This window comes from Typopeltis vanoorti, chromosome 15 (genome assembly GCF_054136105.1).
Source record: "Typopeltis vanoorti isolate ZY-2024b chromosome 15, IOZ_Tvanoo_1.0, whole genome shotgun sequence".
NCBI classification, from domain to species: Eukaryota; Metazoa; Arthropoda; class Arachnida; order Uropygi; family Thelyphonidae; genus Typopeltis; species Typopeltis vanoorti.
The window spans coordinates 93,714,949-94,591,744 of record NC_143563.1 but is presented as its reverse complement, the minus strand read 5'-3'; the positions used below and the strand labels follow the sequence as shown (position 1 = coordinate 94,591,744).

Genomic DNA, 876,796 nt, shown 5'->3' with positions numbered 1-876,796 from the left:
GTAAGAATAATGTCTTGCATATTAAGGAATACATATAATATGGTGTTTAAAATGATTTTCTGTGCTTTTTAGTGTAGTTTTGTGTATGTTTTTTTAAATAAGTTCTTGAATATGTTTACTTCCTGCCATGTGGGAGATAATTCTTAAGGGGTTATTTTTAAATGATGTCATACTTTTGATGAGAGTGTGGCGTGAAGGCTACTCATCTTTAACAGGTAGGAGTGAGAATATATAAAATGATGTCATTCCCAAAAGATTTTTTTTTTCCAAAATATTTTCTTCAAAAAACGGATTTTTCACATTAGAAAACAGGCAACTTATTATATTTTAAGAATAGTAAAAAAATTCAAAAGATGTGCTATATACAAAAACTGCTATATAGCACATCCATTTATTGGTTTAAATGTATGATTCAAAATATGGAAGGATGGGTTCCCCCAGAAGTAAAATATTTTTAAAAATCCTGAAAGGTATATGTCAATCCCAGCGTTCCACTAAACATCCACCGGATCTGAACAGAACCGAAATAAGTTGTCTGGATCCTATTCCAGCTCTGTTCAGATTTTTCCATATAAACCCAAGATATCGTCTTTTTTTTTTATATATTTTTTTAAGGGAGGAGAGCTGAAAAAAATGTATTTACTAATAAAAATTCAGTAGTAAAATATACCAAACTGATTTGACGTTGATTGTTTCGAAGTTCATGCTAAGTGTGCATGTGTCCAAACCACTTGGAGCCACAGTCGGATCCAAGCCAATTAAATTAAGAACAGTTTCGACCCTTTAAATTAAAATATCTATTTTACTGATGAGTAAAATGGATAGTTTAATATTTTTTTAAAAAAAAAAGTACATGTATGTATCTCGTTTATTTCATTTTTTTTTTTAATTTTAAAACGAAAAGTTGAAAATATAAGCGAACAACCAACAAACAAATAATAGAGAAGAACAGGTACGGATTTAAGGTTGTAACTCCTAAGCCCTAACTTTTAAGAGGTCCTCTCTAAAGTTTAAGTTATCTATACTGATGCAGAGGGTCCTTGTAATACAAGGGCCCAAACTAGGGTTGTCTTATACACTAACTGAGTAGGGAATATTAGCTGACTAAAACAAAATATCTACTGTTGAAATTACAACCGACGAATAAAATAATCGAGTAATAAATAAAGCATACAACAGAGTATTAGGTAACAGATGGGGAGGGAGGGAACCTGGAATATTACTTTTTTTTTTTTACTTATTTGCAATTAGTTATGTACAAATAATATTACAAACTCTACATTGAGGATTTTAATTTAATAATATTTCAATAACAGAAGAAAAGATAATTCAACTATTATGAATATAAAACTAAAATTTAATGGTATGCTATTATTTTTTACCACAGTTGGTACTCGCAAAGCTGTTCCCACTCAGCTGAAAACTGGCAGAGCGATAGGTATGTTTAAATGGTGATTATGGAAGATCTTGAAGCTTGGTATGTTTGAGCACTATAAGGCTTGTAAAATGAGAACGAGAAGTGAATTGTACTGTCATCAGCAAAATTCTGCATAGGATTTCAAGTCGAGAGTTGGCCATTTATATGTAGGGAGAAGGAGGATAGACGAAAGTATGAGGCTCTGAGGTACTTGTGCCTTAGGACAGACATCTTACAAAAGTAGACTATAAGAATGGTAGCTTGCTAAGCAGACCTCTGTGGCAAATCTAAATGTCTCAGAGTTGGTAGATCTGCTATGGATTGAGAGTGATGGAATCTAGACTGAGTGTCTCATATCAGATAGTGAAGGTTTCGGGCATGAATTTACGACCTTCTCCAATATTTCTGAGAGAACTGAAGAGAGAGCAAAGGAACAATAGTGTATAAGAAGAATTTTCAGTGAAACGGGAAATGAAATTCCTCATTCCATGAAGAATTTCTCTAATTCGGTTAGAGCAGGCAAACAGCAAGAAAACAATAATTAAATTGTGGAAAGGGTTAAGTGAACATAGGAAGAGTAATCCCATTTTATAGTTTTGCGACACGAGGCTGGGATCAGGGTATTCCATAGAAAAGGAATAAAATTGATGGATGAAAATCATGCACAGTATAGTTGGGAAACTGAGTTTCTGTGAGAAATATAACGTCGAATGTGGTGTCCAGTGTCTGTCTGGTCTGTTCGAGTGTTTGCCGAAGGGGATGTAGGTTTTTTTTTTTTTAATGGATTTTTTTTGTGTCCTTTTCTTTCTTTTTTTTTATACCGTTTCTACCGTTAATTATTTGTTACCTTTCGTGATGATGATTGGAAGGGAGTTAATTAAAGGGTAAAGAAATGGCAGTGCAGTGTTGAGAAACTCGCGAAAATCTCCCCCCCCCCCATACATAGAGTAACAAGTTTCCTGGTTATGATGTAGCCTCGAGCATGCTCTGACTCGCTTCGGGCACGATTTGGGAGGGTAAGTAGAAGCATGATTATTCGCTAGTTGGTCAGAAAGCCGTGTGATCTCTTACTATCAAGTTCCGTATAGGATCGAACTGGGGGAATCGCTTTATTGCGGTACCCTCGAATGGAGAGGTCTATGTCCCAACATTATGTTAAATGTGTCCTTAAAGGGAATCACGTTCACTGGTAGCGAAACAGATTTAACATTTTTAAAAATAATTCATTACCAAATAACACTGTTTTTCGTCCGCCAGAATAGAATACCATGTTTGGTATCAATACAGCAGAGTTTCAAGCTCAACTAACCTTAACTTGTCAATTATGCAAAATAATTGTGATAGGGTTTCAACCTTAGTGGGTTATAAAACAAAACTGAGACAACTCTTTTATTTAATCGTGCCTTTTGATAATTCGATGTATTTATTTTTCTAGATAGTGTTAAAACAGGATTTAATATATTTAAATATATAAGTAGAGTTAATTCGGGTGGCTGTTATCGTTTTGTATCTGAGCTTTGAATTATCATAGTAATTATTAAACTTAATAAGCAATTCTTTTCTAGGGAATATATCACTCCCCCCCCCCCTCTTCAGAACCATAAGCGGCTGATTTCACCCGTATGTACAGCTAGTTATAAACATAGTACATTAGAGAAATTTATAAAAATGTCAACGACTTTCACTAGACCTATCCTAATTTTATACACCATACGGAACTAATAATCATCGTTGGTGCTCATGTGGCAATGAGCAAGGCGCTTTAGCGAGTTGCGTAGGAATCGTTGATGCCCAGAGACCAATGACAAAAAAACTACTAGCCTGCATTCCTTTCTACGAGTCCGTTACAATAAATGTAGCTTCCTGTTTCCCGTTAGTTTGGGAGCCTTTCATGGTCATTTGCCTTAAATGCAAATATGTTGTTCATTGAGACTGCCTTGTATGCCTTCCATTCTTTCTTTATTTCTGTTTTTCTATCAACACTTCTGCATTACTTTAAATATGTAAAACATGAAAATCAGCTTTAAACAACAACAACAATACAAATAGGAACATTTTCATTATTGTTACTTTATCAAGAGAAATTAATGGAATAAGGAATTCAGCACGCTGTCAATATACGTTTCACCGTGCGTTATAATCAACTCTTAATAATGCAGTTCTGTTGAATGATAAATTTAAAATCATTATGGACAATAGTCACTTTATAGAAGAAGAATGGTGTGGTTTTTCCTTTTCAGTCGTTTCCGACCCTAGGTGACTTCGTACGCATTGCCCACAAAGTGTTCTTGGTGAGATTTTTACGCGATGGTTCACCATTGCTTCCCCCCCCCCCCCCATTTTATCCGAGTTCGGGACGAGCATATGGCTGGGATGTATTCGACTCTAATCCATGTGTTCACAGGGCTGGTTTGCTTCTTCCGGGGGACGAAAAACGTCCTACCTTGGTATGAGACTGGCTAACTCACCTTTTGTCGAAAGAGACCATTATGGAACTTTATCTGGTCTCTTTCGACCACAGGGCTTTGTCTATATTGACTGAGTTACGGAGGCTCTAGAAGAAGAAGAATATTATGAATATATATTCTAGGTTTCTTGGGAACCAGGTGGTGGAGAAAATTCAGAGACAAGTTTAGCTGATAGGCAGAAAAGAGGGGATATAATAGAAACTTTAAGATATTAAAGGAGATTTATAAAATTGATGCAAAGGAAACTTTTCAATAAATAATATGTCAAATAGAAAACTAGGGGGCTATTCATGGAAGTTAGTTAAGAGTGTGGGTTAGTAAGGGTGTGAGAACTAGATTTTTTCATGGAGAATGAGTGGAATGGATTGTCAGAATTAGTTGAGTTCCCTTACAGAGAATGAGTTTAAGGAGAGGTATGATAGGTTTTGTCTGTAGAATAGTTTGGATCTTCCACAATGAGTCTCCAGACTCCATGGAGTTACCATATAATAATAATGTATAAATCGATTCGTTTACTTGTTTGTTAACTTTCCATCAAATCAGGCTGCAAGTAAAAAAGGCAATTTTGATTTAGTCGCCAACTGGAGAACCCTTTTCCAGGTCATTAAGCAGGTGGTTCATAAGTTTGTCATCCTTTACCCCAGAGCTACTTCACTGTGGTGAAGTAGCTCTGGGGTAAAGTAGCTCAAGGTTGTCCCCCCCCCCCTTGAAAATTCTGTTTTTTTTTATCTCACAGAAGAACACAGACCATAGAACTAGCACCGTTTCAGACAATAATATACTTGTGTATAATGTAATATTAATACAATAATATAATAAAAACTGATGGCCTTGGACCAAGTATATAGACTGGTTGTGCAGCATATCTTCAAAAGTTGGGACTAAATGGCCTACTTCCTTCAAGGATTTATTTTATGTACAAATTAAATATCAGTGGCCGAAGTACTGAGCCCACTAACATACTGCTCATATGTTTGATATAGATACAAGCCATCCTCTTATACATATCAATAGCTTGATATCAACTTGCTCCAATTTATCTAATGAAGTTTTATGTTGCATCCCATGGAATGTCTTTGAAAATTTCAGCAGTATCTTCATGTAGCCATTCCTTTTATTTGACTCAACTGTTTATTACAAAGTTAATAAATTACTAAGGAAAGAGCTATCCTTCACAAAGCCGTCAGAAGCAATGCCAATTAATTCTCTTGCAAATTATCATAATACACAGACCAATGGAGGATAAGATCTTACAGGATAATTTAAAGAGTGTAAAGAATAATGGCTAACAATTTAATGTAGCAAACTAAGGTTATGCATCTTGAGATGAAAATTTTATAAGCTGTGATTACCTTTTGATGGAATCAGACTGCAGAAAATTAATGAGACCAGGAATTTGGGAAGGAATGATGTTGAACAGGGCATTGAACTTCAGAGGCATATTGCAAAAGTGAATAAAATAGCTCAGAGGATATTGAGGAATATGACAAATAGAAATAGGAGGTCGTTATCCAAATTTATAGCACTTTGATATAGCCGCATCTTGCTAATATGTAAATTTGGTCACCTGGATTTTCTTGGGGATATAGAAGTGTAGAAGTAAATAATCCGATCTTCCTTAAATACCAATCTTCTTATTATCATCATACCTTCACAGAGTTTTGCAAAAGACTCATCAATTACACAAGAGGTCACACCTAGCTCATCAAGTCATGTCTTAAATGCATTCACTATCTATGCACTCACCACCCTCCCTGACAATGCATTTTAATCATCCAGCATTCCTCATGCATCTTATATCATTTGCACAGAACTTGTAAAAATGCAGACTACAATTAAGATATTTTATTCTTTTTTTGATGTATTAAAATTAAGAATAGGGTATTCCATGCACTCAATTTTTATATTATTATTAAGATAGACCTCTGGGGAGTCAATGACTCATCAAAAGAGACCACATACTAGCTGTCATACCCATTATTGAATTCATTCACACTACTTGCACACCCAACATCCAGTAGCAATCCATTCCATTCACACCACTCTATGAGAGAAATATCTAGCCCTCACCCCTTTCTTGACAGCATTCATTCTCAACTTCCTAGGATACCCCATAACATGAAAAATTTCATACCGAAATCCTGTATAACACTTTCACAAGTTTGTAAGTCTCATCATATAACCTATTTTTCTCCTCTTTGCTGGTGTCTGCAGTCTACAATTCTCAATCTGTCTTCATAATCAATATTCCACAATCCTGATATCATTTTTAACACTCTCCTTTGCACTCTCTCCACTATATCAGAATCACCACAGAAACTAGAACAACAGACTGATGCATAATATTCCACATGAGGTTTAATCAAGGCCTTGTTCCTTTCAGCACCATATCCCTATGCACATGAGACTCTAGCTTGGGGTCCCAAAAAAGTAAGGCCAATTTAAGTGTTCCAAACAATGAGGGAGGGGTCCTGAAGCACTATAGTGCTTTGGGCTCTGCCTGCCTTGGGAAAAGTTAAGTACAGCCCTGGTTCTTTTACATGTCAAGGTTTGTTTCAGCATTGCAATTATCCTGCAAGTTGTATTTGTAATCTTTGCTATATGGCCCTTGAACTTCAACTTGAACTGCTACTAAAACTCTAAGCTCCCTTACCTGATCAGTTCCTTCCAGTATAATCCTGCCAATATTATATGACACTGGATATTTTATTACACGAAAGTGTATGATTTTACATTAACTAACATTGAACTGAAAGCGATTTTCAAATATCCACAATTCTAGCATATTCAAATCAAACTGCAAGTATACTACATATTAATCTGCCTATCTTTGCATTATCAGCAAATAGCTGTATGTCACATGCCAAATCCTTCCCAATGTCATTAATGTATAGATTGAATAACAATGGACCAAGGACTCATCCTTGTGGCACACCACGGGTTACCTTAAATCTTCCAGACTCACATCCCCAATATACCACTTTTTCATATCTGTCAGTCAGCCATCCTCTTATCCATGCTAATATTTCATAATTCAATAACATATTCCCCAATTTTTGCAACATTCTTCCATGCTGTATTTTGTCAAAATCTCAAAGTATCATGGTGTATCCATTCCCTCCTTGTCTAACTCTACAGTAACATTATTATAGAATGTGAGAAAGTTGCTCAAACATGACCTTCCCTTAGTAAACCCATGCTGTTCATTACAAAGTAGTTTCTCTGTCAAACCATTTCTATATGCAGTATCTAGGTAATCAACTTTTTCAAAATCTTCACCACCACTCCAGGGATTCTGATAGGTCAATAGTTGGATAGATTCAGTCTTTGTGCCCCCCCCCCTTCTGCAATGGAATTACCATACGTTCTTTCCACTTTTGTAGAATCCTCCCCGTTCTGAGACACTCAAATTATATAGCCTGGTCAAAGGAATAGCCACTTAAGATGAACACTCTTTTATCATCCATGCTGATATCCCATCAGTTCCTATTGCCAAATTCTTACCCAGTTTGTGCAACAGCTGTAATATCTCCTCCTGATACACTGAGTTTCTTCATCCAGTGAAGAGGTAGCAGTGAGCTCAATGTTGCATACACCAGGCTGATAGCTTGTAGCAAAATGAGCACTCATTAGTTGAACAATTGCTTCTACATCTGTTGCCCACCTACCATCTACATTCAGTAGAGTTATTCTTTCATGTTCATTCTTTCTTTTATTTGCAACATAACAATAGAATTCTTTTGGATTATCTTTAGCTTGCAGAGCCAGTTTCCTTTCATACTTAGACATAGCTTTCTATCTAACAGTTGTGGCTCTTCTGGCCTGCTGTTTATAATTTTCATAACTTGGAATGGAATGAAGATGGCGGCTCGCGTGGTAGTGTTTAGTGTCGTGTATTATTGATGGTGAATTGTGAATTTGACGGTTATGATTTAGTGATTTATGCGTATTCATCAGTAATTTCAGTTAATTGCTTACTGCCATAAACAGGCACTTTATTTATTTTCCATCCAGGTAAGTCAATTGAAGTTATAAGGGCGATACGCTAGGCCTACTGCCGTTAGTATCGCCATTGCTGTATTTTATATCGCGACATCTTATTGCTGGTAGACACCTTAGGGTGTCTACGGGATTTGCTAGTGGACCCTCAAAAGTCCACAGGATTACTTTTACCTGCTCGGAACACCAGAGCAATCTCTACTCTTTCTCCATCCTTGACTTAACACATTTCCAAATATTGTCATGGCAAAACTTCTTAATGAGGCCAAATTCGAAGAAGTTTATTTTGAATTCCTCAGACTGGGAAAGCTGCTGAGTGAAAATTGGCCGGGAAAGGTTAAACTGTATGACACGTTTCCCCCCGAATGTGTCTCAGACGCTGTCGCTGAAGATCATTTAGAGTCGATGCCTTCTACTCCTCCAGACTTTGCAGAAGTGCGTGCTCACAAAGTCGTCGCTGAAGATCATTTAGAGTCGATGCCTTCTACACCTTCAGACTTTGTAGAAGTGCGTGCTCGCAAAAAGCGAAGAACAACAGAAGAACCGCACAATGACAACACTGTAATGTGGGGGGGGGGTGGGGGGGGGGGGGGGTGGGGGGGGGGGGGGGTGGGGGGGGGGGGGGGTGGGGGGGGGGGGGGGTGGGGGGGGGGGGGGGTGGGGGGGGGGGGGGGTGGGGGGGGGGGGGGGTGGGGGGGGGGGGGGGTGGGGGGGGGGGGGGGTGGGGGGGGGGGGGGGTGGGGGGGGGGGGGGGTGGGGGGGGGGGGGGGTGGGGGGGGGGGGGGGTGGGGGGGGGGGGGGGTGGGGGGGGGGGGGGGTGGGGGGGGGGGGGGGTGGGGGGGGGGGGGGGTGGGGGGGGGGGGGGGTGGGGGGGGGGGGGGGTGGGGGGGGGGGGGGGTGGGGGGGGGGGGGGGTGGGGGGGGGGGGGGGTGGGGGGGGGGGGGGGTGGGGGGGGGGGGGGGTGGGGGGGGGGGGGGGTGGGGGGGGGGGGGGGTGGGGGGGGGGGGGGGTGGGGGGGGGGGGGGGTGGGGGGGGGGGGGGGTGGGGGGGGGGGGGGGTGGGGGGGGACACACATCCAAAAACTCATATCCATTCCTTCTACACAGTCTATGCATCGAATCATTTGCCTAATTATTTCTATCATACCTAAGCAATATACTGATGATTTTCACTTTCTTGCTTCTTCCAACAAGCCTTTCATATCCTCTCTTATACTGAATTTATTGCTAGTTAATGTTGTTCATACCTACTAGAATTACGATGCTTTCCTTTTCTGTTTTTCAATTACATGTGATATATTTGTAATTTTTGCTCAGGAAAAACTTGAGGTTGTGACCTGCTCATCAATGACACATTTTATGATGGAGTCATCATACCAAATAACATTCTTCATTTTACAATCAACTTTACCTACCTGATTTTCATTATGTACTAACTTACCTTCTCTTTATGAAAAGGTGCTAGATAATTGGATGTGCTTTAAAAGTATTGTTTGTCTCAGCTCTGGGTTGGTCCCAAAGGAGTGGAGAAAAGAAGGGAAAATAGTTCCATTGCATAAGGAGGCTCCAAAACTGAGGTAACAAATTGCTGACACTGACTGATCCACATTTTGGAGTTGTGGTCAAGGTATTGAAGAAATTGGTTAAGAGCAAAATACAGTAATGGATAGACAGGAATGAGATACTATATAGGGGACATGACTTTGTGAAGGGTATGTCATGCCTCAGTAATTTACTCACCTTTTATAATAGTGACAGCTGACTTGGATAAAGGTGATGGATTTATAGTGATACTGCTGGACTTTGCAAAAACTTTTGACAGGATATCACATGGAATTCTAATCAATAAACTACAGCACACAGGGATGGATATAAAGCTGGTGAATGAGAGGATGGTGATGGAGAGATACCAGACATTAGTTTATTCAGCAGTAGTCCAGTAGAAGGCCTGTGACTAGTGGCATGCCACATGGCTCTGTTCTTGGGCCACAATTTAATTTGTACATTAACAATACAGGAAATGATCTGAGAGGAACCATTCAGTTGGTTGTTGATAATGCAAAATTGGGTAGAGCAGTAGTCAATAAAGATGCTATTAAAATTTTGCAGAATGATTTAGACTGGTAGTATTGGCTAAGGAGAATAGATATCAGTTTAATGTGGTATTATTATTAATGTAAGGTTATGCATTTTGGGATGAAAAAATTATCAGCTGTGTACCATATCAATGGAACTGTATTCCATGAAATTGATGAAACCAGGGATTTAGGGGTCTCAGTGGATAGGCAGTTGAAATTTAGAGGGCACAATGACTAGATATGTGCTTATCAAGGCACTATAAAGAGGTATAATAAGCTGCTTTAGCAATTTTTTGTAATATTATTATATTACATTATACCTCTTTATAAGGTGTTGATAAGACCTCATCTTGACTACTGTACACATAACTGGTCACCTAGGTTTCTTGGGGATGAGGAGAGTGACCAAGAGGGTGGCAGGTCTGTGGGATGCACCTTATTAGGATAGGTTGAAGATTTGTAGGTTACAGATATTGATTGATAGGCAGAAAAGGGGTGATATGATTGAGAAATATAAATTACTGAAAGATTTTTACAGTATCAACACAGGAAATCAGAACATGCCATGGTGAGAGGACTAGGGGCATCGTTAGAAATTGAACAAAGGCATGGTTGGCAAGAGTGTGAAGACTAGATTTTTTGGCTTGGAATATGTCGCCAAAATCTGTTGTCGGTGACATGACTGTGAAGGAGTTCAAAGCAAAGTGATAGATATTACACCAATACTGAATAGTGCTTGGCATAATGTTTAGGGCTCCTCTCAATGAGTCAACTGACTCCAAGGTGTTGCCCATGTAAAAATAATAATATACAGTGATCTTTCAAGTATTCAATCTCCAAACAACCAAATCACGTCATCTGACTCCTGCAATTGCCCTATATAACTGCACATTCGGTTTTCACATTCAGTGCATATTCATATTTCAGTAAAACTGGATAATCATCCTTCCAGCATAAATCTGGACTCCACAGAAAAGCCCAGATAATAATAATATATAAATATGAAAATGTACTGGTATGGTACCTACTGGTTGAATTATGAAACAAGGGAAAAAAATCAAAAATGATAATCTATAAGTATATACAAAATAGTGTTTAAATCAGTTTTAAAATATGAATCCATGGAATACCAGTAATAATAATATAACAGGAAAGAACAAATTACATCAGTAGCGGAGCTACATTAAAGCAAGATATCAGAAACAAGGTAAACATTATTAATGCATAATGGAATGTTTAATCTGAACTAATGTAAGGCAACATGGACATGAAAACTGAAATGGGATGAAGGGTCCAGAAGAAGACTATGAATGAATTAATGCAGCTATGAGTGCACTACAAGACAAAAGAGTAAGAACAAATTAATGAAGCATCCAGGACATAATAAAAAAACATAAAAAATTATCCACAGTAAGGAAATCTTGTGCTAGATTATCATATGATCTTATATAACCCAAGGATGCAATTTTAGGAAATGATAATGAAGATGGCACATGTCAATGAATGGCTAGATGTGTGTACATTTCATTGACAGCTGATAAACAAAATTATGCCTATTATTCTGTTATGATTTAGTACTAGGAATTCACATTGTTACTAATACTTCCACTAATCTACTTAGTTGATTCCAAAATTAGACTTATAAGAGAAAGTGAATAGTTACAAGTATTAGTTTAAAAAAAAAATAATTAAATCCTGGGTAGTTCTTCATAAATATAGACATTGTGGAGAGTGTGATTATGGAAGAATGACTTAGGCTAAGTCAGAGAGGAATAGGACTTGAAGTAAATGAGCTACAAATGTTAAACTTCAATTAACTGTTGCTTCTGACTTGTTTAAAAAATGCTTTACAACAGAGAAGGCTGACAAGAGTAGAGAGAGAGAGAGAGAGAGAGAGAGAGTAAAATATTTCATTTCCAAAGTGTTGAAGATACTTAAACTAAGATATTGGGCTGACAAATGCAAGATTTGTTAGGAAGCCATGTTTTAGACATTTCAGTGACAAATGTTTTGGACAAGAGAGAGAGATGTTGCAAATACATGGCACATTGGTATATTTAAAGTGTGTGTGTGTGTGAGAGAGATGAAAAGTGGAATAGTAAATAAGTAAATATAATTAGCCTCAAGCACAACTTCAAAGTAGCACCTCATCAAGTTCCAACTTTAAGACCTCATGTGCCTACTGCTTGCCTCCTAATGTTGCCAACAACATTGGGCTCAATGTAGCTAACATCCTATTAGCAGCAGATTTAAAAAAAATAGCTTTATTTAAATAAATATGATTGTATTAAACTCCTTACTTTGGGAAACATTAATTCTTAGACCACCCAACAGAACTTAGGGAGGCCCCCCCCCCAATAGGACTTTAGTCTTCTAGTTTAACTTCTCCACTTATGTTTTTGTGTGTGTGTGTGTGTGTGTGTGTGTGTGTGTAATTACAATTTTAATACTGCATTCCTGATGATATCTCTGTAGATGAAATATACGAATGATTCAATTTGTGTTTAATTATTTTTCTATCTATGCTGTATTCATTCCATTAAACTTAACTATGAGTTAAAACCAGCACCTAAGCCTAAATACTCATTAGTAAATAAGTAAACTGAATAGGAGATGAGTAGTTTGGGAGATGCCAGAAATTTGCAAATTATTAGCACCTATTGAACAGCCCACATGGGAAAGCACAATATCCTACACAGATTCTGCTCTATGATTATGTCAATTACTGATTAACAAAATTAAGATTGGTTTAACAACAGACGTAAAGCTGTTTGCAGATGCCAAAACTGACAAAAGTTATAAGGAATGATGCAGATTTTGTTAACCTCTAAAAAGGATTTAAACATGGCAATTTAAATCCAATATGCTGATTGTGGCAATTAAATTTGACATGCTAAGTACAATGTTTTTACAATTTGGAAGGAAAATATGAATTGAATTGAAGAAGATGAAGATATAGGACTGGGAGCGAGTGACCAAAGAGCTAAAATTTAGGGGACATACTATAAGAGGTCTTAAGACAACCAGGAAAGAAGGATCTTAAGTTGAGATAATGGGATTACTATTCTGCTGTACAAATTGTTGAGATCTGGTCTATTTCCAAGATGATGCTGAAAAAGGCTCTGAGGACAGTGACTAATCTAATATCAGATTTCAAATACTGATAAGAATGGAAACTTCATGTGTTATCCCTTAGTTGAAGTAAACAAGTATAAAAAAAAAAAAGGTTATTACTATGATGGAAACATAAGTTGGTGAAAGAATTTCACCAACTTATGTTTAGGGATTAATCATAGCACGACAGAAGAGGGGGATAGAATGAAAAGATCACCTTAGAACTTATAGAAGCATACAGTGCATTTCTAAAATGTTTAGCCACACACACACACACTCTGGGTACTTATCCTACTGCTGATTCTGATGACAATTCATATAAACATAGGACTGGAAACACTTTCCTACAGATATAGCAATTGTTGGAATAAGAAATGTAGCATGAAACTAACCACTGTTCCCTGTGTATGGACAATTGTGCAGTAGTCAGGATCCTATGAAAATAAACATCTTCATGCCACCCAATGCTGGGAATGAGTGCAAATGTGTAACAATCATACAACTCCTGTTTGTGTTAAGACTATCTAAGGTGAACTGGCAGTAATTTTGCTACAAACCAGTATTAGACATCATGTGCTGGTGAAAGAGTAGTGCAGCTGTTATTGTTGGTTAGTGTATGCAATTGTGAGCATACTGTTTACCAATGCCAAATGGACTAACATTCATTTCACAATGAAAACAGAAAGGAAGCACAGCTCCTCTACATGGCTTTTTCACAGACAGTGTCATGACAAAGCTATGTTTGCAATCATCCATCAGTGTCTATGAGAGATGGGATCAATAGCACCTTGCACCAGAGATTGGGGACAACCTAGATGTGTGTATATACCTGCATTTGAGGAACAGGTGTTGGAGGGAGTCTGGCACTAGCACAAGAATAGTAGCTGCAGAGGTGCCACAACACATGGCACATCTCTCATCAGGAGCAACTGTATCGTCATATGCAATGGTACAGGCACTCTCACCGGCAATTTTCCCCTTGTTAGCTTTTCTCAATGGCTTCTGCAGTGCTGTACCAAACCTAGTTTTCTCTAAAGTGTGCTTTTTATGGATGAATCTCAATTTACCTATGATGGAATAATGAACAACATGCATCAATAGGTGCAGGTCAATTCACATGAAATCCATGTGAATGTTTGGATTGGTATCACTAGAGACCATCTTATCAGTCAGTTGTTCTTGTCACCAACACTTCTTGGAAGAATTACTGGTGTTGATGAAAGGCATTCATTAGCAACACACAGTTCATAGATCAGTGAAGGTTCATCAAACTGTTAGGGAACATCTCAATTATGCCTATCTCATCCATTGGATAAGTAGAGGTTGGCCCTGGAAGAATTACTGGTGTTGATGAAAGGCATTCATTAGCAATACACAGTTCATACATCAGTGAAGGTTCATCAAACTGTTAGGGAACATCTCAATTATGCCTATCTCATCCATTGGATAAGTAGAGGTTGGCCAGTTGAATGGCTACCATGATCTCTTAATATAATCCACTGGATTTTTCTGTATGTGAGATAGCTGAAGGCTGATGTTTATGCAACATCATTGCCTAATAAACAGTATCTCTGTCAAAGGATTGTGGATGGTTATATAACAATGAGGACTTCTTGAACAAGTAAGGTAATCACTTTGCTGATGCCTGTGAAGCATGCAATGCTGCTCATGAGTCCATTTTGAACATTTGCTGTGATGTAGATAGTTACTCTTCTTATCATTTCCAATGTACTACTTGGAATACAAACCTGTTACCTTTTCACTGTGTGTATGACATGCAATTTCACATGTGCTATATCTCTGTAGGCAAGCAGTTCCAGCCCTATGATTATTTGACCTTTTATCATCAGAATAGGTGGTAAAATACCCAGAGTTTGGCCAAACATTAGAAACATCCTGTAATGCATATGCATGGGAGGAGGGGATAGTACAAGCAAGTGATGAATATATACCTTTTACTTGAGTAGTAGCAGTTAAATGAAATGCACTGTTCAGAGAACATTCAGCAATGGACAGTGAATAAGTTTAAGTTATAGTATGATGGACATAATGATAATTGACAGTTAAGGATGAATTCTTGTGATAAACCACATGATGACTCCATTGAAGTCTGGTGATCACAAAGAAAAACAGCAAGCAGATTTCTTTGTGGATAAGGACTTACACAAATTATGTGGTTTCACAAGCCGTGCTATCTGCAACAGAAAAGTGCACGCTATTATGAAGATTTAGTGTTTTTCCTTTTCTCACATCCAGTATTCTAGCATATACCTGTATTCTGGAAGACATATGAAGGCAAAATATTCTGGATTTGCTTTTGTTGGACTGAACATGTAAGTATTTGATAGTTAATATAACTAACCATGTAAATATTTTCTCAACAATAAACCTTTACATTAACAAAAATTAAACTGTTTATCTTTTGGCAAAAATTTTGTAAAGCGCTTTGTGTAACAGGCATTACTAATAGACATTTGAATCTGAAATTCAAATTCTACTTATGGATTTTTTGCTCTCTGTAAAAATTTTTTTTTTAACGTAAATACAATCTAGTGTAACTAAAAATAACAGGTTATAATATCATCCATAAATCAGTTACAAATACATGTAGTTTAACTGTTTAGGCCTAAAGTCTCATAGTGGAATAATTTAGTATAATATTTTCATTTGAGATCCGTTGATTTTTTATGATTATATCTGACTTTTCAGTGGAGTGTAAGAGTATAAATTAAAATAAAGTGATATAAATAGGGGCACAAGGTAATATGTGACTTTTTGAATGAGTTATCATGGAACTTGTGGTAAGAAAAGCAAAAGCGGATTATGAAAGAAAATTGGCCATGCAGGCTAAAGAGAATCCCAAACAGTTTTTTCAATACGTTGCAAGTAAAAGGAAAAATGTTCATGGCAGAATGATTTTAAAAAATGCTGAGGGTAGGGAGGTAACTGAATCAGTCGATATAGTGGAATTACTGAGCGAGCACTTTGCAAGAGTATATCATCCAGGTGGTGACATTGCAGGAATGGAAGAACCAACAGCTTATACCGGAATTGTGATAAATGAAGTAGAGGTAAATAGTCTATTACAGAACCTCAATGTCAATACATCTGTGGGATTGGATGGTATACCAGCTCGTGTCGTACGTGAAGCAGCTAAAGCATTGTCAGTGCCCTTGACCATTTTTTAATTTGAGCCTCGGGTCTGGGTCAGTCCCAAGGGGGTGGAAAGAGGGGAAAATAGTTCCGCTGCATAAAGGTGGTTCCAAGGCTGCTGTTGAAAATTACCGGCAATCAGCATAACAGGAATTGTTATCAAGGTCTTGGAGAAAATGGTCAAGAGGAAAATACAAGATTGGATAGATAAAAATGGGATACTGTATCGGGGACAGCATGGTTTTGTGAAGGGTAGGTCATGCCTCAGTAACTTGCTCACGTATTATAACACAGTGACGGCTAAACTGGATAAGGGTAATGGGTTTACAGATTCTACTGGACCTTGCTAATGCCTTTAACAGGATACCACATAAATTCTAAACCGTAAAATGCAACATATGGGGATGGATATAGGGTTGGTGAGATGGATAGGTGGATGGCTGATGGAGAGATATTAGAGAGTAGTTTATTCAGGAGTAGAGTCCAAAAGACGGTCTGTGACTAGTGGTGTGCTGCAAGGTTCTGTTCTTGAACCACTACTATTAGTTTGTTCATTAAAGATATAGGAAAGGATCTGAGAGGAACAGTTCATTTGTTTGCAGATGATGCAAAGTTGGGTAGGGCAATAGTGAATGCAGATGATGTCAAAATTTTGTAGGATGATTTGGATAGATTGGAGGACTGGGCTAAGGAGAATGGATGTCAATTTAATGTGGCAAAATGTAAGGTTATACATTTTGGGGTGAAAAGATTAACAGCAGTTTACTACATTGGTGGAACTGTACTCCAGGAAATTGATGAGGCACGAGATTTAGGAGTGTTGGTGGATAAGGAGTTGAAGTTTAGGGGGCACATTGCAAAAGTGGCCAAATCAGCTCATCAAATCACTTGGTTGCTTAAGAATACGTCAACAAGCAGAGACAAGCATGTTATTGTTCCTCTGTATTGAGCCTTGATAAGACCCCATCTTGACTACTGTGCCCAGATTTGGTCACCTATGTTGGGGAGAAGGTTGAGAGGATCCAGAGGCGAGTGACCAAGATGATAGCAGGTCTGTGGAATGAACCTTATGAGAACAGGTTGAGGATTTGTGGGTTGCAAAAATTGGTTGATAGGCAGAGGAGGGGAGATATGATTGAGACATTCAAATTACTGAAGGGTTTCTATAAAATTAATTCAGAAGATATTTTTGAGAACAGGGCTGGTTGTGGGAGGACTAGGGGACATCCATGGAAGCTGGGCAAGAGTGTGGTTAGTAAGGGTGTTAGAGCTAGGTTCTTTACTTTTAGAGTGGTGAATGAGTGGAATGGGCTGCCAGAGTCTGTGGTGGGTGCTGTGACAATGAATGAGTTTAAGGTGAGGTATGATAGATACTGTATGAATGTCGAATAGTTGTGATGAACATGATTTGGGGCCTCCCTCGATGAGTCTAAGGACTCCCTGGAGTTGCCCGTAATAATAATAACAACTAGAGTACTTGTCTTTGAATAGTTTATCTTTATTTGACTCTGCCATTCAAAATCCAAACAAGCATTAACAAAAAAGGGAAATTTATGGAAAAATATCTAGGCAATTCATGAAAGTTGGAAATGCTCTGTAAACATTGAGACTAATCCACTTTTTGCAAACATGCAGCTTATATAGAATTCAAATCTACAGCCTTTACAGTAAACCAGTGGCTTTTACCAACTGAGCTACAAAAGAAAACAACATTCTTGTGTTCAAAATAAAAATTGGATATATTCATAGATAATAGCTGGAGTTGATATAATGCTGATCTCAATGTTATTGGAATTACAGTATGGATGATGAAGTAGAGTCAAAACAAACTTGGTATCTTACTGAGACACAAGACTAAATTATTATATTAATTTTTTTAAATATCCATTAACAAATGGAAGTGATCATGCAAGAAACATGTCTATACTAGAGGAAGTGGAGGAGGCAAGGAATCTTCAGATGACAGTTAACAGAAATTTGAAGTGCAGCGGGAAATATTGTAAAGGTAGTAAAGACAACCCAGAAGATTGTGGTTCTGAGAAACACATTTACCAGTAGAGATAAAAGTGGTGGGATTCCATTGTATACAATCATGATTAGACTACATCTGCTTTATTATGCTCAGATCTGGTAATAATAGAGATATGAAGAAGTGACCTTAGAGAGGGTAAAGAGACAGATAAGAAAAATGATACCAGGAAGACTGTAGTGTAGAGTATGCAACTGCAGAGTTAGATTAAGGGGTTATATGATTGAAACATTTAAGCAGTTGAGCTTGAGATGATTACAGGACTGACACTAGGGAAGAAACAAGGATAAAGGCCGTCCCTAGAAGATGCAAAAGGAAGTGTAAGTAAGAGGGAAAAGTTGCTTTTTTTTTCTTCCCTGCAGATGGTTGGAGCATGCAAATGAGAGGGTGGTGGTGGTGATGAGAGCAAAGAGTGAATAATTTTAAGGAGTGGTATGACAGACTTTAGTGTCTAAGATAGGCATCCCAAGAAACATCATGTAACTCACTGGAGGGCCTGAATAATAACAATAATAATGATTTCTTATTAAAAGTCATGTCAACTGTGCAACACATCTTAGTGCAGCCTACAAAGGTTCTCAAACTGCAGAATTTTTGGCTCCATTTCGAAATATCATGCTATTCTCCAAGACTATGGGACTGCAGGGTTGCTCTGACAACATTTAAACTAATGAATGGAAACTAATTTTGTGAACAAAAGACTGATCATATCAATTCTACATAATTAATTTCTTTTATTCTGAATTTTCACTTTGTTTCCTATTTCGAAAAGCATGGATGCTTATTCAGGATACAAATGCCACCTGGGAAAAGTAACCCATTTTAGTTTAAATTCAAATAGTGAAATCTCTGTTAGATGTACAGAATGGACCACAGTAACATTGTATCACAGTGAATTTACATCAGATGTGTGAGTGTTTGTTGAAGTTTGTAATAAATTATCAGATCTGGACACTGACTACAAATGAAATCGAAAACATTGCAAACGTTTATTTTTTTCTTTTCTCTATGGGATGACAATCACACATTTTTTTTCGACATGCGCACACACCAGAACAGGGTGCACAGGATAAAAAAGGTATAACTGATCAACAGGCTGTTAGCTCATTTGAGAAAGTATATCTACTATTGACATAATAAATAGTTTCACAGTCTTTTTTTTTGCGCGTTCACACATACACACTACGATTATTAACAAAAGTATCAATTCATTACAGTTTTATTTTTCACATATACAGAAAGTTTTGAAAAGGAAAGAATAAAAGGTATCACAGCATCATGGAAGAAAGTGCTTGGTTTGAAAAGTTCTAGATTAACTTCTATTACAATCAATTATGCAATATTTTTCCCCCTAAGCATTTTCATCATCAGCTTTCATTAAAACTCCATCACTGAATTTTTTTTAATTTTTTTACAATGAATCTTTAACTCAAAAAAAAAAAAAAAGAAAGAAAAAGAAGGAGAGAAAACGTTCCTTTGGTAAAACTGTAGTTCATTATAATTTGCACGATTGTCAATCCACAATTTTAGCACTGTAACAAATAAGGTTTTCATTCATAATGCATGATCTATCACTATTCAACATTTACAATCCTGTTTTTGGTGACTGAATACCAAATGGAATGCATATTCAGGCTGTTCTCATTTCTATTGCTCTATCCTGATATATATAAACTGATCATTAATTTTGTCTTTAATTAAAGATTTTTCATTATCATTATAGTCTGAATGTATTCTTTGCACACTGCTGAAAGAAAACATAGTTTTAAGAACATTTTAAACACTGTATTATTTATAATATATTTATGTGCATTCACAAGAATTTAATATTAATGCTTATGTCTGTCTGTCTTCCAAACCAACTCTTTACATTCTAAAAAAGTCACTTGATTTGGAATTTAAACAGCAAATCATGAGTGATTTTTGAAGACTTAACGCAAATATATAGAATCCATGTAATTTTTCAATAACTGTAACATAATTCAGCACATGCATATAAATTTCTGCATTAATATCAGGAAATTTAGCAATTAAAGGAAAAGAGAGATTCCCACACTGTTGTTTCTGTGCATAACAGGAAAATAATTGTCACAAACTGCAAATTCCAGGGAGGTTAAACTGTTTGTTAACTCTATTTACAGATAATCATTATTTGTACCTATTTTCAAATTATGCATGTATTTGAATTTAACATTTATAAAAAAAATAATAAGCGAATAAATTCTACACATTAAATTTAGGAGAAGCCTAGTATAAATTTTGTTCATGGACATTTTTTTCTTCACATTAGCAGGGTAAAAGATAACAGAAAAATAAAATAAAGTAAAAAAATGAAATAGATGAAATGTCTCTTTACAATAAAATTGTCCACTCATTTTAAGTACAGTATACAATATTCCATGACATTTAGAACAACAGATGCATTAGCAAACGAGGAAACCGATTTTGTTTGCATAAAAAATGTTTATTTGCTTAAGTTGCTTTTTGTTTTTATTTTTAGCAGAGAAGTTGGAAAAGAGAAGTAGCTTATCAGCATTTATCTTGAATAACTAAGTTGTATTCATTTCTATTCCCATTACTGTTAGTGATATTAGTTAGTTATTACTAGATTAAAGCAATTCAGAATTAAAGAAATTCTTTAACTGGAGAAAATGTAAGCAACCTTTTTCAAAACTTAAAGTTAACAAAGAAAATCATTCAATTAGATTAGATAGCATTAAACATATTGTTCAAAATTACTATAAACAAAACAAAAATAATAATAATGATAATAAAACAAAAATAGGCATCATTAACTAAATGAGAATTCAAGAAGCATGGAAACATACTCCTATATAAAATATTATGTGGCTTCTGAGTACTATAGTTCTTATGAAGTAATAGAAGATTTTTTTTTTTTTTAATTTCAGTTCAGCAATACTATTTATATAAATATCAAAATTACATATATGGCAACTCATTTGTTTTAAATAGGTGTTAAATATCTAATTGCATTAACAGAAAACAATGTGCACTGTTCTTCCCATAAGAAAGAGATCAATGTACTACAGTGGAAGATTTGGGAAATTTCCATTTCTTAATATAAAATAAATATCAATCTGCAATAACGACAATAGTTAATTGTGTATGGCTGCATTAAAGTCAATTTTTGTGGATTATAAAAAAAGATTGACTCTAAAACCAATCAAGTCAGCCATCTCCTAAAATTTTATAATACTAAAATAACTTTACATAACTTAAACCTACACATCTATAGCTATAATCCCAAGCTACTGGAAAGAATATAATCAAGTGAAACAGTTGCAATTACACTTACAGTCCCACTTAGTCAAAATCTGCTTATCCACTTTAAGAAAAGAATGCTCTCAGGTTTAAAATAGCAAATGCAAGTCAAACTGTGTTTGCAATTAGCTCTGCAAATGTTCTTTTAAATAGGTTCTGGGACATATATCTGACTAGCAAATTTTATAATTTAATGAATGCGTTTATAAAGTCTGCACATTTCTTCCTATAACATTATTTAAAAATGGACTTTTAAAAAACAAAAAAAAATTACTTTTAATGCTTTCTGCTCGCTATCCAATTCCATGGTTTCAGGTTTAAATATAACTATAATGGCATTCAAAATTTGTTCCAATCTATCATTTTAGATTGTCACTGCTGGGATGCAAAAACAACTCCTGGTCATTGTATACAGTACATATTGCAAAAATCTTAATCTCGTTTTTTTTTTTTATTTATTATAAACTCTCCCCCAATATAAAAATTTAATACATTCATGATTTTTTGAAATATATTGCAGAAATGAATAAAAAACAACAACAAAAAATTTCATTGCAATAAAATAATATTGCAGAAGTCAGTAATAAAAGTAACTTCTACAAACACCCTTAGAAAAACATGAAATTTATTTCAACAGCTATCAAAAATGCTTTTATGGATTTGCTAATTATAAATACTGCATATTTATAATGAGCTCTAATCAGTTAAGAACATGCATGTGTAATGTGTATGTCCATGTAATTATAACATCTTTGCACATATATTTTTGTACTGTTATCCACTAAGCTAAAAATGATCTCTTAAGATTAATTCTTAAAATTTGTTGAATTATAATGTAACTGTGGGTGCTTTGTCTGCAAATGAGTTCAAAGAAAAATATGACCGCTATTCTGCAAATGGTGATTAATGTTTGGGGAAATGTTAGTGGACCTTCTGCAATGAGTTTATGGACATTACAGAGGATCGACATATAATAATTACACTCAGTGAACTGTGAAAACCCAAATTAAAGTACCAGACAAATTATAAATTCATTATTGATTTAATGATAACATACCAGTGTAAAACTTATCTAAAAATAAGATAAAGAATTTAGATCTTAAAAACTGAAAAACAAACAAACAAAACTGCCTTTGTACATAGTAAAGTTTTGTTTATGAACAACAGAGAGGTGATAAAGTTTCCAGATAACAATAGTGTCACATAATCTGTGTACATTTCGAGGGCAAGAGTATTAGAAGGATGCATAAACTGATATTCCTCGATTTTGTAACATTTAATAGAAAACTACTACACATAATTGTTGAGGGCAATGGAGATGGATAACAGATTTTAACTAATATCAAATAATGATAAAAGAAGCACTGTCTAAACCACAAATGGTGTAGATGTGGCTAGATTCTTCAAGCATTCTTAGGCCTCTACTTGTTTAATTTGCATATTAAAAATCTTGTGAAAACTTGAAAGGATGATGTTCTGATGGTTAAGGATACCAAGTTGAGGAGAGTTAAAACATACAGTAATATCCTAGAGCAGGGGTTGGCAACTTGCAGCTCTTTAAATATGTAACTGCAGCTCTAACTTTTTGGATTACATGTACGACAACTACATGCCAGAAACACTTCTCAGTTTAGTTTGCACGTGCATCATGAGCAGAGTACATGTACTTGCAAAGCGTTGAAAGTTAACTGTTCCAGCAGTGGCAAGCATAAAATAGTTAAACAAGAACAAAATAATATCCATGTTTGATGCAACCAAATGTTCAACATGTGGAGTAGCTTACCAGACACGCACATAAATTAGAAAATATTTGTGTTTGGACTTCTCTCAGTTTTTAGTTCAATGTATTTCTGCAAACAAATATTTTCAAACATAAACCACATTAAAAATAAATCAAGAACCTGTCTGAACAATGCAAGTCTTTCAGCATGTTTAAAGATAAACATTAAGTCAAGCTGACCTGATGCCTGAGAAACTTGCTCAAAAAGTTCAGCAACAAAAGTCACATTAATTTGTATCTAACTGAATGTTATGTTTTTTACAGTATTAATAAATACTATTTCAAAATATATTTTTAAAATAAAACACCTTCCCAGTATTCCATTTCTTAAAAAAACTTTCATCCTTCCAGCTTGAGCTGAGGTTGGCTCTATGTATTTTTTTTTTTATTTTAAAATAAGATCAAAAGTGGCTCTTCACTCAAAAATAGTTGCTGATGCACTACCCTAGAAGAAGATTTGACCAGACTGGCACTGTGGGCAGATTGAGAGTGGATACAATTCAATGTTATCACATGTCAAGTTTTACACTTTGGATTGTAGAGAGAGGGGACCTAGTCATGGTGAAACTAGAAAAATAGTGGAGACAGCGCAGAGGATTATCACAGTCCTCAGATGAACACTGCCAATTAAGATTTTGTTATGCATCCCATTATATTAGGTTATGATGAGATCAGACCTGGACTTTGATACACAGACCTCACTGGCCGAGTTTCAAGGGGATCAAGAAACACAAGTTCCAGAGATAATAACCAAAGCACCGTAGCAGTGCTATAACGTTTAGGTTATTACTATAGAATTGTGGAACATCAGCTGTGAGCAAACTAATGCATGTGTGAATAAAAGTGTGGTAACCCAAGAGTAGGTTTTTCATATGGAATGCAATGATGGCTATTATGAATCTCAGACCTAATGTGAGGTACAGTAATAATAAAATAATGTATATAGAAATAAATCTTCAAAGTCAATCTTGCTTTTAAATAACAATAGTTTTTCTTCTCTCTTTTAGCATTTAAAAGAAAATATTTTGTTGTTGATAAAATTTTAGCACTATGAATGAAGTTCAGATTTCATTTTAATCAGGAAGCTGCACATGCTAGAGTTATATCATATGAGTGTGTGTGCTATTTTAAATAATGTTTAGATGCAAATATATATCAGAAGAGAGACAAAATAATGATGTGGAATTACAAAGCTTCCAATACACTAATGTCAAAATTCACAAATTAAAAGTAATGTCTTTTTTTTTTTTTCTTTTTTTTTTTAAATAGCATTCATTTTATGTTCCAATTCAATATATTTTATATTCACATCCCATTTTTTGCAGGGAAAAAAGGGGAGGGGGAGGGACATGAGTTAAACCATAAAGCTTTGGTATTTATTCTTACATTCTAATATAATTTGAGCTCTTAAGAATTTAAAGGATGGTTGTGATATAACATACCCTAAATACATGTCTGATTATAAGCATATATAAATGAAAACCTTCTGTCACAGAAATAAAAAAAGATAGGATTATTCAGTCATGCAGAGAAACCAAATAAGAAATAAGGTATTTATATATAAAAAAAAATAAGAATATCTTCATAATAAGTGGCATGAAACGTGCAACTTAATAGCTTTGTGATGTTATATATAGTTTGCATATCTCTTGTCACAGATCACTTAAAAAACTTCAATGTTTTCTTTAAAATTTATCATATATTCATTACTACAATCTCTGAAAATATTCACAAAATAGTTCTGATGAGATTTAATATTTAAGTAAGGTTGACTTCAGGTAACTCATTATCAATTAATTTAATACTAATTTTCTTTCCAGAAGTGTTGTATTACTATAATATAATTTTACCATAATATTAACCCTGGAGTGGTAAGCTCTCATCTGAAGACTGGCATGTAATCATAAAATGAATACTAAAAATATTTGCATCATAAAAGTTGTTTTTTTTTTTTCAAATTTCTTCATTTATTATTTTCAGTGCAAGTGTATCTTTATAAACTTAAACTACTTATTAACATTTATTTTATTAATTTTTTTTTAATTTGGCTATTATTTTTTTTCCTCACATAACATAGCAGCTATGTGAGCTTATAAACTTAAAGGTCAATATACTGTTTTTAGTTAACAATCCGGAAAGGAGTAACAATGTATTTACAAATTTGCATAGGCATCTCAAGCACAAATAAACACTAAATAAGCTAATAATCATAATGTGAAAGGTTATAAAAAAAACTGGAAAACTTACTGTGTCGATAATTTCTTAAATTTGATGACTGTGAAATTATATAACGTTAAACTTGGTCATGCTGTCACTAGTAAACTTAACATGACTTCTGTGCAGAATAATCAAATGCTGGCTGAAAATCCTAAGAGTTTCTACTAACAAACTCTGACAAAAGTTTAAAAAAAATGTGAGTCATAACATCTGCTGTCCTAATTTTTATGAATGCTTAACACTCTAGGGTTAATAATACCTAATTTTAATATTAAATTAAGGTATGTTTTAGTAAAAAAAAACTCAGCTTCCGAAATTATGGAATGTAATTTTAATTATTTAATGTGCAATTTTTTTGTATTAAACGATTATTAAATGCAAATTATTTCATAGAATCTGCAAACAACAGACTTGATAAAATATTCAAAAATAATATATATCTGAGCATTTTAATGTTAGGCAACACTTGCTGCCTGACCATTTAAAATGAATCACACCTTACCATTTCTATGTACAAGAATATTAATGAAACAACTACTGCATAACTTAATCCTTAAATCAGATGTATTTCAATTTAAAAAATTAGTATGAAAGATTGCTTCAATTTAGGGGTTAAAATGACTATTTGGAATGTGCTGATGAGATCTTCATAGGCTATTAACTAATAATACTAAAACTCTTTTTTGTGGCATCTGTAATTTTTGTTTGAGATATTTCACAAATGCATGGTGAAAATCAGCAATAAGTGAATATATGTCCAATTAATCAATGAGAAGTTTTACTATTTTTAATGTATTATTCAAAAATATTTAACATTACAAATACCTCAGAACTTGCTCTAATATTTTTTCCATCGGTTTTTAAATATTAAATGTTTAAATCTAACAAAATATGCCACATATATAATTTACAGGTAACACTAATAATTTACATATGATAAGGATAATATATATACACTTAATTTGGAAATACTGATGTACACATGCTCAAACATACAAAAATGGTGTACATACACACGATATATATACACACATAAAAACTAGCAGCTTCGTTATTTATGTATATGTACAAGTTTATGGAAATATGATTAATACTTTTTAGAGTTAATTCTAAATAATGTTTTCTTTTAGTAGTTGTACTAACTTGAAATATACAAAATGACTCAGTCTTCTTAACTTTCATCTATTTAGGAAGTCAAGCAATTTAATGAATGATAGCAGAGAAGAAAATGGCACTGATTACAGTATGTAATAATTTCTATTTTCAATTTTTTTTTGGATTACTTTAAATAATAAATTTTTTGTTATGTTGATAATGATGATTACAAAATGAAAGATTAAATGAAAAACGATGTAAAGTATCTATCATTTGATAAAATAAGATTGTTGAGATGAGCTCAAAACAGTCACATTTTAAACCTCATTATAAATATGCAGTTATATATACTTACTTCTCCTCAAAATATTCATATTAAAATATCAAACTTAACTTAGAATAGTTCAAGAAAAAAATGAGTGCTTTTAGAATTCTAAGAATTTTATTATACTTTTCTTTTTTGAATCCATGGGTGAGTTAGGGATGTTTGTTCTAGAGCAGAATTTCTGAATTACCCAGATCATCCAGAAACTACTCTAGAGAAAGACATGAAACTATTTCAAGCCTCCAATAAATCAGGTAAGTTTCACACTGTGCAATGAAATTCATCTAAAACTAATCAAATAACTACCGCTTTTTGTTTAGGTTGATATTTATAAATAACAGTTAAAACTTAAATGAAATTGTCTACCAGGTTCGATAAGTTGAAAGATTTCCTTATTTTCTAAGAAAGTGAACCTCTAACTCAGGAAAATACTGTTGTTTGATTTTCCCTTTGCATAAGATAATGAAGAAACTTTGCCACTTCTTATTAAAAACTGGAAGATGTTAACAACAGCTTTCAATGGACAAACTTACTGAACAATGCAGAATGGGCTGCAACATTAACAAAAAGAGCTGTCCCAAGCACAAAATTTGTGTTGATCCATTTCTTTCACCAATCACAGTATATTTATGTGCAATGAAAGTTCTCATACTCTTCTTTCATAATGGCAAATTATGAAGACTTTTTACTGTGTTGAAGCAACACAGTTTAATTTAAGATAAAATGAATTAACCACTTGGCAATTTCAATCTTCATATCAAAGTTATCATCTGCAGTATGTACACACACACACACACAGACACAAAATAACACAATCTACAATACAAATCACAGCAGTATACTACAATTAGTTTGGCCAACAACTGACCCTAGCCTGACCTTTGGTGGAAAGGACAGTTACATCAACAGCTATTGAGTTTAATTATCTAGGATCTTGTCATTTTTAGGTGGTTGAATGACATTTATATTCAGAGTATTAAAATCTAAACAGTTTGTTTCAGTCTGAAGGGCACTGGAATAAATTGATAAAATTCTAATAGTGTAAATAAAAATGATCTCAGCTGCCTTTAAAAATAGTAGGACTCTAGATAATTAAAAATCAATAGCTAATGATGTAACAACTTTATGTATACTTTCCCCACCAGAGGTTAGGCAAGGGTTAAAGGTTAGCGAAATTAGTAATGCTGTGGTTTACTGCAATGAACAGTAATGTAGTTTGTGTTGTATGTATTTCAGATGATATTAGTTCCAGATTTTTAAGAAAATACATGAACATACTGCTCATTCCCACACTTATGAAGAAAAAAAACAATAAAAAAAGATTACATTAACTTTGGCTTTTTTTTTTTTTTTAAATAAGGAATTTATATACATATTAATCACTTCTCAGTCCCTTATATAAAAATAATTATGAAGAAAAAAAAAAAGCAATTACTCAGTAAGACTTAACAAATGTCACTTTTCTCTTTAAACTTTTCAGGGATTTCCTTTCATCCAGAGAAACATTGCAGCTGAGGAAATTAAGTGATCAAATCACTAGAAAAAATCTACCACTGAAAACTGTTCTACACATCATCCAATGACTATTATTTTAAGCCAATCAAAATTTGAATGAATCGAAGCTTAAATGCGTTTTTAGTTTTTAATGTTAGTTTTAAAATTTACAAATTAGCTCACACCTTCAACATTTCGATAATTCTTTGCCAGCCGATATCATATTAACACAGTGCATGCATAAAAAAAAAAATTAAAAAAACCCATTTATTGGAAAATGTTGTATGTCATTAAATTAACATTACTGAAATGCTAGTCCAAATTTTAATAAACTGGCCATGCATAATAGCTACCAAATAATCATAAGAAATGCTTATCAATAATGGAAACATATTTCATGACCATAAACACAAGAAGTTAAGGAATTTTAAGCTATTTCAAAGAACAAATGTTTTGTAAGATGTGAATACACCTGTTATTACAATGAAGAAGTCATCTATTTTGCATTTCTAATGTCTATCAAAACAGAATTTTCATTGTGTACACTGCAAAACATGCCACACACTTTCTTAAGTATATTTATAATAATAAATGTTTCAATATGCTTGCAAATGTTCAATAAGGTTGGATAAAAATCCTTTACCATTTTCCATTCCTATAAAGAAAATTTATAGACAATTTGATAAAACAGATTACTATCAATTTTATCAAACTGATAAAATTATATTCTCCATGTCATGACAATCTGTGTATGTTATAGTTGATATGTTTCAAATACATGTCCTGAAACAAAAGTTTGTTTTCGTTGGAAAATAAAATAAGCAAATGAAATGAGAAAGATTCTTATTTTTGTATTTTCTGATTAATGTTGATTAACAAATTTGGCGTAGTGAGCTATATTAGAATAATATTTATAAAAAATACAAAATTATTATTGTTAAACTGAGTATAAAAACTATTAGTGATAAAAAAAATAATTGGCAGATTAAAAGCAATAAAAATGCCAGAAAGATTGGTTTGTAATGCAGGCAGCTGCTATATTACATCTTATATGCTATGCATCACTAGAATCAGTGTTGCATTAAAGCACTCGCATTTAAAAAAGGACACCACATAACTAAATATTAAAAGCGTTTTATAAAAATATCTATTGTTTTATAGCCAAGTAGCAAAACAATGTCTTTTAAACTTAAAAAGTTTGAAAAGTGACCAAAAGCATATTCAAATATGCAAATTAAACCTTCATGCTTTTGTACTGCATAACTTAAAAGGCAATGGAGCTGACCAGGAGTCTGTATGTTTGCCTTTTATTAGTGGTTCTGATTAAGATTTCAGCAGCTTAACTGTTTTGATCAACTAGTTATATCAGAAACCATAGGAGGACCAAAATCCTTATCAGTATCATAGAATCTCAAGTTTTGAAGGTTGTATTTTCAAATCTATTTAATCAGCACTAATAAAAGGCAAATATACAAGCTCCTGGACAAAGTTTGTTTTTGAAATAGTTAATACTAAGACAATTCTCTCATGCTGACAGTTGTTTCCTCATAACTTTGTCAAATGTTTTATATATATATATATATATGAAAAAGCTTTAATGACTGATACCGAGAGATAAAAAGATGACATAATATATTTGAAAAGATACTACTAGTACACTAGTTTCGTTGAATTGATTAACATCTTCAGGTATCACAATCAAAGAAGTATATAAAGAATTACAGAGACTTAAAATTAAAACAGAGACAAAAAGACAGTAGCGTGTTTGAAAACAAAATGCGAACTTGAGTTCCAAACAAACGTATACTATGTGCTGTCGCGAGTGCGCCAGTGCTGAACAGAGGCAACGTGCATCAGAGAGATTGAAATTCATGCTGTTGTTGATATGAGAGGAATCTAGAGAAATTTCCCTAGATTCGACAATCTTTCTCTCGAGTTCATCATAGCACACATGGATGTTAGAAGTTTGAGTCCAGTTCACAATGTGTTGGCCTTCATTTGAGTTAGCTGAAAAGATAATGTGGCTAGAGAGAGAGCGCTAGCTCTAGTCCTGTTATAGGAGATATCTCTATGGTGTTCTTCCAAACGTAGAAGGATGGCTTTAGCAGTCTGGCTATAGTATGGCTTTCCACAATCACATAAAATCTTGTACACTCCTGGACTGAGTTGGAAGATGTTTCTCTTTAGGTTTGCTAAGTATTGAACGAAGTTTTGGAAGCGTAGTGGAGCAACTTTTGAAGTTAAACTTCTTGAGAATCTTTGCCAGTTTTGGTGAAAGAGAGCTGATATAAGGCAAAGAGATGAAGGCTCTTGGGGAAGAGGGATCTTCAGAAGTAGTTGAGTGACTGGGGGGAAAGAAATTTGTCAATTTTCTTAGGAGAGAAACCATTATTAATAAAAGTTTTTTTAAGAAAAAGGAGTTCATTTTCAATTTCTGTTTCTTCTGTAAGTAATGATTTGGCTCGGTGAGCTAAGGGAAATAATACCAAATTTTTGTCGGGGAATTCTGAAAAAAAAAAAAAAAAAAATATATATAGGCAAACACTATTTTGCTACCTGGCTATAAAACCATACTGTAATGGATATTTATTATCCTTGCTTATCATAGTTTTTATAAATGCCAAATGAAGCCATTTAGGATACCTTTTCTACACTTAAGCTAAAGTTAGGTTATCATCTTTACAAACACTTCATCAGTAAGTGAGATTGAAGCAAGCATGTATGTATGTGGGGGGGGGGAATCTACTGTCATAAAAGAAGCCACTAAGCAGCATAATTGGCACTGTTAGTCAGCTGGCTGAAAGGTTAAGCATAGGAATTTCACCCAGATGTGTGGAAGCTGTATGCATCCAAATTTATTAAAGTTAGGGTAGTTCTTTAAAGTAGAGGGTGATTCAAGAGAGAGTCTATGATACTTCTATTTAGTTCTGTGTAATACACGTTTACCATTATGAATTCATGATGAATTTGGAATATAAATATCAACAGACAAAACAAAGATCGTGGCTTTTAAAGGACCATCTCCAGTCAAAAGTAAAATCATGACTGAAAATAAAATTTTAGAACCTTGGATGTACTGCATCACATAAAAAAAGAAGCTGACACTGATATCAAAATTTTGAAAGATAAACAGGAATGATCAATAATATTTTCAAACCTAACCAAGTTTAAAAGCAGTTTATAAGGTTTTGGCAAGAACTTCTGCAAAAAAAAACTGCAGAAGAAAAAAGAATAGAAACTGGAGAAATGAAATTCCCATGAAGGACAGCAGGCTATACACTCTGTGGGACAAAAAAAAAAAAAATGCATGGACATATGTAAAGAACTAAAATTACTCAGTATTGGACAAAGTATATGAATACTGAAAGAAGTGGATTGAATATATTGAAAGAATGGACAGTTTACCCAAAGAGATACCAGCCAGTTGGTATTGAAGAATACCAGACTTCGATACTGGAAGTCAGGGATGACCAAAGAAAAGATGGAATGAGACCAGAACAAGCCATTGGGCCTAAATCCCTGATGATGATGAATTCCATGAAGAATATGGTCAGTGATCCACAGCACACAGACATCCAAAATATATCCCAAGTTCTTACTGACCATGATCCTGTTATGGATACCATCCAAAAATCTTGGGGGAGAGGATCACTTCACTTCCATACAGAAGTGTATTTTGATGCATAAAACTGCTATATATCTGGAAAATTCTCATCCTTAGACCTTAAGTCCAATGGCCTAAAGTATTCAACCAGAAACTCTAGGGTGGCCTCTTTTAGGACTTTGCTTTTCTTTTTAGTTGCTTTAGTTATGTAGTACCTTTGTATGCATCTGTTGTATTGTTTTTTTCCAAAAGATGTCAATTTGACTTCATCAGAATATAGTAGGAAACTATTTTTGTTACTGTATTATCTATATTGTCATCTTCTCTCTGAAAATACTCATAAGTTATTAAGTGATAATTTGTATTGCCCTGTAATGTATGATTAAATTGAAAAATTAATTTTATTTATAGGTTATTTCTCTATGAGAAATAGCTTTTTTTATGCTTTGTGTGTATTTTGATCAGTGGGTGCATGTATATATACTCAGCATAAATTAATAATTATGCTTATTTATTAATAATTATTAATTTATTAATAAATTAGTAATGGTTATCCAATATAGAATTAAACAAAACTTCAGTTAATTCCCCTGGACTTTGCAGATATATTATCATTGCTTTTAACCTAAATTAAAACATGTTTAAAATACTGTTAAAAAAATTGCATGCTTATTTATATAAGTGTTAATAATTCTTGTTTCCATTTTGCTTTCAGATGAACACAGATTTATTCATTTTATTTCAATAATTATACCAGAGATAAACTTATTTCTATCCATAAGTAAATTACTAGCTCTGTTATCTGACCATGTCTGTTATAATTCATATAAAGAAAACATATCAAAGTTGTTGATTTTTTCAATGCTTTCTGGATGATGTTTTTTTTTTTTTTAAGGTGCACGCCACACTTCTATCTTATGGTAGTAAGCAAGTTAAACTCTAGAAATAGCACAACTAAACAAAAAAAGTCCAATCATGGTATTTATTTTAATTATTAAAAGATTAATTTAAATAAATGTTTCTTTTTTATACCACTGACTTATAGTTTAATATCATTTTAGAGCATTCCTGCTCTAAAGCAATATTAAATTATACATATATAGTAGTTAAATGTAGAAGAGCAACATTATTTCATATCACCAAAGGAGGAAAAAAATCAACTAGGATTAAATTTAATGCTATCTCAGTTATCTTAAATAAAACTTGACAGTTATGAATTCAAAACTTTTGCAAGAGACCATAAGCAAATAACTTATATCCTTTTGGTAAGCTATAATGCTAACAGACTATATACTGTGACAACAGTTGTATTTTGCTGTATGAGAAAAGTCACTTATAATTAATTATAAAAGAGTAATTCTGTAAGGAGTAACACATGTACTTTCAAATGTTTTAATTGCAAGCCTCCATTCAATATTGGCATAAAAATGTACTGCCACTTACAGATAATTGCAGATTCTGAACAGAATATTAGTAGTAGTAATAGTAGTAGTAGTGGGAATATTACTGAATTACTACAGAAACCAGTAAATTAAATCAACAGATCTTGCATCACTTCTTTTTAAAATCATTTTAAAATTTAATAAGGGACAGAATTACAAATAATATGCAATGAATGCTATTATAATTCTATAATTATTATGTTATCTACTTCTGTACTTCAATTTTGCATACCTGACATTTTTTGGTTACTATGTGGATGTATCTTAAATATAATTTTCGTAAAAGTGTTATTCTTTATTATGTGATTTATCAAAAATTATATACAGTTATCCCATTATTAGTATTATAATTTGCATGCCAACTAAAACACTAGTCAATTTCTATTGGAAAAAATAGTACAGTATAAAAAATTGTAAACGATGGATATAAATATTACACATGATGTACACTTATAGTATAATAGTGGAATTACTAATTAAATTTAATACTGTTATATTAATTTCAAATCACAATATGTTACTTTGTTTAAAAAAAAAATTAATTTCTTGACATGATAAATTAGTATCAACTATTTTGTAGGCTTAAATGTTGCAAGGATTGCATCAATTAAACAGGTTGCTCTGCTGATACATTTGTTTGCCAAGGTGCCTTTTAAATGACATTCTGAATTTAAATTTATTTCAAGATTTAAAATGTTAATCTACATCCATACTTAAGCCATGCTACTATGCCTAAATTGCATTTTGTCATTTATAATACCCCTTCCCAATCCCCATAATGAATGATATGTTTTGAAGCTGCAGATGTTGAAGTGAATGTATCCACAAAACCCATTTTGCATTATATTCTAAAAATAAAAAAGTGTGACAATATCTAATACAATTATACAGAAATACTCATAACTGAAGTACTACTTTAACCTTATTATAATAATATTTATTCTTAATGTTTCTATAGATGAGTTATCAATCCACCAATGTGAAAATTTTCTTGATGGTCCTTTTACTGCTAACTTATCAAGTAAATAGTGGATGGAGTTTTAAAGTTTGTTTCAATATTTTCACTTATAATGATAAGGCTTTCGGAAATATTTCATTTGCACCCCCATAAATATATTTAGCTTTTGGAGTGCTTTTAAATGTTTAATGTCATTCAGAACTCATAAAAATGTTTTAGACTGCACTTTCATATTAATATGTTATTAAAAATATTACTAACACACTTGACATCTCTCGCATCATATATGGACAAAATAGCAGATTAAAGACAACAGAAAAACGTTTCTTAACTTTGTAGCTAAGCATCAGTCATATGAGATTAACAGCACCTGCTTCTTTTTTAAAATTTTCTTTTTTTTTTTTTTTTTTTTACAAAGAGAGAGACAGAGTGACTGTAGTCTTCTAGCATAGTTGTGCTACCTGCTGCTTAGATAGCTTAATATATCATTCCTCCTTCCATCTAAAGTTACAGCTATTTTGTTTATGAACTGGTTGGCAATGCAAAATAAACATATTCAAAAAGACTGCATGAGATGATAAAAAATTCATTTTTATCTATTATTTTAACTGGTTTATTCATATTAAACAGTAAAAACAAACTGTATAAATTCAATTTATAAAAAAAAAATAATAATTAAACGAATTTTTATGTTGCAGTTTGTTTGAATATTTAGTTTTACATATTTATTTGTAAAGATTTTTGTGACAGACACCTGTTAGCTAAATACACTGCCATTTACAAAGTAAATATGCAGTTTTTTTATTGAACTACATTAAAAGTAACACTTTAATCAGTTATAAAATAAAGAATCCTTTTTAAATTATTATCTTAATGTTACTAGTCTGTTTGAACAGATTAAAAACATTTACAGTAGTTCGTTTAATAATTCAACGGGAATTCCTTGAGTGTGCTAATGTAAAAAAACATTAAATATAAATTAATGAGGAAATAGTTTATTAATAAGAAAAATGAATGTTCAGGTAATTATAAAAATATGTATTTATAAAATAATGCTACAATATCTTTTAACTTTATATTTTTATTTCTTTATATCTGTTATTGTTTCTGAAATGTAACTTAAAAGTACTGCAGTATTATATACAAGATATTCCACATTAATACAATTGCATCTAAGCAGCAGAAGACTTTAAAACTTATGTCTTAGTATTTTTTTTCTTTGACAAACACATATATATTTAAATTACTTTTGAAGTACAAATTTTACAGTTTTATTAAAACAATTTCCTAGTAGCATATCAATGTAAAATGAAAATAAAATATGTAGAAATTAAGTAATGAAGGTGTCTTTAAATGGTATTATATAATGAAAGAAGACTAAAGCTATCACAATTTATCACATTCTTGGATTTGTCTTATATCTGGCAAGCAGCATTAAAAACACTTTTTCAAAACTACTGTTAACTAATTACTATGAATTACTATCCATGTAAATGCTAAAAAACTGCACTGACATACTAGAAGTTTCCATCTAGGTAATTAGGAAGGAAATTATTCCGGGACATGAGATTTCTGTATGACATCATCTAGACTATATATATATATATTTATATTTATATATATATTTATGTACATACACACAGACATTAACACAGAGATCACAGTATTATTTGCATCTTTCTGAAACTCATACAGAATACCATTAATATCTTATTCCTTGCCATTTACAGTGCTTTACATACATATAGATGCAATAACCATGATCACAGATTTAAAAGTATCTTGGCAGGGAAAAATAGAAGCTGGACTAAACTCTGTCACATTTATGATGAAAATTGCATGTTCGTGATTATAAGAATCGATTACTTTTTACCAAATATTACTGCTTCTGATTAGTAAAGAATACACGGATTATATTTTAAATCCTTATATATGCAGTTTTGAATCAATAGTAGTAACTTATTTTTCATTCAGAAGAATGATAATTAATGGTGTCATAGTATTTCAAGTGAATAAGCTCTGGCTTCTTAACACTCTAAAATCACTAAAAGCTAAATTGGCATTATATGCTTATGTTTTCCATTTTTTTTTTAACCAACCTGCTGTGACATGTTCAAAATATTTTTCAAAGAGCACCACAGTAATGTCTAGCACTGACCTGCCAGAGAATGCAGCAGGCAATGGAAGGCAAATTAGCATCAGTGGTGACTGCATTTCAGCCTGTCAAAACTGCAGAACATACTATACACAAAAGGAAAAATACTATTCTAAAGTCAATCAACATCTATACATTACCACAATGACTGGGCAGAGACTGGAATATGTCCCTCATATATGCACATACTGACCATACATACTAATTAAAGGACAATGTCTAAATCACTGGCCATGTGCACTTTAACAAATGATCCTTCAGCAAGTAAATGCCACTAGATTTAAAATAAAAATGATCACAGACATTAACAGAACTCTTTTATTCTGGCAAACAACCACTTCTGCCAGATTCAAACACAACATCTTGTAAATCTACAAGAACTACAACAATGTTTATAGATAATTATTGCACAGAAACAGTAATTGTACTGCACCAGTGGAACAAGATTTCATATAAAGTTAACATGAGAAAGAATTAATATTGCCAAGAAAGAAAGCTTTCTAAATCTAAAATATAAAGTATACAAATTTAGCCAGATATTTACCAGATATATGGATAAACTTTGGACCACATTTATAAATAAATATGTGCATGTGTACTGATATAATATATACATAAATCTGTGTAAAAATAGAAATACACAGCTATAAGTGATAAATACAACTCAACAAACCTTCAGGCAGCATAATTAGGTCACATTTTATATAATTTAGAAATACTTGCTAAGGTATAAAACAATTCTTAAAATAAATAAAAAAAATCATCCATTGAGATTGCTTTCAATGCTATCACTAAATCTTATACATTTGTTTCTAATATAAAATTAAATGACCACATGAGTTTATATGCAAAAACGATTTTTCATATACAAAGTTGATTAAGTTTTTGATAAGAAAAATTCAGTGAAAACGATATAGATATGTAAAATTAATGTTTGACTTAGACAAATTACTGATAAGAATATGGGGAAATAATTCTGGCATGAATAGATATGTTTGCATGTGCTTAAAAGCATGTACCTACAAGCAGATGAATAAATAATAATAAAAAAAAGATATGAATTATAGCATAATTTTCTATTTATATTTTTCAATGTACTTAATGTAATCAACTCTAAATTTTACATATTTTTTTTGTACATCTTTAAAGTACACTGAATATTTGATTATTGCAAAATAAAAACAATCTGAACAGTATTTAAGTTATTTGCATTTTTGGTTCTCTCTGTATTATATCTGAATAATTATCTTCCTTACTAAAACATAAAAAAAAATCCACAGCATGGATATTAGAATTATATTTATAACTCTATATGTAACCATGACCTAACTTCATACTTAAGGCCCAAAAGCAATATTATTTGGACTATCCTCAACCCCTGCATTCCCATTTATCATCTAAAATCCCTCTATGCTTCGAGACCTCTAAGCATATATTCTATTTACACCAAGTTACATCACTGTTACATATAAGATTATTAATATAAAAAAAATTTCATTATTTTCTTGTATTCAGTACATGTAATTATCCACTTTGCTTCTATAGAGAAAAATAAACACTCTTGCATGACATCAGAAACATCACTCATCTTGACATTCAAAAGATAAGTGCAGTATGTAGTTTTATATATATAAAGGGACAAATTCTTTCATTCTGAATTCCTTTTCTAAATTTTGTGGACAAAAGATTTTTTTTAAAAGTACAAAATAAGCAACCTAACATTAAAAAAAAAGTTTATGCATGTATATTTAAATTAAATATACATGCATGTATATTTAAATTAAAAATTTAATTCATTCTTCGACTTAAATAATGCCCACTATTAAAACATACTAATTCATCACTATGGAATATTTAAGGAGGCTAATTAATGAAAGAAAATAAGATTCTATTCTATCGTTGATAAAAACTGTTATAGAGAATACACATTGATTAGCTGAATGATCTTGTTTATAGCATATTATAAGAAACAAGCAATCATCCACAGTTATTTAAATTGTATTGACATCGCTTTAAGCAACCATTCTAAAAGCAACTTAAAAGGATTATTTTTAAATGTAATATTTAATATTTATATAGACTAGTTAAGCGATAAGATACTGAATGGGTATAAGAATATCAAAACGTTACTGTCACACTACCTATATCACACACATACACACGAATTATGAGTTCATTATACCTTGTTATCCATTTTCCCACCCCAACCTTTGACATTAATTTAAGTAATTCTGCATATACTTAAAAGGCCTCAAAACAAAGTCCAATACTTCAGTATTTTTGCCATGTTTGAATTACTTTTATAACTGCTTTGAGGAATATATTGCACTATAAAATGTAGTTAAAATTTGAAATTGCAAGTGAAGAGAGTACTTCAAATAAGATATGATACTCATAACAAAGTAAATATACATAATATTTTCCTAACTGTTTAAATAACTAGCCACATACATTGAACAAATTTTCATTCTATGTTTACTCACTAATTTATTCATCTAGTGAGTTTATAGAAATTAGCATAGGCATTTATAAGACTTTCCAGGCAATTTTCATTACGAATTAAGATTTAATGATTGAAAAATCACATTTTGTTGCAATGTGAAGCAGATAATTTCACTATGAGGGTGAGATGAGACAAGAGAAATATGCATTTACATGAGATTTCAAAAATGATGTATATAAAGTAAATAAGAGGGGAGGGGAGGAAGGAAGAACTGAATAAAAGTGCTACCTATTTAGGCATAGAATAATTCTATTCTGATATTTGCAATTTCGTACTGTTTTTAGGTATAAGCCTTATAAAATATATAAATAGTATTTTTAAAGAATGCAAATATTAATAAAGCTAAGGCAGTCATCTGGTAAATATTTGTTAATGTGGTATACTTTAAATTTTTATTTCATTTAACAAAGATGAAAAAAATCACAGATTTAGCTTTCATGGTGGAATGAAGCTTAAAACATAACCTAAATATTATGTTCTTATAAAATAAATAGTAGAAATAAAATGGCAAGCTCATTATGTAAAATAACACATAGTTTAAAAAATAAAGATGTGTTAAATTTAAGATATTAAAAAGTTTTTTTTTTTTCTTATTATGGCATGCTGTTTACAGTTTTAGCAAAAGCTTTCTAGTTTCTACACAACTAAGGGGGCAACACAATACAACACGCATTAATCTTTGGCTTATTTAACAGGGCTAAACTTCAAATAACAAACAAAATGTACACAAGATATGATCAACACATTTTAGAAAGAAACTTATCTACAACAGAAATGATCAAACATGTTACTAATACAAAAGTCATCATTCTATTTTATAACTGCTGCTAGCTGGAGAGGATGGTTCGTGCTTGATCCCCTTCTGAGAAAAGGCAAGAAGAGCATTCAAGCTGTTTGAAGATCCTTTACTAATAGCATCACTTGGTGATCCTTCTGCTGGACCAGTGGAGTGTTGAAGGCCATTTGTGCCATTTGTTAAGGGCACTAACATACCATCAGAATGAGAGGCACTAGTATTTTCTGATGGTCCATTTAAGGATATTGGACTACGACCACTTTGAGCAGATGGAGACATAACAGCAGAAGGGATGCTTATAACTGGAGTGCTGCTTGGTATTGATGAACTGACTGGAGTGGTGACACACGAATTTCCAACAGAAGCTGAATTTGAATAATCACGATCCAGTTTTGGTGGCCTTCCACGAGGACGACCTTCTGGCTTTGGTGTGGGAGCTGTAGAAACAGCAATGTTTGGTGAGGCAATTTGTATATCAGAGTCTTCTTTGATTTGATTAGCAAGTTCTTTAACAACACGAAGACCTTCATCCATAAGTGTTTCTTGGACGAGTTGTTTAGTAATTTGAGCACTAGTTTTCTTTACCATCTTCATGGTACCAAACACATCAGTGGCATGCATGGACTGATTTGAGTCTTGTGATGGTGAATCATGTGCATCTTGACTTAATGTAGGAGATGATGCATTACTGTAAGCCGAGAACTGAGAGTCTGCAAGTAAAATAATGAAACAGTGACACATTTGCCAATATATATATATATATATATATATATGTATGTATACTTATTCATTCTCAAAAATATGTTTGACTACATATGAAGAGAGTAATCAGTCAAAAAAAAATTAAAGCAGGAAAATAAGCAGTATGTTTTACATTTAAAATTGTGCATACTGGCTATTGGAAATGAAGTCAGAATTATAAAATCATTTTCCTAGGAGAAAGGGATTATAACAAACTGTATATACGTGTATATACTTATATACTCTTTGCATATGACCATTCATAGATTTATAAATGTCAATCATATGGATGACAATAAAAATCAGGGACACTCAATACTAGCAATGATGCTGGACTGAAGGCAACATTTAAATTCCAATGATTCATAACATTTAATCATAAGTTCTATCATTTAAATGTGATGTATAACACAATCTGTTATATGCTTATAATAATAATAAAAACTGCAGTTGGACTTTAGAGTGTGCAACAACTATGTTCTTATAGTGTGTAATATATATATATAAAATACCATGATATAATATGAACAAAGATACAGAAAAATCAGACTTACATTCTTAGTCATTACAAAGTTATACATTATGATGAAACCAAAAGTTCATTTCTTACCTTAAACAAAAAAGATCACTTGCTCAGAGCTAAAGTCCAAAACAGAATAGAATATATAACAAGCAGAAAAGTGTGGCCTTCCTCACTTTTTTGCTCTTCCAGTGGAAAGCCAGAGAAGTATCAGCATAGCCCCCCCCCAGATATTTAACCCACTGTTTCATTTGTGAACATCCAAGAAACTGTATAACAATAGCATCACCAAACGGTTCAAGTTTATAACAAGAAACATCTTTAACGAAGAAAATATTGATATTAAAGAAAAAGTGTCAGGAATAAAAATAAATAAATAAACATAACATATTTTCTATCTATCTTTTACTTTAAATGACAAAGTGTAAAATAAAATAAATGATGTAGCTCTAAAATTTTATCATCAATTAAATGTTTATAAACATCACTATGTGCTGTCATACCATCAAAATGAATGAAAAACACAGAATTCTCAATGAGTGCATACATTCACCTCTTATTAGTTCATTTCTCATTTCACTACCATATAGCACTGTTTCAAATGATGTCTCCCCCACTCCAGCAGCAGGTAGGGAGCTACATGAAACTGATATGAGTGGCACTGCATTTCAAAGGTTAATAAACAATCATGGTCAGAACAAAGAAAAGGTGAATTTATTACTGATACTATTTCTTTTCTCTGAAATCAATCATTTATTAACTTTTGAAATGCAATACCATTAATGTCCCTAATAAGTAATATGACAAATGTTAGGCAGACCAGTGTGATTATGGATGCAACACAGTGGATATATTACTTATAGTCTCCAAACATGAAATATCATCTGTAAAAGCTACTAAATATTTGTAACTGAAAACATTTTTTTTTTTTTTTTAAACTACTACTACTATCATCAGTGGTGTAGTAGTAAAACAACTGGTTTTAACTACTGGCTCTCAAAACAAGAATAATTTTTTCATTAAATTTTAAATACTGGTGGCCTGATGTAGCTGATGCTGTTTGCACCCCCAGAGCAAGGTTTCTGGCTACTATCCTCCACCACCTTCTAAGATGCAGTGTGAATTATACCCTTGAAGGGTATGTCAAATCCCCCCAGCGGTGTCATGTACACTGCCGGATCATGTAGAAGTGGGGGGGGGGGGAGGCACTATTGAGGCTACATAATGGGGATGAAGACTGGATGCTTTCTGTATGGGCAACATGCCTAATAGTTAAAAACATACCTCCCTCAAAAAATATTTAAAAAAATTTAATTCACCAAATAAAATTATGTACAGCACAAACCTAATCTCCTGTTTGTGATCAAACCCTAAATTACTGCCACCACAACAACAACTATCATCCAAATCATCCAAACTAACTCCGTATGATTCCTTCTGCCACACAGGTGGTACATGTGCTTTTGTACAATCTAATATTCCTTGCCACAGGATGCCTAATCTTGAATCTCCTCTTTTCTGACTGTGGCTTAAGATTTCTTTGCCTCATTATGCCACTTTGCCTCTTTACCACCCCTCCAATTCTGAAAATCATCGACTTCTTTGAAGCCTGATTTCTGTTCAACTACCAAAACGGTGAAGTCATCTTCCTTGGTAACTTTAATGTCCACAATTCTGAGCATCTCTCTTTTTCCAATTCCCCAAGCTGGAAGATATACTGAACTGAGCTGAGCTACAAGCAATGACCTAAAGCAAATTGTTCATTTACCAATAACCAGTAATCCTCTCTACTCACCCATTAATGTTGAGGTGACCTCTCCTCTTGGAAATTCAGATCATAATTTCATACAATTTTCATCTCTATTTACCACCTTCAATCCTTTGGACTTTTATGCCTCTTATCCACATTCAGACTACTGTTTCCATTTTTTACAGATCCTTGTTATGACTATGTGACACAAATTATCCATACTGGAATGAGGGTACTCCCCCCTTGTTAAAATGCCTATGTGACAAAATGCCAATGCATGGTTTTTCAAGAGCTGTGCCAGGGTGGTAAAAAAAAAAAAACAGCATAAGTGGTTTGAGACAGAAACTCCGGCTTTTACAACCTACACTGAACACTTACCAAACAAATCATTGCAAAGTCTGATTTTGAAAGGCCTAAATGTAGCAAACTCACCTACTGCACCAATGACAGTAATACTTTCTGTCCCTTGCAAAACCTTTGAGGTGTAATTTCTGTTCATCTGTGCTCCTCGTTCTGTCTCTCACCTAAAGATAAAGCTCAACTCTTGAAATCATTCTTCTCATCCAACTTCTGCATAGATGGCTACAGTAAATCACTTCTAACTTTATCTGAAACACTGTATTACATATCTCCTATACCCTTCTACCAAAAACTCATCAGAAGAATCTTGAAAAACCTGGATAACAAAAAAAGCTTCTGGTTGCTCAACAGATGTGCTTCTGAACTAATGTCTACTCTTTATCATCTGTACATAATATTATACTCAGCTGGCTTTACACTATATTATACCCCAAGGAGTACACTGATTTGTTACAGGGTTGGCAGTGTTTTATATGTGGGAGTGATATAAAAAAAATTTTTAAGTAACATTGAAAACTAAATTCTCCATTTCATATGAACCCTCCCTTAGGAACAAGGATACACCTTGCAGATTCCAAATGAAAAGGGCTGCTAAACCAAACAAATCAAACCACAAAGCCATCAGAGAATCTTGAAAAACATGGATACCCAAAAAAGGTTCTGGGTCCTGATGGTATCCAACCTCAAGAAATATGCTCCTGAAAATAAAAAAAAAAAATAATTAATCCTATTATGCATTTAAGTGAGGTCACTTAAGAATGAAAGGAGGAGACATCTACATGACCTCATAATGCAGAGAAAATCAGTAAGTAATGTCACATTCTTACCTTTCATGATACATCCCAAGAGAAGGAATCCACCTTCTAATACTGAATGAATGAGGATTGGCTGGCAATTTGAGAGTTAGCCCAGCAAATGGTATTGTGCTAGTTTAAATCAAAAGTCAATGGTGGTAAAAGATGAAATACACCACCTGGAGTGTTGCCCAATTAAACAAAGGTTCCCTGCTGCTTTCATTAGGGAACCAGAATGAACAGTGAAGAGTCGGCATTAAAATATATTAATGGAAGTGGCAGTGGCAGAAGAATTAGTGAAGTACCATAATGATATACCTGGTATTAGTGAAATAAAGAAAATTAAAACAAGTGAGGCTCTTCTAAATAACAAAGTAGATGATGTTATATTTAGAAAATGATGATCAGGGAAAATGAGTAGTTATAGTATTAAACACTAAAGAAAAAGATAATATTCTTGAATGGCAGGCATTTTTCAAGTAGACTGACAAGGGCAAACATCAAAATGGGAAATTGGACAAGATTTATTTGTGTCTATGATCCCACAAAAGGTTATGCTAAAGAAGAAATGGAAGAATTTTTCTCAAGTTATTAGAGAAAGCAGATGAAAGAGAGAGAGAGAGAGAGAGAGAAATAAACAGAGAAAGATTAAGGAAGTTTTTTTCACTTGGCTATGCTACTAAAATTAGTAGCAGCATAGCCAAGTGAAAAAAGCTTCCTTAAACTTATCTCTAATCCAGAGAATTTTAATAATAGGGTGTGACATCCTTTGGCAACTTGTATAGGTAAATATGACTTCTCCATTACTTCGACTTCTAGTCATATAGGTAAATATGACTTCTCCATTACATCACCACCTCTGGGTCTGGCTCCCACTGATGAGACCTCAATAAAGGTCGAAACTGGTGTGGGTTGTGGCCCTTCCCTTAATGTATGGCATTATACGTGTTATACAAGGAGATGAGCTTTGCATTATGGGAGATACTAAAGCAAGTGATGAGAACTTATACCACCTTTACCATGAGTTGTCCCAGTCCTGAAAGTACTTCAGGCGCAAACTTTGTTTGCTTACACTTGGATAAATGATAAAACCCAATATATAATTAGTAAACAGAGAAAGAAATAAAGAAAAGTTGATTACTATGGTTGGAGATTTAAACAGCAGAGGGGGAAATAAATATCCGACATATATTGAGAAAAGAGTAAACTACAATGGTAAATACTTGATGAATTTGTGTTCAGATATGGAATAGTCATTAATAATGCCATGTTTGAACAAAGATGTGCTCGCAAATTGACATGGAGAGAAGATTCGAGATATCAGAAAAATATCATTCACTGTTGTTATTGTTGATAGTAATGCATTCACACTGGTTTAGAATACAGACATATGTAGGGAATAAGAAATAGGAAGTGATCATTATTGAGTTTTAAACAGGTAAAAATAAATATCAATATTGAAAAGAAAAATATATACAAAAGTTTTAAAAAGAAAGAAGCTTTCAATGACCTATAGACTAAAATATACAAATATTATTCAAGAAAAAACCAAGAGTTTGAAAACAAGAAGCAAACATTGGAGAATGCAAAGCAGATATTTTAAAGAAAACATTAATTGATTCAGGCAAAGAGGAATATGGTGAAGTTATGTGAAGGAGAGAAAAATAAGAATGCTGTCGTGGATTCAGGAAGTTAAAAAAAACAGTCATGGAAAAGAAGAAAACATATAGAAGGTTCCTAGTAAGTAAGTCAGCATGTACTCTGAGAAACAATGTAAGATAGCAAGCAATGTTTTTTTTTTTTTAACCTAAACAGAAGTTATGGGAAGATTGATTATGGGTAAAAATACAGAAGATATCAGGAAGGTAGTAAAATGTTCTGAGGGCTATTGATAAAGCTTAGTAATGGAGGAAAGAGTACTGTAAAACAAATCAGAGATGATAAAGGTGGCACATAAAAACTAAAAACAGATATTCTAGATGCCTGGAGGAATTACTTTGAAAAACTACCAGATGAAATGACAAGTGGTAGAAAATATTTTTAAAAAATGCAATCGGGAGTACATATCAATATTCAAAGTAAAAAAAAAAGTCAACAAAAACATCAAAGGTGAGAAGGCAGTTGGAGTAGATGATATATGACCAGAAATGTTCAAATATTTAGGTATAAACGTTTTATGGATGCACTGCATAATTCAGAAGGTTTATCAGAAGATCAAAGTCAAGATGATATGAGTAGAGCTCTCATCTATAAAAAAAAAAAAGGGAAATAAAAGAGAATGTAACAAATAGAGGAATTTCTCTATTGAGTATTCTATGCAAGATTTATGCTAGCATACTTGAAATGATGTTAAGAGAAACTGGAAGAGAAATTTGGACAGCAAGCTTGGGTCAGACCAAACATGAGATGCCAGGATCAGATTTTCACTTTATAACAAATAGTTAAGAAATCACGGGAATATAATAAGATCTAATTAAGAGCTTTAATGGAACATGTGCACTAGACATAATAAAGTAACTTTCACGGCTTACACATGTAACAAAAATTATATAGAATTTATTCAAAAACTCCAATATATTTCAACTAACATTATGTGGACATCATCAGGGAGATAGACTGTTCATTCCAAAAGCTAAATCAAAATAGTGAGTCATATATCATGCATATATTAGCTGGTGTCTCAGTCACAGCTAAAGTATATGATATTATACTATTCCAAGGAACAATTGTAGTAAGTTGTGTAGATTGAAAAAAAAAAATTTAATAATTATTAATTTAAGAAAAATATATAAATAAAACTTATGAACAATTAATAGTGATCACTTCCCAAAATTTGGATACTGGCATACACTCTGATTAGTTCAGGTTTTGGATGATTTCTTAGCATTTCACATGTTTCAAGGAAAAGACAATCGAATTTGAACTTGCTGGAGTGAAGAAGTTTTGTCTGGTTCCAAATAACTCTGTGCCTAATGTCAATAGCATAAGCAGCAAGGCCAGACTTATAAGATTCCAAAAATGTAATATAGTCTTAATGTTCTTCAATTCTAATCAAGCCAGAACAGCCAGTCTGTCCAAAATAAGAAAGATGACACGAGCAGGGTACTTGATAGACACCTGGATATGGATCTGAATTAAGATCTGGAAAAGGCATATGGCATGGTGCCAAGAGAAAAAGTGTTTAAGACACTACAATTTTATGATGTAAATAGGATTATATTGAGCAATACAATTTATATTAAGGTTTTAAACCAGCATTTAAAATTGATGGAGGCACAAGAAGATAGTTTGATATAAAATCAAGTATAAGATAAGGATGCACACAATCTTCACTGTTATTCATCACCTATATGATCACATTATGAAGAAAAGTGGCATTAAACTTGATATCAAAATGAGATAGGTTATTCACAACTATTTACTTTATATAGATGATGTTATAATTTTCAATAAATTCATTCCAAGTCTGCAGGATTCCTTATCTAAATTGAATAACTGCTCTAACAAATTTGGCATGAACATCAAAAAAACTTCAGCTGCATCCTGAATGGAGCCTTAGAGAATAAATAAAATATTTCAGCTATTTAGTAGCAAATTAAATGTGGAGATAGACAATAGAACAAGCAATGGAAATAACTATGGAAATAAAAGAACAAGAGAGAAATTAGTCAAAATACTAAATTAGATATGTGCAAGATGGTATTCAAGCCAATTTTAGATTATGAATTTCAGATCTGGTTAAGAAATAAAACAGTTATTCAAAGTCTAGAGATCACAGATATGAGATTTTCGAGAAATATAAAGGAAATGAACAGAATGGCAGAATCATTAAAAATGAAGATATTAGGAAGGAACTTGACACTGCTAGCATTTAGGCATGTGTGAGCAGAGTTAATCCCATGATGACCCAAATGAAGACCAAGATCTACTAATGCAGTTAGATGTACCTTATAAAATCAGAAATGGAGTTGTGACAGATAAGACAAATTTGGTGGAAAACTGTCAATAAGAAGTTAGCAGTAACGTAAACTTTTCATTTAGTATATCATTCGTATCCTGAATATCCCTTGAATACATATCAAGACCAGGAATTTAATAAGAAATGTAACAGACCACGATGAAAAAGCCTTGCAATTCTTTGAAAATAAAATCCTCAAAAACTCTTTGCAACAAGTGAATTGAGACATAATCAAGACCTGTACCAACTCTATAGATCATGACAACTAACTATAAAACTAGGGCTTGCACACTGACATGGCTTGGACAAGTGGAACAGTGAAGAAAGAATGGTTAAACAAAGATTCAAGATGAGGTATGATGAAAAGTGACTCAAAGAAAGATCACAGCAATGGTAGAAGGATAATAATGAAAAAAAAAAAAAAAAAAGACTTAAGTGAGATGGAAATCCTGGATCCGGCAGGAAGAGTCAGTAGAGAAAAGAATAGAAGAAGATGGTACTTGCAGCAAAGAACTTGAAAGTTATCTGATTTGGACCCTTTGGCTGGAAACATTTTGGTTTGAATCCCATATAGAACATGAAAGAACTTTATAAGGATTTATTCATTTGAAGGGGAGATGATCTCATGCAGAGGTGGAAACTCAGTTTTCATCCCACAAAAAGGCAAATTGAAAGAGAAGAACATAAGTGCATGATAGACCCCTGGTTTCACATCATTAGCTGCTTCAATTGTAATTCCAAACAACTGCTCAACCAATCTGATTTGGAATTTAAAAAATAAAGGTATGTTTTACTCTCAGTTCATTTGGATTTCTGCACTATGCTGGTATCATGACTGGATTAAAGTTGTCATAGGAAAGATATGATTAACTTACATATCCCAATATCCTTAATATACTACGATCAATACGTTACTGTATTCCATTGTGATCCACACAGAGATTAATAGACCAGCCAGAGAGCTAATCTGATATCTCTTAACATCAGATTTAATGTTGATTTCTTTCATAATGTGATCCATACATAATGAATAAGAGGGGAGATGAATTACACCGTTCTGTTACACCTGATTTTACATCAAACCATCTTCTTGTACTCCAGGTTATTTCTTTTCTGTTCAGAAAAGGAATAACCTGGATTGGAAAAAAAGAAAAACTCTTGTTTTGAGAAAGATACTTCCTGAATATTGAGGGACTTATGTACCATACTTATGCCAAGAAATACTATATCAGAATTATTCTGGAGGGAGATTGTTCCAAACTATGGAATGACTGAGAATGATATAACTCAATGTGTTAATGAGTAGTGATAATACAAAAACTTGAGTATGTATGTATGTATTACTACCTATGAAAGAGAGCTTGAATGCAAAAAGTTAACAAGGAAGTCCTGAAAAAGAAGAAAGCATACTGAAAGTTCCTAGCAATTCCACAGATGTTCTAATGCAAGAGAGCTAAGCTATGTGAGAACTAGCCTAAGCAAAAGTCACGGGAAGACTACTGAGAAAAACTCAGAAATGGAGGAAAGAGAAAGCAAAAGGAATCAAATAATAATGGTGACATGAAAACTACAATTAAAAATATTCTGGATATCTGAAATAATTACTCTGAACAAGCAGTGACAAAAGTGGCAGAAAATATTCAAGAGGAATGAAATCAGGAGTACATATTGATACTTAAGGGAGGGGAAAAAACTACAAATGGAAAAAGCTGTTTTCCATTTCTATATACACAGATCCTTATTTGCCCATTATACTATTATATAATATTCCATTTACCCTATATAATTGTTCAGAATGATACAATTATATGGGATACATGAAACATTATACAGAGCAATACATAGTCTATATTTAAGTTATAAATCAGCAGTTAGAACTGACTAAAGTATAAGAAGATGATTTGATGTAAAATCAGGTGTAAGAGAAGGGTGCACTTCATCTCCCCCTCTTATTCATTATGTATATGGATCACAATATGAAAGAAATCAACATTAAACCTGAGGTTAGTATCAGAGATATCAAATTAGCTCTTTGCTTTATACAGATAATGTCTAAACAAATCATTGCTTTATGCAGATAATGACTAGTCTCCACGATTCTTTAATCCATAACAAATTTGGCATAAAAATCAGCAAAAAAAAAAAAAAAAATACTATGAAAACAGGTAGAAACATGGAAAATTTCAATTACATTTTCAATTACATTTTCAATGGAGAACGTACAGAATTTTTAATGATGATGGCAAATTATATATGGAAGTAAACAACAGTATAGGCAAAGTTGGTATCGTAAGGAGCCAGTTGAATAAATTTATATGGAATAAGAGAGAAATTAGTCAAGATACTAAACTGGAAGCATACAGGCCGGTGTTTAAACCAATTTTAACTTATGAATTTTAGAATTGGGTTAGAAATAAATCAGTTGATCAAGCATCAATGGCACAATCATTAAAAATTAAAATATTAGGCAGGAACTTCACATTAATAGCATTCAAGAATGTATGAGCAAAGTCAATTTGAAATGATGTATTATTATTATTATGGGTATCTCCATGGAGTCAGTAGACTCATCGCAGGAGACCCAAACTAGCAAAACAATATCTGTCATATCTCTTCTTGAATTCATTTATAGACGAAGAGCTCACAACTAAGTCAGGCAATGAATTCCACTCATTCACCACCCTCCAGGCAAAAAACCTTGTTCTAACACCCTTGTTAACCACACACTTCTTTAATTTCCAGGGATGACCTCTTGTTCTTCCATCACTATCACACAGCTGAAACATTTCCCCTGCATCAATCCTATAAAAAACCTTTCAGTAATTTAAATGTTTCTATCATATCCCCTCTTCTCCGCCTATCAACCAATCTCTGCAATCCACAAGCTCTCAATCTATCAATGTATGATCACTTAAGCAGAATGGGAGAGGGAAGGAAGGTTAACAAAGCAAATATTTGATGCTAAGATGAAACAAAGAGACTCAGAGGGTGGACTGATGCAGTCAGAAGCATCCTAGATGACGAATATAAGATCTGACAATACTGGAGTGTTATCAAGTGATAGACTAATTTAGAGGAAATTTGTTGACAGATTTAGTAATTATGTAAACTTAACCATCTGGTCTATTATTGCATCCTATTCATCTCTTGAGGGTATATATCAGGAATTCGATTATTATTAACACATTAATAAAAATTAATAAATAAAAATAACCAGATCAGGTTTATTTTTGATACAACTAAAGATATTTGTTCACATGTTTCATTTGACAAATTATATTCTTGGTCATCATACTTATCTTACTCAATCATAAACAAAAAATTTCATGTGAAATATCTTCCCAACTGGACAGTCAGCTCATATATAGAGCAGTTAACATCAAGTTATGTATTTCAACAGTTCTTACTTACTACTGATGAGACCTCAATAAAGGTCCAAATCAGTCTGGTTACTGACTCTCGCCACCATATGTGAGGGTGTTCTACATATAAGTAGCCCAGTCACAGAGGTATGTCATGGTATTTTATGTAAGGATGAAAACAAGAATATAATTTGTCAAGTATACATTCCAACCAAGAAACTTATTAATACTTGTGTCCCATTTTGGTTGTAGTTGTGAATAAACTAATTTCAAACAGTAAAAATGAACTGATCATCTGTAAAGGAGAAATGTGCATTATAAAAGTCAATATTTTCAGATAATGAATCACATGACAAATAAAAAAAAATATTCCAACATTTCTCAAATTGTTTGTAAACATACAAACATAAATGCAATCCTATTTACTTCAATCATTTCCCAGAATAAATTCTGGGAGATGATTCTGCCATCAGTGTCATAACTAGACAGAAGAGGGAGGGGGACTTTACCCCCCCCCCTTCTGCCTGAATAACTGACATGTAATAATTGCTATTCTCTAGTGAAATGTGTGCAAGTGAAAATAGTAATTGCTACCACACTTAATAGGTATTTCAACAGATATATATATAATGTTCTGATACATTATAGATATATAATGATGTGCAGAATGTATAATCACAATTTCTCACTCCATCCCACAGTTTTCCAATCTACTGTTCAATCATGGTGAACTGTTAGTCCAATAGAAGAATGCACAACCCTTTCAGCACTTGCCTATCCCTTTCCAATAAAATGGCTTATGCAGACTGCATGACATCAGATGGCCTCATGCATTCTGAGCTGCAATTGCACAAAAAAACTGATTTGAGGATAAACATGAGCATCTGAAATTACATTTTGCTGGATGCTGGTTTCAGCTACTAGAGCTCATTTCCAGAACTGCATACTCTACAATAATTAACAAGCATTTGCCTTAGTGCAACATAGTTTATTTGGTATAAAACACTTGGAAAAAAAAAAAAAAAAATTGCAACTCTACGTGTATGTATCGAGGGGACACTTTAGGATCGAAGCAGGATATTGTCAAACATGCTGAAGGAATGTTCAAGAGAGCTAGCAATGCTCCTGACATGGTTGTTCAACTTGAGTCGCAGCATACGTATGATTCCTAATGAGTGGAAAGAGAGCAAGATAATTCTGTTATTCAAGAGTGACAGGATTGATGCAATGAATTATAGCCAATCAGTATTCTGATGTGGTAATCACATACAAAGATAGGCAGACAGTAACCATCTACAGAGGAAAGTGTGGTTTTGTTAGGTCTTGCTTTAGCAATCTGCTCACATTCTATAACAGTGACAGCAGAGTTGGATTAGGAGAATGGATATATATGCATGTGTGTGTGTGTGTATATCAAACCCAAACAAAAAAGGTTTCAACACTTACAGCACATCAAGTGTATGGGTGAAAAGAAGAAATCTGTTGATATGTTTACTGAACAGCTGAAGGTTGGCTTTGAGGAAGAAGACAGATTGGGGAGAAGAGGGAGCTGTTTCAAAGAACTGAGGTAGATGAATGATAAAGGTGGTTCAGTAAGTTTGGAATTTGACAGTAAATTAATGTCAATTAGCAGATGCTCTTTTAATTAGTCTTGAAAGAAAAGGAATGATGATAGCTAGTTTTGTAGAACATTGTCCATGAAAGTACATTAAGAAGAAACAGAACATCAATGAAGAGTGACAGGATTGAATCTGCAAGAATGGTGGGTTATCAATTAATCAGACTTCCCTCTTCTTTATAGCGTCAGTAATCTTGGAGAGACTTTGGGCACAATACATCAAATGTATGAGCAATATTCCATGGATGGAAAAATAATGAGATTTATACAGCGTTAGGAATTGTATACGTGAAATGCAGTGTTTTGAGTGGAAAAGTACACCAAATTTCTAGGAACCTAACAAAACTATAGTTGAAATGTGTTTGTGGTTGGAAAAACTAGCAGTATGTGAGCCTAAGAAGAGAAACCTGACAATGTTTGAAGACTTTATTTCAAAAGTCAGACAGGCTTCCACACGAGAAGTAGTTATACCAACTCAAATAAATGTGTATGCAAAATAAACGTGCGACATGCATATGATAATGCCAGGTATCAGAGAGTAAGGTATGGAGGGACCAAATCTAACAGAAGAGGATGACCAGTGGAGTACTATAAGGTTCTGTACTTGAGCAACTGTTGTTTAATTTGTATATTAATGATATTGGAGAAGATCTGGCAGGTGATATAACGATACAGAATCCTGAAGGATGACTTGAACAGCCTGGTTATTTCAGCAAATGATAATGAATATCAGTTCAATAGTGGCAAGTATAGGGGTCATGCATTCTGAATGAAGGACACTGCTAAGCAGCATATTGTATTGATGAAATTTGTTGGAAATAGTCAATAACTGGTTGTATAACACGAGGACTAAACTTTAATTCTCAGTCAGTATAGTCCTCGTGTTATACAACCAGTTATTGACTATTTCCAACAACAGTAAGGAAAAAAGGAAGTTATTCTCCCTTTCCGGGCTTTGATAAGACCAAATTTTGACTATGTGTACTGATATGGTCACATGGGTTCCAAGGAGATGAGTAAACAGCTGAAAAGATCTGAAGTTAGGTAACCAAAATAATAACTGGCCTACTGAACTGTGCATACAAGGAGAGACTACGGCAATGAGGTTTTTCAATGTTTAAGAAATGGACAGAGAAGAAGAGATTTGAAATTGAAAAAACATATTAGATATCTTACAGTACAAATACAAATGAGAGTTTCCAGCTTATGGTAGGAGGGTAGAGCTTGGGGTCATTTCAGGAAAGCTAAGGGTATGGTCAGGATGCATGTTTTTATTTTTTATTTTTTTTTTGTGGTGTGTGTGTGTGTGTGTGTGTGAAAAAGTTTACCTTTATAAGCTTAGTGGTGGTGGTGTATTTTCAGTAAATGTGTTCAAGGACAGATATGACAGGTATTCAAGGTATAAGCGACTAAAAATCCCCCCCCCCCCCAATGATTCCTTGGACTCCTTCAAGAAGTTTTCATAATAATAAATAACACATAAAAGGTATATTGATGATAAAGGTGATGTAAAAACTGAAGATAAACATATTTGGGATGTCTGGAGTAATCACTTTGTGAAAATTATTAAATAAAATAAGAGACAGACTAATGAAACAAGTCATCTGGCCTAGATTTATGAAAAGAAAAAGAAGATAAGCAAATGACATGGTATGTTATGTAGTTATGAGTAGAATACATTTTGGTATTAAAATAGAAAAAACTGTCAGAAATTTGGAATGTGGAAAAGCAAATCCAGAATTCTGGATGACTAGAGAGGAGCACTCAGAAAATAAAAACAACGTTAAAATTGAAGATAAGTTTCCCTACTGAGTGTTCTAAACAAAAATTACACAAGCATACTTGAGGAGTAGCTAAAAAAAATTGTGGAAGTGAAACATGTGGAAAAGAACAAGCTGGGTTCAGGCTAGATAAGGAATTGAAAACTAAATAAAATAACTGCTATAACAAGTTTGATATAAAAATCAGATACAAAAACGCAAAAATTACAGATAGAATCATGATTAATTCTTAATTCATTCTCAGTAGAACATTTCTGCCATTTAAGCACATTTTTTTAAAATAGAATAAGAAAAACTGACATGAGAAATTAGTTCAATAAATTTATACAGATTAAGAGAGAAACTAGCCAAGACTAGTATATACATAGTAGTATATGTAGTAGAAACTAGTAGCATACATGAAAATGTTTAAATTAATTTTAGGGATATCAAAGCTGAGTTTGAAATAAAACAGTTAACTGAAGACCACAGATATGAGTCTTCTGAGAATGAATTAGGAATTATTCATGATTCTATCTGTAATTTTTACATTTTTATATCTGATTTTCATATCAAACTTGTTATAGATAAATAGATGGCATAAATTACAAAATCATATTAAAAATTAAGATTAGAATATAATTTGACATCATTATCATACAAAAATTGGTGAGCAGAGCTAATCCAACATAGTAAGATCATTTAAACAGAATGAGAAAGGAAAGGTTAGCAAACGGGTATTTCATGGGATGGCAGGAAAAAGACCCAGAGGAAGATCAGAGATTTATTCAGATCTTCCTCTGAATTCAGATTTCAGAATAATAATATAAGTGATCATACCACCTGAGATTAGCTTTACTAAAACATCCCTGAATGCCAACAATATCAAATTCTTTTCTGTCCTCATTTTTATTTTTTATTTATTTATTAATTATTAATTTTTATTTTCATCATTAATATGATACTGCCACTGATGCCATTTTTTCACTCCCATAATCTTTCTCAGAACTATGGTCTCTCTTTGATCAAGTGTTTTATTTTTAACCCAGCTTTCTGATCCATAAGTTAAAATTGGCTAGAACACCATCATATATAACTAGTTTAATGTTCTAATTTCTCTTATTCCCTATAAATTTATTCAAATGACTCCCTACCATACTATTGCTTATTTTGTTGTCTTTTCCATATTTAATTTGTCATCTTCATTAACAAATGTACCTAAATAGTTGAAATGTTTTATGCATTCTATTGGTTTTCCATTCAGGATGCAGTTGATGTTTTCAATGTTCCTGCATGAAAAGCACATTCAGTGGACAATAATATGAAATGATATGACTATCTTAGAAATGAGACAAGAACTTGCAATAATTTATTTTGAAGTACTGTGAAGAAGAACATTTCCCAGCTGTAGATACGCTATGTTGCCAAAAGTGTCCAGAAACTCCAATACATTGAAATTTGGAGGTTGTAGTATAATAATAATCTTACGTGTTCCTTTAATAATTATACTATGACACAGGTGCCACTAAAAATAAGAATTGTCATCCTATATAAGCATAGGCACGTAGGCATTAGCAGTGTAGACATTCTTTGCCATCAGGATGAGTGGATGTTCCTTTGGTTCCATTTGAACGTGGTACGACAGTCAGAGCCTACAAGTTCAGTCATTTGGTTCAAAAGATTTCTGCTGCATTGCATGTGCCCTGGTCAGCAAGGTTATCATGAAGAAGAAACATGATGGACCTATCAAATCCTTCCCTTGAACTGGTAGGCCCAAGAAACTGACAAATAGAGATAGGCAAACTCTCAGGCATTGTTGTCACAGTAATCGTCAGTCAGCCTCAGCAACTACCACAAATGACTTCCACATGAGCTGTGAATGGATACCAATGACAGAACTATTTGCAGGAAGGTGTTTGTCCTTGGGTTTCATGATCATGCTGTGGCTCACAAGCCCTTGATTACACCTGCCAATATCCAGCATCATCTGGAATGGAGCAAATGACATCATCATTGGACAGTTGATCAACGGAAGAGGGTCCTGTGGAGCAAAGAATCACGTACAAGATCTGGCAATTGAATAGACATGTTTGGACCTGGTGGATGCCTGATGAACAACACCTATAGGAATGTCTCGTATCGACCATGAAATTTGGAGGTTGTAGCATAATAATAATCTGGGGCTGTTTTTCCTGGTTTGGACTGGGTCTACTGGCTTCTGTGTCAGGATCTTTAAACACAGATATCTACCGTGACATTTTGGTCAATTCCATTCTTTCCACACTGTGGCAACAGCTTGGAATAGGCCCTTTCCTGTATCAACACAATAATGCACCTGCTCACAAAGCAAGGGTCCTAGCTCCATGGTTTGAAGACATGGAGGTGGAGGAACTAAGCTGGCCAGCCCAAAGCCCCAAACTCAACCATAATGAAAATCTTTGGGATGAGTGGGAGCAAAGATTCCATTCCAGACTTACTTGTCAAACTAACAGCTGTTCTGCATACTACAGGAGAAATGGAAACGAATTCCAGCAGCAGTTTAACAGAACTTACCCTGAAGGGTAATGGCTGTAATAGCAGCGAAAGGAGGCCCAACCTCGTATTGATAGCAGCACTATAGCAACAGGAAATACAAACAGTTGCTGTCCAGACCCTTTTGCCAATAGGTGTATATTAAGTACTGAAGATTTCAAAATAGTCATTAGCTGATGACTACTCTTATTAACTAATTTTGGGCTTACTTCCACCTGTGTCTTAGACTTTGCAATTGAAAAAATATTTTTGCGATTTGTACATATACTTCATAAAATTGTTTCTACACCTTTTATAATGGCATTTTGTTCATTAACTGGATTACAAAAATACTAAAAACATTAAACAAATGCTTTGATAGATAGAGATGCTATTCCAACTATTATCAGGGAATTTGATATATATTCAAAAAAAAAAAAAAACACTTTTCTTCTTTTGATGGAATGAGCTTCATTTGCCATTAATGTTTTTAACTCTCCATTTCCCAATCCTAGCACCCAATTATCAACTATTACTGATCCATCTGTGGCTGAGGAGTCAGATGTCATGTTATCCTATTGCATTTAAAATCTGTTATAGGCAATAGTATTATTAAATTCTCTACTAAGTGTCCTTAATTCTTCACACATTCTGATCAGTCATATTTATGTCCTTAATTCTTCACACATTCTGACCAGTGCTAATCATGATATAATCCTGAAAGGCACATATTTCCTTGCAACATTACCAAATAATCACTGACAAATGAACATTCTATACTTAATTTTTCTAAAGATGTTAAAACTGATAGCTATTATGACAATTACTTGATAATGCAGTCAGTTCTCACTACAGTGTTATAGAGAACTCGTGCCATAAACTATAGAAAGTTCTGACCAAAGATCCATTGATCCTTGTGGCCTTGCTATAATGACTATGTTGAAAGTTATATTTGGTCTTTATTAACTATAATTAACACAAAAAATATATTTGGATTATAAGACCATAAGTTTAATACACGTATGTACAAATTCGTCGACTAGTTTCTCTAGCAAAACTGACTAGCTTTGTCAGTTTTGCTAGCGAAAAAAAAATGGAGAAAAAATTGTCTAACCATTGTAAACCGTTACTATATTCCTCTGTTTTTTTTTTTGCATTTATTAGTTTTTTCACCGTTTAGTCTTGACAAAGCTAGTCAGTTTTGCTAGCGAAACTAGTTGATGAATTTGTACATATGTGTATAAAACCTATGGTCTTATAATTCAAATATCTGTTTTGTGTTAATTATTGACAAATGATTATATTTGGTATTCTTTCAAAAATAAAGCTTGTGATCACATTTACTACCTAAATAGCACACTTATTACTTATTTGATTAACTTTGAATTTCCTGTGATTGCTCTGTTAAGAATTTTGTAATATATAAGTTTAAATAGGACTTCACATAACTATTTAGTGCACGCAAATCTCAGATCCACCCAACTATAGAATGCTCTTTTCATATTTGAGGGAGTGATGCCAACCATGACCGACTACAACTTGAAGACAAGAAGGTGATTTTCCTTTCATGCAATGTATCTTTCTTAAACTTTTCTCAAAACACATTATTTATAAAATCTTCTTGAACATGGGAAAAAAATTATAAGATCAAAAAGGTCAGGATGTTTTCTTTACTTCTATAAATGTTTACTAATTTTATACAGCTTTATAGTTTATAATATGCCATGATTTAATAACAAATTAGCACAAAATAAATTTCCCATTTTCAATGAAATTCACAGAACTAACATACACCAAGGTGTCTGGTTTGTGAGGAAGTGGTAGGGTAATCACCACACCTCCAATGGCAGATGTCTAAAAAATGTGAAATTACACAGCTGATTATTATAACAAACTTAAGAGAGAGAGCTTGAAGAAGTGCCATGGCATAAGACATGCAAGGGAAGAACACTAGCTATGCATGTGAAATGGTTGAGGAGTGCTTGAGGGAAGTAATATCAGACTACTGCATGTTCATGTCATGAGAATAAATCAGATGGGAATGAGAATAAATGCAGCACATTGATATCTCCTAGGGGATATCAATGTGCTGCAGAGTTCATGCAACATGATTTAAAATGATTGACAGTATAGGTAAGGAAAAGAGTTGCCAGTTTAGCATGGAAAAGTGCAAGGTTAAGCACTTTAGGATGGAAATTACTTGAGAGTGCTGACAGAAGAAGAAGGAATATCTGAATTACTGAGTGATGTGTGTCATCTAGGTAGGAGATACTGTACTGATAGATTTGACAGGGAACAATGTGAAAACAGAGGTAGATTGAACTAGACTGTTTATAATACTGCAAAATCTCAATGTAAATACTCACATGGAAATAGAATGGGATATCAGCTCCTATATTAGGAGAACGTGCTAGAGAATTGCCAGTGCCTCTGACCAGGGCTGTTTAAGCCTAATCTCTGGTAATATTCCAAGGGAATAGACAGAAGGAAAACCCATTCTGTTGCATAAAGCAAGCTTCACAAAAGAGGTTGGAGAAGTTGATCAAAAGAAGAAGTCGGGATTGAGTGAAGGTTATATGAGTTTTGTGAAGGGCAAGTCTTGCCTTATTAATGTACTCCAGCAGTACATGAGAGCACTGCTGGATTACCATCAAATGGATACTACACACAAATTTATTACATAATTTGAAACAAACTTGGATGGATGTGAAGCTGGTGACATGGATAAGAGGATGGATGGACAGATATTAAGGAGTAATATGTGGAAGGGATGAATCCAGAAGTAGGTGGATGACTAGCAGTGTGTCACAGGGATTTGTACTTGGGCCGTTGCTATTTAATTCTTACATTAATAATATAGGAAATGATTTCAGGAGAAATATCCACTTGTTTGTTGATGACTGCTACTCTACGTAGTTTCTACTAATAAAGGTGATGTAGAGATCCTGGAGGATGATTTAAAGATATTAATAGTATGGGTAAGGATAGCAATTGCTACTTTAAAATGGCAAAACATATGGTGACACATTTTACGATGAAAAGGTTATCAACTGTATGTTACATAGAGAATATTAGACTACAGGAAACTGATGACATTAGGAGTGATGGTGGATAGGGAGTTGAAGTTCAGACAGCATACTGCAAAATGGCCAAAACAGCTTATCAGATCACTGTGCTGTTGAGGAACATACTGAGAAGCAGAGATAAGGAAGTTATTATGCCACTGAGCCTCCATAGCTCAGACAGCATAGAAGAAGCCCTTTGGTCGGAAAGACCTGGGTCAATTCCCGTCCATAATGTGAGGAACCTTTATCTGATCTCTTTTGACTAAAGGTGAGTTAGCTGGTCTCGTACGGAGGTTGAGGGTTTTTTCACCCGGAAACTCAGGTTTTTCATCCCTCAGAACAGGCAAACCAACCCGTGAACACACACACACACACAGATCTCTTAAAATACATACTTAATCCCTCATTAGGAGGGCTCAACCAGGGTGGGAAAAAAAAAGGGGGGGGGAACCCCGACATGAATAAATAAAAATTATGCCACGTTATAAGACTGACACTCACCAAGTGTTAAAGAAAAGCTGTATGAGAATACAGCTTACATTTTGCTCATTTAGAAAAAAACATCCAATTGAGGAGAAATATGTTTAAATCATTAAAATTGTATGTAAATTTTGAATGCTCCACAGCTTACAGTTACATTGTATTTTTAAATCATCAGTTAGAACTGACAAGTACACAGAAAACAGATAGCTTGTTATTAAATCAAGTACAGGGCAAGGTTAATAACTACTCATATCTCCACAGTTATTCATAAATGTATATGAATGGCATTATAAAATAAGGTGATATTAGAGCTGGTCTGCTAGACCTGACTGACTATGCTTTAAATACTACACAGAAAATAATAATAATAATAATAATAATAAAATTAAAAAAAACATGCTCCACTGCAGGAAGTTTAGAAATGAAAGATTTTTTTTTTAAAGAATCTGTAGTGTAGCTGCCCTCAAACCCAGCTTAATCTGAATAAATAATGCATTAAACTTCCCAAAATATGGGAAACAATAATTCCCAGAAATCCCATATTATAATCGAATCCTTATGAAGGTACCCTATCTGGTTAAGAACTCTCATCCTTTGTCTACTGAGTTTCACTTAGTTTTGTGCTGTCTCTATGTGTTATTTTTATATTGTACTCCCTGAAGATGTCTCTATGATAGATGAAATATTGGAAATTAAAACACTGTTTTTAATCCCTTCCCAATGCTATTTACTCCAAATATGGAAACATAACAGAATAAATGAAGCTCAAATAGTAGGGAGTAAGGGGGAAAAAATGGAATGAGGGAGACAAGACAGTCTTCAAATTAATTTTAACTTACTGATCTGAGAAATGGGTTAAAAATGCAAAATGCATTTCTGTCGAAGCGTTTTCATCGGAACGAAATAGAATAAAGTATGCTTAAATCATGAAAAATCTGACATGTAATGGAGACACCTTTACATTTCCAAAAATGAACAATATTGTGTGCTCTTTTGGCAATGTAGTACTGTTGGATATTCTTTCTCAGATATTATTATTATTGTGAATATTGTGAATTTTCACAATATTCACAATTTTCACAATCTCCACATATTGTGAATACTGATCATTATCTTCAGGCCACTACTCCCTCTGCATCTCAACTCATGATTCTCTCCCCCCCCCCTCCTGAAAGATACTGGTTACAGAAACAATTTTTGCACAAATGAAGAGCTGAGCAAGAAATTTCAACAACAGTGAACAAACTCAAGGTGTAGTCTGCAAAACAGACTACACCTAGTCTTTTTTGACACAGAGATGACCAACAGATGGTTCTTGAAATTTTCTCTTTCCATCTCCCAAACCTGATGAGTTAACACTAAGCATAATGATATATGCTATGTATTTTGGTAAATAAATACAATCAAAACTCGAACGCCTTTTCAGAAATACCTTATATATATTCAAAGTTGATGCTACTTTTTTTTTATACTTCCAAGGACCATAATATTATTTGCAAGCAGAATTATTCACGCAATGGTAGGTTTATTTCTCATAATCTTTTAGGTTTTTTCTTAAATTTTAATATCCAACTTTGCCATAAGACATGTGATGAAGTTCTAATATGACTCAATTCATTACAGAGGATTCACAAACACCATTATAACAAATGCACTCACTATAACATATTACTGAAAAGCCCCACAGGCACAATACCATCCTAAAGAAAATTTACTATAACAAATTATTTTTGCAATCCCAAAGTTTTGAAAGCCAACTGTAAATTTCAAATAGACATTAACACAAACATGCAATTTTACATGCATGGGGCTATACTTCTTTCAGATCCTGTAACTGGCTTTTGTGTGTGTGTAACAAAGATTAGGCTGAAGACATTGCTTTTTATGAAATGATAAGAAACAAAAAACGATAATATACAAACGTTAATGTTTTACATTATTATTATTTAATCTCCATAAAGTTATTTGTTGCAGGAGATTCAGTTAAACTTCACTATGACCATTCTGCTTTTTAAATTCATTCAACATCAATATATTTTCCACCCACTTTAGTGATACATTTCACTTGCTGCACAGGAGACACATTTATTCAAGTCTCTTTCATCATTCTCTTATTCAACTTCCAAAGAGGGCCTTTGGTGACAGTGAAAATTCCTACATCTATTCCTCTCACTGATTTATATGGCTCATTCATATTTCCTCTTATCTATTAAACTAATTTATATTTCATCAGCCTATCTTAACAGATAGCATTCTACTATCCTGATTATCTTCATTCACAAGTAGAGCTTGTCCACTGTTTTGTCATTCTCCCCCTTCACTTTGCATCAGATACGTAAAGAATTTATGCAAAGAATTGATCTACTTTTTGACCTTACCTGTTAGTCTTTCCTAGTATTTACAGTGTATTTGGATATAATAATCTTATGAAAATGTTCTGAATGTTAATATTATTGTGACAGGGTCTTATAATTATCTTCAAAAATCTTTATCTCAGTAAACTAAATCTCAGTAATCAACAAAATACAGTACTGACTTTTTTTAATATATATAGCAGGGATAAATATTAATAATATTACAGTTATCAGTAACTGCTAAAACAGAGAAAAAATTAAAGTGGAATGTGTTGTTGCCACTTCTAAAGAGAATTAATTTTTTTTTTTTTTTTTTTTTTTTTTTTAAATACGCTTTGTATTTTTCAATTATTCCATTAAAAGCTATTCACCCTTTCATCACCCTTATAATTTAGTGAACTGAGACAGAAAAAATATGACAAATTGAAGATATTATATAGTAAAGCTTATATAAATATGATAAACTTGTCTATAATTGTACAGTCTGATTTTAGAAAACTTTTGATGATAAACAAGTGAATTTGCTTCTAAGCTAAATAAATGGCAAGTGTATACTACATGTCTGTCTGTTACATTTCTTGATAACTTCTTCAATAAAATGTGGCACTATAATGCTGAATATATAAAAAATCTATGTTAAGTAAATGCATATATTTGTCTCGTGTGGGTGAGCTTTGCGATATTGTCACAAGACTTACTGTGAGAAGGGTGAACAGCTTATATCGGGTAGATGTAGTGGCAGCAAAAGATCATTGATGACGCCATCTTGTATTGCTGCAATAAAGAAAAGGTTTATCCTTGATCTGGAAATTATTGTATCCCTCTGAACTATAAGACATATAAAGATGCTTAATTCCTGAAATGTGATATCTAAGATGAAAGAGTGCACATATTAAATACTTTTTTTTTTTTCATTAATTTCAAGAACCCTAGAAAAATTTGTACAAAACATGTTTCCATTTCTTCACTGCAAACATTTATTATATAAACTAAGGCAAAATACTTAGATTTAATAATATGTATTCAACCATTTCAGAGGACCCAAAGAAAGATTATTATAACTAATAATGAAGACTAAAGAAAGTCCGATTATTTTCATTAATAAACCTGTGAGGCATAAATTTGTTTTCAGCTACATAATACTGGTTTGAAATATTCAATTTTTGTCAGTTTTTCATTAAACACAATAGAAAAACGACAGAAAAAATTGCTGTATCATGTTTCATAGCAATTCTCAATGAAATGACATCTGAAGAAATTTCATTTCCTTTTGTATATTCTTATATGTGAGATATTACTATGAAATATCAGTTACAAACTTTGCATGTAGCTATTTTGAGCTCTTTCTACTTAAAAAAAAAAAAAAGAATTATGATAACATCAATATTTTATCAAAATACCATAAAATTTCTCAGGGTAGATAAAAATATTTAGGAAATTATCACAGCAAGCAGAACCAAACTGTATAGCTGGATGAGACAAAGCAAATAGAGACAGTAAGGGATTCAAAAGTCTTTCAAGATCTACTGACATCTTTCATTCCACAGCTGCTAATTAGCTTAAAATGCATGAGAAAACCATAAATTTTGGATGAAAATATAAAAGTTCTTCATGATCTCACTACTACATACATAATGACATTTTCTAGTTTTTCACTTTTTTTTTTTTTTTTGCAAAAACCTATGTAACTCACTCCAAATTTCAAAAAAAAACCTCCCAAACATTAAAATACTCTTTATAATTCATTATTCTAATGAATAGTTTTATTTTTAGTAGTAAAAAGCACTGGAATTTCTCCAAAATCTCACAGATAGCGCTACAGAGGAAATCTATTCTACTCGGTATCCTCGGAATTAGCTTATAGGACTAATACATTTGCATCTCACTCTACTAGACATACCAGCCATTGAATTAGAAACTTTTATTTAATACCATGTTGGACCTGTAATTTCCAAATTACAGCACGTATACAGTTTGGCACAGATTTCACAAGGTGTTGGATTGCATTTGTAGTAAGCCTAGATCTGAACTCTTTTGAGAATGTATGGGACGTTACAAAAACAAATTCGGGAGCATACATTCTCAAAAAAAAGAGTTCGGATCCGGGCTTCATGGTAGCCAGGGAAGATGGTGGAAGTTGCTGTTATGCTTGCTGAACCCCTGCTGAACAATTCTTGCATGATGGACAGTAGCATTGTCATCCATGAAACAACCATCACCTACTGAATAATAAAAAAAAAGTCAACATTGCTGAATAGGGTATCAGCAAGAATATTCATATTCCTTAATATACACCTGACCTTCAGGCAATATCAGGGCACCCGTTCCATACCAACAGAACATGTTCCACAACATGACACCACCCCCACCTTGAATTATGTTTACAAGGCAAGCTGGGTTCATTGCTTTATGGGGCTATTATCAAACTCTGTGCGTGTTGTCAGTACAGAACAAAGTGTACCGTGACCACGACTTTTTTTCCAGTCTTCCAGTCTCGGTGTTCCTGACATTGCTGTAGACGAACTTTTCTATTCTTCGCAAAAATCAGTGATTTTTGTATTGGCATGCAGCTGCCAATACTGATCCTCTTCAATTTCCTGCATGTAATTTGGTGAGATGTGGGTCAGGAATAGCCTTTATTAAATGCTTTGGTCAATTGCTGCACACAGGAAGTTCTATTTGTTTATACAAGCCTTCTCAGATGATGCTGATCTCATTCCTGACAGATTGTCATAGGACCAGTTACGCCTCTTAGACAAGCAATGTGGGTTATTTTTCAACTGATTAAATACTCGGGCTATCTCACCTTTTGAGAAGCCAGTCACCTCTGCTGTTTTCAAAATCATGGCTCCAGCCAGACAGGGTGATGACTACAAGGCAAGATCATATATATATATATAGGGCTTATATGCCACATATATCAGCCCTTCATCAAACCCTGAACGATCTGTTGTTTTTTCTTATTGTGATCAACACTACTGACAATCACTGACTAATAGTATTCTTAAATAGTTATCTAGAACACTTGGTGATGCACATGACCAAGTATTTTGCATATATGCTGCGCAAGTGATGTTCACATACAGCTGCACAAAGGTTTCTAATTCATGCTCAGTATGTGTAGCTAGTTCAAATGTCCAGAACTATTAGAATCTCACCAAGAATTAAAATATTATCTAATTCTCACAAAGAATTAGCATATACAGCACCTTATGACTAAATGAATACAATAAGAACTTGTAAAACAACTTTTACAAGAATAGCATGAATTGTGGACCATGGACTTTCGATTAGTCTGCTACAGTGAAATCACAGTTACTACAAACACCATGATTTCATAATTGTGTTTGTAGTAAGAGTATTTTAATTCATAAAAAAAATGTACCTTCATTTTTCAGATAGTCGACAAAACACTCAGCTACTACCAGAAAATAAGATGGAAACTGGATAAAACATGATTAAAAGGAAAATACAGGAGATGCACATCACTAGAGAAAAGGTAAACAAATGTTATCAAACAATTTTGCCAAATTATTTTCTTGTGACCAGCAAAAGCATTACACTTTTTTGTTGATATTCAACAAAATAATTTTGTTGAATATCAACCAAAAGATAGCTCAAATTAAATACCACTTGACCAATACTAATAAAAGTCTGCTAATTTGAAGATTTTTCAACACCTTGGTTCTTACACTGATACTTGAACTGACAAAAAAGCACAGAGCTCTTCAATTCCATGAAAGCTAATATCTAGAAATCCATTCTCATCAGCACATATATTAACACTAATCTGCACAAAACCAGCAGTCAAGCCATATTTACACATGATTTCCAGACATGGAACCTCACTACTCAATGAGCAGTTAATATCATCTATAGCTTTGAGACACCATGCTTTTGATCAATACTAGGATATAGATGGCAAGATTACATTTCTAATTCTTGAAGAAAGCTAATAAAGACCACTAATAGAAACAATTCAGAAAACTCAGATGAGGTCATTGGGAAACCAACTTGGGCATCCATCCTAACCTACAATCAGCTACAGACCAACTAATAGACATAGAGGAAGACCAAGAAAACAGTTTTGGCAATACATAAGTAAAATTCTTTTTGAAGATGAGATTCATGAATCATCTGACATTTACCAAATGGTATATATCAGAACAACTTGGCTCATCTTCATTTAATAGACTATCTTCAAGAGTTGTTATATGCATATTTCTTTATATATTTTGCTATTCATACTTGAATTAGAAGATCAAAGCTTCTCAAAACTCATGGTTAAATGAATGGTTAACCATTAGTAATCAACTTGATCAGTAGGACTTCAACACCATCCAAAACTAGCCACATACTGTAGTTTAGTTTCCACTGGAATTTTATGTGATGATGTAATAAACAAGTGATTAAACATAGTGTGAAATTTTTATAATTATTACTATGAAATAGCAAAGCATCTTTCTACACAAACAAAAGTTTGTCCATGGCTTTTTTTTGTTTGTAAAGACAGCAGATGACCTTTCAACTTAAGCATAAGCTTCTAAGGATATACGCTCTCTTCCATTAACTGTTTCTAAGAAAGTTACCACCACTACCAGGTTGTGTGTTCTTTAGTATAGTAGATATGTAAGGTAACTTGTGGTAGTAAAATCGATTGGTAACAGACAAAAAAATTTATTTCAAATTAGATTGTTATCTGTCAGAACTTTCATATCTGTAGTTAACTGTTTTATTTCTAACCTAGATCTCAGGTCCAGAAGTTAAAATCAGCCTGAACACTGTCTTGTATACAGGTACTTAGTGTTTGACTAATCTCCCTTATTTCATATAAATTTATTCATTTCACTCTCTACCATATCAGCTATACTTATTTTCTTGTCTATTTCAATATTTAATTTGCCATCTTCGCTGAGAACTGTGCTCGAATAGATGAAATGTTTTACTTATATTCTTGTTCAATACCTATTCTTATTCTGCAGGTTCTCCATTCAGGATACAACTAATGTTTTCAGAATTCTGCCTATTTTCAGTCTTACATTACAGATTTGTTATAGCAATCATTCAATTAAGTTAAGGAATCCTGCAGGCTTGTACTGAATTTATTTAAGATTATAATATAATATCATCTGCAAAGCTCTTTATCAAAAATAAAGAGCTGAGATAAACAATGACAATTTTGATATCAGGTTTAATTCTGCTTGCTTTCATAATAAGATCCATATAAATGATGAATGAGAGTGAAGATAATGAACCTTATGCTTGGTTTTATATAAAGCTATCTCCCCGTAACACTTTCAATTCTAACTGCTGACTTATAATTTAAATATGGACTATGTATTGCTCAATATAATGTTCCATTTACCACACATAATTTTAGTGTTTTGAAAAGCTTTTCTCTTGGCACCTTGTCATATGCTTTTTTCCAGATCTACAAAATTAAATAAAGATCATATGTCATTAAAAACATCATATGTCAATGATGTTTTTAATGAAAATCTGATCACAACCACCATTGAGTCTAAACCCAACTTGTTCTTTTCCAAGTTTCTCTTCTACAATGTTTCTTAGCCTCAAGTATGTTTGCATAACTCTACCTGGAATACTTAAGCAGTTAAATTTCTCTATAATTTGCACACTGTTTTATTACTCTTTTTATAGATGGGCACTATAAGAGCTCTACTAAAATCATTCAGAATTCTATCTTCTGTAAAATTTTTTATACCTCATTTATACCTTTTATTATTTGAGCATTTCTAGTCAGATATCGTCCACTACAACTTCCTTTCAACAAAAGTTTTTTTTTTCCCTACTTAATGCATTGATATGTACTCCTGAATGCATTCCTCTTGAATATTTTCTATGACTGTTCTATCACTGCCTGTTTAATTTAGCATTCTTTCATAGTAATTCCTTCAAACATATAGAATATTATTATTATTACATGACACCTCCAGGAAGTCCAAAGACTCATCGAGGGAGGGCACCTACTCTACAACTGTCTGTCTCCACCAACTAGAATATCTTCATCTTTGGGTTTAACGTCACCTTTACCATCTGATTCCTAATACGATACTCTTTCCTCTATTCCTAAGCTTTTTCAATAGCTTCCAGAACATTTTGCCACCTTCCTAATATTTATCTTCTATATTCTTATCAAAATTTTCGAATGATTTCTGTTCAGATACTTTTTACACATAACTCAGCTCTTACATTTCTCTCTATTCTTTTAGAGCATCTACTGACTTATTTACTAGGAGCTTTTAGTATGTTTTGTTCTTTTCCAGGATAGCTTCTTTGATTTTTCTACCCTTGAAGATAACTTCACCACATGCCTTCCCTAGATGAATCATTCAATGTTTTATTCGGAGTTTGCCAATGATTCCAAGGTTTGGTTACTGTTTTCAAATTCACAATGGTGAATAACAACAGGTGTTCAAGCATTGTGGTGGATTTGGAAGCAAATTTTCAAAAAAAAACTTTCATTTAATGCACAATTTGCAAATGAACTATCTTGCAGCAATAGTCAGCTGCTGTTTGATACTACTCTCCTGTCACTTGTTCTCATGCTTTGATTCAGATGTTGCATGGAGATAGTATTAGCTGTTAACTGTTTGGCCTTCCAGGACAAATTCCTTATGAATAATTCCATGCATGTCATAGGAAAAAAGTGTCTATGACAAAATAGCACTGATTTTGTCATAGACACAATCAGTGCTATTTTAAATCAAGACTTCTACAACTGAACCTTGTACTGTCTTGGAAATGTTGGCAATCACCATTCCATGCTTTGATGTTTTGTTTACAGGATGTATAATGAAAGCACCATGCTTCACCATGATTAATCAGTCATGATTCTCTCGAAAATGGTACAATCTTGGACAACCATTTCAATGAAATTTTCATAGCAAGCAACATAATGCTCTCTCTCTCTCTGCTCAGGAGTCAAAGAATACGGTATGAATCACAAACAAATTTTTCCTTTTGCTAAATTTTCCCTGCAAAATTTCTTAGGCTGTTTCCTTTCCAATATTTAATGATTATTGCTAATGAGATCACAACCTTTTTTTTTTCCACATTTTCAGCAGTCTGAATCAGATGGGTTCCTGGTCATGAATCATCTACCGAATCTCTTCCATCTTGAAACTGTGTGAACTCAAAAACTTATGACCAGCTTATCTTTAAAGATAAAGATAAGGCAGTCATCCCACCAACCATCTTAAGATTATTAAATATTTCTGAGTGGATTAGCCCAGTTTGAAATCAAATTTTATCACTGCTCACCATTTTCACATTTTAAACAGGAGACATTAATACTATCTCACTCAAACAGTATAAAATGATATGCTGTTCTGTCTAATTCTATTTACAGTATGCTCATAAAAAATCTCTCATAATTTAACGAGCACACTGTGTACACAAAATTAGGTTTAATATATATAATTTTGTATACAATTCAAACAAGCAAAAAAAAAATCATTCAGAACTAGCTCAGAAACTGATTATAATGATATATCATTTCATCTTTCTCTACTGCATGACTATACTTCAGTCATCATGCAGTATGGAGAAAAAAACAAACAAACTGTGGTTGGATGAGTGATTAGTATATCTGTTCTCCAATTGAAAGATTTGGGGTTTGAATCCTACTATGGAATGAATGTTTGCATAAGTCTTTAAGTGGTAGATGATTTTCACTTCCCATGAGAGACTACTTCTCTATTTATTGAAAGCCTAAAGTGACTTGAAAAAGCTTCATAAAAACATGACTATACTCATTCATCATCCTCTAGGTTAAGAGATAAATAATCTGGAGAACCAGATTATTTATCCTTTAGCCTACCCACAGTAGTAAATGTGCAATACAATATGTTTACAACCCTTCATGGGTGAGAATCACATAAAAAGAAAGTACAGAGTTAACTGTGGTATCTTGAAATTCATTTCAGAAACTATGGACTTTACAACTGTGTTATAAATAACTATTTTAATTTCCGGACGTTTCGACTTTCATATTAAGGTCATCATCTGGAGTATACACAAATATACAAGGACAAGATGAGTTACATTTCACACAGTATGCCAAAGAGACAATGATTTGATCAACAGTTATTTTACTGGCATGACCTCTGGCTAAAATATAATATATATAAATAAATAAAAAAAATTTTAAATACAAATAAAATTTTTAAAACATTAATTAGAAACTACATCAAAGTTATATTCTATTTAAGATAACATCAGAGAAACATTCTTTCATATATAGTTTTCTTACAGCAACAATGATGTCCTAATTGTTATATTAGATTTAAGATTATGGATTATCTACAGTCCTGTTTATAGTTAACTCTTAGGGAGAAAGGTTTCTTGGGTAGAATATGATCCTTCCATATGCTTGGGATTTTTAGACCATCATTACTGTTAAGATTAGGGTGGTTGATAAGAATCTCACAGGCTTCCTTAAATTTATGTTCATACTTCATACCATGTTTTGGTATGATGTAAACAACTGGTGCTTTTCCAGTCAATTCTATGTAAATAGTTCAGGGCATGATCAATAAGGCCAGCTTCACCATAGTTATTATATTTAATGTGTTGTTTATGTTCCTTTTGATAGGAATTGAGCGTTCTGTTTCCCCTATATATGGTAGATTACAGGTGCAATAAATACGTAAACTCAAGAGTGGGCCAGCAGAGGGAGTGGGTCTTTGAATGAATTGAGTTAGCTTTTTAATTTTGCAGGAGGTTTAAAGGTGGCTTTAATGTATGGAATGGTTATAGTTTTATTGTAGTCTAGTTTATCTTTGTTTTTTAGTGAGGTCTTATAGAGAATTTTGTTGATAGTGTTTTGGCTGTAACCATTTTTTAGGAAAGTATTACTGATAACTTTAAATTCATCTTTAAGCGCTTATTCATTGGAGCATATCTTCAAAGCCCTGTTTTTTAGAGTATTAATGACACCTAATTTTTGTGTTGGGTGGTGGTAGGAGTTTATGTGTATGTATTGGCCAGTATGTATCGGTTTCCGGTAAACAGTGAAGGAAAGACTGCTAGAAGGAAGACATGTGAAAAGTGTATTTAGAAATGGAAGTGTGTTCTGCTTTTCAATTTCAATTGTGAACTGTATGTATATTTTCACTAGAGGTCATGTTAGTAAAATAACCATTTATCAAATCATTGTCTCTTTAGCATACTGTGTGAAATGTAACTCAGCTTGTCCTTGTATATTTGTGTATACTCCAGATGATGACCTTAATATGAAGGTTGAAATGCCGGGAAATTAAAAGTTATTTATAACACGGTTGTAAAGTCATAATTTCTAAAATGAATGCTGATCACCATGTAACACTAAAAGAAAGTGATATCTTGAAAGGTCTGGCTGCCCAATGATGATGTTTATATTAAGGATCAATATGTTGCTGGCAATAACCCTCTTAAGCAACTGTAGGTAATACAAATCCCAGATAGAGTATGCTTTCCATTGTAGCATATATTTGGGCAACCTACACTGAGATCATCCATCCCTACACATATTTCAAAGATTAGTCATGAAAGCAAATTCATGTACAAACTTTTATTTGCATATACTTGAGTGAAATATGGATGAAAACAAGAGTATTTGAAGAAGGAAAGGGAAATAAACAAACAAACAAAAAAAGACAGGCAAAATATATCAGATGACAGGTTTGTTAGAGGGGTGGAGTAGAGAGAGAGAACATAAGTGAAAAGTTGAAAAAAAAAAAGCTTTTTGCAATTATCTCTGATCCAGAGCATTTTAAAAATATGGTGATACATCATTCTGCTACTTGAATATGGGAAATACATGACTTCTGCACTGATTTAACTTCAGTATCTTCTGGGTCTACTTTGACTGAGCAGACATCAATAAAGTTCAAAATGAGTCCAGGTAATCAACCTCTATACAAGTCACCTACTCGTGTACCTCACGTGAACTTTGTTTACATATGCTTGGGTACTGGATTAAAACAAGAATATAATTTCTTGTCATTTATAATTAACATAAATGAAAGTTGCCAAGAGTGAGTGATGGCAATAACAACACAGAACTGATTGTGAGTGATGGCAATAACAACACAGAACTGATTATGACTGATGAGCAAAAGAACTGTAATAACATAAGACTAATATATAATAACAAAACATGACTAACCAATCAACCAATTCTGCTAATGATCTTAAAATGAATTGACAGATTTATCAATGAACCAGGAGGGCATATGAATTGGCAGCATAAAAATTAATGGAATTAAGAAAAATTAATAATAAAATTAAAAATTAAGAAAAACGTGTTGGATGAGATGACATACTGATAGAAATAAAAATGATCCTTCCATCCTAGATGGGATCTGAATTCAGAACTTCATGACCAAAAGGTTATTATTCTCCTGACTACACTACACAGGTATTTAATGCAAGATTAATAGTAGCTATGACCTATGATGCTGCTTGAAGGTCATCATAGGTTTTTATAAAAAAAAAGCAAGAAGAGAAAGAGAGAGTCTTGTTTAGAGATTTACTTATGTTCTATAGTACAATGACAATTTTGCTAAGATATCTGACAGACTGCTGCAAGGAAAGATAGTGATGGATAATAAATAACTGGGCTGTATAAAGACTGGATATGAAAATAAAATAAGTTTAATACTGTCCCAAAAGAGAATAGTGACACTGATGATACTGTGAGTGGCATGAAGCAGAACATGTAATTTCTGATAATTTGTTATGTGTATCTTTGCATTCATATCAAATTTTACGGGAATTTTTGGAACAATGCATTTATTGCATAGTTCCAAGATCTATTCTTGTAATGCCGCTGTTTATTATTATTTATTTTTTCCTTTTTTAAATATATAATTTCATCTTACTGCTGGAAAACTGTCATAAAATCAGGCATATATGTGTGATTTTTTCAATTAACTGAACCTAATTAATAATCTAATTAAGGTTCACTTAATCAATAATGATATAGATGTAAATTTTAAGCTATATAAATTTCTTCTGTCAAAGCATATATAGATACACTGTCATAATGTAAAGTTTGAGAAAAAGCAACTTTTATCTGTTCAAGTTTCTAGAAAATATCAACATCTCATACCAATTATACTAAATGCAGCCAATTAAATGTACAAGAAAAGACAGTTTCTTATGTTCCAAAAGTCATTAAAATATTTTATGCATATTTGAATGAAATCAATAATAATTGTTCATCAATTAATATACGAATTGTTATCAAAATATATAAACATATATAATGTTTTTATAAATAAATATATATATATATATATATAAAAATATTTCAAGTATTCAATTCTTTCAATTTTTTCAATTCAATACTTGAAAAAAAAAACTTATTCCAATTCAATAGTACCAAAATTATGTGCATATCAATATAAAGAACTGTGCTTTATAAAGATAAGAGTTTTAATTTGATGTTCAGTGTAATTTCAGATGAAATAATTATATCAAATTAAAACAAACAAAAAAAAGATGAACTAAAATTATTTAGATCTTTAGGAGTAATAATAGTACATCATTTATAAGTCCGATTATTTTTATACTGACTTGATATGATAAATTCACAGCTAGTTTTTGATACTGCTGTACCCTGCTACAAGATGGTTGTACTTGCAGATCTTGCATTTTTTTAAAGATGCATAAACAATTTTTATCAAAGAATATGAATATTTAGTTAAAAAAACAGATTTCATATGGTAAGCATAACTTAAAAAAAACATAACTATTAATGCTATTATATCACTGCAGTCTGAAAACACCTGCCCAAGCAACAATATGACTGATGCACAACAGAATTTCAGTAGACACAATATCATTACCTGTCAAATAAAAGCAATCATTTTTAAGTTTTCATATTCATGGTGAACAAATCCATCAGACTCATTTTTCCCCCTACACAAAGTACTCAGTTGCAAGAAATATATAAGCATACTATATGAGGATAATTAAAAAAAATAGATAATGAATGTTACATTTTTTGAAAGTGAGTACCAATAATCCTAAATTTATCACCATCACTTAATTAGTATGAAACAAAACAGAAGATTAAGAAACAAGTAACTGAAAGTAGATGTTAAATAATTATTTAAAATTTAATTACCTATTCTGTATGTAAATGGTAAAAAATCATGGAAATGCTAGTGTAATTCAATTTCTCTTAATGAAAAGTACATAAATGGCACAAATCAACAGAATTGTGTAAATGCTTTTCTCACAATCTTTATTCCACACAAAAAAAGAAACATAGCACTAGTGCAGTACAGGCTTCAAAACGTTTTGTTGTGAAAAGGATTGAATTGTTAAATGATGCTTGTAAGTGTGGCATTCATGTTAAAAGGAAGTTAAGTGCACATCTAAGGAAAGGAGCAAAAGGTATAACTGAAAAAGAGCAAACCTGATCTTCTTTTATAGGTCATTATTTCAGCTTTACATACATTTGTTTGTCTCAAAGAAGTTATATTATTATCATCTGAGACCTCTAAGGAGTTAAGGGCTCATAAGGGAGACCATACATCACTCATGGCAGCTGTCATACCTTCTCAAACTCATTCACACTGGATGCACTAACCACTTCAAAAGGCAATCTGTTCCACTGACTCATGCTCAGTGAGAAAAAAATCTAGCTCTTACTCCTTTCCTAACTATGCACAAACTTAACTTTCATGGATGCCCTGTTGTCCTCTCTCCACCTTCCATACAATGAAAAATATCATCCGACAATATCCTCTCAGGAGTTTATAGGCTTCTATCATATACCACCCTTTTCTCCTGTTTACTATGTCTGCAGTCCATATACTCTCTAAATATGTCTTCAAAATCTACATTCCATAATCTCAATATCATCTTTGTTCCTTTTCTTTGCAGCTTCTTTATACCATGTGATCCCAGGATGCCAAATCTGTGCACAGTATTCTAGGTGCAGTTATATCAAGGTCTTGTAGAGAAACAAAATGACTACCTTATCCTTACATGTCAATATTTATTTCAACATCACAATTATCTTCTAGGCTGTATTTGCAATTTTTGTTATGTGATCTTTGAACTTCAAATTCTTATGCCTTGTCAGTTTCTCATAACATAATCCCATCAACGTAATATGGCACCAGAAATCTCACCATGTCAAAGTGCATAAACTTTATCCTTACTGAATTGACAGCCATTATCAATCTGCCCATTTCCATCCTATTCAAATCATTCTGTAAGTGCTAGATATCAGCATCTTTGATTGTTCTGCCTATTTCTGCATCATCATCAGTAAACAACTGAATATTTCCTGTCAATCCTTCCTAATATTAATTTTAATAATATTAGGAAATTTGAACAATAATGGTTCAAGAACTGATCCCTGGGTAAACCACTGATCACCTTAAACCTGGCAGATTCCTTCCCTCCCCCCCACATACCCATTTTCTAATGCCTGTGTCAAGCAGCCACTTATCTAAGTTAATGGTTTATATTTTGGTACCACATCCTCCAGTTCATGCAACAGCATATCTATTCCCTTTATCCAACTCAGCTATAATATTATTTCTAATATTATTATAGCTGAGTTTATAAATGGTCATGCTAAAACATGACCATTTATAAACTCACACTGTTCATTGTCAAGATTGTTTGTCTGCCAACCCATTTCTGTATGTGAGATCTTAACAACTTCTCTAAAATCTTCAACACCACTCCAGAGATACTGACAGGTCGGTAGTGAGACACACTTTGGTTTTTTGCATTCTTTCCATTCCTGTGGTATCTTTCCTGAGTTGAGACTCAAAGTTATATGAACATGTCAAGTGCTTAGCCAATTCATCTGAACATTCCTTTAGAGTACATGTTGATATCCCATCTATCCCTACTGCTGAATTCTTACCTATTCCACATTAATGCTTTCTTTTACTTGCATCATAACAAAACAATTATTTTGAATTGCCTCTAGTCTTCACAGCCAATTTTTTTTCATATATCAATTTAGCTTTCCGTATGGAAAATATCAGAAATGCATGGGAAGCATGCATTGCTGATATTTTTCCATACAGTAACTGATACCCTGGGACCAAAGATAGTATTCACCTGAGTTTGTCATAATTTCCAGCTTTGTAGTTCAGCATGTAACATGTTGTAATTGGAACATCTATGTAGTCTGCTACCTCCCAAGTCAATACAGTGTGAAAATTCTTAAATCACATTTTTAACTGAGACACTCCTGATGCTCTGGTCAAATCTAACACTCTTTGATCCTGAGTTCCTTCTTTCATATGCTGCTTGAGAAAGCTGCCTCACAATAGCTCAATAAATTCTCTTTCATTCTTATCCTGAGTTTTCTCTCATGCATTTCATCATCCACTGCAACTGAAACAACAATCTGTATCAACACCCACCATAAATTTCATCCTGTTGGCCTCCACCCAACATCAGATAGCTTCAAACTCACTGCTAAGGAGGCATTATTGCTTTAATGAGTTTTTATCCTAACTGGATGCAAATCATCGATATCATTAATAAGTAGTACCCCTCCTTCTATCCCTTCTGTTTTTATTAAAAATATTATACCCTTTATACTTGATTCCAGTTACAACATATGACTCTGACAGCAGGTTTCACCAATGCCAGCAATCTTAAATCACAACATATTCACCAAAACTGAAAAATTCTGAAAAAGAGAACCTAATGCATTCTTTATTACTTGTTTTTTAACATTTATTCTCTTCCTCGTAAAAATTTATTTTCTAACCCATTTATACTTAACTTTAATTTTAAGTATTTAATTTGCTGCCAAGTCCAGTCATCTTTTAAAAATAAATTCATCATACATTCAAAATGAAATTAGCTGATATTTATTTTCCAACTAAAAAGAGTGAAAGATGCTGATAGTTTATACTATATACATTTTAATGAATCTCTTCAAACTAAATAATATTAATATATGGAACTTTGTAGTGCTTTATCTGGAAAGTGTAATGTAGAATTTATGGAATTTATCCAGCTCATCATAACAAACATTCAATATTAAGAAAACTTATATACTTTAAGAAGCAGTGGAGGTTTCATATAACAAACTCAAGTTTGTTTTCAAGATACTCTAAAACTGAAATGTTTAAAATAAACTAAATTACAAAAGAAAGATATAAAACTGTATATTCTCTTTTCAAACTAGGAAAATAATGAATTAAAATATGATTCAATTACCTGTGTCATCATTATCTATCTTGTCAGGATCAGAACAGGATGACAGTCGACCACAGTTTTTCCCAAGATAATACCTGTATCATTAAAAATTAAAAAAAAAACTATGATTTTCTGTAGAATTCCCATTTTATTTTCCAGCATAAAAGCATATAGCAGGTATAAATAAAATCAATGACTATTTTACTGTATTATCATTTCATTTCATATTTCAGTTCATAGTAGAATGTTATTTATGTTGTATACAATGAGGCCTATTTTAAAACTGCAAACTAATTTGACATTTGTGCATGCCATTCTGTGTGTAGAGTCAATAAAACTGAACAAATTTTACTTTGTGGCAATTTTATGTCTGCAATTGCTGAAAAGCTCATATGTTTGAGATGTTCTACAAATTTAAGAAGAAATGAAACTGATCCATGCTTTGGTGACCAGCAATGTTAGAGTACAAGTAGTGTGGAGAAGTGTAACATGGAGATGAGCAATATAGTATGTTCGGTATGGTGGTGCTACAGGCTAGGGAATGGAGAGGCGAATTATGATGGCTAGTGCAAAGCTGTCTTGTTTTATTAATCTGGTCAGATTTTATAATAATTAGGTTTCCATGTTCAATTTCCATAGCTCTTGCTATGATCATGTCAAAATTTTTGGAACAAAAAAACTACATAAAACTGGAATGCAAATAAATAATTTACTGACTAAAATTAGTAGCCAACCTTTCACCTGCTTAAGCTAGCAGTACCAGAGGCATTTTAACAATACCTAGTGTCAGTGAAGACAGGGAATGAAATGACCTCAAGATGCATGGAGGGTCATAATGGCACTCTGTAGAACATGGGCTACTAACAGAAATAGTCGCACTCATTTAAATCAGAGAGATTTTGTTCCAGAAATTACAACGTGAATCATAACAAGAGTAATTAATGAGGAAATGCATATGTTGTGATATTAACATTTTGTCACATAAAAAGTTACTTAAATTGCAAAAAAGTGGATTAGGAAAATCAGCTATCAGATTGAAATGGCAATCCAAAACTTATCAAAAAGCTCTCATAGGACGATTTTCAGTTATGACCAATGCCCACATATATGAAATGCCATTTATTCATACAACAGTTTTAGCAACATGCCAATGCCATGAATCAACTGATGACTTTGTTGGACTCAGCTTGTCTATGATATCATTGTTCGCTTTGTCTCTCTGCATTTTGCTGTGAATTATAAACTGCTTAACTCATATGGCAGATAGAAATCAAAGTAAGGACACTGTGCTTCATTGAAAAGAAGAAGACTTGTAAACCTATCACATTAGATACTAAAATTAAAATTAAATTTAGTGATGATGGTGTATTGAACACTGAAATAGGCTGCAGGCTAAACTTACCTTGCACTACTATTATTTTAATTGTTATAAACAAAATTTTATTTTTGAAAATGAATAACAAAATTTTCATTAGGAAGATTTCTAAGAAAATTATGCTACATTTTTCATTTGCATACTGACATAGATAAATGCTTATTTACATTAGTTACAAACATATATGACTGCTTAAAAATGTTATAAATCATTGCCTGCATCTACCAGTGTGGGGGTAAAAAAGGGGAGGAACAATGATTCACTATACAATGGTGGTCTGGAACCTAATGTGTCATATGACTGGGGTATGCACATACATGTGGGAAGCCCACATCCTGCCTACAACCAATATAAAACTTCTTCATTTTTTTGGACAGTGCTTCCACAGCATCAAAGCCATTTTGTTGGAAAGACAATCTGGATTTGAATTCCATTAGAGATGTGAGGAACATTTGGCTAACTATATAGTTGGCCTAGTATACACATGAAAGGCAACTGAAAGAAGACATAAACAAAAATACAGGAATAGTTTATTACAAATATGATGCACATTTATTTAAAAAAAAAAATAAAACTATAACAACTGTAACAGGATACACTAGTGAAGTTTACTAGCATCAACTGTGAATGTATCACAAATGTGATGGCAAGTAATGTTTAACATGAAGTCATAGTCAGGGCTCGATAAATACGCTTGCCCAGGATGAGTAGATTTTGCTAGATGCAGAATGAACAAAATAGAATATTTTTTATTTAAAAAAAAAAAAAATCAATAACTTCTGGTCACTGGAGTATGCACATCATCATGTGAAACTCCTATTGACTTATTGGAACATGTCATCAAAATACTGGATGATCTTGGGCAAGTATACTGCTTGCATGGTAAGAAGGGTTTTGCATAATTTGTTGACCCCTGATCATAGCTATTCTTAAATGTTTAAAGCCTGAAGTATTAGTTGCAATATCTATTATAAAGAATAATACCTCATTGTACTATACTACCTACCTCGAGTGCCTCAAGTAGTAAAAGCCAAAATGCATCATCTTAATTTCTGCTATAGAATATACCAGAAGGCATGTGATTTAAAATGACAGAATATACCAGAAGGCATGTGATTTAAAATGACATTTTAAGATATATATATTTATTTAAATAAAATGCCTTAATTCTCAAAATACAATTCAATCTAGTGGTTTTATCATTTAGTTCATATATATGACAAGTGTATGTGTCCACACACACAGGTGAAGTTCCGTATTATGCAGCAATTATTTAAACATTTCAATTTCAAATAAAGGACATATAAGACATTTTTTATTCAAAACATACCTATCCAGCCTCCGTAATTGCTTATTAAGCTCACTCTGCTCATTAATTAATTGCATCTGTTGTGTAGACAGTTGCTCTAGCTGAGCCTGTAAATGACTTGCTGCTGCAAAATTCTGAACTTCACGAGCTTGCTGCAACCTTGTTTTTAATTCTTCTTGTTGACTACCAAGCATTTTCAATTGTTCTGAAATGGCATCTAATCTCTCCTGTGAAAATAAAAATTGAATATTATTTGTAAATTTTATTTTCTGAATCAAAGTATATCTAGATCCGAAGAAGTTTTGCTACAGTTCCGATAAAAATTAATTCTCAAGAGTTGATTGCGGATCTATTTTTCACAGGTAAGAAGTTAAGAGACTATGCAGATATTAGCATGTGAATATACTTTATATTAGATTCCTCACCCATACAGTGCATTATTTTTCAGCATTTATAAGTCACTGTTACCATGATGGCTGTGGTGACAGAGCATATCTGTCTCAAATGGCTTATATCTCATGAAGTCTTTCCCTAACTGGATTATAACTGTTACTGAATCATTCCTTCTACCTGCACACAACCTTAGATCAACCTAGCATAAATTTTCTGATAGAACAAAACATTGCTACTTCTTATTTTTTTTATTTTATTTTATTTTTTTTATTAGTGACCATCACTTTGCTTTACTGCTGTATGCTTGTGCAAATATTCAATATCAAACTGCTGAAAAAAATCAACACAAATTCAGATTAATAATATTAACAATTCAGTCTATTATGGCAAGAGCTTCTCTTTAAAATGATGAATTTGTCTTGCTGAAAAAAAGTCATAACAGACTATAATAATAGAAACAGAAAAAAGTTGAAAAATAAATAATTACTGTTTATTTACAAGTGGTGATGGGGATTATTCATAAGGATAAGATTCCAACACAAGAAATACTTCAGTGGATGCAGCAAAACGATCTGTATGACAAGCGTGTCCACAGAAAAAAATTCTTGTGAAAATAAACAAGAAAACTGAAAGAGGATGAAAGAAGGAGTAAAAGGGAATATGCTTCAAAGCAGAGGGGGGGGGGTAATCTTTTTCATTTCCTGATCATTAGGAGAAGTGAAATAAGCAAATGTGCATGATAATTAAATGTCGAATACTGACAACTTCTAATATTTAATACTGGGAAATAAACTGATTTTATTATTACGTGACACCTCCAGGGAGTCCAAAGACTCATTGAAGGAGGGCACCTACTCTACAACTCTCTGAGTCCACTACTCAATCCACCAACTACAACTAACTGCAACTACACCAATGTCATCTACCACCCACCACAACCACTAATATTTCCACAGACAATCACAAAACGTCAATGCCCACAGCAGGATTCAAACCTGCAGCCTTTTGGCTGGAGAGCGGATTGGCCAACCAGGCCAGCAATTTAATCATTAGGCTCACTGATTAAAAGCCATATATAGTTAGCTGTCTGCAATAACAGCTTCATGAAGTTTAGGATAGTGATTTTCATTAACAACATGTTGAAGTTTAACATTTTTGGTACCATATTTGATGCACTGCTTTCAAACTGTTGCTTTGTTTCATGGAAAGAATGTGCAAAAACAGTGTGTTTAAATTTAAATGCCTACAAAATGATGTGAATGCTGAGATTAATATCCTCATCCACAAATGAAATTATATACAATACAAAATGAACTATAAAATATTGTATTAACATGGTGATTTAATTATAATCAATAACAATTAAATTAATCTTATGACTAAATTTTTTTTACCAGAAAAGTAATCATAATATTGTTGTGACAGAAATTAGAAATTGATGTCACAATAAATTATGTGAGAAGGCTTGTAACACTGATTATTTCGACTGATGCAGACCTTTACTAAATTCTCAGCACTGCACAGTAATGATAACAACACTGCTGTGTAGGAGTTTTCCCAAAAAGGAATAAAAAACAATGTAAGATAAGAAATGCTTGTGATTTTAAGCTTTCTGAGAAATATATAGCTATCCACATGAAGGTTGAACAAACAAAATATTGCAATAGCAACACAAAATTTGTCAATTCCTGCTAGATTGAAAACAGATAGGTAAAACATGTAATTATTTATTTGTAGAAGAGGGAATTTTTAATATTTTATTTTTTATAATTTCATAAATTTAAAAAATTTAACTATCTCATAATGAATGTTTATTTTCTTGATATCAAACTAGAGTAATTATTTGGACAATAGATCAAGTGTTAACTAATAAATATTTATTAAACCTACTAGTTTCACCAAACTTTAGCTGTTGGCATCTTCAGGGTAAAAGCACTTAGGTTAAAAAACATTACACAAATATGAATAACTGTGAAATTCTAACAATTATTATAGTTACAAACTAAAATAGCATTGAATGTGAGTGATACACGTATCGCATGTACATGATTAACTAGTTGCTGCTAAGGAATGTTCTGTAGTTTGTATTGAAGTTCATTTCCTGTGTGTGAAGAGATCTAATTAGGGTTTTCCATATCTCTGGGAGTATTAAACCCTGGTTCCCTGTTAAGGTTATCAAAGAGCAAGCAACTGTAGCTGCTTCTTTAAACATTCAGGTGGTAGTCTTCTTCTATGTAAGGGGAACAGCTTTTATCCCACTCAATGACATGGTTAGTTATAGAAAAATGAGATGACATGCCTGATGTGTCTTGTCTGTTGTTTTTGATGTAACTAATGTGCTCCTTCTGTCTAATTTCGAGGCTTCTTGATGTCTGCCCGATGTAACTTGAACCACATGAGTATGGAATATTGTAAACTCCAGCATATTTATATAAAGGATGGTTATCTTTTGGAGATCTTAGTAGTTTACGAATTGTTTCTATAGGTTTGAATGTCACTCTTATTTTGTGTGGTTTTGAGGAGACTAGCAAGCTTGTTGGAGATGCCACTCACATACGGAATTGCGATAGTTTTGATATATTGAGTATCCTCTTGCTCTTTTTGTGGTGGTTCAGAGAAAAGAATAATTTTGTTGACGAGTCTTCGTGGGTAGCCATTCAAGTACAGAAATTAAACCTACTAGTTTGGTTAAACTAGTAGGTTTAATAAATATTTATTAGTTAACACTTGATCTATTGTCCAAATAAATTCAACTATCTGTTATGCACATGCCACTAAATCTTTTTCCACATAATACCAGTGGTACGCATACCCGGTTGAGAAATGCTGCTTTACAGTACTGAGACCAAAGTCTTTCCTGTACATGTGCATCACATTCAACTCTTGCAAATGCAATGCAGGCTACTCATCTTGCAGGCCAATTGTCAGATTTGACTGACTGCTCTAACCAATTCGAATTACAACAAATCCTAACTTTTCTTTTCAAAGATAAGATTAACACACAGTGCACTTGGCCTATTTGCAACCCAGCTTTTACTTAATGAATAAGTTTATATATAATCATCTCTTCAAGTATGGATTCTGACAGTTGCCTTTGGACTATGAAATACAAAGCTGATATGTTAGAATATTATGCATGTCTTATTATAATCCTCACTTCATTTTAAATAGACATTGTTACTAAGCTGGTTACTAAGTATAGAATACAGCACCTGGATGGCCAAGTGGATGGCACATCTGCTTTCCAACCAACAGGTCATGGGTTCAAATCCCACTGTGGGTATGGACATTTTTAAAAGTCTGCTCTGGATGAACTCGTATAGCTCTCGGAGTTTATATGGCTTATCTTTTTAAAAAATAATAAACACATTATAAAATGAAATGATTCACATTTTTAAAATAAACTAATACTTCCTTTTACCAAAAAAATAAATAAAACTGATGCATAAACCCAAACATATCCTATACATTTGAGCCTATGCTTAATTTAGTCTCTTGTGTTTTTTGAGTGGGAGGTGGGAAGAGGAACTGAAGAGCTGTTTGGAATTCAGCTGAACAACCAAGGCTACAAAGGCCAGTGTATCATGTCTGTTAATGTCTGTGTATTTAGGCTACCTATTTTGTGAGGTGAAAAACTGACAAAACTGGAAGGATTTGTCCAGAAATACAAACTCTCATCTCTGTATGAGAGTGGCTAATTCACCTTCATCTGAAATCCATTATAAAGGTTCCTTACATCATAGCTGGGATTCAAATTCAGGTCTTTACATCAAAAGGCCTAGAGTATACACGCAGTAACTAAGATAATATCAGGAATAAGAAATACTGATCATGTAGTTGAATAAAGGAAATACAGGAACAGGTGAAAAATAAGGTGAAGAGGTAGAAAATAGGGTGAATATGATAGAAACATGATAGTTAGCACAGAGATTTTATAAAACAAATATTACAAATATTCTGCAACAACAGAAGTTGGAGGGGGGGGGGAGAGAGCCATCCTTAGGAGTGGAGTAAGAATGCAGTTAGCAAGAAAAAGGTATAATTTTTCTTGTGCTGAGTGCACTAATGAATGAATTTAGGGAACTGTGATAGGCATTGTGTGATAGTATTGTATTTACTAGAAATGTAATTCAGTCAGTTTTCACATATTTCTGATACAGATTTTCCTTCATAAACTCAGGTGGTGATGTTTAGTTTTTAATAATTTGTGGCATAGTGTCTTTTATAAATAAGTGTTAACATCAATTTGTCACATAAAAAAAAAATAACGATGGATAATTTATGTGATAAGATAGTGTTTAATATAGAATTTCTGTTCAGGTATCATGGGCATTCTCAATACAATTAAATAAACTGGAATAGAGACACAAGCAAACATAACAGAAAATCAATTTCCTGTTATATTCTAAGACTGATTTTTGCAGCTCTATTTTGTTTGTTATCATAAGAAACAACTATGTTTTTAATTAATTATAAAACATTCATTATAAAAATAGTGACAAACTTACAGAAGTGAAACTTACACCATTAAGGACAACTTTTGAGAGTTGTCTTTAATATTTCTAACACATACATCAGAGTTGATTTAATTCTGATTTATTAGAATTAAATAATTTAGTTATTATTTAGTTCTCTCCTTGACCACCAGGTGAATATATTATTGTGCTAGCATAATGGTAGCTCAACAGTAGAAGTACATTGTGTTTTATGGTTTCACGAATCTAGATCAATGACTGTTGTTCATGCTGGGGTATCCATGAAACTTTTGCTGCCACCTTCCTTCTGGCTGGGGGGAGGGGCTTTGGCAAGAACTCTCAAACTAAAATGCTGCAGAACCCTAAGGTGATAATGTGATATGGTCCACTATGTGCCATTAAACAAACATTCCCCAAGGAGGTACCTGGAGATAAACTGTAGTGATTGTCTACCAAGTAAGGTGCGGCTGAACAAGCATCTGCTCCATGCCACAAATGGCCTCTGTTTTGGGTCGATGATAGCCTGCACTGACCCCCCCCCCAGCTAGGAAGTAGCGACTTCTAACTAATACCTCACCTTCAGGGTCCAAATACCAACTATGGGATTTGGATCCTGGACACTACAAGAAATGAGCATACAGTATCAAAGTAGACATACCAGCTCTAATGTTGCCTGGGTCACCAAGGTTTGTTCCTATAACTTAGAAAAGGCATATGACATGGTACCAAGAAAAAAGCTGTTCAAAATGCTATCATTGTATAGTATTAATCGGACATTACATTGAGAAATATTTTTAGCATTATCATCAGATAATACTGTATTTCCCCAAAAATAAGACCTAACCGGAAAATAAGCCCTAGCATAATTTTTCAGGATGCTCATAATATAAGCCCTACTCCAAAAATAAGCCCAGTTTATTGTCAGCCAGACGGATGCATTTAGTACGTCTGTTGTAACACATGACGGACGTATTGAATTATAAAATAATATTATTAATATATAATTAAATATAAATAAATAATATTATTGACATTAATACTTAAAATAAATGATAATATAAATTATAATTAAGTATTTGTAAATACCCAAGCAGGCACCTTTGGACGAGAGGTAAACGCCTATTATCATCATCATACGTATCAAGGATTTAGGCCTAGCATGGCCTGTTCCAGCCTTAGAAGTCATCGTTGAATCATTTAAGAGGACGTCCTGGTTTTGTTTTTCCTAATGGCTTGTACTTTAAGGTTTGTTTTGGTAATCGTTCTGTTTTCATTCTTTGAATGTGTTCCATCCATTTATGTTTATATTTTTTAATTTTTTCTATTACTGGTTCTTGGTTTAATTCTTTCATAATATCTTCGTTTCTTTCGTGATCAAATAGGGTACACTTTGCAGTTTTTCTCATAAACTTCATTTCTGCTGTTGTTAATCTTTGTTTGTCTTTTTGTTTTATTGTCCAGATTTCGCTTCCATACATTAAGACCGGTAAGGCTAATGTATTGTATACTTTTAGCCTGGTTTGTTTTTGAACTAGGTTTGGTTTAAATATAGAGTTAATTACACCTGTTATTTTTAAATATTTTGCAATTTTTACGTTTATATCTTTTTCATTTTCATATGTGATCATACATCCTAGGTAGTTAAATGAATTCACCTGTTCTAAGATCTTGTTATCTATTACTATTTTAGTTCTTGCTGGATCTTGTCCTTTAAAGGCCATAGTTTTTGATTTTTCCATTGATATTATCATACCATAATCTTTGGATATCTCATTTAGATTTAAAATAGCTTTCTGTAAGTTATCTTCAGAATTTGTAATTATTATTTGGTCATCTGCAAAGAGGAGAGTGTTTAAGTTAACTGTAGGTGAAAGTTTAATTCCTTGATGTAAATTTTTACTCCATTTTATTATTATTTCATTTAAGTAGATATTAAAAAGAGTTGCTGAGAGGGGACATCCCTGTCGGACCCCTTGGTTTATCTCTCTTGTATATGATGGCTTGTGATTTAATCTTATTTGTATTTGATTATTTTCATATATATTTGTGATAGCTTTTGGGATATTATTTGGTATTTGTCTTTCTTTTAATATGTTAAATAATATGTTTCTTTTAACTTTGTCAAATGCTTTTTCAAAGTCAATAAATGCAATATGTGTTTCTAAATTATATTATCTTCTTTTCTCTATTATTAATTTTAGGCAAAAGGCTGGATCTATACATGATCGTCCTTTTCTAAATCCATTCTGTACCTCTAGAATAAAGTTTTCGGAATATTTCATTAGTTTGTTATTTAAGATTCTGCTATATATATTGAATTATAAAATAATATTATTAATATATAATTAAATATAAATAAATAATATTATTGACATTAATACTTAAAATAAATGATAATATAAATTATAATTAAGTATTTGTAAATACCCAAGCAGGCACCTTTGGACGAGAGGTAAATGCCTATTATTATTATTATTATTATTTGACACCTCCAGGGAGTCCAAAGACTCATCGAGGGAGAGTGTGCCAACAGCATCGAACGATTGGTCCCCTTCCAACTACTAACCGCGCTCAAACTTACTCGAGTTCATCTATGTAAACAGATGAACTCGAGACTCATTGCCGAATGACCAATCGGAGTACAGACACAAAGCACGAATAATGTGCGCACTTGATAACAAACGGGCATGGTTGTGTCTAATATGAATCTTCATAATTCAATACGTCGTGTGTGGGTCATGGAAGTGAAAGGAAGTGGGTCGATTTAATGTTGCCACTTGTTTTGCTAGGTGGCCAGAGAGATCTGTTAGTCTGGAATTCAGCCAGCACTCACTGTGCTAAAGACATGAAGAACTTCCTTGCAGAGAGAGAAGAATAATGATTCCTGCAGGAATGACTGCCTATCTCCAGACTCTTGATATTGCAATAAACAAGCCATTCAAGGACCATTTGCGCATGGAAATCAATGACTACATTGAAAATAGAATGGAGAGAAATCAGAGTGGAAATTTTGTGAAGCCTAGCCTGCAAGAGGTCGCGACTTGGGTGAAGAATTCATGGAATAAAATCACTGACAGCTGTGTGACAATGCTCCTAGTGCATTGGCAGTGTTGCCAATACACTAGGAGCAGGCTACATGGACAAGAAGTGCTTATTTAAAGAGAGTTCTATTGCTGGACATGAGAGATTGGGGGCCAATGGTTCTACAGGAAATGAAGCTGCAAGAAATTCAGGCCGGAATTCGGGGTTTGGAGAGTTATGATGATGTTCTAGAAGAAGATGACATGACTGTATTTGAATAAATGTAGATTTTTGTACATGAATAAATGTAGACTGTTGTACATGAAAAAATAAGACATCCCCTGAAAATAAGCCCTAATGCGACTTTTGGAGCAAAAATTAATATAAGATCTGATCTTATTTTTGGGGAAACATGGTAATAATAAAAGTCTATATTTAAGTTGTAAGCCAGCAGTTAGCATTGAAGGAAGTACAAGAAAATGGTTCAATGTTTAATCGATTCAATAGTGCATATTATCTTCACAGTTATTCTTCATCTATCTGAATCACACCTGATATCAAAATAAAAAATGTTAATCTCAGCTCTTTATGTATATGATATTATACTAAATCAATCGAGTCAAAGTCCAAAGGTTTTCCTAACTACACTGAATAACTGCTGTAATAAATTTGGTATGAAATAAGCAATAACAAGACAAAATGAAAATAGGCAGAAACATTGAAAACATCAACTGCATCCTGAATGGTGAACCTATACAAGCAATACATTTCAGCTATTCTGACACAATTTTTAGTAAAGATGGCAAATTAAATTTAGATATAGCCAACAAAATTAGTAAAGCTGGTGTAGTGGAAAGCCAAATGAATAAAGTTATTTTTAAAAAAAAATTAGCCAAAACACTAAACTAGCATTATACAAGACACTATCCAAATCAGTTTGAAGTTATGGATTTGAGAACTGGGTTAGAAATAAATCACTTGATTGAATGCTGGAGACCACAGATATGAAAGTTCTGAGAAAGATTAGGAGAGTGAAAAAAGGATAGTACGTCAATGGCATTATCATATTAAACATGAGGATAAATTCAGTAATGTGTTAGTAGAGCTAATCTCAGGTGGTATGAAAAGTTAAATGTGCCTTAGAAGATCGATATCTGATAATATTGGGGTCTCAAGATAAGAGATTAATTTGGAGGAAAACTGTCAATACTAAGTTAATAACGGTGTAATGTCAATAATGATGTAATGTTTTTTCATGTAGTACTATCATAATATCCCAATGCCTTCTGAGGATACATATCAGGAATTGATGATGATGATGACATTTCCATTTGTGTGAGACAAATCAATCTTCAAAGAATGAACAGGACTTATTTACTAAAGCTAATCAGCTGCAGATTTTATATGTACACCAATTAATTTCTAGTTATCATCCAAGAAATTTTGAATTTAAGATTAAAATTTGTCATTACAAACAGACCACTTTAAGGGCAAATTGGGCAAAACAAAATGATTTCTATATATATGCCAAAATGACCAGGTTCAAACTAGCACTAAAACGAGTCACAATACAAGAAAATGCTACAAAATGCATCTTTTATGATTACCTGCTCTGCAATAATTTCCTTAGTAGTTTTTTTCACTGTGTATGTGGATAAGTTAGTAGGAAAACGTAAAACTAGTGTTGTGTGAATTTTAAGTAATAAACGGATTTTATCTGATATTATTTTGTGAGATGTTAAATTATTGAAATTATTTCTTAAAATCCATAAACTGTGTTGCATTACTTGCACATACTGGTTCTTAAGTAAAGTAAGATTAATCATTTACCAATTGAGCATATGAAATCTTCAACAAAATTGTTTCTCATGCACTGATGTCAGAAGTGAGATAAAGAGAAGAACTGTAATATAGAGAGCATAGCGTAATTAATAAAGAAAAGCAGTGACTATTCATAATGAGCATGTATTTTCTTGATCACAGAACTAACGTAAATAACTATTTGGGAACATTGATCAAGTGTAAATGGATAAGTATTTTAATACCGACTAGTTTCACCAAACTTAAGCTGTAAGCATCGTCAGGGTACAATCACTGAGGTTAAAACATATCACAAAATAGATCTTAACTGTAAATTCTAAAAATTATAGTTACAAACTAAAATAGCATTGAATGTGAATAACACACGTTCAATGCTAATAATAATACTAATAATAATAATGGCAAATATCTGTTGGATTTCTACTCAGGACATGGACTGGTTATTACTAACACCATGTTCCAACATAAAAATGTGCACAAATTCACATGGAGAGAAGAGGCTAGGAATAAGAAAAGTCTCATTGAGTATGTTATTGTTGATAGTGATGTTTTCTCCCTGGTGCAGGACACCAGAGTGTACAGAGGATTTGAAATTGGAAGTGATCACTATCTAGTCTTGAGCAAGATAAAATTGAATTTCATATTGAAAAGAATAACATGTAAGAAAGTTTTAAAGCAAATAAAAGTTGAGCAGCTCTCAGATGTGAACTGTAGACTAAAATACACAAAGATTATTGAAGAAAAAATGAAAGAGTTTGAGAACAGGAATCAAACCTTGGAGATTCAGTGGCAAACTCTGAAGAAAACATTGATTGATTCTGCCAGGGAGGCATGTGGTGAGGTTGTCTGTAAGGATAAAAAAATCAGAACTCCCTGGTGGACACAGGAAGTTAAAGAGGCAGTGAAGGAAAAGAAGAAAGCATATCAAAAGTTCCTGTCAAATAAGTCAGCTTGTGCTCTTAGAGAATATAGAGACAAATGCAAGAATGCTAAACACTGTGTAAAACTAGCTAAACAAAAGTCATGGGAGGACTTTGGCAAGAATATAGAAAATAAATATCAAGAAGGTGGCAAAATATTCTGGAGGTTGTTGAAGTAGCTTAGGAATGGAGGAAAGAGTGCTGTAAAAGGAGTTAGAGATGATAAAGGTGACATGAAAATGGGAGAAAAAGATATCCTTGACGTATGGAGTAATTACTTTGAAAAACTTCTAAATGAAACAAGCAGTGATAACAGCACAGTGGTAAAAAACACTGACCAGGCATGCAGTCAGGAATACATATCCATACTTGAAGTAGAAAAAGCCATCAAAGGCTTGAAATGTGGAAAGGCAGCAGGAGTAGATGATATTCGACCAGAAATGCTGAAGTATGGTGGTGTGAGAGTCTTACAGTGGCTGCACTGCATAGTTCAGAAGGCCTGGACAGAGGGACGAATTCCCGATGATTGGAGTAGAGCTCTCATAGTACCCATATATAAAAAGGGAAATAAAACTTCATGTGAGAATTACAGAGGTATTTCCCTACTGAGTGTTCCTGGCAAGATCTATGCAAGTATACTTGAGAAACGGTTGAGAAGAATTGTGAAAGAAAAGCTTGGTGAAGAATAAGCTGGATTCAGGTCAAATAGAGGCTGTCAGGATCAGATCTTCATTTTACGACAAATAGTCGAGAAAGCATGGGAATAGAACAAAGATCTGTATTTAAGTTTTGTCGATTTGGAAAAGGCATATGACAAGGTGCCAAGAGAGAAGCTATTCAATACACTGCAGTCATATGGTGTCAATGGGGCATTATATCAAGCAATACTTAGTCTTTATTTGAGTTGTAAGTCAGCAGTTAGAATTGAAGGAACTACAGGAAGATGGTTTAATGTTAAATCTGGTGTGAGACAAGGATGTACATTATCCCCTCTATTATTCATTATCTATATGGATCACATTATGAAGGAAAGTGGTATTAAACATGATATCAAAATTGGAGATGTTAATGTTAGCTCTTTGCTTTATTCAGATGATGTTATACTTCTAAATAAATTTACTACAAGTCTGCAAGATTCTCTGACTAAATTGAATAGCTGTTGTAATAGATATGGTATGAAGGTCAGCAATAAAAAGACAAAGACAATGAAAATAGGCAGAATCATTGAAAATGTCAACTGTGTTGTGAATGGAGAACCTGTGGAACAAGTAAAACATTTCAGCTATTTAGGCATGATTTTTACTGAAGATGGTAAATTAAATATAGAAATAGACAACAGAATCAGCAAAGCTGGTATGGTGGGAAGTCAATTGAATAAATTCATATGGAATAAGAGAGAAATTAGTCGGAACACTAAATTAGCTGTATACAAGACAGTGTTCAAACCAGTTTTAACTTATGGATCTGAGAGCTGGGTCAGAAGTAAAACACTTGACCACAGACGAGAGTCCTGAGAAAGATTATAGGCATGAACAGATGGCATCAATGGCAATATCATATTAAAAACGTTAGCAGAGCTAATCTCAGGTGGTATGGTCACTTAAACAGAATGGGCGAGGAAAGATTAGCAAAACGAGTGTTCTCTGCAGGTTGGCAGGAAAACGACCCAGAGGAAGACCAAGATATAGGTGGATTGATACGGTCCAAAGTGCCATAGACGATAGAAATATAAGATCTGATAATGTTGGAGTCTTGACAAGTAACAGACTGATTTGGAGGAAAATTGTAGATCGGAAATTAATAATGATGTAAATTTTTCATGTAGTAATATCATATCCTGTACACCCCTTGAGGGTACATAGCAGGAATTTGATGATGATGATGATGGTGAATAATACATGTATCGCGTGTACATGATTTACTAGTTCTTGCTAAGGAATGTTCTATAGTTAGCATTAAAGTTCATTTCTTGTGTGTTCAGAGATCCGATTAGGGTTTTCCATATCTCTGGAAGTATTAAACCTTGGTTCCTGTTAAAGTTATCTGTAGTGCTTGCAACTGTGGCTGTTTCTTTAAACATTCGAGAGTGGTAGTTTTCTTCTATGTAAGGGTAGTCTTCTTCTTGTAGATAGGAAATTAATAATGATGTAAATTTTTCATGTAGTACTATCATATCCTGTACACCCCTTGAGGGTACATAGCAGGAATTTGATGATGATGATGATGATGATGGTGAATAATACATGTATCGCGTGTACATGATTTACTAGTTCTTGCTAAGGAATGTTCTATAGTTAGCATTAAAGTTCATTTCTTTTGTCCCACTCAATGATATGGTTTGTTATGGAGAAATGTGATGACAGGCCTGATATGTCTTGTCTGTTGTTTTTAACATAACCGATGTGTTCCTTCTGTCTAATCTCAAGGCTTCTCGAAGTCTGGCCGATGTAACTTGAACCACATGAGCATGTGATATCGCAGACTCCAGCATACTTATAGAAAGGATGGATATCTTTTGGAGATCGTAGTAGTTTACGAATTATTTCTATAGGTTTGAATGTTACTTGTTTCTATAGGTATGGTGTGGTTTGAGGAGCTTAGCGAGCTTGTTAGAGATACTGTTCACATATTGCAAGGGTTTCACCTTCTTGTGCTGACCTATTTATTGAGGATCTCGAAAATAAAATTCTATCTCAAATAAATCCTAAACCAATAATTTTGTGGAGATATATAGATGATATCTTCATTGTATGGAACCACAACAAAGATGACCGAATTGATTTTCTCAATAAAATCAACTCCTTTCACCATTCTATTAAATTTACTCTAGAGCTTGAAAAAGACAAACAACTACCGTTCTTAGACATCTTAATTAAGAAGCAAGTTAATGGCCTTAAGAACCTATCAGTGTACAGGAAACCTACGAATGCAGGACGTTATCTACATTTCAGCTCCTCACACCACATTTCTCACAAGCTCAGCATTGTACACATACTAAAGAAAAGAGCTGTCCACATTACAACAGATGAAAAGGACCGCCAAGATGAATAAACATTGATATCTAATGGCTACCCATTAAGATTCGTCAACAAAATCCTTTTCTCTGAGCCACCACAAAGAGAACAAGAAGACACTCAATATATTACAACAATTGCCATTCCATATGTGAGCAGCATCTCTAACAGGCTCGCTAATCTCCTCAAACCACACAAAATAAGAGTGACATTCAAACCTATAGAAACAATTCGTAAACTACTACGATCTCCAAAAAGATACCCATCCTTTCTATAAGTATGCTGGAGTCTACAATATCATGTGGTTCAAGTTACATCGGCCAGACTTCGAGAAGCCTCAAGATTAGACAGAAGGAACACATTGGTTATGTTAAAAACAACAGACAAGACATATCAGGCCTGTCATCACATTTCTCCATAACAAACCATATCATTGAGTGGGATAAAAGTTGTACCCCTGACATAGAAGAAGACTATCACTCTCGAATGTTTAAAGAAGCAGCCACAGTTGCACGCACTACAACCTTAACAGGAACCGAGGTTTAATACTTCCATAGATATGGAAAACCCTAATTAGATCTCTGAACACACAAGAAATGAACTTTAATGCTAACTATAGAACGTTCCTTAGTCTTCTTCTATGTACACGCGATACATGTATTATTCACGTTCAATGCTATTTTAGTTTGTAACTATAATTTTTAGAATTTACAGTTAAGATCTATTTTGTGATATGTTTTAACCTCAGTTCTTATACCCTGACGATGCCAACAGCTTAAGTTTGGTGAAACTAGTCGGTATTAAAATACTTATCCGTTTATACTTGATCAATGTTGCCAAATAGTTATTTACAAAAGAAGTGACTGTTTTTACCAAGATTTTTTCTAGGATGGTTCAAACAGAAACTTGTTTGAGGGCAATTTCTGTTTCAATGACTTGATAGAAAAATTCTTTAAGCTACTTGTTCTGCTAATTGCCCAGTGATGCTTTAATTTGGTGAATAATGAGAAATTTCATTCTTTGAATCCTTAATTAGAGCAAATTGATTTCTTCTTTATTGACAACATGGCATCACATGCCTCTTATAGCATTCTGCCAAAAATTAAAATGTTTCAGAAGACTAAGATACAGAAGCTATATAGAAAGGGATCCATCTCAAACATGTTTCAACACTATTTCATTTAACAAACTTCTTCCTGGATTACTGGCATAACATGAGACCATGTACTGTCAGTGAGGATAATGATTTCTCTGAAGAGGTTTTCTTGCTGCTTATTCTTGATGGGTATGTACAAGAGTTTTTGCTTGTCTTTATAACTGAGATAAAAAAAAGAATAAAAAGGATCCTGTCAAAAGATATTTGGGTTAGTGAATTTGTCTCTCAGAGGCAACTTTGGATGCTTTCACTGCATAATAGACTTCTCTGGATTGGATTCATGGTAAGGGAACATGTTTTGTCACTATACTATTTAATTCAGGAAGTCATTACTTGTTATTCCAACAAACTGGAGAGAATGATAGGGATAAAATAAAATTAGTTTAAACCTTTTTCCAAGTGTGAGCAAACAAAGTTTGCACCTGAAAGTATCTTCAGGACTGGGGTAAGGTGCTACAACACCAGAAAACTCGTTGCAAAGGTGGAGCAAGCTACCAACACTCCTATCTCAGTATCTCCTATATAATGCAAAACACATCTCCTTGCGGATATGTCTAATGTTATGCATTAAGGGAAGGGCCACTACCCAGACTAGTTTTGACCTTTATTGAGGTCTCTTCAGTGGGAGCCAGGCCCAAGTGGAGATACCAGGCAGAAGCATTAGCAGGTCATCTCTACCTATAGGAGTTGCCAAATGGTGTGCCACCCTTTTTTAATAAATTACTCTGGATTTCGAGAAAGATGTTGAAAGTTTATTTTTCACTTGGTTAGAGTATAATAAAATTAGTTTAATCCTTTTTCCAAGTGTGAGCAAACAAAGTTTGCACCTGAAAGTATCTTCAGGACTGGGGTAAGGTGCTACAACACCAGGGCAACTCGTTGCAAAGGTGGAGCAAGCTACCAACACTCCTATCTCAGTATCTCCTATAATGCAAAACACATCTCCTTGCGGATATGTCTAATGTTATGCATTAAGAGAAGGGCCACTACCCAGACTAGTTTCGACCTTTATTGAAGTCTCTTCAGGGGCCTGGTATCTCCACTTGGGCCTGGCTCCCACTGAAGAGACCTCAATAAAAGTCGAAACTAGTCTGGGTAGTGGCCCTTCCCTTAATGCATAACATTAGACATATCCGCAAGGAGATGTGTTTTGCATTATAGGAGATACTGAGATAGGAGTGTTTGTAGCTTACTCTACCTTTGCAACGAGTTGCCCTGGTGTTGTACCACCTTACCCCAGTCCTGAAGATACTTTCAGGCGCAAACTTTGTTTGTTCACACGTGGAAAAAGGATTAAACTAATTTTATTATACTCTAACCAAGTGAAAAATAAACTTTCAACATCTTTCTCTAAATCCAGAGTAATTTATTAAAAAAGGGCGGCACACCATTTGGCAACTCCTGCAGGTAGAGATGACCTGCTAATGCTTCTGCCTGGTATCTCCACTTGGGCCTGGCTCCCACTGAAAGAGACCTCAATAAAGGTCGAAACTAGCCTGGTTAGCGACCCTTCTCTTAATGCATAACATTAGACATATCCGCAAGGAGATGTGTTTTGCATTATAGGAGATACTGAGATAGGATTGTTGGTAGCTTGCTCCACCTTTGCAACGAGTTGTCCTGGTGTTGTACCACCTTACCCCAGTCCTGAAGATACTTTCAGGTGCAAACTTTGTTTGCTCACACTTGGAAAAAGGATTAAACTAATTTTATTATACTCTAACCAAGTGAAAAATAAACTTTCAATGATAGGGATGGTTTCACATGCTGCTCTTCAGTAGGGTGAAAAATGCTGGAAATGGAAATAATAAAATTCAGCTCCTGAAACAGGAAATCAAATGATGTTGTTTCCAGTCAGAAACCAATAGGTCAAAGAATTCTTTCAACAAGGCACTATGACAGATAAAGCAACAAGGATGCATGTACAGTCAACCCTCCTACAACATGGTACTCTTATAACATGGTTTCCATATAACGCAGAGCCAAAATTGCGACAGCCCTCTTATAACGTGGTACTCTTATAACGCTGTTTCTGTTCAACAACATTCCATCAACTTAATTGGTTTAAGAAGATTCTCTATAGCATGAATTTATCTATGTGTTAAATTTTTACAGTTGAAATTAACGGGGAATTCCCTTCTTTTTGGTGAAGGTACATCACCATTTTCCAATTTCAGTTATCAGGGAATTCCCCTATAAGCAAAGAAACGATGCGAGATTGTTCACAGTGCTCTGTTTTAATTCTTAAAATAGACTGTATGATTGGCTGTTGTGTATTTGCGTGAATTTTTTTATCCAATAGCGCTGCCGAACTTTCGCTGTTGCAACCACCCACTTTGTCATCAATTTTAAGTGCAACTTAGTAGGAAACTGTCTGTAAATCCGTGCAGACGTACATATCACGATTAGTGTTCAATAAAGTGCCTTTTGCTCGCTTAATTGTTATCGTAATTGGACAACATTACACAATACTGTAGGTAATATTTTTTATTTGTTGTAATATAATAATAATAAAATAATTGTTAACCCCAGGTTTGCATAATGTGGCAGCGCAAAGTTTAAAAGAGAGTTAAGAAACTGCTTAGCTCCGTATACAGAGGTTTTAGTACAGTTAGAAAAAAAAGCTACGATTGAAAATCAACATGAAGATTTGTCAAGTGAGGAAGACATTTGGCCCATTAAAAGACAAAGAGTTAGGCCACTCATATTTGAAAGCGAGGATGAGTGTTAAAAGCGTTCAATACACATGAAATTATGTTATGCAATTTTACATAATTTTCTTGGTTTTGTTGGAAAACAGTTTTTTATTTTAGTTTAGTTTTAGTTTGATTTTTTTTATCATTTCCTTGTATGAACTCTTCGATTCAATAAAGATAATTTTATTGTACTTAACATATTATCTTGCCTTTTGTGTTTGTAAAATTTTTTCCACAACCGTATGCACTGTAACTTGATGCTCTGAGAATGCAATTTTCATACAACGCAGAATGAATCAAACTGATTAACAACTGATTTTACTTACTTCCGAGTTTCACTCAATGCGGTTCCCATATAACGCGGTACGAATCAATCTGATTCGTACTAATTCTGAGTTTCTTATAGCGCGGTTTCCATATAACGCGGTATACGGTTTCCATATAACACGGCACGAATTAACCTGGTTTGTATGTTAAATCTGAGTTTCTTATAACATGGTTTCCATATAACGCAGTACGAATTAATCGCGTTATAGGAGGGTTGACTGTATGTTTGTCAGTGTTTAAGGTAAGTGGACTTAATATACTCTTGTAATTACCATTGGGTAGGTTTCCATTGAACCATCCTCATATAATAAACAAATAATTAGACTTACCCATTATTTTAACTAGCACTAGTCTTTACATGTTTTTAAATGTTTCTTTGGTTAGATTGGCATATCATACCTCATCTCACATATTCATTTGAATGTTGGTAAGCTGTGATAAATTAAATCTACTCCTGAAAAATACTTCTGATTACTCATTTTCCCAAATCCAATTAAGTGCACTAAGTGAAGTATGCTTACACTTCTTCACTTGAAGTATAAATATACTTATACTTCACACAGCATTGAAAAAGAGAAAGAGAGTGAATGCTAGTGAATGTAAAGTTTGATACATGATTGTAGCTAGTTGAGACTTATGTTTTAACATGTTTTAAGAAAAAAGTGACAAAATTATGGATACCAATTTAGTTGAACAAAGCACAAAGAATTTTTAACAGCAATGGCACTAAAGGAATAGGGCAAAAGTATGACTTCTGCATTATCTATCTTTATGTGATAATGATATACCACATAAAGTAATACATCATTATCACCATCATCATCAAATTTCTGATATACATGCTCAAGGAGCGCACAGAATGACCATGATAGCACTACATAATGTTTACATTATTACTAACTTCTTATAAACAATTTACCTCCAAATTAGTCTTATTTGCCAGAACTCCAATACTGTCAGATGTTATGCTGTCAAGTGTCTTCTAACACACTGGTAACAGCATCAATCCACCTCGACTTCAGTCTTCCTATGGGTATTTTTCCCTGCCATCTTGATATTAAACACCAGTCTTACTAACATTTTCACTCTTTTTATTATGTTGTATGTGACCAAGTCACCTGAGATTAGCTCTTTTCACGTTCCTGAAAACTAAGAATGTCAAATTCCTTCCTAACATCTTCATTTTAACATTCTGATATTGATATCATCAGTTCACTACTCTAATTTTTTCATAATTTTCACATCTGTAGCCTTTGAATTACTTTTCCTAATCCAGAAATGAAATCAACTTAGTCAATCTCTAGCACAGGCAAGTAAACAACTAAATCTTGAAAGTTACATTTAGTTGAACCTGGAAACTCAAGTTTTTAATCCACATTTCAAAAAACTGACCAAAGAACTCAATGCTGCAAATAGCAAATAAAATGGGTATTAGGGTTTAGGGCCAAGAAATAGTCACTGTTGTCTGACATACTCTCACCCCTAAAATAGCACTAATTCACTGACATAGACTAAGTATTAATGAAGGCTTGAAGGATGGAGATTGGCTATCCAGTAATTAGTGTCCTCAAAGTTAAATAGGACTAAAAGAGCTCCTTCCCACCTACTTCTTTTGGGTAATAAAAGGACAGAAGAGTAATCTTATTTATTTAATATAGATCCATAGTTAATGAACATTAGTAATTTACTCGCATATTATAATAGTGAGCAGAATTAGACAAAGGAAATGGTTACACCATGACACTGCTGGACTTTGCAAAAGCATTTAAAAGAATACTGCATGGAAAACTATTACAAAAGCTAGAACAAATGGGAATGGATACAAAGCTAGTAGAATATGGTGGAATGCCTCAGGGCTCTGTACTAGGACCACTACTCTTTAATTTGAGTATTAATGATATAAGGAATAATTTGGTGGTGGTGGTGGGGGGAATATTCAATTGTTTGCTGATGATGCAAAACTTGGAAAGGCAATAATTGATAAAGGTATCACTGTGCTGATATCCTGCACAATGATTTAAATAAACTGGGGCATTACGAGCAAAGGACAATAGTTGTCAATTTAATGTTGCAAAATGCACTTTTGGATGAAAAAAAATTACATACTGGGTATCATATTGATGGTACTAGACTGCAGGAAATTAATGAGACTAGGGAATTTGGGAGGGTAATGGTGGATTCTAGAGAGCTGAAGTTTAGATGATATGTAAAAGTCAGCAAAATAGCTCAAAGTATTATTTTGATACTGAAAAATGCACTAACAAGTAGAGATGGGGGGTATCATCCCTCTTTATAAGGCTATGATTCAGCTGCATCTTGACTAATGTGCATATCTGAGCATACCTGATTCCTAAGAAACTCAGATCTGGATATCTGAGTTTCTTAGGAATCAGGTGGTGGTGGTGGAGAGGATCCAGAGATAAGTGACCATGCTGGTGCAGGTCTATGGAATGCTCCCTATGAGGACAGACTGAAGGTGTGTTGAGTGCAAAGTTTAGTTGACAGGTGGTGAAGAGGACAATTGACACAAATCTTTCAGTATATGACAAAGAGAGAACTAGGAATCATCCCTGGAAGGTGTGTAAGAGTAGGGGTATGCAGACCAAGATGTTCTGCTTGGAGAGTGGTGAATGAGTGGAATGGATTGCCAGAATTAGTTATGAATGCCATAACTGTAAATGAGTTTAAGGAGAGGTATAATAGGTATTATTGTGTGTATAAAGGTTAGTGTGAGTCTCCCACAATGAGTCTTCTGACTCCATGGAGATACCTGTATTATAATAATAAGACGAATATTGTCTTGTATGTAGTTAGTTCAGAATTTTGACTAATTTCTCTCTTATTCCATATAAATCCATTCGTTTGACTTGCCAACATACCAGCTTTGCTCATTCCATTTAATTTGCCATCTTCAAAAATTACCTAAATAGGAGAAATGTTTCACCTATTCTGTAGGTTGCCCATATGGGATGTAGCCAATGTTTTCCACATTTGGCTATTTGCATAATCTGCTGGTTTCATAATCTTTTTCTGCTGGTTTTCATACCAAATCTGTTACATCAGTTATTCAATTTAATTAAGGGTAGGGGTAAAAGAAATCTGAAGACACTGGATTTGAGTATAACATTTGCATCAAGTAAAGAGCTGTTATTAACAACTCCATTTTGATATTAGATTTAACATAACTTTCCTTTCCTTTCCTTTCCTTTATAAAGGAAAGTGACACAGATGAAGCATAATAGTGTGCACTTTGTCTTATACCTGATTTTACATCAAACCATCTTCCACACCTCAATCATTTCTAACTGCTGATTTACAGTACATAGTCTGAAATACAGACTATGTACTGCTCTGCATAACGCCTCAATTATACCATTTAACTTTAAATTTTAAACTTTTTTCTCGTGGCACTTTGTCATATGCCTTTCCCAGACCTATAACGACTTAAATTCAAATTTTTGTTATATTCTCATAATTTTTCAACTGTTAGAGTGGAAATCTGTTCTATCGGTTGCCCATTTGGAATGTAGCCAATGTTTTCCATGTTCTGCCTATTTTCATACCAAATCTGTTATAGCAGTAATCTGATCCTGACAACTACTATTTAGAATGAACCTAACTTGTTTTCTTCCACAATTTTTCTCAGCCTCTTCTCAATTATACTTGCATAAATATTACCTGGAACACTCAGAGAAACTCCTAAGTAATTCTCATCAATTATATTTCCCTTTTTATAGATGGATACTATGATTGCTCCATTCAATTATCTGTAATTCGACCTTCTGAATTTTATAAACAGTGTGCAACCCCTATAAAAACTTTTATACCAATATTTTCCAGTTAGACAATCTATTTAGCTGCTTTTCCACATATTTCTGATGATTTTTTCTACCTCAAAGATTGATATATGATCCTGACTGCACTCCTCTTGAAACTGTCTACCCTACCACTATTCAGTCACTGTTTCATTTAACAATCATTTAAAATAATTACTTCCAACTTCTAAAATATCTTTCATCCCTAGTTTATATATCACGTTTATCATCTCTAATTCCTTTTACTCTTTCCTCCATTTCTAAGCTTTTTTTTTTTTCCATAGCCTCAATAATATGTTACCATCTTTCTGATCTTTATCTTCATTTAAAGTCTTCCCAGGACTTTTTGTTAGCTACTATTATGCGGTTTTTTTTTTACAATTTTAACAACATTCAAAACACTTTCTTTTTCAAGCCTTTCTCTATCTCTGCCTTTCTTGATCCACCACAGTTTTGATTTTTATTTCCTTGGAAATTTAAATCATATACTTCCCTTGCTGAAGCAATGCTTTCTTCAGAGCCTGCCAGTGAGCCTACCAAAGGTGTGATTTTGTTTTCAAATGCTTCATTTCTTGAATGATATATATATATATATATTTATAAAGAATTGAATGACTAGAACCAAGATTTAAGTAAAAAGGTTTTAATATAAAAACTCAACTAGTTTCGGCTTGTAACAGCCTTCATCAGGTGACATTATAATGGTGATATTCCTTATTTTGGGCAGACAGACAAATCTGTCGAATTGCGTACGGAAGAACACATGAGGGACATTACTTACAAGAGACAGCGAGCCAGTGCATTATCAAGTCAAATCCTTTTCTCAGCTAATCCTAATGATGAAAACCAAAGTCACAAAGTCTGCTGGGAAAAATCTACTAACATCTTCCGTTGCAATGATGAACTAGAGAGAAAAATCGTGGAATCTAGAGAAATCATCTTCAATCCTGTTCATCTAAATAATAACTTGAGCTACAACCTCCCAGATTGTCATTCAGCTGTAATCATGTATTGGTGTTCAAGAAATGCTACTAGCACGCACTTTCCCAACAATACAACTAACAAAACAACAGCTTTAAATACAACCACAACGATTTAATGTCAATTGTGTATAGAGACTCTCTATGATGTTCATAGTTTATTTAAGCTTCAGTGTTTTAGTGTTTTTTTTCTTTTTTCTTTCTTTTATAATGTCACCTGATGAAGGCTGTTACAAGCCGAAACTAGTCGTGTTTTTATATTAAAACCTTTTATTAAATCTCGGTTCTAGTCATTCAGTTCTTTATAAAAATATGTATGTTAACCAAGTTAATGATCATTCTTTCATATACACACACACACACACACACACACACACACACACACACACACACACACACACACACACACACACACACACACTCATGAGCAGTTGAATTAGAGATACCCGCCGTGTTGGCGAAATGGTGCTGTGGTCGCTCCGGCGAATGGAATAGTGCCACGTGGCCCATGATGGGGATGTCATCAGACCTTGTACTGACCATCTGAGTAATAGTCAAGCACGGAATGGGGAAGACTCGAGATCTCAGCAAATTCGATTACGGCCAAACGTATGGGGCACTCCATCTCCGAAGTCGTGCAGGCACTGGACTTTTCACGGGCCACTGTGTCAAGCGTGTACTGGGAGTACATGGATTTGGATAAAACCACAGTTGCCAGGGAAAACTGCAGTGGTGTACAACGTGTCGATGAGAGGGGGAAGGCATCGGCTAGCTCGAATGGTAACAGTGGATAGACGGGCCACAGTGCCGCAGATCACTCGCCAATTCAATGCTGGACAACAATGACGTGTGAGCAGCCACACCATCCAGAACCATCTCCTTGCTATGGGGTACAGAAGCCACCACCCAACTAGAGTACCTCTGCTCACCGCACGTCACAAGGCACAACAATTAGCATGGGTGCAGGAACACCGCCATTGGACCCTCAACGCATGGAAAAAGGTCGCCTGGACTGATGAGTCGAGGTACACGTTGGTACATGCCAATGGCAGGGTACGAGTGCATCGTGAAGCACATGAAGCGACGGATCCCTCATGCCAGCAGGGTACAGTTAAGGCCGGTAGTGGTGGTATCCTCGTATGGGGACTGTTTACGTGAGATGAAATGGATCCCCTGGTACATCTACCATCGTCCCTCACCGGCGAATGATACAGGACCTACTGTCAGATCATGTACACCCATTTCTGCACTTACAGCAAGACAATGCACCGGCCCACCACTCCCGAATTATGGCCGAGTGGGTGGATGAATGAACACTCCACGGACATGAGGATACTAGGCTGGCCCGCGAGGTCCCCTGACCTCAATCCCATTGAACACATCATTGTTTATTTGGGGGGGGGGGATTTTTATTGAACTGGCCATTTTTTTTAAACTTCATGACAGTGTTTAGCTTTAATATTCTACTCATACAAACAAAAATTTTACTAAGATAGCTTGCAGACACATTAAAACTGCTATCACTCAGAGATCACCAGAAATGTTAAACATCATTGTATTAATATACTTAAGAAACAATGCCATATTTTCAACAGAAAGTTATTTTACAACAAAACAGATGGTAGATTCTGGTGCACCATCCTACCATCCACGAAGAGCACCATGCCATTTCAGCCCTCCATATATGTAATTGTTCTTGAGATCATTTCATTCTTTGTCTTCACTAATTGTGTATAATTAAAGTGAGTCTGATAATGCTAGCTTGAGCTAGTGAAATGTGGGCTTGTAAATAATTAATTTTAGTTAGTAAATTATTTATTTGCATTCTAGTTTCACCATTTATTGTTCCAGAAACTTTGACATGAAATATAATTATTATTATTATGCAGTAATTACATGGAGACTGGAGACTCATCCTAACAGAGACCCATACTAACATTTACACACACTTATGATACCTTTCCTTAAATTCATTCACTGTCAGGGACTTACTACTAATTCTGGCAATCCATTCCACTCATTCACCACTCTCCATGCAAAAAAAAAAAACCTATCCTTATTAACCACACTCTTACACAACTTCCACAAATGAACTCTAATTCTCTATTTGTCATATACTGAAAATTTTCCTTTGCATTAATTTTATAAAACCCCTTTAACATTGTATAAGTTTCTATCATGTCCCCTCTTTTCCGCTTATCAACCAGACTTGTAATCCACATACCCTCAACCTATCCTCACAGGAAGCATTCCACAGACCTGTCACCAGCTTAGTTACTTGTCTCTGAATCCTCTCTACCACCTCCTGATATCAAAAAAAAAAAACCCAGGTGACCAAATCTATGCACAGTAGTCAATACAGCCAAATCATATTCTTATAAAGCGGGATAACTTCCCTATTTTTACTTCTAGCATGTTTTTCAACATCCAATCAATCCTTTGAGCTATTTTACCAACTTTTGCAATATGCCCTCTGAACTTCAACTCTCTGTCCATCATTATCCCCAAGTCCCTAGCCTCATCAATTCTCTACAATCCAGTACCATCAATGTGATACAGAGTATGAAATCTTTTATCTGAAGTGCATAACCACTCTTACATTTTGCAACCTTAATGAATAATCAATATCCTTTGCAATGCCAATTTACTTAAATCATCCTGCAGGATATCTACATCACCATTGTCCTCCACAGTTTTACATCCACAAACAAATGTAAATCCCGTCCCCTGTAAATCTTTCCCTATATCATTGATATACAAATTAAAGACTAGTACAGAATTCCTTACTTTATTAATCCTCCCTCTTCTACATTTTTATGGTGTCGAGGTTATTCTTAGACTTTTGCAACAACCATATCAAGGATAAGGTGGTTAGCCTTATGCCTCTAGGTGCCTGTTCTGGGGGACGAAAAAACCCACGTTTCCAGGTTAAAAAAAACTCTACCATACGAGACCAACTAAATTGCCTTTTGTCAAAAGAGACCAGATAAAGGTTCCTCATGTCACTGACGGGAATCGAACCCAGGTCTTTCCGACCAAAGGGTTTCATCTATATTGACAGAGGTATGAAGACTCTCTTCTAGATTCAACTCCATCATATATTAGTCTGTTGTCCCCTCCCCATCCATGCTACTAGCTTCATATCCATTCTGATTTGCTCCAAATTTTGTAATAGTTTTCTATGTGATATTCTATCAAATGCCTTTGCAATATCCATTAGTATCATGGTGTAGCCATTTTCTTTATCCAATTCCACTGTCACTTTATTATAAAATGTGAATAAATTACTCAGACAGGACCTACCCTTTACAAAGCTGTGCTGCCCACTATAGAATATTGCATACCTATCTACGCACTGTTGAATTTTACCTTTAATCAATTTTTTTGAATACTTTAACACCCACTCCTGATATATTAATTGGTCTATAGTTTGCTATCTCTTCTTGGAACCTTGCCAGAGCTGAGACTTAGACTGAAAAACTTTATCAGTGGTAATGCCAATTCTCTTGCACATTCAGGTATTACATGAGTTTATATGCCATCTAGTCCCACTGCTGTATTTACATTGATATTTTTCAATATGCCGAACACCTCCTATTCATCTACCTCGATTTAAACATGGTAATAAAAGCTAACACTATTATTTTGTCTTTGTCTTTTTTTAATGTAAAACAGTGATAGAAGTGCAGTGAAGTTGTTTGAAAGGATAGAAAAGTCTGAGGAGTCCATGAGGGGAAAAAAGGATATATTGAAAGTTCTTAGCAAGTAAATCAGTGTCATAATAATAAATGAAATAAAAAAAGAAAACGTAACAAAGCCAAAGTATGTATTAGGTAGCTAAAAAAAAGGAGTCTCTAAATCTCTAAACAGCAGCAATAAATAAATAAAAAATAATCAATAAATACATTTGTGTGTGTGTAAAAAGGAGAGTCATATGTGAGATATATATGATACAAAGCCAGCTATCTGATTTTGTTCTATTTAATTTTTTTTTTTTTAAATAAAGCATTATGATGGATGATTAGTATTAGTATAGGACACTGAAATAAAGAAAATTTTGTAAATAAAAATTTTACAATTGTAATTCAAGATTTATACTTGCATACTGTTACTGCAATGATTTGGTTCAATTGGGATAATGTTCCATAAATAACGATATCAATATATAATCAGTTCTGTATTATAAACAAGATATATGCCAATTTTCCTTCACAATGAAAGAATAAAATAAAAATTAAATTAATTGTCAAAAAACTGAATGACCACATACCTGTCTCTTTTTCCTTTCCTCTTCAAGAGGGGCTTTATCTATAGCTTGACCAGGACTTGAATCTAAACGTAACCTTTTACACGTTTCTTCATCAAATGATTTGCCATATAGTTGAGATCTATGATAGTGAGAGCAAAAATATTTCAACAAAATATATATAGTTGTTATACCAAAATAAGAGATCTCAAATATTTGAAACCAAATTCTCGTTCATTTAATTAAAGATTGTAATAATAATTATTTTAAAATAATACAGAAACTAGTTGTTTTTCTGTCTTTTATGATACAATTACTTGGTTTTTAATCCCTTTTGGTAAATCCACTAACAGATTAACTGCAAGAAATGCAATCTTTGAGACCACTTGACTTAAAGTAAATTGCTTTACACAAAATTTCCTGCATTATGTATTATTTATCCAGATCAATCCTACCTTTATTTATTACTGGAAATATTTGCAATAATTTTCAGTTCAGCAATGTATGTGTTTTATTCAGATTTATTAATTTCTTCAGTTAAAATAAATCTAGTCTATATTCCCATAGTTAAAGTATCCATAATGATAGTCATTGTACTGCCTCAAGGGCTCACTTTAGTGAGTACGGGCATGGCAAACCCGAAGTACCTAATGCTGGACAATGCCTTACTTCATGTAATATACATCTGTTATATTATCTGTAGACTGGTCCCTCCCCTTCTTTCTTTGCTTCTTTCTTCTCTTCTTGCTCCTTCCCACCAATGCTATTAGAGTGAATAGCATTGGTGGATCTAGGGGTGAATCTTTCCTATTTTTGCTATGTCATTTCGTCTTAGGCGGCCACTGAAGGGGGAAAGCTAGACTCAATAGGTGCCACTCCCAAGCCAAGATAAATGACGAGGGATGACGTCAGGAAGGGCATCAAGTCATAAAACTTCACTGCCAACTCTTGCAAAGATCATATGAGTCGAAAAGAAAGTGATACAAGGACTAGGGCGTACTCCGGCGACGCGCAGCTACATCACCTTACAGCTGTGAGAAGTGGACGAGGGCTACTGCATTAAGAGTGGATGCAGTTAAAGAAGCAAGCCCGGCAGGTAGAGAGAGAGAATGTTGTGAGTGGGAACATTGAATGTTGGAAGCATGACTGGAAGGGGAAGAGAGGTGGCAGACGATGAGGAAGAGGAAGTTGGACATTTTATGTGTTATTTTATTTAGCGTATGATGTACAGGTCTCAGAATAAAACTTACAAATTACATAAAATGGCATAAAAACAATTGTAAAAATCATATTAAAAGGGTACACTAGGTTGAAATGATTAAACATCAAAATTAAGAATCAGGAGTCAGAGCTTAATCCTTAAATCCCGGATCCACTCCAGGGATTCTGGGGTCAGTTTAAAAAAGTCTTCTTTAGAGCCTGAGAATGAGTAGATAGGGCACTCAAGCACAATGTTATTGATAGTCTGGATCCCTCTTTCGCATTCACAGTTTGGAGTATCGGACCAGTTCCATTTATGCAAGAGATGCTTACATCTCCCATGTCCTGTTCTGATCCGATTTAAAGTGGTCCATACATGTCTAGGGAGATTGATGCCCTTCAGACGAGATGTCAGATTTGAGATGGTTATTTGAAGATTGGAGGTATGTTGAAACCAATACTCTCCCCATGACTCGCATAGGTCGACGTTCTGGTCGTTTATTTGTGTTGCACTCCTCCAGGCAGGGTGCCTGGATTTCAGTGTTTGTGAAGTATGGAAGGAAATGTCTTGGTGGATAGGCAAGAAACTGTTTCCAACTATTTTTGTCCACAGTTTGCTTAAGGCTTGGGTCCTGCGGAGCGAGGGAGGTGCTATATTACTGAGAGTTGGGAGCCAGTAGCCAGGAGTAGATCTTAAAGCTCCAGAGATTATCCTCATAGTTTGATTCAGCTGGACATCGACCAAAGAAGCGTGTGCACTGTTCAGCCACACAGGAGCACAATACTCTGCTGTGGAATAGACCAAAGACAGTGCGGTAGTATGCAGTGTGTTGGCATCAGCACCCCAAGAAGTACCAGCAAGTTCATGCATTATATTACTACAAGTTTTTAATTTCCCAGCAATATTTTCTAGATGATATTTAAATGTCAAACTTCTGTCTAGGGTAACTCCTAGGTATTTTGGATGATTGTTAAATTTCACCTGTTTATTTCTGAGATAAACTTTTGGGATATAGTTGGCCTGGATATTACTTAAATGAAAGGATGCTGCTTCAGTTTTGTTCAGGTTAGGTTGTAATCGCCATCGTCTAAAGTATTTATCAAGTACAGTCAGATCTTCAGTTAAGGTGTTCTCAGCTTTTTGAAATGTTGAATGTTGAGTTGCAATGGCAATATTGTCAGCATACATGAATCTCCGTGATGCTGTCTCTGGGATATCACTAATATATAAGTTAAAGAGCAATGGGGCAAGAACTGACCCCTGAGGTAGGCCATTTTTAATCTTAAAGAATTTACTTTGGGATTCGTTGAGAGATACTTGTATCCATCGGTCTGCTAGTATTTGATTAATTAGGTTGGCTAGTTTTGGTGATGGGATAGTTTCTGGGAATTATAAGATAAGACCCTCTCTCCACACTGTGTCATAAGCAGCAGAGAGGTCTACGAATACTGCTATTGTTTTCAATTGTTTTTCATAACCGTTCTCTATAAAGGTTGTCAAAGCCACAACTTCTGTCAGGTTTGAAGCCAGCCTGTTCCTGTGGAGTTCTGTTATGTATACTTGAAGAAATTCTGTTGTATAGCATTCTTTTGAGAAGTTTCAGGCAGATACTTAACAAGGCAATAGGATGGTAGTTGGAAGCAGTTGTAGGGTCTTTGCCAGGTTTTAAGACAGCAATGACTTTAGATCTTTTAAAAATTGATGGAAGTATGCCAGAGTCCAGGATATTATTGTACATAGCAGTAAGCCATTGAATAGTTTTTGGTTCACAGTTCTTAATGAATTCAGGGTAGATTTAAGCCTTATAGTTATAGTATACCCTGAACCCTTAAGTTCAGGGTATACTATAACCAACGTGTATAAACCTCCCTTAGCTAAATGGCCTGATCAAGTACTGTCCCAGCAACAACATCCAAGCATAATCCTGGGAGATTTTAATAGTCAACACTCTCCCTTTGGGGCTATAGAAAGGATGACCTAAATGGTACCCTACTAGTGAACTGGATGGAAAATCAAAACCTCTATCTGATCTTTGATGCCGAAGATAAACTGAGCTTTCTCTCCTCTAGATGGGAAAGAGGATATAACCCTGATTTGTGTTTCTGTACTGCAGATGATTATGGCGGCCAAATTCCCATCTGTAGGAAAGTATTAGACAGTTTTCCAAATAGCCAACATCGACCTATAATCTATAAAGTAGGCCTAAATATTCCAATCATAAGAACAATATTAAAACCTAAGTGGAACTTTCTCAAAGCTGACTGGGATTCTTTTAAGAAACAGGTTGGCACTGTAATAAGATTCATAAGGCCCACTGTAAACAATTACAATAGATTTGTTGGCACTGTTATTGGTTCTGCCAAATGAACCATTCCAAGAGGTTTTAGGAGAGAATATTATCCCAGGCTGGAACAGTGACAGTGAAAAACTGTATAAAGAATTCTCTACTAATAATAACCCTACAGTAGCCACTGAGCTACTGAAGTCTCTTGACAATGCTAGAAAAGACAAATGGATTAAAACAATGAACAATTTTAATTTTATGTGTGCAGAACAGGGATGGGAGAAAAGGCAAAGAAACTGCGAGATGGGTATAAATTATTCTACTCTAGAGCAAATAAAGAGGAAAGAAATGGTGTCGAAATTGTGGTGTGTGTGGCAGAATGAAGAGTGAAGTACTGGAAGTGGGTAGGAGGAATGACAGGATCATGCGAATGACACTGGGTCTTGGAGCAGAACGAGTGATCGTCTTATGTGTATACGCCCTGCAAGTTGGCTGTACAACAGAGGAGAAAGATGAGTTCTGGAACATGCTAGATGAAGAAATGAGGGAAGAAAACGAAATCATGATTGTCAGAGGAGACTTGAACAGACACATAGGAAGACAGAATAGGGACTGTGAAAGAGTGCATGGCGGCCATGGAGTGGGAATGATGAACCAGGAAGGAGAGAGAATTGTGGACTTCGCGGTAGCATTTGATCTGGCAATTATGAACTCGTTTTGCTGCAAGAGGGAAGAACATTTGATAATATTTAGAAGTGGTAACAACATTCACAGATTGACTATATTTGACTAGAAGAAAACATTTTAAGGAAGTGACAAATTGTAAGGTAATCCCAACAGATCAAGTGGTGCAGCAACACTGACTGCTGGGCGCAGACTTTAAAACAAGGTCGAAGATAAGAACCTTTAGAAGCCATGGGATGAAGACAATTAAGTGCTTTCACTTAAAAGAAGAGTGTGTGAGGAACTGTTTTAAGGAGAGGGTGTTAGAGAGAATTTCGGATGGACACTAGAAAGTGTACAAGATTGGTGGAGACATAATTCAAAAGTAATTCGAGATGATTGGTGAAACATTTGAAAGATTAGAGAGCAGGAGGGTTGGTGGTGGAATAATAATGTACAAGAAGAAGTGATGGCTAAGGCAAAGCAGAAGTGGGATGAGTCAAGAGTGGAAGAGGACAGAGAGAGAGAAAGCAAGAAGCCAAGAGAGTTGTTGCGCAGGCCATGGCATAAATCTTTATGATCAATTAGAAACAAGGGAAGGACTGAGAAAAATTTATCAATTAGCAAAATGTAGAAATAAGGCATCAAAGGACATCTTACATGTGAGGCAGATCGAAGACTCTGGAGGAAGAGTATTAAGGAGGGATGTGGATATAAAAAGCAGATGGAAAATATACTTTGAAGGACTTTTGAATGAGGAAAATGCAGGGACTCACAAAAAAGATGGTCAGCCTTATGAGGGGATGGTGCAGAACATCAGTAGAGTGGAAGTGAAGGAGGCCATGAAGAGGATGAAGAATGGACAATTGGTGGGCCCTGACAGGATCCCAGTGGAGGCATAGAAGGCACTGGGGGAAGAGGGAATTGATCTACTGTGGGACCTGTTCATAAAAGTTTGCCAACAGGAAATATACCCAAGGAGTGAGGGAAAGATCTACAAGAGTAAAGGGGATGCACAAGACTGTAAGAATTATAGAGGAATAAAGCTGATGTCCCACACAATGAAAATCTAGAAAGGGTTCCTGATGGAAGATTGAGAAAGGAGGTGGAGATTGCAAAGGAGCAATTTGGCTTCATGCCTGTTCGATCAACTACAGATGCTATCTTTGGGTTATGGCAGATGATGGAAAAGTTTCAAGAGAAACAATGGGAGCTACATCTGGTGTTTACTGATCTGGAGAAAGCATACGATAGAGTGCCAAGGCAAGAAGTCTGGAGGAGTCTAAGGGAGAAGAAAGTACCGGAGAAATATGTCAGGTTGATGCAGGAGATGTACATAAATGTGAAGACAGGAGTTTGGACCTGCCTGGGACAGACAGAAAGTTTTCAAGTGACGGTTGGCTTACATCAAGGGTCAGCATTAAGTCCGTTTCTGTTTAATATCACGATGGAAGAGAGAGAGAGAGAGAGAGGTATGAGACTGAAAAGAAGTAAGACAGAGTATATGTGTCGCAAAGTGGATGGCAGCCAGGAGACAGATCTGGAGCTGAAAGGAAATGTCATCAGGAAGGTTAGAGGCTTTAGATACTTAGGTTCAACAGTGGAAGACGATGGAGAGGCCAAGAAGGAAGTGGGGATGCAGGATACAAGCAGGATGGAGGAACTGGAGAGAGAGAGAGAGATGGCTGGAGTGCCATGCGATAAGAGGGTGCCAATCAATCTAAAAGGCAAAAATCTATAGGACGGTAGCGAGACTAGCTATAACATATGCTACGGAAACTGTAGCCCTGAGGAAAGATAACATCAGCAGGATGGAGGTAGCGGAGACGAGAATGCTCAGGTGGACGTGTGGTGTGACTAGAAAGGATTGCCTGAGAAATGACTATGTGAGGGATATGGCGAAAGTTACGAACTTGGCAGCGAAGATACAGGAGGTAAGATTGAGATGGTTTGGTCATGTGATGAGGAGTGAATATGTTGGAAGAAAGGTCATGCAGATGGATGTGCAGGGGCAGGGGTGGTCAAGAGATGGAGGGAACTGGTCGAGGAGGACTTGAAGATGAAGAACTTGGATGTGGTTACAGCCCAAGACAGGAGGAGAATGTAGAGGAGACTCACCACAAATAGTGACTCTACTTAAGTGGAACAAGCTGCAGAAGAAGAAGAAGATAGTCATTGTATGAATTTGTCCATGCAGTTCACAGTCCTTTTCAGATGACCCCTAGACTCTAACATCCAACCATATTTTCATGCTATAACCACCTTTCGAGATTTCTACTCCAGTCGGATTTAACTTCTCTAAAATAATTAGCAGTATTCTCCTGCCTTTCTATCTGGTTTGTCCTTTTTGAATATATACTGACTCCAATCACATATTCTTGTATTAATACTGTTCTTTATCAGCCAGGTCTCGCCTGCCTTTGATGCTTTTAACATTAGTGTATACATATGAAACACAACCACCACTACACAGCTTTTTTTTATAATAATATATAATAATAATAATTATTATTATTTCATAATATGCAAATAACAATAATTATTTGCAATGTTCATTCTTTCCCCTCAACCTGAAACAGTGTGTATAGATTGTTTTCTCACTGTTTTCTGCAGCTGAAAATCAAAAATAATTAAAAGAATCATAATTTTTTAATTGAATTAGTCATACATTATACAGAGGAAGGGTAACAGATATATAATTTTATTTCATAAATGTCAGCTGAATTTGCAATGAGTAATTCTGGGAAGGGGTCTGCAGCACAAAATATGGCATGTAACTGTTTTAGAATTATATCATTTTTATAGTGTCTTATTATGTCTGAAGTGCAGAAACTGTATGCATTCTGTGCAATGATTTTTAAGGATGATGAATAAATAATGAACAAAATTTAATGCAGGAAAACCAGTGAACTCTTTTTAAGACATGGATATGTACCATTAGTTTATAACATGATTATTTCACAAACGTAATCATGTTGAACTAAGTTCTTTGAGCACAAAATACATACTAAGTGTAATTAGGTAAAATTAAGACAAAAATATTGTCAGCTTGTAAAGAGAAAGCTGACAATCAATTTTATGTGCAGTAAATTACTGCAATCACTACCTTATCTATTAAGTGCCACATTTTTTTTATTTTATTATTATTTCATTATTAATTAAAAATAGTGCATATGCTGCAATAGGACGTTTTGCTTTAATTTTTTTATGTCGATGGCACAAATATAATTATGATGAAAGGACTAGAAATATATATAAAAAAATTGTAAGGGCTAGCTGAACTAAGAGCTACCCTACATACTGTAAGGAACTACTGTTTCATGCTTTCAGAAACACTTGCCCTGCAAAGAGGCTATGAACATGAATTAACCTGGTTAAGTGTTCGCCTAAACATGAAAGGATTATCACACCTCATAACAGATATGATCAAATGGCTTGCACTTCTTGTGCATGTTACTTCAACTTTATCAAAACTTCAGTTCAGGATTTTGATTGAAAAATACATTTGTCATGGACAGTAAGGAGGATAAATGACAAGCAGGCACCACAGAAATGGCACCTGTATGAAGTGCTAAGTGGAAACACTTGCCCTGAAACTTTTGATGAAATAAGAATACATCCATTATGTACTACAGGTTAATCAACCAACCTCTCGTGTATGAACTCGACATAAAATATACAATAAAATCTTACTATTACTTCAGCTATCCAAAAAATATTCCTCATATTTTTCTATCTAAAAAAAATAAAATAATTTAACACTATGCTACAAAAATATGAAAGTACACTGATATATTATAAACAGTATTGTGTGACTGTTGTTCACATACACACATGCAAAAAAAAAAAAAAATTTTTTTGAACAAAAAATCAAGATTGATATTGAATTTAATCACATGCATATACCTAGAGTGACCCTTTGAATACTGGTAACCACTATCTCTGACTACTTGTCTTGCTAATGGAAACAACTCATCTCTTCTGGTTAAAAGAGCAGGAATGTGTTTACATATTTGGGCTGCAGCTTCATTCACTGACACCTATAACATATATTCAAAGAATAAATATTTAAAAATACATATTTAAATATTTATCTATATTTAGATATTTACAATGAACAATTCACTCTAGTCTCTCTCTCTTTCTCTTGAGAGTCACATAACTGGAGACTCCAGCTTCTAGTATAAGCGAATGTAATTTAATTTAATATGGATCTGGTGTGATTCCATACCATATAGACATCATTCTCTAGTTTATTATTAAGCATATAAAAAAACAAAGTTTTTTTTAATTACTTCATATTATTTCTTTTAATTATTATTTTTCCTGTTTAAAAATCAACCAATGAAAATAAACAAATTCAATTTTAGTCTCATGAAGTAAAATTTTTCATTACTGTCAACTTTTATTAGATCAAACACTGTGATTTTGTTTGCCACTACAGACTGTCAAAAAATGTCCGAGCACAGGTCCAGTAGCCTTAATGCTATTCTAAAGGAAATTCATTATGGCAACTTTACACTATACCAAACTATTCTTTGGTCCCTATGAGTTCACTACAACGAAATAACCATACCATGTTTATACATATTACCTTGGTATATAATAAAAATAAAATATCATTGTTATTTAGGAAATCAATAATACAATGTATACTGTTCTATGTTCACACATGGAACAAACAACACTTTTAAAAAAAATGAATTTCTGCAAGAATTCTTTAAAAAAAAAAAAAGCAATTCTATCCATAAAAAGTGGAGAACCTATTAGTAAAATGATATTGTGGGGCAAAAGTAGGAAGATAAAAATTATTTTCTTCCCAAATGACTGCTAAGGTAGTTGCTAAGAAACATTGATGTAAGTAGGTCATTATTTTACAGGATGGCAGCTGCAAAGACGAATAAAGAACAGCTAATATGTTAAGCTCAAAGCTGAACTGAAAACATCAGTTGAATGATTGCTATGCCTGAGTAAACCTAACTTTCTTTTGATGAGTGTAGAAATACATAAGTAAGCTCTTATAAACTGTCAATGTATGCAATTCAGTTATATAAATCAGACTATGGAGTATAAAAAATGAAGCAATAATTCAACTAATTTCATAACCGCCATTATCTAGATTACTTTTTACTGCACTCTTTTTCAGAATATTTTGAAAAATTTTGCAAGCTTGGCATCATTATATCTGCATCTTTTTTACCCTAAAGCAGCAACAACTGTTGATGTAATTATTATTATTATTACGGGTATCTCCATGGAGTCAGTAGACTCATCGCGGGAGACCCAAACTAGCAAAACAATATCTGTCATATCTCTTCTTGAATTCATTTACAGACGAAGAGCTCATAACTAAGTCAGGCAATGAATTCCACTCATTCACCACCCTCCAGGCAAAAAACCTTGTTCTGACACCTTTGTTAACCACACTCTTCTTTAATTTCCAGAGATGACCTCTTGTTCTTTCATCACTATCACACAGCTGAAACATTTCCCCTGCATCAATCCCATAAAAACCTTTTAGTAATTTGAATGTTTCTATCATATCCCCTCTTCTTCGCCTATCAACCAATCTCTGCAATCCACAAGCTCTCAATCTATCAATGTAGGGAGCATTTTTTATATCACTCACCAACTTGGTCACTCTTCTCTGAACCCTCTCCACAGCCTCCTCATCTCCAAGGAATCCAGGTGACCAGACCTGAGCACAGTAATCCAAATGTGGAAGTATCAATGCTTTATAAAGGGGAATAATAACCTCTTTATCTCTGGATGTCAGTGTGTTCCTCAACAACCAAGTAATCCTATGTGCAATCTTGGACACCTTAGCAATGTGTCCTCTGAACTTCATCTCCCTATCTACCAATACCCCTAAGTCCCTAGCCTCATCCATCTCTCGGAGTACCTTTCCATCGATGTAGTACACTGCTGGTAATCTTTTAATCCCAAAATGCATGACTTTACACTTTTCCACATTGAACTGACATCCATTTTCTTTTGCCCATTTTACCAACTTATTTAAATCCTCCTGCAAACTTTCAACATCAGCTTGATTTTTTATTGCACTACACAACTTTGCATCATCAGCAAACAACTGAATATCTCCCTTTAAGCCGTTTCCTATATCATTTATATACAAATTAAACAACATTGGCCCAAGCACAGAGCCCTGAGGCACACCACTGGTCACCTGCCTCATTCTGGACTCGGCTCCTCCATACACCACCTTATGGTATCTCTCCCTGAGCCATTCTCCTATCCATATCACCAATTTAATATTCATTCCCATCTGCTCCAATTTGCGTAACAGTGTTCTATGGGGTATCCAGTCAAAAGCCTTAGCAAAATCCAGAAGTACTACTGTGTAGCCAGTTCCTTTGTCCAACTCAGATGTTATTCTATTATGAATAGTTAATAGATTGCTAAGGCAGGATCTACCTTTAACAAAACCATGTTGGCCTCTATAGAGTATCATATCCTGATCCACCCATTCTTGAATTTTGTCTTTAACCAACTTTTCCAATACTTTTACCACTACTCCTGAGATGGTGATTGGTCTGTAATTCAATACCGCAGTTTTAGAGCCACCCTTATGCAAAGGAACCACTTTGCCTAACTTCCACTCCCTAGGGACCATACCAGAGTTCAAACTTAAGTTAAATATCCAGGTGAGAGGGGTTGACAATTCATTTGCACATTCACGCAACACCCGAGCTGATATTCCATCTAAGCCTACCGCAGTGTTTGCATTTAAGTTTTGCAATATATTTAATACCTCTGATTCTTTAGCTTCAATTCTCACATTAGGTATTGCTATAGGTATAGAGATATCCTCACTTGGGTGATAGACTTTTGAAAAGTGATCACTCAGTAACTCGACTATTACATCTGATTTTGTCACCTCAATACCATCAGCACCCACTAAGGTTATCCTTCCGAAGTCATTCTTCCTCTTACTTGCCACATAGCGGAAGAACTCTTTGGGATTACCCTTGATCTCTTTGGCTAAGGTCTTCTCATAATCTGATTTAGCTTTTCTTACTATGCTGGTAACCTTTCTAGCTTGAGCCTTGTACTGCTCATGGGTGTCCTGATCGCCTTTCTCCTTGTAAATTCTCCATAACATTTTCTTTTTTTGCAGTTCAAGCTTGATACTACTGCTCATCCATCTAATGCCTGCCTTGTTTGACCTCCTAACCATGGGGACACAATCTGATATTGCTTTCCTCAGATACCCGCTGATTTTATCCCAAACACTGCTAACATCTTTCCCTTGCAATATGTTCTGCCATGGGATGGCTGCAAGCTCACTCCGAAGCTTGTTATAATTGCCTAACCTGTAGTTCCGTACATACCCCTTCTTAATAGAAAAATCCACAGATTTTGCAACCTCCCAAGTCAATACCACATGATCGCTTTCACCAACTGGAGGTAACGAGGACACCTTACTTATGCATATAACCTCTGAACCAATAACCAGATCCAACACTCTCACACCACGTGTCCCTTCAGTTACGTGCTGTTTCAAGTAATTATCTCGTAGAAGATGTATGAATTCCATTTCCTTTTTGCTACGTGATATTTCCTCCTTCCAATTGATATCACCGTAATTAAAATCGCCCATAATAATCACTAAGCCTTCACTCATTGCACTAAGTTGCTGATGCATGAATTCAATATCTCCCCCCGTACTCCCTGGCCTATAGCAGCATCCAACTGTATATTTGGTTGCGTTGGTCACTATTTCGCACCAGACTGCCTCAAATGAACTCTCATTCACATGTCTATCATCATGATATACTACTTTCTTTGGCTGCAACACATCAGCTATCATCAACAGTACTCCTCCTCCTGTTCTATCTTCTCTATCCTCCCTGAAAATACTGTACCCATCACATTCAATTCCAGTGACCACATCTTCTGCTGACAGCCAAGTTTCACTAATGCCTACAACTTTTGGTGAGATTTCACTGACTAATGCCAAAAATTCTTCTCTTTTATTTCGAATGCTTCTAGCATTGGTATACAAAAATTGCAGATTCCCTCTAGATCTTGTACCGGCTTTAGAACTGATATATAAGTCACTAACTACCGTAGTCCTATGCCGATTTTTATCCCCTCTCTTCTGCAATTTATTCAGCCTATAAGGATCAATAAATACACAATCAGTGCTAAAGTTTCTCTCTCTTACACTCAACCTTTTCAATATTAGTTTCCCTGCCCAATAACTTCAACCTGTTCAGAAAACAATAACTTCCTCAATCGCTTATGTCCTTCCATGTTAAGATGCAGTCCATCTCTAGCATACAACTGCCTTTTTCCTTCAAACACACTCCAAACATCAACAAACTCCAGACCTCTTTTTCTGCACATTCTTGCAATCATATCATTCATTATCATTGCTCGTCTACTTAACTCGTAATTGTCAAAACAAGGCAGCACACACACTATTCTCCCATTGACACTTTTCCTCTTCACAATATCTAATAATGTTCTTAAATCTTTTCCTACCCGATTTATACTACCTCTCAGGTCATTCGTACCCACCATAACTATCATCTTGTCTGCTTCATGCCCTCTCTTTATTGCTAAAGCCACTCTTTCTATTGTCCCATCAGCCAAGCACTCCTCATGCATACCACTCTCCATACCCTTAATCATAGAATCACCATATATTTTACCACTCTTAACTTCATTCAAGTCCACACTCATGGACTCATTCTCTACACTATTCAGCATGACTCTCCCAGCTTCATTACTCAACTCTCTATTACTTACCCCCCCCACTCTCACTACATCTCATTTCTTCTAGGCCACTTGTGGTTTTATGTTGACTCCCAATCACTCCCATACTATTTATTACTGAATCATTCACCAATCACAGAGAGTTTTCAGACATGAAACATCACTACTTAACATGCAATTAACATTGTCAACAGCTTTGAGATAATATACCTTCACAATATTAGGATATACAAGGCAAGACCATATCCATAATACTGTCAATTCTTGAAGACAGCAAGCAAGCAAAGACTTTTAATAGAATCCTCAAACGTGTGGGAATTTATACAGAAAATAAGGGTAACTACTTGGGACAGCATGTAATGTAACAATGTATCTGATTGGGGAAACTGATCATGTGGTCTTGACTAGGGAGATTACGGATGTGGAATTTTCAGTTAGGAAAAGTTATATATGAAATTACAAAACAAGTGATTACAACAAACTGAGAAGCCAAACTGGAGTAGTGTCACAGCATAAGAATCTGGAAAGAATAGATTTTGTTTTGGGATTTGCTAGTGCAAGGACAGAAAAGGTCATACTGTGTCAAAATGACTCAATATGTGTATGTACTACTGCAATATGAGATTGCAGCAGAACATACACAAGAAAACAAGTAATAAACAGTTAAATATACAAATAAATCACATCTTATGTACAAGAATCTTACAGAGTTGAAATTCCACTAACAAAAATGAATCTATATAGTCTATAAATACAATCTATAGAGACAATTTATATATAATTATAAATGTGAATCTTGTGTAGAAATGTAAAAACAATATGAATACAGGAAGAATCAGATGCTCAGGCAGATTATTAAAAACACTAAAATATTGATTTTGCTCACTGACAAAACGAGGACAATCAATAAGAACATGCAAGACAGATAAAGCAGAACTACAGAATTCACACACAGGCATGTGACCTTCAAAAGGAAGCAGGGTATAAGATGACTATAACTTATGTGGAAATGAGTAAGAACAATTTATTTTTCTTTACGATCCTTGAGTAGACTGGACTGCCATAAATTAATTTCAGGTTCGACCTGGTAGAGTTTGTTGTCTCTTTATTTCATAATGATTCTCATAGTTTTTGACTTATCTATCTGTAATCAACGCAGGGGACAGGAAAATATATTATTTTAGAAAATGAGCTGACCTAGCTGCAATATCTGCAGCTTCATTTCCCTTAATCCCGCCATGGCTTGAGATCCAACAGAGACACATGTCCAGATGGAGCCTCCTCCTCCTCCTCCTCCTCCTCATTATTATTATTGCCTTATTACTGCCTGTAGAGGGTTTTGTGAGTCTTTGGTAGCATTTCAAATCTATTTAGTTTAGCTTAAAAACAGATCAGCAGATCAGCAGTAAAGTTGCTACATTCTAGCTGGATCTGATTAGATATTATGTTGTCTGGGAAACAGCTACAGATCCCACTAGAGATTTTCATTATAAATCATCTGTGCAGATGGGCATATGGGGGTGGTCTGAAAAGTTCTCGGCCTCGACCATAGATGGCAACACTATTGGTAAGTTTTTTTTTTCCTAAGTTCATACATCTGTCATAAGCATCCATGTGAAATTGCAAGTCATTCTATGAAGTAGTTTGTTTTATACAGCTGTCTGAAGCAAAAGTGTTGTCTGTATCCCTTGAAATGGATAAAATTGAGTATCGTGTGGTTATAAAAATTTTTGTAAAAGAAGGTTTAATGCCAAAAGAAATTCATTCAAAGTTCATAAAAGTTTATTGACACTCTTCTCCTTCGTTTTCAACAATTAAGAAATGGGCTGCAGAGTTTAAACATGGACGTACCAGCCTCGAAGATGATCCAAGTGAAGGCCGTCCAAAAAGTGTAACAACATCAGAAATCAGTGATCAAGTGTATGATATGGATGACTGGCAAGTCAAGTGTGCATGAAATTTCTGAGCCTATAGGCATTTCAAAAGAACATGTAGGATATATTTTGCGTGAAGGATTGCAAATGAAGAAGCTTTGCGCAAGATGGGTGCCGCACTTGCTCACAATAAATCAAAAACGCACTTGCATGAAAATCTCTGAACAGTGCTTGGAGCGTTTTAACAAGAATAAAACTGATTTTGTGCATTGATTTATTACTATGGATGAGACTTGGATTCACCATTACACACCAGAATCCAAACAGCAGTCAAAACAGTGAACAGAAGCCGGTTGTTCAGTGCCAAAGAAGACAAAGTCAGTTCCATCAGCAGGAAAGGTCATGGCATCGGTGTTTTGGGATGCTAAAGGCATTTTGTTTATTAATTATCTTGAAAAGGGTAAAACAATAACCGGGGAATAGTATTCCGATCTTTTAACCAGACTAGACGAAAAAATTCGTGAGAAAAGACCCGATTTGCAGAAGAAAAAAATCATCTTTCATCAGGACAATGCACCTGCCTATAAAGGTGTTTTGGCAATGGGAAAATTAAGGGATCTGCACTATGAATTGTTAGAACATCCACCCTATTCCCCAGATTTGGCTCCCTCTGACTTCTATCTCTTCCCAAAACTAAAACTCTTCCTCGCTGGTCAGTGTTTTTCTTCAAATCAAGAGGTGATTGCACCTGTAGAGAAGTATTTTGCAGATCTTACTGAGAACCATTACAGGGATGGGATAATGGCGCTGGAGCATCGTGGAATAAATGTATTAGTCTTAAGGGAGATTATGTTGAAAAATAAAAATAATTTTGAAATTATAAATTATGTTTTTTTCATTGTTAGGCCGAGAACATTTCAGACCATCCTCGTAAAATCAGAATATTCTGTTCTGTGAGCTTGAAAGAGCTGCAGGTAGACACACAAGGAAGAGCAGAATGTTCAGCTAACCTGCAAAAAGAAAAGATGATGCATGCCTAACACAACAGTATTGTATTTAGTGGCATCTGTGTGGCATTCTCTATCTTCCCTGATATATGTAGTGTCTAGTGATACTTTTAGTCACAAATTAATCAAATTAAAGGAACATATGGCAGCCTGATGACTATTTTACAAATTCTATTACCATGGACAAAATATAACTGACGACCCTGTGGGATGGTGTGGCAGAGATTTTATTTTGGCCACATATAGAGCTGTTGATATTGAAGTGACAAAGGTGGCTCATTTGCTTTGATGTAAAGACTAGGAAATGATGATGTTCAAAGTGCTCCAGTTGCCATTCTTTTTGCTTCATGAATGGATAGGATCCAACAATTGTAGTGTCTTTGGCAAAGGCAAATATGATCAAGTTTTGATCTGATAAGTGCACAACAGAATTACTGGAGAAGAACATCTGTCAGCACCTAGAAGTCAAAGGATGTTCATCAATTAATGGCATATATGAGGAATCAAAGTCACTTTTTTTTTTTGTCAAACATGAGCCCCAAAAACTTGACTTCTGATGCAACTGAGATTAAAATTTGTCCTAATCTTAGTTATGAGTTAGGGTGAAGACCATGTCTGAATCAAAAATGTACACAAGTAGGGTTCAATGGTGCTCATTTTGCAAGTATCCATATTGAAAGATAGTTAATAGCTTGCTGCAGCTATTTTTTTATGACCTTCATATTACACAAATGACAGAAAATAATGAAGTTAACCAGGAAGAAGACATTAAATGTAGCTGGAAATTGTTTAGTTACTGAGTTAACTTTGATTACAAAAAAACTGTGACAAAAAACCCAATCTTGCAGGATGCCTTCTTCTTGGGTATAGGATCTGAGAGTGGTTTCCACTCAGACTTGGAAAATTCAGTTAAATAAAAAGTTCTTGATAAAAAGAGTATTCCAAATCTCCAAGCTTCCAAGCTGAGTCATACACATTTCGTGTCAAAGAAAACTGATACTAAGCCTCATGTTTTAAATAGACACCTTTCACAGATGCTTCCAGTTGAACTGATGATCAGTTGTTGAATGATGTTTATGGAAACCAGATTTCTGAAAAAAAAAAAAAAAGTTGTTTCTCTCCAGAAACCATAAAAGATGAGACCACTTTTTCCAGAATCTTGCACAGGCAGCTGGTCAGGACATCTGGATGGTAGTATGGTGGAACTTTTGGGATGCTTACTTGGCTTTGGAAAGGCAATAATAATTGCCTTCTGCTAGGCCAATGGAAAGATGTCCCCCACTGAAATTCTGTTCAACATATACAGCAGCTTCATGGAGGATTGTGAAAGATGTTTCACTTTCTCATAATGGATGTTTAGTCTTACAATGGTCGGGCAGCATTTTAGCAAAGCATCAGACCATACAAAGAAAACAGAGTTTAGTGTTTCTTCCAAGAGTATCAGCAATTGAGTCAGCAGATTGTCAAATCGATGACAGGGAATGTTTAGGTAGGCATATAGTAGAAGGCACTGCTCTTCCTATGTTTAAGAGGGAGATTACTGTTGTCAGGCATATGCTCTACAATCCTCCTTCTGATGTCAGTATGAGCAATACTCCCACTGAGTATTTAAAAGTACCTGTGCAAAGGTGATAAAAGCAGTATGAGGTCATCAATGGTATCCTGTGAGGTATATGCACTGTGAATAAACAGATGTAGCATATTGTGGTAAAACATTCTACTGAGAGATGGATGGCTGCTCTCTCTCTCTCTCTCTCTCTATATATATATATATATATATATCTGTTTTGAGTGGGACTTGTTTGAAGAGAATGGGGGTGGGGTATGGTTGCTCAAAGGATGGAGACGCCTCCATAGGTGAGTCCATCACCCATCCTATCCTTAATGATGGTAACATTCTATAAATGTGGGATTGCCACTGAGCTTTAAATCTCCTGCAGATATGCTTTTGTCTGCAGGAGATTTAAAGCTCATGCTAGCTTTAAATCTCAGTAGAATACTTCTCCAAGAGAATCTTGATGCCATTAATGTTTTGACAGAATCCACATTTCCATTGGAGACAAAAAAAGAAGGAACAATCTGTATGCATGTGTTAATTATCTAAGAATGGTTTAGTTGTGATACTGTTTCAAGTTAATTAACATATTTCTTAAAGCGGAAAAAAAAGCAGAACTGCTAAATATGAGCTTAACAGTAATTATATCAATTAACAGTATTTACGATATCAGCTTGTTAATTTGTAACTAATTAATGATGTGAAAAGATAGTTAATCCTATCTAATGGTCTACGTCTATTAGCTATGCACACTCTTTCTGTAGATCCTGATTATGATCCACAGGATCTTGATGCATGTTTGATGCATTCAGTGCCCTATGAAATTCTAAGGGCTCAGTAAAAATTCTAAGTTACAGTATCCTCTCACCTCCTCTTGTTAGAGGAGGTGAGAGGATACTGTAACTACATGGTCCATTTTAGAAGCATAAAGTGACAGTTTCTGGAAGGAAAAATCCTGCCACAGCTATAAGAAATCAGCTAACCCATCTTCAATATTGAAAAGTTCTTATAAGGTTTCCTCATGCCAAAAAACAAGACTACAACTTAGGTCTTTTCAACAAAGGGTGGAATTTCGTCACTGCAAACTAACGACTGTTATGCATATTGTATATATACTATTTCCTAGTCAGGGCAAACTGCTGATGATGATGACAAGCCATTTCCTCTTAGTGTCTAATTTCCTCTCAATAATTCAGTTTAATTTTGACTATGTATTTTCGAAAAGACTATTCCTACATTAATCTTTCTTTTACAGACTTTTATATTTACCTCGTGTAAAGTAAGCGGTTTTTCTGGCTTCCTTTTACAGTCAAACCGTCCGTAAATGGCAGCATATTTTCGAATTTCTTCCATTCGACGAGGATCATCTTCAGGCATGTTCATAACATACTGAAAAATTAAAATATGTTTTGACACTTTATTCAAATATATGAAACCTTCTAAGAATAACAGAGGTAAATATTTTCAGTGAAATATTAATCTATCACAAATATTATTTGTGATAGATTAATTAATCAATACACAGAATTTTCAACAATGTTCACCTGTGTTGATAAAAATTCTGAACACCCCCAGAATTGTTATTGACCAGCAGTCAAACTACCCACAAAACTCCTCAATGTGTGTGTGTACACCCATACACACATGTGAATCCTAATTATGATTCACAGGATCCTGATGCATGTTTGATGCAAAGACTCAGTAAAAATTTGCTGGAGGAGTTGAGAGGATACTGTAATTACAGGAATGCTGTTAACAATCACTTATTTATATAACAAATAACATGGTAAAAGAGATTTCAAAACATCAGTTTCTACAAATATAGTCACTTTCTTTATTCAGAACTTATAGCAAACTCACTCACTTAAAAAAGAAAAAAAAAAAAAGACCCATAGCGCTAAAGTTGTTTTAAAAAAAGTTACCACAGCAAATTATTCCTATGATTCGTATCAGCAGAAGTTGTTTAAAAGATGGAATTAATGCATATAAAGAAACAAAGAAAATGGAGGTCTTGCAAGTTTTTTTTTTTTTTTCCCTAAAAATAATTTTAACGAAGAAAAGTCGGAAATTTATGACTTTAAGACCATGGCAGGACCAAGAATTTCATAATTTGAAAACCCCTGCTATAGAGACCAAACAAGATGCATTCAATAGTACTCAATAAACAGAACAGTAGTCTCATAACAAGCAATGAAATTCATTCACTACTACTACTATTATTATTATTTGCTACATGAGGAAAAACATGACCCTATGGTTAAGTGCAGAGACATTAAGTAATATAAGAGTTATATTCTGCAAACCTATACTTAAGTCAGAATTAACCCACCCTTCTGGTTAATCACACATATTGTTTACAATATATATATATATATATATAGAGAGAGAGAGAGAGAGAGTGGTTCTTAACCTTTTCAAAGTCACAGAACACGTTTGATTATAAGAAAAATTTGGGGAACACCAAAAGCATTAGGGTCATAAAACTAACAATAAAAATATATGCATGGACTTGCCTTTTATAGAAATGGAACTTATTTTAATGCGATACTTGAGATTGTGAGCTTTTACAGATTTCGGCAATATCTGATCTAATATGTGATATAGCTACCCTCATCTCTTTGTCTATATTAGTAAGTCTTTCACGCTTTTTAGTGTTTATATTGGTTAATATTGAGCTCACACAAACATAATGTTGAAAATTGTAACAAAATTTTCAGTGCCCCTGTGGAGAGAGCTGGGTATTCGGCTTGGACAAAAATCAAAAATCCCTCAAGAGTTATTTCAGAGAATTTCATTTTTACAGGATGATCCGTTGACAAGGTAACTAATTGTTCTTCTTCTTGTAACGAAAATTCACAACTCGATGTATTGACTGTGCCAAATGAATTTCGTATCCAGTCATAATTGTGTGTATTAAGGAAGGAAAGTAACTTGAAATCGTTTCTTCCAATATTGTTAAATGCTCTGTTATAACAGAAATAATTCCCTCGACATTTTTATTCTGAGTAGCCAACTACACTCAGAACTGTGTCATGTGACATCTTTCACTGGCGGGACAGTTGTAACCAGTTCGCAGAACACAAGTGTTCCAGGGAACACCGATTAAGAACCACTGATATAGACAGTAGTACATTAATATTATTAATTACTAGGCCAGTTAAACTTTAAAAAACTCTCCGATGCCAAGGATTGTTTCTTGTAAGCTCTAGTCATTTTTATGAAACTGTCATAGTTTCTACAAACAATATTTGGAATAATGTTGGATCTAAAATCCACTTTGCCTATGTAATTTTACATCGCCAAAATGAAGCCTATGGCTTTTTTTTTTTTTTTTTTTAGGTAATTACTTTCATGCCCCAACCGAGAGTTTACTAATGAAAAATACATTTCTATGGCTTTTGATTTCCTTAGTATTGAATGCTCTCTTAAGGTTTCACCCGGAATTTTGCTCCCAGTGAGGGGGAGCTTAGATTTTGGGGATTTGCTTTGTGAGAGCAATCTAAATCTCCAGGGAAAGTGTTTTCTGGCATGACCTGTGTGGGGCTTTGTCGGTGGATGCTTTTCCCTGGAACATGAGCAGTTCTGCTCAGTGGTAGAGTGAGCCTGTCATGGAGTGGAACCAAAGCTGAGTTGGACGATCTTTCAGTCCCTCGTAGGGAGTGGTCTGGGGGATTGCCTAATTTTTAGAGGGGGTTTTACTTAAGTATCTGCCTGTCCATTATTTTGGCGGCTTGTCTTCCGCTTTGCCAAATGAAGGCCTGGTGCAGTAGTGGACTTGCTTCTGGCGGTGTTGGGCTGAGGATCAGCTTAGTTGTCAGGTAGTTTGACGGATACCAGACAGTGATCCTTTGAGCACAAGTTTGCAGTGGCCTTTTAAAGATCACCTGTTCCAAGGTTTTAGAAATTGGGCAGTTTTAAACATGTTGTTCCTGCCTGGCCTCTGAAGAGAAACAAACAGCTGTCAGGCCATTGAAAACTTTTAAAAACAATGCACTAATAAAAAGCGAATATATGGAAGCTTGGACAGCAATCATGTCTTTTAACGATGCCAAGGATTGTATCTAAGAAGCTCTTGGGTCATTTTTAGGAAACTTTCATAGTTTCTATTAATGCAAAGTAATATAATACACTATAAATATGAGAAAACAAAAAATAAAACAGTTAAAATTGGCCATGACCTTCCTCGTCAAGAAATGACTGAATAGTGACTTCTCTTCATAAATCTTGTAATGACGTCTAAAAACACAGCTCTTAAATCGCACAAACCAACCATTACTTGCATAAAGGATCAAAAACCATCGGAATCCTTAGATTTTGTCTTTGAAAATACTTCTTGCCATTGTCCAAATAAAGCTTAGCAGAATGCACTTTTGAATTTGCTTTTACAGACACAAAGTTAACAATTTTTCCTAAATAGCACCAGAACTTTTTTTTTTGTTGTTGTTATTATTGGAAAATTTAAACAGACATCCTTTCATGTGTTCTTTTATATACAAGCTGAATCCTTCACAACCATAATCACTTTTGATCGTATGAGACCAAGATCACCTCCTACGGCCACCTTCACATTTCTTTATAATTTTCATCACTAGAATAATTTGAGTGCATTTACACCTGGGATCACTTTTTCCACTTCTGTTCCTTTTTCCAATCATGACTACTCCAAGATGCCACCTAAGTGGCATCTTGGAGCAGTACAGTCCCAAGAAAATGACCCAAGAGCTTCTTAGATACAATCCTCAGCATCAGACTTGCCTAATTTACTTAAATCATCTTGCAGGGTGATTTAAGTAAATTTGCATTGTATGCAAGGATAATAACTGTCAATTTAATGTTGCAAAATGAGGTTATGCACTTTGGTTTAAAAAGGTTGCATACTCTATCACATTGATAGAGTATGCAACCTGGTACTGGTATGTTGATGAGGCTAGGGACTTGGGGATAATTGTGGACAGAGTTGAAGTTCAGAGAGCATATTGCAAATTTGGTAAAACAGCTCAAAGGATTACTTGGATGTTGAAAAAACATGCTAACAAGTAAAGATGGAGAAGTTATTATCCCTCTTTATAAGAATATGATTTGGCTGCACCTTGACTAGTGTGCACAGATTTGGTCACCTGGGTTTTTTTTTTTTTTTTTGGTATCAGAAGGTGGTAGAGAGGATTCAGAGACAAGTGACTAAGCTGGTGACAGGTCTATGGAATGCTCCCTGTGATAATAAGTTGAAGGTGTGTGGGTTACAGTCTAGTTGATAGGTGGAAAAGAGGGGGCATGATAGAAACTTATAAGATATTAAAGGGATATGATAGAAACTTATTAGATATTAAAAATAAAATTGATGCAAAGAAAATTTTTTGATATATAACATACGGAAAACAAGTGGCCATCCATAGAAGAGTGTAGTTTGTAAGTGTGTGTGTGTGCAGACTAGATGTTTTGTATGGAAAGTGGTGAATGAGTGGAATGAATTGCCAGAATTAGCCATGAGTGCCCTGACAGTGAATAAGTTTAAGGAGAGTATGATAGGTTTTGTGTGTGTAAACGTTAGTGTAAGTTTCCCATGATGAGTTTCTGGACTCATGGAGATAATGTAAATAATAATAATAATAATAATGCATTCCAAATAACAGTAGTGGTGCAATACAAGAAACGAGATATGGATTTTACCTGATAATACTTCACTGGAAATCAATTGATTTCCAGTGAGGTATTATCAGAGGCTAACACATCAGCCAAATCAGTCAATCATGCTGGTGTGGTTAGCATATCTGCTCTCCAGCCAAAAGCCTGTGGGTTCGAATCCCACCGTGGGCATGGATGTTCGTGATTGTCTGTGAAAATACTAGTGGTGGTTGTCTGCGGTAAATGGCATTGGTGTAGGTGATGAAGGTAGTTGCGTTTGGTGGTTGTGGTTGGTATTAAACTCATTCCTCTGTAATTTCCACAATCATCTCCTTTCTTAAATATAGATGTAACTTTTGCTTTTGACTAATCTAATTTTTATTTATTCGTTTGGAGTTTCCTCCCTTTTTCTCCCCTGTCCCTACTGGGCTAAGTTGAGCCCCCTCATGGGGGAGTTAAGTATTTATGGCTGTAGATCCACGTGTATTCACGGGGCCGGTTTGTCTGCTTGCGAGATGAAAAACGCCAGATAAACTGGCAGAAAAAACCCTACTGCCCGTGCCCAAGACCGGCTAACTTGGCTATGGCTGAGGAAGATCCTCAAATTCCTCATGTCTTCGATGGGAATCGAACCTGGGACACTCCTTCCCCAGTCATATGGTTGTGAAGCGCACAGCCACTAGGCTAACCACGTGGACACCAATCTAATGAAACCTCACATATCCTCCATTATTTATTAATTTTAAGAATCTGCGATGTAAATATTCTCCACCATGTTTCCAAAGCTCTGTATTTATGCTATCTAATCTAGCTGATTTTCTATTTGTTGATATCTTTATATCTTCTTTTAGTTCTTCTAATTGGTTCTATATCAGTACTGATTTCTTCATTATTTTATGTTATTAAATTTGGGTCATACCATAAATTCTTATAATGTTCTATCCATTGTTTCTCTTGTATCATGTTGATTTCAGCTGTAACTCTTTCTTCATTGTTCAATTTCCTTAATATTTTATAGGTTATGTCTTGTCTTCCATGTATATCTTCTTCTATTTTATTAATAAATCTGTCCCAAGGATCTTGACCTTTCTGTACTATGATTTTAGCTATTTTTCTTTTGTTTTTATATGCTTGAAGGAATAATTTGTATACCATTTGTTTTTCTTTTACTGCATTTTCTATATGTATATTCCAAATTTTTTATGTTTTTCTTTTCAAGTACTTCAGAGGCTGCTTTATGAATTATCTCTATCAGTTTTCCATTCATCTATTTCCATTATGTGTGATATGTGACATACTGGTTTGGAAAGGATTTTAATTAAATTGAATTTCTTTTAAAATTTAAGAGATTTGAATTCTTAAAATCTACTGCTCTGTCACTAATAATTCAAAAAAAAAAAAAAAAAAGAATTATTAACTATTTAGATTTATAGATATGTACCTGAAACAACACAACAAATGGAGGATTTTGGGGGGGGGGAATAGATAAAGTATTTTTTTTAAGCTTTTCATAATAGTCTTTCACTTGCAAACTTTAGGAGTGTCTGCTTTTATGTATATTAGAAAGTGCTGGTGTATTTAAAGGAGGAACAATTTGTAAATTTCCCCTCCCTTAATCCCTCAGAAGCACTTCCAGTTTATAAGTTTGGTAAATCCTATGTTAAGTTATAAGGGCTTACCTAACTTGTAATCAGGCCATTTTAAGATCAAAATTTCCATCAACATTTTGAAAAGTGAAAAGTTTCTGCTTCGTTTTGTTCGTGTTTCACCAGAGACTATAAAGAATAAACAAGTATTGGACGTGTAGGTCATTTCCCTAACTCAACACAAACTGCTAATAACTTTATTTCCTCAAATTTATAAAATTTTTCTTTTTTTTTTTTTCAGTAGAACTTTCACAATCATCCAAGTCATTTTCTTGGGTAATAAGCCAAACTTCCGCATTTTCTTCCTTCTATTCTATTAGCTCAGCTGAGATGTTAAATGCTTCTCTATCGGTAACAATCGCACGTGTCCACAAAAATTTTCAATTCGTTTGTGCAGCCCGTTATCGATAACCATTTCTCACTGATACTGTTGGCACCAGTATAAAACAACAGCACCTAATGCACCCCCCCCCCTCCAAAATCATATGGTTGACAAGTAAATGTATTTCAACTACAGTAGATTATTTTATGTAAAAAAATAAAATAAATTTGCTAACTTATCATTATTATTATATGCTTTTTAGCGGATGAATCACTTAAATATAAAACTAGGTTAACTTTAAAGAAAATAAATCATCCAAATATTTAATAAAATTAAATCACAAAAAGGTAAGCATCACCAACACCCAAAATCTAAACGCATGAAAAAAATAAAATAAAATAAAAAATGCAATGATATCCAGTTGAATTCTCAGATCCGATACACTGCAGTGAATGAATAAAGCCAAAACACTATAGTTGGACAAAAGGAAATTTTCTGTTGGCACCAACAACAACAAAAAAGCTTTCATAAAAATAAATTACAGAAGACCACGATTTCAAAAAATTTAAGTGATTTCAATATCGCCTCACTAGAAAATCTTTTATTTAAGCCTCTCCCATGAAGGTAGCAAGGTTCCCCCACAAACTAGGATTTTTCATCACATAAGACAAAATGGCCCGAAGGCACATGCAATTATATACTGTATTAATGTCTGAAATAGTATAAGTTCTAGGATAGATTTTCTTGAGTTTGCAGAAGAAAAACCTACGATCGGTTCTCGAGTTAGTCTATCTCTGATGGGAATACGGATTTTTTTTCTTATGGAAAGCTGTTTTTTTTTATCTGCAAACTCAAGAAAATCTATCCCAGAACATACAGTACAATTTCAGACAATAATACAGTATATGGTATTGGTGAAGGTTGTCTGCTACACTCTCCTCTAAGGGTACCAATTAAAATCACAAAATAGTCCGCCAACTATTCTGTGATTAGCTAAAAAAAGGAGGCTAGCTACCCACTAATCTTCAAAAATTAGTTAGGGCTAAATGGCCTAGCCTACTTCCGTTGGGGAAAAACGTTAGCAGACTCCTTTTCCAGGTGCCACTTTGAGTGGAAGGTTAATATCATCATTTCTTCCTATCTTGTGAATCTCTAAAAGTTGGATTAAAGTTAAATATGGAGATCTCTTCTGGGGAGAAGAGTGGTAGGTCTTTGCAATTGTTGAGTTTCCTGTCCTGAGTGATTTAAAACAGAAAACGTTCTGTAAGGGTTATGCCTTCGTAGCATAATTGTTAGAACAACGGAACATTGCGCCTTTTGATTGCCTTCCTGCGATGAACCCTTGGAGATGTCATGAAATAATCATAATAAGATTCATGGAGTGCAGTAGTGTTCAAAAAAACCAGTCGTTATAACGAGTATTAATAAACATTACAAGAAATGTTTATTAATACTGCTTGAATTCCAAATACCTTTGGACAGGAATTTTATACGAATAAAAAATACTGTTCTGAATGTGAGCTCAAGCCAGTTACTCTAGCACTAAACAAGAGATCCACACATTTTTAAACTTTCTTTTGTTTAAATTCTCCCAAATATCACTTTTGCTCATTTTAATGACAATAAAACAATTTTTTTTCAATTTACTGCTATTTACCAGAACTCTTATGTAGCGCTTATCTTGCTTACTGTCTTACAAGCTTTGATTGCAGCAGTTCACATTTATAAAAACTATGATACCTAGTGGAACTATTTGTAGTGTCCGTTATTTTTCTGGCTGGACTACTGCTTTCGATAATTTAATCAAAAGAAATGTTTAGTTTAAGAAAATTTTCTTTCCGATACTTGCTCTCATTCATCGTACTGAATTTTTCCCTCTCCTGGATGTGTATCTTTATCCTCATGCTTAGTTCGGTTGATATTCCCCTTCGATTGGAAATAGCTTAGTTTGAATCCCAGTAACTTTGGTTTTTCACACTCCGAAACAGGCAAATCAGCTGGAGAATATACAAGAGATTACCAGGCGTAATAGATTGTCTCACATAGCTCTGGTTGATGATACCATTTAGTTGGAAAGACATAGGTTAACATCTAATAAGCGAATGAATTTCTATAAGGGTTTTGTAGCTTGTTTTACATAAAGAAAGTGGCACGGTTTTACTGCCTTGTAAAAGGAAAAATGGGCCAGAAGAGTGCAGTAAATACAGTATCCTGATAGTTTTAGTTGCTTCAGCCGTAATTCTAACCTCCAAACGTGCACCTGACAATAGTTGAAACCAAAATCTCAGCTTTAACGTTGAGTGTGTACTGAAGTTCTTACCTCTAAACAGATTACGAACGCATTCAGATAAAACGATATAATTTATTTTAGCCATGGAGATTGCTAAAAAAGTATCATATCCAAAGACAATCATTCTTAAGTTCCTAGCTAAAGCCCTTAGTTGTTACTTTCACCAGTACGTGTTATCCGCAGGTTTTCCTTCAATCTTAAAAAGACAAAGCTGATCTTAATCCTGATACTGCTGCATTATTAACCAAGAATATCTCTAAGTACCATATACCTCATGATCAGTAATTAGCTGTTTCATACGCATGTGGTGTTTCCTTCCGAAAACTTTATCCCGCAAATACACAATCGACAAATACACATAATGATTGATCTGTTAATCTTAGTTAGTTCGGCGGTAACCGAGTCAAAATTTCATAGCCACCTCTCCCTTGATATTCCTTTATTAGGTAAGCATTGAACAACTTCAAGTCTTCTAGTACTAATTGTATTTTATCAACTATTTTCAGTCCTAGTCTTACTCATATGTCGCCTTTCTATGTTGTTTCATTGCTCTAGCATAATTCTATCTGTAGCTTCGGGGCATGCCTAGGTATGACTGTTCAAGGAAGGAGACAAATTATCACATCCCATTCTCGATCCATTGTTCTTATCTCACTCCTTTCTAAAACCGCGAGGAAAATTATTGGATCTTTTTCTTCATTACCAAAATATTCCTTCTTCATCGGCGATCATCACTTTACCTTCTGTCACAAAATGAATGAATATAAATGTCAGCGAAATGAAATGCCAGTGCTTTGACTGCATTCTTGTCATTTCAGAAACTTAGCAGTGCACAATTAAAAAACCTCAGATGAATACAATTATGCCAATCGAGCATACATTTCTCTGGTAGAGAAAGGAAACCAGTATTTCAATCTTCTCATAGTTCTTTTATTAGAAATTAAATATTTCCTGGATGATCTCATTTTTTCTAATACTTAAGCTTTCTCAAACAAGAAATTATTTTAAAGAGAAATAATAACTTGAAATCGTCAGATTCTCTTCAGATCTACCATTCTCACCTAATAAACAAACAAGATAAGATACGCATTTTTATGTTTAATATTCATTGAATGTAGAATACACAAGTATATATAAAAATACTTATTAGGATGAGAAATACTGTTTCTTATTCAGTCATTAGAAATACCATTAGGAATCTACTCAATTTTGGTGAATGTGAGAGGTGGAAACCAACTATCTACTAATTTCCACAAAAATATGGCCTAAATTAGTATTGCGTATTCACTTTAGAGAATTAAAATAAGGCATTAGATGAATGATAGATTTATTCTTTATAATGGTATCATGATTCAACTGGCAAATTACTTAAAAGACTTTCAATTTGGACAGACTTGATAACTATGTACTTTGGCTAGAGACTCCTTCGCATGCATTCGATACGCTATTGCAGGTCTCTTGGTGAATTAGCCTTCTTGAAAAAGTAGATTATGTACAAGATTTATATCATTGACGCAAATAAAAGGAAATGAAATTTGAAATACATAAAGGGGTAAAAACAAACCATTCACTTTTTTTTATATAAGAGGTTGCAGACTTTCTTCTCTTTAAGATGATATGCCACTGAAGACAGAGTCATCATAGCTTGTAAAAAATAAAGCGTTCAAAATTATTTACTTACTGGGAATATATTATTGTGTTGTGACAACGCAAATCTCACCTGAACCTCTTAATAAGTATATAATGAATTATTTTCCGTTTTTATTAATTTTTTATTTATTACTTTCGTTTCCTTTCATTTAAATTTAACGAAACCGTACGATTTTTTTTTCCAGAAAGACAAATTCAGCAGTTTAACAAAGGTATTCATAAAAATCGAATTAGTTGTTTAAACTTGACTATTTTCAGCATTCAGTTATGTATAGTAGTATTAAGAGCGGAACCAAATATGTCATTTCGAATTAAAATTAAAGTTACATAAATGTTTAGTGGGTTACTGTTTTCATAAGGGAAGCAAACAGTGGATTTATAAAATAAATAAATAATACATCAGCTAATACCTTTTATTCTCTTATAGGGAGTAGGCGAGGCCTTTATACCATAGCTTTTGGAGACTGAGTGGGCAGTTCAATCTCCACTGGTAGCCAATCAGAGATAGCTGGCCCATGTCTATCACTAATTATAGGCAGCCACTGATGAAGAGGCTGGCAAACAAGTGCTGCTATCTCTTGGTACCTAAACCTAACAGGATATGTTACTGTCTGAAATAATGTGGGTACAACGGTCGTTTTTATGAGTTTACGAGACGAAAAACCCGAGTTTCCGGGAGGAAAATCCCTTGCCAGTGCCAGAGATCGACTAACTCGGGAACCGGTCGAAAATAGTCTTAGAAAAAGATCCTCCAGTCAGCGACAAGACCCGAATCTAAATCTCATTTCGAGTGACCAAGAGCAGAGGATGCAACTTCCACTGAGCTACTTTTCTGTTAAATCAGGAGCTAATGTATTATAGCAAACAGGCGGCACAGGGGTGGTGGAGAGATTGGATACGTATTAAATGAATATATATTCCTCTTTTTCAGTTTTCAAGAAAAGATAAGATCATGGTTCACAGGGAATTCTGTAGAAGTATAAGTGTTTCATGAACCAAAAGCCTTTATTTTTTATTTCAGTTTACAGAAATAACAGTTAACTGAGGTTTAACAGTGTAGAACTGTTGGATGGGAGGGCACTGTGTCTACATATGACAGTAGTGGTAAAAGTGTCTGAAATTATAAGACATTTCCTAGAAAAAAAAAACGCTTGCTTAATTGTTAGATGATTATGTCACTTTTTAAGAGTGGAGTCGAGAAGTATGACTGAAGCATTATCAGATAATAGAAGGAGACACTGTTCTTAAAATAGTGATGGCTGAAGATCCCCTCCCAATGTAGCTTCTGCAATTAGTTTCTGAATGGCTGATTACCAGAATCTTTGTTGTGTTGGATTCGCAAATCCTAAATGAATACAGAAATTTCTCTTTATATTTGTTTAATAAAATCATCTTGTGAGGAAACAGAATATTTTGTGCATACCACAAAATACCAGTAAGCACCTAGTTAAATAAAATAACATTGCTTCACAAGCAGCAGTATTCATCTATTCCTGTCCTATTACCCACTGAACTAACTACTTCGTCCGTTTTAAATGTAATAGAAAAGAATTTTTGTTGTATGAGATAGCTGGATTTCAGCAACGTCTGATAGTACTCCCAGATTCACACCAATTTATTTGAAATGTCCCTTAAGTTTTTGGATTTCATAATCTTGTTAGGGACGGAGCTGTGTAGCCGTATAGAAATGACGTTTGCATCCTGGACGCTACCATCCTAATAAAAAGGGTTGTATGTTCGATTTTAGTCGCTAACTAGAGGAACTTTTTTCTAAGCCTTTCTTCCACTGGTTCCCGAGTTGGTCGATCTCTGGAATAGACAGATGAAGTTTCTCTTCCTAGAAACTCGCGTTTGTAATCCGGTAACTCGAGGAAAATCGACAGCAGATGTCAACTGTATTCTCCTTTCTGGATGGCCAATTAAAATCAATCGTTATGGATCACTTATCGGTAAGTGGCTGCCTACTAATCTCCAAATGTTAGGATTAAACAACCTCGCCTACTCCCTTTGGGGAAATACAAGGTGTTAGGGGATTATTGTTGTTAGTGTACTCTTTTAGAAATCAAATGCATCGATGAAGTCAAGTAATGGCATCAATAATGTTAGCGGAGATAACATTATTGATGCCATTACTTGACTAAATCATAAAAAGTTTCAACAAAAAAAACAGTGCTGCAAATAACTGTATTTTTAGTTCTCAAAAAAAATCAGCTAACGCCTTTTTATTTTATATAGGAAGTAGGCGAGGCCATTTTAGCCCTATCTAACTTTTGGAGACTGAGTGGGCAGTTCAATTTCCACTTCTTTTTTTATGTTGGGCCCATACACAGGAGGTTGGTTGGTCAACCTATAGTACATTAGTACCGTGTATGGGCAGTGGGTTGGGAAAGGAGCAATTTGTTTACATTTGATTTGAATGATTTCAAGTTGTATTCCTTGGGAAACACAGCAGGTGGGAGACTGTTCCACAGTGCAGCAGTTGCAGGGATGAAGGAAGAGGAAAAGAAACTTGTTCTGTTTGTTTCTAGGTATACTGTGAAGGGATGTTGTGCAGCAGCTGCACGTATTCCAATGACCTTAGTACTGAGTGGGGGAATTATTGATGTTATTTCAGATGAGCTTTTCCCATGGAAATATTTGTAGAATAAACATACTGCAGAACCCATACGTCTGTGAAAGTGGGGGTGGGGGAGAGTTGGTAAGGGGATGGATCATTGATAAGTCTAATTGCTCTCCTCTGTATTGAGTCGAGCATTTTGAGAGAGCTTTTAGGGGACCCATCCCATATGTGGGAGCAGTATTCAATAGTTGGGCGGATTTGTGACTTGTATAATGTTAATAGCTGTTCTGGGTGAAGTAACATCTTGAGCGAAAGAGAAATCCTAGTTTTTTTGAGGCTGAGGATGCAATGTTTGAGATATGTTTGTGCCAGGAGAGGTTTGATGTGAGGGTGATTCCAAGGAATGAGATCTCAAACTCTCTGGAAATTTGGGTATCATCAAAAATACTGGGGAAAAATTGTTCTTTTTTATGGGAAATAGTACAGAACTGGGTTTTATTGGCATTGAAATTTATGAGGTTCTCCGAACCCCATTGTAGGATGGCTTGGAGATCAGAGTTGAAGGTGGTGGTGGTTGATGTTCTGTAGGTTGAGGTGAGTTGTGTAGGGTAAGGCTTATCAAATGCAAGCAAGGAGTGTAATGTGCTGTCGTCTGCAAAACTGTGTATTGGGTTGGAGGTCAATTGCAGTAGGTCATTGATATAAAGCAGGAAGAGGGTTGGTGAGAGGACAGAACCTTGTGGGATCCCAGCATTAACTGAGTGGTGAGAGGACAGGAAGCCATCCACCATCACACACAGTGTGCATCCGGACAGAAAACTGGCAATCCACCTACAGAAGTCCTGGGTCAGACGGAATGATGGTAGTTTGCCTAGTAAGCCTTTGTGCCAGACGCAGTCAAAGGCTTTGGAGATATCTAATGTAACCACTTGAGATTCGCCAAACCTCTCCATAGCATTTGTCCAGAGATGGGCGATGTATGTGAGTAGATCTCCTGTTGATCAGCAGTGGCAGAATCCATACTGGCAGTCATTTATTTGGCGAGTGCCTTCAAGATAGTGTAGGAGTTGGGAATTGATGATTTTTCCCATTACCGCTGATAGGATTGAGGTAAGCGAGATAGGGTGGTAATTGCATGGCAGTGACTTGTCACCCTTCTTGGGAATGGGCTGAATATAGGCCAATTTCCAGTTTGTGGGGTAGATTCCAGTGATGTAGGAGAGTATATATATATATATATATATATAGGTGACATAGGATAGGGATAAGTTCTGGAACACAAACTTTCAGAACAATTGGGGAATGCCATCATTCCCCAATTAGAGACTTTTTTGTGTCTAATTTGGACAGTATTGTTCTGATCTCATCCTGGCAAAAGGATATAGGGGTGTCATGTTGGGTGTCAGGACTGGTACCCAAGCAGAGATAGCTGCCAAGGGCTATCACTAATTAAGCGGTACACAGTGACGGCTCAACAAGTGCCGCCATCTCGTGGTCCCTAACTCTTACACAATATATTTAATGTCTGAGATGATGTGGGTTCTACGGTCGATTTTCTTGCGTTTACAGAACGAAAAACCCGAGTTTATACGAGAAAAAACCCGCTTGCCCATGCCGGAGATCGACTAACTCGGGAACCGATCGAAAAAAAGTTAGAAACATTTCCTCTAGTCGCTGACTAGATTCGAAAGCAAGTCTTCCTTCGTGCATCCACTGAGCTACCTTAATTAATCATAGTGAATAATTGGTGTTAAAAAATGCAGTACGACTGTATGGGGAAAAAAATTATATACCTGGTTCATCAGTATGATGTTTTTTAACTCATTCACGTGTATTTAGATTGTAAATTGCACTAGTAGCCCGTATATACATACATGAAAGTTCGTAAGGCCGATCATGTGGGAAAATACATCCATTTGACACTTTATTTATTTATTCGTATGTAGTTTCCTCCCTTTTTTCTCCCCCGTCCCTACTGGGGAGAGTTGATCCCCCTCAATGGGGGGGGGGTTAAGCATCTATGGCTGTAGATGCTTAACGTATTCACAGGGCCAGTTTGCTTACTTGCGGGATGAAAAACGCCAGATAAACTGCCGCAAAAACACCCTACTGCCCGCGTCCATGATCGGCTAACTTGGCTATGGCTGAGGAAGATCCGCAAATTCCTCACTTCTTCGACGGGAATCGAACCTGGGTCACTCCTTCCCCAGTTATATGGTTGCGAAACGCACAGCCACTAGGCTAACCGCGTGGACCATTTGACACTAAATTCTCGTATAACGAGTTCTATATTCGATATTTTGCATAGTCGCGTGTGTGTGTAATGTAAGTCATTACACACACACGCGCGCGCGTAATTTTTTTTTTTTTTTTTTTTTTTTTTTTTTTTTTTTTTAATATAAATCCACAGATTTTTTCCGAGGCTTTATGCAAGATACGCTTGTGGTGTCCAAAATTTCTTGGCTTAAAAAAAAAAAAATCTGTGGATTCAAAAAAAAAAAAAAAAAAAAAAATGCACTTTCTTCTCAATATACACACATTCATATTGTATTTTGGATTTAAAAATATAAAAATAAATTATAAATGCAAAAATAGTTATTAAATAGTTTACATATTTCAACTTGCAAAGAGTTAAACGTTTTCCTTAGTCTTCCTCGTTTTTCAGCAAAGCAGTTATTATATCCTCACAATTTAAATTCATAGCTATTTCGTTTGCAACAGATATAACTGCAAGCGACCACGAACGTTATTGACAACATCCAATATATATATTTTTTTTTTTACAATATATGCATGTAAAGCAATGGAGGACTAAACAAATGCCTGGCGACGTCAGTCTGAGAGCTCTTATTATATATTCATTGTTGTGTCACTCCAATCCTTATTTCTCCCAATTTAAAAATGCCTGTCCATTTGCTTTGCAAAAAATTAGCAAATTTAATACAACGGAATTTATGCATTTTTCATATTTATGTTCTGTACCAACGCGGAGCCCTGTGAGACACTGCACAGGTCATACAAACATTAAGCCAGCCCTGTTTAGAGATCAAACATGGAACTTCGAGTCATTTCTGTCGTCCTGTAAGCAGTGCACTAGTCTTAACCTGCAAAAAGTAAACAGTGTTTTAGTATGCCAGTTGCCGAACGTTGCAATTTATGATAGTTTCTTTCCAGAAGCTACGGTTAAGAGATATATACTGTATTTTAAAAAAATAATAATAATAAAATGCATTTGAAAATATTCATGATATATTTTCGGAAATTGCAGTTTCCAATTCATTATATTTTGAAGAAAGCAGAAAAATTTTATTAGATTGAAATATGCAATATAAAATCCAAAATTTGTATCTAGTGTGATTGCATTTGTTACTCTAGTTAAATAAATAAAATGCATAATGAGGGGAATTACCCAATTCACAGTCATACAGTATCATGAATGAAGAAAAAATTCATTCAAAAGTGATTTTTAAATACACAACCGATTTTTTTTAAATGTATATTCATTTGTTAAATTACAGACATAATAATTATGCTGTCAAATCAGCTCACATGCTAGATTATGATAAGCGGGCAAAGCTGGAATTAAACTAAGTGGCGCACTAGGATAAGCAACTACTAAGGCACTCCCCTTTCTCAAAATTCTTTTACTCCCTGGCTAACTTTTTTCTCTTTTCACTCTTTTCAGTAATCAATTTTTTTGGGTCAATAAAGGTGTGCCCTAGAGTCCACGGCCTATGACGAATGCTTGGTCACCTGACTTTAAAGATCAGGTCTGCAAATCTTATCCCTAGATTAAATGCTTTAAAGGTTGGTTACTAAGATTACGAACCGAGTGTATGTCTATAAGTGACGTGTGTTCTCTGGCCAGTATACGTTATATGGAATGAAAACATGTATACTGTCAGTTGAAATGTTTTCATGTTTCTCTCGCACTAAGAGGAGAACTGAACCCATCTTTTTCAAACAAGGGTATACTTTTACAGATATTCAGACTGCAGCCACCCCCCCCCCCCCCGTTGAGAAGAAATAAAACTTCTCAGAGTCAGATTTGAAAACCCACAGACTACTTTTCTAGAACATACAAAAAGAGAGGGGAGTAATCTAAATGAATGAAAATGAAAAAAAAATAGTTCTTGAATTTAGGACAACTGTGAAAGAGTAGAGACCACATATTGCACGTGTCCTAACAAGATTTACAAAAGTGGAAGAATCATCCTGATATCTTTGATGGGTCACAATGGATTTAGGAAGTATCAAGTATCTGCAGACACATGCATGCAAGAGAAACTGAATGTCTGTGTGAAAGCGAGTGGAGTTAATTGCTGAGTGACTGGTTATCAATGAAATGTTCCGCGCCAGTTCATTTTCAGGGAACCCTGGATCTTAGGGAAAGCAAATCTCATGTGCACAGAGTATTTGGTGATTTCTATATCTATCATTTGTATAATATTAATAGTTGTTTAGAGGTAAAACCGCCTGTAACTCGAATCCTCAGGAGGAAGAGGAGGAGACATTTTATGTAAAAAAAAAAAAGAAGGAAGTCACGGGTATTTTAAAAAAGATTATTGTCAAAAGATCTGAGGATTAGTGAAATAAATGGGATACATTTTTTTGAAAGAAATAATAATAGGATGGAGTTATTATATCATTAAACTTAAGAAGGTTATCAGAGCCTCTTTGAAGAACAGTTTGGAGATCACTTTTTAAGCTTGCAGAAATAGACACAAGTTTTAGTTCATTCGTGTGTTCAACTAAAAAATAAGAATGCAGTCTGCTGTCATCAGCAAGAAACTATGAATTGAATTTGTAATCCACTGGAAGGAAGATTTTGTATTACAGCTTATTCTCTTTCCTATTCTTGATATGAAACTCACTCGCATCCTATACAATTATATTCTCTCCTTTTTGTTTGTGAAATATGACTATACATGTGCAAACTAATGTAGATATAGACGGATGAATGCGTTCTAATGAGGGATAATGACCTTTTTATCCCTGTTCACAGAATCTTTTTTCAATAGAGCACTAATTGCTTGCATTGTCCACTCTTGCAATGCATTTTAACCTTCTAGCCACTTTAATTTCTGGATCTATTGGTTTTTCACAATTCAAATATCCGCAGTCTCATCAGTATAATACACGACCTGCAATTCCAATACAAAATGTTAAACCTTACATCTTGCAACAGTGAAATGTCTTCATTATTTGCAACACTAATTCAATATGGATGCTACATCAGAGTTGTTCCTTATCAAGCATCTCAAACTTTACATTCTCATCTTCCCATTCCAAACCATTCATTAATATAAAAAACTGAACTGAAGAAGCCCAAAAACATAAAAACGTAACTCTCTGCCACCAAATGAGCACCTTCATTCTTTTCAGTTCTCATCTGTCATATACACTTTTTGATACTTATATAAGATAGTTAACATTTTATTAACCAGATCGTTATTTATACAGAAAACCAGGTGATTGTGTGGAATGGTTGTGCTAAACCATCTCATAGAATCTCAGATACTTAAAAATTCAGGAGTCCAGAACTCCTTTACATGAAGGAAACTTAAGGATATTATCGCTTTTCCAACACATAAATGGAGCAGTATACTTAATGTACAATAACTCCAAATCATTATTTTATTTTATTTCCAGGTTTTCATTACACCTGATGGCTTAATTATTAATTTTATGCAATGGGCAGTAGCATCTTTAAAGCTCTCGACGACAAGATTTTGTTGTTGTTAGAAAATGTTAGTTCTCAATACCAATGCAAAGTTTCACACGAGTTGCATAGAGAGAGAGAGAGAGAGAGAGAGAGAAAGAGAGAGATGTGTGTTACCTAGAAAATTCTAATCAGAAGAGTAAACCACCGAAATGGATAAGGAGGAAATATCGGTGAGAATGAAAAAAAAAAAAAAAAAGGCTGCTTGAAATGTAGTAGACTGACAGACTCGAGAGTGAAACCAAACTGAAATTCCTTCATTTCCAAATAGGGTAGTTTTCCAACATGAAATAATGTCCAAATAGTAAGTTTTTTTATTTATATTTAATTAACAGTTAAATAGTTATCTAAATATTATCCAAGTTAACACTATTTAAGTTCCTGATTTAAATTGTTAATTAATATTAATTATCAACTTTTCACGTTATTAAGGAAGGCTATTTAATGGAACGAAAGGAAATGTTGCTGGAATGAAAGTGGTGTGTGTGTGTGTGTGTGTGTGTGTGTACTAGGGGGGGCCCGCCCACCTGACCCCTAAGGCTCCCCCCCCCGAGCTCCGGACTGGTAGGCCGGTTCTCCTTGAATTCTGATGACTCGAATTTTGAAGACTCGAAAGGGGAGGGTTTCCTCCCCCCCCTGGCGCCCAATCCCCGAGTTCCGGACTGGTAGGCTGGTTCTCCTTGAATTCTGATGACTCGAATTTTGAAAACTCGAAAGGGGGGGGTTCCACCTCCCCCCCTGGCGCTTAACCCACCGAGTTCCGGACTGGTAGAATGGTTCTCCTTGAATTCTGATGACTCGAATTTTGAAAACTCGAAAGGGGGTTCCCCCCTGCGCCCAACCCCCCGAGTTCGGGACTGGTAGGTCGGTCCTCCTTGAATTCTGATGACTCGAATTTTGAAAACTCGAAAGGGGGGGTTCCGCCTCCCCCCTGGCGCTTAACCCACCGAGTTCCGGACTGGTAGGCCAGTTCTCCTTGAATTCTGATGACTCGAATTTTGAAGACTTGACGCTCAGGGTAGCCCCGAGTTTAAAAAAGTTTCAAATAACTTGACAAAAAACGTTACAAAAAAAGCTTATCATTTTATATTATAGAGTAGATATTTTTTTTTGTGTGTGTGTGTGGGGGGGGGGGGATTACTTTATATGAAGTTTGGGAACGTGTGGCATATATTCGACTCATTCATCTTCAATCTCATCATTAACAATCATGTCTACTACAACCCATTTTAATTAATTCATTTTATTAATTCTAAGCATAATAATTATGTTCTAGTTTTACACTGGAAAACTACTTTTAGTGACAATTCCAATTATGAAGAGTACAAACCTATGGCACATTTTAGCACCATGGGTCGATGCTTTTTCAAGAAATGGGACCTCCAAGGGGTCCCCCACCTCAAGACATTCATTCTATAAGTGATTCTAATTCATAGTCTGTAGAGTTTGAATGGCTGCGGTGCTATCCACTCGGTCAACCACACATGTGAATTCCCATAGAATAATTCCGCACATTGAAAGAGGTTAACATTTACAACACACGCAGCATAAATTGACCTTCAGCATTCTCCATACCGTTTTCATTAAAAAACAATATGCAAACACACAAAGTTTTGCTATTAAAATGTGCAGATCAATTTATTTCTATTTTTGTGACACCAACAATCGTATACGAACGATATAATAATACTTTGAAATCATAAGAAAATCAACTAATTACTAATCCAGTTGCTGATGCTGTTTCAGAAGATTTGTATTCACAAAATTCATAATCTGTGTATTCACAAAGCTTTAAACTGATTTAAAAAAAAAACATTTTTTAAAAAACAGGCAAAGTTCTTAATGTTCTAATCTGAAAAATACATTTATGACTTGTTTGGACGTGATTCTAGATATGCTCCCATTTTCCCACTCTTAAGAGCATCACATCCTTATAAAACAACTAAGTCCACACATACTTTTTCGGCAGTTTAAAGATTCTCATTTTTAATAAATTTATAAACAGACGGGAAATCATATTTTAATTCCATTCACAGAAGTTTCCCAGTTATAAAATTAATTTAATCATACTCGTACACTAATAAATTCTTTTCTTCCTCCAATACTCGAGAAATGTACCATATGATTTGTACTTGTTTACTGTTCGCATTTATTAAAATAAAAACAAAACATACATTTAATCATAAATATTCATAAATTTATATTATAATTAAAGTTTAAGAGCAATGCTTTTAACTTTCGCAAAATCCTCCCCATAAATAAAAAAATCCACTATTTTCCTTTTACATCATCTTATTTATTTTTTTTTCAAGCTTCAAACGAAATTAAATGCATTTCATTTCTTGTGTATTTCATTTAAACTTTTTTTTTATCAACTTTCGTATATATTCAAACGTTGAAGTCCATTTGAAACAGATTTTAAAAACAATATAATAAATAAATATAACACAGAACGATTTGTTGAGAGTTATAAAAAGTTTCTCCTTGTCAACACAGTACTTTTTTTACTCTTCTTAAAGGATATGTAAAAAAAAAAAAAAAAAAAAAAAAAAAAAAAGTGAAAGGTTAAAGAAAGTTAAATAAAATTCGAGTTGCGTTCCTAACACAGCAAAAGGCATCACGCAAGTAAGTAGCTCTACTTCGAATGTGTGTAGTAGAGCCACATAACAAAAGTATGAGACATTTGTGCGCTTGCGCATTTGCGCACTTGCCTTGTATATGGTCAAGGGTAGCGATACGTGGCGTGCTAAGTCTCTACATAGTACACGCTCAACCCTTTACCCCCGTAACTAAAATGTATCCACTCCTGGGCAGCACGGCTGGGCGGTATTAGCGAATGTTGCGGTGGAAATTTAAGTCCCGTAAAATGTGAATCGATATGCAAATGAATGACATTTATTACAAAGCTCTAGAAATTGCGCTTGAGTTGTCTCGATGCTTTAAAATTACTCTCATAGTGAATGGGAAAAAAAAAAAAAAAGTTGATCTATCCCCACCAACTTTGGCGTTGGCACATTCACTTAGTCGTTCGTCAGCTACTGCATGACCACGTGCATTTCATTCTAAAAACTGTTTATTATCGATCATATTATTTATTTTAAAACGATGCTATAGTTTAAAAAAATGGACAGGGAAGGGGTATAACAAACGAATCGTATTCCCGAGATCACTTATTTTGCTACTTTAGAAGTGTTAAAATACTGAACTGCAGTGAAAATAGTGTGCGAAGGGAATTGGGATCTGGTAAAGGCGATGAACATATGGTGGTAGTATTTTTATTTTTTATTTTTTTTTTTGTGTGTGTGGAGGGGGGGGGGAGAATGGTTCCGGTTAGTTCGACCTAACACTTTTTTTAATGATTACTTTGTGTGTGTATGCGTGTGATTGAACATATCCATTAAGTTATATATTTCTCGCATATTATAAATATGCAAAAAGATAAAATTTCCATAAAAAACCCCCATAAAAAAATAAGGGATAAAATAAATCATTTAGCAATTTTAAATCAGCCATGAAGCGAACAGTATATGAAGTTTCGGAGTCTGTTAAAACTAACTGCGACATTTTTGGAGAAGCCAGTCCCCAAAAATGTACGGAGTGCAAGCCTCATCTAAAAGTTCAATGGATACTTTCAGTTAAATGAAAACAACAGAAATATCCGCCTAAAAAAGAAAAAAAAAGAAAAAAAAAGTAGGGTAATAATATAAAGCTAATTTAGATTATTTATTTATTTATTTTTATTTTATTTAAAACTACTTCAAAATTTATCCCAAAACAAAATTTCTGTTCTCTTGCAGCGTGGTTTCACAGAAAACGATGCTTGGTTGAGAAAAAGTTCGAAAAAGAGAGAAAGCATTTTTTGAAGTCTAGAATACGCAAACCATTTTAGGAATGCGTATTTGACAGACACAATACTATGAGAATAACGTCCGATTCCTCAAGAACTGGTTACATAAGTCCTCGTGTTTTTTTTTTCCCGTCAAACCATAATGTTTTTTATTTAAAAAATACAAAATCATGCATACATAAAATATAACAAAATCATGAATTAACATAACTAAAAAATGAATTAATATAAAATTATAAAAAATACAAATTAACATTTATGTAAAATAATACACAACAAATAAAGGGAGGAAAAAATAGACTTAGGCATATACGAACTTAATAATAACAAGAATCGAAAGAATAATTATAAATTAAAATAATTAAAAATATTACATTGCTTTAATTGCCAGTGTGAGAACTTCTACCTACCAGCGGACCAAAATCATGATTTGATTAAGGGAAAAAAAAACGGCTTTTAGTGTCTAAATGGTTGCATTGTTTGAGAGTGCAGCTGTTACAATACAATTTAAATTTAAAAAAAAATTAATAAAAACAGTACGCAGCGATCATTACCCTCTGTAGACTAAGTTGGAAAGGCTGAAACAAGTAAACTATTTTTATTGCATTTTATTTATTTGTTTATTTTTCGATATAGTATATTATAAGATTTTACGTGACTGTTACTTGTGATAGAAACAAACTTCAAAAGGTGAATATGACACTTAAATTCTGTGCATTTTTCTGGTTTTATTCCCTCAAATCAACAGGGCGTAGAAACCTGTGTGCTGTCTGTGTGAAACTAATGTGTTAACTGTCAACTCACAGTTAACAACTTTGCTCGTGGACAGCCAACAAACACATAAAAAACAGTTGGAGGGTTCATTTTGGTCCAAAATACTTTGGGCGAAGAAAAAGTTAAAAAACCTCGTTATGCCAAGTTTGCTAACTCTTTTTTGTAATTTCAATCCGGAATAAACAAACATTCTTCTTCCCCCCCCCGCTGAATACACAGACGATCGCCGAAAATAGCATTATAGAAAAAGTTCCAAAAGGAGCCGACACTAGAAAACAAAACAGTATTTACGAGTCAGTCTAAGGGGGAAAAAAAAATTGTTCAGATGTTTTTCATGATTCACAAGCTTACTGCCATCGTACTTGAGTTTTAACTGTTGCTGGCAGCATCACGTAGATATCAGAGATGAGCAATGAATTGCCTTGGAGTATCTTAATGAAATGAAAACATTTTCTGCTTGAGCAGAGATGCTAAAATACAACTACAGAATATGGTCATTCCTGAAATAGTAAAAGAAATGCAAGTGACCTACCCTGAAATCACTATATGGTGTTTCGCCATATGGTCGAATTTAGGGTTAGTTCATATACATTTCTGAAAAAAATTGCATAATGATTGTGTGTGTTTCGGTGCTGGTGAACAAGTGAACTAATTATAGACATCTTTCCAAACCATCCAAATTACTGAATTATGTAGATTTTATAGTAACCTATTTGTAGCAGTAAACATAAATCCATACTTTGTGACTGATTGACATGCTCTAAGTCAGCGCTTCCCAAACTGTGGGCCGCGGCCCCCTTGGGGGCTGTAGGTTTTGTTGAGTGGGGGCAGTGAAATAATGAAAACAAATTGAAAATGTTTTAAGACTAAGTAGATTTTTTTTTATCTTAAAAGAAACGTATTTAATATTTATTATTTATTATTTCTTTTTGTTATTTTTTTATATTTTAATGGAAAAAAAATTACACATTGGTGCGGGTTCACAAATTTTGCTTCCTGCGTATTTCGGCGCTTAATGAATATTAGTAAATATATGCTTATTCATATAAGTTTCATTTCAAAGCAGAAATCTAAGAATTGCAGTTTCAAATATTTCACCTGATATCGACTTTTTGTGTAGCAGTATTGAAACACATCCATCATATTAAATTGTTATTAGACTTCTTTTATGTTTTTAATTTTTTCTTTATTACTAATCGTTTTATGTTTCATGTGCTTGTACTGCAAATGTACAATAACAATATATCTATCTATATAAAAATATAAGATAATATGCCATGTCAAATATGTATGTAAGATGCTAAAAATGTAATATTTGCATTTGATTTTTGCAATATTCGCAGTGTATGTTTTGTATTGAATATAAATACAATAAACATTATAATAATATATGTCTATATTATGATTTTTTTTTCGAGGGAGGCCGTGAAATATTTTAATATTTCCAAAGGGGACCCTGACATCCAGAAGTTTGGGAAGCACTGCTCTAAGTAACCGAAAACAGTGGAAACACTAACTTAGCAGAGATGCTGAGTGCTAACAATAAGACCCGAAATAAAGTCAATAAGAAAGTAAGGATAAGATTGAAAGGTTTTGCTAAAAATTATACACCATTTTTCCGCTATGAGGTTCATCAATTTTCACTAATTCATGGAGAGAGAAGCTGCTTCACAGCTACATCTCCAGACAATCCAGCCGATAAATACTTTACGGAAATGAGATCTGAATATTGTGCGAATCTCTTAAACCAAGAAGTGATCACTTACATATCGCGAAATGGAGAATTATTATTATTCTCTTCCTAATGGAATGAGTGGATCAAGGTCACGCTAAGAAAATCACATATCATTATGGGCACCAGAACTTTTCATTGTTGGAATGAGCCACGGAGGATTGGTAAGTCTGAAGTATTGCCATCACCTCTGTACCCATTCGTTTGCAGAAAGAATGGAAACGATCTCGTCAAACCAAATAACAGTTCCTCAGCCTGATAGACCAATGCTGATTGCAAAATGTACAGAACCTGCATAACAATACTGAAAGGAATGTAATGCGTGTAAACAAAGTACCTGGCTACGATATCGCACGCTTTAAAGTTTCTTTCAATCACTTTGTATGATTCAGGATGTTTCCTACCCAAACTACATGCAGATAATTTGTTCTTATTTTCCTGTTTCGCTTTGCAATCCGTACTAATAATAATCTGCACATCAACTGTGTGCTTCGGTCCATTGTTGCTCTTCATGATGACAGCACTTGTAGCATATTATCAAAATGTGCTAGTTTTGCTATTGAAGGGTCTTACGAATGTACAACTTTTCAAATATAATCAAATTTCCTCTTTCAGTACCTTATGGATCTTCAAGACTACTGTATATTCAGAACACGGCACGTTTATTTGCGAGCTAAAATATTTAACTTATTGGCAGTTTAAAAATATATATACTGGACACTAAAAGCATATAACTAATAAATACACAATCTTCAGTTTACTTCTGCGAGAAGATTATTAAATACTGACAATATATTTTCCGGTTAAACTCATCTGTCTTTATTTACTGATGTTAAGCTCAAATCCGCTAACCTTATTTTTAAATGACAAACCGCTAACTAATATCCTAGAGGTAGAAAGTTGGGTCCTACGTAACCTAAAAGATAAATACTAACAAAACTGATATGAACTAAATAAATCATGACGAATTGGTCGAAACAATAATAATAATATTAATAAAAGATAAGCCGAAATTTGAAACGTTTTTATGTCATTTTTTGTCTTACCAGCCCGGAACTCGTGGGGTTGAGCGCCGTAGGCGCCAGGAGAGCGGAGTTCCCCTAGTGTATATATATATATATATGTTAAAGATACCAAGTCTAGGCAACTCGTGGTAAAGGTGGTATAAGATCTGAGCACTATTCTTAATATTTACCCTTAATGCAAAGCCCATCTCCTTGAGGAGATGTATGATGCTATGTATTAAAGGCAAGGGGGCCACTACCCAGACCGGTTTCGACCTTTATTGAGGTCTCATCAGTGGGAGCAAGGCTTAGAAACATACCAAGGTATATTTCTAACCTTTCGTCAAAGGTCAAACCATCTTTTGGTCAAAGCACCAAAAGGTGGTTTGACCTTATTAAATAAAAATCTCAGGATGAGAGATAGATGTAGAAAGTTTTTTTACCTTGGGTATAATATATGTTAAAGATACCAAGCTATTCTAAACCTGGTTTTACTCCATTCCCAAGTAAGCAAACAGACAAATATAAGTCAAGTTTGCGCTTGCACGTAGTGTGAGTCTAACTGACCTACAAAGAAGTGCAAGCCTAGGCAACTCGTGGTAAAGGTGGTATAAGCTCTGATCACTATTCTTAATTTTGGTAAAATACATATAAGCTCTGTATTACTTAACCTTGGTATATTTTTAAGCCTTGCTCCCACTGATGAGACCTCAATAAAGGTCGAAATCTGTCTGGGCAGTGGCCCCTTGCCTTTAATGCATAGCATCATACATCGCCTCAAGGAGATGGGCTTTGCATTAAGGGTAAATATTAAGAATAGTGATCAGAGCTTATACCACCTTTACCACGAGTTGCCTAGACTTGCACTACATTGTGGGTCAGTTAGACTCACACTACGTGCAGGCGCAAACATGACTTATATATTTGTCTGTTTGCTTACTTGGGAAATGGAGTAAAACCAGGTTTAGAATTTTTTTTTACCCAAGGTAAAAAACTTTCTATATATATATATATATATATATATATATATATTATATATATATATACTCTAAATAGATTATCTATAATATATAATATGTATTAGGACACCCTAAATGTGGACAAGTCAAGAATGGGTAACAGGAAAGAGCACTTTTCGAAACAAGATGAGTAGCTGAAGATCTCAATGTTATTAGCTCCCATGCATACACAAAAAGATGTTAATATGTCCTGTAATCGCCAGACCATGCGAGGCATGCATGCGTAACAGAATAGACTGTTTTCTATGTATTAAGAAAATGCTATCCAATCCAGAGAAAAAGTAAATAAATCGAATCGAATTCTCACAAGTTACACCGTTCCTGTTTGGCAGAGGTGCGATGTTGTTACCAATCCTTAACTGTGACTCATTTAACATCTAGTCGATCACTATCAATTACCTTATTCAAACTTTCCTTCTATTTTAAATCGAATTCCTGTATTAAAAAAAAAAATATATATATATATATATATATATATATATATATATATATAGGGTACAGCAACGCAACTGTCATACTTCGAAAATCTATCATGTGGGGCTGTGGAGAGCTTACGTGAGCCTAACGAAATCTCCAAAGAGACTCCACAGATATTCGTCGTGGAGCCCAACGAAAGCTTGTTGTGAGAGTTCACTACTAAAAGATGAGTAAAATGAATAAATTTACTCGTTGAGTACTACAGCATTCAAAACTTTGTTTACTGAAAGAATGAACGACAGTTTTTAAGCATTCGAATCATAAAACATAAAATCGAAGCAGACAAACATCTTTTGGGCAAAAGTGTTTTAAAATACAATAATTTTATAAATTTTATTTATAAAATAATTTTTATTAAAAAAATTAGTTTTTAAACAAAAGCCTTGAAACGATCATAACAGTTTCACAATGATAATAAACTATTCATTTCTCAACCAAGCAGACGAAGATTTGTTTGTCCTGAGAAAATTTAGAAGCTTCAAGTCAAAGTTGAACTTTCGATTGTAAGCTTTGTTCTTTCGCCTTACATTTAATTAGTTTCAGTCCCTAAAAATGCTGTTCCTTCATGAAGTTATTATTTTCTGTGTGGAAATACACAGTTTGGATACTTGTCTGATTCCACACATAATTTAAATAGAATCTTGCAAACAGCTAGCAGATGGTCTTATAACATTATCAAAGAAATAACGTTCTTAAGGTTTTTCCTCTCGGGTAATAAAGGAGTGTGTGTATTGGTAACTGTTTTCAAAAATTAATATTATAAGCTAAACTCTACGGTTAGATAAACTGGTACCTGTTCTAGACCTAATACTGTCTTTTATTTTTGTCCTTGTTTGGACAAAAATAAAAGCTCCCATTATTCTTGTCCAAACAAGGATGATGGAAGCGGCATTACACCGGGAGATGAAAATCATTAACCTCCTAGACTTTCTAAAATATTTATGCCACAGTGGGATTCAAAACCACAAAACGCCTGTTCCTAGCAAAATGGAGAAGTTGGCTTGCAGTACCATTCCTGTCCCTAAGTAGAAGTGAAATGAATTCATCCTTTATTGGAATGTCAACTGTTGCTAACTGTTCATATGCTAGTTGTAACAATTTTCGTGGTAAAATAAGATTAAATATTTAAATTGGAGTGTCCATTTTTCGTATATCTTTGTGTGGGTTGTTGGCTTGGTCATGTGGCTTAAAATGGTGTTCCGGCCTCTAAATAAAGATGGAAGAATACTTGGATTTTATAAGTATGCGAACCTTTCATTTTCTTCTCGATTGCAGATAATTTATAAATTTGTGGAAGAGATTCTAGGATCAGCGATATCTGTAAAGTTATCTTAGGTTTGATAACACTAAGTTTTGGATTGGACATTACACTTAATATAGAATTTGGAAGAAAATTCATTGAAATAAAAAGTTCGAAACCCTGGTCTGTTTCTTCCTAGTGTTATACATTAAGCAAGTCATAAATAATTATAAAATTATTATACACTGGTTTTTAATAGTTGTTTTAGTAAAAAAAAAAATAAAAGGTTCAAATGAAATATTGGAATTTACTCAGTTCAAAACTAAGGTTTGTACTTTCCTTCATAAAGTGTGGTTAATGTAGAAAGAAGTAATAATGCTAAACGCGCTGCTGCTTACGCAAGTAAGTTTCTAAATTAGAGGTCACACCTAAATAATCAAATATAGAAAACGCGCAGACTCCGACCGTAAAGCTCTTTAAAAATGGACGGCACAAGTTTCAAATAAACGCGTCTTAAAGAAGTCATTGCTCGTAAAGTTTTATTATTATTATATTTTATTCTTAGAATCAATCATAGCATAGCATACTTTCTTCGAGTCAATATTTGTGGAACAAAAACGAAACAAAGTATTTAGATCTATAACTTGAGTCTCAAATTCTTCCAAACGGTGCAAAGGAGGAATCACATTCATTTTGTTAGGTTACCACCAATAGTCCCGCTCCACTTTGAAACTTTTTTTAAAAAATTACTAATTCTGTGTAACGACAATGGCTATAATAAGCTGGTATAGAATGACACGAACTTGAAGCCGACACTAAAATTGAAGGACTGCAAAAGATCAATATGCAAATGATAATATGTTGTTCTGTTAACAGAACAGTAACGAATAACATATCAGGGGAATCGAGGGAATATCCCGAAAATCACAGCTACAGATGTGACACTAAAGCATCACAACAGGCAATTTAAACAGGTGCTAAATCTAACGAATCCTTATAAATTTTGTTCCCTTGTTCGCCTAATTACTAAACTATAGATATACAGGGGGAGGGGGAAATCACTCGTTATTTATTTTGATAGCAGGCGATAAGTTGATACTCGGGGCATCTTTTCCATATGAAAAGAAATTAAATTAAAATATTAATTTAATTTATTATTGAAATAAATATTCTGCTGCTTTTCTATTGTAGCAGAGACTCCCACAATAATTTCCCACCAATTTTAAATATTGAACCGTTGATATAAATAGAGATACTATAATTGTTTTTTATGTTCTACGATTCTCCCAAACTTGTGGTTTGGGAGGAATCGTAGCATTAACTGTTGAAAAATAGTAATGTTTAGGTGAAATGTATAACGAAATTTATCACAATTTTAATTTAATTAGATCTCTAAAATTACATTTAATTACATCTCTAAAATTATCAGTGAAATTTCTTATTATTACGTCACACTTCCAAGGACTCATGCCGAGAGAGGAAGCTCCACTCAACAAAATTTTCGTTTCCACCGGACGGCTGGGTTGGCGGAGTGGTTAGTGTACCAGATCTCCAACCAGCAGGCTGCGGGTTTAAATCCATCCATGGGCACAGATGTTCGTGATTGTCTTTAGGTGTGAGATGAATGTCTGGTGTGAGAACCACCGCCTCGCTTATTGGAGGCCTAAAGTGGCTTGAAAAAAGTTCCATGTTTGTCCTCTAGAGCAGGGCTTCCAGACTATGTAAAAAATAAATGGAAAAAATATATATATATATATATAATGAATAAAATAGGAAAAGAAAATCCCTAGCCAGCCCACAGTACTAAATGTACTATAGGTTTACAAATAACCTTTCGTGGGTGGGAGCAAACATAAAAAAAATAAAAAGAACTTAATACACCAACTACACACAATGCCATCTATTGCCCACCATCACCACTAGTATTTTTTGTCTGTAAATTGCATGTGTTCTCATGGCTGATTTGAGAACACATGCAATTTACAGACAAAATATTACAGACTGATTTGTCTGTATGCGGAATGAAAAAACCCGAGTTTCCTGAAGGAGAACCCCTGCTACCTCCGTATGAGATCGGCTGACTCACATTCAACTGAAAAAACCCATAATAATGATTTTTCTCGTCACGATGAGAATCGAACTTGGCCTTTTCAAAGAAATTTACTCCAATCACTACATCTTCCCATCTCTGCTCTAAAGTACTTTGTGTTAAAATACAGTTAGTTAAACGAAACACTTAGTTATAATTTGCTATATTAGTACAATTATGTATATCTGAAGAGAACATAACTTTAATAATAATAATAATAATAATAATAATAATAATAATAATAATAAAAACAGTAACTGATCTATTCATGACTTAATTTTCAGTGGAGAAGAGTGAAAAGATGAGTTTACATATGGTTACTTACTATTATTATTAAATTGATGATGCAAGTTACTACGAATTCCACAGTATCATTAAACCACAATACACAGTGGAGTATAAATTGAGTTACATTCGACGTTTCGAATCTTAAGAAACTTAAGATGGCATTTTTAGAGTGGCCAAAACGTACAGTACCTTTGTCCGCTACATATATGTTTTCGGGGTTTTTTCTTTTTCACTGGGATTTATGTTTATTTGCTTTCCAAAATACTGGGATCCGAAGCCCCTTGGAATATAATAAACTCTTTGGAAAAGAGAGAGAGAGAGAGAGAGAGAGAGTCGTACGGGTTCAAATCTGTCTCAAGTGGACAGGGTTGGTTTCTTTCGAGCAATTTACTGACAGTTGCTTCTTGGTTATCCATTTCAGATGTATTTAACAAAGTTTGTTGTTTTTTATGTAGAGGTAATTCTGATGAAATCAGCTTAGCCCTGGAGACTCAAGTTCTGCAAAGCCCATTTTTATGAAGGGAAGGTAAAGTTATTGGTGGGGCGAAGCATTTAGATATCTGCATGAAGAATAAATTGAACACACGAAAACATTCTTATTAGTGTTCTTGTGACGAGACATTTCCATTGCCCTCACGTAAAAATTGTCAGAAGCATTATTTTCTGACATGTGCATTCAAGAGATGCACACAATCTATGACAGCAGTTTATTGTTTAAGTTTGCATTATTACTGATCTTCCATCAACAGTTTTCTTCCAAATTAGTTTATCACTTGCCAGCACTCTAATTGACACATCTTATATTTCTGTCTTCTATGGCATACCTGACGGAATCAATCCACCTAGATCTTGGTCTTCCTCCGGATCTTTTCTGCCATCAAACACCTGTTTTGATAACCTTCCCTTTCCAATTCTATTTAAATCACCATACCATATTAGAATGGCGCTCACATTCTTGAATGCTAACAATATCAAGTTCCTTATTAATATCTGCATTATTAATATATTCTACCACTAATGGCATTAATATTAATTTTTCTCAGAACTTACATATATGTGATATCTAGTCTTTGATCAAGTGCTTTATTTCTAACCAAACTCTCAGATCCATAAGTTAAAACGTTCGAACTCTATCTTGTATGCTAATAGTTAAGGATTTTGGCTAATTTCTCTCTTATTTCATATAAATTTATTCAACTGGCTCTCCGACCACCAGCTTTGTTTATTCAGTTATCTGTTTCCAGATATAATAAAGATCCAACACTCATTCCTGTCCCTCTCTCTATGCAGGCACAAAGATTACGTGACCGTGACTGCAGTCAGTATTTCGATTTTTAGAACCTTAGGTTATAGTTAAAAAAAAAAAAAGATACGTTAGTGACTTATACAGTTGAATATTCAATGATATTTTGATAAAATGAGCAAGCTAAGAATGACTGCTCATACCTTATAATGTATTAAATTTTATTTCTTAAATTAAATTAAATTTCTTTCTTTATTATTATATTACTATGGGTTTCAATGCCTAAGAGTTTTCGCCTACTAGCTATGTATGGACGTCAATTTTCATATATTTAGTATCCATATGAAATATTGAAAAATAATAAAAATGCCACACCGGGTTTGTATAATAGCTCATCTCTAGTTGTGACAAATCACAATTAAGAAGTATTTGGGCAATGTGTTTTATTAATAAGAAGCCTCATCATCAAATTCTTGAAATGTGGCCTCAATGAGTGTACAGGATACTATGATAACACTACAAGATTACATTATTACTAACTTCCTATTGACCATTTTCCTACAAATTAGTCTGCTGTCTGTGACTCCAATACTGTCGGATTTCATATTTCATCAATCCGCTTAAATTTTCTTCTCCCCCCCCCTTGCTATTTACGACCAAACATCTTTTTGGGTAACCTTTCCTCTCCCATTCTGCTCATGTGACTATGCCACCTAAGGTTAGCTCCGCTCCCATATTCCCGAATGTTAATAATATCAAGTTCCTAATATCTTCATTTTAAAAACAATTCTGCCATTGATGCAATCTGTTCACGCTCCCAATTTTTTGGGGAAATTTCATATCTGCAGTCTCTAGTCTTTGATCAAGTGATTTATTTCTAACCCAACTTTCAGATCCATAAGTTAAAACTCGTTTGAGCACTGTCTTATATACAGCTGGTTTTGTATTTTTGGCTAATCTCTCTCTCTTATCCCATATATTTATTATCTCCAATTATTTAGTAAACTTCCTACCATACCAGCTTTGCTGATTCTATTGTCTATTTCCAAATTTAATTTGCCATCTTCACTAAAAATTGTACTTATAATGTATTAAATGTTTTACAAATTCTGCATTCTGGATGCAGTTAATATTTTCAATGTTCCTGCATATTTTCGAGTCTGTCTTTTTTTATTACATATTTAAAATTTGTTATAGAAGTTACTCTATTCAGTTAAGGAACTAGATTCATTTCAGAGTATAGTATTATCTACATAAAGTAAAGAGTTGGGATTAACATCTCCAACTTTGATACTGGGTTTAATGCCACTTTACTTCATGTGATCTTACAGTTGATTTCACATCAAATCATCTTCCCGTATATCTCCGACAATTCTAACCGATGGCTGACTTACAACTATATACAGTACATACTCTGCATGTAGTTGTAAGATATGTACTGCTCAATATAAAGTCCTATTTACACTATAAAATTTCAACGTTTTGAACAGTTTTTCTCTTGGCATCTTCTCTTGTCATGTTTTTTTCCAGATCTACAAAATTTAAATACCGTAAAACGGAATATTTGACTATTTAATTTAAAGTGAAAATCGGATCCTGACACGTGGGCCCGAGCACAGCCTTTTCTTACTCAAGTTCTTGAGCCCACTGTGGAATTCTCATTTTTATATTTTCGCAGACAACTTTATCACATATGTCACTGGCTGAATCAATGATTTCTTCAGTGTCTGCAACCAAGTCTTCAAGGTTTGATTCTTGCTTTCGAATTTTCTTGATTTTTCTTTCATCAACCCCCCCCCGGATTACTACCAATCTAAATAATGAAGTGAACAGATCATTCTCAATGAATTGCATCTTCAATTCTATAAGGTTTATAAGCCACTGCATTAACCTGTACGTCTGATTCCAATATAAATGATTCTGCTAGTTCAGGATAATGTGAACTTCCGTTTTTGTTGAGAAATCCTTCAAAGCTATTATTATCAGTCTTCTAATAAAGACTGAGGTTCATGTAGCGTGGTAATCGCATGAACTCACGAATTACCCAAATTCATACTTTTGTATCTTTGCAAAATGTATCACCAAAATGTATCTGAAGTCGGTTATATTCACATTTATAAATAATGAGACTATTGCGTTTGGAAGAAACCAAACGCAATAGTCTCATTTGACCAAATGCTTAAAAAAAGCAAAACAATAACAACAGAAAAAAAAATCAGATGAACGAATCGGTCTGGTTAGTGCCACCGCTTTAACCAAACCTATATGCCTAATAACACTACCGACATATTCAGCTATGCTAAATTAGATAATCATTATACATAAGTTTTAAATTAATCCGTCTTCCATCCATAAAAACGATAACCATCATAATACAATCCTTCCAGGCAGTTAGTGAATGTTTTCTAAATATCTTTGATTGAATCGAGAACCATTAAAAATCTGAGCGAGTCAAGCTTGTTAGCCATAATCATATATTGATTTCACTAGAAATAAATAAAAAGCTATCAGAACTTCGTTTCTCTTGCAACTGAAGTTTATTTTAATTAAATCTGCATATAGTGAGCTTTATTAGTTGTTTTACCAATACGATACCCAAATCCTTGTATTCATTAATTTTTAAGTGTATCATTCAACGTTATCCACTATATATATTAGCTTTTACCAAATCGTATATACGTGTATTTATTTAGTCATATTAAATTTTTAATCAAACCTCCCTGCTCTCTTTCTCTCTCAAAATTATCCTATAAATAAGATACTTCATCCGAACCTGACAATTTTCATCAAAAAAGAGGAAAATTTTACACTTAATATGTGAACACCTACATTATTTATGAATATATTAAACATCATGCATCGAATTCCCACTACTAACCATCTGGCTTAGAAGACACCCATCTTTCTATTCGTGTATCTGTCAGCCACTTATCTATTTTACTAAGTGATCGACAGCCTATATACACATCATTTTAATTAACAGATACTTCTATGAAAGGCCCCGCCGAAATCTAAATAAATCCATCAAAACCATTAGTTTGATCTATTTCACTTGTGACCACTTCAAAAAATAAAAATAAATAAATAAATAAATAAAAAGTATGTAGGTCTGTCATAATCAATCTTCCCTTAACGAAATCATGTTGTGTACTGCTCAACTAGTAATCCATATCAAGTATATTCTTGATACGAAATCAAGATTTCCATTATTTGTCTATAACACTAATAATGTTGTCGTATAACCTTGACATAAAAAAACGTCAAGTAAAGAAATGGTCTTTATGTTGGGGTGTACTGAAGATTTCGTGTTTAACACAATTTCAAGGATGAATCACGCCATGAAATGCGAATAACACTACTGGATTCCTGAGTCTTGAAGGTTATCCAGTCTGCAGTATATTTTATAAATTAACTGTTAAGGAAAGCAGTTTATTTTATATTATTTTTGTAAATTATTTTAGTGGTGCAAACTATGCCTCATGTTTGTACCGTATATATGGAAGCCCTTATAAAAGCTCCATTCGTACGACAGAAAGAATCAAAAATAAGTCTTTCCAATCAATACGTTTTGTCGCTGCAGACAAGGCAGAAGAGTTTTTCCATTACATTAAGGTATAGTCAAATACATAATGAATATACAATAAATTTAGGTATGTTCTGTTCGGCATAATAAAAATATACATATGCACTATTTCGTATAAGTTTAATCTTGCAAGCAGAATGGGAAGCAGAATTAAATATACCACATAACTAGCATGCAATTATAATGTATAGAAAGGAGGCAATTTATATAGCATTAATCATTACAATTTATAAAAATCTGTTAGTTTATTCTATGGGTGGGATATAGTCATTCTGTGTAATTTCTGCCTTTCTGACAAATATCAAAATAGTGACTAATGACCAGATACATGTCTCCAAAAAATATGACATAATAAAACAGGACGGTAATTGACTGTAGTCGGTTCGATTCTGTAAGCATTAATAACCTAGTTATATTAAAACACAAAAAGGCAGAGTTAATCTAGATCCTAGGGCAGTAGATGATCCGTTTTTTCTTTATTAGAAGAAGGCATATTGATTAGTTCTGAAATACATTTGGAATAAGCTCAACAAAGCAAAGGAATCCGATGGAGATAATCTTTGATATTTCTCTGTGCCAAATGAATAAAAACAAAAAAAAAAACACTGAAATCAGCTAGACATAAAATACCTTTCATTTTGATCGAGAGATGATTTTTCATACCCAACAACAATCCCAGTGAACTATTCAGTTATACAAAGAATGTAATGATGCAAAAAAAAAAAAAAAATGACCTCCAACAAATTCATCAGGATAATTCTTTTATTGACCATGACACAAAACCCTCTTTTAATAATATTATGAAGAAAAAATAAATAAAACTCAACTATTTCTTTGCATTTTCGGAGAAAAAATCTCTGTTGAAGGCTCGTTGTCGATATCCTGCAATTATAATCAATAGCCATGAATAAGAACTTGACCTTAGCGATGAAGAATATGGTAAGAGTGATAGGACGACGAATCCAATCCAATAGGGAAAATTATCTATAAATTACGGAAATAAGTGAAAGGGAATATAAACACTTAGAATATAGACTTTGGGTTTCGGGATAAGTGCAGGATAGGAAGAGTAAGTGCCTTGTAGTTAGCATGTTATCATGTGACCAATTTAAAATTAAAAATTATTCGTATCGTAAGAGTTTAACACTGAAGGGCTTCAAGGCAGGAATACGTATATGCAGTTATTTTAATACTTATTTCAGTAAATTAATAAACTGCGCATGAATTAAGATTTCTATACAGAAATGTTTTCATCTAAAAACAAAAAAAATCGATTCAAGTTCTCATCTTTCAGGATGAGAACTGTTGACTAAGTTGATTTAACAGATATCGAGGAAGAAAACTTCACAAAATAAAGAGGGGAAGCGAGTATGCTAAATAGATGGAAAAATCTTGAAATTCTCTCAACCTGAAAATGGTTTCTTCATGCATGATGAAGTTTTCCACGCAATATGAAATACATAAAATATTTTCAGTAACTCGTTTTCATGCTGATGGACTGGTAGGTGAGGTGAGTGATTTAGAATGGCTTTATGGGGAAAAAAAGGTTTATGCAGTAAACGTAGAATATATGATAGAGATATAATAGAGTAATTGCATGGGTATATATGCTTAAATTAATTGATTAAAAAAAAAAGAAGACGAAAGAAATTATTTCCCAAGATATCAAGAGATATCATGACTCAACAAAGAAAATCATGGAAAATCAAAATACGGGAATAGACAAATATTCAATTTCAGTATTTATCTATGTAATGGAAAATTAAATAGATCATTTAAACATATTAGTAGAACACTCCCAAAATTTTGATTTGAGATGCTATGGGCATTTCGCAAGTTGCAGAAAGCGTAGCTGGATGATCACAATTCATCAAATATTCTTTCTCGTACACACACAGCTGAATAAATATAGAATATTATATGATGAATCTCTCTCACTCTTAGAAATTTAGGTAAAACTAAATACATGCACAAAATGACTTATTTCATTATATACATGTAGGTAATAAATATACAGAGTTATCATAACAGATCTTTACACGTTGAAATATTTATTAACAAAAACAAATCCACAAAAGTGAAACGTGTACTCTCAAAGAATAAATTACAAATGTTGACTGTGAGCACGTTAGTTTATAGCATTGGCTAAGTCAGTTACTTAGTATGTTCCTGAGCTTTAACCTTTGCATAAGCAATCTTTCTTCGTAAACTGATCTAACGAACGGTTTTTTAACTCTCTTCTAACATTTCACGGACTGAATAAGAAATCAAACAATGATTTCTTATTCATTGTTTGATTTACTTACTCCCCTCTTACATGTCAAACAATTTGTTTTCAGAATCGAAACATGCGCATCTGGTGAACAAGGTCGAAATTAAATCACACATGTTGCGGATGTCTCAAACTTTGAGAATTGTTCTTATAATGCAAGTTTTGCTTTGTCTTTCGATTTTTAATATTTTAAAGTGTAAAGATCATTTGTAATAACTCGGTATATGAATTATTAATTTTTGAAATTAATAACTAAGAAAATAATCTATAAACATATACACTGTAAATTCGCAGTAGTAAATAAAATCAAATTGACACAATTTGCACACAAAATTACAAGTATCCATACGACTATAACCGAGGCTATTTTATTAATGGAAATATTGATTTATTTTAGCCAGAATAATTGAGAAATGAATGCACTTGAGAACAACAACATAGTGATGGGAGTTCAGGACTTTCATATTATATTTGATTTTTGAAAATTCCTTTCATGTCATTGTTTCCATGTACAGATCAAGAAAAAACTGGAGTTGGTTTGATTATGGTCAGAGAACTAAAACCGTGAGGCTTAATATTTTTTTTTTTGGGGGGGGGGAGGAAGGAGACAAATCATTCTTGAATGATACCATTTCATGGAACTATTTTTTAATCATGTCACAAAATGCATACTTCCTGACGAACCAACTCCCCTCTTACATGTCACATGAACAAAATTTGGGGAAGGGAGAGAGAAAAGAGCGAAAAATTACAAAAGCAGATCTTCTGCCTTTAAAATTTTATTTCAATAGAATTTTGAAATCATAAGGTAAATCAATAACTGCATTATGTTTACATTCAGCAGCCATAAGGTTTTTTTAACAGTTTTAAAATATTGTAACGTGCTGTTTTTAATCTGAAAAAATTTGAAATTTTCTAAATGAAATGCTCTGTCTAGAATGATGTCATTTCACAAAAGTCAAAGCATTTTTTTTTGTCTGTTCGTAGGAGGAAAAACTGGTTTCCATCGAGAAAGCCTCGCTTTTATCTGAAACTGGCTAACTCAGCCTCAGATGAAAAGGACCAGAAGTTTCTCAGGTTCGTGATGGAATTCGAATCCCCCCCCCCCATTCCATTCAAGTGACACGAATCCCGCAGACTGTAGAACGACTTGGTCCCCCAAAACGGTAAACACAGATGATAGCTAGACAGAGCAGTCGTTAATAAACGCACCTAATTTCATGAATCAAACTAACAAAAGTGTCCGCGATTAACATGACATTCACCGATCTTCAGAATGTGTTACTTTTCATTCTATTAACGAAAATCAAAACTATGTATTTGGAATCACTGTGCTCAAAAATAACCAAGTATACATACAACGCCCAATTACTGCATTCGCATTTATATAATTATTTGCTGATTATTGCTGATTTGGAAGTCCAAGCTATTCAGTTTTTTTTTCCCTTCTCTCAACTAATAAACAACAAAAATATAGCCAATAATTTCCAATTTTATTTTATATTTGCATATTTGAATGAAAATACTGCTGTATAGCTAGCCTACCGAACAGCATCGATTCTGGAAAAGCTAAAAACACGATCTTTCTTTCTCTCTGAGATCCATAATATAATAGCCTCGATTACAATAATACAAATCAAGGTTATATGGTGCAATACTCAAACTCATGCTATCTACAGCATTAAAATAAATAAACAATGATAAAAAATAGTTCATAAACTAAAAAAAAAGACTATTCACCAATAAGAACACAGATACGGAAACTAATGATGCATGAAAGTAAATGATAAAGCAAAACATAAACAAATAACAAACGGCAATACTGGGCATATGCTAATTCAATCATTAAAAAAAAAAAAAAGAAAAAAAAAAAGAACATTCGCAAAAATTAACCGAAAAAAAAAATAAACGAAAAGTAACTGAATTAAAAACAGTAAAAAATGGAATTATTATTCAACGAACAGAATAAATATGCATCATACAAAAGTAAACTAAAATTCTATGTCAAGCTTCTATGGGATTCTAAACTAAGGATAAAATAATGGCAGCCAGAATACAACTAGACTTAATTACTAAAAGATAACGCCATGGTGTCAACTTTTGTGACTTCCTATATTGTTTAAACTTTATAACGTGTTCAGACGCCTACCTCTAATTCTTTACTAATCCTCTTCTTGTTATTTTGTAGTTTGGGATCAAAGGGTGGTAGACTCCTGATGAGCATCTCAGCGGCCTCGGAGAGTCGCTGGATTTGACTTTCAACGAGAACTGGAGTAAGAGACAAGGGAGAACTCGGCTGTCCGTACTCTCCTCCGCCCTTAGGACAACAAAACAAAAGAGTGACTTTTTACTGTGATGTCCAGCAGGCGGTAGGCTACAGTATCGGGTTAGTAGCCCCATTAGCACATGCAAATTACAAGCCAAATGATATATATATTTTGAGTGAAGGTTAGGAATAAAGAAGTTTATTTTTTTTTTTTAACTTCATAGATTAGTAATGACATTCTCATGAAGAAAGAGAAGAATTAAGTAGTACCCTAAAGAGATTCAAAATGAGTGGCGAAATGGCCAAAGATGACAGTAATTATGAAACTCTTAAATGTTTGCCCAGAAGAAAGTGGGCAATGGTCTTTATCTCTTGAGTAGTGAGATTTTGAGTTAGCAAAGATGCAAAAGCGTTATGAATGAAAACAAATAAAGAATACAATTATAAATTAAAACAATAGTTTTTTTACCTGATTCAGTTATAAAAATAACCTCAGAGTTTGATTACCTTTTTTTTTTCAATTTTAAGTATAGATAATCTCAAAGAATAATAACTGAAAATATATCACTGACATCTATAAACATAAAAGAAAAGAATTCTAATCACGAGACTATGATGTTTGAATTTGGCAAAAGTGCAAAATTATCGTTGATCAATGTCCTAAATTAAGCGAGTTTATTAAACTATATATACGATAGAAATGTTTTATGTGTTATTATCTTTATCAAATGTTGTATTTTAAAAATCGTCATTATCACAAAATAGAAATAAGAGGAAGAAAGCATGTATATTCTAATTTTTCAAAGACATATTTAAAAGTATGAATCCTGCTTAAACAGTTTTTTAATTATAATACAGTTGCACCATGGCGTTAAAACGTTTCCTTAAAAACAATTCACTCAGATTATTACATTATTCTACGAATCCAGTCACTCACAAAAGCATAAGAATTTACACACGTTTAAACTGATGCGATAACTCAGCAATTCTCACTCCTTGCCACTGAAATAATTTCATTTAATTATTTCACCACACGAAATGCAATAAAGTAAGTGCATTTTTTTGTTTCCCTCCAAAAATAATGATTGTTCCAAAAATATTTTGCCTTTTGCAGAATGAGAGAAGCTGTGCTTGTTCACATCGTTTAAATACTATAATCAACAGCTCTGTTTACACCCCAATAAAATATTATTTACTATATACTATTCACATAAATATACCATCACTAAATTCTGTATTTGGAGTTCAAATAAAATTTTACTTTAGAAGAAGCAGCATGTCTAGAATCAAGAAATTAAGAACAAAAGTTAAAAAATAACCAGTCGAATGTCCTCAGATGTAACGAAAATATGTCAGGATTGATCAAAATATCTGATCAGACTCTTTCCAGATATTTACGGAAAATACATTAGATGCAAAACCGAAAAAAGGTTGGCCAAATGTATGTTTTAAATATTAACGGAAATGCCTCCCAAATAACGGGAAATAAGACAGATAAATGTTCATTTTCCCAAGATTATTTTTCCAATTATTTAGCATGCTCACTTCCCCTCTTTATCTTGTGGAGTTTTCTTCCACGAGATCTGTTAAAACAACTTAGTCAACTGTCCCATCCTGAAAGACCACTCGAATCGAGATTTTTTCAGATAAAACATTGTGTATAGAAATCTTAGTGTGTAGTTTATTAAAGAATATGTAAATGTTCCTTTGCCAAGGGTAAGAAGACAAAACAGCTGGTCAAATGCCCTTTTCAGACATTAAGCCGAAAATACATTAGATGAAAAAGAATAAAGCTAGTCAAATACTCTTTTAAGACATTAACGGAAATATAGTAAGTTCAAAACCGAAGAAAAGGGCTGGACCAATGTTCTTTTCAAATACTCAGAAAAAAATATTAGTCATCCTTTATAAATATTGACCAAATTCATCAAAAGTAACGAGGAAAAGGTTGGTTAAATGTTCCTTTCAGACAGAAAAAAAAACAAAAAAACATTAGATGCAAAAGGAAAAAAAGTTAATCAAGTGTCTCTCTTTTCAAATATTGGAAAAAAGAGAGATTCAGCATTAATGTTCGGATAATACTAAAATGGATCGAGCGATATGAAACCGAAGCAATTTTTAAATTACAGGAGATTCTTATATATACACGGTGGTAATCCTTGCGCCACTTCAAAACTAAATGTAAACGACAGAAATACATTTATATGTAAACGACATATAAAAGCTGTCAATTTTCTGTTAAAGGATCTGAAAATAAAATAATCAGTTAACGAACTGAAAATGACAACAGTAGAAGAAAAGGTTAACTACATGTTATGGTTCGCAGAATTAAAGTCCATAACAGCTGCGAGAAGAATATTCAAGAAAGATAACCCACAGAGGAACTGAGTTAACATTTGGATGAAATGGTTTAGAGAAGCTGGTTTAGTAAATAACAAACCAAGATTCGGGAGGCTACCAATCAGCGAGTAAACTGTGGCCGTAATCCACCAAAAAAAATTTGAAAGGAGCCTATGAAAATCGGTGCAGAGTGCCTCTGCTGAATTAAACATTCTGCCATCAACAGTGTCAGAAGTTTACTTCTGAAAGTGGAATTGCATGAATATGCTCAAGAAATTCAGGTGATAAAGACTATCATGCAAGATTGAATTTCTGTCAACAGGTGGTATCAAAAATTACCAATTCCAAGCATCTTTCCACATTAGTGGTAAAGTCAATCGTCACAACTTCCACACATGAGGATCAGAGAAACCTCAATCTGTTAACATGAAAGAGGCTTTCCAAAAACCTATGTCTGGTGCGCCTTACAATATATACATTATCTCCTTTTCAGAAGAAGCAACAACCAATAGTTGAATATGATTTTGCAATGGTGCAAAATTTCCTCATCCCTGAACCATGACGGTTAAATCTTTTAGACAGTACCTTCTATCAGCAAGACAGCGCACCCTGTCATTATGTTTTAGATGTCTGACAGTTTTTGGATGATGTCTTTCCGGAGAAGTGGATCAACAGAGCTGGACCAATTGTTTAACCATCTCGTCGTCTGATCTGATCTTAGTGGACTATTGTTTATGTGGTCATGTCAAAACAGCTGCTCATCAAAACCACATTCTTTAGATGAACTTAAGGTCAGGATCATAGAAGCAATTCAAAAGATCACTGAGCGAACAGCAAGTGAAATGTTTTCAAAGAGTTGAAAAACCGATTTGCACGATGTGTCAAGAAAGATGGCAGTTATGTTGAAGGTTAAAAATGTGAACTGCATTGAGCTAATGCTACAAGAATTTAGCTTTTCTATGCCATTTAAAGTAAATCTATCAAGTTGCACGAGGATTTTATAATCACCTGTATATATTTGACAGTTATATAAATCCAAAAGCTGTAATTCTGTACTAACACAAGAATCACGAGAGTTAAGCGCTGATTGAGATTGAAATAACCAAATATTTTTAGTTTCCCTTAAAGCAATAATGATACACTCGAAAAGTGAAAAAGAAATAATTCGTGATTAAAAATAAAGGACCTTTTATTTTTGGAGAGAAAGAAAAAGGAAGCCTGATATATTTACATTAATCTCTTATCTAAATATAAATAAATAGACGATATACATTTCATGAATGTGTTTCTGTATATAATCATACAATTGTAGCTAGCCACGAAATACGCCAAAAAAAATATTTAAGCATTCAATACAAAAAACAGGATATTAAAAATGCACCCATTAACAAACAAACCGAAGTACGAAAATATAAGAACACGAAGCACGAATACACAAGAAAACAGCTACTTTTATCGTCTATTTATTCTAGAAATAGTCGCAATATGCAGTACCTATGATCCAGGAATAATTAAACGTTGGGATGAGGAAAAATAAAAGGAAACAGCGATTATATCAGAGTAAACGTGCTTCAAGTAAAGGAATATAAAAACAAAATACGAGTATGATAGTTTATTGCAGAAAGAAGAAGACGGGATAAAATGCTTAGGAATTATCAGACGCATAAATTGAATTATTTTCGTGAATATGACTAGTAGTCAGAATGCTGTTTCTCAAAGAATATCTTAACACAAATCTTATAGGAAGAGGAAGTGTTTCATTTCTTGCTTGCAGAAGTTAATGTTTCACCCCAGAGGAATTCCTAACTGAGGTGTTCAAGCCACAATATGGCATTCGAAAAATAAAAACAAAAATTATACATAAGAATAGAACTGGTCATTTCACATTATATATTTCCTAGTGAAATTCTCTTAATAATCTCCTCCTTTCCCCTATGACATCTTCAGAGAGGTAAAAATATCATTCCTATCACTCAAATCTATCCCAGAAGAAAACCAAAAACCTATATATAAAAACTGATCATAAAGATTTTTTTTTACATTTGGTGAACAAATGTAAAAAAAGTAAAAAAAAAAAAGAAACCTAAATAGTTTTTCAAAGATTTCACAGATTAAGTGAATGTGAAGTTTTGAACAACAGTGATAATTAATTGGATCACGAATGATTCTCTTGGTTATGTCTAAAAATATAGCAAGCGATAAGTAAAAAATCCTAGGTGAGGTTATTTGTATGTCATATTTCCACATATAGAGGAAAACAACAACAAAAACCAAACAAACAAACAAATTTAACATGTTGTTAGTAAGAAGCAAATCTCGCTTCATAAAATATTACCAAGATTGGCTGATTATTGTCAAATATCTGCTGTTTTGTTTTGTATATTCACATACAATCTACATATGTGAATATGCTGAAGTAATTTTCACTAAGGCTATTCTCAAAAGAAGCTATGGGATTTTTATAAACTATTAAAAAAAAAAAAGCTAAATATACTTTATACCACAATTTTAAATTACATACTGACTCCAATGCTTCAGCTTTCGGAAGAATGACATTTACCCTCTGGTTAGAATCCCGCCTAGGATGCATGGTACACATATGGGCTTTTCAACCGAAAGTGAGTTAGCCAGTCCTCACATGGAGGTGACAAGGTTTTTCGCTCCAGTTAACCCCCGAAAATACACACACAGGATGAGAATGCATGCATCGTTGTCTTGTAAATGTGTGATCTATGTGAACTGAAGAGCACTGAATGCTATTTTCATGGGTATCTATCTAAATTTTTGTCAGAGATATATTTTTACAGATTCTCTTCTCTAGGTAAAATAATGCTCTTCTGTTTTACAATCCTTTCTCACTAATGTTTTACTATCCTTTCTCACTTTCTCGTCCTCAACACTGAGAAAATCTTCAATTATCAGAATAGCTGAAGCTAATAATCTCAAATCAACTGCAAGAATTAAACAACTTGAAACGTCAACTGGGATTTTAGATATCCTGAATACTACATAACAGGAGCGCAAATTAGGCTACAAAAACGTTCTTCTTTTTCCACAACTGTCACAGGAGAAACTGAATAGAGTATTATAACTAGAACACAAGAGTTAAATTGGTATGTTGCTCTGCATTCGTAATTACAATGTTGCTCTCGTACCACTTTCAGCGACAGTTTTAGAAAAAACTCATCATTATTCAAGAAAACTTTATTCAAGTGCATATTTTGAAAATCCAAGTCATCCAACTCTTTTATAAGATATGATGAGGAATTAAAAAAAAAAGATTACTTAAAATTTCTGCAGGTTACTTTCTGGTTTCATCTTTTATATGAATAAAATAAAAGTGCAATATTATTTTTGCCGTTAACATGGTTTAAGGCAGGGGCGCTCACCTTTTTTTTTTTTTTTTAAGGTGGCTACTAGAGAAGTGAAAAACAATTTCGATAGGCCAGTATTTTAGCGTGTTTAATTATCAGGTTTTCAGACGAGTACAGATACACATTCAACTTTGAAGTACACAAGTTCCAGAGAGAAACAGAGGAACATCTGTGAGAAATCATTACTTCGATTTAAGTCATGCGTGAAGCTTGGTCTGAAAAACTATTGGTGCTACTGTTCAAATAAATTATAAATTATTCGCCATTTAAGAAAATTATTCGTGGAAACTAACAGCAATTCACATTAAACTTTAAATTATTCGAAAAAAAAACGAACGTAGTTTTGGTTAAAATAAAAGACTGAAGTAATTTAGATTACGATTTCTTTCGGCACTTAACTTGTAGTTTCACACGAACAGTAAGATATTAGGAACCGCTAATATATGGAAAGAACATGACATCTAAATGCGCATAATGATTACAAGCATGGCGTTTGTAATTTTAAAATATATTTAAGGGGCTCATATTATATCTGATGAAGAACAAAACATGAAAAGAAAAATTAATACACTAGTGCTGAAAAGCCAGCTACAAAATGAAAGAAAAAGACAGGAGAGTGCTGAAATGAAATACCAGAAATAATGTGTAGATAGAGGGATTACTAAAGTTTCAAGAATTAAGAATCACAGAAAAACTACTAGATGCCAAATACAGCTAAAACTACTTTCCATTATCTCTACAATTACCAATGCTAATTGATAACTAATAATGTTCAAAACAAAGTTATTAGAACAATATAATTTTAGAAACATTATACTGCAATTGACTACAATATTTACAAGAATAATTACAAAAATAATCATAAAATTATTGCATCCGTATATGTCATTGAAGTAAAAACATATAACTGCATTTATACAAAGACACACACAGGTCGCAAAGGTCATCAACCTAAATGAGTTTCTTTAAAAACAGAAACTGCTGTTTATTTAAAACATTTAATCAACGCGCACCTAGAATCTTAAACTACTACCCAATCCTTATATGAATCGCTAACTTTTTTTTTTTTTTTTTGACGATCAGTAACTAACCTGTATTATGGTGTGTCTCATCACGCAGCTTGGGTGTATTTCCATGCGGAATCACAAGGAGAATGAGGAGTCGGTAGTGTCCAAATCGTCATTTCGTGCATCCATTCTAACCACTGGACGTGGAAGAGTTGGGAAGGCTAGCTTTCCTTTATTATCTTGTCGAAGAGCTAAATACAAAAGCTTCTGAAATTTTACATAACGATTCCGCCTGTTAATATGTTTAGAAAAGTTACTTTGAAAAGCGGATTAAGGTTGAACTACTTCAAAAAAAACTGTTGTGGAAGGCTTCATAAAAAAAAAAAAAAAAAAAGAAAGAAAACGCAGCTTCAAAATAAATGCCTAAATTGCTGGAAAAAAAAAAACTCTTAATAGTCATTATTATGCAAATTAATGGAGACAAAAGGCTGCTAAGTTTTATATAGCAGTGGGTATCGAAATATTTAAAATAATTTCGATTTTGTTGTAGTAGAACATTCTTAGTAAACCTATCACAAAAAAATGCAAAATTTAAAGTAAATGTGCAGAGGAACTAGAAACAGGAAGTTTCATCCATCGTTCAATTATACTATGAAAACAGGTTTTATAGTCATAGAATCAAGATACTGAATACTAAGAACTTAAGCGTCACCATTCAATAAATGTACATAGTTTTCTTTTAAGTGTTTAAATTATGAGTCACTTAACCATCTCACGTAAGAAATGTCTTTTAAGAGGTTCCAAATACCTATAAAATTGAGACAATGAACCAATGAAACACCAGTCAGAAGAGGAGAGGGGGGGGGGTAAAAAAAAAACGCCAGTGCATAAAGATCACTACTTAATGATATAAATGGATGCTACAAAGAAATGACTTCATGTTCTTCCTTCCCTGCATCGCGAAATCTTTATATACTGATAATTAAGAGTTATCAGACAAATTATCGGAAAATTAAATGACCAAATACGATTATGTTTTATCCACAATAGTTTTAATTAGCATACGTATTCTTAAATCCCACTATGTCGTGATGGCACAGTGGGATTCTTTAAATGGCAGATAAATATAATCGCCCTGAGTTCATATCACTACAAGATATCATGTTTATATAATCGGGTTCCCAGATTATCTAATCCTTAGCTCACTCACAGTAGTCATGTTTACTGCTGTGAGTGACATGTTATACATTTTCGTGAGGGGAATTATATAACAACAGTTATATAATTCCAATTCTATAATCACAATTGTAGAAAAGTTTGAGCAATATTTGACGCAAAATAAAGCAAAGCAAAATTATTAAAGTTCTCTAAATTATGACAATTCCCTTAAAATCTGAAGCATAAAGAAATTCAACTACCTGCAATACTGTAGCCGGCGAAACCACTCTATTTCAAGCCCAGCAGAAATAGAGTGGTTTCGATTCAGATTATACTAACGCTTTGTTTGGGCAAAAATTCAAAATTTTGACAGAAAAATGTACAGCCTAACTTCAAATTGCACTCTCAATAAAGCTTATGGCTGAAACGTTTTTCATATCTTGGAAATACTAAAGCCAATAAAACTATAGTTATTCAGAAAAAAGAATGATTTATTGCAGATATGTAAAAATAAATTTGAAATACAATGCGAGTGAGATCATATAAATGCGATCTAGTGGAGTACATTTGTTGTAAGAAATGAGCGATTCCAATAATAGTAGCAAATGGAATTTGCAACTAATAATTTTCCACATCACTGTCACATGTTTCGACACTCTTTGGTGCGTCATCAGGAAAAGTTAATGAGCAATTATAGATAACCTTGACTGATAAGAACCACCACGGAACAGTGGATGGTAGCGTCTATTGTTTTGGGATAATATGCATAAAAACTTCTGCTCCCTACTCAGTTCAATAATTCTCAGGATGCAGTGAAGTTTTATTTGAATCTTATGTTTATATCTTCAGAAATTCTATAGATACTCGCAGCAGTATGCAAAATATACTGTTAGCAACAGGGGTTGTAGGTGTAGTAGATGTCACAACCTTCACCGCTTTTCTCGGATTATTTACATATTAATATGCTAAAAATAACAGAATACCGTTTCTCGGGGAAAAGTTTAGCAATGCAACAACTGCATTTAATTTACCAAACAGATCTGTGAAAGTATATGTGGTTTAAAGTTAATTTAACGCTGAATTATTAAGATTAACTGTTTGAACTAACTCAAAACGCAAGAATTATATGAAGAATTCCAGAAAGTGTTCGGATAAATATTTACAAATTGTTTACTTTTAAAAAGGCTGTTAGAACTACCGCATACACCATTTAAAATAGCACACCAATAACATGATTTCTAAGAGTATACCCTAGTAGGTATACGCACATAAAAACTAACTTCAATTTCAGTCAAGTGCCACTTATAAACTGCCCCATCGCTAGTGTGCGTTCTATTTAGGTTCGCATTTTACACCGTATTTGCTCATATTAGAGCAAATGAAACATTTAAAAAAGAATGAGAAAAATAAAATGAATCACTAAACAAGCGTGAAATGCAAATAGTTCCATTGATGTCAGTTATTATTCTTGATATAAACTGTTCCGATTTTGGTCGATTATTCTGTTCATCATTATTAACAATTTATGATACCATCTGCAAGTTTTCTTTCCAAAGCATCTGATAGGCTTACAAAGTGACTTGCTCGGAAAGTCACTTTGTAAGTCTATCAGTAAGTCTGTATCTCACATTCATATATTTTTTTTGCCTTTTGTAATTGTATGGGTAGGTTCCTCTCCTGCCATTCACTAAAATTTCAGGTGAATAAGATAAGGTCATTGACGTATAGGAGAAAGGGAATGGGTAACAGAACAGAATGAGTACGTTTAGGAGTACTCTTCCGATAGCAGGAAGTCCCAAGACAGCTTTCTATCTTGAGACTTCCTTCTATCGGAAGGGTATACCAAGACACATTCATTCTGTTACTCGCCCATTCTCTTTCTCCTTCTCCTGTCAATGACCTTATCTTACTGACCTGAAATTCTATCAGTGTTATCCTATCCACCGTTCTGTTAATGACAGGATAGGAAGCCTTCTCATATAATAAATTCTGTAGTGCGAATACATTCAAAGCTTTCAGAACATATAAGCAGTACTATAAATACTAAAATCCAAGTCATTCTCTGACAGAATGAAGACAACCTAGTCAACTTTAATGCTCTCAAAACAGTCGTGTTCATCAAAAAACTCCAGAATCTCATATATATGTTCTCGTGCTTATTAATTACCTTTGGCCTTTCTTTGCACATAGACACCGCTTTTATAGCTGTCTCTGTCTCCAGAATGCTCCCCCCCCTGTAATCTCTAGGTGTTACTCATCTCATAAATAACTACCACCTACCAGATTTATTTCCACATTTGGGTGGGGCATCCAAAAGAGAACAGAGCAAGTTTGCAAATGCCCCTTCCCTCCAGTTGTTGCAAATACGGTCTATTTCTGTCTTATCCCTGTTTACAGGTACTTTTATTGGCGCTGTTCAACTGAATTGGGTCCAAAAGAATTCCCCCCCCCAACTTTATCTAAAGTTATAAAAACAAGTGACAGCTGATTAGCAGAAATCTTCCCACTAATTGACCCATTCATTTATCTGTTCTTTTGAAAACTTTTTCCGATGCAACCTACAGCTTTAAAAATCAATGGATCAGCAAATACAGGCAACTGGAACGGACATGATAGATATCAATTTTTTTCTTTATAAGTGCTGTCACTTTTATCCTAATCTTCACTGTTACAATAGGAGATATGAGGACATTGAAACAAAAGCAGTTACTACAAGAGCATATGCAAAAATAGTTCCTAGTACGCAAGGGTATTTCTTGCATTTCAAAGTATGCAAGAGCTCTTGTACTAATCCTGAACCAATCCGGTCCACAAAGCCAATTCAAAAATACTAAATAAAAGTTGTTATAAAATAATGTCATTTTAAACACGGTATTTTAGACAATTTCAAAATGAGTAACATTGAGATTCAAAGTACATGTGATATTGAAATTTTATACATGTTATATCTCTATGAATTTACAATTACGGAAAATTCAAAAATGCCTTAAGTTTTTAATATCCATCATATTAAAATATCTCGTAACATTAAGAATATTTTAGATTTTTCTTGGCACTAATATCTAAGATATGAATGAAAAATAAAATCGTTCTTTCTGTTCTTCTTTTAGGAAAAGAGGAGGGAGAGAGAATATAGAAACTAAAGCAGATTTTTGTTAATCGCTATGATCCGCTATAAAAAAAAAATACCTTTTTAAAAATAAAACGAAAAGTGCGATTCTGTTGTACATTTAGTGCTATTGATGGGTTAAAAGTTAAAAAAAAAAAAAATCCCGTTTCTCTGCTTCAAGAATCTTCAGGTCTCAAGCAAGCTGATCATAATCTCACACCGAGCGATAAGGCTGAAATTCATCTATTCTCTTGCCAGATATATATTTAAATGCATTAATTTTCAGTGACAAACGTGACACCGCCACTGCTTACTGGAGGTCTGAAGTGACAGAAATCATGTATAAAATCATATGTAAATAAATTTTGCCAACCGAAGTTAGCATACTGTAAGAGTTTCAATCTTCCACAATGGGATGTAAAAACATCAGTCGAAAAATCACTTAAAAATTTTAGAATTACTGATGCTGAAGAGTCTAAAACACATGTTCATAAAAGTCAAACAAAACCGTTGCTATATGAAATCGCTGCTTGAAGTCCCTTCCAATGCGTTTCCTGATAATCATAAAACTCAATGAAACAATGGGAAATCTGTCCTGCTTTTACGACAAACCCTATGCGACACTTGCTTTTTAATAAATAAATAAACAAAATAGACTCATTTTCGACATAAACATGAATATTTTAAACTCCGCAAATTGGTTTCTGGGGAATATTTGGAACCACTACTCTTCACATGAAATTTTCTGGTTACTACGAGTGTAGCAAACTTATTTTATTTTTAAATTCTTTTTTTGTGAAGTGCACTTTCATTGCTATAATGATATCAACGGTCTGATCATGACTGAGTAGTCTAAAACATATTAGTGACATGCAAAACAGCTTTTATATATTAAAAATATGCAGAAGCTGCAAGTACATCGGAAATGTGCAACAGATATGTCTGTTATATTCAATATGTCAATGACAATTAAACAGAATTAAGTTATGTGAACGTCACAAAATTATTTACAATTACGAGTAATATGGATTAGACTAGACACAAAATTTCATCATTACTGTGGTATGAGCAGATTAAAAAAAAAGTGTGTAAACTGTTAGCTGATCCAAATATTTTATTCAATAAAAGTTCACATTAATCTTACATTTACAAATATCTATGGAAAATAGGTTAGTTTTACTATAACTTATTCGGGAAAAATTTTACATGAAGCAAAAATGTTTCCGAATGAGTGATGGTAAAATAAAGAAACCATTTTATTGGTCTAAGCATAATAAAATTCTCGCTTTCTCCAGAATTTGCCATATCTTGTTCTAATACGATGTTGTTTTAGGACACGTGCCATTTTGTGCGTTATGCCTTTATCCGGTTAGGATAAAGGTAGGGAAGAGAACATTTAACAACGCATATGCAACCATTAGGGGGTCGTCTATGACAGCGCTTCCCAAACTGTGGGCCGTGACCCCCTTGGGGGCCGTAGGTTTTGTTGAGGGGGGCCGTGAAATAATGAAAACAAATTTAAAATGTTTTAAGACTAAGTAGATTTTCTTATTTTAAAAGAAACGTATTTAACTTTTATTATTTATTATTTCTTTTTTGTTATTTTTTTATATTTTAATGGAAAAATTCACACATTGATGTTGGTTCACAAACTTTCCTGCGTATTTCGGCGCTTAATGAATATTAGTAAATACTGCTTATTCATATGTTTCATTTCAAAGCAGTGGTTAATTGTATTTACTTCGAATGCTCTCCAGGGAAGCTCCAAATCTTCCTGTCCTTTTCATCACACGTTCGTAATCAGGAACTGTTGATATTGACTTTATATACATATCAAAACCCATTTTATATTATCGCTGTCATCCGAGCTAGTTTTCTGTTACCAATAAAAGTTTCGCATATACTTCATACATGAAAAAAAGCTTAAACAAGTTCATGCGGGGAGATAGTAATTCCTTGCAGTGGTAAACAATTTGCCCTCCCTAACAGCCACTATACTGCAGAGGCAATAAAAACAAGTACTTTTATTATGCAAGTGAATAAGGTATGAGGAGTCTGTGTAATATATTTCTAAACAAATAGTGCAATTAGAGACAACCGGGATAAAAACACACTAATTAATGAATCACATGTCCCCTCATACAGAAACTATGCTGTATAGACTGAAACAAAACCATATGTTGCACGGGCAAACACAGTAGCTAACTAAAAACTATTGTTATTAAATAGATGTGTGTGAGTTCGATTTCCCAAGGCAACAATAAAATTCAACCGAACGTGTTAAAACTAAGTAATATATATATATATATATATATATATATATATATATATATATATATATATATATATATATATATATATATAATGAGTGTTATGGCAGTTTCACATATGGAATTCGGATGAAAAGAGTTAACATTTCAACTCAATTGTCAGCTATGCTTTTATCTTTCGGTTGCGCGATCTTTTGTTAATACCGCACCAATCATATGCACGTTTTAATAACCTGCCTTTGCTGTCTGTTTCGCGTTAGGCTTAATTACCGTAAAGGGAGAAAAGTCACAAAAGAGAAAAATGTTCCTAGTGCTGGGATTCCCTTATTCAGGTAATATTCACTAATTTCATGTTATCAGTCTGTGATGTGCCAGTATCGGTAAGTGGTGATATTATTTGATCTATTCTACGTTAAAATATTTAACCCTGAGATGGATAAGTGGCTGATAAAAAATAAAAAAAATTCCCGCGAACAATCAGAAGAAGCAGAAACAGACTCAAAAAAAAAAAAAAAAAAAAGACAGTATTTCATATTTTACCAGAACAGCCTGCATCGTCTTCAGAATCAAACGGTAAGAGGCAAAAACTGTAATATATGCATTTGATTTTTGCAATATTCGCTGTATGTTTTGTATTGAATATAAATACAATAAATATTATAATAATATATCTCTCTATTACGATTTTTTTTCGAGGGGGGGCCGTGAAATATTTTAATTTTTGCAAAGGGGCCCCGACATCCAGAAGTTTGGGAAGCATTGGTCTGTGAGATCTATATGCATAAAATAACGCAGTTCCAGTTGGAACGTATTTTGGTATTTGGAATCTGTCTGACGAATTTTGCTAAAGATTCCAGCAAAATTCGTCAGATAATTTCAAAACTGATTTAAACAGGAAAGATTTTAGCCAAAGGTGCGCAAAAAGACAGGAATTTTCCCGGTATACATACTGCACCAAACTAAGATATTTAGTGCTAAACAAACGTGAGCGACTGCTATGATGTCATCTCCGTGCTACACTGTTACTGTCCTGTTTTCAAGACAATATTCTTGACGATGACCAAATTAATTCAAAGTTTTGCAACAATGAGAGACTGCAGTTAGCTATGAGCATCAACTGACTTTCAACAGTTTCCTATGCAGACCTTTCACTAAGACAGTGAAGCAACTTTTTATGATCCTCAGAATCATTCCTATATTTGTTGCCCGATCATTTCTGTACATGTCTAATACCGTACTATTTTGGACCTGATGTTAGCATTGATTCAGAAAACGGAATGTGTTCTTACACTATACAGTCTTGAGATGGCATGCAGGGCTGTAATATACTGAACATGGTAAGATAGGATGTACTGTGATTCTTTTGTATGAAGTGCCTCCAAATCGTAATAAGTCGTCATATTCTTGCTCCATTGGATAAGCGATGTTCAGTTATCAATTTTGTGACTTCACAATTTGTGATTTTTATTCCACATTATGACGACAGAAGTCTTCAAACTGGGAGTTCTGTCTTCTTTCAACTACGCGTTATTCCCGCTTCCTATGCTGAGTCCGCGTGTTACTTAGATGCGACTTAGTACCACTCCCAACCGACCTGTCGCTAGGGGGGGGATATATTTTGACTGTAACAGCGTATGTTCACAGGGCCGGTTTGCGGGATGAAAAACGCCAGATAAACTGGCGGGAAAAAACCCTACTGCTCGCGCCCAAGATCGGCTAACTTGGCTATGGTTGAGGAAGATCCTCAAATTCCTCACGTCTTCGACGGTAATCGAACCTGGGACACTCCTTCCCCAGTCATATGGTTGCGAAGCGCAAAGCCACTAGGCTAACCGCGCGGACAAAACTGGGAGTTCTGTATTCCTGCTAAAATGTTTTCCCATAAAATCTTCATGTCAGTGATCAATATAGTAAAAAAAAAAACATTCTCTCAGGGAAATAATGGAATTCCTATGTTGGCAGATTAATGCTGGACATTATGGAAGCAGTCGCGACCAAAAATTGAATTAAATCTCTTCTTAAACCACTTAAAATATCGTAGTATTTTAATTGTATGGTTCTTCATATTTTTAAAACAAAAATCTTAATATATATGCTGAAGTAAATAGGCCTTTCTTAAAAATGCCAAAAATCCACAAGAATCATCTTTGGTTCAAGTAATAACAATTTTTATTACTGTTGTGACAATTATTTTCCAAGTGGCTTTGTGATTCCTATACATAATACTTTCCCAGATCAAATGTTTTTTTTTTTGTTTTTTTTAAATATATATATCTCATGTTTCTCGGAAACTTTTTAGGAAGTGTTTTTGCACAATCATTTGACAAAAAAAAAAAAAAAAAAAAACTAACACCAGCATATATAAGGAGCATTAAAATACAAAATGGACGAATTCTATACCTCAACAATTCATTGGCTGAAGAGTTATTTTTGCGTTCTTGCTCATAAAACCGTATACAAATATAGAAAGAATTCGTCAATCCCACTCGTCAACACTATCCTGCTTATTAGAGGTGATGAAATGGCTTGTAAAATAAGTTCCAGGTTTGGTCTAGAGTAAGGATTATACCCCCCCCCCCTCTTCCTTATACACACACACACACACAGAAAAAACCTAACTTATTATAGGTTCACATCCTTTGCTGGGTATTCAAGTAATACAGCAAAGGGTGTAAACACCTAAAATTTATTAAAAATTTAAACAAATCGGTCCTCTTCACAACCTTCACAGATACTCGAGCATGTATGCATGTGCGAGTATCTGTGAAGTTGAGGAGTATTCAAACAACACTTGTAACCAAAAAACACTCCAAGAAAACTTCATCAATAAGTGAAAAACGAAATGGACGATGCATTTTGTTGTTAAAAATTAAAAACGTGAATATAATACAGGAAATTAGGTTATGTACAATTCTTTTCACAGTCAATCTATACAATATTCAAGTAATTTAGCAATTTATTACAAAACAGATGAATTTAATTGTCATTCTTTTTTCATCTTTCAAAGAACAACAAAGTTCTTTCGTTGCATGTTATGTACTGATTTCTCTTTCGAGGCTGTTTACTTCTTGTTGCTGTCTAATAAATCAGTTTTCTAATTCAATGTGGTCTCTAGAATAGAAACATAAATAATAAGCCAATGTCGGGCTTTTGGCTATACGAAACATGAAACTCGGGACAGAGGAAATTCCCCTCCATTAAGAAACAAAAAAAAAAGAAAGTTTTTTTTCCTTCCTTTTTAGATGTAAAATTTGATCACTTGAACACTCGCTGCTGCATTTCTCGGCAAATAATGCATGACACTATATATATATTAACAGAAAAACTTAATTACTTATCGCGACCGTTTGATATAACAAACCACGCTGCTTATCAGTAAGATTTTCTTTAGTTTTTAACATGCTTGCAGCAGCAATGTTTTCTAATTGCATTAAGAAGTTAAAGATAACTCAAAATTAAGTCATATCTCAACCAACTACGACTAATGAAGGTCAGAAACCGCGTCGGAAAAACTGAATGCAAAAAAATTGAATTATACAGTGAATGCAATGCATTTTAGGCTAAGGGAAGGGGCTGTTATTTATCATTAGTAGGAAAGTAACCTCATCTTTAAGTTCTCATTTGGTTTTATTACTATTGAAAACTTGATACACATAAATGGATGAACGTAACGGAGAATAGTATGTTGATTAAATTTACTGTTATGTTTTATTGATCACATTCATTAAGTCGTATAAAATACATGTATATCAATGTCGTTCTACCATCTATTTAGTCTCAATTAAAAATAGATAGCAAATCGTGCAATCATTAATATACAATAATAACAAAAGCGAGTTCGTTTTGTAATTAAATAAGCTGCTTTAGGTTTAAAGAAAAGTATTTCAAAAAACATAAACTTCGTTTATGAAGTTACTGTATTGGAAGGACACCAAAGATTGGAATATTTTTAAATGTTATGCAGAAAGTTGTCTTACAACTAGAAAGATTACAGCGAGCACAAATCACTCTTTCAAATCAGAGGTTTTATTAAATGAAAGGATAAACACCTGTTAAAAGCTTCGAGAGCTTACAAGATAATAAAATCTTCGGCATCAGTTGCATTGGTACTGCACTGCTCAAAAGACACCACACAGAAACGTACATTCACCTTTTATTAATGCTTCTGATCTGACAGCTGTTTCGAATGTTCGCTATCATCAGAAACCAGAAAGAAATCTGATATTACTCGTGTTTGAAAGATGATAATGTGAAGCCCATCTGGCTCTTTTCCTCTAATAAGAGATTTCGCCGACTTTCAAAAATAGAGATATAGATTTTAAAACAGGAGGAAAGAAAGAATTGTTCAGCATCCCTCGATGAGTTCTGACGTCAGGAGGTGATATCATAATAATACATTCACTAACATTAAATATAAAAATCATTTATGACCGATATTAATTTAACGTACTACACTCAGCAGGCAAAACTGTCTTACACCACGAAAACTGAAACCCTGGCAACGAAATATTAATGTCCGCATTTTGGGAGTTGCTTACCACTATACACATTTATAGAATACTCAGGGGTAGGCAAATATTTATTTTGAGAAGATATGCTCGTACGTAGCAACTGTACCATATAAATCAGGAAATCGATTATATGAGGAATACATCATACCATTACCATTTACAGCTGTGTACAAAAACATTTCAGAAATATATTTGCTTACAGCTGGCTATTTGGTGTTTCATTTCTTTATACAGTAATATCAAATATTAACCTGATAGTTATAATAATATCAAATTGGTTGAGAGGTCACGTGAAAGTTTTTATATCTTTATGAGACCCAACATTACTCTGAAATGAAACTGTATCAGCGGTAATATCTGGGGGGAAATCATTACAGATATTGAGGAATTTTATATCACCATACAAAAGTAAGGCTGATGTTGTATGGCAAATATAAACCTCAACCCCAAACAAACCGGAAAAGCAATGCTATAATCAAAGATATTACTTGAGACTATTTTTGTTTGCTGGTTTTGTAGATTACAATAATGTTTCATTAGTATTTACTAAAATAAAGAGCCAAAAGGCTCCAGTTGGGTGATACAAAATTTATAAAAATCAAGTGGATATTGAATCCAGCATTATTTCAAAGCCGAATACAGAAACTATGTTTCATTAGTTTTTTGTTACAAATGCTGTCAAATTAGAACAGAATATTTTCCAAAATATAAAGTCCGGTTGATGAATTGGAAGCAACTCTACTGTTCACGTCTCCTAAAGCACACCACTGATCATTTAAATACAAAGTTATATTTTATCTGACATCAGCAAAGTTTCTAGTAAATTCAAAATGTTTGCAACACACACAAAGAGAGAGAGAGATTTCACTGTAAACCACTTGACTGACCAAGACATGGTTAATAATGTCGCACTTTTTTTTTTTTTTCTTCAGAATCTTTTTTAAATCTTTTACGAAAGTATACCTGGCTTCGGATCCCTCCTCCCCTGACCACTGTTTAAAAGCCATACAGCTACAAAGAATGGTATAGCTGAAAGGATAATAGTGCTTTTTAATCGGATATCATTTGCTACTGTTTCCGGAAATGAAGAAAGTGCCTGTTCTATGTTGCTAATAATATCAATCTTGGGAATGTGATCTAGAGTGATAGCAAATTTGAAACCTATCTTTAGTATGTCGGCTTCTGGTTTTGACAATGTATAGTCTGAAAGATTGAAAATGACTTTTTTTCATCCGGGAGACTCGATCTTGAGTTGTATTTTCTTTAATAGTCTATCGATTTTTTTTAATTTGAGATTTTTTACTAGTTAGAAAAACCTTGTCAAAACTGTTTTGAACCATGCGGTCAAGAATATTCCATAGGTTGCTATCTATGTTGTTAGAGATGTCTTCAAAAAGTTCTAAGCATCTGAGGTCTATTTTACTAAGTACAAATCTAACGTGTTGAATTCTTTAACAGAGTAAAGACAAAGATGCCTTAAAGTAAATAAGTTTCGCTCTTTTTGATTGTAATTGCTGTTTAATGGTTAAAAACTTGGGAATGATGTTGAACTGTCTACATCTTTTCAGGAAGGTTAGATGGTTTAACATTAACATTTCGCTAAAAACTATATAATGTGCTCAATACACAATGACTGATACACCACGTTCCATGCTTATGATGTTACGCGTAAGTTTTAATTTATTTGACTGTGTTACTCTATTCTCCTTTTTTACTAGCAAACGTTAGTTTGTACCGTTATACTTGTCCTGAAGAAGCCAGACAGAATAGCTGGTGAAACTTGTAGACAATTCGTGCATATCATTTACAAATATCTGGTAAACGAATAAAAAAAAGAAAAAAAAAGAGCCCAAGAAAAAGCTCAAGTGTTGATGTTTAAGTGACCAAATACAAAATAAAAATGAACAGACTCGATGGCTACACAAAGCATAAGGTACGTTCCTTTGAAAAACTCAAAAGTAAAAAAGCTAGAATGTTAAACCATTTAACCTTCCTGAAAAGATGTAGACTCAACATCATTCACTTTTAACTATTAAAGAGCAATTACAATCAAAAAGAGCGAAACGTATTTACTTTAAGGCATCCTTGTTTTTACTCGATGAAAGAATTCTACACGCTAGATTTGTACTTAGTAAAATAGACCTCCGATGCTTAGAACTTTTGGAAGACATCTCTAACAACATAGAAAGCAACCTATGGAATATTCTTGACCGCATGGTTCAAAACAGTTTTAACAAGGTTTTTCTAACTAGTAAAAAATCTCAAATTAAAAAATTCCATAGACTTCATGAAAGAAAATACAACTCAAGACCGAGTCTCCCGGATGAAAAAGTCATTTTCAATCTTTCAGACTATACATTATCAAAACCAGAAGCCGACACACTAAAGAAAGATTTCAACTTCGCTATCACTCCAGATCACATTCCAAAGATTGATATTATTAGCAACATAGAAAAGGCACTCTCTTCATTTCCGGAAACAGTAGCAAATGATATCCGATTAAAAAGCACTATTATCCTTTCAACTTCAAAACCACCAAAACTTAATATAACTCCTCTTAGAATGGTACAGCCTTTAAAAACATTTGGCTCACTTTTAAAATTATTTTATTAAAAATAAGAAGTAGGATACTTTGTCGCTTCAACTGATGGGGCTCGAGAAATATTTACCTTGGAATCTTTATTTGGTATCAATTCTACATTACAGGTTGCAAAACCCATATTACGCAGGTGTCGTGTGTGAAGGCAAGTGTAGTCAAGAAGAAAGTTGTCTGTTTTTCTCCAGCGGGTCTGCCTATTTCTGAATATGAAAATCGTGAGTTCAGGGGGGGGGGGGTTGAGTTGGTTGGAAATACGTCCGAAACTCGAATTCGAACCTAATTCTTTCCAGCTAAAGAAATGTCGCGATGATCTCGTGAGTAGACGTGGTGAAACTTCGTAAGGGAAGGATACTCATTTTTATTAAAACCAAAAGGGTAAATTTCCAGTAAATGCATGAAGATTTAGCTTTGATTTTCAAAAAATTCTAGTTTTGCATCTTCATTGCAAATTATACTTATGCCGTAATCTTCTATTAAAATAAACTGAAAGTGAACAGACAATCGAAAGAATTTACTCTGAAGATCATTTTAATTTGTTTTCTAATTGAAAAACAGGATCATCTTGGATTTCGAAATTAAAATACCAACTGAAATATTCCACTTTTCCTCCCTCACCACCACCACAGCAATATATTTCCTTCTTAACGATAAATAGCAGTGTTCCATTATTAAGTAACGTTCCCTACTTCAGTTCGGTAATGAAACAGTTCAGTAAGCTGTAGAATGTAAACATATTTACAATAAAACTTGGATTATTCGTGATATGTATAACAGAAAAATAACTTGCGTTACTCCGGATTAGTATGAGAATTATCTACTTGTCGTTTAAGTTTTTAACGTTAAAATATAAGAATTAATCCTTCGAGTGAAACAGAGACACAGAATGCATCGAAATCCATATGCGGATAGTTTTTTTTTTTGTTTGAACAAATCTCGCATTTTGTTCGTAATGATTTACTCGTAATGAGCTTAGAACTATATCAAATATATCTTTTTTTTTTTTCATTTATAAACAAAATGACACATGAATGTTTATTACTCTTTCCGTGAAATCTGAACAATCTTTTGCATAATAATAATAATATCTAGGAAGACTACCTTGTTTAAACTTTTCCATGTAGTATGACGTGGTAGAAGACTGAATATGATACTCAATAGTCTTTTAATGCCTTTTTACTTTCTTATAATTTCAAAATTCTATTCACTTTGAAAATGTTACCATTCAAAATATCAAAGGGAAAAAAATTCCGCTCAAGAAAACCCATTGAGGTCAAAAAGCGTATAGAACACAATAGTCTACATGTCCTAATTTAATTATGAGATAAGGTATCAGATCAGTGAGCCATTACAACTGACAGAGATAAGCTGGGGACTATCAGAGTTGTAATGGCTGAAAAACAAGAATGATGTTTTATTATTATCGATATTATTGCTGTAGAGAAGTCACTGATTATTAGTACACAGAAAAGTTGAATTCATGAAGGACTGCAATGAGTATTTACACTATAAAAGTTGCAGTAGAAATGAAAATATAAGGAAGGACTTAAAAGTATTTTCTTGGAATTTAATGGATCTAAAGTAGAATATCAAAAAGCAATTTTAGGATCTAAACTAGAAGGAAGATGAGATGAGATGAGATGATGATACATGTAAATCCGGAACCGCTGTTATTCGCGCATACCGTAAGTGTAAAGGGAGAAATTGTGTACGGTTAAGGACAAGTTTTATTGTTTCGTTATCTATGTCTATTTTGTAAATGATTACTATGCATTTCGCTAACGTTTTTATTAATTTAATTTTCATTTTTTCCATTATCGTTATACTTTCTCAAGAGAATCATTCAACTGTTCATGAATAACGACAAATATGGTGTGATATGATAAAGGTATGAGGGTGCAAAACACATAAAGTACACAGTACTAGACAAATGGAAATAGTACTTATCTTAAAAGCTGGACAAATCAGGGGGAAATGTAATTATCCGTTGTTTTCTTACTGTTGACTCTTTAAAGAGGCAATCTTGAAAATGAACTGCATACGAAATAGAAAACTGGCACACAGCCAAGAATTTTTAGTTGATTTAGTTATTTTTTGGATGGACAGGAATACCAGAAGAAAGGGAAACTAAAGACAAGAAGATAGCTTGTTCGTTACTTAATGGGGCATTAAATTACCAAATGGAAGATTTTTGGCCTTAAAAGAAATTGCCTTTGCAGCTTGCCACTAACCTCTAAAGAAAACATTTTCCGACTTCTCTGATAAGCGGTACGTCTCGCTGCTAAAGAGATACAAAAATAAAGATTAAAAAAGAGGCGAGACTGCAAAAGTTGAAAAGTGAAATTACCAACTAAAAACATATAAGCGAAATACGTTTAAAAACTTTCAATAAACTTGTAAAAGATGCTTTTCTGGAATGCAATTCCAACTTCTGTAGAGAATCACAAGAAATTACTCCATGTATCAAAATTGCAACTCAAGTTTATTTCTTTTAGTATTAACAATAACAATGCTTGAAGTATAAAAATTAATGAAACAACATATAATTTAAATCAATGTTTCGCAAATCGTTCATGATTCAGAGAACAGCAGGGCTTCGTATATATATTGGATGCAGACTGAATTCCCATCATGAACAATGTTCGGCCAAACAGGGGTTTGGACGCAGTGGCCTACCCTTGGTGCCACTAACTATGGCACTGCTTTAAGTTTCTTTGTGTTTAGGTGTGAATCATTCTAATGATTAAGCAAACTTTGAAGAAAGCAATCAATATTTTTGATAACTTAGTTAAGGGAGAATATAGACTGAACAATTATGCCTTTTACCCTGAACCAAGGTGATTCGACTTATCGAATAAGTCTTCTCAGCTTTTTAAATTAATTTTCAAAACAGGCCGTGAAGCAGATAAAACAAAAATAACTACACAATCGTTTGTACTCATAAAGGAGAAAAGGGTAAGAAATTTGGCTCCTCCAGAAATTTAAAATGGTAGTAAGACAGCAGTACAAAATTACTGAGTATTTTCTGAGAATCACGACGAAAATCGAACCTCCCAAAATAATAATAATAAATAAATCAAATTATCGTTCCTTACTGTGCTACAGCGGTACCTTCGAATATCGGAATAAAAACTGCTGACTAGTCTTCCTCGAGACTGCAGAATACTCATAATTTTTTACTTACGAGTAAGTAAAAGTTAGGGAGAAAATGGCTTACTGACAATAAGCTGGGATACTTTAGCAGGATGTATTGCTGTTAGCTAAATGCTGACCTAAGAAGGTAGTTCCGTAAAATAGAAGTAGTTGCGATGAATAAAAACCCGGAAGAAGAGCAAACTACTGTTTAGCAATCCAGGCTCTCTACCGTGTCTAATAATTCAGAAACAAAAACAATTTTTCTTCCCTCATTTATTCATCCTGGTGATTTCAATTCTTAACGTTATCGCAGAATTTACTTTTATGTGCACTTTTAACGTAAGGAAAAAAATCCCCCTATAAGCATAAATTCTGGACTTTAGGATAAGAATGTTGAAACATAATTTTATTTTTGCATATAAAGAACAAAATAGTGCCACAGAGAATGTAGTAATACAGAATTTTGTTCTTTTATTGGGAGTGTGACGTTATTCTGTAATACTGCGATCAAGACAGAGTAATTATTTAATCCGCGGTGTCACCAAAGTAGTAAATAAAGCAATGTTTTTATTATTTCAATATTTCAATGATGCAATGAATAAATATCTACTAAATAATTTGCTTCTAATTGGTCAGGGGAGCTTATGTAAATAGTAATAGATTACCATCCAATATTAATTCTTGCTCCTGAATTAGCCACATTGGTATTTTGCTAAATACCAGTGTGATATTTGGCAAATTGAATAACTGTCCATTATGCTAAGCAAATCTAGATGATGTTCGTTACACGAAATCATTTCTAGGTGACAATACTGATTGCAGCACCTTTATTCACCCACTGACAATTCGAGAAACTATTAGCGGTGATTCGTATTCTGATTCTATGTGAATGTTGTGTCAACAGCTCTAAGTTAAATATGTACGCTGAGTAGAGAATACAGCATTGCACATGACATGGATTCTAGTTAAAGCACGGAATTGAAGATTAAAACTATAGAAGATTGGTTAAATGTACACCTAGCTGATTTTTGGTAAGACACCTATGAGATAATTTTGACAGGAAACACAGTTTCTTCTTAAAATGATTCAAGGATGGTTTTCTGAAGTAATCGTAATCGAAATTTATTTTCACAGAAGAGAAACGTTTCCTTAATAGCTGGATAACTCAAACAAGCAAGACTCTACTGCTCAACAATAGTAGCAGATATTGCACAAACAATACTTAAGCTCTTGAAATGTAATTAAGTATTTACACAGAATAGCTGATAAATATATAAGAAAACTAAGTAAACTGGGTCTTATAGACATTAGTCGAATTATAGACAAATGTCGCGGATAATGCATTTTTTTTTTATTATACATCTTGTAAACAGATTTCTTCGTTAGATTCTGCGCAACTATGGAACTTGTTATAATATATTTATCGTTTTTTGTTTTTTTTTCATATTATAGGCTTGTTTTTAGGCCTGATTAATAAATAGGCTACATGATTTCAGTAATAAAAGTATCTTAACTAAGGAACACATTCTTTAAACGGATAAAACATTGAAATAGTTTCCTACTGGCTCAACAATGAGTGTTTATTTGCCACTCTATGCCAAACCTGAATTGAATCATCAGCTTTTATCTAGTTTACAGTTTCCCTTATCGTAATCTTATATGGTTTCCAGAATGCCATTTTCCCACTTCTATTATTTATTTATTATTTATTTACTATTGGTTTCATTATTCAGCAGCCTGCTTAAACTTCATTACACTACTTGAGATTTGTTTCGTTCTTCTGTCCAGAGGCAATGATTCGTTATTATTATTATTTCTATCAGACCTCCTTCGGTAGAGAGCATCAACACATTACTTCATACTTAATGCTCAAAATGTACTTGACACTTTTCAACAACTGTGCCTTATGAACAGCAAGATATACACTTTCTAACTTACGGAATTATTTTATTGTAGAAATTAAAGTTAATAACCATTGTATAAGTTAAAATTGAAATAGTAACTAGACACCCCAATATGAAACACGGCAGGCAATACTGAATAAAGCAATAGAGTTATATTGCAGAATCGATTTCAGCATCTTATAAACAATGTAGAACAATCCATTGTGTTCTAAAAAAGATCACGGGGTTAATGGCTTTAGAAGACAGTAAAACATAAAAGAAAACCACATGCATTAAGTATGTAACTTGTCCTTCCATGTTTTCATAGGACTATTATGAGAAAGTAGAACTGCCTTAAAAAAAATAAGCATGGAAGCTTCTATTGGGTAGGCTGGTTCAGAAAGCGGAAGTCCAGAAAGCCTGTCAACAAAAGGAAAATAATCGCGAACAGGGTATGCGGGATGGGTGAAAAAAAAAGGGAAAGGTGGGAAAGAAAGAAAGAAAAAAAATAAAATGTCTGCACCTTTTCTGAGGGGAGAGGTGGGGTCAGTGAACGATGTTGATGCTTCAGGTTCCACATGAAGATACCCTGAGTATCGTATGAATCACCACAAGAGATTTCTGTAATAAATACCCAATGATTATTTTTTAAGTTCCATGCTTTACGAATAAATTGAAACAAACTTTCTTAATATAGGAAACGGAATCTGAATGCTGCTGCACATCAGTTACTGCTCTATTTTGATTTTCGAAACCACTGAATCTTTCAAAAGAATATACAGTAATGGGGACAATCTGCAGACTAGCGAATTAACATTTCTGTTCATATTGACATAAATAACTACAAAGTGGTAAATTTGTTGTGATCTTCAGATCATACATTCATACCAGATATATTTGATTCTTCTATCACTTGCTGCATATAAATCTCATTTTCATAACCTATTCTCATGACAACCTATTTAGTATACGATTAAAACAGGAGAATGATTGCATACTTGTTTACACGGTCCTGAAGGCCTGAAAATGACATTTCTTCAAAGTAATCACAATAACAAAATTAATTTTTATATAAAAATGGCAATATATAAAAACAATTACTTTACAGAGCATCCCGGGATGGACAGAGATGAATATAACTAGGAAAATGCTATTTTTCCCTAGTTATTCTAATTTGAAATAAACTATGCTGATACTGCGTGTAGTTCATTATTAAGTGAAACACGTAATAATGATATTAATTAAAGCCAAGGGTACCAATACTTTCCACCCCTCCGTTTTGTGTCAAGACATCAGGATTCTTTTACTTATCCTCTGAATATAATTAGTAATGTCAATGTTTTCATTGTTAAAATAATCTATTTTTAACATAAGACAAAAATAAAAACCACTTACTATGTTTTATTTATTTCACAAATTTGTGCAGTGTTCTTGCTACTAAATGAGTCTTTGAATCTATCCTGCCAAGCTAAACATATTTTCACTTATATATGACCCCTTAGCCTTTAATCATAATAAAAGAATTTAAAAAAAAAAAGTGAGAAGAGTATGGCGATGTACTCATCCCTATCCTCTGAAACGAGTAAGCTTCCTGGTGAAGTAGAGGCGCGTCACCTTTTGATTGGCCGGAAGAACCCACCTCTTGGCGCGACATGATGACAGGAACATGCGCCATGCATCGAGTTCCACTGTCGGCCACCAAAATGCTCCGCCTTTATGCAAGAGGCGTGGTTACTTTTTTTCCTGTTACCCAGTGAAATAGGAAGAGAGCAAAGAAAGCCCACCCAGATTTAATCAGAGTCATTCACTATTTTCCCACATTAATATTTTACGGCTATGTCTTTCTTATAAGTTTAATTAACTCGAGATCTTTGAAACTGCTTTTTTGGCTCTTGTGGACAACGTACGTGAAAATTATCAAGCCGATATCTCCTTCTCCGTTCTGCACAAAGGCAACACCATGCTGAAAACATTAAAATGCGTGTGTAATTCAACACAGAAGCGCCCAAAACTTTAATATCGCGAGAATATTTTTATTATTATTGCAATAAACAATTTGACATTACATATTGTCATTTGTACAGATGCATTGAAATAAACATATATAGCACACTAGTTCAGTTGACGTTAAATAAAACACACACACACACACACACAAAAAGAATAAAAATGAAGTACTTATTTTTCGTTAGTAGTAGTAATTTTCAATAAAAATTTTGTTGCTCTTAAAACAGATACATTTATTTATTGATGTGTAATATTCAGAGTGTTATTATTATTATTATTGGGCTTTCCAAAACTTGTCAATTTCGGCAACATCAACGTAAAAAGCCTTAGAAATAACGTATTAATAAAATACAAACTTATCACATTTATTCTGGAAATCAAGCGCCTCGATCTTTTTTGTGGATGAATTATCCAGTATGCAGACTGTAATTATTCCTTTAGTTCCACAAACTCTTCTCATTACAGCATCAACTTACTGACAGTTCCAATGCACTTCATTCGCTGCTAGTTTCGTTAATGCGTTTTTCGTCGTTTCATTATTTTAGTCTTAATTTACAATGATTTTTTTTAATATCTTGTAATCATTCTGCATGCTTTTATCACCTCTGTTTTTGGTTATTCGTATTATTGTTCTTAAGTCTTCCTAGTTCACCGTAAAACAATAATAATCACAGGTCAATTGCAAATAAAAAAAAAAAATGATTATATGGTTTCACTCAGCATCTCTTCCTTAACAAAAGAAGAGGTGCTGAGTGAAATAATTTTGCACGAATGTCAAAATAATTATTACAATTGCTGCACCAAGCACAAAAATACTGGATTTCCACTTTCGGACTGTTAACTCCCTGACAATCTATCGGTCTTCTTCTATTTTTACTGTCTTTTCCAAATAACACCAGACTAAAGTAACAATAATTTGAAAGTACAGTCCACGAGTGTCAATTAAAAATCATAACATAGCATAATCATTATGCCAATAAGAACACTATTACTGTTATTATTATTTTATTTCATCTTTCCCAAGTGATTAGGAGGATAGTTTTTCCTTCAGCCCATGCATCCATTGCATATAACAGCAGCTCTTTGTGGACAAATTTTGTTCCTTCTTGTCATTATTCGCATAATTAATTTGATTAGGTTTTATCCAGTGCTGTACTTTCTTCTCTTTATTTTTGCTTTAACCGAAATAATTTCGAGCCACGTATACGGTAGTTATTAACAAGGCGCAAAAATATGCATCACCTGAGAATCCTATCCTAATGAACATCATTTAGACTTATAATCCACTGACCGATCTCGAATAAAGTATTCTTCGTAAGAAGCAAAAGTACAAAATTAAACAAACTGGAGCTCGTAATGATTTTACTTTTTTTTCATTTGTACCAGAAGAAGCTGCGGGAGAGAAGAAAGTGAATATTTTGAAACGTTACATTGTGCCAAAATTTTTCTTATCATTTGGTGTTTATAAAATTCCTCTATTTTCAAATTTGGAAACAGCAATTTGCATAATACATGATATATAACGTTCAAGAACGATGTCATCAGACGACACACTTTTACACTTACATAAAATTTTACTAACAAAAATATCAAGACTTTATACATGTAACTAACTATTACTCAACGAGCAGGAGAGTTCCGTTATGCAAAGAACAGCATTCACGTTTATTATATAATTTTATTGTTCTACAAAAAGAGAATATTTTTAAATAATTAATATTTGTCACAGAAGTACTTTTATTTCATGAAATTAGTACGACTTTTAATTTTGTCATAAAATTTGGGGAATGTTAAACTGATATTCAGTTTACAGCAATGCAGAGTTCTACTACCTCCATGCGACTTCGAGTAGTGATCAGTGCTGTTCATATTGGTCAGTAATCATCATCATTCCACTTACATATCGAATAAATTACAGATATTAACAGCCGAAATAACTGATCATAAAAATGATTCCAAAGTTGAATCACACACAAATGCAAGCATGTTGAATTAGAATATATATACTGTATATATATATATTAATGAAATTCTACGGAGCGGTCTCTTTTTCCCTGTGCGAGAGCACCATCTCTTGCTGTGATCAACTAATATCGAAAACACCGATTCTGGAAAGCATTCTCGACTCTGAAAGCTCACAAAAATTAGATGAAGTAGAGATAAATAATGATTGATCTCTTACTCCCCGATTACTTTAGGTGTAATTAGCAAATATTAATGTTTTAAAACTTGTACCATACCCAGGACGAACCTATAGGCTAGTTGGCGGGGATAAGAAGTAGAAAACGAAATTGCCCCGGTCAAAACATCGCATATGATAAACCTAATATAAAAGATACCAGGATTTACATTAGCGGGTTAAACTATGAAGCAGAGTCAAAAAACCTGGTTTTTTTTTCATTGAAAAGTTATAAAATCAAGATTCATTCTCTCTTATGAATATATGTAGATTTGTTTGTTTTTTATTATTACAAATCGGAATTGTTAATCTCACCAATGGATCTGAGAATGACATCCTGTCCTCGGAAGTACAAAGTACAATTTCCAACTAAACAAACTTTAAAAAACGAAGAGGTTCTCTCTTCACCGCCCATTTAGATCACAAAGATAAAAACAAGGTATAATATAGAAAACAAGGTCCTATAACGCATAATACAAAAGAATTGAAAACATTATGATCTTGCCTCTTCTGACAAAAGTTTAGAGAAAAGGCATAATCCTTAATAACGAGAAAAACAGCGAATCCAGCGGAGGCTATCATTTAAAAGTTACACATTTTACGAGACAGTCATAACTTCAATCATGAAATGCTGTTACTACGTGGTAACTATTTCAATCAACAGATTTTTGGCGAGTACTGTATGTTATGTAATACTGATCAACAAACCGGGTAACAAAAAATTACAAATATTGCACACAAAACAAGGAAAGATTATTTTTCAAGATCAATCACATTTGGTGATTTACCGCATTCACAAGTATATGTAACTTGACAGTTTTTCTGCTGCCCTTAACAAGAAATGTAATTTTTAGCTGCTTTATTAGTTGGGTAATAAAGGGTATTTTGCCTTTTTTTGTCAAAGTAATCTCTCTCTTTTAAACTATTTTCTCCATATCATAAAATATTCTTTATTTAACGATGTCGCCGACAAAATGAATAATATTTCTTTCTCAACATTCCAAACTAAAGACTTTGGGCTCTAATCTCACTGTGGAATGGATGTTTACAAATGCCATCAGAAGGCAGATGAATCCCATCATCTGGGATGAGACCAGCAATCTACTTAGTGAAGCCTTGGATTATCTAACTTTCAGCCTACGCACGGTACTACAGATTTTCAACTTTGGTGGGTAGGATTCACATTAAAAATAAATGATAAAATAAGCCTGTAATCCCAACGTTCTTCTTAGGATACCCTTATTTGTCGCGATTAACTTGAAGCAGTTCCACTGTAGAGGAGTGATATTCTGAAGCAGGGATCTCCCACTTAAATCTACGCGCCACGTTCGGCATTTTTATAGATTTACATGAGAAAAATTATATCTAGCAAACAAGGTGAAAGAAACTGTGGATAGTACAAAGAAGACATTCTGCATGTAGCCACGGATTTCACGATCGCTGCTTTAAAAGTTTTAATCCAAGAGTTGAATGAGGCTTTATGGATTTTAAAAGAACAACGTTAAAAGATTTTTCCTTTAAAAAAATGTGCATTTCCGTTATTGCGATTAGGAGAATTCAACAAAAGTTTCAATAAAAAATTATTCGAGTAATTTCGGTACAGAATGAAGCGTTTCCTTCACTGTGGCAATGGCATATCGAAAGTGTTATTGTTTTTAGTAAGATAATAGAGTTATTCATAAAAATCCATGGGTTTTTCAAAAGGGGGCGCGTCTTTTCGGGAGGAGGCACAAAGCAAGGAGTAAATAATAATTTACTACGAAATGAAATTTCTAAAAAAAGAAAATATATATGTGGTTGGATGAACTCAATCTGAAAAATACATCAAATATACCAGAAGAAATACATTGAAAATTCCCGAGAATGGGGACATCCGACTGTTTCATAAAGCAAATTCTTAAGTAAAGTTTGGAAATCAATCATATAAGTAGTGAGACATAAGAGACACTTCCCTTCTGAATTGTCTTAATCAGGAAAATACTTAAATTCGACTCTTTCGTTCTCTCTCTCTCTTCTCACATTAAACAGGCAAACATATTCGCGTTTGATAGTTATACGAATACTTACCTTTTTTTTACTGATTTGTGTTAATCTGGAGGTTCCGGTTACACATACCTGATCTTTGGAAATCTTGTATTATCAATCAATTCCAAATGTAATTTTAATTTATTATATTTTCCTTTATTCTGTCAGATTTTAAGTTCTCTCGACAATTCTTAGTTTACCTCGTCTCTTACCATTTGACCAGGAATCTCATTTACAACTAAAGGGCATCTTCAATATCGTGAATGCCCTTTAGTTGGAAAGACCAGGGTTCGAATTCCGCCTAAGACAAGAAGAACCTTTATAAAGACTTTAACTGAAGTTTAATTAACCGATATCATATGTAGCACGGCTTTTCCTCCCACAAAACAGGCAAACACGCAATTAACAGGCATAATATATGAGCTTATTTCATTGCTTTGGATGGAAATCTAAACCACAACAGTCCGTGTGTTAGTTTTCAATTTCTTCAATAGCTCAACAGATGTAATTAAATTCTGGAATTTTTTAAATCTACATCAATGTTTTTAGCCTGTCTCTAAACCACTGTCTTAGATTAAAGATGTTTTGCCTTGTTAGAAACTTGTTACAATAAATAAACTGATCTGGAATTCATTTTATTTTGTAGTATAATTATTTGATCATCTGCAGAAACTGCTAAATAGTTATCCTAGAAACTAGAAATCTGTATTCCCATGTATTCGATTTATTCTTTTCATTCTTGAAGAATACCAAGAAGCTTGAAGACAAACTGCAGACTTGTTTCACTTCTTCGGTTCACAGCGACTGCAATTATCTTTCCACGTCTTATGTCGTTACATATAATTATATCTTCACATAAGGATTTGTTTTAAAATATATGTCCAACATGATATAAATACTCTTCTTGTATTCAAGTAGCTACATTTTTTTCCATATTAAAATATACCATATTAACTACTATGTTATGCTATGAGGTCAGTAACATTAAAACGCTCCACAGAGAAAAAACGAAATTACGTAAACTCAGAGGTTTCCCATATAATAAAATTACCCATATATACTACAGTTTATTTAACTCCTGATTGTTATGCTATATATGTCATAGAATCGAGGGACACAGATGAGAATTTCATTTGTTTTAATCAAAGCAGTTGTAAAATATTTGGATAGACAGAATTATAAAAGCACATTTTTTTTTTTTCTCTCTGCCAAACATCTTATTATCAATATCTTGGTTTATTTCCAATAATGTTGGCGGATATTTTAAACATTATTCTGATAAATAGAATTTGTAGCCAGATGGACTTAAACAAATCTTTTAGGTCCTTAGTTTTCAACAATAAGAGGGAGTGATTATTATTAAATAATAATATATCCTACATTGTTATATTAGCACGTTATGGCAATCATAAAAATATAATTAAAAAATTCCCGGAAAGGGAAAGGACGGGTTAACAATAAGCACATATGAATTTATTGTCCACTAAGTGAAAATGAACTTTTATCACCATGTGAAAATATTTCAGTTTCGTGAACCTACTATCGAGTGAATTAATATCAATATCACACTACAATTTCTTGAACATTTATACGTAGAATGTTGCTAAGACAGCATCTGTATTTAAAGTTGATCATTTTAATGGAGCTGACAAACTAAACCAGACGTTGTTTTAATTAAATACAATGATGTAAACAGAAGAGAGGATAGGCTTTGTTTCACTTAGAGATGAATAATTATTCATTTCTATGTGAAAATACAGCGGCAAGGTATCGGATAATAAAAGATTCTTCTATCGACTGATTTTGCTTGCTTTTCTTTCTGGCGGCAAGAATATGAAAAATATAGAAAACTAAGTACTAAACCTTAATGCTACTCTAAGCCCAACAACCATATTAATTACCACCAGAAGTAATAATAGTATACCTGAATTTAATGCATTTAAAATACTGTTGCAGAAATATCTGATAGATAAGAATACTTAGGGTAAAATGCTTCCATCTTGGGAATTTCAATAAATTTACACAAAGAGAGTCGCTGATATCATTGGTATTAATGATAGTCCGTTCATCACACCATTCATTAATACCAACACGTGATAATGAGACATTTAACACCATCATAAAAGATTGTAAATGATGCACAAAAATTTGCAAATCTAGAAAAGTAGCTCAGTTCTTCCTCTTTCTTATTTATTATTATTTTTTAAGACACTTCGAGTTATAAATAAAACAGGATGCACACAAAAGAAAAGACTGTTGAAAAGTCGTATGATTTCAAATTCCAAAGCAGTTATTCGGGTCCCTTTTCTGGACTTTCTTCGAATTATGAGGAAACGGGGTCCATTTCTGAAATGAAAATGACTTGCACTACACTTTGAGCCGAGAGTATAAGTGACGTAAGTACGGTTTCAAATGCCTAATTCACCCCTGTGGAGATACCCGACTTCGTTAGTATTTCTATAAATACACACTACCAATGGCATCGTACTATAAAAAGAACAGGATACACATTGTGATTAGGAAGTAGAACACTTTTAAAAGATGTAGGCGGCATTTAAGTTTAGTCAGCACCGTGATACAGAATTTCACCACCTTCATTTCATATATTATATCACGGAGAAAAAATCATATTTTTCAAGCTATCTTTAATAATAATGAAGCGCTTCCTTTGTTTTTAATTCAAACAAATTTAAATCATACGTTAATGGTTGTCTTCGCAACGTTAGCTAATCGTTTAGTCCAGCAGCTGTAATATAATTAATTGTTTCGATACTAGGAATGGAATCTGGGTCATACCCCTTTCAAGAAAATGCATAGATCTCTGCCCTAAAGATCAGAATTACACCAAAATCAGATCATAACTGCACTTTGGATAAATTTCGTTACAATAACTGTTAGTACAGATTGGCGAAAAATAATACACTCTGCATAATTACCGATTTTAAACGTTGTTTCCATATGTTATTCTTACTTATAAAATACTGAACAATAAGCAGAAAATCAGTGGCTGATTTACGTGTGTTACAGGATGAAACATTTTGTACAATAAATGGTTTTACATAAGAAAAGAACAATATTATATTTAGCACTTTAAGACTTAATCCTCCGTCCTCATCTTTCTCAAATGAAATTTATCTCGCTTTTATCTTTTGAAAGCATGTAATCCTATGTCCGGTCACCAGCAATTTGAATGAAAGAAAGCGACTCTGAAAAGTTGGCCATCGCTGCTATAAATAACAGTTCAGAAAGGTAAAATCTGCATCACTTTCGAAGGATTTGAAATCAAGACGACAAACCGTAAATAATAAATTAAACCGTTTCTTTTTTTGTTATTTTCAATTTAAACAGCCGCAATAAAATCCCGACAATTCTAGAATGAATTACAAACGAAAGGAACTCGAAAACAAAACGAAACTTACACAATATGTATGCCTATATGTACGTATGTACATATAGGTATTCTTTTTCAGTACAGTCTGGTTAAGGTATTTAGTGCTGTCTGGTTGGCAGAATGGAATAATGTCTGTGCTCTCTGAAGAACAGGCTGCGAGTTCGAATCCCACTCTCTGATATGGTTGTTCAGAGAGCGCAGACATTCTACCTAATTTTTAGTTCCATTTCAATTGTTCGAATTTCTAACTATGAAATGAAACCTTAAACTTTCTGCCTTTCTCCTCCCACAAGCACATGGAAGATAATATTCAACAGCTGGTGTAAGCCTGAAGTGGGTTTCTGGATTATCAAACCCTTTAGTCCACTAAAACATAGTCCAATATCATGTTAAGAGATTTAAATATCAAAATTAAAGGCTTTTCTTTTCAATTTTTATTTATTTATTTATTTTTTTTAGAAAACTCCAATTTTTAAAAATTTTTTATTTTTAGTAGCGATTGATAGATTCCGTAAACAAGCTGATTGAATTAACCGTCTTATGTTTCTATGATGGCAGTTACTTGGCCATGACTGGCCAATGGGCCTTACACATGAAGAGGAAGATGAATATTTTGTTAAATGTAAAGGGTTCAAAATATTTATTGGGCATTAATAAATGAATAATACGTAATAAAAGGACAACTGTAACCATTTTCTTCAGACTTTACCACGTGTCAACTTATCCTATTAAACTGGCATAATTCAGAAAGGTATGCTAAAATACGAGAAGGTATCATAAATAATACCTTATCCTCATTTAATTTGGCGACTCAATAAAAACTCCATGTAGAGTTATGAAACATGGAGTCTATTCTCTTTCATGTGCTTGGAAGGAGGGGGGGGGGGAAGGCAGAAAGTTTAAGGCTTCATTTCAAATCAAAATTTCAAACAATTAAAATGGAGCTAAAAATCAGGATCAATAAAGTCTTAGTTTACAATGAATCCTATCGATTATAAAATAACTTAGTCCTATTATCAAAGGTCTTCCATTTTAAAAGCCAGTATTTCTCTCTCTCTTTGTAATAATGTTTTTCAAATTGAAGAAATTCATTTTTATCATTTTTCTATATCGAAATGTCAAGTATATATTTGTTTTAAATTTATCAATTGTGGTATACCTTACTTTGGAGAAAATGACAAGGAAAACATCACTGAAAGTTTACGCGAGAAACATTCACTGTACAATATTTTAAGGAAAAAAAAATCAAAAATCAAAAACTTTTTATTTGTAATTTTTGTACAATTGCATTTTCCACTCCAGTGATTTTCTTAAACCGGGGTTTGACTCTCGTGGTAACAGATTCTCAGTTTTCATGTTGTATTGCATATTGCTGAAGCATAGTGATATTATATATATGTACCATATCAACGGAGTAGTACTATATAAAAATTGCCAGCTAGTTGACGAGGCACTTTGTCATTAATACTTACTGCTTTTTTCAACTACATAAATGTTTTACATTTATATTAACACGATTTCGGATTATTTAGTCCTTACATACACGACAGGTTAAAACCTTTCATGGGGTGGAATTTACATTTAAAAAAATTTAAAAAATGACACTTAAGTCCAATTTTTTTTCTTTATTAATTTGCTTTTTTTGGCATTATCAACTTTTTGAATTCTAATAATCAGAGAAAGCATCATGTCTCTGAAATTTCACAGTAAGTTTCCATCCATAAATAACCGAAACAAATGTATATTATTAACTCCACATTTTTGACTGGTGTTCATCTTAGTAATATTGGGGGAAAAATCGTTTCCTACCAAATCAAGTACATTATGATAATTAGAATACTAACCTGTAAGCTATGAAGGCAGAATAACGGATGCGATCGTTAGCATGTTTTACAGAGAGAGAGAGAGAGAGAGAGAGCCTTACTTTAATAAGGATTATAACTCAGAAATTTTTCTTATGTATGTGGATGGAGGAGGAGATTAGTTCTGGTTTAATTTTTGACATTATTATAGCTGAAGATTATGACAGTTGAGAGATGACTCATAGCAACGTAAGGTTATGGGGGCTAGTGCAAGTCGGTCTATAAATCGTGCGTGTTTGTCTCGTCAATTTCTTTTTTTTTTTTTTTTCCGATGGATGACAACACACACGATGAACAGACATACACTTGCTTCACAACCTTATGAGGCCCAGTTGTAACACCAACTAACTCACTTTTAAAGTTCTTATCAGCTCCCTCACGATTCGAGCCTATGTCTTTAAAAGAAAGGCGCTTACTTGGGAGAGGGAGAAGGGACACACCGTGTGTGTGTAAATAATACACGTATTCAGATTCTTGACAGGAGGGATTTAGCTCTGATCTCTCTCTCTCTCTCCCTTTATGAAGCCTAAGGTTTCCATACTATTCGTTAAAAAATAGAGGAAATTAAATAATTTCACTAAAATCAGTTTTGGTTTAAAGGTGACTAAACTACAACAACAGCCGACAACCTGGAGAGTAAGCCCATTTCGGATTATAGGACATAAGTCTGAAATGGATGTAATTTAATAATAATAATTTAAAAAAATGAAAAAATATGGATGATATGAATAGTTAAAATTTGGAGTAAGATCTGTTTGTTTTCCTGATATGAGTGATTAAATTTAGCAAAACTGTAGGACCAGATCATTAAAATTACTATTATATATATATATAATGCTGTGGCACATAAAGATACAGAAAATGATAAGTAATAAAATACTGCCGGAAGAGGGCGCAGTAAGGAACTGTTCTGGCAAATGCGTTGTAGTGTAAATGTCGAGTGAACGTTTGGTGTATACGATGTGATCAATTTCTTGAAAAATTAGACTAAAAATTAGATTCAACTTCCAATCTCAGCTCATAGATAACTTCACTTCTCCGAAATGATCCATTAAAAATTATTTAATCAGGAAGGCTAGCTGATGTTAAAACAAAGAGATCGCTCTTATGTTACAGATAACAAATTAAGTACCAGAGACGAACTTTTTTTTTAAATACGTAAACGAACAGTAATTACAGTGAAGTTACAATGAAATCAAATAAACCAATCGATTCACTGAAAACCACATACTGATAAATAAAGGGTTATAATTTCAACTCTCATGAATTTATATAATAATCTTAAGAAAAAAGTGCCTGAGAATGTGTAGTCAAGATTAATATATTTTGCATTTAATAATTATGATTAATGCATTTAATAATTATGGTAAACTTCACTAAAATTTTATCAGAGCAAATATAGTCTATCTAGATATAGGCTTTGCTTCTTTGAACTCAAATGACCCCTCTTATAAGTTAAAAAAATTAGACATTTTTTTAAAACCCTTTATTCATACCTTTACCCCTTCCTCTATTAAAGAGGATTTTCTTTGTTGCGATATCAACAAAGACTTTCGTATATATCTTTTGTTAAGATGGTGGAGCTGCTATTCTTCCTGAAGTAAGCATGCCTTGAACTTCACCTTTAAACGGTGAAAGGGAAGTCGCGCAGTCGTTGAACCGGTTTTGTTGGGTATGGGCGCACATGGGCAATGACCTCCTAAGAATAAAAAAAGAGAGAGAGAGAGGATAAGCAAAAAAGGGGTAGAGAGAGAGTTAAAAAAAACGTGTACGTAGTGCGAAACAGAACGAAGAACAGGAAGTGGGCTGTATGGTTGTTGAGAGTTCCCAGTCAAAGCCTTTAGTCCCAGTAAAGGGGTTCACCCAAACAGGAGTGTTGCTGCAATGCGCTATATTTTTGGTTTAAGCCTCACCTGGATAGATAAATTTGAAGTTTTGCAACCTTTTCCCGTGGGACTGGGATAAATAGCATACAAATAATGCATTGACACGTAGAAGTAAATTAAAATGTTTGCATTTTTATGCTGATGAATATTGTCATAGAAAGAAACAAAATGCAAAAATGTTTGAAAGATTTTCTATTTCTCGTAAGGCAAGCCTTTTTTATTGTGAAAAAAAAATGAAGATGGTTCATTTGCATTCCTAGTACACAAATGCACCTAAATCATATCAGCACAGACATATTCTTTATTCGAACATATATATTATTTATTTTATTTACAAATTAAGTTAGCACAACGAGTACATACATATATTACAAACGTACACATAATATTCAATAAGTTAATCAAAATTTTACAAATGCTGTCATCTTAGTCCAATTATGTTAATTAGCACCTTACTACTTGTAAACAGATACTAAGGTGAGTGATCATGGGTTCTTGCACATCGTAAAAGAATCGTAATGCTTTGTTCTACTTCGTGATCACTTTGCAATCGCCAAAAATTATTCTGGAATAGGTTAGCAATTTAATGATTCCTTAAAGCTTGTGTTTAATTTTTTATTCACGGCCAGGAGTATGGCTAGATTTACAGATGAGAAAGAGAATGAAATCGTTGGAATCTACCTCAGTTGTGCCGTAAGAGGTAAATTTACTTTATCTGCTAAGAGCGGAAAGCAAAAATACAGCACTAATTTCATATCATGCAAAATTTTCTAACAAAATTTGGGCAAAGTGAACAATAAATCCAAGCACATCGATTTTAAAATTAAAATATTGTTAAACATTTGTCACTTGGACTTAAGCCTAATAAAATTTTACGTAGAAAATATCCTTCGAAATAAGCTATTTTCTAATATGAATGAATAAGATTTATAAAACTCGCAGTACAGTACTTTTAATTTACCAATTTCAATAATTCTCTGTGTAAATGAAGATACGTGAAACAGCCATTATTGAACATTTCATTACTCAATAATTTATTTATACTGGGAACAACAATTTTTCGTGACTATTGAATTCAGTCATTTCTGTTGGAAGCTCATTGTTTATTTTCACACTTTGGACATCCTTTCTGTTGAATTATATTATTATATACACATATGCAACAGCATGCAAACGGAAGAGAATCTGCAAGAATTATGTATATTTAGTTGACCAGCAGTGTTGGTTATAAGCATCTAAGAACCAGCCTGTTACATTAGCATTAGTGCAAGAGGATTCGCACTTTGACTCGTATGTAAAGCAGGGAAGCCAGAGACACATTTTCTTTAGGAATATAAAGTGCTATTTAAAATGCTATAAGAGAATTTAAACAAGAACCCAGTTTTTCACACAATTTGGTCCAGTATTGATTTCCCAAATATGGGATTGGGAAGCTTTAAGCTAAAACTGTTATTAACTGTGGAAGCAGGAAGTTTAAAACCTTTTTTTTTTTTGCTTTTATTTTGCAAAAGTCTGCATTTTTTCCCCAGTGGACAATCCTAAAGCACATGTCATAGTCTTCACTCCTTGATCACCACAAAATTATCTGTCATATAATCATAAATGTCCAGAGAAGCACTACTCAACTTTGGAACTAAGTGTACTCTAGGTATCCTTCTATGCCGCTGTTATATCCAGCTCAGTCTGAAAAGAAAGAAAAAGAAAGAGAAACAACTACTGAAAGCACAATATCAAATCAGAGTGAAAAGACTTCAACCACTTAATATACTAACAACAAAACAATTTAATTTACATCACCACACATTCGCCTTTCAAAGCACAAACTTAAAGGTGTAATTTTAAATGTTTAATATTAGTTACACACGTGGTGAAGCCTTTTCAGTCTGTTTTAATAGTGCGACTAATTATTCGGCAAAATGCTTTCAGAAGCAGTATAAAGGCTGACCAGACAGTGAAATGAAAGCAAACCTTATATTTGGGATGCTTTGAAAAGAGAAAGAGGGGAAACCACTTGGTTCTACATGAATAAAGCCCTACCTGTATGTAGATGTTTCGTTTTCCATCAAATTAAACTATAAACAAATTCTTGATATTAACAATGAAACAAGTAAATTTTACTGTCCGAGCTGTATCTTACTTTCTTTAAAGAAAACTTTCTCTGTAAGCTATTATTCATTCATAAAAATTATTACTGGTTATTTAACAGCTAACTGAAATCTGACTACGTCTGATTATAAGTTTTAAACTAATAAGTGCAAGCAGGCAGACTGTGAAATCAAACAATATTTCATATTTAAGGTCAGAGTAGATGACCGTTAAAATTAAAAACACGACACGTTATTTTCATATGTGTAAAATATTAACGTTAATTTAATATTCAAGACGACTTTGAAAACAAAACTAATTATTGATTTACATTCTTCCAGATTATGGAAGTGAAAGAATACCACCGACAACTGCAACTCTCCACTTCAAATATTAAAAGCAACAAGGACATTAAAGAGCTTAATGAAACTTCAATTGTAGTCGATTTCGTAATAATACCTTCTTAAGGAAGGTCCTATCCTGAGGGGGGGGGGGGGCACATCCAGTTTTCTGATGATTCTAAAGTAGGCAATATGACAGAGGTCAAGCCTCCATAACACTGTCTAGTTTAGATTCCATATTCTTTTTGTGAGCACTCTAACATACATTTCTTACTTTGTTTTTTTTTCTCTAAATTTTTTGGAATAAATCGAATTTATGTTTACATGTGCAAAGATGAAGCAATGCTGTTCAAAACCGACCTTGAACACATACGGTGGTAATGCATGCACGTTCCGGTATACATATGAACTTGATTATTTATGCAGTTAATGCCGTTGCCACCCTATATGGAAGGCCTGTCTAACCCAAAGTTTAGGAAGAAAGTCGCAATGCTTATTTAGAAAAGAAAAAGAAAAAAAAAAAAATATATATATATATATACGTTAATTCAAAATTTTCTCCATGGAAAACTGATTGTTGCTTTACTGACCATCGCATTTTCCGAGAGTCTCGGTACTAAACTTGTAGGCGAGTTTAACACCAGCAAAGACTTTTCGAATGCAATATTATTTAATAATCTCTCTCAACCTCTCCATCCTAACCAGTAATTATAACATTCAATTTTTTTGAAGAAAAAAAAAAGTACTATTTAGTGTGGCAGCATGCAATTTAAGTTTCAAGATCTCTCACGAACGAAGTTTTACAATTTAAACTTCAACATTAAATTAAAGAGTTCATTATTAAACTTTTGTCAACAGTGATACTACTTCAAACATTCAGATAAATAGCGATTATACAAGAAGAGTATTTTAATTTCCTCAATGAAAAAAGATAAGTGAGTTTTGTAAAAACAAATCGAAGAACAATGTTTACCCCTCAGTTCCTTACCCTTTTGTTCAGAATACCAAGTATGTTGGCTTAAGAAAACGGAACTGTTTGCACATGACTAAGATATCCCATATTAAAGATTAAGGATCAAGGAAACAGCTGTTATTGTACAAAGTGACAGAGTCAAGCGGGCGGTATATAAATAAGGTTTACCCGTCCACAACAAGATTTTATATTAACAGTGGATTATAGTTCAGTCATTCACCAACCAAATCTTTGACGTAAAAGATCAGTAATCTGTTATAAAAGATGAATAAAAAGCGTATACACTCAATTTTAGTTTGTAAAATTTATGTCGGAATATTTACATATCCTAATGGCATGAAAATAATCATCTTTCTTCTTCTTGAAGAAAAAAAAATGCTTCGTTATATATAAACGCTATTCGTGATACTATCTTTAGACGAACAATTAAATATTAAAAGAGCTCTTTGTAGCTGTTGCTTTGTTTAGTCTTTCGGCAATATTGAACGGTGTAGTGAAGAATATACCGTTATTACAGTTGTAATAACGTATATATCTACAGTAATTTTTTTCATTCAATTTCTCCTTAAATTCGAAAACTTCCTTTTACTTCTAATTTACCCCCCTCCCCCGGCATTTATTCTCTCCGTATTCCAATCACATTAAGCACTTGCGTTGTAATCGGTACCAGAAATCGGAGGTTTCTCTTGACTCATTTCCCCATTTTTGATATTCTTAATTTTACTTTAGCAAATTATTAATGTCCATTTTTAATGCTTAAGCATCTACTAATTCGTTCTGTTTATAGGGCTACCTATTACCTAAATTTTTATGTAAATCTACAAAACAATAGAACCGATATTGACTTGTATGTTATATGACAACAAATAAACTACAGCATGTAAAGGCTGAAATGACTTGATTCAATTGGTGCAATAATGAATGCATATTTTAGAAGACTATAATGAAACATACATTTTATGATCGTTCGGATCATTTCAATGCTCACTTTTTATGTTGCGTTCGTGACACATAACCTTATTAATTATTGAAAATAACGTTCGATGGATAATCGAATCCAATTAAATTTTCCATTCTGCTTTTTCTTAGGTACTAGATATCGGAAATAGTTCAATGCACTTTCCCCCTTCTCTCTTTTATCACATACAAGAATTCTTCATCCCGTTTTACTGTCATTAAGCATTTATTCTTTTTGCTTTCTCTATTTTGAAGATACCTTCTGAGTAATACCTACTACAAAGTTTTGTGCTTTTCATTTCCCCTGAACTCAAAGCCTTTGAATCCCCACTCAAATTGTTTTCTTCGTTTCAATTTTTCTTATTTCTGTTATTCCTATTTTTTTTATTATTGTCCTCCTATAATTTTTGCATTCTGCATCAATATTATGCATTATATGAACAATGCTCCCTGTCTGATCAAATTTATTAAGCAACTGGAGGAAATGAAAATCAATGAAACTAGCTTTCTAACCTATTAGTCAGATTCACCACTATGTATATATATTAGCATATTTTCAATCAAAGCAAAAAAAAAATTGTCCTTCAATTCCTAAAAAAAATTTCCTGTGAAACTAACACAAGATGACAGTTTGGTAACAGATCTATATATATATATATATATATATATATATATATATATACACACACACACACAATACAAAAGAGATCAATATCAGATTGGCTGCTAATCGGTAAAATTACAGCTGTCGCACCTGTCCATCGAATTTACAAATGAACATGAACATTGTTAGCAATTTGTGACCATTTACATGAGCCGCAGCATTCAAGTACTGCAAAATCCATTACTCTGAGGGAATAAAGTAAACCTAAGTGGGATGCAAAAGTCAATATGATGGCTACGGTAAATATAGCATATATTTACTCGTGCTTCAATACGATGAGAGAAGTGGTTCTTTCTCTCAACAGCATTCCCCAAACCATCACCCTACCATTATCGATATGGACTACATTGGCAAGACATGTCTGCTATTCCTTTTTTTTTTTTTTAATTTGTTAATGGCATATAACTATACCTTTCGATTACAAACGTAATATAAGACAAGCCAAGGAAACGAAAACAGCAACGATAGTATAGTGATTCACTAAAACCATGTAGGCCTATAGATTCACGTCAATCAATCGCCATACTATTTCTTTAACATCTTTTCAAAACAGAGAACCTGTAATGTCAGACAATAACGGTATGTTTTCCCACTTCCAATTTTTCATCACATGCACTGAAAGGGAATTCTGCGATTTCAGATGGATACTTAATTTCAGAACACAAACGTCTGGAGGTCCCATACTGTTCTAGATATCAGTTCCTTCTATCCCATATCAATGTCTTCGGTGAGATTTTCAAGGACTGGCCTCTGATTTCTGAGAGGCAAAGATTATAGTCTAACTGGAATTTATGATGAACTCATTTTTCAGGAATTCTCGTTACATGGTCTTAATAGCAGACATCCACTTTAAGTCCTAGAGGGTATCTGCAATGACATTCCAATAATCTGTTTTCTTTAACAGCGCACTAGCTTAACTGGTACTAACCTCTAATAGAGGATATTGATATCGGGCTTTTTTTTCCTATGGTTCATACACTAACGCAGTCTGTTGTATAGCAAGTTATATAGTCTGGTGCACTGTGCGTCAGACTATATAACTTGCTATACAACAGACTGTGCAGATCCCAGACCAGCAGGTGTTGGAACGACTCCTAATTTTTGTTAGAACTGTGTAGCTCTTGATTTGTTTACAATAAACATCACCTTAAATGATATTTCGGAGAATTTGAAAAAAAAAAAAAATACTGTTTCAAGTAATAGTAATTTAAGAATCATTTATTTTCTGTAAAAATAAAATTATCTGTAGAATATATTAAATTTTATGTTTTCATAAAAAATGCTTTATTTGAAATATTCTTTGTACACCATTTTAGTCATTTTACATTTCTATGAGTTATTGAAGTCAACTCTACTTTTTCAAAGAATTAACTCGAAAATAAATATTTTACCTAACCAATCCTACCTATTTCATGTGATTTTTATAAAGAACCAAGCTGATAATGGCTATGAATATTATCAAACTGGAAATATACTGAAAAAAAAAATGAATGAATATATTAGGACTCCTGTCAAAATCCTGTTGTTACGTAACAGCAGCAGATGCTAATTTACACTCAAACAGAAATTTTGACAAGGTCTCTTTCCATCCAGGTTGAGGTAAGGGTATCTTTGCATAATAAAATATAGTAGTAGACATAACTAGATGATTTTATAACATGTAAATACGGTATTAATATTCTTAATGCTTGCAATCGCCTAACAAGTAATAACCTTTTCAATGCACAGTTGGATGATGTATAAGCTATGGCGAAAGAGAGTAAACCGCATGTTTAATTATTTACTGGATGGCCATCCAAATTTTAAATAAAATTTTCACTTACGGTAAATATAAAATGGGTCAAACACTATATTTGTGAGTATATTTTTACTACACTAGATGAAACAAAGAAAAGTAGATATTTCCCTAACTATGACTTCCAGAGATAGCATAGTAGAAGAATATCTACTATTTTTTATTTTAATTGTAACGAAACGGAGAAATTTAAATCGTTAAAATAACATTGAAAATGCACGAAAACGAATTAAGATTTTTAAGTTCTCACACTAACGTCGTTTAGTTAAGAAAATGATTTATTATAGAAATCTGGAATCAAAAAAGGATATATGCCACATCCTTGCATGCAAAGCGAATTATTAGTTCGTGCTTGTGCCTATTAAATAAAATATATATTTGTATAGATCTTTATGTTTCAAAAAAGAAAAATATATTTGAATATCCCAAAGGCATTAAATATTCCACTTGTGTTTTAACTAGCCACCATCTGCGTTGGAAAAAATACAAAATTGAATAGAAATTTCCGATTCGAATTTTTTTGCTATGCTAGGTGGTTAAGTCCAAAGATGAGCACCCTACCACACCATAGTCTATATATCGTTATTATATGATCATTATAGAAACATTTCATTTTGAACCTCGATATCTGACTACTCTTATTCTAAAAATATATAAGTAGCAAAATGACAATGTTCAATACCTTGAATTAAAATGGTACAACAAACTGAATTAAATTCAGACTACTTACCTGGGGTAATGGCTGTGGGGGTAACTGATGATGATGATTTTGAAGTGACTGTTGTTGTTGTTGCTGTTGTTGCTGCTGCTGTTGCTGCTGTTGTGAAGGGGGTTGTGGCTGTTGTTGTTGCTGTGACTGTTGTTGTGGAGGCGGTGGCGGCGGTGGTGGTGGCGGCGGCTGTTGATGTTGATGCTGTAGAGAAGTTGGATGTTGCTGATGTTGATGTTGTTGCGGATGATGATGATGCATCATTTGTGACGGTGATGGCACATCTTTATTTCCAGGGGAAGGAGAGGAGTGACTATTGTTGGTCAGCATAGGAACAGGAGGACTTGGCCTCATAGGTAGAGATGGGGGTGGCGGTAGCTGGGGCAAACTCACTGGACCCGGTCTAGTTAGGGCATTCATGGGATTCATGGGAAAGGCATGATGATTGGGATGGTTTGGTGGAATAGACGGTACCAATGGAGCCTGGAACATACCTATATTAGCGAAAATAGAAAAAAAAAAAGGAATTGCTTTTTATCTAAAAGACAAATGAAATTATTATTTAGTTATTAATAAAATGATGCAATGTATTTTACTACAGGGTGGCCATAAATTAACTTTCCCTCTTTGGAGGTATCTGTAGCTAAAACTAATACACGGAATGACCACATTTTATATCGAGACTTTCGAAGGTATGGGGAGATGAATTCCGCGAAAAAAAGATTTAGTACCAAAAATCGCCGATAGGGGAATTTTTGTCGCTGGCGGAGCCGAAAGCAGTCAAATATTTGCAGTAAACGCAGGTAAAAATTGTCTTTGCATTGCAGAAAAGACCTGTAATTTTAAACCCCGTACTTTTAAAATAAGATAGAAAATTACAGTTTTGATTATAATTTCACAAAAAACCGATACACTTTCCAAACAAACTGACAATTTGATTATTTGTTTTCAAATTTGTAGAGATCCAAATCTACATTATATTTCTTCAAATATTTTTATTCATTTTATATACATAATTTGAAAATCTTATCTAGAGACAAAAAATATAACTTTACATCAAATATTTTATGTGAGGCATGCCGAGTGGCATATCATATCATAATAGGGAGCTTCCTATTAACATAGTTTTAGTTATATTCTAGCCACAATGTTTATTATAAGTTATATTTCAAATAAAATATTATAAACATTAGACAAAATAAATCACCAACCAAACAGTGAATTTTAAAGATTGTATTATTAACATTTTATAAAATTATAACACTTTCCAAGAAGATTAAAAAAAATAGCTTCTTTTTCTTCTATGCAAGAAGAGTAGAACATAATTAAAGAGTTGAGATGGGAATGGTGTAAGTTCCAAAATAAAAATTATTATTTAGGCACTTAAGACTATGACAGGTCACAGCCGCGCTATCCATTTGCAGAGAATTGATGGCACTATCGATTGGCAAATAGGTTAATACAGGATCATTAGCCCTAACATTTAAATTAATTTTCTAGAGTTTTCATTTTTTATTTTTTGCAAAATTTGGATGGCCTGAAATGTCAATCGTTCAAATGTCGAAAAACAAAGATCAATCATGAAGCAAAGATCGCATATATTAGGATATTCGCATATATTTAAGATTAAGTAATCCTAAAAAAAAAAAAAAAACGAAAAATGTGATGAGTTTTCAGAGTAGTTAATTGAACTGTCGGTGATTTGTTGGTATGATGTAGCCATTCTCAAACTATGTTCTGCAGGCTTCATGGAAAAATTGAGTAAATTAGGGGGGGGGGAGTTCAACTGCAAAAGAACTGGGGGAAAAACACTATTTAAGCTTTTTTTCCCCTTCTTCACCAAAGCATGATTAAACAATGCACATAAAAAAAAAAAGCTAATAGTAACATTCGTAGAGTAATGCCCTTCATTTGATATTGGCAAGCGCGAACGATACTTGGGTTCCAAGTACAACTACGCATCTATTTTTGATCGCTTTATATAAGGTCGTAGCTTTTATAGCTTGAAAGTTTTTATTCAAACGATTAATATTTTGATTTTTAAAGAATTATTTTAACTTAATGATGATTAAAATTTTCACAGTGTAGTAAAATTGTTTCCTTCTTTCACTTTTTTTTTTAAAAAAAAACATATTCGGGCGAAAATCATTTTGCGTACATAGATTACTCTTTAAACCACTATTTACTGCAGAATAATAATTAGCATTTTACTACTCAGTACTATTCTTAATTACATTGTGATTCTGAAACATCGTATATATATATTATTTTAAGGAAGAGAAAACTATATTTTAAAGATTTACATTGCTAGTACCGTGAATTAAAAGATTCATGATTATCATTATTATTACTTTGAATGAATAGTAATTGTACAATATTATATATTAATAGAGAATTCATGTTGATATAACAGTAGGTAACCAAAATAATACGAAACATGCATATAAATAAGCATTCTAAGTATAACTGAACAAAATCTAAGTAAATCATGTGGGTGACCGATCCAAATATCAAAGTAAACAGATTTAGCAAGTAATTCGGATGAAAGAAAAAAAAAACTGCAAAAATTTAAACTGCATTTAAAACATTTTACCGAAATTTCATATACATAAAATACTTTTAAAAAAATCTTTTATCATTAATGCATGCCTATTAGTAATTAAATGCAAGGATGTCATAGAAAAATTCCAAGTTGGAGTGCTTTTAAGTTGAATTTGTAAATAAATCCAAGTTTCTTTATAACTTAGATTCATATGCAGTCTAACAACAGCTTGCTAACATTTATTCTCTTTAGACATAAAAAATGAGCTGTTTTTTTCCATTCATCCGACAATTCTTAGCTCATGAGGAAACGAGTCCTTGGAAGACGAATCAATCAACGGCATATTGACCCGCCTCCCCACTTTAACAGCCACCAATAAGACTGCAGCACTTTCCAGCAATCCCTAGAAGAGGCCACGTTCATTATTTCTTTTATTTTACGAAAGATTAGTTGGTGCATTTTTTCCCTTATGCATATTCCAGTATAGAAGAAATGTTATGGAAATAATCCGCATTCTGTATCCAATGGCGGAGAAAATAAGGCACTTATAAAGCAAGGATGGCATACTGAGAATAAAAACACAGAGAGAGAGAAAAGGGAGACTTATTTTTATGTTACATACTGATGCAAAAGGCAAGCATAAATTTGTAAATGGATGCCCAAACCAGCAAAAAATAAATTAATTAAAAATGAGCAACTGCTGCAAGTTTGATTCAGGTTATGTGGATACTGCGCTGTTTCATTTTTTCTATAAAATTAACCATAAGTAAAGAGATAATAACATTATCTTTTAGCTTCTCTTTCGTCTCCATCAGCAGGTTTTCTATGCTACTGGTTTCACTTCAGTAAACAGAAACATACTGTCAGCATAGAAGCATTAGGTTAAGTGACTGGTTGATTGGGATTGTAGTCGAAGCAATTAAGGCTACCAGGCTAGTATATTATGTCTGATAATTGAATGGAAAACGTCTTTGGAGGAAAAACACAACCGGGATCAGCTAACTCACCTTCAGGTGAAATGCCTTTTCGAAGGTTCTTAGCATCGTGGCTGTTACGTAATTTAAGATTTTCATCATCAGCATGTCTGAGAGCACAACTTGCTTACTGGAAGCTTGAAAAAAAAACAATCGAGTTTGCTTTCTAGCACATAGTTTCTCTCATTACCTATTTCAGTCCACTAAGATAGGTAAGCGGGAACAAAGTCCACAAAGTCCACTAAGATTCGAAAGCGGAACAACACTGACTATTGTTCCCACTCTCGTACGTGCCGTGCTGAAGATTTTGGTGCTCACTGGTACTATTTCTGATTGGACTTCGGCCATTTACAGATATAGTAAATAATTTAAAATGCATAAGTTATTATTAAGATCATCAAAATATTTTAATTAGGACAGACGCATACTCATTCACATTAACAACTGCTTATTATCTTGCCAAGTGTTGAGTTTAGTATATATATATATATAATGTATCTTAAAACTATATTCAATTAAATTTTTATATTAATTTAAAAACTGTATTTAAAAAACAACTTCGATACTTGGGAAGATGAATGATGATGAATTAATGTAAATAAATATATGTGAATATACGTTATTATTATTATTATTTACTGATTCATCAATGACTACAAACAAATGCGTATAATGTTGCGAATATTAAACGGATTGTAATTATCAAATCAATGTGAACTCTTTAAAACCCAAATGTCATAACAGAAATGGTGAGTGCGGCCTCCATGAGCAAACTACTACCACGTGTGATGACCGGTTTATCTTAGTCTCAATCAGTCTATAAGGAAGAAAGCCTGCAAACGGGTAGGAAAGAAAATTCATCTCAAGTTCTATTACAATTCATCAAGAGAACAACAGAGATCCCGAGACAGTCAAACGAGTTATAACGATGTTTTGCTCAATATCAATACATATTAAACAATTTATTGCGGTTTACGAAACAGAGTAATCAATGACATTCATAAAACGAGATCATTGCGCCTGCGTTAAAAAAAATGCATTTCAGATTGGTGGATAAATTTTGTCGATTGGAATAGGCTAGTACATCCTTTCATTCGCATCATCTTGCTGTTCATCAATACTGTCTCGACGACGGCAGAAACTTTTTCATCTGTTAAGATTTAAATAGTATTTTTTGAAATTCAGTACACAATGGAATGCGCTGGATTGAAAAAATTGTTCTAATACTATATTGAAAATACAGTTGCATATTTGAACAACTTGAAAAATTAAACTCAAGTCGGCGTTATTCAACATCATTTCTAATCTAATAAATAAATTAGTCATTTTGAGTAAAATGCATTACATCACTGAATTATGCTGCAAATAGAAATTCTTTTCAGCAGCCCAGAAAAGAAAGTGCAAAAACCTGGCGAAATAATTTTTGAAAGAAAACATTTTGGATATATTATACATAAAAAAAAGATAAATATTAAATAATTATTTCTAATTTCTTACCGATAAATATTTATGCCTTATTTTTCCACGAAGTAACTGATAAACAGATTGCAATTTCTGAGTTAATTCGGTCTGTGTTGCACAGTTTTCTGCTAAGTACGTCAAATATCAAGACTAAGTGCTTCACTATTACCACTGAGTATGTCCTGATAAGCAGTGAATATCTTTATTCAAGAGGAAACCTAAGGGCAATTTCATTATTCGAAAAGTGTCAAAATTGGATTACTATACTCAGTAGCACAACCTTGGGGCTACACTTTTCTATCCTCATATGGCAATAGCCTTTTAATAATAAGCGCCTCTTCTCTGTGAAAGACTAAGCACATAATGAATTGGATTTTACAGATTAAGAATACAATGGTTTGTTTTTCTCGATGAAGGGCGTGAGGGTACAAATGAACATTTTCAAACATCCTGGTGAAATAGTTTTAAAGGAAAAGTGCATCCGATAAGTCGAATAAATCATATCTCATTTATTTCATCTGACAGCTTTTGGGAGAAGATGACTGACATCCTGTAAAACAGGTTTTTCTTCCTGACATAACAACAACAAGAAACAGTCCCATCTATCTGCAGTCGATGTTGTGTGAAAATAGCTTACCGCGAACGTTTTTATTAAAATTTTTCCTTAGTGTTTTTTTTTTTTTTCTTTTAACACGCATAATATTACATGTTTAAAACAACCCGTTTAATCGTTGAAGTTGAACGACTCGATGGTCACTGTTGTTTTTCTTGAGGACTAGAGAAGCAAAGCCAGTATTTCACGAATTCTTTCACTTGCATTTTATTTATTTTTGAAGGATGGAAAGATAAAAATTTCTTACCACGAACTGATGTGGCGTCATCATGAGTAATAACATAATGCCAAGGAAATTTTCAGGTAGAGAAGAACGAAAAGCGATTCGTATTTTGGTATCAATTTGTGTCTACTTTAGTTTCTCTCAGTCAGTGAACATTTAATTTTAATGTCCACTAATTTAAAATTTTAATAATTGACATAAAAATAATCTTAGTCGTATTTATTTATAAACTTTTTATTTCAGATTTTTGTCACAGAAACATTTAAAACGAAATGACAAAATTAAGGCCAATGAAAGAAAACTCAACTACAGAAGTAATTTTGCCCATGACATAAAAGCGAATATGCAAATGTCTGATAAAAAGAAATGATTTTGCATTAAAGACGGAAAGTGTTCTTACCAGGATTGCTAACCCATTCTTGAAGAGCTTTTTGTAGTCGGCGGACATGTAGAGGCTTGCTAGCCATTCCTACTAAGGCCATAATTTCCAGAAACTCCTCCTCTCCTGCCTCACAAAGCTGCTGTACATCGTCGCCACCTAGAAAACAAAATAAATAAACAAAATTAGTTATTTCAAAGAGTCAATTATTGTATAGAGCATCTAAACAGAAAATAAAAAAACAACAACAGAAGTGTCCTTCTATAAATATATAGATTAACAAGAAAGCATTGAATTTTTGTGGTAGTATAACAAATTATGCCAACCCACCATTCGTGATAAAATAGAAGGCGAATAGTGTTCACAGTTCGATGCTCATTCTATCGATTTATTAATTCTCCTTTACAACCACATATTACGTATGCTAATATTTTGGAGATGGGAGAGTTCGAAACACCAAATTTCGCACATTTAACAGTCAATAAGTAGCCAATAAACTGGGGGAAAAAAAAAAAAAAAAACAGTACTTCAACATATTGAAAACCGAAGGGCATTAATTAGAAAATAAGGCGGCTATAAGCGATCCCTCCCATCCCCCTTCCTTCCACACGATCTTTCACATCGTATCCCACACTTGACAAGAAACTGCAGTTTCAATGGCCTAAGAAAGACTATGAGGGTGAACAGCTGTTCTCTCTCTCTCTCTCCCTCGACCCCTTCACACCTTCCCCTGACTCCTCGTCAGGTACCTATTGTACGACTTGTTAAATCGTACCCAGCATGATGGTTAACAGGAAGAGGCACCAACAACGGGTAGGAATCAACGACCGCTTCGGCATCTACACATGCGGTAAGTGCGCTGCCTAGACATCATGGATATCACCTAGACTGCTTGATTTAAGATCGGAGAGCAGAGTATACTGACTGCGACCATAGGGGGCCTTCAGCACTTTCATACTTTACTTATCCTTGCCCGCTCCCCTCCCATCTTTTCTCGAACATCATTAAATTTCGCCCCTTTGAACTCTAAACATTTTCCAAATAATAACGACATACTATATTAACCTATTGATTTATTTGATAATGTTGGGTTTTTGTGATACAGAGAGTATTCTGTATGTAAATTTCGCTAATTAATACTGCAACAGTTTTAAATTGAACAATCCAAACTTGGCGAACTTACTGACAAAGAAACAAATGTTCAAAATTTCGGATATAAGATGAAGGCAGGTAAAATGTTGATGGAATACACTGAGCGGTTTAGAATATGAAAATTAACCAACAGCTTTCTATTGCAATCAATAACCAGACAACTGATTTCAGTGAAACTTTACAAACTGCAAGTAAATGCATATCCTAAACGTAATTGTAACTAAAATATATCTGCTATTCTCAAAGCTAAAATCGTGAAGGCTTAGCATACATCATATATTAAAGATTGTTATACAAAAAAGCAAAAAATGATTTACTCGCGAGCAAATGGAAGAGAATTGAATGAACTGTTTAGTTTAGATAAATCCTTTTTTTTTTTTTTTTTTTTTTTTTTAGGGGAGGAGGATTCTGTCAACAAGATTATTCTTACTGAACAAAATAACTAGCAGAATCACACCCAAAAGCTTAAACATCATTTTAATGCACATCTCTTACACACACACAAAATGTGTGTGTGTAAGAGATGTGCATTTCTGCATAGGTGTATAGATTTAATATTTTGTAAATAAAAAATAAACGGATATTGAGATGCTATAAGTTATATTTGAATCTCAATATCCGTTTATTTTTTACTTCCATGCTTTTACTAGGTACTCAGAACAGCTTAAACCCGCATACCAACTTACAAATAGAAAAAAAAGCAAGGAGAAAATACTGTGTTTAGTAAAATTAGCAAAACAAATTATTATTGAAATGTTAAATCCTTTCTTCTTCATTCTTATTTATTCCAAATTGCACATGGAATGCTTAATAAATCAAACTGCAATTCGAAACACAATCATTGCTTTGACATAAGTCATCTATGAAGAAATTTTGACTGTTATTTCCGCAAATTCTGCGTGAAATAACAATTAAACTAAAAATAGAGCAACAGGAAAGGGAAAAAATAACTGGTTAAAATGCTGATCATTTATATTGCATTTAGAATATTCAGCATTTAACCAGTTATTTTTTTCCTTTCATGATGCTCTATTTTTAGTTTAATATATATTTAAATAAATTTGTAGTTTATGTCTACTTCCCTTTTACTTCTGAAAATACTAAAACTTACAGTAGGAAAATGGGTTACCAGATTTATTAACGATAATTAATTTTTATGTCCGCGCGGTTAGCCTAGTGGCTGTGCGCTTCGCAACCATATGCCTGGGGAAGGAGGAGCGTCCTAGGTTCGATTCCCGTCGGTGACGTGAGAGCTGAAGTGTCTTCCTCAGCCATAGCCAATTTAGCCGGTCTTGGGCTTGGACAGTAGAGTTTTTCCTCCAGTTTATCTTGGAGTTTTTCATTCTGCAAAGCAAGCAAACCGGCCTTGATAACTACAGGACATGGGATACACCGGGGCGTAGGGCTGACCACCTTATCCTGTGAACAGTTTGAGGTCCGATGATTAATAAACCCTCATAACTAATAATACACCTCATACACTAACCATCTGTCGAAATGGCTTTGAATATGAAGAGATTACACTTCATCCCTTCCTATTCACTTTCATCTTCTTGATCACTCTGATTCAGACTCATATCAAATTCCGGGTGATTAAAAAAAATCTTATACTACATTTGACAAGGAATTAAAGACAGCGTTCATCATGGAGACAGTACGTTGCATCTATTTTTACCAATCAATCGCCATAACATTTAACCTCCTTACAATTGTCTTTACAAAAACCAAGTCTTGTGTTTACATCGGAAAGCAACTCTTGTTTCTCAATCATTAACTTTCAGTTTTTTATCAACAAGAATTCAAAATTTTAATCTCCACAAAATATCTAATGCATAGCCATATGTCTACATATAAGTTCTGCTGTAAATATAGACCCCCCTTATGAGTAATGTTTTAAGCAGAACTTTACCTAATATATACGATGAGACATGCTTAGCCGTCAACAATTTTCTATAGACTAAAATTCACAAGTGAATTAAATTTCCTTAATTCTGCCTTAAACTCGGTACTTAGTTGTAGAAAAATTACAGAAAGAACTTCAGTAAAGAAATAATATAACCCTTAACATAGAGCATTTATATCACAAATTCAAAAACAAACGCAGAATTAAATTTCTTATCATCATCATCATCGGTTGCATCAATCTTGGGACTGGTAGCTCAGCAGCAATTTCCTCCATCCCGGAGATTAAGAAGAAAGCCAATCACAATTGGCTTTCTTCTTAACCTCCTGGTAACTCCTCAAACCCGTGCTGTCTTTGACTTGGTCAAAAAAGCTTTTCCTTGGTCTGCCTCTTCTTCTTTTCCCCTCTTTTTCTGCCTTCAGTTATTCTTTTCACAAGTCCATTATGTCGAAGTATATGTCCAAACCACCTATCCCTTCTAATTTTGATCGATTTAATTAGCGTTCTTGTTTCGTTTATCTCTCTCAGGACTTGTTGGTTTAATTTTTTTTTTCTGTCCATTTTATTTTGTTCATGAGGCGCCAACACCACATTTCAAAAGCCTCCAATCTTCTTACATCTTCTTACATCCAGGTTTCACATCCATACAGTGCAATGCTCCATATCAATGTCTTTACTAATTTTTTTTTCAATTGTAGGTTGAGGTTTCCTATTAAAATGCTTTTCATCTTAGAGAATTGGGATTTTGCATTGTTTATTCTTGATCTTATGTCTTCTTTTGTTCTGCCATCTTCTGTTATTAGGCTTCCTAAATATTTAAAGCTTTTCACTTGTTTTAATTGTTTCCCGCTGATGTCTATATGCTCTATATTGATAGGGATTTTGCCTGTAACAATGATTTTAGTCTTATCTGTGTTGATTTTAATTTTATATTTTTCAAAGGTTATTATTTAGTAATTCTAGCATTTTTTTTAACGTTCTTCTGTTTTCTGCTACAAGGGCAATGTCATCAGCAAATCTTATACACATGACTTGCTCACCATTTATCTTTATGCCACTATTTATTTTATCTTTAGTTTCCTGAATGGCCTTTTCAATACATAAATTAAATAAAAGTGGTGAAAGTATACATCCTTGTCTTACTCCACCCCTTATATTTATTACTTTCTCCTTATCATTGATTTTAATCCGTCCATTTTGATTTTTATAAATTTGATAAATTATTTTCCTATCCCTCAAATCTATGCCGATATTAGTTAGACGATTTTGGAGTATTTGCTGGTTTACTTTATCAAACGATTTCTCTAAATCAAGGAAGCAAATGTAAGTATTTTGACTAAGGTCTAATCTTCTCTCTATTATTGTTCTTAAACAGAGTATTGCCTCTCTTGTTCCTTTATTCTTTCTGAATCCAAATTGGTCTTCATCCAATAGACAATCTATTTTTGAATAAATTCTATTTTGAATAATTTTTAGCAGAATTTTGCTAACATGTGGGATTAAAGCTTTTGTTCTAAATTGGCTGCATTTGTTTGCATTATTCTTTTTTGGTATTGGTATTATGGTTGATTTCATAATCTCCTTTGGTATTTCTTCTCTATCATAGATTTGGACTATTAATTGATAGATTAAGGTTTTTGTCTCATCACCTAGATTTTGTAGCAGTTCTATAGGAATATTGTCTACACCTGGACTTTTTCCCTTACTCATTTCAGACAGTGCTTTATCAAATTCTTCTCGCATTATTGGGGGTCCTAGATTATCTTCATTTTGATTTTCTATGCTGATATCAACATCAAGTTCGTCGCCATTATAGAGATTTTCAAGATAATTCTTCCATTCCATTAATATATCCTCAGATTCTATTAGTAATTTTCCATTTTCATCTTTGATGGCATTGTTTTTGCTGTTCTTATTAAATTTGAAAGTCAGTTTGTTAATTTCTTTATAGGCTTTCTCTATGTTTTCTTTTTTAAATAATTCATCTATGTTATTACACTGTTCTTCTAGGTATTCTTTTTTGGCTTGTCCACATTTTCTTGTAATTTGATTTTTAAGATATTTGTATTTGGCCACATCTTCTTCTTTAACAGCATTTTTATATTTTCTTCTTTCATCCATAAGGCCAAGTATTTCATCTGTTATCCAATGTTTTCTTTTTTCTTTTTCTCCAATTTTCAATAATTGATTTGATGAATTTGTAATTAACTCTTTAATCATATTCCATTGGTTTTCAATATTATTCTGACTATTTATGTTTTCTGGAATGTCATGATCAGTTGCCTCTTGGAATCCGCTCTTTACTTCTTTACTCTTTAATTTTTCAAGGTTCCATCTTATAAATTTCTTATGAGGCACAGCAAATGCACCATTCCTTTGTTTTCCTATGCTAAACTAATTGCTATTGTTTACGCGGTCTGCCCACTTCAAAGCATTACAGGAAGAAATAAAATAGTGTATTCTATAAATGTAATACGCAGCACTTTCACATGCAATCGTTGCTGATATTTCAAATTCAGATTTAAATATAGGGTATTAATTATCCTTAATTCTATTAAAACATTATTTATAGAATACAATGGGATAGTTTCCTGGAATGCCAAGAACATTAATAATAATAGACTGCGCGGTCATCTCTTTAAATGTCAATCACTCTGAAATTAAACTTCTTGTGGATCGCAGAGTGAATAACTGTTAAGTTAGTCCACTATGTGAACCGCTTATGTTAAAGTTGCACAAAATTAACAATGACTTACGGCCAAGAGACGAATGTGCTATCTCTGCGAATTGAGTGTTTTAGCTTGCATTTGTCTCCGTTTTCTTGGAAGGAGGGGAAGAAAAACTGATTCTTACTTTGTTGTATACTAGTGATACTAAATTACCTGCTTTTAATATTAAATATACACTCGGAAGTATTAATCAAACATTATTAGTTGCTATGAATGTTATTTGCGATTTAATATATTAAAAAATCTGCAATTTAGTGAAGATCTGTTGTACCTATTAACAAAAACTAATTGTGAAGATTAAAATACATTTCATTAATAAATCCCAAGATAAAGGTATAATGCAAGTACAACGTCGTTAAAAATCACTCACCATTAATAATGGTGGCTCTCCTTAGCCTCCAAGATATTATTCTCATTTGCACACCTCCTAATATATATAAATTTCAAATTTTCCCAAACTCAGAATACTGCTCTGACATTTGCTATAGTTCATCAAAAATCTTCAAAAGAATGTTTAATGTTACCCAGAAGTAGATGAGATGACTCGCTCGCTGCAATCACCTTTTCGCAAACATTGTGTCTGTCTTTTATATTTTCTACACGCATTTTCATGGGCGTCCCCCAAAAGTGCCATCACCATTCTTCTACTTTCCCTTAAGCATGTTAAAATATGAGTAGTTGCTGGTGAACATCCATACATACAGCTTCAAACATACCGATCTAAGTTCTCATAAGACTACAACTTGTAGCAGTTCAAGAAGCACATCTTTCTACTTTCCCCAGTACTATCGTATTATAAGGTTTTCAATTTCTTCTTTGTGTGTATGTTGGGATGCTAATACAAAAGCAAATGGTTCTTCCTCTATAATAATATATCACAAATCCCTATTTCCCAAAAGATAATTACTACATAAATACTTAAAGTGGAAACATACCAATCCCCCCCCCCCCACGCGCGCCAGCACTGTTGTGTTACAGGGTTTTTCAATTTCTTCTGTGTGGGGGGAGCTAATATAAAATCAAATAATTATTCCTCTACGGCAATAAATCACAAATAGCACTACTTTCTCATAAATAATTACTACGTAAGTACTCAAGGCTGATGCATAATTCACAAAAAAGAGTTGAAACTTATATGACAGTTGTAATTAGAACAGCACAAGTCGCATGATACCATACACACCCACAACTATATTACTAACTGAAAGACTCACATGGTATATGGAGGTAGCAGGGCTTTTCCTCCCGAAAACACAGGTTTTTCATGCTGCAAGATAGACAAAACAGGCAGACGAGCACCTGCAATTTACCAATGTAATATTCTGGCCGCGCAATAGCCTTGGTTGCTTTCGCTGCGATTCCGACAAAAAAAAAAAAAAAAAACTGAAATTGCACATATACAATAACAGATAACTGTTGCTCTTTTCATATATGGGTTATTATATACTTTTCATATATCGTATTAACTCCAGGCTATGCTGAAATGATGGATCAAATGAAGACCAAAACTGATAGAAATTCACACTTCAGTGAGAATTTCTTGTATCAAAATTCAGCAAACGGACCAAGAAAAAAAAAACTTTTTTTTTTGGCGATTCAAAGGGGGGCAATCAGATTAAGTATGACGTATAAAGAACACTCAAAAAAAAAAAAAAACGTGACGACACCGAGATCGTTTGAAAACAAACCAAACGAACCCATACTCATGAAATACAAACAATGAAAGCCTTGGGAAACAATACAACTTACATTTCCAAAAATGTTGGGATCTTTCCGGAATATAAGAACACAGATCCTACGAGTATTTTTTTAGGATCATCTCCATTTCCTATTCAGCTATAAAGAATCTATTTAACAGGTATCTCTAAAATATCTCACTTTCAGATAACGAATATAAAAGGCGGTTTAGTGTAGATAGACAGCGTGCGAATCGATTTCATCTTACTAATAATAGACGCTTATTATACGTTCTCCTTCGATCTTCCCTTGACTGTGTTCCAATCCCCCTTAGTCTAGTTCTCAAACATCATCTACTCAATATATCAAGACGCTCATAGGAGATCATCACCAGATCGAGTTATTGTTCTTCCATTACCGAATGAATTAAATATTTCAGCCATGTTTAACATATGTATTGGTGCCTGTCTTACCAGTTTCTCTAGTTAAACTTCCTCAACTAATTATGTAACTGAAGTGAATTCTTAAAAGATCAGAGACAAACTTGAGAAGCAGTACAATAGTTGTTAATAATCATCAATACACAAGAAGGGCTGTGAAGCACTCGTGAATTATTAATCTTCACGTGCGAAAAATTTACGAGTTGATCTATCCACCAAGAATAGATTTTTCGTTGGCAATCGACAATAATAAATTCTGTGTCATATTTCGATATCAGCGAATACTAGAATATGACTTAAAAGCTCATTATTTTTGCTATTTAAGTTATGGTAATTTCTTTAAAAAAACTTTTTAAGTGTTACATGTGACTTAATTTTTAGATTAAAGCAAGGATTGGGTTCCTAAATTATATTTAATCGATTCATTAGTTTCATTAATATTTGAATGACGTTCACAGGATATACGAAATTCCCTGTCACCCTGTACACATGACTGCACAATGTAGGGTAAGAAGATTAAGGTAATATGGTATTCATAAACACTTATAGAAGTCCTATATATATATATATAGGATATCCTTAATATATATATATATATATATATATATATATATATATTAAGGATACCAAGTAATTTTAGAAACTTGTTTTTTTTAATTTAATTTAATTTAATTTAATTTTTTATTCCTTCTCCCAAGTAAGCAAAACAGTTAAGTTTGCGCCTGAACGTAGTTCAAGTCTAAAGGTAGTGCAACACCAGGGCAACTCGTTGTAAAGGTGGGTAAAGGTCTGATCACTATTCTTAGTATTTTCCCATAATGTAAAGCACATCTCACTAGAAGATGTATACTGTTATACATTATGGGTGGGGGGGTTACTACCCAGACCGGTTTCAACCCTTTTTTGAGTTCTCCTCAGTGAGTAGCTAGACCCTGAAATACCAAAGTTTTTAGTAATACAGAGCCTTATCAACTTTACCTATACAAGTTGCTACAAGGTGCTTTTACTTTGAATAAGAAACTATGGATCAGATAAAGATGTGAAAATTTTTTACCTTGGGGATAATATATATATATTAAGGGTACCAAGTAAGTATTTCAGAGTCTAGCTACTCACTGAGGAGACCTCAAAAAAGGTTGAAACCGGTCTGGGTAGTGTAATAAGACACTACCCCCCCCCCCATCCATAATGTATAACAGTATACATCTCTTAGTGAGATGTGTTTTACATTATGGGAAATACTAAGAATAGTGATCAGAGCTTTACCCAACTTTACAACGAGTTGCCATGGTGTTGCACTACCTTTAGACTTGAACTATTCAGGCGCAAACTTAACTGTTTTGCTTACTTGGGAGAAGGAGTAAAAAAATAAAAAAACAAGTTTATAAAATTACTTGGTATCCTTAATATATATATATATATATATATATATATATATAGAAAATTTTAACTTAGGTATATATTATGTATTCAAGATACCAAGTACATAATATATACCCAAGTTAAAATTTTCTACATCTATCTCTCATCTTGAGATTTTATTTATAAGGTTAAAACACCTTTTGACAACTTGTTTTGGTAAAATACATAATGAGCTCTGCATTACTTCACTCTTAGCATTTTCTGGTCTGGCTCCCACTAACGAGACCTCAACAAAGGTCGAAACCGGTATGGGTAGTGACCATTGCCTTTAATATTTAGCATTATACATCTCCGCAAGGGGATGTGTTTTACATTAGAGGAAAAATACTAAGAATAGTGATCAGAGCTTTATCCACCTTTACCACGAGTTGCCTCGACTGGCACTACCTTAGGGATCAGTTGCTTTAGACTTGCAGTACTTGCAGGCGCAAACTTTACTTTCTTGTCTGTTTGCTTCTTGTTGATTTGCTGGAGTTTAATACTCCACTATGAATAGACATGAATACTGTGAATATATTGCCGAAATTATACCGCACTCTCTATCATATCAATAAGAAGCGTTGCCCACCGTGCTTCCCACATAGGAGTTCATGAAACTGTATTTTCGAATATCTCTATTCTTGAGTACAACAAAAGAAAACAAAAGCGTACAATAACAGTCTGCGAAACAAGAAATCATACACAAGCTGTCTCGAACTGTCTCTCGTTTCCAAGCCAAAATCGATTATAACCATAAAAGAGAAATACAGCCAATGAAGATAAGCCAACACTAGCTGTCCAGTTTATTCAAAAGGAAGTAAATTAATTACATTTAGTCAGTTTAAGGAGTATTCATGTATACTTATAGCATATTATATTTTATTATATCATATTATAGCATACAAGAGGATCTCTTGATACGATACTGTTGGAGTTATAAACATCACAAATGGATTTCTGCATCTTGAAAAAAAAAGCAACTAAATATCTGCTAACTAAATATCAAGTGAACTCAATACATTGCAAGAGAGACGTAATACCAAATTACATTGCTATTAGAACATGTATAGAATATTATCAACAGTATCCACTGATGCTTTCAATGAAAATTTTATTCAAGTTAAACGACATCCACGTTCAACACAGCAAGTTTTTCGAGCTTCTCTGCATGAAATGGCAAAAACTGTATATCTTTACCAAATGAGTCTTACCGGGGATGGCTGGGTTTACGACTAAACGTTCTAGTTTTTCTCACAGAAATCTGGATAATTCATTTCAAAAGTATTCAATGAATCATATGCAAATGACTTTCCAGGCCCCAATTACACATGTTTATCAGGCTCATATGAAAAAAAATAAAAAGATGATATACAGAGCTAAAAAATACTGGGACCTAGATATCATGCATATTGACTTACAATTGCTATAAAAAGCTATTGCTTATTCAGTATTGCACTAAGTGAAATTAGATAAAAGGGAAACAACTCCAGGTAGATTCATTCCTGATAATCATGAACTAGAACAATACTGCCAATAAGAAAAAAAAAAAAAAAAACATGGTGTCGTAATACTGGATAATAAAGCTAACGGCCTTCTAACAGATAGTAAAACTTTTTCTTATATACTATTATATACACACTTCAGATAATTTATTCCGCAAATGTATGCTAAGAAATTTCATAATTTTTTTTTTTTTTTTTACTTGAAGTAAAATCCTTAGAAGATATATTGCCCGACTCCAGTTACACTCATGACCGACATACAAGAAAAGGCTCCTGCTTTCAACTAGATGGAAGATGTGACGTTTTCCATTTGATAAGCTTTCATCCGAAAATTGCTTGTAAAATGTACTATTTGCCATAATATTAGACATATTTGTAAACGTGGTAAATATTAGTTACGTAGCATTTACTACTCACCTTTGTCACGGTCAGAAATTCCTACTTTAGTTATAATTAGCTAAATTAATATTTAAGTTAATATTTTAATCAGTCTTATTATTATTAATCTGGTAAATTTCTCATGTTTAGTACGATTTTTGTATTCACATAATTCTAATATTATAACTTAAACCAATTCACATTACGCTTACAAGAGTTCTGAACTTTGTTGTTCGTCTACGTTTTATAGTTATACCAATAAGCAGCTTGTTCATTAATATAAAAAACAGTTACTCATTAAAATAAAGCTTAGTTATTTGTCTAGAATAATTTTTGAAGTTATAAAAACTAGTATATCACTTTCATCGCGAGTACATTCACGAGTGTATGATGGTTATACCATTCTGGTGTATTTGTTATTACCAGTTTTCCATTCTAGTCAATATTAAGGAGATGATGAATGAAAAAGTGACAAGTGTTAAGACTACAAAATATGGCTCCGAATATAAGAAGTGACGCAATTAGAAACTTTGGATTCTATTTGCATTTCGTTTCATCACTCATGTACGTGTTTAGTACACAAATGAGCTGGAGTGCTAGATGAAGATGACAATACACTTCCCAAGTGGATTGTCAACGTTGATTAATGGGTTATTACTGCAGTCTAGAAAACACATCACGTGTATTACCATAAAGAAGAGCAGAAACGATCTGAGAATACTTTCCGTAGATCTGTTAACCGCTGTTGGGATTTAAACTTAAACATAAAATAACAAAATGCAACTCGGATAAAAACTTCAGTTTATTTAATGTATTTATTCAAGGCAGGTTGCTTACAAAATATCACTGATGTCATTTTCTCACATAATTAGTGATTTTCAGGTTGCTGCTGTGAAAACTGTCAACCAAGCAGAGGTAGTTTGTGCTGATAATGCCACAAACGAATGCTTACAGAAACTTACGTTTGCATCAAGAATAAGGTTTATTTCGAGAAGTGATTTATCATAAGAATCTAGAACGAACACCACATCTAAACAGATAACTAATTGTAGAAAGTTTTTTACCTTGGGTATAATATACGTTAAAGATACCAAGCTATTTTAAACCTGGTTTTAATCCATTTCCAAGTAAGCAAACAGACAAGTAATTCAAGTTTGCGCCTGCAAGTAGTGCAAGTCTGGGTGACCCGTACGTAGTGCAAGTCTTATGCAACTCGTAGTAAAGGTGGAATAAGATCTGATCACTATTCTTAATATTTACCCTTAATGCATAGCATCATACATCTCCTTGAGGAGATGTATGATGCTATGCATTACGTCTGGGTGACCCGTACGTATGGGTCACCCAGACTTGCACTACTTGCAGGCGCAAACTTGACTTACTTGTCTGTTTGCTTACTTGGGAAATGGATTAAAACCAGGTTTAAAATAGCTTGGTATCTTTAACAGATAATTAATTTTTAAATTTTCTTTTTAAATAAACACATTAAATTATCTTCAGTTTGATAAGATATAAGATATGAAATTATATAATTCGAGCAACAGAATAAGTAGTTTATGATTGTTGAAGCCTACACGTTGAGGTGTACTAATACAAGGATGCAATGCGATGTGAAAACTTGCGTTGTCAGTTAAGAGTCAAAATCTTTCAGGGCGAAGGATGCACAAATCTGTTAGAAGTTACTCATAAAACGTACTGTATACTAAAGAGTTGCTCACTATGTTAATCACTGATCTCACAAAGATGATTTCATTCACATGATAATATCGACACTGTTTCAATTAGCAATCTAATTAACAGCCATTCAAAATGAAATAAAAATATATAATGATCTTTACCTCTGTAACATCTTTCTCTTCGTAGTTGTATTGTTGTGTAGGATTGCTAACATTACATTATAAATGAGACACTTTAAAATCAATACACCTAAAAGTGTCTACTTAAAAGTTGTCGGCTGCTTACGAAATGCTGTTTGCAATTTAAGGGATTAAAGATGCCGCTCGTTAGTTTTTTTTTTTTCGCGCAGTTTAGTACATTTCGCTATTTAGTGTATTCACTTCCAAAACATACTGGGAAGATTAAAATACCGTTCATTAATATAACCCACGGTAAAATTATACAACACTGCAACATCATTAAAAATTTACTCATATTAATCACTCACAAACAGCGTTATTCACTCGCATTAATAGTCACTTTATCTAATTTGTCAAGTCAATAACACAGTGCAACAGTAACATAAAATAATGCTCAGTACATTTTTTTAAATGTGACTCCCATTCACGAAAGGGTATACAACTTATACATTAGTACCGAGAGTGGGCTAAGGATTCTTATTCTATTTTTTTTTTTTTTATTAATTTCATATATTTCTTGCATTTTTTGACTTCTTACACGAAGCCTGCTCTAGAGACCAAACATGGACTTTTTCAAGCTACTAATAAGCAAAATGATGTCTCACATCGGGTGATGAAAGTCATCTCCCACCTAAAGATCGTCACAAACATCCCTGCACACAAAGAGAGAGAGGGGAGGGGGAATTCTAACCGCTCGACCAACTAGGATGGTGAGAGAGTTATTCGTGATTGGTAAAGTAAGGTAAATACTGCTGCTAATGATGAATTACTTTGCTCATTTGTTCTGCCTTATGCTTAGGCCCAGAACCGCAGCGTACAATGCAGATTTTCGAAACCAGGCCTGACGGAATATGATAGTTAATCCTTATTCTGTAGTCGTTTATGTTTGTGTGTGTATTGCGCGTTTTCTTCTAGCAGGTCTGCCTCTTTTGGAATCCCCGCCTATGTACCCACTAACTCAGCTTCAAATGAAAAGTCTTGATAAAGGCTGTTCGTGTTACGTCACAGACGGAATTCGAGCTCAGATATTTCCAATTAAATGGTATCATCAAAATCGTCACTCTGCTCATTCTTTACACGAAAGTACACCGATCACACCATTAAAGTTTTATTTTCATGACACGTGCCATTAAATGTCACTATATGAAAAATAGTAGACCAAATTGTTCACTCTACCTCAATTGAATTTATAATCTATGTTATTATATTGAGGATTCCCTCTAGAAAAAATGATCAAAATTCGTAAATTTATGAAAGGAAATAACACCACTTTTGTACGAACTCAGAGCTGAGAGGTCTGTTGGTTGCTATGATAGTTGGAGAATGAGGGTGGAAGGGCATAAAAAGTATCTACTCTTATCCTTAAGTCTACACATACAATGTATGTATATACACTCGGCGACCGAAATATTTCGTTATGATAAATGACATACATCAATACAAACATCAGCTAAGCATTGGTCACTAGAGGACAGGATAAAGGTCACCTAGAGTAATGAATCTTGGTTCCTGTTATGGGAGGAAGAACAAGATTATGACGACAACAATGCCATCACCCATCATGCGTGGTCAAGTGTAGGGTAGCGGAGTGATGACAGTCTGGAAAATATTCCCTGGGCAAAAATGGTGCGGCCAACTTGAACATCATTGCCAACTAAGTGCACCCTCTCACGGTGACCATTTACCTTACACGTGTCGGCCAGGAATGGTTATAACCATGTGACTGAGAATGAATGAGCATTCATTCTCAGTCAACCTATCGAACATTTTAGGGTGTAGTGGAACGAAATGCCTATTTCGTTACAGGTAAGGTATACCTGTAGAATCTCCACAGAATCTCGTTGAGACAATACCAAGGAGTCAATGCTCGTGGTGTACTGAGCTCGAAGTAAAAATTAGGGTGGTCCAACGTACTATTAAAAGGGTGTCTTCGTTAAAATGCAAACAACAGAAAAAAAAAAAAAAAAAATATATATATATATATATATATATATTCTCCTAATTGCGACTAGTATTTCACCGATCTTTACATTTTATTACGACTAGGGGAAAAAGTCTTTAAACAGAGATCAAGCTGAAAATTTTTAGAACTTATCACTATTGGTCTTAAATTCCAATATCACATTGGCATTTACAATATTAGTTGTAAATATTACTATTAAAGATTCCCTGTTGAGTGATCTCAACAGGGAATTTTTTTACTTTATTTCTAGTTCCAAACTTCAATTTATTTTCATTCTTGTTTTTGCAAATGCATATAACTCAAGAGTCTTGAAAAGTAATCCGTGGGCATGGATGTTTGTGATTGTCTTTAGGTGGAGATGAATGGAGTCATCTGGTGTAAGACCACCACCTCGATTATTAGAGGACTGAAGTGGTTTGAAAAAGTTCCATGTTTGGCTTCTAGAGCAGGGTTTACGGACTATGTAAAAAAATAAATAAAAATATAAAAAAATACAAAATTAATAAAATCAGAAAAAAAATTCTTATCTCACCCACGGTACGAATGTACTATAGGTTTAGAAAAAGAAAGAAAGAAAAAAGTAGCAAGCTGCTGCAATCATTTAAACTGGAGTATATTATTTTAAATGCTGTTAACGAGTTCATTTTTTTAGATAAAAATAAAATAAAATAAAATGAATGTTTCCCTAATGGATAACTTGGTACTCAAAAACATTTTGAGTACCAAGTAGTTCAACAGATAATGTTTTGACTTTATTTCTCTCTTCAAATTTCAAGTAACGATAAGTACAGAGCAGTTCATAGATTTATTGAATACTCTTTAAATCGTTTTCCGTAAAATGATTTCAAAGCTTATTATATAAACTTTTAAGTTTTTCGTGCTTATTTTTATTTAAATCTGAATTCGAAATAAACTAAATGAATGGAATTTTTTTTTATTGATTTGAACATTATTCTGCTTCAATTAACTAATGATGAAGTACCGAAAGACCGGACATAAATAAAATGCTAAGTGTCAAGTTACATTCCCAGTAAAACTGCAGTAAATCAGACACGTGTCGTTTGTATTTAACAGAAAATTAACAACCAACAATTGCAGAGCTTTTAGCAAAAGCTACAAGATCGGCAAGAACGATAGTCAAAACATGATCTGAATTTATTTATTAAAAAAAAAAAAAAGTCACCAATTTGTTATCTAAAGTATTTATTTTGTTTTATTGATTATTACTAGATGTAAAGTTTTCCATGAAATCCAGATTTTGTGGTGGCATAACTTTATTATTTTGATTTGTTTTGTTATTCATTGTTAGAGAAGAACATGAAAGGATAAAGCAAGGAAGTAATTTGATTAGCAAGCTCTTTTCGAAAGACTAAAACGGTAAATTTTTTTAGAGACAAATTAACCAGTCTCTAAAAGGTAAGCTTTTGCTTTCAATTTAATTACCGGAACTGCAAATTGAACTAACGAGAAATCATTATCAAGAATATATAAATGCAGTTGATATATTACGCAAATGAAACGTGCGTACAAAAAAAAAAAAAAAAGGAATATCGTAATAGCATACAAAACTCCTTTTAGAAGAATAGGTTTCTTGCTCACTATCTGACTACGTTTGAACCATTGCAATGGTGACAGCATTAGAAACCAATCGCAACAAGATTTTATTCACATTGACATTTGCGCATTTCCAGATGACAAAAAAAAAGGAGAAGAAAGAACAAAAAGAAAGAAAAAATCGAGAGAAACGAAAGAATAGGTGATCGTATGACACCAACTAACGAGAATGAAGTAAAAAGATGCTTCTCCTTGGAATCGATCCAACCTTCTCTGCACGGAGAGAGAGAGAGAGAGAGGACTACCTTGCGCAACGTCTCATCGGTAAATTGCTGTTGACAATTTTTTAAACTCCTTTACGGTGATCCGAAACTATTATTGTAAGAACTACATTTTTTATTTCACAGATTTCCCGAACTCTAAGAAAACCAAAATTTGTCAGAAATATAACGAAAAAAATGTAAAATCATTTCAAAAATAAATTAATTAAGAAAGACAGTTTTCACCTCTATAACAGGTTTTATTAAATTTTTAATTTATATAAATTCTTTAATAACAATCGTAATGAGCACTTTTTAATATTTCAAGTAACCGTATAAACTGCGAACAGTTTTTGTTATTATTTTTTGGCATAAAATTCCACGATATAATGCCGAAGAATGTTTCCTTTTATTGTAATTAGATTTGCTAGATTAATATCAGTTATTTCTTTGTAATTCTTTATCAACGACAATCACATAATAAAAAATGCATGTGTTAATTCATTATGCAATAATACTAAAATAAAGGAAATACATCGTCATGAAGTTAGACCAATAAGTATTGAAGCTACAAGTAAATAACTGTTTCATCTAAACGTTTTTTTTTTTTTTTTTTTTTTTTTTTTTTTTTTGTAAATTAACTGATTTCCAGATTTAGTAGTTTTTCGCGACAATAGAATTTCGTAAACGGATGTCTTCCCAATGCAAAAGTGGTAGAAATAATTCTGCGCCACTCCACTCTCCTCAATCTATCCTTCTGTGTATGGATGCGTGCGCTACTTTTCCGCTGTGAAATGTGATGGGGTGGCATGTTGACCGCGGATTACACCGGTTACCTAAAAGGCTTTCTGACAGAACAATAATATAGGAAGATTCTTTGCATACAGATATTCTCTCTCTATTAAACCGTGGTTCTTTTACACACAAAATTTTAATCCAGGTTATAAAAATACAGCAAAAATTTCGAATAATGAAATCCAACATAAAACAAAAACTAAGGAAGATATCCACATTCTATTAAAGTTCATTTTATTATACTGTTTAAAATCTTTCTACGTTTGTTGGGAAGAATGCAACCTCCAAGGTCTCTTCCGAGGATGAGAGCTAGAGGGTCCGAAGAAACAAAACATTTGTTTCTTCTGTCGCCTCTATTTCACCTAAAATGTTTCCAACCGTGTGGAAAAAATACTTCTAGCAAAACTGTATACTATTAATTTAACTGTTATCACAAGGGAAGTCGAGCATTTACAAAGGATTTCGACATGACCTTAAAACAGGTGAATCTTGCAACACCTTGTGAACATTTATGTTAATTAAATTATTATATCTGTTCCTGTATCATGGTTTCCGACATAACTGGAAAAGGCTATTGTATTTTTAAAATATCGTGGTTAATTTCACTGCATTTTCTCAACACTCTAAGGAATCTGTTCTGACTGGCGCTTTAAGTGCAACTGCATAACGGCATCTGGGAATGTGAACACAATGAACGACTCTAGCCTTTCAAAACTTAGAGGTTCTTCCTATGAACTACACATTTCTGCCTGAAAAACTGCCTAGTCAAAAAAAAATGAAAAGTTTCTACCCTTGTTCGATACATAAGTCAAAATCTTTCCAACACGTGGATATGTAAGTCGTTTGATTATGATGCCTAAGCTTTTGGCGTTCCATGAATGTGTATAGCATATTCTTCCAGTGGGATATTTGCATATATCAACGACTTACATGAATATAAAGAATGCGTTAATCATATCATACTGTTGCTTGACAGCGAATAATTCAAGTGTTCTTTATTAGTCTTGATTAAATGCTAAAGTCGTCGGTGTCAAATTACGACTGAGCTATGCAACACATTAAACCTAGCATGCAACTACGTTTGGTTATTATTACAATAGTTAACCCGGCGTTAGTAAGGTGGGGTGTCACAGACTCGAAAGATTTTAAATTGACTATAACTTTTTAACAACGCGTGGCAGTGAGTCATGCTTCAGTATAGCTTCCGCTACTCGACGCCATAGACGACATGCTGTTGCGCGCAAGCAAGTTTAATGTGGGACCGCACCTTACCACTTTTGTTACATTTTCCCACCTTACTAACGCCAGGTTAAACAAATGATAGACAGCAACAAAATATCGAACTTTCTGTTGTCACAGAAAGGTTGAAATAAAGAGTTACGTCAATAGCAAATCAACTTTGAAATAATCAAACTAGAAAGAGACTTAAATTAATAGTTTAAGTGATTATTTTGGTTATCACCATGAAGCATGAAACTAGTTCATATAACTCGCACGAGACTTGATAGCCGCAGCATATCTCTATTATTTAAATTTTTTTAAACATTTTTATTTGCTATATAAAAACAGTTCTTCCCATTTTTCTGGTAGTCTTGTTTGATATATCATTAAGACCATCAATTTCCCCCTCCCTCAAGAAATCCGATTTTGTTCATAATTTTATTGATAGTATGAGCGTACATTATATGAAGTTGACGATCCTTTTACCCAAGGATGCAGGTACTTGTTATATAAAAGTAGTTTCGTTTTTTTTCCTACTGCTTACTAGCACGCTATCAGAGGATTAACAAGTCAATAGATGGAAAGCATTCGTGCTAGTTCACATACATGACACAGAAAACGTAATTCTTTTTAATAACATATATTTAGGTCAGCTTGGATATTTATTATTCGACTGGTCTTGTGAATAGTGAATATGATTCCACTTACTTGAAAACGAGTTTTTAAATTTTTTTTTTTTAACATATGCTCTTGATTTTATTTCTATATCGATTTTATAATAATATATTAAAATAATATATATATATTTGTGGAAAAAAAACTTAAAATATCCGGGAGGAACTAACTGTCATCTCGATAAGAAACTAAATTTCAGTTGTAAAAAAAATCTTATAAATAATTCGAATATTAATATGAAATCGATAATACAAAATTTGAATCCAGGTCTTTCAACCACACAAAGAATATAATATAATACACCGATATTTTCTACCTCATTTAATACACGATAGATGAACTGACTTATATATAATTATCGATAATATATGATACTATTATTTAACATTCACATTTCTCGGGGTTTATAGCATGCTGCGGCTAATAAGCATTATTATGAAAATAAAAAAAAATACAATCGAATTCTTTTAAGTTTAAAATATTAACTAATGAATTTGATTTAAATTTAAAGCAGAATTACAAGAACGTTACTTTCAACTAACATTACGCTGGACAAAAATACGGAGAGCAGTCACATTATTTGAGCAATGATATTCTATTTTTTTTCCCTTTTCAATGGGAATCCAGCTACGAAAAGATGTCAATACGCTTTTCTACGAGGAATGGCGGTAATTGACATTAAACTCTTTGAATATCCAACTCTTTGAAGTTAGATACATACTCTAGTTGAAACAGCTTTTAAGAGAAAACTTTCACACAGAAATCTTCACATCCAAGGCCAGATTAGAATGCAAGGGTTGGATTGTTGTGAATTACGGACGAAGCAACTAAGGCTTATTGTCAATGTGTTATGTCGCTTAACTGCAATGTATCTTTCTAGAGGATTTGTTCGAAGGATGAAAATCCCCGCAAACTTTTGTATCCTTTTGAGTCCGGCTAGCTTTTACTGATATTTTTAATACAATTATTAAGAAAACAGTGATCTTTCAGTCATTCCATTGCAAAGGGGGAGGGATATAACGAAGAGGCCTCCATTTATTTCTAAAAATCAATTTACATGAAATCATGGCATCAAAAAATATTTAAAAATATATATATCCATAATATATAACATAATGAAAGAATTTTCTTTTCAGAAAATATCATTGTATGTACAACCGAAATAGATTGTTATATCCCCCCCCCTTAACTGAAAGTAGTTGTCATGCTCATATGTTATATATATATATTTTTTATATATAATTTTTTATATATAATTATATAACAAATTATATAATTTGTTATATAATTTAGGTTTCTAAAAACCCTCTGAAGTAAGCTTAACAATTACAACTCTTCCTCTATTATTCAACAGCACTTGTGATTCGATGTCTATCTTATTTATTTATTCATAACAATTCAATATATTCGTTCATTAATTCATTTGAAATCTTCTAAGTTCGTTACAAGCCTGTTCCAATATTCAACTTAAAACAATTACAGTTTACATTTGGGATTTTAATACTTCTCTTTAAAAATCCAGTTCTTCGATTATGGTTTAATGTTTACAATCCAATTCTACCCACTTAAATTGTTACGATAATGCCAATTATTCAAATAACCCAGTATTTTCTTCAGTAGTGCAACTGTTTCTTTATGCTGTTACGGATGCGTAGAAATGAAAACTAAAGACTGATAAATAACTACATCCGAATAACTACTCTTCATTCTTCCCCAAATAATATGCACATGCTATTTTGTTTTTAATGCAAGTCCTTTGATTACGCTTAATTCTATTAAAAATATGCATTTATTAAGTCCAAATAGGATATCATCATTACACGGTCTTAAATATTCTTAATAAGCATCGACTGAATATTTATATATTCGATTTATTACTTTTTGTTCGTGTTAAATAATTGCCCCGATGATAACTTTTAAAGAGAAATCTGTTCACTGATTTCAGGTTCTTAAACTCACTTGAAATCTGGTTATTTCAATATGATCATTCCCTTTAACATACACTTGAAACCGGTACTCATGATCTACTTATAACTAAGCAAGTGAAACGAAGAGATCATATAACACACAACTAAAGTGTGGAGGATTGGATTTTCTTATTTCAATATAGCCCTAGTTAATCCACTTCTTCATACAATGAACGAGTCCACAGTTCTCACAGGCTCGTATTTTTATGTATTGCTTTTTTTTAAAAATATGAATAAGACAATATTTCTTTAGGCAAGAATTACAAGCAGTATTTCATAAAAAACATGCTGCAAGTTAATTATTCTTTATTTGCTTTTCTTTCATGCCTGGATAATGCAGAGGACATCAAGAGATTAGGTTAACAGCCTGTCTCAAGATATACAATTGAATTGCTCAAGAAAACAATGAGACAGGACTGACATATGAAACCGACGGTTGGACAAGGAAATCGAAAACTTGGAAACGATATGATCTGGAAATAGCAACTTGAATTGATATATAATTAAATCAAAAAGAAGAGAAACTAATTAAAGAAATCAATGAAAGAAACATTAAAATAGTAACATTACTGAAAGTAAGAACAAAGGGAAAGAAATGCACAAAACATAAAACTATGAAATAGCATACATGCAGTGCAGCAAAGGAAGAAAAGGCAAAACAATTTATATGAACAATATTAGTTAAATGGTATTAGAAAAAAATCGTTCACATGCGATTAAAGTGAAAGGGAATGTACTAAATTATTACAGTTCTGTACAGAAATCAAATAAATAATGTATTCTTACCAACATAAACAAAATCATAAAATAACCAAAGGAAACTTATCCACAATAAACTATACATAATTAACAAATAGAAACATTAGGCCTGAAGAAATTATTGATATCCATGTTCTAGTCACCTGATAAAAGAAGTCACCATGCATTATATATATGATGCACGGAAAAAGCAAAGGGTTAATGGAAAATGAAAACATAGAACTGAATCAAAGATGGGAAATGTTTAAAAATCACGAAGCTTTAGAGGAGAGAGAGAAAAAACATTTGGAAATAAAAGGAAGAGATGGACTCTTTGGTACTCAGAGGAAGTTAAACTATTACACAAAAGAAAAAAGAAGCCTTTCTAACTATCTGCAAGATAATTTAAGAATGAAGAAAGGATGTCAGATATAAAAGCGTAAGAATGAAACTAGTAACAAAATCTGAGAAATAAAACGTGCATTCTAGGATAACTATTCAAAACAGCTCGAACACAAGTTTTTACAAACAAGGAGTTTAATAAAGAAATCTTTAAATGAGTAAAAATACTGGGAAAAACATTTTACTAAATTGTATGAAAATGAAGAAAATTATACCTGAAAACTTGAAGATTTATAAATACCATCAGAATAAATAGAACACATTAAGGAAATTAAAAACAAAAGAAACTGCCGAATAGTCAAAACACAAAAGAGTTATTAAAATATGGAGGCAGAGAAATAATATTTCAGTTAACTTTTAAAAGTTGTGTTCTAAAAAACCGATGAATGAAGAAAACTATTCCAATGCCAATATTTTTTTAAAAATGCAGCACTGTAATTATTTTTAATCAGATCCAAATAATTACAGAGATTATTACTAACCACCTTGAAAATATGTCCAAAACCTACTACAGAAATTATAAATGAATGTGATATTAAATTATTATTATTAATAATAATATTATATATGGGTATCTCCATGGAGTCAGAAGACTCATCGCGGGAGACCCAAGCTATCAAAACAATATCTATCATACTTCTTCTTGAACTCATTTACAGACGAAACACTCACAACTGAGTCAGGCAATGCATTCCATTCATTTTTCACCATTCTCCAAGCAAAAAATCTAGTTCTCACAACCTTGTTAACCACACTTTTCCTTAATTTCCAGGGATGACCTCCTGTTCTTCCATCGCTATCACACAGCTGAAATATTTCCCTTGCATCAATCTTATAAAAACCTTTAAGTAATTTAAATGTTTCTATCATATCTCCTCTTCTTCGCCTATCAACCAACCTCTGTAATCCACAAACTCTCAATCCATCAATGTAATGAGCATTTTTTACAACACTCACCAAAGTCGTCACTCTCCACCAATTCCTCATCTCCAAGGAATCCAGACGACCAGACTTGAGCACAGCAATCCAAATATGGAAGTATCAACCCCTTATAAAGAGGAATAATAACCTCTTTATCTATGGATGTTAGTGTGTTCTTCAATAACCAAGTAATCCTGTGTGCAAAATTGGACACCTTAGCAATGTGTCCTCTGAACTTCAATTCCCTATCTACTATACCCCCAAGTCCCTAGCCTCATCAATCTCTTGGAGTACCGTTCCATCAATGTGGTACACAGCTGGAAATCTTTTAACCCCAAAATGCATAACTTTACACTTTTCCAGATTGAACTGACATCCATTACCCTTTGTCCATTTTGCCAGCTTATTTAAATCATCCAGCAAACTCTCAACATCGGCTTGATTTCTTATTGCGCTTCCCAACTCTGCATTGTCAGAAAACAACTGAACATCTCCCTTCAAGTCATTTCCTATATCATTTATGTACAAATTAAACAATAACGGCCCAAGCACAGAACCCTGAGGCACACCACTGGTCACCTGCTTCATCCTGGACTCTGCTCCTCCATACACTACTTTCTGGTATCTCTCCATAAGCCAATCTCTTATCCATAACACCAGTTTAGTATCCATCCCCATTTGTTCTAATTTGCGCAACAGTATTCCATGGGGTATCCTGTCAAAAGCCTTTGCAAAATCCAGAAGCATCATTATGTAGCCAATTCCCCTTGTCCAACTCAGATGGCACTCTATTATAAAAAAAAGTTAATAAATTGCTAAGGCAATTTATAAACAACAAGATTTTACATTCAGAATATTATGCACGAATGTGCTGCGAAACTAACTACTAAAAATCAACAGAATATAACGCTCCAGTTTTTAAGTAATAAAAGTTGGTGCGTTATATTCTATTTTACACGTTTACATAAAACACTCAATTATATAAAAATTGCAGGATACTCTAATATAATAGTGAAAAGAAAATTAAAAATGGATAACAAAGCTTACGAAAGATATTTTCATAGATAACGAATGCTGATACTGCTATAATGTAACAAAATAAACTGAAATGAAGAAAGGAAAGAGGGTGAATCTTTAAGTCCACTACTATTCAATATTTTAACAGATGCAAGTAAACGATAAGAAGTTAAATGGAATAAAACTTCATAATAATATAGCAAATTTAATGTGCTGTGCAGACATAGAAGATAAGTTACAAAAGGCATTATTTCATTCTCAACAAATTTGTCAAAAATATAATATAAAATTAAAAAAAAAATTCAACCATTCAATCGGATATAAGTTAGAAGTAACAGAAAATGAAGTAAAAGAGCAATCGCTTAGGTAAACAAGATTTCTTAGATGTTTAAACAGAACAATATGGAAAAATAAAGTCTAAATATTGTAACTAAAACAAATATTTATCAAGTATATAAAACAAGAGCTGAAACAGTTAAAATCTAATTTTAACTTTCTAAACACTATTGCGAAAATGAAAACTTCTAGGAAAACTGCAACAAAAACAAAATTTGATAAGAACAGAAATGAAGAAATATACAAAATATGTGCCTCACAACCAGTAAATGAATGAATAAATGAATATTTAGGAATTGCATATTGACAGAATGGAAAACGATAGAATAATTAGAAGAATAGAAAATATTAACAGAAAAATATAGAAAGAAGCAAAAAACAAGTAGTACTAGAAGAGGTAGAAGATCAAAGAAAAGATGAAGGGATGGACTGCAATGAACACTGTCGTAATAAGTCTAAGACCTAAAGCCGAAGAAGTCAATCGCTCATGAATATGGAATGAAGACAGATACCTGATGTGAAAAATTTTCGGTTTGTTAAATAAAATATACACACGTATAGTTTGTATAGTTTTCGAAAGAAAGATTTATATTACAGATTTTTAAACTATATTACAAAATTTATTTTATATTACAAACGTTTAAAATTCTGCGTATAGTTAAGTTGCCATTATTATTTGTAAAGGCAAATAACAATGCCGTTTCTTTTTTTGTCTACGAAAGATGAGGACCTGAAAACCCAGCATGTTTTTTCTGAGATGAAAAAACGGGCATTCTCTGATATAAGAACCCGTTCTTATTGCTAATGACAACAATTCAGTACTAAGGAGCAGAGGGGGCAGACAAAGAACCAAGCTTCAAAGTTTTGCTATTATTATGGAATGATTTTTGTGGATAAATTTAAATTACGAAAATGTTCTCCTCGCATAAATTGCATATTTTTAGTAAGTCAGTGTTCTATATTTAAGCAACCAGAATAGTACAGAGCAAGTAAGTTAGTAGACCATTTCCCTCGGTATTGCCATCCATTAACATATTTTCATAAAATAAGCTTACCAGATACTATTAATATAGCAAAAAATAATGTAAATACTAAAATAAGCTTACCTTGACAGATGAAAGTGTCATAATAGGATAGCAAATTGGCTCGCTGTAAGACACGATACAACTGCAACTCTGATTCATTTGTAGGTTGCGACGTCATAGCAACTGAAAGAAAAAAGAAAAAAAACATAAGTTACATATGTTTATGTGAATACACTGTTCAATTCATGTATGAATTTTATTCACACATAAAATATTTCTGTTAAGCTAAGGATGTTCGATATTTATAATGCTAACCCATGAAAAGTTGATAGTGAATTTTTTTTTTTTTTAATTTTACTCTATTTTTCCTTTCTAAACAAACTAGCTTTCTCTGGCTCTACGCGTACGCTGCAAACAGTGAATTAGAGTTTGTAGAAATCATTGAATAAAGTGGAAGAAAAAATAGAGTAAACCCTCATGTATTCCTTTATGCAGAAGAGAGAAAAATTATAGCAGAGGGGTAAATTTCATAGGATTAACCTCGCATAAATGTAGAAATTTTACAGCTGACACAGCATGTTTAGAGTACTTCAAGTTAAAAAAGTGATCCAAAGTCGACATTATCAAAAGCAATGCACCTATTAATATGTTAAGAACGTTTTCATAAACATAAGATGGTTATCTTTATGGAAAAGAGGCACTCAACATGTAAAAAGGGCAAGGCTACTGATCTGTTGTATGTCATGTGACTGATATGCATATCGGTTTAAATAGTGACCGGTTTGGTTTTGGTTGTAAATACAATATAATTATAAACTTTCATACTATATTCATGCCAGAAACATTAAAAAAAACAAAATTACATTGAAAGAAAATATTAACATATTCTTTAACACAAATATTATGAAATCTCAGCACATACATTTCGTTTGAATTATAGGAAATTAGTGAAGAACTAGTTTTATCACATGAGAAACCAAACTACTTGAGAAGATAATTAATATTAGCCGTCATCGAATTATACACGCATAGCATATAGATTAAGATAAATTTAACATAAAAATATTAAAAGAACTCTGATGTACAGAGATGTAAATTTTAAATGCATTATATGCCCTTTTAGTACGACTACACGTATAAAACTCAATTTAATAAAATAGGCATAAGTTTATTTAAACTGATATGATTTCTTATTTATATCATTATATTTCCATGTATGTAGGATACAAGGGTAGGAGGCAATTTGCCGTTCGGTTCTTTGCTCTATAGAAGACACTCTCGGAGTATTCTTCATTGCTTCAAAAAATCTACACTGTTGTATTTTTTTTTTTTTAATTCAAGTATTTCACAGACAAATTTTATAACTCTCATTTTGGGTCAAGTCAGCTAAAAGATCATGGCTAACCAGATGAGATCCACTTCACTAGATGACAGATCTATAAATTTTAAGGAATTGTATGCGCTAGTTGGTCCATTCGCTCACTGCACGCAATCATTTTAAGATGTTTAACTGCTATTTTAATTCTTTCCTACGTCACTGTTCAACTTTTTTTGTCAGTATTTCTGCTGATTTACACTATATCAGGTTAAAGATGCATGACGTTTTATGAAGGAAAACATGCAACTATTTTTAGAATACTAGATACCTTTAAAGTATTTTTTTTTTTTTAGCATCATTGTACTGTTAACATTTTCTTTCATATATGAAACAATAGTGGGTATTTATGGTACATAAAAAGATGATATATAATATTTCAGACTGTCAACTTGGATGAGCTTAAACTTGTTTTTTCAAACTCAAGTTTTGTTTATTCTATCATTCTTTAAAAATTACAGAAGTGGTTTACATTTTTGGAGATTTTACTCAAAAGAAATAAAAAAAAGATACAAAATCTTGATTCCGGAAAATATAAGCAATTAAAATGATTTAACAAAACAACATGAAAAGTTTAACACATGGTTATAATTAATGTGAGACAACGATGTTCGCCATTACCAAAATTATATAATTGAACACAGAACTACCAAACTTTTGAATAATAACTTAATGGAATTTTTTTTCATATTTCATCTTTAAATGTAATTTAACTTAAAGAGAACAAAGTTTTTAATTAATTAATTTGCAACGGAAAAATAATAAAAAGCAACACGAAATCTGAACTCACCCAAATACACTCACACTAAATCACACAAATATAATTCAGAATGGAGAAACGTAGTAAAAAAAAAGTGGAATTATTTCAACTGTATAAAAAGATACGTTATAGAATTTAAGATAATATAACCTTAATCTTGAATTAATTAAAATATTATATTTTCAAATTAATCGTAAAACTGTATTGTACGATTTTAGCTGCACACCATGGTTACTTGAGTTACGCCTCAGCGAGAAGACCAAATGAAACTACTCAGCCTGGAACCAAGAAATGTCAGGCAGTCAGTCAGCCACTTCATAAACTTATTGACATCTTAATAAGTAACACAATGTTTACTTGTTCTTTTTTACTATAAGAGAAAATTGCTTTTTATTACTAAGAATAAAAGTTATTTCATGTGAAACTGTTCAGGCACTCGAACTAGAATGTAGAAGTCCTAGAGTCTCATTTTTTTGGGGGGGAGGGGGGTAGTGCTTAATTTTAACATTTCTTTAATCCCACTGCTCCTTACGGAACAATCAGCCTGATGATGCGTGAGCAGAGTCTTATTCACTGCTCCTTAAACACCGGAAGGAAAAACTAGAAACATACCAGTATGGCTTATTTGAAACCGGAATTAGAAAAAATCATTCTATGAGTTCAACTTCTGCAGATTTAATCGTTGGAATATCTGCACTGAGAAGGTGGAACTGCTATTGCCCGCCTTTGAATATATCCCAGAGGAAGTATCTTTGACAGGCATGATATGTTCACAGTTTACTGACCAAAGATAAGATATAGCCATACAATATCTGACATGTAAATTAAATGTTTACTAGTTTTCATAGATGTTTTTCCCAGCTAAAGTTCACGCCACGCTTTCTGGGTGCAATTCTCGTACTATTCTTGCAGATTAAAATGCAAAGTAATTAAAAATACGGAAAATTTGAGGATATTATTTCGTTTGACTGAGGCCACATGATGGATTTTAAAATGTCAAAAAATGCAACTCACTGTTAATATACTTCAACATGTGCGCCATTTGGGCATCGCCAAATATACAGTTTCTGTCCATAATTGGCTCATTACACGTGTGATGTAACAGTTACAATGATTTTTTCCTTTGTTCTTAATGTACTGCCTACCCCCCACCAAAAATATATTGAGAAAAGGGCCGAATTTGCCGGAGAATATTAAATGGTCCACCTTACTTTCATCTAGTAGACCATGAATGTGGCATTTAAAGGATCTCATACATTTGCCGAAGTATGGCAAAGGGCTATCTGTTTTGAAAACAACAAACACTCCACTTTTAAGTTCATTAATTCATAGAAACACGAAGTTGTGAATAAGCAATGGTAAATCATGCAAAATAAGGAAATATTTGATAATGTAATGTGCTTGTGTGTGTCAATACACCTCCGATATCTTTTTTTGGGAATGTCATAAATTTATTCGCTCAAAAAACAGATTCCTTCTTAAACCCGAATTCAAAATATGTAGCGTTTAAACATCTGATCACCCACGGGAGCAATGATCTAGACCAGTGGTTCTTAACCTTTTTAAAGTCAAGGAACACTTTTGATTATAATAAAAATTTGGGGAACACCAAAAGCATTAGGGTCATAAAACTAACAATAAAAATATGCATGAACTTGCCTTTTATAAAAATGGAACTTATTTTAATGTGATACTTGAGCTTGTCGGTTTTGCAGATTTCAGCAATATCAGGTCTTATATCTGATATAGCTAACCTCATCTCTTTGTCTATATTAGCAAGTCTTCCACGCTTTTTAGTATTTATACGAGATAATATTGAGAAATCGAGCTCACACAAATATGATGTTGAAAACTGTAAGAAAATTTTCAGTGCTCTTGTGGAGAGAGCTGGGTATTCGGCTTGGATAAAAATCCAAAATTCCTCAAGAGTTATTTCAGAGAATTTCATTTTTAGAGTACGATCTGTTGACAAGGTAACTAATTGTTCTTCTTGTAGCGAAAATTCGCAACTGGATGTATTAACTGTGCCAAATGACTTTTGTATCCAGTCATAATTGTGTGTATTTAAGGAAGAAAGTAACTTGAAATCTTTTCTTCCAATATAGTTAATTATTCTGTTATAACGGAAATAATTCCCTCTACATTTTTATTCAGAGTAGCCAATTACACTCACAACTGTGTCACGTGACATCTTTTACCGGCGAAACGCTTGTAACCAGATCGCGGAACACAAGTGTTACGGGGAATTCGGCGTAATGTAGACTGATGTAGACTATGACAGCTATAAGAACTTGCAAGTTTATATATATATATATATATATATATTTTTTTTTTTTTTTTTTTTCAAAATTCATTTTTACTCAGTTGGAATATTATAAAAAAGGTTTAATGACTATTACCGAGAGAAAAGATGACAAGATATATTTAAAAAAAGATACTACTAGTTTACTAGTTTCGTTACATGAACATCCTCAGGTATCACATTCAAAGAAGTATATAAAAAATTACAGAGACTTAAAATTGTACTAACAGAACAAGTATAAAAAACAGTAGCGTGTTTGAAAAAAAAATGTGCTTCACTACGCTTCCAAAACTTCGTTCATTACTTAGCAAACATAAACAGAAACATCTTCCTACTCAGTTTCCAGGAGTATACAAGATTTTATGTGATTGTGGAAAGCCATACTATGGACAGACTGCTAAATCCATCCTTCTACGTTTGGATGAACACCGTAGAGATATCTCCTATAACAGGACTAGAGCTAGCGCTCTCTCTAGCCACGTTCTCTTTTCAGCTAACTCAGACGAAGGCCGCCAGCACATTGTAAACTGGACTCAAACTGCTAACATCCATGTGTGCTACGATGAACTCGAAAGAAAGATTGTTGAATCTAGGGAAATTTCTCTAGATTCCTCTCATATCAACAACAGCCTGAGTTACAATCTCTCTGACGCACACGTTGCTTCTGTTCAGTACTGGCGCACTCGCGACAGGCGTAGTATTCGTTTGTTTGGAACTCATACTTGCACTTTTTTCAAACACGCTACTGTTTTTTATACTTGTTCTGTTAGTACAATTTTAAGTCTCTGTAATTTTTTATATACTTCTTTGAATGTGATACCTGAGGATGTTCATGTAACGAAACTAGTAAACTAGTAGTATCTTTTTTTAAATATATCTTGTCATCTTTTCTCTCGGTAATAGTCATTAAACCTTTTATATATATATATATATTACATAATTAATTTTTTTTGTTAATATGGCTGTTAACGCTGAAGGAAATCAACATAATTCACTAATATAGTTAATTTAAAATTTTAGCCAGTTTCTTCGTCCTCAATAAACATTCGAAGAAATATAGATGAACATTATAAATCTGTCACTATTCCAAGAAAGGATTACAGGTGTTCAAAACTACCCGGTGCATCCGGCATTGTAGTCTTCTAGCTCACACAGTAGCTGAGTAACGGTCTGATTGGTTATAACTAAGGTTTACATACAAATGGCTTAGGTTGGCTTAAGCCATTGATCCGTTGACAAGGATCAAAGGCTTCAAACTAACAACTAGGAACAAACATGGCAGAGATTCTAAACAATAAGAAAACACGTGGGCTTGTAATTGTGGCATTGCTTATTATCCGAGCAATTGAATCGAGGGCAATTTTTGATACTAATAAGAGGAAAATTATGCCATTAATAAACACAATTTGTTACACAATTGTAACAAATTTTATAATGTTATTTATCATTTTGCCACAAAGATGGTTGGACTGAAACCGAAGTTAAGAAATTTACAATCAGCTGATTGTAAATCCATGCATATTTATTATAAGAATACGAAAGAGAAACTTATGTAATAATAGTTACTTAGTTCACAAAATGCATCTCTAAGTATCCGTTTCAAAACCTAAGTTCGTCATCAATTTTATAGGGTTAAAAAAAAATACTTAGCGTAATCCATTTGCTTAAGGCAACCAACTCGTTTAGTTCCATGTTTTGCTTCCATTTTGCAAACATGGAACTCCATTTACATAAGGTACTTTGGACACAGATTTTAGTATTTCAAACTGTAAACAAAGAAGAGGAACTGACTGTTCTCCCAATTGGTCAAAAACTTCACCAGATAGTCTAAATGTGCCTGTTGATTTCCTCTCTAGAACACTACCTATCCGAACTGAAGATGGGAGCGAGAAATCGTTCTTTGTTCAGGATTTATTTATTTTTCTGTATTTACGACAAACATTATCAAAATTACTCTTAATAGTTACAGTATTAAGAATGATTTTCTTTTACCATAACACTATGTTTCTATTAAAAGGCACTAGCAGTAAGAAAAGAATGTGACGAAAACATAAATCGAAAAAGTTTTCAATTTCCTCCCTTAAAAAAAAAATTGTTAATTATTTTACCAAATAGCATACTTTAAAGAATGGATTTTTTTAATGATACGGTATTTAGTATCTTTGAAGACATGCATAGCAATATGCCAAACAATTTGGTAAGGATTCTACATTTAAGTAAAACCAATTACTCAACTAAGGAAACTGCAAAGTGATTTCAGCACGTGCACTTAGGAGAATACTTACTGTTCTCACTTCTGAAAATAACTCTGCGAGTCCTTTTTGAACTGACTTTTTTTTCCCCAAGTAACATTTCAGTAAGGATTAAAAAAGAAATGAACATGACAGAAGAACAACTGCTATAATATGTAATGTTAGAAACTTTCAAATGTAGACTGCAGTACAGAAAGTTGCATGGATGCAACACTCACGCCTTAAGTTCTCAACCGTTCTGTCTCAAGCATTGAATTCGGGTGAAACGTCTACATAACTATTTCACCATTGTGTACAAATTTAGATTGCACGAATTCTGCAAGATCAAAGAGCTTTATTAATATAGTCCTCACCGATTTCTCAGATTTGGAAAAGTAGATGTTCATAGCACACTGAAAGCAGATATTTTTTGTGAATTATGGCAGTTATACAAATATATAACCATACATTGGTTTTATCACTTATTACTATACATGAAGAAATATAATATTGCTAAGAATATGCCAACGGATACGAAAACACGGTTTTCTTTCTTTTTCTTTGATCAGTAGTCAGGAAAATGTGGCACGTTTAAAGAGCGAAATTATACTTCACATATGTGTATGTATATCACTTCCTTTCTCTTTCTCACATATGCAAAAGAATATCCGTTCACTGATTGGCAATCTCAGATACAGTGAATGAATTTTGAAAACCACATTTGTAAAAACCCCTTCAAAGGTTTGTCATAATATATACAACTTTCTGCACGCCCAATGACTATACGCCAAAGGTACCGGTACCTATGAATATTAGGAGACGACGATAAAATGGCTGGAATATTATAATTTTCGATCCTTTGCGATTCAACACTTGGGGAGAAGCATTATGAGGACAAAAATTTAAGTGAGAAAGTTAATAAACATTTGTTAGCAGAATAAGTATATATAGCAGAATACTTTTCCCCCCCCTTGAAATAAAGAGACTATAATACTATGCCTCAGCTTGTTTTGTAACATAGTTATCACATAGTAGTAATAATAATAAAACTCACTCTTTACCAGAGATACGCAAAGTTGTTTTATTTGCATATATTTAATTTAGTAACAAGACCGAGCATTAAAATTATATGTAAAGAAAATAACTGCGCATTATGCTATAGACATCATGAATTCAGCACATCATGAATTCAGCACACTTCTTAGAAACATCAAAATGGATGGAATCAAGATTCGTTCCATCTTTTAATAATAACAGCACTGTATTAATCACTAAAACATACAGTGACTTGCAATGGATATATTTAAATATTCACTTGCGAGACAGTCACTATTTCAAACTTTCGCCCACGTTCTCTGATGAAAAAGAAAAAAAAATCTAGTAATATTTGTAATTTGTAATATTTATTACAAATTTTGAAAATAACTAATGGATATTTACAAAATTTCGTCTAGGTTCAAAGATCAATGGGACATAAACAGCTCATGTGTTTCCTCTCAATGGTTCCATTAGTTAAGATCGCCAGGATGTAAGCATTCCTTGTTTTTCAAGATATGCTACATCAAGAATGCATGAAAGGTAATCCACACTTATCTAAAATTGTTCTGCTTTATAATGTAAAATATGGTTTACCATTACTTTGCAAAGAAATGTATGTTTCTATCTTCGAGTTTTTAATAATACTATTTTAATCAATGTAGGTTATTTAAGTGAAATAACATATGAAAAGTGTAATTAAGAAAACGTAGGTAGTTAGAAACAAACTCATTGGTTATTGGACTTTGCAGACAGTTACAGTGACAACAATTATCGTGTTTTTCATAATTTCTACAAGATTAGTTTCTATAATGACTATACAGTGTAGAATGATGGTTGAAATATCTGTTTCACACTAAGAAGGTAAACTGATGACTGTGATATGAAATTCTGAAAGTGGTACCACAGACAAAGTTTACAAAACCTTCAGTATGAACTGTCTCAGCACCAAAGAGTGGTACTAGGGCTTAAATTAAGCTCCCCACTAACCTTGACAGTACTGTTTAGAACTTAGTTCTCCTCAGAGGTTAGAAACAAATCCAAAATATACGGAGCAGTTCATGGTGAACGCTACGTAGCTCGCATGTGATTCGTCAGATGGAGATCGAAATTTTAAAATAAAAACATTTAAAAATCTACAATTAAACTAAACGATTGATTACGATTAAACTATTTAAAAGAAGGAGCCTTTAAACTAGTGCACATTAAAGCCACTCATAACTGAAGGCAATGTAAACTCTATAGGTTCTTGTTGTGCCATGATTCTCGAAATATTTTTAGAAGTTTCTTAGCACAAATCAGACTGCTTAAAAGGCTACACGAAGACCGACTTTTTAAGTCTCTCAAATAATTATTTCATAGATGATATAAGGAACTTTTCACTTGATTAAAAGTAAGATACTCAAAATACATAAAAATAATAATTAGAATTCATTCTTTATGTCAATCTCATCCAATAAAGGTTGGCAACATATACATTTATTATTGTGTACTTATAGTGCTTTATACATCAAAAATCATACTTGGCAGCATAATTGTAATTTTCATCGTAAATACAGGAAAAACTCTCGAAATTAATGATAAATTCTTGTTTCTTTCTCTAATTTAAAGTAATAGGTAAAGTAATAGGTTATAAGTACTAGATGGAGTGTGGAGAGACCCCACACACCAACCATCGCAAGACAAGCCAACGTGAAGAAAATAAGCATAAGACATTTCACTTCGGATGGGATAATTGACAAAGCCTTTATGGGAAATGATTTTCGTTAACATGTGTGAAACTTTCATGCATATTGGAGGCCTGAAGTGGTTTAATAAAGTACCTTGTCTGGTCTCTAGAAAAGGGTTTCTAACCACCCCAACAGCTACTAAATGTTTTTTCGTGGGTAAGATTCACATAAAAATCCTCGGGAAATAAACGCTTTCCCGAGGATTAAAAGTCCCAGCTTACTTCACTCCATTGGGATGGGGTGAAGTAAACTGTTTACAATTACGGCCGAAGCAACTACAGCTGCAAGGCAAGCTCTGTACCTTATTTTTCATGAGTTCTGGCTGGTTTACCTGCTCTGGGATATATGTGTGGGAGGGGGGGGGGGGCTAGTTTCTAGGAAAGGAAGGATCTCGAATTTTAAAATTTTTTTCAGTTATTTTTACAGATTTGTACTCTATGTAACGAGCCGCGCCCATTACTTTCCCATGCGACTAGAGTTGTATTCAAAAACACAGAGGTAGGAAAAAAATTAAATAAGGACAAACTGAACATGTAATGTTTTCGAATTTATATTTATTAAATGCATAAAAATTTTACAAATTGCAATTATAGGAAATATATAATTAATATTAGGCGAAGCGGAAACTAACTTCTTCTATAGCCAGTAAAGATGTAGGGATATGTATTGTAGTCACAGCAATCAATTAAGCATAATCTAAAACTATAGATAGAAATATTTTACTCAGAGACCATCTAACTAAATATAGAATGTGAATACCTCGTTTCTTGGAAAGTGATGTGCCGCACGATATTAATACAGTGCTGAGTTTTATTGTTTTTCCTTAGTTTTCCTTCTTTATTTTATTTTAATGTATTACTACGTTGTGGATGTTTATAAAAATAAAGTTAGCAGGTAGTTATTACAATAAAACCAATCATTGCCTATCCAAAGGGATGAAGTGATGTCTTAAAATAAGAAAATTAGCAAATTTTTTTCAAGTCCTTTACAAAAATAAAAGAAAATTTATATTAATTCAGAACTCTAAAAACATCATTTGTCAAGCAGAAACGAAATGATATTCATGGTTATTCTGAAAGTTGTAATGCAATTTCGGTATGGTTTAGAAACCAGCCAAAACTCAGAAAATATTAATACGAATTGTTTCGCATTCAATTTTGGGCATCCGAATGAGGCCTATTGCAATATGTGAATATCGTTATACATTTCTTTGGACCCACAGTAGCAATTTCTGCCGGAGTTTTGCGAAACACACGTCTAATCAGTGTTCATTGCGCAGCTGGGTAGTTGTCATGATTTCAAATACTACATTTCTATATTTTTACGCATTTAATAAATATATAATAATTTAGAGAAGATTACATGCTCAGTACGTCCATATTTGATTCACACCACCACCTCTGTACTTTTGAAGATGCGGCTCGAGTCGCATGGGAAAGTAATGGACGCTCGTTACACAGAGTACAAAGTACGATATCTCTGATTTTGATACCCCTAATATAAACATCAATACTTTCATTATAAATAAGAATGATACGTTCACAAGGCGCAATCATAAATATAGAATGCATTTAGAAACTTTAATAATACAGGTAATCAGGTTTTTGTTTTTCATTTTCCGAAGATGGACATACAGGTTGAGATTTACGTAACATGATAAACTAAATCAGCGTACTGTCCGTGGAAGACACTGCTTGATTAAAGACAGATAAGCAATTGCAATGACAGGTAACGAAATTTTTATTTCTCATGTCTGCTAGAAAACAATGACATTCGTACTTGTGGGTTTCAGGAACCATTCTGTATACACATGAATAAGAATATACATAAGAATAACTAAAATATGAGCCAATGTGATCAATGGCGATAATTTTAAAATTCTATTAAATGGTGACTACATCAGCTTGACACAAGCGTCATAATTTGTCAACTGTTATTATTGATCGATGGTACACGGAAGTGCATTTTTAAAATCTGCGAAAAGTGGTACCAGCATGATTGTCAACCGCTTCAAGTGGGTAAACAAAATGGGACTTTTAATATACGGCACGAACAAATAAACTGAAGAAGTTTCATGGCAACCTAATTGAAAATATCTAGAAATTAATTTTCAAAACAAGGTCGAGACAAAGTATTACCCGTTGTTTACGCTTTACGCTAGTTACAAATGAAAACTTATAGTGATAGGATAAATCCAGATACGAAAATACGAAATACGATAATACCAAATACAAAAGAAAGATTTTTATCGTTATTAGGAAATACGTCAATACTGTAGAGTAATATGTTACAATAAAATTTATGAAATTGGTCAAAGAATAAAAACGCACAAAAAAAAGCAGCAGACATTTCTCAAAAAGTTGTTATCGACATGCATACAATTTTTTATCATTACTTCTGAAAATTAACCAAAAAAGATAAGATATTCAATGTTTTACTTCAATTTAAATAGAATTTTTATCCATGATTAACATAAAAGTATCCTTGTATGAGACTTTCTTAGAAGGGATTTATATGCCAAAAAATTCCATATATATATATATATATATATTTTGCACAAATTTTCTAATAATCGAGACTATGTATTACTCGTTTGCTGAACATCCACCAGCCATTTAATTTATTATCAAAAGAGTGTTAAAATATGTTTGGTTAGTAGAATGTTCAGATCAGTTGACCAGAAAATTTCCTTTGGGATAAGGAACTATAGCAATTGCGTATTTTTAAAATAAGGTCTTTAAGATTGATTTTTTTTTTTGTTGTTGTTGTTTTCGATGAAAGAAAATATATAACTATAACTTTAATCAATTTCTAATTTACTACTAACCAGTATATAGGAGTTATATCTGTTTATAACCTCATGTATTATCTAACACAACTCATATTACGTTCTCAAGAGGCAGTATATTTTTGAAAAGCAGAATAAAAGGTGGTTTTCAAAAATTCGCAGCAATATTTTATAAAAATTATAATTTTTAATTCTACAAATTTTAAACCTTAACGGTTTTGGTTTCTTATTCTTTTGGTAAATTATCCTACCTAATAAATAATTTTAAAATGTCTGAAATAGTTTGTGAAACAAAACGTCTAAAAACTAACGTGACTAGAATTACTTACTTTTTTTTAAAAAATAAAACAATAGCATATTCAAGTTTCTATTTAAATTCTGCATTTCTATTTTGTAAAAATCTATGGATCGAGACAACCAAACTGAATCTCGAGCTGTTATGTATTGTAGACAAGGGCTTAGTAACCCCTGAATCTTAATTTATTATTATTTTTATGTAATATTGCTCTTTATTTATTTTTTTATTTTTATTTTTTTCATTTCTCGCACAACTTCGAGTTCATAAATTACTATCAGTTCTGAACTGGTCGACAGAACTGGATGCAAATTTATATGCTAAATAAGAAATCTCTAAGGAGAGGCCAGTCAAACCTGCACGTGGCACAATCAGAAAGTAGTGAGTCCAGCGGCCTTGAAGAATATTATATGGACCCTTTTGGTAAGTTTGGACTGCTCAATCCTGCTATAATCAGGATTTAATGACGACTACTATACATATTTTTGTATTATTGCAGAGAGTTTTCTTAATTTTGTCAGACGCGATTCGATTTAAACAAAAACTGAGATGATCATGACAAATTTTAATAAATATAGACGAAGAAAAATCTAAATAATTGCTAATGCATTTTGACTAGATAACTTGAGTCCCGTGTTTTTCAATTGTTGCAGCATGTAACGATGGTCAATTAAACGTTGTCTAAAACCATTTCAATTTTTGTAAAGGTTCAGTGGGGCATGTATAAGCTGAAGCGATTTTTTTGAAAAGTATTTCAAAAATTTTATATGATATATACACATGCGGTAGTTGTGGTTTTTTCATATTACTCTATGATGATATATGTAGTAGTGGATATTACTACATATATCATATGTAGTAATATATGTAGTGCTAGTCAAAATTAATTTTTCGTCTTCGTCTTTTCCATATCTTTGATGCATTTATTTCTCCGGATTTTGCATACTTTATGTTCTGGGGCACATAAAATGCTCTATGCATGCGGCAAAGTTTTCAGATATATATATATATATATTTAAATTCGTGGTCACAGTCGTCGTATGAACACAGCACTGTCTGCTCCATAGATCTTGAGACCTATTTGTTTGTTTGTTTGTGTGTGTCGGGGGGCATTAAAGTGCACTCCACATCCGATCCTTCTGATCACATCTTTAAATGCCATGGATAATACTTGCTTCTACTCTATCTTATAAAAATTCTATCAACTTATAATATATCCCCTTTTCTGATTATTTATTAAATTCCGCAGCCTTACACTTCTTTAAAATATCTATATAACGAAATATGGCGTACCAGAGCCGGCTATTTTCATTACGCCAAAACAATAAAGGCTATTAAGCGAGCATTTATGTTTGCGAACTTCATACGCTCTCTGGCCCGTTTTGCATGTTAAAAACCTTTCACCTTCGTAGGAGACCAGATAATCCACTATTAATTGAAAATTTCTTACTTAGAGGTCTATACTGCAGTAGGCCTATACCTGCCTTTGGATGGAAAGATTTCCTCTTTTCAGTATAGGCCTTTAAGTGAGTTCTATACTGAAAAGAGGAAATCTTTCCATCCAAAGGCAGGTCATTGCTGACAGCGTTTATGAACTACAGCCTACCTATATATATATATATATATATATATATATATATATCTTCTTCTCTCCGTCTAAGACGGGTTGTCTTCTCTTGAGCAGGATCTTCCAGTTCCTTGCTGTTCGAAAAAGTTCCTTATATGTTCTGCATCCAGACATGTTCTTTATTAATTTCAGCCAGGTAATTCTTGCTCTTCTTTTTTCAGTTGGAAAAGTATTGATTAGGACGTTAGGAAGTCCGTCTGCATCCATGCGTACAGTATAGAAAAACCATCTCAGTTGTTGTTTTCTAATTTTTTCTATTATTGTCTTTTTATACAATAATTCTTGTCTGACTGTGCTGTTTGTTTTCTTTTCTATCCAACTTGTCCTAATTATTTTTCTTAAGCATTTCATTTAAAATGCCTGCAGTTTTTTCTCTTCTCTTTTCTTAACTGTCCACATAGTTAAGAACCTCATAGATGACTGTTGGTATAATTATTGATTCATATAATTTGATTTTGGCTTGCTTAGATATCTTGTTTGTTTTCCAGATTTTCTGTAATTTTCCCATGGTGATCCATCCTATCGCTATTCTGTTTGTGATTGTTTTGAGTTCATCTATTGTTTCTGTTAGTTTTGATCCAAGATATATGAAGTTGCCTACTTGTTCTATTTGTTCTCCATTTAGGGTGTCTGAGAGGTTAGTTATGTTCCTCCCTATTTTCATCACTTTTGTATATTTATTGTCATGTCATATGTTTTACAGGTTTCGTTTAGCTTGTTTATAAACCTTTGTAGTTCATTTGGGGTTCTTGCAATAAGGACAAGATCATCTGCATATTTGATATTATTTATGTTTAAACCATTGACATTATTCCAGGCTCATTGTCTATTACCTTATTTACAACTTCGTCTAGATATATGTTGAATAGGCATGGGGGGATAATGGGCATCCTATTATCCCCATGCATTACTCCTTTTTGGATCTCTATGGGTTCTGTTGTGAGTGTGTCCTTTTTAATTTTTGCATTTGTCTTAGAGTAATATTTTATCAGAAACTGTATTATATATTTGTCTATTGCTTTTTCTAGTAGAATTTTAAGAAGGATTTCTCTGTTGATGTTATTGAAAGCTTGTTTCAAGTCTACAAAATAACAGTATACTTCTTTATGGTCTTTCCAGCTGAGCTCTGCTAGTTGGTGCAATGTGAAAATTTGGTCTATTGTTGAATAGTTTCTTCGGAAACCAGCTTGTTCTATGCCTATCATTTCTTCATAGGTGTTTTTTAATCCATTTTGTATAATTCTTACGAATATTTTATAGGTGTGGGAGAGTTAATTGATTGGTCTGTAATTTCTGCAGTCTCTTTTGTCTCCTTTCTTATATATCGGGATGATCTTTCCAGTTCTCTAGTCATCTGGGATCTCTCCTGTTTGTAGTATTTTATTGAATAGGGTTGTTAAATATTCTATTGATGCGCTGCCTCCATATGACCATAGTTCAGTAGGGATAGTATCAATGCCTGGTGCTTTATTGTTTTTCATCTGTTTTATTGCGTATCTAACTTCTTGTAAAATTTTTGGGTGGTCGTTATTTTCTTCTATTGTTGGCATTGTAGTTTTTTTTCCTTCGTGAAAGAGAGTCTTAAAAGAATTCCTTTGTAATTTCTCTTATAGTATCATGGAAGACTTTTAGGTTGTTTTGTTGGTATGCTTCTTGGCATTTCTTAGCTTTTTCTTCTAACCATTTTTCTTTGGCTTTCTCGCAGAGGTTTATCAACTTTATTTTTTAGTGCTCTGTATTTTTCTCTATTCTCTTCATTGTTTTGTTGGTTTACAAGTATCTTGGCCTCTCTTTTCTCTTCTATTGTAGCTACGATTTCTTGGTTATCCACTGTTTGTTTATTTTGGGTTTGGTACCTAGAGTGTCTTTTGTAATTGATAACACTGTTTATATATATATATATACATATATGTGTGTATATATATATATATATATATGTATGTATGTATATTTATAACACTGTATATATATATATATATATATATTTAAATTTCGAAGGGATGTCAGAGAAGCAGCTGACATATGACATACACACTCAGCCGAGATCCAACAGTAATTATTTTGGATAAATAGCATATGGACCACCATCACTAGAGACTGCAACAAGCAGAAAACATGCGAGACCGAAGTCATTTTAGAAACCCATGAAGCAAGCAAGCGAGATTCACACGCTTGACTTGTTCGTGAGCGATTTATTATAATATTTCCTCTGCTAACTAGCTGGCTTTGCAGATTTTTTTTTATCATCATTCGATCTGCATAGTCCTATGCAAACTTGCTTTAAAATGAATGACCTATAATGACTAATAAGTGCAGAATTAGAATATTTTTCTAGAGTTAGGGGGAGGTAAATTTCCCAGGGTTGCTAAAGATTTCACAATAAGTTTATAAGATAATTTCATCTATCCATAAAATGGTAATTATATACAAAAGCAGAATATCCTACAAAATATTATTTAAAGTATGATCCCTGTATAAGTTAAGAACAAGACAGACAAGATAGCAGGATTTCTTTCTATTCTTTCCCATGCCATAAACCAACTTTACAACATTTCACCAGTTATTTCAGTGTTGAAATATACACTCTAATGCACTATACAATTACTTATAAAAACCATGCAAATTCCTCAGATATGAAGAAAATACACTTCAGCACGGTATTTAAATCAGATGCTACTGACTAGCAACTGACGTACATTGCTTTGAAATATCTGAAAACATTATTGTCATTTCGTTACACTTGGGGATATCATAAATAACCGAAGGCCGTCTTTGATATTATAAGGGAATATGACTGCGAATTTGGTAGCATAGAATTCTGTATTTGGATGACTTGGTTGGCTGAGTACATAGTGTTTCTGATCACCATCTAACAGACTGTTGGTTCGAAGCTCATTGTAGGCATGGCGTGTGTGAATTTACATTCACTAACATACTGGAAGCCTGAAGTGGCTTGAAAAAGGTGCACGTTTGGTCTCTGAAGGTTTTCAGATTATCTGATCCTCAGTCAACACTTGGTACTAAAATATACTAGCTTTTTACAACATTTAGTAGGTAGAATTCACATTTAAAAAAAAAGTCTTTCCAGTTAGTGATCGTTATAAAAGAGGTGTGCCTGATTATTCTATCAACAAATAACAGCGCGCCTGTCAGATATCATCAGCTGTCTTTTTCCTTCCTGTCAGTCATTTAAGATATCACAACTGAATTTTCATTCTATTACGGAAGTGAAATCGTTTTTTGATAGATTTTGACATATAAAATAACATAACTTCTGTTATATACATACTAATATTGCGAAACAACAGTCAAGTTTTACTAGTATTTGAATAGCTAATGAGTTCCATTCAAATGCGTAATCAAGCTGGTGTTATTGTTTGTACCTATTTCTAGAAATATGCCAAAAATGATCTTTGACCAATATGACTAATAAAATTGCATAATTCGTTTATCTGAAGTTTCAGGCAATATATCAGATTATTACATAGAGTGGATGATCGAATATGTGAGCTGTTTATATAATTTTGGCTTACATCAGTTTCGATTTGGGTTAATTCAAATTGCAGTTTTAATTTTAATATATAGCACATTGTAAAGATATTTTCTGTGACACGCTTTCATTTTCTTTAAGACATCAGTCATGACACTTTTTCCATAAACGGGAGATTGACTTTCAATACAAAGTTATTCTATCTGTCGTTATTTTTCAGATAATAATATTTTGGTTTGTCGTTTTTTTTTTTTAGCATTTTCATGCTGTTTATTTTAAATGTGAAACATGACAAAATCTTCCATAGAAATATTAGTTTAATAAATACATGAGTTATCACGCTCATACATTCAAACCAAGTCGCTATAATCTATTGAATCTATTTTTAAGGGGGGGGGAGAGGAGGGGGGAAAGAAGACACCTTGAACTCAGGATGAACTGCTTAAACCTTTATTCAGTCGCTCTGGGTTCAGACACCACCGTCGCTTTGTGTCTTATTTTTCAATGTTACCCAATCCTTTCGAATACCTGTTCCTGTGATGCCATTTTAGCCCGTGAATACACGCAAGTTCAATCACCCCAGGAAGTTCATTCTCCCTCCGCGGGACATAAAAAATCAGAATATATTGTTAAGCCCTTCCCGCTATCTCTCAATGTTAAAAAAATTCCTTCTAACCCCTAGAGCCTCACGTGATCGCTAAAGGGTTAGCGTCTTTAACAACGCCTGATAACAGATTTTCCGTTGATGTCTTTACCTCTTCCATTTCTTTGTTGTAACTGAGGTTTTTTTTTTTTAATTGCTCCTTTAATGTTAAGTTTCTGACATTACAGAATATGGCATTACGAATGCGATTTTTTGTATTATTAAGTTCTGTTAATTTTTATACTTGGAGAATATCACAGGGAGATGTTACAACTTTGGTCAATGAACTGAAAAAAGACAAAATAATAGTCTAAGAAGGGGATCGTAATATTCAGTAACCGTTTTAATTATTATATCAACAAAAATACATATGTATCGCGCTTGATGAAAACCGATTGAGTGCATCATTAACTATTTATTAATTACATCAAAAGTGAGAAAAATGTACTTTAAAAGACTGTTCGATGTAGCCTCCTTGTGAAAAGTATCAAAGCTCGGTAATAAAATTCTGACGCATACAACTCGAGAGGTTTCTGTGCATTCAGAGTTAAGTTTTTGTTTTATTGTTACTTGTAAGACAAACCGTGGCTTTTCTTTAAAGAAATTTCTAAAAAAAAATTGATATTCCAGGAGGGAAAAATTCTTCCACCTCCGTACTGGACTAATGAACTTCCTTCATAAAAAATGCTTCCACAATGAACATGGAATCTGTTTTCAAAAAGTTATTTACGAATATACGAATATTTCCTACAAAAGATTAACAATACTTATCGGTAAGAGGCTTTGTCATCGGTCAATAGATGAATCAAGTTTCTTTGATGTTAACAACATTGCAGATCATAAGAAAAAGGATATACGGAACAAGTCAATGCATTTAAAGTAAGCTTCAATATTAATAGCGCCCTCAATAAATAGACCAGAATATATTATTATCTGGAAGAGCACGCAAGAAATTATCTTGGAATAAATTTATGAATTCAGCGTTGCTAACCAACAATCCAATTATGTACCTAAATTTCTTTTAAAGGCACCAAAGTGAAATTTTAGGGATATTAATAAATAAAAAAAAAAACTTTTAAAGTTGCAAGTTACAGTCGCTCTGGCTAGAACTGATGAAATCTAATATCGACACGATTGGATTTTGCTTTTAAACTGGAGATTTTATACAAGCACCAAACTTACACACATAAACTCCCATTACTGTAACACGTGCAAAGGTTTCTGAAGTCATTATTGTTGTTCAGTGATCATAACTGCTTGCTTCGATTTTTTTAAAGTCTACAATACTGAAAAAATTGTCGATTTCCTAGTTTGATGACTTTGAATCATATGAAAAGCTTTGAACCAAATATTTTTTCAGGATAACTGAGCAGACTGCCGTAATTTTTAATTTTCGGTATATTAGAAAAGTTTATCTATGAACCCTCGCAAATTTAGTGCAAGAAGTGCACTTATATGATAACCAGTTTTAAAAAAATCACTCCCTTTTAGTTGCGTGTGTGATGCAAAGTATCTACTTGATACATTCTCAAAGTTAACGCCTATTATCTCTTCATTCAAACAAAATTGATTTAGGAAGAGTAATCTTTAGGTATCTTCAATCCACTGCTGGACGAATGCCTCTTCATGCTTCTTACATTTTAACCAATCTTGTGCATCTTTTCAACATAAATGTCCACAACATCTTGTTATCTCATTGTCCCATCTTACCACTGGTCTACCCTGGTTTCCGATAACCAGTCTAATCTGTTGTTCTTTGTCCATCTGTAGACAGACATTCTTATCACATGTCCTGTCCAGCGTCATTTGTTGCAATTTATTACTAAGGCAAATTGTCCATTACCTTTGTTTGCTTCCTTATCCAAGTATTATTCTTTAGGTATATCAAACAGTTAAATGTTAAGTGCAATTAAGTGCTTGTGCAATTACTCGCCTTACAGTCCAGTCCTTATCGACAATGATTATGTCCCTCAAAAATAAAGTAAAAATAATATATAAATGGGAAAATAAACACTTTCCTCGAAAAAGTTTTAAAATTCATTTCAAAATTATTACGGGTTCTGTATTCTTACTTTCAGCATGTAGGCTATAAAACTATAGATCATTATTACCATTGTCGTTGTTATTCAAGCATATACACTATTTGCTATCTTAAAATAAATACTGGGACAACATTATTTCAGTAGAAAAATCTAAACTGCACGCAGTTCAATAGCATACAGGCCTTCGCACTGGTTCTGATCACACTTTTCCTCCTTCCAAGCATTTCTCTCCCCCAACTTAATGATAATATAAATCTGATACTCTGGACCATTTTTTCTTTAATTAGCACGAATTCTTTACAATGTATTCCTTTTGCATTAACTGGGACTGGGCAGGCGAGTCAAAATTTCCCAATAATTTTCTTCAACCATATCGCAATAGCACAGCAGTATGATACGCATGATGTACTGTCATATTGAAAACGATATGGGTCTCTTCCGTAAAATTACCACAATGTTAGAAGTGTTGCATAGCGATTGGAGTTCATTCTTCCAATCACTACAAGAAATGATTAGAGTCCATACCAGGAGAAAGAGTTCCAGACCATTAACACCAATGTCGTCAAAATTTACAATTAGGATGATACAATAGAACGTAAAACATTTCCTAAGCACTCGCATATCGGATCAGGATATGGGATATATGATATAATATTCGTTGCTACATATTACTGACTTCCAACGCTCTATGGACCAATTGGCGTTCTTCACACCAGTGTCGTCTTTTCTGTTGATTATTAGAGCTGATTTTTGGTAGATATACAGCTCAAGTCCTATTACTAACTTGAAACCTCCCCTTTGAACCGGTTGATATTAAGTAGTACACTCACATTCTCATCATTGAAATTTTGGTAATACATTTTTACCAATGTCATGCAAGGAATGTCTACTGATATGGTACTCTGATAACACCTCTTTCAAACTCCGTTTCCATTTGCAATTGCACAGATCTATGACAATACAGACAGTGAAGTCTAGGATATATTTGATCTTATATAGCAGTATAGGAGAATTGTGAAGACAATAATGTACGTATTATGTTTCATTTTAAAACAAGGGTCTATCCTAACAGCACAGTTGATTATTCATGCAAAGTTTCATATATATATATATAGGTAGGTATGATACATTTTTCAAGGAATATTCATCAGGATCAAGTCAGCAATCTTTAAAGAATCTACTGAATGTTCCTGCGAATGTTTCAGCAATATGGCGGTAACTCAGCTAATATTTGCGATTCTCTTGAGCCTACTATATTATTCTGCAAATAATATAATGTTACTTATCTAAGCATTACATACTCTGTAATGTAATGCTTAGATAAGTAACAAATCAGAGTCCGCAAAACCTAAATATTAATCCTATAAGTGAGATGCAAGTAAACTGTAGATTTCACTGAAATCCACTTGCAATTTGCTTTATCTAAACGTAGCAAAATTTTACATAATTTTCATTATGTTTAAGATATAAATGTAGTGAAACAGCTGTTATTAAAATTCGTATCTTCCCAAACTACTATACCAAATTTAAGGTGCCAGATAAGCTTAGCAGACGTTAAAATACTTCTTTTTTTATGTGACTTCCACCAAGAAAGGTTGCAAACTTATAGTACGTTGGTACCATTGCTGGGCTAAGAATTTTTTTCCATTTTATCATATTTTTTTGTATTTTTTACGTGGTCTGGAACAACTGCTCTAGAGAGAAAACAAGAACTTTTTTCAAGCCACTTCAGGCTTCCAATAAGAGAGACAGTGGCCTCAGACAGGAGGAAGAAATTCATCTACTACCTGAAGGCATTCTCATACATCCATGGCCATGGTGGATTCGAATCCGCAACATACTGGTTGGAGAGAGGATACTAACCACTCGATTAGCGTATGAGTTAAAATCTATCCTCTCTCGTTTCAACTTTGTTCACTGAGAGTAACGTTTATGAGTATTGCTACCCTAATATCCTATAACATACACCAAAGTATTAAAAATTAGGATTCAGGTCGAATATTAATTATTATTATTCATTAAAGTATAAAGATCCTTGTAAGCCATTAATGGCGCTCCTTTGTTTGGAAAGAGCGAAAGTTCAAATCCCGTCTAGAACTCCAAGAACCTTCATATGGACTTTTCAAAGGACGGCGAATAAGTCGATCTCGAATGGAGGTGGCAGAGTTTTATCTCCCAAGAAAGAAAAATTAGCCAGAAGAACAAAAGTGATTAACAGATATAGATATTGCAGATGGGGTTAATCGCACTATTACAGTATTAATTAGATTTCCATGAAGCCAAGTTATCTGGCGGTGACAAGCCGAGTTCAACAAGTTGATGAGGATGAGTATTAATTAAACTACTACTAAATTAAAATTATTCCTTAAACTACTTCTAAATTTTAACACTGCAGTGTATTACAAAAATTCTGGTCTGGTCTGGTCTGGTCTGCTTTGAATGAAAGAATGTTAATATTAAAAATAATTGTAGAATTGCGAGGTATGTTGATATTTAGCTTTGTGAGGGACAGGTTTCAATAACGTTAGTACAGCGAGAAAAAATTTAATCATCTGGAATTAATGAAAGAGGTGGATTTTTATAGACAAATATTAGTTTCGTTACCATACTACTTAAGCTAAATTTCTGACATCTGCTTCTTGAAAATGGTAAAATAATCGGGATCTGAATTAAAAAAAAAACTTTTAGTGTGACACATGGCTTTCATTTTATTTCACAAAATGTTTCTCCTTAGGACAATAATAACTGAATGCTGATGTTTTCTAGTGGTTTCTTAACAAGAAACGATCAAGAAATCACAACGCTAATATATGAAATGAAATACTTCTTCAATGATTGTTAAAACTATCATTGTTGTTATTCAAACCAAGGGTCATGTGATTTTCACGTGAGCGAATACACATACATAGAGATTTGTAGTAGAAACTGAAGACTACTGATGTGGCCTGACTACTTATAACTTTTTCTTAAAAAAGATGAACTCGACACAATAACAAAGTTCTTTCATGTTTTAATAATAAAACAATTAGAGTTATTTAATAATAAAACAATAATAAAACAACAAGATACTTCTTACAAACAAAACTTAAATATAGATCTTTGTTATATTCCCATGCTTTCTCAACTATTTGTCTAAAGTGAAGAAGCATATTCGTCTAGGTATAATATGAATCTGATCAGAGTACTAAAGCATGTGAAAGTAAATGGAGGATGTGTTCAGGATGAATATATAGAGAAATTATGAAAATGGTTGCACAATTAATGGATGTGAATGATCCACAGATTTACATTTTTTGGGAAAAAGATGCAGGGGTCTTTGTAATATATTTTGACGTGCTTAAGAGTCTGATATCCACAGCATGTTACATAATAGTCCTAATCAGAATGTTAATGTAGACAAATAAACAAAAGCTGACCCTTTGATAACTGAATACTTGGTTAATAAGTGTCAACATGTGTTAAAAATAAATTTTAGGAAATTTTATAAAGCTAAAAAAGTGTCATAATTATAAAAAGACATTATTTATCTGCACAAAACTATCTCTGTTCATGAGACAATATATCAGTACATTGATATGTACTAATATAAGTTTTGTTGCGAAAAGTACAGAGGTCAAGTACAGTGTATACAGCATCCCTTATTCATGTTTGTCTTATATGTACACAGATTGTTAATAACATTTAATGAATAAAAAGGCTATTTGTAAAATGTAAATATGTACTTTTTGTATTTTTAGCTGCTAATTTTGTAATACGTTCTGACATATTTTTATTAGACGGCAATCAACTATGCGCAGCAATCTCGCTAACAAATGTAATTGTTTGACAGATTACTATGTACGCTATTTACATTACATTACCTGCCATGTGATTCTTTACATGAATCTGTCGCATTTCAAATGCACCAGTTTTAGTTGAAAAGTACGTAATATGTGTATGATTGCATATAATTATATTAATATTGATATATATTAATCAATATTGATATGTATTAATAATCAGTAATATATAATCCGCCTCACTGAATATTATAAATTCAGCCTGAATTTATATGAATGCACGTTGTTTTTAAAAATAAATAAATACTTGCATAAGCTGAAAGTACACCCATCTGAGAATTTTTACTCAGAAGAAAGTAAAATCCTTACATCATATTTAAAATGACATAATCCAGCATGCTAATTATTACAATAAAACGAGTTTTCTGTATTATATTTCAAGAAAGAAAATTTAAGACGATTCCTTCCTGCCTGCTTTTTTTTTTTTTTTTTTTGTATTGCTTTTCTATACTAAATTGCGATTGATACTGGTAACAACCATTCATATTCTCAAGTGGAAGTATAAATTCCTGGAGTAACATAATATGCTAGTATTTGTGGCGTGATATATACGCTAAAAGTGAAGAGAAAATTTAACTAGTAGCATATAAATATTTCTTTCAATCGCATTATATTTGCCATTGTGTGCTATAAACTCAATTTTGAAGTTTAACATTGAAAGACTTCAATATCAATAAAAAGTTAATAAGTTACGACAGATCGAAAGGCTTTGTACTTAGCGAAACTAATGGCGATAAAGGCTAAGCCTAAACATCACATTTAACGAATGGGGGTGAGAGAGAGTTTTACTCCTTCGTATCATCATGTAATCGTATTACATAATGATATAAAGAAATAAAACTGGTTTAATCAAGAAAGTTAAAATACTCGTACAAAATTAACAATGACGTTCCGCTAAGATAGACAGCATTGGATAATATACGATTCACATTTAAAAAGCGAGATTTTTTTTTTTCGGTGAGTAGATAAAATTGAAATAATAAGGATAACTTTTGAATCTGTGTATTTAAGTCTTTAATATACTAATATTCTATTTTATTTTTATGCATTTAAGGAACGCAAGACTAAGACATACAAACAAAATTTTTTTTTGAATGACTATTGAAAGTCGAAGAAAAGGTAATTACAACAGGAGAAATGTAACACGTCTGAACAGACTTTGTTAATTACTAGATTAATAACTATAATGACATAAATCAAATGATTTAGGCCAGTGATGTTCAATCTAAATTCTTCGTCGACAGGTACTATTATTTTTAGTTTAAAATTTGCTAGCCATTTGTTTCGCCGTTTCAGTTTTGAGATGTATGGAAATTTGTTTTCACCATTACTGAATCTCATTACTTTTACATCTACAGGTCGTTATTAAATGTTTTATATAAAGACAGTCGCAAAATAATTACAGATGTCTTTTTTTTCTTCTTTTTGGACTTACATGTTGTTTTAGCATAGGCCGACTAATCTATTATCATACTATAAAATTTGAAACTTGAATTTATGTGTTGTTTTAATTTAATGATTGATTCTAGCTGAATATTGTGCATATGTAAGAACTTGATAAGCTACATCTTAATAGTTTTACTTTATATCAACTATTTTAATGTAATAATAATAAAATGTAACAAAGAATTAATTTAATTTAAAAAATGTAGCTCAAGCACCATCCGATATAAATTATGATATCCACAAATGGATACGGTACAGATGAAATGCAAAATATTTCAAAAATTACAAATTTTGATGGGCTAATATTGATTTAACTTGTACAGTGCCTAAGTTTTATAGACTTTCATTAGCTATTTCTTGGAATTAGATTTTTATATTTTAAATTCAATACCTTTATATTAATCATAGAGTAATTAAATATTTTCAGTGAAATTTAAAAATTTTCAAAACCACTTATAGATTTAATACTTAGGTGCTACATAAACATACATTTCTATAGTAAATAGATGTGTAAGTAACAATGATCTGATAGCGGTACTACCATCAGTTAGTGAGTGTCAATATGCATCATCAAGTTTATGTTAAGCTATATGAGAATGAAAGTGGTTAGTACTACTGTTTAGTGTTTTTTATTTCTGTGTATGCAATATATAAAACGCACATTTTTAAATTACACACATGCCCCTATTTTGCATGTAGATGTCTATCTGTATGTCAAATCTGAATGAGATATAAGAATTAGATTCACTAGATCTATAAGCCTAATGTAGCTCATTTATTATACCTACAGCCTCTTATCGCAATATATCTTCATAATAGCATCTTTGAGTTCGATATCAATTTTCTTATCACGTCTTTAATATAGATGTTCTGTTGACTTTTCTTTTTAGGCTAATGTGCTGATATATGTTGTCTGTTCGCTATAGTCTTTTTAATTATCTTATTGCGGATATTCTGCAGTTTGCATAGTAGTGTTTTAATTATGCAACGATATTAGAGAGGCGTAACTACCAATAATAATAATGCAAAAGCCCACAGTGTAGAGAGAAGGGTGTCAAGAACCTAAATAGATCCCACAAATAGTCTCAATTCTATAAATTATAATGGAAAGTAATAATTTTATTCCAATTCCATAAACTTCATACATACAACTTTAATTGCTAGTCAGCAGTTAGAAACGAAATATGCACAACACTGTGTGATGTAAAACCAAAACAAGCAATGATACATAGCTGGTCTTCGCTATTACTCAACTCTATATGGATCACATGAAGGAAAGTAGAAATAAACTTGATATTAAAATTGCTTCAACTATTTGAGGTCAAGTTTGATGAAGATGGTAACTTAAATATGTAAATAGATAACAGAATAGGCAAAGTTTAGATGGTGGGGAATCGATATATTTATATGGAATAATAGAAATTATCCAAAACTAAGAGTATGCAAGGCCGAAGTTGAAGTAAATTTTGGCGTGTTTATCTGAAAGCCGAGTTAGAAATAAACTCGGCTTTATTTCTCATAGGAAAAAGGAAGGAAAAGACAGATTAAAAGAGGTGCTTGATGAAAGGGAAAAAAAAAGAATCATGATGGACCAAGGTTCAGGACTGATGAGGTTAGCAATGTCACAGAAAGCGGAAACAAGATCTCAAAATATTGGAAACCCGAAAAATAACTGATTAATATGGAAGAAAACTGTTGTTAGGAAGCTATTAATAGTATAAATTAATTATGTCGGCAAATTCATGATGTACTCTCTCAAAGGGTGCACAGAATACAATGATAGTAATAATGTAAACTTTTCATGCAGCACTAACTTCCTATCAATAATTTTCCTCCAAATTAATCTTATTTGTTACGAATTTAATAGTCTAAGATCTTATATTTTAGTCTTCTAAGACGCTTCTGACTGACATCAGTCCACCTAGCTCTTAATCTTCCTTTGGGTCTTTCCCTACTACCAAGCATCAAATACCTGCTATGCTTATCTTGCCTGTTCCATTCTGTTTGAGTGACCATACCGCCTGAGATTGACTTTGCTCACACGGTCAAATTCCTTCCTAATATAATCATTTTTAATATGATTTTTGCCAGTCATGCAATCAGCTTCACTCTCACTCCCTAATGTTTCTTAACACTCTCAATATCTGCGCTCACCTGCCTATGATCAACTGCTTTATTTCTAATCTTGCTCTAAGACCCATAAGTTAAAATTGTCTTGCATACACTTAGTTAAGTATTTTAACTAACTTCTCTTATTCCGCATAAAATTATTCAGGTTGACTCCTCACTATACTAGCTTTGTTTATTCTGTGATCTGTTTCCATTTTTAATTTGCCGTCTTCACTAAAAATGTGCCTCAAGAGCTTAAACGTGTTCCTTGTTCTATTTCAGAATGCTACTGATGTTTTCAATGTTCTACCCATTTTCATAATTTTTGTCTTCTTACTACTGATTTTTCATGTCAGGTATGTCACAGCAGTTATTCAATTTAGTTAAGACATATCGAATTTATTTAAGGGTATCACATCATCTGCATAAAGAAATGTTGAGATTAATATCTGCAATTTTAATAAAGTTTCTTCATAAAAGTTTGCTTCATACTATCATCTATATAGATGATAAATAACAGTGGAGATATCGTGAACTCTTGTCTTCTACCATATTTTATGTGAAATAATTTTCCTCCTTCAAATCTAACTATTGACTGATAACTTAAATATAAACTACGTATTGCTCGATAGAATATCCACTTTACATGGTGTAAACTTTGGATCGCTTTCCAATCTGCAGAACTGAAAATACAGATCCTTGTTATATTCCCATGATTTCTTAACTATTTGTCTTCAACTGAAAATCGTTCTGAATTTCAGATTCAGAACTAATTCTGAAGAATTAGTTCTGAATCTGAAACTTGTTCTTCACCAAGTTTCTCTTCCATATTTTTTCTAAGCCTCTTCTGACGTATGTTTATACAAATCTTATCTAGAACATTCAGCTATAATTCTCGCAATGTTTTCTTTGTCTTTTTTTTCCAGTTAAATATGATAGTTATAACGCCGATCAATAGAGATCTTATGAATTATGAAGCGTAGCCACTATAAAACTTTTATATTTCTATATTTGAGCATTTCTGATCGAACATCATCTACTCCAGCTATTTTTCCACATTTCAGTTTTTTAACGGCTTTCTTCCTGATTGCCTTCCTCTTGAATATTTTCTATTACCGTTTTGTCATTTCTCCCGCATTTAACAATATATATAATCATGCCATAAATTTAGAATATCTTTGAGTTTTTATGTCACGTTTATCATCTGATTCCTTTATAGTATTCTTTCCTCTATTTTCAGTAGTCTCCAGTACATTATAATAAGATGAATATCTTCCTGATATTCATCTTCTATATTCTTACCCAAGTCTTAGCACATGATACTAAAGAATTTACTTTAGATATCCTTTTCTTCTTTTCCAGGACTACTTCAAACTTCCTGAATCTACCATAGAGTTCTATTTTCCTATCCCTGTAGACTATTTCTTCACATGTCCTCAATGGGTGCAGAAATGAATGCTTTCCCTAGTCTGCCACAGAATCTCCACGGTCTGATTCTAGTGTGTTTTCAAAGTTTTGTTTTCCACAGTTCATAAGTGAAAGTTGCTTGACTTTGATTCTTTTTAAAACTTTAATTAAATTAAGATGGACTATCATATTATCCACTAAGCCTTTCGATTCGAGGATACATATCAGAAGGTGATCACGACGATATGCGTAATTTCTGCACACTAAATCACACAATTAATATTAATAGCATAATCGGGAGACTTTCTAAAAAATAAATTGAATGAGTCTATATAAAGCTACCATGAGAAACTTCTTCGCACTCCGAAATATATTGGGATGAGATAAATGAAGATAAAGTGCATTTTTGCCTTCATTTTTTATTTATTTTAGCGTGTCTTGGGTGAGATGATCGAGCAGTTTAGTTGTTTCAGAGTTCGTCAAATGGTACCATTTCTTCTATTATTAAAGAAACGAATTCCATCTTCTAGCAAATGAGAAAAATTAGCAGACAGGTGATGATTGCACTGAAACTGAACATGTCTGCTCTATCAACCAGTACCACCGTATGGTGTAAATCAAGTGAATCGTAAATAAGGACCTCGTCAGTCGTGTTTAAGAAATAATGAATGTAGATCTCCACTTTCACAAGCCTCTGATTTTTGTAGTCATGACATTCCCTAAATATAATATAATATTATATATTGTATATTCTAATATATTATATATTAGAATACTTAGATGACAATACATAGAGTTAATAATAATATAAACTTAATCATGTAGCACTTTTATCGTGCACATACCTTGAGGGTACATTGGAATTTGATGATAGTTATAGTTTATAATGTTATAAAATATCACTTTGATTCATATATTGTATTTGCTTTTAATGAAGCAAAGACTCAATAATAACCGTTAATTTATTCTAAAATTAAAGGCATTTTAGTAAAGGATTTAGTGTAATTGTTGCTTTCTTCACTTTAGTGTTCAATTATTACAAAAAATAATAATAAATAGATAAAATACTGGCATCGCATTTAAAAGGCTGTAATCTCAACTAATCACATCAACTAATAGAAAACGTCAAATTTTAGAAACACTAAGAAAATTTTAAGATAAAATGATCCAATATTATTTAATACATATTGCAGGATTTGTTTGTATTTTATGAATGCACAGAATATATTCACAAAATGAATTTTGTGAATATATTAAGTACTCATTATAGCTATTTTATTTAGAAAGATAAAGCATCATCATTTACGAGAAAATGCTTATTGTACCACAGGCACGTGTATGTAGATTTAATTACGCAAAATCAGTGGTGTAACATGAATGTATTAAGGATATGTAGAAAAGAGAATAATAAGGAACACGATTAAAGCACTAACTCGTATACTAAATTCAGTAAAAAGAGTGACAATTACAAATCCATTTGTGGGCTTGAGTTAAATAACTAACCTTATTTCAGAAATCTGGCAACGTCAAAAATTAATAGAATTAATAGAATCATGGCTAAAAATGTAAACTTTCTAATGCTTACGATAATTTCTTAATGCAAGAATGGAAACCAGAGTATTACTATGGTACTAGGCATGTGCGCTAAGAGACCAACATCTTTTCATGCTACTTGAGTTTTCCTCAAAGAATGGTAATCTCCCACAGGCGAAAAAAATTGTCCACTACCTAAATATTAACTCGCCTGACAAATGCTCATACTCAAATTTTCATAATAATGCAAATCTTAACACAGATAAATACCTTTTATAGTAGTTTCTGTTAAATTAATGTTAGTATCCTTGTCAACAGTTGACTATCGAAAAATTATCGATGATAACAAATGTTTCTAAAGTAATTTGAAACTAAAAAAGTAGGCATATGAACACTGCTTTTGTAATAAATGCCTTCGTGTGATGGTTTCTATGCATATCGACAATCTCTTTCTGTTGCAAAATAGTTTTAAGTTTGTTTCGGTCACTCGGTGAACGACATTTAAATTCTTGGGAAACTGCCAGACCCAAAAACACCACAGAGGAATTTTCGAATTGTACTTTTAGGTTTAACACGAGGCTGTTACTATAATAGTTTTGTTCTTTAACAAACTAAAATAATTATCTACAACGACAACAAAACAATTCCTCAGTAGTTTTAGTAGTGCACTTAGCACACTCCAATATTAATTAACACGTGAAATTAAACGAATACTGTCCTCATCCAGTACTAAATCATATAACGATAAGAATATATTTTAATACAGAACTAATAGTTCATACAGGCTATAAAGTTTTTGGACAATTACCAGCATACAAAATGCTAATAATACAAAAAAGGTGCTAATCAATTGGGCTGTATTATTTTTATTGTCTTAAAACAATAAGTTAAGTTGTAGATTTTTATATGCTTTTTTGAAAATGTCTATTTTTGCAGAAACACTTGTAATCATATTAAAAACGTTTTCACCACATCTTTCAAAATGTAGAGATCACTGATATCTTTCCTTTCAACAATCAAACTCGTCTGAATAGCCAATTCATAGAGCTGCCATTCGTAAAGGTTTTGATAAAAATCCAGTTGCATTCTACATCAACATTGCATTGAAAATATAATTAATTATATTGATTAGTCTAATTTAATTAGACTCTAATTAAATTAGATTGTTTTAAAAAAAGTTATTGTGGTTATTATGTATCTGACCTGAATATTAGTGATGAAAATTTCCAATCACCAAAGAAAGTGCATTAAAAAAAACAAGGATATATGTCAATATGTTAATTTCCTTTTAACGAATCATGACTAAAAATGTAAACTTTCTAATGCTTATGATAATTTCTTAATGCAAGAATGGAAACCAGAGTATTACTATGGTACTAGGCATGTGCGCTAAGAGACCAACATCTTTTCATGCTACTTGAGTTTTCCTCAAAGAATGGTAATCTCCCACGGGCGATAAAAATTGTCCACTACCTAAATATTAACTCGTCTGACAAATGCTCATACTCAAATTTTCATAATAATGCAAACCTTAACACAGATAAAATACCTTTCATAGTAGTTTCTGTTAAATTAATGTTAGTATCCCTGTCAATTGTTCATTACAATTATGAACTTATTAAACATTCTTTATACCAATATGGAAAGGAGATAAAACGGAAAATTCCCAGACGCAAAGAAAGCAAAACAAATAAAATAATTAAAGAAGACTTGTTTAAAGCGATCGTATGTGTATACAATCGAGAAAGGAGTATCCAACATAAAAACAAATACACTTATTAAATGAATTCTATGAATAGTGACGCAGTGGAAAGAAATGTACTGAAAAAAGACGTCTAGATTGGCAGGTGTTAAAACGTGAGCAGCGAGTGGATAGTCTCTAGTAATATGTACCAACCTATTATATATGGATATAATTTGTAATAAATTCGTAACTCACATATTAAAAAAAAAAAAAACGCCTTCAAATTACTCCCCCCCCCACACACACACACAATTCCACTCGATACATGCACACATAATTTATTATTATCCTACATTCAACTGCTCCAGATTTTCTTCTGAATAATAATAAAATTATTTCAGTGTCTAAATATTGATTTATAAATACTTGACGTGTTTGGCGAAAATATAACACTATTATTTTTTATATGATTATTATATCAATACTCTATAACTGAATCTATAACAGTATGAGTACTGCATTATTTTATTATAAATGTCCAAATTATAAACAAATCTGAATACAGATTGTTAGTTATTTCGGCCTGTTTACTACATCATTTTTAATTTAGTATTTCTTAAGGGATACCCTAGCTGCTGCCATTACCAATTAGCGTTGTAGATTACAGTTGACTGTATTTCGTGATAGACAAGTGATCATTTGTATATTCATTACGTAAGCCTTTTCCACACACACAGTTGTCAAGGTTAGTTGCACACATGATCAAGGCACGCCAGACACAGATATCCTTGAATTTAAAGTCTACTGCTACTACAGTAGTGGAGGATGTCTGAGTGTCTCAAATCGGTGCACTATCTGAAAACCAGACAGCTACCACTGAAAAAGGCGACGCAATGCAGATTTCTTAAAAACAAAGGTTAATGTTCCAACATGTAGTAATATTCTATTGATGTGTTCAATAAAGAAACAGCTGCACAATCGCCATCTATATAGGCTATCCATATTGAAATTCGTTATAAGCTATGCAATACTTGTTAATGAAATTAGACATACCGACTAATAAAAATGATCATTAATTTAAAACACGCAGGAAATCAAATCTATGCATATAAACAAAAAAATTATATAACTGCTCAAGTTCTCGTTATATTCTTGATTATATTATAGTAAAGTATGCGCAGCTCATATATATTTCAGTGTGCAGTATATTATGAGAGGCATCATACATGCTGAAATACATCATGTACGTAAAAACTATACTGTGATGTATTATGAAAAAATTCGGTAGAAAAGGAAGTCTGAATTAAGTAAAAGTTAATTTCGCAAAACTCCCCTTATAGATTATAAAATGCTTTTAGTGAATTGCAAAAAAAATAAAATAAATAATCGGAAATACATATGCTTTGATATAAAGGCTACTACATTTGTACAAATGGGGCACAAGTAAGGCAGCTTTTGCACTATTATATAGAATGTCGTTGTTAAAATGCAAGTTATTATGTGAATTATATTGCAACACACACGAAAAAGAGCGAGAGTTCATTCTTTTCAGCTGTTCTAACTGTTAAAACGTTTAAATGTCAATAAAACGTTGGTAGTATATGTTGTCATCAATGGAACTGTTATATATCTTTCGCGTCAAAAAAAATATATATATTTCATACTAATAACGATATTATATTTATGAAGGTTAGTTTAATATATTTATTGAAAAAAACAAGAGATTCAAGAAGCATAATCAAAGTGAGGTCATAAGATAGAGAATTAAGGAGAAATTTGGAAATGCCTTTGAGTGAAGTCGATGTTTTTTTTTTTTTTTTCACCAAGAAGAATAACAAATAAGGAAATAATCAGAGACAATCATAAAAGATGCATTTCATAATAGCATTCTTATATAGCTGAATCGTTCATTATCACAGCGATTAAACCAGAAGACATTTTTTAGCATAGGAACTGTATCACACATAATTTTGTTTTGTTACTAAAACGGCAAATTATAACAAAAATTGGCATTGCTGGAACATTTTAGTATATTCTAAATATCAAATTTCATCCAGCCGGAGAAGGAATCATTACTGTCACTTCGAATCGTTATGTCAAATGTTGTAGCAAAAATGGTCTATGTCTGCATAAAATCAAAATGGGTGGGCACATTTCAGTAACTATTCTAAATATGCATTCAATTAAATTCCATACAGACAGATGAGTTATTGTTTTACTTAATTCTGAAAGATTGAGCCACTGAAAATGGTTTGAATGAAACGAACTTGAGACTGGACAAATTTCTGTAACGATTTTGAATACAAATTTCAATTAAGATCTGTCCAACCAGAGCCAAGGAATAAATATGTACTGATGAAAAAAAGAATCTTACGAGGTACGTGCCAATGCATTTGTGAAACAACCTTAAAAGTGATTTTTTTGTATGTATAAGTTGTAAAATACAAAATGACAACTAAAAGCACATGGAAATAAAGGTACCATTACAGAACTTGCTGAAGAATATCTACCAGCAAGCGTTCAGTCTTTTATTCATTCATTCACTACCCAAAATAAAGACTCTTTGGGTAAGCAACAGATTCTGAATGGCTACAGAAGTATAGGTTTCTAATATTCTAGCGCAAATAATTTCCATAAAGATGTCGACATCGTGCTTTTTAAACATATTATATGATGCTGTTTCCATTTCCTAGAAATGGAATTACTTGAAACAAAAGCACTTTGTTAGGCATAGCTAGAAGTGGCTTTAGTAGTTATAATCAAGTTGTTTTAATTTAATTTATTTTTCGGTCAGTGTTTAACAAGTAACAACAAATATTGTTCAAATTAAACATAACGATAAGATATACTTTAGCTGGGTACCAGAAATGTGAATGTTATTACAAACGACATCTTAACTGTGCTTATATGAATATGTTATGGCACATTCGGATTATTCACACAGATTTTCTATAGAAAATGATTTGTAAACAAAGCTTAGAGTGAAAAATGTGTAATGATTATTCAACATGGTTAAAAATTTAAACGTTATTTAAGAAAAAGGAAGGGGTTTGTAGAACTACTAGTGACAACTCCAAACAATAAAGAGGTTATGTAGATACAATGAAATTAAAGAGAGAGATTTGCGTAAAGAATGAAAATTCAACACGATGCTTATCTTCTGAGTTATTAGTTTCGACCGATATTAATAAATTTTAAATATTTGCCATATGCTAAGAAAATATAAAACTATAATTTCTTGAATGATAATATTACTATAATGGCATTTAAAATATCACATTTTAAAATCATACAAAATGCATGATAAACAGTTTAGAATAATACTTAATATTTTAAAATAAATATAAAAGAAATAAAAACAAACAAATACATAAAAAAGCAAGTGAAGTCAAAATAAATAAGGAAACAAAGCAATGACAATAAAATTTAAAAAATTCATATATATGCAAGAATTTGCGTTCAAGTTATTGATAAAATAATTTTCGAATATCGAATTTAAATTCAGAATCTAATTATTCCTTAGCCTATTTTTTCAATTAAATTTTAAGAGTGAGTTGATATTTCATAAATGTACCCCACGTGTTGCTTTGTTTATAAAGAAAAGAACAAAGTAACATCAACACATTTCATTCACTAAACGCGATGTACTTCTTGAATGGTCAAAAAATGTGATCTTTGAAACATTAAAACAATCGTGTCTGACAAAAACATTAAATATTCATTATATTCAAATGAATTAATTAATCGTGTCATGCAATTTCGGCATGCAGCAAAATTTATAAAAAGAATGCCGATCACCAAATTTATCGCGCTATTATCTAATACACATACAGAATACTAGTATCAAAAATTGTTATTGCTACCATTAGACCTGGAAAGAGCGAACATACAAATATTTGTTTTATTGTGTTTCTTAAATGCACAACTATGAATACGCTGCATACAAAGTTAGAATATATATACTGTTTTATTACAATCTTAAATCGGAAGTATACTTAACAGTTTCCGAAACAAACTAGTATATTGTTTGTGCCTGATTATAGAGAAACAAAACCAAAACTTCTCTATACAACTGTGAATATACGAATATATAAACTAATTTAAATACGTCACCGAAACAGAAATGAAAACCGTTAGTTCGATAAAAGAGCCAGATAAAAGTTTTAATTTTCATATATTTGATGAACTGAACAAAATGTAAAATAAAAATGAAGAGTGTGAAAGGACATGTTACCTTCGTGTCTATTTCTTCAACGACATTAAAACTACATTTCATTTCGAACAAAAAGTGAAAAAATATAGTGAAAAATGTTTTTTCTTCTTCTTTTTTGTAATTTTTTCATTATTAAGTAATTTCATCTACGGTATTCTGAATCCGACTCAGAATCAGTAAATTAATGGTGATGCAATTGCTAGTTACATCTAAAATATGCTGGTTTAGGCGTATATGACATCACTATAATGGAATACACTTTCAGTGTTCTATTATATAGTCCACATAGCTAAAATAATCAATAATATTTGCAAATTATGAGTCTGAATTCAGATAGTAAACATTCGTAAGACACGCGGCCAGTGCGCACATTATCAAATTAATTTCCAACAGCTGTTGGCCGCTTCGTAAACATTTCTAGCCTGATCATGTACGATGCCTTTGTTCAGATCATATGCAATAATCTGTTCTCTAATGTTAATTATGTATAAGCTATAAGAATGAAGATATTAAAAAGAATATAAACATCCGTGTATAGCTACTCCTTCAAAATTGTGTAACATATAATTGTTTTGTTTAAACTAATTCATGATGGAATTGGTTTCAAGAATACTAAACAATTATTGATATAAAAATGAGCTATTATTGATTAATTATGTATAAGAGATGTTTCTTATGGCTAAGCGTCAATGAATATTAAGAACAGTTGTAATGAATTGCGTTACTGGTTAGTGGAAGTCCATAAGGAGCTGCTATCTCGGCGAGCACAAAGATGAGAAAAGAGCAATTTTTCATACAGGTTTCAAGATACCTTAAACTAAAACTTCAAGTAGGCATTTGTCGGCTTTATAATAAAATGATTATGTTAAGTATTACAAATTTAAAATATGAACTGGCATTAGTGTTTCAGATTATGTGATGTTAATAATTTTTGGATAAATTAACGCACAATAAACAATGGCGCGTTTATTTAACCACAACAAACCTACTGGGTGATCAGCTTCTTTTCTGTGTTAATATATGCACATTTAAAGGCAACACCATCTAAGTATTGTTCGGTATACATAAATGGTGTTGCCTTTAAATGTGCATACATATATTATACTGATAAGAATAACACAAAGAGTTTTGCCAATAAATTCTGCTTCAATGAAAGATTCAATCAGCAGGTTATGTTTTTCTTAACGGGTCCTAATCCTTTTTGTTAAAAAATGTTAAAGACGCTTCATAAATAAAAATTTACACTTAAATACGTGAACAATAATTCGTATAATAGACTGCGAAATGCATCTTCAAAATTCTACAGATTCAAGCAATGTATGTTCTTCGCATTTTAAAATAAGTCAGGCTAAATACACAGATATTACTACCCGTGATATTTAAATATTATATGTATTCTTCAAGCGCTAACTGTCAAATAATGTCGTAGGAAATAATATTTTTTATAAGTATAGCCTTAACATATATGAAAACTTATTTCCATAGCATTCATTTATATTATGGTATATAATGATAAGCACAATACAAAATACAAATGAAATTTTTAAAAAAAATTACATACATTTTCGAAACAATCTCAATCTAAGAAAACAATGTTTGCGGTAATCCAAGTTCGCTAGGCATAATAGACATAGTTGACATCAACTGATCACCATTGTGTTCCACAAAGCATACAGAATGCCCCTTCGTGCAGATTCTGTGAACATTGCTTAGTATAGCATTGATTCCAAGCCGTTATCACGTGGGCTAAAGGACTGTTCAAATAACGACACTAACACCAAGGTAAATCTGCACACAGACACATCTACGTACTCGTATACATGAAACTTACCTTGCGAAATTTCCAGACACGCCAAAACCTTGGCAAATCCGGACCGCGACTGTTATTACCCTTCCATCAGCAGACTCTTGCCTGTGAAGAATGACGTAAGTCCATTCAACCCGTTTTGCACCCTTCCCGCACTCGTGCCCACCAGAGGCGTTTCCTGCGATGTCAGGATGTCAAGAGACGAACATGCCTGGGAGGTCAGGCTAGTAGACGGCCGTTACGAAGACGCCTCCTGAAAGCGGGCTTTAAGACAGCAGTTCCTGCTGAGGACAGGTGCCCTTGAACCTTTTTAAGCGGTCACTAACCTATTCCCCCTGCACTATAGAGCATTGGGTGACGGGGACAGGGGAGTCGGCGAAATATACGTAGTTTTCCCTTTAGTGCCGTAGTCGAACAACACCGGTGCTTGTGAAGCGATGTGTGTGACACTGCCGACTGGTGTCTTTCATGAAACGCGCGCAAGGCATCTCGCGATATCCCGTTCGGTAGCGATGTTACTCGTACAATGCTGGCTCATTTCTCCAAAGGAGAGAGAGGATGTAAGAGAGATATACCTATGCAACGATCCATAACACCTGAAGCCTATACGTATGTCTCTATCTTCGCAGCGAATTGTAGACGGCCATAAAGGATTGCGGTAGCGTGAATGGCTATTGTAAAGTTACCTAGCATTAATCGATTGTATTTGCAACAAAACAGAGCGCCATATTTGTAACTGGAATTTTACGCCGTTACGATCTATACGAAACGGACACATCGCTGCTACAGAAGTTTGTACAATTTTCGAAATTATTTGTGGCACGTCAGCCTAATAAAACTAATATAACATCGTTTACATATTATGAACATGAAGTGCCACCTGACGACGTACACTAGAACAAAACATCAGCAACTAATATTACAAATATGAATATAAAGAGTGGGTTAATATATTTTAAAACAAGTTTTTCATAGCAATTCTTCTGCGAGGGGTATAGCAATGTAATCGCTATCACCGACCGTCGTAACAATTCGTTATGAAAGGATATGTGATTTTGATGGCATCATTTAAAGCAACTATAAATCTCCAGCAAATCAACATTTTCTGCATTTATAATATATTCTACTAAAACTGATATAAATAAAATTTATTTATAAAAAATAAATTTTATTTCGCTACGATGAGGAGAGATAAAAATCACATTAAATTTGGACTATCACATAATATGACAGAAAAGACAGAGCGCGTTCGGAGGTAACTCGCATAATCAATCGAAATTTCACTTTCTAATAAATTTTACATCAATATACCACTGCTGAAAAATGATTTTTTTTTTCATATACAAATCTCAACTTACGTAGTTTAAAAAAACAAGTAGGAGATGTGATTTTAAAAATGAGTGTAAGTGAATAAAATCTGAAGATAATGACAGTACTGGACAACGGCATATTCTATACACAATTTAATGCGAGTTCTTTGCGCTACTGATAAAAAAAAAAAATACATATCGGATAAACGTAATGTTTGTAGACTTTTAAGTAATACTGTACTTAAATGCTTTTAATGAGACTTCCCATCTCTGTTCTCATGTATGTAAATTTATTATCTCATTAATACGGAAAGAGAGAAAGAACCAGTATAAATCGTTTCTGGTGATTTTTTTTTTTCGATTTTTGTAGACAATTCCTCCCTGAGAAATACTGTACTGTCAAATCGAATCATGACGGGAAAAACAAATGGAACGATTTTTAATTGCACAAAATAGACAAAAAGGTTTAAGAGCACATGCAATTAACTGACATAAAAAGCAATGGTCATTTGCTTCGTCTGCAATTTAAAGCAACCTAATCTAAACAGCTATTCTCAAATATATGTTTATTAAAGTCGTCTTCAGTGTGCTTCCGAAACTGACAAAATTTAATTATTATGTGTATCTTACTTGAAGATATTAGAGGACCAATCCCAAATCTACCAGCAACAAACACTTTATTTCTCTTTCCTTTTTTCTGTGTGTGTGTGTGTGAATAATCATTCGCTCATTTAAAGTAGAGTCAGAATTTGAAATAACACGTAATGTTACTGCCCAGTTATTGTTGTTGCCGTCGTGTGGGGTTCCCCCCAATTTTTCTCAACCGTCTCTTAGGACCAGTTGAGATTGTGCTCTCCAATGAGGGACTTCTATGTATTTTTGACTCTAGATCCGTGTGTTCACGGGGTCGGTTTGCCTGTTCTGAGGGACGAAAAACTCGAGTTTCCGGGTGAAAAAACCTTCTGCCTCCGTCTGAGACCTGCTAACTCACCTTTAGTCGAAAGAGACCAGATAAAGGTTGCTCACGTCACTAACGGGAATCGAACAAGTCTTACCGACCAAAGGGCTTCGTCTATACCGACCGAGCTACGGAGGCTCTGGCCAATAAGTTTATCATCTGATATTTTCTTTAATGATCGATTCAAATTCATTAACATCTTCTTTCACTGATTACGTTCCATTCGTCGTCCCAATTTCACGAATTCTTGGCATTAAATTATTTTATTAGAATTATTTGAGCCATTATCTGTCATTTAGTTAATGAAGAACGAATTTTAACGATAATAAAACTTTCTCATTCTCTCCTTCCTTCTGAACAAAACGAATTCTGGAGGGGGGTCGCATTCCACCACTTTTGGCTTCTTGTATTTTTTGCTTCAGCATTTAAAACGACATGTATATACGCGTGCGAGTATGCCGCGCGTATAATCAAAGTTTAACATTTAATATATAAATTATAAATGCATCATCTTTTAAGATTAATATTCCTTAGCTTAAAATAGTAATTTAGTACCAGATACATTAAATCTTATAAAAAATGACACTTTGTATAATGGATCCTGAAATCGCTTAATCGTGATTAACACTACATAGTTGCACAAAATTCAAAGGGGGGAGGGGAGAGGAGTACATTTTTCCATCCATTACATACATTTTATAAATATTGTCTGTGTTGTATCATTTATAAGAAATTAATAAGCTCGGCAAATCCACAGTGAGAATTACAACACCTACACGAAAAGAAAATAAAAAAAAATGAAAAGAAAATTATAAAGGCATATATCGGTTGATAGGTCGAAAAGGGAGGGGGGGATATGATAGAAACACACAAGTTGCTATATTACTTAAAGGATTTACTTAATCATATTACTTGAAGAGTTTATAGGATTGATACTGAGGAAATTTTTCAATACATGACTAATGTGGGGAAAACTAGGGATAGCTGGCAAGGACTACAATTTTTGGTTATAGAGTGCTGAATGAGTTGTCAAGGCCTGTTGCGAGTACTGTGACGATGAATGAGTTCAAAGCAAAATATGGTAGGTACTGTGCATGTGATTTTCGGTGTGTGGTGTAATGGTAGTGGACTTCCCGCGATGAGTCTATGGAAACCATGGATGGGCTCACCGATTAATAATGAATATTATCATTATTATCACATAACAGAAGTAATTATATGAAGACATACTAATACAAATAAGGTTAGGGAAACTTATTTTTCTAATAAAAAAAATTAGAGAAAATTTAGTAATCCCCATGAATACTAAAATTCTTAACCACAATTCATACTGTATCTGGAAAATAAATTTCAATATTTGTACAGAAAATTCGCCATTAAATGAAAATGGGACTCGCAAACAACTTAGTAGTCACCCTATTAATTATTCCGCATTTTCCCAGAACATTTAAACCGTCCCTCAATGAGATTTGTCCTAACATTTAAATATCCGAAGTTTCGTTTTAAAATTTCCAAATAAATGTATTTCTATTACTGTAATCAATCATAATTATAGACAAATATTAATTTTTGAATAATAATTGAATAACAATAATTTTGAATAGAAATTATAAAATAACTTAACTGGTAGTGGTTTGTTTGTTTGATCATCGTTTATTTTTAATAGGAACTGATTCTAATTGTATTCAGAAATGCTTTTAACGATTTTAAGTCAAAATATATCTTAACGATGTACGTTAATCTAAAAATTAATATTTTTTGTTTCTTAAAAATTGGATTTTTTTTGACGTGACCCCATTCCAGCTACAACTTCCTTTGTCTTCAAGAACATGTCACGATGTTCCAGATCTCATAAACTGTGAATCATTGGATGACCATTATTAAAATGATGATTCAGACTATATATCTTGTAATTCAAATATGATTTGTCAAGGTTCCACATAAGTTTTTAATTTTATGAAAAATTTCGTACTGAGAGGTAGAACTCTGGGAAAGCTAGGAAAAGCAGTTATATATCATTTTAGACATTTTTGTAAGACCTCCTAATGTGTATTAACAATTTCGAGTTATTAAATAATTTAATCATTATAAAAATGTGAATAGTATACGATGTATATCAAGGCTTTTTTGTTGTTGTTGTTGTTTTAACATGAAGAGGATGGGTAGTTTCTTTGATTACCATACATATTTTTCACTTCAACTGGCTGGATGCTAATTAAATAGGAACCAACTGCCGCTCTGCAGAACTAGTGGTAATCACACACACAACTTATGCACTGAATCTTGATTACTTTATGCTGAACAAAAAGGAAAAAAAAAAAAAGTAAAACAGTTAATTAGTTTGAAACCTTTTATGTTTCAAAACATAAAAGGTTTCAAGTATGAGGCCACGAAATTTTTTATCGATTCCTGTATACTACAACGGCACAATGTAATTTTTTCCTTTGGATAATAGAAGGGGAGGGTTAACTAGTTATATGGAGGGAGTTACTGGTCCTATTGCACTGCTCTGGTCATCTCACTCCGAGTTCCAATTGCTAGGCATCTTCCTATTCGGAATGAGATTTATTTATGGCCCCTGAAACCAAATTTGCAACATTTTCTAGACCTCCAAATCAAAATCCTCGTTCTCTTAGACTACTCTTTACTAGTATCCAGCACGGTTTCTTACAAATCCACTGTATCTCTCCCCGAATCATGGTTGAATTTCGCAGTAGTTCTCCAAGTGGCTTGTTCCGTTTGCAGAATAAAAAAAGAAAAGAAAAGAAATTGCCACCACCGTATAAGACAGGATAACTTCACGTAACAACCTCTAGGTTGAAACCTTTATTTATTTTATTATCATTATTATTATTATTATTTTTATTCAGGGGACGTCCTCGGATTAGTGACAAGAATTGAACCTAAGCCTTTCCAACCAAAGGGTACATATCAACACCATCCTTCCAGCTGCGTTATGGAGGCAACAGGAAGGGTGGGAATCAGTTCAAATGAGAACTATAGAAAGTCTGTCGTTTTTATTCGCTATCATAATGGAAATTACAATGAGATGCTGTAGCATTTTGGGAAAATAATGATATAATTGGTGTTTTATGTATGTTAACTTAGGAAATACCAAGTCAATGAACAACACTAAAGTAATTAATTTAAGTTATAATTTCAATCCTGAGATATGAAGACAGCGGTATTCCTCTCTCTCTTTCTCACTCATTTTACCGTAAAATCTTGCTATAATTTGTGACCAACAAGAATTATTTGAGGCTCAAACACTACCAGAAGATGTATGAATATGAGTCAAAATAGCTTCATTTGGCGATAATTAACGAACAAGCGGATAAATCATCCGTGATTTCTTTAAATGCTTCGTTTGTCTAATTGATAAAAAATTACGGATATTTTATCTGATGGTTTTTTCACTTATTATATTTTTCACTAATTGAAACCTTTTTAATTCGTTCTATATTCATACTGCATTATTCAGTAGCTAATGTATGAAAATAATTCGCTAACATGAGATTTCCAATATCTACATGGAATTCTATGGTCTCCGAATAACAATGAAAATCTAATTAGTACAATTAATAAAAGGCGATATAAGGAGAGTTGTCATTTATTAGTGTGATACGGAAAGCGGCTCATGCAAAATGTTTTGTACCTCATATACTAAACGGAAACTTCGTTGTTTCATTTCTTTTATGTCTAATTGGAATAAAAATTTAATGTTTTCATTCCAGTATGATCACAGAGTATAGATTTTTATTCCAATATAAAAATCTATACTCTGCTGTTCACAGAGGAAGATCTAGTAGCCAAGGTATTTATGAGACAATGTGGAGTGATAAAAGTATTTCCTTCCAACACAGTATATGTTCTATATAAAAATTTGACGTAAGAATGAAGGAGAATAATCAGTTGGTTTGTTTCTAAAATATTCAAAATTCCGTTATTCACTATTATTCTGATAGGAATAGAAAAGAACTATATATTAAACAGTTTTTGAATAGTCAGCGTGTGAATTTATATAAAACGTTTCTTTCATACTGAAAATTTCTTTCATATTGAAAATTAAGTTATTTTTTTAAATCTGCATGGAATGCTAAGAATTGTGAAGTACGGTTTTTAAATAAAATAATACACAATATAAAAAAATAATCGAGGCCAATTTTAAAACAGTTATAAAAATGAGGATGGCTGGAAAATCAAAGATTATTAAATATGCAATTTGAATATATAAAAGCATAATCATTAAGGAAGCAAAGCTAACTACAAAAACCCGAAGAACCTATAGCCAGAAGACAAGACTGCGATTTTTTTTTTAATACACATCTTCAATAGCTATGTTTGCCGCAAAACAATGTTAATGTCCAGGCAAAGTCTAGAAATCAACCGAAAATGAGTGAATAATTTGATAAAATGGAACGAATGGCTGTTTAAAACATATTTCTGTCGAAGGCATCGAAACCTTCGTTTCAAACATTGCCGTGACCACTATGGTGATGCTATAACTCGATAAATACTTTTATGTTTTATTTTTCTGATTTCGGGTGTGTACCATTTTTGGTAGATGCGTTTGAAAAATTTTCAGCAACTATATGTAAAATTGAACTTTCTTTTGAATGGAAAATGGAATAAACTGTACTAGGTATGTCATAACTGACTTAAACACACATTTCTTAGAATCTAAATTCTTTCTGAAAGTTATGGACTAATCCCTATTTAATCTGGATTAAATTCTTTTTTAAACGTATGTGCTATTAAGGATCTCTAATATTGCTATCCATTGGTAAAACTGGGAAACATCATTAGATTAATGTCCAAAGTTTAAAGAAAGTGACTTTCTGGGCTGATAGCTAAATCTGGTTATGAATAAAGCGAAACTATGCTGTAATGCAGTCATATAAGAAGGGTTGAATAAAAAATTGTAAATGGAAAAGGAAAAAAAAACTTTTAGTAAACTGAAAGTTACGAAAGTTTTAAAAATATTTAAATTCATCTAGTTTTTAATTCTCGACACAGTTTATATTTGAATTTCATATAGCCTTCATTGGAAGGATACAGCTTTGCAAGATAGGATTTTTGCTATTTTCTAAAATAAGGAATTTCTTTCCTTATTTTTATGAAATCTTACATGCTAGATGCGATCTTAAAATGAATGTACATAGTGTGGTTTAGCTAGTATAGAAAACTGAAGGGAAAAGAGGCTTAACAACACAAAAAAGTAATTAGGGAAAAAAAATATCAGCGTAAAGAGAAGGATAGCTCTACATTTTCAATTTTACAAACGTATAATAATGTGTTATATATCTGCCCATAATTTACCCTCTTGCTCAAAAAAGTTCCACTTCCTGTGTCCCTTGACTCTCACGCACTGGTAAGGTGTTGAGGAATAGAAATAGCTGTCGATATCTCCTGTTTAATAAAGCAAACAATGGAAAACACTGTATTTTTCGAGTTTTAAACTGAAATTTGTTCTTTTTAACAAGTATATTGAAAATTTTAAAAATGTAGAAAATTTATCAAAACATATTTTGGCCTTGAGATGATGATTCAACACTGCACATGATGTTAGTGTATGGTTACAATACGCGAAATGATTATATCATATCTGATGGACGTACGATTTCGATGGTGAGGTCAGTGTAATAAAACAAAGCGAAAAATCTCGAAATAATTCGGAATCTTTATAGAGAGAGAATCTTTATATAGTATGTACAGTAATTTTATTTTATTTTAATGAACTTGTTAATCGCGGTTTCTAACTGGTTAATTGTATATATTTTTTCTAACTCGTATATTACAAATAAACAGATACAGTTAATCCTCATTTCATTTTTCCCCTTAACTTACATTACAAAAATCATGTATTTAAGCAGCGAAAACAAAACAAATAAATAATAATGTTACATGCAAATTTCTATTATATGAAATTAACTGAGAAAATGTATCAAGTTCGATATCGTTACCGATAATTTAGGTTTACCTTCAGTTTTGTAATATAATATACAATTATATAAATATTAGTTTATATAATTTATACACCTATTTAACTGTAAATAACCATGTAATTACATTAGATTTTAACATACATGCACGCTAAAATGACAAAACTTCAAGACCAACTAACTGAAATTCATAAGCTTATGAAGTATATTTTGACATTTGTGTTAAAAGCGTACGCAAGATCACTAAAGTAGTGTTAAGAACTAAAAATGTTATGACTTCGGTTATGACTGCAAAATCTAAATTTTTAAGTTAAAAATAATATTGTGAAAGTAGTAATATAAGAATGTTCTTGTGTAGTCTTGTCAAACTCATAACAGTGCTAGACTGAAAGAGGTAAATAATGATTTGTGTATTAGGCGCGAGTCGCCGTTTTTCGAGAAAAGTACATTTTCAACTTAGAAGAAATAAACTGTTTATTATTAATTAAATTTAATTAAAATTTATTATTAAATTTTTAAGTTAATAATAATATTGTGAAAGTAGTAATATAAGAATGTCTTGTGTAGTCTTGTCAAACTCATAACAGTGCTAGACTGAAAGACGCAAATAATGATAATAATGATTTGTGTATTAGGCGCGAGTCGCCGTTTTTCGAGAAAACTACATTTTCAACTTAGAAGAAATAAACTGTTTATTAACTGTTTTTTTTTTTTTTTAATTTTTCTGATATATTATTCTGTTATATTATTTTCTGCAACTGAACTGATATGTTGTCTCTCAACTGAAGTAATCTGAAATTACTTAAAGTTTGAGAGACAAATGAAATAAGATTATGCCGATATTATTCACGTTCTCAATCTGAGGTCTTCTGAAGGAGGGAATGTAACCGAGGCGAAATAGAGCTAATTTATAAATATTATCCCAAAAATAAACTTTGTAGATATTAAGAGTAAAGTCTGAACAAATGTTCGTCGAGTAACAGTTTTGAAAAGAAAAAAAAAAAGAGAAAGAAATTAACATAATGTTGAACAATTTTCTTCGAAGCGAGAAATTATTTACAAAGCATTCTTTTTTATAAAACTTGCAGTGAAACTTCTTGGGCATCGTTAAGAGAACAGAAAAAATATAACATTTTACCATGATATGATACAGCTGAGTGACAAAATATATGATTACCTTTGTAACCATTGGATATATGAATAACACTTTATAGAATATAAAATTCCTTTAAAAACACAATTCACATACAAAAAAAAAAAAAAGAATTCCAAAGATTTCACGACAGTTCGAGACATGAAATGTTATAAAGAAAGAAGCAGAAGTATAAAAATAGGATAGAACAGGACCAGAAATGTTAAATATAAATCCAACAAGTCGAAATCCAGTAATAAAGTGATGCAGAATAATTTGCAAAATAGACAACTTGCTTCAGCAAACGTTTAGGCTAAGAGAAGATGGGAGGGGTGTAACAGAATTATGCAATGCGTGTATAGAGGTCACCTTCAACAAAGAAGTTTTTCTACTTCTCGTAACAATTTAATGCTTGAGAAAAAATGTGATATGCAGAGAGAAATAGTTTTCCTGTAAACGTCCTTCAATTTTTCCTGCCACTCCCATGTGCCACCCAGGGACTGAAATGCAAAATGATGCTTACCATGTTTGCAAAAGACATGTAAATAACAGTTCCAACAAGTTTGAACTTCCTTCATATTCATTCGCCCGAATGAAAATAATATGTAGATAAATGCAAAGACGTGAAATTAAGTGCATTTAATTAGTATGCATTTGTACAACAGTAAACAAAATCCGAAATGTTAGTATTTTTCAGAAGGGGGTCATATTTCTTGTGCTTAATTTCGATGTAGCATATGACGTTGGAAAAACAATACATTATTGTATGATAGTAATAACACGCATACAGCTAAAAGACAATATTAAAAAGATGTCTTAAATCCAAAAAATAAAAATCTGTTCATCGAAGCGAAGTATTAATACTGTATTGGCCATAAAACAAAATGACGCTGGCAATTTTGGCACTAACAACAGCTATAATATATTACTACCCAATATGATCAAATTTGTGGCTTAAATTCGAAAACACCAACAAAAAAAAAAAACGTAAAGATGAATGTTCCTCGAAATTATTAAGTCTCTCAGTACGATGTTTACTATAAGCATACACGATTAGGATTTTTTCCTAGGGTTCAATGTCATAAAACTGCAAATGAAAAGATGCGAAGAGTTCAGGAAGATGTGTAGTCTAGATTGACAAACGGATCTTGGCAGACCAGGAAGGAAATGAACAATTAGCTATAAAAGAGAGAAAGAAAGAAAGGGGGGGGGAGAAGAGAGATGAGCTATTTTCTTTTTCCTTTCTTTCTCTCTCGCTGTATGTAAAAATAGTTATTTGAAAATGAGTAGTACCTTTCAGCAGATATTTGTAACCAGTGATAACAGAAGCCCTGAAGAGAGTACATGTTGTGAGTTATTTGCCAATCATATAACATTTCAGTTGCAAGTCGAGTTCTAAAAGATCAATAATAAAGAATAAAACGCGAAAAGTTTTACTGTACTGTAATAAAATATCGCTAAACATTTTTTATGAGAATTGCATAAAAGTGTATCTTTAATAGACTGTTTACATTGTTATCAACGGAAATTAAAATCATTAAAATTAACCTATATACTGTCTAAGTTGTCTGTTTTATGTAGGAGTGTGTTTTATGTCGGTTATTTGGAAGTTCAGTTTGCTTATTTTGAAAGAAAAATACTTATAGTTTCTAAGTTCTGTCTGACTGTAAGCATATGTGAACTATTGGTTTGTCTGTTTTGAAAAAAAAATTTAGTTTCCAAGCAGAAAAGTACTACCTACACGCAAGAATGGCCAAATCTGGCTATTTAAATATAGAGATTCTTTGGATATTTAGACGGAAACAATTGAATGTATTTAAGGGATTAATTTGTTCATAAGAACATTTTCTTTCTTATCATTTTCTTTCCTGTCTCAGTGTGGAGGCTATATAAAACTGAAAGAAATTCAGTTTAAAGAACAGTATATTATTTTGTCCATTCATGGGGGACATTTCAGATGTGCTGGGTCCTGCGAATTACATTATCAATACGTTGGATCAACACATTATCATAGTGATCAATTAAAGGCTAATTGCAGTATTCCATCCAGAACAATGATGCCATCTACATTGCCATCTCTCTCTCTCTCTCTCTCTCTCTCTCCCTCTCTTTCCCAATTACTGTACAACGCAGTAAACTAGTTATCACATATGCAATTTTGCATGTTATGAGTTTTGGTATGTTATTAAGCACTCACTATCAATTTCACGATTGAAGTATATTTTTATAATTATAAACTGTTATTAGGAATGGTATTTTAAGTTGGAGAAATAACTGAACACATGGATATTTTCATATTATTAACTTATGCCCAGATGAAACAGTACTAGGAATGGCAATTCTGTTAGCTAACAATTTTTTATTTTGGCACCTGCATTGGTGACATTTTTCCTGTCTAGCTGTAAATAATGAAAGGAAAAACATAGATAAATGCTTATATATGTAGAATACAAAGTGTAAGCAGTCGAACAGTGACAAAGCACAGTATTTGAAACCCAGCACTGTGGGGGTGATGATGTACTTCAGATTGCTTACCAGGGAAATACATCCTCTGTCCAAAAAGAAACCGAACTTTTCGAAAATAGAAGAAACTAGTGGCACTACCTGTTGTATCTTTTTGTTGTCGAAAGCGGTAACCTTCATTAGTGTTGTGTCAACTGTTTATGACATTTCTTTCATTAGAAGCCGAGTTATAGTGCCAAGAGTGACAGTGTGTTTTGACGAACGGTCGGAAATTGAGTTTCAAACAGAGAGCTGCGATTGACTTTTGTGTTAAACTTGGTAAAAGTTTTACCGAAATGCATCAAATGCTTCAAAAAGCATAAGGTGATGAATGCTTATCCCGTACTCAAGTTTACGAGTGGTTTAAGCGATTTCAAAGCGGTCGTGAGACGCATAAGGACAACGAAAAGCCAGGCAGTCCAGGCGTCTGAAATCAAAGAAAACACGAAATCGTTCGTGAGATTGATTGAAGATTAATTGGGGATTCCAAAATCAACTGTGCACAACATTTTGACCGAGAGTTTGGGCCTTCATAAATTGAATTCGCGATCTGTTCCCCACAAGTTGACTGACGACCAAAAAATGTATCGAATTGAACACCGCAAGGACCTCATTAAAACCGCTCGTAAGGACTCCAACTTCCTTGAAATGATCGTTACTGGTGACGAAACGTTGTGTTTTGGGTATGAGCCCGAAACAAAGCGCCAGAGTGCTGAGTGGAGACCAACAGAAGAGGTCCATCCGAAAAAAAGTCGCTTGGAGAAGTCAAAAGTAAAGACAATGCTGATTTATTTCTACGATTCCATGGGCCTTATCCACAAAGAATTCGTTCCACCTGGCCAAACGGTCAATGGCGAGTTTTATCTCGAAGGTTTGAAGCGATTGATAGCGAGAATTCGTCGTATACCGCATGAGTATCGTGATGGAGGCAATTAATCACTTTTGCACGATAATGCACCATCTCATCATTTGAACATTGTGGGACAGTTTTTAAGCAAAAACTAAGTTTGTTTGTTAGATCACTCGCCGTATTCACCTGATTTAGCACCCTGTGACTTCTTTCTCTTCCCTCCGACTTAATTTGCCGATGAAATGAAAGCGATACGACACCATTGAAAACGTTCAAGCAGCAGTAACCATGACCCTCAACAGTATCCCCAAAACCGATATAAAAACTCATTTAACGAATTAATTGACCGTGCCAAACACTGTATCGAAGCTAAGGGAGAGTAATACATAAATTGAAATAAATGATTTGAATAATTATAATTGGCCTGTGTTTTATTTCCTATCAAAAGTTCGGTTTCGTTTTGGACAGAGAGTGTATGTAGACTATATCAAGTCTAATAAAGGGAAGACTAAGAGGAAAGAAGAGACAGTTGCCACGTCACACGATATTCGTGTGATAAGTTAATTAGAAGCAAATGACGAACTAAATTCTAGACGCAACAAAGAAGTGATAAATATATTTTCTCCGCGATAATGTCTGAATAAGAATCATGTCTGTCTTATTCTTTCTGAAGTCAAGAAATTCGGTGCTTGTTCTGAAGTAATCTAGACTAATATTTAGCAATTAGGCTCTTAGGTATCTAAGTGGAAATGCTTCATACTCTAAACGAGAATTGCCTCCTACCGTGCAGGTATTGTAGCTAGTTATAACCTGTGCAATTTCGAAGGGATATATAACAATATACTGAGGAATTCAAACTGTGAATTCTGTGAACTGCATTTTTTTTCTTTGTGGAAACAAAATACAGTCTTGCAGTGTTAATGTGAATAATATTTGAATAAGTTTTTATGCTTCTATATTTCTTCCCCTCTCCAAATAGAAATATAAGACAAGGGAAACAGGAGGAACTTGACTAGGAGCAATCCGAAATGTTATACAGCTCCCACTTAAGCATCAGTATCAGCCCAAAGCATATTAAGTATTTACAATTAATTCATCTGGGTCGTAGACGATAGAGCATGCTTATCACAGAATTTAGTGGTAATGTCTAAGAGGTTCTGTCCAAGGAACATCATAATTTGTGGATTCTTACCTAAAGATTATAAGCTAAAGTGTTACGGCTCTAATTACTAAGAATATATTAATTCATTATTAATTTACAATGCTAACAGATAAATGACTATATATCAAATTGATTGTCATAGAGACACTTAAACCATGAAGTAATATCTATGAAGTCCATCATAAATCAGATTTTGAAATCCCTAAAAACATTAAATACATCGAATCGAAATATTGCAAAAAAGTTGATATGCCATTCAAGCTTTTCTTTTTCTTTATAAACAATAGCTAATCTAAATAATAAATATAAATGAACAAGTAAAACGTACCAAAAATACGACATTATTATGTTGCGCCGACTAGTGACTACGATCTAAGTTAATTATGAAACCAATCGGATTATTTAAATAATTGGTGAATACATTTAAATGTGTATGTGCGTGTGGGCATGTTGAATAACCATACGCAAAACCCAAACTTGAAACAATAATATTATACTTATTATGATTAGAAATACACTGGAGTTACAAATAAAACAGATTCGAATGTATTAATTTAAATCTGGTCACTTCGTTTACATACAACAAGATCAATGTTTAAATTAATACTTTCTGAGTAATACCATATATTTATATATTTAACATGAATATCAAGGGAAAAAAGAATAAAGTAAATATGCACATTATAAAGAATAACAAACCAAATATTAATCCACTGATATTTGGTAATAAAGGGTAATTGATTATCGATCTGATAGCTGTCCTAAAATCTCAGCTTTCGCACTTCGGTTCATACTCACCATATTTGGAATACCATATCTGGAAGTACATCAAAATATATTCTATGCTATATTTTAGTTCAGATGGCGGTGAATAATGTCCACAGCATGTTTTAAATGTATGGCTGGAATGTCACGTTTTGCACCTTGGAATAAGTTTCTTTTTATTTGTATAAAGAAACCAATTTTGTTATCTAATAAATATTCAAAAGTGGTATAGTACAGACCAATAGCACAAACAATATGCTATTGGTGTATACATACGATATATGCCTGTCAAATAGAAAACTTAACCTGATCGATTAATTCGTATTTTGATAACGTCCAAGACAACCAAAAGAAATCATATCGACTGTACGCCATACCTGCAAACTGCATATAAATCTAAAAATCCATTCCTCATATCAAATTTGAGGTATGAAAAATCAATTTTCCTGATGAAAGAGAGCCCTATTATCCTACCCGAGATCACCTAATTTACCATTGGATAAAATACTAAAAGAAATCTCTACATGATCTGAATCTAGACTTCTGAAAATTCAACAGAAGTCAGAGGTTCAAGTATTATTGATGCAATTCACAGAAATACTTCGAAAGTATCTCTAAAGACACATCTGTATGTCGGTAATATCTATTAGATGGGCAGCATATTATCATGCAAAATTCAGTCACGTCAAAAACTTAATACTAAATGTAGCAATCACTACAAAAATTCCACATTTGTTGGCCTGATCAAGTATTGTCTGTTAGTTTTACCAGGAATATTTGCTGCTTAAAGTTGAACACCGGACACGACAAACTTCATGTTTAGTCTGCTTCCATTCTGAATAGTAAACCAGAAAAGGTATGTCAGTGAAACCACACGTAGGTTTCCGATATGTGTGTGTATACACACGCACACAGTCATGAGTAAAAAACAGTATGATTGCATAGTAGCATGACTGGTATCCTTTGGCGAGATAACCACTTGTACCCGTCTTGGCATTGACCCCACAAGACTACGGAAGGTGTCCTGAGGTATTCTGAACCAACAAACAGAATAAAAGGATCCATTACGCTACACTGATTACTATGCAGGACAATACCTGGTCCGAAACAATCCTCATGTAAGAGGTAGCGGTCAAGGTATATTCAATGGGGATGAGAGGACCCAGTGAAGTCCATGAGAACAATCTCTATACCAGGATACCTCTCCCACCAGCCTGTTTCCGGCCAACCGTTAGCAGAACAAATGGCTGGTGTGAGGGAAAAGGTCCAGAGGAAGCCCAAGATCAAGGGGAGTGATGTAAGTTAGAAGTGCTTTAAAGACCGAAATATACGATTGACAATATTGTAGTCTTGACAGATAAAGGACTAACTTGGACGAAAATTGTAAATAGGAAATTAACACTACACGATAACTTTATATTATTACTATCACAGTATCTAAAGGAACAATATCTGGAAAGGATGACGATCATTTTAATAATTTTTATCATAGCATCTATTGTGATGTGCAAAAATTATTATGACGATCATAACAAATATGGTGGACACAAGGTATGTTGTAAAATAACGAAGATAATCTACACAGATCAGAAAGGGGGGGGGACGACAGTGTTTTCATCTTGCAAAACAGGCAAGTAACAGATATACTGGCAGTTATTTATAACTAAACAATCATACAGATTATACACTATTATGTAAATAGTAAAACAGTTTTCAGCAGACGGATCGGTTTCAAAGTGGCAGCTGCTGTCTGATCATTGAAGCTAAGTAGACATGGACGCAGACAGCACTTGGGAGAATGACCACCTGAAAATACATGATGCTACTGGCAAGCATTTTCTTTGTCAGCCTGGTTGGCAAAGTGGATAGCGCTTCCCCTCTCTAACTAATAAGCCGTCGGTTCGCCTCCCACTTCGGACATGAATGCTTGGGAACGTCTTCATTTAGATGAATTTCAACTACTACCGGCGGACTACTTATTGGCAGTCTGAAGTGGGTTTAAAACGTTCTATGTTTTGTCTCTATAGCAGGGCTTCCAGATTATATAAACAACCCTTATCCCACCAGGGTACTAATATATGTTAGGTTTAGTACTCTTATGGGTGGAATTACAAAAATATACTGCTGCACAGAATTAAGGATGGACAAACAAACACGCTAGCTATTATATATTTAGCCTATGTTTCAAGCAGCGTACTGAGGCAACCTCTGGCACACTAGCAAGAATATATGCTATCAGTTACTAGTATATAATGTCAGCAACTTCAGTCTCTTGGCGCAAAAAATTTACACACTGTTTCTTCTAACTCTCTCAACGGACGCAGTATAAAAGCATTTGATCAGTTTTAATTCTGAAATAGGTTAATTGGCAAAAACCGCCAAGCATGGCCAGAAAAATATTACAGTATTATCAGAAATTATCATTATTTCACAATTAGGAAGATTTTTTTAAATATTGAAATTTTTTTTAATCCAAAAATCGTCTCGAGAAATGTTAAGAAATATGGAGTTTATCCATCTGATCAATAACTAACATCAAAGTGAAGCGTTTTCAGGCTTTTCTTCTAAATAAAACAGATTTGGGTGGGAGAGGAAGACAGGAGGAGGGGGAGAGTGGATGTCTGGTCTCGGTACAGCGCTAGCCACTTGCATATGATGCTCAGAGGCTCACAATACACAGTACAAGATATCTTAATAATATTCTGTTAATATTATATTTAATAGTAAGTCTAATTCTGATTGAAAAGTCGTACGTGAATGTACTTGGTACTTGCGTTACAATGTGTCTGAATGGGTGCCATTTATCCGTTTGTGCAGATAGACGTATGGATTCAAGAAATATTTTTTTCAGGAAAAAAAAATTCTACTACATAAATGGGATAATAGAACTTCTCAAAATTCTTTGCCATGTTATACAAGGATGATACATGTGGTAATCAAATTCTACTTGCATTTCTCTTCTCTGAAATGCATGCTATACTTTGAAAACACTTAAATAAACTTCATTTTAACATAAAACTTTTTTTTAAACGATACAATACTTTTCAGTAAGAATCATCAACTGTCATACACACGAATAAACAAACTTTTGACTGGCTAATCACTTGTAAATTCCCTATCAATTTTAAAATATAACATTTTATCATATCTACTCAGTATACTGTAGTTACATCAAACATTATTACAAATAACAAAATTCACTGCCTTTTCATGTCAAAGATCTCTGTAATATATCGACAACCTCGAGGTTATCACACTTTTTTTGCTGAAAGCATCGTAAATTCAGTTATTATATCTTCACAGTACAATGAAGATTACTCCTCACCTCGTTCCACATCGTGGAATCGTTTGGTGAGTGAATTGGGAAAAGTGAAACTGCGTCAGTAGGTTATGAAAACACTGGAATACTAACCTAGTCTACTACTTCTATTACTACTTACTAATAGCAAAGTTCGCCTGAAAAATTCACTATATCTGCGTTTTTCTTTCATAAAAAAATAATATATAAATAATGAAATAAAATAAATAAAGAATTACATTTCCAAGAAGTAAAAAGCCGAATTTATTCCCGCACACACACAGTAACTACTCTTCATATAAACATTTTAATAAAAAATGTTCCAAGTTTAAAAGCAGCTACTACAATAACGTTTTAACCATCATTGGTAGTAGTAGTGTTGCTAAAACTGCTGTTAGAGAAGTACTCGAATTTAGGGTGGGGGAATTTACATTTTTAACACTTAAAACGGTAATACCAGCCAAGCAGCTGATTTTAAACAGTTGCCAACTTCTTCAGTAGTTCGATTCACTTTTTTTTTAAATGAGTTTTTTTTTTATTATTTTGGTTAGATAATTTTGGTTAGCACTCAGCATTGGATAAATAAAATAAAAAAAAAGCTAGCACTGACTTATTAGGAAAGATTTTATTTTCACTGTCTGCTTATATTTTCATAACTAAAGGATGCATATGCTAATATTCTGAGATGTATGTTTGATAGATTATTACATCGGAAGCTATTTAAATTAGTTAAAATAGGGATAAATAACAGAACAGTACCTGGATAGGAAATTGGTCTGATATCAACGAGGTGCATAGGGGAGCAAATCCACCCACACAAATGCCAGAGCACTGGCATGAGGCACTGCTGTTTAATTTTTATATTAAATTAATAACTAGCGAATGGTTTGAATAACGATATTCAACTATCTGCGGATGATACAAATTTCAAGAGGATAATAAGAAGCGACTTGAATTGTGAGTAGATGAGTAAGGTTAATGCATTATAAAAATGAGCATGGGGGAAATTCATTACTCTCCTAGAGTAATGAATTTCCCCCATGCTCAAAAAACGATTTTTTCATTAAATAACACATGGAGCATATTATGTCTGAATATGCGCAGACCTGGATTTCGCGTGGCTACAAAAACAACGGAAAAGATCAAGTAAAGAATGATTATATTAATATCAGGACTACGGAATGTCTGCAGTAGGATAGGTTCCAAAAATATGATTTACAGCTTAGCCGATGGGTGAAAAGTGATGAGTGACATTAACAAAAATGATTTAGATGAAATTATTTTCAGGATGGAAGAGAAAACAAGAGATTACGAGTAAATTTTTGCCTGGAGGGGAATGGGTGAGCGGACTGTTGCCTGACGGTTTATTGAATGCGAAATATATTTGAATGAATTTAAGGTAAAACATGGATTAAGTATAGTGAAAGTGGAATCATTCATAATGTTCCTGCTTTCAAAAAGTGAGTTTTTCAGCTTTTATTTCACGGATGAAATAAATTAGCATTAATTTAATTATTTTATGTAATTATTTAGGCCAAAGCTTCAGTAATCCCAGTAACACTTCGATATTACCATCGCGATACTTTGAAAAACCGGTAAGTCAAGCGAGTCCACTGTTCTTTCGACTGGAAAGAAGCATTTCTTCTCTATTCGTGCGAGAGGATTGCAATCCCGTCGAACGAATCTGTTTATGCTGCAAAGTTCTGATACATCCATGACCATTATTCATTCGGTATAATAATAATCCACGGTACTTACAAAACCCTTAAAGCCCACGACCTACCATACTAGGCTTTCTTAATCATAAGTTTTGGATAAGGTGATTAGTTGTTAGTCTCATGCCTAAATATATATATATATTTTTTTGTGTATAAATTGCGTGTGTTCTCCTGAACGGGATGGTAGACCCTCCCACTTCGCATGACACCGGTTAATTTACCTTCAGTTTGAAAAGCCGTGATAAAGGGTTTTCGCATCTTAGAGGGGGATTCGAACCCAGGTCTTTCAAACAAAAAGCATCGTAGAAACCGACTGAGCTACAGAGGCTCTATTCACTCCGTCCAGTATCTATTTCTCATCTTTCTTCTAAGCACTGTCAAAATCCAGTGCAATTATCTTAATTTAATTCAATGATCTTAATACCCTTTCTGATCTTAATTTAACCATTAAAAAATCCCTTTTATAGGGCAACCTTTTCCTTCACGTGTAACATGCAAAGGGCAAAAATACAATACATTACTGAATCAACTGAATCAATATTAAACATTTTTATTTAATAATAAAAATTATTATTAAATTTTTTCTAGCCTTAAATTTATCCATTACTAGTGAACTGCCCAACTTACGGAGTTTTATGTGTAATATTTCCATAAAAGATTATCATGATACAAAGTCTCATGCAAATACATTTTGAGTACTTTCTCTCTTTCTATTTGAAAAGGAAAAAGCCGGAACCATCCCGGAAGGAAACTCTACAATCGGGACTTGAGATTACTCGGAAACTGACCAAGAGTGGCAGCGGTGGGTGAACGCAACAACTCTGTGTTGTCTTCGCACGCCAACAAAATGACCTTGTAAATCTATAAATATCGTAATTAATTAATTCATAGTATATTATTCTTTATTTAGTTATTATTCTACATGTATTATACTGCTTGATTAAAAAAGGAATGATAACACGCTCCATTCTACCTTTTTTTTGTTGTTTTAGGATTTCTAAATTTTTAATCAATTTTTTTTACCCTTCTAAATGTAAATTTAATTTCAAAATTCCTCCATTCTTTATGACTGTAATGCCATAAAAGTAGTGATAAAAAAAATGGAAGTTTAGTCGAAGGAAGTAATTTCTGTGATATTTCCCTAAATAATAATTGCAATAAAATCACCAAGAAGGAAATTCGGAGATCGTTAGCATCTAATGAGAAAACCCGAATATAGCATCTACCCTGGTTTTCACTAAGGATAAAGGGACGACTAACAAAACAAACGTAGGTCATAGGTGATGAATGACTGTTTTTATAATAGCAAGCCGGGTCGCTTAGAGCTGCGCTTCCCAAACTGTGGGCCGCGGGCCCCTTGGGGGCCGTAGGTTTTGTTGAGGGGGCCGTGAAATAATGAAAACAAACTGAAAATGTTTTAAGACTAAGTAGATTTTTTTTATCTTAAAAGAAACGTATTTAATTTTTATTTATTTTTTATATTTTAATTAAAAAAAAAAAACTCACACATTGGTGCGGGTTCACAAATTTTGCTTCCTGCATATTTCGGCACTTAATGAATATTAGTAAATATATGCTTATTTATATAAGTTTCATTTCAAAGCAGAAATCTCAGAATTGCAGTTTCAAATATTTCACCTGATATTTGTGAAGCAGTATTGAAACACATCCATCACATTAAATTGTTTTTTCTTAATTAATTTTAATTATTTAACATTAGATTGTTATTAAACTTCTTTTATGCTTTTAATTCTTACTTTGTTTATTGCTAATCGTTTTACGTTTCACGTGATTGTACTGCAAATGTACAATAACAATATATCTATCCATATAAAAATATGAGATAATGAGCCATGTCAAATGTGTATGTAAGATGCTAAAAATGTAATATTTGCATTTGATTTTTGCAATATTCGCTGTGTATGTTTTGTATTGAATATAAAAACAATAAATATTATAATAATATGTGTCTATATTACAATTTTTTTCGAGGAGGGAGCGTGAAATATGTTAATTTTTCCAAAGGGGCCCTGACATCCAGAAGTTTGGGAAGCATTGGTATATTGCAATAGAGATAAACACATCATATAAGTGAATATTTTCAACAATTCTCCGGCTGGTCTCGTTGCTCCAGTGGTTAGCATATCTCTCTCTCTCCAACAAACAGAACAGTAGACCATCGCACTTGTTGGAGGTCTGAAGTGGTTTGAAAAAGTTCCATGTTTGGTCTCTAGAGTATGGTTTCCGGAACATAAGAACGTATTTTTTACATGAGTATAACTTTAAAAAAAATTAACAGGAAAGACATTGATATGCCGCTAACTAACGATAATAAAGTATTATAGTTTACAACCTTTTATAGTAAACCATAGTACATTTTAGTTCGCTTTACCTATAACTGCCTGAAGATGTCCTATAAGTATCATTTATTCTGATTCAATTCCAAATACTCGAACTTTTTTTCTTGGGGTTCATTTATCTCTATACGTCCATTTTCCTGGGATCGTTTATGGAATTACGTGCATTTCATGAAAATCACAATATGATATGCATGTCCAAATCTTTTGCATACTGAACACAAGTCTGAGGAAGTTCTCCACTGGTGTATCATAAACATGAGATGTGCTGAGTTTCAAGTGAAAGGTAACTGAGGGCAGTGTCATCCATATCGAAAACTGGAAATAAGGTTTAGCCGAAGAAAATGACATTAAATTGCACGACGAAACGGGGTTTACTTAAAATTTTCAACATATAATTTTGTTGTCTTAATTACTTACTACTACTACTGTGCTTTAGAAAATAAACGTATAAACGGTTGTCTGAGATTATATATATTCCAGATTTTTTAACTGGAATTCTCATTACACTAATTCGCAATAAACACTCAAGGTATCCTATTCCTAATTTTAGATTATTATTATTTATAGGAGAAAACATTTGCTCTCAAATATATAATTACAATGCAATACAAATTAGAACTAAAATAGAAGAAACAATTCGGTGGCTTGTCCGTGTGTGTGTGTAACACTCGTCTGTGAATGTTAAAACACTTGCAATTCGGAGCTATTGATGCGTAAATTAGCATGCTTCTCATATTCTCGATTACTTTGACTATATATATACTTTTCAAGTTATTTGTACATTATATTTTGGGGATTGGATTGAAATTGCTGGCGGACAATAAGCTAGCGATTATCGCTGATGTAAACTATGAATAAACAATTCCGAAGTAGCAAAGCATTGATCTAAGGGTTTAAGATTTGCTTTTAGGATTAAATAGAATGCCTTTTTTTTTTTTTTTCATATTTCGCCAAGTAACACAGAAAATAATCAGGAAGACAGAAGAGGGAGCAGTGTGTAAACATAATTTGGCAGTATAGGAGTGGTCACTTTGCAGCCGTTTCCGATACATTGCAAAACGTCGACGCTTTCTAAATGCGAATAGGGACCAATAATTTGGCCATGTGAAGCATATTCATAATGTGCTAGTTTTTTTTTTTTTTTTTCCTTGATTCAAGAAAACAATTTACATCACTCTGGTCTTCAATACATAGTTATGGGGACTTTCTTTGCTAAGGAAAATCCAGAGAACACTGTCTCAAATGCTGTTTTAAATTTATGACCATGTTGTATACTCATATTTCATTACCTGTTATGACACAAACAGTTTTCATCGACGCATTTATCTCGCTAAACAAACCAGATACCGCAGCCATGGAATTTTCGATGTCCTCGTATGACACACGTGATTGAAACGTGTATGCAAATAGTCATCTCATCGCTCCAAATCTAAGTTCAAATGGTCTAGTATGCTATAACCAAACCCAACAACTATTTTACGCATCAAGCTTTTGCCATTTCATAAATGACAATTTTTAAATGACGCACTAGCCGCTGAAGCGAGAGCATGCAGGATTCATCTTCGGGAGTACAAAATTACTTTCGTACCGCTCATTTCGTTATGACCGAACGTATTTGCATTATTTCACGTATTCTGGTTTCAATATTCCCAATTTGCACAAACCTTAGTACACACGAAGTGATTCCTTATTCGCAAACATCAAGAAATACTAAGCGCAGTAACCTTAAACACTAACTTCGTATGACTGAAGAAACCTAACGAGACGTAATTTGCCTACACAAATAAACAGCCTGATAAGACATTACATGAACTGCGCAACGGGACAGTTAGCTTTATCCGCCAAAATCACGCTTCTACTGATGAAGTGATTTTGAAAGCATGTCTGAAATGCTATTCTATAAGCGATCAATCGAATTTGTTACGGAGCATAAACACTAACCGGAAGATAGGGGGGAAAATTGAAATACTCGTACATGTGATTGACATTTATTTACAAAATGTATTATTTTTGCTATGTATAATAATGACAAAGGAACTGATTTGTTGAATGTTTGTGTCATCTAGACGCATTTTAAGTGCATCCTAGAAAATCAAAAAACCAAACTAAATTGAAATAAACAGTGTATTACTTTATGTATTTATTTATGCAAAATAAAAATGGTGACCAAATGCGCCAGATGCAAAAATAAATAAGTGCCGGATGTTTTCAAAACTTAACGCCGATTGGTTTAATTTCACTCTTTAGATTTCTTCATTTGAGCATTACAGATTATAACTACAGCATACTAATTTGTGGAAAAGGTCAGTATGGCGAGAGCTGAGCATCAGGAGAAATTATGGCCAAAGCAGCTAAGGCTATAAGGCAAATATACTGCATCTTAATTGTGTTTTCCAAGAATTTGCTTGTTCTACAGGACGAAAAACGTCTCCATATAACTAATTCAACTCGGCTTGTGGAAAAGCTCTTCTGAAGGTTCCTCGTACTATTACTGCTGAACAGTACATGGTTTTTATTGCAAGCCACCAATGGAAATATCTGTAGAAGAAATGCAATGCAGAAACTGACAATCTCTGAGACAGTAGCTGGAGAGTCTCTGAGAGAGGGTGTTAATCAACCAAACTCCAATTTTCCTGAACAGCATCAAAAAAATGTTAATAGGTTTTAGATGCACCACCAAAAATGTGAGAACAGTATTCCAAGGTTAGATAGATTTGACATACAAAGCAAGCAGCTGAGCCTTTGATGTTAATTTGAGCATTCTCAAAAGGTAATGATAAAAAAAAAACAAAAAAAAAACACGAAAGACCTTTTGTAACGAAGTATCTTTTGCACTTTTTGATGTTAAAAAAAAAGGACAGAAAGGTGTTTTGGAAGCACAAAGGCGACTCGATTCTTATCGCTCCACTGCAGGATGGTGCAATTAGTGTTTTGGACACCAACTGTAGTCTTGAAGCTTTCAGATGCTTTAACGTTGCAATGTTTGTCTTTTGAATAGGAATGAATGGAGATGCTATCATCAGAAAAACCTGGTTTCATCTAAGGTTAGTGAGAGAAGATCGTTTATGTATATAAATGAAAGAGGATGGGTAAAATCAAGTCCTCTGCATTAGTTAAAAAAATCTGAAGACAAAGAACCTTCCACAATTACACGAAAGAAAACTGGCATTTCCGTTACAAAGAAAGGAAGACAGAACATAATATGGTTATTTCTGGAAAGCTCTGATTCTATAAAATATCACTGGAAATGTCAAGTGCAATAGCATAGGTTCCGCTAAATCTTTCCAGAGAGGGGTGATGTAGGCGCAGAGAACTGCAGATTCTGATTAGCCAAGTCAATATTGTGGTCACTGATTAACTGCTAGTTCGCCATGGTCGAAGAAATTGCCAGTTGATGATCTTCTACTGAGATCAGAGCAATAGGTTGATAATTTGATGGTATACACATCACCTTTTTAGGAATTGGTTGTATATGGACTTGCTTCCAATGCAAGTTCTTCTTCCTAACATGGAATTTAGGCCAAGTGGCCTGTTCCGGTCTCATGCCTCTTTCTTGGTCTTCCGATTCTTCTTTTCCCACTTATTTTGTATCTGCATAATATTTTTGGTAGACTGCTGTTGTCCATTCGATTTAAATGTTCTAGTCATTTTTGTTTATATACTGTCTTATGTAGTAATTAACTGGTTTTATTTTCAGGGATTGCAAGATTTCTTCATTTGTTTTGTGGTCCCACTTGGTATATCCAGCTGTTTTTCTGAGGAACTTCATTTCTGCTGTTTGAATTCGTTTTTCATCTTTCCTTTTCATGGTCCATGTTTCGCTTCCGTATAGTAGAGTTGGTTTTGACAAGACATTATATAGTCTGATTCTAGTGTGTTTTTGTACTAGGGATGGCTTAAATATATTATTTATTATGCCATTTACTTTGACAAAGTTTGATATTTTAGTGTCTATGACTTTTTCTTCTTCGTATGATAGATCACATCCCAAGTATCTGAAAGTGTTTACTTGTTCTAGTATTTTATTATCTATCACTATTTTACTTCTTACTGAGTTTTCTCCTTTGAATGCCATTATTTTTGTTTTTTCTTTAGATATTGTCATATTATATTGCTTTGAGATATCATTTAATGATTTTAATGATCTTTGTAAGTCATCTTCTGACTGATGTAGCTAATACTATTTAACATCTGCAAATAGTAGTGTATCTATCTTCATTTGCGAGGTCATTTGTATACCAAATGGGTTATGCTGTTTCCAGATTGTTAATATTTCATTTACATATATATTGAAAAGCAGAGGTGAGAGGTACATCCTTTTCGTACTCCTCTTGATATATCTTTCCATTCTGAGATGTATTCTAATTTAACTGTTATTTTATTTCCTGTATACAGTTCTTGAATAGATTGTAAAAGTTGGTTTGGTATGTTTAAATCGGTTAATATTTTAAACAATTTTGTCTACTAATTTTGTCAAAGGCTTTTTCATAACCAATAAATGCCACGTGTGTTTCTTTTTGAAATTCTCTTCTCTTTTTTTATTAATAATTTTAAAGTAAAAATAGGATCTATGCAGGATCGGTCTTTTCGGAAACCATTTTGTTCTTCTAGTAATTTGTCTTCTACAATGCTGCTTAGTTTCTCTTTTAAAGTTTAGAGTTCATAAAGAACAGGCGTTATTTCGGAAGCAAAACTCTTGAGCAAAGCTAGTGGACCACAATCAGGCCCCAGAGCATTTTTGATATCCGGGTTGTCGAAGATTCTTTTGATGGAAGGCCACAGGAGGCATACGATGTGATGGGTAAAGGAGGTGGTGTTTGCCTTGAACATCTCGGCAAACGTTGGACGAAAAGAATATACAATGAAGTCAGTTTTATCTTTAGGGGATGTTGCCATGCTACCATCTTAATGTGAGAGGTAGCAGCATATATGGGAAAAAGTTGTCCAACAGCTTTTGAGAGAGACTAGAAATCACGAATGCCACTGGCACAAGCGAGGGTTTTCTACATTTAGTTCTTTCAGGTAGTCCCATTAATGGTAGTTTTTCAAGTTTCGCGGACTTCACTGTAGTAGGTGAAGCTAGAGTTTTTACTGGAGCTGGAGTTTTTATTGCAAGCCACTTAAGACTTAGACTGGACTGCCGTACCATGTACTTTATTATTTATTTAGAAACCATGGCTTTGAAATCAGGAAAGAATCGCAAACAGGGTGGGGAATGAAGACTGTCATGAAGATATCATCTGGACGGAAGCAAGATTAGACAAAAGTTACGGAGAATAATGTTGACAAAGGACCATGACTACCTTGTATGCAAGCTCTCTGGGTCCTGTGATCAAAATCAATGTTCGATGTGCTGTTTGCATTTATACCAATCATTAGTATAGATAGAAAAGGAAGATACTGGTGAAAGTCTTAGCAGACTTCCTAGATAACAAATGCTTAGATGATGGACGAGCATTTACTGTAGAACAGAGGATGACTATTTCCATTCCTGCCTGTTGCAAGTGCGTTTAGTGTGAAAGTTGGGAAACAAATAATTCCAGGGAAACGAGGCGCACAGACTTCATAAAGGTCATCCCATTTGGCATTCTTATGTTAGAGAACACGTGGATAAGAATGGATGAGAGAGTGTATCTTCATGATAGAAGAAATCGACACTAAGTTGAGATCTAAACGTAGAGGAAAAACAACATTTACTTATGATTACTGGTGAAGAAAAGAACCAGCATAATATGAAAGTGATTCGGGTTATCTTAAATATTAGAAGTGTGAATAATGTGTAAGAACGTTGATAACAGCAAATGTTTGAGCAGCTATATATATTTCTTATATTTTCAGGTTCAGTGCATTTGGAAAAGAAAAGCATTTAGAATTACAAACAATAAAATCTAAGAGGAAGATGACTTCACAATTAACAAAATTGGGCTGCATAAAGGCAACATTTTAAGAAAGGAAATCAAAACGTTTAAAATGTTTGGTGACAACATTTTAAACGTTTTGATTATGTGACTAACAGAATTTGAGTATATGGCTAACAGAATGGTAGAGAACACAAATGAATTTGAAAGAATTGGGGAAAATAATTAATATTATGTAAATAACACTAAAATAATTATTGAAGAAGTCAAAAGTAAGTTTCTGTAAAAGCAGGCATGGTTTGACAAAACGGCAATGCACGTAATAACCCTTTAAGTTGGAACTAACACCACGTGTACTGGAGTAGATCTGGAAGGTATTGGGAAGTTTCTTGCTTTCGCATGTAATCTATTTCCCTTTTTTTATGTGAATCCCACCCCAGAAAAGGTTGTAAATCTACAGTAAGTCAGTGCGATGGGTGGGCTAAGGGTTAAATAATCCTAAAACGTTTTTCAGGCCTCCAATAAGAAGGATATACTTGTCTCTAACACAGCGATGAAATTCATTTGCCATCTGAAGATCTTCACAAACATTTGTGCTCGGAGCGGGAGTGAAATCCACAGTGTTATGTAGAGGAACTTAAGGTAATACGGAATACCATTTTACACACAAAATGGCATTTCATATTACCACCATTTTACACACAAAATGGCATTTCATATTACCCAAGTTCTATGGGTTTTGGGAATTTATGTAACTATTTACCTAAGTCAATATCACTCTCAGTAATTAGCATATGGAAGCAGTTTCTGTTTACTCTGTAGTATTTTTTTAATGGAGTGATAGTAGCGCAATATACTAAAATATACGTTGGTTAATGAAAGGTAATGTAATCTACATAGTCGCTCGTGAAAAAATTTTAAAACAACGTTACTTAATTTTTTTAATGTCCAGTCACTAAATTAAAATTTTAAAGGCGGTTTTATTCTATCGCCACAGTTTGCTATCTATCAGTGTGCTTTCTGGTTGGATCAGTTTTTATAGGAATAAATGTCCAGTTGTTTGTTTGTTTTTTTTTTATTACGGACCAATTAAGGCTATGAGGCTACCATGTCTGTTATATGTTTATGTCCCTCGCCGGTTCGCCTTCTTTTTTTGCTAGATGAGGAAAAAACAAAACAAAACTGACTTTTGGAAGATAAAATCCTTCCACTTTTATGAAACTGGCTAACTCACCTTCAGCTGAAACGGCCTTATAAATGATTGTCGAGTGATGAACGGAATAATTTGAATTTGGATATTTCCCATGTGAATCGTTGCTACTGAATTTAAATGCATAACTTAAATTATAATTTCTGGAAGATTGGGGGGGGGGAAGCAAATTACTTATTTATTACTTCTTGGAATTAAAACTAAATTAATGAAATGAACAATAATTCAATTTTGTCAAAAATGAGATAGCGTGAATTTGTAATGTAAGGTACTTAATGGAACAGTAAGTACTGTACCATTTCATATGCCATGTATAAAAGAGTACTATATGTTCTATGATTTTCTTTTATTTTTAAAGGGGACAGAAATCCAGTTTTTTTTATTTAATTAGTTATTTTAGAACCTGTACGCTAAATAAATATTAAAGTTCAAAAATTAATATGAGCTTTAAAATATACAAATTAAACAAGCAGACTGAAGTTTCTTTAAATTTCAATGATAACCATCTGTCAAACAGTGCTCAGTTTTCGCCTTCCGTGATATACTAATAAATACTGCTGCTCTCTTACTAGACAGCTGAACTTTATTCTCATGGTCCACAATATTTGCATATATTCAAACGACTTTTATTTAAACAAAATTTTTCCATTAAATAATATTTAGGTATTCAAGTTACAGAAAGTTGTTAAAATTCACACAATTAAAAATGCGGACGGGAGGCAAGCGAAGCGCAAAAGGAGAAAGTCTAATGGAATGCTTTTTTTGTGCCGAATATAAACCTACGCCTTTAGGTATACCTCCTCTTGAGCCCCATAATCTAACCCTTTGATCCCATCCTCGTGAGACATGCAAAAATACTACGTGACGCTCCCACCGTCTGTTACTGGGGTCTACCGCGCAACGCTAGTTCTGCTTCCTGACAACGAGGAGCAGAAAATACCGCCTTTTTTTAATTCTTGCTTTTTCCCCCCCTTCTTTAACGCATATTTTCCTCTTCTAGTAACGTGAACGAGACTGAGAGGCGTTAAGCACAACAGGAAATATGCGCAGTATAATAGTGGAAGGTTTGATAGCTTTTATCTTGGATCAAAACCATATATAGACAAAATGACTAAGTCCAATTTATTATTATTATTATTATTATTATTATTGCATTTTTTTATTTCGCAAAGATCTAAAGAATGAAAGTTTTAATCAAATATACTTGATTAAATGTAGCCATATTCTAGCATGAAACGCACACAGTTTACTTGTTTCAAAGCTTGGCCTATCTCCTAAGCGGTATGGATTTATTTTGCTTTTCATCAGTATCACAGTATAGAGTATACTCAATTACACAATTAATGCCAAGTACTTAAAAGTTAAAAAATATATATAAAACTTAACAATTAGTAGCCAAATAATCGTTTTATGCATACCATTAACATTTCCTAGTTAAATGTATTTACTGTATTGTTTACTTCAAGAACATTATACAGCAAATACGTAAGCATAAAGCTGCTATGCTAATTGCAAATATACTGTTTCTTGGAAAGTGAAAAAATATTAAAAATATTGCTTTTTTTTTTTTTTTTTTGACATTAACCTTTTATGTGGTTCGTCCTAGTGCCATATCAAAAGAAAGACTTATTGACATCCAGCCCCGATTTCCAATTTTAATCATTGTTGTGCTAATGACAAATCTTTTACACAGATCCACGTGGTATTTAGCAGCAAACGAAAGAAGAGCGCTATTTTTTATTTATTTATTTTATCCAAACCGTTTATCAAAATTGGCCTGCATTTTTGAGGACTTGCAGAGATTCTGCTCCAATGCCTTCGTTATCCGCCCCCGGAATACGATAGAAAATATTTTATACCTGTATTAGTAGAATCCACTTGGAGCAACCAGAAATGATAGCATAATTATCAACAAGTGTTAACACACGCAGGTCGTACATTATGAGGAAACATATTCAGTTTCATTCATTTGAATCTCATGCAGCTGTATGCGAACCAAATTTGTCATTTCATATTCTGGAAATCCATTTTGATTCAGACCTTTTCTATGGAAAAGAGGGAGAAAATACAAACTCTTAATCCAATTACATAACTATGACGTTCATTGCAATCCTTTCTATAATAATGAAGCAATTCATCAAAAGAATTTCTTCACTATTTCGAACTAACCTCTTAATAATGACCACCAATATAGATTTCACCGCTATATAGGGATCTTGCTCAGGTTGGGAATATCTCCGGATGCATGCCAAAGAAAAGTTTGGAGAAATTCAAGCAGTAGCTCAGATTTAACACATCAAGGCCTCCTACGTAATCTTCTGTCTTATGACTTATTTTCGCAATCGGTTCCCAGTTTCCTCTCTGACCGCTTGGTTCATGCGATGCTCAAAACGAATGAGAACCTGCAAATCTGTAGCTAGTGTGTGTCGCAACTCTGCATTTTACCTTCTTTGTCTCAGGATTTTAACCATTTTTCATTCTCATGTATATCAATACATTTCTTCAATCGACTGCACTTTCCCTCCCTTCTCTTTCCATATAATAAGCTTTCAACTATGCAAATAAAACTTCCAAAATATCCAGCTCTGGTGGTCTAGATATTGATCCCCAGTTTGCCAACCTGGTTAGCCAAGTAGTTAACGTATCCGCTCTCTAACCAAGAGGCCGCGGGTTTGAAGCTCGCCGTGATTATGAATGTGATTAGGTGGGAGATAAATGTAACCAGGTTAAAGACTCTCGTCCCGCTTAATGGAGGACTGAAGTGGATTGGAAAAATTCTATATTTGGTTTCTAGAACAGGGTTTCAAGACTGTAAAAATAAAAAATATACAAAGAATTCTTAGCGGCCTTAGTCTAGTATACTATAGGTTTACAACCTTCACGAATGCGAGTCAAAAAAATAAAATAATGCAATAAATTTAGCAAATATTTCCATGGTTCAGGAAATATTTCCACAGTTATTCACAACTGGCATCTGCACGTTCCACAGTCTTTCAAAATACATTAAGCCACGAGCGGCAACTGGTCACCAGTCATAAGCCCAATTCCAAATAAACTTTCCTCTTCATTCATCTCACAGCTTGGAACATCATCTCGCCAATGTGTATTTCCTAAACATTACAACAATTACTGGCATACTGAGATGTTTCCTCCGTCCACCCAATATTCAGCACACCGAAATCTATAATACTGGTGTACTACATATTCTACCTTTTAAGAAATCGAAATATGCGGACACACAAATTGGTGCACTTAATAATGTCTACAAAGCCTCCTAAGTTTAAGGAAGTAAGCTGCTTTCTCGCCATACAAAACACCACATCAAAACAACCATGTACAAATCAGAAATCCGTCGAACCAATCTCACATCTGGTGGTTTCCCTGTAAGCTCACTAAAAATTCTTGACTGCGCAGTTGAGTTGATTAATTACCCCTCTCTCGTCGATTTACTCCACAACTTATCACAATTTCTGCTGCAAGCATTTCCTACAGTTATCCCTAGTCGTTGTTTATCAAAATTGGCATCAGTACTTCTACTATCCGCTAAAGTTATTCAGACAGGTTTAGTAAAGTAACGCATACACAGTACAAACTTTGATTCTTCTTCATTTGTTTCCCAACTGCTATTCTTTAGAAAAATTTTCCTTCGCATGCGTGTATCCTACAGTAAGTGCAAACATCTACAAGTATACTCAAGTCATATTCGAGTCTAAGGTTAGTAAGTTGCATTTCCTTCCCAAACTTCAATATTACAGCAGTACAGTACTGATGTATTTTAGTTTAACAATTGCTCTTGTTTGTAATTCAACATACACAAAATGAATCGCAAAATCGAGAACATTGTTATCCTTTGAAGGAAAAAAAAAAAAAAGGGAGAAAAAGAGTATATGAACTATATTTTGTAGTATAACACCCTTCTACAATTTTTTTATAATAATAACCCTGTGTAATAGCATTGCCGTTATTAACTTTTTTGACGATTGAAAAAAAATCGTTATTAGAGACAAAAGTGTACTTTTTTTTACGGCCATCCTATGCAGTAAAAGTCCCACAACAAATTTAGAAGTATGGGTGAAATAAGTATTATATGAATAGAGCCCCAGGATTGTAGTGGATCAAAAGCAACTTCGAGGCCTCCAATACGTAAAGTAGTGGTCACATCATTCATCTTTTATAAACATCCATTCCAAAAGGGAATTCTAATCCAGAGCCTACTGGTTGCAAAGCTGAATACTATCCACTCGGGCACCTAGGCGTTCGAAAAGATCAAAATAACTGATAAAAATAAATTCCCTGTCTGTAAGTTCAAAACCTTGGTTTTCATGTAAGAATTATTTCTTACAAATCAATATAATCGGTTACTCATCGTTATTCAACTGTGAAATAATAGAAAAGCGACATTAATAGCACTGTATTGGTTTAGATGTAATAGTTGACTTAGGATATCTGAAAATGCTGCATGCTATAACGTCTTAATTGGCATTTTACACAATCCTGTGGAATCTGACGTCGGCACTTTACAAAACTGTATACTGCAGGTGTTAACAAGATAATGAGTGATCAAGAGAGAAAAACCTGGTTTAGAGAGCATGAAATTCTGGAAATCGCCCAGTCTCCTCAATATCCTGATTCGACTTCCACAGGATACATTTGAACAAAATGGATCAGGACAAGGCAAATACGGGCTACATCAACTCTTGAGATGGTGAATGGAGAAGGAATGACGCCACCTATTATTATGAGATAGTTCAAATGTTTCAAGGAAGAAATTAATAATTAGTGGTCCAATTATTAATACATCTATTAAAATCGATCCAATTCAGTGTTTCTCGCATCCAAACATATTTTTGAATAAAGTATTCCCCTATACTGAAATAATATTAGGCCATCTCCCGTTTTCGAAAGAAACATGATATATATATATTAGTATCGTCACACATGGCGTATAACGATACAGAAGGAAAACAGATCTAGCCCTAGAGTCGACTATATCTGTAAACTGTCACATAGGAAGAAAATGCAACATTTGAAAGGGATGTTACCATAGGATGCCATTTGAGTTTGTTACACTGTAATTGCATCATCTAACATCAAATGTAGGTAGCATTCTCAACCGATGGAAATGTAAGAGTACCACCTCAACTAAAGAGCATAAAAGCTCAGGAAAGCTAACCGTGGGAGGTGGGGGGGGGTCAAAGGCTACTCAGGGGGTTGGTATCGATATCTCGGCAATCTTATGTGGATTCGAAGAGTACAGAGGCTCGGGTTAGTAACAGGACACTAAAAGCTGCGGTCTAGGTTACTACAGACTGCCAGCTAGATATGTAAATCAAATAACAATCATGGCAATAACCTGAGCAAACACTGCATAAACAACGTAACTCATTAAAAGAAGAAAGGAAGATTCACACTATCCACTTTTCCGATCTAATGGACAAGTGGTATGTGTGTGTGTGAGAGAGAGAGAGAAGCGTTAGTTGGACGACTAGAGTGCCTTGTACATTACCACCATAAATGTGAAGTTTGGCAGCAGGATGGTGTGATGGTCTCGGAACTGTTTCTCCAGTTGTCGACCCTGTTGCAGCGTTGAAAAGATAAATAGTGACAGACATGCAACATTCCTGGATAATACATGGTGGACCATATGTCTCACTACAATTTCTTAAGGCAATTTTTATAGAAGATGGCCTCGAGACGTATAGTCCACCAAATACAATACTTCCTACTTTGTGGCATTTTATGGGAAAACCCCACGTCATACTGCAGCTGCTATTATGACATGGCTCTCATGAGGCAAATTATGTGATGGAAGAACAGTCCACAATGCTCAAGTTGATGGAAGAACGGTCCACAATATTTCATCATTAAGGTGCTGAAACAGTGCTGTAAAATGCTTATTTCATCATAATGTTTTTTTTTTTCTGTGACTTCCACTTACGAAAAGTTTTTGTAAACCATTAGTCCATTAGTACCGTGGGTGAGCTAAGGATTTTTCTTGTGTATTTTTTTATTAATTACAAATTTTTAGATTGTGTATCATACAAAAGAGAAATTTACCATACAAGCATACAAAATTTTTAATAACATAAATAGAATAGGAAGAGAAACCAAAAGAAAAATCTGTTATGGAATTCCTTCCGTCAACCAACCAAAGCAGTGGTTAACTTCGCATATCACTGAATTAGAAACCTTTATGCAGATAGACGTAAATGACACTTACGCAGCTTATATGCAAAATACTTGGTCATGTGCGTCACTACATGTTCTTGGCAACTATTTAAGAATGCTGCTGGTCAGTAATCGTCAATAGTGTTGACGATTACTGACCATAATGTGAAAAACAAAGGATCTTTCGGAGTTCGATAAAGGGCTTATTGTGGAGGCCCGTCTGGCTGGAACCACGGTTTTGAAAACTGCAGAGCTGACTAGTTTTTAAAAATGTGAGATAATCCGGATGTTTAATCAGTAGAAAAATAACCCCCATTGCTTGACAAAAACAATTATTCTCTGCTTAGAAGCACCTCCTTCGTTCGAATATAAACAACTATTCACCTTCAGCCGGAAAAGTCCTTATAAGTTTTCTTCGCATCAAAGACGTGATTCGAACCCGTTTTTTTTTTTTTTTTTTTTTTGTAAAGCTAAAGGGTATTCTTCTAAACTGAACAATGGATGCATAACAAACCTAGTTAGAAAACAAGAGCAACTACCTATCACGATGTGCTCACCTCAGAGCGCTGCCTCGGTCAATTCATCGTAATTATAAATAGCACCCCTTAAGGCTGGGTGTGTAATATCAGAAATCGGAGTTTCCAGAGTGGGTATGTGCTGGGGGGGGGGATTTGTTATTCTAATCTGAAATATGCTAACATCGATATTGGATGATCCTCTCCTTCATTCCTGGGAAATCCTATATTCATATTTTATTCATGGCATTATGTTTTCTTTTCTTTCTTTCTTTTTTTTTTTTTTTTTTGAAAAATCTATTTAATAAATTATTGCAATTCAGCAAAGATGAATATTTATTTTAAATATCCATTTTCTACTAATCTGGGTAGCTGAGTGGATAGCGTATCATCTCTCTCTCTCTTACAAAATAGGTTGTGGATTCGAATCCTACTATGGACACCGATGTTCATGTCTAAGTGGGAGATGAACATCGGTGTCCATAGTAGGATTCGAATCCACTATGGACTCTATGAAACAACCACCAAATTTCTGAAGAGTAAAATGGCTTGAAAAAGTTCCATGTTAAGGGCAAGGTTATCGGATTATCTAACTTTTAGCTCATCTGCGCGTAAGTGATGTATTCGCCCTTTTCATTATCTTTTTTATTTTTCGACAATCTCATATGGAAAAATGTTTTTATAATACGTCATAATGTTAGCCATGACGTTTTAATCGGAGTTGCCTACATATTGTGGTTAGGGAATCATTTTTGCTAACAATTTTAAACAACAAAGGAGGTCGGCCTGGTTGGCCGAATGGTTAACGCATTTGCTCTCCAGCCAAAAGGCTGTGGGGTTCGAATCCCGCCGTAAGCATGGATTATTTGTGATTGTCTTTCACCTTCATACATTCAGTCATACAACTATATGTATACACTCTCCCAAGAAGTACTCATACCTCCGGTAATGGGATTTCAGGCGGACCCTGCACTAAGAGGAACATAACGCTAGGAGGAAGAAGTGAGTAAACAACAATAAGCCTTTTTATGAACATAATATTCAAATCACTAGCCTTTTTTTTACACTTTGCTATGTTTCGCAAAACCACCTGGTCATGTGATCCCTCACACATTTAAATATTTAATATAAATCAATGTTATTCACAGAATTTTTTTATCATTCATTAACAAAAAACAACAACAAAAAAAAATAATACATTATTAACTTCAGATTTATATATCCATCCCAGACACATTTTTCATCTTGAGAATTTGCTAAACGTTCTGCACCGGATATTATTGCATCGGGTAGCACACAATTAAAAGAAATAGACATATGTAAGTAAATATATCAAGAGAAAAAAAAATACTCCATAACATGCAGTTGCTTTTGGCATATTTTGAAAATGTTTGTTACACTTTAAATTCTTTCTATATTTAACATTTTAAACATGTAAGAAAGAATGACAGAAAAACTAGGACGATAAATCTGTTCTGCTTCCTGCATGCACTGAATTACAGAAGATTCGAGATACTCGTTTACTACATATGCAGAGATATATTCTGTGCATATATTACTAGAAGTTAAAGCCAGTATGACGCAGATATTATTCCAATTCTCCTATAACATTACTCCGATCTAATTAAACAACAGAACGAGATTCTTTTTTTTTTTTTTTTTAATTAAATATATGTGGAACAAATAAACATTAAGAAGGGAAATCGAAACAATAGTAGGAGATGAGAAACATTTAGAATTCAATTCTGATTAATTTTTCACTCAGCATAAAAAGTCAAGCGTACCGTACTCGATTATTTTGGAGCAACCAAGAAGTAAGATTTTAATTCATATCATCCGGGCTTATTACTTTATGCATGAATAAAGTTAAGAAGGCTTTGTGACAGGTTTCGCTGATCTTCCAGAAGTACGCGCACAAAATTTCGGAATTACAGCATCTGAGATTGATGTGGAATGCTGCTTGAGTATAAGATCATTTTCTGATTGGGTTCTGCTATTTCAGCAATAAAAATGATTTTAATTTTTTTTATAAACTTTTATAAAAATCGATATATTGGTGCGAGTCAAATTTAATGGTTTATTCGATCATCCTAAGGATTTACAGACAATGAAATGATCATTGATTCTATGTGCATGAATAGTCCAAGAAACAATTCATCGTTTAAAAACCATTTTATTCACTCTTATAATTTTTATATAAAAGAGGAAAAATAAAACCTTAATTTTACAGTATTAAATATATACAAGAATCTATATACAAGAATATTTTTAGTGACAAAAAAAAAGAAACCAGTTCAGGAGGCGTGTTCTTGGATACTATAAATGCTACAACAATCTTTTAAATACTTAATATCTGAAACAGGAGAAGATGCAAGTAATGAAATTGCAATACTGATTAAAGTTCTTTTGCACAGTGCTGTCCACCACCCAGATGTACTTAATATCATTATTAACTGACCTTACTACTCCAAAATAAATCCTGGATTAAGTCGGCATTGCAACATGCAATTCTTGGTCTTTATAAATATGCCGCGTATAATACATTAAGTAATGGGCTTCATGTTTCCCCCAATTTTTTATCTGTTAAATGGATTAATGCAATCACAGATATACTGCAGTTGATCATTACAATCTCTCTCTCTCTTTTTTTTACTATAAACTCCAAAGGCAGCAAAACCTTTCGGTGCTTTGTATGGTTAAATAAAAATATTCCGTTAATGCGTTTCTCGAACAGCTGGAAATATCAAGAATGAAGGCTTCCACAGAGAGAGAGAGGGATAAAATGAAAGAGAAGTTATATCGGCAAAGGATTATCAAAATAATGGAAACAAATGTTTCGGAGAATTTTTTAATAATAAGCTGTTAGAACACCATGACTTCGACGTGGAATAGAGTGATATAAGTCATGTACATAAGTTAATGGAATTTGGAACTATTCTTCCTGCAAAATATATTCCAACTGTGCCAGTGATGTAAAAGGCGGAAAACATGATCGAACCTTGGAGACGCCTTGTCCGTTTCCATACAGTCATTATCTTCGATACTGTGGCTCGTGATACACCTACGATTTCTGCCGTTTTACTTACGGCAGCTCCTGCAAGCCGCACTCCAATGATCATACTTTTTTGGAGGTCCCTGAGGTCTGACATTTTGCACACTAACTGCACAACAATCAAAAAGATAATGTCATCCGCGATGCGACGGTGGAGTATGATATCGGCTATCACATAGCAGTGACATAGTCGATGTTGGATTACTGTTGTGCAGTTTTTTTTTTTTTTTTTTGATGAATAACCCCAAATCTCAATCTCAAAATGTATAGATTTGATTCTAGTGATGACGAACTAAAGGAACTTTTCTGGAGCTCTTTCAAAAGGTGTTAGTCTATCTTTGAAACAGGAAAGGTAGCATTTTCATCCCCGGAAGCTTACGTTAATCCTGTAGAACTGAATTTCAGAGAATGGTACCAAGTTAGAGTTTCCGAAACACCAAGTAGGGAGGAATTACTGCTTTCATTTCAAATCTTATTTGTATGTAAGAAGTCCAATTATAACAAGAGAGAGGAAGAAAAAGTTTTCAACAAAGCGGAAAACTAAATGTGTGCCACAAATTGAAGTTTTCAAAGTTCCTCTTCTAAAAGTGTAAATTTCATTTCTAAATGCCGTTTAATGTTCCTATATATAAACCTCAGAAATTGCTGATATCTGTTTAGCCTGTATATTAAGACACAAATTCTACCAAACTAGCACCTGCCATCAAAAAAACTAACTGCATGTTACTTTATATAACACAAATGAGCCCAGTTTTGTATGTTAACAAACAATAGAAAAATTATGATCACGTTGGCTAGAAGGAGAGAAACAGTAAAAACCAACAAACTGATATATTTGAAGATTTTCAAATATATCAGCTTTGCGCACGCAGCCACCCACCCACCTATATACACTACTTGGAAAGAAGTCAACGGACAAGGATGGGCAAAATGCATGGAGAATGTAACGAGTCAATGACGGAGTTTGAAAGCGGCGTTGTGATAGGTTGTCACGTTACAGGCCTATATGTTCGGCAAATTGAGCCACCTCAGGTCAACAATCAATAATACCATAGTGAGATGGAAGCGCAGGGAGTCAACTGCAAGTGCTGCCCCAGTGGGCGACCCACCATACTCGTGACCGTAGGGTGCTACGAAGGATATCTAAAAACCGCCATTCGTTGGCCGACACGTTGAATACGGAGTTATGGGCATAGACTGGAACACGAATCTGCACAAAAACATTCAGAATCAAACTCACAACATGGGTTTTTTTCATGGTGTGTATATGTATATATATATAACACAAATGTTTATATCTGTGTATAAAAGTTATACACATGTATAAATGTGGGGCTTGCATACTTATATGCAAGCCCCACATTATTCAAACCAGCGTGCAGCGTCGTCTTCAGTGATGCAAGGACGTGGAAGCATGGAAAGCTGTTATGGAGCGACGAATTACGCTATACCCCTCTACCGAGCGGATTCCTAGTGAACGTCTCTTATCAGAGTGGGTTACCGCAACTGTGAAATTCGGAGGTGGCGGTGTGATGGTACGTCCTGTTTTGGCCACAGCATTACTAAGATTATACAAGCATCCATTTAAATTACTATATATATATATATATATATATATATTATATACTGTATAGCTAATCATCGATAGTACTTAGAGTCTGCTCATTTCACTGGAATGACGATGATTTTACAATGCGTTCTCGATCACTCTGCAATCAAAACGAGTTCTCTGAATTGTGTATTTGCGACTTCTATAATTTTATTTTTATTTCTTGTAAATCCCACCAGCCACAGAAGGTAGCAAATCTATCGCATACCTAATAATTAGATGGACTCTGGTTCTGCTGTTCTCGAAACCGAACATGGAAATTAAAAAAAAAAAAAAAAACACTTCACATACTTCCAAATAAGCAGGGTGGTGACATCAGGACTTGGCTTCACACCATGCAACGATCTTCTCAGATCAAATCTTGCGTGATTTTCAAGGCAGCGAATCGAAAGTATGACAGACAACTGTTACTGTCTCGTGATTCTGAATCCTAACGTATTTTTGTCTGATTTCTTTGGTTTCTATTCTTCTGGGATGAAGGGTTATCCCAGTAAAATAGAATACACTCTTTTGGTATCAGGAGTCCTGAAAAAACTATTAGTATGACACCTAACACAGAGTCAGGGGAAACTAAATTATGATGGGAGGATTGGCGAGAATGTCATGTAACTGTGTCAATGATGGGAATTGGCATTATTATGGAAATGATTATGAGGAGATAACGATTTTGTGTTCGTCCAGTTCGGACCTATCAAGAATGTGCAAGGATGTCTGTATAAGGCACAAGATAAGAACAGAGATCTTCAAGATGTCCGACTACAGACTAAAGTATACAAAAGAGAATGCAGGTAACACGTCTGTATACAAATACTAGGAGTATCAGAAACAAAGGGGTAGAGTTTGTTGCCTTGGTCAATACACTGAGACCTCAGATTGTAGGCATCAATGACACCTAGCTATCAGAAGCAGACATACTAAATGGTATCGAGTATAAAGGGTACAGTATTTTTATGAAGGACAGGCAAAGTTTGAAGCCGCCTGGTGGGAGGTGGAAACGAACAAAATCAAATGCATAGTAGGGTGTTGCTAGCGACGAAGAAATGCACTACCAAATAAAGATGATGGGTGGGAAAGGAAACGAGTAAGCATAATGGAGGATTTTAATTATTTAATCACTGATTAGGTAGCAGTAAAATCCAATGAGAATGAAACTGAATTTACGAGCTATTGTGAGACAACTTCCTCAGGTAGCATGTGAAAGAAGGAACTCGAGGTCAATGAGTGTTAGATTTGATTATAGGAAGGAAGGGTTCAGTTAAAGATGTTAACTATTCTGTCTCCGGTTGTTGAGTGATCATGCAGTACTCACTTCGGAAGTGGCTAAATTTATGAACTTTTTTTTTTCTTTCCGAAAAGGTTACATGCCGAAATGTATACAAAGCAGGAAATTATGACCAACTGAGCAGTATGCTGGGTTCTGCGTCATGGTATCGTTGTTGAACAGAAAGTATTTAAAAACAAATAATGCAATATCAGAATGTATTCGAAGAATAAGGTAGGAGTGAAATGGATGTTTAATCTTATTAAGAAGAGATTCGTAAGAAAATTATGACGTGGAAGGATATAACTTGTTCATAAAGATGTTAATTATAAAATTGATAAGGAGCAGGCCAGAAGAGTCACAACTGTTGTATGGAAAGTTGTCTGCGTATGAAAAGAAACTGGTTCTGCAATGTAAAACAACCAGAATTCTATCGCGATGCTGCAAGTAAAAGAAAGAATGAATACGAAAGAATAACTATTGAATGCAGATGATGTGTGACAGATGCAGAAGAGATTGTTCAACTAATGAATGCTCAAGTTGCTAAAAGCTATCAACATGGTACATGCAACATTGCACTCACTGATGCATAAAATTATTTCTGCCCAGTGATCCAAAAGAAGAAAACAATCTGCTAGATGATGAAGAACCTCATGTGTACGAGGAGGTGTTACTTGTGCTGTTGCAATAACTGAATAAGAATTCGGCAATATTGACTGATAGGATATCAGTACAGATGCTAAAAGTATTCAGTTGAACTGGCTATTCCTTTGACCAGACTATATAATTTGAGTCTACGAACAGGGAAGATTCCACACGAGTGGAAATGCTCATTGCGCAAGAGTAGTGCAAAGACTGATGTATCCAACTATTGACTGGCATATTGAAGATTTTGGAAAAGTTGCAAACTTTAGTTAGGGCTAGCATTCAGAAATAGGTTGACAGCAGAGAATCTCTACTTGCAATGAACAGCATGGATTTACTAAGGGAAGGTCATGCTTGAACAACTATCTCACATTATTTAATAATGTTACCATTGAGTAAGACAAGGAGAATGCATACCCCATGATACTTTGGATTTTGCTAATGCTTTAACAGAATGTAGCATGGAACACTGTTGCATTAATCGGTGAATAAGGATTGGCGTAGCTGGCTGACTGACATATCAAAAAGTGGCATATGAGAAATGCGAGTCTGCAAGATTTAAGGTAACCAATAGTGTACTACAAGGATCACTCCATGGTCCATTTTAATCTGTACATTAATGAAATTGTAAAGGATTTGACAGGCGACTTACAGCTATTTGCATATGGCGCAAAAATAGACAAAGTAATCAGAAAAGTGGCTGATATGCAATACTTCCAGAAGGATTTGAATGGGCTGGAATTGTGGGCATGTGAAAATGCCCACAATTGTGAATAGGGGATAGTACTGTGTGTGTGTGTGTAGACTGAGAAATGAAATAGCGGAGCTGGTAGTTTGTGTGGTAATATTTTGTATTGTAATGTTTTTCTCCCTTTCTAAACTTTTGATAGAATAGATTTTCAGAATTAATCTCTGTCCAATTTGCTAACCTTGAATGCTACAACCAATTCTCATTCATTCATATATATATACTTATGAATGTTAGTATGTTATCTAAAGAGATAATATTTCAATCATTGATTCCATATGACTGAGTACTCAATAAATATCCTGTCTGCCAAAAGAAAAAATATATATATATGCACCTAGTCAAGTTTAATAATAATCAATGCACAGAACTACTCATTCTCATTGAATATGTATTTGGTAGGGAAAGGAATTTCTTTAAACTGGTATGTTCTGATATTTTCATAATGGAAAAGAAACGTTTTTAAATTAGTGAAATTTTCTAAATTCAAGCATTCTTATACTGCTGCCATTTTTTTTAATTAAAAATAAAGTACTTGTAATATATATATTTGATCAAAAGGGGAGCAGTCTTCAAATTTTAAATTACAAACTAAATTAACTTTTCTGAACTATTAGTAAAAAAAAATATATATATATATATATATATATATAAAATCAACAATGGGCTCTTTGACCGGAGAAGACCTAGGTTAATATCTTATGTGAGAAAACGTTCCTTATAGGGAACGTTTTCACTTTTCCATTTGATAAAGTCCTTAAAAGGACTTTATCAAATGGAAGTTGAGTTAGTGCATCTCACATGGAAGCATGGGTTCATCTACTTGTTAAGTGTTTTTGTTTTGTTTTTTAATCCTGCCAAGCTGGCAAATCAAGAATGGATAATTAACAGACAAATTTTTCATGAGAAGGGCAATTGGTGAAGTCAAAAGGTGAATGAAAGCATGAAGCGACCTTCCACGAGGGGTGACAAGATGATGTTAATGTCGAGTAATAGCAACTGCAACCTCATTACTACACTGGTGTCCAAAAACGAAGGACGAACATTTTTACCATTATATGAAAATATTTCCATGACCACAGCCAAATGTGGACACAAATTTATTGCCAGCATACTAATAAATTAATATATTAGACAAAATGTGTTATAAGTTTTGTACAAATTAAATTGCAGTACTTTTTTTGGCAAAAGTTAAATTTCCTAAGGAATCAAGGTACAGCGCTTAAAGAAAACTATGCGGCGAGATATTTCAGTATGGGCGCAGCTCTCGATGTCATATTATGCTTCCAAGTGATTCGGGAGTTCTTGAGGCAAATTAGCCCACTTCTCCTTCAGAGCGAGGCCTTATTTTCTGGAGGGGAATTTCGCGCTGCAATGCGTCTCTCTATTGCGTCCCAAAGTGTTCTATAGGGCTGAGATCTAGGAAGCGCGCTGACCACTCGATTCGATTAATATCCTCGGCCTCCAGAATTATATCCACTGCTCGTGTACGATATGATGTGGCATTGTCATCCATAAAAAAAGAATTCTTCGCCTACAGTACTACGGAATAATCAAATATGACGTTGAAGAACTTCTTTGCAATATTCTTCACTGGTCATAGTTCCTTTTTCCAGCACTTGTAGCTCAGTTCGTTCAAGTAAGCATAATGCCTCCCTCCAACCATGATCCCCAGCACCGCCGTATCTATCCCTTTCTAGAACATTCTCACGATGGTAAGCAGTACCACTTTCACGACAAATGAAGTCTGAGGAAAGACTAAAACAAGGCTATCTGTAAAGAGTGCTTAGCCCATTGGTGTCTTGTCCAATGTTTATTGATACAACACCACTGAAAACTTGCTCTACAATGAGCTATGGATAAAGGAATGCAGACTACATGCCTTTGGGCATATACATGTCCTACTTTGTGCCTACTTGTTGCAGACGTCTTGCCAGTTTGTCAAGATATCCATGTACTTGTCCTTGAATGGAGCCGACTTGCAAACTGAACTGCCGTGGTGCGTCACTTATGTTTCGCTGTTTTATTGTCTTCATGCTAGAGCACCCTCTTAGCAAATGCTTGGAACACATTTCATTGGTTATTATTATGTGACACCTCCAGGGAGTCCAAAGACTCATCAAAGGAAAGCACTTACTCTACAACTCTCCGTCTCCACTGCATCATCTAGACCAATGTCATTTACTGCCCACCACCACTACTAGTATTTTCACAGACAATCACAAACATCCGTGCCCACAGTGGGATTCGAGCCAGCAGCCTTTTGACTGGAGAGCGGATATGCTAACCACTCGGCCAAACAGGCTGGTTTGAAGCACTGTCCAGAGCCTGGACACAACGCTATGTGAGATTCCAAAATCTCTGGCAATATCAACAATTCTGCGATCTTCAAGCTTGTCAATAATACTTCCCTGAGTGAAATCATCTAGAGATAATGTCACTGAGACCATACAAGACATTCAAATTTTCAACTTTACAACCTTCACAAGAAGAGCTTCCTTCAAGCACAATTCGCTTAGCGCAGGCCTTTCATTCTGGTGAGTGTGTGCACGATTTGACCACGTGACCAATGTGTGCACGATTTGAAAATTTGAACCGCTTTCTACTCAAAATCGCCAGTTATACAAATTACCACAAGCTGATTACTCTGAATTTGGGGTTGTAATTTTCAGAAATGGTATTTGGCAACTCCAAGTTTACACCTTACACTTGGTATATCAGAATTCTTCTGATGAGTTTTATACAGAGTTTTGGAAAATAAAAGATATTTATTGCAAACTATTAAAGATTGTGAGAAGTGGTTGAGACTTAGAAAAAAACATTTTGAGCAATAATTTAAAGTTTAACATGGTGGGACAATTCTGTATCCCTATTAATCAAAAAACTGTCCAAATTATGAAAAATTATGGAATAGGAAAATATAAACTATTTTATCTGATGTCTATTCCTGCTTATTTGTACAAATCATCAAATAAAGTACAGTGATTTGTAAAAATTTGTAAAAAAAATAAATGCAATAATATTTGTTATTAACCACTGCAAAATATTCGGTCTGCAGCTCAGTTGGTAGCAAATGATACTATTTAATTGTAAAGACCACCTTTGATTCCTGTATGAGAAGTGACAAATCTTTATATAATTTTTTTAAACAAAGTTTTTGAATGCAACCCTTACAGCTGATTTTGATAGGAAATTTAAAGTAGTTTTCAGTTGCAAATGCTTTAATATCTTTAATTCCCCCTCCCACTCTCCAAAATACTTTTGGAATAGTAGCTGCTTGTTTGCATTCAGTGGGGATTCTTATGGATGTCTGTTGTAGGCAGCAGGTAGGATGGAACTGGCCTAAGGAATAGTTAAAGTGGCAAGCAAGAAGTAGGGTTTTTTGTTAGAAGACTGTTACTGAGAATCATTTCAACAAAGTTCTTAATAACCATAGCTATAACAAAACAATTCAAGTTGGTCTGTACACAACACAAGAACTCAGGTCTCAGTGACATAGTCAGGTATCCATATCTTGGTCAAAAGAACTAGACTCATATTTCATCACGAAATAAACGAATTAGTCATGGAAGTTTTTTTTTTCCACTCCTAAGAAGTAATCCTTACAAAAAAAAAACATTCTTTAAAATATGGTAATCATACTGATGCTGCCCAAAAACAGCACCAAAACACTATCATATTAAGAATATTATTCCTGACTGCAAAAGAAATATAACTGTTGACCCAGAACTAAACAAAACTGAATACTACTCACATTGAGTGACCCATTTATTTTGTGGAAAGTTCACTTTCTATCATCCATGAAATATGAAATTTAAGAAAGTTTTATATTTGTTCCAAGCTATACAATATACAAAAGGTAGGTATGTGTGTATATGTGATTCAATGTGATAAGCAGCTAACAAGTTTGTACACTCACAAGTGTCCTAGTATCTTGGGATACTTGCACTAGGCCAGATGCTGTCCTGCATAGTATTCACAGCCAGTGGCCAAAAGGCAGTTTGTGTGCGAGAGACTTAATTCAAAACTATAAAAATCAAACAGCCCAATAGACTGCAATCAGTCAAGTGACAATGTAATAAAACAGTGTTCTACAATGAAGCTTGTTAACGTTAAACACACAAACTGAACCACATCCCAGAAAGTACTGTAGCAACAGATGCTTCACAGAGTTCCAATCGCATTAGCTACACATAAGTAACTAAGTGTATGCCGGGCACAAAAACTCAAAACTGAACTTCAAGCACACTAGAGAATGTCTTCCTCAGTTTCAGTTATTCCATGATGGCAGTACAAGGCTACAGCAATAGAAGCATGAATTAATGGACTTGGTGGAGGTCAACACTGTAGTGTTTTCTTAGCAATTAGGTTGATACTAGTGGAATGTCTGAATATTACTACCCAGCTTGAACATTAATACTGACCCCAAAAGGTTCACATTTGCAGAATAATGCACAAATGGCACAAAGTACAGATCATTCAAGAATTTTTCCACAAATATGAGAATGGCTTGCTATACTTTGTCCTTTCAGTCATCAGATCTCAACTTGACTAAACATCTGTGGCATGAGATGCAGCAATTCTTCAATACACTCATAAAATTTTTGTGGGTCTCCATACAAATTCTAAGTCTTCCTGCAAAAGTTCTGTGGATAGTATACATCATAATACTTCATAAGCTATTCACAGCTTATGAAGTAATTCATAAGCCATTTACAGCTCTTGTAATGGCAAATACTTTTTACACTGTGTATAATGTAAAGAGTTCTTCATATTATGAAGTCAAGTTCCCCTTGGCAACTTGTTTTAAATTATATGATTTTTACTGCATGCTATTTATACACTAAAATAACCTTGTGTTGTTATCTATTGTATGCCACATTACTTCCATTCCAAAATGTTGGCTTCTGAAATTGGATTGTGTCACAGCCTCCCATATTAGGCCTGGTAGCTTGTTAACAAAAAACCCAATTAATTGGCTTTCAAAATCTATTTTGATAAGAAAAAATCATCTTATGCACAGTCTATTATGCCTACTTGAACACATGTTCACAAACTGGTTTCTTTGACATTAGGAAAGGGGGAGAAAAACAAAAGAAATAGGAATGAAACTATGCTACTTCTATTTGATTGGGTTAACTTTGGAATTAACTGCACATGCAGCATTATCCTTGAGTGGAAGGTGAGATTTATTTTTCTACCATTACCTAATGAAATGTTATAGACCATTTAAAAAAAAAAATACAATGATTAAGTTTGCTAAAATAAAGTGATAAAAACAGCATTTTGGTGCACTAATATTTCAGCAGCAAGATAATACAGCCTTCATAAGGGGAATCTGCCCCTTTGGTTATATGTATTTAGAGAGAAAGTGAGTTAAGAGAAGGAATAAGATAGAAATAAAATCATGATCTCAACAATGGCTGAAGTTCTGTTAAGTCCCAAAACACTAGAATGTGAAGGATACATACAGTCTATTCTTCAATTTCTAGTGTTGTGAAGAATACATGTTCTTGGGATGGGATGTTGGGGTTGTGGGAATGGGGGTTATACATGTTTATATAACATGTATAACTGCAAATAACAGGCAGAACAATCAATTTTTTAGACTCTTTCTATGTTAGATAAGAGTTCAATGTATAGATAATAGACAAAATTGCAAATGATGGACATCAGAACAATTCATTTTCAGATTATAAATAACAGTAAAGACAGTATATATACAAACTTGTTTGGTGCTCTGAATTAACATCATCTTCCCATCAGGTACAGATAAAAAAGAAAAGGGGAGGGAGAGAAGGATTGACTAATAAGTACTCTTTGGTTTTCTAAAACATTTCTTAATTTATTAATTATGGTGGATTATTAATATATTATATTATTAATATATTATATATATTAATATATTGTTAATATATTATATTCATATCCACCATATATTAATTATGGTGGATATGAATATGATGCTCTATGGGATAGACAGCACAGACTTATGAAGGGGAATATTGTCTTGGTAATTTACTTTCTACACTAAAGTGATAAGGCAACTTGTTACATGATGATATGATTAGACTTTGTAAAAGGCATTTTGAATAGATACTGCATTGAACCCCTATTACTAAAGTTGGAGTCAACAGAGATGGATATGCTATGAATAAAAATGTGGTTAATGGACAGGACAAACATAAGAAAGTAGTAAGATGGTCCTGAATCAAAGAAAAGGTAGGCAGGCGATCAGTGGTGTGTCACAGGGCTCTGAACTTCATTGCTACTGTTCAGTTTGTAAAATAATGATAGTAGGAATGATTTGAGGGGAAAGATCCAGTTGTTAGTTAATGATGGTAATAACAGTTAATGCAAGTTATGTAGAGATCCAACTGATGATCGTAATAGATTGGTACTTTGGGGAAAATGATAATGGTTCCTATAAATTCAGTGTGTCAAAGATATGCACTTTAGTATGAAAACACACTAGAGGCTGTGTATTAACATGGAACTGCACTACAAGAAACTGATGAGCCTAGGGATTTAGAAGTAATGGACAGAGCTGACATTCAGAGCATATTGTACAAAACTCAAAGGATCACTTGGAAGTTAAGAAACATGCTGATAATCAGGGATAAAGAAGTAATTATTCTTTATAACACTTTGTTAAGACTACATCTGGACTTAATGTGCAAAGATTTGGCCAATGTGGAAAGAATTCAGAGGTGAGAGAGACTAAAATGGTAACCAGTTTGTATACTACTCTCTTTATGATGATACACTCAACGCTTGTTGGTTACAAAAGATGAAATATGAGGGGATGTGAGGGCAGAAAAGAAGGGATATGACAGAAACAGATAAACAGTGGTGTGCTGGAGCTGGCTCACATAAGAGACTGAAATTTCAAGAATTTTGGTCCCAGTTGTAAAATCAACAGTGAAAGATCACTTCATTGTCAATTTTATAACTGTGTGCTGCTCTATAAATTCTAGAGCAACACACTTCAATCCACAATGGCCAGTGGTATTTGGACAATAAGCTTGTATATGGTGACAGAAAATCCAGTGAGAATGCTCTTTTTTGGCACTCTGTGCTTTCTTTCTCCAGCCTCTTTCTCTACACAGAAACCTGTGTAGTCAGCTAGCAATTTTGCTGGAATATTATTTTTACAAACATCTGTTTATGTTTGCCTGGGCTGCTGCTTCTTAAAGTAATGACATTCCCAAGCTTGGCATATGTCAAAGATTTCATATTTTTAAGAACTGTTGTGAGCATCTATAGCTCAGTGGAGCTCTTTAGTTGTAAAGACCTAGATTCAAATCCAGTCTATGATGCAAAGAAGCTTTATCAAGGCTTTTCACAATCACAGATGAATTAGTGAATCTCATCTAGAGCTGAAGGGTTGTTTGCCCCATAAAATAAGCAAACCAGCCCTGTGAATACACATATCTACAGGCACAAAATACCACTGGACAAAAAGGCAATGGAAACCACCTTGGTATAAAATAATTCTCTAGTATTGCAATCCCATCAACCATTAGGCTGAGGAGAGAAGGAGGAGGAAGAATTGCTTGAACCTAATAAGGTCATAACCCTAAGAAAACAATGAAAATTAAGCATATGTTTTCTGATAATTCAATTCATTGATACTTTTTGTTGGGGGAAGCGAGGTAATTTTCACAAAGGGAGAAATCCACCTTTTTTTTTAAGCAATCTGGTGGTTAAAATTTTACCAGCACACCCCTGCATATAAATTAGTAAGAGTTTTACAGCGTAGATGATTGGATGGGAGAGACCAAGGGACCACTGCTGGAAGGTGTTTAATAGTGGTTGGCAAGGTCATGAAAACCAGATTTTTTTTTTTTTTCTTTGAAAGTGATCAATGGTTAAGATGGGCTACTGGAGGTGGTTGTAAGCAATTTGTTGGTGAATGAGTTTAACAAGAGGTATCATTAAACATTGGTGTAGGCCACCATTAATGAATATTCAGACACTATGGGAATACTTATGTAATAATAATATTTATAATATTATTATTACATAAGTTTTTTATAATTAATAATATTTACTTCAATTTTTCATAAACATCATTTCAAACGTTTAATTATAATTAAGAAAATAATGCATACATACACACACACCATTTTTTTTTTGGTTTTTTAAAAATTTATTTAACTGAAAATTCACTATTCTCCTAATTTCTGGAAGGTGGAGAAGAACTGTTCCCTGTTGCAATCCTTATATATTCATCACAGCTATTTTTTTTTTTTTTTTTTTTTTTTTTTACATCTCCCTGGATCTGAACAGAGTTCACATCCAAGGTTCATCTTGTGTGAAAAGAACTCTTCCATGAAAAGTTCTGAGGTGTATTCTGCCCACCACTCGTCTTTAAATGAAAATCTTCCAGTGAGCAAAATGGTGTCAGGTACTCAATTATTTCCAAGTATTATCATGGCAAAAATCATGTTAACTTAAGAAAAGCTCAACATTTTCTGAAATCTATTTCATTTATAAGTTTATGACCTACAAATACTTTAAGTACTCCAGATATCCAGAACATCCATTTTTAATATCTTTTATGCTTTTTTCTATTACTTAGCTTTTAAGAAGTCTCTGAAATTGTGTGATTTTCTTCTATATTCTATCTTCTTGCCCAAAATCTTCCCATAACTTATTTTTTTTTTTTTAAATGTGAGACTCACTCATGAAAGGTTTGTATACTTATAGTACAATCGTAACATAGTGAGAGAGAAAAGGATTCTTATCATTTATTAATTGAAAGTTTATTTTTCACTTGGTTAGACTATAATAAATTTAGTTTAATCCTTTATCCAAGTTTGAGCAAAGTTTGCGCCTGAAAATATCTTCAGGACTGGGGTAAGGTAGTACACCACCGGGCAACTCGCAGCAAAGGTGGACCAAGCTAACATCACTGCTATCTCAGTATCACCCATAATGCAAAACACATCTCCTTGCAGATATATACATCCACAAGGAGATGTGTTTTGCATTATTGGAGATACTGAGATAGCAGTGATGTTAGCTTGGTCCACCTTTGCTACGAGTTCCCTGGTGTTGTACTACCTTACCCCAGTCCTGAAGATATTTTCAGGTGCAAACTTTGTTTGCTTACACTTGGATAAAGGATTAAACTAAATTTATTATAAACTTATTAATTTTTTTTTTCAAAATGTAGTTTTATTAATTTTATTCTAAATATTTATTTTAACATTCATTTAACTACTTTTGTACATTATATGACTCCCACCCATGAAAGGTTGTAAACCTATAGTACATTAGTAATGTACTAGGGTGGTCTAAGGATTTTTTTTTATAACTTGTTTTTTTAATTCATTTTTACTTGCTCTGGAAACACTACTCTAGAAACCAAAATGGATTTTTTTAAGGCACTTCAAGCCTTCAATAAGCAGAAACTGTGGTCTCCCACTAAGTGATGGAATTTATCTCCCACCTTAAGACAAACATGCTCACAATAGGAATGAACCCACCACCTATAAGTTGAAGAGTGGATATGCTAATCACTCATCTAATCAGGACAGCAACATAACTCAGTTTTCCCATGTTTTTATTAATATTTCTTAAAGGTATAGGCTGATTTATGATGTAGAAGCTTCCTATATGCTTTCTCTTTTCAGACTGTTTCTCTAACACCTTGTATCCACCATTGTTACAAACAAACCATCATATGCTTCTTTGAGTCTATCAATGTTTTCTTTATATTTTGCTATTAATTAATTAAGGTTTAATTTTCTTGTTATCAAAACACTCACTTTTCACTAATAATATTCACACGTAAGTCTGCATTTTATCTGAGAGTTGTTCAATGATTGTAAAGTAAATTATAATAGACAAGTATATTGATGGAGAATACGCAAGCAATCTACAAGTTCACTAATGATATTATACTAATAGCAACATCAAAACAACTAGAACAAGTGATTATTGAATTAAATGAAGTTAGGATATAGGCCTACAAATAAATATGGATAAATCAAAAATAATGTATGTGAAAATATTCCAAAACAAATCAAAATAAATCAAAGACAAATTGAAATAGTGAGTTCACATAAATATCCAGGATAAATCATTACAAACAAAAATAAACTTGACAATAAATTTCAGCTAGAATAACAGCAGGATGAAGGTTTTTAGCCATTATGGAGATATATTATTATCCTAAGACCCCCTAAGGAGTCTATGACATATTTAAAAGCAATTTGCCAAACTAAAAAGAAAGATCTAAAACCAAGAGGAATGGGAACCATCAATGCTATCCTGGAACTAAAATTGCTAATAGAAAGATCATTGAAAGAAATAAGGAACATTTACATATGCTTCATAGACTTTCAGAAGGCCTTTGACCAGGTAAAACATAATAAAATGTTCAATATATTAGACATAGAAGATCATGTACTTAAGATTATAAAAATGATTTACACCAAACAGAAAATGCAGCTGTTTAACTCTGAGGCTTCTGTAGTGAAAGTAAAAAGAGAAGTTAGACAAGGTTGTATCCTTTCACCAAATCTATTTATTATCTATAGTGAGACAGATGAAAAAGGTTGAAAAACAAAAAATAGGAATTAGTATCAATGGTATAAAATACAACAATCTTAGATATGCTGATGATACCATTTTAATAGCAGAAAACAGAAACAAATTAAATTACTGCAGCTACTAATTGAAGGTAGAGAGTTTGGATTAGATATAACTTCAAAAAAGACCAAATTTATGAAAATCTCAAAAGAAAACAGATCCAAGACAGAAATATTCATAAACAATATGAAAACTAAACATACAACAGAATAAAAATATTTAGGCACCTACTTTACTGCAGATAGAAAGCAAGATAAAGAAATAAAAATAAGAACAGCCATAGCTAAAGATGTCTGCGCGGTTAGCCTAGTGGCTTTGCGCTTCGCAACCATATGCCTGGGGAAGGAGTGTCCTAGGTTCGATTCCCGTCGGAGAAGTGAGGCGCTGAAGGATCTTCCTCAGCCATAGCCAAGTTAGCCGGTCTTGGGCGTAGGCAGTAGGGTTTTTTCCGCCAGTTTATCTGGCATTTTTCATCCTGCAAGCAGGCAAACCGGCCCCGTGAACACACACGGATACAGCCAAGAATACCTTGAGGCATAGGAGTGACCATTCTATTCTCGTATTTCAGTTACGAAATCCAAGCATGCTTGGAAGGTTGTGGGCCTTAAAGGCCTGTTAAAGCCATTGGGATAGATAGATAGATAGCTAAAGATGCCTCCTGGGAAAATAAAGATTTACTCAGAAGTTCAATGGGTATCAAAGACAAAGAAAAGAATAATAAGAACATTAATGTGGCCAGTTTTCACATATGGAAGTGAGACTTGGATATTCAAGAAGAGAGTAAGACAACAGATAATGGCCTTTGAAATGTGGTGCTGTAGGAGAGCTCTGAAAATCTCATAGACAGAACATGTGACAAATACAGATGTCCTACAGAGAATGAGAACACAGAGATCTTTATTACAGGAAATGATCCAGAGAAAGATGAGATTGGCAGGACATTTACTGAGAGGTTCAGTAGGACAGAGGATTATAACAGTTTAGAAGGTAAAATTATGGGAAAAGGATCAAGAGGCAAAAAACAAAGGACATGGCTTGAAGACTAAAGGAAAGCCACCAATAGAGAGAACTGGAAGGACATGGTGTTGCACCCCCTCACTGAGGAAGCTACATGAAGAAGAAGAAAACCAGTGTGTACTCCCAACAATGCCCTATGATAATGAAACCTGGAGTCTGACTAAAAAAAAAAAAATCTAAAGAAACTGAAAAAAATACAATGAAACATGAAATCAGTCATTTTGGGAATAACACAATTAGATAAAAAGAATAATACTTGTACAAGGAAGCAAGCAAAGGTAATAATGGGCATCACATTAGTAATAAAGGGCAGCAAATGGTGCTAGGAAGGACACGAGAATGTCTGACAATAGATGGTGAAAGTTTATTTATAATAGATGGAAATTTTAATATTTCCATTATTATAGATTATAATAGAAAATTTATAATAGATGGTGAAAGAGAACAACAAAATGAACACCAAGAACTGGTTATTAGAAACCAGATAGACCAGCAGTAAGGTGGGGATAATGGATAGCAAGAGGTTATGGACATTTATGGTGGAGAGATGCTCAAGATCAGCCAAAATGGAAGAAGCATCTAGCAGTATGAAGAAAGCTGTTGATGATGATCCAAGTGTAAGCAAAACAACATTTGCATGTGAATTAACTTCAGGATTAGGCTATTCATATATAATCTGTTGCCTTTACATTAATTACCTTAGAATCTCATAATGCACAGCACACTTCCTTTCAGATGTATACTGATGGAGTATATTGTCAGTCTCATACTGCGATGCATTATGAGACTGATTCTTTAATACTTTAAATGGTTTTTCTTTTCGATATGTTCATTTTTACACTGCTCTAAATGGTGATCATGCCTTATTTCTAATCTCCTGCACACTTTTTGTATACTATATTATTCTGAAGTTATTACTATTAGCAGTAATGTAGTTGATTTTCTTGGATGCTCTTCAATGTAAATACATGTGCATCTTTTATGTTAGTTCATGATGGTGGTAATCATCTATGTCTTGAACATAAAATCAGCAGCAGATATTGACTTAACTCTGTTTCTTTCATATCTCCTCAAAACATTTTGGTAGGTTTGGGATTCATTCACCTAAACTGTTAATTTTATCATTTAGTTCTCCAACGACAACCAGCTTTTTTTTTTTTTATTTTTACTGGTTATCCCTTCTAACAAAAAAAAAAATTTCTTTTCCTCCTCCCTGTTGCTCCATCATCCCAAGGTACAAACGTTGTGAATTAGAGCCAGAATATTAAGGCTATGAGGCTAGTTTATTACATCTGTTAACTGAGTATTCTCTGGCCCGTATGCCTATTTTGCATGATGAAAAAACCCAGCCATCTCTGGTATGCAATTGGCTAGTTTACTATGAACTGAATATTATCAATGAAAATGCACGTGCATCTTTTATGTTAGTTCATGATGGTGGTAATCATCTATGTCTTGAACATAAAATCAGCAGCAGATAAGGACTTAACTCTGTTTCTTTCATATCTCCTCAAAACATTTTGGTAGGTTTGGGATTCAATCACTTAAACTGTTAATTATATCATTCAGTTCTCCAATGACAACCAGCTTTTTTTTTTTTTTACTGGTTATCCCTTCTAACAAAAAAAAAAATGTCTTGTCCTCCTCCCTGTTGCTGCCCTCCATCATCCCAAGGTACAAAAGTTGTGAATTAGAGTCAAAGTATTAAGGCTATGAGGCTAGTTTATTACATCTGTTAACTAAGTATTCTCTGGCCCGTATGCCTATTTTGCATGATGAAAAAAACCAGCCATCTCTGGTATGCAATTGGCTAGTTCACTATGAACTGAAGAGTCCTTTATGTTCTTCAAACCCTAAATGAGATTCCATCTCAGATCTTCCCACTCAAAAGGCACTGGTGATACTGACAGAGATAATAAAGCTCACTGGGGAAAGGACATCGATTTATTATCTATGCAAAGAACTAGAAATAAACGATGAGTCCATGGCATTGATAGGGCATTAATAATACATACTTGTATATGGAAATATGACTTCTGCATTACTTCAACCTTGGTATCATCTCTGGATATGGCTCCCACTGATGAGACGTCAATAAAGGTCGAAACTGGTCTGGATAGTGACCCTTCCCATAATGCACAGCATTATACATGTCTGTAAGGATTTGTGCTTTGCATTATGGGATACTAAGGCAAGTGATGTGAAGTCATTAGCCTCTATATACAAGTTGCCCAGTTCTAAAAATACTTCAGGCGCAAAATTAATCGCTAATTTAATCCTTTATCACTATTGTAAGCAAACTTTGTTTGCTTACAATAGTAATAAAGGATTAAACCAAAAATATAATTTCTTGGCATCTATAATTTGTAGTATAATCAAATAGAAAAATTTCCAACAGGATGTGAATTAACTGACGTGTCAACTGAATGTAACTGAAGTGTCAAGTGAGATATGTTAATTAATAAGACTTATCATGGTATATCATCCCATATTTTTAGAGCCTGTGTAAAGGAGCTGAATGTGTCGATGATCAGGTTTTTTTTTAATGCAAGTCATGCAACATAAGTAGAATTAAGGAAAAACTGTGCTAATGCACCTATATGATACCAAGACAGTCGGTATGCAGCAATTTTTAAAAAGCATATTGAAAGAAAGGTTGGTCACAACTAGAATTATAAGATCTGGTTGATATTCATAAGCTTCTTTGAGTGTCAGCACATGTACTCTAGGTAAATATGAGACCTTTGCTTTAGGAATTCTTCATTTCAGCCAAATAAGCACCGAACTGATTAGCCAAGTGGTTAGTGTATTGGCTCTCCAACCAACAGGCTGCAGATTCAAATCCCACCATAGCCATGGATGTTTGGGATTGTCTTCAGGTAGCAGATGAATTTCATCATCCAATGTGAGATGACTATTCTGGATATTGGAGGCTGAAGTGGCTTGAAAATGTTCCCTGTTTGTTCTCTGGAGGAGGGTTTTGAGATTATGTAAATAAAAAATACAAAAATTATAAAAAACGTATCAAAAAAAAAAGAAAAAATCTTCAGTCCAACAGAGGCACTAATGTACTACAGGTTTACAATCTTGTGTGGGTGAGAGTCACATAAATTTACTCACATTTTACAATAAAGTGACAAATGCACTGAATCAAGACTTACATGTAGTAATATTTTGGGGCATTTCACAAATAAGCAAAGACATTTCACAAATCACTGTATATAGCAAGTTTTGTGTATGAGAGAGAAAGATAAGATTAGTGGGAAGGATTGGAGAGTGGTTGTCTGAGATACTAGCAAGTTGTGTGGGAGAGGGAATGTCCAAGAAAAGGACAGTAACCTGGTTTCTGTTTCCAGTGGTTCTAATCTTTGACCACTACTGTTCAACTTACTTATGACACTGCATGTGGTTTCAGTTTCACAAAGAGTCAGCTGCTAATGATGCACTTGGCAAAGGACTTCTTATAACTCATTAGATTTGTCAGAAGGAGTTTTTAGTTGTAAAGATGGAAAGATTTAAATAAGCTGGAAGCTTTCACAGGTAAATGGAGTTATTGCTTTACTGATGCTAAGTGCAAAAATGTGACACTGTATTAACAAATGGGAACTGTTCTCCAGGAAACAAAACTTGGGGAACTTGACAAACATTAGGGGAACTTTCTGAATAATAATGAGCAGACAGTGAGGTAGTTGTTCCACTGTGCAAGATCTTTAATAACACCAGATAGATGTGACATTTACTTCATACAGTAATGAAGAAACCCTGAAGATAATCCAGAGATTACTAACCAAATCATTGTTGCTCTAGAAGCATTACATATCACAAAGGCTACTGTTTGAGTAATGAACTTATCCATGCTTGGCTGTTTTATTCACAAAAAAAAAATCAGAAATTTTGTGTAGCCCAGTTATAAGCTACAAAGAAGTGCAATCACTTGCAAGCCTCCAGAGAAGTGTTATGTATATTTATTACAATGGATATATTTCATAAGAAGGTACTAAATATTGTGCAAAATGTCATGTGCAATTTGAACTGAGGATATTTATTTCCATTATGGTAGAAAACAATTTTCAAAATATGTTTCAAGAATATGTAAATAGGCATTATTTCTTTAGACCATGTTGATGACTGAGGCCTTCCATGAACAGGTCCATATTCTAATCACAAAGCTATCACACCTAATGCCATTACATTGCCAAATCTTCTGGAGATACAAGATTCTCTTGATTATCATACAAAAACTTCATCAACATTTTGCTTTTCTATCGATAAATCATGTTAAACTTTGTCATTGTGTTTTACATTACTGTCATTTTACACACACACAGGGTGGCCCAAAATGTACCTACCAAGTTTAAATTCAATTTTTTCTCTGCAATTAGCTGGTATGATTAGAAAAAAGCTTTACCGACACATTATAGCCATCAAGCCATTTGTGTTTTCTTTTCATTTTGCTGGGTATGAAAAATGTCACCCTACACTACTGTGCAGCAGGTATTCATCATCGAAGAGTACATTCAATCATCAGAAAGCCCCGAAAAGGTTAGAAAAACATTTCAGGTAAAGTTTGGCATCAAAGTTGGACCAGACAGGCACACAACAAAGCTCATCAAGAAATTTTGCAAGACTGGGTCAATGTCAGATGATCACTCTAAAACTGGCAGGCCTTCAACAGCAAGGACTGAAAGAAACATTGAAAAAAGTTCGGGAAATGTTTGAAAGAAGCCCGGAAAACTCTACCAGGAAAGCTCTTGGATGTTAGGGATCAAACGCAGCAATCTTCAGCGAATTCTCAAGGAAAATCTTCATTTGTTTCCCTATAAAATCCAGACCAACACCTGCTCACAGAGGCGAACATGACAGCAAGATTGGACTTTGCTAATGCAATGATCAGAATTGAAAACCAAGAAATTGACCCTGTTCTCATCTGGTTTTCAGATGATTGGCTTGATGGCTTTGTGAACAGGCAGAACTGGTGAATATGGGGATCAGAAAATCTGCATGTTTCAGTTACTTCAAGTCTTCACCCAAAACGTGTGACTGTATGGTGTGCCTTGTCAAAAGTTGGCATTTTTGGACTTGTTTTTACTGAGGTATCGAAACTTGCTTGAAAACAATTCCATTGGTTGATAGGTGGAAAAGGGGGGGGGGGATATGATTGAGACATTCAAATTACTGAAGGGTTTCTATAAGATTAATTCAGAGGATATTTTTGAGAACAGGACTGGTGGTGGGAAGACTAAGGGCCATCCATGGAAGCTGGACAAGAGTGTGGTTAGTAAGGGTGTTAGAGCTAGGTTTTTTACTTTTACAGGGTAAATGAGTGGAATAAGCTGCCAGAGTCTGTTGTGGCTGCTATGATTGTGAATGAGTTCAAGGCAAAGTATGATAGATACTGTGTGAATGTCAAATAGTTGTGATGGACATGATGTTCAGGGCCTCCCTCGATAAGTCTGTCTCTTTGGAGTTGCCCATAGTAATAATAATTCTTTTCCTTCAGGGTTTCTATGGTTCTGGCCTCACAGGTCACTTTTCATGCAAGACAGTGCTTGTCCCCATCACACAGAATCCATCTTCCAGCTTCTGAATGAACATTTCTATGGGAATGTCACTGCTTTGGATTATTATTATGTAACACCTCCAGGGAGTCCAACGACTGATCGAGGGAGAGTGTGCCAACAGCATTGAACGATTGACCCCCTTCCAACAGAATTGACTAGCCACCTTATTCACGAGATCTCAATTCTTCGGATTTTTTTTTAAGTGTATTAGAACAATCCAAAGACTTCAGAAGAGCTAAAGTCATCTATTGAGCATGAAATCTTGGCTATTCCAACAAATGTCCTCCACAAGGTGGTGCACAATTTTGTGATAAGATTGCAGAAAATCATCAAAGCTGAAGGTAAACATATCAAACATGTTGTAATATAAATGGAATAAGATGTAGACCTTAATACACTCTGGAAGAGATTCATAAGCCTCCTTGTTCAGGAATAATACAGCATTAAATTTGGTAGGTACATTTTGGACAACCCTGTATATACACACACTGTCTACCAATAATTGTCTGGACACTCCTGTTATTTGAAGTTATGGAACATTCCAGGTTTGTCAATAACATAAAAACTGGTGTACAGAGAGCAGGAAGCAGTATTTCATCGTGGAGGTTGAATACAGGTGGCACGGCAACATGACATGAACTCAGCAACTTTGAAAGCAGTGTCATCATGGGCTGTCACATTGGTGGCACATCCATATGCGACATTGCTGCTCAACTGGAGCATCCAAAAGTAAGAGTTACTAATGATTCCAGAATATCTCCATCAACAAATGGAGATATTCTGGAATCATTAGTACAGGAAAACATGCAGAGCGGCTGCCAAAAATGACTGACAGGGACGGGAGGAGTTAAAATGGGTGGCATGCAAAAACTGGCTACAATCAGTACAAGACCATCCATGATGAGTTCCAAAGTAACACTATGGTGAGTACCAATACTGTACGAAAAGAACTCCATTTACTGGGTTTCCATGGAAGAGCAGCACACAAGCCGAACATCACAACATAGAACAAGGTAGTTCGTCTGGCCTAGCACAAAGAGCATGTGAACTGGACAACTAACCATTGGAAAATGGTACTCTGGAGTGATGAATCAAGGTTCATCTGTTTCCAGCATGATAGTAGGATGTGGGTGAGGAGGCAGACTGGTTAACACCTATTACCACAGCTTGTTGTACTCACAGTAAAATTTAATAGAGGAGTAATGGTGTGGGGTGCATTCAGCTGGTTTCGAATGGGACCACTGGTCATTGTCCATGGTTCCATGAAGGCAGCTCAGTACATCGATGTTCTGAATAATCAGGTGCTGCCTACACTGGGGAGTTTTGATGGAACAGACTCATGTTACTATCAAGACTACAAATGCCCCATGCAACAAAGCTGCAGCTGTTATGGAATGGTATGAAGAGATAGGTATTAAACGACTGCTCTGGCATGTGCAGAGTCCTGACCTCAACCCCCATCAAACACCTGGGGGACAAATTGGAGCGCCAATTGAGGTCCAGAGCAGCACGTCCTTGATCTGTTGCTGAACTCATTGCCATTTTGATGGAGGAATGGAGACAAATTCCACCTGATGTCTGCTGCACATTGGTGGAAAGCCTCCCTCAAAGGGTGCAGAAGGTGATCAAAGCCAAAGGTGGACATACCTGATATTAGAATTTGCCTGCTGGTATTGATTGTAAATTGCTAAAGTGTCTGGACAATTATTGGTAGATAGTGTATATACAGTAAGAACCCGTTTAACGCTACCCAATTAACTATAGTGCTAAATATTCCATGATTTGATAATAACATGGTTGTACTCAAAGCCTAAAAAAGCGCTAAATTTACCTGATTCAATTTATTGCTGCATTTGCCCTTGATTCATATATAATACGATTATTCTCAAACCCCAACCAATCAGTGAAAAGTTAAAACAAAACAAAACTGAAATGAAAAAGCATTTTGCTCGACATTAAAATGCAGGTGCTAAGGCGATTAGAAAAGGTGAACATCAAATTGACATTGGAGCCATTTTAAATTTGTCTACTTCTACTATACGAACGATTTTAAAAAACAAAGACAAAATTAAGTATTCAGCAACCACAGCTACATCTTCTGCAACAAAAGGTAAACCTATCCAGAAGCAACGTTTTAGAGGAAATGGAGAAACATCTTTCCATTTGGATTGATGATGAAACCAAACGCATCATGCCATTAAGTCAGGCAATAATCATGGAAAAGGCCAGAAGTATTTTTAATCATATTCAAAAACAAAGAGAGGATACGAGCAAAAACTTTGCAGCCTGAGCTGTAAATTTTACAAATTGACCTTGAGCGCAAATACAATTTACAGATGACAAAAATACTAGTGGTGGTGGTGGGCAGCAGATGGCATTGATGTGGGTGAGGATGGTAATGGCGGTTCACTGTAGTTTGTGGATTGGGTGGTGGAGACCAAGAGTTGTAGAGTAGGTGCCCTTCCTCAATGAATCCTTGGACTCCTTGGAGACAACATACTTCTACCTTTATTATTCTCTCTCGACTGTTGTGCACCTATCAAGGAGTATATACAGGATATAACAGTACTACAGAATTAAGTTTATATCATTACTAGCTTCCCATCAATTTTCTTTCAAATTAATCTTTATTTGTCAGGTCTCCAATAATGTCAGATGGTACACTTTTGGCTAAGGCACTGCATCACTATTAAGATCTTGGTCTTTTCAAGGCCTTTTTTCTGCCATCAAGTGCCTGCTTTTTTTTTATTATTATTCTGTTTAGGCAACCATGCTATCTTAGATTAGCTTAGTTCCCACATTCTTGAATGCTAATGGATATCAAGTTACTGAAGTTCCTTTCTAATATCTTTATTTTGAATATATTTCAACATTCATCATGTTTTATCTTTATATATATATATATATATATATATAAAATAAACTATTGTTTATTATATATAAGACTATATATATTATATATGAGATCAGACTTTTTCTCTTTATTAATATCACAAATTTATCCAAAATTTAAAACAACACCAATTTATCTATTTGTAATCTCTTATCTATCTACTCCTTTCTGTCTATGAGTGCAATATCATTTTCACCTATCTGAAACAGTTCATTGTTCATTTAGTATTCCTTCTTGTAGGACAGCTCTGGGTCTGTTCTGTTTTGCATCCTAAACCAAGCTTTATTAAAATAGCAACCTATTCCCCACACATCTTTCCCAAAGACAACAGCCTGCGTCTGCTGATGATGCAAAGATTGACAGAGCAATCAGGAATGCTTCTGATATACAGCAATTACAGGATGATTTGAATAAGCTAGAAGTGTGGACAAACAATAATCTTGATTCTCAACTATAGTCTATTCACTAAATCAAGGGAGTGGATATTAACCAAAGCCTATAGGAAAATCAAATGGTTGCATATGTGATTTGCCTACTTCTTTCAGTTTAATAGCTGGAATGAGCTAAAGAGAGTTGAGTACTTTATTATTATTATTATTATTATTATTATTATTATTGAGGTTCTCTAAGGATTAAAGAGACTCATCTTAGTCTCCCTTAGACAACACAATGTCTATCACACTTTAAAAACCTACTCACTGTCTGCAGTTGCATAAACTTCTCTGGCAATGCTTCTACCACTCTACTTGCAAAAATGCTACTTCTGAACTGCTCATTCACCAAACGTTCCTACAACTTTCAAGGATGTCTGTAATTTGCGTGTGTTCTTAAAACCAATTTGTCTATATGTGGGATGAAAAACCCAAATTTCTGGGAATAAAAACCATGCTACCTCAGTATGAGATCAGCTAACTCACCTTTTGTCCTTCTTCCTCCCCTTTGTTCTAACAAATGAGAAAGCTCCATAATGTGTATCTGGTAAATACCTCTCAATAACTTAATTTTAGTCTAAGATTAAGCATGTAATCTGCTTAATCCTAAGCAGATTACATGCCATTTTAGAAATGTCTATGGGCTCCTTTACTCTCTCTTTCTCTGTCTGTCTTGATTATGTAAATGAGACATAGCTAAACCTGTTCTTATACTCCACTTCTCATGACTATTTCCAGAGTTACCAGTGTTATTTCCCCTATAATCACTTTTTCTAACTGCCCATATAATGAAATAATTCCCTAGGATTCTTTTTACTTGCTCTGCTAGTTTCTTGTCATATCATTACCTTCTCCATGAATGCAACTTTGACATTCAGGTTTGCATGACCTGAATGCTAAAGGGTGCCTCTACTTTGAATGCGGCATGCTTTGTAGGTTACTCACAAGGTCAGCTGAACAATACAGAATGGTGCTAAAGAGGAAACTATCTATCAACAAAATGATAAAGGCACTTGAAAAGTGGATGTTCACTTATTGTGAGCAAAGGATGTGCCTCATACTGGCTAATCAATGGGTTACATTGTCACGGTTGATGGTGCATTACAAATCTGGAAATGAAACAACCTGGAATTGACATAAAAAATCAGCTAACACTTTTTTTCCCCTTTTTTTTTGTTCCCGTATAGGGAGTAAGCGAGACCGTTTTAGCCCTATCTAACTTTTGGAGACTGAGTGGCCAGTTCAATCTCCACTGGTAGCCAATCAGCGATAGCTGGCCCAAGGCTATCACTAATTAATCAGTACGCAGTGAAGAAGGCAGCTAGCAAGTGCCGCCATCTCATGGTCCCTAACATGAACACTCAATTTTTAATGTCTGAAAATAGTGCGAGTTCGATGGCAGATTTTCTTGGGTTTCCGGGAGAAAAAACTCACTTGCTCATGCCAGAGATCGACTAACTTGGAAATCGGTCGAAAAAAGGCTTAGAAAAATATTCCTCCTGTCAGCAACTAGACTCGAACTTATAAGTCTTTCTTTTTTCGGTCAAGCGCCGTAGAGTGCAAACATCACTTCTACTGAGCTACACAGGCCCTACACTGGAATTGATATTCGGGTTAAAACTGGAGGTGCAGCTAATATTTGACTAAATGAACATAAAAAAAAAGTGTAATATCTATGCCAACCACCACCTTGGGGTTGCAAACCATGCTGACACAGATAAGATTCGGTGAGGGCAGGATGAAGCTTCTACAATACATGTAAATATAAAGTCAAGGGAGGGAGACCATTTTTTGAATCTGCTGAATCTATGGCTGCCTCACTCTACCAGAAATTTGGTAGACTATCACCAAGAGATTATCACTTGAACAATCAAGATATCCTCAGCACAATAAGCAATGCCAGTTAGGGCTATAAGGTCATTTGGAACTAAGCCTGTATCTGTCTATCTGCTATTGCAACTGCATGCACATCTCATATCCTTATACTTAAGAAGATGTCTGGGTGACAAGGGCAAAAATTGGATATTAAAAACTAAATGAAAGCTTTAACAATTATTATCTTTAGATGTTTCTTTCTGCCTTAACACTTATGCCATTGCTTAAAATGGTAATATTTCTTTTTCTTTTTTTTTAGTTACAGGATTAAAAACCAGTGTCTCAAGAGAAAAACTTGACACAGCTTTATTATTATTACTACATGACACCTCCAAGGAGTCCATAAACTCATCAAGGGAGGGCACCTACTTCTTCAATTCTCTGCCTCCACCACGATTACCAACTATACCGAACTGCCACTATCATCACCATCTACATGAATGGCATCTACTGCCCACCACCACCAGTTTATTTTTTTGTCTGTAATTTGTGTGTTCTTAAGACCAATTTGTATGTGGGAGAAAAAACCATGCTACCTCAGTATGATATCAGTTAACTCACCTTCAACTGAAAAAAGTCCATTTGAAGATTCCTCTCACCACAACAAGAATCGAACTCAGTCCTTTTCCAATCAAAGGGCACAATGTACTGTCATTCTTTCAATTGCGCTATGGAGGCTTTATTAGATATCTGAAGATATTTTACAGCAGAATGTAAACAGAATGTCTTGAAAGTACTAGAATCAAGAAATAGAGCACCACAAACCATCCAAATGATCTAAAGTGTGTGTGTGTGTGTGTGTGTGTGTGTGTGTGTGTGTGTGTGTGTGTGTGTGTGTGTAAAAACAAAAAATGAAGAACACAGAAATCCTATAAGGATCATACAACGTAACTTCTTTAAATCCATGTTTATTTAACACGTGTTCTTCAGAACATGTTAAATAATTTAGCTGAACATGCAGATGTAATATTATTTAAAGTATTATAAATGGAGATGACCTTCAAAAAGGTAATTATTAAAATCCATGTAGCTTTTTTAATGTGGAAAAAATGAAAGAGAAAATAAAAAATTATGGTAACAAAAGAACCTATAAAATGTAAATTATAACTAACCAGAAAAATTGAGAACAAATAACGAAATTTAAATAGCTAAGCATTAGGATGTTTAACTACACTTTTTTTTAATCAATTATATAAATAAAGCTGATGTTCCGCCTCCATCCTGTGGTAGCTGCTCTCCAACATTTTCTTTCCACAGATCTATCTAAACTCTTCAAAACTCATAGACATTCAAATTCCTTCTCAACATACTCATCTCATTTTGTAGAGGAATTTACAGATATATAAGTCACCATTGGATATGTTGGCCAGTTTAGACATATGGATTTGTTATACAAACATTTCAGTTGAAATCAGTGGATATTTTTGTAGACCTCATTCCACCTGACATGACATGCCTCTTTAACCATTCAATCTTTCTTCACTCAAAAAGGAAGAGTTTGCTACCTAAAATCATAGTTTAGCAATAGACTCACCTCTATCACTTCCCATCATAAATTTATATATGGAAAAATATGAGGAAGCAGCCCAAGCACACAGATAATCTAAAATTGCATTTCTGGTGGAAATACATTGATGATGTGTTTATCATCTGAAAGCATATCCAGACATGCCTTGAAGATTTTATGCAATTCCTGAACATTACCATTCAAAAATCAAGTGCATGCTGGAAATGAAAAAATATGGCAAATATCATTCCTAGACATGCTAGTCAAGAAAAACCATACTTAGGGATTAAAGTTATATGCCTATAGAAAACCAACCTATGTGAGTAGGTTGCATGCAAGATTGTTTCACCATTCCAACAAAAATTAGGTATCACAACAACTTAAAAAAAAAAAATCCTAAATATAATTAAGGATGATGAAATAAAAAGAAAATATGACCTTCAAATTTTATTTTCCCAGTTCTTCCAAAATGGCTACTCAAGGAAGTTATTGAAAAAAACTGTATTCTGACAAACTTCCTGTACAAGTCCAGAAATCATTTACAAAGGCACTACTCCTTATTCTATACTGGAACCACCTCTAGAAAGATACCCGGATTGTTAAAATGTGAAAACAGAACAGTCTTCAGACCAGTTAACACTTTACAAAGTTTCTGACATTCTTCCCCTAAAAAACAAGTTTCTTCTACGAACACTCTGGAATATACAAGATCCATTTGTTTCTGTGGAAAGGTGCATGCAGGTCAAACTGAGAAAAGTTTTTAAATTTGTAAAAAAAAAAAGAGCATTAAGGTGACATGGAATACAAAAGAGGAGAAAAGAGTGGTGTAGACATTCTCAGAGAACATCACACTGCAGACTAGCCCTCTGCTACCATGTCTTACTTAAAGGAAAACACTTTCACAAAACTGTACAAAGACCCTTCTGAATTAATTTGCTCTCGCAACACATTAAACAACAACCAAAAAATTATACTTCAGGAAATCTGTAAGTCCTTAACTTGAGTATGCAGCATTTAAGATCTCTGTTATGCCAGTAATCATCTACAAGTTTTAAACAACATACAGACTGTGCATGATGTGTACGATTGACTGACTGTTCACTACTTTTCAATTTGTAAAATGACAGCTATTTGAAGCATTTTTAGATCTTTTGTATGTTCTTTATAAATCTTACTGCAGATGCAGTCAGCAAAAATACAGTAAAACACGTAAAAGGATTATTAACTTTAAAAAAATCCGAATTTAATCAATTCTAATTATTCACTATGAATTTGTTAAGTGCATTTATATTTCAGTAATCTGCTTGCCTTTTATAAGCAGATTTTTATAATTTATAAAGTAAAAAGATCAGTCGATGAGGGGGGGAAAGCATATACTGCCCTTTTATCTATTTATTTTTGCAAAGAGTTTTTAAAAGGGTGTCACACAAGTTGATATTTAAGTTGCAACATGGAGTTAAATATTACATGAATGAATTGGATTGAAAACTGGCTTTTTGATATCAGAGATATGTGTATGACAGGTGGGGGGGGCAGTATCAAGGAAAAGGAAGGTTACAAGTGTGGTTTCCACAGGTTTCAATACTGGGACTTTTACATCCTTTCATGCCAATTATATTGTCACTGGATTTCAGGGAGATATTCAGTTGTTTGAAGATGAAGTGAAATTTGGGAAGGTTATTAATAATAGTCCCTTCAGTGTTCTAAGTGTCCATTCAGGAGATTAGAATAAACTGCACAGATAGGGAAATGAATGAAGATATCAGTTTAAAAGGGTGTCATATAAGTTGATATTTAAGTTGCAACATGGAGTTAAATATTACATGAATGAATTGGGTTGAAAACTGGTTTTTGATATCAGAGAGTTGTGTATGACAGGTGGGGGGGGGGGGGGGGGGCAGTATCAAGGAAAAGGAAGGTTACAAGTGTGGTTTCCACAGGTTTCAATACTGGGACTTTTGCATCCTTTCATGCCAATTATATTGCCACTGGATTTCAGGGAGATATTTAGTTGTTTGAAGATGACGTGAAATTTGAATTTTGAACGTGACATGAAATTAAAACGTGACGTTTTAATTATGGCAATATAGACATATAGACTGGAATGATGATATAGCAACTGGAAGTAAAGAAAATGAGTTTCTTGAGTTTTTGAGGGATACCTACCTCAGACAGTATGTAACAGAGGACACACGAGGATTAAGGGTCTTGGATTTGGTCATCTCATCAGAGGATGTAACTATAAATGAGGTGTCAAATCATCCACCAATTGGTGAGAGTGACCATGAGGTGATTACCTGGGTGGTTGCCAGTACAGTGAGGACCCCTGTGAGAAAAGGGTATGTGTGGAACTACAAGGGGGGGGGAGTGATTATGAAGAGCTCAGGAGACAGCTTGAGGGTGTAGTGTGGAATGAGGAGTTAACTGGAAAAGAGATCGATGCAGCTTGGGGGATTTTCAAAAACTATCTAGTAGATGCAATGTCTAAATGTATTCCAAGGGTGAGAAGGTTAAATAAAGCAGGTGTGAGATGGATGAATAAAGAGATTAAGCATGCGATACAGAGAAAAAGGGCATTGCGAGGCAGCATAAGAGAAGTGGAAATAACCAATTTCATGAGGTCCACAAAGACCAGGCAAGGAGGGTGACTTGATTGGTGAGAGTAGCTAAAGAGAGGTATGAACAGCAGTTAGCTAATGAAGCCAAAAAGAATCCTAGGGAGTTCTTTCGATATGTAGCCAGCAAAAGAAAGAATGATTATGGAAGGATGACATTGATTGGAGAAAATGGTATAAAGACAGCTGTTGCAGAATGTGTGGTGGAGATACTTAATGAGCAGTTTATAAAGATCTTTCAATCTTGTGAATGTGACTGAGAGATCATGGAGAGATTGAGAGCAGTTGATGATGGGGAGGTGAGACTGACTGTAAGTGAGCAAGAGGTGTTTGGGGAGTTGAGTAAAGTAGATGTAAATAAGGCTGTGGGACTTGATAATGTATCACCACGTATTCTGAAGGAATGTGCCAGGGAGTTGACACCTGCCTTAACATTTTTTTTAATACGAGTCTTGCACTTGGTCAAGTTCTTAAGGAGTGGAAGGAGGGCAAGATTGTGCCACTTCATAAAGGAGGTGATCGAACTCAAGCATCAAACTATAGGCCTATCTGTGTGTCTGGTGTTGTGGTTAATTGTTAGAGAAGCTTGTGAGAACTAGGATCCAGAGTTGGGTTGACAACAATGGTATAATCTTTGATGGACTCCCTTTAGCAAATCTTTCATGGATTTGCTAAAGGGAGGTCATGTTTTAGTAATCTACTTACTTATTACAATAAAGTGACTGCTTCCTTGGACAGAGGAGAAGGATACACAGTAATATACTTGGATTTCACAAAAGCTTTTGATAGAGTACCTCATAATAAGTTGACAGTCAAACTAGAGCAGATGGGGTTGAATATTAGATTAGTGCATTGGATTGGAGACTGGCTATCTAATAGGTATCAATAAGTTGTGTATGGGGGTGCGATATACAGGAAAAGGAAAGTCACTAGTGGAGTGCCTCAGGGGTCTGTTTTATGGCCATTACTGTTTAACTTGTATATTAATGATACTGGTGAAGATTTGGATGGAGATATTCAGTTGTTTGCAGAGGAGGCAAAGTTGGGGTGAACCATAAAGAGTAGTGAAGATGTTGTGGCCTTACAAGAAGACTTGAATAAATTGAGTGATTGGGCACAGAAATGGGGATGCGAGTTCAATGTTGCAAAATGTAAGGTTTTAAAATTTGGAAAACAAGATGGGATGCAGAATTTATGCTTGGTGAGAATATATTGTTGGATGTAGAGGAAATAAGAGATCTGGGGGTGATAGTGGATAAGGATCTAAAATTTAGGGGACACATCGCCAAAATTGTGAAGACAAAACAAAGTCTACTGGGAATGATTCGGAGGACACTGATGTGTAGAAGTAGGGGAGATTCTTGTTCCTTTGTATAAGGCTTTGATTAGACCACACATGGACTATTGTACTCAGATTTGGTCACCGGGTTTTCAGAAGGATGAGGAGATGTTGGAAAGGGTCCAAAGGCAACCGACTAAGGTAGTTTCTGACCTCTGGAATGTCGAGTATGAGGAAAGATTGAGAAGATGTAATTTGCAGAGTCTGGTGGACAGGAGGAAGAGGGGGAGATATGATATAAACCTATAAGTTGGTAAGGGGTTGTTATAGGATCAATGGTGGAGAAGTTCTATAGAGAATAGTGGGAGATCAGGGGAGAACCAGAGGTCATCCCTGGAAACTGTATAAAGAGAGTATGAGTAGGGGAGTGAGAGGCAGGTTTTTTTCATGCAGAGTTGTGAATGATTGGAATGCCTTGCCTGAGAGTGTGGTGTCTGCAAGGAGTTTGAGTGTGTTTAAGACACGGTATAATGAGATGTGTGTGTGTGATAAAATGACCTCCCAGATGAGTCTTTGACTCCATGAGGTCTTGGGATAGTAATAACAATGCAACTAAATGTAAGGTCTTAAAATTCAGGATCCATTAATGGAAGGCTGCCTACTCCACTAGTGGAACTATACTAGAGGAAGTGAAAGAGGGAATGTATTTTTGGGTGAAAGTCATTAAACTTGAAGTTCAGGGGACATAATGAAAAGGTGGCGAAGGAAACCCAGCAAGTTGCTGCAATACTAAAAGAACTTTGTAAGTTGGAGATAAGAGTGATGATTCTATTGTATAAAGCCCTAATCAGACAACATCTGGATTACTATGCTCAAATCTGATCAAGGTTTGAGGTGGATGAAGCAATCATGAAAGTAAATGTGAAAATAGTGGCAGATAAAAATAATATCTAGACTGAAAGTATCTCTTTAATGGTTTAAATGGCTCAAATCTTATTCCTTTGTCTGAGTGATTGAACCACAAATACATCGCCTGATAAGATGGGGAACATACAGTGAATAGGCTTAAGGAGTAGTATGATACTGCTATGAGCCTTTTGACTCTACGGAGGTTCTGAATAATAATATAATAAATATTTTAAATCAATTCTTATGTATTTTAATAAACTTGATGCAACATTTTAAATTGTACAGTTTTTATTATTTTTTATACTGAGTACAAGAATGTCCTTTTTAATTAAAAAAACTATGTTAAAAAATGAATATATGCAGTTATATCTTAACAACAACAACAAAAAAAAGTTTGATCAGAGAGAAAATAGCCAAAGAAAACTACATGAGAGTGTACCACTGGAAGAATGATGAAACCATGCTTCCTTTGACTGGAAAAGGACTATGTTCAATTGTCATTACTGACAATTGCAAGGAACATTTATCTGAAATAAAGCACTTTTTAACTGAAAATGAGTGATCCTGTCTCATAATGGTGACAGGATTTTTCCTCAGTTATTTTGACAAGCTGGCCAAGAAAGCATACAGTAGATTTTATTAAGAACAATGGGCCCCATAAGAAGCTTAGTGTATATACTGGTTTAAAGTTGCATCAAGGACTTGGAGAAGAAGAAGAAGGTTGTTAAAGGATTAGGCCCTAGATCAGATTCCAGAATTATCTGGAATCTGATCCAGAACTACGAAAAAGATATCTTAATTATTCAGGAATGTGTTTAAGAAGTGAAACTGGAACTGAGGGTCAATGTGAAGATCAGAACTGCATATTAAGACCAGTACTACTACCTATAAAAAAACCAACCACCAATCAACCTCAGAGCAAGCAGTCAATGCTTATAATATTCACAAAAAGAAAAACCTGTGTTTGGTTACAGAAAAAAAAATCACCACAAGAAAACTACATAGTCGTGTACTATCTGGTTATGTGTCTATGACTAGTAACAGCTTAGAGATATTAATGTTACAATATGGTTTGTGCTGATACAACTTTGTGCTGTATTAGAAAAAATTAAACTAGAGTCCTGATTTTGGATTTTAATCTGCAAACTTATTTTTTCTAGATATTACAATTTATTCAACCAATATAGTGGAGAGGAAACAAAATGTCTCTATAAAGTTCTCAGCATCATATTTGGTTATATCCAGATGTGGTTCATATTTCTTTTTCTCCTATATCGTTTTCTTATATAAAGGTGATTTCCAATGCATAGAGTTCTATGTGCAGGACTACTTCCATTAAGCAAGTGTTCTTGGCCAGAGATCTAAAAATGACATTCTGGGCATGAGAGAGAGAGAGAGAGAAAATGTGTGCGAGGGGGAAGGGAGGTTCCGTATACAAAATTAAGAAGCTAGCCAAGTGGTGGTTTATTGAAAATATCAAAAAAAAAAATAAATAAATAAAACTTTTCCCTCTCCTCACTTCATGAACTATGCTTTGGTGAATTAGTCTTTGGTGGTTGAGAAAAAGCAGATGATGTCCACTGACCTTCACTGTCCAAATTACACTCATGCCTTTGCGAGATCAGATACTTCTTGCCAGAGAATGCCAATATAATCTTCTGCTTTTGAACATTCACCACTCTCCAAATTCTAGAAACTATGATGACCTCTTTGCCTTCATATTTCTTCAAAATAGTGAAGCTATCTTTGTAGGTGACCTTAACATCCAAAACTCAACTCCATCTGGCTTTCCTTTTTCAATTCCACTGAGTTAGGTGTACAACATGCAGATGTATAAATTCTTTATCCGAGTGTAAGCAAACAAAGTATCTTGCCTTAGTATCTCCCATAATGCAAAGCACATCTTACAGACATGTATAATGCTATGCATTAAGGGAGTAATTTTCAACCTTTTCCATAATATGGCACACCTAGACTAATTATTAGAATTCTGTGGCACACTAAAAATATATTCTTTTAATTTTTTTGATTTACACACACAAGAAGAGGGAAGACCAGACACTAATAAATAAATGCACAAATGATGACATTATTTCTTTCAATTAGTTTGTTTTCATAAATCTCGCGGTACACCTGAAGACCTCTTGCAGCACACCGGTTGAAAATCACTGCATTAAGGGAAGGGCCACTACCCAGACCGGTTTCGATCTTTATTGAGGTCTCATCAGTGGGAGCCAGATCCAGTGGTGGTGATACCAAGGTGGAAGTAATGGAGAAGTCATATTTACCTATATGAGTTGCCAAAAGGTGTCACACCTTATTAAATTACTCTGGATTAGAGAAAGATGTTGGAAGTTTTTTCACTTGGTTAGACTATAAATTATATATTTAGTTTAATCCTTTATCCAAGTGTAACGTGGGAGCCAGACCACCACTGGGTCTGGCTCCCACTGATGAGACCTCAAAACCGGTCTGGTGGCCCTTCCCTTAATGCATAGCATTATACATGTCTGCAAAGGATATGTGTTTTTCATTATGGGAGATACTAAGGCAAGTGATGAGGACTTATACCATCTTTACCACGAGTTGCCCCAGTCCTAAAGATACTTCAGGCACAAACTTTGTTTGCTTACACTTGAATAAAGGAGTAAACTAAATATATAATTTATAGTCTAACCAAGTGAAAAAAACTTCCAACGTGCAAATGTATCTACTAAGAGCAATGACCTAATGCAAATCATACAACTACTAACCCAAATATATGACAGTCTTCTCCACTCTCCTAGTATCCTTGATCATTTCTTAACCAGTTCTCCTTCTGGATACACAGTAGAAGTCACCTCTTCTCTTGGTAACTCTTGTGTAAGTTTTCTCTTTTATAGAATCCTTCCCTTCCAGCCATTCCCAACCCCATGTCCTTTGGCACTAGAAAAATAAGTGTGATAATCTCTGGAACTGCAACTCTTTCTTCTCATGGTCAGACCACTACTTCCACTCTTTTGATCCAAAGTTCTCTTCTGAGCAAATCACACAAATTATCCTCACTAGCATGCAGTTCTTTCCCCATGTCATGACAGGGGTTAAAGAATAGTCCCAATGTAGTCCATGAATGTCCTAAGAGGTGACTAAAATGGGTACCCAGTGCCTGGGGGGGGGGAAGTATAGCTGGGCCACCCTGCCTCCAGGGGACAAAAATTTGGAGGCCTGGTCCTCTAGGTTGGAGGTTTGGCAATGGGCTAGCACTCCATTCCTGTAAAAAAATCTCTTGTTAAGAAAGCTAAATAATTGAATGCCAAACTGATTTCAAGGAAAAGATTAATTTTGGAACATGGAATGTTAGAACAATGTTACAGGTAGGGAAAATGCAAAGTATAGCAGAAGAGTTAAAGAAATATGAATTGGATGTTACAGCATTACAGGAATTAAGATGGAGAGGAAAAGAAAGAATAAATAAAAAAATATTATATTATGTATTATAATGGTGCTGAAGAACAAGGAAATTATGAAGTAGGATTTATAATTATTAAAAAGATAGTAAATTCAATTTTAGGATACATGCCAATAAATGAAAGAATTTGCAAGTCATGAATTAAAGGGAAATTCCATAATATCACTTTTATTTTTAGCCAGGACATACATATATGCCCCAACTAAAAATGCTGATGAGATTGTGATAGATCAATTTTACAAGGGTTTACAAGAAATGTGAAAACATGAATAAAAATGATGGCATGATAATATTAAGAGATCTTAATGCAAAAATAGGAAAAGTAGACATATTTCATGAAGTAATTGGTAAGTATAGTTTACATGAAGAAACTAGTGAAAATGGATATAGACTTATACTTTCAACATAAGATAAATTTGGGGACCTGGATTATTTCAACAACTAAAGAACATAATTAAATAGATCATGTCCTGATTTCGAAAAGACGGGAAAGTTCAGTGATGATGTATAAGCATATAGAGGAGCAAATTGTGAATCTGATCATATGTTAGTTAAAATTAAATTTATATATAGAATATCAAATGAAGACCCAAAGAAAACTGAAAATATAAAGAAATGGAATACTGAAGCATTCCAAAAATAAGGAAATAATTGATAAATATCAGAAAAAAATAAAAGATAATATTAAAACAATAGAAAAAGGAAAGAATATAGAAGAAAAATGGACTTAATCCGACAAACATTCATAAATGCAGCTGAAGATATAGGATGGTATAGGAAAAACAGAAATGAATGGTTTGATGAAGAATGTAAGGAAATAACTGAATTGAAAAATAAAGCAAGGAAAAAGTATTCACACAGGAATACAAGAAATAATAGAGAAGAATATGAAAAGAAAAGAAAGCTGGATTTCTTTTCTTTTCATATTTAAAATAAATATTTGTAAAAAGAAGTAGAAAGAAATAGAGAGGAAAGTAGAACAAATAGTGCAGTATAATGAGAAAAGAGAAACTAGAAAATTCTATAAAGAATGAAAACAGTTAATAATAATTTTGATACACAAATGATAAGATGTAAGGATAAAGAAGAAAAGTATTAACTAAGAAAGAATTAGTTAAAGAAAGATGGAAGGAATATTTTATGATGACAGCAGAAGAAAATAAGGAATATGAAGATCAAAATAATTGTAGAAATGTAGAACAAAGAATTCAAGAACCAACTCATAAAGAAATAGTGGAAATAATAAAACAAATTAAAAGTTTTAAAGCACCAGGAGTAGATGGGATAATAGGAGAACTTATAAAGAATGCAGGTGAAATCTTATGGAAAGAAATTTATTATCTGATATATGGAAAGAAGAAAAAAAAACCCCAAATAATTGGAATAATCCAACCTAAATATATAAAAAAGGGGACAAAATGAATTGTCAGAAGTATAGAGGAATTACATTAGTGAATGTGACATACAAAATCTTATCAAGTATGATATATAAAAGATTAGAACCATATATAGAAACAATAATAGGAGAGTATACCAGTGTGGGTTTAGAAATAAAAGATCCACAATTGATAATATTTTTATGCTATGAAATACATATGAAAAATGCCTAGAATATGATCATAATTCATATATTGATTTCCAACAAGCATTTGATAAATTAAATAGACAAAAAATGATATATAGCTTGAAAACACTGGGAATACCAGGAAAACTAATTACATTAATTAAAATTACATTAGAAGGATCCAAAGCAGTAGTTAAAATACAAGGGGACAAAGGAAGAAAGGTATTTCAAGAAAAAGATGGATTGACGATGTACATTAAGAATTGGAAGAATATTGCACAGAAAAGAAAAGAATGGCTAAAAATTTGTCTGCTAGCTAAAACTCATGAAGAGTTTTAGAGCTAGAAGAAGCATGCAGGCCACCATCAGTGGTTATTCTCCATTCCACTTTCTAACCATGGTTTAACAAAAGGTGTACCAAAGCAGTTAAAGAAAAATAAAATTTAGCATATACCACAGGTGGCTTGCAACAAGACTTCAGCTTCACACTCAACCTATTCTGAAACATGCAATAAATACAAAACCACCATCAGCAAATCTGAATCTGAATTTTTAAGCACCAAAAGTCCTTACAAAGTAAGATTCAGAAAGCTTGTTTCATATTACAATGAAAGATATGTCTTTCATCCCTTGCAAAAGCCATGCTATCAAATGCAATAACTTCTGCTCACTTGCATTCCCTCCTCCATGGATCTAGAGTGACAGAATCCATATCAGTGGTCATTGATTAATCCAATTAATCCTCCAATGGCACTCTTATAGCACCTAAAGATAAATCTGACCTCTCATCACTCTTGCAACTCCTAGATAGATGACTAAGGCAAATTGCCTCCTACAGCACAATATGCCTTCTGAAGTCTTTCAACAAAAAGACCTCAGAAGAATAGTAAGCAAGTTACACATCAAAAAGTCTGTTAGTTCTGATGTCACCTCTCCAACTCTACTTAAATAATGTGCTCCAGAACTAACATCTCTCCTTTATAATCTATACATTCTTTTATACTCGGCTTGTACTTACCCTGATGTATGGAAGCAGGTATATCCAACCTGTTTCAAACGGGAGGCAAAAGTCTGTTGACCAATCACCTTCACCTCTTTCCAAAATAAAGTAAAAAGTCAGTCAACTACTCCACTATCTAGAGGCCTGCCAGTTAATCAATGACTACCGATATGGATTCTGTCACTCTAGATCCATGGATACTCATCTCTTAATCTTACATCACCTGCCACTGGATACATTACCAAGGTTTCTCCAAATCTTGGCAATGTGTCAAGGAAAGGTTTGGAGAAACCTTGAATTATTATTATTATGGGCAACTCCAAGGAGTCCTTAGACTCATTGAGGTAGGCCCTAAACATCATTCAGCATTCGCACAATGTCTATCATACTCTGCTTTGAACTCATTCACAGTCATGGCACCCACAGCAGACTCTGGCAGCTTATTCCACTCATCCACCACTCTCCAAGTAAAAAAACCTAGTTCTAACACCCTTGCTAACTACTCTCTTGCTCAGTTTCTATGGATAGCCCCTAGTTCTCCCCCACCACCAGAGCTGTTCTGAAAAATTTCCTCTGAATTAATCTTGTAAAAATCCCTCAGTAATTTGAATGCCTCAATCATATCACCCCTTTTCTGCCTATCAACCAATTTCTGTAACTCGCAGATCTTCAACTTGTTCTCGTAAGGTTCATTCCATACACCAGCTATCATCTTGGTCATTCGTCTCTGGATCCTCTCTACCTCCTTCCCATCATGAAGAAATCCTGGCACCCAGATCTGGGCACAATAGTCAAGATGGAGTCTTATCAAGGCTTGATAAAGAGGAACAATAATCTGCTCATCAAAGTATTCTTCAGTAACCAAGTGATCTGATGAACTGATTTAGCCAGTGGATAGGGGGGGGTTCAATTTCTTGGAGCAGATTGTGCTGTCACAAATGACATTTCAAGAGCATCTGATTATGTCGGGGCTTTGAGGCCTCAGTAAATTGCCATCCTTGGATCTATCTTCCATCCTCTGTAAACGTATAGCCAACTTTCTCTCTGATTATTCGCTGCATGTCATCATGGATGGTTCCTCCTCTTATCGAGTCTCTTTCTCCATCAACAGATCCCCGAGGCAGAAGTGCCTCAGGGATCAGTTTTATCACCTACCTTCTTTCTCCTAAATATAAATGAACTTATTCTCAATCACCAATAATCATATCCACAGCTCCGCTGATGATCATACACTTCATTCAACAAACGATATAATGCTCAAACATCAAACAAACCTTTCAATGGAGCAAAGGTAACTTAATTACCTTCAATGCTACCAAAACAGTCTTACTTTCTGTTCTTGAGAAAGGTCATATTTTGTTGGAAGGGGGGGGGGAGTAGCAGTTTCATAAATCCTCCTTATATAAACCCAACAGCAATGAATTTACCTTTACCACAGCTATCAGTGGCAATCCCAGTACATTAATCTTCCTATAACTTGAACAATTATGAAAAGTCTGCTTCACATTTACTGCATGTACAAGACAGTGTGCAAAGTCTCTCATTACTATTATGCAACATAGCTGCTTGCGAGCTTGCTTTGGCTCACAAATATCATTCATTTCTTTAATACAGACAATTTCTGTTGAGATAGTAACAAATTCCATTGTTTTCTCAAAATGAAGAAAGGATGTTTCTAAAAATGACATTTCTGGAGCTAATATTGTTGAAGATGATATCCAAACCGTTTAGATAAATTCATATCTCTAACAAGATCACCATAAGAGATTTGAATATATCTGTTCAATCAGATGAGGTTCATTAACAATGTAAAACACTTTTGCCTGATGACAACGATTGCCTAACCACACCAGAAACAGAATGTTCATCATCTGTCATTACTCCACATCATTGCAGCATATTGCAATGATGTGGAGTAAGTGCTGAAAAATCTGAAGAGTGAAGTACTGCTCTTATAGCACATTCTAAGTTTAGGTATGATATCAAACATCTGTTTTCACAGAAAAACAGATTCACTAGGTAAACAGAAAAGCATTCCATTAACAATCTTTTAGTTCAAATGAAATCACCAACACCCAAAACTTCAGAGACCAGCCTGGCCTACCTTTTACTTGAAATTGAGTCCAGGCTCCCACTGAAGAGACCTCACAATAAAGGTTGAAACTAGTCTGGGTAGTGGCCAATCCCTTAATGCATAACATTATACATATCTGCAAGGAGATGTGTTTTGCATTATGGGAGATACTGGGATAGGAGTGTTGGTAGCTTGCTCCACCTTTGCTACGAGTTGCCTGGTGTTGTACTACCTACTCCAGTAAGGTAGTACAACACCATATTCAGTCCTGAAGATATTTTCAGGTGCAAACTTTGTTTGCTCACACTTGAATAAAGGATTAAACTAAATTTATTATTGAGTCCAGTTAACTTTACTAGATATAGAGTAAAAACGAGTGCACTTTTTATTATTTTTATTATTATTACTTTGGTTCCTCTATGTAATACTAAGTTATGAAATATGCAATTCTGGTCACACAATTGATGAATTTTGTGTTGATGCTTAACAATTATAAATTAACTACATGAACAAAAAGTAATTGGTGCTAGTTTTGTGATCTAATGATATAATAAGAAATCAGATATTTAAAGACATCTGAGCCCAAATGAAAACTCAGACCAGAGTTGTGTTATTACAGCATTAAGTGAGATGCAGATGCTCAAATGCCTCTATTTTCAAACCACCACATCTTGAATCATAACAGTTAGGGCAATTACATGATAATAAGTTAAAATTCTGATATGATATTACCCCTATTGTTTTGTTGTTGTTTTTTTTCTTATATAACTTTTTTTTTGGATTGCAATTTGTATTTGGCATCCTTGAAATACATTAGAACCACAAATTAATTTCAATTAAGGGGGAAAAAAGCTAATTTGTTATTCAGTGTTGTTAACTCTGAAGGGAAAAGATTAATTACTATTTAAAAAGGGCTAATGAGGATGAGCTTAAACTGAGAATGGTTCAATGAAACAGTTAAAGACTGAACACGTTTCCCTCACCACTCTCAAATCTTTTAATCTCTTCTAATTTCAATTCATAGTTATGATTTTTAAGCAACACTAGCATCATTTAAAATTTTTAGTTTAATTTGTGGTGTTCAAAAAAAAAAAAAGTTCATATTAAGTCTAAATGCTAACTGGTCTATTCATCAGTGCAAACTAATGTATTCTGGAGGTTATTTTTGCATGTTTTAGCACTTCACTTGGTCAAACAGTCAAATGCTGGAACAGGTTATAATGTAAAATCTTCAAATCACATGGTCCCTTGTATCTTATTCTGACTGCTAATTTATTAAAACAGATCCCAATCTAATTTATTATTATTATCATCACATAACACCTCCAAGGAGCCACAGGACTCATCAAGGGAGAGCACTCCACAAGTCTCCTTCTCCACCATTTAATCTGCCAATTACAAAGAACCGCTACTACCATCATCATCTACACAAAATGCCATCTACTGCCCACCACCACCACTAATATTTTTTGTCTGTAAATTACATGTGTTCTCAAGGCCAATTTGCCTACATACAGGATTAAAAACCCAAGTTTCTGGGAGGGAAAAAACCCTGGTACTTCCATATGAGATTGACTGACTAGCCTACAACTGAAAAAAAAACCATATAAAGATTCCTCTCGTCATGATGAGAAATGAACCTAGGCCTTTAAACGTAAGATGATCATTATATTTATTAGTTTCATAGGGGAAAAAAAAAAAGACCTAAATCTAAGATATTGTTAGTTACAAACCTTCGTAATTTTAGCAAGCTTTTTTCATAAGGGGAAGAGAAGTAAATTATAATGGATTATGTATTTTTCTGTTTTCATGCTTATTTTACTCAAATTCTAAGTTGAGCAAACAGAAGTTTCCACAAGAAATATCTTTGCAATCTAAGAAGAAACAAAGGAAGAAAGCAATGTAAGAAATTGATTAGTTTACAGGTGACAGATGAATTTTGTTTCCTGGTAGTAGACTAGTCTCCATCATCAGAGTCCTTAAGGGACTTGGAAAAAGTTCAATGTCTGGTCTCCAGAGCAACATTTAAAGCCTATGTAAATAAATGATAATAATCATAAATAAAAATAAAACAAACTTTGGCCAACCCACACAGTACTTATGTTTACAACTTTTCATGGATAAGAACTACACTTGACTGACCATTTATTGATAAATACATGTAAACTAAATCCCATTCCTAACAAAATTTTTGTGAATGGACTAATATAAAATCATGTAACTAACCGAAATGATCGATTATTTCTTCAATTTTTAAAATTTTAAAAAATACAAAAAAAAAAATAATAAAATGGGAAAAAATTTACCTCAGCTCAAAACATACGGTATGTATAAATGTACTATAGGTTTACAGAAACCTTTCATGGGTGAGAGCCACATAAAAAAAATAATACATAAAAATAAAAAAATTAATTTGCTAATGAGACTGAGTTTCTTGTCCATGTGCAGCCTTGAGAGTTCCTCTGCATACCAACATACTCTGCATCCCTCTAGGCATGATCTGTAGCATGATTATCTGCTAGATGAGCAAGTATCTTCTAATTTGTTACTATCAGGTTTGGTTTTATATACTATTTAAGAATGGCCTGTGGAACTGTTTCACTAATGCATCCTTTAATGGAGCTAAATACACTGTACAAATCCTGATTTGTTATAGTATATTTAGCACATTCTTGAAGGATGTTATAACAGTAAGTTATTATAAATTCCTGTCTAAACTGACAAGTTTGCCACAAAACTACTCCAAACACCAAGTTATTCCAGTTCTCAATATACTAATAAAGCACACTACAGTATATACTGGCTCATCAGAGCATAACAATTTAAATATCATCATCAGCCATTGCCGATCCACTGCTGGATGAAAGCCTTTCCAAGATTACTCCCAAAACAGTCTCCTTTCCCATGTCACTCATGCAAATCTGATAATATCATCAAATACCACCATGATTCAGGTCGGTGTCATGGTCGTTTTTCCTCTCGTGGAATCCAATTCAGTACTTCTTTTGTCCATCGTTGATCTTGTCTTCGAGCAATATGTCCAGTCCATTACCTCTTCAAATGTTTCACTTTTTGTATGATGTCAGAGACTTCGGCTTGATTACTTATCCACGTATTCCTTTTGTGATTCAGTCTTGTGATACCAAGCATACTTCTTTCCATACTAATGTTCTTAATTTTTGAATTTCCTTTGCATTCAGTGTTCCATGTTTCACAGTCATGTCAATATAGGAAGAATACATTGATTAAAAACTTTTCTTTTCAGGCATAATGGTATTTGGCTTTTGAATACTGAATGTAATTTTCCAAGTGCTTTCCACTCAAGCATTGTGCATCTTTCATTTTGTCCATGATATTTTGTTCCATTGATATCTACTGGCCTAAGTATATGTAATGATCTACTTGTTTAATTTCATCATTATTGATTTTTATTATAGCTATGTCCAACCAGAAATAATTTGAATGTATATTTTGTTATTTTTTTTTTGCAAACTCACAAATGTAAGACTGTTAAAAACTAGTCATACATTAATGCCAAAAGTTTAGTTAAACTGAAAACCTTGTTAAAGGTTTTCAGTTTAACTAAATCTGAAAGTTTAACTAAGTCTGAGTGAAAGTATTAAACTTCCATAGAGTGAACAGACTTAATGCAAGATGTTTTATTCAAGCAACAACATATCTATCAAACTTTCTACTCATGCACATGCCCAGCATTTGCAAGATACCACAATGCATTCCCTCATCCACCTCTCCATGTAAAAATCTACTTTCTACTCACTTTGCCATAGCATTCAATGATGGCTTCTCGTTCTCTTCCCCTTATCCTCCACTATGTAAAATTCCTTCCATATTAATCCTGTAAAATCTTTTCCTCACCAACTGAAATATTTCTATTATACCAACTCTTTTCTGCCTATTCATTGAATTCTGAAATTTACATTTCCTCTACATCTTCCCATAACCAACATTATTTATAATAGTCACAATATTATAAATAATGTCACATGTCTCCAGATTCACTAGTGGTGTTTCCACATCAGAATGAAAACCAGATGACCAAATCTGCACACAATCATCCATATGCAGTTTGATTAAGGCTTTGTACAGTGGTACAATCATCCTCTTCCCTTTTGCTGGCCTGGTTGGCTGAGTGGTTAGCGTATCCGCTCTCCAGCCAAAAGGCTGTGGGTTCGAGTCCCGTCGTGGGCATGAATGTTTGTAATTGTCTGTGAAAATACTAGTGGTGGTAGATGGCATTGGTGTAGATGATGATATTAGTTGTAGTAGGTGGAGATAGAGAGTTGGAGTAGGTGCCCTTCCTCGAAGCCCTTGGACTCCCTGGAGATGTCATGTAATAATAATAATTTTTTCCAGTACCACCTTTAATGCAAAACTTATTTACAACCAAGCACAGACAATTGTTTTGTTTAGGAAATATGATGATATATCATCCATTCCCATAGTCTTATTTACATATGGACTATGCAACACTTCACACATATCTGGTTCTTGCATTAAAAACTTGACTGGCATCCACAGCACCCTGATTTCAAACCTGCTGAACATCTGTGAGATGCACTGAAGTAACGTCCACCACCACAACAGTCCAGGACCTGAATACATGCTTACAGGAAGAATGGTCCAAAATTCCATGCTATTGTGCACTTTTGGAAAGCTTGCTATTGTACACTTGTGGAAAGTATGCCCACAGGATTGCTGCAGTCATTGCAATGAAAGGAAGTCCTTATTAAGGTGGGCACCACGGCATTGTTCCTTATACTATGATGTCTGTTAACTTCTTTCCAAACAGTACATATATACACACACACATTATATATATATACACACACAAAGATTTTTTTTTTACGTCACTTGTTGGAATTGCTCCCTTTTTTGTTGCTATCTTCTTTGTCCTCTGAAGACATTTGCTTTTTCCTCATCTCTTTCTTTTTCCTGCCCTCTTAACTCCTGTAGCTCTTCAGTGGTCAGTTCAATGTTGTACTCCTCTACCAGCTCCTCTATGTCCTTCATCAACTTCCAAATCAATTAATCTGTTCCCAGATTCAAAAATTCAAAAAAAAAAAAACTATTCTCAACTAAATGAAAAAAATTCAAAGAAATGGAGAAGGAGTGAGAAGGAGTATTTTTACACCTATAGATATGCATTTTGTATACCATTACATATTAATTTTTATTTATGAAATCTTTGGTTTTTACATGATTAATATGAAAATCATCTTCCATTAAATTGTAAAAAAAATCAATTTTCTTGTGGCTGGTTTTGTGGTTCAGCAGTTTTCGATTTGTCATCAGTTGCTTCTTTTTGTCTCTTAGGGGCGGGAGGTTTAATAAAACCTATCCAACATTGACTGAATCTGTTGTTTCCTTAACACCCTTCTAAAGTGATTAATGACATTGTCATTGAAGATATTGGTGGCTCTAGAAACACCTTGATTTGGATGCCACTTGTTAACCAATTCTTGCAATTCGCCCCAGTGCTGCAAGATTTTTTTTACGTCACTTGTTAGAATTGCTCCCTTTTTGTTGCTGTCTTCTTCGTCCTCTGAAGACATTTGCTTTTCCTCCTCATCTCTTTCTTTTTCCTGCCCTCCTAACTCCTGTAGCTCTTCACTGGTCAGTTCAACGTTATGCTCCTCTATGTCTGCTTCATCAACTTCCAAATGCATGGTCTTGCCCAGGGGGACAACTGTATCTACAATGTCAATTTCGCTTTAAGGTCCTTCCAATGCAGTTCCTCGGACACAGTCGAGCCATAATTTTTTCCAGGCTGATTTTAGAGTTCTCACAGAAGCATCTTCCCATGCCTGACTAATAAGATGCAAACAATGAAGAATATTGAAGTGATTTTTCCAGAATTCCCTGAGGGTTAATTCTGTGTCAGTGATAACTTCAAAAAATCTTTGGAAAAGAGCTTTGGTATAAAGCTTTTTGAAGTTGGAAATAACATATTGATCCATTGGCTGTAGGAGTGGTATTAGGAGGCAAGAACTTAATTTTGATGAAATTAAACTCTTCATCCAAATCTTCTTCCAACTGTAGTGGATGTGCTGGAGCACTGTCCATTATAAGAAGAACTTTCTCAGGCAGACCCTTTTCTTGTAGATACCGTTTCACTGTGGGAGCAAAGACCTCTGTCATCCACTCACAGAAGAATTGTCTGGTTACCCAGGTTCTGCTGTTACCTCTCCACATAAAGGTGAGTTTGTGGCTATTAACTTTCTGTTTTTCTAAAGATTCTAGGATTTTCAGAGTGGTAAACCAACAGAGGTTTTATCTTCAGGTCACCACAGGTATTGGCACAAAATAGCAAAATTAGTCTTACTTTCATTGGCTTGTGTCCTGGCAATGCCATTTCCTCCTTAGTGATGAACATTCTCTTAGGCATTTTCTTCCAGAAAAGCCTAGTTTCATCGCAGTTGAAAACTTGTTCTGGTCTGCAACCTTCTGATTATCAGTTTCTGAAATTCCTTCATGAACCTTTCAGCGGCTTCTCCATGTCTAACAACACTATTTTGAGAAATTCTATTCTTGAATTTCTCAAACCATCCTTTGCTAGCTTTAAACGCTTCACCTATGTCTTTGCTACTGCTAGTGGATGGCAAGTTTATTATTATGTGCAGGAGATCTTTGTAAATAGTTTGAGCTTGTAAACAGATCATGTTTTGAGATACACTATCTCCTTTCAGTTGCATGTCATTAATCCAAACGAGTAGTAAAGTTTCCATTTCTTCCATCACTATTTCTTCGAGATGACATGACAGATACTATTCAGTTCTTTATAAAAATCTGCTTTCTTCACAATTGTAGCTATGGTGGATTTGGACAAGTCATACTGCTTGCACAGATCACTTTGCCTGACTCCTTTCTCATATTTTTCCACAATCTCTTTCTTAATTTCTATTGTGATTTTCTTCTTCTCTTCTTTCTTAGTTTTCTTTAGCCCCATGTTCAAAATTTCTTCTTCTCTTCTTTCTTAGTTTTCTTTAGCCCCATGTTCAAAATAATAAAATGCGAGTTCTCATCGCTCGGCCGATCACGCATTATCACGTGTATGTCGCTATCAAGTAAAAAAAATTTGGCCACCACACGAAATTCCAATTTTCAGCTTGGCAATGAACGTGTTAAAAGCAATATCACACTGCGTTCCAGAGTTAAGGCTAAACATCCGAGTTTAATGGATAAGCAATATCATCAGAACAAAATGTACATGATAAAGCAATTGCTGTGGAAGGAATATAATAAGAAATATGATGATTAAACTCAAGACTAGCATAAAATGTAGGCTAAAAAAGACATGGTAAGAAAGGCAAAGCCAAGAGAACCAAATAGAATCTTCAGAGTTCTTTCACTATATGATAATGAACCTATAGTACATTTTGTATCGTGGGTGGATTAAGGATTTTTTCCCCATTTACACACACAGTCTGTCAAAAAAAAATGTATATACACTTTAACAGATGTCATCTATGGAAAATCTCCAACACGCCTGTTAGATCAAATTATGGTAGCAATGTGTAGTATGATGTTTTCTCAAAAGATGTCGTTACCCACATGAATACTAGCATCAACATGTGATCAGTAGGACAGTCAAACAAAATAGTCAAGGCACGATTGTCATTCAAGGAATGCAAGACCATTTTGAAGTGGTATTTTGAATATTTGAGAATGTTGTTGAAGTTCAACGACAATGGAGGTGTGAGTTTGCAACATAATCTCTAACATGCCTAACAATTGCACGCATTCGTGATAAGTTTGAGACCCATGATACAGTGTGTGATGTGCACAAGGTAAGATCCAGGAGGTCACGCACAGCAACAAGTCCTGATTCCTCGGCTATGGTGTTGAAACAGTTTACACGCTTGCCACAGAAGTCTACCACACAATGTGCATGTGAGACAGGACTTAGCAGTGCAAGCCTATGGCGCATTTTTAAAGCAGCTAAATGGAAAGTTTACATCCCAAGATTATTACATGCAATGAATCGAAGAATGCAATACTGTGAGTGGTTTCAACACATGGTAGATGAGGAGTTTGTGAGTAAGATGGTTTGGTCTGATGAAGCACAATTTAAGTTTAATGGAACAGTGAATCGGCATAATTGTGTTTGCTGGGCTCAAGAAAATCCAGGTGTTCATGTGGACAAGGCAGTCAATTTACCAGGGCTCAATGTCTGGTGTGGATTGTCATCTAGGGGGTTTAATAGGACCATTCTTCTTTGAAGGTATTGTTACTGGTCAAGTGTACCTAGACATGCTACGCACATCCATTTTACCTACCATTCATGCACTTTATGGGAATGATCAATTTCTCTTCCAACAAGATGGTGCACCACCACACTATCACTGAGACATGAGAGCTTACCTCGAGAGTTTGCAGGGACAATGGATAGGACGAAGAGGTGCAGTTGAGTTCTCTCCACGTTCTCCTGATTTAACACCCTTGGACTTCTACCTATAGGTGACTAAAGGATGTAGTGTATCATAGAAAACCAGCTACACTGATGGCCCTTTGGAAAGAAATTGAAATGGCATGTGCAGTAATCCCACTGAACACTTTGCCCAAGCAGTAGTTCGCTGTAATAACAAGTGTCTGGACGCTAATGGTAACCACTTTGAGCACCTCATGTAATTGTAGAAGTCAAAGGTAACTTGTATTCATCCCTTGATGTCTGTATAAATTTAGTATTACAATTTTTATACAGGTTTTTCTTTTGCTGAAGTGTGTATATATTTTTTTGATAGATTCTGTATGTGTGTATATATATATAATTTTTTTTTAAAATTTACTTTTACATAGTCCAGAAAACCTGCTTTAGAGAAAAACATGGAACTTTTTCAAGCCACTTCAGACCTCCAATAGCCATGGCAGTGGTCTTACATCAGGCAATCAACTTCATCTCCCACACAAAAACAATAATAATAAACATCAATGCCCAATCAGGACTTTTCTCCACATCAATTTCCTGATATGTAATCTCAAGGGGTATACAGAACACTACAAGAGCAACACAAATTTACATTATTACTGATAACCTGTCAATATTCCTCCAAATAGTCAATCGCCTGTCAGAACATCAATATTATCTGATGTTACTTCTGTCTTCCAGGACATTTACTACATCAATCCACCTAGATGTCTGTCTTCCTCTGTTTTCCTGCTAGCTTGGCATCAAACTTGTTTTGTTAACCACTTCTCTCTCTCACCCATTCTGTTTAAGTGACCATACCAAAGTAAAGATATTAAGAAGGAATTTGACAGCACTAGAATTCAAGATTAGTTCCACTCACACCATCTTGAATTCCAGTAATGTGAAATTCCTTCTTAATATCTTTACTTTTAAAATGATGCAGCTATTGATGTCATCTGTTCATTCCCCTGGTTTTTTCTCAGAACTCTCTGAGAAAAATCAGAGAAATGAACAGATGCCATCAGAACCATCTGGTCTTTGGTCAACTATTTTATTTCTAATCCAACTCTCAAATCTATAGGTTAAAATTGGTTTGGACATTGTTTTGCATACTGCTAGATTAGCATTTTGGCTAATTTCTCTCTTATTCCATATAAATTTATTCAACTAGCTCCCCACCATACCAACTTTTACTTATTCTACTGTCATTTCTATACAGTATTTAATTTGCTACCTTCAATGTACCAAAATAGCTGAAATATTTTATTCGTTCTAATGATGCCATCTGTTCATTTACATATATTCTGATCTAAATCTTATCTCTTTAGATCTACAAAACTGTGCTTACATAGCTGAAATCTTGTATTTGTTCTATTGGCTATTCACTGAAGGCAGTTGAAGTTTTTCATGTTCCCACCTAATTTCACAGTTTTGTTTTTCTTATTGCTCATTTTCATGTCAAATTTATTACAACTGTAAATCAGTTTAGTTAAAGAATACAGGGGGTGCAAAGTCCAACTCTACCTCCCCATGGTACACCCTGGGGTATTGGGAAACCTAGCCATTATTGCACTGGACCCAACACCACTAAGAGCTCTGGTGAACACTTCAGAACCCTATTCAGGAGAAGTGTATATCCGACTACAGCAAAGATGCCACTACTGCAACAACAGAAACAGAAAGGGAACAAGGAAGACATAAAAAATTATTGTCCAATCTGTCCTCTCTCATATATATAAAATCATGAACAGAATCTAAAACACTCATGAAACAACTCCAGTAAAGAGTAGGATTCAGAAGAGGCTTCTCCACAATAGATTATATATAATTTATTAATCTGAAGAACTGGTAAAAAGAAAGAAAGCCACATGGCTATCATTCAACAGACTAAATGAAACAATTGTTTCATTCAGGATTGCACTCATACAATTGTTTCCCTTCCTCTACTTGTTAGAATCCTTAACATCAATATTGCAGAAACCCTCACCACTTTTGTAATTATCATTCCATCTACTGGAATCCATAAAATTACTGTGCAGTATACTGACTGGATTGTAATACAATTCAATCAATACAATGAACAGCTTTCCATTTCTGAATTCCAAGTTAATGACATGTAAGTGCAAAGTCTTATATTTTACTGACAATGAATTACATTAATTTGCTAATTATTTATTGCTTATTAAAGAATTGTTGCTAATTGCTTTAATTATCAATAATTATCACCAATATTCTTTCCCTAATGCACACCAGTTCTCATTCTACTATACCATATTCTTCACCCACATTTCACTACATCAACAATTCTGATAATTCTTCCTACCATAGCATTTTTCAAACAAGTGAATAGCTTACTTAACCATTTTAAGTCTCAATGATATACAGAGTGAGCAACAGGGACACGAGGGCAGAACCTCATTTAATTCTTCTGAGATAATTCTACATACCACTCTGATATCTTTGCACACCTGATTTCCTCTCAAAATCACTACTTGATCATCATTATTACACCCCCATGGAGTTGGCAGACTCATCATGGGAGTTGAAAGTTTATTTTTCACTTGGTTAGAATATAATAAATTTAGTTTAATCCTTTATCCAAGTGTGAGCAAACAAAGTTTGCACCTGAAAGTATCTTCAGGACTGGGATAAGGTGGTGCAATACCAGGGCAACTCCTTGCAAAGGTGGAGCAAGCTGCCATCACTCCTATCTCAGTATCTCCCATAATGCAAAACACATCTCCTTGCGGATATGTCTAATGTTATGCATTAAGGAAAGGGCCACTACCCAGACTAGTTTCGACCTTTATTGAGGTCTCTTCAATGGGAGCCAGGCCTAAGTGGAGATACCAGCCAGAAGCATTAGCAAGGTCATCTCTACCTATAGGAGTTGCCAAATGGTGTGCCACCTTTTTAATAAATTACTCTGGATTTAGAGAAAGATGTTGAAAGTTTATTTTTCACTTGGTTAGAATATAATAAATTTAGTTTAATCCTTTATCCAAGTGTGAGCAAACAAGGTTTGCACCTGAAAGTATCTTCAGGACTGGGGTAAGGTGGTGCAATACCAGGGCAACTCCTTGCAAAGGTGGAGCAAGCTGCCATCACTCCTATCTCAGTATCTCCCATAATGCAAAACACATCTCCTTGCGGATATGTCTAATGTTATGCATTAAGGAAAGGGCCACTACCCAGACTAGTTTCGACCTTTATTGAGGTCTCTTCAATGGGAGCCAGGCCTAAGTGGAGATACCAGCCAGAAGCATTAGCAAGGTCATCTCTACCTATAGGAGTTGCCAAATGGTGTGCCACCTTTTTAATAAATTACTCTGGATTTAGAGAAAGATGTTGAAAGTTTATTTTTCACTTGGTTAGAATATAATAAATTTAGTTTAATCCTTTATCCAAGTGTGAGCAAACAAGGTTTGCACCTGAAAGTATCTTCAGGACTGGGGTAAGGTGATGCAACACCAGGACGACTCTTTGCAAAGGTGGAGCAAGCTGCCATCACTCCTATCTCAGTATCTCCCACCAAGTGAAAAATAAACTTTCAACATCTTTCTCTAAATCCAGAGTAATTTATTAAAAAGGTGGCACACCATTTGGTAACTCCTATAGGTAGAGATGACCTTGCTAATGCTTCTGGCTGGTATCTCCACTTGGGCATGGCTCCCACTGAAGAGACCTCAATAAAGGTCGAAACTAGTCTGGGTAGTGGCCCTTTCCTTAATGCATAACATTAGATATATCCGCAAGGAGATGTGTTTTGCATTATGGGAGATACTGAGATAGGAGTGATGGCAGCTTGCTCCACCTTTGCAAGGAGTTGCCCTGGTATTGCACCACCTTACCCCAGTCCTGAAGATACTTTCAGGTGCAAACTTTGTTTGCTGACACTTGGATAAAGGATTAAACTAAATTTATTATCATCATGGGAGGTTCATTCACCTGACAACATATTTATGATACCGAATCTTAAAATCCATAACACATCCCACATTAATAACACATTCCAGTAATGCATTCAATTCACTCATAATTCTCCATGTAAAAAAAAATCTACTCCTTTCACTCCTCTTCACCACACTCTTACACAACTTTCAGGGATGGCCTCTGGTTCTTCTCTTACCTTTTACTCTTTTAGTATAATCCCCTCTGAATTAATCTGATAAAATCCCCTCACTAACTTAAACATCTCTATCAATATTACCTAATTTCCTCCTATTCACCAAACTCTGTGATCCACATTTCTTCGACATCTCTCTATAGCAAGCATTCCAGAGTACTGATGATGTCTTAGTCCCTCTTCTCTGGACTCTTTCCAATGTTGTTTCCACATTACAATGAAAACCTGGTGACCAAATCTGAGAACAATAGTCCAAGTGTGCTCTGACCAATGCTTTACACAGGGGCAGAACCACCTCCTTATCCCTACATGTTAGTGTACCTCTTATCATATTGGCACTATGATGTGCAGTCTTTGTAATACTTGCAATATGCCCACTAATCTTCAGTCTTTTGTCAACAATCACTTCAAAATCTTGAATCTCATCCACTTCCTGCAGTACAGCACCATCAATATAGTACCAGCCTTATGTTTCTGCACTCCAAAATGCAACAACCCCACTCCTCTGTCCAAGTCTATATGATTCTTCCTTATCTAACACACTGTTACCTTATAAAATACAAGTAAATTGCTAAAACAAGATTTATCCTTTACAAATGTTGGAGAGGGTCCAGAGGCGACTGACTAAGGTAGTTTCTGACCTCTGGAATGTCAAGTATTAGGAAAGATTGAGAAGATGCAACTTGCAGAATCTGGTGGACAGGAGAAAGAGAGGAGATATGACAGGGACCCACAAGTTATTAAGGGGTTGTTATAGGATCAATGCTAAAGAGGTTCTACAGAAAATAGTGGGAGAACTAGAGGTCATCCCTGGGAGCTGTATAAGGAGGGTGTAAGAGGCAGGTTTTTTTCAAGCAGAGTTGTGAATGATTGGAATGCCTTGCCTGAGAGTGTGGTGTCTGCAGAGGATTTGAGTGTGTTTAAAGCATGGTATGATGAACTGTGTGTTTGATAAAAGGACCTCCTAGATGAGTCTTTGACTCCATGAGGGCTTGGGTTTATTATTATTAATAATAATAATAATAAATCCATGCTAACCATTATCAAGAATACTATGTGTCTTCAAATTCAGTCTTGTATTATATTCCTAACCAATCTCTCCAACACCTTGACTACAATTGCAGTTATACAGAATGGTTGATAACTGGAAACTTCTGTCCTAGAATCATGCTTGTGGAATGATACTATTTTGCCTTCTTTCCACTCTTTACCCACTACAAGACTCATTAAATAACCAGGTCGAGGCATAGTTAACTGTTGTGCACATTCCTTAAAAATATGAGGTGATATGTCATCATTTCCCACAGCCTTAACATCTAACTCAACCAATACCTGATACACCTCTGATTCTTTCACTTTCAATTCTCCTAATACTTGCCTCACTTCTACATATTGCATGGCATCATTTACACCAGTATGATATATGCTGATAATGTGCTCATTCAATAATTCCACTATATATCCTTTGCAACAGTCACCCTGCTACAATGACTATCCACCAGTGTCAACCTGCCATAATTATTCTTCCTCTTGCTTGACAAACAGTGGAACAATTTCCTTGGTTTCTCCTGACCAGCCAATCTCCTACTGAACCTTTTCTTTCTTTACCATGCTCTTTACCTTCCTAGACTGCACTTTATACTCTTCATGGATCTAATTGCTACTAACTGTCTTGTACCTCATATATAACATTTTCTCTTCCAACACAGCTTGCTTGATTTCACCATTCATCCGACTCTATTTACTCACTTAATCCTTAGTATGCAGTTATACATTGCTTGTGTCAGATGATGCCTTATGAATTTCCATGCACTGTAAACATCAAGGAAATATAGACAGGGAAGCTCCTGAGAAACAAGTGTATACCTTAATAGAAAAGGAATCAAGAAAGTCAGCAAGTTCAAGTACCTGGGATCCATTATTAATACAAAGAATTAATGTTCAGAAGATGGAAGGATTAGGAATGGCTAAAACAACAGTCAGAGATTTGTCTAAAATCTGGAGAGGTGGATCTATCTCCAGGGAAACAAAGTTGAGGATTTTAGATGCAGCTATTTTCCCAACAGTGACTTATGGATGCGAGACTTGAAACCTAAAGAAGTCTGATAGAAAAAGGATAGTTGCTTTTGAGATTTAGTATTACAGAAAGCTATGGAGGATATCATATACTGAAAGGCAGACAAATGGATGAGTGCTAGAAAGGATCAATAGAACTTAAAGGCTCCTTCATAATGACAGAAGAAAAAATATTGACTCCTGGAAAAAGAGGTTGAGGTAGACCAGTGTTTCCCAACGTTTTTTGGATCATGCTCCATCTCAACGCCTCAAAAATTTTGATGCACCCCCCCCCCTCCTCTAGCATAATAGTCAGCCAAGTTCTGAAAAAGTATAATATAAATGTGTACTTTAAATAAAAAAAGGAACATAGGTAAAATTGTTTTTAATTTGACTTTCTTCAATGAATATAAATTTTATATTACACTTTGTATATCGTAAAATATAAATCGAACTGAACTCGGGAAAATAAAATCCAAGTTAATGCGATCCTTGAGCTTGATGTCTGCTGCAAGGAGTTTTATTTGAGGTACTAATTTAGTCAATTTCAATCTCAAATCCCCATGTTTTGTGATATCCACACGATTTCTTTTTTTTCAGTAGCAAGTCATTTACAGCACTAAAGCCACATTCAACTAAATATGACGACAGGAAGGGCAACGGTATTTTTTTTTGCAAATCTAGTTAAATTTCGGTATTTTGTTTTTGTCTCGTCAAAAAGCCATGCCATTGTTCCATTTATGTTAAATAAATTTCTAATAGACTCATTTTGATTTTCTGAGAGTTCTTGATACTGTATTTATGTTGACTGCTGTACTAGTGATGTCACTAGTACAGCAGTCAACATAAATTTTTTTCTCGGAAAGTCAGGGTTGCAACATCGACAATGGCAAGTTTTTTAAGTATATCGGTGATGAGGTGACGAATGCCACATCATTTTCTAATTGCCCTCCAAAATATTCAAATTTCCCCCCTGTGGGGGCATATGCCCCACACTGGGAAACACTGAGGTAGACTGTCAATGAGATGGATGGTGTGTTGGGAGTGACTGATCTTAGAGAGCTGAAGCTTCCAGAAAAGCATACAACAGGACCATATGGCAAGTACTAGTGTGGCACATCACTGAGCAACTGAGTGACCATACAACATCTGTTGATGTCTAATGAACAGATGGATGGTTAACATCTTTTCAGCACATCTCATCTACCAATGTATTGATGCTAGTTGACTAGAGTTCCCCAAAATCACTAACCTTGTAATTCCAGATACGTCCTTTTTTTGGCAATAACCTTTTCTTGTTTCACCACTTCCCAAACAACATCTTAGGAAATTATCCAACCACATTTGTCATACATGATTTGAATATCATCTTCCATATGGTAATCAATGTATTTGTATTAAAAAAAAGGGGGAGGATATAACCCAGAAATTTTTGGAATTCCAACACTGTAGCACTTCATACAATTATAGCTGAAAACAATTATTCATCAAAATATAAGCCATTATATTCTATAATCCTGATCCATACAAGCAGTCTTATCCCTCTGAAAAAAAAAATTATGACAAAAAATTTTTGACACTCGAGCTCAATTTTGTCAACAGTAGTGAATCAGTCTCCACACAGGAAGTGAGTCATTCATCATAGCAAATGAAAAATCAAAAAGCACTTTTTGGACTATGTTGTATGGAGAAGATGTCCATCTCCATTTTTATTTCTTTTGCATCTAACTGATATGTGCAATTTTGCAAACTAGCTTTGTGTATGACAGAGTACCTACTTTCAAATGACCGTGCAGTAGCACTTGCACAGAATAGCATGCGGTGGGATATCTGAATTTTAATACAGATATCCTAGAATGTACTTGATTTAGCTGTAAAAAATAGATTGGATACTCTTCAGGAATCAGCTAACAACGGAATATGCTCTCAAAATTCCAGAAGGGCATATCTTCAATCCTAATCTACTCTTAACAACAGAGCAATTTAGGGATGGAATTTCTGCTTCAATCTGGTTGCTCCAATGATTTCTTTGTGTTTGGATTTTATGTCATTGCAGGTTCATCAAATGAAAGTTCATTTGCTAAGATATTCAGCGGTCTGACGAGCAATTTTCTCGGAAATTGATGCAACGATAAGCATACTCTGGTGCCACTTCATACGGATAATTTTAATGCTTTTGTTGATCTTGCCATGGTAGTGAAAATGACATTGAGCAGTTCCCCTTGGAACATGTGAGTTTGATTGGCTTCAGTTTGTTAGGACTGATTAAAAGCAACTTCTGGAACAAGTTCAGTTGTTGAGTGTAGCATCAGTCGAAGCTTTTGAAACCAGTAAAGTGTAGTTTTCTTCAGTCTTGTATTTCCTTTTGCTTAAAAGCCTGCATCATCTATCTCTTAAAACCTGAACTCAAAAATCTTGAATAAAACTATTTAAAGCCACACATTTTAGGCAATAAAAAAAGAAAATACTTGAACAATATAAATAATTCACAAATTATTTTTATCACAAGAATTGGCTGTAATTTGGTACAGAACAGTTATATTTACTATGGTACAAAACCTGAAATGACAGCATAAAGACAAATTCTGAAAACTTTTGGATCATCCTTGTAAAATCTCTAGTTTCCTTTCAATGCAAACACAATTACTATCAAGTCACTATACAGTACCATATACCACACGTTATGCATATGCCTTTTATAAACCAGATATAACAAATATGTAATAAAGACAATTGCATAAAAGATAAAAATCACAACTTGTTTCTTAATTCTATTACAAATTTGTTTGTTTAATGCTGATTTGTATGTAACACTGTTTAGGATACTCCAGCTGAATCAAATTTTGTATTTGCTAATACATTTAACAGTTAATTAAATGTTTTTTTTTTTAAATACATTTTTCTTCACTTTTTTTCTTACAGAGTAATGTCATTCAACATAAGATTCATACTACTTTTCCCAAAATATAAAAGCTACATTAACCAGTGGTTTTGGAGTTTGCTGGTTCTTGAACATGTTTCTGGTCTGGCATAGTGACGGATTATTACTAGAGTATGATGAAAAAGATTATTTGCCAGACTGACAGCAAGAGATTCAATAGTGCACCAAAACTAGCAAGATTCATTACGATGCTTGATGCAATTCACCATGCATGTACTCTAGTTAAACACAAAGCGATCCAGAATTGTTTTTTTTATTCAATCACCACTGATATGTGGAAAGTTTTGAGGGATTTTTGAAGTAGGAGGTCATGCCCCAAAATATGGGCAAATCTTTCAAGGGCATACAGTGTCATTGATGTCCTTGAAGGAGCATCATCATCGTTAATTTCCTGATATATTCCTTCAAAGAATGTATAGGAGGATACTATGACAACAGTAATAATTTAAACGTGATCATGTAATAATATCCTATACATTCTTTGAAGGCATATATCAGAAAATTAATGATGATGCTCCTGCAACATCAGAGTACTTGTCAGCACTCCAGTATTATCGTATGCAACGTTTTGGTCTCTTGAGGCACTTCTGACTGAATCAATCTACCTAGATCTTGGCATTCCCTTGAAGGATAACTGATAATGCATGAAAAAGAGGGGAGGATAAAATTGGGATATAGTTAGTATTTCCCCCCCCCCCCCCAAATGAGATTCTTGCTTATGCAACAGTAATTTCTTCCTTCCACTTTTCAAGATTATTTCTGTTGCCAGACTTGTTAAACAACAAAGTGCATGTCACTGTTTGCACATTTTCTTAATATAAGTAGTAATATCCACAACATTATTAACATCAAGTTTACTCAAAATTCCATACATTTCGCTTTCATAACCAGCTACTCTTTCCTCTTCCTTCCCTATCAATATTCAATGCTAATCCCCAACCCCAACATAAAATACACTGCAAAAAAAAAAATAAAAATACAAGACATTTCTACTATATCCTCAACTGAGGTCACCTGCCATTTGCAGCAACTGAAGTCAGTCTTCCATACACACTCTTTTGTCTACTAGTCATTTAAGTTTATATATAGGAAAAACTGGAGGTTACAGTCCTTAAACTAAGGTAAAGGGAAAACTAAGGTAAAGACTTCCAAAGCACAACAAAATAGATGGAATGAAAGCAGACGTAAGCTCTGTAAGTCTGAAGCTGGTAAGAAAACAGATTTAGCCTAGCAGTTACTCATTGAATTTAATAGCACTTTATATCTACACAACCAATCAAGAACACTAAATAAAACTGAATTTAACTAGTATATGATGTCTATTTCTGAATGCATGCAATGATTTTAGATTTCAGGTCTAAAAACCATTACTATACTCTTACTCACATATATTCATTTGAGCATGCATTAATACAATGAGTAATGCATAAACTGCACGCTTATTGCTCAAATTAAAAAACTGCACTTACAACTTACCACAATTTGATGTCAAGTGTTGTTAACCTATTGATCTGAATATGCTATTATTATTATTATTATGATTTAGGACCTCCATGGAATCATAAGGCTCATCCTAGACAACACAAAGTCTATCATACCGCTCCTTGAACTCATTCATCCTCTCACTATCCTTCATGCAAAGAAGCTCTACTCCTTACCCTCTTGCTCACTACTTCCTTTCTCAACTTCTAGGGATAGCCCCATTGTCCCAGCTCCTTCCCCTTGTTCTACCATACAAAAAAACTCCCCAGCATCAACCCTGTAACTACCTCTCAACAGTCTAAAACTTCAAATCATATCACCTCTCCTATCTACCAAACTTTGCAATCCACATTCCCTCAGTCTATCTTCATAACATTTTATAGCTCTTATATAATTTTTGTTGTCTGCCTCTATACTCTTTCCAATTAATTCATCCCCTTCAAATCCTGGGGATCAAAATCTGAACACAATAGTCCAGGTGTGTAGTCTGATCAGGACTATACAGTGTAATCACAACACTTCTATCTCTGCTGGTCAGCATCCTTCTCAGTATTGCAGCAATCCTCTAGGTCACTTTTACCACCTTTGCAATGCCCCCCCCCATGAACTTTGGGTTTCTATTAATCAATCACCCCAAGATCCCTTACCTTCCCCAATTCCTCCAGCACAGTTCATCCACCAGAGCATGCAGATTCCCATTGATGTATCCCAAACTTCAAGACTTTACATCTAGCTAAATTAAGCTGAGACTCCTATTTATTTGCCCATCTATCCAGCTTAATCAAATTCTCTTTTTGAAGGATAACCATATCTGCATTATCGATAATAACCCTTCTTACCTTCACATCATCTACAAACTTCTGAATATCCTGCTGCAATCCACTGACAATGTCACTGATATAAAGGTTAAACAATACAAGTCCAAGTACTGAGCACCGTGGGACCCCACTTGTAACCTTCTGCTTCCTTGATACCACTTCCTTATACACAACTCCCTAATATCTATCAGACAGCCAATCTCCAAAATCTAATTCACTAACCTGACATCTAAACCCAGCGCTTTAACTTAAATATCAGCTATCATGTAGCATGCTATAAATTCCTTTGTAAAATCCAAAAAAAAAAAAGGCTTTCTCTCATCAATTGCTCGTTACTTTATTATAAAAAGGCAATCTTACCTCCTTGGGCACCTTTCCTATAGCCAGATTTTCAATGAAAAGACAGGTCAACAGAGCTGTCAATTTTTTAGTGTATTCCCTCAGAACCTGTGGCAAAATCCCATCCAGTCCCATTGCTTTATTGATATCCAGAGTACTCAGTACTCAAACACTCTCCTCTTGCACTTCTAAACCTCAAACCTACCCCATCCCTCTAGTATTAAAACCTACTTCTCAAGGATGAAATACCCCAATAAAGTGTTCATTAATAACTCCACTATGTCCTCTGCATCAGTCACTCTACTCCCATCTTTGTCTAACAGTCATTCTTCCACAATCATTCCTCTTCTCACTGACCATATAACAAAAGAATCCCTTAGGATTCCTTGATTCTATATAAAAATGAGATTTAAGAGTGATAAGAAAGCACTATTTTTACTTCTGCTTATTGCTCCATATTTAGTTGGCTACATAGTATACATTAATAAATTTAGTTTAATCCTTTATCCAAGTGTAAGCAAACAAAGTATGCGCCTGAAAATATCTTCAGGACTGGGGTAAGGTCTATAGTCTAACCAAGTGGAAAATAAACTTCCAACATCTTTCTCTAAATCCACAGTAATTCAATAATAAGGTGGTACACCTGCTGGCAACTCCTATAGGTAAATATGACTTCTATTGCTTCTGCCTTAGTATCTCCACGTTTGGGTCTGTCTCCCACTGACAAGACCTCAATAAAGGTTGAAACCGGTCTGGGTAGTGGCCCTTCCCTTAATGCATAGCAGATATATACATGTCAGCAAGGAGATGTGCTTTGCATTATGGGAGATACTGAGACAAGGAGTTATGAGAGCTTGGTCCACCTTTGCTCGGAGTTGCACTACCTTATCCCAATCCTGAAGATATTTTCAGGTGCAAACTTTGTTTGCTTACACTTAGATAAAGGATTAAACTAAATTTATTATAGTCTAACCAAGTGAAAAATAAACTTCCAATAGTATACATTGCTAGATTTTCAGCACTGTTTATAACAATTATTGCAATATTTTTAAATTTTATCCTTTCAATCAGACTATGTTGCAATACACATAAATGAACTATACTGGGGGGGATCATAATCTGCAGCTTACATGCTACATGTAGCTCTGAGAATTTTTGGCTTCTCAGAAACTGTTCAATTCGTTAAATGAAAAGAACTGGAGGATAGCCTATTTCTGTTTTCTATTTTTTTATTGAAAAAATTATTTCAAGTGTTAATCAATAAACATGCATATATCAATTATCAATTTAAATCATAAACATCCCACTGTTTTATTTTGATTATTACAGCCTTTTTCAGAAATGGCTGTCAAAATATCCAATAATAGCTCAAAAACAACAAAAAAAAAAAAACCTCTGAATTATACATGTGCATTGTATAAGTTTATATTCATGAGGTTTTGAGATTTTTTTTTCTTCATTATTATGCATACAGTCCTCATTTAAAAAGGAAGGAAGGAAATTTTGTTACACATCTTAGAGAGGTAAAATATCTTCCCAGTTAACAAACTGTAGTTTGATAACTACAGTTTGGGAATTAAGATTTACTGACACTAAATCTTAATTATCATTTCCCAAAATATACTCTTAAAGCAGTGCACAAATTACTAGTTTGACAGAAGATTTTAACAAATTTTTAATAGATTTTAGCAAATGTTACTCCAGTTTTGGAAAAACTGGGGTAACATTTACTGTCTGCTTTAAGAAAATCTTGGCTTTGTCTTATCAAACATTAACTGCATTAGTCTATCTAGATATTGGCCTTCCTCTGCATCTTTACTCCATTTTTATTTCAAATACCTGTTTTGCTAATCTATCTTCAATGACCATACCACCTTATACTGAACGAGTTTATGTTTTTGAATAGCATCAAGTTATTAGGTGCCTTCTGCAACATAATTGGAAGAACACTGTAATATGTATCCAGTAATGGTTGGAAATGACTGGAGTTCCAATTTCACTATGATGTGAGGAATGGCTTCAACTGCAGGTAAGATAATCTGGTCAGGACCATACTATAAAGGCAGGGTGTGTGCCCCTCCCAGAAAAACTCTGGTTTTTCATCTACAAAGCAGGCAAACTACTCTAAGAACAGACAAAATAGTAGAGAGGGCAAATCAACTTCCTGTGATAAGACTTCATGAGGTGAAAAGAGGACCTCTGTAATGATAATATATGATACTTCTTAGTTGGAAAGATCTGGGTCTGATCCTGTCTAGGATGTGAAGAACACCATTATAAAGAATGTTCACAACTGAAGGTGAATTAGACATCTCATATGAATGTAGAAAGGATTTTCCCCAAAAAATTCCAACAGACAAATATCACATGATTTACAAACAAAATGCATTTCAGCCAATAATATACTGGCTTAATAAGATGGTGCCACATCTGCCCATGTGGCAAGGAGAGCCATATATGGGTGTGTGTAATTATATCAAGTGGCAAGTAAAAATAATAGAGGTTTGTTCTTTTCCAATATCTTCATTTTTGAATATGATTCTGTCATTGGTTAATTCTCAATTTTCTTTACAGCCTCATGTCATTGGAGGATTCTCATATACAAATGTTTTTGGATTTGTGAAAACAGTAATAAAATTCTTGCTACTTCTTAAATAGTCAAAAACAGCTGATCATTTCATAACAAGAAATACCATGCCATATTATAAACCTCTTCCCTTCCCCCTCCTCAAATAAATACATCACTACTCAATGGTAAATAGTATATTCAATGAACTGGATTATTTAGGTGCATGTCTATGTTAGATTATATATCAAAATAATACCTAAAAAAAGTATATAAAAGATAAATCAAAATCATTATTATAAATCATAAATTGTAACAGTTTCACATTATATCAAGAATGGGAAACTTTGTAGCATATGAAAAAGCAACATAACATAATAAAAAAAACTTCAAATAAATGTAAAGTGGAATATTTATGTATAATTCTAAATTGAAAAAAACTCATATATACAGAACTTTTTTTTTTTTCCAGAAAATTCTCTATTTACACTTATAGTTGTCAGTATAAATATCTTCTTATGAGAAATATGCAATATATATATATATATATATATATATATTCATGAATCTCAAATAAGGAATTTTAAAGTAAATTGAAAAGCAGTTTTTTTTTTTTTTTTTTTTTTTAATATAGATCTATAATGTGGCTACACTGGAAATCAAATTGCATGCACATTAAAAATAACTGGCTCGACCAAATATTAATACTTGGTGTTTCTGGTGATTAACAAAATGAATATAAATTTAAAAAACATGCTACATAATTTAATTTGCCTTTCGAAGACTGGCTATCTGATAGGTACAAGCAAGTTGTGTATGGGGGAGCAATATCCCAGAAGAGAGAAGTCACTAGTGGTGTGCCTCAGGGGTTTGTTTTAGGGACATTGCTGTTTAACCTGTATGTTAATGATATTGGCAAAGATTTGGATGCAAATATTCAATTGTTTGCAGATGATGCAAGGTTGGGACAAACTATGAAGAGTAGAGAAGATGTGGCCTCACAAGAAGACTTGAATAGATTGAGTGAATGGGTACAGAAATGGGGATTCCTGTACCCATTCACTAAATTGCAAAATGTAGGGTTTTAAAATTTGGGAAACAAAGATGGGATGTAGAATCTACTCTTGGTAGGGATATATTGTTAGAGGTGGAGGAAATAAGAGATGTTGGGGGTGATAGTGGATAAGGATCTAAAATTTAGAGGACACATTGACCAAATTGTGAGGACAACACAAAGAATTCTGGGAATGATGCAGAGGACACTGACTTGTAGAAATAAGGAAATTTTTGTTCCATTGTATTAGGCTCTGATTAGGCTACACAGACTACTGTGCACAGATTTAGTCACCTGGATTTCAAAAGGATGAAAAGATATCAGAAAGGGTCCAGAAGTAACTAACTAAGACAGTTTCTGATCTCTGGAATGTTGAATATGAGGAAAGGCTGAGAAGATGCAATTTACAGTCTAGTGGATAAGAGGAAGAGGGATGATATGATAGAGACCTACAAGTTAGTAAGGGGTTGTTATAAGATCAATGTTGAAGAGGTTTAACAGAAAACAGTGGGAGATTAAGGGAGAACCAGGTCATCCCAGGAAGCTGTATAAGGAGGATGTGAGCAGGGGAGTGAGAAGCATGTTTTTTTCATGCAGAGTTGTGAATGATTGGAATGCCTTGCCTGAGAAGGTGGTGTCTGCAGAGAATTTGAGTGTGTTTAAGGTGCAGTATGATGAGCTGTGTGTATGACAAGAGGATCCCCTAGATGAATTTGACTCAATGGGGTCTTAAGATATTAATAATTTAGTCAAAATCAAGTCATTTCTGTATATGTTGAATATAAGTATGACATCTATATTGTTCAATCACCCACTGTTTGCTTGAGAAGGCATCTTTTGTTTGGCATCATTCAAGGTCAAATTTTCTAGAACATGTTGTGCAGCATAAGGATTTACATCATCACTTATGTAGCAGGTTTATGCAACACTATCCAATGAGATAGTTTCATTTATATGCAACAATTGCACTACTATGAAGAGTGAGATCAGGCAGATGTACCTCACTCCAAGGCCCATGTATGATTTTTTATGTCCACAGATTTAGAATTTGCTTCCTATTAACTACTATTGTGCATTTAACATTACAATTAATTATTCATTTGTAACACAAAAGAAAAGCTTATGTTGTTGCACAACCAAACTCACACAGACTGTATAAATTTGATTGCCATGTGAACCATCAAAATCTGTTGCTTTTTCTCATTTCATAAGTGGCAACTTGTTTGTTCTGTTCAGTGGCGCACTCAGGATTTAATCTTGAGAGGGGGACCGAGCTGAGTAGACGATTTGAGAATACACACTCGCATTGCATATGACCTATGACTGAGCATCTGCAGTGATCGCCAATACATGATACCCGTGATCTCCTCTGGCCCAGCTAAGACAAACGAAGTATTGCTCTGTCCACTTGAGCACTGCTTCGTTTGCCTTGCGTTCACAGCAGCAGTGATTCCCGAGAGCTATAGGGTATTCCCACTTATGTGACTGCTAATTCATAAGTAGAAATAGAAGACATGACATGACAAGATAAATAAAAAAATTAATTTTAGTTAGGAAAAGATTTTCAAAAAAAATTTTCTAGTGTTTTCTTTCTTTTTTCTTTTGGAGGGGAGCCAAGGCCTCTTGGCCCTCTCCCTGGGTGCACCACTGGTTCTGTTTGTGTGTGGTGAAGTGACATTAAAAATTGCAAAACAAGCATTCATTCTTCTAACGAAGAAAGCATACATGATGATTTTTGTATGTGAAGTAGGAGAGTGAGAGAGAGAGAAACCTGGGTTCCTCATACTGCTGTAAGTGTGCATGGTTTTTAAGAAGATAGTTCAAGGGTACACATTTGTCCATGCTAATTATCTCAGTTGCATGAAGATGAGCTTAAAATCATTCAAGTGATATCCCATTCAGGCACAAGATCAGTACCTTGATATGTTGCCATTTCCTTAACTATAAAACAGTTGTTGGTGAAGTAAATTCTATTCTATCAATGATTCTTTAAGTGCAGCAGAGTGGTGAAAACTGGATCCATATTTTCAGCTGTCATTTATGACAGCACTTCATTGCAATACAAAGTAGAGCTGAACTGTCCCGTGAGAGATCCAAATCTTACCAAAACAAGTTGAAATCTTATGCATCCTAGCAAATCCATCTAGACTGCAGGAATGGAACCTCCTTGAAAAGAGCATGAAGATCACTTCATTTCAAAAGCATCTGCAAAATTTAAAATTATTTTGCTATAAGTAGTGGCTATGTTTTGCAATGATAACAGATTAATGGAAATGCTAGAAAGAAAACAAGAACCTGATGAATGCCATTTATTATTTTTTTTTTTTTTCAAAGATGCATCCTAGCAAATCCAAGCATATACACACCGCTAATAAACATCCCTCTATTCCTATATGAATGCCATCAAACCATTTCTTAAATACATTAACTATAATGAATACAGGTAGAACATCTGTTATAATCTTAAAGTGATTAGATAGCACTCTTAATTGGTTCACAAAATGTTTTTTTTTTTTTTCTGCAAGTGGTAGGGTCAAATAATGTCATCATAAGACTGAAAATGGCCATCCTGACTGAGTTTAATGCTAGAAGAGGACATTTTACATTCTCTTCTTGTGAAGAGGGGGAAAAACATTCTCTTGCCATTGTTCCGCATTAAACTAATTCATTTTGATAAAAAATTTTCATTAAGGCTTTATTAAGAATGGCAATGGTTTCTGGTATTTTATTATTACATGAGAACCTCCATGAAATCCAAAGACACTATTCACCCACTCTCCAAGTAAAACATCCAGTCCTCGCAGCTTTGCCCACTACACACTCAATTTCCAGGAATGAACACTTGTTCTGTTCCCTCTAGCTAGGCATTGAAATATTTCCTCACATAAATCCTATAAAATCCTTTTAGTAACTTAATGTTTCTACCATATGCCCTCTTTTCTGGCCATCAACCCTGCTAACAAGACCTGAGCAAAGTAATTCAGACGTGGCTGTATCAAGGCCTTTTATTAAAGAGGAATGTTAACTTCCTTATCTCTGCTTGTTAGTGTGCTCTTCAATAAGCAAGTAATCTATGAGCTACTTTGGTGACTTTTATAATATGACCCCCCAGAACTTCAACTCTTTAATCCACAAATTCCTATCTTCATCAATTTCCTGGGAGTACAGTTCCATAAATGTGGTACAAAAATTGTAATCTTTTCATCCCAAAATACAAAACTTGACACTTTTCCACATTGAACTGGCAGCCATTATTTTTTGCCCATACTATAGTCTATTTAAAATCATTCTGCATTTTCTACATTGCCTTGATTAACTATTGCAGTGCCCAATTTTGAATCATCAGCAAACAACTGAATATATATCCTGTCAAATCATTCATATCTATATCAACTGTGTATGAATTAGGTCCAAGCATAGCACTTTATGACTCACTGCTAGTCATTTCTACTCTACTTTCACCTGGATTCTGCTCCTGCACAGACTGCTTTGCTTTTTGTCCATCAGCCACCCTCAATATCCATATCACCAGTTTCACATCCATTCTCATTTGTTCCAGTTTGCATGAGTGTTTGATAAGATACTACAAGGAACTGTTATGCAATTGTTATGTAATTGGAATTCTGTTGCATAAATTATTAAGGCATAAAGCCAGTTTGCTCCCCCCCCCAAAACACACATGCACTCATTTTAAGGCCAAGTTTCCCCAAGATTAAGCGATGCAGAAATTAAAAGAAGGCATTTTTATTTCATTTTTATTGGCATATTAATTCCTACAGTTATAAGGACAGTTCTATCAGTAACATCTTAAATCTAAAAAAAAAAAAAAAAAAAAGGCAGCATGGAAGGCTTTAAATTTTATTTTATTTATTTTATTTTTTTATCTGCTAAAAATGAATGACAATTATAGACATATTCTAGAAGACAATGCTACAAGCATACAAAGCTATGAGTTGTAAGGTCATTAAAGAACTACTTTTTGCATTCAAATCTGGATTTCTTTCTACCTAACTCGGGTGCTCTTAATGATGAACATGGCAAACAATTTCATCAATGTTTCTTGTACAGCACAATGGTACTGAGACAAATGGAACTCCAACATGCTTCCTGATTTTTATTGGTTCTTAATCAAAACAACCAGCAATGTCAGATATAAGCAGACTTTTTAAAATGTAAATATAAAATGTAATTTTATTTAATAAATTATATAAAATATAATTTTAAAAGGTAAATATTAAAATGTAAATAAATTTGTATGAGGGGAGGGTCTGAAAAGTTCTGATAAACACCTAGAACAAAAATGATATTAAAGTAACTGATATAATGATATTAAATGATATTAAAGTAACTGATGAATATTAAAGTAACTGATCTGTTGTGGGTGCTACGACCATGAATGAGTTCAAGGCAAGATATGATAGATACTGTGTGAATGTTGAATAGTTGTTGCAGACATGATGTTAGGGCCTCCCTCGATGAGTCTGTCGACTCCTTGGAGTTTCCCGGAACAATAATAATAATAACCACAAGAAAGAACATCTCAAAACCCTTCCATGTTTTATCAAATTGTAATAATTTTATAAAAAGACATGTCAGAGGTTTGAAGAAATTCAAAGATACACAGGATTGGGCTATCATTAAGTTTTTTGTGCTGCAAGAAAACTTCGAAACCGAGATTCACCAAACTTTGTGCAAGACTTTAGGGTTTAGGGAGACTGTGCCCCAGCATATCCAACAGTTGCCAGATAGGTGGCCAGCTTTAAAACTGGGCACCCTGAAACAACAGATGCCCCCCCCCCCAGGTCAGGAAGACCTTCCACAGTGATCACACCTGAAAACATCAATGCAGTGTATGCCATGATCCTGGATGATAGACAAATACCAGCCAAAAATATTGCAAAGACTCTGGGGATATCCAGGCAACGAGTTGGGGACATTATCCACCAACATCTGGACATGCAGAAGCTCTCAGCGAAGTGGGTCCCCAAATGTTTGAATGTCGACCAAAAGAGAAAACATGTGCTGCTATCTCAAGGGATTTTGGTTCATTTTGAGAAATCAGGTGCAAATTTTTTGGCTCCTATTGTGACTGTCAATGAAACATGGTTTCATCACTATAACCCAGAGACCAAACAACAGTCAATGGATTGAAGACACAAAAGTTCTCCATAGCCAAAGAAGTTCTGAACCCAAAAGTCAGCAGGGAAAGTTCTTGCCATTGTCTTGATATATGGATGGTGTAATCCTTACCAAGTACCTCAAAAAAACAGTGAAGCTGTTAACAGCAGCAGTTTATTCAACAGCTCTGAAGGAGGTACTGAAGGAAAAACAGAATGGGAAATTGAGCAGAGGCATGTTGCTTTTGCAGGACAATGCACCTGCTCACACTGCTCATGAAACTCAGACAATATACAACTTGGGCTTCCAATGTCTGCCTCACCCATCCTATTTGCAGACTACTAGCCCCATCTGACTATTTCCTATTCCCAAATTTAAAGAAACACTTTTACCACAGAAAGAAACAAAATTTACCACAGATGATGAAGTCATATCTGCAGCTGAGGACTGGTATGTGCAACAAAGGGAAGGACTTTTATCTCAGAGGATTGCAAATGATGCAGCAGCATTGTAACAAGTGCATAATATAACACTTGGTGGGGAATATGTAAAATAATGTGCAAGTTACATGGTTCTACTTCAATTCCTTCATAGTGATTATCACAACTTTTCAGCACACCTTCGTATACACATACGGTACACGTAAGTCAATGTACCAATATGATTCCAGAAACTGAAGGGTGATTGGGAAATTTTAAGCTTATATCTGAATTCAGAATGCCAAAACTAACTGGACTCTACTTTTATCCAAGGCAAAATAAAAAATTTAATTTGTTGCTCACTGTGATATTATACTTAATGATTCATCAACTATATGTGCAATATCATCAAAAGTTAATGAAAACTCCATTTAACAAGCTATTTTATATCTCAATCAGGTCAACTATCATCCTAGGAATAACATGACTCATTAATCACTAATAAAATGAAAGTTGTTTGTTGGGGGCACAAAACTGGTAAGAGTAATAGTCTATGAAAAATATATAGAAATACTCAGGATGACAAATAGGCTGATTGATAGCAGAAAATATTCCTAATACTCATTGCAAGAGCCCAATACTAACCATTATTTACATAATGGTTATTATCATACCACTGTGCCTTAAACTCATTTTGCTCATTCATTATTTCGACATGCAAAAGATCAGTCTTCACATCCTTGCTAATCATTTCTAAAGTGAACCATTCTCTCTCTCTCTCTACTGAAAAAGTTCTTTTGTAATTTATCTTATAAAATACCCTTTGTAACTCATATTTCTATCATACCCCCTCTTTTCTGACCCTCCTCTGAAACCACTTCTCATTAAAGTCCTCATCCTCATGAAACCCAAGCAACTTAATTTGTCTTAGAAAGAGAGACATGAACATCAATGTTGAAAAATATGCTTATCATGTTTTTCAACATTCAGGTGATCATCTGTGCCCTTTTGTTCACTTTCACGACATATCTCCTAAACTCTTGCATCTTCAATTTTTTTTTTCCAGTACAGTCCGGTCAATGAAATACATTGCTTGTAATTTGCTCAATCCAAAATACATAACATAACAACCATTATCCTTTGCCCATAATGCCAGTCTCTTTAAACACTCTTGCAGGACCTTTACAACTGCCTTCCAGAGTTAAACATCATTCTGTACATTCTCCAATATCATGAATGCACAAATTAAATAGCTGTATCAATCAAGCCAGCCCTCTTCACACTATTACCTTTCATCTTACCTCTTCATATTCATCCCATTTGTTCAAATTTAATAGATTTTCATGCAATATCTTGTCAAACAGATTCTCAAAATCCAGCAATATTATGATGTAACGATTTCCTTATCCAATTCAAATATACTTTATTATAGAAAATAAGTGAATTATTAATTGCTACCAATTATCTTCCCCTATACACACACGCCACCTTAACACACAATTCCTGAGTAGTGAATGTTCTATAATTTGCTACTTAATCTACAGAGTACTCTTTGCTTGAACCATCCAGTTGACTCAAAATTTATGTCATATCTGATATCTCATATTACCTGATATAAGATATCAGGTACAGATCTCAAAAGATGCACATAAAAGCAGCCTATAAAAAGGCTAAAAAAAATAGTAAATCAGCATATGAGTATAGTGTAAAGTATCCAATAAGGAACTATATTAAGCATTCTAATAATATCTACAAATTAGCTTACATTTCATTGTTGATTGCTAACTTATTGGATCAAAGTTTGCAGCTATTTTTTTTTTCATGTTTCCAGTATTTATTATTTTAATTTCATTATTAATTAAGGGGAGAGGACTAATTAGTGCACATAAATTATTCTGTAATCAGTTGCCTAATTAATTTTCAGGCCATTTAGTTTCTATTGCCATCCAAATATTAACCTATGCATGAGATCACAAGGAATTCTTGTCTCTAGGAGAATAATTCATTAAGTTAGTATTCTTCTTATATGTAATATAAACAGCGAATTTAACATACTGACTCTGGTAATTCCTGATGGTGACCAGTGTAGATGAGAAAACAGTGTATATTTATTATTCAAATTATACTTGTTCTTATACAAATTGCTAATCCCCAAAATTACTAGAATTATGTCTTTTCCATGCTTAACGTCATTCATGTGGATGGTAAAAATATATTATTCTCAGTTTTATTAAAAATATAAAATTAGTAAACTAATCTTTGAAAATAAAAAAAAAAAGTCATTCAGTGAATATTAACACATCAGGTTTAAATATGCAGAGAGCAATTTTAAAATTCCCCAAATAAATTGGTTTTCTTTATCTGTAATGTAGCATCTCGATTATCACATATAATCAATTTCATAAGCCATGAGCAAGTTTCAAAACTCAGATTGTAATGGGTTTCCATATTACAGCAAGCTGAATGCAGAAATAGCATACCTAAAATAGTCTTTATATACTAGCTGCCCATAACAGCTTGTGATATCTATTTTACAAGATTTATTTAAAATTTTGCAAATTTAAATGAAAAGGGAAAAATAATCTGCCTAACTTTTCGAAATACATGAAAATACATACTTTAAGAATCATGCATTTCTGGAGATTTAAGCTGTTGCTATGTATATTATTATTATTATAAAAAAAAAAAAAAAACTATCATTCTAAGGAATAATTTTTTTTTCACAGTGGTGTTCTGTGACAAGAAAAAAACATGCTAGATGAACAAAATCTATTTCCTGAGCACTGAGAATGATAAATACTGAACAGCTCACTCATTATGGTGAATACCCTTATTAATGATGTCAACAAGAAAGTCCAAAATTTAAATTACTTCATTTCTCTTGAAAAAGAAAAAAAAAATTTAATATGCCAACAAAGCATTTACAAAAGAAAATTAATTTTGTTTAAATCGACTTATGAAAAATTAATAATATGATTTCCAATAACACAGTCAATTTGGGGTGGGGGGGTGTAGACAAACGGTTATTAAATTAACACTTTAATGAAATCACTTACTTGTGCCATTTGCATTTCTTGAAAGAATACGATTTCCCATGCACCCAGCTGGTCCTGTACTTGATGGTGGTCCAGAATGAGTAGAGCCATGTCCAGGACCAGGGCCTGGCCCAGTTCCAGATCCAGATTCTGATGTGACAGGCACTGAACAATGATTCATGTATTCTCGAACTTGTTGCTCCATTGGAATGATAGTGACATGTGGTTCGAGCTGGTTAGAAAGAGATTAAATACAATCCACTGAAATGCTTTAATGAAATAAATAAAATAAAATAAGTTGCTCCAGAAAGAGAGACAGATCATTTGTTTGAAGCACAGTTTATCAACTTAGTCATTCAACAAGTTCTTAACCTTGGGGGTGCTACAATAGGGGCCTATTCTGGAAAGTTACCAAATTTAATAATGGCAGATATATCAAAATATATATAGTTTTAGTAACCTTACAAAGGCTGGATATTTTTATCTGATAATATTAGTTATAAAATTAAAATTTAAACTTCTTATAATTTTGAGTAAAATCACAGAATTATAGTGCTGTGAAAATTCCTTGAGTCACCACATTGGTGTCAAAGGGTTAACATATCCAGTTATGATATCACAGATGGATAGTGAGAAAAGGAAGGAGAGAAGGATGACAAGGAGGGAGGAGCAATCAGCTGGCCTTAAAGGACATCAACAGTACATTGGCTGCACTTTCTGGCGCAATCCATTCCCTACTTCTGGGTATGTATGCAAGATCAGCTGAAAGGGGCTGTACAATAAATCAATGTCATTGTTATAAAAACTAGTCTGATAGGTTCACAAATATATATATATATTGATACATTGTGGACCATGAATAAAAAATGTTTATAACAAGAACAATATTCAAAGATTTAACTTTATATGCATGTTTAGTCATGTCTAGGACACAGGTAGACGTCCCCGTGTAGCAACAGACATTCAGCCGCACTCGCCGCTGATTTCAGTAGAAGGCATACATACCACTGGTGGCGCCAGCGTAGCCCGGAGATTGCTAGCCTTGACGAGATGCGAGCAATTAGCATCTTTTTAGCATTTAAGATCATTATAAATTAAAATGCGGAGTTAAACCTATCACAAAGAAGCCTCATTATTTGCCATTAATATTATTATTCTTAAGTCTTGTTAAAATTTGGTTCGGCTCGATTTTTTTTTTTTTCCTTAGTTGGGTAAACTGATTACAACTCATTAAAATTGAAAGTTAAATATTAATTATGCAAACAGTTTAATTTTACAATTTTATTAATTATTGTAATTACTTTTCTTGATGATGATGAACTATTTTAACACAAGTTGGAGGAATTAAAACCACATGTACACCGTTTCGAAATGGCTTCTGATTTGAGTAGTTATAGGTCATACCTATAATTATTATAAATTAACTTAACTAGCATAATATTTTTCGTTAAAATAATTTTTTTGTTTAAAATATTTAAAAATTTCTTCTAGCAGATGTATTTTAAAGTGTACCATATTTAATATCTTACCAGACTAATCGGAAGTCCACTTAAGTCATGCTGTTGTAATTCTCTTTGTGTTATTTGATTTTTCCATCTTTTTTCTTGAAAATTACCAGTTTCTCTTTATGCTGAGCCTAATATACACTGTAGAGGAAAAAAGGAAGAACAGAGATATGATAAAAATTTTTTTCATTAGCCTTTTATAACTCCTGGAAGGTGTTTGTAAACAGTAAATTGCAAGTTATGCATAATTATTTCAGTGGCAAAAGCAATTAACCTATGAAATTTGTAATGAATAACAGGAAACCAAGCTACTAACATGATTCCAGATGGCAATATTAACGATCTTTGTATGCTTTTTATGTTGTGTTCCTGTCACTAAATTCATATAAATTAAATTTTAAATTCATAATGGTTATTTTAATTATCAAAATTTATCCATAACCTAAATGTCCAAGTGTAACTGTATTGTATGTGAAAACATAAAACAATGATTAAAAAAAATAAAAATCAGAAACATGTACTATATGAGACGTCTGGACAACAGATAAAGCCATATTATAAAGTTTGTGATCAGAAAGTAACCGTACATCTATTTTTCTGCTAATGATGATCAGCAGCAAAATAGACTAGATTCAACTTCCTGTTTGGAAAAATCTAAGGAGAATGACAACTACTTCCTTGGAAGTGAAAAAAAAAAAAAATAATAATATATATATATATATATATATATATATATATATATATATTCCTGTGGAAACTATTATTGTTATTATTAAACAGACACCCTACAGTACAATTACGGTATATGAACATTTAAAAATGATCTCCTCTTGCTTTTCGGTCTATAAATATAAAAATCCAGATATGTCAAATAACTATCAAAATTAAGATGAACATTAATCAGAAAAGATAAAATGGTAGTGATTCCATTGTATAAAACCCATTCTGATCAAGCTACATCTGGACTACTGTGCTCAAACTTAGTCACTGGGTTTAGGAGCGATGCAGAGGAGGTTGACAAAAATAATTTCAGAATTTCAACATTAGCTATAAGGACAGATTGAAGTCATATAAACTGCAGAGTTTGGCTGATAAGGCAAAGGGGTGATATGACCAACATTTAAGCTCTTGAGATATTTTTGGGATGGATAAGAAAGATTTTTCAGAGAGTGGAAAATAAAGAAGGGGGTAAGAAATAGAGGCCAACCCTGGAAATTTTGCAAGGGAATAGTGAATAAGAAGGTGAGAAGTTTTTTTTTTTTTTTAAACATGGAAAGTGGTGAGTGAGTGGAATGCATTGCCTGAGTATGTTGTGAATGCTAAGAGTGTGAATGAATTTAAGCTTCAGTAAGATAGATATGTTTAGGTAGGAAAGATTGTCCATAAGTCTGTGGACTTTTGTAATATATGTATATTTATTTCATCATCATATATGATGTACACTTCTTATATAATGTATGTAACTGTTAATGGTATACATCTCTCTCTCAATGAGTCTGACTCCAGGAGAGTTAATGTAATAAAAATAATGATAAAATGATTAACAAAATGTATATGTATAATAATCAGTATGTGTAATAATATCAAGTGCTCCAGAAATCAGATGTTTAAAGATAATAGTTTAAAAATATAGGATTTATTAGCATTATTGGTTATATCCTTTACATTTGCAATAAAAGGATAAGGAATCTTTTCTTTCTTTTTTGTTATTTTCATAAATTAGGTATTTGAGACTAAAAAGTGATAACTTTAGCTTTGTCAATACCTAAAAGAAACACCTGTTATCAGTCCTGCTTTCAAAACAAAAATAATATTACCTCTGGAAAGGAATTACTGAAATATGACCCTCTTAAGTAAGTCTTGTAATTCCTTAAAAAGTGGTAATAATGATAATAACTGAGCAAATCCACTAAATGTATATTTAGGGATGAAGAAATTATTGGTTCCACATTATATGTAGATCCTTTAAAGTTATTGCCAGAATCTGTTATATCCTCATAATAATGAATAAATATATGACATTTATATTAAGAACTTTAAAACTGTGAAATCTGGAAACATATTGATAAGATGGTGAGATCTATCTTATCCTGTTTCAGTTTGTTTATTATCAGATAGTTAATCTGAGAATTAATCTGTTAGAAATGTAATACTTTATAAGGGACATGGTTTTGTGAAGGATAGATTTTGTCTTAGTAACTTATTTTCTATAATAAAGTAATGGTGGAGTTATATAAAGGAAATCCTTACTCGGCGATACTGCTGGACTTTGCATAAGCATTTGACAGTATTCCACATTGAACTCTGTTGCATAAATTGGAGCAAATGGGAATGGATCCAAAGCTGGTAATTTGGATTAGAGGGATGAAGATATTATTATTATTATTATTTCGGGCAACTCCAAGGAGTCAACAGACTCATCGAGGGAGGACCTAACATCATGTCAAGAACAACTATTCGACATTCACACAGTATCTATCATACCTCGCCTTGAACTCATTCACGGTCATAGCACCCAAAACAGACTCTGGCAGCTTATTCCACTCATTTACCACTCTCCAAGTAAAAAACCTAGCTCTAACACCCTTGTTAACCACATTCTTGCCCAGCTTCCATGTATAGCCCCTAGTCCTCCCACCACCAGTCCTATTCTCAAAAATATCTTCTGGATTAATCTTATAGAAACCCTTCAGTAATTTGAATGTCTCAATCATATCACCCCTCTTCTGCCTATCAACCAATTTTTGCAACCCACAAATCTTCAATCTGTTCTCATAAGGTTCATTCCACAGACCTGCCACCATCTTGGTCGCTCGTCTCTGGATCCTCTCCACCTCCTCCCCATCAAGAAGAAACCCTGGCGCCCATATATGGGCACAGTAGTCCAGATGGGGTCTTATAAGGGCTCAATATAGAGGAACAATAACTTGTTTGTCTCTGCTTGTTAAAGTATTTTTCAGTAACCAAGTGATTTGATGAGCTGATTTAGCCACTTTTGCAGTGTGCCTCCCTACACTTCAACTCCCTATCCACCAACACTCCCAAGTCCCTGGTCTCATCAATCTCCTGGAGTATGGTTCCACCAATGTGATATACTGCTGCTAATCTTTTCACTCCAAAATGCATAACCTTACACTTTGCTACATTAAATTGACATCCATTTTCCCTGGCCCAGTCCTCCAAACTATCCAAATCATCCTGCAAAATTTTGACATCCTATGCACTCACAATTGCTCTACCCAACTTTGCATCATCAGCAAACAAGTGAACACTTCCTCTCAGATCCTTTCCTATATTGTTAATGAACAAATTGAAAAGTAGTAGTCCAAGAACAGAACCCTGCAGCACACCACTAGTCACAAGCCGTCTTTTGGACAACACTTCTGAATAAACCACTCTGGTATTTCTCCATCAACCACCCTCCTATCCATCCCCATCTGCTCCAGTTTACTGATTAGAGTTCCATGTGGTATCCTGTCAAAGGCTTTGGCAAGGTCCAGTAGAATCACTATAAACCCATTACCATTATCCAGTTCAGCAGTCACTATGTTATAAAACATGAGCAAGTTACTGAGGCATGATCTACCCTTCACAAAACCATGTTTCCCCCCCCCATACAGTATCCCATTTTCATCTATCCAATCCTGTATTCTTCTCTTGACTAGTTTCTCCAAGACCTTGACAATGATTCCTGATATGCTAATCAGTCGGTAATTTACAACAGTAGTCTTGGAACCTCCTTTATGCAGTGGAACTATTTTCCCCTCTTTCCACCCCCTCGGGACTAACCCAGACCCGAGACTCAGATTAAACAAAATGGTCAAGGGTACTCACAATTCTTTAGCCGCTTCACGTATGACACGAGCTGGTATACCATCCAATCCCACAGATGTACTGACATTGAGGTTTTGCAATAGACTACTCATCTCCACCTCATTCACCACAATTCCCATATAATCTATTGGTTCATTCATTTCTGCAATGTCACCACCTGGATGATATACTCTTGCAAAGTGCTTGCTCAGTAGTTCAACTATATCAACTGATTCAGTTACCTCCCTATCATTGGCATTCTTTAAAATCATTCTGCCATATACATTTTTTCTTTTACTTGCAACATATCAAAAAAAAAAAACTGTTTAGGATTCTCTTTAGGTTGCATGGCCAATGTTCTTTCGTAATCCTTTTTTGCTTTTCTTACCACACTCGTTACCCTTCTGACCTGGGCTTTATACTGTTCATGTGCCTGCCGGTCACCTTTGTCCTTAAATTCCCTCCATAGTTGTTTCTTTTTTTGCAGCTCAAGCTTAATGGTGTTATTCATCCATTTAACTCCTACTTGATTTATTATTCAGGCTCTAGGTATACAGTCAGCTATTGCTTCATGCAAACACTTTTTAACCGCCTCCCATGCACTGTCAACTTCTAGCTCTTGCAGTTGTACATGCCATGGTACTGTACCAATCAATCTCCTAAGCTTGTCATACTTACCAGCCCAATAATTCCACATGTACCCTGTCTTTATTGTAAATTCCACACCTTTAGCCACCTCCCAAGTCAAGCCCCCATGATCACTCTCACCAATTGGTGGCAACGTGGTCATATTCATTACAGCCAAATTCTCAGATGCAATTACCAGGTCAAGCACTCTCTGACCCCTAGTATTTCCATTACATGCTGTTGCAGATAGCTATCCCTTAATAACCGCATAAAATCCAATTCCCTCCTCCCGTGGGTCCTCTCCTCCTTCCAATCAATGCTACCATAGTTGAAATCTCCCATAATAATTACCCTCCTTCCACTCATTTCTTCTATTTGCTTATGCATACTATCACCACCATCAATTCCATCACCTGGTCTATAGCAGCACCCAACTGTATATTTTGTTCTGCTAGTTTCAATCTCACATCAAATAGCCTCAAATGTGCTCTTTTCTCTATCCTGCAGTTCCATTTCTATTCTCCTTGGCTGTTGGCTGTAGCTCATCTGCTATCATCAATAACACACCTCCCCCCCATTTTATTCTCCCTGTCTCTCCTGAACACACCATACCCCCTCACATTCAATCCACTAGCTCTGTCACCTTGGTTGGCACTTGCAGACCAAAAATTCTTCCCTCTTGTTCCTAATACTTCTGGCATTTGTATACATGAATTGCAGAAGCCGACTTGTCCCATCCCTATTTTGATGCCTTATACTAACTATCCCATTCTGATTCACGGTCTTTCCTACTCTCTTGGGCATATTACGCACATTCAAACACTCAACTGTCTCCCTAAAATCTGCATATCTACTCCCCCCCCCTTAATAACTGTAGTTTCCCTGGTTCTGTACATTCACTTCCACTACATTCAAGTCTCCGTACACCAAATCCATTCAAATGTAAACCTACATCAAATGCATATCAAAGTGTTTTATGGAGGAGCTGAGTCCAAGAGAAGGCAGGTGACTAGTGGCATACCTCAGGGCTCGGTACTTAGTCCTCTGTTTAATTTGTACATTAATGATACTGGAAATAATGTGAAAGGAAATATTCACTTGTTTGTTGATGATTGGAAAGAGCGATAGTCAATTCAAATGATGTATATGACTTAAATAGGCTGGCGGTATGGGCTAAGGTAAATGGCTGTCAGTTTAACGTGACTAAGTGTAAAGTGGTGCACTTCGGGAGGATGAGATCACATGCCGTGTACTATATTAATGGAGCTGAACTGAAAGAAGTTGATGAGGCAAGGGACTTTGGGATTATTGTGGACAGAGAACTTAAGTTTAGACGGCATATTGCAAAGTTTACAAGAAATCGCCCGATTTCACGAGTACAGCGACTCTGGGCTTGCAGACCACGCTCTGGATACTCTCCACAGAATAAGATGGAAGAAAGCCACAGTAATACACCGCAGCAAGTTCAAATATGAAAGACTATTCATGGAATCAGCCACAGCCCTTAGGAACATGTCAAACCTCAACAAATTTGGATGCATGAGACTGCCCCAAATTTGGGAAACATTTATCAGAACTTCAGCCCAAAGGCCAAGAACTACCAATATAGCCCCACAGGGGGTACCATCAGGACTTTAGGAAAACGTTAACTTCTTAGCTTCTGTTCTCATTTGCTGTTATGTAGTACTTGTGTGCATGTGTCTTTGTAATAAGTTCCCAAGAAGATGGCAACGTGACGTTTGCCGAAATATCGGAAAGTATATATTAAAGTTTATTTAATTTATATTTCTAGTGTACGCTGTCAATTCCTTAATTATTAGTTATCATGTATAACCAGCGTATAAGCCTCTCAATAAGAACAATTATAATAATAATTTATTAAACTCAGTAATTTTTGTTCCAATAATATGCATTTTACTTTAGCACTGAAATTGTGGTTATCAGCCAGGAAGGTAACTAGTATGAGGACAGTAATCTTATAATTTAAAAACTATGTATAAATAGGTTTCATTTTTGTTATTACATAAACTTTTATTCACAACCACTTTTTTTGCTGTTTGCTTAAAAAATTGGAATTACACTATTCATGATCAATGTGATGCAAGTAATTTTTCTGCAATTTCTTTGGGTTAATAGGAATACATGCTGCTCATAACTATACATAATATGAATAAATGTAAGAAAACAATAAGCATTGATAAGAAAAATAATAATAACAAGAAAAAATCAGCAATTTCTTACCCTGAATTCCATGGATATTGTGTCCATGATTTTATCTGCTCATATTGTTTCTCCAGTTCCTGGCTACATAAGAGTCCATTGTTTTATATCATAATCTGCTGTTGCTGAACTTATTTTTCTGCTTTCTGCAGTGTTAACATTTCAGTTCCTTTGGATGATAGCCTGTTTAAATTAAAGGCCAGTTTTCAGAGAAGTTATGTTACCATTTGCTGCTTTATATATATTTATTATTATTATTATTATTAAACAAGACCTCATGGAGTCAAAGACTCATCTGGGAGGTCCTTTTATTACACACACATCTCATCATACCGTGTCTTAAACACACTCAAACTCCTTGCAGACACCACACTCTCAGGCAAGGCATTCCAATCATTCACAACTCTGCACGAAAAAAACCTGCCTCTCACTCCCCTACTCACACCCTCTTTATATAATTTCCAGGGATGACCTCTGGTTCTCCCCTGATCTCCCACTATTCTCTGTAGAACTTCTCCACCATTGATCTTATAACAACCCCTTACCAACTTGTAGGTCTCTATCATATCTCCCCTCTTCCTTCTCTCCACCAGACTCTGCAAATTATATCTTCTCAATCTTTCCTCATACTCAACATTCCAGAGGTCAGAAACTACCTTAGTCAGTCGCCTTTGGACCCTTTCCAACATCTCTTCATCCTTCTGAAAACCCGGTGACCAAATCTGGGCACAATAGTCCATGTGTGGCCTAATCAAAGCTTTATACAATGGAACAAGAATCTCCCTACTTCTACATGTCAGTGTCCTCTGCATCATTCCCAGAAGTCTTTGTGTTGTCTTCACAATTTTGGCGATGTGTCCCCTAAATTTTAGATCCTTATCCACTATCACCCCCAGATCTCTTATTTCCACTATCACCCCCAGATCTCTTATTTCCTCTACTTCCAACAATATATTCTCACCAAGCATAAATTCTGCATCCCATCTTTGTTTTCCAAATTTTAAAACCTTACATTTTGCAACATTGAACTCGCATCCCCATTTGCTTGCCGAATCACTCAATTTATTCAAGTCTTCTTGCAAGGCCACAACATCTTCATTACTCTTTGTGGTTCATCACAACTTTGCATCATCTGCAAACAACTGAATATCTCCATCAAAATCTTCGCCAAAATCATTAACATACAAGTTAAATAGTAATGGTCCTAAAACAGACCCCTGAGGCACTCCACTAGTGACTTTCCTTTTCCTGGATATCGCACCCCCATACACAACTTGTTGATACCTATCAGATAGCCAGTCTCCAATCCAATGCAATAATCTAATATCCAACCCCATCTGCTCTAGTTTGACTGTCAACTTATCATGAGGTACTCTATCAAAAGCTTTTGCAAAATCCAAGTATATTACTGAGTATCCTTTTCCTCTGTCCAAGGAAGCAGTCACTTTATTGTAATAAGTAAGTAGATTACTAAAATATGACCTCCCTTTAGCAAATCCATGCTGTCCATCAAAGATTATACCACTGTTGTCAACCCAACTCTGGATCCTAGTTCTCACAAGCTTCTCCAGCAACTTAACCACAACACCTGACACAGAGATAGGCCTATAGTTTGATGCTTGAGTTCGATCACCTCCTTTATGAAGTGGCACAATCTTGCCCTCCTTCCACTCTTTAGGAACTTGACCAAGTGCAAGACTCGTATTAAAAAAATATGTCAAGGCAGGTGTCAACTCTCTGGCACATTCCTTCAGAATACGCGGTGATATATTATCAAGTCCCACAGCCTTATTTATATCTAGTTTACTCAACTCCCCAAACACCTCTTGCTCACTTACTGTCAGTCTCTCTCCCCATCATCAACTGCTCTCAATCTCTCCATGAAGTCACGTTCACAAGATTGAAAGATCTTTATGAACTGCTCATTAAGTAACCCCACCACACATTCTGCAACAGCTGTCTTTATACCATTTCCTCCAATCAATGTCATCCTTCCATAATCATTCTTTCTTTTGCTGGCTACATATCGAAAGAACTCCCTAGGATTCTTTTTGGCTTCATTAGCTAACTACTGTTCATACCTCTCTTTAGCTACTCTCACTCAACCAAGTCACCCTCCTTGCCTGGTCTTTGTAGACCTCATGAAATTGGTTACTTCCATTCTCTTATGCTGCCTCCAAAATGTCCTTTGTCTCTGTATCGCATGCTTAATCTCTTTATTCATCCATCTCACACCTACCTTATTTAACCTTCTCACCCATGGAATACATTTAGACATTGCATCTACTAAATAGTTTTTGAAAATCCCCCAAGCTGCATTGATCTCTTTTCCAGCTAACTCCTCATTCCATGCTACACCTGCAAGCTGTCTCCTGAGCTCTTCATAATCACCCCCCTTTTAGTTCCCCATATATCCTTTTTTCACAGGGGTCTTTGCACTGCTGGCAACCACCCAGGTAATCACCTCATGGTCACTTTCACCCATTGGTGGATGATTTGACACCTCATTTATAATTACATCCTCTGATGAGATGACCAAATCCAAGACCCTTAATCCTCGTGTGCCCTCTGTTACATACTGTCTGAGGTAGTTATCCCTCAAAAACTCAAGAAACTCATTTTCTTTACTTCCAGTTGCTATCTCTTCATTCCAGTCTATATTGCCATAATTAAAATCACCCGTAATGATCACCCTTTTCTTATATATATATATATATATATATATATATATATATATAATTTCTAATAGCATACTGTAGTTTTTTTTTGTTTTGTTTTTTTCAAGAGTAGCTTTAAATTTTTATCTTAAGTTACAAAATTATGCATTTTGAAGTGTAATACTGCATATTGCATTAATGGAACTATGCTGCAAAGCAGATCCTTGTTGAGGTATATGCCATATTTTGCCTCTCCTAAATTTAAGAAAATATGTAAAATTAAATGAAGGGTAGGGAAAAACAACTTCAGTCCAATTTGGCCTTCAGGCCATTATTTGCCATTTGTTTTTTTAATTTAAGTACTATTTAAATTAATTATGCTTAATATACATGAATGTACCATATCTGTACCATATTCTCATAAGGTTCATTCTGTGGAATGAACCTTATGAGAATAGGTTGAAGATTTGTGGGTTGCAGAAATTGGACGATAGGCGAAGGAGGGGTGATATGATTGAGACATTCAAATTACTGAAGGGTTTTTATAGGATTGATCCAGAAGATATTTTTGAAAATATGACTGGTGGTGGGAGGACTAGGGGCCATGCATGGAAGCTAGGCAAGAGCGTGGTTGACAAGGGTGTTAGAGCTAGGTTCTTTACTTGGAGAGTGGTAAATGAGTGGAATAAGCTTCCAAAGTCTGTTGTGGGTGCTACGACCGTGAATGAGATCAAGGCAAGGTATGATAGATACTGTGTGAATGTTGAATAGTTGTTCTTGACATGATGTTAGGGCCTCCCTCGATGAGTCTGTCGACTCCTTGGAGTTTCCCGGAACAATAATAATAATAATAATAATATCTATTATTTTTTTATTTTGTTATGCTATGTTTACTTGCATTTTGACAACAAGGAAAATTTAATTACGTTTTTTTCGGAAGTCAAAATCATGGACTGGAGTTGTTTTTCCTCTGCACCCTTGAAATACAAAGAATGGCGCTTTTGAGATAGTTTTGGTAGTTTATGCCCTTCTCCAAACTTGCTTCTTCTAGGCATTGTCTTAGTTGCTTAGTGGATTACAATAGTCCTACTACTACAAAGCAGTAGATGAGATCCAACCCAAAACCACAAATAGTTTTCATTATATCCAGAAATCCAAATAAACCAAGTGCATCCATCCAATCCTTACAAGTGACTAAGAGCCACTGGAAGTCCAACAGAACATATATGCTGGATATGTTCTGCTGGACACACCTATGCTGGATAAGAGACATGTATGCAGTAATATTTTTGAAAGTTGAAAAAGGCATCTGACAGATTTATGCATAACAAGTTTATGTATAAGTTAATCCAGAACGTGTATGTAATAGACTGGCAGGATCAGTTGAAGATTGGTTATCCAACAAGCATCGACAAGTTGCATGTAGTTGGACAGCATCCCTGAAAAAGTAAGATAACCAGCAATGTGCAAAATGGTTCTGTTCTTGAGCCATTACTCCTCAACTTGCTGTGATATTTCATATGTTCAAGTAAGAGTATCACCAGTCATTTACTGGTGATACAAATTTGGAGAAAGTTATGAGAAGCGATGAAGATATCATGTCCCTTCAGGAAGAATTAAACTAGAATTTTAGTTTGCAAGATGAATGTTACTGTTGTTTTAACACTGTTAAGTTGCAAGGTTGTGCACTTTGCAGTGTAATACTGTATATTGTATTACTGTAACTATGCTTCAAAAGGCATCAGATGAAATTGGAGATTGCTAGATAGGCAAAAAAGAGATGATACAATAACACTGTATCATTTCTTTTAAACATTGTATATTTAAATATAACATTGTATTATCTATATTAAGCATTTTATATGGAGGATGGCAAGTAAGTGTAAAATGTGTTGCCAGAAGTTGTAAGGAGTTGATTGAGTTTCAGGCACAATGTGACCAAACGTTGCTTCTCAATCCAAGAAAATACTGCACACTACAGTATTTACTTCTTACCTCCTCCAAAAAAAATCTGCAATGTCTAAGCTTTTCATGTTTTATTTACTTTTTAGGTGCATTTTGTAATGGTGCATAAGTACTTATTAGTTCATTTTGCCCATAGGTCTGAATTTGTCAGATGATCTCATCTTTAAATCTGATCCTCTTTAGTCTCATAATTATACAAAACAATATGAAATTATAACTTCTGTAATAAGTAAACTGAGTCCATAGTATACTGGCCCCAAATGACTGAATTCGATGGCTATGTTAATAATTTCCATCTATATATAATATTGCCTATGCACTGCAATTATTTACAGTTAAACTGTTTTTCAGTTTAATTGCAAATAATGATATCGTATTATAACACTGTAAAGAGCTGTACCATGTTATTAAGCTATTCCCGCCCCCCCCACCACCACCACTAAGGCATTTGTAATTGCCTAATGGGGAGCATTTCAGATCTTGCTAATAATTAAAGGGTTACCTACTTCTGGCAACTGAATCAGTTACATAAACAGAAAATTTTTATTGTATTTACTGGCATAAGTTGATGCCTGGAAAGGAAATGTATTAGTTATTCTCTGAAATCATATGTTTATTACTGTGATCTCATACCAGATGGTTCATTTTTTTTTCTTCAGTAGCTGTTGATGAATAATTTGTCAGTTATATGCACATGTTCATGATTCAGTTCTCAGCACTAGGAATTATTATTATTATTATTATTATTACCCCAAGACCTCATGGAGTCAAAGACTCATCTGGGAGTTCATTTTACCATATATACATCTCATCATACCACGTCTTAAACACACTCAAACTCCTTGCAGACACCACACTCTCAGGCAAGGCATTCCAATCATTCACAACTCTGCACGAAAAAAACCTGCCTCTCATTCCCCTACTCACATCCTCTTTATACAGTTTCCAGGGATGACCTCTGGTTTTCCCCTGATCTCCCACTATTCTCTGTAGAACTTCTCCACCATTGATCTTATAACAACCCCTTACCAACTTGTAGGTCTCTATCATATCTCCCCTCCTCCTCCTGTCCACCAGACTCTGCAAATTACATCTTCTCAATCTTTCCTCATACTCGACATTCCAGAGGTCAGAAACTACCTTAGTCAGTCACCTTTGGACCCTTTCCAACATCTCTTCATCCTTCTGAAAACCTGGTGACCAAATCTGGGCACAATAGTCCATGTGTGGCCTAATCAAAGCCTTATACAACAGAACAAGAATCTCCCTACTTCTACACGTCAGTGTCCTCCCCATCATTCCCAGAAGACTTTGTGTTGTCTTCACAATTTTGGTGATGTGTCCCCTGAATTTTAAATCCTTATCCACTATCACCCCCAGATCTCTTATTTCCTCTACCTCCAACAATATATTCTCACCAAGCATAAATTCTGCATCCCATCTTTGTTTTCCAAATTTTAAAACCTTACATTTTACAACATTGAACTCGCATCCCCATTTCCGTGCCCAATCACTCAATTTATTCACGTCTTCTTTCAAGGCCACAACATCCTCACTACTCTTTATGGTTCGTCCCAACTTTGCATCATCTGCAAACAACTGAATATCTCCATCCAAATCTTCGCCAGTATCATTAATATACAAGTTAAATAGTAATGGCCCTAAAACAGACCCCTGAGGCACTCCACTAGTGACTTTCCTTTTCCTGGATATCGCACCCCATACACAACTTGTTGGTACCTATCAGATAGCCAGTCTCCAATCCAATGCACTAATCTAATATCCAACCCCATCTACTCTAGTTTGACTGTCAACTTATCATGAGGTACTCTATCAAAAGCTTTTGTGAAATCCAAGTATATTACTGTGTATCCTTCTCCTCTGTCCAAGGAAGCAGTCACTTTATTGTAATAAGTAAGTAGATTACTAAAACATGACCTCCCTTTAGCAAATCCATGCTGTCCATCAAAGATTATACCATTGTTGTCAACCCAACTCTGGATCCTAGTTCTCACAAGCTTCTCCAACAACTTAACCACAACACCTGACACAGAGATAGGCCTATAGTTTGATGCTTGAGTTCGATCACCTCCTTTATGAAGCGGCACAATCTTGCCCTCCTTCCACTCTTTAGGAACTTGACCAAGTGCAAGACTCGTATTAAAAAAATATGTATATAATACCATGTTTAACCAAATATGTATTATTTGTATATTTTATGAAAAGTTGCATGATTATATCAGTAGATTTAAGTGTGGACTGCTGTTTATAGTGTATTTTAATTTGAGATGGATTTTCAATTATATTTCATCAAGCGCTCTTGGTAAGTTTTGCAGTTCAAAATATACTCTTCCTAAATCAAAGAAATGCAAGCAGTTAGCAATCTAGGAAATCTCTAATTTAGTCTCCAGGTAGTAGATATCATTCATCACCATGACCTTATTTATTGGAGGCATGAAGTGGCTGTTGACATATTGAATTTTCATATGCATCCTCTCCACACACTTTTTTATGTGAAGTGCAGGCATGTTTACAGCATGCCTTTGAAGGGCTTCATGCTAAACAAAAAAAAAAAAAAAAAAAAAAAAAAAAAAAAAAAAAATCCATGCAAAGGTTGGTCGATTGGTAGAGCCTCTGCTACTAATGGCTCAGTTAAGTAAGTTTGAGCACAGTTAGTAGTTGGAAGGGGTTCAATTTCGATGCTGTTGGCACACTCTCCTGCGATGAGTCTTTGGACTCCCTGGAGGTGTCAAATAATAATAATAAGAAGTAATATCTTCTGCAGTAACTTCACCATCATTCATGATCTTAATTCAAATATAAGTGACATGCAATACCATTAATATTTTCAGACATCACCATCATAGAAAATCTAACTCATCTCTAGTATGTTTTCAAATGAAGGTGAGTTAGCACTTGGCTCATACAAATTCAGTAGGGTTTTTTGCCCCACAAAACACACAACCAGCCAGAAGAGTGAGAAGCACACACCTAGACATAATAGCTTTAAATGCTTTAACTGTAATTTCCAACTCTAATACCTTAATTGCAATGGCACACATACAGACTAATCTATAATCTTCCTATCATAAATTTTGTATAATGGCACTGTTTCACCTTCTTTCACTTTGACCTTTTCCCAGGTCCAAGGAGTGACAAACTCTTTTGCATGTTCCCTCAAAATATGTCGAAACACGTCTTCATTCTCACAGCCTTATTACTCTTCATGATGTTATCCTTGACCACCTGTAACAAAAATGATTTTTATAAATGCTTTTTTAAAGACGATATGCTGTGGTGGATCTTTCAGCAACTTATGACACTGTCTAGTGAGAATATTATCTTATCCTGAAATCCTAGAGACAATCCTGTTTTAATATTCTAAAAACTAGCTAATCTAGTAAATAACGGCTGTCAAATAGATGAATTCAATTATATTCTAACGATTCCAAAAGTCAATTACTCCATAAGCTAAGTAGTGGTCTTCCACAAGGATCTGTGCTAGCTCCATTTCTTTTCAGTCTCTACACTATATCACCCCATGACTGTCACAAAAATTTACGTGTGCAGATGATATTGCAACTCAGGGCACCTTCTTGTAAGTTGCTGTGAATACACTAATAGAGGACTTATCAGAACTTACAACTACTTTAAATAGTTGTATAAAACTTGTTTCAGTTGGTTACAAAGCAAATTATACTTGCCAAGAAATTACATTCTTGTTTAATCCTTAATCCAAGTGTAAGCAACAAACTCTGCATGTGAAGTATCATCACAACTGGATAATACTTGTATATAGAGGCTGTGGACTTCAAATCAAGTAACTCAGTGTCCCATAACGCAAAGCACACTTCCTTTTAGATGTGTATATTGCTAATGCATAGCATAATAATTCCACTGCATCTTTTGCCATGGTGATCTTATTGCCACAACCATTCACCTGATCAAACTTCCATAATTATCCTTCACAGTTGAGCAATTGTCTTGGATTTTCTTTGTCCTGACTAACCAGTCTCCTCACATATTGCACACTTTTTCTTTTCCATACTTGCTACTTTTCTAACTTGCATTTTACCATCTATCTTACAAGGGGGAGGGGGTCTGGAAAGTTCTGATAAACAACTAAAACAAAAATGATATTAAAGCAACTAATATAACCACAAAGAAAGAACATATCTTAAAACCCTTTAACCCCCATGTTTCATCAAATTGTAATAATTTATTATTCTTTTAGGATATATAAGAAGACATAAAATTATTTTTTGTTCTGGGTGTTTATCAGAACTTTCCAGATCCTCCTCATATATCTCCTCCATAATAATTTTTTCATCCCATACTGCTTGCCTTTAACTTCACTGTTAATAATTCACTACTGTTCTGCCTAACTCATGATATACAGTTACATATTGTGGTTGGTATGCCTAAATATAACAAATAAAAAAAATTTTTTTGATGAAGTCTTAATAAATGCAAATGAAAAGGAAGCTTAAAGCTTCTGAAGAAATAGTTGAACCACTGAACGGTCATTCTGCTAGGTCTGTCATCTCAACTGAAATGATATGGTGCTTGATGCAGTAATGAGAACTGATCAAAAACTCAGATGAACAATCTAGAGATATTAGGGAGAGTGTATAAAACATGCCTTTTTTATTGAAACATGAGTTGAGTTATACACAAGAATAAACACAAGTTACCTTTTTTTTTTTTTATGAGACTTCCACTCACAAAAGGTTATATAAACTTACAGTACATCACAGTGAATGGGCTAAGATTTTTTTTCTGATTTATTAATTATATATATGGCATTTAAATTTTTTTTATACATAATCTAGAAATCTCCAATCTAGAGTTAGTCTCTAACTAACACAAACTTTTTCAAGCCTCTTCAGGCCTGCAGTAAGTAGTGGTCTCACACAATGAATAGTAAGGATCATCTCCCACCTAAAAACAATCACAAATATCCATGCCCACAGTGAGATTCAAATCAACAGCTTGTTGTTAGACAGCAGATATGTCGAACCATATGCAAAAGGATTATAATGTACATACAGAATCATGAGTTGCAGTCAACTTACATTGTGTAAAAAAAGTCTTAGTGATGTTAATTAAGGCAATTACACTTTCTTAAAAAAAAAGTCTTGTCAACCTGGTTGGCTGAGTGGTTAGTGTATCCACTCTCCAGCCAAAAGGCTGCAGGTTCAAATCCCGTGGCATGGATGTTTGCAATTGCCTGCGGTGGGCAGTAGATGGCGTTGGTGTAGTTGTGGTTCAGTGTAGTTGATGGATTGAGTTGTGGAGACGGAGAGTTGTAGAGCAGGTGCTTTCCCTCGATGAGTCTTTGGACTCCCTGGAGGTGTCACGTTATAATTATAATAATTTATTCACATTACCTTGCCACAAATAATGGAGAATTATATGGACAAATGATACATTAACATCAAGAAATGTAAGAATATCACTCCAGAAGCAAAAATGGAATAAATGCAGAAGGTACAGAATCATAATAAAAAAGGTATATAATTTAATAAATTATTCCAATACTGAAAGGATTTATAAGTGGACAAAAGTATATATTAAGATAACTTATGGATCTGAAATTTGGGTTAAGATCGGTTTAAATGTCACTTTTTAAAAAAAGCCAGTTTTGGCTAACTTCTCTCTTATTCCATATAAACTACTCAACAAACCATACATATTACTAGTTCTTTATTATCTATTTTCATATTTAATTTGCCATTTTCACTAAAAATGGTGATTAAAATAATTGAAATATTTTACTTGTTCTACATTAATAAAGTTGATGATATTTATCGCATTTCTGCTCATTTTCCATAGTTTGTCTTTTTTTTTTTTGGACAGTTTTCATATCAAATTTGCTACATCAATTATTCACTTTAATTAGTCCAGAAAACTGTACTGGATTTATTTAGGAGTACATCACTGCATCAAGTAGACACATTTTTGAATACCTCTGATTTTGATGTAGTTTAATAATCCTGCTTTCTTTCATAATGCGATCCATGAATAATGGAAATAGCAGTTGAAACCATTATAAAGCTGAAAGCTTTAATGTAAACCTCCTTCAATTCTAACTGCCCACTTACAACTTAAGTATAATAAATATTTTGTAGATTTTACAGGATATTTTAAATAGACTGACAATATGCACAAAGGAGAATGGCTATCAGTTTAACGTGGAAAAGTGTAAGGTTATGCATTTTGTGATGACCAGTTTACTACATCATGGAAAACTGAACTGCAAGAAATTGATGAGGCTAGGAATTTGGGGTGCTGGGGGACTAGGATTTCTTGAAATCCTAGTCTGCCAGGAACCCAAATGAAATGCTCCTTATGTGGATAGGTGGAGGATTTATGGAGTACAGAAATTAGTTGACAGGCAGAAAAGGGGAGATGTGATCAAGACATTTCTTAAAGGTTTTTATAGGATTGATTCAGAGGAATTTTTCAGTGCATGACTAGCAGGGAAGAATTAGGATCATTTAGTCCTAACAACCTTCTTGTTAGCAAGGGTATGAAGACTAGATGTTTTGCTTGGCAAGCAAATGAATAGCATGAGTTGCTAGCATCAGCTGTGTTTTGTTGATGAATTCACAGCAGAGCATGGCATGTATTGTGCATATGTTGGTTAGTACTTGGTGAAATGTTTAGGGACTCATTTGATGGGTCTAAGGACTCTATGGGATGTCTGTGGAATAATAATAAAGTATAAATATATTGTTCTGCATAATGTTTTTTTTTTTTTTTTTTTTACATGTGATTGTAGTATTTTGAGCAGATTTTTCTCTTTTGGCACTATAACATGTTATTTTCCAAATCTACAAAGCCGGCCTGGTTGACCGAGTGGTTAGTGTATCTGCTCTCCAACCGAAAAACTGCAGGCTCGAATCCCACCATGGGCACGGGTGTTTGTGATTGTAGGACACCTATCCTCAGATGATGAGAAGGATGCTAATGATCAAACAGTTTTCTTGAGATGTTTAGGCAGTTGAGTTTGGCAAGTGCAAGAAAAACGATTGTTATGAGATTTTAGCTATGGCAGTATAAATCAGAATGGAGTTTCTAGAATTCTTGAGGGACAAATGCCTTAGGCAACATGTTATAGAAGGAACACAAGGTTCAAGAGTTTTGGATTTGGTCATAGCATCAGAAGAGCTAATTATAACTGAGATGGCATCTCTTCCCCCAGTTGGGGAGAGACCATGTAGTTTTGACTTGGAAGATGAATAGACATGCAGGAGTATCAAAAAGAAGGAAATATATGTGGAATTCTAAGGCGGGTGATTATAATAGTCTTAGATATCATCGTGGGGCAGTTCCATGGAAGGAAGAATTGGAAAGGCGAGATATCATTAGTGCTTAGGAAATTGTGAAGGAATATTTGTTAGCAGCTATAGCAAGCTGTATTCTGCGAGTGAAGAAGAGGACACAATTTGCTATAAAGTGGATGACAAAAAATATCAAACAGGAACTGCAGGTGAAAAAGAGGCCAGTAAGAGGAGAAATGATTGTGGAAGAATGACATGGTGGGATAAAAATGGGAATAGAGTGACTGATGCAGAGGACATAGTGGAGTTGTTCAATGTTTAAGAGTGTGTTTCAAATACTGAGTACTCTGGATGCCAATAAAACTGTGGGACTGGATGGAATTTCACCACAGGTTTTGAGGGAATGTGTGCTGAAGAACTGACAGCTCCCTTGACCTGGCTTTTCAATGATAGTCTTTATGGGAATGGTACTCAAGGAATGGAAGGAAGGTAAGATAGTGCCATTGCATAAGAACAGTAGCAGACTGGAAGTGTCAAATTATAGACCAGTTTGTGTTTCATCAATAGTTAAGATCATGGAGAAATTAGTGAGGGACCATATTGAGGGACATTGGGCAGATGAGGGTAATGTTATCTGTGAGAGTCAACATGGATTTGTTAAGGGGCACTCTTGCTTTACTAACATGATTGCCTATTATAATAATGTGACAAGAGCAGTTGATGAGGGAAAGGAATATACTGCCATTTTCTTGGATTTAGCAAAGGCATTTGACAGGGTACCACATGATAAGCTGATATTTAAGTTGCAGAGCATGGGTTTAGATGTCAGGCTAGTCAACTGGATTCAGAATTGGCTATCTAATAGGTATCAGAGAGTTGTAAATGGTGGGGCAATATCAAGGAGGCAGACCGTTACAAGTGGGGTCCCACAGGGCTCAATACTGAGACCTGTATTGTTTAACCATTATATCAATGACATTGTCAGTGGATTGCAAGGGCAATATTCAGTTGTTTTCAGATGATGTGAAGCTAAGAAGGGTTATTAGTAATAGTGCAGATGTGGCAGCCCTGCAAGAGGATTTGAATAAACTGGACAGATGGGAAAATGAATGGGGATGTTAGTTTAATGCAGGAAAATGTGAAGTCTTGAAGTTTGGGATACATCGATGGGAGGCAGCATACCCTGTTGAAGGAGCTGTACTGGAGGAAGTAGGTGGAGATAAGAGATCTGGGGGGTGATGATGGATGGAAGTCTGAAATTCAGATCCAGAGGACTGCTGCAATACTGAGAAGGACACTAACCTGCAGAGATAAAAGAGTTGTCATTCCATTGTACAAAGCCCTGATCAGACCACACTTGGACTATAATTCTCAAATTTTGTCCTCAGGATTTGAAGGAGATAAATTAACTGTGGAAATGGTACAGAGGCAGACTATCCTATACAATGTTATAACTAACATTGTATAGGATTATACAATGTTAGTCATGAGAAGAATGTGTTAGTTATGACAAGAATAATAAAGAATCTACCTTAACCAATTGTTTCCACACACAGAATGGAGTAAGACAGGGATGCAATCTGTCACCAGACCTGTTCAATCTTATACTGGAAGAAGCAACCAGTAAGGCCCAGAACTAGAATATATGGGAAAAATATAACAAACTTAAAATTTGCAGATGACATTGCATTTCTTGCAAGCACGGAAGAAAATCTACAACAAATTTCTGATAAAAAAATAAAGGAAGAATGTATGAAATTTGGATTAAAATTTAAATTTAGACAAAATAAAAATTATGCAAATAGGAAAAAGAAGCACCAATCTGAAAACTGAAATTGATAGTAAGAATCTAGAGCAGGTAGAAAACTTCACCTACCTTGCAGGAGTTATTGAGTACAATGATGAAATTATAAAAGATATAAACAGATGAATCAGTCAAGCATCCCAAACTTTTGGACGACTTAATAAAGTATGGAAGTCAAGAGACATCAAACAAGTAACAAAAGTAAGAATCTACGAGACAATGGTCCTCCCAATACTTCTCTATGGAAGTGAATGCTGAAATCTCAAAAAAGCTGAAGAGAAAAAATTATTAACTATTGAAATGGGTTGGCTAAGAAGATTACTTGGAGTATCTCTGCTGGATAGACTAAGAAACAAAGACATAAGGAAACGACTAAAACAAGAAATAACAATAATAGACAAAATCCGAAAAAAAGGTGACCAGAATGGGAACAGAAAGATTACCAACTAAAGCCCTGTATACAACGATGGAAGGTAAAAGATCCAAAGGGCAGCCCAAAATTAGATGGATAGACAAAATAAAAGAGAACCTGAAAACTAAATCACAACAAGTGACACCAAACTGGACAGAATTGTTTGGACTCCCCAGGGACAGACATATTCAACAATTGTTGATATGATTGAGATTTTTAAACTGTTGAGAGGTAGTTACAGGATTGACACTGGAGAGTTCTTTTGCATGGTGGAACAGGGGAAAGAAGCGAGGACAATGAGCCATCGCTCGAAGTTATGAAAGAAAGCTGTGAGCAAGAGGGTGAGGAGTGGTTTCCTTGCATAGGGGGGTGGTTGAACCATGAAATACATTGCCTGATAGAGTGGTGAGAGCATGAATGGTCAATGAGTTCAAGAAGTGGTATGATAGACTTTGTGTTTTCTAGGAAGAACCTCCCACGATGAGTTTTGATTCCACGGAGGCCTGAATCATAATAATAATAAAATACAGATTGTTATATTCTCACAATTTCTCTTAAAGGAAATATCTAGTCCTAATATCCTCTATTGCACCAGTTTTTCCCGTTCCCCTCTGAAGTCTTCTTGCCTAGAACATACAGCACTGAAATTATTCCATAATTGTTAGGTTTTAACAGATGAGAGCTATACCCCAGTGCTGTAGCTTCCTTTCCACATATCTGAGAGCTATGTGCTTCTGCCTCCAATACTGACATCTACTTACAACTGCATTCCTCAGGATATTTTCTATCACTGTTCATACCACTGCATCTTTCATTTAATAATTTAGCAAATTAATTATTCCTGAGATATAAGAATATCTTTATGTTGTTGTCATCACCTTTCATTTCTTTTATGGCACTCTTTCCTCCATTTTTAAGTATTTTCACAGCTCTGCAGAACATTTTGTCACCTTCATGACATTTGTCTTCTATATTCTATAACCTTAAGAAGGGCAAACAGCATATAATAAGAAAAGCAAAATCAGATGAGAGGTAATTAGTGGTAAGTAAAAGGAAGAATTATTATAGAGGAATAAGATTAATGAATATTCGTGGTTAGAGGCAACAGAAGCAGAAGAACTAACTGAATTACTTGATGATCATTCTGCAAGAGTACACAATCTAGATGAAAATAGTGTTATGACAAATGTGACAAGAACAGATGCGAGAAAAGAGGTAGATAAACTTAAGTTGCTTAGGATATTATGAAATCTTAATGTGAATGCAGCCATATGAATGGATGGGTTATTAGTGGTGGCATGTGCATTACAAAAATGTGAAAAAGACCTGGCTGGTTAATTTAAGCATCTGACAAGAACCCAAGGGAGTTGAAAAGGACAAAAATAGTTCCATTGTATAAAGTCTTCAGGATAGATGTAGTAAATTATAAGCCCATTAGCATCTCAAGAGTAGTGGTTAAGTATTGCAAATATCAAAAGGAGAATTTAGGAAGAATGGATGACCAGGAATATAATACTATATAGATGACAGAATGGCTTTGTGAATGATGATTCTAATGAGATTTAAGCTTAATAAAGGAAATGACTATGCCACTATTCTGCTGGACTATTCTAAAACAAATGCAAAGCATTTCTTTTAGAATTCTTTAGAATTACATAAACTGAATCTCGTAGACAGGCTTATATGTTGGTTATGCATTATCAAAACACTTAAGGAATTGAACAACGTAGTTAAGAATATAAATTAAATTAAACTTTAATAAATATTTCCGATATTTCAGCAACGTCACGTTGCCATCTTCTAAAGGGACTTACAAAAAAAGCACGTGCACGTAGGCACTACAACACAGTAACTGGGAATGAAGTGATGAAGCTATTGTTCTCCTAAATGTCCTGATGGTGCCCTCTAGCGGGCTAAGTAGGTGTTCTTGGCCGTATGGCTGAAGGTCTGCTGATGTAAGCCTCCCAAATTTGGGGCAGTCGCATACAACCAAATTTGTTGAGGTTTGGAGAATTTCTTAGGGCTGAGGCTGATTCTATAAATAGTCTTTCGAATTTGTATTTGCTACGGTGTATTACTGTAGCTTTCTTCCACCGTATTCTGTGGCGTGTATCCAGAGCATGGTCTGCAAGACCAGAATGGCTGTACTTGTGAAAACGGATGTAGGCCTTGTGTTCAGAAATTCTGATATTCGCTGTCCTGCCTGTTTGGCCAAAGTAAGACAGTTTACAACTGCAAGGGACCTGGTATACATGAGGTAGGTCTAGGGGAAGTGGTTGGTCCTTAGTGGAGCGGATAAGGGATGCCAATTTTCTGTAAGGTCTGTAATAGAGGGTCAGATCATGTTTTTTTAAGATTTTGGTAATCTTTTCCAAGGTGCCTCGGATGTAGAGAATGGTGATGGATTTAGAGTAATCCTTGTTGTGGAAGGGGGGAGGGATCTGTGGTTTGTAGGCTCTAATATTTTTTGGATTTTTTTTGGGGGGGGGGGGGTAGCCATTGGCTGAGAAAGTGTTGAGGATGTGATTTAGTTCAGTGTTTAGGGCCAAGTCGTTTGAACAGATTAGTTTAGCCCTGTTGTATAGTGTTTTCACCACTCCATATTGTTGTGAGGGGGGGATTGTTGGTGAATGTATCTGCCTGTATGGGTGGGTTTTCTGTAAACTGAGAAAACCAAGGTTCCATTAGGCTTGGAGGTGACTAGGAAAGGGAGGCTGTTGTTTTCCTCTTTTTCCAGGGTGAACTTGATTCTGGGGGTGTTGGTTGTTAAAGTGTGTTAAGAAGGAGAGAAGTGTTTCAGAGCCATGCGGCCAAATAGCGAACACATCATCATCAATGTAGCGAAGCTATATGGTTGGTTTTTGTGGGGCAGAGGCTAAGGCTTTTTCTTCAAAGGTCTCCATAAAGAAATTGGCCAAGGACCTTCAGCCCAACGGCCAAGAACACCTACTTAGCCCGCTAGAGGGCACCATCAGGACTTTTAGGAGAACAATAGCTTCATCACTTCATTTCCAGTTACTGTGTTGTAGTGTCTACGTGCACGTGCTTTTTTTGTAAGTCCCTTTAGAAGATGGCAACGTGACGTTGCCGAAATATCGGAAATATTTATTAAAGTTTAATTTAATTTATATTCTTAACTACGTTGTTCAATTCCTTAAGTGTTTTAATAATACATAAACTGAACTAAGTGGGAATGGATATGAAACTAGCAACAGTGGCTGATGGACATACATTCATGATACCATGGATTATCGTGCACAGGTTTGGTCGCTGGGTTTTCATGGTGACGAGGATATAATTATTTTATTATTATTACATGACACCTCCAAGGACTCATCGAGGGAGGGTACCTACTACCAACAAAAAGCGAACCACATCATCTACACCAATGCCACCTACAAGAACAGATTTTCACAGACAATCACAAACCATGGCAGGATTTGAACCTTCTGGCTGGAAAGCGGATACACTAACCACTCGGCCAACCAGGCTGACTAATTGCATCGGCTAGGAATCGAACACAAGCTGCCCGTGTGGCAGGTGAACATTCTGCCACTGGACCACTGATGCGTAGATATATTATTATTATTACTAACATTATTACTAATATTATTATTAACACCTCCAGGGAGTCCAAAGACTCATCGAAGGGAGGGCACCTACTCTACATCTCCACCAACTGCAACTACCTTCATCATCTACACTAACGCCATCTACTGTCAACCACCACCACTAGCATTTTCACAGACATTCACAAATATCCATGCCCACAGCGGGATTCGAACCCGCAGCCTTTTGGCTGGAGAGCAGACACGCTAACCACTCGGCCAACCAGGGCAGCAATTATGTTGGAAAAGGTCCGGAGAAGATTCAGAAAGGTGGTCTTTGGAATGTGGAGTATGAAGACAGATGGAGAGAATGTAAGTTTCAAGGCTTTGTGAATAGGAGGAAGAGGGGGGAATATGTGTAGAATTATAAGGCTGGTGATTATAACAAGCTTAGGAGACAGCTTGGAGCTATAACATGGAATGAGGAGTTGAGCAGTAAGGAAATAATGCTGCATGGGAACTGACAAAGAAATACATAACAGTATCAATGTGTATTCCAAAGACCAAAAGGCTAATAAGGTAGGTGTAAAATAGATGAATGTGGAGCTTAAGCATGAAATCTGGAAAAAGGTACTTTGGAGGAATTACAAGATGAATAATGGTAATAATCAGTTATATGAAGAATATAAAGAACAAGCCAGGAGAATGACTCAGTTAATAAGCAAACAAGTTAGTAAGTAGTAAATAAACAATAAACTGGAAGAAGCAACTAATAAGGCCTTAAACAATGAAGACTCCGGAATCAAAATATATGGGGAAAATGTGACAAATTTAAAATTTACAGACGACATTTCATTACTTGCAAGCACAGAAGAAAATCTACAGCGAATTTCTGATAAAATAAAGGAGGAGTGTATAAAATCTGGATTAAACATAAATATAGACAAAACAAAAATTATGTAAATAGGAAAAAGCAGCACCAATCTGAAAATTGAAATTGATAGTAAGAATCTAGAGCAGGTAGAAAACTTCACCCACCTTGGAGGAGTTATTGAGTACAATGGTGAAATTATAAAAGATATAAACAGACAAATCAGTCAAGCATCCCAAACTTTTGGACGACTTAATAAAATATAGAAGTCAAGAGACATCAAACAAGTAACAAAAGTAAGAATCTATGAAACAATGGTCCTCCCAATACTCCTCTATGGAAGTGAATGCTGGAATCTCAAAAAGGCTGAAGAGAAAAAATTATTAGTTACTGAAATAGGCTGGCTAAGAAGATTACTTGGAGTATCTCTGCTGGATAGACTAAGAATTGAAGACATAAGGAAACGACTAAAACAAGAAATAACAATAATAGACAAAATCCAAGAAAGAAGACTGCGATGGTTTGGCCATGTGACCAGAATGGGAACAGAAAGACTCCATCTAAAGCCCTGAATACAATGATGGAAGGTAAAAGATCCAAAGGATGGCCCAGAATTAGATGGATAGACAAAATAAAAGAGGACCTGAAAACCAAATCACAACAAGCGACACCAAACTGGACAGAATTGTTCGGACTCTCCCGGGACAGACAGAAGTGGAAAGAGTTCATTCAGCCTCATCATCATCCACATAGATGATGGAAGAGAGAGAAGAAGAAATAAACAAAAGTGCAGTATGAGCAGAAATTGGCAAATCAAGTAAAGAAAACCCTAGTGAGTGTTTTTTAGATATGTGCCAAGTAGAAGGAAGAATGATCATGGTAAGATGATATTGATGTATTGAAAGTGGTAGAATGGTAACTGCTACAGAAGATATTGAGGTATTCAGTGATCAATTTATAAGGGTGTTCATGCTGATCAGAGTGGAATCATGAGGAACTTAAATATAGAGGATATAGGAGAGGATGACTTAATTTTGTGTAATCAGGAGGTATTTGAGGAAATAAATAAACTTGATGTCAATAAGGCAATAGGATTTGATGACATATCCCCCACACATCTTAAGGGAATGTTCCAGGGAATTGGCAATAGCATTGACATGCCCTGTTTATTAAGAGTCTTGCAACAGCACAGGTTCCAAGGGAATGGAAGGAGGGTAAAACTGTTCCACTGCATAAAGGTGGTGATAAGGATGTAGCTTCAAATTATAGGCCAATCTGTATATCTGCAGTTGCGGTGAAGTACTGGAGAGATAGAGATTGGTGAGAAATAGGATACAGAAATGGATTGATAACAGCAGTATTCTCTGTGGTTATCAGCATGGGTTTATTAAAAGGAGATCATGTTTCACAAGGTGACAAATACCTTGAATAGAGGAGATCCATATACAGTGGTGTACTTGGATTTTACAAACGCTTTTGATAGACAGCCACATGACAAGTTGGTAAATAAATTGAAACAGATAGGATTGGATAACAGACTTCTGAGTTGGATCAGTGACTGGCTATCAGAAAGTAGTATATGGGGATGTAGTATCCCAAAAGAGGAAGGTCACTAGTGGTGTACTGCAGGAGTAAGTTTTGTGACCATTTTTGTTCAATTTGTATGTTAAACAAAATTGGATGGGTTTAAACAGCAATAAGTAGAAATAAGGAGATTATTTTCTCTCTTTATAAGAGAGAAAATAATCTCTTCACTGCCACATCTGGATGGCTGTGAACAGATATTTGGATTTCTTGAAGATGAAGAAGTAGCAGTGTGAGTCACCAAGATGGTGGCAGCCTGTCGAATGCTTTCTAGATTGCAGGTTTGTATGTAACAAACCTGCAATCTAGAACAAATTGGAATCATGGTAGAAAGAGGAAGTATAGGATCATGCAGAGGAAAAACAAATTTTTCAATGCATGACAAGAAGTAAGAGAAGAGTTATTATTGTTATTATTATTATTTGTGACACCTCCAAGGAGTCCGAAGACTCATCGCAGGAGGACACCTAGTGTACAACTCCGTCTCCACCACTACTGAACCTCTACTACCAAATCAACTACATCAGTGCAATCTACCACCCACCATCACAAATATCGTTTGTCTGTAAATTGCGTGTGTTCTGAAGGGCCGATTTGTCTGTATGCGGGATGAAAAACCCGAGTTTCTGGGAGAAAAAAACCCTGTTACCTCCATATGAGATTGGCTAACTCACCTTCAATTGAAAAAGTCCATATGATGATTCCTCCTGTCACGACGGGAATCGAACTCATGCCTTTTCCAATCGAAAGCACGCACAAAGTACCGTCGTTCTTCCAATTGCGCTACGCAGGCACTTAAAAAAGACCTGCTTTCTACTGGAGCTTCCTAATACCCACACATGCGCTCATTTATGTTCTCAACCAACTTATAATCCCTTTCTTTTTGCATTACAACATCAACCAAATGGGCAATCGATATCCAAATCGTTATCCCTGATAGTTAGATAAGAATGTGGTTTGTACAAGCCCTGACATGTATATATATGTTCATAATTACATGGATGTGAAATGTCCATTGAGGTCAATATACTCTTTGAATATTACAGAAATAATGGATATGAAGCATATATTTCTTATATTATTGTTATTATTATTATCCAAAGCACCTATGGAGTCATACTCATCTAGTAGGTTCTCTTTCGTCACACACACACAGTTCAGTATGAACTGTGTGTGTGTGTGGTGATAAAAACACATTAAGTTCTTATTTTTCTATCCTTGTAAAAAACTTTGCCACATGATTTTTTGGATGAGCTGTGTTGTTCAGACTTTGCCATTAGGTCTTGAAGGTTTGTTTCCTGTTTACAAACTCTTTTCACTTTTATTTTTTAGTAATATTTGTATAATGTGAGGCACTTCACAAAAGCTGATTGATTTTTTTAAGAAAATAAAATTTTGTACATTTTCCTTTTCAACATAATATAATGATGTCAGTATTAAAGAGGTAACTTGCAAGTGGTGTTGTACAGGGATTCAGTTATTAGAGGTGTGGCGAACAAGATGCACAAGGTTTATTTTCCAGGAGATAAAATTAATAGTTATTGAGATGTTGGATATGTGGAGTAAGTGAGCAAAAGAGTTAGTAGTGGTACAAGTTGGAACAAATGACTTGACTGGGAACAAAAGGGAAGATAAGACTGAATAGGAGGTTGTTGAGAAGAAAAGATAATAGTGTGATGGGAAAGATATTCGGTGTGTTGTCCAGATATGACAGTGATGAGTTGAGATGGAGAGCAAAGATTAGGAATGATATGTTAGCAGAAATGTGTTAAGAGAAAGGAGTGCAGTTTCTAAATGTGTGGGATGAGTCTGAAGGATGAATTGAACTGTATAAGAGTGATGGGCTGCATTTGAATGATTTTGGTGAGAATGGAGAGAGGAAGGCTCAGAGAAGTCACATCTAATAAGTGCTATCAGCAAAAGTTATTACAGATCCAGAAATGAACTGTTATGTTTATAAGAATGCCAGAAGTTTAAAGTTTTTTTTCACTTGGTTATTCTATAAATTAAAGATACCAAGAAATTAAATTCTTAGTTTAATCCTTATTCAAATGTAAGCAAACAATGGTTGCATGTGAGGTATCTTTATGACTGGACTACTCGTATATAGAGGCTAATGACTTCACATCAATTGCCTTATTATCCCATAATGCAAAGCATGTAGTGGCCCTTCCCATAATGCATAGCATTACACATGTCTGTAAAGATGTGTGCTTTGCATTATGGGATCCTAAGGCAATTAATGCAAAGTCATTAGCCTCTATATACAAGTAGCCCAGTTGTGAAGATACTTCACATGCAAATATTGTTTGATTTATAATGCTAGAAGTATAAGAAACAAGGGGAATGAAATTGTTGCATTGATTGAATTTGTTCACCCAAAAATTGCTGGAATTAGTGAGACGTAGGTGGATGAGGATGACATCCTAACCAGAATAGAGATGAAAGGGTATGGTGTTTTTTTTTCTAAATATAGAAAAGGTAAAAAGGGAGTGAACTGCTGTTCATGATAGAAAAGAAATTAGGTGGGCATAATGGTAGTAGTTTTGAGGCAGTCAGATGTTGCTATAGACCAAACAGTATGGAGGGTAGTGACGATGAAATGTATAAGCAAATAGAAAATGATCATTGTGGGTGATTTTAGTTATGACAACATAGATTGGGATGACGATATAGCATATGGAAGCAAAGAAAATGAATTTACTGAGTTTTGTGGGAACAACTACCTCAGAATATGTTAACAGAGGGTATGTGAAGATTGAGGATTGTGGATTCAATCACCTCATCACAAAGTCATAAATGAGGTGTCAAATCTCCTTCCAGTTGGTGAAAGGAACCATAAAGTGATTTCCTGAGTGGTTGCCAGCCATTCGAGGACTTCTGCGAGTAAAAGCATAAAACATGTAATACCATAAAAAAATATATATATGGTATTACAAGGTTCGTGATTTTGAAAAGCTCAGGCAGTAGCTTGCAGCAGTGGCATAGAATGAGAAGTTGAGTGGAAAGAAGCTCATTGCTGCTTGGGTGCTATTCAAGAACTATCTAGTGGAGGCAGTGTCTAAATGTATTCAAAGGGATCAAGGTTAAATAAAGCAGGTATGAAATGGATGAATGAAGAGATTATGCATGCAATTCAGAGGAAGAGGAACATAAGATGAATGATAATAATCAGTTCCTTGAGGAGTGCAAAGAACAGGTGACTCAGTTGATAAGGGTAGAAAATGTGTAGTATGAGTAGCAGTTAGCTAATGAAGCAAAAAAACCTAGGGAGTTCTTTTGATATATAGCCAACAGAAGAAAGAATGATTATGGTAGGATGATACTTACTGGATAAAATGGTATAAGGTTGAGATATTAAATAAGCAGTTCATAAAAGGTATTTCATTATTGTGAATGTGACAGCATGCCGTTTGTGAGCAGTGGAAGGGGAGGAGGAGAGAATGACTGAATGTATAAGAGGTATATGTGGAACTGAGTAAACTAAGTAAATAAGGCTGTGAAAAACTTGATATATCACTATGTATTTTGAGGTAATGTGCCAGCTGCATTGACATGCTTGTTTAATATGAGTCTTATACTGGATCAAGTTGCAAAGGAGTGGAAGGAAGACAACACTGGACCACTTCATAAGAGAAATGACAGAATGCAAGCTTCAAATTATAATCCAATCTGTGTGTCATGTGTTGTAGTTAAAGTGTTGGATAAGTTAGTGAGAACCAGGATCCAGAATTGGATGGACAAGGGTGGTATTCCCTTTGACGGACAGCATGGATTTGCTAAAGGGTTTTAGCAAATCATGTTTTTGTAATCTCCTTATTACAATAAGATGAGAGATGCATTAGACAAGGAAGATGGATGGATACACTGTGGTATACTTTGATTATGCAAAGGCTTTTGATAGTTAAATTAGAACAGATGAGGTTGACTATTAGATTAGTGCATCAGATTGGATATCTGATATGTATCAGCAAATTGTGTATGGATGGGAGAGAAGCAAAGAGGAAAGTCACCATAAGGGCCATACCTGTTTAGCCTGTATGTTAATGATATTGGGGAAGATCTGAAATGGAGATTTTTCAGTTGTTTGACGATGCAAAATTGGGAAGAACTATGAGGAGTAGAGCTTTGCAAGAGGACTGGAAGAACAGACTGAGTGAATGAGCACAGGAGTGAGGATGCTAGTTCAATGTTACAAAGTGTAAAGTTTTAAAATTTGGAAAACAAAAATGGGATGTAGAGTTTACATGTGATGGGGTAGAGGTATTGGATAGGGTAGAGGTGGAGTATTGGACGAGGTAGAGGAAATAAGAGATCATGGAAGATGGTGAGAGAGAACAAGAGGTTATCCCTGGAAGCTATATAGGAGGGCATGAGCAAAGGAGTAAGAAGCAAGATTTTTTTTGCATAGAGAGTAGCAAATGATTGAAATGCATTGACTGAGATAATATAATATTCATTTTTACCCAGCTAAAAATTACATAATGGTGATCACCTCATATTTCAAATATCTCCTGGTGTGCTCCTTTAGTCTCCAGTAGTCTAAAAATAACAGATCAGTAAGACTTATTTCATGTGAATTGACTCCAAGCAAATGTATGCACATCTTTGTTGGAGATACGCTGATAAACAGAAATCCAGCCAGTGAATTTACCATTACACTCTGCGAGACCAATATTTCCTATTTTGAAATGTACCCATGTCACTCTGCTTAAAATTGCCTGCTATTCAAGAAGATCCTATTTAGTGCTGAATATTATGCCTTCTTTTTTCCTTATCAATATTGCCAAAATATAATAGTTATTACATAGGAAATTTACACAGGCACATGGAACGTTCAGGGTCAACAGATGGGTACTCTTGATATTGTCTGTAAAGAGATGGAGAGGTATAAAACTGATTTTTATTTCCGTTCAAATAACTAGTGACCTAGTTGTTTATTCAGGAGGTGACTCAAAGCATCACGGGATAGCTGTGATACTGAAGACAGTTCAGACAGGAACCCTTCTTGATTATAATCCCATTAATGAGAGGATACTTTTTATTAGCCTTAAGGCTCATCCTACCAATGTGCCACATCTTAGGGAACTTTAATGCAAATGTGGGAAAGAGTATGAGAGAGGCATGAGTGTGGTATATTTGGTCTGGGTGAACATATCACCTGTTGTGAAGGACTGTTGAAATTTGCCCATGCTAACAGATTAGTTATTACCAATACCTGCTTCCAGAAACACCCAGATAGACCCTATACTTAGGTATCTAGGACACCTGGCTCTCCAACAGTGGAAGACAAGCTTCTCTGATGTGCATACTTGTCCTGGAGCAGACTGTGGTACAGACCATCAGCTAGTAAGAGCCAGCTAGTCAGGCACATCCTACTAGACCAGATGTTGGAGTAATTCCTAGTGAGTTCACAGAAGAAACATTAATTCAGTTAGATGCTTTTTTGGAGACTAGTGAGAACTCACCAGAAATGCTTTGGAAGGGGGTCAAAGTTTTTGGAAGGATACAGCCAAGAAGTATCTCAGCCCATAAGAAGACCAAGAGACCCATGGATATCAGATTCAATGTGGGATTTAATTGAATGAAAGGAGTTACAAAAGCAAAGAGGCACAGGAACTGAAGAATATAAAAGATTACAAAGAGAAGTCAGAATAGTCATTAGTCTGAACAAGGAAAAGTTTTATACTAATAAATGTGAAGAGACACAGTTCCAGATGAGAAGGCACAATTATAAAAGAATGTTCTGTTTAGTTCATGACCTAAAGCACATGTTTGAGCCTAGATGAAAGACAGTAATGGAGCAAACGGAAAAAGTGGAAATCAAAAACAAATGGAAAGAATATACTGTGAGGAACTGCACAACAAGGATAAAGAAAAAAAATTTAGTAGATTACTAAAACATGACTTCACTTTAGCAGGTCTGTGCTGTCCATCAAAGATAATACCACTGTTGTCAATCCAATTCTGGATCCTGATTCTCACCAGCTTTTCCAACACTTTAACCACAACACCTGACACACATATTGGCCTATAATATGATGCTTGAATTCTGTCACCTCTTTTTATGAAATGGTACAATCTTGCCTTCCTTACACTCCTTTGGAACTTAACCCAATGTAACACTCATATTAAACAAACATGTCAAGGCAGATGCCAACTCCCTGGCATATTCCTACAAAATACACAGTGATATATCATCAAGTCCCATTATTAATATCAAGTTTGCTTAATTCTCCATATACTTCTTCCTCACTCACAGTCAGTCTCTCCTCCTCATCCACTGCTCTCAAACTCTCCATGATGTCACAATCACAAGGATGAACGACCTTTACGAACTGCTCATTAAATATTTCAACTATATCCTCTGCAGCAGTTGTCCTTATACCATTTTCTCCATTCTACCATAATCATGCTTTTTTTTTTTTTTTTTTTTGCTAGCTGCATATCAAAAGAACTCTAGGATTGTTTTTGGCTTCCTTAGCTAATTGCTACTCATACTTAACTTTTGCTACCCTTACCAAGTCACTCTCCTTACCTGTTCTTTGTATTCCTCATGGAATTAATTATTACCACTCCTCTTATTACCTCCATAATTTCTTTTTTTCTTTGTATTGCATGCTTAATCCCGTCATTCATCCATTTCACACATACCTTATTACTCTTCTGACCTTTAGAATACATTTAGACATTGCTTCTACTAGATGGTTCTTGAATATCCTAAGCAGCATTGATCTCCTTTCCACCCAACTTCTCATTCTATGCTACAGCTGCAAACTATCTCTTGAGCTTCTCATAATACCCTTTTCTCACGGAACTCCTTACATGGTTGGCAACCCCCTAGGTTATCACTTCATGGTCACTCTTACCAACTGGAGAGAGATTTGACATCTAATTTGTAATAATATACTCTGATGAGATGATCAAATCAAAGACCCTCAATCCTCATGTGCCCTCTTTTAGATACTGCCTAAGGTATTTATCTCTCGAAAACTTAAAAAACTCATTTCCTTTACTTCTGTTTACTATCTCGTCATCCCAATCTATATTGCTATAATTAAAATCATTCCTAATGATCACCCTTTTCCCATTTGCTTGGCTAATTTACATATACATTTCCTGGTCACTGTCCTCCACTTTAGCAGATCTATAGGAACATCCAATGAAGTATTTCATTCTATTCACCTCTATCTCACACCATACTGCCTCAATGCCACTATTTCACACTTGCATCTGCACCTTATATGGCATAACTCTTTTTCTATCATCAATAACACTCCACTTTCCTTTTTACCTTTTCTATCTTCTGGAAAAACACTATACCCTTTCATCTCTGTTCCTGACAGAATGTCATCCTCATCCAACTATGTCTCTAGAAGGTCCCTTTTGTCATACACACAGCTCATCATACCATGCCTGGAACACATTCAAATTCTCTGCAAACACCATGCTCGCAGGCAATGCATTCCAATTATTCACAACTCACTATGCAAAAAATTTGCTTCTCACTCCCATGCTCACACATGCTGTCCCACTAACTATGTCGTTTTCTGTCAGCTGTGACTCACTAATGTCAATAACTTTTTGCCCGAGATCTAACCAACACCAAAAAATCCTTCCCCTTGTTCCAAATGCTCCTGGCATTAATGTACATGAAGTGTGATAGTCCCTTAGGCCCAGATTTACACTTATATTAACTATACCATGCTGATTTGTTATCTGCAGAATAATACTCAGCATTTTTTGTTCATTATCATACTCACTTGCTTCATTGGTTCCTGCATGCACACACCATCCTAAATAGCTCTAGTTTCTCCAATTTTGCACCTTCAATCTCAATCCATTCAGCAACACTTTTTTACAGACTCGGCACACCAAATCCAATCATGGATGCAAACTATTAGCATAATGTAAGTTCTTCATCAAACTCACCCTCCATATCCATAAACTGCACATCATTCCTCCTGCACAACTTACACATTGACTCTTACATCATTCTCAACTCATCTCTATCATACTGCAGCAACAGACTCACTATCTTTACCCTCTTCCTCTTTTCTTTTGCTACATTTAGTAACTTTTTCATATTCTCCCTTGTACCACACTTGTTTTGTTTCAAGGACTTATTGAAATATAGTAAGGTCAAACAGCTCCTTCACCAAAATTAAATTTCTTTACAATGAATGCTGTTTGGTTCTTCTATTATGAAAAACTTGAAATAGTGAACATAATTAATAACCATGATGGAGAAAAGAGCTACAGAATGATTTTAAACTTAACAAAGAAATGTGCTTCTTTTTGATATTTGTAATTATTTAGAACCAATATTATTAGAATACTTAATTATCATTAAAATTTAAATATACTAGACATGTCTGTAACAAACTATGTATTAAGAAGTAAATATTCTTGGAAATTCAAAAACAACCATTTCTAGCTGCTTATTTCTGTGATGATAAAGATGCTTTTAAAGGTGTAATAAACCTATTTTCTGTTTTAACTTGGTGAACAACAACAACAACAAAAAAAAAAAATATATATATATATATATATATATATATACATACATACATATATATATATACATACACACACACACATATATATATACATACAGAGAAGAGGAAGGGGAAGTTATCAAAAGGACTGAAAAGATCTTCCCTTTTCTATTAAAAAAAGTGTCCCTTATTGTTATTCCTTTTGTCAACACAGGTCAATGTCCAGAGTAGCTTGGGAAAAGCTGATAAAGAAGCAAGATAGCTTTATTTAAAAGCTGTCTGGTAAATTTAAAGTTAAAATTATGTACCATGAAAAGTATTTTATATAAGATGAACTCTTTTACAATTCATTTCATCATAAAATGTATTTAACATGTAAGTTAGAATGGCCGAACTGACATCCAGGAGGCCATATTCTAGTAGTCATTCTGAAAAACAACATAATTAGGTTTATGCTAACACTATAATTAGGCTTAGATATTATATAATAATACTAATATGTTATATAATATAATAATAGTACTACTGACACTCGTAACCATGTTTTTCATCTTTTCGAAAGTTATACAGGGTGTCCACATTGGACTTCCCTAGTTTTAACATGTTAGTACTACTTAAGTGTATGGACCATGGTGTCGAAATCACCTAGTTTTTGTAAAATAAATTCTTATTGAAACTTGTAGAGTCTCTGGAATGTTTTAACAGCCAACACCTTATATTATTTCTGTATTTCAAATTTTTACCGTTCTTTGAAACTAGGGAGGTCCAATGTGGACACCCTGTATTTCTAGCACTTCAGATGATTTTCCTGCAGTTTCTCTTCTGTAATTAGAGATGCTAAAGTATTTCAAAGAATAGTAATAATAAAGTACAGATAATAAAAAAAACCTTAACATACTTTGAAGCTATAGTAAGGTGCAATCCAAAAAAACATTAACAATGAAAAGTCTTTTGACTAAGTCAGTCTTTCCTTAAAATATACACAGTAGGTTATATTCAGAATTTTTGGATTTACATATGTACAATATGTACAAAGTATATGCATAGTCAATTAAAAAAAAGATATCCAAAAATACCTTTTGCTCGTGTATGCATAGTGTTTGTGAGACCAGGTTCTACACTGTCATAATAGCTTACCACCAGCAATAATAACTTAAAATAAACCCTCTCTTACTTTGGGGAAGATGATATCTTTAATACTGAAGACAGTTAAATGTTTTCCTTTAATTTTCTTATCCTCATCCTACTAAATACTATAGAATTTTGATGCTTTACTATGTTATATCAATACAGTCATAACATGTAGTTAGTGCAGTGGTAGTATTCCTGCATCACTCCACTGACAAAGTCAGTGTCTGAACAACAGTTCAGACAAAACTTTTACTAATTTGCAATTGAATGGATTTTGGTTATGGCAGTGAAGTTTCCATTACTTTGATGTATGAAGTAATCTGTAAACATGCACAAGAAGAAAAAAAAAAGAATCTGTTGTATATATAGCAATGTCCTTAAATGCAAAGATATGTTAAATCTAGCACAGAAGCAATGGGATTCATGTAAACAAAGATTTCCATAAAAAATGTGATAAGTAACATGCAAATGTCTTGCATTGAGAGCAGAATACATTATCAAAAAAAAGTCTGTTGGTGCACAAACAATGAATAAGTTTAAGATTTTATATGCCAAAAAAGTTGACAAAAAAAAAAAAAAAAGAAGTTGACAGTTACAGTTCTGAGGAAGTCAGAGTAAAGGAGGCTCTTCCAAAGCACACTGGTAGAAGAAATGAAAGAAAAGGAAAAGAAGTTGGTATGGAGCTTGACAAACCATTGATAAGGCTTTTGATTCTGGAATCAGATAACCAAAAAAATCTAGGAATCAGCTGCAAGAAAAAAAAACAAACAAACAATATGTTCTTGGCTTACATCTCTGTAGAGCATATAAAAGTTTCTTATTTAAATATAAAATTAACATTTTTTGTGTCTTGGCTACTTTTAAATATTATTATTTTTATTATTCGTGACACCTCCAAGGAATCTGAGGACTCATCACAGGAAGACACCTACTATTATACAACTCAACCTACTACTACACTGAACCTCTACTACCAATCATCTCCATCAACGCCATCTCCACCACCACCACAACTAGTATTTTTTTGTCTGTAAATTGCGTGTGTTCTGAAGGGCCGATTTGTCTGTATGCGGAATGAAAAACCGAGTTTCCGGGAGAAAAAACCCTGCTGCCACCATATGAGATCGGCTAACTCGCCTTTGATTGAAAAAGTCCACATAAAGATTCCTCCCGTCACGACGAGAATCGAACTTAGGCCTATTCCAATCAAAGGGCGCAATGTACTGTCGTTCTTCCAATTGCGCTACGGAGGCGCTTAAAAAGGCTAGATGAGTGAAGCAAGAATGCTTTTCATATTCCCCATTATCTATAGAAGAAAATGTATGGATGGGGTGTTATTGAGTTATAAGCTCTGGTCATGGCGAGGTAACGGCAATAGCCGAGCCTCAGTTAAAGCTTCATTGGCATTGCCATCCATTAACCTCTGTCTCTTCCACCCTTAAGCCAAAGTCCAAAATATAATCAACACAAATGGAATCAAGTTAAACACTCCAATTCCAGGATTCAGTAAGTTGTTTTATGTATTTGTTGTATCCTTCCATGTAGTGGAAGGAGGGTAATTATTATGGGCGATTTCAACTATGGTAACATTAATTGGAAGGAGGAGAGGAAACATGGTAAATTTAAAGCTAAAATTATGTACCATGAAAGGTATTTTATATAAGATGAACTCTTTTACAATTCATTTCATCATAAATGTATTTATGATGAAACTATAAATAGGGTCTTGACTTGGGAGGTGGCTAAAGGTGTGGAATTTACAATTAAGACAGAGTACATGTGGAATTATCGGGCTGGTAAGTATGACAAGCTTAGGAGTTTGATTGGATCAGTTCCATGGCATGTAAAACTGCAAGGGCTAGATGTTGATAGTGCATGGGAGGCGGTTAGGAAGCATGACGTAATGAAGCAATGGCTGACTGTTTACCTAGAGTCCGAATAATAAATCAAGTAGGGGTTAAATAGATGAATAACACCATTAAGCTTGAGCTGCAAAAAAAAGAAACAACTATGGAATTTAAGGAGAAAGTTGACCGGCAGGCACATGAACGGTATAAAGTGCAGGCCAGAAGGGTAACGAGTGTGGTAAGAAAAGCAAAAACTGATTATGAAAGAACATTAGCCATGCAGGCCAAAGAGAATCCCAAACAGTTTTTTCGATATGTTGCAAGTAAAAAAAAAAATGTATATGGCAGAATGATTTTAAAGAATGCCGATAGTAGGGAGGTAACCAAATCAGTTGATATAGTTGAATTACTGAGCGAGCACTTTGCAAAAATATATCATCCAGGTGGCGACACTGCAGGAATGAATGAACCAATAGATTATATGAGAATTGTGGTGAATGAAGTAAGGTGAGTAGTATATTACAAAACCTCAATGTCAATACATCTGTGAGGTTGCATGGTATACCAGCGCGTGTCGTACATGAAGCGGCTAAAGAATTATCAGTGCCCTTGACCATTTTGTTTAATTTGAGTCTCGGATCTGGATTAGTCCCGAGGGGGTGGAAAGAGGGGAAAATAGTACCACTGCATAAGGGAGGCTCCAAGACTGCTGTTGCAAATTATCGACCGATCAGCATATCAGGAGTCATTGTCAAGGTTTTGGAGAAAGTAGTCAAGAGAAGAATACAGGAATGGGTAGATGATAATGGGATACTGTATGGGGGACAACATGGTTTTGTGAAGGGTAGATCATGCCTCACTAACTTGCTCACATTTTATAAAACAGTGATGGCTGAGCTGGATAAGGGTAATGGGTTTACAGTCATACTGCTGGACCTTGCTAAGGCTTTTGACAGGATACCACATGGAATTCTAATCAGTAAACTGCAGCATATGGGGATGGATATAGGGTTGGTGAGATGGATAGGAGGGTGGTTGATGGAGAGATATCAGAGACTGTTTTATTCAGGAGTAGAGTCCAAAAAACGGCTTGTGACTAGTGGTGTGCTGCAGGGTTCTGTTCTTGGACCACTACTTTTCAATTTGTTCATTAACGATACAGAAAAGGATCTGAGAGGAAGTGTTCACTTGTTTGCTGATGATGCAAAGTTGGGTAGAGCAATAGTGAGTGCACAGGATGTCAAAATTTTGCAAGATGATTTGGATAGTTTGGAGGACTGGGCTAAGGAAAATGGATGTCGATTTAATGTGGCAAAGTGTAAGGTTATGCATTTTGGGGTGAAAAGATTAGCAGCAATATATCACATTGGTGGAACAGTACTCCAGGAGATTGATGAGACCAGGGAATTGGGAGTGTTGGTGAATATGGAGTTGAAGTTTAGGGGGCACATCGCAAAAGTGGCTAAATCAGCTCATCAAATCACTTGGTTGCCTGAAAAATACTTTAACAAGCAGAGACAAACAAGTTATTGTTCCTCTGTATCGAGCCTTGATAAGACCCCATCTAGACTACTGTGCCCAGATATTTGCACCAGGGTTTCTTCTTGATGGGGAGGAGGTGGAGAGGATCCAGAGACGAGTGACCAAGATGGTGGCAGGTCTGTGGAATGAATCTTATGAGAATAGATTGAAGATTTGTGGGTTGCAAAAATTGGTTGATAGGCGGAAGAGGGGTGATATGATTGAGACATTCAAATTACTGAAGGGTTTCTATAAGATTAATTCAGAGGATATTTTTGAGAATAGGACTGGTGGTGGGAGGACTAGGGGCCATACATGGAAGCTGGGAAAGAATGTAGTTAGCAAGGGTATTAGAGCTATGTTTTTTGCTTGGAGAGTGGTGAATGAGTGGAATAAGCTGCCAGAGTCTGTTGTGGGTGTTATGACTGTGGATGAGTTCAAGGCGAGGTATGATAGATACTGTGTGAATATCAAATAGTTGTTCTTGACATGATGTTAGGGCCTCCCTCGATGAGTCTGTCGACTCCTTGGAGTTACCCGAAATCATCATCATCATGCATATCAAGGATTTAGGCCTAGCATGGCCTGTTCCGGCCTTAGAAGTTATCGTTGAATCGTTTAAGAGAATGTCCTGGTTTTCTTTTTCCTAATGGCTTGTACTTTAAGGCTTGTTTTGGTAATCTTTCTGTTTTCATTCTTTGAACGTGTTCCATCCATTTATGTTTATATTTTTTAATTTTTTCTATTACTGGTTCTTGGTTTAATTCTTTCATAATTTAATAATAATAATAATAATAATAACAATAATTTTTTATACATTTACTACAGATGTATGTTATTGTTATTATTAGACACTTCCAGAGAGTCCATAGACTCATCGAGGGAGGGCACCTGCTCTACAACTCTGTCTCTGCCAACTCAATCCACCAACTGATGGTAACTACACCAATGCCATTTACTGCTGACCACCGCCACTAGTATTTCCACAGACAATCACAAACATCCATGCCCACGACGGGATTCAAACCCAACCCGCAGCCTTTTGGCTGGAGAGCAGATATGTTAACTACTAATGCATCCATAATGTCAGATCTACGCTAACCACCGTGTGGTTAGCGTAGATCTGACATTATTATTATGTGACACCTCCAGAGAGTCCAAAGACTCATCGAGGGAGAATATGCCAACACCATTGAACGATGCGCTCAAATCTGCTTAACTTTTTGCGAGCCATTAGTAGCAGAGGCTCTACCAATCGCCCAACCTTCGCTGGCTAATGAATATTAATTTTTAAGAATATTTATTTTATTTCTCCTTTTCACTGGATAGCATTAAAAAAAATAGTTTATCTCAGTAGAGATGGACATCAGCCAGATCAATAATGATTTTACATTTGGCATTATGTATACAAAGTCAGAAAATCACAACAATTTTCCTGCAAAATGAATCAATATATAAATAAATGAACATTGCAACTGCAGTTATATGTCATTAAATAAGTACCATGTTTCGTCTCTAAATGTGGGATTAGACTGTTTTACATAGTAGTAAATGAACAAAATGAAATAACAACCAATGTATTTGCAGGTGGCTAGAGAACACTTTCAGACATAAAACAACAGTCACATGATGATGATCACATTCCACAAGTACTACCTTAAACCACCTAACCGGCCATTATGGATAAAGTACACATCCTCGTACACTTCATATTCATCGTATATTTCTTTTAAATACATTATTTTAATGTCCAACAGCATTAATGGTGAATCTAAGACCTATTAATGTAAGGTATATGTATCCAAAATCCAGTCCATTTTTTAATAAAAATTATAAATAAAATAATAAAATAGAAATTAGTAAACACTAAACTAGCTATATATATAAAACAGTGTTCTAACCAATTTTTACGTATGGATCTAAGAGTTATGAAAAAATTAAGGGAGTGGGGAGATGGCATTGATGACAGAATAGAATCATTAAAAATTAAGATATCAGGAAGGGACCTGATATCCAGCCAGCCTGATATTGTTAGCATTCAGGAGTGTGTGTGTGTGTGTGTGTGTGTGAGCAGAGCTAACCTCAGGTGGTATGGTTCACTTAAAACAGAATGAAAGAGACAATTAGCAAAACAAGTGTTTGTTTGTTTTTTGCCAGGAGAGCAGAAAAAAATACCCAGAGGAAGACCAAAATCTAGACGAATCAATATAGTAAGAAGTGTCTTACTAGATCAAAAGCTAAGATCTGACATTACTGGAGTCATGACAGATAACAGATTAATTTTGGGGAAAATTGTTGATTTGAAGTTAGTAATCATGCAAACTTTTTGTGTAGTACTGACTTAATATCCTTGTATACCCCCTGAGGGCACATTTGACATGAAGCTACTGACTTCATCGTCTGGCTGTTAGTAATATTATCACTCCTCTTGATTGTGTGTGTGTGTGTAAAGGCAGAAACCATTCTAAGTAGTCACCCTCCCCATAATGCATGGCAATGTTGACCACTTGGACAACCACGCCAGCCAGCCTGGTTGGCCAAGTGGTTAGCATATCTGCTCTCCAGCCAAAAGGCTGTAGGTTTGAATCCCACTTTGGGCATGGATGTTTGTGATTGTCTGTGAAAATACTAGTGGTGGTGGTAGTGGGCGGTAGATGATGTTGGTGTAGATAATGATGGTAGTTGCGGTTCATTGTAGTTGGTGGATTGAGTGGTGGAGACAGAGTTGTAGACTACTCACTGAACCTTATATACAATTTGAATTATTTTGTATTTGCATCCATATTTTTATGCACCAGAAATAGCTGTTATGAAAATAAAAGCTTTTATATTACCAGGAGAAAGATGGAATTACTGATAATGGTTTATTGAAATCTTTGGACTGAGGAAACAGCTATAGAATGGCAACAGAAGCAACCAGAGTGATATGCAGCTTAACGATGAGGGATCGTTCAGGATCTACTACTGATCGAGGTTGGTGTGTGTGTGTGGAGGGGTCAATAAAAAATTGAAGTTGGGAGGGATGTATTGCAAATGTGGTTAAGAAGTTTGACCAGTAGAGATAAAAAAAAAAAACAGTGATCCCTTATCAGACCATGTCTAGATTATTGTGCTGAGAATTTGAAAGGAATGAGATAACCTTGGTAGCAATATAGTGGTGGAATGGACTGTATAATATACACTGAGAGCATGCCGACTGCAGATTTTGGTGGATAAAAGATGAAGGGATGACATTGAGAGGTAATTATTGCATTTCTCAGTAATCATTCCAGTTCACATTCATGTTTTCCACTTACTGGAAAAACACAAATGTAAGGTTTACTTCAATAATGCTAAAGCAATATTCAGTGAAGATGATGAGTATTTAGATTTATGTGCTGGTTTAAACTCATTATTAGGTTTAATAGCATGAATACAATATTTCCAGAGAAACAATTAAACACAAGTGTAATGGATCCTATATTGGGTGGTTTTTGTCTGTTCTGCAGAATGAAAAACCTTTTTACCTCTGAGACAGGCTAACTCACCTTTGGTTAAAAAGCCTCATAAAAGGTTCCTTACATCCTAGACAGGATTCAATAAGGTATTTCCAATCCAGCAGCATCTTTGATACCAACTTTTTTTTTTTTTTTTTTTTTTTCTTATGTTGCTCCCACCCACAAAAGGTTAGCAGATCTATAGTATTTTTGTATCGTAGGTAGGCCAAGGATTTTTTTTTCTATTTTTATGAATTTTATATATATTTGTATTTTTCATTTATTTTTTATATAGTCCAGAAACACTGCTCTAGAGACCAAACATGGAACTTTTTCAAGCCAGAGGTCCGAAGGCAGAGCAGTGGTCTCATACTAGGCAACAAAATTCATCTTCCATCTAAAGACAATCATAAACAACCATACTCACAGCATGATTTGAACCTGAAGCCTGTTGGGGAGAGCAGGTGCACTCTTAAGACACAAGCAGCAAAATTATAATCATTATTAAAATACTCTGGATAAGAGGTTACTGCAAGTTTTTTTTATTTGTTAGAAACTAAATTACACTTGACAAGAAATTACATTCTTGCTTTTATTGTTTACGCAAGCATGACCAAATAAAAGTCTGCATGTTCAGTAACACCAGGAATTGGTTACTAGTTGTACTTGGGCAGTTTGATGTGAAATCATCTATCTGTTATCATAATTAGGTTTAATGGAACACAAAGAAATAATTAAACAAAAGTTGAATAGTTCCTATATTTCATCTTATCACAGAGGCATCGTTGAGGATCCAATATTAAAATTGTAATTACATATATAAAAATACATAAAACAATAAATGGAAGAAGACTAGAAGTGTAGTCTTATGAGATGCACCCTCTATGGGACCTCTGTTGGCTAGCTTTAATGTTGAGCAGGAAGCCTAAGAATTAAAGTTTCCCAAATCTTGGGAAGTTAAACATATTTATTTAGATTAGGCTGTTTTTCTGAATCTGCTGCTGATTTTAAAACAAACAAAAAACTTTGAATGTATTTGCTGCAGTGAAGTATAATATATATATATTTTTTCAATTCTGTGCAAGATATCTTGAAGGCATAGTCAGCTAGACCTGACTGACTTAGTTGTGGCAGCAGATGTACTTCTTGTGTTCTCCAAGGTAGATGTTGGCAGATATCCCAGGTTGACCATAATATGATAAGTTGCAAGAACAAGGAAACTTGTAAACACCTGAAATGGAGGGGGAGGAAAGGTGATTATAATCAGAAAGTGAACACATTGCTCAGAGACTGCATTACTTATTACACCTCCAATTCTTATTAAAAAAAAAAATTAAAAATACGACATCTTGGTCACCTGAAGTAGTTAAAAAAACTCAAATCTTTTATTCCCCCCACCCTACCTCAGATATATGGACTATCTAAAATGATACTACTGACCCTCACCCTCATTCAGCCAAATACTTAGCTAAATCTTTAACTAATAGCCTTTCTTTTTAAGATACTCTAATCACACATCTGCACTCTTTCTCAGTTCACAGAAAATGTATATTTGTGCACATACATTTACTTGTATGTGCACTAACTTTCCCATCATCCCCTCTCTCAACAAGCTTCTAACCAGGCTTCCAGCTGAACTCTCCATTATTCACCACTGTCCTGTCCAATGTTCTTCCTACAATGCCAAAAAAAGTGTTCCTCCTATCTTCTCACATCCCTTTCAATATACAGATTATAACAATGCTATTACTATTCCCAACATCTGGGACACCTCAAAAAAACAGCTAAAATTTTAAAGAAATAAAATTCTCTGCATGGCGCTTTCGAACCTCCTCTGAAACTGGCTGCACTTATCTGCTCTCTCCTAAGGATCCATTCCCTCTCCTCTATTCCAGGTGTTTACAACATTCCTTGTTCTTTCAACTTATTGTTATGGTCAAACTGATAGATCTGTCACCATAAGTATGGTCAGTGAGATCTAACTGTTCATCACTTGGATACCTTGCACAGAATCAAATCGAAAAAACTACTATGTTTCACCACAGCAAGTACAAACTTTAGAAGCTGGCTTTTAGAATCAGATTTAAAAACCCAATCCACTCTAAATCTTTTCCTGCAATGAATGCATCCATTCCCTCTTTCAAATAATCTTTGAAAGAGGGAATGGATGCACTCATTGCATGGTTGTGTTAAGCTTCCCAAGATTTGAGAAACTAATTCTTAGGCCTGCCCATTTTCAAAGGCTAGCCAACAGCATCCATAAAAGATGCCCCTCAGACTCCAAGCTTCTTATTGTTGTGTGTGTGTTGTATTCCCTGATGCTGTTTCTGTGACAGACAAAATATAGAAACTGTTAAACTAGTGTTCAATTATTTTTGTACTGCATTCATTCCGTTAAACCTAATTATGAGTATAAACTAACTTCTAAGCCTAAATATTCATCTTTCTGTATACAAATAGCTTAGAGGTGATGTTTCTTTATGCAAACTTTTGTTTGCTTATTCTTGGATAAAAAGAATATAATTTCTTGATAAATGTAATTTAGGTAGTAATCATATATCAGATTCATGAAAGAATTAAGCTAAAAGTTGGTAAAATAACTGAAGGGATTACTTGGATGTTGAAACACACATACACACACACACAAGTAGAGATAGGGAAGCTATTGTCCCTCTTTTTAATGGTATGATTCAGCCGCATCTTGATTACTATGCACAGATTTAGTCACCTTGGTTTCTTGAGGATCAAGAGGTGGTGCAGAGGATTCAGAGATGAGACTAAGCATCCTGTTTCTCCCATGTAGGACAAGTTACAGGTATGTGTTAAATCTGGTATACATCTGGATGACCAAGAAGTGTTTATCCTTAGAGGAGCTGAGTAAATGAAAATTTAATTTTGTGGGTGGTTAAAGGCAACTTTAATAATGTAGTTTTATTTTTCCAGATATTTCTTAATGTAATTTTTTTTATATTATTTTTGGCTGTATTGGGAAGAATTCTATTTTTTTCCTGCTGTAGCTGCTTTTTATAAAGTTTTTTTGCTTATTAAATCAAATTCGTTTTTAGTGCCTGCTCATTGGAGTAAATTGTTGAGAATCTATTGTTGAGGATGCTAATGACATTTGTGTTATGCGTGTAGTACTGGACTGTGTACGTATATTAACATCGACAGGTAAGATGTGCGACAAGCCTATCTAGAAAAGTAAGTGTGTTATGGTTTTCAGTTTCAGTGGATCGCTGAATGCCTCTGTGTTGTTTATTTAAGTTGCTTAGGAAGGCGATTCATGTTCGTCATTGTCGGGCCAAATAGTGAATATACTGTCTGTCCAAATATCTGAGAAAAGTTAGGTAGAGGGGGGAAAGCAGTCAGCCCACGGCCGTACCGCCCTTTGATAGATAGAAGTTATTTTTCCTCACGAAATAATCCGAAGTACGTGAGCAAAGGAGTGATCTTGAGCGGAAACTTGTCTTTCGAAAACCGTGTCACTGATTGGGACATTCACGAAAGGGGCAGATACATCAAAACAAGGAAATCTTCGTTGGGAGCATGCCGTTCGTAATTTTGTTTATGAAATGATTTTATTTCTTTATTTAGGAGGGAGAAACTGCATTCCCTCTTGAGGTGTTGACGCTGCTTGCTTGGTTAAGTGATAATTAGGGTTGCTGATTCCTTCAACGATCGACAAGTGTCATGTTATTTTTTATGTATTTTTGTAAGCCGTAAATTCTAAGGTGTGGAAAAAAACGGTGTATCGCAACAGAATCTTAAAAACTTGCTTCAATGATTAAGTACTAAAAATTAATTTGACTTAATAAGCAAACCTTTATAGAAAACAGCTATAGCACTAAAACGATCAGTAGAATTCTTCACAGCAATACATCCAAAAAGTAAAAAAAAAAAAAGAAATACAACAAACAATAGTGAGATGTGTGGTGTGAAGTTTCCTTCTGCAATGAGACCTTGTAGGTGTTGCACAATAAGATCATGGCCATTCCATCCATTAAGAGAATATCCAAAAAAATAGAATATTAAACAATACTTGGAGAAGTCACATAATAATAATAATAATAATACCATGTTAAGGTTACATTTAAACCATCCAAAAAATTAAAAAGCTTACTGAGCTCCTCTTAGGATTTTGTTTCTTTCATCTGCCCACTCAAGTGGGTACCAAATTCAATGCATGCAAAATTCAAACAAGCCTGTGAGAAGCTAATCCATCACCCTAGCAAGAATGATGGTCTAAGAGTCCTATGAATGTGGATAGCCCATCTACAACCCATGTTACATGTGGTGACAATGGTAAATGAGAACCCCAACTACTCCTAAAAGCCACGCAAAATAACCGAATAACAGATACATAAACCAGTGTACCTCATACAAAAAAATGACTCAAAATAACAAAGACCAATAATACTAAACCAGTGTTCCTGAAACACACGCACTCAAAATAACAGGATGCTAGAGAAATAAAGTCCTAGCCAATAACTATTGATGTAGTTCCATCTATATACAGGTTGTATTTATTTACTGATGCATTTTATTTTTTTCTTATTTATTCATTATTTTTTTCTTCCATTCCTCCTCAGAGATCTGGCTAGGGTTTACACCTACAGCTAACCAAAAGAGTAATATAATCTACTGAATCATTATGTAGCTTGTGTTTCCTGCATGTGCATGTATTCCTGATGATCACCTTAATAAAAAATAAAAACAACTCAAAGCATTGAGTAGTTTTAAAAGTAATTACTCTAACACAGTAGCTGTCTCCATAATTTTTTTATATAATGGATTGCATTCCCAATCTACTAGTACTTAGAATTTAATGACATCATATCATGCATTGAAATGATTATATGGATTTCTCACATGAACTTTGCACAGTTCAAACACCTTATGTTTGAAAACACAACTTATTTTTATTACTTGGCCAGTATTAAAGTTCAGCCCTGCAAATCCAAAAATTAACATTTTCTTAAATCTTTTACTTGTTGTAATTTAAATTGCTGGTCATCCTCTTTTTCAATAATTTTAAAAAAAGATACACATTATTCCTCCTTCATTTATGGATAAGTTATGGTAATAAATTGTTTATGACTTATCCAATCACTTTGTCATTACTTCTGGTCCTGCACAGAGTCCCAAGACTGTTAAGAAGCCAGCTACAGCTTTCACTACACCCATCTTAAATTTATAAATTATCGATGCCCCTGCCCAACCTTTCATGAAAAAATTTACTCATTTCCTTACTGTCTAAACTTTCACTTGACCTTTCAATGTTAGAATCTTGTTTTTTACTCACCATATTATCATCCTGTATAAGTAAAATCTGTCTACATGTAAATTACATGGTATGTAATGCATGTTGTATAATATTGCACAACGTGCTTCCCCAAAGAAAGTGTTAAAAGAAGTATACAGTTGTAAGAAGCAAAATGAGTAGTGGGAGAAAAGATTAAAAAAAAAACAACATATAGTAAGTAAGATACTAGCAATGCAAACCAGAGAATAGCTGGGAGATTTTTTTGTTATGTGTTCTATAGGAGAAAAAAAATAGTTATGAAAGGTCGTTTTGTTAGATGAATATAGTGAAAAAAAGAAGAAGTATTTGAAAGCTAGCAAGAATAAACTAGACATTTATAATTTTAAATAATATGAATACAAAATTATAATGTTCAGCTGGATAGTTTAATTGGTTTTGGGTTAAGAAGCCATGCAAGTAATTATTCTATTATGATGGTCAGCACAGGTTTGTTAAAAATGCAATGTTGTTTTAGTAATTAATTTTTAATGTGATGACAACATGCAGAAGAATGGATATTATTCCCACAGAGTTTAAAAAAAAAAAAAAAAAAAAAAAAAAAAAAAAAAAAAAAACTCATCTTAGAAACTCATCCCTATCAAAAGAATAAAATAAAAAACTCATTAAACAGTATCTTAAATTCTATTAACTATTCCTGCACTCACACACTCAGGCAGCACATCTTATTTGGCGACCACTCTCAAGGCACTCTCCAGGGTCCATCCCTGGAAGTTACAAAAAGGGAGTAGTGAGTAAAGTGTTTTTTTTTTTGCATGGAGAATGGTAGGAGCATGGAATGCATTGCCTGAGAGGGTAGTGAATGTGCAGATAGTGGATGAGTTTAAGAAGTGGTATGATAGCCTTTGTGTTGACCTCCCACAATGAGTTACGACTCCATAGAGGTCAGTATATAATAGTAGTAATACTCTTATACAACTTCTAGGGATGGCTTCTTGTTCTGACCCTATCTCCTATGCGAAAAACCTTGTCTGCATTAATCTGGTATAACCCCCACCCCCTCACCAACTTTCATTTGAAGATAACATTCCTTTAATCTGTTCTCATACTGAATGTTTTGCACAGACCTGACACTAACTTAGTCACTCTTCATTTCCAAAACTGGGTGATCAGATCTGTGAGAACAATCCAGATGCAACTGATCAAATTCATGTCAATGGAACTATAATCTATTATACATTAACACAATTCACTGTGCTGTCCTCACAAGTCTCTTGGTGTTGTGAATATTTATCTCCACAAAGCTCCAAGCTTGCATCAACTATTATTACCAAATGTAACCACTCCCCATTCTTAAAAAAAAACCACTAGTTACTTTCCTCCTATGTGATATTGAACTCCCAAACACAACTAGCTGAATCTACCCAGCTCACTAATATATTATCGAACCCTATTTGCCTCAATTTAGATACCAACTTATTGTGAATATTTCTAAGAAATATGGTACAATATTTACAAAAGACAACTGCCACATTGCAAATTAGGATCTAGTCACATGGGGTTGAATAAAGAGAAAAAAACAAGGTAGTAGAAGTAAAAAATGCCTTTGCAATACTCATAACAGGAGTATTTCAAAGTAGGTTTTTGAAAGGATCTCTCTCTTAGTCCACTCTTATTCAACCTCTATGTTAATGATAGTACAAAAAACATTCTGTGAATCCCTCTAACATGGGTAGTGAACTTTAGGCAGATTCAATAGCGGGCCAATCAAAATGCCACCCTCTAGAATCAAAAATGTCAACCTATAATTAATTTGCTATTTTAACCTTGTGTGTGTAGAAGTGAAAAAAATGTTTGCAGATACCATAAGTAGAGAGAAGACTATCAAGAATTCTTCTGAAGATGATATCTTTCAGAAAAATTAACAGACCAAGTTGAGTCGATGATTGCAGTTAAAGTTCGATTCTCGTCGCGACAGGTGGAATCTTTATCTGGATGATTTTCAATCAAAGGCGAGTTAGCCGATCTCATACGAAGGTAGCAGGTTTTTTTCTCCGGGAAACTCGGGTTTTTCATCCTGCATACAGACAAATCGGCCCTTCAGAACACACGCAATTTACAGACATAGAATACCAGTTGTAGTGGTGATGGAGATAGGCGGTAGATGGAGACGATTCATAGTAGAGGTTCGGTGTAGTGGTTGAGACAGTTGTAGGTATCTTCCCACGATGAGTCTTCGGACTCCTTGGAGGTGTCAGGAATAATAATAATAAAAGTTCAAGGCACCTAAATGAGATTTTTTTTTTTTTTTTTTTTTTCATTTTGGTGATCAAAATAGCTTTAAACTGGTAGGATTGTACCAAGAAAATATAGGACACAGGCTTAAAATAATAGTGGCTAATGAGTTGCAACTCATTGGACACTGTAAAACTGTTAAGGTAATTCAGAAATTTACCAGTGGCAAGATGGACATAAATAAGCAGAAAGAGAATTTTTTTTTTTTTACTTAAAAATGGATTGGGATGATTCATTTTATTTTAATTCCAAAATTGAATAATTACAGATTTTGAAATATCTTATGCTTTATGAAATAAAAGTACACACATATATATATCTGTCTTTCAAATAAGAGGTTGTTTCATTCGAAATAATTACAACAGTAACAACAACTGAAATTATGTTGCTACAATTCACAATCTTAAAAACAGTATTATAAATTGTGCATTGTAATCTAATAAAAAGTTGTTTCATTTTTAAAAATGAATCAGTAAAATCCGAAATATTTTACTGATTATAATTTAAAAAATGTTGACAATATTTCTACCCCCCCCCCCCCAAGTTTTGTTAACAGTGGCTTGCTTCCAGAAAAAAAAAATGTCTACAGACATGATATTTTCCCCCATTCTAAGACTGATGGGCATTCCATGAAGATGGACATAAATAAGCAGAAAGAGAATTTTTTTACATAATCCAGATGCAGACTCTAGAGACTAAACATGAAGCTTTTTCAAGTCACTTCATATTTCCAAATAACAGGACAGTGGTCTCATACCAGGTGATGAAATCCATTTCTAACTTAAATTTATAATCACCAACTTGCATGTCCATGGTGGAATTTAAACCTGAAAATGCCGGTATATTTAAAATATTATGTGAATTTGTTTAAGATAAATTTATCGGACTTCATTTTACATAGCAAGTGTGCTGGTTTTCACTCAACTCTATATGGCAACTAAACTTCCTAAAAAGAGAATTTTGTGCAAAAATAACATGTCACTCAGAGGATTTTGTGTAATTAAATACACACACACACACACACACACATATATATATATATATATAGAAAGTATTTTACCTTGGGTATAATAAATGTTAAAGATACCAAGCAATTTTTAAACCTGGTTTTACTCCATTTCCCAAGTAAGCAAACAGACAAACAAGTCAAGTTTGCGCCTGCAAGTCTAGCTGATCCTACAGGTAGTGCAAGACCAAGGCAACTCGTGGTAAAGGTGGTATAAGCTCTGATCACTAATCTTAATATTTACCCTTAATGCCAAAACACATCTCCTAGAGGAGATGTATGATGTTTTGTATTAAAGGCAAGGGGGCCACTACCCAGACCGGTTTCGACCTTTATTGAGGTATATTTAAGTAAAGACCTCTCTAAAAATTAGGACGATCCCTAGACCACTCCATAGTGGCCGAAAGACCGTCCAACTCAGCGTTGTTCCACTCAGTGACAGGCTCGCCCCATCACCGAGAAGAACTTCTCAGTGTTGGCTCTACCCAGTGGCAGGCTCACCCCACCACCAGCCAGAGCCATAATCTCAGCGGTGGCCCTACTCAGAGACAGGCAAAAACCTATCCCCAAGCAGAGCCTCTCAAAGCCAACCTCCATCAGTGGGAGCCAGGCTAGAAATACCAAGATTTTAGAAATACAGAGCTTATAAGTATTTTACCAGAACAAGTTACCATAAGGTGTTTTAACCTTATTAAATAAAAATCTCAGGAGGAGATATAAATGTAGAAAGTATTTTACCTTGGGTATAATAAATGTTAAAGATACCAAGCAATTTTTAAATCTGGTTTTACTCCATTTCCCATATACCACCTTTACCACAAGTTGCCTTGGTCTTGCACTACCTGTAGGATCAGCTAGACCTGCAACACTTGCAGGTGCAAACTTGACTTGTTTGTCTGTTTGCTTACTTGGGGAATGGAGTAAAACCAGGTTTAAAAATTGCTTGGTATCTTTAACATATATATAATTTCTTTCATATAAAGGTTGAAATATTTCAACCTTTAAATGAAAGAAATTACGATTATTCTTGAGGCTCATATAAGGATGTTAATTTTCTTTTCAAAGTCAAGTTTTATAACTGTATGGTTGAAACTGATGATACATCTATGATTAAAACTGACAATTCTGCTAAGCATAATTAACAAAGAATATTTATTTACCAATGATATTATTAGTCAATATTTAATATCTGCAAAATGATAATGAATTGTTTCCAGATACAGAATGTGATAAGAATGCATGAGTGCAAGATCCTTCTCATCAAGAGCAAAAAAATTAATGTCAAATTAAAAGTACTGATGATTATGAACTGAGGACCTTCTGGTGAATACTACAATCTTGCAGAGTATCAAAATTCTGCTTCCATATATTGCAACAATGTACCATTATACGTTGTTGCTTTTCTACAGTAAATCAACAAAAACTAAGAAAGTGAGAGATTCATATTCGTGACTTGCAACTGTGCATTAGTTGTAACAGAACCTAGCATCTAACTAAATATGAATGAAAACAAGAAGATTTTCTTGTTTTTATTCTTCGTATTTTACTATAATGTAAGCAAACAAAAATATCTTCATGATTAAATGCCTGTTATGAGACAATTCACTTAAAAGCATTTCTTCAGCTACCTAGAGCAATGTTATAAGTAGCTAGTTATGACGTATGGATATTCAAAAACTACTCACAAAACCAGGAAGTACAAACATTACATGTAACTAGTCATGAAGATACTTTATATGCACTTTTATTTGTTTGCTTATACTATGGGAAAAAAAATGAATTTAAAACAATATAATCCATTAGGAAGTATAATGTATTGTATAATACAAGTTATAAAAATTTTAAAAAATCAGAAGTAATTTTGTTTCTGCTTTGTTCTCTTAACTATTTAAAAATAGGTGTGTGTGGGGGGGGGGGGATTTGTAAAGGGATGTATATTATTTGCTATCCCTATTATCATAATCATGAGTTTGTTATAATTATTATAATCAGATAATTATATATTTATGCTGACATCAGAAATTAGTTAACTCACCATGCTCACCAAGACATAGCTTGCACACCTGCAAGATTGTGCATGTAATCTCAATGCCACTGAACTAATCAGACAAATTTGATTAGAAAATAAATGGCTGAATAAGTAGTTCAGCTGATTAGCCATCAATTTAATATTTAATTATGATTCATATTGTAAACACTTTAATATAATAAGTCCTTCTCAAAAATCAAATGCTTATTTTGAAAATTCTATAAGAAACATGCAAAAAACCTTAAGTATTCATTCTTATCAAATTATTCAAATCTTTAACGGGTTGTTATACTCATTCCACGAAAAGATTCATGAATGTACTATTTTAAGGTAGAACCTGATAGTCAGTCAATCTCAGACTCTGTATATTGACTATTATGGACACCCCTGGATCTGCCAGCTTTCATTCTGGAAATGAAACCAGCAGATTTTCATATCCCTCACTTCAACCTGGCTATTCACAATTGATTCACTGTGCATATTTCATGCATGATTTTCCATTATGTTATAGCTAGATGAAAAAATAAAGTATTGCAGTATGAAAGGACTGGTAAGAAAGTACCTAAGTATTTTGAGCACTGGTTAGGATGAAAATCTGTTGGATTAATCATAATAAAACAATTCAAGTGTGAAATGGAAAAAAAAAAGAGGGGGGGGAGTGTGAAAAGCACTGATCTCACTACTAAAGCTTCAGTGTTGAGGCCAACACCTTGAAAGGCATTGTGGGAAGTGCACAACTGACAGGCATGACACAGTTCATTAACATTCACTTTATAATCAGCCTTTTAACAATTAAAACCCATTTTAATTGTTAAAAAATACTACTGCACTAACTAAATCTATTCATCATTTCAAAGGAAAAGTGAACACTGCACAATAACATCATCCATTATCACAAAAATTGCAAAATTTCATTTGTCCACTAAACTTTTCAAAAGACTGGGTTAATATTAAACACAAACTTTAATATCATTTCAATTATCCAATTTTAACCAAACATAACTTTCATTAAAGAGCCAAATGTCTGTTTCCAAACGTGAAAACAAGCAATGATCCTAATAGTGTTTACACCATTCTGTTAAGAATATTACTAAATGAACCTATTTTGAAACAAGACTGCTCTAAAATTAAATAAACATTCTTCATTATATACAATATAAGTATAATTATTTTTATTTATTTTATTATTATTATTATTATTCAGGCCTCCATGGAGTCAAAAGACTCGTCGTGGGAGGTCCTTCCTAAGAAACACAAAGTCTATCAAGACTCATCGAGGGGATGTCCCCCCCCCCTAAGAACACAAAGTCTATCATACCACTCCTTTAACTCATTGACCGTTCTCGCTCACACTACTCCATCAGGCAATGCATTCCATGGTTCGACCACCATCCATGCAAAGAAACCACTCCTCACCCTCTTGCTCACGGTTTCCTTTCGTAACTTCCAGGGATGGTCTCTTGTCATCATTCCTTCCCGCTGTTCAACCAAGCAAAAGAGCTCCCCAGTGTCAACCCTATAACCACCTCTCAACAGTTTAAAAGTCTCAATCATATCACCTCTCCTTCTTCTATCCACCAAACTCTGCAGTCCACATTCCCTCAGCCAATCCTCATAACTATCATTGTACAGTCCTGAAACCATCTTTGTTATCCGCCTTTGTACTCTTTCCACAGTTAATTTATCCCCTTCAAATCCTGGGGACCAAATCTGAGAACAATAGTCCAAGTGTGGTCTGATCAGGGTCTTATACAACGGAATGATAACTGTTTTATCTGTTTATTTGTAACAGTCCCACTTAGAAATAGCTCGTAAGCTAAAGCACATGAATAGTAAGTGGGCCGTGGGTCAGACAATCTAGTAATATTCAAAAGACTATATTTTTGCAAACCACTTCAGCCTCTAATAAGCAGAATAGCAATCTCTCAATGGGTTAGAAAAATCAGCTATCACCAAAAGATATTCATAAATATCCATGATGCTGGAAATTCAAATTATGGGCCAGAGAGGATTTCCATTCAACCAACTATGGTTAATGTTTATTTGTATAATTATTTATTTATTTTCTTAACATGTTTAAGCCAATGGCCTGTCATATCCAAATATCTTAGCTTTATATAAATCTAACTGATGCTATGATAAGATAGTTAATCTTATCTGCATAATCTACTATGTTTGTCAGTTGCACGAGTTCTTGGGCTGGCTTGTTTTGCAGGATTAAAATATATATATGAACTTGGAAGAAAAAATCTTTCAACTGCTTCCACACAATCAACTAACTCACTCAAAAAGCTCTTTATAATAATGATTTGTATAACTGTTCAACTGTAATGAATCAGTTGTATATATTGTGGAGGTAGTTACACGAATAATATATTGATATTTCACAAATATAAATTTTCAAAGTTCTCTATTGAGAACTTCATAATAAAAAATTTTAATTTTTCTGCCGTGCACTGTTTCTTCATTATTTTACCTACCAACATAAGTTAAAATGCTAAGAAAAACCATAAGTAAATTTGAAAGAGAAAATAAAACCAGAAGTTAACCAGAGATATGGAATATTGCATTCTTGATAGGGAAATGCTAATTTCATGGAAATTTGTGTGATGTCTAAATCAGAACTTCTTTATCATTCCCACTCTTCATGTAAAGCAGAATTGCATATACCATCAGGTCACATATTAGATTCGGCATGAGATTAATATAAAAAGTGTTAATATAATTTTTTTTTCACTCCATATGTTCCTGTTGGAGCAAGGAGATCAATTTTTTTTTTTTTTTCAACACCATACTTTCTATATTCTCAACTTTGCTCTCTTACAAGAATGATGTATTTGATAGGGTTGCTACGTGACAAGTTGATATTTAAGCTGCATCATACAGATTTAGATAATCATTTAGTGGATTGGGTATCTGAAACATATCAGTTTCAGATACATCAAGGAAGAAAAAGTAAGTGTTTAGGGAGGGTTCAGTGCTGGGAGCATTACTGCTTAACTTTTAAGTCAATTGCACAGAGATGATTGGAACTGGTTAAGATTATGGCTGAGATGACAAATATATTAGGTGTGTTAATCATATGCATTCTTCAGTGCCTGTTTTGCAGTGGTAGGGGGACATGAGTTTTCAAAAGGGAAATCTGTGTCACTGCCATACAAGACTAGCTAACTCACCTTCATTTGAAAAAATCCTTATATATGTTCCTTTCATCTTAAACAGAAATGGAAGTGCTTTACAATAACTGGTGCTGAAAATCTGTGTACCGTTTATGAGAACATGATGACATACTTTCAGGTCAATCAGCAGAGAGTTGATTCATTTACAGTACATGTGTCACATCAATTAGGAAGTAGCAGCACACTATTATGAGGTGTTGGTCTCATGACAAACAAAATGAATCCTTACATTCATACACTCATGAGACAACATGCAATTTCAGATTGCATCAAAATCAGTTTTCCCTTTGTGCAATGAAATAAATGAGCAACTAACCAAAATGCACTCCAGTCAATTTAAATGCATAACACTAATTAAGAAACAGCAAATGGCACAAAACCAGACATGATGTTCAGAGAGGTGATCAATAGTTACAAGCCTCCTTTTCACTCTTCATTGTAGTGAATGCAGTCATAACATACTAGCAAAACTATTTCACTAGGACAGTGACAGCAGTACATACATATCACATTATGTGATGCCATAACACACTTGCATACTCTGTAAAATGCTGACCTTGAAACGGTTCAATGTAACTCAATGTTACTAATTTTAGCCAAACAAGACATTTTCTTAAGCAAACCAAGAAGAGTGAGAAAGTGATAGCTTTCTTTCAAAGGGCTTAGATGTTCAAAGTTCATGTTAAGCTTCATGGTAATTTACAACAGTTGGTCGATTGGTAGAGCCTCTGCTACTAATGGCTAACTCAAAAAGTTAAGCAAGTTTGAGCATGGTTAGTAGTTGGAAGGAGTTCAATCATTCGATGCTGTTGGCACACTCTCCCTGGATGAGTCTTTGGACTGCCTGGAGTTGTCACATAATAATTTTGAGAAAATAATTTATTATCTATTAAACATTTCAAATACTTTAACATATATCAGTGTCATCATCAAAAGTTAATATCTCACTTAAATCAAAATTACAATTGAATAAGAATGCAGGAAGACTAACTTCTAGTGCTAAAATAAGTTTTTTAAAAAAAACTTAGATATACAAAAGTCCATTCTTTTTTACATATGCATATTATAAATATACTTAATGTTACTGTGCTATACAATATGTAAAGTGAGTTGTCTACTATATAAAAGGTAATACACTGTGCAGCTTAATGGAGACCCAAACTAGAATGCCAACAGTCCTATTTAAATGCAGCACTGGTTGGCCCAGGAGTCCTATAACAGAAGTGGCATGTCTTCTGCATACAGTCATCTTGAAGTAGAAGAATTTTCCTAACAGATTACAAAAATGTGCTGGACTGGTTGGCCGAGTGGTTAGCATATCCACTCTCCAGCCAAAAGGCTGTGGGTTCAAATCCGCCATGGGCATGGATGTTTGCGATTGTCTATGAAAGCACTAGTGGTGGTAATCAGCAGTAGATGCCGTTGGTGTTAGATGATGAAGGTTGGTGGAGTAGGGAGATGAAAAGTCGATGCCCTCCCTCGATGAGTCTTTGGACTTCCTGGAGGTGTGATATAATAATAAAGGAATGTTATGGAAACTGTGCTTGATGGTTGTGAAGTGGCATCTAGTTGTGTACAGCTGTAGGGCTAATAAATGCTTCAATTAAGTACACAGCTAATAACAAACTATACTAACTCTCCATAGCATTAACTTGCATTTCACCTCACCAGATTAATACACTGATTTGTTCCTTGCTTCTCTCGTGTAACCTTGTTGTCTAACCAGTGAATGAAATTAGATACTAACTTTATTCACTGATATAAATGTCTATATGTTGATTAACTAATAAATTAGTTATTTCTTCTCAAAATTTATCTGTCAAATTAAGTTTTTCATGGTAATTTACCATGAAAAATTTACTGACCTGTTTTCTAAGTGCAAATATTATGGACATAATTGAGATTGCAGAAGAGATCATTGTAGTAGCAGTTAAGTATTTGAGTGAAATTTTCTGAGATAACATATGAAAGAACTGTCACCTGTGAATGCAAGTGACAGTAGATAGAGATTTACTATTATTATCAGAGATTATTAACAAGAGTCCACACATCAACCACACCAGCTGTCATATCCTCTCTTAAACTCATTCACACCAGATACACTCATCACTTCAAAAGGCAAGCTGTTCCACTCACTGCTCTGTGATAAAAATCTAGCTTTCACCCCTTTCTTAACTGCACACAAACTCAACTTCCATGGATGCTCCCTTGTTCTTTCCTTCCAATATAACAACATTTTTTTGTTAACCAGTATCCCATAACACCCTTTCAGAAGTTTATAGGTCCATCACATTATCCCTCCTGCTTAGCACTGTCTGAAGGTCAACATACTCTCAAACTGTGATCATAATCTGCATTCCTTAATTCCAATATCATCTTTGCAACTGTTCTTGCACCCTCTCCAAAGTTTCTTCATTCCCTCTGAACCTAGGAGACTAAATATGCATGTGTCCAGGTCACAAATCTACTGCCCATCACCAATATGCTAGTGAGCAGTAGATGGCACTATGCGTAGTTGATGAATTAAGTAGTGGAGGCAATGAGTTGTGAACCCTCCCTTGGGGGGGGGTCACATAATATTAACTCTGAGATCCCTAGTCTCATTAGTTTCTCCAAGCATAATCCTGTCAGTTTATATAAGATGCTCATCATACCAAAGTGCATAACCTGACACTTAAATTAGCAAATAATATTATATGCCCACAGTTCCAGAGGCTATTAAAGTCATCTGATAAATGTGCTATCAGTAGCATTCCTGATTTCCTTGCCTATTTTTGTGACATCAGCAGACAACTGACTATCTCCTATAAAATCCACCCAATATATTTTAATATATATATATTGGATTGACAATACATATGTTAGTCTTTACAAATATAAAACCAACCATATACACACATGTACATTAAAATAGCAAATACAGAAGATATTATGTACACAATTATCTATAAAAGAAGACATCAGGAGATGTTGAATATTTTTTCAGTTGGTTATACTATAAATTAAAGATGCCAAAGAAATTATATTCTTGGTTTAATCCTTTATCCAAATGTAAGCAAACAAAGTTTATATGTGAAGTATCTTCATGACTGGGCTACTTGTATATAGAAATTAATGACTTCACATTACTTGCCTTCATATCCCATAATGCAAAGCACACCTACTTTCAGACATGCACAATGCTATTCATTATGAGAAGAGTCACTACCAAATAAAGGCAGAAATGGGTCTGGGTAGTGGCCCTTCTCATAATGCATAGGCATATACACGTCCAAAAGGGGGGGTGCTTTGCATTATGGGATATAGCCTCTATATAAAATGTGCCCAGTCATGAATATACATCACATGCAAATTTTGCTTACACTTGGATAAAGGATTAAGCCAGAATGTAATTTCTTGGCATCTTTAATTTACAGACATCAAGAGGTTTGCAAATTGATTGCAGAGGAGGGGGTGAAGGAGAAGATACAGGAGTCACATCATTCTATATATCCATTTTAAGCATAAGCGTTTTATTTATCAAATATACAACAGAAAAAAAACTGAAGCAATACTCTTGAACATAATCCCATTTTCCACGATGTTAGTAGATAATAACTTTCTAGAGCCTGCTTGTTACTCAAGACATTTTCCGGTCTGTGATATAGAAAGTTATCATTTAAAATAGTTATATCAGAACTCTGGAGTGTTGGCTATGAAGAGAATTTGAGGGAATGTGGATTACAGAAGTTGGTGGATAGGAGGAAAAGAGGAGATATAATAGAGAAATTCAAGTTAGTTAAGGGATTTTATCAGATTAATAGAGAAAGAATTATAAAATCAGTAGATGTTAAAGATGGGAAGAATGAGATGCCATTCCTGAAAGTTGAATAAAGATGTAAAGAAGAAGGATGTGAGGAGTAGATCTTATGCATGGAGAGTTGCTGGTGAGTGGAATGCAGATAGTATAAATATCTTGTGTGCAAACGTGTGTAAATAACTTGTAAATAGTAAATAACGTAAATGCCAGCCTGGCTGGCTGAGTGGTTTGCATATCCGTTCTCCAGCCAAAAGGCTGCAGGTTCAAATCCTGCCATGGATGTTTGTGATTGTCTGTGGAAAAAATAGTGGTGGTGGTCAGCGGTAGATGGAATTGGTGTAGTTGCTGTCAGTTGGTGGAGACAGAGCTGAAGAGCAGATGTCCTCCCTCGATGAGTCTTTGGACTCCCTGGAGGTGTCAAATAAAATAATAATAACTTCCAGGTTCATTATGATAGACATGTTGCTGGTTAGGTGGGCCTCCCACAATGAGCTTGACTCCATAGAGATTACCAATAATAATAAAATAAAATATAAGTATTATTTCTGGGGAAATTCCCAGGCTATAATAGCCGTAATAGTAAATAAAATAAAAGTTAATACTTATTTAAGCTGAGCAATATAATTTAATATTATATTGACATATTCATTACTGTATGTTAAAGACTAAGAAAATAGTAAGTTAACTTAGTAGTTTACATGGTTGCTGCATATGCATTCTCCAACTAACAGGCTGTGTTCAAATCCCACTGTCCACGGTGGGACTGGAACACAGAAAAAGTTCCATGTTTGGTCTAAAGACAAAAATACACTGGTATATGATAGTAAACTTTATTCTGTATAGACAGACGCAAAAAATTTAGAAAAAATGTACACAATCAAATTTCCCTTTTCCTATTTATGAATCATACTTTACAATCTGCATTGCAAATAAAAATAGAAAGATATAGCCTTAAGAGGGACTATAAGCTTTTACTTTAATATTTCCCTCAATATAAGTGAAATACTATCAGCAAATTCTTTGATTTGGGGGATGGGGGTTTCAAGAGATAAAAGGCATCAGTAGTTTTTTTTTTTTCCTCAAAAGGAAAGGGGTACTCTCCCATTACACTTTTAATTCAACTTCCAATCAAGAATTATGCAACTAATTATCTGGTAAATAATTGGCATCTCTGAGAAGGAGACAAAAATAATTATCAAAATAAATATTTCTGAACATCTGATATTCACAGAATGTCAGAATTGGAAATTTAGGAATAGTGTTCCCACAGTCACAATTTTAATAAGTTCAGAAATTAGTGATTTGTGATAGAGCTACTCATTTACTAGGCAGCTAAAATTAATTGCTTAGTAAATGAATTACGATTAACATTTCAAATGAATAATAAACTTTTTATGCAAAAATTTTGAAGAAATTTTGTTGACCAGCTAACCTCAATTTATTGTTGACAAAGAAAACAATGTTTTCATTTTGCAACCAATAATACAATGGATTCAAATTTCACTGTGAAATGGATATCTTTGTGTAAGTCTTTTGGTGGCAGATGATTTTCATCATCCAGTGTGAGACAACTAGCCACCTTTCGCTTATGTAAGACTTGAAAAAGATCATATGGTCTATACAGCAGGATTTGTAGATTTAACTATTAACTCACCCATGATAATAAAATGCTATAGATTATATCTTTTGTGGACATGACTACCATAAAAACTTAAGTGAGTGGCAAACTCAGATTAAAAAAAAAGGGGGGGGGGAATATGCTTCATCTGTCAGGTAGTTAATCAACTGTGATTTACTACAGTTCAGTGCATAATAGTTTCTTTCAATACAATGTCCAGAAAAATTTCCAATGTATTAAACAGGATGTGTCAATTAGAGGATTAAATAGCTTTGTTTAGTGGACTGGGCCTATAGACCATCGGCTGATTATCCATATTTTACATGTGATCATGGCTTACACAACTTATATCCTTTCATAAATCATCAGAAATGTGTCTGAGAACAATTTTTGATCACAAATATAACCTTCAGTGAATAATTTCATTTTCAAGAATAAAATGGAATGAAAATTAAATTTCAGCAAGAATAAGAAGGAGAGTATGCCAACAGATCATTTCCCTTGAGACCTTTTTTTTTTTTTTTTTTTTTTATCACAAACTGTATTCTATATTCAGTGCAAGATTTTTGTAGTTATTAGGTATTTACCGTTTAGCTAAAAGTCTGACACAATAAATGTTAAAGAAACATTCTTTAATATTTCTGGTGTCATTCTTCAGCATGAGGTCACCACCTGGCCTTACTGGAGGCCTGAAATGGTTTGAACAAGTTCAACATATGGTCTCTGGAGTAGTGATTCCAAATTATCTAATTCCTCAGCTCAATCATGATAGTAATGCATTAGTATATACAACCTTCTTGTGGATGAGATTAGCTAAAAAAAAATAAATGGCATTACAGTTATACACCTCTGGTATATTGTCATGACAGCCTGTGTAGCTCAGTTGGTTTTGACGAAGCCCTTTGGCTGGAAAGACATGGGTTCAAATCCCATCTATGATGTGAGGAACCTTTATTAGGACCTTTCAATCAAGATGAGTTAACTGGTCTCGTACAGGGGTGGAACATTTTTTCCTCCTGGAAACTTAGGTTCTTTTGTCCCTCAAAACAGCACTATGAACACATATATGACACCTCCAGGAGTCCAAAGACTCATCGAGGGAACCTATTCTACAACTCTGTCTACTCCACAGCTCATTCTAACCGCAACTATGCCAACACCATCTACTGCCTGCCACCACCACCAGTATTTCCACAGACAATCAAAAACATCCATGCCCACAGTGGGATTCAAATCCACAGTCTTTTGGCTGGAGAGCAGATATGCTAACCACTCGGCCAACCAGGCTGGCACATATCTTAGATATAGAATACTAATGGACAAGAAAGGCATTGAGAAATCACCTTGTTCTATAATAATTCCCTAGTAATGAAGCATGGTTAGACCACCAACCAGTGAGTTGAGAGAAAAACGGCACAAACCACAAGCATAATCAACAGCACTTAAAATATGCTTTAAAATATAAATGTTGAGATGCATATGTCTATTATGAGACTGCTATGCTGCTACTGAAAACATTATTACCCAAAGAAGTTGTCAAAAAATTATTCTGTATCTGTAGATATGTGCCAGCCTGGTTGGCCGAGTGGTTAGCATATCTGCTCTCCAGCCAAAAGGCTGTGGATTTGAATTCCACTGTGGGCATGGATGTTTTTGATTGTCTGTGGAAATACTAGTGGTGGTGGAGGCAGGCAGTAGATGGCGTTGGTGTAGTTGCGGTTAGAATGAGCAGTAGAGTAGACAGAGTTGTAGAATAGGTGCCCTCCCTTGATGAGTCTTTGGACTCCTGGAGGTGTCATATAATAATATGTTTTCATAGTGCTGATTTGAGGGACAAAAGAACCCAAGTTTCCAGGAGGAAAAAATGTTCCAACCCTGTACAAGACCAGTTAACTCATCTCATCTTGAATGGAACTTGACATAGCTAGTAAGCAGAACATTACTAGTATTCAATGTCACATGGTCATTTCAACAGAATAGAAAAGGTCAGGAAAACAAGTTATGCTAGAATTTAAAAAAAAAAAAAAAAAAAGCCTAAGGAGGAAACCAAAATTTAAGTAGACTGATGCTGTTTATCATTGCCTAGATATTTAACAATACTCGAGACCTAACAACAAATTAATATGGAAGAAAATTGTCGATAGGACGCTAGCAATAATCTAAACTTATGTTATTTGAACGAAATTAATTATTTTTAAATTAGTTAACTGCATACATTACTACTTGCAACTTGATTGTAATGTAATGACAAACAAACACGATGATAGATTTTGTAATTTTTTTTAAATTCATAAACTCTTAAATGGGATACAAGTGTTAGGGAACACGCAAACACATTATGCTCAGCACTTTATTAAGGTATAATACAAACAGGTCCAAGTATTTATTCAAAAAATACTTGGACCTTAGACAGGGTAACACCTTTTCCATACTCTGAGCTGTATAGAGTTAAGTGCCCTGCCGCGATGAGTCCTTGGAGGTGCCACGAAATAATAACAATATGTAGTTGAGAACATAATTTATGTAAGCGATATTACAAACCTAAGTAATATATATATATATATATATATATATATATATATATATATATATATATATATATATATATATATATTTGTGTGTGTTGGGCTGTCTGTCGTATCTACATCATGAGGGTATATTTCAGAAAAAGAGAATGAAATAATTACATCTCTGTTAAATCCGAGATTCTTTTAGACATTATCAAGGTCGAAATTATTTGGTACAAAAAGTTAACCTTTTCGTTAACTTAAATGTAAAAAAATGAAAACTAGTCCAAATACAATACCACTAAAAGAATGACGTGACAGGGCACTAGTTTTCCGTTTCTGTTTTTTTTTTACAAAGAATCAAATGCCACTTTAAAATACTACCATATCAAATTGGGCATTTGACATTGAACACCCGGAAACAGAGATGGTGGTCAGGGAAGCGAGAGGGACTGTTAACCCCTGTTGCTACCGAAAGTGCCAATCACCGATGTACCTTAAGCGACTACTAACGGCAATCAGATGGGGAGAATTAATTTAAATGCTTGCTTTAATTTGAGAATAAGGGAGAAATGAGAATGATGATAAGTGTAAATTATTAAACTGACTACGGTGTGCTAGTTTGAGGGCCCGCCCTACCGTACGCACCGCACGTTAAACAAAGCATTTTCTAGGATCGCTATAGCTGTAAATCCATTGCACAGAAATATTCTTTCCCTTATCGCGGTATTAAAAAAAAAAAAAAAAAAAAAAAAAGGCAATGGTCAATTTAATAATCATACTTTCTCACCTCAAAACAAACAAACAAAAAGAAACTTGTGCTCCTTAATATTAGGAGCACAAGTTACACGCGCTCAATTTCCATGTTTCATAAGGCGCTTTTTTTTAATTCTTCTTAATGTTCAATGAAAACATGATATGACTTATTTCACCAACGTAACTTGATTATTACTCCCACCCTTATTCTAATTCAAGTTCGGCCGTTTCTGTTAGTCGCAGTACCTTTTCAGTTTCCCAAGAAGCTGAATAGGGACACGTAACTACCGCGACCAAAAGTTTATAAATAGATATTGGGAACGAGAGTACAATCCCATACTCTTGCTTGACAACTATCCAAAACGGAAGGTGCACCAGAGCAAAAGTAGTCAAAACAGTAGATCCTCATTTCTTTCTTTGCTGTCAAAGCGACACGTGTTGTACATGTGTGCTTTTTCGCATACGCGTCCGTATGTACTTGTAAACGCACATTACACATTTATACTACACAGTGATTTCTAATTATCACAACGATTATCCACAGAGTATGAATAAATCCCAAAATATATTTATGATCAAAGCTTTTACCAATTCATTCTTTGCTATTATAAAGTTTCGAACATTTTTTTTTTTTTTTTTGCAGATCTCCGCCACAACTGCTAAATATCACTTCATAATTAGGTATGCGTTTTTATTTGTGAATTATGTAACACATACTTTATGTTACCTTAAACATTTAAGACTCGTTTAACGAAACCATCACTTGAGAGATTACATAAAGACTACGTTCACTTACCGCACGTTGTTTCGATTGATAACACTCCGCGTCTGGTTTAGTACTCTCCTCGTTCAAGCGGAATATCAATGTACGAGCAAAAGCAACGCCACTGGTGTAACGACGGGCTTCTGAAGGAAACCAGCGGCAAACTCCGTTACCTAACGTTAGATATCCGGAGTAACACGCGACGCACTCAAGACTCAGCCTGTCTCTAGGATACGCCAAACAACAAGGGTGGGGGAGGAAATTTTGTCTTGCTCCTCTCCATAGAAGGAGAGAAAGACAGTGCGTCATGAAGCAGTTTCCTCCCGTGATTGGTTATCTCTTCTCTTGTGCTGGGTGGTTCTCGTGGGTAATGCAGTTGATGGTGACGTAGCTCACCCAGAAGGGCGGGTGTAAGAACGCGCCAGCGTACTAGAACCCTGTCTTTCCAAGCAGATTGGTAATGCAACGGCTGAGGGTGAGTGCATGCAGACGTCCGCACTGACTACAGAAGTTTTAGAGGGTGGAGATAAATTAATAAAGTAATTAATGCAAAAGAAGACTGAGCTGGATTTATTATGAGACAGGTTTTGCAGTAAAGGAAGCTATAGTGCGTTGCAGTTGCTTTGCAAATGCTGTAGCTTAAAGGAAAGTGCTTGAAAAAAATACGTGGTGCGTGTGTATGCATTACTAATTTTTTTCATTTTTTGCTGGACATTTTGCTTGCTAGATCGTATAGTGAAATGCGATATGAGATGTAGCAGATATGCAAGAAGCTTAATAAAAAAAAAATTAAAAAAAATTCACAATGAGAAACGAACTAGGAGAGCGTAAAACTCGTTTGATTTGTTCCCAATTTTATTATTACAGTATTTTATTTGATATTTATTTTATATATATTTTTTGCATACTATTAATGATTTAAATTATGAATAGTAACAATTCCGCAAGAGGTCATGTCATTTTGCAGTTAGAAATCTACAGCGTTATACTCTTAAGACACACTTAGCTGACATCAAAGAAGAATTATTTTTAAAAAAAATCGAAAAGAGATATAATGAAAATGCACATTTTACTTTTTCATGTTATAAAATTTAATCCATTAAAAAAATAAGTATTTCAAGAGAATTTAACAGTATTAAAACAATGACAGAAATCATTATTTAGTATTTATTCGGTGCATTTTTTTTTCTGGTATAGAAAATATATAGAACAACTTAATTCGATCTATATACTATATATAGATTATGACCAAGTAAAAATCCAACTTTACTCCAGTAACTTAAATAAATGGCTTTACTTTCGTTTTACTTTTTTATTGGTTTTTCTAGAATAGTATTACTTTCATTAACAATGCCTTAACATTGCCTTTCATTAACAATGATAGTAGGTCTCATAGAATTAGGATTCTTAACATTACAACTTTCACATACATTTGTTTTCAAAAATATTTGTTTATTTATTTTTTAATATATCCTAGAGTCTACAGAAACCTATTAGCACACTAGTCGTGCGAGTAAATGCCATATTTTAAAAAATGAGAGAACTACAGTTTCATCATTTATGTTTAAAAATATATATATACTTTAACTAGTTTGCAGACTGGATAGCGTCTCCTATCAGACAACAAAATGTTGGTTCAAATCTCACTGTGGCATAAACGTTTGCGTCTTTAGGTGGCAGATGATTTTCATCGCCCGGTGTGAAAATACCACTATGCCTATTGTAGCTTGAAAAGTTAATGTTCGTGTTTAAAATAGGGTTCTTGCGTTATTTCATGGCCCACCTATGGTGCTAATATATGACATATTCTTACAACAGTTCATGGGGGAAGAGGTTCACAAAAAAAAAAAGCACCTGTCAGAAGTTCATATTGTAATCTAACTTTCACTCCACATGACACAACACGCGTTCATGACTCCTATAGGAATGGTATTCAGACAATATATTAAACTGTACAGTCGTTTCTCTCTCTCTCTCTCTCGCCTTTTCGCTGAAGATTATGGATTACATTAGGTTGGTCAAGCCATGTATGCTTATCTCCTCTCTATATGAGATAAGCCATGTATGCTTATCTCATATAGAGAGGAACTAACAAACTACCAAGAGAATGATAAGATTTTACAACTTGAAATATATAAAAAATAGCAATGATAAAGCAATCAGCAGAGCCGAACTAGCTCTTTTTTTGCGCTCCAGGCAAGAATAGAAAATTGTCCTCTCCAATATAGTTTCATAGCAGTTATTTTGCAGAAAAAAAGGGAAACTGATTGCGGTTAGTTGACGTGAAATGAATATATTTTAAGTATGGTGTGGCGTACTCTGTTTGTTTTCCTTTTTTTATTTATTTATTTTTTCATATAATAACAAAAATTATAAAATCTGACGTTTTTTTGTGCCCCTCCTCTTGTGTGCGAGAGGTTACTGAAGTACTTACCTTGTTTTTACAGTCATGATTAGCAGGAAAAAAATCACTTGTCAATCAAGCCAAGAGGAGCAGTTAAGGATATACGACTGCGACATAAAATTTAAAATTTTGTAAAATGTAGTTGAATACAAAATTGGACAAGAAACATGAATTGGCTTTTAGAGACCAAGAACTGGCCATCAAAAATGAAATAACTTTTTATTTCAGACTGAAAAGATGTCGTAATGTGAGGGAGGCTGAATATTTTGGATAACTACTAAATGAGCAGTATTCACTACTAGAATTACTTGTGGGGCTCATTCTGAAAGAAAGGTGTGTGTGTGTGTGTGTGTGTGTGTGTGTGTGTGTGTGTGTGTGTGTGTGTGTGTGTGTGTGTGTGTGTGTGTGTGTGTGTGTGTGTGTGTGTGTGTGTGTGTGTGAAAGAATACGTAAATAAGAATACTTAATGAAAGGAGAAAGTAGGATTATACGTATTATCACACTTTGTAAATGATAGTATTATCTATTTAATTTATATTGTAATCATTATGATAGTAGTTATTATTCCTGTATTTCTATTTCTCACGTTGGAAAATAAAATTATGGTGAAATGGTATGAACTACACAAATTATCTAATTCACACAACCAACACGGGTATTCGTTTGAAAGAAAAAACTGGAGCACCCAGAGGAAATTAATTCCAGAGCACTGCAAACATAAATACCTAAAACGATCTGTAGATATGTCATATACAGACTCATGTGCACTGTGGATAAGTCGATAACAAGTTGTATTTCTTAAGTCCCCCCCCCCCTTCTTTACGTTTCATTTCTTATTTTTTGTTACAGATTCTTTTGTGGTTTTTGGCATTGATGCATTTTAATTTCAATAAAAAATATATGAGACATTTATTTATATTATTTCCTCTCTTTTAATTCTGTTCATTAAATACTTTATAATTTCTTCTCTCCCCATTCTCTCTCTCTCTCTCTCTCTCTCTCTCTCTCTTCTAAACCATATTATCATATGGTTTAGAAGAGAGAATAAAACTTATATAAAGTCTCTTATAAAACATATGATAGTAGTTATTATTCCTGTATTTCTTACGTTGGAAGATAAAATTATGGTGAAATGGTATGAACTACGCAAATTATCTAATTCACACAACCAACACGGGTATTCCAGACTGGTCGTTTAAAAGAAAAAACTGGAGCACCCAGAGGAAATTAATTTCAGAGCACTGCAAACATAAATACCTAAAACGATCTGTAGATATGTCATATACAGACTCATGTGCACTGTGGATAAGTCGATAACAAGTTGTGTTTCTTAAGTTTTTCCCCCTTCTTTACGTTTCATTTCTTATTTTTAGTTTCTTATTTTGTATTACAGATTCTTTTGTGGTTTTTGCCATTGATGCATTTTAATTTCAATAAAAAATATATGCTACATTTGTTTATATTATTTCCTCTCTTTTAATTCTGTTTATTAAGTTCTTTATAATTTCTTCTCCCCCCCATCCTCTCTCTCTCTCTCTCTCTCTCTTCTAAACCAGTGCAGATGAATGCTGATTGTTTAATAGTTCATAAATATTTATCCATTATCTTTGGAGCTATTATTCTTTTCTGCTATTATTTTCAGATATTCCTTCGGCTATTATTTTACTAATTTTAATCAACATTGCCTCTTCGTGTTCCTTATATATTTAAAAAGTTGGCTTTAAATTTTAAATTATGTAGTGCAAAAAAAAATCATTAACAACTCTAATTTGAAAAAAAACGCACGCACACACGCACACACACACACACACACACACACACACATATATATATATATATATATATATATACGGAAAAAATTAGAGATCATATCATAAAAGTTCTTATAAAGCAGTAGTGCGATGTGAAGCTAAAGGTGTTTCTGGAAAAGTTCCGAGATGAGTCACAAACGTATTATCAAAACTGGAATGGAAATCATGAGAACAAATTGATGGAGTTAAATCTGTGGTGCCTAGTAAATCGAATAGAAAGAGGTAATATGATTGAAACGTAGGTTGAGCTGAGCTGAATAGATGGAAACTATGAATATTTTAATTGGTGGAAGGAGTAGTGGAGAAAAGACCAAGTGATACAAGCATATATTTTTACGTAGATACTCAGCCTCTGACAAGCAGTAAACATTTTAATAATAATAATGGTTTGTGAATGAAATGGAATATCGGGATGTTAAACATAAAGAGCAGATATCAAACGCATATGCACCTTCAACAATCACTTCACAGAGTTTCCAGTGGTAATAATCATTTGAAGAGTAATCTCAGATTCAGTTCAATTTACTGCTCCTCAGGATCCTATCCGCTCCTATCCCATCTTGGGATGGTATTATGCTCTTCCTGGAATGGTTTTCTTCTGTCATGAATGCTACATAGGTTCAAAAATTCCACTCCACGAAATCACAGAGTGAAATATCTGTGATTTCGTGAAGTGGAATTCTTAAATAAATAAATAAAACTTTACTTTTAAACATTTCAGATACATTTATGTCTGGTTCGTAATTATGTGTAATAGTCTGAATTAAAAATAAAAAAAAGGTAGATCAAGGTTTTCTTTATATTCTGAAATTTTCAAAATACAAACTACCATGTTTCTAATCTCAGAAATAAATTTAAAATTTTTCAAAGCTAATGTTTCTAATTTTCGGTCACATTACGACGTTCTAGACATTAACCTCCATATACACACAAACTTAATCATGACCTTATTTAAGCGTGATGCCATGTTCTGAACATTATGGTGGGTATTTTATCACTGTGTATTATTTTTTAAGCATCACTGTTTACATATACATTGTATTTTCTTTAACTTTTTTTTCACTTAGTTTTATTCACATTTATTTTCCATCTTTCTTTTCTTCTCGTTATTCCCTTTGCTGTCTTATTTTTATATTTATGCTCTATTATATTTGCATTCTTAAATTTTAGTTGATATATGCTGATAATGGAACTGGATATACTTTTAGGTTATTTAGTACCGAACTTTTTTTTAATTATTATTATTTCTTATAGTGACCGCTGAAAGGGTCAAAGATTAAGGCATATTTCAAACCGGCTGGTCCAATGCGAAGATATGAAAGTGGCTTGGTTTTTTCCTCCAGGAATCTCGAGGGTTTTTATCCTAAAAAAACGTGCATACACTACAAAACATACGTATTCGACAAGCAGTCTCATGAATTTTTGGCGTAATTATATAAACAAAACTTAACAATCTCAAATGAACAGTTTTAAGTAAACAGTGACATACTGCTGCTAAACAAAATAATTGTACCCGAATGTTAGAAGTAACATTTAAGTACATTTAAGAAGTACTTAAAAGTTTTAGAAGCATTACACACACACACACACACACACACACACACACACACACACACACACACACACACACACACACACACCATTCTAAAACTACCTGAAAATCTCCATAAGATTTTACAACGAAGTTAAAATTCTAATAAATATAATTTTCTTAAAGATTGATATATAAATAATACGAACAAGGCAGAATTTTTTTAAATATCATTTTTTAATTATTTTTACTACATGCCTTGTAGTAAAAAATACTAAAGCAACTATCCGACTTGCCTTGTCGGATAGTTGCTTTGTATTTTCCATGATTTTCAAATATATTCAAATACTTGAGTCAATTAAACTTTGCAGTGAAACACGTAGAAAAAATGTTTTTTAAAATACTGTGGGCTAGCCAGTTTACACAGGTAACTTATATGCTAGTTTTGCATTCCCTCATGTATGAGAACGATATTAAAAATAATCCAAACATTTTAAAATCTCAAATTGGCCTTCACTAGTTTTCTAGTTGAATGCCACTTTACTAAATCATTCCATATCCGAAGAAACAAACCATCCCAAAGTTGTTATTATTATTACGTTATAGGTAAGAAATTTGTGCAGCATTTAGCTCTCTACACTCCATATTACGTTCACTTTTTTAGCGCAGATAATAACCATCAAAATAAACAGATCCCTTCTAAATAAAAATAATAACAATATTCTCCCCTCCTACAATAACCAGAATATTTCAAATACACTCCATATGCATGATTTAGATTTAACTTCAATAAAGTTCAATTTCCGATTCAACATCAAAACTGCGCCTATTCTTTTCTGATTGACAATAACATACTAATTTTCTCACCAAATGATAATCTCACTTTTCTCAACTATACTCTTCACGATTTTAACTCCATAAAAAAAAGGTATATGCTCACTTCGATATATGTCATGAAATGAAATGATCTCTCATGGAATTTCACCTTTCTGATCTTTTGGGCTCAAATTTCGTTCTTTTATTCTACCCATTTTCTCTCTCTCCATCTCCTGTTAGATTGCAGGTTCACTTTCCTAGCAGCGATATCATCTTTACATATTCACATTTACAAATATCTTCTTTTCTTCACTTCGAATGATCTTTCTTAGAAGAAATATCAAAAATCTTTACTAAAACGCTTTTACTTAAATAGCACAGGCACTTTCCAGAATTCTAGAGCATCCTTGACGTTACTAACAACAATCTTAATATTATCTCCTTCAGTAACCCTTAAAATTATATTTTTGATCTTAGCATCCAATAGGCAATTACCATGGCAATTGCATCTGAATTACCTATGGAAAAAAGTTACACCAATGAGAGTGCATTCATAGCAGAGTCAAATGCCATCATCTCATAATTATTACTGTTTCTTTCTTTCTCTAATTAGATTACTTATGTCGGTCTTTGAATTCCAAATCTTACTGTAAATATATTCTCACCGATGTGAAAATATTGGGTATTGGCTGGAATAATGGTCTCAACAACTAAAATTATGAGGGTAGTATTTTAATTGCATGTGTTTTTCAGCCAAAAGTCCTTCAATTCCTCTATGCTGACTAGCTCAACTTCAGTTGAAAATCCCTTATAGCGGTTCCTCACTATGAGTAATCAAATCCCTTTTTCAACCAAACGGCGAATGCTGCATCGTCTTCTGGAGACCCTTGGCATGAGGGCATTCACTACACCATTAGTTTGAAATTTTGTCCTTTACTCAGGATGCGGTTATCCAGTAAGTTCGCTGCGATTGACAAAAATGTAACAAATTACTACAACAACAACTGCACACAAAAGAAAATTCCACATTCTTTCTCTTCTAAACAGTATTTTGTAGAGGTGAAACATTATAAAACAAATTTAAATTCAATTTCAAAAAAGCCAAAAGTGAAAACCTGTCATGTCCAAATGGGCAGTCATCCTGACTTCTCCTGACCAAACCAGTAAGTATAAACTCCTGTCCTATTCTCGAAGCTCACCTCACACACACACCTGATTTTCCTCAACATTCACAAATGCTGATTCTGTGGGCATTATAATTTCTCGTACTCCTACATCGATGACCAAGAGAGAGAGAGAGAGAGAGAGAGAGAGATCTACTACCATATCAATCTCCTTAATCTTTAAGCAGATAGTAAAAAAAAAAAGTTTGTTTACATCTCTTGTTCTACATTCTTCGTCTTTTTTTTTATATCCTTCTGATTATTCTCAAAACTTGTATTCCTAGTGGCACCCATTGTCCCTTTTGTCATATTTTTATCATTATTCATTCTAAACATGTTCAGTCTACAGTAGTTAGATTATGTAGAAATAGAGGCAGCTTATGTTATGAGATATAACGACTGTCGTGTGTTCAGCGGCAGTTTCCCATTTAAGGGAGAAAACACCAGAGTTTAAAAAGAAAAATCCTTTCATCTCTGCCCTAGACGCATAACTTCGCTTTAGTTGAAAAGCATAGCATATATTATTATCCTTTAGGGGAGTACTAAATATTCTATTCTATTTCACAAAAATGATAGAAAACAACATATATTATTCAGTTATCATCCATTTTTCTTTCAGAATAGTAAAACGCATTAACATTGGAAGTCATTTTTACACGACCTGGAAGATCATCACCTAATGAGGAATCACTGGTATATTTATCTGACAGCCTTTCTCCATGGTTCTTACTTTATGTTATCCGACTTCCGGACAAGCTCCCTGGAAAGGTGCAAAGAAATCCATATACAGGGTGTTCGGGATAAATTTGACATATTTATAATTAATTATATTTTTCCGTAAGTTACATGTATTAACACACACTTCTTTTCATTTAAAAGTTTGGACCCTTCTTCATTCATATACAAGATGTCAGAAAGGATGGATAGCTGGAACCCACGTGAATCATGGAAGAGAATAACTTGTATCATGATGATTCGTGCCCGCCATCAAAATAAGGATATTACGACTGCTGCCCAATGCTCCCTGAATACAGTAAAAACAATCAGGCATGAACTAGAAACTTGCAATGGTGACTACGAGGATGTAGCAAGAAGAAAGATCCCTAGCAGACGATCTGATTGCGTTCGTACAGCAGAATTCCTCGCAAATCTGCAGGAACAGGTGTTGAAGAACCCTGGCATTGGAATTCGGGCTTTGTTCGTGGAGTTGCTAACTGTAGTCAAGCCCTGGATAACAAGGGTAGCCAATGGTAGGCCGTATGTATGGCAGCAGGATTCGGCCCCTTGCCACACCTCTGGGAAAAGTCAAAAATGGTTGTCTGAAAATTTCTACGACTTCACCAGTCCAAATGTTTGGCCTCCAAACTCCCCAGACCTTAACCCCATGGATTATTTTGTATGGGGCGCAGTTGAAAAAGACACCAATCGCACTTCCAGTAATACAAAAGCCCAGTTAATGGATAAAATTAAAACAGTTTTTGCGGCCCTTCCCAGGGAGACTGTAGCATCAGCTTGTTCGAGGTTCCGAAGCAGAATTGAAGCTGTGATCGATGCTAATGGTGGTTATTTTGAGTAAATCTTGTTGATAGTATTGTAATTAACTCTGCCTGTAATGTTTTTTTGTCAATTCATTAAATTTAATAGATACAAAGAAGATTTTCTTTTTCCTTACGAAACCGTCAAATTTATCCCGAACACCGTGTATTCCTGTTCTTGCATAGCCAAATCATCCGAACATGCAAACAGCTGACTTAATATTTATTAGTTGATAAACTTACACAAACGGCTTTGATCAAGTTATAGACATAATTTAGAGTAGTTATCCTATATATATATATATTTTAAAAAAAATCTTTTTTGAAGATGTCTGCGGATTTACTTCATGTGAACTTTAATCCTCCGTAGCGTTGTCGGTTTCGATGATGCCCTCTTGCTGAAAGACTTGGATTCGAATCTCGTCTAGAACGCGAAAAATCTTTATCAGGACATTTCAACTGAAAAGGAGCTACCGGTTTCATATGAAAGTAGCCGGATTTTTCCTCCCGGAAAATAAGCATTGCCAGAACATACACAGTTGACATCGCCAATACACTATGCAGATAGGATTAATCAGGTTTCAAAGAAGCTAAATTGCTTAGCCGTCACCGTCCATTGAGCCTAATACGAAGGAGGTAAATCGAAACTTTAATCATACAGAGGTAATTATGAATTTACTTTTTTATTTCCTGGATGACTTCTTTCAAGGCGAGTTTTATTTTTCCCCTCTTTTTATTTTCTTTCACCACATGCTTTCAACGCTAAGACAGTCAATATTCCAAACATTTCGCACTTCAATGTCTACAGTAATTTTGATTCCTCTCTAAGTAGTAGTAGTCGATTTCTGCATGATATTGGCTTTGATTCTTTCTATAAAACTTACTTATGGACTTTCCTTTTGAACGTGTTACTCATAAATACTATTCAGACGTAATGGTCACTTCCCATCGTCTACAAGACCCCGGATTAATTTCACGATATCATTTTCGATTATGTACTCAATTAAATCATTATTGTGCTCAATAGATTCTTATATTATTGCCTGTGTCCTTTTACTCCGAATTTTTCTAAAGTATTATATTTTAATACATTTAGAATTCATTCCTCATTTCAATGTTCAGTTTCTTCTTTTAAAATTTTTATTTCAATTACCCTCGGAGTTTTTGCTTCGTTCTCGACACTTTAATGTGATCATATGCAAAAATCAATATCATTAACCAATTCAATTTTTCCTTTTCAGATTAATTCGTATAATTCTCTTTGAAGTTTTTCCTCAATGAAGAAGTTCACCTTGATCTTTAGTATTCAACTGGTTGAATGAATCATCTCATAATTTACGATGGACAAGTAAATATCATCTTAAGATCATATCTATGTCTCATCAGATTATGTGAACCTAGTATTCATGTACTTCCTCCCTTAGTTATATATATTTTTTTCATTCTTTAATACAGTACTTCATATTTGTATTAATACTTAATTTTCAATGTTTGTGAAGTTTACTTCTTTACTGCTTAACCCTGGTTCATTCATTTAGAGACATCAGAGCCAACATGAATAAATTATGTTCTTTCTTTCATAGTACTGAGATTTAAGTCAAACAGAATACAATATGCAACCCAGAATATTGAAGTCTACATTGGTATTTAAGTTAATTCGGTTTGATGGTAACTAATGGAGAAATGAGAAATGAACACTGACAGAAATGCCAGTCAGCTTTCCCTTTTCCTTAAAGGATATGTGAAAATCTCTTGATATCCTATTTCTTATACAGTGCAAAACACATTCTATCTCCTAGTTATCTACGCCGACTCTTAAAAACGACACCCACCCACCCACCCACACACACACACATACATAAAGAGAGAGAGAGAGAGAGAGAGAGAGAGAGTGGAATATACAGGATGTTTAAGGTATATGAACCCACCCTCCCTCTATGATGGTGGATACCTAAGAAATATCAGTACACAAAATTAAGATTTATTATTAGCATTCTAGTGAATTTTGTCATTGTTCAGAATTTTGGTTACTAAACTGATAAATATATTGGGTAACTTATAGTAGACAACGGAAAGAACATTGGACACAATTTTAGAAACCCACGGAGACCGTAAGAATATGTCGTCTTTTTTATGTGGACTGATTCTTAAACAGATAATTTTAGGTATTTGTTGCAAGGGCATTCTCTTTATTCCATGAATTCTCTTTTCATCGTTACACGAAGTTCCGAGATCTTTACAATCTTGGAATTTGGGTGGGGATGAAAAAAAGATAGGCTATTGTCATGTCATTCAATCCGTCAATCATTGTTACTTTGTGATCAAGAATTGCTTACTTCTGTTATAAAACATGATAGTAAGTGACGCTTGAGAGAGGGGATTGAATCTTGCGGGTCTCTCATCCTTCACAGAGTGCGAGCCCACGTGCATAATCATGACGATTAATCTGGCCCCAAAACGTCAAGAACATTTTTAAAAAAAATCCTTATCTTATCAAAATCCAAAAAACATCAAGTGTCATTTTACGGCGACCTTTTCTTTGTGCTAAGTTGAGAAATTAGTCAGTTTTACATTTCAATTACTCAGTTATAAATTTACTGTTTTACGATTCAAAATTTATACTTTTATTTCGTAACTACTTTCTGTTTTTTTAGATTTAATTAAATCGATAGGAAATTCTGTAATTTCAGCGGCTTTATATTAAAATATTATTGGGGGTGGGGGGAGAACTTACTTCTTGAATTTCACAATAGTACTGAAACGGTTGCAATCGTCAATAAACGAACAATCACAAAATACATGTTAGAAAGCATATTGAAACGTGTTCATCATATTAATACTAAATAAGAAATAGTCGGATTGATAAAATAAATTCTTTTCATGCTTTGATGAATTACTGATTGCGTTCTCAGTTAATATTTATTCTCAGATTATAAAGGAATTAAACATACAAAATGGCTTGAGCTGGTTAGATTTTATCGCTGATGTAGTTTCATTATATCATATCTGTCAAATGGGGGTGTCTTCTGTTTGGTTTATTTATTTTTTTATGGAATCCTGAATTTCCAAGAAAGAGAAACCACCTCCTCCTCTTCAGTTTTCTCTAAAGTGGCTAAATTAACTCTGAAAATGACTTAGAAAATTTCCTCCATTGCGAACTAGAGTTGAACGTCAGTACTTGTGCAGAACTGTTAACGCTTATGGTAGCTGATGCTTATGACTTTGTATTGTCTTAGAACTGGGATTGACTGGAATTACTAACAAGGAAACTAATGTCAGTATTACGTCTATTAATTGTATTTTCTACAGTAAGTTTTTCTGTTTAGCGGGAGTAAAAACCCTATTACCTCACCTTTGAGTTGGCCGGTCTCACCGACTAACTTCAGCTTAAAGTTGTTATAAATATTCCTCGTGTTCTGGATGGGATTTGAACCTGGATTTTCAACCAACACTGCGTTGTTTTTCCGGCTGCGCTATATTTCCTTAAGATAATCCCTCTGGTTCTTGTATTGGGTGATAGATAGTAGAAACTGCTACGGAGGTTATTTTTTCCGTAGTTTATACCATGTGTGGGTTTACGATAGATGGTGGAGGGAAGGAAAGGGAACCATAATGTTCGCATACTCAACGATGAAAGTCATATTTGTCTATTTCAATTCTGAACTTGATCGTGGATTTTAGATATTTAGAGTGATAAGAAAAGGTCGCGATCATTCGAGCTGTGCAGTTAGAGAAGATATCAATGTATACGAGAGAGAGACATAAAAAAATAAGTGTAAGGCTATCCGTTAACAAGAGAAATAAAAGTGTAAGGGCTCGAGAAGGGTGAAAATCGAGTGTGACTGTTCCATTTGTAGCCTACGTATTCATAGTAGTGGGAATATTTTAGCCCTCCGAGAATAATTACAGCATCTGTAAATTTTTCAGAAAAAGAAAACCACAGAAAATTAATAATAATCATAATCTTTAAAAGAAAGATTCACTATTGTTCATCTTATCAACTAAATTTACTATCTACGAAATCTTATGTAGGAATGACAGCAACATCCCCAACAAAGAAAAACCAATCATTCAAAAAAAAAAAAAAAAACTTATGGAAAAACCTCAAATATATTAAGATTAAAAAAGAACAGAATATTATAGATTTTCTTCCAGTTTTTCCGGAATACAGGAGCATAGTTGAAAATAAAGAAGAAGAACAAGGGACTTTCTTTCTAATAGAAGCCAGCCTGTTAATACCAGTTTTATATATCAGATCAAGAAGAATCGATTTCAGTAACCCTCTCCCAAAGATAGATAAACACTCACTAAACTCAGATCAAGTCAATCTCCCACCCTGTTTCATGGCAACCTGTCAGGAAGACGGTAGGGGATCTTTCAATCTCAGGATACCTGCAAATAATGAACATATAACTGATGGATTCATTATGAATAACTTTTGTGCTCAGGCTAATGAATTACACTCTGAGATATAAGAGTGAAATGATAATATATTTTTTTAAAAAGGCCTATTACAAATACACCGCCTGTAGATAGATATTAAGAGTTGGAGATTCTTTCATTTTACAAAAAAAAAAAAAAAAAAAGTGCATTAGAAAAATTAATGAAAAACTGCGCAACAAACGAAAACCTGTAAAGAAAGAAAACTTACCGGCTCCTTGACAAAGTTAAAACATGCCAATCTGAGCTTATCAAAAAATGAAAGCAGCAGATCCTCTGATGAAAAAATATAAAGAAATAAACATTTTAAAAATTAATAAAGCTCTCGTCATCCTCGATGCGCAATGAATCTCTAAAAGTTCATAAATAAACAGGATATCCCACTTAGCTCCATTACTGACGGCATATAATACAGACACCGTTTTTGCTTTTCAATTTTGTCTTCAAGAACTTGTAAAATGTTCTTACATAAAAGATAAAAAAAAAAAACACAAGATATCCAGAATACACAACAGTTTTCCGGTCAGTTACTGAGCTCAGCACAAACCATTCCTTTTACTGATATTCATCGCTACTGAAAGAAACACAAGCAAATAATTATACATCATATTAGGAAGAATCATGTGTTATATTTGTGTTAATGTAACCAAGAAAAAAAAAAATTCCAAGCAGGCCGAAGCCTTAAAAATCGCCCCATCTGGAAAGATATCTTTGGTATTCCCCAGTTTCACAAAATTATTCTGCATAAACTCCACAGAGCATTAATATTATTAAAACTCATTCGTAATATTGTGAAATAGCATGTCTCTCTCTCTCTTACACACACACACACTTTTTCTGTGTAAGTTCAATAAGTCCAATATAAAACCTGTATACAGTCTTTCCCAAGATGTTGAAGGTATGTCAGCAAAACGTAATAAGACGTTAATAACGCGTGTGTGTGTGTGTGTGTGTGTGTGTGTGTGTGTGTGTGTGTGTGTGTGTGTGTGTGTGTGTGTGTGTGTGTGTGTGTGTGTGTGTGTGTGTGTGTGTGTGTGGACTAAAATAACTATTAAATATTATTCTAATATATGAGGTCGAATCTAAGATGCTTGGTATCATCAGTTAATAAAAAGATAAATAAAACTCAATGTAAGAGTTATATTTCCCTAATGAGAGTTCTGGGAAATATTTATGCAAGCATATTGAGAAGAGGCTAAGAAAAATTAAGGTAGAAAAACTCGGAGAACAAGAAGAGGTCATGCCAAATAGGGGCGGTCAGAATCAGATTTTGATTTTAAGATAAATATTCAAGAAATCGTGTAAATATAAAAATGCTATGTTTTATTGACCTGAAAGAAATGATTATCATTTCTTTAAGTTATATGGTATGCATGAGACTTTTTGCAGAGTCTGTCCTTTAAGTTGTTAGTCAACTGTTACATTTGCTTCAACCTGTTAGATGATGGTTTGGATGCAAAATTATGTTTGGTGCACGCCATCTCTACTGTTATTCGTCATCTATATGGATTATATTATGAAGGAATGTGGCATGAAATGTTTAGCAAAATCGAAATTTTAGACTCAGCTACTTACGTTATGCAAATGACGTGATTCTTCTAAATAAATCCAGAAAGTCTTCAGAAGTCTAACTAAAACGAATAACTACTGTAATAAATTTAGTATGGAAATCAGCAAAAAAAAAAAAAAAAAAATTATAACAGGAAAGAGCAAAGAAAACCAACTGCAATCGGAATTGAGAACCATAGAACAAATAAAGAATCTCAACTATTTAGAAAATTTTTAGTAAAGATGCATATTAAGTATGGAAACTGGTAACAGAATAAGCAAAGCTTCTATGTTGGAGAGTGAGCTGAATAAATGCATGTAGAATCAGAAAAATCAGTCAAAACACTAAAACAACTGTATACAAAAGATCGTTCTCAAACTAATTTTAACTATAATAAACAAAAGACTAAATTAGGAAGCAACCTGACATTGTTAGTATTGAAGAATGTGTGAGTAGAGTTAATTTTAGACGTTTAAACAGAACAGAAAGGGACAGTGGAAAGGGATTCTGCGATCCTACCACTTCTTCTAGCCGAAGGTTTTACTCCCAAAACGTAATCCGGTACGGGGATGACCATACGGCGTTAAAATGACGTTAAATGTGAATAACTAACTAAACAGAATTGCCGAAGAAAGGTTAGCAAAACAGATATCTGAAGCTAGGATGAAGGACCTGGAGTACTATCAAGATCTAGGTATAATGATGCAGTTTGCATTGGAAGACCGAAATGTTACATGCAACAGTATTGAAGACATGAAAAATAGCAGATTAATTTGGAAGACAATTGTCGACGCTGGTAATTATTCAAAGTTAAAATTATGTAGTAATATTGTAGTATCCTGTACTCCCTTAAACGTCCATATCAGACATTTGATGATAGTGATGATATATAGGGTGTTTCAAAACGAATTGGAAAATTGTATATCTCTGCAACCACGAACCACAAATGAATGCAACTTATACCATGTGAACGGCCTTGGCCCAGAGTTTGATATATAATTATTATATATCAAATTATATAATAAATATAATTATTTGAAATCGGGTTATTCTTTTTGAAACACCCTGTATTACATTTGTGATAATCTAATATCTGCTGCTGGTAAAGAGAATGGTTCTTATGGATGATCAGGAATGGTGCATAAGAAATAAGAAATAAAACATAAGAAATATAAGGAACCACTGGATGATTGCCGAATGCGTTATGTGGGAATGTTGGCTTTCCCATCCATCAGCCTCGATGGCATACCGCACTTGCCTCAGATTGAACTGCAAAGTGAACAGCTCGTTCCACCTCATTCTTCGGATGCTCATTTGCTTCGAGTTGAAGTAAGTAAAATAATGTCTTAAACAACCTAATTAAATTTGTAGCTATCGTCTTTCAGGGACTTTGATTTCGTAGCAAGCTCCTGTTTGTTTCAGCTTGGTTTAAAAATATTCAGATTTTTATCCAATATCTTCGTAACATAAAGTAAGATTACACTATGTTAAAATGAAAGTGATTATGCTAGAAATACAATCCACGAACTCATGTTGGCTACATTTGTATTATTTGTTTAGCTCGAATAAGGAATTCAATCCCTTTAGGCAATAATTACGGAAATGATGCGGAATAAAACTGCTCAACACAGTTGTGCCTCCGTTTGAAAATAAACATTTCATCACAGGACCTGTACGTTTTTAACGTGTCTAAATAAAAATAAAAACAGAGCGATTCTTAAACCAACTTGTAGTAACTTTTTCACTTCTTATAAATGAACGTTATAATAATGATAATGCGTATAGTGAGATACTGTTTAATGTTAAACCTTGCCATTTAACAAATCTACTCATAAAACTGGGTGGGGGGGGGGATATATCCATTGCACTAAACTATTTTAATGTAAAATCAAACATATATAAGTGTAATATTGATTGACTTTCCACACAAATTCTTGCTTATCATCTAAGAAGATAAATTCCCTTTTTGATGAGGGATAGATCATTGATGTTTTGAACTGACCAAGTATTCATGTTTTCACTTATAGCAAAGTGAATTTGAATGATGTTAACATTCATTGAAGGTTACACAATTCTGAACTGGTTAGTGAAGTTTCCGAAAAAATTTTTTCAGGAATTTCAAAAATTATTATGCTACAATTGTTATGCATTTGAATGAGCAGAAAATAACACTGATAATGCTCACATTATTAAATAAAATATTTAGTAAAATTCGGTTGGATAATTTTTTCCCAAATTTTCCTTATTTTCCAAAAAAAAAAAAAAGGAGGGGAGACAAGGTACTTTGTGCAAACGAAGCCGAAGTTTTTAATTCGTCAATCTTGTAAGTTCTTTCTTTTGAAGATTTTTTTCATGTACAACGAAGGCAAAACTTCTTGCTCTTAGTTAAAAAGTTCAACCAGCTTCTGTCGCATGAGCATTCGGAATAATAAGTCCCCACATCTAGCATTTCTTAAAAATCGAAACTGACTGGTCTGACGAGTGTCAAAAAGAAAATTTAATCAAATGATAAAAGAGCTTAACTGACCAACGAATGAAAAATTTGACACCAAGTCTATTTACGTCAAGTTTTCAAAAATTATTGTCATTATTTTGAATTTTTGTTCCTTCAAATGTTATGCATGTGAAGGTCTCTAATGACTACTATAGTGGGCTGCTGTTTAATCTACAAGTTAATTTTTTATAAATGTTGAGTTACTTAATAAGATAGTAGGGCATTAAAGTTTTCAACTGTAATTTGAAAAACAACCTTGTGTGATTTTGATAATTTCTCTTAAGTTCTGTTTTTCAGTAATTTGATATATATATATATATATATATATATATATATATATATATATATAGGGGAGATAGGTTCATCTCCCCTCTCTCGCAGTCTGAGGGGATGGGAAATGAGAAAATCACAAAAGTGCACAGACTTTTTCATTGTTGTTCAGTCATTCTTTATCTGTCTAATTGTTACTAACTGATAGCATATTAGCAGATAACAGTACGAAACGGGGGGGGGTATCTCTCCTTGAAATACCAGATCCAATTTATGCTTACTCCATGAAGAACACAATTTCATCCAGCTCTGCATATCCAGCATCGCCTTCAATAGTCTTACATAATAGCAAAACTCGCATATATTTTCATACTCAGCAAACGTTAGGAGTGACGGATAACGAATTATGAGAATTTAATAATTTTAATAACTTATTAAACAAATCATGAAATATACCAACAGGCCATACTGCTCAACGGAATATTCGCATTTTCGCACGGATATCTCTCGTTCTCCTATAGGTCTAAATTTAGATGAATGTAAATTCTTAGGGTACAGTCCCTGTACTACCCATCACAAATACAGTAATCCAGACAATTTGGATTACTACTATATTTTTGATGGATAGTGAAGCGATAGGACTGCTACCTTAAGAATTTTCTCTTTTTAGCTCTTAAAAGTAAGGTATAGTCGGACAGACTTTGCAAAATTACCACGGAGCCTAAAAGAAAACAGATTATGAAGAAATTGGATTACATATATTAATACAGGAGAATTTAATATGGAATAATTACAAATACAAAGGAACCGTGGAAACAGAGAAGTTTAGTATAATGCAGTAAATATTTAATCACTCACTCACTTACACACACACACATACCATAACTACACGAGTAAGAGAATAATTTGAATTTATATTTAAAATAAATATAAGCTATGTGGAAGCCTCCGTAGCTCAGTCAGTATAGACGAAGCCCTTTGGTCGGAAAAAACCTGGGTTCGATTCCCGTTAGTGACGCGAGGAACCTCTGTCTGGTCTCTTTCGACTAAAGGTAAGTTAACCGGTCTCATACGGAGGTGGAGGTTTTCCCCCGATAACTCGGGTTTTCGTCCCTCAAACAATTTTAGGTGGTAAAAACCTTTAAAACTGTCTTTGTTATACAGGCACTGTTCCAAGTAAAAATTTACATTGCTACAATAAAAAAAAACCGGTATAGGAAGTTTCCCATTATAAAACCAGATTATTGAATGATACAAATATATGTACTTATAAAGAATTAATGAATGCTAAGAAAAAAAAATGGAAACAAACAATGACATATTATAAAAACAATACAAAATGCAGATACAAGTCAAGAAAGCTTTAAAAAAAATAAAATATAGGGTGATTAATTAAAGACAGTCAAAATGAAAAACAAAGAATCGTCCCATAAATGGCTCAGTAGAAAATTATTGGAAGATGAAAGAGAATGCAAAAAGGACAAGAGTTATAATAGAGAGAGAAATGAGAAGAAATATACAATTGTATAAATGGTCTGTTTCTAATTTATAAAACATAACCTAACGCATATAAAATACTGAAGCATGACAGTAAAGATATTACAGAAACATAAATATAAGCAGTGAACCTAAGACTGACTACATATTTTTGAAGAAAAATCAAATTTTCCTCAGAATTATGAGCTGAAAATAATACGAAAGAAACATCTAGTCAACAAGATTATAGCAACAGAAGAATCATAAATCAAAAAAAAAAAAAGGAAAAACTACCAGAGGATTACTTAAACTCAGAATTTTGCAAAGTTTCAAGAATAATATTTGGATAAAAACTTTTAAATAAAATATATTAAACGCGATACTCAAAGGAAAAGATCGATAGTAAGTTGTATTTATTTAAAAAAAAGTAATGCAGGCGATCCCAAAAATATAGAGGTATAAGCCTTTATGCAAGACACATAGCACAACATTATTGTTTATTTTTAATATGAATCCAACCTACGAAAGGCAGTAAAACCTACAGTGTAATGTTAGTACTGTGAGTTGGATAAGTGTTAGTTAATCCGTTATAAAACACTTCTTTTAACTCTTCTAAAGATGGGAGACACAAACATCCGTGTTCACAGTGGAATAAGTTATCCACTCTGCAATAAGAAACTTACTAGAATGAAACTTCTGAATATTTTGTATCACAGAATGTTTTTTGAAAGAACGATCACGTACATACCCTGTCAAAAATAAATAACAGAAGAAAAGAAGTACCATGAAGAAATGTGACATTTATAGATTTTGAGGCAGCAGCTGATAAGGTTCAGAGAAAAACTGTATTTAAATATTAAAGGAAAACCAAATACCAGACAATATCATAAGGACTATTATACTCGGTATATGAGAACAACATTATAGATTAAACTATGAATTATCAGTCTTGGAAAAAGAAATAAACCAGAGAGAAATAGGTAATAACCATATCTCCAATTACTTTTAATACGTATTTTAAAAAAGAAAAGAAAAGTTAGAATAGAAAGAACCAACAGTACATAAAACTGTCTCATCATGTGACTTGAAACATGGCTTCCACTGAAGGTCAAGTAATGAAAGTGACTCTGCAGTTAATCTTCAGAGTTAAAATGCTATTTTAAACATAAAGGAAATATTCAAAGATTTCGGAATGATAAGGGCAACAGGAAAATTGAAAATGGAACTTCTTATAATTTTTCTAGTTAAACCCTAACTAGAAATGAAACGGAAACAATAAAAGGTTTGCGTAAGTTATTTTTACTTATTTAGGTTTCATATAAAGAATATGAAAAAAATGGCATAAATATGAATATTACAAAATACCTAGAGCTAATAAAAGTGAATAACGCTTAAACTTACCTAGTGCAACACAGACAAGATTAAAATTTTAAAATACATTAGCTATGCCAATACTACTGCATGGAAATCTTGCCAATGGAACAAAAAGATAAACATATTACTAGAATTAAATATGAATAAACATATACATGTGTATTCATATGTAAACATATATGAATAAACAAAATTTATGAGAAAAACAGCAAATTTTTCTATCAAATGTGATAGTAAAATAAAGAGAAAATATATGAAAGGAATAAACCAAACATGAATAATAGAGAATAAAAAAATATAAGCATATATAGAAGGGACGTATTAAAGGAATACACACGGAAAGACTGCTTAAAGGTACGTTAACATAAAGCTAGACAGGAAAATAAAACTTGGCCATACTTGAAGAAGGCTGACTGGTTCCTTCTGAAATCTGAAGGCTACGGTAGGCTTAAATCCTCGAATTCAACGGTCTCTTCAAGTTATAGCAAAGGATAATAGAAAAGCAATTGAATATAAACTGAATAGATAGTTTAGGCAATTGTTGAAAGTTTAAATTATTAAGTGAAAAACATCCTGAAAGAAGGATTCAAAAAATTGCATTTATATGTTATTTTCTTCCTCGTTTAGACTTCATGAACTTAGTTCTAGGAATAAAATGCTCGAAGAATTATCTTCCTAGCGAAATCAGAATACTTTTAATACTTGTTTAAAGGAGATGGTTTCTTATAAAAGTCTACAGGAGAAACTTTTTTTTTCTGTCTTCAACTTCTGAATCCTTACGCAAGTAATAAACTCTCCAACTATAGTGAGTTTCATATCTCTACTTCATCTCTAATTAAATTAAATACCATATGAATGAATGAATAAACAAGCAGTCTTGCTTTCCTTATCTCAGTTGTAGATTACTTTGTTAATTTTTGGATAATTCGAGGACTAGAGTTAACGTATTTGAAAAACTGCTCTCAAATTGCATGAAACTATATTGCAAACCATATGTTATGTGTAACTCAATCGAGTCAGTTTTTAATATAAGACCGTCTTCAAGATTTTCATTTAAAATGATCTTTAGATGCCAGTCTAAATTAACTATATGATTCTTGAAACAAAAGTTTTAAAATGAAATGAATCAGAAACGGAACCGAAAAGATAACTTATATCACAGTAATATATTTCATATAAAGATTAAATGTTTTATACCCAAAATGTCACCTATTCATTATGTATAATTTAGTCATGTTATGGACAACAGCGTGCCTGTCCGTCAGTATGAAACAACTCCAGGGCTGATAAACTGATGTTGCTTAAACTTAATATTCTATAAATTCTATACTTTACATGTTCTTCACACACAATGGAGTTCGCCTTTGAGCACCAAATGCAATCGCTCCCTCGGAATTTTAATCACATCCACTGAACGTAATTTTGCACTAAGATTCTTAATTTCTGTTTATTAGATAACAGTAATGTACAGTATATGAATATTGCCAAAAGGTTTACAGTGTTACATCTTCCAACTTGCTTAAAATATATTGAAATGAACGGATTACACGTACTTCTAATGAATTTATTACGTGATTAAAAACATAGTGTAAATAATGATTGTATGGTATATTTAATTTAGGTAATACAGTAGTAGGACGTTTTTAGTAAATAATGATAACAGTTTATTCACTTTACGCTAAAAAAAAGTTCTTTGCACGTCCTTATTAGCAATTGTTTGTCATATGAGAAAGGCGTTTAACTCTGAACAACATTATTTGGATTGGAACGATAATGGAGAATATAAGCTGATAATAATAATTGATTACTTTCAATGACATTTTCGAAAACTTTCCCAACTAAGAAACCAATTTAGTAATGGTTTAAATTTTTTTTTCTAGAGTGACAATACTTTGCCGTCAGGCACAGTTATTGTATGGCTTCCAACTCAAATATGGTTTTATTATCGCGCAAAATCCAACAGGGAATAGATGTTTAATTTTATCTGAAATAGTCGTTAACATGAAATTTACCTCTGCACAATGCATGTTATAATGGTTACTTTTTCCATCATTAAAGAGTGCCACGTATTAAAACACGATTAAGTTATACGGGATTTTTTTTTAATCATTTTGTCATTTCATGATCCATTCTGATCTATTTTTCTCGAAATTGTCAGACCATTAGTATCTTGTTTACTGATTAACATAATGTTATGCTATCTAGATTCATCAAGAAGCAAAATGGCTTCTTGGACATGAAAAAGATGACATTGGAACACGAATGATTGTGACCTGTCAGGCCCAACATTATTCGAGCAGAAGTATTCTCCATTTTCCAATCTATCGCATGTAGTTCGAATTCTGTTATGATATAGATGTTTATGGAAGCCTTTACGTGATAAATGATCATCATGGCCCTCTCTCTTCTAACTGGATGCCTAAAATGGCTTTGATAATCAAGGTTCTCCGATTAAGTTACTCTTAACCCATACATGAAAAACATAATGAGATATATCAAAAACAATTTTAAAAAATGTTGAACATTTACATTTATCAAGAAAATGTAACGAAATGAATTTGTAACATTTTAATTTACTTTTTGCTTTATAATTATTAAAAATAATTATAAAGCAAAAGTCTGCATTGTATCTATAATAGCTATTAGACATCAGTAATTTTTATCATTGCATTTTAACAATAATAAACTATTACGGATGTTTAATTTTTCTCCTCTGACTGCTAGCACTAATAGTGGTTAATGATGAAGGTAATTTTGCTATAAGTACGTCAACTGCCAGCACTCTCTCTCTCTCTCTCTCTCTCTCTCTCTCCTTCTTGTTGAAACAGGAAATGTAATTATGGGAGCAATTAATTTGTTGATTATATATCTAATAAACTATTAGTATGATACTATCACTAAAAAGGTTTCACCAGTTTCAAAGCCTTTTAACAAACTAACAAATATTAACATAAGTGAAAATAAGACAAAGCAACGAATTCAAGATTAAGAATTATCACAGCTATCATGAAGAACAGAGGAAGATGGAGAGGAGCACTTTAGTGAGGAACAATTTACTCAGTTTAGGTTAAACCAATATAAATCTTGGATTGGTTATAATTAAGAAGAGGCCAATATATTATTATATAACCGTTAACCACATAAAACGGCTTGTTTGACATGGAGAGGTGGGGGAGTTTCAGGGAAGAGAAATCCAGAAATTACTGAATGAAACTTCTCTCTCTCTCTCTCTCTCTCTCTCTCTCTCACACACACACACACACACACACACACACACACACACACAAAGCAGGTGATCACAGAAATTGTCCACCTACTCGTAGTTAATAAAATCTACAATATCTAAAATGACCATATATAATTAAAAATACCGGCGCAGTCATTGAGACGGATTATAGTCACAATGCAATACAAAAGGCGAAAAATACTGAGAAATATAGGGGGGGGGCGGATCCAAAATATTCATATTAAATATCCTGGGATTTATGATATTTTTCCCAAAGAAAGAGACGCATTTTTATCCCCCACTCCCGTGTTCCCGCGTGACAAAGCTGATTTTTTTTTTTAATCACATAATTCTATGTTTTCTCTCGCTATAAAATGTTAATCTGGCATTGTTATAAAATGACAATCTTTGTGAACTACAAGACTTGTTCACAAAGTTGAATATGGTTTTATACTGAATATACTACGTAAATCGGACACACGCGCCTGATTTTGCCTTGAATCTGGAAATGAACTATTGTAGTAGTCTCGTAGATATCACAATCTGTTTACAATACCAACTAGATCTTCGAGTTCAAGTTATTCTCTCAGCAATATTAATAGATAAGATGAGTTGAAACCGAACGACACAGTTGGCAGGCTTAAAACCTGATATGATGCACATAGCGAAATCACACTAGTCATTTACGACATTCGAGCCAACTTTACTAACAGCAACTAGAGACTAAACAGTATCGCTTAGTAGAGTGAAAACAAGTACACCGCAGTTAGAATAATAACGGAGGACATGAATTTTTTTTGTCAGTCTGTAAAGACAAGATACCCAAGTTAGTCTTTGAAGCAGGTAGCATTTCGCCCCAGCCCCGGAACTTTCAAGGTTTTTTACCTCCTGCAAGCAAAAGTCGGTGCACAGATAGGGCTAACATAGCGTCTGACTTAGCTGTCTCTGTATTAATCCTACTAAATATAACCATGAACACAACTCCTTGCTTTTAGAAATGTCTGTTTTGAGATTATATTAAGTCAAATTTCATTGATTTTTGTTGTTTTTGTGTGAATTTTGTTAGTTAAATAATATTTTATTAACATACATGTATTATTTCTGAGAAAATTCCCATGTTACTCCTCTAAAAACTATTATTTTTACGGCTATTTTGCCTGCTTTTGTTTAAGAGTGCCCCCTTTTTTTAATGTCATTGGCTTTTTACTCAAGAATTTTTAGGGCATTGCAGATGTATTTTAGAGACAAAGATATGTAGCATAATAGAAGAAAATTCGCACATACCTTTTCTTGGATGTTGTTGCCTGTCTTCTTTCTGCGGTGTGCATACTTCTACTGTTATGGTGTTGAAAGGGGAGTGGGGGGGGGGGGCTTAGGCAATGTGGGAGAATTAATTTGAAAAAACCCGTTTTTTTTAATATAATACATACATATATTATTACTTTAAGGGTGGGCGGAGCGCTTTTTTTTGGGTGGGAAAAAGATGAAAAAGGGGGCTGAAAATATAAACTTTTTTAGAGGAAGGATTATGGGAAAAGGGAGCGGTCCCCTTTTTCATCTTTTTCCCGCCCTACAAAAAAGCGCTCCGCCCACCCTTAAAAATAATAAATGCATATATTATATAAAAAAAACGGCTTTTTTTCAAATTAATTCTCCCGCATTGCCTAAGGCCCCCCACTCCCCTTTCAACACCATAACAGCAGGAGTATGCACACCGCAGAAATAAGATAGGCAACAACATCCAAGAAAAGGTATGTGCGAATTTTCTTCTATTATGCTACATATATTTGTCTCTAATGCATCTGCAATGCCCTAAGAATTCTTGAGTAAAAAGCCAATGACATTAAAAAAGGGGCACTCCTAAACAAAAGCAGGGCAAAATAGCCGTAAAAAAATAATTATTAACATACTATTTAAGCCATCCTTTATTGCATATACTAAACTATGCACAGAAACATATATTAACAGTAACGATTTACTCTTGGGTTTTGGTAAGGCATGATTAACAAAATAGCATAAAATAGAGAATTAATAAACGAAAAGATTTTATAAAAATACATTTTACTGTTCTCAACAAATTGCCCCCAAAAATATCCAAAAATATTAAAAAAAAAAAAAAATAAGACCGATGCAAATTATATCGCATTCATTATAGCAAAACAGGCTATGCGATAAACTGTATAAAATATGTATTAAAATATCAATCGTATGCTACAACTTGTTAATGAAAAATAGAACGGTTTCTCCTCCCCCTCACCCCTCCCCAAAAAAGGTCGACTCAATGTTCATACTGAAATTAAAGGAAAATGAAATAATTTAATCTGTAAACTCATACAGCATTCATATACTAGGAGAAACCGTTTGATAAATTAGATATATTCTGTCGGTTGTGCTGGAAAGATTACTCAAATAATTCTTAATAAAAACATCAGCAAGAGGGGAAAAAATTACAGGAAGGATGACGAATACGAGTTCGCTATCACTGTTCACATGCGTATAAATAAAATTATTAAAAAAGTAAATAAATTATTGTAAACAATCATAAAAAAAGACGTATTTCGTAATCAATACTTGGGCCTAATGCCGTTTTTGGCTTATTTTCTTGACAACAACAGAAATCTGGATTACCAGACAAAATTTATTAGAGATTTTATATATCAAAAAATTTTTATTAAATTCCAAGCCGGAGAGGAATTAATATCATCATTTCAAATCCAAATAAAATGGCGCAATTGAAAATAAAACTGAATGCACATATTCTGGGGAATATTCTTTCAAATTTCAATTCATAGAAAGTTAATTTTTTTTTTTCATACCTGAGAAATGGTATAAAAAATGGAGATATAAGAAGCTGAAATGCTAAGGTTCAGTTAAAACTCGCTCGGTTAAACCGAAATGGAGAGATACTTGTAGAGATAATCATAAGACACTTCAAGAATGAAGTGTGTTATGATTCGCCTATTTCTATTCTTTTACCCGACTGTACAGCCTCTGTTTGTTTTTTTTTTTTTTTTTGGTTAATAACCGATAGGCATATTTATTGTTGATGATCTAAGGATCAGATAATCCAAAACCTCTGCTCTAACGATCGCTCTATTTACGTGTTCAATGAATGGTCCAGTGAGACCGTATATGGAATGGGCGAAAAATGCTATAGGATGATAACGTATAGAACATTTTAGTGTTGTGGTGGTGGATTAACCATTAGATAATCCGAAAAGTCTTACATTAGATGATGAAAATTGTGCGATCACTGACAAACAAATTCAAAATAATCAATTTATTTTAATCGTTTTCAAATACATTGTCATTAATTAAAATAAATCAAGAGCGTTACGTAACGCTGAAAACACGAACTGCAGTTAAATACCCTTGTGTCATTTTCTTAAAATCTACTACTCACGAAATCTCGTACGCCATTTAAAATGACAGTTTAAAACAAGATGACCGTCTACACTTGCCAACCAACAATGGGTTCGAATCTCATTGTGGCATTGATGTTTGCGAAATGTTTTAGGTGGCACACGCTTTTTGTTATTCTGTGTGAGACTGCTTATTGAAGCCGGAAGTGGCTTGATAAAATATTGCGTTTGGTCTTTAGGGGAAGGTTCCTCTTTTATCTTATATTAGTCATAGTAAAAAAAAAAAAAAAAAAGTACAAGATATTTGATTCATAGTTGCTCAACTAAACATAAAGTGAAGCATCCTTAATCCCATAAGTCCGTGTGATACGAAAAGTTGTATTCTTCTTGAAGCTGTGCTCTTCTGTCCAGTGTGTTTCGAGGGATGAAAAACCCGAGTTTCTACGAACAGAAACCTTTCTACTTCCTATGAAGCTAACTCCTTTTCAGATTTAAAAAAAAAAATCTTGTAAAGGCTCTTAGCGTTCATGATTCGAACCCAGTCTTTTGAATTCAGAGAATAACGTAATTCATTATGTTAAAAGAAGGATGAGATCAAGGTTAGGAAAAAAAAAATCCTTCGTTTTGATTGTTATCTCATATTTTGTATACTGACCCTATTGATAATGATAATTAATAATAACTAATTTTCTATGAACTTGTGCAAATTTTTATTTCGCCAAATTATTTAGGAATAGCATATTTGCTTTATATTAAACGAGGATTTTTCTATTTATTAAAGTATGTTTTTGTTCTGTTTTTAAGCTGTTAAAGATGTTTGCCGGCCTGATAGACACTGAGTGAGCTCACTGAATCGCAGTTTGACCATCATTTCACTAAGTAATAAAGACCTATCATATATGACTCAGATCATGAATCTCTGAGTTTTGTCATTATTATCTCGAATATTCCTCGACAATAACGATCTCGAATATGTCTGAATCATCCAGGAATTTCTGCCTCTTTTGATATATGAAATATATCGGCATAGCATTCTGATATTGTCATGAAATGAATGCAATGGGCCAAGAGTTAGCATAGCGAAAAATAAAAGTGTTTTGTATAATTCCATGCCATTCATATTCAGAAAAGCAACTGTTCAGTTATCCCTTGCATGTAATCAAGATAATTCCTTACGCATTATACACAGCTTAATTCCAGTATTCCGCTTGGTTACCTTTTTTGGGAAACTAATAGGATAAAAAGAATACTAATTGGCAATATTACAAAATGTTCAGTCACTTACGTGTAAAAGATGATTTGAAGTTATTTCATCCTAACGTTTACCAATCAAGATTAGTCTTGTTTTCTGAGAAATTTCGAAATGGATTATATTATACGACTTTACTCTTTTTAGAAAAGAAAACACCTTTTATATATGACAGAAAACATATACATAGCTTAGAATTATAATCACATAAAATGCAACAGATTCTTTCACCAAAACGTCAAGATGAGATGATTACAGCGAAAGATTATGTGTAGATATGGGTTGTCAGTGGATGCCTTTTGTTTTTATTTATAAGGCAAATTAAATAAAGAGCCTTCGTAGCTCAAGTCAGTAACGACGATGATCTGTAGTTGGAAAGATCTGGGTTCGAATCCCGTTCTAGAAGACCTTTTCAACTGAAAGTGAGTTAGCCAGTCTCATACGGTGGTAGTAGGGTTTTTATCCTGAATAATATTCAAGCCAGTGGTAAAAAAAACCTTCAAAATTTACATACATAGTGCATTGGTTTCGTGGGCTTGGTTTCTTTGGCCGTAATTCGAACCCCAATTAAACAATCTTGCTCTAAATACAACTATCTCCGCAGATAAGCGGTGCATTCGGTTGTAAATTATTCATGCCTGAAGTTAACCATAATGGTTCATGTGATTCAAATAGTACAGACTTTATCACACATTCGTTTTGATGTGTTCAAATATTTATGATTGGGCAACCCAAGGTTATGAAGAAATGTTATGAAGGCTGTTTTCTTTGTAATTATAGACTCCCGATTCTAAAATCTTTTTAAAACTGAAGTAATAAGATTTTAAATGCGTGTGTGAGTGAATTTATCAAATTCTAATAAACAACAAGGAGGATATTTCGTGCAAAATGGAATTTCCGCTATCACGCGAATCGTTTCAAGTACTGATGTGATGAATCTATGTTTAATTTATTTATAGAATTAAAGTGACGTATCTTTTTTTTAGCGTACTCATTTATTTGTTACATCCTCTGATAAAACGAAAGCCATTGCCGATGGACAGATACCTAATATATTAATTGACTTCAAATTTCTTCGTCACTACGATATGGAACTAATTCAATAAACGAAACCATCACTCATGTAATGCATCATTTTAAAACATGCTGCACTGGACTTGTTTATTTTGCATAATTATAACCCGCAGTTCATATTTTATGCACCTTTGTTTTTAGAAATGTCACAAACGAAACTTGTTTTCATATTTTTAACTACGATACGGCAGAAAGTATTGTACTCATCAAACTGAGCTAATATTTCTGAGTTCGCTTAATATAAATTACTCTCCTTTATTACTAAAACATCTATTACACGTAGTTGGAAATGCTGGGAGATGTCAATTCTTTGACACATTTATGCCGATGCATTACCATTAAACCAGCGATAACACTAGACTTATGACCCTGTGCTGTGTGATGTACGGGGCACCAAGCTTGCTATTGTCGTAATCATATGAAAGCTGTTTATCACTTTTCTGATAATATTTAATAGCTCATTTCAGTTGGTACAAATTTTGGTGGGAGAGTGAGCATTACAAAGTAACGTTTTGTTTAAAGAAGTGCGAGTGCGCTACAGAGAAATAAGTTGATAGAATAATCTATCCTTGTACTTTTTGGGAGTTTAATGGATGAGTGGTGCGTGTGTGTTTATCTTTTCAAAAATAATATATGTGACCATCAAGAATTTTCTTTTCTTTCTCTCAGCGTTCGAGTCTTTCATCCCTGTAATTGATGATTATGCAATATAGAGTAAACAACTGCGTTCGGTATTTATGGTTAGAGGAATTCATGATGCAAACCTATGAAAATCGGTATTTGATATAGCGTGCTTTAACCATTAAATTGCTTTTAAAAATATCGGAAAATTATTAGTTTATATATATATATTAAGATGCTTCAATTTTTCCTAATACTAGAGGAAAGTCACTGAAAAACGACCATATAATATAATAGAATAGTCCAGCCCAAAGAAACCGGGGGTTACTTCTCTGGTAGTATGATGTATGATTACCATATTTCCATATTAGGACAAACAGAAAAATCCACAAACTGAGTATACAGGATCACATTACAGACAGTTTATATGGTAAATCTAAGGCCTTAGATCTATCTAGTCATTTACTAAATTCTATAAATCCAAACGGAACAACAATTGTTTTAGAGAGCTAGTAAAGTTGGACATGTCATAGATCTTGGATTGGTGCTATCATGAGATTAAAAAAAAAACCTACAATTCATGGAAATAAACCTCAATTCTGATCATCCGAATGCAAAACCTCAATACTTATTGCTGTTATACAACCGAAATTCAGCTATGACGAACACGAGCCCCCCCCCCCCCCCCCATGTGTGTTAATAATACCACCGGAATAGTTTCAAACATTAGCAATCCATTTTTAGTGTAATGATTACCGCATTTCTAATATTGGTGTATATCTGAATCTTATGATGTGTATGTGTGCGTGCGCGCACGCGCACACACACACACACTCACTCGAATCAGATTGTCCTCATGAGGAGTACGAAATTAGCTGTGTTTTTTAATAATAATTAATAGAATATTTTATTTTTGTTTCCTTCAGCTTAATCTTAATTAGTAACATATTTTTTTTTTACCAAACAACTATTTCAACAGAAACTGTTAGGTCAGGCAGATCAAATTTCTCATTTCTTTCTATCTTCCCAAATTCTTCCTCCATGAGCATTACCAGCGAATGAAATGAAAAGGTAGCATCTACCTATTTGAGAAGAAACCTTAATATACATATAATGAAAAAAAAACTGTACAAATCTGTTTTTAATCCTTAGAGTTACATCTCAAAAATGCTGCAGAATTATTTCTTTTTTTTAAATATTAGGAATTTTCACAGTTTTTCCGATTGCTAACGAATATACACTAAAACTGGAAAATAATAATAATAATAATAATCCACACGCCTTCGGGAATTCAAAAACCTTGCAATTGCGCAATGTGTGTGTAAATGATCAGGGAGAATGACGGAATCTGTTACCATATTTCCCAAAGAGCTCGATGACTATATTTATCGGGGGAAACGCTATTGACAAGGTTGTTCTGAAGAAGAGAATCAGATGGAATGAAAGGGTAGAAGTTACCTACTTCAGAAGTTGACTCAATACGTTTGGAACTGAATGGATACTGACCATCAGCCGCTCGTGTTCTTACATGTCCAGAGGAAAGAGGAAGGTGGAAACCACCCTCGTAAAGCACCGCCCATGAAAATACCAACAAAATTCATAATAAAGAAATGTGGTATCCATCAGAAACTGACGAGACTCTCTGATAGCTAGCAAATAAGTGGAAGTGGACGGCTTTCTATTTGACAGTCAAATACTACCCCTGGAGCCTCGCGTGCACCAATCCAAATGTGAGGACGAGAACCGAGCGCTTCGTATGATGCAATAAATTCAAAGTTAATTTGGTTTCATTAATAAATTTTCTTGTCATGGCAAGATGATTTGTTCGGGGCATTCTGGGCTTTCTCAAGGTCAAAGCAAGTAAATCATCTTCAAAGCACAAACAGTGTGAAGACATGATTTCATATTATTTGCAAGACAGAATATACATAAACCTGTTTTATCCATATAAACGAAACTGGCTATGAATGGTTTTGAAACCAGACTGCAATTACAAATTCCGTATGACGAGTCATTGAATAACATGATAAGCGCAGTTACAAGGATCTGCTAATTTGTCACGAGTACTGATTATTTATTGTCATAGATTAATCAGTGCAATTTAAAACTGGAGATCGAGTTGGTTAGTGAGAAAGTTGATAAAATGCTCATCGAACCCCTTTTCCTACTATTTGGACTTGAGAAAGTGCAACATTATCCTCCTAAAACAGTCCGTTTTTTGTAAAAAAATATAACCCATAAGACTATTAATATTAGCAAGGATTGATCTAATGTACTCGTTCTGAATAAAACATTCTTCAACGTTTCATACTATCAACTGGAGTTATGTTCACGAGACGTGACGGATGTGAGATAGAATAAGAGTATTGATGTCAGAATAAAGCTACTATTTTAGCGTAGAGGAATAAATCTGGCTTCAACAAATCACATGACCCATTCCCACCACTATCGGCTACAATTTTTTGGTTTAATGCATTACCACAACTAGAATGTGAGATTTCAGTCTGTCTGAAACTAAATGTTTACACTGTTTACACAGTGTAAACATTTAGTTTTCCCAACTAGTCCCCAACTAATAGTTTCCAGCGTCTCATTCTTGCTGAATATCCTTATTTCCTCTTCAATACTCGTGTGCAGTAACACTGCCTTTACACTGCCTTTACACTGCTGGATTAATAATCGGTGCGTTAACATTACTAGATTCATAAACTTATTTTTATTATATCTCTGGAATTGTTGTTGTAAATGCAGAACTGCCACAATAAAACATTCATCCTTAGTACTTTCAGATTCCTGGGGAATGCATGTACATCAACAGTCACACCCTGCTCTTTCTCAAACGATGGTACAATGTCTGCTATAAAAACAGTAAGACTACGATTAACTATACTAAACGCGACCAGGGAGGGGGGGGGGGATTTTCGATAGCCGATAGAATGTCCAGAAAATTGATAGAAAGCTCAAATATACTGTCGACAGGTGCATTCCAGCGGAAGTCTTTATTAGTCTGTAAACTGGAAAATTTAACTGTAGAACAGAAAATGCAAGTAGCTGGTACGTATTTCTGTGCATTGGGCATTTCAGATGGGTTGCAGGTGGGAAGAAAAATCTATGCTAGTGATTACAAATTAAACGCTACGATAATTAATCTATTATTTTTTAAATCTCTTTGTTGCACATTACTTTATACAGGTTCCCAGGGAGCTCAAGTGTTAGACAAATCGTTCTGTAATTACATTTTGAAGAGATGCATATTATACAGTGATATGCTCAAAGGAGGTTGAGAACTGGTTGAATGAAAATGTTCATTCACCCATTCCTCAATATGGTTGAACTTCCGACTGCTTTAAGGAAGGGGAGGTTGGACTGTTTAAAATTAGCGAATGACAACTGATTATTGTACTGACCGCATGAATGTGAGTGTGTGTTCAGGGTGATGTGTAGAAGAAAAAATGCACAAGGAAAAGCACAGCAATGTTTCTGATACCTTTTGAGGTGATTGGAACTCGGATCACTCCAACTAAGAAAAATGTTATCCCGACCACACCTCACCCTGACAAGAAATGTTTCTACTTTTTGAAGAGGTCAAGAAATTATTTATAAAAATAAAACATCCACATACCTTTTATAGTTAGACGACATGATGTTGAATAATCCTCTTAAAATTCAGTCTACATCGCGGAAGCGATCTGATATTGATAGGAGCCAGGACCGGCTCTAGTAGTGGTGAGAAATATTCTCTGTTCCCCTAAGCAAGTAAAAAAACATTAACTTAATTTTTATTCATACAGATTATATAAGAAGCTCACATTTTTACTTTTCAAAATATTTAAGAATTTCTTTTTTTAAAGGCATATTTGCTTGTTGATATGTCATGTTGCTATTCTATCATATTATTATAAACGCAATTTAGTATGTATGTATGATAAAAAGGTGAATATAGCTTTTTCTGTTTAAGAAATACGCTCCTAAATCATTCTGGCTGCACATTTACTCAAGATAATTTAGGAAGAAATTCCCGCTTCATCCAATTTCATATACCATACAAACGACGCAGACTGTACTTCAACTAATCCAACAAAATTGTCATGTTCTATTGAATTATAAACAAGTTTGTTCACTTTTTTTGATATTGTGATTTTAGAACACTAATGTTTTAAAACTAAATCACCAACCTTTGAATGCTTGTCATGTACACAAAACGTACTTTTTAAGCATTCGCTTAAGTTGTGCTGATACCAATATTGAAACTTTCCGATATTGAAGAGTTTTTTAAAGCGAAATTCCACTTACAAGCAGGTAACTTACATTGAATACCTTTCTATTTGTCTAACCTTTTAAATTCCAAACTTTTTTTTAACGCACACATATGCATATAGAAAAACCTTACCACTTCATGACTGTCTTGTACTGGATGTTTCATAAGATGATTTCGTGGAGGATTATTCCTGCACCGGTTCCAGGGATATTTTATTCCAGAAATAATCTAACTAGAATCTGAATCTGCAGTAACTTGGTATTCTTAAATGTTGTCCAGTGATCGAGTTCTAAGATGTACTAAACAGATTTGGATTGTGGTTATCTATATTAACATAGCGTAGTTTTTTTTTCACGGTAATTATCTTTAAAAAGCTTGGAAGACTCTTATTAATAGCACTCTGTTAAAAAAAATAAGTAGTTTATTTCACTTGTGGTTCATTTAATATAGGATATGAGGGGTATATAAGCAGCTTAACTATTTTCTTGTTACGTTCACTTCGTAGTATAATATATTCATAGATAAAATGAACCTGTTTTAAAATAAAGATTTGATTAAGAATATAAATTGCTCTACTCTTAGGGACAAAGTTTTAAAAGTGTCAATTTTATGGCAATGAGGCGAATTTCTATCATACAGATGATCACTTTTTAATGATTCGTTGTTTTATTTCCGCCTTCTCTCCGTACTTATTAATGGTTATTAATAATAAACATTTTTAATGGACTACGTTTTTGGTGTTTAATAAAAAAAAAACTCTGCAAATGAACTGCTAGACCTAAACCTGGGGACACCTCATCATATTTAAGATGTCATCGAGTGTTTATTTATACAGCAGCAAAACGCTTACCATTCATGGTTAACTTTTACACACACAAGATAGATAAACATCCATTTAGATGAATACGACTGTCTATTATACATTTCTGGCGTGTTAGTTGAGTTCAGTTGGCTTGGCTTGAAATTGCGGCTAAAAGGCAATAAGGTTATGAGTCCAATAATTCAGTTAAATAGATTTTACGTAGTTTTCTTTTCTTTTTCTTTTTTTTTTTTCAAGAAGAATTTCAGGAAGAATGAAAAACCGTCGCTTTTAAAAAATATTCGTAAAATTCCATTCTACAAATATTTTCTAAAAGCAGGTTATTTTAGCATAAATCACTACAAACCAATTGAACACGTGACAATAGGCTTCCCACTTTATTCTTTATAAATGACATTACTTTTCCCATGAAAATGCTAAAGTAATTTAGCATCATTCTCTTAGCAGTAGTTTGATTGAAGAAAACACATACGTGCACAAACACAGATTTACATCGCATCAGCACTTAGTTCTAAAACCTAGTTCAAACATGTGGTCTTAAGAATTATTGCTCCCAATTCTGTACACTTATAACAGGTTCTGAATTTTGCTTTTGAATGCAATGGATAGAATCACAAAAAATAAAATAAAATAAAAAGCGTACGAAAAACCCAACTTTCCGGGAGAAATAATCTTCCCCCTCTGTATGAGAATCGGCTAACTCACCATTTGATTGCAAACACCTGATAAAGGTTCCTCACGTCACTGACTAGATTTGAAATCACTCAAAGGGCTTCTCTAAACCAACAGAACTACGGAGGTCCCCGACTTGTTATATCTTCATAATGTCATTTCTGCTCATATCTATTTGCAGATAGAACATATTCGGAGAGCTTTGAGTTTTTGTAATGTGATGATTATGAAGGATGCTGGGTCATGCTACCTGGGAGAAGGGAGACGAATTAGCGACTTTGCTTGAAATTTAGCAGAAAATATTAAAATATGAGATTTGTATATTTAAAGGCAAAGTCAATAAAGAAATATAGATAAGTGGAAGAAAATATTGAAAGTTAGAAAGCCCAAAAAAGGACATGGATGAATGAACGGATAAAACATTACTTAACAGCATGTAATCATTAAACTAACACTCAGCGTATAAACTATAAAGTGACTTATGGAAAAATATTATTAAACGAATAGATTGGTGGAAGATTTAAATCAATGCCCTTTCAAATATTAAACTTTCTTTTAATTGGTTAGTCTAGGAGCATATTTCAGAATACAAATAATCAGTGTAGACTCTTCGTCATTCACTCACGCCGGTTTCCTTTCCATCAAAGTACTTTCGTCTTCTTCATTTTCTTTAAGTATATGCTTAAGTGAAATCTTTTCGGTTGCTATTCAAAATTAACCTTTGTGCATTCAGTCTCACAATATTTCTCCGAGTTAAAGCAATACATAAATAAGCTTTCTGTTGAATATTTCATTTAAATATTTCAGCAGTATAAAAGTTGATATTTTCCATTTCGAACATTGCGGAGATTGATTTCTTAGAAAATCGCTAGCTCGAGCGATACAATACAATACAGTATAATTTTCCACATGAGCATTATTCGATGTGTGCTCACTACATACTACAATATGTTTGTCAGATTTATGAGATGTTTTAAGTCATATAAATGCAATTATTTCAGAATAAATTGTGTTAATCAACAATACTGAATTAAGTTAGCTGCTGAACTAGTTTAATAGATTTCGCAAAAGCAGCTGCTATTTCGAAGACCAAGCACATGAGAAAACTTGGAAGCATCAGAGATGGTAGAGCAATGAAGACTAAAGTAATCTTAAGAGGAATAAAGCCAAGCAGATAATTTCTCCAAATCTTATTGCTCCCTTTCTCTCTCTTCGCATCTATATCTATTATTACAGATACATATTGTGGAGAATTACATGTTGTGATAATAGATGCATAATACGAAGGAAATTAAATATATTACGTGATAGTCAACAGATATTGCAGATTTGGTTCTACGCCTGATACAAATGCAATGGGTAGAACCAGAAACAAAAATTAGCAAGTAATTGCTCACTTAGTTTGGTCAAGCGAATAGTTTCCACATTCCGAAAGGTCGTGGGTCGGTCAGAATAATCACAAGAATTTTTTTATGATGTACACTGTATGCATTTTTTTAAAAATTTATTTTTATCTTTTTAGATTTACACCTTTAAACTGATTCTTCCCACAGACTTTTGTTTATTCTTTCCTCTTCCTTTAATAATTATATGTAATTAAGTCTATAAGTGTTTAGTTTCATTTAATAATAAAGTAAAACTATCTTTAAAAATTATAATACTTCATGTGATGTGCTCGAGGGACTTAAGTCTTCACAGAACCACAAGCTGACCAACTCAATATAAACAAAACTAAAATGCAAGGATCACAGACAAGAACGAATCATAAAGAACAGCACAAGACTGCCTGTGATTGGAAATACAGCAACACAAGACAACTAAGGCTGCTAGGAGGCCAAAATGTCTGTTAATTATGCATATTTTTCGACCGTTTGTGTGAGCAAAATACAAGTTCATTAGAGAGAGTGATCGCCGGCCACGTTCGCATGAGACTGGTAACTTACTGCCATTAAGGCCAGTTTCATAGAATAATTTCTCGCGTCCTAGATTCGAATAGTAGTATTTCAAAACCTCGCCAGCGAAGATGATAACAGAAGATTCTTATGGAAGAAAAGCAATTTATAGACAAATATCTGTGTCACTACAATCAACAAAAATACCAACTGAAAGGAAGCAGTTTCATATTACGTAGTTTTCTGTTATCTGAACCCTGAAGTATAAACGGTACTAGCAAAAATTACTAGGACATTTTTATCACTTCTTTGTAAGGTACTCCCGAGAACAGGTAGGGGAGAGCATCTTATATCTGTAGCTTCTTTCTGCGCAATACCAATTGTACTTCTTTAAGTCTAAAATACTGTTCATGATATACTGCAGTATGAAACGTTTCAAGAATATTTATTTTCTGAGTCGAATTGCCTAACAAAGAAACTCTTTCACTAAGTATTCTGATTAGCTGTTCGCGCTTTTGTTTCGAAAATGCAAACTTTTGAGCTTCATAAATGAAGAACAGCCTACCATTGTAGTATATTTTATAAACTGATTAAAAACTGTAAACAAAGCCATTTTACAACCAACCATCACCACCACTAAAAACAAATTCGATTTGTAGCTGCTTATATATTCAAATGTTCTGAATTTATGACCGTGGTCTTTTGTGCTTAGCACTTTCCAGAAATGCAAATTAGTAATCACTATGTAGCTATTCTTTGACGCTTTTCCACTGATTCACAGAATTAAAAAAAAATGCGTGTGTTTATTTTATTCAACAGTGCGTTCACGAGGAAGTTGCCTTGCTTAAAATTATAAATTATAATTAAGAGAAAATGCAAAGTAAATAAATAAATTTATAACCCGTTTAACGATGTGTTAAAATATGAATCTACTCGAAAAGTAAATCTCTTGCTGCAGCAAAACTTACTGCCAAAACGCAATTTCTGTTTACTAAGTTTTTTTCCCCTAAAAAAAAGGCAAAGTAAACTTAAAATTACAGTAGAACATCCAAAACTTGAGATCTTAAAACTATTTCGTCAGTCTACCAAGACTCAATAATTAATATTTATATCACGGAGTAACTTTTTTTTTCAGCGTATCCGAATGCTGCTGACATTTTTTAAGTTAATTTATTTAGTTTAATTTAGAAAAACATGTATTTGTCCTTATGCATATCATAACTATACTCTAGTTAAAAGGATTTTTAAGAACAGAAATAAAACTCTTGAATAAAAGGAAGGTGTTTAGAACTTTTTGTTTTGATGTATTCAAATTCGATATTTTGGATGATTCCTAAATTGTGTCGTCATCTCACAAGCCAATCTATAGTGTGGGTGAGGAACTTCGTGTTATGAGAATTGGTAGGGCGACAGTGATGATCTGCTCAATATAAGTACGGTTCACCTTACTGTCGGATTTTTTTCTTCCCCTTTTCGATACTGAGTTAATAGGTCGCGGATTCTTTTACTCTGAATGCTTCGGTTCCCCCAGAAAAAAGAAAAATATTATAAGTCATTTAGTAATAAAGTTAGGTATAAAGCATGAGTCTGGGTAATTGGTGGTGTTTGTCTTTATCAGCGCTCCCATAATGCAGCTAGAACAATGACGTCACATGTGTCCTGTTTGCTGATTTCATGCTAACAAGGAAGGATTTTCATTTTGTTTAACTCGAGGCTATTTCATGCTGCAAAATGACAAAAATTTCATCAAGAATATCAGGGTATACACTGGGTATCTTAAGAGGCTTGAGCTCCTGGTTCCGGTTTAAGGATTGTCAAAGTGGGTAGGGGTGGGATCCAGGATAGATCTGATCCGGATCTAGGGTAGACCTGGATTTGAAGGCTGAGAAAATAATGGGACTGGTTTCCAGATTTAGGTCCACTAGAATATCGCAATCTATATGTTAGGACCATACTTCACTTCTCACTTATAACGCCAATCAACTAACAAGTCAGCATTATGCTGTTACTACTTTTGGTGGATTTAAGTATTCTGGCGGAAAGCCGTTAATATTAATTTTGGCTTAATTCTAAAACACCTTTTGTGTCAAAATTTGGCAAAGCGATTCGAAATGATATAAAGTAATAACCTGCTCTAGTTGAATGGAATTTAATGAAATTTGGTATAATTTAAGATCAGTTTTGCAACGACTCAAGATGCTTCATTTAAGTGGATCATTTTTTTTTTAGCAAAAAACATTAGGTTCAGTTGCTGCAATAATGAATGATGTAACTATACAAGATTGGTATTGTATACACCTTTTTTTTTTCGACTGTCCTAAATTCATTTCGGTATTCGTTTCTCTTTCTTTCAATATTAATCTAGGAACGGTTCTTCTTCATAACAGGAAAATCACTTAATATCAATGCAAAGGAATTCTTACTCATATATATTCAGATCGGTTGACATCAAAATTACACTCCATTTTAATATGGTAAACTGAATTAGCCGTTTTGATACTCTGTATCGAAAAAGTATCAAAAGGAGTGGAGAGGGTATTCTTGAACATTAGCAAAACCTCAAGATAACCCTTATCTTATTACCGACAAATTATTAGTAAGCTGAAACTAAAAACCTAACGTTTTATTTTCTAATGCACGATGGGAAATACTTATTAGCTAAACTTCCCGAGGTTTGACAAGTGTTATGTGCACTTCAAACTTTATCCTATAACCGGAGTTTTCCATCAAGTACTTTCAAGGAAGTAAACAGCTACGGAGCACTCTCTAATGATATAATGTTCTGTTATCGGAAGGCACCGCCTTGGTGTAGTCGAAAGATGGAAGCTTCTCCTAGGTGAAAAAGATGGGTTCGCTTCTCGCCAAGAACGCATAAAGCAATTCAGAGATCGTTTACTAAAATTGAATGTTTTGTTTTGTTTTTCCATTTTAATCTGCCGAAAAGGAGGATTTTTTCTCCTGAAAAAAACTTCCAGAATGTAATTTACAGTCATTGTAGATTGCAGAAATAGGAATAATTGTCTTATCGTAGCCAAAATTAAGAGTAACAGGTCACAGGTATAATAAGGCTGAAAGCAGAAATCTGTGTTCCACTGTGCATGTTATTTGCACAAGTGCACATTGTTTATGATGTCTGTTGCTTCCAACATTGTTTCAGAATATTATTATTATTATTATTATTCAATTTTAAATTAAATTTTTTGTTGAACTTTTTTTGGGGGGGAGGAGGGGTTCATTTACTCTGGACATATAATTTTGTTTGCCACTATAAAAGATCCATTTGCGCCCAAAACGGAAATAGCCTAACAGATTTTAATGGAAACCCTAAATAACAAATGTTTAATTTCATCCAGAGTTATCAGATAATTTCGAATCATTTGCTAAAAAAAAAAATTTTTTTTTAAAATTCAGTTGAAATCAAACACGAACCACATGGATATATTATTTTATCCTAAATATCCTACCCAATTATATCAGGATTTTATAAAATTATGGAACCAGAATGGCATTATTGCAACATATAATTCTGATGTGTTTGTCTCTTTGTGGCCCTGCAAACAGTTCGACTGTAACGAAAATCAGAATGGCTCAACAAATTTTTGTAAACATTCCATGCCATGTCTCCATCCATACTGAATTTAAGCACAAAACGAATACATAAGTGCATGCATTGACACCACTTGAACAGCTCTGAATTCATTTCCTTGAACGACATCACTATACAATAATCTTACCGCATGTGAAAAAAAAATTCTTTATGATTGTCGTCCATTATTTCTAACTTGTCTTTTTTTTCTCTTTTGCATTCAAACCAAAAGTTATGTAAATTATATAACTAAGATCCCATATATGATATTCTAATACCTTAAATAAACGTTTCTGATAAGGACTATATAATTACACATTAAATGACCCGGCCTCTGATGTGTGTGTCTGTGTGTGTTCTCTATTAGTTTATTAGGGTTTTGCTGACCTGTTATCACTATAGCACACGTATATAATTATACAGACCTTTTGCACCTTTAACGATGTTACTCCTGGGCACAAGTTGCCCGAGCTCCTACTAAAATCATTGGCTCTGCTTTTTAGCTTCAAAATATGAAGCCAAAATTATTCTGCTTTACTAAACACACACACACACACACACACACACACGCACGCACGCACGCACGCACACACACAGAGAGAGAGAGAGAGAGAGAGAGAGCTATATTTCGGATAGTTTGTTTATGACAAACCCACTCACTGAAGGTTGTAAATATGTAGCTCATTAGCAGGAATATTAAAGCTAATCATGATTCTTTTTCAAGACATTTCGTGTCTCCAATAAGCTATGAAAATCAGCTACAAACTAAATGATTAGCATTATTATGGCACATACAGCGTTTTCTGATATGTGTGATAATAATGCCCAAAATAGACTTTGGTTTCGATCCATTTTAAGAAGCGATTAATTTTATAAAGAGGTTTTTATGAAAACGAGTTAGCTGGTCTTCATACGAAGGCATAAGGGTTATTTATTTATTTAACTCTCCTTCAAATCAGCTAACCTGGCTGGAGTCCCTTCCTCCCGAAAATATACGGCTGAAGCAGAATAGCTGCTTCGGCCGTAATTTCAACTAAACTATACTGCTCTACCCACTTAAAAAGAACCAAATCCAACGATTCTGTTTTGTCTTTATTACTCGAGTTTATGCAAATGTTAAACTACTCTTTCGATCTCTTTTCCCTAATCATTATTAAAGATGCGCACTGTCCATTTTTGAAGCGAAGTGCTTGGTAGAGGACAGTTGAGGGGGCGGGGAGAGTGTGAACCTATTTAAACCACAAACTGTAATTTTGTATACACGTGTGCATGCTTCACTTATGGAATTGTGAAAATGAATCAGCTTTGCATCATTTATTTATATGGAAATATTTTGCATCATCTCAACATTTGTCTCATATCATCTCTCTCTCTCTCAATGCTGAAGAACATTTGTTCCCTGCATTCTCATTCTTCCATATACAAAATTTAAATACTTTACATGTGTAGACGCATTTCACTGTTCTTCCAGCCCAACATTCTCTTCTACAGGATAACACTGCAATATGATGCAGATTGGTTTGCCTCTCCTTTTTATGAAACAGTTTGAATAACTAAATATATTCAAAACTTCAGATATGTTAAATCACTAGTTGTAATCAGTGTAAATCAGTGAAAAATCGCAAGCCAAAAGTGAAACTTCTTTAATAAAAACTTGGAAACATCTCTACTCATATCAGTCTTATCCTGAAGTTTATCAAATGTGATTTAGTATTTGTGGTTAAAATTGATAGCGTAGAATTTAATGCCTTTTTGGAGACTAGTATTTCATGGCGGCTTACTACAGACACACGTGCATTTCCATTAATTGTATTGTATTTAACTAGCTTTCCGCGTATATGAAATAACGAAACATAGTTCTGGTGACGTAGAATGGTAAGACAAATTTAAACGATTCGTGACTGATTTTCAGACAAGACTGAGCAGTGCAGGTTACGCACAGTTAAGGATTTTTATTTTAATTATTTTCAAGTGAGAATACTCTAGTAAAGATAAAATATTTAAAACGTTTATTTTAAAAAAAAGTATGCAAATAGCGGCTTTTGAGAGGATGAGGAGAGGGATTTCATGTCATCTTCCTCTGGGTGTGAGCTATGAGAATATTGGCCAAGATGCCAATTGAGATGTAGCATGAAATGATTATTGCTTTTTGTGGAAAAAGCGATGAACATTTTTTATTTAATCTTCTTAACCTCTGCTGTTCTACATCAAACATAAATGTAAACATTGCAATAGGTCGATTAACATGATCCCTATTTATTTCACATGGACTCATCAGCATCTAGTTTCATATTTTAGATAGCTTGTAAACTCAAATTACTCCTTTATAATTCCTTTACCCTTGAACGCGTGTGTGTGTGTGTGTGTAATCCTAGTTCACTTTAGTTCGATCTCATTTCCTCTACAGGAGGGATTACATTTTAGAGACCCCCCCTTTGATATGGCCATACTCTTGTAACAAATAGCTTTGATTATATCATCATAAACTAAAAACTACACTTTAGGAAGAAGATTTTGTATGATAATTATTATGATTTCGTGATAATAGTCAATACGGGATGTAGATTGCCTCGTTTTCTTAATCTGAACATTTCTGATAATTCTGTGTTGTATGAAAATATTTTTATCTTCATGTAAAATTATTCATCCAGTGAATAATTTCTTTGCACGTGTTCATTTTGCTCTCGTTATCTTACGATGTCTTTGACATAATTTTGATCCATTATTCAATTCATATTACCAATAAGAACAAATTATTTTCTTCTTTTATTTATTAAACTTCTCTAGATCTACCCCCCCCCCCAAAAAAAAAAAAACTTGTTTATATTATTATTATAGAAACACCTCCTGGAGTCAAGACTCATCGAGGAAGGATTTAGTAAGATGCATTCTTACAGAAATAATGTTTATCATACCTCTTCTTAAACTGGTTCAATGCATGTGCACTCATCACCTCATTCAGCAAAATATTCCACTCACCAACTACTCTCCATGAAAAAAAAAAAAAAAAGCCGCACTCTCTTATGCACCACACCTTTATACAACTTCCAAGAATAACATCTTATATTTTCTTTAACTTCTTTACTATACTGTGAAATTGAAATTAAAAAAAAAAAAATCGGAAGTCAGAATATTTGGCAGGCCTGGTATTGATCGAGTGATCAATCGGTAGCCCACCAATGATACTGATGTGCTATAGGTTTGTTTACAAACTTAAAAATTGCTAAAATCGTTTGATATAATAACTGATACGTCTGTTATTAACTATAGAACGTGTAGCTATTAATTTCCTTCATCGCCATATTGTTATTATATGTAATAGCACAAAGTTTTTGTACTCTTATTTAATCTTTACATTCATCCCGATTGCAGACTATCAGTTTGTCAAATTGTTGTCTATTAGTTCGAGGATCCCTTTATTGTTTTTTTTTTTTAAGCTCTCCCTCTCTTTCCCTTTAATTTCCTCTCTGCCTGTAGATTTTTGAAAGACATTGCCTGTCTAACATCTATTAATCTGACAGTTATGCGAACAGTAAGGTTGGCATAACTTGGGTTAAAACAATTAAATTATCCAGAAAAGAGTTCTCGGGCCCATTCGCAAAAATTAAGTTGACCTCATAATTTCGAACTGTGAGAATATAAAATAAAAATAAATTAGAAAATTTATATAATATCATTTAAAAGAAAGATAAATAACAATTGTTATTTATCTTTTGATAAATAACAATTGCATTTTTTAAAGATATGTGCAGTTAAAAACGTGCACCCACATAAGCATTTCTTGAATATCTTGAGGTCACAAAGCTTCTATGTACAAAAATCATTTCAAGCACTATTTCTTACAATTACATCTGCTTCCAATCTTCATTGCTAAAAATAAGCATATACTTTATGATTATATCTCAAAATAGAATCAAAATATGAAATCCCCCTCCCCCCAATAATGAGAACGAGAATAGCTCCAAAGGCATAATCCAAGTTTCATAAAAGATGTTATTTATGTATCAGTTATTGTTACTAAAACTTCCCCCCCCCAAAAAAAATACTTTACTATTCATAAAAGAGACACGTCTATTTGTATCGTAAATTGGCGCATACAAAATATGAACTTCGTTCACGTCTTTAACTCAATGTTAAATATATATTATCAGACTGATTCTGAAACGCGTGCTAATAAACTTATCCGTTCTATACAAATTTTATGCTATTACGCAACGTGTAAATGACTCTAGCAGACTCCATTTAAAGAATGTTTCATGAACAACTACAAACCTGCTGTATTCTCCATCTTCAATATTGTCGCACACCTGGAAACAGAGCAACAGGAAATCCAGTCCATTTATTCGGATGCTATGATTTAAGAAAACTTTTAAGTCCGGAGATCATTTATGTCAGAGTAGAAGAAGAGTTAAAAATAAACGAAACATGATGGAATTATTTTTCATTCTATATTACGTAAGGATACATTTCGGGAGGTATAAAATTAATTACGTTTCAGGAAACATAACATATAGTTAACTAGTGAATTTTGAAGTATTATTTGCCAATTAATTATGTATTTATTTACTGTAGCATCTATACAGTAATGAGAATAGTATGTTATTGTGACATGCTGCTAATGCAATGTTTTTTTTTTCATAATCTGACCTACGAACGCGTATAATATTCGTTCCAAAAACACAGCGCGCAGAGAAAAAAAAATAATATGTACACCAATATAATAAAAAAATCATTTTTTTAAAAATGATACTTGAAAATTTCGGTTATTTAAAAAAATTAAGCAACGACACCTTAATAATATACACGAAAAAAAATTGAAATATCATCTTGAGAATTCCTCTCCCTTTTAAAGTCCTGGGGTTTGAAACGGGCGTTACAGTAAAAGGGATGCAGTCAACAAAATATATTTTGTTGACTGCATCACAATTACATAAGCTGCATAAAGGTATTATTGTAGTTGTAATGATAACAGAGCGCATAACATAAATACAAAAATGCATAGTAAATAGTAATATCATGTATAGTTTTGTTACAGAATGATTTGGAACAGTTACCAGTTCAAGAAAATAGTTTGATGCATTTATTCTCAAACACTGGTACGCATTTTAATTGGATCATTTACTTTGCTTCGATGGCATTCTTTTATCGAATATTTTTTAACCATAAAGGCATATTATAAACACAAAGTAAACTATATTAGCAAAGGCAATTTACATTAAGAACCAAAAATATATAAAAATATATAAAACAAAAATAAATAAAAGTATACTTGTCTTTGGTTGGTTAATCGAAATACAAATAAGACAATTTGAGATATCCGCCTGTAAGGTTAAGTAAGCACATTAAAACATAAATATTTTAATCATTTTTTTTAAATGAGGCTAGACAAAAAAAAGTAGGCAAAACCTCCACCAGTCGACATCGCCCGTTTCACACCCAAGGACTTTAAAAGGGAGAGGAATTCGCAAGATGATATTTCAATTTTTTTTCGTGTATATTATTAAGGTGTCGTTGCTTAATTTTTTTAAATAACCGAAATTTTCACATTTTTAAAAAACTGATTTTTCCGATATATTTCTTCCATTAAAACTCTCGATACCAGCCTAATTTAGTTTATTTTAAAATTAATTTTCAATATTTTTCAAATAAACTAAAAAAAATTAGTTTATTCGAATGTAATATATATTATTTTTCAAAAAAAAATATACATTACATAACCGCCAAGTAAGAAATAATTGAAAATAATCGTAAAATGGTGGGTTGAGAATTTTTTATAATTCATTGATTCTCACAACAGTGAACCCAAAAATGCTTTTGTACTTCAGACAGTTTTTTTTTCATTACAATTTTCATTACAATGGTTCAGTTAAAAACAAAATATAGAATAGTTGATCAATTTCAGTTGAGATTAGAAATACCAAAAGGTATTAAAATTCTCGGCTCCAGCTGGGGTTTCACACAAAATAATTTTAAAACCTGTAAAATTTCGAAGAGTTTTGCCAAATTTTGCACCTATAAATGGCCTAATCGAAACGAAACCTGATACTGTTCAAAAAAAAACATTTTTTAATTCCAGATATAGAATTTCTAAAATCCGTCCGGCCAGAGACCAAAAATAACTTGCGTGCAAACAAAGCTAATTAAGAAGCAGTGCATTTTTCAACATGCACTTAAAACAGCTCTAAGTTAATTCATGTTCATTCAGAGAGCTGTTTTTAACTTATTATTTATTAACGAACTCTAAATTAGTTAATAAATATACAAGAATGTTTATTATGAAACGCACCCTCTTATGACTTTCTACGCTCTTTTCCTTGCTTTAGTGCTGCAGTTAAGTAGAGTAGGCCAAGAAATTTGTCTTAACCAGAAATAGTTCAAACATGACAAGGATAGACATTTAAATTCAAATTCATGCTCCATCGTGAAAGTACACCGGATTAACTAGAACAAACCCAATGCAGTTTGGAGTGAATAACTTAAAAGAAATAATTGGAATTATTCGGAGGGAGAATGAATAAAAATAATATATATAAATCCTTTGCGGTACTGCACGCTTCAAGCATGATGATTATCATGATATTTTCACAAGAAGACATTTGATTAGCAGTTGATTAAGAGAAGCTGTTTTTACACATCTTCGACCCTTATAACCCAGTATTAATGATAATTTCGGTTATATTGTAAATCTTATTGGATCACTGTATTGGAAATTAAAATAAACGGGGTGACGTTTTTAAAAGGGGGGGAGCTTTGTGGAGATTTCTTAAATATAAGAAGAACGCACATTCCAAATATTACAAATGTATAAAAGAAATTTCTACGTCTTAATTGAATCCAAATAAGCATAAAGATTCCTGCTCATGATTGAAATAGAACAGCCAAAGCCACCTAATCATGTTCTTCGAACCTCTTTCTAAGAAAGAATATTAGCTAGAAATCTATCTGAAAACAGACTCGAATCATAAGATTGAAATTCTTTTTTTGTTATAAATAATTCTAGTCGGTATGTTCAGCATTTCTATCTTTAAAATGGACCACAGATAAAGTCTAGTCTTTCAATGTAAATTTACTACCAAGTAGTAATTTAATATCACTGGTAGTAATATGGAATATTCTTGTAAGTCTTTTTAAGGCTGACTGTTCATAAGAAATTACATTTCAAAAAATTAAAATGAGTATTTTAATATTATCAGTTATGAACATCAGTAGATTAGTATGAGGAAAGTATTATTATCATCTTAGTTAATTATTCATTATAATTTAATTAAGCGATTTAAATACCAGGCTGAAAAGTACCAAACATCCCATCATACTTAATTGTTTTTCAATTTAAAGTAATTCAAGATATATTTTTCTATGCGAAGTAAGCATATCTGAATTCAAGTTTTCTTATGGGAAGCATAAAGATTTCCATTATAGGTGTATATACAGAGCGTGCATTTGATTGACTTTTCTCAATTGTATCAAATTATAATTCGCAATTTTTTTCCAATTTCCAACTTTTTTTACAATTATTATTCAAGAAAGCCATATTTATTGCATTAATTACTTATGAACTAAGCTAAGGACACAGTCTAGACTTCAGTTTACGTAAAATCAATTAAGTTATTTAAATATGTGCATCAGTTAAAATTATCTTATTTCATTATTTCACTCGATTAAAAAGCTGAATGTATGATGCTAATAAAATATTCAGTACAGTTAAATGACTTATGACAATTATTTATGAGTTAAAGATTCAACGTCAACTAATTGTATCAAGTCACATTAGAATCGATGGAACAAACCCAGTTATTTCTTATTAGCGATCATTATGACACATCACTTTAATTTTAAGGAAAATATTACTGTCTTACAAGACTAAAGTGTGAAACATCGCAAGCTAAAAATTGCATTAAAGTACTAATTACATAAACGTTATTATTTACATGTACAATTCTAAAATGACAACTACAGCAAAAGCTTCCAGATATTTCCCCCTAGGTAATAATGTTTCTCTCTCTCTCTCTCTCTCTCTCTCTCTCTCTCTCACACACACACACACACACACACACACACACACACACACACACACACACACACACACACACACACACACACACACACACACACACACACACACACGCACATGATGGGCAGAATAGAAAGAGACGCAGAACTCTAGATATATGAAAAAATTAAATAAGATGTGTGTTATGTTTTTATGGAAATTTAACTGGAATTTTCAACCAAAGACGTTAAGAATCACACAGAAGTATATTATAGCAATCAGAAGTATGATATCGCATGTTCTGTACTGTTTCAGAGTTGAAATATTCATTTGTAGGCCATTTGTAGTACAACGCTAGGTTTATCAAAAATTTGGTTTGTTATGTAATTAAATCAGTGATAAACGGAATGAAAGTTCGTTATGGAGAATAACTGAACACGGTAATGGATATTTATTAATGCATGCCAATTTATGCATTTATTCATATATGAGATTTATATACATGCTAATTTCAAGCTAAACCAAGACACCATTTTCAGATTAGCCGAATTATCAATAAAGAGCGACAGTGCTGTTGATTTATTTCTAAATTTATATTGAAATTGCAAGATGGAGTATTGGAACAGTTTAAATGGATATTATCATTAATGCTATTTTTGACTGGATTGTGTGTGTGTGTGTGTGTGTGTGTGTGTGTGTGTGTGTGTGTGTGTGTGTGTGTGTGTGTGTGTGTGTGTGTGTGTGTGTGTGTGTGTGTGTGTGTGTGTGTGTGTGTGTGTGTGTGTGTGTGTGTGTGTGTGTGTGTGTTCACTACCATCTGGACTCGACATATGCTGATAAGGCCTGCAAGGATCTTACACAAATTTGACTTGCCGAGAAATATGCAGATTCTATCCTCATAGTCCTTTCAACCACACCACAAGAAAAACTAATGATGTGTCACGAGGAACTGTTTTCTAGATGTTAGGTTGTGAATAAGAAGAAAAACATCGTAGTCGAAGAGTAGCAGTAAGCAGAAGTGCACTCCTGATAGGTGTGATGAAAAAACATAGATCGGGAAAGCAAGATGAAACAGAATATCTACGGTATATATATATATATATATAAATATATATATATATATATATATATATATATATATATATATATATATATATATATATATATATATATAAATATATATATATATAAATATATATATATATAAATATATATATATATATATATATATATATATATATATATATATATATATATACCGTAGATATTCTGCTTCATCTTGCATATATATATATATATATATATATATATATATATATGTTTGTAATCTAGTTCATGAAATAATGTAAACAGAAGTTTACATTATTTCATGAATGTAAACTTCTGTTGCAAACTTATATAAGTATCAAATTCATATATGAAATGTTTGCTCTTTTAAATAAGATTAATGTTTGTAATCTAGTTCGCTATCACATACTGACGCTAGCATAAATGCAAGCGTCAGTATGCAACGAAACAACAAAAAATAAAAATAAAAATAAAAATTTCCAACTTTTTTTCCGGCTAGAGGAAAAAAAAAATAATGATTCAGATGCTGTGGATATGGGCACCCACACTCAAATAAAATGTTCCACAGTACATATTCGAGTATTCCAAACTGTACTTTTGGTATAAAATATCATTTTGCTTGTAAAATGATATTCTTTTACTGAAATGCTAAATTTGGAAAATAAAGATTACGTCCCACATGGATGCGTTTTGTTCTTATAACCTAATACATTTGGGGTGCTTTTAACGACGTGTAACCACGTTATTTTCAGACTTCTATTTTGCAACAATGCGAGATCAACGCTGTTGAGCAACTTAACTGATTATAGTAACAATCATGCGATCGTTCAGTAATTTAATCTTATAGCATGGTTTCATGTATCAGCCGTTCCATGATTAGATACTAAAAGCTATCCAATTTAAACCAAAATATGAAATTTTAGTATGAATCCTGAATATCAACTTTCATCAAAATCTAAAAGCAAGTTAGATGTGCGAGAAAGAACTGACAATGCAATGCATCAGATGCTAGTATATAACTGTGAAATATTTTACTTGGCATCACTGCGAGAAAATGACAGATGACAGAAAGAAAATAACTGTGCGTAATATTTTTGTTGGTGAATTTTGGAAGTAACTTTTTTTTTTCTCGCGTGATATCTATGATGAATGTCCACAACAGCAAACGACGAAGCCAGCACACGAGTGAACCGAACTGGTTCTAGTATAACTGAGGGAGGAAGGGGTCAATATTCGAAGCATCATTTCTTTTCTGTATTCGATTTTATCAATAAATTGTTTTAGTTACTATTCCGTCTCTGCTTAATTTGGAAATCTGAGTCATAATAAGCTTTCGATTATGTATATGGATGATGAAAATCACGGTAAGCTTTCTCCTGTTTTAATTTTTAAAACTATACACAAGAACTTTGTCGATTTTTTTCTTCAAAGTTAAATATTATTCAAAATGGAAAGTAAATCATTGGTAAAGATGATGCGAAAAGAAAACAACTCATGATACTATTATACAGGTTTTCAGGCCAATAATGAATGACCACTCAACTATATCACTCACGAAGGTTTTGAATGAATATCACGAGAATCGAAGGTATTCAAAGAAGATTCGTTAAGTGCTCGAAAGGATTGTGTCATGATATTTATGAGAATCGGTTATTGGGTTGTGATTTGTTAAATTCATCTAACAGGAAATAGAAAGGAATGAAATTTATGGTACTGGGCATATATATAAAAGAAGCTTACAGCATGTGGCTCAAACATGCTCTACTAGAAAACATAATAAAAGACAGGAAAGAAGAAAATTGGAACAAATGTACCAAGTTCACTTTTGGCAGGGTTGGAAATATGTAGAATGACCTTCAGTAACCAGTTATAAGAAGCGGTTAGGCAACTTTAATAAATAACTGATAGATCTTAGACTGGATGATAGGTTGTTACTTCAAACTTTATGTGTAATGATGATCTAATTTAGCACTGTTGAACATGTCACTACTGTTATATGCTTATATACAAATATGTAAAAAAAAGGAATGTTGGAGAATGAAGGAGGGAAAGAGCAACTTGTGAGTATGAATATGATAAACCTTATACGTGTGGTGAATCTTGTGTTGGTTGGGCACAATGATGACTACTTATGGTACTGAGTTAGTCGGTCTCGAAGTGGGATTATGGGAATTGTTTACCACTTTCCAAATCCGAACGTCTCACACACTGTTGGCAGTTACTGGTACTGAAAAAGGTATAAATATGAATTTGAGTAAGTCATAAAGTGCATGCTATTGCCACCCGAGATGGATTGAAGTCTCTCTAGATGGAAGGATGATTATTTCATCCTTTATCTGAGAATAAATTGGATACTGCGATTCTCTCAAATGCTGATAAAAGCGGATCAGTTATTTCTTGAAGACACAGTATACATTTAATGAGATTCTTCGAACCTCCAAATGTCTTAGTCTATTAAATGTAATAGACTAAAATGAAAAAATAATAAAAAATATGCATTCCGTAACAAGAAAAAATAAATCGTTATTTTTTAGTGTCATTTCTTGTCTATCAAACACATAGCACACTATCGTACCGTTGAAAGACTTGCCACACGTGCTGTGCTATTTTTGTGCCTAACTAACGTAATACTAATGGTTTTTTTATTCTTTCTACTAAAATGAGATAGTTTATGATTTAAGCATAAAATAAAATATATGTGATACATGAACGCATCTTATCGTGATAATTTTAACCTTGAAACACTTCAAAAAGTGGGCATTTGTAATGTCATTAGTTAGAGTATCCCACCCATCATTATCTAAGAAAGTTTAAAAAAAAAAGAATAAAAAAGTTGAAGTCTGTTTTTAAATAACCGTTCCCAGGTGACAAACAAATGCTGAACGTCACAAGTGCTATATATACATTTCTAATAGGTACAGTTAATTACTCCTGCGAAGTCAAAAATAGTGCAGCCGTCAAAATTTAAATTTGTGCTCTTATAATTCTAGGAAGAGCCCGCCCTATCATCGTTATCTACGAAGGTCACAGTAGTATTAAAAGAGCTTCCTCACACTGAGCTTCACTTAACGAGCCATTCCCGTATAGCACCGCAACATCAGTAGTTTGGGTTATACAGTAATGTGCCGAAATGCCTCTGCACCTTGTCACTCCGAAGCGGCTCCGCTTGACATTCTCGCAGTTCTCCTAGAGTCAAGATCGTCGTTCAAGTAGAGGTTATTGACATACTGGTGTAGCTTAGTGGTCTCTATTCTTCTTCTTTCCCTCATCGCTCTCTCTCTCTCCGTCTTCCCCCGTTTCCCCGCAAAGAACCTGTGGGCCTTGTTCCGATAAAGAATGCCGCCATGCTCAAGACCCACGGGAAAGGGGTTATTACCTGGTTCACGAGACAAATGACAGTTTTGAAAATCCTCTTTACCCAAGTTGACTCAGAACAAGAAAAAGCAGTTATTACATACAGTTCGCTGTTTCGGATAGAGCCTGTGTTATTCTTGTTTGTCGTGATTTTTTTTTTTTTTATTATTTTCAAATAACAGAAAACCTAGCATTTATGTTATTAACAACTTGTTAACAACAATGAAAAAAAAAATAGCATTTGCTCCATCAGATGAATAATACCAGTGCAAACAGAAGTGAGAGTTGAAGATAGTTTAGTGAAATGGATATACTAATTTTACTATTTTTTAATGTTGTGAATGGCATAATAAATGATAACTCGCATTAAAAAATAAGTTATTTCCATGGTTATAAAGATATGTTAATACATTTTTGGAAAAGATCTGGTGCAGCAAAAAATACTGACCCCAAAAACGTGTAATTTATGTTATTATTCCAATACTCTACAAATATTTTTTCTTCCCTCCTTTTCCTTCTTTTCCAAAGGTGGGCGCTTTTGTTTATTAGGGCCGCTTGTAATTGACTAATAGCTTTTTTCACCGGAAATATAACATTTTTTTAAAAAGAATTCTTCCTCATTTAGTCTTCTCCTTATGAAGTCCCACAGTTTTCCACGTAATCTTTTTTTTCTCTTTTATAAACTTTTTCTTAACATTTCAAAAAATAATGTTAAACATATGCTTAAAAAGTAAGATTTTGAAAATGACAAAAGACCGTTCCATACATTAAGCCATATTACTTTTTTTTTTTTTTTTTTTATTAATCCACCTGGTATGAGAGTGGCAAATTGATTTTTGTATGTGAACCTTGCCTACGAAAAGCTGAGCACACATTACAGTGGAAAGGCTAGCGAACAGATAATCCAGAAACTGTTATGCAGACCAAACATAGAATTTTTCACGCCATTTTAGACCTCCACTAAACAAGATAGTGATCTCGCACCAGGAAACGAAGTTCATTGCCACCTGAAGACATTCACTAAGCATCCATGCAGGATTGAAATCCACCGCCTGTTGGTTAAACGAGCAGAGACACAAGGACTTAGTCAACCAGGCCGATGTATGCTAAATCTACATAAAACTGAAATTTAAAGATTAGTTGATGATTAAGCTGCTCTCAGATGAAGAGGTGGAGCAATATTTTGGCCCAAAACATAGCCTAATCTCACAGTTAAGACGTTATGCCGAATTTCATAGTGGTAGGCCCAAAAATGCAAGTTGGTATCCGGAGGGGCATGTTTATCTCTATATATGAGATACATATACATTCGCTGATTAACCTAATTAATTAACAATCCTAAAATTATTACTAATTTTAACAGAAACCCAATATAATCTTTAAAACTCAGTTAATGCAACAAGAAATGGCAACGCACTATTTTATAAAGCGAACTGTTTTATATTAATTGATTGATTGATTCTCTTCCGTCAAGATGGATTGTGTATTTAATGAGTCCATCTTCTCCACTCTTTCTCTTAATAAAGTCTTTCTTGAAAGATCTTGGAGGCAGTTGATCTTAGCAGCTTTCTTGATATTAGTGATCCAGCTTGGTCTGCCCCTGGTTTTCCGTGTCTCTGTAGGGTGATATATTAGGTAATCTCAGTTGGTTCATTCTGTTTAACATTTTAACCTCTTTTTAAAAAATTTGTCTAATATTAGTTTTTTTGTAATTTAGTTCATTCCTTACTCTTTGATTGGTCTTTTTCTCAGTCCATTTAGTTTGGTTTATTTTTCGTAAGCATTTCAATTCAAATGCTTGTAACTTTACTTCTTTTTTTCTTTGTTATCCAACTTTCAGATCTGTAGAGGACCACAGACAGTACTATTGAGTTGTATATTTTTAGTTTCAGCTGTTTACTTATTTTATTACTATTCCAAATTTTATTTAGCTTTCCTATTACAGACCAGCCTAAACCTATTCTATGATTTATTGCTTTCGTATAGTTTAGATCTTCAGTGATAAGTGATCCCAAATAGTTAAACTGAGTTACTAGTTCAATATATTTATTATCAATATCAATGTTAACTAGTTTCTTTTCTTTCCCTATTATCATTATTTTAGTTTTAGTGAAATTTATGCTCATATTATATTTGTTGCTAATTTGGTTTATTTTGTTGATCATGGATTTCCGATCTTCTTCGCTATTAGTAAGAAGGACTATATCATCCGCATATGCGATATGGGTGATGTTGGTTCCATTTACTGGGAGGCCAGTAAATTCTTCTAGAGCTTCCCCGACGACATTATATATATATATATATATATATATATATATATATATATATATATATATATATATATATATATATATATTAAATAGGATGGTGAAAGTAGACTACCTTGCATAACTCCTTTTACGACACATTTCTTCTGTTTCCATTTTATTAAATTTCACTATTGCTTTTTGTCTTGATAATATTGCCTAATGACATTAATAATATAGGAATCTATGGTAGTTTTTTCAAGGAACTTGATCATGTATTTTCTATCTATTGAATCGAAAGCCTGTTTATAATCGATGAAACAGCAATAAAGAATAGAATTGTTTTCCATTGTAAGATCCGTTAGTCTGTATTACAAAAATTGCATCAGCTGCTTCTATACCGCTTCTGAACCCCATTTGTTTCTTATATTAATTAGGAAATGAAATTTTTAATATATTGTTATTATAAAAAATATAATGAAATATTCTTGATTTAAAAAAAACGGCGAAAGTCCTATCAGTACATGCCCGGAAGGAATGTGTATTTCATATTCACAAACATCGTTTCACAGTTAGGGGGAAATTATAGCTTACGATATAGGTCAATAAATGTCCGAATTGTAAGGTGCTTATTATCTCTGTTGTGCGAGCTGAATGGACAATAGAAATATCAGTTTATTATTAAATGATAATAAATAGGTATCGACTTAACTGGTGACGTCAATATTAAATATTGATGTTCAAGCTCGTTTTGTTCTAAACAAGGGAAAAAAAAACTTCTGGAAATTTAAGGATCGCATAGTGTATAATGAATGTTAACCAAGATTCATTGTTTCGTGTGATTTGTTTCTTTAATCCAGAGACGTCGTAATGCATTTTGGAACCCGAATCAAAGCAAAAAAAAAAAAACATATATAAATAAATAAAAATAAAAGAAAGAAGAGAAAAGAAATCCATCCTTGGATTCCAATATCAAAATTATGCTAGTCATGACGCCATGGCTTAATTTCGTTCAACGCGAATATATGATCCTTAATTAACTCAAGAGACAAGAATGGTGAGGCTAGTTATAACCAGCCGTTCTTAAAAGAGTAAGTCATACGGCGTGTGATCCGGTAGTTTCCGCATGACAGCATTATGACATCATACTTATTTCAGTTCTTCGACCAACATGCTGTGAATTCGAATCTCACCATGGACATGGATGGCTGTGGAATGTGTTTAAGCGGTAGATCACTTTCATCTCTGGTGTGTGACCACCATCCTCCTTACCGGGTGTTTGAAGTGGCTAGAAAAAGTTCCACCTTTGGTCTCTAGAGCACAATTTCCTAGTCCTTATCCCACCCATTGCTACAATGTGGCACAAGTTGTCCACCTTTAATGGGAGAACTGGCATAAAAAATGCAGATGTCTCTATTTGGTTGAGAATGTATTTGTATTAGCGAAATGCTCACTTCCTTGCTGCACCACGTTTTATTTATTTATTTATTTTATTATTTATTTTTTATATATCTTATTTCTAAAAATAGACGTTTAGTATGTATTAATTACTGAGCTAACATGCAGTTTACGGGCTGGGGACTACCATCATAACAAATAAAAATACAACAGGCTGTTCCAAAAAAGAATATTGACTATCCTACTGTAAATGTATATAATTCATTTACTTTTACATTTCAAAGAAAGACAACCGGCCAGCCAAAACCAACAAAATATTATATACGAAGTGATTTTATGATACTGACTACATAGGTAAAAGCCTCTTATTGTAGATCAGCATATACTTCTATATAATTAGTGTTAACTTAAAAAAAATTAAACGAATTAACAAAAGTTACAATTTATTGAACAATACATCTGAATGACCTACGTTTTTTGTTACTACAATAATAATAGCACTGGGAAACATGCTCCGTTATGTGCAAAAACCAAAATAGAGACCACTGTTCCATTTATATAGTTTTACATCGCCTGTCTACACCTGTAATTTGACTGAAACATTTAAGTGAAACGTAAGGAAGGTGGTAAAAGTGACCACAACAGCACGCATCCAACCCAACAATAAATTGATCGCCCGACGCAGCGTTCTTGAGAGCGTAGTTACTCCGTTTGTCCTCAATTTGAGAGTCAGGACAAACTGTCACAACCGAAGATTTATTAATCTAAGAAGCGGTTAAACAGGTGTCTCTTGCATGAACTAATTTTCTCTTCGTTTAATGTTTCTGAGAAGATGGCAGTTGTTATAGGAGTTCTGTCTACCGTTGTAAGAATAGAGGAAGGAAAGGAAAGAAAAATACAGCAGAAAAGACGAAAACTTAAGAATGATTCTCCAACAATTGAAGTATTGTGAAATTGTAGCATCACTGCAATAAATAATCTCACCATATCAGTACTCTTACCATGTTCAGAAATATTTTAAATAACTAAGAATTAAAAGGAAACAAGAAGGCAAAGCGTACTCCATAAATGAAACACATTCAAAGTGATCCAAAAGTTAAGATCAGGGCAATCATTTAGAAACGTTTTGAGGCTAGGTCATTATGCCGACCTGGTTAGTTGAGTTTGTAATGTACTCCCTCTCTAACCAACAGGACGTGGGTTCGATTCATCGTGGGCAAGGATGTTTGTAATTGGCCTTGGGTGGGGTGGGGTGGGAAAATAATTTATCCTAAGGTGAGAGGCCTGAAATGGCTGAAAAAAAGGTTTCCATGTTTGTTCTCTAGACTCTAGAGCACGGTTTCAGATTATGCAAAAAATAATTAAAATCTTTGCATAATGTAAACTTGCAACATTTCGTCATATCATCAAGAGATATGAAATTTAAACTGAGTTTTGGGATGAAATGTTCTTATAACATTATTTTCGCAAGTTTCCAAGTGGGCTTCCTTAGACTACTGACACTTTTTTTTTTTTATCATTAACCACATTTTTATATTCTCCACCATGACAATGTCCCGCTAATTATGTACTGGTTGTTTAGTAGTTTCTCGTCAGGATGAAAATTCAAGCACCTGCATTCGGATAAGATCCTGCGATTTGTTGCTGCACCAAAATTTTATGATGCCTCTAAAAGAATGAAATTTGAAGCAATCGATTCAGTCAAAGGAAATGTTGCAATAACTGAATATTTCGCCATTTATTTCGGCAGGCGGAAAGGTCACTTGAACCGATACATACAGATGAGCCTAAGAAAATTACTTCGAAGATGTTAGTAATGTTACGAGGTTCACCCTGTTCCGCTTTATGTAAAAACTTTTGGATCCCGCCTCTTGGAACTTTTTTGCGTGTTAGACTATCTATAGAAATGAATGACGAATATCTGGAACTGAAAATCGATATATGAAAATTTTAGTGAAACTCCGATAAAGAAATTTCCCAGTGAGATACTCTTTTCTGAAGGCACAGAAAGTAACTTTGGCATTCAGAAATCTGTGTAAATATGATGGTTATAAGAATCCATTTAATAGAACTACAAAGAAAACATGCATTTGTATTGATCCCTGAGTGGCTAGGTCCATAACCCTAGTCACTCGGAAAAAAAAGTCAGTGATAGAGAAATATCTTTTTCCGATATCAACGGTCCATTAAAGGTCGTGAAGTGGTGATGAGACTATGTTCAGAGCTAAAAAAAAAAAAAATCAAAACTGTTTTTAGATAAAAGGAATTTGTACTAAAAATAACGCGCGCGCGCGCACACACACACACACACACACATTCATACCCATAAAATCTCCACGATATTCATGAACCAGATTCCTCCTGCCCCACTGTTTTTTTTTTCTATTATCACAAAATGGAAATAAAAATTTTTTTTAAAAATTACATTATCCCATCGAAGATATTCTTAAATACTTTACATAGGTGTATCGATGCTTACTAAGGAAATTATTATGTGTTACTTTGTCAGATCATGTATGTCTTGAACGGTATTTTGGTTTTTCATTGGTGTAATAGTAAAGTCGTGATGTAAGGAACAAGTTTGTCTTTATTGAACAGATCAACGTTTATTACAAATTGTGGAAGCGTGATTTTATATGTAAAGAAATCATGTTTCATTCTTCTTCTAATACTAGAAATATAAGTTAAGAAATATAAGGAATACAGTGGAGCACAATACGCCAATGAAAGAACGAATGGAGATGTTTGATCTTTAACCAGATTTCTGGCAAAACAATGAACAGAAATCCATGGATGTTTCATTCGGGTATATTTTCTTAGTTATTCCTGCTGTCTGCATCTCGTTCGAGCTGCTCTTTATCTGTCATGGGGCTATTATATAAATTCTGTGTGTGTGTGTGTGTGTGTGTGTGTGTGTGTGTGTGTGTGTGTGTGTGTGTGTGTGTGTGTGTGTGTGTGTGTGTGTGTGTGTGTGTGTGTGTGTGTGTGTGTGTGTGTGTGTGTGTGTGTGTGTGTGTGTGTGTGTGTGTGTGTGTGTGTGTGTGTGAGAGAGAGAGAGAGAGAGAGAGAGAGAAGTTATGCTTTGGTCCATGGTTATACACTGCATGACCCCTTTACGCCAATTAGCTATATTTAAGAGACGGTAAGCGAGCTACGTGTGCTTTCCTGTGATTGCACTTGTTCAAGCAGATCAGAGCTTTAATTGATGTAATAAACTCTTCAGTAAATAAACTTGTTTGGGTCAGAGCACGGAGGTGTGGTACAAAAATTGAACTATTGAATGTGTTTCGAAAAGAACATACGAGTACTTAATCGTATAAAGTGAGGTGATTATTCATTCCTGGCTGCTGTTTTAATGTTAAACTTACTTTTTTTTTTCGTAGCAGCTGTTCAGAGAAATATTAATAGTGAAAGGGTTCTTCAAATACCTCTTCACTTATGAAATTCTTGGTTGCTGTTAAATAAGCCGAGTTTCATTGTGATTATGTGTGATCATGTTTGATTCTGTGCCATATTCTCAAATACTAGATTTATTTATCCGGCAGAGGAGATAAACACACATCGTTTTTGTGTATTATTATACAGCGTGAATTCCGAATCATTCTTGGCATAAGCATGTTACAAACGGACGTCCTTTTCAAGAATCCTTAAATTTCACAGGCTTCTTTGGCTACAGAACGACTATTAAACTCCGCTAATATTCCCCAAAACATTCGGAACGGTTTTCCACGTGAAATAGCTCATCTTAAAACTCACCAGCATGCCGACTTCACAGAAGATTACAATTAAGTTGATAAAAAAAGTTCAGTCGTTCGTTGGTAAGAATGCAATAAAAAAAATTAAATATTCCCCTCGCACACATTTGTCCCACTCTTTAGTGATAAACACTAACATTCATTTTGAAACGTCAATTTTATTAGGCTAATTCTATGAGCAGCAATCAGAATGAGTACAGGTAGTTCCCCTACTCATCCCATATCCTTTCTTCTACTCCATGTTGGAATTTGCGTATGGAAGAACTGCAGTTTATAATCCACAATTAAACTCTTCAATATGCCCCAAAATTTATAACCTACAAAAATATACGTGAAACGTATACTGTACTGTACTATAATGTTATACGGACTGTAAATTTTTCTATTTGAAGTCAATATAAAAAATATGATACATAAGATTAATTTGCTGTTAGTATCCCACGAAGTTCAGACTTCATCACTGTGTAGTTGTCCAAAGAAAGTTCAGAATTGCTAATGACTTGACCTTCATGATTTTTTTTTATTATTATTATTATCGTTCAATGAGTAAGGTGTTTATCTTGATATGCAGGAAACTTTATAAGTTTTACAACTTTCTTACATAAAATAGCAGTAATAATTATGCTTTAAGAACATAAAACGAAGAAACAAGACATGCCATTATAGTAAACTCTTCCTAAGAGTACCACAAGCAACGAACCATTCTGATTTTTCAGCTATGAAGAGGTCGATAACAAACAAGCTGAACGTGACTATCTCATAAAACCCGCTTTCCACACGCTGTGTTACGTTGCCTCCTATGTGATTTTTTACCCCTTTTCTCTGGATACCATCTTCTTTTACTTAGGTATAGAGTTTCGGATATTTTTAAGTGTAAGGGCTTAAAAAAGGAGAATATTCATTCAGCATTCCCTCTTCGGCAGAAATAAACATTTCTGCAAAATGATATGCAGAAGACAGACACCAAGATGATTTGACAAGCCAATTTTCTTTAACGAGGGTAGGTAGAAACCTTTTTCTACCCTACCATCCACAGTTTATAGACAATCTCAAATACTTCGTCTGACAGAATTTTTTCAGGATGTAAAGGGAAAAAATGCATCTAGAAGTATACTAAACAGCAACCCTAAAAAGATGTTATTTAAAAAAAATGCAAAAAAATTTTTTTTTCAATTTCATCAACTAAACGTTGTAAATCTTTTGTGGACGAAATGGACAGCAGTACCACGAATGCATCAAGGATTAGGTAATCCGAAAACCTATTCTAAAGATCAAACATGGAACTTTTTAAGCCACTTCTGGCATCTAAATGAACAGAGTAGTGTCTACCACGCGATGGAAATAACGGCTTGTCCACTTCCTGGAGAAGTGTTTATAAGTAAAGATATTAAAACATTTTAAAAAAAAATGTTATTCGCCAAAATTATTGGAACATTGGAAACGCAAACAGGTGGTCAACTTTAAACTCTAGCCCTTTATTTTTCAGGTTATTACGAGGTAACTATTTCAGAGAGACATACATCAAAAATCAGTGCATTCCCATAGTTCGGAATCTAAACTTTCATTAAGCATATGTAATATGAAAACTAAATATCAATTATTAAATATTGATCGCTCTTCTTATATCCTCAGTTAATGGTCATTTCTAATAAAAGGAAGCAACGAAGAAATAATAACCATCATAGGATGCGATAACATAATAAAACGTCCTAATGATTTATTTTTCCCTTGAACTTGTGACGCACCATATTCAGAACCCCTTGTAGCCACCCTCTGCTTTGCTTTCTTGCAGCTATAAGAAAGTTTTCCCGAAGCCATATGAAGATGAATACAACCTCTCAATCAAGCCTTTCGGGCCCCTCGTATTATCTCGTAGTACGAGCGGGTTATGTGAACTAGGTTAAAGTTGACAACGGCCCGCTGCACACAGTGCCAACGTGCGTTTCAGTCACTCTTCTGGTCACGTGATTATATCGCCGTAGGGCACTTTTGCAGTAGTACTTCGCATTGCGTGCGTGTGTTCTCACAGATAAATTAAATGTTGGGAAACAAACCTTAAAAAAAAAAGAGAGACGAACGAATACAATGCAATATAAAGGTTAGTGACCATCTACTAAGAAAATCACAGGATTGTTTAAAAATTAAATCATATGTAAAATATAATCATTCCAATTTCTTTCTTTTTCAGGCTCTGCAAATGAACAAAGATATGATGCCATTACTAAACATTGTGATTCCTTCACAAATTAATACCTAGGATCGTTGTAACAATTAGCCTATAATGATATTTACAGTTTTTCGTCTTTATTTACTATGCCATTTCAAAACCTTATTTGTGAGCTTATAGCCCATTATCTCCATATTTGAAACATGAATTTTTTTGTCACTTTCAAAAAACAACAAAAAATTCTTTAAAGACTACAAGAAAATATTGATTTATATATTCGAAGCATACTGAATAATAAATTGCAGAACTCTTCCAAATCAAAATGATATAATTAGCGTGTATAAAGCTATTTTATATGCATTTTTAGTTAGTTAAAGGAATTTTTGCCTAATTATATCAAGCGATCCGACAGTTAGCCATTCAAAGGTGTATATTTCTCAGAAATACTGCTTTTATCCCAGAAAGAACTGATTTTTTTTTTCTAAATCAGATATGTGAAAGACAAATATTCTGAGATACAATTAGTTTTGTTAATTCTTAGTAGAAATACCAGTACTCAGAACCATAAATCCACTCCAGCCGTCCTGTAACCTAATGTCAACCTGACTCTGAAAAGAAAGAATAAATAAATCTATTTAAGAAAATATTTATGCGAAGAATCTCAGTATAGGCGATGCCCTTTGGTTGGAAAACACCTGGGTTCGAATCCCGTCTAAGACGCGAAGAACCTTTGTCAGGGCTTTTCAAGTTCAGGTGAGTTAGCTGGTCTCATATAGAAGTGGAAGGATTTTTCATCCCGCAAAACAAACCAGAAGAACACACGCAATTATACAGACAATATGCAGATAGGATTAACTGTGTGGTAACCTATGCAGGAAGCAGGTAGGTTTCTAAGATGCCAAGTTACATGGCCGTGAGATGCCATCAAGCCTTGACACGAAAAGGAAAATGGAATGGGAGAATCTTCATTCGTTTATGAATTATAATACAACCAAGAGAATGATTTATCTGATATAAAATCATTCAGTAAATGATTTTACTGAATACAAACTGAAAGTATTTTCGATTCACCGTAGCCAAAGCTTATTAATATATCTTCCATTACATCGCCATACATAAATCGTCATTTAACAGCAAGCCCAGATTTTAAGTATCATTTTATCCAATAATGGTTTTTCATAGCATTCACAGATTTAAGAAAATATTTTGGTGTTAACCTGTAGAATATTTGAAAGCAAAAAAGCATAATTCTGAGTGCCCAAAAGAATTTTCGGCAGTAATCTCTCAGTGTCAAAACGTTTGCTTGGAAATTACTAAAACACCGAAATTCAAGTGAATAGTCATCTTGGCTGATATTTTTATTATATGCATTCAATTCATGAAAGGGTCTGAACCTGTTGTTTAACATTTACAGCAATAATTATTAATCTGATCTCAACGATATTTATAAACATTCCAAGTACAGTTTTTTGGTAACTGAAATGCTTCTTCGAATGTGAAAAAAGATGTATTTGCAGTAGTTAACAATCAGCATATTATTCTTTAATATAACGTAAACGATTTGATTTCAATGCTGTTTACTTTATATCAAGTCTCCTGTTTTAGATAGTGTGCCCCAGTTCTGCTCAATATTAGTGATACGGAATTAGCAGCCTCAGCATGAGCTGTCATACTCTTCTGGCATCTACTTAATAAGATGTAAATAAGACGCTATTCATCCGTTCGTGGGAGAAAAAAAAGAGCAAATTCAGCTCTGATACACAATGCCATTTCATCCCGTCTTAGTCCTTTTGAAATCAAGGGAAAAGGTTACCAACAACCAACTTCATCAACAACTGGAGACTGATCAATTAATTTGTGGTCACTAGGGGGAGGGAGATTTTGCCACGCTCAGTGATTCATAGATACGCTTCCTAGCCAATAATAACCATCTTTGGAGACAATAGAAACTTGTGTGATCGCTCTTCACATTTCCTGGGCATTTAATCGTGTCTGACATAAAGGCCTACTTACTAAACTACCATCTTAATCGTCTGCCTTTCATCGTTTGCAAGTGGGTCGGAAGTTCTTCATATTCCTCCATCAAGGGCTCTCAACTCAAATCCAATCTCTGATGACAGCACACTCCATCCTTCTTCATTCGACAAATTTCATAATGCACTAATCAGTTAAAGGTCAAAGTCTTCCATAATCAATGTCTGAAATACTGATCTTGCCATTCCCCACAGGAATGAGGAAAACCAAATGAACTTGAATGCTGCCAAAACACAATCCCGCCTTATTTCTGATAAGAAATCTCACTTCACCTTCCTTTGCCTCCGATCTCCAGTAGAGATCAAATTTCTCTTCTTGAACTGGCAAACTTCTAGCCCTTTCTGATATAAACACATCAGGTTCACAACCTCATTTTCAAAAACACTTCGAGTCCTCTTCCAATCAAAACATCACTTCTCGCAGTTCAGTTAAAGCCTGTAGTATAAATCTCAAATTTGACATATCTTAGAATACTGTTCTCACATTTGAGATGGAGAACCATTATGATTCTGTCGAACTTACCACAGAAGTAGCGAAGGCTGTGTATTAAGTCTGTAAATTGTGAGCGTTCTTCTCGTCGGGAAGAAGGCACACAAAGAATTTCTTTTCCTGTTTCCGGGAGGGAACTCTCTACCTCCGTATGTGACCGGGGATGGTGCTTCAAAAATCTTCCTGAAATGCTCATGCTATCCCCTGGAGACAGTAGTCCACTTAATACATGACCTCTTCAGAGACTCGCTCTAATCACTTTCTCATATATGTTCTGTGTTTGCTTTATGCTGTTTTAAATATACTGCTCTACCGAACTGGTTACTTTTCTTTCTCAATATTCCTCTAAGCATGTAAAAAAGGGGGGAAGAGTAGCTGTTCATTAACATCTGTATGTTTAGCTCCAATCTAACAAAAATTTCCTCCTCTATTTCATTTACCTCTTTGGAACTGGCCTTCCTTCCGCACACTGTTTTCCAAGGAGTGAATTCCAGCTGTTCACGAAACATATCAGTAGGTTTCTTCTTGCTCCTGAACCACTTTCCTACACACTGCACTCGTAGGTTATAAAGTTTATGATCTATCGTGTAGATTTGAGTCCACATCCTGTTGGTGGGATAGCATACCCGCTCTCCAATAAAGCTATGAGTTCGATTTCCACCGTGGGCATGATAATTTATTAAATTTTATTTTATTTTTCCACTACATTAAATGTATTGGCAGACAATGGCTTTTGATTTTGATAAAGTATTCATTTTCGATGATAATCAGTCCAAAGTGATCGTACTTCCAAATTCACTTGGAAGGTCAGGGTTTTGATTATGAAATTCATATTCTAAAACTAATACCCAACGAAAAATCATACTAATACAAGTATGCATTAAAATTCGTTCCAAATAAATTATGTATAGCAAATGATTTTAAATTCAACAGATATGCTGTTTGGAGAAGAAAAGTTCTTTGCTATCTGAAACTACCTGTCACATGCTGTATAAGATGAAAGTAACGTCTAGCAGGCAGTAAGTAGTAATATTTGTACTGGACTCTGTTTCAACGATTAGGTAAGACAGCATAAATAAATATGCAGACAACGTATATAAACACGATGTAAATATTTTGAACACAAGGCGGTCAGAATGAAAAAAATAAAAATAAAGTAATGCGCATAGTATGAAAGTGGATACCCCTTGAAAGTTTAAGACGTTCGACTGGAGTTAGTGATTCGTGTGTGTGTGTGGTGGTGGTGGTGGTCGGAGATATCTCATAAGTGGTTTCTGAAACAACTAAAAGAGACAACGAATTAACAGCAGACATAACAAGCCATCTACATAATATAATTATGTGAATGGATTGTTATGTCTGACGTTAATGTCTGAACATTATCACAGTTTTATTTGTTTGTTTGCAATTTTTTTCTTTTTTATGTAAAAACAAAAAGGAAAAATCACTAAATTCAGATAGATAAATGGATACATTCTGTATATGAATAAAACATACCACTTTGCAAAAGGTGAGTATAGAACTAATATATTTCTGTAGCACGTAAAGCAATGCATAAATTAATGGATACTTTCCCCTTCGCAGTCTGATTACTCATCATCACATAAACGAGAGATTGCGCATACACATCCTCTGTACTTTTACTACGACGGCGAGATACTGAATCAAGAGCAATGTAAAGAGATTCTGTATATCTGGAAGGCGATGTTAGACAAAAAAAGAAAATATGGAAGCATAGAGTCTGGGAGAAGTCAACGCAAGTGAATGGGCTCTAAAGAGAAATATGCCTTTCTCTCTCTCTTCCCAACAATCCTTTCGATATATTCATATGAGTGGGCTACACTCCAAGCAGTGTATGAAAACATGCAACGCACAGTGAAGACTGTCCATTCTCGTTCAAACTCAGTGAGGTATAACAATACCTCAGTGAGCTTGAACGAGGTGTAATTACCGGTTGCGCGTTTGGACAGGCGTGCAAACGATGCAGCGATTACTAACATGTCCGCGAGGAATTATTTTAAATTTAATGTGAACAGGGAGGGTAAAAAAAGAAGGAAATGTGACATCAAAAAAAAAAAGCAACGGTGGGAGTAAACTCATCTTCGATAAGGATAATGCACAAGCAAAAAGAAACAGGAGTTTAAGCAATATCAAATGAATTATGTATTCGGAGAGTGAGCGACCTGTATCATCTTTAACCGTCATTGTGCTCATAAAATGCTTAGGCGACCATAACATAACCCTACTACTCCTATATGAATTACTAGCTTTGTATATTTTAGTTTTCGGAACTTTTGTTTTTTCTAACTTTCCACTTTTTTAAAATCCACCCTTTCACAATGAGGAGAAAAACATCAAAAACCTTGATTAATAGCCTTATCCAAATCTAAAAACTTCAGTATACTGTCACTAAGGAGGGGGGGGGGGATAAGCTGACGCAAAATTATATTTGGATGCCATTTTCTCTAATAGCTATTCAACAGTGCAAAAAAAAAAAAAAGCGTTGTGGTGTGATGCGCTGATGTCAAAACTAAATCGGGTATGTTTTATGTTTACTGGACTAGTATTTAATTCTACCTTCTGCTGGTATATATTGTCATTATTAACACCATCTAAATTAAGCAGTTTGGGGGTGTTGTTTAATCTGTGTATCCAATTTTACTTTTATGCCTCATTTCTTTAACAAAATATTCCAATTTATACAATATTTTATCCATTTATTAAAATTTCATTATTCACAGTGCTACTTGCATACTTTAACTGTACTCATCTCTCAAAAACATGCTTACATTGGATAGAGACTATCATAGCGATATTCAGAATCAATAATTAAAAGGTGCGCAAACTTATAAATTCTTTATATCAGTAAAATATCATTAACCTTCTACTAAACAAGTTTAGTAGAAGGTTAATTAGCAATAAAAACCTTTGTACTGAGCAAAAGACGTTGAACGCCATCTAGGATCATGGACCTTTTCAACAAAAGCCGATTTTTGTTGAAGAAAAGTTAAAGTTAGCAGGATTTTTCCTGTAAAATTCCAATCCTACGATTGTTATCATTGTGGAATGACCACCGAAACAACTAAAGCGATGATGCTAATGTATTAATAATATCTGTTTAGTGCATGTGTCTTTAGCTGGCTGGTTTGCATGTTAAGGAAGTTGAAAGTCCCCCCCTGTCGCCTCCCTATAAGTTTGATTCTACAGCCTCATTTACCACAACCTAGCCCTATATGAATATCTTAGAGATTGAATTTAAGATTTCAAATACTATATTTCATGAGGAGTTTTTTTTTTTTTTCATCCCTTTTCTCAGCCCCAAATGCTTTCTTTTTATTCCAATTTTTCTGGTTAAACTCAAAAGGAAATCAAAGAATTTAAATTTAGCTAAAATTCCTTATATGCAGCCAAGCGCTGAAATCACTTGAATATACTGACACACGAATAAACCAACTGGCATTTCTCCACTTTCTGCTTCACTTCAACCGTTGAAACAACTTGGTTTGCATTCATTTGACGAACCTGCTCACCCTCTGGATAACTGGCAATGACCGGAGAAATGGTGGTAAAAGTGGCTAAATTTTTTGAAGGAGGGAAGAAAAACCTTTCCTTAAGAAGTTAGGAGATAATAAAATTACAGCTTGTTGGAATCCTGTCTCCTAAGCAGTGAGCCAAGGTCAGCCGATAATTGAAAATTTTTATTTTAATTTGCCTCGTTTGGCTTGGATAGAAGACAAAATTGTTCACTCATCTGACTACTAATCTTTATAAATAAATATAAACGACAGTTCAACAATCCAACCAGAAGTTGGAATTTTTGTGTGTGGGGGGGGGGGATTCTAATCTTGGAGGTGTACTATGCTTCCAAAGTTAGTAGTAAGACGTTTCACGTCTACGTAGGTGGACATAAAATTCCTAGGTAGAATTTTACAAGAGAAATAAACCAGAGTTCCGAGAGAAATCATGTCTCTTTCATCTATTAACTATTAACTGTTATGAGTTTTGACCCTCAAAAAAATTTGAAAAAAGCTTGTAGTTCTTGACAGGATTTAAATTCAAGTCTTCCTATCTAGAAAACTATGTTCGATCTCGAGAAACGTTCATCTCAAGAATCACTGAAAGCCGCATACAATAGTGGATGAAATAAGGGCAGGTCTATAAATGTGCAATACTACTTTTTCTGAATTATAGAATCTGTCATATTATAACTCTCCCTCTCCCTTAAAATGCTGCATAACAAACTTTTACCAAACACTGAGCTAATAACATGTAGTTACAAAAGGAAATATATTATTTTATTCAATCATGAAGTATCATTAAATTATTGTAATTATATATACACATACTGAGAAGTAATTAAGTAATTTAGAATATTTTATTTTAATACATTTAAGTTATTATTCTTAATTAAGGAATAATAAACTTAATACAACCATTTCTACATTTCACATGAGCAAAAACGACATTTCTTTATCTATTAGAAAAATGCACATTCATTTCCTTTCAATAATTTGAAATTCAAATCAACATTTCTGTTCTGCATCCGTAAACACTATTTCAGACCAGCAATAGTTGCTGGTCTGAAAAAGCAAAAATTTCATAAAAACCTTTTTATTTATTTAGTTTTTTTACTGAGCACATTTTATAACTTCTTAATCCCTAACACAAACCTACACTCCCATACGCCAAAAGCGTTATATAATTTACACACGATTTCTTGTTAAAACACAAATGTATATTTCACTAGGAACCTTACTTTTTTTTGTTGTTGTTTTAAAATTCACAATAGAAAGTACATTTCTAGCACATGTAAGTTGAAATTCATAGCAATTTAATATTATATTTTCAAACAAATTTATAAAACATGAAAAGTCAACAAAAATTTTGAACTTATCATATTAAATTTATCTACTTTAATTATAGTGTCTAATTCTGTACTATTATCATAGAGGATATAGTTTAAATATCCTGATAATTATTAGGATTCGTTTAATTCCAGTGATTAAAAAACATGTCTTTCCTTTTCTATAGGGAATCTTAAGAAGATCATCGATCTTTTACAACAACAGATCCGATTCTATTTATCATGCGAGGATTTTCTTTTCTTTTACTTCCAGAATTTTCTCTTAAGTTCAATTGAATTATTTATGTGAACATGCTTTTTTATGGAACTAATTAATTCTACTTATGTTTTAGTGCGCAGTCGAAGTCACTGGAGGATTAGTATTAAGATATTTTAAGTTTTTATTTTCATTAAGTAATGCAATCAATTCAGTGTTCTGTCTTAAGTGCATAGAGAAAGAAGAGTATGACGTGTAACATCCTAACGGAACTTAAGACGTAGTATTTTTTTATTTTTATGATACGAGCCACAAAGGTATTCGTGGATTTATTTTATTCATTAGATAATAGGGAGGGAAAAAATTATATTTCAAATGAAGTCTTGGTAAGACATTTTCCACAGAAATGATATAACTAATAAAAAATAATCAAATGTAACATCATCTACTCTTCTTTTTTTTATCCATAAAATGGACGGAAGCTTCTTCCAGTTATTTTCACAAATCCTTACCAACTACAGTTTTTTTCCTGTGCAATACTAGAACTTGATTCACAAAACAATTTAATTGTCTGAATTATACTCGTGCGACATTTCTTAACTGCTTAACCAAGCTTTGAGTGCATTCTGTCTGTTGCAGTACAATTTTTCCAGTTTGTTTTGGGTGGCTCATTGTAAACGGTAAAAGAGACATCTTACTTTAAGATTTTTCAACAATGACTTCCAAGTTCTGACTTCGCTCGATTTTTCTTGCACTGAGTTGTCTTATCTGTGGCCACAAAATATTTGTATTACCTACCGCAATGAGATGTCATGTGACAACATTGTTCGCAAAGTTTTTTTTTCGGGAACTGATGTTCCAATATACATATATATGATGAACGATAATGATATACACACACTGTAGTAATTTAAAAGAAAAAAATTACACAACTTAAATGTGCAGAAATGTGTACAAAAATACAACAACAATCAATATGAAGCTGAAAAAGCTTAATAAGAATGCACATCTAAAAAATCCCTCGCTACTGACTTCATATTATCAAGAATACCAGTTTAAAGGATCTTCGTGCAGGTTAAGACATTTATCATTTATTTAACAGCATATAAACACAATAGATACCAACTAATTAATCAATCGATCACTGAAGTAAGATGTTCCGTTGTCTCAATTATCAATTATGCATACTGGGCTAAATTTCTTACCAAATCAATTTAAACACATCTGCCTCCAACAAGAGCTTCCTAAATGTGACATATCTAAAAATAACATAATTCCATTGGAGGATATAGTAAAAATGAGAAGTCGTCCCCAATAGTAATTCATGTCCTCGGCTGAAGCCATTCTTAAGTAGTAGTTTCTCTTTTAGGAATTTGCAGCATTTCGACTCCGATTAGTCTGAAGGAAATATAAACTATTTTGCAACGAAGACAAAACCATCGATATTTTCCTTCCAGTCAGCTAGTACTTCTACTTTTTTTTTTTTTTTCCAGATTTGGTAATTACACGACTTTACGGTTATCACATGCAGAGGAGGCCCGGCTATAAAAGTTACCTGGCAAAATGCCAGGCGGCGTCATACTGCTAAGGCCGATGATAGTATCAACACTGACGAAGCGCTGCGTGCCGATTTCCAAGTACTGAATCGGACCATATCACCATATTTTTTTTTTGTTTGTTTCATTTTTGTTTCTTTATGTATTGGATTACTCTTATAATAGTTGACTAGCTATATATATTTCCGGCTATGACTTGTATAACTCACTTGTTTTTGCTTAAGTCTCGCAAAACAGGCATGGGACTCCGGCGTGTCATTTTTAACACACTAAATCAGCCACTCACAAGGTAAGTTATTATTATTTTAATATATTCCTTTCTTTTATTACTAAACAGTAAAATAAAGGAATACATTTAAAATAATAATTGAGTGGCTTTTGAGTGGCTGATTCAGAGTGTTAAAACACTGGCTGATTTAGACAAAATTGCCTGAAAATATACGCATACTAGCTATCCCCCATGGCTTAGCCTCCATGATTCCAAGCCTCGCCCCAAAGAAGAATCCTAAAAATTCTTTAACTATCAAAAAGGGTTATAACTTAAATAACGCAATGTTATTTATTGGTAGATTACAGCCATGGAGACCAGGGTATTCTGCATTTTTTTTTTCTCTTTTCGTGTAACTTACGGTCTCATTTTTGCTTGTTTTGCAGACTTAAAAAAAATGACGTTCCGGAAGCAAAATCCAGCCACCACCTCCGTATGATATAAGAGGTTGGGAATATACAACAGGAGAAGAGGATGTATCTAGAATGTCACACCATAAATATGTAATTTGAGGGAAGGGGATTTTTGATTACCGACCTGGTACATTAACAAATGTCAAAAATACAATCAACATCCGAAACTGCTGCGTATAAACAAAATCTGTTATTGATTTACTTAATGATTTCAAAAATATGGTAATATATATTATCATAAATAATATTTACCTGGAAAATTTAAATATCAAAACTTTGAAATTATATTCTAGTTATAATTTCACTCTATGACGCAGAAAGGAGAGAGGATAACAAATGATAAGGGAGCAAGAGAGTTCAGAAGTCCATCAAAAACAAGTTAGAAATGTCTTCATGCTCATTATAGCCATGGTATTAAAGTTTTTATGGATTGATAAACCACTTTTATTTAATTTTGTTATCGTCATCTAACATTATGTTTTAACTCCAACAGTGAACATGAAAAACAAGAGCTAGCATGAATTTCATTCAAACAAAAATAAATGATAATTTATTTTTGATAAATAACTAATTTATTTATTTATAAATTTTTTATAATATTATTTATAAATTATTTATAAATAAATACTTTATAAATGATAAATAACTGAGTGATTTTGTTACGTATTACTTATAAAAAATAAAAAGAGAGAAAAGAAAAGAAAAACCAGTACTCAAATTCCATTTAGGTATTTGATGATTTTTTCTTTTTTTGGATTTTCCCTCCAAGGAAACCAAACTTAGGTTGTGCAAGTATTGATATTAAGCATTCCTGATCACTTTTAACAATATATTTGAGTGCATATGTCAGCTCATTCTTACGAATGACTTAAATCAAGCAAGACTTTCAGATTCATTACGAAGTCATAAAATTTAGAACATAATACATGCACACGTGTTCAGCATGAAATTAATAAAATAAGATATATACTTAGTCTATACAACTGTTATTTTCTTGCAAGACTAGTTCTCACGATTTTCCTAGTTGTCCCAATAAGGAAGAAAAATTAAACTCTCAAATTACTATGCACGTACATATGAATAAAATATACAGGTTATAAGCTGAATAATGATTCTTCCAGCAGTTACATTTATGGTAATGTTAATCAGACATCTCGTTATGTTGATGATTATGCCAAAAAAATTGTGTTTATCATCCTGGTTTGTATATGCTTTTTTACGAAATAATTTATGACATTAATATTTCGGGCCTTTATTATCACAGTTGATTTAAATAAACATACAGTTGGTTTGTTTACACCACAATAGAACAATTTGCAATCACGAAATAAATTAAAGTCATTTATGTACATCTCAATATATTCACCAGCTTTTTTCAATTGCTAATGGTTAGCAGATGTTTCAAGGTGAAGTTTAAAATCATTATACCTGATATTAGATTTAATGTGTCCAATTCAATGCATTCAAGGTTATTTAAACCCAATACAGAGTTTTGCAGATTACCTTTCATTTGATAAGCCTTGCTACACGACTAATCTCAACCTGCAAAACACGAACCTCCACTGCCTTAAATTCTGGTCTCCAAGCCATCCTCCATTGGAGTTAAGATAACATCGTCAAATTTCAATTATTAAAACCCAGTTCTGTCTTATTTCTCACAAAAAAATAAACATTTTCTCCCAGTATTATTTTTGACAACACCCAAATTTCCAGACAATTTGAGATTTCTCTTCTAGGAATTACCCTGACATCAAGCTTCTTCTGGCATAAACACATCACAACCATTACATCCTCAGCCTAAAAACCTAGGATTTCTGTTTCGCTCAAGACGTTACTTCACCTCTGAGCAGCTATTAATCTTATACAAATCATAAATCCGTCCAGCTATTGAATACTGCTCTCACATTTGGAGTGGGGGGGAGCACTAACAGCTCGCTTAAAATGCAAGACTCAATGCAGAGAAGGGTAATTAGATTGATTAATAACCAATCTCTTACAACTCACTCTTCTTACTTTCGCACAGGCTTTGATTTCGGCAATATATGTATTCTAAAAATATTTCCATGGCAAACGTTTATCTGAAATAGCATCAATAATCCCCTCCATTCAGTACCAGTTGGAACAGATGCGGCTGCAGCCCAACAGCCCTCCACAGCATACCTTGAAACTTACAGAACAAGTTTCTTTTCCTCCTCCTCCATCCCTGCAACTGCTATATTGTGGAACAGTCTTCCCTCTTATGTATTCTCCATGGAATACAATATGCAAGCTTTTAAAGCAAATGTAAACTTTCCGAACCCATACAAGGTACTAACGTACTATTAGGTTGATTAACCAACCTCGTGTCGTGTATGGGCTCAACATAAAATTAAAAAAAAAAGTTAGGAGAAAATAGCAACATCTGAAACTAAATAATTTAAAAAATTCCAATCAAGCTCGGTCTAGGTAATTTCATTGCCTAATACCTTTTATGAGATGAAAATGCTAATCTTAATGTGAAATTAAGTTCAAAACCGAAATCCAAAATGAAATGGATAATGAGTTCGTCAAAAAGTTGGATAAGCTCCGTTTATGATATCGAAATATGCTTTCAAAAACTCTGGTTTGTTTGCATTCTTATTGTCTGGACTTGACATAAATACTGCTCATATATTCATGTGTTGCCATTATTATATGCAAACATAGACTACAGTTTATGCTATTGGAGCGGTGTGCTGTTGCAGCTAACGATAGTGATTGTGTACTTCAATAATTTCCAAACAGGTTTTTAAGATATCCTAAAATTTCTCATTACATCTGTTTTTACCGTCTATATTTAAATTATAATCTTAACCAACCTCCCCTTTAGTAAGTAACAATTCCTTCCCATGCATAAAGGCTGGAATGGAATAAAAGCATAACAAGTTTACACTTGTTATGCTTTTATTAGATATGGGATAGTTAGAATGAAGTCACCTATATCTTAGCTAATCTAGAACTGCAGTAAGAAATACTGCTTTTTCTATCTTCAAATCAAATGTCGGCTATAGTTCAATAAGCATCACAACAATTCTGCATGCTAGTAATGCAGAAAATAAGTAAACAAAACAAAACAACAAAAATGCCTCTACATAACTTCCTGCCTTACTATTAGCAGAGAGACGATGTGTGTTTACAAAGCAGCAAGTATGTCTGTTTTCTACACATGAATAGTCAAGGACAGGAATCCCTATCATTGTAGCAGTCGCTTCCACAGCTAATTTACGAGAGCAGTGCAATATTTGCTCTATGAAAAATATAGGTTCGAATCCAGTCTGGGATGCAAGAAATATTTATAAGGCATTTCAGGTGAAGATGGTTACATTTTTCTTTCCGCAAAATATAAACCTACCGACGAACACCACAGAGGCACCTTTCCCACGGTCCTTCAGCCTAGGTATTACTTTTAATTAATTCAACCCAACTTTTCGACATTTTTTAAAAGCATAGAAAAGGGAAAAAAAAAACGTTGATATGCATATCACATTTTAACCTTATTTTAGTTAAGAAATTCTAGCGATATTCCTGGCGTCCACATCAGTATCTTTGGAAATTACTGTATACTCACCAGTACGAAATCTGACAAAATAACAAGACTAATTTTTTGAGCAACATGTGGTTGAACTAGAGAGAAAGTACAACGTAACATTTATCTGCATGAATTATAAGTTGTATGTAAGCAAAAAACCATCTGGGTTTTGCTTCTTTTGTAGTAACAGTTAATATTTAGATGTTTCCATATATGAAGCTGAAAATAAGATAGAATGAATAAAAAGGAAATAAAGATAGACAACACCCGTAAGAATATTATATGAATATTTTAAAAGTCTGAAAGAACTCAAGTTTTCAGAATAGGAAAAAGGTGAAAAGTTTTTTAAATACTTACACGTTTGCAATTTTATGTGTGTGTATGTTTTTCTGTGTTTTATCCATAATGTTACTACAAAATCGGTGTTGCGGAATTAACTTGGGTAAAACTGTATTGAATTCCAAGATAAACATATCTGCAAGGCATTGCTGAGGATGAGGATGTATAAGTCGCACAAAAAAGAGCTGTTTGCATTAAAACATACTCAGACTAGCACAGAATATCCTGGTACTTTGAATACTTGCTAATGCGCGCTAAATAGGTAAATAACATTAAAAATTCAGGATCCATTAAATGCACTTGCTGACTACTGTATTTCCTATCGGTACAAATATCAAAAATAAACTTCAGAATTTTAAAAATCCACTTTAGTAATTAAATGCAACTTCTAAAAGTGCTGTTTATTTTAAAATGCTTGTTGACTTGACTGCTGGGTCTATTACTAGGTGCAGTCTTGTGTTGCCTTAAAATCATGAGTTGGCATGTTTCCTTACACTCTGATGACGCTAAACATGATGATGGAACACCAGTTCACTCAGCAAGACAGTGTAGCCTTATTTTATGTAAGCACAATTCATGAGGAATTGAAAATCTAAGAGTTGGTATACTCGGTTGATCTTCAGAAGTTCAGATTTCAATATTTTGATTACTTATATTTTGGAGTGGTTTCAAATGTATGTCAAAAGAAGAAATAAATTTTAAGGTAGGTCTTAAACTTCTTTCAGAACAATAAAAACAAAAAGAAACTTGGATCAGTAATAAAATGTTGGCTGAATTATGCAACGGCATCAGAAAGGTACCATGCTTTAACTAACCTACTTGAAAAATTATAATTTTTCAAATAGGTTACATGTTTTCTTAATATTTCCAAGTCTAACAGTTTCTCATTGGTTAAGGAGTACCGATAGATAAAATGAAAAAAAAAATTATAATGAAAATATCGAAACTCCATTAACCAAACTACAAAAATGAAATAGCAAAAAAATACATGTATATGTATTGTAGCGTCTGGTAAGAAGTCTGGGGATAAGCAATGGCAATTACGCTTTAATATCCCACTCACATTGCAGGAAGCATTGCAGTCGACCTTCACATACACGGAAGTGCAATATTTTAAAACTGTCTGCCGTTTATGTCTCCAACAAGCATAAGAGCTCAGTTATAATGGAGATTTTTTTGAAGCTGGGCGTTAGTTATAAAAACTGTCGCTATAAATGCAATGATTAATTACTGATTATACTTGAAAAATAAACTACATCCACTTAATATTTAAGTTACAGTTCATTCAAGGTACTAGATGTGCAATAGATTTACTACCTTTTGTGTCGAATGCGCACAAAAAAGGCATGATTCTGTGTATGGCACAACACTTATGTAACCTGAAGTTAAAAAGCAGAAATGATATCGTCGAAATGACACCAAACATTAATTATTAGCCACTTTAGCTTCTATAAATGAAACCTGAACCAAGTGCATATCTTAAAACATCAACTAGTCTAGTCAACAATGTTACAAAAATAAGAATTTTCTTTTTAAATTGCGAAATATCACTGCATCGCACCTTACATTAAGATTTGATGATAATTATAACGATATACATATCTGATATGCTAAGTACAGTTTTTTTAAAGGATTTTAATTATAGCTATGGTAAAAATATTTTGCACATATATGAACCATATCATACTATTGCATTCTGAACTGGGATAGAATCTACGATGTTTATTGTTCATTGTAATGAGCAATAAATATAATTTATTCGCCATTTATTGATCATAATTTATTTATTACTTTGACAATTACCCTGACTGGTACATATATAGATGTTTCTTGTAAGATAAATATTATATTCCTTTATTACACGTGTACTTACGTTATTCTTCTGCTTCAGTCAGACGAATTTCATTTAAATTCATTATTTGGGCTCAAATTTAAGTGTAGTTTGCCGAAATCGTCTCACTTTTTGTTTCAGTCTTTCTATTTACAAGTGCAAGAGGACGATTCAGAAAGACGTTTCGAAAATATGTAGAGTAAATAACTCCTCTCTGCCTAAATGGAATTTAATAAAATTTGGAATTTAAAATGTACTCTAAAATGTATACGTAATTAAGTTTTAGTCAAGCCATTTTTATTAATAAAGCGATTTGAAATGATAGTGATAATTCCACTAGGACTGGCACTCAATAAAATTTGCTACTTGAAACTATCGCTAAAGTTTCTCTAGTAATCCATCCTCATTTTTCTTTTATTTATTTATTTTGTTCTTGTTTTTCAGTTAAGATATTTTTTGTGGCAAAGTTAGGCAGTTAGGCAAAGTTATATTCGCAAGTTTAACGAAGCGTTGAAGATGCTAATTAGTGTGATCCTGAACCAGCTTTGATCCGATTTTATAAAGTATGCAAAATTCACAATTACATAATGATGGATAATATATAGCCAGTGAAATATTATTAATTTTATTAATATTAATTTTATTAATTACATTTGGTGTTATATAATTTATTATTTTATGCGTAATCATCTTATTTTTGACGTCTTAACAATATTAATATCATAACGATCAACCAGAGAAGCTTGCATTCTTTACTAATATAACTGGAAACATTACATTCAAATTCGGCCTGGTTGGCTAAGCGGTTAATGTTTGAGATTGTTTTCAAATAGGAGATAAATTTCTTCGCCCTGTATGAGACCACCTTCCCGCTTATTCTAAGTCTGAAATGGCTTAAAACAGTTCTATGTGGTTGGTCTTTGGAGCAGGGTTCATGTATTATACAAAAATACGAATAATAATAATAACATAAATTAAAATACTTACCTCAGTTACAGTATTAAAATACTACTGATTTACAACTTTTCGTGAATGGGAGTCATATTAAAAAAAAAAAAAGTGTGCCAGCCTATCTCATTGGGAATGAGTGGAACATGCAGTCATTGAAAAACAAAAATGGCGTTCTGACTTCTCATGTTCAAAAACGAACACCGTAGTTAATCTGTTTCTTGTGCTGTGCTTTTTTACTACTTTTTGTAATAATCTTTTTTGAGTTAAAGAAATTTAGATCATAAAAATCTATAGAAATATATATTTTAGAGAAGAAATGCGAAAATCAAAAATATAAATAACACAAAAAGAACACGTAAAAATAAACAAGAAATATTCCGATAATCTAGCTTTATTTACCTGTCTCTCTTCTCTTTTTCAAAAATCAAACTAAAAGTTTGATCTCAAAAAAATTAAATAAACTTACAATCTTATTTTATTATTTTATCTTATTTTATTATTTTATCTTATTATATATATATATATATATATATTATACATTTTGTTAAAGCACTGTCTGCCATTTTTAGGCGCATGAAAGAAATCGTCTCTGAATTTATCGTCTGCTTTTTAAGTAATGAATGTCTGTTCAGCCACAAAATTGTTCTCGATATTAAATCTTTTCTTCATTAATAAATTCAAAGATTAAAAAATACTACATTAGAACAGCATCGAGTGACTAACCATTAATAATATTAAGAAGGAAAAAAACTGCGAAGTAAAGTAACAAAATAACTGCTCACCTATATTAATCACTCAAATATTCAATAAGAACAATAATACTTAACTTTTCAAAGCTAATACGTAATGCGCACTTTATCGCATAGCACGAGACAGCGCGTGAGTGCTATTATAGGGAAGTATACAAATGCAAATTTGGATAAGCTTACTTCTGCTGAATTTATCTCATTTAATATAAATACTGATTTCATAGCATTTATTATTAGGGAAATAATTCTGCGTAAAGCTTTAAGATGTATTACTACAGCAATATTTATATTACTGTAGTAATAAATATTTCCCAATTTTCAAATATTACTATAGTAATATTTGAAAATTGGGAAAATGATTTGAAATATAATAAAGCCTGAAAGAAAATCACAAATTTCAAATACAGCTTTGATTCTATTTTTTTGAAATGTATTAGATGTTTCAGTTAGTATTCAGCACTAGCATGTTATTTTTATTATTTATAATAATAATAATTTGATGCTTCACCCAGAGGAAATTCGCAATTTCGCGATATTCTTGAGTAATAATTAAAAAGAATAAATAAACTTAATAAATTTAATTTAATAAAAAATGAAACTAAATAATTACATAATAATACGCAAAACCAGTCCAAAATTGCATTAATTACTTTTTTTCAGGTTCGGAAAGTTTACTATAAAAATAGAGAGAAAGATGAAGAGCAGTTGCATTAGCGAATCTTTAAATTTCAGTTACGATATATAAACTGCACCTTGCATGACTACCACAGACCTTTACCGTGCAAGTCGGAAGTTGTTGATAACCTATGAGTCTTTCATTATTTCCGTTATCACTTTAGGATGCTGGTATGTTAACCGTTTGCTTTATTTCCTCGTCCAAGTCTTTGTCGTTTACAAATTACAGTATCCTCAGCTGAATAACTGGAAAAGAGTACGTAGCACACTTTTCAGAATTATTGTTTTACCAAATTTTGGTTTGGATAAAAATGTAAATGCATTAAAAAGTTTTGTATGTCATCTTTGTTCTTTAATCTTAAAAATAAATTTGTTAGTAAAAATACAAAAAAAAAAAAACCGTTATTTCACTTTTATAACGCATATCTGCTACTTAAACACCTAAAAAAATTAACTAAACCACGAATCCAACATCATAGGATTCATGCACTTCTAGATTATTATGTATTATTAATATCGCTACTAAGCAGTTTAATTTAGGGGACGGTAGTGATCAGAGTTCGCTGATGACGGTTGTGGATTTTCTTCTCGGTAGAACGTGTTAATCAAATATGAGAAACTTTGGTTTTCAAGTGTAGCAGCTAGATTAACTAGCAGAGACGTGATTAAAGTTATTAAATTATGGATTATACTGTATTTAAGAACAGCAGCAGCAAAGGTAAATGGACTGTAGTTGCAAAGGGCGATTCGTTAGGCCTAACAGCCGTTAGAATCGCCATTGTTAGCAAATCTATTTCAGATCCATATATTTGCAGGAATTACTTGCGTTTATACGCAAATCGTTCATGATGAATGTTAGATTTGGACGCCCTCAGATTCTCTGGATGAAGAGCCAGCGCTTATTCTTATAAATAAACTTCAAAGGAAGTTTAAGCTCAAATAGCCATCAAACATAATAGATCCTGAGATCATTATAGACTCTCTAGATAAAGGACTGGCATCCAGCTTCATAAAGAAACTCCTTAAGAAGTTCGAGCTTGAATGGCCCGGCTTCCTAAATTTTTACTCTTTACCCGAGACTGATGAAGATCAAAATGAAGACGCTCCTCAAATGGAGGAAAAATTAAATCTAGTAATCTCGGACTCTACGCATTCAGATCAAGGAGAGACGCACGCGCGCAAAAAATGCAAAACTCTCGCCTCGGAGTCAGCAAACGAAAATGGCATGGATGAAGATGCCCCCAACACAGATTCCTCTGGCTCCACCAATGAAAAGGTGCCTCCAGTCATTCTTAGGGAAAAGCAGAGATGGACAGCCTTAAGAACCACCATGGCCAACCTGTAGATAAATTACTCCATTGCCAAGAACACAGAGGAGGGCATCAAAATTCAGCCCGCTACAGTGACTGACTATAGAAATTTAACCAAGGAGTTGGATGTAAGAGGTATACAATACCATACCTTCACACTTACCGCGGAGAAAAATTTAAAAGTGGTACTCCGAGGAGTATCTGAAGACATTGAAACAGCTGAAATGACTGCTGACCTCAACATGCAAGATCTGCCTCCCATAAAGGTCAGCAGAATGTACAGATCAAACAAGACCCCTATGCCTCTGGTATTGGTGGAAATACACAATATCTATAAAAATATTTATAACTTGAAGACAATCTGTAGGCTTAAGGTCTCACCGGAGCCACTTAGGAAGAGGGGCCTCTTCTGGGCAGTGCCATAGATGCCAAAATTTTGCTCATGCCCAGAAGTTATGCAAAGCTCAATACAGATGTTTAAAACCACCCCACACATACCTGCTCCAAGCCAAAAACCACCCCGGCTAAGTGCGCTAATTGTGATAGTCCCCACCCTGCAAATTACAGAGGGTGTATTTGCCACGCAAAAAATAGGCAAACTGAGTTAATCAGTAAATCTACCTCACTATCAGAAACGAGAGCCCCACAAGCTCAAGTTCATCAGGCTCTTATTAGTTTGAACAAGATGACAGGTGTTCACCCACCATCAACTGAGTCCCCCAAGAAAATAAATCTTCAACACCAAACAAGAACATATGCTGACGTGGCCCGCCCCCAAAAAGTAGTCCATGACCAGAATATGCCAAATCCAGATTCACATATAACAGCCATCATCACCTCTTCTCTTGTAAATATGTTACAGAGTTTCAGTAACGGAAATCCATCACTAAGCACTACAAAAAGTTTCTTGCAGCACACACAGTCCATTTTATCTGCACTCTCCAATGCATAGGAAAAAATTTACCCCAGATTCTCTAATGATTATTGCATGAAATGCCAACTGCCTTAAAAATAAAATACTAGATGTGCAGGAATTCAATGACAGATATAATCCGGATATATTATTAATTAATGAAACTCACCTGAGACCTGCTGACAATCCTAAATTCAAAGGATATCAACTTTACAGGAATGATAGGCTGGTGGTACAGCCATCCTCATCAAAAATCACATCAACCATCATGCTGTAGCCATTTCTACAACCACTAATCTCGAAGTCACAGGTATCACTGTCATCACAAACTCTGTCGGAAACATAAAAATCTATGCTGCTTATAACCCACCATCAAAAACATTGCTGACCACAGATCTGGATGCTATCCTTGGCGTTAAACTACCGGTTATTATCGCCGGAAATTTAAACGCAGAACATCACGCCTGGAGCAGCAGGTCTATAAATAGGAATGGCCGCATCCTCTTTAACTACATAAGCTCAAATTGCGTAGCTGTGACTGGCCCCTCAGTGCCAACTCACCACAGTCCCACTGGCTCATCCGACGTCTTGGATATAGTGGTCCTTCAGAATGTCAATCTGCGGTACATCCTGGAATCATTGAATGAATTATCATCAGACCACAATCCTATTCTGTTCCAACTGGGTTATCAGAGGGGACTTCCCCCTTCGCCTCACACCTTCATTCCCTGGGAAAAATTATCCAAAATGCTTCCAAACTACATTGATCCCGTCCCTCATATTAATTCCAAGGAAGAAATTGATTCTGCAGTCAATAAACTTTCTGATCAAATCAACACAGCCATAGCATCTATCACCTCAAATTCAATTGCTTTCAAGCCTAAACGACTACCAGATGACATAATGAACTTAATCAGGGAAAAAAAATAAAGCAAGAAAAAGATACCACAACATCAGAGCACCCCAAGACAAAAAATATGTCAACAAAATGAACAGTGCAGTGAGAGATGGACTTAAAGTCCACAGAAACAAACTATGGGAAGACAAATTAGCCTCCATATCACCTGGTGATCAAACCGCCTGGAAGTGCCTGAGAAACATCAAAAACAAATCTCTTCCTCCTCTCAAATCTGACCTGAACATTGTTTACACAGATGCAGAAAAAGCCGAAACTATAGCTAAAAATTTAGAAAAACAGTGTAGCCCTTCATACAATAATCTAAATTTCAATCATATTTACAAAGTCTACCGCCACATCAGACACGTGTTAAAACGGCCTGATACTTGTACCAACTAACTCACACCTATTTCCCCAGCTTTTTATGACATTATAAAGAACTTAAAGAATAAAAAAGCTCCAGGGCCTGACGGCATATCCAACAATGTTATTAAACTGCTACCCCGAAAGGCCATCGTATATCTTACAACAATAATAAATGCTATGTTCAGGTTTAAGTACTTTCCCTCTGCATGGAAGTTCGCAGACGTAGTTCCTATATACAAGCCTGGCAAGGATCCTCAGCAGCCTCAAAGTTATCGTCCCATAAGTCTGATTTCTAATTTGGGCAAAATAGCAGAAAAGCTATCCTTTCCAGAATTCAACTTTCAGTAAAAAAATTAAACATCCTTCCTTCAGAACAGTTTGGTTTTCATCAGTTTTACAGTACCACCCAACAAATTCATAGACTAATCGAATTCATTACCACAAGTTACAATTGGCACCAATACACCGGAGCAGTTTTTCTTGACTTAGAAAAGGCGTTCGACAAATTATGGCACTTTGGACTGCTATACAAGTTGATTTTAGCTGGCATTCCATTAGATCTAGTCCAAATTATAAAGTCATTTCTTAGTGACAGACGAATGCAAGAACTAAATGATATATTATCTACCCAGCGACGCATCTTGGAAGGAGTGCCTCAAGGGTCCCTACTGGCACCGATACTTTTCACGATTTAAATGGCGGACATTCCACACAATCCAATGTCATCCATCATTGCCCTATACGCAGACGACACAGCTATACTAACCAGATCTATTAAACCGCACCTTGTCACCAAGAAACTGCAAGAAAACCTGCAGAGATTAGAGCACTGGTTCTCGGAATGGAGATTGCAAGTAAACCCTCAGAAGAGTATCGCCATGCTTTTCATTAAAAACTCAATATCTCCCAAAGATGACTTCTTCCTATTTAATATCAAGATTCCCTGGAAAGCAGAATCCAAATATCTGGGTGTACTGTGAACAGAAAACTAATCTTCAGTTCACATATAAAAGCCTCATGTACAAAAGCATCAAGAGTCATTGCACAGCTTTACCCTTTTATCAATAGGAATAGCAAGCTGGATACCAAAATAAAACTGCTCCTTTATCAGTTGATGATTCGACCCATTATCACTTATGCGTCTCCAGCCTGGAGCCACACATCAAGTACAAATATCCTCAAACTACAGAGAATGCAAAACAAATGTCTCTGCATGATCGTAAACGCACCATGGTATATCAGAAATGTCCAACTCCACCGGGATACAAATATCCCCTACATCTACTCTTTCCTGCAGTCTTCAGCAGTAAAGTTCTTCTCAGCATCCTCTTCACATCCAAATGAATTAGTGCAACAAGCAGCAAATTATGATGAAACAGACTTCTTCAAATATAGGAGACCCAAGGCCATCCTACTTCCAAATGAAGATCTTTAAATCGCACCCACTCAGGCAGAGCACTTAGCTCATAAACTTTTCCTCACACAGCAACCTTATCAGATAGCAGGGATTATAAAAGCATTTTGCTTCACCCTTATAGTCAGCAACGTCTTGCGTCTTGCGTTAATTTAGGGGGAAAAAAAAGGATATACAGTTGTTCCAGAATGATCCTATATTGGACCTGATAGGGTTTCCAAGAGGGGTGAACTCTACCATCTTTCGCTTCATATAAATTAAAACAATCCATCAGATTACTATTTCAGTATTAAGTTTTATTGTTATTAATTGCAAATCTCCGGCAAACATTCATAGAGTGAGAAGATTTTATAAGAAATTATTACACCAAGTTCCATGGAGTCAACGGACTCAATACCAAAGGTCTACTAAGCCAGCAACATATATTTATCCTAATCAACTTCAAACTTACAAGTTTGAAGTTGTAGTATTTACAATGAATTACACCCACCCTTCATTCTCAATGTAAAAAATATTTTTAAAAAAATAAAAAAGCCTTTCCTTTTCCCACCATTTGAAAAATCTCTTCCATATCTATCTGGCAAATATCTCTCAGCGGCTCAGTCATAACACTTTTATTACATGCCTTCAGTCTGTCGCCAAACTGTAAAATCTTTTTGGAGAGAGGGTACAGATACCCAAATTTGGGCATCTGTACCCCTCTCTCTTTCTCTCTCTCTCTCTCTCTCTCCAAGGTTTCATTATCCCTTACAAATCCTGGTGACTAGATATAAATATGGTAATCCATGTAAGATCTAATTAGGGCTTAATATAAGAGAGCTACTGTCTTATATGTGATAATCAATATCTTTCTTAGTATTACAGCAATTCTCTGAGTTGTCTTCTTCACCATTACTCTATTGTTCCTTGAATTTCAATTTTCTGTACACCATTACCCCAAAGATACTGTGCCTCGTTCACTTCTTCCAGTAGAGTTCCACAAACGGAATATGTGCAGCCTCTCATGGATCCCAAGATTCAAAACTTAACACATGGCAACATTAAACCAATATTCTAATTAATTTACCATCCCCTGCTTTCTAGCTAATTCAGATCATCCTAAAGAGTCACCCTATTTGGACTATACCTTATAATCTTCCCTATATTTACATAATTTGCCAACAACTGAATATCTTCACTGCTGTCTTCTGACAATATCATTGACATATAGATGAACAATAATGGGTCCAGCACTGAAACCTGAGGAATTTCACTTTTAACTTTTATCCTAACACTGCTACCCTAAACCTAACTCTTCATATGTTTATATAAAGTTTTTTTAAACAAATAAACTATTGTTTTCGGTATGTAATTTTCTTTATGTGACTCCCACACAAGAAAGGTTGCAAACCTTTGTACATTAATATCGTAGGAAGGTTAAGGCTTTTTAAAATTAATTTTAGTTGTTAGTATTTCTATATTTTACCAATCTGAGAGGACCGCTAGTATAAGTATTTCATCCGTGGTCTTCAATTTTTGGCTTAATGACTACTTATAACCATTGGCTTGATTATTGATACATCTATTTTTTTTCCCCTTCAAATATAGTGTGGTCAATGTTAACTCTGTTTTATCCTGACATGTTTGTCAACTGTGGGTGTGTTCCCCCCACTATTTTATCCCCCCCAGATTTTCAAGCCTAAAGCAAAAATAACAAAAAATTCGTTTACTTGATATCATAGACTGGTATTATGGCTTTAAATAACATTACACATTTATTATAGAAAGTTAGAAGGTACTAATATTGGTTTTGATATCGCAGTAATGAAGTTTCATATATCAAATTAATATAGAAGCTGAAGAACAAGGTAAACAAAATTTCATCATCTTACTGACTGCTTTTTTTTTGAAATTCTAAGCTGTACAATTTTTATGTGCGTGGACCATCATTACATATAAATAATGGATGCCAAATAATGCTAAAAACAATTACCGTAATGCCAGTTTAGAAGTAATTTTCTTTCTTAAATGGATAATTTAAAATTTTTTTTCATAATTTTCCGAATTAAAAGTGTGTGAAAGATTTTTTGTTTGTTACATGATTTTAGTTCGTTATGGCTTCCTAGCCAAGAAAGCATCTTAGCGTTCAAGTTAAAAAATTGTCCGGCATTTTATAAATTATGTTGCCAGATGTTCTTAAGGCGTATAGTATTTCTACATTCTGGAGAAGTTATATTTATAAACACATATAAAGCAGTATTTTATCAACAGTAATTGTATGACAATCCATAGTACATATAAGCCCTTAAGGCTCCCGACCTAACCAGATTGGCTTTCATAAGCATACTTTTAGGATAAAGTGGTTTAGTCTTATGCCTAAATATATATCCTTATGTGTAAACAGCGTGTGGTCTCCTGGTTGCAGGAGATGAAAAAAAAATCGAATTTTTGATAAGAAACACCCTGCTACTTCCGTGTGAGACCGACTAACTCACCTTCAGTCGAAAAGCCCTGATAAAGGTTCTTCACATCGAAGACGAAATTCAACCTAGGTCTTTCCAACTAAAGGGCTTCGTCGAAAGTGACAAAGCTTTGAGTTCTCTTTCTCTAATATAAGATCAAAAACATTGCTAATAGCTCTTCCGATTCTATGTTTAAACTCTAAAAGCTGGATTTGTATTAAAAAAAAAAAGGCATACGCAAGAACGGGCTTCATTAGCATCAATTACTTCTCTTTCTCTACTTTATTTTTAAAGGCATCTTTACCGAAGATTTAATGCTCTAATAGATTTATTTTCTTCAAGAAAACTGATATTGACTGTCCTACGTTTTTTTTTTTTTTTCATTTTAGTTTAAGATTTGTTCAAAAACTGTTTACTCTGCGAGAATAACATTCTCATGCAGCTCTTCAGAAGAAAGTTATTTAAATTATTTCGTCTAACACACAGACACATTATGCTTTTGCTGCCGCCCTTTGCGATAATGCAACTCCTTTGATACTGCACAAGTTTCGCCAATAAAAAAAAAAATATATTTGCCAATGATCATCAGAGCAGAATGAAGTATACGCACCAGCTGAAAGATAATTGCCGAGTACAGACCCAAAAATAACATTACCGAATTACCATCAACTTTACCATCGATTTGAACAGCTCATTGAAACGACTGTCTCTTCTGCACAGTTCTGAACAGGTTTCTAAATTAATTAAGAATACGGATTTTCATTGATAACGCCTATCTTAAAAATGTCCTCAAAAGGAACACTTAAATGTATAACTATATAATATATAATAATTTATCGAAATTTTTTTTAAAATCAAATATTTGAACGGATTTTCCAAACCATTTTTCACTTTAAAGAATCTAAAAGTTTCGTTGGTGTGACGATAACATCTACAAAAAATTATAACCGGTTAGATTGAAAAGCTCTTGAACAAGTTGCAAACTTTGGCTCTACGCAAAAATGTCAACACATCGACTAATATCCACAACATAGTTTCTGTTGTTATACTGTATATTCATAAATACTTAGAAATTGGCATTATTTTGACATTATTTGATGGAAGTTTGTTTTACAAAAAGGAGCCTCATATATAACTGTCAGCTTTGTTGGTGTAATTAAATAGCCTAAAATCGATACTTCTTATGATGTACTGTAATTAAGAAGCTGCTTGAAAATTTTCGTCTTTCAAAGAAGTTGGGCATCATCTTTATTACATCGGAGATGGCGGAAGGCTGCAGTGGGTTGGCATGTATTTATTAAGGAGGAAACTAATAGCTTAGTAGCTTATGTATGAAGACAAACAAAAGGCGAAAATGAAGAAGAAGAAAAAAAGCCGAAAACAGCATTTTAGCTGAGGTATAAAAAGAAAACCCAAGCTAAGTTTATGATTATCGCATTCACATTCCATCGATACTCATTTTCTAAATAATTTTAAATTAAAACATTTAGTAATTCGTTACTATTGCTCTGCCACTGTAAATGAATAATTTATTAGAATGTCACGTAATTACAATACCCTAGAAAGGGAATTGGTTCTTATATCCAAAATCCATTTTATTCGATTTAAATCGACACAATATGTAATATCTATCATTTCTATTAAACAATGTAAAGGATAATTATCTTTAATTGGCCTAAATGATTTACATTTATGTAAATATTTATTATTACAAATGTATTTTCTTTATTGTTTTAATTTGTTTGCTTTCGTTGTATCGAGATAAATTAAGAAGGTTGGTAAGATTTTTTTTTTAATTAGAGGACAAAAAAAGTTGATTACTTCTATTATTCTGGTGCAAAATAAATATTATTGTTATCATATCAGATTCCTGTTATAAAAATTAGATTGTTATGGCTTTTTGAACCCTCGTTAGCCGACTTTGGCACCCTTTGCTTCCTGGTATGATAAGAATAAAAGGGGAGGTTAACCAACATAGCAGAGCGGCCTTGATTGCACAAGCATACCTCTCTTTTCCATACACAGACGTTTCTGTGTATCATGTGTAATTTAAAAAATATTTCATACACATTTATTTTCTCCTCTCTTCGTCATGCTGATATGGTAAGAAAGAATAATCATTTGCACTTTACAACATGCAAGATGAAGAATCAAGCACTCTACCATAACTGATTAAGAGATACGGCAATCGTTAACTAGGCATACAGAAGTTTAGACCAACTTATTACAAGTTATTTAGGCCATTCTTACATTTCTGGATGAGTCTTGTGTCAAATCAAGCTTACTCTTTTGATTGCAAAATAATTTTCGTTCCCCAGCTAAAGATCTCTCTCTCTCTCTCTCTCTCTCTCTCTCTCTCTCAAATCTTCGGTAATTGGGAGTCAATAAATATCAGTATTTTGCTCAAAGGTTGGTCAATTAGCATCCATAGATGCCACAATAGAAAATTACTGATGTATATCTTTCTGCATTACAATATCGTTCAAAAACAAACGGATTTAGTGTTTATCCCTGAGTGCCATTTATGCTGTTTATGTGATTAAATAAAGGATCTTAAAGCGATTTTCCTTCATTCCAGGAAGATTTTTTTTTACTAAATAAGGATAACTGCTCAGATTACATCAGGGCAATTAAGACTGAGATGAGATGAGATGAATGTAGTATGTCTGCGTGCTATACAGGAAGAAACAGTATAGATTTGTAGAGGAGAAAAGCCTGTAAGTAAGCATTATATAACACTGCCTTGTCCGCGCGGTTAGCCTAGTGGCTATGCGCTTCACAACCATATGCTTGGGGAAGGAGTGTCCTGGGTTCGATTCCCGTCGCCGACGTGAGGAGCCTAAGAATCTTCCTCAGCCATAACCAAGTTCGGTTTTGGGCGTGAACAGCAGGTTTTTTTTCCCCAGTTTATTTGGTGTTTTTCATCCCGCAAGCAGGCAAACCGGCCCCGTGAACACACGCATCTACAGCCATAAATACTTAACCCCCCATGAGGGGGCGCAACTCGCCCCAATAGGGAAGGCGGAAAAAGGGAGAAAACTCCATATGAATGAATAAATAAATAATATTGCCTTATGTCTTTCACATCGTGAAGGAAATCGAACCCATATCTTTTTCTTCCATTCGCAAGCCAATAAGAAAAGCAAATAATATATTATATGTTTAATATTAATTTATTTATTAGAATATATTTAATAACATATTATTTGTTAATATAAGTACTCTAAAATAGTTTGAAAATACTTTATTTAATCCTCCTCTTCTACCTTTTACGGTGGCGAGGTAATTCTTGTAACCGCATTTCGAGGATAAGGTGGTTAGCCCTATGCCTCCCGGTGTGTCCTATGTCTCTGTTCAAGGAGACTGTTTGCCTGTTCTGGAACACGAAAAACCCGAGTTTCCGGGTGAAAAACCCCCTACCACGTATGAGACTGGCTAACTCACCTTTCGTTGAAAGAGACCAGATAAAGTTTCCTCACTGACGGGAATCGAACCCAAGTCTTTCTGACCAAAGGGCTTCGTCTACCAGATGAGCTACGGAGGCTCATAGTTTGAAAATATGTGAACAAAAAACTTTACTTTCTCAACAAAGTTACAACTACCTACCGTTCAGATTTTAGCAGTTTGAGTGTTTGGCACCCTTTGCCAGGAAGAAGCAACGGGTGGCAAATGTTCCTAGCCATGGACCGGGAACATCCAAACTCCAATATGGTGAATATATCCCCTTTATGGGAAGTGTCTTTTCCAAGCAGGCAAGTGCACACGTGCGCACTTGTGCAAATTTCAAGCTATTCCTTCTCCGTCTGTTGAAAGAGATTCAAATGGGCGGAAGAAAGACTAAGTTTAGAGAATGCTAATTTTCATTAAGGAGTGGAGGGGATAGGAAAGCGCTTACCTGAAAGTTGTTGATCCTTGGCATAATACAGCCTGAGGATTCGAACCCCTTCGTAATTCTGTTTAGCCAATTCTAATAACTTTTATTAATAATTATTCATAATAAAAATGACAACATTCCCCCCCCCCACACACACACAACATTAAAAATAATAATTAAATAGAAACAAAATAGAACTCTGATGAATTTTAAGTTTTTTTTTTGTTTTTTTTTTTTAATCTTAAAATTTTCATACCGCTGTTAGTTGCGTGACAATCTGACTAATTCAAGTTCCCTAACAATCTTTCAGTGATTCCTTCAGAACTTGAGTATTGTCGAAAAAAATAATACACGCGCGTATGTGTGTGTAACATGTAAATTGTATGTTTTCTCTGATCGTTTTACAAGTTGCAAATATATGAATTAAAAAAAAATTAGCACAATTATGATTTTTGGTGACGTATGAACTACAGGATAACATTGCTAACGTTAGAAGCGCCTATCTAATATATAGAACTGCGCATTTTTTAATACCAAATAAAGGAAAAAAACCTTTCATACCCTGTTTAACTTACCTAAAATATATCTTTAGTAAGTACCGTTTCTCTTTTGGTCTGCTTCTTAACCTTTTTTTTTTAATCCGCTATCCTCAATAACTAAGTAACATTCGAGTCAATATTATAACTCAAAAATTTGCATCCATGGGTGCGAATACGTATGAGTTTTTGAACTGGCTATCTGAATGCCATCTCATGCATTAATAAGGATAATTAGCTAGGTCATAACCCCCAAGAGTTCGGATCTCACTGCTAGAATTAAAGCAGCTGGCAAGCTACCGTTAGTAGTAGTACCAGTTAGTTTTACTGGCAGGTCTGCCAAGTTACTGACTGGCTACCGGAAGGAAGGCATCGAATCAGCAGGACCTATCTCATTAAATGTATGCCGTTATTTTTTAAAAAGAACAGGTAGAAGGATTTACCAGTCTCTTTATGTATTCTCTTTATATATTATGCAAAGCAGAATTTCAAGGAAATGAAGTAAGGCCAAGTGAACCCAAGTAAATATTTGTCAGATTTTTTTAAAAAATTATGGACGAAAGTGAAGGCGTTTTTAAAATTATTTAAAATTATTTTTAATTCGTCAGTAGCGATCTCTTGTTTCTCTTTGGAGAAAAAGAAAAAGAATTAGGCCATCGTTGCAGTGTATAAAAATTTTTACAAGAATAGAGAAAGCACAAAAACGACCTAAATTAAAGACAGTGAAAACTCAACTATAATAGCAATTAAAAACATAAAACCACAACCATCGAATTCTCTTCACCAAAAAAAGAGATTTAGGCAGTTGCCTTAACGTTTGTAAAACGAGCATTGCAAAGAAATCACAATCAAATTCCTCTTGTACATGGCTTTAATTGAAATATTATGCTAAATAAGACTTAAAAATATGGAAATCCATTAGCGGGTTTATATAACTGTTACTGCCATAAGAATACCGAAATGGAAGGAACATAAGTATGAGATAAATAAAATATTAAAAAAAATATAAAGCGAACGAAATTGCTTAATAACTATTAACCAAATCTCTCTTTCTGCGAATTATGTATTAATTAGAAAGAGAGACAGAGAGATGCATTAAATCTTACAGTTCCGCGAGGCGTAAATGTTTTAATTGAGGCTAATGACGGTAGAAAAAAAATAGCTTAACTTGTCATGGCCTCATTCTGTTTAATTTAATGTTAGGAAGCAGGCAACCAAATTATATATGTTCAAATCTTCAAGTGCTATTGTCACTCATTCTTAGTGAGATGCATATTTATTGGAACAGATAAATTATTTTTTTTTAATGTTTAATAAAACATGTCTAATATTTCTTTCGCTCTGTTCATCGCACTTTTGTCCGTTTCTTATTGATTATGAAAATAACGTTATCTTTCTTGTGGGAAAAATCTTGGTATTTAAAAGAGTTGGTCGTTTAAAAGTACATGCTCTTGAGCACTACATAATATCTTTACAAAACTTACTGATGTGTACAAATGCGAGTAATGCCATCATTTTAACTAGTTCCGATCTGTAGCCTCTTTGTTCTTTAAGCAAACATCCTACTTTACACCCAAGAGATTTCATTTTAATCGTATGGATCGGATTGTTAAAATTCCTTCTTATCGTCGATTGCCCTTTATTTTATTTCTATTTTAATTAGGTCTGTTTGCTTTGCAGAATTTGCAGAATAAAATTTCTTGATAATTGTATTTCACACTCCAGTTTCAACAACCCTGAAAGGAATCCCAGTCAAGAGCCCATTGGTTTGTATTTCAGTTATAGACACACTATAATAATTTTTCATTATCTAGAAGTAATGGAAGTCGAGATTTTTACCCACCCAACCACCATCCCCTTCTCAAGACGGGAAAGAAAATTTGGTGCTTGTTTATACGCTAGATATTTAACACGTGGAGTGATTTGATATTTATTTTCTTGTACATTTTCTTAAAAATTAAATTATGAAAAGTGTTTTAATTTTATATATATTTAAGACATAATTTACATAATTTATAGCATAAAAGAAATTCAGAATATTATTCAAGTGAATTTCAAGAGATCATTGTACAATGAACTGCTACCTTAACGGGAAAGCAGGTAAAGAATGGCTGTGCACCAGCCATCAAGGTCATCTCACTCATCTATGGCACTAGTGTACTAAAGGTTTTCAACCTTTGGCGGAGGGAAACAGTCAAAAAAAAAGGGAAAAAGAAAAGCATAAAAAACATACAGAACAAGGCCTGCAGGGGACGCGTGGCCTGAAAAAAAAAACCCTTCGTGAGGTAAGCATTATTATAAGATAATGGGAAGTTTTCTACAACTCTTTAGCGAACCCAAGGGTTTGTCGTATGTTTAATGTTCTATTTTCCAACTTTAAAAAAAGCTACTTAATTTCATTAAAAATTAAATGGGGGGAAAAAAAGTGGAACTCATTTGTATTATTATTACGCAATACCTCCATGGAGTCCAAGGACTTACAGCAAAGGGAAACATCGGATTCAAGTCAAAAGTAAGCAACGATGATGATGTTAATTATTTTCTTTTTGACTATGCATAACGATTAACGATTCTTAAATATATATTTGCTTTCTTGCATTCATTTCAGTTTAGTAAGATCAAAATCATTTGTTAGTGTGTATTGTGATCGTCCAGATTCTTTTAAATTATATATACAGAAGCTTCGGCATGAATAGCCCATTTGAAATAGTGTAATATTTGAAATATTTTGTATACTACAACAGCTGCTACCTGTTGTAGTATACAAAACCAAGACCTGTCATTGCAATTAGTTTTTTTTTTTTTAATGTGATTCTCTCCGATGAAAAGTTATATGCTTGTGGTATATTTTTCGGTGGGCTAAGACTATTACTGTTTATTTATATTTTTATTTTACAAAATCTGGAAACTGTTCAAGAAGCCAAAAAAACAGATATTTCAGGCCTCCAATAAGCAGCACGGCGGTCAAACTAATTAAAATAGCAACTAAAACAATAAAGTTAATTAGCACATTTTGTCATCGTAGATATTTTTATCAGGGATGGCCAAGCAGATGCCAGAGCAACACATGATATTCTAGTGAATATCATCTGATTACTGGACGCTTTTTTTTATGGTTCCCACCAACCAAACGTTGTAAACTTATGGTATCTTAGGTAGCATGAGTGAGCTAGGACATTCTCTAATTTTATTAATTTTTTAAATATTTTTGACTTTTTTTTTTTTTTTTTTTTTTGCACATTCCGCTGAATTCTGAATGATAACTTTTTTTTTTCGAGCGCAATTTAAAAAAATAGCAATTCATAAATTTTCTGTGATCCTCTTCTTAGCTCAGCTTACGTGAAGATGAATTTCACTGCCCGGTGTGAAACCGGTTGGTTATTTGATGCCTAAAATGGCTTGAAAATAATTCATATCGGGTTTCTAAGAGCAGGTTTTCCTGGATTATGGAAAAATAATAGCAATCATCAGAAAATGCATCTTAAATGCCTCTTACGATTGATATATATTATCACATTATTAATCATGTTTTCTTGAATTTCAATTCATCCCCATCCATGAAATGTTGTAAATCCATCGTGCATTCAGCACCGAAGGTGTTGATAAGTTAAGGGTTAGATAATCGGGTTCTCAAGAGAACAAACATGAAACTTTTTCAAGCGAACTCAGGCCTGGAGTAAAGAGGGTGATGGTCCATCATGCGACGGAAATCGTCTACCACTTGATATTCGTAAAGATCTAGCTACAGTGGGATTCGAACCCACACGTTGGTAAGAAAGTACGTACGCTTGCCTGCTGTGCCAGTCAGGTTTACAATTAAAAGTTAGTGTGGATAGGGAAGGTCAGCCTATTCAAACCTGGTAAATGAATTAAAGAATCACGACTAAATATCCAACTTTCCGAGACTTAAAAAAGCAATTGTTTTGTAAATGTGTAATGTTTACTACTTAGCAACTGGTAGTGTAATTAATAATTTGAAAAATTTCGGCTAGTTCAAATGGTTTCAGAAGATTTTAAGGTAAAAAAAGTAACAATCAAATTTATCAGTCCCAAAAGATGACAACACCTATACATTAATACCATGCATTGATATTATTAAAAAAAACTTAGAATATACAATATATTACTTATGAACTTGATTATGGTAACATGATCACAGTAATGTGTGATACATATGAATACCCGCTATAATCATATCGCTACTGCTATTTGTATTATAAAAGGTAGCAAATATCTAGGAAATTTGCTTTAAATTTCCTAGATATCTTTAAATTTGAAATTTACATTGGATTTATTCCTTCATAATCACTAAACACTGACACGTGTTTAGTGATTATGAAGTATTTTGATAGACTTGAGCCAGTGATGATATTTTCATAACGATGTGTCGATAAAGTTGGAGAACTATCCTCTCTACGATAAATGATTTGCCATCTTCTCTGAGCCACCTTAAGTCTCCAATAAAAAAAAAAAAAAAAAAAAAACACTATAGCTGGTTTTTAGGGCGGCTTATTTATCCTTGATCTCACCCACAGTATCAATGTACCATAGGTTTACAACCTTTCGTGGCTGCGAGTACCATAAAAAATAGTCATAAAGATGTTTCGGTCTAAAATTACAGAATTCAATTCCTTAGGATTAAAAGATCCATCAAATTTTGCTCAAGGCAGCAGAGAGCATGTTTATGTTCACCTCTAATACTATAATAGTAGGCAATTCGAAACAGTATTTAAAAAAATAGTTTCTGCTTTCCCCTTAAATAAATAAAACAAATAAAAAAAAGGGCTTTCCTACGGTCAGGGCCGGCTAGTGTCGGTGTTACACACGCATTTGATTTCGACCTTGCGATCGATACTAGTCCAGCTGGGTCGGGCCTATCCTATACCGACACCGTGTTTATTACTGCGTTGTTATCACGCGAACAAATTTTACAGTGGCCCCAAAATCTTGACGCCAACCCTATTTTTGTCATCGATCTGTGTATATAGCAAAGCAACTCTTATGTATACTCATGAAGCGTGCATTGAATAATAGATTCACGGTTACGGGAAAGAAAATGCGGAAATCAGTTTAGTAGATAATGAAGAATGCACAGAAAGAGGAAGACTTACCGTCAACTATGTTTTTCAGTGCTCTCTCTTTCTCTCTCTCTCTCTCTCTCTGTGTATGTTTTCACTATGCAACCCAAAGCTTTCTTTTAAATGCAGACAAGAGTTGAATATATTAACCGTCTACGTTGTTTTAATTAGCCCGTCTCCACACACTTCCCGTTGTTGATAAAGGATTGCCCTGACCCAAGAGGCTGGTTGTTTTCCCTTTTCCTACTGGCAGACAGGCATGCTTCTGCACACATCAGCAGCTAGGGTGACAGGTTACCGGGATTTAACCTTGAAGGAAAATTATGGAATACCACTTTCAGACATTCGAGTTCCTTCACTTTTTTTCCCCTCTTATTTTTCCATTTTTGTTTTTCATTGTGTTTATCATCCGGGAAAAGGTTTTATCAAACCTGTTTGTTATAAGAAAAAGAGCTTCAGGCTGCTGCTTCGAGGTAAAGGTTTGGGTGCTAATATGACGTCACTGTCTGAATTACGAACTTCGTATTATATCCTAGAGAAACTAGCACAACATTATATCTGTGCCACTTAGTCGATTTCTTTAGCCGCAGAATTATTCTCAAGAATAAACTAGCTCCGTTATTTGATACGGGTTGAATTAGTACTATCATCACTACCAAGGCTGCATACATGTGAATTTAAAAAGAAAAACAAAATTAAGTATTTAAATGAGCTAAAATAGTTTTTGTCCAGCCTATTACATAGCAGCCATTGTGCATGTTGTTTTTATAATGTGTAAGGAGAGCTTCAAGTTACTTGAGACTTTCGGTTATAGAAGCCTATTGAGATTCTTTTTGAAACTCTTATGAGTACGCGGCCTGCAAAAGAAAGTATGAAACTCAACTCTTGACCATTATGAAATGTAATGATTGTTTGCAGTTAATTCAAGTTAAAAAAAAAAAAAAAGAAAAAGAAAAACCTACAAGACTGCTAAGAGACGGTATTGATTAGTATCATTGCATGTTAAAAAAACACGCACACTGTAACGTGTAAAAAAAATAAGAGCCTTGTAGCAGCTACAAAGCTTCATTAGAAATTTAGGAAATGGTGTTCGTAACAAGTAATTTTGATTATTTAACTGGATATTTATTTTTAATTCCGAATCATACAAATAATGAAACTGTAACACCACTTTCAGTCATATATATATATATATATTGTCAAATATATTGTGTGCTGTAGAATATATTATATTTTAGGTCTATATATCTAGATAGCAGATGTATTTATTTCTTATATTGCTAAGAATTACAGAATTAAACTTCGTTTGTTTTACTCATTGCGAAACACATCCCCATCGCCTTAGCAACTTCATTCTAGTTTCTAAACAAACTTAGAATAATTTGACCAGACTATCAGGAAAGAAAAAAAAAAAAAAAAAGATTAATTTGTTACAATACCCGACACAAGAAAGGTAGCAAGCTAATGCATATTAGTGTGTATTAGCTTACGACCTTGTTGGAGATCCCAATAAAGATTAAAATTTTGGCAAACATTCAATGCTGCAACATAATTTATTTGAAAATATACAAGTTAAAAACATTTTAAAATTCTATTTTTTTTTTGAAATCTTCTCAGCAGAGAAAGATTGAACCCAGGATGGGTTATCTAAAAACTTTTTAAATCAATATAAGTAAACATAGTTACAACTTGTATTTTAAAACATTTAATATAGAAACTAATGTTTTGTTGCATACCACTGCGTATGATATTTATGTACAAAAAATCATGAATATTAATATTGATATTAAATTTTAATAATATCATATTAAATACGTAATTATAAAATTAACTTAACCTACCTTTCCATAAAGCGTCAGAACACAGCATAATCTAAAACTTCTCAGTGTCAGAATCGTATTCCTCCCCACAAAATTAAACTGTGTTGTTATGCATCGGAAGAATACTTCCAAGATAGTTCATTCTAAGAATATATCCAAGCTACTCATTCCTGTTAGAAATCTCTGCTTGTAGCAAACACTTCGGGTCTTTGACACGAATAGCAACTCTAACGTGTTTCTTAGGTTAATGTAAGTCAAGAAACCCGACATTATCTACTTTCACCGTGGGTGTGGATATGTGTGACGAAGTATTCTAGAGAGAGAGAGAGAGAGAGAGTCAACTGCTGGCACAAGCAGCTTTCTAGCCTCGTTATAGCTAGTATGAATAATGAATGTTTACATTTAGTAAAGGGGACAATGGTGACAAACACATCAAATAATATTAAGAGTACGAATATATTTAGAAAGAAAACGGATTCCGTGAAAATATTAATAAATGGATATTTCAATATATAGATATATATATCTATATATTGAATATACAGAAAAAATTGTATGATGGCTTGTGCCGCCCACGTATTGCATCTTATCTTCCATACAACAGCCACACTTGGATTTTTGTTCTTCGAATATAATATCATTTTTATTATATGCAAATACTGGAAACAAATATGCACATATGGACAATCTCCTCTTCTCTCTTAATTTTTGTTCAATTTCGTACATGAAGTTCCATCTATTTTATTATTATTAAACAGTTAAACACTAAAATTTTATAAAAAATTAAGAATGCTTCTTTCAACTTTTTTTTTTTTTTGCTTTATTACACGGTTAAGTTAAAGTATCTTTTTATCGGAACTATTTTGAATAAACGTGTTCTTGTCCATTTATGGCGACCACGGCCTTTGGTTTTATTCAACTTTGCTTGTTTTAGTACTGATTTACGACTATAGCCGTAAATTTCGGGTTTTTATTTTTATCTTTTTTGGTACTGATTTCATAAATGAAAATTATGGTAGCCTTACATACTAAATCTAGAATAAGCACATAGCAGAGAAAGCTCTGATAATTTAGTTAGCTTAAGCTGTCATTTATTGGTAGACTTAACTTTTGTACTCCTACTTTACTATTCATGTAGACCCACAAGCGAACAGTGAACAATCCAGTAAAAAGCAGAGGGGGCACCTGTAGGAGGACGCTGCCCTACGGAGGGTAACGACTTGGTTGGTTTGCCCCTCCCACATGTTCTCAGGATAGAGGACTGACGCTGTGGAAGAAACCAATTGGTGGAGCACAGGATTTATTTCTAACCACAGTAGTTCTGTTTCAGTTTCAACAACATGCAGAGATGAGCACGAATATATTAAAATAGTTGGGAATAGTTGATATTAGTTATATTTAAATACGATGGCGGATAAGAATGTGATAATTATAATCAAAATCTACATATATCAATAAGATAATAACTGCAGAAACTGACTGAATGACCGCACTCCACATATAACACCAACTATCACACACTTCTCGACATTTGGCAAAGCCAAGTAGTGTGTGTTAAAGAAGAGGAAGAATATTTGGAAAACATTTGTGAACTTTATTTTTATTTTAATATAAATGAGCTTACAAACGAATTCGTAGAGCCTATAGGTCAAAGACAGCGTAATATATTCTCTCTATATATATTGTCTACAGTCCGTTTCACAAACCACCGATAATTTAGCAATGACAACCATAAGAATGACAATTTTTATTTGTTGTGGTTCTTTATTATTATTCCCCCCCCCCTCCAGATAATCCACGATTCAGTGTGTGGGTTGGGAGGAATCCCTTACGAAGAACAGAAATCTGAGTCTCAGCCAACGGTATACGAGGAGGAGTGGTCAGTTTCACGCTTCGTTGTATTTCCTTTTTTAGACCAAAACTACTATCCAGTTATATGTTGGCAGTGCGGAAGGCGTTATGGAGTTCAAATTCTCTCACGATACTCCAATTGACTTCTTCAGTTGGCTTGATTCAGGGTAAGCTAACTTCCTATTTGATTTTATTATAAAAAATTCAACCCGGAGCTTATGTTTGTTGGATCTTTAATAAGTGAATAGACAAAATAACAATCCCTTACCACTTCCAGTCGTATGTCTATTTAATGCTAATTATTTCAATTTATCACACGGTGTGATTTTTTCACTTAAATATTAAAATTAATTAATTAATACATTTGAAACTTGCATTTTCTGAGAATACGGTCGATTATTTGTGATAAAATTTCTTATTACTTCTAGGAAGAAATTTAGATAATGTAGTATATTCAGAGTTCTATCAAAATTGGAGTTTAAAAAAAAAAAAAAAAGAGATAAAATTAGGTTTAAATCTTCACTTGTATTTCTCAATAAAGGAAGAAGACTATCGAAAAAGAGAGATTAACGTAATACACTCTCACACCCTTTCTCGGTTTTTTTTTTTTTTTTTTTTTTTTTTTTTTTACCTGCTTGTTCCCCTTCTTCTCACCCCATAGAGTCTCAACACCGTTACGTTGTTCTTTAAAAAAAAAAAAAAAAAATCAACCGACTACACAACTGTGCAGCAACCGGTTTGACCTCCTCGGTGTTGTTCCGACGAAGTCGTCTAGACAGGGCGTTGGGGTTGGGTCAGTCTCCTTATAGCAGCAGTAAACCTGTCTAGCTTCCTTGATCCTCGTACAGCAGCCTGGTGAGAAAGGGGTGAGAGAAAGAAAGGCAGAAAGAAAAAAAATAAGGAAAAAAAAACTTTAACAAATAGATGTACAAAAGACCCATTCGAGTTCGTTCTGAAGGAGAAGAAAGGTTGGGAGAACGGTTCTTTGACGGAGTCTCAAGCGGTGCTCCCCGCTATGTGTCTCTTTAGGAGTACAAGAAGGGGGAAAATGTGACTACAACTCCTTTAGTTTTCTAAATTGAGGTAATAAAACTGCGTATCGGTCCCAGGAAGGAAGAATAGCAACTTCTTTTCTTCCAATCTTACAAAAAAAACATGCGAGATTCGGTAACTGATGGGGTCGTTGACATATCAAGTAATAAGGTGCAGGTAAAGGGTGGGAATTTCGGTGTTATATACATGGTCGGGTATCACAATAGATGGTAAAGGGTCATCGATCTACTAATCGATGACCCTTTACCATTACCTACTAAGCTGTGGCCGGGCCATAGTCACTAATACTAATGGTAATGTGAACGTGATGACGAGATGTGAACATCGGAAGTTTAGCACATATAAGAAAGCTCACTTTTAGCAAGTAGTCAAAAAATCTATCTTCAAAGAATATCCTGTTTGATGATGGTGAATGGACCGATCAAGTATCATTATCATCTTCCTAGGTCACTTCGACTACAAAACTCGAACCCTTATGGCCCAAAGAAACTTCCCATTTATCCTAAAGGAACAAATTTTCTTTCAAGTAGAAATAATCAACCATTCAATTTCTTAAAACTACTTATCATAAGCTAATAAGCTGCATAATTCAATGTCATTACACTAAGAAATTAAAGAGTCAAGACACTATTTTGTTTTACAAAGTTGATTTTATACAGACTTTCCCAACACAACTTAAGCTAAACGCTAATAACTAGAAGTTTAAAATTTTATTTAATAAATTTCGTTTTTATTAAAAATTTTTTTTTAAAAAATGGTTATGAAACCACACCATTTCTTTTTAATGATGTCTTATTAATATGAAAAGAAATACTTTGTAAAATGTACTCATTACTCCGTGTAGTGGCCGGGATGAGAATAGCCCCACTGTAGCCCGTGCATGTCATACGAGGCGACTAAAATGGGTGTCCAGGGAGGATAATGGATGGCAATGCTGTAGTCAATGAAGTTTTAACTGAGGTTCGGCTATTGCCGTTACCCTCCTGTCACGATCAGAGCTTATAGCTCTATATTATTCTATCCGTACATTTTCTTTACAGATAACGGGGAATATGAAAAGCATTTTTGCTTCATCCATCTAGCCAAAAAAAAAATGAGGGGGGTAATGAGAATGTACTCATTCTTGTGACAATAGAACTGAGGTTCGGCTATTGCCGTTACCCTCCTGTCATGATCAGAGCTTATAGCTCTATATTATCCTATACGTACATTTTCTTTACAGATAACGGGGAATATGAAAAGCATTTTTGCTTCATCCATCTAGCCAAAAAAAAAATGAGGGGGTAATGAGAATGTACTCATTCTTGTGACAGTAGAATTATGAAAGACAAAAAATTGTATATTTCCATAAAAAATTGAAATTTTCACCTTAGTTTAAGTTCAATATTAAAAAAAAAAACTTTTTAGAGTAATTGATATGATTCACGCAAAATGATTTTTCTTAAGGATATTCAGCTATGATTCTATATCAATATTTCTTTTGAAAAATAAATAAATTTAATAAGTGTAAATTTTTGAACTTTTATCACATTTAAAATGAGTTACAAGAACATTTATGCATAGGAATTTAATCTGTTTTAATGGTTAAGATTTCCGAAACTACATCTTCCAAATGTAAGTTTAACAGTAGGCTCTGAATGCATAGTATTAAATGTTAAAATATGATATGACCTAAAGTATCTTTGTTCTTCTGTCATGAATAAGTAAACTGAGCTATTTCATACTTTTAATGAACTACTAAGTAAATTAGTGAAATTTATTAATTTATTTAAAGTGCAAAATCATAAATCTATTTGAATAAGAAGTACGTATGACTGCATGCTATAGAATGCCGCTGTTATATGCAAAGAAAAAAAAAAGTCACTTTTATATTTAAATAACTGAATAATTTATGACAAGAACAGCAAATAAAAGATTACTTAACATAATGGTTACCTGCAAAAATTAAATCTTCGGTTACCAATTACTCGCGTTATTTAAAAGAGTGATTATATTTACATTGGAGATTACTGGCTATCAAATGCGCATGCTCGTCATGTTAGTCATAGCTACATTTAACCATCTTAGCATTTAAACGAATATCACTAGGATGTGAGGAGAGCCAATCATCAATCAATATCAGAGACAAACGGATTAAATGACAGAATGAGTTTTTTTTTTATTTTTTATCATACTTGAAAATTCGTCTCATTCAATAAGGGAATCCCCTCCTTAGAGAAGTTTCAACATTTGCACTTCGGTTGCAAGAACTGGATTTCATTGAATACGAGAAATCTATAATGGCTTTTTAACTAAAGCTGAGTTACTCAGTCTCATACGGAGGCTGAGGTTTTTATTTTCTTTTATCTAGCAAAACAGGTGAAATACGCAAGTGGGGAGATTTCTAATGGGATATTTCTTCGAAATATCCCTTAGATGTTTCAAGGCCGAAAGATTCAATTCACAATCAGGAATGCATAGGAATATTACTCTAATGAAAAACGAATTCAATCTTTCTACACAAGCGTATTCTACTTAAAGGATTTATATATATATATTTATTATGGATGGCATTTTAATACATTCAGGACGCAGAGGTGAGTATTAGGCTTGTTGAAACGTCTGTGATATCTGAGTACGTTGCTGAGCCATACTATGTGAATGCGTATTTAATTTCTACACACGATCTTCATACGAATCTAATACACAGGATATTCATACGATGCATGTTAATTCCTTCTTTGATTTTGCATGTACGTCATTATTTTACGTCAATACATAAATTTACGCCAATAAAAAAAAAATTGTTTATCTCTTTTGTTCACAGATTGCAAGGGATGTACATCAGACAGCCGTGCAGGAAATTTATATGCTGAAACACTTTCCACCAGTGTCTGCAAAAGTGCATCAACCGACCTGCAAATTGAGTACGTCTGTGTCCAAAGTCTTCCAATGTCCGGAAGCATTACCGCCAGAGATAGGAGTATGCGTTTCGAATGGATGGATGTTACTAACACATCCATGATTTACGACTTAAAAACAGTAATAAACGCAATCGAACGTTTATTTATTCTACGAATGTTGACACAATTTATTATTGTTATTTTATTTCTTAGTATTTATTTATTTTTCTGTCGGTAATGATTGTGCATATGGTTATTCTATTAAACATCTTTTCAGCCTTGATTATTCCTGGAGTTAAGTTAGAACGAGACTCTTCCCCCCCTAGGGGGGGAAGAGTCTCGTTCTAACTTATCCTCTATTATCCTCTCACATGTTTTTTTACATCCTTTATTTTACTAATTTTTTGCTGAATCTTATATCTTTAATTTGCATACTCTCTCTCTCTGTATTATTTTCAATATTTCCTTTCCAGCTAAAGAAATGTGTTCAAATAATGGAAAAACAGCGCCACGTTTTTTTTAAAAAAACATTAATAATAAGGACTGAAAAACAATGATTAAATATATTAATAGGCATTGCTATTTGTCTGATATTGATCAGGGACTGTTGGATGATTTACAAATACAGCCAATAAAACGACGAATAATTCTTGTCTACTACGATATTAGGAAGATAAGAATTATCTTCTCTATCTAATACACAGAATATTAAGGGCCGATTCAATGCAAGTTTTATTGAAGAAATCAAGGTACATTAAAAAAAAACATGCGCTTTTAATAAAAGTCAAAGCTAGACTATTTTTAAGCTACTGATCCTTCCACCATCCACAAAGATTGGATCCTAAAAACTTTAGCTTTCCAACATGATCTAAATCTCAACACAGATTTCTTTATTTATTTTGGAGGGGAGAAATTTCAGGATGAAATATAGATGTTTCTAAATCCATTCTCACGTGTATTTTTCACAAATTACCTATCGTTAATTCATTTAGCAATGCACAGTATATGTTTAATATTTCCTAACATCTACGAAGCGTATTGGCAGATGGTCGGAACCTGCACCCGTGATCACGCTAGTCATACAAACTAAAGTGATGTTATACCTTTCAATTTTGCAATAATTTAGTCATTATTATATGAATATTAAAACAAGTTTATATTCTCATTTTAAGTCATTTATTGCGAACATTTTTCATTACATTTTATGATGATGCAGTTCTTTGAATCGTATGGTTTCATATGCAAAGTTTAAAATGTTCTCTGGTCATTTTCGTAATATTCAACTCTCTATTCAGACAGCATATTTGTTAAAGCCTTTTAAAATAAAAAAAAGAAGCCATTTGCAATGGTAGTCTATAATTTATCTATAATAACCTTAACCATCTGCTCCAGTCATTTTGTTTTGCTTATTTTCAGGTGGAATAGTCCTGTATAGGGTTATGATGTCTGTCTGTCTGTCTGTGTGAGTGAGGTCGAGACGTATAGCATTCTTAAACACACTAAGAAACCTGCATTGCCACTTGAGTCGTTTTTGTAAATAACCTTGTCGATAAGTCATATCTTATCTGTTTTGTTTATGAAAATTTGGTTATATATATATATCTATATTCACAGACACACAAGCTTTCAGAGACATCTATACCAATCTTGTTTTTGTAAAATATGCAAATTTTCACTTAATATAGTTAGCAATATTATGATACTGATAGATTTTTAAACCTTTTAAAATAGATATATATATATATAGGCTGTGAATCTAATTGGGTTCCAAATTCTAATTAGGAGGCAGCTATTAATGATATTTATGTAAATACATTCGGAGAAAACTTGCTCTAACTATAGGGCATACATTTTTTTATTTTATTTTTGGAAACGTGCTTAAATTAAATAAAAAATTCTGTTTATTTAAAATGAATATAACTCCTCGTAATAATATGTTTTTAAAATACTATGTTTAACCACACTACCGGCCAAGACGCTATAGACGTCAAGATTATCATGGATGCGAAGTGCATATTAAAATTTTAATAAAATCGATATTACATTGAAATATATGATGGATACGAAGCAAATGAGGATACGTATTTGATCCACAATGGCCGGTAAGGTGGTTAAGTGCCGTTTTTTATTTATTTATTTGTTATAAGACATGCTGTTTTGAATCATTTGCTTACAGATAGTATTGATTTAAAGATGGATAAGAAACAGGAGAACAAAGACTGTAAAACAATCATTATTTATTTTTGTAAATAAAATCTCTCTCTCACACAGACATACACGTATCCCACCTACACTCCCACAAACTATTTTAAACTTACACCGGATTAGTACAGTGGTGAGCTAAGGGTCGGATAAACTCAAAATCCTACCCTAGAGACCAAATATGATATTTTTTCCCCTCAAGATACTTAAAGTCTCTAATAAGGGATGGGAGTCTCGTTAGTGGGCGAAGAAATCATCTAATACCAGTGACGTTCACAAATATGATGCCGCAGTGGGATTTCAACTAACAGTCTGTAGGTCGGAGATACTCTCTAGTCAGCTATCTGGGAAGGCATATGTTCAGAGAGAGATATTTGAGGGCTCGTTCATAAATTACATCCTGTGCTCTAACTGAGAAACGGATGTAAAAATCCGAAAAATAGCATTATGATTGATGGACTCATTCTAATGATTCGTTCTCTTAAAATGCGAAACACTTTCAACCGAAAATGAATCCATAAGTCAAAATATCATTCTCATTTCTGTTTTATACAACACTTTAACAATTACTTCCTATGTAACCTTGTTTAACACAATCCTTATGACCGCACTATTCACCATGGGAAAGACGATTTAAATTGTTATTATCTTACTAATTCCCAGATGTGCGCGCAAATAATTTGACAACAGAACACCTAATGAAGGAAAGGAGGTAGAAATTTCACAAACAGAACCTTCATTAGAAAGACAACGACGTCTCTTTCTCATTGCATTGTCCATTTAACTCGAATGCTTTATTATATCAGTTCTACGATGTCTTGTTTACTTCAAGGCAGAGGTGATCAAGTGTGGATGTTAATTACCTTAGGGGAATGGTTTTATCGGGTGATCTTTCAAAACACAATTGTGTTCAAATATTTTTATCAAAACTTACTCGTCCCAGTGTTCGAGACATATATTTCTAATATAATCCTCTCCCAGTAGTATTTAAGACTTAGAAGGCAATACAGCCAGTATAACGATTTGTCTTAACCGGGTAGAAGGTGATATTGTCATACAGTTTAATCACTTGAGACAGATATTTGTCAAGGACGTTTATTTTCCCAATTTGGTGTAAGCCAGATTATGTTTTTCATTTTAAACATTCACTTCTTGGGAAATACCATCTCGAGATTAGATCATTAGCAAAGAAATTGCCGTGCAAGATTCATTGGTCCATAGAGAAATCAACAGTGTAATTGTTTTAATTTCGCCTTTCAAACAGAGGGATATTTATAAGTGCAAAAAGAAGTTTATTAATCTGCAGATAGATTGCCGAGTATTATGCAAATATGAACATAGTAATTATATAAATGAAGGGATTTAAACGTTCGTTATATATATTTCATTTAGCCTTCTTATAGTTTTTGTAGTCCCCCCCCCACATATAAAATGATCAACTCGCTACAAATAAGAAGGAAAAAAAACAACTTACATTTTCGAATCTCCTAATAAATATAACTATAGAATATTACTAACTAAAGAAAAAAATATTAAATTTCTCAATACAGTAATTGAACTACAAAACATATAAGATACTGTAAGAGCTAACTAGATCAGTGATGTCACTGTCGTAACTAGTTGCTTGTGCGTGTTTCTCTCTGTTCGTAGTTATATCCTTTGACAGCTGTTCCGAATTTACAGTGATTTTAGTTGCTAAACATTTCGTTGGATTTAGAGAACCCTCGTGAGTTCTTGGTAAAGAAGAATTGGGAAATCAACGGTCTAAAATTAATTCCAGACAGTGATGAAACTAGTTATTGAAGTGCACCTACATTTTACTGCTGTATCCTTTGTTTACTGTTATTAGTGCAGCGAAGTATATGAGACAATGTCAGTACATCGCGGAAAAATTTATTATTATTATTCAAGGTATGTACGATTTGTATTTTTAATAATATTTTTTTAAATTAAAAAATATTAAAAATAGTATATTTTTAATACTGTATATATATATATATATAGTATTTGGGAAGTACTCAGAAAATTCTAATAAAGCTCTCAATTGCTGAGTAATACTGGTTTTTACAACCTCTCATGTAGGATTTAAAACACTGTTTGGCTTCCCTATTTAACCTTCCAAGAGTGTGAGACAGGGAAACTAACAGATATCAGAAGCAAGGTTAATGGTATGTCTGACTGATAGCTGTTCTCTTTCTAGAATGATTATCCTTATGTGAAATGGTTTGCTGGGAAGGATAATTTTATTCTGACATAGTTGATACAGTTGTGATTCTTGCTTCACTTTAGCATCTTTAAGTATATTATAATAGATGATATGATGATAAATGAAGCTGTAAATCCGATGATTTATCAATCGATGTATGCATTTTCAATGCATACATTGAAAATGCATTTTTTTTATTCCACAGTATTTTACCGATTGATATGCAACCAAAATTTTTGTCATTTTTTTTATGTGGTTCCCACCCTCTTTCCATGTTTGCAAACCTATAGTACGTTCGTAACATGGGTGACTATTTTTCTTTATTTTTTTTATTAATTTTATATATTTAATTGATTTTTACATGAGTTAATTGTTGCCACTGTTGTCGATTAAGATAGACGTGACCTTGCTTTCATGAAATGTGCACTAATTGGAATATTCAAGCAAATAAAATATTCATAAGAATTATGTCGATAAGAAGAAAACAAAATGGACGATGACATTTTCGCGACAACCTGTTACTTTTTTTTTTCTCTCCGTGCATTTGTGCTATAAAGGTTTAATATAAAAATTAATAAAAAAAACCATATTTTTCTACTCTGAAGAGTGATGACACATCTTTCAATACTACGCGATACTTCGATGCTAATAGTTATTAAGACAGGGATTTTCCCAGGTTAATGCAATATCGTTGTAAATGCATAAATATATTTTTGTTAAAGCGACTAAGTATTGCCAAAAGTTTACCTATTAAGGTAACATACCTAAATAACTAAGCGGACAGTTATAGGAAAGTTTGGTGTCATTAAACAAGTAGAGAAAAGTCTAGTTTATTCATCCAGAACTACGAAAGAAACGAAACAAGCAGTGGAGGAAGCCAGTAGAACTCTGTCCCGATACATTGGAAGACAGAAGCCCTAACTCACTCGAGATCACACGCCCCGTAACTCATAGGACTGGAACACAACAGTCCGTATCGGACTGGCAAATTTCTCTTGTCCTTAACGCCTTAGGTTGGCTGCCATGATCGATGCAACATTCCCCAATGCGTGAAGATATTGACTTGGCAACACGATGGATATTCGTGCTACGTAGGGCATGCACTCGTGCACTTTGAAGTGACTTAAGTATGCTTGAGAGCTCCCGATCTTTCCATCTTTGATGTTTTTATTTTCTCCCTCTCTCTCTCTCTTTCTAAATTAGCTGCCCTAGAACATTTGGATAATCCGCTTAGGTATTATGACGAGACTGCAGTATAGGTGTTCAGCATTTTTTTTTTCTTTCCGTTTCGTATTTGATTCAGTATTAACTAGTTCTGCAGAGTTAAAGAAACGCCTCTTCTTAACATTTGTGGAGCAACAAATAAGTCCGACTGCCAATTTCTAGCAATCATAAATACTTCGGGATAAATTGGGGTACATGCACGTGCAGTCTTTTTCTCAATAAATTCTATTTACCTTATTTTTATTTTTTTATTTTTTTTCACAAATTCAGTATATCCCTTCTTTACAGTGGTTTGTTCTCACTACACTGACAAACAATGTTTTTTTTTTTATGAGATACATTTACTTACCAGCTCCAATGATACCCAACTTTGGCATTGCGATTGTGGATAATGCAATTTAGAGCTTCAGTAATTAAATTTCTTACAGAAAGCTGTTGGAACTCCTGAATAACTTTATTTCAAAGACTTCTTATTGCTTTGCAAACCTTTCGAACTCGACTCGTTCAAGTGCGCGTTCAGTCAAAAACACATCATTTAAAGTATCGACTATCTTTTATCTATGGAGTTCAACGTTATCTAATTTATGACTTTAAAAGCGGTTTGAAGAAAAAGTTATAATTACAACAGAAAATTATATTATTGTTTTCCTGTAAGATTTCCATGTTCTCTTTATGTGTAATCAGTTTTAAGTTCAAAGTAATGTTAATAAACTTCATTAAGTCAATAAGTCGGTATCGTGAATCATCTGATGGTTTTAAGGATCTCTAAAAGCGATAGTCAGACTTTTTTTTTTTTTTTAATATAGACATATAAATGAAATTGTAACAATTAATATACTACGAGTTAGAATTCCATTTAGCTTACGGTTATTGTGCAGAAACAGTACGGGTGCATTTTTTTTTTTTTTAGAAACCTAAAATTTGTATCAGGTGCTTCCTTCTACCTATATATATGAACGCAAACCTGTTTCTGTTTTCATAAGATTTAAAATGTACAAAATGTCCCATAAATCATTACATATATAATAATTTAATAAAAATTAAGTATAAATAAAAATAAAAAATAAAAAAGTATAATAAAAATTTAAGAAAAAATACAAAAATGATAAATTACAGAGGAATAAGTTCATTAAATACAAGTTACAAAATGTACAGTAAAATCCTGAAAAAAAGCCTTGGAAATATTGGAAACAATCTACTCTCAGAAAAACAAAATGGTTTCAGACATGGAAGATCGTGTATAGACAGCATTTTGTCGTGACGACTTTTTTCCGTCGTGTTCTAATTTACCATCTAGATTCAACTCACTTTTATAAATAAAATAACTAATTACGAAATGATCACCAATCCAAAAGTAGGGAAATTTATATTTATACTGCGCCACCCTATTCTTAGATTAGTCTATATAAATAGTAGGATCAATTCTAAATTAGTTTAGCAGTCATCTCATTAGGCCGAATTATTTATTATCATTTTTACTTGGGGTTCCCGCTAGATTCGAATATTTATGAACGGTGCAATAATAAGGAATTCAGGCAAACACAATATTTAGATCAACAAAATAAAACATTTAATATATGATATGGTTAACAAATACAAGAATTCTATTTTAAAATGGAACTATACAATTAACTTAATATTTCTTCTTAGGTCACTCATTCCAATTCAACGTTCTAACTTTCATATACAATTCACAGTCTCAAAAACACAATTCTTCTTATTTCAAGTCAATATAACAACTTCACATTTAATCAGTCTTCACAAATCTATCAGCTCAATGTTTATATTCACAGCAGGCAATACTCTATGTAAGCAATATTCCAAACAAATATATTCCGGTCCTTGAGCATCGGAGATATATTACAGTTAATGCTAAATAGACAAACTTATACAACTACTCTTACCAGACAAATTCTTCAATACATCAAATTATTGAGAGAGCACTTATGAACAAACTTAATTAACGTTAGCGGAACACACATAATAAAAATTCTCCACAGTTTAAACTGTACTATTGTTAGTCGCACTTCACTATTCCAAACAACAGTAATTAAGTACTGATATCTTTTCTTGTTCACTTTTCTCCAAGTAATCAATATAACTCTTTCCTAGGGCAACATAGAATTTAATCGTAATCCAGATTAACTGGCATTAATCAGAATTTTCGCATTGACTGTCCAGTTTCCTTTTATCTGATTACGGCATCAACCTTTCTTCATAACAACAGCAGATTTCGCTTATAACATTAAACTTTATGTTTCACTACTTATAGGTTCACTTCCGAACACTTTACTCATAAATTTCTGCCCTGAGGATTTTATAATCTTGGTTCCGCAAAACTCTCTCCTCACTCGCTTAATAATAATTCCTCTCTCCCTTTCTCTGTCTTATCTATATATGACCTTCCTTCTCCTTTACTGTTCTACCTATGACCTTCACTCCCACCTTTACGTTCGAACGCCACGCTCTACTCCACTCGTGGTTGTTTACGCGTGCGTTTCCATGACAATAGACTAAGCGTAAACATTTCGCCAATGTAATGTATGCTATATTACTGCTACATGAGTGATTACATAACATTAAATATTTCACAAATAAGAACAATAGAATATTTAAGCTACTTCTTCAACTTATTGATTACGTATACAGTTAAATATAAAATAACACTTTACGTTACACCATATATATTTGGTTATACAAAACTCTATACATTTTATTATTTTATAAACTAATAATAGGTCAGGTTTTAATTAAATATTTATTTAGTAATTCTCAATTAAGGAATAATAAATAATTTTATATAAGTCATGATTAATATTTAATAAGCAATGTTAAATGTGAATGAAAAAAAATAAATTACATAACATAGCTTCATTCACAATTTAACAATTTATGCGTTCAAACAAACTATTGGGGGGGGTAGACGATAATTTAATTTAGAGACTCATTTGGCCTTTATGTTGAAGATACCAAGAAATTATATACTTGGTTTTAATCCTTTTCCCAAGGAAGCAAAACAATGTTTTGCGCTTGAAATATATTCACGTCTGAGCTACTTGTATATAGAGGCTAATGACGTCATATCACTTCCCTTAGTATGTATCCCATAATGCAAAGCACCCCCCCACCTTTTCGGACGTGTATAATGCAATGCATCTTTCATCTTGTATCACTCTCGGGTCTGGCTCCCACTGATGAGACCTCAATAAAGGTTGAAACTTGTCTGGGTAGTGGTCCTTCCTATTATGCATTGTATTATAACGTTTGAAAGGAGGTGTGCTTTGCATTATGGGATACATACTAAGGCAAGTGATATGAAGTTATTAGCCTCTACATACAAGTAGCTCAGTCGTGAATATATTTCACGCGCAAAACATTGTTTTGCTTCCTAACCAAAAGGGTTAAAGCAAAGAATAAAATGTCTTGGTATCTTTAACGTATAATAAACCCAAGGTAAAAAACTTTCTTTCTATATATATATATATATATATATATATATATTAATCAGATTATTAAAATATGGAAAACAACAATAAAACAAGGTATCCAATTAACTGTTGTCAATACAATGCTGTATGCAGATGTTCCGATTATATTACAAGACAATGAAGATGACCTTCAAAATTCAGTTTATGAATTAAACAAAATAAATTAACAATACAGTTTAAAAATTTCATAAAAGAAAAATCATGGCATTTAAAGGTCGAGATCATGTTAGATATAAAACAGTCATAGAAAATAAAATAATGGAACAGGTGACAGTTTAATTATTTAGGCTGCATAATAACACATCTAAAAGATAAAGATATAAATAAAAAATAAAGAAATTTCAGAAAATCAGGGGAACAATTAAAAGGGCACTGAAAAAAAAAACGAGAAATTCAAATTTATTAAATAATGGCCATTCTCACTCTATTATATGGCTAATTACATGTATCCTTTTCAGTACGAAATCTTCAGGCCAGGATAAATAGCACGCTCTATGCCACTCTATGATATTCCATAAATATCTTATGGTATATATTACTGACTGGTAGAAGTATAGTTTGTCTTTACCTACATGGTGTGCGGTTCCAATCCACTCTGACATGGATATTTGTGAATGTGTTTAACTTGGAGATCTCGCTGATTGCGAGTTTCATCCGGTAAAGAATTTTTGGGCGGGAATACCGCCTAAGTGCTATAAGGCAATCTACAACAGGTGTGGCAACAGCCTAATGACAATCATTTGCCACGGCCAGTAAGTTGGCCTCATATAAACCAAGTAATGCCATGACAGAGATTAAAGCCATTTGCACAGACTACTATCTGTTAATGAGTATTTGTTGTCTGGAAAGTTGGCTGATTTTGCATTGGAAAAAACTTTATGAGATCGAATAACTCACCTTCCTTTAAAAAGTCCTTCTTTATATTCCTTGCATCCTTTACTTCCTCAAACAATTGAAGACTAAGTTTGAATTATGACAGCTTATTGTTGCGTACACTGTTAAAAATCGAATTTACAACTGATTCCAATTTCGCTTTTTAGCAGTAGACATCATCTACACAGAAACAAGACATTCTATCTTCCATAATTAATATAATACATCATTAGATGGCCCAGCATACAATATAATAACCTCTATAACGTTAACCTATCTCTAGCAATTTTTACTGTTGTAAATATATTCATAAGTAGGGGCGGCTCGTGCATAGACACTGCGGAACGACAGCACCCCAATTTTTCTCGATATATAAATATATTTATTAATTTATTTATATTTGCTTGTAATATTTAATTTTATCATCAACAATCCTATACAATTCTCTTATTTTGTATAAAAAATAATAAAAATCCATCTTGTATCATTTAGGAGGGCGAAGGACGCTAGCAGCACTGTGTTTACCACAGTGTCATATTGCTGAGCGCGCAAGCATGACATAAGTGAGATGCGAGCTATTAGCGTAATGCGGCACTGTCCGTCGCGCAGTTCCACTGTGTTTATATGCAGTTTGCGACAGTAGTAGAGTGTTCGTAGTGTTTATCGTGTTTACTACGTCTCTTTAAATATTTGGACATTACAATTAAAGGATTTAATTGTAATGTCCAAAAATTGTAAATCCATTCCTTTAATTACAATTAAAGGAATGGATTTTATTTTTAAATAATTTTGAATTATACTAAACTGAATAATTTTATCGATAATAAACAATATTTTTTCATGTTTAATTTTTTTTTTAAATTTTTACCATAATGTTGATATTTTATCCAAACACGTATACTCTGTACTTACAGTGTATATGTATATTTCGAAAGTTGCAGCACCCCCACGATTTCAAGTCACGAGCCGCCACTGTATAAGTAATCGTTTCTTGTAGTCTGAAACTACATAATATGTCCTGCAAAGAAATAAGAAAATACTCACTAACACAAATGCTGTTTGTTTATTTTTCTTTCGAATAAGAACTTCCTCCTATATGTATAAGGAAATGGATATTCCATATTAACATATTCCAGACGATTCACATACCTGTGTGTGTGTGTGTGTGTGTGTGTGTGTGTGTGTGTGTGTGTGTGTGTGTGTGTGTGTGTGTGTGTGTGTGTGTGTGTGTGTGTGTGTGTGTGTGTGTGTGTGTGTGTGTGTGTGTGTGTGTGTGTGTGTGTGTGTTTGTTTGTTCACTTTGTACATAAGGCATACAAAACACCTTTGAAACATAGAGACCTTGTCAATGGTAATTCAAACATGATATTTGTTTCCGTAAATGATGAGAATTGCAAAGATTGACCTAATTGCTAGAATAAAGTGCTTAAAAACTCTAAATGTTCTGACCCATATTAGAAAATATATATATATCGAATCTTTCTGTCTACAGAAAATGAGTACTTCTAAAACGTCGCATATTTGATATTTGCTGCTTTTTTGTCATGGAGATACACGTCAACAGAAAAACATGATGCACAGAGAACAGGGATTTTATTTATTTTTAAAATCATAGACACGATGTAAAATGCGACTGTAAATACAATCGACTCCTCGGTAACCCACAGAAAATATGGACTATATTCTGTTTCAATGTTCAGTAAATGCATTTATACAACAGTTTTAATCATTTATCAAACTCCTAATCTGATTATAATTATTTCATACATTGCAAAACAGAAAAACCTTCGCAATGATTGTATCGTATTTCTCCAAGTTCAAGTCAATTAGTCTTACACAAAACAGAAAATAATACGAATTACTTCGGAATATTTCGAGCTTTTCCGGAAACTGTTCTTGCCGACAGGTGGCGGTTCACTAAGTGCTATTTTTATGTATGAGCGATTGCAACAGTATCAAGTTATGAAATGAATCAAAGGTTTAAAATAAATATAATTCCTTTATAGAATAATTTTAATTGAACAATTTGTAATTAAAATTAAAATTCAAAATGTAAATTTTAAAATTTAAAAGTGAAGTGTAAAATTAATATTGAAATTGAAATTTAGACGTCTAAAATTTTAAATGTTGTTAATTTAAGTATAAATAATTATTTTTATAATGATTTTATTTTTTGATTTTATTTAAGATATTTTTATTTAGCTTATCTATAATTTTAATGTTTGGTGGGTAGATCGACTCCTTTGTTTTTATCATAGCTTTGTGTACATTTAACACAAATGCTATCACTGGTCTATAAAATACATATATTTTTGTACTTGTCTTTCTTGTATTCCTGTTTAAGACATAAATATATGTAGACAGAAAATATATATTAGACAGCGATAGATTTTTAGAATTCTTATGATAACTGGACATTTTTTTTTTAAACCAAGACAAATAAGTGCAACCTTCTTAAGAATAAGTCGTATACTAAACAGGATTATGGCGGAGCCATTACTGCGAACTTCTTTCCTTGGCGAAAATTCCCTTTTGTTTAACCCCTTAACAAACGTGTTATATTAACTCCTGGAGTTAATTGTGCAGAATCAAATGTGCTGTCCTCAAGTGCCAACAGGCATAAATTTTAGCTCGTGCTGTAAAACTGACGTAGCCAGCTGTGCGTTTGGACGTAATGGAGAAGTCGCTAGAGATAGGGAGGGTGGTCAGAGGTCTCTCATTTGCCGAGAAATCTTAACAGGAACCAACACGACACACGCACACATACTTAAGGTAATTTACAGAGGCTGGTATATAAGAAGTGATTTTTGCCATGGATAGATGCTTTAGCGATGGGGTCTGCTTATTTAGACTATTAAGTTTTCCACTTCAGTACACGTAATCAGCTGGGCTATCGTTGATTAGCTGTGCAGTAAAAACTTTCACATATTAAGGACGACCATGGGAAATGCAAACATGTCTTTCTACTAAGATATTATTTATATTTTGTTTTGCTTCTTGGTGCGCAGATTTTATTGTGATTCTGTTGCGGGAGCAAATATGAGTCACTCAGTGAAAGGCATTTTGTCATGTGACCTAAATCGTCCATCGCAAGGTTGAATTTAAGCTTACTGGACTTCTTTTCTATGCTGTCCTTCGCAAATAAATATCATGCATCAAATGGATTCGAAATGGTTCATAACACTGCATAATAATATGAAAAAATGACAACTAAAAACAAAACGACACTAAACTAACCGCTCTTATACTTGTCGTGTAGAGTGAACACATTTTTATTTCCGAAATTTTTGGCGAATGACTCATAATTAAAAAAAAAACAATAATCATATAGTTGGGTTTCTTATATTATGATTTATGACTTTTTTTCATAATCAAAATTTACATAAAAGTATTTTTTTTTTACTTTAACTCTTTCAGTCATCACAGAATGATAATTTGCCATAGAGTCTATGCTGAATTAAATCTCTCTATTCAACCTTCCTTGACTTATTAGGCATGTTATGACCAAATAACCGAGATTCTTATAAATTTTTTACAGGTGGCAATATCTCGCACTTCCTCATGAAAATGATCGACTTACGTTTTCGATTGTAAATGAAAAGCTCTTACAGAGGAGGTTTTCACACCTTACAAATGACCTTCCTACTGTAGAAAGTTTTTTACCTTGAATATATACTATGTTAAAGATACCAAGCAATTTTATAAGTCAAGTTTCAATCCTTTTTCCCAAGTAAGCAAACAGACAAGTAAGTCAAGTTTGCGCCTGCACGTAGTGCAAGTCTCAGGCAACTTGTGGTAAAGGTGGAGTAAGATCCGATCACTTTCCTTAGTATTTTCCCCTAATGCAAAGCACATCCCCTTGGGGAGATGTATGATGCTATGCTTACTCCACCTTTACCACGAGTTGCCTGAGACTTGCACTACGTGCAGGCGCATATGACTCTCTTTTTGCAAAAGACAAATAACTTGACTTACTTGTCTGTTTGCTTACTTGGGAAAAAGGATTAAAACCTAACTTATAAAATTGCTTGGTATCTTTAACACAAACCTTCCTACTTGTTCCCGAACATTAAAGTGGCCTTTGTTGATTAAAACATGTTTATCTACATGCACGGTTATGATCTTATAAAGTGCTGTACATAACAATGCTACAGGTAGACTTATGGGGAACTTTTCAAAGTTAAAATGATCCACATTTAACTATTCATCTTCAGTGAAAACCAAAAAGAAATTACTTTCATAATTTGGCTTGATTATTTTTCGCTTTTCTTTATTATAATCCCCAACTAAGAAAGCTTTAAAACCTATTGAAAACATGATCTAGAAAACAAAGACGATCAAAAGTCAATTTAGGTCTCTGATTAGCAGGCTTCGCACCGAGCGATGAAGATCATCTCCCTCCTCAAGACTTTAACAAACATCCGTGTCATGATAAGGTTCAAATTCGCAGCCTGTTGGTTGAACAGCGAAAACGTTGTCAGCTCGGCTACCCATTCATGGATCATATGCTTATTGGAGAAAGTATTATTATTATTATTTTAAATAGAGCTTACAAATTACCTCCCTACGTGTTCCCCTATATTAGAGATTTCTATAGCAGGTATAATAAAAAATACATATTTCTTCTTCCTCCTATCATGACAATGAAAATATCTTCATGTCCAAGTGGTTTGTTTTAGTATCGAACCATATCTTTCTTGGTCTTCAGATCCTCTTTTTATTTATTTTATATTTATTACTAATTTTGACAAATGCCGTTATACAATTGTTTAGGTATTCTACCTAATTTTTGTTTATACTTTGTTTATATTTAGTTTATTAGCTAGTATTCTTATTCGAAAGCCTTCCCCCCCTTTGGATCTTTTCATAATATCGCGCTGTGATTTTTCATATTATAGTTTTGCTGATTATATCATCTTCTGATGTTGCTAGTAGATCTAGAGTTTGGTATCTTCCAATAATAACCTATATATCTTTGTTACAACCGAGTTTTACTATTTCCCTAGTTATTATTTTATTTATATATCGATTAAAAATCAGAAGTGAGAAAGTGCAGCCTTGTCGTATTTCCCTTGATATTTCTTTCAATTTTGTTACGTTTTAATATAAACTGCTATTTACTTTCTGCGTATACTACTTGAACTAACTATATGAATTGCTTTAATATTAAAAATATATAGTGTAAATATATATATTAAGCTATTTTTAAATTAAAGAACAACTGAGAAGGATAAAATATTCAAAAATACTAAGACAAACTGGTAGAAATATTAATATTTGAATTTAAAAAATTTTAATAATATTTAATACTATTAGGACACTTTGGATAACGATATGATCATTAAGGTGTAACAAACAGTCACATTGCCGTAAGACAAGCCACAAAAGTTCAAAGGGATTCTTCTTAGCTCAATCCGTAACGATTGAGCCCTGTGGTCGGAAAGACATCGGTTCTAATACCGTTTAAGAAGCGAAGAGCCTTTATAAAGTCATTTCAAGGTAAGGTGAATGAAGCCCGCCTGATGTGGAGTAGCAAGATTATCCCCCCCCCCCCGACAACTCTGGATTTTCATCTCCCAAATCAGACAATCTCCTGGGAATACAAGCAACCGACTAACATAGTAGACAGAATTAACCGACTATCAGCGAATTAATTAGGTTTATATGAAGCCAACTTACTTGGCTATGATAAGCCATTTGAGTCTAAGATGTTTCGGAAAAAATATGTTATGTTTAATATCTTTTTCTAGTAATTTAATAGTGAAGTAGAAGATAAAGCCTTTTAAAAAAAGTCAGAAATCTGACATTTGGAAAGGCATTCCGATCGGATAGAGTTCAAGCATGTGCAAATCAGTATGCTCTCGGAGATCGGTGAGACAATATCGCGAGGCATAAGTTATGAATAAAGAATACTACACAAAAATCATGCTAACATCAACAATTATACAAAGTTCACTATGAAATGACAACACGTTGTGGATACTAATTAGAAAACTTAAAAATGGAGGAAAGAGTCCCACAAATATTGAAATAAATATTAAAAAAAAAAAAAAACGTCACGGGGATGAGAAATTTTGACAGACTTTAAAAATATAAATATCTGTTATTTATATTTTTAAATAAGAGATATTTTAGCGAGAAAGACCGTATCTTTTCCATATTAAGGAAATCGAGGTACACAAAATTAGAAAGAAACGTTCAAAATTAGTATTTCTTTATCACATAAATCTGTTTTTGCTTCCGTGAAGTTTCCGCAATTTTTAATCGTAACTCCAACAAAGTCTAGAACTGCCAGTGTTTTTCTTGCCTGTCTGTCTCACTAGGAAACTTGTTGTCATCAAGAGCCAATAACAATATTATGCCAGTCATGTAATTTTAATTGCTTCCCCACGTGTGGTATCAGTAGGGGTTACAGTGAATGAATGCTAATAGTGAGCACAAGTCTGGCATTCTACTTTAGACGAAATAATAATAATAAAATAGAGATCGGAAGCTTGTCTGTAGGCTTATTTCTAAAAACTAGCTCAACAACAATTAAGAAACTTAAAACAGTTTACATTATCTATGCTAAATATCTTCTAGAACAACATTATGTGCAACTTTAAAATAATTCAAAAGAGCTTAATTGTTATAGATAGAATGAAAAAGTAATATTTGTCAGATTCTCCTATTAACTTAAGAATATTATCCTGTTATAAATACGGTATATTTAAACAAACCTGCAGTTAGCAAACAAATAAAGTAATCCAAAAGGTAGTAGTACAAATGATAATTATACAACTATTTAAATAAAGTAAGCAATCGATAGGATTCAGTTATATTTTTCGGCCGAAAAATATAACTGAATAATAACGCCTTCTAATAACACTAGAGTTTTGCATTTTCTGTTTAGTTACAGGAGTTTTTGTGCGTGTAGATGTAAAGTGGAAGTTATCCGATGCTAATGAACCTCTCCATGTACAACTGTCTGTGTTAGCCTACAGACAACGTATACAGAAGTCTTATAGTCCTAAGATAGTAGTGATCAAGTTCTAAAGGAACTTGATCCCTACTATCTTGATCAAGTTCCTTTGGAATAGGCGCAGTACTAACTTGAGTGTTTGTATAATTGTTGGAAAAGCATACACCAATTATCCCATACACAAACCCAACAGTCTAAAGTAGTATAAAAATATCGCTTTTCCAGACTTGATGCGAGAGTTTTTTTTTTTTTTTAATCTATTTAAAAGTAAATTTAACTGAGATCTCAGTGTTGAAGAATATGTTAAAATTAGCTTTGCTATTCCTAAAATAAAAAAAAAAGAATTATTTCATTATATAATAAAATTACTAATGATTCGCATTATAAGTGAATTGCATATTATGACAAATTAGCTATGTTCAGAGAAAAAAAAATTCATTTGCAGTTAACTGAATTTATAAATATTAAACATATTTGAATTCATAAGAATTTTTAAGTACACATAAATTTATATTTATATATATTTAATATGCATAAATATAAATAATATTTTTTTATTTAGATTCTTTTTTATATTTTTTTATTAATCATTCCTTGAAGCATTCATAGATGTACAATGTTTAGCAATTTGCTTTTTAATACAACAGAGAACAATACTGGCCGATGTTTATAACAATATGGATTTTGGTTATTTTAAAACTATGTTCAAGCAAGTAAGGGAACGCGGTAAATGTATTATTGCTGTTTTACTGCGCGTGCCTTTCGCCAAGTGTGAATATTTTAACTAATTTATCTTATGTTGCTTTATAAAGGAAGCATTTGGCAAGTGTTTGGAAACAAGCAGTTAACCTGCTTTTCGAAATTCAATTCGAAAGAGTATACTAACCTTTGTTAATTAAAATACTGTACAATGAGAATCAATAGTTTTGTAAATTATAGTGGGGCCTATTTTTCTTTACGCAATTTTTAATTTCAATATTTTTTTTATTTTAGTCTAATTTAGATAACTGAATTGAAAGTAAAATAAATATACAGTTGGAATCGCACTTTGAAGGCCCTAAGTTTTTACCAACTCTGTAGGATGCCCAGTCTACAAAAAAATTATAACTTAGGAATGAAAAACTCATAGAAACATAAATAAACTGAATTACGGAAATACATAAAATTATTTAATATATATTATATAAACTTGTAAGTATTAAAAAAAATCTTTATATTGTAATTTATAAAAATAAAATATTTGATATTTTTGTTACTTTTTGTTAATATCTTTAATATTCTCATTATCTATTTCAAAATATTTTAATTTTTTTTATGTTACTCATGCTACATCGTATTTTTATTAAACACCTTAATAAATTCAGAAGAAAAATTTTATAAAAGGAACAGGCATTCAAGAATGCAAGATGGGATTTTTTTTTCTTTTTCGGGAGGTAGTTAATCGACCGTGAGATGCGATGATTAACACCCTTGGAGGGTAATGGATGGCAATGCTGTAGCCAATGAAGTTCTAACTGAGACATGGCTATTGCTGTTACCCTCCTGCCACGATCACAGCTTTAATAGCTCAATAACACCTTATCCCTACACTGTCCTCTACAGATAACGGGGAAGATGAAAAGCATTCTTGCTTCGCCCCTTTAAGCCAGTCCTTATAAGGATAATGCAGGATGGAACAACATGCATTCCATACTCATCCCCATACGAGAATAAATAAATATATATCCATACGAGAAATGGAGATGAGATCTATCTCCATCCTGGGAGGGTAATGGATGGCAATGCTGTAGCCAATCAAGTTCTAACTGAGGCTCGGCTGTTGCGCTGAGCTTTGCTCTCTTAGGTTTGCTCCTGGAGAGGGTGTTCTCCGTCCCGGCCCGGTGAGGGGAGCCTTGTCGGTGGATGCCTTTCCTTGGAATGGAATATGAGCGGTTCTGCTCGGTGATTGGAGAGTCCGTCACTGAGTGGAGCCAACGCTGAGTTGGACGGTCTTTCGGCCACTATGGAGTGGTCTAGGGATCGTCTGAATTTTTAGAGTTGGCTTTACTTAAACATCGCCAATGAAGTTTTAACTGAAGCTCGGCTATTGCTGTTACCCTCCTGCCATCATCATCATCAGAGCTTTATATAGCTCAATAATACATTATCCCTACACTGTTCTCTACAGATAACGGAGAATATGAAAAGCATTCTTGCTTCGCCCCTTTAAGCCAGTCCTTTTAAGGACCCAGGGAGGGTAGTGGATGGAAATGCTGTAGCCAACGAAGTTTTAACTGAGGCTCGGCTATTGCCATAACCAGAGCTTATAGCTAAATAACACCCCATCCACACATTTTCTTCAATCAGATGAAGGGATAAAGAGTCAAGGACTCAGTCCATCCCCCCCCGACCCTAAATAATTAAATATAATATAGAATAAAAAAGCAAATAAATACAATAATATTCTAATCGCTTATTTAAAATAAAAAAAAACATTTACTGTATTACTTATAAATATGTAATAAAATATACCTTCTTTTGATATTAATGAAGTGCTAAAATCAGCAACTCTTAGGCATTTATGACTAGCTAAGTCTGCCATAATTAACAAACAATAAACATTGACAACACGGATGATGTCGAAAGAGTATTCCACACGAAGAAGACAGAAACGATAGTCCAAGGGGAGATTACTTTTCATCTTTCGTGCAGTCACTTTATAGCTTCTTTTCACAGCTGTAAGGCTTCTCAGCTATTACGTTCTCTACAAGGCAACACCAATATAGCAACCTCTCGAATTATACGAAGGATTACTTAACCAGTCTAACCCATTGTGGAGTGCTAGCTTCACTGTCTAATAAGATCTGATTAATTCCTTAAGGGATCACACCAGTCAAGGAAGTATTGTTGTGATTGTTAATTAAACACGTTCCCTGTCATTTGAAAGATAGTGACACAGATAACTGTCAATATGTATAGTAAGTTAAAAAAAATATTGGGATACATGCACTTCGTGAGTGTGTGCAGTTTTTTTTTTTTTTTTGGATGAGGACCGATATTAAAAAATATGAACTAAATTTGAGTTTGCAGTTCCTGCAAACTCAAATTTAGACCAACGTAACTTAAAGCGATCTTTAGGACACATCTTAAAGTTATCTTTAGCCTACATCTCAAAGGTCTTTTGATACATTTCATTGATGGAATTCACTTAAAAGTACTCTATTTTATTTTTTATTAATTAAAATAATATTTCTTTGGTTCTCATTCTTTCCTATGTTTACATCATCTGTACTCTAATAAGAAGTCCTGGAAATACAACTTTTCAAGATCGATTAGCTACCCAATATGAATTTTGTTGCTAACATACTATGTTGTTACTTTTCACGTTTCCTTCTATGTAAGTAAACTAATCTAAAAGCGGCTGGATGTGTTCTTGAGACCGACAGAAGTAAAATATTGAGAGAACGTATTTACTTTATTTGCATGATCATTACATTGCCACGTTCGATGTCAATCTCCATTTGTTTATTATTATATCTTACTTACTTTTTTTTAAAACTATCAAACAACCTTCGCAAAACATGTTTTGCCCACCATCTTTGATTTTTATCGTATACTAAAGGACATATAATACTATAAAAAATACCTTATGAGATTCAAACCGTGTTTCCAAAAATAAAATGTTTCTAATATCCGAGTAAGAACAACCACAATGATGTAATAAAATAACATACTCTATGTATGTTAGTTATAATAATATCTGTAAAAACTCAAGCAAGCATCATGTAACCAAATTTCTACTATCTTCCTCTTAATCCAACTTTATCCCGGAAATGCCGTGTTTAATTTTGAAAAATAGACAAACTGAATAGAAAGACACACATAATTTATAGACATAATGCATCAACTTCATGCTTTAGTTGTTTAATCTGAAATCCAATTAAACTAATCATCCCAATCCCGTACCTCCTCCATAAATTCTATGAATAGGCTGGACTTCTATGAACGCATTTCACTAACATAGTATTAATTCTGTTTAGAGTAAGTTCACTCACAAAAAAAGAGCCTCAACGATCAAAAACCAATCAAAACTGTTAAAACTATAAATCTTGCTTTTATATATTTCTTATTCAACACATAATTATCGCATGCATTTCAGAAGTAAAATAAGGAAAAATTTCTTTCTCCCTCCATTTGTCAATAAAACCTGTTCATCAGAAATAATCCTAACATCCTCTAATCACAAATGTCCAGCCACGAATGCTAAGAGAAATGCTGACCGATATCATTATAGAAGTACTAATAGCCAGTTTTGAAAGCTGCCTTACGATACATGAAAAGGCTACTTGCGAAGTTATTTGGGAAATCTAGAGAGCAGACAGGTCCTTCAAGACTAATAAGCCTGTTATCGAGACACAGTTCATAAGTCAGGATCTGGAGCGATAAGTAGTGGAAACGAATGCTACTCTCTAGATTTCAAGTATACTGTCAACCCGAGATGTTGTAGAGTTGGCGACAGCTGAAATATTATTCACAACTTATCGCGGGTTTCACAGTTTAGTTCCAACTCGTAGTTGGAAATATATCAGAAACACTGCAATCTCTAAACTGGGGCAAGTTACACAAGATGAGAGAGTACATAATTGTTGGTAAATCGAGTGCTAGCATGCTTACTTTCCCCTTTATTGGTTTGTCTTGAGTGAATGAAAATAACATGACCACAATTTACAATAAGATCAATTTTTTTTTAATACGATATATATTTTTTCGCCACTGGTTTATTAATATCAAGACCACAAGAATATGTTTAATATGGATGTAGTATGAGTTTGAGAGAGATTAAACTGAGTCATTTGAAACAGATGGTTAATTTTTGGTGGAGGAGGGGCAGTCATCCCTCTTTCATGCCGTAGATGTGAAAATAAAAGACAGGTTATGCACATATACTTTTAATGTAAAAACTTTTTTAAAAAATCGCTTCTAACAATTAGTTCTATATTAGGTGCGCACGCATACACATACAAATGCGATGTTTTTATGCAAATAATTCTTATAGAAATGTAATTCACTGCTCTTGTTTCGAACATTATATTATGATGAAACTTAATCGTTCACATTCCTGTAGGAAATAAAGGGATTTTCCTATGAATTTCTGTTATTTCATTAGATAATCACAAATAGAAAAACTGTCTTATTATTAATGTGATTTTGTATTAGGAAAATGTCTGTACTCTAGTGTGTTCTAAATCTTTCTGTCTTTCTCTTTACCTAGATGTAAATTTGACTCGTTTTTGTGATATATTAGCTCATCTACAAATTCTTCATCATCATCATCATCATCAAACTCCTGCCATGTACCCTCAAGGGGTGTACAGGATATGACAGTACTACATGAAAAAATTACATCATTACTAACTTCCTATCTTCAATTTTCCTCCAAATCAGTCTGTTACTTGTCAAGACTCCAACATTATCAGATCTTATATTTCTATCCTCTAAGGCACTTTGTACCGTATCAATCCACCTATATCTTGGTCTTCCTCTGGGTCGTTTTCCTGCCAACCTGGCAGAGAACACTTGTTTTGCTAATCTTTCTTCGCCCATTCTGTTTAAGTGACCACACCACCTGAGATTAGCTCTGCTAACGCATTCCTGGATGCTGACAATGTCAAGTTCTTTCCTAATATCCTCATTTTTAATATGATATTGCCATTGATGCCTTCTGTTCACGCCTCTAATCTTTCTCAGGACTCTCATATCTGCGGTCTCTAATCTTTGGTCAAGTGTTTTACTTCTGACCCAGCTCTCAGATCCATAAGTTAAAATTGGTTTGAACACAGTCTTGTATACAGCTAATTTAGTGTTCCGACTAATTTCTTTCTTATTCCATATGAATTTATTCAATTGACTTCCCACGATACCAGCTTTGCTGATTCTGTTGTCTATTTCTATATTTAGTTTACCATCTTCAGTAAAAATTGTGCCTAAGTAGCTGAAATGTTTTACTTGTTCCACAGGTTCTCCATTCACAACACAGTTGACATTTTCAATGATTCTGCCTATTTTCATTGTCTTTGTCTTTTTATTGCTGACCTTCATACCATATCTATTACAACAGCTATTCAATTTAGTCAGAGAATCTTGCAGACTTGTAGCGGATTTATTTAGAAGTATAACATCATCCGCATAAAGCAAAGAGCTGACATTAACATCTCCAATTTTGATATTAGGTTTAATACCACATTCCTTCATAATGTGATCCATATAGATAATGAATAATAGAGGGGATAATGTACATCCTTGTCTCACACCAGATTTAACATTAAACCATCTTCCTGTACTTCCTTCAATTCTAACTGCTGACTCACAACTCAAATAAAGACTAAGTATTGCTTGATATAATACCCCATTGATACCATATAACTGCAGCGTATTGAATAGCTTCTCTCTTGGCACCTTGTCATATGCCTTTTCCAAATCGACAAAACTTAAATACAGATCTTTGTTATATTCCCATGCTTTCTCGACTATTTGTCGTAAAGTGAAGATCTGATCCTGACAGCCTCTATTTGGCCTGAATCCAGCTTGTTCTTCACCAAGCTTTTCTTCCACAATTCTTCTCAACCGTTTCTCAAGTATACTTGCATAGATCTTGCCAGGAACACCCAGTAGGGAAATACCTCTGTAATTCTCACATTCAGTTTTATTTCCCTTTTTATATATGGGTACTATGAGAGCTCTACTCCAATCATCGGGAATTCGTCCCTCTGTCCAGGCTTTCTGAACTATGCAGTGCAGCCACTGTAAGACTCTTATACCACCATACTTCAGCATTTCTGGTCGAATATCATCTACTCCTGCTGCCTTTCCACATTTCAAGCCTTTGATGGCTTTTTCTATTTCAAGTATGGATATGTATTCCTGACTGCATGCCTGGTCAGTATTTTTTATCACTGTGCTGTCATCACTGCTTGTTTCATTTAGCAGTTTTTCAAAGTAATTATTCCATACTTCAAGGATATCTTTTTCTCCTGTTTTCATTTCACCTTTATCATCTCTAATTCCTTTTACAGCACTCTTTCCTCCATTCCTAAGCTTCTTCAACAAACTCCAGAATATTTTGCCACCTTCTTGATATTTATTTTCTATATTCTTGCCAAAGTCCTCCCATGACTTTTGTTTAGCTAGTTTTACACACTGTTTAGCTTTCTTACATTTGTCTCTGTATTCTGTAAGAGTAAAAGCTGACTTATTTGCCAGGAACTTTTGATATGCTTTCTTCTTTTCCTTCACTGCCTCTTTAACTTCCTGTGTCCACCAGGGAGTTCTGATTTTTTTATCTTTGCACACAACCTCACCACATGCCTCTCTGGCAGAATCAATCAATGTTTCCTTCAGAGTTTGCCAATGAATCTCCAAAGTTTGATTCCTGTTCTCAAACTCTTTCATTTTCTTTTCAATAATATTTCTGTATTTTAGTCTACAGTTTACATCTGAGAGCTGCTCAACTTTTATTCGCTTTAAAACTTTCTTACATGTTATTCTTTTCAATATGAAATTCAATTTTATCCTGCTCAAGACTAAATAGTGATCACTTCCAATTTCAAATCCTCTGTACGCTCTGGTGTCCTGCACCAGGGAGAAAACATCACTATCAACAATAACATAGTCAATGAGAGTTTTCTTATTCCTAGCCTCTTCTCTCCATGTGAATTTGTGCACATTTTTATGTTGGAACATGGTGTTAGTAATAACCAGTCCATGTCCTGAGCAGAAATCCAACAGATATTTGCCATTATTATTAGCTTTGCTCTTTTCTCCAAATTTTCCCAAAATATTTTTGTATGTCTCACAATCATTTCCTACTCTACTATTTAGATCCCCAACAAGGACCAACTTTTCCTTTTTCATTGTGTCAGTTGCTTTTTCTAAAGCCTCAAAAAATTCCTCCACTTCTACCTTAGTAGAACCTTCTGTGGGACCATAGGCACAAATAAGTCTCATTGTCCAGTTCCCCATTCTCATATTTGCCCACATTACTCTACTTGAGACTGACTGCCATTCAAGAAGATTAGCCTCGTATTTTGTGTTGAATACTATGGCTACTCCTTCTTTTCCTTGATTGTCATTGCCTGAATATAACATTTTGTATTTATTGCTCAGAAAGATCTCACCAGTTTTGGTCTTTTTTGTTTCAGTCAACTTTCAGTCTACAAATTCTTATCTTTTTTAATCCTCTACAGGGATATTTTTCATACAAATTAATCATGATTATTACTACTATCACTATAAATTCATTTATGTATTATTATTATTAAAATATTTCTTTTTGATAGCAAATACTTAAGGTTATTGAATTTGTGCTTTAAAACTAAAAAAAAATCAGTGGTCTGAGTTTGAATCTTGCTAAGAATATGTGGAATAAGTTACTCAATTAACTACAACTGAGTTTTGTCTAAAAAAAAACGGTTTCAGAAGAGGGAGTGGACAAAAGAATAGCTTTCCTTCAATATAAACAAATCAATTGGTGAGCCTACATTGGAAGATTCGTGTGTGTGTGTGTGTGTGTACTGATCCTACACACGAAAGGTACCAAGACCTATAACACAGCAATGCCATGAGTGTGGGTAAATATAATAAACTTGGTTTTTTTACTCCTCCTCCCAAGTAAGCAAAACAGTTAAGTTTGCGCCTGAACGTAGTTCAAGTCTAAAGGTAGTGCAACACCAGGGCAGCTTGTTGTAAAGGTGGGTAAAGCTCTGATCACTATTCTTAGTATTTCCCATAATGTAAAACACATCTTACTAGAAGATGTATACTTTTATACATTATTATGGGTGGGGGAATCACTACCCAGACCGGTTTCAACCTTTTTTGAGGTCTCCTCAGTGAGTAGCTAGTTTTAAAAAACCAAGTTTATAAAATTACTTGGTATCCTTAATATATATTATCCCCAAGGTAAAAACCTTTTCACATCTTTATCTCATCCAGAGTTTCTTATTCAAAGTAAAAGCACCTTGTATAGGTGAAGTTGATAAGGCTCTGTATTACTAAAAATCTTGGTAGAGGGGAATCAATCGACCGTGAGATGGGGTGATTGATTCATTCAATCCAATACCCTTGGAGGGTATGCTGTAGCCAATGAAGTTCTAACTGAGGCTATTGCTGTTACCCTCCTGTCATGATCAGAGCTTTAATTGCTCAATGACACCTTATCCGTACACTGTCCTCTACAGATAACGGGGAAGATGAAAAGCATTCTTGCTTCGCCCCTTTAAGCCAGTCCTTATATAAGGACTAAAAATCTTGGTATTTCAGGGTCTAGCTACTCACTGAGGAGACCTCAAAAAAGGTTGAAACCGGTCTGGGTAGTGATTCCCCCACCCATAATAATGTATAACAGTATACATCTTCTAGTAAGATGTGTTTTACATTATGGGAAATACTAAGAATAGTGATCAGAGCTTTACCCACCTTTACAACAAGCTGCCCTGGTGTTGCACTACCTTTAGACTTGAACTACGTTCAGGCGCAAACTTAACAGTTTTGCTTACTTGGGAGAAGGAGTAAAAAAACCAAGTTTATAAAATTACTTGGTATCCTTAATATATATCAAGATACCAAGCTATTTTAAACCTGGTTTTACTCCATTTCCCAAGTAAGCAAACAGACAAACAAGTCAAGTTTGCGCCTGCACGTATTGCAAGTCTAGCTGACCCTCAAAGTAGTGCAAGTCAAGGCAACTCATGGTAAAGGCAGAATACCAAGGTAAAATACTTTCTATATATATATATATATATATATATATATATATATATATATATATATATATATATATATATATATATATATATATATATATATATATATATATATATATATATATATATATATGAAGATCGATTTACTTGGTTGTTATACATTTTTATAAAAGGATTGAATGGCAAGAACCGAGAGAAATGAAAACAAAGTTTATTAATACTGGCACAACTAGTTTCAGCTTGTATTAGCCCTTCGTCAGGTGCACATTAAAAAAGAAATAACCGGTAAACAAAGAGGAAATAACTGTAAACACACACACACACACACACACACACACACACACACACACACACATATATATATATATATATATATATATATATACACACACACACTGATCCTACACACGAAAGGTCCCAAGACCTATAACACAGCATGAATGTGTGCAAATATAATCGCCTTGTGACTTAAATGCGTTGATTTTAATTATAAACAACTAATTCCAACTTTAAACAAGAAATATTGCATTCATAATAAGACACAATGATAATATTCTCTCTCTCTCTCTCTCTCTCTCTCTCTCTTATTCACTACATAAGGGGGGTTGAAAAGTTCTGATAAATATCTAGAACAAAAATGATATTAAAGTAACTCTTCTTATATATTCTAAAAGAAAAATAATAAATCGTTACAATTTGATATGAAACATGGGGGGGGGTTTAAGATATGTTCTTTTTTTGTGGTTATATAATTTTTTTTCTAGGTGTTTATCACAACTTTTCAGTCCCCCCCCCTCCTCGTATCAGTCCATGATGTTTTACAGGTTTACAACAACCTTTTATGGACATTACCTATACGCTGTTGGTCTTTTCTTCTCTAAAATTTATCATTTTTTTCTCAAGTTTATCCTGAAACACTAACAAACCAGCCGGTGATTAAGCATTGGAATTTTTTTAAAATTATTATTCCTTTTTATATTAACCCCAGAGACGAGTAACGAGCCCATGGTAATGAACAAATCATTGCAAGGAAAAATATTAAGTTTCTACATTCCAGAATTTCTGCCTGAAGAATTCTTAAGAAAACCATAAATCATTTACCATTACATTTGTACTATTTAATGAATAAAAAACTACTATTTAATGTATTCAAGGCTTGTTTTTTGTTTGTAAATGAAAAACCGGAGCACCCAAAGTAAAACCAACTCTGTGTTAACTTTTTTTAATGACAATTTTTTCTACATTTTTAAATAGTTCAAGTTGGTATTTGGAAGGGTTATTTTTAAAAAAAATGAATCTTTTAGTATATAATAGAACAAAAATCTTTCTATACTCCTATCTTGATTTATGGACGTTTTTAATCCATTAATGTATGTAGCTTTATGATATCTGTCTCTCTCTCTCTCTCTCTCTCTCTCTCTCTGGGAAAATCTATAGCAAAAATCAATCCATCTTGCTAATCAATTTAATCTATCCGCCTTTTAATGATTAAATCATGTATCACTTAAAGAATCGCTCAAGTATGAATGTTGTTAATTATTGAGCGTTTTGACCTCTGTGACAGATTGGTTTGATCTTCAATGCCTCTGTACCTGAGTTGTTCTTCCCCCATTTTACCACACAGCAAGAGCGCAGAAGATGCGCAGATGGTTTTCCTATATTTCTATTGATTGACTGTGCTCGGGTCACGTGCACCCTGACAGCCTACGAAGATTCACTACAACGATACCCTTTCGGAGCTGAAAACGCACCTATTCGGTGTCGGTGACTGAGAGAAATCCTTGTGCAGCTCGTAGCCACTCCTTTGCTGATAAAAACTGTCGGCATAATTTAGCTGCCGAACATCTCCGGCTATTACATGATTCTGGGAGGCGTAGTTAGGTATTGCAAGGAAATGAAGTTGAACTCTTTTTTTTTTTTCTTTCTTTTATTGTTAAAAGGAAGGTCTTCGAATGTTAGTAATTATTATGAAGATGGCAGTTGGGTATAAGAATAGAAAACATTAATTTGTAAAGGTTAAAGTGCGATTAGTTCGCAGCATTCTGAATGCTAAAAGGAAATGTAGAAAAAAAAATCATTCTAATAGTCGCCTAAAACATGATCATCTTCCAACTAATTAATTATACTACACTGCTAGTTACATTGTGCAAATACAAGAGAAAATTAATTATTCTCGGTAAATTCCATTTACTAAAATCATTAGCATTTTTTGTTCTACATTGCACGTTGGTCGAAGTTATAACGGTAGAATTCACAAGCAACATTTATTATAATTTTTTCTCCTTGCACAGACATTAAAATAACACATATAAAGAGAAGTATGACGCAGTTGATTAGGCAGCGCAAATAATCTAAAACCTCATTCAAATAATAAAGAATAAAATCACATAGAAACGCAACATAAAAGCTAACAATAAAAACATTATTCTCTCTAAATAGATATTAACTTGGTTTAGCATTATCTCATTTGTTACTGTGGATAACTTATAATATCGCAGTATATAAATTTCTTTTTTGTATCTTAAAAATAAAACGAAAAAAAATGTTTCAAGGGTCGTCATCGGTTAGCATATAGTGTAAATATTTCCTTATTTCGTAAATGAACAGAAGAAATCCAATAATAGACATCGCGAAGGTCACTCTTAAAAAAATACGATAAAAATTCTAACTAACAATAGACATAACCAGGAAAAATAATGATCCGTAATGATTGGCTACCAGCAATAGCACAACTGCAGATGTTACGACACTTATGAATATCTAATAATTGGATATATTTCGTAATACTTATGTTTACGGAAAAACATTTTTTTTAAAGAAATACTTTCATTTTATCCTTCTGTTTAGTTGAGTTGGAGTATGTTTTAATATATGTAGTTTTAGAATGCATGAGCATTCTTTTTACTCGTATATTTGAATAAGAAATATGACAATTTATATGACGTTTATTTTTCTTTGTATGCCATTAAAAGAAAGCAATTCTATTGCTTCTAATCTGGTCGCTCTTTTTTGTCTTTTTGTTTTCGTTGTACCATCATTGCAAATATTGACCTGTAAATATGAAACATGACAGTGTAAGTGAGATTAAAAGAAATAAAATCTTCCCCGATACGTTTTTGTAGTTTCTATTATTAAAAGGCGGTACAAAATTCTATTTGGAGTGCGTTTCTTTAAAAAAAAAAAAAAAAACCTGCTTTTCTATTATATTTTTTTTTAAAGTATTTTTTTTTTAAGTAGTAGATGTAACCTTCCAAGAGATGCACGAAATTACGTTTGCTGGTTAGGCGTGCCTTACTAGATGAAGGGGGGGGGGGAAATTGGGGGATAAAAAGACTATGTCTTGTCTGTTTTTTTTTTTTTTTTTATTTTTTAATAATACCTCACAAGAACCGGTTGTGCAGTTCCTTATGAACTGTTGCTAGGTCCAGAATTTCTCTTTCTTTACTATTAGAACTCTTTTTTTATGTTTCTTTAGTCTCTTTTGAAAGAAACCTACTTGTTTTTCAATGTTTTTTTAGGGTTAATTAACGTTTCTCTATCTTTCAGTTACAGAAAATATTTGATAGCTGAACAAATACATGTTATTATCTACAAAAAGTCTTTCAGTTATTTTTTTATTTTATTTTATTTTTTTTTTTTTTTACCTGGGAGCAACAAACTCGATATTGGAAATATCTTCAGTCGGAGAATGAGTGGAATTTTTATATAAAGAAATACTTTTCCAGAAATGCGTGCTGGTTCATCACCTCTTTTCCACACGCACTTTTCAAAGCATTGCCAAACAAAATTTTCCGGACAATAAAATGATATAAGAATGGATTCAGTGATTCTAAAATAATAATAAAAAACACAACCCATTCTTTTTAATGTAAATATATTACGTTCATTCACGCAGTGATATAGCATTGTCATTTATATAAATGCAAATATTCTCAAGGTTCTTCCGAAGCATAAAAGTAATCACTTTCAAATTTTTTCCCTATAAAATACGCCATGTGTTGTGCACTATAGGTTGTTTATACAACGTGTATGCTCATTGTATCGTAAAATATTAAGTAGATTTTAAGGAGTTATACATTTTTTGATCCGCCTTCAGATTTGGTGATGACTCTTGAAATCTCCCTTCAATATGTAATTGCCTCCTCCCCCCCCTCAGAAGTTGTAGAGATGATTTTAATCACAGTATAGATTACTTGGCAGAGCACTCATCACAAATGTATGAATATAGCGCGGCAGAGGTAGCTCTTTGTATAGAATTAATCTTAAAAGGTACATACAAACGGATATAAAATACAACCGACATACTAATGACCCATAACATAATACATAATATTTAAAATGAAGGAAATACTTTAATATAAAATACTCATTGATGCCATTGTTATATGATGTTAATACTCCTTTCTTAGTTAGAGAAATTTTTGTTATAAATTTATTGAATTTCTAGATAAGAAGTTAATAAAAAATGTAAGCATTGCGATGTTCTTTTTGGCTTTAACATCAAAAATTATAAGATATACTTCTCATAGTTTATACTGATTTTTTTTTTTTTGATCCAGATTTCATAAAGAGAGCAAAAAGTCAGAATTTGAAAATAATCGACAGAAAATTAAAAAAAAAAAAATTGAAAACGGACGCTCCCAGAAGATACCACATGAGAACAATATAGTCTTCTGTCCGTTATTGAAGATCCAAGCTCTGAATATGTCATTTCTGAATAATTCATATTCTACATTTAAAGATTGTTTATTTTTGTCCCATATATTTCGAAACCATACATAAAAAACAAACTATTTGCAAAATTAACATTGTTACAACATTCAACTATTTTTAACCATTAAATAACTTGTTTATGGATTTATTTCATCCTATGCTTTCCCTATTGTGCAAATTTATCGAAGGAAATTATAGTAGTTAATGAAAAAGGAAGAGGTAAAGTCAAGTATATTTTTGTTCATGCAAAAAAAAAACGAGTTTTAACCTAACGCTGATTTCGTTCCAAGAAAGAAAAAAAAATGAAGACTTAGTAATGAGAAAATAATAAGAGAAAATAGGAATAAGTTGATCCGTAGATTCAATAAATTACTTATTTCTATCAATTTTAGAATGACATTGTCTGTATTTTTCCATTGCAATGCAGAAATAATCAGTTGTTTACAACAAACTCTACCCTTTTGACCCTCTAAATTAAAAAAAATTTCAATCACTCAAACAGAACTTTAATATCAGAGGACTGATAACCCGTTTTTGAGGGAACTAGTAAGGAAAGTCTACCAGTTATACGAGTATAAATATGCAAAGTTTAAAAACTTCATTTGTTTTTCATCCAGTTAGTAATTTGCATTTACTGTTGACCTAAAAAACAAGTTTTGAAAACCAAAAGTACCCGCTTTACATGACCCATTATGTATAGTCTGTAAACAACGATGACCTGCATAATGTTATGTAACGGTTTTATTCTAGGATTATAAAACGAAACAGCAAAATAAGAGCTTATCTCCCTCCCGACCAAGAAACTTACAGGAAAGAAATTGTAGGTTATCTCCTGGTAAAATGCACATCATTTACACGACTCGTGGATGGACAGTGGAGAGATGACCTTATGAGCCTTTTCAATCAAGGTTGTTTATTGTTATTACGTGGTACTGAGTTTATTACATACTTTATGTTTGCAAGAGGTAAGATTTTTATCGGAATATTCATTATTGTAATGCTGATGAGAGCATGTTCGATATCAGACCTATCCAACGGTTTGCAGAATAGGGCTTATCCAGCAAGAGGCTGTATAAGTCATTTTTTTCATCATATATTTAGATTATTAAAATAAGTCATCACTCAACAAAGGTTATATGTGTTATTGGTCGTAATATTCTGACAAACATGGACGTGAAAATTTCCATTGAAGTAGAATATCAAGCTCATTTCCATCTAGTGTGGAAAGGATGAAGTTTCAATTATAAATCCAAACTCATTGCATAAGAATTCTTATACGTATTCCTTAACTTATTTCCATAGATGTTAATTACATCAAATTGATTATATAAATTATCCTGAATAAAGCAAAGATGGTTTTTCAAAGTCATATCTTTTTTTACTGACCCGAAGCAAAATAGTAAATGTTCAGTGACTAATACAGCCAACGTAAAGTATGAACAAAACAAAAACAAAAAAAAAGATTCAGGATAATAATATAATAAAATACTTGAACTCGTTCTTTTGAGATCCAGTTGATACATTGAGGTCAAGACGAAGAGATCTGTTGAAACCTTATTTGGACATCCATATTCGTACTGTTGACGACACAAAAGAAAGATCATTTAAGAAAAAACAAAACACAGGTATGTAAAATGCTCTCTGAATAGCATGACCCGTGTTTGTTCTTTATAACATTTCTAATTTAGTCCACTTTCCTAGTTCATTCAGAACTTCACTGTAAGATGTGATTCTGATCACAGATTATCGGAAATGCCATTTGTCATTTTGCCTACGAATGGAAAAACAGCAACTTGCAGCATTAAGTTCAACTATGTAGCCATAGGTGAGAATTCACAGTATTGTGTCGTGCAGAATGTCCTTTGATGCCTTAAATTAGAAAAATATATATAAAGATTTCTTCTTTTATCTTACAGTTAAAGAAAGTGTACATACTTCAGTACCGTGTGGAACCAAACGGTGGATTATGCATGGAATTTATTTCAACTAGCTAATGCATTGATTTCGTTAGTGTAAAATTAATAATATAAAAATATGGCCACTAGATTTTTAGATTTTTAATCTAGGTGAAATTTGTTGATATATTTTATAAAAAAAAAAGTATGGAAAGACTATCACAAACATGTCTTGGCTTCTCTAAATATAAATAAGCTACCAAAATGCGACTGTACAATTTTTTTTTTTTCATTTCATCTTGCAATGCAGGAAATGAATATATGTTTATCATATATTCATCTGTAAATATATGTTTATCAGCTGTAACGCATAACAGTGTTTTTTTTTTTTCTAGGTAGTAATCCTTCCTTTCCCCACACAGTGCAGCCCTAGCCACATTCCCTCACAATCTCTTTCTTATTGTACAACAGAGCCTATGTTTACAAGGCCGAGGTAACAGTTTTTGGTAGATTCCTACTTACATGAATAAAAACTGTCAAAACTAATCAAAATATATTAATAAAATAAGTAACCCCATTCTATAACCTAAAATTTGATGTTTTCCAATAAGCTCTTCAGGCTTCCCAATAAGTGAATTGATACCCTCAAACCAGACGATGAACATCTTCCACCTAAACCCATATTCGCAGGTGGATTAGAACCCAATGTTGGTTTGTGAGTTGGATACACTAACAACTCGTCCAACCAGGTCGGCAAATATATTTATCATTATATCTGCAATCTTTTTTGGGATTAAAAAATAATCATAAGATATCACAGGCCTTGTTTACCTACGATCCAGATAGGCTTTGAGTTTTATTTTTACTTTTGTCCATAATTTATACTAAAAAAACTTATTTATAAATATGAAACATCAGGCATTGTGTACTAAGAGGATAAAAGATACTTGCTTTGTACGATTAGTTTTGCCCCCCCCCCCCAAAAAAAAAAAAACTGCTGCTTTCTTTGCAAGAAACATGTCCGCATTTGTCTCATGGCTTGGGAAGCTGTCTTCAGTGTCGGTTTCTTTAGGTGAAGTAAGTCAGTAAACAATGAAAAAAGGTGGGGGGGGGAGGGTAGATGTCTTTGTAGTTTGACTACTTTACTTCCTCATAAGCCAACTTACTCTGGAACACGGAAGTTTATGCAGTGTCAGTGAACATATCGTATAATAAATTATTTTGCAGCATGCAGCTTACTAACCTCAGTGGTAGTATACACAGGTACTCATATCAAGCATTCCTTCCCGTTAAGATCACTCCCCCCCCCCACACACATCCGTTATGAACATCTTATAAATTGAGAGTTAAGCCATTGTGTACTATAAGGATAAATATATTACTTCATATATTGGTGATATTTATAGTTTCACCTTTCTGTTAATAAGAATATTAATCTTTTAGTAATATTTTTATTAATAAATATTTATTAAATTATTAATAAATTCATTAATTAATAAAATATTAATAATTTTAATATACTTAAAATCAGTACATAATGCATTACTAATATTTAATTAGCGGTTTTAAAGAAACAATATAAAGTAAGAAAAAGTAAAAGGCTCAAACTATGAATTAAAACACACACACACACACACAGAGAGAGAGAGAGAGAGAGAGAGAGAGAGAGAGAGTAGTAAACAAACAGTAATTAACAAAGAATAGGACAACAAATTATCAGCCAAAGGCCAACGTAATATTATACAAAGAATGCTATCAGAAATTGCTGAAAAATACAGAATACTGTGCTTACCTCTCTTTAATCTGTCTCTCAGTTGTTGTAGCCACACAATCAGCAGCATATGCCATAGCAAATATTTCATATTTTATTCTGTCTCCTAACGTTCGACTATTTCACACAGGAAATGCAGCTCTGCCGACAATGCTATAATAAAGAGCTACCTCAACGTTGCACAAGACTTGAACTTTCTGAGTCTTTGGAGGAGCCGTCAGTTACTCATTGTTCCCCGTACGCATTCAGTGAGGAAAGGGTTAAAAACAGTGACCATAACGCCAGATGCGGCCTGTTGGCGTTGGTGACCTATTTCTAGGCTTGCACGCACATCTAGACGTACATCTAATAAGGGAGAGGCTATGGCTTAGCAGACGGTGGTCATGTAGGGTCCGTATATACGCACACACACACACACACACACACACATACACACACAGACTGGGTTACAGTCTTCCTCTTATCAGGGAAGCTTCGATGATTGCTATTTAGTAAAAGCCCAAAGCTGTCAAAGTAGGTTGGGTAACGTTTTTTGAGTCATAGTTAGTGTATGTGTGTGTGTGCAGCAGAGGCTCCCTATAGCCCAACAAGTGGACAATACATTTTGTCCGTACTAAACAAGAGCTGTTCGATCTCTAATTATTAGAAAAAACAAACATTATCGTCAACTAGGATACTCTGTAAGACAAATCGTTGCTAACATAACAGAAACAGGTGAGTGTTCATCTTAAGCATATACAAAGAAGTGAAAAATTATTTCTTAGAGAGAGATTTAGAAATACATGTTCACATTTCTTTTTGAGAAGAAATGTTCACATTTCTTTTTGAGAGTATTAACTCGAAATACCATATTAGAACCAAATAAACTATGCATTTATTTCTTTATTACCAATATTTATTTACAAGCGGAAATATAATATTATTCGCAGACAAATTGTTTATTTGTTTTATTTAAATATGGTGTTGTGAGCCAATACTGTCAAAAATAACACGAATGGTGACTAATACATCATTCTACAGGTCTAATATTTGTTATTATCTGAAAAAAAAACTTCCACAATAACTTGACGGAATATTGTAATGATATCGTGCATTTGTAGTTGTTTTTACGTCATTTTAGATAGAATGTTAGATTCTATCTAACATTCTATTAGACTGGAAGGAAAAACTTACGTGGCGCAAATGGCCACGTAAGTTTTTTTATGTAGTAATGATTTCATCTGTTAAATGTTGGAAGATTTATACATTGGCCTAATTTTCTACTTGATTAATATCATCTTAAAGGAGAAATCACATGGACCTTGGATCAGGGCCACAAAATTTTGAGAGGAGAAGTGAATCGAAGGTCAAATAGATGAACTAATTAAACTGAGTAAAGAAATAATTGTTTGTTTTGTTAACAGTTGCTGGCTAGTCCGATCAGTATGTTTCAGCTAATCAAAATATGCATCTTTTTATACACACATTCATGGCTCAATACCACGGATGAATTCTATCCGTCAAAATCAATAACATTTATATTATCAATATCGAATCAATTCCAACAGGTACATACATATCATAGAGGTATTACTTTTCATGTTGTAACATAGTGATGCCATTGTGGGTTCGAGGTCCCAGTTTGGCATTGGGTTTAGATGTAGGATGATTTTCACTGACTAGTTAGACCACTACGGGGCTTTTCACAGGACTGAAGTGGCTTGAAAAAGTTCCATTGGAGCAAATAAGTCCATAAAACCTGCGTATTCTTCAGCCTTCTCTCTTTTCTGCAGAGGCGACATAGTGTCAGTGGCGCACCCAGAGGGGGGGGGCAAGGGGTCCCGGCACCCCCCAAAGAAAAGGAAAAACACTAGAAAAATTTCCAAAAATCTTTTCCTAATTAAAATTCTTTTTTTTTTATTTATGTTGTGTCGTGTCTTTTATTTCTATACTACTTATGAATTAGCGATCACTGCAGATGCTCAGTCATAGGTCGTATGTGATGCGTAGTGTGTATTCGCAAATCGTCTACTCAACTCGCCCCCCTCCCCCAAAGGTTAAATCTTGAGCGCTCGGTCCCCTCCAAGATTAAATATTGAGCGCGCCACTGCATAGTGTTACCTCACTATGACAGCAGATCTTGGTAACAAAGGCAAATGTTTAATAGTCTAAGTGGCGATGCTATGAAGGCACTTTACGTAGATAAAAACTATGTTTATTTATCTGTAACTTATATTAGTATTCTTCTGTAATCACGATAATTTAATATATTCATTTAGAATGACGTTATCTTTTTAATGTCAGTCCTGCCATGGAAAGATCTGAAAACTCAAAACACCTTTAATATTATAGATGAATTATGCTGGGATACATTTAACAAAATTAAACTGCTCGTATCCATTACCGAACAACGTTTTGAGAGAACTATATTCCTAAGATCTGTCTGGCAAAGGATACAAAATACGATCTTATAGATAGATGTTTAGACACACATGGCGATCGTTTAAATTGGTCATTTGTGACAGTGGAGATTAAGTGTTCTCATTTGTCAGAGTTCTTGTTGAGCTTCTCAGAAAGCCGAAAATATCGTAAACCAACTGAAATGTTAAACCAAATGTTGAAAACTTCGAAGAATGATTAAGCATGTTTGAAACAAATCTTGGAACATTCTGTACTATGTGCAGTCTGAATTGAAAATTAAATTGAATACTTCAGGATATTAAACAATCTAGTTTTGATTACATCTGTATGTCTCATAACTTTTTATAGGTTAGTGTATATTGATATTATTGATTTTCTATCATAAGTGATGGTTTCATTAGATTATACAAAAAATATACCAACAGATTGTGACTTAATAATTTTTTAGTAAAATGAGAAACCTAATTTATTGCGTCTTATTTGGATCTATTTTAAAAACTTAATTTGTTCATTTATTATTTTCGATATCAGATTTGTACTTTAGGTCATTAAAGAACTATATCTTTATTTTTTCCCATACCATAAAACTTCTTATATATTTTATTGATATTATAATATTTCAGTTAAACTCCAGGGTAACAAATGGCAATGCTGTAGCCAATGAAGTTTTAACTGAGGCTCGGCTATTGCCGTTACCCCACCATGACTAGAGCTTTTAGCTCAATAACATCCCATTCACACAGATTTTCTTCATTCAGATGACAGAATAAAGAGTCAAGGACTCAGTCGATCTCCCAGTTCTTTTAAGAACTTATATTTTGCAATTATCTGTTCGTAATAATTATCTGTCTGTTTTCCAACATCATAAAACTCTTTGTATATTTTTTTATTAATCATTCCATATTTCGAGGAAATATATCTGCATTTACCAATTATTTCTTCGTTTTAAGTTATCAATACATTTTTGTTTTTCCCACACCATAAAACGTCTAGTATGTATATTTTTGATTAATCAGGAAATTTTTCAGCTAACTCAGGGGTATGGAGTAACCGATTTAATCGACCATGAGATGCGGTGATTAGAACCCTTGGAGGGTAATGGATGGCAATGCTGTAGCCAATGAAGTTCTAACTGAGGCTCGGCTATTGATGTTACCCTCCTGGCATGATCAGAGTTTTAATAGCTCAATAACACCTTATCCTTATATACTGTCTATTACAGATAACGGGGAGGATGAAAAGCATTTTTGCTTCGCCCCTTTAAGCCAGTCCTTATAAGGATATATAAGCTAATTCAGGTATAATTATTGCATTACTGCAATAAAATAAGTTTTTCTGAACTTTTTATTATGGTAGGGGTCAGTGCCGATTAACGTTATGTTAAGATTTGCAAAATTCCAGAATATAAGCTAGGTAGCAATTTTTACACGAGGCACAACAGACCTTACTGATGCGGAGATTTGGGAAACGTAATATATTTATGCAAAAATTATAGATAGTGAGTACAGTTAATTTTTAAGCGTCTTAAAATAATTAAGGAGCAACATATTATAATGGACAAAATCTCTCTGGTATAGAATATAAAATAAAATACCAAGTATAACAACGACCTACACTGGAGAAGACTTTAAAAACAAGTGAACATAGAAACCAGTTTCCTATTTGGATAGACGCTTTTTTAACAATTATACACACCTGATGAAAGAAAAAAAAAGAATAAATAATGGCTACTATCAGATGCATTCCTACGTTTTAGGCTTTTCTGAACGTTAACTGAATAAAAACTACAAGTGTCAGAGAACAGTAAATGTATTTCCCACTTTATGGCATCTCCTTTCATGTCTCAGATTTACTCTTTCCACAGGAACCTTTGGAGCAGTCATCAGAGACAGATTCGGAGCATCTCATGCACGGAATGAACAAATGTTTTTCCACACACTTGCAATTCATTTTCTAATAACTGACTTTTCATTTAATCAGGCCATCATCTTGCATAATTTTTGAAGTATTGGTCAAAAACACTAACGAAGTTTATTATTACATCCCCCCTCCCCAAAAAAAACCTTCCTTAATTGACTGAATTAGTCCATTCTTCATCACAAAATAAATTTAACATTGTAAGGAATTGGGTTTATTTGACTGGGTTAACCATAGTTAATCCAGATTTTGTAGAAGTCTTCTATCTACACATAACACCGCATCGCCATCTTGATATTAGAGATATAACACTATATTGAAGCTACTAAGACCAGATGGTTGTAAATTAAAACGACTTTAATGAATTTGTTTCTTAATATTTTATTTTCATGTTTCTTCGAAGATTTTCCCTTCTTTGATTCACCCTTCTAAGACATATTAGGAATCCTTATTTCTTGATATTAAGATATTTTTTCGAGACTTTTTGACCCATTGTCAAAATGTCATAAAGTTGAATCCTCCGATATCACAAACACTCATAACATCATAAGACAAAAAATCTAGTATGATAAATCAATAAGTAGTGTTCAACAGCTTTTGTAAATATTTAAGGATTTTATCAGTTAAGATACTATTCTAACATGAAAAACACTTCTGTCATTTGATATATTACCTCGTTCAATGTGTATCCTATCACATAATATATTTTTCTTGTCTCTGCTCAAATAAAAAGTAAAGAGAAATTAGCTTGTCTTTATTTAGTCTTGATATATTTCATTCAAAGAATATAATATGTAGTTATCGATAGAAAATTTCCATTTAATGAACTGACTATTTAAATGTCTGCTTATTTTTAGCCCGCATAATAGCAGAAGCTTGTTTTTGAGACAGTCGTTAGTTGTTTTTTTATAATGAAATGTTTTTCCCATTTATAGAACCTGAATTAAACCAGTAGTCTGACCTAACGAGTTCATAGACATAGGTTGATGAAGGTTAGTTTTAACTAGTATTCAGCAGTTATAAATTTTATTTGTATTTCTTTTTATTAGGAACGAGCCCTTGTAGTATCAGACATTCTGTGACGTAACAAGGTTGAGAAGTTTACGACTATAAATACAGGATATGACCCAGGGACGACTCTCTAAACTTTAACTGATGAACAGATGATGAGAAATATATTTATTACCTTAAATAGTTGCCTGCTTGTATTTTTCAACTACACGATGTTTATTAAACGTCTGGTAAAAACAATCAAAATTCTTCCAAAAATTTCCTCCACTAAAATCGCTTTAGGAACTTACATGTTTATATATCCTTGTCACGCACTACCTCTGTGTGGCAGAACAATCATTTTTTAAGTCAAGTAAGATGGATAAAGACACTCTTTATACTATAAACCTTTTAAAATATATACTTTTTAACTATAAAGACACTCCTGCTCTCATCTATAGTGGGACAGACTACATATAAATTATTATACGAATACTTATATGCACGCAAGGATTGATGGGTTTGGCTTGCATAGCATACAACACTTACATAATTAGCGACAATATGAAGTGAATGATGGTGACAAAAAACGTAAAATATTTAAAAAAAAACTTTACCATGTTAATATAGGTCGTAAAGATTTTATGAGAAGCCTCAAATCCAAGACTAATTTCGATATCATGCATCTTTAACTGTCTTAAATCGAATGTCATTTAGTCTGAATATACTCTTAACGTCTCAGCACTCAGTCAATTTACTTGGAATCTCCATCTAAAATTTAGAACTTATAAATCAGTTTTATATAATGGTACTAAACGGATGAGTCAAACAGCATTTACTTATATTATAGTATTAGCTGAGTTTTGAAATAATAATCTCAAAAAGGAATAGCAATTAACTGTATTCAACTACTTATAATAATACACAGAAACATATCTGTTTCGCCTTTCTGTTCCTTGTAATTTTGGTGCTCATCTAATCAATGAGTAACAAAGGAATACCCATTCCATGTAGATACAATCAAAACGTGTTGCTATGAAATCATTATGACACATTCGCTTAGTCAACGAGCAAAGAAAACTGTTAAAATTGTTATACAGAGAGTAATTTAAGTTAATGTTATAAGTAAACTAAACTTAAAGCTACTTAATCAAAATAGGTAACTCTTGTGGTTAACATCTTTCCAGCTGTAGCTGACAATAAGAAGATTATTAAGCTAGTGTATTATGTTTATTATTTGTGTATGTTTTCCAGCCGTCTTCAGGAGGAAAATCCTGCTGATGCTCTTTGAGATGGATTATCTCCCCTTCATTTGAGAGATCCCTTACAATTTCTTGCATCTTAGAACGGGATTCGAACCCAAGTGTTTCCAGTCGAAAGACAAATTGCTACCCTTTCTCATAACGGTGATATGGAGATATTATTTAACATTCGAATACTGTATTCGAAATATTTACAGGTTATTTGAGGAAGTTGATTACTTATGCCTTTTCTTTAGGTATTTTTGCTGGCACTGTTCAGCTATAAGCCATAATTCCTCTATTTTATTTTAAATCTGTAAGAATACATATAGCTGCTGGTCAGGATCCATTTACTGTCCCATTTCCGATCTATGGGCTGACTTCTCGCCCGCCTCTTTCATTCCATCTGCTTCTGTTCTATTAAGCCAATCTTCTTAGCACTACTTCCTCCTAGCTACAACCCCACAAGAAGCACATCATCTTTCGGTTTTTCCTTCTTTATCCTAAACTGTTTATCCGCACACCGCACTAATGTTCTATAAGATTTGACATTTTTTGAAGGTTTTTGAAAAAAAATGTCACTGCCCTGAAAACTCGGAAGGACAGGAACAGCTCGAGAAATTACTTGAAAGAATGAGACAAGGATGCCTTTCTTATGATAACTTTCTTTTTTTTATTAACAAAATGTATGACAGACTTTATATAGATTGGTTAGAATATTGATGTAGCCTGAGAAAGTTCACTGCAGATTTTCAAACTAAATTAAAACAAAAAAAGTTTGGTATTAGCTTCAAACTTTGTTTGAAACTAATATCAAAATGCTAAAGGGTTACGTATTGATAAGGATATAATATTTGACAAGTAAATATCATTCCCTTATCAATCGGAACAGTCATTGGGATTTACGAATAAATAAGTAATATAGGAAATAGTCAAACTAATATTCAAACTTTCGTTTACGTTGAGTTGGCAAATGTTTTTTATCTATCAAAATTATATTATATTTAGTGTCTTTTTAAAACCTAAATTCTTTCCACTGAGGCACCTAAATCAAATGGTGAGGGAAAAAATTACGAAAGGTGACAATTTAACTGTTTAACCATAAATAAATTAATAGAAACTACCTTCACATTCCTTTTAACATATTATATTCAATGGGCCAACTAACTTGTCTTCATATAAACCTAATATAAAATCAGTCGTTCCATTCATGTATATAAAACTCTTCATCACTAAACACAAGTGACAAGCTTATCAAACCAAACACTTATCCAAGTGTTTTGTAATTTTTTTTTTCTATTACTATTGTTTTATGCGGAGCTGTTGTCTTAAACAAAATTAAAAATGCGAATCTCAATCCAAGCATTGTTAGATTATGCTAAAGGGTTACGTAATCTAAAAATCTATTTTTTAGTGTCTCTGTAAATTTTGTTTCTATAGGAGTTTACAATTAAGAGGGAAGTGTTCTTCTCCTAATCTAGTTTTTCCTTCTCTGATAAGGAGGCTACGGATTCCTTACATTGTATGAGATTTGAGACAACAAAGAGAGTGATAGGATGGTGTATGGTCATGAGGATTTGTTGTATAGAGGATAGATTTATGTTCATCCAATATGTAGGGTCGAACGAAGCATTTTTTGTAGTTCTACTTTTACTTAGCGTTTAGGCATTTCTAATCATATTTTATATTTCCATCAGAGGCTGCATAATTTATGGAAAGTTTTTCAACAACATTTTCTACAATAGGAAGGGCACATGAATCATATTTTTATGTGATTCCTCCCACGAAAGGTTATAAGCCTATACTGCATTCGTACCGCGATGAGCTAAGCATTTTTTCTATTTTTTAATTATTTTTTTTAAATACTAGACATGGAATGTTTTCAGGCCACTTGATGCCTTCAATAAGCGAGAAGTGGTCTCACAACCGGGCAATAAAGTTTTTCTACAATCTAAAGACAATCACTAACTCTGCGAAGGCTGGATTCGAATCCTGTTGTTTCGAGTACAGATACACCAACCGCTAGTTTTGTGTTAACTTCTTTGAACACAATTGAAGGTGGCACACATATCGCATGTCTATACTTTTATATGCATATATTACCGTGTATTAGCTCTTGGGTTCAACTTGTTCAGTAAAAGATTTCTCGGGGGGGGGGGGGGTGCTAAGCCATCCCACTTACTCCCATATTTTTCGTCGTCTAAAACTGAGCCTCAGAGAGCTGCATTTGCAATCGGATACTGAAATAGAAAGAAATATTCCAAAAATGCAGTCATCCACTAAAAACTCAAAAGAGCTGAATGTCTAATCTCAATCCAACTCCTAAAACCTTGGAATATATTTCTATTGAGCAACTCTGATATAAATAACAAACAATATAATAACTCTGGAGAATTTAATAATAGTAATAAATACCCTCATGACCATGCCATCTATCAACTTTTTTTTATCTTCATCGTGTGTATAAATCGGAACAACACTGAAAGGATGGTAGCCAGTGAGCGGCAACCACATCTCTCTCTCTCTCTCTCTCTCTCTCTCTCTCTCTCTCTCTCTCTCTCTCTCTCTCTCTCTGTCTCCTATTCGCTGGATAAAGCGGACAGAGAGAGAGAGAGAAGAAGAAGAAGAAAAAGAGAAAGCATATTGGCAATCACGAGAGATACATGAACCAAGAAAAGAAAGTTAACATCAATAATTATAAGATCTTTTTTCCTTCCCTGATTAAGGAGGCATTTTATACATTCTGAACTATGTTCGAAGTGTCACAGGAAATAAAATAGTGTTCTGCTAGAAGGAGACAGATGACTAACTCCAGCTATGATACAGAACACACACATGAGCCATTAGTCTGTGACATTTCCGGCCTAGTCATTAACATAAAGCTTCAGTTATTATTTAGGCAATCTATGAAGGAGCTCTAAACTTAAAAATCTTCTTTCTCGGCGAATTACATTTTTCACGTTCTTTCCCCGAAACCCAATTAATGAAGCGAAGGATGGAATGCATTAGAAGACTTCAGTGCTGTAGGAGAGAAGTGAGAGTGTGTGCGGTGTTCATCGCCAGGATATCTCGAGCAGCGACCACAGCATGATATATGAAAGCAGCGACGATGAAAAAGAATTTACTCACTTTAAAAACATCCATCTTAAGCAATTTCTTATAAATAAATGTCTTGTTTTCGGCACTCATTTGCTCATCTTTAAAAATGTCTTATCGATAAATAAAACGGCATTCTTCAGAAAAGAGTTTGTTTTAAATTTAACTTGAGAAAAATGGAAGAGAAGAGAAAGAAATAAGGGAGAAGCGTCAAGGAATAAGGGAAAAAAAGTCAAGTTATAGGAGGTGACAAGAAAAAATAGATGGATCACCGAAAAATTGAGATCAGGAGGGGAGAAAGATGGAGAGAGAGAGAGAGAGAGAGAAAAAGATCAAGAAATAAAGAGACAAAAGAACAGACAAGGCAAAATAGGGGAGAGAAAATGAGGAAGGGAAAGACAGACAGAGAGAGAGAGAATAAAATAAGTGGAAAGACTGGATTCAAAATTAGGAAAAAAAAGAAAGAGTAAAACGAGTGAGCGATAGAGAGAGAGAAAATAAAATATGAATAGAAAGCATAGAAAACACAGCAAGGAGTAGAAAGAGGGAAGAAGAAAGAAAGAAAACGTGAAGAGCGGTTTTGAATAATCGAAATGAAGTCGAAAAGGCTGATCATTAACAATCCTTCACGTGCATGAAGGTGAAGACGAAGGTGAGAAAGAATTTTACAGTTCTTCATATTTATCAACCATTTTTGTTTTGAAATGAGCTTCGACTTTAATTTTCTTAGTGAGCTTCTTCCAACTTTGCTCTTCAAGATAAGACAGATGGATCTACCTGGTAGTGGTGAGTCTCCTCATCCCCGTTCTCATTTCTCTAGCGGAACGCCGGCTCCGGTCGACAGGAGCCAATATCTCATCTCCTGCATTGAGTAGCGATCAAAAATGAAAGCTGATATACATCACTGAACTATAATTGCCTTCAGGTCAGCTCACGGATACCCCAATAATCATCTACCACAGACTCCTTCCGTTTCTGAACCTGTCATCTCGTGTATTAGTTACAGGGATGAATATCTATGTGGGTAAAATGTAAATATATTACTTAAGAAGGCATTCAGTTACCTTCTCTGGCACCTCGTCTATTATATCGGCTTATTATGGTAAACATCTTGCAACACTAGAGTCAAGTGTTATATGAAGGTCAATATTTTACTGGATCAGGACCTCGGCAATCCATATTCTTCGATTCATAGAGTTCCCTGCTACTAAATAAGAAATTTGTGACAAACCTCGGATTGAATACGTTCTATTAAATTACAAATTCACAGGTCCAAAACGATTATTTAAGCGAATCATTGCAGATGGCGTATTACTTCCTGTAATAACATTTCTATCAAAATAAAAAACAAACTATTTGCTGGATTTCAATTCGGGACATTAGTGTGATGTCGTATTGTCATAATGTGACACTTCTTGCTGAAATGGAGACATAGGGTTTTCTTGTTGCAACTGCATAATATTACAGAAAAGGAACGATACAACATTACTACAAAAATGCTTCTATGTATGGATAGAAGTAAAGGTTTTGGATTCATTTTGGAACTATGGAAGAAAGCAATCTGATGAAATCAGTATGAAAGGGTTCTCACCCCACGGAATTCAGTTGAACGAATCTAAACAAGCAAACTGATTTGTTTGGAAAACATTATATATATATATATATAAATATATATATATATTGACCTCAGTAGAAGTCATCTTCTATCACCGAGTAGATCCTATCCAATTAATTCTTGTATCTTTTACAAAGATATTTTGCAGCATATCGATCTACTAATTTGGGTCTTTACTTAATAGAAATATTTGTTATTTTTTCTTTTTAATGGATTATTCAGGTGATATATTCGCGCAGAATATGATTATGAATTCTAGAATAAAAGAATAGTATTTAGAGGTATATATGTTATTATTTCAGAAATAATAATATTTTAACTTATAGGCCTAGTTTTCACAAAGGTCTGCTCCATCGCTAAAATAGCTTAGCTTTTCTTTTCTACCATATTTTAAACGTTTAACATGTTTTTTAAAGAATGCTGTGCATATATTGTATCTTGCTGCTTTTAATCATATATAAATATATATATATTAAATTATTTTATAAAATGTATCTCTAATCTAAAAACTGCATTAATATAAGATGGATATTAGACATCAAACTCTTTAAAAACACCAAGAATCTGAGTTCAAATTTACATCTTTCATACATTTGCTCTTGTGCGATATGACAAATATTATTATTTTCTCTCAAAGATGACCTCATCCAAAATCATTTGCGAGAATGCTACATTACGCTGGTTATTTAATCCACTGACAAAGTTTCAGTAATATTTGCTCAGTGAACTTAAGTGAAGTAGGATAATTATGCCTTAAATCTCATAGGAAAGGAAGCCTTTAATATCTTTGAAAAGCACTCTAAAATCAATGAGAGAAACAAAAATGTAAAAAAAAAAAAAAGAAAGATGGCATCATTAGGAAGAACAAATGTCTAGAACTCTGAAAACACAAAAGCGTACTTTGTTAGAATTAATAAGGAAGTTGACTGGATAAAAGATTTTTCCTACTTATTATCTTATGTACTTTTCCAATCCACTTCAGTTCGTTGGTTTAATTTTATCCCATTCTTTCTCTTTTATTGGGGAACTGTTTTGAAATTCTCATTTTTTGTCCACCGAGAAGAGCAAGTGCGTCTGTTCCGCATTAAAATATTAAAATATTCCTCATTAAAATATTAGCTCCTTTTCCTACTTCTATTCATTGAACCGCATCTTCATATATCAATAATTGTGTTTTATTTAAGTTTATTCATTTAATTTCTTTTTAGTTTTTATTATTTCATTTCATCGTAATTGCTCTACTACATAATGTTCTGGTTAGATGCTTCTCCTTCCCCCATATTTACTGTTTCCTTTCCTTCTCTTTATAATATTATCTTTATTGCATTATTATAATAAGATTCTTCCCAATACTTCTTACTATTATACTCTTGTTCATTCCCTTATATATCGAACAACTTCTGCACCATTTTCATGTCATATCTTTCGTATTATATCTTTATTTATATATAAAATTTTTATAAAAATAATTTTATTCTTTAATTTCTTATAAAATCTTGATAGTATTATCACTTTTGAAAGTAATTTGAATTCTTGTTCTTGCACCAATCTAAAATAATAATATAAATTGAATTAATACTTTTTGAATCCTTCTCAACCGATCATGGAATCAATCGCCCGTGAAATGTGGTGATTGATTCATTCAATCCAATACCCTTGGAGGGTAATGGATGGCAATGTTGTAGCCAGTGAAGTTGTAACTGAGGTTTGGCTATTGCTGTTACCCTCCTGTCATGATCAGAGCTTTAATAGCTCAATAATATCTTATCCCTACACTGTCCTCTACAGATAACGGGGAAGATGAAAAGCATTCTTGCTTCGCCCCTTTAAGTCAGTCCTTATAAGGACTGAATCGATCATAGCTAACACAACTACCCTCAGAGGGCGAGCTTAACTGCTCACAAATCTCCCATTCCCAAATAACTCTCATCACAGATAAAGGGGAATATGAAAAGCACTAGTGCTTCACCCATCCTGTCAGTAATGTTAATGGTTAAATATAATATAATAAATTTAATAAATTGACATCCGGGGTTGAGGTGATATCCAGGATAACTGATGGCAATGCTGTAGCCAATGAAGTTTTAACGGAGGCTCGGCTATGGCCGTTACCCAGTCATGACTAGAGCTTTTAGCTCAATAGCATCCCATCCACACAGATTTTCTTCAATCAGATGAAGGGATAAAGAGTCAAGGACTCAGTCCATCCCCCCCCCCCCCAAAAAAAAACATAATAAACTAGGGTAGCAGATAACAGTGCTGTAACCAATGAAATTTTAACTGAGGCTCGGCTATTGCCATTACCCCGCCATGACCAGAGCTTATAGCTCAATAACACCCTATTCATACATTTTCTTCTACAGATAACGGGGAATATGAAAAGCATTCTTGCTTCACCCATCTCGAACAAACAAAAAAAAAAGGATAAACTTATATGAAATGAACTAATTTTCAGTGAATGAAGATTTGAATTTCAACGCCAAAGTTAATTGTGATCTCAACGAGTCTTTATTTAAATTTATTAAAATACTTTCATTTCATACGCTTCAGTGTCTTCTTTATATTCCATAATTCTCTTAGTTTCCTTTTGTACTTAATCCTCAATATATTTTTATAGCTACGTCAACAGCATGTGTATTCAGAAACTCCTATGACTCAGTTTATGAATTTCATATTTGAAATGGAATCCATATTTTTAATGTTTGTTTTTTTACTTATTCTACATCTTCTTTGTTTCATAGCATCCTTACACTAATCTAACATTATTAATCAATAAAGAAAATCAAAGTAATAGCTCAAAATAACTAGGAAGATAATGCTTAGATCTTTCTTGCATTAGTTTAAATGATTTTGAGATTGTATATTGGTTGCCAGTAAAATATTTAATGGAAATAGAGCACTTCATTATTTTTAGAAATATGATCAGCAGTCATAAAGCCTAAGAGTTTAGAATATCTCATTAAAATCATTTTTATTGCTTTTATTTTCTTAATACGATGGTAGTTATTCCTGGCTAAGAAATTAGAAAAAAAATCTGGAAACACAGTACACAGATAATCAAGGAAGCATAAATATAATCACGCTCCCTCACAAGACGACGACGACTTGTATACATGCAAATTTAAATATGCCGACTTAAATAAATGCAGATTTTAAACTTAATAATCTTTATGCGTCTTGGCATTTAAATATAACAGGACTGGATGATTTTAATCATAATTCTTGGCATCCCTTTGTTCTAAATGTCAGTCTCTCCAATCTCTTATTACTCTTTATCTTAATATTGATTTCATGCATTTTTCTCTCCAAATGGATTAGCGATTTAAATCTCAATATCCTTTTTTATTTCTTTATTTTCTTTTATTAATTATTTAGTAAATGTATGATGACTACTGCTTATCTTTATCCCTCTAATCTTCGACTGCTTTTTTCATTCCATTTACTACTTATTCAAATCGACTTCTTTAAACATTATTAATCTCTCTTTCTCTGTCAGTATGAAGACAAAATGGAAAGATGAAAGAAATAGAAATTCAAACGAAATGATACATACCTTCTGTCCAATTTTTTTCTTTTCATATCAGATATTCTCTTGTTATGCTTATCTTTAAATTTCTTCGTTAGTTTCTCGTCTTAAGCCGTATTCTCTTTCATTTTCTTAATAATGTTTGTGTGTATCTTTCCCTTACTTCAAGTTTTTCTTTCTCGGTTTGTTTAGTACAACTTCAATATTGATATCAGTTGACTTTATGTGTGTTTATCATAATGTTCTAAGCATATTTCGAAATTTTTTTAAATCTGAAATCTTTTAGAAAAAAAATTAGAATGCCTATCTTTAAGATGAAGTTATTTTCCTCTACACAAAATCTCTCTCTCCCCTACCGAATGACATTAAAACAAAATATGCATCCTGGAAAACTGAAAGGCTATTCTCTCTGAAGAGAAGAAGAAAATTTGTATAATTTCTGTAGTTCCCCAAAGCATTTCTACTAGTATGTCTATCTGTACGCACCAATCTCTTTCATCACGACTGTGTATTTTTACTTAAATATATTTTAGTTGTTTTTTCTCTATCTTTGAAGAATTCCAAAAACACCTCTATTTTAGTATAAAATAAAAAAAAAGTTGAAAGTTTTTTACCTTAGTTCTACTATACATTAAACTCCTGTCCTGATTTACGCTCACCCGTAGACCTGTACTTTTTTTACTGTGTAGGCATTCAGAACCGAAATCCTATGGAATGGGTTGGTTACTCCTTATTCCTGGAGGTATTCTATGTCTGTAGAGGCGTGTGTATTCTCGGGGCCGGTTTGTCTGGTTGCGGGAGGAAAATCCTGTTGGTAACATAACATATGCGTTATGTTACCAACATTGGTAACATAACGCATACCAACCATATGCGGTAACATATGTTACCGCATCCAAAACTAAGATTACTTTTAATAATCTGTATGCAAAGTATACTGAATGTATTAAAGTTTATACCAAACAAAATAGAGTTAATATGCTTTTATAACCAGTATGGTTTTACTATAAGAGAAAGAGTTTTTCATGATTTATTTATTTTTTTTTTTTTCAGAATGGAAGAAACCCAACTCTGTAACAATGTAGTGTGTCGCTCACATGCGCGCGCGAGAACACACACACATACATAGACAAACCTTAGCTGTACGAAGTTTATCAATTCTGCTGAAGGGAGAACTGCTTGGAAAAACAAGAAAAAATTTGTTTTATTTTATTTCATATCTAATTTAATGCAGTCCTGCTTCTGCGATATTCAATTTTCTGCAGAAATATAAACTTCATTACGATATGGATAATATATATTTCTACACCAGCGAAATAGTACACTGCTACTAAATATTAAGCGTATGGTCGCGCTAAAGACCTAAGATTTAAGCAGAGTGTTATACTCTAGATGGAAGGCGCACTTTAATTTAGACTGGAGATATTTCATAACGTCAACCCATAAATAGTCAACACCTTTATAAATTATAATGATTAAGTTTATGATTGCGATTGGAACATAGTTAATGAAGAGAGAAAGATGCCGGTAAGTTACTAAAATATAATTTTAAAACAAATATTCAAATATGCAATAATTAAGAGATTACAGGAGTGTAAATATAACTTCAAGACATTGTGAAGAATTTATTAAGAACATCCAGGTACCTATCTATTATAGAGCCATGCTTTATCTATGAGATGGAAACAATCTCTAAGCCTGATGACAAGGTTTCTCTTTATCTATTAGCGTACAGGTAACCCCCCAAATGAAATCATTCTCCTAATCTCATTAGTTGAATGATATAGAATATATTTCTTATTATCTACACGTGCTATTAATTCAACGTTCTTATTATTATTTCTTATAAAAGTAGCAGCGAAGTATTCGCATGTTTTCATTGTACAAAAGTCTACCAAGATTGCCTTTTTTTGTCTTTCTTGGCAGCAACTGTATAGAAGTAAATGAGTTATTACTTTATATCTGCTTGTTACTGTAATATAAATGTGGTTAATACAGTTGACACAAAGGTTAAAGGGAAGATAAAAATTTATAAACATGCTTATTAATTAAATTCAATAATATGAAGCCCACAAAAAATAATGAAAAAAGCAGAGAATAATAATAAATATTTATTATTTATTATGATAGAAGACGAAAGAGACCACTGGAAATTTTGAGGAGGTAACTAAGACGAAAATACGAGGAGAAAGGTGTGAGAATATTATGAGGAGGACAACAGACCTGATTTGTCTTCGCCTGACTTTGTTTGGGGTGAGGGGGTCTGTCTCAGAATAAGAGTGGAATTAAAGAAATCCAGTTGTTCTAACTGATTAGTATACTGCATTGCTTTTTCTCTACGCTATGAAGGCGCAAGAGAAACAGAAAATGTAAGGCCGATGGGAAAAACGATGAGTGAAAAAAAGGGAAAAGATTAAGGGAAAAAAAAGAGTGCGATAGAGTAGGAAACAGAGGTAACCTGAGAGAAAGAAAGAGAAAAACAACAAAATACAGGATGAGAGTCAATTTCTTTTTTCAATAATATCTTAAATGTATTTTCTTATTTCGAATGAAATATCCTATCTTAGAAATTCAACCTCAATGATAAGCTTTATTATGGTGCTCGGGTGTTGTGCAGTGAAAGCCTCTGTACAGGTAAAGGTGATGATTTCCTAATCTTTCAAAGCATTGGATGGGAAAAAAAAATAAACAGTACTTAAAGAAAAATTTTGCAGAAATTTTTCAGAAATGTGTATGCAGAAATGATGCAAAATGACATCTGAATTTCATTCTAATTCTGATCTACAGTTGTTTTACTGTGGATAATCACCGTTCACTAAAACACGAAGTTGATCAGACCCGCTTTTAGATGCCAGACTTATTTTATCATATCGTCGAATCTTCCGAAAATCGCCTGCAGTAGATGAGTTTATTAAAATATTATTATTATTAAAACATCGAGGAAAGCCATTAATGAAAAAATGCAATTTTTCATTAATGGCCGTACTTACTCTAATTAAGTACTTCAATAAACATAAATACTAAATTCTGGTAAAAAAAATATATTAACGCTATACCAATATTTAAAAAAGAAGACAAATCCAGGGAATTATAGAGAAATAAATTGTTCCGTCTCTGTACAAAATTAAAATCATATACAGAAATAATTGATAATAGAATAAATAATTTTATCAAATTATTCAATCAGCAACTAGAACTTAAGGGTAAAGAAATTGAAAATTTAATATTACTAAAGAAGCAAAAGTAGCAAAAAAGAAAAGTTATCAAATTACAATACAATAAACGCCTCTATACGTATCATAGAGGTAACCCAATCACGTGATAAAATACGTAGAGAAAAAAAAGAGAGAGAGAGAGATTCCGTAATAAATACAGAACAAAGATAAAGTGAATTCAGAGTCTAGTCTCTTGATGGATGAAATAATAAAAGCAAACAGAACAGAGAATGTAAAATACAAATAAAAAATATTATTAAACAAAATCAAAAACACAAATCAGACAAAATCGTAAAAATACAAGCATAAATATTGGGTAGAAGAAGAATGAAAAATCACACAGTAAGAATTCAAGATTAATACATACGCAAAAAAAAAGTAAAGAACTGAATACTAAAAAGAGATCCAGTAAATACTGGGAGAATTCATATACGTATACATGATAGATGGTTTATGCCTTGATCGGTGAAAATATTATACAAAATAAAATAAAAATAGATTATATTAACATTAATCACATTGGCTACATTTTAATCGTTAAGATGGCATGAGATTTCTTCACAGGAAAACTTTGGTAGTAACATAAAAACCTTTCAGAATTTTGGTTATTCCTATTTATCTATTTGGACTATAAATTAAGCAATTTACGTTAACTTAATCAGCTCTGAGTATATGAATTTAATTTCCAAGGGCCCATTCTAAAGCAATTTCATCTACCACTATTTGCATAATATAAAAAATATATGACAGCATATAAAATCCTTCAATGAAATAAGTTTTATAATTAACGTATGTAATAGATACCACTGCTTAGGACACATGCAAAATAAAATACAGAAAGAAGAAGAATTAAGAAATTTAACTGTTTTATGATCAAAGCAAGCCTTTAAAAATACAGTGGTATTTACAAATAGTGTGTTTTAACTAGAATAAATACGCAGGCGTTTGTACAAATAAATGTCATGAATATTGAACAAAAGCTAATATATTTTTCAATATAATACTGAATATGATAAAAACAGACGGTGAATCAGCAACTACCAATTAGAGTTAGCTCTCTTCATGCTGGGAAGAGTCAATACATGTTTTAATTTACAGAATGCAATCAAGCATCGCATTATGCAAAACAAAAATACCAGTCTTACGATTAATATTTCGTGTAACGTTCTTTCCACACTAAGAATGTTGCCTTATTTCCAATGGCTAATTTAAAGATGCAAGAACTGATCCTTCTTATAATATTACTGCGATCAATACGCTACTTATGCATTTATTTTTCTTAAAACCCGAGTTCGTTGACCCCCCTCCCCTGAAGTATCCGCTCTTTGCCATAAATTTTTGCATGTTTTTTTCACTACAAATGCAAACATCAAATGCGGAGAAAATCTGCAGGAAAAGATTAAATTAGATCAACAAATCATGAACATAAAACAAAACAAGGAAGGATCCCGTTGAGACAAGTGAAAACATTAAGAAGATTACAACCTCTTTAGTAGAAGATTACGTTCAATTTTTGCAAGCGAAGTGCTCCACAACAACTTCAGCATTTCGTTCCATTATTGTAAGAATTGTGAAAGGAGGATTGAAGACTTTTATGCCACAAGTCATAAAAATAAGTCTATTATTGTGAAGACGTCGGGTGTTTTGACTCGATTTCACTTGTTTCAGATTAGGATATTTCTGCAGACATTGATTTGAAAGTTAAAAAACATTGCTCTGAAAGCAAATCTGGATTATTGTACACAATCCTGTATACTGCAAACACTGTTTCATCTTCAAATCGTTTATATAATCCAAAAATACAAGTGGTAAATATCAATAAGAATGACCACTTGTATATTACTTGCATATATTTTCTTTGAATATATATATATATATATATGCTTCAATAAAAAATTTCATCTATTCTTAAATGTAACTTTTAACTCTTAATATTACATATAACTATGCTTTATTTGAAATGATCTTAATTACAACTTAAAATATTTTAAAAGAAATTAAATATAATTATCTAAATAATATTAGACAGAGTACACCAATTTTTTATTTTGATGCACAAATATTTAGTATTTAAAAAAATCGAAAAAATTCTATGATTCGTGAGAAGAATGAAGATGATGGATTAATACCCTTGAAGGGTAATGGATAGCAATGCTGTATCCAATGAAGTTCTAACTGAGGCTCGGCTATGGCTGTTACCCTCCTGTCATGATCAGAGCTTTAATAGCTCAATAACACCTTATCCCTACACTGTCCTCTACAGATAACGGGGAAGATGAAAAACATTCTTGCTTCGCCCCTTTAAGCCAGTCCTTATATTATATATATTATATAAGGACTATATAAGAAATTTTATTTAGTTGGATTTCAAGTATTGACCCTATTTTTTAATTTAAATGCATTTGTTTTTGTGAGTTTGATATTGCAAAATCTGAAATCTGGAAATTTATACTGATGGATTTTATTTGCATTTCATAGGATAAAAAATTACATTGTTTCCTTCATCAAAATATATTAATTATATATAAGATGAATAGCCTATTTTTCTACCCACTGCAGGGTGAATGCATCTCTCCCATTGCGGGAGGTTTGGGTCTACTACTCCCACGGTGACCTAGTCCTTATTGGGAGAGTGCATCTATATTTGGGTGAATGAAGGTGAAAGACAATCACAAACATCCATGCCTACACGGGATACGAACCCGCAGCTTCTTGGTTGGAGAGTTAACCACTCGGCCAACCAGGCCGGCATGTGCTTATATACTAGAGAATAATGATTTTGCAAAAATGTCCAAGTATATTTAAGTGTTGTTGTTCATTTGATTATTACCAATATCACAAGCTACACAACAGTCTGTTTGTATGTCTGTGTGTGGGTGCATATATATAAAGCAATGAACCACTTTTTTTCGATAGAAAGATGACAATTTTTTCCTTCACCATGAAGTATGTATTAAATAATTATTATTTAAAAATTTTAATATTGATATTTTTAAATAATTATTATTTAAAAATTTTAATATTGATATTTAATACTTAATTATTTATTAATTAATTGTTATATATTAATAAAAGCGCTGTATTTGTATTTCGAAAATTGGCATTGTAAGAAATTTGGCACAATTTGCTTTGTTTAGGATTGTGTCCTTCAACATTAGGTTTTCAATTTTCTTTCAAAAAATGCCATATTTCTGAATTATACAGAAATTCCAATAGGACACTGTATATAGACGAACGTAAAGTAATTAATTACGTATATTTATCCTCAAGTTTGCATCATAATTTCAGTCTTTCCATATTAAATTTCATATATCACATTACTTCTGCTAATGTCCTAAACCAGATAGCTTTTAAAATCTCATCGTTATTAAATTCTATTCAAGTTCATAAAAAGTTTATAGTCTGATATCATCTCTCTCTCTCTTTAAAAGAAACATCTGAGATGTTTCTTTTAAAGACCATTAGCTTATAATTACTGCTAACTGGACTACTGATGGACGGATGGATAAATGTGGGCTCTAAGAAAAATTCTTTATACTTCTTAAATAATTCCTAATTAAGTAGATGAAGGTTTAAAATAAATATACAATGAAAAATACAGATGGGAATGCGAATGAGATATTCGATTAACCCGATCTTATTGATCACAAATAATTTCCACACATCTTTTAACATCTTAAAGTCAAAGTTAAGATACCCAACTCATTTCTTAGCAAGCCCCATTGTTCCATACTTTGAAATCGCTGTAACAGAACTCCCTAACTTGGCAAATTGACGTCTCTATAAATAGTGAAAAGAACAAAGAAAATAAAAACGAAGTGTTCTTTTGTCTCAGACAATGGCTACACTTCCTTCGCATCAAAGCAGCGTATAGAAGAATATTTGCTAGGAATGTAAGGAGGTCCAATGTAAGACTTCCTTTTAACTCTTACAACAGAGGCAGGGAGTAAGAAGCAGTGTATCTTATGAAATCATAAAAATGGACAAATAGCGATGAAGCAAATGCACGCCTCCATAAATTTCACCTTTCAGAAACAAGCTCCGAGATCACAATGCTTTCTTACATTAGGTTGGACAGAGATAAATGGTTACCTTCTAAGCATCCAAGTAGCCTTCCTCTACAACACAGAGACACTTCATGCGTATGAGTGTTCATGCACACTGACATGTCCCACAACAGTGGAGAATATTAAGTAGAGAAATGGACCAGAAGGTCTAAAAGTAACTGCTCTGGCTTGCTAAATATTGAATTGTCATAGTTGTTGGTCCTTTGTTTTGACAGAAATGTTGTGTATTTGGCACAAGAAAGGACCGTATAAAACTAGATAAATATAAGAAATGCAAAAATATATCTTATAGAACTGAAATAGTACGTTAATAATTTTTTTTTACGTTTTCTAGATTCGTAGATTTTTAACTAATTTAAATTAAAATTTGCTTTTATTATTCTGTGCACTTCGTTTTGATTCTAGTACAAATCTTAAAATTTTCAATGCGTTAAAATTCGCACAGTCTATTTGAATTATTTTATTTATATTTATTTATATATGATTTTTGGGATTAGATTAGATTTCTCTCATGTACTTTCTCTTCTTTTTTTTTAATTGATTCTATTTACATGTGGCGTCAAATAAATTTAATTTAAAGTAGCAGATAATTTTGAATGAATGGTATGAAAACACTAATTAATTTATTGAAGGCCCAAAGCGGTTTACAAATGTTATAAGCAAATATATATTTACTTATTTAATATTATATCTGTTTGTATATTTTGAATTGCTATAATCCATACAAAGTATCATATTAAAGGCTATTACTAAAACAGAAAAGGAAAACAGACCAGCAGAAAAATAAACGGGAAACAAATAATATATATATATATATATATATATATATATATATATATATATATATATATATATATATATATATACAGGGTGTTCGGGATGAATTTGACAGTTTCGTAAGGAAAAAGAAAATCTTCTTTGTATCTATTAAATTTAATGAATTGACAAAAAAACATTACAGGCAGAGTTAATTACAATACTATCAACAAGATTTACTCAAAATAACCACCATTAGCATCGATCACAGCTTCAATTCTGCTTCGGAACCTCGAACAAGCTGATGCTACAGTCTCCCTGGGAAGGGCCGCAAAAACTGTTTTAATTTTATCCATTAACTGGGCTTTTGTATTACTGGAAGTGCGATTGGTGTCTTTTTCAACTGCGCCCCATACAAAATAATCCATGGGGTTAAGGTCTGGGGAGTTTGGAGGCCAAACATTTGGACTGGTGAAGTCGTAGAAATTTTCAGACAACCATTTTTGACTTTTCCCAGAGGTGTGGCAAGGGGCCGAATCCTGCTGCCATACATACGGCCTACCATTGGCTACCCTTGTTATCCAGGGCTTGACTACAGTTAGCAACTCCACGAACAAAGCCCGAATTCCAATGCCAGGGTTCTTCAACACCTGTTCCTGCAGATTTGCGAGGAATTTTGCTGTACGAACGCAATCAGATCGTCTGCTAGGGATCTTTCTTCTTGCTACATCCTCGTAGTCACCATTGCAAGTCTCTAGTTCATGCCTGATTGTTTTTACTGTATTCAGGGAGCATTGGGCAGCAGTCGTAATATCCTTATTTTGATGGCGGGCACGAATCATCATGATACAAGTTATTCTCTTCCATGATTCAGGTGGGTTCCAGCTATCCATCCTTTCTGACATCTTGTATATGAATGAAGAAGGGTCCAAACTTTTAAATGAAGAGACGTGTGTGTTAATACATGTAACTTACGGAAAAATATAATTAATTATAAATATGTCAAATTTATCCCGAACACCCTGTATATATATATATGCTGAAGATTTTTAATATAATACATATATTTCTTTAAATCAAAATAGATATCTGTAATATTTTCTTAATGGAAGTATAAAAAATATTTTTTTAAAAAAAGTTATAGAAAAATCTAAAAAATATTTTAATTTTTTATTCCAAAGTTCTCACACTATTTATCAAAATAAATAATTAGTCTTTAATTAATGAACATCAAAAACTAATTTATTTGAGCAGAAGAGTCCTTTTTAGGACTTCCAGGGTAACGAATGGCAATGCTGTAGTCAATGAAGTTTTAACTGAGGCTCGGCTATTCCCCGTTTCCCAGCCAAGATTAGAGCTTTTAGCTCAATAACATCCCCTCCACACAGATTTTCATCATTCAGATGACGGGATAAAAAGTCAAGGACTGTCCATCTCCCAGTTCTTTTAAAAACTTTAAAACTAATTTATTTCTCTTATTTTCATCTTAATTAGGACGAAATCCCCAGTAGAACATATAGTACATATAAAATGGCAATGCAATTCGAATCAAATATTACAGCCTAAATATTTTAAAGTTAAGTGCAAGTAGAGTCTGGAGATGACTTTATTCTCTACTTGTTATGTTGTAGATATTATAATATGGATAATAAAATCAAACCATATTTCTGACAAGAAACTTACTAACTAGTACAAAATAAAGTTATTTGGTTAATCAAAGGAAGTCAACAGAGGAAAATGTCCATTTATAGCTGTAACATTACAGAAGAAACAGGTGTCTAACAAGATTATTTTTAGGAGCATACTTATGAAACTTTCCCGGTGTAAAGAGAAGACAGAAGCACCAGCACGTGTGAGTCACACCATATTTCCATACAACATATACTTATAATTACTATTTATACAATACCATGCTCGGTTAATCCCATTTACGCACACAGATTATATTTTGTGTGTTTTTGACGGGATTTTAACCCTGAGCTTTTCAAAAAGCATCGGTAATACCGACTAATCTATAGCGGCTCCAATTTATAATATATAAGAAATATAAATACTCATCAGCATACCTTTTTAAACTTTGTAAGGTAATAATTATACTTCAAATTATCATGTATATGAAAAACAGAAAGTCTCTTGATGTGCATCCCTATCCTGTCAAATCAAACTGTATCTGTATTAATTTTTAAATTAAACAAAAGGAAAAATTAGATTTAAAATTTCACTGTTTATATTGAAACAAGTGAAATTCTAGAAGAAATAGTACTTTAATATTTTAACACTGTTTATTAAAAAACACATTTTGCCTTATAACTGTTCAATAAAAATAGTCTGAGAGTTTATTTATTCTCAAATATATTTGAAATTTAGTTACAATATAGATCTTAGAATAAAGGGATTAAAACAAGGAAAAATCCACTAGATGATTATCTTTTTAAAAGTAAAATAAATAATAAAAATCATAAATTCCTGGAAAAAAATGTCCAGTTCATTCTACAACTAATAACTGATATAAATGAAAAATTAATGAAATATGAATTCTTGGACTTTCACGTATGCATTTTGGGAAATATAAATTTTGGATAGGAAGATATTTTTTATTTATCTTTCGTAATAATTGAATTAATTCATCTCATACCTTAGATAACTGGATAAATTATCACTTTTTGAAGCACTTATATATTAGCTCGCTCAGACATTTATATAAAACAAAAAAGACATTAGATCATACTTTGATGTGACCATTATAGGCGAAGCTATATTTTCAATGTTGTAAGCATGTGATCTAAATTCAAATGCCACACCAGATTGGCTGGTAATTCCATCAAATAAGGAGTTGGTTAACCGAATTCTTGTTAGCTGTTTAGTAATAAGTAGGTCTTGTCTAACTAAAGCTGCCTTCCTGTTAGGCCTCCAAGGACAACAAGAAAATACTTCTATGTCATCCTGTCTTATAAGCTATTTACTTTCTAAGCATTCAAACAGACATCAGACACTAAAAAAGAGAAAAGATCAGACTGCCGTTTACAAATTCCTTGAATATAAAAAGCAATAATACTTTGCACCACAAACCACCCTTTAGAAGAACATTATCTTCAGAGCAGGTGGAGGATAACAACGTCATAACAGCTTTGATAGTATAGATCGCAACCTGAGATTGGGGCATAGCTAACACTCCTATTATTATTATTATTATTATTATTATTATTATTATTATTATTAGAAAAACTGAAAGGGAATAAATGCTGTATGGCCACATCTTGAGCTTATGAATAAGCATTAGATTCTACCCAGTGGTGAGCTATAAGGGGCTCGCGCGAGCCCTTTGTTAAATTTTTCTCAAATTTGCGAGCCCCTTGTTCTTGTTTAATAATCTTATAGAACTAGACAATACCACCGTGGAATATATACATGCTACTATAATTCTACTTTAAATACATGTGCATTTTCTGATAACTATATAAAAATCATTTCATGGCATTTTGTTCTGATGGAGCTAGTGTAATGTTAGGAAACAAATCAGGTGTTGCAATCAAACTTCCACAAAACTTTCCGAACGTTGTGATTTGGCATTGCGCTCATCGTTTACACTTAGCATTAGACGATTCGACAAAAAAACATTAAAGAAATAAATCATTTTGAAATATTTATGGATAAATTATATGCTTTTTTATCATCGATCACCAAAAAAACAACGAAAATTAAATACGATTGCAAAAGACCTTAATATCGAAATTTTAAAGATCGGCTGGGTGTTTGGACCACGATGAGCAGTTTGCAGTTTACGAACGACTCTTGCTGTGTGGAGAAATTACCCAGCTTTATGAAAGCATTTTGCATCGAACGATAAATATAAGGGCTTTTTAAACCGACTTCTCAATTTGGAATTTCTAAGATCTAGCATTAATGATTGATATCCCACAGGAATTATCATATCTGTCAGAAGCTCTACAAAGTCGCAATATAAGTATTATAAGGGCTAAGTTAGGCTTTTTTTTTTCTGGACGATGCGAGCCCTTTGTTAAAATTACCACAGCTCACCACTGGATCTACCGGTAAGTTCCAGTAGCCAAATACTTTGAATGGCATACTATACTATCTTCAGAACGGCAAATTTGTCTTTAAAACAATTCCACTATTAGTGTAACTAATATCAGTGATGTTACATATTTGTTGGGAGCATCATGGGATTGTGAAAGTCTTCAAAACGGAAAACCTGAAGTGATATCGTGTTCATATATTTGTGCATATACAAACGCCTATGTTCTCGTATTAAGTGCCTGTATTTGGTAATGAGAGGGTTATTTATGATATTCTGTGGTATTTCCGAGTTCCTCGAAATGTGGGTGTAAAGGCCATCATGTGTTCCTGATATTTCTCAATTCATCAGTTTCTTATCCTTGCTAGAAAATGCAGATGGAAGTGAAATAAAATCATGGATCATCTTGAATAAGCACTTATTATCAGAAGCGGAAATGTAAACTCTGCAGTAGGCCATATTTGCTTCAGATATGCATTTTTAAAATAAGTAAACAAAATATACGTTTCTACTCACCTGTAATAGTATCAATATCATCTAGGTTTCAGCTCGTCATGCTCTTTCCATTTAAGACCATCGACTTTTCTGAATAATCGTTCTGAGGAAATGAATTGGCTACATTCGTTTTGTTAGTGTTGTTGTTTTTATTCTAACATAGCAATCATGTGTCAGCAACAAATTTTGCATTTAGAGTACCTCACATAAAATAACGCAAACTCAATGTTTGTTCCTTTAATTTTGGAAGCTAGTGTATACAGTATATGTCATTTGCACAATTCTGGCAGGATATGAAACTTGCATCACTACAAGTTTTTGTTTGTCTTAAAATTTGCATTGGCTCTTTCTGCTGCTTGTATAACCATTATTTGTGAATTAAAAAAAAAAACGAGTAATTATTATTCCAACTAATGATAATCTGCTTTTCTTCTAAGTTCTTAAAAGAGATGACAAAACACAATCTGCTTATATTTATTTTCCAATAGGAAGCAGAAAAACCACGCCTAGTTTCTAATGTCAGATTAAATCTGGCATTGGGAACAGGGCGTCAGACATCCATGAAGTATTTAACAAGTTTGTTTTTATATATGATTTCCTTTTTGGAATTTAACTAAAACATCTGAGTACGTACCAGGGCCATTCAAAGGTAAACAAGATGGCCACAAACTGAAATGATTTATTCATAACAGTTTTTGTTGTATTTTGGCGGCGTTCTTTTGTTTTATTATTATTCAGTCGGGATATCCTGACTTCAGCACGTACCAGTAGGCCTTGCCTGTAGGTATAAATGGAGACAGACAACACACTTCATCGAGGACACCTGTCCTGTCTGGCTGCTGTCTGCTGGTATATGGTTTATGTTTGATTCGCATGTGTGATAGAATATGATAATTCTACGGATGTATCTTTTTTTATTGAGAAATATTGAGAAATACGGGCATGGCATGTTAATAAGCCACACTCGATGGAATGTACTTCAGGCGCTATCTCTGGTAATATTATTATTTATATTATTATAGTTATGTTGCTTGATAACATACGAGCTGGTCGTGATTTTGAAGGACGTCTACATTATAAATATAAATATAAATATAAATAAAACGCTATTTTAAAAATGTGATATAAAATAAAACACAGGAAATCGAAATTCACTTACATAACTAACTAAATGTATATTATATATGGTGTACAAATTTTATAATTAGGTTTTAATAAAAAATTTTTAAATATTATATTTTTATTTAGGAATTGCAAATTTAAATTTTACTTTCCAAAATATTTTATATAAATTCATTTAGAATAACTTCAATTTAAGATAATATTTCAGATTATTGTTATATATAAGATTATTATTTCAGCTTCCACCAGGGAGCGTAATACATCTAGGGAGAAACCCAGTTCACAAAACTGAAATAGTTAAATATCCATAACTATTGTCCTATCTTTTTATTGATTATTTAATCATTTCGTATTTATTTATTCATTATTTTTACATATCCACAAAAACCAAATGTCAGCCCATTCACCAACGCTAGTGATACCGTGAAACTATACTTAATGGTGTTCTACGTATTAATATTTACCTGCTTACAAAGCGAGAACTGATTACTACACTTGAGGTAGAAGACATGACTACCTACTAACGAAGTTCAACATACTGTTGGTTCTAAGCCCTCACTACACCACACAAATTAAGGATCATATTTTCAGCCAGTCATATCTCATTCTTAGCATATAACTGAAATATTAATCTCTGTAAATTTTAATAGCTTAATAATTCAACAATTTTCTGTTATTGCATTCCTGTAAAAATCCCTCTGCTGTAAAAAAAAAAAAAAAAAAAAATTAAGCATAATATATTCATTTAACCATTACAGTCATCTAGGTATTGATTCGGCTTTAAATATAAAATCGCAAAATATAAGCATAATAGCCGTTTATTACCATTACTTCATTGTCATAATATCGTACTACTTAAAAGACACGAATATCGAAGTATCCATCTACTTGTTATTGTTTATGATTGGGTGATTTTTTATTTCAGTTATTTATCAACATGGGATTTTAACGGTTTTTTTTTAAATATATTATCTGAAAGTAGAATTCTTTTTAATATTTCCATTTAAATCTTTGGTGTATCTGCAGAAAAAAATATCATTCGCATACAAAGATAATAATTGTAATAGGAACCAAATGATTCCAAAAAAATACTTACTGCTCTCTTTCTCCGTGAAATATTAAATCTTTGTTAAAAGCTTTCCTCAGTCTAATCACTGGTTATGCTTTCCTCTTTAACTGGCAACTGTAATGAAATTTACGTATTATCGAACTAACATCATTTTTTTTTTCTTGTATATAAATGAAGATCATCATTTCACGAATTAGGAATGGCGTATAAAATAGTAAACTGACTTTTGGAAATATCATAATAATAGTTTGCTTATCTACAGGCAAAAGAAATGGTCTTCAGATAAAAAGATGCAAAATCAGAGAGAACACAAGAGCATTACAAGTGCACAAACCGGATGTGGGCATACTTTACAAGCCTTTATAATTCTTGCCTTATGTTTTATACATGATCTAACGCGGATAAGTGCATACCATCTAACCGGATAGGTACATATGCTTTAACCATGCATATTTTTTGTTTATATAAAATTTTGAACAGATACATACACAAAATTTTCTGTGTGTGTGTGTGTGTGTGTGTGTGTGTGTGTGTGTGTGTGTGTGTGTGTGTGTGTGTGTGTGTGTGTGTGTGTGTGTGTGCGCGCGTGCGTGCGTGCGCGCGCGCATAAACAATTGATGTGAATAAATAATTCTTTGTACTGCATGACATTAATCAGACATTAATGACTGACTTACCTCGATTTATTTCAAATAAAGAAGAAACTAACGATAAATAAAACCTATAAGAACATCATTTCGAGTGATATGTATTATTATTTATAATAAGATTTGTTTTTTTTACTACATCATAACAGCAATAACACTTTTTTAATGATACAGAAAATTCCAGAATAGGTTTTGTCACCTCATATACGAGACTCGAACACTCAAATTTCGTGATAACAAGTAGTAATTTTTACCTATTTATTAAGCAAGGCAGGTGACACTCATATTTGCCACTTTAGTCTTGAGAAGTAGTTTTTATCATGCATTCCCAAATGTATATAATACAGTATATATGTACACAACACACACACACACACAAAGATATTTGTGATTTTTAAAAATATTTTATATTTATTAATATATAAATTTATTTTATATAAAATATTTATTATTTCATCCGATATATTAAAATTAAAAGAGTACTGTATCTCAATTTTATCTTTGAACTTATGTTTAATTACAACCTTTGTTTAATTAAACATAAAATATTATTATGTGTAATCATGACCAGGAAGTTATAAGCACAAGATGTCCGGTCGAAAAAACCTGAGAAATCGAAAAACATAAAAATGTAGTTTAATATAAAAATGTGTGTAAAAAAGACCATTAACTGTCCAGAAGACAAATCATAAAAAGGTCTAATGTTAGTGGATATTTAAACTTTACCATAACAGTACACCTGCATTCGACGTGATTGTGATGTGGTTTTTGGTGCTTGTCATATTCTACAAGTAACGGGACGAAAAATAATCCCTTATTTGCAGATCATTAAATCCCGACTTTCAAAACATAATATTTAGTTTTTAGTATCTTGATATTTGTTGAATAGACTGCATATTTATAGCATAAATATTCGGTAGATAAAGTTTGAATCTTTGAAATTTTTAATTTGAGAATATAAATTGATAAATAAGAAAAAATGTTATACCTTTTTATAAAATTATTAACTGTCAAGTATGCGTTATAAGTCTAATATGTTATGTTAAAACCCAAGTGGTTTTAGAAATATATTAGAAACATAACAATGATTATAAAACTTATTTAGTGTTTTAAAAATAATTTTGCACTTTTGCCAAACATGCATTTGGAAAATGCAAAATTGATATAGAGGAACTACATAAAACGTTAAACAAGAACATATGAAGATAAACGGATAATATACCGAGAAAAAAGGGAAAATATTACGCCGGTTATGCGAAGATATAGAATAGATATCGAAAGATACAATAAACTTAAAGTTTCTTGCATAATTACCGGTAGCATAGAAGAATTGGCACCAATCGAATGTGGTTTTAAGGCGAGGCAAATTCTCCACTTGTTTTCATATTTGCATACGCGCTTGAAATAATAATAAAAAAAAAACGCATACAAGAGAAGGTAAATGGACTCATTAGATTTATTGTTGCCATAGAAAGATATGGAACAATAGTATAAAATTTTTAAATATACTAAGTAAATTTCTAGAATATTATGAAAATGTCATCATCTGTAAGTAAATCCAAAGGAACTGAGAGAGAGAGAGAGAGAGAGAAACATATTTGCAAAAGTAATTAATAAAAAACAAAACTAAACATACAACTTTTTTTACCTGTGCAATACTATAAAAGAAATAATGATGGTAATGTCTCTCAAACAAAAGCTTAACGGTAAAGAACAACTTGGTAAAAAAAAAATTTAAAAAAATAAAATAATATGTATATATAAATATGAACATATCCCAGTACCGAGTTAATACTACGAGTTAATACTACAATACACACTTTGTGTGTGTGTGTGTGTGTGTGTGTGTGTGTGTGTGTGTGTGTGTGTGTGTGTGTGTGTGTGTGTGTGTGTGTGTGTGTGTGTGTGTGTGTGTGTGTGTGTGTGTGTGTGTGTGTGTGAATTATGAGATGTAAAAAAGAGAAAATAATGAATACCATACAACTTTATAGACAATTATAATTTCTAAAAATATTAACAACAAGATTTTTAAGAGAATTGTAAAGAGGTAAGATGACACACCTTTAATAATAAAATATATTGTAAATATTAATTGAAGTATGCAAAAAGGTTTATTAAGTGTAATTAATCTTGAAGTGTTATTAAACTTGAATATCACTATTTGTTAAATTGTTAATCTTGAATATTAAGTGTAATTAATATTGAATATCACTATTTGTTAAATTGTTAGTTTATTAAGTGTTATTACTCTTGAATATCACTATATTTGTTAGATTGTTGATTTAAGTGCTATCGATTCTGATAGCACTATTCATCAGATTGTAGGTTTCCATGTTAAAAAGTCATAATAATGATATAATACATTGTGTTCAAGGTTAGTTAATAATCTCAATATAATATAATACATTGTGTTCAAGGTTAGTTAATAATCTCAATAATAAAACATAATACATTGTGTTCAAGGTTAGTTAATAATCTCGATAATAAAACAATACGGAATTCGAAGGTAACATGAATCATATAATCAGATTATATTATATTATATGACATAGTACTTAGTACCAATCTCAATAGCGTAAATGAGATTTTAAAACACAGAAAAAGAATTCCAGGAAGATAAAGATTTGGTTCAATACTCAAGAAAAGGATTATGTATTTTAATAATATTAATTGAGGGCTGATAGCTGGCTTTAGGAATCAATCCGCATGCTCTATATCCAATGCAAGCCGAATAAGATTTATTATATATTTTATTTGATTAAATTGTTACGTTTATGTTTCAGATAGCTATGATTTTTAAAAGAATTTAAGAAACTGTATATAAATGGATGAAAAATGTGTGTAATAAAAATTTAAAATGTGAATAATTAATAAATTTTTATAAGTTAAGTAGATTAATTTCTAGATTTTCAAGAAAATGTTTATGAAAGAATATGCAGGCATTTGAAAAATTAACCTAAACTGTATAATGCAGTGCAAATGAAGATGAGTTAACCACTCATACGTGGCTCAGATTTTTATATTTTTTTCATTCAATGAAACAATCAAAACCAGAATGCAATTAATATATCTAATACTCGTAGAATGGCTTCCACAGTAACACTAAACTGCGGTCATCAGTGCAAAAATGATCCAAAATTGAGAACGTAGAAAATTGTTCTTTACAAAGCACTTTATAATAAAAACAAAACATAACGTCTAAGTAGCTGCCTTTTTTTTTTTAGTTTGTTTGACGCCAGTAATTTTCAATTAAATCGAAAGTTACAGTTTAGTTTAGTTAAGGCTGTGCTGATTATTTTCAACTAATATTCATGAAGCGATTCATAAGTACATTATGAATAAATTAGCTGAGATTGCAATTTAGAATATTTAGAACTTCATTAAAAAAACATCTTCCATCTTATCAGTTGAGCCAAAAATTATATTTTTGCTTAGCAGTTAATTTTATGCACATCAAACTAATTTTTATTTCACTCGTAGTATCTTTTTTCTATTTTCATTATCTGCTTATAAAATATCTACAAAATTGCGTTTAAAACGCTTCGATATTTACTTTTGGCATTAATCTACATGTTATTTGTGTTTTCGTCTGCTCAATTCCATCTGCGATCTTACATTTTGAGGTTTAATTCATTCATTGTTCAGCCAGTCAGTAGAATAAAGGATTATAAAGTATATGCTAATTAAAGTGGAATTACAATCACTATGCAATCATAAGGACTGAAGAGTGGTTTTAGAAGTGAACAATCCGAAATAGTTCAATATTATGCGTTTCTGATAATTAAAAATAATTCTTTTTAAATTTTGAAAGAATCCACCATAGATCAACAACTGTGATAGATCAAAAAACAAAAAAGGCTGTCAAGGACTCATTAACATTATGAATATTGAAATTATTAAGCTTTTGTATAAATATTATCTCAGAACAAAATAAAAGCAAACAACATAACACATAATTTAATAAATTTAAAATTGTAAATTTATTTTTTAAATATAAATGAACTTTAATAATGTGGAATTTTAAATAAAATCGAATTTTATATAAATTTCTAAAATGATTTGAATGCCCACAATTATAAATAACAAAATCTAGGTTTGGTAATCTAGTATGATTTAATTTCGGTACGAAATTGTAACTGAGTGTAAATATACGAGTCATTTGTAACATTTGAAATGCAGCGTTTTAAATTAAAATATCTATAATATTAACCTCTGCTAACTACTAATGCTAAGCAAATTGCGACTTAATTATATACTATACTATACTATACTATACTATACTATACTATACTATACTATACTATACTATACTATAGTAATAATTATTTTATTACTTATGTTAATAAACTATTTTATTAAAATTGATCTTTTTGCAAAAAAAAATCTTTACATTAAAAAAAAAACAACAACCAAATGTTTATAAAATACGACCTTAAAGTCCTTGAAAGGACTGGCTTAAAGAGGCGAAGCAAGAATGCTTTTCATCTTCCTCGTTATCTGTAGAGGACAGTGTAAGGATAGGGTGTTATTGAGCTATATAAAGCTCTGATCATGGCAGAAGGGTAACAGCAATAGCCGAGCCTCAGTTAGACCTTTATTGGCTACAGCACTGCCATCCATTACCCTCCCTGGTTACCCATTTTAGTTGCCTCGTACAACATGCATGAGATATATTGGGGGTATTCTTATCCCGGCTGCTACACAGGAGATGCTCTAATCATAAAATACGACATTACATCTAAAAAATACTTATAGTAAGCGATTTAATTAATTATTTTAGTAGTAATAAGAATTTTAAGAAATAATATCCAAATTTTTAACAATAAGTGAGACAGCAAAATTATGTTTTGTTTTATTTACATAATTTTAATATAGTTTTTTATTTTATGAAAACGGACTTAAGTTACGTTGAAGCACCTCTTCAATGTAATATATGAATGAAATAGTAGATTAATTTTGCTAGGACTAAAATAATTACTAAATACACACACACACACAAGGAAGAAATAAACAGAATATAAATACATATATAATACGGAAGAAACATCAATATTACTTGAAAACAGTATTAAGAACGTAACAAACATGCAATAAATACATACATAAAAAGAAAGAAATAGCATTTTTGTATATATATTTTCATGTACTGAATACGTAGAAAAACAAATTATGTAAAACGAGTAATCAGAAATAGAAAAACTTGTAAGTTTTTCTCGGAAACAGTCGAATTAAAATAAAAATTCGTAATTCAGAATAAAGTTAACACCGAGTGAGAAAAAAAACACTCCATGAACTAAATAAAAAAATATGTCTCAACATTGTTTTTAAATATTAAGTTCGAAATCAAAATTGTGATTTCACTTTATTTGATATTTTCAGATTATTTTTTTTTTCTCCCAGAGCCGCGCCTACTGGGTGATGACCGAGAGGTCAAACACACCGGGAAGTAAGGGGGAAGGTGTTTGGGGCGAAGAGGAAGGGGTTAAGATTTCCCTGCACCCGTAAATGTTTGAGTAGTTGTTCCGGCAGCGATAACAGGAAGTATTCCCACTTCTTGCATTACCCCGTCACCTGTATACAGAAATACAGAAAAAGCCATGTGAGACAAAACCACTATGGACTCTCTGGGAACCCTTTCTCGTGACACAGCAAAAGGACAGGACGTAACGTCTATTGGTTCAGTTGCAAGGCACAGTGAACCAGTTTGGCTGCCACCTCATAGACGTTATTGACTTTGAATACAGTTTCTCAATTATAAAAGAAGGTGTTCGAATTATTATTGCAAAAAAAAAAGTAGTGTGACTTTATATTTTTTTAAATGTTTTAAAAATTACTTTTTTATTTAATATATTTATTTTTGTTTAATTTAATTAGTTTACTTAGGCATTTAAATGGATTCTACATAAAAGAAGTTCGGAAACAAAACAGGAATATTGCAGGCTTGATAACTGAGGTAAGTATATATAAAGAGACAGGAGAAAAACAAAGGACGATCTCGTTTTAAAAGGCATGGGATTACGTCAAAGAAATTGAGATGCGGGGGGGGGGGTGGAGTGAGAGCGAAAGGGAGTCTTTTCTCTTCATTAAAATTAAAAATACCCAGAAAGAAGAAATGCAAAAGGGAAAAAAAATTATAATTGGAAAGTGTCTCTTGTTTGCGTATGTAATACTAATATCCATATTAATGCATGACTGCTGTATCAAGGGAGTTGTATTAATTGGGATGTAGAAAAGGCTTCGCGACTTACATGCCATAAAAAAACACTAAAAGATTTAATGTTGCTATTAAAATGAAAATTAATTTTGTTTATTTTATTGAACCAGCAAACACGGTATACGAAGCCCAAGGACAGAAAGATGGATGAGGCAAAGAAAGTATAGATAATTAGAAAAAAACGTTTGGGCGAAAAATTCTGATTTTTCATTGGCAAAAGTCTTTTATAAAGGTCCATATATTATTCCCCTCTTTGCTTTCTGGCCAAGCTTTATCTATTCACAGATTAAAAAGCATTCATAATCATCCCAAGTGGTAATTAGCATCTTTTCTTTCTGTATACGTATTTACCTCGCTACAATTTTCTAAATAAAATTACATTTCTGTAGTTTAAAAAGAACTCTTTTCTAACTATACGCTCTGTAGATTCATTAAACGTGATTAAGTGAAAGACGAAAGTCTGCACGAGTCATTATGCAAAGCATCGCAAAGAGCTTTTCCCCCCAAAATTATCGACGAGTTAGTTTTTCTCTCTTAGAAAATGGCGTCAGCAATGATGATGCTAGTTTTCTTTGAGCAGCATGCTACAGTAGAAGCAGCAAACGACAGAAGAAAAAAAAATATGCGCAGTCGATGCTTCTTAGTCGTCCAGGGGGTTGAGTATCGCTGGTGGAACTCGAGTTCCGAACCAATCGCATATTATAAACCTGCCTTTATACACACGTTTTCATTTGCTCGGGGTAAAAGTCTGGATTTAATTTTCTTTCCAACTTGATGAGTTTCGTAGGTATTGGACAGTCACGTGCCTGTGGTAGTAAATGCAAGGTTGCCATTTTTGCTTGAGCTGCCTCTCTCTCTCTCTCACACACACACACACACTCCACTGCGCAGTAGAAAAGAACGTGGAGGTGCGCAGAAGTTTTAGTCAGGACAGCGCCGAGAGCTCAATCGATATTTGTTCGGGGAGAAGTTGCACTTGGTAGCTCAACTTCTTCGGTTAATTTGTCTTCCGGTCAAGTGAAACAAAAAGAAAAAAAACAGACATGGCTAATGGTACTGTCGCCTTTAATAACACGTCTTCTTTGGCGAAGTAAGCCGAGTGATTTAATACTTCAAAAAATGTATTGATGTACACACATTGTGAGCACAAAGTTTGTTGTGTGTCATCAAAGTTAGCGAACTGGTTGAACGCTGTGAGAGGAACAGACGGAAATGTCCAGACAAGGTGTCAAAGACGTCTGAATGAGAGAGAGAAATAGATGATTGCGATCTACGGTAGTATTGGTGACACGGCTGAAGTAAGGGTCAGCTTCCCGTTAGGGACTAATAGTGGACCTTCTTGCATTGGTCTAAATTTAGCATCAGTTTGTTACTACCGATGCAGAGAAGAAGAGAACCAATGCACAAGAATGATAACTTGCTTCTTTTATCGATTTTAAGAAAATGTTTTAATTAATAAAGAATTAATCGTAACTTTAGCTTTTCATTTGTAAATTAACCTTCCTACGAACTAATTGGCGCTTATTATAGTTGCACTTAGAGAGAGAGAGAGAGAGGAGATAAAACCTGAAAGGAAGACGAGTAAATGGAAGAAAGACTGGGAAAATGAATAAACAAGAAATAGGGAAGAGAGGGCGAGAGAGAGAGAGAGAAAAAAATGAAAGGAAGGAAATGAGAGAATGAAGAATAAAGAACTGAAGAAAGCGAAAGAAGAGAGAGCAGGAAAAGAAAGGTTTAGTAATTAACAAATGAAAATTGTTTAAAATTAATATATTATCAATATATTAAACAGATGTCAATATTCAAAACTCCCTTATAACTTCATATAGCATAAGGAAAGAATTTTCTGGTTCATAATGACAAGGATTAATAGGACGTTTTAAAAAATAAATTTAAAAATCAGAAACTTCAATAAAGATTTATTATATATTTTTTCTTTCAATTTAACTAATTGTAGAGTTAAAAAAAAAGAGTTTAAATAATACACCATATATTTTATTTATTAAGCTTAGTATATATATAATTTTAACTTATATGTAATTCTTTTCATGTGGTTGCCGGGATAAGAATAGCATCAATGTAGCCTATGCATGTCGTACGAGGCGACTAAAATCGGTACCCACGGAGGGTAATGCTGTAACCAATGAAGATCTAACTGAGGCTCAGCTATTGCTCTTACCCTCCATGATCAGAGCTTTATATAGCTCCATAACACCTTATCCTTACACTGTCCTCTACAGATAACGGGGAAGATGAAAAGCATTCTTGCTTCGCCCATCTAGCCAGTCCTTTTAAGGATATAATTTTAATTTCTTTTATTTTAACTAACGTAGTTCTTAACAGAACTAGGCGATGGACCGAGTCCTTGACTCTTTATCTCCCCTCATCTGAATGAAGAAAATCTGTGTGGATGGGGTGTTATTGAGCTAAAAGCTCTAGGCATGGCTGGGTAATAGCATTATCCGAGCCTCAGTTAAAACTTCATTGACTACAGCATTGCCATTTGTTACCCTGGAAGTCCTAAAACATGACAAATTGGTGATACATTTCATCCTCCCCCAGCAGTTGAACGACTAGGTCTGTACCAACACAAACAATCCGTTATTGTTTGTTTCTTTCATTTTAACTAACGTAATGTAATTTTATTATATGTGCGTATATTATAAGTAAAATAAATATAAAAGGTGTGTATCAATATAAATATATATATACTGTATATACAATTAAATTTGTATGTCTAAATATATTTATTTATTTATTTATATGATTATTTAATTTACATTAAAATTATTTTTTTTATTTGAAATTTGGTTCTAGTATTTATTTTTTAGAGAAAAATGCCACTCTCTAGATGTTATTAACAAAACAGCTAATTTAATTTATTCACTCAATCTATAGTGATTGTAAATTTTGCTCTTGTGACTATTAATCAATATATTGGTCGATTTTAATTTCTTCCTTCAATTTAAATATCTTGTCTAAATTCAGTTCTGTATGCAACATAAATAACACTATAACAAAAAAAAAATCTTTAAAGTTTCGATATTTCTGCATATGTAGAACCACCTCATATTGAGGCTACAGCGGCATGTCATTTTAATTCTCCTAACTTGTTTCATTACGGGCGACTGCATTGCATATTTTAATAATAACCGTTTAGTTAGAGCAGATGGTTTCCAAGCTACAATTTGCAAAACCATTTCGACATCTCCGTCAGAAAGGGTGGAGAACTAATTAAAATTATGCCTAACAATATTTACTGTAATGTTAGTTTATATTCCATCCCACCTTTCTTTACCCATTGCAACTTACATCCTGTTAGAGCCAATAACTTAGGCTTTTTATAAACCCAAGTCAGTTATAATGATAGAGCGGCTATAGCTCCATAATCTGCTAGGTGATTTGCAAAAGAATCCTGTTTTAAGACGCTAACTCGCTTTTAAGTAAACTTTCTTACAGTTCTTCGAATTCTGGACAAGATTTGAAGTCGGGGAATCTTCATTACTACAGAGTTGGAGCTATTTTTTTTTTTTTTAAATTTGATTGGAAAATATTTTTTGCCATATGTTATTATTATTATTTTTTTTTTAGTTTTGGAATATCTATAAATATCTTGCATGTTCTGATTTGAAGTACAATATTGGACGTCCATAATACTGATGCGGGTTGTAAGTACCATTGCGCTCCTAACATGTTTTATTCCTATTTTCTTTTTAATTTACTGTAGTTTTTATATCTGAGCATTTTGCTCAGATATAAAAACTACAGTAATATAACTACTTTCTCTCACACGTACACACACACACAGTTCACACAGTCGATGTAACAAGAAGTCTCCTTTGTGTTCCTTTCAGTGATATTAACCACATAGGTGATGTTTGATTCTCATGTTCCGAATAGTCAAAACAAGGATCGACATCACCCAAGATTAGCGGTTTCCTCTGGGTCCTAATTAGCGGTGTTCATATTATTTATACTAATTATGTTATTTTTCCAATGTATATCTGGAAAAGTGTGTCTCTCAGTATGATAGGTTCTCCGATACATGTGTCAAGAGATTCGGAAAGAGAAAATATGGAATTCCCTTAAGACTTTTTTCTCTACAAACGTTAAATATCGAAAAGATTGATTTATTAGCGTATAACCGCAGTTACTGAAACAAAATTGATACATGAGTTAAGAACAAACCTGATTTTTATTTTCTTATATATATATATATATATATATATATATTGCTAAGTTTCTTCAATGTCTTTATGTCTTTATTTGTTTGCATTACTTGACATTTTTAATCGCTTGACTTTTTTATTATTATAAATGAAATGGTCACAGATTCACTTTAGTCAGTAAAGGAGTTCTTTCACTAGAGAATTGTTCTTTTTCTTTTCTTTTTTTAAACTATTGTTTATCCTTTCTTACAAGCCAAAATTATTCCTGATTTTTCACCCACAAGTGCAAAATTGCATTTCAACAAAATAAATGTCTCTTGAAGTTGAGTTTTTACCTGTTTCTCGGTTTCATTTTAAAGAGTTTTATAGCTGTAATTATTGGCCTTGTGCCATGCATTGTTTACACATCTCCTTTAATTAAGTTTGGTCTTGTGCGTTGTTTTAACTGCCTTTTATTTGCGATGGTTGCAAACTGCTGACTCGAGCTTAGCTCGCGATGCATGCGCTGTAGTTCATTTTTTTCCCACTAGTCGCATAGCTCATTTAGTTTGCCTTCCTAGATAGGTAGTTATTACACATTGAACAATATATTTAGGTCTTCTTTCTGTTTTGTTGTGAGTGTAAGCGAGTAGCTATTTTGATGCAATTTTTCATTTTGCGATGAAATAACAAAAGCAAAGTATGTTGGGGTTGACTGTTTAGTACGAGCAAGTTTTATTTATTTAGTTATTTTTTGTGGTTGTTTAAACAGTTGTTTCTTAAAGAACAGCTAAAACATGTGAGAAATTGAAATGTTGTAAGAGTCACTAATTCGAAGTACTTGTTTACAAGCGAAACAAGCTGAACGGAGAAAAAAAAAAAAAACTAAATTTAAGAAGAAAAACTAGACATTCATTTCCTTCTTGAATACAAACTTTAATTTCCGTTGATTTCATTATTCTTGTTTAAATAGGGTTAACAAGTGGAGTTCTAAAATAAATAAAAAAAATCGTTGGTAAACTATCAAGGCACATTTGATTCATTAGATTTTTTTAAAGGCTAAATAGAACTTCGGTTCCGTTTCCGTAATCTACGAGCAACCTTAATCTAAATTCATCTAAATTCAATTTTATGCTGATCTATCATTCTTGAAAAATTAAATCAATAACAATCAATTAAAAGGGAAAATGCAATTATGTTCTTAAGAACTTAGCTCAGGATCTGTTTATATCTCTCCTTATCTCCGAGCCAAACCGATGAGGATAGCGAGCCAGGAAAAATCCGCAAGCGATAGTTTACTGAAATGTATTCCAGCACCAAAAAATAAAATTTTACTTCTCAGGCCCGTAAAAGTAAAAGTAGCAAATAATTTACCTCAAGTTAATCTAAAACAGACTAGTAAAGTTTAATTTGTTTTTATTTGTAGTTATATGATTTAAAGGTAGAATTCACACACACACACACACACACACACACACACACACACACACACACACACACACACACACACACACACACACACACACACACAGATTCATCAGTCTAAATTTTGGACAATAAATAAAAACAAAATAAATTAATTACAATTATCAAATATATATTATTATTAATCTTTAATAATAAAAATTACTTTAGTAAATTAGCTAATAAAAATTAAACAATTATGCTGCAAATTGTATACGATTAAATTTTTTAACTCAACTGAATTAAATTTTATTAAGGTGTTTAATTAAACTTAATATTAAACAAGCGTAAACATTTTTTCCATTTTTTAACTATATTTTAAATTTGATATTTTACTTTACTTTTAATGATATAAAATGATACTATTATATCAAGAGATTACATAAATAAATCCTTTTGCAAAGGTTTCTGATATATCATTGTAACTAAACAGTAATTATTATAAATGAAAATTATTATAAAATGCTCTTTTTTTGTTTACAATAACGAATTTGTTTCATTAGTAAAATAGTGTTCATAACCGTTTAAATATCAGACAAGCAATATAAATGGGAATATTTTCATTTTTTCTCATTGCAAAAATTCATATATTCGGACGAACATTAATATTTTAGATATGCACTTGACATACGTTAAATCTTAATTAGAGGAATATTTTGCGCATGGCCAAATACTTTTTCTTTTGTAAATTTTAAAAGAAATATGCTTTTATTTTATGTTTAGGTTATTTCATCTCTTACCAAACAGAATGAAAACAAAGAGTATCAAACAACATCAAATTATATATTATTTTATTACAGTATATATAATTATATCTAGCTTTAAATCTTACCTATTTCAAATCTATAAAAGTTATAAAATAAATAGAGAAGTGTATTATTAAGTTTAGTGTATTTTTTTTATTATTAAAAGATAGTTAATTATTTTTAGAAATCAAGAGTGAAAATTAGGATGCAATTTATTTATATAGTTATAGAGTTGAAAATTCTTTGTTTTGTATGCTTTTTTTGTTTGAATATGCAAGTAATTACCGCAGTTTCTTATAAAACTTCGCATGGATACAATAGCAACTGCGCTACGCTAAGCATTCTACTGATGGGAAAAACAAGAGCATAGCAGATTTTTGCGAAAGATTATGGCTACAAACTGCCTAACCTTTCTCTGCTTGTACAAGATTTCTGATTGAGAACTAATTGATTAGGTGATGACAGTCGAGACATAATCTGTCGAATTACTTGTTCCTTCTTTTCTACAGGTGTCTTTCAAATAACATTTAACACTTCGCGTGGGAAATATAAGTAAACTAATTGTACAGCAATTAGAATTTAATCGTTCTGTTGAAACTTTCTGTATATTTCTCCATTTCATCCTGGTTTAGCTTAGCTTAGCGTAATATTTATGTCTTAGTTCGTAAATATAATAAAGATACAAGTCTGTCCTTTTATGACATCCACATCCTCATCTAATCTACCAATAGATATTTATTACATTACTTCCATCCTTTGAGAACACATACTTATCCGTTATCCCATGCTGTGCATTCTGACGGAAGCACACAGCTTTAAGACGAAGCCTAATAAGAAGTCCCTTTATGATATTCCTTCTGGGGATAACCTTCAGCTTTAGAGTGAGGAGAGCACATCTTGTAGTCGCAAGGGAAAACTTCTGAGACACTTTAATAACGATAAGATTCCCTTCTCCAATAAATTGCAAATCTCCGATGCAAAGGAACTAACACGATGTGAAGGAAGGCATTTCTTGGAATTTAACTGTAAAAGATGGTGATTTTTCCGTATGTTTTCCAAACTAATAGCTACATTTAAGACGCAACTGATATAACATGAGAGTGCTAATAACCAAAAGGCATTTTGTATGTTGCCAATTAGAGTAACAATATTGTCAACTGAGCTGGCAGCCAATGTTTACGACATCTGTGTATTGGAGAGTTTGTTAATTTACCATAAAGATTATGGTGGCTTTTCATTCTGTAATCGGTATTCCACCATGCAATGTCCAGTCTGTTTCCAGTAAGTTGACAAATGCTTTCTTAAGAAATCAATAATTTTATTATTAATTATCATCACCAACTTCCCAATTCCTAACGTAATGGTTCCCTAAGTCTCCCCCTTTGCTTGATTTCTATTAAAAGATATTATTATATTAAAGACTACTAGCTATGCTCTTAAAACACTTAAACTTCTCCCCTGTTGAATATTGTGAAATGGAAGATTTTCCAGTAACCATTAGTAGTCATTTTTCAGCCAATATTACATCATTAGATGTCATTTGTCTTAAGGAAGATCATTACGTAGCATATTACAGTTCTCAATAAAGATTTACTGTTTTTAGTTTTGGGCGACATGCATTTATTTTGAAGTCACATTTTTCATGTTATTTTCTCGTGTTTTTTAGAAATAATTTATAACAGAAAAAAAATATATGCAATATTGAAGTAAGATTATAAGAAAAAAATTAAGCTTTACTTTGATGTAGAGTATTTAAAACTAATCTGAAATATTTCCTTCATGTCCTTTTAACAATTACGTCAGTTTTTAAGCTAGTTAGGTTTAGGCCTAATCAACAATTAACTGATATGTGGATAACAACGATTCATATCAGATGAGGCTTTGTAAATCTTAAAAATCTTCTTAAAAATCGAAACCAGATTTTCTTTTGAATACAAGTTTTCATTCAACTTAAATAAAAATAGATTTTCCAAAGAGTTAATAATTAGATAAATATGGACAGCAGTTACTTCCGAGAAGTATTCGGATAGTTTAATGTGACCCATTACCTACAACTACATTTAAATTATTTGCTTATTTTTTTACAGGGCGTAACCAGCATACATTTGGTGTGATTTAGAGGAATATTAGGATTTGCAACTCGTTCTGTTTAAAAGTGACGGAATATTCAATCCAATAGTCATCACTTTTCCCAAGACTAGATATTAAACTATACACTGTCCTGAAAGAAAGGTTTCTCGGTATTTCTGACAATATTCAAATAAAAAAAAGAAGAAATTACTCCTATAATATGTAAGCAAGATTACTTTTTAAAGAGAAAATTAATTATTTTATAATTCAAAATTAATTATTTTATAATTCAAAATTAAGATTCTAAATTTTACAACAAAGACACCATTATAAATTTTAAATCCTCTAATTATATTAAATGAAAAAAAATGTGTCTTTTAAATTATAAATTTAAATTATTTAAATGTAGGAATTTTTAAATGTCTGAATTAGACAGATATTATATTTAGTTTTATTTCCCACACTTTAATTATGCATTTGCAATTTTGTAATAAAAGAATGTTTACATTATAGTTATTATTAAAGTGAAGAAATAAAATACAACAAAATTCTTGTATCAGTTATTCCAGTGTTTGTATTCTAAATATGCATCTTGTATTTATTTATTTATAGCGTATATTACTTTAATTTATACATGCTTGTAATGTTTTCACTAACATATTATGCATACATACATCTTCAAGGCCCACCTTTCCTAATTGGGTTGTGAGGGCAACAGCTGCAAGAGGAACTTCCAATGGTCACGATCCTCTGCCACCAAGCTCAGGTGTTCTGGTGGGATTCCCAAACGTGTCCACCCAAGGTTTTGGATATAATCTATCCAGCGAGTTCTTGGCCTTCCACGTGGCCTCCCACCCCTCTGGCTTGGAAAGAATGCCTGCTGAGGGAGCCTCTCTTGTGGCATTCTGACCAGGTGCCCGTAACAACGTAATTGTGATCTCTCAACACGGAGAAGCAGCGGCTGAGTATTGAGGGTTTCCCGAATTGCAGAGCTTCTGACTCTGTCGAGTCTTGTCAGCCCCTCAAAGGAACCTCATTTCAGCCGCTTGGATTCGTGTCCGCAGTCTTTCGGTCATTACCCAACTCTCATGATCATAGGTGAGGATGGGGACATAGACTGTATTGAAGACAGCCAGCTTTGCCTTCTGGCTTAACTCCCGCTTCAATACTACCGAACGGCCAAGTTCCCGCAATATTGAGCTTGCTAAGCCAATTCGAGTATCTAGCTCTACGTCCCATTTTCCATCATTCGTGAATATGGACCCAAGGTATTTAAACTTCTCCACGTGCCTCATTGGGACTCCACTTATATTTACAGTGCACTGGGATGGTTGTCTTGAGACCACAAATGTTTCAGTTTTGGCCACACTGATCTTCATTCCGGCGTCTGCACAAACAGCTATAAACCTATCCAGGGTCCGCTGGAGGTCATCTGTGGAAGTGCTAAGCAGAACTAGGTCATCTGCAAAAAGCAGACGCCCAATGCTACATCTTCCAATTCTGACACACTCACTTCCACGGCTGTGCCTATCAATCCAGTCCATAAATATTATGAAAAGGAGGGGTGACAGAACACACCCTTGGGGAAGGCCAACGGAGACCTTGAAAGGTTCGGACTTTGTGCTGTTTACCCTGACACAAAACTCTGGGTATTCATACAGGGACTTGATGGCAGCTAATAGTTGGCCATCCACTCCATACTCCTGTACTACTTGACAAAGCTTATCCCGATGAACCCAGTCATATGCCTTCTCCAAGTCCACAAAACATGTGTAGACATTCTTGGCATATTCCCAAGATTTCTCAAAGACTTGCCTTAAAGTGAAGATTTGGTCAGTTGTGCTTCTACCAGGACGAAAGCCACATTGTTCTTCCTGGAACTTTGACTCAACTATGCTCCTGCACCTTCTTTCCAAGCAGCTAGCATACACTTTCCCAGGCAGGCTGAGCAGAGAGATGCCACGATACTTACTGCAATCCTTCTGGTCTCCCTTCTTGAAGACTAGTATTATTATGCCTGTCTGTTATCGCTTTGGCGCTCGCCCAGATATCCAAGCAGCCTGATACACTGGAGTCAGCCAGAGAACACTGTCTCGATTTAAGGCTTTTAGCATTTCGGGCCGAATTTCATCATCGCCAGCAGCCTTGCCTGATTTTAGCGATTTTATTGCTAAATGGACCTATTCTGCTGTGAGACTAGTTATTGCCCTGATCTGCACCTCTTGGATGTCCACAACTGCTGGGCCACCCGGGTTAAGAAGGCTCTCAAAGTATTCCCTCCATCTGTGGAGGATATCGTTCTTGGTTGTTAAAAGTGTACCATCAGAGGCCTTAATTGCCCTCTGTGCACGATTTCTTCCCTCGAAGGCGGCAGATGGTCTTCCAGAATTCTTTGTTTGCATTTGCATAGGATGAGTCTAATCTTTCCCCAAAGGATTCCCAAGCCTTCTGCTTTGCTGTCTTTACTGCCTCAGCTTTTCGTGTTTCAGCATACCGCAAACGCATCTCAGGTAACCTGACCGTAAGCCATGTTAGGTAGGACTCCTTTTTTGCCCGGACAGTTTTTTGGACTTCTTGGTCCACCAAGATGTCCTTTTCTCACTGCCCGTTGCCATGCCGAGCCGCTTTCTGCCACAGCATGAGAGTGCAGAGGCAGTGACAGCTGTTCTGAACAGCTTCCACTGCTCAACATCTGGAGTATGCTTGGGAATCTCTTTGAACGTGGAGGAAATGTCATCTGCAAAATTCTTCCTCACAGCCTCATGTTGATAAACTAACATATTGATTAAAAAAAAAAACTTTTTTTCTTCGTCATCAGCTGAAATACACAGTTATACTTAAATAAAATTGTAATACCCCAAAATATAGGGTTTTATGTGTATTTGTAACTATTAAATTTTAAGTTATAAGGTATAAATAATAATATTATATAAATACGGTGCAATAATTTTGAAACTTTTATATTAATATTCGAACACCATGTTTTATCAATTAATTAATATATATAAGATTTAAGCTACTGTTTAGATGTTATGATTGTGCGAATATTAAAATAGGTTGTATTCGATTTGAACAAATATATTATATATTATGTTATATATGCTGAATTCCAATAAAAATAAATATTGTAAACCAGTGAATTTATTTTGTGGCATACAAAACACGAATACAGACTAAATCATCGATGGTAACAATACTGGTAATAAAAACTTCAAATCTCTATCGCAAACAATAGAAAATTAAGTATGATGTAACACAATAACCATTTTTGCTTTGTTTTTAAATCCCAAAATCAACTATATATTTTTTTTCTTTACTTATTTAAATAATCTTTTGGTTGAAAACTCGATATTTTAATGTCTAAATAAAGTTGTGTTATACATCTCAAAGTAAACTGTTTTATTTTATTTTTTTGAAGTCTGAACTATCTTATTTTTCTCTCAGCCTCTGACGCTAACTCTTCAAGCTAGCAAGCATCAACTTATCCCAGTGTTTCTCTCAGACAGCCTTTTGTTTAATGATCTAATATTTACCTGAAAAGTTCTTGAAGGCAATCTTTATCTTTTCGTATTTTGAAGGAAACTATTTTTTCTTCCTGAAATTTCCTCTTCAAATAAATTTCGCATTTTCTAAGAGTAGTTTTCAAAACAAAGAGAATTCTTTCCTTAGATTCTCTCGCCTTGGAGTTTTTTTTTTTTTCCTCCTCCAGACTTCGTTTTAAAACTAAACATCGCTTTATCTACAGTTAAATCTATCTAATTTCCTCGTCTGTATATTACAGTCGATAATAAATTATATTCTTGTTTTTATCTATATTATATGCAAACTTTTCATGATTCAAGCTTGTATAAACAAGTTTATTAAGAGTTACCCTAAGTATCCATTTCATTCAGTTCGTCCCCTGGGGAACGTATAATGTCATCCATTATTATAGGAGGTAACACGAATGCATCTCCATTATTACAGAAGAATAATAGGCACTGTGAGTACATTACCGGGTTGTAACTAAATCTTAGATTTCAGTAAACAATATGGTTGGATTTTTGCCTTGATTTTAGTAGCTTGCAACAGTATAAAAGGCACAACATATTGTTTTAAAATATCCAGTTTGCCATCGATGGCTATAGGTAAAGTAAAGGCTGTGGAGAATACTGTTCAATACTTTTAAGTCGATGATTTTCATTTCTCGGTGTGATACTACAAGCCTACTTACTATATGCCTGAAATTACATTAAAACCAACTGCTTTCTCTTGTAGAAAATACTCAGTTTATTTGTATCTTATCTGGGATTACCATATCTTGCAGGCAGTAGATGATTTTTATCCCCTGGTGTGAAGGTGGTGGCTTGACAGAGTTCCATGTGTGATCTCTAGAGATGAAGATGATGTTAATGTATTTTGTGCACGGAATGCGCACAAAAATAGTTAAAAGTGGATTTTCCTGGTATATTTAAGCGCCGATTAGCGTATGTTTTGCATACAATTATTATCAGGTTGAAAACAAGAATATAATTTCTTATATATATACTAATAAATGCTGCTAAACTACCCAAGAAATGTCACAAATTCTTCCTGCATTTATGAACGACTTTATTATCCTCTTCACAATTATTATTTAAAAACTTTAAAATTTAAAAACTGGCCGTTTTTAATTATAGTAAGGCGACTAAGACTATATGGTGCCAATGCATTATGTCTATGTAGATCTTAAGAAAGAGAGAAGACAGCTCAAAACTACTTAGAAATTGAACATTTCTTCGAACAAAAATAATCAAAGAATCCTTGCAAAGAAATATTTTGGAGCCCTTCGGAAATGAAATTTTCAAGCACTGCTCAGATGACAGTCGATAACACTATACTAAGGTGGTATTGCTTTTGCCATCAGCCAAAAGTTATATGCCCCTGAAAATAGAAGCATAAATGCATTCCTTATAAACGGGATTTGAACCTTGACCTCGTTTCCAAGGTAATAAGTGGTAAATCTCAGCCACTGAAATGAAAAACAATATAAAGATGCTTTTCTCTTCTTTAAAACAGTAAATAAAGTATAATTTTATGCAGAAAAGTCAATTTATTTCATACATGTACTCATTCAAGGTTGTCTAGGCTTCTTAATACTGACTGAATATTAAGAATAACAGTATACTTTTTGTTGTTAACTTTTCATCCAAGGTAACTTCATTTTGCTTAGTTTCCTACGAAATTAAAAATATTCCTATTTTTAATTTCACAACATAACAGTATATTAAGACATCTTAATTTATATTTTCTAAAATAATATAAAACATAACATTTATTATCGCCATTTAGTCGAAAAAAAATGAAGAGTTAATCGATGCAGATTTCGACTGACATAAAACAATGAAATATAATGCGGATTGGAATCCCAATCTTTCCAAATTTGCCACACTATCATAATGGACATTAATAATATATCTAAAAATGATTTATGATTGATAATTAAACTACTATAGAGACAAGGTTGTTTTAAGAACGTCGAGGTAATCTTGGTTCTTCCAAAAAAAAAAAAAAACTATTAGAAGTGAAATGGTGAAACCATCGATTCCAAGAAATTACATTTGAAATGTAAATATAATTTATAATTTAAATAATTTAAAAAATAAATAAAAGATTTTAATTAATCCAACACAAAGAATGCATACCCGAGATGTATTCTACAATATTCAATTGCTTTAGAAAAAGTTTGCGCTTTTTCTGATTAGTGAATTTGAAAGGATGAAAATGCTAGCTTTTGTAAACTAAATGAAATGTACCAAAGTGCCTTTAAGAAATACCTACCTAAAATATAAAATGTAATCCAGTCTTTGATACAAAAATTATATACTTTTGCTCTTTTTAAAATAAAAAGGTGTTGTTTAAAAAAAATTATTTAATCGAATAATAATGAAATATTACTAAAGTAATAATTTTTTTGATTTTGTTCTTTATTATTTCAATTATATTTTTATTTTAAAGATCAATAAATTTATGAAAAAAAATTATTATCGTTACATTACTGTTTTTTTAGGTTTCATAGTTACCAATTGTGGGACTTGGTTATTGAATACTTTTTATGTGTTTGTAGTTTCGACATCAGGAAACGAAGGGGGGGGGAAGGATTAGGGAAAAGAAATGCTACTAATCTTGCAGCATGTATGTGAGATGATAGATAAAGAAGAAATGACAGTCGCTATATTTAATCTTAATTACGGTGTGTTTATCTTGTTAAAGTAGAATACAGAGCCACCTAGTGAAACTTTACTGAGAGAACTAAAAAAATATTATTTGTTGATTTTAAAACTAGAATCAGTACGGGAATTCTTTGTATGGATTAAAGATGTATATAGTCCAAAATTGTGTATTTTTTTTTTTTTTAATAAAAAGCTTTTTAAAATGATTCTTAAAATCAATAAAATGAAGTTTGGATATTTTGCAAAAATATACCGAACACTATCTATTTCCCAAAATGATTAATAAGGGATTTCCCATCTCTCTCGTTCCAAAGATTATACCAGACATGTAAAATAATTAAATACTCTCTCTACTAAGCTTAATTAAACAACAAAAAAAAGTAATAGTCAGGAGTAAGATCAGCCACTTCTCTGCATTACTGTTTATTTCTAATTGCTATGAACACGCTTTTGTAGTTTAGTTGATTTGGTTCTTCCGTCCACCACAAAATTAGCTAGTTACAGTGAACATGGAGGCAGATCCCAGGGGATGCATGACACACAAAGTCACAGATGTTCCCTGTGTCTCACCTGAGAGCCTCCTCTACACCGTGATAAGTAAAGGTAAACAGGGTTCTACACTCAAGTCTCATAATGTCACTTAGCGAGATGAAGAAGAAGAAAAAAAAAGTCATCTTCTGCGCATGCGCAAAGGATGTTATCGTGTATTTCACTAAAACCGATTGTAAAATTATCTGTGCCACTTTCTATTACTGCTAACCAGAAAACTTTAGTTTCATTGGCGTTCTTTCGTGGCAAAATTCATTGCTATCGAATAGATCATATCTAAACAGCGGCAGCATTATTGATTTGCCGCAGTGGCGTTGCTAGGCAAAAAAGAAAAAGTAAAAAAAAAAAAGAAAAGAAAGAAAGATGGACTTAATTACGAAAGAAATTAAGAGCGCGCCTCTCCTAGTTCGCTCTTTACGTCTTCTCTCCCCCCCCCCTCTATTCCCCTGTCTCGTGGTTTCCCGCGTTGAAGAGAGCGAGGTGCTATGCTCTTCACGCGTCTTCAGTGGAGAGCAAGTGGTTCATGCATAGAGAGAGAGAGAGAGAGAGAGAGAGAGAGAGAGAGAGAGAGAGAGAGTAGCAAAAAAAATGTCGAGCCTAGTTTGCTTGCTGGCTTGCCTGAACGCTGTAGCTTTGCCTTTGAAAACTACGGACGCTGGTGGTTCCGGCAGCCTTGGCGATAAGGGCTAACGATCGCCATGATCTACAAAAGGTCGTGGTAGGGTGACTAGGAGAAATCACGTTATGCATTCATCTTATCTCTGACACTAGGAAATTGCAAAGCGTACGAATTTTATGATGTAGAGGGTTTTGAAAAATTAAAGAATATCTAATCAATTAAAAAGAAAACATTTTTTTTAGCACTTTAAACAATGGCTGCCAGTATGTAAATGACTAGCAGCAAAGCTTTTTTTTTTTTAATTTTAAAGGAAGCTAGTTTTTGTAAAAAGAAACTTCTAATCTATTGTTTTTTATTGGTTTATTTTTGTCTGCAGCCATAGACATTGTTTTGCGGCTAAAATACTGTTTCATTGTTTATCCGACAACAATGGGGTCTCGCGCTGCTGACCATATGATGGCATGAATTACATCACAACAACAATATAAAACATGTGCTTAGTTTCCTACATTTAGCTTATCGCATTTTCACTACGAAAAATGACACAATTAAGAATTGCAATAAAGTTAACCATTCTCCTCAACTATGATAAATGATAGTTGTTGTTTTTTTGTCATCTTTATCAGATTTTTTTTACTATTCACTTTTAATTGTTAAAAAAATAAATAGGTTTGTAGTTTTTTTTATTAATAGATCAGATATTTGCGTTTTCATAGTTAATTTCATAGTTAACTAACTTTTGCAAATATTTCGCTCAGTTGACTGCGTATTGACTCTCTTTTGAATGACTCCATCAGCTAAGCAATCAGTTGATCACAGAGCAGAGCATTTCACCAAATCAGAGCTTTGTACTTTGTTTATTCTTTCTTTAACGCAAAGCTAACTTACATAGTGGTGCTTTCGCTGCTTCATTCAGTATTTTAATCTGAGCTACAAGGCGTCGCTTTAATTATTTGGAATCCGCTGTAATGGAAGTATCTCCACTTCGTTCTCCGATGACTCATTATTGGTAAATCCATCAATCTTCGGAATGGTTTTGTTGTCTTTCTCGCTCTTACTTTTCTTCAAATAAAAGTTTTCTTAAGTGAAATTGAAACCTCTAAGGCTCTAAAAGCTATCTTAATTGAGAGTGATCCGTGGGATTTTGAAATCTTTAAAAGTAGTTCCCTGCGATTTTTAAGAACTCTTTTAAAACCAGCACTTTTTTTTTTTAAGCACTGAACATATTCAGTGCTTAAAATTTAAATATGATTGCTTGAATACGGATCTGAATTTATTCGCAAGAATATAAATTCATAGTTTAAGATCGTAACCCTTTAGGATTGAAATTTTTCATAAAATTAGGGTTATAAAAAATTGCAAAACAGACCATTTTATAAATAAATTTTTGAATAAAAAAAATTCGACTTTTAAAGTTGGTTTAATAAAAAAAAAAAGGAGGAGGAGAGAATAAAGAAAACAAAAATATCAAAATGACGAATTGTTAGGAGTTTTTTTTTTTTTTGAGTTATCTAACAATTGATTACAATTAAACAAAGAAAACAATTGTTAGAATTATTTTTTGTTGTTGTTTTTTGTCACATTTTCTTGTTTATATGCAAATACATTCCAATAGATGGGAATGTTAGCTTTCATTTGAAATCAATTTTAAACTTGCCGATCCTGAGTCCATTGCTCCGTACTCACGACCGTGTGGTTATTTCTCCCTACCGTTACTACTATAAAGGAACCCCTTAGTGCCCAGAGTTCGTTGCTCCAGATGTGCCTCTTGCGGAAGCTATCTTCCGCCATCTGCTGCTTCAGCTGTTTAGCGTTTACCGTGAGACAAGTGGGCACCGGCCTCCCCTATTACCCAAGGAAGCATTACTAGCATGCTGACCTATTGAATATCATCCCCCCTTTCATTTTTTTTCTCTCTTCCTTCGTACCTGAGTTGCCCTTTCATGTCATGCCAAGAGGTCGTTTACACTGCTTCTTATTTTCTCACAAACATTTCTTAGGTTATGTTTTCCAACTTCAAAAAGATTACATTTTAGTAAACAACATACATCATATAATTTCCATTTATAAATTTTGCTATCAAACCGACAATTCTCCTTATGTACATGATGTTTACTTAAATTTGATGGAAAAACGAAAGGAAAAAAAATATTTGTTGAATAAATATCATAAGGAAATCATCTATTGACTATTATTTTATTGCATGAAAATGAAATATTAATATAAAAATAATGTTAAATACCGGCATAATATCTCAAGAAAATCAAACAGCAATTATCTGGACAGAAAGTTCCTTGCGTAGAGTGCAGCGACCCCTTTTGGAGAAGACTTAAACGATAATACTGTACTAACTTCAGCATCCACTTAAAAAAAAGTTCTTAGTAGTTTCGATAATCTCAATAATGTTCTTATCCTTATAAGGACTGGCTTAAAGGGGCGAAGAAAGATTGCTTTTCATATTCCCCGTTATCTGTAGAGGACAGTGTAAGGATAAGGTGTTATTGAGCTATATAACATAAAGCTCTGATCATGGCAAGAGGGTAACAGCGATAGCCGAGCCTCAGTTAGAACTTCAATGGCTACAGCATTACCATCCATTACCCTCCAAGGGTATTGGATTGATTGATTCATCCACTCAAAGGACTTGCTCTAATAACAATAATAATATTCTAGGTGGGGATAAGGTGTTATTGAGCTATTAAAGCTATGATCATGGCAGGAGCGTAACAGCAATAGCCAAGCCTCAGTTAGAACTTCATTGGCTACAGCACTGCCATCCATTACCCTCCAAGGGTATTAATCACCGCATCTCACAGTCATAAATCTTTATTTTTTTTTTTAATAATGTTCTTTTACTTATACTTATAAGACTGGCTTAAAGGGGCGAAGCAAGAATGCTTTTCATATTCCCCGTTATCTGTAGAGGACAGTGTAGGGATAAGGTGTTAATGAGCTATTAAAGCTCTGATCATGGCAGGAGGGTAACAGCAACAGCCGAACCTCAGTTAAAACTTCATTGGTACAGCATTGCATCCATTACCCTCCAAGGGTATTGGATTGTCTTCAAACAAACCATACCTTTTAATAATTTTAATAATGTTCTGAACCGATTTGTATTTAAAATAAAAATATTATAGTATTCTCTTTTAGGTGTTTTTTCCTTTTGTTTTAAAAAATATTTTAATTTATGAGAAAAACGTGCACTTAAACTTTAATCTTTTACATTTTTATACTTTTCATAAAATATTTGTTATTTATTATCTTTCTTTCCTTGTATCATATTAAAATACAAAATTGCATATATTTTCTCTCTACGTTTCAGTTGATTCATAATAATCTACTATGGTGAAATGAATTTTGGGGGAAAAATGATCAGCAATCTGTATATCAAATATGTTAATAAATTACTGACACAAATAATGCATTAAAGATCAACAATATAAAGTTAGTATATAAAATTCACAGATAAATCTTATATATGAATAAAGATAAATATAATTTAATAAATAAAAATATAATCTTTTTTAAATTAAATACTTTAATAAAGATGAATCATATTTTAATTAAATTATATAAACATTATCTGGTTTTTCTTTTATTATTACTCTTTTAGAAACTCTTGAATTTTCATTGTATTTGAACTATGTTTATAAGTGATGTTGATAAATACACGGAATGTACACACACACACGGTTGCTGGACCACTAAGTTAACGTATCCAAAAAGTCTTTAAGAATCAGGCTGCTGTTCCAGAGTCCTATTTAATAATTAATATTATTTCCCTAACCTGTTTTAAGAAATTGGAGTTTTGTGTTTGGCTAAGAGAGCATAATATATTAATATATGTGAGCTTTATAAGGACAGCTCTGTAATACTTCATCATTCCTTGAATATTCACGGCAGTGATAGATTCAGGATGGGGGTAATAGGGGCAATGCGTCCCTCCCATTAACAATCAGAACATTATAAATATTGTAATTTTTCAATCAAATAACAAAATACCATATCCATATATAATTCTGATTTGTTTTATGTTATATAAAAGTATATAACAATGCAAAGAAATTAAAGTAAATGTTATAAGAAAAAAAACTGAAATAAAAGAAGTAAATTTTCCCCCCAAAATCTATTTAGCATTTCAGACCTTGCAATCACTCATTTATCTGTCCAAAACTGAAATATCGGATGTATAATTTAGAATAAATAAATAAATAAATATATATATATATATATATATATATCCAAAGATCGATGGAGTTTATTTTACTTACAAAATAAGACCGTAATCATCGCGGGATTACATGGTTTAGTTTCGAAAGAAAATTGTATTTTATACACATCTAACAAAGGATCTTACTCATCCATTGTTTAAACTATTTAATTTTTAAGCATAAATCCCTCTATTTTCTTCTAAATTATGTAAATTAAATCAGCTGTCATAAAAAAAAAGATGTACCAAACGATTATAATAATTAGAGAATTTTTTGAAATAAAAAAAATGCACAACACTAGAGGGCGCAATTTTCTCTATTTTCGCTGTAATATACAATGCAAGAGACAATTCATATATTTATATCATTGGGATGTTTTGCTTACGGAATATATTTGTGAGGATCCGAAGTGTGTTTATCAAGCAGCTTCATTAGCCAAAAGTCAGCATGTTGATCGAAGATCCAGGTTTGAAAAAGTTCCTTCATATAAGGCGATATTCTACTTACGATTGTCCTTTTGCAACAAAGACATGCAAGTAATATTCAAAAATGACTGCTGCTGACCGCGACGATGTCTATACGTGATTGGCAGATATTGAAAACAGATTTAAGACAATAAAACAGCAATATTGAAAAGTTCTTTATCCAACCACTTTTCTCGTTCTTCTAAAAAAAGACACATTGCTGTATTTAGTACATCTAAGAAACAAGAAGAAAAATTCCAAACACGTAGCCATCTGGATCTTCAGTTCATCAACATGTCAACTTTTGGTTATGAGATTTCTTGAAAAGCATGCCTTGGATCCTTATAATATTCAACCACCGAAATCTTCCTACATCACTGCATTTCCTTGCTGCAATTGTAGATAATGTGAAAAATTTATATGGAATGTTTTTCAATAGAAATTGATATATTTATTACTAAAAAAATATTGTGCTTAATATATTAAAGAAAATAATAAAATTTTTTAAATATTTTAAAAAGTTTCTTTATTAATTTTAAAAGCTAAGAAAACACCATAAATAAAATTACATGAGCTTAGTATAAAAATAAAACAACCACAATTTTGTATGTTATTCAGAATAAAATGTACTTTTTTAAATTACCGATAGAATCAAAATATGAATGCTAACCAACTACATTTTTTATTTTAATAATACCAAGCAAGTTGTCCTTCGAGAACATGAGATAAACAAATAAATAAATATCACGAAAATGGCGATTATAAGGTTGTTAATGAAACTTAGAAAATGGAACAAAGAACACAGAAGGAATCATAAATGACAAAAAAAGTAATATAAAAATTAATGTTATGATTCTGTAAACCTGAATTAAATATCCATCAAGAGAACTGCTGACACTAAATATGTAGGCTGAATGCATCTTGGGATTTCATTACTAGAATTGGAAAAAAAAGTCATTGGAAAGGCAATTGGAGATTATTTTGACCAAAAATGTTTAAATATGGAGTAGAAAAGTGGGATGGCATTGAACAAAATGTCGAATCCTTAATCACGGTTCCAGTTGAGCATTCGCCAATTACTGGAATCACTGGAACAGAGCTCTGTACCAAAATATTACTAGAGCAAGAAAAATGTTTAGAAATATTATTAAAGGGAAAGTGATGAACAAAGAGTTGGATTTAAATCGAGTACAGGTTGCCCAGACCAGATTGTTTTAAAAACTTTAAGATAAATTGTTAAGAAATCATGCGAATATAATAAGTATCTCTAAATGTGTGGGTATCGACAAAGGGAATGGTAAGATTCTAAGAAAAACAGTTCACAACACATATTAAGTAACAGGAATTTTATACATAGCGCAACATATAGTTATTTATAACTATATGGGCCACAAAAGTAATATTAAACCAAACAGGGATCTTCATCCGACTTCTTAAATCTATCCCATAATGTTGTCCTATGAAATAACTCTGCTATAACTTTATTTGTATTTCCATTAAATAATTTCATTGGACAACTTGATAATAATTAGTAAAAAAATAATAAAAATATGAAAATAAATAATATAGAAAATATAAACGTCAGTCAGATTTTTGCTTATTTTTCGGTTAAAAATAGAAATTGGATGCATTCGCAGAAGAGAATAAGATCTCTAATAGAATATAGAAAAAATCAGCAATATGTTTTAAGTATTTAGTCATTTCTACTAAAGGTGATAAATTAAATTCGGAAATAAGATAAATAATCTAGTAAAGATAGGTAAATAAGTTTATATATCATACCCACAGGCTAAGGGTTGCAAAGGAAAAAGCACATTAGTATTGTCTGTGAGAAATAGATTAAGGGAGAAAGAAAGAATTTGTTGAAGAGTTGAAAGATGATGTAGGCATTGGGAAAAACTGTAATTGGGAAGGTTGTTCCAGAGAACAGAAGTAGATGGAATAAAAGAGTAGGAAGAGAAGGTGATTTAATAGGTTTGAAGCTGGACTCTAAGTGGATATTGACTATCAGCTGTTTGTGCTGTTTCAGTTAAGAAAAAAAAGTGGCTGCCAGTTCAGAAGAACATTGTCTAAGGAAATATCTACAAAAGATGTGTGAAAATGAATGGAAAGCGATTGGAATGAATCTGTATGAGAGAATATTACCAAGCAAGTTGTCCTTTGAGAACATGAGATAAACAAATAAATAAATATCACGAAAATGGCGATTATAAGGTTGTTAATGAAACTTAGAAAATGGAACAAAGAACACAGAAGGAATCATAAATGACAAAAAAAAGTAATATAAAAATTAATGTTATGATTCTGTAAACCTGAATTAAATATGAGAGAAGGGTCTTCAGTTTTGGACAGCATCAAGCACGCTTATGAATCTTTAGGGACACCATCCCAGATAAGGTTACATACGATCTTTTGGAGGCTGAAGAAGCTATGGTTGGGATGTCCTTGTGCCAGATAAGGTTGAAAGTATAAGCCATACCAAGAAGAAACATATGATCATGCCTGGAGATCTGTGTTATCAAGAGGAAGTAAAGTGAGGTCTTTCTTGAGAAAGATAAGACAGGACTGTGTTTTGGTAGCATTGAATTTCACTATGCTACCCTTGCCTCACTGAATGATAGCAAAAGGAGTTTAAGGCATTGGTTATGGAATACCTTGAAGATTCTATTGATTTGTGCCAAACTTTGTCCATTTATGAAGAGGAACGAAGTGCAGTACCATCAGCATAGCTAAGAATAGAATTTAAGATCGATAAGAAAAGGAATAATGGGAAAATATATGAAATAAGAGATAGATTGAAAGAAACATCAGCCTATTAGTACATAGGAAAGCTTGTAAACTGAATTTAACTTACGGATAAGAAAGCTGGGTTATATACAAAATACTTAACCAGGCTGCATAACAGTTTTGAGGAGTTATGAGCCGGAATCCATTGAAGAACCATGTTAAAATTGAAAACATTAAACAAGAAATTGATGTTAATATTCAAGAATTGTGTAAGAATAGCTAATGTAAGATAGTATAATTATTAAAACAGAATGGGAGATGAAGAATTAGAAAAGCAAGTATTGGAAAAAAATATTACGAACAAAACTTAGAAGGGTCGAAATATAAGCGAGTTAGGAGGCAGAACTTGAGAAATATAGATTAGTCTAGAACGACTGATAGAAACTTGTTTTAAAATATTAAGCGTGGTATCATAATGTCTGGTAGATTCTAAGAAATTCTAGATTCTAGAAAATGAACATGATTATGTTATCTGCATCTATAACAGAATTAACATGTATTACCGTATTCGTTATAGTCACTCATTAGCGCCTTTTCGTGCAGTATTTAGGATGACGTGACAATTGTTTTTTGGCTAGAAAGATGTGGGTTCAAGTCACATCTAGGAAGTGATGCATTTTTAAAGTGATTTTAAAGTGAAAGTGAATCTGTCGGTCTCATAAGAAGGCAGTAAGATTCAGTTTTCCTTCCAGAAACGTTGTTTATTAGCCAGAAAAGAGTCACACCTACCGGAGAACACACAATGCAAGCAACAAGCTTCGTTACCATTACTTTCTCATCTATAACGGCAACAAACCCAAACCAACAGTTATTCATTCAGTAACCTACTATTTTAGTGAAATTTATCTTAAAAATTGTCATGTATGAGAAATTTGAGTACATGTAAACATATTAAGGAGTTAAAACACGAAATAATAAAGTGGCATCGTAATTACAGGTAATAAAAATAATGCAGTAATTGAAAGAAATACTAAGTTTGTTTTCAGACAACAAATTTAAATGCTTCAAAGAAAAAGCTAGCAATCTAGCAAAATTATTTATTTATGCTTGGAAATTTTCAGATAAAAAATACAAATAAATAAGTCCTTATAAGGACTGGCTTAAAGGAGCGAAGCAAGAATGCTTTTCATCTTCCTCGTTATCTGTAGAGGACAGTGTAGGGATAAGTTGTTATTGAGCTATTAAAGCTCTGATCATGGCAGGAGGGTAACAGCAATAGCCGAGCCTTAGTTAGAACTTCATCGGCTACAGCATTGCCATCCATTGCCCTCCAAGGGTATGGTATTATTCTCTTCCCTTACAAATAAATAAACATCTAACAAAACTTAATATTATAATTAGATATATTTCCAAAATAGGTGGATTTGATATTTACTTAAAATATTCTAAAATAAGTAAAAATTTTAGTAGTTGCCTAATTTTTTTAAATTTAATTCTTTATGTATAAAAATTATATATATATATATTTGTAATTCGTTTCTTTTATTCCTTTTCAGTCATTCCAAACTTTTCTTCACAAAGATTTAACAGTTTGGTCACTTCCGAAATCGTGAAAATTTTGTATTACCCAATAGCCTGAAATATATTTACTACCAAAACATAGGAAGAAAAATGGATGAATTTATTTGAATAAAACAATGAATATAATCTTTTTTATCTTTTCTTTGTATGCTGCGAATAGAGTATCAAATTTTCTAAAAACTGATACGTGGATGCTTCTGAAACACATCTTAAATAGCATAAGGAACTTCTCAAGAATTGTCTTTTCATTTGTTCAACTTTCCTAATTCACACAGAAGAATCCATTTTAGCTTGCTATAAGGTAACAACGTAATAATTGATATTACGGAACCTAGCTTAAAAATGCTAACTGTATGGATGTATTATTATTTTCATATATTTATTCTATTATTTATTTTTCTATTCAGCATTCCAATAGTGCTGTAACATCGAGTTAGTTTATATCGATTAAATACAGCTGAGTTGATTCTCTCTCTCACACTGTCTAAGAAACAGAGAATTGTTGAGAAATATCTGCTTGTAATATACGTATAATCTTAATTCCACTATTTTCTCCTTTATTTTTCTCATCTGTAAATAACTTAGCTTTATGTCATTCCAGGTTCTTCTGTAACCAAATACCATGCTCATATTTTGGTAGTAGGATACATTTTCTTGGGAGAAAATTCATTTATTTTATACAATATTTTGTTTAATTTAATTATTTATTTAATCGACATTCAATAATAATGTTTTATGAGATAGAATTCCCATTTCTTATAATCAATTGAAGTTATTATAGATATTCCATATAATTACCAAGTATTTTTTCGTATAATCACTAGTTATCTATTCATGCATAGAAGCCAGATTATTCTGCTTTTCCCCGTGTGGTTGCCGGGATAAGAATAGCACCAATGAAGCTAATGCATGTCGTACGAGGCGACTAAAATTGGTATACCCAGGGAGGGTAATGGATGGCAATGCTGTAGCCAATGAAGTTCTAACTGGGCTCGGCTATTGCTGTTACCCTCCTGCCATGATCAGAGCTTTAATAGCTCAATAACACCTTATCCCTACACAGTCCTCTACAGATAACGGGGAGGATGAAAAGCATTCTTGCTTCGCCCCTTTAAGCCAGTCCTTATAAGGTATAAGGTAGATTATTCTGATGTGGGGAATCGACCGTGAGATGCGGTGATTAATACACCTGGATGGCAATGAAGTTTTAACTGAGGCTCGGCTATTGCAGTTACCGTCCTGCCATGATCAGAGCTTTATTTATATAGCTCAATAACACCTTATTTAAACTGTCCTCTACAGATAACGGGAAATATGAAAAGCATTCTTGTTTCGCCCCTTTAAGCCAGTCCTTTTAAGGACTAGATTATTTCTGAATAACAATTATAAAATATTGATTTAATATTAAATAATGTTAATTTCTTCGTTAAGTATAGTTTTGATTTGTTTCGAATAGCAATCATGCAATAGTAATCAATCTGAAATTTTATATATATATATATATATATATATATATATATATATATATATATATATATATATATATATATATATATATATATATATAATGTTAATACGTTTGGGAATTTTAAAATTGAGAAACATATCTTTATATATTCTTGGTTGGACTAAGACGCCTTAACCTGGGGTGGTTAGTATGTTGTAAGCTTCCCGAGTTTAAATATATATTTAAGGAGTAGGGGAGAGGATAGCTGGAGGATTAGCCTGATTATACCTGCAATATAAATCCCCAGTATGATTAACATGGAGATTGGTAATCAACACACCTCTCTCTCTCTCTCTCTCTCTCTCTCTCTCTCTCTCTCTCTCTCTCTCTGTGTGTGTGTGTGTGTGTGTGTGTGTGTGTGTGTGTGTGTGTGTGTGTGTGTGTGTGTGTGTGTGTGTGTGTGTGTGTGTGTGTGTGTGTGTGTGTGTGCGTGCGCGCGTGTGTGTGTGTGTTTTCTTCCAGTTTCTTTAATGCTATAATAGCTGTGTATTATTTTCCCATTGTAATTATTTACTTAACTTTATATATCTGATAAAGGAAAAGATACTTGAACACTTTAAGTAGAGAGCAGTCCTGTCATTATTTACAATTATATTTATTTTTACTATCATATTATTTTAGTGGAATCATCAATGAACAGATTCCTTCTTTCTCCTTAACCACCTGCTCACACACGTCTTGTAACCTCTCGTGTGTGTGTGTGTGGGGGGGGGGAGATCAATATTAAAAAACTTGCTGTAGATCAATGCATTATATAGAGTTAAATTGTTGATGTTAATTTAATTTATTAATGCATAGGAGCTAGAATTATTCTGAATAAAACAATTGTAAATTGTTGAGTTAATATAGTATAAGATTATCATGTTCATTTCTTCGTAAAGTATCGTTTTGCTTTATTTTGAATGATTGAAATAACATGAAAAATCATGTTATTCTAATTCGGTACAAAGAAGGAATCTGCTCGTTGTTTTATGTATTTGATTTGTTTCCACCTGAAAATACACGCCAACAAGACTAAATTCACTTAGGCTGTAACAATCAACTGGCAGTCATGTGACTATCTTGAACTTATTATCATGAAATTCGTGATACGTAACCTCAAAGGGTACATACAATACTACTGAGATAATATTCCATATCAACAATCTTCCTTCATATTAATCTTATTTGGCACGAGTACATAACTGTCACATCTTATATTTCACTTTTGGTTACGTCCAACCACGTAGGGCTGGTTTTCTATGGATAAGTTTTCTGTCATCTGGATACCAAACATTTGTTTTGCTAACTTTTCCACCTACATTTTTATTAAGTGACTGTACGACTCTGCTCACATATTTCTAAATATTACTAATAATATGAAGCTTCTTCCTAACATCTTCATTTTGAATATGATGTTGTCATTGATGCCATCTGTTCATATTGTAATATTTTTCAGAAATTTTTACATCTGTGGTCTTCAGTCTTTGTTCAAGAGTTTTATTTCTAACCCAGCAGAATAATAAGTTAAAATTGGTTTGAACACTGTCTGGTATACAGATAACTTAGTGTTTTAATTTCTTTCTTATGCCATTCAAATTTATCCCCTTGACTCCCATACAAGTTTTTCTAATCTATGGTTTGTTTGCATATTTAGTTTATCATCTTCACTAAAACTGTATCTAAATACACGAAATTTTTTACTCGGTCAGTTTCTCTATTCAGAATGCAGTTCAAGTTTTCCTTGTTCCTTCTAATTTTCATATTTTTAGTGCCGATTATCATGATGTATTTATTACAGCATTCATTAAATTAAGTATAGGAATCCTGACAACTTACACTGCATTTATATAAGAGTATAATAACATCTGTTATACTCCAGTTTTAAAATCATGTTTAATGCCGGGTTCCTTCAGAATGTGATTCGCACAGATCCCAAATAAGTGTAAAGACACCATCTTCCCGTACACATTCATTTACTGACGCAAATCTACACTATGTATTGTTCTGTGTAATGTTCCCTGTATCAATGAAATACAACAGATTCTTGTTATATTTCCATGATTTCTTGACTATTTGAATTAAAATGAAAATCTTGTCCTGACAACCTATATTTGGCCCGAACTCATAATTTTTCTTATTCCTCTTTTCAAGAATATTTACATAAATCTTACTTGGAACACTCAATAGGGAAATTCCTGTATAATTCTCACTGCTTTATCTCCGTTTTTATAGATTGGTGCTTTGAGAGCTCTACGCCAATCATCTGACCTTTCTGACAGGACCTTTGAATAATACAGTGTAGGTGTAGCCATTGTATGACTTTTATATCTCCATATTTGAGCCTTTGTAGTCAAATATTAATTGCTACCATCAGAATTTCAGATTTGGTTTGGCTTTTTCTATCTCAAGTATTAATACGTACTGTTTGCACTATTCTTTCGAAGTAATCGCTCCAGATATCAAGAATATATTCAGCTTTCACGTTGCCGCTATCATCTCTAATTCTTTGACAGTATTCCTTTATCCTTTTCCAATCTTTTTTCAATAGTCCCCATAATATTACTCCATCTTCCTGATATTTATGTTCTATATTCTTTATCAATTCTTCCAAGTTTTTATTATTTTTTTCCTATGTATTCTTTCTTTTCTTCCTTTCCTATTACTGTCTTAATTTCTTCAGGCAGTAATGTCCGCCATGAAGTCGGGATTTATCCATCCTTGCAAACAACTTTATTACGTACATCTCTGATAAATTATTCAACTTTCTTAAGGATTTTCCACTCAGTTTTCCAAAGTCACTTTGTTTTTATTTTTTTTTTCTCTAATAATTTTCGTATATTTGAATCAATTCACCTCCAAATGCTTCACGTTGATGCTTTTTAGAACTTCCTCATATATTTTCCTTTTCGATATAATTTTTTTTATCCTTCTCAAAACTAAATAACCATCACTTTCTGTTTCAGATCCTGAACCAGCATATGAAGATATCGCTATCAACAATAACATAGGCAAACTTTTTATATTTCTTGCTTCTTCTCTCTATGTGAATTTGCGCACATCTTTATGATGTAATATGGCATTAGTAATGACTAGTCGATGTCCTGAATAGAAATCCATCAGGTACTTACCATTATTATTAGCTGCGCTCTTTTTCTCCAAATTTTACCAGCAGTTTCCTGTATGAGTGGTATTCATTTTCTACTGTTTAGATTTCCAACAGCAGAGAGCAGAAAATGAATACCATGAATACCAGATATATGGAACGACTGGAAAAATTCTTCCACATCTTCTTTAGAATCTTTTGTTGGTCCAAAGATGCATCGATATGTCTGTTTGTACAATTTCCAGTTTCAAAATTGTCCACATCACTCAATTTGAAATCTTGCCACGAACACGACGGCTGTTCTATGGTAGATTTTCCCCCTTAAAGGCTGTGATTCCATTTACATCTTTTTTCTTTTTTTTTTCTTTTTTTTAAAGAGAACAGTGTACGATTAATTTCAATCCCTCTATCTGAAGGGAACATGAATCAATCAGTGCTTGGTAACGTTTAGAGGTAAACGCTAGCAAATAGTGGATATTGTAATGTGAATTAAATATGTTTTATATATATATTATATGTATAATATGTATTAAATATGTTTAAAGACACAGGAGATAAGGATATTAATTTTGGACGAGATTATTTTCTTGTAACATTTCGTGTGATTTCGCATTAGTGTAATTTGTAATTTTTGTATTTTCACAATACGCTGGTTCGCAAATTTGAAGATTCTGTAGATTAACTAAAATATATCAACTTAATCCAACTGACGAAAATTTATAAATTGATAGCATATAAGTATCATCGGAAGGGAGGGATATTCAATAAACACGAAATTCTCTATTCTTAAAAATAACATGGTATTTTTCATGCAACTTCACATTTCCAGTAGTTGGGTCACACCGAGCGATGAAAATCACCACTTTATACTCGATCTTGATTTATATTTTAGATAGTTATGTCACAGGGTACGCAGTCAAGAGAAATTTAATAAAATTATGTCTTAGATTTCTGTTGATTGTGCATAATAATATTGAATAAACTTCCAAAATGTATGTTTAAAATTTTAATCTGCCAAGACATATAAGTCATAGTTTAAGTGAAACTGATAACACTTAATTACGAGAAATATAGACATCGTGGTCCACTCAATTTCATAAATGATCAGGTAGTTTGACAGACACTTTTTTCCCTAAAAAAAATAAAGAAACAAACAAATTGCCAAAAACTGACCTTTATGAGTAATGTTTAGATGATCCTTGGAAACGTTTCTACAAACAGAATTATAGTTCAAATGTAACAAAAAAGTTTCAGATTAAAGTTTTATAGTTTATGAATATTTATCTTAAATTACTGCTTAAGCTAATAAAATATTTATATATTGTAATATCAGATCAGTATGAGTACTGTGAGAAACATTCTTCCATTCCTTCCTCACATAAATACAATTAGTTTTGCTATTATACACGAGCTAAATGCACTTCTTGCCGAGTATGACTCAATATTCTTCCAAATTTCAACTCTCACAAAACAAAAACCATGAGAGTTCAAGCAAAGAGAAATAGGTTACATATATAAAAAAGGCGAACCTCCCAAAATCCTTCAGATGTATTTCACAAATAGTTCTAATCTGTACATTTCATTTAGGAACCTTTATCGGGTTTCTCTTCGACGAAAAGTGAGTTAGCCGGTCTCATACGGAGACCGGCTAACTCACCGGTTTCAGCTGAGTTAGGGTTTTTTTTTTCACCCGGAAACTCGGGTTTCTCGTCCCCCAGAACAGGCAAACCTGCCTCGTGAACACACACGGATTACAATCAGGAATACCTAAGACCCAGCCATAGGCCTCATTCATCAGCTATACCAGTCTCGAGCCCGGATAAAATTAGGGGGGGGGGGATTGAGTTGGTGCCGTACTTCCCTGTAAAAAGGGTCTAACGGCCGTTGTATCGTAATCCGCTAAATAATAAATAAATAAATACTTCACACTATCTGCATGCATATTCATTGTGATCTAGAATGTCGAGAGATCCCAATTTACAATTTCCTCTTTTTTATCTTCTCTGTCTAAACATTTCTTCATTTTCTCTCAAATTTATTTATTGTCTCCATTAACCGACTTGAAGTCGTTAACCATTCCGAACATTTTGAAGTCCTTCCTTTAAATATTGATCTTTCTTGTACTTTTCTCAATAGTGAAGTCATCTTCCTTAGAGAATTTAATTTTCGCAACTTCAAATGCCTTTCGTTTTACAACTGTACTGATCCAGCAGTTAGAGACACACATATATTTGTCATCACCACTGATGTGACACAAATTGTTCAAATGCCTACCAGAATACCAAATCATCCTATCAAACTTTTTGGCCTTCTTCATCACAAGGGATCCTTTAAAGTATATTTAAAAATTTTAATTTAAAAAGTTCTTCTTGACCATCCTAATAAATTATCAGCTGATTCAATATCCTCTGTCGATCGACAAGCTCATGAAAATGAAGAAACTTGAGTGGCTTTTGATATTTCTAAGTCATTCGATCGGACTTGAGACAAAGGTCTATTTAATAACCTCCCTCCTGTTTGTATATCATGTGATAATGATCAGATGTTTATCTCAAATTTTGCAAGTAAATGCCCACCAACTAAATGCCCACCTGATTTCCTACTTAGTCTATCAACAGTATGATTTGCATGATTGGTAGATAGATAGATATATAAATAGTGGGTTCGAATCCACCATTGGCATGTTTGTATACATCTTTGAGAGATGAATTTCATTGCCCCTGTGTGAGACCACCACCACTTTTTAAATCCAGTTCAAGATTACTAGAATCTTGAACTGGATTTAAAAAGTTCAATTTTTGGCTCTGTAGAACGGTCTAAAATTATCAGTCTATTTTCACAATCCTAAATTGTCAATTCCAAACAATTTTTTTTTATTCATTCTTTGATAACGATGTTAAATACACCGCTAGTAAAACTTAATCCTTTCTTATTTTAATTAATTATTTATTTACAAAGAAGGTACTATTTTCTGTTTTTAATAAGAGCAACATTCAAATTTCTGGACAGATAAAAAAAATATAAATAAATAAACAAAGAAAGAAACACAGAGGTTATTTTTTTTTGGGGGGGGGATCATTTAATCTCCATCTTTCTTGGCATAAACAAATCATTTTCTCCTCCTCGGTATTTAAGAAAATAATAATGATTTTTTTCTTGTTGATTTACCTTTGAGCTACTAATCACCAATCTTGTTGGAAGTTTTTACACTTGGTTATTCTATAAATTAAAGATACTAAGAAATTATATACTTGGCTTAATCCTTTATCCAAGTATAAGCAAACAAGTTTGCGTCTGAACTATTTTCCGGACTGGGGCAACTCATATATAGAAGCTTATGACTTCACAACCCAGTTCAGGTACAAACTTGTTTGCTTACACTTGGATAAATTATCGAATCAAGTATATAATTTCTTGGTATCTTTAATTTATAGTATAACCAAGTGGAAAAATTTCTACCAACTATCTCTAATCCAGAGTATTCTAATAATAAGTTGTGATACCTTTTGGCTACTCATATGTGGAAATATGATTTCAGCATTACTTCCGCTCCAATTGATGAGACCTCAATAAAAGTCGCATAAAAGAAGCATGGGTTATGAATGGCAATGCTGTAGCCCATGAAGTTAACTGAGGCACGGTTGTTGCTGTTGCCCCTCAGATTAAATATGAGCGGCTCTACTCGGTGGTGAGGTGAGCCTGCCATGGGGTAGAGCCAAAGATGAGCGTTCTCAGTGGCAGGGAGAGCCTGTTACTGAGGGGGAACAACGCTGAGCTTTTGATCCTGTAGGTCGCTCATTGTTGGGGATCTCACGAGTTTTTAGAGAGGTAACCCAGCACTTAAACAGGGAAACCGGTTGATGGTTTGATTCCGGGGAGGGGGGGGGGCAACGTTTTTGCTCACTTAATATTTTTGCCTTAGTGAGCTTTTGAGCATCCAGGGATTTGGATTCGTTGGGGTGGCCTGTATTAGGGACTCTTGGCTTTTCCTGGAATATGAGCGGTTCTGCTTGGTGGTAGGGAAGCCTGTCAATGAGAAGAGCCACCGCTGAGTTAAATGGTCGCTCACTGTTGGGTGATCTGAGAACGCACGAGTTTTTGGAGAGGTAACCCCGCACTTAAACAGGGAAACCGGTGTGGGTAGTGACTCTTCCCATAATGCATAGCATTATACATACCAGTAAGGATATGTGCTTTGCATTATGGGATACTAAGGCAAGTGATACGAAGTTATAAGCTATATATGAGTTGCCGTAGTCCAGAAAATACTTTTGATGCAAACGTTTTATTATTATTATTATTATTATTATTATTATTATTATCTGAGACCTCCAGGGAGTCAAGGACTCATCAAGGGAGGCTGTAAATTACCCAATCCAGCCATCATATTAAATTCATTTACACTAGATGCACTGACTACCCCTAAGGGCAAATTATTCCACTCACTCACTGCTCTCTGAGAGAAAAACCTAGCTCTTACCCCTTTCTTGACTGAGAACAACTTTAACTTCCATGGATGCCCCCCCCCGTGTTCTCTCCCCGCCTTCCACATAACGAAAAATTTCATCAGATATAAGAGCAAACTTTGCTTACTTACACTTGGATAAAGGATTAAACCAAGTATATAATTTCTTGGTATCTTTAATTTATAATCACCAATCTTGCTCCTACGAGGATCCTAAAATTAGTAAATCTACATTAGAGAGAAATGAGCAACTATCCTGCATCTATTTTTCTAAAGATATTTCCATACTGGTTGTTTATCAGAATAAGGATCCGTAATCGCCCTGATGCGTTCAAAACCGGCTAAGACATGCAGCACCTGTTCAACACCCAGTTAAATTCCAAATTCAGATAAGCTTTCCTCCTCTTCCTTCCCTCTATTGCTGTTCATTACAACTTTCCTCTTACGTATTCCATAAGAAGTAAAATATTCGGATGTTTCAAATCTAAAAGTTACAAAGGTCAAAACGTTTTTGTAACCTTTTGGTCTTTCTAGTTCCAATTTCTGGCTCTGCGCAGTGAAAATAAACAAAGAAATGCAAATCCAAATGACTTCTCTGTGGGATGTGTCAGCATATTTTCCATAATGCATGTATTTGATGCTTTTACAGAATCTGTAAAAGCAACAATTCACTGTAATTAATGTTTTGTTTTACTACAAATATTCAGCTATGATAGATGTCATTTAGAAAAGAAGAATCTCAAAGAACAGAGTCAAAGTAGTAAATAAATATGGTGGTAAATAATAATAATAATAATAATAATAATAATGTTTATTATTATTATTAAATCTGTAAAACATAGATTTAAGTGCAAAGTCTTGAAAACCATTTTTACAGGCTTTGCACTTAAATCAAGGAAAATTTTAACTACTCAGGGTTTATTAAGGAATTACTTCCTTAATAAAACACGTGTAAAAAAAGATTGCTTGAATAAAGAAAACAGGCATAAGGAAAATTTCATTTATGGTACGAGGAAATTATCAGTTTTAAAAAAAAAAACAAAGATAAAGAATGAACGTTCTACATGAAAATTATATCCTTAATTTAATGAGAGATGAATAAGATTTCCAAGAAATCATAAAAATATTAGATATCTCAGTAATATTATGAGAAATAATTAAAATGAGCAGGTTTTGAGAGAAGGAACAATTAAAGTAGTATAGTTCAATATTTTTTTCAGGAAAAGAAAAAATTTAAAGCAAGCGATCAAGAGAGAGAGAGAGAGAGAGAATAAAAAAACAAATTTAAGCGGAAAATAATACGATATAATATAATTATATTTAATAATGATTAAAATAATTATAATAAAATAATCCACATATCTTACTATCTAAATCTCAATATCAAACTATCTTAAGATAGTTTGATATTGAGATATCAAACTATCTTAAGATGTTTTTAAGATTATTTTTCGAATATTAACGAAATAAGAAAGTACATATGATGTTGAATGACTAATATTTGTGTTGGACATCCACTGGACAACTAGAACAAGAAATACGGAAACTCCAAAAGAGAAAAGACAAAATATTTCAGACGAAAAAAATAATAATAATCAGAATATGCATATGTTACACGCTTCGAATTTTATATTACCGAGAAAGGTCAAGAAACTGGATTGATGATAATAGAAGGAGTGATCAACCAAATAATCTTGTATGTAATCATACAAAATTGTATATTCTAAAATTAAGATGCAGAGAATATGCATATTTCTTATATACATTCTATGAATTGTATGTTATAGGAGATATTACGCTATATCCAGAACAACAATGGGATTGATGAACCCCGAGCATCGCTGATGTAACTATGAATACTCCTGATGCAACTATTGACATTCCTGATGAATTAATATTTATAACTTAGTAGCAGACATTCACAGTGGTTTAATAAACATTCATTGGATAATGTTAAGCATTGATTACGAAAATATTTCATAATTAAATTTATAATTTAATATTTTCAAAATAATTCCAATTTACATACTTTTAAGTGAAGCAGACAAACGCATAGATAGAAGGATGCATCTAAGAACAGAGAAAGATTTTTTTCTTTTTAATATATTAACTGTCGTTCGTCTTAATATAAGAATGAAGAATAATACAACCTTCCTTAGAAATAAATAGAACCGTGTTAATACGGAAATGAAAAACAAACAAAGCAAATGAGACTCCCCAAAGAGAAATAAGAAACTCAATAAGGTTAAATATGTAGTCGGAAATTTAATATTCAAAGAAAGGTGATCTGAATAACAGTGCAAAGTTAAGAAACACCTGAGGACTCTGAACAATGTGGGTACCTGTAGACAGTCTCATATTTAAAGAAACTCAAAGAGCTGTACAAAAGAACAATATATGAATAAAGATGAGTAAATCACCATACATGGATGCTGTTTAACTAAAAGAAAGTAGTGCTGGACTCAGGGCAAATAATATATATATATATATATATATATATATATCAAAGAAAATTCATGTGTGTGTGTGTGTGTGTGTGTATAGCATGTATCAGTTTGTTGGTTGAGTGGTTAATGTACCACTTTGCGGGTTCGAATTCCGATATGGATTTTTTTTTTCTTTTCATAAAGAAAAACCCTAAAAACTCAAAGAGCTATGACGCTCGTCTAGAGCAGGTTTTTGCAAACATCCATACCCAAGGTGGGATTCGAACTCACAACCTGTTGGTTGGAAAGCGGGTATGTTACCCACTCGGTCAACCCTTCACTAATTTCACACTTACAAACATCAAGTCTCCAAAGGGACTGGGTCACCGTGGGAAAGGTAGTTCCAATCCTCCCGCATTAGGGAGAGACCTTCCCCCAGCAGTGGGGGATTCTACGGAGAGAATATCATCATCATATACCAATCTTCACTGAGATCACGTAAAATGGAATCCAGAAGATCTGGACTTCCTCCCTCCCCTCCTCCTACTTGAAAAACAAGGATTTTCTTAACCCCTGATCAGTACACTAAAATGGCGATTTATCATTACGAATTTGGAGATATTGAATTTTTATCAAAAATTGATTAAAAAAATCAGAAAATAAGAAAACGTTTAATTTATAAAAACATCAATAAGTCCAACGTACCAAAATCTTTCATATCTACTGGTATTTTGTTAAATACCCACATAAAAAGGACATAAAAATTGAAGATGAGACCTTTCACTATCTTTTTTTTAATGCCTACCGTAAAAAGCTAAAAATCGGCGCATTAGTATAATGTGAGCGCCAAGGCTTGTTAGACCAGGAATCCTGTTCGAGTTTCTAAATATTTTTAATTCCATTTCAGTTCTCCAATAAACAAGAGTAATGTTACAATGAACGATAAAAAATCCTTCGTTATATGTTATTGGTATGCTATAATACCAGATTCCTTGGCATTAAATCTTTCATTAGTTTCTTTTTAAGGTATAAAGAAAGATTACTATTAAGATATTTGTAATCTTTGGCAATGCTTCATTTGCCATTGTTTATTTCATTTCTTTCTTTTAATTCTCGAGTTTCAGAAGATTAATGGGATGTCTTATTCATATCTCCGTGCAGTCTTTTTATTTCTTTTCATTAATCGTTCCAAGAAATCTCTCACAGAGGAATGTTTCCATGTTAATTCCTAAGGAGTAGTTGCTCTGTTTCTCTCTCTCTCTTGTTCGTTGGCATCTTCAAATTCCAGAGTGACACCTTCACTGAGATTTTTGATTTCAAGAAGATCTCTAGTGTAAAATAATCTTGCTGCAGTATATTTGCTGTAAACTTAATACAAAATTCAAGCAAAGAAAGAAATACTTATTTGACATTTTCTAAGCTTGCTGTCTGTGTATTCATTAGATTTTTTACATTCACAGGAATTAACAGTATAGCGTGTCATTTCTATACTAACGAATAATAACTTTAGAAATTACATTTTAATTGTAATTTTTAAAATTATTGATCAAACTATTAATGAAAAGTTCAACTTTTCTAAAATAAATAGTATTTATTTTCAAACACCAATTATTAGAATATATGAAAGAAAATTATATATTACTTTAAGTGAGTTGTATAATTATGCAATTACACATATTTTAGTTAACAATATGCTTATTATATTATATCATTTTATATTATATTATATATCATTTTATATTATATTATATTATATTATATACTTATTATGTTATATTATGTTATATTATATACTTTATTTTAGTGAATTATTATATAATTGTATAATTCACTAAAATATAATATAATGTTATACTTATTATATATTATATATAGTTATTTGTATAATTATATATTTTTATATCGTTATATTAATTATATACATAAAACCGTAATTATATATTTTTCGACAATACAAACCAAACAAGGAAAGAAAGAATTTATTTCACATTTTCCAAGCATGCTTTCTTTAATTCTGTTCATGTTTCTTACATGCATAGGAATTAACAGTATAGCATGTCATTTTAAGCACTGACAAACAGTACTCTAGAATTGTATTTTAATCTGAAATTTAAATTGTGCTGTAATTAATAAATTTAATAGCAAGTTATTAAGAAATAAAACTATCTTTTATAAAATAAACAGCCTTTATTTTAGTACACCATTTATTGAAATACATCGATCATTATTATATTTTAATTTTCATTGTATGTATGTTTACGGGGATTTAGGATTCAATCCAATACCCTTGGAGGGTAATGGATGGCAATGCCTTAGCCAATGAAGTTCTAACTGAGGCTCGGCTATTGCTGTTACCCTCCTGCCATGATCAGAGCTTTATTAAATGCTCAATAACACCTTATCCCTACACTGTCCTCTACAGATAACGGGGAAGATGAAAAGCATTCTTGCTTCGCCCCTTTAAGCCAGTCCTTATAAGGACTAAAATATATGTATGTTTACGGATATACGGATAGAAAATTCTCCCATATGGTGGCCGGGATAAGAATAGCCCCAATGTGGCTCATGCATGTCGTACGAGGCGACTAAAATGGGTACCCAGGGAGGGCAATTGATGGCAATGCCGTAGCCAATGAAGTTCAAACTGAGGCTCGGCTATAGCTGTTACCCTCTTGCCATGATCAGAGCTTTATAGCTCAATAACACCTTATCCTTACACTGTCCTATGACAGTGTAAGGATACGGTGGAATATGAAAACGTGGAATATGAAAAGCATTCTTGTTTCGCCCCTTTAAAACAGTCCTTATAAGGATGTATGTTTACAATGTATACGCGTATACAATTTGATTGTTTATAACCCGTTTTTTTTTTTTTTCCCAGTTATATTGTAACAGCTTTTATACAAGTTTTAATGTGTTCATTTTTATGTTAATTCGTTCACTTCTTTTAGTATGTTTTTCCTTTACGGGACTTTTTTTTAAGTAAGACCACTTTACAAGTATTCGGTATATCAACAGCTGAAATTGCTCAACTAAGGCTTCTCTCTCTCTCTCCTATTTTGCTATTTCATTCTGTTTGGTTTATGTGAGATTATTTGATTTATGTAAGGTTTCAATATTGGCTTTATTTTTTTATTATTTTTTAAAATTTTATTTATTAACCTAAGTTTTTATTGTTGGCATTTTTATATATGTAAGCTTTTTATTATATACAAGTGTAATTAAATTAACTCCCCTTTGTTGTCTTTCTTTGTTTTTGATATACTTAAAGTACTGATGGATGTAAATACAAATAGTTTTAATATTTGTTACTGGATTACGTATAAAGCTAATAGATATGAATATGAATAGAGTTATAAAAGGGAATTTGAGTTGAGACCGAACATTAAAAAAGTGCTCTAAGATATTTTTACAGGGAGAGAGAACGCCTAGATGTTTCTCTAGTTTGTTCTTTTTTTCTTTCTCGTCAACTGCAGTATCATTTGTCTACTTAATGATACTTAGCTACTGAAAATGGAAGAAATAAGGACTTCTTCAATGTTTAGTTTCTAAAAGGTGTACACTTACGTCAAATCATTCCTTTTTCACTATCACATAGTCCTATTTCTTTGTTCCAAACTAAAGTTCCAGAAAAATATCCTCCAACAATCTTTCGCTAATTAAAGGAGTCTTTCTTCTATCTTGCAATTAACGACAAGCCATCACCAGACATCAACTACCATTAAATATAAAGAACAAAAGATTCGCTTAAAAGGAAGGATACAACAGACAAGAACAGAAGATTGAATTTTAAAAAAAAAACATTGTTTTGAAAACTATCGCTCTACAGTATTATTTCTTCGTTTTGGTTCTTCGAGGGCATCAACTAGGCACAGTCGTACTTTTCTAAAAAAAAAAATGAATTCTCTTTTTTATGTTCTTTTAACAAGACATGTTTGTTGTTAAATATACCTTGTTTTAAAGCTATACTAACTTACTTATCTCAGCTTATTAGTTTGTAATAATGTGAATTAAATATTTTTTCTTGGTTGTTCTTTATGACGTTATTTCATAATTGGGTGTTTTTATAAACCATTTCTTTTATTATTTTTATTTCTTTCTTTTTATTGATACTAATTTCCTAATCACAATATTGGAAACGAGCTGCTGTTATAACCACTCAAGAACGAACAAATTATGGGTTCATATCTGACAATAGGCTTGGATGTTTGTGAAAGCGTTTAGACGATGATTTTCATCACCCGGTGCGAGATCACTATTATGATTATTGGAGGACTAGAGTTGCCTGAAAATACAGTATATTATGTTTGATCTCTAGAGCAAGGGTTATCTGAATCCATGCGCGGTACTAAATATACGATAGGTTCCAACTTGGGTGGTATTCAAATATATAATTTTCCCCTAATTATGTACATTGAGTTAAGAATATTTTTATATTTTCCTTTTTAGTTCGTATTTCACTTTAGTATAGTTGAGTTAATCTAGACTGAGTATACGATCTAATTATTACATTTATAAGCTTTGTATTAAGATGGGTTAAATACGCACATTACAAACTTTTAAAAAAATTGAAATTCTAATGTAATAAAACTTTAATTTTATTTAATATAACTACTAAATATTTCATTTCCTACTATGAGTGCTTCCACTGTCTTAGCTACACAATCGGAATATCTATATACCAATCTCCATGCATCGTTAAAGATTCGGTTACCAGAAAGTCGAATCTATTCCGGTACCACATACTTAAAAACTACCGTTCTTTGTATTATTTGCATTATAGGTTAGTACAATGCAAATTAATAATATATATTTTCTGAAAAAAATATTCCTACTTTTATATTAAGAAAAGATTATGTAATAAAGTGGGGGTAGGGAAAAATGCACAGAATTTGGCTATTGTCATAAATTTTCTCATTTCTTCTACTAATGATCTTGTAATGTCTTTCTGTATAAACTTTACGCAGATCTATTATGACTAAGGCAACCATTACGCTTATGATGACAGAAGAAAAAAATTACCGCCCTGAATTGTGTTTTATGTGGCATAACACATCACAGTCAGTGAGCATTCTGTGAGATGCACTATTATTTAGCATATGAGCAAAATTAAACCCTTAAACAATCAAATGACTACATAAAAGAACACTCACATATCATCAGTTATTGTATGAATGATGAATATGACAATCAAATCAAAATACTCAACAAAACATTGCAATATAAATTATTATATCTATATTTTAAGTTATTGAAAATAAATGTAAAAACTATCCTTACCGATTATTGAAGGAAATTAAAAATTATTAAAGGCTTACTATTACTATAAGATAAGACGTTACATTATTATGCATACCATTTAATTATTTAGCGCCATATATAACTGATTTATTTAATTGGCAAACTCTCCTCTCAGACATAGTTCTTTTAATTTATATTGATTATATTTTCTTAGAGGTTTGTATAAGAAATTGTATTTTTCGATAAGTTCAAATAACATAATATTTCTCCATTTTTCTAGTATTTCATAGAAATTTATTCAAATAGCTTTATATATAAATCACATACTCAGGAATGGTTGCAGAATCTATGGTGTACTGAGTATTCAACCATTCTTATTCTGCTATTTCCAGTTTTGATTTCTTTTCCACTAAAACTGTGTATCAAAAGAGCTCAAAGATCCTGCATATTTTATGCATTCGTTGTTGAGAATACAACTGATTTTCATTTGTGTTGTCTATTACAGCAGTCTTAATTTAATAAATGAGTCTAAGACATAGCATATTTTAGAGGATATTATCATCTATTATTATAATTTTATAATCAAAGATGATGTCCTTTTGGAATATGTTATAATCTATACAAAATAAAGATTTCTATGTTCATACTTAATTTTAATACCAAGTCCATTATTTCTTCCTAACATGCTCTGTAATATTCCTGATTTAATTTAATTACAGCTAATATGGTTAGACTGTACAATGATCAATTTCCCCTTATCCTTATAAGGACTGGCTTAAAGGGGCGAAGCAAGAATGCTTTTCATCTTCCCCGTTATCTGTAGAGGACAGTGTTGGGATAAGGTTTTATTGAGCTATTAAAGCTCTGATCATGGCAGGAGGGTAACAGCAATAGCCGAACTTCAGTTAGAACTTCACTGGCTACACGTTGCCATCCATTACCCTCCAAGGGTGTTAATCACCGCATCTCACGGTTGATTCTCCAACTTCGATCAATTTCCCCTTTATCCTTATAGTCCTTATAAGGACTGGCTTAAAGGGACGAAGCAAGAATGCTTTTCATATTCCCCGTTGTCTGAAGAGGATAGTGTAGGGATAAGGTGCTATTGGGCTATTAAAGCTCTGATCATGGCAGGAGGGTAACAGCAATAGCCGAGCCTAAGTTAGAACTTCATTGGCTACAGCATTGCCATCTATTACCCTCCAAGAGTATTAATCACCGCATCTCACGGTCCAACCCACCTCCCCTCCTTTGATCCTCAATTTCCCCTTACGCAATACTTTATATATATTAGTAAGATCAAAAAGCAAACAGGTTTATTGGAGTCTCATGTTTTATTAGGTACTTACTCATTAATTTGACTTATGATCGTCTTTTCTTTTATACATTTTTTATAAATCTTTTATACAAAACCATTATATTTATATCTGTATTTTCCATGTTTTTCCTCACAATACTTTAGCACAAATGTTTCACCCTTCTCAATTAGGCAGTTGTAGCCTTAAAATATGGAATTTTTAAACTAAATCTCCCCCAATAAAGTCAAAATCCTATCATACATTCAGCCCCCATGAAGCAGCAAACGATTAGAGAATCCGGAAGCTCTTCTCCACAGACCAAATACGGAAGTAGAGGTCTGTGGAGCAGACCTCTACTTTTTAAGTCGTCTCAGGGCTCCAATAAGCAGAATGGAGGTTTTACAACATGAAATTCATCCACCACCCAAAGATGTTTACAAACATTCATGGACAGAACTTACATTCCCCCACAAGATTTCTTAATATATGTTAGGTTTCCAATACGGATATTTTCATTAGAATATAATTCCTACAGATATTTTCTGCACACAAAGTTTTCTTATGGCTAATATAATCCAGTTCACAATATAAATTAATCTCCATTTTCTACAGGCTATATCATCACTTGCTGCCTCATTCCGTTTCTATGGAATTTCAATTATCTATGATTCCCATGTCTGGTGTTCTCCATTTTTCAGTCGATTCGAGAATATTTTGCCATTTTTATAATTAGCTTTCATGTGTTCAGCTCTTCCTATGATATAAGCATACAAGAAGTCACATGCTTTTAATAACTTGCTTCTTTAACTGAGTTGATCAGCATTTTTTCTCCTGTTTGGAACAACTTACTCTTTTTTTTCAGCAAGAAGAGTGATAAATTCGAGAAGTCACATACTGCCTTGTTAAGAACATGATTTTAGGCAAATCCACTTATGCCGGATTCGAATCAGAAGCAGTAAATAGGCAAGATTTTAACAGTTGAGCTATTGAAGCAGACACTATGAATCGTTTAATCTGTAAGTATTGGCCAGCAAAATCCGAATCCGAAGATTCGGATTTTGCTGGCCAACCCCTTTAAAGTACATGATGTTTCAAAGAGAATGATCCAATTTCAAATAATTATATTTAATAATGAAAATGTGGTACAGTTACAAAATAAATTACCGAGTATGAAGTAAGGTCTAATGTTTCACTCACCATATTTAAAAATGCTCAATGTGCCCTCCACCTGCTGCACGGACAACATCAATCCGATAGCTGAATTCATCCCAAACGCGTCTGAGAATGTCTTCTGTCACAGAATTTACTGCAGCCGTGATTCTGGTTCTGAGCTCATCCAATTCAATGGGTAATGGAGGAACATAAACAGTCTTTTACGTATCCCCATAAAAAGAAGTCACAAGGTGTAATGTCTGGAGATCTTGGAGGCCAAGAGAGTGGTGCCAAGTAGTGGGGTCCCGTGCGTTCAATCCAACGCTGAGGCAATGTTTCGTTTAGAAACCGACGAACTAGCGGTCGTCCTATCAAACTCTGGGCAAAGGCTGTTCACATGGTACAAGTCGCATTCATTTGTGGTTCGTGGTTGCAGAGATATACAATTTTCAAATCTGGACATTCTCTTTGAAACACCCTGTATTTCGCTTTACTTTCAGATAAACTGTATATTTGACTTTGTATTCACATCTGAATGCCTTCTACTTTGATTCTTTTGAGTGTAATTATCCAATACACTGTTGTGTTTGGTACCAATTTATGAGAATATTACCATAAAAAATAATAGATCTAAATAAGATCTTGTTTTCCCGTATATTTTTTCCATATATTTATGTTAAAAAGGTTGGTTTACTAAATGTACATTCTATGCCCTGAACTGCAATCCTCAAGGAGTTTATTTTATTATGAATTCTGCATCTTAATGCAAAGTTATTCAAGACCACTTCCATAATTCTACGGACCATTTCGAAAATATTACGTCATTTGGGTCTGCAAAAAGAAACATATCCATCTAAGTAGGTATTAAGATATTTTCATAGCGTTTTTGCAGATACGAGATATCCAAAAATACGAAATCCCTGTATACTGATTTTTGTACATGGTAATATAAATTTTACTTACTAATAATATTATCACACATCTTAATTTTTATTCAGTTATCTAAGTTTCTTTGATGTTTATAATTTAGGACTAATGCTACAATTACTCTATTATTTAGCAATATTGGCTGTAATTTACGTGGATTGGTTAATTTTTATATTACTATTTTATTCTTGGATCAGTTTACATCTTTTGTTTTCTTTCTTTCAAGTTTTCTCTTTACACATCCTTTGATTTTTAACATATCTTATTAAATATATTAAAATAATTCTTTACGTTTGTATTTATTTATTGAATTCTGAAAAATAGGACACTATTACTACTATTCTACATGCAGTATACCTTTTATATATATTCATTACATTGTTACAGTGTGGATTAATGCAACAACATCATTATTGTATGATCATTATCTGAAATATGTATCTACAAAGGATGCGAAGAAAGTTATATTCCGATACAAATTATCACACGGAACCTCAGCAATGAGAATGATACTAGCTTTATGACATTTCTGGTAAATATATTTTTTTTATTTATTAATCCTCATTCGATTCATTCTTAATATTTCTTCTATCATCATCAGCTCATCTCAATCTTTCTCTAAGAATATTTCTACCTTTTTTTTTTCCAATTTTCACCTTCTATTCTATTCAAGTAACCAAAATGTCAGATAAGGTGTGCATACGCATTTAATATGGATCTGCTACATGATACCATCATATCATATCCATATGTCTCGTATTAATAGTACATCTATTGTATATGATCAAGTGTTTTGTTTTAAATATGATCAAGTGTCTTGTGTGCTGTTAACTCCCAAGTTAATCTCGTTTTATTCCATATAAATAAATTGACTCTTATACTATAATAATCCTTACTGATTCTATTTTTTTTAGCATTTGCAATTCCAACTCTTCACGAAAATGTAAAAGTATAAGAAAATATCATTTCTTAATAATTAGTCACTGAGACATCTAGGATATTTTTAGAGTGATATCATCTACGTACAGTAAACTTTTAAGTGTTTCATTTTAATACCCTTCAACATCTGATGCATAGCATTCTTCTTTTCTCAATGATAGCTTGTAACTGTAATTTATGTATTCTTTTATTAAAATATCTTGAAGAAAAGTCATCTAAGTAGCATAAAAGATTTGAAATCATTCTAATAATTGTGAATACTATATTGGAATTGATTATGCATAAATATGATCCTTAATTTCTAAACTGGATCATAAAAACCAGAGAAATTTGTGGTTCGTGATTGCAGAGATATACAATTTTCAAATCTGGACATTCTCTTTGAAACACCCTGTATTAATATGAATATATGAAGAAAATATGAAGTTCATAGTTTATCCTAACCCTTCTCTCTGATTTTTATGAATGATGTTTTAAGACATTCAAATGAACAAAAGTACGCAGTATATCTTTTCTTTGCTAAATATTTTTGCGATTGTTATACGTATTAACTGTAATGTAATATTCTAATGATCACTTTTTCAACTCCATTCCATCTCCTAATATTCTATTCTAACGAGTTCTAAAAAGAACTGGGCGATGGACTGAATCCTTGACTCTTTATCCCGTCATCTGAATGAAGACAATCTCTGTGGGTGTGGTGTTATTGAGCTAAGGCTCTAGTCATGGCTGGGTAACGGCAAAAACCGAGCCTCAGTTATAGTTTAGCTTCTTTGGCTACAGCATTGCTATCCGCTACCCTGGAAGTCCTAAAAAGGACTGGGATGTTCAGCCTTCGAAAACATCCTTTTAATATTCTAACGAAAACATCGAGTTAAAACGTCATGGATCCTTATCATTATTTTATACGGGTGTACGCATATTTTCAGAATTTGCTTTTAAAAACAAGAAAGTCTCTCAGATTATTAATTATTAATACATTTTAAATTAAAGATTCTTCAGAATTTGTTACCAATTAAAGGGCTTTTTTTGAAAAAAAAGAGGAACGATTCAGCACGATGGATAAATGTTGTGATAAAATTATCTTTATTATTAAAACAGAACACTATTTGCATATAGAATTGCGAAATCGGAGTATCTTAAAAAGCTGGTAGAGAAATAGGATGACAACAAGAAAAATGAATGTGTGTGATGAGAGAGAGAGAGAGAGAGAAGGAGAGATAGGTTGAATAATCTCAACCTGAAATGAAAGTGGATACCTTAAATGTGATTGTTGTCTGAAATTATGGCAGAAGACACTGAAGCTGTGATGTCACCTTATTATGTTTGTTGGCTGTGTGTTTTACTGGTTGTGTTTGCTTGTTTCGCGGGATAAAAATCTTTTTTTTTTTCAGAGGGAAAACCCTGCTACATTCATATCAAACAATTACAATTTCACATAATTAGTATTACAAAATCACAAAAAAAATCAAAACACAAAGATATCTACAAACGTGCTCTGCATTGTAGATAATTTTTATTATGCAATGTGAAACTACATTACAATGATGGGTTGAAGTGTCATAAAACCATGTTTACTCTTCAGAACAGGGTTGCTGACCTATCTCACCTGCGTTCACCTGTTATCCCCCCCTCCATACTAATACACTATATGTATATATAGTGTATTAGTATGGGGGTGGTGAAGTTAACATTGAACATGCAAAACGGGGTTGATAAACATTCTGAATGGGGAAACGTAAGTAGAAATATGTGGCTATTTTCAAATGGAAACATACGATAACGAGTTTCATTGATTGTAGAAGAGCTGCTAAGGAAGAATAAGAAATACTTCTAATTTTGAAAGGAAAGCGGATATAAAGAATGAGAAACTGGAATTCTTAATTGGAGCTAAACTTGGGGAAATGAGACAGACTTATTGTTTTGAGAAGGGGAATGCGAATCAAATAAGGAAAATAAAACAAAACTAACAAAAATAGAAAATATATGTATTAGATATTTAATCTGGACACATTGCGTGATGCTGCATAGTAATTATTACAATGGTGCAATCACAGTAAGCGTTACTTTTTATGATGTAACAAAATAATCCTTAATATATTGCATCATAAGAAGGAACGCTGGAGAAGATAACATATACAAGAAACAATGTCTTTGATTCCCTGTTCAATTCCGCTAATGACATCACAGTTGACAGTGATATCATCTACTTCTCCTTAACTCACTACTACTGCACTAAAATGTGCTATTAGTTTCTTATCTTTTTTGGGAGGGATGCACGTATACAAGTCGACTTCTGTTTTGATATTTAAAAAAATATTGGCTGCCTTTAGAGACAATCACAATCATCATAACAGCCATAAGGATGAAGAAGTGAAAACAGTTAAGACAAAATATTTTGGTCCACTAAAGAACCTTTCATCAATAATATGGGAAATAGTAAATGGAAAGATGAGAGATCCGATAAGTATTCTGATAAATATCAAAACAAAATATAAACGGAGCCAATGTGAAAATTGGCTCCGAAAAATATCAGGTGAAATAACTAGTAATAAAGGCAGTCGAAATTATCAAGAAATGTAATCTTGGGTATATTGTGATGATGATGCAGATAAAAAGTTCATCATTATCATCATCTTCTTCCTGATATTTACTCTCAAGAGGTGTACAGAGTACTATGGCCATACCATAGGATTAAATTTACATTATTACTAATCTATGAATAGTTTCCCCCCAAATTAGCCCATTAAATGTTAGTACTCCAATATTGCCAGATCTTATGTTTCTGTCTTCTGTAGAACTTCTGACTGCATGAAGCCAACGAAATCTTGGTTTTCCACTGGATCTTCTAATATCTTGGCATCAAACACCTGGTTTACACATAAGCTGTTTAAGTAACCATACCACCTAAAATTGACACTCTGATAACATATTCCTAAATGTGTTATTTGCCATTCTCATGGCAAATTAAATATGAAAAGAGGCAACAGAATAACAAATCTTGTATGATTGGTAACCAGCTGAGTAAATGTATATAGAATAAGAGAGGAATTAGCCCAAACACAAAATGATTCTGCCATTGATGTCATCTATTCACTCCACTAATCTATCTCGGAACTCTCATGTCTGTGGTTTCCAGTTTTTTGCCCAGTTGTTTTATTTCTAACCAAGCTCGCAGAGATCCATAACTTAAAATTGATTTGAACAATATCTTGTATACTGCTAGTTTAGTGCTTTGGCTAATTCCTCTCTTACTCTATATACAATAAATTCATTCAGCTGGTTCCCAATCATATCAGCTTTGCTATTCTGTTGTCTCTTTCCATATTTAATTTGCCTTCTTCACTAAAATTTGTGCCTAAATAGATTAAATATTTTACCTGTTCTATAGGTTCTCCATTTAGGATGCAGTCGATGTTTTCAATGTTTCTGCATATTTTCATTATCTCTGTCTTTTACTGCTGTTTTTTACCAAATTTCTTACAGCAGCAAGACGTCTTGGAAACTAAAAATGGTATACTTGGTAAGACAAAAATTTTATTGTGATAACGCTAATTTTGCAGCAAGAATTCCTTTAAGAAGACTTCAGAAAAGGATAAGAAAATTATTGAAGAAAAAATGAAAAACAAGCAAGGTTCAGTCTATAATTTGATTACTCTATAACAAGAATCTTTACATTTTGTTTAGATGTAGATAAAGCTCCAAATGAAAAGTTTTTTTTCTTCTCAAAACAAATGATATACAGAACAATGTTGAGCTTCTTTGTGCGCAGAAATATTGATATAATGGGGGAAAGAGAGAGAGAGAGAAAGAGAGAGAGAGAGCATAAACATATCTTAAGATAAGAGAGATGATTATATCAACTTAGTAGGAGGAAGAAATTTGCATGTTTAATAATGATTTATACATTGATATAGAAAGATTTTTCAAACGAAATTGCATCATCTGTAATGTAACATTTTCCAATGTTATACAGTAGATTTGTGACATTTCTTGAAGAATGGTTAAAAGAGAGGATATGGCCTCCAACCTACATCAGATAAAATTGTGTCCATCAAAATCTAAAAGAAAGAGGATGAAAAAAATAAGATCATAGGAATAAATGAAAATGCAATGCCTTTGTGGCAGAAATTGTGAATCGGAAAAAGCCTGCTTTCATAACTGCAATTATAGAGATGAAAATGTACCACACAATACCTACAATTTAATTTTTTTTGCTAGATGGACGAAACAAAAATGCTTTTCATATTCCCCTTATCTGTAGAGGACAATGTAAGGATAGGGTTGTAAGGATTGAGCTATGATCATGGCAGGAGGGTAACAGCAATAACCAAGCCTCAAAACTTTATTGGCTACAACATTGCCATCCATTACCCTCCCTGGGTACCCATTTTAGTCACCTCATACTACATGCATGAGCTGCAGTGGAGCTATTCTTATCCCGGCCATCACACGAGGAACCTACAATCTCAAAGTTTTTGTTTTATATTAACATTAAAATGTTAATATAAAATAAAAGGTGTATTAGCAAAAATTTAAATTTTTGAATAACATTTTGATACTTAGCATTGCTATTTTGTAGACTTTTTTAAAAAAATAATTAATAGAAATGTTAAATAATAGTTAACAACATGCACACTACAAAATTAAATAATATATATGTAATAGTCTCAAAAATAGTCTCAAAAAACATACTGTAGTTTTTAGGCGATTAGCTGAATTAATATTTATTCCCGGGGATAAAAATATATTTTGTTTATTCTTAAAAATACAGTGTACTGTGCAGAAAACTTGTAAGTTGCACATCTCGTATTTGAATATACTACTTCCAGCAAATGTAAGAATTAAGACATTTAAACGCATTTAATTAAGGAATGATTGTGAATTTAAAGACAAGATGAAACATGTAATCTTAAATAGGTATTTATTGGCTGCCTTTGGGGACAATCATCAGAACAACCATAAAGATGAAGAAGTGAAAACAGTTAAGACAAAATATTTTGGTCCACTAAAGAACCTTTCATCAATAATATGGGAAATAGTAAATGGAAAGATGAGAGATCCGATAGGTATCCTGAATGGTGAAAAGCATTCAAGATTCGACATATTTATTTATTTATTTTTATAAAAATAAAATCTGTGAGCTTTAATGACTTTATAGTACACTTTAAATTAACTTAAAGAGCACAAGAAAGCATTAAAATATATTGACGGAAAAAGAACAATGAAATAGTGTATATTACGATGATAAAATGATAGATAATTATGCAGGAAATATATTTTCCCGAAATGACAAACACTAGAAATTACAATGTAGTGAATTCTAATAGCACATTAACATTGGAATAATGCTCATGTCTACCGCGAGCTTTCTTTGTTCAAATACTTTAAAATCGGTAAAGAAGAAAACTGCATATATGCATTTCATTGAATGCAAACTGTTTGGATGAAAATTCTCTATAGAGTTTAGGAAAGCATGAATGTTGGATTTTAATATGGTCATTAAAACCCAAAATAGTCATCTTTATTTAAACCCTTTATACTTGAATGAAACTATAATTTAGAAACATTAAAAATAGGAAACAGTTCTGCAGATAAATAATAATCCTGTGGAAATATTTATTTAATGTATGATGTATTTGGTAGAAGCAAATGGTCTGAATTAAATCACACCGTTGACATCGGGTACGAGGTTATGTTTCGTGGTGCATGTGGACTGATATAATTTATTCACAGAATTTTATTGTAATTTTAGGTTCAAATTAAATATTACCTTAAAAGGGAAAATTGAAGATGAGAAGCGTGAGAAAGAAGGAAATTAAAAGAGGAGATTAACGGATACTTAAATAGTAATTTAAGAAGTATTTTGGGAACTGAAAAAGAAATGCTTGCAAACATACCTTGAAGAAATTTATTTTTAAATTAGTTATATAAATCAATTAAAAGAAACAATGGCTGAATCGATTTAAATCAGACTCATTACAGAAATGTTTGAAGTAATACTCATATAAAAAATAAAAAAGTATAAAAAGAATTTTAATTTTAATTTTAAAATGTAAAAAGATTAATGTAATATTTAAAGAAATGAAATGTTTTTCTATAAAAAGAAAATACACCTTAAATAAGAAATAATAGTAAGTATATTAATATATTGTTTGGAATATCCTTGTGTTGAGGTGGTTGCCGGGATAAGAATAACACTATGTATAAAGTATTGCGTAAGGGGAAATTGAGGATCAAAGGAGGGGAGGGGAGGTGGGTTGGACCGTGAGATGCGGTGATTAATATTCTTGGAGGGTAATAGATGGCAATGCTGTAGCCAATGAAGTTCTAACTGAGGCTCGGCTATTGCTGTTACCCTCCTGCCATGATCAGAGTTTTAATAGCTCAATAACCCTATCCCTACACTGTCCTCTGCAGATAACGGGGAAGATGAAAAGCATTCTTACTTGGCCCCTTTAAGTCAGTCTTTATAAGGACTCCATGTGTTGAAGGTAAGAAATGAGAGTGAAGATCAAGTCCTTTTTAGGACTTCCAGGGTAACAAATGCAATGCTGTAGCCAGTGAAGTTTTAACTGAGGCTCGGCTATTGCCGTTACCCAGCCATGGCAAGAGGTTTTAGCTCAATAACACCCCATCCACACAGATTTTCTTCATTCAGATGACGGGATAAAGAGTCAAGGACTCGGTCCATCTCCCAGTTCTTTTAAGAACTCCATGTGTTGAAGAGGAAATCATGACATTATTGCAAGATTCTTGCATTAATTCCGAATATGTAACGGAAGGTTATATGTGCTTTTTTTTTGTTTTTCATTAAAAAAATCTGATTTTTTGCTTGACCAAAAAATAAAAATCTTTATTCTACATTGTTTAAATGAAAACTTCGTTTTTTTTTTCGAAAAAAATAAGCAATTTTAAATTGTTAAATTTAAAATGGCAAAAAATATATTTTTACTCTACACATTAGCAAAGGATTGTGTCATATATTCTATATTTGTATCATAAGCTTAAGATTTGAATGATAAAGGCTACATAGGTTCAATAAACATCATGCACTTAACTGAAATGAAATAATTATATATATTTATCTAAAATTAGAAGATTGTATTACGTTTGTTAGAGAAAAAACGTTTCAGATAGCAATTCAGTTCCTACGACTTTCTGATGTTATTCAATTTTCAAATCACCGAAGAACATTAAAAGCAATTAATATAATTCTACGATTTTATTATTGTAATAAAGCAAGCCTCACATTATCAAATTTAAGATAAAATTTACTCACTCTAATTAAATTTAATTATCTTAACCATAACGAAATATGACAATTATTATATTAAATAATAGTAATCGAATCTTCTAACTGGAACCTTGGAAATGCCTTTTAAAATGTAGAGAAGTAGTCAACTCAGAAACTGAATACTTAAAAGAGGATTATTACATTCTGAAGTCTTCTAAAATTAGGAATATATTTGAAAACTTTTAGATAGTTATTTAATTTGACCAGGTTGGCATTCACTTATGATGGATCTCTTTTAAACTACGCATTCAATCTATTGCCGCTTATATTATTCAATTACATTTCTTCCATTAATCTAAATATGGCAATATTTGTTTGCTACGCTGGTATAGCTGTTAATAAAATACTATATTTGATTGGTAGAACGTAGCTTGCTAAAATGCTACTTCTATGTTGGAAAGCCTACGTTGATTCTGTATTAACAAACCAAATTCTAAACAGTCTGATCAAAACGACATAGACAAAGGATGGGAACATTTGAGCCTTATGAAGAACGAGCATTAAAGGTTGTCATATTTTATCCTTTAAGTCGGAATATTTAATAAGATATTCAGAATCAAAAGATGTTCATAGTGATATGCCAAATAGTCTGACATGCCACTCTGAAAGAAAATTCGTCAGCATATCATGAAAGAGGATTATAATTCTTCCTGAGTATCATGAAGATATTCAGGAGAGTTTTAGTTCCGCTTAAAATGCCAATTTACACAGAATTGTGAAGAATAGGAACCAAACAAATGCAGTATAAACATTGAGAATATATATGAAGAAATATATTTAATATTAAAATTAAATATATTAAAAATATACTTATTTCTTATACTGCAAGACTTTTTTTTTTACTTCTGACTTTATAATATTGTATATTATAATTAATATATATTGTAATAGATATGGTATGAAGGTCAGCATTAAAAAGACAAAGACAATGAAAATAGGTAGAATTGTTGAAAATATCAACTGCATTGTGAACAGGGAACCTGTGGAACAAGTAAAACATTTCAGCTACTTAGGCACGATTTTTAGTGAAGATGGTAAATTAAATATGGAAATAGACAACAGAATCAACAATGATGGTATGGTAGGAAGTCAACTGAATACATTTATATGGAATAAGAGTGAAATTAGCCAAAACACTAAATTAGCTGTATACAAGACAGTGTTCAAACCAGTTTTAACTTATGGATCTGAGAGCTGGGTCAGAAGTAAAACACTTGACCAAAGACTAGAGGCTGCAGATATGAGAGTCCTGAGAAAGATTAGAGGCGTGAACAGATGGCATCAATGGCAATATCATATTAAAAACGAGGTTCTTTCCTAATATCCTCGTTTTTAATATGATATTGCCATTGACATTGTCAGCAGCATCTACGAATGTGTTAATAGTTCTGATCTCAGGTGGTATGGTCACTTAAACAGAATGGGAGAGGAAAGATTAGCAGAACAAGTTCTCTGCCAAGATGGCAGGAAAAAGACCCAAAGGAAGACCAAGATATTGGTGGATTGATAAAAAGTGCCTTAGACGATAGAAATACAAGACCTGATAATATTTGAGTATTGACAGGTAACAGACTGATTTGGAAGAAAATTGTAGATAGGAAGTTAGTAATGATGTAATTTTTTCATGTAGTACTATCATATCCTGTACACCTCTTGAGGGTACATGGCAGGAATTTGATGATGATGATGACTTCATAATATTAAAGTTTTCATTCAAGGTCATATGCTATTCTTCAGTTTACTCTGACTCTGGATGAAAACTTTAATATTATAAAGTCAGAAATTTAAAAAAAATCTTGCAGTGTAAGAAATAATGAAATTAGAGCAAATTTTTTCACGGTAACTTTAAGATAATAACAAATAAAATACAATTGATTGTATAAATTTATGAAGATATCTTCTTTCTTTCTTTATCTTTTTGCGTGGCGTCACGTTCTTGTTAATTTTCTATCTTAAATCCTTGTCGTACCAACTAAGCCTGAAATCTCTAACCTATCTCTCTCTCTGGGGCTGCTTCTCTATTCGGAACTCTGACAAATTTATTTATTTTAGCTGCGCCAGCCAGAGTCTTAGTACAGAAGAGTTCTTGTACAAAGAAACCTTCCCAGAGTTTAAGTATTACCTAATCTTATTAAAGTATTAAGTGCCTATAGAAACTTCAACATATTATATATATCAAAAGAAATGAAACCCATTCACATGAATACAAGTAACTCCCCCCCCCTAAACACGAAGGAAAATGGAAAGACTGTCACTATATATGACTAAGTCATTCCCATTGTAAAGGGAAGAAAATGAAGACAAACAACTTGGGTGATGAAAGGGAAATGGAGTGTCTTGTGAACTTAGATTGCATGAATATAAAATAAGAAAAAATACGATTTTAATAAAGAATCAGGGAAGATAATATAGTATAATAATTCCTTAAAAGAAATAAAAAAAAACTTACTAATGAAAATTCCAAATGTATCCTTTCCATATTTAACTATCAATGTCACCTTGAGATAAATATAAACCGCGAGTTATGAAATATGTAAACGACTGCATATTGTGATGTGTTTAATGAAGGTCTAGCCCGGTGGGTGTTACGAATTTTTTGGGAGTGTTAGGCATCAAGGAACTCTAATGTTTGCGATTTAAGGAAGTGGGATTAAACAGGTGTAATATATCTGTCAGGGATAAAGATTGTAAAGAATGTTTGTTGTTGTTGTTGTTGTTTTTTGTTGCTTAGCAACTATTTGTTTTTATGGCTGATTATGTATTCATAATCAACCATATTGTTTCAATGAGAGATGTTTTTGCAAGCGTATAGAATTGGGTAATAGAGGACGTTGGACTAAAGATGTTCAGAAAGAAAAGTTGGTATAGCTACCATAAGATTTTCAGAATAAGGAAAGACATTAAGTTCAATTATAACACCGAATAAAGAACATAAGATTGTGGGAAACAGTGGATTTGTATCATTTTCATTGCATTATGATTAAAATTCTGTTAAGTTCCTATTTTTACTGAACAAGCAAAGGAGAATGTGTGTACACAACATGGATATATATTCTACCCATACTACGCTAACATCTGCATCGCTGGAATATTTAATATCAAGTGATGAACGAAAGATTGTGTTTAAACAAAAAAAAATGAAACCAGGAAATATATAGATAGGCATTTTAGATCTTCTACAATAGCTTAACGTCCATGTGTCTTACCAATATTTACTGTTAGATTTCTGTATATTTCTAATATTCTCCCTACACTAACTTCGTTCGCTTCTTGAAAATGAAAATGTAAAATAAAAAAAATAGTGTTTGGCTGTTTAGTCCAACCAGGAATTTTAATTAACTCATACTTGAATCATGTGATGACTTCCAAGAGTGTGGAGCATCTGACAGAAGGAACTACCCCCCCTCCCACGAAATGTGTGGCCGTAAAAGCAATGAATAATTATTCATGAATCCATCCTGAATTAATAATTCATCAGTTATTTATTCATCTTCTTTAAGACCAATTTTATATTTTAGATGAATTTTAAGTCGTAATCAATATCAATCCTCAGTTGTGTCCAATTTATTTTAGCTCCTTGTGGTTTTGTTGTTATTACAACCCTTTTTCTTGATTCATTACTTATAATGTATCCCCCCATGAATGAAGTACTTAATACTTTAATATGAGGTCCATTCTCTCGTTTGAAGTATTGTACACTTTCTATTTGCTATACTTCGTGTAATTACTATTATTTTAATAATGTACACTAATCATAAACACTGAATCTTGATGACAACTGTGCAATTGCAATACTTAAATGCAAAGAAAGGGGGGATACTCTTCCACAAATAGTAGAATAATGATTGAATTCTTTGGATTGTGTACGATGTCCTCACAGTGTGTATAATACAGCATACACACAAATATATTCACAGTTATAAATATCGTTATCTGAAGTAAGATAGAATAAAACAGGAACTGTTGTATGTGAACTATCTCTAAGATGACTAACAAGGATCACATAAATATTTGTGCACCTAAATATCTGTTCATAGATTTTGATCACCTAAATGGGTAAGTGATCAATGCGACCATAGACAGAAGTAGATTTCTGTGATCATTGCAGTTATAGATAGAAATAAATATGTGTGACCTAGAGAGGCCATAGATCACAAATATCTGTGATCATGAATCGTTTAAAATATGTGATCTGTGATTGTTTTCTATTAATGTGATAAGATCCCAATGATATTTCATAATTTAATATCATTCTATTTATAATATTTAGTCGATTTGTATTTAAATCTATCAATCAGGATCTGAGCATTCATTTGAATGCTCAGATCTTGAGCATAGATCCTGAGAATACTTTATTTGTAAGTATTCTTAAAAACACTTAAGGAAACGAAGTGCTGTGTATTTTCCCATTGCCAAAATCTGACTAATGTAATCTCTATTTTTATGTAAGATATCTCATTCAGAATAAGGCTTAAAAATTTCAAATTAAGATTAGACTTCACCCTAACGATGTGTAGTTATCGGCAAAAAGAAAGAGTCAAATGAAAAAGAAATCAAACGTTTAAGATCCAATGTCTTGGTGTAGTCTTCAAAGACAAAACTCAATTGTGGATTCAAGAAGATAAAGAATAAGTCCTCAAAAAGAAATAATATCGCCAGCTTCTATTGAGTTAATCAGTATATACACTTACAAAATATATAAATAAAATTTAGAAAACCTAATTAATGTGCAATACAGTAGCTGAGCAAAAATAATGGAAATACCTCGGATAGAATATAACAACCAAAGGGATGAAAGAGGACCAGGAGGGATATTGGAAAAGATGATATGAAGCTGAGGATAGAAGATCCAAATATAGAATATTTACTTCTAAAACTATTAAATAAGGTAACTAAAGCATCCAAAGGTAAATTTAAAAGATGAAAGTTGGGTAAGCATTCTGAATTCTGTCTGAAATCTAAAAAAAAAACAGTATCTAGACTGACTAGATGATAAAGTAGACCTGAACTCGTATTCATTAGGATACAATTTTCCAATCACTACATTGTATAATTCAAAACCAGATTCTATATCACTGGAAAATAGCCGTTGTTGCTGACAATTTATAGAAAATAAAAAAGCATTGACCTTTTTATTACTATTTATGACGAGATTTATTACAAAGATTCTTGAGACATAGTTAAGGAATGGTTGATTGAAGAGGAATAACACTAAAATTTCAAGTTAAGATCAAATTGAAATTGTTAAGATTACAATTGTATTTTAAGTCAAACAGGCTTAAAGTATACTAGTAAAAGAACCGAAGTTTAGTCGACTTTTTGAAACATAAAGTGACTACACTCGAGTCCGATTTATGAACTAAGTGGACGTCATTAAAATCGCATTAAATCAGAGAGTAAAAAATGGTGTTATCCTCTTAAATAAATCCATTGTAAGACTTAAAAGATAACCAAACAGTTGCTATAACAACATAAATGTCAGCAATAAAGTTATAGTACATGCTTTTAGCTTCCAAGTCTAAGAAAATATCCTACTTATTGGAGGCCTAAAGTAGACAAAATACTATTTTTGGTCTATAAAAAAGGTTTCCGGATTATCTAACCCATTACACCCTCATGGCAGTAGAATACACAACAGGTTTACATTTCATGCATTAAAGATGCATATAAAAATTTAATGACCAAAAATAGGAAAACACTAGACAAGATAACTCAGATATCAATTGCAATCTCTACAGAGGATGTGCATAATATTTATATATTATCTGCATAAGCCATAATCACAGAAGTAGCAGTAAATGTAGAAATAGGTAACATAAGCAAGGTCAGTATGGTGGGAACTCACTGCAATAAAATAGAATAGAATAAAAAAATAAACAAAAAATCGGTAAGATACTAATTAGTGTTTGGAAGAATTTCAATAGAGATCTGGAAGTTTGGTTACAAATGAATGAAATGGAACACGTGATCAAAGACTGGATAGGATACCAGTGGCAAAGAGAGGAAATCTGTGAAAATTATTATACATTAATTACATTAAAATAAAGACAAGATATTAAGAATAAACTTGATGTTATCAAGAGCGTATCGAGATGATCTGAGACTGTTCTTTCGGTACCAGTGTATGGTGATTTAATTTCAGAAATACAGAGATCTTGAGTTTTGGAAAGAAATTTGACAACGGAAATAAAGCATGTTTACAGTTTGTCCTTCTCCGACTAAATAAAATCCATTTGTGGACCTTGCTCAAAGAAACATAAATACGATAAAAATACTACATTGTAAATCTGATTTCCAATACCATTAATTTATATTATGATTACTTAAAATAAGTGATTAAAGTTGAACGAAAAATGATATTTTGTTCTAAATATCAAAATCTCAGAGAAAACAACCAAGATGAACATGGACTCATGTTGTTTGGGAAAGATGTAAATATTACTGCAGTGTATCTCTCATTGCTAAAAATAGTTTTAGACCAATCTCAAGTATCCCATTTTCTTAATTTAAGTCAGTAGATATTGAAGGTTCTTTAGTCCACGTATTGTGCTAATAAGTTCCATGAGATATTGAATATTATCACTTGTAATTCATTTCTTATAGCTTCTAAATCAGCTTTCATGTCACGTCAAGGTTGAATTAAACCATCTTAACAATAGTTTTCCTCTTATTAGGAACACACGCCTTTAGTCTAAATGGTTTAATGCTATTTTCAACCTCAAATATTACTTTATTTCGTTATTCTGAAGATTTTATTGTATTCTACAAACGACTTTTTCAATCTTTTATTCTGTAGTATATTTAATGAAATTATAATGCAAAATGAATAAGAATTTGTGTATTTTATACGTATTTCTATCATTTATAACTTGTTTTCAGAAAGAAGTAAGAAATACTTATGTTCTATTTCTTAATAAACAATCTTTCACTCCTTAGGTCTTACTTAAATATCTTTCTGAATTCTTCTCGAATTAAAGTTTATGATATAAGACTGTCCAATTCCTTATTTGTTGCCATCTACATTACTATAGATTCGATAAGTGTTTAGTACATTTTTATCTTACATTTTTATAGTTAATTATTATATCAATATCATATAATAATTAACTATACAGTAACATCTGCAACCCTCAATCTCTCTCTCTTATTTCCATATGAGATTGTCTTTAATTTACTATTAATGATTGAGTAATTAAAGCAGCTTACTTTTCATCATATTGATACTAATATACGTAATCTATTGCTCCAGGACTCTAATGTTTGTACCGCTCGGTGGTGTTTCCTACTTCAGCAGTCATACATTTAGTCTTTTATTTAGTATTAGATTCATTTGTATGCTTGCGTTTTTGCATTGTGTAAATCTGCTTATTAAGTTTACATTGAGATATGCCAAACACTCTATGGTCGTGTTCATGACTGTGTCTGATATTTAATTCAGTCTATATTACTTGAAAAAAAAATTCTACTGTAATATCCTATTATATGTACTGTTGGTGCTAAAATTTTTCAATATTTGGAACTGATGAATAAAAACACTTAATAAATATATTTTACATTTATGTATTATTGCCAGGACTCTAATATTAATGACTTTTATGGAAAATGTTTTTGCAGTTAGAATTAAAATTTTATATATTATTATTTACATCTGCCATTGCAATTTATAAAAGACTTATTGGCTCTTTTCTATCTTAATTCTGTTCAAGTAGCTCATTTATGGCATTTTCTATATAAAATAGATCGCATATAAACCTATATAAGAACTATACGTGTTTCTGTCTTAATTCCATAATATAATTTTGTTAAAAATTCATTTACTTTTATTTTAATAAACTTAATACAAAGTGAAACATTCATATGCTATCAGATTGAAGCATGTTTAAATTGTACAAAAACAGTCTTAACCCTTTGCTATTAAGGGCTGTTGTTAATTAACTTTGTTATTATTGGTTGGGTTTCATCAGGAGAAAGCAGCCATCTAGGATGGCAAACAGATGAACCCCACAAATGATACACTGAACAACCTCTTCTGGTTTGCTTAAATCTAATATGGTTATCAAAATGTATTTGAAATTGGGCTTTATTTTGGATATATTAGCTTATCATCAATCCAATAATCCCGTATCTTTCTTAATTCCTTCGTATCAAAAAATACAATTTGATATTTGTCCACTTGTGATCTAGTATAAAAGCCAAAGCCATCCTACGGATTTCAGTGAAATGTGATATACACGATATTTACTAAAATTCATGTAAATATGAAACTGCCAATTAATTAATTATATTTTCTTCTCTCTCTTTCCATATATATACCCAGATTCATATAGAATCGTCTCAGTCACCCACATCCACATAAAATCTTTTTGGATTTTATGTGGATGTGGAATATTCCATCTAAAAATATCTATTTTTAGATGGAATATTCAGTTAAGCTTTTTTTATTTTGAAAATAAAATAAATACTATATTTAAGGAGTAAAGCCATCTTAGACTATCTGTAAGAAAGATGGATGAAAATGTGTTTAAAATATTTAGGCCAAAGGATTCGACAAGAAGATATCAATATCCAAGCAGACTGCATATGACAAAGACAGAAAGAATATTGCAAAAAATCAACCGGCTTTTACTAAAAAATATTCGGTATCCCATAGTTAAAGATGAAAAAATGCAGCTTTATATATTGGGATCCACTTTCAGTTCTTTTTTGGTGAAAGCTGATTGGTTTAGAGACAGCAAAACCATCATAACAATGACTGCACATAACACTGGACATAAATAGTGAAAAGGATAAGCTAATGCTCAAATATGATAAAACATTCCAGTATTAACATGAGAATTATTGAATGCTACACATACGATATTACTGAAGTGGTTTTTGAAAGATCAGAACAGTAGGTTTTCTCAATAGGACGAATTTCTACATACCCTGGTATATAAGACTGTAGACTATATTTACATAACTTGATATAAAGGACTGCATTCCGGATGTTATAGAGCGGTTTCAAAACGGAATGAAAATAAAGCTCAACTTGAACAGACTTCATTTGAATTGAATATTCCCTTCAAGCTTAATCAAGGATGGAGTGTGAGCAAAAACTGACCAATCAATTTCAATTCCAATGTTGGTTATGTATCTGAACAATAGCATGATAAAAGATGTTGATACGCTTCAGTTATATGTAATATATCATTAATATCATTATAAAGAGCAATATTTAGTCTGTATATATTTGGATACAAATAGATCGTTTGGATATAAAATCAGGTATAAGGCTAGTATACTATCTCCACTGTTATTCGGGATCTATATGGATCCTATCATGAAGGACATTGGCATTAAATCTTACATCAAAATTGGAGATGTTAATCTCAGCTCTTCACTTGATATCGACGATGTTATATTTTTTTAAAAAATACATCCATTGGAACTGTTAAGGAATCATTAACTAAACTGAATAACTGCTGCAACAAATCTGGCATAACATCAACAATAAAAAGACTATTAAAGAGGCAGGAATTTTAAAACGGTTGCATCCTGAATGGATGTAGTTCTGACAGATCAATTTGGAGGAAAATTGTTGATAGGAAGATATCAATAACGTAAACTTATGTAATACTATCATAATATCCCATACATCTGTTGACGGTATAGATCATGCATTTGATGATGATATGCTATGGATTTAGCAGCAGACTATCATTCTTCATAATTTTTGCTGGAGCTTACCTACCTAACCTCACTTTGAGAACTATATGTTAAGAATGATCTGAAAGTCGCCTTTCTGACTGTTAGTCTGAGATCCTGGCTAGCTGTTTTTTTTTCTTCTCCTTATATTAATGTAAACTGCCTTCTCATCTCATATCCGATACAAATATTAAATTTAAGAAGGTTGTAGGATATTTTTATAAGACATAATCATTCCCCATATTTGAAGCTTACTAAAATCTTACCAAAATATTAATCTTGCATTAAAAATTTACTTAGCTATTGTTTTATCAAAAATAAATATTCGCAGATCTTTTCAAGTAGTCAGTACCATTTTATTTTGATACTCCTTCCCCAATATTAGCCTTCTAAAATAAAGTATCATCAGGTAATTCATCACTACCCCCCTCCCCACACACACACACACACAAAGAAGTGAAATTTCTGTCTAATCATATATAAATAATTACTGGTATTCCTTATTCCTTCGTTATCCAAAGGATTAAAAATAATTATTATTTTATTATTTTTTTGTTCAGAGTTTCTACGTCTGTATAAAAATATCAAAAAAATCCAGTGTATGAAATTAAAAACATTAAAATATTCTTATCCTGTTTACGTTTATAAAATGTCTTTTATTTCCTTATTAAATAAGCTTCTAAGAAATTGCCACTTTATTTATTTGATTTATTATTATTTTTTTTTTCAAACTTGGCATTTTTCAACATTTAATGCTAGTAATAAAATCCGTAAACTTGTTTTGTCCATTTCCCTCTTTATTTTCTCCCTCCTAAGAAAAAAGATAATTATCTTCTACATAAAGAAACTCAGAAGACTGGTTGATGAAGTTAGTTTCCTCTCCATTACCACTCACACCAATAACGGAATATCTTAAGAAACTATAAAATCCATGTGTCGCCCATACAGTAAGACCCCTTATCTCACGAACGATTTTCTGGAATACACCAGTAAAATTCGGCCTTCTTCAATTATCTGCACATGTTTAGAATGGAAAAACGTATACAACCCGACTACTTATCTATTCCTTAATAAAACAATAAATGCATTAATGTAAATACAGCACGTTCCCAACAATAAAGAATAATTTATTATTATAAGTTACTATTATTGCTTCAACTGAATTGCAAAACAGCTGGAAGAGTTGAAAAACTAAACTTCTGGTTGGATGCAGAACTCAGCTCCTGTTTTTATTTTTGGCAGGTATTTATTTTTAATTATATTATTCTTTCTGTGATGGAATATTTCACATTTTACTTTGAATATTTTTAAATATGATGAGTGCATTTCTGTGCATACATATGTACCTTGTTTTGCCTTCTAAGAAAATCTTTCCTCAATCTTTAATAGTCAAATCTGACAGAGATCCTCATTAAAAAATCAAAGTAGATTATCTATATAACATACTGCACCTTTACTTTTCTTTATCTCCTGTTTTTATCCCGAATTTCAGCTGTCAAATGTTGAATGGAATAATAATGAAGTAGAAGAAAGGACAACAGTGAATGAAAAACAACAACTGACGAATGACACTGATGAACAACAATAGAAAAGATACAAATAATATTTAACCACAAACAAGCAAACTTCATTGTTAGATGGTCACCTGACTGATCGTTGCAGACGAAGAAAAATTTTTTCCTCTGTTAATTGTAGCAACGGATATTATTGGCTTGTTTATATAATAATACCAATAATTTTGCGATATATATTTCAAAACAGAATAAATAAATGAATTTTGATTTCACCTAAATTCTTACATAATGATTAATTTATTGGGTATGCATTAAATGAGATGCTGTTTAGTTTTTAATTAAATTATTAAAATACGTTTATGTGGGATTCATTTTTACTATTTAAATTAGACTTATCAAAAATAGGATAGGAAAAAAATTACAAAAAAATTGCATCAAAAAGGTAACACTAAAACAAACGGAAACTACGTTGTAAACCAAATCAAATAGGAGTAACCAAAAAAAAAAAAATAATAATAATAATGCCATGTCGCATCTCATGTCAACATGCCTCCAACCATTACGTAACTATCTATTTACGTGCTGCCTGGTTGCATACACACCCTGTATTATTCCACAGCTGCCGGAAGGAGACATACACAACCGGATAGTCTTAATAACCGAAAGAATCTGCATTGTATTAAACGTATATATCATGTGTTTACAAATTCATATTAAATATCGAGGCATCCTTAACAAGTAATATTGTTACCTGGTTGGAGTCTATGTATATTGAAAGTGAGTCTGCTGGATCAACGACTCATCAAGCAGCACCCTTTTAGGAGAGATTAAAATCTCGTGTGACAGATCATCAACAACAGACATGTCTCTCTACCAATACAATGTGGTGTAGTTAATAATAACCTGCTCGACTAGTATTTCCTTTCGCTATTGATGCGAATGCTATTTAATCTGATGGAATGTATCGTTTTAGTTGCTAATATGGCTTTTTATTAATTTCTGAAGTCTATATTTTGTTTACAATTAAACCTAATGACTAACTTTTATGGAATTAATTTGGTTTATCAAATACTGATTATCAGCCACGTCATCTTTGTTATATAATTTAATATAAAATTTTATTTCCTTCATGTCCCTATTTAAATAAACATACACGATAAAAACAATCAGCCTACAATGAAATTAACTGTTCATTGTAGTCTGAATCTGTCAACAGCAAAAATGAGTTTCCCATTGTTGTTTGAACAACAATGGAAAAACTGTCATTTTTTGTTGTTATATTGTTGATTTACGTATTATTACATTGATTTTGTATTACTTATTTATTAATTTCTATGTTCCACTATTAGCTATTAAACAATTAAATACGAAGCAATAATGTATATGCTGAATAGTAAGTCATGATAAATGGGAACTAATTAGATTCGGTCTGATAACAAGTCATAAACATACACCCAAAACCTACTTATAATTGGAATACTTCTTGAGTTTCCTTCAACTGCACCACTGAAGTCACATAAGGAATATTTCTAGAGAACTTATGAAATGACATTTGTCTTAAGTTAATTAAAATTTTCCAACTTCTTCTGCGTCATAAGTTTCTTAACTGAACGCAGTTTGAAAACAAAACTATGAAATAATACTTCAGCCTTATGCATCCCTTACTCGAAAGGAATTGTAAAGCAAGAGATACCGATTTTAAAATGCACTGAAGCACTGCTATACTTGGTATGTCAAATCTCTGTTTGTAGCAGCAATTTTAACATTCATTACTTTGCATATCTTATTATACACTTCCTAGATTCTATTAACTATAATTAGTATACTGTGTATTTTTTGGTGTTAGTTTTCTGCTGTTGTTTCTATCAATAATTTAAAGTAATTTTGATGAAGATTGTAAACATTGAAATATCGTAATATATGACAAACTATTTTATATTAAGTCTGGTATTTTTTTGTATAAATAGCCGAAATCATTTATTAAAATCCTCATCGAAATTTTATATTTACAGCCTGCTAAAAAGATTCGTATATTTTAGAGCTGTTCTTTTGCAGAGTCTCTGTTCTTTAAAAAAAATGTATTTTTATATTCTGTAAATAGACTTCGTCAGTTCTCCGTGTGTATGAGACAGTAAAATTATCTACGTAAAAATAAACAAAAAAATACTCACTTGATTTCTGTATTTTCTTCTTCTTTAAACTTGAAATAAAAAATAAATTTATATTTAGGGTTTTAAATATATGAATATATGAGCTTGGAGGATAATAATTATAAAAATAAAATTAACAAGTATTCTCTCCCTTTTTTATTATATGTGTAACATATTTATTGTATTGTGTGACGCTTATAACCTAAAGTCTGTATTTTTATCTTCATTTTAGTTACCTAATTAAAAATAATTGTTTAATTAAGAGATTTTTGCAAGAAAAGATGCCTCCATCTCTTCACACATCCTTAAAGAAACCTAATACTTGTTTGTTAACCAGAGATGAGCTAACAATGGCTTCCACCAAAACATTGACGACCCGAACGCCATCTTTTATTTCGGCGTTTTTTTTTATACAGTCCACATAAGAAATGAGCAGTCTCTTGTCTTTTAATAACTCGCATTCGAAGTATATTTTTCTTTCCAGACCATCTTAATTAATTCAATAAAATATCGTATGTTGAAAGAAAAATAAAATTTATCCCATTCATTCAATTAGATTTTATATCTCGTTTTTTATGTGTAATTAAACCTCTTTCTTCCCACTACAGCTCTTTTTTTTACTATTATTATTAGAATTGTATTGTTAGATGATTTTCGTCCATCTGTTTCCAGCACTGTCATCGTTTTTTTTAAGCTATTCTTGTCAGTTTATTTTTTTTCCTATTCGTTATTAGCGGCCTCTTTTTTATTTATTTATTTTTTTATTTATAAACAACTGCTAACGACGAGTACTCACATAAAATACGTCTGCACGCCACTTACTAATTGTGTAGTAGCGAACCAGTATTCGTTTGTACTCGAACCCCCGTCTACAGTGATAATCAAAGTAATTACCGATCGCAAAAACCACTCACGATCTAAGTCTACCAGATGGCTTTGTTGTTTAAAATGGCGGCGATACAGCAACTGCATGACGTCATAGGCGAAAGAGCTACCCTGCCATAAAGATTCACCACACACTTTTCTTTTTTCTTTTTTGTTTTTGCATGTGCGTCTGTTTTTAAGCTTCGAGCAATGTGCGCATGGCTACAGATAGGAAGCAAAGGGTACAGCGGGCTTACCGTATGTGTAGTGATCTCTCTGTTGTTTACCTCTATCTTACTCTCCCTTGCTTGTGAGTTCGTATGTGCTACGCGTATAATGTGTGTGCGTGCGTGAGTGTGTGGGCGCGCGCGCATTTTTCCAAAAATGATTGTTTGTAGTTGTGCGCATCTAACTAAGTGCGCAGTGGATGGTGAAGCAACTACAATCTTCCTAAGAGAGAGAGAGAGAGAGAGAGAGAGAGAGAGAGACGGTAGCAACATCACGATAAAAAGTATTGGCCCAATGGCTGAACTGCAAATAAAGAAAACAAAAGAGTGTCATCTGAGTCTAGAAAAGCTGTTAGCTCGGTATTGATTTCGACTTTTATAACGTTGAAAGTAATTTTCCAATATTTTGGCGTCTTCGTATAATTATCTTTAAGCAGGTACTCGGGAACTTTGCAGTTTATCGCTGTTCTGGTTTAATCTAAGCATAAAACACACTTTCTCTCTCTTAATAACCACATTACCGTTCTTAACGCGATCCTAAAATTTTATAAGAGAAATCTCATCTTTTTTTTTTTTTAATTGAAAACAATTAGTCCCATGATCTCTTTGGTTCTCTGCTTTACGGAGCACTTTTAAGAAAGAATTAACGGTCAAAATATGTTTGGAAAGGCAATGACAATCTTTATTTATATTAGTAATTTCATGCGTTTGGAAAGATTAGTATAATTTGAATTGAAAATATGAGAACTTTGGCATTTATAAAAACGCTCTTTTAAGAATGAGTGATTCTCTTTAACACTAACATAAAATACAAGGGTAATTTTATAACAGACATAAAATAAAGTCTATTGCATTGTATGTTTCAACAATGGAATCAACTATCACGTATGATGATGATGTTTTATTTTTAATTGTTATAAAAATCTAATTGTTGCATAACAAATTTAGTTACACAATTCACATTAAAAAATAGGTGTGTGAAGCTCATTTCAACAGGCCTTATCTTAGTGTTACACACGAATTCAACCTCACTTGCTCCAGCTCTAGTTATAATTTGTTTTGTCTGTTATGTAATGTAACTCAACTGGAGATTGCGCAGTGATCATAGAGTAGAAGTGTGACAAACACACCGTTGGATGGAGAACACATGGAAGTTCTACAGACCTATAGAGTTTACGTCAATCATGGCTAATTTTGGAAAATCACTTCTGATCATGAAGTGATGTAATACTAGATCAGGAACAAAATAATAGAAAATCGACAGTAGGGGAGTTAAATTATTATTATTATTATTATTTTAAACCACATCAGTTTCTTGAGTTATTCAATTTTTTTTTTTTTTTTTCGTTTAAACATTCAGAGGGCGCATCCTTCCAGTAATCTTCCCGTCTCCTAACGGGGTAGATGTACCCACATGGTAACGGCAGGTTGAAATGGGCCGCTTCCGCTTCGGTCTATGCCCTCTGAGGGACTCTCCAAAAAAAACTCCCTCTTTTGTATGTTAGAGTTACGGTATGTGTATGCTTAACCTACGGGGTGGGGTCGCTAGGGGAACTTCCTGCTAACTCCACTTCCACAACCCTATACAATAGATTCTCCTGTCATTGACCCCTTCACAAGAGGAAGGATTTAACGAAGTAGAAAGTGATGAAAGGATTGGCAGTTTCTTCCCCGTTAACCCCTTAAGAACAGGGGGAAGCGTCTTAAAAAATAAGAAAGATGTCTGATAAGAGTTAAAAGTTGATCGTAAATAGCTAAAAAAATATATAAATCACTCAGTAAAAATTTTCGGGTTCGTAGTATTTAAGAACGTTAATATTCAGAGGGAAAGATCCCTTAATTTTTATTCCGAAAGACATTATCAAAGTCTCTCTACAGATAGGTATAGAGATCCTCTCTATTCACCCTTTGGGTTCAGTGAACTCTTGCAGGGGGAAAGGTTACCGTTCTTAAGGGAACTTCAACCAAGCAGTAGCTGGAGATAAAGGAGTCGTACATCTGTTGTACCCCTACTTGCTTTTTTTACCGGGGGGGGGAAGGAATAAGAGAAAGAATAAGTAGGGATAAATGTTCTTACATGGCCTCCTCTTATACTCTAATGTAGCATACCAAATGTGTTAGCCGTGTGGAAAGTGTCATTGACTTGCGGATGTTTCAATATTCAATTTTTAAGAAATAATATTCGATAATACTTTATTATTTCTTAAATTTCGGTTTTACTTCCAATATTAGCATTACATATTTATCACCTATCACATTGATGTGTTTAAATGCAACTATTGGGGAAAACAAAGAAACGAAAAAATTTTAGGAATATAATAATAACCATTGCTAGACCTCGACCCCCCCACACACACACACACATTCTCTGATGGCTTAATGGTATTTCCATGTCAATTTATACTCACTGCATTGATTTCACTGAATAGACAGTTGGAGAGGGAATTTTAACCACAGTTTTTTGTGGATAAAAATGTCTAGTCTTTTTGCATGGCAACTTCACAAATTTCTCGCATTTATTTCTTTTTCTATTACTTAGTAGACTCCCCCCCCCCAAAAAAAAAATATATATTTTTATTTTTATTTTTTATTTTTTTGCAAAAATAAGAAAAATTTTAAAAAAAATCATTAAAATACGCTGGACTTAAAACAATAGAAATGTATATGATCGCCATACTGAAGAAATCAATATTAAATAATTCAGTACATGTTCTAATTTATATAACATGAACATACTACTACGTGCTATCAGAGAAATGCATAACTCGCTATAAGGGAGAAGCAAAATGCTTTTATAATCCCTGCTATCTGATAGGGGTACCGGGGAAATTCGTCCACACACCCAAATAAATAAATCGAATTTATTCTTCCAAATCGAATGGTTTTCTTCCAATACAAAAGGCCATCTTAGTATCAGAAAAATGTTCTAAAAAGTTCTTAAAAGAACTGGGAGATGGACTGAGTCCTTGACTCTTTATCCCATCATCTGAATGAAGAAAATCTGTGTGGATGGGATGTTATTGAGCTAAACCCTCTAGTCATGGCTGGGTAACGGCAATAGCCGAGCCTCAGTTAAAACTTCATTGGCTACAGCATTGCCATCCGTTACCCTGGAAGTCCTAAAAAAGACTGGGATGTTTATTTCCTGGGTTCATCAAAAAAATGAAATCACCACAGAAATATTTATTGTAGTACTATGAATTTTATTTTTTTCTGTGTATATATCCTCTCATATTTTTTATTTTTTTCCCTTTTCTATTTTCTTATTCTCAATATTTCTTTTATGAATTTTATTTTAATTTCGTTTGTTAATTTTATATTTTATAAATAATTCAGTTAATTGCTTATGACATGTAAGACGTATGATATGACGTTATCTCTTTGTTCATTATTGCTATCCACCAATAATATATCAATATTGCTCCAAATCAGATGCATAGTTTTCTGTCTCTTCTATCTGCTTCACCATCTGTAGCAGATTTATCTTTAATTCATCCTTCACTATTTTAATCTCTAATTCGATCAAAAAAAATTATCATTTTTTTCCCGAACACTCTCCGCCTCAGGTACAATTTTTTTAATTATTAAAATAAAATTACGGAAATATTTTCCTCAAGGATAATAAAGTATACCAACGCCTCCCCTTAAAAAATTCTCTCCGTAAACCTCACTACCTGCCTCCTCCTTAGAAGGCGCCGCTCAGTTTTCTGCATGTTATTTTTGCCTCTCTTTTGCGATGCCCCATTATCGATTGAGAAGAGTGTCATCTCTTAGAAATTTTCTGAAGGTTTAATCTTCTCCCCCCGAAGCAATGAGACGTCAATTATATACGTAAACAATTGGATATTTACCGCTACATACAGCAATCGATACCCCCTGACAAGTTTTCTTGCTGTTGTTCTAATTGGTCATTCACCTTAACTGGGCGTAAGGCAGCGAAACCTCTCTGCATAAAATATTATAGATAAAAAATCGGTTTTTTTATGCCGCAGGAGAAAGTGCCGGCAACAACTGAACCGCCACCTATCGGCAGCCGAATGCAAAAAACTGCGTGATTTTCTAGTGTTTAGCCTCGTATTTGACGATGTGTTTTTCTTAAAAAAGATATTAATCTGACTTTATTTATATTTTATAGAGATTTAATAAAATAAAAACTTCTGCTTTGATCAATATAACACACTCGCTATGTCATATTTAGTATTTTATAAATGTTAATGAAGCAAAAATTATCCACACGCTTCTGCCAATGAAGAAACATGTCAGATATGATTAAGGAAGCAAAGAAGCGAACGATAAATACTTCTTTTAGCAATCTTAAAGTGTTATTTCGTAATATATATTATGGATTGTTTGTAACTAGTTACCCGAGTGTGAATGCAGTATTCTTTTAATTACAGAAATATAAATTCCTGTACACAATTCATACAAGATTAATTATAAAGATCTACCGTTAACCTAACTTCATCTTTCTGAAGATTTCTACTAATAAACTAAACTACAGTGTACTGAAAAGAAAGGAAACCAACTAACATGACGTTTTAAAAGTTATGATCAGTTATATAAAACTTTTGATCTTTTATAGTTCTTTCTTTTTATATCCTCAATGCTTTATAAATAATAAATATTCACTTGAAATTTTCGATAGTATTCTTATACCATTTTTTTCTTTCTATATTATTGTTTATCAAAAAAATTCAATGCATTTTATTTTATATGCAATTAAATATCAATTAAATCTAAGTGAATATCATATCATGTTAATATATAAAGTAGTCTCCAGATTATAAAGTTTTTTATAAATAAATATATTTCATTTCAACTCCGTTCTCCTTAATTTAAAAGGAGAAACTGAAAATTATTATCTGTAATCTCAATTTCACTCGAAATTTCTTCTTATAATTAACAAAAATATGCCCTTTTTATTTAAAAGTTTGCTTTTTATCTCTCTAATTTTAAAACAAAAAATTATCAAGAATCTCAATACACCATAAAAATTTTATTATAAGTTTAAATAAAATGTCTTTGGAAGAAACTGTGTAGTGTTCAATTTCCTTTTTCAAAGACAAAAATCTAAACGGAAAGTTAGCCTTTAAAAGAAAGCAAATCGGGCAATAAATAATAAAAGCAAATAAAGTTAATGAATGGGTGAATCTTTCTTCAATTACTTAATATAAGTTTCTTATCGTAGCAACACTCTCTAGCTGTGATTTTTCCATTCTATTTCCTCATGGTGTCTAATATTTTGTTGTCTGCCTATCCTGCTCTCTGTCACACCCAGAACGCAACACGTGGTCACCATATTTAAGGAATTACATGCAAACTATCGACAAAAAACAGTTACTTACAGTTCGAAGAGACTCCGCAGAACAACAAGAAACCTTGAGCAGATAATCTAAGACGCTATCCTCGTTAAAATATCCCAAAACCCGCGAACTGTATTCCTTATACACCTCAGAGAAGAGCACAGACACACACTGCTGATATAAACAGCTAACTGGAGTCCATTGGTGTGAGTGCCCTCAGAGCAACCACCTTTACACCTGCTGTCTTACGGATAAGGGGCCTGGGGAGGCCATTGCACGAGATGTATACAGTGGGAGTGAAGGGTGAAAAGAAAGGGGGAATAAGGGAAAGAGAGGATAAAAAAAAAACTAAGAATGGGAGAGGTGTAGTCCTTTACCCGTACTTCAACATGACGACGATGCTCGGGAGAGGCCCCTTCAGGGTTGCACAGATTTTTTTTAATACCTTTACTCCCATTAGGAAACTGCAGGGACGCAATAACTTCTTGTTACAAGTGCCCATACGCTATCAGGTGTGAGATACCTATAAATATATCTTTTGTTTTGTTTATTGTTCAGGTATTATTAAATACACCACAGTGCGTAACTTGGAAGCATTTATTTGTCATTAAGTGTATTTATTTTATTTTATTTTGTCAAACCCCATTCACATCCGTTGAATCTTCTTTCAAATCCCGCCACTGCTCCTTGGTCGGACATTCACCCCATTCTAAGGTATGTAACTTTTCTGGGACATTTATGTAATATTAAGAAAATATTAACTATTGTCATGCTATTAGTATCTATATTAAGTTATATTGAACAGATCTTAACGTGATTTACAATACGGTATATTTTAACCATTGTTTTTACAATTAACGATGGCATTATTATCTAAAAGTATTGTTACACTTGTAATGAATCATAAAAACATTGTTATAATAATCCATTGCCATAATTAAGCGTGTATGATATAACTTTGGTGCATTTATCTGTTAATTTAAAATTTATTAGAATTGTTTGCTTTTGAATAGTTTTATGTTAGAATCTGTTGACTGTGGTTGGGCTATGAACTCGCATTCATGATTTATCCCTGATCCATCTGACATTCAAAAAATCTTTTTTTTTTTTTTTTGTCATTGAAAATCTTACATTCACTTGACATCATTTTCATTTTATTAGATTCCAAAATATAATGTATTATGAGACTTTAAAAAATGCAATGGTTATAATATGTGGCAATGGGGTGGAATAAGTACCTAGAGGGTAAATGTTTCCTCTAATTCCTCAACTATACTAATAATCAGCTTGGATCTGCAATAGAATGCTTCAGTCAAAATGGCTAAGTTTTTCTCAGTCCTACGCATACTTTAGCCTGATATGAGAAAAAGGGAGTGAACACTTGATACAAGCAGGGTAAACTATCAGAACAAGATTTCTCAATTAAATTAAGTAAAGGGTCCTAACCTTGGCTGTTGAATTTCTGACTGGCCAATCATCAGACAGTGGAGGAAGTGACACTTTCGGATAAAAGTCACCAATTAACAAAAACACAATAAAGTATAAAAGAGGTACATAATTTAACTGTATACTACGCACAAAATCTTAAAACCATTATGATACAGTTCACGAAAACTCATTCAGGGCTTGCTAGAACATACTATTGCCATTTGATAATGGTCATTTATTTTTTTAAAAAAAGGTATATTTCGCTTTATTTATATGAACAATTATTTTTAAAAATAACCTTTAAACGACAGAAATTCAGGCATTCTAAAGTATATTTTCAATTTTTTTAAATCGGAATTTTTCAATTTTCAATGAATTTTTTTTTTTTTTTTTTTTGAAAACTGCTCTAAGTGTTGAAAACTAGCTGAATTTCATACATTTACATTCTGTTATAAAACGGCTATATTGCCATCCATGAACATATCAGCTCTCAGAAAGTAACGGCCATCACGTCGGTGAAATGCACTTTGGCAATATCAGTAAATACTATACTTAGCTGGTCGCAAGCTTGGTGACATTCAAAATAACTTCTATGAAACTAAATTCGTAATTAAAGTTGCATTAATTTTTTCACTAATTTCCATTATCTTCAGATACTAATTGGCATGCTAGTTCAAACAACCTTGCAAGCCGCCATTTGAGAAACTGTACTAGAAGGACTACCTCCTAGTACAGGATGTGAAGACTATCAGCATCAACATACCGGGCAGAGGACATCAATCCGTTTGATTTAATGTAAACTCCCACGTCAAAAAAAAAAAAAAAAAAAAAAAGCAAAGCATAGACAGGTCTAGATTTTAAAGCTCTGATCATGGCAGAAGGGTAACAGCATTAGCCAAGCCTCAGAACTTCATTGGCTACAGCATTGCCCTCCAAGGGTATCGGATTCAATGAATCAATCACCGCATCTCACGGTCAATTGATTCCCAATCTATCCAATACCCGACAGGTCTAGATCCTTATAATGACTGGCTTAAAGGGGCGAATCAAGAATGCTTTTCATATTCCCCGTTATCTGTAGATGACAGTGTAAGGATATGTAGAGAACTGTGTAAGGATAAGGTGTTATTGAGCTATTAAAGCTCTGATCATTGCAGGAGGGTAACAACAATAGCCGAGCCTCAGTTAGAGCTTCATTGGCTACAGCATTGCCATCCATTACCTCCAAGGGTATTGGATTGAATGAATCAATCGACAAGTCAAGATAGTCCTTATAAGGAGTGGCTTAAAGGGGCGAAGCAAGAATGCTTCTTATCTTCCCCGTTATCTGTAGAGGACAGTGTAGGGATAAGGTGTTATTGAGCTATTAAAGCTCTGATCATGGCAGGAGGGTAACAGCAACAGCAATAGCCGAGCCTCAGTTAGAACTTCATTAGCTACAGCATTGCTATCCATTACCCTCCAAGAGTATTGGATTGAATGAATCACCTCACAGCCGACAAGTCAAGATAGCTTTCTCTAGAATTTATTAAGTTGTATTATATTATAAATAAAATGGTTTACTCTAAAACTACAAACATTTTGTATTTTATTTGAAATAAAGAAAAACATAGCCTAAAATAATTAGTAACAATAAAATATCTATTAATTTATATATAAATTTTAAGATTAAATTATACATTAAGAAGATATATTTGAAAGAATAAGTGCTTATTATTTCCGAAAGAATAAATCTATTCACAAAACATAACTTTCTAAGTATAAGTGCCTATAGGCGAATTAATGAAACATTTTAAAAAATAATAATACGGCTCGGATTTCGCTGCAAGATTTGTAAACATTCTACCAAGACTGCCATAGTCATTTCATTTAAATGACTGTAAAATAAAATGGGATAAATTCGCTTCCCTATCGGATATACAACAAATTTATGATAAATATTTCTAAATGGATATTCTGGTATCCAGAAGAAATAAAGGGATTATCAGATATTCAAAAAGATCATTCAATAAATCAGCTGTATCTGTTTATTAATAAATATGATATATAATCAATTATGAAACTAAGAAAATAAGAAATTAAATAAAGAAAAATAGACATATAAAACAAATATATTGAAAGACCATTTTCGAAATTTTAAAAATGATTTTTATGAAGCATGGAAACAAATATGGAGAAAAAACCGAAGTCAAAGAAAAAGAAAGGGGTGGATATATTACAGAACCATGAGTGAATATATTTTCGAGATTATGAAGAATAGAAAGAAGAAATAATTTCCAAAATATAAAGCAGATAATGTAAAATGCATTCAGAGAAATAACTTAGAATCAGTAATCTTAAAAATGAAATCTTAGTTTTGTTGACTTCAAAACGCTTTTGATTGGATTAAATTAAAAACTATGCTTTGAAAATACTATTGCAAAAATACTTAAATGATTAACAATCCAAAAGAAAGTGGAGTAAAATATCAGTAGTTGTAAATTACACAGAAAATCATTATAAGGAAACTAATCAGATAGCAAGAGACTTCATTACATTATTAAATAAATACGGACTTATTTGGCATCAGAACGATATAGTATCACTTATAAGAAATGAAGATTACTTCCAGAAGCAATTATTTAAACTACAACAGACGTGCAGTGTTTTTAATTCTTCTAATATGGACATATCAACAGAGAAAACAATAAAAATGCTTACTTGGAAAGAACTGACCAATTGCAACTAAACTATCCAGATATAATTACAACAATGATAATTTCAAAGAACCAATCAGATGTCAATTGCAACAATAATTGCAAAAGAACTTACCAGGATGTAAAATTGCAACTGAAAATTTTAGATCAGATAATGAATTTTAAATACATTGGAATAACATGTAACAGAGAAAGTTTAGCACACAGAAATTTAAGAAGAATTATTAAAGCTAATAATACATCGGGATGTATAGGTTCATGGATAAAGATCCAATAAAAGAAATCAAAATAAGATTATATAAATCCGCAATCCGACGAAATTCACATGTCCGTGTGAAACAAGAGGAACATCAAAATACACAAATGAATGCAATCCTAAACAAATAACTAAAAATTCACACGCATACCACAGTAATTAAATTTTAATAATGTGTAGATATTTCGTCTTAAGTATCTTAAGACACCATCAGTGCAGTTATTACAACCAATACTAGGAATTACAATCAAAGGAAAAGTTGGTGCGCATGCTTATATTGGAATCCCTCTATGCGTACAGTAATGTGTTTGAGGAATTAAAAAAAAAATCGGCTTAATTAAAATTAAATTAAAATATATCTGATAAATTTATTTTATACAAATGAGGATAATAATTTCCCAGATCTTTGGGATAGTGAGACAGTCATTACGGTTAAGATCGGATCAGCACTTTCTTTATATAAACGCTCATGTTTATATAGGATCTATGTAGCAGCTTACTGTTTTTCCATTGGATCCTATGGTTAGGGTTTTCAACTCCATGTTGAGCGAGGCCAGATTTGTGCCGTTTGATTAGACAGATGTGGTCTTGGTGTTCAGAGCAAATGAACAGATCTTAGTATTGTTTGTAATAACTGTACTGATGATGTCTTAAGGTACTTAAGACGAAATATCTACATATTATTAAAATTTAATTACTGTGGTATGCATATGAATTTTTAGTTATGAATACTACACAGGTTTCACAATATAATAGAATCCTAAACAAATGGATTAAAAAAAAATCATAATATAATGGATAATAAAATTAGTATGATGGATACCAAATAGAACAATATCATTAGTAGATTACAAAAAATGGAAAGTGAACCCTCTTATATATTGTTCTAAAATAAGCCAGTTTGATGTAGTTATTTTTATTGTTATATATTTATTATATAACATTTGTAATATAGTACAAATGTTATATAATCTATAATATCATCTATTTATAATAATTTCAATATTAAATTTGGTATTTCAAATCTTGCGTCCTTATTATGGTTGGAGTGTGATTCCCATGCCTTATTAATATCTTTAATACGATATTAATGAGATCTTATTAATTTCTAACCGCTCTTGTTTCATGGCATACATTGTTACGTCACGATGAAGCATTATTTATATTCATACCAGATGATTCAAAAATAAGAATGGCGCCAAAAGTAGCCATGACTATCAAGATGTATTTATGCAATCTCGAAAATGATTTGTCTTCAGTCATGCTTTTCAAAATGTCTATTTTGAACACAGGACTACCACTAGACACACACACACACACACACACACACACACACACACACACACACACACACACACACACACACACACACACACACACACACACACACACACACATTCAGAGGTTGGGAACTGAAGTTACTTAAGCCTATTGAATGCGACTGTGCTACTTCTTAACATATAACATTTCAGTCTGTGTGGTTCATGTAATGAAGGCATTCATAGCGAGTTTAGTCACTCACCTTAATATTTTTTTTATCTTCACCCTGTTCATTAATATAATATAATCTCTCTGACAAATTCCTCATTTCATCTGAAAACTTCTTATCTACTAGTTGTATTCTTTCGAACAACCTTTCCTCCTCTTCAAGGTCAAAAAACGGCTTCTTAAATCAGTTTCTTTGATCCCACCCTCCACAAACAAGCCAGGGATCTACTCTGTTTCCTTCAGCCTCGTTTTTCATTTTTGTTTTGGGAACACAACAGCTACGGCTATGAAGTGTATCCATTACTTCCAATAAAACATGTGTTTTAAGGCTGGTTTATTTGCCTTACTATGAGAACCCAACTTTCCCTGAAGAAAACTCCTGCTTCTTCCATACTAACTAGCTAACTTCACTTGAAACCTTCATAAAGATTCTTCTAGTCCTTAACGGAATTCAAATCCGAGTCTTTCCAAGTAAATGTCACTGTTTGGACTTCCCAACCCCAATATATAATTTGAATATTAGTCCGTGTTTGTATATCTCGTTCATTGATATATAATTTATTTACTCTATTGGTTCTTGTCAATGCTCTTAAGTTAATTTTTGTAACTATTTTGTAAATATTTAGGTGATTCATTACCATTAGTGATTTACTCACTGGCTTTTCTAAACAAAAATCAGTGCAATGATTGTTCGTTCAAGGAGAATCTTTCTCACACAAAATCTTAGGTTCAGTTGATTCTAAAAACTACATAAAGCGGGATGAGAGACCTTTCAAACCTCCCAATTTAAATAAATAAAAATGCATAAAGGAAATAAAGCATATATTCAGAGTTGCTTGTAACAATTAGAATTAGCAAAACAGCAGACTAATAGATACGTTATCATCACACAATGAAGTGTATTGTTGGAAAACTGGATCGTAACTGTTTGTTTCAATCACGTGGCCTGGCTTTCTAACAATGACGCAAACTGCTTTCGTAAGCAATACTAAATATTATTATTCCGCTTTATAAGTTGTTTATATTAAATTAAATATATTTATTGGATATATTATAGATTTTATTTTTTTCTCTCTCTCTCTATTTACTGATATTTTAATGCAGCATACTCAACAACTAAATACGACAATGATAGTAATCGACTTTCAGTGATGAATAATGAATAATAAATCGATTGAAGCTATTACAAAAACTGAAATAGCAAAATTTCATCCAAGAAAAAGATAGTATGTATAGATAGTTCATTTAAACTATCAAGAAACCTTAAGAATTAAAATTGGAATTCAAAAAAACTCATAAAGATTAAATTTATTACCTAGAAGAAAAAAAAAGTGCAAGGTGTTTGTCTAGACGCTAATGTACATACCTTTATTTCCCGCTGTTTGTTCGTGCCCTGGAGTTCTGTTATGGGTCTGGTACGAGACATTCTCACAGAAATAAATAAGCGCACATTACGAACGTGCAATCTAAGTGAACAGGTTTATTATAGATGGGTTCACTGAAGACAACTACCGTGTACAGTACAAAGCCCGAGAATGTGGACTTGGATTCGAGGTCTCCAATTACCGAAACAATCAATGCATTCACATCCCTACAACTTAGCAATGTCTGGTAGGAATCACAGCTGTGTGTATGTTTAAGTGGTGGCTTTAGAAAGTATCAGAGAGAGAGAGAGAGAGAAGGGTGTAGGCAATCATCTCGGTGCCCAAGAACATTATACAATTACAGGAAGAAATTAAAGTGACTTTTTTTCTTTTATTATTTTCCAATGAATCATTAATGTCTTAATATATTAATTTTCTGAGTGGTGTAGTTTTATATGAAAAGTTTTTTCTCCATACCAGTTGTTGCATTTTGAATAACATAGACTGGCATAGATGTCTAATTTGGGCATTAAAGAGATCTTTCTTCTTACTGGATTGGAAAAGTTCGTAGGTCACATAAAAGTTCCTCCGGATACTCCGGTTTTTAATTAAAAAACAATGAAATTCAAGTTTCATTGTTTTTTAACTAATACTGTGAGACAATCTCACAGCATTAGTTTTCGAGTTCCCTTATATTTGTTTAGAGATAAAATCTGTAGTCTTACATATTATTTTTTAATTTAATATTCAGTTTATTCACGATTTATTCTGATTTTTATTAGCCGTTGGTAACTAGTATTTAACAAATTGCTGCATCAATGTCATATGGAGTAAATCAGCATCATAAAACAATTCCTTTATTATATAATTATAAAAAAGACTTTCAATTTTATAATTATAGAACTTTTATGCATAGTTTAATATGTACTAGACTTCTAATTTATGAATATTTAATATGGACATTTAGTCATACATTTTATAAAAAATAAGAAAAATTATAAACTTATTTAAAAATCTTTAGGAAAAATATTAAATAATTGCTTTCTTCTTTTTTTTAAATTAATTATAACTTATACACCAATTTTTAACTTACTAATGAAACTCCTAAATTTGCACACCCATGTAACGCAGAAAGCGTTGCATATTTTAATTAAAATAAAATTTAAAATTAAACATTGTATACTTATTACACTCTAGGTTAATTAACTGCATATTTGCTATTTAATGAATATTGGCTATTTATTTATTTTTTTTTATTTAATGAACAGTTTATTAAATAATTATTACCTCATTTGTAATTTATCTTTTTCCGTATTTTAATTATGAAATGATAAGTTGGAAAATGAAACGTCTGTTATGTAAATATGAGTAATCTTTTGTTTAAAACATGTTATTCTAAGCGATGTAATGTTTTTTGTAAATTTTGAAAATATCTTAGGGGAATGGTGGTATTTAAACTTAAAAAAGTAATAGCATACATAATATAAGCCTAAAAATAAACTATTATGAAAATTTAATAAAAAAAAAATTAGGTTTGAAATTCCCCTCCCAAATAAATAATTTGGGAGGGGAATATGTTTAGTATATAATATGTTTAGTATATCAGAATCCCGGTGTGGTGTTATGTGTGTCGGGGAACTGAGAATGGTGATTTATATAAGTCCTTTTTAGGACTTCCATGGGAATGAATGGCAATGCTGTAGCCAATGAAGTTTTAACTGAGGCTCGGCTATTGCCGTTACCCAGCTATGATTAGAGCTTTTAGCTCAATAACACCCCCATCCACATAGATTTTCTTCATTCAGATGACGGGATAAAGAGTCAAGGACTCAGTCCATCGTCCAGTTCTTTTAAGAACTTATGTGTGCAGGTGGAAAATTGACCGTGAGATGCGGTGATTAATACCCTTGGAGGGTAATGGATGGCAATGCTGTAGCCAAAGAAGTTCTAACTGAGGTTCGGCTATTGCTGTTATCCTCCTGCCATGATCAGAGCTTTAATAGCTCAATAACACCTTATCCCTACACTGTCCTCTACAGATAACGGGGAAGATGAAAAGCATTCTTGCTTCGCCCCTTTAAGCCGCTCCTTATAAGGACTATAAAGTTATGTGTGCGATAATTTTTACATTTAGAAATTTTTGTTTTGCCTTCCAGGAAAAAAAAAAAGATCCAATAAATAGAAAAGAGATTATTAACTCTGCTTGGAGGAATGCAATTTGTTCATCGAACAGGAAGATGCTTCATCATTTCTTCCAGTCCGTATGAAATGATTTTCGTGTATTATAATAGCCTATCGAAATTCATAATCTTATCCACATAATTAATAGAAATTTTTAAGACTGGACTTCGTTTAATTTCTGATTACATTCTTGCTCAGCATTTTTAATGAGCAAAGTTTACTGGTGGAATGCATTATGCTGATGCCCATAAAGAAAGCTGTGTTGTCGTATCGATTTCAACAATGAAAGTCACGTGACACACCGTAATAATTAACTTAACAAGTACCATCTGGCTTATTATGAAGTTGCATTTTGCTTTTCACAGTACCTTGATTCTGATTGCCATCTTTTAAGAGCATGCACACCCACCCACCCAGTATCTCTTCTGTAACATTCTTTTAAAATGTCTTTTGTCGTCAGCTCGGAGAAAAACAAAAACAAAAAAACTCAATTATGTAGACGCTAATTGAAGTCATTGCTAAGGGAGAATGCGCATAGTTGGCTAGAGGGGGGGGGAGTTGGTAGATGAGGGGAGGGAAAGGATGGAAGTCGAATAGTAGAAGCACGAAGTAATACCCTATCAGTAAAAGTAATTTATCAAGTAATTGGCGAAGACAGAGCACCTCCGTTAGTCGGTACGACCGAGTCCTGTATGCCTTAGGGCGCCTGCCGTCAGAATAAGAGAATGGAGAATGACAATAAAGAATTAATAGCGGGCATCACATCAGTCGGCCAATGAGGTAAATTGGTTTTGTAGGCCCCGAGAAGTTGGGAATAAAATAGTTTGCAGAAGACGTAATGTTCTACCATACTACGTGATTATAAAGTACAGTGGGGAGGGGGGGGGACTGGGGAGCACTAGCTGATAGGAAATGAAACCACTCAGAAGTATGTGAGAAAATGGGGTTTTACATTTCTTTTTAATTGACTAGGTTTTGTGTGTTTCTAAAAATCAGTTTCATAAGCATTTAATGTATTATTTCTATTTCGTGTTTTGCACAGGTTTCATTGATTTAACATCTGCTAACATAATTGTCCAGTTTTTATCTTCAGAGGAAAGAGAGTATAAAGGGGATAAAAAAGGGAAGAAATCTGATAGATTTAGCGTATCATGTAAACGTATCATTTTTTTTTTTTTTTTGAAAGTTGGTGGTCACTATGGAAACAGCAGGTCAATCTTCAAAAACATGGAGCTAGCGAAATTATCATACTTTATAAAGCATTACATGGTATACGTTCGGATATAGTAGTGTGTGACGTCACAGTGCAACAACTATTCATCATTTCAACAATCACCGAAAATAACAAACTTTGATAATGGGATTATTTTCTGATATGCGTTTGGCTACTTGCTTTTGACAACAGTCTCCTTTTCTTTTTTTTTAATAAGAACTACTTATTTATGCATGCTTCATATTTTATGTTACAAATCATATTTTAGTTATGCAAATTATGTTAATAAGGTTTTATGATCAATAAAAATATGTTGGAAAACATTACTTAGTTGATCACCAATGCATTTATTCGCATAAGTGATGCGAGAGTCTACTTCTGGGTCTGAAATAATCAGAAACTTCTGTATCTCATTAAAATTATTTGCTCCAGGCCTTGGAAGGTATTTTTTAATTTTTGTGGTTTCTGTTTCTGTTTGTTTAAAACATTACACGGATGATTTATCCATTTTTCGATTTCAAAATACGGATTGAACGTTTCATTAGCTATCCATATCCCCCCTTTTCTTCTTCTCCTTTTAGGGACTTAAAGCTTTTTATTTCAGAAAAGTCTTGCGTCATTTTGATATTAATTAGCAAATTCAATTTTTATTGCGTAAATATATGCACTTTGTTAATTCGCTATCTTAAAAGTAAATGCTATTAACTTGTTATACATTAGTATTAGTTAAATAGTAAATATGCTAACCCAGACTAAGACTAATTCCCAACTTATTACTAAAGATGATGTGGTTTACATAGTTTGTACTTTATTATGAAATAAAATCTAATAAGAATAACGGTAATAGACTATCGTTCATATAAATGAAAACTACTCTATCTATGGAAGTTGTTTGTTCATAGAGTATTTTTAAATTTTACGTAATATATTTTATTGTACTAGAAATAGTAATTTAAAGTTTATATAAAAACCAAAATTAATTTAAGATTTCAAATGGTTTGGAAAACATTTAATTAAAGAAATATACACACCTTTATCTATTGTATATAATCAAAATATATTAAAGGGAAAGTCATTAAGGAAGTCAAAATTATTAGATGAAGAATGTCATTTTTATTTATTAGATGAGGAATATCCTTTTTAGGACTTCCAGGGTAATGAATGGCAATGCTGTAGCCAGTGAAGTTTTAACTGAGGCTCGGCTATTGCCGTTACCCAGCCATGACTAGAGCTTTTAGCTCAATAACACTCCCCCCCCATTCACGACTAGAGCTTTTAGTTCAATAACACCCCATCCATACAGATTTTCTGCATTCAGATGACGGGATAAAGAGTCAAGGACTCAGTCCATCTCCCAGTTATTTTAAGAACTTAAAGTAAAAATTAGATGAAGTTAAGAACCTTAATTAAACTAATAGTAATGAAATAACATTGTTTCAAATAATTAGAAATTTAGTTAAATTGACAAACCACGAAGCAGAACTAAAAGTATCTACTCAAGAAAGCATTCTTATTCCAACTATATGCCACATTAAATTAAATCTACATGTTATGAAAAGTAATTAAAAATCTTCTCAAGCCTGAGCCATCTATATTATAATATTAATATATTTTGGGTAAAACCTCCAAATGAGTTTCAGAATAAGTTTGCAATATTATTTTTCTTTCTTTAATTAACTTAGCAAAGTAATTAATGTTTATTAATATTCATTTTACTTTTTTGAGATATCTTTTCATAGAAAGAAAATATTTTATTAAAAAAGCAAAATTTCTAAACACACCATAATATAGATCAGATATATTTAATACTTATAAAAATTCAACTTTAACATTTTGCTAATAATAGTCTAGATAATAATCTTTCATTAATGAAATTACAGAAATTTTCCTGCATAGTAATTCTCCCTTTTTTTAGTTAAGTTATATCAGTGTTCCCCTGTCCCTCCGCCGTTTCCTTCGTTTTGCATTGGTCTTTTATTCTAGTTTTCTATTCTTCCTGCGTTTTTATTCTATTAGCATGGCAATGCGTGCTATTTGCCATCCATTCATTCACTCAAGAACATTTTTCCATTTCTCTTCACTTCTGAAATCAAAATTTTTAAATGATCTCATTTCAATAGTGGTTCAACTTTTCGATTTTGTATGTTTCAGATGCATGTTAAAAGTAGTTTTTCTTTTATATACACTTGTGCTAGTTACAAAATTTAAATCTTATTGTCCCATATGGTTCTGTTTATGCATTATGTATCGTGTGCAAGTGACTGTTTATTTCCTTCATTTTCTTGAAATTTATTTTAATTTCCATCTGATTGTCCACTAATCACGTATTTTGTCGCTTTTCTACTGATATGTCCATATTAAATTGGTGAATCCGTTGGAAATAAAATATTACTTTCTTGTAACTTATCTTCTGTCTTAAAAATTACTAGATCATCTACATCGCAATTAGATTTATTGTATTAATGATTTATCATTTAATTTCTTATCTTTTAGTTCTCATATTTCATCCATTAAAATATGAAATAGATATAAGTGAAATGGTCAGGGTGGTTTCGTTATTTCAATTTTGGTTTCATTATTGAAATAATATATTACACATTCATTATGTGTGTAAATATTTTGCTAATCTTCATTACATGTGGATTTTCACTAGTTAGAATATTTGTGATTTTTATAATATTATTCAAATGTTTTATATAAATCTATAAATTACATAAAAAATTTGGAGTGTTGTAGTCTATTGATTATCTAGTAGCTTGTTTTATGCATATATCGTGTCCATGACTTCCAGATAAGAATTTGTTGTTCATTTTAATATCAGAGATTCATTTATAACTTCTTGAATGTATTTTGTACTGATCATAGAGTTGATAACAGATCACCCAATATATAATTATCGGTTCTGCTTAAAATCAATCATTTCTTAAAAACTGCGGCAGAATTTTTTTTTATTCATCTGTTTATGACATATTTCGGTTAAAACATTAAAATGTAACATTTTCATGTTTTACATCGATTATACTTCTTTTTATTAGGCTTATTTCTTCTAAATTGTATAGACTAAAGATTTACATAGATCTACATATTATATTAGATATAATATATATAATATGTAGAGCTATGTAAATCTTTGGTCTATACAATTTACATATATATATATATATAATATATATATATATATATAATATATATATATATATATCTATGTAAGTCTATAGTCGATACAATTTAGAAGAAATATAATATGTAGATCTATGTAAGCCTATAGTCTATATAATTTATATAGACTATAGGCTTACATAGTCTATCTGTTGTGATTACAGTGAAGGTAATATTTATAAGCAGATTGCTCGCCCTGAATGGGCATGGAGATTATGCATCACTAAAGGAGGCTAATATAGCTTTTGGTCTTCTATATTTGAATATGTCCGTTGGATCGTATGCTGCAGCTTGCTGAGCCAAATCGTTGGGATGTGTGGACGTCTTTAGGAAAAACTTGGTTGTTAAGGATTGTAGAAAAGAGAAAATATTTGTGTCTCTGTGGAGTTGATTGTTTCTAACATACCACGGGGTGTTCAAAATTATTCTCAAGCACTTGTTCTGCACTCGCTGTATTTTGATAATGTTAGCATTAGAGGTGTGGCTCCAGGCCGGAGAGGCATAGGTGATTATAGGACGAATTGTCATCTGGTATAGTTGCAATTTGATTCTGTTACTGAGCTTGCTGTTTCTATTAATTAGCGGATAGATCTGAGCTATGGCTTTAGATGCCTTTGTGCACGCAGACTTAGTGTGCTAAATATAGCTTTTTTTTGTCGAGAATTACACCCAGGTAATTTGTTTCTGTCTGCCAGGGAATTTTAGTATTGAATAGTAACACATCTCCTACAGGAGACATTGGCCTTTTTGAGAAAAGAACGGCTGAGCTTTTCTGGAGGTTGACTTCCAATCTTTAGAATGTTTTCTTGAAGCTTTCTTGTAATGAAATGGGGTCTGAGAGATCTTGTTAGTATTGCCGTATCGTCCGCATACAGATAATAACGATAATAAGATGTGGCGATGGGAGGATATATCTTATATCTTAAATGTTCTTATAAGAACTGGACGATGGACTGAGTCCTTGACTCTTTATCCCGTCATCTGAATGAAGTAAATCTGTGTAAATGGAGTGTTATTGAGCTAAAAGCTTTAGCCATGGCTAGGTAACGGCAATAGCAGAGCCTCAGTTAAAACTTCATTGGCTACAGCATTGCCATATGTTACCCTGGAAGTCCTAAAAAGGCTTATATCTTAAATCTGAAACTGTAAGTGATAATAATTTAACTTTATATGGATTAATAAGAGGTGTCCTAATTTTATTTTCAAGTGTTTTCTTCCATATTCATCTTGTTTGTTATTATTTTCAAAAATTATTCAGATATTTTTTGATCAATATTTTACTTTTTAATAAACGATAATATTTTTAACATAATAATATGTATTCACGTTTCAATATTTTTGTTTCGAAAATTTTAGTTTTTTCAATAATTGATATGTGAATGGTTAAGTTCCTGTCAGCTGATACTAAAACTATGACATCACTTATTCCTTCCGTCTTAATTTCTATTTGTTTTATTAGTCTTAATATAATGAATGACCTTTTCAAGGTATTTCTTCGTATTGTTTTATGATTTTTATGTTGGTAATGTTTAATTTATTCTCATTTCAATGTCTGTATAAAACTAATAATTAATTCCATTTTTATTTTACACTAGTTTTATTATATATTTGATGTATTTGTAGTATTATCTGGTTCCAGTTCGTATTTTAATCTCTAAGAATAATAATCATTTAATTAGTTTTATATGGACAAAAATAAATGAAATAATTCCTAAAATAAATATAAAACGTTTGTAAAAAATATTTTATTTCTGTTTTCTTTTTCTATTTTTGCCTCTCAATAAAGTAAACACGAATAAATTTATTGTAGGCTGTTTACACCTTTAATTGTAATGCATGATTCCTTCTTTTATTTCACCCTTTTTCAATTTTCAATGAAAATTAGTAAAAATGGTTTTCTTGTTTTCCCTTCAGCTTGAACTGCAGTGTTTATTGTGTATGTTTTTTATTTTATATATATTTTAAAGGTTTTAAGAGAAGAAAACTTTCATATATTTTAAGAATTTTATTTTAAGAGAAGAAAACTTTCATATTCATATATTTTATTTTAAAGGTTTTAAGAGAAGAAAACTTTCATATATTTTATTTTAAGGGTTTTAAGAGAAGAAAACTTTCATACAACAAAGCTTTACAACACATAAAGGTCACAGAGAACAAAACGAAACAGGGAAAACCTTTAATCTAAAAAGCACACATAAAAAATAATCACGTGAATTCAAACATCAATTTCATAAACAACTTAGAATCACTAGACAACTAATATTCAATTGTTCAACACGCTTTCTCTTCAATAGCGTTGTTGACATCTTTCTCCATTACCAGCTAATTCTTCTCGAGTGGTCTTATCTCTTGAACACAGCCAAAAAGGAAACGCATGCCTCTTTCCAATGTATTGAATTGTTGTTCTGATGAAATTTCGATTATCAATAATTCTCTCGCTTTGCCAGCGTCAAAAAAGCGCGTGACTTCTAAGTGCCTTGACCAGTTAGATATTTCCTTTATTGGAAACACTCCCTCTTTCTAGAGAGATTAGTGAATCTAATGGTTTCCAGTTAAAATTCCATTGTGGGCTCTGTGAAATTCAACTCAATTTTATCTATTAAATACAATACTTGAATTAAGGAATCATTGTGATGATAAAGTAGTTTGCGTTTTAGGTACTTAGTAAAACTTCAAAGATAAGATTACCAGTTTTTCTTATGAAAAAATTTTTTCAAAAAAATTTTAATTTTATTTGCATTGGAGATATTCAAAAATGGAAAGACAGAAAAATTCAAACTATTTTCTCGAAGAAGCATGTCTCCATGACTATGAGGAACAAATAATATTATTAAGGTACAGATAATCTCAGTTGCACTAATGTGCATATAGGTTCAAATGTGAGATCAATGGATACAAGAAATCGAATTTAAATGGAAGAAATTCAATTTCATTGGAAATTGTACACTATATTGTGGGACAGTTAAAAGAATTTCATGGCTCTATTTAACCATATATTCATGGGTCGCATCCATCGTTCAGTGAACGATGTTAAAAATATCGTTCACTGATTCTGTTTTGAGAATCTGAAAGCAGAATTTAACTGTTAAGGACAACAGAGGAATTATAGTTTAAAAAAGGGATTAGAGTTGCAGATTTACGTATTCCATAAGCGAATAAAAGTTGCATTTACTTGATAAATCTCGACATGTTTTCAATAATCAGATGAATGATGGTATCTAGAAGCAGAAATGATGCATCTTTCATAGAACAGAATTTACAAAAACATATCTATTCATATTTCCATGTGTACTGTTCTTCAGAATGGCTATCATTATTCCTGCCTTTTAAATGTTGTTGAAAACTCGAACCATATTTTTGTCCTCTTTCATGCTACGCATCTCTATTCTCCAGAAAAAGATTTCCTTAGTGTTCTCCGAGATCTCCAAGCGTTCAACTTCTCTCTTCTTAACCCTGTGGAGCTCGCAGCTGATCTGACAGATACATGCAAATTGTTTAACATAAATATTCTTACATATATCCAGTGTATAGCTTGGAGGTCATGAGTAGCTGCGCATGCATATATTACGAGTGATATTCCACACTGTTTATGCGGTCGGTTTTGGTTTAACACGTGTTATGTAAAGGTGTGTGATATTTCACAGTAAATTGTATCTGAGAGATACCGCGAATCCGATGTCAGTATAGTATTGGTTTTTTTGTTCAATAATTTCTAGATTGTAACTGAAAATAAATAAACCATCATGTATTATATTTGCAGTTTTTTTTAAGTTTTATCGTATTTTACTAGTACATTTTACACATACTAGTGATGAATGTATCTCTCAGATAAACGCAACCTACGGTGCAATTTTTTTCGACCGCAACCTCCGCAGGGTTAACCACTTGTATTTTTAACAATTGTTTGTGGAATTAATGTAAAAATGTATTAACTCGCAAACAAGCAAAAATATTTGGAGATGTCGATTTTTTTCTCAAATGTACTAGTCCATTTTTTTTTCCAACCAGGGTAAGGTAACAATATAGTTAAGATAATTCCATTTATGTAAGAAATGACATCTTTATAAAGTCAAGTATAATGAAATGTATTTTCGTTATATCAAGGTGGCATGATGAGAGTAACATGAATTCTACGATTCCTCAATTTTTATTACCTTATTTGCTGAAGTAAATGTAAATTTACTGAAAGAATGTGGGGTGGGGGCCGGTTTTTGTGTCATAAAAATGAAACCGGAGCATCCGGAGATAACCATTCTAAAAGAAGGAAAGCAACAGAAAAACGTTTCGAGTCTTTAAAAACTCATTGAATAATTTATCCAATAGAATTCCGAAGGCAACACAAATACTGCAATATAAATTTTGCGGCTCAATCAATACATAAACAGTTAATAGGATTGTCGCACATTTCGGAAACACATCTTATATGCAGCATTTGAGTTTCTTAAAACTAAAATGTTGTATAAGTAGTACTGTTTTATCTACTTTAATTTCATATACGGATAAATTCAGAAAAGATAAATTCTAAACCGCTGCTGTTTGAGTAAACACTAATAATAGCAATACCGATGTCAGTATAGTTTATTATATATATATATTTTTTTTTTAATTTTTTTTTATTTATTTGGTTAGCAATAGCGTATACTTTAAAAATAACCTATCAAGTCAGCAGAGTTTTGAATTACTTGATCTTAAAAATAAGGAACTATTTCTTTGTTTTACTACTAAAATCGGATTGTATAAAGCTGAAAACTTTTACACTATTTTAATATATATTGATAGTTTTCCAGTAATCTTTATTTTGCTCATTGTGGTTTTTTGCGTAGTAGTCGCTATCTTTATGAGTTACCATGTCTATAATTTGAATTCGGAAAGATTTGTTTTTATCTTATTGACTGAATTCTTGAAGGAAAAAGATTTAAATAAGTAAGGCAGTGGTTTCACATTCAGTGATGAATGTTACATTTGAGAAAGTCTGTATATTCTAAATGATTTTTTATCACTGTGAGATTATCAACGTGATTAGTAGATGGTTAAAGTTGTTTTAAAAGTGAACTAAATAATGTGTATTTAAAAATTATGCAATAAATAAGTTATTTTCAAAATCAAATTATTTTTGATAAATATTTTATTCAAAAATAGATAACATGCATCATATTATTGACACCTTATTTTTATTTGTATAATAAAATATGAGTTTATTAAAACGCCAATTGATCAGCGAATTGGAATTATCGACTGTGAGATGCGGTGATTAATACCATTGGAAAGTAATGGATGGCAATGGTGTAGCCAATGAAGTTCTAACTGAGGCTCGGCTATTGCTGTTACTCTGTTACCTTTATATAGCTCAATAACACCTTATCCCTACATTGTCCTGTACAGATAACGGGGAAGATGAAAAAGCATTCTTGCTTCGCCCCTTTAAGCCAGGACTTTAATGAGCGAATCCTGCTTATATATATCTATAAATTATGCTGTTTCACAAATCTTTGTTTGATTAAAGCATTTAACAAATTTCTTCCTTATTCATCTTTACATGTAACGGCGAAAAAATTATGAACACAAGATTTAGCAGTGACATGTATTAAACATTATTTTTTCTAATAACGAAGTCTTCTTTTTTTTTTTTGTTTCTTTTAGCAGGCCATTACAACGTAGTAGTTCTTTTGCATATCCCATAAAGAAATGAAACAGCAGTACTCTTCAGGTTTGTATTAAAATTCTAATTCATCCATCTGTCTGTTTTTGTCTAACGCGCACGAATGCATACCATAAATGCCAACATTTCTTACTTCTATTTCTAAGTATGGATATGCTGGTATTCATAGTCAACAAATTTCATTTATTCGACTTCTATTTGTAGGAAATGAAACCGTTCAGCAACATCTCCCAAACCATGGAAACGGAGATTATTACGAATGAGAGAAAGAACGAAAAAAAAATTCTATTTATTCAGCATTGGATCTTGGGAGAAAACTGGCCCTTCCTAGCCGTAAAGAACTGAGACCAACGTCCATTATAACCTGTTTTAAATGGTGCAGTAGACCTCGCGCTAACTAAGAGAATACATGAGTGGTCAATAGACCAGGAAACCACTATGAAATGATGACATTTAAAGGTACAGTCACGTACTGAAAGCGGGTCTTCCTACATGAACGTGTCAGGTGCAATGTCATCGCTGTTTGTCTTACACCAACTTTGGCGTTTGTGCTTGAGTTAAGGCATTTTCACCAGAGACATTTGGGTGATGTTTACTTTAGAAATACTGATTTGCTCAGGAGTCACTATTACATCAGCGGGTCTTAGATTGTTCCTACACTTCTCTATGTTTCGCATTCTAAGTAAATCTCTTCTTTCCTGGATGTATAATGGGAATTAATAGTAGGCTTATTTCCATTAGGCTTCATATTAAAAGTTTTCACACATTCTACCTTGCTGCTTATGCGATACAAGCAATTATATATTCATGAGGAACGTGTGGAACAGAACAGCGTACTCTCTTATTTACGAGTACTTTGGAAGAATAAACAAAATATTCCTAACACATGGAGCAAGCTACCTCATGTTCTACAGCGCAACATATCCCTGTAGGCTTACTTTGCTATTTATTAAACATTAACTTATAACATTTGAGAATCTGAGGGGGAAAAAATTATTATTAGATACTCACGAGAAAATATGTGGTGCATTTTCCTTACTATATTGTCAATGATATTACGTTTATTATTATTTTTCTATTCTCAGCAGATAGAAATTCTCTTAGAGACGCCAGTTAACAATGAAGGCCTTTCCATTATTGTAATGACTGTCGATGTTTTTATTATTGTGTTTTCATTGTTGTGTTGTGTTTTCAGTTGCCAGCGAATAATTCCATTGTTCAGTGGCTTTATGAGACTACGGGAATAAGAATTAACTATCCTATTCTGGTGAATCTGGTTTCGAAAGTCTCCATGATACGGTGTAGATCTACGCTTAAAATACAGAATTTCCATATGAGGTTGGATATCGCCAATTAAAAAAGCTGCTATAAGTGTTGTGGACTGCTCTTACTGTTTATGTTTTAATTGTAGTATGAACTATGTCACGTTAGCTCGAAGTATTTCTACAGCGATGTCGGAACCCATTAAAAGGTTTCAGCTACTATGGTAGCAAAATCTTTTACTACAAGTGCAAAGACTAACCAAGATTGATAATTAATATTTATGTAAATTAATTGGAGTGAGATGAAAAATAAATCATATGAAAGTTTTAAATTAAGGAATAATAATAAGAAAAAAAAAAGACTTGGATCTAATTGTTGCTTAAATAGTAATTGTGAATGAAATTGAAATTTTACCAAATTCGAAAATTATCTTTGCCCACCGGCAAGAAATTTGAATTTAAATGAAGATAATGGAAAGAATGCTAAAAGCGAGTTTAATATGGCATGATTCAAAAGCTTATTTAAAGTATCTAGGAGTTCTTTAGAGTTTAAGATTGTCTCAGCTATTTTAAATTTCCTCGGGACATGATCATTAAAATACCTACCAGTACGCAATCACGCATGCGCAGAGTCATTTTTGTACTCCTAGGTTCGTTTCTGTAAACAGTTAATGAATGTGAATATGAAGATTGAATCACAGCATTTATAGAATTCAAAAAAAAAAAAAAAGCTATTTGCAAGACAGTTTTGCTTATTGGCTGAATTGAACCAATGAGTATTAGCTTAGCTATTGTTAAATTTAACTGAACGTTCTCTTCTTTTCCAGTGGATCCATGATTACACAGGAGGGTGAGGGTGGATAGAGAATCATCACTGTGGTTCTGGACTGTGGTGATATTTTTTTGCGACTCCCATCCACTAAACGTTGTAGATTAATACCGTAGGTGGATAAAGGATATTTTGTATTAATTTATTATTCTTTTTTATTTATTTTTACATTTGTCTCTGCAAAATACTAGATACTGCCATACTTAGAACAATTCTATTTGGTCGTAAACATCGGTTTTTAAATTCTCTTAAAAAAAGAGAAAATTATTCCACTGAAAGTTTTCTTCCACAAAGCCTTCGGTTTTCATCCTCTTCCGAACAACTTGCTGGCTTAAGAATGTACAGCGCAAGTTCACACAATATTTTGACATCATAGGCTCTCTATAAGTGACTTAAGGGATAAGGTAATCTTTTAAAAATAGAATCTCTTATTCCAGTGGTTCTCAAACTTTTTAGCACTGAGCCCCACCTGACAAAAGAAAACACTGTCAGCGCCCCCCCCCCCTGCCGGTTTTATTTATCTAAATAGAAGCCATACTAAATTTGACGTTTTATTGTTTATTTTGTGTTTTCTACATACTATTTTGCAGTTTTTGACAGAAAATAATTAAAGTATCACAATATTAGGTCTACAATAAAAATTAGTTTTAACACTTGCAATTAACCAAAATATGTATTGAAATGAAACAATATTTAACTAACAAGTATTTATTTTTTCTCTGTAAAAATCAAACATTTAAATGTCAAAGTCTAATGTGATGAATGGGCTTGCTTTTGAGAACAAAGTTTATCAAAATGTAATATCAGAAATGGCCACTCTAAGTTCTTTAGCAATATTTAGTCTTGAACGATACTTTGACTTCATAGCAGCCAAAGCAGAAAAGCCTTTCTCTCATAAATAAGTTGTTGCGAAAGGAATAAGGATCTTCAGTGCTTTTTGGCTCAAAGTTGGGAATTTCTTGCCAATAAAACCTGTATCATCAAACGTTTTTCTTTCTGTATTTTTATTTGTTATTTTTAAAACTGATTTAGGGCAGTTTTAATTTTTATCTGTAAAAAAGATAAAAATTATCTCCCCCTTTCAAGTTATTCGCGTTCCCCCCTGGGGGCCTCCCCCTACAGTTTGAGAACCACTGCCGTATTCCTTTTAAAGGGAAAAGTATTAGAATGTAATACAAAATTTGGTTTAGGGATTATAATCCGGAATTGGAGTTCAGAAGAAGAGAATCCGAAACTAGGGTATAAATTGCCAACGACCACACACACACACACACACACACACGTGCAATACATTGGCTTCACAGCCTTAGTCGCGTCACTGTATTCCTAAAACAATCCAAAACCAGTGAAAACACATTCTCCTTTTATTGTCCTCTTAAATTCTAAATGAGGCATCAAATAACTTTTCATCTCTCTCTCTCACATATATATATATGCGCGCTCGCACACACACACTAAGTACTCCTTTTTCGTCTTTATTTGAATTTCTGTTGACACAGTCATTCTGATGTGCCATGTATTTTGTGAACCGTTTTAAACTCTTGTTCCGGAAGGATTCAAGTTCAGCACTTCGCTACTTTTAATGTATCCTATTTCTATAATTTATGGTTTACTCGTGCAGTTTCTTTACTCTTTGAAAATTAGTAACCGTGACCGATGTAATCTCTTTCACGGTTCGTCGTCGAAAACACTTATTCGTATATATTCAGAGACTTAGTTGCATCACAGAGGTAAGATCAGATTCATTTAATATATTATCGACACACACTGCGATAATACAGTTTCATTTTAGTGATGTTTATATTCAAAACACGGTAGAATAGAATCTGTCCGAGTATTTACTTTCATAATATTTTTGTCTAGAATCGCTTCCATTTCTCATCATAAATACAATAAAAATGTCACATTTCTCTACAGGATCTTCCGTATGGAATACTAATTTAATGTCAGTTTACCGCATCTTTTTTGTTGTTTTACAATTTTTTGTTTTAATATTTTGCTGTCTTATTTTGTAGTTAATATTGAAAATTAGCTACCGGAATCTCTATAGAAGCGCTTACGAAATCAGTCATCTATTACTTTTATTTTGGGGAAGAATTTCTTCTTCTTCACGCATTAGATGTGATATCTGTTGCGACCATGATTTCATCTTCTTTAATGGTATCTGTTAGTCTTTTTCTAGGTCTTCCTGTTCTTCTCTTATTCTTTGGTTTCCAACTATAGATCTGTTTTATTATTCTATCTTCACTTTTTCTAAAAAAAGTGAAGATAGAATAATTTTCACTTCACTAAAAACAGCTAAAACCATGAAAGGTGTGGTTCAAGATTGGTTTCAATAGGATAAACCGAAAAAGAGGGGGAAATTCATCTCTAAATGAGAGGATGCTTCAGTTGAAAATGCCAACAATAGGTTTAGGGCATGCGTCGATTTCGCACTTATACTATGGAGTGGTTTCTTCAAGATAACTCAGATTAGTTATCTAAAGATAAGTTCAGATTTCTAAAGATTGCGGAAAAGAGCAACAAATACTCATGCATTAGTACGTATTTTTAATTAGAATGTTAGCGTTCACTTTATTCGTGCTTTTTCATAGCTAAAGCGACTTGAAAGACCATTTAGGTTCGAGAAAAATTCTACATACAAAAATATGCTTTAAAATTGTTTAGTCCATAATAATGCAAATACCCTAATAAATCTCATCATTCTCCCCGGCATATTTCCGTAATTACATTTAATTATGCATTAATGCTTTTGTTTTGTTCTGGAAAGATTATTTGATATGTAAGTGGACAATGTATTGCACTGATTATTGCTTTACACTACATACTATCTTCTGAAGAAGGGTGCACGCACACAGTGTAAATATTCATGAAAATAATAGGAGGGGACAAATTTGTTAGTTTATTTCTATAAGAGATTTAAGAAAGATAAATCACAAAATTAAAGGTAAAGCAAGTGTCGGATAATACTAGACACAAATCGTAATTCTCTTTAGCAGTTAAAGGACAAATCAATATATACAAAATAGCCGAAGAACACAACTGCAAGAAGTGAAACAAAAAGTGATAATAAATGCAAAAGGATAAAGGTAGGGAGAGAGAGAGAGAGATTCATCTATTTTTTTTTGACTATCAGCTCTTTCACAGTTGACTTCTTTTCTTAAAGAGGATTTACGAGAATAGACTTTTATTCACATTATGGAATGAACCATAAGACTTTAGTAAGTGTATTTGGGAAGGATTAAGAAGATAACGTAAGCAAGGGCTAAACAAGAAAGAAATAAAGAAATCAAAATTAGTTTACTGTTTTTCTGAATTTCAAATGACAGATCTTATCATGAAACTCAACTGTTCGATTGAAATGAATGTGGAGCTAAAGGAGAGAAGATTTATTTCATGGGCATGATGATAAAACTCTTTTTAACATTAAATTTTTCTTTTGTTGGAAAAAAAAATTAGCAGATGAATGATTTTAGTCTTATGCGACAATTTTGCAAAAATGCTGAGCAAACGATTCTTCAAATTTCTGGATACTTAAGGTTAGTAACAGGACTACACTGAGATTTTGAGATTGTAACAAAGAACGGGTTAAAAGAAGTATCTGATCAAATACTGGATCTCAAAGTTCAGAGGAGTGAATAGATGGCACCACTGGTAGAATAATATTAAAAATGAAGCTGTTGAAATAGAATCCGATCTTTAACATTCAGAGATGTGTAAGCACAGCTAATGTAGTTAACTCAGGAAGAATGAAAGAAAAAGGATAAGCAGAAAAAAAAAAGGATTAAAAAAATCAAAGGAAAATACTCAAACACAAATCATTTTCAATTGTCAGTTCTCTCTTACAAAGAATATAAGCTTAAAAATGTCTTATTTTCTGGGATAATTTTTAATGAATTACAATAACTAGAATACTTCCTATGTAATTTATCTTTTATATTAATAAGATTCTAATGTTTAATGTTTGTTTTCATTTTTAATTCACAGAAATGACGACGATTTATATAACAAAGAAGATCTCATTTTATTGGTAAATAATTGGGATGTAGATGCTAACTAATCGTTTCCAAAGAGATGTACAACCTCATCTACACGTGAAAAACATGGCACGGATGTGAAACATGCAATATACAGCAGTGATTGGATGGTCAGCAAACTGCAACACGGATGGCGATTGCAGTAGGCCTATCGAAATTGTAAATATATGAATGTCTTTCGGAAAACTGTATACACAAGCCTGTTCCTTCATGTGTGTGCCGTTTTATTGTGTGAATGAAGATAATTTGGTGTATTTTATTTCGATAGTTCTCCAATGTTTTGAAATATTGTATATAAATAAAAAAACTATTTTAATCGGTTTCTTTTGTTGGAGATGAACAAACTTAATATGGGTATACAAGTCATCTTGGGAAGGGGGGAGTTAATGAAAGAAGAAATAAAATTACCTTATTGGCCGAAACTTTTTATTTGTTTTAACTGTGCTGTAAGTGAAATGTAGACAGAAATGAAATGAAATACGCATGGTTTTGCTATCTTTGTTTGATACATGCGTTTACTTTAAATCAACTCAAGCTACATACTTAAAACCAATATAATATAATAGTTCTGAATATTCTGAACTCGCACTGATTTTGGGAATATTTCATGTAATTTTTATTAATTCTTTTCTCGAAATATTCTTGATTTCCAAATTACTTTAGTGTGTGTGTGTGTGTGTGTTTGAAATAAAAACAATACCAGTTAATTTTATAGGTAAAGCCTTTTATAAAGAGTTCCCTCCGAGTCTACGTTATGCAATATTCTATCTAGCGTACAAAAAATGAATGGAAAAGGATTAATGCAACATTTTACCGCGTTAGACTATTCTCTTTATGGATTTCTCACACCATCGTCTTCATTCAGGTATCTGACAAATTATTAAAAATAAAAAAAAACGCTTCCATATTTAAAGTAAATTTTAAGGTCAGTTATATGTTTGCGTACAAAAATCGATGAACCTTAATAGGTACAGGACTACACCCAGGCAACTAAGGTCATGAAATGAGGACGCATTTGTGGGAGGAAAATCATATCAAGGTTTTCCTCCCTTATGATGATATTGACTAACTCACCTTTATTTGAAACGCCCTTGGATGTTTCTTATAAAAAAAAATGATGGGAATCTGAATATTTCCAACCTGGCTTAAATCATTCATTTTGTGCTACAGAGATCGTACATATTTGACAGCAAAGGGCAATTCAAAGAGGTTTAAACCTCCTTAAACAGTGAAGGTTTGAACTTCATCCCCTCTTATACTTGAAGTTACGATGCCTCTCAATCCACGTCTCAATCCGTTCTATTTTCGGAATTTAAATTGATAGATGCGAATTCATAGACAACAATATCTAATTGACTAATAATTTAGGGAACTTTGTTATATAATCTCACTATATCGCTCTAATCTTGAAAATAGAATATCAAAATAAAAGAATCGTCATTTTCAATGTGAAACTGTGTTTATTCAAAAGATCCTTATGACAATCATTAGCACAGCGTCAATTAGATTGACGAATAATGGAATTATGGAATAATGGAAAACAGAATAATGGACAGGAATCAACCTTAAGGTTGTCGTTTATAAAATTCTTATGTAACAAGAATAAAATGATGTACGATAAACAGAAATAACAGAATCCTGTTTTGGTGTAGTACTATCGCCATATGGATTTTGAGCACGTTTGATTAGAGAATAAAATAACAAATACACCATTTTTAATTCCATATAAGTACAATACAAAAGAGCACGTCATAATAACTAGTGTTTAGGTATGACAATTTATTTTGTGGAAGCTATTTTAAAACTAACTAAAAATAATAATAAATAAATTAAATTTAAAATAAATAAATATATAATAAATAATATAATAAATAATATAAAATAAATAAAGGAGTTAAAAAATAAATATATAAAATAAATAAAGGAGTTAAAAAATAAATATAAATAAACGGAATAAAAAAAAGAAGTTAAAAAGGCTTCCTCTTTCAGTGCAGGATAAAGGCAGCGCCCCCTGTCGGGTTAATATTCAGTATGTTAGTCTGACAATTCTACACGTAAGTAAATGGAGTTCTAAATTTGAGCACGTTTAGATCACCTCCGCTAGGAAGAAAAAAAAACATATGAAGAGGAAGTGGGTGGGTATGAACAAATTTTTACTAATAATCTGACAGCGTAGTGGAACAACAAAGCAGCGGAACGTTCAAATGCATCCGTTGCACCTTTGTGTTTAATTTGAGAGGAAGGAATTAACGGAAATCTTTCATTTGGTTTCTTCCTTCCTCTTTGAAGGCTGTGTGTATGCACAGCAAATTATGAAGCATAAAAAGGTCACGTTCGTGATGACCTAGACAACAACCAAACACGGCAGTAATAGCTTGACTGCGGAAGAGTGTCCCGTAAACCTGTTTACAAATTTAAATCACGCGGTAAGTGTATTAGGAGTCTGCACTGCTTTCTTGTAAGTTAGGGAACATTCCAGGAAATCATCTTCAAGGGGTCACATTGAAGATTTCGATGTATTAGTAAAAAATACAGAATTATTATATTGGATTTTTGTTTTTGTAATATAAATTCTTCCGAAATATTCATAAGCAAACTTCCTCTTTATTTATACGTGGATGAAGAATTAAAAAAATATAGTTTCTTGTTAAATTTAATTTATTGTTTAAATTTAAAAGAAAAACTTCTGAAATTACTTATAATAATAAAAAAAAATAAAAATACATAAAACCACCTTTTTATTATTCGTATATAAAATATATTAATTTAACTTTCAGTTTAAGAGAGAAAAGAAGTATGAGTATGGAGCGGAGAGAAAGTCCTTTTTTTTTTTTCAGGACTTCCAGGGTAACAAATGGCAATGCTGAACCAAGGAAGTAAACTGAGGTTCGGCTGTTGCTGTTATCCTGGGTGTGAGTTTTTGAGTTAGCTCCCTTAGGGTTTTTGCCTTAAGGGAGCACCTTGAGTCTCCGGGGAAGGTGTTCTCCGGCAGGGCCCGCTGAGGGGTTCTTGTCGGTGAATTAAATTAAATTATTTTCCTCGGAATTTGAGCGGTTCTGCTCAGGAGTCGGGGTGCTAGGATGGGGCGGCCGACACTGAGTGGAACCAACGCTGAGCGGTTCTGCTTAAACGGGGAGCTCGTCACTGAGTGGAACCAACGCTGAGACATGGACGGTCTTTCGCCCACTATGGAGTGGCCTAGAGATCGTCCGATTTTTTGAGATTTTACCCTTTACTTACTAATCAGGGTAACAAATGGCAATGCTGTAGCCAATGAAGTTTTAACTGAGGCTCGGCTATTGCCGTTACCCAGCCATGACTAGAGATCTTTAGCTCAATAACATCTCATCCACACAGATTTTCTTCATTCAGATGACGGGATAAAGAGTCAAGGACTCAGTCCATCACCCAGTTCTTATTATAAGAACTATAAGAGAGAAAGGAAAATCGACCGTGACATGCGGTGATTAATACCCTTGGATGGCAATGCTGTAGCCAATGAAGTACTAATTAAGGCTCGGCTATTGCTGTTGCCCTCCTGCCATGATCAGAGCTTTAATAGCTCAATCATGACAGGAGGGTAACAGCACTACTTTTCATCTTCCCTACACTATCCTCTACAGATATAACGGGGAAGATGAAAAGCATTCTTGCTTCGCCCCTTTAAGCAGTCCTTATATATATATATATATATATATATAAGGATTTAGGAAATATTGGAGAGAATTAGTCTTTTTTAGGACTTCGAGAGTAACGGATGGCAATGCTGTAGCCAATGAAGCCTACATAACGGGGAAGATGAAAAGCATTCTTGCTTCGCCCCTTTAAGCAGCCTTAAATCCTTATAAGGATTTAGGAAATACTGGAGAGAATTAGTCTATTTTAGGACTTCCAGAGTAACGGATGGCAATGCTGTAGCCAATGAAGCCTACAGGTTCGGCTATTGCTATTACTCAGTCATGACTAGTCAAGGGTTTAGTTGAAAGCATTTTTGCTTCGCCCATCTAGCCAAAAAGTAAAAAGGGGTTTAATTGAAAAAAATAACCAAACTTGAGGGTAACAAATGGCAATGCTTTAGCCAGTGAAGTTTTAAACTCTTAAACTGAGGCTCGGTTATTGTCGTTACCCAGCCATGACTAGAGCCTTTAGCTCAATAACACCCCATCCACATACATTTTCTTCAATCCGATAAAGGGATGAATAGTCAAGGACTCAGTCCATCCCCCCCCCCAAAAAAAAAGTTTAGTTGTCGAAGAAAGATGGAAAGCTGTTTGAGAATTAGAAATGAAATGTGCTTTGCATTATGGGATACCAAGGCAATTGATGTAAAGCCTCTATACAAGTATGTTGTGTGGTCGTGAAGATACTTCAATCGAATAAAGGAAAGTAATGAAAATTATTTAGATAAAAAAATGAAAAGTTAAATTGTTTAAAAGAATTATCTGAAAAATATTATATACTAATCAGTTATAGTTGTTTAATACTGTATATTACATACGTCAAAACAATTCTGTACTTTGCTTCGTTTACAACGACACGAGACTATGTCTCGAGAACCTGTTTCATTGTTCGAGCTAAAATTGTTCATCGCGAACAAAGAAACTTCTGCTTCATTGTTGTTTGTTCATATCCTTATATATCACGCACCAATAGTTAGGAAATTTAAATTTTCCCCTACGTAACAAGTTTCATTAGCTTAACTGTAGTAAGCGGTGCATGCTCACGCCTATAGTATGACTGTGTGAGAGCTGTTTCAACTTTACATTCACTGCACACAACTTACGTCAATCGTTATTTTTTGTCGCGGTCATCGTTTATATGATGGACAATAAGGGAGGAGCGCTTGACCGAAATAGGCTTTACTGACATCACGCTCTTGTGGGAATAGGTATAACACGAATGGTATATACGGACCTATCGTCATTTTAGCTTGCATCACTGGACTAGAGCAGTACTTGGAGACTTCGCACGATGTTACCTAGCTAGAGTAAAATCATCTGAATATAAACAATATTTTATTATTACAGAATAATTAAATTATTTTAAACAATTAAAAAATTGCAGCATTTTTTAAGTTTATTAACAATGGTGTGAATTTTACGTAAATGCAATTTCTATTGTTGATGCAATATTGTTGGCCCTTCGGAATAAGGTGAGTTTTTATTCTAACGTATTCCCTCAGATTTATAACAGTACAGAAAAAAAAATTTGTGATAAAGCATGTGACAAACGATAATGCAACAAGTGGGCCTGTAAGATGTGCTAATTTAGTAAGATATTAATATCCTCTTCTTTAAAAAGAACCCTTTTGCATTTTCTTATTGAAAAAGTCGAACCTCCCCCCCCCCCACACACACAACTACGATTGCTTTGAAATGTAGAAAGTTGAAAAGAATTTTGCTTGCTTCGGTTCATTATTGTAATTCATGGCATTTCTTGTTCAGTTGATAGTGATGATTTCTACAACGGAGCAAAATTATTGTCAAAGAAAACAAACGTTTTTTCCCTCATATATAATATTTGCAGTCTTATTTTATAAATCTATCAAAAATAAGTGAAAAGGATGTCTCAAAAAAATAAAAATAAATAAATGACAATTTTTTTCTCTAAATTCATATTTGTGTGTATGATGAATAAAACAACTCAAAATTTGGAATGGCAAATGCAGTACTGATACATTTTATAATGTTTGCTTCCAAAAAAATAAAATAAATGGATGCAACAAAAAATACAAAAAGTTAAAAAAATGCTAATTAAGAAACGATGTTACGTGCAACTCAAATAATATAACAATGACGTTATTTAATAAATGGTGTATTATTTATTCTGATATTATATTTTTACATTTTTAAAAAACAAAGTTTTTTTTAAAGATAGTTTCCTTTAACAAAAATACATGTCCTTCTTATATGGCATTTATTTCAAGAAGCTGGATGTTTTAAAGAACCAAAGAAATATTTCGTATAACAATAGGTTCAACATAAACAGAATCAAGTGTTTCAGATTTAAGTTCTCTCTTTTTTGTCAATATGGCTATCATCAGGATGATTTCTGTGCAGCCGTTTTTCAATTTTTCAGACCCGCTGTTGACAAAAAAAAAAAAAAATTAAGTAACTTTGCTTATATCTCCTTTTACCATAAAACCAAAGTATCTTCCAGGTTTTTCTCATGGTTCAAAGGTGACGATCATTCTGAATATTGATATTAAGTAATGTTTTTCTTCTCAAAAATATATTTCTTATTGTTCATATTTTTTCCTAAAGTAAAATGCGGCGAAGTACTTCTAACCCATATCTCAATCACCTGCTCCGATGCTTAGACTTTATGTAGTGAAACCTTGGCTTGGTGAATAAAGGTTGTAACACCGTGATTTAGGTGGAAACATTAAAAAAAAATTGGAAAGTGTTTCTTCTTTATGTAATTCACTTCCTTTACAATGTTCTTAACTTTTAATGAAATGAACACATGCATTCCATATCATTTATTTTAAAATAGATTTATACATTCAGTTAAAAGGTGTTTATACATATATAGATTTTTTATGTGAGTATATATATGAATAAATTCTAATATTAATTTATAACTTTGTGTTTTATTTTTAAAATATTTCTAAATATAAAAAAGTAGATTAAAAATTAGGATGATGCGTATTATATCTCTCATTTGCATATATATTTATTGTCGTGTTTTTAGAGGGAAAGTCTCTAACAGCTCTTTATGAATTGGTTGATACTGTGCATAGCATATCTGCTAGTGGTTGTGCGGTCCACATTCCATTTGGACTTGTGAATAATTTGTGTTATTAGATGAATTTCCTCACCTACTATGAGACCGCCCACTTCCTCAAACGGAGGATTGAAGTGGCTTTAATAAGTGCCACGTTTGGCATCTTGGTTTATTTGACCCAACCATGAGACTACTGCAATATAGGATCTCAACGATTTGGTTTAGGTGAACAAGATACATTAGATTGAAAGGGCAATTTAGGAGTATCATTAATAAAAAAACACGTGATATTTGTAACGTAGATGAAATCTTCATCTAACATTTTTTTCTGAGATAAAAAGCAAGCGATAGGTAAACAGCACTTATGCATAGTCCTTATGAGGACTGGCTTAAAGGGGCGAAGCAAGAATGCTTTTCATCTTCCCCGTTATCTGTAGAGGACAGTGTAGGGATAAGGTGTTATTGAGGTATTAAAGCTCTGATCGTGGCAGGAGGGTAACAGCAATAGCCAAGCCTCAGTTAGAACTTCATTGGCTACAGCATTGCCATCCATTACCCTCCAAGGGTATTAATCACCGCATCTCACGGTCGATTAAATTCGCACTTATGCATACAGGAATTACACTCAAAATGTATTTTTTAATTATGGTGTATATCTTCGCTCTGCGAAAGATTCGTTAAGAACTTATATTAATTATTATTGTTTTGAATTTCAATGCAGTAATCTCAATTTCGTTGTGTTGTTAATGAAAAATTTAGAATCCTCCAACAATTAGTATCAAATTTATTGAAATTTTCGTGACAGCATTCCATATATTTAGGAAATTAATAACATCAATAGTATGCCATAATAAAATTAATATGTCAATTAGGAACACCGGCTAAACTCGGTATTTATTACACAAAATCCTTGGTAACGAAGAAATCTAAAGTTATAAAGACTTTTTTTTTTCTTTTGCAACCAGATATACACAGCCGACTGTTCCAGACTAACACATTAATGAAAATAGCTCGACATTCTACCTAGTTTAGTATCACGGCAATGTAACATGGAATGAACTTTGTTTTTATGTTATAAACACTATAAACTTAACATAAAAGTTTTTTTTAACACAGTTGTATATTATTAAGTAAAAATAATTTAAATATTCTTAAACTATCTGGGAATATTTGATTTTCATCGACATCTTATTTTTTTAATAATCCTGGTTCACTAATTGCCAATCCCATCTACTTTCCTCGTGTGGTTGCCGGGATAAGAATAGTACTAATTTAGCTAATGCATGTCGTACGAGCCGACTAAAATTGGTACTCAGGGAGGGTAATGGATGGCAATGCTGTAGCCAATGAAGTTCTAACTGAGGCTCCACTATTGCTGTTACCCTCCTGCCATGATCAGAGCTTTAATAGCTCAATAACGCCTTATCCCTACACTGTCCTCTACAGATAACGGGGAAGATGAAAAGCATTCTTGCTTCGCCCCTTTAAGCCAGTCCTTATAAGGACTAAATTTGCCAATTATGTATAGAGATGCATTTAATGCATATTTTTATGAATGCTACATCTATTTTCTAATTTCAATTTTTAAAATAAAAATTATTTTTATGAATTAACGTTACATCTGTATGTTTCATTAATCGCCAATTCCATCTACAGTTTTGCCAATTATGTATAGAGAAGCATTTAATGCCTATTTTTATGAATGTCACATCTCTGTTTTCTAATGCTTATTTTTATTAACATTATATCTGTATATTATCTATATTATATATTATTTATCTCTATTAAAGTCATTTACATTTTGTGGAAATGTGAATCGTGAACTGAGGCCTCCCTATTTTCCACATTTACAAAACAATGTACACTACAAGGATGTAGTGTACGTTGCTTGAAAATATTTTCAAGCTTGGTGGTAGTGCACCACCACGAGAATAATGCACCTAACGTCTTCCCAAATGAATTTTATTCAACAGAGGACATTAAACTGGATTAATTATGGCCTCCTTACCCTTTTTTACTGATTGCAATAAAGTTCAAGAAACAAATGACTTAATCATGTCATACATACTTAACGTTGTTGCATTTAAGATTTTTAAAACAAATAAAAGGAAAAGAAATTATATTTTATTGCATTTATTCTGGTTTTATTTATTTTTCTGCAAGTTATTATAAGAATAAATTGCTTGTCTGTGTAAATGTTATTTGTTTTACTTGATATTCATAAAAATGTTCAATTCGGGAGGCTTTGCACTGAACCATACCGAAAAAAAAAATTATTAAGTATGTTTCTTTTACCACAGCCATCACCGCAAACATTATTCAAATATTTCTTTATATGTATTCTGTTTCCCTTTATTTTTAATGTCTCAGTTACTCGCAGTGCTTATAACATCCTATATAGTGATTTATCACAAAATCTTTGCTTGCTGCAAGCAAAGTTCAAAACACTTGTGGTCACCCCGAGTTCAAGTCTTAGTTTAAAGGGTGTACTTCCACATTTGAGTGGAAACCGCAATATCAGATAATAATGTTGAACGTAAGTTGTACCCTGAACTCTAGACATTACTCTAGAGATGCTTCGACATCCAGAATAGTAGTGGTCAATACTGTTATCAGGGTTCATTTGAAATTATCAGGTAACTAGCCTTCGAGAGAATACAACATTCATCCAAAGACCATCCTGTTTAAATACTGGCCAATTAACTCGCGTACAACGAAATCAAAGGATAACGGAGCATTTAATGTGTGTGCGTACACACACAAACAGAATTGATAACTTTCTCTAAAATATTTGATTTTATAGCAATGTGCATAAAACGATTGCAACTATATTCTGGCTGGAAAGTAAGCTCATTCCTATGGAATAAATATTAATTGATTTCTAAGGTTTTTGCAAGAATCTAAGGTATCGACCGGGTATGATCAAAACATACTTGAGTGCAAAATTTGTTTAGTATAGGTTTTAATCTTCTCACTCAGTGCTAGAGATATTAAAAAACAAGCAGCAAGTGAGCGGTATACTTGACTGTCCCATTATAATATTAGATACTAAACCTATTCGCATTCTTAAGTCAAAATTCTTGTGCATATTTGAATTGTTTGTAATTCAATTTCTATAATATCCTTAGGATGATTTTCAGCACTGTTTGTATTTTTTTTTTTTTTTTTTCAGTCAGACTGCGATTGCTTAAGTCATTAGTACCTTTGTCGTTGGAAAAAAATCCTGCTGAAATCAGTTGCAAAATAAGAACTTTGTTTTAAATATACAAATATTTTTCACATGTAACATATACTTGTCTTCCATTCTCGGCGACTGATCCACCGTCAGTTCTTTTCCTAGCAAAATAACTTTACAATTTTAATTACCGGAAAAGGCTTTAGAATGAATCTTGCAAAGAAGAGTAACAGAAGGTTGGTTTGTTCACGGCTTCTTTGCGATTTGTGTAAATACAATTCATCTGAATATCTCTTGTCCATCCCTTCTGTTTTCCTCTAACTCTACATTCGCTGTAACTTTTGCTAGCCTAGAATGGGGTTACTAAAATTAAAACGTTAAGGGGCTTTTCTAATCTGTTTCTCTTTCTACTACAAAACGAAGTTTGGTTATGTACTTCAGAAAGGTATTCTTTCTAAGAGCAATGAGAATGCCCATTGAACGTATTGATAAATATTCGGTAAGGTATTGTTGATACGTTGGAAAGAGGTGTATGGAGGTGCATTTAAAACAATCACACAGACATCAAAAGAAGGTAAACAGACTGAATAATTACCTGAGCAATATTTACTCCATGACAGATACAGAAAATGTCAGTCCAATAGGGTAAACTAAACCTGAAAGATATTAAATTAATAAACAGAACAAAATTAAACTGATATACGTTGCATTTGTAACTTACAAATTCATTTTATTCAGTGAAAAACAAAATAAATATTTCATAAGCAAATTTTAGATGAGTTGAATTATTCTCGTGAAATATCTACTTGACGTAAACCCTTACCTTAATCTTTGTAAATTTATTTATTTTCTAATTTATCGTTAGAAAAGAAGCATGGAGGTTAGTTATGAATGTGAAATTATCTTCATTAACTTAACTTGTACGTGAGGGAGGGAAAAACCCTTTTGTGAATAAAATGAACACATTAATTCCCTGTGTCTATACGCTGAACGCATTTTCCAATGGTTTTCATCGTGTAAATCTGAGTTTACAGGAAGAAAATCGTATGAAAGGCTGGTTAATTCTTATTATGCTGAAAAGGTCTTATAAAAAGATTATTCGCATGATAGATGGGATTCACTTTAGAAATGAACTCAGTAACAGCGATACCCTTTGCTTGGAAAGAACCTGTCTCATGCAGAGAATGGGGATTTTTCCTCCTGGAAACAAATTATTTTCTTCAGCAAATAATTCCATTTATACTGCTCTGTCACGAAGGTGCTATTACATAGATATACACTTCCTTTATATAGCACAATTAATTAACAACAAATACACAAATAATTTCTTCTATGCGGACATGCGTAATGTGCATCCTGTTGGACCGCATAAATGATATTTTGCATATATGATGTTAATCTGATCTTTTTTTATAATTATCTCACACGCATTTTTACAATCTATTACGATTCATGATGCTCCTAATCTGTTGTGGTCGATAGCCAAAGTTTTAAAAATAATTTGAATTTTATGAAATTTAAAAAATTTATCCGAACGCCTTAATTATTGATAAATCAAAATTTTCTACCGTTTGCATCTCAGAAATTTAACTATTTTGATCTTTTTCTGTCTGAAAGAGAGAACACAGGAAGCGATTGAATGAAAAACGCAAAAATATACACCTTCTCAAGAAATTCACAGCTACTATTGATGTATATCTGCTGTGAGAGTAGGTAAAGTATACATATATGTGGGCTTACACGCATATGTTAATAGAATACGAATTACTTAAATAACTTTGGAAATATAGAAAACCTCAATAACATGAAGTATATTTTATGGCATCCCGTAACAAAAACATAATTTTAAATATAAAAACATAAATGATTACATTTTCTTAAGTTTATTGCAAATAAAAATTTTATAAAACAAAATTTTACGTTAAAACCTTATACACCATAATATATACAAGATAAGATTCGTAATAATGAAAAAACAAAACAACCAATCATTTCATAGGATTAATTTCATAGGATAAAAGAAGGAACAAGTAATTCGACAGATTATGTCTCGACTGTCATCACCTAATCAATTAGTTCTCAATCAGAAATCTTGTACAAGCAGAGAAAGGTTAGGCAGTTTGTAGCCATAATCTTTCGCAAAAATCTGCTATGCTCTTGTTTTTCCCATCAGTAGAATGCTTAGCGTAGCGCAGTTGCTATTGTATCCATGCGAAGTTTTATAAGAAACTACGGTAATTACTTGCATATTCAAACAAAAAAAGCATATAAAACAAAGAATTTTCAACTCTATAACTATATAAATAAATTGCATCCTAATTTTCACTCTTGATTTCTATATATAATTAACTATCTTTTAATAATCAAAAAAATACACTAAACTTAATAATACACTTCTCTATTTATTTTATAACTTTTATAGATTTGAAATAGGTAAGATTTAAAGCTAGATATAGAACTGGAGAATCAATCGACCATGAGATGCGGTGATTGATTCATTCAATCCAATACCCTTGGAGGGTAATGGATGGCAATGCTGTAGCCAATGAAGTCCTAACTGAGGCTCTCAGCTATTGATGTTACCTACCGTGATCACAGCTTCAATAGCACCTTATCCGTACACTGTCCGATACAGATAACGGGTTAGATGAAAAGCATGCTTCGCCCCTTTAAGGCAGTCCTTATAAGGACAATCATTTCATAATTTTTATATACTATAATTTTTATGATTTTAGGAAGGAATGATTTTATTTGTATAACAATACTTTTTTTTTTGAAAAAAATGTTCTAAGATTGCATCTTTGATTCTCATCTGTTTAATTGGCTTCACGTTGCTCTTACTCAATTTTAGCCTGATGTTTTAAAGACAAATACATCTTACCCACCCAAATTTGTTGTAAGAGAAATTTTAAAAAAAATTAACATTCGCTTAAACAAATCGGAAGAAAATCACTGATGTTTGTAAGACTAGCGGCAAACGTACTAAGAACACCGTTTTCTAATCTTGGGATTTTCCTCTCTTGATGTTCTCCGCATCAAGAAAGGAAAATCCCGCATCAATTTCGGTCATACTTCTAATCAACACATACTGCCTAAAGAAAATAAATAAATAAAAGAGCAAAAAAAAAAAAAAAAAAAAAAAACAAAGATTAAAGAATCTGATTTTCGTTAGTTTATGTTATTATCCACTGCTAAGTTTATGAAGTTAGAGGTATTTCCACTGAATTAAGATACTTGAATATGTTATCATTTTCATATTAAATGTATTAACTCTTCCACGATATATTCAAAATAAAATTCCAGTTTAAGAAACCAAAATGTATGACTTTTCAAGGAATGCTGCAAATTTAAAGTAAAATATATCTTCTTGAGGTGATCGGTGCCAAGAAACTTTTACACAGTGGAGAAAGAAGTATAAATTCAAAATTATGACGTAATTAAGAACTCTTGAGGCATGTCCACACCCTTCTAAGTTATAAAGTAGTTCATAAAATATTTGAACTCCAAAAGCATTTATTCATGACATTCGGAGGGAGGCGCTTAGTAACATTCGCCAAAAATCGGAAAAATCATCTATTCATTTTAAGAGGATTGATGCTAAATAATTATGCAATAAATATCTATATTATGCACACATCATTAACAAAATCTGGCAATATACGATGTTATGACATAAATATTATGAAGTAAAACACTATTAGTTAGTTTCAATTTTTTTTTAATTTATTTATTTTCATTATATTCCTACATCATTTTCTAAATATTAAAATTTTGATATATATATATATATATAAACAAAAGAACACTAATATAGAAGGGAAATTTTTGGATTGAATTTCAGAGGGTAACAAAGGGCAATGTTGTAGCCAGTGAAGCTTCAATTGAAGCTCGGCCATTGCCGTTACCCCGCCATGACCAGAGCTCATAGCTCAATACATTTTCTTCTACAGATAAAATGGAATATGAAAAGCATATTCCCCTTTATCTGTAGAATATCTGCCTTCACCCATCTAGCCAAAAAAAAAAAAAAAAAAGAAGGAAATGCATGATGTCATCACATATTAGATGGGACTGGTGAACGAAGTAAATTCGTGTGTTTTGTTGACGGTATAATAAATCATCGTAGCTAAAAATTATTTTGAGAAATTATTGATAAGCTAATGGATCTAAATGCTATATTTGCATTGACTGATGCGTAGTTACTGCCTTTTTCTAGGGAGGAGAATTGGTTGAGACGTCCATGTATTCGTACTGTATGAAGTAGGTCCACCAATATAGCACGCGCGCACACACACACGGCTTACTCAAGATTGTTTTCTGCCTGTGTGAGTGACGAAGTTGTCGACTCAAGCTTGCCGATCTTCACGGTGCACTTATCGGCATTCACCGCCTCAGTGAGGGGTTAAGACTGCCGTATTTTCTTGGAGCGGAGGTTATTCTGAGAAATAACGACAGTCCAGAAAATGTCTTTCATACGTTAAGCTTCGGTGTTTGCGATTATTCCAAGAGGGAAGAAACTGCTGTTTTTATATGAAATAGGATAAAACCATTCGAAAATCTAAAACCTTTCTCAGTACACCTAAATCTTTTATTATTGTTATATTTCTTCATTCAGTCTTCTCTTACTGTTATTCATATCATTAAATGGAAAGCAGTACTAAGTGAACTGCGCCATGATCTACATGTACCGTTGCTGTTTTTTGAATCCCAAAATTAGCTATAAATATAGCTAATATTCAAAGTTAAGGAAGGTCTGACGAGTTCTACTAATATTGGTTTAAAATTGTCAAACCTCTAACAAAGTCTTCGTTATGATTTGGTTTTAATCGTCTGATAATACTTAAATTATAAAAAGGGTTTTAATTAGAAATAAAAAAGTAGAAGCGTGATGGATGACATGTTTAATAATTTTATCCGACAGATAATCAGAATTTTTATGAAACATATTTGCATTTTAAGTAATAAACTCTTCAATTTTATTCGAAAACTATTTCCATAAAGAAGACCTGAAAAATTATGCATTTTTTTAAAGTTTTATATAAACAAAGATTTAAAATCGATATTAATTTACAGCATTTAAAATATATATGCCATTTGACTACACGATTTTACACGTCCGATTTGAAATAATATTTTTTTTTTTATTGTGAGTGAATTTGGAATGGAAATTTGTTTGTAATTGGGATAATAAATGTTTTATTTCTGTAAAATCATTAACTTCGTTTTAAATAGAACTAAGCAATATCCTAGAAACATATTTTGAGCAAACGTGGTCGAAATTTGGAACAGGTTGAAATCATGTAGGAGCAATAAGCAACAAATATATCCTGTCGATGTATAACTGCATTTAATAGGATATTAAAAATTACATACGTATTCTATTGTTATTTTATTTAATAAAAATGATGATTTTTAATAATATTACTTTTAATGCAATGCCATAAAATTACTTAATGCAAAACACTTTTTTATTTTAAATATAACTTTGATATAATCGAAATATGCAACATGTACCGTCATTAATTTGATGGAATTGAATCAACCGTGAGATGCGGTGATTAATACCATTGGAGGGTAATGGGTGGCAATGCTGTAGCCAATGAAGTTCTAACTGAGGCTTGGCTATTGCTGTTACCCTCCTGCCATGATCAGAGCTTTAATAGCTCAATAACGCCTTATCCCTACACTGTCCTCTACAGATAACGGGGAAGATGAAAAGCATTCTTGCTTCGCCCCTTTAAGCCAGTCCTTATAAGGACCGTCATTGAGGATCTGTGACGTGCTCAATAAATCTTGGTTGTTTTGCTATACATAATTGATCTTTTACAATACAGTATAATAACAAAAAAATTACAATTAATAAATATTGACATTGCCACACGTTCCAGGATATAATGGAAACGCTGCTAATTTTTAATTAAAAGCTATTTATATCATATGCATGATACAAAATCGTTTTCGATAAAGAGACTTGAAATAATCATATATTCCTGATGTTAAATGTCGCTGAAACAGATTTGAATTATTTTTGTTATCATTTGCTTAGAAACAGAATAAAAAAAGCACAATACAGGGAATAATATAATCCGCACATGGCACTAATGTGCTACTTCCATAAAAATATCCATGTAATAAATCATTTTCATCTACAATCTTTTACACTATGTTAAAATGAGAACCACCACCATCATCATGTAGAAACGATCAACTAAAAGTTTTATTTATTTATTTTTTTAAAAAGCTTAGAATAAAGTTTCGTGCAGACTTCGTTGGGTTAAAGATTATCAGGGAGAGAATAGCCCAACCTGTACGACTCATGTTATTACTAACTGGTGGCGAGCACATACACACACACCTAAATGGATGCAATATGTGATCAGTGTAAGCTATTAGTTACGAGAAAAATTAGAAAGAAAACTAAATTTCGTATTTCACCCCCTCCCACTCGCATTTATATATATAAACGTTCGTTCAAAATTGTTCAGTAGCATACTTTTGAGACATGTTTGCATTTTGCATGAAAACATTAACTTATTTTCCAACAAACAAACTGTCATATTTTAATGCTTTTCTAAGATCTTACTTGAAAACAGCAAAGGGAATTTAAGTAATGCATGAGCCATGAGTTGTAATCTAAACTATTCGTCTGTTCGCCCCCATGGTAATTTCCAGCCAGAAACATGGCATAAAATTACCGAGATGAGATGGAACTAAATAAACATCTTAAGTAATTTTGCTAGGCTTTCCTTTGTCCTATTAAGATTTCTCCCAGAAAGCCTAGTTGTATTTAAAAGTACGCAGAAAAGGGTTGGTTGTATGTTCGAAATTTTGAATATGTTATATTTCTAGTAGACAAAAATAAGTCTAACGCAGTTATATTAAAAGAAGAGAAGAGCACAAGTACTCATCAAGCCAAGAATTCCTGATCACAGAAATTGAGAAATCGTACTTAATTGCAAGTGAATGGTTTCGGAAATAAAATATAACTTCTCAACCCAAGAGGGCAATAAAAATATTAAAAATCTCCACCGGGACAACACCACGTCACTGAAAACTCCTGAAAGATCAGAAATCTCAAATAACTGAAATGGAAGACTTGTCTAAAATTATTTGATTTGTTACCGAAGGAGCAGTTGAATAAAGAATGAAAGTAGCATCAGGAAGATAAAAGAGATATTCAGGGAGTACGTTGTGTAATAAAATTTTTATTAATTTATTAAATTGCAAAGCAATAAAAATGTTAGGATTTGTGGGAAACATCATTGCTTAGATTTTTACAATACACTGCATTGAGTAGCTGAGGTTGATTTTTTTCAAAACATAATTAATATTAGACAAACTATTTATAAACTAGTGGATAGTATTCTTAATATTCCAATATCATCGATTATTTAGTAGACACGAAACCAAATAACCATTAATATTTATTTAGTGCATATAAAAATATATAAATAAGTCCTTATAAAGATTGGCTTAAAGGGGCGAAGCAAGAATGCTTTTCATCTTCCACGTTATCTGTAGAGGACAGTGTAGGGATAAGGTGTTATTGAGCTATTAAAGCTCTGATCTCATGGTAGGAGGGTAACAGCAATAGCCGAGCCTTAGAACTTCATTGGCTACAGCATTGCCATCCAAAATATATAAATAAATACTTAAGTTCTTAAAGTTCTTAAAAGAACTGGGCGATGGACTGAGTCCTTGACTCTTTATCCCGTCATCTGAATGAAGTAAATCTGTGTGGATATGGTGTTATTGAGCTAAAAAGCTCTAGTCATGGCTGGGTAACGGCAATAGCCGAGCCTCAGTTAAAACTTCATTAGCTACAGCATTGCCATTTGTTACCCTGGAAGTCCTAAAAAGGACTATTCGGTCCTCTCAATCATTAAATAAATACTAAATACCTATTCGATTTTAATTTTATGAATTTTTATAAAATAGAAAGGTGTTGGAAGTAAATGTAATGAAAACAAATTGTTGATTTTAAAAAAATCAGAAAATAAATAAAAATCCGATTTTGAATATAAAATAAACTTTTTTTATATTTTTATAAAAATTACAGTTTATAGTCTAATATAAGCACATGTTATCAGATTTCAGTTGCTTTTCAGCTTCCTGGAACAATTTAGTATCCAGTATAGTTGCAATACAAATACACGAATACATTCTCAAATTATTCTGTAGTTTTAGCGATGACTAATTGCATCCGCCATAATTTAAATAAGATTTGGCAGACTCACTTGAGCCCAAATCGCAGTTTCTTTCTTCCTTTTTAGATAAATATATATTATTTTTCTAGACAGTTTCTAAAACAATCTGTAATTGTGATAATATACATTAATGTATATTATTTCCACAGCTGCAAATTTAGCAATTCTTCAATTGCATACTGGAATATATACTCGTCAAAAATATAACGTATGTTATAATATTTCTATAAAACTAGTAAAACAGCTCTATAACATTAGTTTATAGTTAAAGATCTTTGAGTTTTTAGATAAAGTTTTATTGTTATCTTTAAATTCTTAAAACACCTATTTAAGATTTCAATAAATTTTTCTTATATTATGTCCATCTGTTGGTGAAGTGTCTTTTTCTAAAGGAAAAGTACAATAGAAAGTATAATAGAAACACAATTTACTTGAATTTTTTTTTAAAATGATCTTTGTTGAACCGAAAAGGCCTAAAACACTTCTAATGAAAAACATACAGTAATTCGTAGCTGTAATATAAAAGCGGTTATATCTGTATTGTTTTTCCACTTTTAATCCCTTTCATTCTTACACACACGGGAGATGTTGCAGAACTTATAACTTTGATTTTGTGAAGCTGAAGAAGCTATAGATATATGTAAGCCAAAACAAAATAATTGGCATTGCTTAATTAACATGATTTAAGCATAATTAGCCATGTTTATTACAGTAAAGAGCACTTTGATTATTTTTAATACTATTGCTTTTTTATAAGCGAGAATAAATAATTATGCATATTTTCTACTTCGATACTTACAACGTTGCCTAGTTTAAAGGACCTATCTAAAATCGTGCTTCTATATCAGATTTATGCCCCCACCCCTAAGCCCTCACGGAACTCTTAAGCTGATTGTCAACCACCAAATAACTTTTAAATAAATTTATTTAATTTACTATATAATTAAATTATGATATATTATGTTATTGCCATGTAATAATAACAAGGCAATATAATTCCCAAACTTTTTCATTTAAAATTATTTAATAATTTATCTTTTATAATATTTATCATCATATAACATATTGAATGGTTACCTTATCGTACAGTTGAGCAATCAAACAAAGAAACAAAAAGGCAATTTGACATGAATATTAAATAGCACATCATCCTATAACGAAGTGATACGTACGATTCAATTTATTGTACAGCACAGAATAGTATAGAGATCTAAATGAAATATATACTCTAAGCATTTGTATATCAAATATTATTAAAGGGTAAGTAATGTCTAGTGGTTTCGATAAATAAATTTTAATTAAGTACTACAGCAAAAAGAGGAGAAGTCGAAGTAACACCCGCCAATAAAATGCATATGGATCTTATAAGATTAGCGGTGTGTCCTGTAGGTTTAAATTAAATTTATTAAATTTAAGATCGGGTTGGGAAGACTCTTCACAACCTAAAGTCCTTTTTAGAACTTCCAGGATAACAAATGGCAATGCTGCAGCCAATGAAGTTTTAACTGAGGCTCGGCTATTGCCGTTACCCAGCCATGACTAGAGCTTTTAGCTCAGTAACACCCCATCCACACAGATTTTCTTCATTCAGATGACGGGATAAAGAATCAAGGACTCAGTCCATCGCCCAGTTCTTTTAAGAACTAGATTTAAATTTGAATCGACCGCGAGATGCGGTGATTAATACCCTTGGAGGGTAATGGATGGCAATTCTGTAGCCAATGAAGTTCTGAGGCTAGGCTATTGCTGTTACTCTCTTGCCATGATCAGAGCTTTATATAGCTCAATAGCACCTTGTCCCTACACTGTCCTCTGCAGGTAACGGGGAAGATAAAAAGCATTCTTGCTTCGCCCCTTTAAGCCAGTCCTTATAAGGACTAGATTTAAATTTATAAATAAATATATATATCTTTGAACAATCTATATCTAGGTTTAAATTTGCGCACTTTTGAGAGCAAAATTTTGCTCTCAACAGTGTAATTTGAATAATAATTCTCTAGAAATATATTTAGAAATGTTTCATTTCTATGGAATTGGAATTGAAATCGTTAGCGACCACATCCAACTCACGTGCGGTAGCATACAAACATGGACTTTAATATACTGTATAAACTGAGTTTCAGATTAACAACGGGAAATCGTTTTCCTAATTATATTCTTGATATTGAAGGCTAGTTGGGTCTATTTCCTTCCATCTTAGCATTAAACAATTATTTTGCTAATCTTTCGCCCATTCTTTTTTAAGCGACCACACTTTCTTAGATTAGCTCTACTCACACAATTTTCAACAGTAACAACAATATCAAATTCCTTTTTAATATTCTTAATATGATTCTACTATTGATGCCATCTCTTCACTTCGTTAATTTTTTTCTCAGAATTCTCATAACTGTGGTTTTATCTCTAAGATCTTAACCCAACTCTCAGATGTATAAATTAAAGGTGCTTTGAATACACTACTAGTTTAGTACTTTAGATAATTTCTCTCTTATATATTCTTCCATATAAATTTATTTTCCTGATTCTCCATCATACCAGCTTTGGTTATCCTATTGTCTATTTCTCGTAAGAGTAAAGTACATTCTGGATTCCCTTGTTTCGCTATAATGTCCCATTTATACGTATATGATTGCGGCATTACGAGCAACTATTCTCTCGGTACCTTGTCGTTATGCATTTTCTAGATTTTAGATTTAACTTAAATACGACTCCTTTTATATTCCTACGATTTGTCAACTGCTTGTAGCAAACTGAAAACTGGCTTGTCAACTTCTGTTTGACCTGATCCAAAGTTGTTCTTCTCCAAGTTTCTCTTCCACAAATTTTGTTAGTTTCTCTCGAGTATTTTGCATAAATTACCGGGAGAATTCCTATGTAAATCTTCACGTTTAGTGTTATAGTTCCCTCTTTAGATTATTTCTGGTCGAATGTGAATATGAGTTGGATATGAGTATTTCTGGTCGAATGTGAATATGAGTTGGATATGAGTATTTCTGGTCGAATTTCATCTACTCCAGCTGCCTTTTCCACATTTCAGATTTTTGGTGGATTTTATTACCTCGAGAATTGATATGCACTCCTGTTTGCATTCGTCTTTAATGTTTTCTATTATTGTTCTTCTACTGCTTGTTTCATTCAAATGTTTCAAAATAATTACTCCAAACATCAAGAATATCTTGGTCTTTAATCTCTTTTTACTTCTCCTTCCTCTATTTCTAAGCTTTTTCCACAGCCTACAGGATAGTTTGCCTGCTCCTAATATTTATTTTGTGTATTCTTACCAAACTATGACTCATTTCGCTACTTTCACGCACAACTTAGCTCTCTTATATTTTTCTCTATTCTCTAAAGGCATCTGCAGACTTAGGAATTTTTGACAAGCTTTCTTATTTCCCAAAACCGCCTGTAATTTCTTGCGTCCACTGGAATTCTAAACTTTTTCTATTTTCCGAGACAACTTAAATGCTTCCTTAGCTGAATCATTCAATGCTTTCTTTAGAGTCTGTCTCTGAGACTCCAAAGACTTCACTTTTTCTTGGATAATATTAGTACAATAGTCTGTTGTTCGCCTGTAAATGCTCTTCAACTTTAATGCATATGATAATGTTTTACAGTTTAAATTATTTATTAACGTAATGCGACAAAAATGTCCTCCTAAAGAGGGAAAAGTAGTGAAAAGTGAAATATTTTCAATTATTAAGTAAAACTGTTGAGATATTGTGATGCAGAAGGCTTTAAATGCTATAGTGGAGAACCAAAATATACAGCGAATTGTAGGCAGATACGGAGAACAATATTTAAACCAAATTTCAGAAACACCCATTTATAAAAATGGAATTCCTTTTTATTCGGTATAAAATTACGATGGATTGCTGTTAATTTTCTAGAAACCAAGTCCAACTAACTTTTGGTCACTACTTGAGACAGAAGAAAAAGTTAAAAGGGACACGAATATCTGGAATGAATAACTTAAGAAAGTTCCACACAGATTTATTCGAAGAAGAAAAAAAAAGATATCCATGAATACAACGAACCAGTGGGCTACGACCAATAATAAACTATATAATCGTGACAAAAAACTATGTTCACAAGTAAGAGGTAACAACAGTTTGTAAAGATGATAATATATATGTAAAAGAAGACACGCCTCGTAAACTCAAAGAGCTGTAATGCTTGTCTAGAGCAGGCTTTTAAAGCATCTATGCCCAAGGTGGAATTCCGACCTACATCCTATTGGTTCGAGTACGGACATGCTATCCTCTAGGCCAGTGGTCTCCAAGCTTTTCGACGTGAGGGCCACATTGGGTACTTCCGCACTGTTCAGCGGGCCATAGTAAAAACAAATCTAGAACTAGATTTATGAGTTTTATTGCAAGTAGATAAAAACTGATTACAGAGTATGTGAGATTAAATTATCGTATATTAATGACAACGAACCCTATCAGCAAATTCTCATATTTTTATCACAAATTATAATAAAACCATTAATGTGGATGATGGAACTGTGTTTGTGTTTTTAAAATCTTATTAAACTCAGGTTCAAATTTTGAAGTGCTAATTACAAGTAGCGATTTCAAATGTTCATCAGATAAATTTGCCCTGTATTTTGACTTGATATATTTCATTCGGGAAAAAGTTTGTTCGCAAAGATACGTTGTCCCAAAAACAGAGATAAATTTAGAAGCAAATTTCTTCAAATTTGCTTGTAAAATTTTGTAAAATTCAAATTTTGTTTTCTTCGTTAGTCCATTTTAACCGACCTCTTACAGTCAGAAAGACCGTAACTTGGATTACGGTTACTTTTTGCTATTCGGGAATATATTTTGAACACAATTTTAATTAATGCATTTGAAATCTATCAACACCCCGTGTTTTGTTTTTGCGGATTCTTATTGAAAAATTAGTCCAATTGGCGGGCCGGATAAAATCATATCGCGGGCCGTATCTGACCCGCGGGCCGTAATTTGGAGACCCCTGCTCTAGGTCAACCAGGCCAGGCCGACATTCAAGCTGTTTCTTGTAATCTCAAAAACAGCAATACAAGCACGCTAGAAATCGTAAACTTCAGGAGAATCTACATGAAAGAAATTAAAACTACAAAACTTACCTACTCCAAGAAGGTAATACTAGAAATCTATATGAACAATTGACTGACTTCTGACATAAATGAAGAATGGATAAACATAAGCAAATTAATAAAAATAAACAACAGAAGAGGTTTGGGGATAAGAAAGAATGAAATAAGGAATAAGAATTTGGAAAGATGAAGCACAATAACTTTAGATGCAAAATAAAAAGCTTACAAGCTACATCTGCAGACACCAACATCCGAATCACTAGATGCTTAAAGAAATATTTCAAAAATCTTGCAAGGAAAGCTTACTAAGATTCTTGGGGTTGATTAGTCAGTAACACTGAAAATGATGTTCTTAGTCATCACAACATAACTTATAAATTAATGGAATATTTCAATAAACCAGAAAAATATGTAGCGAAAATTTTAGAATTTCAAAAGAAGAACTGGATACAGCATTATAAACAACTATGCTACAATCTAGAACTCACAAAGAAGAAGAAATAGAAAATAATATGGGGATAACAAAACAGAAAAGCAGCAGAAACAAATGAAATTACTTATAAGTATAATACTCCCCCTTTTAAAGTTAGATTCCTGAATTTGTTAAATATGTGTTTGATTATCTGTAAATATACCCAAAGAACGAAATACGTTAAAATAGTATACTTTTTTAAGAAGGAAAACAGAAGTTTGTGAAAAAGCACATGATTATTAGCCTAATTGCATACAATATATAAATTACATAGATTTTAAATAAAAGGCTTTCCACTACTGCTGACAGTTTGCTATTAGAAAAACAGGCTGGATTTAGAAAAGATAAAATTGCATTCATGGTGTATTCACACTAAAACAAATCACAGAAAAATGACAGGAATTTAGTTTACAGATTCTGAAAAAGCCTTTAACCGAGTTAAAAAGAAAAAAATATAGAATAGAAGAGAAACGCCATCCTAAATAGCTATTATGCAAATTGGAGCTTATATAATAATAAAATAGTAATATTATTACATTTACATTATTAGTATTAAAGAATTAACATAAGTAATATTATTAAGTATATTATTATACTCTATATTACACTTAATCTACTAATTTGATATACTTAAAATTTAAGTATATGAAATAAAGTAATATCATTATGGCTTCCGAAAAGGACGATCGTGCATTGACCCTGCTTTTATATTAAAAATCTTAATGGAAAAACATTACGAATACAATATAGAAACACACGACACACGACATTTGTTGACTCCCAGAAAGCTTTTGACAAGTCTTAAGGAATAAACTGTAGGCCATACTCAAAAATCTAAACATTCCAATTCAGCTGCTTGATGCAATAACTAACATTTATCAGAACAACCAAATAGCTGTAAGAATCAATGAAAAAGTTACAGAATGGAAATCAAGAAACAGAAAGGTCCGTGAAGGATGCCCAATGTCATCATTCTTATTTAATATCTGTATAGATGAAATATTAAAGAAATGAAAGAAAAATATAAAACCGGCATTTAAACTGGATCATGAACTACATTTAATAGTTCATGATCCAGTTTTTGCTATGATTATTTGGTCAACGGATGACCAAATAAGCATAGCGAAAAGTGAGGTTGACTCCACACATTTCAACATACTCCTGATGGTTGAAAATAATGAAAATAAAATTTTAGAACAAATTAATTGATTTAAATACCTTGGATGTGCCGTATCATATACAAAAGAAGTTGACATCAACATCAACATCAAAATTTCAATAAAATTAACAAGAATGATGAATAATATTTTCAAACCTAACCAAGTTCAAAAGTATACACGAATAATAGTTTATAAAGTTTTGGCAAGACCGTCTCTACTGTACGGAGTGAATTATGGACAATGAAAACTGCAGAAGAAAAAAAGAATAGAAACTTGAGAAATGAAGTTCCTGCGAAGGACAGTAGGTTATATTCTCTGGGACAAAAGAAGCAGAGAAATATGTAAAGAAGTAAAAATAGATTCAGTATTGGACAAAGTATATGAATAGAGAAAGAAGTGGATTGACCATATCGTAAGAAATAGACAGTTCAAGACTACCCAAAAATACTCGGATACCACTCAGTTGGAGGATATAGAAGTCAGGGAAGACCAAGTAAAAGATGGGATGAGACCGGTGAGCGCTAATAAGAACTTAATCGGGTGATATGCAAATTTTTAAAAAATTCAACATTAGTTCGATTACAGCGCCCTCTAACGACATAATTAGAAACAAGGTATAGTTCATTATACCTTGTTTCTACATCATGAGTAATATCGTCATAAATATTAATGAGTGCATAACAGCAGAAAGGGAAACTGCTGGAATGAAGTCTTTCTTCATCCTTATTTAATAAAAATAGCCTGATGAAGAAGTGGGGAGATCTTATAGTAAATCCAAGAACAACATCAATAAGAATACACACATTTAATTGCAAATAATCAACTTTTGGTATAAATATTCCCTAGAACTAAAATAAATTGAAAATCAAACTCTATTAAGTAACGCATTCTCAATATTTAATATGCGATATAACATTTGATCTTCTTCTTCTTCTACGCGTTATTCCCGCTTCTCATGCAGGGTCCGCGTGTTACGTTAGATGCGACTTCTTTGTTAGTACTACTCCCAACCGACCCGTCGCCTGGTCTGCCGCTGGGGGGGGATATATTTTTGACTGTAGAGGCGTATGTTCACGGGCCGGTTTGCCTGTTTTGCGGGATGAAAAACGCCAGATAAACTGGCGGAAAAAACCCTACTGACCGCGCCCAAGACCGGCTAACTTGGCTATGCCTGAGGAAGATCCTCAAATTCCTCACGTCTACAACGGGAATCGAACCTGGGACACTCCTTCCACAAGCATATGGTTGCGAAGCGCAAAGCCACTAGGCTAACCGCGCGGTACTCGATATAACATTTGATATAGATAATAAATTACACCATCTGTAATCAAGCCGTAATATTATAAAACAAAGGAAGCAAAATTTTTATATTAAGTCATGGCAATAACAATATAGTATGGTTCGGAATGTTGAAAAGAAAAAAAATGACAGTAAAACATAAGCAGCTGCGCTTAGAGCACTTAAAGGATGTAACAAAGAATGGTGGTATACGACGTGACTAAATAAGAAAGATCAAAATAAATCACCACTAAAATATTTGTCAGAACGAATGGAAGACTACTAAACGAAGTAATCAAACATGGAGGATAGGGAGATAAATAAGAGTGCACAACCCTTTTGTTGCCAAAAAAAAAAAAACTTATAGTGTAAATCGCTAATCTCTATATTTAAATCTTCTTAGTATTTCATCTTGCATTATCTATCAACTATTTGACATGTTTATCAAAGTCAAATATCCAGTATGTTAGCTTATCTTGGAATTTGTCAATAAAAAGAACGAGAACGGATCCATTTGTATTTTAAAGTTTTTTTAGGAATCCACTATCCAAACATACAGACTGCTACTAACCTTTGTGATGATTTTTAAAAGGAATCGTCTTTTGTGAAATTATATCTGTAGTTTTGAAAGATCCCCCATTTCCCACGCGACTCCGGTAGCTGCTGCCTTGGAGAAGTGTGCAACATCCCAAGGGATGGGAGATTGACACGCTACACTGAAATTTGAATAGCATTCCTTCGATGGTATTCTCCGGATAGACTTACCGCAAATATTGAGGGTAAAAAGATGTAATTGCGTATTTGGTTTACGTATCTTGTGAATATAATGATGCCGACTGTTCCTTTAAGTACCATAATGATCCCCCCCCCCCAAATGAAACTATTTCAAGATGGGTGAGGAGCAACCCTAACTGATGCCAAAGGAGAAAGTGGGGAATGAATGAATGAATGGAAGATTTGTTTTAAGAGACTTGTTCATTTGTGGAAGTAGAGAATCCAGTGTGCGCTCGTTTAAATAGCGGTTCAAGTTCACTAAATTCTGAGTAAGTTTTTATTTCAGAAAGCAATTCCACAAATAAAAATGAAATAATTAAAACCAAGGTTTAAATAACATTTTTAGATATATATGAAAACATTTCGTTTAAAATTCCTTCGTTTTACAAAACATCTTCATTGTTATTAGTTTAAAGCTATTTCAAAATTCCATAAATCTTTTACTTAAAACTCGCAACTTTCTGTAAAAATATTTGCCACGATGGAATAGTTACTATTCCATTCTTGCAAATATTTAAGATTCATCGAATGTGATGAATGAAAGATAATGAAAATTATTAGTTAAAATGATTGTTGTGGATATACGACAATACGATAAATAATCATAGCCTTCCTTAACTTATAGCTTCTGTATATTGTGGATAATGAATTATGAATCCCATAACTATGACGATCATTTTTATTACAAAACACAATATGAGAACAATGAACTTTTCAATATATAATAACACCAATGAAATTAAAATGTGAATAATTTCTGCATAGCAACAATATTTCAGATTATGTGTTCCCAAAAGATATAAATCCAAACTGAATTATAATACTGTTGCCTTATGGGCGTGGATAAAGATCGCATTGCATCATGACCACGATTTTATACTAAAATCTTGTCTTACGATCCTCATCTTTATATACAAGTTACGTATACTGTAACTCTCACGAAATTTTTATAATGCTACCTCTTTGGTAGTCTATTCTCATTTTCCCTGATATAAATGTAGACTAAATATTGAATCCAATGTTTCAGTTAAAAATGTAAATTTCGGCTATACGTTGCCATTAATGAATCCAATTAGAATTCAGATTTTTAGAAAAAATTTGCCATTTTAAGCAATCTAACACTACGTCAGAAATACAATTATCAGCTAATTGTTGCATTAATTGCGTTATTTCCTTATTTTATATTAATAGATCTATTCTTTAAATGGGTTTCTTGAAAAGTTGAGAGTTTAATTTAATAACTTAGTATAATAAACTATTTAAGCCATTAAATTTATCTAAAATTATAGTTGAATTATTTTTTATTTCTTAAAATTTCCAAATTTTAAAAAATAAATTATTTTATATTTATATAGCGAACTTAAACTAGAGCTCGATTCGCTGGTTACCCATAATTCCATAGTATTAATTCAGAAGATAGAACTGCTTTATCAGCTTTGAATGCGTATGGTGAACAGACAGATTTGCAAACTTTGTATTCTTAAGAAAGCAAATTGCTGGATGGAACTTTGCTTCAGAAATTCTTACACTCAATCTCTCAAGGAAGCTAACTTCGTCTTTCTTTGCTACTAAGAAAAATCTTTGATTTGTGAAGTAAACTGATGCAGAGTGTGAAAGAGTATCAAGTTAAAAAAAAGGCATGAAGACTTCAAAATCAGACATCATTGCTTTCTCCCGTGTGTGTTCGTTCTGAAGAATCACAAGATGATGTTCAATAGATTATTATCTTTAATGTGAAATTTTATACTCGACATGAATCAGTTGAAAAATGCGAGGGACTCTTGGAATTTTTTTTCCTTTTTTTCCCCTTCTATTCAGATCATGTATTCTTTACGCTTGACTACTCAGATACGTTAAGAATTCTTAAGCCGTACTTCTCCACGTGCCTGGAAACGATCCCGCTGGTGTTTTGATGCAATACGAATATCTTCCACCTAGCCAATCAATATTATTTTCGGCATTTGCGTTCCTTAGCGCTCTGACGTCGTTTGAAGAATCGGTGTAATATATTTAATTGGACATTTTTATTAATTTTTATTTAAAAATTTTGTATTCTTTAATATCTGAGAAATATTAACTTTATTTAAAATTTAGTTTTATTTTTAATGTTTTTCTTTATATGGAACAATAATACCCCAAATAGCAACGGACAAAATATTCATTTAAAATATTCACACAAAAAAGCACTTTTATGGTGGTTCTGGTTAGGAGAGGAGAAGACTAGACCTATTCCCTTGGAGGGTAATGGATGGCAATGGTGTAGCTAATGAAGTTCTAACTGAGGCTCGGCTATTGCTGTTACCCTCCTGCCATGATCAGAGCTTTAATAGCCCAATAACACCTTATCCCTACACTGTCCCCTACAGATAACGGGGAAGATGAAAAGCATTCTTGCTTCGCCCCTTTAAGCCAGTCTTTACTTATAAGGACACTTTTATGGTTTTGTGAATTTCTGGATGGTAGATTTTACTGATTAGTTCTGTTGTTTATAACATATGAAAAGTAATAATTTTAAAATTGTTAATTAAAAGGCTACGAAATAGAACCATAGTCATGGCTATATTGTTTACGCTTTAAATATAAGGTTGCATATTGTGGAAAAATAATTTGAGATTAGTTTTGACGATTGAACAATGATGAGTATTCATGTTTTACTAGACTTCTGTTTATATAAAGTTCTGAGTAATATAAAAAAAAAGTAAGTAAGTTCTTTGTGATTGCAGTATTCGACATTGAAATCAAGACTGCTTTTATTATAAAGCATTACTTGATCTTAAACGCCCCACTAAAGAAACATGCCTTTATCAATCGAATAAATAGCCTTAAATATCAAAATAAATGGTAACAATACTTACTGTTCCTTTTATGTTTAAAGTTATATATTCGATAGAACTAAATTGTCTTAAAAGGCTTTAAAATGATGGAAGAGTACTTAATACCTATCAGTGAACATTAAGTTCTTGTTATTAGTATTTTTCCACATGATAAATTGGAGTGAAATCTAAACATAACAAAATTAGAGAAGTTTCGTGATTTTTTGAATTACTCATGGAATACTTATAGTGAAAAAAAAATCCAAATTGTATTAATAAACACTGTAAAATTAATACTTGTTTTTTTTTCTTCAAGAACATTACCTATTAAGCATTCTCAAAACATAGTCAACGTATTGCAAAGGAGCTGGCACTAACTGTATCCTAATATAATATTCTATATATTATGATACAAAGAAGTTTATACACTCCAAACGTTGATATATTCATCGTTTAAACGCAAACAGCATCTGCAGTACCGTCACAATCATTTATAATGATTGTGACGGTACTGCAGATTTTGATACATGTAATGAATAAAATATCACATGATATTTCAGCGACGGTATACACAAGTCAGAAAGAATCGGTAAACAAACAAATATTAAGATGGAGATTCCAGGATAGATTTCTGATTTTTCTAAGATAACAAGCTTCATAAAAATTAAAATATTCGGATCTTACGCATGCCAATCGACTGGTAAACATTTAGACTAGCGGAAATTATTCAAAATGGATAAAAAATCTTCATTTTGAGGCTGATCATCCAGCAGAGATACACTATCCGTCCAAAATGGCTTGGGTGGGGTTATTTTGTATCACTGCAGAAATAGCTAAGGTCATGAAGCCAGTTTATTATATATTATGCTTGTTTTTGAGGGATGAAAAACCAAAGTTACAGATATAATATTGTCGATTGCACAAACCCATATAATTTTTAATACATTGGGTATACTAAAGTTATCCTATTCATCTCTAGAAACTACATACAGAACTAGTTTAATCCTTGAGGTCTCCAACAAGCACGGTAGAGTCTCATACTAGTGACAACATCTATCTTCCACCTAAAGACATTCAAAAACATCAGAGCCAATGGTGGGTGCTTCGAACTTAAATCACCCACTCCCCGCGAACCAGGTTGTCATATATAAAAGAAATTTGAATAATATATTTTTAAATTCTCTTTTGCATGTTAGGACTGTTAATTCACAAAATTGGAGGTGGAAATTTTATTACGCTAGAAAATGAATTACGAGAATAAGGAGGTCTTTATCCTCTAGTTTTTCTCTCTGTTCTGATCTATCTCAATGAGGTGAGGAATATGATAGGAATAAATGTCCTCGACCTCTTTTGCATTTTTCGTATATTTAAAGCAATACTAAACATCATATTCCTCACCTCCTTCTGTCTGTGCACGGGCGAACATACGCTCTATAACTCTTTATACTGTTAATATTTGTTTACTTTCTACAAAGTGGAAAACTGTTGATCCTTACCCAAAAATTAAATATCTTTTATAGTGACAAGATTTGAATTGCCAGCATTTTCCCGTTTTATATATTCAAGGGCATTTTACACTTTCTTAGGTGTCCAAAACATCATCATTACTTGAATTATATGGAACCATAACTGTAATGAAATTAACAGACTTATTTTTCTTAAATAAATTTATCTATTTTTTTATAAGCAAATTTCACATATTTGTCATCACCAGAAATTTCTGCCTAACCTCCGTCGCTTCTTTAATTCAAATCTATTTACGAGTAATTTTTTTTTTATTTTATGTCTATTTTCACAAACACACTCACCACATGACTTCTTACGATCCCCAAATTTCTGTGTTAAGGGATGAAAAAGTTCAAGTGATCATCCTGTGTTATTAAATTTTAATCCTCAGTATGATTTAGCGATTACTGGAGAACAGAAACTTATTATTCTTGATAACTCCTTGTTGGTTAATGAATAATACTAACAAACATTAATATCTAACTAAACAAATTATTAACTATTAGATCAAAAGATATTCTAGATATATAACTAATGATAATTCATTTCCCTGTATTCTTAAACGGTGTTATCCTATAAGCATTAAAGATTATACGTTCAATATTACTGAAATGAAGTGATTCGATGCCGAAATTAGTTTAACCACCTTTTGATTTTAACTCCACTACCTTCTGGATGGTTCAGATAAAATTTGTTCCGAAAATGGCTATGAAGAAACCGTAAAAAGCATCTGTGTTGGAGAAAAAATCTATGATGAGTCAGATATCTTGCAGTTACGCTTTTGTTTTCTAACAGTTCATAAATTCAGTTTCTCATCGCTTATCTTCTTTATTGCATTTTTATTCTCACTCGCTTCCAAGACCCTTCGTCTACATCCTTTTCAACAGTTATACAAAACTCCTATGTATTCAAACCTTATAAAACCTCATCTAGTCTCCAATCTATACAATCCAAAATTTACCAAATAATCTTTCCTTTTTCTCTTCTTCCTATCCACTCCATTTTTGTTCTTTGGAGAGATCTGCGTGTTATAATAAGTTTAAAACTCGACAACATAGAAAAATACAATTTTAATAAATATTTTGTATCTAACACAGTTAACTGATTATCACCATCGAAGCAATGCGTTTTCATAATTTGAAGTAATCGCATTCTAACAAGATATTTCCATAATACACACAGAAAACCAAAATAAGCTAGAACCGACAAGTGTTCAAATCTAATATTTCAGTGCAGAAGCATTTCTATGGATTAAAAAACTTTTAAATTCGAAAAATTGCTGCCATTTTCATATAGAAATTGTAAATTTATATTTTTGAAGAGAAAATGATGCATACTTTTTTGTATATATTATTATAATATACTTCATATCCCAATGTCTTCGATTGACACCACTTTTCATCATAGAATCACTGCAATAAAAATGGTTTCCAGTACAGAATGTGAATCTTGGTTGTAAGGAGTCTTTTTTAGGACTTCCAGGGTAATGAATGGCAATGCTGTAGCCATTGAAGGTTTAACTGAAGCTCGGCTATTGCCGTTACCTAGCCATGACTAGAGCTTTTAGCTCAATAACACCCCACCCATGCAGATTTTCTTCATTCAGATGACGAGATAAAGAGTCAAGGACTCAGTCCATCTCCCAATTCTTTTAAGAATTTAAGAAAATGTGAATCTTGACATTATTTATGTTGGAATTCAAATATATTAGTCATTTGCTCTTTGGTCCGAGGCATTCTGTTACTGCATTTATTAATACATTTTTTAAGTTATTCCATTCTATATAATAATTTTCTTTTATTTGCTCTAGTTTTCCATTTGCTATTTGCGAATAAAGGATCACCTAATTAGTCAATCACCTTCTAGTGAAGCAAGCCTCTAGTCCCAAGCACTTATGAATATCTGAACTGACTTCAAACTAAGCATTTAGCCCTTTTTCAAATATCGAAAATTAAAAAAAAAAATCTTGTACCGTGGTATAACACGTAATGCCTGAAAAAAGAAATGCTGAGAAAAGTTGATTTTTAAAAGTAAAACATGGTTCCATTGGTATGGAAATAATCCATAATTATTGAATATAGTGGAAAAATACTTTCATGAGTTGAGATGAAGTTTTTGCATATTGCCAAGGAAGTGGAATCTCGTATGCAATTATTACGAAAAAAACTTTCTTAGCTATTTTAATAAAATTATCAAGCTTGAGTGTTGTGCTTCGATTGCGCCGACATTTTTGTAAAACACCAGCAGATAAACTCCCAAAAACATGATACAACCGAACAGTGCTAGCGACGATTTACATCTTTTTTTTTTTTTGACGTTCAAAGTTATTTGAAATTCAGATCGGTTATGGAGCCCAAATTTCAACCCACCAAAAGATTTATTTTTAAAACGGATTCCATATTATAGACTGATATTCAGAAGGTGATATATAAATTTAATAAAGTGATTTATGACCTTCACAGTAACAGATTAAGATAGTTTTAAGTGTTTTGTTCCATGAGTTGCACCTTTTCTCATTCATTTCTTTGTTATGGTCTTCTAAAACAAAATTTTAATTTTCTTCTTATAACATATAAGAAACGATATTTGATTAATATCAGGTTGTTGCTGCTTTTATTGGTTATTTTGCAAATTTTCCATGTTTTTTGTGTTGACATATATAATAAAGAAATTAACATTTTGTGAAATCTGCAGTCGATTCACAAAGTGCATAATTCTCTAAATGTGTTCAAGTTTCTAACTATACGATTATCAGTTCTTATCGAGGTTTTTTGAACTTTGTAGAGTAAAAACCATTCAATTTCTCATCACTTTAATTATTTAAAGTAAGAAGTGTTTTCGTAATTGAATATTTTAGATATCAGTGTCTGTCAAGTCACGATAGAATAGTTTAGTCAAAAAAATTCTATAAAATGTTACTTGCACCCTAGACTGGGATCTGAATCTATGTCTTTCCAAAAAAAGGACTATAAATACAGCATTTATGTTCTGTATATTTAAACATATATTTCTTGATAAGAATTGATGAGTACATTGTCACTTAAATGCTAGTTACTATTATTTTTGCTGTTTTCCTGAAAGAACATCAAAAATTATTGCATTGATAATACAACAATTTTCACTTTTTGCTTTATTGATATTACGGTAACAGAGCACAGAAAAACTCTAAAATCAAAACAGTACAATACACATTATATCAACCGCGAATTATATTGTTTATCTGCTGAACAATGTTTTTCGTCTCATATTTAAAATATTTATAAACACTAAAACAGACGATTTTAAATTGCATATCATATCCTGAATTTTATTGTGATGACGTGCTTTCTCATATGAAGTTGACAATTTAGCTGTAATATTCGTAAAATTCGATTGCAAACTCAAGCACCTCCTAATTGTTTTATATCTAACTTTCAGTGAATTACCCTCATTCATCTGTAAATATATTCTGTATAATCTGTCTACCCAGTTAACAAAAGGTTTTGTCCTCCCCCTCCATTATAATGTCTTCCATAAGCTATAGTAACGCAAAGACAAATTCTTATATTATTAAGAAAATATTATTTATTAAGTATAACATCCTAGGTCCTTCATCACAGAACGTCTGCGCCTTTTTCAAGAATAGATATTACAATTAATTGCTATAAATTCTCATTTCAAAACTTCTCCATCTAACATTCAAACTACGTTATATGCAAAGAAATGAATTCCTGTGAATGTACAATTCCTTCAGTATTTTTCATTCGTTGATTGTACATCTTATGTTAAGACGAAACGCCAGAATTTATCACTGAGTACGAAATTTCCTTTTGTAAACATGCCTGTCTGTCTCTCTCCCCTTTTCCCCTCTCCCTTAAATGCATATATAAATCTCTTTTAAATAAGCTTTCATGAATGTCTGGTTCTCTCCCAACATTACGAAACATCGATGAGGCTCCTTGGTTGGAAAGACGTGGATTTGAATCCCAATCAACATTCGAAACTCTTATAGACTTTTTTATTCGCAAACGAAGATGTATAATCTGCGATTTCTCCTCCCACAAAACCAGGCAACCCAGACGAAGACTCTCAAGTAATAGACAAATACACTGGCTTCGTAGACAATTGAAAATAGCATACTCATTCCATCCCTAAAAAGCACTCTCTCTACATTTTCTCAATCTCAGGGATAACTAGGTACATCTTCATTTTTATTAGAATGCTAAAAACTATTATAAGCAATGATTAGTGAGTGATCATTGGGTCCGCAGCTGTTTCAATTTTCTATGTATTTTCGTATATGCTTTTTTGATGATGCTATGATACAAAATAGATAATCTCTCAAATAAACTGTATGTACTTATTCATGTAGAAATATATATTTTTTGGACTGGTGTGCGGTGATATTTTCATATAAAGTAAATTAAAATATTTACTAAAATTATAGTTTCAATTTTAATAATTCTTTTGTTATCTTATTATGTTTTTAAACAGAACTTCTCTGAGCAAAATTTAAGTCAATTACCACAAAAGTTTAGATTATTTCCATAGGAAAATCGTAATAGGTAATACATTATTAGACATATTCCTGTTCCTCTTTTGTACCTGTTCAATTATAAATCCTTCCATCTAATAAGCATCTTACAAAAGCTTAAGATCTGAAAAAAAAACGATAAAAATGGATCGCTAAAAGTAAAGAAAACTCAACATGAAAGATGAATTTGCAGAATATTGAAACAGTAGACACAGATTTTTGTTAGACTCCAGTACCTAGATGTCTCATTTTTCAGGTAAACCCAAAATATTAAATTAAATAAATTTAAATTAAACTAAATACCTTGCAGTTTTCAAAACCCAGATATATATGTCAGAGCATACGGCAGAACATACCTATACCTATGTTGGTTTCTCTTTCTTGATTATTTATTTAATATATACAATCCAATAAATGGTGTCAAATATTTCAATAAATAAAATCACAAGAGAAATTTCATAGAAAGGGTTTAAAATAAGAAAATTGAATAAAGAAATTTAGTTTCTAACCTTTAATTTTCCCAGCTTAATATTTTCTTTTACTAGATCATTTATTATATTTGAGATATTCTTTAGCTTATATTTCGCTTTAGTTATGTTTTAACCTACAGAGGGAACTGTCAACTTATTTCAATTGATAACTTCGACGAAAAAAAAAACAACACCATAAAATGCTTTCAAATGATATGCCGAAAATCTGATAAAAGCAATATTTTAATATTCATTTACTAACACGTTTTGTTTTAATTTATTACATATATTGTGTATCACCTGAATCCAACACCTCCGGCATATTTGAATGATTTAAAGTTAAATAAGAGTAGCTGGTTCATTAAAAAAGTGGGTTAGAGGAAGGTAATGGATAGCAATGCTGTAGCTAATGAAGCTCTAACTGAGGCTCGGCTATTGCTGTTACCCTCCTGCCATGATCAGAGCTTTAATAATAGCTCAATAACCTTATTCCTACACTGTCCTCTACAGATAACGGGGAATATGAAAAGCATTCTTGCTTCGCCCCTTTAAGCCAGTCCTTATAATTAAAAAAGTGTCGCTTGTATGTTTTATGTTTTATTTTATTTTTTTAACCTCGAGCAATGGAATATGTTTAAAATACAAAAACTTGAAAAAACATATGGTTACAGAAAATTCTAATTGTTCCGTCAAAACAATTGGAATTTGTTCCACCCATATTAAAATTATATTAAATGAAAAGTATTTAACTATTAAGACTAAATTACGATTTAAAGAAAAGCTGATTTGAAAACATTTAATAGGCGTTCAAACTCAAATGAACTCGTACATTCCCTTCGCTCAAGAGTGAAAGAATGCATAAAAATATAAGCATTGAATCATAAACTGAAATATTATCTTTTTATTTATATTATATCCCGTTCTCCTACATTTTGTTAATAAATATGAATATGCAAAGCGGAATTGATCACAAGTGGAAGCAAATCTCGAAGATGGCTTTACTGTACAATGGTACTGTCATGCCGTGAAGCTACTATTCGGATGTTATCTTTTCCAAAATTAAATATGCTAAAAGTACAGTGTGCATGTGTGTGTACTAATTCTTTATTCAACGTGTACATTTTAGGGGTATAAATACGATCAAGGAATGTTCCTGAAGATAGTTCCTGATGATTTAGAGTACCTATAAAGTGTACTCTAAATCATTTTCAAGATTATACCTTAAAACTCAAGTAAGAAACTACTATATTGTCTTGCAGACATGTAAAGGTAGCTGAATTATAAATATAAATTCGATAGTCAATGCTTTAATTTTAAAAAAAATCGATACATAGACGTAAATTAAAACAGCTATGCTAAAACGTTTTTTCACTCTTTTCTGGATTCTTCTTGGGTCAGATATTTTAATATAGCCTTAATCTCGTTGGTGGGCAGAGGGCACCACTCTATTTTAGCATGCATACATTCTGTTAATATAGACACACAGATAGAAGATAATAGATATAATATTAATGAGCAGTAACGTACAAGCAAAAAAAGTAATTCCATAAGTTAAAATTTAGAAATTGGTCTTTGCTTTTAAATATATATATATATATAGAAATGGAAGAACGAAAATTCAAATACTTTAAATACAGTTGAATAATTTGCTTATGAACCTCACAAAAATATTGTAATGATACCTTTATAAAAAAGTTTCGAAACCAGCGATATTTTTGGAATTATAGACGAAGCTTATAAGGCTAGGAGGCAAGTGTTTATTGTGTGTGTGTGTGTGTGTGTGTGTGTGTGTGTGTGTGTGTGTGTGTGTGTGTGTGTGTGTGTGTGTGTGTGTGTGTGTGTGTTTTCTAATGTTGGGGTTGTCTGCCTGTCTTGCAGTGAAAAACTTATCTTCTTCTCCTTATGAGACTCTAAGAGATTTCTAATTCAGGACCTGCCAAATGAACGCAAAGAAACGACATATCACTCATATGGGATTTTAAATCATTTTTGGTTCAGCAATCCTTGTGTTGTTTATTTATTTCTCAAACAACTTTTCATCTGACTTCCCCATAAACCCTTCTCTCATCCAAACAATGCTAAAGTACACATCCCATAATTCACTAGTATATATATTCAAACACACATAATACACCGAAGTAAGAGTAATTCTAAGACAAGCATCAAGGAATGAATTCTAGTTAAATTATCCATATTTATATCTTTCTAGGTTTCTAATAAATGTCTACTATTTAAAACTGCCTACTATTATTATCATACGTACGAGGGTGGTCTGAAAAGTTCTCGCCTATCAATGAAAAAACGAATTATAATTTCAAAATTATTTTTCAACGTAATCTACCTTAAGACATTTATTCCAGCGATGCTACAGCGCCATTATCCCGTACCTGTAGCGGTTCTCAGTAAGATCTGCAAAATCCCCCCCTCTCTACAGCTGCAATCGCCTCTTGATTCGAAGAAAAACGCCGACCAGCGAGGAAGAGTTTTAGTTTTGGGAAGAGAAGTCAGAGGGAGCCAAATCCGGGGAATAGGGTGGATGTTCCAGCAATTCATAGTGTAGATCCCTTAATTTTCCCATTTCCAAAACACCTTTTGTGGGTAGGTGCATTGTCCTGTTGAAAGATGATTATTTTCTCTGCAAACCGGGTCTTTTCTCACGAATTTTTTCGTCTAGTCTGGTTAAAAGATCGGAATAATATTCCTCGGTTATTGTTTTACCCTTTTCAAGATAACTAATAAACAAAATGCCTTTAGCATCCCAAAACACCTTTCCTGCTGATGGAACCGACTTTGTCTTCTTTTGTGAACAACTGGCTTCTGTCCACTGTTTCGACTGCTGTTTGGATTCTGGTGTGTATTGGTGAATCCAAGTCTCATCCATAGTAATAAATCGACGCACAAAATCAGTTTTATTCTTGTTAAAACGCTCCAAGCTCTGTTCAGAGATTTTCATGCGAGTGCGTTTTTGATCTGCAGTGAGCAAGCGCGGCACCCATATTGAGCAAAGCTTTATCATTTGCAATTCTTCATGCAAAATATATCCTACACCTTCTTTTGAAATGCCTATAGTCTTAGCAATTTCACGCACTTTGATTCGCCGGTCATCCAATAGCATATCGTGATCACGATTTCTGGTGTTGTTACACTTTTTGGATGTCCTTCATGTGGATCATCTTCAAGGCTGGTACGCCCACGTTTAAACTCGGCAGTCCATTTCTCAATTGTCGAAAACAAAGGAAAGAGTGCCCATAAACTTTATGAACTTCGAATAAATTTTTTTGGCGTTAAACCTACTTTTACAAAGAATTTTATAACCGTATAATACTAAATTGTATCCATTTCAAGGGATACAGACAACACTTTTGCTTCAGACAGCTGTATAAAAACACTACTTGATAGAATGACTTACAATTTCACATGGATACTTATAACAGATGTACCAACTTAGAAAATAAAAATCTTGCAGATAGTGTTGCCATCTACGATCGAGATCTTTTCAGACCACCCTCGTATTTTTACCCTCCCCCTTTTGGCCATTCTATCACTATGTGAAAACATGGCTAAAGTTTTTGAGACAAACACGTTCAACCTACATATGACTACTGAATGAAATCCCTATAGGATTTAGTATATGCACAGCCACATAAGTATATAGCAGTTCTTGTATATGCATATATTACCTCCCTTCCCACCTCTTAAAATTCGAATGTATATGTGTCATATATTGTCTCATGTGTAAGAAGTCGTTTCAAGTTATTTCTACCTCTCTCATGTTCCTTCTGTTAACATGAGAGGAAGAGATTGGACCATTATATATTTCCCGATGATATGTATGAACAGAATATTTTACTATTGAATCAAATTCGTTCATTGACGAGTTAGTTTTTCTGATTAATTGATTAGTTGTCTTGATTAAATAGAAATTAATTCTACGTTCAGATTTGCTGATTAATGCCATTAGCGATTCAGGTCTTAAGAAAATATCAAGCATTCTTAATATCTGTGAAGATTAACTACAAAAGATATTCGATGAGGACTACTTTGCATATTTACCGTCAGTAGTTTTCCTATGATGCGAGATAGACTTTACTGATGATTTTATTAGATCAATTTTAATCAATCATATTTCGTAAAATCACCGAAATGCATTTTTTAAACACTTCTCCTCTACTTCTGAAGACAATAGTATGAGTACTAGTTTGTTTTTTAATTTACATCCATAATGGATTTCTTCGTGTTCCTTGCAATGCCTTCATTGAAGCTCATCTCTAGTATCTTTTGTTAATCGATATTATTTTCGGCATTTGCTTTCGTCTTAAGATAGAATGCCGATCACGACAGCGATCTTAAAAGAGGATCGGTTTTTATCGCATATAACGTGGGAGGATGGTTTTATTAGCGTGAGGTTTAATATCTCTGAAATCATGTAATGTTTTAGTGTTAGTTATTTTTTAACAAATATTATAATAAAATATATTTTACTTCGTAAAAATGGAGCAATGTTACACATAAGTAGCAAAGGCAAGGAACGATAAATGTAAAAATATATATATATAAATATATATATATTTTGTGTAAGGTTTTTAATAATGGGAGAAGTATCTGAATCAGTTTTATGTTCTTGCACAAAAATGATTTTTTTTAAATTAAGCCAATATTTTATTTTAAATTTTCCCTTCCTTATAAAAATTAAATAGTTTTGTAATCCAAAGTTCATCAATGCATCGCTCTATGCTTCTCGTATTGCCAATTATGGTCAAACAAAGGATAAACTAAAGTGGTACTGCTATATTAGGCAGGTAATGAGTTATTTTAAGAAAAAAAATATATAAAGAAAATATATTTTAAAAAGTAATAAGCTTTATGAAAATGCAAACATTATTGCAGAAATATTCTTGCTCGAAAAATAAAACAAACAATAGGGATAAAACATCAGTAAAACTTCGAAATAAGTTACGAGGTCACTGCAATAATTTTCCCAAGGTCCATAACATTACCCTGATTTTTTTTTTATTCCGTATATAAATTGGAATTTTAGAAAGGAAAAAGTTCTTTCTACAAAACAATGGATCATTATTATAATAATACATTTATGCTTAAGATACATTACACAGTAAATGTCCAAGATAATACCAATTATTAGTTTAATTTCTTATCTCAGATTCTTAAATCATTTATATGTTAAATAGAAGGCTTTTAAATGTTGACTTTTTCAATACGTTCACTGTCTATATGTTCAAATATGACATTCATACACAAATGTTTCTTACAAAACCATGTTATCTATGGAAAAATGCCTTCATTAAGTTTACAGCTTAATTTTCTCGATTTGAGTCCATCTATTCTATGTCAATGTCTGCATCCTTTTTTGTCTCATCTCAAAAAAATCATAATCGGCCAATTCTTTTTTTATTTGGTAATCTTGTACCAAAAAACGTTTACAAAACATCAAATCTATAATTTATAATATGAAATATTTTCTTACTTAGCTAGAATCGAACAGTTCAATTAACTAAGGAACGCTGTAATTATGTTTTTTGTTTCATTTTTTATTCTGAGATATACAGAAACCATCCATTGAATTCCGAAATAGCTCAGTATTCCTAAAAAGCCTGAGTTACAAACAAAAGAAATAATTTATGACCTCACATCGTATTTTTGATTTTATGTGGTTCTTTATTGTTGTCTCAAGTGAGCCGGATCTCAACCGGTTTTATCCCACAGTTTCCAAGATCCGGATTTTTTTCCCTTGAAATACGCCCTAAACATGAAGATTTCTTTTCATTAAATATTATTACCCTTCTTGTATTAAAAAAAAGCTTAAAATAGTTGTAATATATCACTTTGTCTTTTCTTTCTAAGACTTCATCCCACAAAACTATGACGTCATACAAAAATTGTTTCAATAGCAAACAGCATAAAACCTGTCAAGAGAGTGCATTCCTATTGTTTACCATATTGCTTTAAATCATTCTTACAAAAACATTTCCATTCAACTACAATTATAAGGGTATAATAACTTAATGCCTGATTTTGAAATTTTATTCATTACTTTCATCTATACCTAGAAAAATTTTCTAATTCTCATATTACTTTAAAGTTACACTACATTTAAATAAGAATTTTTATTTTTTAAATGGACTTTAAATATTTTTTCTTAAGAAAGCAAATACAGATTTTTTACCAGTTTATTTTTTGTATACTACATCTACTTATGAAATTGGGATATGCATGAATATTCAAGCCATATCAAGATTAGATTATTTGCTGCAATTTACAATTTTGTCTCGCTTTAATTTCTCACACTGGGTTAAATTTTGTGTTTACTCTCATATTACAAGACAACTATTTTACTTATTTTACTTATTTACTCTTATATTACAGGTAAACTATCTTATTACAAGACAACTATTTTACTTATTTACTCTTATATTACAGGTAAACTATTTTATTTTACTTATATTTGTTTAGTTAGGATTCTAGTATAAGTCCCGATTATTCTAGATCTTTCTTTTTTATTTTTATATACCCATAGAAACTAATAACACGAATTAATGATAAATTATAACTGAAATTACGCAGAAATAAAAAAGTGATTCTATATAATCTTCAATGTACACAAAATGGAAAAATGCAAAAACGAATGTACACTAAGACAAATATTTAACTTTGAATGCATATTCAAATCAGCATTAATATGGATTTTGAACACGGTTAGCCTTTAAATTATAAGATGATTACAATTTTTAAATTTCAATTTCAATTAGATCTTACATTTCACGAATTTTTAAGGACTAGGATTGTGAGCCGAGCTTTGAAGGTTTGCCAAAAAATGTCCTGATAATAACAGGTTACCGAGTTATCTATAAAATAAAAAAAATGAGATAAAAAAATTTGCTGATTCGTTCTTAATCGATTAAAAAAAACATTTGTTGAATTTATTTATTTTTATTTCGAATCCTTCGTGTTAAGAATAATAGAAATTCTCATGCTCCAATTTCTTGTCTAGTTTTAAAACCAAACCCTTCTTTATCTAAGACATGCCAAGTAGCATAATTCCACCGTCTTTGTTAATACCTAAAATCTTTGAAAACTATATAATAGTACGAAGGAGGAAAAGCAAGACTAATGCGTTTGTCTTAGTTTCCCTGAGGCATTAGAACTACTTTTTGTTATTATAGTTTTCGATTCACTTCGGTGGTTACATATTCTTCGAGCAATCGCGCAGAATAAGTAATCTCCGAATTATAACACAAATCTCCTTTCATTCTAATCCATATTTATTCCTTTAATTTTTTTCCGTTTCCTTTATCAGCATTTTCTTCTCTTTTCCCTGTTTATTACGTACATAATCTTGACTAATCATAGCGAGTCTTTGCCCTTCTGTCTTTCCCAAAACATATCCCCCACACACATTAACATACAAATGTCCCCATTCTTAAAGAAAATTAAATGCAAATTGGCAAGTAAATTATTTTTGTTCACTGAAATACGTATTAAGTATGCAGGAAAATTGAAGCATAAATTTAAAGGCCGACACAATGCACCAGAAGGTCTGATGCAGATGGTAATTCGATAAATAGAAGTTATATTTCCTGTTGTTAATTTTACTTTTTTTTTCTGATGGTGTACCGCAATGCAGATGAAGATAAGCAAAATTATTTTTTTATGTTTATAATTTTATGTCTAAATCGATGAGCATCTAAAGTAAAATTGGATAAATGCATATTAATGGCTGTTCGGTTACATTTTATAGTTTTTTTTTCTAACTGCTTTTTCTATCTGTATCTTTCTAATCAGATTAACAGGATGCTAACGTATTCAAAGTTCCATCTCCCTCGATACGTTCATGTTGTAGGAAATATTCTGTGCAATTATTTTCAGATTTCTTTACAATTGTAAAGTTACTCTGGAAGAAATTGACTCGAAACATAAATGCAGTTTCGATGATATGTTGAATCCAATCATGTCACATTCTTAGCAATTTGTTTTACTATTTTGTTTTGCAAATCACTCTTGATAGGTGTCAATTTTTTAATGTATCTCCATTGATTTTCACCTAACACAAGAAATAGACAAATAAGAAGTAATTTAAAATATCTGTTGCTATCCATTGCTTTTATATTACTACTTTAGTTAAAGAATGAATGGAGGACAACATATTCTATTTTATTAACAAAAGTAAAAGAATATTTTTTTGAAGTTCGCACAAAAATGTCTCTACACAGTTTGGATTATTAACTCTCCTTTGAAGCTGCAGTTACAGCACTAAAGTAGTGAGTAAATTTACAATATGAATTTTGTTTCTCTATCTTTTCGAGATCTACATTCTATAGGCATGATTTCCTTGGTCTTTCTCTTCCTGGTATCCTGTTTTTTCGTTTTTCTCTCTTCATTCTTTCTTCACTTCTGAAGTGAATATGTAATGATTCATTCTTTCTTTCTTTCTTCATTTCTGTCTTCATTCTTTCTACATGTTCCCGCAGTCTAATTGTCATAATTCTTGATTTAAGCAACCAAATTAGGACGATGGATTAAATCTTTAGCTTATTTCGTATTCTTTACTTCCCTTTTTTAGGAGTATTATTCCGTATTTTGCTCGGTCGTTCTTCCCAACACTAAGTAAGCATTCCTCTCTTTTTCATGTCTCCATACATTACTATAGAGATGTTATATTTTTCCCTTTAATTATATTTCTGGAAGTTCGGTTTGTCTTTTTGAGAGGCTGATTACCTAAGTTTAAATTTCTTTGCTTCTCTGCCCTGCTTTCATTTTGCTTAATGCAATTCTCTGCTTCTATTATCCACCTTCTTGAGGAGGGGGGGGGGGTATAACATAGGAAGCCATCATTGTGATGAACCGAAATCACATCACATTAACTGTTTTATTCTCAAAATAATGGTTTGCTGAATTTCTTTTCATTTGCTTATTTTTGCTCTTTCCGTGCTCAATCAACAGAGTTAACGCAGAAGAAGCAAACGTTTAGGATGTCAATTTTAATCACAGTTCGATTTCGTATCCAGAATCGCAATCATCTGGTTTCTTTTTGTAAATACGGAGCACATTTGCAACACAAGTACCCAGAAGCGTACAAGAATAGGACCATAATGATACAACCATGAAATAAAATGTTTTGTACTGGCATGAACTTATTCCCGATCTTACCATCAAACCACGTTTACCACTTTCTTTACTGAATTCAGATCAGAGCAAGACAATCAGTTACCTTTTTTTCAAACATGATTTTTTTCATGACTAAATATTTTACGGAGAATACGAAGCGAATACGAAGCGGTATTCGGATAGACAGAATTCAAGTTTCAATTATATTTTATAACTTTCAACATTAGGAACGATGAAAATTAATAATAATTGAAAGATTATGGTTAGTCATAAGATACTGCTTGAGGAGTTCAAGGTATGAATAAGACGCATCTGACTAAAACAAAAATGGGTTCTGGGAGGAAAGTCTCCCAGAACCCAAAATACTTCGACCAATTATAATTAATTCAAGAATGGAGTTTGTAATTTTTGTTGTATTCTCTTGATGAGACGCTAATTAATCATGTGATATGCTTATACATTCTTATTCTATACATTCGTGAGCGATAGCCTACAGCTTCTTTGTTAACTTCTCTTCACTGTTATTCTTACTCAGTCTCTTTCTGTATTAAACTTTCTAATACTCTCAGTCATTCATATTTGTTTACATTCGTTCTTTTCCGTCTCTCAATACACAATGAATTGGTCTATCACTTGCTCAAAATCCATGCCTTTTTACTATCAACCTTTTCTTCCATTTCCTATAAGCACAATCCATCATCATCATCGCTATGTCACGTTATTAAGATTTCCCATTAACTCTCACTTCTTCCATCTCGGTATTGCTTTTTATTACATCTATTTGTCTAGTTTTTCTCTCTCCATCCCCACACCAGTCAAATACACTCTGTTTTCAGTCCGTGTCTGCCTACCTTATATATTGTCATAATTTCCAAACCTGTCCCAACCTACTTTATCCTTCTCTCTCTCTCTCTCTCTCTCTCTGTGTATATCTTTCTTCCTCACTATCAAATACAACTCCTGAATCTCATACCAATCAGAATTTCTCTTCTCGTAGTCTTTTGTCATTAGCATCTCAACTCCCTAAATCCACAGTATACGCGGGAGGGGGTATGGGTCTCAGTGAGGTATGATTACTTATGAACGCATTTAGGTACCAGATGATTTTTTATCGTCCGGTATGAGTCTATTCTGAAGACTCTGAAATAACTTAACGTTTTTCCCTCCAGTAAAAAGCAACCAAATTATCAAACCTTTGGCCCAACATAGTTATGTATAGGCTGTAGACCTGCAACTTTTCATAAGCGAGATTATCATAGCGAACACACACACATACTGCACTCTGTTCTCTCCCCTATGAAATAATAGTATTAATTATTAATATTTTTCAATACTGACCAATCATTTTTCAATATATTTCCTTGTTTTCTTTCCATCAAACAAATGGCTTCACTAACTTGCAGTTTCACCTTTTCTCGGAGTTAACTCAATTTCTTAAACTTTCTTGATAGTTATCTTCAATTACGTGTTATTTCTTTTCATGATATGCACGAAATGGAAATGCATATCTCCTTTGTGTCCAAGTTCTTCATATGCGATGTTGAGGCTTATTATTAAAGAACAGGTATTAGGTGCTATTTTCTTAGATTTTCTTTTATATTTAACTGCATGAATAGATTATGTAAATCGCTTATGGAAATACATGTAAACTCCATCTCAAATGATGGCTTCAGTTTTCGTCATTTTACCCACTAAACTAAGAATATATTTTTCAGTCGTGTGAAAGTTCACACGACTGAAAATGCCAACAATTGTCAAATGCCAACAATGAGCTTTTGCATTACACAGGTACCTTGGTGTAGTCATTTATTCATATGCGAAAAAAATTAGTTTCTTCATGACTTCAAAACAACTCATTCTGAAAGTATATTTGATCCTCTGATACAGCTGCTTTGATCATAATTAATACGATCTGTGTTGGTCACATTAAGACTGATTTCAAGAAATTAAGAAAGTGACTGACGGAAGTAAGGGGCAAAATATAAAAGCAAATAAATCATGCAGCAAAATCAATGGTAAATATCTTATGAATAAATGTAAATTTCAAAAAGTCAAAAATTAAGAATGTTTATATTCTCTTAATAGCCATAGTAACTTCATTATCATAAAGGCAATATTAGTGAAGGTTTTTTATTGTCTTCCCCCTCTCAAACTGGTTTGGTTTATTTAACTCAGTACTTGAGATCCTTGTCTATAGAAATCTAATACTATGGATTCCTTGAAGGAGAGAGAACAACTAAGTTTGAATTTCAGTATGTTGTCGCATTCAAAACAAAATCTTATGAAGAAAATTGTTTTGAACAATGCACTACACTTGAATGCCATAAGGAAAGGTGGTTCTGATTCCTTCAGGTCTTCAGTCAAATAAGAATTAAGCGAAAACTTTTACCTGTGCAATCTGATTAACCAATAGCAGTCGGAAAAACTGTCATAACAGAAACTGAATCCCAGACTGGGAAGCAGAATGACACTCATGTCAAAATCGTAGAGAAAGTAGCATTCTCTCTCTCTCTCTCTCTCTCTTTCATTTCTGTATTTCTTTTTATTTCAAGGATTTGTATCTTAACCATCCTTACACACACACACACTCTCTCTCTGTCTATCTCGGATTTTCCGTGTATTTTTCTTTCTTTATCTTATTTCATAGTTCATCATAACATTATTTTAAATATTCCATAACTTTTATTTTTATCTGCTGATTTCTTCCCATAAATCCCTTTAAAGCATCGTTCTCTCTATACATTTTCAACTTTAATTTGTTTTTGTATGATTTAAAAGGACTGTGCACATTCTTATCTTCTGTCTCGTACATATACATTAAGGAAGATGATAAATTATCTCTCATTTCAATCACCATCCTTTTTAATGTAAGTCTTATCCTCTGAAGGCTATAAACCCACTACATATTAATATCTTCCATAAAATAAGAGAAATCCTTAACAGAACCAAATGGTTTTAATCTGCTTACATGGAAGTACACACATGACTTTCTTGTACATTTTTGTTATGTTTGGTGTTTATCATTTTCTTTACCTTTGCCCCTGTAAATCCTACTATCCAGTAAGTCATCCTTGGGTATTTTACTATTACTTTTCTTTTATCGAAATTGTTGCCAAACAATTTGGTTCTTTCTTCCCAAATTTTAAAAAGTGAGTACCGAAACAGATTAAAATGATGAATAACCTAAGATATTACACAAAACTAAATAGAATAACACTAAATAAATAAATTTATGTTGTTAACCTCAGTATATTGCAGGCTATCTGTTTATTAAATATTATCGAATAGATTTTTCAGTAATAAATATTCCTTGAAGGCAATCTATTACTATGAGTGAAGTGGACGCACGGCAAAATGGAAAAAAGTAAGCAGATTTAAATAAATGTCGGCTGTAATTCAGGAAATACTGTGAAGAATAGTAAGAAGATATAAGGTTAAAAGCGCCACATGAGAAGAGGAATGGAAATTAATTTTTGTTCTACCCTTGATACACTGAAGACTAATTTCGATCACTCTGATCACAAATTTGTAGGAAACACTTTGTTTAAGGCCAGAAAATAAGCAGGAGGTAAGTACTTCCTGACTAATAATTGCATATATTCTCCACCTCATTTTCTTTATGTCATGAGGATAAAGCGCCCTGCGCTTTATCCTCATGACAAAGAAAATGAGGTAAAGAATAAACTTCTGTACGCGACCAATGTTATGCAGATCTCACCATAAAAAGAATCAAATCTATCGCTAATTCAGCACTGTGATTGCGTTAAAGGTCTAATCATCAGTGAATCCTGCTCTAGAAACCAAACATGGTACTTCAAACCATTTTAAATCTCCAAATAAACAGTCTCACATTGGATAATGAAAGTAGTCTAACCTCTTAATACATTTATACCTACAGCTAGATTATAATCAACATCCTATTGGTTGAAGAATAAAGATAGTATCCACTCGCCTAAGCAGTTCAAACCTCCTTATATAAGCACTCTTTCTGTGGTATAAGGAACTCGAAGATGAAAATTTCAGCACAAGGTGGGCAGTCTGAGTAATAATAGAGACTTATAACTAAGAAAATGCTAAGTAACCTAGCTGTTTTAATTTATGTATCAACGATTTGTATGATTACTCTTGCAGAGCATCATCCAAACAGAAAAGATTATACAGAATGTCTGAATGTGATGTTTGGAAACAATTAATAGTTCTTCAAGGAAGAAAGCGATGAATATGAAACAAACTGAAGCCGATATGATTAATGACAAGAAATGTTTGTAAAAGATAGAAACAGGGGCATGTTGACGTATAATATGGACGTTATTACTGTGATAACTAATATGTAGAGATGAAGTAAATCTAGTAAACAACTTGTAGAGCTAAAATCAAAACAAAATAGAGAGAGAGAAAGAGAATGAAATGGAAAAGAAAAATAAATCCTATTGGCACCAGTTGCCTTAAAAAATTCTAAGGAAAATGATAGATTTGAAAAGTGTTGTAAGTTATCAACTTCACTAGCTTTTACGTGATATATAAATTTGTATGTTGCCCGGTGTCTTGTGAGACTACTATTCGCCTTCCCTGGTTATTAAGAGAAACCTGAAGTGGGTTATAGATGATCATTTTTGGTCTATGAAGCAGGTTTTTCAAATTATTTAAATCTTAACTAAGCATTGATAGTTAACAGTTTTGCAACCTTTCTTGGTAGGTAAACCTAAACAAATGGGTTTTGAATTTTACGCAGACGGGAACTATACCATTTTAACAACCGTATCTTTTTGACGATATCTTCAGACTGGGGCAGATTTAAAAATAAAAACTGCTAAAAATGTACAAACGTTTTAGAACGAATCAACCTATAAGGAATGAAAATGTAGCTAAATGAAAGTTATGGGAATATTGTAGAAAGAATACATGATAAATAATGAGGTGTGGCTAAATGTTCTTAAAACTATCGAAAATTCGCTTAAAATGGGGGAAAAGATACTGTAAAGGAATCAGATGATAATGATATATGAACTGTTCATAAAATTGTGAAAATTATGGTAATGTGTGACGTAATTACTTCCAAATATTGTTATTTGAAACCATTAGTGACAGAACAGTGTTAGAAAATTCAAACGCAATGCAAACCTGTACATATGATTATGAATGGAACCTTATACAGAACATTACAAGGTCTATTCTTCGGGTGTAGGTTTATATTAAAAAACTGTGGTATGTATAGGAAGCTTATTCGGTATTAAAATCGAGTGCAAGAAAGAGTTATATAAGCTGATGTTCAAATAGACTGAGTTCATTATTATATGAAGATGATATCTTCATAAATAACCTGATATGTACCCCCCCCCCCAAGAGGTGTTCAAGTTAATATGACAGCATTACATGATTAAGTCAAATAAGAATTAAGTGAATAATAATAAGAAAAATTTACCTTATTATTAATCTCCTATCAACAATTTTCCTCCAAATCAATCTATTATTTATCAGCACTTCAATATTGTATCTAGCATTTCATTCTCTTAAGACACTTCTCAGTCAATCCATCTACATCTTGATCTTCCTCTGGGTCTTTTTTCTACATTCTTGACATAAAACACTTGTTTTGATCAATTTTCCTCTCTCAGTCTGTGTAAGTGACATCTTAGATTAACCCATCCCTCACATTTCTCGAATGCTACCAGTGTTGTGTTCCTTCCCAATATCTTAATTTTAATATGATTCTGCTATCTGTTCGCTCGCCTAATGTTTCTTAGAATCCTCATACATCTGGTCTCTAGTCTTTAAGTGCTTTATTTCGAACCCAACTCTCAGATCCATAATTTAAAACTGGTATGAACTACTTTGGTGTATTCGCTAACTTCTTATTCCATATACATTTATTTAGCTGGCTACCTACCATACTAGCTTTGCTTATTCTGTTGCCTATCTCCATATTTAATTTGCCATATTCATTAAAAAAACGTCGAAAAAATGTGAAGCTGCTGGTTATTTGAAAATCACCAACAGCTTCTTTAAACATAAATATACACTGGAAGTCAGAAGATATAAAATCATAATAATGGGTGAAAAACTAAAGATGACGGTAAGAAATTCAGAGTATGCAGAAGGATACAATATTGACTCAGACCACCATTTATTAATCAGTACTATTAAGATTCCGAACCAGAGAAATAGAAACAATACAAGAACACAAAAATCAAAATCATGAGCAATTTAATATAGAACTGTTACAGCAAGATAGTATCACGGAACTATATCAAAGAATACTTACAAGGAACAAAACTGCGAAGAAAAAGGAAAGGACTAAGAACCTGGAACCCAGAAATAGAATCTTTAATAAGAAAGAAAAAAAAAATCTGCCTTAAATGGTTTAACGACAGACCCATACTAAATGAAATAGAATATAAAAGAATCAGAGTAATCTGCAATTAGAAGACCCCTCCACAAAAGAATGAATCAATCACTACACCCAACTTCTAAACAATAATAATCAAATTGAAATAAAACAAGTAATAAGTCAAGAAATAAATGAAGGACCAATACAGTTTAATGATCTAAAGAAAATATTGGAAAAACTAAAAAATAGGAAAGCAGCTATAGGAGAAGATGAAATAAATTCAGAACTAGACAAATACAGCTCTAAACCATTTCAATTAAGATTAATTAAATTCCTAAACAGAATATGGGAAGAATGAAACATCCCACAAGAATGGAAGACAGCAATAGCATAAACATATTCAAAAAAGGAAACAGAAAGGATTGCGGAAACTACAGAGGAATACCCTTATTAAATACATGCCATAGAATATATCTAGATATAATTAAAACTAAATTAACATCATGGGCCGAGGAAATTATGGGAGAAGAACAATGTGGCTTTAGAAAAGGAAGATGCCGCACAGATCCCACATTTACACTCAAATTATAGAAAAACGAATAGAATTTAACCTGCCAACATACTTGTATATAATCTTCTTGGATTATGAGAAAGCATACGATAAAATCAACAGAACAAAATTAATTAACACACTGTATGAATTGAAAGTTCCACCTCAAACCACAAAAGCAATAACAAATACAATGGAAGAAAGCTATATTAAATTAAAATGAATAATGAAATAGCCGAAAAAATTAAAACCAATAGAGGTCTCATTTAAGGAAGTGGATTATCACCAATACTCTTCAATATATATATGGAAAGAAATTTCAAAAGAATGGAGGGAAACAAAATCATAGGAATTAAAGAATTAACCAGATTTTTGTATGCTGACGATCAAGTTATTTTTGATGAAAATTAAGACCAATTACAGAAAAATCTACACGTTGAACAAGCAATAGAACAGTAGGACATGAAAATCTCAATAAATAAAACGAAATCAACAGCATTTCAAGGTAAAGAAATTAAAAGATGCAAACCAGTTATCCACAACAAAGTAATAGAACAAGTGAACAAATTTAAATATCTTGGAAATTACATAAGTCCCAATGGAGAAATCGACATTGCATATAAAAGCAAAAATTCCCAGAAGTCATTGGAAATTTGAACAGACATTCAGTAAACAGATGTCCATAACAACCCAAATTAAACTATATAAAAGAATAGCCAAACCAATTCTGAAATATAGCAGCGAATCACGGACTTGGGGAGAACGAGATAAAAGACAAGTGGAAGCTGCAGAAATGAAGTTCCTAAGACCGCTCGCAGGCTATAAAAGAATAGACAAAATGAAAAAATAAGAAAATAATTATCCATAATTGGCATAACAGAAGACATCACAAACAATAGAAAGAAGTGGAAAAAACACATAGAAAGAATGAATGAAAACAGATGGCCAAATATTGCCTAAAAATATAAACCGAAGGGACACCGATCAAGAGGAAGACCCAGGAGGAGATGGGCAGAAGACTTTTTTTAAACCCCTGAAAACGTTACAGGCAAACAATTGCCTAACACGCGAAGCCACGAAGAAGACTAAAAGCTGTGCCTAAATAACTGAATATTTTACTTGTTCTATAGGATCTCCATTCGGAATAAGGTTGACGTTTTCCTGTAACTGCCTATTTTCATACTTTTGGTCTTTTTATTGTCGATTTTCAAGTTGCAGTTGTTATTCAATTTAGTGAGAGAATCCTAGATACTTGCATCGGAGGTATTCAAAAGTACAGTATCTGCATAAAGCAAAGCGCTAATATTAATATCTCCGATTCTAATATAAAGATTAATGACACTTTCTTTCATAATGCAATCCATATAGATGAGGAATAAGAGTGGCGTCTTACCTGATTTCTACATCAACCAATCTTCCCTATTCCCTTCATTTCTAACTGCTGCTTACAACTTAAATATAAACTGTGTACTGCCCTGCATAATGTTCCATTTAACCAACATGTTTGTAGTGCTTTGAAAAGCTTTTCTTTGGCACCTTGTCGTATGTTTTATACCAGATCTACAAAACTTAAATATAAATTCTTATTATATCCCCCCCCCACCTTATTTCTCAACTATATGTCGTAAAGTTAATTTCACCTGTGATGATGAAATTAAATATATCTGCTGAAAATTTGCAACCAAGTTTAAGTCATTTTTGCTCTGATAAATTCCGTATGAAAAATAAACTGAAATTAGATAGGAAAAATGGAAAACAGCTGAATTCTAGATATTAAACTTCCGTATCAAGATATACATTTCATCTATTTCAGTCATGCGGTTTTCAGTGAAGAAATGAAAGATGGAAATAGACAATAGAACGAGCAAAACTAATATAATGGAGAGTCAACTGATGATCTGGGAATTGAGGTTAGAAATAAAACACGTGATCAAAAACTAGAGATCACAAATATAGAGAAAAAAGAAAAAGTGAAGGGACTCATGTTGTTTTTAAAGATAAAATCAGAGTTAATAACAAATACGTGATTAATTTTTCAGGATGGTATAAATGAAATATTAATTGCACCCAACTCTCGTAGTCTCCTATATATGCGATAAGGCTAACTGATTGAGAAATGAATCCAAATTAGGTTTAAATTCCTAATTTACAAAACTTCAGAAGAAAATAATTATTTTCAATATGAATTTTATTATTTAATGCTCTGATAGTACGATAACAAAGAACAGAAAATGTATATTAAATATTGACTATTGCTACTAGATGAACGTTATTACTTACTAAAAAGGATGACATTTAAAATATGCTGAATTTCTCGATTTCGTTTCAATAATGTACAATGAATATGTACAGAACGTACGGAAATGTCAAAAAGCTGAGAAATAGTTGGACATTTTGAAAGTGATTGTGTACTGTATTAAAACAATGTCCCCAAAACTGATCTATAGAATTCAACATATAAAAGAATAACATTCAATACGCTATTCATTTATTTATGTTTCTCTTCAATTAACTAAGTGACATCGCTGTTAGTGTATAGCACTTAGATTTCATATTTAATCAAAGCAGGGGGGGGAGAACAACAAAGTATGGTATAAAGTCAACTAGGTTTGCTCTAACTTTCTTTCCCCTAATAAAGATATTTACTTCTGTCTAATAAATATGAAGAAACAAAACTGACGTTTGAATGGTAATTCACATAAATACAGAATCGTTTTAACAAAACTAATGGAGAAGAAAGAAAAGTTATTGATAAGCAAGTGAATGGAAGATGCAATCTAAAGAATTTGCGTGATGTTACAGTATCATTATCATTTCATTATCTCATATGTGCCCTCAAGAGAAATACGGGATATTGTGACTATGCATTCGCTATATGCATACTACTATATGCAATCAAGTGAATGCATATAGTACTATACAATCAAGTTTACATTATTATTGGCCTGTCGACAATGTTCCTCCAAATTAATCTGTGAATTGTTAGCACTCCAGTATTGCTATATCTTATATTTCCCACCTAGATCTTGGTCTTCCTCTAAATCATTTTCCTTCTATCCTGGCAAAAAAAAGAGAATCTTTCCCATTCTGTTTAAGTGACCAGACCACCTGAGATTAGCTCTGCTAACGCATTCCCGAATGCTGAAAATGTCAAGTTCTTTCCTAATATCTCATTTTTAATATGATATTGCCATTGATGCCATCTGTTCACACCCCTAATCTTTCTGAGGACTCTCTCTCATATCTGCGGTCTCTAGTCTTTGGTCAAGTGTTTTACTTCTGACCCAGCTCTCAGATCCATAAGTTAAAACTGGTTTGAACACTGTCTTGTATACAGCTAATTTAGTGTTTTGACTAATTTCTCTCATATGAATTTATTCAGTTGACTTCCTACCATACCAGTTTTGTTGATTCTGTTGTTTACTTCCATATTTAATTTACTATCTTCACTTAAAAACTTTGGCTAAATAGCTGAAATATTTTACTTGTTTTGTAGGTTTTCCATTGAGAATGCAACTGAAGTTTTGTATATTTCTATTTTCATAGTTTTACTGTTTTTATTGCTGATTTTCATGACAGATTTGTTACAGCTATTTCATTTAGTTAGAGAATTACGAGACTTGCACTGTATATGTTTAAGAGCACATCATCTACATAAAGCAAAGAGATAAGTTTGATATCTCCGATTCTGATATTAAGGTTAACTAAAGTCTTTTTCATAATGCGATCCATATAGATGATGAATAAGAATGGAGAGTACTCCTATCCTTCTCTTACACCTGATTTTCCATCAAATATTTCCATACCTCCTTCCATTCTAACTACTATCCTATACTTTAAATACAGACTATTCCTCTGTATAACGTTCCATTTATCCTCATATAATTTTAACATTTTTTAACAAAGATTTTTTTCCTTAGTGTGCTGTTGTATGCTTTTTCCAGATCCACAAAACTTAACTCTCACTTTTATTAAATTATTTCCTTGGAAAAAGGAAATATTGTTATTCGAAATATTGTTCAGTTGTCCTGAGAATCCTGGAGGTCGTTTTACTAGTTTATAGTGGAGCAAGTACAAGGAAAACTAGAAATGTTATCTAAAAACAAGTAATTGTGTGCAGGAAGGGTGAAAAATTGAAATCAACCGACCAAAATATTAAAACAATGCAACTATTTTCAATCTTAATAATATAACAGTAATATTACTGTTTTAAGATTGAACAATTTCGTTCAGTTATTATAATATTTTCTTGTTTTTTTTCTTCGAAACAGTAATCCATTCTTTACGGATTACTGCAGGCCTGTTTTTCTCTTATACTATGCGCTTACTTCTGCTCATATTAATGCCTAAATTTTTGCTGTACTTCCTTCTTCTTTATTTTTCTTCAATATAATACAAGAATATAAGATCTGAGTATAATATTAGTTTGGCTGCGAACAAGAGAGCAAAGCAGTTGCTTATTTTAGAGATTTAAAGTGGTACTACACACACACACCGTATTTTGTCTCCACAGTGGAAGCTACGGATTTAACTAATCCTTTCTCTACTTGTATGGTTACAGTAAGAAGTGGGTGGTCATATTAAATATCTTCGTCCTTCTTAAATGCTTCTTTCTATTCGACTTGAAAATGAGTTCAAGAACTTAATTCATTAACCAATTTGGTTTTGGATTTAAATTCTACTGCAGCATGGATGTTTTATTGACTAAAAAGCCTTAAAATATCATGTGGTCTTCTACTCTTAATCCTACCCACCTCACTGAGTCAATACGTTGTCTTTATGGGGCGAAATGTTTTTTAAAAAAATTAAAAACTTAATATTAGTGGAACTGAAAGAAATGGCCATAAGTAAAGTATAGCATGGAAGATAAACTATAAAAACTGTCAAAAGCAGTTTAAGAAAGACAAATTAGCATTAATTTCCATTTAAAAATATAAAGTAGTTTAATAATAACAGATGGTAAGATTAAGCGTTTGAAAATTTGGGCAAGAAAATATAATCATCAAATTCCTGATATGTGCCCTTACGTTTATACATCATTACTACCTTCATATCGATCATTTTCTTCCAAATTATTCTTGTCTCCGAGGACTAACACTGTCAGATCTTATATTGCAGGTTTACGAAGGCATTCTGATTGAATAAATCCACCCAGATCTTGGTCTTCCTGTGGGCCTTTTCCCTGCCAAAGAACACTTGTTTTGCTAATCTTTCCTCTTCGATTCTGTTTAAGTGGCCATACCACATACGATTAGCTCTTCCCACACATTTCTAAATGCAAATAATGTCAAGTTCCTTCTTAATATCTTTGTTTTAATATAATACTGCCATTGATGCCATCTGCACTAATATTTCTCAGAACTCTCATATCTGTGGCCTCCAGTTTTTGATCAGTTGTTTCATTTCTAAGAACTCAGAGGTGCATAGCTTAAAAGAGTTTGAACACTTTCCTTTCTTATTCCATATAAATTTATTCCTTTAATCCTCTATCATACCAGCTTTGCTAATTCTGTTGTCTATTTCCATTTCATTTGCCATCTTCATTAAAAACTGTGCGTTTTTAGCGAAGATGGCAAGTCACACTTAGCATTTTTATTGATGATTTTCATGCCAAATTTATAACAGCAGTTATTCAGTTTAGTTAGGGAATCGTGCAGACTTGCGCTGGATTTGTATAACATAAAGTACTGAATTGAATATCTCTAATTTTGATATCAGGCCAATGCTACTTTCCTCTGATCAGTATAGCTAATGAATAAACAAAGGAAACAAATCTTCTATTTTTGTTTTTAGATCTAAGTATCACCTTATGTAACCGAAGAGGTTTGTATCAGTGAAATAACAACCAGCTGTAGTTTGGTTGGATGGCTTTGACTGCATTTCCTAAAACACCACTAACCATTGTGTGCCTTTAAACCGCTAGAGTAGCTTCATAAAGCCTTAACAATTTTTTCACTGTAAGATGTTTCAAATAAGCTTATTCCATAGTTTATTAACTCCATCAATGGTATATATTAATCGGGGGAAAAAAGATACGTAAAAGAAAATAACATCAGGCATTCCTGCATTAGTAGGAATTTCTTCCTCATTCAAGATGAGGAAGAAATTTCCTCATTCCTCATTAATCACATGTATTCTTTGTATATTCATTTCTCTTGGTGCTCGTTGAGCATTTATTGCACTCATTTGTAATTCTTATTTCATCCTGTATTATATACATCCTTTGAGTGCTTAAAATTTTTATTTGTGCTGCTTGTATTCTCCTTTCATCTTCTGACCCTTCTCTCAATCCAATTCCGAACCAAATAATATTATTGGTATTACCAAGACTTCGTAAAGTTTTAATTGTACTTCCTTTCTTGTTTTACCTTTAGTGGTCAGTCGTATCTTATATCACATCCTAAATATTGAAAATGTGTTACATGTTTTAGAGTTTAGTGCCCAAATGTATAATTATAGTTTTCTATAAAAGAGCATGTTACCAGATTTAAGAACCACAGATTTATTAATAAAAGAATAGTAGATGTCAGACAGAAATTTGAGAGACTATCTTCCTATAAGAGGAAAAATATATGAAAATAAAACATTTTACGTCTTTTATTTTACAGTGATTTTTGAATATTAAAAAACAAACAAGTTGGCATAGTCAAATAAATAAATAAAGGCTTAAATTATAGGTTTGATTCACAGATAAGTCCTTAAAACGACTGGCTTAAAGAGGCGAAGCAAGAATGCTTTTCATATTCCCCGTTATCTGTGGTGGACAGTGTAGGGATAAGGTGTTATTGCGCTATATAAATAAAGCTCTGATGATGGCAGGAGGGTAACAACAATAGCCGAGCCTCAGTTAGAACTTCATTGGCTACAGCATTGCCATCCATTACCCTCCCCAGTAATGTTAAGGTGCGGTGTAAGATCCCACGGATGAGCGGTCCGCAGGACCGAGTCGGAATCTCGGAGAACCGGTAGGCTCTACACCGTGGCAGATTCTCCCACCACCGAGCAGAGCCACTCATTTGCGTATCTATCCCAGGATGGTTTTTCATCTGCAAGTGATTCCTTTCTTCGATTCAGAGATAAATTTGACTGACTGATAATTCACTCAGAATTTCCATTTTAATCTTGATAAGGATTCCTACTGGTGTGATCTCTACATTTAATCTCCAACCAGGTGATAATAATATTTGATTTATTAAGAACGAGTGATTTAATATTTTCTTCACAAATAAACGAGTCCTTATAAGGACTGGCTTAAAGGGGCGAAGCAAGAATGCTTTTCATCTTCCCCGTTATCTGTAGAGGACAGTGTAGGGATAAGGTGTTATTGAGAGATTAAAGCTCTGATCATGGCAGGAGGATAACAGCAATAGCCGAGCCTCAGTTAGAACTTCATTGGCTACAGCATTGCCATCCATTACCCTCCAAGGGTATTAATCACTGCATCTCACAGTCGATTAACTCCACTCCACCTAGTTCCTGATACAGATGAACGATTGTATTGTATATAGTCCTTATAAGAACTGGCTTAAAGGGGCGAAGCAAGAATGCTTTTCATATTCCCAGTTATCTGTAAAGGACAGTGTAGGGATAAGGTGTTATTGAACAATTAAAGCTCTGATCATGGCAGGAGAGTAACAGCAATAGCCGAGCCTCAGTTAGAACTTCATTGGCTACAGCATTGCCATCCATTACCCTCCAAGGGTATTGGATTGAATGAATCAATCACCGCATCTCACGGTCGATTGCACATAACGAGTGTAATCGCATCTAAATAATTAAATGGTGTGTAAATGAAATATCAGATTTTATAAAATGGATAGAAGAAATTTTAAAAAAAAATTAAAGAAATTTACTAGTATTTTTACAATACATAATATTTCAGATACTTTTGGAACAAAGGTAGGAACAAACTGAAATTAAATATCTTACAAGAGGCATCAAAGGCAATTCGGAATTTTTAATAAAAAATATATATGTGTGAAAGGGTAAATTTTTCTACTGTTTTATATCTTGATTTTTTTTTCTCCACTAGGTTATAAGATTAGGGAGTTTCAAGAATGTAAGAGGAAGTAACCCCTTTCCCAAAATATATGGCCTTTTCTTATAAGGCTACTATTTTTAATTAAATGCATACGAACCCCCTATGACTCTTCATTCTACACATTTCCGTCTATAATAAAGTATATCTGATTGATAATTTAATGTTGCATTAAACAAGAATCAAAACAGATTATATATTGAAATTGTTCTGAAATATCTAAATCTTATTGAGATTACATCTAAGCAATAATTAGATTTTTAATCCGAATCCGGATATTCACATTATATTTGGATTACATCACGAAACTCCAAGCTTTTAAAAAAATTTAAAAATATATGTAGTCCTTATAAGGACTGGCTTAAAGGGGCGAAACAAGAATGCTTTCATCTTCCCCGTTATCTGTAGAGAACAGTGTAGGGATAAAGTGTTATTGAAGCTATTAAAGCTCTGATCATGGCAGGAGGGTAACAGCAATAGCCGAGCCTCAGTTAGAACTTCATTGGCTACAGCATTGCCATCCATTACCCTCCCTAAGAATTTTTATTGAATTTTATTGAACACCAAGAATTGGTGTTTGTTTGTTTGTTTGTTTTTTAATTTAAAAATTCAATAAAAATTCTAACTAGTATATTTTCAATTTTTTTTTCTATACCATATATTTAGAAACACTTGAAAGTTTTTGATCACTGATGACTTTATTATGCTATGTTATTTATCTATAAGGTTAGTGTTAAGCTACGAGTTCTGGTATATGACAGTTCATACTGGAACTAGCATGGAGTGGAGAATGACATCTGTATAGTCCTCAACCACGTGGTCTAAATGATTCCAATATTTTTAATTTCAGAAGTATTCGTTATAATAACAAATAACAACAATCTGCGACAGTAGAATTCGAACCAATCCCGAGTTGCCGATCGCGAACCAATGACGTTATTCACTCAGCCAACCAGGAAGTATAAATACAAATGATGCTCATATTCTGGCATATTTACACTTTTTGAAAGGTGCACTAGAGATAATACTAATAAAAAAGCGAATAATTACCGAATGCGTCCGTACTGGTTTCCTAGTATGAACTAATCATATCCCAGAAATAGTAGCTTAACACACACTTTTATAAATAAATAAGATAACACATTAAAGTTTTCAGTAATTAAGAAATTTAATATAAAATAATCTTGAAAATATAATATAGAAAAACAAATCCTTAAAAATATTATTAGTTGGAATAATTTTTAAAGTTTAAAATTAAAGTTAACAATACACCAGTTCCTTAAATATACTACAGTATATTTTATTGAAGTTAATAATATTTCGATTTATGTTGATATGTTGAGGCACTTGTGATTGGATCAATCCACTCAGATCTTGGTCTTCCTCTGAAATCTTAGCATCAAACACCCGTTTTGCTAACCCTAATGTTTTTCTTAAGACTATTTTTAAAGTTTATAATGCAAGTTTGTGAAGGGTCATTCCGATAAAATGTCGAGTGTTAGTTATAGTTATATTTATTATTATTATGAAGAATACTTCTGAAATTAAAAATATTGGAAACACATGATTGAGAACTATACGAATATCATATATATATATATATACTAGTTTACACTTTTTATTTTTAAAATATCTTAAATAATAAAATAAAAAGCTTCTGCCATGATAGCTCAAATAGTAACAATCATTAATTGTTTAGCTGTAAATTCTTATCAAGGATGTATATAAAATCCTGCTCTGAAGAAGCTTTTTGTCTAATCCTACGCCTATCTCTTGAAAAATAGTCTTAAGTAAGAAAGACATTTAATTAAATACTAATTGTTTATTTTTAGCTTTTAAATGCAATTTATTCCAGAATGGCATCTCCTGGAATCCTATTTCCTGTACATATCGTTTTATCCCAAGTCTAAGTGTTTATTCTCACTGAATTTTGGATAATAAGATGTAATGGGAGATCTTTTGTAGAAATCAATGTTAAATTTGCTGTGGAGGATGATAATGAACACTAAATATGCATTCCGGTGTGTATTATAATGAAAGCGTGCTCACACAGTGATTTTTTTTCCTTATCAGGATATGCATAAAGTTAATGAAAAGAATGCCGAAGTGCAAAATTAACTTCACTGAATATGCCAAAACAGCGCCATACCACTCAGCTTTATGAACATGTTGAAACCTTTGCCCATTCATCTGGTACTCCGTTACTATTCTGTTTCATATAGTAATTCACTTCGCCTTGGCCTTCTAAATATTTTATACAAATATCTAGAGATTGAATATCTATCAAATCAATTCATAAACAAAAAGACTATTAAACTATAACTATTAACATTTCTGGCTAGATGGGTGAAGCAAAATTGCTTTTCATATTCCCCTTTGTCTTGTAATGAAAGCACTTTGAATGGAGTGTTTGTGAGCTATGTGCTCGCCCATTGAGGGCAGTGAATTCAGCTGAACTTAAGATTGGTCTTTTATATTTGTAATTTTCTGCTTCATTATATTCCGAGGCTTCCTTGATTAACGGGTTTGGACGGTTACTTGTCTTGGTAAAGAACTTCTCAGCTAGATTTAGGAGAAAGGAAGAGATTTATAAGGGATATTAACTTCTCTATGAATCTGGGCGTTTCTTATAAACCAAGGGGCATCCAGAATCATCCTCAGGCAATAAACAAAAAGAAGTTCTTAAAAGAACTGGGAGATGGACTGAGTCCTTGATTCTTTATCCCGTCATCTGATCTGAATGAAGAAAATCTGTGTGGATGGGATGTTATTGAACTAAAAGTTCTAGTCATGGCTGGGTAACAACAATAGCCGAGCCTCAGTTAAAACATCATTGGCTACAGCATTGTCATTCGTTACCCTGGAAGTCCTAAAAAGGACATTTTCACATCGTCGATCCCCTAAACAAAAAGAGTCCTTATCCTTATAAGGACTAGCTTAAAGGGGAGAAGCAAGAATGCTTTTCATCTTCCTCGTTATCTGTAGAGGACAGTGTAGGGATAAGGTGTTATTGAGCTATTAAAACTCTGATCATGGCAGGAGGGTAACAGCAATAGTCGAGCCTCGGTTAGAACTTCATTGGCTGCAGCATTGCCATCCATTACCCTTCAAGGATATTAATCATCGCATCTCACAGTTGATTTTCATCCTCTAAACAAAAAAACAACAACGTTACTGGCTTGCTGGGTGAAGCATAAAATGCTTTTTATTTTCCCCTTTATCTGTGTCGAGAAGCTTGATGGGGAAGGTTGTGAGTCTTATGCTCGCACTTTGTGAACTAAACAAAAAGAATTAATTTGCTTAGTTATTCATAACAGATGGATCTGAAAAATATTTTGGTGTTGGAACTTCAAAACTGTGAATGAATATTCATTCATTCACAGTTTTGTAATGCAATTAATTTATTTGCATTTCAATGATATAATTATCAATTATTTAACATATAAATCACGGTAGTATTAAAGATATGCATAAATGAATGATTTTATTGATATATTCATTTCGCTTTTCATAATTTCCTCACTCTTTACAGATTTCTCAGAAAAACCATAAAATAAAAGTATGCTAAGAAATTTATCAGAAACAATGCAAGCCAACCAATCGAATATTATGAAGCATGCTGGGAGTAGAGAATCAAAAAAGCTGAAACAAGAAACTATTGCTTCCCATGACATTAATAAAGTGGGAGAATGCTTATTGTTAATAAACAATACCATCCGAATAATAGCAGAGGTGTTATTTAAAACTTCGATCTACATATTAATAAACGTTTAATTTCGCAAAGACTTCCTTTTTTTTTCTTGCAATAAAATTAAATCCAGTGCCGCTGAGATTATCCGAGTATAAAATCATTAAGATACTTTAAAAAATGTTTTTTAAAATTGACTTTAATTATATATTCTTACAGAGATACTTATTTTTTTCAGCAGTGTTAGGTAGAACACCAATTATAATATTCATGTTTAATACTTTAAAATATATAACTAAGAGATTTATATTGTGAAAGGGTTATAGTTATTAGCGAGCATTGTAATGATTATTATATTAAAAATTAAGATAATTTCAAGAAAAAAGATAATTATGAACTGTTAATACATTTTTGTTAAATGGTAATGTTACTATTATTGATAATTAATGGCTATTTATTGAAAATTAAGATTTCCAATATTTATATATTTGTATTACTTGAAAATTGTCTTATTTGAGTACTTGATATCTAATCAAGTAAGATTTAGGAATAATTGGCTGTGAATTTACCTTAACATTTCAATTCTTTCACGCCCTCCCTTCACTAATGCCAGTTATTATTCTCCCTTATATGCATGTGAGCAGTGTTGTTCTTATAAACCATGAATAAATTCATAGCGTAATAATTTCTATTATAACAAAAATGGCGGTGAATTTTGATCATTGGAGTTTACAGCCATACAGCACTAATAGCCCACAGATAAGCTATTTGTATCGGTCATAACTGATCAGTTGCAATGATTTGAATCAATATTATCTTGAAATTATCGTTTTTAGGTTATTACTACCATTTTCAATTAAAGGTTGACAAAAAGTTTATATCAAATTGCGTTACGTGAAAAAACAGGCGTTTTTTTTTTCTTCAAAATAGAGATTAATGCATTTCTTGTTAAATCACGTGATTTATTTTAAATAAATTATCTCACTTTCCATTTCTCAATACTGAATAAGAGGAGGGGGGGTGGAAAGATTTCTACAACATCAATATTCTTTCTCTTTTTCTATTTACTTACCTGTAATTCACCTACTACCCACAACGACACCCAGTTACTAATTCAGCATACAAAACTCATCAGAGAAAGGATCTGAGACGCATGGAGTTTCTAAAAATAAAAAAATATGAAACACATAGAATCCACATTATTCTTGAAATGTCTACATGGCCTGAAAATAATCTATAGCTTCGTGGAACTATTTTTGTAAAGTAACGGCGAGTGTATTATGATCCTATTGCTTTTAGCTGTAAGCTACGTGGGGAGCACTGGACTGAGAAAATTTTAAGATTCCCTGCTAAACAATGTGAAAAACAAACGAATTAAAAATGTTTTAGGTAACATAAGCAGTGCAACTCATCCTCTCCACCACAGCCTATTTGTTTCTGATCAACCTCCTTTTTTTGAGGTAGTGTCTTGAATGATTGTCCCTCCCATCCTTTGTAAATAAACAAGATCGATATTATATAAACAAGTGATATAATACAGATCTTTCATTTTAAAATCTAATTATGATAAATCACACTTAATAAATGTGCACGACAAGATTCAATAAACTGATTTTTAGATTTAAAAAAATCTCTTAAAATCGTTAACTTTACTAGTTATAATAGCATATGTAAATTAGTGGAAATCATGGATAGATTGAAATCTTAATAACGTCAATATTTCTACAGCAAAAATGGGCTTATTATTACATAAAAATAAAATGTAACAAAAATCAAGATAAAATAAAAATTGTTTAATTCGTAATATGTAAGATGTGAATTGTGATGTGAAAATTCTCTTTCTCTCCTGCACTGCAATATGATCACCCTCCTTTCCCCCCATTCCTGTATTCCTATCCAACTTAGTAAGTCGCGTGTGTTTTGCAAACTACATCAAAACCCTTAAGAACTAATATGGTGCTTAATATTACTTATCTGGTTGTTCTCCGTAAGAATCGCTAAATATGCTTACCATAATAATAAATTGCAATTATATGTATACTATAATAAATATAAATGAACATTTTACAAGTACCACTAAATAAATATATATATATATGTATCCTTAACTATGATAAATATAAATAAATGAACATTTTACAAGTACCACTAAATACTTGCTATGATGAACATTTTACTAAATGCTTGTTATGATATCCTTATAGTCCTTATAAGGACTGGCTTAAATGGGCAAAGCAAGATTGCTTTTCCTTACACTGTCTGTAGAGGACAGTGTAAGGATAAGATGTTATTGAGCTATAAAGCTCTGATCATGGCAAGAGTGTAACAGCAATAGCCGAGCCCAGTTAGAACTTCATTGGCTACAGCATTGCCATCCATTACACTCCCTGGGTACCCATTTTAGTTGCCTCTTATACGACATGCATTAGCTATATTGGTGCTATTCTAATCTCGGCAACCACATGGGATATTCTTAAAATTCTTAAAAGAACTGGGCGATTCTTTCATATTTCATTATTTTAGGTATGTTTATTTTATTAAAAAATAAGTGTAAATACCAGAATACAAATTTCTTTGCAATAACTTATTTTATTAAAGTATTATTGATATTTTCTTAAATATTATTAAGGAATATTTATTATTTATAATAAAAATATTTATTAAGGATAAATGTAAAAAGAAATTTAAGTTTTTCTAAGACTGTTTTATCCTCCCTTTTTATCAGTAACTTACTAATGTTCTGATTATGTTTGTGGTAAAAGATAGGGGTGGAATATTCTTATTATTACTGCAAGTTTCTTATATGCATAAACAGACAACTTGGACGGTACTATTTCTATCAAAGACATCGATATATTTTTTTAAATTTTAAATGAAGTGTAAGAAATTAGAAAAGTAAGGTTATTTTTCAAATAGGAAATAATATCAAGATTTTAAAAGGGTTATCTGAAAGTTACCACATTCATCTTTAATTTCAAAGCAATATAATAAGTGTCTCAAATAAAAAAAAAAAAAAATACAAATGCACTCAATGTTTAACATACCTGATTCAAAAATAAAAGGAAGTTAAACTGATTGTGATTAACAAATTCCTAACGAAGTTTTAGATTTTATATATTTGTTTGTATAAATCAAAACAGATTTCATCATTTGTCCATGTGGTCCTTGGCCAAAATACGAAAATAAACGCGGGAGAAATACATGCATTATGCAACGCGCGCCCATAACACTATTCCTTGCTCTATTAATTTAAGCATGTATATCGTTATAATACTATACACTTGTAATCGTATATGTTGCCCATGTCGCTAAATCCCCTCCTCCCTCAATAAAAAAAAAATCATTGGTAGATTTTGGCATAAAAAAAAAACTGTATACCTGAGAATACTGCTTCAGAGCCATCTAGCAAATGACAACAAGATAATATGTATTACTGAGCATGAAAAATATGTTCTAGTTAAAATTCTCTTTAATTAAATGTCACAGCTGTTGTTGACATTAAGCTGGTATCAAAGCTTTTACAAGCAACAACAGTACATATAAAAAAAAATCAAAAAAAATAATAATATCATCTCTCTGTAATGTGTTAAGTAATGAAATGATCTATCTACAAAAATATTCATTAAAATATATATTTATATTATAAAGTATTATATAAAGAGAAATTCATTCATTTCCAAATAAAGCCAGCATTTAGATAGACATGCATAACAGAGGAGGGAGAGGATGGATAGAAAGATAAGTGAAAAATTAATATTTTTTTATTAAATCAAACAAATTAAACAGAAAATTAAATACTAAAAAAAATAGTAAAAGAGATAAAAAGAGAAAAGGAAAGGTGGATTGAGGAAATAAGATACAGTTTTTCTTTAAAGATGAAAATTATCTATCAGAAGCGATAAAGTAAAATGGCGGGAGTGCAAGATGTTGATGCAGAAGAGTCTGAAAAACATAAATAAGAGAAAATGTGGAGGAGGAGCTAGAGGGAGGAGAGAGCGAAGTAGTAAAAGACGAAAACAGACAGCCAGGGAGGGAGGGGGGGGGGGACAGGAGCGGGAGAGAGAGAGAAGGATAAAAAAATCAACTACACCCATAAGCACAACGTTACCTACCCGCTAAGCTCTCCCCTTGTTGGCTAACGACCAGAATAGCATTTGGAATTCGCCCCACCCTCAAACGGTCCGCAGTCATGGAGCAACTCGGTGTAGCCTGCGCATTCTTCGAAGCCATTGGCTGAGAGCGAGCATAATGCCCAACCAACACCTAAGAGGCATGTGCAGCAATCACCGATGATCGATGCTCACTAGTCTCCTGACGCAAGATTAGACCGCTTGTATGTAGCTAACTAATGCATTTCGGCAGAAAGAATGCATTTCCTGGGGAAAAAAGGAACGCCATTATTGACAGGGCAAGCTTAAAATACTTATTAGCGCGTAAAGATTTACTTCTCTTGAAACGGCATTGATTTCTCGGTGCAAGCGATGTTCTTTTATAATTATTCTGTCGATTTCGGTGCCTAACGCCGTTAATACTAGCGAAATATGGACGCAATTTTTTTCTACGCATATTCTTGCAACGTATGAGCGCTACATAAGCTATTTTACGCCTAAAAGTTAAGCCTACTTTATGTTTATACGTCATAATGCTGTTTTTTTCATTGTTGCTAGATAGCAGACGATAGCAAAATACAATTTAAAATATCACTTTATTTGTGAATTTACGAGTTAGGCCTATGTAAATATCGTTAGTCTCCATCATTATCACAAGCAATTTTTCAGTTATTATTATTATTAGAATACAATAAAACTAAACCGATTTTAGCTATAATAACTTTAACGATAGTTAATTATATTTAAATATTTCTTACGTTGTTAATTTAACCTAATAATGCCTTCAATTATGAGAGAATATTTGATCTGACAAATAAAATTACAGAAAATTTTAACTTCCCCCATCTGAGCAGCAGAAACGCGTACTAATACATTTCTTTTGTACAAAAATAGGTAAACATTTCTTCTTTATTAAAAAAAAATCCATTAAATGTATTGCATCACATTAAAAATGCAACATTTCTGGTAACACTGCGATTTCTCAAAGTCCCTTATCATATTTCTCTTATTATTTCCTATTCCAATGTGAAAACTATAATGTTCTTATACTTCGCTGACAATATTTCTTTCCGATTGTTTAGTTCTGCTAATAATTTTAATTTGCAAATATTCTAGTCGTTTTCAAACCTAATGAATTACTTATTTTTGGTTTAAAGCTTCTGCTCCGATGCATTGTTTAAATATTTATGTTAAAAATCATCGCACAACTACTAGATTGCTTTATCTTAAAAGAGCAAATTAATTTGATATTCTGATTCATTTTGCGAGAGCAATAATTTCGTTTGCAATGTGGTTCAAGCAGGTACTCGAAAATGAATACGATTAACGTATGAGTATTGTTGCCTCAGTTTAGCATTGAAATAAATGCGTTCCGATTTAATCACTTAGATGAAGTCTATTTAATTCCGAAAATACTTTGCTTATAAGATTGTCACCTGACTGAAATGAATTACCATAATTATAATTTCACAGATTATAATTTCACAGATTTCTTAAGTGTAAAAATATTTTTATTAGTATTATAATATGTTAAATATAAAAAGGTGTATAAAATTTAGGTTCGATATATTAAAAATTCTTTAGTTAAAAAGTTGAAATAAAAAATATAGAAAACTTAATAATAAATACGATAACTATTTATTAATTTTTATGAATATTTCTAGAAAATTATTAATTTTCGGTTTTAGAAATCTATTTCCGGTAGTCGATCAAGCTTTTTATCTAGCGAAGATACCAAAGTCATTTAGACAGAATATCTTATTTTATGTATAAGGTGCCAGTGATTAGCTGCCCTCCTTTTTAGTCTACCATAGGTAAGAATGGCAAAGCCGAATCTTCGAGGGTCAATGACCTAGCCACTTGGTACCTTAAGCAAGGATGAACACCTACCGTTAAAATGCAACTAAATACTCTTAGCCTATTATCTAATAAAATTTCAAATGCTACAACCAAGTCAGCATAAGGCTATTATATCCAATTTATTTAAGCAGTTTTATATGATAAAAATATTTTACGATTATCATAGTCATGCATGCATATTATTGGTATCCCAATAATATTGGTTTCCCAACTCCATACGTCGTTATACGCTAATGATTAAAGAAAAATGAGTGGCAAATAATAATGAAACAATTAGTTACATCACTAATTAAATAAATACGCTATTTTTTATTATTTCACTGTCTTATGAATTAGTCCATGCTACGAATCTTAACTACTCCCTTAAATATGGACTTACGGAATAATTTAAAGAAAAATAAATAAATAAAATGGACTATAGGATTCGATACACATGCACAATCATAAGCCTAGATTATAAATAGATAATTAAAATACTCCGACCTGGATTACATCCCAATATGTCCACTGCAACTCTATCGATATTTGGCCATGTACGGAATTTTTTCAAATGAATAAATCCAACAAGCAGATGGAAAATGGTTGATATAAATCATTATATGCCTAGCACCATGTCGATACAGTTTGCAGTAACAGCATGAGACCATCTCAGCCTTAGCATCACCAGGAAGGGAGAAAAAGAAAATGAGGTTCCCTTAAAGATGACGCAATCTAAACAACGCGGATGTTTAGCCCTTAAAATCACCCCGTCGTGCACCGTTAGAAAGTACCGAAGAGGTCACGTTCCCATTAGAAAAACTTGTCAGCTTACTTCCCCTTCCTGGCCCTCAACCAATCGCAGTTGTGTTTGGTTACCTGCACAAAAAATCACTTTTGTGAAAGTGTCCGGTCCTTGCTTGATGAAACGAGCCTTTATGTTGGTGCACATTCTCTGCTTTGTTCGGTAGTAAAAGGGTTGAATGCTGTAACAAACATCTTGCTTCCTGAAAGGTTCAAACCGGTCAGCAAGAACCAGTGAAGAAATGGGTGCACACAATAGTGTCTGGGAAGGTTGGGATTAGCATCTAAATACAATACGCTAAATGTGTAACAGCTGAGAATGCAAAACCTGTTTTTTATTTCGGTGCTTTTGAAATAATTAATTTTTAGAATAAATACGTTCAGTGGACAGGAGAAAATGTATATTTCCATAATGTGAATGAGCAACAATGAAACTGAAGGCACAACAATATAGCGAAGGGTAAAAAATTAAAATAAATCAATAATATGAATTTACACCAAACGATATTTGGATGAATGCCCAAGAATAAAACCAAACGAAGAATAATAATAATAACAATATGAATTTCAGCAGACCAAACTAGATGAATAATATGAATGAATACTCAACCAATTCGAGAATAGGGAAAAGAAAAATAATCCAAACGGAACCATGAAATTTATTTTGCATGGATTAAAGATAAAATAAAGTAAAATGGAATCGTTCGTGATTATTTGCAAATTCAATTTACTATCAGCAAGTAAAAAAATCAATCCCAGAAGTGTTTTCGTTGATGTCATATTTCTAAATGGATTTCTTATGAAAATGCTATTAAATATGCATGCATCTATGTGAGAAAATGTCATTCGCGAAACGTTGAGTACACATAAGATCTAGGTAGTCCCAGTCAAGCGTTGGATAACCTCTAAAGACAAAACAGACGATAAAAATAGTCAACTAAAATATGATAGCATTATTCTGCGGTACATCAATTAACCATTATGCCCGGTGGATGGTATTTCTCTGTTGATGCTCAATAGGCATAGATCTAACAACCATTTAACTTTCCTTTCTCATTTAATTCTGATAAACACCATCTCGAATCAGCGATAAACTCGGATGAAATTTAAATTTAAAATCTTGGAAAATGATTGCAATATTTCCTTGCAAAAAAAAAATTTGGTTTTGTGCAGATTTTTATATTCTATTTATTTTTAATTATAATAAACATTTTAGCTTATCATAATTAAAAATAAATAGAATAAAATTATTATCAACATTCCGTGATAACTGAATCCAAAAACTCATATTCTTCGGATCTCGCTATGCAACTTAGAAGCTTTTTTTTTTTAATGGGCATCGGTTATTCAATGAATACTAAAGCAAAAATATTGCTCAATTATTTTTTTATTGAGAGAGTGTGACATCTCTTGGTTTATCAAAGATGCCAATTTTGCAAAGCAATTGAAGTTTTACTGGTATTCATTGCCCCACTAGGAGATTTGGTCTTAAATTATAATATTAAATCAGCATTTCAGAAAATATTACGAAAATCACTTGAAGTATTATCAAAAATCATATCGGTGGCAGTTCCATATTCAACATTTGCTTAGCTAAGTTCATTATTATTGGTTTTTAATAACCGCTAACAATAGCGAGATAACTAATATTGAAATATTAAAGGCTGATATTGTTTTCCGCATATCACAAAGATATAATACTGTTTTGGCTGATTTTCCCATTGAAATTATCCGAATAAAACCAAAAATATACCTTCTCTTCTTCTTGGCTTCACGTGTTAGGCAATTGTTTGTCTGTCTTTCAGGGTCTTCTGCCCATCTCCTCCTGGGTCTTCCTCTTGATAGGTGCCCTTTCGGTTTATATTTTCAGGCAATATTTGGCCATCTGTTTTCATTCATTCTTTCTATGTGTTTTTTCCACTTCTTTCTATTGTTTGTGATGTCTTCTGTTATGCTAATTATGGATAATTGTTTTCTTATTTCTTCATTTCTTATCTTGTCTGTTTTATAGCCTGCGAGCGGTCTTAGGAACTTCATTTCTGCAGCTTCCACTTATCCTTTATCTCGCTCTCCCCAAGTCCATGTTTCACTGCCATATTTCAGAATTGGTTTGGCTATTCTTTTATATAGTTTAATTTGGGTTGTTATGGACATCTGTTTGTTGAAGTGTCTGTTCAAATTTCCAATGACTGCTGGGAATTTTTGCTTTTATATGCAATGTCAATTTCTCCATTGGGGCGTATGTAATTTCCAAGATATTTAAATTTGTTCACTTGTTCTATTATTTTGTTGTGGATGACTAGTTTGCATCTTTTAATTTCTTTACCTTGAAATGCTATTGATTTCGTTTTATTTATTGAGATTTTCATGTCATACTGTTCAAAACGTGTACATTTTTCTGTAATTGGTCTTCATTTTCAGCAAAAATAATTGATCGTCAGCAAACAAAAGGCTAGTTAATTCTTTATTTCCTATGATTTTGCTTTTCTTCCATTCTCTTGAAATTTTTTCCATATATATATATATACTGAAGAGTATTGGTGGTAATCCACTTTCTTGAATGAGATCTCTATGGGTTTTAATTTTTTGGGTTGTTTCATTATTAATTTTAATTTAGCTTTCTTAGTATATATTTGTATTAATTAGTATTAAATATACTAAATTAGTATATATAATTTAGCTTTCTTCCTTTGTATTTGCTATTGCTTTTGTGGTTTGAGGTGGAGCTTTTGATTCATACAGTATACTGATTAATTTTGTTCTGTTGATTTGATCGCATGCTTTCTCATAATCCAGAAAGGCCATATATGTTGGCAAATTAAATTATATTATTTTTTTCTATAATTTGTTTGAGTGTAAATGTGCAGGATCTTCCTTTCCTAAAGCCGCATTTTTCTCTTCTAATAATTTCCTTGGCCCATGGTGTTAATTTGCTTTTAATTATATAAAAGAAAAAATTATCCATACAAAGCGCAGTGTTGAACGAAAACCAATGAAAGCTCAAGCAGTGTGCTACACCCACCTAGAATCAAATAAATATCTATACTACAACAATAAATAAGAGTACTAGCTGTGGTTGAAATACACTACACTTATCCACTAATTTTGAAGTTTGGGTTCTCATCATAGTTCCGCACTGATCTTGCACCTGTGAAGGAGGCGAAAGATCAGTAAACAAAATGGTGAATGAGCTTTTTTTTTTTTTTAATCGGAGATGTGTGCTGTTTTCATAGTTGAGTAGAATTTTGTCTCCATATAGGAGAGATTGTTTGCCAATGATTGTAAGTTATGTATCTCAAAACATTAACCCTAATGTTAACTAAAATACATTATTTTAGTTCATATTAAGGTAAATGATCGTGTACGGCAGTATCTTTGACATAAATGTTCCTAAGCTTATAATAAAAAAAAAAGGATAATACTTATTCTACACGGGGATGTTTGAAATATATGTATAAATTAATCAGCTGTACAGAATATACACAAATGTTTGATTAGTATTTGAAATAAAACATTCCTGAGTAGGAAATGTAGGCAGTTCTTTTTTTTTTTTTTTTCAATTTTTAATCAGATTACTGAATTCGTACAAAAAATTTAATCAAGTTTATTGAAATCAATTTTAATGACAAAAATATGTAAATAAGAATACGGTAGATTATACTAATTATTGTAAGGAAAATAAGCCATAGATCACTAAAAAGATATAGACGAAATAAAGGATAATTTCGAACCACGAAATAAATCGAAAATTCTACAAATACTATTAAACCAAGGAATATCATCAGTAGTTGTATTGGGAAGTTAGCATGGATGAAGTAAAAATAGGTTTATTTTTATCCTAGTAGCAAGATCGAGCGACTTATCATGCACTTTCTCAGCCATTTCAGGCCTCCAATTAGCATGATAATCACACCGGACAAAGAAAGTCATCTTCACTACCCAAAGACTTGCATGCCACAATGAGATTGAAAACTACTGTTCACAGAGCTATTTATTTTCAGATCGGCGATATAGCTGGATGTGTTTAAACAATTCCAATAGCTCTTTACTTTAAGGATGACATTAAATAAATTTAATACATCATCATTTGCCTTGAACATGCATTAAAGACTACGAATTCTTCATTATATAGTCTGTTGACTAATTACAATTAAGTATACAAATCTTTAAAAGGTGTATTGTGTAAATATAATATTCAACATTTTCAATAGTTAATGTCTTTATTTATAACCATCATTAAGACTCAGTCAATGATTGTAATTAAAATTATATACAATTATTGTTATTAAGACGGATTTTCAATAGCAATTCTTAAACAATTCTACATACAGATTTGGAATGGTAATCAGGTGCTACCCAATTCGATGTAAGGTTACCATTAACCGATTAGTGTGCACTCTTTTCTTACTGATTGGAAAGAAGAGTCTAGACAGAAATTATTAAACCTAAAATACAGAATGTAAAATAATATTTATTCATTATTAAATATAATAACAAAATATAAAATAGAAACTTACTTTTAGTGCAATAATGTTACGGTCTCAGTGCTAATGTAAATATATGTGAATAATAAGATTTTAAGCTAATAACGGATTTTAAAGCAATTAACTTTTCGTGCCAAATCTCTTATAACATACACATGAAAGACAGTGTAATATGATGAAGGATTTCCTAAATAAGAACCGATAACCAACTTCTTTATCAGTGCAGATAAACGAAGTGGAGAATTTTATTTTGTTTATTTTTTTTAGCAGAAAAATATTTACGGTTTCTCACGAAACGATACATTTTAAAATAGGAAGCTGTTTTTACAATTATATTAAAAAAGGCAGCAGTTTTCGAACTACTACATTTTACAAAATGCAGCTTTTTGACTGCATTTTAAAAATATAAGGTCTCCATTACTTTGAGACTACTCAACACTCCCTTTCAAAGCAAGTTTTCATATTTAATAAGAACTGCATATTAAAGAAAATCGCAGTATGCAAATATATATTACAAAAAATTAATATAAAATACCAACTATCCAAATTTGGTAATGCTTAATCCGAAAACAATCCAACAGACTCATTTGTAAACAGAAAGGTCTACAAAATCACCAAATTTTGGCCTTTTCAGAAGATTTAATCTATTTCCTTTTCCAATATAGTATTCGTATACGCACAAACCTTACATCGTGCATTATATTACTATACCAAAGTATGTTGTAATACGAATTTCTAATTAAGTGTATTGTAATCTTATTTCTACTTAGGAATGAAATCATTGCTCGCAAACATACATTCCAGACAGTCTGGAATATTATTAGAATAATCCTTATATTTCAGACATTTCCAGAGCAAAGTATTATAATTCAAGAGGGGGAGAGAAGTCTTAAAAGTCTTATTAGAAGTCGAAGAAAGTTTCTAATTCTCTTAGATGAAATACTTTTTTATGATTCTTTAAAACACACGTGGATTGAGGTATATTTAATATGCGTGCTTTGTAAAGAAACTTCAAGACTTTTATTAATATGAAGTCTATTTTAACATTGGCTCTTCCAAGTTAATCATCATCATGCATATCAAGGATTTAGGCCTAGTATGGCCTGTTCCGGCCTTAGAAGTTATCGTTGAATCTTTTAAGAGGACGTCCTGGTTTTCTTTTTCCTAATTTAAGACTTGTTTTGGTAATCTTTCTATTTTCATTCTCTGAACGTGTTCCATCCATTTATGTTTATATTTTTTAATTTTTTCTATTACTGATTCTTGGTTTAATTCTTTCATAATTTCTTCGTTTCTTTTGTGATCAAATAGGGTATACTTTACAGTTTTTTCAAGTTAATTTTATCCTAAAAAAAGATAAGAAATCATGCTTAGGGCGCAAAATTCAAAACTGTTACTTACGCACTCTGGCATTGCTAAAAAGGATGCATAAGTACGAAATGCCAAATATAGAGGAAACGTTTGAGATATAAATGCGACTTATTATTTACCAATAATCAAAATCCATTGAGTTATAAGCGAACAAAATAATGTCGCCATATAAAGTTTGTACTACGCTACAGAATATTGTTGTTTGAAAATTACGTATTCTAATACATATTTCATGAAATATAAGACATTTCTGTAATGTCTTTAATAATAATAAATTAATTAGCAATCCATATCTCCACGTGGACTTTGTTAATTTCAAATGCTACGTCACACACTAAGTGAGAATGCTTAATGATATAATTTGTGCATGACTCAAGATATTCCAGTGCCGTATGGGAAATGTAAATCTCCATCCGAATCACAGCAATATCAAATTAAACAACTTTATGAAACTTATATCGAGTACAAATTAAAGAGGTAAGACATCACCCATTTGAATGTTTAAGGATGGGAATGCGCTCATTATTTTTCTAAGCGTCCATAATGAATATCAAAGCCGAAAATTGCCTTAACGTCTATAAAAAAAGGTATTGTTAACTTATAATAAATTCAGATTATGAATTATATTGTTGCTAATTTAATTATTAAATGTATAGGATATAACTGTGTGCATATCGAAACCGATACCTTTGTTTATAAACAGGTTGTACTACATATAACATTATTTTAAGTAGATGAAAATATAAAAATATTTTTTATTAAACCATAAATAAAAAGTAATGAACTTTACTGTTAATTTCAAAATTCACGTGCATTTTGGTTAACAGCCTTTCAGTAGCTCGAACTTTGGGTGTGCGTAATCAACACGTTTCTAAACTTCATACTAACTGTTCGGAATAAGATAAAAATAACTTACTGATACCTTTTTTCTTCAGAAATAAACCCTTTGATGTAACCAAACACTAGTCTTACCGCCATATTTCGATAAAGTTTCAGAAAAAAAGCTTCCCAGTACTTCAGTAGGAACCACCAAACATAATGACCGAAAGGTTGGTAGTAGTGGAGCTGCGATCCCGGAAAAAAAACCTCACTCGAGTGACCTAGTTTCTTCCTATCCCATACGCTCTCTTCCCCATTCTCTTTGCTTCTTTTGAAAGTGTTTAGAGTAACCCGCCCATTATCCATCCTACCTGGTTCTTTGGCTTCTCTTCCATGAGTGTTTCTAACGGCCCAACTCTGTACACAGGATGTAATATCAGGAACAATTTATTTTCGAAATTGTTTACAAACAGTTTAAACCATAATTTAAAACTATGGTTAAAGTGTTGCAATTATTACTCAGTTTCCATGTGTTCTCTGTGTTAAAGGATTGCCCAACTAGCAGGGTATGTTTTTAGTAAGTATTTGTTTTGGTTTGTAATATACAAGGAAATATGGAAGCTACATATAAGTATGTATACAGTTTGGTTGGTACTAGACAGCAACGTACTTAGTTTAATTTTTTAAGGCCAATATGAGAGAAAATTCAGTGTTATTTCAGTTGAAAGACAAATGAATCTGGCTGCCATAAAATGACATAATGTTAGCATAAAAATCAAAATAGACGATGGTACACACTTGCAAGCATTCATAAAAACTTGCAATACACTTCAAAGGGATAATTTTTCCCTATCCTGTTCTTCCTTCATGGAAATTTGAGTCACCAGATTGATTTCAATCTTACCTCCCAGTATTTTGAGTCATAGGATATTTCAGTTTTGTCTCCAACTTTTAGATTTAAGTGAAAACTTAAAAATGATACACATACAGTTGTATGTGTACTAGTATTAAAGTTATCTTAATAAAAACACAAGATAGACATCGACTTGGATTGTCAAGGTTCATAATTAACTGGATTTTACCAATGGGTGATAACCCTTCAGTTTTGCATATTTTCCCTAATTTATAAATTTCTTATTGACGTATTTTCAAAGTTCCCTAAAGGTTTATTCTCAAATTTTAAATTATATTTTGGCATAATTGCTAGGAATATTACATTTATTTTAATTCGTTTTCTCAGATCATTTCTTTGGCTATACACGTCGTCGTATGGTTGGTTAAGTTTCACTTGACATCACATTTATTCTTAAATTTATCTAAGAAAACTCAAAATCAAAATTTTCTTATATTATTTCATCGTTTAAGTATCTGCTATCTCAATATAAGTTATTTATCTTTCGTACTATGTATTATATTATAGTATCCAAGGTGCATTTAATTTCAATGTAAACCAGCTGAATTAACCAGAGATGTATAATGCAAAGGCGTCATTCTTATTAAATATAACCCGAATACGTTTTTAGATGCCATCAAAGATCTGCTGTTAGCAATTATTGTTGGGTGAGTGAAAACACAAGATTAATCACACGCTATACATTTATATTGTGCGAAATAGTGCTTGTTAACTTGCGAATTTAATGTTCCCTTTTAATGCCACGTCTACATATTTGGTCTGTGTTTACTATGCGTGTGATTTGATTTAGTATTGGTGTGAAATAGGCATATAATGATAACAAAAGTCAAAGTATGATGTACTGAGTTGGAAACAATTTTCGTTGAAATATTCACATATGCGTTAATGTAAACAGCACTTGATTACGGTAAAATATACAATTGTGAATTTAAATTAAAATGAATATGACGGATAAAAAAATAGCCTTTTATAAACTAGTATCAGTTTCTGTAGGTCAATAGGAAAAATTCCGAAATGCTCTCCTTTCCCACCCCCGGTAAGTTAAAGTAGTATTTGTATTGTCTTTGCACAGACATTAGAAAATATTTAGTTCCATCTCCTAATGCTCTTTAATTAATTTTAAACTCAATTATACTTATAACAGTAACATTAACAACAACATAATTTAATTTAATAAATTATTGTACGATTCCATGCAGAATCATTCATTGAAAACAAATTATTATTATATTATTATATTATGCAATATTATTATAACCAAGTTTTTCCTCGATATTCATAACAATTAATATAATATTATGCAAATTATTTTAGTCTAACTTGAATATGTCGGATTTGTTTGTCGATGCATATGCTCTATTCTTTGGTTGAATGCGCACCTGATGAATTCCAAATAATCTTGAAATGACGTGTTTAAAAATGCACCAAATTCAAAATATATTAACGTCAATAACATTAAAATAGTATTCCGGATTATCTTTGTTGTATAGATTTCATATATTATTTCTTTCTTTCTTTCTTGTAGTATATTCAGACGCAAGTAGGATGGATCTTAGTTATTGTAATGGAGTAATAAATATATTCGACCTGAGGTCATTTATAATATTGCACTCATAATTCGTGTTGTCCTATTATTATATTAACAGCGCTTTAAAAGAAATATGAGTTCTGATGGAAAATAGTTGAATATACAAATTCTACGACTGGCTATATTATTACCTGGTTAAAAAATAGATAGATGTGTGCTAGTTAAAAACTGGAATATTATCTATATTCAAGGTAAGTAATCCAGGAAGGAAATATTTTATTTTTGTATGCAAAATGAAAGCTAACGATGACTGATATGCAAACATAATATTCTACTTGAAGCTGTTATGGTAAAAACATTGAAGTACGTAAGCATTCTTTGGGCGTTCGTATCACTCATATATCGTTTTCCAAGGCGTCTCTTCATTCTAAGACCAGGGAGGGATGGGGTATGCTAGGAAAGTTTTTATATTTAAACTAAACTATTTTGTTATGAATGCTGTCTCATTGACAGCGGTCACCATGTAGAATTTTGACATATAATAAAGATATGCCTTCATTTGACCAAGTAAACGTATACATTTTTGTATCATTATGACTATTCTGTTTACGTGAACATTAGGCTTAACAATGTAAATAAAGTATTACAGCTGATGTAATACTTTATTTAAGAAGGAAGTATATGCGTAGGTTCATAATACACTAAAAAGAAGCAATTTAACGCTGTTAATTTGGACGAATGGCTTTTACATTAGGTATTTGTTAATAGTTGACAGCATATTAAGAGATGTCTGCGGGGGATAAGTTTTTTTTTTTTTTTAATCTAGATTCCCCATATTAGTAAACTCCTACATACACCATCTTCCTCTATGCTTCTTTCTCAGTTGCTATACAATCTACTCATTAAAAAGATTCATGATGCAGCAAATTGTGCCAATCTTACATTATCTTCTGTATAGTATGAGCCCATCCAAAAATTCCTTCCGAAGATTTTATTTTAATGGAATTGAACTTAATATAAAAATGGACTTCTAGTTAAAAGTCAAATAAAACTGCCGACGTTTAGGACGGAAGAGCATCTAAGAAGAGCAAGCAATTTTATTCAACATTAAATTTCTTCTGATTGTCAAGACTCATTCACTGAAATGTAACAATTTTGAAAAGGCTTAAGGTAAGCTAATTAGAGAAATGTAAGCACTTACAGTATATATCAGGAATGTTAAAGAAATCCGTATTCTTCTATCCAGAAGTTATATCAGATCTACTACACACGCACGCAGACTGCATGGTGAAGTTAATACATTCAGCCAAAACAACCTTGTAGTATCAATAATTCATATGTAAAAGAATTGTATACCTTTAAGAAAAATAATTAGCTCTTTGAACTGGTTACCACTCAGAAATTTTGTAAAGGCAAATTAGATGTCTCGCTGCTAAGATTAATTCATTCAGGTTATATGCTAATTCACTGAGTATTAAGACTTATCAAGCATCTTGCGTTCTTCAGTTATGACAAGTAACCATAACGAAATAAATTCAACGTAAAAAAAATAAAAATAATACACGATTTTCAAGTAGTGCACTAAATAACTGAATAAAATAGGCTACTGTTTGCTGTTATGATGTGAACAGGATTTCAGTCATTTATGTCATCTACGGCCGTTGTTATTAGGAATGATTTCCATATAACTTAATTTTGATTTATGTATTAAATAAATATTGATTCATTATAACTAATTTCAACAGTTCTCAAAATAAAACCTTCGCTGTTTTGATTCTTCGTAAATGGAGCGATAGGGTTAAAAATGCTTTGAATCAAAAATAGATTCATCTAACGATGCTATTTGGCTAGGCGAAGTGCATCCATATAACCATTTTCCTTGAGATTAATAAACAAGTACAAATTTTATATTTATGAATGTGTATGGTAGTTGGTATCATTTGCTTTATATACTTAGTAATAATTAAGAATATCAAATTTTCTTTTTTTAGAAAAATATTACACACACAATGCGTTAGGTTGAAATCCGACTCAAAACATTTCCCAAAAATCTTCAACAAAATGGCAACAATTTAAATTTAATTTCTTATCGTTCTTCAGACCAATTTTTACTTCTAAAAAGACAAATTATATTAGAGAATCCTATGAAAGCACCCATCTTGAAATATGTACTTTCATTCACGCATTCTTGATCTTATGCAACAATTAAATCACTATTTAAGTTGAAAATTGTCCAAAGAGAACATGAAATAAATGAATACTTAAAATCAAATGGTTTAAGAGTGTATTTCCAAAAAATCCCTTCTTAGCCAGTTTTAAATGTTTCCTGTGAGATATCTTGTTAGAAAAACAACTATAATATTAAGAATATGATAGAATTCCAAGACTCCTCTTCACTCCAAATGCTTCCCAACTTTGTTTTAATTTTAGTAAGCTGATCTTACACGTTTTAAGACAAATAGATGAGAAATCATAAGAATATAATATCTACTATATAATTTCAGATCTACCTAAGTTTCGTAGATCTGAAAAAGGCATATGACAAGGGGTTTAGAGAATCTAGGCTCTTTGTCATATGCCTTTTCCAGATCTTAGTTATATGATGTAAATTGGAATATTATATATCGAGCAATACGTCAGCAGTTATAATTGAAGGGGTACAGAAAGTCTGTTTGATGTTAAATCAGGTGTGATAGGTGGGTACAGGATTTCCTGACTAAATTGAATAACTACTATAATCAATTGTAATGAAGAACACCAATAAAAAAGACAGAGACCATGAAAATAGGCAGAAACAGTGAAAGCACCAATTGTATCCTGAACGGTGGACCTATAGAACAAGTAAAACATTTCAGCTATTTAGGCACAATTGTTACTGAAAATGGTAAATTAAAAATGGAAATAGACAACAGAATCAACAACGCTGGTATGGTAGGAAGTCAACTGAATAAATTTATATGGAAGAAGAGAGAAATTAGTCAAATGACTAAAATAACAGTAAGACAGTGTTGAAGCTAATTTTAACTTATGGTTCTGAGAGCTGGGTAAGAAATAAAACACTTGACCAAAGACTGGAGACCGCGGATGAGCATAGTTCTGATAAAGATTAGGGGGAGGAAATAGATCCATCAATGGCAATATCATATGAAAAATGAGGATATTTGGAAAGAACTGGATGTTGCTAATATTCGAGAATGAGTTAGCAGAGCTAATTTCAAGTGGGATGTTCACTTAAACAGTTTAAACAGTTTGAAAAAGAAAAAAAAAAAGATTAATAGAACGTTTTTTTTCAGGGGAAGACCGAGATCTAGGTGGATTGATAGAGTATGAAATGCCTTAGAATACAAATATAATATCTGATGATATTGGAATCTTAAGAGAAACGGATTCATTTGAAGTAAAATTGTTAACAGGTTGCTAGACAGTTACACCATTACTAGTAATGGTGTAACCTTTTCATGTATCACTTTCATAATCTCCTTATATACCCTCGAGAATACATGACAGGAATTTTGATTATATTATTTTCACGTATTATCAATGTTCTCATAGCTGTGATAGAAAGAAAGAAATAGTATAAAATAGGTTTAACTGATAAAGTTTGATACCGAAACTTGAACAACAAAACTAAATTAAAATAGATTAGATTCTAGAAACAAAATTTGTTCTTTCCACTCATTCTTAGCAACCCTTCCGAATAATTTCGTAGAGCTCTTACTAAAAAAAAAAAAAAAAAAAAGACGATTATTTTTCTATGTATTGTGATGCTCATATGTGTTTGTCTTTTTGACATGTAAGTATTAGAAGCACAACTGCCTTTTTTTTTACTGATGATCAGCTGGAATTATTCGTAATTCGAAAACCAAAAGGTATTTAAGAGGATACTTACTTTTTAAAAAAGTAAGTATCCTCTTTTATCAGAGGATTATTTAATGAAATAATCATTAAGTGGCAGGCTTTAGTTATAATATTAAACTTTAAAATAAACACCTAACTTCTGAATTCATATTTATTATATATATAATCATATATGATTGCCATTGTAGAATTGCTTGAGTTCTCGTTGTCTACTCTTTCGAATAGAATATCTGAATCAATCGTAGAATAATTTTATTTTGCCTAATTGTTTTTAATGAAAGCTGGCGATTTAATCTGTACTCGAAATGACTAAAATCAGATCATTTTAAATAGGAATCCAGTACTCGTTACAATATAGTTTAAATAAAACCCTTTCCTCTCAACATATTAGATTCGTTATGCATTTATTTCATCTATTCTCGAGAATGCTTGCTTAAATTTATAGTTTATCCATTAAATAGTTTAAGTAGAAGATTTTTTTAAATATTTGCTACGCTGGGGGAAACGGAAAATACAGACTTTCACATGTGATAAACGGATTGAAATTTCCGTTCTATCTACATAGTACGAATATATAAGGGTTTGCAAAAATATTGGCAACTGTAAATACGTTGTCTGATCATTCATCTTAACCTTCTGTTAATGTAGTTTTGCAACAATTAATATTACCTTCTTTGTGATAGAAGTAGACCTCCCAGAAGCACATATCTTCCACCTACTTCAGGTAGGTTGCTTAACCAAGGGGATGTTTGAATTTCCAGTAATGAATAGATTCCCTCCCCCTCCCACTCTCAAAAAGTTTAGTGGGCGGAAAGTTTAAGAGAATTTTCCACCTCAATCGGAATCCTGCTCCTTCAGGTTCTGTAAATAATGCAGTAAATCGAAGTTCATTTCTTGTTGTGAACTGCTATGAGCATCTTTATTCGACTCTAATAATTTTTCGCTTGTTTCATTCTCAAGGTTTGGATGTTTCTTCTAGGAGTTCTTTACAAAACAGTAAGAACTATAAAGAAAAAATGAATGAAGAGAAATTGGAATATAGAACAAAGTAGAGAATTTCCGTCTTCAATAAAACAATTTCAGTCTAATATTACATATTGTTACAGACAATACTTGGCATTTGGTAGGTGTATTAATAAAATATCTAATAATATTTATAAATCTGTCTCTTTTTAACGCTATTTTTAATCCAAAATATTTTGCCAGCATGCAAACAGCATTAATTTTTATTAAGTTAGTTTTTCCTTGATTTCGACTTCAAATCTTCATCTTTTTTTTCTCATCAAAAATGAGAAAAGAAAGAAGATTTGAGAATGAATTTTAGGATGTAAAGACTAAAAATATACACCAAATGCTTTTGTTTATTGTATTTGATTCGGCTTGTTTATTTTAGCTTCACAGAACACAAGCAAATGCAGTTTGCTTTTGTTCTGTATTTTTAGCATCGTCTACTCTTGAAGATTTCATTATTTGCAATAGTTTATAATGGAAAATGTATATATTTAAGCATTAAGAATGGAATCATACAGCAGAAAAACAAGCAGTGTGATACCTTATCAATACTGGAAAATAAATCTACATCGAATCAGATTGAATCACAATCTCCTTGAATTAATTTCAGGCCCCTCTTGCAGGATAGAAAGAGAAATCATACAAATTCTAGCGTTTAGTATTTACTTGAAATAGTGAAGGTAATTAATAAATATTTATTAACACATAAGCATTACTTAACCATAAAGGAGACCACTTATAAACCAAACTTGGTATCTATTTTATCTACAGTGTTTATGCACCCATCTCCTCATTCCTCCACACAGAAGGTAAGAACATTGTGTTCATGCTATTGCTGAATTCGAAGCTTTTTTCTACTGAGAACCATTTAATCATTCAGTTAATCTAAAACTGATCTGTATATTAAACTGGAAAATCATGAACATCTTACAATAAATCCAAGAAAGAATACATTGGACACTATTCTGTTTTACAAGAAAAAAGGGTTCTGTTTCAGAGACTCTTATTCTATCTCTCTCATTAAAGTCACTTCACAAATTGCCATCATGAATGTTGTAGAGATGAGCACAAGTCCTACATAGTAATGTAGGACTTATGTAGGACTACATGATATCCAACTGCACAATTTTCTTGCAATTCAGAGTGTAATACAGAACGGATACCACAGCCTTTGTTGGATTCTTTATTCCAAGCTTCACCTATGCATTATACTAATAGATAATTTGGTAGTCTTTTGAGAGGAGTGATAAAAACACTAGCGAACGCTAAGATATCATTGCATACCGTTTGCTTGCCTTTAAATATCTTAAATTCAAAATTCATTTTAATTTCAGAACTGTTAAAACAAAAGAAACAACGAACCGATATTGCAAACAATTCTTAAGCTGAACTCCCTCTTTCCAGACAAAATAATATTTTAAGGGGACGGTGCTCAATTTTAATTAATTTAAAATATATTTTGGAAACTCTCTCTCTCTGAAATTTACTATTTTCTTTTCTTTTTCTATTACTCAAACTATCACAAATTATTTCCGATATAGTAGCACACGTTTCTGTTTTCTCTAAGAATTAAAATTCTTATCGGGGAGGGTTCATAATTTGCAAGGATTTTAATCAGCACATCATCATGGGGAAGCAAGGTTGCCGAAATTCGATGGAGGAGATAATTATGGTCTATGAACATTCAGAGATAGGATTTTTACCAGCTTAGAGACACACCCAAAACTAAAGGAGAGGCGATTAGCACCATCATTGAAATAATTAAAATTATTTCCATAAATCAGACCTCAAAAATTGCAATAGCGGACCACATACACACTTTAGACACAAGAAAGCCTCGCACAGTAATATTTTTGTGCATATTTATTAAATATGCATATACGTGTATTTCCCTGAATAGTGCAACCTCTGTAGCATAATCTGTTCGAATCTCGGATGCAAAGAAAATGTATAAGGGGTTTGCAACTGAATGTGGGTTAGCCATTTTCACTCCTGTATCCTAATTCTAACTGGATAACTCCTCTTGGAAACTTGGGTTTTTCTTCCAACAAACCGACCAGAGGAAAACTTAATGAACAGGCATAATACTCTGACCTCATGACCTAAGTTCTAAATAACTAACAATCTGTAATTCCTTTATTCTTATTCTCGGTATAACTGGGGATAAATAGAAATCAGAATAAAAAGTCTATCTATATTCCAATTACCGTGTCCACAATTCTCAGAATGTTCTACGTATCTATGAAAAATAGAGGACAATACAATCTCTTAACGAAACCTAAATCAGTTCAAGTTGTTTCCAGTTTAAATTAAACTGATTTAGGTTTCTTTACTTTTATTATTGCATATTTTAATGCCTCTGCAAATATGAGCCGATATTTAAGTACAATGATCAGAACTTAATTCAACACAATATGTTTGCTGAGGTATTAAATATGCAGTTTTATTTACCGCTGAAAAACAGATAAAACGATATTTTATTAGGATTGTTGCCCACTTCATGTTAACAACCGTACATGAAAACTTTTCGAAAAGACGGATATGCCTTGTGTAACAAACAAGCATACAAAAATATTAATATGTAAGGTGTGGCTCATACTGAATTTTTTTTTTACATGTGATTAAACTAAATCATGTCGCATTTCGATTGTAAGGATGATGAAGATTCTGTTGAGGAGAGGAAAAAACTTCATGTGAAGGTTTATCTGAACTTTTAACAAACAATGCACACTCTTTATGATCAGTAATGGGATGGTAATACCAACAGATATAAACAAAATGTGCTAGTCGACTTTAAAATCCTTCCTCGAAATTTATTTCAGGTACAAATCCCTCAAAAAACATTAAAAAGGCATTCTTAATAGATTCCTCATTTTTTTTATCATTTCTATAGAATAGACAATATAAAATTCTCTATTTCTGTTAAGTTTCTAACATGTTATAAGAGATTATTAATTAATATTTATAAAATATAAAGGCATATTAAATATACATTATTTTTCAGCTTCTCATAAATTACTAATATATTTAAGTTATATTATTATTTTTTTCCCAACACCATTAGTCTTTAATATGAATAGTATATTACTAAATATATGTAGAGCCAAAGGCTTCAATTCGACGAAGTAGAATTATTTAAATTAAGGGATATTATATCCCATATTGTTTCATAGCCGAATAAGAAACTCAAAGAGTTTCATGCCGAATATAGAAACTATATAAAGTTCGGCGAGTCCAAACGTAAGCAAATACCTGGATAGTGCAACACCAGGGCAACTCATAGTCCACCTGGTAGTGCAATACTGAGGGAACTCATAGTAAGGGTAGAGTAAGCTCCGTTCACTATTCTTGGTATTTATCCATAATGTGAAACCCAGCTCCTAGGAGCTGTATTACTGTTCTACATTATGAGAGAAGGTCATTACCCAGACCGGTTTCGACCTTTATTGAGGTCTCATCAGTGAGTAGGTAGACCTAGGTAATGCCAAGTTTGTAGCGAACAGAACTTATATACCCCACTATAAGAATTGCCAAGAAGGTGTCCTAATAAATTACTAAATATATGAAGAGCCAAAGGATTCAATTCGGCGACGTAAGTTCTGTTCGCTACAAACTTGGTATTAACTAGGTCTACCTACTCACTGATGAGAACTCAATAAAGGTCGAAACCAGTCCGGGTGGTGACCTTCTCTCATAATGTAGAACAGTAATACAGCTCCTAGGAGCTAAGTTCACATTATGGGTAAATACCAAGAAGAGTGAACGGAGCTTGCTCCACCCTTACTATGAGTTGCCTTAGTGTTGCGCTACCAGGTGGACTATGAGTTGCCATGGTGTTGTACTATCCAGGTATTTGCTTACGCTTGGACTCGCCGAACTTTATATAGTTTCTATATTCGGCATGAAACTCTTTGAGTTTCGTATTCGGCTATGAAACAATATGGGATGTAATATCCCTTAATTTAAATAGTATATAAAATAAATGAAGATTGAGGCTTAAACTCATGTTCAAGATTCACCTTTTCATCTTGAACTGCACTGGTGTTCAAGATGGAAAAATTGAAATGATATTTCTTGGTATCTTGTTAATTTGCAAATAGTAACACGAAAGGAAATGCCTGTGTCTGAACAGATGGGAGCGCATGCGCTTTCTAACTAACACGCTATGGGTTCGAATCCCATCGTAGTCATAACAGTTTTGTGAACGTGTTTAGAAGATGGGTGAATTTCATTGATCTGCTTACAAAAAAACCGAATGCAAAAAGTCCAAAATATTTGGCCTTTAGAGCAGGATTTCCGTATTACATAACTTTAGTACAATGAGTGGGCTAATACTTCTCACTGTTGGTATACTATGTGACCGAGGATAATCATAATAAAAACCAATAAATTCTGTATAAACATCAAAACAGTTTTATATTTAATTTAAAATAAATTCAGGGAACCTGGGAAGAGTGAATTCCACTCATTTCTCGCAAGGTGAATATACTGCCGTTCAGAGATATCGTCACATGGAGTTATAAACAGAAGGGGTTTTTTCCATTGTTTTGTTCGTACGTTTCAGGTCACGTAAAATATTTACTTACGGCTAATAAAATCTTGCTGTATGTTAATATTTGTAAAGAAAGAATGGAGACTTATTTGAAATCTTTTCGCAACCCATAGGTTGAGAACCACTGTACTATAGGCAGCTATATATACACTATATACTACAGTTTATATATATGTTTAAGATATCAAGAAATCCTTTTTCCAAGGAAGCAAAACAATGTTTTGCGCGTAAAATATATTCACGTCTGAGCTACTTGTATATACAAGCTAATGACTTCGTATCATATAATGCAAGGAATCCCTCCCCCCTTTCGGACATATATAATGCAATAAATAATGGGTAGGGCCACTAACCAGACCGGTTTCGACCTTTATTGAAATCTCATCAGTGGGAGCCAGATCCGGAAGAGATACCAAGGTTGAAGTAATGTAGACGTCACATGTATATCGTATACATAGCCAAAAGATGCTAGACCTTATTAATAAAAATCTCCGAATGAGAGAAAGATGTAGAAAGATTTTTATACCTTGTATAAAAATCAATGGCAAATTTCTTGGTATCTTTAACGTATAATAAACCCAAGGTAAAAAACTTTCTAAACATTATATATATATATATATATATATAGAGAGAGAGAGAGAGAGAGAGAGAGAGAGAGAGAGAGAGAGAGCGAGAGAGAGAGAGAGAGGCAGAAGCATTTAAAATATCAACTGCATTGTGAATGGAGAACCCATAGAACAAGTAAAACATTTCAGCTACTTAGGAACGATTTTTAGCGAAGATGGTAAATTAAATATGGAAATGGACAACAGAATCAACAAAGCTGGTATGGTAAAAGTGAAGTCAACTAAATAAATGTATATGGAAGAAGAGAGAAATTAGTCAAAACACTAAATTAGCTGTATACAAGACTGTGTTCAAACCAATTTTAACTTATGGATCTGAGAGCTTGGTTAGAAGTAAAACACTTGACCAAAGACTAGAGACCACAGATATAAGAGTCCTGAGAAAGATTACAGGCATGAACAGATGGCATCAATGGCAATATCATATTAAAAACGATGATATTAGGAAAGAACTCGACATTCTCAGCATCCAGGAATGTGTTAGCAGAGCTAATCTCAGGTGGTATGGTCACTTAAACAGAATGGGTGAAGAAAGATTAACAAAACAAGTGTTCTCTGCAAGTTGGCAGGGAAAAGACCCAGAGGAAGACCAAGATATAGGTAGATTGATAGAGTAAAAAGTGCCTTAGAAGACAGAAATATAACATCTGATAATGTTGGAGTCTTAACAAGCAACAGATTGATTTGGAGGAAAATTGTCGACAGGAAGTTAGTAATATGATGTAAATTTTTCATATAGTACTATCATAATATCCTGTATGGCAGGAATCTTGAGGGTACATGTCAGGAATTTGATGATGATGACATATACATATATATCAATTTTAATTAATTTAAAATATATATCGTAAACACACACACGCACTCTCTCTCTTTTCTTTCAAATTATTTCAGACCAAGCATACGTTTTTACTTTCTTTTTTTTTTCTAAAGAAAAAAAAATCTTTTCTGGGATAGTTCATAATTTGCAAGGATTTTTAATCAGCACATCAAGAGAAAGTGTAGAGTTGCAGAAACTCGATGGAGGAGGAATTAGTTATGTTGTATGAACATCCAGCGATTGGATTTATATTGTTACTAGATTGGAAACGCACCCAAAACTAACATTAGCACTATCATGGCAATAATTGAAATTATTTCCCTTAATCGGACCTTAAAAATTGCAATAGCGGACCATATACACAAGAAATATAAACACAACAAAGAACCTCCCCATAGCAATATTTCTGTACATTTTCTGTAGTGTACTCTGTCGGTAGTCTGTTCGAATGTAGGATGCAAAAATACTTTTATAAAGGGTTTTCAAGTAAAAGTGAGTTAGCCATTCTCATACAGGGGGTGGGGATTGCTAACTTTTCTTGGAAAACCGTGTTTTCCTTCCCACAAAACAGGTAAACCAGTCAGAGGAACACAGTTAACTTCTGTGTAGTCCTATTCTTGGTTTAACTGGCGATAAATAGCGATCTGTGTAAAAATAAATAAATAAATAAAATCTATGTTCCAATTACCGAGTCAACATTTCTGGAAAAAACTGGTTAATATAATCTATTAACATAACCTCAGTCCGTTTTACAGTAAGGTCTTTATATTTAAAGTTGAAATAAATTATGTGCACGGTTATATAGTGACTTATGTTTGCAGATATTAAAATATGCAGTTTTGTTTAGCGCTGAAAAATAGACTAAATGGTATTTTATTCAAATCGTTGCCCATTTTATGTTAACAACCAGGCAAGAAAACTTTTCGAATAGACAGATTTATCTTATGTAAGAAATAAGCACACAAAAGATCATTTCAAATCATGCTACATTTCGATTAAGTTTTTTTAAAAAAAAAACAAAACAAAAACTTAATCGAAACTTGGGTTAAAAGTTTGACCCAAGCTTTAAAACAATGCAGAATCTTTATGACAGTGATGGAGTGATAATACTCATAGGTATAAATAAACAAAATATGCTAGCAGACAAGATGCCAAAATCTATTTCATTTATTCATTTACAAATCCTTCCTATAAATATTAAAAAAAGCATCCTTACTAGATCACTCCGATGTTATCATATTTATAGAAAATGGAATATAAAATTCTCCATTTCTGTTAGGTTTCTAGCATACAATAAGTAAATATCAATTAATCTTTATAAAATAGAAAGGCATATTAAATAATTATATTTTATTTAACTTTCATAAAGAAGCTTAGATATTTTATAGTAAATTTTTATTTATTCTTACCACACCATTAATCTTCCATTAAACTATATATATATAAATAAATTAAGTCTGAATTTTAAGCTGTGATTTCAATTGGATGTCATCTTAAGACAATTGGATGTCATCTTAAGATAAGATAAAAAAGAACTGACTGAAGTTAAAAAGGAGAAAATGTGAACATGAGCTGGAGATGAAACCTGGGAAAAACTTAAATGCTATATTTCTTGGCATCTCGCAAATAGTAATTTAGCAAGAAAGGAAGACAGCTCGTCATTTGGAGTTATAAACAGAAGGAGGGGGCGTTCCATTGTTTTGTTCTTAGTTTTAATTACTAAAAATATTTACTTACAGCTAATAAAATATTACAGTATGTTAATACTTTCAGGAATAGAATAGCGACCCATCTGGAATCTTTTCGCAACCCATAGATCGAGAACACTGTACTATAGGCTAAATATACTGTACTAAATATAAACTGAAAATTAAATGTGCATGATAGAGACGTATTAGACTAGATATTGTTGAAATGTTTTTTTCTTTAAATAAACCTTAGAGGAAATGCAGAATTATTAAAAATATATGAAAATAATAATCGTCTTTTTCTAATAATGCAGAATTATTAAAAATATATGAAAATAATAATCGTCTATTCCACTGCATTATCTCACATTCATATAATTCTATTATATTTGTTAAAACGATCACTTCATTATACATACGCAGTTGTTTAATAGATTATTCCGTAGTCATGTCATGTTTTTTTCTAAAAATGAAATCACTCAATGAATTTATGATATGAAATATTTACAATGAAGTTGGTTTGTTATAAATTTTGCTTCCTAAATGTTCTGTTATTTATAAGATAAAGTTGCTTACATCCTTGATCTTCTAACCAAGATGATCCTAACTGCAAAATGCTTGTCTTCTTATGGATGGACTCTTTAATTCCTTTAATGTTTTTTCAAATACTAACTTATTTTGGCTCATTCTATCTGAGCGAAAACCCCCTTCTGAATTATAATTCGTGTAGAGTCTTAGGTGGGAAAGATGCGTTTGCATGCATTTCATAATGACTGCGTAAATAATCCCAATAAGCTACCTACTATTCTTTTTTTTTTTAATTTCTTCTATTACTAACCTTGGGTGTTTATATTAGCCATTTTTTTTCTACCCAAAGTTCATCATGCCTGTGTCAACTTCATATGAAATCCTCCTCTCAATATCTAATCTCCTTAGCACAAGTTGAAGAGCAACCATTCCCTTTGACTGAGAAAATCTCAATTTTAATCCGGTTTTTTTCCTAGATGTGAAAAGGAATCTTCCACGCATCCATATGAGACAACCCGAGTTTCTTCTTCGCATAAAAAACTATCGCCAGCTTTAAATATATTTTTGTTCTATCCTACTGATCTAGAATGCAACTGATATTTTTATCAGGTCTTTTATTGCTGATTTTGTTGCTACAATTATTTCAGTAATCTACACAGAATACAATCATGAAGGTGCGATGCATTATAATAAACTACAAGATAATGAAAGTGACTTTACATATAATTTAACAGAACTACAGAACGGACTGTAATATTCTGTTTTTCCTGAGCTCTAGTAATCAAGCAGTTTTCAAATAGCTTTAAATAAAATAGATAAACCAACACAGTTTACGAAGGGGAGGGGAATTCTGATAAACACTTAGAACAAAAATTAAAGCAACTGATGTAACCACAAGAAAGAACATACGAGAATATAAGAACATAAGTTACCTTCATAACTCTGCTATTTCTTTCTTGTAGTTATATCAGAATTTATTTCGCTTTAATATCATTTTTGTTCTAGGTTTAATCAGAACTTTCCAGACCCCCCCGTATGATCCGTTAACTGTATATTCCATGTATATTTAAGTACAATATATATATATATATATGTGTGTGTGTGTGTTTGTGTGTGTGTGTGTGTGTGTGTGTGTTCCATGTACTAAAATATATATACATGTTGCTATAATCTTCTTCTTCTTCTTAACATGGATTTTAGGCCAGGTGAGCTGTTACGGTCTCATGTCATCTCTTTCTTGGTCTTCCGATTCTTCTTTTTCTACTTATTTTATATTTGAATAATATTTTTCGGTAGTCTACTGTTGTCCATTCGATTTAAATGTTCTGTCCATTTTTGTTTATACTGTCTTATGTAGTAATTAATTGATTTTATATTCAGAGATTGTAAAACTTCTTTTGTTTTATGGTCCCACTTGGTATATCCACCTGTTTTTCTGAGAAATTTCATTTCTGCTGTTTGAATTCGTTTTTCATCTTTCCTTTTCATGATCCATGTTTCGCTTCCGTATAGTAGAGTTGGTTTTGACAAGATATTATATAGTCTGATTCTAGTGTGTTTTTATACTAGGGATGGCTTAAATATATTATTCATTATGCCATTTACTTTAACAAAGTTGATATTTTAGTGTCTATGACTTTTTCTTCTTTGTATGATACATCACATCCCAAGTATCTGAAAGTGTTTACTTGTTCTAGTATTTTATTATCTATCACTATTTTACTTCTTATTGGGTTTTCTCCTTTGAATGCCATTATGTTTGTTTGTTTTTTCTTTAAATATTGTCCTATTATATTGTTTTGAGATATCATTTAATGATCTTTGTAAATCATCTTTTGATGTAGCTAATACTATTTGATCATCTGCAAATAGTAGTGTATCTCTCTTCATTTGTGGGGGGTTATTTATATGCCAAATGGATTATACTGTTTCCAGATTGTTATAGTTTTATGTATATATATAAATATATTGAAAAGACGAGATGAGAGGTTACTTTCTTGTCGTACTCCTCTTGTAATATCTTTCCATTCTGAGATGTGTTCTAATTTTACAGCTATTTTATTTCCTGTATATATTTCTTGAATGGATTGTAAAAGTTGGTTTGGTATATTTAGTATACTTGTTCCTAATTTAGCAGATAAAGATAAAAAACAATCCATTTCTCGGGAGATCAGCAAAACGTAAGTATAAAAATTTTGCAGTTAAAAAATAAAGTACAATTACTTTAAAAGAAGGGAAATCTACAGAAAATACTTATCGATTAAACAATGATTACAATGATAAAATGGCAACAGTACATCACATAATACTTCTTTCATAAGTAAATATCTGAGTAATGCGTATAAACATGGAAAATAAATCATGCAGACGATTTAGTTTTCATGAAAATTATTATTTTCTTTTCATGAAAAGAAAATGAAAATTCATTCACTGAAAATTTTTTTAATGTTTTGGTGAATAAACCCTCGATGTATTTTCACTGATGAGCATATTCATTCAGCAACTCACTAAACATATGGATCCGAAAAACTTGCAACTTTATTTATCCCGAAGTATCAACTATGAATGTAGCAAGTTAAAATAAGGGTAAAAATCGAAAGACGTGAAACCGAGTTTGCAAGATGGTGAAGAAAATACGGAATGACAGTCAGGAAGAGCGTGTCCTGTCTGAAATAATTTTGTCGTGAATAGATTCTCTTCCCCCACCTCCAGTCAATATTGAACAATATTCTAATTGAAATGCTGAATTTGCACAAAAAAAATCTTCATTTTAGAAGCAGAATAAGGTACCGCTTTAAGTAAAGTACTTATAGCTTCGTTGGTGTGTCTACTTCATTTAATAAAATATTGTTAGCGATTTGTCTATCTCCTTAATTTCATAAACATAATATCTACTAATAAACAGTTTAACACCAAAGCTGAGTCTTATTGTTGGTTTCTAATTTTATGCGTTTTTATCTTTATGATGCTAAGGAAAAGATCAGTCCTTTGTTAGCATCTCTTCGGCTATTCTCCTCGCCGATTTCATTTAATTGATCATACACCCACCATAGTACCTCTGCTTACTCGTTTTTGAATGCTAGCAATGTAAAGTTCTTTTCTAATATCTTTATTTAGGGTATGATTCTCCTATTGATGCCATCTGTTCACTCTCACTCTGTTTTATTAACCCAAATCTTAGATTTGGTTTAAAATGTCTTGTATGCTGCTGAGAGATTTGGTAAGTTTCGCTCTTATTCCGTATGAGTTTATTCAACTGGCTTCCCACCACGCTAGCTTTGCTTACTCTATTTTCTTTGTCATCACATTTAATTAGCTATCTTCAATAAAAATTGTTCTTAAACAGAGGTAATATGTAACAGGATTCTAGAGGTATAGCGCTGAGAATGCAGTCGATGTTTATTGTTATTTTATTGCTCATTTTCGTTATTCAATTTATTACAGAAATTATTTAATTTTGATAAGACGACTGAAGACTTGTATAATATTTAAAATGTCAGCTTCATAAAAGGGAAATAGCAGTGGCGATGGTGTATCATCCTTTTCACCCGATTTAGCACATCAAAACCATCTTGCACATTCTTCACCTATAAGTGTCAATTTGCGACTTCGAAATACTCTATGAAGGGGAAGGGCTAAAAATTCTGATAAAAACCTAGAACAAAAATGATATGGTTTGTGTCACAATGAAATGCGTTTTCTTCCTAGAGGATTGCAAATGATGTAGCAGCGATGTGTAACAAGTGTATAACACTTCGTGGGTAACATGTAGAATAATGTCTAAGTTACGTACCTGAATTCCTTCATGGTGATTAACACAACTTTTCAGCACACCCTCGTATGAATTGTTGCATGAGATTTCACTTATTGGTCTTCTGAATATTTTTTCTATTGGCAAAGGCGCCAATAGAAAAAACAGCTGAACAAAACTTTAACAGTACTTATTATATTATCTGATTTTTCGACCATCTGTCCCCCAACCGTCTCATCTTCCTTCATTTATTAGGCTTAATGACCTAGAAGGTCTAAGTAAGTTTGCTTGTTTGTATAAACTGCATTTTGGTTACAGGATGGTCAATGCTGTTTTATTGTCCCGTCTGATATGTTTGGCAATGCATGGATTCTATGAATAGTGTGATTTTGCAGAATAAGAAAATGTCCTCAAGTCAGAAGCCGGGTGAAAATGGCTAATCCAAGTTATTTTTTTTTTAAAAATTGTATTCCTAGCATTATGAACAGGAACTTGAATCCACTTTCCCACGAAAGAGCGAAGTTTCTACCGAAATATTAAAGCATGTCAGGCCGAATGTCTTCTCTTCTTTCTTTCCTCAAATGTCGGTTGTTTTCTAATATACTTTTTCTACTTGGGTGGCTAAATATATTCGGGCATTCTTTCTATTAAATATGACTATCATTAACTCGCTTCAGTATTCTTGTGATGTTTAATTCCCAACATTAAAATAAGTGCAAAGTACAGAATAAGGGTGTCTTGTGAAGGGAAAAACTAAACTAATTCTACAGTTAGAAAATGATGTAACTGCAGTGAATGTCAGATAATCGTGCTTTGCATTTAAAGTCGTCTCTATAATTTACATATTAATTATGACTCAATCGAAACAAAGCCTATTACTTTATTTATTGCTCTATTAAGATTCTCTGTATTCCATAAATTTCAGTATTTAAAGTAAGTATTTCCTTGTGTGGATCTTAACATAACCTTTTTTCGAGGTCAACAGAAACGTATAGACTTATAGGTTACATCGTTACAAGTTCTCCATTTGGATGCAGTTGATGTTTTCACTGTTCTTGTCTTTTTATCAATGATTTTAATGTCAAATTAGTTACAGCAATTATTCGATTTAATTATAGAATATACAGACGTGTACTGGATTTATTTAGGAGTAACACATCATCTGCATAAGCGGTTGAGATTATAGTATTTATCTTATGTAAGGAAATTCTAGATGGAGCTTATCCCATTGATTTTTATGATAACTTTCTATTACCTATAACTACAATGATTTCTTAGCTATTTCGTATTCAACATTTTTCCTTTCTTATCTCTATATGGCGGACCGAACTGGCTCCTCATGTTTATCATCTTAAGCATAAATATACTTCAACAGAACATTCCCATAAAACCCATAGATCACAACGAGAGTCTTCCAATCATGTAAGATCAGCTTTGGTCACAAATTCTTCTGAATCATTGGGAATTTAAATATTCGTAATCAAAAACTACACTCTTTCACTATTTCAATGTTAACCACTTAAAACCTCTTCTTTATTTATGTAATAGTTGCGTATGTGATCAGTCAAACTTACTTTCTTTCAATGGATTCTATCTTTTCTTTGGCTTTTTAGTTTCATTATTTTTAGGGTCCTCCTTTGTCTTTCGATGGGTTTATTCCATTCTACTGCTCTTGTTGACGTCCTTCTGTTAATTTAATATAACAATGCATCTCGAAGTCTTCATCCTTTATTTTTTTTCTAAACAAACTTTTTGAAGTGTCCATTCGACATGTTTGTATCTAAGGCTCCATATTATCTGGTCTTGTTGGCTTTTGATTAAACTCTCAGCTTTGATTTCATTGAGTAATTTCGGTTCTGATTAGTTCTTTTACGCCGCCTGTTTTTAATACTTAATATTTCAGTTGCGTTTTCTAAATTCTGGTTAACGTTTAGTATAATATGCTAAATATAATGTGTTATGATCCATCGAGTCGTTTCCGACTCCACGAACATACGCTCTCCATTCCAATCTGTCCCTGACCATGTCTTCCAGAACCTCCAAGCGCACTCCAGTTGCTTCTTTAACTCCACCCACCCATCTAATTCTTGGTCTTCCTCTTCTCCTGCTTCCATCAACTTTAGCAATCATCATCATCTTCTCCAGACTGTCGTTTGCTCTCATAATATGTCCGAAGTATGACAATGTTTGCTTGATTATCATAGTTTCAAGGGAGCAATCTGGCTTTATTCTGTCTATCACTGATTTATTGGTTTGATTTGCAGTCCATGGTATTCTTAGTAAGCGTGTCCAAACCCATAATTCAAATGCCTCTACCTTCCTTCTTTCACTCTTTCTCAGGATCCAACTTTCGCATCCATATAGTACCACATGGAATACCATTGCTTTCACGATTCTGATTATTTTTGTTGTGAGGCTAATATCTTTATCTTTAAAGATCTTGCTTAAATTTGTCATTGATTTTTTTCCGAATAATAATCTTCCAACTTCTTCGGTACAATAACCAACTTTATCAATTCGAGATCCTAGGAACACAAAATTTTTAACTGCTTCCATTTTCTCGCCATCTACTTCAAAATCATTAAGTGCACATGTTGCCATAACTTTTGTCTTTTTGAGGTTACGTTTAAGACCATATTTAGCACTTTCTTCTTTAACTTTCATAATACGTTCCTTCAAGTCTTCTTTGCATTCTGCTAGCAAGGTGGTATCATCTGCATACCTCAAATTATTAATATTTTTTCCACCAATTTTAATTCAAATTGAAGAATCCTCCAGCCCTGCCATTCTTAAAATGTATTCGCTGTACAAGTTAAACAGGTATGGAGATAAAATACATCCTTGATATAATGCTAAATATAATAGCAAGGAGAAATTCAAGATAAAATGCGAATACTACATAAGTTTAAGAGTTTCTATAACTCAGTCGGTTTCGAAAAAGCCCTCTGATTGGAAACATGATTGAGAATCCCCCCCCCCCGGACATTTGTGAGCACTTTTTAGTTGAAGGGAGTAGTAGCAGTTTTTCTTCCGGTAAACAAACAGAAAAGGAACAACACACACAATCCACATACTAGACAACCTCCAACCATTAAAAATTCACTAAAAATTGTGTCTAAATAGCTGAAATGTTTTACTTCTATACGGTCTCCATTCAGAATGTAGTTGAAGTTTTCTCTATTCCTTCCCATTTTCATAGTTTTAGTCTTCTTACTGCTGATTTGATTTTTATTTCAACTTTGTTACAGAAGTTTAGTTAAAGACCCTTGGTACCCGATTTGTTTAGGAATATATCATCTGCATAGAGTAAATAGTTGAGCTTAGCGTCATCAATTCTAATACAAGGTTTAATGTAATTTGCTTCATAACGTGATCCATACAGACGATGGATAACAGAGATAATGCATAGCCCAGCAGCCTTACACCTGAATTTATATCTTCTTGCACGTATTTCAGTTGTTACTGCTGACTTATAGCATAACTGCAGACTAGATATACTACTCAGTAATAAATTCTATTTACCTAATATAATTTAGTGTTTCGAACATTTTTTCTCTTGGTATCTTAAATATGCCTTTTTTACCGATATACAAAATTGAACACCAATCCTTATATTCACATTTATTTCTCGGAAATCTGTCATATAAAAATATGACCTTGACAACCTCTATTTGTCCTAAACCCATTCCGTTCTTCTCAAGGTTTCTCTTCCTAATTTTTCTCAGCCTCTTCTGAAGTATATTTGTAGAAATATTACCTCGAACACTCAATAGGAAGATTCCTCAGCAATTCTCGCATTCGGTTTTATTTCTGTTCCTGATCAGGTCATCTAAATGGCACGTGAAGTCACCCTAAAACTTTTATAATTCCATTTCTGGTCGGATATCATCTACTCCAGCTGCTTTTCCACATTTCAGGTTTTTGATGGTTTTTCCACTTCAGTATCGATATGCACTCCCTTCAGACTGCATTCCTCTTGAGTAGTTTCAACCGCCAAGCTATCGCTTCTTATTTCATGAAAAAATCCTCCAAAATAATTACCAGACATCCATCATACCCCCAGTTTCTAATACAAGCTTTAATGTCACCTTTCGCATTATTCCTTTTACCGTACTCATCTTGCAGAAGATTTCATCACCTTCTTACATTTCCATACTCTTGTTCAACTGTTCCTAGGAGTTGATTAGCTTCTTTCACGTTCTTATGTTTTTCTTTTTATTCTCTAAGAGCACATGCTAACATTCTTGAGAGGAATTTTCGATACTGTTTTCCATGAGTACCTCTCTAGCGCTGACACTCTGACGAATCAGAGTTTGTCAACGATTTCAAAGTCCGATTCTTGTTTTCCAAAATTTTCATCCCCCCCCCCCTCGAATAATATTTGTGTATTTTAGTGTCTGCACTTCACTTCTGAAAGCTACCTCACTTTCCATTTTTTTTTATTAAAATACATCTATTTTTCTTTTCAATATATTAATTATTTTTCTCTTAAATGTTTAGTCTTGAATGCCATTGCTACTCCCTTCCCCCCATCATTATTTCTTGAATATAACACCTTAAGATACCTTTTTCTGAATTTATCTTCTTTCTTTCGTTAACATCAATTATGTCAAAGTGAAAATTCTCCAATTCTTCTACTAGTTTCATTTCTTTTCCCGTCAATACTTTTTCCGTTGATGTATCAATTCTGAATTATGTCGATAACAAGGCTTGTTCCAGTAGCAGACTTTTCACTGTTCGACTTGATTCTTTCACGAAAACAGTGAAGTCCTTATTTAACCGGGAGGTGCCGCAGCCGGCGTGATATTTCACCATCTTGTTACAGAAGACAATTTGGTCGGTTAAAGACTAAATTGCCATCCCGTCCTCGCGTACGTAGAATCCAGGTATTTCTATTAACGGGGTGTACATGATAATGTAAAGATTAGGTCAGGATCCCCGGTCGGTTCTCCGCATTCCTTAAAAAGATATGTACAGGACACACTCTTTCTCTCTGTTTGTCACCATTAAGAGACCCCTGTTGCATTTTATTTAAATTTAAGTAAGTCTTAGTCCTATTTAGTCCTAATCCAATCGTCTTAGTTCTAGTAAGATGGTCATAAAATTGTTCTAGACATTTCTTTCCGCTTCAAATTCTACAATATTCTTTGTAAGTCATTTTCGGCTAGTACTACAAGATCTCAAAAACACTTATTTCTGCCCTTGTTTATTTAAATCCCAAACTGTTTATTATTATTGATGTCTTACAACATCATCCATAACAACTTTAAATGGTATATGAGAAGTTCTTGAATCTTAAACCTTTTCTTCAACCCACCATCGGCGTTAAAACATATGCATCTCATCTCTTTCCCTTTATGATTTCTGGTTTTATCGGAACCATTATACTGTACTTACTTTTTTCAATACGCTCAACTCCAGATATCATAGCACGCCTTTTGACTTCAGTTTTTTTTAATTATTACCTGCGATTCAAGGTGATTTTCCTATAATTTTTTAGTTTAAGTATATTCCACAAGATTGCATCACCATGCATTCCATATACATTCCAAAAGATTCCCAATTTTTTCTCATATTTTTACACGTAACTTCTTTAAATGAATACTAAGCCTAGTTTAAGTATATTCCACAACATCGTATCACCGTGCATTCTATATACATTTTTACCCAAGCCTTTTTCGAACTCTTTCTTCCCTTTTTATGATAACTTACATGAGATTACCTTCATTTAATACTTAATTAAACCGAAATTATTAACAAGAAGGGCCGACTTTCTTGTAAATTATAGCAAAGTTACAGAGGCGTGTATTTTAAATTGCTGATCGTAATTTCCATCTAAGGTCCTGCTCAGTACACTCGTTTGAAATAAATAGCAGCCTTGGGCATGCAATTCAGGTGGGGAGAAGTCTAGTATTCCATTGCCACCCCCTTGATATATCCTGGCCTCCTAGAGGTGAGTCGAATATTATAATCAACACTTTATTATTAATGAAGACAATCATTATTTGTCTTAAAATAAACAGTGAAACCCAAACCAATCTCATGGGTAAGGACGCTCTAGTTCCCAGAAGAATTGCTAACTAAAGTGCTTTAGCTGCTCTAGATTAGATGCTATCACGTGATGGAGAAATATGTACTGTCCAAACGGCAACTTGGAAGCAGCACTGATATCTAGAAATCGGTATATGGAATCAAAGACAGGGAATTTGTTAGAATTTACGAGGCTAGTTTGTATTTGTTGAAGATTTATGAAGAATCGATTATTTCACGATATGATTAGGTATCTTCCACTATGTTAAAGTTCAACTGAAGTATTTTAGTCAAGTACTCGAGCAAAGTAGAAAAAACGTTTAGAGGAAAAATACCAAAGAGATGGGATATACATCATGAACTGAAACTGTTTATTTTTCACATCGAAAACTGTATTTTAGCGACTAAACAGAGAACTCTTAAGCTACCTGAAGCCTATTTTAATATTTTCTTCGTATCAATTAGTGTTTGCCTGAATTTTAATACAAGCTTTATATCGAGGAGGCAGGAATATTCCGAAACATACGCATGCATAACAGACAAAATATCATAAGGGTTTTTATTGTGCATTGAATAAAATACACTCACCTGATAGCTTTAGTCGCTTTTGGATATATTTCTCAAGAATCAGCTAGTAATAACCAAATCAGGGAGATGAGATCATATTAAGGTTGGAGGAATGACAGATCACCAATGATAATCTTATATTTCTAACAAATGCAAATATGAGTTAATAACTGCTTTGTTTCAACACGATATTAAAACGACTTTCGAAGCATTCGATTAATAAAACCTAATAGACAAGGACACAAAACGTGTGTAGTACACGACACAGAAATTTATAAAACATCTGCACAGACGCACCGTATACATTTTAAATACTTACAAAGTCAGCAGCATGCGATCTTAAAAGTTAGGAATATTAAAAAAAAATCAACAAAACATCTGAGAAAAAAGTACATTTCAAAATACACGTCTAGACGTTCAGTCTATCAAATTAATGAACTATTGTGAAGGTCTACGTACTTCGGATGTGATGGTAATAATATCAGAGCGATGTGAAGACAGATAATCACATCTACTGCTTATTTTCCAGCTACTAAAAAAGGAATCGTGATTTGAATGTATAAGAAAAGTGTGTAGACGCTTTTGTTGTTTAACAATTGACGCTAATGAGGGTAAGACGCAGAACTTTCTTTAGATGGTAAGTTGAGAACTTCATCTAGCACAATAACCGGTGGCGGCTCGTGGCTTGAAATCGTGGGGGAGCTGTAACTTTCGAAAAATATACATAAAATATCAAAATTATGGTAAAAATTGAAAAAAAATTAAACATGAAAAAATATTGTTTATTATCGATAAAATTATACAGTTTAGTATAATTCAAAATTACTAAAAATAATATCCATTCCTTTAATTGTAATTAAAGGAATGGATTTACAATTTTTGGATTTACAATTAAATCCTTTAATTGTAATGTCCGAATATTTAAAGAGACGGAATAAACACGATAAGCACTACGAACACTCTACTACTGGCGCAAACTGCATATAAACAACAGTGGAACTGCGCGACAGACAGTGCCACATTACGCTAATAGTTCGCATCTCACTATGACGTGCATATACTTGCGCGCTTAGGAATATGACACTGCGGTAAACACAGTGCCGCTAGCGTTTTTCGCACTCCTAAGTGCTACAAGATGGATTTTTATTATTTTTTATACAAAATAAGAAAATTGTATAGGATTGTTGATGATAAAATGAAATATTACGAGCAAATATAAATAAATTAATAAATATATTTATATAGAGAGAAAATTTGAGGGTGCTGCAGTTCCGCAGTGCCTATGCACGAACCCCCCCCCCCCGACAATAACACACTCTTGCAAGAATAAGCGAAAGTTCGCTCCGTTCTACATCTAAAATCACTTTCCTTGTAAATTTGGGGGGAAATGCAACGTAACTCTAATCCTGTGTATATTATGTTCAAAGCAATCTCACTCCATATAATCGTGCATAGTATGGTTAGTCTTTTATGTGATTTGAAGCCAGTGGCTCTTCTTCCAGAAACTTGCGGAAAATGAGAGTACTTCTATTGTGCTTTCACCTACACTCTTCCTTATGACCTTTTCCTTTGACCGTAAAAGCCTATTGGAATAGTATGACGATAGGGCACTACATTGCTCTTATGGTTTAGTTCACTCTAGAGAATCAGTAACAGTTCAAAATATCTACTGGTAAATGTTAAAGGTCGAGTAGAGACATCTACAATAGTAGGAGTGGAAGATAACTTCATAAACAGTGGAAAGAAGGTCCCTCTTCTCAACTTACCTTCAATAACACAGAGAAGTGGAGATCGCGTTCCTCTTCTTGATTAACTGCAGCCTTTCTTATTATGAAATCTGTACCTGTATTCACTATACTAATCTTCTAGGAATGTAATCAGCTAAGATTTCAGTCCCCCCCCACCCTATTTGTTTCTTTGAAAACAAACCCCTTACAAAACCTCATATCTACGATACATATGATGCTATGGAGATTACATCTTGGAACCTAAAACTTATTTAAGTCCTGTAATATATTTGAATAATGAGATTAATATTAAAAAGGTCAGCTGTGACTATTTCTTTCTTGTCAACCTTCTAAATCCTTCATGATACTAAATTACAATTCCTGTGACAAATATCGTTTGAAATTAGCTCAAAAGGTTACCTCTCTTGGAAGCTCTGCTTGAAAAATACTTAAATCAAACTTACTGATAGAGTGCTCTAAAAAAAATCAAACAATTTCTTTCTGGCGTTTTCATAATATCTCAGAAAACAAAATTAGGTAGTTCTATTCCTTTATTGCATTTCTCCCATGCAATAATGGTCCGAATGAATACAAAACGTATCCAGCTTCCTATTTTAAGAGTCGGTTATTAGCCATTCTTACTAACAAATAATAAATTTGGTAAGAATTAAAGCGTAAACTACGGTATATTCCTTTAAATCACACAGTACGTAAGAATTCAGTGTTCTAAGGCACCTTTCTTAGCAATAACTTGTTTATGGGTTCTTTAGAAAACACACCAAAATATACGTAACTGAATCTGTTTTCTCTTAAATGGTGGAAGCTATATATAGCATTATTGTCTTTCCCTGAAGTGTAACTATATGGCTTCCATTGTGTTCGATAAAATCGAGATGTGTTTACTGTTACTATGGCCTCTGCTAAGTTGAACTAGTTGGGTAAACGTTGAATCTTTCTATTTTTCTCAAATATTCCATAGTGCATCCTTGAACCGCTATGTGTTGCTATATTATTCCATCTAAGAATAGTAGTCTATTGAAATCGAAGCGGTTTTGTTACAAATTTATACTTCGATTTCAATCTCCTGCCTTTCCTTTATACGATTTCTATTCTAAATTTGCAGGTGACTTTCTTTTCGTTTCTTTTCGACGTGTGGATCTAAACCCACACTCACGTGTTTGGTAACCTTCTCTGTATAAATGTAATTGAATTAAATTTGCGTTTAGACGTAATTTCATATCTGGAAAAAATTCAAAATTGGTTACGATGGAAAGTTACAACGCAGCTTATAATTATAATGAAACCGTAAGTCATCCCCCATTCAATATCGCATTATCTAATGAAAATATTCGCAAAAGAAAGATATGGTATTTTATATATGCCAATCTTCTTGTAAACAGTTTGCTCAGCTATTCAAAAGTGAATTTGTCGTATTATTCACCGATATTGTTTTGGACTTCAACCACATACGTGTTTAATAAAATAGATTGTGAAAATCTATTTACTTGCATCTCTCATCATTAGTTCAGAGCACTGTAGATAAACTTCCAATCATAGAAATGTAGCTGAACCGCGTGCACAGTGTAACTGCTAAAAAACATCCGAAAGCAAGCCTTAGATCGACCCGAATAAAATTTTATCGTTCAAGTCACGTCCTTAAGAATGTGCATCCCACCCCGTGTTCCACAAAACCACCGATACAGTAGCCTATACAGGAAAGCAATTTTATTATAATTACTGAAATATCTCCATATTTGAAAAGGCTATGACGTTAATCCTACATACATCTATAGCTATGGATGAAACTGATTATCTACGCTAATTAAAAAGAGAAAAAGATTTCAACGAGTGTGCGTTTGAACTCTTAGGTCCTACAATCTTCCTTCATGTTATCTAATAGGAAAATAATCAGACAATAATAAAGGTATCCTTCATAATAGCATTCTTGTATAATAGCATTATCCACAGCAGTTGAACTTAGAGCTGTTTTGGCTTATATACTGCACACAGTTTGTTTTAACAAACTTTTAACAGTCGACGTAGAACTATAGGCTACGCATTGCTCTGTATAATGTCCTATTTGCACCTATATTTGTCCTATCAGCTTTTTCACATTTTCCATATCCACCTATTGTTGCCAGTTGAAGTATTTGAGATATGCTTGATATGCCCTGAATTCAACTCTTTATTCCGCAGTTTTCTTTTGCATAACTTTCCCTTTTGAAGTATGCTTGCTTAAATTTTACGTGAAGTTTCACCGAATAGTGAAACTGCTGTAATTCTCATATTAAACTAGATCCTGACTACCAAATAGTATTAATTACCATTCAGTCAGAGTAGAATTATTACTATAATTCTACTATAGACCACACAGAAAATTTTGTTAGGGTTCCGTATACTTCGTCGACTTCCCCAAGCCTAAATTGAAAAATATCGTTCGTACGAGGTATGAGAAAAAATGGATTCTCCATCTGTTTGATCGTTTTAATTTTGTGCTGTTCTTTTTTTTTTCATTAAAAAAATTTAAATGGATTTACAATCTCCATTATAGCAACAGACTTCAGTTATCATAAGTTACAAACAGTATGCCTCCAACAGTTCACGAATCAGAATATAATCGCAAGATACACCTATTAAATGTTTCTTACTTACTCTTCATATTTCTTTGAATTATGCAGAAGGAAAAAAATATTAATTTTGGCACCAATTTACAGTATAAATTACAAAAATAAACTTTTTTAAGTTTAGCTTCACTCCGTGAAACTAAAATCCTAAAACTTGAAATTGCAGTAAATTTAAATTCAAATTTAAATTAAATTTGAAGCTTTAAGAGTACTTCTTAAAGAACTCCTGTAATATCCATTTTTTTCTTCATTATTTTTCTCCATCTTTTAAGAAATTGTTCTATGGGTGTTTTCGCTTAAATCTACGTACCTTTTAAGATTACGCTATTCTCTTAAGATATCATAATCAACTTGACTTTCATTTTAATGATTCTATGCTTTGGGCTCAGGGTGAGAATTACTAACATCTTAATTTCAGATTTTTTTGCCTTTTCAAATATTGCTTTTTTGTCAATATTGCAGACCTCGTCTACTTCTTGTTCGTCTAGTATTCGTTTGACATCTCTTCATTCCATTAATTTCTAAAGCTCTGTTTACTATTCGCTGTAATAGGAATCTGTTATGTCATGAATCGTATTAGGTGAACTAGATGTCTGAGCCATCCCTCCACAATCCATAATCCTAAGACGGTTTCAGGTTTTATTGGTCCCATCTAAAAAGTTTTGCTTGAGAACTAGTTCTAGCCTGAGAAAAATTAGGATGCCCGAACAGATGGCATCGATGGCAAAATCATATTAAAAATGAAGATATTAGGAAGGAACTTGGCATTGTTTGCATTCAAGAATGTGTTAACAGAGTTAATCTAAGGGGGTATGGCAAAACAAGTGTTCTCTGCCAAGTTGGCAGGGAAATGATCCAGAGGAAGATCAAGATGTAGACGGATTGCTTCAGTCAGAAGTATCTCAGACGGACGAAATGTTAGATATGACAATATGGGAGTGCTGATAAGTAATAGATTAATTTGGAGAAAAATTGTTGTTAGATTAGCGATGATAAATAATGCCCTACCGTCGTAGTGGCCTATACACCCTCTCAGTACATATCAGGAGTCTCAAATAAATGATATTTGAGTTAACCCCACCATTTCGTTAATAATCGAAATACGAACCTTACTAAGGAATATATATATATCTTTATCTTTTCTGAACGAAGTTCGCTCCATTTTATATATGACGTGGAATGTATCTACTCAGTGATACCTAATTATCTTTTATTATTAACACCAAGATATTTTAGTCAATTCAATTTTTTTTGTTATCCTTAAGATATTCCAACACATAGCCACTAGTGCAATAAAAATGCAGCTTACACAACTGGGTCTCTTTGGTAGATTTTACATTAAAAATTACATCAGTTTAAACAGCCCACTACGTGTCAAATCTGTTACTACTGCCTAACATATATACAGTTTTATCAGCGTTTGGATATTTTATTCTTTTGAAAAATGTTACTAGTTGAAATTTTTCAACAGAAAGTATGTCTTACTAGTGTTTATTGCTTACAAAAATCTATAATTTTCTTGATGCATGATGACAACAAAGATGCTCCATTTCTATCTCCTCTTTTCAATCTATCCATCTTTACTTAGAAAAAAAAAGTCACATAATTTGAGTATTTTCAATTTATATTCTCTTAAATTTTGTAGCATTGTTATCTATCTCACTAACCTAAAATGTTTTCTATTTAAAATTCAATTTCTCAGCATATTACGTTTAATCCCATAGTGTCTTTATAATGGCGAAAACTTCAATTTTTTTTTTTGGGGGGGGGGGGAAATAAGGATGAAATATTTGTTAATGTTAGCAAAGTTACATAGTCATCCCCAAAACCATTAGATGACATCACATGTCAAGATCCTACTTGGCACAAATGTTTTCGACAAAAAAAAAAAAAAACATTCTGATAGGAAATAAAAAGAACTGTTGAATGAAGAGCATTCCTCCCACACACGCACAAAAAAAATACAAAATTAAAAAAAATCGTTCTTTAGCATTTAGTTATTTTCTCAAATAACCAGAACAAAAAGTTTAATTTTTGAAAGTGTGGTCTAAGCAGGCACCAGAAATCAGCATTAACTTTATATCGGTATATTGCATTAATTCCAATTATGGAAGAAATATTTCATAAAAATTAACAATCAGGACTAATAAAAAATATTTTTATTTAAAATAAAAAATGGTTTGTTTCTAAAATATTTAAAATATTTTTGATTTCAACAAAAAATCGTTTGTTTACAAATAATTTAAAATATTTATTTAAATACAACAATATTTTTATATTTGGTTTTTGTTAAAGTTTTTTTCTCGCACAGTTTCATATGCTATTATCTTTTGTTCATATATCTCCATAACAAATTAACAATGGATTTCTTTGTAAATGATGGATAGAAAACTGGACATCATTACCCCCTCCCATCTTCACCTGGTAGAAAACTTATCAGCTTTACCGATTAATAACGCATCCATTGAAGAAAGATGATCAATAATTTCAGAGTGCATTAGCATGTAGATGATATAAATAGAAATCTGTCGCCCTGACGGTACACAACCAGGTGGAAAAGGAACTACTAAATAATCCAACGTCAAGCAAAATTAATTTATGGACCAGAATTCCATCAAAACGTGTCTTAATATCTAATTTACTGTTAAGTATAATAAATTGCCTCTTTAACATTGAAGTAGTTTTTCTACTTTAAGAAGTTCGCTGGGGGGGGGGGGGCAATAGGAACACTTAATAGTTAAGCCTAACATCTTTCGTGTGTGGTTTATAATGATGGAACATTTTCTTGTTTCCTTTTCACTTCATAAATTAGGCTTCATACACTCTTGTTATCGTGCACGGGACATTTTTAGTAAATATTAATTATCTTAATTAAAATTTTCTTCGCACTCTCATTAGCGCTGAATTTTCAACTAATTGCAGAAATATGGTTAATAGCGATTATAAACAGCTGCCCTTTCTTCATTATGTCGGGTCAAAAGTAGCACGCTATCTACTGGGTGATGTTCTTCTCTCGGATCTTTCTTAGTAATTATAATTCTCACTTACTTACTGAGTTACTCGGTAGAATCTTTGTAAGATCTTTTTTTTATAACAGCGTATACCAACTTCTCTATACATCTCTCTTCTACCAATCATGTGTACCAAGGAATATGTACGTTACTAGTTTTTAAACTGGCAACGAGGCTACAAGTTCTAAAATAAAAAAAAAAGTTCCAAATCTTTGCGTAGACTGAAAAACTAGATCCAGTATATAACCCGTGCAATTGTTTTGTTGCAAGTAACAAAAATATGAATATTAAAAGAAAAAATATTTTTTAAAAAATCTTTGCTTGGTTATAAAAATAAACTACATACGAAATTATTAAATTAATAAAAAAAACTTTCTATATCTCTTTTGGAATATTTTAATATATTGTGCATACACCATTTTTCTTTTTATATATTGGAAAATAACTTACATCGATTTCGTTTTGATAGTTTGTCTGCAATCTTAAGACTTCACTATTTTCCTTCCACCTGGAAACTGGCTGATGTGATTCCTATACATAAGCCAGGCAAAGACCCACACTTACCGCAGAATTATCGTCCAATCAGTCTCATCTCCAACCTGGGTAAGATTGCAGAGAAGGTCATCCTCTCACGACTCCAAACCTCAATAAATGACCTAAACATCCTCCCTAAAGAACAGTTTGGTTTTCGGCAACACCATAGTACTACCCAGCAAATCCATAGAATTGTGGAATATATCATCACCAGCTACAACTGGCGCCAGTACACAGGAGCTGTTTTCCTAGACCTATCTAAAGCATTTGATAAAATCTGGCATTTTGGACTCCTGCACAAACTTATCTCAGCCGGCATCTCACTAAAAATGGTTCATCTAATCCGTTCATATCTTCAGAATAGATCAATGCAAGTTAAAATTAACGGTTCTATATCGTCCCAGCGCCATATCTTTGCTGGAGTGCCACAGGGATCTCTACTGGCTCCATTGCTGTTTTCTGTATACATGTCAGACATCCCTCACAATCCGATGACTTCCATTTTAGCGCTGTATGCGGACGATACGGCAATACTAACCAGATCCCTCAGACCCCACTTCGTTACTAGAAAGCTTCAAGAAAACATTCTAAAGCTGGAGGGTTGGTTCTCTAGGTGGAGATTGGAAGTCAACCCCCTGAAAAGCTCAGCGGTTCTTTTCTCAAAAAGGCCAATGTCTCCTGCAGGAGATGTGTTACTATTCAATACTAAAATTCCCTGGCAGACAGAAACAAATTACCTGGGTGTAATTCTCGACAAAAAGCTATCTTTCAACCAACATATCAAGTCTGCATGTGCAAAAGCATCTAAAGCCATAGCTCAGATTTACCCGCTAATTAATAGAAATAGCAAGCTCAGCAACAGAATCAAATTGCAACTTTACCAGATGACGATTCGTCCCATAATCACCTATGCCTCTCCAGCCTGGAGCCACACCTCTAACGCTAACATTATCAAGATTCAGCGTGCGCAGAACAAGTGCTTGAGAATGATTCTGAACGCCCCGTGGTATGTTAGAAACAGCCAGCTCCATAGAGACACAAATATTCCATATATTCTCTCTTATCTACAATCCTTAGCTTCCAAGTTTTTTCTAAAGACGTCCACACACCCCAATGATTTGATTCAACAAGCTGCAGCATATGAGCCAACGGACATATTCAAATATAGAAGACCAAAAACTATATTAGCCTCCTATAACGATGCATAATCTCCATGCCCATTCAGGGCGAGCAAACTGCTCGTAAATTTTACCCTCACTGTAACCACGACAGATAGCGGGGAATATGAAAAGCATCTTGCTTCACCCTTAAAGACATAAATGTCAATTGTCAATTGTCAATTGATAGTTTGTCGGATGAGGAAGTGATCGATGTGAGATGCGGTGATTAAAATAATACCTTTGGAGGGTAATGAGTGGCATTGCTGTAGCCAACGAAGTCCAAACTGAGGCTCGGCTATTGCTGTTACCCTCCTGCCATGATCAGAGCTTTAATAGCTCAATAACACCTTATCCCTACACTGTCCTCTACAGATAACGGGGAAGATGAAAAGCATTCTTGCTTCGCCCCTTTAACCAGTCCTTATAAGTTTTTTCGGTAGTTTGTCGAGTTTAGGTTTAAATCTCATTAAAGGGCCTGAAATAATCGGAGTAGTGAACTTTCCAATAATGCAAAGGATTATATATATCTAAACGAATACATTGTTTTATTTATTCTATTACTTTTGTTTTTTTTATATATATTTTTTATTATTGTTTTCTTGATAATTGATGTGAAGTCAACATCCTCTGTATATAAGTAGATCACAAATACTTCATACATAAAATAAAACTTGAATCTAGTTATCGGTGATCAGACCTAAGGACCACTTTGCTTTCTGGGACGTCCCATCTCTCTCTTTATGCTTCAGATAACCATTTTTTCAAGTCAGCAGTCGGAAAAAGTTTAGTTTTGTAATAGAGCCATATAACTTCAATTGTTTCATTACAGATAACAAAAATATAAATATTAAATTTAAAATAATTGTACAGTTTTGTCAGTTGATTGCAAAACAAATAATACTAAACAAAAAATTATTAAGACAAATAAAACTTTTAGTTATCTCTGACTTAGAATATTTTAATAATATCATAATACACCATTTTGTTATTTGTGTATTGGAATATGATATTTGCATTGATTTAGCTTCCCTAGCTTGAGATTGGTGATGATTCTTAAGTAAGTAAACTGAGGTCCGGCTGTTGCTGTTATCCTGGGTGTGAGTTTTTGAGTTAGCTCCCTTAGGATTTTTGCCTTAAGGGAGCACCTTGAGTCTCCGGGGAAGGTGTTCTCCGGCAGGGCCCGCTGAGGGGTTCTTGTCGGTGAATTATTTTCCTCGGAATTTGAGCGGTTCTGCTCAGGAGTCGGGGAGCCCGTTGGGGTGCTTGAACGGGGCGGCCGACACTGAGTGGAACCAACGCTGAGCGGTTCTGCTTAAACGGGGAGCCCGTCGGGGTGCTTGGACGGGGCGGCCGTCAATGAGTGGAACCAACGCTGAGACATGGACGGTCTTTCGCCCACTATGGAGTGGCCTAGAGATCGTCCGATTTTTTGAGATTTTACCCTTTACTTACTAATCAGGACTTCCAGGGTAACAAATGGCAATTCTGTAGCCAATGAAGTTTTAACTGAGGCTCGGCTATTGCCGTTACCCAGCCATGACTAGAGCTTTTTAGCTCAATAACACCCCATCCACACAGATTTTCTTCATTCAGATGACGGGATGAAGAGTCAAGGACTCAGTCCATCGCCCAGTTCTTATAAGAACTTCCCTAGCTTGAGTTTAATTTTCAGTTATTAGAAGTTCATTGTATATTTGTGTATATTCGAACTCACGAAATTAATTTCAGTTTCACTAGCACAGTAGGTAATCAAGAAGTGCTTTGTAACACATCGAAATCAAGTATAATCATTCCGGTCATAAAACTAGTGTTTCCCCCTGTAAAGATTGCTTCCTGGCATATATGGAAAGCATCAACTTCGGTATACTGGGATGAATGTAAAGCGTCCCTCTGTCTGTGCTGTCCGATAGCGACAGTGGAGCCTTTAGCTACAAAGTCTCTCTCTCATAGTCTGTTGTCCATGCTCCTGCATTATGTGCGCGTCGCCGTAGTAAATATTCAAATCATGTCCAACTCCTAAGATGATCACGAATCTTGGCTTTAACATTTTAATGTCTCCTAAGATAGTTATTATTTCATTTCCTCAGTTAGGGAAGTGACCGAGGAGAATTAGCGACAGAAGAAATGGTAAGAGGCGCGCGCACGCACGCACACACACCACTAGAAAAGGGAGCCGTAGTGACGATTACTCCAAACTGTAATGTATGAACATATTTAAGGAAATCGATGCAATAATTAATGTGCAGACATTAGCATGCACGGTCCGGAGTGCACACCAACTGGAGGCATGTCACGGTTGTAGCACACTTGGAATTTCTAATGCGGCAGATCGAAATGAAATCTTGAGACTGGAACAAAAGAAATGAAAAGTTTGCCTCAGAAGAATTGTTCGACTTCTCCTTGGCATCTACCGTACGTTCCGGTTTCTTAAGATGATTTATTTGCACGTTAGATTTCCAGTGAAATTCTTAGAAATAACATAACGTGGTAGTAATATTAACACACACACACACACACACACACACGAAGAACAAGTATGCAAATTAGAAGTCTATGCATATAAATGGCTCCAAAACTAAATACCAACACTCCAGATTGTTAAAGTTCCCCTTTTGCAAATGTGATTAAAAAGCTACTTTGAGATTGAATATTATTTGTAGGAAGGGCGTGTCTCGTAGCATCAAACATGAACAGAGATTTAATGTTGTCATTATACCATCCAGAAGATGAATGATATCTTCCACTCGGAAGAAGCTAAACCTATATTGACTCAAAACATCATTATCTGGCAGTCATTACACTTATGAAATATATTAAATATTTTAATACGGAAATTTAAAATAAAAAATCCACTGATGTCAACAAGAAGACCATTGGAGTAATAAAGCTTGAACATAAATAATGGATAGATTAGTCCTGATTGGTACCCTGTCCAAGTATGATTCCTCACACCACTAACAGTAGCTAACAAACTTTTTTGTGATTTCATTCTTTTTAGACAGGTTTTCGTAGCTCAAGGGGTATCAGCAAGGCTCTCTGATTAAAGCATGGGTATTTCATCTTCAGTTTATCAACTGAAGATGAAATAGTCTTAATACAGAAGGGTTTTTGTCTGCACAAAAATCATAGCCTGAGTTGCTTTAGCCATAATTCCAACTGTCTCCTTAGATCTGTGTTAATTTTACTTTTGTCTTCAAAATACTGTCACTTTCTCGTATATTTCAACCCATACATATACGAAAAGATAGTCAATTATTATTAATAAACGTATGTTGAAAATTATGCACATAATTTTGCGGTATCTTCCACGTTTAGAACAACCAGCCCATTGATAATGAATACCAAACGGAGAAAAAAAAATCAAACATGTATCTTAAACTTTCTTTTTGATGTTGTTTCCTATTCAAAGAGATTATCAAAAAAGCAAAAAGGTAAGTGGATGTTGTTTTAAATTAAAAAACAAACAAAACTAATGGCTTATATCAGTTCTATCTATGCATGAGTTTACTCAAAGTAACTAAGGCAATGAGACGAGTGTGCTGCGTAAGTAAAATAGCATCTTTGTTGCAGAGATTTGGTTTTCAACAGGCAAAAACCTTAGATAGCAAGAAATTTGATTTAATTGTGATGACAGAAGATGAATACTAGCGATTTGGATAAAGACTAACAACTGGAAGTTATTTAAATGAAGGTGAGTCTCTAATGACACGTTGGATTAAGCAGTAGTCGCAGTGATCCGAAATGATTTTGAACCAGTAGTCCAAAATCTTATTTTATACAGCCATAAGAAGAAGGAAACACTTCAACTTACGAAGGAAGAAAGATTAGGGAGGGATGGAATAAGCTTTTATTTTTCATTATATGGGATTTCAATGTCTTATATAATGACGCCTATTTCAATGACGTGCTTCTTGATTTGACCACAGAGAGGTCTAATTAAAAAAAATCAAATAAAACAGGATCAGACTCTCCATGTTTATAATTCCTTCAATTTTATTGTATTTCTATCGATTGGATTTTTTTATTTTATTTTGATGGCCTAATATTTTTATACAAAAGGCTAAATCACTACACAAACGGGACACTCCCACAAACCTGTACTTTCATTTCTCCCGTGGCTGATTGCTAACTACACCCGATATTTAATGCGATCCAACTTAATTTTGATTATGATTAAGTGTGTTCTCATTCCCATGAGATGTAGTTTCCTCAAACAGACATTTGTGGAAAAGATAATACTCGAAAAATAAATAAAAAATAAACCAACTTCAGTTGATTTATTTCCTCCTTCTGGTTACAATTTGAACGTCAGATAAAGTTTCGTATCTTCCAAGTCTGATTAAACAAGAGAAAGGAAAGCTCGTCTGGTTCTTTGAAATTGAGTCTCTGTGAGCACGAGATTAAAATCAAAAGTCAACACACACCAAAGGAGTATTTTTAAGATGGAGAAACTACCAAACGAATACGATTCTTGTTTCGCTTAGTCTGGCGGGAAGAAGTAGACTAATTAAACTTGTATTTTAAAAAGACTTGAAAGGAAATTTCTCCTGCTGCGATATTTGCAGTGGAAACCAATCAATGTCATAAATACAGAGAGAGAGAGAGAGAAAGAATGATAGGAAATTCAAGGATATATCGCGTGCAATTTAAATATTTACCACAGACTTGTGAAGGAGGTAGAATATATGTTGCTTTTCTAATTAGTTCTACTTCATGAGAAAAGAAAAAAATTGTATGATGTATAATTCCAAAATATTTAATCGCATTTTGCAGATGCGAACTATTCTGAAAGAAAAAAATAGTGTTAACAATTAACACGCTAAATAACACAATATTTTGTTCTTTTATGGGTAATTTGAAATTTAAAAGGATTTTTCCCAACTGCAAATATTTAGGATTTTTCATTTGCCTGAGTTTGTTGAAATACTTCTGATGACGATCCATTCTTGGTACAAATGTTTTTATCCTGTTTTTCAGAGTTATCTTAAGAATGTAACGAGTATTGTATTTAGTTGAATCATAGCACTATACTGTTGATACCTTCGCATGTACCTTAATAGTTTAAAAAGTAGCAGTTTATTTTTATGTAGTTTTATTTATGTAATTTATTTTATTTTTCTTAGAAATCATAAAGATAAATTTATATTTTACTTAAAAATTACAATTTATTTTTAAATATTTAAAATTATTTTGTAATATTTTAAAATATAATATATACCTTTTATAATCCTATATGGATGTATTATAGTAGGATTATGAATGAATTTACCGATGCAATGGGAGAAAAAAAAAGTCCTTTTTAGGACTTCCCGGGTAACGAAAGGCAATGCTGTAGCCAATGAAGCTTTAACTGAGGCTCGGCTATTGCCCGTTACCCAGCCATGACTGGAGCTTTTAGCTCAATAACACCCCATCCACACAGATTTTCTTCATTCAGATGACGGGATAAAGAGTCAAGGACTCAGTCCATCTCCCAGTTCTTTTAAGAACTTACCGATGCAATGGGCATGGAATCAATCGACCGTGAGATGCGGTGATTGATTCATTAATGCCCTTGGGGGTAACGGATGGCAACAATGCAATGCTGTACCAATGAAGTTTAACTGAGGTTCGGCAGTTGCTGTTACCCCTTGGGCGATGAGTTTTTGAGTTCGCTCTCTTAAGGTTTTTGCCTTAAGGGAGCACTTTGAGTCTCCGGGGAAGGTGTTCTCCGGTACGGCCCGCTGAGGGGCTTTGTCGGTGAATTATTTTCCTCGGAATTTGAGCAGTTCTGCTCAGTGGTCGGGGAGCCCGTCACTGAGTGGAACCAACGCTGAGATTAGGACGGTCTTTCGCCCACTATGGAGTGGCCTAGAGATCGTCCGTATTTTTGAGATTTCACCTTTACTTACATAGTCGGTGATTGATTCATTCAATCCAATATCCTTGGAGGGTAATGGATGGCAATTCTGTAGCCAATGAAGTTCTAACTGAGGCTCAGCTATTGCTGTTACCTTCCTGCCATGATCAGAACTTTAATTGCTCACTACCGATGCAATTTAAGTCTGATATATACAGTACTTGGTTGTTGGATTTTTGTTACGTAGCAAATAACACTTAAAATTTCATTTTTTAAAATTCCCTTGACCTCCATCTTTTGCAACCTTTCTAATTACTTTTCTTCTTGCATTCTTCCCTAGTTAAAAGTATGTCATCGTCATCAAGTAATACTTAAAAGTAATTGATTAGGAATATTTTACATATATACATAATGCACCCTCCAGTCTTAGTATTACTCAAGGAGGTAGTTAAAGATAAGGAGGCTGCGGTTTAGAACCATTGAAGGAATTTGAAAATGTCAATCTGCTCACTTTCAAATCTACTACCATGATTAACTCATAAGGTGTTAAATGATTGCCATCTCGCTGATTTCTTTAAAAATAACATAACTATAATGTACAAGCAAATAGGAACAAAAGGAATGGCAAAAGCATGTAAGAAGATATAATAATTAGAACAATAGAAACAAAGTACTAAAACAAACAACTTGGAAGAGGGATTGCAATGAACGTTTCTCAGCAGGTCTAAGACATAAGTGGAAAAAAGATTCCGCTTACAGGATTTCTCTCTCAAAACTGAAATAAAAAAGCTCTTTCGTAACAATAATTCTTACATGAGAATACAATCTGACAAAATTGGCGATGTGAAAGATCGATTTATTTGAACGAAAATTGTTCATAGGAAACCAGTAAATATCAACAACATTGTTTGAAGGTATTCTTAATGCTTAGTTTCATTTCAAAAATTTAAGCTTCGTTTAGAATATGGTTATAAGACCAACATCCGTGTGGCCTCGTTAACATAGCTCTGTACAAGAATGAATGAATGAACTATAGTCTTATTCTGCAAACGAAAACGAATTTTGGTTAACTATATATATCGGATCTGATGCCGTGGCTTTCTCTCTTAGAGAGGGTTGCAGCTGATTACTAGGGAGATAATGACGCAAGATGTTTCCCATTGCCTTCATTGCCGTATTTTTTTATGACTGTAGCCTGTATGTGTTCACGGGTCCGGTTTGCCTGCTTGCGGGATGAAAAACCCCAGATAAACTGGCGGAAAAAACCCTGCTGTCCACACCCAAGACCTGCGAAGTTAGCTGGTCTTGGGTGTGGACATATATATATATATATATATATATATATATATATATATATATATATATATATGTTAAAAATACCAAGCAATTTTGAACCTGTTTTTACTCCATTTCCCAAGTAAGCGAACAGACAAACAAGTCAAGTTTACGCTTGCAAGTGATGCAAGTCCAGCTGATCCTACAGGTAGTGCAAGACCAAGGCAACTCGTGGTAAAAGTGGTATAAGCTCTGATCACTAATCTTAATATTTACCCTTAATGCTAAAACACATCTCCACGAAGGGGATGCATGATCTTTTGTATTAAAGGCAAGGGGCCACTACCCAGACCGGTTTCGACCTTTATTGAGGTCTCGTCAGTGGGAGCTAGGCTAGAAATACCAAGATTTAGTAATACAGAGCTTATAAGTATTTTACCAGAACAAGTTGCCATAAGGTGTTTTAACCTTATTAAATAAAAATCTCTGGAGGAGATTTTTATTTAATAAGGTTACTTTCTACATACACACACACACACACACACATATATATATATATATATATATATATATATATATATATAGTTGTCCGCGTTACTATATATATATATATATATAGCCAAATAATTAAATTTAACATTCATTTTTTCCTCCTAGTTTTAGGAAAGTTGCATGTATTGCATCTAATTAAATATTGCATGTATATGCAATATTTAATTAGGTGATTATTAAATACATTTAGAATGTATCTTCCTTATAAGGACTGGCTTAAAGGGGAGAAGTAAGAATGCTTTTCATCTTCCCCGTTATCTGTAGAGGACAGTGTAGGGATAAGGTGTTATTGAGCTATTAAAGCTCTGATCATGGCAGGAGGGTAACAGCAATAGCCAAGCCTCAGTTAGAACTTCATTGGCTACAGCATTGCCATCCTTTACTCTCCAAGGGTATTAATCACCGCATCTCACGATGGATTCTAGAATACATCTTCATCTATTCTCATGTTTATTTGAATTAAAACATTAAATTTAATTGTGTGGATAATTGAAAAATTAGCCATCTGAACTTTAAATTTAACAATTTTAGAACAATATATACCTTCATTTTAATAAATACAAAAGAAAAATATAAGACAATTACATATTTTTCACGACAAAATTTTCTTTAATACTTTTCTCTCTTTAACAAAATTTCCGATTAGCGCAAGCATATTTCTTTTACTGTCTTTAAGAAAATCATTTTGTATTTCCAAATAATAATGTTCCTTTGAACAAATGAAGGAATGGCAAATTTCTCATTTGAATCATTATGCAACAATCATAACTTTACATTGCTGTATCCTTTTTAGTTTCCTTTTTTTTTCATATTTAATCATTATTCCCTGTATAATTCACCTACCAAATCTAAGCTGATCTCATTGTAATGTATCCTAATTTGTTGTAAATTATGTTGTACCACTTACTTACTACTGTACTGCTTATGTTTGTATACGAAATTAAAAAAATTGCTCTATCTCCGATTCTCTTGTCGGCTTTTGTTCAACAGTATTCTAAGTGCTAGTAACAGTGATATTAATTGCAGCGATATTTTAGACCTCTTTAATAGATTTTCGCAAAAATCACATTTATGCATTGTTTCTTAACCACGAAATAGAACTGCAGAAAAAGTAGTGAATAAGCGAATCGGTCATCCCAAATCAGAAAAAGGTATTAAAAGATACCTTTCAAATGTTCTCGTACAATCAAGACCCAGAAGAGATTCTACAGTATAATAATTTCGAATACAATAACACGCTTATCTTTATTATTGTTTTTACTATTTTAAGCTAACACGTACTTAAAAGTTTGTCGTTGAAGTAAAACTGAATACAATAAATTATAATTTTTTCTAGGAATTGTACTTTTTTCGAAAGCTAAATGGAATATTCTTGGTAAATACCGTGTATTTACCAAGCATATTTTGAATATTATGAATATTCAAAATACGCATATTCTGAATATTTTGCCCATGTATTTTATCAAATATTAAAATATATTTTCTCTGAGACGAAGATGCAGTCATATGAAAACTAAGGATGGTTTAATTCGGTATCATAAATCCTGCGATTACCAATCAAAGGAGGGGAATGCTAAATTAATACAAATTTAACAAACAAAACAAACAGACCTATAATTAGTTTTTTTTTCTTTTTCGAACAGACTATTTTCTTTATACTTTTAACCTGTTGTTACTCCATCTTTTTTCTGTTCATTATTTATTCTACTAGATCACAATAAATCTGAGAGTGGTGATAATTCATCCCTATAAACAATTATTTTTTTAGTTCTTAGTGCTGAAGGCATACAAACGGTGCCACAGACATAGCATTCGCTTCACACCCTTGCATTGGTGTATTCCTAAAGAACCATACTTACCCCCGTCTAATCATAAAGGTGCAAGATACTACGCCGATTATAATTTTGTCTCATATGTTTGTAGAGAATTTTTTTTTAATGAACATGCATTGAAGCATTTTAGCTTATACCCGAAAAGAATTCTTTGGAATCTAAAAATATTTAAAAATCTTAATTCCCAATCCTGTTTGGATGAAAGAGGGTAAAAATCAAACTTAGATACCTCAGGATGTGTTTTTTAGAAAAGGTAACGTTACAGTGCGTATATCAATGATAATAGTGAATATATTGCATTGGGTGATATATCTCTTTGTTGACGCAGTTGGAATCACAGATGCCTTATAGAACAATCAAAGCAGTCACAAAATCTTAGACGTCTATATGAAAGAGAAATCTAAGAGGTTCGGAGGTTTGTCTATCTTGAATTATACATTCTGCTGATACGTGCGGACTAAAAAAAATTGAACCTTAGTTGTTCTTTTAATAAGAATATAAGGCGTCATTTTGTCTTAATGATAAAATGATTTTGCTTTATTCATTCGATTTACAGTCCCTTCATCCATGTTCACTGTTAACCAAATTCCACTCCTCACATTCATTTCAGTGAAAAAATATATAAATTGAAACAGTCATTAGTACACCGTCCTGAATTGTAAAATTCCATCTGTGTGGTGTAATACTGAATATTTCGATTTATATTCGGTGTAAAGTCGTGTGTGTTTTTCATTCTATGCTACTTCTCTAGAAGGAAGGAAGTTTTTAAGTTCCATTTTATGCATTTCTCAGCTAAATGGTTGCCAGATTTCACAGTTTCGAAATGAAATTGAAAAGTTTGAATTATTTTCATTTCAAATTGTTTCGAATTTTCATTATTTCATTTTTTTGCAATTTATAGCTTGAAAATGTCTATAAAATTATGCTCTGGATTCCAGAATTGCTTTAAGAATGAAGAGTAGAGGACTAAGTAAAATTCCACTGCACTCTGTTATATTTTTCATGTTGCATCCACGAATAAAATAAAAAGAAAAATGAATAAATAGGGATTACGGAGATTTATAGTTTAGTTTTTATTACTTGCTCTATTTTTACTGAGCAATATCCTATTAGATGAAATTATTTATTATGCAAACTGAAGTTTCATAATAGAATAACAAGGGCATAACCAATCTCATCAGAACCAAACTTCGTAACGTAATTAGTCACACACACACACACACACACACACACACACACACACACACACACACACACACACACAGCCTAAATGCTATCAAACACAACTTCAGCTATGAATTTATATACACAGAACACCAAGAAAAAGGCAACCAATACAGATAGTCTTTGAATGAATTCGTGAATGATATTTTCAATTTAACTAAACAGTTACATGGGTGATCTGCTATAAAGCATTCTAAGTTGGTTTCCAAGTTACACTAAAAACTTTAAGGATTTCTGGTCATACGAGTATGGCTATATATTTATTAGAAGAAAAGATCCTGTTGTTTTCCATATCGGATTCATTTATTACCTGAACCAACTAATTTTCTTCGAAGAAATTTAGCTGTTTCAGACCTTATACTGTAGGATATTATTTCAGTGGCATGTGAACAAATACTGTATTTGTTGGTCCAACATCATTTTAATTCCTTTCAAGACAAAAGACAATGGAGAAAAGTTGCCTTATGCATCGAAACTACAAAGCCTACTGACCATGAAGTCAAGAAATAAAAATGTTAAGAGTAAATCGAATTTAAGGGATTAAAAGGACAGGTGCAATAAATAGAGACGTCTTTATTATATTTCTGGATTTATAAAATCGGGAAATATTTGTGAAAACATGGCGTGGCTTTGAATTATGTTACAAACAATTTTATTCTTCTTCTAGCCCAATTTTAGTTCCTTCTTTCGGGAAGAACTTCGCTGTGAAGGCATGATGTTTTCATTTCCGCATTATTTAAAGCAATTTTCACCAATTAAAAAAGAAAAAAAAAGTTGCTTCGTTTAAAGTCTAAACGAATAAAATCCACTAGTCTAATTCTATCATTCGTCACTCAAGACCAAAGATCTAACATTAATAAAATATAACATTAAAATGATGAACATACCAAAGGCACCATAAGTTTTACTAAAATTATCCTCATAAACTGAGAGAAAAATCCTATACTTCGCAGAAAATGACTAAAGTAGACAACTTTATGCAAAAAATACTTTCGGTATAATTTACAGTTCGCACTTATCTGATTAAAGAATGTTATGTGAACGCACACACTTGCCAGTGGGCAAAAGAATAAAACAGTGAGATGAACGAACATAATATGGAAATATACTTCTGACGAATGTACTTAGTTTAGGGGGGGGAGAAAAAGAACCTAATTAGGAAGAAAACGAATTTTTTTTATTGATAGTACTGATATTATTATTAATACAGGTTTCATCCATCATTCACAAACCTTCTCCCACATCTCCAGACGTATCATAAATTTAGCAAGCCTCTTGGGTGTCATTCATATTAAAAATATTATGGTGTGTGTGTAAAATCTCAGTTTATTTCTTTTCTTATCAGTTATATTATTAAATACATAAAATATAATTAAAGTAATACAATTACATTAGATAACATTATAATATTCTAAGAAATTCTCTACGCAGCATGACATTTACACTATTCTGTGATTCTAGAGGTTGATTTGCATACTTTTCCTTTCCACATCCTCATCTGAAGAATTCTGTGACATCCAATAAAAGGCGAAGAGAGGGGGGGTGGACACGTAGTAGTACATTTTCTATTATCGGCTGCAAAATTTCTGTTCAAGTTGTTTACGGTGTTCTACTTTTCAACGTACGTAACTATGAATTCACCTTAGGGTGTATTCAAGAAATGAAACAATTTAAATTCAAAATCATTCTAATACAATTCAATATTAGAAAGAAAATTGAAATGACCAACTTTACAGTTGTTTTCTAATTAGTAATATTTCGATCTAAGTATTTTTGGACAGTTTAGAGCACTTCCAAAATTTAAACAATGCTATATTACATTTCAAAATGGGTCTTATTTCAAAACGCTAAAGAGTGATATTTTAGCCATTTTTATATGTTGCATAAGACTCAAAGAACAATAAGAAGCATCTAAGGTTTCAAAATGTCTTCGTTTTTGACATCCGCCCTCAAAATATGAAACAAAAAGGGGAATAATACTCGTTTTGCACAATACAAATTTGTTCTTTATATCTGACCAATCAGTAGAAATTAAAACAAAAATGTCTCAGAACAGAAACTCTTGTAAAGTAGTATTTGTTTATGATAAGTTGAAAATATTTTGCAACTTATGTTACAAAATATCTTCAACTTATCTTCTATTTTGTCTTACTTAACATTAATTTTTATTTAAGGGACTATCGTACGTTTTCTTCAGAAAGAAAAGGCCAAGAAAAACTTAGATACAGCATCTGAAATACTTTACAAGATCACATACAGTTATATTCGTATCTTCCGTCTTCTATTAAACGTTAAGGAGTGAACTTTCCAGCGACTACATCAAAAGATGTCAGGAATACAAAAAATACGAAAAAAACATTTCTTTCTCTCTTGATATTAGCAAGCCATAATATTAAAGAATTGCATTTAAGTGTCCGTATAGGAAACAGGCAGACATCGGTGATATTGCAAAATAATATTTCGCATCAAAGATGTTTTTGATGCGAAATATTAGCTTAGGACATTTTTAAATTTTACGTTCTACACTAGACACTAGTTGTATAAGCGTTATAGCTCTAAATGCTCCTAAGTTCTTTGATAAATAACTTTTCCACATTGCCTTTTTTTAAGTGGAATAGTTCTGTTTATACTTCGTTCTATGCAAGATGGCTTTTAACATATGCCTTTACACTCTAATAAACAGTTTCATGTATAATTATCAAAGACCAGTTTTGAACACGTTTGACGGGAGATATTCGCATTATTTTTTTCTTTAATTCAATGCTGCATCAAACCTACATCTTACAAATCGCCATACGTGTAAGAGATTCGCAGATTTTCATTTTTAACATTCACAAAGATTTAATTTTGATGTTTTTAAGCTGTACTATGACTTCTTTTTCGAATAACATGGTCAGCCTAAGTAGATTATTTTAAACGAGATTCAACTCGGTTAAATATATTCACATAAATATTATCGTGTCAATTATTGGAAGGTTTATGGCTAAGATCATTGTTAACAATCGGTATTGAACAATATTGTCAGCAATGGAAACCGGTATTATCACGTGATATATATACTTTGTTAAGTAGTCTGAAATTTCCAAACCTCAAACTTTTGTCAGTGAATTTTCCGCAAATTTTTAAGAGATACAAGTTAAAAGGAGTGACAGACAGATGAAAATGCCCGTCCAATTTCGTTTTGGTAATTAGCAAAATTTAAAAATATAACAAAAAACACCACCAGATTAAAAAAATTAGAAAAATTTACTCTAAAAAAAACCCAAAAAAGTCAGCTTTTAAACAGTCGTAACTTAATCAGAGAAATAGCCTAGCCATAATAATGACGTTATCATTTTAAACTTAAGATAAATGAAAACGCTACCGCTAAGGAATGGCATAAGAATAAGAAGTCATATTTCTTCATCATATGACTTCTTATTCTTATTGAAAGATGAACATTACAAGAAATAATCCAAAAATTAATGCACGACATTCTTCTCTGTAGAAAAGAGAGAGAGAGAGGAATATGCTTCTTGTAAAATAAAATATGTACAGTGAAGTAAAATATGAACATGTAAAGAATCGAAAATTAAATAAAATTTGAGTGCCTTTATTTCAAAGACTCCCTTCTGAAGTAAAGAAAAATTTCGTAATCTTGTAAGGTTTCCTTCTTAAACTTCAAGAGATCACCGATTTTACATTCCCGGTTAGCTAAGTGATATTTCTTGTAAACTCTGAATATTTTTATTTAACTCTCAGATAATTTTTGAATGAATTAACTACCCCAGTTGATTTCTGTCAGTAAACAATATATTATATCGGGGAATGACAAACTAACATTCTTTAATACGAAATCTACGTCTTTAACTAGATGACAATCAGGAGGGAAACATCTCGTCAGTTTATTTACTATTTTAAGAAATCCTCAAGATTTTTGTATTCAGTATACACTCTTATTTTTTCATATTCGGTTCAGCTATTTCTTGTTTAGTCACGGGTGTTAGTTCCAAATTATTTCGTGATTTAAACACTGCTCGTTCTTACAACAAAATTCACCGTTTAATATAATGAATAAAATTATTCGTAACTGAACTATTCCTTCTTTTTACTTTTAAAGCAAAGATTGGATCAGTTTCTTTAGTATGAATGCATAACTACATTTTTCATATGTTGCCATAACTACAATCAATATCTGAAGTAATCACCTAACTAAATATTCAGCGTAAGTCTCATTTGTATTAATGAGAGTATGAAGTCTATTTGCTTATTTTAAAGAATAGGAAGTATTTATGGGGAGGGAAGACGAACTATTTTCGATTTATATTATTCACTCATAAAATTTTATATTATGTACCGGAAGTACTAAAGCAAAAACTATGCATCACTCCTTCCGTTTTTTTTTTTTTCACACGTTTGACAAACATTAATTTAGACGCATTTAATATTATAAAATATCAAATATCGGCTTTTCTGTTTTAAAGAGAATCGGAACTTTCTTTTCACTAATGTCATTCTGAAAATGTCCACTTTCATATCAGAGCTTTTTCTCTCATCTCATTTATTTATAAAATAAAACAAAGAAAAGGAGTTCACAGGCACAGAAGCTAATATCGTTACTATGTAGCCATTTGATATCAAAATCACTAATAAAGGATATTTTTCCAGTAGATATGAGATAGCGATCACAAAAATCAAGTAGTATATATAAACCACGTGGTTTATATCCTTTGATTATAAGGAAAAGTAGTATTACTGTAGTTAAAATCTAACTTGTAAAAAGTGCATTGGGAGAGGTTTTCTCAATAGATATCAAATTAATTTAATACAAAAATAATAGTAATAAATATTATTACGTTGAATAATGTAAAAATTATTAAAAATATACATAAATCATTAAATTATTAAGAGAAAGGATAATACACCAAATAAAGACTTGCATATTTTAAACTATTAAGTTTGTTTTTGCGATACTCTAAACGCGAGAATTCATATTCTCTATTATGAATTCTCTCGTTTATGAAAAATATGAATATATATATATATATTAAATTCGTATAAGAACTCTAAACGAGAAAAAAAAATATTAAATTCTTATAAGAACTCTAAACGAGAAAAAAAAAGAAGTTAAGTTGAGGGAAGATTCAATCCAATACCCTTGGAGGGTAATGGATAGCAATGCTGTAGCTAATGAAGCTCTAACTGAGGCTTGGCTATTGCTGTTACCCTCCTGCCATGATCAGAGCTTTAATAATAGCTCAATAACCTTATCCCTACACTGTCCGCTACAGATAACGGGGAATATGAAAAGTATTCTTGCTTCGCCCCTTTAAGCCAGTCCTTATAAGGACTCTAAACGATTGGTTCAATCGACCGTGAGATGCGGTGATTGATTCATTCAATCCAATACCCTTGGAGGGTAACGGATGGTAATGCTGTAGCCAATGAAGTTCTAACCGAGGCTCGGCTATTGCTGTTACCCTCCTGCCATGATCAGAGCTTTAATTTAATAACTTAATAACACCTTATCCCTACACTGTCCTCTACAGATAACGGGGAAGATGAAAAGCATTATTGCTTCGCCCCTTTAAGCCAGTCCTTATAAGGACTCTAAACGATTCGTTCAATCCAATACCATTGGAGGGTAATGGATGGCAATGCTGTAGCTAGTGAAGTTCTAACTGAGGCTCGGCTATTGCTGTTACCATTGCCATGTTCAGAGCTTTATTTGCTCAATAACACCTTATCCCTACACTGCCCTCTACAGATAACGGGGAAGATGAAAAGCATTCTTGCTTCGCCCCTTTAAGCCAGTCCTTATAAGGATATAAGGACTCTAAACGTTTGTAAACTTCAGAGTATAAAACTTCAATAGCTGTTTAAATGTTGGTAGAAAAATCAAATTACATTACATCCAAAAAATTTTCGATCTAAAGGGAAGTAACTACTTGCTCTTCCTATAACGAACATAGGAAAATAGAGAACAGGCTCTTAATTATGCATCACTTTGATGTTATGTATCATCTTGTTGTTTATGTGATGTTGCCGGTACCCAAGTTGAACTCATCTGGTTCGTAGACTTCTCTTCGCTATCAACTACGCTTTGCAAATAACGCAATCAGTAAAATTTTTCTTTCTAATATATTCAACTACTCCGATGTTTCCCCATACTGAAAATGTGGTGTGGAACACAACATTAAATATTACACACGAGACAGCGAATGCTTTCAAGGATTACAACGTGGCTTTCAACACACCCGACTTCTAGTTTTAAAAGGCTGTTGGGGCAGTTTTCTAAGAAAAGATAGCGATCTTAAGTTGCGCTACCAAATGAAACACCTTTGATGAAAATCTGGGCTTTCAAGATTTCGTTCTTAATTATAAAGACTCCGTATACGTATTTGAACTAACTGGATTATCACTCAAGCATGAGCAATCTGCTACTTTTTGTTTGTTTCACAACAATTTTCTGAAATAACTTGATATTATTTTATTGATAAAATATAACAAAACAAAAATATCTTAAAATATTTTTGTTGGCTCCACATTATAACTGAAGAAAGTTTATGTATTTACAATAGGACTTTGCGTTTATCTTCTATATTTTGATATCCCAAGTTTAAAAAAATAAAATAATAATAATAATAATAATAATAAATAAATAAGTTACATAGTCAAATTACGTCCAACAAATATACAGCAGATGTAAGAGAATGTTTTTAATTCTATGATAATGATTCATTGTTGTCCGTGTGATAAGTCGCGTGGCACGCATTATGCTATTACGTATTGTATATTGAAGGCTTATATTTACTTGAAGAAATCAAACACTCGTATATCCAGCACTATAAGGAGAGAAAATGAAATACTACCAAAGCGACTTTGTTATTATTAAGTCTTTTCACTGAAACATCTTCCTTGAAAAGGCAGTTAAATTTTCTTTAGAAGCGGCAGAGCGTTATTCTTAATCCTATTTCACTACATCCAGGGATATGCCTGGTTTATGTTTCCATTTATGTGAAACAGTGCTGTTCCTTTTTTTTTCCTAACCGCAAATGCTCGTCCTGTTTAGCCGATATATTGCATGTAACATTTGCAACTTTTCATATACATACGGATGTTTTAATCAAGTATTTAAGAGTTTTAGGGGTCGAAAGTCTGTTCTTACTTGATTAACATATTTGAATTTTAATTTGATATCTAACTTTTTGAAGATCTTTGGAAATTTTAAAGACCTCGCTCTAGTTCTTGAAATAAGACATCGAAAGAAACTAAGTAAGATGTCAACAGTATTATGATCAACTTGTTTTCTTATCCAAGCACAACAAACAGCTTTATTTAAGGGCACTGAAAAAGTACTTCTTAAAAAGAAGTACTTTTTTTTTATTTATCATTTTAATTACAATTTAAAATGACTTAATGAATGCAAAAATTGAACCCGCATTCAAATTCTGAAAAAAATTCAGGAAAAAAAATGTACTCCGAATGGATAAATGTAATGCAACTGTCACATAGATATGATAGATCCTGAGCTAAAACTACTGGCTAGGATAGAATAAAAATATATTTACAGGAGAATTAACTTTGACCTCCCACTTTGAAAACACATCTCAAGTGATCTTGGGGGAAGGGGTCGTCAAGAAAAATAGTTGCTCCTACCTTCTACACTCAATTTTTGTTAACATCAGCAAACTTTCCAAGCATTTAGCCCACCCTCTTATTTTCTGTAGGCAAAACAAAATTTTATATAAAAACAGAGGGAAGATAATCAAAATTGCAAGTGGAGTGGGAGGTCATACCATTTGACTAGACTTTTTCTCAAGTTTCTGCACTGGCGTGGACTTGCCTTCTCACAACCCCCTCCCAGTCATTGCCGAACTTTTCTTGTAAATTAACTAGAATCTAAGATAGTAAATAATTATTCCCAAGAAAACTTGTACTATATTCTTGCTATGTGGATATTTTGATAATCGGGCGCATTATTAAAAGGAAATTTTTCGACTTTGTGGAGTTTCAGAACAATCACCCAATACAGTACATATAGGAATCTTAAGAATACGTTTCCTTTCTTTAACATCTTAAACACATTAAGTTCTCGGTGTACCTTAAGACAACTAATACAGACATCTAAATGCCAGATCAAACTATTCCTTCAGTCAAAAATGGGGTCAGATAAACACTAAAAGAAATGAAATAATCTCAAGAAGCCGATACAATTTAAACAAGAACTTAAGTTCATTAAAATATTTTAGATCAAAACTAAGGAAATATCACCAAAAAAGCCATTAGCTATAACTGTGGAATATTTCTTCCAAAATGTGGGGGGGGGGGGGAAATGGAGGATCATACTAAATTATCTCGAAAATCTGTGTATTTAAAATCGTGCATTTTTGATTGTTTAAACTCCGTTTAACAATAAGCAATAACATTATATGCCATTCATTGTTTAAAATGTAACAACAGACCACTTATAAACCAAATTGTTATCTTGTATCAGGTTTTATATTTGGTTGGTATGGCATTAATACTATAAGATGCCAGAATTGTGTAGAAGTATTTACATTTGGATACAGAAAACAAATATTATGTAGAATTTAAAGACAGACATCTTCTTCGTTTATGATCTCTTGTGCTTTTAAGCGTCGAGATTTTGCCAAAGAGATTTCCATGCCGTCCTGTACAAGGCTTGTTCTTTTGCTTCTTTCAAATTAATTCCCTTCTTTTCCAATTTTTCTTTAACTTCCTTTTGCCAACCCTTCCTGGGCCTGTCTATGTTTCTTTTCCCTGTTTTCTGGCTTTTATATACAGTTTTTGCTATTCTTCCTTCTTCCATTCGATTAAGATGCCCAAACCACCTCATTTGGGCTTGTGTTATGAATTGGTTCAGAGAATCAACTTGAAGGCTGTCTCTTATATTTTGATTTCTTATTCGGTCTGTCTTGTTTTTTGTACCACTTTCCTAAGATATTTCATTTCAAATGTTTTAGTTTATTTGCGTTTCCTATTGTTAAACATCAAACTTGCAACTGTATGTTAATATTGGTACATACACTGAATGGTACACTTCCATTTTGGTATTCTGGGTAACTTCTTTCTTATCTAGGAGCGGGCCTTTCATTGCATAGAATAGCTTTGTTCCCCCAGTTATCCTGTTGTTAATTTCTGTGTCTAATCTACCATCTTCTTGTATATATATGATCCCAAGTATTTAAAGGAGTGAACTTGTTCCAGTTGATGGTTCTCTATTTTTATTATGTGTTTTGATTGGTTTCCAGATGTGATCATTGTTTTGGTTTTATTTATATTTATGATCATATTCCTTTTCTTCATACTAAATGTTAACGTTCTACTGCAAATCTTCAGCTATTTGCTAGAATCACTACATCATCTGCAAAAGCTACGCGAGTAATCCTGGTTTCTTTCAGTTTCCTGTATCCTAGATGGAACTTTTTTGTTTCCATCTAGGATACAGGAAACTGATATATATATATCAGTTTCCTGTATCCTGAATATATATATATATATATATATATTTAATGGAAATGGCTATGCAGAAATTTAAAGATGTCTTGAATTAAGTTGTGCTAGCTTTGCAGTTAGCAATGGCTACAGCGCTAAAATTAAAACGTTTATAAGAAATTATCATAATACACTTAATAACAAAGTTATTTTTAGAAATAGTCAAACTTTTCTAAAAAAATAATTGAAATTAAAATATATTTTCTTAAGTATTGTAATATTTTAAAAAATAATCCATTTTACATACTTTATAAGTGACATATCCCTAGACACCCAAAGAAAAAAAAAGAATTTGAATATATAATATAAATACTAACGTGTACTTTATGTACATTCTTTTAATTATGTCGCGGCAATGTTATCGTCCTTCCCAGGCAAAACGGAATACAATAAGTTAGAAGTGCGGACTTCGTATTCATGTGAAAGAAGCTGCAGTTTTGAGTGTTTCCTTGGAAATGCAGACGGAAATAAACAGTTCTTCTTCTTAATGTCTACTGAGGAAAACACGTCTCTTGCGAAACATTAAGAACTAAGCATAAGAAAATGCTGTTAAGACTCTTGAAGAAAGAATATTTGTTCGGAACGACTATTTGATGATAAAAGAAAACATTTTAAAGATGTTATTGAGTAGAATCTCTTTTAAGATGAAAGAGAGGGAAAAAGCTAACTTAAATGCCAAAGATTGAATCAGAAAAATAAGAAGGAGGGGGGGGGGGGTCGTTTTAGTTCTCGACTGACTAAAAGTCGACGATTTCTTAAATCGGGTGATGCTCACGAAAGCATTTCGACATCAAGAAAAAACGACGAAGATTAAAATAAGAAAGCCTACAAGATCGGCTCCGTTCAGATTTCGTAGGTCAATAGAATGGTTTCGAACAACGCAATTTAAAAACTGTGGGAAGAAAAATGAAGACTGCAAAGTTATCTTTAAGAAAGGTAATGAAAAAAGGTTTCTATTAAACAAAAATATTTTAAGCAATGCTCAGAAATATTTGATTTATATGAAGAATTTGAATCGTCCTAATAAGAAATAGTTACAACCGCATAACCGTCTCGGATGCACACCAACTCACTGAAATAAGAAGCTAAAAGGAACATTTATTATGTTAATAGTGCGTTCTAGAAGATTAACTATAAACACGATATAGAAGATATTAAGTATATGACAACAAATCATTCGGATGAATGTCACTGCTCGCACTCTATTCATCTAAAAATAATCATTTGTCCCAGGAATACATTGGAAGTATTTAAATCCCTATTCTACGATAAACATATCCCATTCAACTAATACTTTGTTGCAAAAGGAGGAGAGAGGTATTAAAAAAAATTGATTGACTAAAAGAAACGGCATAATAGTTTTGAAAAGTGCGACAGGGGTGACCAAGAAATAACTAAAACGCCTCTAATTTGAATGAATATTCACGTTAATACTAAGATGGGTTCTGTGAGTATCAGAAATGTGAGAAGAACGAAATATTCAGAACAGCAAAGCTAAAGGCAACCTCTATAAATTGTGACAAAACGTTTTGAAGTTACTTATACTCTTGAAAAACTAATTATTGTTTTTATGATTTTAAGCTCCTTAGGTACGAAATTATCTGAGTTGTGACCCATATTAAAATGACTATCTTCCTTGTTTATTATCCCCCTTTTACTCCGTAGAGAAAAGTAGACCAAATAAAGCGTTTAATTCTTAATCCTGTGCTTGATGCTGATAACGGAGAATTTGTTTGTTGGGTTCAAACTCAAAATTTTACTTTAAGGGAAAACTAAAAATCACTTCAAAGGAAATATAATAATAATTATTACAGACAATCACGAGAAACAACTAAGCCTTAGAGTAGTTTCTGTTTTCTATCTAAACAGACTGAATAAATATTGTATCTTTCTTAAGACAGTTAAGTTCTTTCTATTACTTATGACGGGTATTATTAGCAACTCAAAGTTTTACTTTAAAAAATAAAACCTAGAATATGCTATTATATGACAAGTTTTATTTATTATAAGCAATTTACAAGTCAGTTTCATTACCCTTGACAACAACCACTCATCTTCGTATTTCGGTAATGTCAAAAGCTAAGAAAGCACCTAAGAAAACCATAGATAGGTGTCTATCCATTGGTGCTTGTTTTCTATATAGTTCATTCCCAGAGAGCCCCTTATGTTTTGGATGTTGGGAATTGAAAAAAGAAGTTTTTTCAATTCTTCCCTGTAATAAATATTTTGTAGTAAGTAAGTCACAATATGACTTACGACATTTTCCTCACTGTATGCTCTACATCAGTTCAATTTTATCACGCATCATAATCTAAAAAACTTTCTCTTCTTTTAGTTCTTTCAATGCTCCTGTACGTCTGTCCACATGTTGTCAAACATTCCTACTATCTTACTTGTTTATTATCACTCTTTTAGTCAGTAGCGAAAAATAGACTAAATAAAGTATTTAATCATTCTTAATCTAATTTTTATTTTGCTTATCCTCTGATGTTAGTACCTTCTTCATTCTGTTAAAGGGTGGTTTAGCAATTTCTATTCTTCACCTAAATCTCTCTTTTGCATTTTCTCATCTTTATTAATGTTTCTATTATTCTCTTATGGCGAACAATCAAATGCTTTTTTATAATATACAAAACAAAAACCCTTCTGAATTTACAAGTTTCCACTATCATTATAATAGCGAAGCTACCTTCTCTTAGTTGTTTTTCCATAAATCCACTTCGGATGTCTTTTATTTCATTGCTTATTTTTATTTTAATCTTCCAACATCTTAATAGTAATTTCACATGATTCTTTAGGTTTGCTGGTCAGTAATTTTTACATTCAACTATCCCAGCCTTTTATCGGTATGTTTACAAAGATAGAATTTGGAAGTTCACACACATCTTTCTTTCGAATAGGAGGCCTGTCTCCGAGATTGTTCAATTCAGGTATTATTTCATCAGATAGATAGGGAAATAAACAATAATATATTACTGTTTATTTCCACTTTGGTAAAAATTTTGCCTTTTAGTTTCTATAACAAGGACGGATATATAATATTTTTAATTATATTTTAATCAAAATTACCTTATTAAATATTTTAACTTCATATTTTAGTAATATATACATACACCTATTTATAGTTTAGCTATGAGTAATTTATTCTTGACATGGGAGCTAAGGTAATTGTTTGGTATAAAGTCCTTTTTAGGACTTCCAGGGTAACAAATGGCAATGCTGAACCGAGGAAGAAAACTGAGGTTCGGCTGTTGCTGTTATCCTGGGTGTGAGTTTTTGAGTTCGCTCCCTTAGGGTTTTTGCCTTAAGGGAGCACCTTGAGTCTCCGGGGAAGGTGTTCTCCGGCAGGGCCCGCTGAGGGGTTCTTGTCGGTGAATTATATTTTCCTCGGAATTTGAGCGGTTCTGCTCAGGAGTCGGGGTGCTAGGATGGGGCGGCCGACACTGAGTGGAACCAACGCTGAGCGGTTCTGCTTAAACGGGGAGCCCGTCGGGGTGCTTGGACGGGGAGGCCGTCAATGAGTGGAACCAACGCTGAGACATGGACGGTCTTTCGCCCACTATGGAGTGGCCTAGAGATCGTCCGATTTTTTGAGATTTTACCCTTTACTTACTAATCAGGGTAACGAATGGCAATGCTGAACCGAGGAAGTAAACTGAGGTTCGGCTGTTGCTGTTATCCTGGGTGTGAGTTTTTGAGTTTGCTCCCTTAGGGTTTTTGCCTTAAGGGAGCACCTTGAGTCTCCGGGGTAAGTGTTCTCCGGCAGGGCCCGCTGAGGGGTTCTTGTCGGTGAATTATTTTCCTCGGAATTTGAGCGGTTCTGCTCAGGAGTCGGGGAGCCCGTCACTAAGTGGAACCAACGCTGAGACATGGACGGTCTTTCGCCCACTATGGAGTGGCCTAGAGATCGTCCGATTTTTTGAGATTTTACCCTTTACTTACTAATCAGGGTAACGAATGGCAATGCTGAACCGAGGAAGTAAACTGAGGTTCGGCTGTTGCTGTTATCCTGGGTGTGAGTTTTTGAGTTTGCTCCCTTAGGGTTTTTGCCTTAAGGGAGCACCTTGAGTCTCCGGGGTAAGTGTTCTCCGGCAGGGCCCGCTGAGGGGTTCTTGTCGGTGAATTATTTTCCTCGGAATTTGAGCGGTTCTGCTCAGGAGTCGGGGAGCCCGTCACTAAGTGGAACCAACGCTGAGACATGGACGGTCTTTCGCCCACTATGGAGTGGCCTAGAGATCGTCCGATTTTTTGAGATTTTACCCTTTACTTACTAATCAGGGTAACGAATGGCAATGCTGAACCGAGGAAGTAAACTGAGGTTCGGCTGTTGCTGTTATCCTGGGTGTGAGTTTTTGAGTTTGCTCCCTTAGGGTTTTTGCCTTAAGGGAGCACCTTGAGTCTCCGGGGTAAGTGTTCTCCGGCAGGGCCCGCTGAGGGGTTCTTGTCGGTGAATTATTTTCCTCGGAATTTGAGCGGTTCTGCTCAGGAGTCGGGGAGCCCGTCACTAAGTGGAACCAACGCTGAGACATGGACGGTCTTTCGCCCACTATGGAGTGGCCTAGAGATCGTCACTAAGTGGAACCAACGCTGAGACATGGACGGTCTTTCGCCCACTATGGAGTGGCCTAGAGATCGTCCGATTTTTTGAGATTTTACCCTTTACTTA

General features: G+C 33.3%; 1 protein-coding gene and 1 long non-coding RNA gene across 11 annotated transcripts; one reads left to right on the top strand and one right to left on the bottom strand.

Moving 5' to 3' along the window:
- Nucleotides 1–35,563: 35,563 nt before the first annotated feature.
- On the bottom strand, nucleotides 35,564–721,433 carry LOC150098991 (NGFI-A-binding protein 1-like). 10 transcript variants are annotated; one of them, XM_090404624.1, is made up of 19 exons: nucleotides 721,324–721,433; nucleotides 707,717–707,745; nucleotides 634,407–634,493; nucleotides 497,830–497,955; nucleotides 404,022–404,183; nucleotides 397,365–397,481; nucleotides 395,857–396,067; nucleotides 291,204–291,293; nucleotides 245,342–245,443; nucleotides 219,370–219,507; nucleotides 213,178–213,650; nucleotides 166,783–166,950; nucleotides 126,523–126,642; nucleotides 115,982–116,115; nucleotides 107,952–108,069; nucleotides 81,085–81,290; nucleotides 78,401–78,474; nucleotides 63,883–63,958; nucleotides 40,469–40,618 (listed from the first exon to the last, which is right to left on the bottom strand). In XM_090404624.1, exons 7-19 carry the CDS (start codon nucleotides 396,038–396,040, stop codon nucleotides 40,594–40,596), a joined length of 1,908 nt encoding a protein of 635 aa, XP_090260750.1. In that variant the 5' UTR covers nucleotides 396,041–396,067; nucleotides 397,365–397,481; nucleotides 404,022–404,183; nucleotides 497,830–497,955; nucleotides 634,407–634,493; nucleotides 707,717–707,745; nucleotides 721,324–721,433; the 3' UTR covers nucleotides 40,469–40,593. The 10 variants fall into 10 exon arrangements, with proteins under 10 accessions (XP_090260740.1, XP_090260747.1, XP_090260745.1 ...); XM_090404614.1 differs by lacking the exon at nucleotides 63,883–63,958 and having other exon boundaries at nucleotides 35,564–40,618; XM_090404621.1 differs by lacking the exons at nucleotides 63,883–63,958; nucleotides 166,783–166,950 and having other exon boundaries at nucleotides 35,564–40,618.
- Nucleotides 721,434–721,618: 185 nt separating this feature from the next.
- On the top strand, nucleotides 721,619–739,982 carry LOC150098990 (uncharacterized). The gene is made up of 3 exons (XR_016549553.1): nucleotides 721,619–721,697; nucleotides 733,515–733,581; nucleotides 739,612–739,982. It is a non-coding gene; the product is annotated as an uncharacterized LOC150098990 (long non-coding RNA).
- Nucleotides 739,983–876,796: the final 136,814 nt, after the last annotated feature.

Coding starts and splice junctions, on each gene's coding strand:
- LOC150098991 (XM_090404614.1), bottom strand. CDS start 396,040: ATGGAGCAACAAGTTCGAGAATACATGAATCATTGTTCAGTGCCTGTC. Junction 245,444..291,203: donor GAACTTTTTTGAGCAAGAGG/GTAAATTATGGG, acceptor TTTTTCTTTCAG/TTGCTATGACGTCGCAACCT. Junction 213,651..219,369: donor AGAATGGGTTAGCAATCCTG/GTAAGAACACTT, acceptor TCGCTAATATAG/GTATGTTCCAGGCTCCATTG.